Consider the following 1,030,230-nt stretch of genomic DNA (forward strand, 5'->3'; position numbering starts at 1 on the left):
TAAAGGTATTATAAGGAGGGCTAAAAGTATAAAGGTAATATAATTAAAAGTTAAGCGTTTATTATAAATTAATTAATTTTACTTAAAAATTAAGTATTTATTATAAATTAAATAAAATTAAATAAAGCTTATTATTAATTTAATTAATAATTAAAGGTATTATAAAAAGGCTTTTAATAATTAAAAAAGATTATAATTATTTAAGAGTATATTAAGAAAAGCTTTTTAATTAAAGCTTATTATAATTATTATTATTAATAATATATATTAATAAATATAATTAAAAATTAAATATTATTATTATAAATTAATTTTTAATACTTAATTAAGCTTTTTAGCGGCTTATAATATTATTATTAATATAAAGTTTTTTAATAAAATTATTATAAATAAATAAGTTTTTAAAAAATAAAATTTATTTCTTTAATATTTAATTTAGCTTTTATATAATTAATTTAATTATAATATAAAGGTTAAGTTATAATAAAGCTATACCTTTTCTTATTTAATTATAAGTTAATTATAATGATTTATATATAAGGCATATAATTATTAATTAATAGCTAGTTATTATTAATTAATAATTATTATTAATAAAAGTAATTTAAACTTTATACCTTTAAATTTATATATTATTTATAGTATATTTATTATATAAATATGTTATATATAATGCTTATATATATTATTCTTATAAATATAATAACTTAAAATTAATTATTTAATTTAATATTTAAAAAAATAATTTTATTTAATAATATTATAATAATAAATCTTAAATTTTTAATTAATATTAAAAATATTAATATTATATAAAAAAAGAAAATAAAATAATTTAAAAAATAATTTTATAAATTATATATTTTTAAACTTTTATTTAAAGATTTAATATATTAAAAATATTATTAATATTAAGAATTATAAATAAAGTTTTTAGTTTTATATTTAATTATTATATAATTTATATAATATTTAATTATTATATAATTTTATATAATATTTATATATATATAATAATTAAGAATATTTTTAATTACTTTTAATAATAAAAAATATATTTATAAGAAATATATATATAAATATTTTTAATAATTAAAATATATTAATAAATATATATAATTATATTATTAATTAAAAATTTATATTAAAGAAATATATATATAAGTACTTTAAATAATAAAATATATATAAATAAATATATTTTATTAATAATATATATATATATATATATATATATATATATATATTACTTTAAATAATAAAAAGAATATAAATTTAATTATTTTTAATAATAAAAAATATATATATATAATTAATTTTAATAATTAAAAATATATTAATATAAATATTTATTATATTTTATTTTTTAATAATTATATAAAATATAAATTTAATAATATTATAATAAAATTAAAATATAATAATCTTTATTAAATGAATTTAAATTTATTTATTAAGTTTCTTTATAATAAAGTTTAAAAATTATTTTAATACATTATTAATATATATTTATTATATTAAAATTATATATTATATTAAATATAAAATTTAATTAATAATTACTTTTTAACTTAAATTATAAAAAAATAAATAAAAAAATATTATATAAATAAACTTAATTATATTATATATTAAATATATTAATAAAAAGTTAATTTCTTTATATTTATATTAAAGTTTATAATAACTTTTTTTAATTTTTTTATATAAATAATAATTAATAATAATAAATATTTATTTTTATTAAGTTATTAAAAATAAAGTTTAATATTTTACTTTATTATAACTTATTTATATATATATTTATATATATAATATATATATTATTATAATATTTACTTTAAGCTTTATTTTAAAATTAATTAAAACTTATATTTTTTAATTTCTTTATATAAAAATATAATTAATATATTTTTATTATTATTTTTTTTTTTTTTTTTTTCTTTTTCATAATTATTTATTATTATTTTATTATTTACTTTTTAAATAATAAATAATTAATATATAATAAAATAAAATTAAGAAATAAATAAAGAGTTAATTTCTTTTTAATTAAATTTAATTTCTTTTAATTATTTATTATTTTTATAAATTAAAAAATACTTTTTTATTATTATAAATCTTTATAATTAATACTTTAATATAATAAAATTTATATTAAAAGCTTTATAATTATAAATAAAATAAAAATAGCTTTTAATTTAATATTCCTTTTTATATTAATAAAGTTTATAATTTCTTTATTAAAGCTATTAATTAATAAATATATTTTTTAATAAAGCCTTTTTTATTTTTATTTAATAAGATATTTTATAAAATAATTTTTTTTTTTTTTTTTTAAAAATATATAAAATAAAAAAATTCTTTTTTATTTTTTTAAATTAATTTAATTTATTTAAAACCTTTTTTTATAATTTTATTTAATAAAATTAAAATTAATATTATTATTTATTAAAAAAAAGAAATAATAATTATTTTTCTTTATCTTTTTTTTTATAAATATTATTTTTATTTATTTAAAATTATTATAAGTTTTAATAAAAATATTAATATATTAAAAATAAAATAAGGAAAAATAAAATAAAATAAGATTTTATAAAAAGAAATTTTATTATTATTAAATATAAAAAAGCTATTTATAAAAAGAAATAATATAAAATTTATAAAGATTTATAAAATATTTTTAAGTTAAGGTTTTTTTATTATTTAACTTTAAAATAAATATTTAAGCTTTTTTAATAATAAAAATTTTTTATTATTAAATATAATTATATATATATATTTTTTATTTTTTAAAATTATTTATTATATATATAATTTTATTTTTAAAAGTAATTTTATATAATATAATTTATTAAGTAATAGCTAATATTAAATAATAATTAATTTTTTTTTATATATAAAAAAATTTATATATATCTTTTAATATTTTAATAATATCTTTAAATTAAACTTAATTAAAATATAAATTTAATTTTATATTTATAATTTTAAAATTAAATTAAGTTTTTATTCTTAAGCTTATCTTTAAGTTTCTTTTAAAAAAATATTTTTATATAAAGAAATATTATTAAATAATAATATAACTTTTAATATTTATTAATATATCTTTTTTAATATATTTCTTATAAAAAATATTTAATTAATTATTATTTAATATTAATTATTACTTAATATTAAAATAATATTAAGGCTAATTATATAAAAATATATTAATAAATAAAAATAATTAATTTTATTTTAAGATATTATATAATATTTCCTTATATAATATTTATTTACTTTCTTATTTTATAATTTAAATAAAATAATAAAAATAAAACTTAATTAAATAAATATTATATATATATATAAATATAGCTATATAATAAAGGTTATTTAATATTAATTAATAATTATTTAGCATAATTATAAATTAATAAAAATAAAAAAAATAAATACTTATATAAATCTTTAAAGGCTTTATTTAATAAAGATTAAATAATAAAGATAATTAAATTTATATACTTATATTAAAAGCTTAAAAGTCCTTTTTTTTAAGTTATAATATAATAAAAAATAAAAAATTATTTAAAAAATAAAGTTTATTTTATTTATATAAATTAAATTTATATTATTTAATAAAGATTAAAAAATAATTATAAATAAAAGTATATATAATTAAAATAAATAATATATATATTATTATATAATAATTAATAATTAATATAAAATAATATAAAGATTTTATAAAATATTATTTAATGCAAACCCTTTTAAAATATTTATTAAATAATAATAAATTATAATTATATATAAAGAAATAATATAAAGAAATATAATTTTAATAGCTAAATAATAATAATTTATTAATTTTAAGTTTTAAAATAAAAAAGAATTTAATTTTATATTATTATTATTATTTATATAATTTATAATATACTTTATATAAATAATAATTAAGATAATTTAATTTTAACTTTAAAATAATATATTACTAATATTATTAATATTAAACTTTAATAAATAAATTATATATTAATTAAAATAAATTTTATATTTTTTTAAGAATAAATTATTAAATATAATTAAAATTAAAAGAATATTAATTAAAGAAATAAAAATTAATAAATAAATACTTTTAATTTTAAAATACATATAAATAATATTTATATAACTTACCCTTTAATAATTATAATTATAATCCTTAAATCCTTATATATAAAAAAAATAATAAAATATATAATAATTATAAGTTAAAGAAATAATTAAAAAGCCTTAAAAATATTATTAAAACTTAATATAAGAAAATATATAATAATTTTAAATATAAATAATTAATTTTATTTTTATATAATAAATATTATTAAAAATAAAATATATATAAAAAGTAAATAGCTTTTTATAATAATTAAATATTATATTTATAATATATTTAATTTATATAAATAATGCTTTATATAACTTACCTTTAATATAAATAATTTATAATAAATTAATTAACTTATAATTAATTTTAAGTTTAAAAAAAAAAAAAAAAAAAAAGATTAAAATTATATAAGGAAATATATATAACTTATTTTATAATAAAGTATAAATATTTATTAATTATTATTAAAGATTAAAAATTATAAAAGATTAATATTATATTATATTTTTAAATATTTTCTTAAATTATATAAAAAACTTTTATTTATATTATATTAACTTAAATAAATATTAAAAGGAATAACTTATTAAATATATATTTTAATATTAATATTAATTATAATTAATATTAAGAAAATTAAATAATAATTTTATTTATATAAGTTAAAAAAAAAATTTAAATAAAATATTATTAAAAACCTTAAAAATACTTTTAAATAAATTATAGCTTATATAATATATATTAAAAAAAGGATATTAAAGAGAAATTACCCTTTATATAATTATTTCTTAAGCTTATTAAGTTATATTAAAGCTAAAATATACTTTAATAAATTAAAAATTAATTTATAAAGCATTATTTATAAATCTTTATATAATAATTTAAATTATTATATAAAGAAATTTAGCTTATTAATTCCTTATATATAATAAAGTAAATATTAACTTTATAAATAGGTAATATATATTAAATTTAAATAATTATTAAAAAAAAATATAATTATTTTAAGTTTTATTAAATATTATATAATTATCTTTATTTTAATAAAGAAAAATTTATATAATAAAAATTTATATAATTTATATTATTTATAAGTTAAATTTTTAAATAATTATTTAAGTTATATTATATAAATAATTAACTTAAAAAATATTTTATATATAAAAAAAAGAATATTAATTAATAAATTACTTTAAAAATAAAAGAAATAATATAAAATATTAATACTTATAAATATATAAAAACCTTTATTAAAAACTTATTTAAAATAAAAAAAGCTTTTACTTTTTTATATTAAAATATAAAAAAAAAAGCTAAAAAATATTTATATAAAGAAATAAATATAAAATTTATAATTATTAAATAATAAAAATATTTTATAATAAAATCTTATTAACTTTATATTTACTTATTATATAATAAAAAAAGATATTTTTTTTATTTTAAAAATAATTTTAATAAAAAGTTTTATATTATATAATTTATATAATATAATATATTAAGGAAAGCTTTAAAATATAGAAATAATAAAAGTATTTATAATTAAAAAGCTTTAAATTATAATATATATTTATAAAAACCCTTATATAAAAATATTATAAAATAAAAATATAATAAAAGTTAAATTTAAATTAAATAAGGTAATTTCTTTTATAAAAATAATAAAAATATTTAATTAACTTAAGGAAATTACTTATTATATTTTAAAAATATTAATATTACTTTTCTTTTTATTATATAATATTAATAAACTTAAAATATATTTTAATAATATTATAAATATAATTAAATAAAATAAAATAAAGAGTTTTATTATATAAAAATAAAGAAATATATTTTTTAATTTAAATTATATAAAAAATAAAATTTTTCTTATAAAATTAAAGCTTAAGAAATTATATAAATACTTTAATTATTTTTAAATAAAAAAACTTTATAAGCTTTTTAAAAATATTAAATATAATAATATAAAAAATTTAATTTTAAAAAAAATTTAAAACTTTTATTATTATTATTAATTATATAACTTTATTTTAAGGAAATTTAAATTTTTAATTAAAAATAATAATTATTTTAATTATAAAGTAATAATTAATATTATATAATTAAATAAAAAGAATACTTTATATATAATTAATTTAAATATTAACTTTTAAGTAATTATATTTTTAACTTTTATATTTATAAAAAATACTTAAAATATATTATATAAATATTAAATTTATATATATATTAATTCCTTAAATTATATTATATATAATTTAAATATAAATTTTATATTTAAGGAATTTAAAAATAATATAAAGATTATAAGCATTTTATATAAAGTAATATTTATTAAAGCTTATTAAGCTATTAATAAGATTAAATAATTATATAAATTTTTAAAAAAATATATAATATTCTTAAAATAAAACTTAAATATTATATAAATAATAAAATTATTTTTTTAAATAATTATTAAAGCTTTAAATAATATAATTAAGCTAAATAATTTTATATTTATTCTTTTAATATTTAATATATACCCTTAAGTTTTATAATGTTAAGCACTAACAAGCGGGACACCCTACTAAGCGGAATACTTTTCAATATTAATAGCATAATAACTTAAATTGCAGCACTATAATAAAAAAAAATAATTAAATTTAATTAAAATTAAAATCTACAAACGATTTTATATTTTTCTTATAGGTTTACATATTATACTTAGTTTCGCCATAATTACCATATTATCTTTTAAGCAATTCATTATAAATCAACTCCTTAGCATTACTACTTATTTTATTAGCTAATTACTTTTCCTTTTCCTTTTTATTAATTATCTTTCTTACCTCTTATATATTAAGTACTTCTTTATTTTATATATATATTTTTTTAGCTCTTTAATGCTTAAAAAGTATTATATTTGCCTTTTAAAAAGTTTTATTTTTTTATATTAATAGGAATATTATATAGGCTAATAATTATATACCTTTTAATAATTAATTAATAATAAATAAAATTAATATTAAAAAGCTTCCTTAATAATAAAAGATTTAATTCTTAATAAAAATTAATTAGGAAACTATTTATATTAAATTATATAATATTTAAAAAACCTAAGGTATAAGTAAGGTTGGAAAGCTTAATATAATAATTAATATTTAAATCTTAATATTTAGCTTAAAAAAAACAGCTTTTTAATTAAATAAGATTAAACCTATTCCTTTAAAACCTTTCTTAATAGTTTTTAGCTTAAAAACCTTATTATATATAATATAAAAAGCAAGAAAAAATTTAATCTTATTAATATATATAATTTAAGCTTTGCTAAACTAAGTAATTTTTACATTATATGCCTTTTTTAATATATTAAAACATTTAATATTTAATAGCTAAAGTAAATAAAATAAATAAGGAAGTATATAAAGAATAATAATATTCTTTGCCTTATAATATTGCTTAAAATTTATAAAATAATAGCTTTTATGCTTATTAAGAATTAATAGCTAATAAATACCCTTTATATATAATGCAATATATTTTTTAAAATGCTAAATTTATTTTATAATAATTTTATTACTTATTTATTCATTTAAGCTTATTTTAATTATTTAATTATTTAAAAGGCTACCCTTAGTATATTAACTTATAAGGTATATTTTAGCCTTAATAATTAAAAATAGCAGTTTACATTACTTATTCTTATTAATTAATTTAATAATTATTACTTATTATTAATTTTTAAGCTATATTTATTTTACTTATTCTTGCTAATTAAAATATATAATTATTATTTTAAGTAATTTAATACTTATTATAAAGCTTAATTTATTAAAGTTATAAATATTATAATTAAGAATACTATATTTATTATATATATTAAATATAAAGTTAAACTATATATTTATTATATTAAAATCTTTATATAAGGCCCTTTAATAATTATATATATAATTAATATATATTTTAAAATATAATTTTAATAAAATAAGTCTTTTTATTTAATTAATCTTAATAACATTGCTACCATAATTATAAAGTAAGGAATTCACTATATTTTTTATATTCTTAAAGATAAGTAAATATCCTTAAAGATTTTAATTAAGTATATATTAAATAAGCACTTTCTTTTTTATTTTTATTAATTTCTTATTATTAAGGTAAGTATTGTATTATATAATTTAGCTAGCCATTTTATAAATAAGTATTAAGTAAGAAATATAATATTTCTTAGCTATGCATTAAATACTTAATTTTAAGTTAAATTTAATAGCTTAAATAATAAATTAAATATTGCTTTCTTTTATTTTATTTATTATAAGATATAATGCAAAAAAACGCATTAAGAAGTTAAACTAAAGTAGTTTATAGAAAAGTATCCCGCTTAGTGGGGTGTCCCGCTTATTAATGCTTAACGTTATAACTTATTATTATTATTAAAAATTATATAAACAGCATTAATAATTTAAAAAATAATAAAAATACTTTATATAATTAAAGTAAAGATAAAAATTAATTATATATTAAATATAAGAAATAAGTTAAATATTAAAGCTATATTATCTTTATTTCTTTAAAGTAAAGTTTTTATATAAAAAGAAAATAAAAAATAAAAAAAATTATATAAAATTAAGGCTATTAAGAGTTATATAATAATAATTAAAAAAATAAATAAATTAACTTAATTTAAAATAACTTATATTAAATTATATCTTTATATAATAAATTTAATATTATATAATAACTTAAATACTTTTATATTTAAAGCTATATAAAAGCAAGAAATATTTAAAAAATAAAGTAAGTTAAAAAAAGCTATTATATAAGTATTATTTAAAAAATATAAATAATTAAAAAAAGTAGTTATATAAATATATATAAATTAATAATTAAGTTAAGAAAAGATAATATAATTATAACTTTTAAAAGATTATTTAAGGAATTTAATATCCTTAAACTTAATATACTTATAATTAAAAAAATATTTAAATATATATTATATAATAAAAATCTTTATAAGTATTTTTATATTTTTAAAATAAAAATAATATAAAAGATAAAAAATAAATTAATAAAACTAATTAAAAAATTTAAAATAATAATTTAAAGTTTTAATAATAAGGAAAAGTATATATATATAATATAAGCTTTAATAATTTAAAGAATAAGTTAATAAATTTCATTTATATTAAGATTAATATTTATTTATTATTTTTAATATTATATAAAATTATAAAATATTATTTAAGCTTATATTTAAATAAAAAATAAGCTTATTTATATAATTATTATATATTTATTATTAAAGCTTAAAGATGAGTTTTTTTTAAATATAATTTTAATTATATATAAGTTATTATATAAACTTATAAAATTAAAGTTATATTAATATAAAATATATTATATATATTATATAAAGGTATTAAAAATAAAAAATATTAATACGTAATTTATATCTTTTATATATAATAAGTAAATTATATAATTTTAAAATTATAAAAGTTATAATAATTAATTAAGAAAAAAAGAAAATTATAAAGATTAAATAAAAAAGTATAATAATTAAAACAATTAAATAAAAAAAAAATTATAATTAAATATTATATAATTAATATATTAATTAATTATATATATTATAAAAAGGAATTATATAATATAAAGAAGAATATTAAATAAAGAGGAAAAGAAAATATTATATAATAAAAAAAAAAGAAAAAAGAAAAGAAAGTAAAATAAAAAAAGGAATAGTTTAAATATTAGCATTAAAAGGCGTTATATATAATTCCCTTTTTAAATAGCTAATTAATTATAAAAGCTAATAATTTATTAAAAATAGCTTTTTTTTATTTTTTTTTATATTTATATAATTAAGTTTATAATTAAAAAGAATAATAAAAGAATTAAATAAAAAAGTATAATAAGATTTTAAATATATAATATTAATTATTATTTAAAAGGTATTAATTAAATAACTAACTTTATTTATATTATATAAATAAAAAGTAATAATATAAATTATAAAAATAAAAAAAATACTTTTCCTTAATAAATAAAAGAAAACATATAAATAATATAATTTATTTAATATTATTAAAGCATTATATAATTTAAAAATAAAAAACCTTTAATATTAAAATAATATTAAAGTTAATTATATAAAGATATGTGGATCCGTAAATAGCGGGCAGGCAACTGCTTATATAAGCAGCATTACAGCCCAAAACACTAAAAGCACTGCCCTTTAAGCATAATTAGCAATAAAGCAACCTATATACCCATACTGTATAATTTATAGCATCCCTTATAATTATTATAATGCTATTTAGTAAGTTAAGTGCATAAAGAAGTATAAAAATAATTATTTTTATTAAGAAAACTTTATTAAAGCACCTATTTAATAAAAATTATAATTGCAAACCTTTGCATTATTAATTAATAGCCTTCTTTAAAGGCAACAACCTTTTAAGCAATTAAAACCTATTAAATTATTATCACTAACCTCATTCCTTATTAGCAATTTGCTTTTAAAGAGCAACTTTATTAATTAATTTATATAATAATAGTATTTATGTTAAAGTTATTACTTATAAATAAATATTTATAAAGCTAATTAAAAGTTATAGCAATAAGCATTATAATACTTTTTATTAATAGCTAATAAGCAAGCTATAAGGTAAATAATTATTAAATAAGCATTAATAATAAGAGATTTATTAATTTAACGTTATTTTTATTAATTTTTTCTCTTTAATTATTATTGTTTTTACTTTGCCTTAATATAATTTCTTTTCTTCCTTTTAATACCGCAGCTATTTATATAGGTAATTATAGCATTATAATTGCTTTTATATATAATTATATTAATTAATTTATAAAGAAAGTTATTATAAAATAAGATAATATATAAATTGCCCTTACTACCCTTATAAATAACCTTAAAGCTATTAATAATAAGTTTAATAAATAGCTAAAAAATCTTTAAAAATAGCTAAAAATTATTAATAATAAGGTAAATTAATGCAATAATATCCTTTATGCTTAACTTTAAAGCATTTTTATCTTTATTGCTAAAAGCTAATTATATCCTTAAAAGCAAAATAAAAATATTAAACCCTTAAACTTATATTTTTATAATAACAATATTACCCTTACTTTTAAGCCTATAAATCATTATAATAATGGTAAACTTAATTTTTATTTTATTAGCAATATTTAAGTAAATTATCTTTATACTTTAATTAACTTTTAATTTAAGAAAGTTTTTTTAATAATTATCTTACTTAATAAATACTTTTATTTAAAAGCTTTTATAAAAAAAAAGTCTTTATTTTAAAGAAACTTTATCTTAATATAGCTAATGTTATAATTCTTAATAAATTAAAAAAGATATAAATCTTATTATAAGTAGCGATAATATTTTATAAAATATAGCTATTTAAAGTAATTATGAAACTTTTTAGCGATTTTTTTAGCATTACTTAATAAGCTATAAATAATTAATTAACTTAGCCATTCTTTATTAAAGCTATTATTTAAATTCTTAGCAAACATAATGTCCTTTACTTAATAATAATAATATTTTTTACTTTACTTTTATTTAAAAATAAGTTATATATTAACTTTACTTAAAAAGTTTATAATGCTTATTATAAGCTATTAAAAACTTAATAAAATGCCTTTTTAATTTAATTAATATTATTAAATAAGATCTTTATTAATTAGCTTAGCATTTTTATTAAAATCCTTAATAAAGTTTAAATAATAATTATCCTTATAATAATTAAGAAAGTTATTTAATAAGTTAAGATATATATTAATAAGATAATAAAGCAAAATATTTATAATAGCTTATAAATAACTATTTAGCTATATAGCAACTTTACTTTTTTTTATAATTTATAAGTTAGCCTAGCTATGGTTAATAAGCTTAAAATAACCTAAATTAAATTTATTAACGCTATAGCTATATAAATTATTATCTTTAACCCTTAAATTAATAAGTACATAATTTATATAATTAAAAAGCAAAATAAAAACCCTGCTTATATTAATATAATTAATAAGAAAAATAATATATGCTTTAATTATAATAAGCAAGGCCATTAAGTAAAAAACTATTATTTTAAGCCTAACTAGCCTAAGGCCTTTTTAATACTTAATAATAGCCGCCTTATTATACTTAAGGGCACTTTATATAAAGATAGTAAATATATTAATTTAGCTTCCTACTTATATAATATAATTTCCTCTTAATGTAATAAAAAGCCTTATTCTTAGCCTTTATTTAATTATAAGAATACTTATATTTATATTATTAATTTAAACCTAAATAATAAAAATAAGAAGCATTGCAACTTAGCTATTTAATTTAATAATAATAATAATATTAATAAGCTATTTAATAATATCTTTAATAAATTAAATTATAAAGATTAAGATAGCTAAGGTATTTACTTTATAAAAGTAAGTGCTAATAGTTAATTACTACCTACTTATAATAAATTAACTTATAAGGGTATTAATATTCCTTATAATATTTTCTAAGCTAACCTTTTTAATAATTATAAATTTAATACCTTCTTTAATTATAATTCCGCTGCCTATTATTATTTTAAATCTTTAATAATATAGCTTACCTTATATAATTCTTCTTACCTTACTTATATAAAAGGCGTTAAAGATAGGAGCCCTTGCATTATTAAAAACGTTCTTATAATAGCTTATTTTATTATAAAGATTAACCTTATAAGTTAATTTATTATTTCCTATAAAATTATTCTTAATAATACCTTCCTAATAAAGCTAATGCTTAAAAAGATAATTTTCTATTAATAAATAATCCATTATACTTTATAAAATATTATTTACTTATTTACATTTCCTTATTAATTAAAATTAATTCTATTTATTTATTAATATTTAATATACTTAGTAAAGAAAATAGCCTTTTTAGCTATAAATACCCAGCCTTTTGCTTTTAAATAATATTTAAATATTCCTATAAATAACCCTTAAATTTAGCGCTACCTTAAAGAATATTATATTAAGTTCTTTAAACTATTTAATTTAAAAAAGCATTAAGTAAACCTTTTAATAAAAACTAAGCATTATATTAATATTAATAATAATTTATTATTTTATTAGCCCTTTTAATAGTTTAGTTTAATATAGGAATAAGCCATTTATAACTTTATTAAGGTATATAAAGGAATATTAATTAGGAAAAGTAAGAGCCTTTAAGCATTAACCTTATATTTAATCCTAAAGAAACTTATTCCCTTAAGCTAAGATATGCTTAAACCATAATAAATAATTTAGCGTTTTTATTATAATTATTAAAAGCTTAATAAATATATTAAAAAGCATGCATACTTTATGCTTAATATAATAAATTAAATTTAATATATAGTAGGTTATAAATATTATGCTTTTATTAACTTAAAGAATGGCTTTTAATATATTAATATTTATTATATAAATGTTAAGAAGATAGTATTTATTATTTTCTTTAGCTTATATAAATAATTAATAATGCCGTTTAGCTTATATAATGCCTTAGCTACCTTTTAAGCTTTTATTAAGGAAGTCTTTTAAAACCTTTAAGATAATATATATCGCCTTTTAAATAATGTTGCTATATAGGTAGATTTTATGCTATAATTACATAAACATTTGCTTATAATCTTTTAATAATTACACCGCTATGGTCTTATTCTTAATACTTAAAAGACCTCCCTCTTTATTTATAAGAATATATTTTTAAGCTTCCTTATTTTAAAAGAAGGCATTATAATAAACTTAATAAAGATTATAGCTATTTGCAATTAGCTTATATTAATTATAATTATAAAAGTTTAAAGCTTTATTAATGCTATTAGGTACTTTTAAAACTTAATATAGGTATATTTTAAGAGGATTAGCGCTTTAATTAATTATATTAATGGTTTTAAAGGTTAGCTAATTACCTTATTAAAGATAATATAGCAATAATAGCAAAATATTTATAATGCCATTACTACTCTTTTAATTATTAAAACCTTTAATTAATAACTCCTTTTTATAATAAAAATAAATGCTAGCTAAGGCTTTATAAGCACTGCCCTTTTCCAACCATATTTATATAAAACTAAATCTATTTTATACTTAATTTTATACTTTTTAAAGAAGTTAATAAATATATAAATATAATACTTTGCTTAAAAATAAAAACTTCTTAATATATTATTAACACTTTAATATTAATTGTATTAAATTTAAGGCATAAAAATTATTATCTTTATAAATTATAAGTTCCTTAAAACTCTTAATATAAAGGCTAATTAACTATTAAGGATTATGCATTTCCTTAATGCTATTAAGCATTATAATATTTATATTATATACTATATTAACAAGATTAATATTCTTATTAATTACCTTTTTAAGCTACTTAAAAACATAATCTTTAAATTTATTTTACCTATTTTTAAGTAAGAAAAGAAAAGGAATTTATTTAAGTAAATTTAATATCTTTATAAGCTTAATTAAGTAAATTTGCAAGTAATCTTTAAATACTTTTAAAAAGAAATTAATTTCCCCTTTGCTATTAACCTAAAATAAGTAAAAAAGCACTTTATAATTATTTAAGGATAGCTATATAAGATTTATATATATAAATAATAACTTAATAATCCTCCTTATAATGTTAGCATCGCCCTAAAAGCAATACTCTTTTTACTAATTTTAAAATATAATAACTTGCTTATAATTATAAAAAAGCTATACTTAGCATATGGCTATTTAATAATTAGCAATACCCTTTAAAAAGTATTAAAAAAATATTAATACTTTAAAATTACTTTTATTATTTAATAAGTTATTATTAAATATATAAAATATTAATTAATAAAGATACTTAACTTAATATTATTAAACCTTAACCTTATTACGCTATTAGCTTTATTAATAAAATAAGTTATTAACTTTATATTAATTAATAGCATATTAATTTTAATAGTTATTAAATATATTATTAAATAAGTTAAGGTAAAGATTATATTAAATTAATAATTTAAAAGTACTTTCTTATTGCTAAATAAAATTATTAATATCTTTAATATATTTAATAAATAAATCTTTAATAATATTAATTGCTTTGCTAATAAAGCTGCCTTAGCTTAATATTATTAGCATAAATTAAAGCTATGCTTAATTATATTAATTAAGCTAAGAGGCAATAATAAAGTTAAAAAGGCTAATAAAGACTTAAAGCATATAATTTTATAAAAATAGCTGGCTAACTTAAATTAAAATATTCAGGCTTTAATATAATAAGTAATTATACTATATAATTAAATCTTAAAGTTAAATAAGTACAACCTTTATTTCCTTTTCCTTAGCATATTACTACCTTTAAGGCGTAAACCTTATATTGCTTATATATAAAAACTTATAAAGCAAGAAAATAATAACTTTATAAAGTAATTAATTAAAGAATATAAGGCTTTATTAATATAAAACTATATTATAAGGCTAAAAGCCTCTTATAATTAAATTTAAATATTTCTTTAAAAAGGCAAGGCATTATTATATATATTTACTCTTAATAATTAAATCTTATAAATATATTAATATACTTATAAGCATAAGCCATATTATAATAATTTCTAAGCTATTGCTGCTTATTATATTAGCAATACCTATACTTTCCGCAGCCTTAATAATATTATACTTAAGAATATATATAATAATATAAACCTTTTCTTAATATATATTATAAATAATTACCTTATTAAAAGCTTATAATATATTAATAAGATAATGCTTTAATATAATTATAATTAAATTACTTAATTAATATAACTTAATTAAGGATAAAAAGCAGCGGCTTATTAGCTATTGCTAGCTACCTACTAATATTTTATTAATTTAACTAAATACCTTGTTTTTAAGCAATTTATGCCTTTCTTACCTAATTAATTAAAAAGAAAGATAAAAAAGGAAATTAGCTAAATTAAAAGTTAAACTTAAGACTCCCTTACTTAAAGAGCCATCCTTTAAAGGCTGCTATTCTTTTAGCAAATCTTTGCGAAAGCAATTAAATTAAAAGGCAAACCATTAAAATAAATAATGGTATATTACCATTATACTACCTTACCGTTTATTATAATAATAAGAAGAAATAATTATTTAATAAAGGCATGGATTAAACATTAAGCATATATCTTACCCTTTCTTATTAAAGAATATAAATTATATAATAAGACTAAGGATAGTTTATTTAAGGAAGGAAATAATATAAATTTATAAATAGCGAGCAGGCAGCTGCTTATATAAGCAGCGTTGCAGCCTAAAACATTAAAGGCATTGTCCTTTAGGCGTAATTAGCAACAAAGCAACTTATATACCCATACCGTATAGTTTATAACGTCCCTTATAATCATTGCAATGCTATTTAGTGGGTTAGGTGCATAAAGAAGCACAGATATATTAATAAATAAAAATAATTAATTTTATTTTAAGATATTATATAATACTTCTTTATATAATATTTATTTACTTTCTTATTTTATAACTTAAATAAAAAATAATAAAAATAAAACTTAATTAAATAAATATTATATATATATATATATATAATTATATAATAAAGATTATTTAATACTTAATAATTAAATTATTTTATATATTATTATTAAAAATAATTATATATATATTTTTTATTATTAAATAAATATTTAAGCTTTTTTATAATAAAACTTTTTTAATATTAAAAGTAATTATATATATACTTTTTATTATTAAAAATAATAATATATATATATAATAATATAATTAAAAGTTATTAAAATTTATTTAAAAACCCCTTTTTTAATATTAATTATATTTTAATTTTTTATTTTAATATTACTTTAATTTATTTATTTAAATAATAAGTATATTAAAACTTAATAATATATTATATATTTTTTATTAAAAAAAATAAAGTTTTTTTAATTATTTAAGTAATTAATAAATTAAAAAAAATAATATAAAACCTTAAAATATTCCTTAAGTAATATAAATTTCTTATATCTTAAAATAAATTTTATATTATAAAATAAAATAATAATTATTTTATAAAAGATTATATATTAATAAATATAAACTTAATTAAATTAAAAAATATATATATATTTAATAAATTAATAATTAAAATATTTAAGGATTTTCTTTATAAGTTTTTAACATAAAAAATATAGCTAACTTATTATTAATATTATATAATATTAAACTTATTAATAAATATTAAGTTTAATACTTTATAAATATATAATTAATTTTAAAAATTAAGTTTAATTATTTTTATAATTATTAAAAAGCTTTTTATAAAGATTTAAAAATTATTAAAATTTAATTTTAATTTTTTTATAATATAAAGGCTAAATATAAAATTATTAATAATAATTTATAAAACTTTAATAAAATTAACTTTATAATAAATATAATAAATATATTAATATATATAAAAAGGTTAATATAATTTATTATTAAGTAATTTATATTAATAAATAATTTAATTTTATAATATTTATTAACTTATATTAACCCTAGCATTTACTTAATATAATTAATTTAATAAAAGTTAATATTAATTAATATTAATTATATTTAATTTCTTATTTTTAATTAATTTTATTAATTTAAAGAAGTTAATATAATATAATATAATTAATAATTATTAAGGTTTTAATAAAAGGGCTTTTTTTTTAATATTAATTATATTTTAATTTTTTATATTAATCTTATTTTAATCCTTTTACTTAAATATTTAATATATTAAAAATTAATAAATATAATATATATTCTTTATTAAAAAAAAATAAAGGCTTTTTAATTATTTAAATTATTAAAAGATTTAAAAATAATTATATAAAACCCCTTAATATAGCTTAAGGTATATAAATCTTTAATATTCTTAAAATTACTTTACTTTATAAAATAAAATAATAATAATATTATAAAGATATATATATTAATTAATATAAACTTAATTAAATTAAAAAATAAATGCTTATTTAAAATATTATTAAATAAAATGCTTAAGAATTCTTATTATATTTTTTTAATATAAAAAATATAGTTAACTTATTATTAATATTATAAAATGCTAAATTTATTAATAAAATATTAAGCTTAATACTTTATAAATTAATAATTTAGCCTTAAAATTAAATTTAATTATCTTTATAATTATTAAAAAGCCTATTATAAAGATTTAAAAGTTATTAAAAATTAATTTAAGCTATTTTATAATATAATAATTAAATATTAAATTATTAATAATAATCTTTATAATTTTAATAAAATTAACTTTATAATAAATATAATTACTTTAATAATAATTATTATATATATTAATAAATATAAAAAAGCTAAATTAATTTAATTTAAAAATTAAAAATAAGTAATAATTATTAAATATATTAATATAAATAAGTTATAAATTCTTTTATTTATAATTATTTATAATGCTTATTACTTTATTAATTAAATAATAAAGTTAAGTTTTTTAAATAATTAAGTTATTAAGTTTATTTTTAATAAATAAATAAATAATAAAATTAATTTAAAATAAATTTAATACTTTAATAAATATATTAAGTTAAAGAAAAATGTTAATTATTAAATATTAATTATAAATAACTATAAAAGCTATATATTAATTAAATTTAATTAATATTATAAAAATAATAAAATTATTATTATTAATATATTATTATATTTATTTTATTTATTTTAATTATTAAATATTATATTATATTTACTTTTAAAGTATATATATAATAATAAAATTAACCTTTTTATTTAAGCCTTTATTAATTATATTATTAAATTTAAATTTTTTTTAATATTTAAAGTAATTTATAATAAAACTTTTATAATAAAAAATATTAAATTTATATTTAAAAAGGGCTAAAATTCTCTTTTAAACTTTAATTTTATAATTTTTAAGCTTAATATATATTTATAAACTTTAATATAATTCCTTTTTATTTCTTTTTAAAAATAAAAATTTTTAATATTATTAAATACTTAATAAATTATTTAATAATTAAGTTTTATTAAAAGTAAAATTTTTATTTATTAAAAAAGCTTTTTTATATTAATTATAAAAATTATTAATTAATTAATAAAAAATATATAAATAATAATATATTTATTTATTATAATAAATAAATAAATTTATATATTTTAAGATATTAATATAATATTTATTAAATATTAAAAAATTAAAAGAATTTAAATATAACTTAAAAAAGTATTTATTATTAAGGAATTTTAAGCTTTTATTTAAAAAAAATAAAAGGGAAAGTAATTTATAATAAATTAATAAAAAAATAATATAATAATTATAATAAAATTAAATAAATAATATAAAAAACTTATAAAAAAAAATAAAAAAGAATTTAATTAATTAAATTTTAATTATATTATAATAAATTTAGTTTAATTAATATTAATTAATATAAATATAATTATTTTATTAATTTATATTAAATTATATTTTTAATAATATAATTAATATTAATTAATATTAAATATATATATTTTTTAAAAAAAATTAATTTATAATAAATTATATTTTTAATAATATAATTAATATTAATTAATATTAAATATATATATTTTTATTAAAAATTAATTTATTTAAATTAATATTATATTTATATTAATACTTTTAAATTAATAAAATTAATTAAAAATAAGGAATTAAATATAATTAATATTAATTAATGCTAACCTTTTATTAATTTATTTACCTTAATATAATATTATAATTAATAAAAGTTAAATAAAATTAAAAAGATTTATTACTTAATAATATTCATTACTTAATAATAAATTATATTAATTATATTAAAAATAATTTATATTTAATATAAAATATAAAAATTTTGTTTTTATTTAAATAATAATTATATTTTAATAAAATAATTAAATAATTAATTAACTTTTTAATTAATTTAATAATTTAAAAAATAAGCTTAAAATATTAAATAAGTTTTTTATTTTTATTAACTTTTAATTTATTATTTATTAAATATATTTTATATAAATTTATATTAATTAATTTAAATTTATATTAAATATTTTAATAATATTTATTAAAATATTATTTATTTTATTTTATTATTTTTATTAAAATATTAATAAAGCTTATAATATAATTAAAAATCTTTTTAAAATTATAATAAATGGCTTTAATTTTCTTAAAAAGTATTTATTAATTTTAAAAATCTTTAAAATATTTATTTATTTTATTTATTTATTTTAAAATTAATAATTAATATTATATAGCTTTTATTTTATTTTTTAAACTTATATTTTAAAATAAAAAGCTTAATTTATAAGCATTATTTAAGGCTTATTTAAATTATTATTATAATATAATTTATTATTTAAATAAATACTTTTAATATATTTATTAATTTTAATTTTAATTAATATTTATTAATTTTTATTACTTTAAATTACTTATTTATATTTAATTATTTTAATTTAAAATAATTAATATAAATATAATATTAATTTAAAATTAATAACTTTTAATAAAATATATATATTTAATATTAATTAATATTAATAAGATTAAAAAAACTATAATTTATTTAAAATTTAATTAATTAAATTTCTTAATATTTTTTTTATATAATTATATATTTTACTTAATTTTATTATAATTATTATTTTATTATTTAATTAATGTATTATAAAGTAATTCTTTTATTTATTTCTTACTTTATTAATTAATTATTTTATTTTTATTTTCTTTTAATTATTATTTAAAGTTTTATAATATTAAATTCTTTTTTAAATTATAATTAAATTTTTTTAATCCTTTAATATTTAATAAATATTATATTAATATATTTAAATATGTAAATTTAAGTTTTAAAATTATAATTTTATATATTATTATTTATAAATATTTTAATAATTAATTAAAAATTTAAATAATGAAATTAAAATTTTTTTTTTATATTTAAAATCTTTATTTTTAATATAATTAAGTTATTATATAATTTATTAAATCTTAAATAATTTTAATTTTTAATTTTAAAGGAAAATAAAAATAAAAAGTAATAAAGTTTATAAATAAATATTAAGTTTAAAAATAATAAAATTTAAGTTTAAAGAAAAGTTTTAATTTCTTTAAATATAAGTTTAATATTCTTTATTATATAAATTTTATTATAAGCTTTTTTAAATATAAAAAAAATTTAAATTTAATAATATAATTAATTAAAGCTTAAATAAAATATTTAATTTTATTATTATATATATATATTAAAAATTAATATAATATAATATTTAATAATTAAATAAAATATAATAAATTTAATAATATATTAATAATAATAATAATATTTATTTTATAATAATTTTTATAATTTATTAATTTATAATTTTTAAATTTATTAAAAATAAGTTTTTAATATTAATTTATTATTTATTATTTTTTATATTTATTAAAATATTAAATTTATTTTAAATTAATTTTATTAATTAATTATTTATTTAAAATAAGCTTAATTATTTAATTCTTTAAATAAATTAACTTTATAACTTAAATTATAAAATAATAAGCTTTTTAAATAATTTTAATTATTAAAATTTATTAATTCTTAATATTATTATATTTCATAATTATTATTTACTTTTTATTTTTAATATATATTAATTTAATTATTTTATATTTATTTATATATAAAATTATTATTATTATAATTAAAAAACTTCTTATAAAATTAAATTTATTAAAATTATTTAAATTATTTTTTAAAACTTTAAATTTAATTATTATATTATAATATAATTTAAATTAATTTTTATTACTTTTTAAAGTTTTATAAAAAGCTTTTTAATAATTATAAAATTAATTAAATAATTTTTTTAAGCTTAATTATATATTTATAAATTAATAAATTTAATATTTATTAATAAGCTTATTATTATATAATAATAATATAATATTAATTATATTTTTATATTAAAACTTTATATTAAAAACTTTATATATTTTAATTAATAATTTATTAAATAAGAATTTATTTTTTAATTAACTTAAATTTATAATTATTAATATATATCTTTTTATAATAAAATTAATTAATTTCTTTATTTAATAATATATTTTAAAAAATTAAAAAGATTTATATAGCTTTTTATATATTTATAATCTTTTTTTAATTTATTTTAAATTATTTAATTATTTAAAAAGTTAAAATAATTTCATTTTCTTTAAAATAAATAAATATAAAAAGTTTTAATTTTTATTAAATTAAATATTTTTAAAAAATATTAGTAAATAAATAATATAAAGAAATAAGGATATAATTATTATTAAAAGTTAATTTTCTTATTATAACTTAATTATTTTAAGTTATAATATAATATTATTAATAACTTTTAATTAATATAATTAATATAAAATAAGCATTTAAAAGTAATTAATATTAATTAATATTAATAATTATTAAATATTAAAGTTAGTAAAAGTTAATAAATTAATTAAAAGTATTTATTTAAGTAATTTCTTTAATTAAATAATAAATTATATTAATAATAATTATAATTATATTTAACTTATTTTATTAAAATAAAAATTAAAGTTAAATATATAAATATATATAAGTAAAAATATTTATTATTAATTAAAATTAATATTCTTTAATTATTAAAAATAAATATAAAAATTAAAAAAGAAATTAAAGAAAAGAAATAAAATAATAAAGTAAAAAAATATAAAAAATATAAATATTAATAAAAAAAGATATTTATATTTATATTAATATTTTCTTATATATCTTATTATTTATAATATTATATATTTTAATATATATTTTATTATTTATTATATTATATATTTCTTTTATTTTTTTTTATATCTTATATATATTTTATATAAATTAAAATCTTAATTTTAATATTTTATTAAATTATTTCTTTATTTCTTTATTTATTAAGTAAATAATTTAAAATTAAAAAAAAAAACATTATATATAAAAAGTAATTTTAAATATTAATATTAATAATAAACAATTTAAATTATTATTTATTATATAAAAATATAATTAAAAAGCCCTTTTTTATAAATATAAAATTTAAAAGAATGGCTCTTATAAGCTTTAAAGAAGCTATTTATACAATATTTAAGTATTAAAATCTTATTAAATAAAATGCATTAAAAACTCCTATTTATCCCTTAAAAACCTTATTTAAAAAATTAATAATACTTTTATATTATAATAAGCTTATATTAATCTTTAAAAATATTATAATATTTATTATATTAAAATTAAAAGTATTTTTTAAAATAAAAAATAATTAATTAAAAAAGTAATTAAAAAATAAAAATGCATTATTTTAATTATATTAATAAAATAAAATAAATAAATGCCTTTATTAAAAAATTAATTAATAAAAGAAATATATTTAGCCTTTTATTAATTATTATTACCTTTATTTTATACTTTTAAAAAAATAAATCTTAAAGCTAAAAATACCTTTAAAAAAACTTAAATATAATAAAATTAAAATATAATTATAAGAAAATTATTATAAAAACTTAATTTAAAAGCTTATTTAAAAAAGCCTGTTATTTAAAAATTAAATATAAAGCTTATTAAAAATATTAAAAATTCTTTTAAGTATATTTTTAAAAGCTATTAAGAAATAATATTTTAATTTCCTTTTTTTATTTTATTTTTTCTTATAAAGCAAACTTATACTTTTTTAAACCTTAATTTTAAAAGATTAATTAATTAATTCTATTTTTATTATATCTTTATTAATTCTTTATTAATTTATTTATACTTTAATTAATTTATTATAATTATTAATTATAATTAATTCCTTAAAAATATATATAATTTTAAATTTTATATTATATTCTTTATTCTTAAGTATAATTTTAAATAATTATAATATTATTTATTTTATTAATTTTATTAATTATTTAATTTTAAGTATTTTTAAAAAAGCTATTAAGATAAATATTATTAAAGTAAAAACTTTATTTTTATAGGTTTTAAATTATAAGATAAAATACTTTAAATATATATTATATAAAGTAAATAAAAAAAGAATTAAAGATTTAATCTTAAAAAATATAATAATTATAAATAAATTTTATATTAATATAATATTAAAAATGCTTTTATAAAATTTAAGTATTTAATATTATAAAATTAATTTAATATTATATTTTAAATTACTTAAATAAAGCATTATTTTTTTTAAACTTATTTAATAATATAATTTAATCTTTTTTAAATATATATTATTATAATTTCTTTAATTTTATTTTTTATTATAAATACTTATAAGTATTATAAATATATATAAGCTTATAAAATTTTTAATAAACTTAATAAAATCTTTTAAGCCCTTTTAATATTTAAATAAAAATTAAAAGGATTTAATAATCTTTTAATATTTTTAATTTAAATACTTAAGAATTAATATTTTTAAATTATTAATTTAATATACTTAAAGTATAAAATTTTAAAAAATTAAATAAATTAATTATAAGAATTATTTTAAAGCTTTTATTAAAAAAATAATTTAATATAAATTATTAAAAAGCAAAAGCTTAAGATTTTTTTTTAAATCTTATAAAACCTTTTTTATTATTTATAAATATTAAATAAATTAAATTATAAGCTTATAATAATAAATAAGTTTTTAAGATTTATTTATATTTTCTTTTTTATATTAAAGATTTAAAAATAAATATTTAGTACTTTTTAAGCTTATAAAAGCTAAGTAAAATAATAATATAGTTTAAATATTTATAAAATTAAATAAAATATTAAGGTTATAATAATTAGCTAATTTATAAATATTAAATATATTAAATAAATAAAATGAAAGGGTATTAATTTAAAACTTACTTTTCCTTAAACCTTAAAAATAAATAGCATTATAAAAAGGGCTAATAAAGTAATAATTAAATATATTTTAATTATATTATTAAGGGTTAATTTACCTTTTAACCTTTAGTTAAAAGTAATATAAATTATAGCTTAATTATATAATATATTACTTATTTTAAGAAAAAAAGAATATACCTTAAATAGTTTTTTATATATATAATTTTCTTATTATTTTTAATAATTTAAATTAATATAAATTTATTATTTTATAGCTTATTTATTACCTTATTAAGATAATATTTATACTTATAAATATAAAGCATATATATTTAAAAAGAAATGTAAAAATAATATAAAGAAATACCTTATAAAGAAAGAATTAAGAGCTTATATTAAGTATTTAATTAATAATATAATATTTAATATTTTTTAAATTTAAATTCCTTTATTTAAATAAATAATCTTTATAAAAAATATATAATTTAATAAGAATATATTTTATAAATTAATAATAAATAAAATAAAAAATAAATTTTTTAATTCTTAAAGTAAAATTATTAAATATTAAAATTATTAATATTAAAAAGATTTAAAATTACATTTATATTCTATTTTTAATACCTTATATAAAAAATCATTTAATTAATTTAAATAATAAATTTAATATTTATTTTATATTAAAAAAAATAAAATTAATACTTTTAATTAAAACTTAGGGGTAAAGATTTTTAAATTTAAAAGGTAAAGTTTATTATATATTATTTTCTTAAAAAGCTTAGGAAATTAAAAATAAAAACTTTTAACTCTTAAAAAAACCTTAAATATATTAAAATAAGACTTTTATAAAAGGAAATATATTTTTATTAATAAAGCAAGGATTAATAAATTTAAGCCTTTTTTTTAAAGATTATATATACTTAACGCTATAAAAAATTAAGAATTCTTTTAATTAATATAAATAAGAAGAATATAGGAATAAATTTAAGAATTTAAACCTATAAAAAGATTTTCTTAAATGCATAATTAAAATAAATATTCTTAGGAATTTTTTAATTAATTATTATATTTAATAAATATAATTATATTTTACCTTAATATAACCTTTTAAAATAACTTTATAATTATTTTTTTATTTAATTAACTTAAAAAATAAAAATAAAGAATATTAAAAAACTTATATTTTTAATTTTAAATAATATAATAATAATTATTATTTAAGCCCTTAAGATTAAGTTTAAGCTTTACTTAATATAATAATATTATAAATATTTCCTTTTAAAATTAATTATATAAAAAAAGGCTTAAAAAGCTCTTTTTAAAATAAATAGCTTAAGGTAATGCATTAAGAAATATAAAGCTTTATTAAGCTTAATATTTAAAAGATTATTAAGCATTAAAAAGCAAAATTAACGTTGCTACCCTTAAAATAAATATATAAATATAAGCTTAATAAGGATAAAATAATTAAATTTTTTAAGATATAAATTTATATTTAAAAAGACTTATAATTTTATTTTATTATAAAAAGCATATATATTATAACCTTAATTATAAAATTATTTTATATAATAATAATAATTATTATATACTTTAATTTAAAAATTTAATAATTTAATATTATAATTATATTTTTAAATATTAATTAAAAAGGGTTAAATTAAATTTATTATAAATTATTTAATAAATTTAAAGAATTAAAGAAATATAAAATGCTTTTAAAAATATTTTATAAATTTAAAAATTCTTTATTTCTTTAATATAAGAATTTTAATTATATATTATAAAATTTAAGCTTAAAACCCTTATTAAAAAAGCTATGCCTTTTTATTAATTTAGCTTATAAAATAGCAATCCTTTTTTATATAAATAATATTTTAATTATATATCCTAAGAATAAATATAAATCCTTTATAAAAATTAAAAATAAAATTAAGTTTATATATAAAATAAAGAATTAAACAAAGGCTTAATAATTCCTAAGTATATAAATTTTTAAAAGTTAAGAAAAGTATATTATAATGCTTTTTTATAATTTATATATTAAAAAAATAATAAATAAATATAACTTATTAAAAAGCAAAAACTTTTTATTATTTACTTTAATATTTAAAGAAAAGCTTAAGCCATTTTTTAAATAAGCCTTAAAATAAAAAATGTAAGAATTTTAAAAAAAAGTTAATTTTATTCTTTATATAATAATTATAATATACTTAAATATAGCATTTCCTTATTTTATATTATTAAAATTCCTTATAAACTTAAATTTAAGTTATTTTAAGGCAATAAATTATATAATTTAATATTTATATATTATTTACTTTTTTAAATTATAATTTAAAGGGAATTAAAAAGCTTAAGCGCTTTTAATAACTAAAAATGCTTTATTTATTAATAATAAGAAGAATTAAAAATCTTCTTAAAGATATATAATAATCCTTTTTAAAGACTTTATATATTAAAAAGCATATAAATAAGTAATTATTTTTATTTTAATTATTAAGGTTAAATTATTAACTTTAAAGCTTATAATTAAAAAAATAATAACTTTAAAATATTTATTTAAAGATATAACTTTAAATTTAAATAAATCTTAAATTATTTATTATAATAATTAAATAATTATATACTTAATTATTAATAAATATAAATAACTAAAAATAAAGCTTAAATATATAAATATTTAATAAATATAATTAAAATAAAAATTTAAAAGAAATACTTTTAATATTATATACTTAAAAATTAAAAGAATACTTATAAATAAATTTATTAAAGTTTTATTATACGCTTAATTTAAATATTTTAAAGCTTTTTTAAATCTTTAAAATATAAGGAAAGTAGTAAAAAAAATTAATTTATTTATTAATTATTCTTATTATTAAATTTTTATTAAAAACCTTAAAAATTATATTTCTTAAAAACTATAATATAATCTTTATATAAAAACTATTTTATAATTAAAAACTACTTTTTAATCTTTATAATAATATATTAATTAATTTTAAATCTTTTTTTAATTATTATAATAACTTCTTAACTTTTTTAAAAAACTTTCTTAACTTTTAATTAAATTTTTAATTATAATTTTAAATTAAAATTTAATAATATTTATTCTTTAATATTATTTTTAAAATTAAAATATTTAATTATAATAATAATATAATTCTTATATTTTTTTATAATTTTTATATTATTAATAACTTAATTTTAAAGCTTTTAAGTTTTTATATTAATTTTATTACATTACTTTAAAGTAATTATAATTTAAGCTTTAAAACGCTTTATTATATCCTTATATTTACTTTTTATAGCCTTTAAAAGTTATTATTATAAAATAAAGATTTTTTAAATATTAAAAGGAATTATAAGAATATAATTAATATAAGTAGGATTAAACTTTTTATATTTATATATATTTAAGGCCTTTTTTTAAGTATATTAAGATTTTTTAAATGCTAAGAAATTGCTAAATTAAGCATAATAAAAATAAAATATAAATAATAAAAGAAATATTAAAAGTAGCTTATAAGAATTGCCTTAAGTATAATAATAATAATAATTATTCTTATTATTATAATTTATATAGGAATTATTATTATAATTATATATAAAACTTTTAATATAAGGAAAATAAGGAATGTAATGTTTATTAATCTTTTTAAGCTTCTTTATATTTTTTTTATACTTTATTTTAGTAGTTTTTTTAAAAAGGTATTTTATTTTAAGCTTTAAGTTATTTATATATGCTTAAAGGTTCTTTAAAGTTATATTAAGAATTAATATATACTTAAAGATTCTTTAAAGTTATATTAAGAATTAATATATACTTTAAAATTAATTTTTAAATTAATTAAAAAATTTACTTTTAAGTATATTATTTAATAGCATTTTAATAAAAGCATTAAAGCTTTTATTATTTTTATTAATAAGCTTTTTATTAATTTAAGCATATTTAATCTTTTTTTAAATTTCAAGGGTATAAGAAAGTAAAATAATTTAAGGCTTAAAAGCTTATTTTTTATTACTTTTAGCTATCTTTAATATAGTTTAAAAAATACTTAAAATTAATAAAAGTAAATATTTTTAAATATAAATTTAATTAAAAAATTTAAAAAAAAGGTTTAATTATTAATTATAAGCTGCGTTATAAGGCTATAAGCGGCTAAAGTTTAAGTAATAAAGTATATATATTATAAGAAAGGTTAAATAATTAATTACTTAATAAGTTATAGCTAATATTTTTAAATATAAATTAGCTGCTTAAAAAAGTAAGGCAATTAATAAGGTAGGAACCGCCTTTTAATTAAGGGGTATGTTATATATACATTCTTAACCCTAGTTTATAATTACTTTTTAAAATGCTTAAATAGCTAAATTTTTTTTATTTCCTCCTTTTAAATTACTCTTAAGAAATAAATGCTTTTATAATTATGCTTTTAAACCCCTTACAACACTTATAGCCTTCCATAATTGTTTTAGTAAACCTTGACCGCAAGGTAGACTTTCATTTTGCGATAGATTAATGACTTACTAGAAAGGGCAACTGGTTTATCTCGGTTATGGAGAATTGATAATTCTGGCCTAGACACTCTGGAACAGCATCAGCCAGCTCCTTGCGCAAACGTTCCCAGTACTCTCGGTTGTTCAGGACATGAAACATTGTCACTGCCAATGTTCGTCCAGTCGTTTCTGTGCCGGCGAAAATCAAAGTCATGCCCTCGTCGGTCATCCGGTCAATCGTCCTTTCTTCGGGAGGTAGAGTACCGTTGTGTAGGGCAGAGACTATGGCAGCCTCGCCATCCAATGTCTCTAACCCTGTGTTTGTTTCCGGCTTGTTTTCCTGCCTCGGGCGTCCCTTCACAGCTCCTGCCAGCTGGTGTCTGACTTCAAGGCGAGCCGTCTCCATCGAAGCAATTCCCGGATGGATGATTTGGGGAATAGGTAAGGGGAATTGCCGCAGTATCCTGGCCGCCTGCGGCACAAACGTGGACCAGTGGTACCAGTTAATCAAGCCGAGAATGCCGTCGCGCTGCGGAAACTTGAAATTTTCGACGTTGAGAAACTTCCAGGAAAATCCAAACACATATGTCGAGATAATGTCGCCTGTGAGAGCCGCAAATGCTGCATCAAGATCGACCGCCTCCCCAGCGTCGGCATAGTCAGCAAATCGGCTGACGAGTCTGGCGATGAGGCTATTCGTCACAGGCTCGAGCCCCACAACGGCCCGCTTTGAGAAGTAGGGACTGAGGACCTCACGGCGGGCGCGATGGTGCGCATGCTCAATGGTGCCCAAGGTGGCGTTCGGGACAGTGAAGCCAGCGGTCGTGACTGGGTCCTTGTCGACTCTACCCTTGCCGGCACCAGAATAGAAGTATTTAGCATTAATTAATGTTAAATTTAATTGATTTTTTTATATTAAGTGGGTGTTAAAGTTAATAGAAATTAAGTGATGTTGCAAAAATCGGCTATAAGGTAATATCGGCTACTTAGGAGTAAACCATGTTATTATTAATTTAAAATTAATATTTTATAATATAATATATATATTATTAATTTAAATAATTGTAAATAAATTAATAAAGTATTATTAATTAAAAGCAAATAAGATTTCTTTAATAATATAATTAATAAAATATTAAAAATAATTTAAATAATTAATATTAATAAAAGATTTATTTATATAATAATAATTAAAAATAAAAATAAATTAAAAATTTAAATTTAATTAATAATAAATTTATTATTAATTTATAAATAATATTATATTAAATATTTAAAATATTAAAATTTATAAATTAAAATTAACTTTTTATTATTATATTAATTATTAAAATTAATTATATATATAATGTTAAAGGTTTTATTATATAATAAATATAAAATTTAATAATTAAAAGTTTTATTACTTTATATTATAATTATTTAAAGGTTTAAAGTTTAATTCTTTAATATATTTAAATAATATAATTCTTTAAGCATTTATTATAATATTAACTTATTAAAATAAGAATTTAATTATAAATATATTTATTTAACTTAAAAAGTTTTATTTTAAGTTAAGGAGGTATATTAAATTTATATATACATATATAATATAGTTTTAATTTAATTAAAGCATTTTTTTATATATTATAATATAAAATTCTTATTTATTAAAGCTTTAATATTAACTATTTATAATATTTATTATGCTTAATATTATTATGCCCTTATAATATATTTAAAATTATATAAATATTTCTTTATTTTTAAATTTTTATTTATTTATATATAAATAATTAATATAAAATTTTTATAATTATAATATTAATTAATTATAATATTAATTAATTATAATATTAATTAATTATAATATATTATTATGGTTTAAGCTTGTGCTTATAATAATTAATTAGCAAGCTTTATCCTTATAAGAATAAGCTTTAGCATGGGTATAAATAAAAAGCAAACCTTTTCCTTTGCATTTTAAATATAAACCTTATTTAAGCACCTTATAATAAATAACCCAAGGTTAACTTATAATATATATTTAAAGTCCTTTTATATTATAAATTATAATATAATTATATAAAACTTAATATAGTAAAATTTAAAAAGAATAATAATAGCTTATTAAGCCCTTTCTTATTTTAAGAAACTCTTATTTTAGGAATACTTAATAACTTAATTAATAAAGATAAGGGCTAAATTTATAATAAATAAAGAGGCAATTAATATTAAAAGGGCTTAATTTTTTTATATATTTAATTAATTAAGAACTTTTTATAATTTATTTTTATTTTATATTAATTTTATAAAAATATTTAAGAAATAATTAAAAAGCTTTTTAAAAAAGGTTTGCCTTATACTTAAAAATCTTTTTAAATAAAGGTATATTAAGTTTAGCTTAATTATGTTATAATAACGTTATAAAGAAGGGATAATAAAATTTCTTATTTAATTTAATTAATTAACTTATATAATAAAAGCTTAAAATTAGTTAAATAAATATAAAATATTATTAATAATTAATAGCTTAACTTTTATAATAAAAGCTTAACTTAATTATAAAAAGTAATTAAATATATTTAAGGCCTTTTACTTTGCCTTATAATAATATAAGAGTATTTTTAATATTATAATAAGGGAAAATAATACTTAACCTTAAAATAATAAAATAATAAATATTAATATTATAGCAATCTTAATAAGTAAAGTTAAGTATTTTATATATAGTTAACTTAGTTATTATAAGCGCAATTACTTTAATTATTATAAGAAAATAAAAATATAGCTTTTATTAATTAAGGCTAATAAAAGGAAGGAGTTTATTTAAAAGGATATAAAATCTTTTTTATAAGGTAAGGCTTAAAAGTATTGCTAATTTAATACTAACTTAAGTTTAAAGCAAGCTAGCTATATATTAGCTAATTTAACATTATAAAAACGCTTAAAATTTAAGAAATTCCCTTTAATAAAGCAAATTACTTATAATTAAGCGTTAATTAATTATAAATTATATAATAAATTTATAATTTTAAGGTTTTAAGTAAGAAAGCTTATATAAAAGGCTTATATTAAAGGATTATAAAAAATGCCATTAATTTAATTATTAACTTATATTTAAATAATTATTTTTATTAGCTTACTTTAATTAATATATTAAATTATAAAGTATAAAAAAAATAAAATTATAAAAATATAAGCCGGCTTAATAACGCAATTAAAGCACTATAAGTTAATTAAATAACTAGGTAAAAAGCAATATTTAATTTATAATTAAAATAATGTCTCCTTTATTTTTTATTATATAATTAACCCTTTAAGAAGCCCTTTTTACGGCCTTAACTTAAGGAAAGGGAATATATTATGATTTAAGCTTATGCTTATAGTAATTAATTAGCGGGCTTTATCCCTATAAGAATAGGCTTTAGCGCGGGTGCAGACGGGGAGCAAACCTTTTCCTTTGCACTTTAAATATAAACCTTATTTAGGCACCTTACAGCAAACAACCCAGGGTTAGCCCATAATATATATTATAATTATAATATTTAAAACAAAGTATTAAATTTTAATATTTAAATTTATTTATATTTTATAATATTAAAACATTAAAAACTTTTATTGAATGGCCTTTGCCATATGGCTAATGTATGTACGTACGTGGTTGTGCAATTGCGTCTGTATTCGTTGTTGTTCTAGCTAACTATCAGAACGACGGCTTCTGCACGGTGGCCAGATAAGGCCACCGTACCAGTTGGACGGGATGACTAAGCCCGTCCTATCGAGGGGATAGCGTACGGTCCAATGGAGTGTTATTCCAACAACTTTAAAATACATTTGCAAATAATAAGTATTTTTTTATTAAAATATTAATATCTTTATTTAATAATGTTTTTTTAAAGTTTTCATTATTTAAATATTTAAACTCAATATTATAAAAATAAAAATAAATTAATAAGTATTTATTTAAATAATATTAACATACAGAACGTGCTTTTCCTTCGTGACAAGAAAACCAACCAAGCACCACACCCCAAGTAAAATGTAGTACACCACGTTGTATGTTGCTATTTCCGCGCCCTTGACCTGGGAAAATGGAGGTATATAGGTTCCAATGTTATCCCCTCCATTCATAACTGTGATAGAAGCAACTTTTAAAATACTCCGGATCCCATCAGACTTGGTAGAGTCGGTCACCGGAGAGCCAACATCTAGGCTTGGAATCATAAAATCCAAAGACTTCCAGACTCCCCTTGGATAGGAAGCAAACCAAGAAACCCAATCGGTTCCGACGGGAGCACGAGCGAGACGCCGAAGCCAATCATGCTAATGATTATGACGATAGTGAATCCAAGGAATTGTCCGGTCGTGATCTTCAGAGGCGTCAAGGCTTCGCTGCGAGCCGACTCGGCAAAGAATGTAACCAAGACGAATGCATCGTCAATGTTCGTGACAGCGAACGTAACGCAAGCAGTCCCGATCACTTGCCCAAACTGCATGTTGTCGAGAGAAGCAACAGAAACGGTTTGCAAATAGTACGGAAAAATGTCAACGACAGGAGGGGAAATACAGCAAAGGAGGAAAGAAATGTGATTGATGAGAGTTGCGTTGCACGGGTAAGCCGCTCAGCCACCATGTCATGTCCGATTCTGGCGCGTCCCTGTTTGCTTACGAAACCTTGCGCGCCGTTTAGTACGGAGCATTGTGTCCTCGGGTCCGAACACATTGGAGTAACAGCCAACAAATAGGGCAGGCAGAGCCCAGACAGCAGGCGTGGACAGGGGTCCCTTCTTCTGCTGCCGGACCCCACCTGCCCTGGATTGACATCGCGTCACCTCACAGCCAACAAATTGAATTGTCAAGCCTGGTAACAAGACTTCATTGTCTTCACTCCCACGGGGGCCAGCCACTGTCTCGCCCCGTCCATTTCTTATTTCCTCGCCTGGTTGCGCCCGCCATGTTTTGTTCTATTCCAACCATGCTTTGCATAAATCATTGAGCTTCGACAACATCGTTTACGCCGCCTGCATTGCTCCTCACGCATCCAACCATGGTCGGCCCAGGCGAGAAGGGCCTCGCCAGCTCTCGATGGGCGCCCATCAACACCGGCCGCCCACCGTACTACTGGACATCCAACAGGTTCAGGCAATCCGCCTCTTCTTCGTCTACCTCCTCGACCTCGAACGCGATACACACGACGACGACAACAACCACAAGCACGCAGCCCCCTCCGCCCATCCCGTCGACGAACACAGTAGCGTCCCTTTCCGACGGCATCACTTACACCGGCAACCCCTACGAGGCCGACGCCTCCGCCCTGACCCGCGTCCCGACTCCCTGGTCCGAGCTGAGCAGGTTCATGAAGATCGCGCGCCGCATGCGCTGGAAGCTGCCCTTCCTCGGCCAGGGCTACCGAGCCGCGACCGACCGCGCCCTCAACACGCCCGACGATCGTGCCGAGGCAGAGCTTATGTTCAAGCTCGACTTCTTCGAGTACTACATGCTTCTCGAGAGGGCGCTGGTGCACCTAATGGGCGTCTTTGGCGTCAAGATCACGGGGGCCTTCAATGGCACAAGGTCAGGCACCAGAACCCCTAACGGAAATGGGCGGAGCGGTGGTGCCGCCGCAGGGCAGCAGCAACAGCCCCAGAGCGACCACCGCTTCCACGCCAACGTCCTCGACGCCCTCGACGACCCGCGCAACCCCCTGCACCCCGTCCTCGGCGCCGGCGACGCCCGCTACGCCCTCGCCCGCGCCAAGGAGCTGCGCAACCGCTGGAAGAACGCCGACGAGCCCGACTCGGTCGTCGCCGCCTCCTCCATAGCCGCGGCGAAGCTGGCCGCGCGCCCGCTCGAGGACTATGATCTGGAGCGGATCCTCGAGAACATCTTCACCGGGCTCGAGGGCGCCTACGTCATTGCGGACCGGTACGTCGCCGGCGTGCGGGCGCTGGCTGCCGAGCGCGGGCTGGCGGCTCCGGGGGCGGCGGCCAATGGGACAGCAACGCCTGATAACGCTGCTGAAGAAACGCAGTGGGAGTTCATGGTTGATGCCATGGACTGGGAGGCTGTATAAGCAGACTACGGCGGGGTATATCAACCGGACGGCGGCAATAGACACTGTGTATTTGCATTGGGAGGTGTTGTGCTTGTTTTCATGGATTTTTCTCGCTCCAGACTGGCATCATTTCGAGGAGCACGGCGTTCAACCGGGACTTGAGGGAATTGGGACTGGCTTAAAAACGGCGTCTAGATCGATACCCAGCGGCCCGTGGGGAGCACACATAGCATGTGTTAGCGTTCACCGGTACATAGAATCACCTAGATACCCGAAAATGCATCGGCAGCCCCTGGGGCGAGCCTAGATCAATCAAGACCAGAAGCATCGAGGCTCTGTGCTGAATTTAAACGGCTACATGTGGGACCCTAAATGAAATGATCGCTCGTGTGAAAACATCCGGCTAATTCTCATCAATCTCCAAGTCAGCAGCTCACCGCTCAAGACACATCTGACCTCCCGACCTCTGGGTTTCATCAGTGCTGCCGCACGGTATACTTCAACCTCATCTGCTTGTCGGGCTTGTGAGCAGAGTGCCGGTTCCGGCTCGTGAACGGCGCCCGGCTCAGCCTGGTGCCCTTGTCGTCGTACAGCTGGAAGTCGAACATGGCCACGAAGAGAGCGCCAATGATGCTCATCTCGAGCTTGGCGAAGCGCATGCCCAGGCACGGGTGCCTCCCGACGCCCCAGCCGAGGTACCCGAAGGGCACCTTCTTGTCCTCTGCGCGCTCGGGCAGGAAGCGGCCCGGGTCCCACTCGTTGGGGTCCGTGTAGACCTCCGGGTCGAAGTGGACGTCGTCGAGCAGGTACAGCGCGAAGCCGTCGCGGGGCACGACCTCGCCCGAGCCGCCGATGGCGACGTCGCGGCCCGAGATGTTCTTGCGGAAGGCCGTGCCCACCAGCTGGAAGCGGATCGTCTCGCGCAGCGCCAGGTCGATGAGCGGGAACTCGGCCTCCCAGTCGTCGAGGCTCAGCGTCGCGAGCACCTCGGCGGGCGTCTGCGAGGGGGACGTGCGGTGCCTGGCCAGCGCCGCGTCCACCTCGCCCTGGATGCGGGCGTACCACTCCGGGTGGGTGGCTAGGTAGCAGAGGAGCCAGCCGGCGTTGATGCCCGAGTTGATCTGCCCGGCGAAGAGGGCGCCGAGGGTGAACTAAGAACCTTGTTATGAGCTTATTTCGGATTTGTGGAACCTGCGGGGCTAACGAGGGAGTGTGGTAAGACAGACTGTGGGGTGCATGCGGGTGGGTAAGCCGTGATAACGGGGCCTTGGGTGGATTACGGGGCTTTCTATGACGTGAGACTGGCTAGCTAGAGGGATGCGGATGTGGCGGCAGGGCTGTGCGGCTCCAGGACGTTTACCCCAGATGGTGTGAAGCAGACAGACGACACGTCAAGACTTACAGTCAGGATCCGCACGATATCCTCGCCCGTGTCCATGAGGAACTGGAAGGCGTCCTCGTGCGTCTTGCCCGTCTTCTTCCTCTCCTTGGCGATCTTGTCAAAGATGACATACAGCTTCCCGCCCGCGATCGTCTGCCTGATGTAGCCGAGGGTCGGCAGCCAGGGGAAGATGATGCGCGTGGTGCTCGTGTTCCGCTCGACCTCCTCGAAGAGGCCCAACGTCCTAGCAAGCAGCTGCGGGGAGTCGGCGATCTCGGTGGCGCCGACGGTGCGCATGGTCAGCTGGTACACGATGTGGTAGATGTCGTCGAAGGGGTCGAAAATGCCCGTCTTCTGGCCGCCGTTGTTCTTGACAATGGCATCGAGGGCCGTCGCAGTGTCGGTGGTGAGCAGCCTGAGGTTCCGCACGAAGTTCTCCTTCTTCATCAGCTTCGTGATTGTCCGGCTGAACCACTGGCTGAATTGACTGGCCGAACCAGGTTCGTTCTGTTTTCCGACCTGGGGCGACGCTGTGAACATCACGGCATATCTGTTCCAGCCGGTGGGCTCCTCGTCAGTACCAAGCTTGCTGGAGACACCCTTTCCCTTTGGTCTTTTTGCTCTCCTCTCCATCCAAAGGGGCTACTCACCCCTCCGACATGTTCAAGTCCTTGGAATCGAAGAAAGTCTTCCGTCCCTCGGCTCCCGACATCCCGACCAGCCTATGCTTGCCGAAGTAGAAGCTGAAATTCCCCGAGTTGGAATGATTGAGGGCTTCCTTAAAGAAGTCGGCCCTGCTGGTGAAGAGTCGAAGGGCTCCGAGGAGGGGATAGCCCTCCTTGATCTGCTTCGGGGCAGTCTTGGGGAAGGATGGCTGCCATTGTATCTTGATGAAGACGGCGAGGACGGACAGGAGGAGGATATAGATGCTGGCAGGCCAATTTTGGTATGACAAGGCAGAGGCGAGCCCCGTTGAAGTCGCCATGGCTGACAGTGGACGGGGTGGTCCAAGAGCAGTATACACGTGTTATCGAGCTGGGAAACCAAGCTCCCGGATGGCGGGGAGTGTTGGGGCAGACGAGCTGGCTTATAAGCGACGCATGATTGACACACAGCCAGCTATGCTTTGGCTGTTGGTTGCCACCTCCAGCAGCCAAAAGGGAAAAGCTCCCCGTGGGGGGGCATCAATCGAACGGCCCGTGTATCATGCTCCATCCCAATACCACCCTCCACTCGACCAACCCCTGGGGGCCCCTGCTGTCCGTGAGGAGCCGGCCAATCAAAACTGGGGACGTCGTCAGTACAAGGTTCAGGCGGGAAGCTTGTTCTGTTGGCTCTTGCTCCTTCAGACGGGAACATCACTCTCCAATTGTTGTCAATTTCACGAGTACGAGCAAGAGAACGTTGTTTTTGAACCAAATCTGGTCCGCGGAGACCAGTAGAGTGCTCTCTGTCGCACAGCCGGAACTCTCTGGTCGATCGGCACAGGTGCAGAGCCGCAGACTGTCAACGCCCCGCACCGTTTCCCCAGCCGTTGCTGCAGACCGCCCAGGAGGTTTTGGATGCAGACAAGCTAGCGGACATTGTGGCGTCGACCGTTGAAGGCGGCGGCGGCCGCTATGGTCGACGGATTGAGCTGGCTACCGCTAACGGCGACGACAGCCTGTCTTCCGACTGCTAATGAGGATAAGAGGAAGTCTGAGAGTCCGAGGCCTGAGGGCCAGAGGGTTTGATGGGGGTAGTTGACGGTGTCCCCTTCAAAGTACCGGCAGCATCATCACTTAGATAGTATCAGTCTTTTGAGGTGACGTGCTCATGGATCAACAGCGGCTTTCCATGGACGACGCTGCCTGCAGGAAAAGACCCTACCTGGATTGCAGTCATCGAATCTCTTCACCACATGGGATTGTCGGATATGACGTCGCACAGCAAATCAACTCGACTCACGGATGGCAAAGACTTTCCTAGACATGCAGTGGAAGGATGGATGCGTGGCTACTGCCTGCTTTTCAGCTCTCACTTTCCCACGTTGGACCATTCACTGAATGGGAAATGCATTGGACAAGATGCACTGCGTACCTATCACCATGTAATCCCTGGCAGATGCCTGCTGGTCAGATTACGGCCCGCACACCAGACCGAAAAGCATCCAGATGAACCCGAACGCCACCAGCCGACCAGTGTTACCACCAGAAAAGAAAAAGCATATTCGTTATTCTCTGAAAACAAATTCCTCTACAACGCTCTCTGTGGCGGCATGCCTGAAGAGACGACAGGCCCGCCATGCAGAAACGGCAGTGCTTCATCCACCATCTAAAACAGCCCTACCCTCCATACCCACCTAACAGCTTACTCTGTGGCAACCGGCCGGTCATGGATATCCAGGCAGACGTATCCAAACCCTTCATGGGGCCTGATGGACGTATTGACGAGGAAATGGACAACTTCAGCGATGTGTCTCGATGTGGAAACATGAGGGTCTTTCAAGACAATGGATTGAAAACTGGAGGTCTCAGTGTGTATAAAAGAATTTCACATTGACTATTATTAATCCACAGAGTGGTCGTTGTAATACCACTTTACCTTTGATGTTACTGTTCTTCCACACTACTATAGTTGTGAACTGGCATGTGATGGTTCTATAGAATTTGGCTGGTTCTGGAACTTGGACATGGTCCCTCGAGCGGCCAAGTAAGCAGATTATGGAAACAGATTCGATAAGCATAAGTCACACAAGGGAAGCTTCGAGGCACCTTTGAGAAGTACGATAGTCCAGGTAGAACAAGGCTGTGGCTGCTACCCCACCCGGTGCTATCTCGCTCAAAACAGTTCTCCGTTGACCTCAGAATTTCCCCCTCTTCCCAACAAGCAAGCCTCTGACATTTCAGCAGGACCCATCGATAGGCCACGAAAACGCATTCACACCACGCCTATGTACCTACCCGAGTACCTTCGTACAAAGAGGCTTGCGCGATTTGTAGACAACCCATCTCGAGTACTCGCCAGACCCGAATACAACCGTAAACCATCGAGCCCAAATTATCATGACTTCCTCCTACCAATATCAGTCATTAAGCTCGCCAACTACGGAGATTCGCCTACTCGACCTACTCCCCGGCCGCGGAACCATTGAGTGCCGACTGAGGATCACCGACCTAGCGCTGGCAAAAGACACTTACGAACCGATTTCGTACTGCTGGAAGTCTTACAGCCGCAAAGGTTGGCCAATATGCACATATAGAGAGAAGAAGGAGGTGAAGAATTATATACTGGTGCGAGTTGATGGTTTCGGCTTCCACATCACCAAAAGCCTTGCCGCAGCTCTCCGACAGATGAGGCTGACGAGTGAAGTCAGAGTGCTTTGGGCTGACGCGATCTGCATCAACCAGGCAGACGATGTAGAAAAAAGCGCACAGGTGGCCATGATGGGCACAATATTCCAGAGTGGCAAGCAGACCCTCGCCTGGCTCGGCGATGCAGACTGCTGGACTGGAAGGGCATTCAGGGCCTTGAAGATACATCTGGGCCAGATACCAGAACATTCTAACTCAACTGGGCTCTACCAAGACTCGGGAGATGAGTCACAATACCGTCTAGGGGATCCAGGAGCGGAATTACTTCACTCAGGGTATCTGCGGCGCGCCAGGGAGCTCTGTCAAGATATTCTCTCATTCCTATCCTTCCGCTCTATCCTCCAACGGCCTTATTTCGAGCGCGCTTGGATTGTCCAAGAAATCGTTCTGTCTGAAAACGTGCTGGTTATGTGTGGAAAACACAGGATCACCGGGGACGAGCTGTACAACGGGCTCCTCGGATATAAACATAGGAGGGCTATTCCTAATCGAGCAGCATTGATTGGTAATAGCATTGAGGATCTATGGGATAACCTAGGGCGATATTGCTTGGACGAGATCATCAACAAGCTCTTGCACACAAAAGCTTCTGACCCAAGAGACAAGCTATACAGTGCTTTAGGGCTCCACCAGAATTGTCCTGAATGCGGGCTCATGGTCGTCGATTACAGCAAAGATGTCGACGAAGTCTTCCTGGAAGCCACCAAGCTCCTGCTATCGCGAAGCCCCTTTTTGAACCTTTTATCAATGAGCTACTGCACAAGTCGGCCAGACGGAGTGCGTGTCCCATCTTGGGTTTGGAGCCCACACCCCAGGCCCAATGACTACCAACTGTCCTGGGGATCAGGCGCGGAAAGTCCGTTTTGCGCTACCCAAGGCTGGCATTCTCAACCTCAATTCCAAGGTCGACGGCTTGGATTACTTGGGTATGTCTTCGATAAGGTGAAGGTAGTTGGCAAATGTTTCCCCGCCCGTCCCGAGTATTGGACCCATGGCTTCGTTTCAGAGGGGTTACTATGTTATTTCTCCTGGGTAGTTGTTTCGGGAATATATGAGCCAGGTATCACGAAGGAAGAATCGAACATACGGGCCTGCGCCTTCCGTTGCACACTCAAACCTCTCAAGGAAACGTGGACCATAACCGACAGAGAGAACTCAAATTGGTTCGATCAAGAGGACACTGTTGGAATATTCTAAATATCTAGGCTATTATTAATACGGGATATCCTTTTCCCCATATATTTGCCACTATATAAAGGATAATAACTATAAATAGGGGCCTTCCCTCCTATTAAATAGATATTAGCTAGCCTAATAAACTAAGCATTTAACGCTATTATTTTAAAGGTTATAAGCTCCGGAGCTAACCCAAAATGGCAACGCTAACCTAATACGGAAAACGCACATTACGTAATACCCCTAATCGCCATTACTTTTCAAACCTTTTAAATAAAATAAGCTTTATACTTAAAGATATACCTTTTAATTAATTACCCGATTAAGCTAATTAATAAGCCCTTAATTAATTAAATCGCTCCATTTAACATTATAAATTAACCTTATTTCCTAATTAAGAGCCCATATATAAAAACCATACCTTCTTTACCTAAATACTTAACCATTTCTTTATTAATACTTAACCTACCTATATAATTTATATATTAATTAAGAGCCTTTATTAAAAATAATAAAAGTATTTCTTTAAATTTTAAAAACTATACTAAATTAATATTAAAAACGTAAATTTTAATAAATTTATAATAATCTTTAAACTTCCTTAAAAACATTTAACTATATTTTAGCTATCTTTAATTTATAATATTTTAAAAATATACTATTTAAAAACCCTTCTTCTTTTCTTTATAATTATATTACTTTAATACCTATATTTTTATTCCTTAATTTATTAAATTTATTTAAAATTTATTATATCTTTTTCTTTATTATCTTAATTATCTTAATAAATACTTTACTTATTTATCTTAAAATAATATTCCTTAATAAATATAATGTTTTATTTCTTAATAAAATAAAAAATTATATATATTAAAGCATTAAAATTTAAGTTTAACTTAAGAAAGAAAACGTTATTAAGAATAATCTTAAGAATCTTTTTTAAGGCTTATCTTTAGCTTAAAATAAAAAAGCCTTTATTAATATTAAACTTATATATAAATAAAGGCTTATTATATTTATAAAAAATATAAATAATGCTTAAAAAGCATAAGATATACTTAAATTTTATTATAAACTCTTTAGGTTTATAAGCTAATATTTACTTTATAAAGAGTTCTTTAATATTAGTTTTAATAATTTTAAGATTATAAAAAAAATATATTAATAAGCTAAAGCTTTTTTTAAAGGATTTAAAGGCTAATAATATAATTTTTCTTAAATAAGTTATAATTAACTAAATTTTTTATAGCTTAAATAATAAATATATTAACTTTATTTAAAATATAACTTAAAGTTTTAAAAAAGATTTAAATACCTATATAATTAAACTTTTCTTTTTTAACTTATTAAATAAAAGTAAAGGTAAATTCTTTAAATTATTTGCAAAAGCTTTATATATAAAGGGTAAAAAAGATAAAAAAAAGATTATTATATACCTTAATTATAAAATAAAGGGCTATATTTAAGAGAATTGCTATTTCCTTTATTTAAATAAGGTACTTATTAGCTAAAAAATAAATAAATAAAGAAAAGAAAAGGAAAAAACTACTTTTTTAAGGTAAAATATAAGTTAAGAGAAATAAGAGAAAATGTAAAAGTAACTCTTAGCTTTATTAGCTAATATAAAGTTTTTTATAGCTTTAAAAGGCGCTTAGGAAAAACTTATGGCCTATATAGCTATAAATAATTTAATAGAAAATATTAAATATAATAAGAATTTATTAAATTTCTTATAATTTTCTTTTAATAACTTAATGGAAATTAAGGTAAATAACCCCTTATATACCCTATATATATATATAATAACTATAATAGCTAATAATAAATTTATAGGAAATTAATAATATATAAATTTTATAAAAATAGCTATAAATATTACTATAAATATAATAAGTTTTTAAGATATTTATTTCTTTAATATTATATATATAATTAATAAAATTATGAAATAAAGTAATGTAGGTATTATATTTATAAATAAAATAAGGGACTTAATAATTAAGTTTTTAGAAATAAATATTATAAAGAAATTCTTTAATATATATTATATGCCTTTTCTAAGTTTAAATATACTTAGTTATAAATATATAAGTAATAAAATTAAATTAAAATTAAAAGGAAATATTATTAAATTATACTTTTAAGAATAAATAAGCTAATAACTTAAGAATATTAAAAAAATAGCTTATACTTTATAAGAATTAATATAATAAAATAAATAAATAAGCTTAAATATACTTTTTAAAAAAAATATATAATATAATAAAATTTAAATATAAATAATAAAAATAAAGAAGAAATATATAAATAGAATTATAAATTAAGCCATATAAATATTTAAGCTTTAGAAATATTTCTTTAAAAATATAAAATAAATATATTAATAAATAAACCTATTTAAAAATATATAAGTAATTATAAAGTATGCTTAAAAGCTAAGCATATAATTAAAATAAATAAAACTAGCTTAAATAACTAAGTATATAATATACTTAAAAGAGTACATAATAATATAAGCGGTTCCTTAAAACTTATATATAATAAATATAAATATTATATATTATTCCTTAATAAAAAACTTAATATTTAAGAGTTTCTTTACTTAAAAATAAAGATAAAGCATTAAAAGCTTTTAATAATTATAAAAATAAGGTAAAAAATAAATATAATAAAAAAATAAAAGAATTCTTTATTAATAATAAAGGTAAATATATAAATAAAAGATTTAAAATCTTATTAAATAAATACTTTATAAATTACTATATAACGCCCTTATATATAAAAGAACTAAATGGCTTAATAAAAAAACTAAATTTAACTATAATAAATAAAGTAAGAAGCCTTTTATATATAGTAAATTTACTTATATACTTATAGGGAAAAGCAATAAAATATGCTATATATTTATATAATATTATATCTTATAAAAACCTAAGGTATAAGTACCCTTATAAGGTAATAAATAAAAAGAAACCTTATATAAATAACTTAAAAATATAGGGATTTATCGTATATTTTTAGAATAATAATTATAAAACTAAATTAAAACCTAGAAATAAAAAGGGCATATTATTAAATATAGTCTTAAAATTAAATATATATCAAGTATGAAATATAAATAATAAAAAGCCTATATTAATTCAAGATATCCAAATATTAAAAGAGTAATATATAAATAATAATAATAATATTAATATTAATAATATTAATAAAAATAATAATAATAATAATATATATATATTCCTAAAATTGCAAGAATAAAGAAAAGAAAATAGGAAAGTAAATTCTTCTCCTATTTTAAATAAGATAATAATCCAAGGGAATCCAAAAAACTAAATATATACTATACAAAATACATTATTAAATAATTAAATATCTATATTAAATTCCTAAGAAAATATATTAAAATACTGCTTAACTATAGCTAATATTAATAAACCTTCTTCTTTAAAAAAGGTATTAAATAACTTAAAAAAACCCTTATAAGTTAAATTTATGCTAAATGAAATACATAATTTATAAAAATAAAATACTTATATAATAATGAATTTACTACCCAGCAATATAACTTTAAGGGGGAAATAAGTATATAAAAAGAAATTTATAAATAACCCAGCTATTATAAAGCCTAGTTAGGTAATAAATAATAAGAATAATATTAAATTTAAATTTAAATAAATTATTTATAGATATAATTAAAAATTAGGTATAAATTATTTAAAGACTTTTTCTATAGTTTGCTACCCTAAGACCTATATTATGCTATTAATAATAGCAATAAATAAAGGATATTATATATATAGTTATAATATTAAAAATGCATTTTTACATTTTAATATTAATTTTAAAATATATATAAAATTACTTATATATATATATATATAATAAACCAAAATATAAAAATAAAATTACAAAACTAAATAAAGCTTTATATAAATTAAAATAATTACCTATGCTTTAATATAAATACTTAAAAAATATATTAATTAAGCTAGGATTTATTATTTGCTTATATAATAAAGAGGTATTTATATACCCTAATAAATAAATTATATTTATATATTATATAGACGATATTATTATTATAAGACCTAATAATAATGATATAAATTTAATAATTAATAAATTATATAAGAATATAAAATTAAGTTTTTAAGGAAATTTAATAAATTTCCTTAAAAGCAATATATATATAAATAAAGAAGATAAATAAATAACTATAAACCAAAATAAATATATGAATAAAATATTAAAAAGATTTAATATAAAAAAAAAGGTTAAGAAAAAGGAAATAATCCCTTAACTTACATTATATACCCCTAATAGAAAATTAGAAAAATACACTAACTAAGCTAATAAAAATACTATAGAATTATATTAGCAATAAATAGGGTTTATATTATATGTTAGCTTAAAAATAAGGCTAGATTTAACCTATTTTATAAATAAGTTAGCTAAATATATGGCAAATCCAGGATTAAAGCATATAAAAGAATTAAATAAAATATGGGGATATATATATAAATTCCTATATATATTTAAAGTATATAATTGCTTTGGAAATAATTTATAATTAATAGGCTATATAGATTTAAACTAGGGTAATGATATATTTATTGAAAAAAGCACTTCTAGTTATATATTTAGCTTATATGATATTAATAATAATAATAATAATAATAATAAAATAAATCCTATAAGCTGGAATTCTTAGCTATAAAAAACATTAGCATTTTCCTTTATAAAAGTAAAATATATAGCTTTAAGAAAAGCTATAAAAGAAGCTAAATATTTATATAATTTACTTAAATATTTTAATAATAATTTAAATATTAGCTTTAATCTTAAGCCCTCTACTATATATATAGATAATAATAAGGCTAAGAAATTAGCTAAAAAATACCTTATTTTATAAAAGAACTAAATATATAAATATTGTATATCATTATATAAGAGAAGCAATAAAAAATAATAAAGTAATATTAAAATATATAAATTTTAAGTAAAATTTAACAAACTAGCTTATAAAACCAATAAATAAACTATATTATAAAGATTTCAAAGAAAAGTATAGTTTAATAGAAAAATAATATAAAAATATTAAGCCAAAGAATAAAGAGATTTTCCACTTATATTATAATGCGCGTAAAATAAATTAAGGTATTTACTTTTTAATAATTAGGGTTAAGATTTTTTCCTCTACTTATAAAATATATAAATAAATAAAGCGGACTTAATTATATATATATATAATATTACCCTAAATACTAAAGGTTTTCCCTTAAAAGAAATAACTAAAATAATAAAGGTTTTTCCTAAAAAATAAGCATTACTTACACAGCCTATATATACCATATATACATACAATTACAATATACCTATACTGCGTTTATATACATTTAATTCTACATAGAAAACGTATTTCCATAATATATATAATATAAATAAAATAACGTGTAACTTTAATATGTAAAAATACCGTAATATATCATAGCTATTATAAAATAACTAGTAAATCTTATATAAAACCATAATTTAATATATAATACCCTACTGGCTATAAGTTCAAGTTTAAGTAACAATAAATTTTTTAGTTTTTTGCCTAAATATATAATACTTAATAAGTAAGTTTTTCCCCTTTTATAAGGTTTTCTTACTATATAACTAAATATTCCTTTTTTATAAACTAAATCCCTTATATATAAAATAAAATAAATAAAAGGGAATTAGTTTAAGGGGGGCTGTTGGAATATTCTAGATATTTAGGCTATTATTAATACGGGATATCCTTTTCCCCATACGTTTGCCACTGTATAGAGGATAATAACTATAAATAGGGGCCTTCCCTCTCGTTGAATAGACGTTAGCTAGCCTAATAGACTAAGCATCCAACGCTATTATTTCAGAGACACAAGGGACTTTGAATCATTCCATGAGGAAATCATGAAGCGTTTCGAGAAGTTTCTCTCTCCAGGGGGCGACAAGACAAGTGTCCGGGCAAGGCTGGAGTTATGGGCAGCTACTGCGTCTTTTCATCGGCACTTCATTGGCAGTCACACGCACGCTGAACCTTGGACTACGTTCGCCAGTGGTGGTGCAGCGATATTTGATCGTCGCTTTGTGAGGTTGGAATACGGAAGTTATGCAATGTGCCCGCGGGACACGATGCCAAACGACAGATTAGTGCTCCTCCAAGGAGCCAATGTGCCCTTGGTTCTTCGTCCATCTGGCGAAAGCTGGGAGCTGGTTGGTGAGTGTTTCGTGTATGGGGTCATGTATGGAGAGCTTTGGGACCAGGAACTGTGCAAGATGCTTTGGATAGAGTAGCACAGCTTGCCAAAATTCATCTGGACTTCCTACCCGGCTGAAGTTACCGGTCTGTGAGGAGAACGCATGAGTAGCTAAAACATTAAGATCAGTACTACACCAGGGATGCTCTTGAGAAAGTCTCAGATGGCGTACGGCTTCTTGAACACTTCTCAAACAAGGTCTCTTCGCACTTTGATGCAGGAACGTGTGCTCAGCTAGAAATCAAGGTCACATGGCCTTTTTTGTTTGATGTGTCCAAATCACCGGCAAACCACACCGACTCTGATCATGACCAAGTATGTTGTTGAATAAGATCATTTCGGTTTTCCGTTATCAAATTCCATTTTGAAACCAAAAATTCATTAATCATCATAATGCGTGGTCTACACTTCTTAACATCGTACACATACACAGACCTCCCGTCCTCCATCGAAAAACGCCAATTACCCTCGAGATAAAACACAAACCAATGCACCAACCTGCACAAGCACAGTATCGTCCACCGAAATCCAACTACTCGGCATACCCAACCAGCATACTGCAGCACTCCCACTCGGCGCCAGCGGTCTGCCTCCAGACGGCCGAGGTGACAGCCTCAACCTGGTCATTATCCTTTGCCTTGTCGCCCATCTTGTACAGAGTAACCTTGCACATGGTCGACATGCTCATCAGGCCAATCTGGCTGACGACCCGCGTGTCCTTGTCGATGCGGTACGCCGACCAGGGCTTGACCTTGCGGAGCCTCTCCTCGAGCTCGTCGTAGGTGACAGGGTGCGAGGTCCCCAGGGTGACGGGGTCGATGACGACGCAGTCCTTGGCCATGTACTCGAGCACCGAGTCGGGCTCGTCGCAGTAGGCGCGCCACAGGAGCGTCTCGCAGTCGATGGCGTCGGCCAGGTTGCGCTTGGCGATGGTGTTGCGCTCCTTGGGCTTCTTGGCCCCGCTGTACTGCTTCACGTCCGACCCTTCGCCGTGGAAGCCGCCCACCTTGCCGTGCTGCTGCTGCTGGCCCCCGTCGCCGCCCGTGAGCCCGCCCGTCAGCTGGCCGAGGCCGCCCCCGTTGGTGAGCCCGCCTGTGAGCTGGCCGACGCCGCCCCCGTCGGTGAGACCACTCGTGAGCCCTCCGACGCCGCCTCCTCCTCCTACTGTTTTTGTGAGACCACCGAGACCTCCCAGCGGCATATTGGGCGATTTGTGGTTCTGGTTGCGGAGAAGAAGGTGATTGTTGTGGGTCGGGTTACTGGATCTGGGACGTGGGCCTCCAGATGTCGTGTAAGTGATAAGAGCTGACTCAAGTCAGGGATGTTCTTGGTATTCTTGGTGTATGATTCAAGATATCAACACTGCACTTCTTGGCTAGTTGTCTAGGAGATGAGGATTATCTTGCAGTCTGTTAAGTTTGAGAAGGCTATACGAGGAAAATTTAAAGTAAGGGATCGCGGGGAAGAGCTTCATCTGGGACGCTGCCGCTGCTTTATCCCAGCATCAGCAGGCCCCAGAAAAACAGGATCTCTCGAGGGCTGACTGACGTCAAAGGCTTTCGGGCCCGATGTGAGTGGGGAACAGGACCCTTGGCCATTTGGGGTCTGGGCCTGCCCACACGCCAGCCCTCGTTTGCCCTACTGAGCCAGCGTCAGCCTACGCAATACCGCACCCATGCGCTCTGCATCATCGGACTGCGCTATGCCTGCATCCGGTAAGAAAAACGGCTGATCTCCATGCACCATGTCCCAGAATCCTTGCTGCCTACCTCATCTCGATCGACTCACACAGCAGACTATGAGGTATTCCAAGGTTCTGGATTTCTGTTACCTTCGATGCCGTACACATGCTTCTACTTCCATGTGTAGTACTGGAGCGGCATGTCTTGCAGCACGTGTGCCGTCCTTCCCGTGGATGAAGCTGATTGTCTGCCACTGGTATTATGTTCCTGCTGAGGCGGACAAGCAAGGAAACCGTATGAAACCCCCGGGTCATGTCTCCCCCCTCTAGACCACAATCTTCTCATCATGCGAGTAAAATTTGTGATGTTTTTGCATGACCATGCTGCAAAGATGCCGGCAGTCCTTAGCAAACCTACTTAGAACCGCACGTGTTGCAGGTCATAAAAGATAATCTGAATCACACGCCAAATGACGACAATGCTTACCTACTGAGACTATGCCGGCAGCCAGAGTTACTTGAAAGTTCAATAGCCACTTAATGACTGCATTTGTATCCCAGGATCATACATGATGAAAGGGGAGATTCACTAAAAAGTGTACATAGAGTGTTGCAACTATTGGCCCTGGACCGGCTATGAGGGAGTGGATGCCGCTACTGGAAGTGCTTCCTATGCTCTCTAAGTAATCCACCGTGCGTTATATAACATTATACAAGGCCTCTGGTACCTACTTATACTTCCACCGATTGGGGAAGGACAGATCCAATTGGTCCGACTCTACTATAACCATCTCATTGGCTATTGGCATATACCTAACCAATAGGTCCTTAAATACGACCGCCTCCATTCTACCACTGTGCCTGGCCTTCGCTTTCTTCCGGTGCTCATGGCTCGGATCACCCAGGCGATCCTTTTCGTGTTTGCTCTTCTCCTTGCGCTCTCATCTCTAACATCTTCCCTAGCCTGGACCGTAATGGCTGCTAGGCTAAGCCAACAAGCGAGAGATAGCCCATTGCAAAACAGACTTCAGGGAGGGCTCTTATTTAGTAGGCTGAATTTCGCCTGAGGATAGTGTCAAGATCCAATGAGTAAGCCAATATCAAGGACTTTGTGGTCGGCTTACTAGGTTACTCCGTCAGAGATTGTATATTCAATGTCTTCAGCCTCATAATATGACTCACTTGGGTGATATGGATCTGTCAGTGCGGGGCCGCAACGACTGCTGACCTCAATCTTTCCAACTGATGTCGAGGAGGCTTGTTCTGGGTCTATTCTTTCACGGAGCTGTTGAGGGATGTGGCAGGAAAGGCCGGGTCTGGCAAACATGCGATTGTTTGTATTCGAAGTGGGCCTGATGGCTGGAATCTGACTGCAGAAGGGGCAGAGGGCACTCTTTTTAAAGACGTACGTAGGGCATAGACCCCCTATTCACGTGACCTCCCCATTCACTGCCATAAGGGAGGTGAACTACTGTGATGGCTTGGGTACACTTGCTTGTATCCTGCACCACCAGAGATATCGAAACATGGTCAAAGCGGCGGGACCACTCCCACAGATATCGACGGCACGTGTTCACGTGATGTTTTCACCATGTGAATGGATTCAGACTTCACAGTATCGATTAGAGATTCCCTTTTAACCCCGCAGTCACTGCTTCTGATCTTTCAACAACAACAACAAACGCGACTACGATCTGACACTCGCAATCCACGCAATCGCCCTGGGAATCAACATGCCCATCAGCGAGCCCTTCCGACTTCTGGACCTCCCTCGGGAGGTTCGTGATGAAATTTACCGTGGAATGCTTTGCGACTGGCGAAAGGATGCTGCGCCTGGCCACATTCTGGTGAATGGCACGGTTCGGTTTGCCCCCATGCGCCGCAGAATCGAGGCCAACATTCTGCTCGCCAACAAGCAGATCTACCAAGAGGCGAAGCTGGTCCTGCTCCAGGAAAACCAGTTTGTCCTCGTCAAAATCGGCGTCAGAGCTCGCCACATTATCCGAGCCCTTTTCCTCCCTTCCCAGGTGCCTGTGGTCACTGCAAGGCGTGATTGTGCCGCTGTCTTCAAGGACCATGTCGTCATGACACACTTCATTGACTTCTATCTCGTTGACTTTTTCAACAACTCAAACGCCAATTTTAGGAGGATTGGTCGAATCGATCTCATCCTACTGCACCGAGACCTTCCACAGTTCTGCAAGGCCGTAACTCGGCTCGACTTGTTGGGCCGTCATTTCGTCCACTCGAAGCACGAGGTTACTATACACAACCCCTTCGCAGTAACCTTGAGCCCACACTTTCTCAACCGCAAGAATCAGGTATGAACTCCCATCATATGACACTCTGCTTGCCGTAATGCCGTATTTGTGGGCCAGGCAGAAACAGTGGCTGACACTTTGGTCTCCCAGGAGCGCCTCCTCGAGCCGTACACCAGGGAGCTCCGAGGTTTTGATGACTTCAACATCGACGGCCATGTGCAAACAGACCTGGCCGAGGAGGTTGTTGCAAAAGTTCAGGAGGAACCGCCACCCCCGGACCCCGAGAAATTCCTTGAAGACCTCCTGCACCAGAAAGAGCTCGGGGACCAGGCCCTTCACGGCGGAGACCAAAAAAAGGCCTCCAAGATTTGGAAGGATGCGACCTTCTCACTTCTCCAAGCAAGCAAACGCAGAACGTGGCCACGTCTCAAAGAGGCCGGCGGGGGGGACTTCACCGACCGTGTCAGCGAGCTGGCCTTCCAGATCGAGAGCAATCAGGCGCAGAGCTCCCTCGAGGCTATGCGGGGAATTCCCCTGCAGATCCAGATCAGTGAGGGCTGGAGCTACTTTGTGGATACGCCGGAGTGGAATGACAGGCCCGGCGACCTCATGCGCCGCATGGACTATTTGGCAACAGACTTGCAGAGGGCCTGTTCAGATGCCGAAAAGGTTGGAACACTTCTCGGTACTGGTTGGACTCCGAGCGACGAGCAGCTGGCCAGAGTCTGCTACAGCCTGGCTCAGGGACTCCGCCTCTTCGAGCTGAATGTTGATCTCGCCGAGCGGAAGATCAATCGTGCCGCCGAGCTTGTTCCCGATGACCCTCTGATTCAGGCGGAGGCACAGCAGATCAGGGTGTGGAAGGCTAGAGTCCAGGGTGGTTGGACCGTGTAATGCCATGAGTGCGACGAGCCCCCCTCAAAGGACACTTTTCACCTTTCGGCTTCTATCTATCAGCCCATACAGGAGGATGGTCACTTCACAGTCAGAAGTGGAGAGAGGAGCTCATAACACGAGCAGGATAATAGTGGCTGACGCTCTATCAAGTGGGCTCATTCAAGAGCGCTGCAGGTGTCACTTTTTGGAAGGGATGTGATAATAGTTCAATGAACATCTCCCTCAGTCTGTGTCCATTCTTGACACCAGTGCCCAGGTGCTTTGATGATCAACAAGTGAAAGTGACCCCTGACTCTGATGTATTTTCTGCCTGCATCAATGTAGCAGCAGGCAACAGTGGTACCAAGTCAGTAGTTGGTGAGCTGTGTAGCAACCTTGGAAGAAGGATGCAGTTCAAGTCTGACGAACACAAACATTCAAAGGAGATCCTTCAGCCAGGGCTCCCATGACCCGCATTAAGTGATTGGCTAGACTTGATGGGGCTCAAAGGCGGAACCAGCCCAAGTGCTTATTCTTAAAGCTTCAGCCCAACGCACAATCGTTACCACTGGCCAAACACCACTGCAAGGCCCAAAATGTCGTTCAGACTGAGCACAGAGGAAATCCTCAAGGTCAACAACAAGATCAACACCTTCGTCATCGTCCGCGCCGGATCCCTCGACACCAAAGATGTCGACCTCTTCGTGGTCATCCCGCCGCCCGACACGCGGGATCCCTCCCACCAGGCAGCAGTCGGCTCCATGACACACCTCTGCCGCACCTGCCGCAGCGCGCTGGGTTACCTTTCCTACTACTTCGAGACCTGGGCCTCGGGCGGCGGCGGCGGCGGCGGCGCAGTCGAGGGCCTCCCCTCGGCCTGCCTGCTCCACGACGGCGCCGACACGCTGCAGCAGGGCGAGGACGAGAGCTGCCACCTGTGCGTGCTCCTCATGTCGGACCTGCGCACCAAGAGGATCAGCCTCGAGTCCGTCGGGCAGTCCAGGATCGAGATGTGCTGGAAGTCGGACGAGGCATTGTCGCGCCTCCATTTCGCGCTGACGCATGGCGGTCACCCGCGCTCCACGGACAATTACTGGAACTTCCTGAAGCTGCAGCTGTGGCCTTGCTCCGAGCACGGGACTGAACTCTTCACTGGTGCTGGGAATGGGAGCGACGGCGGCCTTGAGCGGTCCAGCAGCACCAACTCGCAGCAGACTCGGGACCTGGCCGTCGAGTGGCTCAATGTTTGTCTGGCCAACGAGGATGGGAGCCATGGCCAGTGCAACCAGGGTCAGGGAGACTGGCTTCCGACGCGTCTCTTGGATGTCGCCTATGCGCGTGAGACTGGGAAGCTCAGACTTGTTCTGCCCCATGAGCACCCAGAAGAGTTTGTCTCGAGCAAGCAATATGTGACCCTCAGTCACTGCTGGGGTAATTGGGGGGCCGTAACACTACCTATCTTGACGATTGAGAACTTGAGAGAAAGGCAGGACACCGGCTTGAACATATCGTTACTCCCAAAGACGTTCAAGGAGGCCTTGGAGGTTGCCGAGTGGTTCAAGTGTCAGTATTCTCAGCCCCCAAACACCCGAGACTACCTATCTATCTGCCATCACACAGCTGACACAATGCCCAAACAGGCCGATGGCTATGGATCGACTCCCTCTGCATAATCCAAGACAGCACCCAAGACTGGCAGCGCGAGGCCGTGATGATGTACAACGTCTACAAGACCGCCCTCCTAAACATCTCAGCCGACGACTCCAATGACGCCCGCTGGGGCTGCTTCCGCGACCGGGACCCCCTCGCCGTGCTGCCCATGCGCCTCCGCCTGGCCCCAGCGTGGGAGGGGGAGGACGGTAGCAGCAACCCGGGTCAGGGTCACTGGCTGACCCCGGACTCGACGGGAATTTTTGAAGCCGTCACGAAGGCCCCGCTTGCGAGGCGCGCCTGGGTGTTTCAGGAGAGGCAGCTGTCGCGGCGCGTCCTGCACTTCACGAGCAGGGAGGCCGTCTGGGAGTGCTGCGCCGGGGGCGCCTCCCAGTTCGCGTGCGAGACGTTCCCGCGCGGCTGCGCGGCGTTCCCGGTGCTATTCGGCGGCCGGCCAAAATATCAAGGCCAGGGCCTGAGCGGCGGCGGTGGCGGAGCGGAGGGGAAGGAGGTCTATGACACGTGGGACATGCTGTGCCGGTCGTACTCGGAGAAGAAGCTCAGCCACGCCGGCGACAAGGCCGTGGCGCTGTCCGGCCTGGCCCGGGAGATCCAGGTGCTGCTGCCCCGGGACGCGTACGTGGCCGGGATGTGGAGGTCGCTGCTGCCCCAGAGCCTGCTCTGGAAGTCCGCTGACTCCAGCGGGCGTGTCGATTCCGAGGGCTACGTTGCCCCCTCGTGGTCTTGGTTGTCCATAGACGGGCCAATCTCGGACTTCCCTCCCCACGGGACCTCCTCGCTCCCGGTCACGCAGGTGTTGGATGTCACGGCAGACCCCGTGATTCCTTCTGAGCCTACCGCGTCTCTCCGTGGGGCATGTCTTGACCTGAGATGCTACCTGCGACCCGTCGAGATAAAGCCCGACTATGAAGCGAAACCTTGGTACATGCTGGCCGTCGGAGGAGCCAAGGACAATAAGCTGGCAGTTGGCGACGGAGGTACGGAGGTGGGCTCCTACGATCCGCCGGGCGACAATAACACATTTACCTATTCATTCGATATGCCTTTTACGGGGCATTCTGGGCCAGAATCTGTATCGGCATATTTCCTACCGGTCTCCATAGATGGTCCCGATGAGACTTACCCGACAAGAATAAATGGGCTACTGGTGGAACCCGTGGGCAGCGACCACACGACGTTCAAGAGGGTGGGCACCATGAGCTGCCGCGGAACGCACTGCCTCCCGATCTTGTATAGGTCTCGTGACGTTGATGGCAAGATTACAGAGAAAGCAGGATCCACAGACCAATGGAACAAGTTGCGGAGTCTCCTCGGGGAAAGCTACGATAGCTGGGAGAGTATCAGGAGGGATAGGTATCGACGTCAAATGAAAGCGGAGGATAGTCCTAGTGCCCCTCCCGGTGACAGTAGCCCGCCTGGGGGCTCCAAGCTCAGTGAAGGGGATCAACAGCCAGGAATCACCGAAGTCGAGACAGAGAATGACGGCGACCAGCCAACACCTTCTACACACGCAGAGGTGGACAAGGTGAGAGAAGGCATGGGAGATTTGCATGTTTCAGGGGAAGACAAGCCCTTGGAGCCACCCCTGCCTGCAGTGAATTGGGAAGGATTCGAGCCGTTGGAAAGGTTATACGCGTCCGACGGGGCGTTCATAGGCAGCGAGTTGGAACAGCACTTCTCGAGAATGGTGGCGAGGCAAATCAGGCTGGTTTGATCAGTTGACGAGCTTCGAAACTGGTGGATCGGAGGGTAACTATTTGATAGCACATGTGATGATAGACAAGAAACTCCCGAATTAAACCGGCCCACCGCTGCCATCGGAGGGTAATTAGACAAACAATTGGTCGAGCGGACGGCCATCCAGCCACATTGGGACTGCCCAGGAAGCACAAGATGCACACATGCAGGCAGACTAATATGTCGCGGTGTTGGACCAATGATCGGTGGGAGCCGCCTCGTCGAAGGATCGTTTCCTGGTTTATGAATAGGCCCGATGAGGCCGGGGAAGTAGCTGTTCTCAGCAACGGGTGAAAGCCACATCGGCCCGCACAGAGCAACACACCAGTCAACACATACCCGTCCACACATCCCCAATCCCGATCACAAATCACTTCGAACCAGGAGTCATGCACACAATATCGTAATGAACGTTCTTTTGTTCTTCATTCCTGAGCTAACGTATAACTTTGCGGTTCAACCGAGTTCCATCCCAAGGCCAGTACCGTGCGTGACAGCACCTGCGCGCACTCGACCCACTCATAGCAGCAGTGCAGATGTAGACAAGAAAAGACAAACTGCCGACGCGTAGAGTATACACAGGACCGCTGTCCAACGCAGCAGTCATCGAGAAAATGACGCATCACGCTCCCAAAACACCCTGGTGTCATAGCTGGATCTTTCCAACTAACGTCGAATCCGACTCGACAAATACAAAGGCTCCTCCCAGATCTTCGGCATGAGAAATGCTGCCGGAATATATATCCAATTTTGCCGTCTCTTTTGGTCTTGATAAAATGTCATGCCTCATGCGTGCCTCCCTGTCCAATCCAAAATGAGCCCTTATATCAGGTAAAAGATAAAAAGTAAGTTGAAGAAGCGAAAAGATCACAATAAATAATCGCTAGATGCAAAGGCAAAAGAGGTCACCGCCGCCGAAGCGCTGCGCCAGTCAAACACTGACGGCTCGAAAATTCTGATAGGACGCCCACCAATCGAGACTACCGCATGAAGTCCATGTCCGCCCCCAGGCCATTATTCAGACCCAACGAGCTCATCGTACTGATATCCGAATTTGCTCTCTGCAGGGCTTGAAAGTCGGCGACCGTACGAATGGTGTGTTGGTTGGGACCCATGGCGAAGCTACTCGTACGGGACGGCCCTTGGCGGCTCACCACGCTGTTTGTGTTCATGCCCTGAGACATCGCGTTCATGTACGCGATGCCGTTACTGAATTGCTGGCCGAAGTTGTGATTTTGATGATCGACGCTCATGTTCGGTGGGTGGTCGAGGGGAGTGCCCAGGCCGTGTTGTTGTATGTCGTGTTGCAGGTGCGTGTTGATGTTCTGCATCGACGAGATTGATTGTTGCGGCTGGTGTTGTGTATGAGGTGTTTGTGGCGGATTGGGGGCAGGCGGTTGTCCATTCATTGACGATGACGCGCCCATCGGGTTCATCATGATCCCTGACATGGAGTTATAGTTCTCTGTGAGGCCGTGCGAATACTCGCCGCCTGGGGATGTGGCTGGCGGCGAGCTCATGAACGGGGAGTTCATTTCGTGGTTCGACGCCGACCCTCCTTGCGAGCTTCCAGAATCGACTGGTGCATCTTCCATGCGCGGCGTGTATTTCTTCTCGTAGTCGTCCATCAAGGGGGGCTGAGCCATTCCAGCGTTGCCAAAGCCATCAAAGATGTCCATGTTGCAAGCTTTGGTGGCGACATTGTCCGGCACGTTTTGCAGCATAGGGTTGGCGAGTTTCGGCAATGTCTCGTTGATCTTGCTGATGAGCAGAGGCACGAAGCGGTAGTCCCCATTCCGTAGTACCGTCAGAACGTTCAACAACGGGTTGAGCTGTTCATGTGGGCCGGGTGAGAAGGGGTCTCTGGAAGCAGGATACAAGACAAGGACCTCTGTCAGGGAGCAAGCGACATCAAAGAGCTTTGTCAACTGGTTCCAATGCGTTAGCGGGGGATATGCAGGGAGACAGACACCTGGATGTCTGGATGTGGGTGAACATACGAATGATACATTCAAGCTCTCGGAGTTTTGCTGAGGCATGGATGAGATGCCGGCAAGCAAGTTGCTTGCCATGTTTGCGGAGTATTGCTGGAACACCGTTTGGTCCTCGCCGTGAGCGCCGTTGCTATTCAATTGCCAGATCATTGTCTTCAGCCACTGCTGGTTATGCCTGATATCTTGGTACTGCGAGTCGCCGTAGCTGTGGAAGGCGGGGATGATTTCTGCGAGCTGCTTATGCAGGTTGTTCAGGTAAGCAGAGGGCCAGTTGCCGCGGTTCTTACTCCACATCCCGAGGAACGCATCATCAAATGGGCGGAACAGATTGGAAAGATGAATGAAGCTGTTGAGCTGGTGCGCCATGTGGTCAGTCGGGTCATCGCCGAGCGCCGGTGGGTTGATGGATGCCTGTAGTGTCACCGGTCTATTTCGGTGCAGTGCATAGGCTCTGTGGGGCCCAGCAAGTTAGCGTGAGAAGACAGTGACATGAGAGAGCGAAATGCCCACCTCTCCGTGACGAAGAACAGCCAATACAGGCGTCTCCTTCGTGAAGACTCGACATCATCAAACTGGATGTAAGCCTCCTCCTTGTTCATCCCGATGATGTGGATCATCGTCGCAGCTTCTCGCAGGTGGAACCAGGCCTTCTCATGCATCTCCAGCCCGTTGAAGCATGCAAAGAGGAAGTAGCTCGTGCAGAGGGTGTTCAAGGTGGGATTCTCGGTGTAGTCGTATCCCTTCCGCACACGGATCGCTTCCTCCAGCAGGACAGTGCTGGACACAATATTCGCACCTGGCATACTGTCGAGTCCATACGGGTCACCTGGAATGCTCATGCCGGGCTGGATCATCATGAAAGCGGACAGTGCGGCCAGCAAGCAATAAGTATCCAGGTTCTGGTCCATGTACACAGCCTGTTGCTCGAGGCGGTGGCGGCTGAGGACTGGCATGTTCGGGTACATGTTGGCAAAGAAGAATTCGATGCACTCCTTGACAATGTCGCCGGTCAAGAGCCCCGGTGTGGGAGCCAGCGTCGGGACCGCTGGAGGTGCGTTTACGCCATTCATGCGGTTCTGGACCTGTGCAGAGAGGCTGGTTTGGCGTTGCGTCTCACGCAATTCGCTGATTACCTTGGCTCGCGAGCCCTTTGGTCCCTTCTTCTGCGGAATCGCGTGGTAAGTGCAGCCGAGCTGGGCCGTGTGGCAGTTGCGGCAGGGGTTGACGCCGTCGCACTTAACCTTGCGACGGTGACAGGCGTCACAGGCCCTTTTGACGGCGGTCGTCATTGTGCCTGAGGTCATTTTTGGCGTGGTGTTTACTCTGATTCACAATTCCGGTGAGTCGTGACGAGAGTGGTTTGAGACGAGTTTCCTCGCTGCTCGCTCGGTCGATGAGCCCAGATTACTGTGGCTCCCGGGGAGGAGTCGGGAGACCTCGTGGCAGGTGGCCGGTGATGAGAACCTCCGCGGCCCCGAATGCTGAGGGCATTCGACGTGTCGAATACAAGCGGGTTGGCTAATCCTCAATGCGAAAATGGCATGCAGTCTGCTCGGAGATGTGGTGCGCACAGCTGGGGTTCATGCAGGAAGGGGGGATTGTAATCGGGCCGTCGAAGTTTGTGTGAGTGGCTTTGGGAACCCAAATCGAAATCGCGGGGGAGACAATCCGGGGGAGCGGTTCCAACGGGTCCTCCAACGGCTGGTCGGTCGGTCGGTGGGCGGTCGCGTGTGCAGGCTGCAGGCGAGGCGAGACGCACAAAAAAAGAGACGTCACGAGGAGTTGTATTCAGGCTATTGCAGAGGAGCGTAAAGGAAAGAAAACCCAACAGCAATATACCAGGACTCGAGCTGAGGTTTTCGCGATGACGAGGAAAAGAGAATGGTGTGGAAGGAGATTCAAGTTTGTCAGTCGGTCAGGCGAGTCGAGTCGAGTCGAGTCGAGGCAAGACTGGGGAATGGTAAAATGGGGGGGAGGGGGGGTAAAAGAGACCAGCAGGCCAGGCCAAATTGAGAGAGGGAGGAGAGGAGCAGGCGACCAGGCACAGGCCAGTGAGGAGGGCGTCTGGAGTGGGCAGTGGGCGGGAAAATGAGGAGAAAGTGGAAGTGCGGAAGATGGGAAGGGGCTACGGATGGGGGACGGCGCACTAACTCCCAGCTGAGCCTAGCCGAGGCCAGCCAGACCGGGATGAGCGCCTTCCCCCAGGTCGGAGCTGCATGGACATTGGGTGAAGCGGCCAGCCAGCGGCCCAGCACCAGGGAAGGTGGCAGGGACCAGGGGCGGTGGGGGTTGGCCCTGGGACTGGGACTGGGACTTGGAAGGGCAGCTGCCCAGGTCCAAGGCTCATCACCACTCTCACCACACAGTATGTCCGTCATGCCTGTCCGTCTTGGCCTCTCTTGTCTTCTGTCCGTCTGATGGGGTGGCGCAGACCAGCATCAATTGAGTGACCAGACTAGACTACTGTAGATATCAGCTTACCTTCTTCTTGCTACCACAGCGTATTCTGTAGTCTATAGTCTCATGGCTTGGGCTCGGGTGGCTTTGCTCTGCGGGCTGAAGTGGACAGTCACCAGTCAGTCGGTCAGTCGCCCACCCGCTCAGGCAGGCCAAGTCCTTCGTGCTTGTGCTCGGCCGTCCCATCACGTCTACGGTGCTTCACCGTCATTTCACGAACCTCAGTCGGTCGGTCGGTCAGTCAGTCAGTCAGTAATCCTCAATCATCAATCACACGCCTGCCCCAGGCTGGCCCGACCGAGTCCCGACTCCCGTCGGCATTTCGAACCTAATTGAGGGAAAGATATCGAGACGAGACTCAGCTGCCGGCATTGCTGTTTTGTTGTGGATAGTCTATTCCAGAAATAAAGAATGGAGCCCGTTAATTGCCCCCGGATGTGCCAGAGCGTCGGAGAGTGTCTGCCTGTTGATGGAGTTGATGGCTCGCTCTGCTTCAGGTCTCTCCCAGACGGGCAACTATCTTCGAGTGAGGCATTCGATCGCAATCTCTCGCGCCTGTCTCATCTTGCTTCTGCCACTCATCACTGTGGGCGCACGCTGCGCTGCGGGTAACGTTGTATTCTGGGGTTCGTGCTGTACTTTTAGACTTTTGCTACCGAGGCGTCTATTCCGCCCTCTCGGAACCCGACGGCCCCTGCTAACAGGGCGTGGTCACTCGTACGCGTAGTTCTGACGGAGCACACTCTAACGCATCAGATGGGGTACGTCGCTCCTGTTAAAAGCTGACATTACCCCGGGTGGGCTGAGCCTGAGCCAGCGCCTGTTATTGGCCTGACCACCTGGGCAGCATGCATGGCATTTCGCGTGTCTCAGTGGCCCACAGGGCTCTCGTTGGTGGCACACAGTCTGCACAGTGGGAAGAATGGCTGCTGAGTCGGGAAGCCACCAGGCGAGGCTGTCCGAAAGCCCATGGAGAACAACAGACTGACTGATCTTGTCGTTCAGCATCTCGTGACATGTGTCAATGAGAAAAAAAGGAAAGGACTTCTTCATCAGGGGATCTTGGTCACCTCGTGCTGCAGTGGAATGCGGAATCGCATCCCTGCAGCAGCAACACGACGAACCGCCTGTCCGCCCTGCCTGGCCTGTCTGTTCCCACTTCCCCCGGAGCCCGAGAGCACCTGATTCCGCTCTGCTGTACCCCGTACTGGTGCTGTGCCGCTCGTGCCTCTTTCGTGCACTACTAAGCCTACTCGCCGTGCCGAGGTAATAGTCAAATCCCACTGTGTAGGATATACGTACAGAGGGAATTCGTACTACGATACATAAGCTGTACTGTATGACCTGCATGTAACGCATACGGGATATTATGCCGTGGCGATGACGACGATAGCCTGCTGCAGTCAGTTTTGCCGCTTCCCCTGGTAGGGCTGGGGAGAAACATGAGATTGATGCGAGGCCGAGCTGACGACATTACGAGACAGACCCTGTGGTGCCTGGATCCCAGGGCTTCGGTATTCTCTTGTGTTTTTTCAACGATGCCAGCAAAGCCGAGGTTTTGCCCCAGCGACCCGGGAATGAGCCTGTCTTGTCTGGGCCGCCTCCCTGCTGATTGCCTATATTCACCAGACACACAGCTTATTAGCAAATCTGCCCTGATCTGATGGGGTCTTTGCGGGTCACACAACGTTTCCGGGACTCGAACGAGCAGCCACGGAGGTGTCCATCTTCAACCAGACCTCTGTTCAGCTCGACCTGGTCGTCAGGGATTGGTTCGCGTCGAAGAGACAACACACACACACAGCCACGACCGCAGCCAGCTATGGGAACAGGAATGGCAACTGCGGTGGCAACAGCAACAACAACGAAGAGTGGTGCACCAGCGTGGCAAGCATTGATCATGCTGTCTTAACTGTACTGCAGCACTTAGTAACGTCCAAAACCAACAGGTGATTTGAGTTGTGGGAAGAAAAGGCTTTCCCCAACAAGGTCGCATTAGTGCCACCTCCCTGATCAACCAGAAACCAGCAGCCTGGGATGGCATGCTTCCATTGATGCTTCCAAAACCTTCCACCCACCCACGTCACCCTGGCCGCTGGTCAGCCCGTGCGTGCCCGTCCAGTAAAAAAGCAATTGGTGCTGGCCTCGCTGGCCCATATTTGTCACTAGCCCTCCCTACTCATGCAGGCGGTCCTGCAGGTGTTGGCGGTCTCCCCGCTCCATCGAATCACATGGGGCTGCTACTAAGAGTAAGCCAGCTAGCTGTCGTCGAGTGAACACGATCGAGAGGGTTGATGGATGTGTACACGAGGGCGAACAATGGACGGCGAGGCTCAGATCCACGGTTCTGCACACATTTCACAACAATGAACAAACGTGATTACGAGCGGCATCTCGATGACGGAACGCTCCGGGGATCTTTTCTTGTCAAAGACAAGCACAAAACCACGACTCGTGCCGTCTCCGATCCGACGGGTTAACAATCATCCAGTGACCCAAAATGAGAACGGGGGAGCGACCACGTCACCTGTCCAGCCCTTTGTTTGTTCGGTGAGGCCTGAGAGGATACCGCAGGCGGACAAAGCGAACAGCGAAACCCGCGACCGCCCAACTCCTGGCTGGCCTGCGAGGATCGCCAGATTTTGGGATGAATTCCAGAAGGAGGTTTGGGAAGATTCCAAAATAACCTTCTTCGGCCGGGTAAACAATGGCAGACAGAAAGGACTCGGCGACGTCGAAGGCATCAAAAACCTCGTCTGATCATTCTGCAACGTCGTACACAGCACACAGTACTGCCTGTCTGCTGCCAGGCCGTTGTTCTAATGTCAGACTGCTCCGTACCAAAGTATGGGGGTGATTGGGTGGGTGAGAATGGGCAAGGGTCCTCGGTCGCCCAAACAAGCTAGTCCTCCCGGATCCGACGACGACGATCACAGAACAGAGTTGATGCGGTGCCTTGTCTTGCCTGCCCGCCCGCCTGGCTGGCACAACTTGAAGAAATGCTGAAGGGGAGATGAAACCCACCTGAACCGGGGCGGAAGCAACGCCCGCTTGTCATGCAATGCCAGTCAAGATCGAATGTGCACTGATCGCAGACAGCACGGGACACTTGCTTCTCTGGCTTTGTTTTGCTTCGTCAGCCAACACGCCAGACGGGAACAATAGAAAACCCTCGCAGATCGGCGGCCCCTTCCCGTTCGAGCATGTCCAGCCGGTGCTACCTGCCAGCCAGTCGCCGTGCGCAGGTTCTAGTGAACCGTTCTCGCCCGTTTTTTTGGCACTTTCCCGCCCGCGCGTCAAATCTTCAGCGTCGGAGTGCGGGATTGCAACACTGGCGACGCACGCTGGTGGCCTGCAACATTTTGCGACTGCCGGGCTGGCCGTCGCGCTAGCCACCCGGATCCTACGGTTGCTTTTTTGTTCCCGCCATACCTAGGCACCCATAGGCCATAGGGGCAGCTGTCAGAGACGGCCTGGCTGTTTCACCAGCACGTGGGGTACTCTTTCACCACACCGAGAGGGTCCGTGGTGCCTTTTTCTTTCTCATTTCTTATCTTAGTCGGGAACGTAGGCGAGGCTGCAGCCAATAATTCGCGGAAGTGCCCCAGCCTGCCTGGCATCAAAAGATTCCCCGAAGATGAACCCCGAGTAGTTTGTAGCTAACCAAACTACGCACGTCCGACAATCGCTGCGCCTGGCGTCTCGGGCTTGTCGAGCCACGCGATCGAGATGGCTTGCGCCCCATCCTCCCTGACCTTAGAGAGAACACGCAAGCTCATAGCCAGAGCCCCGAGAACCTCGGTCGTGGCTCGCAGCTAAGCTGCCTCGACCGCCTTGGCTTCGGAGGTGTCTACCGATGCAGGAGGTGCAATGCACGCACCGCGCAGCCACGGCGCGGCTCGAGGTCCCTTTCATGTAAATGCATGTGATGTGCGGGCCGTGCAAGTGACGGAAAGCTGTCGCGTGCATATGTCAGCGTGCAATACACGCTGTGACGAGACGCACTGGCGACACGGCACAACATGCACGCGCATCTCGCGCCGGGGTGTGGGCGGGCGTTTGACCGTTTCCGGTGGGTGGGCGAAGGTCGGCCGGGCCGTCAGTGGGGCCGGCTGCCCGGCTGTGGTGTGGAGGAGGATTCATTCAGGGGAGACCAGACGCCAGTCTCACTTGTGACGACGGGTTTCTGATGGATTGTTGATTACCTCGGACGATGGGCAAGAGGTCAGTCCGATGTATAGGCTGTGGTCAACGTAGCTGGCGGCATCTCGATCAGTATGGTGGTGAGCAGCTTCGTGTGCTGTGCAACGTCAGGCTGGACATTGTTACCACGTCTCACGAAAGAGACATCACTTGTGCAAGCCCATAGTCATATCGAGCCTTCAGTGTAGACATCAAATGAATTCAACCCGAATCTTCAACGCTGCCCTGCCCCATAACAGTTATCCTGCCACGACGGGCATCCCAATTCATGCAACCAGCCAGCCCGTCCTTCCGATCCAACGCCAGACACCCGAAGCCTAAAACAGTCCCATCGTGAGCCACATATCTACTACCCCATATCACCTCTTGTGTATCTTGGGCAGGTACTTGACCCAAGGCACGCAGTTGTTCGCGTCCCCGTGCTTCCCATAGTCCTGCGCGGGCACGAACTGGCCCGTCTGCAGGCTTCCCTGCACGAAATAGACATACCACGCCTCGTGCAGCTCGTCGCGGCGGCGGCCCCCGCACCGCAGCACCACCTTGCCGCCGCTGAACTGCTCGAGGATGCCGCGCACGTCCTCGAGCGGGTAGTGCGTGCGGGCGCTGGGCTCGATGCCCGCCAGCGACAGCGCCGTGTACGTGTCGAGCATGCGGAACAACCCCGCCGCCCGCGAGAAGTAGTCGACCACCTCGCGGCCTGCCGAACCGTCGTCGCCGTAGCACTTGGGGCTCAGCGTGTTTATGCACGTCGCGTGCTTGTTGTACTCGTGCGACCACAGGTGCGCGTTGCTGCCCCGGTTCGCGATCCAGTACCGGTCCATGAAGGCACGCAGCTCGTCCTGCCCGTAGTACGCCAGGATGTCGGTGATGTTGCTGTAGTGCGGCGCCATGTTGCAGTATGCGTCGTAGGAGCCGTCGCAGAGGTCGGGCCTGTGGGCGAGGGGGTGCTGTCAGTCTTGGGGTATACTCTCTGGACAGGGAAGTGTTGGCTTGGGGGTTGCCTCACCATAGCCCGTGAAGAGTCCAGTCTTCCTCTGCTCCTCCGGCGTGCACCTCGCGGTCCCAGAACTGCGTGAGGAGCATACGCCCGCCGGGGTATATGAAGCAACACGAGTCGTCGCCCGCGATCGGCGTGTTGTTGTGGCAGCTCATCGGGCCGTCGATGGGGCAGGAGGGCGCACCGCTCAGCGGATCGTAGGGTGTGACCTCGCCATTGTAGCCATTGCCCGGTGTGGATATAGCCTGGCTGACGCCCTCGATCACTGGCTCGAGGAGATTCGAGAAGGGGTTCGAGACGTCCTGGAGGAGGGGGACCTGCGACAGGAGGCTGCCGGCGTAGGCCAGCGCCGAGCGGATAGATGCCGATGGAGACATGGCTGCTGTTGTGTATTCTGGGGAATGTTCTGATCCTGAGGATCCAGAGTGTAACGTCGGTTCGTTCTACATGAGAGGAAATGATTCGAGCCACGGTTGGGTCGAGACTCGGGGAGAAAGGAGCGTTGTTTGCAGCGCTGGGCGATGGCAGTGCAACCGAGTGTCGTCAGGGTCCAAGAGCTGGGGCAGCTTGTGACAGCCGTTCAGGGATCGGCATGCGGCGTCTCTGCCCGCTGATTGGGCAGCTTGGTCTGGGGCAGAGCCACCCCTGCCCAGCCGACTCCCGAGATTCCCCATAATAAGGTACACAACACAGATAGCAACCTCAGAGATGTCACAGCTCGCTTCTAATCTGTGTTCAACCGCAGCAAACACTGCAGGCTCTTTCACAAACTCGACATTGATGCTTGTGTCTCTGTTACCTGAGTGTTGACCAAGGAACAAACCTCCCATTACTTGTCGTCCTTTGGTTCGAGGCCAAACGTACCTCTCGTTGGAATCGTTTCCACGAAAAGAAGGCAACCGTCTACTTCGTTCAATACACCTATCAAATATCAACTCGATGACACTTAATGTATTAAATTCAACCATAACGTGCGTCTGGGCCCATGGCAGCTGTTCCGGTCAAAAATGAGGTCACTCGGAGGTACTGAAAGATGAGAGGGGCAGGGAGACAGTGATACAGGAAAACCCAACGGTCTGGTTCAGAGGCTGGCTTGTCCCGCCTGACAGCTCACCGTGCCATTCAAGCCACCACCGTTAGACAAGCGCACAAGCTGAAAGCAGCAAACAGCCTCTCTTACACCCATCCGTGGGCTCTCCCGTCGTTTCGTGTAGGACTGCCAGACCTTTGCGCCGGGACGATGGTCCACCTTGGTCTCACCAGCATTTATATTCTCCGAGCTCCCAACCTATCACATTGATTCTGGTGCGACTCCTTTTTTGAGCTGCCTCACTTGGACGGACGGGCCGACCTCCACGATGCCTGTGGAGCATGCTTTCCCGGAACCTCTGGTATACGAGCCAGCATCGGGGACACACAAGCACACCGTAATCCTCCTCCACGGCCGTGGCGGAAGCGCTGATGCGTTCGGTCCGGCGATTCTCAACACCGCCCTCCCTCTCGCAGACACTAGAACACGCCGCGGCTGGAGGACGGACCCTCCCGCCCGTGATGGAATGCCCGCCGAGCCGGCCGACCACAACCGTCCCACAACGCTCGCCCAAGTACTTCCACATGCCAGATTCGTCTTCCCCACCGCGCCCAAGCAGCGCGCCACCGTCTACAGGCGCAGCATCATCCGCCAATGGTTCGACGACTGGCACCTGGGCTTCACCGCGGACGAGGTGGACGGCCGGTACGACCTGGGCCTGCAGACTGACGGGCTGGGCCGCACGGTCGCATACCTGCACGGTCTGGTCGCCGAGGAAGGGGAGCTTGTGGGTGGGGCCCATAATGTCATCCTGGGTGGCATAAGCCAGGGCTGTGCGGCGAGCCTGGTGGCATCATTGCTGTGGGAGGGAGAGGAAGGGCTGGGTGGTGTTGTTGGGATGTGCGGGTGGCTGCCCTATATCAGCCAGATAAAAGAGCAGTTGAGACTTGGAGTTGGAGGTAATGAGAGAAGCTCTGGGAAGGACAAGGATTCGGAAGAAGAAGCCGGCTTTGACCCCTTTGACAGGTCAGCTTCTCCGGGTTGCGATGCCACATCGCCAGGCAACATTGACACTGGATGGTGTGTGGCCGCAGCCCTGGATTGGTTGCGGTGTGAGCTCGATATGCCCAGGAGACAGTCGGCGGCATCTCATGTGCTCAGGAGCAGCAGTCCAGCTATGCTATGCCATGGGCGAGATGATGGGAAGGTCGAAGTCGCCAAGGGCAGTGAAGCCGCCGAATTCCTCTCCGCACTCGGTATGGGACATTGTTGCTTCAAGGAATTCGCAGGTGTCGGGCACGAGTTCTCGGCGGGGATGCTCTTTGGCATCGCTAAGTTCATCCAAGATGTGCTAGGCGGGTCATCAAGTTGAGATGAGATGGTCGTCACATTTTGATGATCCAAGATCTTCCACTCCGGCGAAAATACCAAATTGCGAAGTTGATGAGCATCAATGGGGAAACCTCCCACAGTCTCTGAAAAATATCTCCCCATACGCTTGACTTAATTCTCGATGACATTATTGGCCCTCGTAATATTTTCTTTGCCAGCAGGAATTCGCTGCAATAGCAAAGAGGCTTGGGAGCGAGGGCAATTTCGAATCTCTAGATCGGAAATGGCTTGCGGACGAATTGAGCCCTATCCCAGCCCTGGAATCAGAGCGAAGCGGTTTACAAGTTGTGAATACCTTCTGCCATCACCTGCAGATCAGCGTCACTACCTCCAGACCTTGCGAGACTGTCAGAGGTCTGAGAAGTTTTCTTACGTAAATGTATGAAAATTGCTCCGGACTACTTACAAAGCCGTGCCCTTCTTCGTCAAGCTATAAAAAATCAAAGTGGATAGGGGCAGCTCTCAGTTTACTCCTTCCAGAAACGCGTCGAGGAAAGCCATAATATCAATGCTCTGCGAGTGCCAATTCCATCACGCAAATCCAGCAGCAGAGGTTCGATTAAGTCCGCGGCGTCATGGGCTGAAGGACATGCTGACTTCGTCCCAGTTCCGTCATCAAATGCGGTTCCTGAAGTTGAGTCACACGAAGTGGCAGCAGGATCGTTGTTTGTTCGGCTGCACGAGGCGCTTGACACCATTGTGGGAAATGGGCATGTGCTCACCCTATTCTTAAGGCGCCAGTAATAAATGGACGCTTGTCGGACTGGATGTGGATGCTGACGTATGCGCTGCCAGGGTGGATGTGAAGATTGTTACTCGCCTCGATCTCTAGCAACGGTGCAGAACATGTCCCTCTGGTTTCATCACATCAGAGCAGTTGTCACCTGATGCGTTTCTCTACGAGGTTCTCTTTGCGAAGTCAAGGTTGTAGATACAATGGTCTCGAATGGTTCGCCAGACGCCGCCTTCTCAGGTATTTGCAGGGCTTCCCTTGCCACGTGCAATGATCTCCCGCTCCAATTTCATCCTGTCATAAGCGCGCGACATTGGACATTCATATGCGTCGTCAGTGGACCAATAGATGAGCCTCATCACTGTCCATGGGTCCCTGTCTTCACCCTCGAGCACAAAATGCAGGTCGGCGCCTCTCTTCAGATACTCGAGTGCTCGCTCGTAATCGCCAGCTGCACATGCCATGTAGAAGATGGTCCAGGGACCAGAGCGATCGGAATACTCCAGATTGATATCTGCGCCTCGGTCCAGATACTTATCAACCAGGTCGTCTCTGCCTGCAACTTGGGCCATATGCAGAGCCGTGACACCTTGGGAGCTCTGTGCATTGATGTCGACACAGTCATTGTCCAACAGATAGTCGATCGTGTTGTCCAGCCCCCAGCGTGTTGCAACATGGAGAGCGGTCACCCCATGATATGCCCCTACGTTGTTAGCATCGGCACCTCGCTCAATCAGCAGCCGTGCAGTCGACTCGTGCTCATTGCATAGGGCGTAGTGCAGAGGTTTCCACTCTGGAATGGAGTCTCCAGGATCCACCCAGCAGCCCCCGTTGTCAACTATGCTGTCGTCGTCGTCGTCGGGGTCTCTCGAGTAGAACTCCAGGGGGTCTGGAAGCCTTCGAGGGCAGTGGAGCAGCTTGCTATCGCAGCAGGAGCACAGCTTTTCTGACGTCTGCCCGACATCTGCGCCGTGGTCCAGCAAGTAGCCAACCATGGAATCATGTCCGTGAAATGCGGCCCATGCAAGCGGGGAGATTCGTGCTTCAAAACGAGGCTCCATGAATGCCTTGGTCTTTTCGAGGCCATGCACTCGGAAGAGTAGGCCGATATCAAGGGGACTGCCAAAAGTTTTTTCATCGCGCATATTGACATCGACGCCATTCTCAACAAGCCATTTCAATGTTCCGTGTTGTTCATTTCCGATGGCCCAGTAGACTTGTGGTGTGTTGTCAGCTCGAGCTGATCGGATCCCTTGCTGTGGTGCTTTGTTAAACGTATTTCTGCGTGCTACTTACTGGCTAAGCCGTTTTCTTCCTTGATGTGTCTCTCGTACGCGGTAGAAATGGCGATTTTGTGGTTGCGGCGACTGGTGCATGCCAGCGAGACAAGATCCCGAGGCGACAGAACCCTGTACTGCCAATTCCCACATGCAGAAAACCACGACTGTTCGATAATCCCGAGGAGGAGCTCGTCTGGCAAGCGATCGAGGCAGGCTCCAGGATCCTGAGCCATGGTCGTCCTGTTATGAGGGAGGGCGTTTGTCGCAAATCTGAAAAGGCGTTTGCAAGTTTGTAGAAAGAGTTGATGTGGAAGAATGGTCAGATACAGACCGGTTGACTAGTCGACCGAAGGCGGGGCCGATACTTAAATGTTGGTGCTCAAGCTTCAGGATTTGCCTGAGGCTGCACTGGTGTGCAAACAGGGAAACAAAGAGCAGAGCTTGGTCAGTGTGTCTTCACAATGCTTTCTGTGTAACTTAGGGCATTCACAGAGCCGTGTGATCTTGCGTACAGTGTTTGCATTGTAGCTTGGAAGAACGAGCTTTGCTTGGGTGTCCATCGCGGCCACAGCACCTCAAGTCCTTGATAGCCAACCTAGTATGGGACAACCTCTTCTACAGGACAACCTACTATAGAGTATCCTCCTATAGGAGAAACTCCTACCGAGTAGACTTCCTCAAGAATCCTCTGCTCGGAATGTCTTTGGTGGAATGATTTCTTACAAAGTGACCAGAGGTAGGTGGCCACATGGGCTCCCCTATGATGCTTTTCTGAAGTAAGGCGGTGTTGTGGTAAAAGTGTATGTGATATAACGACCTGAGATCTAACCTGAAAACCCAGTCGAAGTGGTCTGTGACGGAAGTCCCATGTGAATGCCATGCTTGCTGTGCCACAGCAGTCCCGATCTGAATTACCTGGAAAAAGCGGTTTCGGGCTAGTATGGAGTACAGACCCCTTTGGCACCTACTGCAGAAAAGGTAGTTAGGAGTAGATTGGCACCGTTTCACCTTATTCCTGGGCAGCATAGGCACAGCGATGTTGTCAGAATCCAAGGCTTAGTTCGCGCCTCGATATGCATTACTATGTGACAAAACATTATCATATATACCATCATTAGATCGGCCCAAAAAGAGAAACGCCAATTCATGCACCGAATTCATCTCCCACTTTTCAATGTTCTTCCCAACATCATTAACCACTCGTAATCCCAAACCAGCAGCCACCAGCTTATGGCAGACCGCAGTCGGAGGCAGCAACCTGGACGGCGGTTGCCTCGACGCGGCCGAGGGCGGCGGCCTGGCCGTTGGTGAGCTCGTTCATGGCGGCCTGGGCGATGTTGAAGCCGGAGGCGGCGTGGTCGATGGCCAGGACGTTGATGGTGCGGCCACCGTAGCTCAGCTGCCAGCAAGTTCCGCACTAAGGGGGTCCAGGTCAGCTTGGTCGTTCATGTTCTGTCTCTGCCTGGGGGAATCAGAATTGAACTCACGCTCGCGGAGTTCCAGCCGGCGATCTGGGCGGCGCCGCCGACGTGGGGGAAGTGGGGGATGGCGCCCTGGGTCTGGTAGCCGTAGCGGTTGATGAGGCCGTTGTTGCCGTCGGAGCACGAGACGGACGTCATGGAGCGGCCGGCATCATCGTAGCCGGTGTCGTAGGAGACTGGGTGGGTGTGTTAGTGAATTTGTACGGTGTAGCAGGCGTGAAGGGTGTATGCATGAGACGTACCGGTGACGGCGGTGGCAGCAGTGGCCAGGGTGAAGATGCTGAGGATGTTGGCAAGCATTTTGAAGGTGGTTTGAATTAAGTGGTTTGGAGATGGTACGGGTATGTTTCGTGAAGGGTATGGGAGCGAATGAGTTGTATTAATGAAGATGGTAGTGGTGATGATGATGATATCTTTCGAACCAGACTCATCAGCAGCGGCACTCGAACTTTATATATACAACTTCACTCTCCACCCCGGACTCCGAGCTTGACGTTCCCTCGAGGAAGCCTTCTGAGCGCAACGTATGATGTCTCGCTCATCCACCGAGGACCACCGATACTCTTGGCGGCCGTCATCCGCTACTACGGCGGACCCATCGCTATAGTGTGTGTAGTCAGTCACCCTGCCCCGGCCGTAAGCACGCACAAAGGCACGGCAAGGCGAGGGAAGATGCTACTGCAGCCCGATTATCGCTGGGCCCCGGGCGCGTTAGCTCGGGCAGGGCAATATACGGGTGGGTTATCTGGCGGTGCGAAAGTTCGTGTTGGGTGCGGGCAGGTGGGACACGATCGACACTGCGACTCTCGTATCCATCCTCCCGAGGTCCAGGTGACCTCAAGTGTCCAGGCGGAGAAAAACAAGTGGGAGCGGTCCAAATTTAGTAGGCCAGCAAAAAGGCGGCTGGGGGGCCCTGGGGCTGGCCTAGCTCCTAGCTACGCCTGGCAACGCCTAGCACACGGGCAGTTACAGCGTGTAAGGATCCCAAATGTATCCCTGTCACGCAGTTCATGATTGGCCCGTTTGTGGCGAAGTCTTTCTGACCAAGATTTCTTGCTGGAAGAACATGTTGAGGAACAGTGGGTTTCTCCATAATTATCGAAGATCTGTACTTTTCACAGCCAAAGTATATGGCTAAGTTACCTCCTCCAAAAAAGGTAAGGGCTGCATGCATTTGCAGGGAAACATATGGGATCCTTACACGCTGTAGCAGCCCCCTTCGGCAGTCACCGGCAGATCTGCACGATGCCTGCAAAGTATAATCTGGGGCCACCATACCACACCTTAAATCCAGTAAGCTCTTGGCTCCTCCGTGCTGGGCCCCGCCGCCGTTGCGACCGTACAGCACTTTACGATGGGAACCAGCACACAGCTTCCCCAGATCGCGCCTGCGGCGGTGAACCAACATCTGGAGACAGACAGCAGACCGATATCCTTCTCTCCGCGTTTTCGGATTCTCGCCGTCTTATTTTTGAGCATCCGAGCTTTCGGATGGGGTAGACAAGGGGCACTAGAGACGCAAAGAAAAGGGTAGGCCGCTCGCCTACCGTGCCTAACCGTTCCACAGAAGCAACGCGACCTGCATGAACTGCAACCTCGTGAAAAAAAAGAACCGGGTCCGCTCCTCACCGTACTCGTGTCCGTCCCGACGTCCGACAGCACCGAGTCCTCAACATCCATGAACCCGACGTGAACGATGTTGAGTTGGGAATCTAATCAAGACCTCAGGCTCTTGACTCAACGCCGAATTCTCGACTCCGTCGTGACTCCGTCGATGTTCTCGTCTCTTCTCTCTTCGTTGAGCCTTTGTGGAGCCAGCAGCCATGCCAAGGTGCCCAGGTGACTATCAGCTCACAATGGGCCTGCATCAGAACCATGACCGCTTGGACAAATCTCTAAATTATCAGGGCAAGAGAACACAGAATTGAAGCGGCAATAACTGTATGGAAGCTTTCTTTGTCCATTCAAAGGTGAGCCCGTATGGAAGCCAGGCCACCTCATCGGCAGGGAGGCCTGGGACGCGTCAACCCAGAGTCTGGAGCAGCTGCCATCATACTCTGTTACAAAGCACAGTTCGCCCGCGAGGCTGGCCTGCAGGAACCGTGTCACCTAGTGAAATAGCACCTTGAACGATCGGCAGACCCGACTCGCGACACAGCAGCGAACTGCGTGCATCCTTGATTCTGCCATCTTACAGACATCTGGATGCCAATACCCATCAGTCCTCCCGCCCGTGTCACACAAGGAGCCTGTCAACAGCTCCTAGACCTCGAAAATCGGAATAGCACGTCCATTAGCACTGGCCATGCCAAGCTCAAGCTCGAGACCATGTTTCCTTTAATGGAGGGCTGGAAGTATGGCTTAGGGACTGTTTTCGCTGGACGTAGTAAAGTGATGCTTGTGGTATCGAAATGATAGAATGGGACAATGTGAACACCGTTGTGTGCATGTCAAAGCCATTGCAGTTTCGGACCTGTAGCGTTAGAGCGTGGGCAGATGACCAAATTATAAGACAAGATCTGGATCCATTTGATGCAAAAGTTGAACTAGGCTCCCAACTCGTTGGAGACCCAAAAAGGTCTCGGTGTTATTCATAGCCCGGAACTAATTATAGGACACAATGCAGACGGAGTACCAAAGACGGTCATTCCGTTGAGTATCTTGATACCAGGCTTTTCATAGATAAAAATCTCCGCAGGTAAATTCAGTCAACCAGCTAGGCTGGAAGAGGCTCTTCCTCGTCGCCAGCGCACGACACAGAACTCATACCAATTGTATTTAGACTTCCGTTGTCCTTATAAAGGCACAAGGCGAACATGAATTGATAGTGAGACTTCCGCTGCCTCAGGTGCCTAGTGACTCAATGGATATGGAATAGGTCTCCTAGACAAGCATCGATCATGTCCGAGTCCGCTGCTCATAATCAGGATTATTGCATATTCCTCGCATTTGAAACGATTCGATGTGAGAAAGGTTTGTGGAACAGCTTCGTGTTGTAGTCCCAACATGCACCAAAATTCCAGCATAGCGACCGCCTCTCAGACTAGGGTAAAGGATTCCTTCGTAATCTTACTGTTTCCCACCGCCCGCGCTAATTCGCCGTTAGTTGTTCCCGCAATTGGATGACTTGGTCCAACCAGCAGATATTTTGAAGATCCGAACTTCCGAAGCACAAGGGGCACCTTACAATCAGGCACCGCACAAAGGAGGTCACCTGCGGCGGCCCTGGCCTCCATAACGCCAAAGGAACCCTTGCAAGTTCTGAACATTGAACATCCTGCAGTACCACCCGCTCCGTTCCGAGTGAGGCTATAAGCCATGTAGAGCCTCTGGAGTTCTGCACTGGACTGTCTGTGATACCACGCCGCAAAAGAACTTGCAGACTCAACGCTAAACGTCTTCTCAAGAATTTCCTTCTCATTGCGCCCATCCCTTGTCTCGCCAATCCAGTCAAGAAAGCCTGCGAGATAATCAGAGTTGTCGTGATCACCACTAGCTTCATAACGACCGAGAGAAATGCGGTACTCCTTAAGCTCCCGGAAAAAGGACGCAAACAATTGAAACTCTTCTTCGTTGTCCAAACTCTCCGCACGACTGTACATCGAGAACATCGCGACAACTAGACCCTGCAGTGAAGGTGGTCTCCGATCGCCTCTTGTGCCTTCTTGATTCACGAGAGCGCTTTGCCATATTGGTATTTCTCCCTGGGCTAATGCCGGGATCGGCTTCACACTTTCAATTTTGTCAAGCTCGAAACCGTGGAAGGTCAGTTCTTTCATGTCTTCAGAAAATTGAAAAACAGATAACGCGAGGGAGTCTAATCGGCTGTCTGGGTATTGGTACGCGACGACTCTCAGCGACAGTCGTGTCCAATCAGGAACCCAAGAAGGCAAGTTCATCTTCGTCGAAGACTCTTCTGTCAGTAATTTGGGAATGCCCGCCGCAAGGAGAAGCTCCAGGGAATTGTGTTCCTCCATGATTTTGGTCGCCACGTCGATGAAAAGATCCTCTACTCTGCAGCCATAGTCCGGCGCTCCAAGCAGCCTTCGGTCTCTTGCTGACATAAGGCCCATGAGGCCATAGATATGGTCGTGTGGTCTGGTGGCTTCTCGCATGCCGTAAGCGAATAAAAGGAATTCGGCATCGCATGTCAGGTGCTTCAGTTTATTCAGATCCGTAAGAAGGTGCATGGGGGACGAAATACTGCCGGTGGTCTCGTGTTCATCGGACAGCTGTTGAAAGACGTGGAGACAGATCCCCCAGCTGTTCATCTTGCTTCCGGAGACCTCAGCATCGCCACATTTGAAGACAACCTTTTTTGCTAGCATCACCTCCTGGACCACCCAGACTCTATACCACCAGCGCCTCTTCAGCAACTTCAGTATGGCTTGGGTTCCTCGCCTTGAGAGCCGTTGAATTGCTTCAGTGAAATCTTCCCAGTAACTTTCGCTGTCTTTCACGCTCGAACCGCTGCTGGTGCTGGAAGACTGACTGGTTAGAGAGGGGCTAGGCTGATCTATAATGTGACGTTCGTCTTGGTGCTCGTTCTCATCCACAGGAACAGTGCAAGTGGCTCCAGATCTGGTCAGTGCACCAGGACTTGAAGGCTGGAGACACGAGGTTGTTGCAGCACTTTGAGCTGGAGGAGTGGTGAGCTCTCCGAGTCCTTCGCAAATCCTAGCAGGTGTATCATCTCCCTGCTCTCCATTGATCGTCAGGCTGCTTGGGTAGCCTGGCCCCTCCTCTTCAATCAATTTGCATTCTGAGGTTTCTTCGCTTGTCTTCCACTCCACCAAGTCTTTTCCTAACAGTTCCATGGCAAGGTCGCTGTCCTCTCTGGCACTCCCCAACCAAGCGACGACGAGCTCAGCGCCAGAGTAGATCTCTCTCATCATCTCAACCTGGTGGTTCTTCTCAGCTAGGTCTTCTTGGTTGATGCATAGGGCGTCGACCCAAAGAACCGCAGCACATGAAGGTTGTCGAATATGCCGCAAGGCTGCTTCCAGGTTGAGGGTAATCTGCGTCTCAACACCATTCACAATGATTGGTGTCGTCCCTGGCGGGTCGGCCCAAACGTAAGACAGAGCCGTGTACTTGAGACCACACTCGTCGAAAAAACTCTGGGTGAGCTTGCACCGGACAGGAGCAAAGCGGTCGGTCGAGGGTTCTAGGATCAGGAGTCGGAACTTGCGGCAATCACCTTTCAGCGAGGCATATATAGATAGGGCCATGGCAGAGAAAAGATCGTCTCGGCTTTGAGGCTCAATAAAATTTGAGTATTGCGTAGTCAGAAAGTTGGTCCAAGCTTCACATGAGTGTTTCTTCGCCCTCAGCATCAACGGAAGTCAATGTAGCCAGATCGTTGCTGTATTGGAGCGGGGGCGTTGCGTGTCAGCTGGCACTTTGTCAAGGTCTAACACCCAAGGGACTTGTGGATGCAACCGTAGACTGCAGCCTGCGTTGGCCGTGTTACACAACACCCGGCTATTCTATTTCTAGCCTGGCTCTTTTTATACCTGTGCCACATATTGAAATGGGTAGTGACCCTGCTGTGGCTGTGCCTTAGATGCGAAGAATGCGTACTGGGGCAGTGGACCCGAGTTCTGTATTGTCATCTAGGCAAGAATGTGTTGACTCTGAGGGCCAGAAGCCACTGAGAGGCGGGGGCATGAAAAGGATGATTAAATCCCCCTGACAAACATAAATAATCTCCACCGCTATTCACCAACAACTTATCATTGCAAGTCTGAATCAGAACGCCACAGTGTTTCCTGCCAATATGCGGACTAGATCGAAAGTCATCAACTGAGAAGAGAGGCTCAGTAACTGGAAAGTTCTGTTTCGTCACCGATGACTTGCCGACTGTTCGTCCTCTGCAGCTTTCTGTTCACCAGCTGGAAGTCTGCCTTGCCCCACAGACCTTGGAAGGCAACACCAGGATGAGAAATGCTTAGAAGGATGACGGCAATGGCCACCATGGCTCCCTCAAGCACCAGGAAGGCAACCTCGTCGTTGGCAAGGTCACTGTCCAGGCCCATGCTAAGCTCAGCGAGCCGGTAGCAGGTACGGATGAAGATGCAAAGCGTCGACGCGGCGAGAGCTATCAGTCACAGTTAGTAACTGGCAACAAATGATACAGGAACTCTATTCATCTGATTGTTGAAAAGGTAGAAAGCCATACCAAAGATAAAGACACGAAACCCCCTCGTCTCACGCAACCCCAGGTAGTCACCATCGACCTCCTTGGCCGTGGAGTTCCTGTTCCTCCACACGGAGCGGGCATAGTCGGACGCCAGCAGCACAAAGGCGAGCATCCCCGCGACGTGGAAGGCGAGCCCCGCGCGCAGGACGCTGAGCCCCGTGTCGAACGTGTCCTGGTCCAAGGGATCGCTGCCGGCCACGAGCCCGCCGCCGGCGGCCTGCAGCACGAGGGCGGCGAAGTCGCAGAGCACGAAGGTGACGGTGTAGGTGCGCGGCTGGAGGCGCGAGTTGGAGGCCCCGAAGACGGGGATGATGCGCGCGAGGCTGAGGTACAGGGCGGCGCTGAAGAAGGCCGGGCCGATGGTGATGGTCACGATGTATCTGAGGGCCAGGGTTAGCTCAGTTTATTTTCTGTGCCTCTCTCCCCCGTAAATGTAAGGATACGAGGCTAGGACAGGGAGCTTACTGCCTGAATACGTCCTCGCCGTTGTGTAGCTTGATTCTGGCTACGTAGGCGATTATCTCCAGGACGAGGCCCAGGATCATGCTGACGAGGAATCCCCATGTCTTGTGCCGAATACCAAAATAGAGCTGAGGTAGTATAGCGCCCGCATAGACGGCGAGAAAGAAACAGCTGCCGGCAAGATTGTATAATGCTGTCATTTTGGCTAGCTGCCAACTTAGAGACAGGCAATGAAGACTTGTTGAAAAGGATCGTTTTCGGGGCCCGAGGAGAAAAACAATGGTGAGCAGATGAATGATACTGAACCGGAAACATGAAAGTGAACGGTGGTCATACACGGCAACGCCATCAGATGGGAACAGGAAAATGTGCTTGTATGATGGGTTGTGTTTGATATGTAAATATCCTCTTAGAGGGATTATCGCATTAAGAAGATCACGGGAAGCGTAAAGATCCCATTGGCTGACAGGCGAAGTGGCCAATCAAGATCCTGGTTTGCGACGACATGCAAGATGGTCGTTATTATGTGGCGAAGCACAATTGTGGTGTCGTAAGATTTCCCAACCGCCCGACAATTGGTGATGTCTCCGATTTCCTGGACAAAAGCATCTGCAAGGAAAGGGAGAATCCAATTACCCTGCTCGATAACGACAACCACCACTTACTCCTCTTTCTTCATCTGCCTCCCGCTGCTGCCTGCACCCCCCACACCCCCGCTATCATTTCGAACCTCTCCCCCAACAAAGACAGCAATTAACATTATGAGATCATGGCACGATCCTCCAAACATAAACGATCCACCAATGGCTGTGGAGTATGCCGGTCCGTCCATTCCTAATCATCATCCCAAAGGGTTGGCAATGAGAAAATGGCTAAAGTTCCCCTTGGCGCAGAGTACGGCGTGTCAGATGCGATGAGACTCGCCCCAGCTGCAACCAGTGTACCAAGACCGGGCGCACCTGTGAAGGTTATCCGCCCAGTACGACTAGACTGGCAAGTACCCCCGCGAGGGCCTTGGCCCCTTTGCAGGCCACCTGCCCGGGGTCTCTGGCATCGCCTCAGAGCCATCTAAGCGCGCCAGCACAACGCGCGCTGCAGTATTATCGGGCCAATACGGCGAGACATCTGTCTGGCTACTTTCATGATGACTTTTGGACCACACTGGTGCTTCAAGTCGGACATCGTGACCAGTGCGTTAGTTGCGCCCTGGTCGCCCTAGCCTCCCTCCATGAGCATTTTCATACTGAGGCGACCGAGAGGTCGTCCTTGACGGCTGGACAGGCCGGAGGAACTACATCTCAAAGTGGGGGACCTAGTGAATTGTCGCTACCGATGCACCATGCCGTATCGTATTACGCCGAGGCGGTCCGCCGCCTCCAGGCGAAGATCTCTAGCGGGGGCGGTGACGAGGTCGAGACGACGCTGCTCTGCTGCCTCCTCCTCGCCGGCTTCGAGCTGCTCCGGGGCTATCACGAGGCGGCCCAGGTCCACCTCCACGGCAGCGCGAGCCTACTTCAGGCGTGGCAAGACCAGCAGAAGAGCAGCCGCGGGGGCTCCTTGTGGTCACCCAGGGGCTATTTTATCCGCGAGAGGCTGGGGCCCTTGTTTCACCGTATGGCATTGCAGGCGGTCTTGTTCAGTCACGTAGGACCGTCTTCGCCGTCTTCATTGCAATTCGGAGGCGATGGTGCCGCCTTCGTGTCGTTGATGGAAGACAGACACGGCGGCAATAACAACAAGGAAAGGACTAGCCCGGATAGGACCGGCTTCCGCGTCGCCAGCCCCACCGAGGCACGCGACACGCTGTACCGGCTGATCTGGCAGCTGTACCTGCTGCCCGAGGGGCGGCAAGATCCATCAAAGGGTGCCCAGAGGAGGAAGCGGGCCAGGGATAAGGGTCGCGACAGCTTCATCAGGAGTCTGCACCAGTGGCACGAGGCCCTGTCCGACTACCTGGAGAAGCACCCTATCGACGGCTCGAGCGCTGACATGCTGAAGCTGTTCCACGCCGCTGCCCACGTCATGATCCCAACCTGCATGTCGGACGACCAGATGGCCTTTGACGGCTTCGCCGCCCAGTTCCACGAGATAACCGACCTGGCGGAGAAGCTCCTCTTCCCACGCTCGCCCTCCTCACCGCCGACGCCGTTGTCCGCAGACGCGAGTCGAGCGCCACCACCACCCAGGCTTCTCCCTTCACCTGGAAGCCAAGATGTCTCGTACTTCTTCTCCCTGGACATGGGCGTGCTGCACCTCCTGTACTACGTGGCGATCCGGTGCCGAGTGGCCGCCACGCGGTTCCGGGCGCTAGAGCTGCTGCGGCGCGCGCAGGCCCGGCGCGAGGGCGTGTGGGACGGCGCGGCGACGGCGCTGGTGGCGGGCCGCGTCGTGGCCATGGAGGAGGAGGCGCGGCAGCAAGACGAGGACACGGATGACGGTAGCAGCAGCTGCATCCCGGCGTGGGCGCGCGTGGGCTCGGTCTGGACCGAGACCGACCTTGAGAACCGCAGGGTTGTGTTGCGCTGTGGGTGGCAGAGGGACGTGACGTCCAGTGAGGAGGTGTTGGCGTGGTGATAAGTTTATGTATGGTCATCCATTTGATGTAGACTGATCATGGCTATCTATACCAGTCCATGATACAGGCTTACAGGAAAGCATTCTAGATGGAGCTACAATGTCCACTCTCGTTGCAATCACTGATAGCTACTTCAATCAATAGACTTCCTCACTCACAGAGGCAGATGTAAACTCTATCCGTCTCTCTAAGCTGATCATCGGAGTGACCTGCATCTAAGCTATATTGGGCAATACATGTGTATTCAGTTCCGTACTTTCCCCTGTTATTACTTCTTCAAAGCTTGCGATACGAAGTCCGACTGGATTTTCATCAGCTCAGGGAGGTTCTCCCCTTCCAAAATGTCCAAGTGCCCTCGTCCAGGCTCCACACGCATACTCTTGGGGCACTCCAAGCTCTCAAAAACCTCCCTGTTGCGCTCCATCCCCACCAAGGCGTCGTCCTCAGGCACGACGAGCAGCGTCGGCACCCTTAGGTGCTCGGCCCACAGGCCCGCGGGCCGCCACATGAGGATGCGGAGGTATGACTGGATGGTGGTACGGTTGACGTGTCCCGGAGCGAGCTCGGTGCGGGTGGCGATGGAGTCGTCGCGGGCGCCGAGGATGCGCAGCGCGGCGGCCTTCTCGACGCCCAGGTCGAAGCCGGCCGGGTTCTCGCCGCGGGCCTCGTCCATCATGGGCACGTAGAGGGGGGCGTTGCCCTTGATGCGCGACTCGCGGTCCCGCGTCACCTTGGCCAGCACCCTGGGGAGCTTGGCGCCGTCGTACCGGTACTCGACGGCCGGGCACACGCCGACGGCGAAGCGCACGCGCGTGTCGAAGCACGCCGTGCACAGCGCCACGGCGCCGCCTAGCGACATGCCCCAGACCCCCAGGCGCGCCGGGTCGACCGAGGGCTGCGCGGCCAGGAAGGTCAGCGCGTCGCTCAGGTCCTCTGTCTGCTTGAAGGGGTCGATGTCGTTGCGCGGCGTGCCGTCGCTCTGCCCGACGCTGCGGGAGTCGAAGAGCAGGACGGTGAAGCCGCTGTCTTGGAAGTGCTGCGCGGCCGACGGGACGCCGACCATCTCCTTGACTGCGTTGAACTGCGACGTAAAGGTCAGTCAAGGGCTTTCGACGGGACTCGGTAAGACGGGGAGGGTGGTCACGCTTGACTCACTCCGGGGAGCATGGCAATACCTGGACCGCGTCCTTGGCCGTGGCCATGGCTATGGCTGACGAGTAACCGTCCTCGAAGAGTGACACCATCTGCTGTCCGGAACTCGACATTCTTCTGGCTCGCCATTGTGTTTGGATTTGTTTAGGCGTGCTTTCTGACACAAATTATGGATGCTCTTCTTCCACGACTCTGGCAAACTGCACTTTAAAGCTACAGGTGAAAACAGTAGACTTGTTTGAATTCACTTCAATACTTCTGAGTATGTCTCGATCTTATTTATTTTTTTAAGAGGGGGCGGGGGCGCGCCTACTGGTTCAATATATACATGACTACCCCCATCGCCGCAGGAGGAAATATTGCCTCACTTATACTAGCGCTCACATGTGAATGACTGATAAGTGTTCATAATAACAGTCCAAGAAAATCACGATGCTAATCGACAGATATTTCACAGACTTGCATGAAGTGATGAATATGCATCAATAAGGGTTTGGTTAATTGCTCGGATCTTACGGATCTTCCCCGTGGGATTGTATGGGGACATATGCAGTTCTGATTCCTACCAAAACAAGGAAGTTATATGGACTGTTGGCTGGAACGAATAGCAAGCCAAGTATCTATAGGATTTAGGATTCTGGGCAGGCAGTTAATCAGTCATCCCGCGGGAGATTACGGGGTACGAAGGAATTCTAGCTCCTACCGGTGAGCGACTCCGTGTTACATCGAGAGAAGTATAGGAGCCTCAAGCGACCGCCCATGAGTCCATTTTCCACAAAATATCTGACGTCTTGTTCAGCTTTGATGGCGCGCCTTTGCTTAATTTGATAAATTTGTTCGATTTCTTTTCCAGTATTATTAATGGAACAGTTGCAGTCTCCAACGGCAAATTCCTCACGCCATGGCGACTCCTTGGTTCCATCCGGACTCGTCCGCCCTGAGCCTTTTGCGCAGCTTCCTCTCACAGTGCTGGCCCCCAGCACCAGCCTTTGCCCCCCAAGACCTTATTGCCCAGGGCTCAGCAGCAGGCCGCGTCTTCATCGTCACCGGGGCCAACTCCGGAATCGGGCTTGAGCTAGTTAAGACCCTGCACCTTGGCGGTGCCATCGTCTACCTGGCCTGCCGCTCCGCCGAGCGCGCAGCAAAGGCCATCGACGAAGTCAAGAGTGCCTACCAAAACACCACCCACGCGGATGACGCCCCCGAATGTGGCACCCTCCACTTCCTGCCCCTGGACCTCGCAGACCTGCCCTCCGTCCACGCCTTCGCCGCGGCGTTCGCAGCTCGTGAGTCCCGCCTCGACGTGCTCTTCCACGTCGCCGGCGTGGCCAACGAGCCCCGCGGCACCACGACGGCGCAAGGGCTCGAGGCGCACCTGGGCACCAACTGCGTCGCGCCCCTCGCCCTGACGCAGGCCCTGCGCCCGCTTCTCGCCGCCACCGCCTCCCTCCCGGGAGTGGCCGCCGGCTCCGTGCGCGTCGTCTGGACGGCCTCGCTGTCGATGGAAACGTTCACGCCCCGGGGCGGCGTGGACTTTGCCGCGCTCGAGCACGACGCGGCCCTGTTGCAGGTCCACCCGTGGCGCGCGTACGGCGTGTCCAAGTGCGGGAACTGGTTCCTCGCGCGCGAGTGCGCCCGCCGGTTCCGTGACGACGGCGTCGCCAGCGCGGCTGTCAACCCGGGGCAGCTCCGCACGGACGCCTGGCGCCACGTCTCGGGCCCTATCATGTGGCTGATGAGGCCGACCATGTACGATGCCCACATGGGCGTGCTGTCGATGCTGTATGCCGGCTTTGCGCCCGACGTGGCTGCCGGGGGGAATAATGGGTGCTACGTGATGCCGTGGGGGCGGATCATGCGGCGCTGTGCGCGCGAGGACATCGAGGAGGCGTTGCGTGGCGGCGCGGCTGAGCGCTTTTGGGAGTGGTGTGATTCAAAGGCACGGGAGGTGTTCAAGAAGGGAGTATGAGCCTTAGTTACAAAAGTTTTAAAATTTGCTAGTAACTGCCAAGTGATCGAACTCTGCATGACTCTGCGTTGCGTCTACACCTGGTGTCCACTCGGCTGCGATAGTCCACTCTGTTCTTGTTGATATTGTGGTGGTTCTGAATGTTGTTTTTGCTGTCCTTGTTGTCGTGAAGCGTTCTTCTCCGCTATCGTTTCGGGCGTACTCTTGACCTCCAACTCGGTGTTTAGATGGTATGCGCGGATGAAGAGCCCCGCAACCAGAGACGCCCCTGCAAACGCAACATACTGGGAAACGGTGAACTCGGTTAGAAGACTGGCAATGACACTTAAAAATGTTGCACAAGCTTACCATAATCCACATGTCCTTGAGTGAATTCGAAATGGCCTCTCGCACAGCTCTTTGCTGGCTGCCAGGAAGTCCTGTGATGACGTCTAGCTTGGCTAGAATCTCTGAGCCGGCCAACTCCCTGGCGAGCTCTGGGCCCAAGGACGCCGCTAGGTTTGAGAATTGGTTGACCATGCGGTTTTGGAATACCACGCCGCCGACGACTATCGAGACGGCCGTCGACATGGTCCGGACAAAGCCCATGGTGGCTGTGACGGTGGCAACGTGCTCGACGCCCATGACGGCTTGGACCGCCAGCAAGGGGCCCTCGAAGTTGAAGCCGACGCCCGTACCGGCAACAATTTGGTAGCCGATAATCTTGGCCCATTGGGGCTCTGGGCCCAGACTGATGAGAAGTCCGGCACCCACGCAGAGCATCACGCCTCCCACGTAGACGGACGGCATGTACTTGCCAGTCCACTGGATGAAGGCTCCGGTGAACGCGGCCGAGATAGAGACGGAGAGAATGTATGGCAGCAGGTAAAGCCCCGAGCGAAGGGCCGTTGTCGCGAGGACGGCTTGTAGATACAAGGGGAGATAGTATGCAATGCCTATGAAGACGAAGCCATGGCAGAAGCATAGGGCAAAAGCCGCGGCGCTGGAGCGAGTGTTGAACATCTCGACCGGTATGATGGGGAACCTGGCCCATTTCGCCTCGTGCAGGACGAAGAGGGCGCCGCAGATGACGCCGAAGACGATCAGGCAGATGACAGTGGCCGAGTCCCAAGGGTGCGTGTTCCCGCCAAAGTCAAGGCCCAACAGGACCATCAGGACACTACCGCTGATGAACAAAGTGCCGATCCAGTCGATAGAGCGCAGGCCATCGCGCACCGAGGTCTTGACGGTATCAAGCCGGAGGAGGAAGAATATGAGGATGGAGACGACGGATCCAATGGGGAGGTTGATCCAGAAACACCACCTCCACGTCAACTGGTCCGTAAGACGCCGCCAAGCACAGGTCCCAGCCCGCTGGCCAGGGCCCAGACGATGGAGACGAGGCCAAAGTACAAGCCCCGGTCCCGCAACGAGAACAGGTCACTGATGCAGATGTTGACCAAGGTGATCAGCCCCGCGGCACCAAGACCCTGGACGGCGCGGCCAAAGAGGAAGAGCGGGAAGGTCTCAGCCAGCGCGCACAGCAGGCTGCCGGCGATGAACAGCACGGCGCCGGCGAGGATCACAGGCTTCCGGCCCCAGACGTCTGACAGCTTGCCCCACGACGGCACGCTCGCCGTGTGCGGCAGGACGTAGCCGCTGCCGACCCACTGGTAGCCGTTGGGGGAGCGGAAGAACTCGGTGATGGCGGGCAGGGCGGTGGTGATGATGGTGACGTCGAGGGCGGCGACGAAGACGGCGGCACAGAGCGACGCGACGACGACGGTGGTCTGCAGCTTGCTGCGCTTGGAGGGGTTTCGCGCCCCAGCTGGAGCCGCCCCAGAGCCTGAGGTGATGGGCTCGGGGGTCTGGCCTGGTACCACCAGCCCGAGTGGAGGCCCTGAGGCGTTGGCCAGTGTCTGCTCGGCCATGATGACCCGAGGAAAAGATAGGGAGAAGGTGCTGCCAGGGTATTCGTGCTATTCTGTCGGAACTAAACCGGCGGAGTGCAAGCTTGAAATCTATAGCTGCAACATGGATTTGTCACGCAGGCGTGAACGAAGGGAAGGAAGCGGAGGAAACAAGGCGGAGACAACGAGCTGTAACTGAACAATATCAACCCCACGAGAACGATTATTGGACCTGATAGACGATGTAAGATTTCCATGGGACAAAATCCCCAACATCATGCCATGCCAAGGGTTGGCAGTTAATCCATTCAACGACCAATGATTGTTGTTTCCGCTTAGATGCATCTTACATATGTATCTATCGTATAGTTGCATAGCCGAAAGATCCGTAAGATGTGCGCAGGTGCGTGAACTAATTCACGCCCTGGATGCCAATCCATGGCGGCACAGCTGACGGGCCGTCCGGTATCCCATTCTCCGCGGACAAGGTGCTTACCCACTCTCACACCAGTAGGTCAGACTATTGAATCCTCACGTGCCCACTTACCAGATCAAGGGACGAGACAACATTGGCTTCTTCGCCAAAATTTTCCCAGTGCCTCTATTTGGCAACTGATCGTGTGCGCCCTGGAGGATCCTGTACCCAGTTGCCTCATCATCCGATCCGGAAGTTTGCTTGTCCGCCAGTCCTCCTATCTCCAGCTCTTGGCAGGTCAGCGAGGATTCTATTCCCAGACTGCCTGCAGCGATCAACACGTGGGGTGATGAGCGTGGCAGGAGCCTCAGCCATGTGCTTCATTCAGGGACATGTCACATAAGTGAAGCAACGTGGGTGCAACCATATGGCCACCCTTGCGATTTTGCCCACCCCCCCTCCTCCTCCCCCGGAAACTTATACCCTAAACACACACTTTTCTACCCACTTAAACCAAATTCGTACGTAATTTAAAAGAATTTTTAAGTTAAGCTATACATACAATTTCTTTATAAATCAAATAAATATATACTTTTAATAATGTATATAAATTATTATGCCTTTAATAAGTGGTTTGCATTTATAATTTATATAAGTTATATTACATAAAGTGTTAGCTTAGAAAAAGTTATTTTGTTAAAAAACAAATTGAATGCATTAATTACTTAATATACTTCAATATTTAGAGCCTTATCGACTCTCGATACATTTTCTTTGAAATTAAGGAGTGGGTTCCATCAGGCAATTGGTCACTTTACGAGTTGTATCAGTTCTATCCACAAGCGTTGCGAAATGATATTCAGCTGGGAGTCATCTCGCGTGCCTTAAAATCTTGGCCCCATTCATTAGTGCTGGGCAAATCACCGTGGTACTTCATTCCTATTTCATAATCTGCACATTCAGTACCAAGGCTGACTGCAGGAGACTGAAAAAGGCTGCCAATATGGATGGATTCTGTGGCGGAACCTTATCACCATTTCAGTTTCACCGCTGCCCCCATGTACGACTATCTATCTGACGTGAGTATCTAGAATCCTGAAGTTAAATTCTGTCCAAGAAAAACCCTAAAGCCAAATCCTATCCTAGAACAAAAAACCCCTGGCAGAGCGAAGAAGCCCCCACCCCTTCAGCTCCAGCCAACACCATCCGAGCGAGGCTACGGCAACGGCGGAGCACGTCAGATGCACAAAGATGATGTAGACGCATAGGAAGATGAACCGCGGGGCGTGGAGGTCCCACACCTCCTTCCCGTCCCCCATCCAGGCGATACACCCCATGAGGACTGCGCTGGCCGCGCACATGATCATGGTGTGCACCCCCAGGTTGCACACAAACGGCCCGTAAAGGGCATCGTAGTCAGAAGAGACACGGAAATTGGCTTTCTCCGGCGCAGAACTCCGGCCCTGGCCCCCCTCGGCTTTGGAGAACTTGGCTTCGTCTTCGGCGATCCGGACCTTTTCGGCCAGGAACACCAAGGACGCGAGGGACCACCATATTGGTCCCGCCCAGTTGGCCATGATGGTCTTGATCACGACGGGCACCAGGCTGTAGCTGGTGCTGCCGGCAAAACCGGGAGCCAGGTCGGCCGAGCCGATGGCCTGGGTGTTGCCGAAGGAGAAGTAGGAGCTTTGAGCCAAAAACGCACAGGTGATGGCAATCTGCTCGTACGGCATTTCCGCCAAATGAGGTGCTGTTTGATAGCGTCAGTTGACGCAATGTTCGGTGTTAGAGGGAGGAAGGGTTTCATCAAATGACTCACACAAAAGGTCTATCTGTAGGCCAAAAATCAGAAACAGCGGCGTGTTCCACACGCGGGACAAAGTCAGAAGATACAGCTGCAGCAGGCCGAATAACGCATACAAGACGTCTAAGCACGTGATGCGATTAACTGGTTAGCCAGAACTCGTCACAATCGATCTTGTTCCCTATGTTTGCCCTGATCTTACCGGTGAATTTCCCTGTATGCCTTCCGGAGCATCTTTTAGCCAACACCAAAACGGCAGCGAATTGGATTGCCGTAAATAGCATGTTGTGGGCAAAGTCCACGTCAAGAGCGAACAGCCGAGCCTCGACGTGGGCAGGGATGAAAGCAAAACTGCCGGGACTGTCTCGGGCTGCAGCCGCGAGCTTAACAACAAACGCGCCTAGGCCCAGTAGGACAGCGACGGCCGAGAGAGACTTTGACCCCGGAAACACTCCTCGCAGCCCTGTTTGCAGCGAGAGGATGGCGGAAACCATCGTGACTGCGATGAGGCCCCAGTTCGCAGCGGATTGCGGTTCAACCACTGCTGCGGGCGATCCTGGCCCAGCTGAGTTCCACAGCTGACTGAGAAAGCCCAGGAAGACAACAGCTGCGAAATGAGGAATCCCATGACGGCTCCGCCTAGGTTGAAATTAGACTTCTCAATTTCGACTGCAGGTCAACGGACCAGGCAAAGAAAAGACAAAGGGCTTACACTGGGCACTCAAAAAGAATAATCGCCAAAGCGCCGTACTGCCAAATCTCTTGCTCTTCGACAGCTCCCGAAACGAGTGCATACCCGTAAGAACCAAGGATCCCAGCCGCAGGCAGCCAAAAGGTGATTACTGGATCGAGGTGGAACTTGGTAGCACGCACGGCTAACCCAAGAGCAAGTAGTGTGCTGAAAAGACCCCCGGCCATCAGGAGATGCTGCAGGTTCCCGGATGCCCGGGTCAGAGCTCTCTGGTATTGTCTGCAGATCTGGTTTCCGCTTATTAGAGGCAAATAACAACAAGTTGTGCCATTTTCCTGGTAGAGATGGAAAGACTCACTTCGAGTAGTCTGTGTGTATCAGTCTCATCTGTGACTGTGTTGTTGCCGGGGCCCGAAGGTGGGGACTTCTGGGCCACTTCGGGGGAATGCAGCTCATGGAGGCGTTTCAACTGAGCCTCATTGCCCCTGAGCACCTCCAACCGCTCTTCCTCAGGCCAAAGCCCGAGGAAAGCAGGAATGAAAGCGCCCACATTCTTGCGGGGGATTGGAAGCCCTAGCAATCCGGAGAGAGTGGGCACGAGGTCGGCTTGCTGCACCACGTCATAGTACAAGTATCTACCACCACGGGGCTGGGCTGGTGCTTGAAGCCGAGTGTGATTTACGGCAGGCAAACTGGGAGAGGCAAACAGCAGAGCCGCGGCGGTTTCGCCGGGAGTGCAGCCTCCGTGGTTTCCCTTCTCGTTCATACCGTGGTCTCCTGCCAGGATGAAGAGCGTCGAGTTCAAGTGCTCTTGCTCGCGGACGGACGTGTAGATGTCTTTGACTACACGATCCATTTGCTCTTGTTTAAGAAACATATCACGGCTGCAAAGAAGAGATCAGTACTTGCGCGTCTTGTCCGTTCTTGTCCTCTCATGTCTTACCTGTATGGGCCGCGGAGATGACCAACATGGTCGACACCTGGGAAGTGGAGGACCAGGGCACTCCAGTCATCTCTCTGAAGCTCGGCCATGGCACGGGACGTGATGTTTCGATCTCCAGTCATTGAGTCCTAGAAGCTGTCAGAATCTGTGCCATCCCAAGACCCAGAACTGGAAATACCCTACCGGAAGGTAGAAGGTCGAGACGGTGTCCGAGCGGTCAAACATGGACGGAAACAGTGCAACCAGGTGTGTTCACCATAAAAGGCCAGCTTCCGGGACGGGTCCTTCGCCTTCAGGCGATGGAGCCACGAGTCTTCGTGAACCAAGGTAAGAGCGTCCTCGGAGTCGGCAAGGTTCAGAAACAGATCCAGAAACGAGGGATTGGCGCCCGTGGTCATGGACTTCAGCCTTGGGACTGTGAGACTGGGAGGGTCGGCATGGCTGGTAAATGGGAGTGCATGGCCTGAGCGGATGAGACTTTCCGAGTTCAATTAGCAATGCAGTCTCCAAGTCAGCCATGTTAATTGTAATCTTGACATACCTCTGTGTGAAGCTGAACCCCGATGCGTTGGAGAAAACCATATCACTACTCTATGGTCAGTGGTCGAAAGACAACTGAATACTTTGGGAGACAGTCAAATACCTTCTGAGCGCATCGATAACCATAAAGATGACCCGGTCAAACCGAGCGTCTGGGGGTGATATCATAGCATCCCCGGGGGAGCTGGCCTGTGAAGACAGAGGCACCTGCGGTATAGGTCGCAGCAGACCGACGCTGAAAGTGATGATTCCAACCGCAAGCAAGAGGTTGTAAGCAAGAACGGAGCGCAGCTGGAAGCCGCCAGAGGCGGAATGGGATGACATTGTCATGGTCTACGATGTTGGCAATGTTTGTTCGTTTGTACGGCTGTTGAAGTTTTGAACTCCACAATTACATTCTGCTCCAAGCTTATAAAATACCAAGTGCTTTCTGCGCCCGCTTTCCCATGGAGCCGAGACAGCCCGGATTACAGAAACAGCTGTAATACCTTGTGTACCTAACATGACCTGGGTGCCACATGTGGAATTAACTTTTCTTCCATTATTATTTTTCGTTCTGAGTAATATTCATTTATCAGGTACGGAGTATCCTGAACACGAGGAAGCGCACTGGCCAAGACTAAGCGACTCCTTTGAGGGATTCCGTGCCACACGGTGAGTTAGTCATGAATCCTTTTGACGTAATTTGCCCGTTGAGTCGTTATCGCCAGCTTCTCTAGTCAGCATCAAAAACAAGCATATCGATCCAAGACGGAATTTGTCAGTCGAGCTGTTATCGTCAGGTTCACTAACATGCACATCGATCCAACGACCCACAAGTAGTTATCCTCTATCGAACCATTCAGTTCCCATGTCGCCCAGCCTCACACCATCTCGCGCCTTACCGGTTCAGCCTGCCCAGGTAACTGGTGTGGGGGCTGACAGTGTCTGTTACTTGCTCACGGACTACAGCCTCCTTTGAACCACGATGCTGGGATGTGCCTGGCGTGGTGTTATCAATGATTTAATAAATTCTAGCTAGTAGGAGCTAATATCAATTTGGAACTATATGAACAGACATAGTAAGGAATTGAATTTTAATTCAGTTGACGAGTGGGCTTTTTTTTTGTATTATTTTTAACATATTGATAATTGAATACGGGTAAAAACTTGAAAGTTTTTATGCAATCGATGGGCTATTGAAGGGCTTATAGCGTACCTAGGTGAAGATAGTCCGTCCGTGATTCCTACGAGCGTTGCCCAGACGGCGCATTTGAATGGTTGCAAGGAAGATGTTCTGATAGAGTCGTCCAAGGGAGGAGGGTGACTCTTCCCGGTGGCCGAGATATTGTATATAAAGCCCCTCCAGCCTCGACCTTGTGGACAAACTCAAGTCCACATCAGCTCTGCACTTCTCACTTTGCATCTTCTCTCTTCCCCTGGATCTTATCATTGATTTGTCGCTCATTCAATGACTCTCACCATGTCCAGCACGGTCAATGGACTGCAAAACGGGCATTCTGGGGGAACCCACGCCAACGGTGCGATGGGGGACCAACCCCTTCAAGACCCCATCGCCGTCGTTGGCTTTGCCTGCAGGCTCCCGGACGAGTGTGATACACCACAAAACTTTTGGAAGTTCCTCGAGCGCGGCGGCGTTGCTAAGAACGAACCCCCTCCATCCCGCTACGACATCAAGACACACTATGATGGCACTCGCAAGGAGAAGACCATGGCCTCCCCTGGCGGCATGTACCTGCAAAACGTCGACGTCCGCGACCTGGACGCGCAATTCTTCAAGCTGTCCCGCCTGGAAGCCATCTCCATGGACCCTCAGCAGCGACAGCTCCTCGAGGTTGTCTATGAGGGACTCGAGAACTCGGGTATCACCCTGAAGCAGCTTGACAACCGGCCCATAGGCTGTTTCGTTGGATCCTTTGCCTGTGACTACGGAGACATGCAGGCGCGGGATCCCATGGACCGGGCACCCGCCACGGTAGTTGGTATCGGCCGAGCTATGCTGAGCAACCGTATCAGCCATTTCTTGAACATCAAAGGCCCAAGGTGTGTATGAAGGGGAAGCGTGTTATATATTACGTGCTAACCACCATCAACAGTATGACCATCGATACGGCCTGTTCCGGCAGCTTGACAGGGCTTGACGTGGCCTGTCGCTATCTCCAATCTGGCGAGATAGAGGGAGCCATCATTGGTGGTGCCAACCTCTATATGAGCCCCGAGCACGTTATGGATTGGCACATGGGCTCCGGCGGCACAGCCTCGCATTCCGGCAAGTGCCACACGTTCGACGCCAAGGCCGACGGCTACATCAAGGCCGAAGCGATCAACATGGTGTATATCAAGCGCCTGTCGGATGCCGTCCGCGACGGCGACCCCATCCGCGCCATCATCCGCGGCAGCGCCGTGAACAGCGACGGCTGGACCGCGGGCATTGCCAGTCCCAATTCGGAGGCGCAGGCTGCTGCCATCCGACGTGCGTATGAAAGCGCAGGCATCAAGGACCTGTCGCTCACCGGCTACGTCGAGTGCCACGGGACTGGAACAAGAGCCGGTGACGTGATCGAGGTGAAGGGTGTCTCGTCGGTGTTCCGCGAGTTCCAACCCAAAGACAGGAAGCTGCGCATTGGATCTGTAAGTTTGACCCTGTGAATCCATACCCATGATACCAAGGTACATGGCCTTGCTTGTCGGGAGACTTGACTGCTAATCGAGGATTCCTGTCTCAGGTCAAAAGCAACATCGGCCACTCAGAGCCTGCCGCCGGGATATCAGGTCTCCTCAAGGCCATTCTCGCCCTGGAACATGGCGTTATTCCTGGCAACCCGACATTCATCGATCCAAACCCCAATCTAGACTTTGAAGAGCTGCGCGTACTCCCATCGCGTACGGCCATTCCGTGGCCCGCCGACAGGATGAAACGGGCCAGCGTCAATTCGTTTGGCTACGGAGGTTCCAACGCCCATGTCATCCTCGACGCCGCAGGAGGTTTAAGCAACCATGTGTCGTCGTACGAAGCCGGGTCGGAGGGCTTCGACATGTTCGACGACGAGGACGAGGTAGTTGAAAGGCCCTATCTTGTGGCGCTTTCTGCCAACGACGCGCCGTCTCTGCAGGGGCAGCTTGCCCGGCTGGATAAGCACCTTTCAGACCCTACCGTGCGCGTGAAGATGAGGGACCTGGCATACACGTTGGCCGAGAGGCGAAGCCGTCATTTCCACCGCGGCTTTGTAGCTCCGTCGTCAAAAGCCGACCTCGGATCCGCGGTGCTCACCAAGGGGACGACGCGGGAAACGCCTCCCTCTCTTGGATTCGTCTTCACCGGACAGGGTGCACAGTGGTCCGCTATGGGCAAGCAGCTCCTTGAGACATACCCGGTAGCCGCAGACACAGTACGGCATCTGGACCAAACTCTCCAGAAGCTTCCCAGCGCTCCGTCTTGGACCTTATGGGGTAAGCATTGAATTAATCTCTTCGCCAAGCTTGGCCTGGTACAAGATACTAACGACACCTCTTCCCAGACACTCTGACCCAACAATTGACGGGGGATGAGCTGAAGTCTCCTGAGCTATCGCAACCGGTTGTGACGGCGCTCCAGCTCGCGCTCCTCAGCGTCCTCTCCGATGCTGGAGTGTCGCCGACATCCGTAGTCGGGCACTCCTCGGGAGAGATCGCGGCAGCCACAGCCGCAGGCTACCTCACCCCCGAGCAGGCCATCAAGATTGCCTACCTTCGAGGGCGAGCCACCACAAAAGTCCGTCCCGCCGCCCCTCTGGGCATGCTGGCTGTGGGCCTCAGCGCCGAGGGCACTAAACGCTACCTCGCCGGCACCGAGGCCGAGATTGCTTGCATCAACAGCCCCGAGAGCGTCACCGTTTCCGGCTACAGTGCAGAGCTTGCCGCGATCGAGGCCGCTATCAAGGCTGACGGAAAGTTTGCACGGCTGCTGCAGGTGAAGGCGGCGTACCATTCCCGGCATATGCTCGAGGTGGGCAACCTTTACAGGCAACTACTCGTCGACCAGGTCGAGTGGGACGACGACGCGCTCCTGCCCGGCGTCAACATGGTCTCCTCCACGACGGGCGACAAGGTTGACGCCAAGCTCGGACCGGACTACTGGGTGCGAAACATGGTGTCTCCCGTCCTCTTCGACCAGGCCGCCGGCCAACTGATCGCGGCCGACGACGCCGTAGACATGCTGATTGAGATTGGCCCAAGCGGTGCCCTTGCTGGCCCCATCGGCCAGATCAAGAAGCTTCACAAGTCCACGGCCGAGTACCACGCCGCGTGGAAGCGTGGCGAGGAGTCCCTCCAAGCACTTCTGGGCATGGCTGGCTCGCTCTTCATCGCCGGACACCCGATCGACATCACCAAGATGAACCAGGACTCGGAGACACAGGCGCCCTCGTTCGTGGTGGACCTGCCCAACTACAGCTGGAACCACTCGGTGCAGTACTGGGCCGAGAACGAGGCCAGCGCAGACTGGAGGTTCCGCGAGTTCGTGCACCACGACCTGCTTGGCACCAAAGTTCTGGGCACGTCGTGGCAGTCGCCGACATGGAAGAAGATAGTCAATGTGCAAGAGGAACCGTGGCTGGCAGACCACATGATCGGCGAGAGCGTCATCTTCCCGGCCTCGGGCTATATTGACATGGCCATCGAGGCAATCTTCCAGCGGACCAAGGCCCTAGGCCGCATCTCCCCAGATTCCAGCGTCAATGACCAGACCTACCAACTCCGCGACGTGCGGTTCGACCGCGCCCTCGGTCTTGACAACAAGGACCAGGACGTCAAGATGTTCCTGAGCCTGACGGAGCGGAAGAGCACGGCATGGCACGAGTTCAAGATCTGGTCCATCGGCCCGGACCGGGAGTCAGACCAGGAGCACTGCCGGGGCCTGATCAGCATCGTGGCCTTCGCGCCCGAGGTGGCCGGCGAGGACAAGCTCGCGCCGCTGCAGCACAGCACGCCCGCGGGCACGTGGTACAAGGCGATGCGCGAGGTGGGCTACAGCTTCGGCCCCAGCTTCCAGAAGCAGCTGGCGGTCGAGGCGGTGGCCGGGCGGCGCAGCAACCGCGCCCTCGTGTCCCTGGACCCCCCGGCGTCGGGCCACCGCCAGTCCGACTACCCGCTGCACCCGGCGAGCCTCGACTCGTGCTTCCAGGCCGGCTCCGCCTCGCTGCACCGGGGCCACCGCGCGGGCGTCTCGCAGCTGCTGCTGCCCGCCGTCGTCGACGAGCTCACCATCCCGGCGCAGGCGTCCGCCCCCGTCAAGGGGATGGCCGTCGCGAGCGCACAGTATATCGGCAAGGGCCGCAAGGCGGACGCGAAGAGGTACAAGTCCCACGTGGACGTGTACGACGTCGACAACGGGCGCCTTGTGTTCCGCCTCAAGGGCTTGCACTACCACGCCCTCGACTCTGCTCCCGAGACGCAGCTGCAGCACACTTTACCCGGCTGGTGTGGAATCCTGATGTCACGTTCCTGGCTGCGGAGGGCTTGCGCGAAGACCTTGCCGCGGTCTCCCAGCCCTCCCCAGTGTTGACAGGTTCCGCTGGTGCGGTCCAAGCTGCGGGTCGGTTGATCGACCTCGTTGCGCACAAACAAGGTTATGTCCGGCTGTTGGAGAAGGCACACGGCAACAGCTCATCGAGTCTGTGGCTCGACAGTATCAAGGCCCTTGCCTCGGAGACATCCCAGATCGGGTCCGAGTACTGCCTGTCTCTTGCTACACAGGACGGCGGACTTGAGGCACGAGCCAAATACGGCGCTGCGGGAGGCGTCAAGTTTGTAGTACACGATGACCCGAAGACAGCTGAAGAGGCTGGTGGTCCGTTCGATGTCGCCATCATACAGGTATGCTTCCTCCAAATCATCTCGTGAGTGACGGTCTACTAACATGATGTCATCAGGTACCGGCTTCGCACAGCACCCAAGATGTGCAACTTTTGTTGCAAGGTGATGATATCGGCGATGCCGGCCTTGTGGTCATCATCTCCTCTGAGGAAACCGGGCCCATCGCTAATGGCCAGTCCAACGGACACACCAACGGCCACGCCAACGGCCACGCCAACGGCCAGAATGGGCACCAGAATGGATACCAGAATGGCAAGAATGGACATCATTTGGCGCCTAAAATTGCCGGATTCGAGAGCGTAATTCCCCTTTCCACTGGCCCGAGCGGGACTGCATCTCCTCATCTCGCCTTCGTGGGAAGGAAGCCGCACGCATCAGCAGCTCTATCAGACGGCCGGGCTGCACATGTTGTTCATTTTGAGAAGCCCAGTGCGGAGAAGAAGTCATTGATCATGAGGCTCTCGGACTTTGGTCTTTCGGTCACGCAGCATACGGAGCTGCCGGCCGAGGTGCCTGACGGCAGCACCGTGGTGGTTCTCGACGAGGTCTTCACGCCCGTCATCCCACGCGTCCGCGACGAGCAGCTTGCCATGCTGCAGGAGCTGTTCAGGCGCAAGTGCCGCCTGCTCTGGGTCACGTCTGGCGGGCACATGGCCGTCACCAACCCCGAGCACAGTCTCTTCGTCGGGATCCTGCGCTCCCTCCTCGCCGAGGATCCGACCTGCCTCGTCATGACGGTCGATATCGAGTCTTCCACCAGCGATTCCAGCGCGCAGGCCATCCTGCAGACCATGCGCCACCTCGAGGCCGTCAACGACGTCGAGTTTGTCGACCGCGAGTGGGTCGAGCGCAGCGGCGTGCCCTACGTCAGCCGCGTCGTGCCCAACTCGGTCATCAACAAGGCCGAGGAGGCCGACAAGTCGGCGGCGGAGCCGGTCGTCAAGCACCTCTTCCGCAACGGGCCCGTCACCCGGCTCGTCAACACGCGCGTCGGCACCCTGGACGGCCTCGTCTTCGCCGAGGTCGACGACCCGGTCGGCCCGCGGGACGTCGAGGTGGAGATCCACGCGGCCGCGCTCAACTTCAAGGATCTGGCCCACATCATGGGCTTTCTGCCCAGCAACGAGGACCGGCTGGGTCTGGAGTGCGCTGGTATCGTCTCGGCGGTTGGTGCTGAGGCCAGCGCTCAGTTCAAGCGGGGCGACAGGGTTGTTCTCATCCGCAGAGATGGTGGGTGCTTTGCCAACCGCGTCCGTAGCCGGCTCGAGGACGTGAGCAAGATCCCGGACTCGTGGGGCTTCGAGGAGGCCGCAGGAGTTGGAGTCTGCTTCATGACGGCCGTCTACGGGCTGATCGACCTGGCCAACATCAGAGATGGCCAGACGGTTCTCATTCACTCGGCAGCAGGTGGTGTCGGACTGGCATGCCTGCAGATCTGTGCCCAACACTCCGTTGAGGTCTACGTAACCGTCGGTACCGAGGAGAAACGCAGGTTCATCCGCGAGGAGTTTGGCATCCCCGATGACCACATCTTCACCTCTCGCTCTATCGCTTTCGCTCAACAGCTCATGGATGCCACCAAGGGCCGCGGCGTCGATATAATCATGAACTCGCTGGCTGGGGATATGCTTCACGAGTCTTGGCGCTGCATTGCCAACAACGGTACCTTTATCGAAATTGGCAAAAAGGATATCCTGGAGCGCAACACGCTGTCCATGGAACCCTTTGACAGGAACGCGTCGTACCGTGCCTTCGATCTGTCCACCCTGTGCAAGGACCGCGCCATTGCTCACAGGTAAGTTGTGGTCCGGCCGCTGATGTCGTGCAATCAGGAAACCCGACTAACATAATGTCAGACTTACCGACTACATCTTCACCAAGGGCCAGGAAGGTGTTATCAAGCCCATTCATATCTGCAAGACGTTTGAATGGGGCAACATAGTCGATGCCCTCCGTTACATGCGCGACGGAAAGCACATTGGAAAGATCATCATTTCCAGTCCTTCCCGCAACGCTGTCAAGGTCCCCGTGAGTCCTGCCCACTCTATCACGCTTGCTTGTGTGTATGGTCACTAACGAGAACGGGTATTCAAGATCCGACCCATGGTCACAAAGACATGCCTCAAGCCGGATGCGCCATACCTCATCGTGGGAGGCTTCAAGGGACTCTGTGCTTCTCTTGCCATCTACATGGCCCGCGAGGGTGCGAGACACCTCGTCATCATGGCCCGGAGCGGATACGCCGACGATCTGTCACAGGCGACCATTATGCATCTGTCGGCGCTTGGATGCAGGGTTGACCTCGTCCAGGGAGACGTTACAGTCATGGCAGATGTTGAGAGGGCTGTAACGGCCGCCGGGAAACCCCTCGCAGGCGTCATCATGGGAGCCATGGTGCTAAAGGTATGTAGTTATTTTTCTTGTAGCTGCATCGATAAAAAAGCTGACGATACTCCAAGGATGGTATGTTCGATACGATAACGGGCGACAACTTCCGCGCCCCCATCGACCCCAAGGTCAAGGGGGCGTGGAACCTCCACAACGCATTGCTGGCACAAGACACGCCGCTCGACTTCTTCACCCTGCTCTCCAGCATCAGCGGCGTGGGCGGCCAGCGCGCCCAGACCAACTACAGCGCAGCCAACGCCTTCCTCGACGCCTTCGCCCACTGGCGCCACGCACAGGGCCTCCCCGTGTGCTCCGTCGACCTCGGCATCATCGAGGACGTCGGCTACTTCACCGACCGCGACGCCATGGCGGCACGCCTGCGGATGCAAGGCTGGACCCCGATCAACGAGGCCCTGCTGCACCGCATCCTGCGGCTGTCCCTGCTGCAGCAGACCGCCGGCCCCGTGGACCGCGACACCGTCGCCAACCTCATCACGGGCATCCCCAACCCGCTGGGGCCCAACAGCCCGCAGAAGCCCGTCCACCGCTTCAGCGCCCTGCGGCCCCGGACCGACGCGGGCGGCGCGGCAGCCGGCGACGGCGACCTCGCCATCCTCCGGGCCGCGGCGAACAACGAGCAAGGGTCCGACGGCGACGGCGGCGTCGACAAGGCCACGCTCCTCGCGGCGGCCGTGTCGGCCGTCAACGGCGTGCTGACCATGAGCCTGGGGCTGAGCGAGCCGCTGGAGCCGACGCGGCCGCTCAAGACGTACGGCATCGACTCGCTCGTCGCCGTCGAGCTGCGCAACTGGGTCCGCACCGAGCTGGGCATCGAGCTGAGCGCGCTGGAGATCGTGGGCGCCGTCACGCTGGTGGCGCTGTGCGAGGTGATTTTGAAGAAATTGCTGCGGTAGAGGCTGTCACCTGAAAGTGTTTTGATAGAAGAAATGGAGTTGCTAGGTTATACTGCAGTGAATACAATGCCACTTGATTCAATATTGCGAGTCATTGACTAGTTTGAGTCAAGTAAGATATGGCACATTTTGTTTTTGGAGAAAATGTGGAGATGATTTAATTTGTTCAACTAAAGTTCTCAAGTATAATTTAGATGTATAACGTCCCCGGCCCGGATTCCGGCCGCCCCCCGATTCCGGCCGCCTTTCCCACACAAACTCACACTTTTCAAACCCATATAGTAAATCCAAATTAAATCCAACAACCCTAAACCTAGGTTTAAATAATATTATTTTAAAAGGAGATTATAATAAGAATACTTAAAAAAAATCTATTATGGTTTTATTATTTTTAAAATATTTTTTAAAAATTAAAGGCTTTAAATATTAAGGATTCCTAATATTTTATATGAAAATATTAACATTTACTTTTAAGTAAATATTTCTTTAATAAAATTAAATAGAATTTTATTTTTTAAAACATAAGTTAAGAAGTTAATATATTATATAATATTAAAAGATATTATATTAAAAGTTATAAATTTATTAATATATTTTATAAATTTATATTTTCTTATATTTTTTTATACAAGGAAAAGATAAATTTATTAATATTTCTTTATTAAAATTTTTAATATAAAAAAAATTTAATATTTTATAATAATAAATTTATTATATATAATAAAATTTAATTATATTTATTTTATTAAAAGATTAAGTATAAAATTAAGAAATATAAGTTGTTAAAAACTCTTTATATTATATATATAAATCTTAATATTTTTAATAATTTAACTTTAAAAATTATTTTAAAATTATTAAATTAAATTTATATTTTTAAATATATCTTTATATAAAACTATATTTAAAATCCTTTATTTTGGATCTAGGGTTAGGGTTTTGGGATTTAATTTGGATTTATTATAGAAGGTTAAAAAGTAGGTATCTTATAGTGCCAGTGCACCAGAAAACGGCTGGCCGGAATCTGGGCCGGGGACGTTATAAACGATAGACTACTTCTATTCTTTGAGTTCCTCTACTAAACTAAACTAGAACAACAATGATTATCCTAGTGGGACAGGAGCCAATGTTAGTTGTAGGCAATTACAGTCAATTTAGCTATCCATAAATTCGGACAGTGGCTTTTCAATCTTCTGCATACTAGTAGTGTTATGTCAAAAGCCACTATTTAGCACCAAAAGTCTTGGTTTATTGTACGTTTTCATTTACTTCAGGTAATGATTGTATAGCATTTCGTGAGCATTTGGCTACAGTGTCTAAATTCTAACATAATTTTAGTATTATCGCAGAAAATGGTTGTATTGCACCAAATCTTCAGAAATCTCATCTCCAATCGGTATCTTGTGCTCAGCGTTGTTGCGCTCCTCGAGCAGGGTGTTGCGCCGTTCCAGCAGTTGCGCAGGTGTCCTCCCATTCACATCCTTCAAGTCACAGCGCGCCCCACTGTCCTCCAGCAACTTCATGGCGCCGACTTCGCCCCTCCTGGCGGCGAAATGCATCGGCGTCCAATCGAACCAACTCGAATTGGGGAAGGACCTCGTCCACGTCCGCGCCATGCTCCATCAGGAGGCGCATGGTATCGAGTTGACCACAGCCTGCGGCGGTATGTAGTGCACCGGTCTGAGCGACAGGGAGACCGCGTTCCAAGAGCATCTTAGTCATGCGCGGACCTTCAGAAAATGCAGCGCGAGACAGCAGAGACGAGTTGTAGGTGGCAAGTTCCCTCGACGGATCAACAGGACGGAATGGATCCGCCCCAAGCTCGAGCAGCGCAGCGACCACATCGGGTTTCCTTAGCCTCACGGCCTCGTAAAGTGGCCAAAAGCCGTGGTGGACCGGGAAGTTGACGACGTTGGATGTCGGGTTTGCAGATGCTAGTGCCTTGAATGCAGCACCACTCCCACTCATGATGACCTTGTTGATTATCCATCTCGTTATAAGGTCAGGGTGAGTGCCTTGCTGTATTGCGAAGGCGGTCAATGTGGACAAAGCTGCAGCTTGGCCATTCATGGCTGCTGCTCTCAGGGCCCGTTCGAGGTTTGACATTGGCGTTACCATGACCTCCCGGACATCGTTTGGACCTTCAAGTGGACGCATTTCAGAAGAAATGGTGTCCGGCTTTTCGAGTATTGTCTTGATCCATTGTGGCTGCGATAGCAAGCTCTGGAGGGCGGTGTCATTGCCGGACGAGCTTGCTTCTATGAGAAGGCGGGCGGGGTCCTCGCCTATGGGCACATCGCCTACTTCTCTGGACGATTCAATCATGGCTATGTGGTGGTGGTGATCACGAGGATGATGATGATGATGATCAAGAGTGGAACGGAAAATGGAGCGGAGCTGGGACTTTGCCGGTATATAAGAGGTCAGACTAGTCACGTGATGGCTGCCTAATTTTCAAATGCGAATAATAATTATTATATGTGGCAGTGCCGCAAGGGTGCGATGAATGGGTCAATTGAATGGGCCCAGTGACTGGCATTTGGAGAGCCTGCCTCTTACAAAGATAAACTGCTGCGTTTTCTGCAAAGAAATCTACTCCTGAGACTACTTTTCTTTCTGTACAAACAAACAGGTGAATCACCCGCTAGTTGTCTCTTACATTGCATTACGTGACTAGATAGAATGATTACATATAATCCTACAAATTTTCTTTTGTATTTAAGAAGGCTGTTACACAAATGAAATGTCTCTTAGAGCAAGTTATATAGGTAACGTAGATGACTTTCGCTAATTAGAATGGCCTCTCTGAGCATGCTGGCAACTTGAAAAGAGTGCCAAGATGAATTGCAGGCTTTAACATAGTTGGCGAAGGAGCATACAAAAGATATGGTTGATGGAAATAGGAGACTTGCACACAGTTCTTTGAATCCTGGTTTAATGAGATTTTTATTATCATGCCAATTGAGACAGAGCGTATATGTCTCATTGCTCTATCAAAAAGGAAAAGTCCGCAGAGAGAATTAAAGATGGGGGGCTCCCTTTCAATGGGCATTTGTTTGCAAGTATTGTGAGCAACAGCTATAGCGAAGCCGTGACTAGAAAACAATAAGGCTTGAAGAAGCGGCCGAGAGGAGTATCGAGAAAGAATGAGTGAGCTTCTCACGACTGTGAGGTGGCGAAAACGTTATAGGTCTTGCACAGTTTCCCGTCTTCAGTCTGCGCCCAATCCTCGCTGCCAACGCACTGAGGACACCAGAGGAGCCCCTCAGGATCGTACTTTTCTTTGATGGTGCGAAGACGCCCATAGTTGGGCCCGAAGAACGACCACTGCCATCCCGATTCGAAAGCGTTGGCCTATGGTTGCGGCAAATCAGCAGGGTTCTCGATACGCAAGGCCAGCAAGCTTAATGGACCAGGGGACGTGAGTAGACAAATGGGAGTGGTGAAAGAAAGCGGGCAGCGAACCTCATTCAGATAAGCACCTGTGCTGGGTTCAAGCCTTCTCAGTGCATTCAGCTTGTTGTATGTCACGTCGTTGACGATTTGTGACACGTGTTCATGCGGGAGCGAGTCTGGCCACGACGTAGAGGTTATCAGGTGGACAACGCTCTTGCGCCACGCCGGGTTCAAAGCATTATCGACAGGGTCGTGACCAATCGTCATGGTTCCTGACATGGAAGGATTCGGAGTTCCATCCTAAGCGTTTGCCGTTAGCACACTTTCATGTGGTTGCAGATGGAGAAAGAGGTCTTACAGCTGGTGCAGCTGCTTGGGTGCCGACTTGCATGAGAACCTCAGCGAACAGGTCCTCATCCCCTGTAACGACTTCGCGGCTGATCAGTCTGGAGGCAGAGATGGCGTTTCCTCCTGCATGATCCGGCAGAGATGATCGTATCAAGAAGGCCGTAGAAAGACGGGATAGGCACCACCTGAACGGAACCATTTACCGCTGCTGCGTTTTCGGTAAACAGTTGTTGAATAGAAGACGTGATATTCAAGGCAGTTCCATTGGGTGCGTTCCAGAGAAACAAGGAGCCGGCAAGTGAAACGGTCTCGCTCGATGGGGGGCCACCGATGGTGTAGTAACCCGTGACGCCTTGATCCTGAAGCGCCGGAAGCAGAGTATGCAATTTTGCAACGACCTTCCACCAATCCTTCGTCGATGTGCCTTCGTTCGCAACAAGATTGAGACCCATGAGCGTCATTTTGGGGATGGGGAACGCCTTCATGGTCATGTTCACGATGACACTGAAGGTGCTGCCTCCGCCTCCACGGATAGCCCAGTAGATATCCTCGTTCTGGCATGCGTTTGCTGTAAGGAGGTCACCGTTGGGCGTAACTATAGTAGCCTCGAGAATGTTGTCTGCCCCCATGCCGAATTCACCGGTCAGGTAGCCGTGCCCACCTCCAGTGGCCCATCCGACAACACCGACGTCCTATGAGCCGAGAGGTGAGTAATTGGGGACTCTTCGTCGGTATCGAATGGACGGAAGCTACCATGTTTGTGCCACCGACGGCAACGACATTGTTCTTCTCAGCGAACTTGAAGAGTTCTCCATCTTGCACACCAGCTCCGACGGTGATGGCCATCTGACTGCCCTTCCATGTAGAATTGATCGTGCACGACGAGGGCTGGAACTTCTCGTGAAACACAGTCTGCTTCAAGTTGTGAGTCCAGATACTGGTATATTCAAATCAGCAAGCATCCAGCGATTCTATTTCAGTGGGACAGGAGGTTCTCACGAGATGCTTCCGAAACCCGTTCTTCTGTCACCAATGTCAGCCTGTGCACCCTGCGATGTAAAATCGGAGCAATTCTGTTGCACTCACCTTGCAACACCGCTGTGTCCATTATTCTTGATGATGACCATGATGTTGTTCTCTGCGAATGCAAGCGTCTGTTGAAAGTCGCTCGAGTCTGTTGCGTTGACAACGTAAGGAGGCAGAGAGCCGAGATGACAACCCTTTTTTTCCAGCATTTGGATCACCAGTGATACTAGTTCCGTTCGGGTATATTGGTTGACAGTCCTTGACTGACGCGGTGCTTGCAGAAGCGGCTGAGTGAAACTTCCAGGTCGTCCAGTTGGAAAGAACGTTGTTGCAGGACTCCTCGTTGTAGTTGGGCTCGGACGGGTAGCAGACGGATGCAGGTGCAACGGTGCGGATAAGTCGACCAGAAATAGTATCATTGAATGATTCCCATTGCGCTTGCGACGGCCAACAAGGCTCTGAAGGAGTCTAAAACCTGCGTTAAAACATAGTCCTGCCGTAAAGCGACAGCAACTGTCATGTCGCAAGACGGATTCAAGACTCCAAAACTCACGCATTTGCATACTTCTCCGAGAGTTACACCACTCAGAAGCATGGCGTTCCAAAGAACGTTAACGATAGACGGCATGCTCAAGTATCGAGCAGTTGAAAAGAGCGTGTAGAAAGCGAGTTGCGATTCCAGGAATGAGCCCATTCACCAGGTCGTCACAGGATGATATTTATGATATTGCAAAAGGTATGGCTAACGACAAAGAGGGTTTCCGCCGCATTGCTGTCGTCACTTCCGGCTCGACCCAGTAAGGGGCAGGAGATACAACGATAGGGCTACAGGTGAGGTGCCGATTCTCCTGGTTCAACCTGACAAGATGGCAAGGGGATTGATTGAATAGTATTCGTCACTAGCAAGCGGCGACGCCATTTTACCAAGCACAGCCATGGAGAATTTCAGACCGTAAGTGAAGTCAACAAGAATGAAAATGGCACTCATAGGTCAGAAAATGGTAGGTTTCCAAGACATCATTGATTCTGCAAGACCGAGAGCCTTGTTTCACGTCGAAGAAAAGTATTCAGTACTAGTAGCAAGATCCTGGTGCGAAGAGGTCCCACTTGTCCTGCAGGTGGGGGGAGCGAAGTCCCTCAACCAGGCATTCACGGATAAAAAGAAGTTGCTGGATTTTGCACTGCAGCTTTTGCGACGGAAAGCAGCCTCCATTTGAGGTCATAACGATTCGATGGAAGAGGCACTTAGCACCCTCGATGCTACAGGCCACGGCAGTGCTCTAGGGTCGCTGGCAATGTTTTCCGGTCGCTGCCGATGCTGAAGCTGTGATCTGCCGAAAGTTTTATGCCGCTTTGGGGAGGGACAAATTTATGAGGACCTGTGCGGTCAACAACATGTACATCGCGTGCGTGCATTGGTATCGGAGAGCTTGATGGCCTCTCTCCTGTTGATACAAACCTGTTTCGGCTACATCACAAAGGTGACTAAAGACACACGACCTCGTTGGACCCCAGCATCAGAAGCATGTGAGGGGCCATATCGTGGTCTTTCCTGGACACCCCACGCCTCCGAGCGGCTGCAGCAGACCGACACAGCTGTCGAGCGACGCTGGTGGCTGACCCACCTAGTTGCTTCTGCCTGTCGGCATCCTCCGCAAGGATTCTCAAGCTGGACGGTAATGCATTCGGATACCACAAATTTCTGAGGAATGCCTGTGCAAAAGTTCGGAGTGGGACAGCGTGCAGATAATGGAGGAGCTGTGCAGACAACGAGGAAGTGCTTTCCCCCTTCATCTTCGAAACTACTCCGTGTACGGCTGGTTCCCCTCGTTTTCTTGGAATGCAAAACATTTCGACCTACACTTTTACGCGGTATTTCATCAGTTCAGCGTATTTTCAACCACCCACGAGCAATTCAGGATTGTATTTAGCCTTGAAAGTGTCTAGTTGCCACAAAGCGCAGCCCGCAATCTATGAGTGCTGGTTCACTTTCATGGACTTACTCTCTTGGCTCTTTGGTGCTCCCTGCTCGAAAAATGCAAACCAAACTTCACATGCACACCATGGATGATCCCCATGAAGACAGTAAGGTCGCACTGGGACTGCTAGGAGAGCTGCATGTGTGGCTGATAATAAATCCTGGACCAGACTTCCACGATACTCATGATTCTCAAGATGCAGACAGGCTTCCAGCCATGAACAACGTGGACTTTGGGGAAACGGACGTGCCCTCCTCTCAATCTCGAACAAATGCACCAACAGGACCTCGAAAAGACCTGGATCATGTCATTATTCCCAGCCATCATATTCGCATGGGAGATCTCTTGATTCTCATGGGACGGTCGTGTCGGGTCATCAGAATATCGACTTCTTCAGCCACTGGTCAACATCTCTACCTTGGTGTTGATGTGTTTACCACGAAGCTGTACAAAGAATGCGCCACAGTCCAGAATCCACCGCCTGGTATTATCCTGCAATTCATACGAGACCCAATCCTGAAGCAGTATCGCGCAGTGGAAACACTGGAAGTCCGCCTTCCCTATGTGACGGAATTTGAGGATGTGAAGAAAAAAGTCCCAATCTTGGACCAGTCAAATCTATACGAACGCAACCACAGATGTCTTATAGCTAAAGGAATGTTCGTGTGGACATCGAGCAAGGCAATTCTGTTGTCGGAATCGTCTCTCTGGCTCTGCCGTAGGTTTCCAGCGACTGATTGAAGCGACCCGTTCCCGTACATCCAGTCTACGATGATCATTCCCAGAATTGGATTATTGAGGCATATTTCAGCCTCCATGTTTCGCGTTGTGAACGCGATAGATCACGGTCGGGTTTCGCCTGAGCAGGCCAGGCTGACCCATCCGTGACCACCATAAGCAGCGACAGATTGATATCAGGAGCAGGGCTCTCCCCAACCCTTTTTTCCGTTAGGACACATCAATTGTACAGTATTGATTGGAGTGTCCTTTGTATATCTGAGAATTAGGCAGCCGCTACCTTGGCTCGCAACGTGTAACGAATATTGACCTGGGGTCGAGCGAGATCTTGGCTGACTCACGAATCACGGTGACTTACTTGGAACACATGTAGCCACTTGAACATTTTTTTTGAAGGAATGAGGCTGGGAGGTTTCGTTCCACGTTCCATACGGGCGTAATTACCTAGGTAGGCCAGTAAGGAACACACATAGGTAAAACAGGGCACGGAGAACCCCAATGTGCTGTGATGTCACAACGTATGTGATTCCCAGAGGGGCCAGGGCCTGAAGACTTCGCCTCAATTCTTCTCACAACGCTTTGTCTGCTGTACGGTACCGTTTTAATTCAGCGGCTGAGGATACCACGTCATCAAAGGGGCCTCTGGTGAGATATACTGCGTTCAGCTGCCACTCAGGTGCTGCTGGACTACGCAGGTACACTGTTGCGTGAGAGAAATGCCCAGGCAGAATATCCTGAGACACCTCCTTGCTGGTCGTCTGGCAAGCAGCTGCTTATGCAACACAACACAACACAGCACAGCACAACAAAGCACAGCACACAACACAACACAACACAGACCTGCTGACCTCAATTCCATGAAACCTCTGTGCATCGTAACAGTTTGGAAATCATTTAGGTCCTAAAACTTGGTGCCTAAGTTTCCCACTTCCCACCTCAACTTCTGGCTCGCCTTCCCTTCATGTAGTAATCCCATTCAAGCTGCCAATATTTCGAATTGTCATTCAGCACTCATCACCTTGAACTTCTTGCTGCTGCAGAAGTATCACCATTCATCCATTTCCGCCTTCAGAGGTTGAATCAAACTCGATACACCTTTCCCGACGATGCGGCTCCCGGCTTGGACCAGGATCTGGACATCCAAAAAGCGGATCTCCTCATCACTCGAAGCCATTCCTCTGAACAATCTGCAAGCAAATGAAAAATATCGGAGATGTACCAGCCAGAATCTTGATCAAGCCATCGTCTTGGCGGCCGATATACCTATCTCATGCCTCCCTGGCAGCGTTCTCAGTCGTCTTCTTGGCCTGCCTCGCCAGTATGCAAGCGGTGCTTGCGATATCCAATCGTCACGTAGGCCTGTCCGGAGACCACGACACTTTACATCGTGTCTTCTGGTCGTATAGTCCAACAGCTATCCTGACGCTTGTCGCCTTGTTCTGGACCCGACTGGAGATTCAGACCAAAACTACAGCACCTTGGTTCAGTATGGCTCAGGACAACACCGTGGCCAGTCAATTACTTCTTCTTGACTACATATCGCAATTTCAGCCGTTATCGATGATTTCAGCCCTTCGATATAAGGATTACACAGTAGCAGCTGCTACAGTGACGTCGCTCCTTATTAGAGTCCTGCTCGTGCTTGCAACATCTCTCATCACCTTGTCGCCAGTTACCTACCAGGGGGAGGGGGGGTCTTTGTATGGGTCACGCAACGCAATCATGTTTTAAGATCCAAACAAAATTTTGGAATTACAATGCAATACTAGCAAAATACTATTAAAATATTATCAAAAGTTAATTATATTAAGGCTTTAAATTATATTAATATTAACTTTATATTAAGATTAACTTTATATTAGCCAATATCAGCCAATATTAAAATAAATCTATATTAAAAGCTTTAATTTAAACCTTATTAACTCTAAACTTATTTCTATTTTTAAATATTTCCGTAATTTTATAAACCCTCCTATAGTAAATAGTTAAGCTAGTAAAAAATAAATAAGTAGTTGGGTTGGGGATGAGGAAAAAAAAAAGTTTTTTTTTTTACCTCTATATTAAGAGTTAACATAATGTTAAGGTTAACATAATGTTAAGGTTAACATGATGTTATAATATGTTAAGAATGTTTATATATTAGTAATGTGTAAATAATGCAATATATAAATAAAAAAAGCATGTTAGAACCTTGATTGCATGTCACTATTATATCGCTATTCCATTGACATCGTGGTGTGATGTTGACAAAAACCCCCCCTCCCCCTGGTAGGTAGAGTAAAGTGCGCTAATGTTGGCCTGAGTCTGAAAAGCGAATTTATTGACAGCCCGGACGGCCTTATGGCAAATGGATCTTTGGCAACTGCGACTTGCGCTATAATGAACTTTAACACGTCCCTGCCACAAGGAGTATCTCATACATATGCTTATCAGCTTATCGAATCAGATCTACTCGATACGCCTTCGACTCTCAAGACTACAGTGGATGGCTTCATTGGAGGTCTTGAGTGTGAGCCAGCTAATTCGTCAGTGAATGATTGGATTTGGAATTCCACATCTGGCAATTATGTTCCACTCGCGGCCGGCTCATGCACTTTCAATTTCACCTTTATAAATAGCATTCTCGACCAGCCCGTGGATGGAGCCCAGAGTGTTAATATTATGGGCGGTTCATGCAATGGCTCTGATTCCAACGATGACCGGAGGTTTGGCATCATCGCCGCCGTTCTTGCCAGTGGAGGAGAAGGCATTTTCACAATCGCGAAATCGAACTTCTTGATGTGCACCCCGACATATCAGATCTTGCCGCTAGACCTGAGCGCACAAGGACCAGACAGACTTCTCCGTCCATCATCATCATCCGGGCGCAACTCCGGCGTTCTCAGCAACGTCCATCCTTGGGATATCATGCAAACTCATCTCGATGGAATCACTCAATCGTGGGAAGAACTCAGCTCGTGCGGGGCGAACATCTCTAATCAGACCGTGTGGTTCGATCCATGGGGATGGCGTGCATATCAATTCGCGAACAGGTCTGGTAACCCTCCTACGCTCACTGAGATCTTCGAGGACCCGAAAGGGCTCACAGAATTCTATTCGAATTATTATCAGCAATACAGCGCCCTTTTAGCACATACTTCTCTCATGCAGCCAGCGTCAATATCCTCTACGGGATCAGTAGATGAGGTGACGAGTCGATTTCTAGGTAAATCAGTCCAATTTGTACTACACTAGTATAACGATGACCGGGATTTCCAGCTAATCAAATCTCAGTGCAGGGACTAGTCGCAAATTTCATGACCGGTATTTTCGTGGCATGCTTAATGATGGGCATATCAATCTGGATCATTAGAGCTTCGACAAAGTTAGCACTCCCACAGAGCCCTACCACAATTATAGGCCTTGTAATGTGCTTGTCGTCGAGCTGCGCTATGGTTGGGACCTTGAGCGACATAGGAAGCAGTGGAAGGGACACTTTAAAAGCTGTGCTTGACAGGTGCCATTACAGAAGCTGTTGGGATATGGACAACGGCAGTTTCGAAGTTCTCGTCGAAGAGCGTCTCCTACCGAACGACGATCTGGAGATGTCGCCTCCAGAAAACTCTGTCTTCAAGCCCACAACATTGAAGTCCTCAGTTCGCCTCACATCAGCTACAATACTGCTAGCTACCATTGTCTCTTTAGAAGTCACGCTGAGACTGTCCAAAAGCGGCCAAGGACTCGGCGACGTCCCTCTCAACAGCAAGGCCCTCAGCTACTTGTGGACCGCACTACCTGGTCTCATTTTTACTCTAATCAGGATGTACTGTTCATCAGTAGACTTCGATACACGTTCCTTGGTCCCACTGCTTCACCTAGCCAGAGGCTCAAAGTTCCAATCATCTCTTAGTCTCGATTTGGTCAACAAACATACTTTTCTGCTACTCTACGAAGAACTGAAGACGAAGAGCTTCGAAGCACTAGCATCGACGTTAGCGGTCACTTTGGCATCCTTCTTGACAATCTTCTCTACCGGCCTTTTCACCTCCGCTGTCGTCACCAGACACGGATCAACCGAGCTGATCGTAGCCAGGCCAATATGGTATAATACAAAAGGTACCGCTGCCAAATTTGGATGGTCAGACCACTCACTGGAATCCGCAGCCATCATCCTAGCCAGCAATGTATCTTATCCATCTTTCACATACGAGGATCTGATTCTACCAACCTTGGAAGTGGACCGGACCTTCCTATCCGCCCACTCAAATACTTCAGCCATCGAGTTCAGCACTACTCTTCTCGCTGTACGATCGTCCTTTGCACAATGCCGCATTTTCAATGGCTCCCAAATTCACGTCAGTAACTTATCATTGTGGCACGACTCTCCAGTTTCGCTACACATTGACTCGGAGGAATGTCATTCGGATGTGCTCGGTGGTACATGGAACTTATGGATTACTCCAAGAGTTCCTGACGGTTACTTTGCGGTTGGTGGAGGAAGTTGGAAAAATAGAAAGTGTCAAGGGTGCAGTCAGAGACTCTGGGCCTGGGGCCAGTGGTCAAGCTTAGTAGAACAGCAGGGCGATTCATCTGAGGTATTATACGTCTCAGCACTGGCTTGCAACGAGTCCGTGGAAACTGTTGAGGTAGAAGCTGTGTTATTTGGTCCTGATTTGATCATAAAACCGAGCCGGCCCCCAATACCGCATCAGTCGGCTGCAAGTAGTGTGGACGCGCAAGGCTGGTTCCTACCAGAAAATGATACGACGGCCTACGACCCCTATGACGGCCTCCCACGACTGTCCACAAATACGGGAGATAGTTCATTCGACACGTTTTACACATTACTTACCACATCACGCTATGCGATCCCACTGGAGATGCTCGGCAACAAATCTCACGCTTCGACTGTGGCGGAGGCGATCAAGTTTCATCACAGAATCATAGCCGCTCAGAGCATTGCAAACCTATACCACGTCCCAGAAAACATCAGAACCAGGCGCGACTCGACGTACAAGATAGTCCCAGGCACCAACGACACCTCCTCGTATAATGCTACCAGCTCAGTACCCTCGGACCGCCCGCGAGTGGTCCAAAACGAGTTCTCAACTCGGGTCCTTCAAAGCCTGCTTGTCGGAGCCCTCATCTGCCTTCTGGCGAACTGGTATCTCATACATTTGGCTGGAGGATGCGGCGTGGTTCCAAGGAGTCCCAATACGATCGCTAATGTTGCCGCACTTCTTGCTGACGGCAACCTGATCGAGCTCTCGCGCTCGGTCGACTCCCAGTCGCTTGACTTGCAAACAATCAGAGATCACTTGGGTCGAGATACTGTCTTCCGGCTGGGCTGGTATGACATCTCTGGGCGCGAAGAGAAGGTCTATTGCATTTATGCCGATGTTGGGTCTCGCATTGTTGATTCATCGCAACACGTAGATGAGTCTGAAGAAGGGGCGACTCAGGATGATGCTAGACTATAAGATTGCAACTCGTTGAACACCGTAGTAAGAATTCTTTCGAAGCATCTGACTAAAGGACGATCAGTACTATAGTTAAGTCATATACGGGAACGTGTGCTGAAGTGGTGTCTGACTTTCTCTTTCTAAAAAAACTGTTAGAAACGCCAGATCCTAACATATCATGGCCAAGTTACCCTTGCCAACTGCGGTTCTACTCTTACATGACCATTCCCAACCAAAGCACTAAGATCGTCGCGCCATTCCTCGTTGTCTGCCAGTAGCGATTTGCATCCACTCCTCCGCTTTTGCTCCTTATCCAGCCAGCAATTCTCAGGGAATCCGCCAACAACCCAATTCACAGCTGCTGCCCGCCGCATGGCCAAGTGCCAAGAGAAGGTGGAGTCACGCACACCGATGAAGTAGCCGGCGTGCTCAAGAACCAGCATGTCTACTAATGCCTGCTGATCCCAGGCCATGTTGCGGAGCGCAGCGCCGGCGGGTGTATCCTCCGGGAGGAGGTCGTTCTTCGTCACCACAGTGATAGGCGCGACGTCTTCGGCCAGTTTAGCGATGCCGGGCTCGTCACCGGATGCGACGTAAATGACCATCTTGTCTGTGTCTGGCATGTCCGTAGCTGCATGGCGTGTGCTGCCGCCCTGACGTCCTCGCAGTCGCTGCGTCACATAGTTGATCTGGTCTTCGTATGAGAGCCAGTGGAAGTCGGTCGCATCCTTTTCGACGCGCAAGTGGATCCCGACGAAGGCATTGGCATGCACTGAAGGCTCGTTCCTGGTGCGAAAGGCTATGTGGGTGCCGAATCGCTCCTGCATGTTTAGCAGTGCCGAAGCTGCTAATATCTTGGCGTCGTCCAGCGGGCGTACCAGCTCGCTGAAATGGCGGACAAGTGAAGGGGGGTCGTACGACGTGGGCCATGTAAACATGATTGATCGAAGTGGGAAGGCAACTGGCGACTCGGCAGATGGCGGTTTGCCGTCGGTTGAAGATTCGATCCACTTGTCCAAGGCAGGGGGCCATTGTTCCGGGGCCGTGGGCACAGCGAATTCGGGGGGCATGCCTTCTTCGAGATGACTGTCGATGTGCAGGTCGAGGACGGGGGATATTGCGGGCAGACGGCGCAGTCGCGAGTCTTCATAATCTGCCGGATGGATGACGAGTTTGGGACAGTCTTTGTTCAGCGTCCTCCGCATATGATGTTCGTCAATCAGATATTCAAGCCCCACTTGATCGCTTGTCATGAAGTTGGTGATATCGTCAGCGCTGCGACGGCTGATCGTTGGCAGTTTCATTGATACTATGGCAAGTACTTAATGTCGGGGACATGTTTATGTCCAAAGAGACAGTGAAAACAGTCGTAGCGGCTTACCTCTGGCTTCAATGACATAACGGATGCAATGAAGAAGGTCCAGGCGGCAGTTGCCAAAGCCGCCGTTTAGACCAGGGCACTCGATAATGACATTCGGGTTCCACACCCTGTTTCCTTGGCTGCAAAGAACGGCAAGTTCACCGGCTGTGTCCTCTCCAGTGATCTGTTGACGGGATAATTCTGTAATTGGCTGTTATTCAGTGTCCAAAACCAAGTCGGATCTCCTTGTTCAAAAGGACCGATAGCATACTTTGAAGATTTCCTTGCTGGAAATTTGATGCTGGTTTTTCGTCAACCTCGGCCGAAAATGGTTCCGGGTTGAGTAGTTGTGTCACCAGATGCTCGCCATCGTGACAGTTCAGATTTCGGATCCGATCAACCGACAGTGAAAAGAGAATCAACACAAAAAGAACGATGGCTATTCTTGAGAACGCCTTAGAGATAGAAGGATGTGGTCGGTTCTGGAATATTGACAGCCCTTTTGAAGGAGTTGCTAGCACGGCCATCTTGCCAAATGAAGTACAAGCGGAAAACCTTTGTATTGTTTTGGTCCGGCGTGTTTACCGTGAGGTGGGAAAGAAAGGGCCACAAGAGGAAGAGAAAACAGCGACTGGACCTGCTCGACAGGAGAGGGGGCGCGGGTAAGGAAGAAAATCAGTCGCTCCAGGAACGAAGGGACAGCCATTCCATGCATGCCCCTCAAGTACTGGAACTCAGGCGTTGTCTTGTGGCTGAGAGGCGGGGTACGAGGTGAACAAAAGTAAATAGTCTGAGAATATTATGCATTCCTTGTGTCAACTTTGAGTCAGAATTCGACGCCTCGCGGAGATGGCTTATGCGGAAAGCAGATGGCTTGCGCGGAAACAAGACACGCAAGGGATATGGGTGTCTTACTCACGAAAACGCGAATGGTAATGTTCCCCTACCCGCAAGCTCAAGAACTTCGCATTCATAAGATTACTCGGATTAGCAAAAGGAGAATCTCGATCAAGCGTCACTGCAAGCAGTAGGTATCTCAGACACAGGCTGAATACATCAGCGAAGGGATGACATTTGGTTAGGAGGCTAGGTTTGGCACTGCAGCCGCGTGAGGTTTCGTTCACCCACATCTTGTTCGTCTGGCAGATTCAAACCGTTATCGAGCAACGCGCAATAGGGTGAATCGGTATGGAATTGTGCACGCAGCATAATACGTTTAGTTTGTGGCGTCGGCCTCTCCCCCAGGCACCTTCCTGCTCGCGCACAAGAAAGCTGCACTTTGTCCTCTTCTTACGAGCAGCGCCCGCACCATGAATATTCGGCCCGACCCGCTGTGCTTCCCCGTCGCCCGTTTTGTGGACGGGACAGTATGCCTTGGGTATCCCATGGTCTTGCGGTCGTTGATGAACACTCTCACGATGGCCTGCGCGAAAGTCTCGCCGATTGCTTTCACCTCCTTGCTTCTGTACTCCACATGCTAGGCATTCGTCTTCCATGTGATTTGTACCGGAATGCCTTGTTCAGGGAAGATTTAGAAACGAACCAATACGAGCTTTTGTGCAATTGAACCGTCTAAAGAGCTTTTGCATAGAATGCCGAAGGAGGGTGTGGGGAGGCAAGACCAGGTATAGCTTGGTGAGCAATGGAAAGACGCAGCCGATGTGTTGTCAAGTGCAAGTATGTCGCATAATCGATTCTCCATCATCCACATACTGCCTAAATACCATTATTTCAACCGACCCATACCATCTCAATGTCGCATAAATCCGTATACATCACAGAATGCTTAGCCAACGGCACAGGTATAACGATCGTCCTTACCCTGGCCGAGGATGGACACCACGTGTTTGCCAAGGCATGAGATCTCTGAGGAGTTGTTTATCTCACGCCAACATCCTCCTCCTCGACAACTCATTCACCCGGTCATCGCCATGCTGCACAAGTAGAGTGCTTCACAAGTAGAGTGCTCTCCTGATCCGAGCATGCATAGTCAAAGGGGACGCTCAAACCTTGTCTGAAGCCCTGCGGCTCGAGAGATCCCACCTCGGCGTCAGCGTTTTGATTATCATGGGCGGAATCATCGGAAACACACCTTTACCATGCCACAAAAGTGCAATGACGGATGAGATTGACGGCTTGGATTCAAAATTACCTGATCTATTCAACAAATTGCGAATACAATCCGTCTCCCTGCAAAAAATTCCTCGCAACAAGAAATTAAGGAAAAGCATGTATTAGGAAAGGGTATTTTACTTCTTTACCCTTCGCGTTGAGTATTATTCTGTCTTCCAATAGATGGCTGTAGTCTCAGGCTGGCACTGGCAACGATATTCACATGAAACCTCTCAATCACATCAAATGTGACGCTAATAACTGACTGCTGCACAAAGAAGGGATCGGAAAATTTATCTACTCACCGTCTATTGGTCAATCCCTTCCTGGCAAGCACATGCCAGAGCACTAACGCCCACTTCCTCATACATACCTGCTTCTGTGTGTAATTTACGCACTGCATCCTGGACGAACCTAATTCCTGCCATAGGAATTGCAGAGAATGTAGTTCAATTCACTTTCACGCCTGGATCTACCTCAGTGCCCGTATCCAGAAGAATTTGTTCGAAGGCATGAACGGCCAGATTGTTTGCATGTTTAGGCTTAATGAAGGGCTGGGTCGGATGAGCGTTTTCCCACAACGCCAGTGGAGGAAGAATAGAAGTGGGCAAAGGATGAACCCCTTCCGTTGCAGCTATGAGAATACACCACCGTTCAAGATCTTTGCCTCCTCTCACCGATCAAACTGCAACCCTCCGGGTATGTACGTCTACGGTGGAGCGGCAATAAATCACCACATGTTCAACGTGCAAGCGTAGCAGTGTTTCCTGCTGAGCAAGCGGCTTGCTGAAAGCCGGTTTTCATCGGGGCAAGTCATACGCAGCAGTCTGGTAAATGATTGCCCCTGTGATATCAGCTTGCATGACGCACAGAGGCAGAGACATCTTGCATTTCGAGGTCAACGTCTTACATTCGCCTGCTTAGGCCCGGAAAGACGGGTAGTAAGATTGGCGCAGTCGAATTAGTTAGGAAACAATCCCAATATCGGTTTCCGGTGTATCAACCCAGTTCGGAAATGCCCCATCATGGGAGGACATGGGTCACACATGGAATACGAGAAGGCAATTTCTGGTAGAGGCCATTCTCACGGCGAGCAAATGTCGTACTGTCCCGTGTTCCGTTTCGAACTCAGAATAGGGCGGCACCCACCCACAACCCCTTTGATTCTCGCTACGATGCAGATAAAGTGAGTCTTGGCTGAGCTCAACAAAGAGCCATCCGCGTTACCCCTGCTGCCAATGTTGTAGTACATCAAGGGACAGGTTGCAGCGCGGTACTGTGAAGATTCCATTGACGCTCGGCGGGTACAACAGTAGTGCTGATTCTGATTCTCGAGACCGGCCGGGTACGAGTTCTGGGCGGGCCAATGACGAATCGTGGCGGCTAACTGACGGCAGCGACACCAGCCACGATTTTGTACTTTTCGAGCCGCTTCCGTAGGCACTCAGCCAAGAAGTGACACCGTCGGAGGGCAGCGGCCAGGGGGCAGACACCGACAAACTGCTATGATTGCATGGTCGCCGACTGTATGAAAAGCCCACTAGTTCTAGTGAGAGCACCGGAGAAAATGTGACGACTTCGTCCCGCTCGGGACATTCGCCCTGGAGAACCGAGGCGCCAGACCTTCGTGACTGATGACCGACCAACTGACCGAGGCCGCACATCTCGTGTTCCGAGACAGACGCCGCTTGGGACTGGGGGCGTCGCGGTTCTCTCACGCGCTGAGGTCGTTTCTTCGGAATTTATCGCCACAGCCTGATATCGCGCTTCGACCGGTCCGCAAGTGCCAAAGCCTTCGCTGTGCCGTTGGCGAGCGTTGACGCCGCTTGCACGCGGTCGGCTCGCCCTTCCGGCTCAGTCTCGCTTTGGTTGTGCCAACAGGCACCCATGTACATGGGCCGCCCGCTCGACGGACATACCCGTGCTGGGTAAAGAAGCAACCACACCTCTTATCACTGGAGTCGATTTTCGATCATTCGAGTATCGCCATGATATAACCATTTCGTTGCAGGTGGTTCTGCGTGGGAATGTGCCGTAGGGCCAGGAACAACAAGAAGCCCCTGGCAGACACTGCCGAGGTTCTCCGAGATCCGGCCGACCCCAGAGAAAGGGACCGAGCTTGCCTGGTGCGTAGGTGGGCAGGACTACTGTGTAGTAGCAGAGCCAACGGAGATCCTCCGTAGATCGATGAAACGCCATCCAGAACCACAGTGGTTCACTGGCATCCGTCCGGCCGGTTGGACTGTCAAACGGAGGACCCCTGCGTTAGTTAAGACGACAGCTGCTGTTGAAGGATCGTCAACGGGGGACGCATACACGAGACGTCTGGAAGAGTGCCATGTCTCCGATACTCCGCGGGGATTCGCGCGCAAGTCAGCTTTCGGAGTTCATCCCACAGGACGCTTTATCCCGAGCACTCGTCCCGAGCACTCGTGATTCTCGTACGCTGACTTGGTACGAGGCACCTGGGCAATGCAGGGAGCGCATGGCAATGGGCAGGCAAGGCAGTCGGAGTCCCCAACGACGTGGGGAGGGAGGGCGGACCTAAGAATAACGGCTCGCAGACGCTGGTTCGGACGCATGCGACGATAATCAAAAGGCGGGGAGGATCGAGGATCGCGCGCACCACGCACACTCACTCACACATGCTCTCTCACACACGCGCTGCACAGCAACACACTGCACTGCACTGCACCGCACCGCACCGACCGGTGTGCCAACCAACGTTCGTCATACCTTGGTACCGATAGACAATGCCAGACAATACCAGACACACGGGACACTATAGACGCCCAATCACAAGCGTGAGGCTAGCTTAGACACTGCTGTCAATCAGTCAATCCAGACACAGAGCCAAAAACCAACGGATATCTACTATGGGCAGCTGTTCTCCGAAAGGGGCCAAGCGCGAATAGGCTGGAGGGGGAAAGCGACCATAACGGAGCGGGGCATTCCTTTCTTGTTAGTTCTGGCACTCGGACTACTCTATTGTGGCTCTGGGCTCCGGCTCGATTCTTCCTTTCATGTGGCAGCTGCTGCAGGGGCCGGGCGAGGGAAAAAGAGGCAGAGCTTGGCTAGGCTGTTTTCCTGGCGCTCCCTCTCCCCCAATGCAACGGTCTGGCGTCGGTTTCCAAGGTTGGCAGGTTGGCAGGTTGGCAGGTTGGCAGGTTGGCAGGAGGCGGCACAGACTGTCGTCGGCAAGTACGTAACTGCGCGGGCATGCACAGCAGGTGGTGCACGTCGACGGAGGGAGGGTGTCACAACATGGGGGCCAAGGACAAGAGGGAGGGCTAGAAGCACCGCGGCTGGGTAGTAGATGAGGTGACTGGTGAGACAACACGCCGGGTGCCCTCGGGCTGCCACAACAGATTGGCCGCCTCGGATATATAGGACAGAGGCAGGATGCGCATGTGCTTACCATCCAGGCGGGTCCTAGAAAGGACCTTTTGTTCCCCCCTCTTCCTGAGCGCTGGATACAGCTGCTGTCAGTCATCAGTCATGCAGTCAGTCTGCCTGTCTGTCTGTTGAATGTTTCATTCTGGTTTTGTGTCACCGCGGCGCATGCCTTGTTGCCACTTCCTCCTCTGGCCCCTTATAATACCAGATAACCTCCTGCTTGGATCGATTTCGCCATCGGCCGCAACCCCTTGACCTTAATGCTGCAACATTATAACATTACTCTCGAACGCTATCCTTTCTTGCCTGCTCGATATCATGTACGATTCGAGGAGATAGACCGAGATTGCCGTCGTGATACCCCGCAGTGCGCAGTGCAGCCGGCCGGACAACGGTCCATCGAGTGCACTGCAAGCCATCGCGGCCAACCTTGCAACCCTCGGACTGGAACCGTGGCATGGGCCCGTGGAGCATGAAGGTGTGAAAAGTGGGAGGATTCAAACCATCAACAAACTGGCCCGGCTTGGATGGACATGAGGACATCCGGTCATGGATCCGAAACCTACAGCCCTGAACCTGAGTCTGAATATATGCAACAACCCTGAGGGATATACGGATCAGCAGCAGGCCTCCACACCCGAAATCGATCAGGCCCAATTGCATCATCTGCCATCGTCTCGTCATTTTCCTTGCCGTCCGTCATCCAGCCACCAACACCTCGAGAGGGAGAAAGGCGCATTGCACGGTTCATCACGTGGCCACCAGGTCCCAAGGGCGAACAGGGAAGAGATTGCCGACGACGCTGTGAAGGGCCTGAGAAAAAAAAGAGGCCAGTCCAGCCTGCCACTCACTGGCAGCCTGCAAGGAACGATAGCCGATTGATCACCAAAGTGACACCACTCAGGCTATAGGGGTCCCACCCCGGGGAGGCAGCCCGGAGTCCAATTTTGGGACCTGACGGCCTGCAGACCGGGACAGGGCACCGACGCCTTTTTTTTTGTTGCTGACGGGAGGCAGGGAGGGAAACAGCCGAGGGGAGGGGAGGGGGCTGCATGAATCGCAAATCATCCTTGACTTGCACGCGAGCAAGCAGGCACGCCCGTACGACTGACAAGAAAGACAGGCAAGAGCGGCCAACAGACGGAGTGCACCTGCTGCAGCAGCAGAGTTCGACAGCGACCGAGATACACGCGCAAAAAAACAAGGCAAAAAAAGGCATACGAACAATCACGGTCACAGGCACAAGCACGGGCGCAGGATTGGAGGAATCGGATCAAAGAACAATCAAATTGCCTGACTGAGTTGACTGCATTGAGTGTGCCCACCACCGCTCGGTCACACAACAAGAAGACGGGCAGCACGTGGGATTATCCTCGTCGACTACCAAAGCGACTCCCCCTCGACCCACGGGCCTCGTCGGGGCAAGCGGACGACCACTTCCCAGCCCAATCAGGCTGCCCAGACGGGCTGGACGGGTACAGAAATCTCCAGGCGCGAAGACCTTGACTGTGGGGACCATTGACTGATTTGAATATCTGGGAGGTGTGGGGCGACCGCCAGGGCGCCTGGGAGTGCAGTCGAGGGGAGAAAGATAGGGTGAGAAAGAGGAGGGGTCTGCTGCAAGTGGTACCACCCATCGGCGCATCTGATCCTCTAAGCACAAAGAAGCTTAAGCCGGGCGGCCGGGGCAAGGTTTGAGGTTCGAGAAGGAGGGAGAGATAGTAGTGTGCGTTACAAGAGAGATGGAATACGCTTGGGGCATTGCAGCCAGCAAGACGCCGTTTCCGGCCGAGTTTGCATCGGCGGCGAGGTCAAAGCCCAAGGCTATTTCCACGTCGCAGCCGCAGCCGCCGCCAGAGACGATCACGACCACGCCCACGACCACCTCAACCTCACCCGCAAACCCCTCGACAAAGGCCCAGCCAGCCAGCCCGCCGCTGCCGTCGCCCAGCTCCACCAGGACGAGCCGTCTGCGGATTCCTGGACACTCCAGGCCGCCCCTCACCCACGCCAACCAGGCCGAGCCGCGCAGCCGCAGCCCCAGGTCCAGGTCCAATTCCAGTTCCAGTTCCAGGTTCAGGTCCAGGTCCAGGGATCAGGGCTGCGCCGCGGCATTGATGAGTCCGGACAGCTCGCGGTCGCCAGGCCTCCTCCCACACGAGCTGCTCTTGCGTGTCTCGTCACAGCCTGCCCCGTCCGCCCCGTCTGCACTGACACACGACGACCGACGACGCCCCGCCAGTGCAACCATTGCCAGCCACCTCCACCGGAGTCGCAGCCGAAGTGGTCGCAGCAACAGCAGCAGTGCTACTACTGTTACCACCACCACCAACACCGCCAGCGGCAGGCCAGATCGAGACGCCGCCCAGCCCAGGGCCCAGCAGAGACCCGCTTCTACTTCGGCGGCTGTTGGCAGTCGCAGTGGGACGGCCACCTCCAGGGCCTCGTCTCTGACTGCTCCTGCTACTGCTACTGCTCCAGCTGCTGCCGCTACTGCTACTTTCCAGGACAAGCAGCTGCCCGCCCTGCCGACCGAGGCCGCCCCCTCGTCCTCAGCATCATCCCCCCGGCGAGCGCCAGAGAAGGCCAGTGATGCGATTGACGGATATGATGACAGCGTCTCCACGTCCTACCCGGGGCCTCTAATGAGCCGTGCTTCCTCCACCCTGTCATACGCAGACGGAGCATCCTACCGGGACTGGCAGGGGGACCACAACTCTGCCGTCTCGGCTACGGCTCCTCTTCTGTCAGCAGCGGCAACGTCAGGCCCTTCATCGCAGCATCGCAGACCCCCCTCCTTGAAGCCCAGCTCCACCGCGGTGTGCGACGCTTCCAAGAAATCCAGGAGCCCCCTTTCCTTCTCCCGGAGCCGCGCACAACACCAGCTCTCCCCTCAACACCACCACCACAACCACCACCAAACCGCCACCCCCGAAAGCGGTGCCAGCCACAGACTGGTGCACAACCACGAGCTGAGCCGCAACCCGCCGAGCACCCACTGGGCCAATGCGGCATCTTCCTCGGCCCCGACCTCGACCCCCTCCGCGAATGACCCCCCTGCCCGCAAGCGTGACCGGAGACAGTCTAATCATGCCACCATGGTCGGCACTGAGAGCATCATCTCCTCTCGCACCGAAAGCGTGGCCGAGTCCGTCGGCGGCCGCACAATAATGTCCAGCGAGCCGCCCTACAGGGAGGGAGACGGCTCGTCCACCGGGTCGCTCCCCCGGCCGAGCAGACCCTTCGTCACCAAGAGCAATGGCCGCACCTACCTCGCCGACCCGACCCTGGCCTACCCCCTGCCCGTCGACCTCCACGAGCTGCACCGCCAGTCCCTCCGGACCCTCCTCCTCTTCCAGCTCTTCGGCGGCCCGCTGTGCTCGCCCTTCTTCAACAACAAGCCGCCCACGCGCGTCCTCGACGTGGGCTGCGCCTACGGCTTCTGGAGCATGATGTGCCACTCCTACTACTCGCGCAAGGGCTTCCCCAACGTCCACTTCACCGGCCTCGACATCGCCGCCCTGGGCGGCATCGCCGGCATGCCGCAAGTGACGGGTCCCCCCGGGGGCCCAAAAGATCGCGTGTCCTCGACCTCGACCTCGTCGTCCGCCTCCGCCAGCCACTGGGCCGAGCAGCCACCCGACAAGAACATGAGGTGGAATTTTGTGCAGCATGATCTGCGGATACTGCCGCTCCCCTTTGGTGAGGAGGAGTTCGACGTCATCGTGTTCAAGGACATGTCCATGTCCGTGCACACGGATCACTTGCCGCTCATCATCGATGATTTCATGCGCATCCTGAAGCCCGGCGGCGCCCTCGAGGTCTGGGAGTGCGACCATCCCATTCGCATGCTCCGCCCCCACGTGCCCGACACGCCCGCCACGGGGCCCGGCGCCGCACCGCCCCCGACGCCCAGCACAGAAGACAGCGCGGCCTCGGCGCCTTCAACCGACGGGAAAGCTGCGGACAAAGCCGCTGCCGAAGACGCCAGCACCCCGACGACCCCCGCAACACCAGCCACCACCCACCACGGGAGCAGCAAGAAGGTCGACTACGAGAAGGAGGTTGCGGAGCTGGGCGCGTACGTGATCAACAACAACACGCCGCTGTCGGGTCCGCAGAACAACTACCTGATCGAGTACAACGGGTGGGTGAGCAAGTACATGGACGCGCACAGGCTACTTACTTTCCCGTGCGCCCAAGTCAGCGCCCTCATGATCCAGGAGCAGCTTCTGACCAACCGCGGCTCGAAGCGCTTAGCCATCCCGCTGTCCGAGGTCCGCTGGGAGCGCGAGGGCGTGGGCGGCGTCGTCACGAAGGACGGCAAGAGCTACATCGACACGAGCAAGGCCATCGGCAAGGCCGCCGCCGCCGCCGCCGCCATAATGGGCGGAGGCAGCGGGAGCGGCAGCGGCGGTGGCAAGCGCGGGTCCAGCGCGGCCGGCGGCGACGGGGACGACGGCGGCGGCGGCAGCAAGAAGGGCAAGGCGCTCAGCCCGGGCCAGCTCGCGCTGCGGCAGACGGCGCTGCAGACGGTGGTGCAGCTCATCGAGGGCCTGGAGCCGGCGCTGCGCGAGATGAGCGGCAAGAAGCCCGACGAGTGGGACACGTGGATGGGCAAGCTCATGAAGGAGCTCCTGGAGCGCGACGGCACCAGCTGCGGCGAGTGCCTCGAGGTCGGCGCCTGGTGGGCGCGCAAGAGGCAGGACCCTCCTCCTTGAGGCGGGGCTTTGATCTATTCATAATTGGGGAACGGGGAGGTGGTGGAATTTCTCTTTCTCCTTCTCATTCCTCTCCTTCTCAGTTGAGAAGGGAGGACGGATGGAGAAGTGGAAGATTATAAGAAAGATTGCCTGTGGTGTGTCTTTGTGGGCGGGCTTTTTCGATTCATTTTTTGGGACGTCGTGGTGTCTTTTTTTTGCTTTTTTCCCATCCACCCGCCACTGTTGGGAAATAAACACATATGCGCGAGCTCATCATCTATCTATTATTACTTATCCACCCTGCATTACCTCACCCTCGCGGCTGCACCAGTTCGACGCCCACACTTGGAAGTAGCTATACTGCTTCCCGAATCAAGAAGGCCCACCCCACCACTCGCCTACGCGCCCCCCCCCCCCCCCGATTGCCCACGCGGCACCAGTCCGAAGCTCGATCACGCCTCGCCGTATCGCTTCCTCAGTGTCCGATACCGTTTGAGGTAGTACCTATATATCACCAAATGAATCACGGCAGCGGTCAGCGCATCTTTCTACTACGTGCTCGTCACATTTGATACCTTGTTCTTGAACAACTAGAAGGGAGTGAGAGGAAGGCAGGAGACTGAAAGCAAGGGGAGAGGGGGAGGGTTTGGGTCTGTTTCAGTCTGGCCCGGCCGCTTGGCCACGTCGTGTAGGCGGCTTTTTTCGTATTTGCGTGTGTTATTTGCATGTGGGTTGAGCAGGGCGGTAATCCCCTGCCCTGCCGGTTGAACATGTATCCAGAGAGAGAAACATTGTGCATTGTCTGTGTTGATGGCCGAGAAGACAGGACGAACTGGCATGCCACAGCGGCGGTATTATGGGGGCCGACGCATGCTTGAATGCATGCACGCTTGTACGTATATAAAAAAAATGTGTGTGCATATGTACGTTCGTCCACATCGAGACACTGGGGAGGGTGTGGGTTGTATGTATGCACAATGTGATCTGCCGGTCCCAGGTGGGAGTAAAGATCCAGATCTTGCATTCCAGCCTTGTCCTTGCTATCCTGCATGCATGCATGTTTGCGTTGCATTGCGCCGCGTGTGCGTCGTGGTGCGGGTCGAGCAAGATGTGACCCGCGGCGTTTAATTGTGACGGATCGACATTTCGAGCCGCCGGGTGTCACGCATCACCTGACGCGAGGGGGGGATCTTCGTTCGCGGCTCTTGCCCTGGCACTTGCCGCAAAGGGGTATCGGCCCCTGTATGGTGTGTGTGTGTGTGTGTTCGTGTTTTCGGCTTGGGGGGTGCGGGAAGGTGGGATGAAGGTCGTGCGGTTCGAGGGGTTGGTTTCCCTGGAAGATGGGACGGACGGAGACGGATTGGCAGATGGACGAAACTCACAGCGCCTCGATCTCTGTACATACAATGTCAGCCGCTGTGTTGACTCCGTACCGTCTACATCGAGGCCGGGCCCTTGCCTACCTTTACGCACGAAATCTGCCCTCTTGATGCCGTCCTTTATCTTTTCCTCGTCGCGCAGGCCGGCGTTGGCCATGAAGGCCCTGTGCAGGCGCGGCCGGAAGAATTGGTAGCCCGAGGGGTAGTCACGGCCGAGGTAGAGTAGTTCTGCGTTGGATGTTGCGAGGTTAGGCTGATTCTTTTCTCTGCGTTTATGCAGAGCAATGTAGCTGGTGATCCAAGGTGGGCGGAAGGAGAAGGTGGGAGGTTGTGGGTGATTGAGATCCAGGTAGGTAGGGTACGGCAGATGGGCGGAGAAAGGGTGTGTGCGCACGCTTGTAGATGGCAATGACTTGCTTCCTCAGCTCTGGGTTGATGGGAGCCGACATTTTCTGTCTCGATTGGCTTCGAGAGGGGGCATTGTTGGCCTGGCAGTTCGTTTGTCGCTGGACAGCAATGCTTCTCGCATGTGTTGCAAGGACAGCATCATGCACCGAGTGCACCACTCCCGAGGTCGAGGAAGCGGAGCCGACCTCGGCCATGGCCATGACGTAGATCTTATCTTATCGGCCAACAGGGGCCGCGGTCTACCGTTTCCCCCTCCACTCAAGCACGCCTTGTGGTCGACACGAAGCCCGGGCATTGCGTTTTCCAATTGCCTCAATTGACTAGGACTACATGTTTTTGGGCTATCATTGTCTTCTGCCCATTGAGTTCGGCCCCCTGGTGCAGCTGCCACAGCCATTTTCGATGTCTTTATAGCACGACATAATTCCCTGTCACCATGGTTCCCCGACCTCGCCTCCGCCCGCTGTCCACCATCAGCCGAGGCTGGCAGTGCCCAGCTCTTACCCCAGCTCTACCACACAAGCTCGCCCGCCCATTGTCAACCTCGTCCACAGCCCCCGCCGATGCGATCCCAGACCCGCCTCCGCAGCGGTGGCTCTCCGACCTCCACGCCCGCCTGGGCAAGTGCATAATGTTCGGCTGCTCGCCGGCGCAGGTCACACGGGCAGGCGGCATCCTAAATGCCCTGGCAGCAGAATGGAGGCGGCTCAGCGCCGGCAGCGAGGGCTTCCTGACGGGCGGGCGGCCCGGGCTCGAGGGCCAGCAGGTCGTGTGGGGCGAGCAGGACAGCTTCCGGCACGTCAACAACGTGCAGTACGTGCGCTGGGCCGAGTCGTCGCGCGTCAACTGGGCCACCAACTTCGCCGCCCGCGCCGGGGACCCGGCCCGCGCGCGGCAGTGGGCCGAGCTCATGACGCCGCGCTCCGTGGGGCTGATCCTCAAGAGCATCCGCGTCGACTACAAGTTCCCCATGACCTACCCGGACCGCGTGTCCGTCTACCACCGGCTGCGGTACGCGCCTTCCTCACAGCCCTCGCCCTCGTCGCTCGTCCTCGACGCCGTCGTCTTCTCGCACAGGCACCGCCGCGTCTCGGCCAGGGTCGAGGAGGATGTTGTCATCTATGACTACCGCGCGGCCAGGAAGACGGAGATGCCGGCATTCATGCGCGATGTCCTGGAGGATACGTTTGAGCAGCAGCAGGCGGAGAAGGTGCGTGCCAGGAGGCGCATATGGGAACTAATAGGGGACGTTGAGGGCCTGGAGAAGGAGACGTGGGACCGACCTGACGCAGTCGAGGACATCGGGGGCGCCGCGAGGGCCAAGTGAGAGCTGAATGAGAGGCTGGCATCATGAGGCCGTGGCTGAAGAGGTGTCGTGAGCGTGTGTCTGCCTGCACAAGCTCTGTGCCACGCGAACGGTGACTCACGCCTTGGGTTCCTTTGTATATTCGCTCCATGGCCTCCGCTCCGTGCATCCCGCTCGTGGAACCCGTGGGAATAATGGCGGATTTAGGGCGAGCCCTGCCGTAATTACATACATACCTTCTTGAGCCTCATCATGCGGATCCGCTCCGCGCTCACCAGGCTGACGGGCGCACGACAGCCGCATGACGACGCCTGCAAGCCATCTGCCGGAGGTTGGGCCGAGTAGGGCTGGCTCAAAGATCTCACCCACCGCCTCTGACCGTCTCCGAATTGCCGTACATACCGGCTTACTGTCAAACCTTTCTTTTCCTCTCTCCCCCCTTGGGATGTGCGTCGCTGGCGGCCGCTGACTACTTACACCTGCGGCATAAGCCTCCGCCCTCCACGTGTAACCAGCCACGAGTTGTTGGAATCTAATCTCACCTTACTCCTCCAGCGCCGGGATGGCGTCCAATCGAGCTTCGCAGACGGCTTGGCCCGCTGGGGGCGGTGGGTGACAGCCAGCGTAGCGCGGGCTCGGAATGCCGCTTGGTTCTCCAGCTCTCCAGCGCGGGACCCCTGAGTGGGCTTGGGTAACCCTGGACTGGCAAGCTTTCCTCCACGCTTTTTTGCTGTGCACAGTTCGTAGGATGGGGGTTTGGGGTTGCACATGGCGGACCACAGATGGTTTTCCATTGCCGTGGACGCATCTGGAATCCTGGAATTGAGTTCTGCGTGGGTCAAATCATCAAAGGTGTTGGGCATGCCTTCCACCACACCATCTTCGTCGGGATGACCTTGGATCGCCATGGGTTCTTTTGTTTTCGGTGTTGTGTCGAGATCCTATCAAATCGTGAGCCATCCTCAGAGTGCCTGAAAGTAGCGGACGGAGAGAGTGTGTGGCTGCCGAGACCCGACCGATTTGCAGTGGCAGTCACACTCCATGGTTGACATCCCGCCGGAGTCCCTGTATGAACTGGACAGTAAGAGTGCTGGCCGGAACTGTTAAGCAATATGACGAAATTATCGGCTGGTTTCTCCCCGGCAAGTTCATAAATAGATTACTATGTGGACATGGTCAGAAGACGCATCTAACTGTTTCGTATCCGTTCCCTATCACGTACCTAGGATTGCTGGCTCGGGCTGCTCACTGTCTAGTTGCTCACTGTCTTGGGGCATCCTTTCGTATTTGCTGCGGATTCCACCTCAACGCCGGGTCCAGGTGAGCATGCCAGTGATCCGGTCTTATCCTCTCAAACCGAGCGAGACCAAAGCTTCTCTGTCATCATCCTCGTCAGCTCCGCCGACTAATGTTCGCTTACTCGTGTGGGTAGAAATACGTACTCTTTACTTACCCAACCGGATTTCGGCAAGTGCAGCAGTGGTGAAAATGCAGTTCAGAGTTGCAATAATTGGGAATTGGGAAAAGAGCATTGGTCTCTTCTTGGTCATGCTTTAGATATTCACCGCTCTTGTAAAGTTTAGTTGTTCTCTCTTTCGCTGTGTTGCAGGATCGCTGAATCCCGAGTTATCGACGGGTAGGTGCGCCGGGCCTTACTAACGAATTACCCCGTACGTAGGGCAGTGGTTGATGCTGAGGCAACTTTAGTGATCTGACCGCGCTCCTGTATGCGCACGTGGGCATCACGGAGGCACGTGGGAATTTCAAATGGCGAGCGCCACAGTCTTGGGCAGTGATGGAATAATAATTACAAGAAGGAGAGGTGTGGCACCTGCCCAATTCTAAATTCTCACAAATACGGGCTCGCCGGGGATCTGTCGGCTGTTTTTCGCTTTGTCAGTCATCGAGAGCTGATTCACCGCTCGTAAGCACACGCAGCCCAGAAAACCAGATCTCGCTTGCGTGGTTATGCTGGGCGTGGGCTAGCTGGGCGAGCCGGGCAATAGGCTACCTAATCAGCCCCCCTTTCCCGCCCGATCCAACCCTGCCGGGCTTTGGATACGTCCTGCATGCATGCATGCGTTTTCAAATCCCATTCGATCACTTGCACCAAGCCATCCCGGGGCGCGCTGGACGCGATGGCGGACACCCGGGAAAAACGACATCTACGTCATTGAGGATGAGTCCTTTGGCGGATTACTTATCACCGGCTCGCTCGCTGGTGAGATTGAAACGTGGGCAGGGGTCACATGGAATGGGCGCGCCTGGAGGCTGAGCTCTCTTGTTTTGGGTTACTCATGCTAGGGCAACCGTTGACGCCGCGGAAGAAGGGAGATGGCTTTTCCAACTCCGTACCATAAGGTGACTGTCATCCACCCGTAATCTGGACTCGGCCGCATCACGGCGTTTGGAAGCTCTATTTTCGGGTCCACGGCAGATCGCCTTTCCCGAAGTCAAAGCCCTTTCCAGCCCAACACTGCATCGTAAGCAGCGGCATCGTGGTGGTCCGTAGACATAGGACGGGCCTGCTTGGAAGCTTCTGCGCCCTTCCAGGTGGACGGTAAGATGTGAACAGCTGTGCGACGGTCGAAAGTGGTAACTTGATGACTGTTTACACCGGCTTCGTATAAATGTGTACGCCTTCGTTTGTAAACGAGGATGAGCTCAGGTAATGTTCCACGACAAGTCATCTGCAGCACCAGCCCTATAGAATACCGCACCTGAAACATAATTGGACGGACGAGACCGCCTTGACTAACACATCGACATGCCCTCGACAAAGTATGGCAGTGGGTCTGGCGGCGGCAGTGACCCCTTCAAGAACAGCACCTCCGGGTCCATGTCCAAGAAACTAAAGGAACCCAAAAAGAAGAGGGGCGACTCCAAAAACAAAGAGGAGGAGCACGCATCAGTGAGTCAACTCGATACGCTAAACAAAATCATAGGCCATGACGGAGTGACATAGGATACTAACAAGCAGCCACAGAGACGCCGAACACAAAACCGCGCCTCCCAAAGGGCATACAGGGAGCGCCGGGAGAACCGCCTCCAGGAGCTCGAGGCCCAGGTCCAGGAGGCGGAGATGCTCAACCAGACCCTCACGGCCGCCTACTCGGAGCTCCGGGCCGAGATGGACAGCCTCCAGGCCGAGAAGGCGCAGGAGCAGTACTACGCCAGCATGGCGGCCGCGCAGGCGGGGCCCTCGTCCTATGACGCCTCGTACGGGACCCCGGCCTCCGGCGGCGGATCCGCAGGTTATGGGCAGCAGGCGGACCCGAGCTTGTGGGCCTATGATAGTAATTGGGTTCCTGAGGAGTGGGATGATGGGGGCAACGGGGGACAGCAGTACTGATGAAGTGACTGGGGGCTTCGATGGTTTGGGGACGGGCAGGGCCGCTTGATTGGGCTCGACTCGGCGAGTGTATGATTAGATTAGAACTTTAGACTTGATACCAAGGGCAGCTAGAATCTAGAACAGGTGTTTGTGTACATCTGCTTACTACGAGCCGCACTTGCCATGAACACCGAGCAAATGCTGCTGTTCTCCGGAAGTCTTCACTAATAGTTTGCGTCTATGAAACCCTTACAGTCTGTACGGAACGAACATGTCCCTTAGCAGCTGAGACAGGTTATGACTCCATAAGTGTCGACTTTCGATGATCTGTCCGTGAAAAAGACGAGCAACTGTGTAGTAAATTCCTCTGTACCCACTTACCCGTAACACACACACACACAAGCTGCCGGAAAAGTCAGCTCCGTGCTATCCCATCTTCCGAAGGTGACGGAATCATACGTTACCTTGATAGCTATACTTTTTCTCATAGTAATTTACTCCGTTTATTTTGAGCCGTGCCAATTACGAAGCACGGATTACGACATACGAGGTACAAGATACGAAGTCGGTCAATTAAGAGCTGGCTCGGCTTCACACGTTGGAATAAGACATGAGATGTCCTATCCTCTTTCCCTTCGTATAATATTTTCTTGTCCGCCGACTCTCAAGTGGTCCAGGTACAACATGAGACCTCAACGGAATTCCAGCTCAGTCTTATAAATTTAGCGCCCGTAGCTCATTACAATCCCGATTGTAAGCACACATGACTCCTTTTGAGATGCACAGAACCGACTACCCTAAGTCTCTTGCATCAGAAGCCGTGGGACGATTAATATTTTGTTTTCATTTTTTTTTGTCAAAGTTGCGGAGTTCCTATCCGAAACTGCGTGATCGCTATTGTTCACCGCCGCTTATAGTCAGGGGGGATCTATTTACAGCACTGCCTGGCCCGCATTTTTGTGAAGGATTCAAGATACCCACCCAAGGAATCCGGGGTTGTTCAAGGCAACGCTCTGCTGACCGGCATTCCTAGGCAAGAGAAAGTTTTTAAAAGCTTGATAGATCAACATCAAGAATACTTGATGGCATATCTGAGCGATAGTTATTTTCAATTGGCTCAATTGGTAGTGGTTCCAGACCTAGATCTCATACATGTGTCAGGTGCACAGAACCTCACTTGGCATGGGACTTGCAGGACGACGTTGATGCATAGGATGGATGCATCGTCAGATATATCATATTTCAAAAGTCACGAAACAAGATTTGATGTCTGCTATGTTGTGGCCATATCTCAATTTGCCCGATTTTCCCTGTTACTCCTACATTTGTGGCCTGTTCTCTCTAACTCTGCCCCTTATAGAGGTCATAGCGGCCACTGCGCCAAATGCTCGCAGGATCAGTGCAAAAGGCCCGTGACGCAAGACCCTAGCCAGACAGGATTCCAGGCTGAAAAGATCGATGAAATTGGCAAGAGCCAACTAACTAGATGAGCCGCCTAGAATGTGCACCCAATCTCTGCCGGCATTTCTAGAAGCCCTGGACCCGGGGAGCAGCCGAGTAAGAAGATCTTCGCGAGGCGCGGGACGAAGGATCCAGACTGGGGGGGCTTGTGCAACAGGGGTTTTAGGCAGACCAATTTCCACAGGTGTCATTCGAGACCGTGTTGACAAAGTGGATTTCAGCTGAAGGCGATCCTTTCAATGCATTCCGAACTTTAGTTGAGGCCCGTCCGGACTTTTTTTCAAACCCACCTCAAGCTTTTGTCTTTCTCACACATACGACCAAGCACCACGGGGCATAAATTTTTAAAGTCTAGAAATTCGAAAATGGACAACACCAAGCCCGAGGCGCAGCAACAGCCACTCTCAGAGACCGAGATCACATCGGACTCATCAGCATCACCACCACCACAACAGCCAGATATTTCACCTGGCGTTTTTCCTTCCCCACTGCAGACCTCAGTCTCATCAGAAACACGCTCGCGGCCACGGACAGGCAGCTCACCACCAAGAAGACCCGAGGCTGAGACACTCCCGGCAGATTCATCGCGCCACGAGCGCATGCCCTCAGTGAACTCTTTACCACCCAAGGAAGGGCAGTTTGGCGTCGTATCAAGCAGCGGACAACTCGTGTGCGAGTTCAGGCCACAGCCTGGCGGGGAGGGAGGAGCCCCGAGGCCACAGCAGGCACCAGAACAACAAATCACAAGGGCCTCGTTCGCGGCATATTCAGAGCAGAACCCACCGGCGATATTGTCATTATCACCGCCCCCAGAGGTCAACGCCCTGTTCAGCCCTCCCGCCGGCCCGACGGTGAGCACGTTAGAGCTCGCGGTGGACTACAGCAGCTACCCAGAGGTGTACATCCCGGAAGCAGACCAGCGGCAGCAACAAGAGGGGGAGCAGCGACCAGACCTGCCGCCGCGCAAGGCCACCGCCAGCCCCCCGGTCCGGCGCAAGTCCCTCCCCATGGACTACCCCAGCAGCGAGTCCTCCCCGCCCCCGCCGGCGCCGGCGTACTCGACGCCCGCGGACTACCAGCGGATCGGGTACGCGGGGACGCTCGACATGTCGACGGCCGTGGCGACCGTGACGCCGCTGCACATGCTCGGGGACCAGCCGGACACGGTGGACTGCCCCTTCTGCATGAGGCGCGTGGAGACGTCCGTGAAGAAGAGGGCCTCGAGCAGGACACAGTGAGTTTTCCCTTCCCCGTCCGAAGCTTCTCCTCCTGGAACAGCTTGTGAAGGAGGAGTTGTGGCATTGTACTTAAGCGGAGGCTAACCCTTGAATTCTAGCACGTGGGGCGCTATCCTGTTCTTCAGCACCCTCTTCGGCGTGGTGGCGCCGTACTGCTGCGACTGGTACGTCAACGTCGAGCACTACTGCAAGAACTGCAGGCGGAAGGTGGCGCAGAAGAAGTTCGACAGCACCGAGACCGAGGCGCTCGGGACGCGGCCCGAGCACAGACAAGTGTCGTATTTTCAGCCAGCCGAGAAGCCGGAGAAGAAGAAGATGTTTCGGTCATGAGTCGGAGAAGGGACGAGGTGGGGGATTCCAGTGGCAGGCCAAAGATGGGGATGAAACGGTCGGATTGACATCATTAATTGTGAGCTTGTCGATAACTTTTCGATTTCGCTACAAGCAAATTTTGAAGAGCTAGATCATGTACATTCTACATACTACATACCCCGAGAAATTTTACTCGCCACCATGCTCAAAGTCGAGCCATCCAAACTGCACGTCCTCGCTCAGCAGCGTCCTCATCTCGGCCTCGAAAAGCTCGTTCGACATGGCGTCTGCGTCTGCACTGGGGACCTGAGCAACGTCACCACTGCCCCAGAAAGACGCGGTAGTAGCCTCGTCCGGCCCCTTTGTTCCACTATCCAATGACGCCGTGAGCCTCGGGTCGATGATAGACTCATCGAGAGCAGCCGAGGGGGTTGCTTCCTTGAATGTCACCCCTCGTGACTGCGCCGGTTTGCTGTCCGGCCGAGCAGAGTACCCAGACCTCATTGACGTACCACAAGACGTGGGCGGCGAGTCCCCGGAGGAGCTCCCGCTCTGGCTACTCCCGGACCCGGAGGCGCCAGATGATGACGACAGCGGGCTCGCGATCTGCTGCAGGCCCTGCTGCCACCTCGTGCTTGTGGGCCACGCCCGGTGCAGGTCACCCAGGACCTGCAGGCACCGCAGGGAGATGGCCTCTGCGTCGCCGGCCACGCGCGGGCACAGCTGCGGGTACCGCCACAGGTACGAGGCGAGCGACCCGCAGATGTAGACGCAGAAGACCAGGATCGCCGGGAAGCCCTCACCGTGTGCGCCACCGCGGGTGCTAGTCATACGCAAGGCCGCGAAGGCGTCGATCTGCTCGTGCAGCTCGACCACGCCCGCAAACAGCTCGTCCGACATGGCGCGCCAGAATCCGTCGGGCGCGCCGCCATTGGCTGTCATCTTGCTGCCGGGGGAGACCGCCGTGGTGTCTGCACCGCCGGTGCTGCTGCGATTGCTGTTGGCGCTGAGCAGGATTTCGTCGAGGTAGATGCGCCGCTCGACAATGTTGCTGACGCGTAGGACCATGACCACGGCTAAGTATGCCAGGTGCAAGCCCTCGGAGCGCCATCCGCGCAGGTTCCAGGTCGACCAGCGGTGTCGCTCGGGCATTTCGGCCTCAAAGCGGCGCAGCTCCTGAGTCAGCACCTGGTACTCGCTACCGGGCTCCCAGGGTTCCGTGCCGTGCGTCTTGAGGTCGGACCGGCATGCGCGCCGGGCCACCTGGCCCCAGAGGTTGTGCGACTGGATCAGGGTGGCGAAGAGGCAGCGGTCCGGGGAGCGTGCGGACTCAGGCTGGAGCTGGGCGGGGAGGGTGCCAGGGAGTACGGAGCGCGGCGTCGGGTTGACGCCGAAGGCGAAGTCGTGCTCGTCGCACGGAAGGCGGGCGGTTATGTCCTCGAGGGGGAAGGGTGCCGGCGAGCTGTAGCCGGCGTGGAGGTTCTCCTGGCTGTGGATCATCCAGAATGTCCTCCGGGCTGACTCTGCACGGATGACCTGCTCGGCAGGGGCACCAGGAGGCAGAAGGTATGACTCCTCTCGGTGGAGCTTGAGGATGGAGGCCATCCTGACGGCGACGCCCATGTTGACGGAGCTGCGGTCCTTGTCGCCGTTGCCCCACTCGGCGATGGCCAGGAGGAAGAAAGCTTGCGTTCGCTCGAGCGAGGGCTCGTACATCTCGGAGGGCACCATCATCCTCGCCAGCCTGAGGAAGTTTTCGGTCGCCCGCTCTGAGCTGCCATACTTCTGGACCAGGACGGGCGTGAATCTGGCTGATATGCCGAGTATGCAGCTCAGCAGGAAGGGGCTGATTGAGCTAGCATTCCGGGAGATGGCCTCGATGAAGATTGCTTTGGGGAGAAAACCGAGCTGGAAGTAGGAGGTGACGAAGGAGCGGCAGCCTGCCACGATCTCTTCGTGCGAGGGGAAATAGGGACTCGACGACGACGACGGGCTCACAGACGACCCTTGGCGCCGGCGGCTCATGCTTGCGTATGAAGAAGGGTTTGAGAAACGTGGTGTGGTGGTGTTGAAAGAGGATGTGTGGTGGTGACTGCTGGGGCCAAATGGAGTTGTTGGGCCCGGTCCGAAGATGGGGGAGTCGACGGGCATCGACAGTCCCGCGGGAAGTGGCTGAACAGCAGGAGCTGACAAGTTGAGGGCGGCGGGAGTCCCTTGGGAGGTGGTTGACGACGATATACTCAACCTATGGGCAGGTTGCCTCCGTCGAAAGTCCCTGTCGACGTCCTTCTCCCCCCTCCTGGGAAAGGAGCACTCTGAGGCCGTCTGGGGGCCGGCAGCACGGCATGCGTCGCAGGGCGGGTTGCTCTCCGGGCCGTGGAGACACTTGGTCCGTAGCCTTCGGCACCGGCGACAGGCTACTGTTCCTCGGCGTCGGGGCGGAGGGGGTGTCTTGTGGTCGTCTGCCGCGCTCTTGGGGGTGGGAGGCGACTGGTGGGAGGGAGAAGGGGACGGGATTGGGTTTGCGACGAGTATGCTGCTGCCGCACAGCTCGGCGGACGACTCTCGCTCCCCCTTCATGACTGATGACTGGGTGACTGAGGACTGACGGGGAGACGGGGTAAGCTGGCTGGCTGGCCAACTGACTCGGTGCTCAACTCAAGTGTCACGGGGGGTGAAGAGGGAGGAAGGAGATCAAATCAGACAGGACTGAGAGGGATCGCCAGCAGAGAGCATCAGATGGAGGCTGGGTCGGGACACAAACGCATCACAACGCAACGCAACGCAACACAGCACAACCATCGGGAGACTCTTGACTCTGGGGGAAAGGGATCGTGAGGATGAGGGGATGGATAGAGAGTCAGACAAACAGACAATAGACAAAAGAGCAGACAAACCTCGATCTACCTCAGAGGGGGCACATCATGGGGATAAGAGTGACTCGAGCCACCCGCCCTCGGCCACCTCTCGCAGCGCTGGGGCTGGGCTGGACTGGCATTGCTCGCTCACAGTCGGCATGACACCGGACCGGAAGTGGAAGTTCGGGGGTTGATAGGCGGTCGCGCAGCAGTCGCGATAATGGGGGCACCGTACATTTTTGCGGGGCCCATCCGGGAAGGTTCATGCGGTCTCCAGTCGCCCCTTCCTAGTCGCTGGGCCAAGGTCGCTGAAGGAAGGCGCACCATCCCCACTCATTAACAACCCCTCCTCTCACTATCGGGATCTGCAACATGGGGGAACCACGCAGAAGCTTATCTGATAGAGGGAAAACTGCTCACGTAACCCCCTTCCTGCCCGCCCTGATTCGCCCACCCACAGCGCGATATGTGCGACATGCGATAGCCACACCCTGTACCCCGGAGGGCGCCGGAGATAGCTGATGACTGGAAATAATAACAATGACACTGGCCGTAACCCCCTCGCAGCAGCAGGGTATCCCCTCTCTGACTGGCTGGTGGCCTGCACGAGTAGTCTGGACCATGAAACCGCCCGAGGGGGGGAAGAGGCCCAGCAGGTATAATAGCAGCAATCAATTCCTTCGTCGACCTCTCCCTCCGTGATCGCTGTTGACACCATCTGGACCCTGAATGACACTGATTGGAACCACCCCGCTCACACGTTACCCCAGACTCCACCCCGATATGGGTTACTTACGTACAATTATATCCCCTGCACCTCCCCCCATGACGTTGAATGACTTACTGATTTCCGATTTCCAAGCCACCCGGGAAAGTCTGCGAGACCCAAGACCTCGGGAGCGGGAAATGGCTGAGCAACTACCGGTTGTGTCGGCTCTCGCTGCGTTGTTGTGCTAGCCCATGCGTGTGACTTGACTAATGCAGCCCTCCCACTCGGACAATTTCCCGAGAGTCAACGTCCTCAACGGAAACGACATGTCTTTGCACGGTGCCCTATCAGACCAATACTGAAAGGTGAATCTGCTGCAGTCCCTGTATTTGTACAACCATTAAAGTCTATGTACTCACTCCTGTAGTTGATCTAAGGAATGTCTACTATGGGCAATTGCCTCACGTAGGCAGGTTGTTATTACTTCGCCTTCGCCCTCTTCGCCCTAGTTGGCTGGCCCTCACCCTCATCTTCATCCCCAGCCTTCCTCTTCTTGGCCGCCTCAGCCCAAGACGGCGTAAACGCCTTGTCGCTCTCCAGCCGGGCGTCCAGCCGGGCCCACTGCTCAGGCGTGCCCATGTCCTTGGTCACGCGCCGCAGCGTGACGGCGAACCGCATCGGGCTCCGGCAGTCCACCGCGTGCTCCATGTGCCGCTGCGTGTTGGGGCCCCACATGATGACGACGTCACCGTGCTCGACCGTGAAGGAGAGCAGCGTCCTCTTGGCGTAGGACCTCTTGTTCTGGGGCTCCGCCATGTGCGCGTCCATGTGCTCCTGCAGCCGCGCGGTCCACTCCCCCGCGCTGATCTCCCCGCGCTCGAACGCGGCCCTCAGCTCGGTCCTGAAGGCCTCCTCGGTGCAGCCCGTGGGGACGGGGTCGACCTGGCCGCCCTGGGGCTTCATCCAGACCCCGTCCTTCTTGGACCGGCCGTAGTCGAACTGGGGCTTGATGCAGAACTTGAAGGTTGCTCGTCCGCCGAGGGTCCAGGTGCCTGGGGTATCCAGAGTCAGCTGTTGAAGTACGATGAGTTGGATATAATGGCAGATATTTCTTCTCAAGGGGTTTGGCTTTATGTTTGGGAGCTGCTTACCGATGATGCTGCCCAAGCCAGTCTCCCCATCGTCGTGGAAGCTCATCCCCATCTTCTTCGACAGGTACGCCGCGATGTAAATCTCGTTGAACTCGCACTCGTCGTTGTCATCCCCAAAGTACTCCCTCATGTATCCATTCGCGGTCATGAGGGCATCCCTGACGACACCAGGTGCCTCGTTCAAAGGTATGTCACTCAGCGCAAAGGGCAGGTTATAGCGCTCGCCATAGTTCTCGACAAAGTGGTTCGTCAGGTTCATGCCCCCATTGGCCGTCACGGACCGCCGAGCGAGACCCAGCGCGCCCGAGGCAGCATCCTCCTGGACCTCTCTGAAAAGCCTGTCCGCCCTGGCGACGGCCTCGCTGCCCGGCTTGGGCCGGAAGATGGTGGCCCGGCAGCCCCCTCCGAAGTCGAGCTCGTGGGCGACGTGCGACTCGAGGTCCCTCGCGCCTTGGTATCCGAGCAGTGTATCTAGGGGCTTGTCGGCTTTGGCCTTTGTCTGCTGTCGCTCGGCATCCAGCAGCGCCGGCGTCACCATGGGCGGCGGGGCGTGGTAGCTGAAGGGGTTGACTTTGCCCTCCGCGTCCCCGCAGTCAGTGTTGCGGCAGTACCAGCCGTGGTACTGGACCCTCGAGTTGGCCAGTCCGCATTTTGGGCATGAGAAGCCGGTGAGCAGGGCCTCATTCCTCGCTGCAAGGTTCGCGGCAGTGACGGATGACTCTGATCCCTGAGAATCGGGGTAGTTCTTCGCGATGAACTGGTCGAAGGTTGGGTAAAGGTTGGGGTAGGTCTCCTCCAGTGGCTGGACCACCAAGGCATCATCAAGCCTGTCAAAGCGTTCTCCCAAGAAGTCGTCGTTATAGACGATGTTGTCTGGCCGGTTTTCGACGAGTTCGCCGTTCACGCGGAACCACTTTTCACAGTCTCCATTCAAACACACGAAGTGTGACTTGAAAAGCCTGAACGAGATCTGTCCGCAAGTTCCACAGGCCTCCTCCGCGGCCTTGGTCTTGAAGTCTCGCTCCTCCAGGCTCGGGTACGGCAGCGCACCGTGGGCGGCATTCGACCACCAGCTCCGCTCGGACAGGTCGATCTTCTCCAGCCTGACCATCCACACGTCCTTGGTGATGCCATTCTCGTTCACAGCCGGCTTGGGCCACATGTGGGTAACGAGGAACCACGCGAGAGCAACGCAGTCGAGGCCCTCGGGGATGGGGCACGGAAATGTCCTCACACCATTCGCGTCCGGCTTCCAGGCGTCTCTGCTCACCGCGACGCCGACCGGGACACGTTCCACCAGGTTGTGTGCTGCCTCTCTCTTCCGGTCGGCAATGTGCCTGTCGGTGTTGTCTGGGCCGTTGATGGACGTGATGATGACCTCGGAGTCGAGGTATCGTCCGACAGGAGGGCAGCCGGCGATGTACAGGCCGGTGCAGTATTTCTTCTCGTGCCCGTTTGCTTCCTTTCCGTTCCTGGGATCGCCGGAGTTGGTGCTCCAGTACCCGGTCTGCAGGCCGCGAAACCACTGGGTCGAGTTGGCAAAGTCCGCCCGCCTCTGGGCAAAGTGTTTGGGCTTGCTGAAAGCCGTCCAGGTTTCCATGTTTCTTCGGATGATCTTTTCTCCGTATGTGAGCTGGGCATTATATTTATTTGTCTTGGTGGGGACAAGTGTCTTGCTGGTCTTTGTCGAGTCCATGTCGGACGCTTCCCCTCCGATGTGCTCTTGAGTTGAACACGGAGGGGGCATTGGGGGTATCTGTGTCAAGGCGATGGGAGGCGGGCCCTTGACGCGCGAGGAAACGGACTTGTTTCCCATGGTCCTCGGCCACAACGTGACGAAGGAGGAGAAAAGATGGCAGATGATGAAAAAAGATGCACGGAGGATGATGGATGACAGCCAGTGGCAGATGAAGACAAGTTTGCAGAGGAGAGAAGAACAAGCTTGGACTTTCGTGCTTGACAGTGTCCCAGATCGAACAGAATCAGAAGCCTGGTCGGAGCAGGTTGCGCGACTTGGTACGTTGTTGTTTATCGGTTGCTTTGCCAGATACGCGACATCAACGCACCGACCACATCAACAGTTGCAAGTCTCAAGTGAAGATACAGATTCTTACGTCATCCACAAACTTGCAGTGAATGTCCTCTCGGTAGAGATCAGACGAACATTACGTTCTATGCATGTCACCTATGATTCAGTCCTGCTTCGAAGGTGGCCAGAGTGGGAAAACTGGCAGTCTTTCAGTCCGGGACACAGGCTATTCGTCGACTTCAACCGATGGACTGTGAAACGACCCTTGGGACATTGACGAGTTAGAAGCTATCCAGGTCGAATGGAATTCCTCGTGATGGATATACTACCAATATGATTTCTGGAAGAACGCAAAGGCAAAGTGACGAGACCTAAGTGTCCGAGTAGAAAAATGGCAGATTGAGCTAATTTCTCTGTTCATGAGCTACGAAGGATCTCTATACACAGACGGTTTCTTTGCTTACTTGTGCTATTTCTCTGAGTATCTCTGAAATGGGTGAGCTCTGCTGCGACTTAGAGAGGAACGCACCAGCAAGTTGTAAAGATAAAAGACTCAGGATCATCTTCAATGAGGGTTCTCAGTAGATATCCATCATGCTTATACTCAAATCCCAACTGTCCAATGCAAATGACATGTCATTTGCTTGAGCCTTAGATATGCACCATAACTACCGGTAATTATACTCGAAGGTGAGCATCGAAGTCAGGAAGCCTACCAAAAAATTCTAGATTCTTACACATTCCACAAAGATTTGTTGCTATATTTAGATCACTGCGAGAGCAGCATTTTAATGTGACAAGAAGGCAACGCACCCAATATATCAGATCCAAGAGGCAAGTATGTTGGGGTTGTGACTTGGTTTGGTTCAGGCACATGGAACAGACCACTATTTTGCCAAAGAATATGGGCGGACTGAAACGCGAATTTCGCAGTTGGAAATTCCAGCCACGCCGGGCGTGCTGTCAGACGAGCTACATGAGTCCGAGTATGGCACAACTTGATGGTGTTTTCATTTACGAGAACCGTCCGGATCTTGCATGAAATGCTCGCACTGGCCCAAAATGGGCCTCCAATCCGGTTATGGGACCCCCGTCTGATTCTCACCTATAAAAGAAAAAGAAGAATAAGATAGAAAATAAACAAGAAAACAGCAAAAAAAAAAAAAAAAAAAAAAAAAAAAAAGAGTGATCCGCCTTACCTTGCGTGAGACGACGATGTTATGTCGGTGCCTTCCAGCCACCCCTGGACCTGCCAGCCAGCAGCACAGAACTAATGTTTCAACTCAAAATCACATGCTTGAAATGGTTTTCTCACGCTCAGTATTACCTGTCATTAAGGGGAAATTTTGGGATCGCCAACAGCTCCAAGCATCCACCCCCATTGCTTCACTCTTCCGCCTCCTCCACACACCTCGCCCATACTCAGAATGGCATTTCCAGATTGGCTCAGAATGTAAGTCGCTGCCCCGTATTCTACTCTCTGCATTCCAATTTCCGAGGTTCTGACACGTCAATGTAATATTTCAGTGTCCTCCTGGTGCTCAGCTTCGCATCATTCCTGCCTCAGCTCCAACTGTTATGGCTGCGCCGGGACAGCTCGGGCCTTAGCCTTTGCTATGTTCTATTCAACCTCGTGGTCGCGACGGAGCTATTCACCATCGACCTCGCGATCCTCGTAAGCGTCGATGGAGGCGACATCTTCGTGCACGCGCCAGCCACGACCGGCGATTGGTTGAATCTGGCTCAGTTTGGAACCGTCTGGGTCATGTGGATAATGGTGTATGTCAACCCATCGTCCAGATGTCTATGTGGAAAGAAGTCACGATTCTGCTGTTGTAAAAGCGCTAATTATGAGTTCTCGTCTCAGCCTTATTGCCTGCATCGTCTTCTACCCTCGCGACCAACCTTACACCGTGCCCGCGAGCGTCTCTGTCATCTACACATGCTACCTTCTCATATCCTTGGTGCCTATAATTGCAGTCTCAGCCAGCGCGGACCCCAAAGAGGATCGCAAGTGGTTCGATGGTCTCTTCACCGGCTTCTACATCCTCTTCTTGAACCCAACCATCACCGTCCTTGGTGTCGCCTCTCTATACCCACAATGCCGTGCGATCCTTAGGCGACCTAGGGACTCAGGACCTGGTGCGTTGAGTCTCGTGGGCCTCGCAGCGCAGGCAGTCCTGTTCCTTCTTCTGGGCTTCAGTTGGATGGGTCGCTTAGAGTGGCCCTATCCAGCCTTTTGGCGGGCATTCCGCAGCTGGTGTCAGATGGTTGGTTACGTGCCATTTGACCATATCATATTTGCAGGCGTGCAGGCGATTTTGTTATACATTGCCGTACGGCACAATGGTTGGCATGCGGGGGTTGATAAGGCACATCCTACAGGCCCGCTGCTCTGACGGCGTTTTTCACCTATCTGAACCTATGTTGGTAATTCCATGGGCAGAAAATCTTGATCCTAGTTCTGGCAGGTTTTTGTTCTATGTTTGATAGTGCGACAAAGAACCCAGCAAATGCGTAAAGAAATGGTTGAGTTGGCCGGTTTTGTTAACACCCCATAAGTCTCGATATGCCAGCTGGCACCAGCTGATCCTGAAGCCGACCTCGGCCAGTCCCCTGCAGTCTCGATGGTGGATTCTGTCCGAATCTGACTTCATCCAAATCCACTCAACCGCCAAATCTCACCGTCAATTAAACGAGACTTATGTAGAGAGACACGTGCTGTCTAAACTCAGAGAAACTTCTGCATTAGCGTGCCTTATCCTTTTTCCTGCATTTAGAAACATATAGACGAAATCGCGGGGCCCATTATCAATCGTCACAGCTCATCGGTCAGCCCCCCGGCGGGATCTTATCAGAGAGCCACTCCTAAGCAGAAGAGCCTCGTCATGAAAGACGACGAGAATCCCGGTCTTATTTACGAGGCCGAGGACGGCCCGGACCCGCTTCATTTCTCATATACCCCTCTGGTGCTGATTCACGATGGTGGCGGCACATGCTTCTCTTGTATGCAGCCCCTGATACCAACAGCGCCCAGAACACCTGGCCCTGTCTAATGTCTCAAAAACGGCACAACCCGACATCACTTGTCTCACAAACAGCTAATGACGATTTTGGCTAGACTACTGCTTGAATCCCATCGGGCGTATCGTCTATGAGATCCACAACCCACACTTCTACTCAGCCAAGCCATGGCCGGGCGGCATCCCAGAGATGGCCAGGCACTACGTCGGGTTGATGCGCAAGGCGGTGCCGCGCGGCCGCATCCTCCTCGGCGGGTGGTCACTTGGCGGGCTCCTCTCGCTAGAGATGGCGCGCGTACTGGCGGACGACCCGGACTTTACGGTGGTTGGCATCGCCATGGTGGACAGCATCTGCCCGGCCGCGCGCACGACCAAGACGGGGCCCGCCAAGGCCGCTGTCGTGCCGTACAAGCACCAGTTCGGGCCCAACACGAAGGAGGAGACCATTGAAGGAGTCGAGAGGTGCTTCGTAGAGGCGAGGAAGTCGATTGAGACGTGGACCATGCCAAGGTGGGATGGCTCCGATATTGAGGGCGGCGACGGGGCCCAAAAGGGAACTAATGGTGAGGGTTCGGGAGATGGCCAGGCGCGTCCTGACCTGCCATCGTCGGGTATTAAGTGTCCACGGACGATCCTGCTCCGCGCGAGGGAGGCGGTGCCGACGGAGCCAGGCGAGGTCAGCTTCGTTGACACGACGCGGCACAGCAGAAGCCTTGGCTGGGATGAGTATCAAAAGGACTTCCTTGAGGAGATTGTGGATATTCCAGGCCATCATTTCTCCATTTTCGCCTGGGAGCACATCGACGAAGTCTCGCAGAAACTGATGGACGCGTGCAACACTCTTGAGAAGATGGCGTCAGTTACTGCATCATAAGCAAGCGACGGAAACAAGATTTGACTTCGGATTTGGTTGAATATATTGGGCGGTACATATATAGATGGGAAGACATTACACGACAGGGAACATATCACTGTAGAAGCAACGTCGGCTCTTTCAAGGCGCGAGATAGATTCACCTAAGCGATTGGCATTTTCTGCTGCATGACACACGAGGCACATCTTGGTAGGGTCCAGAATACGTATTACAAATTCTTTCAATGTGAGGTGTCACGGCCGGTACTCTCGTGGCCACAGACCCTGTTGCTTGATGCCAGCCGAACCTGCTCCAAAGGACTACCTAGGTTGTCTTCTAATTCTCGAGGCGGCAGGAGCTAGAGGAATGGGAAGGAAATGACACGCTACTTGGTCCAACTGCGGCCTCGTTCCACAATTGTGCGAGGATGAAAGGTTGCCGCACCTCGGATAACACTTGACTTGTGCGAAAACATTGAACTCAAGGGCAGCTGCCAAGGACAGGCTGAACAGAGCCACAGTTGGGCCCCTTCCCAGATTGGACCAGCTTTGCCGCGCCTTCCATCATCGTTCCCGGGGAGCAGCTCTGTCCTGTGCAATGGAGGAAGGAACATGGATGCGGCCATGCGCATGAAAGCTCCGCGCCCTGCATGACCCAAGGCTCTCTTCTTCCTCTTCTCTTCCGTTCCTTTCCATGGCATCCTCCCTCGGCTTCACCGCCATTCGCACCCCATCTTCCAAATCCGTCTCTCTTCTCAACGGACCCTCCAAACCTGGCCTTGACGGATGTCTGACCTCTCTTCTCCTTCTCGACATGCGTTCATGACCACCGCCCTCGATCCACGCGAACATCGTTCTCTTCTCTGCAGCGTGCCTGGCCTCAGTCTGCACAGCACCCAGGCTGCTCAACGCCTTCTGGATCAAAGCATGCTCGTCGTCGTCCCTTTGATTTGATGTTAAGGTAGGAACCCCCTTGGAACCAATCCCGTGGTGACAGTCTGGTGGCCACTAGCCTGCGGGGAGGTTCAGCTGTAGGGTTCGATTCCTTAGGCCCTGTGAATGGTACCCAGGGGGGTCGGGTTTTTCTCGTCTTTCTTTCCGCACCTACCAGCTCCCCGCTGACAAAAAAATTGACCGCGGCAGGATTCCGGTGATTTGAGCCTGGGAGCCAAAGTGCACTGCTCCCTGTCTTGGGTAAGTCCGTCTTCCACGTTCACGCATTCTTGCGCGAGGTTGTTGCCGAGTCGATGCTGACTTGGTACCCGAACAAATCCCAAGCTTCGCGCTTTCAAGAAACGGTCGAGATCGCTTGATGGCATATTTTCGGCTCATAAATGTGTGCTGGGGATGGAACGTCGTGTTCATTTGAAGAGTGACGTGAAGAGATAGAAAATGTACATCTTCTTTGCTTTGCCACAGTCCCTCCATCCCTTCGCTTGTGGACAGCCATGTTCTGTCCTCTCTCACAAACGAGCTGACGGCTCAAAGTATGCTGGTAGCTCTGCCCCCGTCTTGTCCACCGAGTTCAAGCTCAATCAATCGAAGCCCTTCATCCAGATATACACCCTCTGCGATACCAGGCAAACGCCAAGCCGCACTCCGAGCTGCAGCATCGGCGCGGACAATTCCCTCAACACCTGAATGCCCAGGGACCCAGCGTATCTCAACTTCAACTCCGAGCTTGCGGAGGTATTGTGATCTTGTGACAAGCTTGCGCAAGATAGGGTTGCTGCGCAGCCGTCCCTCGGTGATATTGGTGTATCGAAACCCATCTATCCGAAACAGGGCTGCCTGGCAGTCTGAGAAGATGACCACTTTGGTCATGCTTTTGCGTTGATCGTTGTCAAGCAGTAGCATGTGCGACAGGGCGATTGCTAATCCCTCCGCCACAGCAGCAATCTCCGTGCTTTTCGACTTGTGTCCATCCGCGAAGCAGAAAGTCCTCTCCTCCCACTCCTGAGCCTCTGTCTGGTAAACAACCGCAGCTCCCGCAGCCTTCCCTGATGCTGGGGCTTTTCGTTTTCGCTTGTCCTTGATGTTGGCGAATCTCGAGCCGTCTACAAAGAAGACCAGTTGCCGCGGCCAGTCAACAGGCTCGGACTTGCTGGTGTTAGCAGCCGTGAGGGTGGCATCTTCTCTGGACTCGATGATGATCTGCCCGTGGAATCGGAGCTCTGCCGTGGTGTGTAAGAGGGCGAGTTCTCGGTGCAGGTTGGCTTTCTTGTTTTCTTTGGCTAGGCTTGATATGTGAATCGCGGTTTCTCGGCTGATGGCTTTCTCCCTGCGACTCGGTTTCATTTTGTGAGAATGGACCTCTTGTTTGAATTCGGTGAGGGCTCTGGCTCGAGCATCGTCTGCCATGTCTGTCGCTTGCATTCGTGATGGCTGTTTTGTTCCGAGCTTGTGCAACGAAACAGGTCATAACATTTTTGGTCTCTGCTGGGTCTAAATGAACTAGATATAGAAACCGTCAATTCTTTTTTAGAATACCAAAATTCGAGTCCCGAAGTTCTTCTAGCTGGACAGCCTAACACACCTAGTTTAAACAAGTGCCCAGCAAGGTTCTTCACTTGTGCCTTAAACGTCCACCAGCAAGTACCATCAAAATCAATGCAAATTTCGTTTTCATTATTTTCTACTGCCTTCATGATACACCCCGAAGAGAGTTCCTTTGCGGATGAAGTCCGAAGCGTCGGCTGTCGTGTGACCTTCGGCGCCTCAGGCCTCCCTGAGTCAAACAGACTCCAGATATAATCCACACGACCACTCAGAAAAAACACATACGGCCATAGATATAGGAAAATACGGGATCCCGTCCGCTCTCCCTTAGTCAAGCCTATAATCGCTGGATTACTCGTCGTCGCCGTATCGGCCTCCTTACCCTGTAGCCACAGAGGATAGCCTCCCTACCGTACACAGCAGCGCTCGCCCAGCCCGCCCATCCAGGTCTGGCTGTGCCTACCTGGCCGGATTGAGGCCCCCGCTGCTGTCCGAACACCCGCTGTTTCACCGTGGCCTCGTCTTGTGGTCTCGCGCTACCCTTATGTTATCACGGCCCTCGCGTCCCGGGCTGCCCGCGGCCCAGTTGTTGGCTGGCTAGCTTGTCCGTTATCAGCTGAAGGGGCGCAGCAGGCCCAACAGTTGCGGCGTTACGGCTGACGGCCAACTGGCTTAGTTTTCTTTTTCTTTTTTCTTTCTGCTTTTAAGACTACGGTTTGATATATGTTGTAAATAACCTTATGTGCTATGCTCTAAACCATGATTACACATTAGCCTCCCAAAGCGCCTAGTAAAACAGTGTTTCACCCGTCTTTACGCACTTGCTGATGAGAGAACCTTGGCGGTATGCCCTTATGTGCCTTGCCTCCGGAATACCTTGTCAGCTTACACGCCTCTGCGCACAAACACTACAATGCAGTGTGAGATCGTTCAGTGAATGTGAATTGGTGCCTGCACCTCTGCTCTATCTAGTCCGAGTCATACAACGGAGACGTGCCTGACGTCCGCTATATTACATATATTCTAGTAGCCAAATAGATTATTTCGCGTCTACCTTCTTGTTTGGCCTCTCTGGAAAAAGCATATGTCCGACGTAGGCCCCATTGGAGTCATGATATATATGTACGGTCTGAGACACGCCCCTTTTGGCTTGGTCATCCGTAGCCAGACGCACTGTGGCGTGAGACTTAGGGTCCGGATGACTGGTATGTCTAGGATTCCTGCTAATGGGATCAGTATTAATTTGCACACAACAGGCGGAATCTGAATGGGACTGGATTCTCTGATGCTTAGAAGGAAATAGGTCATACTTGATAAGCGCATGCTTAAAATGGAAACAATCTTTCTGCTTAGAAACAACCTCTACAAGGGTGAGGGTCCTGTTTCTAAGTGTCGCATCCTTAATCTTTTAACTAAATACAACCGTCCAACGAGGAATGGGAGACATGGTAATAGGATGCAAAGCAGATATTGCAAAATAGCTTGAGATTGAGTTTTTTTTTATGGGGGGTGGGGCGATATCAATGATGTTCTGAACATAAAATTGAGGAAAGTGTGTTGCTAATGTTTACATTTTATCTGTTATGATCCGGGAAACTGACCTTTTTATCTTCGTTTATCTTATAATCTCCGCCATGGGTTATGCGGAGGAGACTCTCCAGCAACAAGCCTGATTCAGCGCAACGTGGATAATGATATTAATTTTAGTTCAAGGGCTATTAAGAGGCCATCACAACTACAAGCCTGATCCAACGCATTGTAATAATGATACTAATTTTAGTTTTAAGGATGGGAAGAGGCCATCGTGATGATAGATGTTGGTACCACTGTGCCGCACTGCGCCTGCTGTTGGTACACTGGCCAGGGCTTGGCGGCGCTGTGCCCGGCGATTAAATGCCTCTAAAAATGGAATAAAAGACCGCGGTCCACTTAACTCGGAAACCTTCTGAGTTCCACGAACACAAGCCTCAAGGTATCGGCCATTAAATTCAACCTTTGGACCGTTTTCCATCATGCCGTCTAGATATTCTTTTTGCTAATAGGTCGCCCGTATTTTGGTCTTCAAAAGGCCATCTAATGGCCGGCCATAACGCCGCATTAGCGCATCCGCAAAGTGCTGCACGGAACGCAGAGCCCCACTCGATGTGGTTCCACTGCTGCATTGTAAGCTCTCTGTCCGCAGCGAGCTTCACCCGGCGTGCACCAATGCTGCTCATCTATTTAAAAGCCTCTGCAGATCGAGTCCAAGTCCTGACAATTGCTCAGTCGATAGATCAATGTTTCGCAGAACATCTCAAAGTGCTATCCTATCCGCCCGATGGAGCTCGGAGCTTTCTGGGACCTCTGACGCGTACCTTCGATACGTTTCGCAAATGGCGCACCATCCTTATGCCTGCGACATCGACGCAGAACCTCTACACCGTTATCGCGTAGGAGGCTATCATCCACTGAAGCTTGGTGATATCCTCAACCAAGGCAGGTACAAAATCCTGCATAAAGTCGGATGGGGCGGTTATTCAACCACATGGGCTGCTAGGGATCGAAAGTAAGTCACATCGAAAGAATATTCGAAGATTTGGATGAGACGTTTCGGAATCTATACTGATCTGAGCCGCAGAGAAAATCGATACGTCGCTGTCAAGGTCTCGGTGTCGCAAAAGAGTGACAGTCGAGAATACCAAATCCTACGAGCGATTTCAGCGCTTCCTAGAGGCCACCCGGGCCGAAACCATGTGATGCAGATGTTTGACCATTTCGAAGAAAAAGGACCCAATGGCACACATGGCTGTCTTGTTCTGGAATTGTTAGGTCCAAATATACCCGATCTGATCGACTTCTCCTACAGCGACGAGAGGTTACCAGCACGTCTGGCTAAATCTGTCGCCTGCCAAGCGTTATCAGGACTTGATTTTCTCTCAACACACCAAATTGGACATGGAGGTAAGTTTAGCTCACAGAGATTAAGTGTAGCCCTACTCGAGCTCGTCTAATGGCCTGTCTCAGATCTACATACGAGGAACCTAGCTTTCAAGATACCTGATCTTGATTCTTTTACCGAACAACAGTTTTACGACAAGATTGGCAAGCCTGAAACAGCTTTAGTGAGGAGAAAAGACGGCGTGGCACCAAAAAAGACCGTACCCAATGTACCGTCTTACTTGGTCCGGCCTACTTCTTTTACTAGACATATCCGTGAAGCCTTACACGCCAATCCATTTGTCAAAATTATCGACTTCGGTGAATCATTTCAAACGCCGAATGCACCTACACGGCTTCATACCCCGCTAGTAGTGAGGGCACCAGAATGTCTCTTCTCCGATCGGCTGAATCATCGTGTTGACTTGTGGAGCATGGCCTGCTTGGTAAAGTCGTCCTTCGAATTCTACAAGACCGTTTATACTGACATGTATAGTTGTTCGAACTGGTCACTGGGCAGCCACCCTTCGATTCAATGATGTTGACTCCCGAGACTCTCATTCCACAGATGATAGAATTCTGTAAGGACGAGATGCCAGATCTCTGGCTGAAAAAATGGCGGGAAATGAATAAAACCAAGTCCAGTGATGACCAGCCCTGCACTCTACAAGAATGGTTGGAGGAGGTTTATTTCGTCCACGACCGTAACGCTGAGTTTACGAAGCAGGATATTATCAGGGTCGGTTACCTCATCTCAAGAATGCTCAAGTTCAGGCCGTCGTCTAGGGCACAGGCAAAGGAGATCCTGGTGGATCCGTGGTTCAGCTCTTAGATGGAAGTGGCACTGCCCTTACGGTTTTCGGAATTCTTAATGAATTTACACTCTCTGCAATTTTCTTTGACGTCCTGGTATCCGAAGCTATATTGAGTGCGGTGCTTCAGAGAATGCGTTTTATGCAGATGGAAATAACATACCACAGCTCATGGTCATTCTTGATTCGCCCGGGCGAAGCATTCATCGTGGAGCAGATGCGGAGCAGAAGAGATATTGTGAGTGTGCAAATCTCAGAGATATTATGCCAGACTGTCTTGGTTGGCAACCAAGTGGGCCGCTACATCAGCCTCGGCACTGAACCGAAAGCTTGAAATCTCTTTTAAATCTTTGTCTGCGGAAGCTGACAAGAGAAGAAATATGTACTAAGATGTGGCTTTTGAGGATATACCACGGTCCTAAAAAGATGGGCAACATCCCTCCTGATTCAGTCCTGGTTGACAAATCAAGCAGAGTACTTGCCGTCCCATTGCGGCCATCGCCATCGCCACCCTCATCCTCATCCATAGGTTTCGAGAAATCAAAAATCTTCCTGCGACTGTCGTGCAAGCGAAAATTGTTGATCCATCCAAGCCCACTAGTCTCTCGCCGTCCAGTTTGGGCTCAAGAATTATGTCCAGAAAGTGCTTGAGAAACGCAGCAGGACCCAGAAGATCAAGAGAGGTAGGCTACTGCTAAATTGCGCACTTACGCCATATCCCATCGCTCCGTACCTTGTAATCATGCCCGAACTGGTGGAGACTCTGCTAGATCATGGAGCCAGTGTGGGTGAGAAGTTCGAGCAGAAATCTTGTTGGAAAATGCTCTCCGCTGGCAATGCGAACAATATGTAGAGGTCGGCGGCCGGACGACTCTGGCTTAAAGAATTTAATGCATTTAAAAGATTTAATGCTTGAGGGCATTGAGATAATGTAGACAGGACTCGTTGTCTTAGTGCTACCGATCAATGAAGACTGTCTTCACTCATCAATTATTCGCTCTTAGATAATTGTCTAATGAAACTCCACGGCAATATTCGCCCTCGGATAGTATTAGAGGCCCTGAATACAAATCACTAGGTGTCCATTGTATTAGTTTAAGAGATGGTAATGTACATACACGGTATTATTCCAGAGCAGACGAGGAACTTCCTATTGTTCTCGTGTTACAAGAGACTGCAATTTAAATTGAGCATCATCTGGGCGGAGGAAGTGTGGCCCCAAAGAACTATGAAACTTGATCAAAATATCTCCAGGCCTTACTGAATAATTTTCCAGAGGCGTACCCAATGCCTTGGAGACAATGAGCCCACAAGCATATAAACAAGTTCACAACCCTTCTAACTCAGCACCCAGTCTCTGAGCCCTCAAGCTATTCACAACAACGGGTCGCCTATTAATCAGATTCTAGAGTTATACTGGAAGGCTTTTAGGAGCAATTTCAAGCCGTGAAGGCTGAGGCAAAGTCATAGCCGTGTAGCGCTAGCAATGTTTGATGTGAGAACGCGGAAACGGTGTTTCTTGCATACACACGTTGTCTGTTACAAAAACCTTTGACCTTGTCTACTTGCATCGGTGGGGGTGCAGCGGGAGTGAGGCCGTCGGATAAGAAGTATGCACACAATGAACCATGGAATAACGCAACTGATATAGGCTGCGAATACTTTGGCTCACTAGCTTTTAGCTCATAGTAGAAAGTACCCCAAAGCTATATCAGTTGCATTATTCCAGGGATTGAACTGTAAGAAAGGCCGGGCCAACCGGACCCGATGAATCCAGCTGAAGAGCCAACCGATATGAAGCAAGCGTCTCGTTCCCGTAAGCTCAATTTTCTCGTTTCTCCTCCTCTTTCTTGCCCTGCTGGTTCGACGCATTTCCTCTGCGACGCTTCTCATCGCTTTCCACAATTGTGGCATCATCGAGAACGCCATCTATATATCATTTACTTACGTCCTCTGAACATGGCGTACAGCACGCTTCCCACCATCCCACTCGTCATCTTCGGGGTGATCGAGCCATTCCTGCTGTAGGATTCCCCAAAATCGTAGCTCCTTGGCAAAGGCGTTTCTCAAAGGCATTGATACAGCCGCAGCGGAACGACATGCTGATCATTGGACCGCTTCAGTGTTTGGGCATATATCGTGAACAGAAATGACCCGTTCCAGTACTACGCCGACCAAGTCCCGATGCACAACCTCACCCAGGAGGAGGATTTCCCAGGACAAGCACTGTCAGTCACCCTGCAGCTCGGCAACGTGCTCCTCCTGCTTGCAGCTATGGCGCTCGTGTGCTGTTTCTCGCCCAGCAGCACCACGGCCAAGTGGTACCTGATCGCAGTCGCATTTGCCGACTGGGGCCACATTTACGCCTCCTATCGCAGTCTCGACGCCGAGGTCTTCTGGCATCCGGCTCAGTGGAATGGCATTGTCGCCGGCAGCATTGGGGTGAGCGTCTTCTTGAACTTGGCCAGGTGGTTGACCGTTGCGGGATCGCTTGGGCCGTTGAAGGATACATTTGACAATGATGATGTGGCAAAGAAGCAGGTTTGAAGGAAACTCTGACCTGCTGATTATGGATGCGAAGGACTGACTGATGGTCACTTACCACCTGCCATTAACAACTCCCAAGAAAGTTCCTAAGACATCTGGATCCTGCTGTACGAGGAAGCTCAATTCGGCGAACTTCGTCTATCCGGACTACGAATCGTCTCGAATTGAGCATCACAGTATCTCAGACTTTCCAGAGTTGCCGACTGTCTTGCTTGCAAAAGTCCATTTATACCAATATTTCTCGGCTACTTAGCTTCAGCCTACCTGAACCAATCATTGTACGGATTTGAATCCAGACCAGCCCTGCATTGTCCTTTTTCCAGCAACGTCCACAGAACTAGGAGAGGTCAGCTATGGTCTATATGTATGAGCCAGATTGTTGTTTGTGGATGGCGATGTGACTTGGAGTTCCTGCTACTATTACGCTCGATGCCTCTAATCGTCAGTATGATCCTCTCTATCCTGAAGAAGTAGTGTCTTTATCTCTGTCTCAGCCATTTTCGCCCATTCCACAGCGTCCAGTCTATGCAGAAAGTTGTACCACTGGGTCCGCGCTCTCACGTGTTGCTGCTCCAGCCCGATGCCCCCGTCGACAAACTCCTGTCTTGTCTGCGAGAGGTCGTCGACGAGACGCTTGATAAACTGTAACGCTGCAGAACAATGCGTGAGACAACGGGCCTGTAAATGCAGATTCAGGATGCCGTAGAGGCTCTCGAGATGGTCCTGCAGGGAGGAGGAGTCCTGATTATAAGACCTTTTCATCTCGTCCCACGCCGTCGTCCCGAGGGGTTTGCGGTGAGGGCCCCAATTACCGCGCTCTCGTGAGCTTTCCTGCGATTGGTCTTGCGACGGGCGAACTTCCTCACCCGCGGAGTCGATTGAATGGGCTCGGCTTTGCGTTTCCTTGTCTGGTTGCAACCCCAAGGCGATCTTTAATTGGTGCCAGAGACGTCCGAATATGCTCAGGCCAAGAATGATGCCGTACTGTTTGAATGCCCAGAGGATTCGTTTCTCAGAGAATATCCAGCTCAGGGAGGTGAAGAAGAGATTGATCAGAACATGGAGGCCGGCGAATCGTCTACTCGGTGTCGTTGTGGTGTCAGTCTTTCGCCCGCCCTCTGCGTCAAGGTCACTGCTCCCTGGAAAAGACAATACAGATGGGGATTGGCCGTGTATTCCACTCGAGAAGTAGTAGCTATGTATACGGCCTGGTGGTAGATCCGCTAGGTTGTCGGGTCCGAGGCTTCCATTGTCTGCCGATCCAGTGGCAATTCGGTCTATATGGTTTGCGGGTTGCTGAGAAGGATCAGTATGGCTCACCCAGAGTTTGAGAAGTGCTCCGCCTCCCACTGAGGTAATACGTGCGCGCACCTGAAGATCCAAATCGTCCTCTTCCCACGCAGGCTTCACCCAGATACGCTTCATCGTGTTAGGGAAATTGCTTCCGGCTTTTTGTCCAACAAGATTGAGAGCAGTGCGTTGGTCCAACTCGGCATTGTCAAATTCCCAACGCCCTTCCCAAGATCTCACAAATTCTTGTCTCACGCATCCATGTCTTAGTCCTCTCATCCAAGATGAGGCAGGTCCCCCAAATCCATGCCTCTGTCCTCTCATCGAAGATGAGGCAGGTTCACAATATACATTGCTCGCCTGATCAACAGCAGAAATATCATCATCATCTGAAGACAGCTCTGATCCTGGATTTGAGTAGTATTCTGCCAAGCGGCGGTCGTAATGAAAGATTTGCAGGTACCTCACTTTGTCAGGGCGATTTTCTGATAGCTTCGGATCGGTCCCCATGGACTGTCGACGGGGGCAAATGCGGTTCCAGAAAACGGCCTCGTGCCATGGCGAGATGGGATAGGCAAAATCCCCATTTACCACACGAGCTTCTCCCACAGGCCCATCTTCAGCGGAGTCAACACGGGGTTTTCTATCGAAGAGTTGCTGAAACCGATGTATGTCAGACGGGCAAGTTCGAATTCGAGGTGGCATAAATAAGCACAACATGTACCAAGTTTACCCACAAGAAGTATGTTCGTGACATATTGGGTTGTAGACTGCACAGTGAGTGCCAGGAAGAGCCGCAAGATACTGACAATGCCGATGATGAATGGTATGAGCTGGCCCGTAGTGGCGATATCATAGATGCCACTGATTGAGTTCCAGTGCAACGTGATTTCGATAGCGATCACAGCCCAGGCAAGACAGCTAATATTGACCAGAAACAGTATTTTGGTCGACACCATGAGCCTATATGTCTATCAGTACCTACTTCGGCTGAAGCACTGCAGTCAACATATCAAATTCTTGATGAGTGCTCACTTGCGAAGGCTTTCAAAGACTGCTTGCATCTTTTCTGGTCCTGCTGGCTGTTCTGATCGTTTTCTGAGAAGTCGTAAACCAATAAGAGGCGGATAAGTAAAACCCGGTGGTGAAGGCTTGCCCATGACCAGCAGGTACAGCAGCTGCCAGGCACTCCACCACACGAAGATTGCATCCACCACAGGCATGATATAAGCGAACAAAGACGGCCTGTATACTCCAGCAGATTTCTGTCCGTTGAAGTACGCCCAAAAGACCGTCATCGTCATGAGCGCCCACATCCTCAGGACACGATGTAGATGGTGGCCGTGCGAATCTGAAGAAGACCGAACTGACTGAATCACTTTTACGTGAACTTCAGCAAACACGCCGCTTGCCATGGCACAGAAGACAAAGAAGCAGAAAGTTGTAAGCAATTCCCTGCCAAGTAAGAAACTATAAACCGCAAGAACGACAGAGGACTGGGCCTTATAGAACGTGCTGATTGCGTCGGAGACCGCCTTGGGGACAACGATGAAGGTGAAAGTCGGACACGCATCTTGGACGAGTAGCTCAAGGCCTCGAAACCAAAACCAGACAGCGTATGCCGATATCGCCGTGGCCAATGCGAGGCGAAACGAAGAACCCGCAAGAGAGAATTTCATATCAATTCGGTGACCCCAGATGGACAGGATCGAGAAAATGAAGCCGAAACATAGGTGAAGAAGAACGAGACACTCCGCCGGACGGATTGTGCCTGCCCTTGTGGCAACCAGCGTGGCGGCCGATACGGCGACCAGGAATACGCAGTTCAACTCGAGATTTCCGGGAATGGCTGCATCGAAGAACAAGTGTGCCAGGAGGGTCGTGATCCACTGGAGGTAGATGCCAAGCCGGATGCCTAGTCCGTAGAAGTCTGAGTTTCCATCAAAGCCGCAGCTCACAGTATCGTTGCCCGCGGCTCGAATGACGAGGCTGATTCCGTGCTGTATTTCTGGGACTGGGACTGCCTTGGCGAACATTTTGTAGTAATTTTATCGTATTTGATCGGAAAATATACACCGTGAGCGACGAGGTCGGCTTGCATGGCCACAAGAGAGATATCGTTAGTGACGAGGTTGGGTTGTGGGTAAGGGTAAGCAGACTCAGGCGGGGCCAGCGCCACAGCGTTCAGCAGGCCACTGAGAGGTTATTTTTGTTATGTCATATCTCAGCTGCTTTGTCCTGAGGCACTCCTCATGTGCTTGACAAGCTAGTGGCTGAGACGCCTTCTGAAAATTAGTAAGGAAAATGTTGTGCTACAACAACCTGCATGATAGCCGGCCGCAACCAGGTGTCCACGGCTGCTAAGAGGCGAAATCGACCAACGCCTAACTACCGAGCAGTTCCTAAGATCTTGCAGAATGCTCCATTGCATAGTATTTTGTTAAAAACATATATTCGAAATTTACACGGGATCAAATTTCTCAGCTGAAAATCTTAAGTGAACTCATATTTTGGCACATACTATCTTGAGACGCTATCAAAATCCCCGGGACAGTAGCACTAATCTAGATGACCATGTTCACGCATAGAGGGAAGCCCTGCCACCACATTCTCACGGAGAGGCTCCTGCGGCTCTAATTTATTATTATGATCCACGACTGTAAGTCTTCGTTCTAGATGGAGACTTTTGAATGCCCCGTTTGAGTTGGCCCCCGACGGGCGGCTTGGGATCGGGTGCCCATCCTGCGCGTATTTTCCTCCGTTGCTGCTGCCACTGCTCTCTTTTCGCCTCACTCACCCCTGAAGATATATCCAGCTTCTGTCATGTTGACGGGTCCTGAAATCAAGCTGGTATCTTGGGACATGGTGCAGTCGTGTTGGCGTCTTGGGGGCCAGGTCGCCACGCGAACAGGGTAGGCGTGGAGTTCGTAGGAGCCAGCCACCTCCCTCCATGCATAGAATCGTGTCATTGGCTCCCCAAAGGACGAATCCTCCAGCCCTGTGGAAGCTGCCCTGCCACGTTGGACTGAACTCCTCATTGGAGGGCGCAGGCGCCTAGGCGTCCACTGCCTACTGCGGGCAGGTGTGACTCGGTCGCCCGACCCTTCGCCCACGTTATAATGGGGCGAATCCTACTCCCTCGCGGCACAACAGCCTCTTGTGTTCACCCTTGTTTCGACCACGAAATTGCGAATGCCTTGCGCTGCCATCGAGACCCGCCATCTGACCAGAGCCACTTTTCAGCCGACATAAGCCATCATGCCCAGCTGGCTTCGTAAAGCGCACTCGATGTCGAGGGCCGAGGGGCGGACTGGCCAAAGTGGAAAAAGCAGGACGACGAATCCAGACGCCAACAGGAGGCCAGATGGCGAAAGGCCGCTGTTGAAGGCATCCACAGACTACGGAATGTACCATCCAGTGGCTAAACACGGCCAACTTGACTTGATACCAGTTTCGATCAAGGTTTACAATCTCGACTGGGACGAGTTATTGCCGGTTCTCAAAGATGCCTACCCAAACCAGAAATTCCCGGAAAATGTGAGCTGTGTTTCAGTGCATCCTCCACCATGAGCATATGTGCTGACTTGAGGGGCTGGGGTAGCAGATGGGGGTCGAGGACTATTACCAGATTTTCGTACCCAGAAAGCTCACAGCCGTAAGTGGACAAAGTCCTGTCCGCAGCGCAGGTCTGATGCTAATATATGACAGGAGGAGGACAAAAGGATTGACCTCATCAGAAAGGAACATCGCAACAGGGTGAACCACGGCTCCGGAGGGAGGGTGAAGAGGGTGGAGCACAGCCCAGACGGACCCCGAAAACCGCTCGCTGGAGGGCTGGGCGATGGTGGGCTGGGTGATGCGGCCACGGGCGGTGCCTCCTGAGAGCATGTGGCACTCTGGTCGCCAGTCCTGCCAGTGGCTGCTTGTCCCTGCAGACCGGTGAGACCCGTAATGGCTTAGTTCGTGCAGTAATAACAATACTGGCGCGAACACCGAGTCTTGTACCACCACACCACTGCATCATGCGCTCAGCCGCAAACAACCTGCCGAGGTTGATTCAGAGGCGGCAAAGGTCGAGGTGACAGGGCGTAGTCGAGGCTCAATTGCCGGAGGCCCAGAGGCGTAAAACAGTTCTTTTCTCGTCAGGCATACTGCGATTTCCCTTAATTCGTCGCAATTCCTCCATCTGCGCCAGCTGGATGTGTGCGTATATCGTATTCCGAGACTCAACTTCTTATTTGCTGCGCAAATTGCACTAAACCTTCCATGCCTTTACCAGCAATGCAACTTCCACCGGCTTTTGTACACTCGTGCCTACAGCACTGCAGATTCCCTCTAAATGTTGCCTCAAAAACGGCTTATGGCTCAGCCCTGGTCGCATACTACGATCGTTTAAACAAGCAGGCGCCAAGACTCTTCATAGATCCCGATGACGAGTCTTTCGTTATACCATTCAAAGAAATCACCAAGAATACGAATGGAGAGTGGGTAGTCACGAAGTTCAACGCCCTGGATGGCGAGAAACTTAAACAGAAGCTCGGAGACACGACCGAGAAAGACCCCAACAACCCGGCAAAATTAGTGGGCGCATTCGCGACACGGCCAGATCCAAGATGCAGAATCATGTCAGTGGGTCTAACTGCTGTGTTAGATATAGAAACTGACATTGTAGCTTTACACAGTTTCGTCGTCTCAGAAAGTGCATTGGCACCCCTCAATCTTACCCGAGATGCCCTCCTCCGAATCCTTACATACCACCAAGTCATGCCCGCATACATCGATTTCCTCCTGGTATATGGGACGCGAGACGAGGACCGAGAGCTTAGGTTTACTGGCTTTCGCTCGCGCACAACGTTGCAGAACCCGCTTCCGGGTTGTACGATCGCAGACCTGCACCGGAGTGGGAGGCAGCACGAACTCTGCTATAATCTCAAGGCAGTGGCAGTGAAAGAATCTGGGAAATCCCAACAGCCTCGCAACAGATGGAAGATACGGCAAGCTGCTATATATCACCGGTTCGACCTCGGTTCTGGAACTGCGCTGTGGATAATCGGAGACCCTCGGGAAACGGTGAAGAACGACCTCAAGGACGTCCTACCGGAGGGGCCCGTTCCCAGCGAGTTCAACTTTGGGACAGTGCCTGATGCATTCATGGCAAACCTTGATACCCATATAGTACTCGTCAATTGGGCTTCATCCTCATGGAGATGGCATATACAGGACCTGGAAGAAACCATCGACGACATGACCAGGCCTGCAATCCTCTTCGACTATGAGAGCCGCGACCAACCAGAGGTTGCGCCCAGAGCCGTCACACTTGTCCAAGAGTACGAAGACAAGGTGAACGAAACCCTGATGGTCATAGAGGCCAACCTCAAGATCTTCTCGTCCCTCTTGACCTCTTACACAGCCTTGGTCGAGGATAAGAACTTCCCCCTGAATGAAAGAGACGCATGCAAAGCTGCGGTGGAGGTATTCAGTACCAAGATAGAGGAGTATGCCTACGACCTACGTATGCAGGCCGATCGGGCGCGAGTATTGTCCAAAGTGGCAACTGACCGCAAGAATATCGTCCTCCAGCAACTTCAAACACAGACTGCCATAAAACAGGAAGCTCTCGCGTCGAGCATGTGGGCATTCTCGAACAACAGCCAGAAGGAAACGATTGCGATGCGCATCATAACAGCCATCACGCTTCTTTATCTCCCGCCCACCTTTGTTTGCACATTCTTTGGCACAGATGTGATCAAGTACCAGGATGACGGGAAAGGTAGTGTTTACTTTTCCATTGAAGCGCTGAAAAGTTTCTTCTACGTGACAATCCCTTTGTGGGTTATAACTATTGTTGTGGTGTATTATTTGAACAAGACAGAAACGAAAAGAAGAGGCCAGTCGGCCATGCAGATGGTCGAGAAATATCCTGTGTTGTGGACGCCAAGCAGCACCAGCACGACATCTGGAGGTCTCAAGGAAAAGGGATAGTGAAATCAACCAGGGCACTATATTTCAGGATTAGCAGACCAGGAATTTCATAGTGTCTATACCTATCTCTCAATACGGTAGTGAATAGCAAATCGGTTCTCAGCATGATACTTCATTCTCAAATCCAAAGCCGTAATTATTCGGCAAGAAAGCCTTGACGATCAACACTTCTTGAGCTAATAAGTATTGGTAACTCCAAATGCCCCACATAAGACATGTGTCGAACATTATTTTGCATGGTTTACAAAAGTCACGAAGTCGAAGCATCGCGACAGGTCTCTGGTAGGCGAATGACTTCAGGATGACTAGTTACTTCCCTGCTGCACCTAGGACACTCCTACCTATGATGGGATATTACCACCCCTACACACATCCATATTCATCCACCATCCGAACGGCGTAGCTCAGCTTTCCTGCGATTCTTATTGAGCATCCATTCATTACTTACTCTAGACTCAGCTGTGGCGTCTTGTGGGTGTGGTGGTGCCATGTCGGGTTGCAGCCTAGCGCAGTCGGGTACATTCACTGTAGTGCAAGCCCGCCAGCCCTGTTGCGAGCACGCAGTGGGAGAGCTGGGTTCTCTTGTGTCACGCTGTGAACCACAGTATCACTGTGTGAGGGGGCCGACTTCCTGGCCACTTGGATCGATCCGATGGTGTGCATACGGTAGACCATCTGGGGTTACACAACCCCTCCTTCAGGTGGAGGTGTACAAACCCCTGAGCTTGATAAGCGAAGGACCAACAACTTGAGCCGCATTGCATATTGGGGGATGGGAAGTAGAAATTGTAGGGTTCAGCTGGATGGCCTTGTTCTGAGCAAAGGTGCAATTTCCTTTTCTCACCTCACCTCACCTCAACTCACCTCAACTCACCTCGCCTTACTGTTCGAATTACCACCATTCAACTGAGTCCTAGCAGCCACTTCCCCCCTCCCCTTCTCTCTTTTTCATAACATGCCGGCCTGAAACTAAATCAAAACATGAGGAAGTGAAATTGAAAAGACAGGTATCAACACTCTTCTACCTTGCTCACTCCCATGCATTGGGGCTACAGTGTCCCGTCCCCTTCATAACAATGAGCTCTTCAGACACAGAGGACTTTTACCGGAACTCAATCGCGTCGTTCAAGAAACTGCGCAGCAAGTATGAAAGGCACGAAGCCAGTGATATTGGGGGGCGGCCTTTCATTCTTGTCAGTGCTGTGGATACTGAGATGAAAGCCTCCAGTGGCACAGCACCCAGCCTCCTCATGAATCTTCTCCAAGCATCATATGGCAGGCATAATAACAGTCTGCCAAACCACAAGCCAGGCCAGGTGCACGAATTCTTGCCTATATTCTACAATCTTCTTGATCTCGACTGCGGCCATCTCATCGATCGCTTCATTTACCACACACCGCCACTACAACTCCCGATTGAGAGGGATGTCTTGGAGAGAATGTTCCCTAGAAATGGACAAGACCCTCTCTCAGGAGATTACTTTCAGCAACTCGCTGGACAGATCTACAATCAGCAATGGCACTGGTGTGCGCTGAAGTTCGGCTACCATATGGGCTCCGAGATAGAGCATCACGAGCATATTATCCCGATTACGGCAAGGAGAAGGATAGAGCCTGCTCGAGATAGAGCTCAGAACATAAGTCACAAGACAACTCTTTGGGTAGTCGAGATTCCAATGGAGTGTGTCGACGATGATCTGAGAGAAGAGTTCCAAGAGGTCAGTGAGACTGACTTCGACCGTGAGTCTGGCGGGATGAGTGACATAAAAAAGGTGAGTTCTTCTTTTGCAGCTCCATTCCTATGCTACTTTGGCCCACTCTATGTTGCTTGGGTCGAAGGCTCTCTACACTGACTCTAATGTGTACTTGTACAGAATTACAAACTGGTCATAAAGCAGTTCGAAGACTACGAGAGTTTTGATCGGGAAAGGAGAATACACAACTGCATTCGGAACCAAAATGGCATCGTCAAGTGCTTTGGATGGTATGAACACCGCGAGAAGGATGCCGAAGCAGATCCGATCCCGTACTACAACCTCGTATTGGAGAGAGGTACTCAAGACCTCTATAGCGCTTTCCAAAAGGAGAACCCTCCCATTACTCACGTTGAAATTGAAGCGTTCTGGTCTTCTCTATTTGATGTTGCTGAGGCATTGGCTTCCATTCAGAAGATTGACGAACCTGAAGGCATTTTTATGAGATATGTGTAAGTCTAGGGGCATGAGTAAATCATTTCGTGTGTCCTAAGCTAATGAAACAAAGCTGGCATGGGGACATAAAACCGGAGAACATACTCGACGTCCAGGGGCGCTTCAAATTGGCTGATCCTGGTGAGGCCTGTCTTGTGCCGGTATCGAAACGCGAACACGGCACGCATGTGGATCAAAGAGTATTGAAAGCACAGGTTCCAGGAGGAACCAAAAGTTTCGGTACGGATTTATCACTCAGGTAACTTGATCTAGCACAATGCTGACTGTGCTTTGCGTCTAGCTGCGCCAGAGAAGAACACATACACCACAGAGCCGACGCGAGAGATCCCTTTTGTCACTCAAGGAATCGACATCTGGTCTCTTGGCTGCGTGTTCTCCGTAGCTGCTACATACGTGGTGGCTGGAAAGGAGGGAGTAAAACAGTACCGCCTCCTCCGGCAGAGAGCGTTACGCAAGCTCGGCCTTGGTATTGGCGACCCATTCCATGACAACTCTGTGCTCCCAGAGGTCACAAGATGGCACCAGTACCTAAGAACTTGTGTTCGAACACAAGACGACTATACGGCTAAAGTGTTGGATATTGTGGACCGTTCGATGCTGATCATACCGGGTGAAAAGCGGATTTCTGGATCAGACCTCCATGTCTCTCTAGCACGAATCCATGCTCACGCAACAGGCCAACCCACGAACAGGGCAGAACCACCTGTAGATATCCTTGAATTCCTTGACGATATGATGGCATCAACCGCAGACGATCAACCCCCGACCCTCGAAGACATCCCCAGAACAATTTCCCAGAGCGGCGCAGATATGTTTGAGGAGGCCCTGCTGTATCGATCTCTTAGATCTGAAGGCCGAATACCGCTCCCCAGGCACGCTGGCTCGCCTCAGGCTATCCTTGGACAGTATCCAGCGATTGCCGTTGATCAATCTCGAATGACTTCATATGGGGACACGTGGCTCCCTCTGCGCCCAGGAGCTGACACGGTTCGCCCTAGTCTCCCGAAGATTACGACAGTACTGAGTTCCGAGGAAGCCTCTGCTCCTGTCAACCCGCCGATCACGTTTTGGGAGGTCGAAGCCGAGCTCGAGCAGCAGAACAAGAAGTCATCCGGGCTTATCAAGAGTTTGAACCGAATCTTCATTCCTAGCTCGAAACTGATGAAGGGCAGAGACGAAAAGCTCGCCAAACATTTCGTCAATCGAGACCTTGTGAGTACATTAATGAATCACGCGACATATTGCATCCCATCTTGATAGCCTTTGCCATGAGTGCTGACATTAAGTACCAGGTGTATCTCGTTGACAATGCTTCGACGATGGCCAACTTCTGGAAACATGCGACTTACTTGCTCAGAGTCATGGTCTGGCGATCCCTGAAACTGGACGAAGACGGAATGGAACTGGTTTTTACTACCGGAAAGCCTGACCTCGGCCTGAAGCCAAAAGGCAAGGGGCATAAGCAGAAGCCGGAGGGCTTTGTGAAGAAGATGGACGACGCGAGGCCAGATCCCGACGGGCGAGTCACAACTAACATGAAAGTGAGCCTGGAAATGATTCTGGGTAAGCATATGAAGGACAACTCCGATGGGGACACATTGAATAGGGGCTTGACCATTCTGGTCTTGACTGATGGTTTGTGGGCGGCGAACGACGACACCCACGTTGATGAATACCTTGCGAATTTCATCAAGACCAACAATGAGACTCGGGGATGGGATGGAAACTCGCCTGATGTCCAAACTCGCCGCCGCCCTATCGGTATACAGTTCGTACGCTTTGGACACCATCCGGAGGCGATCCGCAGACTGCAGCGACTAGACGATGAGTTGATGCACCGAGTGGAGCTGTTTGACAAAGAGATACCGTAAGCACAATCTCCGTTTCACACTATTCACTCCGAGGTTTCTAACTCCTTTTGCAGAGACATGGTAGATACCGAGAATGCGGACGGTGACTTCTACAAGATGTTCTTGGGTAGCATGTTGGAGGACATGGACAACAAGCTTATACAGGGGGGTGTCGGTGCAGACTCGCTGTCTGTGCACATGGGAAATCCGGCGTCGGCGATCACTGTTGAGTCCTCAACACCCAGTTCAAGACGAGCTTCCAATCTCTTCTACCCCCTCCAGAGCCGCACATCGTTTAGGTATCAAAACGATCCAAGCACACATACACTTTAGTCTAGAACCGGCCCAGATGGTGGGTCGAGCCGGAATTCCTCGTTTGGCAATACTACAAATCCGAGGTCTGTGTTTCAAGACTGAGAGCCTTACCACAGTCAGCCCGGGCCAATCTCGTACCTGGCATGGGTCTCCACTGAACGGTCAGGAATAATGAGGAGGATGTTGCTATATTATAGGTTATGATGTCTTTAATGAGTGCTATGAATAACGATTTACGTCTTGTACTAGGGCCTGAAAGTGTAAAACCACAAGCTGGGAGGAGGAAAAACCCATTATTCTCTCATTGGTTGGCCTTTTTTTGTTATGAACTGGTGTCTATCCTTAGAAAATGGCTGAGGGAATGGCTGACCAGTAAAAGAAATTATGTTTCACCTGTTGGCTGGGTCACGTATTGCAATACGACGTTTGGTTGGTGTAGTGGTTAATCGTTGTTAATTATGGAAGGAAGGAAGGTAGAAGGCTTGATTGTGCTAGCTATTTTGTATGCAGCGTTAAAGCTGCTGCCTGCTGGGCATCCTAATGGGCTAAAACTGCTTAGCCTTAAATAATCTTTTATATAAATAATACTTATTATTCTTATATTAATAATCTTTATTTTATAAGTATATATTATTTTTAAAAAGTATAAAAGAAAGAAAGGTATTAAGTTAAATTAAATTTAAGGTTAAAAGGCATTTAATTAATTATATATATAAATTAAATTGCAAGTATATTATTATTTTACTGCATTATATTATTATAAAAGGTAAATATATAAAAAGGCTTAGGTTGTTATTAAAAGGTTAAAGATTAATTAATTTATTAAAGTATATAATTAATAAAAAAAGGTTAATTAAGTATATATATATATTAAAATGTTTTAATTATATAAAGTTAAAAAGCTTAAAAGATTGCAATTATTATATAAATATTTTATTTACAATATATTTTATGGATTTATATTTTTATTGCTTATAATGCCTAGGTTAAATAAAGATTAAATTAAATCTTTAAATTACTAATATAATTATTTAATTTTTAAATAATTAAAATTTCTTAATTTAGCTTAGCTTAAGCTTTATTATATTTAATGCTGCTTATTAAATAAAGAAATTAAAGAATGTAATTAAAGGATAGGTTGTTAAAATAAGGGTTAAGTAAATAAAGTTAATAAGTTATAAGAATTAATAAATAAGGTATTTAAATAAAGGGAAAATAGGGTATAAAATAAAAATTATTAATTAAGTTAATAAATAGCAATATTTTTAATTTTAATATATAGGTATTAAATTATAAAATTTAATTAAAAATGCTTATTAAATATAAGCTAGCAACTTAAATACCCATGGGATAATAGTAACCTTTATTACTTAAATTCTTAATATATAAGCATTATTATAAAAATCTTAAATATAAAGTTTACTCTTAGGAGGGATATAATTTAAAGTTAGCTAATTACATTGCATTATAAGGTAATTTATAAGTAATTAATAAATATAAATTAAACTTTTATATTTTTATTATGCATTGCCTTTAATTAAAAAAGTTATTTTATTATTCTTTACTAAAAACCTTTAATAGTTTTTTTATCTTTATAATTACATAATATATATATTTAAATTAATTATATTAATATTAATATAATAACTTTATAATATATAATATAATAATAATATTTAAGGTTATATTGGCGCGGTTTGCTAGTAAGTTGTTAAATTATGCTTTAGTAATTTAGGTTTAAGCCTTAATACATTATGATTTTCCTAACTTTTTTTGCTGCATTTAAATAATTACCTTATCTTTTTAATTATAATCCACATAGCTTTATATTTTAATTATAATATTATTTATATTTATAAAGCGTTAAAGAGTGTTATTAAGGGTACTTTTTATAAAGGCATTAGCTAGGTTATAGTTTTTAGCAATTTAATAAATTTTAAAGATCTTATGCTTTTTATATAATTATTAAAGAATTATAATATTAATTATAAGGCGCTTTTTTTTATTATATTAAGCTTAATTAAGCATTTATATAAAAAGTATAAATTAATATATATTATAAAAGGAATTATTATAATGCTTAAATATATAATAATTTAGCATAAAGTAGCTATTAGCATTATAGCTATATTAAAGCCATTAATTATGCTATAAATTTTTAAAGTTAAAATACTTTAAGTTACTTTTTAACATTTAATTAAGGATTAATAAATAATATTATTTTTAATATTTTATTTAAAAGCTTATTAAGTTTATATTTTATTTATAAGTATAATAATAAAGTTAATTTATAAGCTAAGGTTTTTATTATTAGCAAATAAGCTATTAATAAAGATTATTAATTTAGCTTAAAATAGATTTAAAGGTATATATTAAAGTTTATATTTTAAGTTATTAGCTTATCATTATAATTAGCGATTTAGCCTATTATAGTTCTTATAAAAAGGCTTTTAAATTTAAGCTATTATTAATAAGTTAAATATTGCCTTAGGTTAATAAATAAAAGCAAGGTATGCTTTTTATATATATTATTTTATATATTATTAAGTATAATTATTAACTTTATTATTAATAAGTATAATCTTCTTACTTTAGCCCTTTTAATAAAAATATAAAATGCCTTTATTAAAGATGCTTATAATTATATTATTAAAAATAAGTAATTTATTAAGGGTAAGTATTTCTTTTGGCTTGCATTAAATATTTACTTCCTTAATTTTTTATTTTTTTAGCTTTAAGAATATTGAAATATTAAGGGATAAAGTATTATTGGTTTAGCAAAAATATTCTTTCCTTAATTTATAATTAAAAGGTATAAGTTATATACTAAAATAATTATACTTAAATTATTATAATGAAACTTATAATAGGTTGCTTATTAATATATATTGAATTTAATAATATTATAAAGCGATTTAATAACTTATATAATGGTTTTAAGAGGGTATTTATTTTAAATCTTAGGGAGTAAGTAATATAAAATAGGTTGCTTAAGCTTAAACTTTAATTAAGGCTATATTTAAGTAATATTTTAAAGCTTTAATTAAAAGCTTTATATTAAAAAGAATGGGGTTAAAGTAATTAAAAGCGTTTAGCTAGCTTTTTAAATAATTAGAAATTATATAAGGATATTATGCTTATTTTTATTATTATATTTAATGATAATAAGCTATGATTTTTTATATAGTTTTTTAATTTTGCTCTTAATTTTATAAATAATGCGTAATTTAAAGAGCTAAATACTTTTATGCATTTTAGGATTAAAGCATTTAAAGTAAAAGATATTGTTGCTAATTAATTCTATAATCTCCTTATAATTAAATTCTTTAAATAGGTTATTTAGGGTATTAATTATATTATTACGTTAAAGCTTTAAAGAGAGATTATAATTTTTAACCTTTTGCTAAGATATATTTTTTTTAATTTATTTTTTAATTTCTTAAGCTATTTATATTATTAAGGTTATAGCGGTTTTGGTATTGCTAGGATTGAATTTAATTTAAATTAAATAGGCTTATTAAGAATATTATTTAAGTTAGAAATTAGCTAAATATTATTTTTACCGTTTTTATTTTAATAATATAGTTAAATTAGTATTAATTGGAAGATTATTAGGTTATTTGAAAGGTTTAATATAAGGTTATGTTTATTAGTGCTAAGCAATTTATATAATCCTTGCTAATTATGCTTTTTTTGCTATATTTATATATTACTTTATAATAAAAGATTTAATATTTTTCTAGTATTTAGGTTATTATAAGTATTTAAAGCTATATTAACTTATTGTTTAATATAAACTTTACATAGCTTTTTTATAGCTTTTTAAATAACTATTGCTTTTTTAAAAATTAAAAGAGTTAATATAAAGCTTTTTATAAGTTTTAAATATGTATTAAAGATAAAGAATATTAAAATAATATTATTAGGGCTAATTATATTATTTATTATCTTAATGGCTATTTATAAAATAGCTTTTTTAATATAAGTTCTTAAGAGTTTAATATAAAGGATGTTAAAAGCTTATTAAAATAAAGTATAATATTTTTTAATCTTATTAATAAATTAATATGCCTTTATTAATATTTGCTTATAAGTAATGCTTATAATTTATATAGTACTTTGGAATTTTGCTAAGGTAAAGTTAATTTTAGCGTTATAAATAATATAATTTAAAAGTTTTAAATAAGTATTTATTTAATATTGCTAAATAGCCTTTTATATATTCTTTATAAAAAGAAAGATTAAAAAACATTTAGCTTAAAAAGAAGTTATTAAATTAATAACTTATAAAATAAATAAAGTAAATAAATATATAATATTTATAATAATCTTATAATTAAAATTAACATTATTTTAAAAATTAAACTTAAAACATTATAATGCTATGGAATAAAGTTAATAATAATAATAAAACTTAAAAATTACTTTTAAAATAAAAAAATTAATATTATTATAATTAGCATTAATAAAGAGGCGCAAAAGATAATTAATTAAAGGGTATTTAAACCTATAATAAAGTTATTAAAGCTTTATTTTTATTAAGAATATTGCTAATATATAATTACTTTTTATATTAAGGAAAATCTATAGGTATTTTTACTTCTAGGTAATTAAGAAATTTTTTTTTAAATATTTATCTTTTTATTAAATTACTTTATTAATAATATTTTAAAGAAAAAGAAAGTTTTTATTTATATTTTAAATATAAAGAAGGAAGAGAGTAGGCTTATTTATAATATAAAATATTAATAGCCTTATTAAAATATTAACTTATATTATATTAAGTAACTTAATAAGTAAGCCTAAGTTAAATTATACTTATGCTTTGCTAGCTTATATAATATTTAAGTATATAAAAGATACTTAACATTATAAAGCTTAAAATTACTTATATTTAACTATTAAAAATATTGCTGTATTTATATTTAGCATAATATCTTAATATTATTAATAAAAGTATTAATTTTAAATAATAAATATCTTTATTATTAAATAATTTTTAAAGTTAAAGCAAAAATTAAAGTTACTTATATTATTAAAAAAGTTATAAAGGAAAGCTTAATTTATTAAAAAGGTATACTAAGTATGCTTCTTTTTGCTATTATTAATAGCTAAAGTTATTATAATATTAATAGCTTTAAAGTTAAGATCTTTAAAGTTAATAAGGAATATATTAAATTTATTATTATTAACTTATTATTTAATATCCTTATATATATAAATATATATAGCTTTAGTATATTATTAATTTTTAAGTAAATAATTTATTAATTAATATCCTTTTTTATAATATATAAAATACTTCTTTTTCTTACATTATATATTATTATTATTACCTTTATTAAGCTAATATTTATTATTATAGCTATTTTTATAAAGTTCTTTATTATAGCTATTGCTTTTAAATTAATAGGGCTGGCTTAAGCAAAAGTTTAATTAAAAGCTATTACTTTTAAAAAAAGGTTAAAAGTACTTTAAGCATTAATTATTATTATTATATTGCTTATTAAGATAATATTACTTTTTAATATTTATAATAATTAAATTATTATTATCTTAATTATTATAATTATTAATATAGCCTTATTTATAAGCTTATTAATTATTTTTTATAATTATATATTATAATATAAAGTTTTAAGCCTTTAATATTTTAATATATTATTATAAAATAAAGTAAAGCTATTTAATATTTATTAGCATTATTAAGATAATATAATAAAATTTAAAAATGCCTTATATTACTTATAAAATTATGTTTTATAAAGGGTTATTTTTATAAATAATATATTTAAGTATTTTATAGCAAAGCTATATTTTATTAATAAGCATTTAAAGAATATTTATATAACTTTTATTTAAGTTTCTTTATTAAAAAGTAAAGAAAATTAAAGTATTTTAATTTATAAAATAGTTATAATAATTATTATTTATATTAAAATAGTTTTTAAGTTTTTTATATACTTAAATAAATAAATTCTTTTAATTAATAACTTAAATATAGTATATCTTTATTAATTCCTTAAATATATATAAAAGAGCTGCCTTAAATTATTAAGGCTATATTTATAAGTTGCTATAAGCCTTATAAAAAAAAGGATTTTATTATTAAGAATATTATATAATTCTTTAATAAATATTTTATTTTTATAATAATATTTACTTAAGTTAGCTATTATATTTAGGTTAAGTAAAAAAATTTTTATTTTTATTAAAAGTAAGAGGGTATAATGATTATATATTATATAGAAGTTATTAGTTAAAGGAAGGTTGCTACCTTTTCTTAATAAATTAAGAGGTTTTAAAGGGTTATTATTATCTTTATTGCTATTATTAAGTGGGTTGGGTGGTTTAGGTAGTTTAAAATTAAGAGAATTATTATTATTAAATGGTTTTTTAGCTTTTATTAAAGTATAATTAAAGTTAAGGATAATATAAGTATTTAAATCTAGCTTTAAATTTAATTAATTTTAAATATAATATAATATTTTTGCTTTTAATTTATTAATTATTTAAAATAATTTAATACTTTAAGGATATATATTAATTTCTTTAAGGTATTTACTTTTTAAATATAAATGCCTTTAACTTAAAAAGTTTTTTTAATAATGCATAGTAAGTTTTTATTAATTTATATAAATATTAGCTTAATTTAGCTATAGAAATTCTTAATAAATGCTTTATATATTTTATTATTTAATATATATATTATAATTTAAATTTAGCCTTAAATATAAGTATTTAAGTATTATTTATTATTACGAAATTCTAGGGGATTTATTTATATTAAAGGATTAAATATCTTAATAATGCTTTTAAGTATAAGAGTATGATTTATTATAATTAATATTAATAAATTATTTTAATTAATAATATTGCTTATTATATTTATTACATTATTATTATTTCTTATTATTTTAATAAAGTAATAATAGGGGTATATTTAATTTAAAAAAGGGAGTAGTGAAAAGGGGAAATAAATAGTGTTAAGGAAAAAATAAAGAAGTTAAGAATTACTTTTATAACTTAGCCGTTAAGAGGTAAATTAATTTCTTTTTTTATATTTATTTATATAATAAAATATAAGTAAATATATTATTAATAAGAATAAATATTAATTTAGTTTTTTTAATTATAACTATTAAATTTAAAAGTTATTATTAAGGTTGTTTAAGGCGTAATAAATGCATATATATTAAGGATAGGAGAGTTTGCTATAAGTTTTTATTATAATAATTATTTTTTTATATATTAAGTATTATTATTATTATAAATTACGTTATGTAGATTTATAATATTAATAATATTAATTAATATAATTAAAAGGTTATTTCTTTAGGCCTTATTAATTTATAATTGCTTTTATAATTATTAATTAATATTAACTAGGTTATGTATTATAATATAATGTTTAGTTGGTATAGTAGTTAATTGTTATTAATTATGAAAGGAAAGAAGGTAGAAGGCTTAACTATGCTAGTTATTTTATATACAGCGTTAGGGTTGCTGCCTGCCGGGCATTTTAACGGGCTAAAGCTGCCTAGCCCTAAACAGTCCTCCATACAAACGACACCCATTATTCCCACATTACCCATAAATTAATACCTAATTGTGTTTCGACTTCTCCTGGTCTAACATCTTTAAAAATTGGTCTGTTAGAAGTTGGAAAAGCAACATTCTATCCTCAAGTCTGAGACCTGCACTAAGCTGCCCTCCTCCTTTGTGCCTGAGAAGACCTTATGCTGAGCAAGGCAGATTGACATTTTTGAGACGCCTGGTGATACCATCAGATTCACTGGCATCAAGATGAGCAACGCGTTCCAACATGCAACGAGATGGTTGGAATCAAACAGTGGCTTCGGCTTTGGAACTCCCATCAAATTGTTGTCCCATTTAATTGATTAAAATCAATGATGCTCATGGTTTGCTGTCGTCAGTCCCCTGTATCTTTGAACAACATCAATGAATCTGACAACATGCAGTTGACCAATAAGATACCTAGTTAGGCTGGAAGTTGGAAGACTTTGGATGGTGACGCCTGATGGGTCGATGGCCACAATTTATGCTGCCATGACACCGATTGTGGTGTGACAGGGGTTTCCACTCAAACCTAGATAAGATATAGAAGTCTGCCACCACCCTATTATTGTAAACAGTGCAGGGAGGACCCCAATAATGCTGAGTTTCTGTTCCAGTCCTGTGAGTGCAAAATATCAATCCAAGTGGAGGCATATTTTGCACACCAAAGCTGAAGGATCGATATCTACAGATACCAGTGTCCACCACTGCATAGAAAATCATTGCATCTCAAGCTGACGCGACTTGTACCCAGCAAGTTTTTGACATCAGTGCTTAGAGCAATATTATCATTGTCCCATTGCATGATCACGTTTTGCTAGGCCACATTCTCCCCATTCTCCAAGATGAGGAACGTGGAATGTTGGCAGAGGTGACTGCAGATTCTCTCGATATTCTAAACCCACTACAAATCTAGGTGGGTACCTATGTATCCAAACACTCCACCCATAGCTTAAAGACTGCTCCCTGGAAGGTATACACAATTTAGATGAGAAAGCCTGGTCTGCAGGGTCAAACCAAGCCATCATCACATTTCAAGATATACAGCTTGCCAGTAGAAAGTGGATGGTTGCCTTGATGTTTCTGTCTGGGTCACACATTCTGCTTGAGTCGTGACAGGTCATAGTGCAGGTGTGGCAGCAAGCCTGAGCCCAAGTACCAGCTTCTTACTCGCTGGGGCATTTCACTTTGGGTGGGCCAGTTTCTTGTTTGCTGGGTCCGGATGACAACATCAAGCACATGAAGAGCTGTGCAATGTGAGCAAGTCAGGGTGAAGTGGGCATCACAGCCCCTTTTCTGAAGCAGAGGCGACAGCACCCTCCGAATGCAGTCAATTGATATCTGGCCTACTGCAGCTTGCTCCTCCCCCTGAATGCTGGAGGCTGAAGTGGCTCGAGGGGGATTACGTAAATTGTCACGTGGCAGGCAGGAGCTCGGGCCCACTGCTGACTCTGCCGGTTGGGTTGGCAGGCTGGGGTGAAGTGGTCTAGGCTAACGGGTGATGTTGAGACATCGGCAGAGAGAGGCAAAACCAGAAGAAGCTTATATCTATCACAATCCAAAGTATCCATTGACCATCTCATACAGCATTGTCGACCACTGCAGACATTCATTACACGGGTGAGTGGTGATTCCCATGCCTGGCCCAGTCACCAGCAACGCATTGCCTGCTGCAGAGGCCCAGGGACTGACTGGCTGACCTTCCCCTCCATCCAACCTAAACAAACACCCCAGCCAGCCCACCTGCCCATCCTTCGAGAGCACTCCTCCGTATCCCAGAGCCTCAGCTGGAAGTTGATGTGGACTTGGTCGAAGCTGACAATCCTCTGCGCTGCAGTGTGTGACTCGACTACCCGCTCGATCAAAGCAGAAAACATCAAAAAACAACATCCATTGCCACCAGCCGTTTGCGCCGTTTGCATTGGCCGACTGCCATCCCCCTGCTGTGCTGCTTCCCTCGATGACAACGAGTCAGCTGTGACAAACACGCTGGCTCCCTCGGCCGATACCGATACGGATACCAACCGCCTCCTGCCCTCGGTCCCGCGAGGGTGAATGGGGTCTTGACCTCGAGGACAAGATCGACCGCCAGCTTCGCTCCTCCTCTCGCCTGCGAGCTTCTATGCTGGAGTCCCAACACGTCGAGTCTCCCATGCGCCGACACCGATCCCGACGTTGCTCCTTCGAACCCGAATCCCACACATCGCATGCCCTCCAGAGCTATCTTCAGCACCCGCCTCGCCGACCCTCCCTGCCCGTGCCCGGTCTCTCCCTCGGCGATCACCCATGGTAGCTAAATGGCAGATGGTTATCAGTATCTCCAGCAGCACCTTGGCAACCTCATCTACGTACAGCCCACACCGAAAAACCCGCTCGCGAACCAAACTCTCCTGAACACCCTTCTCAGCCACGTCTCTCCAAGCCCGCGTCCCGCCTCCAAGTCCCCAGACCTCGGCGCTCACGCCCGCTCCTCCCAAGGCATGTACAACTCGGGCCACCAGCCGGGGCCCAACTCACGCCTCAATGGCGGGCCTTCCGCCTCGTCGCGCGGCATGCCTATGCTCTACAACCACCCCTCCAATCCCTCACACCAGTACGGTCACGCCTCGCACCATCAGGGGATACAGCCTGACCACTCCGGCCATGCTGGGTCCATGGGCCACGCCTCCGGTTACTCGAGCGGTGTGATGCCAAATGCGAGCCCATACTCCAATAATAACGTCCCCAATGGTCATCCCGGTACAACAAGAGGCGGCCAAGCACAACAGATCAACGACGAATGGGCAGCGCAATTGAGGGCGCATAAGGATTCGCAGAGAGCACACGCGGCCGTGGTCGACCAGCACCAGGGGCACTACTTTGCTCGTCTCAAGGCAGCGGAGAACAGGGGCATCGGTCCCACCATCACAGCAACGTCAACTACAAACCAGGTGGAGGGCGATGACGATGCAGGGGTCAGGCGCCCTCACATGGTCGAGAAGACGGACGAACGGCAGGATTGGTTTAACCTCGACATGAGCGGCCAGGGGCTGCGCAACCTGGCGACACCGTGTTTTAATTACAGCTTCCTCAAAGAACTGTACCTGGCCTCCAATAACCTGACGCGGATCCCCGAGGAGTTTGGTCAACTCAGATGCCTGACGTTGCTCGACTTATCGCACAACCAGATCCACGAGATCCCGCCCGAGATCGGCATGTGTACCTCGCTCAAGCAGCTGTACCTGTTTGACAACCAGATCCGGTCGCTTCCGTACGAATTGGGTCATCTGTTCAATCTCGAGATGCTGGGCATCGAAGGCAACCCCCTCGAACACGACTTGAAGCAGGAGATCATAGAAAAGGGCACCAAGAGCCTCATCAGCCTTCTCCGCGAACAAGCCCCTGGTAAGTCAAAGTGTCCGGTGCCAGCCTTCGCACAATAGCTCGCTGACACAGCAAACAGTGCCTCTTCCTCCGAATCCCAGACCTGTCATTGTTCTCAACCCCGACAGTCCCCCGACCCTGGAGCGCATCAAAGTCTTGACATGGAATATCCTCTGCGAAAAGTATTCGACGACGACCATGTACGGGTACACACCGACCGGGGCCTTATCTTGGGAATATCGGAAGGACGCCATTCTGCAGGAAATCCGCGAGCGGGATGCCGACGTTGTGTGCCTGCAAGAAGTCTCGGTGGACGCGATGAACGAGGTCTTCAGCCCAGAGCTAGCTGCCGATGGCTACAAGGGAGTGCAATTCTCGCGTTCGAAGGCTAAGATCATGGGCGGCAAGGAGGCCAACGCGGTGGACGGATGTGCGGTCTTTTACAAGGCCAAGAAGTACATTCTCCTGGACAAGCAGATGATCGACTTCCAGAACATCGCCATCAACAGGCCCGACATGAAATCCCAGCATGACATCTTCAATCGTGTCATGCCGAAGGACAACATAGGAATGATATGCTTCTTCGAGAGTCGACAGACAGGGTCACGGATGATTGTGGCGAACGCCCATCTCGCCTGGGAACCAGAGTTGGCTGATGTCAAGCTGATCCAGACGGCCATTTTGATAGACAGCGTCACAAAGCATGCCGAGAAGTATGCCCGGTGGCCCGCGTGTCGAGACAAGAAGTTCATCCAATTGGCTCCGGAGGGCGAAGAACGCGAGGTGATGCCCGAACCGGCGCCGTCCCAAGAGTACCGGAACAACACGGACATCCCGCTCTTCGTTTGCGGTGACTACAACTCCACCTACGACAGCTCTGTCTATGAGCTTCTGTCCAAGGGGCGAGTTGAGCCTAACCACCCGGATTTCGGCGAAAGGCAATACGGCAACTTCACCCGGGACGGCATCGAGCATCCTTTCAACCTGCGGTCCTCCTACTCTCAGCTGATGCACTCGGCGGACCAACTGCCGTTCACGAACTACGTGCCCACGTTCGAAGGCGTCATCGACTACATCTGGTACTCGAGCAACTCGCTGGAGGTAGTCTCCCTGCTGGGACCGCCCGACATGGAATATCTTAAACGTGTGCCCGGCTTCCCCACGTACCACTTCCCCTCCGACCACATGCACCTCATGGCAGAAGTGGCCATCAAGGCGAGGAAGGACAAGAAGGTCCTGCCGGAATCTTCGGACTTCTCGGGCCGATAAAGCACATCATCCCTTCTGCAGCAGTCGTTGGGTGTGTGTTGGCCGCCCGTGTTGGAATCTTGCGTTTTGTTTGGTTTGTCTTGAAGTGGAAGTTCAAATCTCCCGGTGTTCTGGATCTGGTTCAAGGAATTGCGGGTTGATGGTTTCGGGAGAACGGAAAGCAAGGGCCTCGGGGAGTGTGTGCCGGCGTTTGCGCCGTGTGTGAGAGTGTGTCTGTGAGTGTGTCTGTCAGCCAGTCATTCGGGTTGTTGGTTCTGGCGCGATCTACTGGCGGTAGAGGCAAAGGAGCTGGAAGATCCCATTGAAAATAACAGGTTTCTCCATCTCAAAGAAAATCCACAATCACATGTTTGGCTGGAACCCCTTTCCTCTGATTCATTACTGGAACTCGGGAGTTATCGCCCCGGTGGACAGTACATGGAAAGGGTCGCCGGCGGTTCCGCAGTGTAGGAATATAATCCCCATTTATGGTTTTCTCCCCCTTCACTTTCCTCATCCTCCATCGGCGAGACTGTGGCTTTCTGCTGCAGCAGGCTGTGAGTACGGGCTTCAGGAGCAGGAGGGTCTTGGCTTTTTGTTCTCTAGACGACAGCGGACAGGACGCGCCTGACCAGCGATATGTTCAAGGGGGATTTACACCGGAACGGACAGACGTGATGGATCGGTAGAGGAGCAACGGGGTTTACTCACTTTGGATCAAGTCAAGGGGTCAAATAAAGGCACAAGCATGGACGGATTGAATGGATGGATGGAGGGATGGACATTACATCGTTACACATTTGCATGCGAAACGGAAAGGCACAGCGCGGCAGGGGGCAGGAAAGGAAAGGTGGACATTCCAGTCTAAGCACATGTTTTTCCTCAAGAGATCATCGAGCGTTTCCTTTCTCAGGCCAATCAAGGTATATGTTTGTCTCTCTGTGTGTGTATGCGGGCGTGTGTTTGTGTTTCATTTAGAAGTATCTTGGTTTTGGGGGCTTCAGGTGTCCTTTCCTTGTTCTTGGCTTCTTGTAGTATCTGCTCCTTCGACTTATCCCAAATGACATAATTCGAAGGCTCTTCTTCGCTGCTGGCTTCTTCTTGGTGCTGTGTTGCAATTTCAAATCTTTGGTGAGAACTCGGAAGTCGTTCCCACTTGTATATAGTTTGCCTCCTGGGTACCTTGTTGAGTGGCAATGGCACAATATAATAAGATGAGATTAGTTCCCTGTATGCTGGTCTTGATACATAAATTACATGGATTGCCCAATTGTTCCTTATCATCTGGAACACGAGTAATATAATTCTTACAAGTTTATAGAAACAGGAGATTCAATGCTTCAAACAGTATGGTTCTCATTGTTGACTGACCATCTACCAAGTTGCTTTCCGTGTCTGTCGTTGTCTTGAAAATCTTTTTGGGCCTTCTATTAAAATGGGGAAATCTGGCCAGCAGTGTCTACAACCTCAGGGAGATGCGACTTTAGAAACTTCAACACTCGAGATCCAACTCAAGCAGATCCAAAAACAATTTGCCAGTATGGTATGAGCTCCTGTGGGTTTCCGCGCGATAAAGACCCAAATCATCTGTAGCAAAAGGGTTGGTCCTGCACGGATGAGCCACTCACGGGCAGCTTCAATCCTGCTGAGGAATAGTTGGAAAGGTAAGCAGGCAGCAGACAGACCAATGAACAGTTGATTTAAAAAATCACAGTGTGGCCGAAGCCTTTTTTGAGAGTCTGAGATGTGATAGCAATAGGATGTTGAAACTCCACCGCATAGGAGGACAAGGCCAGACAGGAAAGACGGAGCAACCAAATGAGGAATACTATCCTCTGGAGGATCTGGTGAAGTCTCTCCTGCACTGTCTTGAGCAAATTGTGGGCCATCAGAGCGACTTTCGATCCGAGAAAGCGAGCGCAGGATATCTTATCAAAACACCGCCATGGGCACGGCTGGAAGGCTTCGATTTCATGGACATCGCAAGTGGGAGCCGTCAAGTTTCATCCCGCGGGATGAAACTACGGTACGATGGAAAAGGATGGGTACGGCTCACGCGTGCACTGAAAGCACCGACAATTTTTGGCAAGCATTTTGGTGAGATGCTGGAGCCAGCCGGCGCTGATTCAGACTGGACTGTATGTGCCGTATGTCACTGGAACGATGTCATGCCACCAAACCGCGACCTTCTGGCTGTCCAGATGGAGTATCTTCTAGATTCCGGCGAAGAAGATTGTGGGAGACTGCGCTTTGCCGACGGGTTGTGCGTGGATCTTCCCTCATTGCTGTTTGAGCCCTGCCTACGAGACAGATCCACTCCGATGTGTCAAGACAGTGACAGGATCCTAAAGTCGCAGCGAGCGTCAGAGAGTGTAAAGGCCCCGCCCTCCCTTGATGCCCGTTTCAAAGCGAGATTCTTTTCAACAGAGTGGCTGAATATGAAATGGATTTGGGGACAGGCAGAGGATAGAAACACTGGGATCGGCCCGAGCTCATCGACAAAATTGGCAGAAGCTGGCGCTATTCTCCTCGGAATGCCTGGAGACCACACCGAAACAGGGAACCAAGGAAAAAGCGGACTCCTGAGAGGCCTTTTCCGATATCCATTCCAATCCCAGCCATCCGTACAGCCCCAACAAGTCAGGTTGTCACCACTCCTCAGTAATGATAACACTGCGGACAACTGGGACTCGACCTCAAAGACCTCGCGTTCTCAAACAGAGGATACGCCGCTGACTCTTCCATCCAGCTCAGGACTCTTACTAAACTGCCCTGGGGACCTGCGTAGCCCGGGCTCTTTCTCGTCTGCTTCCTCACAGCCTTCAAACGACGATTTTCACAAGCGCAAAAGGGCTCTACAGCGTCAAGAACAGAAGACTTAGCATGAGAAGAGAACATCTTGTGAAAATTTTGAATTTGGATGTCGGAGTCATTCACGAACACGATAAGTAGAGTAGATACATGGAATGCTTGACAGTTTGAGTCATCCAACCTTAGAAAATACACCAGGCTTGTGTATGCGTGCGTCTTGATTTGGCTTCAATGGCTTGACCAAGATTCATTACCAGCTAAGCCTCTCTTAGGCCTTTTCTTTCACAGCCTTTTAAAGCAAAGTCAAACCTGGGTGGAGATGCGGACTGGCTGAGCCAAACCGAAGCGACCCTTCGTGGCGGAACATCGACTGACACCTATATCCGGGCTTTCTGAGATTTCAGTGATGGTGTCTGTACCCCTTGACCTTTCTGCTGGCCGAATTCTCGGTAAATATCGGGCAGGAAGCTCGCCAAGTTGGTGAACTCTGTCTGATCATGCAACAATTGTTCGTAGGCGACTTTCTCGCCCGCTGCTGCACGTTTGATGCCCATCAAACCACCGATCCAGTCCACGAATAACTTCAGCCCGAAGACATCCACGTAAACCTCATGGGCAAGGTAATACCGACTCCGGAGCTCCAAGCCATCATTGGTCTTCCTCCACAGGTGGATCATGTCCCCAACTTTCAACGGGAGATCCTTATCCCACAGAAGCCCACAGACGGCAGCCTCGTACCCTGTCTTCTTCAGGTCCTCCCAGGTTCCGAGGCCAAAGTAGCTTGGCTCCTTGAACTCGATCCGCAGCGTCATGTGCTGCGGGCCAATGAACTCGCTGACAGTGTGTGTCGAGCCGAGCCACTTGTGGCGGTGAGATATGTCCTCCCTCTCGAGGATGGGTAATCTCTTGCCAGTGATCGAGTCTCTCTTGACCTCAGGCGTGAAGTTGCTCGTTGTCCACCACGAATATGTGGACTTGACGTCGCAGTGGTTGTATGGATACCAAAGCGCGTACCTTTCACCCTCGACGCTGTGCCACCAGAACCACCAGTCGATCATCTCGCCGGTGCACCCTGGGAACTGCGTCCTGGAGGTCACGTAGCCTGCGCCGTCTGGGTAGACATACCAGCCGTTCTCGACGGCGTGGTCTCCCGGCTCCAGCAGCTTGCGGATCTGCGCGAGAGGCAGCACGTCCCTTTCTGGGTTGCTGATTGGTCGGGGGATGGCGTCGAGTGCCTCGCGACGGATATACAGCGGCGAGTCGTGGAAGTAATGTGAGTAGGGTTTGCCGGCCATGCGCTGCTGCATTCGCGTATGTTGCTGCTGTGTGGCGAGTGGGTAGTAGGTCACTGGGACAAGTGACGGGTCTTTCGACCTGTTGTCTCCATCATGCCGTTTGCTAGTGGTGTTGTTTGACGTGGAAGCCATTCTGTATGCTACGATCAAGGCCAAAATTGGCGGGAGGAAGTTTGTGACGAAGTAGTGTCACTACATGGCACCGAGGATGAATTTTATAACTATGGATGTGGAACCGCAGGTCACTAATAGCTATTGCTCGAGGCAGTCCGACGTCGTTTCTCGCATCAACTAGCCAAGACAGGTTACTTCCCGCTACCCGACTGTCGGTTCTGGCTTCGTCCCAACTATCTCGCCGAGGCTGGGTTGGAGAAGCAATACATGTGAGTCGTCCGTAATGCGGGGAACGATCGTCGAACTTTCCTAGACACATCCTTGCTCACCATGTCTGCCTGGAGACTCCTTGTGCCTTCGAGGCCTACCACTTTGCAACTCAAGTGCAGCAATGGCAGTGGAAGGACGCTCGAGCATTGTACTTGTCCAATCGCCGAGATTCGCTGCGGATCTATGTTGCAAGCACCGCTTCAGCACCTGGGCAGACAAGACTGGAGCCTTCCAACCCGCGCCAGAATAAGAGGACGCATAAATGCCTTGGAAATTGTAAGTATGTGGCAAAATGCCTGTTGGCATCATCACAGCCTCGCAAAGTCTCGTGGGTATTCTTTCATAGCCTCGATGAGCATGCCTATTAGTCGTGCTGGACTCTTGACCGCCTCCCTCCCCGGCTAGCCTACCAAACAATAACAACACCAGAACAAGGGGAGAATCACTTGGTTGCTGCTTTCGACATGGCATCAGGCTGTTTACGTTTTGAAGTCGTTGGCTCGCAGATCCTGAGAATAGTCCCGCCTGTCACTACGGAAGCTCGGGCAAAGATCCGTTGATTTTCGAATGTCTGTGATGAGTATTGTCAGAGCATGATGATATGCGAGAAAGCCTTGACTATACAAGCCCATCATGACCAAATGTGACAAGCCAATACGACATTGGTGGAGTATCTCCTTATCCAGCAATCCGGACATAGCATGGCTCTAACTTAGTTGGACTCAAGGCGCTTACACGGGCTGTCTACGGTTGCTTCCGGACCCACAACCCCCAAACTGTTGCCATGGCGCTCACACGCGTAAACACAGCGTGGAAGTGTATTTTGTCCCAGGGCGCTCCTTGCGGAAGCCGGTGACATCGGTTCTCCAGGTAGTCACCCGATTGCCGATCCTCGAGGCGCGGTCAAGAGGATTTTGCGCGTGATGCTGGGTCAACCGTGAGTCGTAACCGCCGGCCATGGACCACCGGGAGTGTTTTACCGTGTAGTTCTCCACTCGAGCGCTTCTGCATGGGAGTCCTGAGTCCGATGGCCTGACCGGATATTCTCGACACACAATCAAGCTTCGGCCGCCAAGAGCGCCGAGTACGCCGAGGCTGCCGAGACCGCGAGCACTCCCTCCGTGGTAGCAATCCGGTATCTGAATCCGGGGTAGGACAGCCCCTGAGGATCGTTTTGCTTTTCTCCCCAGCGATGATCCCTTTCTGTTTGGGAAACATTCGACCAGGTCATTATCGCGAAACTCGCCTCCTTGGCAGCGGTTGAGAAGCCGTCCCTCCGCGTTGGCACTCTACTTGCAGAACATCTCATCAAAGCGAACACTTGGCTCTGAGATGCAAGTACGCGGCCAAACTAATCCAGTATTCGGATTGCCTCCGTGACAGTCGCGGATGGAAACACATGACCACGGCTGAGACTTATATAAACACCACCGCTGTCATCAAACAACTTCCAATGTGCCGACAACCAGCCACGGACAACTCGCCAATATTAGAGCAGCTGATAGACTTTTCACCATGATTTCAAAGACCATCATCATCGCGCTCCTCGCAGCTGCGGTCAAGGCCCAGCAGGCTGGCACCCTCGACCCCGAGACCCATCCGAGTCTCACCTGGCAGAACTGCGCCTCTGGTTCTTGCACGAACACCAACGCCGAGGTCGTCATCGACGCCAACTGGCGATGGACGCACACCATCGAGGGGAGCGATGGCTGCTACGAGGGCAACGAGTGGACCGGCGTTTGCACGACTGCCGATGACTGTGCCACGGGATGTGCCCTCGAGGGTGCCAAATACGAAGAGACCTACGGGGCGGCGACCAGCGGCGACGCCCTCACGCTCAAGTTTGTCAATGAGCACCAGTACGGAAAGAACGTTGGCTCGCGGTTCTACCTCATGAACGGCGAGGACAAGTACCAGATGTTCAACCTGCTCGGCAACGAATTCGCGTTCGATGTCGACCTATCCACCGTTGAGTGTGGTCTTAACTCCGCTCTGTACTTTGTTGCTATGGAGGAGGATGGTGGTGTCGCCTCGTACCCAAGCAACACTGCTGGCGCCAAGTACGGAACTGGCTACTGTGACTCTCAGTGTGCCCGTGATCTCAAGTTCGTCGGCGGAAAGGCCAACGTCGAGGGCTGGCAATCCTCTACCAGCGACCCCAACTCTGGCGTTGGTCCATTCGGCGCATGCTGTGCTGAGATTGACGTCTGGTAAGTGCAGCAGCCGGGGTATCCGAACGAGAACACGATGAAGCTGATTGTTCATGAATAGGGAGTCCAACTCGCACTCTTTCGCCCTGACCCCTCACCCATGTGAGAACAACGAGTACCACGTCTGCGAGACAGACCAATGCGGAGGTACATACTCTGAGGATCGCTTCGCCGGCCTCTGCGATGCCAACGGCTGCGACTACAACCCATACCGCATGGGCAACACTGACTTCTACGGCGCCGGCAAGGTTGTCGACACCACCAAGAAGTTCACGTACGTGCCAACCCGGACTGGAAGCGCTGTGTATTCTGAACCTGAGGTATGGACTGACAAATTGCTGATAGTGTCGTGACCCGCTTCGAGACCGACAAGATGAGCCAGTACTTCATCCAGGACGGCCAGACCATCGAGATCCCAGCACCCACATACGAGGTAAGTCAGGGATCAATGTGCCCTCAACTTATACCTGCCCAATGGGTCTAACGCATCGCATCTAGGGCATCTCCGAGACCGCCGACATCACCCCCGAGTACTGCTCCAACCAGCACACCGTCTTCGACGAGTTTAACCGCTTCGAGGAGGTCGGCGGCTTCCCCAAGCTCAACGAGGCCCTCGCCCTTCCCATGGTCCTGGTCATGTCCATCTGGAACGACGTAAGTCTAGTCCCTTGGTAGCAATGCGCCCCCCCCCCCCAAAGAGGAGCCCTGATCTGACTGTATGTCCTCACAGCACTACGCCAACATGCTCTGGCTCGACTCTACCTACCCACCCGAGAAGGAAGGCCAGCCCGGTGCCGCCCGTGGCGACTGTCCCCAGACCTCTGGAGTCCCGGCCGAGACTGAGTCCGAGTTCCCCGATGCGTAAGTCATGTGTCCCTGCAACATCAAACCAGTATGTATCAGAATCACTAACACCCCATACAGCCAGGTTGTCTGGTCCAACATCCGCTTCGGGCCTATTGGCTCTACCTACGACGGCCCTGCCTAAATGGCTGCTGGAGATTGAACAACAAAAGACTGGCTTTCAATTCTATGTACATTCTACACAGAAGTCGCCGTGGATGGACTCCCCTTGGATTTAACTCTTTCGTGGCTTCCTTTACATATCAACTGTTGTCTTGGACTATCTGGGCGGTCGTTGTGGGAAATTAGAATGTACTTAGACTTGTAGCAGGGCTTGCCCTCAAGATTTAGTAGTCCTAGACAGATATCTACCAATCGCTTTCCGATTTCCTAACATCTGGCTTACAGAATCCTCTTGGTCCTTGGAGCACAATCTGATGACCTGCAAGCATTGATGTTGAGTATGGCAACAATCACTGTGACGGATTCTACCATTGTTGATGTATAATTCAAATTGTGTTATTGGAGCGACGGCTCGCTCATGTTTTATATCCGGAGGCCCCCAGGGCTTGTCTCCGTATGCAGGGAGCCCTTTAGAAATGGCGGCAGACTGAAATGACTCGCTGCACCGATGCAAGCAACCGTGGATGCATGCACGGCACCATACTATGAGCACGCTGAAACCAATGGAGTGTGTGTGTGTGTGAGTGTGACAAAATGCATGCACATGGAAAGTAAGTATTTGGAACGGTACATGGCCAGATCGCCGTTTTGGAACGGCCAAAAAGTAAGGTCTGAAACATCCAACGGAAAGGTGTCGTTTAAAACGCTCGTCCTTATCGCCGTTAGCATTACTAAACGCCCCTGGCGTCATGGCCGTTAGAGTTGACGACTTCCGCCCCGCAATCCATATCGACCGCTGACGCTCACCCCCAATCCTGCCGGTCAAAGGTGTTCTTTTTGGAATCGGTCTGGACCCAGGTCAAAAGCTGACGATTTCAAGCGAGATATCTACGTCGACTAGCATCTCACTCTTGGCCACCACGTTTCCCCAATCACTCCGCATAGCCCAAGACGCTACCCGCAATGACCCTGATCAGGTTCGGGCAGAAGCCCCCAAACAAAACGCTCAAGGGCCACAAGCTCCTCGTCGCCCTGCCATCGTTCAAGCCGTCGAAGGAGGAGGTCGATGCAGTCAAGAGTCTCTACCCAGACTTGGAGGTCCAGCTCGGCAGCGTCAAAGATGTCACCAAGGAGGAGTGGAAGGACGTTACGATTCTCGTGACGGGCTACAACTCAGAGGGCCTGCCGGACAAGGATGATGTCCCGAATCTCGAATACGTCCAGCTCTCATCGGCTGGCGCAAATCTGGTGGTTTCGGACCCGCTGTACAAGGACACCGACGTAGCCTTCTGCACTGCGAATGGCGTCCACGGGTGAGTCTACAGCAACCCGAGAGGTGTCACATCTCTGATGCGGAGCCAGCTGACAGTCGATGCATGAAGACCACAAATATCCGAGTGGATCATTGCCACATTCTTGGGCTTTCAACATCATCGTATGTTGTAAAGAGTCACCGTGCATCTGTTTAGCAATCATCTAACTGCTCCTCAGTCACCTCTTACCTAGACAAACAACGAGCGGGCAAATGGGACAGGGGCACCGAGCCAACAATCGATGCCGTCAAGAAGAGAGTGTAGGTGGACCTGGAAGCCAGCAGGACCCTCAACCGCTAACCAGATTACAGAGGAATTCTGGGCTACGGAGCCATCGGGAGGCAGACGGCCCGCGTGGCCACAGCCCTAGGAATGGAAGTCCACGCCTACACCCTCCACGAGCGCAAGACCCCGGAGTCAAAGCGGGACGAGACATACGCGCCCGCGGGGCTCGGGGACCCTGAGGGAATCTTCCCGTCCAAGTGGTTCTTCGGCGAGTCCAAGGAGCAGCTGCACGAGTTCCTCGGCTCCGGCCTGGACCTGCTCGTCGTCTCGATGCCGCTGACGGAGAAGACGACGGGGCTGATCTCGGCGGCCGAGTTCAAGGTTCTCTCGGAGAGGCAGACCTTCGTCTCGAACATTGCCCGCGGCCCTATCGTCAACACGGGGGACCTGATCGAGGCCCTCGACAAGGAGCTTATCCGCGGTGCGGCGCTGGACGTCACGGACCCGGAACCTCTACCTGAGGGCCACCCCTTGTGGAGCACCAAGAACGTTGTCATCACTCCCCATATCAGCGCTGCTTCGGAGAGCTACTTCGAGCGGGTGTGGGCGATTGTGAAATTGAACTTGCAGCGGTTGAGCCAGGGCAAGGAGCTCACGAACAAGGTGAACCGGAAAGAGGGTTACTGATTGTGAGATGATTACTGAATGAGCATCGTGCCTTGCGTGAGTACGTATGGTATTTCTGTAGCGCTGTGTGTGATGGGGAATACGGGTTGTAAGGGAGGAGTTTACTTTATCATAGACTTCACTTCAGCGTACAGATAAATGGGAGATTGTCCAGTGTATGCCGCAGACAACAGATTAAATGAATCAAAGATTTCGTCTCGTGGGCGGGGACTATATGCATCAAACAGTTGATTAAGTGATTAACTTTCCTGCTAAGCCTGTCATTAATTACTCCTCGCTTGGTTCCGGGTCAGCAACTGTTGACTCTATGGAAGCAGACAGGTCAGTTTCAAATCCTCTTCATAACAAGATTCGAAGACTATTCGTTCAACTCACTTCTAGAAATTTGCTGCGCAGGATCCAAGGAGTCTTGGTCCTTGGAGCTCTCTCCTTGCCTTGCCTGAGTTTGAGGCTGCGAAGGCCCCTTTTCTTCCCCCTCTTCCGGATCTTCATGTAGAGTTGATGGCTTCCTCTTCCTCCAAAGGCCGTCCTTCACCCTCTCCCAATTTTCGGCCGACGGCTTTTCGGGGGGCTTTGGTATTGGTATTGGGTCCGTGCGATGGAGTCTGGTGGCAACGCCCCCCGTAGAATGCGGTCGCGAGCGTAGCCTAGTAGCAGTGGGTGACATTTCCGGCATCGGACGGCCCCCGCCGGCGCCGGCGCTGCGAATTACACGGACACAAGTGCCGCTGGGTGAGTCGCCGGAGTAGCTGCGGCGACTTTCGCCCGTCCGGACTGGCTGAGGTCGCCCATCAGCGTCGATGATGAGGGACCGTCGTTTTGTCGGGGATCCAAGCCGATCCCCATGGGGCGAGCCAACGGGACTGTCACGCCAAGATGTGCGTCTCCCTAGGGGCTGGATATCATCATACGCCTGTGTGGATGATGGTCGTGACCTCGGCCTTGGTGATACGGTATGTGAGCCACTCGGACCAGGGTCGATGACGACCCTCCTGTTCGCTTTCCTCATCCTCTCCTCCCACGCGTCCCAGACGCCTGTGGAATCATCAACAGACGGCCGCGGGCTCACATATATGCCGGTTGATGCGGGCCTCGAGGGACGGTTTGCGATCCTTGCGTTCTGCTCCTTCGATCTAATCTCACTGTGATCCCGAGATTCAGCTCTTCTGACATGCGAAGACCCATCATCGCCGGTCTCGCCGGTCTCGCTTCTGGATATAGCAGACTCAGGCTGATCAAGCTGATCTTCGACCTCCTGTGGCTCAGCAGTCAAATGATCAGTCTGCTCCTGGGGATAGGCTTCATCATTCTCGCGTGTTGGGTCCTGTTCTCGCATTAGTACGATGGCAGATCTGGATATGGTTGTAAATGGGTTTCGTACCGGTCCTGTCGTAGAACCCCTCCGGCTGCCGCGAGCTTCGTCAGACGACGAGACCTGCGATGTAGGCAGTCTTGGAGGATGAGTTCCGGACATATACGCATCGGGAGATATTAAATCCTGGAGCTCTCTGTATAAAATGAGATCAGTGCAGGAGTTTCGCTGGAGGCTCCCCGTATCTTCTCCATCTTGGTGGTTGGCCTCGCCCCTTCTCGGCTCGCTCCTGAGTTCCTCAACACTTCTCACCCTTCTATTGATTCGTATTTCTTGTTCTGATTCGCCTTCGCTGTCACTGCTAGTGCTCTTGGTCCTTTTCTTTGCCCTAATTGATGTGTCATCGCTGGAGTCCTCATTGTCCCGTGATGGCGACCTGTCGCTGTAGTAGGACTCTGAAGAGGCTGTTGATGCTGCGACAAATCGTGTTCCTCTCCTGCCTCGAATGAACTTCCCGCGAGCTCTTGCCTTGCCTCTGAAGTGTCTTTCGGAGAGCCACTCCTGGTAAGAGCGGTCCTCTGCGCGTCTCAGTCTTTCCGCTTGGTCCCTCAAAGATAGTTCGGCCCGCTCGAGACGCTCTCGAGTCTCACGGTCTTGTTGGGCTCTGGCTTCAAGGATTTGCCTCTCTTTTGCCTGCTTGATCTCTTGCTCAAGTCGTTCCAGTTCCATTTCTCTCATCTTCGTCTCTTCTTTTTGCTTCTTGTTAATCTCCTCTTGTTCCCGCAAACGCCGTTCCGCCTGCTCGAGCCGCTCCCGCGTCTCTCGATCTTGTTGGTTTTTTACTTCACGTGCTTGCTTCTCCTTCCACGCCTGTATTTCTTTCTTAGCTTGGTCTAATTCCCTTTCTTGCCTTTCAGCTTCTTCTTGTTGCTTTCGGTCAGCAAAAGATTCAATACCATGAGGATTTGTGGATGACTGTGGAAGAGGCTCAGGCCTTGGAACATATCCCCTATAAGGGCTGGACGGCCGTGAATGTGGCCTGATGCTCCGATTTCCATGCACTTGGATTGGATTCCGTGAGGACAAATCTAGGCGCTCACGAACATAAGTTTCTGATCGTGGAATATAAGTTTCTGGTCGATAAGCACTGGAGGGCGGGAGGCGATCGAGCTCGGTATTCTGCCATGTGAAATGCTCAGCCACCCACGGAAGTCCCTTGCCCATGTAGAAACTTGCTGGATTTCGTAACCTGGCCGTGCTTTTGGGACCTTGAAGGCTTCTTTTCACCGCTCTTTCGATAAAATCCCGAGCCCAGTAGGTCAGTCCATCGCGCAACACGGTCGCATCACCCCAGTCGTCGCTCTGTCCCAGCTCCTCGAGCAATTTCTCCTTGCCCGGTCGATCTTTGCAGACCAGATAGCTGGACAACAATGTCTCAAGATGCCCCTTCTTGTCACCCTGTATCGACTTTTGCAAGTGTGCAAGTTCTTGAAACAGTTCGGTCGGATCTTGAGACTGGAAAATGAGGAGTTTGTAGCATGCAACTTGGGCATTGTAGTCCTTCAGCTCCTTCGCCAAATTCAGCGCCAATCGTAACGGCTCATTCAAACCTAGGTGCAGCTCTGATGCGACCCATCCTGGATTCTCGGTGTTCCGGGGGGATATAGACACCGGGCAAAAAACAGCCCTCAGTGTTCCACACAATCCCTGGAAATCCCTGGAGGTGAGTCTTGAGGGCCAGCCAGAGGTCATCGTCGCCTTTCTTCTCGCCAGACACTGCGTCAGTGGCATTTGCTAATATCCAGCGGATGAAGGACCGACTCTTCATCACCGCAGGAGAATGCGCTATAATGGCTTCGGCGCGAGATTTCGCTTCGTCCGGGAAGTAGGATCGTAGTTGGGCCGGTTCCAGGAGCATGTCGAGCAGGGCCAAATTCGTCGATTCATCCCCTTCCTCTAAGACCCAGTCGTCGACCAGGGAGCGCTTGATGTCATCTGTCCCCAAGAACAGGTTGTCTTCTGAATCAGAGAATGCCGCTACAATTGCAATATAAAGGTCCTTGAAGTCCCATATGCGGCCCTGAGCAAGAAGTTCTTTGAATAGAGTTGGCCAGTCAACCCATTCCCTCGCAGCCTCTCGGAGACCGCTATGGTACCGCTCAGGGGCTATACGTGCAATGTTTGCACACAATTGCAGGGCCAGCCTCATAATTTGTATCTGTAGCACTCGTCAGTAACCACGATAAGGTAAAGGAAAGACAGATGCTTGCCTCGGTTGACCCAATTCCAGTCCCGAAACGGAGGGTTTCAATCGTGTACCAAGCCTCGCTGAATGCATCCTCATAGTTCCCTTTGCTGTAGATGATAGAGGTGGCCTTCAAAAGCCTCCAATTCTGGCGCAGGAGTTCGAGCTCATCGTAGTCGGGATTCGGTTTCGTGTCCTGAAATTCAGGTTCTCCATCTGGAGAGTAGCTGCGGTCCCTTTCGACATATCTATCTCGTTCGTAGGGCCTCTGGACATTATCGATGGATGGTGAGCGTGAGCGTGAGTGTCGTCTTACGATTCGCACATCAGACTCGAATCTTGCCCGACGCTCGTGACGGCCACCTTCTACCGGGCTTTGAGATCGAGAGCGAGCTCTGGTTTCTCGTCGTCTTTCTCGTGACCGAGACCAAGACCGAGATCTAGACCGGGATCCAGCTCGTGATCGAGGCCGGTCTCTCTCTACCACCACAACTTCCTCACGAAACCGCGACGGTGGCCGATCCTCCTTACCGAATACAGCCTCGGAATTCAGTCGTTCCAAGGCGTGATAATCGCCTTTCTCCAATAGCATTTGGCCAAATTGGACAAACACGTACGGATTACTCAAGTACGGCTCCAGCTTATTTTTGAAGTGATCCTCTGCCGCGCCGAAATTTCCCAGCCTCTGCAGTCGGCAGAATTCCTCCAGTTCCGCTCCGTGATCATCTGTGATCGGGAGCTCGAGGTGAACACTTGCGTCTTGCGGATGGTTGACATCGAAGACAGTCTGAAATAGGCCAGGTACGTGTTGCGATCCCTTTCGAGCCTTCGGACCCCCTTCATCTCCGACAACAGCGGCTGGTTTCGCAGCAACTCTTTTCGATCTCACTGAGGTGATCATACGCTCATCATCGTCGTAGTCGACAGGAGTTGGAGATCGCGGTCTCGGCCTCACGCCGACCATCTGATTTTGAGCACTGTGACGAGTGTATGATGGCGATACATAATGTCGTACTGGACCGGAACTTTCTTGCCACCTGTCGTAGTAATCGTTGTCATGATAGCTTATTGGCCTGCCTGCTCCATCGCGAACCTCGACTACCTCGTAGCGAGGCCTGTAATCATCGTATCGATCATACCTGGTTGGGATACTGCGTTCATAAGAGTCCCATTCGTCACTCCTCACGGTTGATGAGCGTCGAATGGGCTTGGCCTGAGAATGTCTGGGTTCGTAATGATTTCCACGACCGATATCGACTGTCTCAATCGACGCCCTATTGGCTGCCGGCATGCTGTCGTGTGTGTATTGTAGAATGGACCGACTTTCTGTGATAGCTTTCGTATGTGGTTTGTGGTGTTCTCATACACACATCAAGATAGAGCAGGAGAATACAAATAGTGCTCTCTTCACCAGACAGCGGCTGAAAAATTAGCGGAAGTAGCTGTCGAATCCATACCAGGGCTCGCGGCGCCGAGTCCAGCACTAGGGATTTGTGGCAGTGCTGTTTGGTAGTCTCCCGCCACCTAGTCCAAAATGAGTTGATTATGGTGGCACAACCTCTTCAGCTGAATGTCAGCCTTCCAGCATGATTGGAAATCCTCCATCGATAGACCAGGATTGTGCAGTGAGACAGAGTAAGCGGCGTATTTTAGGGGAAACGGATCGTAAACCCTGGCTGATTAGCGGCTGTGCCTTCACACCCACAGCAAGTTGCTGGGACTTTTAATCAACCTTGCCACCCCAGGTTTCAACTGGTCCGGTGAAGATGATGTCCGCAAGCAACGTCTGTCTATAATCCCCCCACAGTCATCCTGCTCAAATGGCAGCAGTACTGGCCGAAGGTGTATGGAATCGCAAAGCTGGTCGATATGACTACAATCGATTCGATCATATTGCCTCAACCAGCGCTTCAGTAGGATGTGAGTTGGTGTTTCCACTTGCCGTGTGCCAGTATAGTTAATACAGACGCTAATACAGAACTCAGATCAATCGATCGGAAAAGTCGGTGTCGATTGTCGTTTTCTCTTTAGAAAGTCCCAGTGGGGGACTTTGGGACCCGCTGAAAATGCGGCCGGTATCATCTATATGGAGCTCGATTTCGATCAGCCATCAGATTGTACGCTGGAATCTGCAACCATTCAGTTGACCTTGGACGAAGATGACCAGGGTCTGGATCCATATCGTGTCGACAGCTTGCCTGCTTCAGAGTGTCCAGTTCTGATTACCGACTACTATGGACCTGGACAGATTGTCGGCACTTCGAAGAGGATTTTGATCAGGAAATTGCTCAAGATCGAGCCGTCCGTCAACGTTGTCGGCAATGGAGGCTCCTTGGGTGGCATTACGACCGAAAAGGCGTTCGAGCATGAGAGTCGATGGACCTTTCGGAGCCACAGGGTTCCGGAAGACAGAAGTAGTCGGAAGAAATGGGGACATAGAATTCTGAGATGGGAGATGACAGAAAACGACATCGAGAAGTCAACTCACAGCAACAAGGTCTACACCGCCTTCGCATACGAGCACAGTGGACAGCCGTTCTTGATGAAGATTGAGATCTCGGGCAAATTGAGGAAGCGGAGTGATCGACTGAAAGCCAATCTGGGCAAGAAATTTGGACCCAGAGCCCGGAAGCAAGAGGACATATCTACCACACTGGTCGGTGCGTACCTCGGCCATAGAAGACCACTGGATGAGCTTGCCAGGGGCTTGGCCAGCGACATGGAAATGAAGAATTACATGTCGTCGCCGCTTGTGGTCCATGATGCGCAACCGGCTTCCTTCCAGCAAGTTACTTATGACGCAACATCTTCAACGAATTCGGTCTTGGAACCCGCTGTCACGGGCACTGCAGATCAGGCAAGCATAGAAGAAATGACACCTCAGCCTGGTTTGAGATTGAACGGCCAGGTTCTCGACATGTTGGAGGATACGCCAATAAGACCATCGCAGGATCGCACTCAGCCGACACTGGAGAACCTCGCTCGGGTTGGAGAGTATTTCAGAACGCCAATCAGACACGAGGTGATCCGCGGGGACATATCTGAGGCATCAGGTCACTCGTCAGCCACCACACTAGTGGCCACCCAGTCTGAGATATCACAGCCACAACGACAGCCGGAGGCAGCAACCGTGCCCGAGGGCCGGAATATGACGGCTGCGATACCGAAGAAGGTTGACGAAGACGCTCTTGAAAGAGTTATGGAGGTCGCATTCTTGCGTCTACTGATACAGTTTGTAATTGGCTTTATGGACCTTTTTGGAACCAGGAAGTCTCAGGCAACACAACATGGGAGAAGTGAAAACAAGAAAAGAAAAGACCGTTCGAAACACAGGAAGAAGGAGCACGAGTCTACAAAAAGTTAACACAAAATGAATAGCTGATAGCGTTGAATACGTTACAGAGAAATCATATACTGATATTTTCCGACAAGAGAGTCCATAAACGGCCTTCACAGGTGTGATTAATCATGACAGTAGCTGGAATCCGTTGAGTAGCCTTTTACTTGCAATCAATCAATGCAGTATTAATTCAACCTGAAATTCTCCAGCCAGGATAAGTGATAGTTGAAACACAGGCCTTGGCAAAGATGCTCCAAGGCTCAATGTGACCTTGATTCCAAGCAAAATGCACGATTTACCTCTGATAGCCAGTGTCATGATATCGTCTCGCACATGACAGATAGCTTATTAGTGAAGTGTTTCTGCCTCAAACAGTCGTCACCACACCCACTTTCCTGAAAGCATTTCAACTCATGTCGATTTTTTTGTTCAAGCAGTTTTTCCGACGTTTGACAGGTCCACATTTGCCCCCCAACCAGTTTGTGGATAGCATTAGGTGGGCCCCGTCTTGCAAACTTTTCCACGGCTCAACCCACCCACATAATTCCACATTCCAGCCCCGTCGACATCTCAACATCAGGTCCGGTGGTGTAGTTGGCCATCACGTTAGTCTAACATTTAAAAACAACTCGATTTCGAGTTGATAATGTGAGCACTAAAGGTCCCCGGTTCAAGCCCGGGCCAGATCATGAGCTGTTGATTTATGTTTTTGCTCTTTTGTCCTGCTGCTCGGGGGTTGCTCTTCTCACAATTCCTTATTTAATTTTGTCATATCGCATCTAGCTGGCTTCAAAGGAACACCAAATGATGACGTGACACAGTCAACTCTCAAGTTGGTCACTAGAAGGTGAGGTGTCCTCCAGCCAACTATACAGGCTGCTAGTGAGACTGTCCATATGTCCAATGGCAATGAGGGCGCAAGTTAAATGTGAAAAGTTGTTAACTTACAACCATAGGTGCCTAACCGAGAGAAAGAAAGAGGTACTACAAGGCTGCGAAATAGCATCACATTTTGGAGGCTCGTTGGGCTCTTTAGGTTGAGGACGGGAGGGGTAACTCGTATATTTAGATACCGGTGATCCCACCCTAGGTCAATACAATTGCTACAGCCGTGAGTGCCTTGGGCATCTACCCACCTGTTGCGTTACCTTGCCCACTTTCCCGGGCAGGTTATGCGTGGCACCGATGCTGCAATGCGGACCTGCCTGGCCTGCTGGCCTGCGAGACTGGTCGCTAAAAGGCAACCCCAGGACACCCACAGCGGCTACTGCGGGTACAGCCAATGCTTGAAGAAGACCTGCGGACACCCCTACCCAGGCTGCCAGGTCGCTGTGCAAACATCATTGATTCAGTGCAGTGGAATATGCACCTGCCAAATTAGGCTAGCGTTTAGTGCGCACCGAATCCGTGCGTCGTTAGCGATGATACGGTGATACAGTAGGAGACCTCGGGAGATCCAATGAAACAGCAAAAACAAGCAATGATCGGCCACAAGGAGTGCGGGAAAATGGTGGCACCTTCTACTTCAGGCACACGACCGATTGCGCTATCAAAAGCACGACATTCTGTTGGGCAAATTATCTACACAGTAGCACGGCATTGGCTGCTTGCAGCTCGAACAGCGTGATATGCTGTATGTATAACAGTCGCTCCTCACTGACGCCAAGATCAGGCAAGTCAATCTCATCCGGGCGAGTACCTTGTGCCAAGTTCGACGACCTGACTGCTCACGATGACTCTAGCCAAGCTCTGTGTAGGCTTGGGCGCCATAGTCCTTGGCGCCACGGCTCTGCCATCTGATTCTCCGTCGACCCACTATGCCATCAAGGAGCGACATTACGTCCCCAAGTCTTGGACGAGTCTTGGCCCGGCAGACGGATCCGACATGATCAATCTCCAGATCGGTCTGAAGCAGAGCAACAAGGGTGCTATCGAGCAACACCTGCTTGAGATCTCGGACCCTGACCATGATCGCTACGGCCAGCACCTGTCCGTCGACGAGGTCGCCGACATTGTCCGCCCAACAGACGAGACTATCGACAGCGTCCACCGGTGGCTCGAGGGGCACGGCGTCGGAGATATCGCTTACTCGCCTGCTCAGGACTGGATCTCCATCATTGTGCCCATTTCAAAAGCCGAGGAGTTACTCCAGACAACTTACTCGAAGTATGAACACGACGGAGGCCACGTTGCCAACCGCGCGACAGAATGGTCGCTGCCACTGCACCTTCATGAGCACATTGATGTCGTCCAGCCCACAACTTCGTTCCTGACACCCAAGCCTGAGCACAAGCCCATCAGGTTTGACTTGTCCGAGCAGGAGTTGACCTGGTGGGAGCACACAGGCCAGTTCAAGTACAAACAGCTGTCTGCATCTCAGCTAGCAAGCGGGACCGCCAATATCTCGGCAGTCTGCAACGCCAGCTTTGTCACCCTCGACTGCCTGCGCACAGTCTATGGCACGATCAACTACACCACACAGGCTGCTGACGACAATTCGATTGCCATCAACAACTATCTCAATGACACAAGTCGGCGTGACGATGCCAAGACCTTCCTGCAGCAATTCCGCCCAGACCAAGTCGCTGCCGCCGACGAGTTCGAGTTCACTATCATCGACGATGGGCCAAACTACCAAGGCCCCAATACCTCCGTCTTTGTTGACGCGGGTGCCGACGTCGAAGGTAACCTCGATGCTCAGCTGGTCCTCGGTGTCAGCTCTCCGACGCCTCTGTTTGCGTACAACACCGGCGGAAGCCCGCCATTCATCCCCTCCCTGAGCACACCAACAGACACCAACGAGCCGTACCTGGCTTTCCTGAACTATATCCTTGCACAAGACGACATCCCAAATGTCTTCAGCTCGTCTTATGGTGACGACGAGCAGACCGTGCCGCAGTCTTACGCCGAGAGGGTCTGTTCCGGCTTTGCTCAGCTTGGCGCCCGCGGTGTCACCTACCTAGTCTCGTCTGGAGATGCCGGCGTCGGATCATCCGGTGACTGCTACAGCAACGACGGCAAGAACACCTACAAGTTCACGCCCGACTTCCCCACGTCGTGCCCATGGGTCACCTCCATCGGCGCCACCGCCAACTTCACGCCCGAGACGGCCGTCACCCGCTTCGCCTCGGGGGCTGGGTTCAGCAACTACTTCGCGCAGCCCGAGTACCAGGCGTCGACCGTCAACAAGTACATCGCCAGCCTGAACGGCACGTACGACGGGCTGTACAACAAGAGCGGCCGTGCCTACCCCGACATCTCGGCGCAGGGCAACCTCGACGTCATCGTCTACGCTGGCGAGCTCATCCGTATCGGGGGAACCAGCGCCTCGTCGCCCACCGTCGCTGGCATCCTGGCTCTTGTCAACGATGCCCTCATCGCCGCCGGCAAGCCGACGTTGGGTTTCATCAATCCTTGGTTGTACAAGGAGGCTTACAAGACCTTTACCGACATCACCATCGGCTCGAGCTACGGTTGCAACACTACCGGTTTCCCGGCTCAGGCTGGCTGGGATGCTGTCACTGGCTTTGGCACACCTGTGAGTAATACCTTGCTTAGCACTGATACGATCGCGGCGCTAACTTGGTAATAGAACTTCAACGAGTTGGTAAACGCTGCTCTTGAAAAGGAGTAGACGTCATTTCGCGGCAAGCTCGAGTCTTGTGCAATGTATATAAAATTCATTTCCGATGTGAATGGAATCTGAACAAGTCTGGCCGTATCTCAAGAGTGGACGCAGCGCTTGTGTGGCTCACTAGGACATACAGCCAAGCTGACGGAAGTCGGTCGGTCACGATAGCAAGCGACTGGCCGCCTCGCCTCTTGGTATGCAGAAGAATTAATTCGATTCTATTCTACCCTCTAGTTGGGTTTATTCGAAGCTTGAAGCTTCTCTCTGCACACGTCCACAACATCGTACCGTTGCAAGAAATTCACGAGTTCTTGTGTTGTCTCTTTTTCGAGGTTAGAAAACTTCCCCAGCAGCAGGTAATTCGCAGAGCTCAGAGCGTGACTCACCGGGGAGCTTAAGGTCTGGCAGTAATGCCCTGATCTCGGCATTTCTCTTTGTGGGTAGCTCAAACATTGGTATTTCCGACCACAGTTGAACGGCTGAATTGTGGGGAACCCTGATCTCGTCGAAGAGACGAAGCCGGTAAGAGATGGTTTCAGGAGATCGATCTGGTAGGTCGTCAAAGAGAGTGCCGAGAGCCGCAGCATCGAGAATGGCAGAGTTGGCACCTTGGCCCATGTGCTATACATATACAATACACGTGTTCAGCCGATGCTTTGCGCCTAGCAGCGAGTAGAGGTATTTCAACCGGCCACATCGCCATCTACTGACAAAGGAGAGGAAATCAAGTGTAAACATGACGAACCGATAGCATGGCATGCGCTGCGTCACCAATGGCGACAAGACGGCCGCGGCTATATCGGGCAGCAGGTGGTCGCGTATAAAGTCGCCACAGCGGCAGAACGTCCAGCAAATGGTCACAGACCGTCCCGAGGTCAGGATGGAACTCGCTAAGGGCAGCCGCCAGAAGCTCCAAGGTCGTCTCACCGCGCATCGTGTGGATCACCATCCCCGGTATATCCTCGAGCGCGTAGAGGACGAGGTTGAGGTACTCGAAGCCATGGCACCAGTACCCCAGCAGGTACCGCTTGCGGTCGGGCGCCACGCTGAATGTGCTCCGGCCGGGGACTTCGGCCATGACGCGTCCGAAGGGGTTCTGCTGCAGTTTGGCCACGGGGATCACGGCGCGGACGGCCGTGGTGCTGCTCCGCAGGGCTGGCGAGGGCTCGCCGAGGATGACGGTCATCGCGGACGAGTGGACGCCGTCGGCGGCGATGATGAGGTCTGCCCCGGCTTGCGAGCCGTCGGCCAGGTGGACAATGCCCTGCTCCGGCTCGATGCTGACTACCTCTGTATATTCGAAGAGGCGGCACGGCAGGTCCGGGGCGTCGCCGCCACCACCACCGCTGCTCGACGGCGGCGACTCCGCCACACGCCTCAACTCCTGGTGCAGGTCAGGTCGATAGAATGTGCCGCCTATGGACTTCTCTACGTGCAGGACTTGCAGCAACTCCAATGTCCTTCCATCGAGGACCTGTGAGTTTTTCGCTGGTAGCCAGGTGTCAGCCGGTGACCACAGTTGTATGAAAAAGCGTCCATAGGGTCGATTCTTAAACAAGAGGGGACCAAGTAGAAATCCCCTGATGCCACTCACATCTACAAACCTTTGCTCTGGCATTATCAAAGCCGAGACTTTGCAAGTATTCCAGCGAGTTTGACCCGAGTCCAACGGCAGCTCCAACTTCACCCGACAAGCCGTACTTCTCGAAAACCTGTGAGATTGTGTAAGTACTTGCGACTGCAGGTCGCTGCTATGTTGTAAGAAAATGAAAGGTATTGCTGAGTGTCTTAACTGTTACTTTGTGCCCGGCCTTCCTCATTGCAATGGCGGATGCCAATCCGCCGATGCCACCGCCGATGACGACGACCGATAAGCTACCTGGAGGCATTGCAACCATTGCGACGGCCCATTTGCCGACTTAAAAGGCTACCTTATAGTCGCACTGTCTGTGCTCCTGCCCCAGTGTACGGTGCACTGATGAGAGTTCGGACTAGTGTGAGTGGTGTCCGACGGCGCAGAAAGCTTCGAGACCAGTTGAATAGGTGCAACGGGATTTATAATGAGCCGGCCTTTCAATAGCATGCCAGTAGTATTAAGGCGACTTCACACGTGTCCCCGCATCTAGACTTGCATGCTTGTTCTAAACTTGTGTCACCCAGATGCACGATCAACACATCCTATACGCCATAGAACCCGCCCCCTAGACCGGTAGTATTAGGCACAGGTGGGGGAGGGCTGTACTAATTAGCAGCTTTTGACACAAGCACTCGGTAGACGGCAAATTTGGCGGCAAGATACGGCTGAACCACTCAGGGTAGTCACATATTGACCCGCGTTACGACCTGGCTCATGCCTCTGGAGTCAAAACAGTGGTTAAAAGCGGTTAGTACAATGAGACTACAATCACCGCAAACTTGTGTCGTACAAGGGACTCAATCGTATATAGATTAGGTAGTGTCTGCAACAGAACGACAGGGGTCATGCTATGTCCCGAGAACCTCGATCTTTTACACTGGCCATCCTTGGGGGGCGCTTGGTGGGGGGGGGGGGCAGCATATTAAGTCTAGTGGCCCACATTCGGGCCACCTCTATATATTACATGTCCTCCTTTGATTCAACTAATTTAAATAGCTAAACTTTTAACACTGTATACTATAATTGAATTAACCTAAGAGGAAAATAGTTAGAAAGTTATACATATTATAATTTATATCATGGGCATGGAAGACTTCGTTGGACTAGAGAGTAATGGGACATTTAATAAGTTCTCATCACACCTAGAAAAAGCACAAAGCCACAGCTCAGTCTGAGTAGAACTTCGATTTTCCCACCAGTGAAACGCTCTACTCAAGGGCTGTACTGTTTAATCACACTGTATCACGCATTTCAGCTACATAGAGGAGAGCCTAGGCAGGACATCCATAGTAGACCTTAGAACCACTTCTTCCTGTGATTCCAGGTATGATCAGAGTCGCAGCTTGGATATCAACGAAGCAAGCTGTTTGACACATTCGGCATCCACCATATCCTTCAGTTTCGCAGCAACACATGTACTTAAGTAGGTACTTCAGTATATGACCATTGAAGCAAGCCGTACCCGAACGTGCACCTGAAATATCAACAGAATCCCATGCTCATCCCCGGGCCCGCCAATGGTATGCCAGCCTCCACATCATCCTCAAAACAAATGCCGACCAAGCCATACAGCGCCGCCCCAGTGCCGCGAGACAGCGTCTTCACTGCTTAGACTTGAGTTGGGCATCCCTGACTTGCTTCAAGCGCTGTCTATAAATTGCTTTCTTCGTGTTGTATACGAGACAACAAAGCAGCGGATACTGGGCAATAAAGGGACAGCAGCGTTACCGGGACACATATTGAGGGCTGGGCTGAGACGACAGACTGAAACTCTGCGGAACTACGATCGGGGCATACCGCCGCGAGGATGAGAAACATGGAGAGGCTTGAGGCAGCGATTTCTGATCTTGCCAATCTGGACAGTGTGCAGGTCGATGAGCCGGGGGACGACAGTGGGTACACAACTCCTACACCCTTATGGGTATACCATCTGGAAAGAGCAGAAATGTCAACTGCAGCGGAACAGAAGGAGAAGTTCTTCACTGTGTCCTACAGGTGGGGCACCATGAGCGAAAGCCACTTGAAGGCATTTTGTCAGGCGGCTGGGAAGACTCTCGGGGGAATGACCGGATGGGTGGACCAATTGTGCATCAACCAGAAATGTGCAGAGGAGAAAGGTCAAGAGATCAAAAGGATGACGAATTATTATGCCTCAGCATCATTAAATCCCGTCTTACTTCAAGGAGTTGAGGGGGCTCCGCGACTTAGATGCCTATACCAAGAGATAGGGCCCAGGACTGCTAGCTTGTTAAGTGAGGCCGAGAAGCGGGAGGTGGGTGGGCTGGTGACGATGGTTGGCAAAGATGACTACTTCACCAGAGTCTGGACCTTCCAGGAACAGAAGCTCGGACGAGAGAGCCTGTTCATGATGGCAGATGGCATGGTACCTGGGATGGAACTGGTATGGAACTGGTCACGTTGATACGTCTCTGGAATTATACTCGGGCTGGAACAGGGCAATTTCTCACCTTGGGCGGGATGACTGTGTTTGGAGGTCAAAGAAGCTTCAGGGCGAACAACACGCGGAATTACATCAAAATGCAGGGTGGCTCATTGCTCTGCCAGTGGGAGCAAGCCTGGGGGGGGGGGGAGTGCGCAGAGCCGAGAGATAGTTTGTGGGCGTTCTTGCCATTGGTGCGTAAAGTGGACTTGAGTGGCCTTGACTACGGCGAGAGTGAGGCCGTCACCTGGAAGAAATTGGCGAAGCAAGGCCTAGTCGACAGCGCTTGGCTGGCCGTGGGTACAGCGGCTCAGGAACCAAGCTGGGCACCTCAGTTGACAACCACAGTCCCACACTTATCGGTTTCAATCACCCCTTGGCCAAGGATCAATGTGGGTGGAGATGGGCTTATGAAACTGGAAGCCGTGGAGGTGACTGATGTGATGACAGAGCAGGGCGGCATCAGCGCGTACATGACGGGATCGCTGATAGTGGCTTTCGCAGCTGAGCGTGATGCTGAGCTGTACAGAAGTGCAAAGAGATTCTGGCTTGTGCTAAAGGACCTGAGCAGTCCGGGGGGAAAGGGAGGCATCATACTTGCAGATGCGAACAGTCACGGACCCAATGTTTACAGAATAGGGTACACAGTGTGCTATGTCGGACTCCCACAGACTGAACATGACAGAGGGCCTTCGTGGGCTCCAGTGGGCCAGTGGGAGGCACTCCCATTGAGCAGTTTTCCGCAAAAGGGATCGTCGCTTGTTTATCTTGATTAGAATGGAGAATTTTGACAATTAATATTTTTTTCCCGATGCTAAATAATAAAGCTATTAATTAATAAAGCTTGTTTCAAAAGAATTCACTTTTATGGCTCTAACTGTTGATCAAGGGAAGTGAGGTGTTTGTGCTTGCCGTTAGCCTGACTGATCTATGCATTCTGACCTACCGACTCTAAAAGTCGTGCCCTAAATGGTGGTGATCTTGATGAATGGAGGCTGGCATGACCCCGAAATTGCAGAACTATCGCTACGGTATAGGATTGGCAAGCACTCCTAGAGAATCGGAATTACCAAGTGATAGACAGAATGTTGTAGATTTCTTTGCTATACCTCCGAGCCCGGCCATTGCGATATTTGAGAAGAAGGGAGGCTCTCGGCATGTTGGTGAGGCATGAGTGGGACCACCGGCGGCCGGTCCGGTCCCGAGGAGGTGGAACGGACAGTCGGGCGCGGGGCATTGATCGACCCGAAGCTGGAGCTCAAGCTGCCGCCAGCTCAGCTCGCCTGGGGCAAGCTCCAATCGCATGGCATCACGGCTGAAACGGATGACGACTGCTGGGTACCTAGAGTCAATGCAATCATCATTGCATCGGTGCCTATAGGCTGGACGTTAAAAAAGACCCAGAAGTCGTGCTCCATTTCTGCTTACCGCTAGCTACCGTATGCGTACAACGTATAGCAAATACGAGTGCTGGATGTCCGACAAACTCACTGCCCGAGTGTCAGAACTGCAGCAAGAACCCTCCGGATCCAACGGCTTGCGTTTTGACGTCACGTCAGATCATCGAGACATCGCGCGCAACCGTTACTCAGGAATTGTAGCTGTGGCTTTGTTTCACCCGGGCCCTGAGCATTAACTCACTCTCCCTCCCCTGAGCCTTTTCGTTGTTTCTTTCCCTCCTCCATTACACACTGCTCGATTCATTGAGCATCAAAAATGAGATCCTTCGCCATTCTCCCGCTGGCTGCGGCCGCCAGTGCCTTCGTCGTCCCGGACTTCGAGACGTTCTCCCAGCTTCCCGTCCACGGGCAACAGCCGCACCGCGATGACAGCTCTTGGCAGGACTGGTTCCCCTCAGCCGACTCCATCTCGTCGTCCGTCCACGATGTCGTAGACTCGCTGTCATCCGGCGTGGAGGAGACCTTCCACGCCGTCAAGGGCAAGCTCGAGACGGAGCTCGAGTCCATCTTCGACGAGGACGCAGGCAGCGCCGTCGAGGAGGTCGACGCCGCGGACAAGCCCCGCCGCGGCGGCCGCCACGAGAAGTCGAACCAGACCATCTACCAGCTCATCAGAGCAAGTACACGACCAAGTTCGCCGAGCTCGTGGACGAGCACGAGGACATTGTGCAGCTGCTCAACAGCACCAAGGCCAACTACACGCTCTTCGTCCCCGTCGACAGCGCCTTCGAGCACATCCCCAAGGACAAGAAGCCCAGCAAGGAGTTTGTCGAGTCCGTGCTGAAATACCACATCGGGCTGGGCTTGTACCCCGCCGGCCGCGTGCTTGTGACACACACCCTGCCCACCGCCCTGGACGAGCCCCTGCTCGGGAATAAGCCTCAGCGCCTCCGGACCAGCGTCGGTCTGCTCTCCGGTGTGAGGGTCAACTTCTACAGCAAGGTCGTCGCAGTCGACATCGTGAGTCCCTCCGTTGAAACCGTACTTGCTTCAGAACATAACACTAACACGTGCATCGCCACAGGGAGCCAAGAACGGAGTGATCCACGCCGTCAGGAGCCTCCTCGTGCCGCCGCCCTTCGTCGGCCGCGAGCTGTCCCTCTTCCCGGGCAAGTTCTCCACGCTGCTCCTGGCCTTCGACAAGACGGACTTCACCTCGTTCATCCACGGGCAGGTGCTCAACGGGTCGACCATCTTCGCGCCGGACAACCGCGCGTTCCAGAGGCTCGGCCCCGGCGCCAACGCGTTCCTGTTCAACACGGAGACGGGCATCAAGTACCTCAAGGCCATCCTCAAGTACCACGTCGTGGCCAACGAGACCGTGTACAGCGACGCGTACTACTCCCAGGGCGAGGACGACAGCAAGGCGCAGGACGACGTCGGGCGCGGCCACTACCACCTCGACCTGCCCACCCTCCTCGGCGACAAGAGGATCGCCCTCGATGTCGCCCGGTGGGCGGGCTTCATCCGGCTCAAGATCAATGGGTACATCCCCATTGCGGTGCAGGACGGCATCGCCAAGAACGGGGTCGTCCACGTCCCCGCCAATGTGCTCATCCCGCCTCACAAAGACCACAAGGGCGGGGAGGAGGAGTCCTCGGTCACCGGTGAGATCAGCGTGGAGGAGCTGAAGGAGAGGCTGGCTGGGTACGTCGAGGGTGAGGAGGAGCAGGTCGAGAAGGCGCCCAAGATTGAGATCGAGCTGTAAGGCTCCTGGGGTACCTTTGGTGGCCACAATCAGCATATGATCAATGATCTTCCAGCATGGTTGGTGAGGGAAAATTGGAAGAAAAAAAACATGACGCTCTCTACGCTTTGGGATGGGATTATGGGTTCTGAGCGAGTGCATTGCAGAGCAACAATTCTGCATACTGGGTTTGGATTTGGCGTACAAGGACAGTGGCGAGGTGGGTTGGGTTGCATTGGGTTGTCTCAACACCACAACATTGGCCGACATCTGGCAGGCAAAAATACAAATCGATTTTGGTTGCAAAGAAACTGTGACCTCATATGAGCGATTGTCTTCCCCACTTACGGTGATCAATCTTCACAGCGGTTGCAGCGAGGTAGGCGAAAGAGCAATTCCTGTCTGGTGACTTGATGTTTGGACGGGGGTTGTTTCGTTGGGGGAGCTCATGCTCTTTTAACGTGTCAGGGTTAGAGCAATCCAGACAAAGACAGAGACCGGGAGGGCAGAGCAAGGCAGAGAAATGCAAGGCCATAAAGGATCTAGGTAAGGTATACTCAATGCAATCAATAAGCAGCCTGCATACAGAGGCCACAGGCTAAAGAACTCATGTCAATCAGAGGATGGTAGGGTTGCAGTCCCAACCGTGAGTGGGTCAACGTGATAACCCTGGCGACTGCACGCCGCCTCGATCGGTCGTAAATAAACCACCTTGCGTCACCCCTGCTCATACCACAATCCACTGACTCTTCCACCGCTCCCCAACCTTGGAGAGCAACGTCTCGCACATCGAACAGGGACACGATGCCTTCCGCAGCCACAGAGGATGGCGCAGACAGGCCCTTGCTGGCCGACGCGCGGGGTCAAGACGGCACAACATACGGGACGGAGGAGCCCGTGGCCGCCGCACGGTCAGCCGCCGGCGGCGTGCCGAGGGACCAGGGGGGCAGCTTCGCCAGGAACCTGGGCACGCTGGACGCGTTCGCCATCATCATCAGCATCGTCATAGGCAGCGGTATCTTCACGTCCCCCGGGTCCATCGACACCAACGTGCCCTCGCCGGGAATCGCGCTGGCCGTGTGGCTGGTCGGCGGCGTGCTGGCCTGGACGGGCGCGAGCACCATGGCCGAGCTGGGGACCGCCATCCCGGGCGAGGGCGGCGTGCAGCCCTACCTCAAGTACATCTACGGTGACGTCTTTGGGCACCTCGCCGCCTGGACGTGGGTCGTCGCCGTCATGCCCGCTACCCTGGCTATCCTGAGCATTGTTTTTGTGGAGAGTATCTTCTCTGCTGCTGGCGTGACGGACAGGGCCGCCAGCGTCCTGCACAAGCTGCTGTCCGTGCTCATCACGGTGGTCATGAACCTGGCCAACTCCATCAGCACCAAGGCGAGCACCCGCCTCAACAATTTCTTCGTCGCGACCAAGTTCGTCAGCATCTTCGCCGTCGTGCTCGCCGGCGTCGTCGTCCTGACCATCCAGCTGGCGGACCCGGATACCAAGGTCGGGGGCGGTGACTGGATCAGGAGGAACTGGTTCGCCGACCGCGACACGGTCGCCCCGGACGGCAGCGTGACCCACTGGCCTGATGTGAGCACGTGGGAGCTGCTCGGCCACTTCTCCGCCGCGCTGTACGGTGCCCTGTGGGCATACTCCGGCTGGGAGAAGGGCATCTATGTTTCCGCCGAGCTGTCCAACCCCGTCAAGCAGCTTCCGCTTGCCATCAATACGGCCATTCCCACCATCATCGCTTGCTTCCTCGCGACTAATGCTGCATACTACATCCTGCTACCCTGGGACGTGGTTTCCACAACGGACAGCGTTGCCGTGGTACGTATGGCCCGTGGACACATACCAAGTCGCGGTGTCTTGATATGATACTGATATCAAATTCGTCTAGACCGCAATCACCCGCCTTCTCGGCCGCGGCTTCGGCATCGTAGCCGCAGTCCTCATCTGCCTCGTCGTCGCCGGCTCCCTGCTCGGCAACTCGTTCGTCGCAGGCCGCATGGCCGTCGCGGCAGCCAATGCAGACTGGCTGCCCAAGTCCTTCGCCGCGCTCGGCCATTTCGGACTGTGGAAGCAGCCGGAGGAGGAGGGCGGCGACGAAGAGGGGCCGCAGGGCTCATCCGACGCGCCCCTCAACGCCATCCTCCTCAACACGCTCCTGTCCGCCCTCTTCATCTTCCTCGGCGACTTCCGCTCGCTTCTCACCTTCAACGGCCTGGGCGAGTACACCTTCTTCTTCCTGACCGTCCTCGGCGCCGTGGTGCTGCGCTTCCGCGAGCCTGGCCTGCACAGGCCGTACAAGCCGCTGCTGGTCATACCCATAATCTTCACCCTGGTCAGCGGCTTCGTGCTCGTGCGCGGCGCCGTGTTTGCGCCTGTGCCTGCCATGGTACTGGTTGTCGTGTGGGCTGTGGGTATCCTGTTCTACGTGGTCCGCAGGAAGCGGGCGGAGAGGCTGCGTCAGGGTAACGATTAGGCGAAGAGAGGTGGTTGCTGTCTTGGTTATACGCTTTGGGTACAGCTTCGTCTGCTTGGTAGCATGCAGGACGGCTTGAACAGCTGTCTGCGACCTACTTGCGTAGTTCGGGGCATGTTCATCTGGATGGCCACAACTCCGAGGCCATCATGTGTTCCGCAATGGAACAAGGTATGTAAATCACGTCGCTAAAGATACAGTTACCATTTTTCCTATGCAAGGGACGAGCCTTGGCAATAGACCTACCGAGGCCAAGGGCATGTGGCTGGAGCTTGGGGCTTGCCAATGACATGTCAAGCGGTGTAGAGATAGATGAAACACACGAGTACACAAAAGTATTGAATTCATGGTATATATCAGGATGCCATCTAGAAACCCATATTCTCATGTCCACATATTCCCCCCCCCCCTCCTCCCCGGGCAATCATTCCGTAACGAGCCAGTTCACAGCAGAGGATTTGTGAACGCCATCAAAAGACCACGAGCAACTAGCAATTACTAGGTCCAAAACCAAAGATTACCTAATGTCGTGCTCCAGGTGTCGCAACAACGAGATACCAAGCGTGGATCACACCTGGCACCCACCCAAGAAAGCCCAAGAGGATGTTGAGCAGCAACTGAGAGCCGCAGCTGAGAGCCGCAGCCGCGCTTTCAGGAACGCGACGAGCGGTGGGAGGAAGACGGCCAGGACAAGGAGTAGTATGTCTGCCTGCAGATAAGGATTTAGTATTTTTGTAGACTGGCAACTGGTGCAGGCTTCAGGTGGATCATGAAGGCTGTGGATGACTTACTGCTGTCATTCTCCCTGACCGTTTTGGTTCGTGGTAGTGACCCGACATTTTGGGAGGCATTGATGCGTCAGTCTCGAGAGATTGATAATATAGAGATTGAAGGATGTGTGGACTGGAGAATGTCACTCGAATTGGGTATTTGTCGCGTCTTGATCAAGGGATGATAACTATTGCCTCCAAGAGCATGAGGAGATCGTTGAGGTCGCCACGGTGCCTATTTATGTCCAGGACCACGAAACCCTCAACATGAACATGCCCTTCCGCTCGGTACGGCCTTAGAAACCAGAGCCTCCAAATAAACCCACAAAGTTGTATCCTACTGACGTCAGGCGCCGCGCCGAGCCGAGCCAGGTAGCGGCCGCGATGCTTGGCCCGCAGTCGGACTTGTCCGGCTGGTACGGAGGCGCCACGGAGAACCCAGGCTTTGCCCAGGACCGGTGTCCCATGCGTATGGGTGCGGTCAGTCCAGCCGACCAACGCTTGTGGGGGAGTGGTCTGGGCCTCCGAGACCTCTGGTGTTGGTACCCAGGTTTTTTCGCCCGCCACGATGGCTCCGGTTTCACTTTGTCGCTCGCCTTGGCGCTCAGCCTTTGCCTCTCACCAAGCCAGTGGCTGTTGTGTATCCAGAATCTGATGACGAATGTCTTGTTGAACGGGCTAGTCGTGTCTTGGCTGAAAACTTTGGGTTGCTTAATTCCCTGTTGCAAGGTGTTGCGAGTGCATGTTTGCCACTTCCTCACGAAAATGCTGTGTTGTACTAAATTAAAGCAGATTCACACGTGTAGCCGTTCAGAAGTCCCAAAGATACTAGTAGCATCTTGGAAGAGGTGGACGTGATGCTGTCAGGTTTTAGTGGAAAATTGACAATTGATCAGGCGTGGTGTGCCTGGAGCATGTAGCAGCTGGATCCGACGTTCCAGCTCATAATCCCAAGTACCTGATCTTTGGGTACTTTTTGCTATCATGGATGGGTTTCGTGTAGGTCCAAAAATCCAGGCCAGTGTTTTAGACGTAAGAGACCCGTGGACCAAACTGCATGTCACAAGGTGCATGTCACAGGGTGATCTCACAATGCTTCGGTCATTTTCAGCCTGACACCATTCACGGTGGCAGGCTGCTTGTGAATACTAATACAGATATCAAGAGGATTCCTAGGTATGTCATGTTTCCCACTCTCGGGCTCAAAAGCCACCTCTAGACACCTCAGAGAATGGAAATCTGTGCATCAAGTTTCATTCTCGATCATCCTCAGCGGTATGGCTACATGGCCCGCCGTTTTGACGGTGAATCGCTTTTTCTTTGTCTGCTGCAGTCATTACCAGCGCTTTCGCTTGCCGGTCTCTTACCTTTTACCAATACTCCAATGATCCGATGAGAGAAGTCCTGCTCTAGCCGCTTGGATAATGGCCCTGTCGGGATCGTCTTTCCCATATAACTCTCAATTGCACCCCTCAGACTGTCTTCTCCATACTCGCAAAATGCTTTGTTTATGTGAGTGGAAATTCTCGTGCCGTATGTGATCCAAATACTCACCAGTCACGTCGTAGACGTTTCGTCCATGGCTGACCCAAACTGGCCTTCGCAGTGGAGGCAGTTTTGCCGGATCGGAATTGACCAATTCCCCCGGGAGATCCATGATCGACCCGTCATTTGAAGCCAGCTCTTCGGGCGTGACCTTCGGTAACGGAGGTGGGATTTTAGCGACTATGAGCTCCCTCCTGGATATCAGGTCTAGCAGAACATCCGGTACATCCACCACAAGGTCGGCCATCACCTTCTCGGACGCGTCCGTCCCACGGAGCGACTGTGTTGCCTCTTGAATCTCCTTCCAGCCGTATACCATCCACGAGTCGATAGCTATGAAGATCCTGTTAGTATTGTCTCCAGACCTGTCATTACTACTTGCATTACCACCTCCACACACGGTCCGATGTCAACATAACATGGGTCACCTTCCGGGGAATACTTACGGGTTAGATCATACACCATTCCGTGTACTATTATCTGATTTATGGCGATTGGCAGACGGGCTTCTTTTATCACTCGTCCAATCCGAAGGAAGTCGTAGTCCGCCAGACACCGTTCGGCATCGTAATGGTAGCGGTTGAAAGCTTCTGTCGCATCTTTGCCCGCCCATTGCTCTATCAGTGTAGTGCCGCCGGGATGACAATCCACAAATTCTGTTCGTCATTAATTTCTGGAGTTCTGTAGGAATTCCGTTGAAGTAGGAGTCTGGCAACTTACCTGTCATGTCATAGACATTGTCTCTAATTATAGTGTACATCCCAGTCTCTCGATAAGTGTGCCAAGCAACCTCCTTGCTTGTATACAGACATCCTGAAGAAGCTCCAGGGCCTTCAGCCGGTCTAGGCTCAGCCAGAGTAGCGCACCTGTACGGCCACAGATAATCGACCACCTGTTCAGGGGTAACGGTGTCGTCCTCGTCGATGGCATGCATGGGGTTCCCACCTGGGTTGGACCTGAGCATGATGCGCTGGGCCGTGCTCTCGAATGGAAATGCTTCAAGCCCTGGGTCAGTAAGTAGTAAGGACATCAAGAAGTTTGCACAAATGCATTCAAGCTTGAAATACCTGTGATATCGAAGACGTCTTGACCGAGGATAATCCAGAAAGGCCTTCCGTGTTCCCCGTCCCTTTCTGCGATTTCCTCACTCCTCATTGGACGGATCAGCTTTCCTATAGGCTCGTGGGATTCTTTCAACTCCTTCTGAAATTCAGGTCGTGCTTTGAGACCAAGAAGAGTCTTCTTGAGTACTGATGTAATGTCAAACGTTTTTTCACTTGCTCTTTTCTCCGATACGGCATCTGCCCAGCAATGTTCAGTGAATGCACAGACATTAAGACAGTTTCTGGTATGTCAGGGTAAACTGCTGATACAAGGGCACAAAACATACCAGTGACATCGTAAATATCAAATCCAGACCTCCCATCGTCAACGAGTGCCCACAGGTCCGTACGGTACCGGTGGTTTCCCACCTCGCCTATGGTGTAATATGTTGCTTGCCACTGCTGATCAGGGGCCGACCTTCGTGCACTCTTTGCGGCCCCAGATGGCTGACCTGTCAGGCCCGGAGACTGCGGCAGGGGGCTACTAGCACGAGAGGGATTTGCTAAATCTAGAGACGGCGGCGCGGACCTCCGTCCTCCCGCAGGAGGTGGACTCGCTGGCCCCGGAGCCCCTGATAGGTCCAGGCCCTGAAGAGCTTGGTTCAGAGTTTGGCCTTCCGTGTACTGCTGAGGCGCCGGTCCGTTGTAATTTGTCGCCGCTAAGGCTGGTGCTGTCCCGGAATGGCCCTGGTTCGCCTTGCTTCTCCAGCCTCGTAGCTCGAAGTTGAAATTGGGTAGCCATTCATGCTCGCCCGTCACCTTGGCATCAGCCTCGGTCTGGTTGAATGCGATCCAGAAAGCGTCTATAATGTCCTTTGGTACGGTGGAGGCCAGCTCCCGCTGGGTGACTTCAGCCTTCAGCTTTTCCAGGAGGGTCGTCCGGTTGCCCAGGTCGCTGCCGGCCGCAATCGGGACGTGTCGTTTCGGTACGGTCGTCTTCAAACTTCCGAACCTTTTAGAGCCGACAGAGTCAATCACCCAGGGCGTGATTTTGTTCGACTGCGCCCACGTGCGAGCAGCATTGCTCGGTGACCAGCAGTTCTGTGCGATGCAGAGGCGCTCTGTTGTGTCTTCCTGATCGCGCCTGGGCATGATCGCCAGCATCAGATACCCGACGGCGTCAATGAACCACCCGACGGGCTGCTTCGCGAGCATATCTCCAGCCCAGTTGACGCTCGACCCTATCATATCACTGAGTGCTTCTTTAGCGGCGAGTTCGTCGCGCTGGATGTGCGCAGCTTGGAACTGCTTTATGCCGTTGCGGAGGTCAGCCTTGCTGTGGATGGAGCCTTTCCATTCCTTTAGGACGTCCTGACGCCTGCATTTTCCCAGTGATCAGAGACAATGGCTTCGCTTAACGGTGGTCAGGGTGTATTGGGCAAATGAGATCTGAGACACGCTGCTGCGTGGGGGGTTCATGTATCGATGGGGTCTTACCATGGCCGTATGTTCTTCCACAATGCCTCGCGGTTCTTAATGGTGTTACGAAGCGTTTCCAGCTCACCCTTTGTTTCCTGATTGAAGAATTCGGGCTTACACATCATCAATTTTTTCGGCGGCTTTGTAGCCGTCTTATTCTGTTTCATGACGTGTGGGATCCGCAATGCCGGCAGCGAGTATTTCGAATAGATGACGTCCCAAAAGTTCGTGGTGAAGAACCCGCTGCTCGTATATAGAGGAATGAAGTATTGGGACCATTGGTCATTTTTATGAGCGTCTTGATTAACTCCCATGCCGTTGAAAAGGAGAAGCTTATAGTTGGGAAAGTCTTCCGCAGTACACACAAGGATTCTTTGATTGAATTCCTGCCTCAAAGTCGGCATTCTAGAGTTCGGAAAGCTGGTAATCCGGCCCCCAAACAATGCCGATTCCCAAGACTGACCGAGCTCATTGCACCATTCACCGACGCCGTTGACTTCTAAGAACTAATACTTGGGTGAGCACGGGTGCCAAACACACGGGGGCCCTTGCTTACCGGCTCATGTTTCATTCCTTCGCTAATAGGCATGTACCAGCAATTGTGAACTCTCCATATGGCATGCTAAGGCAAGTACGTAAGTTGGAATGTCATCGCTCAAACTCCTTCCCATCGAAAAGGCACTATATGACTGTCAGTGGCTTTTCACGAGCTGCGCACGCGATCATAATAGTCACCGGGCCGGCAGAACTAACCTCGACAAATCTCAGCTTTTGCAAGAGACGAATCACCTGTCCAATAAAGGAATACTGGTTTATTGGGTTTGGACTCACCGCCATTTCGTGCGCAAGCTATCTCAAGTTCAGCAGATATATCCGGAGGACCACACTCAGCACGAGGGGCAGACTCACAGTTTTGGCGAAATTGAATCTACTCAACGCCTTCTCGGTCTCAGAAGTGGTAGTATCCAGTAACGGCCGAACCAAACCAGGATTCATCAATATTAGCACATATTGGTATCCTTTTCCTTTAGTCTCATCACGAAAATAGGTCGTCATGCCATACTGAAATCAATAATGTCATCAGGTAATGTCGACCATGACTTAAGGAGTGAGACCGGTATCGCCACAACCCAACATGCTTGCGAAAAAAAGCGTCAAGTACTACCTACCGGGTACTTAGTTCCTCCCTCAGTTCCCACAGGAAGGAAGGAAATAACGATCCTGTCAGCATAGGCGCTGAACTTTCTCAACAGGTCAGAGGCTTCATTTGCGGTGGGATCTCGTGCAAATTTGGCCAGGAATGGCCCTTCTGTCAAGTTGTACGGTTCTTGACCATCCCACATGGACGTCCCTTTCCTAATAGTTGTGAGAGCATGGTAACTATGAGGCTCTTGTCAGCACAGCAGCATCTCAGGACCCCGCGGTGCCCGTAGCCATGGCCACATACAAAGGAAGAGCAGTTGAAACCTTGAAGAAGGTGCTCGCTATTTGGATGCAGGGTGCCAATACGTTCCACAAGACTGTATTATCGACACTCCAGGTGTCTGTGTCTGACAAGCCGGGAATGAGCTGTCCGGCAAACCCCTCCTTGATAGGCTTATCAACATTATACCATCTTTCCTGTGATCGAATTTACAAGGTCAATAACTTTTTTGGTCCCGTTATCTGAAAAGGAGATAAGCGAGGCAGATATGACGGAAGCCGTCTTTCATGCCTTGCGTGTGGATACTGCGGAGGCGGTTTACCTTCTGGAATGCGGGCTCCCAACTCGATTCATCGACTACCAAATCACAATTCTTGACAGGCACAGCTTCGTTTATGGCCAGGGCTTGCGCTGCAGGACATTAGTGGGAGCGAAATATGAGTCGGCTGGGTCCAGGATGTGTGCGAGCCTGGCACGATGCGTGCAGCCCGCCCTTGGTGGCATTCGAGGATCTGGGATGAAAACGTACCAGTTCTCAAGCCTTGTAATTCGACCTTCTGATGTTGCTCCTCCTCCTGGAAGAGGAGGTCAAGCTCCTCGTCGGTGGGTCGAGGTATCGGCGGTTCATCGTCCGGAATTTGTCGAGGGTTGACTAAATCTATGTCCGGAAACCTGTGCCTCTCAGGTCAATGATCACATCGATCCTGTACGATGGGGGACTGTACCGAGGATGGAGTCCCGAAGACTGATTCGCTCTGAAAGGATAATACGCTGAGATTCCGTATTTCTGCGCATATGGCGTTGGCGGAGTGGGTGATGGGGGAGGCACAGGTGGTACCGAGGAAGGTGGAGTGGGAGGTCTTGATGATGCCATCTCGAGATGTTAAATCGAGCTGAAGTGCCTCCTGATGGCGGTTTTCAAAGCGTGTGTCAGACCTCCAGAACTGACTGCGATTACGAGACACAGTGAAGTTGGGACCATCGAAAGTGACCGTATGTTTGGAGTTCTATTGTTGTCTGACCGGATCCGTCAGAATGGGTTCCGACACAATGCCGAGTCCCAACTTTTAAAAGCACGAGATGGTCCTTTGTGCCGCTCTGCGTATTCCCTTTCCGTTTGACCGCAATTCCCATTTTCTGAACCCTAAAGCTTTCTTTGAGCTTTCGAGGAGAGTTCTGTACACCTGAACATTTGCGTGGATGCAACTTAAGCATCATGACAACCCCAGTGTTTCGCTCTCCCACCAACCCCTGAAGACCTTCAGCCTCTCAGTGCGCTCCCTCGCGAGCTGCCTCCCAGTCCCCGTCTTCATCATGCCCTCCAAAAGCTCCAGCTTCTCCTCGAAGTGGTCGACGCAGCCGCTCAGGCCGCGAGCGCTCATTTTTGCGCCGCCAAAGGTGAAGCAGCGGGCGATCCCCACAGCGCCAATCGCGTCGAGCCGGTCTGCGTCCTGCACGATGGCCAGCTCCGGTATGGAGACGATTTTGTCCAGTACCTTCTGGGGGTCCTTCTTCTCGCTGGAGAAGGATACGTGGAGGACGAGATCCTGCACCTTGTCTGCAAGGTCGGCGGGGCAGCCCCTTTCGAGGAGCACGTCCCTGACGAGTGTGGTGGAGTCCTGGCCGGGTAGAAGGTATTTGCGGTCGCCGACATCATGGAGCAGGGCTCCGAGGGTCAGGAGAGTCTTGTCGTACTGCGGTTTGGCAGCTGCATCGGGCTTGCTTTCCTTGTCGAGGATGACCAGCGCCAAGCGGTGAACCCGTTGGATGTGATTGTAGTCGTGTGAAGGGTCATATTGAGACATGTACTCCTTGACGTAGGATGACACCGATTGTATGAGCTCATCGTAGACCGCAGTCACATCCTGACTTGTCAAGAAAGCGTTTGCAGTCGGCACGGGTTCTTCTGGTTCTGCCGTCGAGGATCTTTTCTTCCCCCGAGCTCCCACTTGCTTCATCAGAACCTCATCCATCCTGTCCTATGCGCGGCTACTGTCCGATGTCGATTTGGCGTTTTCAAACGAGGCGTCAAAAATTCTACAAAAGAGGCTTCTGCAACGGAACTCGCGCTTGTGTTGCTGCCTAGATTTACAAGGGAGCAGGGGGAGGCGAAAGTGCTAGACGCGACGCGTCTAATGGCTTGGAAGGAGGGTTATCCAAACCCTGATGATGACCCGACACTGTAGGGTAGTCCATGCTTCCACCAGGTAGATAAACTCCTCCTCCGAGATAAGTAGTTAGCTTAAACTTAGAAAATATAACTACGCCCCTAGTAATTAAAAACTACTTTAAGAAAAACAGTCCCTTATCTAGGTAATTACTTATTATATTTCATAGTAATAAAACTAGGATTAAACTATAAAAAAGCATATTAATTATAAAGAATTACAATACTAGGATTATATAATTCCCCCTTAAGTATTTAAGCTAATATTGCAAATTATTAATATTATATCCTAAATAAGGAGCTAAGGAATTCAAACTATAAACCGCCTATATTTAACTTTACGCATTACTAAATTTAATAAAGAAACCTATTAAATATACTTAACCATATTACTTTAAAATAAAACACTGCTTTTCCAAGATTAAAAAGGCCAATATTAATCATATTAATACCTATTCCAAGATAAATAATCCTATTTCTTAAAACCTAGGCCTTTTATTTATTTTAATAAAAAGCATTTTTTTAAGCCAAGGGCTAATAAATTAAAACTATTTATATATTTTTTAAGATTAAAAGTTATTAAAAGGCAGCTAAAATAAAAGTAGCATTTTAAAAGGAAACCTAGCCTTTTAAAGAAAAGCTTAACTTTAAAATAAACCTTAAAATAAAAGGAATAAAGATTATTAAAAAGGAATTTAAATTAATTACTTAAGAAAGCATAATTAAATAACTTAATCCTAATTATTATATTAATAATATAATAAGCCTATTTACCCTATTCTTCCCCTAAAGTATAGCATTACTTAATTATTAACATAAAAGCATTTTTAAGCTATTCTTACCTATTACTATAGCCTTTAAAAGCAATTATTATAAACTACCATAAAGAATGGCAAGCTAAGTAATATTTAGCAATATCTTTTTAAGTTAATTAAGTAAGGATTCATTAAAGTATATTAAGGATATTAAAATTTATAAAGAAAAGGTATAGCTCATTAATAAATAAGTAAAAAAGAAAGAAATGCAAGCCGTATTTTAATAAGGTCTTAAAGAAAATGCTAAAGCTAAATAATATCTTTAGCTATTATTAAATAACTATAAATAAAATAAAATAAAGCTTTTATTTAAAAAGTAATTTAAGCTTTGCAAAATTAATATTAGCTATAAAGTTAATAATAAAATATTTAACTTTAAGTAATAAGCTAAGGAAACTATTTAAAAGTATATAACCAAAGCCATAAACCTTTCTTATTAATGCATTAATAAGCAGCTAAAAGAATTAACATATTATTTATACGCATATATAGCAATTCCTAAGGATTATTAAAACTATAAGGCCAACCTTTGCATTTAAGAGCGGGTATTAAACCGGCTATTTAGCCTAACCAAGATAATTAAAAATAAAGTATTATTTAATAAATATAAGTTTAAGAATATTAAAGGCTATATCTTAAAATGCATTTAACGCTTAAGGGCAAATAAGGAAAATAAGGCCAAGCTAAAGGCCCAAGAGATAATATTTATAAAGAAGCTAATATTTTAAATTATACTTATAATTAAAAACTTATTGATTAAGGTAGCTAAATTAAAGAGCTTTGCTTAATACTTATAATTAACTAGCATACTTATATTATTAATAACTATATTTTTAAAAAAGGCCGTAAGCTATATAGCATTAATAAGCCAAAGTAATTAAATAAAATTATAAAAAACCGCTGCATTTACCTTAAATTTAATATACGGCATTAACCTAAATATATATTAACCGCCCTAGGCTTAAGATACTTAACAACATTAAAGAAATAAAAGTTAAGGTAAGGAAGAAAGAAGAGCCTTGGCAAGCTCTTATGGTATATATAAAGGGCTGGATTGCGGATAAGGGGATAACTATGCAGCTAATTAAATATATTTTAATTATAAAAACAAAAGGCATAAAGTAAACTTATATCTTTATAATGCTAAATTATAAAATATTTAAAGGAAAATTTAAGAAAACATATAACAAGGTATAAAAGTTTTTAAGCGCTTAAAGATATAGCTAAATGCTATGCAGCTATATAATATAATAATAATAATAAAATATAAGGAAGTGCTATTAGCGATAACATTTATATTATATATAAAACCCCTATTTTTAAAGAAATCTTTATAAGATAATTAAAAAAAGTCCCTAAATAATTAAAATAAGCTAATAATTTTAATATTAGCTAAAGCAGCAAAATAAATGTAAATTAAAAAAGGGGGAAATAATAACGATTATATTATCAAGATTTAGCTACCAACTCCTCCTTATAAATAAGTACCTGCAAAGAGAACTTATAACGCATCTTATTTAATATAAGATAAAACTAAAAAGGTTAAAAAAGGCCGGGAGGCTATCCTGCGCCTAAAGAATTAGCTTAAAGAAGCATTAAATGCCAAGAATAAAAAGAAAGATATCATTTTAATTTAGCTATTTAATAAAAATAAGCAAGGATGATTTAATATTTAAGATTAATTGCAAATAATGGATATTATTATAATGGTAAGGTAATTAATAAATTAAAGTCCTTAAATTTACTTATAAATATACTATAAATTAAGATTAGCTAACTATAAATAAAGAGGACGCTAAATAAATAAAGTATTATTAAAGCGGCGTGCATAATTAATAATGGTAAAGACTATCCCTATAATAATTAGCTAAATTATATTTTAAAATATAATACTTTTAAACATTAAAATAATATACTTAGCATACATTATTAATATAATAAAGAGGGTTAATATTAAAAGAATCTTAATTAATAATAACTTACTAAGGAAGCTAATTAATCCCATTTTAATAAATTACCTTAATTTTAAGCAATATAAAGTTAAAAGGCTAATATATTTAAAAATAATAAATAATTTATTATTACTAATTAAGCATTATATTATAATCTTAATAATTATAAAAGGCATTATAATTATAATATAAGCCTATATTATAAAATAAAACTAAATTTATAACTTGCTCTTAAGGCATTTATAGCTAGTTTAAAACTAAGCTACTTATAAATATAAAACTAACTCCTTTATTTTATAAGGTTAAAGCAACTACATAATTATAATCCAGCTTTAAATACAGGGATTAAGCAAGGCATTGGCCTTTGCCGCTAAAAGCAACCCCTTATCCTAAAGTAAAAGTAAATTAAATAATAAGTATTTATTAAAATTAATATTTAAAGAAAGCAATAAGGCAATTAATAAAAAGAATAAGATACTTTTAAGCTTAATAAATTAAGTAAAGTTATTAAATATCTTAAAATATCTTAAGAGCAACCTAACCTCCGTAATAAAAAACCCATTAAAAAACAAATAAAGAGCTTTATCCTTAGGAAAATTTTAAATATAATTAAGCCAAGGAAAACCAGCATTTTTAAAATTATTTAATTTTTTAATATTAATACCATAATTTTAATTATTATAAAGAGTAAATATAAATATATTATTATAATTAAAACAAGTCCCTTAATAAGAAATAATTTAATAATTATTAATTAAATATTACAAGCGTGAATAATAATAAAATAAAGGGTATAAGATAAAAAGCTATATAATGCACTAGCAACCACCCCTAAAGAAGGCATTATGGCTAACCTTAATAGCAAAGTAATAATATTTAAAGTCCATTATATAAATATCCACGATAATAAAAAATAAATAGTTTTAGCAATTAATAAAATTAATAGTTTAAAGTAAGCCCTTAAAGTAATAATAAGCAATAAAAAGGCTATATAATATAAATATACATATACAGCCCTATTTATTTTTAGCATAATAAAAGGTAATAAATATTATTTCAATGCATTAAAATAATAAGCCTTAATAGCTATGCTATCCTAAACAAAAAGTATAAATACGCAATATTAACTAATAATGCAAGAATATTAACTTAATATAAATATAAGCAAGAGGCCTAAATAAAAAAAGTTAAGCTGCAAACTCTAAAAAACTATCAATCAATAGTTTATAATAATCAACATTTAAAAAGGGGGGGCTATTAATAATAACCAAAAGAAATAGCAAGTAAAGCAGCTAGCATATACTTAATGCAGTTATTTTACCTTTTATTTAAAGAATATTTAACTTATAAACCTAATTATATATAATATTAATCTTATCCTTAATATAATCCTATATTAACTTAAATAATTAAGTTATATAAAAGACATAAAAGTATTTGCTTAGCAATTTTATAGCAAGCTAAGGAAAGTAAAATAGGTTTAACTAAATATAAGTAAATAAGCGGCATATACCTAATTCCCATTAAAAAAGAATATATTTTAAGTAATTATTAATTATTATCCAATAAATAATATTATAATATTACCATAATAGCCAACCCATTAACAACTATATTTTTAAAGATATCCTATAAACTTAATATTTAATCTTTTATTAAGGCAATATTGCTTATAAATATTACGGAATTATAATTACTCCCAAAGATAAGTATAAAACAGCTTTTATAATGCTAAATAAATAACTATTTATAAACTAAATACCTTAAGGGATGGCAAGGACACCATATTTATATTATGCCCTAAGAAATGTAATATATGGAAAATAGCCTATAATTAAAAGTTTTAAGGAACCAGCCCTCCCTTTATTTATCAGCTATTACCTAAAATAGCGGATATTATTTAACCTCTTTATAAATAACCACGCTGCATTTATAAAGACATTTAATAATATATTTAACTTCCTTTATCATTATTATTTTCCTTACACCCTATTTAATAAAATTAATCTCTTACTTTTAAAAACCATTATATTTATAAATTGCATTATAGCGCTAAGGTTTAAATTAATAACTAATACGCTATAACTTTTATTAAAACATTAAGATTAATTTACCTAATAAACGCAAAAGGAAAACCATCCCAAAATAAAGAAGCAATTAAAAAAGTTCCTTTATTTACTTCCTTACCTAAAGAAGCTTATTCCCAAACAAGCAGCCAAGATATTAATGCTTAAAACCACCATTTAAATCCAAGTAAATAAGATAATACTAATAAGCTATTTATTAAAATAAAGGGAGTAAAAAGACAAGCCATTTAAGTAAATAAAAAAATATATATTTATATTCCAAGAAATATATTAAGTAATATAAAGCAACATTAATAAGGCGCCAAATAAATTATTATAATTTTACTTAACTTTAAATGCTTTTAATATAGCCATTAAGGCGGTTTTATTCCAGATATTAAGCATATTTATAAGGACCTAAATAATAAATTCTTAAATAAAAAAAATAAGGACTATAATATATATCTCTATTACGGTTTGGGCTTTGCTCATTGTGATTAGTTAATGGGCTTTAGCCCTATAAGAATAGGCTTTAGCGTGGGTATAAACGGGGAGTGAATTTTCTTCTCTGCACTTTAAATATAAACCCCATTTAAATACTTTATAATAAATAACCCAAGGCTAGCCTATAATATATATTTAAAGTCCTTTTATATTATAAACTCATAGTATAATTATATAAAACCTAATATAACGAAACTTAAAAAGAATAATGGCAGCTTATTAAGCCCTTTCTTATTTAAAAAAACTCTTATTTTAAAAATACTTAGCAACTTAACTAATAAAGATAAAGGCTAAGTTTGCAATAAATGGAAAGGTAATTAACGCTAAAGGGGCTTAATTTCTTTTATATATTTAATTAACTAAAAACTTTTTATAATTAATTTTTACTTTATATTAATTTTATCAAGATATTTAAGGGGTAGCTAAAAAGCTTTTTAAAAAAGGTTCGCCTTACGCTTAAAAACCCTTTTAAGCAAAGGCATGCCGGGCTTAACTTAATTGCATTATAGCAACGCCATAAAAAGAGAATGGTAAAATTTCTTACTTAATTTAATTAATTAACTTATATAATAAAAGCTTAAAGTTAGCTAAATAAATATAAAATACTATTAATAGCTAATAGCTTAACCTTTATAGCAAAAGCTTAGCTTAATTATAAAAAGTAGCTAAATATATTTAAAGCCTTTTGCTTTATTTTATAATAATATAAGGGCGTTTTTAGTATTATAATAAGGGAGGATAATACTTAACCCTAAAATAATAATGCAATAAATATTAATATTATAGCAATTTTAATAAATAAAGTTAAGTATTTTACATATAGCTAACTTAGCTATTATAAGCGCAATTATTTTAATCGCTATAAGAAAATAAGGGTATAGCTTTTATTAATTAAAGCTAGCGAGAAAAAGGAGTTTATTTAAGGGGGCGTAAAACTTTTTTTATAAAGTAAGGCTTAAAAGCAATATTAGCTTAATGCTGGCTTAAACTTAAAGTAGATTAGCTATATGCTAGTTAATTTAGCTTTATAGGAATGCTTAAAATTTAAGAAATTTCCATTAATAAAGTAAATTGCTTATAATTAAGCGTTAATTAATTATAAATTATATAATAAATCTATAGTTTTAAGGTTTTAAGTAAGGAAGCTTATATAAAAAGCTTGCATTAAAGGATTATAAAAATGCTATTAATTTAGCCGCTAATTTATGCTTAAATAATTATTTTTTATTAACTTACTTTAATTAATATATTAAATTATAAGGGCTAAGATATATTAATTATAAATAATAAGTTAAGCCTTTAGCATAATTAAAAGGCGTTAAGGTATAATTAAATAGCTAAGTAAAAAATAATATTTAATTTATAATTAAATTATAATGTTCTTTATTTTTTATTATATAGCTGCCCTTTAAAGCCCGCTATAAAGACTTAGAAAAGAAAGATATATTATGATTTAGGCTTTGCTTATTATAATTAATTAATGAGCTTTAGCCTTATAAGAATAGGCTTTAACGCAAATATAAATAGGGAATAAACCTTTTCCTTTGCACTTTAAATATAAACCCCATTTAAATACCTTACGGCAAATAACCCAAGGCTAGCCCATAACAATCTCTTTTAAATTAAAAGATATAAAAACCCGCTACTTAATTAATAAAAGGGAAACATTAAGGGTGGTGAAAGCCCTCTTGGAATTATAGCAATATATTCTCCCCTCTATCTACCCTATAATAATATATATAAATTATTTAAATATAATTTTTACTTTAAGAGTTAAGGGTACCTTAATTAAGAAGATAGCCTTATAATTAAATATATTAAGGGCATTTAATATTTACGTAATACACAAGCTGAATTTATTAAAAGTAATTTAAATTATAAATAAACTCTTTAAATTAATGGGGAAGTTAATAAATGCCGTAAATAAGGCATTAGCAAAGATAATGTTATAGCAATAAGATAGCAATAAAATTATAATCGCCGCTATGCCTATTCACGGATTAAAAGGAAACTTATTACCCTACTTAATAATTAGCTTATTAATATTAAAATAAAGACTTAAGATAAGCAAGAAATATGCTATATTAAATTAATATAAAGCAATAATTTAATTCTTAATTAAAGAAAGGAGAGCCCTTAAAAATAAGGCCCTATTTAAGTAATAATTAATTGCAATGCATATTATTAAATATTAAGTTAAATATAAGGTGCTATAATATTATAAGGAATATAGCTTATATGCATTATATATTTTAAAAAAAGAAATATTAACTGCTTTGCAATAAGCCTATAAAATTTATAGCTATTATATAGCCTTATTAATGCTATATTAATTGCAAGATAAAATGTAATAGCTAATTAAAAGCATAGATATTAAGGCTTATATTGCAAACTATTAAACTTGCATTGCGGTTAACATATAAGTTCCCCTTAAAGTAAACCTTATCTTAATTATAGCATTGCAGCCATGAAACTTAATAAAGCATAAATTACTTTAAAAAAGTGCATTTATTAGGATATTGTTGGCGGGTATAGGGAATTACGTAAGAAATAATATTGCGCTGAATTCCGGCTAACTATAAAAAGCTAGCTTTTATGCTTATTTTAAACATTCTTTTAAGAAATTAATTCTTTTCTTTTTATATATATTTAATGCTTTAATTAAGCTTTTCTTATTTTTAAGAATTTTTAAAATATTTATTTTTTCCCTTTCTTTAATTTCCTTTTATTTTTATCTTTTCTTTTTATTACGTTAAAGCTCCTTCTTAAGTTATCCTTAAGAGGGTTTAGCAAAACTTATTCTTTATTATTTAAGTAGCTTATTTTTATTAATAATTTAGCTTAGGTTAATTTTAATTTTATACATTTTTAATTAATAATAAGAAAAATAAAAAGTTAGCTATAAGTTAATTATTTATTAATTTTCTTTTTTTTTTATTTTTATATTAAATATTATTAAATTATTTTATATTTTAACTTAAAGCTTTAATTAAAGCTTATATTTATCTTTAACTTATTATAAAAAAAAGTTAAGTATAATTAAACTTATAATAATATTATAAATACCTTAAGATTATTTTTTAATCTTAAAATATCTTTTATACTTTTAATATTTAAATAAAATATTATCTTAATTTTATATTAATATATTATTAAGCTTTAAATTTATTTTAAGTTTTTTATTAAAAATTATACTTAAAATATAATAATAATATAAATTTAAGATTAAAATAATAAATTTAAACTTTATAAATATTACTTAATATTAATTAAAAATACTTTAAATTCTTAATTAATATTTATTATTATTATTATAACCTTAAGTTTAAAGTAAAGAAAGTTATAATATAAAATTAAAATACTTACCTTACTTACTTATAAGTTTAATAAATAGCATTATATTATATATTTTTATATTAATTAAATTATATAAAAAGTTTAAACTTAAAATATAATTTTATTTAAACTTTAATTAAACTTAAATTTAATTTATTAAAAGTTTAATATAATATTAATAAATAAGGCATTAAATATAAATTTAAGGGGCTTTTTTTATTATAGCCTTATAATTTTTATTTTTTAATAAAATATTCTTTTATTAAGTTTATTTTATTTATTATATTTATTAATATCTTTATCTTTTAAACTTTAATTTAAATATTTTATAATAATATTAAAAATAAATTTCTTAAAAGTAATTGCTTTAATTAAAAATATTGCTATTTTTAAGTTTCTTTATTTTATTATTATTTTAATAAGAATTATTATAATATATATGCTATACTTTTAAGTTTAAAGTCCTTTTAAACTTATTTTTATTTTAAAAATATCTTTAAACTTTAAAAATTATTTATTTTTTTTTACTTAAAGCTAAAAAAGGAATTTTAAAAAACTTATTAAAGGAAAAAAAAAATTTAATTTTACTTATTATTAATTAAAATATTAGCCTTACTTTAATTAAACCTTATAATTTATTATTAATAATAAGTTAAGAACTTAAATTAATATTTTAAAAGTTTTACTTTTTATTAATATAATAATTTTATTATAAATAGCTTTATTTATAATTTATAATTTAAATATCTTAAAGTTTAATAAAATTAATATTATTAAGATTTTAAATAGCTTTAAAATTATTATTTATTAATTCTTTTATTTAAATAATTAAATCTTAAAATTATTTAAGTAATATTATATTACTTTAAATTTAATAAAAATAATTAAAAGTATTATTACTAAATAATTTATTTAAAAAGATTAAAAAAAAAAGCTTTTTACCTTTTATAAATTTAATAATTAAACTTATTATATAAATTTAATTATAATTATTAAAAATATTATTTATAATAACTCTTATAATAACTTAAAAGCATAAAAAAGAAAAATTGTAAAATATAATTAAAAACTTAATAATATAAATAATATTTTTTTTATTATAACTTAATTCTTTTATAAAATGCTTTTATTATATTTAAAAAAATAGCTAATAAAGAAAGAAATTATTTATAAATTAATAAGAAATATTTTTTAGCTAAATTTTAAATATACCTTATTAAAAGTTATTAATTAAAAACTTAAATATTTTAAATAAAATAAATATTTATTTATATAAAATAATTTTAATTAAAATTTATTTAATTTAAAAAGGCTAAATTTTCTTTAAAAAAGCTAAAATAATTTTAATTTTTTAAATTATTTTTAAAATAAAAACTTATAAGCTTAATAATTTTTATTTAAATTTAATTATATTAATATTATTAAAAAATATAATTAAAATTTATAAAATATAAATAAATTTATTAAAAAGTTTATAAAATTAAAATTTAATTTAATTAAGTTTAAAGATAAATTTAAATTATTTTAATAAGATATTAAAGCTTTTTTTTATAATAAATAATAAAATAATTTTAAAATAATTAAGCTAAGGGTTATAAATTTTATTTAATAGCCTTTAATAAAACTTAATTAAAGTAATTTTAATAATAATAAGATATAAGTTATAATTTTAATGCTTTTTTTTAAAAAAAATAAATTATTTAAAGTTTATTATAATTATATTTCTTAAAATTATAATATATATTAATATAATAAGCTTAAGTAATTTTCTTTAAATAGCTTATTAATAATTTTTAAGCTAAAGAAATTATTAATATTCTTTAATTTATTTAAAAATACTTAAGCTAGCCTTTTAAAATATTTAAATTTTATTTATATTTAATTATATTATAATTAAAATAGCTATAATTTAAAAAAATATATTTATAATTAATTAAAGTTTTTATTTAAGAAAGAAAAGTTTAATTTACCTTATATAATTAAATATTATAAGCTTATTAAAATAAATCCTTTATTTAAAAGAAAGGCTTTATTAAAAGCCTTAAAAGTAATTTAAAAGCTTAATAATTAAAAGAAAGTTAGCTTAATCTTAATAATTATAAATTTATAAATTATATAATTTATATTAAGAAAGAGCTTATAATTATAAGCAATAATAAGCTTTCTTAAATAAATATTATTATAATTAAAAAAAAGTATATAGCTAAAAATATTAAAGATTAAAATAAAGTTATAAGAATTATAAAGGTTAATTATATTTAACTTAAAAATTTTAAAAAAATAAAAAATAATTAATTTTAAATTATTAATAATAAGTTATAGCTAAAGGATAGAAAGAAAATAAAAAAAAAGAAAAATCTATTTATTAATTAAGATTAAATTTAAAAAAAAAACGCTAAGTTTCTTATAATAAAAATAAGCTTAATAAATATAATAAACTTAAAATTAAAAAAGCATATTATATAACCCTTATTACTTAAAAAAAAAGCAGCTTAAGTAATTTTAATTATAATTATTAAAATAAATATTATAAACATTTTAATGCTTAATAATATTAATTTAATTTTAATTAAGTATTTATTAGTAATATAATTTAAAATATATACCTTATTAAAGGTATTTTTTAAGTTAATATATCTTAAAAATTATATTAAAAACCTATTTTTTAAAGTTAATATAATTACTTTCTTAAAAAATAATATTAAAATTAATACTTTAATTAATTTATTATAAATTATTTAATATTAAGTTAACTTTATTATTATATTTATTATAAATATAATTAATTAAAAATATTTTAATTTAGCTTATTTAATAATTTATATAAAAATAAATAATTATTTTTTATAACTTACTTTTTTAAATATTAAAGCTAAAATAAATTTTTTATTTTTATTATATTATAAATATAATAAACTTTTATATACTTTATTTAATAATATAAACTTAATAATATATAATAAAGATTCTTTATTTTTAATTAAAGTTATAAAAAAGTAAATTTATATTAATTTAAATAAAATTAAAGCTATATTCTTTATTATTAATAATAAAACCCTTAATACCTTATATTATATCTTTTTAAAAATGCTTTTTTTCTTAAATATAAACTTAATATTTAAATAATTAAAGGAATATTTTTATACTTATTTTATTTTTAGCAATATTAAGATAATATATAATTTAAAATAAAAAAATTAAAAGCTCTTTAAAGTAGCTTTACTTAAGAAAGCTTAAATTTCTTAAAAATATTTATTAACTTTTAAAAGTATTTTTTTACTTTCTTTAAGCCTTAATTAAAGCTTAATATTAATTAATATATTAATTATATTAACTTATCTTAATATTAAAATAAAAAAAAATAAAAAAGTTTTAAATATCTTTTTAAATAAAGATATAAAAAGTTTAATTTTTATATTTATAAAAGACTTTTAAGCTAAGATTTAAAAGATTTATTAAGTTAAAAAGGAAAGTTAATAAATATTAATTTATATTTATAATGCTTATTTATAAAAAAAAGCTATATATATTAAAAAATAAATTAATAAGATTTCTTTTATTTTAATTATTATTAAATTAATTAATAAAATTATTTAACCTTTAATTAAAACTCTTTATAAGTAAATAAGTATTAAAGTTTATTTTATAAATAATTATTCTTTTAATAATATTATTCTTAAAAGTATAATTAATTAAAAACTTGCTTATAAAAAAGGAGTGAAATTAATTATAAATAAGAATTATAAAAGTAAATATAATACCTAAATTTAACTTAAGTTTTCTTTAATTATTAAGGGATTAAAATTAATGCTTAATTAATTAAATGCTTTTTTATAAAAAAACTATAACTTCTTTTTAAAGTAAAAAAAAGAAATATTTATTTATTTACTTTTTAATTAAGAGAAATCTTTAATATAAGATTAATTTTATATTGCTTAAATTAATATTAATATAGCGTTATTATAATTTATTTAAATAATTTCTTATAAAGTATATTAAGTAAAGATAATTTAGCTTTTAAGAATTTTAAAAAAAATAATTATTAAAATGCTTAAAAATTAATAAATTAATAAAGTTATTAAAAAATCTTATATTACTTATAAGAATTAATAATTTTTTATAAAAAAAAAACTTTAATTATTAATTTATTAATAATATTTTAAAAATTAATAAAGTTATAATTAAAAATATCTTTATCTTATTATTAATAAATAAATTTATTAAAAAGTTTATAATATATAAAATATTATCCCTTTTTAACTTTTTCTTAAAATATAATTAAATTAAATTAAATAAGAAAAGCTAAGATATTATAACCTTTTTTATTTTAATTAAATTATTTTAAAAATATAGCTTATTTATAAAAGCTATAAATTTTATTACTTAATTTATATAATATATAGTTTAAATTTTTTATAACTTAATTCTTATAATATATAAATTCTTTTTTAATAATATTATAATTAAAAGTTTAAAAATAAATTATAAAAATAAAGAAATATTTACTTTATTAAGAGTTTAAAAATATATAGCTAAATATATTAAAAATCTTAATAATATTCTTTATAATTTTAAGTTAATTAAAAAAGTAATTAATATTATTAAATTAAAATAATATAAATAATAAGCTAATATTATTAATTATATTTATAAAATACTTAATTAATTTTTATTAAATAAAAAGATTATTAAAATTAATAAATAAAATACTTATAAAAATATAATTAAGCTTAAATTCTTTTTAAGCTTATTAAACTTTTATAAAATATAAATGCCTTTTTATAAGATTATTACTAAGCTATTATTTAACTTTTTAAAAAAAAGTATACTTTATTAATAAATTTTAAATTATTAAAAAGCTATAAATACTTTTAAAGCTATAATTACTTTAAAGCTATATTTAATTAATATTAATTATTTTAATAATAAAATTATTTTTATAATAAATATAAGTTTTAAAAAATAAAGTGCATGCCTTATATAAATTAAAAATAAATTATAATACTTAATTTAATATAAGAGTAATACTTAAATAAAAGCTAAAAAGTTATATAATATAATAAAATAAAAATGCAAAGCTATTTTATATATAATTAAGCGCTTATACTTTTATATTTATAGCATTTACTTTATTTTAAAGATAAATTTAAATATCTTAATTTAATAATTAAAGGGATTTACCTTAAATATATTAAGTGCTTATATTATAAGATAGCTAGTTATAATTAAGATATATAATTTTACTATTTATTATATTAAAGGTTTTAAAAATATTATTATAAATATACTTTTTAAAAAGCTATTAAGATTATTAAATAAGGTAAATTATAAATTTAAAAAAGATATTAAAAATTAATATAATGCTTTTTTTAATTAATTATTTTAACCTTAATTATTTAATTAAAAACTATTATTACTTAATAATTATTTTTAATTAAAAAAATTATTTAAGATTACTTAATATTTTTATTATAAAACTTATTTTAAAAACTTAATATTATAATAATAATTATTTTTTTATAAAAAGGCTTATTATTTTTTTATTTATAAAGGAACTCTTTAAAGATAATTTAAAAAGGATTTGCTATAATAATAAGTTATTAATAATTTTAATTAAAAATAAAAGATTATTAAGAATTGCTATGCTCTTTTTAAATATTATAAAAGAAATATTACTTATTTTTAAATTTAAGCTATATATTATTAAAAAAGAATATATATTAATATTAAAAAAGCTATTACTAGCTATTTTTATTATAATAAATAAAATACTTAAATTTATAATAATAAAATTATTTTAATTATATTAAATTAATTATTTATTAAGATTTATATTAATATTTAATATTTACCTTTTAATTAAGAATATAATAAGTTAATTAAAGGATAATATAACTTAATAAAATAAATTAAAGCTATGCTTTTTAAAGTAGCTAATTTAAAAAGTATTAAAAAGTTCTTTATTTAAAAATTCTATCTTAAATAAGGGCTTTTAATAAAAATAGTAATAAATAAGGGATAAGAAAATATAAGTTAATTTACTTAATATTTCTTAATAATTAAAGTTAAAAAGATTATAATCTTAGCATATAACTCTTATATTAATAATATTATTAAATATAAATACTTTATTATTATTATTATTATTAGAAAAATGCTTAATAAAGAAATTAAAGGCTAGGTATAAATTTTATTTTATACCTTTTTTATTAATTAAATTTTACTTAGGAAATTTTATAAAAAAAATTCCTTTTATCTTTTTTATAGCTTTAAATTAATTATTTTAATTAAAATTATTATTTTTATATAATATATTTAAACCTAAACTTTAAATATATTTACTTAAAATGCTTTTAATTCTTAGCTTTAATTATTTCTTAATCTTTTATAGGATATAAAGGTAGTAATTAAATTAGTTTTAAATTATAGGAAGAAAGCTATATAATAAGATATATATTATAATTTCTCTTAATTTATTCCTTTAAAAAAGAATAATTTAATTTTGCTTATTAATAAGTAAAGGAAAGTTAATTATTCCTTATTTTAAAAACTAACTTATTATTAATTTAATTCTTTTATTATTTATAAGATTTATTATAATAATGTTTATAAACTTTAAATACTTAATAATATTTACTTTTTAAGTATATTTTTATTAAAATAATTAAAAAGATTTATTAATTATTTTAAGATATAGAAACTTAAATCTTATTTGCTTTAGGAAATTAACTTTATAAGTATTATAAATAATAACCTCTTTTTAAATATTTTAGTGGATTTTAATTTATTTAACCTTATCTTAAATAACCTTAACTTTAATTATAATTAAGATTAATTAAATATATCTTTATTTATTATTTAAGTATATTAATTATTTATAATTTTAAACTTATTAAATTCTTTAAATTTTAATATTTAAAATGCTAAACTTATAATATACTTATATATAAAATAAAGGAACTTAGGAAATAAGCCTTTATAGTTTATTAATATTTTTTTGCTTTAATTAAATAACTTTTAATATTCTTAATATAATTAGCTTAGCAATATTTTTAAATCTTAGCTTAGGTATTTGTTTAGGGGGGGAGGTTGTTTTTTCTTGCATATATATATATATATATTTATTATAATATAGAATTTCTTTTTTTTTTATATATATATTTATTTACTTAATTAAATTTAGCCTTGGGTTTAAATATAAAATATTGTATTTTTAAAAAATGCATTATAAAATTTATTATATACTTATTTATTATTTTCTTATTAAAATTAAAAACTTTCTTTTTTTTTTAATAACTTAATTTACTTTTCCTTTTTTCCTTTTACCTTAATTACTATTTATACCTTATTAAAAGCTTACTTTTATAATTAATATAATAGGAATTTTATATTATAAGGTTATAATTATTAACTTTAAATAATATTAGCCTTTTTATTTTAAATAATATTAAAGTTAATTATTTTTTTAAGCTATGCTATTTTATTAATAATAATTATAAAGCTAAGCATACCCTTAAACTTTATTTACTTAGCTATTATAACTTCTTATACTTTCTTTATATTATTATATTTATTAAAAATATAATTAAATTTCTTAATATAATAAATATAATTAATATAAGTATTATTATGAAAATTATATAAAAAGTAATAATTAAAAAAAGGGATTATAATAAAGATGTTTTTATTTATAATTAAGGAAAAGTTATAATTTATATACTTTAAGTAATATTTATAAAAGAAAGTATTTTAATAATTATAAAAGGTTATAAGTAAAGCTACTTAATAGTAATAATTAAAATAATTATATATTATTATTATATACTTTTTATAAAAAGCTTTATTACTTTTTTTAATAATAATAATATTTATATAGCTTTTAATTAAATTTTTAATATTATTTAAAAACTATTTTTTTTATAGCTTATTAAGAAATTTATTAAATAATTCCTTAATTATTTTTTTAAAAGTAAGATTGGTAAGTTATTAGGCAAGGTATTAATTTTATTTAATATTAATAATCTTATATATATAAATGCTTTTTATAAAAGCATTATAAAGGATAGTTTTAATAAATTAATTTTTATTAAAAATGCCTTTTAGCTTAAAGAAGGTATAAATACCCTTAATTAAGATTTGCTTAATTTATAAGTTATAATAAATAGCTTAAAAAGGGGAAGGGAAATCCTTTTATATTAAATTTCTTAACTTTAATTAAAAAAGATTTAATAATAAAAATGCTATTATAAAAAGATATTTAAAAATAAGAGGATTATGGTATTTTATTTTAATTTTAATTTAATTTAAAGGCTAATTAAAGTTAAGAGGATATTAAGAAAAAAAAGAAGAAAGAAAAAATTTAAAGAAAGAAAGGAAATTTATATATATAAAGTTGCTATAATAAAAGAAGGTAAGTAATGCTAATAATAAGCTACCTTATTATTAAAAGAAATGATTTATTACTTTACTTTTAATTAAGGTTAATTTATTATTAAAAAAGAGTTACTTATTTTTAATTCCTTATTTATAAAAAAGTTATTTATCTTTTTATTATAAAGGAATTTTAATTAAGTAATTTATTTTAATTTATATTTAATAAACTTATAAATTAAAAGGGGAGTACTTTATAATTAATTATTATTTAAGAAAAATAAAAAATTATATACCCTTTTACTTTAATTATTAATAAAATAATAAATTAATAACTTTTAATAATAACTTATAAGCTTTTTTATTATTTCTTTTTTTTAATTAATGTAATTATTTAACTTAAGGGTAATAAGTTATTAGTTTTTACTATTTTAGCTTATATATATTATTATACCTATTTATTTATAGCTAAGCCCTTTTCCTTTCTTTTTCTTTTTCTTTTTTTTCTTATCTTTATATTATTATTAATTAAAAATTAAAGGTTAGCTATTATTTAGCTATTTTAATAATAATGCGCTTTTAATATATTAATTTTTTTCTTTATTTAATTTTTATTTAAGAATAAGTAATAATTATTTATAAAAGCTATTTTAAGCTATAGCTAAATATTAATTATATTTCTTTTTTATTTTTAATTCTTTTTATCTTAATTACTTATATAATAATTCTTAAAGATATAAGGCTTTTTTTATTATTATATCTTTCCTTTTTATTATTTAACTTTTATTACTTACTCTTTATTTTATTATTTATTTTCTTTACCTTTTTTTTTATAATTAAAAGTTAAGATATTTTTTAAAAAAAAATAAGGTAAAAAAGTACTTTTAATTACCCTTATGTTATAAAATACTTTAAAATCTTAATATCTTAATTTTAATAATTAAGTTTATTAATTTAAGAAAGAATAATTTAATATTAATAATTTTAAAATTTCTTTATTTTAATAACTTTAAAGATTTACTTAATAAAGCATTATAATTTTTAAATATTATAAATATTTAAAATTAATAAAACTTTACTTAAGAAGTAAATATTAACTTTTTTAAAGATCCTTTTAAAATAAGAATTATTATAAATAAAGTTTACTTAAATAATATTTAATAATTTTAAACTTTTAATTAATTATTATTCTTTAATATAAAATAAATAGTATTTAATAATAAGCTTATAAAGATAATATAAAAATATTTTTTAAGTATTAATTTTTATTTTAAGCTAAGAAAATTAGCTAAGTTAATAAATTTAATAAAATAATATTAAGCCTTTTTTATTTTTAATTTCTTTAATATAAAAAGAATGCTTTATAAATATAAAAAATTAAAAACTTAATATATTATAGCCTTTATAACTTAATAGCTTTTTAACTTTTAAAATATTATATTTTTGCTTAAAGAATTTTTATATTATAATTATACCTTATTTAAGAAATATTAATAGCATAAATTAATAAAAGATTATAAATTTATTATTATACCTATTTATATATTTAATTATTAAATAATAATAATTTTTAATAAAATAAAGAATTATTACTTATTATGAAATAATTTTATATTAAGAAATAGAAAGAATAAAATAAATAAGAATGTTAAAGCGCTTATTTATAAATATTTAATAATTACCTTAAAAAATAAAATATAAGATTTTAATAAAGAGTTTACATTAAGATTAAGATAAATTAATAAAGTATTTTATAAATAGCATATTATTAAGTTTATTAAAAATTATTTTAAGGAGAATTAAGGAAAGAATAATTAAAAAGTATAAAATTAAGCTAAGGTTTTTTTAATTAAAATTATATATTATAAAATGCTTAAAGCTATTATTAATATTATTATTTAAATATTTGCTATTTAATTAAAGCTTAATGAAATTAATAAAGCTATTTAAATATTTATATTAATTTTCTTTATTAAGATTAATGGCATAAAAGTAATTAAAGTAAGAAGTAAGCTTTTATTATAAAGGAATATTATTTAGCAATAGCTATTTAAATTATAATATATTAAGATTGCTGTTAGTTATAAGAAAGGCATAAGGGAAATAATACCTTTAATATAAATTAATTTAATAATTTAATTTTAAATATTTAATATATAATAAAGTATAAATTTTTAAATAGTTTAAAATTAATTAAGTATAACTTTAATTAAATAAACTTTTAGCTTAAGCATTGCATTATAAAATATTTTAAAGTTAATAAGGAATATTTACTTTAATATATATAAGAATCTTTTTTGCTTATTTATTTTAATAATAAATATAAATAAAACTTAAAGCATGTTAATTAATTTAAAATAATTAAAATAGCAATAAAGTTTACTTAGGGATAATTTAAAAGGCTTGTAAATAAGTTAATTAAATAATTAAATGCAGGGTATAAATATTAAAAGTGAAAGTACTATAAAAAGTAAAAGTAAAAACGAAAGCTTTACAAGATGTAAAAGTGGAAGTTAATTAAGCTAATATATTATATTTAATGTAATAATTAAAAGGAAAAATAAATTTGCTTTTTATTTTATAAAGGTATTTAAATCTTTAATAGCTATATTAATGTTAATTATTAAAATAAACTTTAATAATTAAAAGAATATAATTAATAAATATGCTATTAAATAAGTTTTAAGAATATTTAAAGCTTTTATAAAAGAATAAAAGCTATAATGAAATAAGTAAGCAAGGAATTAAAAATAATAATAGTAATTAAGATTATAATAAGGTAAATTTTAAAACTTATAAACTTAATTAAAGATAGTAAAGTTTTATTTTAATAGTTTTTATAATACTTATTATAAAGTACTTAAAGAGGGATATATTAACGGGTATAGGGAATTATATAAGAAATAATATTATATTAAATTCTGGCTAGTTATAAAAAGCTAGCTTTTATACTTATTTTAAATATTTTTTTAAGAAATTAACTTTTTTCTTTTTATATATATTTAGTGCTTTAATTAAGCTTTTTTTATTTTTAAGAATTTTTAAAATATTTATTTTTTTTCTTTTTTTAGTTTCCTTTTATTCTTATCTTTTCTTTTTATTACGTTAAAGCTCCTTTTTAAGTTACCCTTAAGAGGGTTTAGCAGAATTTATTCCTTATTATTTAGGTAGCTTGTTTTTAATATAATAAAAGTTTTGCTATTTATATAAAAGTAAATTATATAATAAGGTTTATTTTAACTATTATAATATTAAAGCTAATAATAAAAGTTATAAAGCATAGTTAAGTTTAAAGTATTAAAATTTTTAATTTCCCTTAATAAGTTTATTTAAATAATGCAAGATACTTTTAATTAAAAAAAAGTAGGTTATTTCTTTTAAAAATAAGGAATATAAGTTTTTTTTAGCTTAATATATTACTTAGCATTAATAAAAAAAGCAAAAATAATAATTAAAATAATAAAGCAAGGTTTAAAAAAGTAAGCTTAAGAATATAATTATAAAGACTTAAATAAATAGCTTAATGCCATGCTAAAAATTATTATAAGTATAAATATTAAGCTTATAAAAGGCACTTAATACTTACTTAAAAAAGTTATATTAAAATGGCTATTAAGGCTAAGCTTAATATTAAGGGAACTTATAATAAAGGCTAAGGAGCAATGCATTTAAGAAGCAGCCCTAGCTATTTATAATAAAAGGTTAAATAAGGGGTAATTAAAGGCCGCTATAATAAAAGCAAGGTAAAAGGGTAAGGAAAAATATTATAAATAATTAATTTAAAGTATAATAAACCGCATATTAAATATTACCTATTTATTAAAAGTAAAATAATTAGTTTAAGAAAAAGTATTTAAAGAAAGAAACTTTAAAATAAGGAATTATTATATAAAATAGCGGCTATAACTAAATAAAAAGTAATAAGTTAAAGCATTTAAGCTAAAATAAATTAGCTTTTAAAAGGTTATTACAAGAATATTATGCATTATATATATAATAATTAACTTAAGCCTTAAAATAATAAGTTAAAAGGTTTATATTAAAAACTTAAAGCTATATTAAATAAGCTTAAAGAGATTTATAAGTATAAAGCTTAATTAGCTAAATTAATTAATAAGGATGGAAAAAGTTAATAAGTCTTAAGAAAGGAAAGCTAAAGATATTAACTTAAGATTAATTATTATTTAAGGCAAAGAGGTATAACATATAGTTAATAAAAGCTATGTAAATAAGGTAAGCAAAAAGGAAATATATTAAGATTAAGCTGGGAGAATATGCATGGAAAGCATATATTTAAGAATTAAAATCGCTAAGCTAATTTAAAAGCAAAAGTAGTATTAATCAAGGTACTTAAAGGCAATATTTATAACCTATTAATATTATTTATAACTATAATAAATATATCATCCTAAGTTTAGCATTATACATTTAATAATATAATATATTAACCTATAAAGCAAAACCGCGTATTTATAACTAAGAAATTAATATAATTAATATAAAAATATAAATAATTCATCCTATATAAGCAGTTAGCTTAAATTACAACCCCCCCTTTTTTTTATTTAATTAATTAAAGATATAAGAACCTTTATTAAAAGGGCAAAAAATATAATGGTAAATTAAAATGAAATACCTCCAAAGTACCATATTAAAGCAAGCTTAAGGAAATAAGCGGTGCTTTGCCTTTTAAAGGCCTTTTTTTCCCAAAATATAATAATTATAAATAATACTTTTAAGCAAGCACTTTATGCAGTTTATGCTATTTAAAATGCAATTATTAATAATAAAACCTTAAAAAGATACCTAATTATTAAAAAGTAAGGTAGAATAATTCCGGCTATTATTATTTATATATATATTAAGAGGGCTAATTAAAATGCAAATCTAATTTATTAAAGCAATACTATATTATTTTTTAAAGTAAACTAAATATATAATGCATTAACATTATTAAGCTGTAACTTAAAATACTAAACCTTAAAATTTAAGGTAATGTACTTTAATTAGCTAAGCATAATATTAAGTATTATTAATAAAATTTAAATTTTTAAGGAAATAAAGCTAAAAATAATGGTTTAATTAGCATTTAATAATAAAAGGAATCGCGGATATTAAAGAGGTATAAGGCCTGGATAAGGTATAATAGCATGCCTATAAGTCTTAAGGATAATTAAGGATTAAATTATTAAGATTAAAAAATATATAATAAAAATATAATTAAAATAAAGGGATATTTAAGAAAATAAATTATTAAGATAAGTAAGGGCAGAATTTAAGCAGCTCTTAAGTTAAATTGCTTAATAAGCTTACTATATTTAAGGAAAGCATACCTTAAAATAGCAATAAGCGCAGCTATTAAGCAATACTGCAAGAAAGGAGCCCTAGAATAAGGTTTTCAATACTTAAACGCCTTGGCGTTAAATAAACAAAGTAAATCAAATAACCCTGCAAACCTTATTACAACTATTTTAAAACTAAGAAAGCTAATCCTAAATTAAGCTTTACCTTTATATGCTAACTAAGCAAAGTTAAAGATTAAATAATATAATTAAAAGCATATATAAGCGTTAATAATATACTATAAGAAAATTAAGTTTGCCGTTTATAATAAACCTAAATTAAATGCAATTTATATTATTATAAACTAGCTAATATTTAAAATAATAGCTTTTATATCTTAAATCTTTTAACCTTGCTAAATGGATAATTGCAAAGATAATAAGAAGAAAACGCTTAATCCTTTATTATTTTACTTATAACCTTAATAATAAAGATATATAAGCAAACCTATTTAATAAATACATTTATGCACAATATATATTCATAATTAAATAAATGCCAGCGGAATTAAACTAAACTATGCATACTTATATTATCATGCTCTTAAATATAATTGCATTTTATATATAGCTGCTAATGCAGCCTATTTAACGCATTATCAACTTATAAAGAAATAAAGGGCTATAAGCAAAGCAATTAATCCCTTCCCACTTTCTTTATATTATGCTGCTAGGTATATTAACTTAAGCAAATCCATATCTTTAAGCATTAATGCAAAATGCAATTAATAATTAAGATATGGCCTACCTCTTAAACAATAAGTTGGTATTAATAGTAAATAAACGCAATAACCTAATAATTAGTTAATAAATAATTGTAAAAAACGCTTTCCCTATAAAAGTTATAATAAAATGCTTTATTAATAACTTAAGTTGCCTTATTAATAATTAAGCATTAATTAGCTAGCATATAACTAGCTAAATAAAGAAATAAGTAATTTTAATAATTTTAGGTAAGCATTTAAACCCTAACCAATAACTTGCAAGCTAAGCGTAAGGAGCGGTTATTTAATGCAGCTTTAGGAATAAATATCTTTAAATTAATAATATTATAGTAAAAATAAATGCCTTATAATTATATAGTAAATTAAAATGCATAAAAGCATTAATAAACTTTATTAGCTTAATAAATACTTTTATAAATATTAATATCTTAAACTATTAGCAATTTATTAAAGGCAAGATAAACTTATATTATAATTAAGCAATTAATAACTTAGCGATATAAAGAATTTTACAAAGCCATTTACTATATAAGGTAAATAAAGCAAATTAACTAGTTAAAAAGGCTTTGCAAGTACTTATCTTAATAGCTATTAATATATAATCTTATTTAAGGTAAATTATTAATCCTTACATCTATAGGCAAGCATTGTAATAAATATATAATTATATAATAACCTTAAATATAACAACTTTACATTATATTTACTTTAAGCATAATAATTATAAGAAAATTAATAAATACCTTAAATTAATTATTATGTTAGCTATTTAATAAATAATGAAAAAGGATTAAATAATAAATATAATTAACCTTATTTAAAAATAAATAAAAGATATTATTATTATATAAATTAACTTATAAAGGCTTAATAGCATAATAATTTAATAATAATTAAGAATTCTATATATAAAAAGGATGCAGCAAGTTTATAAGATATATAATTAGCTATAAAAATAAAAGGTATATTAACTTGTAGAGTTGTAGCTATTGCTAAAAAGGGAAAGCGTAATATTATATAACTTAATATCCCTTATTTAAAATATATTATTTTAAAGAAGCAAAGCATTTTAAAAAATAAACGCCTTATCACTACCTTTTTAATTTAAGCAGCTAATCATGCCTTTAAGAAATTAAGCGCTTAATATCTTAAATAAGGAATTCTTTATTATAAGTATTTATATTAAAACCCTACCCTTACTATATAATAAAAATACTTGATTACTATTAGCATATATTTTACCTTAATTAAGAGCATTAATTTACCTATATATACTTAACTATATCTTTAATACTAAATTACCTATATTAAAAGGAATAAGGACTTAATTATAGCTTATTAATAATTAACATGCAGCATTATGCAATCCATTTTAATCCCCTATTAATATATTAATGTTAAATATGCTTATTTCTTAGCTTATATTAAGATTAAGCTAATATATAAGCAACCTTATATTATAAATATTAATTAAGGAATAGCTATTAATGCAACTTAATTAATACTTAACTTAAGATAAGCTCTTAACTTAGCTTAAATATTACTTATAATTAAATAATTATATTTTAATAATAAGCATAATTTATATTGTGCTTTAAGTTAATATATTAAAGCATAAGGATAAGAATAAGCGTAAAGTTAATATATTATAAATAAATATAAATAAAAATATAAATTAAGGTATAAGGCTACCTTAAATTAAGCGCTTAAATTAATTATAATAAATAAATAAGTAAAGTTAAGAGTTTATACTTTATATAAAAAGTTTATATATATATTTACCTTTCTTTAACTTATTATTAAAGCCTAAAGGCTTCTCGCTATGCTAAGTTATTATAAAGCACCTTTTAAAATAAGAGTTAATTATTTAAGGTGGTATAAATAAAAATAATTATTATATTATTAAAAATCCATTACTTATATAATAAATATATTAATCTTTAATTACCATAAGCTATTAATAATTTAATATCCTAAACTAAAAAGTATATATTTTAATTATATATATAATAATATTTTAATAACGGCCTTTAAAGATAACCTTAGGGTTTTGGTTATAATTAAAAATAAGTATTCTATAAGGTGATTCATGCTTTTACTAAGTAGATAAACTCCTCCTCTGGGATAAGTAGTTAGCTTAGACTTAGAAAATATAACCACGCCCCCAGTAATCAAAGACTACTCCGGGAGAAACGGTCCCCCATCCGGGTGATTGCCCATTATGTTTCAACACCTGCTCCTGCCTGAACCCTCCCCCCCCCACCCCCGCACCCAATCCCAATAGAAAAAGAAAATACCCAGAGAATAGAAAGAACTGCGGTGACTTACACATTGGGTGGTGGCACTCACGTCCTGGTTTACTGAGTGCCATCAGCGGCTAAAACCATGTCTTGTTCATATGGTAGCTCGAAAGCTCACCGTGGCAGTGATGCTCATGAGACCGACTTGAGACTCGGAGTAATTGATTACAACCACCAACTGATGGTATTTATGCAGCAATATTCTTCACCATTTGGATGTTCAGGCTCCTATACCAACCATCCTTCGCTCCAGGGTTTTTCGAATAACATAAGACCCTTTTCATGCCCCTCAACGGTTGGCCTCGTGCTCACCAACCGGAACATGCATGCCATGTTTACCTTGGTACTGTGAAGTCTCAGCCGGTTTCCATCCCCCACTGCTAAGCAAGCTCTCATCAGCCAGCTTGAAAACCTCAACCTTTAGAGGTCGACAGCACTTGATCATTTCTTTCTCGCTATCACTGCCGAAGCCCCAAAGCGAAAGGTCACCGCCAGGGCAAGTACCTGCGACCCGGATGAATTAGCATAGTCATGCCGAAGTACACCAGAAAAACCACTCACTCAACGCCATAAGTACGTCCTGCTCAGCCAGGAACTCAATATGATCCCCCGCCTCAGCCGGGCAAGGGTTCATGAAATACCTCCCCTTCTCGTCCAGCCCCGTGACCTGGAACAGGTTTATGACATCGTGGACGTCACCCTCATTCAGCCCGTACGGCACGATCGCCCGCGTCAGGTTGGAGTGGCAGTGGAAGTCGTACGTCTGGCCCGAGAGCACCGTGTTGATGTAAGGGTCGCACCGCGTGCCGAGCAGGTCGTGCACGCGGCCCCCGTGCTCGTCCTCGCCGTACCAGGATAGGCTGTCCGCGATGATGGTCACCAGGGGACGCATGTACGGCAGGCACGACCACAGCCTGTCGTGCGTCGTCACGTGGGAGGCGTGCAGCTGCTTGGTCCGGCTGGCCCAGAACCGCTCGCGTGGGTTGTGCGCGTTCCATATGTTGAGGTCGCCTGGGTGGCAAAGGCCGTCAGCGAGATACTCGATGAATCAAGAACTGGTGCAAGGGGCCCCAGGCAGGTTTTCCGCAGCTAACACATGGACAAGGATGTAGACTTACCAACTTGAGGGCCCTCGGGTGTGCTGATCCGGACGATCGAGCCGGCGGGGGCTTTCCACGCCCTCCCAGATCGAATTGGGAGGACGAACTCCTCGGTGAGGACCCGGGGAGCCCTCTGAACAGCCTCATACAAGTCTTTCGGCACCGTCAGCGGCGAGCCCGCTGAGGGCAGGTATGCCGGCACCGGCTTTGGCACCGGCTTCCGGGATCGGAGGCGCTCGGCGGCGGTTTGAGCGTTCACATCCATCTTCTCAAGGATTCAGGGGGCTGAAATGAGAGGATAAGACGGCTGATCTTGGATCAATCGGTACCGTAAAAAGGATATCTTTTTACACGAAATCCGGGAAGTTAAGTATTGGGGAAGTGAGGATCCGCATGCGAGCCGGCTCTGGCCGCTCGGCTTGGCGTAGATAAGATCGGAGTGAAGCTCCGTCAAAGCTCCGTCAAATCACGTAGTCACGGCAAGTCTGTTTAGTCTGTCTTGCTGCTTCTGGGCTTGCCGATCCACTCTCCGCCCATCATGGGCGCAGGTGATTGCCTCTGCCAACGAAGGCGAGTACTGAGGTAGTGTTAAGCTGCTGTGTTTAGTGGACAATTGAGCGTTCCCAGTTTGATGAAGATAACTGTGAAGCTCTCTTTGCTGGTCTAATATTTCAGACCCAACACTATTTGTGCTTCTCTCGTGCTCGTGCTGATTGTTAAAATCAAAGTATTTGACAAATGTAGCCTTTGCATTTTTCAGAGAGTTTCTAATCTCATCGATAGAAGAAAGCCACGTGCTATAACAGTCCAATCCCAGCTGAAGTAGTGTTCCAAACACACTTTCTCTGCGAAACCCGTCCTGTCTTGCTACCAACGATTGAATTGCTATGCTATTCGTCTAGAATAGTCTGTGAACGGAAAAAATGACACTGCCACACTGCCAGGCCGAACTCGAAATTCGAAAGCTGATTGGCCAAGCAACGTGACATTGCAGGCACCAATTAGCCAAAGAAATCATGCTAACACTGGCTATCAGCCGATACCTCCTCTACTATTAGTAGTTAGCTGACTATGCTGCATCAGGTAGTGGAATAACAGGCGGTTACTGAGGAATTGCCATCAGTGGTTGCTGTAGCATCTGATGGCAGTGTCAGGACAATTTCTTTTACCACCTGGCTCATGTTTCGCGCCTTGCTCCATGTTGACAAAATTTCCTCTCCGACAAGCACCAGCCACAGCCAGGAAAATCCCGTCATCTCGCCTCAGCTCCACCGCCCAGCCATGCCGCAAGTTATCTACACTCTCGACAACGCCATCGACAGCTTCTTTTCAGAGGCTGGAGCGTCGTCGTCTAAGACGCAATGCGACGAGGTTGCCCGCCAAAGGTGCGGAGGAGAGACCCGGCCCGTTAGCGTCCAAGGCTTGACTAGCTATACTGTCATTGCAGGGCCGAGGGGCAACAAGATTATCCAGTTCCGAGAGCAGACTGCCCTGCTGGACATGGACATGTGAGCGCTGGCCAAAAAGATTCACAAAAATTTCGTGGCTAGCTGTTCTGATCTCGGATGGGTTGGTAACCTAAACGGTTCACAGTTGGCAATGTACGAGATGGACAGGCTTCCTGGAGAGAATTATATCACCGCTCGCCCCTCTCTCACGCATGACCAACGGCTGAATACCGTGTACAGCCTGGCAAGGTTCGTTGAGACTGCATCTTTACCCCTCTCTAAGCGTCAACCTGCTGACATGAAATGAAGTTTCTTTGCGCAATCGTGGCAGAGGGGCACGCCAGGAGATTCGAGATTGGCCGGTGTGTCTGCTATCAGCGCCGAATTGCCACTCCAGGCTTGAATACGTAGCTGGCGCCCTCCCCGAGCGCTTCCTACCAGCCGTCACCGAAGTACAAGCCGCCCTGCCAGCTCTCCTTGACGGGTGCTATCCAGTGGTCCTCAGGCACAGCGACCTCAACGAGATGAAAATCCTGGTCGATCCCTGCAGCGGCAAGATCACAGGCGTTGCCGACTGGCCTGGCGCGAGCAACCAACCGTTTGGCTTCACCCTCTACGCGCTGGAGAACGCCCTCGGCAGCATGGGCTCGAACGGATGGAAGTGGTCCGACAACGTGGATAACCCGAGGGGCGCATTCTAGAGGGCCTTCAGGGAGCAGACTGGCTTGTCCGAGCCTCAAACGAGACTTATCAAACTTGCAGGAAAGGCCGGCATCCTCATCCGCTGCGGCACCGCCTACGACAGCGGCTTCTCGGGGATGATAGGAGTCCGAGACCCGAACGCCGAGGATTTTTAGATATCTTGATGCGCTCCTTTTCTGAGAAGCAGTTTCCCGTGTATTCGCTAGGCTACGCCTTAGCTTACGTGGTTGGAGACGGTTCTTGATCTGTGCCTAGCTAACTCTAGAGTAAGGGGACTTTTTGTTACTAGAAGATGAGATAAAAGAACTTCACTGGCCGTACGAGTCTGATTTACAGCGTAACATGCCTCTAATTCCGCCGATGTGTCGGAGAAGGATGACACGTCCGTGTACCCGATTCGGTTGTGCTATACAGCTAGTCTTCGTCGGTGATGCCGAACAGCGATTCTGTTACTCCGGCGTTTCCGTGGAGTGGTCGCCGCACTGTCAGTTGGCAGAAGAACTAATCATTCCAGCTGATTGTTTCGTTTGCGTGTTGATAATCTTCTGCTGGTGTGGCAAGTAGCGGCAGCTCAGTATTAAAAAAGGTAGTGACTAGGGAGTATGCGCCAGGATTCTCAGAGGCACTTTGCCGTGGTCACACCCTCACGAGCGAACATGAGCCGCACTTACGGGGGTTAAGGATAGTACCTTAATTCGTAGTGGCAAGATGGCACTCCTGATGGCCTTCCTTGACTTAGCTCATGTCAATGCCACTGTTATGAGAGTATACCTGAATTCTCTTCTTTCCAATGCCAGCGAAGTGTTTGAATAGATTCCACTCACGGCTCATTTTCCAATGAACATAGGCTGAAGCAACCAATCAGAGTCCACTGTCGTCTACAAAATATAATACTTCAAAAATTTTCTTATTGCATAGATTTAAGGGTACCTGTGATGCCCCAACAAATAGGCTAGCAAGAGCATCAAGCAGTCTGGACCATCCTCACTTGTGTAGCGGTCTCAGGAACGCATACTATATTGCTTTGTGGAAAGCCAAAGGATCACTAGCGGAAACGTCTGATGGCTCTACATTAAGCGTGCTGCGGTGACATGTGGCGCGGTAATGACAGACCCGGCAGATTAACGGACGAACAGACCAGACTAAACCGTGCCTAGCCCTCTGAGGCGCACACTAGGTGTGTGGGATGACAAGTTAGCACTCTCCAGCCCTCTTGGGCGCGGTTCACGATTGCAGCGTCATAACATATTATCGGGAATGTGGACGCGAGGTTATCCGGGAGCCTCTCCCCACATTAATCATCCGGCCAGGTGAGGTAGCGCGGATGTGTGGTGGGGATGTCCTTGACACCGGCGAAGGAACACAAACTCGGACCTACCTGTTGCACCCGAGTTGTCTGATGATCAATGGATCCCGGGTTGGAAGGACGGAAGGCTGGATCCCTGTGGTGCATGGCACGCCAGGAGCCATTGCGACTGGCAGATGCTTAGTTATGCGGTCGAGGAAGCCGCGTAGCCCTTGAGTCGAGTGTCGCTAGTCGTGAAACATCTCTGCTGGTGCATGGGAAGGAGGTGGCGGAGGCTGACTGATCAACGAGTATGGTGAAGGAGTAGTTAAACGTCGTCGATAGGATCAGAGACTACCGTGCCGAGGTGGCTTTGTTCTCTCTCTCTCGCGTTGTGAGACGGCTTGAAAGCTTGCCAGTCCAGCGTGGCTCAACCCTGAACCTGTTTGCCTTGGCAACACGAATGCATATGCTTAGGGCCAGGTAACTCGGCAGCTCTCGCGCATCGCGATTCGACAGCAGGGCATGCGTCCAGCTCGGGGGAGGCGCCAAGGACATTCGGTTCGCCCAATGCTGCTGATTTGACACCACTGTGATTCGCTGATGAGTTTCGCTGCCCTCTGAAATGTGTCGCCCAGGTCCCCTGTCGCCAGGCGTCTCCGAGTCGTCGGAGGTCCCTGCACTTGTCTCAGAATGCCTGGCGGGCATCCAAGCGTTTTAGCCTCGCCCTGACCGCAGGGTCGCATGGACTCGGGCATATTTCAAAATCACGATGAGCTTAATTGACCAGAGCCTGGTTGATCTGTCAAGCGAGCCGGAATTTCTGCTGTGTCGTATCCAGCTGGAAATGAACGGCTGTTGGTTTTGGGCGCAGAGAGGTCGCATGTTTGGTAGATGCAACCCTATACGGATGGGGCCCGGGACAGGACAGGGTCCACTGCGTGCCCTCCCCGAGACGCCTGACCTCCCTCTACCACGGTCGGATCCGTCTTGGCACTGCATGCGTTCATTGCCTTGTGTTTTAGCTTCTGCGCCTGGTCTGTGTCATGTATTGGATATTACCAGCTGCATTGCATGCGCCCGCCTTCACATCCTAAAACTTAGACGGTTGCTCCTTAGGGCTGGAACCTTCCTGCGTACATGACGTCTGGCGAGAATCTAATTATTCGGTGTCGGTTTTTACTTTTCTTTTCATAAGACTAGAGGATACTCTGTCGTCTGCGTATACCGGTATATACCTTGCAAGGGCTGGACTCATCTATACTTTACATCATAATTCACACCACACCACACATCGAAACTCCCTACGCCAAGTCCGAACGCACCATCATCAGCCGAGAACCAGATCTTCATGGCGATAGCCAAGAGTAGTCAGAGTCAAGGGACCTGCATATGACAAAGGCTGTTGTCCGAGGGACCTCGCCAATGGACCCCCGGAGAAATGAGCGCATCTCAACCGCCAGCAACGACGACTCGATACTTCAGTATGTCAACGACAAGAAGTCGGGAAGGAAAAGGCGCCGGCGCGCATGTCCGATTCTGATCCTACTCGCCTTGGTAATCCACTTCCTTGCATCCGGATGCGGGATCACCATCAGCGTACTCGTCGTCCGCTTCGGCCTGGAGACATCAGTCGCTGGGAGGCAGGACCTCGTGTCGAGGATCCTGCTGTTCGTTTCCAGCTGCATCGGCAATGTCTACATGCTAATGCACATATTTGCGTCGCGGGAGAAATACGTCCGGAGCCTTCAGAATGGCAGCCCGCAGATACATGGATATTTCTTCGCGGCCGTGTCTTTTTTAATCGCACGGCTCAGCTTGCCAGTCTGGATTGCGACAGTCGTCATGAACGCACTCGTCGCAGCCATGGTTGGCTTTAATCTACAGAATGGCCTCAAGGCAAATGTGGTCTGGATCCAGCTCCTGATCGCAACGGTGGCCTTGTGAGTTACCCTACTGTAACGAGTGAGACCAGTTCGACACTGACACGGCGCGCAGGTTGTCCATACTAGCCATATTAATTGTAATCGAGACCACTGACCGCCCATTCGCAACTTCAATTCTGTCGAGACGGACATTCATTTCTGCAAAGGAGCAGGGCGACCGAAAAGATACGTTTGACTTAAGCATTTCAAGGCAGGGAATTCATCCAACGGGGGATATCGAAGAGAATAAAAAAGGCGCAAGGAATACAGTAGTAGAACTACCGCGAGAATCATTCGACCGGTCTCGGATCAACACCCCAGAGTCGTCGGGCGGCGGGAGTCCTGACGGGCAGACCAACGCACCTTCATGGACGGACCGCTCCTCACGAATTGAGCAGAGAAGGAGCACGAGAAGGGACACCATGCGAGTGCGCAGCCAGGCTGTGCCCACGCCGCTTGAGACCATCTTCGGGTCGCGGGAGACGCTGCCTGATCCTCGAAACTCGCCGGGCATCAAGGGCGACTTTTCCTGGAGACCGCCGACCAGAGACTCGGAATACAACCAGAGGCCGCTAACCTCGGATTCCTTCCGCGATACTCTGCAGCCACGGAGCAATGCGGCCTCCACGGTCTTCTCGAACCTGTCTGCACTGCCTCAACCTCTGGCCACTAATCCGGTGCCCGGCACCTTTGGACCGCCAGATGAGCAAGCCAGACGGCAGTCCGTCGTGCGGCCACGCTCGTCCTCTGTACCACCAGAGGCACAATCAAAGCCCCCAGTCCAGAGGCGGCCTACACTGCCGGATCTCACCGACCTGCCCGCCCGCGCCGCAGCTCGTCGGAGGAACTCATTGATCGCCCGGGAAGCCGACTTAGACCCCCGTGCGTCTGCAGAGATCTCTCGACGTTTCAGCCTCATCGGCCAGAACAACGTCGCTCCCCCCTCGCCAAGGAACGACCTCGTCGAGGTCCCCATCCCGAACATCACGCCCCGTGAGCTCGAGACGGACGAGGACGGCATCATACCCGTGGAGTCCCACCCCCTCGCGAGGAACAACACGACGAAGTCGCGCCTCGTCCGTAACTTCTCTCGACCCAGGCGCAGGAGCACGATGGTGGGGCCCGTCGACGTCGTCATGGACGGCGACAAGGCGAGGCGCACATCCTCGTTCATCCCGGAGCCCGCACGCGAGCGCGGCCGCGGCAGGAGACAGGGAGGGGGAGGAGACGGCGTGGGAGACGACAGGCGGGCCGAGGTCCGGCGGTCCAAGTCGCTCCCGCCCGTCGCCTCCAACACCGCCGCGAGGACCAAGAGGGTCAGCCTGGTCCTGGACGAGCCGCGGTCCAAGCCGCCCACGGCCCGGCTCCCCCGGAAGCCGGTGGCCGGCCCGCGCTTCTCGCCCTTCCCCTCGACTGCCGCCGCCGCCTCGGAGCCTCGCAGGCTCAAGGGCCTGGGCCAGGGGTCGGCGCGGAGGCTGGACACGGAGGTTAAGCGCTGGGTGGAGGGCGTGCAGGCCGAGCCGAGGACTTCGAGCGACGCTGAGGCGCCGCCGTCTATTATCTCGGACGTGTCTACTGATATCCTGGACCCCGAGATTACCGCGCCGGCCAGGCGTGGGGGAAGTGGGAAGCTGAGCCGGGAGGACTCGATCCCTGGGCGGATGAGGCGCATTTCGCAGAACTTCTAAGCCACTAATTACACTGTAGAATATAGAAATGTATAAAACAAGCAATTTTGAAATAAGTCCATACTTAATGGCTGTGATGATGTGATTTGTTGTGCTCAGCGCACGTATGCCCAGGTGCTCTGCCCAAGTTGATTCACTCCATTTCTTCGTCAGTCCATATGTATTGTTGGCTTCAAAGTGGTTTTAAGATGAGTGAAACCATCCCGGGCATAAAGCAGCTGATTATCCAGGAGTTCATCTCGAGAAGTGAAAGCCTAGTCGGAAAACGCCATGGTAGGACCCCCAAATTGATCTCTCATTTGTCTCGTGCAGCACGGCTTCACATATGAGAACCTCCCGAGGCGAACCCCGAGAACGGCATCCCGATTGGAATGGAACATTCAATGATACTGTGTGCAACCTGGGAACCAATCAATGCGCCTTTGTCCCACAGTCCCGGGAGGTGGGGGATTGGGTGCGCCGCAGTATGCTTCACCATCACCCCAGCGGCTGGTTACTCAGCGTATCATCGCGAAGCTTGAGTCAAATCCTTAATCTAAGCAGCACATGGTTCCCTCCTGTGATGGAGACTGGCCCTGACCTCGATGAAACTTTAGACGATGACCTCACCGGACCCTTTGTTGATGAGCCGGGCAGGCGATTCCTTCTCCGCAAGGTTTGCAGTGTGAGCCTGCGAAGCCTATCATTGAGACTCTGTGAAGTAATGATTGATGGCTTGGCTATGGCATACACTTCCATTCAAAATCGGGTTAGGCCACGACTGAGATTGTGATACGAAGTTGTCACGTGTCAGGGGCTCCATTCTGGCGCTATTGTGCTGCTCCATTTTATTTAAATACGTGCGCCCCCGCTCCATTGTCTATAGACTAGAATAACCAGACAGTTGCCCTATTCGTCACGCCCTGCTCGGAATCGTGACAGAAGTGCATATAGGTACTCAAATGCCGGCGCGTCCTGAAGACGTGCATACCGTGACCTGCACCAGGGGGCCAGATAAGATTTTACGAACATCATTTTCTCCGAGTACTTATGTTGTCTTCACAGCTGACCCTAGATCTAACGACTCCCGGTGCTGCGTCTTTGGAGCTGTGGAAAGGATGTATCGCGAAGATGACCTCTGCGCAAGCGTGGTTGCTGAATTCTGCCCCCGCATTCACATATCAAATCTAGTACTCAATCATCTTGCTGAGTAGCGGTGTCAGGCAGCCTGTTCCTGGTCCTGAACAACATGAATAGCAGTTCTCATGCTCGTGCCTCCTTTTTGAGGGGAAATAACCAAACTACTGCTGCTCCGTGAGTCCTTCCACATTCAACTGATCAACTCGTGACCAAACCACCATGGTCATCATTCGCAGTTGGGGCTGATCACTCACGCCATGTTACTCAAAACTGAGCTTCGGCATCTTTCGGTTGTAGCTGTGTCGTGTTGTTCTCGGCTTCATGTGTCAAGACAGACAGGCGTAAATATGTGTCCTGTCGATCAAGAAACTATTGCCATAATCTCGCATCGAGTTCCCAAACTGAGATTTTCGTATTCGCGATAGTTCCTAGCAGGTGCATGATCCGAGTCAGCCGACGTTATCAGTTTCTGGTATAGGATCAGTGCATCTCATCTCCTTTATCTGCGAAAGTGGAATCGTATTCGTAAAAGAAGTGCCCAGGCGAAAGCGGGGAAAGAATTCGTGCCTTCGGGGCTAGTCACCTACCTATATTTCAACAATGCCAGGCTCGTCGGACCTCGGAGATACCTGTTGGGAATGGATTCCCATCTGATAGCAATATAATTCCCGGCAGGTGGAGGAGCGCACTAACCATATCGTGTCGTTAGACGACCGTCAATCACATCACGCCACATTTTGTAGATGGACCATGATCCTCCGAATGCGCAAAAAAAAAAAAAAGAGTGGATACAAATAGTGGAATACCTAGTCTAGGATTCAAAATGCCACGATGGAGCGCCACGGTCTTTCTCCATCCCACGGGCAGCGAGTGTCGGCTTCTTTGACGCTTTCAAGCCTCAAGCCTTAACAAAAGGCAGCCAGTCGTTGATAAACCTCACAATTGACTTCGACAGCAGGTGGTGTTCCTGCGTCCTTAATTGAAGACATGCGGTCAGCACTGCTCACCCTGTCCTTTGCAATCTCAACAACGGTGTCGGGACATTGGAACCGTCCCAAAGCTGCGCTTCACCCGAAACGTGCCAATGAATCGGACCATGATGCCAGTAAGGCGTGTGAGGAGATCAAATCCCAGATCTCAAGCGCCAGCGAGGTGATCGACGGTGTCGGTAAGTGCTGTGCCTCGGCAGACGAGGGGCCTTTGCACCACGACTGGAGGCATCTTTTGTGAGACTGGCGGCTGATAGCAATCTCAGTCGAGCTCGGCCTGACGGATGATACTCATCACTGGTTCTTTGAGTCTAACAGCGAGACGCCGACCTGTGTTGTCGAGGTTGGCTCCCCGGCCGACGTGTCAATCGCCGTAAGAAGCCCCATAAAGAATACACGAGAATGACATGGCTGATCTGTGGGCAACGAGAATACAGATGACCGCCATCGGCAATCACGCGGCGCCGTTCGCTTTGTATAGCGCGGGTCATGCGTCAAACAAGGGGTTCTCGAGCACTACCGGGGTTCACATCGCGTTGAAACGGATGAACCAGGTAGTTCTGTCCGCCGATAAATCCAGCGTCGAGATTGGCACGGGAAACGGATGGGCCGACGTGTACGACAAGCTTGATGGGACTGGAGTCAACGTTGTAGGTGGCCGAGTCAAGGGTCCTGGGGTCGGTGGGTTTACACTCGGTGGAGGGTACTCCTGGTAAGTATAATGATCCTACAGGTTTAGGTTCTGAAGGTATTTATACTAAGCTAAACCTATAGGAAAACAAACCAGTACGGCCTGACGAGCGATACTGTTTTGAAGTTCAACGTCGTTCTACCTGTGAGTCCTCTCCTTGTGGCTCGCTGTCATTTTCCAACGGTCAAGCTGACTCTCCTACCTCAGAACGGAACGATTTCCAGCGCGTCAGCAGATGAAAATCCAGATCTCTTCTTCGCACTCAAGGGCGGTCTCAACCGGTTTGCAGTGGTCACATCTGCAGTTTACCAGACCCACCCGCAGCCTGACGAAGTTTACGTGTGTCATCCCTTGTCCCAGTATTAGCCACGGACCGCTGCCGTATGCTGACAATTTCGTCCCAGGCTGGAGCCACAATCTATGGATCAGATCAGATTGACGCCCTCTTGAACGCGACCCAGGTCTTCTCTGATGTCAACACTGATCCAAAAGCCCAGATAATCACCACGATCAACGCAACGCCCGTCGGCCTTACCGCGCTAGTTCTTTTCTTCTACGATGGGCCGGATGCGGGTACGGCCTTCGAAATGTTTGACGGAGTTGATCATACAATCAGTCTTGTCAAGGCTCAGTCCTTCTCGACCTTTGTATCAACTGTTGACTCTTCTATCGTGTTGAACCCCCGTGGAACCTTCAACAGCCTGCCAACCACAAAGACAACGCCAGCCTTTCTGGCTGCGGTCAAGAATCAAGCATCAGTTAGTTACATCAAAAAAGTGGTTTGTGGAAGAGTCATTCAAGCTGATTGGATCCAGACACTGGTTGCACAGGGGCACGGTGGGTTGATATTGAGTTACGACATCGAGCCGTTCCTCAAGTACGGAGCGCATGCCACAGAGAGTGCCTACCCACACAACGATTCGCCCTTGCCCGTAAGTTTTCAAATCTCAGAATTCGTACCCATCGACTAAAAGCTTCGCAGCTTAATCTGTATTTCTCATGGAGTTTTGCCTCGGATGATCAATTTTGGAACGACGCAATGGTGAATGCGATCTCGGAGCTCAGAGAAGTCGCAAAGCAGGAGGGCATATTTGACGATTCTGCCGCCGTATACCCCAATTACGCCATCGCTGGAACCACGGCTGAGCAGCTGTATGGGTCTGTCAACGCAGCCAGGCTGAGGACAATCAAGGCCAGCGTTGATCCGGATGGTGTGATGAACTTGGCAGGGGGCTTTGATATATAAATTGAGACATGACGTACATAATCTACTCTATTATCGAGCCTCAAAGTTCTCTCGCTAATATGGAATAGCCTGTACCATGAATTTATGTCACCTACCACGAGAACATAGCTGACAACAGACTGAGCGCGGAATAAGTGACTGTTCACCTCTCCTCTTTCAATTCTTCTGCTGTATTTAAAGTCTCAAATTCTTACCGCATTCCAAAACAGTGACCATCACAATCCTTCCCTTGTCATTATGTACAAACATCTTATTACTAATTATGTGTAGAAACGAAAGCAGCCTCAATTCCCCCGTTGGAAATAAGCATCAAAACGTTCCACGACACGACGTTCCAAATCGGGGTCCTTCATCCTGCCAATCACATCATTGTCCTCGGCCTTGCGGGCAGCCACGATCCGGTCGCGCGTTTTAGTATGCAGAGAGCGGTCGATGCTCTGATATACCCCCCAGCCGGGATACGCGACGATGCCCATAGCCGCGGCCGAGACACCAGTGCCCAGACCGAGGAGCCCCCTCCCTATCCCCTTGATGGCACCCACGGCGCCATCCTGCTGTGCGCCCCGCACGGGCTCCTGCACCACGCCGGCGACCCCCTGCCCTATGCCAGTCCCAAAGTTCTTGCCCGACTCCACGAAGCCGGATTTCCAGCCAGTGGCGGGCCCGTGGTTGGCCACCTTGCCACCGTATAGCCGGGGTGCATTGCGCATACCTTCGGTGAACGCGAGGAGCATGTCGATCAGATTGCCCTTGGCGAAGTTGTGGAAAAAGGATCCCACTCCTGAGGCTACCCCGAGGGCCACTGTAGTGCTTGTAGACATGCAACCACGGCCAGAACCGCGGCTACCATTGTCTTGAGGGACGGAGACCTGAGAAGCTTGTGCCGGAGGAGAAGATGCTGGATGCGGTTCACCCGGCCCAGTAGGCAGCGCATCTGAGTCGAGATCTTTCGACTTTGGGGCTCGCAATGCTGCCACAGGCTTGGCAACAATGTCTACTGCCGAGCCCGCCATGCCCGCGTAGACTCCGACGACTGCCGAAGCTGTTCCAGTGATCGGATCCCAGCGGGAATTCTCGACGAGGATCGTGTTTGGCACGTGCCTTGGCTATTTTAGTGACGAGTCTTGCATTTGGGTGAAGGGGGTAAGTCAGGGTCTGCACATTCGGCCCACCCCCTGATTCGGCCCACTCCACACCCGCGTGCGCGTTAAGTCCACCTCATTACATATTACGCGTTTTCTTTATAATGGAATTTTCTCTTTTCTTTAAACTTTTAATATATTATTATTTATTAATTATAAAGCCATATATAAAAAAAAACATAAATATAATACTTAAGGCAATTTAAGTTAGCGCTAATATTTAAAAAGCCTCCTTATATTAAGGCATCTTAAAAATTATACTTTATAATTATTATTATAATGCTTAAAGCTATTTAAATACCTTAAAATTTTAAATAAGGTTATTATAAACTTAAAAAATATACCTATTTAATTAAGTAATTAATTAAGTAATATTAAGGCTATTAATAATATATTTTAAAATAAAATCTTTTATAGCTTAAATAACCACTTTTTAAAAATATTAATTACCTTTTAATAAGCATTAGCTAAAAGCTTTTTTTATTAAAAATCCTAAGATTTAAAGTATATAAAGCTATTAAATAACTTTAAGTTAAATAAATAAAATAAAAATAAATATAATTAAAAAGTAATTTAACCTTTTTTAATTATTAATAATTATAAATATTTATTTAAAAAATCATTATAATATTAATAAAAAGGGTATAGCTAAAAATAAAGGGAAGAATAATATTATTTTAAAACTTAAAGAAAGAAAAATTATTACTTAAAAAAGCTATAAATTATATATATAAACCTCTTTCCTTAAATACATTTTTATAATAAGTAAATCATACCCTCCCTTTATTATCTTTAAGGAAAAGTTAATTTAATAGTAATAATTTAAAACCCTTAAGGGTTATAAGAATTAAAAGTTTATAACAACGTTAAATAACTAAATAAATAATATTATAATACTTAAATAGCTGTTAGCTGGGTTACGTATTGCAATACAATGTTTGGTTGGTATAGTGGTTAATTATTGTTAACTATGAAAGGAAGGAAGGCAAAAGGCCTAACTATACTAGCTATTTTATATGCAGCGCCAAGGCTGCTGCTTATTAAGCATCCTAACGGACTAAAGCTGCCTAGTCCTAAATAATCCTCCATATAAATAACACTTATTATTCTTATATTAGCAGTTTTTATTTTATAAATATATATTATCTTTAAAAAGTATAAAAAAAGAAAGGTATTAAGTTAAATTAAACTTAAGGTTAAGAAGCACTTAATTAATTATATATATAAGTTAAATTATAAGTATATTATTATTTCACTATGCTATATTATTATAAAAGGCAAGCATATAAAAAAGCTTAAGTCGTTATTAAGAAATTAAAGGTTAATTAAGTATATATATATATTAAAATATCTTAATTATATAAAGTTAAAAAGCTTAAAAGATTATAATTATTATATAAATATTTTATTTATAATGCATTTTATAAATTTATACTTTTATTACTTATAATGCTTAAATTAAATAAAAACTAAATTAAATCCTTAAACTATTAATATAATTATTTAATCTTTAAATAATTAAAATTTCTTAATTTAACTTAGCCTAAGCTTTGCTATACTTAATACCGCTTATTAAATAAAGAAATTAAGGAATATAATTAAAAAATAAGTTATTAAAATAAAAATTAAGTAAATAAAGTTAATAAGTTATAAGAATTAATAAATAAAATATTTAAATAAAGAGAAAGTAAGATATAAAATAAAGATTATTAATTAAATTAATAAATAGCAATATTTTTAATTTTAATATATAAGTATTAAATCACGAAATTTAATTAAGAATGCTTATTAAATATAAGCTAGTAATTTAAGTATTTATAAGATAATAATAATCTTTATTACTTAAACTTTTAATATATAAGCATTATTATAAAAATCTTAAATATAAAGTTTGCTTTTAAAAGGGATATAATTTAAAGTTAGCTAATTACATTGCATTATAAGGTAATTTATAAATAATTAATAAATATAAACTAAACTTTTATACTTTTACTATGCATTACCTTTAATTAAAAAAATTATTTTATTATCCCTTATTAAAAACCTTTAATAATCTTTTTATCTTTATAATTACATAATAAACATACTTAAATTAATTATATTAATATTAATATAATAACCTTATAATATATAATATAATAATAATATTTAAGGTTATATTAATGCAATTTATTAATAAGTTATTAAACTATATTTTAATAATTTAAATTTAAGCCCTAATATATTATAATTTTCCTAACTTTTTATTATATTTAAATAATTACCTTATCTTTTTAGCTATAATTTATATAGCCCTATATTTTAATTATAATATTATTTATATTTATAAGGCATTAAAAAGTACTATTAAGGGCATTCTTTATAAAGGCATTAGTTAAATTATAATTTCCAGCAATTTAATAAATTTTAAAAATCTTATGCTTTTTATATAACTATTAAAAAGTTATAATCTTAATTATAAGGCGCTTTTTTTTATTATATTAAGCTTAATTAAGCACTTATATAAAAAGTATAAGTTAATATATATTATAAGAGGAATTATTATAATACTTAAATATATAATAATTTAACATAAAGTAATCGCTAATATTATAACTATATTAAAACTATTAATTATATTATAAATTTTTAAAGCTAAAATGCTTTAAATTACTTTTTAATACTTAATTAAAAATTAATAAATAATATTGCCTTTAATATTTTATTTAAAAGCTTATTAAGTTTATATTTTATTTATAAGTATAATAATAAAGCTAATTTATAAGCTAAGGTCCTTATTATTAACAAATAAGCTATTATTAACAAATGCAGGGAATTATATAAGAAATGATATTGCATTAAATTCCAGCTAGCTATAAAAAGCTAGCTTTTATGCTTATTTTAAATATTCTTTTAAGAAATTAACTTTTCTCTTTTCTTATATATTTAGTGCTTTAATTAAGCTTTTCTTATTTTTAAGAATTTTTAAAATATTTATCTTTTCTCTTTCTTTAGTTTTCTTTTATTTTTATCTTCCCTCTTTATTATATTAAAGCTTTTTCTTAAGTTATCCTTAAAAGGATATAATAAAATCTATTCCTTATTATTTAAGTAGCTTATTTTTATTAATAATTTAACTTAAGCTAATTTTAATTTTATATATTTTTAATTAATAATAAGAAAAATAAAAAATTAGTTATAAGTTAATTATTTATTAATTTTATCTTTTCTTTTATTTTTATATTAAATATTATTAAATTATTTTATATATTAGCTTAAAGCTTTAATTAAAGCTTATATTTATCTTTAACTTATTATAAAAAAAAGTTAAATATAATTAAACTTATAATAATATTATAAGTACTTTAAAATTATTTTTTAATTTTAAAATACTTTTTATACTTTTAATATTTAAATAAAATACTACCTTAATTATATTAATATATTATTAAGCTTTAAACTTATTTTAAATTTTTTATTAAAGATTATACTTAAAATATAGTAATAATATAAACTTAAAATTAAAATAATAAATTTAAACTTTATAAATATTACTTAATATTAATTAAAAATATTTTAAACTCTTAATTAATATTTACTATTATTATTATAATTTTAAGCTTAAAATAAAAAGAGTTATAATATAAAATTAAAATACTTATTTTATTTATTTATAAGTTTAATAAATAGCATTATATTATATATTTTTATATTAATTAAACTATATAAAAAACTTAAACTTAAAATATAACTTTATTTAAGTTTTAATATAATATTAATAAGTAAGGCATTAAATATAAATTTAAGGGCTTTTTTTATTATAGCCTTATAATTTTTATTTTTTAATAAAATATCCTTTTATTAAGTTTATTTTATTTATTATATTTATTAATACCTTTATTCTTTAAACTTTAATTTAAGTATTTTATAATAATATTAAAAATAAATTTCTTAAAAGTAATTACTTTAATTAAAGATATTATTACTTTTAAATTTCTTTATTTTATTATTATTTTAATAAAAATTATTATAATATATATATTATATTTTTAAGTTTAAAATCCTTTTAAATTTATTTTTATTTTAAAAATACCTTAAAACTTTAAAAATCATTTATTTTTTTTTATTTAAAGCTAAAAAAGAAATCTTAAGAAATATATTAAGGAAAAAAGGAAATTTAATCTTATTTATTATTAATTAAAATATTAGCTTTGCTTTAATTAAACTTTATAATTTATTATTAATAATAAATTAAGGATTTAAATTAATATTTTAAAAGTTTTACTTTTTATTAATATAATAATTTTATTATAAATAGCTTTATTTATAATTTATAATTTAAATACTTTAAAGTTTAATAAAATTAATATTATTAAGGTTTTAAATAGCCTTAAAATTATTATTTATTAATTTTTTTACTTAAATAATTAAATCTTAAAATTATTTAAGTAATATTATATTACTTTAAACTTAATAAAAGTAATTAAAAATATTATTATTAAATAATTTATTAAAAAAAATAAAAAAAAAAGCTTTTTACTTTTTATAAGTTTAATAATTAAACTTATTATATAAACTTAATTATAATTATTAAAAATATTATTTATAATAATCTTTATAATAATTTAAAAATATAAAAAGAAAAAATTATAAAATATAATTAAGAATTTAATAATATAAATAATATTTTTTTTATTATAACTTAGCCCTTTTATAAAGCGCTTTTATTATATTTAAAAAAATAATTAATAAAAAAAGAAATTACTTATAAGTTAATAAGGAATATTTTTTAATTAAACTTTAAGTATATTTTGCTAAAGATTATTAATTAAAAACTTAAGTATTTTAAATAAAATAAATATTTATTTATATAAAATAATTTTAATTAAAATTTACTTAATTTAAAAAAGCTAAATTTTTTTTAAAAAAGCTAAAATAATTTTAATTTTTTAAATTATCTTTAAAATAAAAACTTATAAGCTTAATAATTTTTATTTAAATTTAATTATATTAATATTATTAAAAAATATAATTAAGATTTATAAAATATAAATAAATTTATTAAAAAATTTATAAAGTTAAAACTTAATTTAATTAAGTTTAAAAATAAATTTAAATTATTTTTATAAAATATTAAAGCTTTTTTTTATAATAAATAATAAAGTAATTTTAAAATAATTAAGCTAAAAGTTATAAATTTTATTTAATAATCTTTAATAAAACTTAATTAAAATAATTTTAATAATAATAAAGTATAAATTATAATTTTAATACTTTTTTTAAAAAAAAATAGGTTATTTAAAGTTTATTATAATTATACTTTTTAAGATTATAATATATATTAATATAATAAGCTTAAGTAATTTTCTTTAAATAACTTATTAATAGCTTTTAAATTAAAAGAATTATTAATATTTCTTAACTTATTTAAAGATGCTTAAGCTAGCCTTTTAAAATATTTAAACTTTATTTATATTTAATTATATTATAATTAAAGTAATTATAGTTTAAAAAGATATATTTATAATTAATTAAAGTTTTTATTTTAAAAAAAAGGTTTAATTTATTTTATATAATTAAATATTATAAATTTATTAAGGTAAATTCTTTATTTAAAAGAAAGATCTTATTAAAAGCCTTAAAAGTAATTTAAAAGCTTAATAATTAAAAGAAAATTAACTTAATCTTAATATTTATAAATCTTATAAATTATATAATTTATATTAAAAAAAAGCTTATAATTATAAATAATAATAAGCTTTTTTAAATAAATATTATTATAATTAAAAAAAAGCATATAGCTAAAAATATTAAAAATTAAAATAAAATTATAAAAATTATAAAAGCTAATTATGCTTAATTTAAAGATTTTAAAAAAATAAAAGATAATTAATCTTAAATTATTAATAATAAATTATAGCTAAAAAATAAAAAAAAGATAAGGAAAAAGAAAAACTTATTTATTAATTAAAATTAAACTTAAAAAAAAAACGCTAAATTTCTTATAATAAAAGTAAGCTTAGCAAGTATAATAATCTTAAAATTAAAAAAAGATATTTAATAACTCTTATTACTTAAGAAAAAAGCAATTTAAGTAATTTTAACTATAATTATTAAAATAAATATTATAAACATTTTAATATTTAATAATATTAATTTAACCTTAATTAAGTACTTATTAATAATATAATTTAAAATATATATTTTATTAAAGATACCTTTTAAGTTAATATATTTTAAAAATTACATTAAAAACTTATTTCTTAAAGTTAATATAATTACTTTCTTAAAAGATAATATTAAAATTAATACTTTAATTAATTTATTATAAATTATTTAATATTAAATTAAACTTTATTATTATATTTATTATAAATATAATTAATTAAAAATATTTTAACTTAGCTTACTTAATAATTTATATAAAAATAAATAATTATTTTTTATAGCTTACTTTTTTAAATATTAAAGTTAAAATAAATTTCTTACTTTTATTATATTATAAATATAATAAACTTTTATATATTTTACTTAATAATATAAACTTAATAATATATAATAAAGATTTCTTATCTTTAATTAAAGTTATAAAAAAGTAAATTTATATTAATTTAAATAAAATTAAAGCTATATTTTTGTTATGGGTTAGCTTTAAGCATTTGCTAAAAGGTACTTAAAAGGAGTTATAAATTGCAATATTTAAGAAGTAAGTTAAGCCCTAAAAGGGCTTAATTTTAAATCTATCTTTTAAATATATACTTTATTACGTAAGAAGGTTAGGTATAATATAGGCCTAATATAAGCATGCATTATGACTTAGGTAATAGCCTAAGCCTATTATATAGCCCCCTTCCTATTCTTATATTACGCGCAGTAGGGATTAAACCCAGGGTTCTCGCGGTCTTATGCTAATTATATATTTACCTTATTACATACTTATCTTAGGGCTATATTTATTTGCTTTAAGAGCAATAATTATTCATTCCATTTCTATATTAGCTATATTTATATATTATACTTAGCATAATATAGTATTATTATAATATAATAATATTACTGCTATATATATAATTCTTTATTAATATATTGCAATTATGCATAAGCTATATATATTATTAGCCTTAAGCTATAATGCGCCCTTATTAATGCATTAATATTGCTTATTATAATTATTACCTTTGCACTATATTTATTATTATTGCTTAAAATAACTTCCCCATAATTATACTCCTCTTTATAATTCCTTCTTTTTAATATTATATTATTATTATAATATATTTATTATATATATTATTTTATTGCCTTTGCATAATCTTTTCATTATTTTTATAGTTATTTCTTTATCTATATTAATTACCCCTTAGCTCCATTTTGCTTTTAGCTAAAAAACCTTCTTTAGCTTAATTAATACCTATATAATCCCTTAGCCTTCTCGTAATTTAATCCTTTAGCTATTTATCTTTACGCTTATTACGCTCTTCCCATAGCTGCCCTTTTTTATTAAAAAGCTATTGCCTTAATATATTAATACCTTTTTAATTCCTTAATGGTTCCTTAACATACCCCTCTTTATTTATATCCTATTTATTAGGCGCCCTTTTTTTAGCTTATTAATACCCTCTTAATCCCTTAATATCCTTCTTAATACCCGCTTTCTTTTTATTATATAAGAAGAAGAATAAAAAATGGCTTTTATTGCAAGTTTTAATAATTAACATGGTAGTTTTAATATAGCCATTATTAATAATAATGGCAATAATAAGCTGCCTTATTACCTTAACAATATAATCCCTAAGGTTGCTTTATCTTTCCCTTAGCATAAATTTATTATAATTATTAACTAAGTATAAGGATATTACGCTATAAGATTATATTAAATGCTTAGCAATTTTAATAATAAGAATTAACAGCTTGCTAAGTAATTACCCTTTCTTTATAAATTATGCATTGCAACTTTTTATAAAACTAATAAGCTACTTATTTATATCCCTAAAGATTGCAATACATCCTATATTAGCTATCATTATTATAAGCATAAGTACATTTAGCATATACATATATTTATTAATTTATTATTATTATGAAATGCATAGCATTATTTAAAGGGAATAATTACTACTAATAATGGCTATATCCTTATCCTTAAGCAAGTTAAGTTTACCACCCTTGCCTATAGTAATGCAGCTATATTTACCTTAGCCTTTAATTATATTATTATTAATTTCCATAAGGCCATAAGCATTATGCTAATAAAGCTGCTTTTTGCCACCTTTATTATTTACTTAAGCAGCTATATTTATTCTTATAGCATAGCCTTAATTAACGCCCCTATTAACCTTATTAAGAATATACCCTTAACCTTATTATAACTTATTAATATATTTTTATCCCTTATTAGTATTAATATAATTATATATTATATTAATAATATTAACGCTAGTAATTATTAATTAACTTGCTTTACTTAGAAAGTAATAAATATCTTTATAACCCTTAATAATAATTAAAGAACCAAGATTAGTTATTATGCTAATAATATATGCATTCTTAATATAAGTATCCCCCCCGTCCTTTTTCTATATTTATATTAACCTAGCCTTAAGCATGCTTTAATGCATTTAAGGATTGCCATTATAAAAAGTTTAATATAATAATTAATACCCTAAATGCTCTTACTAATTAAGTCTTTAATACTAAGCAATATAATTATGGTTTAAATTACTATTATACTTATAATAAGTTTAAGGAAGAGAAGCAAAAAGATAAAAAGAAAGACTTTAAGAACTTGCCCTCCTTTAACCATAATGCCCCTTATTATAAACACTAATTAGCCTAGCTTATTATTATAATTATAATAAATTTAAATAATTAAAAGCTTTATTTTTAAATAAAAAGTTTATAAGTTTAACTCTTATTATTACTAAGTTATTATAGCCTTATTATTAGCCTTTATAGTTTTAATTTTATAATTAAATATTTCTAATATGCCTATTTAAATAAATAATAATAAAGGAATTTTAAAAGGGTAATATGCTTAATATAATTCTGCCTTATAAGAAATTAATTATATAGCTTAGTTTTCTTTTAGCTTAATATATTACTTAATTTTTATAAAAAGGGGATTTAATTTATTTACTAAGTAAGTATATAATAAGTCCTAGTTAATTAAAAGCGTTTATATATAAATAAAGTTATAAATTTAAATCCTATTATTATTATACCTTATTTAAGCATAATAAATATTTAAGGCTTACCTTATAGCCTTATTTAAATAGCTTATAATAATATAATAAAATCCTATTTATTTTTATTCTATCCCTACTTATAACCTTTATCACTTTATATTATGCCTTTAAATAAGCTTATTAAGCCTAATGCAGGCTTGCCCTGCAATTACTTTAAATAAGCAATCCCTTATAAATAATAGTATTTTCTTATTATATCTTAAATAAGTTAAGGGTTGTTAATCCCTATAAATTCCTAAAAGGTTTTTATATTAATATATTTTAGCCTTTTTATTTAATATAAACTTATCTCTTAAGGAAATCATTTTATAAATGCCTTAACGCATTTTTAACCACTAAGATTTCCTTTATAAGGTACTTTTTATTTTAACCTTTATTTACTTTATTTAAGATTAATATAATACTTAACTAAATATTTATAAATATTTAAATAAGTAATAAATCCTTTATAATATGCTTAATTTAATTAATATTAAAAGTAAAATAAATTTAGCTTAATATATTTAAAATAATTATTTAAGGCATAAAGATATTTATTATAATATATTTTTAATATAGCTAGTTAAGCTTCTTTATTAATTAAGTAATTTAAAAATGCCTTAGGGATAGCTATACTTAATTATTAATGCAAAACCTTTTTATTATTTAGCAGTATTTATTAGCTATTTACTCTTATTATTACTAAATAAAAATAATAGCGGCCTAAGTAATATCCATTTTAATCTAAAGATGGTTTAGAAATATAGCCGCTTAGCCCTTAAGATTGGCTATAAATGCCATTATATTTAGGGGGCCTGGGACTACCTATATATTAAACCCATTTACTAGTTAATTTAAGCTTTAGCTAATTATTATTAAATCCTTATTATTTAGCGTTATTTAATAAGCTAAGAGGTAATTAACTTAATTATCCTATAGAAAGGTAATGACATTATATAAATACTTTTATACTTTTTAATTTATTTACTTTATGTTATTATTTATTTTAAGGTAATATGCTATGGATAAGAGGCATTCCATGCTTACCTAAGTGCATAAAGAAGCCCAAAACGCCCCCATTTAGTTAAAGCCCTGGTTGCTAATAATGAATATAGAGAACTTATAATAGCGCTATTATAAAGTAATAAAGCGTTATGCATAATTCTTTATAATTATAAAGTATATTGCTTTTAAAAAAACTTATTTTAAGAGGTAATTTATAATAACCATTAAGTAATATAAGCCGCCCTTATAAGTTAGCAAGTTTATTATAAAGTTAATAAATATTTAGAATTAATAGCGATTTAAAGGAGAGATAAGGTAAAGTAAGCCTTATTATAGCTATTAATTAAGCTAAGTTTAGCAGCATATATTATAGTTTTAAATAAAACGCTAAATTATTTATAATATATTATCTTAATAAAAGTTATATAAAAGGACTTAAAAAGTTTCTTTTTATTTTAAATGCCTTATTATAAAAAAGTTATAAGCTTATTATAATATTAATATAATAAGCGGTTTTTAACTTAAAAGCTATAATTAATCTTAAAATTAAAGCATATTATATATATTAAGGATATAATTAGCAATTTAAACTATTATTTTAACCTTTTTAAGGAATTATTGCTAATTAAATATAATTACCTTATAGTAAATCTTATATTATAAATTTTATTAAACTTTTTTATTTTAAAATATAATTAATATTAATTTATTAAATAGTTATAATCTTATAAGTATAATAATATAAGTATTAAAAATTATTATTAAAATTAATTAAAGCATTTTAATTATATAATTTTCTTTTAAGGTTATTTCATTTTATTTTTATTATAATAATATATTAAGATATTATACTTGCATTTTTAAGTAATATTAAAGATTATAGCGAAAGAAGGATAAAGTTTTAGCTTATTAAGCTTATCTTTTTAAAAGAAGTTAAGGGTTAATAAAGTATTTAAGGTCCTTATAATTTATAAGTATTATAAATAAGTAAGATATACTTTAAAATATAAATAATTATACCTTTAAGGCCTTAATTATTATTAATAACTCTTTATTATAAATAATATAATTTCATTATATTAAAGAAAGCTTTATAAAGTAATAAGTAATTAAGTAAAGGGCCTTCTTTTTTTAAATTAATAAATATATATTAAAAGCTGTCTTTAAGCAATCTACCTTTATTATTATGCTTAAGTTTAAATCCTATTTAGCTAAAATTAATGCCTTTATAAATGCTATTTTAAAATAGCGAAAAGCCATATTCTTTTTACTCCCTTATTAAAAAAAAGTTCCCTTAATAATAAGATAAAAGAAAAAATTAATAATTTTAAAAAAGTTCTTAATAAAGTTATAATAAAAGTTTATAAACTTTATAAAGCTTTAAATATTATAAATTATTTATAATGCCTTTTACTTTTAAATTACCTTAATTTTTTTTAAGTTTACTTAAATGCTTACTTTAGCTATAATAATAAAGCTTAAATACTTTACTTCCTTTATTATAAATTTATATTTATTTTAATTTAAATTTAACTTAGCATCTTATAAATAACGCAAAACCTTTTATACCTTCCTTATATAATTTTTTCTTAAGCTTAAGGAAAATATTAATATATTATTTAAGTATATTATTATATAATCTTTTAAGATATTAACTAAGATTAAATTAATATATTATTAAAATATAGTAAGCATATTAAATAAATTAAAGGGGTAAATTAATTATTTAAATAACTTAAATTAAGTTTAAAATGCCATTAAGTGCTTTTACTTTTTTGCTATTTATATTTAATAAAAAACTATATAAATATTTAGCTTTATAAACCATTAAGCATTAAAAAAAAAGCATAATATTTTCTTAATAAGGGAAAGGGGGTAATAGTTTTGCTAAGTTATTTTATTAAAGATATAATAATTTATATAAAATCGCTACCCTTTATTTACCTTGCATATTAAAAGAATTAAGGCTGCCATAAGTAAAAAGCTAGCCCTTACCCAGCCCTTATTATAAAATTCTATAACTTATTTTTATAGCTTAAGTAGCTAATCTTAGGGTATATTATATAATAAGCCTTATAATAATGCTAATATAAACCTATCTTTTATTAATAATAAATAAATATAATAATTAAATTAATTTTAATATAATAAAAAAGCAAAAGCTTATTTTTTATTAAAAAGGCTAATAAAGTTTTGCACCTTTTTTAGCAAGGGCTTAACTTTATACCATTCTATATTATTATTATCTCTTTTTTAAAAAGCTATAGCTTAAAGGATTTATATAACTTTACTTAGGCTTATTTTTATTAAAGTAATATTTATTATTTTATTATAAAATAAGCAATTTATTTATACTCTTATAGCTGCTTTAAAGATTAATTAAGCTAAACTACTTATATTTTATTAACTTTCCTTCTTTATAACCATTCCTTAGGCCGCATTAACTATCATATAGTTATAAGCTGGGTTTAGTAAAATATTATAATGATATAATTAAAATAAGCTTAGTAAAAGGGGATAAGCTATGCTTAAAATTATATAGGTTAAGATAAGGGCTTATTATATATTAATATTTAAAGAAAGCTATATTATATATATAATATATTAGCTTTATAATAAGTTAATAATTATTTTTAAGTTTCTTAAAATAAGCAAAGTTATTAACTTTAATTTTACTTTTTATGCTTATTACTTACTTATAATAATATAATAGCTATATTTACTATTTACTTAGGCAATAATAATATATTTATAATTTATAATGATAAAGATTAAGAAAAAAGGCTTATTTAATTTATTTTATACTTATTAATATTATTTTTATATAAATTAAGCTTATAAAAGGGCTTATATTCTTAAGTAAGACTTTGCTTAAAAGCTAATTTTTTTCCTTAAAGCTAATAAGATCCTTTTTATAAGGTATAGCTAGCTTTATAATTTAAACTTAGGTTAATATAGCTATAGGAAGGAATTTATAATTTATTATAAAGTATCCTTATTAGCCATAACATAAGCATACTTTATATTCTTATTAAGCCTCCTTTTTAAATTTAAAAATCCAGGGTGCTTTAATTTAACTATTAGCTAGCTAAAAGAAAGAAGCGCCTTAATGCCCTTATAACCCCTTATTCTTAACGCCTTAGCCCTTTATTATACTTACTATAATTATATTTATTATTATTATATCTTAACTTATTACTTATTATTTTTAAGTTAAAGGCTTTAAGAAATATAAAATTAAGCTTATATATTATTAATACTTAAGGTTTTATACTTTTAGCTTATAAGTAATTTAATAATATATATTTATTATCTTATTATAATTTATATATAAGATTAATGCTTTAATAACCTTATTATAAAGCTATAAAGAAAGCTAATTATAAAAATAATTTAGCTTTATTTTATTTAATTACTTAAGGCTCTTAACCTATATTATTAGCTATTTAAATTAAATATAAAATTAAATAAAGCCATTATAATTTTATATTTAAAATATCTTAAGCTTAATTAAAATAGTTATTTATTAATATAAGTTTTTATAATAATGCTTTAAGTATTTAAAAAATTTATTTATATTAAAGCTATTTTAAGGCCTGCCTTACTTATAAAATGCTGCAATGCATAATTATACCTTAATAAATAGCTAATTTCATAAGAAAATTTAATATTTTTAAAAACCCTTAATAAAGTTTATATTAATTTACAACTTATATTATATTATAATTTTTTAAATTAAAAAGCTATTTTAATTATTATTAAATAAGGGCTTAATTAAAAGCGGCTTGCATTAAATTAAGGGTAAGTTAAAAGGGTTTATATATATTTTAAGTTTTATAAGTTAATAAAATATTATTATAAGAAAAAATATAGCGGCATTGCTATTAATATTAATAAGTATTATTATAAATAATTAAGGGGGTTAAGGTACTTTTTAAGCGTTTTTATGGCTTAATATTAAAATAAATTAAGGAATTCTTAGCTATATATTTTATAAAAAGGTTAATATTTTAAGTATAAGGTTGTTTACTTTTATAATATAAGTATTTTCCTTAATATAATTTAAAGATTATAATTTAATATTATAGGTTAGCTTTAAGCATTTATTAAAAGATATTTAAAAAGAGTTATGAATTGCAATATTTAAGAAGTAAGTTAAGCCTTAAAAGGGCCTAACTTTAGATTTATTTTTTAAGTATATACTTTGTTATATAAGAGGGTTGGGTGTAATGTAGGCCTGGCATGGGCATGCATTACGGCTTAGGCAATAGCCCAAGCCCATCACAATTTTTTATTATTAATAATAAGGCTCTTAATATTTTATATTATATTTTTTTAAAAATACTTTTTTTCCTAAATATAAACTTAATATTTAAATAATTAAAAAAATATTTTTATACTTATCTTATTCTTAATAATATTAAAATAATATATAATTTAAAATAAAAGAATTAAAAACCCTTTAAAATAGCTCCTTTTAAAAAAGCTTAAATTTCTTAAAAATATTTATTAGCTTTTAAAAGCATTTTTATTTTTTTTAAGCCTTAATTAAAGCTTAATATTAATTAATATATTAATAATATTAATTTATCTTAATATTAAGGTAAAAGAAAATAAAAAGGTTTTAAGTATCTTTTTAAATAAGGATATAAAAAGTTTAATTTCTATATTTATAAAAAACTTTTAAATTAAAGTTTAAAAGATTTATTAAATTAAAGAAAAAAATTAATAAATATTAATTTATATTTATAATGCTTATTTATAAAAAAAAACTATATATATTAAAAAATAAATTAATAAAATTTCTTTTACTTTAATAACTATTAAATTAATTAATAAAACCTTTTAATCTTTAATTAAAACTTATTATAAATAAATAAGCATTAAAGTTTATCTTATAAATAATTATTTTTTTAATAATATTATTTTTAAAAATATAATTAATTAAAAATTTATTTATAAAAAAAAATAAAATTAATTATAAATAAGAATTATAAAAATAAATATAATGCTTATATTTAACTTAAATTCTTTTTAATTAATAAGGAATTAAAATTAATGCTTAATTAATTAAATATTTTTTTATAAAAAAATTATAACTCTTTTTTAAAGTAAAAAAAAGAAATATTTACTTATTTACTTTTTAATTAAAAAAAATCTTTAATATAAAATTAATCTTATATTGCTTAAATTAATATTAATATAATATTATTATAATTTATTTAAATAATTTCTTATAAGGTATATTAAGTAAAGATAATTTAGCTTTTAAAAGCCTTAAGAAAAATAATTATTAAAATACTTAAGGATTAATAAGCTAATAAAGTTATTAAAAAATTTTATATTATTTATAAAAATTAATAATTTTTTATAAAAAAGAAAAACTTTAATTATTAATTTATTAATAATATCTTAAAAGCTAATAAAGTTATAATTAAAAATACCTTTATTTTATTATTAATAAATAAATTTATTAAAAAATTTATAATATATAAAATATTATTTCTTTTTAACTTTTTCTTAAAATATAATTAAATTAAGCTAAATAAAAAAAAGTTAAATTATTATAACTTTTTTTACTTTAATTAAATTATTTTAATAATATAACTTATTTATAAAAGCTATAAATTTTATTACTTAATTTATATAATATATAATTTAAATTTTTTATAACTTAATTTTTATAATATATAAACCCTTTCTTAATAATATTATAATTAAAAATTTAAAGATAAATTATAAAAATAAAGAAATACTTACTTTATTAAGGATTTAAAAATATATAGCTAAGCATATTAAAAACCTTAATAATATTTTTTATAATTTTAAATTAGCTAAAAAAGTAATTAATATTATTAAATTAAAATAATATAAATAATAAGCTAATATTATTAATTATATTTATAAAATACTTAATTAATCTTTATTAAATAAGAAAATTATTAAAATTAATAAATAAAATATTTATAAGAATATAATTAAGCTTAAATCTTTTTTAAGCTTAAATCTTTTTTAAGCTTATTAAACTTTTATAAAATATAAATACCTTTTTATAAAATCATTATTAAGCTATTATTTAACTTTTTAAAAAAGGATATGCCTTATTAATAAACTTTAAATTATTAAAAAGCTATAAATACTCTTAAAGCTATAATTACTTTAAAGTTATACTTAATTAATATTAATTATTTTAATAATAAGATTATTTTTATAATAAATGCAAGTTTTAAGGAATAAAGTATATACCTTATATAAATTAAAAATAAATTATAATATTTAATTTAATATAAAAGTAATACTTAAATAAAAGCTAAAAAGCTATATAATATAATAAAATAAAAATATAAAGCTATTTTATATATAATTAAATATTTATACTTTTATATTTATAATATTTATTTTACTTTAAAAATAAATTTTAATATCTTAATTTAATAATTAAAGGAATTTATCTTAAATATACTAAGCACTTATATTATAAGGTAGCTAGCTATAATTAAAATATATAATTTTATTATTTATTATATTAAAGATTTTAAAAATATTATTATAAATATACTTTTTAAAAAGCTATTAAGGCTATTAAATAAAATAAATTATAAATTTAAAAAAGATATTAAAAATTAATATAATGCTTTTTTTAATTAATTATCTTAACCTTAATTATTTAATTAAAAATTATTATTATTTAATAATTATTTTTAATTAAAAGAATTATTTAAAATTACTTAATACCTTTATTATAAAACTTATTTTAAAAACTTAATATTATAATAATAATTATTCTTTTATAAAAAAACTTATTATTTCTTTATTTATAAAGAAACTTTTTAAAAATAACTTAAAAAGAATTTATTATAATAATAAATTATTAATAACTTTAATTAAAAATAGGAAATTATTAAAAATTATTATACTTTTCTTAAGCATTATAAAAGAAACGCTATTTATTTTTAAATTTAAATTATATATTATTAAAAAAAAATATATATTAATATTAAAAAAACTATTATTAACTATCCTTATTATAATAAGTAAAATATTTAAATTTATAATAATAAAATTATTTTAATTATATTAAATTAATTATTTATTAAGATTTATATTAATATTTAATATTTACTTTTTAATTAAGGATATAATAAGTTAATTAAAGGATAATATAACTTAATAAAATAAGTTAAAGCTATGCCTTTTAAAGTAGCTAATTTAAAAAGCATTAAGAAATTCTTTATTTAAAAATTCCTTTTTAAATAAAAGCTTTTAATAAAAATAATAATAAATAAGAAATAAAAGAATATAAGTTAATTTACTTAATATTTTTTAATAATTAAAATTAAAAAAATTATAATCTTAATATATAATCCTTATATTAATAATATTATTAAATATAAATACTTTATTATTATAATTATTATTAAAAAAATGCTTAATAAAGAAATTAAAAGCTAAATATAAATCTTATCTTATGCTTTTTTTATTAATTAAACTTTACTTAAAAAATCTTATAAGAAAAGTTCCTTTTATTTTCTTTATAGCTTTAAATTAATTATTTTAATTAAAATTACTATTTTTATATAATATATTTAAATTTAAACTTTAAATATATTTACTTAAGATACTTTTAATTCTTAACTTTAATTATTTTTTAATTTCTTATAAAATATAAATATAATAATTAAATTAATTTTAAATTATAAAAAAAAAGCTATATAATAAAATATATATTATAATTTCTCTTAACATATTCCCTTAAAAAAAAATAATTTAATTTTACTTATTAATAAGTAAAGGAAAGCTAATTATTTCTTATTTTAAAAATTAACTTATTATTAATTTAATTTTTTTATTATTTATAAAATTTATTATAATAATATTTATAAACTTTAAATACTTAATAATATTTATTTTTTAAGTATATTTTTATTAAAATAATTAAAAAGATTTATTAACCATTTTAAGATATAAAAACCTAAACCTTATTTACTTTAAAAAACTAATTTTATAATTATTATAAATAATAACTTCTTTTTAAATATTTTAATAAAATTTAACTTATTTAACCTTATTTTAAATAATCTTAACTTTAATTATTATTAAAATTAATTAAATATATCTTTATTTATTATTTAAGCATATTAATTATTTATAAGCTTAAATTTATTAAATTCTTTAAACTTTAATATTTAAAATATTAAACTTATAATATGCTTATATATAAAGTAAAAAAACTTAAAAAATAAATCTTTATAATTTATTAACATTTTTTTACTTTAATTAAATAACTCTAATATTCTTAATATAACTAGCTTAGTAATACTTTTAAATCTTAGCTTAAGTATTTATTTAAAGAAGGGGTTATCTTTTCTTATATATATATATATATATATTTATTATAATATAAATTTCTTTTTTTTTATATATATTAATTTACTTAATTAAATTTAGCCTTAAGTTTAAATATAAAATATTATATTTTTAAAAAATATATTATAAAATTTATTGCATATTTATTTATTATTATTTTCTTATTAAAATTAAAAACTTTCTTTTTCTTTTAATAACTTAATTTATTTTTTTTTTTTTTCTTTTTACTTTAATTATTATTTATACCTTATTAAAAGCTTACTTTTATAATTAGCATAATAAGAATTTTATATTATAAAGTTATAATTATTAGCCTTAAATAATATTAATTTCTTTATTTTAAATAATATTAAAGTTAATTATTCTTTTAAGCTATATTATTTTATTAATAATAATTATAAAGCTAAGCATACCTTTAAACTTTACTTATTTAGCTATTATAACCTTTTATACTTTCTTTATATTATTATATTTATTAAAAATATAATTAAATTTTTTAATATAATAAATATAATTAGCATAAGCATTATTATAAAAACTATATAAGGAGTAATAATTAAAAAAAAGAATTATAATAAAAATATTTTTATTTATAATTAAAGAAAAGTTGCGATTTATATACTTTAAGCAATATTTATAAAGAAAAGCATTTTAATAGCTATAAAAAATTATAAGCAAAGCTGCTTAATAATAATAATTAAAATAATTATATATTATTATTATATACTTTTTATAAAAAGCCTTATTACTTTTCTTAATAATAATAATATTTATATAGCTTTTAATTAAATTCTTAATATTATTTAAAAATTATTCTTTTTATAACTTATTAAGAAATCTATTAAATAATTCCTTAATTATTTTTTTAAAAATAAAATTAATAAATTATTAAGCAAGGTATTAATTTTATTTAATATTAATAATCTTATATATATAAATACCTTTTATAAAAGCATTATAAAGGATAATTTTAATAAATTAATCTTTATTAAAAATGCTTTTTAACTTAAAAGATATATAAATACTTTTAATTAAGATTTACTTAGCTTATAAGTTATAATAAATAGCTTAAAAAGAAAAAAAGGAATCCTTTTATATTAAACTCTTTAACTTTAATTAAAGAAGATTTAATAATAAAAATATTATTATAAAAAGATATTAAAAAATAAAAAAATTATAATATTTTACTTTAATTTTAACTTAACTTAAAGGTTAATTAAAATTAAAAGGATATTAAAAAAAGAAAGAAAAAAAAAGAAACTTAAGAAAAAAAAGGAAATTTATATATATAAAGTTATTATAATAAAAAAAAGCAGGCAATATTAATAATAAGCTACCTTATTATTAAAAAAAGTAATTTATTATTTTATTTTTAATTAAGATTAATTTATTATTAAAAAGAAATTACTTACTTTTAATTCTTAACTTATAAAGAAGTTATTTATCTTTTTATTATAAAGAAATTTTAATTAAATAATTTATTTTAATTTATACTTAATAAACTTATAAATTAAAAAAAAGTACTTTATAATTAGCTATTATTTAAGAAAAATAAAAAATTATATACCCTTTTACTTTAATTATTAATAAAATAATAAATTAATAGCTTTTAATAATAACTTATAAGCCTTCTTATTATTCCTTCTTTTTAATTAATATAATTATTTAACTTAAGGATAATAAGTTATTAGCTTTTGCTATTTTAACCTATATATATTGCTATACCTATTTATTTATAGCTAAGCCCTTTTTCTTTTTTTTTCTTTTTCTTTTTTTTCTTATCTTTATATTATTATTAATTAAAAGTTAAAAGTTAGCTATTACTTAATTATCTTAATAATAATATACTTTTAATATATTAATTTCTTTTTATTTAATTCTTATTTAAAAATAAATAATAATTATTTATAAAAGCTGCTTTAAGTTATAGCTAAATATTAATTATATTTCTTTTTTATTTTTAACCCTTTTTACCTTAATTACTTATATAGCAATTCTTAAAAATATAAGGCTTTTTTTATTATTATACCTTCCCTTTTTATTACTTAACTTTTATTACTTACTTTTTACTTTATTATTTATTTCCTTTGCTTTTTTTCTTTATAATTAAAAGTTAAAATATCTTTTAATTAAAAAAATAAAGTAAAAAAGTAATTTTAATTACTTTTATGCTATAAAATACTTTAAAACCTTAATATTTTAATTTTAATAATTAAGCTTATTAATTTAAAAAAAAATAATTTAATGCTAATAATTATAAAACTTTCTTACTTTAATAACTTTAAAAACTTACTTAATAAAGCATTATAATTTTTAAATATTATAAATATTTAAAATTAATAAAACTTTGCTTAAGAAGTAAGTATTAACTTTTTTAAAGATTTCTTTAAAATAAAAATTATTATAAATAAAGTTTACTTAAATAATATTTAATAATTTTAAACTTTTAATTAACTATTATTCTTTAATATAAAATAAATAATATTTAATAATAAGCTTATAAAAATAATATAAAAATATTTTTTAAGTATTAATCTTTACCTTAAGTTAAAAAAATTAGCTAAGTTAATAAATTTAATAAAATAATATTAAGCCTTTTTTACCTTTAATTTCTTTAATATAAAAAAAATGCTTTATAAATATAAAGAATTAAAAACTTAATATATTATAGCCCTTATAACTTAATAGCTTTTTAACTTTTAAAATATTATATTTTTATTTAAAGAACCTTTATATTATAATTATACCTTACTTAAAAAATATTAATAATATAAATTAATAAAGAATTATAAATTTATTATTATACTTATTTATATATTTAATTATTAAATAATAGTAATTTTTAATAAAATAAAGAATTATTGCTTATTATAAAATAATTTTGCATTAAAAAATAAAAAAAGCAAAATAAATAAAAATATTAAAGTGCTTATTTATAAATATTTAATAGCTGCTTTAAAAAATAAAATGCAAGATTTTAATAAAGAATTTATATTAAGATTAAAATAAATTAATAAAATATTTTATAAATAGCATGCTATTAAGTTTATTAAAAACTACTTTAAAAAAAACTAAGAAAAGAATAATTAAAAGATATAGGATTAAGTTAAGGCTTTTTTAATTAAAACTATATATTATAAAATGCTTAAAGCTATTATTAATATTGCTACTTAAATATTTGCTATTTAATTAAAGCTTAATAAGATTAATAAAGCTATTTAAATACCTATATTAATTCCCCTTATTAAAATTAATGATATAAAAGTAATTAAAGTAAAAAGTAAGCTCTTATTATCAAGAAACATTATTTAGCAGCAGCTATTTAAATTATAATATATTAAAATTACTATTAATTATAAGAAAAATATAAAAAAAATAATACCTTTAATATAAATTAATTTAATAACTTAATTTTAAATATTTAATATATAGCAAGGTATAAACTTTTAAATAATTTAAAATTAACTAAATATAACTTTAATTAAATAAGCCTTTAGCCTAAATATTATGCTATAAAATATTTTAAAGCTAGCAAGAAATGCTTGCTTTAGCATATATAAAGATCTTTCCTACTTACTTATCTTAATAATAAATATAAATAAAACTTAAAGTACATTAACTAACCTAAAATAATTAAAATAATAATAAAGTTTGCTTAAGGATAATTTAAAAAGTTTATAAGTAAGCTAGCTAAGCAATTAAATATAAGGCATAAATATTAAAAGCAACAGCTTTATAAAAAGTAAAAATAAAAATTAGCAAAGCCAATATGCTATACTTAATGCAATAATTAAAAGAAAGAATAAATTTATTTTTTATTTTATAAAGATATTTAAATCTTTAATAGCTATATTAATATTAGCTATTAAAGCAAACTTTAATAGCTAAAAAAATATAATTAGCAAATATATTATTAAGCAAATCTTAAAAATATTTAAAGCTTTTATAAAAAAGCAAAAGCTATAATAAAATAAGTAAATAAGAGATTAAAGATAATAATAATAATTAAAATTATAGTAAGGTAAATTTTAAAACTTAAAGGCTTAATTAAAAATAATAAAGTCTTATTTTAATAATTTTTATAATACTTATTATAAAGTACTTAAAAAAAGTATATTAATAAGTATAAGGAATTATATAAAAAATAATATTACGCTAAATTTTAGCTAATTATAAAAAGCTAGCTTTTATATTTATTTTAAATATTCTTTTAAGAAATTAACGTTTTTCTTTTCTTATATATTTAATGCTTTAATTAAGCTTTTCTTATTTTTAAGAATTTTTAAAATATTTATTTTTTCCCTTTTTTTAATTCCCTTTTATTTTTATCTTCCCTTTTTATTATATTAAAGCTCCTCCTTAAGTTATCCTTAAAAGAGTTTAACAAAACCTATCCCCCATTATTTAAGTAGCTCGTTTTTATTATTAATAAAGATTATTAATTTAGCTTAAAATAAATTTAAAAGCATATATTAAAGTTTATATTTTAAGTTATTAGCTTATCATTATAGCTAGCGATTTAGCCTATTATAATCCTTATAAAAAGGTTTTTAAATCTAAGTTATTATTAATAAATTAAACATTACCTTAAGTTAATAAATAAAAACAAGATATGCTTTTTATATATATTATTTTATATATTATTAAGCATAATTATTAACCTTATTATTAATAAGCATAATCTTTTTACCTTAGCCCTTTTAATAAAGATATAAAGTATCTTTATTAAAAATACTTATAATTATATTATTAAAGATAAGTAACTTATTAAAAGTAAGTATTTCTTTTAGCTTATATTAAATATTTACCTCCTTAATCTTTTATTTTTCTAGCTTTAAAAATATAAAAGTATTAAAAAATAAAGTATTATTAATTTATATAATAATAATAGCAAAAATATCCTTTCCCTAATCCGCAATTAAAAAGCATAAGTTATATATTAAGATAATTATACTTAAATTATTATAATAAAACTTATAATAAATTACTTATTAATATATATTAAATTTAGTAATATTATAAAGCAATTTAATAACTTATATAATAATTTTAAAAAGGTATTTATTTTAAATCTTAAGAAATAAATAATATAAAATAAGTTGCTTAAGCTTAAACTTTAACTAAAAATATACTTAAATAATATCTTAAAGCTTTAATTAAAAGCCTTATGCTAAAAAGAAAAAATTAAAGTAATTAAAAGCCTTTAGCTAGCTCTTTAAATAATTAAAAACTATATAAGAATATTATATTTATTCTTATTATTATATTTAATAATAATAAGCTATAATTTCTTATATAACTTTTTAATCTTACCCTTAATCTTATAAATAATGCATAACTTAAAAAGCTAAATACCTTTATATATCTTAAAATTAAAGCATTTAAAGTAAAAAACATTATTATTAATTAACTTTATAATTTCCTTATAATTAAACTTCTTAAATAAGTTACTTAAAGTATTAATTATGCTATTATATTAAAACCTTAAAAAAGATTATAATTCTTAACCTTTTGCTAAGTAAAATATATTTCTTTTAACTTATTCTTTAATTTCTTAAGTTATTTATATTATTAAAGTTATAATAGTTTTAATATCGCTAAAATTAAATTTAATTTAAATTAAATAAGCTTATTAAAAGCATTATTTAAGTTAAAAACTAATTAAATATTATCTTTATTATTTTTATTTTAATAATATAGCTAAATTAATATTAATTAAAAGATTATTAAGCCATTTAAAAGATTTAATATAAGGTTATATCCATTAATATTAAGCAACTTATATAATTCTTATTAATTATGCTTTTCTCGCTATACTTATATATTACTTTATAATAAAAAACTTAATACTTTTATAATATTTAAGCCATTATAAGTATTTAAAGCTATATTAACTTATTATTTAATATAAACCTTATATAGCTTTCTTATAGCTTTTTAAATAATTATTACTTTCTTAAAAATTAAAAAAGTTAATATAAAATCTTTTATAAATCTTAAATATATATTAAAAATAAAAAGTATTAAAATAATGCCATTAAAGCTAACTATATTATTTATTATCTTAATAACTATTTATAAAATAGCTTCTTTAATATAAGTTTTTAAGAGTTTAATATAAAGAATATTAAAAGCTTATTAAAGCAAAGCATAATATTTTTTAATTTTGCTAATAAATTAATATACCTTTATTAATACTTACTTATAAATAATACCTATAATTTATGCAATGCTTTAAAATTTTGCTAAGGTAAAGTTAATTTTAGTATTATAAATAATATAATTTAAAAGTCTTAAATAAGTATTTATTTAGCATTATTAAATAGCCTTTTATATATTCTTTATAAAAAGAGAAATTAAAAAACATTTAGCTTAAAAAAAGATTATTAAATTAATAACTTATAAAATAAATAAAGTAAGCAAATATATAATATTTATAATAATTTTATAATTAAAATTAATATTATTTTAAAGGTTAAACTTAAAATATTATAATATTATAAAATAAAGTTAATAATAATAATAAAACTTAAAAATTATTTTTAAAATAAAAGAATTAATATTATTATAATTAGCATTAATAAAAAAGTATAAAAAATAATTAACTAAAGGGTATTTAAATTTATAATAAAGTTATTAAAGCTTTATTTTTATTAAGAATATTATTAATATATTATTACTTTTTATATTAAAGAAAATTTATAAATATTTTTACTTTTAAGTAATTAAAAAGGTTTTCTTTAAATATTTATCTTTTTATTAAACTACCTTATTAATAATATTTTAAAAAAAGAAAAAGTTCTTATTTATATCTTAAATATAAAAAAGAAAAGAAATAAGCTTATTTATAATATAAAATATTAATAGTTTTATTAAAATATTAATTTATATTATATTAAATAACTTAATAAGTAAGCTTAAGTTAAATTATATTTATGCTTTATTAATTTATATAATATTTAAATATATAAAAAATACTTAATATTGCAAAGCTTAAAATTACTTATATTTAATTATTAAAAATATTGCTATATTTATATTTAACATAATGCCTTAATATTATTAATAAAAATATTAATCTTAAATAATAAATATTTTTATTAATAAATAGTTTTTAAAGTTAATATAAATATTAAAGCTATTTATATTATTAAAAAAGTTATAAAGAAAGGCTTAATTTATTAAAAAGGTATAATAAATATGCCCTTTTTTATTATTATTAATAATTAAAGTTATTATAATGCTAATAGCTTTAAAGTTAAGATCTTTAAAGCTAATAAAGAATATATTAAACTTATTATTATTAACTTATTATTTAATATCCTTATATATATAAATATATATAGCTTTAGCATATTATTAATCTTTAAGTAAATAATTTATTAATTAATATTTCTCTTTATAATATATAAAATACTTCTTTTTTTTATATTATATATTATTATTATTACCTTTATTAAGCTAATATTTACTATTATAGCCACCTTTATAAGATTTTTTATTATAGCTGCCATTCTTAAATTAATAAGGCTAGCTTAAATAGAAATTTAATTAAAAATTATTACCCTTAAAAGAAGATTAAGAATACTTTAAGTATTAATTATTATTATTATATTGCTTATTAAGATAATATTGCTTTTTAATATTTATAATAATTAAATTATTATTATTTTAATTATTATAATTATTAGCATAATTTTATTTATAAGCTTATTAATTATTTTTTATAATTATATATTATAATATAAGGTTTTAAGCTTTTAATACCTTAATATATTATTATAAAATAAAATAAAGTTATTTAATATTTATTAATATTAGTAAGATAGCATAATAAAACTTAAGAATGCCTTATATTACTTATAAAATTATATTTTATAAAGAGCTATCTTTATAAGTAATATACTTAAATGCTTTATAATAAAGCTATATTTTATTAATAAGTATTTAAAGAATATTTATATAATTCTTATTTAAGTTTTTTTATTAAAAAGTAAAGAAAGTTAAAGTATTTTAATTTATAAAATAATTATAATAATTATTATTTATATTAAAGCAATTCTTAAGTTTTTTATATGCTTAAGTAAATAAAGTTTCTTAATTAATAACTTAAGTATAATATATCTTTATTAATTTCTTAAGTATATATAAAAAAGCTACTTTAAACTATTAAGGTTATATTTATAAGTTACCGTAAGCCTTATAAAAAAAAGATCTTATTATTAAAAATATTATATAATTCTTTAATAAATATTTTATCTTTATAATAATATTTACTTAAGTTAATTATTATATTTAAATTAAGTAAAAAGTTCTTTATTTTTATTAAAGGCAAGAAAGTATAATAATTATATATTATATAAAAATTATTAACTAAAAAAAGGTTATTACTTTTTTTTAATAAATTAAGAAGTTTTAAAGGGTTATTATTATTTTTACTATTATTATTAAATAAGCTAAGCGATTTAAGTAATTTAAAATTAAAAGAATTATTATTATTAAGTAATTCCTTAGCTTTTATTAAGGTATAATTAAAATTAAAAATAATATAAATATTTAAATTATAGCTTTAAATTTAATTAATCTTAAATATAATGTAATATTTTTATTTTTAATTTATTAATTATTTAAAATAGTTTAATGCTTTAAGAATATATATTAATTTTCTTAAGGTATTTACTTTTTAAGTATAAATGCCCTTAACTTAAAAAGTTTTCTTAATAATATATAGTAAGTCTTTATTAACTTATATAAATATTAGCTTAGTTTAGCTATAAAAGTCCTTAATAAATGCTTTATATGCCTTATTACTTAATATATATGCTATAGCTTAAATTTAGCCTTAAATATAAATATTTAAGTATTATTTATTATTAAGAAATCTTAAGGGATTTATTTATATTAAAAAATTAAGTATTTTAATAATGCTTTTAAGTATAAAAATATAATTTATTATAATTAATATTAATAAACTATTTTAATTAATAATATTGCTTATTATATTTGCTATATTATTATTATTTCTTATTATTTTAATAAAATAATAATAAGGATATATTTAATTTAAAAAAGAGAATAATAAAAAGAGGAAATAAATAGTATTAAGAGAAAATAAAGAAATTAAGAATTAGTTTTATAACTTAGCTATTAAAAGGTAAATTAATTCCTTTTTTTATATTTATTTATATAATAAGTTATAAGTAAATATATTATTAATAAGAATAAATATTAATTTAGTTTTTTTAATTATAATTATTAAATTTAAAAGTTATTATTAAGGTTATTTAAGGTATAATAAATATGCATATATTAAGGGTAAGGAAATCCGCTGTGATTTCTTGTTATAATAATTATTTCTTTATATATTAAGTATTATTATTATTATAAACTATATTATATAAATTTATAATATTAATAATGCTAATTAATATAATTAAAAGATTATTTCTTTAAGCCTTGTTAATTTATAATTACCCTTATAACCATTAATTAATATTAACTAAGTTATATATTATAATATAATATTTAGTTAATATAATAATTAATTATTATTAATTATAAAAGGAAGGAAGGTAAAAGGCCTAACTATATTAGCTATTTTATATATAACGCTAGGGCTGCTGCCTACTAGGTATCCTAATGGGCTAAAGCTGCCTAATCCCAAACAATCCTCCATACAAACAACACTCATTATTCCCACAATAGCTATAAAAAATCTTTATTCCTTAAATAAAGCTAAATGCCCTTAAAAAGTAATATTTATTAATAATAAATAGGCATAAAAGCTATTATATTTTAAAGTTTATATAAAAATGCTTTTTATATAAAATTTATTACCTTTATTTACCGTTATATACTTTATATATACTATAACCTTTTAATTTAAGGATATTTTTTAACCTTAAAGTAATATATAAAAAAGAAGCAGGTTTTTTAAATCTTTATATTAATAATACTTATATTAAAAAGTAATTATTCCTTTATTGCTATTAAAAAAATAAAATTTATAATACTTAAAAAAAATATATATATTTTTTAAGTAATAAGAAATTAATTTATAATTAATTAATATAGCTAAACTATTAATAAATATAATTATGCTTAAAAACTTTAATAAAATAATATTTATATTTATTTTTAATAATACTATAAAAATTAAAAAATTTAAATTAATTATTTTAATATTTATTAAGCCATAAAAAAGGGTTTTTTTTTTTTAACTTTTAAAGCATTTTAAAAAATATAAGTTACTTTTGCTAATTATAATTTATAAAAATACTTAATTATAACTTAATAATTACTTTTTAAAAAGGTTTAAAAAAAATATAATAAAAAAAATTAATAATTAATAATGCTTTTATAAAAAAAATAAATTTTTAAAGATAAATTAGCAATTATAATACCTTAAAAAAAAAGAAAGGTTAAAATAAGCTTAAATTTTATATTTATTAAAATTAAGCATATATATAAGGTATAAATTAACGTTAACGTAATTAAGAATAACTTAGCAAAAATAAATGCTTTTAAAGATATTATAAATGCAGAGGAATGCATTATTATAGGTGGTAATAATAATTTAAAGTAACTTTAATTAAAGGGGTGATGTAGCAAGGAGGATCATTTTGGTGGGCTGAATTAGGGGGTGGGCCGAATGTGCAGACCCTAACTTATGAGACAACAGGTACTTACTGCTTCAGCTTTTTCTTGTTAATTCTTAAATGGCGTGCTAGTATCTCTGCAGCGAAGTTGGACAGAAGCACTCGCTTGCCATGTTTGAAGTAGGCCCACGTAGTTACCTTATCGTCGGCAGCCTGACATCGCATCTTTTCCGCTGGGAGGTGTCTGTGAAAGCTGCGTGCAGCTGCCTTCACACCGGAATCACCTTTCATCTTGTCTGATATGGCGAGAGCCGCTCTCAATGCCTCAGGAGACATACAATAGCTCAAGGCCTCGGTCAAGTTTCTCTAAGTTCAGGTCTTTGTGCCGAATAGCATTCGGCACGGCGCGCGCACGCGCAACTATTTCACCCCAGAAGAATTGGCTACACGGCAGTGAGACATCAGCACTCTGTATCTAAACAAGGTTTTCAACGCATACGTACTCCCCAAAGAATGGCACGATGAAAGTCGGCTTGGCAAAGCGAAGGCCACATGCCGCAGTGCCAGCACCACCATGGTGAACCACTGCAGCCACGTGCTGGAAGAGCCACTCATGAGGGCAGCCGTCGATGAAAATCACACGGTCATTGCTGTCACGAGAAGCTCCTGGTTTGCTCCAGCCCCGGGAGACTATGAGTCGTGCGCCGATCGCCTCCGCCGCCCCGAGGATCATCTCGGTCAGCCTTTCTGGGTCATCAATGACAATGCTGCCACATCCGACGTAGATGGGAGGGGACCCGTCATCGAGAAACTTTGCAAGCTCAGGGGGAGGAGCATCTTGTGGTTTTTCGCGGAAGAAGAATCCACAGACGTCTGAAAGAGTGCAAGTTTCCATGAAAAGAGAGTATATATGAGCTTGCAGACGAACCCATGAAGTCTGGCCAGTTGACAGGTGTTGGTATCAAGGCTGGCGACCAGCAGTAGGTTGTCGGAATGCGGAGTTTCTCAGCAAGTAACGGGCCCTCTGTGAACGGCACCGGTTCGAGATCAAGGGTGCGTCGCCAATCATTGACAAGGTCCCCGATACTAGTCAGAACAATGTCAGCAGGGGCAATATGGAAACACGATGCTGAATAACTGAACCAACCCTTGCCAAGTCATCCACTCGACAAACGCAAACGACACCCAGTTTAGATTTTGTCGCGTATCCTCGCTGATCTGCGGGTTGGCGATAATGGCGTCTGCAACGAAAGGCCGTCCGGTTTTCCCGTCAGGTTCTATGCATGATTTCCAGCAGCCGTCGAGAATACTTGCAACCATGTCCCGCTTTGTACCAATCTCCCCGGAGAGTAAAGTCTTCATGCCTGGGAGAAGCCCTGGGTTCTTGACCTGTGGTGGCAGATTTAGTAAACAGCTTCACTGCCAAGCTCCGTCGTCACACAGCCTCGGGGAGTGGTTACTGACCATATAAGCCATTAGCTCTGCCGGGTCGCCTCCAATGGGGAAGAACTCGAGATTGCAGCTGGTCACAAATGCCTCAAACACATTATGCGTAGCAAGCCGAACGCGGTGGCCATATCTTTGAAGCTCGTTCCCAAGCGCAATAAAAGGTTGTACGTCGCCACGACTACCGACAACCTGTATCACGATGTTCAGAGGAAATGACCATCCTTCTTTCGCGTTCGCGGCACTTGGTGTGGGAGCAAGTGGGCTGTATGCTGGCGGCTCTTCCGAGCCCGAAGCGGCTGATTGAGATGCTTCAGGTCCTTCGGGAAATTTCCAGTCTGGTACAAATAACGAAAGAGACTTGACGAGGCGTGAACCTGGATCAACGTTGACCCTACCATCTGATATAATGTGAGCAAATTACAATAAGTTCTTCAAGTGCAGCCCGTACCTGTACAAGTTTCGCCATTCCGCTCCCCTTGCTCGAGGGCATAAAGGTAGGAAGGCGGCGGGTCGATATGAGACTCCCCCGCCGATTGCCGATCGTCCATGGTTTTGGCTGACATGAATAAAGCGATCCTGAAGGCCTGGAGTACAAATTTATTGCTTTAGAGACGTCTCGCGGAGGTCAAGATATACGTCTCGACCCCTAAATATCGACCGGCAAGAGCCCGATGGCTTATAAGCAAGCGCACGCAAGTTGTGGCTTGGCTCGATGGTGCACATGTGTTGCCGTATTGACTCGGTCGTGATTGGCTGGGGGATACTCCCCTTGGACAAAGTCGGAAAGCCTTTGCACAGCGGCTGAGCGGCTGGGTACCCGCATCTCGTATTAGCTCGTCTCTAATTGGCTAGTGGCCGCTCCCCCTTATGAAAAGCTCAGTACAAAGCTCGATGAAAGGGTGTCTCGTATTAACTCGTATAAGCGGCCTGCAGCAACTTTCTTGTGACAAGTTGAGAATAACACCGCACACATTGAATGGCTTGTAAGCAGCTCACTAGTGTTTATTCACAATCGTGGCTGTGAGAATTGTTTTAAAAGTTCTTGCTGTCTTGCAAATATCAACCGTTCCTGCCCATCATTCCTTATATTTCCAGCAAAACGCCAGAGCCAGCGTCTCCACGCTACTTTGCAAGCCCGACTAAACATTCAACACACAACAACATCATGGATCGCCTCCGCAGTTATCTTCAAAGAATTTCGGACTTTTTTCACAGTGCGTTATTCAACCCATCTTTCAAGCACAAGATGCACTTCATTCAAATGATACTGGTCGTCGTCGTGATCAGCCTCACTGGTGCACGTGTCGCTATCAAGCCAAGTGGTATGCCTGTGACAAGATCCGACACGCTCGGGATAGTGATGGTATGTTGGACCTCCGCGCTCTCCCACAGGTACCACCGGCGAAGGGCTGATGTAATTGTGATAGGGCATCAAAACTTTGTGGTACTCACGTACCAACTCACGACAACTCATTTCGCCAAGTTTCGGCGTTGGCAAAGTCTCAAGGCGTACCAGATTCTGAATACAATGGAGATTCTTTTCTGGTTTGTGGTTGTTATCATCACTTTCATGGGCATCTCGCGATATTGTCAGAATACGTATTGCGGTTTGAGCTGGTTGATCGTCCTGATCGCCATCATTTGGACGTACGTATTGCAGCCTTTTGCCATGGTCGCAACCATTCCTCATTACACCCGAGAGCCCAAATGTGGAAACGTACGCTGAAGTCGTCAAGCTCGCTTGCTTTTTGGACTGCCGTCGTCTCTAAGCACATGCGAACAGAATCAAAACAATTCGAATGAACCACAACGACGGATCAGTTTGAGCCTACGGACAGTGATCTTCACCGAGCTGGGTCTACGGAACTGGCGCTAGGTCAGGTCGGCGGAAGCACTACATTTCCTCCTATAACTTCGCTGCGATCCCAGGTGGGGCCGAACATTTCTAGGTAAGATACAAAAGAAGTAGGTTGGATGCGCTCAGCGCAGACAAATAGTTAAGCTCTGCAGCAAATTTCCCTATAAGAAAGCGAAGATTCAATTTCCCAGAGCCAATCTCAAACATGTCGACCGGTCGCAGGCCCTACTTTATCATCTCTGCTCTGCCAGCTGATGGCATGGCCCAGCGAGACTTCGAGATTAAGCAGGTATTCCATATGGAGGCGGAAGAAGCTCGCGAGGGGATCGAAAAGATTGCAGAAATCTCTCAACGATAACGGCTTTGACTTTGATTGTATGTCCTCAAGAAGGGAATTGCAGATTTCATTTTCTGGTATGGACTAACTGACGGTCTTCAAGTGACTTTGGTCTCCCCGAGGCTGGGCTGCAGCGCAACCCTTGACAAGCTCGACGAGGCGGAACATGTGGACGGGGTTATCATCGGCTTTGGGCTGCGTGGCCACCCAGCTCCAAGCATCGCCATCTTCCTCGAGCAGCTGGTTGGGAAGTTGAGGTATCACCCAAAGAACGTCAAGCTTTGCTTCAATTGGAGCATACCTTCCAGCCTAGACGCCTGCCAGAGAGCCATGAAAGAGAAGGCGGAGAAAGAGAGGAAGACTTCCGGGGCAGCTTGAAGTGATTGAGAAAGACGGAGAGAATGGGGGGGGGGTCTTTGGTCGGCTCATAGAGATTTCACACCGCGTGGACCAATCATGTATCAGCTGTGATAACTGATTGCATGTACAAACACTCAACTGATATAAGTGAACAACATAGTTTTCTTTGCAGGCGGGCTGTCCCGTCATTGATCAATTGCGTGACTACCTCTTCCTGACCACTTAGCTAGATAGGTGCTAATATACTCCTGTCTTATCGCCACTAATGTGGCAGGGGCACTGAAGCGGGGCATAGATGCATTGCTGGGCGTGTCTTTGGAATTACTAGTCGCCTGTTATTTGTGACTCCTAGTGAGTTGAGGTTCACTTCAAAAGCTTGCCGTTCCGGATTCAGCTCACGGGACTGTCAAATCAGCAATAACGCTCTGCGTGGATTCGATTGACATGGCTCGTCATGAGCGATCGGCCGTTTTTCATGCCTCCCGCTAGCGCGTGGATGTCGTACACAGGGTTGGTTCAAGAGGACAGCTCCAACAGTTCTGGTACCGCTCTCGTAGATAGGATTGTAACTGGCACACATCGGCCGCATGATGCTGAGAGGGTGCGATGAATTTTAAGCCTGCCCAATCTCCTCACCGAATCCCGCTCCTGGAATCTCCGTTCGGGGTTGCATGCCCATCAACTATCGGCACGTGGACAATTCATTCGCGGGACCCCAATATCTCTGCTGCGCGGTTATCTGTGCAGTCCACATTTCGGGCATACCCTCCCCTGAATCTCCACTTGACTAGCGGACAGCTAGGCGCGTGGCAAGGAAGTGCTTGCTAGCCGCTGTCCATATCGGGTAGGTGACTGTGACTGGGGCATCCACCCCGGCATTATGCTTCTGTCCATTCAATCTCACCCGTGATGGACGTGATAAGGACAGTGGCACGAGTGGTAACGAAAGTACTGTCAGTAAAAATCTATATAGATAATCCACTTGCCCTGCCAAGACATGCAACCTGTCCGTCAACCACGGCAATCATCACGGTTCTACCCGCACCCGTCTTGGCCTTCTTGATCCCACGCTGGCCCTGAGCCGCAGCAGTAGCCTACAAATTCTTCCAGGATGGCCTCAACCATACTTCTCACCCTCGCAGCCTTGCAAGGCGTGAGGGCGTGGGGTGCGCTTGGGCATGCTACGATCGCCTACATCGCCCAGAACTATGTTACTGACGAAGTAGCGTCTTGGTACGTCCAATTATGAAAAGGCCATACCTTCGCGGCAGTATTCCAACTAACCCTATACTGTTTTTACAGGGCTCAAGGTGTGCTCGCTGACACCTCGGATTCGTACCTGGCCAACGTCGCCTCCTGGGCCGACAGCTACCGCGCAACGAACGCCGGCGCGTGGTCCGCCCCTCTGCACTTCATCGACGCAGAGGACAACCCGCCCAGCTCCTGCAACGTGGACTACGACCGGGACTGCGGCTCGACGGGCTGCTCCGTCTCCGCCATCGCCAACTACACCCAGCGGGTCGGCGACGGCCGCCTCTCCGCCGCGAACGTCGCCGAGGCCCTCAAGTTCCTGGTCCACTTCACCGGGGACATCACGCAGCCCCTGCACGACGAGGCGTACGAAAGGGGGGCCAACGGCGTCTCCGTCAAGTACCAGGGCTACACGGACAACCTGCACGCCGACTGGGACACGTACCTGCCCCAGACGCTCGTCGGCGGGTCCGGCCTCACGTATGCCAAGACCTGGGCCACCAACCTCACCGCGGAGATCAACTCGGGCGTCTACAAGTCCCAGGCGGCAAGCTGGACCTCGGGCGACAGCGTGAGCGCGGCGATAGACACTGCAACAGCCTGGGCCACCGATGCCAACGCCTACGTCTGCACCGTCGTGATGCCCGACGGCGCTGCGGCCCTGACGGCTATGAGTGATCTGTACCCTACATACTACGACTCGGTCATCCCCACCATCGAGCTTCAGATTGCCAAGGGCGGTTATCGCCTGGGGAACTGGTTGAACCTGATCTATGATGCCAGTGTTAAGAAGCGGGATCTCGAGACCGGAGATGTTGTCAGGAGGAATGAGAAGAAGCCTCTGCCGGCACCGAGGCCCTTGAGCAAGGCGAAGCTTGCCAGAGCTGCGTTTGGTTATGGTTGCAATCATGATCATCATTGAGCTCAATGAAAGCTTTGGTGGGTTCATAGCCAGGCTTGGGCTAGGGAGATATGGCCTGTTGATAGCAAATGATGTGATGAGATTCTTCCTGATGGAAACTTGAAAGTATTTTATCACATGAGAAAGCAAATGAGTGACAAATTTGAGATGCGAAATATAAGCGCACGGTGCCAAATGATTTGACCACCAAATCAGGGTTGAGTCCATTGTTGGTCTCCTCAGGCTCCCCATGTTTAAGTCACTCTCAGCTGAGAGTTGAGCAATGCCATTCTTCGCCTCTGACAACGCATCCTGACAACCCGTACTGATGTGGACAAATGAGCCTAGCTGTATTCACTTTGTTCTGACAATACTGACTTATATCCGTAACTATGCATAGGAACGAGACCTAACCGGCCAAAGGCAACGCCCAAGCGGTCGCATCGGATGAGGAAGAACTGGAGGGACGGGAGGCATTGTATTAACTACGCTGCTCGCAAGGGACGGGCATTCAATCCCTTGTTTTGGAAGTCATATTGATGAGCAATTCTTCGGAGAGACTAATCCTGGCAGCTTCGAAGGCAGGCTGCACCTGTTCTCGCCGTCGGAGCGCGTCTAGATGGAAGACTTCGATGAGCTTAAGATAGAGCAAACGCTGTATCAGAAACTGAAGAAGTGCGTCGAGGACGAGTGCAGGGGTTACCTGTGAACGCTTTTGAAAGATTGTTAGAAAGCAAAGATGATTGTTACATGCCGTTACTCCTCGATTTGGTCAACTTTGAATTACAAGTTGTGCTGGAAACTGCGAGACCAACACGTACTTTGCGTGGCGAGACAGCTACGATAACTGAACCAGTTTATCAGTTGCCCTCGGCTGCGTTCTTCATGTCCTCTTTCCATTGCTTAAGGACATCATTGGCGAAAACGTCATCACTCAAAATCCTCCACCCAACGAGAGCCATCCCCTTCCCACACTCCACAGCCCTGTCAAACGACTCCTGTGTCCCGGCCGCAGCGGCAAAGCCCTTCGTGTGGTTCCCCTCACCCACCCTGGTATTTATCCCAAACGCCCCGTGGAACCCCGGGCACTCATAGCAGACATCACCCATATCCGTGCTGCCAGCAAGGAAATCGCTCGGCTCGCTAGGGTGGACGGTGCCCGAAGGCATAGCCTCCACGTACGCCTCGCACAGCCTCCTGCTCGCCCTCACGTCGGCGTACGAGTTGAGCGTCTCGACCTCGTATCCGCAGCCCGTCGCATGCGCCGCCCCCTCGAAGCACCGCAGCACCCGCAGCCACAGCGCCTCCGCGTGCACCCTGGTGTCGCTGCGCACGTAGTACTCGACGGTGCAGTGCGCGGGGATGACGTTGGGCCTGTCGCCCGCCCGCCGGAAGACGCCGTGGATGCGCTCGGACGGCCGGATCTGCTGCCGCAGCATGGCGATGGCGTTGTACGAGAGGCACACTGCGTCGAGGGCGTTGGCGCCCTCCCAGGGCGCCATGGCGGCGTGTGACTCCCTGCCGGTGAAGTGGACCACCTTCTTGATGTTGGCGAGCATCGGCACGTACGAGACGCCGCGGACCGGGGAGGTGAGCCGGTAGCCCGGGCCCGGGTGGACCATCAGGCTGGCGGCGCAGTCTTTGTACGCGCCCGCCTCGATCAGCTTCAGCTTGCCGCCGCCGCCTTCCTCCGCCGGCGTGCCGAGCAGCCGGACTCGCCCTGGGGACTTGGAGTCCCGCAGTGCGGCGGCTGTGCCGAGGAAGGCGGCCAGGCTGGAGGAGGAGATCAGGTTGTGCCCGCAGGCGTGGCCGATTCCCGGCAGGGCGTCATATTCGGCGTTGAAGATGACGAGTCTCCCGCCTGAGCCGTATTCGGCTGAGAAGGCCGTCTCGAGGCCGAATGCGCGTGGAACAACGGTGTAGCCAAGCTTGTTCAGGAGCTTGACGAAGGTGTCGTGGGCCTTATGTTCCTCGTAGGCCAACTCTGGGTTTGAATGAATCTACGGGCAGTCTGTAAGCTCATGGCATTTTCATACGATACTCTGGCGCTTCTAATAGACCTGCTCGTTGACGCAGTGACCAGGCATTACCTCAGAGTGCCTGGTGAGGAGGTGGCGGCAGGAGGAGGACCCACCTCGTCATTGATGAAGCGGAGATGTTCGAGCTGAGAGTCGACCTCTCCATCGACCACGGATCTCGCATCAGCGTGCGCCATGGCCTCGCCGCGACTCCCAAATTAGTCCTCAAATTGGGTTGTGAAAAAGGCTGCCGGGCTGTGGGCCGCCTCGTGAAATGCGAGTAATGTGCCCGCGTGTGTCTTGCGTGTTTGCGTATTGCGCGTTGTTTGCTTTCGGCAACCGTCAAAATAAGGTTTCCGTGTGCCGCGGGTGCCACCTGTGAGCCGACCCGTGCGAAACAACCAGACCGCTTCTCTGGCCCGCCCGCAACGGGTCGTGGGCGGGGTTGGGGCCAGCCATCTCCGCTTGTGCTGGGGATTTCTAGAACACTAGAACGTAGTGGTAGGAACGCCTCCGAATCTGCGGGCGAATGAGAGCGTTAAAATGCATTAGATGGTCGGCTTCCTGCTGGGCCGCTAATTGGGTAGAACGGCTGAGCTATCGCGTGCTTAGGTCGCATAGCTCGGTGAATCGAATCGGTATCGAACCGTCTGGACTGTAATCGATGTTGCGTTCGGCCATTTCTGCAACCTAACGTGGTTCATATGTTCTGTCCAGCGTCTTAGCCGCAGATCCTTCCTGGAGTTCAGCGTGCTTTTAGCCACGTATGTTTGAGCGCAAACAGACGACCTGTGTGGCAAAGCATGTGCACTGTGGATTATTGCATGCCGAACTGTGGTCTCGAAATAGCCATTTGCAATTCAATATCAAAGTCGCCTCTGATTTGGCCGGCTTTTCAGGGAGAAGTTTGCCTTGTCGGCTTTTAGGTGCAATATAGAGTCAGTCTTGTGTGGTCGTATCGAGCTTCTTGCAGGAAGAGCATGACACAAACAAGGTTTCAGCTGAATCGGCTGCAGTAAGCCGCGTTGTTACGTTCATCACAACGTGTCCGGCATTTTGGAAAGGCTGGACATTGGCGCACCTTGGGAGGCCCTGCCCAGAAGCGAAAGCTTATTCTGATACTGTAGTACTGGTGAATGACTAAAAACATCTAATTGGGTACCCATCCCCTGGAATACCACAGCGTGGTAATATCCGGCGACTTCCTGGTGCCAGCCCCCTCCCCTTAACCCTGCTAGCACTGTGTCAAGTAACATTTATGCCCAGGGCAGGTTAACGCCGGAGGCAGAGAATGCAACAGTGGTGGCAGATGCTCAGGCAGATTCTTCTGCCGGGTGAACCGCTCATGTCGTGCAGCAGAGGGGTCCAGAATCAAGAACGGCTTCCGACATGACAGCCATCCTTTACATCCACCACTTCTTCACTGCGTGGTATGTTTTAGCATAGCACGCAGTTGCTAGCAAATACCATTGCCAGACACACGGATTGGGCCCTCGTTTCTCATCACTTATCCGCTCGTGGTAGCCTGTCACACCACTGCTGAGCCAACTCCACGCAAAGCCGAAGCAGCAGCGACACCCGCTGCACAACCGCTGGCAACGAGGTGGTAACACGACCCAAAGCCGCCGCGATGGCACAATGAATCCAACATCCTTCCTCCTATCGCAAGATGTGCGCGTCCTCGCAACCCGCGACCAGGGCGTCGGCAGCGGCGCCATCAACATCGAGGCCATCGACCCCGCGCAGCGGTACACAATGGTGGCACTGCTGGGCTGCGCGCTGTGGAACAGCCTCGAGATGGTGCCCATCGTCCTGCTGACCTTCAAACGATACTCCGGGCTGTACTTCTGGAGCATGGTGTTTTCCACGCTGGGTGTCATCTTTTCCGCTATCGGCTTTCTCTTTCTCATCTTCGACATCGGCGTGGACAACAAATTCCCACCGGCCTTCATGGCGGCTTTCGGCTGGGTGCCAATGGTCAGCGGACAAAGCCTGGTTCTCTTCAGCCGGCTTCATCTACTTCGCCTGTCGAGGACGCTGAGGAAATGGATCCTTGCCGAAATCATCTTTACGATTGTGTTTCTCCAAATTCCCACTTTGACTCTCACCGTCGGCAGCCAGACCAGCCATCCCGACCAACACGCATGGGTCAGGCCCTATCAGATCATCGAAAGGATACAGGTCGTTGTGTTCTTTGTACAGGAAGTCGTCCTCAGCTCACTGTACCTGTGGAGGTGTTTTAAATTTCTCGTGGCCCGCGAAGGGAATGAGACAGGCTTCAGCAGCGACAGGGGCCGGCGTGACGTGCAGAAGATGTTCATTCACTTGCTCATCGTCAACATCATAGTCATCGCCCTCGACGTCACAATCATCGGCTTGCAGTATACTGGTCTGTTTCTGTTCCAGATCAGCTACAAGCCCTTCGCCTACAGCGTCAAGCTAAAGATCGAAGCAAGCATCCTCACACAGCTCGTTGACTTCGTGAAAGCCCGGCACAGACACGGCACATTCACGCTGACGCCTGAAGCCCAGAAGGAGTGGGACGACACGCTGGACAGGGTGTTTGGCACGGTGGGGGACATGAAGAGCGACGATGAATATCACGACGGAAACAAAATTGGGCCCCAAACCGCCGAGAAGAATAGCTCAGGCACGCGCGTGGGCACTGGTTCGGGCTCGGGCTCGGGCTCGGGCTCGGGCTCGGGCACGACACATACACTTGCCCAAGTGAAGGAAATACCACAGGAAGTTGTCGTCTACCCGGCTAGGTATACGCAAGGAAACCCGGACGCTCCGTTTGTTCGGTGGTGGCACCCGGAAGAGGTAAAGGAGGTACATAGTCGGAGGCAATCGCAACGGCCGCCGGAGAGATTGTAACATAATTGATGCCATAATACGACTCGACCAATATTGGGCGATGCAAATATCTGATCACTTTTTCAACTGGATCCGAATTGGGAAAATGCAGTTGTGAAAGTAAGTCTACATGAGGTGACGTAAGATTCCCCCCCAAACGGTTCTGCCTAAACCCACTCACTGAGCCTCAGCTGCTGCTGCCTCTTCTATGCTCCACCTCACAGCTGCACCTCAGCAAACGAATTCTCGGCTAGGTGTGATACCGTTCCATCATCACATCAATTGACTGTGAAGGCGCACGCATTCCTCTTCACGAGCGGGAGTATTCGCCATACGATCTTTCCCCTCAATTAGCTACGCAGAATCATCACCCTCAACATGGCCGACGTCCCGGACGATGTCCTCCGCCATATCTTCTCATTCCTCCCGCAGGAAACGCTTGTTCAATGCCGCTTCCTCGGCCGAGAGGTCGAACCCCTGGCAAGGGCGCTCGCTTTCCGATCTGTGCGTCTCGAGCGCGGCTGCGATGTCGACCCGTTCCTAAACGTCGCCAGGTCCGAGAGGCTGAGACCTTTCGTACGAGAGCTCACATTGGACTTTTCGCAAGGAAAACTTCCAACAAGCGATGCGGCCGAATATGGCGCCCGGCTCAAGCAACACCGACGGACACTCATGGCGCTTCCGCTCGTGAGGCATTTCAGCGGGCTGAGAACGTTGAACTTGAGGTACGGCCGGTGCACAAAGGGCCATGATGGATATTCAGGGCTCGGGAGGGTTGATGATGCTGGAGTGGTGAGAGACCGACGCTTTCTCCCGATTCTGTTCACAACCATATACACGGAGACTGTGCTGCGATGTATCTCTGGGTCCTGGACAAAGGAGGCCCAAGGTCTATGGGAGCGTCGCTGGCACAGATGGTCGGAGCCCAGGGCGGAGGCTCTGGCAAATCTCTCGTTGGCCACCAGCCTCCAAGGTGAGCCGGAGTTCTTCGACACAGTGCAAAGCTTTCCTAAGAAGGCTATCAATCTCACGACCTTGACGATATCTAACCTCTCGGAAAAAGACTCTGAGTACTTGATGTCTTCTGCTGCGATGACGCGTTTCCTTGAAACCCAATCATTGTCAAAACTGCAGCTTTTAACCAATTCCGTGAAGTACGACGGCGAATCCATGGTTCCTTTCACAATACACAACAGATACGGCTTCTTCGAGAATTTGCCTTCGACCTGGCTGTCACCTCCGATTGCCGACCGCTTGCGCACGCTATCTCTGTTCGCCAATGACTACTGGGGCTGGAGTCCCAAGATGGACTTCAGAGTGCTGAGCAAGGGGATTTCTGGCGCCGGAGGATTTTCCAACCTCAGGACGCTGGCCCTTGGGACATTCGTCTTCAGCCACCAGTGGCAAGTCGACTGGGTAGCACAGCTTGGCTCAGACAATGGCAGAGGTGGCCTCGAGGAACTCTACCTGGATAATTGCCCGATAATGTGGCGCGCGCGCGTCTTTGGTCCAGTAGACGGCGAAGGGTTCCCGCACAAAGAGGCCATCGCGGCGGAGGATGGAAGCCCTCCCTCTATCAACGGGGATCCCGTTACTGTCGACGTTGACCTCCGATGGAGCACTGTCCTGCAACAATGGCGCCAAGAGATGCCGTCTTTGAAAGTCTTCAAAATGGGCAACGGTGACTGGCTCGGAGAGCTCAGCACGGATGTGGCAATGGCGCAGACGGCGTCTCGCACTCGGGTGGTCGACGGCGCGTATATGCTGGCGAAGCACCGGAATGAGGATACCATGCACCTAAACTATGACAAGGTTTCTATAGACGACCTCCATAAACACGGCCAGGACATCATCAAAGACGGGGTTGGTATGAGTCAGAGGCGAGAATGTGTGCTCCAGTATGTCCACTTCCAGGCAGCCCTGGGGTCTTCCCCTTGGGTCGAGCGGGACTTCAAGGACGCCCTTGTCAACGACTTTGAGGATGGATATCAGCGCTGCGAGGAGGCCCGACGCAAGGACGAAGATGCGCTCTACGCGCTCCGTGCCTCCATAGGCGCCCGATAGTGGGTACTCTAGACAGAAACATTGAAACGAAAGACAGACAAGCATGAGATTGCCACTATCGGATCTAGTGCTCATTACAAAAACCCACGCAGAGCTTCATCCAACGTCTTGCCCTCCCTCACCGCAATCGCATCACCCTTCCTAGCCAATCCAACCCGATTATGCCAGACAACCCTCATCCCAGCGTCCGTAGCACCTTGAACATCCCCGGCACTACCCGCAACAAAAAGGACCTCATCCGCAGTGACACCAAGCTTGGGAAGGACAGCCTCGTACGCCGCCCTGACGGGCTTATAAAACCCACTCTCCTCCGCCGTGACAGCAGCATCAAACTCGAACCCGCCGCCCACACACCCCTCCGCCCTCCGCACGGCGGCACGCCCCAGCTCCGCCGAGCAGTTCGTCACCACTCCCAGCCTGTACCCCTCCCCCCGCAGCCCCCCCAGCACCCGCGCGACCTCGGGCCACGCCTGCAGGTTCCCCCAGTCCCGGAGGAGGGCGGCCGGCGCCGGGTCCGGGACCCCGGCGTCGCGGGCCGACTGCTCCACGAGGCTCTCGTACGCGGCCGACGGCGACGCGCCGTAGGCGCCGGCGCCAAAGGTCAGCTCGAGGTACTGCTTGCGCCAGCGGCGGCCCTCCTCGGGCGTCTTTGACGGGGTCGAGGCGTCCCAGAGGCTCCACGAGTCGAGGAGTGCTGTGAGGAGGTCGAAGACGATGGCCTTGGGGCGCCAGTTGGGGTCGTTTTGCGCCATGTGGCTGTTGCTTTTGTTCTTCGAGGCTCTTGATAAAATGCGTTTGTTCAAAACAGTTAAAAATGTCAATAGATTGGGCTGGTGCTCTGCACGGAAGGACGTCTTGTCTGGATTCGGCGTCGTTGGTCCTTTGGCGCCCAGGCGCTTGTACTAATAAGCCTGGGAGTGGGCCGGCAATGTCATAGTCCGCGTTTTGTCGACGCGCCCTTGCGCCTCCGAGGACGGAGCCGTCGCGGAGGACTGCAAATCCGGCGGAATATTTGACCGCAGGATTCCAAAATGTCGTAAGTAGTAATGTAAGCAATTAATGGCTGAAGATGGTAATTGGAAACCTTACTGGGTTGTGAATACTCCACGGATGTAAAATGCTGCTCGCCGGCCTCATCACTTGACCACCCTCTTTTCTGGTCCGTGTCATTGGTCAATTGAAATGCAATGGACAAGTTCAACGAAATTGGAGAAGGACCTGGATATGGAAGAGGTTCAGCAAGTCTGTCACTCAACGGTTTTCGAAGATATTAGGTTGCGACAGTATCAGTCATAAGTCGTTTCGGCATACTAACAGAGGAACTCAAAGATGCATGTAGTCTATGCCAATTAGAGGCACAAAAAGTGTTTTCCACTGGTGCAAGACAGTCACACAATAGAAGAGATATTGTACGAACAAAGTGGTATCTCAAATTAACGGATTTGTATCTGCTATGGCGAAGAAATAAATTTAAACTCTTCGGCTGTCCTGCGTAACACGAGGCTCTCTAATCCCTCGTCAGCCTCACCTCCGTCGTCACGGTGATCTGGCCATCGTTCGGGGTCCCAAGCCGATCCCGCGACTGGAACACATCCTGCGAGCTCCGCACGTTCACAGTCGGCGACGCGTCCTGCAGCCACGTGTCGCCGCTGCGCACGCTCATCCCCGTCCTGGGGGGCCCGCCGCCGCCGCCGCGCTCGAGGTCCTCTTCGCCGCCCGACAGCCGGTTCCAGTTGTTGTTCTGCCGCGTGAGCTCGATGGCGTCGTCGTCGAGCGCGTGCACCTGGACCGTGTTGCCCTTCTTGCTCTGCGTGTACGACTTGGAGCCCGAGAAGCCCGAGGTGCCGCCCTTCGACTTGCCGTACCGCGTGGTCGCGGAGCTGAGCGTGTTCCTGATGGCCTGCTTGATCGACGCGGGCGTGTAGTGCGACACGAGCGCGCGCAGGTGCGGGAGGCACCCCGTGATGATGTAGACGCTCGTCTCGATGATGGACCAGCCGACCAGGTCGACTGATGCGAAGGTGCGGTCGCCGAAGGCCGCTGTGCTGAAGAAAACCCTGGCGCGGATTATGGATGCGATGATGCCGCTGCGGAATGGTCAGCTGAGAATATCTCACTTTCGTGTCATAATTTGCATGCGCTTACAAACTGGCGACAAGAAACACAGCAACCAGCGCCATCCTTTTGACCACCGGCATCTTAAGATGCCAGATAGTCGGCATCGGCAAAGCCATGATCGCCAAGTCCAGCACGAAACCAGGCAGAGCCTGCGCGTGGAAGAAGGCCTGCACGTCGAAGCAGCGTCCCCCCGGGATCGTCCTGTCCCACCAAAACGCGATCGGCGTGCACTGGAAGCAGGCGGCCACGACGAGCGAGACGGACGTCATGGCGGTGAGGGTGAAGAGGGTCCACGCGGCGGTGCGGGTCGCGCCCTTCCAGTTGAAAATGCGCAGGTAGAGGCAGATGATGCCCAGCTTCGGCAGCGCCACCGAGGTGAAGTAGATGAGCTCGAAGGCGAGGATCGACTGCGCCCAGCCCGTGAGCTGTTTCGGGTGCTCCTCCTCGACGAATTCGACGTGTCGACCGACGCCGCCGATTTTGGTCATGACTGTAGCCGAGTATGAGTAAAACCGTCCCTCCACAGATCTCTCAAAGGTAAATCCAGTCATGTGAGACGAATTGTGTCCGCAAATCCAACCACTTACTTATCCCAACAGCACACATTCCCAGGTTAACGACATAAGCCGCAGATAGGAACATGTCATCGGCGCAGATGCCGCCCCCTTGGAATCGTTTCGCATAAAATCGCAGGCCCAAGATAACCGTGGTGAGGACGGCGAAGGCGATCGAGATGCCCACCAGCTGGTAACTCCTATCCTCCGCCAGATACGCCCGGGGTGGGTATTGCCCGTCTCATCGCCATCTCCATCTCCATTCTGTCCATTTTGCCTTCGATGGCAGTATTATCTCGCAGTAAGCGGGGGATCCTCCGTCGTTATCTGCCCCTAGTATTCAGTGGTGTGACGGCGCAGGTGATCATAGAGGACGCCCCCAAGCCGGCTCGGGATGTTTTATGTCGAGCTTGTGTTCGGCCGTACGGGCATGGCAATGCTTGGCTATGGGGAAACAAGAAAGCTTGAGCAGTCCACGCAACTATCGCCGGCGCTCGAACGGGGGCCACCCATATTTTAGTCAGGCCAGGAAAAAGACTGGGGACGCACTACACAGGATGTCACATGGGCCACGAGCGCGGGAGAGAGAGAGAGAGAGAGAGAGCAGCGCTGGGATGACGTTTACGGCCTAGCTGTGTCCGAGGAATGTCCCGCCCAGTGAGAGCGTCTCGGACGGCATCATGCACGACTCAGTTCATGTTCGATCCTGCGGCGCCTTGCATGGGCATCTGGATATTTGCAAACGCGGATGCAACTGCTTCCCGCCCGAAGTGGGGAACGGCACGCAGTGCTGGCCAGGGCTTCCCAGGGGTCCGCCTTCGAGCTGGCTCGCCGCCCGAGAGATCGGGCTTCCTTGTTTTCTAGAGTTGATTCGACATTGCGCGTGCCGGGGGGAGGGAATGAGCGCAAGGCCTGGCTGGCAGGCGATAGAGCCTCGGCAGGGAACCCTGCGCAGATTATTCCGACTGTTGACGACGATCGGATGATCCTGCACCGGCCAACTTCCATGCCCCAAAAGGCCTTGATTTCGGAGACACGCGCGTTCGGTGCCTCAGATTAGATGTGTGGTATTGTATCTGTAGCATCATGAGTCGAAGTTGCACCGGCCTCCTGGACCCTGACCCATCAGTCATCAGTCATTTCTTTGCAGCCGCGAGGCTGGTCAAGCCGCCGGTAGGCTGTTGTATTCTGTGTACAAAAAAGTATGGGCACATGCGGGTGGGCGCACGGCCATCTCTGCGAGTGGAATTCCCCGAAAACAAAGGTGGAGGCTTAAGTTAGCGCACAGCGCGCCTGGCTTTCGGCCGGCCCTGCGGGCGTGGGCTGAAGCTTTGGTTGTCTTCAAAACAGTGGCGGCGAGGCCAGGGATCTCCTTACAATGCCCTCTCGCATTACGGGCAGGGACCCCGCCTAGGCGGTAGTGCGCGACTTGGCCCCCTTTTTTTGCCCCTTCGTACATTCATGCGAGAGGAATTGCTACAAATAGCCGTCTGAGTTCTGGAAGGTCTCAGCCAGCAGGTCGGGTCCCCCATATAGACTAGGTCAGAGACGGCACGGCACGTCTTGCCCATTGTGGCCGTAGTAGTCTGATCGAGTTGACGTTCATCGCTTCATGCTCCTTGATGCTTTGTCCTCCTCGTTCTGAATTTTATGATCGACAGTAGGAATAGTACCATAGTATGTACAACAGATCACATTTTCAGAGACCTCTTGTTGATTCTCGTGTCCGCCCGGCCAAGGCTCAAGTGGCGACCCACCGAGCGCGGGCAAGATAGCCGAGAGCTTGAACACATCAAAGCTGGGGCTCCGGATGTGATACCCGGATGGCGATGACTCATGGGGAAAGCGGGATTTCCACAGCCTTTTTGACAATTGACCAGTGATCGTGCTGCGCGAGCTTTCAGATTGAGGCCACCCCGGCTACTTGGCCTTCGGCATCGCTCATTCGCACGGGGCTCTCGATCAAAGTATCTGGAAAGCATATTGATCGACGCCCCATGAGGCAGTCAGGCAGCCCAGGCAGTTCGCTACAGGACCAGGCAGCTCTTCCCGAGCACTTGCAATCTCCGGCAGGGCTCATCAGGGACTGAAAAGCTGCAGCAAGAATTAGAGTTCAGCCAATCACGCTAAGCATATGACAGGGTGAGGCGTTCAACCGATGGATCAGTTCATTACCTCGGTGCTGTTCATCTCACCAATCAACATATGCTTTCCCAGGGTGCCTCTGGATGGCAGACCTGCCAGATATTTGGTGGGGGCCTTCTCATGCATCGCCACAGCGAAACATACACGTGTATTATGGCAGATCATGCCGCAGGGCCGCCCATGAAGAGCAAGTAAATCCAGACAGCGGATGCTGCTGGCGATCTTCTAGCCTCGAAAGCTAGAAGACAGAAGCCTGTCAGAAGCAAGCCTGGCAGTTAGAACCGGGAGGAGTGTGGAGATCATCGTTGCAGCACGGCCCGGGCGCCACTAACGGTTTAGGGCCTCGGCCTGCGAGCCACGGCCGTTTGAAGGAGCACAGTGGGCTGTCAAGGTCATAGAGCAAGTTATTAGTTTTCTAGTCTGGAAGCTTCCCAGATTGATGAACACTATCTTCAGTCTTTCGAATGCAGTCCACGTCTTCCCCGGCGGGGGGCCTGTTGGTTCTGAGACGGCATCCAGGTGTCTGGACTTTTCCGGTCATCGCAGGCGACCAGGGCGACGGTTGGCAGCAGGTTTGCTTCAAATTTGGAATACTGTGTAAGCAGACTGTTACTATTGCCCCTGTCTCAGGAACAGCGAGGAGTGAGCCATCTGCGTACTTTGTGTGGCTGCCATACAAGTGCCGATAGCCCCCAGACATGATTTCCGATGCCAAGCACCGTGCTCGTCTGTATGCCTTGCTCGAGGCAGTTCGTTGACTAACACTCAAATATACATGGCCTTGTTCCTTATGAACTGCATATTGCAGGATGAAATCCTGGTCCATCGAAAGCCTACCGCCGACTCGGCCCGGGTATTGCAGTCCTGTTCTCGTCCTCTCCTACAGATGGATATGATGCCGGGAAATGTGTGAGAAAAAGAGTCAGAGCTCATCAATCCACACTCATACTAGTACTTAAGTAGGCAATTTATTTCTCGACGACGAGAATTCCCACGCGTTTAATTTTAACACACATCTTGCTGAACTCGTCCGTAGCCGTCGCAACTCGTTCCGGGATAGTTGGTTCCTTCCACTCCAACTTTCCGTTCAGGCCGCCGCTCCTGGCCGCTTCCTCGTAAACACTCTTCCGGAGGTGGAAGTTCCTGAAGCTGAACTGGGCACCCTCTATGAGGCTGGTGATCTCCGTCTTCCAGCCCAGTCCAGACTGGAGCCTTTCGTAATAGTCCACACGAGTAGGCATGGCCTCCAAATACTGAGCCGTCATTCCTGCCCAGCTCTCGGCGCGTTCGTCCACGTCCTCCGCCGGCGGTGGGGTTAGGGCGATGAACACCCCGCCGTCCTTCAGGTTTGCTGAGACGGTGCGATACATGCTTGTCATCTCCTCCGGGTCGCTGGCATAGTTGAGCAGCCAGACCCCGACGATGATGTGGAATGGTTCCTCGAGCCCGACTTGCCCCAGGTCGAGGGCGTTGCCGATTCGGAAGTTGACCTTGCCAGTATGCGTTGCGTCCTTCCGCAATGCTTCCCCGGCCGCGTCCACCATGCCACTGGAGGAGTCAACGCCCAGGACATAGCCTGCTCCCCAGTCAAGCAGTTTCTTTGAATAATATCCGGTGCCACATGCGAGGTCCAGCACTCTGGCGCTGGGGAACTTAGCAAGCCATGGCTCAACTGTGTCTTTGAGGCTCGCCTCCTCTATCAACGAAGTGGGAAGCGTCTTGAAGCTTTCGTATTTGGAGCCAATATCGTCATATTGAGCGGCCATTCTGAATATAATGTAGAAATCGGTCTCTCCGCGGCGATTTGGAAGATATCTTGTAAATCGACGCGGGGCGATAAAGGCATCATTGAGTTTCTTCAGATGGGCGACCGGCTAAGTCGGCGAGGTTTTATTCACTTTGGCTTTTACCCCTCTTCTACATCTCGGCTGACTTCAGGACGAGTTGAGTGCCCCGCAACATGTCCCTCAGTCTTGGCCCACAAAGCGCGATCCTCCAGCTGTTTTTAAGCGGAATACTAGCTCACTCGATATATGGGAGATCCACTTGTATAAAACAAGGTGTACATACAAGCCGGACAGGGGGCTTTGGTAAGATGGCACGAAGAGCGTGTTAGCTGGTTCACGGTGGAGGACGGTAGTTGCCACGATGTGTGGACATGAGCGAAATTTACTCTCGAACCAATAGATGTGTTTGGACGAGCTCAGTCTTGCCCAAGAAGATAGTCCAAATCGTATCCCCTAGGCGTGTACACCCAGGAACACAAATCGAGCTGTAGCATGCCACATCACATCCCGGTATCGAGGAACGTAGTTAGTCAATCGTGGTTGCTGCTGCGAGAATAACCAACAGCTAATCAAGGCTTCTGAAAAACACCTTCTTGTGCCCTCGCCCACTCACCCCCAAATCGTTTCATGAGCTCCCATTGTGGCTCTCCGATGAGCATGGGCTTGGTAATCTCCTTGTAAGATTTCATGTACTCCTTGTTGTTTTGTTCCTGCAGTGGCAGTTAGCTCGTCTTGATGCTACTTGTAAAGTTTGTTTTCAACTTCGACGATACTGAGGAATCTGCCTAATGGGTCGATTGGGGAAGTTGAAGTCGGGCCGGGTTGTGCCTGAGGGGAACGACTAAGACGGGGGAAATTCTTACAGCCTTGACCGACTCCAGGCTCTTGCTCCACGATTCTACCCATTTGACTTTGTTTGCCTCCCCCGGGACGGTGAACATCTCGAAGCTCAGGCAGTCCGGCTCGGCGGTGACATGTTTGAAAATTGTCCATGAGTGCCTGAGCCACTCATCGTACTTGTCAGGTTGAATGGTGACAGTGACAATGAGCGTGAATCCGCTTGTCTCTTCCTGGGGCGGGACCGACATGGTTCATCCTGTTGTTGTTGTTGAGACAGGAATGCAGTATGATTTACGTGGTGCTGTATGTGCTGGGAGAAAGGAAGACCTCTGAAAGGAGGGAAGAACATGGGAGCAGGCGTGTTGAGGGTATTTATTGTTGGTGAAGGGGGCCAGCTCCCCGAACCAACAGGCATGGCGCTGGATGCGCGAAGGATCCGCTACTGCTTACCAACTGGGCATACAATGTTATTCAAAACGATAGTCTACTCAAAGTGAATGCCCCGAGTAAGATTTGTGGGGTTTCTCACCTCAGACATAAAAACCTCACTTTAAAAAGCGTGAGCACAGCTGGCCTGCATGCACTCAGCTAGAGAAAGAACCGATGACACTACGGCATTCAACAAGCGATGAGACTTTTGGTTGGAGATTGAGTGTATTCCAATTTTATGAAACGACAGGACACGAGATTTAATGTTGTCATAGCTGGGTAGTCCACCAACGCCGTCCTATGCAGCAGAGGCAAACCGCATTGATAAGGCACCGCTCGATCTAAGCCTCACCGGGGTAGCTGGATTCTAATGGAACACAGCCTGACAAAAACCACGCGCCAGAAGCATGAGATGGAAGATTGGGTGTTGGCCAGACAAACTGCCAGGGGTGGAGGGTATTGAAGCCGGGAAAAGGAAGATTGGCCCACCGCCAAGGCCACACCGATGTGAGTAGGGTCCCCTTCCCTTCCCCCAGGATATTACGATATTCTAGTAGAAAGAAATGAAGCTTGGAGACTTTGGAGACATTGGCATTTCGTCATGTCGTAAAGATCCTGAGCTTGCAATCCACGCCCCCGGTGGCAACCACGCAGCGAATTTGCACGTCTTGGGACTTCGGCGTCGTTCCATTCTTTTCTCCGTCTTGTGGCCGAGTCGGGGTACCATTGCCCGCAGCAGACCCCTCGACGCTGCGTACGATGCTCGGTGCCCAGCGTAGCGAGGTGATGAACCGCTCGTGCGGCTCGCCAATGACCTTGACGCAGCGACACTCCTGGGTGAGGTCCCAGCACCTCAATGTCTTGTCGTCCGCCACCGACAAGAGATATTTGCCACCAGGATGGAAGACGAGCGCGCGTACCCAATTGTCGTGGCCAATCAAGGTCTTGATGCATATTCCACGCGCATCCCACAGTCGTATTGCCTTGTCCCTGGAGCCAGTCGCCATAAATTCGGCTGAGCTGCTGCTTGGAGGAGGTTTTGTCCGGCCGGCCAGTGGTGCGAGGTACTGATATGCGGCGGGCGGGGCGAGGGCGCAGCACTCGATGTAGTGTTCGTGGCCTGTCATGGCCACTTTGCTTTCTGTACTGTTGGCCTCGGAGATGTCCCACAGCCGGGCGGTCATGTCGTCGCCAGCAGAGACCAGGTAGCGACCGTCGAAAGATGGGTACACGTCCCGAACCCACCCACTGTGGCCATTCAGTGTCCTCACACAAAATCCTGTGCTGACGTCCCATATCCTCAGTGTCTTGTCCCTGCTAGCACTGACCAGCAAGTTTGCTGAGGCTGGTATGAAACGCACAGCGCTCACACTGTGATCGTGGCCTGCCAACGTCCGGATGTTCGTGTAATCCGCAGCCGGATCCCACAGCTTGATGGTCAGGTCGGAGCTGCAGGATGCCAGGAGGACGTTTCCTTTCGGGCCACCGTAGTCGACATCGAGGATGGCTCTCGTGTGGCCTTTGATAGTGTTCTCCAGCTCGCCGACGTCCCAGTCCCATATTTTGATCGTATAATCATCGGAGCCGGTGGCGAGCAGGGAGAAGACTGGGTGGAAGGCGATGCAGTTGATGGTGTTGCGGTGTGATTCGAGGGTGTATCGGGGTGGTGGTTTGGGCAACCAGGACGCGGGGTCTTTGTTTTTCATCGACAGCGAGGCGGGGGTTATGCTGTCGAGTTCGGACTGCAGGGCGGTGTTCCGGGATTCGAGATCCATGATCTAGGACGAGGCATCAGTCAGGCATTGCGCGTCAGCGTGTGGAGGCGGGACCCGCGCATGCCTTCTTCTGTAACCGCACGATACTGGTCCATTTTCTCTCGAGTAGGTTCTCGTATTTCTTGGCTGTGGCGGCGTCGAATTCATTTTCCTCGAGGTTCAGCTCTGTCCTGAGAGCGGCGGCGGCGGATGGCAGGTTGTTCGCGGCCAGGTAAGCAATCATGGACTTGTGCCTGGGTACGAGCACGATTAGCGTCGTTGGTATGACACGATCAGGGCGTGGACAGTCGGGTCGATGGGCTGGCGGGCGTAAACATACAGCTCTTCGGCTTGGCGGCTTGTCAAAACACTCATGGTGGACCTTTCGTGACGAGAGGGCGACACCAGCCTGTTGGGTTGCTAGAGGTCTGCAACGGGCCTCCACTTGCTGCCTACAGCTTTTGGCTGCAAATCGAAAAGCTCAGACGCTGTCCAGAGTTGGCACCTGGCACATTTCTGGAGTACTGCAAAGTCGGCTGGTACGTCATGGCCTGTCCGAGATATCCTGCATACAGACGACCGCCCGACGGCACCTTGAGAGTTGGAGGTTGGCGGGGTCCCTCGGAGAATTGTTGCTCCGACCCCCCAGCTCCGTGGCATTTCCGACAAAGGCTCCGTTTGATGTCCTGAAACTGGTACGCGCAACGCGCAATGCAGGCACATTCTATCATCAACTAGTTGCCAACCCGTCGTCTCAGGCTTTATCCGCTTTGACTTCTGGAAACCGACTTGGCAGCAATTTTTGATAGAAACTGTTCTTACCATTGGCTTCGTCACAAGGCTCGAGCTTCCTCCCAGTTCCTGACACCAGCCGCAATCTATTTCGTGATCACTTTTCTTCACACGGGCCGCACGATAGGTTTCCTTCTTTCTTTCTTTTTGGCAGTTGATCTCAGTATGTACCCCTGGTGATTGTTTCTCATAGACAAGAACAGTGCCCCAATGTATGATTATTTGCCTTCATGTTGCCGTCCATGGGGCAGGCTGCTCCGACGGCCTTAGCTTAAGGCACGGTGGCCGTAGATCCCAGAAACTGCGCTGTTTCTGTAATCTCTGGTACTTGTATCATGAGCAAAAGGCGCAACTTGCAGCAAGTCGCGATTGTACGTGGGTCCTCTTAGTGCTAATAGCAATACTGGAGACGAAATTTCAATGAAGACGTTGCGATATAGCGGCAAAGATGATGAGAACACAATTGTCTGGAACAGCCGCCTGTGTGATGACATGTTTGTCAAACCAGAAAACTCCAGTCCAATGGGCAGATATGTTGAATACAGGTGCAGGTCTCAAGCATGCTCCTGTATTTCCCGACCAAGTGACCTAGACTTCAGGGCAGCTCCTGCGATGATGGGCATAACCATCAGACGCTTAGAAATCCTCAATTGAAGCCCTATCGCCGAACAGTAAAACGTGTCTTCTAAAAGCTCTCCTGAATTCCTGGTGAGGCAAAGCTTCAATGTGGATCAATAATTGCGGGGCGCGATCAGAGTACGGTGTGCAGTAAGTCTGTTTTTCTACTACGGCGTTTGTACTAGCGCCGACTCGCGATTAAGAATACGAGACCGATATGCATCCCCGTCTACTGGCAACTCAGTCGAATGCTAAATCTACAACGAGCCAGACGAATTGAGGGTAGAGCTAGCTGCAGGTACATAATTGGATATCGTACCTCTCCATGTTCGGCCGAATGGCCGGGCGAATTCAAAATGATGATGAAATGGCCTGTGTAACCTTGTGCAATGCCTAATAACTACCGTACGCCTGTGGGCGGGGAAGACACATCGACCTCGGGATCCATTTGGGCCCGCATGGCCCGGCGCGGGTAGATCTGATTGACTCGCAAACATCATTGCTGGATCAATCGCACCTTTCGCTGCGATCGGAGTTAGGACGATTCTTACAAATCGTCCGTCGGGGAATCCTGTTACAAATCGTCACATTGTGCATGTGGTTATATCATAGTGTCTTTGCGCTTCTGATATAATTGGATCTTCGTCGTCTAACGCAACAGCTTTAAGATCATCGTCCATCCGCATCATACTTCACCAAATCTTGCTCGACTTGATTTTCCACTGACGATAGCACCGCACTTTCAAAATACACACCATGAAGGAAGCAATTGTCGATGTTGGTAAGTCTCATGATCATGGTCGCAGGACTACGGCCAATTGATATTAACAATTCCAGGACCGGCGGTCAAGATAATAGAATCGTCAGTCCCAGTGCCAAACGATGACCAGGTCGTCATCAAGGTGGCGGTCAGCGGGTCCAACCCAAAGGACTGGAAGGTTCCAGAGTGGATTGCGGGCAAGGTCATCAACCAGGGCGACGACATCGCCGGCATCGTGCACGAGGTCGGCGCCAATGTCACCGAGTTCAAGCCCGGCGACCGCGTCATGGCCTTCCACGAGATGATGACCCCGGGCGGTAGCTACGCCGAGTTCGCCCTCGCATGGGCGCACACCACGGCTCACATCCCCAAGACCACCACCTTCGAGGAGGCCGCCGCGATCCCCCTGGCCGCGCTGACGGCCGCCTGCGGGCTGAACACGAAGCTCGGCCTCCCGGCGCCGTGGCAGCCCGCGAGCGAGCCGACCCCGCTGGTCATCTACGGCGCGGCCTCGGCCGTGGGCATCTACACGGTGCAGCTCGCGCTGCGGGCCAACATCCACCCGCTCATCTGCATCGCCGGCAAGTCGCAGGACCACGTCAAGTCGTTCCTCGACGCCTCCAAGGGCGACACCGTCGTCGACTACCGGGACGGGGACGACGCCGTGGTCGAGGGCATCAAGAAGGCCGCCAAGGGCGCGAGGCTCCTGCACGCGTACGACGCCGTCTCCGAGAAGAACAGCTACGTCAACCTCGGCAAGGCGCTCGCGGACGGCGCCAAGATCACCACCGTGCTGCCGGTGAAGGAGGAGGACGTGCGCGGCGGCGTCTCCGTGAACCGCACCATGGTTGGCTCGGTCCACCAGGATGAGAAGGACCTCGGGTTCGTGTACATGCGGTACTTCTCCAAGGGGCTGCAGGAGGGCTGGTTCAAGCCGCAGCCTCAGGAGATCGTTCCCGGCGGGCTTGATGGGATCCAGAAGGGGCTGGAGAACCTCAAGGCTGGGAAGGCGAACGCGATTAAGTATGTCTTCAGGATCTCTGACGACAAGTGAGGCGTATGCTCGCCACGACACAGACCTTCAGTTGTGGGAGCGTTGCCAAATTTCAAGAAACATACAATCGCATCTACGCACCGCTTGGTGAATCTCTGATTGGACACATTGCAGAATCATCCGTACCAGTTCTCCATAATCATTATGAGATCGGGGCCCCGAAGAAATGATCTGGAACAAGTTTTGTTCGTACCATAAGCATAGCGATGAGGATTATTTCAGTTACACAGCATGCCTAGGTACCGTTGAAGCACTTATATGTCTTGTGCTGGATTGGAATGTGTTAACCATCTCGCAAATGTCCTCCCAATTTACATCGTTTTATCTTAAGACAGCCACCAGACTATTCTAGCCTCGCACGTTGCATGATCATCCTTCGCTTGATGAGCTCCATGCTCGAATTGGTGCATGGAGCTCCGTCACTTGCGTGTCGTCCAATCCCGTTTAGCTTATAATCGCGCAGAACCAGCATGGCCTGGGCCTCGCGATGTGTCCTAAAGGAATAGATTGGAGACAAGGGTGAGAACGGCCTAGTGCAGGTTGCAGAGACGCCGTTAACACAATGGGACCATTAAGTGTTTCGTTCTTTCTATGTCATTGTCACTTCTCCTGAGGTCCTTATGATGCACTGGGTACCAGCGGGTGGGTGGCGGCGGTACAAGAACGTTTCTCTTAATAAAGCGGTTCTCGAGCGATAACCTGACTCCCCGGTTGCGAAAGACTACAGTCAAGATGCTTACAACAGTTCATTTGATCCATACAGATGACAAGTTGAGCAATTCTCCCCGGCGGAAGTATTCCGCCTTCATTCGAATTGCTTTTTCTTTTGTTCAGAACCCGGGAATAACATATTGCGCCCGCCCACGTGCCAGCAACCAACGGGCATGCAAGTTGGCGCAGCTTGGTGGAACAACAACATTTCGACCCCGACATCTGGACCTCCCCGCATCATCGAGCGCCCAGCATAGGCGCAACGTGGCTCCGACGTGCTGCTTTCACGCATCTGCGTGCCAGCAGGGTGCCCTTGGTCCGCCATTCTCAACATGAAAGATCAGTTGTCAATCCAATGAGCCGATGCGCAGTTTCGTTTCGCTCTGCGTCCTCAACTTCATCCCTGCCACAGCCTGAATTCGAGCGCGGCCAGCGCGTCGTTGACCTCGAGCCGGCTGGCCGCGTCCTACGGAAGACTTTTGGCCACAAGACGTTCAGACCGGGGCAAGAGGAGGTGATATCTCGGCTGCTGGCCGGGGAAAGCATGGTGCTGTCTTGGCCCTCGCGAAGCGGAAGCAGTATTTGTTACTTGGTTCGACGGGACCTCCCCGATGGCTTAAAGGTCATGTCAATACTACCGAATGCTGATGGCTATCTCAGGTTCCGGCTGTGCTGCAAAGCTGCGAGTCTATGGACCACGGGATTACCGTCGTGGTCACTAACTCCGTTCCATTCGCCAGACATCGGGTAGATTATCTTACTGGCTTAGGGATTCCCACCGGTCTGACTTCTCCGGCTGAAACGCGTGGAGACTTTGCCATGTTCCGAAGACGTGATATCGACCGTATACGTCAACGCAAAAGCCGTGTCTTATACGTGTATGCACCATATCTAGCCGATAGTGACGTAATCCACGCCGTAAAGTCCTCCCCAGGCGGTGTGAATCGTCTTGTCATTGCGGACTTCGGCGTAAGTTCGCCTCAGGTTAGGAAATTCCTTCATCTATCCTCAATAGCGCACCACAACTCACACAATTGCAGGAGTCGCAAACAGCTGGTGTAAATGAGACGGGTAAGATACACAACCGCACACGATACCTGATTATATCAATCTAATCTACTTACAGTAGCGAGGTTCATTCAGGCCACCAGGCCAAAAAGCGCGGTATTCCTCACCAACAACCTCCACCCAGATGCCGTGCAAGAGATTCAACAAGCCTTTAACCTGCCGCGATCCTCAGTCCATAGAATTCCGCCACTGCTTCCACCCAAGTTCGTCCATACTCGATACACTGGCCACTTAGGCGCATAGCTCGAGCTTCGATCTGTTAACCCTATCATTCTCAGTCTCGAACTGCACGCACACTCTAGCCCTAGCAATGAGGCCTCCTCTGCATTCCTTTTTCAATTGATGAGGAAGCGACCAGGTCAGACGGTAATATTTACGGGTGCTCGGAAGGTACGTTACCATGAGTTCTTCGCGCCACGGCCCGAATTTCCTGACCTGAAAAAGATGGCGTCAGATGTCGCAGCCATGTTGCATAAGGCAGGCTTGAGTGCAAGATCGACAGGCGGAGATGTTGGGACCATTCATGCGAGGAAGGTTCTGTCCAATTTCGAAGTGTCCGAGTTCCAGGTGGTGAGTGTTAAGTTACTATGATCAGAGCTGTTTTGATGTCTCAGGCTGTTGTAACTAATCATCCTCTGTCAATTTAGCTTTTCACTACCAGCAGTGCTTTACGACTCCTCAATAATCCTCGTAAGCACCTTGACAGCATTTATTTCTCACGCCTTCGATATGCCCCTGTCAAGTGTACCCCTTGTCCTCCCAGTGTCGGTGGTCAACTTGAAGTCACAAATATACACCTCGCTCATGAGACTGACCCCATTTTGTCTGCCGTGAGTCATATTATTTTCTATTATGATCAGCTAATTTGGCTGTCCTCGTAGACATACGAAATGTTGTGCTCAACGCCATCCCGACGAGTGTCTCGATGCTCGACCGCCAGCTTAGAATTGCAGGGCAGGACGGCCAATGGAGTAAGGCATTCTTCATCCTGGATGCAGTAGGAATGCAGCAGCAATGGGCACAAAAGATTTGCAATATACCTTGCAGACGTGACGTCAACGTCCTACTTAATCATGTCTTCAACAGCGAGAACACCAACTCAACCACCTTTCTCAGGCTGGAGGATTTGTGTTTTGACCTCGACATGGACCCCCGATACGTTAAACGTATGCTCCTAGTACTTAAAGACCATTTAGGGCTCATTAGGGTAGAGGAGCACACCTTCACTAGTTGCCGATACGAGTACATTCATGGGAAACGACTTGATATGACGAAGAATACCTCTCAGATCGACAAGGTGATAGCCACCCACTCAACCATATCAGGTAGATCGTACAACCTTCAGTTACGCGGGGCAGGAATGGAAGCAACAGGCTTCGATTACTTGCTAGTGATCGCCAGGCTGAGGGAGCTGGCTGATGGTGGTCACATAAGGCTCTATGGAAACGACCAGATGACACCAATACGCATATTGCGACGCCCAGGTTCCGGTCGCGGCACAGACAGCATGGAGGACGCTGGAAAATTGGTCTTTGAAGATTGCCAGCAGAGTATGGAAGCCTGGATACAGCGCAGACGGGAAATTGTTGAGCTCTTCACGGAAAACCGATGCGTCTCTGTTGGGCTCGCCGAGCATTTGGGCACAGCGCTCCCTGGTGGCCGAACACGTTGTGAGCGGTGCGATTGGTGCAGAACAGGAAAGCCATTAGTATTGCATCCTGACCACCATGAAGAGGACATCGACCCCAAGAAGGTAAGAGCCGTTTTGGAATTCATTCCCGACCGTGACCACCCGAAATTCTTGGCTCGTGTAGCCGCTGGCATCTATTCTCGGCGGGTGCGGTATCGGAACCTGGAAAAGTCACCAGTTTTCCGTTCAATGAGAAATGCGAACATCGAAGTAAGTATTTCTCTTCACACCCGATTGCTTCGGATCGCTGGACAGGAGCAGAGCTGACATCAACCTTTTCGATCGGCGCAGGCTCTCGTCCGAGTCTTCGCGAAGGAATGTGGAGTGCCTGACAGTGAGGTTGACGATTGGCTGTAGCATAGAATGCCGAGAGAGCCTTGTAGCCCTCTCAATGACGATAGAAGAGCTACAGGAAATATAGTGTGTTACATGGAATTGTCGCTGCTTGCGAGCGGGGAGGACACAGACATAAATGCTCTTGACTACAGCACTAGGCAGTCTCAACTCTGGGAGTCTTTCTCGTCACCCCTCTAACCATGAAAGAGTGCCGATACGTCTCGTTGAAGAAACACAACGTTGCTTCATCCTTGAAGCCGAATCTCTCATACAGGTGCTTCCCCTCGGGTGTGGCATCCAAGTAACACTCAACACCCTCCTCATCGGCCCTCTCGACACCCCACCGCATCAACATGCTACCAGCACCTTGCCCCTGGTACATCCCCCTCGTCACAATCATCTCCAGGTACCAATGCGGCCTATCCCCCATGATCCCCTCGTGCATACCCGCCAGCCTCCCGAAGAAGACCCCCGCGAGCGCCGGGTCCTCGTCCGCCGGCCAGCACCCGGGAAGTGGAGGCTGCGGCGTGCCAGGCGGCAGCGGCGCGTTCCACTTGGCGAATGCGACCAGGGCCGGGGGCGATGCGACCGTGTCCTCGACGACGACGAAGCGCGCGTTCGGGTCGTGGACCTCCTCCGCCAGCGCGTCCAGCCAGAACCTGCGCGCGGACGCTGAGTTGCGGGGGAAGAACGTGCGGCCGACCGTGTTGCCCGAGAAGGCGTCGAGGACCGCCTCGCACATGTCCTCGACGTCTGCTGGGCCGCCCGGGCGCAGTCTGAGCGTCGGCGATGGCATGGTGGTGGTCCTTTCCTTATCTGATGGGGGTTGTCGTCTGATGTTTCAGGTCCCGAGTGATTGGGTGTGCTGGGGTTGCAGCCGGGAACCCACAAGGTAGATAGTATTCAGGGCCCAGTGACGCGGCTCGGGTGATTGACGACTTAGCAAACAACATCATTTCAGACATTGTGAGAATATGGCATGTCGCTGTTGATATAGTCTATTGCTGGGCTTTGACTACGACATCCAGACGACGACGGGCTTTCCGATATGGCTTACTAACGGCATGTAGTCTTGCTTACTGTGTACCTGGTTTACTGTAGTTCCTGAATTTAACGAGTCTTACTCTCTCAAACCTTGGCCGGTTGAGTCACTTTACATGAGTGAAACCCGAGACATGGCTGAAGAAAGTTATCCAGGAGCTGAGAAGTCCTAGTTTTCTCTCCAATTTGAGACAGGATGATATGGTGACAGGTGCAGTGCAGTGCATACGTCAGAAATACTTGGCGTCGCACTTGTTTCCTTTGTTTCTTGTAGCCCTGTGAGACTGATTTCTGACTGGTCAGTAGAGTCTGAGAGATACCTATTGGTGAGTCAGTGCCTGCGCAATTTCCGACGCAGCATTTTGCCCACTGCTTACAATCCGACCTCGCACTTTCGGCGCGCTGGATGGGACCCTTCTTGAGTCGGTCGGGGCTGGTAAGGTCTAAGTTTAGCACTCCCCCCCGAGTCCAGGCACCGTATGAATTTGGATGCAAAATCCACGCATTTATGCTCAAGTAAAATTGAACCGTTATTGTTGTAGGAAGCTGTGGTCACCTATGGCTATGATTACTTTTTGCACAACGAAAAGAGTAGGATTGCTTACTACGTCTGAGCGTAACCGCCGTTGCTCATCAAAGGGAACCGAGCGCCAGAACGCAAATGAGGTCCTATGCAATACTGCAGACAAATAATAAGCAAGGATTAGCTTCTCTCGCATTTCGTGGGGAGATGTGTGCCTGACGGATAGCCCGCGTGAACGAGGAACCCATGCTCCAGGAACAGGACTCGCTCGTACAGATCGGCAACCAGCTCCCTCTTTAGGCAGGTGAGCAGCCGAACCCCTGCCCGGCGCAGATAAGCTTCACGAGGCTACCCACAACCCGCGCCATGGATAGGGAGAAAACGAAGCAATGATAGGCCAATGCCCTCGTAGCCATCTGCAGTTCAACATGGCGCATGCGGTATGTGATCCACACAGGCTGACGGCGCATCCACAGGCACGAACTAGACCCAGCAGATGCAGCTCATGGCGGAAATGGTTGACGACTACAAAGGAGAGGCGGTCGCCTGTTGTCAGGAAGGGGGAAGACGATGTGCTCCCCTTTTCTTCTGCGCTTCACCTCCTTCTCGTCAGTCCATTCGTTACTGCAGAAGCTCGTGAACCGAGGCCGAGACAGTCAGCATGAAGTCCAACGTCTTGGTCGTGGCCAGTGTCCTCTCGGGTATGGCTCACGCCGCCGCCGTGAACACCACAACCTCTGCTGTTCCCAGCCCGACGGAGCCATGCGCTGTTGCCAGCGCTGCATATGCGTCGCAGATTGCCGCATCCCCCTCGGCCACTCCCACAATTGCTGCAGCCATTGCTCATGACTGCCTGCTCTCTGTGCCGCTGGGAAAGGAGGCGGCCATCGAGCTCGTTGACTCCATTGAGCCATATCTGGAATGGCAATCCGGTACGCATGACCCTCTCTTGCTATAACAGCTGGAACCTCGTGGCTAACAACTTCCAGACTCGGGCTATCTGGCAGACCCGCCGGAGGATTACTTCTACCCGGCCTACGACATGTTCGCCAATCTGGCTACCATCCGGTCTAAGCTCGAGAGTGACGGGTACGCCGGCGAGTATGAGTTCCAGGCAGACCTGTACAACACTGTCTTCGGTCCAGCCCACGACGGTCACTTTGTGTACTACCCTGACCTCTTGACTCTCGTCTTCGATTGGAACCGGCCCCTGTCGCTGGTGTCCATCAGCGAGGACCAGTCCTCGCTGCCAGAGATCAAGATCTATGAGGAGGTCATCTCGTCTCCAAGCACCGCCTCAAGCGTGACCCTGATCAATGGGATCGACGCAGCTACGTATCTTGAAGACACCATCAACCAGGCTGGTTGGAACCAGGACGTTGACTCTGCCTACAACTCGATGTTCTTCGAGCTGTCTGCCCCTGCTGCGGGCCTGGGCGTGGGATACTTCCAAGGCGGCGGCCGTATCCGGTACATCTACCACGGTGCCAGCACAAACATCACCTTCGCCAACGGCACCGAGGTCACCCTGGAGAACTACGCTCGCATCAAGGTGCCCCTGACTGGCATCACAGACGGGGAGTCTATGTATGAGAAGTTTTGCAACCCCAACGGCTACGACAGCAGCGCGACCACCAGTTCTCCTACCAATGGTACCTCGGCCGCCGCGGCGAGCGTCGCGGGCTATCCCACGCCCGTGATCATCACCCAGGACGCCGTCGTCGCCGGATTCTACCTCGACGGCGAGGGTTACGAGGACGTCGCAGTCATCGTGCTCTTGGCCTTCGAGAGCGAGTCTCCAGCCGAGTTTCAGTCCGTGGCCTCGCAGTTCTTCGCGGATGCCGTGGCCGCTGGTAAGACCAAGCTGGTCATTGACTTCCAAGGAAATGGCGGCGGCTACATCCTGCAGGGATACGACTTCTTCCGGCAGCTGTTCCCCAGCGTACAGGAGGACGGGTTCTCGCGCTGGAAGGCCAGCGACTCGTTCCTGGCCATCTCTGACGTCGTCTCCGACCTCGCCGCCAAGGTTGACCCGTACACATCCGACGACGCGGACCTGATCAGTTTCTACGAGAGCTGGTTCAACTGGCGCTACGATCTCAACCTCACCCTTGACCCGTTCCAGTCCTTCGAGGACAAGTTCGGCCCCGTTGTATACCAGGACACGAACTACACCGAGATCATGCGGTGGAACCTCAACGACAACCTCACCACGACGAATCAGACCTTCGGCCTCGGCATCGAGATCGCAGGCTACGGCACCCTGGCCAACCTCACGCAGCCCTTCGCGGCCGAGAACATAATCATGCTGTACGACGGCGTCTGCGCCAGCACCTGCACCCTCGCGTCGGAGATGCTCCGCATCCAGGGCGGCGTCAAGTCCGTCGCCATGGGCGGGCGCCCGCAGGAGGGCCCCATCCAGGGCGTCGGCGGCGTCAAGGGCGCCCAGGTCCTGGACTGGAGCACCGTGCTGTCCTACAACCAGTACGCGCTGCAGTTCGGCGCCAACATCACCGACGCCGGCCAGAAGGCCGCCCTGTCGCGCTACACGGACCTCGCCGTCAACCGCAGCACCGCGGCCGCCATCAACGGGCGCGACCAGATCCTGCGCGACAACGTCGAGGACGGCGTCCCCGCGCAGTTCATTGCTGAGGAGGCCGACTGCAGGCTGTACTGGACCCTGCCCATGGTCACGGACATCACGGCGGTGTGGAAGGCCGTCGCTGACTCGGCGTGGAATGGGGCCGCATGCGCCTATGGCGGCATCTCGTCCTCCTCCTCTTCGCCCAAGACGAGGGATGCTGGTGACATTGCTGGAGGGCGCGTCGCGCGTCCGATCCAGCGCCACCCTACGAAGATCGGCAGGCGTGAGATGTCCCAGCCTGTTAATGTCAAGGCGAAGCAGGTCCTCAAGGCGATTCCTTAGGCGAGAAGTGGCTATTCTTGATATATAAATTTTCCTGGATCTTTTAGGATAATATTAGTGTATATATACAATATTAGAAACGATGGCTTTTGTTCAAGCCTCCTAAGCACTTCCGCGGTGCCTCCAGATCAATCCTTCAATCCGGGCCGAGTCGGAGTGCTGCATTAGAACGCTCAGTTCTTCCTCAGACTTTGCATCATGTCTGCGGTACAGGATTCGCAGGTGCGCCTGTTTCTGGTGCGGCGCCATTTGTTGCCGGATTTGTTGCTGCTTGAGGGTCCTGCGCCAGAGGGTTCTGCTCGCCAGGTTTGCGTCTCGGTTTTCGATTTCGCAATTCCCTCCTCACGAGATCTATCTCAACGACCGCCGTCCCAGGAGGCACTCTTCCCTCCAGGTGGTCACCGTCCCAGTCGAAGTAGAGCGACCAGAAAGGTCCGTTTTGTACGGCCACGAAGTTCTCGTAGCCGTGCAACGTCAGCCTCCGATCTTGCCTGGTGCAGTCGAATGGCCCCGTCAAGTTTCCTTCTGAGAACTGTCGCGTGCCGAATTTCAGCTCGAAGGTCTGCACGTCCATGTAGATCCAGTTCATGATGGGCGCCTCGTCGCTGATGGTAGATACAAGGCCGGGGTGGTTGAGCTCCGGGTATCCCAGAAAGTATCCCTCGAAGGGATGGCCGAAGGGCACATCGTTGTCCAGCCCGGTGTCGACATAGAGCTGCGGTGAGTGTCAACAACATTTTCTGTCCAGTTTACATGTGATCCTGTCTGCTGCAGGCTCGAAGAAAATTACCTTGTTGCCTGATAGGACCACCCGCCGGCCTTCGAGGGTCTGGCTGTATTCGGACGACTTTGGGACGTGGACGATGAGATTGTTCTTCCTGCTCCGGTGCTCTTCTCTCCTGGCCTTTGCTTGAGAGGCCTTGATCCCTTCCGATGCGCCGGTGACGGCGCCAAAAGCGACGAGAACTGACAGAACCATGGTTGCGCGTGTCAAGCAATTTGATGATTTCCTTCAACGCATCGTTCGACTAAAATGTCAAATGTCCATCTCGACACCCGGACGCTGCCCTTGCCCAGCCTGGCCGACGCCGAGTGGCAAACATCTTGACACGGTCTGTGTGCTGGGGGAGGGCGTGCAGCTGTGGACCCCACTGAAACGGGATGCGAAACTCGCTTCTACGAATCGCGGAAACATACGACGTACGATTCAGGGCTCGAAATCCCGGGGGATTTGGTATAGCTGTATCAGGACCCATGCAACCTCGACAAAACCATCCGATCAAGAGCTCGCCCGGGTCCATCCGACTCCAGGAGGCTGGACGCGCCCAGGGATATTCGTACGAGGAGCTTTGACCCTTTTGCGGCTATCAAACATGTCCTCTTTGGCGATAGCCTCTGGTCTCCCGCCAGCTGGCGTATTTCATGCATACCGTAGTAGTAGTAGTCAGCGGCCGCAATTCTCTGGTACAACTCCTGTCAGCGGTCCCTGGACCCACCACACGGCGGACCGCATGCATCGCTCATAGTCAGTTTCACTAAGCTCGCCGGGTCTCAATACCAGGATCCCTACAAACAAAGTTGTTCGATTTGCAAAGATCATGGGACGATTTCAGTCGCAGCGAGCAACCAGACCGTTCGATTGCCCTCTGCCACGGCTGCATCGTTTCGACCGACAGCGCCGTATTGGCTGATGGAGCCGCACAGCATTGATGCACCCGCACGCGGCTTTGACACGCGAAGATGCTCGGCTGGGGACCCGGGGAGGGATCCTGTGCCAGCCCGCATATTAAGTGTACCGCCATGACTTGGGCATAAATGGCGGACAGCTCCAGACTCACAATGGCAACAACTCTAACTCAACTTCGACCATTATCTATATCTTCTCCTCCGCCGGCGGACAACGACTCTTCAATTCCTAGACGGGACAGCACATCTAATCGAAGATCCTTCATCAACACCTCCCCCGAGCAACGACTAGTTCGCAGGTCATCTAATCGCAGCTCCTGGTCCTCAGCTTCTAATACATCTCCCACCGACGTCCCATCCCCCTTGTCAGATACCGCCTCTGCAGCTCCACGGAAATTCCGGCTTCCGGTCAGAGTATCCACACAGCCGTCCTTTGGCACCTCAGACTCAAGCCCCCAGGCCCGGAGACGCTCTTTAAGTCTCTCCTCAGACCCCAAAACGGATAACAAGGCGTCGGACAGCAAACGGCGCACCAGGAATCTCTACCTCTCGCAGCTAGACGAGGACAAGGCCGAGGAGCTCCGCAAGAGCCCCAGACCGTCACCAAGAGTCGCAAGCCCCCCACCTCCTCCTTACGAGAAGGGCCCAGCATCAACTGAGACCTTGAAAGTGTCCGATAAGCCAAAGGATATTTCTCCAAGGCCCGCCGACGCTCCTAAGCCAGCGCCAGCGCCAGCACCTCCAGCAGCCCAGACTCCCAAGTCGCCCCCGAAGCAGCCAACACCTGCTCCCACCACCAACACCACACCGGCTCCTAAAACTACCGCACCGGCTCCTAGGACCATCACCCCAGCTCCTCAGAAAATGTCTTCCTCCAGCAGCCCGTAAGTAATCTCAACGCGTCCAGTCTTCCACATTAGTGAAATACCCACTCACTTCATTGTTTCCCAGCGAGCCCCAGAGGACCGGCGTCGTCGGCCCCAACCCCGGCCAGAACCCCAACCAGCCACGTGGGTTCGACCTGTCCATGCAGAACGGTCAGATGAAGGGCCAAGTCGGCAACAGCCTCCCGCTCCCCGGCCTCTCCGGCGTGGCCAACGGCCCAGTCGGTAAGTCCTCATCACACCTCACCCGGTGACCTCGCCCATTACCCAGGGAGCAATTGCTTACGATGTTCTACAGGCAACCTGCTCAAGGGCCCAGTCGACGACAACGGCAACCTGAAGGCTGCCGCTCTGACCGTCGGTATCAAGCTCGACTTGGAGGCTGAGGTCCATCTCTCGGCCCGTGTCAGGGGTGACATCCTCGTTGGTCTTTATTAGGCTGGTCAACTATAGCCTTCTATTGCTAAGGTGATTTGAAGTCGGGCGTTTTCATATAGCTACGGGATGCGAATTGGGCCGCGGCTTGCACGGAAAATAAGCAAAGTCGTCAGGCCGGGGGCGTACATACGACATCTAGAATGGGAATACATATCGCATATTCAGAATGTCCTTTCTAATGTGAACCTTACTTTCGGGACGAGCTGAAATGTGCTCATGTCAACTGAGCAGCGTGTTGAAGTGTAGAAAAAGCCTGTGTCGAGCTGGATGTGGTTAGTGTCTGCTCTATGAGGCCTTGTTTGTTGCTGAAACCGTGGTTCGCACTAATCGACATTATAACGTGGTGAGTACTTCCGTCACCCATGAATTTCTGCCCGACTACATCGTCTGACTTTCTCCGCTTCATCCTCTTGAGTCTATGGGAGACTACTTGAAGCATTAGTGGAAGCTAATCCTTTACCTGTAGTCAGGGGACTTGGCAATTGTCTCATATCCACACTAAATTGGGCTGATCTTCCCTCGCCTTTAGATCCTAAAGTAGCGAGCCAATCACCCTTGCTAATCCAGAAAGCAGTATTTCGACGGCTTTTCCTAACTGGTCAAGCTACGACAGCAGCATTACGTTTCCCCAAACGGCCGGCCCAGTCAAAATGAGACCTGTGGTGAGCGACATCGATACTCAGATGTATTTTCAAGCCAGGTTTCTCATCTAACTACAGTGACACTATTGTTGAACTCCTCGTACAGCGGCAAAAAGCATAAATTCGAAGGCGCACAACATTGCTGACAGTAGGTACGGCATGTCTATGCGTGCCTGCATTGGTAATCAAGAAACCGTATCACATATGAACAAGACAGTGTAAAACAGTGCTACGGAAGGAGTGATGTCAGAAAGCAAAAGAAAGAAGCAAAGACTTGTTGAAGAAGACCTGTGGCAAAGGCTGTATTACCTCTGCAACGTAGTGAGAACTATTTTTGCCCTCGCGCTGTCACCCGCTAACCCTTTGCCATCCGTGACTTATCGCCGCAAACAGGGAGAACCCCCCCCCCCCAACGAACCCATTCACCAACCAGCAGCGAAACTTGATAAAACTTTTGGTCGGAAAATGGGCGTCGATGTGGGACTCTTGTCTTAGCGCTTTCCAGTCCCGTTACAATCTGTGCACGTGGCTTTCTTTGTGCCGTAACAGATCGGGCATTTCTTCTTCAAGTTTTCATCCTGGCCATTGACACAGTACGGGTTGTGGCAGTCCTGGTTTCCCTCCCCCTTGCATGAGCTGCACGTCTGAGGTTTGCTAGAGTCGGCCATTGTGAAATGAATGCGTTGCTCAGGACAGACTTCGAGGGATGCCAAAGGACTCTGCAAGGGGTCAGTTGAACTGATCTGGGCATGGAGAAGGGCTTTTGCAGTTTACCTTTTACGAAGGCTTGCGGATCGTATGTGTGTCTCGTATTAATCTCATGAGCTATTGCAGAAGGAAGTTAGAGATGAAGCTGGCTTCTTTCGCATGCACTGTGCGTATGGAGATGTCTTCCATAAGCAAGATGAAGTACAAGCCCTTCTTCTGTTTGGTGGGAAGGAATACACTTTCAGGCATCAAGGGTGTTTTCTTGTCTCATGCCACGAACTTACATTGCCTGGTTCAATTTTCTTAAGTGGATTGTGGGTGTCTTGATGGAGAGTGCCGAGATTATTGTTGAAATAAGCTGTCAAGACGTCTTTAAATATATTGAAATATGACTGTCAATCACATGCTTAAACATATCATGCTGGCCAGCATCTAACTATGACTTCTGGGACTGACCCCAGAAGACTGCTAACCTTGCTCTTTGAAGGCAATCAAATTCAGTTCCTTTTACCAATCACTGAACTCTCAAGGGCTGATAAAAGAGCCAAAGGGTGTCATAAAGAGACGGGCGTGCACAACATGACTGGTAGCATCAACTGAGGAACTCACCCTCGAAGCCACGGAGCGGGTGAGCGCCTCCATCCGACGCTCTCTTGTAGTTCACTGGCTACAATAGCTCAGTCACTTTCTTTAGACACACCCTCTGAGTCACTGTCTTGCAGTCGAGTTCAAGCCAGTCACTCAGATACACACCGCAGATGGGATATAAGATTAGGGCGTTGTGATGGCGGGGACAGTGAACACGGACCCGGATTTCGACATGCGGCAGTGTATGATCCCACTGTGATGCATGAGGGGATTTTCATAAGCGTGCATGATTTCCCAGAGGTTCTAGAAGTTCGGAGGCATGGTCCTTGGGCAAGGCTTGCTACGTATTCTGTGCCCATGTAGAATAAGGTCTGGTTTGACAGAATCTTCAGCCGAAAAACACACTCACTACTACCAGGTATTGCTCTGCACTATCACAAATAGAGGACAGCTGAGGTTAGCCAGTGGTATGATTTCTATTGAGAGATTGCGGCGCATGACCAGATGTTATTAGCATCCCACATCCCCAGCGCGGGTCACTTCCAAATCCTCCACGGCAAGCTCCAGCACAAAACCGTTTCCTGCTGTTCTGGTGAAGTAAGTGGTCATTATCAGGTCTCTGGAAAGGCTCCTCAGAGCAGTAACTACAATAAAGTCCCATGCGAGATCAGACCTTGAATTCTTGCACCTACAGCTAGCCTTATGGGCCGGGCTACCAGAACCGCAAGGACGGACAGCAGACGGCCGTGCCGGTTCAAGCGGGCCCTTTGCAGTGAGCCATGCCTGGTCCGAGGCTCTTAGATGAGGCCGCGGCCGTAATCCAATGCCAACGTGAAGCTCAATGCCCACAAGCTGCTACTTCGAGGCAAGCATGCCTCAGAGCCCAACGGGGACTGAAGTTGATACATCGGCGTGTGAGTGGTCGGTCACGAACAATGTACGTTTGTACAGAGGAGGGGGGACCAGGCGCAGCCATGTCAGAGTTGGCTATGATTAACAGCAGAAGGTCTTTATTTCGGACATGCCGTGGTGAAGAAAGAGACTGGGCTGGATCCTTCGGCATGGATCGAGAGCTGATCGGTATGGAATTTACCATAATTTTTCAATGTGGCCAAATGGTTATGTTTGATGGCCACCGAACTGTGGGCTACATGATCAAGCGGGATTTATGTCTCCCTGAATTTGAGCTTGATTCATTCTGCTGTCGAGGGCATCTTGAACTACTTCTGTGGAGGATCCCGGGGAGAGGAGGTAGAGATGCATTTATGCATGAATGACGGCCTTGATTCTCCGGAAATATCTACTGCGTCGTGCAAAGGATAAAATCAATATGCGACGAGTGCGACGTGGTTCGGTCTACCGTTCGGAGAATTCATAATGCTGTTCTGCACTGAAAAGAGACTTGAGCTTCGACGGGTGTTTGCCGCCATTCCTGGTCTCAGTGCTCGCCGTTCTCAAGGCCGCTTTGGCCATGTTGATGCCTTGATTGTTGTTTGAGAGATTGCTCCCCACTTCATTAATACCCTTGTTTGGAAGGAGTTCAACGTCGATCTTCTCCTTCGGCATCGGGAAAGACGTGATCATCAGGGAATCCTTCCTGGCTCAGTCCACTTGCCGCGAACAGACGGATGTCAGATATTGCCAGCAGAAGAGCAGCGAACGGAGAGATCTCGGTATTACCAAAGTGTCGACCATAACACAAGACCGCAACCTTAGAGCTTACAAGTCTGCTGCTACGCTCAATGGATGGAATAAGCCATTGGGAGATTGTAGATCTGGTAATAAAGACACTTTGATCTGCCAGTCTCGTAGAGTGAAGCGGCGTGAGATTTGACTCAAATGAGAATGATCTACTCGACTCAATGTAAGGGCAACAGTCAAATCAGTAAGCGAGGCTCAATAGTGCTGCTTATCGTCTGAGGTAAGCCTCCTTTGTCTCCACTAAATGTGCACATCGGATAGTAAAGCATGTGCTTGTGCTGTGCAAGGCAGATGGTAGCGCTGAAATCTCAAATCTTGAGTGGCAAGTCCCGTTGTGAAAGAAAGAGGCTGGGTAAGCCTGAAGGCCATGATGAAACCAAGTGCACTCTTTACCATGAGAGGAATCCCATGAGTCTCGGCGCTGACTGTTACGGAGGTTGATCTTTACTGTCTTCTCCAGCTTGCTTGACGGAAATAAGACGACCATCGGTGGAGCCGAACTTTTTCTTGGCCTTTGCTGTTATGAGAGGCAGTGAGTCTCCACTTCTTAGAAACGTCTGCAAGTATAGCACGGCGATACCTCAAGTTGTAAATATAAAAGGGAGGGTTCTGTTGGCCATTTGATCAGGCTTCAAAAACATCAATCGATCACCACTAATCCTTAGGACAAACAGTTTTCATTCCTTTGTCCCGTACATTTCATACCAATCAGCTCAATTCAGAACGTTGTGCCAATTCTATTAACGCCAGTATGAAGTTCCTCGGCGCCGGCGGTCTTTCCCTTCTCCTCGGAACTGTGTTGGGCTCTCCTTCCCCACATGGTATGTAGAGGATATCACACCCCCGCACCGGTTGTGGACACACCGGTGGACACACATATGGATAGCCAAGAGCTAAATATATGCTTCGGCGCGCACCTTTGGCTACCCTAACCTTAAGAGCTATAGAGTTTAGTTCTTAACTAAAGACCAAAATACTTTAAATCTCTTATTTCATAAAAATAAATAAGAAAGGAGATAAAGAGATAAAGCCTTATAAAGAGCTTTCTTCCTATATTATATAAATAAATTCCTAAGAAAAGATATTTAATATTTAGTTTAAAGCTAAATGGGTGTTTAGTTAAGAGCTGAATAGATATTTAAAAGTGTCCTCGAGAGGTGTGTGATTGCTGTTCGCAATCGGAGTTGGTGGACTGTTTACCTGTCCACGAGGGGTGTTATATGTCTTATCAGACTCACCTACCTTTCCCCAAGTGTGATATCTCAAAAAGCTGATATCGTTTCTGTGCTTCTGGTTTCAAAGCTGCCGAAGACCTAGAAAGGCGCAACGGCGAAGGGACCTCAGCCAATTGCAACCAAGTCTACGATGAGAAGTATTGCTGGTGCACTGGCGGCATGGCGGGCCGCGGCAACGTCTGGGAAGGCTTCAATGGAGCATGTGGGGATGCGGCTGGCAAGACCCTGGACGGCAAGGGCGACGAATTTCACTGGGAGAAGATCATCGGCCCTGTGCGCAAGATTGATTACTACGTCCGTAACCTGTGCGACAGACCAGTCACCATTGATGGCGATGACTGTCGCTCCAAGTTCAGAGATCTTATGAACTGGTGCGAATGGACTTGGGATACCCACAAGGGAGGCTACTGGGACCATGAATGCCTCAGTTGGGTTTATGATGCGAACAGGCGATAGATCATATCTGATTTGAAGATGGGTAGGGGGCCATCATCGAAGCCCTCGTCGCTCAATACACAACAATTTACAAGCCCGTTGGCAGGCTACAGGGTTCGATTTCAAATATTGCCACAGCCGACTTAACTAGATAGCTATATGAGTCTCTGGGGAAGACGAGAGTTGAAATGGCAATCACTTGAACACTGTTGATATCGACAGCGGCTCCAAAGCTCCAATGTTGTTCGTTCACGGGGAAAGGACACAGTTCAGGACGAGGATCATGTCGCCACTTGGCTCATCTCCCCCCCCCCCCCCAAGGAAAGAAACGAAAATCACACTGGGCCATCTTGAACAAGCTTTGGGTTACTGTAAAGATAGCATAAGAATGGTACTACAAGCATCCCGACCACTGGAGCCTCAAGCTCGCCAGCTCAGCGGCCCTAGGCAAGACGGTACCGGCTGAGGCCGCACAAAGGACGGAGAAGCCCATCACAATACTGCTACAGAAGCAAGTAAACCCGCAGCCTGCCTGGGCTGCCAACTGGTGGCCAATAATGGTGTGCGAAGGTGAGAGTCAAGGCGAGGGGCTGATTGTGAATGAGATGTCCTAAAGCGTCTGGAATTAACAACATAGATGACGCGAAATGACTAGGTGAGTTATGAGGATTAACTAAGCCTGATACGCAAATGACCCCGTTCTTACCTGGCCACCAGCAACAACAGCGCCGCCTGAAGCGACAGGTTTTATGTCGACATCCGCCATTTTTCTGGGAACACGGGTCCTCGGGGAAAGCGTTTCCTGCCTAAAAATTAACATTCTTAAAGTTTTCAATATCAGAAAAAGCATTATGAATAACCACACAGATTCATAGAAGTCAAACTTACAGTATTGTGGGCATAACCAGCATCGATAGGTTGGAGCCGAAAAGAACAGGAAACTCTCCTATGTGCCTATAATTTTGAAGCTGCCAATCATCGGGAAGGCTACATGTAATACCTCAAGTTTAACTTCAAATGGAATCAAGACTAGGGACGGTTCAAAAACAAGATTACCTGGTAAGCACAAGCCCAAGCTTTGTCTTGCCTGAGTCCCGGCTACGTAGGTACGAGAAAGCGACTCCCAAACTGCTAGTTGCTGGCCTCGTCACATACGCATGATTAAGTGGTCTCGTTTTTAATCTGTATACATATGCTTCTTAAGCAATATGCATCCAGTCCCTTCATACAGTAATAAATGCTAAAACACCCAGCGTTAAAAAAAAATACAATGTCGAATACGCATGGTTAACCTTTGGAAACTTCGTAAGATTCGATACCACCCCACATGTGTTCTACCCCGCAAATTATAGGGGCACTTTTCCGCTTTTTTATATACTAGTAGGTAACAAGAATTGTATGCTCACTTAACGTCAACTCTAACCTGGTGCAATTAGTTCATCCCACATCCCGACCCAAAGTTTAGATGAGATGGTATGAGCTTGCCAATGAAACCTCAAACCCCCGCTGGGCTTTAGGAGATACTCTTAGTAAGGCCCGAAAGCTTATCTCGCACTTACAAACTTACATTATAGCTGAAGGGTCTCTGCTTGCGGGCAATCAAAACTCCGCAAGGTGTCCAAGAGCTGACTTATACCAAGTCGATCCTGTCGATGGCCATACTCGAATTGAGGGGCGCGGCGCCTTCTCATGCACTCAGGTGTCCATCCAAAAATCCCGGCAAGTATTATGTATCTACTCGGTGTGACGGTGACTCGGCAGGGTGGCTTGCCTGATTGCAGCGCGATACCTATTTTGCCAAGTCCAAGCGGGCCGCCGACGGGATGCGGTGGGTCCTGTTGCCAAGCCAGTCGCCAGAATAGGCAATAAATTTGACCACAGTTGACTATAGATTAGGATTGGAGAATTACATTTCTAACATGGGTGTGCCGCCGACACAACACCATATGCGCGCGTAAACTATCAATCTCACTAGATCAAACCTTGCATTTCGTAGGATTGGAAATGATCAGTGGAGCCGAAGGGTGCCGGCGCGTCGACGACAGTTGAGCGCACGGGTCGGTACTAGGTGCAGCACCACGGACAAGACTTATCTTAGACCGCTCATCCGTGAAGGTATTCCTGCGTACATGATTTCGGCTTATCTTCAATTGGAGGGGTCTCAATGTTTGTCGGTGGGTACATAGATTTCCAGAGCCTGTGAACTGACTTGAATGATACGGGAAGGCCAGCTCTTCCAGCTCTATATCTTTCCTTCCTCAGGTAGAATGGATTGAGTATTTCCTCGATATTCCCACCAGTCGCTTTTCAGAGGGGGCACCTAAAATGTGCACCTAAATTGTACACCATGCGTTTCTCAACCCCACGATTGCTCGCCACCTTGTTCGGCCTGTGTCTTGCTTTTCCTCAGGCAGCGGGCTCACCAGTGACTCGCCGCAACGAGACTACCTGCCGAAAGACGAAAGTGGTGATACTCGGTGCTGGCGTAGCAGGAGTGACAGCCACACAGGCATTATCCAATGCATCAGTCACAGACTTCATCATCGTCGAGCGCAACAACTACATTGGTGGACGTGTTGCCCACACCACTTTTGGCTCCAAGCCCGACGGGTCAGGTCCTTACATCGTTGAGCTCGGTGCCAACTGGATCCAGGGACTGGGGTCACCAGGCGGACCTAAAAATCCGATCTGGACATTCGGCAAGAAGTACAACCTCTCGAACACATACTCGAACTACAGCTCGATCCTGACGTACGATGAGACTGGGGCGAACGACTACTCGTCCGTTCTTGACACATGGGAAGAAACTTACGCAGTGGCGGAGGCTAATGCCGGTGCTGCACTCAGCGGGAACCTTCAGGATCTCAGTGCTCGTACCGGCTTGAGCATGGCGGGCTGGAAGCCGAAGAAGGATATGCGAGCCCAGGCGGTGGAGTGGTGGAGCTGGGACTGGGAGACATCAGCACCCCCAGAGCAGAGCAGCTTCGTCTTTGAAGTTGCCGGGAACAACCTCACGTTCAACCAGTTCAGCGATGAGAACAACCTCGTCACGGACCAGCAAGGTTTCAACAAATTCGTGATCGGCGAGGCCAACGAATTCTTAACTGCTGATGATACGAGGCTGCTTCTCGAGAGAGTCGTCACAAGTGTGGCATACTCCGAACAAGGCGTCACTGTTCAACTCGATGACGGAGACGAATGCATGGAAGCAGAGCACGCAGTCTGCACATTTTCACTCGGAGTCTTGCAGAACGAAATCGTCAACTTTGACCCGCCTCTGCCGACCTGGAAATCGGAAGCCATCGAGTCATTCCAGATGGGAACCTACACAAAGATTTTCTTTCAATTCAACGAGACGTTCTGGGATCCTGACACGCAATTTTTCCTTTATGCGGATCCCGACGAGCGCGGCCGTTACCCTGTCTGGCAGTCACTTTCAACGCCCGGATTTATGCCGGGCTCGAACATAATATTTGCTACAGTAGTGGGGTCTCAATCATACCAGGTCGAACAGCAGTCTGATGAGGAGACCAAGGCCGATGCTCTTGAAGTGCTTCGGGCTATGTTTCCCGACAAAGAGATTCCAGAACCCGTTGCGTTCACGTATCCAAGATGGAGCCAAGAGGAGTGAGTCTGCCCTGTCGCTACCTACCAGGGGGGAGGGGGGTTTCTGACTGGGTCACGTAATACACTTATGTTTTGATATTTAATTGAAATTTCATAATTTTAGTGAAATGCTAATAAAAGGTTATTAAAATATTATTAAAATAAAATTATATTAAAGCTTTAAATTATGTTAATATTAACTTTATGTTAATATTAATTATATGTTAGCTAATGTTATTATAATTTTATATTAAAAGCTTTAATTTAAATCTTATTAACTTTAAATTTATTCTATTTTTAAATATTTTCATAATTCTATAGATTCTTTTATAATAAATAGTTAAGTTAATAAAGAATAAATAAATAATTAAGTTAGGGATAAAGAAAAAAAAGAGGTTTTTTTTTACCCTTATATTAAAGAATTAATATAATGTCATAGCATATTAAGAACGATTATATATTAGTAATATGTAAATAATGCAATATATGTATAAAAAAAGCATATTAAAACCTTAATTGTATGTTACTATTATGTCGCTATGCCATTAATATAGTAGTGCGATGTTAATGAAAACCCCCCCTCCCCCTGGTAGGTAACGTCTGAATGACCCTGAGGCTGACCTGATGGGCGTTTGAGATGGTCATTTGGTTCATATAGCAATTGGCCCACTGGTGCCACGCTTGAGAGGCATCAAAATTTGAGGGCTAATGTTGAGAATCTCTGGTTTGCGGGCGAAGCCAACTCAGCGCAATACTTCGGATTCCTACACGGGGCTTGGTTTGAAGGTCGTGAAGTAGGCATGCGGGTTGCCGCATCGATTCAAGGGAATGCAGGTGATCTCAATGGAAGCATGACTAGTTATGAAGTCCTCCACGGGACAACGGATCTGGCAGAGTATAACGCGGCAAATGGATGGCCAGTCAGCAGCTTCTTGTCGTATATAAACGAGACTGAGTAGTCTCTCTCGGATAAGAATATCATTGTCAGACACTTGAATACCCGGTTTCTTCGTTCCATTCCAGTCCTTTCAACCAGACGAGGATGTGCTGCTCAGAAGAGAAGGCAGCTCCTTTGATGTCTCGCGACAGGCTACTACATCCGACGTCACAGGGTGTCTTATCGCTGTTGATTTTCCACGTAGGGGCTTCTCTGCCTCCCCTTTCCGATATGAATTAATGACTTCGCACCAAAAAGAAAGAGCCAACGAGGCCGAATCTGGAATGCTCGATCGATGGCAATGGCTGGTGCAATGAAATGAGAATACTGTGTCACGTCGGCGAATCTACATGTGAAGCGCTCATGCGCGGCGCCAGGACAGCATGGCGTGTGCGTGAGGCGCCACTCAAATACGCTATTTTACTTGGGCAGGAACGATTTGTGTCCGGCTCAGACGCTTTTGACTTACCGAATGAGTCAACATATGCACCCCGTGAGGCTCTAGACGTAGACCGGCGCCAGATAACCACAACTGCAACGCGCTGCTTGTGCGCCACAAAGTCATATCTTCATCTAAAGGATACCGAGGATCACGTCTTGAAAATCAAGTAACCTGCAAACGGTTTCCGAACATTGTTCCCTAGTAGAATGGTACCGAAGCAGAATCGAAAGCAAAAACACAGGGCCGCACCGGCATTGTCACCAGCACAGGGCGACCAAAATCCCGATCTCGAAGAGTACGGCCCAACATTCTTCCACAATGAAAATGAAGACTACGGCTTCATGTCGAACTTTTACAAAACCACATTTAGAGCGCCTCATCCATCGACGTGGCTATTCAAGCAATCCGGAACAGTTCCAAGTGCTGTCGCCAGTGACAAGGCCCACGCTGGAGACGAAGGACCAGACACTGTGGTATTCCACCCTTCCGGACAATACTAGATGTACTGTAAAGCAATTTACTTCGGCGACGAAGACGCGGCGAGGAGGATAATGAGCGCAGACACCGCGACGGAATGCAAGGCCGCCGGCCGTTCCGTCAGAGGTTACAGCGACAAGGTGTGGGAGAAACATAACCTCAAGGATTGAGTAATGGAAGAAGCAATCTGGTGGGAGTTTGGAGGTGCACAGCTTGAGATGGTACTGGAAGACTCTGGAGTGAGTCCCGCACGGTCTACAATCAGCACGAGGGAGGACAGGACGAAGGCCCTCAACGACTTGGGAAGGAAGTTGCTTGCAACGGGAGAACGGCAGTTAGTGGAGGCTGCTGGAAGGGACAGATACTGTGGTAACTTGTCCGATACAACATCAAGCAAGGACCTCACCTGTGTAAAAATTCATGGGGGAGAAACCAGCTGGGCAAGAGCTTGATGGTGGTCCGGGAAAGACTGAGAGAGTTGGTTGATGGAGAAACAGAAGAGATGCAGGCGGAGTAGACTTTCAGGAGAAAGGCATTGGTGAAATGGATTAATGTGCAGTGACCCGTCACAATACACTTAATTGAGTATTGGAAACATTTCTTTGTACTCTCATCATGTATTTGACCTGCTTGAGTTCCATGTCACTACATTATTGAAGAACCAAATGAAATGTAGTGAAAGGGCCGAAGTATTGAGGTTGATCAGTTCCGCTTAATCCTCTTCTTCAGCATCAATACCCCTGAACTCAAAGTACTTGGACCATTCAGGGTCCTCAAGAAGCTCCTGGGTCAACTCCTTCTCGAACCCAATACAAAGCTCCGGCCCCTCATCAGACCCAGGGTCGTCGCTCCGCGGCGGGTACACAATCTGCAGCCCAGGCGTGACATAGTTCATAGGAAAGCGGAACGCATACGGCTTGGCAAACCCAAAGTCCGCCCCGGCGACGTTCGTGTCCCGCCAGTCGGTCGTGAAGCTGTACATGGGCTCGAACGAGTCGCAGCGCAGGAAGAGCGACGACTTGTCGCGCACGGGCGCGACGGCGTCGAGGGTCCTGTCCAGGCTCCCCTGCGTCGTGCTGTTGGTGAGCTGCCGGATGAACCAGGCGAGCCTGCTCAGGGGCGCGTCCGAGATGATCTCGGCGGCGGTCAGCTGCGGCGCGGGGGCCTGGGTGGAGAGCGCGACGGCGACGACGTTGTGCTGGATGCGGGCTGGGACTCGGGGGTTGGTGCAGCGCTTCCGCATGTCGACTGCCTCTCCCCAGAGGGGCGTTGATGACGGGTCTGGCTTGTACACTTTGGCGCGAAGGCGTGAGAGCGTTCTCCAGGCGAAGGCGTTGAAGGCGTCGTAGGTCGAGATCCAGTATGAACCGTCGGCTGGAGATGCCAGCTTTTTCAGTTCGGCAGCCTTGACGCCATGAGGAGTGATTAGTATAAGAAATTAGTACGTCAAGTGCTGATTGGGGGGGGGTCTCACCTTGCTCTTGGGGAGATGGAAGAGAAGCCATTGTGCCTTCTTGTGGCCTGGGTGCTTTTGCGGTGGTGCAGGCCCCTCCACTTGTTGATCCGTGGGATAATCCTTCTTGGTGAAGGGGGAAACATCCAGACATGCGCGATCCCAGGGAGGAAACGCTGTTTTGTTCCAGATGGCGGCACAATTTTCGGCAAGTTGGTGGAACTCCCCTGCCCATCCCATCACGTCGTTCCCCATATGATGATGCATCATAAACACAAGGCCGCCCCGAATAAAGGTGGCCTGGAAAGCCGCCGCCTTGGGTTGGGTACCCAGGAAGGCCGCAGACTTCTCACCGTATGTCATGGGAGACACACTGAAATCTGTGATATCACCCAACGCCTTCGAAACAAACTTGGCTTTCTCGAGATCTGCAAACGAGGGGGGTAAATGCCCTCGTGCTCAGCCTGGTCCAGCCATTTCGTCACGAACTGGACGGTGCTGTCGCGCTTCTTGACGAAGGAGTGGCCTCCGTCGGGGTCTTTCTCGATATTGCCGCACAGGTGCCGAGTCTGGCTCAAAGTCTTTTCAAGACCTTGTTTCAACAATTCAACCACCTTGGGCTTTCCCTCATCGTCGTCAATCTTGAAGAAAATGGCATAGCTGACGTAGACACAAGAAACAAGGTAGTCAAGAGTTGAAAGCTTGAACTTCTCCTCTTCGGGATCTAGTTCCCACCCGGTTGGGTGAAGGTGGAAAACTTCTCGCTTTACCTGGTTGTTGATAGACATCCTGAAGAGGCTAACGGAACAGCTTTCCTAGAGGTAAGTTTGAGTGGATGCGAGCAGGCGTGGGCAGCGTAAAATAAAGGAAATGCAATACTTGAGAAGAGATCCTCGTCACCAAAGAGCTTATGTGTGCTTTTGCAAAATTCCCGCGGAACTTACTCATTCTGATCCCAATCCTTGACATTCTGCAGGTGATGTGTCTCATTCTTGCACCTGATTCTAAGTCGTCGGTGTGGCGGGGCTGGTTCCACCCACTTGACCAGCACAAGGGTAGCCAGCAAGATAGCATTGGTTGCGAGTCAACGTGCCGAGTCACACCGTAAGTAAGGGGAAGCTTGGACAAAGTCCTTCGGTCCCGTAATACGGTACGGCAGGCTCCATTCGATAAAGATCCGCGTTTACTACTCGCAGAGAATTGACCGGGGACGGATCTTGGAGCGTGGAGAGATCTTTTGCTTCAAAGCTGCCTTAACACCATACGCAATGCCGGATTGAACAATGCATTGAGGTGTCGCGGATTCGTTCTTATGCAGATGGTATTCATCATCGACTTTACGCAATGACACTGAATATCTGCGTGTTTTAAATGACGAAAGGTCCATTTGCCATGCATCTTAGAAGCTGGGAGGTCCATGAAAGGCTGATCTCTGCCTTCTTCGATGATAAGATCGAAGAAAGCAGAGGCTGAGCCACAGATCAGGCCTTGTCATCAAAATATGATGACATGAAAAAGCCAAGAAGCGGAGGAGGGAGGCCAAATGACGCGCGATATCAGGTTGCCTCACGCGTGACTCGAAAGTCTTGAAGTTAGATTTACCATGACGAAAGTTGATTCATCTCAGCGAGTAGTTGGAGGTATATCAGCTCAGCTACATGGTGCTCCGGCCCTTCGGCGTTAGATGTGAGCCTCGCAAGCCTAGTGGATGCTCCTTTGGTCACAGACTTGGCTTAGAAGGGAGCACGAATGGGACGTACAGCCGCCTGACTCTTGGACATAATTGACGAGCAGAAAGCCGCTGGAAGCCGTTGGGAGCCGTTGAAAGCCGAATTTCTGCTCAAGATTTCATTCTCTGTCTCCATCGATGTAGTTGTTGCCGTCAGAGAGGAAACCACATGATGCGGCCCAGCAAGTTGTAAGATGAGTCTCACTAAGCACTAATGTTTCTGTGACCTACACCGGTCAGAAAGGCCAGGATTTCCATTCGTCAGGTATTTGTGAGAAATGATGACATGACTGTGCCCACTCAAACACTTCTTGGCCTCATGTCACTGATATTCGAGAAGGCAGACAGCAGAAACAAGCCCATGGTCAGGCTCTTATATTCTTCAGCCATGACAGTGTGACAGTTATCTTGTGCCAAAGAAAAGAAAAGATCGAGTGATGATGTTCGGGTCACAGTGTCAAAAAGCTCCCCAGACAGTCTCGAGCCCAGTTAGATCGCCCTGTTGAGAAAGATCGAATATAACATGGTTTCTAATAGAGAACCGGATATTCGCACAGAAGAAACCAAGTGGTACACAGATACCTCCCCAGCGCCAAAGCTGCAGCCAACCAGATCATCTCGTGCCTGATTCGCACATCCAAGCCTAATTCACACGACCAATAGCATGCGTATTAGCCCTGGGTATATGAGTCGGCCTTAGGTGTGCAAATGGCTCTGTGTGTGTGAACTTTGTGTACAAATTGGGCGTGCGAATTCGGCGTTGTGGTGGGAATTGGTACATGTGATTTGGTGCGCTAGAGGTTGCATGTATCTGTGTACCATCCGTTTCTTTCTGTGCGAATGTCCGTTCTCAAGATTTAATGATATTCACATTTGCCAACAGGTTTCCATCTGCCAGACAGGAGCATTGACTGAGATGTTGAATGGTCAGGTAGCACCTGACTTGGCAGTGTTTGCAAATGCTCCTACAGATGACTGGATCAGTTACTTACGCACGGGATTCCAATTACCGGCAGAGAATATGCAATTCCGGGGAATTGAGTGGATGCTTCACAACCCCTTGGAATCTTGGGCTGGGATTCCAGACGGCAGGGCATTGTGGCAGCAAGTATTTGAGGTGCTGGAGGTAGTATTTGAATTCGCGGCATTGGACTCAAGTCGTCACTTGCCTTCCTTAGATCAGTTGAAGAGCCAGACGAGGAACAAAGCGTTGCAGAGCGGACTTTACCCAATAGTTAATAGGAGATATTAATGTGGCTATGAACAGACTTCACAGAACTGTCTGGTCTGTTGAATCCATAGTTGTAAAATGCACAACAAAAATTGCTGGTTCACATACATAGTTGAGGTATGAAAACCAACAACACTCAAACGCCGTCCTTAGAGGTACCGTTTCATGATTTCGCTAGGGGGGGTTTTGGCGGGAAAACATGGTGGTGATATACTGGCGGCCATTCGCAGTTGATGGAATCTTTGTATTTGAATCAGACACGTCTGGCATATTAGGCAGGTGACTTATAGTAAGGAAAGAGATAGTGAAGGTCTGGCACCAGTCAAGAAAGCCCTGCACTCCTTTGGCCGATTTTGTAAGCAGTGGAATGCCACGCGGATATGTTTCTCGTCGATAGCCTTCCTAACTCCCTCGGGCTCAGCGAACAAGCCCCCTTTCGCTTTCTGACTCATTTCAGAACCAGTTACGGCACCCTGCCCAGCACGGCCCAACTCTTGCCCTTGTACCCCCAATGCCTCAGCCGTGAGGTTCTGTACCATCTCACTGGTCAGGAAGCCCAGAATATCCATCACATCATCGTTAGGTCTGTTCTCCGCAATGACGCCCAGCCCACACCAGTCCCTGAAACGCTTCGCCTTGCGGTACGTCAGGGACGCATGACGGTACTCGGACCAGGTGGCATACTCGGCAACAGTCATGTCCCGGGTCCGCTCGTCGTTCTTGAGCAATTTCTCAAGCGCGGTCACGCTGCTGGTGATATCCACGAGATCATCGGGGGTAATATGGGCGACATGTTCGGCGAAGAAAGATGATATGTCCCACGGAAAGGTGACAGTGGGGAGCTTGGTCGCCCTGTTGGCTGGTGCGTCGTCTGCCGGACCAGCGACGGCGTCATCGTCCAAGTCGGCTTCGTCGACGAAGCCTTCTTTGTCGTCCGAGTCTTTGACGGTCTTCCTGATTGATTTCCAGGTGAGGAAGGTGCGGATGCGCTCGGTGCGCGCGACGTCGTGCCGGACTTGGAATATGATGTCGTTGTTGGACATGACGCGAGACCCGCGGCGGGCCGCGAGGTCATTTGCCGTCACAAGCTAATTGCGTGTCAGAGAAAACGTATTGGGAGTAAGGACCAGTTCCAGAGAGGTACTATGTGGACGACTTGGTCTCGGATGATATCCTCGATGAGCTTAATGGTCGGCGTGGAGACGTCTTGCGTTTCTCCTGCGATGTACATCATCTGAGGAATTCGAGGAGCGTCAGTGCATAGCGATCCAGCTTCGCTGCCGGACATCGTTGAGAAGGAGGCTTCAAAGATTGGAAACAAAGAGGGCAGAAACAAACTGCATGGAAAAAAGAGATGGAACGCCATAAGCCAACCAGGTGGTCGTTGAGCGGAAGACAACGGCGGAAATCCAATGAAATTATGTGCCTACTAACCTGCTGAATCTCCTGCTTAAATTTAGGCTCCATGGTCAAGTTGAAGATTCGAGGTATTGAGCACCGTCGTGCCGATGAGACGGATCGATTCAGATATGAGGTTTACGCGAACAAAGGGGGCTGTAAGGACAGGAAAGTTTAACTTGAAAAACCACCAGAGCGTTTCCATACTGTGAGAAGCGCGGAGAATAGAGACCTCTGGGACGTTGCAATCTACAAGAAGAAAGAATTCTGTGGTTGCTGTGGTGGGAAAATCCATTATCGTCCATTTTATACAGGCGTGTAAGTCGGTGTGAGTGCGAATTTGGTTTTTGACACTGTCCTGGCACTGTGTGGTAGAAAGTGGTAGCGGGAGGTGAGTTGGAGAGGGACAACAGGAACAAAAAGATGCGGGGGGCAGCCATACTTCGCAAATGATTCTCGGCAAAACTCCGGACCATCCAGCCGTACTACCCTTACCCACGGGGCTCATGGTCAGACTTTGGACGCCGAGGGCGCATTTGACTACAGAGGAAAATGGACACGCCCCTACCTCTGCAATATAGTTTGGCCCTTATATGATAAAGTGACTAAATGGATTTGACAATGTTCCTCGGCGCCCGTCACATCTGAGAAAATTGAGCGACGGGTCGCTGGAAAGTCGGAGGAGTCATTTTAGGAGCCTCCCGATCACAATATAAATTGAGCCACGATCGTACCTCGAGTAGCACGTCTTGACAAACAGAGCACTGTCGTGTTACAATCTGAACCACTATCATGAATTCCTGAAAGGCAGTACTACTCAATGGTGGCACCGGCAACGGAGACTGACCGCGCTGCTGGCAAAAGCGTCAATCCCAACGTTCCAAGCGTCCCGAAGTGGCGAGACTACGATCGGGCCTGACGCCTCGAATGTGAAGGCTGGCACCTTCGACTGCAATGACGAGAGTATATGGACCATTGCATTGGCAGAATCCCAGCCTCATAGCATTAATCTTGGGCTCCTCAATTTCTCGACGTGTTACACCCCATGAAAAGATCCACCGACCTAGCTCAGTCGAAGGCTTTGAAGAGATTCATCCTACTAAGTGGCCGCCGCCCTCCATCCCGCTTAAGACGGGATAGCCATTGGGCGCGTGCATGCCTAACAAATCCATGTTGCGCACTATTGCAGGTTGATGCTGAACCAGCCCAAGGACTTAGGTCACTCGCCCAGATCCCAGAGTCGGATCCACGCTGCAGCCTCCGCATATGGCTGGGAGGATTTTGTCTGTTACACAAGCCCAGCCAACCTGTCTGAGGCGGCTTTGGCGAGATCATCTGGCCGGCTGAAAGCGAGGGGTCGTGTCCCAAGTGGAACACCCTGCCACCGCATTGGCATTACCTGGCTGTTAGCATGGTCGACCTGGGGAGAATCATGAACTAGTGTGGTGACACCTACGCGAAATTGCCAAGGCCCCGTTCGTGGTCTATTGTGGCACTGCCCCGACGGCGTCGTCTCGATGTGTTGCTGCCGATCCAGCTGCAAGTGAGGCCTTGCTAGGCAGCACCACGAGCCGGTCCAGATCTATAGATTCTACTCCGCGCCTCCGAAATGGGACTTTGCACACGGCTTCGCGGCCCGGTGAAGCTCAATGCCACTGGCACAGTCGTCTAGGGCACAACATCTCGTGGCGGTACCGCTGGACGGACGCTGGGGACGAGACGCAGCAGACTTCGCGTCCTGGAGTGGCTCCGGGCAAAATTCCGCAATGTCTAAGAGGGTCCAGAGTGCGAGGATTCGGCAGAGGGAGAAGATATTTATACAAGAGGATAGTAAATAAGAAATCCTCATTAATCAAACAAGGAATTTGTGTCCTGAACAAAGAGATACATTATGATACACAATTTATAGTAATTACTGAAGTCAGTAACACCAGTATGATACAAGTTTGAAAGGCAATATATAACTTAAGATTTACATAGCTATTCAATGGCTTGTAAGAAAGAAACCAAAGACGATTATTGCAAACGTATCTAAGCTCTGCTGGTGAGACATTACAGCCATTATATCGGGCGAGCCCGACAGTGAGGCAGGCTCACATAAACTCTGAGGAATAAACAACCCTCCCCAGATCACCCACTCGCTTTTCAATGAATTTAGGGCTATTATGTCTTGATACAATGGAGAATAATTACTCAACGAAGCCCCCAGTGGACTTGTCAACCCACGTCGTCGCCAGCCCCTTATCCACACAGGCAGTCGTAGCAAAGACACGGCCCCGGTTAAACAGACACTGGGGGTCATACTTGGACTTGATCTCCAGCAGGCGGCCAAAGTTGTCCTCGCCCCAGACCTCGCCCGCGACGCTGAAGGGCGCGACGTAGTTGGGGTAGTCGTAGATGGCGGGCTCGCCCGAGGTCTTCTCGAAGTCGCGCAGGTAGGCCATCATGTGGTTCTCCTCGCGGTCGTACACGAAGGCCTGGTTGGTGTGGTTGGTCCACTCGGCCGACGTGAGGGTGATGTGCGCGCTCGTCGAGTGCGGCCAGGCCGTGTCGCTGTCGCTGGCGGGCAGGTTGCCGTTGAGGCCGGGCAGGAGGTCTTGATGCGCGTCGAGTCAGCTTTCCAGGTCACGAGACAGGCTGGCAGGTTAGGGGCATTGGTTCACTTACACTCGTCCACCCAGATGGTGTGGCCGGGATCTTCACCACGGGCAATCAGCCCGTTGATGGTGTCCTTGTAGATGGCAAATGTCTGGTTGTAGAAGTCAACGGTCGAGTGGGTGTGGCTCTTGCCGTAGAAAATGCGCTGGTAGCCGTAGGGATAGTTGGTGAGGAGATACTGGTCCAGGCTCTTTAGCGTCCATTCTTGAATACCGATGGAAGAGGCGCCTTCGTAGAACGAGCTAAATGTGCTTTTGAGTATGGTCTCGTTGCCTCCGAAGTACACCGCGTTGAGTTGGAAGACGAATTGACGCTCGCGAAGTGGTACAACGGCGTTTGGCTCCGCGGGATCTTTGTAATAATACAACAGCGCCGGGAATGCGTCAGGATCCTCGTTGTTCTCAAAAAATTTCGTTGTCTGCTCGAAGACATGCGGAGCTTGATCCTCCGCCCAGTCGATCGTAACAGTGTATACAACGCCAGGGTCGGGGTAACTTGATTGTCTTGCATCAGTATTCATGATCTGGAAACAATTCTGGAACGCTAGACATAGATATCGCAAAAATTGGGCAAACTCACGCTTGAATGTAGAAGTGGGTGATGACGCCAACGCCCATCCAGCCGGCTCCAGTGCAGGCCCAGAAGAGGTCCGAGTACTCATTGTAAGGGTTGGCGTAGATGACTTCTCCGTTGAGCAGAACCACTTCCAGACCAACTAGATTGTCGTTGGCGATACCGTACTTGTTGGTCTGGAATGCGATACCTCCACCAAGCAGGAAACCGCCGACACCGATGGAGGCAGCACGGGGACCCAAAAAGGCCCAGCCGGTTCCCTCGAGTATGCTGTAGACGTCGCCGGCGTCATTACCGCCGCCCACCTTCAAGATCGGCCAAGAAGTGCTGGGGGCGGTGGCGCTCACGTTGGCACTGCTGACAAAATCGGTTTCACCAAATTTGTGGCTTAAATTTCGAATTAACAACCACGGCCCTCTTCGCATTAACTGGATCGGCAGGAGAGACTACTTACAGGTCGATTATGACACTGGGAGACTGTGCTCCTCCGAAGTCTGCGTGACCGCCGCCCACTGCAAATGCCAAAGTCAATCCCAGTACCAGAAGTGACAAAGGTTGAGAATGATTGTGACAGAAAACACGTACTGATTGCAAATCCATTATCACCCCAGAAAGTGTGGGCCGCAGAGTAGAATTGCATGATGACACTGACGTCGGCTGTGTTTTCCGGGTAGAGTATCAACTCAGGCCAGATCTTGCGCTGCTCAGTCCAAATTCTCGCAATGGTCTGCCCGTAGCGAAAATCTCCTTGGCGAGAGATCTTGGACGAGTTCAGCGCTAGCTCGAGACCGGCCACTGCATCTGCCTTGCTTGTGAAATTGGAAAAGACTCCAATAGGAGCGTCCGCAACCGCAAATGTTTCATTGCGCTGTTGCCAGGCCGTAGCGGCTTGGGCGGTGGCCGCAAAGCCCAAACACGCACCGATGAGGCTGCACCACTTCATCTTGACCAAATGTAGTTGCAAGACTTGTGCAGATGACCAGTCGAGATGATCACAGCCTTGGTGCGAAGTGCCACGTTGAGGAAATCTAGACCATCATACAGTCTTCCAGCTTCTTATAGTGTCTCTCATGACGTTTCTATACCTCCTCAGGAATCTCCATTGTTATTTATTGACTGCTCCACCCAAAATCAGTCTACACCAGCTGCCAGGCCAGGCGGAGTGGTTCCCTGTGGGTCCAAACCTGCCAATGGAAAAAGCACAGGGGCAAATCAAGCTTTGGACGCCCCGAAAAGCAGTATTTTCGTTCCGTGTCATGGTCCTCCGCGAGCTCCGTACAGCGGTCCTTTGGCGAGACCTTCCCCACTCACACAATGTGGGCACAATTTACCAGAGCTTGATGTCGTCCCGGTTTTGGGCCATTGTTGTACCCCGGTTCCATCCAGGATCAGGAACATCGGAGATTAGAATATTTTAACTGGGCTGGCGAATGATCACGCCATGTGCGGGTATTCACGGGCAGCGAGCCACCGTTTTTGAAATATACGATAAAAATGCGTAATAAGATTGTATAAAGCCCGGGTCATTACAAACCTCAGTAACTGTGATCAACTACATTTTACATCAAAAAGCACTGAGTTAGATATTGAATAAAATTTTAAATTAAATAAATGTTTTTTATAATGAATTATTTGTTATGAAAATGTTAATAGTATAAAAATGAAGCTTGAGAATATAATAAAACTTTCCATAGTACTCAAAAGAATTTATTTATCATAATATTATAGCTAGATAAGCATTGACTTCTATATGAGCTTAAAGATGTAATGGGGAATCAATTATGAGCTTATCCCGTAGTGGAGTTACATGATTGCTATGCGGAGTCTCTCACACCGGTCGGCCTTCCTGGGCTCCATGTCCGTCCCCAGCTTCAACGGGACGCTGTCCTCAACCACCCCTGATGTCCTCCGCTCCGACACCGTCCGCAAGTCCAGAGACGAGACCTCGTTGAGAGCAGCCCGCGGCCGTCCAGTCTCAAAATAACTCCGAAGGTTACCAAAACATTCCGCCGCTGCTTTGGCAAATGAAGCCTCGGTCAAGCCGCCCATGTGAGGCTGGACGATGACTTTGTCTGGTCGTGAGCGGAAGTATGGATGGATCCCAGTAGGCTCGTTGTCAAACACATCAAGGCCTGCGCGTCGGATTTTCCCCGTCTCCAAACTCTCCACCAAGGCCTCGTCATCGACGAGTGCGCCCCGCGAGGCGTTGATGAAATATGAACCATCTCTCATCTTGCTGAATTCGTCGCGCGACATGAGACCTCTTGTACTCTCCGTGAGAGGACAATGCAAGGACACAACGTCGGAACACTTGAAAAGGTCGTCCAAGGTGTCGCATCGCCTGTAGGAAGAACCAGGGCGGGGCAGAAACAGGTCGTCCGCTGCGGTTCCAATATGCCACCCGCATTCCAAACGCCATGCTGGCCTTCCGAGCCAGCAGCGAGCCGGTCTTGCCCATGCCCACGATCCCGAGCGTCATGCCGCACGGGTCCTGTCCGAGCCCCAGGCCTGCGCGCCAGAGCCCGTTCCGCAAGTTCTGCTCGGCAAGAGAGGTGTTTCTCAGGACGCCGAGGACCAGGAACAGGGCCATGTCGGCCGTGGCCTCACATGTGGCGGTTCTGGAGTTGCAGAACCATAGTCCCTGCTTTGTCATCCAGTCAATGTCAAAGTCATTGTATCCGCATTGCGCTGACACGACGATACGCAAGTCCGGCAGAAAAGGCGACAGGAGTTCTGCGTCGAATGGCTCGTATGGCTTGGGGCTGAGACGGGTCACGAGGGCCTCGAAGGGTCCATATCTGGCGATGTATTTGGGTATCTTCGCGAGAAGTTGGCCTCGGTCTTCAGCGTCAAGAGTCTTCAGCCGTGTCAGTGCCCTGCAACGCAGTATTTCGGGAGCGCTCAATGCTGCGGGTGTGGGACTCACGTGTATCTCAAAGCTGTCCGAGTTGCGCAAAGACTCTCCGCCGTCATGCAGTGTCTTGCCCAGCAAGAGAACACGGCGCCTCCGGGCGGAAGAGCGGACTACGGGCTCACACGTATATGAAAACTCCATCTTGGGCGAGCACGAAGATTTCAGGTCATGGAAAGATCACAGGTAAGGGCATAGCCTGCAACAGAGTGCAACAGTCTGGGCCAAGCCATCCCTCGGACTTTATAATACGTATAAATTGGAGGACCCCTCAGCGATACAAGGGCCGTGGTTCTGGCAATTCATTGAGCACTCTGACTAAGACAGCTTGGAAAACTTCCCTTATTTCTTTATTCTTTCCAACACAGCTTTGCGATAAAAGGAATATTGTGGATTTTTATTGAAGAATTAGTACTTAAAATTTTGAACTCCCAATGATAAAACATGAGTGGTACAATTTTTAAAGGGCTTGATATATATACAGATTTTCTATGAAAGTTCATTAAGTTTTAATTGTGGATCTCTTATATCATGGTCCCCGCTGCATTCATGGTAGGTGTGGTCCAGACTTCACCAGAGCGGTCTGCGAGGAGATAAAATTGGGGTCCCCTCTATCTGTTGATGGGTCCCTGATTCCACTGATGTGCACAGGGAAGCTTATTCGCGGTGATAGTGGGCTTCTTCCTTGCTAGCGCGACCAGGATTATATGGAACTTGGGACCTATGTAGGCTATATTTCCGTGAGGGCATATGTAGTAGGTTCTACAGCGCTGCGCGTGAAGCCCCGTCCTGAGAGTGGCGGGCCGTTCGTTACAAGCTGCCCTGGAGTCTGTGAACAGCACGCCTTTGCCTTATTTTCCTGCACATGCTGTGTTTTACGAGCACAGGTCAGAATACAACTTTCATATCCTGAGGGATGGATACTGCAGCTTTGCGATCCAAGGAAGCTCGCGTGCAAGAATGCATATCCTTGTGGAGCGGTGCGCACGCAAGGGGGCTGCATACCGTGGTGGAGTGCACATGCATGCTTTGAGAAACTGCTCAAACAGGGAGAGCGCGCGCACCGGAAGATCCACCACCGATTGATATTACGAGTGCGTTACTTTGGGAGAAGTCTGTAGCTAAATCGGGACGGCATCGCGGCATCTGCGTTGCAGGTGGCGGGCGATTCGAATGTCGACAACCCATGCTTGTAATCAAGGGCAGATGGTTATCTCCGAATCATGGGAGAATTACTCGACCTTCGAGCCAAGAATGGATCCAATTTGATCCGCCGTCAGCAAGTCGTCTTAGATACTGCAACGTCACTTCATATCACCCCATTACCTTAGATAACTAGAGGTGTGGCTGCTTAACTGTCTACTGGAGTATTCGCAGTCTTGATTAGAGAATAATCTCAAGTATCTGCCATCACATAAACGACATGGGAAGTCTCAGTGCCCCCCAGGTAGAGCCACCTCCCCACGAGGGCTTGGAATTGTTCACAACTCTGAACGATGTCCTCGAAACAAGGGCCCTGACGCACCCAGATCGAACACTCATCTCCTATCCAAAGAATGAGACAGATCTTATCGACTACACCGGTGCTGAGCTGGACCACCTTACCCGGCGAGTAGCCGTTCATGCTGCACAAGCGCTTGGTGAACTGGGCCTGAAACACGGTGATGGGCTAGACCAAAGGAAATTGGTGGTGGCAATTGTTGGCATCTCGAGTTTCGAGTATTACCTGACATTCCTTGCTCTGCAACGTCTGGGAATCACTACCGTCTTCATTTCTCCACGGCTAGCGGATCCTGGGTACATCCACCTACTCAAGGAGACCAGATGTGACATCGCCGTTGCCAGTGGTACATCTTTCACCACTCTCGAAAGGCTGCGGAAGAATGGCTCGCTCCCAGAGTCTTTCACTCTTCTACCCATGATCGACGCTCAATTCTTGGACCGGGATTGCGATACCATCGACAGCTCCGACTTCAGGCCGTTGTGCTTCAACACGGCGCCTGGTTTCATCATCCACAGCGGCGGAACGACAGGGCTCCCCAAGCCTGTGCCTCTCGCTGCCTCTGCTTGGCTCGCTCAGGCCAGTGATATTGTGAGGCGCATCCCAAGAGTCGACACACTTTCGACGCTGCCACTTTTTCACAGCTTTGGCCTCGCCACCTTGCTTCGCGGACTCGTTGGTGGCACCCGTCTGAGTCTCCTCAACGCGTCTCGGCCCGTGACCGCGTCCAACGTGATCAAGTGCCTAAATAACACGAGTGCCGAGGCCCTGGTTACGGTTCCGTACATCTTGAAGTTCCTGGTCGAGGCGGATGGCGGCCTGGAGAGACTCGGTGCCTTGAGACAAGTCATAAATGCCGGGTCAGCAATACCGGACGACCTGGGGGACAAAGTCGTCACAGCCGGCGGGAATATCTTCCATCTGTACGGACAGACCGAGTGCGGCGCGCTGATGGAGCCGCCGTCTGACAAGTGGCTGTGGAGCTGGGTCACGCCTTTGCCGCATGCCAGGCCGTATCTCCAGTTTGAACCTGAGAGTAGCGGCGCGTCGCAGGATCTATATCACCTGGTCATCAAACCGGGACTGAAACAAAAAGTTCTCTCGGACCGACCGGATGGTTCGTACGGTACCAAGGACTTGTTCCAGCGTCACTCAACCATACCAGACCTTTGGAAATTTGCCGCCCGGAAGGACGACATCATTGTCATGCTCAATGGGGAGAAAGCCGACCCAATCCCTGTCGAGGACGCTGTAAAAGTCAATCCAGAGGTTGCCACTGCCGTTGCTTTCGGAGCCGGACATGAGGCCCTCGGTCTGGTGGTGATCAGGTCTCATTCATCTGCCATTCTCCCTGATGAAGAGTTCCTGAAGGCCATCAGCTCCAGTATCGACTTGGGGAATTCACGAGTCCCAGAATATGCCCGGATAGCAAGGGATATGATCATTGTCAAGGAGTCAGGTACACCGTTCCCGGCGACGGATAAAGGCACTGTCATCCGCTCGGCGTTCTTGAAAGAAATGAACGGAGATATCGAGAGACTGTATGCAGACAGGTCGGCCTCAAAACTCAAAAGCACCAGCACGGGGGTGCCAATGTCGCATGGTGAGGTGCTTGCCATGATTTCAGAGATCGTGAAGGATGAGCTCCGATTAAAACATGCACATGACAACTCAACGTCGGAACCAAGAGCTGTTGATGAGACAAAAAACTTTGACGACTTACCCATCGACGCAGATCTTTTCAATCTCGGCGTGGACTCGTTGCAAGCCAGCAATATTCGCAGCCGGATTCAAAGAGAAATTGATCTGCGCGGCGTATCGCTAGCGACGAACGTCGTTTTTGACTATCCAACGGTCGCACTTCTTGGTGACCATGTCATGCAATTGCACCTTGGTAACAATGTGCACTCAGAGACAACCGATCCTGAAAAACTGGCTCGGGTGATGGTAGAGACCTACAGCAACTTCCCGTCAACTGAGCCTGGCGCAGAAGTCATGAATTCTCCAACCAAAGCGAAGACCGTGGTAAGTAGAACTTGACGACCCGCCTCCCTCATTTACCTTACATGCAAGCGAGCAACGACTAAAGCCCGCTGACACGCTTTTCCGTAGCTCCTCACAGGTGCCACGGGCCAAGTTGGTGCCCACCTCTTGTTCTCCTTGCTGTCGCGCCCCGATGTAAAGAGCGTCTTGTGCCTCGTCCGCGCGCAGAACAGCCAGGACGGCCTTGCACGACTGCACACAGCCCTGAGAGAGGCAGGACTTCTGGCCCACCTCTCTGCGACGCAGCTCGAGAAAATCGTGGCATGCCCAGGGGATTTATCTGACCCAAGCAATTGCTTTTCCCCCAGCGACTACTCGCGGATCCTCAACACCGTGACGACAATCATCCACAACGCATGGCCTGTCAACTTCAACCTCGGCTTCCAGAGCTTCGAAGCCCAGGCGATCCGGCCGACCCACCAACTCATCAGCCTCGCCCTGAGGTCGAACCTCCGGCCCAAGCCGACCTTCACCTTCGTCTCGAGCGTCTCCACCGTGCTCAACGCGCCGGGCCCCGAGGTCCTGGAGACGCCGTACGCGTGGGAGAGCGTGGGCCCCATGGGCTACGGCCAGAGCAAGTGGGTGGCGGAGCAGATACTTGCCGCCGCGACTGCGAGGGACCAAGGCCTCGGGTCCGCCCGCGTGGCGCGCCTCGGCCAGGTCGTGGGCGACACGAGGCTCGGGCGCTGGAAGGCGAGCGAGGCGTACCCGGCCGTCGCGCAGAGCGCGCTGACGGTCGGCGCGCTGCCCCTCATCGAGGCCGCGGCGAGCGACGGCGTAGTCCACGACGAGCACTTCTGGCTGCCCGTCGACGTCGTGGGGGCTGCAATTGCGGACGCGGCGCTGTGTGATGACGGAGACGGGCGGGATGATCCCTCGGGACCGGTAACTTATTTCAATGTGAGTAGCGCGGTGCCGATGAGGTGGAACAGCGATTTCGCGCCGGCTGTCAAGGAGGTCCTTGCCCGGTACGGCATCTCGTGCGAGTTGGTGCCGCAGCGTGAGTGGCTGCGGCGTTTGGAGGAGTCGGACCCGGATATTACCAGAAATCCCCCGAGGAAGTTGCTAGACTTCTTCCGGGGACGGTACGGGAGGTCTGAGGTAGAGGGTCGCCCAGCATTAAGCGAGCCAGCCCTGGCTATCACCAAGAGATCTATGGTATCACCGTGGGAGGCAGATCAGCATGTGTGGGCAGGACTTTTTGCAAAGTGTGTCAGACACTGGGTTGAGGAATGCTGGAGTCGACCCACAGCTTGAATAAACCTTGGATTGGTTGTAATCTCTATTTCTTTTGCCAACACTTATGTACACATAAACTAAGTACACCATTTGACTTTGTACGGATTTGTATGAATTGTTGTTTCCGTGCGGAAAGCTGCCTGGGGACTGTCTGAGACACTGTAAGACGCTGTAGTTCCCCACGCAGCGACTAGAAGTCATGTCTATGTCATGCGGCAACAGGGACAGTGAGCAGAGAAGGAATACGTCCTTGACCAGGTCCTGGAGATTCAGGCAGGGCAGCCCCTGAGCCTCACAAAGCAACTTCTGATGCCGGTCACATAGCTGAGCAGCAACGCAAACCTACGAAATGCTGATATTTTAAGGCCTCTTCCTGGAAGAGGAGGTAGGTGCAAAGCGTTCGAAGCAAAGATTCTTGCCAGAATACCACAGCAGAACCCGCGTCTTCGACCATAACGTTCAACATTGTGGAAGTTGCATTTGAGGCCTCACGTATAACTAGCTCAAATGTCTCACTGACGGTTTCCAGGAACCTCAGTTGGAGAGCTGTGTTATACGGGCTGTTCATAGGGCCCTCAGTATCAAGGGCCCTCAGTATCAAATTCACTCCTACTCGCGGTTCAAGCCTCCAACCCACATTGCCAACAACATGACCATCACTTGCTGTGACATTCAATGTAGCAAGTGAAGTTGACCAGGCCGATAATCAAAGGAAAAGATAATCAGCCCCATGCTTTGAGGATTCCTTGATTTGTATGAATTCTGGTGTTTCCTCATGGACCTTGCAATTAAGTTGTAATCAATGTTGTCAGCTCAAGTGTGACAGTATCACTACGAATGTGGATTTCTGTGAATGTGTATTTCTGTGCATGTCGTAACTTCAGTGGCACTGGAGAACAAAATCAGATAGAAAACTCACAAATTCATCTGATGTTGGATGAGAACTTGAAGATGTCTGACCAAGTTTGATTGCAGAGTCTCAATTACATTCAGGGTGGTGCATAAAGGAAGGAAGAATGGTGGGTGCTGCCTCAGCAATCTCCCCATCAACCCGTCCAACTGCAGAAAGAGACATCTCAGTCAGTCCCCAAGGATCCGGGAAAAAAGAAATCAGGGGAAGTACCCGGAAAGTCCATAGCCCCACAACCACGAGGCTATCCACACCCTCGAGGGTACACAGCCTAGGGCGATTTCCAGTCTGCAGCCTTCCCACAGAAATGTTGCTTTTAGGACTGATCTCGCCCTTCACAATTAGACATCACTTGATTCTTTCACAACTACCACACAGTGACTGCAGCCTGGCAAACTTCTCAGTTTCACCTTTCATGCACACCCCCCACCATCGATCCTTTCTGATCCCTGCCTGCACTCTGCACAATTGTCCTTGTGCGAAAACGCTCAAAAGTCAACAAAGCATCGCGACGTGTACCAGACCGTCACCCCACGTCTCAGACTCGCAAGCACAAAGCTTTTGGGTGTCGCCTTCGCAATGGCAAGATACATGGGTGGCCCTCGTGATCGCCGTGCTCGTCGCGGCCGTCCACCATTGATTGTGTCCCCCGTCTCGAGCGATCGCGAGACGGGTGACAGCGACGATGATCAGACGAACACGAATTTGCAGCAGACTAATGACGGGATTCCTGACAGCGATGACCTTGGAAGCAGTTCTCAGGTTTGTTTTCTGCCTATAGCAATACTTTTTTCCTTGGCTGACAAACCATTTGAAGTATGACCAGGATGATGTTTTGCAGCACGGCCAAGTCGAGTTGAACTCTGAGATGGAAGGGCATGGAGAGACTTTGGAGGGCGAGGACGGAAACGGCATCGCCTACCATGATGACTTCGACAGCGACTCCATCATCTCCGCTGTCAGCTATGCACCTGTTTACCCTGTTCGCAAATCCGACGAGATGACAGAGGATGCACTCAGTGAAAAGGGGCCACCTCCAAAGAGACAACGGTCTCTGAGCATACCCATCCACTACAAGTCACGCTTTACCACAGGAATGCCCATCTTCGAGCCGCAGCCGCTGCCCATTGCGTATGGGTGGATGGTCAAGGGGACCGCTGAGCACGTCGAGGACCTCCACCTCTCTGGCATTCCATTCTGCACCAGAGAGGTCCATTCCAAGATGAAGATCGAAGTCTTGGGGGAGTACACTTGGATCGAAGTGACCCCAAGCCAGCAGGAGAGCTACGAGAGGTTTCCCGCAATTTATGTGCCAGGCAAGTATCGACATCTCGAGTGTCAGCGTGTATCTCATATGACACTTTTCTTGTGACGGGAGTACTAACAAGGACTTTTGCAGGCAACGCCCGTACATGGCGAGGTCTCAAGATCGACACAAGCCTCGACCAGGACGACATCCGATCTACCACCTCCCAGACAATCCGCGATGATAACCTCAACCGCCAGCCCCGATACCCCTACGAGCCCACCTTCCGCGCCCTAGAGTCGGCCCAGAACGCCACCAGCTTCAAGGACATCGACGTCGTCACCGACGCCGAGACCCTGACGCAGCTCCTGTCCTTCATAATGGGCACCTCGTCCGCGCGCCGCGTCAAGGAGTCCTTCCGCCTCGAGCTCACCAGCGTGCGCAACACCCTCTTCGTCCACGCCAGCCACAAGCCAGGCAGCAGCCAGGCGGGGCCGCCGCCCAAGAAGACCCGCCACGACCCGAAGGTCTCCGTCCCGGACTGGGCCGCCGGCGTGCTCGGGCACGCCGGCACGCGCGCCGCGAGGCTGCCGTACAGCGGGGGCCACTACCGCCTCGTGCGGTACCGCTTTGGTAGCGTCGTGCTCGCCGTGCGCGTCAAGGTGGACTTCGTGTACGAGCACCGCAAGGACTCGAGGCGCGCGGGCGCCGACCCGCTGCGCGACGTGCAGCCCCAATTCATGCCGCGGGAGGAGGGCGACGTCGCGCAGGTCTGGAGGACGACGGTCAAGAGGCAGGGGCTGGGGACCAAGCCGGCCGGGGCCGGTGTCGCGTCCGTCAGGTACGTGTGGCAGGACCCCAAGGCCAGGATGCGGGCGCTCCTTCCGCAGCTGTGGTTCTCCCGCTCGCCCTTCGTCGTCGACTGCCAGGTCAGCTACCCGGACCTGCTCGTCAAGGAAGTCGCGCTCGTCAACTCCCGGCAGTGGTACCCCTCGTACGAGCGCGGGTACCAGAACAGCCTGCGCCGTCTAGCGGGTCTGCTGAAGCACCTGCAGGAGCGGACCCGCGAGATGGGCGGCAACATCGTCCTCATCGCCGACCCGGTGCAGGTCTGCTTCGTCCTCTCCTCAAGCCCGTTATCAACAAGCCGGCCCTGCCCGAGGAGCTGGTGCTGAAGTTCTGGGGACCCGACACCGAGAAGGAGGAGCGAGAGAGGCAGGCCGAGATGGACCGCGCCAGCACGCCCGAGCAGGAGCAGAGCGACCTGACCGACCTCAGCGACACCCCCAGCCTTCCCCCCGGATCGGACATGGACAATGTTCGCCGTTCGCAGCCGGACAAGTCGCAGGCCAATGCTGAGGAGACGTCCTCGGGGATAGCTGGTGGCAGCCCTACCAGGGCGGAGAGGCAGCTCGCCGAAGGCATCGACCCCGTCCAGATGGTTGAGCACTGGAACCAGTCAGTCAACAATCCTGTGCAGCAGTCAGTCGAGCATGACGGAGAAAGAGACGAGACGAACAATGAAGACGATGTCCAGTACGACGCCGATGCGAGCCTCGACGGATACCGTTCCTCGTCACCCCAGGATAGCGTCATGGTAGGCGAGTCTGCACATGAGCCTGCGTGTGATATGGTAGGCGAGTCTCCGGGGGAGCCTGGAGTTGAGGGCGCCGATGCCGTCCTAAACAGCCTGGCTCTCCAGATGAACACCGGCGGAGCGACGCAGGAGGGTGACGACAGATTGGCTGCCGTAGCCCGCAATAGAGACACCGAGGTCCTTCGAGGTCAGCACTCCCTCCTGATGGCGGACCGCCACCTCACCGCGGGGATGCACTCCTCCTCCGACGACGACGAGTGGCCCCCCAGACCACGCACCGAGCTTCACGGCCGCATCACTAACGCGGTTCCAGACACAGGTCAGGGTGGTACATCTGACGGTTCCGAAGCGCGCGGACAAGATTATCAGGAGTCGCGAAGCCTCAGTCCCTTCGAGCCAAACCCACCGACCCCAAGAGGCCCATCCGACTACGAAATCGACAACGACGGGAATATCGTCGACCGGCACCAGGGCAACAGGGAACGAATGATGGCGGACTCGAGCGACGAGGATGCGGACTCGCCCCCGCGCCGCGTCGCACGCCCGTCCCACCGAGTCTCCCGGCGCCATGACCTCACGGCCAGCGGACGGTCCCGACTGAGCGAGCCTAATGCTGGTTGGCGGCGTCGTAATCGAATCGAGGCTAGCCCTGAAGACGATTCGCAAGCGACCGAATCCCAAGGAGGGGAGGATGATACCGAGGACGCGACTTCGAACGGTGCTACGAGCCAGGAGAACGGCCGAGAGAACGACCAGGTGAACAGCCACGAAAGCCAGGAGAGCAGCCAGGGCGGCGCATTGAACGGTCATGTTACCACCAACGGCCACTCGTCTCGCCGTCGTCGGGTAAACGGCTCCCGCAGCCGGGGCGACGAGTACGACCCTGCTCATCCGTTCTGAGCAAGTCACCCGCGGCTTTGCCTCGTGGCATTTTCCCTATTACACAGAGCACCAGCATACTGTGAGGATGAGTTGCTGTGACAACGCTGGTTTTGAGATTTCCGAGCCTTTGCTTAGTCTGATTCGGCGACGATGCATAAGTTTGGAGGAGAAATTTGACGCACTAGGGCCTGGGAGTCATCGGCCTCGAATGCTGAGATGAGTTGAGATGGCCGACGCTTGTTGCCATTTCGCCACCCTCGCGGGAATACTTTGCTCGCTGGAAGTGAGCTCTTGTGGGGCTGGGCTGACATTGGAAAAGCTTCATCTCTCTCTGGCAACATGAATTTATTTATGGGCACTGCGAGTTTCATCAGCTCTGCTCATTCTTGCGACTCTTGGAAACACACCCATCGTTTAGGGTTGTTCTGGTGGTTCACGGTCCAGGCGAGGATTGCGCATTGACCGAGGTTATCGGCACATAAAAGGAGAGAGAGAGCAAAGGAAGGACGGAAACCGGAGTCGGTCGGAACATTATGGCCCTTGAGAAAAGCCCCGCCAAAGTCAGTCGTTCATGTTTTCTTTCAACTGTATCCATGGCGAAGCCCCAAAAAGTTCTCCCCTCAAGCACCCGTTTTACACCTGTCTGGTGACCAGAACCTCGTTCGAGCAGCTGCAGGGGGGATATCACAGAACAAGTGGTTCAGTGTACCATACCTAGGTAGCGCTTTTAGTGCCCACTGTTAATGAATGACGATAGACCAACCACTCCGATCATGCGCATGAACTCCTGAATCCGTGATGGGTTGGATTGGACCGTGGGTATTCGATATGTTTTCCCAGTTCGTCCGGCCGCCTCGGCCTCTGTGCCGTACTTCCTGTCGCCACAAAAAGAAAATCGCTTTTACACCGCAACCCTCTTCATCTCCTGCTTCTTCATCCGTCATGATGGGTTCGTCATGAAGCACTGCCGCCCTTACCGTCCTCTGTAACCCCAGCCCTCATCACAAACTCCTCCTCCTCCTCCCCATCCCCACCGCCCCCACTCACCTCGAGCCCCCCAGCAGCCTCGTCGAGCCCCGCGTCCGCGTTCTTGGTCTCGAGCTTCTCCATCTGCGCCAGGAAGAAGTCCACGACGTCGTGCTTCTCGCCGAAGCTCGCCGAGTCCAGCGGCACGTAGTTCTTGTCGTTGGCGACGGCGGGCGACGCCCCCTCGGCGACCAGCAGCTTCACCAGCTCCAGGTGGCCCCCCAGCGCGGCCCAGTGCAGGCCCGTGTTGCCGAACTCGTTCTGGGCGTCCAGCAGGCCTTGCTTCTCCTCCCTTGGCCGGTCTGCGAAGTGGCTGAGGATGATCTTGACGATTTCTGTGATGGTATGTGTCAGTCGGGGTAGTATATGTCAAGAGGAGGAGGAGTGAGGGAGGAGGAGTGTGTGGGTGGGATGTGTAGATGCGACGAGGTGCTGTATGCCTACCTATGTTGCCGTTGCCTGTTGCCATGTGGAGACATGTGGACTTTCCCTCGTCCTTGGCTGCTGTTATGATCTCGGCTGGGGACACGCCCTCGCGTGATGATAGTGTTGCTAGTGACTCGTTGAGATCTGCGACTTCGCCGGCCCGTGCGAAATAGATGAGGTCGTCGATGTCATCCTCGCTCAATTTGGGTGCCATTTTTGTGGAGTCGTGGTGCCTGTTTGGGAAACTTGGAGCTGTGGCGGTGCGTGTGTGGGGTACGGTATGAGATGAGATGAAGAAGTCCTGAAGGTTCCCGCTTGGTTGGGAATGACGAGAGGATATTGCTCTGAAGGGGTGTGTTGGATGTAAGGCGTCGCTCAGGGCAGGAGTGAGTGAGCGTCGTTCAGAAATTTTAGCTGCGTAAAATTCAACATGCACAGTGTTTTGCGTACAGTCTACAGACTGTACGGACACGGTCACTAACAGGGATGCTACTACCAATGCTGCACTACTGGACTGACTCCCTGTGCAGCGCGAGGCTGTGAGCCAAGCAAGAACCAGTGCCATGAGACAATGGCTGGTCGACCAAGAACATCACCTGTGGGAGATATTTGTGCTGTATCACCTCGTGCCTAGGTCGGGGAACTCTCCTTATGACTTGTGGCAGGTCTCGAGACAAGATTTACGATACTGAAAGTAGCCGGCGAAGCGAGTCCGAATGAGAACGTGTCTTGGGGGTCAAAGAAACAGCAGCAGAGATAGGAGTGGACAGCGAGAATTGCGGAAAGTATTCAACCTAGATTCCTTGCCAGCGATCTTTACTGACCAATGTGGGCGCAAGTTTGGAGGCGAGCCGCCTATGTATGCTCGATCCGAATCTCGATCCCTAAAATCAGAAGTGGGCGTGACATCGTCCACTATTATCAGACAAACGCCTTCACAGCCTACTGGTATCACTTGACTTGGATGGGTAAATAGAATCTGTTCGTATCCCTCTAGTATAGGGTGTGTGAATCTAGTTATTTCTTTTAAATATCAATCCATCTCGCCATCCACTTATTTACAGCCGCCTTCGCTTCATCAACCAGGCCAAGCTCAAGCAGTAGCTGGACAGCGCCACGAATACCCGAGTCAAGAGCTGAGGCGATCCAAGCATGAGTGTAAGAAGTGTGCTCGCCAATGAAGATCATCTGTTTCCCAACCGTCAGAATTCCTTTTCCCCTGATGGAGTCGCAGTGGTAGGTGAGCACTTACATTATCATACGTTTTGAAGTACTCGGGGATGTAAAGCTGGTGCTGGCCGGCGATGGGGTCTGCCCAGCTACCGCTCTCCAGCGGGTCGAGGACCCAGCAGCGGCGGTTATATTTGCCCGTATACAGCTCTCGGGCGTCCTCGCCGTGGATCTCGATCATGGCGTCTAGCACGTACTGCACGTGCTCCTCCTCTGAGACCGAGGCCCAACGGACGCCCCAGTCTCCCGATGCGTACGAAGCCAACATGGTGGCGGGGCCGGTGCCGTTTGATATTGTATGAGGGGTAGCACGTGGAGCCGATGCCAGGAATGTCGGAGGTGGTGCTGCAGCCGCCAACGATGGGGTTCTCGTAGTGCTCCCAGAACCGCTCGGAGAACTCGAGCGCCACCTTGCAGGCGCTGCCGTACTGGAGCTCCTTGATGGCGTTGGAGATGGTCAGAGGCAAGGAAGGCAGGCGCCATTTGCGGATGATGGAGAAGGGCACAGCGAGGAGGGCGTAGTCGTACGAGGCGGTCTCAAAGGTCTGGTTCATGAACGACTCGCGCCATTGTAGGTTGACCTTGGAGTTCTCTGCGTCAAATTGGACGCGCTCGATCTTACGGTTCATCGTGGTAATGTCGTCGACAAGAGGGTGGAAGGCCAACGGGAGTCGGGAAAGACCGCCGTCAATAGTCTTGTATGATGTTGCAGAGAAGTACATGCCCGAGTAGAGACTTTCCCAGAAAGACGTGGTGGAGTAGCTGCCGAGTGCGTCGGTCGAGTTGAGTGAGCCCTTCAGGTAGTTCACCATGAATGCGTACTCGGACCAGACATCTCCTCCGAGGCCTTGGAGACCAGAGTCAAGAAACTCACGGTGGGCCTTGAACATGTTCTGCGCCATACGAACAGAGAAGTCGCTGCCAGGCATATACTCATCAACCATCTCGTCAAGGCTGTTGGTAGCGTCATCGTAGACAGTGGCAGCGGCAGCAAGAGAGGAATTGGCAGCAATCTGCGCCAGAGTTGGAGGGAGGCCATTAGCAAGCTTGAAGCCGTTCTTGTAGGAAAGGCCGTTCTGGTTGCTCTGGATCCAGGGGATGAAATCGACACTAAGGTTCTTGTCGTGGCCGTTCAGCTCGTTCATCTCGGCGGCAAGCTGGAAAACGAGCTGGTGGTCTGTGATGTTGTAGGTTGTGTTGGTTTCGGGGTCGACATAGTGCTCAGGGAAGCGCATTGGGCCCATTTCCTGATAGGAATAGTCGAAGGGACCACCACTGAGGTACTCTGTGTGAACGCGGCCTCCGAGACGCTGACCAGCTTCGATAATGCTGATGTTTGTCATACCGGCTTGGCTAAGGACGAGGAAGCTCATCAGACCAGACATGCCGGCGCCGACAATGGCAACGTGCTTTGACTTGGCAGTGTCAACATCAACGGCGACGGGCTCCTTGTTTTTCAGGAGGTTGACACCCTCGAACCAGGCGCCCAGCGTATCGATGCCTGTATCATTGTCCATGTGGATAGCTGCGACATGTAAGCTTACGCGGGGAGCAGCATCACGGCACATCGAGGGAACTAACATCTCTTGCACCCGACGCTTCCAGTTGTGGTGAAGCGTCTGGGGCTCACTTCGGCCCTTCAACTCCCCAGAGACGCTCCACGCGGAAACACATCCATCGGAAAATGCATCCTCTGGGAGGAGCCAGACGAGTCGCTGAGAGTCGCGCACCTCCGACTTGATGATGGTGTGATGAGAAGCGTCCACCGAGGAATCTTGGCATGATCCATATGTGAAGGTGATGGGTTCTTCGATAGACTCCTTCAGCGAAATGTGAATATTTAGACACGCGCGAAGTTACTGGGCTTCGTAGCTCGAGCTTCATGGGAAGTCCTGAAGCCGCCACGAGGGCGCTTCCGGCCACTAAAGAAAGCAACCACCGAGACATCGCGGAGGAAAACGGTCGCTTATAGTCTGCAGAGTGGACCTTGGCATGGGCACGAGTTTCTGAGAATATTCCTTTCCTCGCCGGACATGCGACCACGCATTCTTATAGATGATCGAGGCATCTTTTACAGTGAGCCGGTCGCGATTAAGACGCCGGCCGTAATGCGGAACTTGGTCAAATCAATATCAATTCCGGTGGAGAACGCGACCGACACCAATACCATGAACCATCTTATCAATGGCCGCCTTCACAACATCGGCACTCGCGTGGCATCCGGCTGGCGGTGTCGGATATCAGTTGGGGCATAACAGCGAGATCCGGAACATCTGTAGAGAAGTCCGGTCTCCATCAGGACTTTTCCCCGCCTTTGAGTCTTTTTTCTCACCAGAATAGGCAGCCATGCCAGAATAAGAAAGGCGGATCAAGGGCAATTCGCAGCTTGCCATGTGGTCAGCATGCAGACTGACGGTGTACACGCCTTCGGGCAGACTTGGCCAGTCCAGAGGGTTCGAGTCATTGGATGCTGGACCTTATCAGTGGAGTGGGAGCAGTGTAGATGGGAAGATAGGGCAAAAAAATAGTAGCGGCCGTTATGACTATTTGCTTGGACAACAAACTTATTCAGCAGAACATCATCTCTCTGCGCTGGAGATGTAAGGAGAGAATGTGAATTATTGTGTAGGTGTACACTCTTGAGAAGACCAGGCGGCTGCTAGGCTGCCCATCTCTTATGGCTGCTATCTGCACACTACCTCAAGCTATGAGTATCATCAACATCGCCAGCAGGAATTGAGACGAGCGAATCAAGAGAATTGGTTACTCGAAATCGGAACACTGATTTGTTGGCCGATGTACCATGGGCCACAATCTCAACATACAAAACCACGTCATATCCACTCCATATCAGCGTGGACAAGTGAAACGGCGTGGGATCTCATTATGTAAAGAAGCATAGCACTCGATTTGTGCGCAGTTGAGCACACCGCACTTGTAAGTATTGGCAAGTTCTTCCGCACGGACACGAGCGAGCCGGGTTCTTTGATATTCTGGAGATAGGGAGGGGCCACAGCTCCGCTGCTGGTATCTTGGAGTCGTTAACGTCAGCGAGCTGACCAACCCAGCCCCGGCAACGCGAGTGGATTTCAAATCGCAGGACTGTCACTGCTCGAGGAAAACGGCCATCATTGCCAACCGGAGCCGGACCCTGGAACTTCGGTTAGTAATGCAACGTAGCTTGGAACGGAAGCAAGAAGAAATGAACCCCTAGGCAAGCGCCGAGAGTTGTGATAAGGACAAACGCCGCAGCTCTGGGACCGGTAGTGGACGAAAACGCGGAACGCCATTAATTGGTCAAAAGATTGCCAGGGTCGATCCCGCCGGGCAAGATAAGAGATGCATGTGGGCGGACAGCAAAGGTGGTTGGTAGAAGTCGAAAGAGAGAGGAAAACATCAGTGATCAAAAGCGCACCGGATAACGACGTCTTGGGAAGCCGTCATGATTGACGTTGACAGAAACGCAGCATTTACTTGGGAGTCTATGTCTTGTAAAGGGCACACAGGCTGCAGTGTCGTAGAGACCAAACTTTGGTGCAATGGCATCATTGGCAGCCAATGGGAGACCCTGGAGAGACAGTGGGTTGCTTCAGGCTTTGCCCGAACCCTCAACGTAAGAACGATCTGGTGGGCCGGACCGGTCGCCAAGCTGCCGACTTTATTCATGCCGTAACGCGGTCTCCTGCCCGCGAATGACTTCTGGCGCTGTTGAAAATGTAGATTTCAGATAGTATTTATCTGTAAGTCATTCTATACAACAATGACGGTTTCATACCATAAACGTACCTGCACGCCATACTGGACAGTGCATGATTATATACCTGGATCCTCATGCGGTTTTCCAATCCTGAGCCAGCCTCCAGCAGTAAGTAGACCTGAGCACAATGAAGCCCGCGGACTGGTAAGAGTGCATAATTGACTTAGTGCATATCCTGTGGTATGCCACTGATGACACCACCGAAGCTGCTTGCTCCTTAGCAAGGAGAAGCTGAGTGTGTGAGTCGGGAAATCTCTGCAATGCCCAGATGTATCTTTTGGTACCGCAAACATGCACTTGCGACTACCGAATCTCATTCTCAATTTACGCTTCCCTATCCAGCTCGGCTTGGCCCACATGAATTCTCCGTACTGTTATGCCCGGAAGAGAAGTTCACACTGCATGACAAGAATACCTAACATAGAACACAATTTCCTGCCAGAGCTGACTTCCCACGAGATCCGTGAGCGGCGTCAAGAGCGAATTGCCAACTGGTCATCCGTTCTGCCGATCTGGCTTGATCAGGGGACTCCGGAGCGATGCTCGACTACATATGTCTCGGCCCAAGCCAACTGCACATGCATGTTGGAGTTATCCAAGTCGGTAGGTATGTCGGGTTCACACGGCTCCTCTGCTTCTATGGACTTGGTATTGAGGGCAGGGGAGATTCGTTTCAGCGGCTCCGGATGAAGCTCCGGAACACGCTCCCAAGTGAGGCCATTGAGGCCTCGCATAAAATCAAAGAAATTGATTTCCGTAGAATGCTCCAGGTGCTTTGCAACGAGTATCGTAAAGATTTGTGGCCATGATTGTATCGAGTCAGATCTTTTCGAAATATAAAAATATTACTAAGATAAAGCTTTATAGCTATCAGACGAGGACTTCATACATTTGGGCTCTAGGGCTTAAGAAATAATAGTCTCTTCTAGATTCTGAATTATATCAGCAATTATTTCACCGTTTACAAGTCCATGAACATAAGAATCTCCTAGAAGCTCGTATACCGCAGGTCGAGAGCGGTCCGTAACGCCACTATTCCATGGCCACCACCAGCGGGACCTGATGTTACTGAATTTGTTGCCAGTGATTGTCGCATCATCATCTTCCCGATACCGATGTCTCAGGACAAATGGCCACTTCGAACCTTTAAGAGCCCATATCTCGTCACCGTGCTTCGTTTTACCCGGTCTGAGGCTTGATAGGGTAACAGGACCTTCCTGATCACCCTGCGTGCCCCCACCGGCGTAGAGACCTTTAACAAGTTGTGACTCGAGTGCTATAGAGGATACGGACCGTCCTCTCGCCCCAAGAAAATCGTTGAAGAGTGTGCTGCATATCTTCTGAGACTCAGACCCGTGTTCTGGTACATCATAGTGACTTATACATGTAGAAAAATTGTTCCATGGAAAGGTCATATCCGGCGCGCTTAACTTGGCAACTAGAGTCTCAAGAAAATCAGCAGAATGCCCTGGACTCTTAGCATACTTCGCCACATCCTACTCATTCAGGACCGCCCCCAAATCGAGCGGCTTGCCATGGTAGCTGCGTTCCTGCATCTTGACACATACCAAAAGTAATCGGAGGTTCGCGCCGGCAAAAGCGGACCGTAAGACCGGGCGGTACATGCAGCCCCTGGTGCGTTAATAACAGTCACTACCTGAATTTGTATGGTGCAACGTTATTCACTATTGCGAGATCCTATACGTCGTCACCAAACATATATAACTAAAGCGAACGACTTGTTGTCATCAGTCACAAAGGTAATAGAATTTAGTGTTAAGATATTTGCTACAGTCCTACACATGCAACATTAGTTGTCCAGCACAGGTTGATGGCCACAGCCAATTGCCTTTGAGAACGTCCCTAGGGAACTATTCGCGTTCCCCAGAGACTTAAGAATTTCTTTTGCAGCATTTTAGGCAGTACTTAAGGCAAGATTCCGAGACATATATCAACAGTTCGTGTCTAAGCCGATGGAAAGGGGAATGGCGTGGGATTCGCTTAAGCATAGTTAGCTTATTCCAATGCTTGGAACTTGGCACCTTGCCTGATATTAGCAAAGCCCTCGAGAAATTGAACGATGCAATGTGCAGATGCTCTTGGCGGAGAAGGAGTACTTGCATATACGAATCCATCGCGTAAGTTTGTTGAGCCAATACCACTCCAAACGCCTAATAGGCTAAAGGGTCCACGGCGGAGAGAATGGGCTCGTTCGCATATAAATTGGCGCGATGGCCACAACAATAAGCCGCCGTCGTCCTCCATCATCAATATCGACCCGAAGTTTCACCCCAAAGCACAAGAAAGGGCAGACGCACGTACAGCCACCATGAAGGCCTCCATACTTAGCACTATCGCAGCGTGTCTACTGCCTATGGCAACGATAGCTTCACCGAATGAAGGCGCCCATGGTCTAATCAAGCGAGAGTAGGTGTTCCATGGCTCACTCACCGCCAAGGTGTCTGTTCAAGCTGGTGTACTAATAGCATTGTTCATTCAGCTGTCCAAGTGTATTTTCATTGCAGCTCACAATTGAGGACAATTCAACATACTGGCTTGCACCGTAGGTACTCTCAGCTTCATGGCCTACTTCTACGGTGGCTGCCATCGACGCGCAGTGTAAAAGAGACTCACTCAACAAATATTGTCAAAAGTTATCGAACGAGGTACACCACCAGCGGTCGCCGAGGCCGTATCTTCCCCTACGACTCACGCGATACCTACGTCCTGACCAACGACACAGTCCTCGAAGTCGTCCACATCGACTTGCCCCCCGGCACGATCGACGGCCCTCCCCGCTATGGGTTCGCTTTCCCTCTTAACAACGGCACCCTCGCGATGTACTTTGTCATGGAGAGTTACTTTGAAGAACATCCGGAGCGCGCGGAGAACAGCCAGGACTTTGTGGTCACGACCATTGACGCGGCGACGTGCGAGGTGACCCTGAGCTTTGGGGGACAGCAGCAGTTCCTGCACTTCCCGGCGAAGGGCAAAGGCGCGCCACTCATCACATTGAGGACGGATGATGTTCCGAGGGCGGACGCGCATGCGGTGCAGACGATCACGGCTGTGCCCGTGAACCCTTGGCCTAATTAGAGCATCTGAATGTCGGTTTTGCACGGGGCGGGCGTGGGGCAGCATGTTATCAAATGAATGACCAATGCAAGTAACACGATTCATGCACAATTGAACTGTAAGCATGATGCGATGACATACGTAGACCAGCTTGGACCGGGTCCGGTGAATATCAAACATTGTGGTGGGCAGAGAGTACCGACTCTACTACCGAGTACTTGGCTGAGAGGGGCCTCAATGTATCATAAACCATAAACCATGACACGACCACGTGAATATGCATTTATAGTAGAAATGAGTTGCTGACGAGATCTTTCAGGGAAGAGACATTCTGAGTTCGGCAGGGCGGATGTTTTAACAAGTTCATATGAGTCCTTAAGGAACGAAGACGGGGGAGGGCTGTCAAGTCGCGCCCCAGGGCAGATTGAGTTTCTGTCTGCGAGTTCGTTCGCTGTTTCCCCGAGGGGCAACCGAGCAATTCAAAGGCTTCGTCCAGCTTTGCATCTGCGCATCCCTCCTCCAGCACAAGCCGGAGCACATCTACCTCCCAGGCAACGAGGAAGAGCACCTAGCGGAAGCCACCGAGGCTCTCCAGAAATACGGCGGCATCCAACAGCGCATCGGCCCCGTGCATGTCGGCCTCGAGGACCTAGCAGCCACCGGCTGCGCCGCGAGGAAACTCGCCGCCGACCTCCCCCCCCCCCCCCATCGCGACGCCCTGGTCCTCGACGCGGAACTGGGGCGTGGGCAAATTTCGGCGAGACGAGGCGCCAACGTGTTCGAGCGCCAACATGCAGGTGAACGGCGTGGGCGCAACTTCCACCTGGCCATGACGCTCCTGGCCCGTATTGCGCGCCCACGCCTCAACGCCGCCTCGTCCTGCTGTCGTCGGAGCTGCCACCGAGACATGACGGGAGGGTGGTGTGTGGGGGTTGCGTACCCTCGCCGAGGTCAACACCGACGCCGGGCCGGCGGTGCCGTAGAGCCGGTCCAGGCTGGCGCAGATGCTCCTCGCGCGGGCGCCGCGCCGCCGGGAGCTAGCGGGGAGGCTAGGCCTCGCAGCCTGGGAGGCGCCGTGGGTCCTGGCGACGCACCCCGGGGACGTGTCGGCGGACCAGCCTGAGCAGGCTGTCGAGGCGTGTGGGACTATGGTCGAGGCTGGTGTTACGGTGGTCCGTCCTTTTTCGAAGGACCCTGTGGACGAGGGGTGTTGGTCGGCGCTGTTTGATGCGATGAGCAGGCGGGTTGGCGAGGAGCAGATCGACGGCGCGTGTGTTGTGCCAGACTGCAAGGTCACAGAGCCGAGCAGCCAGGCCAGGAGCGAGGAACTGCAGGAGCGGCTGTGGGATCTGACTGTGGATGTGTCGAAGGGGAGGCTGGGTGATCTGCCGTATTTGAGAGAGCAAGCATAGATGAAGGCATGACCGACAGAGTCAGAGTTACATTAAATCACAAACGAAGAGCAGGAGTCTGACATGTCATACGCGGTTGTGCCCGAACGAGTGATTTCAATGACTGTATTGGGAGTCCATGCTGTCTAGTCCCCAAACTACGCAAGTTCGGCAGAGACTAAAGGTACTATACCAGGAAGTCCTGTAGAATACCCAACGCACAACTCTGCGCGAGCCATGATGATCCAGGAATCCGGGCCGTACAGGTAACCCTAGCAGCCTCCTCCTCATCGCGGCCAGACTCCCCCGAGGCAGGTACGTTGCCACATCCAGGGACATTCAATACTTGAAGATCTCCTTCTGCGCCTCAGCCAGCGACGGGCCGGCGTACTCCCTCGCCCTCTTCTCCCAGGCCTCCCTCACGACCCTCTCCCTGTCCTCGTCAACCGTCGCCTTGTACGTGTCGTAGTCGCGCTCGGGGATGCGCGCGAACTGGCCGTCCCAGATGCCGTCCTCGATGACGCGCACGTACCGCACGCTCAGCAGGTCCTGGCCCTCCTTGAACAGCAGGGGGCCGGGGCGGCCGGGCCGGGCGACGTACTCCTCGATCGCGTCGGTCAGCTCCCGGAGGCGCGCGAGAGGCGTGGGGCGCAGGAGGCAGCCCTTGTGGCAGTACTTCTGGATGAGCTCGACGATCTCGGCGATGGCTTGGTCCCACGCGAGGGCCTCCTTGCCCTCGGGCCAGGGCTTCGTGCGGTCTGTGTGGACTTTCGTTAGAGCTCGCGGCGACAGTCTCTTGTCCTGAGGGTCTCTTACCTGGCTCAACCACGACGCTGGTCTCGATTTTGGCTAGCTCATAGTCGGGGAGGTGCGGGGGCTCATCGGCCCATGTCGGGGGAAGGGGGTCGACTTTGTCGTAAACGACTGGCTCAGGATCGGTGGTTGTTGGAGGCTGTTGGGCTGGAGAAGCAGGCGTCTGGGCTAGAGTAGCAGGCCTCTGAGCTGGATTAGCAGGCTTCCTCTGTTTCTTGGTGGGTTGCTGGGAAACAGCCTGGTCTGCAGCACGCTTAGCACTGGGGTTGGCGGCGGGCTGTCTGGTCGCCGGAGGAGGAACGCCGTTTCTGGGAGGCATGTTGTCGCCCTGGGGAATGTTGCTGCTGGATGCCACAGGTGGGGTTGCAGTTCTGCCCTGGACGGACTGAGGAGGCGTTTGTGTGCTTGACGGCAGATTGTACCGCGTCATGGGCTGAGGCACAGGTTGAGCCGGAGGGGTTCCCCGGTGGGTGCCGTTTCCTGGGGGCATGAACTGGGGGAATTGGCCGCCGTTGAAGACGGGCTTGGGAGGGGGCGTCTGGGAAATCCGACCTGCAGTCTGGTATCCGTTGGGCCGGAAACCCGGGGGCAGATGATGACCGTTGATTATCTGTCCATAGTTGCTGGCAACGCCTTGCCCGTTACTGGCCGGGGCCTGGCCGGGCCTGGGAGCTCGGGGTGGCACGCTGCCGTGACGAGGCACGGGTTGTGGTGCCAACTGGGCCGGTCGAGGCATAGGTTGCGTTGCAGGGCTGGCCTGGTACAATCCTGGGTAAGTCCCTGCTGAGGTACTGGCTGGCACATTCTGAGTAGAAGAGTTGCTGTTGGCTACAGGATGAGGCGTCTGGGGACCTGCCGAAGCAATATTTCTAGGCGCATATTGAGCGGGATGGTTGCCGTTGGCGATATGACCAAGGGCCTGGGGTCCTGCTGGTGAGGTATTGTTCGACACATATTGGGTGGAAGGATTATTGTTGGCGACATGATGAGGTGTTTGAAGACCGGCTGGTGAGTTCCAGTTGGAAGCCACAGCCTGAGGCGCTGGGACTCCAAGTCCACCCTGACCGGGCATGCGGTGGTGGATGGCCGGGACTCCAGGACCGCCCTGGCCAGGCCTCTGGTTGTTCAACGGCATGTTCCTGTTTGCTGGGGGCATATGCTGGGGGCCCATTGCCGTGCTAAACATGTGGTGGCCTGGTGACTGTGGCACTGGTTGTTGATGGTTTTGTGGCATAGTTGTGGAAGAGATTGGGGGAGAAGCGAAGTAGACGTTGTGTGGGAAAGGATACTGGCCCTGACCTACAGGAAGTCGTGGGTGGTAAGAGGTGGGCACCTGAGAGGGCGCCTGAGACTGCGCCGGATTGCTCATGATTGCTGATGGATGAATTGATTGACAGCAGGAGCAATGGACGATTGACTGAGGTCGGTTGTGATGGGAAGGAAGGAAGGAAGGGAGGGTGAGAGGGTGGTGGTTCAAATTTGAATTTATACAACTCAAAATTTGAAGGTGGAAAAAGATCAGACAGACCCGGGGGAGTGAATGAGGTGGATGCTATTGTAGGTGCCATTGTGAGTGCTATTGTCACCGACGAGGGCCATGGGGAACCAATGAGGGGGCCACATTCTGGCAGAATACCAGGCTTGCCTGCTTCTAAAACTCACTCAGGAAGATTGTGCCTTCTCTCAATCTGTATCGTGTATCTGTTATCTAGGTGTCTGCGCTATGGTGCGTAGTCTGACTTAGATTGAACTTTGAGGACCAGCTCAAGAGAACATTTTGTAATGGGGATAATGAAGTCCTCCTCGTCTCACAATGTTCCTGAACAACAAGTATGTTCAGGAAATAAGTATACAAGAACATAGAAGACATGTCATAGTATAAAGTCTGTGGAAATAGGACCTCCCTCACATTGTTGCTAAGCATCATCAACCTCGGCTTCAGAAAGCATTGGCGAGGCCACTTGGGACTAGCCAGCCTCGTCGACCAACGGACCCAAGTCCACCACACCTAGGCCCTGCACAAGGTCGTTCCTGTGCTTGTCCCTGCCCCCCTCCCTCCAGCGTACATTTTCACCTGGACAGCAAGTCTTCACTACAGACAGCAGCTTCACTTCAAAAAGCCCAACCCAGCATCTGACTTTCACTATTCTCGAACTCTCCATGACCTTTATTCGACTTGTTTTCACAGTTGACAGGTGAAATTATCAACGCTGGATATCCAAGGGCGACTGCTATAATTGAGGGTCACCCTCGATCGTGCTGCACATGCCCCTTGCAATGGGCTCGGTACTGCCATGGAAGATGGTCTGCAATCTTTGGCCAGGGTACTGTACATTTGCCTCGTTTTGCTTGTCTTGGGAGCTGTTCAGGTATCAGTCATCGTGATTTGGCATCTACGACGCCCAAGTTCAACTCAAAATGCAAGAGTCACCTGTTCATGCGCAAAGCTAACGAGGACAACGATGCGGTTACACTGACGATCCATGCTCTGTAGCAGCAGCTTATCATGCCTTCGCAAATTCATCATTCGGGACTTGAGCAAAAGTTTCATTCCTTGTCGTGGCACATACGCACCAGTATCGTGATGCCAAGTTCGTAAAGGCGGCCGCAAATGTGTTGGGTGGTCAACTCTCTATTGAGCTGCTAAGTTCACAATTGTGTGGGAAGACGAGGCAGCTACTCAAGTTTGCTCTCCAGGAAGGCGGTTTTCCAGGTAGCCAATTTGGATTTCTGTCAGGAGCGACGCAAATTAATGAGGAGATGGGCCATCCTCTTCGTTGACACTTATCTAGGCATGGCCATCCATGCTGCCATTTGTCTCCTGGCCAACATCCGCTTCCATGGTCCTTTCAAGGAATCTTCACTGAAGTCTTGCTCGAGGCTGGAGGTGGCTTCAATGCGAGTCCTTGATCCTTCCAGTCCAGCGTGTGGCCTTGCCGAGGGCTCGTTGAAGCAGAAGCCTGTCGTCCTTGGTCAGGCCACCAGAACGTAGACCTCCACAGGCATCAAGGTGCATCATATAATCGTCAAGCCTGTCAGCAGCCCGCACAGCTTTTGAAACAAGACTGTTGAGCTCGCCACTGGTGCTGCCAGAATTCTGGTCGGAGGCTGTGAAATGTCAGCTAATGCCCTTTCCAATGCATGGTGTTGCTCTTACCAGTCTTCTTTTGGCCCTCAGTGATCCTCAAGCCCTTGTTCTCCAGGATTTCCTGCCACTCGGACCACATTTTCTCGAAGGCCGGGTCCTTGTACCACCTCTCCTCGACCTCTTGCTGCTCCTCTGATTTGAAGTTGATGTACCCCACCAATCTGGCCAGCTCTCGAACGTTGTGATCCTCGGCCCTCGGGATGAACGTGCCGATGGTCCTTCGCAAGAACGCCATTCGGCCCTCACGCAGGGCGTCGAAGGTGCAGCCCACGTGCTGCTGGAGGGTTCTGGCTCGCTTGGAGCTGAGTCCGCAGGCCTTTCCGACCACGCAGAGGACTGGGCCTCGGCCGATCTTGAGGTAGAGGCCCTCGAAGTGGAAAAAGCATTCGAGGAGAAGGTTGGCATTCGTGACCAAGACACTGTGGGGTTTGGTCGGGCTGGGCGGCCTGCGGAGCTCGTCCTCAAGCGCTTGGTACTCCGAGGGGATGGGAGTCATGAGGGCAGCTTCGGTGAGCTCGTCTGGGAAGGCGCTGAGGCGCATCGGCTCAAAGTACTCGATCTTCACTATGGCCTGCTTGTACTTGTCCGACGTTGGCTCCACGAGGATGTCACGGTTTGCAGAGATGATCTGATCGTCGCTATCCACCGTCACATAGTCAGGCTCGACAGGGGAGTTAGAAGCGTTGCTGCCACTAAGGCCATCATCCAGAGATTCCGCTTGCATAGGATCGTCGATGAAGACGAAATCCTCTGGTCCGCCGTTGTCGTTTGCTGACATGACGACGTGTGGAGGGTGAGCTGAGTGTTGCTTGGTTGATAGATTTAAGGAGGATTGCCGCTGGCGAATAGACCATTAGCGATCTGTGAGAGATGTCACATCTATAGACGGAGGGTGCTTGAGCGGTTGCCTTGCCTAAGACGAAGACGGGAGAGGGGCAGTCGCTAGTGATGAGTGGCCGATTTTAGAGACCACTTGAGCAGGCCTTACCAGTAGGAGTTTTTTGTGGTCACAAAAATCGACGGCAAGAGGTTGGCGATATTGTTGTGTTGTGCCTGAAGTACAAGGTCAATGAGTTCTTGGTGGAAAGGAGACGGGGGGTTGCTATGAAGAGGCACAGGATTCCAATCGTTCTGCAGTTCATTGGATGCTGACTTTTGCTAGGTCAGGCAAGTGAAAAGCGAGTTCAACCTCCAGGGTCAATTCACTGAGGGAGAGCTACCTAGGTATGACAAGCAGACAGTTTTAGGAGCATTCACTGTGACCACTCCGCCACAGAATCAATTGGGAACAACAGAGGCCTAGGGGGATTACTAGCATATCTCCAAGAAAAGCAGCCAAAGCGACGCAGTTGGCTACCTATTAATGTGACACGTGCAGATGCCCAAGGTCAAGACACGATGGGCCCCCAGCAGCTTCAACGAGAATCTGACCTGGTAGTCACCGCCACCATTCCTCCCGTGGCAAATATCACCTCATGAAGAACTGGAGCTTGGCATAACGCGATGGTGGATTTCATTTTCTCATTCTTAGCTGTTTGCCGCATGGAAAACGCATCAGTCCTAGTACCAATATCAAATTACTGATCACTTCCCACCATACCAACATGCCCTCCTCATCCAGCTGCTCTCTAGTCCAGGAAGTTAAGCCTTGATGGCAGCCTGCTCGAGGTCGCGCAGCGCCTCGATGCGCTTGTACTTAGCATCAGAGATGACCTCTGCAGCCTCGGATTAGCATCACAACAGGTAAGAGACAAGAGGCAGGATGAAACTGACCAGCAGTGGCGTCGCTCGAGAAATGAGCGCTCCACTCGACGTAGGTGCTTCCACCGTGGGCACCGGCAGTGACAGCGTGCAGGCGGATCGTGCTCAGGACGCTGGAGTAGGTGAGCTCAGGGCTGGAGGTGATGATGCTGTAGGTGATGGTGTGGTTGATGGACTGCATGCAGTTAGCGGCTGAATTCCAGCATGGCTCTCTGTGAAAGGCTGGGGAATGGGTGTGTTGTTGCCTCGAGCGAGTTGACCCCACAGGTGGGCTAGCCGGCTTGAGGCATGGATCGACGACGTACAGAGTGCTCCTCCTGCTTGACCTCATAGACGCTTCCATCCTTGAAGGTCCACTTGACGAGGTCGGCCTCCTCGTTGGCGCCCTTGACGAACTCGGACTTGGACAGGGCAGTCCAGAACTTGGAGAAGTCCTGCAGCTTGATGAAGTGCCAGACGTGGGAGAGGGGCGCCTTGATGACGACGCTCTCGAGAACAGAGGTGGAGGTGGGGATGTTGGACGACATTTTGTGTGGATGTGGGGATCGTTTGCTGTAATACACACAGAAATTGGGTGGTTGTTGGGAGGAGTGGCTGTTTGGTGAAAGCTCTGGGTGTGTGGAATTGAGGAAGATGGAGAGGGGAGAGATCAATGACAGTCAGCCAGTCCCTGCGGATATTCCAGTAGCTCAAATTCTGTTTTGGTGACTGTCTCGTTTGATGGCCGTCACAAGAGCTGCGGGTGGTTCAAAGGAGAGGGTAAGGTGGAAAAAACGTCATATGGGGTAATCTCCAGGCACACGCCTCGGGGTGCGCAGCGTAAGCTTCAGCTCGGGCTGCTGCTGTTTCCTAAACGGGACGAAGGTCAACAAACGACTGCCCTGTCAGGCAGGAACGGTTTGCAAGTCGCACACAGCTTGCCAAAGCAGCTTCCCTGACAAAGTAAAGTCCCTGGAGGAAACGGCACAAGCTTCCAAGGTTGTCAGGAAAGAGAAGGTGCGAATCTGCCCAAGCAGAAGAAAGGAATGCACCTTGCTCAAGTGCTCGCAGCAGACAGCCACAGCGAGCCATGGAGCCATGGAGACCAACATCATTGAACCGATCTACCAGAGAAGAACCGTTTGACGACAAGAAGACACTCGAGATCCTACCTATCATGTGCCGATAAATTTTCCATTGAATCTGTCCTCCAAATTCTGCCATGTCTTACGACCTGTCCCTGGAGGTTGACACCTTCCCGTCTACGCCCAGCGGGCCTCCCACGTCTCCTCTCTTCTTTGACGGGATCGGCCATGACGAATTTGACGCCTCGCAATTTTCGCAGTCTTCCAGGGTGATCACCATCCATGACGACAACCCAGATCGTACCCAGACAGATCTTGTCATCTCCAAGATCGAGGAAATCTTTGCGACCATGGTTGATGTTCTCGCTGAAGGCGGCGATGCACTCGTCATCCCGTACCGCAGACGAACATCTCAGAGGGAAGGAGTGCTGAGGTTCCCTGGAAGCACAGTGCAGGAAGCCATCAAGTTCAGTCAGTCCATCTTGTGCCTCGGATTAGGTGCAAACACCCTGACAATTTCGCCTTTCCAGCCAGGATGATGCGGATCATGGAGCTGGCCCGCGAGGCACTGGTGTCTGGCCGTCTTATCAGTAAAAGGTGCGTGGACTGGATTCAAATAGCAACATCAACCTGACAAAAGGCCAGGAACATTTATTACCAGGATCCAGACCTCTTCAAGAGCCAGAGCAACGTTGATGAACTGGTCGACGACCTTGCGTTTACGCTTGGAGTTGGCCGCAACGCCCTGCATATTGTGCGCATCCTTTTCTTGAACCGATGGTGATTTGGCGCTGACAATTCAGGTTGCCGCATCCAAGGGTCTCATCGCAGGGCCATTGAGATTGACCACGAAGGACGACACAGTCGTCGCCTGTTCATTTGACCAAGATCCCGGCGAGACCGTCCCTTCTATCAGCACGATCAGAAAGATCGACTTTGGAGAGACGAGATGGATTCTTGTCATTGAGAAAGAGGTACTTGCTTGATTTGCTGCCACAGAAGTGCGGGCGGGATTGACTGATTCTGAGCCAGGCAACCTTTCGCACTCTGGCGGCCTCCCAGTACTGGAGACACTGCATCCATGGTCAAGGCACTATGATCACAGTAAGCAACCCCACGGATGCCACCAAGCTCGGGTACTCATGAATTTCCAGGGCAAAGGCTATGCAGATCTAGCCACACTCGAGTTTCTAAACTTGATCCATTCGGCACGACCGCTCATGCCCATCTTGGGCGTCTTCGACTGCGACCCGCACGGCATCGAGATCATGCGAACATACAAGTACGGCAGCCAAAGACTGAGCCACGAGGAAAACGCTCGAGTGCCGGGCATGCAGTGGCTCGGCGTCAAAATAGATGATATCCTGCGAGCCATTCCGCCGGCCGTTGAGGAAATTGGATCACAGAGCTCCCTTGGCCAAGCAAGCCAGTCAAGTCAGTCGTCATTCGGCCTACTCAGCCACGGTTCACAAGGATCTGCGCCCTCAGGCAAGCAAAGAACGACCCAACGTGCGTGACGGCTTCATACTGATGGACTAGTACTGCAGGATCGCAGCCAGTCCGACAGCACAGGGTTCGAGGTCCACGAAACGCAGCCGACTCATTGATGCCGCTGACGACGAACGACCGCAAGACAGCCCAAAGGATCTTCGGGGCCATGACAGCAAGGGGCAACGAACTCGATCACGAAGAGACGGAACAGCTGCGGGAGATACAGGTGATGCTGATGCTCAACGTCAAAGCCGAGATTCAGGCAATCGACAATATGGGCGACCTCTCCGATTGGCTGGACGAGAAGATTGGGATGGCTTGAGCTCATGCGTGTACACAGACAACCAACCAGGTCGCAACGCCGAGTGCGGATATGTTTGCTATAGCTTTGTGGCCAGATGTTTGCTTGCTAGGAACACTAAGTATTTGGTACGACATGAGGAATACATTCACTTGTCACCCTGTGCTTAGATGTTGATCAAGTGGCACATAGCTACAGCCAGCAGGCACGCCTTGAGACGGTTCAGGGTGCCACAGCGCTAATGGACCCCTGAATGGGAGCTCCCGCCCAGGCTCTTCAGAGCAGTGGGGTGGGGACGATACCCCTGTCACACCACTGGCAGCGTCATTGGCCAATCCTAACCACATGAGATCCCATAACATCCGAGAACCGCCCTCCTCTTCAGTAGCTGGCCATCTGATCAAACAAACTCTATCTTGAAAGGCCACTGCCCTGGCAGCTCAAAAAGTCTCGGCAACATAGAGCCTATTTTTTGCCTTGTTCAATCGCCGATAAAAGTCGTGGTTCCTTCTCCGTGTTGCACACAGTTACATCGACAATGGTGACAACTCGAAGCAGCGCACGCAAGACGCCATCGGTCGAGTTTCCCCTGCTTAACGGCCACGTGGATGGGAATGGCCATGAGAACGCATATAGCAAGAGTAATGGCAACAGCAAGAAGCGCCACAGCAATGCCAATGGCGTCAATGGCCAAGAAGACGGGCACGACTCCAAGCGACAGAAGGTCGCAGAGCCAGTCGACAGAACGAGATGGCGCATGAAATCGGACGACGGGCGACACACCTGGCACTACCTCGACGACGAGGAGGCTGTTAAGAAGTGGCCACAGAGCTACGCGGATAAGTGGTACCTCGGTCTTCCCCTCGTGCGTCTGCCTGCCTTCCCCAGCATCTACCTATAACACGCTGACATACCTGACCTCTTCTGCAGGACCTCCCCTCCCTAGAGCCACCCAAGGCCCCTATCGACGCGGTCCGTAACGGCCTCACTTACTTCGAGCACCTACAGCTCCCGAGCGGCCACTGGGGATGCGAATACGGCGGGCCCACTTTCCTTCTCCCGGGTTATGCCATCACATGGTACGCCACGAAGCAGCACATACCGGAGATCTACAAGAAGGAGATGAAGAACTATCTCTTCGCCCGTGCCCACCCCGAGGACGGGGGCTGGGGCCTGCACATTGAGGGCGAGTCGACTGTGTTGGGGACATCTCTCAATTACATTGCCCTGAGGATCATGGGTGTCGAACCGGACCACCCTGTCATGACCAAGGCAAGGGCGACACTTCACAAGCTGGGAGGCGCAACGCATGCACCGCACTGGGCCAAGTTCTGGATGGCCGTGCTGGGGGTATGCAAGTACGAGATCGTGAACCCTGCGCCGCCCGAGCTGTGGTTGCTGCCGGACTGGGTCCCCATCGCGCCATGGCGCTGGTGGGTGCACATACGGCAGGTGTTCCTATCCATGTCCTACATCTCGTCGAAGAAGTGGTCTTGCGAGGAGGACGACCTGATCCGCTCGCTACGGAACGAGGTCTTTGTGGAGCCGTGGGAGAGTATCGACTGGAATGGGAACCGGAACACGATCTGTCCCAAGGACAACTACCTCCCCAAAAGCTGGCTCTTGAACACGGCCAACTGGTTCCTGGTGAATATCTGGAACTCATATCTGCGTCCCAACGCCCTCAAGAACAAGGCGGAAGGATGGGTGGGTAACTTGGTGGACATGGAGATGGCCAACACGGACTTTGCCTGCCTGGCACCTGTCAACCAACCCATGTCTCTTGTGTGCTGCTACATCCGCGACGGTCCCGACTCATACAACGTGCGGCGTCTACGCGAGCGCATGGAGGACGGCATTTTTGTCAACTCGGACGGCATGATGGTCTGCGGTACAAACGGCGTGCAGTCATGGGACACGGCATTCGCGATCCAGGCCGTGGTAAGCGCGGGCCTGGCCGACGATCCGAGGTGGCGGCCCATGCTCAACAAGGCCCTAGAGTTCCTTGACAACCAGCAGATCCGAGAGGAGGTCAAGGACATGGACAAGTGCTACAGGCACCCTCGCAAGGGTGCGTGGGCCTTCAGCACCAAGGTGCAAGGTTATGCAGTCAGCGATTGCGTGTCGGAGGCGCTCAAGAGCGTGATTCTCCTGCAGAAGGAGGCGCCGGGATACCCACAGCGACTGGACGACCGGCGGATCTTCGACGCGGTGGACACGCTGCTCACCTACCAGGACCCCAAGACGGGCGGGTGCGCGTCATACGAGCGGCCGCGTGGTGGGCAGTGGATGGAGATGCTTAACGCGGCCGAGATCTTCGGCAACATCATGGTCGAGTACCTGTACCCGGAGTGCACGACGGCGGCGGTCACGACGTTGTCCCTGTTCCAGAAGCACTGGCCGGACTACCGGGCGAAGGAGGTGGCCACGTTCATCGAGCGGGCGGTGCGCTGGATCAAGACGGCGCAGTATGACCATGGCGGGTGGTATGGCAGCTGGGCCATCTGCTTCACGTACGCGACCATGTTTGGGCTGGAGAGTCTGGCGACTATTGGGGAGACGTATGAGAACAGCGAGTCTTCCAGGAGGGGATGCGAGTTCTTGATTTCGAAGCAGCGTGAGGACGGTGGCTGGAGTGAGCATTATCAGGTAAGTCCTTGTTTTGGTGTACCCCTTCGAGTCGGTTATCAACACATCTCTGATCCCACTAACACATCTACCAGTCATGCGAAGAAATGCGTTATGTCGAGCATCCGAGCGGCAGCCAGGTGGTCATGACAGCGTGGGCGTTGATCGGGCTGATGCTGGCCAAGTACCCAGACGTGGAACCTCTCAGGAGGGGCGTGGCGTTCATTGCGGGGCGGCAGCAACCTGACGGTGAGTGGAAGCAAGAGGCAGTCGAGGGCGTGTTCAACAAGAGCTGTTGCATTGGGTATCCCAACTACAAGTTCACGTTCACGATCAAGGCCCTGGGTATGTTTGCCCAGCGGTACCCAGACGTCAAGCTGTAGAGGTGTAGATCTAGAACGAGGCCATGAATGGCAACGTAATAATAATGGTAATACACAGTATGTCTACCAGTGTTAATCCACTTGTTTTGTTTCATTTGAGGAAATCTCTGAGCTTTTCATTGTCTTTGCAAGGTCTCGACTTCTAGAGGTTTCCACCTCAACTTGAGCAGGAGCCTAGCTAGGTAGGCGGTGAGTGTCTGATCTGAACAGAGCAGGCGGTGGACTGGGCCAGCTCCTATGGACAGGCAGAATGTGGAAGCTACCCCCCGCAGTCCTGATCCCTGACAGCGAAGGCAACCGCAACCATCAGCCTGAGGACCAACAAACCAACACTCTCCTCCTTTAGTCTCAGGCTTTCTTTCACAAACGGCCCTTTTCTATCTTTTGTCACTTCTTATTACCCTCACAAAGCAAGCCAACAATCCACCTCGCCTTTCTTAATCAACCCCATTAATAGCAGCGTTTGCATCGACCCACCACCACAGAGCCATTATGTCTGCCGAAAGTTCAGAGAGGCGGGCTTCAAAGCCATTGAGCAGCGCAAGTGGCCCGAAGCCATAGACAACCTGACCAAAGCAATCAATCAATCAAAGTCCCCGGCCTGGCTCCTCGGCCGCTCGCAAGCCTTTATGGAGACTGGCCAGCTCGACAAGGCCATCGCCGACGCCGAGTACGCCTACTGCACCGCCGCCGAGCGGGGCAACGACAAGAGCCGCAAGCAGATGATCGAGGCCCAGTACCGCCGGTCTGTCTGCTTTTACCGCAAGAAGGAGTACGCCAACGCCGATATCTGCGCAGTATGGTCTCAGCGCCTGGCTAAGGGCGTGGCCGTGAGGGAGGCCAAGTCCGTGCAACAGGAGGGTGTCAACGACAAGGGATACTACTTTGCGACCGTCGCACAGGCCGCTGCCGAGGAAGGCGGCAAGAACTCCTCCGAGGGCGGTGACCAGATGGCGAAGCTTTCGGCGCTGATGGGCGGCGGTGGCTCGGACAAGACGCCGTACTCCAAGGACTGGAACAAGGCACAGATATGGCGCACTCAGGTGCTGCGCTTCCTCGAGACACTGCCTGAGGACGACCCTGCGCGGAAGATCACGATCCAGTTGACTCCGACGAAGCCAAGTAAATTGGGCACTGAAATCCAATCAGCCCAGAGCAGTGTGGCCAAGGCCACGTCAACGCCAGCGTCAGCGCCGGTGCCGGCGCCAACCCCCGATTACTCTACTTTCCGCACCCAGTTCTACCAGAGTGACACCACGATGACAGTGTCGGTGTTCATGAAGTTTGCTAGCAAGGAAGACATGGACAAGGTGGAAGTGCGCTTCGCACGGGGTGGGAAATTCGTGAGTGTCCAACAGCTTGCTTATCCCTTTGTATACTATCTCGTTTACTGACCATTCTCAGGTGGTCGCCAAGGGCGTCCCGCGAGAACCTCCCATCCTGTTCATCGAATGCCACGACCGCATCTCCGTCTCGAAATCCGCTTACCGTGTTGCGTCTATGAAGCTGGAACTCACGCTCGTCAAAGAGGTGCCCGGCAAGTGGCCCGACTTCGGTACCCAAAGCAGTTCCTTGCCCGAGTCCTTGGTTGAGCTTCATGATCCAGGATTTTACAAATGGTTGGCCATTCCAGAGCCCAGCTCGACAACTAAAGAGCCGCCCGTCGCGGTTCTTGAAGAGCCGTGTACCAGTACCATCCCAGTGTCCGACCCTGAATCTAAAGAAGCGGCCCACACCGAGCCGTCCGTCGCGACCTCAACTGCAACGACGAGCTCCAAAGCCGCCAGCAAAGCGCCTGCCTACCCCACGTCGTCCAAGTCCGGTCCGAAGGACTGGGACAACATTGCCGATGACGACGAGGAGGAGAATAATGCGGATGTGGACTCCTTCTTCAAGAAGCTGTACCAGAACTCCACACCAGAGCAGCAGCGTGCCATGATGAAGAGCTACACCGAGAGCAACGGCACCGCGCTATCCACGGACTGGAGCTCCGTTGCCAAGGGCAAGGTCGAGACGCAGCCCCCGACCGGGATGCAGGAGAAGAAGTGGGGGGCTTGATCAACAACGCATCATTGCGTCCCTGGAGTGTCTAGGCATTGTCGTGAGGATGGAAGACATCGCATGTTCGGTGGGGTGCCCAGGTGAGGCTGAAATGCACCGAGCAGTCCGCGCGTGGCAACACCTTGTGTTAGTTTGTAGGCCGTTTGTAAGGATATTCTTTAATCAGCCAGGAGTTTTGGACCGGCAAAACAGGGAGACGTATGAACTCTCGTAATTTGATAAATCGATTACTTATCTTTATGTACCTCATTCCCCGTGTCCCAATTGTAAATTGTGGTACAGAGCGTGTCAAAGGCTCGTATGTTTTTAGGGTCAGCTATTTAAGATGAAGGTGGTGTTTGAATTCATTTTCTATTTCCAATATGGTCCCAGGAACCTAAGCCTACTCCTTAACATAAGACCTAGACTTCCTGTGAGTCGCCGTGGGCCGCCCCTCCCAGCGCGGGACGTCCTGATGCTGGCCCGGGCGTACACCTTGACCGTCCTGCTCTACCTCCCAGCTCTTGTCACCTACAGCGCTCCGATTTGCCGTCCCATTACCGCTATCACTTCCCTTCGCACTCTCGAGCGCGACAACACTCATGTCGCTCCGGACGCGGAAGCTCTTCCCCCGCCACGTGACGGTCGTGCCCAGAAGCACGGCCCACGTCCAGATCGGCAGCGCAAGGAGCTCCCTCCCAAGCCACGCGGGGAGCCACTCGCCGAAGCCCCGTCTCGTGACCTCGGTGCCGCGCGCGAAGAAGGGCGCGCCGTCGTCCACCGGGTCGACGCACGCGCACGAGTGCAGCCGCGCGTGCACGGCGCGGTCGCAGGCCATCCAGGCGGTCACCCCGCCGGCCCACAGCGCGGCCGTCGCAGCCCAGGTCTGCGGGATGCCGAAGGTGGTGCTGAAGAAGGGCAGGGTCGTCGCGGCGTAGGCGAAGTACAGGTTGCACAGGAGGCTCTCGACGCCCGGCTCGACGAGGGTGGCGAGCAGGACGGTCCACTTGCGCACGCGGAGCCAGCGGACGCGGCGGGCCCAGTAGGCGGGCATGGGGACGCGCGCCACGGGCTGGATGGCTAGGTCGCCCGGGATGAGGGCGTGGTTGCCGTAGGGGCGGGGTGGGGCAGTGGTTGTGTCGGGCGGGATGGGCGCGTTCCAGAGGAGGTCGCTGATCAGGTGGTCCTCGCAGATGTAGCTGCTGAAGAAGTCGACGCCCGTGCCGCGGGCGGCGTCGCCGGGGGAGAGGCGCGGGTTGTGGGAGGGCTGGGTGTAGATGTCGAGGTGGGCCTTGCGGAACATGTTGGACTTGCCGATCACGCAGGGGGCCACGCCGACGGTGTTGATCGCGCTGTAGAACTTGGCGTGCGTGGTCGCCATGAACATCTCGTCCAGGCGGCCGCCTCCTTGGTGCCACGCCTTGGACAGGAGGCCTGCTTGTTCCTGGTCGCCTGGTGCTGGCTTCTTCTTGTTGTTGTCTTCGTCGGAGGGAGGTATGTCCACGACGAGCGGCAGCTGGTGGACGAGCTTGTACGGGGTGGTGGTCCGCCCGCCGGGCAGGAAGCCCATCAGCTTGTCGACCATGCGGCCGGCGACGTCCCTGGATATCCACACGTTGCAGTCCATGATCCAGATCAGGGAGTCGGCGGGGGCCTCGCGGTAGGCGCGGCTGATGTTGCGGATCTTGGGGTTGGGCCCCAGCTCGTTGCCGTCGAGGCCCGAGATCAGCGGGTCGTACTCCTCGACGAGAAGGCGGACGTCGTATCCCTCCCCGTTGCCGCTACTCCCGAAGTCATCGACAATCTTCTCGAGAACCGGGTACGCCGGGTCGTCCTCGGAGGAGACGCAAAGGTTGACTGTCAGCTTGGACCGCGGGTAGGTCTGGCGGAAGGTGGAGGCGAGGCATTCATATAGTTGTGGCTCGAGGCCTTTGACGGGACGGATTATGGTGATGTGAGGGACGAGGTGGTCGGAGAGGGAGGGAGAGACTGGTCTTCGAGGGGGGCGGGAGTAGCCTCGGAAGCTGTTTGGGGAGATGGTCAGTCAATTAGGACGGAGCGAGTGGATAGAAGCAGCAACAATAGGAAGCTTACACCTGGAATATCCCAATACTCTGGACCAGGTACACAACTGAACTCCAGATCAGAGCAGGGTATGCGGCATACACCGCTATGTTCGAAAGGAGGGACATGTCGAGATCATGCTCTACTGTCCAAGGACGACTGGTGCAGAAGAAGACGACAGGTCGAGAGAGAGACGTAGTAGCTATGGAAGCTCCATATTGACAGACCTCCGTGACTGTCTATTCACATATATAAAGAAAGCAGAGTGACAACTGCTGAAGTTGGATTGTTCACTTAGAATCGCGAAAGGGTCTAAATTTCAGGCGAGGCCAGTCATGCCATGCATGCAACTCAATTCAGCTGGACCATTGCCCCCCCCCCCCCCAAATTATTGTTTCGCAACCCCAACCCCAGGGCCACCTCCAGGTACGTACCCACATGCCCCGCCTGACTCAGCGGCATTTTCTTAAAACTCGGACCTCTGTTTCCAACTCAATCGCAGCAACGTGAAAAAAGTTCATCAGTTCCAGAGAACATGAACACCACTCGCATCCTTCCCCCGAGCTGAGCAACACCAACCAGACTGCAACACCTCAGCAGTCAACTAGGAATACGCTCCTCCTAGCTCTTGCCACCACTCAAGGACCGTTGAATGGCCTGCATACCTCGGTACGTGTCGGTTCGCCGGGAAGAATGTTCCTCGATACAGTGAGTGAGCCGATCTGCCTTTCGTCCGGTCAGACCATTTTGCTACACCCTTTCCCTTCCCTTGATCCTCTTCCTCCCCATCGCGTTGATGACAACTATTATTACGGTGCTTAGAGAGCCTCGTCTCTCGGTGATAGTCCCAAAATTAAGACTAACAACGGTATCTGAGCGATGACCTCACACTCCACTTGTTTCATGACAGCACACACACTTTGACCATCTCAGAACCTTGGCTAACCGTCCCGTATAAAGTCCGACATGACCTGAGGAAGAAATGGCAGAGATCCAGCAACCAACTACAGCTCCTGTGGTTGATGTAGTCCCATCAGCTCCCACGTCTGATGGGACTTCTCCCATGGGCAACCCACTCACGGAAGAGACACCTGCTGTCTCCCCGTCGCCGGGGCTATCGACTTCCGCATCGCCTTCACCGGCGCCTGCCCGAAAAGGTCAACCCCGGGCAAATCTGCATCTGCTCTACAAGCAGCCCGCTCCACTCAAAATCTTTCCCTTCCCAAGTCTCACCAGCAACCCAATCTCCTTCCTCCACCTCGCCTTCACCTGGCTGTCCCAGGTCTTGAGTCCCCCTCCAGCCGAGCCGTCAGTCGTGCATACGGCCTACTGGGATCATGAGACGAGGACGATCATCATCACAAATGAGAAGTCCATGGTCGGCCTCTGGCAGCAAGGTTTCTTTGGAAAGGGAAGTCTGAGTCGAAGTGAACCGAACTGGTTGAAGAGGGAAAGGACGCGGTTGGGGCTCGTCAGGGACAAGGTCTCAGAGGTCGAGACCAACAGGCGTCGTGCTGAGCGCAACCGTGTGAAATGGGACCGCGCCAGAGCCGAGCAGGAGGCTCTGGAACAGAGGCGCCTGGAGGAGGCCGCACTGGAGGCGGCACGACTCGAGCAAGTCGCTGTACCCCCTGAGCCTCTACCTGAAGCTGTTGTGAAGACCCCGACTCCCGCGACGGCGGCAGCCCCTGTCGGCCCGCTGGAGCTGCTGTGTCTGCCGAATTCACAGCTCGAACTGGAGTCACTTTCAAGCCGCCTAACTCCTCCGCCCGAGGAGACCGTCGACAGTGCGGAGGTCTCCAAGTCCAGTTCCAGCTCATCTGGAAATGATGATGCGGACTCAAACACCACGACCTCGGAACCCACGCCGCTGAAGCAAGCTAAGAGCGTCCGCTTCTCGCCGACCGTGGAGTCCACCGAGTTCCTGCACAACGATCCCCCCAGCCCCCCTCGTTCAGTGTCGTCGTCATCACTGAAACCTCATGGTGTCAATGGTAGCGCCGCCGTCAGCCTGGACGACTCGACAGCTTCCGGCACGGACGAGACCGCAAAGGACCTCACCGACCCCGAGACAGAGCTTGTTGTGATCAATAAGGAACATCTCCAGCTTCTCCCCGAGGAGGCTTTGTTTCTGACTTTTGCTTTTGGTTCTCTCAAGGTCATCGATTCCGCGACTCAAGAGGCGATCGGCCCGAAAGATCTGCTGAGTCTTCTTCGCCAGAACTCATACTTTCCTCCCCGTCTATCATCGCGAGACCTTCTACCCGACGATCCGTTTCTGCTTCACTATGCCGTGTACCATCACTTCCGCTCTCTAGGTTGGGTTCCACGTGCCGGTATCAAGTTCGGAGTTGACTGGTTGTTATACACTCGCGGGCCCGTCTTCGACCATGCCGAGTACGGTGTTCTCGTTCTGCCGTCTTATTCGGATCCATACTGGAAGTCCATGGGCAAACAGGCCCCACAAAAGTCGTGGCATTGGCTTATGGGTGTGAACCGCGTGCTGTCAAAGGTGTTTAAGAGTGTTTTGCTGGTGTATGTCGACGTCCCGCCACCGACTGCCTTCCTGGAAGATGGATCACCCAGGGATGGCCTGGCGGGGCTGTTGAAGAAGTATCGCATTCGCGAGCAACTTGTCAAAAGGTGGTCTTCGAATCGGAATCGCGACTAGGAAGTTGCTGGTGACGAGTATGTGGGCCACCAGGATGCTCTCGGCACGCGGTTATAAGCGGTTGGACATTAAGATTAAAATAATCAGGCTGCCACTGTAATACAATGACCAATTTCTTCAAGCAATGCTGCCACCGATCTCAACAAGCAATCATATAATACCAGCGCAGAGGCATCGAGTCCTAACTGCTGACTCCCATCATTCATTTTCCTTCGTCTGATTAAAAGACCATGGATGTGCCTGGCACTACATCGGTGCGGGCGATGATCACGGGGGCCCCCGGACGCCTCGGCCCTACATCGCGCAGCTCCTCGCCGAGGAACCTGCTCCGCGCCTAGCCACTGGCATGCGGCGCGTCAACCCAGGACCAGACTTCCAATGTGTTGCTGCAACCCATTCTGTGGCGCTCGCTGACGAGGTGAAGATGACGCCGTCGCCGCCGTGCCAGCCTGCACTTGCAGGCCGCGTTCAGAGCAGGCGGGTTGACCAGACCCGCCAGGACATAGCCGAAACGCCCTCAGCTGCCAAGTCGAAGTTGACGGCCCAGGAGCGGCCGGCCTGGGTGTACGCGGGAAACCTGCTCAACGTTGATCTCCCTAATGCTGGGGAGACAGATGCTGTGGTTCTGGGGTTTTGTCGATGGTGCCCCGGTGCGTGTCACGCAGACTCGGCCGTCCCACTGTGGTGACCCCTCGGCCCATCTTCAATAGCTGCGAGGATGGCAGACGTCAACTGCGACACCGTCGGGTTGCAGTACACCGTGGACAGGGCCACGCCAGGACGGCGGAGCCCCCGCCTCAGGACACGAGCGAGCTGCAGCGCCGCGGGCGAGTCCATGCCGCGCTCGAAGAACGTCGTCGAGGGCGGTTGGTGGTCCGCATCCTCGTGTGGCCAGCTCGTCACCGCGCTGACGCACTCCTGGACGAACTGGGCGATGCTGTCCGGATCAGGCGCGACGAGAGGCGCGCGTGGCGGCTCGCCGTCGCTGTCGGGGCCGAGCTCCGCGTTCGCGCGCAGCGCCCCGATCTCGGCTGCGTACTGCTGCTCCGCGAGGGCGGTCTGCTGGACCGCGCCGTCGCTGTCGCGGATGAGCGGGCGGTCCGGCGTCGTTACTAGGATCAGCGCCTTGTCGACGCGTGCGTGGGCCGGGACGGTATTGTTGGCTTCCTGGATGCTGGGCCAGACTCGCTCGATCAGTGCCGCCTGCTCGGCCGTCGTCAGTGGGCATCTGCCGGCCTCCCTGAAGATAAATGGCTCGATAAGCAGAGCGTTCTGGAATCGCCGGGTGCCGACCACGAGGGCGCCGGCTAACTCTGGGTTGTTGGCCACGAGGTGCTGCTCCATCGGGGCGGCGTTCGTCTTCTCGCCGTTGGGGAGGTGGTTGCTATAGTGTCGTCCGTCCAGGGCCGCCAGCACCACTGAACCAGGATGGTCGAGTCCGGCTGGAAAGGGTTTCTGGTGCCTTACTTCCCTAGGCCCTGCTGCTCACAGATGCTGACGCAGACCTGTGGCAGTGGCTCGCAAACAAACCACACATTCAGGCGTTGATGGATTCTTGCGCAGACTCACCCGAAGTGAGATGGTAGGTGTTGGCTTTTCCCGCCTCTAGTGTGAGGCTTTCGATGTTATGTGTCTGTGTCAATGTCTGTTGTATTGATAGGACAGTCGCCGGCGACGCAGCGAACAAATGCGGGACGGAAAAGCCCGGGCAACTCGGTGGAAAGGGTGCCCGGAGCTGCAGGCCAGTGAGGAGAGGTACTCACACACACCTACATATGCAATGTACTTTGCAACACACTACCTATTGGCTCCTCAAGATTGCCAATTCAGCCTGCAGCGGGCCCAAATTGGTTGGCACACCACATGCATGACCAGCATATCTGAACAGTAGAACCCATTTAGAATCGTGTAGGAACCTGTCTGTCTCACTTGTGAGACATAACTCTCGTACCACGGCCAGGTAGGTATCTTTGTCACGTTACGTTCAGCAACGTAGGCAACCTCTCATCCGCTTGATTTGGTAACAAGATTGCATCCTGATACGGCGAGCTACTGAGCATATTTCATCGGCACGTAATATCAGAATCGCTGACGGTTCGGATGGCCAAGTGCTGCCACCTCGCAGCACTACCTATGATGAGGTTACGAGCGCCATGATCCGGGTTGTCCCCGTGTCTTGCTTCAACTGCTGTAATTGCATGAATAATCCCTAGTCACGTTTGGGCTCAAGGAGAAGGCCCAACGAAGTACTTTTCTAGACTGACTTCCAATATGCGTAGTTTCGTAGCATTGTTTAACTTTTTATTAACTAGTAATCAAACCAAGTGAACTTTGATTTGCGTTGTGCACCAATCTTAATATTCGGACCATGGACAAAAGCCACCATTCCGAATGCTGCCTGAGCCCCATACGCAACTTGCTGGCTGCATTCCGGTGGCCTAGAACTCAGACTCTCTCTCTCTGCTATCCCGGATTTAGCTCGCGTGGTAAACACTCGTCATGTGACACTATATGTAAACTGTAGGGTAATTGGATTCCCAGAACGACATGGTGATCAGTTGGGCCGCCGAAGCTGGTGATCGTATGTTCACTGCCGGCGGGCACCAGACAATGACGCTGACCGTCGTATGATGCCTCAGGAAAGACAAGTTCTTGATGTCCAGGGATCTCGTACCCTTGTAACTCGTTCGACTCGCGAGGTCTAGTCAAAACCGAAAGACTATGTAATAAGTCAGCACTGTTGTGTTGACGTTTCACCTTTGTCCTCGGCCGGTTGTAGTAAGTGTGTATCGGAGTGTAAAAGTTTATTCCCCCGCCCCTCTTCTTTTCAAGGAACTGCGTGAAAATTTATAGAAACGCTGAAAGGCACACAACGATGACGGCTGTGGAAGAGACTGATCAGCAGTGTTGGTTCGATGTACGCCGATAGGGAAGCTTTCCAAATGTATGTGTTCAATGGAACCTCATGGTGTGGATATGACATCTTTCCGTACGTATCAAGTGAGTTATACTCAATGCTGTTCCAAAGCAACTGTAGAGGGCCTGTGAACTTGTTAAAACGCATTCTCGAGCACATATTCTTCTGCTCATTGTTATCCACTCGATCTTCCGGCACATTTATAAACTCAGTTATTTCATTTCATCACAATGCTCCGCGACCTTGAAACGTCTTCCGCCCTTGAGGCTCCGGGCGCCGGCCGGGCCGAACCTCTTCATGTCTTTGCTAAAGTATATATCGCTTCTTTCTCGGCTTCGAAATAGCCATGAGACGATTCGCTCCGCTCTCCTCAGTCGGCTTGCGTACCTGGCCCGGCTCGGAAAAGCCGGGTCAGCAACAGCCTTATCATCGTCGTTCTCCAACCAACTCGTTCGTCTCCTTTGCACGGGCGACGGTAAGTAGCGAGTTCATTCAAAGTCAGGGTGAGCCCACTAGCTCGTATCATCTCTATCGCCGCGGGTCGTGTCAACGGCGGCGCGCCGTCCGTGCTTGCGCTTGGCGTCGCCCCGTTGGTGCCCGTTGGATGGAGAGAGACGGACGCTAAGGACCAACCTGAACGACAAGCCACTCAAAGTTGCCTTGACTTGCCTGGTTCGCGATCTTCCACGGGACTTTTGTCTTTTTGGGGAGACGGGAGGGAGTGGGGAAGAGGGGATTCTCTGCAGCGTGCTTTATAACATGAAGGTCAGGTCATACCTGTAAAAGCCTGAAGCGAGGCAAGCGAGACGGTTTGGAAAGGATTGGGCTAATAACCAGCAGGATCTCGTGGCTGGACTAGGGACGAATAATACTAATGGGAAAGTAACCTCATATCCTCTAAGATCTGACAGGAACTTCTTATTGATCCTCTGAGCGAACTAGCCAATCGGGCGCGACTAGAAACATTTGTTGGGCGTCGGAAGTCCACCAAGGTCGAAGGCCCATATTTATAGCCAACATAACCTCCCATTTCCCAATTCGTGGTTGACAGACCCGTTTTCCACCCTTCATTATACCTCTGCCCCCACTAGCATACGCCGACTTCAATGTCTCCTATAGCAGAAAACCTCCGTTCATATTTCGGCTCGCACCAAGAGCAGCCTCCTCGGCCCATTCTGACCTCCCTGAATGGCGACGGCTCATGGCTGATGTCCTTTCCCTTGCCACCGGCAGAATTACGGCAAGAGAACGGTGTCGGCAGGAAGAGATTCTACCACGTCGTCGTCGACCCCTGGCTCCGAGGACCCGCCACGATGGTCTCCCCCTGGCTCGTCTTCATCGAGCGCACCGAGCCTGCGGCCGTGTCCGACGGGGCCGGGGTCGAGGCGGTGGTGCACGAGATCGAGGAGCTAGCCGCGGCCGCCCGGGGTGAGGTTTTTGACGCAGACTCCGACGCGCAGTCGCAGCCGCCGTTAGTGGACGCCATCTTCATCAAGCTGCACTTGCTGGACCACCTGCACCAGCCGACCCTGGAGACATTTGACAAGAGGATTCCTGTGTTTGCTACAGCCCAGGCGGCGCCGACCATCCACGGTTGGGGCCACTTTGACACAGTGGTCGAGACTCTTGACTACAAGAGGTATAACGGGGACGGAAACTCGGACAAGAGCGATTCAACCGCGGCAGGCGTGCCAACAGCCGACCGCGGGAGCCACTGGAAGACGTTCCACCCCGGAAAACCGCTGCCTGAGTGGCTGAGTGTCTTTAGGCTGGCGAGCGACTGGGAGGTGGAACTCGCCACAGCCCTCGTCTGGTCCCACGAGAGCCAACTCAACCGCCCAGAGAGCGGAACTGCAGGTGGGAGTGGGCGGAATGAGTTCATCATCAACACCCCGCATGGGGTAGATGTCAACACCGAGTCCGTCGAGGCGTTCTTCGACGACAACGTCGGGAAGAACAGAAACACGGCCGAAGGGGCTGGGCAGCCTGAACGTGCCGACAGCATGCAGTGCCTTGCCATCCTCGCGGGCTTTAAGGACAGCTATTCCTTCGGGATGCGGCAGACCGTCGGGGTGGGAAGGAGCCTGCAGCTGGAGAGGAAGGCGGAGCCCAGGTACTGGGTGAGAAGCCATGACCTGCCCCTGCGGTTCGGTGGCGCTGTGATGCGCATCCGGATGACGAAAGAGGTCATCAGGACCCTGGAATATGGGCTGGAAGAGGAGACGAAGGCGAGGCTGGAGGAAGGCCAGGTGGTTGGCTTGAGGAAACCGAATCTGATCAAAGTTGGGAACGGCAAGTGTTGTGCTGCGTTAACAAGATAACTACTTGGAAATGTGTGTAAATTCAGCCGCACATTTAAGCTGGTTACCACAGGTAGTGACGAGTACATGTCCTCTGTAGTCCCCAGTCATTCTCAATTGACAAGTAATTCGATTTTGACATGGTTAACATCAAAGCTTTTTTGAAGCGTGTTAAAATATACAGGACTTCAAAACTTTCGGTCACATCACCAAGCATAGCCCACAAAGCCTACTCCATGTCACGAAGCAAATGCCAGCTCAGACTGTCAAGACTTCGAGCAAGACCCAGTTGGCATGAGCATCCGCGGCAGCAGCGTCATTTGCCGTGGGGAAGGGCTTGTCGGGCACTGCCAGGCCGTAAATACATGGGTTGGCAGCTTCCAGTCGACGTCCCCGCCGCGAGACCCATCAGGTGCCCAGGCCAATCTCACCCCCGATAAACGAAGCGGTTTTTTTTTGCTTGGCAAGTCTGTCGGTTAGGTCGGTCACGAACAGATCTGCATTACGGAGCGCCAATCCGCCCTGGCCAGGCAGCGGGCTCAGCGCCTCCACGATCGTGAGTGAACCGGGCGGGCCGTCCCCGCTACGACTTCGGCTTGACGGCTCCCACAAGTCCATGTCGACACCGGCCGTCCACGAATGGATCGGCCGGACCCACAACGCCCGGCCGGCGAACGCACACACCACCTGGGCGGAGGTTGTATTGAGTTTTAGTAGAGGGGCCACTCAAGTAGATGGCTGCCAGAGCAACAAGCCAAAAGCCAAGACCCTCAGGCGCGCAACCAGACCGCAATGGAATCCGAAATATAAGCATTTTTTTTTTAAAAAAAAAAGGAAAAGACAACGAAAATTCGTGATTTTAGGACGAGCAGACAGACGATCCCAGCGCAGATCCCACAGTGAACGCATACGTCAAAGAGCGGGACAGAAAAAGTAAACAAACGAGGTCGATTCCGCAGCGCAAGCAATCCAGAGGAATGCTTGCAAGCCCCCACCCCCCACTCGTCGCCTATTGCGTTGCTATGTACTCCAAGTAGACGACAGTCTAGTCTCTATCTAGGTAGTTAGATCAGCGCGGTGGGTTGAGTCAAGAAATGGTCCAGATCCCGCGTGGCAGGGCCCAGACTCTCTTCGATCTACATGCACACAAAGTTTGTGTCTCTGTGTGCTGTTTAAAGGTTGTGGAAGACGTTGGTTGTTGGTTGGTTGGTCGGTTGGCACTCGCTGTCACTATCAAATCGGAGTTCTCTCGCACGGCAGTTGCAGCCGGCAACATGAAAGCTTGTAAACCGGGGCACGCGCCATCAGACGAAACACGCACAAAGGATGGGATGAACCTGCGACAAGGAAGCAGGCCAAAGAGACGTCAAGCTTAAACGTCAAGCTTAGATGGATGTCACAGCATGTCGAGGATGTCACACATGTCACCTTCAGCTTCAGAGCTCACAGGAGGAACGGGGCGCAAGTTCTTCAAATGACTCTCATCAATAAACACTATCAAGAATAATCTTTTGCTTTGCCTTTGCTTCCCATAAGATGGAGTAGGAACAGCCAGCCAGCCGATGTATGTGATTTGTACGCCTTTAAAAACCAAGACACAACCAGCAACTTTGTATCGAGAAAAACAAGTCCGTGGGAACCTTTGCGCGCTGCATATCGGTCCCTGGCGAGATCAAGCCCCTTGTCCCTTGCCATCCAACACAAAAGAAAGAGAAAAAACGTTTCCAAGGCGAGCTATGACGCGACGCGGCGCTTGATTGGTGGTATCATAGGAAGGAGGATGGTATTGGATAGTGCGAGACGGAAAGACAATGTGAGAGAGATCACAAGAGCTATCCTTTCTCAGATCCAGGTCCAAAGAGCATTTCCCATATCGGGCCAGTGACCGTTGCTTCGTATCTCGTCATAGATGGCTCGATAGTAACAAAACAAGGTCACCAGCCGTCAGGTTGTAGAAGGTATGCAAAAATTGACCGGCCAGATAGCCAACCAAGTGCGGGCGACGGACGTTCCTTAGAATCCGCTGAGGTCGATGTTGATCTTCATGGGGCCAGAGACCTGGCCACCAATGCCATCAGCATCGGCATCAACAGCGCGGTAGGCGTTGACGAAGCTGGAGCCACCGGAGCCGATTGTGGAGCAGAGGGCGTCGGGGGCGTTCTCGGCGCAGATCTCCATGCCGGTGACGGCAAGGCCGGCAGCCTGGGCAACAATGGCAGAAGCATCGTAGCCAGACCAGCCGTTGTTGCTCTCGTTCTCGAAGTCCCACTCGGCCCAGGTGCCGGCAATGGCGCCGTAGGAGGTCTTCTCAACGTCGGACTCGCTGGCGCCCTTGAAGCAGGCACCACCACCCTGGGAGTTCTTGTCGAAGGCGACGTACTGCTCGGAGCCAGCGGCCAGCGTGAAAGTGGTGGCCTCGAGTCCGAAGAAGCCGTTGATACCACCATCAGCGCCGACCTTGTTCCAGATGAGGCAGTACATATCCTCGCTGCCACCAAAGAACTTGGCGGTGTTGTTGTACTCGGAGGCAAGGTCCGAGTTAGCCAGCAGGACCTTGTTGCAGCCGTAGTCAGTGCTGGAGCCGGTGTTGCCAGCGTACTTGATCTGGTCGAGGGTGGCGCGCTTGGCCTTGGCTGCGCTGCAGAGGTCGGTGAAGCTGGTGAACTCGGTGATGCCCTCGCCGGTGGAGGTGGAGTCGGAGCCCGAGGTGGACTTGGCGGCCGCGGAGGAAGAGGCTTGGGGGGTGGGAGAGGGCGAGGGCGAGGGCGAGGCGGATGGGGCCGGGGTGGCTGCGGCGGCGACCTTCACGTCAGCGACGGCGTTGGCGGGCTTGTCGGCGACGATGGCGGGGGTGGCAGCGGCGCCGTAGTCCTCAGTCTGGACCCAGGAGACGGCGACACCGTCGATGACAGCGTTGATGGTGTCACCGATGGCGCGCTCCTGGTTCTGGGAGCGCTGCTTGTTGTGGAAGCGGGCGTGGCCAGAAGGGTGGGCGGAGGCACCGATGGCGCCGAGCAGGAGGAGGGATGTGAGACGAGCCATTGCGATGGGTGATGGTGATGTGCGTTTGCGAATCTTGTCTGTTTCGGAAGTGATTTACTGATCGAGTCGTTGCCTTGGGCTTGATCTGATGTGCCTGTTTTACTCTTCGAGGTGCGAATGAGTGTTGTTGTTTGGTGATTCAAAAGAATGTGGGTTCGTGTCGACGTGATTGTCTTGCAATGGGAACACGAAGGAGGGAGTGAGTGAGTGACCGGGCACCAGCGGGAGGCAGAGATCAAAAGCGAAGGCTTTGGTCTTTGTTGACTTGCAAAGGAGCGTGGGGTGGGTGAAGGGAGGAAGGGAGGAGAGGAGGGGGGACCTGGGACGAAGGGACGGGCGAGATGAAGTCAAGATGAATGAACGGGCTGGCCTGGACGCGCAGGGGAGACAAGCTGACAAGGACATGGACCGGGGCGGAGAAGAAGGACAAAACGAGAGGCGACCAGCCGGCCGAGGGTGGGGACGGGGCAGATTGCGCGGGCAGCGTGGGCCATCGTTGGCACGGTGGTAAGGGGCCGCCCGCTGCAGATTCGACGGACTGACGAGGACGAGAAATTGCACCAAGGCACAGAACCTGCAGCGTGCTGGTCTGGCCAGGGGTGGAGCCAGGGGTGGGCGGCAGGGGGTCCCTGCGCAGGAGGGCTGCCTTCCCTGCCATGACCTGCCGTCCCTGGTCGGCGCTCCTTCCCTGGCCAGGGCAATTCAATCTTTCATCAGGAACACGCAGGAACAGGCAACGATCAGACGGGCCGGGGAAATAGCGAGGCTTAGCATGGCCCAGCTTGGCTTAGCGGGGGCTCTCGATCTGCCCAATCAGGGTGCTCATGTTCATCCCAAGAAGGCCCGACCGGCGACCGTTCTTTTTCGTCGTCCGTCCTGCCGTCCAGGTTGTGCAGGTTTTTGCTGGGAGGCCAAGGTACAAAGGTACCGGGGGTGAAATTGTCGCAATGGCATTGCACGTCCAGCGGCACAGCTCTTCTGTCACACGTCCCGTTGGCTGCTGAATGAGTGAGAGAATAGAAGCAACGGAACAAGTGGGTGGCACCTGACTTTCCCGTAATAACACCTAGGATAAAGAACCACTCATCTATTCTGAGATAACACCACAGATCTTGTGTCCTGTGTGCTGTGCCCTATGTCCCAGGGCGGGGAGCATCTGCCAGTATCTACCGTTGATGTGCAGTGCGGACTGTAAGGAGAACCCACCGTTGAATGACGGCCACGACGACGACGACGTGGACGTGGACAGCCGACGGCAGATCCCAGCCATGGACATCGTCCACAGCGCACCACTTGAGCTGTGCACCGTCCTGACCGTCGGCGGCCCCAGTTCCCCGGCGCCATCATCGGTGCAAGTGGCTTCTTGATGTGCGTGGTTGAGCCCACAGTCTTCCTCGATTCATGCTCTGGCTCCATAAAAATACTCCATGCTTCGGGCTGCCCCACCATGACCAAGTGCTGATTCTCACTGCCTCGCCGGTTTCTTGGTTCCTTGGACACGCCAGAACAAGATGAATAACCCGGCCCGCCAGATGAATCCCCCTTTTCGGCGCACCCTTGGTGACCTGATTCGATGCAACTCACAATCAAGCTCGGGATGCGTGGCGGTGAGGGCGGTGATGGCTCGGGGCTGAGTGATGGCTAATGACACCGTCGTCGAGATGGTTGATACCCACGTTCCTCGACCTAAGTCTTTAGCTGGCGTCTCTGCACAGTACCTTGGCAGTAGGCAGTCTGGGCCGTCTTCTGGTGCAGATCTATGGGCATTCTAGATCGCGTTGCTGGATTGCACTGACACGGACACGACGCGGACATCTCCTACCACTAGCCAGAATGGAAACGGCCAGCGACTGGAATGGAAACGGCTGGTCACTGGAATCCAGACGGTGGTGTTTAGTCGGCGGTGGCCAGCCAATCAGGCCCAACTCACGACTCGCACACAAAGGTGCCAGCGGGGCCGTGCTGTCTGACAGTTGGACGGCCGACAAACCTGCTGTACCTGCATGCAAATTATTATGCTCAGCGCTACTGTTCGTACTGCTCGGTCCGCTGCAGGAACAACTCACTCACCCTGCACACACACAAGCACTAAGGAACCGAGGCACACACGACTATACCGTGCAGTCATCAATCACAATCCCCAATATACACTACAGTGGTCGCAGAGCATCACCACCTCCATGATGCACCTGTGCGCACGTCAGTCAGAACTCATCACCACCTCGGCACGGCTCTTTTCTTCATGCAGGCCAGTCCATCTACCGTGCACCCGGACACCCGGACCTGTCGGCAGTCTTGCCACCATGCATTGCTTCCTTGGCAGAGCATGAAGATTCTGTTGAGGCTTTTTCTTCTTTTCTCTCTCATTTTTTCCTCATCATCGTCATTCTTACTGGCGCCTAGTTGTCTCGCCCTATGGCATCGTGGTAAATGCTCCCGCTTCTGCACCGCCGTCATCTTCCCCATCGCCATGCGTTTCCCTACAAACTCTGCTTCTGCATGGCGTCAGTACCTTTCTCTCGAAGACCACACCAGGACCAGGCCTGCTCGTTCGTGACTCGAGGGAGAGGGTTCCCTGCTTGTTCAACGTTTCTCCCATCCGCCGTCGTCGCACAACATGCTTCCATCGCAATCTATCTCCACGCCTCCTCAGCTGCCCTCCACGTGTTGCGTAATTGTGGCAACCCGAGACGGGGACGGGGACTGGCAGGCGGGTATGTCTCTGTAAAGACTGGGGAACGAGGCATTTCTCTTCGTCCGTCCAGCTATCCGGCAAGCTGCACAGCACAGTAAGACACTGTCCAACACAGCATTTGCGCACGCTAGCACGCACGCACGCACGCACGCACTCACGCACCAAACCATGCTCGATCCCCCTACCCACAGCACCGGTTATATGCTTTGCACCCAGGAATCACTGCGCCTGTGATGTTGCTGCATGGCTGTTTGGGCGTACCTACTCTGGTACGGCATTCAATATTTATCACCTCTGCCCCTTAGGCGAGATAAGTCCCCAATCAGGATCGCCGTCGTCAAATTTTAACCTTTTCGCGTACCTGGCGATCCTGCACCACATCGAGGCCACAGCACCCTCAATAAGGAGCACACACGCGCCATGTCACCGTCCTGTCCCCACCGGGGCCCCTGGTTGGCTGCCCTGGATCGGCAATGGGTCGTAACCCACGCGCCCGGCTAGAGAAAGTCCAGACTGGGCGGCAGTTGACGATCAGCAGATGCGTGGCCCGCCCTCCTGCCAATCCATCGATCTCGCTCTCTGGTTACTATGGTGTTGTTCTCTCGACCTGCTCTGCGTGCCGACCTGCGCCCATTTATCCCCGGCGGACCAGCACCTGGGGCTCCATCGGGCCTTGGGTGGAAAAAGCCAAGTCCTGCCGAGATTCGGCGAATTCCTCAGCACCAGAACTCGTCCGAACGCTGTGCTTGTCTTGACTCGGGTGAGGCATAATCGCTGCACGGCACAACAATCTCGGCTGGGGTCAATATGTAACTGTATACTGCTGTTTACACTGCCATATGTGGCATGTGAGAGATGTGTATGTGTGCTCTGCTGCAACATCACATGCTGCACATAACGGTACGGGACTGACAACTGTCCTTGGCCAATGAACCACAGCCGCCCCTTGATGAGAAGTCTCTCGCCCTCCCCGTGTGGCCCATCCCCAACCCTTTCCCCTTGCAATCTCTCGTCAGACCTCTATTTCTCACGTCAGACTTTCTCCGCTTTCAAAGTCAGAGACGGAACTTTGCAAAGAAAGTCTTGCGAGTTTCGTTTGGTGCACAGCATGGCGGCAAGGCACAAACTTGAAAGCCCTGTACCGCGGCCGAGCGATTGGACGTACAAGTTGGTTGGCAGCGCGTGGCTCACCAACAACAATGAATAACACAGACCGCCGACCACGTTTCGAAACCCCAGCCTGTCCGTCCGCCGCCACGCAAAGTCCGCGCTACTGCAGGCGCTGTGGTTTTGAAACAAGCCATCGGGTGGCATCGCGAGGTTTGTTGTTTTCCAGCGAGTGCTCAATTGCCCAACCCTCCTGTCGTGTCAACAACCCCCCGCCCCCCGGAGCCCCAATCCCCTGCGGCTCCTTTCTTCCTCTGCCGGCGCTAAGGATGCGGGTGCAGCCTCAGCTGACGGAGGGAAGGGGAGAGAGATGGGTGAGGAGATAGGGGGTTTCCAGTCTCAGTTCAGCTTGCTCCCGCTGCCGTATGAAAACGGTGGCTCGCATTCATAGCGAGTACCTGCATCTTCAAGCCCGCTATCAGGACAGTTGGATAGCCCCCTAAAAGGAGAGATGCCAGCGAAATGTTACCCTTTGCACAAGCCCACCGCGGGCTGTCCCGCGATTGAGGGTCGTAAGACGGTCAGCCCCCCAGTCCGGATTTAGAACGCATGCAGCCCTGCGGCAAAACTTGCGCCAACTCATTCCCTTGGCTCCGATGGCGATCTTTGGCCGGCGCGGCGGCCGCAAACCTTGGGTCTCATGTTGTACTGCATCGTGTAGACTTGGCCTGCGCCGCCGCGATGGTGTCATGTGGTGGGTGGTATCCAATGGGGGCGGCTGCTGCGTGCCGGAGCAGAATGATCTCAAGTGATCTACAAGGTTGCGGGATGTGAGTACGGGCTGGCAAGAAGCACAGGAATACAGGAGTCCGAGCCTCCTTTATTTTGGTGCTGATGGCTTGCGGGTGGCTGGCCTGTCGCTAACTGAACTACAACGCAAGGTCTCATGGTGCTTACATGGCCGGGGCCCGGAGATGGGGAAACAGAGCCCACAGGCTCCGCTACAGAGTACCCGTACAACCAGGCGAGAAAATCTCGGTGTACGTAAGGGCTATCCATGAACCAGTGTTTCCTCATGGACTGGATGAATGCATCGAGACACATCCGGGCAGACACTCCCCCGGCTACAAGATGCTCTGCCTGCCTCGATACATGTCACTTCCCTCGCACCGTCTGTCCCCTGACATGTGACTCAGCAGCACACGGTGAGGCTTCTCCAGGTTTGCATGGCCAATCACGCCTTGAATGTTGCAGCTGCTCTGCGCTTGCTTCCCTCTCTTAGTCGGTAGTAGCGACGGACCACTAGGATCAGGAAAGACCTGGCACAGAGATACAGGGTTCCAGAGATTCATCGGCAGTGGATATGCTGAGTGCAATTGGAGATATAGAGGCTCAAGGGATACGAAGGTCGGTGTCCTGGAATCTTTTCGGACTATTTATTGCCTTGTCAGATATAGCCACGGGTAAAACGGAGTGCCTCTTCCTACCAAGAAGGCCCTCGTCCCAGATAACCAATCTTCCCAGTGTCCACCTTTTTAGAAGGCCATTCAAAGAAATTAGTCTAGACAGCCGCATGCCCAGACTGAAATGCTGGTCTAAATGGAGGATTATTTTTTCTCTTCAGACCCATACGAATTTCTTCCTACGGTTCCTTTTCAACGTTCATTTGAGATTTTGACCTGGGCTTGTCTCGGGAAATCTCAGTGGAAAATCTTTGGCCAACAATCACGAGTGGTGGCGATTGATCCTCCTGGCACTTGAAGTTTGAAACCTGGTCTTTGGTGTTCTAGCTCTTGCTGCACATAGGTGCCTTAAAACCGCAACGCATTGTAGTGATGATGACGGGGAAGGTGCTCCCTACTCGGATCAGCCTTCCAGCCTGCTTCCGTTCCAGAGTTCCACAGGCAGCGGTAGGCTTTGGACCAAGTGCCAGCCGTGAAACCACCTGGGCCCTGAAGGATAACCTGGGGCAAAGCTCCAGGAGTCTGGCCTTGATAGATGGCCAGTTTCCCACTGAATCTGTTTTGACATCTGTTTGAGCTAAGTCACAGTTGCAAACATGATGTCTCACAAGCCCCCAAACCTACCTCAGTACATAATACGGAATGACTGATTGCAAAGGGAAGAACGACATGTGAGCTTGTTGTACGCTAAGCTTGACCGTTGAACGCCCGGCTGTGTCTTAGGAAGGCGCGACATACAAGAAGTTCATGTGTTATCCTCAGGCAACCTCTTTTCAAAGTGACTCATTTTCTCAATTACAAATTCAAGCAGTTGGCTGGGCGAACCTTCACGCAGCTTTGGCGATCTGAGTCTAATCATCGCACACGATTTCCACCACAGCTGAGGCTACATTCATCGTACACGATCCACGTCTGCCACTGCGATTTCACACTCATCCGCCAACCATGCCTCCGAGACCAGGCGACACCTCGACCGTGGAACCCATACCTGGGAGCCGAAACATTCTCATCACCAGTGCATTGCCATACGTGAACGATGTACCGCACCTGGGCAACATCATCGGCTCCGTGCTCTCCGCAGACGTCTTCGCCCGGTACTGTCGGGCACGCGGCCTGAATACCCTCTACATCGGTGGCACGGACGAGTACGGGACAGCCACGGAGATCAGGGCATCCCGGGAGGGCTGCACACCCAAGGAGCTTTGCGATCGGTTCCACAAAATTCATGCGGACATATACCAGTGGTTCAACATCAGCTTCGACAAGTTCGGGAGGACCACGACTCAGAATCAAACGGATATTGCGCAACACATATTCTCAAGGGTGAATGACAACGGGTTCTTGGACGAACGGGTGACGAGCAGGCTCTACTGCGAATCCCGTGGGCGGTTCCTTGCAGATCGATACGTTGTTGGCGACTGCCCTCACTGCGGCAAAGACGCCAAAGGTGACGAGTGTGATGCTTGCGGCTCGTTCGACGATGCCATCGAGCTCAAGAACCCTCGGTGCAACTTGGACGCCTGCGGAGCCACACCTGTCACGCGGGACACGAGACATCTGTTTTTCAGGCTGGACAGGTTGCAGTCACGGGTTCAGGCCTTCTTTGACGACTCTGAAGCAAAGGGCAAATGGTCAAGTAACGGAAAAGGCCAGACCGTAGGCTGGTTCAAGAAAGGCCTGAAGGAACGCAGCATCACACGGGACATTAAGTTTGGGACACCAGTTCCTTCAGACATACCTGGCTACGAGGACAAGGTTATATACAACTGGTTCGACGCCCCGATTGGATATTTGTCCATCACAGCCGAGTACACAGACAAATGGCGGAACTGGTGGCAACCGGAGGACCCTGACGACGTCCAGCTCTACCAATTCATCGGGAAGGACAATGTTTTCTTCCACTCCATTTTCTTCCCGGCCACCCAGATCGCAACTGGGGAAAACTGGACCAAGTTGCACCACCTGTCCACCACGGAATACCTACAGTACGAGGGAACCAAGTTCTCCAAGTCAAGGGGAGTTGGTGTGTTCGGCGACCAGGCGAAGAACAGCGGGATAAAGGCCGACGTATGGCGGTTCTACCTCCTCTACCATCGCCCAGAGGACAGTGACACGGAGTGCACGTGGGACGCCTTTATCGTCGCGAACAACAACATCCTCACCAATAATCTGGGCAACTTCGTCAACCGCGTCATCAAGTTTGTCAACAAGCCAAGACCCGGAGGCTACGGTGGCGCCGTGCCTGACGGTGAGCGGGTCTGCGATGCGGATGGCTCCCTTCGCAAGGGGAAGGAAAATGTCAACTGCCTCCTCAGCTCGTACCTCCGCCACCTTGATGCCGTCGAGCTGCGCGCGGCGCTTCTCGCCATCCTCAAGATTTCCGAGGCTGGCAACGAATTGGCTCAAAAGGCAAACAAGCTATTCAAGAGCGACAAGGAAGAATGCGGGGCTTTCTTGCACACTTGCCTCAATGTTATCCACCTACTCTCTGCTCTTCTGCAGCCCTTCCTGCCGGACACGGCGGATTCAATAGCCCGGCATTTGGGCGTGGATCCAGTCCTTGCCATTCCTGACACCTTTGATTATGATTCCATCCGACCTGGCCACCAGCTCGGTGAGGCCGAACATCTGTTCACGAAGATCAACCCCGAGCGGGCTGAAGATTGGAAGGCGCAGTGCGGTGGGAGCGGATCGAAAGGACTGACACCAGGGGAAAAGGGCAACAAAAAGAACGGCAAGGACAGCAAGAAAGGATCTGCAGACTTGGGTGTGTCGAAGAGTAAGGAGAGTGGTGGTGCAAAGGGGCCTGGAGGTGATCAGGAAGACCAGCCAAAGTCTGAGGCTTCTGTACTCGACAGGAGTGCTGCTGTTGAGGGTGGTCTTACGCAGGCTCTGCGACCATTGTCTTTTGAATGAGAAGTGAAGTGGTGTACCGAGCTTGGCCAGACTGAGACAAGGTGCGGCCTTCAACATGTTACGAATCTTATTGTCGGCTTTGTCCTGTGACTTTGTGGGGGAACAATGTATTGACTTCACAAGTCTTTGTAACGCAGGCGGCCATTATTATTCACTCGCCCTGATCCTGGACGCAGAAGGATTTAAAACTGTAGTCGAGTCCCTCATAAAGTGGTATCTAGTTAGAACGTCTTTCCAAACCAACTTATCATCTCATCCAACTCCAGCAGCCTGATCCAAGCCCTCGAACAAACAGAAATCTCTCAGAATGTCGACATCGCCTGAATTTTGCAACAGCCCCAGCCCAAGTCAAGACTCGGCGCCTCCTCCAAAGACTCAGATGGTTGGCCCGGGTTGGACTTGTTGCCGCTGTGGTGGAGTCACTTCGCTAAAGTGGCTCGACTGCGAAGACAGGCACTGTCGTCACCGGAGATGCATGGGTGGATGCCGCATCAATAAGGGCCCCGGATTCCTGAGAAAAATTGCTTCGGTGCTCAAGACTCGGGCCTCGAAGGATTAAGGGGGGAGAGGTGGAAATCTGCCTGAGCATTCACGCATGTGTATTCCTAGGCAGTCGTTCGCTGTTGTTGGTGATCGGAGCAAGCCAGGCGGGGTTCATAGTCAAGTAACAATTACACTGCATCTGCCGTCTTTCTGACTTAATTTGATTTGAAATGTGATTCGCCTGTCAAAATGTGTTCTGAATTGTTGTGTCCCTCAAAATTGAATACGACAATGATCTTTTGAGTGTCAACACCGAGTCCCCCCAATTGCGTGTTCACAGTTTGATTGCAGGAATTGGGATGTTAGCAATTCTGCACAAAGGCATTCTTCACTCCTCTCACAGGCACATCTTGGTTTCTTGACTTCTTCACATACATTATTTGGATCATCTGGGACATTCGGGACTCATGCCTGAGATCAATATGGTGTCACTATCTGTATACTCTCCGTTTTGATCTATGCGAATATCCGTTTTCATTCACAAAACCATCTCCCAGTGTTGCTGAATCACTGACTTCGACTGAAACAGGCACCGGACCGAACGACTGGTACCTTGCCGAGGCCTGTTTGGCAGCCATCAAAATTTCGGTTGCATGTGCTCATAAACCAGCTCTCAGATGCTTGTGCCCATCTGGCCCTGGTATTTCTCTATTTGCCGAGCGTTTCGAGCATCTGTTGATTTCCATCTTATCAACGTGAAGTTTCACCGCTGGATCTCCTTGCCGTCAAGGCACTGGAAACGACACGTGGATGACAGCTAGATTACTGCTGTCATCTTGACGATCTGCAGGCAGAGTCAATGCCCGACATCAAGCTGAAAACGCAATAGAAGACCAGATAATGGTCGGCAGAACCACGGCTGGACGAGAACATAGGATAATTACACCCGGCGCGCTTGGGCCACAGCCGCTCGCACTGACGCAAACACAGCGCAGCGCGCTTGATCCCTTGGCATACGAAAGCTCTTATTGCATTCGTGGGCATGAATTAGCCCTTTTAGGACCGGTATGCGAGGCACAAAGCGCTGTCATCGGGAGCAACATGAAACCGGGCCCCTGGTGTTTCACCATGGGAGCTTCGTCTGCCGCCCAACGCTCCCGGGCGGACGGGGCAAGGTCCATGCCGGCCACACTAGGGAATAAGCCTCGACGATGCTCATCCATGCGGTGATCGCCCTCTCGCAATCCATGGTCATCGCGTTGATCTGGCCGTGGGAACTGGATCGTCACATCAAGCATTGGAGCATCACGCCCCGCAAGGCGACAAGATCTATACGATCGCCTCTTGCCAAGGCTGCAAGAGGCTCGGCTTACAAAACACCAGTAACACAAGGGAGAAGTATCCCTCAGGACATCGTTCGGACAACCGGTCTGTGCAAAAGCCCATCGTCTGATATCTGATTTGGCAGCGGGGGTGAAGCTTGGTGGTCTCTTCTTTTCATCGCAACACACGGACCACTCGCCTCGATCCCTTGGACTATGCCTCCGCAGATCCGCCTCGCCGACTCGAAAGAGAACCCTCAAGAGGGAAGGTGGCCGTTGAAAGAGGACGGACTGCTTATCGGGCGGGCCACAGTATAAAGAGTCTTGGTTCTTCTTCGCTCGCCCGCGATGTAACCGTTCCGATTTCCAGACGAGAGATAGTTTTTCATCACAATACTACTCGTTCGTCCCAGTTCTGTCGCCACACACAACACTCATTTACCCAAAGCTAACCACCACCACTTTGACCAAGACACACTGTCTCCTCACCCTCCTTCACACCCAAGTGACACGAACTAGACTTTCGCTTCTCAAACAAACCTTCTCTAATAATCCCCCAAAATGAAGTCCGCCGCAGCCCTGACAGCCATCATCACCCTCGCCGCAGGCCACGGCATCGTGACGAGCCCGCCAGCCCGACAGGTCGGCGACGCCTTCAAGGCGGCGTGCGGCGAGCAGCCCTTCAACAACCAGAAGGGCGACCCCTACGGCAACCAGCAACAACTCGAGCAGAACGCCTCGTCGCAGAAGGACTTCAACGCGACGTCGTGCCAGTTCTTCATGTGCAAGGGCTACCAGCTGGCGGACAACACGGCCAACGTGCAGTCCTTCACGGCGGGGCAGACGGTCCAGATGAAGGTCGACATCCGCGCGCCGCACACGGGCGACTGCAACGTGAGCGTCATCGACCTGGGCAGCAACACCGTTATCGGCACCCCCATGATCGAGTTCCAGAACTATGCTAGCACCAGCACGGGCGTCGCCAAGAACAACACCGACTTTGAGATCACGATGCCGGATGTGGCTGCGCAGTGCGGGCAGGCTGGGAAGTGTGCCGTGCAGTGGTGGTGGGACAGCAGGGAGGCGGACCAGACTTATATGAGCTGTATTGACTTCACCATGGCTTAGGATGATCTGGTCTGGTACTATGGTGGCTTGGGTGGTCCGTTGGGAGGAGGGGGCGTGGCGTTAGGGAGGGCTCTTCGGCAAAGTTGTGCTTCTGTTCGTGATTTGATTCTGACCCCAGCTTCAGGGAGGGTTGGATGCTTGTCGATGTCGAGTCCAGAGGTCTCGGATGGTCACCGGTTGTGTCAGTCCCTCATGCTACGCCCTCACTCACCGCGGGTTCACGCTTCCGACGTCCACTTCAAGCACTTGTTGTTGATCGCGGGACGTTCCAAAGAGCTTGAAGATGAAGCTATCTGTGAACGGACTCAGCTTGGCATCTTCTCAGGCTTGTTCTCGACGCACATGAGGTTGTCTCACTGTACTGACCCTGCATGTGAGAGGGTAAAATACTCTTCCGGGTACCTAGTGCGGGATCTCAATCTGCTTCTCGTACAGCACATATCTAGTCTAAATAGTCTAAGTGAACCATGTACATCTCTCACAACATTGCATTTCATTGACTACATGCCCAACGACAAGGGCGGAAACCCGACTGCCTTCACAATTACAGTTTTGTCTGCAAGGCGGACGTTGCAGCAGGGGGCACTTTGCGAAACGCTCTGACTCTGAGCTGTTTGTTCATCCCAAATCCGCTGTCAGCTCTCAGACTTGAGGGGACGGGGAAGGGAAGGCAGATCTACGTTGAGAAACACATGAACAGCGTCGGCAATTCTTCAGGTGATACGGGCTCAGAACTCTAACTCGCCACCCGCTTGCACGCAAGAGGGACATGCAAAAACTCACCTGTGCCACCGCGGTCCGGACAACCCGCCCATTTCCATCTGTTGAAATATGTTGTTCGTGGCACACAATGCAAACAGAGCTCTGATGCTCACGGCACAGAATTCATGAAATCGACCGGCACCTCGATGCCTGCACAACAGCAGCCCTCAAGAGTGGCACGCACCTGAAAACCCACCTTGCCAAACCCACCCCCCTCCCCCCCGGCAATGTTCCTAGACGCCATCCAGCAGTCCCCCGGCCTGAGAACCCTCGCCCCGCCGTTCCACCAGCAGACCCAACCCGACGCCGACGCCGACGCCGACGCCGACGCCTACGCCTACGCGGACTCGGCCCTGATCCCCAGCTGGGGCCGCTACTACCGGGCCCGCCGCAGGGCGAGCGAGCACCTGATCCACGGCCTGACGCACAAGCCGAGCTCCTCGCGCGCGGGCGTCCTCCTCACCGACTTTGCCATCGGCGCCGCCATCGGGGCCGTGGCCGCCGTCGCCGCGGTCGCAGTCATAGCGTGCGCCATCGCCGTCGCCGCCGGCCTGACGCTCGACGTCGTCTCCGGGGTCGTCATCGACGCGGCGATACGCGTCGCCGTCGTGTGCATGAGGGGCGGCGCGAGGCTCGCGGCCAGCTTTGTGGCCAGCCTCCTGGCTGGCGCGGCGAGGGTGCGGAAGGGTGAGTTGCGATCAAAACCTCTGTGTGTGTGTGCCATACCACTAGCACCTCGGCCGTGGTGGTTTGGTGGCAAATCATCAAAGATCCTGACGGCAAGTCTGTTCCCGCAGTGTATGCCTCGCGCGGGCAGAAGCAAACAATCGAGACCAGCGCCGTGGTCCTCCCCGCCCGGAGCACCACGCCGCCGCGGCGGAGCTTCGCGCCGTGGTATGTATTTGGGAGCACGCAGGCCAGGCAGCCGAGCACTGGGCTGAGGCCGCTGAGGCTGGCGGCCTCGGCCGGGGTGCGCCTGGGCGGCGGCTCGCCTGCGGCGCAGCGGTACTCGGACTGGAAGAAGGACAAGGGCGTGAGCGTGTTTGCTACGATTGCCCTGGAGCAGTGGAAGCAGAGGGTCACCAGCAGGATTAGGAGGCGGAGCTGAGGCTCTCGAACATGGGTTTTTTTCTCTTCTTTTATTTCTTGCATAAGGCTGGCAATGGAGCCTCGGTGGCATATTGGATTCATGAATGATGACAAAAGTAGCCTTTGACTATTATGAAATAGATAATGAACATTTATATTTACAGTTGGCGCTGTGTGTCTCATGCTCCTGTGGTCGATCTGTCACGACACTTGAGACTTGTTAAGTCTGTCAACAGTCGCCTGACCCAGCAAGTCCTGTGGAAGTCAGCCATATAGTATTCATGGCGCACATGCCATAGTGTGAATGAATTGATACGATCTATGCTTGTCTTCACACTGTTCCTGGAAGTGATGTTGACATTGGTTTCACTTGGTTTCATGGGGATTTTAGTACGATGTTAACCATGTTTAAGACTTATTCAAGGATATATGCAGGGAGCTGTAGTTGCAATTGCGTTTCTGCAATATAAACCAAGGTTAAACAATCCGATGGCTGGCTGATTGATGCTTAGGCGATGAATCAAGGCACGCAGTCCACGGGCTGTCGATCTGTTAACTACCGCTATGAAAAATGTACGGAGTGAGATGCATGAAAGAGAGCAGAACTTGAATTTTTATGCAACGCCTGAGCCACTTCAACAATTGATGAAACAACAAGCTTGCGATGTCCCTACAGCTACTTAGGTAGCTTAGACCTCACTGGGACACAAAGCACCCACTCCGAAAGCTGCCTCGCAGCTCTGCTTCAAGATCCACAGATTCCACCGGTTAAATCGCCTCCTCATCAACTGGAACAATTCCGCAGCATCACTGACCTTCGCAAGCTCCTCCTCAAACCCTCTGATATACTCACTGTTGCTCTCCAGCATCGCCCTCGCGTACCGCACATCCGGCCCAGTGCGGACATGGAACGAGTGCCCAGGAATAACAATCTTCGGGTCCAGGGAAGCGATCTCGGAGACAGCCCTAATCCACTTGTCTCGTCTCTCCGTGGTGTTCGCTTCCGCCAGGTACTGATAACAGTCACCGTTGTAGACAATGTCGCCCGCCACAACGAAATCGAGGCCGGGCACGTGGGCGTAGGAGGAGTAGTGCGTACCGGCGTGCTGAATGTCGTGCACTTTGATGACCTGCCCGTCGCCCAGGTCGATCTGGTTGAATTCGGGAAGGGGCCGGAAATCGACCCGCCGCTCAGGGAGGCCGGTGCCGGACGGAGACGGCGGGAACCCGACCTTCCGCAACCCCTCGTAGAGCTCCGGGGCATACTGGACCTCTACGCCCTTGATGACATACTAGCGGCTGGCCACGGCTCGAATGCCGGGGAAGTGATCCTCCAAGACCGGGAAGCCGAAGAAGTGATCGCCGTGCGCGTGCGTCGCCAGGAACAGCTTCAGGGCACAGCCTGCGGGCAGTGTGCCCTTGATCCACCCAGCCAGGTCCCGTGTGGCTGCGATACTGGTCGGGCAGTCGATGATGACGGCTGATGATGGTGTCTAGATCAGGGTGCAGCTCAGAGGGGACCAGAGGCCTGAGTCGGGCGAGGAGGAGTCTGGTGATGGGAAGGCCGTGGGTATCGGAGAGGAAATGTACGTTGCAAACTTCAGCGCCATGGCTCCTTGAGGTGTGTTCTTGTTATTCCTGATGAACTTGATGCTCAATCCAGTACTTTGAGATATTGGAATTAAATGAAGATGGAATCTCAGGCGTTGGCAAGGGGATTGGCGCACATGTGTTGCAAGTCAAACATTTTATAATATTACTTGTACAACTGTGGCAGAGTCATTAATTATATGGGAGTAGACGCGAAAAGGTTCATAATGTCAATTTCTAAACGATCACCGTCATTAGTCAAGGGGAAAAACTTTCGACATGTGAGGCAACAAGAAAGGCGTGAGGGCTGCAGGCTGCTGTCCGGATTCCGCACGCATGATCACTAATCTGGGCCAAGGATAGAAGACAAGTGTGATAATCTCCGTTCTCCACGTAAAATGAGGGAACACGTTCCCCCGATCAAGCAGTCGAAACACGCTCTTCTGTGAGGTGCCATCTCACTTGGGAAATGAACGCTTAACCTCAAGTCCAGTAAGTCCATGGTCTCGTTTTGGCTGTCTGCTGGCACGAATGCGACGACGTCATTCGGCAACAATTGCACTTGGGTGGCGACTATAACCTTTAATAACCAAGTCACCTCATCACACGAAAGATCTTTGACCCTCAGCGATATTACAAGATAATATATGAAGCATGATTCGGCGGCTGGTCTCTCCTGTGTGGAAGGCAACATGGGTCTGGTATAATGTGCTATGTTTGTGTTCGCAGTGGGCGTGATGCCTAGAAACTAACTGCAGAAAGGACCAGAAGGCACCCTTTTTATAGCGGACCCTCCCCCATTCCCCGCTGTATCAACGAACTACAGGTATGCAAGGTTATGCATGACTCATAAGCTCAGACGCAGTGTTATGTTCAAGTCGTTCTGGCAATGGCTCGGCGGCGTCCTCCAGCTCGGTTTCCTGCCACTTGGGTCCCGGCATGTCTCTCGGTTCGGGCCTGCTGCTTTGAACCGACACATGCTCGCACATTTCAGTGGGATTGCGCTGCTCTAGCCGCCTGGTCTGACGCAATGAGGAAACTACCTTAGCCACACAATCTCTGAGGAGCTCGAGCTGTCCCGTCGTCTCAATTCTGAGCCTCAGTGGCATCAGATCTGGGCCGTCAATGGCCCTCAGCTTTTCGCAAGTCGCAAGCAGAGGTATGAGGAAAGTCAAGCAAAGTATAGGCTGAATACCCCTGGTCTGTGTCCAGGAGCATGTGGACAGCGGTACTTGGGTGGATATATCTCACACGAGCACACATCTAAGGTACGAGCCCCGCCACTTCCGGTGCTGCTGACGAGAATAACAGGTTGTTTGGGGAAGCTGATGGAGGTGAGTCCAGTCTCTTAGACGGGGTCATTCCAGGCGGGGTCCCGCACAGGAACTCATATCATGTCGAAGACTTGTCCAAATGAGGCGCAATATTGCTTCACTTTGAAAGTGAAGGTGTTGCAAGGCAAACATGAGTTGACAGGAAGTAGTGGACACATTATGCCAGAAGGCTGTTTGATTTGAGGCTGAAGGTAGAAGACCTGGTGATATTCTCACTCAAATTTTAAACGACCCCATTTAAAACCCTTCTCTAACTATCACGCAAGTTCTCACTTCCAAAAGCCCTCTTGTTTATTGGATTGAACCGACCGCATGGAGCCCCGGACCTCGCCAGAAGTGCCTAGTCACTAAAGTACTCATCGCCTGATTCGTAGGGAAGAACTTCCCTCTTGTAGACAAGGTCTGGGAACCGCTCGTGGGGCTCGAGCTGTCTCCAATAGAACTTTCCACTATGCTCGTGACGCAGTTTGTCCCATGTCTCTGCAGAGTTGGGCTGATACTTGTCCAATTCCGCCTCGGGGTCCCAAAGTTGCGGACCGGGGTTGAATGTGCACTTAATGACTTTGGACCTGTGGTTGACACTGTCCCGGATGACTTGCGGAAAGCCTTCGTAAAGGTCTGTTATGGTGGTTAGTGATATGACTTCCAGAATTAGGGAGGCAGAGGAGTGGGCTACGGGGGCTTACAGCAGCGGGGGCCCCTCAGGTGCATGAAATGATCGTCTGTCTCGGGCTCCTCGGCCTCGGGCTTTCCAGTTGCGCGCTCTGATGCAATTTCCCACGCCCTTTGCCAGGCAGCATCGCGTTGGATATAATTCATGAACACGTCCAAAAGAACGTCGTTCCCCGGTGCTCCGTCGAGAACTAAGGTAAATGAATTCTCCGGCATTCCCGCCGCGACAAGATCTGCGGCCTCCATAATCCAGAGGGCGAGGTTATCGGTGATCGTGTCATTTGAGAAGCCCGTTTCGGAATCCGTTCTCGAATAGAGATACTGCGTTTCCGGATCACCGTCCAATTCATTAACCGAATGGTGTAGGGGACCGTGTCGATTCGGGTGTTGAAAGATCGCTTTCCATAGGTCAACGCGTCTTTCGATACGAAGCCTCGGATTCTCCACGCCAAAGCTTACAAGCCCCTGGGCGTGGCTTTCGGGGAACGCAACGCAGACGTTGTTTTAAAGAAGCCGGAGACGACGTAGGTGCAGGCGTACTTTGCTCGGAAGGGAAGAGAGAAATCTGATGGCGACCGATGCTGCGGAAAAGCGAAACTTTCCACGATTGTATGACTCTGTGGTGTCTTCAGGACCAAGAAAAGGTTGGAGACCTCCTGGGACAGCATCCATATAATACCGCGGTCCGTTCCAAAACTCAATCGTCTGACGCTGACGGCTCGAGTGGCAGTAAGTATTGTCGCAGAACTCGGTTGTCTTCCAGGCGTAGGCGCGAGACAGTTTGAGGAGGTCGTCATCGGAGGGGATACTCCAAGCCGGGAATTCAGAGTCCAGAGCCAGCATCGTGTGAGGAGGGAAGGTGGGCCGCTGAGCAGCTGGTCCAGTCCTGAAGCAGCCGTGGTCTGTTGTAACCTGTAATGCGTGCATGATGGCTCTCCGCATTACTGAGGGTACCATCCCCCATGATCCAGTCGGACCCGGCCCTTCTTCAGGGCAGTGGTCGTGTGGCCGAGCTTGAAGGACCTTGTGAGCCGAGCCGATCTCAGCCCAGTGGGTATCCTTTTTGAGAAGAGTGCGTAACAGTGGGCCGATGAAAGGGTGAGCACGTACGACCTCCTGCGAGTGCAGATATAATGGTTAGTATATGAGTAAGTACGACAGTGGCTTGACCTGGGCGCGAGAAGAGGGAGTGACTGGGTGTTTGGTGACTTACATCCACTACAGTACTATTGTAACACGGTCGTACGACTGTGCCGTCCTCGTAATACAGGAATGCCGCAGCGTCCATTGTCAACGGGACTCGCAGGTAGTGAAAATGAGCTGCCCTGACGCGCACCTCGTCTGAGTTGCTTCTCGAAATGCGTGTATTTGAAAAGGTGATAGTGTTGAATTTGAGAATCAGGCCCTCTGTTTCCTTGTGGACTTGCTTGCATGTGGACCTCAGGGCGAGGTCGATACGATCCTTCTTGTTGGACGGGGCCAGGTTTTCCAAAATGTTTTGAGATTTCGGGTTTTCATTTTCTCCGTATGCGAAATTGTACACTAGCCCGTCCTCGAACGTAACGTAGAAACGGTAGATGTCGTCGCGAAGCTCCCTGGGGAGGTTGAGAAATGCGGATTCGGAAGCCATGACGCAGTGTTGCTTGATTCGGTCGTTGGAGTATGGACGGCAAAGTGCAGGGAAGATTGGTACGCAGGACCAATTGGCATGAGATTACAAACCCCAAGGATGTCACCGCCTTTTGAATTCGAAAGTAGTGAGTGGCTGAGCCCATGAACGAAAGTAATTGCCACAAATGGACAAGATATCCGCCTTATGATGTTTGATCGACTTGTATCATACTATTACAATAGCCTTTGGTGGTTTCGTCACGATAGATGTCGTTCTTTATAATTCCTGGCAACTCAATCCATTTCGTTCAATGTCATAATCCCATGTTCATGGTTATTCAACCCGTGGGCGACCTAACGACACAGTCTTGTAAATCTTCCAAGCCCACGACGGAGTAGCTTCACTCTACCGGGAACGTTAGACCACGACCCATCATGCTTTTGATCCATCTGCTTTCCATTACCATCTCCACCCTTGCTTGGCACACCGCCAGTGCACCAGCACCCCAGGCCAGCCCTGCCCCGGCTGATCCCGGCGCGCTCATAAACGCGCTCGTCAGCCTGTCTGGTGTCGCCTCCGACCCTAACGGACCAATCGCCTCCAGCGGAGCCCTCGGTGCCAACGGCGCTTTGGGACCGGGCTGCCTTGCGAACAACACTGCGGCCCTGGGGCCCGGCGGGCCTTTCGGCGTCAACGGCCCTTCCGGACCCAACGGCCCTTTTGGCCCAAACGGACAGGTCAGTGAACCTTGGTCGTCTCAGCTATTCGTATCCCAGACTTGCGTCCCCCATCTCAGCATTATCTGGGGGATTGTCATCTATTATTTGTTTCTACTTCCACGGCTCGTCATGAAACGGATTCTTTGGCCGAAATGGACAGCCTGTACTCATTTGACAGCGTCCATGCTATTGAAAAATTGATATTTAATTCTTGGGCGGCTAATGATTTGGTTCCCACAGTTCGGACCCAACGGTCCCTTCGGGCCCAGTGGCGTGTTCGGACCGAACGGTGTATTTGGCCCTGACGGTCCCTTTGGCCCCAACGGAGCATTTGGTCCCACCGGGGCTTGTACCTCGGGGCTTTCTAGCCTGACGGGCATTTGTGGGATCTGAAAGCTGAATTGGAGTCCCGCCCGGGTCAGCTTTACTTTTTCAAGGAGATTTCCGTGTCGCAACACGACTTCTTCACAAAATAAAAACGCTCGTCGTCGTCGTAGGTAGAACTGGCAGACTGAGCTTGGTCGGGAATTTAGCGCAGCATATGGGGCGGCTGGTGGTATTTAAAGCTTTGCGTGTCCTTCGTACCGAAAGGTATAACTTCTGTGGTCACAAATGCGGAAACTCGTGCTCATCTGGGTGGATTCCTTGGTAATTTCTTTGATGATGTCGCCGCCGTTGACCACGCATCCTTCAAGTCGAACAGTAGGAGCGCCGCATCAATGGATTCTCAGGAGCGCCTCATTCTCGAAGTTGCCCTTGAAGCCATGGGTTTCATTCGCTGTCTCCGTCATCACAAACGGGAAGATTTCGACGAGGTAGGCTGCGTCATTAGGGATAGTTTCATAGAATACCTCGAGAACCGACCGAAGCCATTGGTGCTGCTCGCTCCTTGTCCCATATTGTGATACGTAAGGCTTGCTGCGCTGTTCGAGCTACAGAGTGCTCTATAACCTTGCTTAGAGGAGTCAACATCGTGTCTAGAGTGCAAGGCCTTTTTCGTCTCGTAAAAGCGGGTTTACAAGTCCAAGCGGACAATTCAAGCCTCGTGGTCAAGCAACAGGTCAGTAACTCGCTTTACACTTGTCCTTGCCGTCAAGGTAGACGAAACACTGACACGGTCTAGGCATGTACACCAAAAGCGACGGCGTAGGTCTTGTAAACCTTCAAGCTCCTGCCGAGGCTCGAACAAAATTTGACTGTAATTAAAGGGGTGGCCCAACCAAGGAGCCCTTCGCTCAAGTGTGACGGTACCCTATCCCTTTTGTCAATCGACCTGTATCAGAGAGTTCTATCTCAATCGGGCACGAGTTCAGATCACTCCACATACTTCAAGGCTCTTGGGACACAAGCAGGCAGAGTTGGGAGATGCCTAACCGAGTAGCTTGCATCAGCAGTTACGGTGCTGCTGTGAGCAATGCCGCGCTGTTGTGTGTTGCGAACCCAACTGGTCACTCGCGACGTCAACACGTCTAGTCCTAAATGGAACGTCAGCACCCAAACTCATCTTTGCTGCGACCAAAAAACAAAAGGCCTGCTGTTGTTCGGCGGGGATCTTGAAGCTCAACTCGACCGCAATTCACCGGTCGACATTGGGGATGTGGCTTTCACGCTAGCGGAGCGTCCCAATAGGCACCGCTTTCTACTAAAACAGCAACGGTGAGAGATGCAACAGAATTGCGAAGACTTCTGCAGAGTCCTTCCAAATTAAGCGTGATTCTAGCAAGAGAAGAGAGCAAAGGTGTCACTCAATATTATCCATATAATCTTTGATATTATATAAAAGTGCCTAAAGGACATCCGGGTCACTAGTACGGGCTTGTCTCCGAATAAAGACATCCGATATATTAGGTGAGCAACTGCCGTATTACTTCAGCATCTTTCAATCTGCAGTTGGCGTTTGTGTGCCAATGCTAAGGTGAGCAATCTCAAGGGTTGTGGATCATTGTGAATGCATCCAATAGGCTCCTCTGGACGCTTTACGGTATATGGAAACGGCCCCCTTCACTCCGCAATACTCCTCTCGTCCGATTTGCTTACCTTCATTGGAGCATTAACGACAACCGAAAGTCCGATAGATATCACCTCATATCCCATATAAATCTGGACGTGACAAGTATTTTCTTCCTCCAATTCATTGGCAATCTTAAATTTCGAATCGAATCGGAAAACCACAAGATGCGCTGTTCTACTGCTGCGGTCTTGGCCTCGGCTATTCACGTCGTCACTGCGGCTTGGCATCGTAACGCGGAGGATAAGCAATACACTATCGAGACAACGAATATTAAGGCAAAGGTGAGTTGTTTCTCGAAGTACTACAAGGAATTATCAACTTGCAAATGTGTTAAGAACTCTTTTAGTTTATCACTTACGGTGCCTCGATTACCAACTTGTGGGTCAAAGACAAAAGGGGGAATGATATCGACGTCGTTCTTGGTTACGATGATATAAACTATTACCGTAAGGCAAATCCTCCTTAGGCAGAACCTGCGTGCAATTTTCTGATTCTCTCCCATCTAGCCACGGACAAAAGTCACCCAGTCTACAACTCCATACCTGGCCGATACGTCAATCGCATCGGACACGCTCAGTACTCCATTGACAATGTTACATATCACACCGAGAAGAATGACGGAAACAACACTCTACATAGCGGGAACAACAACTGGTCCTGGCGTTTCTGGGACGTCACCGCCGTCTCGGACGATAGCATCACCTTCTCAATTCTGGACAAGTCGAACACCTCACTCAACATGATCGGCGACGTTCAAGCAAGCGTGACGTACACGGTCACCCCGAACAAGCTGAACATAAACATGTCTGCCAGGTCGCTTACAAACGAAACCCCCCTGATGCTGACTCACCACACCTACTTCAACCTAGACGCCTACAAGGATCCGAAGACGCCAACAATATGGAACCACACCTTGTCCATGCCGTACTCCAAGCGCTACCTCGAGATTGACGGCGGTGCTCTGCCCACCGGAAAGATCCTGACCGCCGCCCCCGGGTCCGTCAATGACTTCGCATCCGCCAGGAACATCGCGCTTGGACACTCTTCCTCGGACCCGAGCTTTGTTAATAACTGCGGCAGCGGCTGCAACGGGTACAACGGCTACTGGCTGTTCGACTCCGCGCCCAAGGACGCCGCGGTCCTGACCCTCGCCTCGAACTACAGCGGCGTCAAGGCCGAGCTCCGCACCGACCAGCCCGGCGTCCAGGTGTACAGCTGCTGGTGGAGCGACGGGACTGCGCCGCTGAAGGACAGCACCCAGGGGCTCCCGGGGAGGTCAAAGGTCACCAGTGGCAGCTGTCTCGCTATCGAGGCGCAGGACTACACTGACGGGATAAACCAGTAAGTTTTCTTAGCCATGGGTACAAATCTGGTGCATGCGAAGGATAAGGACTCTTCGTATAAAATGCAACTGCTAATGCTCAAATGCAGTCCCGAATGGGGCCGTGTCCATGATGCAATTTACGGACCAGGCGAAAAGTATAACTGGGAAAGCTCGTGGACGTTCTCAACCCTGGATCGAACCTAATATCGTATGGACCATAGCTTTGAAGTGTGGATTATTCACAGATATATATTGAATTCCAATTTCAAATATACTCATTCACCATTGTTCCAAAATAGCTTCTTCTAGGACTCTGGTGAGACTGAAAAGAGAAATTCGATTTGTTCACCAAGAGATTGCCTAGTATTAGGCTCAACGCGAGGAACAGATCCTTTGTCGATCCAGACCTTGTCTATTTGCCCCAAAGGTTCTCTCTACTTCGTGTTCAATTCGAACCAGGTCTAGCGCCTGCTGAAACAGGCTGGCGTGGGCTGGCGGGCACTGGCGGGCGCTTTCTGCGGGCCCAAGGATTCGCCTACTCTCATATGCAATCAATCGTTCCATTTTGGCGCTAACGACCTACATTTAACACCTCATACCTTTTTTATACGTACTTTTCAATTTTACTTTAATTTATTTAAAATATATATAAAAAGAAAGCTGCTTCTTTTCTAATTTTATTTCTTCTCTCTGCTATTAAATTAGGTATATAAAAGAGGAGAAATTTGCATTTAAATTAAAGTTAAAAATAACTTAAGTTAAAAAGGAATTAAAAAAGGGGTAAAATTAAAGAGTTATGTTAAAATTACTAGTTTTAATAATGTAAATTTAATTAGATTTATTTAAAATTACTACTACCTTAAAATTTTAATTTTTTTTTAAAATTAAACATTAATACACCTTATATATTTAATACTCTCTTTACCTTCCTTAAATAAATATTAAAAAAAGCAGAAAAGAAATAGCTATCTTTTAATATAGGGTATAATTAAATTAAAAAAGTATTTATTATATAAAAGGTGAAAATAGTTAAAAATGGAAGTGTGATGGAAAAAGGGTGTGAGGTGTTATGTGTAGGTCACTAGCGCCAAAATGGAACGATTGATTGCATATGAGAGTATGCAGAGAGAGTGCAGAAACTTGAAGTATGCCAAATACTTGCCCTGCGGCAAGATAGTCACTACTTATCGAATAACAGTCTGGTCAAAGCGCACGAAGAAAGATTGATTGACCCAAAATTCAAAACGAGTGTATGCGTAGGGATATGCGTAGCTACTAGTAGGAGCCTGCGTAGAAAGTCAAAACCGCCACTGCCACACCAGGTCTAACGACTGCGCTCGTAGATGAACAAACCCAGGATGCTCGAGAGAAGATTAAATATCTCGTAACGTCCAGTTTACATAAAGCCCCCTTGCAAACATAAGAAACCTATTAAAGACATTAGTCATGTGTCATACGTCTGACCGAATAGTTGCGTACTCACCCGCAATCATCAACCAGTTTAGCATCAGGTGCGAGTTGAAAATTGTATCGCATCAATAGAGTGGGCACAAGCTAGAAGACTATTATTAGTCCGTTCAAGTGACTGCTGGCTTTTATTTCTCACCTTTTCCATCTCAAGCCAGCTGATATCTGTAAGACGTAACTCGCATTAGTCGACTACGCTGTGGCAGGTAGTGATGATCATGGGGACTTACTTCTACCAATACATGTTCGTGAGCCGCCGCCAAATGTGAAGAAGTACCGCTCTGTGCGTCATTAGCCTTTTTGAGTGAACCACAGGAATGAGAGGCGTACTCAGTCCCTCGCTGTTTTTATCCAACCATCTTTCAGGGCGAAAATACTCCGCGTCAGGGCCCCATATATCAGTGTCCCGATGTAAGACCCAGGCGCTGGTACCAACGATTGTCTGCCACAGGGTCAGCCTCCTGGAAAGGAGTGGATGGAGATGATTTGTAACTTACCCCTGCGGGAATATAGTGACCACCAAATGTCGTTCCTCCAGCAGGTACAACTCGCTCCAACGGTATGCCAACCGAAGGCCTCAGGCGGAGCGCTTCATAAATCACCGCCTGGAGGTACGCGCAGGACTCTGCCTGCTGGGCGGTAACGATGGTGCTAAGCTCACCGTTGGCTTTCTGCTTTTCCAACTCTTCCACTAAGCAGCGGTACTTGTCTGGGTTGTTGAGTAAATAATGAAAGATGGCGCTGAGCCCGAAAGATGTCGTGTCTGACCCGGCAGTAACGTTGCTTGTCATCATGAACGCGATGTTAGTGTCGTTCATCTGAGGCTTGCTTTGCTGCACTGTCAGAAGCTTTCCGAGCATGTCTCGGTCGTCGCCTTCACGGGCTTTTCTGGCATTGATCTCCTTCCACGCGAACTGGTGAAAGTACCCATTCCGATTGCTGGCCCCCAAGGAGATGAAGTCTCCGAAGAAAGACTTGAGGCGCTGGTGTAATCGGAAAAACCAAAGAGCACGGGTCAACCACGCGAGAGATTTGAATGTGGTTTTGAGAAGAGCAAATATGCCGTTGTCGTCGCCGGCTTCGACATACCCATAGGGTCGGGAGAAGCTTATAGCTCCGATTATATCTGTCGAACGTGTTAATCACCAATCTACGCCGAGAAAGCTTCCGTGACGTACCGAACGCGAATAGCTGAAGCCATTGTGCGAGGTCGATAGTCTGGCCCTGAAGCTCGTCGAATTTTTGGAGCAGGGTTGTGAGTGTTTCGTCGACGCGTGGCTCAAGGTGGATCATTGACTCCATAGAGTATGCCCGGGCAACTAGCTTGCGTTGCTCCCCATGGACTTTTTCGTCCCTCTCTCCTGGGAGATCAAATGGGCGACCTGCTTTCAGAATGCCCATTGCCTCGGATTTGATATACTTACCACCAGCCTCTGTGACCTGTCAGCTGTCATCTTTGAGCCTTAGGGACATCCCGGTCTTACTGTAAATCTCACGGAATGCTGCGGGATCTGTGACGCTCCTGTGAACATGAAGTCAACCTCAAGTCGGCGTGCGTAAAATCTCGGAAGAACCTACAGGGAGTTTGGGCCGATCCTGACAACTTTGCCATATTTCTTGTGAAGCGATAAAAAATCGCGATGGGCGTCATTCCCAAGAGCACCAAGCAGCATGCCAAAATATGACAGCTTTGCCCAGAAGGGCCCGGGTATGCGAGAGAGGGGCGAGAGGAAAAGCTGGTAGGCCACGTAGGCACCTGCGAAAATCACCACGAGGGCTACGACGGCGCTCATGGTGGGAGCGGGAAACGCAAACATGATTGAGGTCAGTATTTTCCAGGCTGAATTTGAGTTGGAGGCTTGACGCTTCTGTTTACCGCAATGGCTCAGGTTGACTTAATTATTCAGGCGGATTCAGTTCTTTATGCTTGGCTCAAGTTCGACAGCATTGGGCCAGGAGAATGTTTGAAGCTCCAAAGAGATCCTGAAAACCGCATTTTGACGAGCGGGATTCAAGTGATCGACGATCGACAACCCCGCTCTCTCCTTTCCATGTGAACGGGACAGACCTTACGTGAAGCCATACCAAATTTCCTCGCCCATCAGGCGCACTTTGGGATAAGGCACCTGTCGTGTAACGGATGCGACCTTGTGGGAGCGTGGAGCTTGTGACGAATCGCCGATCGGGGCCGACAGTCGTCGCGCGAAACTCAAAACGCGGCGCCGAGAGGGGGTGTGATTTTGCCTCGGCTTGTCCCCACTGTTTTAACCCATTTGCCGCTCGCCATTTGTCTCAAGCTTCCGTTTTGTTCAGAAGTCAAACTAAGACCGCTGTTCAGTGATAGATTCCATGACTAATAGGACATTGGACTGCATCTGATCCGTTAAGACCGTTATTCCCGGCCATGTTATTTGATTTAATTAATCTGCCTCATATAAAGATGATGCAGAGACGCTTGAATGTGTCCATACAAACAGCCATATGCCAAAGATTGCCTGTGATCTCACAGCTTTTATCATGTTCCTTTAGCTCAACATGACCGCCAAAGACAGCGCTGTTGCTCTCGTCACCGGAGCAAATCAAGGCATTGGTTTTGCCATTTGCAAAAGACTTGCAACTGAGCATGGATGGCATGTAATCATGACGGGAAGGCGGGAGGTTGAAGTAAAGGCAAAGGCCCAGGAGTTGCAAGATGAGGGAGGGTCTGGAGGTTGAGGCTCACGCCATGGATGTGACTTCTGATGAGTCAATTGATGAAGTTGTTCGTCAAGTCCAAAGGTAAGAGAAGCCGTGGCTGCGCTTTTGGAAGGCTGATCGCTAACTCCTAGTCTTAGCATATTTGGCCACCTCGATGTTCTTATCAATAACGCTGGCATTGCAAGAGCGACGCCGCCTACCGAGTCTCTTTCAACGGATTACGGACAGGTACTCAACACGAATGTCGTTGGCCCCATGTCAGTTACAGAAAAGTTCCTATCGCTTCTGGAGCGATCCAACAAGATCAAGAGGGTTGTTTTTGTCTCATCGGGAGCCGGAAGCATCACTAATTTGATGACACCTGGAGCTTCCGTGAGAGCATTCAAAGCCCCTGCTCATGCCGTCAGCAAATCAGCACTTAATGCGCTCTGTGTACAGTATGCTGTGGCCTATGAGGATGATAAGAGCTGGAAGTTCAATTGTAGCTGCCCCGGATATGTTTCCACAAATTTGAACATACCAAGGAATCAAGACACCTGAGGTTGGGGCTGAGATCATATGTCATCTCGCGACACTAGGGGGTTCAGGGCCAACGGGAACTTATGTCAACCAAGAAGGGCCTATCCCTTTGTAAAACGACTCAATCTATAGCTCAATATATGACTTGAACTTTTCGGAGAACCTGGTCTTGTCAGGATCTCGTACAAAGCTCCGGGACTATCGACCCACGATGCCGTTCTTGGCACGCGATGCGGGTCTTGGTTCAGGGTGTGGTCGCATTGAGCACGACAACGCCAAGCCGGCGTCCATTCAGCGTCGGTGGGCGGTGCGCGTGCCTCCTCCCCGGAAATGACCTGCGACCCCACGTGTGGACGACTCGCGTGTTGGCCACGGAAACGCGGCATCACGGTAGCAGCAACCGCTCTGGGACCACAGTATGGTGGGCATCAACGCCCGATGATAAAAAGATGGCTCTCTCCACCGCCTCCCAGGAGCTGGCGAGCCCGCCTTCCTCTCTGAGTGCCCTGCCATTGTCATCCCAAGAGCCTCCCCAAGACTTTGAGCGTGCCCCCGCTGGCACTGCCCTGTCCTTCAAGATGAGGCTGTCCATCGTTGTAGGGTTCGTCTTGTCGCTTATCCTCCCCTTTCTGACCAGCGCCATCACCGTGGGCGATGTGATGAGCAGATCACTGGTGGCCTATTCGCGCCAGAACTCCAGACGAGACGACGTGTCAGACATCTTGACCGCCATCGAGGACCTAGCCGAGTGCTCAGCGTGCCAGGCTCTCCTGCTGGTGCTCCAAGCACTCGCCCACCTCGGCAACGATGCCTTTTCCGGCGTCATCATCGACGTGTGCGAAGCCCTGGGCGTTGAGGATAAAGATGTGTGTGCCGGTGCAATCGGGCTGGAGGGACCGATTCTGGCACACGACTTGCGAAATATGAACATCCCAAGCAAGACCTCTGAGTTGTTCTGCATGACTATCTTTGGGCTGTGCCAGTGGCCCGAGGTCGACACATCCTACTCGGTGTCCATGTCAGCGAAACCAGCGAACGCGACGCGGCCGCAGCCGAGCGGCCAGACGCCCCTCAAGGTGGTGCACATCAGCGACATCCATGTAGACCTCAACTACACCACCGGCGCGAGTTACAACTGCACCAAGAACATCTGCTGCCGGCCCTACACCGCGGCCGACGAACCTGGGGTGACAGACTATCCCGCTGGTCCGTACGGCAACTCGGAGTGTGATAGCCCGGTCAGCCTCGAAGAAAGCCTGTACAAGGCCATCGAGGACCTCGTCCCCGACCGGGCCTTCACAATCTTCACAGGCGACGTGGTCGAAGGCGCCGTCTGGCTCGTGACAGACGAGGAGGTGACGAATGACTTGAACGACGCGTACGGCCGCATGCAGGGCATCGGGCAGACATACGCCGTCATCGGCAACCACGAAAGCAGCCCGGTGAACTCTTTCCCGCCCGCGAGCGTCGACACGACCATCAGCACCCAGTGGGCGTACGACACCCTTTCGTCCGACATCGAGGGGTGGATCGGCAGCGCGGCCGCCGCGCAGGTATCGTCCAACTTTGGGAGCTACTCGGTCGCTGCGGAGGGCCACCCGGGCCTGCGGATCATCTCGCTCAACACGAACTTCTGGTACCGGCAGAACTTCTGGCTGTACGAGGAGACCATCGAGCACGACCCGAGCGGGATGCTCACCTGGCTGGCCGCCGAGCTCGAGGCCGCAGAGGCGGCAGGGGAGCGCGTCTGGGTCCTGGGCCACATGCCCCTGGGCTCGAGCGACGCCTTCCACGACCAGAGCCACTACTTCGACGGCATCGTGCAGCGGTTCGACGGAACAATCGCGGGCCTGTTCTACGGGCACACGCACAAGGACGAGTTCGAGGTCGCGTATGGCAACTACACGGGCCGGTCCGCGGCCGCGGCGACCATGGCGAGCTACATCGCGCCGGCGCTCACGCCCACGTCGGGGAACCCGACCTTCCGCGTCTACGACGTTGACCCGGTCACCTTTGGCGTGCTGGATTATACCGTCTACTACGCTAACATTTCCAGCCCGACGTACCAAACTAACGGCCCGGCATGGGAGGTCTTATATAGCGTCAAGGAGGCGTACGGCAGTCTCCTCAATTATACCGACCCGGCGGCCGAGCTGACACCCGCGTTCTGGCACAACCTGACCGAGCTGTTCGAGAGTGACGAGGCCGTCTTCCAGGAGTACTACGCCCGCAAGACGCGCAACTCGGGCTCGTCCACCTGCACGGGGGACTGCAAGACCACCGAGATCTGCGAGCTGCGGGCCGCAGAGTCGCAGTACAACTGCGGCACCGTCAGCCCGGGGATCAACCTCAAGAGGAGGAGCGAGGCTAGGCGTGATGTCGGCGACGGCGAGGGTATCGATGCCCACGGCTTCCACGAGTGTGAGGCGTCCAGCGTGGTGCCTGTCATGACGAGCATCTACTCGGCTGGTGGGCTGGGTGCGCTGACGGATGCGCTGGTCAGGGTCGCTGGGGCGGCTTTTCTGAACACGACTGTCACTGGGACCTATGTATAGCAGGCAGCTAATGTGCCGCATGCGTGTATGCCCAGGTGCATCTTTATGATATGAGATACTGTACATTTCAGCAGTCCGTGGCACGGTGACGTTTTTGTTTAACTCAATCCAGAGGTGGTGCTGGACATGCGCCGCGCGCTTTCAAGGCTTTCACGTGTTGATATCCCTTACCTTCCTCTCAGGTCTTGATTCGCGATCGTATGGCTGGTTGACTCTCTTCCGAATCATCACGAGCGTTGTTCAGAGCGTTGTTCAGGGCGATGTCTATTTTCGATTCAAGGTTGCTCCGCTGGGAAGGCATCGAGTCCGCCGATGATCCAACGGCTCGCTCCGTAATGGATCCAGCCGAAGCAATAAACGTTCGCAAGACCGCCGGGAAATGATGCAAGGGATAGAAAGCCCAGTGAGGGAGAGATAGAATAAAGGGATGCAGAATAAACTAGCCTGTCTATGCTAAACACGAACTAGCGGAGCCTATGCATATAAATACTATGCAGATGTGCATCTGGCGTAAGTCCCATCCAAGATAGGCGATATTCATTCCGGGTCGATAGATGACAAAAAATCTCCGGTGCTGGTTCATTGTGCACCCCGTCGTGTCCCTCGCGCCATTCTGTGCCGAAATTGAAGGACAGTGGAGACTACCCCGGATCGTTGCCCCTCCGCAGATATCACCTTCCCGTCGCAGCAAATTGAGTAAGCTTAATCCACCCCCGGTCCGAGAATTAAACCACGTCCGTGAATGGCAGCATGGCTTGGCATTTTTTTTTTTTAGCGAACAGCTGTCGTGCAGCACTCGAGTCGAACGTCCGCTTGCCCGGGCTGGGGGCCCTAATTGCTTGACTTCAGGCGCTGTGGGTCCGCCGCGAGACTGACAGGTACCACAGATCCGTGTAAGCGGCTGTACGTGGTAAGCTTTCGGTTTATATTGGCACGAGACTAGCACGAACGCGCACGATGATTTCATACCACATTGCGCTGCACTATAGCGGGCCGGAGCCTTTCTACTGTGTTATAACAAGGTAATGCTTCCCTGACCCAGCTACTATGAATGTTTTTTTTATTGTGACTCCGCCGCATCTCATCTGCGTACCTCCCGCCCCATGCTCAAACATTTGAGCCATCACACGAAGTCCTCAGCCCTGCCGCCAGCAAAATGTTCCGCTCCACTATTTTGTCGTTGCTCTCTCTGCTCACCGTTGTCTCCGGTAGCCCAACTCCTAGCCTCAACCAAGAGAATGCCATCAGCGAGCGCGCAGCCTGCAGCACCCTCCCGGCGTCCTTCGTCCTCGCCGGCGACTCTACCACAGCAGTCAATGGAGGCTGGGGCACAGGTTTTATCTCTTTTCTGAAGAGCCCGGCCAAGGGCACCAACATTGCCAAGAGTGGAGCGACGACGGTCTCGTTTAAGAACGGTGGATACTGGAAGAAGGTTATCGATCAGGTCAAGGCTGACGCAGCGACGCACAATGTCGTTGTGACTATTCAGGTTAGTTATGTCGAGTTTGGACCCATGTGATCAGACCGGACACATAAAATCTGTTGAGAGAAACCAAGGTTGGCTGACAAATGTACACTCCAGTTCGGCCATAACGACCAGAAGGAGGCCGCAGGCATCTCCCTGAGCCAATTCCAGACCAACCTGGAGAACTTCGCCAAGGAGGTGAAGGCCGCAGGCGGGACACCAGTACGTCAGATCTCCCCAGCCTTCCAACCGACCATGACTAACAAACACCCCCAGCTCCTCACGACGTCCCTCACGAGGCGCGTCTTCACATCCGAGCACAACGCGACCGACTCGCTGCACGACCAGCGCCTCGCGGCCATCGCGGCGGCCAAGGCGACGTCGTCCCCGTACATCGACCTGAACCAGGCGTCGCTCGCCTTCGTCAACGCCATCGGCGAGGACCCCGCGCAGGCGTACAACCTCGCCGACGGCGACAGGACGCACCTCAACGAGCACGGCAGCGTCGTGTTCGGGCGCATGGTCGCGGACCTCATCCTGGGCCACCCGCCGACCATCAGCGCCGATGACAAGTGGACCCCTGCGGCTGACAACTGCTTTGTGAGTGCGTTCAAGCCGGACCAGACTTTGACGCATGCTATTTGGAGTGGCCAGCCTGCTTAAATCGGTTCGTGGAGAGATGTGGGGGGGGGGGGGGGGGGTTGCACATATAGGGGGAAGGGGCAGTGGGTGTTGCTGGAATATTTAGGCATTTATGTACATAAGCCGTCAAAGACTCAATATATGAAGGGCTGAGGATCCCTGTGCCTGGTCCCTTGCACACACAAATATCACTTCCGAACCAACGTCCTCATCCACCACTCCACCTCCGCCTCAAGGGCAATCTTCTTGCTCTTCTCCATCAGGAACATGTGCCCGTCCCCAGGTGCAACCACCATCTTCACATCCCCGCCCCGCTCCCTGATCTTCCTCTCGATCTCGTAGCTCTGCTCAATCGGGACGACCGTGTCCTTGTCCCCGTGGAGCAGCAGTAACGGCGCACGAATCCTCTCCGCGTGTCGCACCGGGCTCCGCTCATACTCTACTGCCTCCTTTTCCTTCTCACTCATCCCAGGCTTATACAATAGCCCCTCCAGGTAGTGGCTCTCGAGCTTGTGCGTCCCCTCCCCCAGCGCCTTGACGTCGCTCACCCCGCAGTAACACACACCCGCCGCGAAGACATCAGGGTACCACACCAGGCTCTGCAGTACGTTATAGCCGCCCGCAGAGCCCCCGTGGATACCGACCCGGTCCTTGTCAGCGCGTCCAGTCTCACATACGTGCTTTATAATCTCGACGACGTCGTCCCGGTCCAGGATGCCCCACTCCCCGTCCAGCCGCTCCCGGTAGGACCTCCCGTGGCCCGAGCTGCCGGTGTAGTTGACGGAAAAGTACGCGAAGCCCCTGCTCGTCCAGAACTGCGCGTTCCCGCCGCCCACGCCGCCGACTTTCAGCCCCGGGGGCGTGTGGGCCGTCGGCCCGGCGTGCGGGTTGATCAGCAGCGGCGGGAGCTCGCCCTCGGGCGCGGCGAACCTGGGGTTGTGGGGCGGCCAGTAGAAGCCGTGGACGGGCCGCTTGGGGTCCTGCCTCGTGGACTTGAGCCATATGTGCTGGGGGACCGAGACGGTGTCGGCTGGGATCTTCTTGTCGTCTGCGGTGTGCACCTGTGTCATTTCGACCTCCAGGCTCTCGCTGAGTGAGAAGTGGTACACCCCTGAGGGGTAGATGGTGCCGCTGCCGATGATCAAGAAGGATGTCGGGGTGATGGCGTGGAGCGTGTCGCCACGGAACGCGGTCAAGGGCACGTCTGTCAGAGGGGTGACCTCGAGCGTTTCGAGGTCAACGTGGACGGTGCTGTTGGTTGCGTACTTGGTGTAGGACAGTATCATTGATCTTGGCGAGAGGAAGCCGAATGTGTGACTGTTTTGAGCCTGCTGTCAGTCACTATCGTAGCAGAATGAGGAGAACAGTATCGAGGACTCACCCTCCCATCAACATCGAGCAGTCCCCGATTTCAACTTCCTCCAGTCCCTTTAGTTTGAGCAACTCGGCTGCCCTTCCGTCCCCGGGCCACTGTCTCCAAAGCTGACGCCAGTCGCTGCCTTCGCCCTCCTGCGTCCAGTACAGCGCGCCGTCGAGGCCCCACGCCGACTCACCCACGGCCTGCCCGGGCTTGCCTCCAGCAACGATGGACAGGGCAACCAGAGACGGTCCTTCATCCTTGGCATCCCCCAGCACCTGAGCCCAGCGCAGGGCCGAGTTCTGCCAGGGCATGTCCGGATGGTCCCAGCTGCGGAACGACACCCACTTCCCATCCGGGCTGTACTTGGGCGAGCTGTAAAAGTCGGCACCCTCGACCAGCCTCCTCACCTCCCCCCGGACAAGATCGATAGCGACGACATAATTGCCAACGTCCTTCGGCTCAGGCAGAGAGTGGTCCTCCTGCACGGCCAGCACCCACCGCGACGCCCCGCACGCGCCAAACTCGGCATACCGCAGCCATGGCGTTCCTTCAACAAGGGTCCTGACAGCCCCGACGTCGACACCGAGGACCTTCACCGCGTTCCCATCCGACGCGTCCGAGAAGATGACGTCCTGCGAGATTGAGGCGGTATCATCACCGCCCCCTCGCGACGGGAGGACCTCATAGGCGCCGCCGCCGTACTCGTACACGCCCGTGCTGACGCCGTGCGGCGCGGGGAGCACATATGCCAGCTCGTGGGCGCCCGAACCCGTTGTCACAACCTCCACGATGGTGTTGGAGCCGTCCGCCTTGGACTCGAGGAAAAAGACGCGGCCGGTGCGGATCTGTTGCGGGGGGGTCTTGTCAGCTTTTTTTGGTTGGGTTGCCTCGCGTTCCTGAGGCAGCAGAGGCACTGCAGCGGCGGGCAAGTGAGAGGCGGGGTTCGGGTTGGTTACGCACGTCTCCTCTGGGCGACGACAGCGACTTGCTGCCGGCGGTGGCGTCGTCGACGGAGAAGGGGCTCTCCCACGAGCCGTAGGGGGCGATCGTCTTGACTACCATTGTTGATGTGCTGGTGTTTTGTCAATCTCTCGCTGCTTGTCCGTGGCAAGGAGGAAGAGTTACGGGTGCAGGTGTAAGCATACCGTCTGCCCCGCCAAGCCCGCACGGTAGAATGGGCTAAATACAAGCTTAAGCAGCTGCCTGCGTTGGCCAGACGACAAATGCTTATGAGGCCAGGGAGGGTTTTCCTAGCACCAGCTGCCCAAGGAAGAGGAGCAGCATAGTATAGTGGTAAGAGGAGGACTTCATTTCAGCTGGTTGTAGACACACGCGCACCTGGATGGACATGCCTTGAATGGACATGCACCTGGCCCTCACGTCACTCACCACGAATAGCCATAATTGCCAGATTATGACGATACACGAACCAGACGATATCAATCACACTTAATAGTAGTAGCTACTGACCCGTCGAGAATAAGAATTAAATAATGCTAGTCATGGAACTAACGATACTCACTACTTCATATCATAATAACTACAATTCCACAGTCCAGGGACAGGAAATACACCAAATGATGATCTAGATGGCCCAGGACGTAGGCCTTAGTTGGTTGAGCCTTGTTACCCTAGATCAGGAAGCCACCGCTTTATCCAGAGGAATGTATGCAATGATGATAGAGAATTCGTTATTCAACTTTACCTGACTCACATCGTCCCGGGTCACTATCCGGCTTCCGTGTTAAATGTCGTGCGTATGCCGGCTGGCTGTTGGGCTTTCTTGTCATTTCTACCAAGATGATTCGTGGGCTTGGCTCCGCATCGTGATATCTAGGAAAAGCAGGTCAGCCTGGGCTTCGTCTCTCAGCGCTTTGCAGAAACCTAGTACTACATAACGTCCAAAAGCACCTTGAAGCGCTCATCAGTCAGTGGTGATCCTGCCGCTTGGCTCAATCTTGGCAGCTTACATTCTCTCGGCCAGGGTGGCCTTACAGCAGCCCAATCAGTACACACCTTCCCTCTTCAGTAAATATGTCTTTCACAAATCCTTCGTTCGACTTGGTATTCGGGGTTTAGCTGGGGCCAGGCGGGAATAGCTAGAAACCCGAGGAGGGGAACAAACTACATATGCCGTATGCGCCTGTGACCACGTACTTCAACAGTAGCCAGGCGCATCGAATTTACAGACCGTCCACGATGTATTTCAAATCGCTACTGTGCTGCCCCTTCTGGGTCGCTATAACCACCGCAAGCATTTGTCCCATCCTGGGACCAGTGTTTCCTGTTCCTAGCGAATTTCATTCGTCCCCACCTTTCCAAGAGACACTGAAACTCCTCGAGTCCAAGATCGAAGAAGCGTTGGCAAGCGGCAATACTTCGCATGGACCAGTCAGCCCGAATGATACATATTCGATCCAGATCTTCTCCACGAAGTCAGAAAAGCCACTGCTGGACTACCATCGACGTGGACCCGCCGTGCTGGGCAACAGAACAATCGACGGTGACTCCGTGTACCGCATTGCCAGCGCCTCCAAGTTGATTACCGTCTACTTGCTCCTGCTCGAGGCTGGAGAGGGAATCTTAAGTGAGAAAGTGACCAGGTATCTGCCGGAGCTTCGAGGTGCAGCATACTGGGATGATATTGCCATCGGGTCACTCGCCGGATATCTTGGAGATATCACTGCTGAGCGTGAGGCACTCCAGTCCCGTGAACACCCAACGCCGTGATGCTGACCCACTAGTGTTCGATACTACCTCTCTACCCGGCGGCGATATTAGCGCCGCCTTTCCAGGCGCATTCCAACCACTGGCTGCTAATGAGACATCTGAGTGCAGTTACGGCTCAGGCGGATGTACCCGAGAAGTCTTCATCAGGAACCTGCTAGAGACGACCAGCGTACCTGCCAAACACCACTCCAGCGTACAGCAACGCTGCTTTTGCCACGCTTGGTCTGGTTCTAGAAGAGGTCGGCAACTCATCCTTCGACGAGGCACTTCGCGGCCTGCTCATTGCACCCTTGGGGCTCAACGGGACGACATCCTCAGCGCCGAACTCGACCAATGCTGTCATTCCTGGTGACGCGACTGCCTCAGGCTGGGATTCTGACCTCAGCGATACCCCTGCTGCAGCAGAGGGCGGCCTCTTCAGCTCCCCAAACGACATGTCTGCCATTGGTCGTGCGATCCTCTCCTCTTCTCTCCTGCCAGGGTCCACGACACGGGCATGGCTCAAGCCCACGTCATTCACTTCCTCGCTTATTGGTGCTGTCGGTCGTCCCTGGGAGATATTTCGCGCCGTTATCGACGCGCGAGGTAATCGTGTGGTTGACTTATACACGAAACCTGGAAATTATCTCGGTTACGGAGCAAACCTGATTCTGATACCAGACTTCGATGTGGGAATCGTCGTGATGATGGCAGGTCAAAGAGGAATTATCGCAACGGCTATCGCTGGTGTGATCATCGACGAGCTTCTGCCGGCTTTGGATGAGGCAGCGAGGGTGCAAGCGGACGCCGCGTTCGCTGGAACATACACAGCAACCAACGGGCTGAATTCGACCATCACACTGGCGACCGCGCCCGGCATCCCAGGACTTAGCATCACGGAATGGGTCAGCAACGGCACTGACCTGCGGCGCTCGTGGTTGCAGGGCATAGAAAACTTCCAGATGTATCCAACCAACATCGTGAGCAAGCATGGCAAGCAGGTCTCGTGGAGATCAACATACGTTTCGGTGCCAGACACAGGGTCGCCATTTGATGCTTGCCCCTCCTGGGTCGGGATCGATCGGCCCACCCACGGTGTTTTCGGTGTCGATGAGTACGTCTTCCACCTAGGCGAGGACGGTAGAGCATGGGGTGTCGAGCCGAGGGCCCTGAAGATCGTGCTGGAGAAGGCCTGAAGAGAGTCCCAAAGGCCAAGAGAGTACTTGCATGTAATTGAGTAACTTGTGGCTACCCTATGGATAATAATGGTTCCAGTTCCCATGCTTGTGGAAAACCTTGGAAGAGACCAGTTGATGCCGGAAATGTTCCGTACCGCGTTGGCTGCCATTGCCACCAGCAGCAAAATCGCCACTGACGAAGACCACGAGAACAGCCGAATGTGCCGCAGAAGTAGGTTCTACCGAGTTACGGGTTTTCAGCCGTAGTAGACGCCATACTGGTTGCCCTCAATGTGCCCACAGGTCAAGATGCTCAACTAATCTCCTTGTCGACGTATACTTCACGTAGCGAGGGTCGCGTACAATTGTGGAAATCAGGAAGGTTTACATGCGGCCTAGTTAGATGAGCACGCGATAGGTACTTGTTTTGTAGCTCAAAAATAATCAAGTATGACTGATTAAACCATATCAATTCAGTCAGCAGATTCCTTGTAGTGCATTCCGCGGTCAAGTCGCCATGGATCAGTCACTGCGCTGCCAATCTCAATGGCTTAACTACCTGTGAAGTGGCTTCTGTAGCCGAGGACCAGAGTTTATTACAGCCACTCCCCTTCATCAAACCAGTTCAAAGTTTATTGTTTTCAAGACAATTTTGGAGCCACCTCTGTTTCAGCGTGGCTTTTTATTACAGGAACACAGTGCGCAGGGAAATGCGGGAGTCATACTGTCACAAGAGATTGCTGGATAGTAGTGTTGAGGAGTGACGGAGGCCACAGAGGCGACATACTCTATTTACCCTTCCCGTTTTCGTAATTTGGAAGCTGAACCCAGTCTCCTTCGCCCACGAGGTGCGTGGCAGCTGAACTTGGCTAGTGAGGAGAGTTTGCTTGTACACTTGAGTATCATGCCAACCTCCCCCGGCATTGTCTAGGCCCCCGGCCCGGACCAGGGACGGAGGTCATTGAGGCTTATGTCCCCTATGCCCCCCCGGAATAACGGATTCCCCGGCTCGTATGCGCTACTGACAAGTCCGTGCGTCATCAAGTTCTTCTTTTTGAGGTTCACAAAGGTGCTGTGCAGTGCCTGCCCGTCCACGTACGCACCGCGCAGGTGCCTGAGTCCCGCAGAAGCGTCGACTTGTGTCCTCCCGTGCAAGATCCGCTTGTTGTCAAAGATGACGCAGTCGCCGGGCTCCAGCCGATGCTGGACCACGTTTTCCGGCGACTCCAGGATGTCTCTGGAGGCCCTGGCGGCTCTGCTCCCAGCACGCAATGCTCCCGTCCCAGGGCCCGCCTCGCGCGGGTTGCCACGGAATGCTGGAAGGTCGAGGGTCTTTTGATGCTCACTGACGCGAAAGGGACCTTGAAAGGCAGGTGACCAGGAGACGGATTGGAGATTGCCACTTGGACCCGTATCTATGACAGGCCGACGGGACTCCAAGTAGTGCCCTTCTCTCTGATACCAATAAGTGACATATTTGGGTCTGCAACGCCTTACAGCTGGGCCAGTCTTGCGCTTGGAGATCCGAGGCAGCATGCAGCCCATCACTGAATAGCGACACACCGCCTTTGCATTCATTTTCCAGGCAGTGGAGGAACTTGATGCGAGGTGGTGGTTGGCAGTACAGCAGGTCTTGGTGAAGACCTAAATGTCGGTTGTTACCCGCCACTTGCTCTGCTCCAGGCTGGGAGATGACATCCCATGTGAGCCCGCGGATCGTAGACTGGAGAATTCCTATCTTTCCACAATTCTCTGCACAGAATGCCGTGCTTTGGGCACGTCTCGCACGAACACCAGACCAAATCTGATGAGATTCACCACAGCCTCCGCAAACTCCGTGCCTCCTTCCATCCAGCCACTGTAGGTGACGACCCGTGACTCCATGCTGTGCCAAAAGGTGGCCTTGTCCCAAAAGAGTCGACTAGGGCGACTTTCGTAGTTTGTCATGCCATCTTTATATTCTAGGCGCTCTAGGAAATCCTTCGAATACACGGAGGTGTGTTTATCACCGGTCAGGAAGTCATTTTCCCGGGTGATCTCAAGACTGCCATCAGTGCTAAGCCTTATACTGTCGGTATCGGGATCGCGCAGCTGAGGAACTGTGGGAACGTCGCAGGTCGCGAATGTCTTTCGGCCCGAGGAGGGGGAAATGCATTTGCTGCGTTGACATGTGTCTCGCAAATACAGTAAAATAGGGCATGGCGGGCAACTTTATGCCTTGTTTGCAGGCCTAGGGATGGCTGCTTATGCTAAGGGGTTTTGCTAGGCGAGTTAAAGGGAAACGGGGCTTATAAAGAATAAAAGGAAAAATATTTCTTAAGAAGTAAGCTGCTTAAAAAATAATATAAAGAAAGGTTAATTCTTTTTTAAACAAAAGAAAAGAAAAGGGATTATAAATATTTTAAGTATTTAAAGAAATCTTTCATAATTATTTATAAATAAAATAAGGTATTATAAATAATTTTATACTTTATTTATAAGCTTAAAAATAGTTACTTGTATTAAGGAGTTTTATTAAGTAAATTAAAGAAAAATGAGATTTATAAAGGATTAAAGGGAAAATATTTCTTAAAAAGTAAGCTGCTTAAAAAATAGTATAACGTGGTTTACCACTAAGTAGCGGATATTACTAAGCAGCGGATTTTTCCAACTTTACCTAACTTTTATTAATTATAATATTACGTTAAAGTAAATAAATTAATAAAAAGTTGGTATTATTTAATGCTAATTGCATTTAATTCCTTATTTTTAATTAATTTTATTAATTTAAAAGCATTAATATAAATATAATATTAATTTAAATAGGTTAATTTTTAATAAAAAATATATATTTAATATTAATTAATGCTAACTATATTATTAAAGAAATAATTTACTATAAATTAATAAAATAGCTATATTTATATTAATTAATATTAATTAAGCTAAATTTATTATAATATAATTAAAATTTAATTAATTAAACTTTTTTTTATTTTTTTATAAGTTTTTATATTATGCCTAATTTCATTATAATTGCTATATTATTATTTAATTAATTTACTGCAAACTACTTTCTTAATATTATTACTTATTTTATTAATTAATTACTTCCCCTTTTATTTCTTTTAAATAAAAGCTTAAGATTTCTTAATAATAAGTACTTTTTTAAGCTATATTTAAGTTCTTTTAATTCTTTAGCATTTAATAAGTATTATATTAATATCCTTAAAAATATAAACTTAATCCTTTAAAATAATAAGTTTATATATTATTATTTATATATTCTTTGCTATTTAATTAATAGCCTTTATAATTAATATAGGAAAGCTTTCTTAATAAGCGGAAATCTTGCTTTTAATAAAACTTAATTATTAAATAATTTATTAAGCATTTAATAATATTTAAAACTTTTATTTTTAAAAAAAATAAAAAAAGATTATATTAAAATTTATAAGTAAATATTAAGCTTAAAAATTATAAAATTAAAATCTTAAGAAGAAATTTTAACTCCTTTAAATATAAACTTAATATTTTTTATTATAAAAGTCTTATTATAAGTTACCTTAAATATAAGAAAGAACTTAAATTTAATAATATAATTAATAAAAGCTTAAATAAAAAGATTAATTTTATTATTATATATATGCTTTAAAGGTAAATATAATATAATATTTAATAATTAAAGTAAATAAGATAAATATAATAATATATTAATAATAATAATTTTATTATCCTTATAATATTAATTAAACTTAATTAATATATAGCTTTTATAATTATTTATAATTAATATTTAATAATTAACATTTCTTTTTAACTTAATATGTTTATTAAAATATTAAATTTATTTTAAGCTAATTTTATTATTTATTTATTTATTAAAAATAAGTTTAATAACTTAATTATTTAAAAACTTAATTTTATTACTTAGCTAGCAAAATAATAAGCACTTTAAATAATTATAAATAATACAATTTATAACTTACTTATATTAATGCATTTAATAATAATTATTTATTTTTAATTATTAAGTTAAATTAATTTAGCCTTTTTATGCTTATTAATATATATAATAATTATTAATAAGATAATTATATTTATTACAAAGTGAATTTTATTAAATTTATAAAAGTTATTATTAATAATTTAATATTTAGCTATTATATTATAAAGAAGCTTAAATTAATTCTTAATAATCTTTAAATCTTTATAAAAAGCTCTTTAATAATTATAAAGATAATTAAACTTAATTTTTAAGCTAAATTATAAATTTATAAAGCATTAAGCTTAATACTTATTTATAAATTTATTATTTTAAAATATTAATAAAAGGTTAGTTATATTTTTTATATTAAAAATTTATAAAGAAAATCCTTAAGTATTTTAATTAATAATTTATTAAATAAGCATTTACTTTTTAATTAAATTAAGTTTATATTATTTAATATATAATTCTTTAAAACTATATTATTAATTTATTTTATAATATAAAGTTATTTTAAGAATATTAAAGATTTTAATAACTTAAGTTATAAATAAGGGTTTAATATAACTTTTTTTAAAGTATTAAATAACTTAAATAATTAAGAATACTTTATCTTTTTTAAATAAAAAAAATATATTTTTATTATTAATTTCTTATGCATTAAATATTTAAGTAAGTAAATTAATGCAAAATTAATATAAAAATTAAAAACATAATTAACATTAAAAATAGCTTATTTCATTAAAACCTTAATAATTTTTAATTATATTATATTACCTTTAGCCCCTTTAAATTAATAAAATTAATTAAAAATAAAAAATTAAATATAATTAACATTAATTAATACTAACTTTTTATTAATTTATTTATTTTAATATAATATTATAATTAATAAAAGTTAAATAAAGTTAAAAGAATCCACTACTTAATAATATTTATTACTTAGTAATAAACTATATTAACGTAGTTTACTAATAAGTAATAAATATTAATAAGTAGCGGATTTTTGCAACTTTACTTAACTTTAGTTAATATTAATATTACCTTAAGATTAATAAATATATAAAAAGTTAGTATTAATTAATATTAATTGCTTTTAATCTCTTATTTTTTATTAATTTAATTAATTTAAAGTAATTAATATAGGTATAATGTGGGTTTAAAATAGGCGACTTTTAATGGGAAACTTGCATTTTACATTAAATAGTGCCAATTATACTATTAAAAATATAGTTTATTATAAATTATTAAAATAAATATATTTATATTATTTAATATTAATTAAGTTAAATTTGCTATAATATAATTAAAATTTAATTAACTTAACCTTTTTTTATTTTTTTATAAGTTTTTATATTATGCTTAATCTTATTATAATTATTATATTATTATTTAATTAATTTATTATAAATTACCTTCTTAATATTATTATATATTTTATTAACTAATTGCTTTTCCTTTTATTTCTTTTAAATAAAAGCTTAAGACTTTTTAATAATAAGTGCTTCTTTAAATTATATTTAGGTTTTTTTAGCCCTTTAATATTTAATAAATATTATATTAATATTTTTAAAAGTATAAACTTAATTCTTTAAAATAATAAGTTTATATATTATTATTTATATACTTTTTATTATTTAATTAATAGTTTTTATAATTAATATAAGGGAGCTATTTTAATAAGCAAAGATCTTATTTTTAATAAAGTTTAATTACTTAAAAATTTACTAAGTATTAAATAATATTTAAAACTTTTAATATTAAGGAAAGATAGGAAGTGTTTATATAAGAGTTTATAAGCATATATTAAGTTTAAAAATAATAAAATTTAGGTTTTAAGGCAAGATTTTAGCTTTTTTAAATATTATTTTAATATTATTTTTTTAAAGGTTTTATTATAAGTTGTTATAAATATAAGAAAAAACTTAAACTTAATTATATAGTTAATAAATGCTTAAATAAAAAGGTTAATTTAATTATTATATATATGCTTTAAAGGCAAGTATAATATAATATTTAATAAATAAAAGAAATTAAAAAATATAGCAATATGCTAATAAAGATAATATTATTATCCTTATAATATTAATTAAACTTAATTAATATATAGCTTTTATAATTATTTAATATTAATATTTAATATATGCTTTTTATTTATTACTTAATATATTTATTAAAATATTAAATTTATTTTAAATTAATTTTATTATTTATTTATTTATTTAAAATAAGTTTAATAACTTAATTATTTAAGAAATTTAATTTTATAACTTAGCTTATAAGGTAATAAATACCTTAAATAATTACAAATAATAGAATATATTAGCTTTTTATATTAATATATTTAATAATTATAGCTTATTTTTAATTATTAAGCTAAATTAATTTAACCTTTTTATATTTATTAATATATATAATTATTATTAATATAATAATTATGCTTATTATAAAGTTAATTTTATTAAAATTATAAAATTATTATTTATAATTTTATACTTAATTATTATATTATAAAGTAGCTTAAATTAATTTTTAATAATTTTTAAATCTTTATAAAAGGCTTTTTAATAATTATAAGGATAATTAAACTTAGTTTTAAGGGTAAGTTATAAGTTTATAAAGTATTAAGCTTAATGCTTATTAATAAGTTTAATATTATATAATATTAATAAAAGGTTAATTATATTTTTTATATTAAAAAGTTATAAAAGAAATCTTTAAATATTTTGCTTAATAATATATTAAATAAGCATTTATTTTTTAATTTAATTAAGTTTATATATATTAATATATAATTCTTTATAAAAGTATTATTAATTTATTTTATAATAAAGTGTTATAAGCTAGCCTTGAGTTATTTGCTATAAGGTGTTTAAATGGGGTTTATATTTAAAGTGCAAAGGAGAAGGTTTGTTTCCCGTCTGCACTTATATTAAAGCCTATTTTTATAGGGCCAAAGCCCATTAATTAATTATAATAAGCAAAGCTTAAATTATAATATATTCTCCTTTTCTAAGTTCCCATAGCAAGCCTTAAAAAGCAGCTATATAATAAAAAAATAAAGGATATTATAATTTAATTATAAATTAAATATTGCTCTTTACTTAGCTATTTAATTATATCTTAACGCCTTTTAACTATGCTAAAGGCCCAACCTATTATCCATAATTAATACGCCCCAGCCCTTATAATTTAATATATTAATTAAAGTAAGCTAATAAGAAATAATTATTTAAGCATTAATTAACAGCTAAATTAACGGCATTCCTATAATCCTTTAATATAAGCTGATGCAATATGCCCCTAAAGCCTAGCGTGGTAGGCTTATTATGCCCTTAATAAGCCTGTAAAAAAGCCCCCTGGGCAACCAGTGGGTCCCTCTCCCTTTTAGCACAGCGGAAGATTTTATAATTACATTAAATAATAGCTATAACTATCCATTTATATTAAATAAATAAAACCATGCTTAAGAAGCTTTTGCATAAAAAAAAGCGCCATACATTAATAATGCAAAGGTTGTAAGTTTAATTCCTATGCATTTTAAGCTTAATTTAGCATAAAAAAACTTAGTCATAAGGAGGCTTATAATAAAATATAAGCTATAAGGGCAACCCCTTAAAAGATACTATTGGCGGGTGCAGGGAATTACATGAGAAATGGTACCGCGCTAAATTCCAGCTAGCTATAAAAAGCTAGCTTTTATGCTTATTTTAAACATTCTTTTAAAAAATTAACTCTTTTCTTTTTATATATATTTAATACTTTAATTAAGCTTTTCTTATTTTTAAGAATTTTTAAAATATTTATTTTTTTTCTTTCTTTAATTCCCTTTTATTCCTATTTTCCTTCTTTATTATATTAAAGCTTTTTTTTAAATTATTTTTAAAAGGGTTTAATAAAACTTATTCCTTATTATTTAAATAGCTTATTTTTATTAATAATTTAGCTTAAGCAAATTTTAATCTTATATATTTTTAATTAATAATAAGAAAAATAAAAAGTTAATTATAAATTAATTATTTATTAATTTTTTCTTTTTTTTTATTTTTATATTAAATATTATTAAATTATTTTATATTTTAGCTTAAAGCTTTAATTAAAGCTTATATTTATCTTTAATTTATTATAAAGAAAAGTTAAGTATAATTAAACTTATAATAATATTATAAATACTTTAAAATTATTTTTTTTAATTTTAAGGTACTTTTTATACTTTTAATATTTAAATAAAATATTACCTTAATCTTATATTAATATATTATTAAGCTTTAAACTTATTTTAAATTTCTTATTAAAAATTATACTTAAAATATAATAATAATATAAATTTAAAATTAAAATAATAAATTTAAACTTTATAAATATTACTTAATATTAATTAAAAATACTTTAAACTCTTAATTAATATTTATTATTATTATTATAACCTTAAGTTTAAAATAAAAAAGGTTATAATATAAAATTAAAATACTTATCTTACTTACTTATAAGTTTAATAAATAGCATTATATTATATATTCTTATATTAATTAAATTATATAAAAAATTTAAACTTAAAATATAACCCTATTTAAACTTTAATTAAACTTAAATTTAATTTATTAAAAGTTTAATATAATATTAATAAGTAAGGTATTAAATATAAATTTAAGGGGCTTTTTTTATTATAACCTTATAATTCTTATTTCTTAATAAAATATCCTTTTATTAAATTTATTTTATTTATTATATTTATTAATACCTTTATTCTTTAAATTTTAATTTAAATATTTTATAATAATATTAAAAATAAATATTTTAAAAGTAATTATTTTAATTAAAAATATTATTACTTTTAAGTTTCTTTATCTTATTATTATTTTAATAAGAATTATTATAATATATATACTATACTTTTAAGCTTAAAATCCTTTTAAACTTACTTTTATTTTAAAAATACTTTTAAACCTTAAAAACTATTTATCCTTTTTTATTTAAAGCTAAAAAAGGAATCTTAAGAAACTTATTAAGGGAAAAAGAAGATTTAATTTTACTTATTATTAATTAAAGCATTAACCTTACTTTAATTAAACCTTATAATTTATTATTAGTAATAAGTTAAGAACTTAAATTAATATTTTAAAAGTTTTACTTTTTATTAATATAATAACTTTATTATAAATAGCTTTATTTATAATTTATAATTTAAATACTTTAAAATTTAATAAAATTAATATTATTAAGGTTTTAAATAACCTTAAGATTATTACTTATTAATTCTTTTATTTAAATAATTAAATCTTAAAATTACTTAAATAATATTATATTACTTTAAATTTAATAAAAATAATTAAAAGCATTATTATTAAATAATTTATTTAAAAAAATTAAAAAAAAAAGCTTTTTACTTTTTATAAGTTTAATAATTAAACTTATTATATAAACTTAATTATAATTATTAAAAATATTATTTATAATAACCCTTATAATAATTTAAAAGTATAAAAAAAAAAAATTATAAAATATAATTAAAAACTTAATAATATAAATAATATCTTTTTTATTATAACTTAGCCCTTTTATAAAGTGCTTTTATTATATTTAAAAAAGTAATTAATAAGGAAAAAGATTACTTATAAATTAATAAGGAATATTTTTTAGCTAAACTTTAAGCATACCTTATTAAAAATTATTAATTAAAAACTTAAGTATTTTAAGTAAAATAAGTATTTATTTATATAAAATAATTTTAATTAAAACTTACTTAATTTAAAAAGACTAAATTTTTTTTTAAAAAGTTAAAATAATTTTAATTCTTTAAATTATCTTTAAAATAAAAACTTATAAGCTTAATAATTTTTATTTAAATTTAATTATATTAATATTATTAAAAAATATAATTAAAATTTATAAAATATAAATAAATTTATTAAAAAGTTTATAAAGTTAAAACTTAATTTAATTAAGTTTAAAAATAAATTTAAATTATTTTAATAAAATATTAAAGCTTTTTTTTATAATAAATAATAAAGTAATTTTAAAATAATTAAGTTAAAGATTATAAATTTTATTTAATAGCCTTTAATAAAACTTAATTAAAATAACTTTAATAATAATAAAATATAAGCTATAATTTTAATGCTTTTCTTTAAAAAAAATAAGTTACTTAAAGTTTACTATAATTATACTTCTTAAAATTATAATATATATTAATATAATAAGCTTAAATAACTTTTTTTAAATAGCTTATTAATAGCTTTTAAGTTAAAGGAATTATTAATATTTCTTAATTTACTTAAAAATACTTAAGCTAACCTTTTAAAGTATTTAAACTTTACTTATATTTAATTATATTATAATTAAAATAATTATAATTTAAAAAGATATATTTATAATTAATTAAAGTTTTTATTTAAAAAAGAAAAATTTAATTTATCTTATATAATTAAATATTATAAGCTTATTAAGGTAGATTTTTTATTTAAAGAAAAAGTTTTATTAAAAGCTTTAAAAGTAATTTAAAAGCTTAATAATTAAAAGAAAATTAACTTAATCTTAATAATTATAAATCTTATAAATTATATAATTTATATTAAGGAAGAGCTTATAATTATAAGTAATAATAAGCTTTTTTAAATAAATATTATTATAATTAAAAAAAAGTATATAGCTAAGAATATTAAAAATTAAAATAAAGTTATAAGAATTATAAAAGCTAATTATATTTAATTTAAAAACTTTAAAAAAATAGAAAATAATTAATCTTAAATTATTAATAATAAGTTATAGCTAAGGAATAAAAAAAAAAAAAGAAAAATTTATTTATTAATTAAAATTAAACTTAAAAGAAAAATATTAAATTTCTTATAATAAAAGTAAGCTTAATAAATATAATAAACTTAAAATTAAAAAAGCATATTATATAACCCTTATTATTTAAAGAAAAAGTAACTTAAGCAATTTTAGTTATAATTATTAAAATAAGTATTATAAATATCTTAATGCTTAATAATATTAATTTAACCTTAATTAAGTACTTATTAATAATATAATTTAAAGTATATATTTTATTAAAGATACCTTTTAAATTAATATATTTTAAGGATTATATTAAAGATTTATTTTTTAAAGTTAGCATAATTACTTTCTTAAGAAATAATATTAAGATTAATATTTTAATTAATTTATTGCAAATTATTTAATATTAAGTTAATTTTATTACTATATTTATTATAAATATAGTTAATTAAGGATATTTTAATTTAGCTTATTTAATAATTTATATAAAGGTAAATAATTATTCTTTATAACTTGCTTTTTTAAATATTAAAATTAAAATAAATTTTTTATTCTTATTATATTATAAATATAATAAACTTTTATATACTTTACTTAATAATATAAACTTAATAATATATAATAAAAATTTCTTATTTTTAATTAAAGTTATAAAAAAGTAAATTTATATTAATTTAAATAAAATTAAAGCTATATTCTTTATTATTAATAATAAAACCCTTAATATTTTATATTATATTCTTTTAAAAATATTCTTTTTCTTAAATATAAATTTAATATTTAAATAATTAAAGGGATATCTTTATGCTTATTTTATTTTTAATAATATTAAGGTAATATATAGTTTAAGATAAAAAAATTAAAAGCCCTTTAAAGTAGCTTTATTTAAGAAAGCTTAAATTTCTTAAAAGTACTTATTAGCTTTTAAAAGCATTTTTTTACTTTCTTTAAACCTTAATTAAAGTTTAATATTAATTAATATATTAATTATATTAATTTATTTTAATATTAAAATAAAAGAAAATAAAAAGGTTTTAAATACTCTTTTAAATAAGGATATAAAAAGTTTAATTTTTATATTTATAAAAAACTTTTAAGTTAAAGTTTAAAAGATTTATTAAGCTAAAAAGGAAAGTTAATAAATATTAATTTATATTTATAATATTTATTTATAAAAAAAAGCTATATATATTAAAAAATAAGTTAATAAGATTTCTTTTATTTTAATTATTATTAAATTAATTAATAAAACTATTTAACCTTTAATTAAAACTCTTTATAAGTAAATAAGCATTAAAATCCATTTTATAAATAATTATTTTTTTAATAATATTATTTTTAAGGGTATAATTAATTAAAAACTTGCTTATAAAAAAGGAATAAAATTAGCTATAAATAAGAATTATAAAAGTAAATATAATGCTTAAATTTAACTTAAGTTTTCTTTAATTAATAAAGGATTAAGATTAATACTTAATTAATTAAATGCTTTTTTATAAAAAAATTATAATTTCTTTTTAAAGTAAGAAAAAGAAATATTTATTTATTTACTTTTTAATTAAAAGAAATCTTTAGCATAGAATTAGTCTTATATTACTTAAATTAATATTAATATAATGCTATTATAATTTATTTAAATAATTCCTTATAAAGCATATTAAGTAAAGATAATTTAGCTTTTAAAAGCTTTAAAAGAAATAGCTATTAAAATGCTTAAGAATTAATAAATTAATAAAGTTATTAAGGAATCTTATGTTATTTATAAGAATTAATAATTTCTTATAAAAAAAAAGGATTTTAATTATTAATTTATTAATAATATTTTAAAAGCTAATAAAGTTATAATTAAAAATATTTTTATTTTATTATTAATAAATAAATTTATTAAAATATTTATAATATATAAAATATTATTTCTTTTTAACTTTTTCTTAAAATATAATTAAATTAAGTTAAATAAAAAAAACTAAGATATTATAACCTTTTTTATTTTAATTAAATTATTTTAATAATATAGCTTATTTATAAAAATTATAAATTTTATTACTTAATTTATATAATATATAATTTAAATCTTTTATAATTTAATTCTTATAATATATAAATTCTTTTTTAATAATATTATAATTAAGAATTTAAAAATAAATTATAAAAATAAAGAAATATTTATTTTATTAAGAATTTAAAAATATATAATTAAGCATATTAAGAATTTTAATAATATTCTTTATAATTTTAAGTTAATTAAAAAAGTAATTAATATTATTAAATTAAAATAATATAAGTAATAAGCTAATATTATTAATTATATTTATAAAATACTTAATTAATCTTTATTAAATAAAAAATTATTAAAATTAATAAATAAAATACTTATAAGAATATAATTAAGCTTAAATTTTTTTTAAGCTTATTAAACTTTTATAAAATATAAATACTTTTTTATAAAATTATTATTAAGCTATTATTTAATCTTTTAAAAAAAAGTATATCTTATTAATAAACCTTAAATTATTAAAAAGTTATAAATACTTTTAAAGCTATAATTACTTTAAAGCTATACTTAATTAATATTAATTATTTTAATAATAAAATTATTCTTATAATAAATATAAGTTTTAAAGAATAAAGTATATACCTTATATAAATTAAAGATAAATTATAATATTTAATTTAATATAAAAGTAATACTTAAATAAAAGTTAAAAAGCTATATAATATAATAAAATAAAAATATAAAGCTATTTTATATATAATTAAATGCTTATACTTTTATATTTATAGCATTTACTTTATTTTAAAAATAAATTTAAATATCTTAATTTAATAATTAAAGAAATTTACCTTAAATATATTAAGCACTTATATTATAAGATAGCTAATTATAATTAAAATATATAATTTTATTATTTATTATATTAAAGGTTTTAAGAATATTATTATAAATATATTTTTTAAAAAGCTATTAAGGCTATTAAATAAGGTAAACTATAAATTTAAAGGAAATATTAAAAATTAATATAATGCTTTCCTTAATTAATTATCTTAACTTTAATTATTTAATTAAGAATTATTATTATTTAATGATTATTTTTAATTAAAAGAATTACTTAAAATTGCTTAATACCTTTATTATAAAACTTATTTTAAAAATTTAATATTATAATAATAATTATTCTTTTATAAAAAGGCTTATTATTTCTTTATTTATAAAGAAACTTTTTAAAGATAATTTAAAAAGAATTTATTATAATAATAAGTTATTAATAATCTTAATTAAAGATAAGAAATTATTAAAAATTGCTATGTTTCTTTTAAATATTATAAAAGGGATATTACTTATTTTTAAATTTAAGCTATATATTATTAAAAAGGAATATATATTAATATTAAAAAGATTATTATTAGTTATTTTTATTATAATAAGTAAAATATTTAAATTTATAATAATGAAATTATTTTAATTATGCTAAATTAATTATTTATTAAGATTTATATTAATATTTAATATTTATCTTTTAATTAGGGATATAATAAGTTAATTAAAGGATAATATAATTTAATAAGATAAGTTAAAGCTATGCTTTTTAAAGTAGCTAACTTAAAAAGCATTAAAAAGTTCTTTATTTAAAAATTTCTTTTTAAATAAGGGCTTTTAATAAAGATAATAATAAATAAGGAATAAAAGAATATAAGTTAATTTACTTAATATTTCTTAATAATTAAAGTTAAGAAGATTATAATTTTAATATATAACTTTTATATTAATAATATTATTAAATATAAATACTTTATTATAATTGCTATTATTAAGAAAATACTTAATAAAGGAATTAAAAGCTGGATATAAATTTTACTTTATGCTTTTTTTATTAATTAAATTTTATTTAGGAGATTTTATAAAAAGAGTTTTTTTTATTTTTTTTATAGCTTTAAATTAATTATTTTAATTAAGATTATTATTTTTATATAATATATTTAAACTTAAATTTTAAATATATTTATTTAAAATGCTTTTAATTCCTAGTTTTAATTACTCTTTAATTTCCTATAAGATATAAAGGCGGTAATTAAATTAATTTTAAATTATAAAAAGAAAGCTATATAATAAGATATATATTATAATTTCCCTTAACTTATTTCTTTAAAAAGAAATAACTTAATTTTGCTTATTAATAAGCAAAGGAAAGTTAATTATTTCTTATTTTAAAAACTAACTTATTATTAATTTAATCTTTTTATTATTTATAAAATTTATTATAATAATATTTATAAACTTTAAATACTTAATAATATTTACTTTTTAAGCATATTTTCATTAAAATAATTAAAAAGATTTATTAATTATTCCGGAATATAGGAATTTAAACCTTATTTACTTTAGGAAACCAACCCTATGGATATTATGGATAATAACTTCTTTTTAAATATTTTAATAGATTTTAATTTATTAAACCTTATCTTAAATAACCTTAACTTTAATTATTATCAAAATTAATTAAATATATCTTTATTTATTGCTTAAGCATATTAATTATTTATAACTTTAAACTTATTAAATTCTTTAAACTTTAATATTTAAAATATTAAACTTATAATATACTTATATATAAAATAAAGAAACTTAGGAAATAAGCCTTTATAATTTATTAATATTTCTTTACTTTAATTAAACAACCCTTAATGTTTTTAATATAATTAACTTAATAATACTTTTAAATCTTAGCTTGGGTATTTATTTAAGGGGGGGGGTTGTCTTTTCTTATATATGCATATACATACATTTATTATAATATGGAATTTTTTTTTTTTTTTTTTTTTTTTTTTATATGCATTTATTTACTTAATTAGATTTAGCCTTAAGTTTAAATATAAAATATTATATTTTTAAAAAATGCATTATAAAATTTATTATATATTTATTTATTATTTTCTTATTAAAATTAAAAACTTTCTTTTTCTTTTAATAACTTAATTTACTTTTCCCTTTTTCCTTTTACCTTAATTATTATTTATACCTTGCTAAAAGCTTATTTTTATAATTAGCATAATAGAAATTTTGCATTATAAGGTTATAATTATTAGCCTTAAATAATATTAGCTTTTTTATTTTAAATAATATTAAAGTTAATTATTTCTTTAAACTATGCTATTTTATTAATAATAATTATAAAGCTAAGTATACCCTTAAACTTTATTTATTTAATTATTATAACTTTTTATATCTTTTTTATATTATTATATTTATTAAAGGTATAATTAAATTTTTTAATATAGTAAATATAGTTAATATAAGCATTATTATAAAAATTATATAAAGAGTAATAATTAAAGAAAGGGATTATAATAAGGATATTTTTATTTATAATTAAGGAAAAGTTATAATTTATATACTTTAAGCAATATTTATAAGGGAAAGCGTTTTAATAATTATAAAAGGCTATAAATAAAGCTACTTAATAATAATAATTAAAGTAGTTATATATTATTATTATATACTTTTTATAAAAAGCCTTATTACTTTTCTTAATAATAATAATATTTATATAGCTTTTAATTAAATTTTTAATATTATTTAAAAATTATTTTTTTATAGCTTATTAAGAAATTTATTAAATAATTTCTTAATTACCTTTTTAAAAGTAAGATTAATAAATTATTAAGTAAGATATTAATTTTATTTAATATTAATAATTTTATATATATAAATGTTTTTTATAAAAGCATTATAAAGGATAATTTTAATAAATTAATTTTTATTAAGAATGCTTTTTAGCTTAAAGAAAGTATAAATACCCTTAATTAAGATTTGCTTAGCTTATAAATTATAATAAATAGCTTAAAAAGGGAAAGAAGAATTCTTTTATATTAAACTTCTTAACCTTAATTAAAAAGGGTTTAATAATAAAGATATTATTATAAAAAAATATTTAAAAATAAGAAAATTATAATATTTTGCTTTAATTTTAGCTTAACTTAAAAGCTAATTAAAGTTAAGAAAATATTAAGAAAAGAAAAGAAGAAAAAGAAACTTAAGGGAGGAAAGGAAATTTATATATATAAAGTTGCTATAATAAGAGGAGGTAAGTAATATTAATAATAAGCTACCTTATTATTAAAAGGAGTAATTTATTACTTTACTTTTAATTAAGATTAATTTATTATTAAAAAGAAGTTACTTATCTTTAATTCTTTGCTTATAAAGAAGTTATTTATTTTTTTATTATAAAGGAATTTTAGTTAAGTAACTTATTTTAGTTTATACTTAATAAACTTATAAATTAAAAGGAAAGTACTTTATAATTAATTATTATTTAAGAAAAATAGGAAATTGCATACTTTTTTACTTTAATTATTAATAAAATAATAAATTAACAGCTTTTAATAATAACTTATAAGCTTTCTTATTATTCCTTTTTTTTAATTAATATAATTATTTAATTTAAGGGCAGTAAGTTATTAGCTTTTATTATTTTAACTTATATATATTGCCATACTTATTTATTTATAGCTAAATTTTTTTTTTTTCTTTTTTTTTCTTCTTCTTTCTACCTTTATATTATTATTAATTAAAGATTAAAGGTTAATTATTACTTAATTATTTTAATAATAATGTATTTTTAATATATTAATCTTTTTCTTTATTTAATTCTTATTTAAAAATAAATAATAATTATTTATAAAAGCTGCTTTAAGCTATAATTAAATATTAATTATATCTTTTCTTTATTTTTAACCTTCTTTACTTTAATTACTTATATAGCAATTCTTAAAAATATAAGGCTCTTTTTATTATTATACCTTTTTTCTTTATTACTTAACTTTTATTACTTATTTTTTACTTTATTATTTATCTTCTTTACTTTCTTTCTTTATAATTAAAAGCTAAAATATTTTTTAATTAAAAAAGTAAAATAAAAAAGCGCTTTTAATTACCTTTATATTATAAAATACCTTAAAACCTTAATGCTTTAATTTTAATAATTAAGCTTATTAATTTAAAAAAGAATAATTTAATGCTAATAATTTTAAAACTTTCTTATTTTAATAACTTTAAAAACTTACTTAGCAAAGCATTGCAATTTTTAAATATTATAAATATTTAAAATTAATAAAACTTTATTTAAAAAATAAGTGCTAACTTTTTTAAAAATCTTTTTAAAATAAAAATTATTATAAATAAGGTTTACTTAAATAATATTTAATAATCTTAAACTCTTAATTAATTATTATTTTTTAATATAAAATAAATAATATTTAATAATAAGCTTATAAAGATAATATAAAAATATTTTTTAAATATTAATCTTTATCTTAAGCTAAAAAAATTAGCTAAGTTAATAAATTTAATAAAATAATATTAAGCCTTTTTTATTCTTAATCTTTTTAATATAAAAAGAATACTTTATAAATATAAAAAATTAAAAACTTAGCATATTATAACCCTTATAACTTAATAGCTTTTTAACTTTTAAAATATTATATTTTTACTTAAAAAATCTTTATATTATAATTATATTTTATTTAAAAAATATTAATAATATAAATTAATAAAGAATTATAAATTTATTATTATATTTATTTATATACTTAATTATTAAATAATAATAATTTTTAATAAAATAGAAAACTATTGCTTATTATAAAATAATCTTATATTAAGAAATAAAAAAAGCAAGATAAATAAGAATGCTAAAACGCTTATTTATAAATATTTAATAATTATTTTAAAAGATAAAATGCAAGATTTTAATAAAAAGTTTATATTAAAATTAAGATAAATTAATAAAATATCTTATAAATAATATATTATTAAGTTTATTAAAAATTACTTTAAGGAAAACTAAGGAAAGAATAATTAAAAAATATAAAATTAAGTTAAGGCTTTTTTAATTAAAACTATATATTATAAAATACTTAAAGCTATTACTAATATTGCTATTTAAATATTTATTATTTAATTAAAGCTTAATGAAATTAATAAAGCTATTTAAATATTTATATTAATTCCCTTTATTAAAATTAATAATATAAAAATAATTAAAGCAAAAAGTAAGCTTTTATTATAAAGAAATATTATTTAATAATAATTATTTAAATTATAATATATTAAAATTATTATTAATTATAAAAAGGGCATAAGAGAAATAATACTTTTAATATAAATTAATTTAATAACCCAATTTTAAATATTTAATATATAGCAAGGTATAAACTTTTAAATAGCTTAAAATTAGCTAAGCATAACTTTAATTAAATAAGCCTTTAGCTTAAGTATTATATTATAAAATATTTTAAAATTAATAAAAAATGCTTACCTTAATATATATAAGGATCTTTTTTGCTTATTTATCTTAATAATAAATATAAATAAAACTTAAAGTATATTAATTAATTTAAAATAATTAAAATAATAATAAAGTTTATTTAAAAATAATTTAAAAGGCTTATAAATAAGTTAATTAAGTAATTAAATATAAGGCATAAATATTAAAAGTAAAAATATTATAAAAAGCAAAAGTAAAAGCAAAAGCTTTATAAAAAGCAAAAGCAAAAGTTAGCAAAGTTAATATGCTATATTTAATATAATAATTAAAAAAAAGAATAAATTTACTTTTTATTTTATAAAAATATTTAAATCTTTAATAATTATGCTAATATTAATTATTAAAGCAAACTTTAATAGCTAAAAAAATATAATTAATGAATATATTGCTAAGTAAGTTTTAAAAATATTTAAAGCTTTTATAAAAAAACAAAAGTTATAATAAAATAAGTAAGCAAGGAATTAAAAATAGCAATAATAATTAAGATTATAATAAGGTAAATTTTAAAATTTATAAGCTTAATTAAAAATAATAAAGTTTTGTTTTAATAGTTTTTGCAATACTTATTATAAAGTGCTTAAAAAGGGGTGTATTAATAGGTATAAGGAATTATATAAGAAATAATATTGCATTAAATTCCAGCTAGCTATAAAAAGCTAATTTTTATGCTTATTTTAAATATTCTTTTAAGAAATTAACTCTTTTCTTTTTATATATATTTAATGCTTTAATTAAGCTTTTCTTATTTTTAAGAATTTTTAAAATATTTATCTTTTCCCTTTTTTTAATTCCCTTTTATTCTTATTTTCCCTCTTTATTGCATTAAAGCTCTTCCTTAAGTTACCCTTAAAAGGATTTAGCAGAACCTATTCCCCATTGTTTGGGTGGCTTGTTTTTAATACGCTATATAACTTAGCTATAAATAGCTTTTTAGTTGCTTTATAAGGGGCATTTAATATAATATACCCTTAAAGCCTAGCGTAATAAGCTTATTATGCCCTTAATAAGCTTATAAAAAAGCTCCCTAAGCAACCAATAAATCCCTTTCCCTTTTAATGCAATAAAAGATTTTGCAATTATATTAAATAATAGCTATAACTATCTATTTATATTAAATAAATAAAACCATGCCTAAGAAGCTTTTATATAAAAAAAAGCGCTATATATTAGCAATATAAAGGCTGTAAATTTAATTTCCATGCATTTTAAGCTTAATTCAGCATAAAAAAACCTAGCCATAAGGAGGCCTATAATAAGATATAAGCTATAAGGGCAACCCCTTAAAAGGCGCACTATATAGCTTAACTATAAACAACTTCTTAGTTGCTTTATAAGGGGTATTTAATATAATATGCCCTTAAAGCCTAACATAATAAGCTTATTATACCCTTAATAAACCTATAAAAAAGCCCCTTAAGCAATTAATAAGTCCCTCTCCCTTTTAGCATAGCAAAAAATTTCGTAATTATATTAAATAATAGCTATAACTATTTATTTACATTAAATAAGTAGGACTATACTTAAAAAGCTTTTATATAAAGGAAAGCGCTGTATATTAATAATATAAAGGCTGTAGGTTTAATTCTTATGCATTTTAAGCTTAATTTAATATAAAAAAACCTAGCTATAAGAAAGCCTATAATAAGATATAAGCTATAGGGGCAACCCTTTAAAAGGTGCGCTATATAGCTTAGCTATAAATAGCTTCTTAGTTGCTTTATAAAAGGCATTTAATGCAATATACCCCTAAAGCTTAGCATAATTAGCTTATTATGCCCTTAATAAGCCTGCAAAAAAGCCCCCTGGGCAACCAATGGGTCCCTCTCCCTTTTAACGCAGCGGAAGATTTTGCAACTGCATTATAAGCCTTTTATATAAGCTTCCTTACTTAAAATCTTAAAACTATAAATTTATTATATAATTTATAATTAATTAACGCTTAATTGCAAGTAATTTGCTTTATTAATAAGGATTTCTTAGATTTTAAGTGTTTTTATAACGTTAAATTAGCTAGCATATAGCTAGCTTACTTTAAGCCTAAGCTGGCATTAAGCTAATAATGCTTTTAAGCCCTACTTTATAAAAAAATTTTACGCCCCCTTAAATAAACTCCTTTTTCTTATTAGCCTTAATTAATAAAAGCTATATTTTTATTTTTTTATAATAATTAAAGTAATTATGCTTATAATAGCTAAGTTAGCTATATATAAAATACTTAACTTTACTTATTAAGATTGCTATAATATTAATATTTATTACTTTATTATTTTAAGATTAAGTATTATTCTTCCTTATTATAATATTAAAAACGTCCTTATATTATTATAAAGTAAAGCAAAAGGCCTTAAATATATTTAGTTACTTTTTATAATTAAGTTAAGCTTTTGCTATAAAGGTTAAGCTATTAACTATTAATAATATTTTATATTTATTTAATTAATTTTAAGTCTTTATTATATAAGCTAATTAATTAAATTAAGTAAGAAATTTTGCTATTTTTTCTTTATAGCGCTATTATAATATAATTAAGTTAAGCTTAATATATCTTTATTTAAAAGAATTTCTAAGTATAAGGTAAATCTTTTTTAAAAAGCTTTTTAATTACTCCTTAAATATCTTTATAAAATTAATATAAAGCAGAAATTAATTGCAAAAAGTTCTTAGTTAATTAAATATATAAAAAAATTAAGCCTTTTTAATATTAATTACCTCCCTATTTATTGTAAATTTAGCCCTTATCTTTATTAATTAAGTTGTTAAGTATTCTTAAGATAAGAGTTTTTTAAGATAAGGAAAGGCTTAATAAGCTATTATTATTCTTTTTAAGTTTTACTATATTAAATTTTATATAATTATATTATAAGTTTATAATGCAAAAGGACTTTAAATATATATTATAAGCTAGCCTTAAGTTATTTGCTATAAGGTATTTAAATAAGGTTTATATTTAAAGTGCAAAGGAAAAGGTTTGCTTCTTATTTGTATTTGCATTAAAGCCTATTCTTATAAAGCTAAAGCCTATTAATTAATTATAATGGGCAAAGCCTAAACCGTAATATAAAGTATAGTTTTAAGGATATAAAAGATTTTAATAGCTTAAGTTATAGGTAGGGGTTTTGCATTATTTTTTTTAAATTTTTAAATTGCTTAAATAATTAAAAGGATTTTATTTTTTTTAAATAAAGGATATATTAATAATTATTAATTTTTAATATATTAAATATTTAAATAGGTAAATTAAAGTAAAATTAAGATAAAAAATTAAGACATAATTAATATTAAAATAAAACCTTTTTATTAAAAATTAATTACTTTAAACTTTAATATAATTACCTTTAATTACTTTAAATTAATTAAATTAATTAAAAATAAGGAATTAAAAGTAATTAGCATTAATTAATGTTAACTTTTTATTTATTTATTAGCTTTAAGGTAGTGCTAATATTGGCTAAAGTTAGGTAAAGTTATGAAAATCCGCTACTTATTAATATTCGCTACTTACTAGTAAACCACGTTAAAGAAAGGTTAATTCTTTTTTAAACGAAAGAAGAGAAGGGGGGCTATGGACTTATATATATACCCAATTAATTCCGAACAGTGCACTGCCATAATAGTTTGGACAGTTCCACCGAAAGACGGTCCTCACCCCTCCAAGTTCGTCTCTTGAAATAGAGTTCTATGTTTTCAGCGTCGGACGTATACCCTTCCAGGAGGGAAATTTCAGAATATCGAGTCCAGGGTGTTTCAGAGGTTGATTCGCTTTGATCAAACAGAACCTCTGGCTCTAGGGCAGCTGGCAAACGATATAAATCCATTTCTCCGGGTATCGTGCACACTTCTGCAAGAGTATGGAGGGTTGATTTGGAATGGGGATTTAGCCGCTCTGCCGCGCGCGAAGTAGGGGTATCGTCTGCCCACGGGGTGGTCCTCTCTTTGGTATCGAGAGTCTCATCCAGTTCGTCGATCTTCGTCGCCTTTCGGTGACGCTTTAGAGCATACGAACGGATGAACCCTTTGGAAGGTCGATGAATACCGAACCTCCAGGGACACGGCGCTTGAGCCCCAGGGGGTGCAGCGGAGAACGCCGCCGTCGCCGCAGGGTGTCGAAGGCGCCGCTCTCGACGCAGATGCGCCGAGGCATTGGTGATGTGTCTGAGAGAACACGACATGTCTCTTGGGTTTCGCGGGGCGAGAAGGCGAGATCTTCGGATGTTGACAAGGGAGAGAAGTGTGGAGGTGTTGACGGGGTGGGGTGACGTGCTGTGCTGTGCCGTGCTGTGGCCTTGCGGCTCTCCATATTTCGCTGCCCTCTGAGCAGATCATTTGAGCGGCATGCAGGGGGGCTTGGGGGCTCCCAAATTGCTTTTGCGACTGCTCAGGCAACGACATAACACAATCCTTGCTGGCTGGTGGAAAGTTGAAAAAGTATTTCAGAAGCAAAAGTCGTCTAGGCAGAATCAAACAAAGAGTCTAGCATAATAGGAATCAACATGTTTATTAGGTTAATGATGAGCGCCAGTAGTTCTCTGATTCTATATGCAATTAAATACAGCCACCTTCTGGGTGCTTATTCGCACGAATTCAGCAATTATTGATTTTAAACACCGCTGTCAAAATACCTAGTTGCATTATTTGTCCCCTCCTCTGAAGTAATCATTCCAAGATCAGTCATCAGTCTCCTGACAATTATATTTCACCAAGCTGTGCACTCGGGATCGGTACCACCGAGAGACACTTGTTAATGGCCAAGTCACACACCACAGTCTAGGCTATCACCCATGATTACTTCCATCAATCATTGCCTGGAGCTTTTCTGCTTCCGTCGTCCCATCGAACCACCTCAGCCTTATCATCATCCCGTAGAGCCCGATGAACGGTAGTCAAAGTAGCCAAGAAGCTGTTGCCACCCCAGATCTTCTCCAGATTCGCCTCGCAGGACTCCACAAGGCCGTCAGCCTCTCGCAGTACTGCCTCGTGACCCTCATGTTTCCTTACTGCGTGTATCAACATTTGCCCCGATTGCCACATGCTTGCTCATGGGGCTCGTTGCGGGCAAGCTTCCAGCTTGCAGGTTCCAGTACTACGTCCCTTGCGTCAAACGCAGGCTAGCAGAGTCATCAGTGAGATGTCACTTGGACTTGACGGCACGTAGGCTCGAGACAAACACCGAGTTTCGTGGGGCTTAAGAGTAGGCTGGCCGAGGAAGGAAAAACAGGAGTGAGAGCTGTTACAAATGCTCAAGTTAATGTGCTCTTGCTAACATAGACTGGCCAGTCATAAGGCACCATGGTGAACCAAGCCTTCCACTTCCAAGACTTGGCCGGATCAACGAGACGCAGGTCATAGTCTCGCACGATGGTCGACAGGGTCTTGGACAGCTCCATCTTGGAAAAGTTCTGGCCGGGGCAGGACATGTATCCAGCACCGAATGGGCACCAATATTTATCTAGGCGAGAGGCATCTGGGCCAAGCCATCGGTCAGGATTGAATTCGAGCTGAGGCGATTAGAGAAGGGATCAGCTAAAGTAATTCTTTCGCGATTCTCTTCCAAATTAAGAAGAGGGTCTGCAGATCTTACCGCGTCGGGCCCAAAAATCTCTTTCGAGTGATGAATCACCCACGGGCTTACGGACACCGTCGTCCCCTCCGGCAGAGTTGTTTCTCCAATCCTCAAGCCTCCCTTGGGCGCCACCCGAGGCAGGCCCATGGGCACGGGGTTGTGAATACGCAGTGCCTCCTTCAGACAAGCCTGGAAGAAGGGCAATTTGCTGGCATCATTGTATTCGATTACTCTGGAGCTGCAGCTCCCGCCTGTCTCCTGGGAGGCTCGGATCTCGTCCCGCGCTCGCTTCCACAACTCGGGGTGCCTGGTCATGTGGTACAAGAAGCTCTGCATGGCGCACGAGACCGTGTCCGAGCCGGCGCCGACGTTGGCAGTCGCGTTGGCGAGGATGTCTCTATCGGTCAGGCAGTGAGGATGCTCAGCCGCGGTCCTGAGCCAGTGCGCGACGACGTCGAACCGCGCGTCGGGGCTCGCCTTCCTCTCGCCGAGAGCGCGGAAGGCGGTGTTGAACAGGTGGCCCCACGGCAACAGCTTGGTGGTGAGGGGGTTGAGGGTGGCCAGCTGGACGCCCCTGAAGTGCGAGACGATGGCGTGCGTGCCGATCAGCTTCAGGTTCGTCGAGATGCTGCCGCCTATGTCCTCCCCCCGCGGCGATGTACCCAAACGGCTTGCTGAAGAGGACCTCGCCGAGCATGTCGAACGTGAGGAACGTGACGTATCTGTCTAGCTCCATCGGCTCCTGGGAGGCGGCGAACGTGTCCATCCACTCGAGGAGCCGGACCACGAGGCCATCCATGGCTTCCTCGGATTTAAGCGCGTTGGTGAGCGTGTAGCCCGAGGCGAACTGCTTGGAGAGCTCGACCTTGCGCTTTGGGTCGACGATGGACATTGGGTTCTGGTACCGCCAGTCCGGGAAAGTGCTCATCTTGTACATGTCGCCTTTCTTGAGCGGTGCGAGGAGGACTCGTCTGATGGCATCAGGGTGGCTGACGCTCACCTCGTTGTTGGCCAGGCGGACAAAGTGTCCATACTTCTCGTGGGCCTGGGTGAGCTGCTCATTCTGGTTTCCGTCAAGGGTGATGCGGATGTGCCACAACCGGGAAAATGAGGCCCAGAAGGGACCGGGAATGTCTTTCAACGGTGAGAAGTGTCGACGATAGATAATGACGGTTGTGAGCAAGACTAGACCAGCGGCAATCGAGGCCGGCCAGCTGTTGACCAAGGTTAACGCAGCTAGGCGCTTCTCGAGAGTCGCTGGTGGGACAGTGTTGTTGGCCATGCTTCCCGTGATGCATATTGGGCGGGTGCGCTGTAGCCTGCTGTGTATTGCGCAGCTGATTTGATCTTATAGTTATGTGCGAACAAGATTGTGGGGCCTTGGTAATGGTAACGTCCTGACTTGGCTGGCGCGGATGCAACGCTGCTGGCATGGCATCCACCGGCAACCACTTGCCAGACCCACAACTCTGGGGCGTCATCGCCATCCAGGATGTTCCTACTGGAGTCGCTCGGGCAGCCGTGAGACTCTGCCGCAGTCATCGTGTCCGGCATAACTCAAGATACTTGTCCACTGAGGATGGGCACCCTATGTCTCCGGCCTCAAATACGTCTCTTCAAGTAAAGTAGGCGCTATCTCTCTTTTAGCAAAAAATGAGGGCATTTAGAGGGGCCCATGGGTGGTGTAGAAGAAGCCCAGAGGGCGTGTGGTCGGGGCTTAGTCAGCCGCCGGTGTAAGCTGCATTGCATCCACGCGCCCACGCGCCCACGCACCCACACGTATCCTCCCATTGCTCACTATGCACATGGATGGCGGAAGTGTAAGTTGGTTCTCAGAATGGGCCGTTCCTCAGCTGGCTGTTGGGCTGACATACAGTTCCTATCAGTCCCCTCCGGAATGGGCCGAGCGTGTCTGTTTCCTCGTGCTTGTAGCATACCCACCGTGGACTGGCGGGTAGAGCGCCTGACTGGGCGGGCGACATGCTTCTGTATCTTTAGACGCTCAAGATATTCGTACAAGCTGACCGCAGAGACCGGCATGGTATGAAGCTTGACAGGTATATTGGCTGATACCAGCTGCTCCTTATCCCTTGTATGAGAATACTCACTCAATACTCAGGCTGACAGCTAAACTAGAGCTTGTCAACAGCGCCAGCACGAATGCGTATGCACTCAACTCAATCTCCTGCTAATTTCTACCAATTTATTTTTTTTTGGGGGGGGGGGGGCTAACATACAATCACCGGAGACTAGGCACGGCCTGACACTAAGACCTTTGGTGTGAATTCGCGACTTCTGACACAACACTGGTTTGCAGAAGGCATAAGTGATCCCTAGCCCATCTTCATTATTCAAATTGCTAACATTTAACTAGCGGACTGAGTAGTCACTGTCGAAAGCCTTGCATAGCGAAACTGACTGCAATTGCCTACAACCTATATTGTCTCTTGTCCCATTAGGACAATCATTGTGGTTCCAGCTTGTAGAGGAACTCAAAGAATACAAATGGTCTTATGACGGCGGCCCATGCACCCGCCCATTGGATGTCCCTATGCATCTCAATGATTTTTGATGACTGTCAGGTGACCCGTTTGGTGACTGGCTTAATAGTCCCCGTGGACCGGCCCAAGGCATATCGGTCAATTGTATGTGTTTGGCCTAGGATCATTTGGCACTAAAAGTTGTAGTGCCTCTCAAGTGTGGCGCCCTAGGACGTTCAAGATGTGCACGCCGAAAGACTCACACCACAGTGGCTCTGATTAGCCGGAGGCCTGTGCTCGGAGCCTGGCTAGCACTGTTGCAACTTGCGCTAGCTTGTCTACAAAGACCTCCCACCCCAGACAAAGCCAGACCTTCAAAATTCCTATACACTGTTATACCTGTGACGCGGTCTCCTAATTGGTGCTTCTGCTTGGGCTCACGGGGGCGGAAGGTGCTTGCCGTTGCGCAAAGTTGAACCACTCCGATACTTGCAGTCATCTCGTGGAACGAAGGTCCGGGCGAGTTACCATCGATCGGTGGGGCACGGATTTTCGCTCCACTGTCAGCAATATAGGAAAACCTTTGACCATTGTACTACATAAGTACTGAAGTACGTAGGGACTGGACAAATTGACGAGGTGCCGCGGTCCCATCTTGCATAACCATACTATAGCATTCCAGCCATTCTATAGGATCTGCCAGCAGAGTTCAAATGCCATTCGCAAAGTGGTAGTCGGTCCTGCTGTTGAGTAGTCCCTTCGTCAGACAGTGGAGAGTACTTGTTGACGATGACATGATCATGAGGGTCTATAAACAATAATGACACCATAATGGCCCCTGGCTATTTACTGTATCTAAGCAGCCATCGACTGTAAAGTTTGTAAGTAGTGCGACGTTGGATACCCCCCGTCCTGTAAAAAAGGCCCTGAATTTATTCTGCGTTCAAGATATCCGCCAACGGCTATTGCATCTGATGCCTATCTAGCGGCTCAGCATCGACGTGATGTATTTGAAACTGAAAACCAAACAAAAGTCCTTCGTCAGGTGTCTTTGGAGAGTTTCCAGGGAGCCAGCCGTGGAAATCTGGATGGGCCTGATCGAAGTATGGTCGCAGAAGGTCTCCAAATTCCTGCTTGAGTTGCAAACGTTGCTCCTTATTGAGAGGAACACCGAGCTCCAAGATCCAATCAATGACCTTTTGCAGATTCTCCGCCTGATTGGGAAACCACGTAGATACCAACGTCCGCAAATCCACGCGGTGGTCGGCCTTGTCAAGGGCCTCTCGCTTTTCCTCTGGTACCTGAACAATGAGTCTATGTCGACTGTTCTGGGCTTGAGGACTGGGTACCGGGCTCGATGTCGATCTTTGGCGCTGTATTTCATGCACGGGCCTCGGCCATTCACATATCGGGCAACTTAACGTCATCCAGGGCTGCCATGGTGCGAGAAGCCATCCCAGATTCAACGCCGTGCCATTGCCGCTTCCTTCTAGCTCTTTCGTTGGCGTGCACTTATATGAACGAAAGGATGCCTTGTAGGAGAGGAGCCTTGATCCCGCTGAGGTTTGATTCAAGGGAACTTCTGAATTTGATCCTTTGAGTGGCTTCCTGCTGAGTGTTATGGAGAATCCTGGGTTAGCCCCATGGTAGAGCATAAACGCGATTATTGCCAGGCATGGTGGCCCCGGGTCGACCGCAATGCTCTGGATACATAATGTCTGGAGGAAAGTGTGGAATAGAGGATACGCTGCGAACCTCTCGAGATCTGGAGAACCACCACGATCGAAAAGCGCCTCGAGCGTTTTGAACAAGCAGCCCATGCCTGCTTCGACTTCGGGAGTCTTTTCTGGCCCCCAAGAATGGAAGTTTGACAGACACAGTCTTGTACAACGCTCGATCATGGCTGATGTGAGATCCTGCTCATAAAGCATGTACTCATGCAGACCCATCGCGGCGGCAAGGAGAGCCACCAGTTCTGAGGCATTGCATCGGATATCGTCGTCAGAAATGGTAAGGATACGCGTAGCAGCCGTGTCCATTTGTAAATCACGAATTGTTGTCCGAACTTGGGACAAGAAGTGACAAAAGCGCAACGAGTCCACAGTGGTGTCCAGGTTGAGTTGAAGAAGCATGAAATCAGTCAGATCCTCTCGAAACGATGGTGATGGACTGTACTGCAGTACAGGATCCCCATAGATGAGATACAGAGGTATACACTTGCCCTTTATGTTCCTGAGCTGCGTGTCGAGCGATACTGGTCCGCGATTCTCGCTTCTTCGGTCCGGGGCAAAATAGAATTCAGGAAGATCGACGTTGCCTATTTGACCGAGATAAGTTTGCAAGTACGCGTCCCAAGGGTTGAAGTCTGGCAGGATGGGATCTCGTCTGTGTGAAAAGTAATCGCTGTCCAAGAACTCGACAATGGAGCGATGGTTGAGTCGGACGTACTCTCCGAGCATGTCGGAGATTTGCACAACCCGCGGTCGGCTCCCACAGTAGTGTTGACGCAAGTCAAGAAATCCCTTGCATACACCGTACACTCTCCGCCTTGCTTTTCTCAAGCGAATCGCATTTTCTGAGGCAGACTTCAGGTTGGCACGAGTGGGCTGCATCAGCATAGCAAAGTCTTTGTTGGCCATGTAATCCTCCACGAACGAGAACTGCATCAAACGGCAGTCATTCTCGATCTTTCCAGCAAATGAAGCAAAAGAGAGCATTGCGAACGCCAGCTTCAGGTTCGAGCGAGGGATCGAGTCCAAGAGATTCCGCAACATCGGTTCCAATTCTGTGGGAAGAGAATCGGTTATCTTCATCAAGTCTTGCATATCATCTCCATTGATGAGGCCCTCTTCAAGGTGACGAAGCACAAGCGAAAGCCATAGAAAGACACCCTCTGATTTTTCAACGAGGTCGTCTTCCTGCAATTGCGTCTGTGGCTCCCCCGCCTGGGTAGTCTCGCTGTTAAGGGTATCAATATTCAGTTGCTGGAAGCGGTCCCTGACTACCCTTTGCATGTCGGAACGCGTCAGGTCATGGAGACTAAAGTGCGGGCAATCTTTGAAACCGTCGTGGAAGACAGCCCATTCGCGGCTGGAAACGCAGAGCTTGACATTCCGGCTGTTTGTGACCCAGTCAAAAAGTTGCCGGACCAGGTCTGAGTGGTTACCGTCGAACTCGTCGAGGCCGTCAACAAAGAATGCGAACTTGTAGTTTCTCAAGTTAGCATTCATTGACGTTAGAAGGGTGAATCCTTGTTGACATTCGTGATGCTCAATGTGGATTTTGTCGTTGAACATAGATTCTTCCCATTGCGCAGGGAACACAACTGGGATCAGTTCCGGTGCCTCTGATAGCACGCAGTGCAACAAGCCACGAATGATACCCTTGAGGCTCTTTTGGAGTGCCGAGCCGGGTCGCCAGAAAAAGAACTCCCCAATGGAGAGAGTCTTTTCGCCCGCCCAAGCCTTCAGATGATCCTTGGTCCTCCTGTGCTGGCAAAGGTACTTCATGAGCGTAGATTTGCCAGATCCCGGCTTCCCAGAGATGTGAAAAATTCCATGGTCACGCTCCAGCCAGACAATAAAGTCATCACGAGCCTTTTCCATGACTTGCCACAAGTGCTCGGGGACGTCCTGCACACGAGAAGGCGAGACTGGCCCTCGAGGATGCGGAGCGTTGTGCATGACTGATATCTGACCTTCCGACAATATTGACATCTGATCGGCGGAGGGCAGACGTTCGATCTCTGCATAGCTCATGATCGATGAATCCGCGTCACTTTCATAGTTACCAGATTTTCTGGCGTTGTCCACCAGAACCTCCTTTTCCGTGCTGTCGCGTTCATGCTCTACGCTTAGTGTGGCCGAGTGTGACCCGGGAGAGCGGGTAGAACCATGAATGATTTGAGACGGGCTTTGAGACCGTGCTCTACCGCGTTCACCCTCGTCACTGCTTAGAGGGATGTTGTTGTGCCGGCCCCCTGGGTCCTGTGGGGCGCCAATATCTTTATCGACTAGATCATGGTCTTCGCGGTCAGACGAGTCGGTCGTTGCGGATGAAGCTTGGCTGCTTCTGGACGATCTACGATGTACTCCAACAGCATCACTGTCGAATATCCAATCAAACGTCCTCTCGTGTGCTTCTTCCACGTCCTCGAACCTTTCGTTCATCAGCTGGAAGCGCAGGCACTCCAGAACGCGGGCCTGTCGGACTCGTAGTATAGCCGTATCGGTCAGAGAAAGCAGAGAATGAATCTGCTCCAATGTATCAGGGCTGATATAAGACGCGTTATTCACGAGCCGTAGCTGTTCCACATTCCTGTTCAAAGACTGTAACTCGCTCTCACTTGCTTGACCAAAAGTGATGAGCTTATCGAGTCTAGCCAGGGCCTCCGATCTTTCCCTTTGGTCAGCAGGAACATGTCTGCCAAAATAACCAGAGATTCGAATGTGATCAGAATTTAAGTGTTTACTTACCTCATCAAGCTGGTTAGTTGCAAGTTCAGTTGCGACCGGCAACGGTCCAGTCTGAGCTGTAACTCGTCTTTCTGATCCCCTTTGCGCCACTCCCGAAAAGCGGCGCGCAGGCTCTCTCGTTTCGACTTTGAAGTTCGAGCTCTCAGACTATCGACCAGCTCCATGAGCTCGATGGCTACACTGTCGCATTCGGCCGCCAGTTCCTGGATTGCAAGCTCGTCTCCGGTCGCCGCACCGGAGACTTTCTGGGCTCGCAGGCTCGCAGTCACCCGCTGAAAGTGTTGTGTGAGAGAAACCAGGTTTTCATTCGCAGCGGCTGTGCCACTAGCCGAAGCTTGGATTTCTCTGGCCTTGGAGAGCAGCTTGAAGCCAAAGTCGAGGAACCCGACAATGTTGCCGGCGAGACCGATGGCGCTGAAGGGATCCATCATGCCTCAGGATGCTTTGTACTCGAGGTCGGTATTACGGTTCGACCCTTCAGTGATCAGAATTGTGCATTGGAAATCTTGTTTGGCAGCCGGACGTGCCTTGAAGCGGATGGACGTTGACAGTGTGAGCTGAGGGGTAAGTCGCACCCTGCAATTGACGCCACGCTTTTTTTTTCGTCAGCATAAGCGGCCATGTGCCACCTGGGAATACATGTGATGCTTACTAAGTATTGGAGCACCGAAGCGCCACATCTGCAACCTAATGTATGCACGACTCTTTGCACCGCCCAATCATCAGCGTTCAGTCTTCTTCTGTTTTTCTATTTCAGTTATGAATGCCTTGAACCCCAAATAGGCTGGCTACATTGTGCAGCAGGCAGTATTAAGATGATCCCCAGTACATGGTTTATAAACTTGTCAAACAAATAGTATTTACACTGTTTGATAACTAAACTCCCGGGTGCAAATTCACAGTCAGTTTCACTGGATTTCAAATCTTGGATCTTGGAAAAAAGGTAGAACCAATTTCAGTCGGAATTCCAACCATGTGTAGCTAACTGAAAAGCTTTTCAAAGCTGTGGCACCAATACCGACACATGAAAGTAGCTATTTAGTTCGGGTTATACTCGCAATATGCAACAGCGATTTGAATCGCATCCAGTCGGTCATAGACGTCTTCTCGGGGCGCCGGACGAAGTTTCTCATTAACAGCACTTCCCAACTCCTCAGACAAAGCTTTCTCCTTCTTAAGATCGCCCAGCACCCACGTCACCGGTTTCAGCACACCAAGAATAGGAAGGTGAATGTTCTTCAAGTCCACAAGGTGGCCCTTAGGGTTTTCCATCGTGGCGTTAACGACCTTGATGAGGTTATCGGTGGCGACGAGCGGTCAGACGATTTCGCAGTGCAAAGGCTGGCTAGTAATGCAAGTATCTCTCCAGGCCGTCAGCTTACGGGATGACGGGCAATCAATGACTTCCAAGGTAAGGAAAATCGTCCTGGTGAGGAACGGGGAGAGCAATGAATTGCTTCAGGTGTGGGATTGTCGAGACCACACACGCATCGTGCGCGGAAGGTCTCCGTTTCGAACCGCGGGGCAGTTGTCTATCTTGTTGCAAGCAGCCTGGCGTCAGTGCGGCCAGCCTAGGTGGTCTCAGCCCGAAAGGCCAGAACATTTGCTGAGACATCTTGCAAAGAAGGTTAGCCGGAAATGATTAGGAGCTCACTTTCTGGTCTAGGAATTTCAGTAGTAAATGCGCTGCCGGTGCGTGGTGAGATCATGATGATTCAGCAACTCTTCGTTCGCGCATTGGCTCTCTTCTACGTCATCGCCACCATCTCATTTAAGATGCCGTCCTCGACATCTTCACACCTGTATAACCCTATTTCATACATCACACCACCATAAACAACAACTTCCGTACCTTTACCTACCATTTTTCCCTATTAAACACATCCGAATTTTTCACCAGCAGCACAAGATGGAGGCAGCAAAGCAAAAGTTCCAGGAAGCCGTGGCAAAGACCCAAGCACCAGGAGGTACGCAGATATAAGCGACAGCTCACTTCCACAGTTCTGCAGCCATCATTGTCAACTCCAACTTATGGCCATGCGTACATTTACATTTGCTGACTTGATATTTACCGTACCAGACGCAAAGGGACCCCCGGGAGGAGAAATGAGGGTAGCGCAACCATCTAAGAACGACGCCTCTATCAGCAATACTTTCACAACGCCAGACAGCACAGCAAATTCGAAGCCTGCGGAGGACAAGCACAAGGGGACAGGCAGCAACGCACATTTCGGGACGAGCTTCTTCAAGCCCGGAAGCGCAACCTAGTGGGCTGCAGGGTTTTGGGAGAGTGGATATCGAAAGGGTGTTTCTCGGCTGAGGACCCTGAGAGTGTATAGATGGGGAGGGCGAATGCGAAGATGGTGTGTGAGATCAACAGCGCATGCGGAATGTATCAAAGAAAAAACAGGGCAGTGTCAACGCTATAGGCTACTATTTCCCCTCAGCAATGCCTCTAGGCAATGACATTGTACAACGTAAGCATCACCAAAGAAAGGGACTAGAGTCTGTCATCAAGTATTGCTATATAGGTGTCCTTGGTGCGGTGATTATGCACTGGCTTTCCAATCAAGCCTCCACAAGGTCTCTATAAGCCACAAATCCCTCCATGACCACCACTACGAGGTGAGGTCTAACAATGTCGTGAGGTCTAAGAATATCTATCAGAACCATGTCTGCCGTACCGTGGTGGGCAAGCACAAAATTGGATCCCGCTTTTGGATCCGTCGGCCTCAAATCACAATACCTCGCCTTTTTACGTTTTTCTGTCTCCCCCTTCGTGTCTGTACTGCTGCCCTTTCCATCTCAAGTCGTCCATTGAATCGGGCGTTGTACACGATTGTCCTCTGATCTTTGATCAAAAGGTTGCTGTCTTCCATCCGCTTGGAAATCCCCGGAAAGGGTCAAAGCCTCTGAAGTGTGGAGTTAACGGAGTCAAGTAAGCGGCGAGTTGAACAAGAGTTGAGTGTCGCTGTCGAAACCAAACTCGCTGTCTTTCGTTTCCTCCCCTCTGAATTTTCACCGTTGTTTGGAGTCTCTGACTGTGTCAACAACTGATTAGCGTCCGAATTCAGTCCGCAACTCGAGATCGCAGACGAGGACTATCGCCAGAGGCAGCGAGTCGACCTTTGCGGAATCGTGACCGGGAGTGAGCACCTACTGTACAATGGAACGCCTAGAAGTCCATGCAATCCTCATACTCATCCTCATCGTCGTCGTCCTCCTCCTCCTTCTTCGCATTGTCGGAGTATCCCATCATCTGGTCCTGGATGGCGTTGTGATCATCATCTACCGTCGGAAACATGCTCGGAATCTCCCCAGTGTAGACGTCGCCCCCCTTTGGGGGGACAATTCCCGACAGCACATAGGTTCGATGAGTCTCTTCAACAGCCGTGTCATCCTCGAGATACGGCGGAGACTCCACAAATGGGGTGACAGTGGTGGTTACCGCAGGCGTGTCATCGTTTCCCACCTCAGTAGGCGCCGCTGACCAGTGCGACTGAGGGGGGGTCGGAGTAGTAGGGACTGCCTGATGCTATTGTTAGAGTTCCATCTTCGGCGCATTGAACGGTGGAAAACTTACGGGTTTCGAGTCCTGGCACTTATCCTCGGACTGATCGTCACCCAAGACTTTGGCGTATCCAGTGGCCTCGTCGTTGTTCTGGTCCTGGGAGTTACCCATGGTCTGGTCGTAGTCAATGGCCTGCTCATAGCCCGTGTACTCGTTGTCCGCTCCCTGAGTAATGGGAAGGGCTTGGCTGACCGAGCTTCCGGGCACAGGGTGTTGGAAGTAGTTGTTCACTATGTAGCTATGGGAACCATTCAGCCGAATTCGAGCCATCCGACCGTTACGTTGGATGCTAGCCATGCGACCGTGCTGTTGGATACTAGCCACTCGACCGTTCTGCTGGAAGTTAGCCACTCTACCGTTCGGCTGGAAGCTCGCTGCGTGATCGCTATGCTGGAAGCCGACCGCCTGACCGTTGTGTTGGAGGCGAGGTTCCTGGCCGTTGAGCTGGATTCCAGGCATTTGGTCGTGCTGGGAAATTCGGCTATGAGAAGGAACCTGCGCGACGCTGCGTTGAGGTCCTTGAATCTGAAATTGCTGACTCGGCTGATGAAGGCCGTAGCTCTGTGGAGTGCTCTGCTGGAAGCCGTACGAGGCCTGCTGGTTGTTCACGTACTCACCAGGCGGCTGGGGCTGCTGCGGAAAGTAATGACCGGACAGCCGGGCCTTCTGAGGCTGCTGGGGCAGAGAGTATTGGCCAGGCGAGTAGGCCGGGGGTCGCTCGTTGCCATGTTGAGCCATGGGCTTTCCCAGCGGTCCCGGGAACTTGGAAGTATCATAAAGCTCACCCTGCCCCTTTGGCGCTGCTGTCAGAGCGGCCTGCAACGCGGGACCGTGGTCGACCAAAGCGGGGCCTGCAAAGATGTTGTTGGTCTCGTTTGAGCCACCAGTCTTCTTGGGTGCTGGAGTTGAGGAAAGGCTGCGCTGGCTCGAACGGCCAGCATTGATGGGCACGAAGGCTGTACCACTGGAAGGCTGGGTAGAGCCACCAGTGTTGTTGGAAGCTGGCGCTGGGGACACGGCGATCTGGCTCGAATCGTCGCCGTTCGCGGGCTCTGATGCTGTGGGACTGGCTGGCTGGGGGGATCCATCAGTGTTGGTGGACGCCTGGGCTGCGGGATCAGCAGGCTGGCTGGCAGGGTCAGTGTCGGTGGCTTGCTCAGCCGAGCCAGCAGCCTTGGACTTCTTGCCGCGGCGAGCACGAGTAGTGATGTTGATGAATTGGTCGGGTTTGATACGCTTGGCCCTCTTGTTGCCGGGCATTGGAAGAACAGGAGTGGCCTCGTTGCTCGCATCCCTCTGGTTGTCGTTGTCCGCGTTGTCGTTGTCTCCACTGTCGCTCTCGAGTTCAGCTGCCTCTCTCTTCTTGTTCTCCTCAATGATTTTCTTCGCCTTCTCCTTCTGGTGTTTCCGCTGGAGATTGAGTCTGGCGTTGGTGGCCTTCTTGTCCGCCTCTTCCTGCGGCTGCATTGCAATGCGCTTCTCCCAAGTCATCTCCGTGTAGAACAAGTCCTTGCACATAGCCTTCCACAGAGTCAGGACCTCAATGACCTTCTCCATACGCTCGCGGAAAGTCTTGAACATGTGGAGCCGCAGCCCGGCCAGCATCGGCCAGCCTGGGACTGACATCTTCCCAGACTGCACGTTGTGCACGGCGGTTACGAGCTTGCCTGCGATCAACTGGATCTCGAGCATCCCGACGGAATCGATGAAATCCATCATAGCGGTCTGCTTCTTGAGCACTTTTCCGTTGATGTCCTTCTGGAAGGCGTCGTCGGCCTTGTCCGTCGACCGGATCGCGTCGTGGACGAGCCGGACGTAGTGCGCGTACTGCTCCTCGGTGATCTCGCCCTGGTCCTCTTCCGGAGTGTACATCTCGTCTTGGATAGAAAGGTAGGCCTCCCAAAGCTCCCTGACATCATCCTTCTTGCCGACTAGGTGGATGTAAGTCCCCTTGGGAGCTTTCTCGCCTTGTGCGATTCGATCCTTTACAATTGTGGTCAAACTCATCTTGATAGATCGATTGACGATTTCAGAGCTGTGAATAGAAAGTTTGTCAGATACTAGTCGGTGTCTGAGCGTCGACTGAAGTGTATCGATGTGATTATGTCGCGATATACGTAGAGATTGCCTGGAATAACAGTAGGCTGGAGATTTGCTGGGCAGAAGGAGCGTAGTTGGTGATGGAAGTGAATTTGGCGACAGGACAAACGCGGAGAGTAGGTGATGGGACGTGAATCTGTTTGCGGACGTTTGAATGCGATGGTGTACCACGATATAGCTTTGTGGTGATCGACTGCGGCTGTCTGAGAGTATTTGATTCAAATGTGAGGTTGGCTGAACTGGCTAGCTTCTTCGCAAGCTGCAAGCTGCAAGCGCCCATACGCACTCACCTCGGCCACAATGCACACCTTGAATAGATAATGGCGGGGCACAATGTGAGAACAGGATCTGGGCGATGATGGTAGGAGGTAGGACATGCACTGAAAAAGGCAGCAGGTGTGGTGGAGAGTGTAGAAGGTTGCAAGGACAAGGTCGTTTGTATCCTCAAGGTCTCATGCCTGGTGCTTGGTGATGGGAGTGAAGATTGATCGTGGAGAGACACTACTTACTTGTGGACCTGTTGGATGCTTCCGAGAAATGGAGTTGCTGCTGGAAGGTGGATGGTCTCGCGAGGAAAGTTCGCAGGAGGACGGGCCGAGTGGCTGCGAAGTTGTGGTGGTGGGATTTGTGACGATGTGCATAGGAGGGGATTGATTTTCTTGGGACTGGGGGACTGTGAATGGATTCCATTTGACTGTGAATTGACCCGACATCTAGCTGGAATAGTCGTTTGCATATGTTCCAGGAATGATGCCAAGTTACTTCGTTCTACCACTCTTCGTTTAATTTTACTGGTATCGGCACCATTTGGGCCAGCTTCTCCCGGCTACCTGGGTATCAGATATCGGTCGAGTGACTGCTATATCAAGGCCGGGAGAAGTTGTCTACAATAACTTCTGGCTCTCGCCAGTTCCCAAGTGCTAGTATATATTACTCGATGCGTATGTAATAACTCCATTCTTCAGAGAGCACATTCCATCTCAAGGCACATTTCGATTCTTGCGTACTCCGACCAAGGTAGGGCCAGCTCCCAGGATTTACTAAATTGGAGTGATTCGAAAATATACTGGATCGGAAAGCTTTCTTTAGGAACCAATGCTGCAGAACAGTACAGTGGAGAGGTGATCCTGAGCGGTGGAAGATAGAGTTATCTTCAGATGTGCACTTTAGGACGAATACGGACGCGATGGGATTGTGACAGCAAGGTCGGGACGACAAGGTCAGGACGAAAAGGACGGCGGGAGGAATACTGACCCGAAAAACAAGGGATGAGTTAGAGACTGAACTGTCCAGTCTTGTGGTAATTCCGTGCAATTGTTACTCTGTGTAGCCGTTTTACGCTGACATTAGTCATGCAAATACATAGTTTGTCTTGTACGTGGGTGTGCTCAAGGTTCATCACACATGAATACGAAGATTTGTACTTCTCGTGTGCAGTGTCTTTGCACATTTGACGCTGTAAGTCTAGAGAATCCACCCTTGGGAGGGAATTCATGTGGGGCAAGTCTGGATGTAGTTATGTTTTAGCTGTATCAAGATACCAACGTTTATCTAGGGATATCAATGTCTAGATCCCCTTCTATAGCGAGTACGGAACAAGAAGTTGCTTCTCGTCCCCCGAGCTCGCGGCATCACTGTCCTCGTCGTCTTCATCCTCTTCATCAGAGTCTTCATACTCAACATACTTCTCAATCAAGAACTTGAGGTCATCCAGCGCCTGAGCGCGGGCCTTGGTGCCGGGGACGTGGGCCGAGTACATGATCTCCTCCTTGACGGCGTACAGCCTGTTCCGGTCGTCTGCCTCCTCCTGCGGCTCGTCGGGCGGGTAGTTCTTGAAGTACTCGCGGCGGTACTCGCGCGCCTTCATGTGGTGGTGGTCGACGCGCCACATGCCCATGGCCATCTCGTGGTGCGCGTAGTAGGCGCACGAGTCGAAGATGTAGATGCTGCCCGTGCGCGGCTCGGTGCCGATGTTCTGCTCGTGCAGGTCCCCGTGGATCAGGCACGGCTTCACCTCGCGCCCGCCCTCGGTGAGGCGGTCCAGGAGGCGCGGGATCACCGTCTTGAGGGTGAGCTCCATCGCGTCGTCCAGCTCCGGCCAGGCGCCGTTGACCTTGCGGTCGAGCTGGTGCACGCCCGACAGCAGCTTGGTGAAGAAGGAGGTCCAGCTGCTGTCCCAGTCTGCGGCCAGGGGGAGCTTGCCGTCGTAGGGCGTCAGGTGGAAGCCGAACTTGCCCGTGGGGGAGACGCTGGCCCGGTGGAGCTCTGCGATCTTCTTGCCCAGCTGCTCGGGGTTGGCAGGGCGGTGGTCGATCTCGAGGTAGTCGCATAGGAAGAAAGCACCCTCGGAGTCAACGCATTTGCCTGCTGCCTTGGCTGACGGCACAAGTGATGGCACTGCATTCTCCAGCTCCTTCATACAGGCAAATTCGCCCAGAACACGGGGCCCTGCAAGATCGCCCTTGATAATCTTCAGGAAGTAGTCGTGGAGTGTTCCATCTGACCTCTTGGTGGTGAGCTTGCCAGTCGCCGACCACGAAGAGTTGCCGTAACGCTCCGCGTTCACGATGGTCTCGTCATCTCCAAGTGCTAGTACCGCTTGGGGTCAGCTCGGCGGTCAGATACGACGAAAGGGGCTTATCTCACCATTTATCACGGCTTGGTCAAAGAATATGCGCTCAGTGTCTCTCCTCTGAAGGGCTTTTACTTGGAACTCCTCATACGGCGGCACTGGGTTAGTCGGATGCCTCGCCGCCTGCGCCGGATCGGTCTCCGAGTACTTGGGGGCAGATTCAAAATGCGGCATCGTGCGCTACTTCTCACTAGTGTCAATGCTTCAGAGAGGGGAAGGAAATGGATCGTTTGCTATTCTCAGTCTCCTCCATGGCTTCGGTGTGAGATCTTTATCCACCCGCGGGCGCCCACCCTGCCTGCGCAGGACAGTGATTCATGGCGGCCAATTGGCCGGACGGCGGCGATCTGGCGCAGGTTGCAAGATGTGAATGAAACCTCTTGGCCGCATTTCCGGGTGGGTGCGCTTCTCAGCACATTGATCTGGCGGGTTTGGACCACTGATCAACCGGCCGATGGGTCGGGCTTGGAACGAGGAATGGATACTCGGGGCTGAATTTAGGTGCGTCAGACTGCCCTAGCAGGCTGTGCCTCGTGACTGCGTGCATCCTTCGGCACCGGATCCGCCGCGGATGTAACTTGATCTTCCAATGTCGTGGTACCCCGATAACACCAACGGTTCTCGAACCTGCATCGCTGGAATGACGCCAGACTTGTTGACAGTGTCCTTGGAACTGCCTAATGCTTCGACAAGCTGACCAACAGAAGCAACAGAGTCCCATCGTGTGCGGCACACCGAGTACAGCAAAATGAGGCCCCGAACGGAAGAGGCTGGTGGCGGAGCGGCACAGCACTCCAGGGGCTCCCTTGGCCCCATCCTCCGGCCAAAACGGCCCAAATCCTCGCCCCGGCGACGTACTGAACGAGCCCAAACAGCAGCCCGAAACACCAAACGATGCTTTGCACCCACGATTCCGAGCTCCGGCTGGCCGGCGGCCTAGGTGCTGACCATGGCCGTCTGGGCCCGTAAAACTCGCTTCATCATCAGCACTCTGGGCACTATGAGCGCTGTTTCTCTGTCCCCTCCATCTCCACGACTCATCGACTCTCTGCATTGACATCAGAGTCGCACGCTTAGTATGCCCCCAATTATTTTTCATTTCTAGGGATATCTGACAAGATGGTAAGTGCATTCTGGATGACGGCTTGGCTGTGATGTTGTCTAACTGCTTTGCAGTGGAAAAGGCTCAAGTCAAGGAAGACTGAACCCAAGGCGGTTGAAGTCGAAGATGGAAGGGGTCGGAGCCCGCAGCCCAAGATCGTGGTGGACTGCGATGACCAGCCAAGCCGAAGTGCGGCTTGCAGTGACTTTGGAGACCCCCTGAACATGAATGATCGTTTCCCAAGCTTGAGGAGGAAGGCATCCGTGCAAAGCAACATTTCGGACGTCTATGGCAATTTGATGCCGTCGTCGTCATCGGCAGTTGCCAGGCAGCGCTCGCAAGACCGGAGATCTGACCCTCTCGGCTTTACTGTCTTGTATACGCCAGAGCCAGGGCAACGGACAGTCGACATTGTGTTCATCCATGGCCTCGGCGGTACGAGCGTCCGGACGTGGTGCCGGAACAGAGATCCGAGCTATCTCTGGCCGAAGCATTGGCTTCCTGACGAGACCGATATGTCAACTGCAAGAATTCTGACATTCGGCTACCATGCCCATTTCTCGTCGAAAAAGGAGCAGACGTCTCTGACGCTCAATGACTTTGCGAACGATCTTCTCTTCCGGATGAAGTATGACGAAGAGACAGAGGAGAGGCTGGGACAAGTACCAATCGTATTTGTTGCCCACTCCATGGGAGGGCTTGTTTTCAAGAAGGCTTGTGAGTATTCCAGGCACCAATTTCTGTTGTCATCCAGCTGACCTGTCTACAGTTATTCATGGCTCAATGAATAATGAATACAAAGACATCATCTCCAAGATCAAAGCGGTGCTCTTCCTTTCTACTCCTCACCGAGGCACAGATCTTGCAGACATCCTCAACAAGATCCTCTCAAGCTCTGTCTTTGGCCACTCTCCCAAGGACTACGTCAACGAGCTGACCAAGAAGAGCCCCACCATCGACGAGCTCAATGAGCAGTTCCGCCACCATGCTGCCAAGCTGCAGATATTCTCCTTCTATGAGACCCTGACGACTACCGTTGGACCGCTAAAGACGCTCATCCTGGAAAAGCACTCGTCAGTGCTCGGCTACCAGCACGAGACGCCCCAGCCACTTGTGGCAAACCACCACGACGTGTGCAAGTTCAGCAGCCCCGAGGACCCCAACTACCAGTCAGTCAAGGGCGCGCTTCGCAGCATCGTAAACAAGGTGCGGTGCTCGACCGAGCACAACTGCGAGGATGAGCGGGATCTCTCTGTTCTCAGAAAGTGGCTGGGCGCTGGCAGTCGCCCCCACGATGATCTCGCAGACACCGGCTCAAACCGCAAGCCTGGGACGTGCGAGGGCTTGATGCGGGCGCCTCAGTTTGGCAAGTGGCTCAACTCTGAGCTGCGATGCCCCCAGCTGCTGTGGACGCATGCACCGCCTGGCAGTGGCAAGACGTACCAGACGTCATTTGTGATCGACACACTGCTAGAAAGAAATGCCAAGTGCGTCTACTGGTTCTTCGAGTACCGGGATGCACGCAAGCGATCCCTCAAAAACATGCTGCGGTCGGTGGCATACCAGATTGCCGTTCACGATCCGACGTACAGGAAGGCGCTTCTGGATATGCAACGCACCGGAACTCAGGTGGTGAATGGGGATGCTCATTCAATCTGGCGTAACGTTCTGGGTTCAAAGCTGTCAAGATGCCAGTCTCGCATTTATCTGGTCATCGACGCCCTGGATGAAGCGGACTCGGCCAGAACTCTCCTGGAGCTCTTGGCCGGCCTCGGCAACATCCAACTGAGCATCCAGATCCTCATCATGAGCCGCCCGCTATCGAGTATTCGAAACTCCATGTTGCGGCTGCACAAGAAAGCGCTGAACGTTATCTTCAACGAGATGGCCTTGACCGACAACCTCGAAGACATCCGGCTAGCCGTTACTGATGAGATGGATGAGTTCCCAGGCGAAGAGGAGTTCAAACAGGACATCATCAAGGAGGTTGTCTCCAGGTCCGAGGGCAACTTCCTGTGGGCTAGCCTCGTACTCAAGCGGATCCTCCAGTGCCACCGACAGGAAGACGTCAAGAGAGTGCTACACAGTACTCCGGACGGCATGGACCAGCTCTACGAGAGGATGGTGGAGGCAATCGCCAGTCTCGACCTGGAGGAAGACCGCAACCTGTCCAAGATTTTTCTCTCGTGGGCAATGTACTCGGTCACACCCGTCAGCACAGAGGAGCTCAAGGGTATTTACTCTGCTGAGCTGTCCTCCCTGATTGACCTCAGGCACACCGTTGGTCAGCTTTGTGGAGAATTTGCCACCCTTGATGGCCAAGACCGTATCGTCTTGGTCCACCAAACGGCACGCGAGTACCTTAAAGGCACCACTGCCCTACCCTTCTCACTGGCAGCTAGCGAAGTCAACGAGGAGCTCCTATCTCAGTGCCTCACCTTGCTGTGTGATCCGGCTCTCAAGGGCCAGATGCGCCAGGCTAAAGCACCACAATTCCTCGCTTATGCCGCTGCATCATGGCATATCCACATGGAACGCGCATCTGTAGACTCGGAAAGGGTCCTCCAGATGCTCGTCAAGTTCTTCCACGACAGCGCACCTCTGACGTGGATTCAGTATCTTGCCACCAACGATCAGCTGCCGATGTTGGTTGCAGTGTCGGCCTCATTGCAATCCTTTGTGCGCCGGCGCAAGAAGTCAGATTCAATCAAGCCTCCAACTATGCACCGCATCCCTGAATTGGCCCTCCTGGAAGGCTGGGCAGTCGATCTTGTCAAGATGACGGGCAAATTTGGCAATCACCTCGTCGACGACCCAGAGGCAATCTATAAATACATCCCATCACTGAGCCCCCAAAACTCGGTGCTTTACAGGAAGTATGCCGACAAGTCAACCTCGAGGATCTCAGTCACTGGGCTCTCGGGTGCTGAATGGGATGACTGCCTCGCGAGAGTGACCAACGGGTCTGACCCGTCGCTTCATGTGGCTGTTTCTGCGCAGCATTTGGCTGTAGCCAATGACTCCCCCAATGGGACGATTCGTCTCTGGAGCAATGTTATCTTCCAAGAAGTGTATACGTTCAGCCCCGGTGAGCCAATTTGCTCCATCACCTTCAGCCCGTCGGGATCTCTTCTGGCTGTGCACGGCCTCGATCACACCTTCATCTGGAGGGTGGATGACGGAGTTCTTCTGAACAAAGTCAACAATCCCCATCAAGACCGAGCAGACACCCTAGCCTTTGGACCTCAGGAGAAGTTCATCATAATTTCCACCAACTTGCGTCGGGTGTACAGACTAGATCTCGAAAGCGAGGACCAGCAGCTGTCCTGGATCGCCTTTGACGAGTCACTGCTCGAAGAGACCGCCCTCCCAGATGGGGCGTTCATCAACTCGCCCTCGTCCATGGCCTTCAACCCAGACTGCACCCAGCTCGCAGTAGCATACAAGGGCTTCCCCCTCTCCATCTGGAGCCTCGACCCACCGCAGATGATAGCCCGCTGCTCCGTCCGCCGCCAAGCCCAGGGCCACACCAACAACACCGCCTGGACGGGCGTGTCGCGCGTGGTGTGGCACCCCTTCAACGGGCAGGTCCTGGGCATCTACCGCGACGGGCAGATATTCAAGTGGGGCCCCATGGACGACACGCACGAGGAGGTGCGGCAGGAGCTGGACGCCACCCCGTCCGAGATCACGGTCGCGCAGAGCGGCGCCGTCTTCGCGACGAGCGACGTCCGGGGCACCATCAAGATCTACGACTTCGCGCACATGGCGCCCATGTACAAGCTCACCAGCGACGACATCATCAAGGCCGTGGCGTTCAGCCCGGACAGCAGGCGGTTCTACGACCTGCGCGGGTCGTACTGCAACGTGTGGGAGCCCAACTGCCTCGTCCGGCTGGTGGAGGGCGGGACCGGTGCGGGAGGGGTCGGCGCCGATGGGGGCAAGGACGACGAGAGCATCACCAGCTCGGAGCTCAAGGAGCGCTCCGACAGCTGGAGCATGGCGGCCGCGACGGACAGGGACGACTCGCGCAGCACGGTCACGTCCCTCGCCGCGTCCGAGGCGCACGCCGACTCGCGGCCCGCCATCACGGCCGTCGCGCCCGCGCGGGAGAACCAGCGGCTCGTCCTGTACGCCAAGGACGACGGGACGGTCGAGCTGCTCGACTCGGGCCGGCAGCGGTCGCATGTCCTCGCGCAGTCTGCGTACGGGATCGGCGTGGGCCGTGCTGCGCTGGCGCCGAGGGGGAATTTCGTTGCGTATAGTCTGCTCAATGGGAGGGTTACGGTCAAGAGTGCCAAGATCTCGCTCAAGTCTGGGAAGCTCATCGCCAAGGAGATGCTGGTCGAGAAGGGGGACGTCGGCCGCGGGATCGTCAGGCAGGTCCTCTTCCACGGCGAGGCGGAGCGGCTGCTGATCTGCGGGTCGAAGAAGCTCGAGGTGGTCTGCTTTACGAAGGACGATGTCAGGACGGTGACGCAAAGGGAATTGGATGATGCGGAGCCGGAGGCGAACCAGGTCGCGAGATGGGACCACCACCCTGCTGACCCCGGTCTGCTGCTTGCTTTCACTGCGAGCAGCATCGAGGTCTATTCTTGGGACAATATCACCCGGGCCAAGTACACTGTTCCCATCGACCTTTCACACGGCGAGGGGTTGATCTCACTGCTTCCCGAAGCACCAAGGCTCACCGTCGAGGAAATCGTCCCCTCGTCCCACGACAAAATCCACATGGCGATGGTCTCGTTCGAGGAGAACAACAACAAAGTCTTCGGCTTCGTCCTGCTCGACACCTCGCCCTTGCATGGTGAGGACGCGGCTTCCGCGACGATACTCCCGCTCGAGGTGCCAGAGGTGGTTGGGAAGCGGATCGAGCAGCCGGTGGGGTTCCTTGAGGACGGCAGGCTCGTGTTCCTGGACGAGGCGCTGTGGGTGTGCACGACGAGGGTTGCATCGCCAGGATCTACTGGTCCTGATACCGCTGCTGCCCCAGCCGTGAAGAGGCACTTCTTCGTTCCAAGGGACTGGCTCAACAGTGCAGGGATGGCCCTGTGCCGCGTGCAGCCCGACGGGACGTTCCTGTGCCCCAGCAAGGGGGAGCTGGCGGTAGTCAGGGGCGATCTGGGGACAGACTGGGGTGGGATCTGAGATTGACTTTTTCTACTGGGGAATTATAAGCATTGCATGGCGTTGGAATTGGATATCTGGGACTGGTTGGCTTTCGAGGGTAGAACGTCATTTATGCAGCGAAGTGAAATCGTGAGCGATCATTTCCTGTTTGGGCCTGGATTGAGGCCAAATGTGGCTCTGCCTGTCCAGCTGTTGCGCAGCGGTCCGACACTGGGCTTAGTGTGACAAAATGTCCTTACTAGTAGGCTAGCGCCAATTCAAACAGTCCTCGTATGTCCTTGAATTTCGTGCATATGAAGGGAGACAGAGATATAGACCAACATGTCTGCAGGGTTTGGACATTGCATCTTCACTGGAACAATTTAACAGTCCAGAAAAATCGAAGTACTGCAGCTCCGTCCTCCAATGTTGGGAATGTGTCGCACATGTCGAAAACGGGTAGACGTTGCCTGCAGCCACGACAAACTGCACAGCCCCGTTTTGCTGTTGGCCGGGTTTTGTCAGACATCTCGCTATGGCGCGTTTGGCCTCAGTGCAGGTAGATTAAACGGTGTAAGCTGATTGGCTGTGTCGGACCCACCGAGGCTTAGTTGTCGACGGGAGTGAGCCGCTTAAAATCCGCCCAGTTCCCCGGTGTGAATCATCCCGTCCCCTCCCTCTCTTCGCCATCCTATACACCTCTTTCCGACCTTGCCCCCAACTCCTACCCTCCCTCCTGCTTCCAGTTGACACAGAATCTTTCAATCAATGCCTTCAGTGGATCCCACTTCGATGCCGACCTGACCAACTCTGTTTGCAGAGATGGTGGCTCAGCAACTCACCCCCGAGCTGACGCAGCCCAACGTTCCGGTCGAAATCGACCCCGGGCCCCCGATGGGACTGTATCAGGAAGCTCAACGGCATGCGCCGGGAAAGCCCCAGGCCCAGATGATCAAGTCTAAAGCTCGATTATCATCGACCTTCAGGCCGAGTAATGAGCTCGGTGACGAGCCTATCGAGGCCAACGGATGCCCGGAGCCTGGTCGTGAGCTAGGTTTTGAACTCGACGACGCCGCTCCTGAACAGGAGAGGGAAGTACAAGTGCTGGAGGACGCAGGTATTATCCTCACTTCGTGCCGACCTTGCCGAGGACATCGCGCAACAGCTCAGTCTGAGATTAAGGATGCCGCGGAGGAGGAAACCGCTTTCGATGGGATGCACCATTTGAAGTTCATCGGGGGCGACAAGCTGCGCCAAGATGCCATCAGTCCAACCCCAAGCCCGAGCTCGGGCTGGAATCCACCAAGGATTCGCCGACGGGCGTCATTCGCCACCGATCTTTCTGTCCCTGCAGTGTTGCCATCTACAGCTGCCACTGAGCCTAGTGCTATCAGGAACATGAGACCCCTCAATGACGGACCTGTCAAGGTCATCTGGACTTCGACGCGCGGGACGATCCCTCGGCTAAATCCTCCGCGGTCCCGCGAGGTGCTCTTTAACAAGTCTTCCAACGGCCATGGGAACGCCCACAATTCGCTCGTCGTCGACACAACGAGGGTCGCGGAAGACCAACTGGCTTCGGTCTTTGGTGACATGCCGAAGAACACTTGTCATTGCGATCTTCCAATGGGGCATTCCTGCACCGGACGGTTAAAGCAACCTCGGTCAACGGGTCGAACAGCCAGCAGCGACGTCGAACCTCCTTTGCCCATGTCTTGGGCCGCCGGTTCCAAGACAAGCTTCAGTGTCGATATTGGAGAAGTCGCACGGGAGGTATTCATGTGGATGAATCAATACAAGATGGTAAGCTGCTCAGCATCACAAACCTCGAATACTTACATGGCTGACTCGAAGGATAGATGACCTTGCAATGCGAGAAGCAATCGCCCGTTCGTTGGTTCGAAATAGGGACCGAGCTGCTACTAAACTTCGTGTCGGCCGCGATCTCTTGCCTCCATGTCCTTCTACACCAGCTCGTGCGGGGAAATGCGAGAGTCAAGCAGTGTACTGAAGTAGTTCACTGCCTCCTGGATGACCCAGGATAAGACATTTGTTTGATCAACGTTTGGATATTTCTGAACGTTAGAGCGCTGAACTGCACCATACCTTGCCTCGTCCCTTCGCACGACTGCAACAAAGACGTGTGACTTTGGTGCGAACAACATCCTTGAAATCAGAGCTTAGACACAGGCCACAAACAAACCCACTTCCACAACTACCGAGCCCAAGAGGGCGACGACAGAATGGAGGCCTACACGAACTTTGCGTCATACGACATGACGCTCGACGACATCGATCCGTCTGAGATGCAGCAAATACTACAGCAGATTCGTTGGGAGCAATCGATCGAAGAGCAAATCTTTGCTGGACCGGAATACGACATAACAAACTTCAACTCAGGCCTCTCACCGCTGTCTGGATATGCCAGCCCAAGCAGCATGACAACAGGCAGCACGAATCAAAGCCCCGTCGTGCCACTACTCGACTATGATATGTCTTTCCCCGTGGCCTCGTCCACGGACGACCCCGAAAACCTCTTCCCAGAGCTCATGGACCGCTCTATCAACGTGAATCCAGACTGCGTGGGGTCCACGCCTGAGGGCTACAGCGGCCCCTTCCCAACGTCGGGCGATGCCCAAGTCAAGGTCTCATCCATATACCCTATCGACAGTCAGCTATACCCGACTGCCGCTCCAGAGGCGACACTATATAACAACAACTCGACCTTCGAGCCATACCCTACCACACAACCACCGCCAGCCTCAGCTCAAACCCCACAACCGACACCAACACCATCGTCACAAAACACGACCGCCACAAAGACCGACCTCACATGCTCCCACTGCGGGGCCACCTTCACCGACAAGACCAAATTAAAGGTCCACACCAACAAACACACAAAGCCCTTCCGGTGCGCCGCCGCGGGCTGCGACTACGCCACCGCCGAGAAGAAGAGCCTCCAGCGGCACCTGCTGGCCAAGTCCAAGTGGGACGAGGAGCACCGCGCCGCGGCGCAGAGCGAGGGCGTGCGGCAGGTGAAGCACCGCTGCCCGCGGGCGGGGTGCACATACTCGACTATCCGGGAGGACAACCTCAAGAGGCACATCAACACTTGTGCCTAGTGAGCTGTGGGCCGTGGGCAGGCCATCTGGGGCGGGCGGGGGACGGTCGGGGGCTGGGGTAGTGAACGGGCGGGGACGAAAAGCGGTCTGGGGATTTCATTGTCTGTTCGCCTTCCGTGATCTGCTTGTATATGGCGTTTGGTATTTTCTGCTTTGGTTCCAGCGTAGTACAGTGTTTTTCCGTCACCAAATACATTCTATGTCTACTCTTTTCTTGGTATCCTTCCCCATGTACAATGCCGTAGTTAAGTGACTGGTTACAGAGACATCTTTGCAGGACGAGTTTCTTGCTGATCGGCGTCAAGCATACCTAGGTACGAATGCTCCAGAGGCATCGCCACATAATAGCGAGACGATCCCGTAAGCCGTGACGAGGCTGTCCTCTGCTTTTGGTTTTTTCGCCTCAAAGCCCCAGCCATCGCGCCAATTGCCGGATGGCACCCTTCCGAGGCCGGCTTTCTGCATCGATGGTCCTCTCTTGGGGCCCAACATGCTCCTGGTGGACACCCTTCTTGGACCAAAAGTGCTCCTCGTGCCAGTCCAAAAGCACAGGGACCTCCTCCGGGCCAGAGCTGTGGATCTGTATGCTGTGATCGCCCGGCTCACGGTCCCGTTCGGAAGCGCCAAGGTGGAAGACGGCAACGCATGGCGCGCCATGTGCCCGGGCGCTGTGTCTCATCCACTCCAAGAGTCCGGCGAGCCGGCGGAGGTCGTCCTGTTTCTCCTCCTCGAACTTCCTTACGAGATCGCCCATCTCGACAACCGTGAGCCCGCGCGCGCCCGCGCCCGCGTCTTGTCCGGGAGGGATGATTTCGGCGATTCCTAGTTTAGTCTGACCACAAGACCACATGTACGGGGCCCTTCTCCGGAGGTAAGCGGTCTCCAATTGCCATCTAGTCAAAGGGTCTGTCTCTCGGCGGCGTACGCCGGCCTGGAATGCCGCGGGCGTTCAGACGCCTTGCCCGGCGGTGATGACATCGATACCGTTGACATGTCGAGTCTTCGGCGGTTCGGAGGGTTCTTTGGCAGCTGGTAACTCTTGTACGGTGCCATGAACCCTTGCACGCACAACACAAGAAAGTGGTCCGATGTTGTAGCGCAGAAGTCGGTAGTGACGGGAGCCATACTTGACCCCAGGCACTGGCACCGTGGCTGCCTCGCAGTGATTCCGGTCCGGGGGAGCTGGCAAGGCCGCACCGGTGCTGTTCTTTCGTCCTTGGATGACAAGGGTATTATTGATGAGTGACAGATCGACAGCAAGGCCATCAACACGCGTACAAACGAGCTTTTCCGGTTTCCAACTTGCGAACGCCAAGAGCGTAACCATCCACATCGTCGAGTTTCAGATTCGGCTTCGTAGCACATAATGAGGAGAGGGGATCATCCCAAGCCAACCCTCGTGGGACTCTGCCCAAATTGAAATCCCGAAATGACGACTTAGACATTGGAATATGTAGAGTCTTTGGACGTATGCCCAGTAAGTGGCAAGCCCGCCGTTCTCGGCCTACTTGCATCACCTTGGATTTTGCGGTTAGCCTCATCTGCCGGTACTATATGCGTTCCAGTCGATCAATGACGGTAGGAGCATTTACCTGGGACAGTAATTGCTTGCCTGGGACCGCTGGCTATGTTCCAGCTACAAAGGCATCTGATGTCGGAGGGTACAACCCTCACGGGCTCTTTGCACTGCACAAGAGACCATGCATCGATGGATGTGATCATCTCTCCGACATTTCCAAACAACCACAAATCCCTTTTCCTGACTCTACGTGGGTGGACGGAGGTCAGTTGGTGAAGTCCCGTTTGTTCCTCGCTGGATATCCCGAGCCAGAGTACGCCCACCCAGCTTTCATAGTATGCCCACCCATCTTTCAGTGTTGGCCTACTTAGTATAAGGAAATTGGCTGTACGTGCTATAAAATATTAATATTATGGGGTTATTAATAAAGCATAGCTATAGCTATCCCAAAGGGGTTTTATAGCTACCCCTTTATTCATAACTTAAAAGTTACTTCTACCCTTCTGCCCTTTGCCCCCTCGGCGCCCTCTGCCCCCTCGGCGCCCTCTGCGCCCTCGCCCGCCCTGGGCGCCCTCGCCGCCCTGGGCGCCCTCGGGGCCCTCTGGGGGCTCTGGGGCGCTCTGGGGGCTCTGGGGGCTCTGGGGGCTCTGGGGTTTTTAGGCTTGTATTTTTAAAGTATTGCTTAAATTAAAAAATAACTACCCTAGCTTCTTATATATAGGGTAAACTTAAAAAAGTACCTAATCTTATTAATATAATATTAAGAAAAGGAAGTACTAGGTGGGCCAACGCTAAAAGCTGGGTGGGCGTACTCTGGCTCGGATATCCCCCTTGTCGTGTGACTGCTCATGAATTGCAGCGCGCGTCGCCGTACTGTCGCTCGCGGCAGGACTTGCCAGAGCCCCCCTGAGCGGGCCCCTACAGTAGCCATGCAGAATGGGAGCCGCGTGGTTGAGACGTGGGCTGTGATGGATGGTCTGGAAAGTCTCCGCGTTGAATGAGATTGAGCCAAGTGGAAGCTGGAGAGACCGCCGCTTGTGAGAAGTGCAGTGCGGGCAGGCAGGCATCGATTAGTCAGCGCAGCCTCTGGGAGACAACGTGGTGCCCCCCTGTCGTTTTCGAGAACACAGACCACGTTGAGGGATTTGCCAAGACCGAGCCTGGCTCATGCGTTCGTGAGGCGCAGCAAGCCACGGTCATTCTACTTATAAGTTAGACTATTAGGTAGGAGTACAACCAACCGCCGATTCCTCATCCCTTCCGTTCCTTGAACAACATCTCACACTCGTTTACGTCGGAACGGGTTATCACGACGGTTCACATTACACTCGTGCACTCTAGGCCAGGCAGCAAGCAAGTATTCATCGGGTCCGTCTCTTCTTGAGTCGCCGCCCCAGTAATGAACTATGGGTCAGAGATTGAACCATGGCGAGGAGACAAAGGTGCTAAGCAAACTCGGAATCAAGTAAGCACTTCTTGTCGCATACTGGCAGGGCATCTCGGGCATCTGACCAACGAATACGTGTCTAGCGAGTCGTACCAACTGGCAATGTATCTCCTGGACCAGTACCGTGGCACTGTTCTCTCTTGTCGCTATGAAATTCCACCGCGTCTTGCATCGGCAGAGTCGCGGACCCAATTGGAGGAGTCAGTCAAGGTCGCTGTCGTGGACACCATCATGCGACATCCCATGATGCAGGTCGGCATGAAAGATGCCACTTCCAAGGCCCCCTCGTGGATCCAGCTGCACAGTCTCGACTTGACGCAACATATAAAATGGATTTACATCGAAGAGCATGACGACTTTGAACAAACAGTACAGGAAACCTTTCGCGCTAAGATCGACGAACGATTTCCAGACCTTTCTATTAAGCAGCCGGGCTGGTGGGTTACCGTGATTCGGCAAGGGGATGCTCCTATGATGGAAGTCCTACTGTCATGGAATCACCCCCAATTCGACGGTGCTGGCGCCAAGGTATTCCACGAAGACGTTCTCGAGATACTCAATGTTGAGAATGGGACAAACGAGCGGACGGGCTTGGATGGCGATATCCTGAAACTACCTCAGGCCCCTCCTTTGCTTCCAATCCCAATTGAGCGCTCGAAGGGTCTTCCAGTAGACCCCAAATACCTCGCCAAAGTATTTTGGGAGGACGTTCGGCCCAGTTTTCTCAACCGGGACGCATCCTTGGCAGCCTGGTGCCCGATCCGCACCTCTCCGTACAAGACCCAGTTCCGGGCCTTCTTCATGGACCAGGAGTCTCTATCTGCGGTGCTCGCCCTCTGCCGGAAGAATAAGACCACCATCACCGGCCTGATCCACGGATTGGCGCTTATTGCCTTCTCCTCGCACCTCAACAGCACGGGTGCCGCCGCTTTTCAGAGCTCCACCATCATGGACCACCGCCGGAATCTGCCTCCGGCCCCACCAGACGCTCCATGGGGTAAACCTGACAGGGCGGTGGCGAATTACGTGACCCAGGCGTTCCACAGATACGGCACCAGGACGGTGGCGCGAATCCGCTCCAAGCTGCCGGCCGACGCCAGCGAGGGGGCAGACCTGTCCGCCGACCTCCAGCGCGACCTCTGGGCCGCGTCGGCACGGAGCCGGCAGGACATCGTGCGCAGGCTGGAGGCCGGGCTGCGCAACGACCTGGTCGGGGTGTTCAAGTACGTCACGGACTGGCAGAAGACGATGAGCGAGCAGGCGAGGAAGAAGCGCCAGTTCTCGTGGCTGGTGACCAACATCGGCGTGCTGGAGGGCGGCAACACGCCAGCAGCGCCGGACACAGCCACCGCGAAACAGTCGCCGACCGACAGCGACAGCAAGCCCGACGACGCCCAGAAGTGGTCGATCGGCCGGGCGCAGTTCGGCCTCAGCGCTGAGATCCCCGCTGCCGCCATCGAGTTTTCCCCGGTCAGTGTCGCCGGCCGGGGGATGTGTGTTAGCGCTAGCTGGCCGGACTGCGCCGTCGATTCGATGCTAGGGGAGCGTATCATGGCTGATATGGAAAGGTGGCTGGCCCAACTTGCGAGTCAGCCCTGATCTGCCTGCTCCCGATTACGTTATTTACATGTACACGAAGCGACCTGGACAATACAGTCCCTCCTTTTTTATGATTTTTAGAAGACATTTTCATCCTTCCATTGTCTTAGTAAATAGATAAGATGAAATTCAAGCCATTGTAAGTTTAGCTATCGAGAAGCAGAGCGCAGCCGCTGCTCATCTAATTTTCATGTCATAGATTTCCCGGCAGCACGTTCAACTTGTTCCTCGCTGTCAACAGACATTGTGCCCAGACGGTTCAGCAATTGCTAAAATCGCCGTGTTGGAATTTGAAAATATGACGTGCTTATTCAACAAGTCATGGTACACCTTCTGATTCCGTGCGTTGAGCTCTGCGACGCCGACTCATTGGTTGGGCTTGCCCTCTCTGCGTGCCGGTGGCTGTAAGGTACATATAATGCTATTTGCAACAAGGCTCCCCCCTTCCACTTCAAGCTGGTAATTAGACGTCCACGCGGTGGTGTGCAGCTGCGTCCGAGATAGAAGCTAAATTAATTGTAGAGCGATACCCTCCGGGAATCAGCTTCTGCCTGTGTCGCCTGATGGATGCCGCTCGACATCCAAACAAGTCTCCCGTATCTATGAGAGTCAACGATGTTAGGGATACTGACGAGGAAGCTAAACGCTGCGCACACGTCTTCCCCCCTCATGAAGCCCTGAATTCGAGCCACCTAAAAAGCCCGCGAGCTGCCCCTGTTGCGAACCAACTGCGATTGCCGAAACCACCCCACGGAGTCGGACATTTTACTTATTCTTATCGACCAGAGCACCCCATTGTATGTCTTATTCCACAAGCCAAGGGGATGCAGCAGCTGTAGGTCACAGTCGCAATAGGCATAACGCCAGCGTGGTCTCAATCGCAATTTGCTGTCAGAGCAGTAGTAAGCGATCTCATGCAGTGCCCAGATTGGAATCCAGAACCTGATTTCGGAGTGGTTCCATCGCCATCAGCGCAGGTCATCAGCACTCGGCTTAGTAGACGGCAGGATACACCGGCCCAGACAGGGAACCATTAAACGTATGTTTTTTGACATGTGAAAGATTCCAACAATGTGCTGGTAACGCTTTTGCATGGTTGGGCTGTGGGCTTATGTATTCTTCGCGCGAACTGAAATCCGAGAAGAGACTTACACGTGCACACATGGAGTCAAATCTAACAACTGTTCAGAGGGAATGCATCAGATGGCTATCTATGAAGTTCTTAAGTAGGAGGTGCTCCGCACAACGTGGTTCGTGAGCATGAAAGTCGTGAAAATACCTTTGTATGTCGCCACGAAGAGTTGTTGCACGTCAATCAACCCCATATGGGTTTCAAAGTTCCGGCGAGAGTTCTACAATGCCAGTGCGCTTGTACCTCCCTCGAAGTTAATTATCAACCAGTAATTCTGTAAAACTGTCGTACAAAGTAGAGCGTCGGATGATTGCACCGTGTCTAGTTAAACCACGTTAGATTAATGTGGTGATCCAAGGCACCGCACAAGAGAATCACGTGTGAAACATTAAGTTGCCAGTAGAATCTCGCCCAACTAGCCCAGACTGCGCGTTGTACTCCCCAGACGTCTGTCACGCCAGAGCTAATATTTCATAGCAATCCCATCTCCTAAGACTTATATGATGTTGGAAAGTCGACATTATGTATTCAAGCCAACATGCTGTGATCTATGTAGGCTGATACCACGCCGTAGTCTTTCATCCTAGGTAACGAGGAGGATTCAGAAGCAAGCTCTTATGCATATTCTTGGCTCGAGCCCAACTGAGCACTTTCATCGTAAAGGGCACGATAAGACCATACCTTGAAGACATGGTGACATGAAGCCTTTGGTTAGCAACTCCTCAGTTCCATCATCAACGACAGTCATCATCAAAGCCTTGCACAACACTGCCAGTGACTATTCCAATTTTTCAAATATAAAATGGAGCGAAATCGTCCCAGAGTTTTCAGATCTTTCCACAACTCAACACAAGGATCGTCAGCAACAGCCTCCCAGCAAGCCCTACTTACAGATACACATCGAAAGATTTCGTTCAGCATCACCAGAGTCCACTCCTTGACCGATCCTTGGAAAGTCGCGCCAAAAGAGGCAGGGTTGACATAAACCCCAGCTTTGCCGTACGTTAACTTCGACTGATGTCTAGACGTGACACAGAACCCATCAATCCTTCTACCAAGATGTGTTTCGATTCTTCGAGGTCGGAGGGACATTCGTTACAGCCACGACCGGTCGAACTCCAGCCGCGAATACGTACCCGGCAGGTTAAGCCACTGGAGCAACTGGGATACTATGCTCAAGAACTCCGACAAGGAGATAATCCCATCTATGATCCAGGGACTGGTCACCTAATCAACTTTTATACCATCCGGCATCGCAACCAAACCAACGAAGACGCATATATTGCCATACTGGCTGCGGACCCTGCAATGGGCGGCGTATTGTATGGATAAATCTACCCTTTGATATTCTCTCGCGATAAAGAGATGATGTTAACTTATTCGCAACCGTCTAAATGAACCGATCCCGCTCTCTTGGATCATCAGCCGTACCCCATTCAATATATCATGATACATGAAGAAGATAATGCCCCTCATGGGACTATTCAACCTCCAGCCCACACATCAGAACGGCAACTGACCGAGGAGGAATGTGTCACAGGGTTGTCCACGAAATCTACACCGTTCGAGACCCTCGACCCATAGGCGAACGACCGCTCGCCGCGGACATCTTCCTAAGCTTCTGGCACTTTTTCCTCGGCCAACCCATAGAATCTTTGCAGATGCTCTTTTTAGATACCGTCCAGGAGGCTACCATGATTGACGCCATACCAGATATATACGCACTTATGCACAAGAATGACCTCGGTCAGAAGTTAGTCGTCCGACGCGGAGGCGATCTGGATGGAGAAACTCATGCTTTCAACCTCGGCTTCCATGGCACCCAATTCGGCAAATGTGGGAGGACTATGGAGAACGAGAACGAGGTGATGAGGGCGTTTGGAATTCACGTCTCGCGGTTTGAATTCGATCCACGGGATCTCGTAGGTTCCTCTCACAACGTGAAAATCTACTTCGAAATGGGTGCGAGCTACCACCACCAGCAAGTGGCCCCGAGCCACCACCACCGGCAGGCGGTCACCAGCCACCACCAGCACCACAGAGGACATCGGAGACATCATTGAAACTTGTCTTCCGCGGGATGATAAATGGCATGCTTAGCATGAACGTCTTTCTTTCTCCCATTAGTTTTGGTCTTTTTGGATTCTCGATGATGCCCAGGTAACTAGCCATACGAGCCTGCGATGCTTTAATAATGAACTGCTTGTTCCATATCTTCGTATCGACATATGAGTGAGTGCATCAAAAGATACGATCTTTCCGACCATCATGTACACAGTTGGTAGCATGCAGCATTCTCAACGAGATGGTATGTTCTTAATGTGATTAGGTTCGGTGCACCACAGTCGTTCCAATCTCTGGGCTGGGCAGCAGAACTTGACGATCTCAAGAAAAGTGATCAAGAACCGCCCATGTGGTGAGCTTCTTCAAAAGAATCACAGAAAGTTGTCTACAGATATACCATGAATCTCCCCACCCCTCGCTTGGAGAGCTTTGCATAGCCTTATCTCATCACAAAGTGTTGTTAGTGCCTGACTTTGACGTGCGGTTGAGTCCCGCGCATTGCACCCACCGTGGGGTCCTGCCCTGCGTTTCGCTGGTGGAGTTACATACACACATTTCCCATTACATATTGTACATCCATGTTTTGAACCAAGCAGATGCAATGAATCAAGCGAGCGTCATTCCAGGCTGCAACGCCAGAAACTTCGGAGTCCAGGCTCTCCCCAGCCCATTGTTTCATTCGCTGGCGCCGTGCTCACCGTTGTGATTCCATGCAAAATAAATCTGAACCTAGTGAATGTCAGACTCGGCTCACTGGGAGACATGTTGCTGGAGTGCACTGTACGCTATCGCCGCCTGCATTCAGCATCCACCGTTTTCGGCATGCGTCGGCCGCATCTCCGAAGTAAAAACACTTTTTATACAAACTGCAACATAATATCCGCTGGACATGTAAAGGAAATCAATGCATTGAGTCGCTATGAATCAACCAAAAAGTCCCGGAAGATCCAAAAAAGTATACGAGGTCATCAAAATCCTGCATATGAGCAACGAAGTTTGCTCGATCAAATGAATCAATATCCTACCCGTTGACCGCACTCCCTTCCCTAACCCGAGTCTACCGATCATAGTCAAGCGCGACCACGAAATGGAAATCCGCGCCTCGTGGCCCGTGGGGAACAAATTTGAACTGTACGATTCGGGCGTGGCCCTCCTTCATCTCGATGTATTCCGTAGCAATCGTTCTCACACATTTGCCCAGTTTGGCTTCTCCATGTGCCCGGTCGAACTCCTCTCCCTCGATCCCTCCGCTTTGACTTCGAAGGCGGACAGTTCTCAAGGACCCCTTTTGGAGAACGCGGTAAGCGTGGTCCCTGACTCTCTTCGTTGATGGCTCTTTGACAGTCTGGAAAATGATCTCCCTCAGAGATCTGACGGGTTTCTGAGCGAAGTGTTTCCAGAACGAGAGGAGCACGTCACTTGCAAGCGGCCTCCGGACTTCCCCTCGAGTATCTCTATCGAGGTACAGCTGAGTGACAATCCTGTGTGGTTTTCAGTGTTAGCAATGGCTTCAGTATGTGAGATGTAGCGCCAGTCGATTCAACACAGCTTGTTTCCCATCTGCTGCTTAGGCTTCCAGTCAGTGGAAAAAATAAACCAAGTGACACGAGCGGGTCAGATAAGCAGACAGAGAGCAAGACCTGAGAGCCTCTCGATAGTTACATGAAAATGGAAAATGGAGGTAGGAAAGTGCATTACAGCGAGTTATGTGACACCCCTAGCATCGCGATGACTTGACCGCCCATATAGTCCACGACTTGATGAAGTATTATTTGCTCTCGAGTAATCGGATGACTTCCGAGCACCGACTTGTTGATGTCGATTCCATATCCGTGTTGTTCCAAGGTCTTGACGATCCGCCGGTTGTTGTGGGGCCTTCGTCTGGGTTTGGGTTCCCGACCAAAACACATGCTGATAGAGAGATTGTAGTTTCTAGTCATGGAGCTTTTATCAGTCGAAGGATCTGGTAGTCTTCCGGAGATGTGTCTTCACTGTACCTTCTCAGAAGTGAATGGTGAAAGTGTTATCACCCAGTAGATTACCCTGGTGTTGAAGAAGTGATGTAGGCGTATGTTGGCAAGTAAAACATGCAGATCCTGTACTTGATTTGATGCAGTGGACACATTGGGAAGCCATAGGAAATTTCTTCGTGCATTTTATACTGGTTGATTGACGACGGTGACTCGTCTTGACGAGCCAGACATTGACAGCGGTTGCTGGAAGTCGAGAAACTGAGGAAGAGGTTGCTGACCAGAATGTCCAAATCACTGTGCCGTTTGAAGCCATCATGGTATCCTGCTGAAGGACTATCATCCTATGCCAAAATGAGTTCGGGATGGTTTGAAGGTCTCGCTGTACCTAGAAAGCTGTTTCGATTGAAGAGCAACTTGAAAACTTTCAAACGGCAGGAGGAATATGAAACGTAGGGCTGAACTGCGCCTGACTTTATCAGAGAGTTGGGGATGGAATTCATGTTACATTGAGTTTGTGGAAGTACGTGGCTGAGCGCATATGCTGATCTGAAGAGGTCTGATATTACTGTTGCACCCGTGAATATGTTGTGCATTGACACATTGTGGCTTGGATGGATATCACACGGTAATAGTTGTTCAGTAGACACGGCAGATTTCGAGGAGCCCAGTCGGTTGATTCACTTGAAGGACAGAGCAGTTTCGCGATCAGTATGTCGCCGCGATCGTGAAAGTCAACCAGGCATCTAGACTTGGATTTCGTCAAGCTTAGACAATGGCGATATACTCATATTTCTCATCTTCCCACTTCCAGGCATTGCATGTGATCGCCGTAACATTTCCAGTCCAAAATGTTGTGTCCTCCGAGCTTCTACAATTTTCAAGGGCCGCGAGTACATGGCTCTCCTCAGACTGAATCCAGGTTCGGCTCAGGGCCACAACTAATCAAACAACTTGCCATTTTGTATTAAATACAACAGCAACGTTGAACCGACACTGGAATTTGAGCAGCCACTAATTCTGTGACACGCTGGAGTTATAACTTCCATAGATTGAATATGGTGCCGTCAATATTATGGTCTTCTCGTTTACCTGTTCTTGAGTATCCCAGCATGCATGTTGAGTACACGACTGCAATATGTTCGCCGAGGTAATCCCGTTACCTTTTCATATTGATGTTGCTGTCACATTTCCTCAGTTCAGGGATTGATGATCAGTGTTTATATGTTCTATGTAAGTTCGTCCCCTTCATCTGGACAACACCTCGGTTTTGATATAAACCATGCTCTCCACGGCGCACCCTTGGTGCATCAGGTATGGGTCAAGATCCACTGATTCACTGCCCGCATTCGGGGGACTAATTGAGCTACTGCAGATGCAATGAGAGCTAGACCAAGTCCCAAGAGTTTATATGCTGACACAAGGGTGTAGCGCTTATTTATTACCCCATTCTTCGATAGAGGAAGCGCTAGTGGCTTGGCATAGTAAGCTATATTATGCCATTTACCTGCTGATATTGTGTGCTGGTCACCGAGCTGGCCGGAATACTTCAACCAAACTGCCCGAAGTTCGCCATGGTCATCTGTTCTGTCCTTGTCCCCGTCACAAACCTCTTTTCAAGACTGTGATCTATTCCGCATCTACATCACAATTATCAGTCAAGACGCAGGAGCATTATTGAGATTGGCGTATACGGTAGTCATGTCTTCCAACAAGCCAACAATAGTCATCATTCCTGGAGCTTTTGCTAGCCCAGAGTGCTACAGCCAACTCACCACAGCTCTCGAGGCTCACCAGTACGAGGTCCATGTCCCAAGTCTTGTGACAAACAACGAAACTCGTCCACCAAGTGGAGATCTGAAGGATGACACGGAGTTCATTCGGAGCTACGTTCAGGGCCTTGTTGCAAACGGGCGTAGGGTTGTGTGTATTGGCCATTCCTATGGAGGTCAAGTTATGACCAACGCTTTGTATGGACTTGGCTTTGAAGATCGCTCTGCGAAGGGTTGGGAGGGGGGTGTCTGTGCTTTGATTTATATGGCTGGCTTTGCCCTGTCTAAGGGACAATCTACCTTCGACAACCTTCAAGAATTCGGAATACCGGAAGACCTTGGGCGTGTGGTATTCGATATGGCCGAGGATCAGACTATGATCCTCCGTGATCCCATCACGTTCCTAGGACTCAATGAGCCTGGACTTGGAGAGGCTGAGATTGAGGCATATGAAAAGACTCTACGTCGCTGGAATGGAACGGCGATGACGCAACCTCTGGAGCAAGCGGCTTGGAGGGAAATCCCTGTCGCCTATATCCACACCACGAAGGACTTCCCGATCCCTCTCCTGGCACAGCAGAGCATGGTCCGGTTCCTTGAGAAGGAAGGCCGCAAGGTCCAGACATTCACCATCGAGACTGGTCACTGTCCCCATGTAACAGCGACCGAGAGCGTTGTTGACGCCATCAACAAGGTTGTGTTTACTGATGGAGTTGCTTGAGCGGAATTTAGTAAGCGAATGGGATGAATTGAGACACAACGATTGATTTTCGAAAAATAATTAAATGTCTTGTTTTTGGAGAAATACTTTTGTATCTCTTTTGAGTCACAGATGCCACCACCACCACCATACACCCGTGGAAGTATCTCAGATCTACTGCCTACGGAAGATGAAGACACTCTGGAAGTAGATAGCTCTTCCCAATACTGACGGCAGCCTAGATGTGGGGACGAGCAGAGGCTTGGAGTGGAGTTGCCGAATATGTCTAGTCCCATAAAGACATATATCAGCGCATTTATGAACTTGCACATAATCACCCATGTAGCATCCACTGGCATAGCTTCCAGATACATCGCCATTAGACGGGAGGGAACTATGTAGACACCTCAACCTGGCTTTTCAGGACCTTGGACTCATACATGTCATTAAAATAAGGCATAAATCCCCCCAGGGAGGCCGATTGTACTCAACTGATGAAATGGACAGGTGAATTAGGAGGAACAACTATCCATACCCGAGGTGTATGTCACCAGGGATAGTGTTTGAGATTGTGACATCTCCGCGCAACGTACCTTAAGTGACTACACAGAGCCTCGACTTAGGCCAAAATAACTGCTGTAATGTGTATGTGTGATTAAGCGGCTGACTTACAAGATTCATCCCAGAACTTCAATCCGTTTGAATCTGCGCGTCCACACAATTGGGGAGCCAAAGTGCCAACTTCTCTCAGAGAAAGGTTCAGATGGCTATTATATCTCATCATTTTTGGTGCACTATGGCTCGCGAAGCTGGTAATCTGGACAATATTGGGCCATTGGACTTCATTTTACCTCTGTCCACACTATGTGGTATTCATATGTCTGGTGAGAAGACCACAATGAACTAGCCTCTCTATAAACATCAACCCATGTTTCTCGGAACCTGCCGTGCACTCCAAAAATAGCGAAATACTGCGCTGTATTTATCAGGTCCACGTTGATAAATGTAGTGATACAGGGCACCGCGCAGGACGACCGCGTATCAAACATAATTAGTGCCAATACATACAGTCTAGCTTGATGCATCTAGAACAGACTCCACGTTGTACTCCACAGGCGCTTGATATGCCACAGCTTCAATTTGAAAGCAATATCATACCTGAACAGGAATTTCAGCCTAGTCTGTTCGTCTCTATACACTCATAGGAACATACTGTTGTCTTAATAGGTGGATATCATGTCACAGCCTTTCATCCTAGATAACCCGCATAATTCAACTGCAATCCCATGCTCAACAGTACCTTCAGAAAATCATGAGACTTTAGTCCTAAGGGAGATAGCAAAGTCACCCGTTGAGGGGATGGTGACATGCATTATTCGTTTAGCAACTGCACAAATCCAGCATGGTCACTGTCGAGGTGATGCTCATCGCTGCCAGTCACTCTTGCAATTTTAGAGGTATAAAATGAAGCAGATTCTTCGCGAAGTATTCCAAACATTTCACCATTCAACGCGAATTCAATGTCAGGTGCCAATATCGTATGTACAGTCATACACCGAAATACCTTGTTCAGCATCAGCCAATACCATCACTCATTCATTCATACTTGAATTGTCATACCGACAAGAAAGGGTGAAACAGGAACGATGGCCTCACTGTATGATATATTTGACTAACATCTGTACCTGGAACAGGAGCCATAGACCTCTACCACGATGTGCTTCGGCGATTCCAGCAAGAACAGACGTTCGGCACAAGCAAGGCCAGTCGAACTGAGACCCCCTGTACCTAGAGGTATCCGGCACCCTGAGACACTGGAAGAATTAGGATACGTGGTGTATCCAGCTGGAATCGACGACATCTCTGCTATTCCAAGTGGGCCTGGTCAGGCAATCGACCTCTATACAATCTATCATGTTGATCGGGTCTTTCAGGGTCAAAACATTGCGCTGCTTGGTGCCCGCGAGGAAACGGGCTTATTGTATGAATAAATACAGCATCTAAAGCCTTTGCCGCTATGAGGCAAATTCACAACTCTTCATTACTGTCTTACGCCTCTGACCGTTGCTCCTTTTCGAGTAACCATCATTTACATAAACGAATATCCCTGGGATTAGTAATTCCCATGCAACATCTCAATACAGCTGAAACACAAGGACAACGACTAACTTCCAAACTCTCTGCAGGCTTGTTTACGAAATCTATACTGTCAGAGACCCCCGGCATTGGAGTGAGAGGCCACGCGCCGCCGCCATCTTTCTGAGCTTCTGGCACCGCTTTCTTGGTCAACGCATCGAATTGCTACGGACTATCCTTTTCCAAACTGTTACAGAGCGAACCACGGATGTCTTAAGGCGAAAGGTATACAGGAAGATGGGTTACCACCTGTGGGAGGACCTTGATATCCAACGTGGGGGTCGCCGCCAAGGAGAGGTAGACTCCTTCGACCAGACCTGTGACGAGAGCAAGTTCGGCAAGGGTATGAGGCTTATGGAGACAGAGAATCAGGCGATGAAGGACGCTGGAATCCATATTTATTTCCTCAAGTTCCGTCCACATGACGACTCGGGCGTGTTCTACAACTTCGTCGTTGAGTTCCGAGCGCCTTCGAGCCGCCACCACCAAGGAGGACGCCGGAGACGTCATTGAAGATTATTTCCTATGGGATTATGAAGCTCATAAATCCTATCAGAGCCTTCGATTTTTACATTTTGGATTTCTTTTGGGTTTGCTTTCTTTATGATACCCAGATAATTAGCAATACACACATGCAATGCTTCTAGCTGCGAACTATCCACCCCGCGTCATCGCCTGTCACCAAGTGAATGTGAGCGGGGACACAGCTACAACCCTTGGGGTTTTAATGAATACAGACAACGGCGTCAGGGATTCACATCAAAGGGCTAGGATTTAGAGTCATGAATCTCAGTCGGCTACAAGCAGTCTCTAGGTCATGATATCTAGGAGCAGTGTCACACCAATCATAGCGAATAACCACGACGAGAATAGTGTTTACTTCATCCACTCGCCTTGATAATGATATGACCACTAATATCTAGGCCAGACCCTAGTCCTCCCTCTCAGCCGCGCAGTATGGACTACGAGCCCTAAGCCTATCACCGTAAAACCACAAGACGACGACAACACCTGTTCCGATAACCACGAACCCACCCGCCAGCGCCGTTGCCCCAAGGCCGAACCCCAGCGCGTCAAACATGTACGGAGCAAAGAGCGGGAACAAGGCAGCAGAAAGGCTGCGCGCCACGAGGTTCGTCGACACGGCGGACGCGGCATACTGCGTATATGCGTCGATGGTGTAGACCGAGACGCTGGTGGAGCACATGTAGACGCCCGCCGCGAAGACGAGGCTGCCCAGGTTCGGCACGATCCAGTGCACCCTCGTCTCGCCGGACCAGCCCCACCACAGGAGGCCGATCGGCACGAGGGCCGTGCCGATCGCCATGGTCGGTATGCGGAATTCGGGGCGGCCCACGCCGCCGTTGCGGGCCTTGAGGCGGGCGTAGACGCGGTCGCTGAGCCGCCCGGCGATGTTCACGCCGATTATGAGGCCGATGGCGAAGGAGATGTAGTTCAGGCTTCCGATCCTGACGGTCTGGTTGTATTGCGTCGTCCACATCGTGGGGTACATAAATAGGAAGAGGAACATGGTGCCGTAGAGGATTGCCATGTAGCCTGCCAGGAGCTGTATGATGACCTGCGTGGCGAGCATGCGCAGTGGTCGCTGCAGGTTGATGCGCATGTCCAAGATGAACTTGTCCTTTGTCTTTGGCTTCTCCGTTGTGTCCCTGCCGTCTTTTTTCTCGGGCTTCTTGGCTCGCCGCTGCTCGAGTTTTGGCGCGTACGTCTCGTGAAGGAATACTATGGCAAGGGCGATGGTGACGGCGGAAGCGATCGAGATGATCCAGAAGACCCATCGCCAGTCGATGCCCTCCGATATGAAAGCTCCACAGATTGGGCCGAGAGCAGGCCCCATCAGCGGCGCAGCCATGAAGACAGCGAACGCCTTGCCTCTCTCCTCCGCCCGCCAGAGGTCGCTCATGAGCCCGCCGGCGAGGGCGTCCGCGACCGATGCCCCGAACCCGGAGAGCAGCCTGAAGGCCAGCAACTGGCCCAGCGTCCTCGCCGCTCCGCACCCCGTATTCCAAACGACGAAGATGATGCTCCCGACGATGAGGACCGGCTTCCGGCCGTACACCTCGGACAAAGGTGCCAGGACCAGCGGGGCCAGACCGATGCCGATCAGGACCAGGGAGTTGACGAGCAACCACTCGTATGCGTGTGCGATGTGGAGGTCTCGGGAGATGTTCTTCTCCACTGGGGAGAGCATAGTTTCAGAGAGGGGCTGCAAAAAGGCAAAGGCCGACAGGAGGAGTGTTGTGGTCCATTTTCTTGCGGGAGCCCAGTTCTTGGGTTCCCAACGAGGTGAAATGTTTGCTTCCACCGTAGTCTAGGCATTTGTTGAGTCAATGCTGCAAACGGGTGATTTTTAGTTTGGTGGCAGAGACTCACTGATTTGATCTCGTTGGTCTTATCACCGTCTTTGGCTTCGACTGGTGTCTTGTGCCTATCGTCTACATGGGCCAAACTCTCGAGCTCTCCCTGTGTAGGCTCCATCGCGAAGGAGCTGCCCGCAAATCAGTCTAGAGAATGTGAAGCTAGAAAGTCCGGGCTAGCCAGAATTCTTTAGGCCATTCCTTGAAGGAACTGCGTTGGTGGAGGGGGCGTTGTGTCTGTCATGCCGATATCGTCCGATAAAAACGTTCTGTCACCCTCGTGGTGTTTGTGGCACGTTGCCAAGTGTTGTTGGTCGCAAGGCACCCTCGATGTTGGCTTTCGAAATGGTGTTGGACAGGGGCAGCAGGTAAGCAAGGGACGGATGGATGGGAGCGGGAGCCAAGCGAAAATGCCAGGCACCGCTAATATTCCGCCCACGCGTTGCCAGTGTGTCTCAACCGTGGCCAAGTCAGAAGGATCCGCGCTAAAAGACTGGTTGATCACTACCGTGGAAGGGATCTCACAGCTTTCAGCCCTGGCCACAGCTGCGGTTGGTGTCCGGTAACAGGTCCGACATTGGGGGACACAGCATTATTAAATTGGTCCTTTTGAGATTGAGTGGGAGCATTGGCATCTGTCACTGGGCCGGCTAACTGCATGGGGCCTGCACCTGTGGAATCGATTCAGAAGGTGCCACAGATTGAGATAGAACATCTGCGGGACCAGCCGGTGAGACATCGGACAAAGGAAACCCATTGGCGGACTTCTGACTGCACCCCACGTCACCTCATTCGCTTTCTAACACTCGAGGCTACTTCTAGGGAGGGGGGTGTCTGCAGCAAGCGCCAAAATTTGTTATACCTCGCTGCTCGATCAAACCCTGATTTAGGGTCACTTCGAATTCGGGGTCCTTTTGTCAGTTCCATACATGCACATCTACAGGCCCAACCGGCCAAGACCGACCTGCAAGGGTGATGCATTGGTTTCGTCTGCCGGACAGCCACCAACGGCGTGGCGCTAAATCTTGCCCTCTTGTCGAATCTTGTCACAAGCCATTTGGGGAGCCGCACTCCGAGATTCCGAGCCGTCCATTCAGGTCAGGAGGTTTCACGACGACACCGACCCTGCAGCTAGTATTATGGTTATCAGGAAGGCTAACAGCATGTCAATACCGACGATTCATGCACCTATTTTCTGGTTGACAGCCCTAAGATATTACTACGCGCATACATGTAAGCACTAGAACACTTGGAATTCGGCAGCCGGTATATATGGTGGCTCTGCATGAGATTTGAAGAAGATGGCTGGGAAACCCCGATTGCTGGAAAATGGGACACTACCACTTAGGGGACCTCAGCAACAGGGACTTCCGCCGAGAAAATTAGTGTGCGGACCTCAATGCTGCGTCTCGGCTTGGGGTCTTCCACTGGCCACGGCTGCTTTATGCTGGAGTGGATGGTATCTACTGAAGTCAGCCCAACCATTTCTCTCTGTTTTCTTTCTTGGTTGTTGGAGGAAGGGGCGAAGGGGCGGTTTCATATCCATACATGGAGCCTCAACCCAGGATTCGAGTCGAAGTGCTTGAATATCAAGGCCTCTTCTGAGGTCTGCCGATCGAAGAAGTACCATCTCTGGCCTGGATTATATCTGACATAGTAATGGGTGCTCGCGCTCCCCCGGCGGATCGAGTCTGTCTCGACCAAATCATCGGGGCTGACGGTGGTGCCGTCGCAGACTGCAAGCGGTCACTCATCCACTGGGTGCGATAGTGGCTTCCACGCGCTGTGGTAACAATCAGTATCTGTTTCACAATGTTTCTAGCCACCTCCGTCTTCAGTTTTTGAGCGCGGAATATTGATAAATTTGGCAAGAAAAACAAGAGAATAGTGGGATGGCATACTTGACAGCCCTAACGCGCTGTTGCAAGATCTTCGCTGTATCGTTCGGGAAGCTTTGTTGAATGCGTTGAATCACAGAAATCGGACTCGTGTCGATGTGGGCATAGTTGCTCCGGAGCAGAGGCTGAGTTTGATCACCGAAGTTGATCCTACTCCCGACCTTCACCTCATTGTAGCTTTCTCTGATCTGAATTCTAGCTGTCAGCCAAGCGTTCTTGTTCTGTCTGTATTATTCTGTCATCACATGAGTGTATTTGACGTACCCTCCAATCGAATACAAATACTGTTCCGACGTCTTCTAGCTCTGCCTTCAGCATTCTTTTGATGGCTGGTATGTATTTCCCCGCAATAATTTCTCCGTCTGAGAGCTCTGTAAGTTCTGGCAAACGACACATAGTGAAGTCGCGCGAATCAAGCCCGAAACTGTGAGCATCGCCTTGAAGATCCTGCACCGCAATTTCTTTTTCCTCCCAAGTTAAATTGGTTTTGCGATGGTCCACAGACTCTGTCATGAGGTCACCAAATATTTGAAACGGCTTCTCTGTGTCATAGAGTGAGGTCCACTTGAGGAACTGCACTGAGGCCTGCTTCATGATCTTGACTGAGGCTGAAAGGGGCCGCGTTCGTTCAGATACGAAAGTAATGAACCTTTGGTCAACAGAACCTGAGATGAAGTGCCTTTCAAGCGCTTCCGGTAATTTTCAAGGAGTTCTCCTCAGTTTGAGTCCCTAGAAGTGCATTCTTCCAATCACATGCCATACGTAAGTACTTGTCTCGTGTAGCATTCTGCTCTCTAAAGGTTGGACATCTGACGCCGCAAATCGTCCGATCCATGTTACACCGATGGAGACAGTATTCTTGGCTGGCTGCCTCCCCTGTGTAACCTCGTCTTCTTGGAAGCTATCCGCGATGTGCAGGATATGGTCCTTTTGGAAGCTAAGTCAGGGTCTGCACATTCGGCCCACCCCCTGATTCGGCCCACCAAAACGATCCTCCTTATCACATCATCCCTTTAATTAAAGTTACTTTAAATTATCATCATTATTTATAATAATGCATTTCTTTGCATTTATAATGTTTTTAAAAGCATTTATTTTTACTAAGTTATCCTTAATTACGCTAGCATTAATTTACGCCTTATATATATACTTAATTTTAATAAATATAAAGTTTAAGTTTATTTTAACCTTTCTTTTTTTTTAAGGTATTATAGCTATTAATTTATCTTTAAAAACTTAATTCTTTTATAAAAGCATTATTAATTATTAGTTTTTTTTATTATATCTTTTTTAAATTTTCTTAAAGAATAGTTATTAAGTTATAATTAAGTATTTTTATAAATTATAATTAATAAAAGCAATTTATATTTCTTAAAATGCTTTAAAAATTAAAAAAACCTTTTTTTATAGCTTAATAAGTATTAAAGTAATTAATTTAAGTTTTTTAATTTTTATAGCATTATTAAAAATAAATATAAATATTATTTTATTAAAGTTTTTAAATATAATTATATTTATTAATAATTTAGCTATATTAATTAATTATAAATTAATTCCTTATTACTTAAAAAGCATATACTTTTCTTTAAATATTATAAATCTTGCCTTTTAATAATAATAAAGGAATAATTATTTTTTAATATAAGTATTATTAATATAAATATTTAAAAAACTTACTTCCTTTTTATATATTATCTTAAAGCTAGAAAATACCTTTAAATTAAGAGGTTATAATATATATAAGGTATATAGCGGTAAATAAAGGCAATAAATTTTATATAAAAAATATTCTTATATAAACTTTAAAATATAATAGCTTTTATACTTATTTATTATTAATAAATACTATTTTTTAAGGGTATTTAGTTTTATTTAAGGAATAAAGATTTTTTGCAGCTATTTAAATATTATAGCGTTATTTATTTAGCCATTTAATATTACCATAAACTCTTAAGTTTTATAACTTTTAAGGATTTTAAATCATTACTGCTAAATTAACTTCCTCTTAAAAATAATAAGGAAAGGATATAATTTGCTTATTATAAAAATGCATTTAAGGAAAGAAGTTTATATATATAATTTATGGCTTTTTTAAATAATAACCTTCCTTTTTTTAGGTTTTAAAATAATGCTATTTTTCTTCTTGCCCTTAGGTATACCCCTTTTATTAATATTATAATAATTTTTTAAATAAATATTTATAATTGCTAATAGCTAAAAAAGGTTAAACTATTTCTTAATTATGCTTATTTTTACTTTATTTACTTAGCTTAAAATTATTTAATAACTTTATATACTTTAAATCTTAAGATTTTTAATAAAAAAAGCTCTTAATTAATGCTTATTAAAGGGTAATTAATATTTTTAAAAAATAATTATTTAAGCTATAAAAAACCTTATTTTAAAATATATTATTAATAACCTTAATATTACTTAATTAATTACTTAATTAAATAAGTATATTTTTTAAGTTTATAATAACCTTATTTAAGATTTTAAGGTATTTAAATAGCTTTAAATATTATAATAATAATTATAAAGTATAATCCTTAAAATGCCTTAATATAAGGAGGCTTTTTAAATATTAATATTAGCTTAAATCGCCTTAAATACTATATTTATATCTTCTTTTATATATAGCTTTATAATTAATAAATAATAATATATTAAAAATTTAAGGAAAAGAAAAAATTCCATTATAAAGAAAACGCGTAATAGATAATAAGGTGGACTTAATGCGCACGCAGGTGTAGAGTGGGCCGAATTAGGGGGTGGGCCGAATGTGCAGACCCTGACTTAACGGTTGTGTGGGTCCCGCATTCTGCAAGTACCTACGGTACTTTGAGACCAAACAACCTCCCGGGGCTCACTAGAAAAGAGTTTCTCTCGCTCCAGTGTCATCGGAGCATAACTGCGCAACGAGTACTCTTCTATTCCTCCTTGTTCCTATCCACCCAAACGGTCTTCCACATTATATCTTAAACATGTCCAATAGCTATCACGAGGGCTTCGCCCAGGCCATCATTGCGCAAGCCGCGCATGATAAGCGCACTCAGCCCTGGAAGTGCTCGGCCAAACCTAGACCAGCCACTTCTAATTCCAAAGAAGAATGGTACGAGGTCGCTGGCCAACAGGTCAATAAGCACTGCGAAGACAGAGTTGATATCAGAGAGCATGCCTTCCCAATGGGAGAGGTTGATGTTCGCACGAATGTCTTCCCTATGGGAGGGGGCAGCGTACTCACGCATGCTTTTCCCATGGGTGAGCTTTCCGTGCATACGAATGTACTTCCTATTTAAATTGGAGGTACGTGTGAGGCCGAGAGAATGAAGTTTGTCAAAAACATACTTAAACTATACCTAGGTTCTGTGATGAGAAGAATCAGCGTCCTCAAGCCATGAAGGACACTGCACATGGGGTTCGGGAACGTCACGGACAGTAAACGGTTGCCCTCGTGTCTACATAAACTGTCACTTATTCTCGTATTTTAGTCAAGCTAACGTGGATACATTCACTGAATCAAATGATTACTCAAACCTTGAGACTTGGCATTCGGTGCATCGTGCGTCCAAAACCTTTGACCCTGCCAGAGGTATACATGTTGCTGTAGCCGTCGCATCGGGACTGGAGAAAGCACAAGGATGTCAGTATTCTGGCCCCAGCAAGCTTGATCATAGTGCCAACGGAGATTGAAACTCAGAATGGACAGTTGATTCAAAACGGTAACGAGCTGAGACTTTTCTGATCTTGTGCACCTGCATGCGAATCTGAGTTCTACTGCTCTTCTGCAAATTTCATCCTCAACACGGCAAGCAACAGGCTCACTCGCTGGCCGCAGCCGGTTTCGCTGCATCCGAGTTGTCCCCAGCAGCCTTCCACATCAGCCAAAAGGTAAAGGGACCAACCTTCTTCTCCACATTCTTCCATGCCTCATCCGGGGAGTCCGTTTGCGGGTGGTTGATGTTCTCCTCGATGTAACTGAAGCCGTTTGCCTCGTACAACGGGCGGCCGTACGGGGTAGAGTCCAGGTAGAAATCATATCCCAGCTCCTTTGCCCTTTCCAAACCCCAGTTCATGAATTGCTGTCCAACGCCCTTTCGCCGGTAATCGGGGTGAGTGAAAATGATGAAGAGGTCTGATTCAGTGGTAAGCCAAGAGATGAATCTGACGACGTGCTTTTATGGAGTCTACCAACAGAGGTGCGGCTTCTGAGCCACCCGGGCTCTCGGTGCGGAGTGGTTCTCGAGGGCTTTCTCAACGTAGGTGCGTGAGCCATCATCTGGGAACCAGGTCACCTGGGACGGCGGCGGGTCGGCAAACGGGTTCTCCTTGTGAATCTTCCACAAAGAGCCACCCACGACCTTGCCGTTCTCGGTGTCGACTACCTTTTGCCAGTAGCTGGACGGGTCATGGGTGTGCCAGAGCTTCAGGCGGGTTGCAGCCTCATCGATGGCCGCCTCCCTTGCCTCGTTGCCCGTGCCGTGGGTGGGGAAGAAGACGTGGAAGAACTTTTGTGGGGGGCTCTCATAGGACTCGAACATGCATCGGGCGAGGGCTGGGAAGTCGACCTCTTGGTCGATTTCTTGGAGTTGAAGAGCCATGGTTGCGTCGGTCCTGCGTTTGCTGAGAGTGAGGTCCAGGAAGTTGCCGGAGGAGGTTGGCTTGAGGCCAAAATTTCCAGATTAAGTGGCACAGAATACGTGGGTACAGACCAGAATGGGTAAGGTCGTCCAGTGATTCAGGACTGCCGGAACCAACGTTCCAAAGAAGGCAAATCGGAAAGATTTTGCTTCTTGCAAAGGGTCCTTTTGTGTCGCAAGCCACCAACAAGCCAATCACGATGACTAGGTAGGAACGATACCCTGGCACATTACGGAATGTCATACGTTCACGCCCAACTCCTCACCCATGGCCCGGAGAATTGAAGCCATCTCCTCTTTCGCTGCTCACGCTGCTGCCTGGTCCCTACGTATGCTGTATCTAGGTCCATGGGCACATGCATATTAAAGGAGCCTCTCCCAGAGACGTTGCCAAGGGGTTGCAACCAGGACACGAAATGATCGCTACGATCCCGCCTCAACTCGGGAGATACAAACTGCGGGCTTTTTTACACGGCCGCACTGCAGGGACGACTTTCGAGCCTCGGTAAACGTATTTTGCCCGGGCCTAGAATTCTTCACAATCCAGCCAAGGGTCTTCAGCTGGCAATATTTCTCACGCCATCCCAAAACAAGCCTGCAACGGTTCGGACCGTAACACGGCATGCCCCACCACACCAGAGCATTCCCTTGGCTACTTCCCGTCTCTGCGCTTGGCTGCAACTTAATGTGCGGTTCCGCCAACCCACCTGTTCGCTCTCGTATCCGCCCCTATCATTGCGGCCTGCCTATCAGTGCGCCCGCCAACCAGAGCCGACGACCTCGAGAGACATTTGGAAAGATGTACGCATCCGGTGTGAAGGTCTAGACCATTAAAAGAGAGTGGGTGGCCTCTTGGTCATGCCATGGGCCCATGGATCAGCTTGGCCATGCCACATGGCCAAAAGCAAGCAGGCAGAAGGACGCTCAGTGGAAGCAGCCGAGGTAGCCTGCTCCGTGTTCAGTCACTTGGTGCCAGTCGAGCCTGACCCATGCAGCCATGGCACTCACGGCGATCAGTGTTCACGTTCTGTGGCGTACGCCCCGTTGGAGTGAGAATGCCAAAACTCCGTTGGGAAGGTGTGCAAGACATATAGAACAGAATATTCCGCACTCTCCTGGCTGTCAGCCTCTTGTTACGCCGGTGGCTTCCTCCTAAGACGACTAAGTATGCCCGACCGGTTTTGCATTAGCTCCCGCAGGCGAAGCAAGCATCATGGATCTGGAACCCAGGTCTGGGCCGGCCGCCGGTGACAAGAGCCGAGTGAGCTTGGTCATCGTGTGGTTCCTGTTTCTGGCCGCGGTCCTGAGTGTCTGCGCTCGCCTGGGAACAAAATATGCCATGGCTAAGAGACTGGCCTCGGATGATGCCCTCATCATTATTGCTCAGGTTCGTCTTTATCTGAAACCAACGTCCATGATTTTGGGCTTACGCGATCTGGTCCAGGTCACATCTCTTGCCCAGTGCATCGCCATATCATTCGCCGCAACATCAGGGCTTGGGACGTCTTTGGGTGATCTGGCTCCAAGCCAAATTGATGGCTTTCTGAAGGTAGTTCTGTTCCTCACTTGAAAGAGATATTCTCGAAAAGGGACCTGACAGAACTTTTCAAAAGGCTGAATACGCCAGCACGCCATTCCTCCTTCTGACGCTCGCTTTAGTCAAATGGTCGATTTGCGTGTTCATCAACCACCTGAGCCCGACCGCTGTCAACCGCCATGTAGACATGGCTTTCCGTTCAACCATAGGCCTATGGTTCGTGTCTGGCACGGCCGTCTCTATATTTCAGTGCTCAATACCAAGACCCTGGGACTACGTCGATCGCACCGGCTGCACTGATCGGGTACGCCTCTCTCCCTACCTTGCACACCCTCAAGACATGCTGCTAACCTGCGAAGCGAGCTTGGTGGACTTATGTCAGCGTACTGAACATGGTCACTGAGTTTGGATTTGTTTTCTTGTACGTGTGGATCATCGGCAAGCTCCACATATCGGCCCTGAAAAAGACCACGGTTCTTCTGGTTTTCTTGACCAGGCTATTGTAAGTCTTGCCTCATAAACCCTTCAGGTTCGGCTATCTAATACTGCATTTTCCAGTGTCATTGGAGCAGCAGCAGCCCAGCTTGCAGTATTATGGAACGCATACATGAAACCAGATATCACTGAGAGCTTGTGGTTGCCGACAGTGTGTAATCAGATTGTTGTATTCCTGAGTGTCTTGACTGCTTGTCTGCCCTACCTGAGGCCGCTGATGGAAAGTCTTGAATCGGGAATTGTGCACGTGCCTGATGACGTGGAAGAGTTGAGATCATTTGCTAGAGCAGGATCAAGAACAAATTAATCTTCAGACCTTCAATGCAATATATGCACGCCACGTCGAGGTGATCTGATCTTAATAGTGAATACAGCGGTCGGGTGAGCTGGGCTTCGCCCTCGAGTCCAGAGAAAGAAGCAACATGTGAATTCGCCAATTGTCCGCCTCGGCTGACGACGTTCGTTAAGATCTCTCACTGTTCCACGGCACAAGCAGTGCGCATCGGACGATTTCAACTGCCTGCCTGGATCCGATGCCCCGGTAATGGAGTGAGGACTTTTGTGTGCATGATGCAGCATGAGATAGTCGTATGCAGCTGCAGACCGGTCTAGCCACCCGTCACAGCTGACCCCGAGCCGCCCTCCGCGGGCTGCTGTACAACGTGACTCCTCCCGCACGCCACAGGCTCATATTACCAATAGACGACCCCACCAGGACGAGCCAAGATCCCGCGGGCGAACCAGATTCGCCAACTAGGAATCGATTTCAGCTTCAATTACTTCGCAGGCTTTCATTGTCCAGCTCGAATGTGGAAGACCGATAAGTTGCAGATCGCGTTGCGCAATGAATTTGTCGGGCGTGAATTTTCGCGCGACCAATTCTTCCTAGTGTGAGGTTTTGCAAGAGCGTACAGTTTCTGATTGGCCATTCAAATTTGGTCATTTAGCAACAACTACACTGAACCAAGCACTGATATTATTGACTGATCATCGCTCTGATCGACAGTTTTTCGAATGGTTCTGCTCAACGCGATTCTTCTCTAACACCATCAGGTCCTTATTTACCGAAACTCATTGAACCTTTTGCACATCAAAGATGCCCTCCGAAGAGATCACGAAAGAGATGGAGGAGATGGGCGCATTTGGACCCATGGTCCGCGGCCCTGTCTCCCGCGACGACGCTGCCTTGACACGTCTGGGAAAGAAGCCTGTTCTGAAGAGGAACTTTGGTTTCATGACCATTCTGGGGTTCAGTTGTACCATTCTGATTACATGGGAAGGATCATTGATGTTGGTTTCCCTACCACATTATACAATTGCTTGTACCCGTAGCTAACGAAGCTCAGCACATTCTTGCAAGGACTTCAAAAGTATATGCCAATTCCTGATGCGACCTAGCGAAACACGTTGTCATGCTAACACTCACAAGTGGTGGTCCATCAGGCATTATCTACGGATTCATTCTCGTCTGGGCGGGCACGCTCTCTGTGTTTGCAACCCTCTCCGAGCTAGTCTCCATGGCGCCGACCTCTGGCGGGCAGTACCACTGGGTCTCCATGCTCGCACCGCCAAGCTCGCGAAAGTTCCTGGGGTACCTGACCGCATGGCTGGCTCTCACGGGCTGGCAGGCCCTGGTAGCATCAGGTGGCTTCGTGACCGGCACGATGATCCAGGGGCTGATCCTGCTCACCCACCCCGACTACGGCACTGCAATGCAGAATTGGCACGGCACGCTCCTCTTTTGGGGGGTCGTCCTGCTGGGTTTCGCCATCAACAGCGCCATCGGGTCTCTACTTGCCAAGTTTGAGGGCCTCGTCCTGGTCTTGCATCTTCTGGGGTTCTTCGCCATTATGTTGCCCTTGGCCTTGCTGAGTGAGCATGGGGACTCCTCGGCAGTGTTCAACAATTTTTACAACCTCGGTGATTGGCAGACGCAGGGTCTGTCTTTTTGCATCGGGCTCCTCGGTAATGTGTTCGCATTTCTTGGGGCCGATGGGGCCATTCACGTGAGTTCAGCTCTCTCTAATTCGTCGACGCTTCAGTTGCTAACTTTCATGCTCAGATGGCGGAAGAGATCCGTAACGCCGCGGTGGTGATACCCCGGTCACTCCTTACGGGGTTAGCGATAAACGGGGCGTTAGGGTTTTCAATGCTCACTGTCACTTTGTACTGCGTGGCAGTCGCCGACATCGATGCAGCACTCGCGGAGAACCCTTCCTACCCATTCATGTCAATCTTCCGAACAGCTGTCGGATCCACGGCGGGCGCGGCAGCGATGGCTTCCGTCATTGTGGTCATGGCGTTTAGTGCCACAACAGGCTGCGTGGCTTCTACGTCGCGGTTGTATTGGGCCTTCGCTCGCGATCGCGGCCTTCCTGGGTGGAAGATCCTGATGCGGACAAGTCAACGCACCAGCATCCCTCTGTATGCTGTGTTCACAACAACCATCATCGCCATCGTCCTGTCTCTGGTCAACATAGGAGACGCAACCGCCTTCAACGGCGTCATATCCATTTCGATCGCCGGGCTCTTCGGATCCTATCTCATGGCCTCCTCACTCTTGCTTTACCGACGGCTGCGCGGGCAAATTCGCAACCCCAGTCCGGAGGACCTGCTGGTCAACACTGTCGACTCTACCCTGACATGGGGCCCCTGGCGCCTGCCAGGGATTTTCGGGATTGCAAACAATGCCTTCTCGTGTTCATATTTACTGTTCATGTTCTTTTTTAGTTTTTGGCCGGCTACCAGGGAGGTCACACCTGCGCACATGAACTGGGCGGTCTTGGTTTTTGGCGCAGTCATCACCTTCAGCATGGTATACTACGTAACCTGGGCTAGGAGAGTATATTCCGGGCCAATCGTGGAGGTCTGATACACTGGACTGCTACCATGGAAATATCCTTACTATTTCCCACATTCATTGTAGTTTTCGCAGGCTGCCCTTCAACAGATCACACCAGGTAAGATTTCGGGGGGAAAATACTTCAAGCTATCTATTCTTGGAAATGCAGTTCAAGGGCCATACGTCCCAGATCAAGCGGTACCCAATGGGTGCCTGTGCCGCGACAAAACAATCTAGGCCCATCCTAACGGGTGTTGGTTGACCAAGCTCCAGAGCCTGACCCAGCCAAAGGCCCCGCTTTTGTCTTTCGGATCTGCACATTCTCTGAACATCATCCTCTGCTGCACGTCCCAGAAGACCTGTGCGATCACTTTCACTTCTCAGTTACGCGCCTCGTTGTGGCTGAAAGTCGACGACTGTTCCACAACGGCCCCCGGCTGACTTTGAATCCAGCCCCTATCCACGGGCCCTAGAATGAACAACATTGGGGATGAGCCATGGCCACCGGCGGCCCCGGACACGTCATACGGCGACATGGCAGCAAATGAAATACTCGAGGATCCAAATCATCCGTTCATCGTCCATCAAACCCAATTATCCAAAACCAAAAGACGGCAAAATGGTGTACAAAATGGGTGGCGAGCAGCGAGGGTACGACCTGCACAAAGCCGCTGGGGATTGTGCAATCGAGACCCATGGTAGAGTGCTCTTGAAAATCTCGTCGGATGAAGCGATATATTTTTGGGGCTTTTTTCATGGATCTCGCAAATCCCGTTTCGCACGCCACGACGACGGCCCCGCGGAGAAAGCAAATTATACGAGAATGATCGAGGCAATTGACGCACTTCACCACAAACACATCATCCACGGCGAACGTGAAGCTTGATAACATGCTTCTGGATACGGAAGGTAACCTACGACTGTGTGATTTCGAAGAAGGACACTGCGAGGATGAGGATGAGGACCTCTGGGAAGGGAATGTGACGTGGCACTATGTCTCACCGAACAGGAGACGGAGCGGTGAGGAAATGGGGCATGATGCTCCTCCTCGAAAGGAGGATGACTTGTACGGCCTGGGCCTGAGCATCTGGTCACTTTACACCGGCCAGGTCCCGTTCAAGGACATCGCCCAGGATGACCTTGCGCTTAGAGAGGTACTCCTGCAAGGGGATACGGTGAATCTAGGTTTGATTGACGATGAGGAGATAAGGGATATTGTGACAGAGTACCTTCGGCAAGGTGGAGCTCGCGCCTAGTGAGACATGGGAGGGCAGGATGGTGCTCGCAGATTCCAGAGACCTCGAGCGTCTGCCGATTCACGTGAAGACCAATGAGGACAAAATACAAATGAATACCCTTTTAATGCCTAGGTATAGAGTTTTTAAATCTAAAAACAAAACCGGGCTGCTGGACGCAGCATGGACTAGTGCCCATGCCCAAATTATCAGCATCCAGCCCCGAAACTCCCATCCGTCCATGCCGTAGAGATACTAGTACAGAGAAGTGAACACTGAACAGTAAAGACCGGCGAGAAGGATTACCCAGCCTCATCCAAGCTGCCTGCCCGGAAACCCTTTATAGAATCTTTGCAATGCCTGAAGAAGATTATGCCATCTTCTCAGGTGGCACATTGAACAGGTCCGTGCTGCTAGTTGTAGCGGTGTTGACCATGTTCACACTTTCCCTGTGCTCTTCCGTTGCACCCGTGGATGTTGGCTGTACCCGCCGTCCCTGGAACCTACTGGCCGGCCACCCCTGCATCGTCCAGCCCTTCTCGACCACATCGCCGCCCATGACAAGGGTGTGCTCGAGCAGTGCCGAGTCGTCCCGCATCATGGCGCCGCTCAGGAGCCTCGAGCCCGACCGCAGCACACATCGCTCACCGATCTCCAGCCTGTTGAGGTCGAACTTGCCCCTGGTGTTGATGTGCGCCACCACGCTCGCGTCATCGACGACCGTGCGGTCGCCGATCGTGACGAGGTCGGGCTCGGTGAACATCAGACTGGGCCTGCCGTTCGCAAACAGCGCGCAGTCATCCCCGATGGTCCCGCCCAGGGCGCGGAAGTACAAGACCAGCCAGTGCGTCCCAGTCAGCATGCCGAGGATGCCGTGCCCGCGGAAGCAGTACCGGCGCAGCTTCTCGATGGTGAGGTACAGCTGCCAGCTCTGGCAGTAGGGCGACTTGTCCCAGTCGTAGTTTCCCGGCAGCCTGCGGCCGAGGAGCAGCCACTTGGCGCCGACGACGGCGGCGGTGGCGAGTACCGTCTGGGCCGCGGTCAGGACGGCGATGAAGGCGAAGAAGAGGAGGAACATGACGGGCGCGTCGAACCAGCGCTCGCGGCCGAGGATGTGGTGCTGGTCGCGGAAGATGAGGGCGACGATCTGGATCGAGGAGATGGAGGGGACGTTCCAGTAGAGGGCGGTGAAGATTGTCGTCGCGGCGCTGTAGAAGACGATCGTGCCTAGGCCGTAGACCTTGTATGGGGCTTGCTTGAGGTAGAAGGCGCGGCCGAAGGGGGATGTGTCCTCGGGGTCTAGCCCGCTGGTGTTGTCTTTGGCCTTTGTGTCGATGGACGATATACTGGTGATGACCTCAACGTTTTGCTTCTTGTCGAGGTTTGCATCAGACGCGAAGTTGAGTGAATCTAGGCCCCGGCTTCCCTTGCGGGAGACAGTAGGAGTCGTTCCGGTGCTGAGACACACTGCGTCTCCCTTCTTGGAACCGACGTATGTACTGCCGTTAGAGTAGTACCCGTTCCTCTTTGCGAGCGCACCTGATCCCATGGTGGTCTTCTCGCCGACGACCACGCCCGGCAGCAGGGTGACTCGATCGGCGATCATGGCGCGGTCCTCGATCTTGACGGGCTCGGAACCCAGACCATCGGACGTTACGAGGTTTGCACGAGACCCAAAGACGACGTCGTTGCCAATGTTCAGCAGGTGGTAGTCACCGATAGAAGGCCCTGTGCCAGGCCAGTAGACCCGGCGTCCGACCCGGGCACCAAGCATTCGCAGCGCGATGGACGTGTACTCGTAGTGCTGCCCGGTGAGCTCCGTCATCTCGTGCAGCCTCTTGGCGCCAAACAGGCTCTTCATTACGTTCATCCTCCACTTCTGCATCTCACTCCTCACCTTGACGGGGCCGGGCTGCATGATGCCAAACATCACGTCGAGGAACCATTTGACGACGAGAGTGAAGCCGAACAGGACGAACGGGCTTAATGAAACCCTCAGCACGAGGGCGAGGTAGTGAAAGCCCACCCTGTGCGTCGCGGCAAACCACATGAGGATGCTGAACAGAGGGTTGTTCGTGTTGACGGGCTCTGAGATCACGAGGCCGACCAGACCAGCGTACCACGGCATCAGGCTGACGATCCAAGCGGCGATGACCAGCGGCCTCGTGATGAGCCATTCGAGAACCCAGTGTACACCCGGGATCTTGCTAACAAGAAGATCACGGTTGGCCTCGTCCGCGGCGTCCTCGACCTCCCAGCTGGAGCTGTTGGGCCCGATGCACGCGTCGTCCGGGACGGACGTGCCGGGCGCGACGATGGACTTCATGCCCACGCAGGCGTTGCGGCCGATGCGGATCCTCCCGAGATACATAGTAGTATTGCGCTCGCCCGCGAACGGCCTGACGGTGCAGTTCTCGAGCACGGCGCCGTCGTCGATGTGGATGAGGTCCCACTCGCCCGTCTGGACGCCCTTGAGCTTGACCCCGGCCCCGATCTTGGCGCCCATGAGCCGCAGGTACAGCACGTTGGTGAAGTTGGTCTGCGCGAAGAGCCCGTGGCCGCAGATGTCGACGATCTTCTGGACGAGCCACCACCTCGTGTGGTACGAGCCCCACATCGGGTACGTTCCCTCCTTGTAGCGCCCGATGATGAGCCACTTGGCCGCGATGCCGAACCACGGCGCGACGGCCTTTGTGGCGATGCGGGCGACGAGGATCGCGAGCGTCAGGTTGAAGAGACGCCCTGGGACGTACTGCGTGGTGCGCCAGTGTTGTGTTGTTGCCATGAAGACCATGAAGATGGTCCACTGTACTGCGCGGCGGATCGGGTAGATGACAACCATGGGGAGGAGCTGCAGTGCCATGAGCAGAGGGCGCTTGGAAGAGTATGTCTCCTCGCATCCTTCGGCAATGAAATCTTCCTCTTTCGAGTGTTGCGTTGACGCATCCCAGTTGTCAGGCAACCGCTGCCGTATGTCAGCCGACATGGCGTCTGGCGTGCTGTTCTGGAAAATTGCGTCGATCGGGATGTGGACGTTGAACTCTGCTCGCAGCACGGACAGCAGACGACCAGCTCTCAGAGAGTCACCACCCAAGTCAAAAAAGTCTCCACCTGGAGAGATGTCACTGGCACTCAAGCCCAGCACGGATGCAAATGCCTTGGTAACTGCGCCAATGATCGAGTACTCTCCCTCCATAACAGAGGCGGATGCTTCAAGCTCGTCAAGGAGTTTCTGCAAAGCATCATCGTCGACATTCCCGTCATCATCCTGAGGAAGGGGTGTCGGCAGTATTTGTATCTTTTGGGGTATCATGTATCCGGCAATATTCGCGTGAAGCCTCTCTTTCAAATAACCAGGCAGACTAGCATGCACAGGCGGCGTCTCCGGCGTCGATGGCGCGAGAACAACGTGCAGCGTCTTGTCCAAAGGAGTTTCTCGCAGACAGAATGCACTTTCCGACGGGATTATGCTGGTGAGCTCCTTGAATAGGAGGTCCAGGTCGACGGCGCAAGGGGTACACTTGATCGGAGTGGAGAGTTCCGTATCAGGCGCGGGACAGACCCCTTCCCAGTGTCTGCTCAGGTATGGCCAGTCATCTGTGATATTGGGTAGAGACAGTCGCTCGGCAAGCTTGATGCGCATGACCTTGTTGTTCCGCTTCGGGAGATCTTCCATGTAGACAACCAGAGTGGGCCACTTCACCGACTGGAGGCTCGACTTCAGGGCGCTCTGGAGCAGCTTGAGGTCGGCACGAGGCACTTTCTCAGGAGTCACCAGGACCACGCCGACTACCTCCTGCAGCACATCGTGCGGGACGGCAAAGGCAAGCGCCTGATTGACACGGCCGTACAGCGGAGAGTCGGACTTGAGCGAGGCTGCGACGATGGCATTCTCAACCTCGAATGGCGAGATCAGCTCGCCGCCGCGGTTGATGACCTCCTTGCTGCGCCCTGTGATGTACAGGTAACCGTCGTCGTCCATGTAGCCCAGATCGCCCGTGTCGAACCAGCCATCCTCGTTGAGTGCAGAGGTGTCAATTGTCCCGTCAGGCTGGAGATAGCCCGGGAACAACGGCGCACCGCGGACACAAATCCGGCCAATTTTTCCCGAGGGCACAATGACAAAGTCCTGGTCGAGGATCTTCATCTCCGGCCCAGCAGTTATACCCGACGTGCCGGGGCGGTCGAGTTTGTAGTCGACGGGCGGCGTGGAGATGGGCATGCACTCGGTCATCCCGTAGCTCGGCAGGACGACGCAGTCGAACGTATCGCGGATCTGGGTTGCCAGGGACGGCAGGAGACCGCCGGCGGCGTTGCATACGAGCCGGATCTCGGCATTGGCCAGGGCCTGGAGCCGCTGCGCCGACTCGGCAAGGATCAGGGAATGCATTGATGGCGAAGCATAATACCACGTGGGCAGCCCTGTCTCGACGACATCCCAAAAGCAGTTCGGGTCGAACGCCGGGCAGCAGACGGTTGAGCCGCCGGAAAAGACCGGTGCGAATATGTTGCGGATTAGTCCACCACTATTGAATGTTAGTATGGGTTGAGAGCGGTGAGGTGTAAGAGTTGGGTGATGACTTACACATGATAAAGAGGCATCATATTCAAGCAAACATCCTGCACAGTCAAAGCCCAGGACTCAATGACAAATGCAACGCCGGCAACGATACTGTGCGTTGTTATTGGGACAACCTTCTTCTTGCCCGATGTTCCACTAGTGAACAAGATCAGGGCAACATCATCTGGCCCATTTGGCGGTGTAGGGTCTTCGGCCGTAATTTGCTTTCCGTCAGGAGATGTGATGGCAATTTTCATGTCCTCATCAAGGTTGACTAGTAGTACCAGGAGGTTGTTTTCTGCGATCCATGCTCCGTCTAGCCCAAGTTTTTGAAAGTCCTCCTTGGTCGTCAGGATGCACTTGGCTCCCGCCTGGAGCACATCTGCTTGGAATTGCTCCGCTCCCGCAGCCGGGTTTACCGGAGAAGCGATGTAATGGGTGGTGACAGCCATGCACATGGCGGCCAACAGTGGGCCATTGGGCAACGCAATAGAAACGACTGGCTTGCGCGGGCCTGGGCTGTCTAGCGGAAGAGAGAACCCGCTCACAAGCTCCTTGAGGTAGTCATGACAGATGTATCTGTCAACGCTAAGGACGCGCAGAGCTGCTTCTGGCTTGTCCGGGATGAAATCAGCCATGGACTTGTATGTCTGCTTGATCTGGTTTGCCGTGTGCTCTATGAGGTCCGCAGAGTTGTTGGGGTCTGCGAACGGGTTGTCGCTGCGAGACGAGCGGCTGAGCTTCGAGTGATGCCGGATCAGGTCGAGCGTTGCCTCTGGACCAAGGCCCTGCTCCAGTGAGCGGGACAGTTTCTGAAGAGACTCCCATGACTCCCGTAAGCGAGGAGACTCGGGGATTGACGAAAGACTCTGAGCCATGGGCTCTGAGCCTCCCAATTCTTCGGAAGACATCTCGTCTAGGTAAACAAAGTTTAAAACAGTAAAAGAGCGTGGGTATCAAGACAGATTTCCAGTAGTTTGAAAAGAGGGAGCACGAGTCAACAATTGTGAGAAAACATCAAGTCTCTCAGAGCACAAGGCACGTAATATAGTCGTCAAGACTGTTGGCCACATAGGAGGAGTCCCTGTCTCCGTGTGACCGAGCAAACTGAAAGATCTCGTGTGTGGTGTGTAGGTGACGTTCGCAGGCTGACCTAAACCGGCATGTCGAGGTCTGTCAAGCTCGCGTTCGTGAACCTTGTGTCCGGTCAGTCGTAGCCCCTAACCGACGGATGTCACCAGCTTCTTGCGTACCTTGGTCCCATGTAAAGCTTGTAGTTGCAGTTGCAAGTCTGTGCAACGTCGTATAAACGAAGGAGTGTGGCGAGGGCCGTGCAAGGCTTCGAGATGAAAGGGGGCTCAGAGCAGGTGATGACCCTCGAAAATGACGCCGTCTGGCACTTATGCAACGTCTTGTGAGCGAGTGAGATGATTTCGGCCAGTATCGCACAGATTACGGTGGTAGCCCAACAGCAACAAGGTGGAGGAGGGATAGGCAGATTCGAGAGGGACGAAGGTGGTTTTGTTCCTGCGGTAAAGGTCGCCATGGTATTTACGAGACCAATACCGAAAATAACGCGAGATTGTCGACTATGGGGAGCTGCTAGATCTATCCCACATCCCTTCCCGGTGGGTGGGCCTGGAACATCGCCGTTTGCCTCATGGCTCGAGTACATGGACACCCAGCACGAGGCCAGCACATGATACTGTACTGCAGCATGGCCCAGGACAACGGGAGAGGCACAAAGCTCGGCGGATCGACTTGCTAAAACAAGCCAGGCGCCAGTGGAGCCCCCATAACCCTCGGTCGCCCGTTTGGAGCTCGAGGTCATCACTCAGATCGAGCGTCGTGGTGATACTAGGACAAGATCACAGTCCTCAGAGACAAGACGTCGATCAGGGCCCAGGGGTGGGGCGCCAAGAAGCATTGACTAGTAGATTGTTGCTCCTGTGCTACCCTCGTCCTCGGCCAGTGAGAGGTGGGAGGTGACACTGGAGTGAGGACACATGCGAGGGTACCTCGTCGACTTCGCAGTAGCTGGGGTAGCTAGGCTGAAGGACTCCGTGTGGGATGGCACCGACAAGGGGACATGTCCCGGGACTTGATGGATCCGGCGATTGTGCTGTCGGTCTAGAGGTCTTGGCGGCAGAGGCAAGGATGCGGGCCGTAGCCTCGCCGCCTGGCAGGGCCCGCCCGGTCGGTGTGCCTTTGTCCAGGGCGGCTGGCTAGTCATATTGATCGGGCATCACCTTTGTAGCACTGTCTTGCAATATGAGCCGTCACATCAAGTCACATCAACGGTCTCTCCGTGCGGGACCTAACGCAGCGCGGAGGTTCGGTAGGTGGCACAGTCCTAGAATTAGCTTCACACGATTGCCAGTCTTTGCCGATGGACTAGAAATTTTTGCAATATAGTGCTGCAGCGTTGAGCCGGTCATCTGGGGTGATAGTACAAAGACAAATATTATCCTGTGTATCGGACGATGGGTGATTGCCGCTGTACTCCTGGATAGGATGATCGGTGATCGTGAGTGACCCGAGTGAGTGACATTCCAAGGTTGTTGTTCAGATTGCATTTGTCTGCCCCTGTGTAGATGAAGACTATACTGTAACAGACACGGTGCCCAGACCATCTGAGCGTGATATCTGCATAGGGCAGGACGAAGTTGGAGTATACCTTGCGGTCTTGGCAGGCAACCTTCCACGTGCCTGTTCCTCTCCATCCCCTGTTCCCTCACTCTTTTTCCCCAGGGCTGACACCGACTCAAACCCCGAATTGGTATCTCCGTCCATCCCGGTGGGGGTATCCAATGAACGACTCTGTTCACACCGTCCATCTTTCGAGGCCTACCTTGCATTGTTTCGGGTATCTCAGATCCTTGCCAGTCTTTGCAGCGAAATAAAGTTTCGGGACAATATGTCATAATCTTCCTTTCATCTTCTCCTGCAGGGTGCCTTTAAATCTCCAAACAACCCTATTGGCCACTTTAAACAAGACCTTGACACTTCCTTGATGCCGCGAATCAAGCCCCTTGATGATACACGGTATAAAACAGAAAGGACAACGCGTTCGAGGACAAGTATCAGATCATCAAGGTCACTCCCCACCCTGACGCGATATATCAAGCTCATCACGAGGTCTAACGCGTAATTACGCTGCCAAGAAGTACAGGGCTGTGTCTAGGGCCCTTGCTAGTACGTCAATCATGTCCCAAAAGAACATGTAGCTGCCTTGGGAACGGCAATGTAGTAGTACACAGTTCTTCAGGTGAACAGGGGTCATTAGGTGAACCGGCAGGGTCAAATGCAGGCTGAGGAGGCCATGTGAACTATACCACGCACTTGTGCACTTGTCATTGCTACGCATGTGGTGCACTGACAGATTGCCACCTCAACGTCGCAATACCGCCTGCCAAAGTTCATCAAAAAAAAGGCCTTGCCTCCTGCCAAAAAGCAACGCAACCCATGAACAATCCGCTGGAGCCAATAATCATCAGTACAAATATGAAAAGAGGTGCATCACACTCTGTCAACGTGGTGTTGAGGCAAAAGAAATTGCACGCTCCGGCCAATTATCACCATGGCGAACGACGAAGCCCTCACGCAAACCGATCGACTGTGAGCTTCTCCTGAAGGGCGCAAGGGCACTGCAACACTGACAAAGTCCGTCCGTCTTGTCCCCGTATCAATGAGACTTGGGGGTCTGGAATCGAGTCAAGGCGGGTGAGTGCACCTGTGATGATGCCTGTGATGATGCAGACGCGGAAGTACGGACTCCGCCCAGTTCTGGCGCCCGATCAAAGACATTTCCAAACAAAAACAGGGTCGGGCCGCACAGCTGACGAGACGTGGGAGCAGCAGAGCCGAAACACTTTGTTGTCCATCAAAAAATGACTAAGGTAGGGTATCTTGAATAAGTGGCCGCGTCCTGATCGACGGCTCTCAGAAGGATTGGAAACACCCAAGACGAACCGCCGTGGCATTCACATGCACATCTATCAGCGATATCGTTCCAGGGCAGGCAATCCCGTGTGGGCGGGCGTCGGAGAAGTTGCGGCGTCCGCCCGCACGTCATCGTCCCAGCACTTCAGACGATGATTACCCAGCGGTGTCCTGTTGGGCCCGATGTCCAATCTTTTTGTTGCGATTTCCGGGCGGTGTGAACGGCATTACCTACATTAAGGTTAAATTGAATGGATCGGATGGAGTTAATTAAAGTGTCCCGACCAATGTCGAGCCGTGAACACCATCGAGCTCATCCAGCGCCATCGATAGGGCTGTCACTTAGAACGTCGACATGCCTCTCAAACGCGGGGGTTGTTTTCGTGATGGGTTAGGTGCGTTGGTTGCTGGGATGCTAGGACCGGAAAGGATGCGTTTTGGTCTTCAGGTATCGAGAGAGTACCATCCCAGAGCCATGCTTATTGCGACCTCAAGTGTGCTTCTGGATAGTATCATTTCCTATTCCACGTGGGAAGACGCCTGGAGCCGGAGTAGCACTGAGAGGACTCTGGACAATTTGTAAGACGTTGGTAACAAGGAATTTGAGCGCATTTGGTGCGGGCATGGATAGGAATCGAAGCAGCACAAAGTGGCGAATGGGCCAAGCCACCTTGTGCTTCCACCGGGGTCCTTGGCGTCCAGCAACCGTAACGGTGCGGTCTGATTACAAATCCGCGTGACTGAAGTTTAGTGACGTCGGTCGGTCGACAGAATGGTAATCGTCAATGCCATGAGATGAGAATAAGACCAACGTGAAATTGGAGCGATGATGAACAGATGAAAACGGACATTCGACGGGTGATGGTCGTGCCAAGCAACAGCGAAACGACCCAAAGTGTTAGGTATTAGGTTCACCAAGCTCTGGGCATCTGGAGGCTTGGGAAACAAGAACCAGTCAAGCCAACCTTGGATTCGATCGGGTTGAGCCGGCTGTCGCTTAGTAAGCGGAAAGAGTGCCTGACTCACCGCCTGCCAGATGCGGAGCATGCTAAAGCTTTATCGATAAGGATTTTTCTGATGGTGGGGGTTCAGATTGCTCAAATCCATCGCAACGACTCGCCCTTCAAATGCTGCGATCAACACATATCTCCTGGCTCTACCGTTCAATTTCAAGCTACCTCTCGACCAGTGCATATTGAACCGATCAGACTCATAAAGCCCGAATCGTTCTACCGGCGAAATTTCCGAACCTCATACCACAGAGAAGCGACCCCAAAGCCGACAGACCAAACCACTTCGCAAGCATTGAATCACCTTTCATCGAGGGTATTGCTTTTGGAGGAGAACATCCAATATGACGGCAGAGCAAAGCGCCGCGGCTCAGGGCCAGAAGCGCATCCACAGCCTGGTCGTCGATACCGGCCCTCTCATCAAGAACGAGCCAGCACTCTCCACCCTCATATCGGAGGCCGAAGAAATCTACACCATTCCCTCTGTTCTTAGCGAGATCAAGGTAAACTTTCCTCGCCAATTCCATACGGCGATCAATTCTTTATCGGACTGTAAAACTAACAACGTGCATAGGATGAAGCTACTCGAGCCCGAGTTCAGACGACCCTCCTCCCGTTCCTGAAGCTGCGAAGCCCGCGTCCCCAATCGATCAAGTTCATCACGGACTTTTCAAGACGGACGGGAGACCTTGAGGTTATGAGCAAGCCTGATATACATCTATTGGCTCTGTGCTACGAACTAGAGATAGAGCGGAATGGCGGAGATTGGAGGATACGGAATAACCCCACCCAGAAGGGCCTCAACGGCAAGCCTCCAGCGCAAGGGGAGCCTGCCTCAGAGAAGAAAGGGTCAAACGAGGGGGAGGTTGAATCAAAACTGGAAGAGTTGAGACTTGGAGATCAAGCAAAGACACTGGCTCCAGCGGCCGAACAGCAGGTCACTGAAACACCGGTCCAAGCAGAGCCTCAGGTGCCCGCTGCTCAGCCAGCAAGCGAGCCTACCGCAGAGGAAAGCGCAACTGAAGAGAGCGCCAGCCCCGAGAAGAATGAAAAGGTGGCTGCAGGCGAGGTTGTCAAAGACCAAGTTCAGCCAGAGGCCGCGCAGGAGGCGGATGATGCCGAACCAGAAGCTTCCGACGACGACAGCGACGGCTGGATAACACCTTCCAACTTGAAAAAAAAGCAAGCAGAAGACTCTCAAGTTTCTACGCCCTCTGAAATGATTGAGACAACTCTGCAAGCCGCCCTGCTCACCTCCGACTTTGCCATGCAAAACGTGGCATTGCGGATAAACCTCTTGTATGTGGATCCCTCGGACCAGTGCACATTGCATGAATGAACACTGACTGACATATCGCACCAGCCTCGTCTCCCCCTCGAACCTCAGCCGCATCAAGAAGCTCAAGACGTGGGTCCTGCGCTGCTACGGGTGCTTCAACGTGACGCGGCAGATGGACAAGCAGTTCTGCCCCAAGTGCGGGCAGGCGACGCTGACGCGGACGAGCTGCAGCACCGACAGCTCGGGCAAGATGCAGCTGCACCTCAAGCGCAACTTCCAGTACAACAAGCGCGGAAACGTCTACAGCATCCCAAAGCCGGTGCACGGCACGGCCAACGGCAAGATGGCGGGCGTGCAGGGCGGCGGCAAGGGCCACTGGGGCAAGGACCTCATCCTGGCCGAGGACCAGCGCGAGTACCAGCGCCGCGCCGACGAGGACCGCAGGCAGCGCCAGAGGGACCTCATGGACGAGGATTACCTGCCGAACCTGGTTACTGGCGAGAGGACTGGTGGGCATGGGCGGATCAAGGTTGGCGCGGGCAGGAACGTCAACGCAAAGAAGAGGCGCTGAATGGGATATGACCAGGCTGGCGGTTGAGAATTGCTTGGATTGATATTCCTACAACACCATATTTCGGCGTGGCCTTAGGCGGACCACTCACGGGGCTCCGGGTTTGTTATAGAAGTGATGCCAAAAAGACGAACAAAAGTGCAGCTTTTGCAGAGATCCTTATCCAGTTCCATTTTCCTGGCCTGTAAATGAAGCAAAATTTTGCTACGCACCAACGCCTCCCTGATCCCCAACTCCGCCTTGAACTGATGTCGATGCCAGGCCTTGCAATGCTCAGAACATTTCTGCCTTGATTGCCCGATGTCCCACCGCTCTAGGTCCTTCACCTCGCCTGTCGGAGGCGTTTCCCTGCCCAACTTGTCGGTATCGACTGGTCATTCCAACCTGTGCTGTGTGTTTCGATAGCGCGGTACGCTGACAGCTCCACGGGCAATCTTCATGCCCAGGGCATGCCCAGTGGTGTTTTCTTATCCGTCCGCCTCGATGTGTTCGATCGTTTCCCTGCTCTTGCTTTCGCATCCACTGAATTCTGCATTGGCCCACCGACGTAGCTCCTCCCAGCGAAACGGCAACAGCGCATTCGCGAGGACGGGCTTAAAGACCCTGGGGCAGGCGGCCGAATCTCTTGCGCAGCAGGTTGCGGTGCTTGCTCCACTTGTCGTCGGGGGAGAAGCGCGCCGGGTGCGCCGACTTGGTGACCTTGCCCTCGAGGACCTTCTTGAGGGTGTAGGTGCGCTTGCCCGAGGCCGGGTCGACGTTGCACATCAGATGCATCTTGGAGATGTGGTTTTGCGTGAGAAATTGATCGAGGGATTTGCAGGTTGGATGCGTTCGGCGCGAGTTGACTTGTACGCGCAAGATGATGCTTGGGTTGTCGTCGGTGGTGGTGGTGTTGTTTCTTAGCAAAAGGGCGAAGCTGCTCCCGGTCCAAATTTTCGAAAAGCCTCGAAGCTTGGTGGGGCCGGGGTCTGCGCTAGCGCCTCGGCTGGCTGGCCAATGATGGGGCTGGGCCCATGGGGCTAGTTAAGGCCGCTTGGACCCTGAACGTCAACAACACCTCTGTCCTCAAACACGTTTTCCATCAACAAGCATCAGTATTATAACCGCACTCTTTCCAGCGTTCATTTGTGAAATATCTTCCTACTCTTCCACCACAGATATCCTCAAATCTACAAGCATAATTTTCCCCATCTGTAGTCACTGTGTGTGTTTCCTTCTGGATGAGCCGTCTTCGCTTTGTGCACATGCAATAGATGGAACTGCTGGGATCTCAGTCTAACGTTCTTTAAAAATGCTATGTATGGTCAGACGAGTCGTGACGCAGACCGTCTGTGACTCAGTGATGAGCCCTTCCAAAAAAAGAACTCAAAAGTCCATGATAATCATTGTGGCCTCGTCATGGCTCCAGCTCCCGCCCCCCCCCCCCAAGTTTGTTTGTCGGATGGCCCATCATTGGAGACATGCTCTGCCAGCACCGTGTCTATCATCGTCCCCATGTCTCTGGTGTGTTCCTTCAAGTTGGTTAATGTGCACACAGCGACTTTGCTGGTCCACCACGCAGGGTCAAGAGGTTCGCAGGTGGGGTTTCCGAGCCGGCCGTTGTCTTCATCCCTCCCACTCCCAGTACTGGCCCATTTTATATATGAAGATGTCCATGTCGTTCATGAAGATAGGGTCCCAGCTCTCTGTTTGTCTGTTCCACTGCCCACAAGGATGATGAGACCCTAAATCGTACCCATCCTCAGTGCAGGAGAACACCTCCAGCTCCTGTCGACGATGGCACCGCACAACGTCTTGCAAATTCGTTGCATCGAGTCCAGAAAGGTAGATGCCGACTGCTTTTGCCACTCCATTGTTCGAGTCGGGCACAAACTTGTCGCCACAGGGCAGCATCTTGACAGCTTTGTCTGTTCTTGCGAAATTGCCGAGACGCATGCTGATCTTGAAAGCCTCGCTGAATTCTTTGTTGAAGATCATCCTGACCTGGAATGTGGTAGCCTTCGGCATGCTGGGCACTACCATGGCAAGTGCCTCGATGATACTGCTGCAGGTCTCCTCTGCGACAGCGCGTTGAACAGCGGAAGCCGGGTGAGTCCCATCACCTCTGACGTCCATAACCCCCACCAATTCGATGGTCTTCAAATTCGGCCAGATTGCCTTGCTGGCCTCCCGGAGAAACTCCGGCACGACGATGGTGTGGTGGACTTTGAGGCTTACAAGCCTGTCAGTCCATGTGGAAGGCGACGTGTTCAGACATCCCATGATGGGCAACAGCGTTGGGCTGAATATCTGAGGATTCAAATCGTAGACACAGCCAGCCCTGAGATCCAGATGGGTCAGTTTGGGCTTATGGACCTGTAGTGAGTCCATGGCATCTAGAAAGGTCAGTAAAATCACAGCCATCTGTGTTTCATGGAAGAGAAATGTCCATTCGCCTCGTGTGGGGTGTACACTCACTGATGACGTCTTGTGTCGAGACATAGTCAGAGGGCTTCGAAGGCAAAGTCAGACTTGCGTGGTGAATGTTTGGCAGCTTTTGGTAGAGAGAAGCCAAAACGCGCGGGTGTATGGGAACCTTGTCGTTTGAAGGCACTAGTTCATGAATGCTTCCGATGACAGGCACTTCAGGAAACCTGGCGAGGTCACAGGGGTATTCAGGTCCCCTTGAAAAATTTTGTCCCAAGCATTCGAAGTCCAGTCTGAGTTGGACCAGACCTGGTTGTTCCCTGTCTCCATGATTCCAGTTCTTCATGATTTCGAAGAGCGCGAAGAGGGTATGCAGACGTCGGTGGTAGCCAGGTGTGGGCGGCATGTAGTCGCTGAATCTCAATGTGATCCGGCTCAAGCGACCCGATCGCCTGCTGCAGATGGCTCCAAGTTCATCAAGTTCCTCTGCTCCGGGTCCAATTTTGATGCACCTGAAAAGCCGCAGCTCGACAGCCCGATTCCACTCTTGGTCAACACAGGCGTATGGGCTAATGTTGTGTTTCAGTGGCTCGTTTCGACGGGGCCAACCAATGTAGGGTGCAGAGTCCAAGGTTTCTTCGATCACTTGTAGTCGAAGCTCTGGCGGGAGCTGAGAATATTTCGGAAAAGCCATCATGGCCGGTGGAATGATTCCAGAAGTCGTCTTTGTTAGGTGTCGCCGCATCAGCAGTCTGCTGGGCCCATCAGTATGGAGATTTTGGAAGAAGGCTGGATCAGATAGAAATGGGTTATAATGGGAGGTTTTGGGAAGAGTCTCCATAAAGTCGCTTTGCTAATGGCACAGATCTTTTATATTGCGATACACCAGCAGAGAGTGCATCAGCATTTCATTCACAGATATGATCATTCACAATCACATTTCTTCAACTCTGTGAATATTGAAGTTACTTGGCAATACTTTAACAGGCTGGTTGCGCTTTTATAGCATTATCATCGTCACTTGAGTGGAGTCAGGGCATTAAGCTTGTCCTCCTTTCAGGCTTGCGAGTCACGCTTATTTACTCATTACCAACTACGATAGTCGCCATGAGGCAGCTTGAAATCACATTCCAGGTATGTCTAGATGAATCATGATTGCATTTGTCCCTAGGTGGTTTCGCCCCTGTTTGACCCTATCTAGGCATTCAAAGCATACTTCCTGGAAAGCTTGCTGCAGAAGAACTCTGCTACCATGGCCGTACCGTAATTTAACATGTTTGCATTTAGTAAATATGAACAATGACATTGGATTATGACAGCTGTTCTATGACATGGACCCCGTACTTGGTCAGCCATCGGTTCAGGTCGTCCACCAGTTCCCCAGCGAGAGTTGAATGGAGCAAGAATTCACTCCTCCCAGATAGACTTGACAAACGTGCATCTTCCCTATACGCCGGCAGTCATGTGTGACACTGATATTACAGCGTAAGGTATCTATGCGCTTGGCAAGGTCACATAGCCCCCAATCAATACCTGAAACAGCAAATTCCTAACAGGGGTGATTCTATGGCATTGACAAATGCATACGAGTACGCTCTTGTGACCATTCTCAGAAGTTTTCGTGTGAATTGGACTGGCCCGAGACTGACCCTTGAATAGAACAGCTCCGGGAGCAGAATTTGGGTTCGACAGACTAGAGCCTCCTAGAGCGGACGTAGGGCAAAATGCTCAGTGTTGGGAGCTCCATTGGATTGCAGACTATGCCTAGATGGATCTCACGGCCAAAACCCTCACTAAATTCCTCATAGATGTGAAACAGAGACTTGAGGTATTGAAAATGGTAATGGGATGACTTGTGGAGGAGGCCACATTAACCATTTCTCTCTTCCTTCTATCATAGAGCAAGGCCGAGGTATGGAAGTAATTACGTAGTATCTAGCATCCGTACGATATGTTAGCATCAGCTCAGAGCTATGGTCCTCTTGTCCATTGAGGAGGAAGGACAATAGGATGAAGATTTTCATTGCCATGCGAAAGTTGCCGGCCTGTGAACCATAGCCAACAAAGTAGCGACCAGCGCTTACCCGAATCGAGTGGTCCACAACAATTGAAGAGCATTTCCGCCCATGACAAATCTTCATAATTTTTCCAGCTACCAATTTATGTAAACAAAGATATGGCTGATGGAGTTTAAACTCGTCTCACCCGTAGGTCACAAGACCAAGGAGCCGAGTAGACTAGATATCTTTCTCAAAATGTCTGCAGGGATTGGGCGTACTTTTTGGCTAGAAGTCTGCCAATTTCTGCTGATTAATTGTGGACTTCAGTTCTCTTGGCCCTCCACCACTCCTACTCCATTGGGATACTTAGACAGGTTGCTTTCTGCAGGGCAACTGTGCACCGCGCTGGTGGTTACGACGGAGTGGGATTTTAGGGCCTAATGGTCTCTATTGATGATATTGGAAGGTAATTAATGAATACAGGTCCATTGTGGTTTGATCGAGAGGTCTTCCAAAGAGTTTGGATACCAGTTTGGACTTGGCATGGCTTTAGCCTGTCATGCTTGGTTTGTGAAATGCCTCTATCAGTCCGATTACCAATTCATCAAACCCCCCTCACTCTCCCTACTCCCGTGATACTCCATTTTTCTGCTCCTTTCCATAGACCCAGGACCACAGGATCACCACACAAACCCCAAAGTCTGCATTTGCAAAGCCCCCGATCTTCATCACCACCCGCTGCTCAGGTCTGCAACCAGTACTGGCCCATGTCGTATATGAGCACATCCATATCGTTCTTGAACGCCGGATCCCAGGAATCTGTCTCCTTATTCCATTGTGTACAGGAAGGTCCAGGCTCGAAGAACCCCCTTTCTGGATGTTCTTTACAACAGAAGACTGCCAAGTCCAGTCGACGTTGTTGCCACACAGTGTCTTGCAGCTCCTTCACTAGATGTCCCGCCAATGCGACATGATGTGCCTTGATTATGCCACTCACTGAAGTTGGAAGTGAGCCACAAGGGACAATCGGGTCTTTGCTGGGGTACGCAAGACGTAGGGATCCAGGCACCCAATCAGGCCACTCGGTATTGGCTTTCGGGGTCAGGTCCATGCCCAGAAGGCAGGGCGGGTGCCACCTTATGGGGCCTCGGAGGTCTCGGAGGCGGACACCAATTCTGGTCAGATTTCGCATGCTTGGCAAGGCTGCAATAAGCCCCCGAAGAAGATCGCTTGAGGCTTGCTCTCTGTCGTCCACAGCTCTTTCGGAGCTACCGTCGTCCTGGTCCAGGAATCCAGTCAGATCCAGCCTGTGAAGGCGCAGCCACACCGATCCGCTGGCGGTCAAGAGAAATTGGGCTATGTCCATGACAGAGTTGAGCTTGAGGCATACCAAGCTATTGCTCCAAAGCGACACCTGTGGAGTCAACGCTTCTGTGATGGTGATCCGGTTTCCGTGCTCAACCAGACGACCTGAATGAATATCTCTGTGAAAAATGCTCAGCTTGGCCAGACTCGGCTTAATTGCATGGAATGCAATTATCCTGTCTTGAAAGATTTCGTTAACATGTTTTAAGCAGATATCTTCTGTGGTTGTATTAATGTACTCACTGCTGGCATCGTTGATCGTCTCCTGTGGAAGAGCTCGACATGGAATCTCAAGCTTTGCGTTTTGGAGACCAAGCAACTTCTCGTGCAGAGAATCCAGAGCAGAATCATGTAATTGATACTTCGACCACCCACGCTGATTCGCACGCAAAGTCCCAATGACTGAGACCTCGGGTAGGCTTGTAAAGTCGCAGCAGAGGCTAGATGCGAGGTCTTGGGTAGATTCCAGCATTAGCCAAGGGGCAACGTGTATGAGGAGTTTGATTTGATCGTGTGGTCCCCTATCTGCACGGCTCCAGTCTTTCATCACATGGAAAAGCTGTGAGAGATAGCCGGCAACGAGTTTCTCCACCATGGCCAATGTTAACTCCGGGTGATGGAGATCTGAAATAGAAAAAGTGATTCGTTTCAGTAGTTCTTGACGTTTGCCACATATCTTTCCGAATTTGATGAGGTCTTTGTGGCTAATGCCGATGTTTCTGAAAAGGACCCGCTCGACGATTCGGTTCCACTGAGAGTCGATGGCTGCAAACTCTGCCAGACGTCTCGACATCTCCCATGGCTTGTAGGCTGCGATCACCCAGTCTTCAATGATCTGGAGGCGCAGCTCTGTTGGGAGCTCAGGGTACTTGGAAAATCCTGATGTTGATGAAGAATGGATCTGAGAGGCCGCCATCGTTTGCTTGCTGGCTGCCATAAATAATTCGCACAGTGGTGTAGAGAATTGTGGTGGATGTGGATGTTGCATGCAAAGTTGTTGTCGTTTCAAAATCCAAAGTTCCTGGTGGGAATTTGGTCTTTTATAATTGCACACGGGCATCGAAGTGAATTGAGATTTGATGAATACTGTGGTACACTGATCGCATATATTCATTCTTTTTATTAACCTATAACATTCATCTCCGTTTGACGTCACACACAATACCCAATTGAGGCCACACCAGTCATCATGGCTATTAAAAACAAGCACTATAAACGAACCAGTCGTTCTGGATGGTACATGAGTCACGAATAGAAATGTGACAAGGCCAGCAGTCATTGTACATTTTCAAATCAAAACACCTTGACTTGGTCTACCGTCACAGTTTCCGTCAGTCAGTACAAGCAGCTCTGAGACATTATTCGCCAGGCTCAGTAACTTCATAAAACGTCCAGCATTAGGCATTATCACACACATTGTATGAAATGAAGCTGCAATGACGATCAATTAATACACTCAATGACATTTCTCATAGCCTGTGTGCTGAGCAAGCCCAAGTCTTCTTCGGCCATGCTAGAGCTCAGTGTTTAGTTCCTCTTTCCAGATGTTTCTCGGCCTCCCTGTCTAACCAGCTGTTGCGTCAATTCCTCGCAATGTCCACTACTCCAACTCCAGTCACTTCATGCTCTTTTCTGTTCAGCATTGAGGGTTGATTGACTAGCAGATGCATTCACACTACAACATTCATTAAATCAATTCCTTGTATGCAGCATTCCATAGCTGACACTATGGCCACAGGGGGATTACCTGCTTAATGTAGTGAATATCAGTGAAAGAGGGGTTGTATAATTTAGAAGAACCTTCATATCACAAGCAACATCTGTAGTGAAATGGGCACTATATGACTGTTAAAAGACTGTCCCCAGCCAGCTGGTCTACGGAACAACTTGAGTCAGCAATATCGCATTCAGGACAACAGCCACTTTACTTTGCCAGATTACAATGCCTTTGTTTGTTCTGTCACCACAAAGTCTATGTACAAAAATGACAAGCCGAAATTTCTCAATTATTGCTTTGATAAACTCCCCAGTGATTTCAACCCATTGTGTCAAATCTTGTGGTGCAGGGTGAGACTGACCCATATCAAACAGCCAACTGGACCTCAACAATATGCGCACAGTAACATTCACAAGAAGATATCTTCCACAGTCGCACCAACATCCCTCGTGTCAGATCTTTTCTTTTCCACGCTCCGTGGTGCACACCACGTGATAGATTGCCGTTACTTACCATAGTGCCTGCTTACTTACTCCACTTGGATCTCTTTCCATGATGAAGGTCTAACACACCCACACGCAATCATACCTGGGACAATCACATACAACAGTACATCACTTTGGGTGGCACATATTCAATGCTCGTATTCATAAGCAAGATTGAGTAGCTTCCTGCAGGCTAACACAATCGGTTGCCTCATGTGACCTGACCTTTATCCCCAAGGAGTGATGCTTCCTTGAACTCCAGGTTGAGGTAGTTACTGACTTGTAAAGATACTCAGCATTACTAAAATCGCTGAAGATCCGATTGACAGACTGCATGGTGAATGGGCTCTGAGTTATCCCTTCCAGATCGGCTGAGACTTGGTTTATTGCAGTGTTGTAACAGGTCCTAAGGATTGACAAGCCTCGAGAAGCTTGTTCAGCAAGTATTTTGGCTTTTATCACCTCATGCAACCACACTGGCCTCCATATGCGTATTCTATCATGTCGATGAAGCCAAACTAGAACCTGGCATCAGAGGGCTGCAGAGAGAGCGTCTCTAGTTCGACACACACTCGTGCTTATTATAAACCTTGCACCTAACGGACAGAAACGTGCATACAAGAATGCGAAAGAATACACTGGAATTTGGAATATAAACATTTGATAAATATGCCCTGCTTGATACTTTGATGAATGTGCTCCTGCATACTCTCATATGCAATCAAAAGTATCAAGAAAAGTGGGTCCGTTCAGTTCACATCCCCTTATTTTTCATACAAGTTGATTTTTAAGTTTTTTAAACTAACTTTAATCTAATTAAAATTTATCTCATATAATAGCGCTTTCTTTTCTCATTATAGAACTACTCTTATTTTGGTTTTTAGATATGTATCAGGTGTGTAAATGTTAAAAGTAATTTAAAAAAGAGGAAATTGAGGAAAAAGGGGGGGGGTGAAGTGCGCAACTTCAGCGTCTTTTTGATACTTTTGATTGCATATGAGAGTATCAAACTGATAGGGGTCGTAAATGGATTGCAGTAAGATCAACGAGTTTTCAGCAGAAATGGGATCTTCTTCAATCCTCTGCTGACTCGCCAGGCCAAAACCTAAGGTTTCGCTCAAATGAAAGTTGACCTGAAATTACCACCAACACTGTCGTGTAGGTTTCTGTACTGGAACGTTGGCTGTCATTGTGCACAAGGTGAAAATAATACGGAAAGTGTTGACTGTAATTGCCATAACTTGTGAGACGGTATTTGGGGATTCGGTGCCACTTGGACATGCGAGACAACTAGTATTATGTATGCTTGCTCTAACAGCACTTGATCGTGTGTGCTCCGAGTCAAGAGCTCATACAGGCATCCACAGAAGGAAATTCATGGTCATTTAACAAGCGTAGCATGGTGGGGCTGATGGGTAATAACTTTCCAGCCAAGTTATCAAAGAGTGAACATGGTGGGCTTCTGAACGGGATGTGTCCCCTGATCCACGAGTATCCAAATTCCCACTTGTGACCATGCATATAAGACCGCACGTCCTGGTCTGCAGGCAGCTGGCGAGGAGCCCCATACGCCATGGACCGGTGACATTTCAACGACCAATCGACCATCTACTTGTGCCAGTTGCTCAAGAGACTCCAGATTCAACCACTACTGCCGATTATAGTCAGAGAATCGGAAGTAAATATGAAGACTGTCGCCGTCATTTCTGCACTCTTCTGTGCCACCCTCGCACTGGCAAACCCGCCCCCAACTCGTGTGGAAGTCAAGCGGGACCAATGCATTCCTCAGATCGGCACCCAGGAAAGTCCTGGGTGTCAGGCACCATACGTCCTGACCAATGCGCCCCATTACTCTACCGGTTGTCGTGATACTTCCAACTGCGAGCCTGAAAGCACGACGCTTGAGTGCTGTGTCTAGCATGCCTCGAGCAATCAAATGAAAGCTAGGTGAGACCTACGCTATTACGCTCTCAAGAGACCACCGTATGCATTCCAAAAATTTTTCTCCGGGTGAATCGATCACATGTGTCTCTGTTCCTTCGACCGACACGCTGTGAGTGTTTTCTGGTGCAAGGGGCTAAGCTGCCCTCCATATTCTTCAGCCCAGTTGTTGTGTTGTGCTGTTCTATTTTGCTGACGACTGGATGGTTGTTGTCAGTGGTACGTTGGCTGGAATGGACAGTTGGCAAAAGTTGGATGCTTTTCATGCAGTCAGTTTTATCAAGTGAAGTAGATATAGGTCAAAGTGATAGAGGCTTGAGGTCTGGATCGCTGCAAGGCTGTCCATGAAGTAGCACTGTGGAGGGAACTGGCATGCCTTGAAAGGAGTCACCAGGCTCGGTGGCAGCAATTGTCAGGGACTGCAATAATCACAGGAAAACGAGCAAGTTGGATGCAGGTCACTTCAAACGAGGCCCTGGGTCTTTGGGTCATGGTTCCCTCAATCGGTTCGCTCAATCACTTAACTTTCAAAGTTGATCATACCATGCCTCTGAAGGTCATCTCAGGCATTCTGGCAAATCGAAGCAGACTAAAAGAGCAGAATGCTCACTCCTTACTAAAGCCTCTCTGTTTGCCCTTGCAAACACCATATTTCTATTGTTTGATGCATTCAGCGTCACCACTTGTTAAGAAAATCTTGCTCCACTAAGTTTGTTGATCATTGTCTTATGGAAAGCTATTTATCACATGTAGCTGCTTTGTTTGTCAAGATGCCTAAGCGTTTTCCCTCGATCAGTTCCTGACTAGCACATAAACCTTGCAAGAGCGTTTTATCGACATGTCGCTCTGCATTGGATCATTGACCCCATGGGATGCACATTTCTTTTGGTTAAAAATGAGAAGCGCTGCTGAATCTCCATGGATCGCCCCTTGGGCACATTGTTGCTCACAGTGCTAAGTGGTGAGCAGCGGTGACACTGTACACAATGTGCATGATATCCCATCCAGAGGGCCAAATAAATGTCATACTTTGTCAACTACATATGCGACAATCCCCACAAAGTCTGCGGAATCTCCAATGTCTGACAAGCAGTCAAGCGTGACGAGAGTTCAGCTCTGCGTCATTGAGTGATCAGGCTGCGATTCCTCATTCTCCAAACGGGTGCAACTGTCAATCAACAACCGGCTTAGCCACTCTCTTTGGCAGCTTCCGCCTTCTCAAGCGGATCGTCCGCTGCGGAAGTAGCTTCAGGATCAACGTCATCTCCGCCTGCATCGGCAATGGCCTCATCCAGAGCTGCCTCGCCCTTGAGTCCTTCCTGGGCAGCCTGTCCGCTCTCCTTCTTGGCCTCGGCTTTCTCGAGGGGGTCTTCGACTGAAGTGGTCGCTTCTGGGTCTGCAGGCTCAGAGCCGTTAGTATCGGGCCCTCGATATGCTCGTCACACCAGAATCAATGCTCACCCTTGGTTGGAGCCATTGTTAGGATTTCAGTTGATGTTATAGTGTTATGCTTGGGAACTATATGATAGTGGAGAGAAGGCCTGGGTCTGAAAGGGAAAATAATGTGTATCGAATGGCAGCTTAAATACTCATCTCGATGTTGATCACCGTTGTGCTACTCACACCACAAGCCACCAAATTGTCAGTCATGCGCCACGCCGTTGTGTGGCGTTCAAAGACATCGTCATTTGAGGTCACAATCCTGCTTGCGGAGGCCAATCAAAGTGAAGTGACGTCAAATCTTGTCTATTGGCCTCATTCTAGGAGGGATCTAGAAGCTCCCGATTGGTGATCTGATCCACACCCCTTCAGGCTTGGCCCGTCGATGGGGCTCTAGCCGCAACCACCACGATCTGTACTCCTATGAGCAGGGCCAGCACAGCAATCCGTCCAAAAAAGAAACCACACCTCCTATCTATTTCGTTTACTTGCGCCGTAGCCCCAGCGCAAGTACTTCCATGATGATGGACAGCATCTGTCTGTAAAGGACCCGTCACCATCTCAAATTCTGTCCTTCACCATTCGCGTCCATCGCTGCCCCAGGTGTGCCTAGATTCTAGGCACTAAGTCAGGGTCTGCACATTCGGCCCACCCCCTGATTCGGCCCACTCCACACCCGTGTGCGCGTTAGGTCCACCCCATTATATATCACGTATTTTCTTTATAACGGAATTTTTTCTTTTTTTTAAACTTTTAATATATTATTATTTATTAATTATAAAGCTATATATAAAAAAAGATATAAATATAGCATTTAAGGCAATTTAGGCTAGCATTAATATTTAAAAAGCCTTTTTATATTAAGATATTTTAAGAATTATACTTTATAATTATTATTATAATGCTTAAAGCTATTTAAATACCTTAAAATTTTAAATAAGGTTATTATAAACTTAAGAAATATATTTATTTAATTAAGTAATTAATTAAATAATATTAAGGCTATTAATAATATATTTTAAAATAAAGTTTTTTATAGCTTAAGTAGCCATTCCTTAAAAATATTAATTACCTTTTAATAAGTATTAATTAAAAGCTTTTTTTATTAAAAATCTTAAGATTTAAAATATATAAAGCTATTAAATAACTTTAAGCTAAGTAAATAAAGTAAAAATAAATATAATTAAGAAGTAATTTAACTTCCTTTAATTATTAATAATTATAAATATTTACTTAGAAAATTATTATAATATTAATAAGGAGGGTATAATTAAAGATAAGGAAAAGAATAGTATTATTTTAAAATTTAAAGAAAGAAAGGTTATTATTTAAAAAAGCTATAAATTATATATATAAACTTCTTTCCTTAAATATATTTTTATAATAAGTAAATTATACCTTTCCTTTATTATTTTTAAAAGAAAGTTAGTTTAATAATAATAATTTAAGATTTTTAAAAGTTATAAGAATTAAAAGTTTATAATAATGCTAAATAGCTAAATAAATAATATTATAATATTTAAATAGCTATAAAAGATCTTTATTTTTTAAATAAAGCTAAATATTTTTAAAGAATAGCATTTATTAATAATAAATAAGTATAAAAGCTATTATATTTTAAAGTTTATATGGAAATACTTTTTATATAAAATTTATTACTTTTATTTATTACTATATACTTTATATATATTATAATTTCTTAATTTAAAAGTATTTTTTAACCTTAAGATAATATATAAAAAGAAAATAAGTTTTTTAAACTTTTATATTAATAATACTTATATTAAAAAGTAATTATTTTTTTATTGCTATTAAAAGGTAAAATTTATAGCATTTAAAGAAAAGTATATGCTTTTTAAGTAATAAGGAATTAATTTATAGCTAATTAATATAATTAAATTATTAATAAGTATAATTATGCTTAAAAACTTTAATAAAATAATATTTATATTTATTTTTAATAATATTATAAAAATTAAAAAACTTAAATTAATTATTTTAATATTTATTAAGCTATAAAAAAGAGTTTTTTTAATTCTTAAAATATTTTAAAAAATATAAGTTACTTTTATTAATTATAATTTATAAAAATACTTAATTATAATTTAATAAATACTTTTTAAAAAGATTTAAAAAGAATATAATAAGAAAGATTAATAATTAATAATGCTTTTATAAGAAAATTAAGTTTTTAAAAATAAATTAATAGCTATAATACTTTAAAAAAAAAAAGATTAAAATAAGCTTAAACTTTATATTTATTAAAATTAAGTATATATATAAAGTATAAATTAATATTAATATAATTAAAAATAACTTAGCAAAAATAAATGCTTTTAAAGATATTATAAATGCAAAGAAATACATTATTATGGGTAATAATAATGATTTAAAGTAACTTTAATTAAAAGGGTGGTGTGGTGAGGAGGACCGTTTTGGTGGGCCGAATTAGGGGGTGGGCCGAATGTGCAGACCCTGACTTACCTCCCCGCCGTAGACCTCGAATGGCTTTGAGCCCCGGTCGAGCCGCTTGTATCTCGTGGAACAATAGATCATGGACCTTGTAGCTGTCACACGTTCCTCGAGGTACCGTGGGTGTCTGCCACGTTGGACTGACCGCTCGAGCGGCTGCCCTAGAGCGTAGGTGAGCTCCAGCACGAAACCCGAGTCAGTTTGCAATGCCATTGTCGTCGTGCAATTTGCTGCCACGCATCCACCGTGTATTGGTCCGGCTCGGCACCACACAGGACTAGCTCTCCGTCCCGCGTCGCCGAGCGGTCATCTCGAGGCGGCACCCTTATGGAGATGGTAGCATTATCCCAGTACAATCTCTCATTGACATGAAACGGTGAAGTAAGCTCGACCTCGAACATGGTTATGTTTGGCATGTGTGGTAGGGCCTCCGTGACCGAGTCGTAGAACTCGGCGGCGACGGCGCGGTCGTCCGAAGGGCTCGAGCCGGAGACACCGTCGGCCAAAAGTATCCTTAAGTTGGGCCAGGCCGGTGTGCTCCGCGGCGTGCTCCTGCTGACGATGCATGCCTGTCTCAGGAAGGCTGACAGGTCGACCACGTAGCCGATGTACAGTTCCTCGAGCCTAGAGGTCATGGAAAAGATCGACTGGCTCAGTTGGAGCGAGGGGTGCGTGTACAAGCTAGGATCATGTTTTTCGTGCCATACGGCAGTCGACCGGAGGCAGAGTGCACTGAGTTTGGATCCTAAGAAGCTAGGAGTTGAAGATCCTTCTGCAGAATTGTCAGCGTTGTATTCTTAGGCAATTGAAAGACACCGGGACACTCACCTTGGACGATCTTGATGATGTCCGGCGATGCAAGGTCGTCGTCATGAAACTTCATGCTGGAACGCTTCACGTTCGGGAGTCTCGTAAGCAATTGAAACGTAGACTCCGGTTTGATTATCCAGTAGGAGCCTTCTTCAGGCATATAGAGAGAGCCGATACAGAGAACCTCAGGAAAACTGGAAGAGTCGATTGCCAGGCGAGTTACGTTGAGCGGGCGGCTCCTCCTTGGTCCCTGGCAGAAGAATTTGAATCTGAGGATGAGCGATTCCTGGCCACGTGTCCAACCAGCCACAATGCGGAAGAAATGGCCGATAGCTGCCGTGGCCACGCGCTCAGCATGAACGATGGAGGGTTCGGTGTCATCATCGGTATCGGCTTCGCTGCCCTGGTCGGTAGCAGCATTCATTAGGTCGGTCGATGATCCTGAGTACTGACTGCCAATATTATCGACGACAATCGAAAGCTCAATCTCCGAGATTTCGTCAATGCGATCCCCAACGCAAATCCGCTCAAGGTCGTCGAGGACGTTTGGATCATCAATACCAGCCACATTGAGGGCGAGCGTATGAAATGTGTGCTTCTCCACCACAGACTTCCACTGCTTGTCGATTGTAGCGTATCTTGCCAGTGGTTCTTCAGGGGGCCCGTACGTCTGGAATGCCGTGATGATCCCATCTTCCAGGACGGTTGGGCGCCAGTTTCTCAGAGATGATTTCGTGTATCCTATGCCCTGGAGGTACTCCTCAATGATGGCCAGGCGAAGTTCATAAGGGAGGCGAGGAAAAGGGTGGAATGAAGGAGTGAGTGCAACAGAGGATGCCATTGTTGGTGTTCTGACTCGAGGGCGAGGTCGGCCAACTACCAGTGGCACGGGGATAAGGGGTGGCATTGCAGGCTTAGGTGCTTCAGGTGGGACTACCTGCTCAGGGGTTGTGTCACGATGGATATCTTTTCTTTTTGTTGGTGTTTGTTGGGTGAATGTCCGAGGGGGTGAGTTGGACTGACTTTGTTGCTGATCGAAGGTACAAAGAAGACGATGAGCATGGAAAATCCATGAGAGGCATTAAAGGAAGGATGGAAGTGAGATGGCCAAAGCTTCAGGGCTATTAGATCTCGAATGGCCCTGAAGTGATTAGTGAATAGAACAAAATAGTGAGTCAAGGTCAGCATTCACTTTATAATGGCACCGATCGATATGAGCGGAAGTGATTGTAGACTTCAGCGATTGTGAATGAGCATAGGCCGTAGAACTAGAGGCACCAGTGAATACAACTGCCTGCTGTTATTTCGGTCAGGACAAGCCCTAATAGAATCTTCTTCATAGTATACACTTATTGAAATTGCTTTGGAGAGGTTCCGCGTGCGAAGACATGCAACAATGCTTCCTATGGTCTTGTGGCTATCTCCTAGTCTAGAGGGTTAGCCTTGTTTAGTGACAGCCTACAACACTCTCACACCAGATCCAAATGTCACCCAAGCAGTTGGTGCTGAACCTACTGGAGGCTAACTAGCTGCTCATGAACCGGCACCATTTCACGTTAACCCACAAAAGGGTGGATGAAATTGAAAGTTTGGCACGTTGGGCGCAGCCATGGGTTGATCAGATCTCTCCGGGCTGCTCAAGTACTCATACATTGGCAATGTCAATGCCTGGGCCAGAGCAGCAGATGCAGCCATAACATAGCCGGCAATGCTCACAAGATAGCCTGGTGAGTAGCTTCTGCTGCCTACCTATGGCAATATGCCTCAGAAGGTGCGACACGACCCTGATAGGCCTTTCCCCAGCAGAATCAGAGGTCAAGAAGAAGATGATGTTCTTTTCGGCGAAGACGAGGCACTCAAAGGGCTCGGCGAAGTAGAGCTTGAAGCTCCACAAGGCGCAGTCACAGAAACCGTAGCAGACAGTGGGAAAGATTTCACATCATCGACCTGCATTTCCTCATTCTGCCATTGAACCCTATTAACACCCGGAATCGACGGTCAACCTCATGGATAGGGCGAACTATTGAAGACCTCAATTACATGACTGGTGCGACGACAAATGCCCAGTCCTCGTTCTGGGGACTCGTAACATTCCCGAGGCTGCTACTTATTGGCGCGGGCAAGCGGTTTTGGACTGAACCACCAAAGCCAGGCGTGCATGACATAGGTGTTGGGGCTGTGGTTAAGCTTGAATGAAGGTGATGTCCCGTTGAAGGGCTACACGGCGTTGGGCCCCTTCTCTTGGTCGGAGGAAAGGCTTGATTGGTGTAGAAGGTGCCGATTGTTGTTGCTGGGGGTCTGTCCCGAGTGTCCCGAGTGTCCAGAGGAGCCGGGCTGGTAGTACGCGGGTCTGCCTTGGGCGACTGAGGCGCCATCTGTGTCGAAGCTCCTAAGGAGTTTGCGCATCATCGGGAGGCAACATGCAATGATGCTCAGGCCGGTCTCGACCACACTCCACAGGATGACCGAACCGAATCGGTATCCCTCATCGCTACCACCCGTGTTTTCGAGCCGGGACGGGATGCGAATAATGGAAGCGAGGCATGCGATGCCGCCCATGGCCAAGATCACCCCTAGTGACAGCTTGAGGCTCTTCTGCACTGCAGCAAAAGGAGTCAGCCATCAAAGAACTGAGGGAGAAGTTTCATCTGGATATAGGGAGGAACAGGACATAGTATGGCCATAGCTTGTTTCACAACCTGCAGCCTGATAATACCTTTGTGGTATTGGCTATAGATAGGAAATTGTTTTTCTTGAAGGGGTGAACATTGTATCCGGAAGCTGCTTACTGTTGAGACCGCGGATCATGAACAAAGGTACAGCGGCTAGCGCGATGTCGACGAGGATGTAGACGGCCACCCAGAGAAAATAGATGACGAGTATTGTGTAGGCGGAGTCTCGACAACCACTAAAAGGGTCGCAGCGCACGACGTAATAAAGGAATGAAGCGGTTGATGATGCAGCGACCACGATCATGATGAGCCAGAGAGCCCAGGTGGTCTTCCGATGGCCGGTCCCGTTGTTTATTCGTAGCAGTGTGCTGCAAATACTGGCTTTGGTAAACCCCATCGCCAGTGTGTACGTAACTTTGATCCCTAGGTTTGATTGCCTCAGTACCTTGCAAGAAAATAAGGAACTTAGTGTTCAAACGGGATTCGACCGTTTGATAGACCACAGGAGAACGAGATTTGGCTCGCTGAGAGACTTTCGAGGTTTGTGATGGCTTACAGTACGCTGCCTGGGAGAAGTTCCTTATCATGGGCTTGGACAGCATTGAATCCGGAGAGCCCATTCCTAGTACCGTTGTGCCCCACGCCACAAATGCGTACTGGATCAAGTTGAAGATCTGCTGCATGTCAGTGTTGCTGTAGAAATGCTCGCTTGCCGCTATATGTTGACTTACCAGCCCAAGCCATGTAACGCCGTCGTCAACATGAAAGCTTCGGTCTCGAATACGCTGCCAAGTGCGGGGAACGACTGCAATCATGCAAAAAAGGCCGAGCAGGATGGTGATGATCAGAATGGTCTCTGCAAAGCCGGTGGGGCGCAGGGAGCTAGGCCCCGTCGTGGGGATCCGTTGCGAGGACATGGCTCGGGGTCAAGTGGTGATAGAGGCGTCCTATGGCAGCTGCCTGTGTAACTGGACAGGATGGTGACGGTTTGTTCAGGTGGTGAGTTTGGTAGAAGAATAGAGGAAATGGTGCTCTCGGCACTCTGGGCAGGGAAGTAATGGCCCAAAAGAGATGGCTAGTCAGCACATCAAAATCAGCACCATGGACTTGACTCTGTTTACACAAACGCCCCCTTGAGCAGGAAGTGAAATGCGTCTGGCAAACGACCGTCCACTGATAGCAAGCTGTGCCTTGCAGCAGCAGCAGCGGAAACGATTCAGACCCGGATCAGCCACATCTCCTGAGGCTTTCCATCATATCCTGATTTTTCAAAGGCAGGAAATGCTCTGGAGATGACTCAATAATATTATCGGTACGGCCTGGCCATCGGAATGAGGGTTTAGTTCAGCTGAGTAGCAAACCTATGCAACTATGACTTTTGTCCAGGATTCCCACAAGCTTCTTTATCAATCAGGAGACACATCTTCACAGTGGTGAACGAATCTAGACCGCCTGAGCTCCTCTCGGCCGAGACATCATGCAGCTCGATGGCATGGGGGATTCAGGCGGTAGGCAGAGTATTCTGGTAAAGCCGACTCCTCAGCAGACACATGTCAGGACTGATAAAAGGTGCAGTGTCAACGACCAAATTGTCTTTGTGATATTTAAATGAACCACATATTTCTCGTCCATAGGGCCTTTTCCCATTACCAAAATGCAATGCCATATTTGATGCTGCCAGAATGCAATGCCCTATGCCATGATCTACCATAATGCAGACTTCCGAGGTGAGATACAGTAATGTCGTACAGCAATCCTTCCTTGGGCGCGATGCCACCCTTCAACTAATTGGAGAATGTTACAGATCGGGCGGTGGCGCAGCCAGATGTGTCAATGATAGACCAAAGCGCGCAGTTCTGCTGGGGGACAAGGCCGATGGAGCAGCCAGCCAAGATCCCAGTCAGCGTGACGGCCCGGCCATAGTTGGCAGGGCTGTTCTGATGTGTTCGTTTCTATGCATAATGGGCCAATGGTTCAGTTCAAACGTCGGGAGTGATGGAAAGGAGACGCGAGAGGCCAGCATCGCAATATCGCGGAACATCAGCGCTTCCATATCAAAAGGGTGAACAAAGCACAATTTGTTAGGTTAGTTCGTTGGGTATATATATATATATATATTTTTTTTTGGTTCTTCTATAACATTGTATGTCGTCTTATCTCATAATTCCTCCTTCTATAGGGTTCGTATCCAAGCAGTTTACCTGCATTTAAGGAGTGTGTCGGTCAAGGCGCAACCACTGTCAAAATCCTGTTCCCAAAAGGCCCTTCACCATTCTACAACCAATTGCAATGCGCACAAGTTCCAGCCTTGGTACCACATGCAGTCAGTGATAGTGTGAGCAACATGAGCTATGCTCACCGCGTCAACATCGGCTGGACCCGCATCTCAAACACACTCTTGATCGCCTGCTGGCCGATCCCCGGCAAAGCCTGCTTCATCCAACTCTTCAGGTTCTCCCACGCCTGCACGATCCATTTCATCAACGCCCCAAACGCAGAGCGGAACCAGCCCCAGACAGTGTCCCAGGGGATGAAGTAGATGGCGGCCGCGGCACCGACGCCAGCGAGTGCGAGCTGGGCCGGGGCCGGACAGGCACAGCAGCCCGGCGCCGATCTTGAAGGCGCCGTCGATGCCCGACTCGGCCGCCTTGGTGGCGACCTGGATGGCGATGCCGCCGGCGTAGCACTCGACGACGGACGCGAGGGTGGTGGTCCCCGCGGCGACGTCGAGCAGCTTGTTGACGGGGCTGCGCCACTTGTTCCACTCCGGGTTGCCCTCGCACTTTGCGTCGCACATCTCCTTGAAGTGCTTGGCGACCTCCTCGCGCTGCTGCTTCGAGATGATGCCCATGGCGTCGCGGGCCGTCCAGGGGATCCCGTTGCCCATGCTCACCTGGATGATGACGTCCGGCCCCAGGATGATGTTGTGCTCGCCGACGTGCTTGGTCTGCCACTCGTCCAGCCGGACGCCGCAGAAGGTCGAGCCGCCGTTGAGGACCAGCTTGCTGTTGCCCTCGACCGTGCCGGGGACCTTGGAGACGTTTGCGCACCGGATGATGTACAGGTTGTCGATGTTCTCCGGAACGGTGAACGTGGACGTCTGCAGGTCGATGTAGCGGCTGACCAGGAGGAACAGCTCGTGGACCTGCCCGTCGCTTGCGCTGCTGTCGATCTCCCGTTGCAGCGCCTCTGGTGTTGTGAAGCACATTGCGGCCTTGGCTGGGGATGAGATGCATGTTAGTGTATGGTTGGTTGGATGACACCGCAAACAGGCATGAAGCAAGTGACATACCCTTCCTTCCCTTCCACCATCGCGGCCTAGCCCGGTCCTTCAGGGATGGAATGGTACTCTTCCTGACCACCGGGATCAGGACAGCCCCTTCGTGTGCCTTCCATCGCTTGATTCCCTGGTACACCTGGTCGCACTCCAGCTGAGTTGATGAGCGGCCTTTGCCTTCTTCCTCATCCGCCTTTGTCTCACGTGAGCTCTGCTTGGTGAGGGACGATGTCTTGCTGAGGGATGACGTCTTGCTGAGGGACGACGTCTTGCTGAGGGACGTTGTGGACCGTCTGACTAGTGCCATCGTGTTGGACATTGTGTAATTGGACGTCTGCTGCCGGCGCAGACCTGGGTGTTGTTTTGAAAAGAGTGCTGTTGTCCTCGAAAGAAGCGTATAATTGACTGGTGTCAAGATTGTTTGTTCGATGAGTCAATGGGTCTGGCTCGTGGACGTCGATGGACGGCTTCCAGATAAAGGCTCAATGCCCCCTGCATGGGATGGAGCCACAAGGACCGTCCCGGTAGCTCCGCGAGGCCATAGTCGACTCCATATCGGGTCCATGTCAGGAGAGGATATCGTTGTTGCCGTCCACGGAGACGGCTTGCTTGATTGGGCTAGAGAGAACTGAGTGGAGGCCGGGAGCCACTTCATCGACACGTGTATGGTTGGTGGTTCATGCAATGGGGGCCCCGCTGCTTACTGTCATCACCAGGTACCCGGCACAACACTCTCACCGCTCTAGGGGGCCCTCTGGATCTTGTTTCTCGCCAACCCACTGGCACCACAATCGATAGGGCAGCGAATAACGCGGCACGAGGCATATATTTGCCGAGTCGACTTGCAGTGGGGATCGCGAGATCTGGAGCAGAAATGTCCGACGTACCGAGCTCCAAATGGGTTAGGGTTATAAGATTCATGAGAAATGAGAACAATGCAAGCTCGGGTCAACAGTGGATGAGCGATAAGAACGCATTGGCATGTTCTACCAGCAGCGCACCCTCCGGAGCATCCTCTCACGGGCTCACCTGTAGACTCTCTTCTCAGTCCCACTCGTAGTCGTCTTCGGGGTGGTGTGCTCATGACCTGGTAGGACGCGCGCATCTCCTCGCCTGTCTTCTCCGAGCTGAGTATGTGCTGCAGGCTTTTCCACTGTCCTTCAAACCTCGGCTTCTGGACCTACAGGGGCTTTTCGAACATGGCTATGTTCGCCAGGCCAGGTCAACTGTGATGACTCAGATCTCCTCGCAAAAGGCCACAGAAGTCATTGTATTCTTCGTCCTGATGCGACATTCGTACCGGTATCGACCGAGGTGCGACGATAGGGAGACGGTGTCCGCCCTCCACTTGGTCGAACTCTTATAGACCGGAACAGAGGTTCTTCTGGGTGAGAAGCAGTGACGAAAGGAAGGACAGTGTAACCCAACCCTAGGTCCCGATGGCATTGACAACCTGGGCTGCGAGGCAGACTCGTTGCCCGTCGAGTCGAGCCATTCTTTGTAATTGCATGTGTTGACTCCCGCTTAAGGCATCGGATGGCGGAAAGGGGAGCAGAAGGATTGTGTCCCACTTGTGGTCAGGCCTGGCTGTTTTTCGGATCTCAAAGCAGGTTGCGTAATTAGGGATCGGGGAGGGGCGCTCGGGCATCTGCAAGGTGTCCGTAAATCGAGGAAGCGCGGACAGGTTAGAGAGTCGACGTGCCCTGAAGTAGTACTCTTTACCCCAGCTGCACAGGGCCAATGCGATCCATTGTGCTCATCTCAAAGCCACCCCTCGAGATTTGCAATAGGGCCTGAGCAACGGTAGGGAGACATATCATTGACTGAGAGCAGCTCCTCCGAGGCAATGGCTGTAGATCCAGGTCGGTACTACGAAGCGCTCTGGATTGCATTCCCATAACTAGTATTATATGAGCTCTAGGGGCAGATGTATGTACGATTTACTTCAGTATTTAAGTTTCAAGTCGTAGACTCCTTGTATCTGTGAAACTTCCCAAGTTGTTCTTCCTTTTGGAATTGAATTATAAACATTAAGAGCCAAAATATGGACACAAGCCCATCCGCTACGTTCCATATGCACATAGCTGCGTAGCCACGTCATTTACTGCTCCGCTCCTCGAGCATCTCATACCCCATCAAGACAACTCATACCTTTGGGGGACAGGCAGTTCCGCCTGCGGCGTCGACCCGACGACTTCCGACCTCGGCGGCGCTTGCCCCGGCATCTCAGCGTGCGGCGCCGCGCCATATCGATTATCATAACCACCAGTGCCATAATACGTTTTCTCTCCCGCGCCTTGGGCTTCGATGTTCTGCTGCAGTGCCGCTCGTTTCGCCTTTCGTCGTCTCAGGAGGAAAAACACCGCCGCACCGATAAGAGCTACGCCCGCGACGCCGCCCACGACCCCGCCGGCTATGGCGCCTGTGCTGCTCGAACCTGTGGATTCTGAGCCGGAGCTGGAAGTCGATGTGCCCGAGGACGCACCGGACCCGCTCCCGGATTCTCCTGTGCCTGACGAGCTGTCGCCCGATCCGGTGTCGTCGGTCGCTGCGGCGGTAAAGTTCTGAACGGAAAAGAGATCCTTCAGGCCCGAGTAGGCAAAGTCGGCCATGCGGTCGCTACGGAACATCAAGTCAGTCAGCAATCGTACCCGACATGAACCCGCCCGTCGTTGAGTGAGGACCTACTGGTCATTGTAATAGTTCTGCACGTCTGTTGCCAGGTTGTACACCGTCTGGTTGCTCAGGTAACCCGTCGTGAACGACAAGCTGCTCATATCAAATATCGCCAGCCCCTGGTCGTGCGTGTCCCGCGTGTTGAACACGTCGTCGTAGAGGCTCGTCGGGCCATTCTGAGTCGTGTCGACGCCCCCGATCGCCAGGACCTGGCCGCCCCCGACGTGCTCGCACGTGAGGCCGTGGCGCGGGCGGAGGGCCTGGTAGTCGGCCTTGAACCAGTGGAAGGACGGCAGCGACAGCACGTACGCCTCGTCCCACGGGATCGAGGTCGAGCCCAGGTTCCCGTCCCAGCCCGCGTACACGAGGATCTCGTACGTGTTGTTGGACGACGCGGCGCCCGCCATGCAGTACTCCTTGCGGCCCGCGGGGATGTTCCCCGTCGTGGTCTGCTCGTACCACGTGTCGGTCGCGGGGTCGAAGACCTGGACTGAGTTGAAGGACAGCAGGTACTTCTCCGTTGACCCTTTCTGGAGCTGGTGGCCTCCGGCGGCGATGATGACGCCCGCGGGCCCGAAGTTGGGCACATATTGCATCTGGCCGCGCTGCACGTATCCAGATGTGGAAATACCCGAGACCGTCGCGTTGGTTGCGACCTTTGTGGCAAAATCGTATTTGAGGAGACCACTGACGGGCACCTCGGTCCTGTTATCCAAGATTTGGCCTGAGAGTATGGTTAGATCTCAGCAACGGCATCTGAGATTTTGTCAGGCATGGGCGCTGCCTGCGCTGGACCAACTTACCACCCAGGAAGTATCCAGCCCCGTTCCCACTGGCCACAGGTCCCGCGAAATGCCTGGGCTGCGCTGTGAAGTATTCGTCCGTGGTATCATTGAGGTTCGTCCACGTCCCCGTTGCTCCATCATCGCTAGGCTTGAATGACCACAAGCCTTGCGATACTGTTGGCTGATCGCCAAAATCCGATGAAAGACCCGCAAACCCCGTGTAAAGCAACCCCGACGCTTGATCGACCCATATGCCCGCCCTGTTCAGATCCGGCACGCCAGATGGCTTTTCTATTGACGTGTAGGCCACGGTATCTGGTTCGAAATTGGCCGACAGATCGATCGATAATAAAGTCGACGCTAGTGACACGTTTTAGAGACGCATGCCGCGAACACCAGTCTGCAAGGCCGAGTTGGGATGTGGCCAGGACATTAGCGATGGCTTACAGTATTGATATGTCGCCCCACTGCTGCTCGAATATGAGAATTCGCCGCCGTCAATATAGACTCTGCCATTGAGCACCGCAGCTGTTCCAACCTACGTGTCAGTACGACGTGATGTTGAACTCAATCTGAGTATAGATACTTACAAGAGTGATACGCTCTCCGCAGAAAAACATTATCTGAAACAGCACCATCGACCTGTCTCGATCGTAGTTCTGATCGAGAGTGCACAGGGTTAGCTAGTGCTACACCCACCGCCCAGGACCAGAGAAGCAGCTGCTATTATTGCCAGGATATTAGGCCGACACGTGGTGCGACATCCACAGCGCGGCCAATTTCTATGATCGTGGCGACTCTGTGTATTAGCGGGAAATAAATCGAGAGGTGGCCAGCAGGGTGGTCCTATCCTCAACCAGAAAGGAGAGACTACAGTACTAGTTCCTCAGGAACGCGCCGGAGATCCTAGAGGAGAGGGACATTGTCTTTTTGGTCAAGCCGGCCGGCTTACCAATGCGGGCCTTCAACGCTTATTGTGACACAGGAAGGATTCGCTCGCGTAGAGGGCCTGTCCTGGCTGTGTCGCTTGGGCGTGGGGAGCTGAAGGATCACCGCTCCTTGTGGGGGCGGACCGGCGTCTGCGGGCCCAATCCGGAGGCTGCAATCCGGGTTTGGCACGGCCGTCAAGATTGCGATGTCAGCGAGGCAGATTAGCTTCGCCTGGTGTGGGCCCCTTCCAGGCACCCAAAAGTCAAAAGTCTTGGCCCACAACAGCTGAGGCTTCGCGACATGCTGGAGAATGGCTCACTTCGGAGCAAGTGGTAAGCTTGACTTATCGCGTCCTTGAATCCTTCAGTTGATTTAGCAACTTGTATAAATGGGCAGTGTGGTTATTTCTTGGCTATTAGCATTCCGGTGTGCCATCCCGGACCTGGTGGAAAGCCCTCGGGGTAGTCCACGACCGGGGCCCGGGACACTGGATGCAAGAGTGGGTGGCCTATGTAGGACAGTACCTAATGAGAAATGATCTGATGTTTAGCGGTCGAACTGAATTGTGAATTGGGAACAGGATGCAAACTCGATTTTTTTCCGATTGGCTACGGTGGTGGCAGAAATTTGGAATCTGCCACAGTCGGCCCCCATCCACCGAAAGGGAAATCAGAGTCATGAACGCGGCAAGCACATCATCCCCCTACTCGCCATGCAACAGTCCAGGAAAGAGGGATAGGGTCACAGAGCTCTCTCTCATTTCGACGGAATTGTGCGGCTGGAAGAGACTTTCTGGTCGGAAATAATTCGAGTTCCTCGGCTACCACATAATCCACAGCAGACCTGCACGTTTTGACCCGCAATGACGTCTTTTCGAAGATGGGACATTTCCAGAGGCCGACAAGAACACTCGGGGCGTCAGATGACGCTACTCGTGCTGACTTTTGATCGTGTGCTCATGTCCGAAAGAATCACAACAACTGCGCTCAAAATTCACAATTAACTGTCCAGGGACGCTTGAAGTTGCGGGAGGGAGGATTCATCAACCAGCATGGCGACTGGACTTTGGCCCAGGGTCTTCGGACCCGGCTTCCGCTATTCTCACAAGCTTTGGGTCTTCCCCCTCGTAGCAGGCATTTCCTGGTTCTCCACGCTCACCATCCTCCTCGTCCGATGGCTGGCACTCGGCCAGCCCAGATATCCCGGCCAAATCAACCCAGATATCCCGTTCATCAGTGACATCGCGGCCTTCAACTTCCAGCCAGTGTTTATTGTGGGCTGTGCCGTCACCGGCGTCGCCTTCGCCGGCACCGTCTTTGCCGTGCACCATGTGCGGTACTCGCCCAAATTCTATGGGCTGACCGACGACGCCGAGTGGAGGCAGACCACGAGCTTCGTGGCCTTGTTCATGGGCCTCTTGGCGTCTGTGTGCCTCGTGTGTCTCAGCATCTTTGATACGTTTGAGAACAACGATGAGCACCGCTTCATTCTCATGTGCACGTTCGCCGGGCTTGGGCTGGCTGCGATACTGACGGCTATCGTGTGGTGGGACCAAGCCTGGGCAGCCACGGCGCAATTTCCTGGCTTGCGAAAATGGTGAGTTTTGTCCGTCCCGAGTTGCCCATTCCAGTCATTATTTTGCACGGCTGACACCCCACACCCCCATCATCAGGTGTATTGTCAATACGTTCCTGATGGTAATCCAGACAGCTCTTGGGTTCTCATTCACCGTCTTCTTCTGGATGGGACGGTACAGAGCCGCCGGGTTCCTGGAGTGGTCTCTGTGTTATGTTGGCTCCATTTGGCTCGTTTCCTTTGTCGGATATGTCAGGTGTGTATATGAAAGCCAAAAGAGTAGCACACGAGCTGATGTCCCTTCCGCAGATTTAGAAAAAACATCAGTGATACTGGTGCTGTGGGCGAGCGGCAGCCTTTGTTACACTCGGCGGACTGAAATGGTGGTATGCTGATGCCGCGCATCTAGATCGTCCATCCCTGCCGATCGAATGGAGGTCTGCCTGCGAAGAGGGATGCAATGATAGAAGAGTTTGTGTGTAACTCGAACGTCATCTTGAGCGATATGGCATCAGCCGTCGCAGGCCTCCGATAATCGATGACACCAAGCTGCCTTCCTCATCAAATCCATGCCTTTCACCTTCGAGTTTGGGCACAATTCTCTGTGGGATGATGTCAAAGAGGAAGTCCTTAGTGGACTTGTCGTACGGCGCGTTCTCCCAGCCAGGTATCAGCGTGGCAGCCATTTGTTGGTGGAAAGAAACCTTAACATCCTCGCAAAACAGCTTCACGACATCCCACGGATCCATGTCCTGCCTCTTCACGCGGCCAGGAGGGGCATGCCAGACTGCATCCCCCTCAAGGTAGTCCACAAGTTGGTACTGCAGAGCACCCGTGGGGACGTGGTCCCTTGGGACCCAACCCTCTTCGGAGAACACTATTGATACAGTGCGTAACCCAGTAAGGACGCCGAGGCATTCGACAAATGTCCTCACTTCAGCGGGTGAACCCAGCACGCGGGCGTCCAGGCCGAGATGGCGCAGATTCCCCGGCGATTCGGTCCAGCTCGCAAGGAACTCGCGGCAGAAGAAGGCCTCCCAGTCCCGGGCCGAGACATAAATGGCGTCCAATTCCAGGTCGAATGTCCTATACGGGCCCAAGCAGGCGCCCCTGTCGTAGTGGCGGAATTTGAGCTGTTTGCGAGCCATGGCGCGAGACTCGTGGCAGACATGCATGAGGGTGTTGTATCTAATGTCAAACGTGACAGATGCGGGGTCACCACTTGCAGAGTCCTCGGATCTGAAGATGTGTACGCTGGGCCCTGGAGACTCGTCCAGGCTTGCCTGCCATACTTCTCGCTGCAGCTCAAGAGGGAGGCTAGCGAGCTGTGGGAATGACGGCATCGAGAAGGAGAGTTTCGGCCTATTCCGCTTGAAATGACTGGAAAGGGCTTTGAGGAGAGATTAATTGTGGGACATGAATGAGAATGAATCTCGATACGCCTCCCATGCATTTCACTTCGTCAATGCAGTGTTAAGGGACAGATTGAGCATGTTGCCTGGTGGCAACTTAATGGTAGTTGTTAGATTGTATGTAATCATCGATATTGTTAATAATTGAATGGGTCCTTTTCAATAACTTGGTTATGTCTTATTTTCCTTTATTCTAGTGGACCGTTTCCTTTTTAATGGTTAGGCCTTTTTTATTAAAATTAATATTATTGCCTAAGGCACTTATTATTTAATATGCTTTGATAGTTAGTTTATAGCAAACCACTTAATTTAACATACCCTCTTAAACTTATAGGTATTAAAAAGCTAAATATAAGATTAGTTTATAGCAAACCACTTAATTTAACCTTATTTTAATTTTTTATTGCTTTATATTTATTTTTTATAAAATTTTTATTTAAAGTATTTTACTTTTTTTATTTTTTTTTATTTTTTAGCTTAAGTTAATAAAGAAATCTTGTTTATTTCCCAGCTAATAAGGATTTGATTTTATTAATCTATTTACTATTATTTTTACCATTAATATATATTTTATTAAAATTTAATTACTTTAAACTTTTTATTAAAGCTAGTAATTATAAATATTCATATGCTATAATTTTATTTTAAAAGTAATAACTTCCTTATTAATTAAGTTAATAATTTAAATATTATTATATTTAATTTAAATAATATTATTATTTAATTTTATTAATAGTTCTTTAAGGAGCTTGCTTATAAAAAGCGTTTCCTTTATAACTTATATAAGTATTAAAAGCTTAGCTTTTATTATTAATATAGTAATTATATCTTATTTATTTATTCTTTAGATAATAAGGCCTTTAAATAATTATATTATAAATACTTAAAAGCTTTTTTAATTAAGGGATTATTTATAAATAATGCATTATTTATAATTATAAGGTTATTAAAATTCTTAAAGTAAAGGGTAATATATTTAATACTATTAAAATAAAGAAGGATTTAATTAATAATATCTTAATGCTTTAAATTTAAATTTATTAATAATTAAGCAAGTTATAAAGTAATAAATATAATATTTAGTTATGTAAATATTATAATAAATAATAATAAATTAATCTTTTATTAATAAATATATATTTTAGCTAATAAGGCAGTATTTTCTTATAATAATAGCTTTTTAATTATTGTAAGAACTATATATAAAAAATTCTTTTTATTAGCTAATTTAATAATATTTTTAATATATAAGGTTTAGGGTAGCTAAATCCTTTTATTTAAATAATTTTAAATAATTTTTATGCTAAAGAATTATTATATTAAATCCCCTTTATTAATCTTATATTTTTCTTAAAGTTATTAAATAAAAGCATTAATTTATTTTTATTTATTATTTTAATAAGCTATAATAATATTATTAATATAAAAGAATATAAGAACTTTATTTTTAATATAATAATAAGGTTTATATAAAACTTATTTATAGCTTATAAAGTATTTTATTAAGTAATAAAATTATTTTTTTCTTTTTATATTTATAAAGCATTTTTATAAAGATACTTTAATTTATTAAAGTATAAATAAATGCATTAATAATATTATATTAAATTAATTTAAGATTAAACTTAAATATAATGGCAATAATTATTTAAAATAATTATTTAGCAAGAGTAATAATATAAATATTTTGCATTTATTTTTATACTTATTAATTTTTCTTAATAATAAGTTATACTTTATACTTTTAAAATATATTATGCTTATTAAATTTATAAATATATATTTATATATAGTTTAGGATTTATTTTTTAATTATATAAGTATCTTTTTTATTAATTTTAATTTATAGCTTTATGTTTTTATAGCTTTATAAATAATTAGCTTTTATCTTTTTAAATTATTATATTATTTTAATAAATTTAAAAGGTTGCTTTTATGCATTTTTACCCCTTAATATAAATGTTTTTTAATTTAAGCTTTATTAAGGATTTTCTTATTTAACTTTGCTATTAAGGCAGCTTTTATGCTTATATGTTATGGTTTGGGCTTTGCCCATTGTAATTAGTTAGTGGGCTTTGGCCCTATAAGAATAGGCTTTGGCGCGAGTATAAACGGGGAGTAAACCTTCTCCTTTGCACTTTAAATATAAACTTTATTTAAATACCTTATAGCAAATAACTTAAGGCTAGCCTATAATATATATTTAAAGTCCTCTTGCATTATAAACCTATAATGCAATTATATAAAACCCAATATAACAAGACTTAGAAAGAATAATAACAGCCCGTTAAGCTCTTTCCTATTTAAAGGAACTCTCATTTTAGGAATATTTAGCAACTTAGCTAATAGAAATAAGGGCTAAGTTTGCAGTAAATAAGGAAGCAATTAGCATTAAAGGGGCTTAATTTTTTTATATATTTAGTTAGCTAGGAACTTTTTATAATTACTTTTTACTTTATATTAATTTTATAAAGATATTTAAGGGGCAGCTAAAGAGCTTTTTAAAGAAGGTTTGCTTTATGCTTAGGAACCCTTTTAAGCGAAGGCGTGTTAAGCTTAGCTTAGTTGCGTTATAATAACGTTATAAGGAGGAAATAATAAAATTTCTTACTTAATTTAATTAATTAGCTTATATGGCAAAAGCTTAAAATTAGCTAAATAAGTATAAAATATTATTAATAGCTAATGGCTTAATCTTTATAATAAAAGCTTGGCTTAATTATAAGGAATGGCTAAATATATTTAAGGCTTTTTGCTTTGCCTTATAGCAATATAAAGGCATTTTTAGCATTACAATAAGGAAGAATAATACTTAACCTTAAAATAATAAAGTAATAAATATTAATATTATAGCGATTTTAATAAGTAAAGTTAAGTATTTTATATATAACTAACTTAGCTATTATAAGTATAATTACCTTAATTATTATAAAAAAATAAGGATGCAGCTTTTATTAATTAAGGCTAGCAAGGGGAAGGAATTTATTTAAAGGGGCGTAAAATTTTTCTTATAAGGTAGGGTTTAAAAATAATGCTAGCTTAGCGCTAGCTTAAATTTAAAGTAGATTAGCTGTATGTTAGCTAGTTTAGCCCTATGGGAATACTTAGAATTTAGGAAATTCCCGCTAATAAAATAATTAAGCATTAATTAATCGCAAATTATATAATAAATCTATAGTTTTAAGGTTTTAAATAAGAAAGCTTATGTAAAAGGCTTGCATTAAAGGATTATAAAAATGCTATTAGCTTAGCTATTAATTTATGCCTAAATAATTATTTTTCATTAGCTTGCTTTAATTAGCATATTAAATTATAAGGGCTAGGGTGTGCTAATTATAGATAATAAGCTGGGCTTTTAACGTAATTAAAAGGCATTAAGGTATAATTAAATGGCTAAGCAAAGAGCAATGTTTAATTTGCAATTAAACTATAATGTTCTTTATTTTTTATTATATAGCTACTCTTTAAGGCTCGTTATAAGGATTTAGAGAAGGAGGATATGTTATGGTTTAAGCTTTGCTTATTGTAATTAATTAATAGGCTTTAGCTTTATAAGAATAGGCTTTAGCATGGATATAAACGGGGAGTAAACCTTTTCCTTTATACTTTAAATATAAACCTTATTTAAATACCTTATGGCAAATGATTCAAGGCTAGCTTATAACATTATAAGAAATATAGCTTATTATATAAGAGTTTAATAAATTTCTTTATTAAATGAAATTTTATTATTTATCTTTATTTAAATTATATAAATTAGGAATATAAATAGTAATAATTATAAAAATATAAGCAAAAGAATAAATTTTATATTTATTTAAGCATTATTTTATTAATTTGCTTTAAAATATTCTTTCTTTTTAACTTTTATATTTCCTTTTAAAATGCTATAAGTATTGCTTTTTTTATTAGTTTTAAATTAGGTTTTATTTCTTTAAGTATTTACTTTAATTAAGTCTTTTTCTTTTAGCTTTAGGATTTTATCTTTATTTAAGAGGGAGTATTTCTTTGCTTATTTTATTAAATAATTAATATTTATAATTAAAAGTTTATTTTTAAACTCTTTTTAGTTTTTATTAAATATTTAATATTTATTAAAGATAATATTCTTTATATTATTATTTTTTTAATAAAGGAAATTTATATTTAATAAATATTTAAAGATTAATATTTAATAAGATATTTAATTTATATTTATAGTTTTAAATGTTTATATATCTTTTTCTTAAGTTATGCATTTAAAGTTAACGCATATATTTTATACCTAAAGATTTATAAGCATGTTTAATTTAATTTTAAATTTAGCTATAATATATTAAGGCATTTTATAATTATTAATTAAAATTTATAATATAGCAATTTTTATTTAAGGTTATAGTTTAACGTTTTATTATTAAGATATATATTATGCATTTAAATTTTAATTAAAGTAATTATAGGAATTTTAAGCTTATTTACATTGCTTATATTTTCTCTTTAATTATATTCCTTAAGTATTTAACATTATTAGTTTAAGCTTATATATTTAATTTTAAAAACTGAATTTTAATATATTTTATTTTAAGAAAGCCTTTAATTATTGATTATTTTATATAGATTTTATTATTATATTTAATAACTTTAATAATCATTTTACATTATATTTTTATTATTTTAAGGAATGATTTAAGTACTTTAAGAATTATTTTGCTTTTTTAATTTTTAATGTAATAATTTTAAATATATCTTAAAGTTTTATATATAAGCAGTAATTATAATATATATTTATATATTTTGGGTTTATAATTATAAAAGTTTAATGCAATTCTTTTACCTTTTTATTTAAGGATTTCTTTTAATGCTTAATAAATTTACTTTATAATTTTAGCTAAAGCGTACATTTTATATTTAATTATTATTAATTTTTAAATATATATCCCTTAAGATAAAAATATAAAGTATTTAAATATATATAAGCTTAAATACTTTATTTAGCTATATTAAAGAATAGCTTTATTAACAAGTAGTTTTTATTACTATAAAATATATGCTTTTTTTATTAAATATTAAATATGCTTTAGGCCTTAATAATTTAATATTTAATAATATATTAATTATAAATATTTTGAAATAAATATAATGTTAATTTATTTTATTGCTTAAAAAGTATTAAGTTGTATTTATTATCTTAATAAATACCTTTCTTTTAAAGTTATTTTAAAGATATTAAAGTTATTAATAATCTTAAGTAAAAAGTAATATTTTTAAGATAAAGAATTATTAATTTATAATAAATTATTATAATACTATATTTTAAAATAAAAAGTTAATAATCATTAACTTATAAATAATTATTATATATAATTAGTTTTATATTAAATAATTTATTATTATTATTTATAATTAAGGTTATATTTATTAAGTTAAGTATTATTAAGTATTAAAAAGGGTATTCTTTTATATTTATTATAAAAGCTTTCTTAGCTTTTATATTAATAATATAATATTTAAAAAGTTAATTTTTAATTTTTTTAATTATTTTTATTTTAATTAGTTTTAAATTTTTTAATTTTAATTTAAACCTTAATTTCTTAATAACTTAAATTTATACTTATAAATTAATATTATTTTTAAAAGCTTATTTTATTTTTTCTTAAATCTTTTTTATAGCTTTTATTTAAGGTAAGCTTTTTTAAGAAAGATATAATAGCATTTTATAAGGGCATCAGGTATATTATATATAAGGTATCTTTTACTTAAAATATTTTTTTTTTAAAAATTAATAATGCTTCTTTTTATTATAGCCTTTATATAATTTAATTATGCCTTTTTATAATAATATTCTTTAATTTTTAATAATTTAAGTATTTTTATTCTTATTATTATGGTTTTTATTATTATTATAGGTAATTATAAATACTTTTTTTTAAAACTTTAATAATGTTTTATAAGCTATAAGCTATTAACTTCTTATGAAAGTTATTTTTAACTTTATAAAATGGAAAGTTTTTAATTATAATAGCTTATTATTTAAATTATTTAAAAAATACTGCTTATATAAGTAATAACCCTTATATTACTTATAATAAGTTTAATACCTATAATGCTATATTTTAATATTAAAAAGTCCTTTTTTAAAGACTTTTTATTATAAGTGCTTTTTATTTATTAATTTATATATATGCCTTTTTAATATTTTATAATAATTTAAGGGCATTTTTATATGTTATTTTTAATTTTATTTTTTTATTAATTAATAATATTTTATACCTTTTCTTTTAAATTTTAATATTATTCTTAAATTAATTTATTTATAATATAATAAGTACTTTTATAAGTTAAGGAAATTATTTAAAGTATTTACTTAATAAGTTTTTTTATAAATTAATATTCTTTTTTATAAGTTATATTAAGTTACTTAAATTATAATAAATTTAAGTTAAATATTTTTTAATTATCTTTAATAAGGTTTAATATTATTTAATTACTTATAACCTTTTTTTAAATTATATTTTTACTTTTTTCTTTATTATCTATTATTTAAAATTATGTAATTTATAATATATACAATTTCTTAATATATTCTTTTATTAAATATTAAGCATTTTAAAATATAAAATAAGGGATTTCTTATTTATAATATAAGTATTTAATCTTTATATTTAAACTTAAAGTTTAAATTTATAATTTTAATTATTTTAATCTTTAGGTTTTGCTAAAAAGGTATTTAAGGTTTTAATATTAATTTAATTAGCTTAAGGTAATGAAACTCTTAATTATTAAATTATATATAATTATTAATATTATTAATATTATTAATAATTAAATTGGTTCTTTTTAATAACTTAATTATGTTTTATTTTTCTTTATTTTAGTGGACCCCCTTTTTTTAATGGTTAAGCCTTTTTTATTAAAGCTAGCGTTATTGCTTAAGGTACTTATTATTTAATATGCTTTAGCGGTTAATTTATAGCAAACTACTTAATTTAATAATGGTGGAAAATATCGGCTCGGTAGGTTTGCGGGCTTTATAAACTCAGGGTTACTCTTATATGCAATTAATTATATTATTAAATCCAAGAAATGGTAAATATACTGCAGTTAAATGGTTTTATGGTAAATTTATAACGAATTTATAATAAATTTATTAGGAAATAGTAATTCATTATAAATTTATAAATAATATTATAATAAATGCTTAAGGCATTAATATTTATAAATTAAAATTAGCTTTTATAAAAAATTAAAATTAAAAGATAAAGAAAATTTAATAATTATTATATTAAATTATTAAAATTAATTATATATATAAGGATATTATTATATAATAAATATAAAATTAAATAATTAAATATTTTATTATTTTAAATTATAATAAAATAATTAAAGAAATTAATTAAAAAATTTAAAATATATATTTTATTAAATTAAATAATTAATATAATTAAAATTATAAATTTAATTTATAAGTTAAAATTTATAAACTTAAATATTATTATTATTATTAAAAAAGGCTTTTTTTATAATTAAAAATTATAAAATATAAATTATATTATTAAAATTATCTTTAATATTATAAAAAATATTTATTTAATATATAATAATTAAATATAAAGTTTTATAATTATTATAATAATACTTTCTTATTTATACCTTATAAATTATATTATTTCTTTTCTTTCTTAAAAGCTTTTTTATATATAATAATATATAAGTTTAAAATTTATTTTCTTTAATTTTAAAAATTTAATTAAAATCTTTATATATTTATAAATATAATTCTTTTATTTTATTTATTTTATATTTAAATAATTAAATAATTAATATTTTCCTTTATTATATATAAAATATATCTTTATTTTAATTATTATATAAAATAATTTAAAGTTTATATAAAAAGTTTATATTTATAATTATATATAAATAAAAGATTATAATATAAAGTAATTTTTATTATATAATATTTTTAATAATATTTAAATGTTAAATTATATTTTTTATTTATAAAGTTAACTTTTAATTTTTAAGTATTATAATATTATATAAAATCTTTTTTATAGCTATTTAAATAAAAATATAAAGATTTATAAAAAGTATTTTATATATAAGCTTTTAATTAATTAAAGTTAACTTTAACTTTAAAATTACTTAATATATTTTAATTATTATTAAATAAAAAGAAATCTTATCTTAATATTTATTTTTAAGGCTTTTTATATAATTTAAAGCTTATTAAAAAGAATTTTAAAAACCTTTAATATTATTTTATTTAAGTTATTTCTTTTAATTTATATAAAAGATAAAATTATTTAATTTATTTAATTTTAATTATAATTAATATTAATATTAAAATATATATTTAATAAGTTATATAATTTATTTTTTTTCTTATTTAACTTAATATAAAAAATATAAAAGTTTTTTATATAATTTAAAAGAATATTTAAAAGAATTATATAATAATAAATAATAATAATTAATTATTATATATATAATTAATTTAGCTATAAGAATTAAGTATAAGTTATAATTAAGTTATAACTTATATTTATTTAATTATAAAATAATTAAGGTAGCTTATAAATTATTATATATAATTATTAATTAATAATTAATTAATATTAATTAATAATTATTATTAATAAAATTACTTTAAACCTTATACCTTTAAATTTAAATAATTAATATTATATATTTAATATAATTATATAAGCATATTATACTTATATATATTATTTTTATAAATTTAATAAATATTAACTTAAAGTAATATTTATATAATGGGCTTGGGCTAAAAGCCCAAGCCTTATATAGTGTGGCTAGATAATTCAAGGGAGCTTGGATTATTACGTACCTTTTGGCTTAATGGTTAAAAGGTTGTTGCTTTGCAGCTTATGGAAGAAGGCGCTAGCCAGCTTGTAGCCCCTTTGGGGCTAGCCCATAATAAATAATCTAAGCTTTAGGGTTAAGGGTTTGAGTTATATTTGCCGTAAATAAATGTGGGCACCCTTTTTGTAAAAAAGATCCTTGGCTTAAAAGGCAATGTTGTGGGTAAGCCTTAGGGGTAATTATATTATTATATAAGCTAAAGGAAGGGGCTATATAATGGGCTTGGGCTAAAAGCCTAAGCCTTATATAATGTAACTAGATAATCCAAGGGAGCTTGGATTATTATGTATCTTTTAGCTTAATGGTTAAAAGGTTGCTGCTTTACAGCTTATGGAAAAAGGCGCTAGCCAGCTTGCAGCCTCTTTGGGGCCAGCCCATAATAATTTAATTTAATAAATAATAAATAAATTAATAAGTTATAAAATAAGCTTATTATTAAAATTAAAAATATTAATAATAATTTTATAATATAATTTATTAATAAATTATAAATATTAATAAATAACGGATTTTTATAATATTTATTAATTTTTATTACTTATAATACTTATTTAATATAAAGAAATTAATTAAATTTAATATTAATTAATATTATTTATATTTAATTTCCTATTTTTATTTAATTTAATGAATTTAAATATATTAATATAAATATATTAAAATTTAAAGTAATTAACTTTTAATAAAGGGGTTTTATTTTAATATTAATTATATTTTAATTTTTTATATTAATCTTACTTTAATTTACTTACTTAAATATTTAATATATTAAAAATTAATAATTATTAATATATCTTTTTTTTAAAGATAATAAAGTTTTTTTATTATTTAAATAATTTAAAACTTTAAAATAAATAATATAAAACTTATATTTATAATTTAAATTATTATTATTTTTAATATATTTTAAATTATATATTATATTATAAAATAAATTAATAATATTTTTATATAAAATTATATATTAATATATATAAACTTAATTAAATTATAAATTAAATATTTATTAATATATTATTAAATAAAATATTTAAGAAATTTCTTTATAAACTTTTTATTAAAAAAAAATAATTAAGTTAATATTAAGCTTAATACTTTATAAATATATAACTTAACCTTAAAATTATTAAAAAGCTTTTTATAAAGATTTAAAGATTATTAAAAACTAATTTAAGTTGCTTTATAATATAATAATTAAGTATTAAATTATTAAAAATAATATTTATAACTTTAATTTTTTTATATTTATAATAAATATAATAATTATATTAATAATTAATTTATATATTAATAAATATAAAAAGATTAAATAAATTAAACTTAATAATTAAATATAAATAATTATTCTTAAATATATTAATATAAATAATTTATAAAATTTATTATTTTTAATTATTTAAAGTATTTATTATTTTATTAATTAAATAATAAAGTTAAGTCTTTTTAATAATTAAATTATTAAACTTACTTTTATTAAATAAATAAATAATAAAATTAATTTAAAATAAATTTAATATTTTAATAAATATATTAAATTTAAAAAAAGATTAATAATTAATTATTAATTATAAAAATAATTATAAAATTATATATTAATTAATTTTAATTAATATTATAATAATAATAAGTTTATTATTATTAATATATTATTATATTTATTTTGTTTATATTAATTATTAAATATTATATTATATTTATTTTTAAAATATATATATAATAATAAAATTAATCTTTTATTTAAACCTTAATTAATTATATTATTAAGTTTAAGTTTTCTTTTATATTTAAAATAACTTATGATAAAGTTTTTTTATATAAAATATTAAATTTATATTTAAAGAAATTAAAATTTATTTTTAAAATTTTAATTTTATTAATTTTAAGCTTAATATTTATTTATAAACTTTAATATAATTTATTTTTATTTTTTCTTAAATATATAAATTTTAAATATTATTAAATATTTAATAAATTATTTTATAATTAAATGTTATTAAAAATAAAACTTTTATTTATAAAAAAAATCTTTTTTATATTAATTATAAAGATTATTAATTAAATAATAAATAATATATAAATAATAATATATAAACTTATTATTTTAAAAAATTAAATTTATATTTTTAAAAATATTAATTTAATACTTATTAAATATTTAAAAGTTAAAAAAACCTAAGTATAGCTTAAAAAAGTACTTATAATTAAGAAATCTTAAGCTTTTATTTAAAAAAAATAAAAGGGAAAATAATTAATTAATAAAATAAGTAATAATATTAAGAAATTAATTTATAATAAATTATTTTAATAATAATATAATAATTATAATAAGATTAATTATAATATAAAAAATTATTAAAAAAATATAAAAACTTTTAATTAATTAAACTTTAAATAAATTATAAGCTTTTTAACTTTATTATTATTAATTAATATTAATATATATATTTTTATAATTTATAATAAATTATAATTTTAATAATATAAGTAATATTATTTAATATTAAATATATATTTCTTATAAAAAGTTAATTAATTTAAATTAATATTATATTTATATTAATACTTTAAAATTAATAAACTTAATTAAAAATAAAAAGTTTAATATAATTAATATTAATTAATGCTAACTTTTATTAAATTCTTTGCATTTAAATAGGTATTAAGGTTAATAAAACTTTATAAACCTTGCTAAAAAAATTATTTATTAATAATTATTATTTATTAATAAACTATATTAATTAAAATTAATATTATTTTTAAAAGTAAATTTTAACTTTTTTAATATTAAATTGTAAAGTTAATAATAATTATAAAAATTTAAAATTATTTTAAAATAAAAGTATTAATAAAATCTTTATAATAATAATATAATTATTAAAATTTAAATTTTATTAAATAGCTTATTATTGTTTTATAAATAATAATAAAGAATTAAAATTTTTTATTTTTATTCTTAAATTATTAAAAAAGTTATTTTATAAATATTTTTAAGTTTTTTATATGTATTACGCGCGGCAGAGATGCCTGATTAGGAAAGTTTGCGTGACTTCTCCACCCTGATGGACCGGCCCGCTTGTGGCGCAGCTCTGATGTCCTCTCGCCCGCATGTCATGTACCGGCGTCCCCGCACGCACTGGCCATGACCCATAATCAGGTGCACTCCACATCGCGGGTCAATTGCCGTCATCACGACTTTGCAACTACCTGCCGCGATGAAATGATGGCGGGCGCCCTGCCACGCGCTTTTCGGCCCCAGACCCTCGAGGAGTATGTCATGAGCTATGGCGAGGTGTCGCAGCACATCCAGTATGACTATCGACCACACACCACGACGAAGGGAGCTGTAGCCAGGCCCGAGCACCGGCTAGCACCCGAGATCATCAGGCCCTGGAGCAGCTTCGATGGAGAACGGGCCATCCTCTGGAACGCAGCCGTCCAGGCCCTGTCCGGAGGGTCGGCGACGTTTCCTTCCCAAGATCATATCCTCGAGACTGGCAGCGAGCTCGCCCTCATCGACTGCGAGGCGGCCGTCCACCTATGCGACACCGACCTTGTTCACAAACCCGTCTCTCGCATCCTGCGCCTCATCGGCAGGGATGCCGAGATCAACTCATCTCTTTCTCGTGCCATCGGTACAGCCCTTGGCACACGGCCGCTCGAGATGGGACATTTCTTCTTCTCCACGCACAGGAACCAGCTGAATGAGTAACGGTCCCCCTCCTCCCGAGCGCCGTTCTCATAACCTAGCTGATGATGGTCCGGACAGTGTTATCCCTCAGATCGCGGGGTCCAAAAGAAAGCTCGACAGCGATGCAACTCCCGATCGACATGGTACCGAGCAGCAATCTGGACATCAGGAGCAAGAGCGGGGAGAGGTATTACATCTACACATGTCCCGAGAAGCAGCCGAGCAACAGTTTCGCGCTGGGCCGACCGATGGTCTCTGCAACTTTAAGGGGGACACAGATACAAGGCGGATACTATTCGCGTACGAGCTCAAAGCACCACACAAACTTCCATGGCGAACATTACAAAGTGCAGGATTGGCAAACAATGACCGTGCCTTTGATGTCAGGCAAGATATCTGGGAGAAGCCAGACGATGAAGCAGCTGGCGATGCCAGCGACAATGACGCCGGCGGGAGCCGGGGCATCGAGCGCACCGGCCAGGACGAAGATGATGACTCAGACCCCCTCTCTGCGACGGCCGGCGTTATCACACAGCTGTATGATTTCATGATCAGGGAGAGGCTACGATATGGCTATATCAGCACATCGGACTGTTACATCTTCTTACGCATCGACCTGGAATCTCCCACAATTGTGGAATACTACACGGCCCGCCGGCCTCAACCGGCTGATGCTCTGCCGCCCATGCGAATGCTCCCTCTTGTGCGCATCTTGCTTCTGGCGCTGATTTCTCTAGTCCGTGGAGGTGCCATACCCGCAGATACCGCCCTGCGTGCGACGAAGGAGGGCAGTCGATGGCCGGTGATCAGGAGAGCGATGACCGAGACCACAGAGGGTACTTCATTGATCCACAATGTCGGCCGCGAGTCAACCGGCGACAAATCCTTCCGACAATCGACAGCATCGAACACATCAGGCTCCAATGATGACCATCTGGCCCCGAACTGCTTGCAAGCCGGCTACAGCAACACCGATAAGCCTTCCAAGAGAAAGCATGACGACGGAAATGGTTCATTTTGGGCTCCTGAGGCCGGGGACGGTGGATGGGACCCGGACGGGGACAGGGGAAAACCGAGTAAGCGCCTCAAGACCACTGCCGACCGTCTAGAGGCCTCAGCCGCAGGCTCCCTGCCGACCCCTCCTGCGTTTCCCCATTCTCCTGGGTTGTTGTTGCCTCCGCCTCCGACATCCATTGTCAAGCTGAACGACCCAAATGATCCCGAGGTGTTCAGGCGGGCGCCGTACTGTACTTTCCGCTGTATATTTGGAGTTGTTTGTGGTGGGTCCCTTGATCTGGACTGCCCAAACCGCTCCAGCCACCCTGTCCAACACCCTCCCACTTCGGTCTTCCGCGAGCTCCTCCGCCGCCAACTCGCTGAGGGCCCGTCTTGCCATGCCTTGTGGGTGGGATGGTCCGGGTCTACAGCAACCATCTTCAAGATTCGACTTGCGTCACTCGGCTATGTTCTCGTAGCCAAGGCTAGCAGCAACAGGGTGGCGCTCCGCACCGAAGAGCGAATCTATCGCAAATATCTGGTTCCAGCCCAGCAAAGCGGCGCTGTAGCCCCATGTCTTGGCTTACTTGATCTGCCTGAGCCGTGGCCTGATCCCGACGTGTACTCAGACCACCTAGGCCATGACCTCACTTGTTGCCTGTTGCTCGGCTGGATACCAGGCAAGCAACCACAAGACGCGCTCTGTTCCAGCGTAGGTTGGTCGGCAAACAATTTATCATTATCGCCCTCTCAGAAGGAGCAGAAGCAGCGGGCCAGAATGGCACTGCGTGCTTCGGTCAGGGCTGCCTTCGAGTATATCCACAGCCTCAGATTGGTTCATGGCGACGCAGCACTACGTAATTTACGCGTGGAGTCTTCACATCCAGAGGGGCCCTTCCGAGCTGTATTATTCGATTTTGAAGCGGCAGAGCATTGCGACATATGGTGGGAAAGGTTGCAACAGAAATCGCGGCGGCGGCGGAGACGCCGGCGGCAAATCTCGGCTGATGATAAGGAGGTTCTGTTCCAAGCGGCCTGCGAACAGGAGATCACACAGTGCCTTGCGGACGTCGATATGCTGTATTGAAGCAATGTCAGACCGTCTTGTCCGCCCGGACGAGCATGCTCAGATTAAGCGGCCATTCCACTGCTGGATTGTGTCAGTCACGATGACCTAGATGAGTCAAACATGTCAGATTCAATAACGTCAATTAAACTTGCAGTCCATTGTGAGCAGCCAAAACCCGATTCCTTGGAAGCCGGTCGACACAGTTGGCTGCAAGGTCCTCGGGCCAAGCACCTCCTTTCTCAGGCTTGCAGCGGTGCGAGCTGCGTGACGTTAGAGCGCATCCCGAAACAGCGAGTCACACGCATGTGTTGCTAGACAATTTGAGGGCACAGACAGGGGCTCGGGGGAAGTACCCAGCGATCCCTGCCTGTACATGTTCATCGCAGCGACAGACGCACATAATGTATGGCCATCTCGCGTCAAAATGTATCGCTTCACACTGTATCAGGAAAGGGCTGGAAAAGGTGCATTTGGTGCATATCGGGGCAAGGGCTGTCAGTTAGCCGGAGATGCCAAGTGGGTGTAATGCAGTTTGCTTCATCTGCAACTGTTCAGAAGACAGCGCACATGCGTGATGGCTGCACGCTAGTTCAAATATAGCGACGTTCGGTTTGACTAAAGTCAACCGACCTCGTGCAGTGTGTCTGCATTTGCTCACCTTCACGCTGTCCACTGACTTGACAGATTTGTCTATGGCCTTCCTTGTAGTGCCAACTTCCTCTTTGCAGTCTCATTACGTACCTTGTCAAGATGCCTAGAACCATCGAGGCCGACGAAAGTAGCTCATCATCATGTTCGGAGTCAGAATTGGAGTCCACTGGAGACGAGTACCAGGACTCTTCCCCGGACGTCGAAACTGAGGATGACGACGATGACTCAGAAGACGCCCCTGTTGCCGGGCATTCTGGGCATCTCCTAGGCTTTGGGACCCATCTAAACACAACCAACATTGCGCCCCAGGATGATGAAGCCATCCTTGAAGTTGAAGAGTGCATGGCGGAGTTCGAGGTCAACAAAAGTCAGGCAATCAATCCCAACAGCAATGAGGCATATACTAGTTCAGACGAGGATCGACTGTATGGTGGGGGAAACCGCAAGCCTGCCGAGAGGTACCGTCAGAGCATGAGGACATTCAATGAGGCCAGTTACAAGCGGACTCGCTACTCGAAGGGGACATTAAGGCTCCTGCAGACATGTGAAGACTTCTGGCAGATGTAATGATACCCACCTTTGTCTCAACAATGAATCTCAACGCTAACGACTTATTGCAGGTTCTGTCGGGAAGTCATGCAGGATAGAGATTGGAAGGCGTGCCACAGACGGCTCGATTTCAACACTATTTACCATTTCCTAGAGTGGTATCTGAACCAGATCAAAAGTCCTAATGGTCGAGCGAAGCGGCCTCTGTCAAAGTTTGGCTCTTTGATCACGTTCTGGTGCATATTCCGACTGTCATACGAGCGGTCTACACTCGAGAAGATCCACTCTATCTTGCCTCGTGGCGTTATGAACAATCTTCGCACCTCGAGATATTCCCGTTCTGGGGAAGTACAGAAGGGATGTACACAACAGCATGTGTCAAGGGTGACGCACTTGTCACGGACCACAATGATGCTGAAGGCAATATATCCGATACAGGGTCATCAGATCTTTTGGCGTGGGCCGAGCCTACAATGGCGGGCGCGTGAAGGTGGTAGACTCGAGTACGGGCACCACCTTACCACGGGGCTATGGTAACGAATGTGTCGGGGAGCTCCACTTCGGCGGCAACACAGTCATCAGGCAATATCTGGGTGGGCTATCTCCCGAAAGCTTCTACAAGGAGGATGGGTTCTCGTGGTTCAAGACTGGCGATCAGGGCCGCATGGCCACTGGCGGCTCGATCTTCATGGTAGGTCGGTACAAGGACATGATCAAGAGGGGTGGAGAGAACATCTTTCCACAGCAGCTGGAGTACACACTGCAAAGCGTCTGCCGGACCAAGGTATGTCTCAGCACGTACAACACACAGGTCTCATTGCTGACAACCTACGCAAGGCTCAAGTAATCGGTATTCCTGACCTCATCACCGGCGAGGCTTGTGTTGCTGTCGTCGACACTTCAAAGTCAGAACACTTCTCCAAGCTACAGCTACAACTTGACGTTTCCAAGCATATTGGACCGGAATTTGTCTTTGTACACATCCTCACACTGGAAGAGCTTGGACTCTCTGATTACCCTCTCGGCCCGGGTGGGAAGGTTCGCAAACCTGTCCTAAAGGAATTGGTCGTGGAACACTTGAACAAGACTAAACAACCGGACGCTCTCGCCAATGGCAACGCCAGATCCACCACAAAAGATCAAGGCAAGGATTATTGGATCGAATTTGTCAAGTCTGTTTGGGCAGACCTCCTCCACATTGATTCGTCCCAGTTCGACGAAGACTTTCGCCTTGAGCACTTCACGGACAGCCTTACAGCCATGAGATACTGCTTCGAGATCGAAAGGCTGACCTCCAAGCGCTTGACTGTCGCTGATGTCCGTGATGCTCCAACTATCAGAACCCAGGCCATCCTTGTGTCCGGGGCCAGCGTCGAGACATACGTCGCGGGCAAGACGGACCTCGATGTTCAGCAGGACACAGGGCCACCAACCCTAGCAGACGTGCTCGTCTGCAGGGGAAAAGAATCCAAGTTCAAAGAGATCCAGGAACTGGCGAAGCCGGTTCTGGAACATCTCGGCCTCACCTGGGAACACGATGTCCAGGAGTGCTTTGGCGCCTTACCGTTGTGGTGTGCAACCGTACTGCTCCCGCCGACGCGAACCTTCAACCTGCGCTTTGCATTCGAGGTGCGCGGCCTTGAGTTCTCGGAGATACGAGAGGCGCTTATAAACATTCTGAAGGTGCAGCCTATGCTGGTGAGCACTGGGGTCAAGGTGGATAACGGGCTTGTTTACCTCGAGCTACGACCAAGCGACCGTGTGCTCAGCAACGTCATTACAAGAGAGCCGGAGTTTGGCTCTGTTGACTCAGCAGTGGACTATGGTCTGCATGAACCATCCAAGCTCGTCCCTCACCCACCGGAGATGCTGTGCCGTTTCGGTATATCGCCGATCTCCGGTGAGGATGCAGGAGAGGGTCCGGTTCATGTCATCATCATCTCCCAAGCTCACTCTGTCTGCGACGGCATGACCAACTCGGTCTTGATCTCCGAGCTGGAAACCCAGGTCAACCTAATCCGGGCAAAGAAGGCTGGTGATGCACTGCCTCGCCATATTTCTCCACGATTCATCCCATACAAGCTCTTCTGCGAAATGTATGAGAATCTAGACTATAGCACGTCAGCTAAGTATTCCAGGGAACTCATAGCCTCCCGTTTCCACGGCGTCGCCAAAGAGGCCGTCACGGCATGGCCTTCATTCGACCCGACCAAGATCATGAGCATCTTTGGCGGCTCGGACGTAAGCAGCAGCAGTACAGACATCTGCCGCGGCGGCATCCTTCTGCAGCGGTCACGAAGGACGCCAGGTATCCTTTCCCTGCAAGACACACACGGCATCCCTCCCTCGGTGGCCCTCAAGGTCGCCTACGGCCTAGCAGTGATGCAGATGACAGGCAAGAAGACGGCCCGCTTCCTGCGCGTCGACGCGGCCCGCCACTGGCCCTTCCAGGGCGCCTGGACGCAGTCCCACCTGCCGAACCCCTTACTCGTCGGCGGCCCGACCCCCGTGCTGGCCTGGGAGCGCCTCAGGCTCGGCGGCGGCGGCGGCGGCGCCACCACCCTCCTGGACGTCTTCCGCCGCGCGCAGGCCGAGGACGCCGAGGTCGCCCCGCACACGCACGTCTTCAACTCGCACGGGGCCATCATCCAGCACCTCCCGCCCGAGGACGCCGCGTTCGTGCGCGGGGCGCGCCCCTTCGACCCCAAGATCGCCCTGAACCACGTCCCCGACGTGGGGCGCTTCACCGGCGCCGACGGCCTCCGCGCGCTCAAGCTGCGGGGGATCTCGTTCTTTGGCACCGGGGTCACGCCGCTGCAGTCCGGGTTCGACGTGGGCGACCGGGAGCTGTGTGTTATTGCTGGGCTGGTCGATGAGACAAAGTGGGATGATCCGGAGGGGGAGGTCGGTGGGTTCGAGGAGACGATTCTCAGGACGTTGGCTTGTATTGTCAAGCCGGAGAACTGGGACGCGCCGGTTGTTAGGTTTGCAGAACCTATTGAGGAGTAGTGTGGAGGTTTGTCACCAGGACTTTCGTCTCCGAGATTCATCCTGTCTTTACTGGAGGACGCTTGGGTATTGCCTCCTTTAGGTGCAAATAATTAACACCCCTCGTTTTATTTCCTACCTTGACTTTACCACCATTCGGATAATCAGTCACGTCTTCAATTGTCAATACATGTATGATGCCAGTACTAGTAGCCAATGGACAGGTTGTAGGGAGACTGTACAGGGCAGGATATCAAATGATGTGCTCACCGTCACCAATAAGCGCACGAAACTCTGCGCATATATGAGCTGGGCCGCCATCGTCATGGTAATGTGAAAGATGGTGATCATGACCATGGGTTTCGGGCGTAGTTTCCATGATTTGATAAATTCATTACCTTGAAATCTCACACGATCCGTGTTGTGTGTTTTCCGCGTCGGTGAAAGATAAACAGCGGCCTCATCGACGAGAATCTAGACTATGCCATTGCCGTAGTAAATGGGCACACAGGTGGATTCGCGTGGGGGCTTTTGCAAAATGCTTGCGACCAGGGCTGAAAAAAAAGTGATAGGTTTGTGTTTGGTTCCTTAGTGGGCTGTTGTGGTTCAGCCATCGGAGAGAGGCGGCCGACAATCAGGCAGCAGGAATTCGGACGGTGGACTTTCAAGAGCCAGTATGCATTGGTGGTGGCTTTGCTCCGGTGGTTCTGACTCTCACTCAGCACTTGAGCATCGATGGCATTGGCAACGTGGGTGGGTCTTCTCAATTTCTCCTAGCATTTCTGACTGTGCTGGTCCAGATGCCATGTCCTCCCATCAACAAGACAACGCAAATGTAAGCTCAGATCTGTAGGCAAGTTCCATAGAATCAGCCGTTACCGCATGTCTCAGAGATCGCAAGCCACCTCGCCGATCCTGTCGTGGAACGTCCGCCGTCCGTCGTCTTGGCTTCAGACTTGACGAGTAGACATACGGCCCGTCTCCACCTTCAGCCTCAACGTGTGCATGTGAGGTCTGGTCTGGGCAGCCACCTAGCCACACTGGTCAGCTTTCTTTCTGACCGGACAGCCTCAATGAGCAAAGCCAAGATCTTGGGTCAGATTCTCGTATCTCGCTACGGACCTGCTGGATTTGAAAGTGGTCCCATTGGACAACTGGCGGGAGCTGAGCCCGGCTGCAGCCAACGTGCATGACCACCACCAACACGCACAGCACAGTCGAACTTAAGGCTCAATGACATTGTCACAACCCAGTCCCCGCTCAACGTGCCCGCGTGAAATTCCTGGCCGTTCATTCTCTTCACGCTGCACGACGTTTTCTTTCCTGTTCACGCGGTCCCTGGGCCCCAATTTACCTGCCCCGTCTAACTAGCTTGTCGAACTGGTTAGGCCGTCATGTCCGAAGGCAACCCCATTGCAGACCTCGGCCTGTCCTGCCCCGACGGCGGGAAGTTCTACATCTGCAAGGACGCGGAGTACCGGTTCATCGGCTGCTGCACCGAGAACCCGTGCGCGGACGGCACTGGTCATTGTCCTCAATCCGCCCTCCGCTATTCCAGTTTCAACAAGGACGGCTACCGCGACATCCCGCAGGAGAACTGCGTGGCACCTCACGACGAGAGCACCTGGTACACCTGCAAGGGTATCAGTCCACCTTTTATGGGATGCTGTGCCTCGAACCCATGCGAAAATGACGGATGCCCGGCCCAAGATCTCCTCGCTGCCCGGTTGGACGACGAACCCACCAATGCTGCACCTTTCCTGACGTCGACTTCAACATCCTATGCCTCATCATCGAGTGACAATGACTCCGGGGGCTTGTCAACTGGAGACATCGTCGGCGTTGCAATTGGGAGCGTAGTGGCCGTGCTTATTGTGGTCGGCATCCTGTTCTTCATGTACAAAAGACGAGAGAAGAGGAGGAGGGACGAGCTGGCAGCCAAAGCCCAGCCAAATGCAGACGGAACGCCAGGTGTCTACATGCCTAGTCCTTACCAAGGTGAGCTGATGGCCGTCGCCCTTCTAGTTGTCTTCACTAACATCCCCTTAGATTCTATGGGTAGTCTCTCACACCCAGTGTTCCCGGGCTCGCCATACAACCCGAACCAGTACGCAGAGCATAATTCCCTCGGAATCGCCGGTTCGCCTGGCCATGCTCCCTACCAGCGGCCAGCCTCTGCTGCCCCATCCTGGCTCTCCGGACACACACATACACCAAGCGAGCATCCTTCAGTGAGCTCCGATGGGACCCATACCTGGATGTACCAGCAGCCGCGACCATACCTGAACCCCGTCTCTGAGATCGACGGCACGGAAGCCTCAAGACCAATGTCTGAGCTCGCGGGCTCCGCGCCACGGGGTCCCCCGATAACAGCGTACAAGTCGGGGTATGAAAAGGTTGCAACGGATGTGGATGATCATGAAGTTCGGGAAAAGAAATAGACTTTAAAAGCATTGTCTTGAATGGGAAACGTTGCTGGGGCAATGGATGGGGCGATGTTGGTAAATGGCACGGTTTTGCTTTTACGTCCCCGTCGACGGATGTGGATTGAACATCACTTGCACTAATCATCATTGCTTCAATAATGACTTCTCTAGCCTAGATTTAAGCATGTATCACCGATATATCAAGCCGACTGTTGAATGTTTTCTGTGTCAATATTGGCATTTATTTTACAGCTTCTGGTCTTGCAAAACCTGAAAGCCCTTCTCTCCGTCCAATTCATTGCTTCTCATTGTTGTTGTCCGACTCATTGGCCGTCTCATTAAGCATCTCATTGTTAAACACATTCTTTGCCTTTTTGCTAGCTTCCCACTTGAGACGGTAGTGAATAGCAAAGAAGATCAAGGTGGCTGCGATCGTGAAACCAAGATACAATTTTGATCCGATCCTCCAATTCGGGGCCTGGACTGCTCCGAAGAGCTGGCTATTGGATCGCCAATGGTGTGTAGATCATGAAGGCTTCGACGTGGCAAAGCCTAGACTCTACCCAATGGCGGCTTTCAGCGGTCGACTTTCCTCGATTCGGCTGCAGAGTATCCTGCAGTGGTCTCCTCGTTCTAAGTCATTGAGCCTCCTGCACAAGAACGGCAAGCCGTCGCCGGAGCTCTGTCAACCTAATGTCCTCCGCGCGCTGTTCTCGTAGCCTTGCTTCACGTTCGAGTTTCCATTCCACATACCACTTCCTTCCAACACTCCATAAAGACAGTGCCAGGATTACGCAACCAGTGGCCAGGGCCACCGCCTGGTCCAAGTCGCCGAGCCCGGCTGCAGTCTTGGGGAAGAACGCAGCCAGGAATCGCTGAATGGCGTGTCCCAACCCAGACCACCAGTCAGAAGACTCGGGGGTTTTGGCCCCCAGGCTTTGCACTCCGATGAAAATGGACATGTTTGTCGTCCCCACACTGGCAACCAGGGGAATGAGGGCGATCCAAAAGCTCAGGTACACGAAGCGGTCCTCTCTGGAGGCATGGCGCGTCCGGTTCCGTCTTATCTCTCGAAAGATTGCCTCTGGGGTATGCAATGCTTCGATCTCCAACATCGTTCTTGCAAATGTTGCTGTTTCTTCAGGATTTGCCTCCAGAGGTTGGAGCGGCGTGCTGTAAAACACATATAGGGCCAAGCAGAACGCGATGGCGATGCAGGCCAGTATCAGAGCGAGAATCACTGCGGTGATGATTGCGCTATCCGAAACAAATGATCTTGTGAAGCTTGCTCTAATGGTGCTAAGATGCTGGCTTGGTGACCTCGTCAACTGGCTGTAGACCACATATTCTGTGGCCAGACAAAACAGGCCAGTCAGAGCGATCAGAACAGCACGCTTGTAGCAGCGTGCAGGGAAGGCCACGAGGAAGAGAACCACGCTCAATATCATGAACGTTTCGGTTACAGTCAAAGAGGCCTCTATCGCTCTGGAAATTTGTTTGATTTTGACGGGCTTGATATCTGAGAAAGTCAGGCTCTTGAGGCATCGGATTTGGTATATCGTGTGTCCTGCAGCAACGGACGGGAGGGCTAGGATTCCAATGAAATCGGCGTCCAGAGTGTCAGATCTCCGCTTTCGCTTGTCACATGTCCATAGGATCAGACAAGCGAGGATTGTAAACAGCCAGCACACTGTGGTGCCTTTGCCGTAAAGGGAAGATACAAGGGCTAACTCGTCCTCATCCATGACCCGGAGCTCCCAGGAGCCTGTCAATTCGTAATAAGAGATGAATTGCCGTACGAAGTTGGTGGAGGTCTGGCTCGAAATGAAAAGAAGGAAATGGCATGGAATTGTATGATCGTCGCCGGTCCACCTGGAGCAGATTCGTTATGTATCAACTCTGAGAGCTGAACTCGACCTGCGAACAGCTGAAAGCTTAGATGGCTTTGATCCGACTGGACGCCAACGCAAGCCACATCTGAGCTGAAGTAGAAAAACTACTGTGACATAAGCGGCAGCACACGCTAAATTCCGAGCTATGACTGGCTTTAGCCGACTATTGCGAATCAGCATTCTAAATATGACCAATCCCAGCATATGGTTGTCTTGATGCTCGTGAATTAAGCCTCTAGTCCTAATTGCGGGCCTCATTTAGCGACTCGCTGCCTGCATGCATGCACGCTGCCAAAGCCAAGGTAACAATAGAAACCCATCATGCCTCCGCGGGATAGATGCAGGTGCCAGTCACACAACGTACCCAGAGATAATTCTCCGAGACCGGATAGTCAAGATAACATTTTAGCTCATTGGGGTTTGTACTCAGGCTACCAGAGGCATATACATGATGGTGTCATGGAGCCCCACAGTTGTGAAATACTGCAGTACAGAATTACGGCGGTAGTTCGTGGCGTCATTGCTCAAATGTAACGTAGGTCTGGACATGGTACATTTACGATGAGGGTCGGCTTTAAAATTGTCATTCTATTCGATATCAGTTAAAATTCAAAGATCAAGGGTGTCTACTGACTACGAACCTGGGCTAAACCAATCGCCCATCGCCAAGGTGCTTTTCCAAGATGCCCGAGAAAGAAGTTGTGATTTCGGGGGCGTCACCCAGTCCCTCACATACAACTGACAATGCCTTCCCAACATCGAAGACGCATACCGGAAATGCCTGGATCAAATTCATGACATACCTTCACTGGCATCCGCCTGACCAAGCCGAGGAAGAGAAGCAGCTCATCCTGAAACTGGATCTAAGCATCTTGATCTTCGGGTGCCTCTCATTCTTCACAAAATACCTGGATCAACAATCCATCACCAACGCCTATGTTAGGTGCGTCTCTTACGTTGAATTTTGCAACCCTTCTGGTCATTGCTAATTCAGTTCTGCGCAGTGGGATGAGAGAAGACATCGGATTAAAAGGCGATGACCTCAACTATATAACGGCAACCTTCTGGGCGTCATATTGCACATTCATGATTCCGGCATGCTATTTCATGACCCATTACCCGGCAAACGTTGTACTTCCAGCTTTGGAAGTCGGATGGGGTCTGTCAACATTTGGTCTCGCCTGGGCAAGAAATGTCGAAACTATCTATGCGATGCGGTTCTTCACAGGCGTGTTCGAATGCTGCTCGTTCACCGGAACAATCTATATCATCGGATCGTGGTACAAACCCGGAGAGATCGGCCGAAGAGTCGCACTTTTCTTCATTGCGAGTCCTCTTGGGATAATGTTCGCGGGATACCTCCAGGCTGCTGCATATACCAACCTAAACGGGACTCATGGCTTGGCTGGCTGGCGGTGAGTGAATGACCTTGCTGGATTTGTATCATGATACCCATGGAGCTGACAATTCACAAGATGGCTGTTCATTGTAGATGCAATTATCACGATACCTATTGCGCCCATGTAAGCTTCCCTAGAATCAGAAATTTCACTTGGTGAAGCTAGCCAACCATAGTACGCGAAAGTGGCTTTTTCGTCTTTCCGGATGTCCCATCACGGAAGAAGCCGCTCTTCCTCACGGAAACTGAGCACGATCTGGCCCAGAAGCGCCTCGAAGGCATCACCACCCCGCCACAGCTCCGCCTCTCCTGGGACATATTCCGTCGCGTCTTGACACGGTGGCATTGGTACCTCTTTGTTTTTCAGTGGACAATAATGGATCAGAACTTTGCTCCATCAGGTACACCCTTCTCGCTGTACCTCAAAGCAAAGAACAACATTTACTCAATCGTTCAGATCAACACCTTGCCAACAGTCGCAACCGCCATAAGTGTCGTTGTCGCCTTTTCAGCTGGTCTAATCGCTGACAAGACGGGTCGCTTCTGGCTACCATCATATGTGGTGACAATACCGCTGTTAATCGGTGTATCTCTCTTGGTCGCATGGAATGTTGGTGAGGCAGGTCGCCTAGCTGGCTTTATGTTGACTGGTTTCGTTGGAGGTGAGTAGCTCATTGCTCGTTGGCCCGGCCATCCTTTCACACTTGTGTTCGACCGTTTTGCACGAGGAATACTAGAGCTAATAATATCTATAGCAATCTCTCCCCTGACGATGGGATGGGCCACAGTCATTATGGCAAACGATGCTGAGGAGCGTGCCGTCGTTACAGCAAGCATGAACGCCATCGGCCAGGCCATTGCTGCCGGCACACAAATTGTCCAGTTCCCTGCTTCAAAAGCTCCAAACTTCCACGGAGGCTTCATTAGTATACTTGCGACCACCGTAGCACAGCTTGTCTCGATAACCCTAATCTTTGTCCTGAGCTCTAGGGACGGGAAAAAGGTTGTTGGAGGGTCTGGCAAAGTTTAAGTGGACTCTTGCTACGGTCATGATAATTTGTTCGTCTAGTGAGGAGGATTGATAGATTCACGGCCGGAAAGCAATCTCATACTGGATTTCATTGACTGCCGGCTTTGGGAGCCGAATGATAGGGAACAGAACACAATACCCTGATGTTTACACGGAAGGTACGAAAAGGTTTGAAACATCAGTGCAGTCGTAACAGACTCATCCAAGGTTATCTTGAATGGTCATCCCACAGTCGAGGCCTGTGTTTCTCCTACTTAAGCTTGAATAAACTCCGCTTGGCGCCACACGCCACCACATAATGTACGACCCATGGTGCATGCGGCGCAGCTGTTGCCTGGTGTGTGGGGACAGAAATTTGTAATTCGATAACAGCCTGAAACTGAGCCACGTGCCAACAGGTACCAACATGTACGTGGATCAGAGCGCAGACGCACGACCGTTGAGCGGGGCCGAATAGAGTACCAACAAGCACCGCAGCCCTGTCATTTCGTTTCTTCACAAGCCACAAGCCCAAACCGATCGTTTGGTCCACGACGTGAAATTTTGCTCTCTTGGATCGAGCGAACCTATGACTATGGGAGACCACTACTCCCGTTTACCACCTGCTCAAGGCATGCCTGGAAGACCAGCGACCTCCGGGCTCGTTCTGCTGGATGCCGAGCGCATGGCTGTGTTCCGCAACGCATTAGATAATATATTGCTTTCCGATATCGCCGAGACCACATTCTCAGAGATCCTTGACGGCCTGCCAACGGAGGGTTCTTGGCTTGAGTTTGACGTCTGGCAAGAGGGGCATCCCGTGGATGTATTGGGACACAATGAACTATGTGTTGGTACTCGAGAGAAGGCCAGGAAGCTTCGCGCTGACTTCGACGTTTACATTTTGTCTTTCCCCACTGCGGTATGTGTGTCCTCACGGGAGAATGTGTAAGATCCGTGGAGTCTATAAGCGTTAGATGTGTGCAACGCCGCCTATCTCGCACATCTCATTTGCAAAGAGTAACATACGCTGACATTCAGCACCTATCAGAACCTTCGCGACTTCCAAAAGGCTGTCCCAGGGACTAGGAGCTATCTACTCAGCCTTATTGAGTTACTAGCCAGGTCATGCCATGAGATCGCTGCCCGCTTATTTGAACTTGACGATGGTATCCACAACCACAGCGTTTACGAGGCATGGCGCGATGTACCGGTCGACCCCCTTTCGAACCCACTGATTCGCCCATTTCGGCGACCTTCCGTATTCTGCCACGGCTCATATAGTTTCCATGATCAATATCCTCGTGGCCTTGCTGATGTGGTCGGATATTGGGCGGAAACCAGGATCTTTGGGGGTGTTGTCGTGTTCGACAGAGGATCGACCGGTACCGAGGTGAGTCCGCCCCTGTTTTCTGGGCCTCGAAATAATTGACGTCCTCGTGGCTAACAATACTCTTCTGCCTTCCTCGACAGCGAAAAGAGATGTATATACACGGAGGTCACAAGAAAGCCCCGTTGACGCTGTTTCCCCCCACCTCAGATCAATTCGACGCACTGGCACAGTACCTGCTCCAAGGACAGTCAGCGGACACCCCATGTCCTCTACCCATCAAAGCGTCTCGTCTTAACGGCTATCGCTACCATCCGCATGACGCCATTTCTCGCTTCAACATATTCCGCGACCGGCACGAGAGGAAAGAGCCGCCTACCAGGAGCACACACCGCATGTATATGGATGGGCGGAACTGGCCTGAGATGGAGTATCTTTTCCAGGTCCTGGACCTTCACTCCAAACGTGCTGAAGGCGAGCAGATTGATGAGGCAGAGCTAGCTGCGGCGGAAGAAGGTAGGCGGCGTATCACGCCGTCGTCTCCGTACTGGCCGTACGGAGGGGAAATAGACCCTGAGGCAACGTGTACAGACAGCGAATGGATGTTTCAATAGCGTTGAATCCATAAATTCCCCCAGGTGAACTTATGTTCTTTGTTGAAGAGAGAACCAGCATCGCGTTTGGACATGTCAAGCTGTCAGCGGAGACCCGGGCGTCAAGTGCCAGATATGCTAAGGTAACCTACATCTGTTTCACTCACCAATTTGCACCTGACACACAATCCAGTGCTGCTTCAAAAGACATTCGCCCTAGATGGGTAGAGCATTGCTATCGGCTAGTATGATAACATGGACATTATCCCTATTCCCAAGGTCACCAAGTAATGTCACATATCAATGAGCCCTTGTGCAATTCTAGTTTATCCGCAATTCTCAACCTCTTTGTCGACTAGCTCGGCTGGCTTTGAGCACAAATCCATTATATTCGACCTCTCGCCCGTCCCATTGTCTGAACAAAGGCATTTTTGTGAGTTGTACCTGAGGCCCGAGCGCTGATCCTCACGAGATATAAATCGTGCCCGGTCTATAGAGGACTTAACCTTGAAGCGGCCGGCATTTCATGCTTCACCGGAATGTGCAACGAAGTACACCATCTTCTTCTTCAAGACACATCAAACAATCATCACCATCTGATACCAAGTCAACAGTTCTTATCCACTCACGATGGGTAACAAGGTGTCTACGGGCTCGCGCCACAATCAATATCTCGACAATCCGCGTTTGCCACTGGAGATAACGCTCATAATTGCGGCTGAGCTATGCCCCAGTTGCTCAATAGAAGAGGATGCGATTCCAGCCACGGAAGATGCACGGGAGCTACAACGCGCCTTAGGAAACTTGGCGGCTACTTGCAAGCATCTCCACGCTGTTGCAAATCAACATCGCTTTCATTCATTTATCATGCCCTACGACCCGGACTTCAAGGACCGTCAAGTGTGGCATGATGGCGTAGATGAGGACATCGCCTTGGCGCAGCGCTTCAACAACAGGGCCATCCCTGAGCTGTTGGATCGGATGATAACCCACGGCCGGCTAGGTGACCAGTTACAATACCTCTCTATTCGCGACTTCACACTCCAGTTCAAAGCTGGGGTTACTAAGCCGAGACTACAGCGCTTCATGGCTGCAAGCCTAAACCTTGGGATTCCAATACCGTCCTTTGTTCCTGGGTTACTGAGTGAGCCTGATCGAACCAGGGAAAGCCTCTCGTCGGTAGATATGGTCTTCTGGTTGGAAGGGCAGCTCTGGATAACGCAAACCCCATTAGCTTCATGGGGATGTAGAGAATTTGATGAATGGATGGTCAAATTGCTGCTCTTTGGGTCGACTCCTCGACTCCAAAAACTTCTGATGGACCCCGAAATTGCTAAAGATGTTTTCTACTCGCAGAGCCCCCCCGGAGCTACACTGTCCTCCGTCACTACCATGGGTATTCCACGATGGAAAGGGGATTTCCCGCATCTATTCATACACGAGTTCCCGAAGTTTCAGATGGAAGCTTTACTCCGCAGCTTTCCCAACCTCCGTGCCTTCCAGAATGACGAGGCTGCTTTTTCGTGGAGTCCGTACCGTCGTACTCCTGCCAACGGCCCGCCATTGTTCCCTAACCTTCGACGACTTGTGCTGGCTGCAGAGCAGCCTGGACGCCTACATCACCTGACACAAGTATTGAGAGAGTTTCCCCAACTAGAGGAGCTATATTACCATCGGCGGACAGGAGACGCCATTGGTGAGTTCGACCCTACTTTCTCGAACGCCAACGTGTTCAACAGCGTTCATCACTGCCTTCGGAGGCTGACGTACCTCAGCAACACCATCACGCAGTCCCCTAACCCGGAGAACTACTTTATAGCGATCGACTGCTACGAGGAGGAGAAATTCTCGGACGTTCCACACTTCGCTGTCTTCAAGGTATTGGAGGAACTGACTATTGAGCAAGGGCTCCTAGGTCGCTTGTCCACGGTCCACGACCGCGTCAACTCACCTACGGGCCCCTACTTTCCTGATCTTGACTACAGGCTCCCACAGTCTCTTCGCCGTCTGACTATCAAGTTTGTCTACGACTGGCCCAGACTTGCATCGCAGCTGATAGCTCTTGCTACTGCGAAGCAACGTGGCCAGTTCCCATCGTTGAGCGACGTCTTTGTTGTTATCGTGCGGTCTTGCACGGTCGAGAGTGACGGTGTGTGGCCCCCTCATATCCCGCTGACTCCCAGTAAGGATTTAATACGCGATTCCGGTGAGCTGATGAGGGCAGCCGGCATAAACCTCTGGACAAGCACCACTGAGATAGAGCCGCCTGATTCGGAAGACTACCCGCATGACATCGTCCCAGAAGGCACTCTCATCACTTTCGACGTCCAGCGGAGGTTCTTTAGCGATACCTGAGGACGCCATTCGGTATTTAGACAATGGTGGATTGGATTTCTGTTGGCCGGAGTTTGGAAGGTTGCAAGCTGGAAACAATTTGATTCCCATTTGTCATGATTCTATACATCACATCAGTAATTTGTTCAGTACATTTAATTGACATAATTCACCTCTTGACCTTGATCTTTTCGCTGCAAGTGATGCGACTTGGGAGAATTTGGCGACTGCGTCTTAGATTTAGCCACCTCGTGGCACATGTACACACCTGCTTATCCTTGCCCGATATATTGTGAGCCTCCGAAAGTGAATACTTCTCCATTTACTATGTAGTTCAAATTACTGCCCAAAACTGCGTCAAGCTCTGTCAACAAGTGACATATCTCGCAGAGGTGCATTTAACCCATGTCATGATTAATCTTAGACACCATCACAGAATGAACCTCGTAGTACGGAAGAGCCCGTCCCAACCCCTGAGGGAGAATGGCAAGAATGGCCCGATAACTCCGCGGTGTAAAGCTGTCATATCATCATGGAGTTGCATTGCTACATTCATGTCTAGCTAAAGGTCACGGTGCTCTCGGTACTCGTTATTCAATCATCTTTATGACGAGCTTGATCAAGCACGGACAGCACGTCTTTCCTCCCTCCAAGCTGCCCTTGCGATTCGCTTGGCTTGCTTCCTCTCTTTCCAAGCTTCGATTTTCATGGCTTTCTCTGCTCGTCTAGCATCCCTCCTGTCCTTTTTGTTGGTTGCCAGACACCTCACTTTCTCTTGCACCTCGATGAGCTTGGGAGGAGGGCGGACAAGTGCCTGTGTGGCAAGACTCGTACTGTGACTCGAATTGGAATCATTTATTTCTGACAGAGAAAGACTCGCGACTCGGTCTTCTGTTTCTGCCAGAGTTGTCACCAGACTATTGACTGTCGTCTTGTCTTGGTACAGGTCTGCGACTTGATATGCCGGTGGCGGCTCAGCTCCATTTACTGGCTGGACGAATACCACTGTATTATTCGTCTTTGGTTCTTCAGGCAGTGGTTGGCGATGTGCAATGAATGGGTCCCTGGGTAAACATTAGAAATCAGTGAGCAGAAAGACATGCCAGGCCTTGTGCGGGTGCTACTCACTGCGACCGCTCCCCGTCAAACAAGTGGACATTATGCAACAATAGGCTCAGCGTCAACTTGAGTGAATTGAGAGATGCCTGTCTTGCTGCAATTTTGGGTTTGTCAAACAGCCATTTCGCCTTCTGCTTCAGGTTTGCGGTGTCCCCTCTTTTATCATCATCCTTTAACGGCGCCAGGTTCTGATCCAGGTCCTCGATCTCATATCTGCATAGTTCCAGGACCTCAGTGAGCACATCTCGGGTATCTTCATTAAGTTCGCGAGAGGAGTCTTTGCCCATCAGCAGCTTGGCTTCGATGTCTCTCAGGATGATGGCCACGGCCTTGGTGTCCAGGGCAATCGACTTGATTTGACTGCTTGCTGTTCCGAGGTCGTCTGCCACTGTGGAGATCTTCCTTGCAACATGGAATCCAGCAGCGGCCAGAGTGGCGATTGAAGATGCCAAGCCTGCTAATTCAGCCATCTTGAATTTGTATGATCAGCTGCTAATTGGAAGAATGGGCGGAGACGTAGGCAAGCCGATGTGGTAGCGTGATCGTTCTGGTAATCAGGAAGCCGTGAGCTATATAAGAATTGTGGAGGGCGCAGCACTTTCACGCACGCGAATCGGATGTCGTTTCCATGCCGAGGCGACAGTAGCTCTGTCAGCTTGGTGGCCGATGTTTCAAGACACATGAGTACCACGACCAGGGCATTTGTGAAACAAGCCAATCGAACATCTCCCAGCGGGCCGAGCCTGGATTGCCTTGCGAACTGCACATTATTCCTGCAATCGCAACGAAAGGTTTGCCTCGGCACGTGTGACTCGACCGGCAGAGAACCGAAAGTTTACACAGACTTGACACAGCCATGTGTTTCTTCTGGGGAATAGCAGACAGTATTATCGTGCTGATTGATAACAAATTAACGCGTTATCTTCCGAATGTTCGAGCCAGCACTGTCTCAATTTACCGCGTTGTTGGACCAATATGTCTATGTTTCTGTGCAGTTGCTTCATCAAACCTCCCAAACGCAGTCATTTGTTCCTACCAGACATATACCTAATGAGTATGGCACCAAGTTTCAGTTAGTGAGGTATTGCTTACCTATGAGAGAATTAGTCCGCATCTCGTCATCCCTTGTGATTGGTCTTGATAACCTCGACCTGTGGTGGTGGTCAATGCGTCGGGTACCACGGGCAATCACCAGCAGCTCTAGTAAATCTCTCCACTGGAAAACCAACATGCTGACGACTCCCGGTCCCTCCGGCCCTCATTCTGTGCGGGCCGTCCCAGCTTCATCCTCGCAAACTTTTTTAACCATCACACAATGGCCAAGAAGGTCCAATCTCCCCTAGCAACATTGATACCGTTCATTTCAGCCGAGGAGGCTGCTATGATGGCGTACCCGCCCGATGCCATGCCGGGTGCTCGCGACGTAGACACATTTTATGGCTCTATGCGAGTCTATGAGTGGGGTCCAGTGGACGGAGAGAAGATCTTGTTTGTTCATGGAGATGCCACTCCTTCCTTGGTCTTTTCCAAGATTGCCCAAGGCCTCGTGGATGCTGGATACCGAGTGATGCTTTTCGGTCAGTCTTTTCGTCGTGGACATGGGCATGTTCACTCCGATAACGAGTTTGAGCCAACGGAACTGACCAGCCAATTGGTCACTAGATCTCTGGGGTCGAGGATACAGCGATACGCCACTCGATTGTCGGCATGACGTTCGTCTATTTGCGTCCCAGATTGTTTTGGCACTCACGTCCTCGCCACTCTCTTGGATGGGAAACGGCACGAAGTTCTCAATCATCGCGTTTTCTCTGGGCGCCCCCATCTCATTCGCATTTGCCGCTGCTTACCCCTCAGCAATTCAATCCTTCGTGCTTCTCGGTCCGGCAGGTCTTCTCCGCAAGCTGCCGGATGGCTATGATGACCAACTCATGCATCAGCCCGAGCTGGCCCCATCACCTGAAGCTCTTCGTGAGAAAGTCCGAGAAATCCTGGAAGTGGATCCTTCTGGCCCAGCTCTAGACGTTCGGCTGAATAAGAGGCGAGTGGTGCCAGTGGGGTCAGGCCCTTCCCGGATGGGAAAGAGTTTCGACATGGGAGGAGTTCTTCAGTGGCAGTTCGATCATCATCAAGGTCATGTTCATTCGTTCCAGGATACCGTTCGTTACGGCCCGCTGCAGACCAGAGACGAGTGGAGCAAGGTTTGCGACATAATTGCGGGCCGCGCACGACCGGATACTATCCTACATAATTCCAAGCTGCTCGTCTTCTTCGGCAAAGATGATGGCGTTGTCGTGGGAGGGGAGACGACTGAGGATATCCTGAAGTTGCTACCTGCCAGCCACTTGCAGACTGAATACCTACCAGGAGGACACGGGTTCCCATACCCCAACAGTGACACGATTACTCGAACAATTCTCGACTCATGGAAGTCTGGGCTCGCTGTAAACTAGAGGAATACTCCTCCGGGCTGTACTCATCACAACACGACGATGTCAAGTTTTGCCCGCTTGGAGGTTGGAGTCCACAGCTGCCGGGACTGCGGGCCAGCAGAACAAAACGTGTAGTTCTCAACAGGAACCTTGGCCTATGATGCTACCAGAGATTTCATATCCTGCTCTTCAATAACGGCACTCGCATGTGTTGACCAATTTTCTCAGTGAGCACCTGAAAAGATTGACTGCAAAGCACGGTACAAGGAACGCCGTGATCATTACAGTGGTCAATGACCAACCTTGGAGATAGACTTATTAATGCTAATTTCATTCGTCAAACCTGTCTCTCACACTCCATTATCAGTGCACCCTTTGTCGCCCATCGCATGAATCCGCCCTGCGTCGGTGGAGCTCAAGTGGACGAAGTGACGATCGTCTCCGGATCAACGTCATCGCTCTTGCCGCCGTCTTTTCGGTTTTGCGACTAACGTACTGAGGGTCGCAGCTGCCCGTCTCCTTAAGCACCACATAACTCCAGAATGATAGCCGAAAGATGACGTTACTATGGGGACAGCACCCGGGGTACATCCCACGCCGGCCGAAGGAGAGAAAATCCCCAGCTCCTGAGCAATTGACGTGCACCAGACATGGCCACAATTCCGTCTTGGCAGACTCTATATCACGGATGACCTTGCTCTAAGATCTCTGCTGTACCTGCCAAGAATACCAAGCTTTCTGATCGCATCCTTGTATTGTGAGATTTGCGCCCTGCAGCCATGGAGGCCGACCACCAGAGACTCGAGCATTCTGACCCGGCGACACTGGAGAAGCAGATAGACTCGGATCGTGCGTCGACTGCACCTTCACTCCACCACACCGACGTTCCGCCCGGCAGAGCACCACAGGCTATAACCACCCACCGCAAGTTTCTGTCAGAAGAGGAGGCCTTGCAGCATGCGAGGGAAAACCCCGACGACGAGGAACCTGTCTACCTCGCCTACTCGTTCAACGACGGAGACAACCCACGGAACTGGCCGAAATGGAAGAAATGGTACATCACATCCTTCGTCAGCATGCTCAACGTCCTCACGTACGTCACCTTCACCTTCACCGCCAGATGTATCAGAGGTTCGACAAATGTGCTAATCACAGGCGAGCAACAGCTGCCTTTGTGCTGGTGGGTACAGCTCGGGCAAGGAACAGCTCACGTCCACCTTCGGTGTGTCCTCTGAGGTCGGCACAGTCGGACTGTCCATGTACATCCTGGGTTTCGCCGTGGGACCGCTGATGCTCGCACCAATGTCCGAATACTTCGGTCGCAACCCCGTCTACATGCTGTCATGGCTTCTGCTGGTCATCTTCCAGATTCCACTGGCATTGGCGCCCAATATCGCCACCGTCATCGCGTGCCGTCTGCTCCAGGGCTTCTTCGGCAGTGCACCGTTGACTGTAGGATGGTTTCATACCCAGGTAGCAGGTCTCGAGGTACTATGACACTGTGACTGATGATTCACTGTCCAGAACACGGGCGGCACCGTCAGCGACCTTTGGGCGAGAGATGAATGCGGCCCAGCAATGGCCGTCTACGGCCTGTCAAGCACTGGAGGTCCACCGCTTGCACTCGTCATCAGCGGTTACGTCGCAATTAAAAAGGGGTGGAGATGGTTGTTCTGGGTCTACATGGCTGTCCTTGGTGGCTTCTGGATACTGCTTGTATTCACTGTTCCCGAGACCCGCCACACCATCATCCTTGGCAAGAAGACCAAACGCCTCCGCAAGCTCCTGCGGTCTGAAGGCCTCGCTGCCGCCAGAACCATACGGGACGCCAACTCTGATGAGAAGGCGGGGCTGGGCACACTGTTTGCTGTCACACTAACTCGGCCATTCAGATTCTTATTCACTGAGCCGTAAGCATTCCGACGTCTCATTTCACCTTTTTTGCCTTCATCACTGACCTCCTCCACAGAATCACATTGGCCGCCGCAATTTACAACGGCTTCATTTACGGAATCGTCTACTTATTCAATGAGGCCTTTCCACTCGTTTTCGGGCCCGGTGGACACGACTTCAATACAGGTGAATGGGGCGCGGCATTTGTCGGCCTCTTCATTGGAAGTGTCGTCGCCGTGATGCTCCATCCACTCCAAGAACGGTACTATCTGACACAGGTCGCTCGCAACGACGGCAAGGGTGTACCGGAGGCCCGCATGCACCTCGCCCGCTTCGGAACCTTCCTCCTGCCCATCTCGCTGTTCTGGTTTGCTTGGACGAGCTTCCCCAGCGTGCACTGGATTGTCCCCATCATCGCCAGCGCGCTCTTTGGAGCGGGCATCTACATCATCATCCTCGCCGTTCTCAACTATGTGGTCGATTCCTACCAGTCGTATGCCGCGTCTGCCCTGGCTGGTGTTATCCTGATCAGGAACTTGGTTGGAGCTGGTTTTCCCTTGTTTGGGACGCAGATGTATGACCACCTTGGTTTGGAGTGGGCCAGCAGCTTGCTTGCATTTTTGAGCTTGCCCATGTGTGTCATTCCGTTTCTCTTCTTCTATAAGGGAGAGTACCTGCGGCTCAAAAGTCCGTGGGCTAGGTACGTCGATCCTCCACATACATCTTATGTAAATGGAGTTCTGACACAGATTCCAGGGAACATTTTGCGCAGGATGAGGACATGCCTCACTGAGCTGAGTTGTCGGCTTGGGCTGGACTATGGATGAGGATACAGGGTGCGATGTCTTTCTATACTTTTGAAATGAAGCATATCTACGTACTTGTGCAGTAAAAATATAGACCGTTATGCTTCTTCTCTCAGTATATCATTGCGTCTATATAATCAACTTCTCTGTGATCTCATATTCACTTCACCACTGTAATTGCTTTCCCTGTCACATATGGTTACAGAGAATGACAGTCTAGCACCGGAGCTAGTCATCAAACTCATAGTCTTTCACTGGCTGTTGGAAACAAACAAGCATGCGAAACCATCCTTGCCCTCTCTGGAAAGGCACCCCTCTTGCGCGCCTAGTGGATTTTTCAAGTGAATTGCTCCCAGCAATGCTCCTTGGGCACCCAACCATGAAGTTCGGAGCAGCACTCCCACCTGACTAGTGAAGTGGTCTCGTCGACAAAGTGAATTGTTCCCTTCCTAGTGACAGAATTGGGACACTTGTTTATAATGCTTCCTTCCCACAGCCCGTCGACCACAGTCTTCTGATCTCAACGACTCAAGCTTGTTGTGTTCATGCCACACTGCTCACAACACCGGTCCTGCATTTCGTTCTATCTCTCCTTTCAGCGATCACCCCATACCACTCCTCCAGCTTGCTGTACACCTCAAGCCTGAGAAAGCACTACTCACTCAATTGTCTCAAGATGTCTTCCAACATTGTACCCAGGCACCCTGTATGGGGTCACTTTGATTACTTGCTTGGACAACAGATAGTCCAGGCTTGTAATTTGTGTGTGCCAACAATTGACATCGACGACAATGATTTGGCTGCTATGCTGTCTCCTCTCCTTGGCAATCTGGCCCGCGGACTCGGGCAGAAAGAGATGTACACAACAGCTTCTCCCTGCCTCAATACGCCCCAACAGCACGCCGTTTTCTTGGAACTCAGCAGTTGGACATTCTCCACCCAAGGTGTTCTCTCCTCTTTGTACCAGCCTCGTCTGTCTCAGGACAAGACACTGAAGATTGGAGTCAATGCCGATGATCGTAAGTACCGTGCCCAGCCTTCCGACATGGGACTTGACTAACAACCTTTGTGTGAGTAGACATGAGCCTAAGCGGACATGTATGGGTTGTTGCTCAGAATTCGCACCTGTTCCGTCTGCCGAACGAGCTGCTGGACTCTGTCCTCTCGAATCTGCCTCCTCAAGACATCAACGACTTGCGCTTGACCTGCCAACAAGCTCAAATGAGGACATTTCCATTCTGGTCGAGGGCTTGCTTCAGTACAAAGCAGTTCAGTGAGTTTTATCAGCCATTTGCCATTGTGGGACCTTCGGTGAGCTGACTATCATTGGAGTGATCGATGAGCACAGTCTCCAGACTCTTGTGGACATTTCCCTTCACCCGCAACTTTCCAAGGTCGTCAACCATCTTATTATCGGTGTTGATGAGATTGAGACCAAAGACACGCTCGCCTACATCAGGTCTTGCCATCCGAGAACTCCACCCAACCGTCCCTCATTGCTCCAGTACTGGCGAGACGCTGCATCAGCCCAACAAGCTCTGCTTAATACAGGAAGAGCTATCGATCTACTTTCATCGGCCATGTCGCGACTGCCAAACCTGGACATCGTCAGCGTTTCGGGCTCCAGGCTGTTCAGACAAGCCCCCTACTATTCCAAGATCTTCCAGTACCCGGACTTGGGAATGCGGAGCTACGGCTCCTCTGCGTACCAAATGCAGGCGAGACATACAACCAGTGGTTCGCCGAATTCGAAGGGTTTTATCGACCGGGTCTTCAATGTCGTCCTAAACTCCTTGGTACGCTCTATGCCTAGAATCACTTCCTTGCGGACAAACTTGAGCAAGGCCGACCTCCTCGAGCACCTAGACGACGAAGCATTCAACCTGCTTCCATCCGCACCCTTACATACCAATGCTGCCACTTTCATGGGTAGCCTTTCCGAGCTGCACCTCGACATCAGCTTGGAATCACAATTGGTCAACAAAGTCGAGAACCTCACCGACCATGACCACACTTTTGACACGTCCAATTTCGGCCTGCGGCGATTGCTCGCCATGACTTGCAGCCTCCAGAGTCTGACGTTGAACTTTTTCGGAGGAGAGACAATGGAAGGGCATTGCGAGTTCACGGCTTGGCTGTCCGAGCCCGCCAGCGGTTCCGCCACGGGAGCGGATGATGACGACAAGGAGACAGGCAACAAGTCTCATACCACAATTGCTTGGAATCCGCCGCCGATCGCCCTACCATTCCTCCGCAGGCTCGTACTCCAGGGATTATTCATCTCCCCTACCCAGCTTCGGTCTGTCTTCACCAAGTTCGGGAGCCTCAAGTCCGCCGCTCTCCACCGGGTCTACCTCAGGCGGTGCTTCATCGACGAACCGCCTGTTCCGGAGGATTCCGATGAGATGGAGAACCTCTGGGCAAGCTTCTTCCGTGGCTCATCCACTACCCTTGCGAAGCTGGAAAACCTCGAGTTGGACAGTCTGGCAGTCATGCAATACCGGGAAGACCCCAACGACGGCGTGTCTGTGTCCACGAAGGACGTCGACTTGGTGGTGTTTGCTCCCGACGAGGGCAGCGCGGAGCCGCCACCGAATTTCAAGACGGTCACGAACTTTAGGAAAGATGCGCTAAAGAAGCTCGCCAAAGAGACGTGGTTGGGGCGGGATGTGATTGCGGCCGTCGATCAGGGAAATTGACCGCTAATACTGGTGTCCCAGGCATTGGCCTTGTATGAGAATCGACATGGCTTCGGGTTCTACTGTTGAGGGTCGTGCGACCTTTGGTCCTTGCCTACTCATAGTGATACTTCCCTATCCTGTGGATTGTTTGGTGGATTGCTAAGAAGACTACGCAATATTCCTGTTCCGGGTCTTGTCTTCGAGAGGCAAGCCCCTTGTGTCGGTGCGAGCGAGTTTACAATGCACAGAGCGAGTTGCGTGCTGGATGGAAATAGAAAGTGGTCACTGGGAGCCGAGCCAGTTCATGGCCACACGTCACTTCGTTTGAGGAGTCCATTGAAAATGGGAGCATAGAATCAGACCTGTCCACATCAGGACAGGGCCGTTTAGACATTTAGATCCAGCTAGGCTAGCTAGCCAACCATGCTAGACGTCCTCCTATCATAATTCACGGTGATCGTCTCCATCTTGACAATACCACCCGCCGCGCCGCCGCGGATCCCGTCCGCAGGCGACCCGAAGCCCTCGAGGTCCTCAGACTCGGAGCTGCTGCGGCTGGCCCAGCCCAGGTCCGCGAGCTTGGCGGCGCGCCCGCGCTTGCTGCTCGCCTTGCGGACCATGTTGCTGCTGTTGCCGCCGCTCGTGATGGTGGTGGTGGTCGCCATGGTGCTCATCTTGGAGCGCTGCTGCTGCTGGTGGTTCAGGACGCCGCGCCCGTCGAAGGTCCCGTCCGTGGAGGAGAGGTGGTACCGCGAGTGCACGCTCACGGCGGTCTTGAGCCACAGGCGCAGCACGGTATCGAAGTTGCCATTATCGTCGTTGCGATCTCGGCGGCGGACCATATTGAGAGCTGGCCTGATTCGAAGGTGAAGTCGTCGGTTAGGAGTAGTGGTATTTTCAGGCAGCGCATTATGGAGGTCGCGCCGGCTCTGGAGAAGGTGTTAGCTCGTCTGATGTTTTTGACGTGTCCGAGCACAGACTTTGGTGGAGGTTGCTTTGGGATGGACGACTAGACTTACACTATGCCCAAGCTCATACAAATTCCCCACCCCAATCTTCTCCTTTAGGTTCATCTGCAAGTTCCAGATGAGCACCCACGGGATGATCGCCAACGCAAAGTCCGCAGCCGCCGAGTATGCCGCGCCGAAGACGGTCAACACCAGCACCAGTGTCCGGTCCCAGCACCTCCCCTCGATGTTCGGGTCGAAGCTCCGCCCTACCGGCGTGCACTGGAACAGCGGTAGGAAGGCGGCGAAGGTCAAGAAGATGTTCAGCGAGACGATGATGAACCAGACCAGGTAGCGGACGTGCGAGACGACGGCCAGCCGCAGCAGCGTCACGGCGAAAGAGATCTTGGACCAGGCTGCTCCGAGGATGGACAGTGTCTGCGCCACGGCGCTGAGGAGCATCGTCCGGATGAGCGTGTCGCCTGTCACGCTGTTGATGTGCTTGCCCAGGCCGGCGTCAACGGCCGCGGTGGTGACGATCACGTCTGCTAGGAGCATGATCTGTGCGTCCTCCGTGTTAGCCAACTAATGGATGTGCCCGGTCGTCGTGGCGTTCACGATAGTGGCCGTGGTATGGAATGGGCTCATGCTCACCCATGCTGCCAACACAATATAGTCATCCCACCAGAGCCCCTTCCGTGCGGATATCTTGGCCCATATCCTCGCGCCGACCACGATGCCTGCCAGCGACAAGAGCAACCACCCTATTGCGTTGATGTAGGCGCCGAACCCGTCATCGTTGGGCCGCGCCTGTTGTGGGTCCATGATTGGCGATCCTGTACCAAGATCGGACTCGCCTGTGCGAGTGTAGAGCACAGAGCCAGTGTTGAGGGTGATTCGGGGTGGATTCGGCGATCCGTGGCCCCAGGCCAACGCGGAGAGAAGATGAAGGAGGGCTGAATCGTAGATCTTCAACGAGTGGACTGGCCAGAGGAGGGGAGGAAGACTATATATTTCGGGTAGGCCGGAATGGGAAGGAAGAACTCCTCAAAAGAAGGGCAGTCCGACATGTCAGGGAACGGCCAAGAATGTCGAAAAAGAAGCTTAAAACTGCTGGGACGGGGTATACGGCACTTTGAGCATGTCAAGATCCCCTTCTGATGTAACAGGCGGACTGTTGCCAAACGAGTGGTGTGTCTGGCATTATACGAGTATGCACGACACCACGCGACCGTTTTCCCTTTTTTTTTTTCCGCCACCCGGGGTCAGAGGAACCGTCTCGAAGAAAGGGGATGGACGGGCTTGGGTGCTTGAAGAGGAGAGCAGCACGGCAGAAACGGCTATGAGATGGACAAGGTACACTGGGCAATTTACCTGACGGGCGCCAATGGCGTCGCAAGTGCCGTCCTCGCGCGGCGTCCAAGAAGGTGGGTTTGCGCCGAAACCTTGGACCGGACTGGGTTAGCCAGAAATATAAGTTGGCCGATTGGTCGGGCGGCCCGGCTGGGATGAGCGATCGAAGATCCAGAAGCCCTGACGGTGGAGCCCGGCAGAGTGCGCGCGCATGAATGAGGGTCTCCCGGTGGCCTGGACTGAAACAGAGGCGCGTGTGGAGAATTGCGTGTTCGAGGGCCGCGATGTGAGCCTGCACAGGCACACGAATCACCCCTCGCTGCTACGCACAATGGCAGGGCAGATCATCTAGGGGCAAGCAGGCATAGTTCACCGCGGAACCGCTTGCTAGCTGCAGATCATATAGCTCGAGAGGCCCTCGACGGAAACCACCGCGATGTTCACTGTGGTTGGTCGCACTGATTTCCTAATAAGGTATTCATTTTTTTGAGGCCGCAGCCACATGGGCTGACGAAGCCCTCTGCATCTAAGCGAACCCGGAACCACTGACCGCCTACCAAAATCATTTCTCCCTCATACAGTTCATTACATCCCAGTATTGGGGGTCCCCCTCCCGGCAAAGTCAAAGATGACCCTACCGGTTATGCACTCCAACATCAAACAACGAGACTTGCCCGGAAAAACACCCTGAGTCGAGAGCACGCTGCCATGAAGAAAACGTAATCGCGGGTCCGGGATCTCTCAGTGATAGTGCGGGCCTGCAAGCTTGCAAGGGTGTCTGGCCGGTGCTGAGGTGCCCCGTTCGCAGAAGAATGCCGGCAGTGCCTCCGAGCCGGGGTGTCGCCCTCCGCAGTCGTGCAAGATGGCAGTGCCGTGGCGCGCGGTGCTCGGAAACAGGGAATCAGCTCCGACAGCATCTCGAAAATCGTCCCTCTTCCCCCAAACCTTCCTGGCAGTATTCAACCGCCTGTCGCAACCAGTAGCCAGCGGGGGCCGATCCACAAGCCAACTATGGTGGACCGATGCTGAAAATGTCACGAAAACACCAACGTCCACAATTCTCAAGCCGTCTTCGTCCGGGATGCTCAACGACCACTCAAAACGCTGCTTCTGCAACGGCTGTGAATCGCGAAGCCAGGAGGTGGACTTTGTTCTGGCGGTAGTCATCCATGTCGTAGCAGAGGTCAATTTCCTCCAGGTGAGGGAAGTCAACGAGCAGGAGAGGTGCAACCTCTCGCAAAAATGGCCCAACCATGTTGGTAACCCTGGACATCTGCATGCTGCCTGTGCCCTCCCACGCCAGCCTCTCCTTACACTCATAATTTAGAAGCAGAGTGAGATGGCGGAGCGAATCGGGGAGGATTGTGGTCGTACGCTGGATCAGAGGCTTCAAGTCCTTGTCCTGTGTGAAACAAACAACAAGATCCACTGGCACCAGTAGAGTATGTAGCTTCGACAAGGCAGACAGCTTGAACAACTTGGACGGCCCTGAAGCTGTTACGTTGGCCGTGGTGAAAACTTCTGGGTTGTTCACGTCGAGAACAAATGTGTTGAAGTTCTCCAACTCCCCGAGCACGCGATAGAGGTTGTGGCCGTGCTCTGCAGACATGTTGTGTGGTTTGTCTTCGAAGTAGCAATTGTCGATCGTGAGAGACTCGAGGGAGGGAAAGGCTGAACCGACTCTGGCGATGTCCATGCTTGAGACACACTTGCTTCTAAGCTCCACATTCTTCACAGCTGTGGAGATCCAAGCGTAGCCTAGAATGGTAGGGTCGGTGTCAGACAGTCTCACAACTTTAATGGTAGAGGAGTTTGTGGGTTATACACACTAATTCTCGAGCCGATCGAGTACAGTTGCGCATTGCTGAGGGTGTGCTGCCATATTCCCCCATCCATGTCCTCAGGCGCTGCAGACTTTCCATCTACGCTGGACCAGAAGACGGTACGTACACTTGGCTGGCGGAACAACTTTGTGCAAAGATTCATGGCGAAGTAACGCGGTACACCACCCAGTATTCCCACTGTCTTCAGGTTGGAAAAGTCCGGGACAGTGTTTCCTTGGTAAAAGTCCCGGAACAAACGTTGGTGCAACATCAGCTGGTTGGTGAACTGAACCTTGTTCGAAAGGAGGGCCATGCATTCGGGTTGGATTTTGCCCAGAGCTGGGAGCCTGAAGGACAGTGACTCCAGAGCGGGAATCCGGGACAGGATCTTGGAGAAGAGTGTGCAGATCAGCTCGTCCCTGGTCCTTCGTGGCATCCGACACTCGGCCTTGCCCTTGCCTCTGATCCAGAATTTGTAGTCGTCGTCCTGGAACGGGCGCAGAGGTGTCAGGTCAATGGCACATATTTGCTGACCTCTCGGATCCTGATGAGGATTGAGTACGATGGATTTGACATGTCTTCCCAGCGTCGGGTTTGCACAGAGTGTTGCACAGAGATGGACCACAGCCATGTTCTCATGCAGACGCACGTCTCTGTAGAGAGCTGGCCTGACATTTCCTTCCACGGTCTTGGACACCAGACAGAGGCTGCGAAGGATTTCTTGGTTTGCTCTGTAGGCCTGTGTGCCATTGAGGCTGTGGTCGGCCGGGGCTACCTGTCCAATGACCATGGCGAGGAGCTCGTCGGGCAGTAACTCAAGCCTGCTCTTTCCTGACTGGGAGACCGTCACTGGCATGGCTTGAAGAATAGGATTGGCCCTTGGAGGGTCCAGAGGATCGTGAGTAAATTCCTGGTCAGCGGCGCCATCATGTTTGGCGGGATGATCTGTTTGTCTCATTAGCTATATGAGGGAGGGGAGGTAATCGGCCTGATCTGGGCCAAGATACTTTGGACTGGAGGTTGCTGTTTGTGTGACCAGCACGGTGGTAGCAACTCCTTACAGAAGATCATTTCCAGGTCGTATATGAGATTGGGGGCTCCACTTACTTTGATCTGAGACCATGATGGTTGGAGTCTTCATGACTGTGGCCTCTCTCGGCTGCTTGACAGGACGGTCCATTCCGATATTCCTACCGATGGGAAAGTGACCGAGGTTGGCTTGGTAATAGCTAGATAGTGCTCAAGAAATAAAGTTGATAAACGGGTTCCTCCCAAGACAACGATGTGGAGGTTGTGTCAAAGGTGGGAAGAGGCTGGACTGATGAGAGGAGGTGAGTAGAGCAAGGAGAGTGGTAGAAAGGGCAGCCAGGTCCAATGCTTTTAAAGCTTTAATCTACACCCATGTTTGATTTCACCCTATGAGAATTCACTGTAGCCTGTTGTTCATTCGAGTGACTTGGTGTGCACATGGGAAGGATCCAGTGATTGATGCTCGCTGTGAATGCATCGAAAAAGGATTTCTCCGATATGGCTTCACGTTGGTGGTTATGGGAGCCAGTCTTCCACATAGCAGATCCCTTGCCTGACCAAAGTCAGGCTTGTATGTCATCTGCGGTGACAATTAAGGGAATTGTTGTTCGGTCTTTACTGCCAAAGAGTCCTTGCAGAGGTGTCTTGCCTCACCAGGAGAATTTCAAACAGGTATTTCTATGAGCCGGATATATGGAAGAATCCACATGAACAATACAAAGAATTCACTGAGACATTCTATTACTGTGCTGCTAGAGAGGCATAGTAGTATCTTTTCGTTGCAAGAAGAGAGGAAAACTGGAAGTCTAGGAGACGCCGGACAAGCTCGGGCCTTTATATAGCGGGCTACCGTGGTGAAGATGTCGTGATTCATTCAGATTCATCCAAATCTCTCAAGAGGACAGCGACTCAGTCTAGGTATGTCAACAAAGCCATCAAACTGCGGTATGGAATGTATAATCATGATGAGTTAAATACAGCCAAACATGATATGATGCCTGCAAACAGCTTCCTGATCTGGCCTCAATGACCACCATGCAACATACTAACGCTAACGAGAAACAGGACATAAATCATGATCTAGCTATGGGTATAAATCTATCTAATGCAGGAAATATCAGAATACCACCAACTTGGATGCTTCCACCATCTTGCCCGCCAGGTCCGCCATGGGCATGCTCTTTAGAATATCACTGACGTGCACGATGCTTTGCATCTCCTTCATTGCCCACGCTCTAATGTCAACCGCAACCAAACTGTCGACGCCATACATGTTGATAGGTCTGCTGGCGTCCATGTCGTCCAACTCCATCATCAGGCCCCTTGCCAGCTTGGCCATGAGGCCCGATAACGCGATAGCCTTCGCCTCCTCAAAGCTCTTGGCCGAGGCCAATGCCGACTTGATATCCGCTCCGTTCGTACCCTTTGCTGTGCTCTCACTCTTCGACTGGTGCGTGTCATAGAGCCGCATGGCTGAGAACCTCGCATCTCTGAACCAGTACGGCTCGTCCCGGCCAGCGTGCCTGATCAGGCCGCCCGTCGCGAGACCAAGCACGGGCTGGCCCTTGGACACGGCCTCATCGTTGCGCAGAGCCGCCTCCATGATGGCGAAGAACTGGCTCGCCTTGAGGTCCCTGACTCCGTCCCGCACTACCTGCGGCACCTTGGCGCGGTCGGACTCTGCCACGAAACCGATCTCCCCCATCCAGCCCAGATTGATGCTGGTCCCCGCGAGGCCCAGCGACCTCCGGTGCGCACACAGCGCGTCCTGGTAGTTGTTTCCCGCGTTGTAGTTCCCCTGCGCGATGGAGCCGATCTGCCCGGCCGCGGAGGAGAGGCAGATGAAGAAGTCGAGATCCTTGGGGAGGTGCTTGTGCAGGTTGAGGGTGACGCTGTACTTGGGTCGAGTGGCGGCGACGAAGTCAGCGTGGGTCATGGTCTCGAACAACGTATCTTGCACGCTCATGGAGCAGATGATCGTGCCCCTGATCGGTGGGAAGCCTGAACTCGAGAGGTCTGACAACACAGCCTTGAGGGTGGTCTCGTCACTGACGTCGCTCGCAAAGACTTTGATATTCACTCCTCTCCCCGAGAGGTCCTGGACCACCGCCTGTGCTTTGGCATCGTGGCCACCAGACCGGGAGGTGGTCACAAGATGACGAGCACCCTTATCAGCCATCCAGCGGAGAAGAGGCCGGCCTAGGCCACCTAGACCACCAGGGATGAAGTAGGTTGCATCAGCATGAAGCTTAAGGGGCTCTCTTTGTTTCTCGCCGATGACAGGGACGATGTCGTCCTCCTCTACTTTGACAACCACGCGGCCTCCCCCAAGCTTGGACCTGGACTGCAAGGTCCGGAAACCCTCGGCCACTTCGGAAAGCTTCAACACATGCAACGGTGCGGCCTTGATGATGCCTGCCTCGAGGTACTGCATCGTATCTGCCAGAATGCGGCTGAACAGTTGAGGATTGGAGTACAGCATGCACTTCATATTGACGCCGGTGAAGGTGGTGTTGGACGCAAAGGGAACCATATCAAGACCGGTGTTCGATCTCATGTCCTTCATGCCAAGCTCGACGAATCGGCCAAAAGGAGCAAGGCAGTGCCACGACTGTCTCAGGGCTTCTCCAGTCACGGAGCTGTTTATCACAACATCGACTCCGCGATGTCCTGTAGCATGTCTGAGTGCCTGAGAGAACCCGGCAAATCCGAAAACGTGGTCAGGAGGCACACCGGTCGTCGCGACAAGATGTTTCCTCTCCTCGTCGCCGGCCACTGTTGCGTGGATCTCGGCTCCGATGTGCTGCGCCATGTTGACAGCTGCCATGCCTAGAGCCGTGGTGGCGTCATGGATCAAGACAGTCTCTCCTCTCTCGAGCCTCGCGACGTTGACCAGCCCGTACTTGACCGCGCCATATGACCTCATGACATTCGTGCCCTCCTCGAAGGTCATGCCCTCGGGCAGCTTGTGCACTGCCGCGCTACTGCTGCGGAGGTAGGTCTTGTACCAGTTCGGCTCGATCCCGAATGCTGCTACCCGGTCACCGACTGCGACGTTGGACACGCCGGCGCCAAGGCGGGTCACGACTCCGCTGTACTCGACGCCGAGCTGCGTGTCCCAGATCTGGCCCACGGCAATTGCCATATCGTACGGGTCGAGCCCGACGGCCTTCACCTCGATCTCGACCTGGTCGCTGCCGAGCGGCGCAGACGCTCCGTCGTCGTCCCGGAATACGAAGCTGTCCAGGTCGCCCGTCCTTGCGAGCTCCATCTTCAGCGGTCTACCTTCCTGTCTCGGAGACTGTGGCGTGGGCTCCTCGCCCTGGACTTTGGTTTTCTCACCCTCCACCGCAGAGGAAAGTAGCTTGCTAAGACGCTCATCCGGTACGACCCTGCCGACGTGCAGAGCACCGCCTCGCTCGACGACCTCGTGCTCGTCGTTGTGTTCCTGGGCCTGCAGCTTCATCACGCGCAGAATGCTGTCGACCCAGACAGACCCAGGGCTCTCTGGGTCTAGGTCAAGTGTCGCGAGGTTGATGCCCGGCTCCTCGCCGCGGATGGATCGCGCTAGACCGGTGAACATGGAGTTTTCTGGGGCGCTGCATTCGAGAGGTGCGCCGCCGCGAGTCAGCCAGAGCGTGCTGTGTGCTTTGAGGATTATGTGTTTGATGGCCTCAAACCCTTTGTGGTCGATGCGGCTGAACAGTGGTTGGTCGAGCTCGATAGCAACGACGCACTTGACTGTTGCGAAGTGTTCGGATCCGAGGTGAGCCATGTCGCTGAGTGAAACGTGCTGGATCGCACATGCAGACTGCACCAACTTCTTGGACAGCTCTTGGACGAGGGGTCCCACGGTCTGTGAAGTTACCACAATGACCCTGTCAGCCGAGGACGTCGTCTCTTGCTGCACCGTCGCCCGCGCCACCATCACGCTGCTCGACCACCCCTCGTCTTCACGGTCTCTGAAAGACCACTCGATACCGTCGAAGCCATTGCGTCTGAGCCTGCAATCCCACTCGCCCTCGAGCATCTCGGGTCCGTTCAGCCGACCGTCATTCTCACCAAGCCACCACCCGGGTAATACACCAAAGACGGCAGATCGGCGGGCCACCTTGCTGGTGAGCTCTGTGGCAACGAGGTACCCGCCAGGCCGGAGCAGCTTCCGGCAGTTGGCGATGGTCGCGTCCATCTTGCTCGTGGCGTGCAATACCTGGAAGGCAACGACAACGTCATAAGACCCGAGATCGAGCCCTTGGCTGCCGGGATCCAGCTCCGCGTTGAAGACCTTGAAGTCCATGACACCGGACTTGCTCCAGTCAGCGAACTCGGTCTCGGCCTGTTGGAAGAACGAGGCTGAGATGTCGGTGTAGGTATACCTCGCCACGTTCGCCTTGCCGAGCCTCTTCAGGATCTTGCTGGTCGCGGACCCGGTGCCGGCGCCAACCTCGAGGATCCTCAAGGGCCTCTTGTGCGAGAGCAGCGATATGAATTCGCACTGTACCGCAGGCGTCTTGTCTTCCGACAATCCTGAGCGGTAGACCTCCTCCAGAAGCCCGCCGCGCTTCATGAGCTCCCACGGCTCAATGGCGCCTGTCAGGACGTCCTCTAAGTTATCCAGAACGCGAACCAGCATTTCCCCCTCTGATGAAGCTGCAGCTGCGCGAGAGAGGACAGCGTTCTCTGTAGCCTCATCGGCCGACAGCCAGGCAGCTGTCTGACAAGGGAGAGAACTGTCCAGGGTCTTGGAGAGATCTATCTGACGCCTCAAGTAGCGGTAGAAGACTTGATGATGCTTGGCCATACTGCAGACATCTTCCAGTGTAAATCTCCGGGCTGCACGCTTGCACAAAATGTAAGCGGCCCATTCGAGATCCCTTATGGAGTCATACTCCGCATTGGAGGCCCGAGACCACGCCTTGTGCAGGATGGACTTGACCGCGTCGGCGGGAGAATTCTCGACGTCGATACCCCAGACGGGAATGGCGCCCAGCTTTGTCAGGGACTGAGCAGTAGCCTCGGCACTTTGTGCCTCACTTCCAGCTTCGCCGCCCATGTCTGTCGTCTTGAACCCTTCGAAGATTAGGAGAGGCTCCGAGAAGGAGGTGTCGGATACAACGACGGTCGAGTTGGTGCCGTCGGCCCACTTCTCGGTGACCGTGCCGAATGCATTGAGCATTGTGCCCGGTGCCAATGGAGAGAGCGACGCAGACACGAATATGCTCTCGATGTACTTGGGGACCCTGACTTGGTCGCGGGTCCCGCCGTCGCAGACGGAGAGGAGTTGGAACGCGCCCTCGAGCGTGGTCGGGTGTACCACGTGTTTAGACTCGTAGTTCTCGGGCATGAAGCTGGCTGTGTCTTGTACCCGGATAGAACCAGTGGCTGAACGACGACTGCCCGATATTTTCGTGGAGTGAAGGGATCGGTAGGCCTCTTGCCATTGCATGCCGAGGTCGGAGAACTGGTGAGAATCTGTCAGTGGTTTCGTCTTTCGAAGTGGCCAGAACGACAGAAACAAAGTACCTACCGTCTCGTAGAATTCTCCAATTGCCCTGGGCGTGGCACTCTCGTCGGCCTTAATACTGATCCAAGTTGACCTCCAGGCGTCTTTGCTGAGCTCGTCGAGGGCGTCATATTCTATCTGCACAAGTCCTGTGCTGTGTTGCGTCCAAACTCCGCTCCTATCTCGGCTGGACAGACTGAACTCACGCCAGTACGTTGTCAGACTACGACTCCCAGCCCGCCAAGCTCGCAGCGCCAGTCTCGTCTCGACACTGCTCTCCTCAATCTCACCAAGCACCAGCGGCGGACCAGGAAACACGTCGCGAAACCGGTACCCAACAACCGTCTTGAGCGGGTCGGCAGTCCGTCTAACCCCCTCGAGGACAAGCGCCAGCATGCCGGAAAAGCCAAGGACGGCCTGGCCCCGGAGCACATTGTGCTTGAGCCACGGCACCTCGGCCACGCGCAGGTAGTTCTTCCACACGGGCTCGCCGGCCGCGTCCGGGCACGACTCGTCCAGCGTGCCGAGGAGGTCGTGCCGCGGGTCGGCGCGCAGCCGGTACGCCCTCGTGCGGGGCGTCTCGTACCAGAAGCGGGAGTTGTGGTTCCACGCGAAGGGCGGCAGGTCGACGAGGTGGGCGAGGTCCCCCGGGGCCGAGCCCGGCGAGTTCACGACTGCGAGCTTGACTGGTAGCCCGTGCTGCCAGAGGGTCCCGGCGGCAGTCAGAGCGGTCGTGACGGCGTCCTCCTTGCGCTTCAGGAGACTTGTGTATGGTACCTTGGCCGGATCGATGGTTTTGTGCGCATTCAGGATCTGTTGGATGGGGCCTTTCAGTGCGCTGTGGGGACCGCACTCGACGAGGACGAGGGAGGATGAAAGTGAGTTGGCGCGGGCGTGGTCAAGAATCGCACTGACGGCGTGGTGGAACTTGACAGGAGACACCATATTGTCAACCCAGTACTGAGGATCTCTCAACACTTGGTCAGAAACCTCGGTACCAGTGACAGAGGAGAACATCTTGACAGTGTTCCTGGGCTGGTTTCTTTCGTAGTTGATGTCATCCAGGGAGTCCAAGTATGGCTTCGCAAGCTTCTCCATAAATGGACTGTGGTATGCCGTTTTCACGACCAGCCTCCTGCTGAAAGCTCGACTGCCAATCAAGCACTGCATTTCTTGCAGACCCTCCGCCGAACCTGACACCGTGACGCTAACGGGAGAGTTTATGCACGCCACAACAGGCTTAGGTTCAGCCCTGACACGGTCGATATACTCCTGTGTTTCCTCTTGCCCAAGCCCGACAGCTAACATTCCCATCTCCCTGCCACCTGCATCAAGGCTTGCAGAAAGCCTTCCACGGTGATATGCAATTGTCCACGCCGCAGCACGGGAGATGGCACCCTTCGCATACGCAGCCGCGATCTCGCCACTGCTGTGTCCAACCACCAGCCCAGGCCTGACGCCCCAGTCCGCCAGCAGGTCGACGAGCGCGACCTGGACCGCCGTGCAAGCGGGCTGGCTGACCTGAGGCTCGTTGACGCGTGGGCTGCCCATCTCCTCGACCAGGTCCCACCCGCAGCCGAGGGCCCTCAGGTGCGCGGCCGCCTCAGCCATGCGGTGCCTGAAGGTTTTGTAGGCCATCAGCTCGAGTCCCATGCCCGTCCATTGCGCGCCTTGTCCTGTGAAGATGAAGAGGGCGGTGGGACTCTCGGAGGAAGGGCGGATAGGTCTCGCTGGGCTGGCAAGGGCGGATGGGGCGGATGCCACGCATTTGGCAACGGTGAAGGATGTGAACGGAAGGCGACTGCGGCGTTCTGAGAGGGTGTAAGCAAGACGCGGGAGAAGGGAGGCGTCTGGCGGGAACTGGCGCTCGCTGAGGTACGATGCGAGATTTGTGGCTGTCCTGCTGATGCCGCCCTGCTCGTGAGAGGACCAGACAAGTAGCTTTGGCGTACTTGGCTCAGTGGCTGCTTCGCTCAGGACGGAGCCCAGGGAGAGCCCGCTGTCCGGCTCCGAGTTGGGTGTGCTGGACCCTGAAGACGAGGAGGCCAAGTCAGAACACAGACCCGGGCTTGATGGTTCATATGGGACGAGCGGACTAGTATTGTGGCGCCCGGAGAGGCCATGGCTGGCCAGGTAGTGATATGCATCATCCAGCACACAGTGTGCGTTTGTCCCACCGTAGCCGAAGGAATTGACGCTGATACGGCGAAGCCCACTGGTGGGCCAGGGCGTCAGCGACGTGGGAACCTGTGTGGCTGTAAGTAGACTGTGGTGTGATTCGTTGCTTTGTAAGAGTAGCAGTAGACTGATAAAATACTCACGGCAAGTCCCCAGCCATCCAGATTGATTTTGGGATTTACTTTCTGCAGCCACAGGTTCGCAGGGATTTGTCCCCGTTCCAACATGTACAAAGCCTTGACAAGACCAGCTAGTCCAGCGCCGCCTTCCAAGTGACCAATGTTACTCTTCACAGAGCCGATGTACAATGGCTGGCCCGGCTTCCTACTTGATGCGAAGACACGGCCCACAGCGGCCGCCTCCAGGGGATCACCCGCTGCGGTACCAGTACCGTGTGCCTCAAAGTAACCTGTTTCAGAGAACCCAAGGCCCGCGTTGGCATACGCGGATCGGATCATGGCCTCCTGCGCAGTGCTGGAGGGCAGATTGATCCCTGGCGTCCGACCGTCGTGGTTGACGGCGGTGCCGCGGATCACGGCACGGATTGAATCCCCATCCTCGAGAGCCTTTGCCAGGGATTTGACAAGGATGACACAGACCCCCTCGCCTCGGGCGTATCCGTTTGCTGCAACAATTGAGTCAGATTTCTATATTGCTTAGCGGCAGGGCTTGCGCCGTTTTGGGGGGTTTGAGTGGTGTGAGGCGTCCAATGGCAATGTCTGGCCTGTCACTCCCGAGAATGCGACGGTAAGACTATCTACCTATAGGGTTGCGGAAGCAATCTGGCAGCTTCCGCGGTCATCAGAGGGTGGGATCGTGATACGGGTGCCTGCTTACCGCTCGCATCAAATGCTTTGGACTTGGCGTCCGGGCTGAGGAACGTCAACGTGCTAAGGTGGTTTGACGTCTCGGGCATGAGAATCAGATTCGTCGCCCCTACAAGTGCCTGCATGGGTGGTCAATCTCTGCCTGCCTTGAAGTGATCGACGGTGCATTGTTGCCTGACCTGAGTGGATTCTCCAGAGCGGATACCTTGGACAGCCAGATGTAGGGCCACGAGCGATGAGGAACATGCCGTGTCAAGACTCAGACTCGGGCCATTCAGATCAAAGAACCAAGAGATACGGTTCGAGATCATGGCGGTACCCATGCTTCCATTGGCTTCATAGCGACTAGTTATAGCGTCAATTGTCACTGAGTGTTTGTTTCTTTTGTCTTCTCTCTGTCAACTGTTCCAACGGCCCAATCAAGCTTACGGGTACTCATGCGGGTCTGTGGCACGTAAATTGGCGTAGTCGCGCAGGCATGTTGCCATGTAGCATCCAGTCTGTGAGCCGGCTATGGCCTGGACCGAGACGCCAGCTGCGGATGATCAGCACTCGGTATCCAGGGGGGGGGGCTGGTGTGGATCCGTTACCATTCTCCAGGGCTTCGTAACTCAGTTCGAGTGCCAGCCTCTGCGAAGGATCCATGGCCTGGGCCTCCTGGGCGGTGATTCTGAAGAAGGGGGCGTCGAATGTCGCAACATCTTCCTTGACTTGAGAGAGGAACTGCATTAGCAGCGTCACAGAGGAGCAGGCCGGTCAGTGGGCGCCCACTCACCGAAGTAACCGCCCCGCGCATTGTGTGTGCCCTGGTGTTCGGCACTTGGGTGATAAAAAGCATCGACGTTGTATCGGTCCCTCGGCACCTCGGTCAGGGCTGATCGTCCCTTGGACACCAACTCCCACAGCCCGTCTGGCGATGAGGCGTCCCCGGGGAACCGCCCGGAGACACCCACAATGGCAATGGGTGCAGTGGCATCGCCAAAGGTGTGCCCCATGCCGCCAAGTGGGATCCGTGCCCGGAATCACCCAGAATGGTTGGTTCGTGGTATTGAGTGGGAGTGGGAAGTGTGTGTTTGTGTGTGTGTGCACACAGAACACCCAAGTCCGTGCCTTTTTTGTATGCATGAAACGATGTAATTTTGCCGCTGTGTTCAACGCTCGCGATGCAATGCACAAAAAAAAACACACGTGGCCGGACAAGGATTGCAAAACAAGAAGAGAACGACTTGACAATATAATAACAATAGCAGAAAGACGTTGAGCGATGGGGCGAGGGCCAGTGGCACGATTTCCCAGGGCCATGCATGTAATAAGAGCTCGAGCATTATGCTCAATACCCACGCCCGCCGGTCAGTCTATCAGAGTAGCCTACCCGCGGTAGCCATGCCCCGAGCCATGGCACCGTGGCTTGTGAGCATCGTGGACCCATGATCCTTTCACTCTTTACCCCTCGCGGTTGCATCCTGATCGCCTCGGAAACCTGCTAGCTGCGACTTTGTAATAATGACCTGTCCCACGGGCCGCCATCTCCAGCCCAGCCAGCCAGCTGCAAGCCCGCAGACATGTCGGCCACGGTGCATGACTGCATTGGGTATCGGCCAGCTACCGGCGGGGTGGATGCGTTCCTGGAGGGCAAGTGGAAATGTACGTAGCAAGGTTACATCGTACACCAACTCGCCATCCGGCCAGGCCGGTCCACATGGAACAACCATCTCGTCGGGGGGTGGGGGATGGGAACGAGGAGGAGGGCCAGGGGGTGCGGGAGAAAGCGAGGTACATAGTATGTACAGTACGGAGTGTACTTCGTACATGCAGCATAAGCCAAGCGGCGAACAAGGAGGCCATCGACAGCCGCGACAGCCTGACAGCCACACATCGCGGAAGCTACCGGCGCAGTGGATGTGGGTCCGTTGCGTAGTTTGGATCAGGCTAGCATTGTTTGATAGTGGCTTGGAACCTTGAATCTGTTTTTGTGGGGGTGCAGAGGGCAGAAAGGGGGGGGGGAGGTGATCTTGCTTGGGCGGAAAGGATTCCCGGCACTGAGCCCCGGCTGGGTAGAGCTTCCAAGCTTGGGAAAATCTTGCCGTTCGCGCTTCTCCTCTCCTCTCCGCTCAGCTCGCCCGTGGCCTATGCTCCTCTGGGGTAATCTCCCACTGGCGCCCGAGCCCGAAGCAGGCCTAGGGCAGCAGAGTCTGTTCTCCTCCGCTGGCGTCCGCCTAGCTTTACCTCGCTTCACTCGCTTCACTTCACTTCACCTCACCTCACCTCACCTCACCTTACCTTACCATCTCATCCCATTCCATATCAACCTGTCAACGCCTGGTGCCTGTGCGGTCCGTGTCTTTTTTCTGTTTCCGCAACTAGGATGACCTCGTTGGGATCCCTCACGCTCCTTACCATAGCAGCACGCTGACACACGATCCTGGGGGGCGCGTAACGTTGGAACTTCTCTCTCATGTGCTGCAGGCTCACTGGCACGCAATCCCGGTTGTGATCCGCCGTCCTCAACAACGAGCTGAGACATCTCCACCCCGGGGCCAACTGGAAGCTGGACACACCGGCACACGCGCCTTAGCAGCACCACATTAGTCTAGAGCATCTTGCTCGTCATCCCCAGAAAAATCTAGAACACCCGCATCAAGATGCTCGAAGAAGACATCCACCTCATCACCCAGCTGCCCCAGAATGCCTGGTTCGAGGGGTTTGCCATCCGGCCCAACGGCTACATACTAGTGTCGCGGCTGGACGAGCCGGTCCTTTACACCTTTGACGCCGAGGACAGGGAAGCCGATCCACAGGAGGTGCACACCTTCTCCGACGCCACCGGCCTCATCAACCTGTGCCCGATCCCGGGCCGAAACGACGAGTATGCCGTCATCAGCGGGAGGCCAGACATAGACGCAATGCAGTTCAACAACATGGACTACACCGTGTGGCGCGTCGCATTCACCTCAAAAACAGACTTCACCGTCACCAAGATGGCGGACCTCGGCGACTACGGCTTTTCCATCGGCATCATCCCGGCCAGCGAGCACACCCTCCTGGTGGCCGACACCTTCCTCAACCGCATCTGCAGCCTGGACATCGCCACCGGCGCCAGCACGGTGCTGGTCCAGGACCAGAGCATGGCAGCGGTGGACGGGGCCCCCTTCGGGCTCAACCGGCTGCGCGTCGCCCTGGGGTTCGTGTGGTTCACCAACACCAGCGCGGGGACCCTCTGCCGCTTCCCAATCTCCATAGAGGGCCCCAAGGTCACGGCCACCGGCCCGGTGCAGGTCCTCTGCGACGACGTGGAGCACTGCGACGGCCTGGCCATCGCCGCCGACGCGAGCGCCGCGTGGACCGCCAGCATGTCCAACGACTGGCTGTGGCGGATAGACCTCGACAAGGACGGCGACGACATCATCGCCAGCACGACGGTCGTCAAGGAGAACCTGTACAGCCCCACGGCGGTCGAGCCGTTCTATGTCGGCGACACGCTGAGGCTGTACGTCGTGTGCAACGGGGACAGGGAGGAGCAGCAGGCGTGGATCAAGAAGGGCGACTCGAACCCCTGGCCTGATTTCCACAACGTCACGGTCACGGAGAGCGTATCGGTGTCCGTTTCAAGGGGCGAATGAGAGAAGGGGGCAAACCAAGGGCATCGTTCTATCTCTCTTTGTCTACTGTGTATAATTGGGAGTCATCAGGAGTTCTTTTCCTTGTACGGGGCGAGTCATCAGTATCCATGGCTGTCTCCATTTTTTTAAAGGTAATACCCAGCAATATCTTTCACAATTTTGTGTCGCCTTTTTTGTGTGCTACGTGAGCTTGCATCGAGGGTCATGTCACTTCTCCCACGCACCAAATCTCGCTCGCGAAGATAAGCGAGGATGCCGCCTTGCATGCGCAAATTGGATGCGCTACTGAGGCAGTAAGCAGGCTATCGAAAAGCCAATGCCGGAACTTGCCATCGGGAAATACCCTGCCTGCGTCAGATGAAACCTGGCCCTAGGTCAATTTTTTCAGCTGGGCGATTGTGTAACCCCCCCGATCGTCATCTTCTCATCGGGGCGCCGCATTTTCGCGACTTTCGGCCCTACGTGCCTATGTAGACTACATCCAGCTTCGCCGATGTGGTGTTGGTGAGTTGCGATGTGGCTTTAATGTAATGCACGTCGGTGACACGACATCAACCAGTGGTCCACGTGTAGTTTTATCAGCCGTCGTCTGCGTGTACGTGTCACAAAGCCTCGCCATCCAATTAGACCGCATCCGAAGCGCCCTTGTATGCCTATTGCAGCTAGATGGACCGAGCCTCATGTGTGCTACGTACACGGTACGGTGCTTCTCGTGCATGCAGGCGGATGCTGTGTCGGCGCCGAGGGATCCGTGGCGCCGGTTCAGCGACCCACAGGACGTCGTCCGTGAGGCCCACACCTGTGGAGCAATATAGCACGTGGGAGGTGGAGGGAAATATGGATGCACCGAGGTGGTATCCTCCCAACTGAGGATCAATAGACAGCCTCAGTGGAGAACGGGGGCCACGTCAAGGGGGCAGACACCACGCCGCCGACCCGCATGCTGTCGTGGGGATTGTATGCACGCGGTCATGCAACCGCGAAGCTGGCAATGACGATCTCGTGTCACGATGGAGATACGGATGAACGGAGCGTCGGTCTGGGTGTTCAACCTGTGGGGGTCCTTATGCATATCGAGTCGGCAGTTGCGTGTATGGGTCATTATCTTGCGGCCCAACATCATCGTCGACGCTGATCGCCATCACCTGGTATACGAGAAAAGGGGATCAACCATCAGGCGCGGCATCCGAAAGCAAGTTTTCGTGGACAAAGTCTCTGTCACTTCTCAGCTCTTGGCGGAGACGAAACCACGTGTGCCACGTTCTTTTGCGAATAGAGTGTGTGGGCTTCAGATAGCATTGAGAGGAAAACAAGGAGAGGGAGGGAACGCTCGCCGCTGTCTCTGAACCGGCTCTTATCCATGAGCTGCTACGGATACTGAGCGTGGATGTTGTTTAGAATCACTCTGTCCCTCTCAAAGAGCTTGTTCGCAGTTATGCAGTGCGAGGTTGGCTCAGCTTCAAGAGCTAGGGGTAAATGGTAGAATGTGAAAAGCACAACAATGAAAGCATAAACCTATACCCTCATTCCGCTCGTTTGAGTGAGCTTCGTAAAGGCTTTGCTGCAGACAACAACGACAGTTGATCGCTCATGCCCAATGGCATGCTTATTCTCGGGTCAATGGGTCCTCAGCCCTCGTTGGTGTTTATGAGCAGCGGAATAAATTATGGCCCATTGCATTGGCTTCGACAGCCTCCGTCGTAAATACCTACGCCTCATTCATCTGCCAAGTGGACCATCGCCAGCTCGCGCCAACGAAGCACATCCATTAAGTCTTCGCCACGACAGGTGTACCGTTGGGAAAGGCCCTGAGAACGTGCCTCTGTCTTCCTTCTCAAGTTAGCGACCTTGAAACGTGGCTCTGCAGACCTCCATCACATGTCTTCGTTGACGTAATGGTTGTAGTTAGCTGTCTTGCACTACTTGCTTTAGGATTTAGTTAGGCTGAATAGTGAGCACTTCCTGCAGCTACCGTGGTCGGCCCCGGGCATGTTTTCCGACATGTCATTTCCGACATGTCATCCAGTTTAGAAGTGGGGAAGACGAAATGACGACCAGTTGGCTTTCAATATGCTGATGAACCTCCAGTTCTGAGCACAAGATACACCGAGGTCGGGTAACAAATGTGAGACGATTGCTACGGCTTCTGAGCCTAGGTACAAAAAGGGTCAAGTGACAAGTTAGCGTACCGTATAATCTCGAGCACCTAGTGTTATGGCAATCTAGTACAGTTGAGCCTTGGGCCATGCTTAGATCAGATCACCAAGATTTCCTTCCGCTTTTGCTAAGACTCATCGATCCCGAATCTCACACCTTTCCTATCCTGAGCAAGACCGTGGTCTTTAGTTCCCTGGCATCGCCGTAAGCCCTATGATCATTTGAACGAGCGCACACGCCACGCCCGCTTGATACTTGTCACGCCGAGGCTGTCACCATCAGCGTTCTCGTTTCTCATGGTAATGTCCAACGCCTTGTGGCCTGTAAAGCGAACATGCCATACTGGCATTGAGGACGAGGATCTCTGGACATTTTGACTACACAGCAATCAGGGCCAAAACGTCTCCATACACAAGCTCAGGTGTAGTCTTATCTATGTAATATGTAAAATCCGGGATGAGGTATTTATCTTAGGTCGTTGTTTGGTGACTTGCTTCGCGACCTCTGTTTAACTTGAAGATTGCCTACAACGTGGAACCCCATGGACTGCTAACTCTAAGGTAGAGGGAACTAGAGGATACTGTCTATTGAATTCCAATCATTCTAAGAGCACCCATCACCTAACTTCATCATTCTTCTCTTCTTTTTTGTCAGTTAACCGACCCCTGGTATAACTTCCATGAGACGTTCTTGTTTGTCCGTCTGGAACTCTCCTTCAATCTCTAATAAAATCCACACAGAGAAGGCCGTCATGTGCCTTCGGCACGCAATGTCATCCTCCGCAAGGACTCTCTGGAGTTGGACCGATTGTGCTTTGAAATTGACACGATGGATTGTTCACATGTTTCCCGCATGCTGTGGTTCCTAACTACTGCTCCGACAGAACGCATCCAGCGAACATTTAGCACCGAGTAAGTTCATGACTCGTCTAGCGGGCCCCAATCGTTCGCGATAAATTTGAACCGGCGCTAGAAAATGAAAAGATAAAGCAGACTTCGATCCGGCCGACCGATTTAGCAATTGGCATGGCCTAGGCCAGGGCGGGCGGGAATCGTGGTTTCGGGTTGACTCCCGGGAAATGACTGAAAAAAGCTAATTTTCCCACACGGTGGAGACTAGCAACTCGGCTCCGGTGTGGCTTGTGTCGAGCGAGATGAGATGATGCCCAACGAATTGGCTAGACCTCACGGGCAATGATAATCCCATTGAGGTCTCCACATTGGCAACATGGTGTACCTGGGTATGGAATTCCCAGTAAGGTATTCCGGAATCATGTTCCCCTCCTTCTCTGCCGCCAATGTGATCCTCGTAGTTATGCGGTGAGTGTTCATCCGAATGCAAGACAACAAATAAGTCTTCGCAAAAGCAAGCTAAAGTCTGTTTTTTAGGTGCAACAGGCTACATCCCTAAAGCTTGATCCACGTGCCGCAGTGGTAATACATCATTGCCGTGACGGCGGATTGCACATTACATGCAATGCAACTTTCAGCCTCGAGGAGCCTTGGCTGAACCAGGACCAGGGGTTTGCTTGTGTCACATGTGATCCCTTACTTCCCAACTCATTGGAAGATCCATTGTCCTTGGGGACAATCACCTCTCTGAATGAGAGCTAGACGGCTGCGGGAAGTCGATGCTAACAAACCACCTGGATCAGCATTTTACTTTTTAATTTCCCAATTGTCATGAACACCATTTTTCCCCGGCAGTAAAATCGAGAACAGGTATTTTGAAGATAGTAGCCCTTATTCAGCGATTGATTCCTCCTCGTGGCTTTTTTAAGCATTTGTTATAATTTGGAACATACTTCACGATTGCCATGCATTAGCCCTAGAAGGCCTAGCAATAGTTGAGATGGGAGACATGGCCATCGCTGCTCGCTATAGTTGATGTTTTAGATGACCCATTAACTGGTCCTCGTGTCCTTCTTGGCCCCTGGTAGGGGCGGTACTAGAGTATTCGACGGGACAGATGTTATCGTACAACTACTCGGCCGATGCTGGGCGGACGGTGAGTGGCATAGAGTTTCTGAAGCTTAGCGATGACCTCCTTCCCAGGATGAAGGGTCGTGAGTGCAGCAACGGCCTGTACTCAATTTTTCTTTCACGTGGGAGTCCAAACACAAAATCGCAGTATAGTTGATCGCGTTGTTGTCGGGTGCAGGGAATGCATAGTAAGCATTTCGGCCATTCTTTTTCTCCGATAGCTATTATAAGAGCTTCGGCTTCCTCTCGTTGCTTTAGATCCTTTTCTGATCAGAACAATCAACTCCCCTCTATTATTTTTGAAGACAGAATTTTGTGAATATTTTGACCCTATGCATTATGACGCTCTTTTATTCCTCCTCGCGTTAGAGTGCCCTTCGGCATAGCACTGGGGCTTCCAGCAGAACTACGCTCCACTACATGTGTGGTGCCCGTTTTCAGCGTGATCGCGTGTCATACGAGACTCTGGAGAACTCGGACCCTTGAGCCCGATGCGTTGTTGGAAGCGGTTCTGCAGATGAGAAACTTCCTACAACTCTACAGGTATCACAGAAGAACTACACATGTCTTATCAGATGCCAGCTTCCAGTCCCCCCAAAGCCATATGGCCCCTCCGTCGGTGCTCAATCGGGCTCAAAGTCGCCATGTTGCATCGTTCTGACCTCGCCGACCATTTCCAGCCGGCCTGCAGTCATGAACGGAAGGTCAGTGGTTGCATCATTACGGCGTTCAGTTACAGCACGTTAGAAAGAAACAAAAGAGGGTTTGATAGCTGATGTCAACGTGCAGCAGCCGGCTGTCGTCCGTCCTGCCGTCGTGGTCAGCACACATGTGACATGAGGTTGCATGCCCACATCTCACGGGCGTGGGGAAGATGCAAGCTGAATGCAGGCTGCGCCGCAAAACTGGCCCACTGGCCCCCTTGGGCCAACGGGAGGCGGCCCCAGCCACACAGAAAGCGACATCGATGCACGCAATCGTCCCAATCGGAAGACCTGACAGTCGATGGCGCACCTCACGTCTCGTTCGGTTGGCGGCAGATGGTGCTGACATGGGCGGGCCACGACCACCCACTCAGTTTCGTGCTCCACCAACTGCTTGCGGGTGGTGTTGCTGCGCCGGCAGCCTGCATGATGAGGGATGGTGGTGATGAGGGGGATACCGACCGTGCCAACCATCATCAGCTCACTGCCCGTCACACTCGAGCGCGCCAATGCGAGGGCCGTCCCTCCGGCCCTCCGGTCTTGGCCCAGGCATTCTAGGCAGACATGCTCACCCTTCCGCGGCCCCAAGACTGCCTGGACGGCCCTACTTTCGAGGCCCTGAATGGCCAGGGGGCCGGCCTCTTCGCGAGTCTGCCTATTCTGACAGCTAGAGCTGCTGTGTTCCACGAGGCGCAGCCTCGATCTTCCCTGCAGTGTCCAATGTGGGCGGTTGCATCCGGATGACATGTTGGCAAAGAGATGGATGGAGGGGTGAGCAGAGCCTCACTTGGCCCCAGTTCTTCGACCCCAGCCAGCCCTTCTACTTAAGGCTGACGGGCTCACGTCACATCACCTCCTCGCTTCCCCTCTTCCTCACCCTCCTCATCCTTTCGGAGCCCAGGACCACTTCTCTGGCTCTTCTGCACCTCCGAAAGCAGGCCTGGTCATTGTGAAAGGGTCGCGCAATGTCGGTAATGTCGGAGTTCAAAGAGCGGGCTGCACGCCCTGCCCAGGATAACGACGACGCGTACTCGGGCAGCAGCTACATGTCGGACGAATACACCCTCCCGGGGGGCAGCGTGGACGACGATGCCCGCAGCATCGCCAGCGCCTCGTCGTATGAGTCCTACGACTCCTTCTGCCCCCGCGAGCGCCTCCCCTCGTACCGCGTCCCCAGGGACCAGGGCACGTCGCAGCCCGTCTACGAGGCCTGGGTGCTGTGCATGTCCCACGAGAACGACCACGAGGTCACGAAGCTGACGTCCTGCGGCTTCGACATCCTGTCCGCCCACGACGAGGAGAGGCCCTTCGTGGTCTCCCGCACGGAGGCCTACGAGCAGCAGGAGCTGAGCGGCATGACCCTCGCCTCTGTCAACAGCTACCACGCCGCCAACAAGCGCGGGTTTGCCGCGCGCCTCCTCCGCGGCAGGCCAAAGACGTACGAGCAGGACCTGGACGAGCGCCTCCGCAAGCTGCCCGTCTCTCTCCAGTCCAACCTCAACGGCCTCCTCCGCAACCGCGAGGAGGCCACCTCCAACCGCTTCCGCCGCCGCGATTGGACCGTCGCCATGATGCGCGAGCAGTACCGCTACCGTTTCGCGAGCGCGGCGCCCGAGCCGGTCAAGAAGAAGGGCCTGTGGAAGGGGAAGGACTCCCGGCGGGTCGAGTACCTCTTCGTCATCCGGGGCGCCGAGGGCAGGGTGGCCGCCGATGACAAGGGCATGTACCAGCCGCGGGAGTTTGGCAACCCCTGGAAGAGGGTCGACGAGGAGGAGAGGCAGCTGCGCGAGCGCTCCAAGGACATCCGGCGATTCGGCAAGGAGTGCGTCCGTGATGGGTGGTTTCCCAGGCCCCGAGGGCGGTCGCTGTCTCCCATGCCCAACGCCCCCGGTCCTGTGCCACGATTCCAGGACTGTCCACCTCAACCCCGCGAGGTGGTCACGGTATGTGAGCGCGGCAGGCCTTTCAGTCGCAGCCGAAGCCAGAGCCGCAGCCGCAGCCGCAGCCCATCATACCCACCTCCGAAGAACGAGTGTCTCCCTCACCTGAACCCATTCGTGCCCCTGCCCGTGCCCATGGGCGGCATGCCTCCTCTGCCGCCTACGCCGGGGCCGTACCTGTGCCCGACGCCTGGTCGGTACATGGCCCCCCCTTACGTGCCCGCAGGAAATCATCTTCCACCGTTCGCACTGCCTCCCTTTGAGCCCTGCATGCGCTCACAACTCCACGGCCCACCGCACCCGAGCGACCTGGCCCCAGAGCCCTGCGAATGGCCACAGCCCTACGCAATCCCCCAGGCCTACGCAAACGCAGAGCCCCTCCCACGGGCCGACCAGCTCCCCATCCCCATCCCCATCCCCGTGCACCACGCCGCCGCCGCCCCGTACCCCTTCGAGATGTCCTCCCCGCCGCAGTCCCCGCGCGCATCATCCTTCCACTGCGTGGGAGGCGCCCCTCCCGCGGCGCCGCCGCCAGGGGGCTTCCCGACCATGGAGGCCTGCCACCGTTTGTTTGACGCCGAATTCGCGCATGACAGTGACGACGAGGGCGACGAGGGCGATGACGAAAAGACCGCCGCCGCCGCCGCCCAAGCCCAGCAACCTGACCACGCCGACCGAGTTCTCGCCCGCGTCGTCCCACCACACCGGGTCGACCGTGCAGAGCACGGACGGTGCCACGACGACGCCCGGGGGCCCTGGCATGGAAGTCTTCTGGGAGTAGGGGCCCTCGTGTGTATGTGTGTGTGTGTGTGTGCTGCGAATCGTGTCCTTCGGATGATGGGTGGGAGTTTGCCGGGCCTGCGGGTGGGTGGGAAGCAGTTCGTGCGAGACGTGCTGCTCATGCCTGCTGCGAGAAGAGGGCTCGGTTGCTTGAGACGCAAGAGGGTTTGTTCTGACTTTGGGACGGCGTGGCGCTTAGACTGGCCGTCGGGAAGTGTCGTGGGCGGCTGTGACGTGACTTTGCATGTGAACTGTTCTGGAATATGCGGGCTTGACACGTCACCCTGGTTGAGTGCGTTTGTCTGTCCATACGTTTGATGATATCTCTAAACCCCGTTCGGGTCTTTCCTCGGCAGATCAGAGCTTAATACTACCAACTTTCGGAGTTTTCCTAGATTTGCGACTCTCCGGGGCTGACCAGGAGCTTTCTTGTCGCTTTGATGTGCTTGAATAGTGCCGTCTCATCGGGCATCCTAGGAGGAAAGCACGATATGCAGGACGAGTAGCTTTGCATGACATAGAACCCATCGACTAGGGCGAGATCATCGAGTCTTGTTCGTTCCCACGACGGATAAAGAATGGTCTGGCCCAGTGCATCGTGATCGTAATCTATCCCGTGGCTCGATCAGTGTATCAAATAATGCGTTAATGGTCAAGGAGTGAATCTGATTCGATGCAGACCTGGGTATGTGTTGAGGGTACAGCGGTGTGATAATCCCAGCTCTACGGTATTCCCCCCCCCCCCCCCCCAGCCCGGAAAGCTTCAGGTCATTAAGCTTTTGTTCGTGGGGTTCGAAACCTAAGTTTATATGGATAGGATTCTAGGTGTGTGGTCCATTTGTTCCGAGGGCACAGGTACGAAACCGAGCGGTCAACAATGCGAATACTAGGTCTCAGCAAATCTAGCGTTCTCTTCTCTGCTCTTCATTAAACTTCGAGCCCCACACAAGTCGTCGATCTTCCTACTTTAGAAAGTCCAGAAGACTGTAATGACTCTACGTGGATGTTGAGGGAGATGGAGCACTGGGCGACCCCAGGCTCCAAGTCAAGTCTATCACATGCTTCGTCGACCTCATGCTATCTGAGCCGTCGCTTCAATTCAGATTCAGAGATGGGTGTTATACAGAGATGGACGTTACACCAGGACTTCCCCTGTCTAGTTGATACGGTCTAGGTCCGCCACATCCCGCGACATGCGGCCTTGTTTCCTCTACAGATACACACGAGCAGCATCAGATGCAAATCCGGTGGCCGGGCGCCGTCGTTCCTTTGACTCGCCAACGTACACGGCATAAGGTTGAACCCCTTGATTAGAGAGTAGGCGCGCCTGTGTCGTGCATGGCACGTGAGCGGCCCTGAGTAAGGACTCGTCGTACGCAAGCAAATAGCATAAGTTAAGCGGACTTCGAACAGGGTCCCGCATTCGCCTATGCAAGACTGCGAGCTTAATGTGCTTGTGAGACGGTGAGGCTGCCTGCGCTTTGGGAACCGCGCTGAAGTAGCTTTTCTGGCCCCCCTACGAGCTGCATTTTCTGGGTCACGAACACCCATGCGCCCAAGAATCTACCAGCCGAGATACAGTTTTCTGTTCTGTGCGATGTCTTACATGCCAAGTCAAAATGCCAAGTGAATATGCCAAGAATCCAAGACGGGAGATTTACGATCGAGGCCTTAAGCCAGATCGAGCGGGCATTTATTAAAAGCTCCCATCTAAGATGCGGTTCGTAATCGTTAATCTACGTCAGGAAAGGGTTTAATACTGGTGAATGTCATGAATGTTAAATGTGTTTCCAATTTTCTCCCGTGCTCCCAAAACCATGACTCGTCCGTCCAATTATGACCTCCTATTCCAAGCCTCCACCTCCAACTCAATCCTCATCTCAGGAAACGCCAGCCTCGGGACCGCCACCGCGGTCCAGACAGGCCGATGCCCCGGAATCTGCTTCCTCAGCTTCGCGGCGACGTAGTTGTACGAGTGGTCCATCCCGACGTGGTATGGCCGGACAGAGTAGACGTCCTCCCAGCCCCTGAGGCCCGCCGCCTGGAGCACACGGTCTACGTTGTCGAAGGCGAGGTTCACCTGGCCGCGGATGTCGTAAGGGTCGACCTCGCCGCCGATCGTCCACCCGCCCTGACCGGAGCACTTGACGGTGTCGCCGAGGACGACGGCTTGAGAATAGTGGCAGATGTCGCTGAGCTGCTGGCCGGCGCCTCGGTCGTTGTGGTACTGCAGGGAAGACATGGTTGGGCGAGTGCCTCAAGTTGGGCTTGGGAGTGATGTGACTGGGTTTGGAATGCACCAAGGCGTGCTGCCTCAGCGCGAGATCGTTGGTAGTATCGATGAAAGGTTCGGTTTTCTGAAGTGTAATGTTTGCAGGTGAGCATGGCCGACATGAGGCTTCCTGGGATGAGACCCCGCGGCGCTTTATATCTACGCAATTTCTACGACTGTCGAACATGACCCACATAGATATGCGTCGAATGTCCGTCCGACAGCCAGGTACCCAGACAACGCCCAAGCTGAGTACCACAGACATCGTGGCCGCGGCCTCCAGTATACCACGATTTGCGATGAGCTGCGGTCAGACATCCGGGGCCATATAGGCAGCCGAAGCGCGACAGAACCTGTGGAGACAGCACAGCTGCATATGTGGGAAGCGAGAAAGTGTGTCCCAGAACTTCAAGCCCACCGACAGCATAATTTATATTTTGAAGCACTCGGAACGGTACTGACTCGTTCTGACGAGAACAGGGAAATGGAAACTATATTGATCAACAGTGACATTTACACAATCTACCCAGGCGGCCTGGTTTTGTTATGTCAGCTTCCGCACTTTAACCTTGGCCCTGAGGCCTTCTCGCCGTGGGTTGGCAGCTCGCCCAGTCTCCCGGTACTCATCCGAAAACAACCTCTCATACTCAAATTCATCGACCCTCTTCCTCTTACCTCGAGATGTCGCAGATCGGCAGTCCTTGGAGCGACACTTGCATTCCAGGCTCTGGAAGTAGTCCCTGCCGTAGTCCACAAACAGCTGCTCGCCGGCCTGGATCTGCCGCCTGGCGCGCACGTAGATGACCCTCGTGTGGCCGCAGCGCAGCGCCCTCGCGAACGAGCAATTCGGCCCACAGGAGTGGTTCAGGAACCGCGTCCAGTTGCCCCCAGCCGATGCGTCTAGGTAAAGCTCTCCGTGTTGCGGGTGCTTGAAGAGAAAGTTAGAGTACCGCTTCTGCGCCGGGGAAAGCTGGTCATAGAGGCGCAATGCGCCGCTGTATAACCCCAGCACCGTTCCTTTGGGAATGGCTTGCTTTGTGAAAACGCCTATTCCTATCTCCCTTGTCTCTCGGAGTTCAAGGTTGCTGTGGTGGTCCTTCTCAGCATGGAACACCCCGGGGCTGCAGAGTGGACCGCATACCTGGCCGTGACCTGCATCGGCATGGAAGAGACACCTGCCCTTTTTTGTCCACAAGAGATCGCCAAGAGATGCATCTCCAAAGCTGAGTTGCGACGGACTGTAGCTATGTTCGTTAGTAAACCTTACTTTTACCCCGTCGTCGTCTTCAATCCACGCCGTTGCCTTGGACAATGTTTGATATCGAAAGTACTCTGGGTACCCTTCTATCGCCATTTCGTCGGTTTGGCGTGCAATGATGGAGACGTTTTCTTTGAACGACAGATTTCCTTTTTGGGTTGCCAGGGAAAGCCTATGGATAGGCGATGCAAGAGCTTTATTAAGCGGTCGATGTCTTCCGATAGAAGACGGTACCAAAATCATCCAAGCCCCGCGTACGACTGTGAAATCTCCGCTGTTAAATATCACTTTACATCCACTGTCTGTTGTGGGATGAACTCTTCGCAAAGAAAGACAGACTCATAGCCCAGTACAATGAATTATCACCCTCGGCACAATAGGTACCTTACACGTACCAATAAGACACGGTTGATTAAAGATTGGCTAACAATGGCCTTGATCATGATGCTTTGTTAGTTACTTCCGTCCTTGTCCTTTGAAGGCTTAAGAATGGAAGGTAAGTGGCCATGACACCACATTATACAGCCGAATAGAGACTAGACGCCTAAAAGCTTGAACTTCAACGAGTCACTTGGTCTCTATGTTTGTGCTGATGCAATAGAGGGCAACCAGAACTGGTTGGTGGAAGACCATGGGGCCTTATACGGGCACCTTTGCTACGAGTAGAGGACAATTGCACGTAGTGGACTGCAGGAGCCCTCATGATTCAGCTAATTATGCGTGTTAAATCCTGATTATAATCATGTCTGAGTCGGTGGACTCAAAGATGCTCAGCTCTCTTCAAGTTCGATGCTCATAATTCGTCAACGGTCCCAGTCGTGACCTTTCCCACTCACAATGGCCAAGCGCCCTTCTTTTCTAACTCTTCTCTCACGCTGATCCAGGTTTCTCTGTCCACATTGTAGTTAATGGCCTTCGACGCAAAGCTGAAAGCAGTATCCTCCAAGGGCTCGCTGTCATCGCCTTCAACGCCTTCTATCCCGAGACCACTCATCAACGCCTTCATAGGCTCATTCGACTTCTGTGTGTCAAGATGCGCATAGGCGCATCCAAACTTTTCAAAGCCATGCTCCACGACAGCACAGACTGCTTCCCTGGCATAACCCTTTCGCTGGTAATGATGATCAATGCTGACGCCAACATCAGCCGCCAACACCGTTCCCTCTCTGCTGCCTTTCCTGATCTTCCAGGGGGGCTGGTCGCTCAGGGGCTCTGTCCGAGGCAGGCTGTTGAAACCGCCGAAGCCAATGAGCTGGTCCGTCTCGCGCAGGGTGATGACCATGAAAGCGCTGCTGCCTTTTGCCGTTGCCTCTGCCCATTTGTCGACTCGTGGCAGCATCTTCTCGAGGGTGAGATCCTCCTCAACCGGCCAGGGGAAATTGGCGTGGTCGCTGAAGTAGGCCACGAGAGCCTCGCCGTCTGAGGGGACGGCGGTGCGGATCGTCAGGCGGGGGCTGGTGATTTTGAGGCCGGTGGCCGCCGAGGTGGCGGGTTCGGACGACATGATTGCAAGTTATGGGGCGGGTTGGCCAGATTCTGGTTGGGGCCTTGGGCTGCTGTGATTATGCCCCTTTTATCAAGAACAATTGCACTGCTGAGTTCTCTCGCAGGACACAGGATTCGAGTTGTGGATGAGTCACACAGCCAGAGGTGAGACACCCGATAAGCAGTGTAACTCGGCGAAACTGTGGCTTCACGTTAGCCCCAAATCCTTCGACGTCTCGTAAGCGAGCTAGTAACTGGCCTACCATGCACAAAGATAATTAAGAGAGAAAATATCAGAGAACGAGATGCAAGCAACTAATTACCAGCTGACCTGGGAAGCATTTTAGTGGAGACTGCACGTTCAGGTCAGGGAGAAAAAGGAAGGTGAGAAAGTGGGGAAGACTGGTGCCTTGACGGTGTCACTCTCCGTTATCTTGCGAAGGATCATTAAACAAATCGTCCATAATCACACATAAGGTAGTCGGCATTGACTACCGAGGCCACTGCAAATTTTGGGGGTAATTTTCAATTATGGTCCGGTCCAGCTAGCTAATTTGTCTCAAAGTCGACGTCAAAGGCGGAGTTATGCAGCTGCTCATGTTTGCATTTACAACAACAATATTTACCTTGACATTGTAAACGACGACACTATTCTAGTTGTGACATAACCTCGAGTTGTGTGCCCGTAGTTCTATGAAGCATTGGGATTCGATGGTGGAAGCTCTTTGCTACTTCCATCCACTGCAACACCCCCCGTCTCGTAGTAGTGAGCTGCAGCGGTAAGGTTGGTGTCGCAATTGCTGCTCAGGTCGACAGCAACGGTGATCCACGCCAGCAACCCATCCTCCAGGTCCTCACCAAGCTGCACGTACTCCACGAACGGGTCGTAGTCCGTAGTGGCTTCCTCCAACATCCAGCCGTTCACCTCCCACGTGGTAAAAGGAATCGTGTTGGTGTTATACGGGGTCTGGCGTGACGAACCGGAATCTTCCGCGGAATATGAAGCACAACGGCGCAGAGTCTACACCTTACGCGTCCCAAACCGCTATCCTCTGGCCATCGTCCGTCCCCGCAACGTTTCTGAGGTGGTATCTGCTGTGAAGCTAGCAATCGAAAAGGATATGCGGGTCGCGATCCGCTCGGGCGGACACAGCTGGGCCTGTTGGAGTCTGCGGCAGGACAGCGTGCTCATAGATTTCGTCGACTTCAAGCATCCGGACTACGACGAGGCCACCGATACCTTGAAGGCGAGTCCGGGAACAATCGGCACGGAGTTAGTGGAATACCTGTCACCCAAGGGAAGGTTCTTGCCAGCTGGCCATTGCGCCACGGTGGCTTTGGGCGGGTTCCTCTTACAAGGGGGGATGGGTTTAAACGCGAGGGTAAGACTCGTTTCCAAAGGGATTTTTCTTAAAGAAAAGTCCTTGCTGACATCACAAGGGATTTGGCTGGGCTGCTTCCTACCTCCAGGCCGTTGATGTTGTTACGGCAAAAGGCGAGGTACTGCACTGCGACAAAGAGCAGCACGACGATCTGTTCTGGGCAGCAAGAGGTGCCAGTCCAGGTGATTACTTCATACAAGATTCTAGGTTCGAGTAAGGCTGCTGACAGCCATTTCAGGATTCCCTGCAATTGTCACACGGTTCTACTTGAGAACCATGGCAAATTTCCCTGTACAGCTGAACAGCGCCTACGTCTATCCCATCCAGGAGTATGATGCGCTCAAGACGTGGATGAACAAGGTGCTTTCCTCCACGTCCCTGCTGGCATCGCGAGTTCTCACATTGACGCTTACTAGACCCTTCCAACACTCCATCGCGATACAGAGCCAGTGGTCCACGCCGCCAACGACCGGACAAAGGACTACATCGCCGTCATGGTTGTCGCTCGCGCCGACACGGAGGCGCAGGCTAAATCGTACCTCCAGGTCCTGGCAGACACTCGTCCTCCAAACGCTCTCGAAGTCATGGAGCAGCAACGTTCTGATCAGGCCCAAGACTACGCGGAGTCCTTGAGGCTGATGCCACCCCACCACCGGTGGGTTGCGGACAACCTATATCTGGAAAACAAGGTGGACTTCGCGGAGACCGTCAAGGAAGCGTTCACATCGCTCCCCAAAGGAGGTATTGCCTTCTGGGAGCCAATGAACCCTGTCTCGCGCGAGCCGCTTGAAGACACGGCGCTCAGTCTGCACACTGATCACTACGTTGCCCTCTATGCGGCATACAAGTGTTGGAAGGTGCGAGGGTCGTATGCCCATACGCTAGCGCTAGCCTCAAATAGGCTCCTTCTGAGCGTTTGATAGCGGGAGATTTCTCTCCTTAATATATAATAATCAACTATTATTTACTTAATTGCTTTATTAAGTTATAAGCTTAGCATTACTTAAGATATCTTAAAACGTTAGGAAATATTAATACCCCTATTTTTATAATTATTTTTATATTTAAATTATTAAGATTTTAATATTACTAACCTTTACTTATATATTATTATTATACCTTATAATAGCTATTATAACTAATAATAATTTATAATAATTTAGCATTCCTACCTTATTTAATATTTTAATTACTTACTCCTTTTTATTTATTTATTTATATTAATTAATGCTAATTATTATAAATAAATAAATATATAAATATTATTTAAAATATATTTAAAAATATATAAATATTATTTAAAAAATATTAAATATACTTAACTTTAAGCTTAACTTATTATTTCTCTTAAAGTTAAATTTAAAAGAGGAAAGCTTCTTAAATTAAAGGGTAGTATAAAGTTACGATTTTTAATTTATTAGCCTTAATAAATATATTATAAGCATTAAGAAATAACTAAATAAGGGTATGGCTTTTATAAAATAAAAAAAGCTTAATAATTAAGCCTTTATTATATTTCTAAGCTTAATATATTTAAGCCTTATAATATTTATTATATTATATAAAAAATCTTTTAATATTTAAAAAATATTAGTTAATTAATTTAATTATAATATTAATAACTTAATTATTTACCTTTTTTATTAATTAATAAATTTATAATATAAAAATAACTTTAACTTATAAAGCTATTTAAATATCTTTTAAAACCTTTAAATAAAACTTTATATTAAAATTTTAATATTAAAATAATTAATTAAGAAATTAATAAAATTACTTTTTAAAAGTAATAAGGTTAAAAGCTCCTTTTTTTAATAATATTATTAAATATTATAAATAATATTATTAATAACTTAAGTAACTAAAACCTTATAATATTTTTTAAAATTAAACTTAAGATAATAAATATTATTTTTTATATAAAAGTTAAATAATTTAAAGCCTACTTTACCTTTATTTAAAAAAGGTTAATATTAAAAAATATAAAAAAAGCTATAAAGTTTATATTAATAAGTATTAACTTTATATTAAGTAATAAAGAATGTACTTAATGCTGCATATAAAACTTTATATTTATTAACTATTTATATATTAATTATATAAAGCTTGCTAAATATAAAGCTAATTAAGAATAAAAGAAAAGTAAGAAATAAGTTATTATAAATTAAGCTATAAATAAAGAAGTTATTAAAATTTTTAATAATAATAAGAAAGATATAATAATATTATATATTAATATTTTAATATATATAATAAAGCTATTAATAATTATAAATACTTTAATATTATAGATTTTTAATTTTAATGCTTTAAAATATATAATAAAATATATAAAAAACTTTAGCTTTTTATAATTATATTTAAATATAATTATTATTATAAGTAATAATTAACTTATTATAAAAGGCATTAACTTTATGGAAATCTTTTTATAATTATTAAATAAATTAATTATTAAAAGCATTTTTATTAATATTTTATATAATTATATATTAAGGAATACTTATTTATTTAGCTAAACTATAATTTAAAAAAGGTTTTAATTAAATATATAGGAAAATAATATCTTCTTATTATTAAAAGATAATAAATTTTATAAGATATTATAAGCAAAGTTTTAATATAGAAATTTTAAAATTTAAATAATAGAAAATAACTTTATAATATTTGCAATATATAGTAACTTTTATAAAGCTTTTAGCTATAATAATTTATTAAAATTAATTACTTAATGCTTATATAAAAATGGAAACGTTATGCTAAATAAATTAATGGATTTTTATTATAAATCATGCCAACTTATAAAGTTTATTAAGAAATACTTATAATTATTATTAAAATAATAATTTATATAACTATTTAAGTATATTTAATTTAATTTATTAAATAAATTTATAATAAAATTATTAAAAGGTTCTTAATACTTTATTTTATTTATTAATAACTATACTTAATTTTATTAAATTTATTTTATTGCTTAAAAGAATAATATTTTAAATATTATTAAGAAATTTTTAAATATAATTAAAACTTAATTTAGCATAAAAGTTAAGATATTTAGTTTAAATAACGGGGGTAAATATATAAATAAAATAAATATTGTAATATTTTAAAAATGCAGAATTATTTATAAGAAATTACTTTTTTATCATTATAAGTTAAATGGCATGCTTAAAAGGTTTATATATATCATTATTATTAATGCTTATATAATAATTTGTAATAAAGATTACTTATTTTTATAGCTTAAAGTAATTTCCTATGTAATATACTTATTGTGGTTATGGACGTGCCATAGGGGGATAGCAGCACTGGGCACGATAGGCACTATGGGCAATTGGCACTAGAGCACCGGCAGGCAAGGGTTACGTGCGGCAGCACGTGACCACCCCTAGATAGTTTATAGCCAGAGGGAGGTTCTGCAGCCTATGGCCGCAACCCTCCTTCCTTCTATATAGCCGATTTGAATACAACCAGTTTGCTATTAACCAACGTACGTTAACCCAACCAATACTTATGGAATTAAAAACTATATTTAACCTTATTATATTAAATAACGCTATTTAAGGTACTTTATAAATAAAAGCCTAATATTAAATATTTTTAATTATACTTTTATATTATATACCTTTATATTTTTATTAAGGCTTATAAACTAAGAATGAAATTATTAAATAAAGCTAAAAAGGCATACTTTATAAGATTTAAGGCTAAAAGTAAAACTATTTTTTATTTATTTATGCTGCTTTAAAAAGTTATTATAATTATAATATTAAGCTATATTACTTAGTTTAATTTAATAATAAAGATTATATAAATAATTAATTAATTAAATAAGAATATGCTATTTAAAATAAAGGTATTATTAGCGTTTTAGCTAATAAAACTTATTAATAATATAAAACCTATAAATAAACTTATAAATAAACTGCTTAAACTTATAAAACCTATTAATAAACTACTTAAATCTACGGAACTTATATAATTATATAATTTTTAAAAATAATGAATTTAGCCTTTATAAAAAGCAAAAGAAAATATAAACATTATTATAAAATATTTTAAAGATTTTAATAACTTAGCATTAATTAATATAAATCTTATATTAAATTTTACTTAATTAGTATTAATTAATGCTAATTACCTTAATTAAATCTTTGCTTAAACATTACTTATTAGCATAATAAATATTAATAATATTCTTAATATATATATATAAATTATAAAGAGTAATAAAAGAAATGCTTAATAATAAGCTATTAAAAGAAAACTTAAATTACTTTTAAATATAAGTATATAAGTTAAAGTGCTTATTATTATAAATTAATATATTATTAATTCTTATTAAGTATATATAAAGAAGTTTAATGCTTTTAATAAGCTTATTTGCTATAAAGCTTAACTTATTGCTTATAAATATATATAAATTTATAATATAAATTATAATAATACTTATAGCTTAATAATGCATTATAATAATTTAAAATTAATTATTATTATTATTATTATAATAAACTAATAGCTTTAGTAATTTAATATTAAAACAATATACTTATATAATTATTTAAAATATAATATTTATATATAATTATTGCAAGGATATTAAGTATTATTTAAGAATTAATAAGTTATTTTAAAACTTTTTAATGCCCTATATGAATTTAAATAATTAGGCTATAAATAATTTAATACTTTTAAAAAGGAATTAATTAAATATTTAATAAAAATAATATTTAACCCTTATATTTTTATTAAAGATTATATTATTATTATTATTTATATTAATAATATTTCTATTATTAAGAGTTTTTTTTAAGTTAATAAATTTTGCATTAAGCTTATATAATATTTTAAGTATAAAGATTTTAATTTTTATAAATACCTACTTAAATTAAAAATTATATAAATTAATAATAAGATTTATATTTTTTAAAAAGGATATGCTTAATGGATTTTAAAACGCTTTAATATATTTAATTATAATTAAAAATAAATTCCTATAAATTTAAATTTATTTTTATAATAAGAAGAACTTAATAATATTATAATAAATTTAATAATATATTAATTACTTATTAAATTTATTAATTTTCTTATTATTAAAATAAGACTTAATTTTGCATTTTTATATATAATGCTTTTAATATTTAATATAAAGCCTATAATTTATCATTTAAATATTATAAAGGGGGTGCTTTAATATATTTAATATATATTAAATTATACCTTGTAATTTTTAAAATAAACATTATTATTTTAATTTACTATACTTAATATATATATTAATGCTTTTTATAATATTAATTTAAATAATTTAAAAGTATTTAATAAATATATATAACTTTTTAATAATAACCTAATTACTTAATTATTAAAGTATTAATTTATCATTACAAAATTTACTTATAAGATAAAATATGTAATATATTTCTTAGCATTATTATATTTTTATTAAATAATTTAAGCATTAAAAGATTTAAATATTAAATATATTAAGCATTTATTTATTTTATATATTAATAATTAATTAATATTAAACCTTATTTAAAATTATAAAGTTAATGCTTAATTAAAATATATTGCTATTTATTATTACTTTATTTATAAAGGAATTAAAGAAATATATAATATTTATTACATTATATTTAAAGATAATTTTATTAATATTTATATAAAAGCATTACTTTGCCTTATTTTTAAAAAGGCTTATATAAAATTAAAACTAAGATAAGTATAAAATTTATATTGCTAAATAAGTATTTAAATAATTAACTTAAAATAATATAAGCAAAATATATAAATATAAAATAATATTTATATAATGGTTTTAATATAAATTATAATGAAATATTTAAATTATATTTTTTAATTATTAAAATAGGATATTTCTTATTATCATTAAGGCAATGATATTTATAATAAGGGGTGTATTAAAAGGTGCGAGGGTTGTATGCCTATACATTAGCGCTAGCCTATAAATAGGCTCCTTCTAAGCGTTTAATAACGGGAGATTTCTCTCCTTAACACACAACAATCAACTATCGTTTGCTTAATTGCTTCATTAACAAGGACGCGGCCGAGGATATATGGCATGATACCTGGGTGAGAAGGACTATGGATGGCCTGCGTAAAAAACAGCGTGGAGCGTGTCTGGGTGACAAGGACTTTCCGTTTCACGATACCAAGTACTGGAGTGACGAGGCAGGCAAGAAGTTAATGTCGATCCGGAAGACATGGGACCCCGAAGGACGTATCTGTGGGTACCTTACTAAAGGTGATAAGAGTGGAGCTAATGGCGTGTCGAATGAGCTCCATTGAGTGAGTTTTGGAGTTCATACCTGGTATAAACGATTGTCGTTGATTCGGCCTGGGCGCGGTTGTGATGGAAATTCAGTAACAATAAGTCTTCCATTGTGACCGAAGCAATTCGTGTGATATTTGTGTCCTCTATAGTGCACTACAGTATTCTCTACTGGTGTGCTACGAATGGATGACCTCACTCCTTCGTGTCTCGTCACCATGAAGTGAGGGCAAGAGCCATTTCCACATTGTTGTTAGTAAGTAATTGAAAGTCTCAGAGTCTTCGTAAGCTGATTTGTTTCCGGTATCTAAAGTCTACTGCGGCCTACAGTTACAATAACTTGTCCACAATAATGCTATTTACGCGCTTGGCATAATTGGAATAAAGGATTACATACACGGACTTGTATTACCCATCAAAGACATGGATTGTGATCCAGAAATGTCTTCTGTAAGAACAATAAAACACAAAGCCCGGGGTTATGAAGACCATTCATGTTCTTTGTGTGGCGGATCAGAACTCAAGATAGGGATATGGCAGCCACGGCATTATAAAGTATGACCTAAAGCTTCGAGGATAGCGTCGACTTTTGAAACACATCACCATCCGCTTCATTACCACTCAATCGTCTTCAAAACCTGCAGAACACAAGAACTTGTCACAGCACCTTTACGAAAATAGCTCAGCAGAACACCATGGACCAAACCACCATTGATTCCCTGACGCATCGATTAATCAACAGGGAAGTCTCACCTTCCTCTAATATTGTCATGGAGCAGGTGTTGCAGGCCCAGATGGAGACAGATTATCAGGTTGAAAGGTTGAAGCTGCAGGCCGCGAGCGCCAAGACAGCGCCCGAGAGGATGAGTTGCAACCTTCGAGTGAAGGCACTCAAGATTCTCACTGCTCGGCTCCAAGGCGTTTGTGGCATCAACACTGACATCCCCACTAATGAGGAGGTCGAATGGGCCAGGAAGCACTTTGGCCTGCAACAGTAGGTGTTTTTAGATCTATAATTCCACCAGTTCAACGCGGATGGTAGGTAGGATTGGAATCTGTGGTAAGATTGTCTCTATTCTTTATCTAAATAAACTTTTTAAAAAAAATGTCACTGATTTCTGCTCGTACTCTTCTATTTGACTATGTCTTGCTTTTGCTTCACTCTAAACTTAACAAAACTTCGATAAAATATGTTGCATTTGTTACTCGTCTTCCTTGCTGATGTCCGTCTATCCTGTTCTCCGTATGTTGTGGCATGACTGAAGAGAGATGGCGTTCTTATTCATCTCAAGGCAAGTGGCAGACTCGTCCTTATCGCACGGCGGCTGACAATCTTCGAGCCAAGTACAACGTAAGTTTTCCTTGATCCCAATCCATACACACCCTTGGCTTGCCAACTCACCAGTAATCTGTGTCCTGCACACATAGCCATGCGCACAAAAAGCCCCGGCGTAAGCGGAAAAGCCGGGGCCAATAGACTGCAAATATTCGATGTGGTGTCCTCAGCGATGGTGGCAGATCAGCCGTATTGGCGTTCGTCACAAGTCTGCGGCCTATAATAGCCGGTCATTTAGATGAGCTGACACTAGGACATCCGAGCTGCCGGTAATATCCACGTGGGGCCACCAAGCCTCGACACAAAAAAGTGCTCTTTAGACGAAAAGCATTAGCTTGATAAGCAAGGGCGGCACATACGTCTGAAAGCTTTGCCTCCACAGAACTAATGGGTGGCTGCACCTGAAGATCACAAGAACCAAGCCAAAGTATTCGTTGGCTTTGCTGCTTGTGATTACCCCGCCCCCCAGTGGACAGCTGTAGGGTGGCACATAGCTCACATGCGGTCAGCATTTCGCGCTGCAATGCAAGAATGACTCCCAGGGCGCGGCAGCCACAATGGGAATGATCGTCCCCCGAAGCCATCAAGATATCACTCGGTTCTGGGCAGAATGCAACCAGCCCAGCTTACACAGCATCGGCTGGATATGAGTAGTAAGCCATTTATGACACAATCCATTGTCATATGAAATGAGATGTATAAGAAGAGGAGAAGACACTGTCCGTACCTCAGGTTAAAGTTTTTTTCTGCGAGACTTGACTCACAGTTCAACTTCCAAACGCTACGGACAAAATCTGTTCTCTTACTTTCAAGGTTGCAATGGCGATAACGGATATAGCCACCCCTACTGCATGGCTAGGAATCATCGCAACGGCCCTCTTGATCTATTATTTAGCCTCGACAATTTACTCCTGGAGTCGGCTTCGGAGCGTTCCAGGTCCTTTTATCGCCGGCATCTCATCACTTTATGAAATTTCAAGCACCGCCACTGGCCAAGAAGGATGGCTGTACAACGACCTGGCCAAGAAATACGGCCACCTCGTCAGGATCAGCCCCAACACTATCCTGACAGACGACCCAGACGTCCTGCGCAGAATGTGCGGCGCCCGGGGAACCTATGGCAAAGATGCTTTCTACAGCGGCTCGTTCAAGCACCCGGATCATGACACCATGTTCTCAACGACGGAAATACCAGCTCACGATGCCATCAAGGCCAAATTAGCAGGTCCCTATGGCGGCCGCGAGACATTAGCTATGGAGCCGATAGTAGACGACATCATCAGGGCACTCAACCAGCACATCCGAGACGAGCTGTCCCAAGGCCCGGGCCGGGCGCGCATTGTCAACTTTGCCGATATTGCTAACTTCTTCACCATGGACGTCATCACTCGTGTCGCGTTTGGGAGTGAGCTGGGATTCCTGAGGACCCACTCTGACGTCCATGGGCTCATGGCTGCGCTTCGGGCGACTATGAGGACCTATACCATTCCGATGAACGTCCCCTGGCTGCGGTCTATAACAACCTCAAACTACTTTCTCAAAGCATTTGGTCCCAAGAGTACGGACAAAGAGGGGCCCGGGGTATTGATACGGTGAGGGTCAGACTCGGCTGATATGACTCTGGCGACAGTCAAGGTTGATGCGTACTCTGTGACAGAATCATGGAAGAAGAACTCAAAAAACGATTCAAGCCTGGAGCCCCTGACGAGAAAGACCTACTGGTAAGTATAACCCCGCCTTGGAACATGCTCTTCCTGTCGGGAAGTGGCTGCTGAATTACTTAGGGTGCATTCATACGAGCTGGGCTCCCCATGGGTGCTTGCGTCAGCGAGGCTTTGTTCGCCATGTCGGCTGGGTCGGACACAACAGCTGCGACTATACGCTGCACAATGCTGTATCTTATGACAAATCCGCGCGTGTACCATAAGCTCAAACAGGTCGTCAGAGAGGCCGTCGACGAGGGACGGGTATCAAGCCCAATCAAGCACGACGAGGCCAAGCAGTTTCCCTATCTTCAGGTTCGTGATCCAAATGGCGGGTCCCAGCCTGCCACCAGCAAGGCCGCGTGCTCACCTCTGCTATGTAGGCTGTCATATACGAGGGGCTCCGCATGCGGCCACCTACACCGATCAAATTCCCCAAGGTGGTTCCCCCCCAAGGTGATGAGATCGACGGCAAGTTCATACCTGGCGGCACCGCCGTCGGATGGAACTTGATACCCATGATGCGCTCACCCCGCCACTGGGGCCACGACGGCGAACTCTTCCGCCCCGAACGCTTCACGGAGGCGGACGAGGACAAACGCGCGTCAATGGAACGGCTGGTCGAGATGGTCTTTGGCCACGGCCGGTTCGGCTGCGCTGGGAAACCGCTGGCGTTCATGGAGCTGAACAAGGTCTATTTTGAGGTGAGCGCTCCGCCTTACCAGAATCCATCCAGGCGTAGGAGCTGCGTGGCGCTAACAGAGGGACGGGCAGCTTTTCCGGTACTTTGACTTCCAGCTTGTTAACCCGATGAAGCCGTGGCACTCGGAGCTTTGGAGTATATGGATGGACGACGCCTTCATGGTGCAGATCAGTGAAAGTGTCGCAGATTGAGAGTACGGCTTGGTTCGATGAATGATGCTGTGTTCGTCCCGGGCCCTTTCTGCTGAGGCAGATTTGCTAGCTTCGAAGACTCGAATTGCCGAGTCAGGCAAAGTGGTATAGTGTCGGGTGTAAAGGCTTTGTTGAGAGGGTGGTATTGTTCGGTACCACGGCACCCTTATGCAACTAGTATGCCTGAGAATACGTCCTCGCGGTCTCGGCCAGTCGGGAGTCTCCTACCTTCTATTTCTTTGATGGTGCCCGTCGTGAGGCCGCATATCGGCACTTTTAGAGCTCGGGTTCTTTGAGTAATGCCGACGAAATGTGTAACTAGCAATACTTGTTCCCCGTGTCTCCATTGTAGGTGACAGAAAAGATCGTGCGATCCCATGCAACGGCTGCTTGACAGACAAGAAGCTTGCTTAGCCGGACAGTCTCGGTATGATTTATCGTCCGTTGTATTTATGGCTTCCCACAACATCTTCAGTGAGCGGAACAGGCCGATCAAGAAATGGGCACAAACTGTGTGGAGAGCAGGGGTCCCGCGGCCAAATGCCGGGTTCCACTTGCTTGCGCGTATCTTGAACTTCGGCATGTTCTAAGAAACAAAGTTCCAAGCCGAGAGCGTTCTGAATGTAGGCAACATAAACCCTTGGTTCTTCTCAAAGACAAGCATCGAAGAACGGAAATCTACCGTGAAGCATACAGTGTTTGCTTTCTCGAACAGCTGAAAAGCGCGTGACACCTTTTCTATGTCACTTGTCCATTTAGTCAGTAACTGCCGGGGTTGTTTGGTCCCATCAATCTGTGCATGATTCACAGATGGACTTTGGTCCAAGTATTCGAACAATGATGGTGCTATGATTCACAGGCACTCCTTGAGATCTGTTTAAGCTTCTTTTAGGGACGGCATCGATACGAATTGAGTTTCGAAATCAGTAGCTTGGCACCGTAGACTTCAGGTTCATTGAAACGAAACGCCGGGGGCAAACAGTCAATGTGACCCTGACGCAGGCATAAACGCTGACGGCAGGGATCAGGTACCGTTCCAACCGGGTTGGGACGAGCAGTCGGAGATGGGCATATGCATTTCAAGACCCGTTCTGGCTTGTCAGTCCACTCAGATACCCCAGAACATGCGGCTTTAGTAGATCTTGTGGTCTTCGATATCCACACCCAGGAAAAGCCGGCGGCGACGACATATGTGATGGAATTCCCGAGTCCTGATTCTGCGCTGCACTGCTGGTAGGTTGATCGTGACGAGACCCTCCAGATATTACATGTAGGGCCATGGACTTCGATTTTCAAGTGTTCGGGTCGTAGATGCCACACCATCACCGGTGAATTCACCCGTTTCCCCATCACCGACTCACCATGCAGCTCTCAGCTCTCAGCACCCTTCTCGGGCTCTCTGCCTCGGTCATTGCGACGATACCTCCCCCTCCTGGCCGTGCACCTCTTCGTCGCCAGGCTTCGGCCGATACCACTTCGTCCCTGTGGGTGTCTGAGGTGCCGTCCTCACCTCGCCCCTACGCCGTCCGTCACTATGGCATCCCCGGGGTCGTCGTCGTCGCGCAGACATATCGCTTCCCAGTGACAGGTCCCAGCTCTGACAACGCCTTCACCCTGATCTCAGCCGGCGCGCCGGCGTCAGGCTCGCTCGGCGCCCTGCCACACGCCCATCTCAGCCACTACGAGAACTTTTTCTGTCTCAAGGGCCGCTTCCAGCTCTGGGCAGCCTCCGCAGCGACATACGACAACGAGGAGGCACGGCTCCTGACCCCGGGCGACTATGGCGCCGTGCCTCACAACACAACCCACACCTTCCAGGTCCTCGACCCAGACACCGACATGGTCGGCGTTATCCAGACTGGCGGGTTTGAGGACCTCTTCTACGCGCTGGCCAACGCCAACTATACTTCCCCGCTGCAGAGCCCATACGACATCAACGACGCGAGCCCCTACAACGCCACCAGCAGCTCGCCGCCGGCCGAGGTCATCGCGGCGCTCGAGTCCTTCGACGTCTACGCCCAGCTCAACTTCACGCCCTCGCGTGAGCTAGTCAACGGCTCGTACTCCGCGGCCAAGGGGTCTGGTGACGTGAATGGCTGGCACGCCGCTGCGGCCGAGTTGGGTGCCGATGAGAAGACGCCGTACTTCGTGGCCAAGGACTTTGGGCCCAAGTGGCTCAGTGATGAGGCTGGGTTCTACCAGATCGTCCAACCGCTCGTCACGCCCACGCAGGCAGCTGGGGACTTCACCCTCGCTACTATCATCCTCTCCCAGAAGCTGTCTAACGAATCGGCCATGAGCATCCCCGGTACTAATGATACCTCCACGGCCACCGGCAGCAGCGCGAGTGGCAGCACAGCTTTGACCGGCCACTCTGCGTTCGAAGTGCTGGAGGGCTTGCTGAGCTTCGAGATCAACGGAGAGACTATTCAGCTGGCAACTGGCGACGTGGTCTTTGTACCCGCCGGAACTGCCTTCCAGTACTACAGCGTAGTGCCTTTCACCAAGGTGTACTACATCTCACAGGGCGCCGATGGCCTGGACACGAGGCTGATGGCGAACGGAGTCAGCGGATGGGAGTACCCAGCATGGCCATCTGATGCTTGATAGATTCATTTGGTTGAGAAGTGGCATTCGACAACCAATTTGTACACATGTACACAGATATAGGCATCAGTTCATCACATTCTGCTATTTCATGCCGCGCCTGACTTCTTGCATAACTTGGTCCCATAATCGATGACCTCCCAATCCTCCGTCCCCGGTGTGGCGATGGCGTAAAAGACACCATTTGGGTCCCATTTCTTGCGGATGTCAAGTAACCGAGGGTAATTAGTTCCATAGAAAGCGGTCTGCCAGTCAGGCTGGTTCGAGTCGCCCTGCAAAGCGTGGCATATCATTGTCAGCCCTTCACCTGGATCCAGCACAAGTCGGTGGCCAGAGGTAATCCTGAAACTCACCTCATTCACGTACCCGAACCCACTCGGGCCAGCTTCCCTCATCTTTTGGTTGATGTCAAATGTCAGCGTCTTCTGTGCCGCCATCTTCTGCTCCCACGTCGCACTGCTTGAAACAGACATCGCGGCGATAACATGAACACTTGCGTCCCGAAACCTTGGATTCAGCGCGTTGTTCGAGTTTGGCATGCCATAGGCCGGGTTCCACATGTGCCCGATCGCGCTTGCCCCCTTACTTTGTAGGTTCTTGAATGAGTTGATGATGTTCGTGTTGTTTCTTGCGATGTCTTGGTGCGCGAAGACCCAACCGCCAGTCAGAGCCGAGATACCCGCGCCCTCGGGCTCGAAGAGGTCATTGTAAAGCGCGAAGAATGTTTGGTATTGCTTGGTGGAGGTGCTGTATCTGATCCCGATGCCGTCCAAGTCGCGAAGCACAGGGGCAATGATTGCATCGAGTTGTGCCGAGGTTTGGTCCACGGCCAAGAAGGGCTGGACGTGAAGGCCGAAAACACCCGCTTCGAAGTATACGTAGAGCCCGTTGTCGACGAAGTGATTCGAGTAGCTGTGGAAGATGGTGATAGCCTCCCAGAGCAACGTCCGATTGTCTGTATGGCTGGGGTTGATGTCGAGGGTTGCGCCGGCCGAGGGAACATCAACGAACGTTTGGAAGGTAGCCGAGAGGATCACACCGAAGGCCGAGGGACCTCCGCCCCTGAGCGCCCAGAACAGGTCCAAGTTCGTATCGGAATTCGCGGTGACAATGTCGCCTGCTGCTGTCAAGACTTCGAATTCGAGCACTGTATCTGCGGCCATCCCTTTCACGGTGGTCCAGGGGCCATGGCCGCCACCCTGCACGAAACCGCCTGCTGGTCCAACCGTCTAGATCTTGTAAGCCATACCGAAACTTGTAAACTCGTTTCTGGGGGTGTACATACTGAGCATTCCCCGACCACAACTGTCACAGGTGGGTTTTGCGCGCTGCCCAACTTAAGCAATTCACCCCCTTGTATTCCAGCTCCAACGGTGACTGCTGATCCATGGTAGTCTCCTGGACCAGCATAGGACTCTATGAACGTTGCGTTCTTGAAGCCATGGGTATTGATGACCAGTGCTCCCCAGCCAGTGCTCCTGCCCAAAAAGTCATGCCCGGTGTTGCGGATGACCAGCCGCAGATCGTGAGTGCGAGCGAAGTCAACGCCTGCTTTTACGTGTTCGTAGGTCTTTGCAAGGATGACGTAGACTCCATAGTACCCGAGCATACAAGGCGTGTTGGGGTTATTTGTCGGTCGGCAGGTCTCGTTGGTATAGTAGGTCCACAAAGCTGCGGCGGGTTGATCGGTTCTGTGCATGGTATCAGTGCGTAGTCGTGCGTCTCCATCTTGGGTGCAACTCACGCCCATTGTGCGCTTTGGAAGTTCATCGAGACACTCGAGCATGCAGCGTCATTGTATGTACTGATGTTCCCGAGTGGGCCCTGATAGGTGTTGTGGCAGACAGCGCCAGGAGGAATATGGACGGCGAGGTTACCGTTCAGGGTGGCGTTGAGAGCGGACCATTCCTCGGATTTGGGCCAGCATTCATCGCCGACATAGCATTTGCACTCGTAGGAACCCCCGTTCCATGTAGTCGGCACGAGTGCAGCCACAAGATCTCTGAACAGAAGTGCAACCAATATTGCCTGCATTATGGGAAATGTGCAGAGATGTGGTGTTGAGGACTTGTCACTTGGAGCGATCGAAATGGCAGAATATGGGAAGCTTCAAACGATTCACAGGGGAAGCATTCTCCGATGTATAATATAAATCAAATGAGGAGAATTGCGACTTACAGAGGGCACAACTTTGTGCCTGATATGGCCCAAGCCCCGCCCTGGGAGTCCCATTTGAGTATACAGGTAGGACTAGGAGCACCAGGCCAAGAGCTTATTTGCCGATACTACATGAGTGTGTAAATTGTCTAAGCTCTCGGATGCAAAGGCAATCACCGAGTAAGCAGAGTTCAGGCCTGGTTCAATGGCTATTTAGCCGATATTATGACGTCTTGAACCAAAGGCTGCACACTCATTACTCTCCACGTCGCAGTTGTTTACATTTGCACCGGCCGCCTGTCGTGTGATCCTGCAAATTGCTACCGCCTGCTCAATATATATTATCCTCTTTTCAGGGAGAGCAGCTTCATTGTGCCGGCGTAAGTGAGCTCGGTACAGAAGCTGGATTGAACAACATCCAGCTATCACAAATCTCCACCTCGAAGACTTGGCGACGTCCGGAATGGTAATCTGCGGTGTAATCTGTCGACGATTGTGTCGTAGTCCTTCTCATTCTCAGCGGTGATTAGGCCGTGCCTGATGAAAAAATCCAGCATGACCATCGCACAGCTCGGCTTGAAGTCGCCCCGGCGCAAAGACTCCCCCACCTCATCGACTCCCATCAACGAGAAGCCCTCGATGTCGTCTTCCACCGGTTTGAACACGACGTCTTCTCCGACCTGCAAGTCGTACACGTAGAGGATGCCCGGGTTCATCAAACCGGGCTCGCCACCAGCTCCCTCGTCCGAGATGTTGAACCACGTCACCGTCCCGGCAGATACCACTTTCTCCCTCACTATATCAGCAGAGAGCGCCGCCTCCTCGCCTGCTTCGCGGACGATACACTCCAGGGGCGACTCGCCTCGCGCAACGCCGCCCGCAACAGCCTGGTCAAGCATGCCTGGGTAGGTCGACTTGGTGGCGCTGCGCCTTGGAATCCAGAATTTGAGACCTTGCTGCGTCTGGACGTAGACGGTCATGTGGGCGCCTCGACCAATGATCCCAAACATGCTGAATGCCGAGCGCTCGATGCCGATGTCAAAGTTACCGCCGACGATGGGAAACTGCTCCTCTGTCTTCTTCCCCAGCCGGGGGAACACCTTTCGCTCGCGGGCGAGGTCGACAAGTTCCTGCACCGCATCTCTGCAGCCTTGTTGCCAGTCCTCTGTACCCTCGCGCCTGAGAAGGTGAACTTCTTTGCGCGGACTGGTTGTCAGGCGGAAGTCGGATGTCCAAGGCATCCGCTCCACGACCGAGTCGATCAGGCAGCCGTGAGGGTTTGGGTCGTCCGGCAGGTAGAACAGCCACAACGACTCGACCATCCGATCGTAGGCTTCCGATCGGGTGAAGTCATTCTGTGGGAAGCTTTGAAAATGTGTTAGCTTGAGTCTGATGCGCGGAATGTGGTCTACGGTGCGAAACGCAGACAGGAATCTCCATGGACAAAAAATAGGGTTTTTTTGGTGAGCCAACAGTCCCACTTAACTTACTTGTCACACTGCTCTATTATGTCCAAGAGCTCAGGCATCTTGAATTATCTGCGAGATAAGCTGTGGCAGATGCCTGGGGATCAGATCAAAATATAAGACAACTCATTAAGTTGGGGGGTTCTGCAGAAGAAAGAAGGAAAGGAAGCTATCTATGACCTCAGGGCTGAAGAAGGGTTGCAGGGGAGGCCCGTGCAAGGGTTGCCTGCCCAGGGATAACCCTATCCCTGTGCATCCCTTGGTGCCTGCCACAGAAGCGATTCAGTGTTCTGGGATTCTTCAATTACGACAAAAGCGTCCTGGAGAAAATGGGTCATGGTCGGCAGGAGTGAACAACCATGCCAAACAGTATTTGACCACATATTAAAGTTAAAAGTATATGCGAAGCCGAGAAGGGCTGGGCGCACGGTGACGACGCGCAGGGAGAAACAACTTATCCGGAGAGCAGTGGTACTCAAATTGCGAGCAAAGAGGAGGAGGCTTGTCAGCACGGGGGTAATGGGGGGAGATTAGATTCGAATCCCTTTGATTACGCAGGGGACGATAAGGCTTATGAACATGGATCGCAATAAGACGTGTTAGACGCACAGTTACAACGGTCTTCTCGCAGTTGATACGTGCTGGACGCAAAAACAGCTCCAAACATGAATCCATGATAGCATCGGAGCCAGCATAGACGTAGACTCCCTGGGGCATTAGACTTCCAGTCAAATCATAGACACCTTGCCTGAGATATAATGCATGAAAAATCGCAGCATTCATTAAAGAAATTCCGGGCGTCCGTTGTAGAGCGCTACAGTTCGAATGCTTGAGTGCCCGCAACTCTGATTTCGTATGACGCTGATGGGGTGCATTTCGGTCAGGCGGTCGGCTGGTGCTGAGTCAGAGATGAATCATGGGAAAGTATTTCTTGCCAGCTCGAGGTCAGATGGTTGATAGGTGCTTACGTTGTGGCTTTTGGCTGGTGTGGTTATTCTGGTGGTCAGATGGCCAGTGGCTGCTGAGTCTAGAATCGTTAATAGTGTACTTAAAGGATCCATACCAACCTTAAGGTGTGTATGGACGCCTGTGATGGCCAATCAAGGCCGTGAGGCATTTAAGAACTTCCAAACGATCGGGGAGCCTCTAGATATCACACGAGCAATTGGGCAAATAGATTCTAGCTCTCCGAGAGAGCCGGACGCCATGCCACAGTGTGGCTGCCTTGAACTTTAGCTTGAAGTTCTTTTCATGGGAATACTCTCAGCATAGCATGGACACCCACGAGCTTCACTGGATGCCCACATGAGCATGGGCGCTCGCGCATGTGCCCTATCTTTTTCTTGCCAAGATAAACCATGGATGACTGTCTCACTCGGCTACATGAGGCCGTGATGGAAACAATCGTGACTTCAGCGCTTTGATATGGCAATATTCCACAGTGCCATTCACAGGAGGGCCTCGAAATGCATTTTTCCACTGTTTGAAGTGAAAAGTTTTAAAGACAGGATGAGTACATGTATATTATGATGCTCCCAACTCGCTCCAGGTCCATGGGCAATTGTTTAACAGCTCAAGCAATACCCGACAGTCACTTTCAGAACGCCAAAATGAAGGTCCCACTTGCTCTTTTTGCTCTTGGAGCGGTACTCCGATCAGCCTATGCTCAGGACGCGCCCCCAGCCTCGTATGGTGAAGCGTTTCCTGACGGCCTGTCTGTTCTGAACCCTAATGGTTTAAACAACATTCCGTCCCCGAGCTACACTCTCAATCGGTGGGCTTGGGGCACAATTCCTCAAGCCTGCTATGATGTAGCCAACGGTAATGTGAGTCACCTAGCTCCGGTCTATGTGGAGAGTTTCGCCTCTCCTGGTTTCCCTGGCCAGAAAGGGTTGTCTATAAGACAAGTAGGGTTGGGCTGACCGAACGCAGGGCTACTGCAACCCGTACGATGTCGAGGTTTACGATGTGACGTACTCAGATGCAAGTCTAATCTTTCACGCATGTCAGGGAGAGTCCGCGACTGACCTTACAACCCGTGCATGGCTACAGTGCGGCGCCTCTTTCCAAATTTGCAGATGCAATAATGCTGGAATGACCATCGCCCAGGTAGCAGATAGGTTTGGGTGAGTGCAAAAATCGTGACGCTGGATCCTGAAAAATTCCAACAGAAACGCATTGGCTAATAGCGAGAAAATAAAAGCCGCGTCCCAGTTGCCGCTCGTCAATGGGTCCGGATCGTGAATGCATACAGTGCAAGCTCCTGCTCGGCCTGGGCCAATACCGTGGATCTGACCTTCTTCGGAGATTGCTCAGGCGCCGAGTCGGTTTTCCTCCACGAGACTTCACACAACCTCGACTACCGTGTCGTAGGCGCCGGCTTGTGGTATTCCCAGACAGCCGACTGGAAGAACAAGGTCGCACAAGGGTCGTGCGTTGCGGACAACTACGCTAAAACCAGTATGTTCCGTTGCTTTCATTCCCATTTAGTATCTACGTATTATGGACGATAGATGGCTGACATGATGCTCTACTCAGCCTACACTGAGGCCTTTGCTCAGGTTGGCGTGATGGCTTTCTACAACGCCAACGTGGGATCAATTTGGAACTGGAATGTGGGTTGCATGGCTGATCAGGTCGGCCGCACCATTGAGTTGCTTGGAGATAGTGTTGTCTATAGTTCTTCGCGGACCTGCAACAGATTCTGGGCTCACAGGTATGTGTGGAAGTCCACTTAGTACACGGGTTGGAATCATTGCTAACTTGGACTTCGTTGCAGCCCGGCAATTTGTATGGGGCCTGCGGCTAGGGATAGTGGCAACTGTCCCAACCTCAAGACTGCACCGGCTGTTACAGACCCGAGCATTACCGTTGTGGAGGGTGAGGCTGTTATGGATGAGGTCGTTGAGTCTCTGAAGCGTGAAGCTGAGGTCAGCGCTGGACTTTTGACGAAACGTCGGTTTTCAGCCTAGAATACTGGCTACTGTTCTTCAAAGTCGAGTGTGTTTGAGTATATAGACAGTGTGTGCCTTCGCTTAAGTCAGCTAGGAGCTCAGTCCAACAAAGCACCTGGGCAACGAGCTGCCAGTCACAATCTTTACAACCCAGGGTTCTAGCCCCCAGATTTGACCAAGAAACAAAATTCCCATGGATCGAACTCCACAAATCAAGAGCACTTTTGACTATTGCCCGATAACAAAGAATGCTCAAGCCTCGGGTGGCCCGAAACTTAACATTGCCAAATTGATTCGCTTGGCTGAGGCCAGTGAAGGAATCACACCAGTAAACGGGATGTATATGAATAGTGGCATTGATAAATATCGTCCATCATTAGCCTTCGTCTTTCCCATCCACAGTTCAGCAATGAGCAGTATGCGAGTGGACTATCACGGGACTACAGAACCACAGCAGATCAATTTGATGTCAGTACATGAAGCCCAGCAAATAGCAGCACTGCAAGAAGTTTTGCAGGATTGAGGCAGATAAACCATGGCAAAGAATCGTCGAAACATTGCAGATTTTCGACTTAACCGACAACAAGACACAATTACCTTGCCGCAGGTGTATGTGACTACGACATCCAGGACTGCGTCATTGTCCCAGCTACCAACAGCCTGAAGCAGTGGAATGAATTTGGTATCAACGACGTATTCGAAGAGGTATAGTTCGATTATGCAATCAGTCTTCCACTGCGGACTCTGGATGAAAAAAGTGGGAAGCGCTTCACCGAAGTGAGAACATCGGAAATCATTATAGATTCGTGGCTAAATGGCCAACCCGAGCAATCTCCGCCGACGGCCGCTGGCTTCAGGTACGTCGCTTTTCACGATGTGACAGAGAAGGAAAGGAACGTGGACAAGTTGGACCTCGGATCTGCCTCGCACAGGATGGGCCATCATGGGGGAGAAACGTGTGGATACGATGTGCGAACGTGTCGCGGAGAAGTTGAGCTTGTACACTAGCAAGCCAATCAAGGTTATCGATGCGCTGGCGCTGTACGGAGCGGTCAATGATCCGCCTCACCTCATTGTGGAATTTGGTCAAATCCATGATATCAACGGTTTCGAAGCCCCAGCGGCGGACAGCTGTGAACAAGCTACAACATCAATAGAACTTGCACTGGCATCAATTGCTTTTTTACACAAGACTGGGCACCTCCGGGGGCTTTTGATGAACTTGACGGCGTTTCTACCAAGATATTGCACATACAGAGCAACCTCAAAATATGGCCCCCCTCCCCTCCCGCGCAAGCTTGCTAACCAGTCAGAGGCTGCCCCCACCCGAGGTTCAGTGGCGCAGCTCTACTGCGCCTGCTTTGGCTCCACAATGACGAACCACGCGAAGTGACCAGCCTGTCGTAAGAGGCCTCTGTCCAAGTCGACGTGGCGCTCTGTCTATAAGTTCAACAACCTTGAGACAGCATCGACAACGTCCTCAGAAAGCCTGAGAATATCAGAACTTTCCTGGGGAATCACCCCTTTCCACACCCAGCGCATCACTTACACAAAGCTTCAGGTTTCACAATGTTCAAAAGGCTACTGAAGAAGGAAGAGAAGCACGATGACGACATGACAGTTTGGGTGCCCAAAGGCGTCTACAACTCAGTGGCACCGATATGGGACGAACGATATTCATGGCACCCCATGGCGGTCGACGATTCGCTGCCAATGGACCAGACCTCGTTCATCCAGGTGGACAACAAGGACAAGGACCACGAGGAAGACTCAGAAAGTCACAAGCAAGCAGCCGCCAGCCCCAGTAACGAGAACCTGGCCCCCGAGGCCGCATTGGCAGATGACAATGCCTCGGTCCACTCCGCCGTCTCGACCGTGCCGAGCATCTCGGGCCCTAGCACGCAAGGTCTCTCTGCGCAACGGCCGCGGCAACTCGACAAGCGGACGTCGTTCGGGTTCCCGGTCAGGCAGATGTCCTGGAACACAAGCAGGAGGAAGCGGGAGGCGCTGCTGCAGCGGCAGCGGTCCCGGGACAAGTACGGCGTCCCGGGCAAGAGGAGATCGTCACTGGCGCCGGCGGCTCCGGCTCCCAACCAGGGGCCACCGGGGCCCGGAACACGTCCGGGCTCCTCCGGAGCTGTTCCCTACGGTTTGGCCGGAGAGTTCGTCATGTTCGCCCTGTGATCTGTGGGTGGTCCTAGGCCCAATCCGGTATGTTCTTTGGGCCCAGGCGCTGACTCGTCTACGGGTTCTTGTTCAGGTTACGCTTGGAACATCGGTGAGGCCTACTTTCCGTGAAGGTATGAGAATCACACCCTCTCTGCTTTGCGCAGCGTGTATGACTTGAGCTCGGCCAGTCGAGACCTGCGCGTTGCGATCCCTCAAAATGTATATTCCTCAGTTCGCCTGGACCGCTGGCCTTGTCCTCGGCGCTACGACCGAGACATTACCTTTTCCGCCCTGGACGGCCAGCGACTAGATGTCCCAAGACGACAGCGTTCGAGGCAACGGCACCAGCTACCCATCGCTCGACATCCTCCCGCCAAAGCCTGCCGAGAATCCTTTCGACGACAGCATAGTCAAGTTCCACGGAAACCTAGACTACGAGTCGCTCGGGGGTGCTGGGTTTGCGTCGCGGAGAACCGTGGACGAGACTGGCCCGAGCTCGACATTTCAGCATACAACCAGCTCGAGCTGGAGATCCCGTATACGGATGGGAAGAAGTACACGTTCTCAACCTGAAGGACACGGTCCCCCCGGCGGGCACCAGCGATCGGGCCTCGGTGAGCTGGGGCTACGATTTCCAGCTCCTGGCTACGACGCAAACGGAGGATTGGAGTGTCTCTGCTGATCTACAGCGAGTGGTGGTGCCTATCAAGGACTTGGTCCCAACACTTCAGCGGCAGATTGGTGAACAAGTCGGCGCCTCTCAACGTGACGGGGATCAAGAGAATCAGCATCATGATTAAAAGGTGAGCAGACTTCTCGCCGCGAGATGTCTACTTGTAAAACTGATTCTAACATGAGTTTAGTTTCTTTGCGGAACAAGAGGGTGGTTTTGAAGCACATATCAAATCTGTAGTTGCGAGGAATGTCGGAGAATCTCAACTCTGAAATGGCAAGCTAATAGATTAATGAGCGGGCCCTGCTGGCTGGGCAGAATGATAACTGCTGCCAGGACGTTTGTAGCACCTACCTATAGGTAATGGCCACACTAACATCAGTATGAGCTTCCCACAGTCCGTACACTTGTCGAGACTCCAGATGCCCGGTGTCGCGGCTCTGTGCTCCCTCATGTTACCGTGCAACTGCCACTCTCTCTCTCTTGGCTGCTGAGGACAAAAGTGCGGTAGCAAGGTCAGGTGACCATTGACGGGCAGGGAGCGCGGAAGGTATTGAGGCAACAAAACAATAAACTCAGTAGCATATATTATATTTTTCAAAGTAAATGCTTTCTACAACTTATTAAGCTTATTTGATTTTAATTTTTATACAAACTTGATCACTGAACATTTCATTTCGCCGACTTATGAGTAAGCCGACCCTAACCCGTGCCTTCAAGAGGACTGCTTGGGGCTCACCATGGGGTGTCTGGCTACAAGCACTTGAGACTATTTGTGACACAGGTATTGACCGGTAGATGCTTAATTATTCTCGTCAACCGTGGCTGAGATGTGATTCACAAACCCGCTCATTGGGTCGTGGATAAGCCATCTCGCATCATACCTAGGCACACACGATCAGGCGAAATGTTACCACTTGTGCGCCTTGTAGAGCGCAGGGTTCCGCCGTGGACACCACCTGTTTCATTCGCGTCGTAAGACCATTGACGAAGATACAACCGTTGTACTATCTGTGCCCGAGCAGCTTCTGCGGCCTTCGGCTCTGATCATCTCGTGGGACATGATTTCTGTATCCAGACTCCACATCTTTGTTCGACAGACACGAGGGCAACTTTATACTACGTTACAAACTCAAGATACAACAATTTCCTCGCTAAATGTTGCAATTGATGGTTGCTTCCGCGGATGCCACTAGTGTTGTGTTGAGGGTTCCCGTGGGCAGTGTTGCAACTCGATAAGGCCACTGAACCCTGCCAAGACCTCGACGTCGAGCAGTGCGTTGCATTTGGCAGGTCGAAACCCGTTTTGGGAATCACCTTCTTCTCTGGGGACATAAGCCGGCCCGCAATAAGTGGGACTGCAACATGGCGGAAGAGCCGGTGGCTGTTGTAAATCTTGTGACCCGTTGGAATGTGTCGGCTGGGGTGCCAAAAGGCTGGCTTTTATAAGCCAAGGACCCCAGCCAGCCCTCTGGCATTTTGCTACCGCTGGCCCTTTCCATCACCTTCGCAACGCCAGCCATCATGGTGCAGTTCAACGCCGACGTCGTAGCTGCTGCAGCCGCCGCCCTCAACTTCACCCAGGTGGCGCTGACACCTCCTCTCGATTGGATTGCTGGAGGCTCCCTGTTCCCATCTCGGATTATCGCTGGGTATAACGCCCCGTTGGACGAGTACACTGCCGAAGAGTGGTCCGCCCATATCTTGGACGCCTGTAAGGGTTTTGAGGCTTGCACTTCAGCCGATGGTTTCCAAGGTATGTTCAGTATGAATTGTTTGGCGGCGCGGAGAGATCCGCCGGCATTCGCCCAGGCTGACAGTCAGTAATAGCAACGAACAGTGGCAGCACGGGTGGGCGCTTTTGGTTCGGGTATGTCTACCGGGGTGGTGCCACGGACGAATCATTTTACGTCCGCAGTGAGGGAGTGACCGATGCGTTCGCGTGGACTATCGCCGAGTAATATTTCAAATTCCTTGTCTTGTGGCTCGCCTCTGCGGAAATAGTAAGAGAATTGAAGTCTTCAGATTGGGACGATTTAGGTCGTTGGGAATGGATTCGTCTCGGCGATTGACTACTCCATTAGGCCTATCAATCTACCAAGACAGAGTCCACAAAGACAGGGTCCGAAGATAGGGTCCATGTCGAATCATATCCAAATTAAACCAGTGAGCTGTGTCTTGCACAACTTGATGTAGGGACGTTCGTGTATCTTGTAAGAGTCTGAAGCTGTATTCGTGCCGTTATATAGAACCGGTTTCAGTACAGCTGCTTATCGCTGATGATTGTGACCTACGAGGTCCATGGGCCATATCAACGACTGCCTTGATTGCATCCATGTCCGCCATGAGACCGTCATCGGCAGAAGATGAGAGAACACAGTTCAGCTTGTATTATTATCGTGAGTTCTGTCAGCATCTACCACTCCGTCGCTATTACTAATGCTCTAACAATGATGGCCTCACCAACGGTCTCATCAAATTCAACCCTCACAAATACATAGAGTACCCGAGGCGAGCTACATGTTCATCATCGCAGCAGCACCGCCCAGCAGCGCCCCAATCATCACAGCCCCAGTCGCCCGCGCGGCCTCGCCCACCGTCACGACCGGCCTCGTCGACGTCGGGCGGCCCGTGCCGCTCGGGCCCGGCCCCGTCTGGCTCCCCCTGCCAGTGCTTGTCCTCCTAGACGACTCCGAGGGCCGACCCGTCTGGATTGACGACGACGTCCTGGGGGGCTGGGTCTGGCTGGTCGGCCTGGGCGGTTCCTTCGAGGTCTCCTTGGATGGCGTCGGGGGCGGCTGGACTACCGTCTGCGTCGACCCCGGCGGGGACTCGGTGATGGTCTTGGTCGTCTCCTGCCCGGGCTGCGTGACCGTCGTCGGCTGCGGGCGCTCCGTCACCGTCGAGGGCTTCGGCTGCTCGGGCGGCTGTGGTGGCGGCGGCGTCGGTTTCGGGGGCTCCTTGTCGGTGTAGGTGACTGTGACTGTCTGGCCCACGGTGACGGTCCGCGTCTGGCCCCCGCTTGTCTCGACGGAGATGACCGTCTGTGTTGTTATCGACGTCTTCTCTTTCGGGGGTTTGGGCTTGTCCGGCGGGTTCAGGCAGAGCTCTTTGTGCAGGAGGCAGAGGGTGTCGGACGGGGCCGGAGCAGTGCCATCGGGCCCGACTGGGGCGGGAGCTGGAGCAGGAACTGGGTCAGGGGGTGCTTGAGCCTCGGCCTATATTTGTCAGATTTTGACCACTTATCTGTTGCATACATGAAGCGTTGGTGGTAGACTTACGGTGGCCAGACCGCTGAGGAGTAGGACGAAGCGAAGCCCGTTAGTACGCATCCTGCAAAATCAAAACGAGTGTAAAGGAACTAGTATTGCCCGATCATTATTCATGGAGGTCGAGGCCGAGCTGGCTCTCGATTTGCGAGGACTGAGTATCCTTATACGCAGTAGTCAAAGGGATGAAGCGCGTTCATCTCGACGCAGATCAAGCATCTCGGTTCCCAAAACCCAGTGCTTGTGACAGCAGCCAAGGCAGCCAAATCGCATCTTGGAAACCTGCGACTATGTTCCATCTCAACGGAGATGCAACGGGATGAATCCAAAGTTAGAACGATGCAGAAGGCATCTGAAGCAGAGCCGCAGTCGATCTGGCGGCCAGGAGGCATGTGGCGCGGGCGAGGTCATGCGATGTCAACCTCCTCGAAAAGCCAACATCGAAAGCAGTGCAAGGTCGCTCTCGTCAAAAGTCACATTTGAGTAGGCTGAGCTGGGATGTCAAACCAGCCTAGACCGCAGCTGTTCGTCCGAAGTGGCCGAGAAGATCGTATTCGCGGGGACCAGCCCAGATGGGAATCGCCAGTAAGGTCTCCGTGTTTCGCGATGGCCGCAAAGATTGGGCTGGCGATGAAGGCGGCTCTAGCGTCCTCTTCTCCGCTCCGGATGCACAACCGTTAGGGCCCCTCTGCGGTGCAGCGACATCGTCGATGGCACCATCTTGTGAGGCTGTGCTTGACTTCAGTTGAACGGAATCCGGGGTAGCTGACACCTCGTGCTGATTTCGAGATTGCCATTTCAAATTACTGAGCTCGGTCTCGCTGTCCATTCCAGTTGAGCCCGTGGCGCCGCATATTAGCATCTGGCGGTCTCAGGTCTTCTCAGCGACCTTACAAATGATCTCGATCATTTGCTCTGGTATTGTCAAAAAAGGGGAATGGCCTGACTGGACTCTTATGACGTCCTCGTACCCTCCCACTCCTATGAAGTAGGCCTGATACTCCGTAGGGAGGGCGATGTCATTTTCGCAAAAGACATAGGTCTTTGGAACTGTGATCTCCTCATCAATAAATATTGGACGGCTGTTCCAGTTCATCTGGCTATGCGTCTTCATCATAGTGGGCCATATTTTCTCGATTTTCTCTATGGGGAGGTCATTGTAGAAGGTTGGCTTAGCACTGTCGAGTAGGTGTATTATGCCGTCCTGTGGCTATGATCAACTGCTGGATTCTCATAATTTTTGTTGTCAAAGTGCTCACCTCGACATAATGAAATTCCTGCAGTGGCGTGTCATCTCCTCTTCCGAGGAAATTCTTTCCTCGTCTCGGATAGGCCAAACCCACACACGTTGATATAATGTCGGATCCCGCCTTTCAGGTCACACTCTGCTCTCTCGGCCACAGATTCGCCTTCTATGCAGTGGCTCGCAGGAAGGGTCCCCGAGCTGTGGGCCACCATGATGACTTCTCTACCGGCGTCTAGGATCGGTAGCAGTGTCTCGTTGATGACCTCGACGTCGTCCACGTATGTGAGTTCGGGATTCGTCCCCGTTGTGGGTAGCGCCGGGGCCTCCACTGTGAACCCTCTGTCTCTTAGTTGATCCAGCACTTCCTGGTAGTGGACCGGTTGGTAGAACGCCCCATGTACAAGCAGGATGACTGGCTTGTCTGCAGCCATGTCTGCGTTGATGGTCCTCGGGTAGTTGAAGGCTCATTGACGGACAGGACGAAGTAGCCCGACCAGCCTCGGTGGACGAGGTCGATGGTGCGTTATCAATCGATCAAAATGAGAAACTACGTTCACTCGGAAGTGGATGTCGTCGCCTTGTTTTCTCTTACATAAAGCGACACTCGGATAAGGCGGCAAGGGCCGGGGCCGCAGCGCGTTGGAAGCTCCGCTGCCTGACAACGTGGTCCACGCTGACACGTGCCAACGATATATCGTGACGTGGGGGCAAGGTGACTGGATTGGTCGTCTTTTGAACCCCCCAATATCTCGGCCGTGCCGCGTACTGAGGTGCCTGACCTGGATGACTGGGCTTGTTGGGGTTGAAGAAAGCTTATCTTGCAGATCGGCAGTGATGTGTGTGCAGGACGTTGGTACAACCTTCCAACTTCAGGTACTCGGCTGTGCTGTCTCTTCGTCTGACGTCGATGCGTGGGTTCGACGCGTTTCACATGGCAAGATTCACCCCTGAAACTCCCGAGGTGAGGACTACTGGGTCACCCATGCGAAGCGGGGCCAAGGCCGGTGTTCTTGACTGCAACTCTGAGCAGACGGCCAAATCAAGCTGCGACTGAATGCTACATTGCTTGCCGTCCGCAATGGTTTGATATTCAAGCTTCCATCAAATACCATCCGTGCATCTTCTCGCTTCCGTCCAACTCGCCCAGCCCGTCGAGAATGCTTGATGCAATGAAGCCACCATGCTGAAGGCGACCAGACCCAGGCAGATTGAGTACATGATTCTATATGCATCGTCTGCGGGTGGTCCTGTTATGAGATGGCTCGAAGCAAGTATGATAACACAGACGGTATACAGTACCCCCGGAATCAGAGAGAAAAGGGTGCGTAGGCAGTACACCCGAGACGGCGTTGAGATGCGATCCATGAGAGATCCTGGGGAGTATTTGATCGTCCAGTACCTGTGCGTGAAGTTTCAGCATGGCGGTCACCGAACTTTGTCAGAGATGTTGTTAGGATACTCACGTCGGTTTTCCAACTGGGATGGCTAGCAATGATGTCCGAACCAGACTGAAGGAGCCGGCCACCGTGAGGATGTAGGTCCAGGAGTATAGGAGCCGGCACTGGGAGTGAAATCGGTCCAGACTTTCATCATTTCCCAGCCACAGATCATCAGGCTCTGCGATATAATCCGAGCCACACGTAATGTCATCATTGCTAAACAAAGTGTCAATTTGTGTCAATCAACAAGGACATGGTACTTGAGGTACTCGTAACGTAGCTCATCCATTGCGAGGAGTGCGAAAGCCATCACTACTCCTGCGACGACGAACATAATCCAGACTGTGACGTTACAAATGAACAGATTTACTTGCAACGTGCGGCTCGCTGATTCTTGGCGCATTGCTGAATGGGAAATGGTGCTGCCTTGCAAGTGCGTGGCTTGCGGGGTCTTGAGCTGTGCCGTCGGGGTGTTCTCTTTCGTCACGAACATGGTGGTCAAAACAGAAACAAATGTATTTCGCCCTGTCAAATTCTAAGCTGCAGTCGAGATTGTTCGTATATTCTGGCAAATCCTCCACCAAGTGTGAATGAGTGAACTAATCATAGTCGTCCCTGTGTGCTGAAGCGAGGCGGGGGAAAACACCGAATCAGCTGAGGCAGCCAAACAAAAGATCAACCACGTTATCAGCCTAGACTAGCTACAACTTAACTAGCTCAACGCCTCATGGCAGTGAAATTACGGCCTAGAGCGGACTATTGCGCCACTCATAAAACCATAAAACCATATGTGGATAAAACCTGTCAATCACTGCCCGAACACGTCGCTCCAGATAAGGTGGGCAACCGTGGCCCGGAAATTCAATCGTCCGAGGCCTGACATCACGAAATATAAGAAGCATATTAATCAAGCCACGTGTGACTTGTAAAAGCGACTCGTGGGGAGAGAATTAAAATAAAAAAAGAAAGTACCCGGCTGTCACAACTTATTTCCGAACCCGGAGGAGGAAGATGAGGAAACCAGAGAGCCACAATTGCTTTGCGAGAAGGTAACATATCCTAAGGCCATTTCTTAGGAATAGTGCCGCCTGGTGTTATTGATCTCTGCAAAACTCGTCAGTTGCCATGGTATAGCAGCAGTGAATCGACATCTTGACACGTAAATATCAAGTCGAGTGAGCCATTCCCGAAGACAGACATAAATCCACGTATCAAAACAAAGATCACGAGAAAAGAAACAGGATCTTTGGGAGTCTTTCACACAATTTAGAGAAGAGCCTTGGACGTTGAGAGCGGAATATGGCCGAGATGGATCATAGGACCGCCGTAGCCGGAGTCATCCATGTTTAACCCGCTGTAGTTTAAATTGAGAAAAACCACTGTCGACATGGTGTAAAACCCGTGGAAAGTGATCTGTACTTATCAAACCATGTTTCTTTCATTTTCCGCATTTTACTGCAAGCCATACTGTTTGTACTATCCCCTTAGTGCTGGCATGCAAACGAACCAGCACACTCACCAAAGACCCATGGCAGCTGTCAGGAGAGCGATCGCCTCTCATATCATAATAATACTACCCAACAGCAAGCGCGAACTATTAATAAAAAATTGGGCAGCAAACGATCGGTCCTGACTCAATGGGATCCCCAATCTGACTCGAACCTCTTTTTGACAACGCCCGAGGATTGTGCATATGGGACAGTTGCGCTGAGAATTGATGCTGTACTCATCTATGAATACTAGCATTGCAGGAATGCGTGCTGGACACGATCCGCAGATATGGACACCGGGCCGTCAACTCAACACCCGACCACATGTAAAGAACGACAGTATGCTTCTTCCCATGGGTTTCGCTTTCCAACATGAGGCCGTCGATCTTGGGCTCGTGGCGACAATCTTCGGGGACAGCGGCAGGGCCGGAAGAATTAGCTCTTGTCATATACATTGGCAATAGATTGAGAAGACCGCGCTGTCAACGGCCCGGTCATCTTCCCGGACCCAGCAATGACGCTCGCCGGTGGAGACGTCGGGAAGGCTCGCAGAGCTACCGGTAATTATCTGCCCAACGATCCACAAAGGGGTCCACCGGCTTCTACATATAGACAGGGTTTGCGAACCCATAGATCGCAATACTTTCTTGCGTGGACGGGACCAGGCATACCCGGATCATGCATACAGTTAGTTGCAAGTGTATCGTGTCCTAAAAGTGGCTTCGACAAAGGGAAGAACCCGATCTACTATGCATGCCATGCTTCCCAGGTGGCTGGTTGGCTGTGCATGCGTGAGCTCGAAACGGAACCCAATGAACTGATCTGGGGCAAGTGCGACGCTAGCGACAACGGACAAGTTCTCTTTAGGAAGGCCATGGGACGTTTGCACGGGAGTGTTATGCAGCACCGGCTAGTTTCGTGTCGCGTAGGGCTGATTTATGATGGGACGGTGTTTGTCTTCATCCAGGAGGATATTCGATCGCCCGGGCTGGTGGACTGCGCCCTATACCACAGCATATCTTATGCAAAAGTGAGAGTCAGGACGGTGGTACGGAATGCGGCGTGCAGCCGTCCCAGCCAGCCGGTCAGAGGGCCCGATCTTGGCAACGGAGTAAGTCGTGCTCTGCTGGAGGATCGGATGCCGTAGTGGGAAATAGACTCGAGCCATGCACGTACCTTTGAAACATTGCCCTGGTATATCCGCGCTGCGCCGTTTGGGGTGTTTGGTTTGAACCAAACTGTGTTGATCTGCTTGACCGGCCCACTAGTCTCGACACTCTCACACACAAATGGCGGTCACCGCGCGGTCCAGTGGCAGATCGCGCGCCGAGCATTCTGTGCTGTTGACAGACCACAGACTGATGCATCACTTTGAGAGCGCGCGCACGCCCTACTAGATCCCATGTAACGACAGGTCGTACTCGCACGAACCACCGGTCGGGACTATGGTTCCGTGACCCGTTAGACTCTACAAATCACAATCGTTCGGACGGGTTAGCTCTCGCCTTGCAGACGACCTAGGTACACATGGCAGGGGGTGGGGAGGAAATTACGGAGCTGTGCCGCCGATCATCAGATCATTTTATAACAATAAGCATAAAAGCGCCAACTCCGGGGCGACAGGACCAGAGGACATGGGAGCTCAGGGCTGGGCCCCCGGGCAGAGCGATGCCGTGTTAGGAATCTGGATCGTTGCTGGCGCTGTCGAGGAAAACAACTGTGGGGAATTTCCTCGTCGACAGGCTTGACAGGCCCCAAGACTTGACTCCATTCGGGGAAGACGGGGCGACAGGGATGGGACAGCCAGCAAGATAACAAAACAGTCAAGACTGTCGACCTACCGTACCCAGACCCAGCAGGCAGACCCAGTAGGACCCAGACCCAGACCCAGACTGGCCCCCAGCGCGAAGGCGACCGGAACTGTCCATCCTGCCGCTGCGAATGCACGTGGAAATAGCTTGTCCCTCTCCCCCCCCCCCCCAATCCATTCCCATAATGTATCCGAGCCCCTCATTCACAAGCCACGCTTCTCCCCTACACTAACTACTACTACCACTACTACACACACACGCTCTCTCACACTACTGGCCGGCACCGCCGCTACTGCCGCTGCACGCCTCAGTCGCATCAGTCTCAGGTCAATACCACACTGGCATAGCCCGATGGAGACACTCTCGCCTTCGCCCGCACTCTCACTTCTATTCTCACTCCCATCGTCGCCGACCCCCTTTGCGCCTCACATGTCAGCCACCGTGGAGACGGAGACGCGCAATCTGCAGAGCGAGATTACGCCTCTCGTGCAGCCCATCTGATCAGCTTGGTCGAGCGGGCAGCAGCAGCAGCCGCCGCCGTGGAGTGGGCGCGAAGAAACCCCCGCCAGCACACGCTGAATCCACCCGTGGCGTTCTGTCAAGCCCACCCCCTCCCCCACGGACCGGACCCAGCTTGCATTTACCTGCCCTGTCCTGCACCGTTCTGCCCTGCTCTGCTGCCCTGACACACACTCAACACTCACTCTCTCACCCGTTGCCAGCCTGCTGGGTCGCGTGCGTGTGTGTTATATGCATGTCCGTTGTTCCTGCCTTGCCCAGCCTTGCGTGCATTGCTGTGCTTCAAACTGTCAGGTCTGAGCCGCCGGGCCAGGCCCTTGAATCAGGGAAGTCGGGAGGTTTAGATTCGTCTTCCCCGGTTTTAACCAGCAACCGAGCGAGACCACTGGGGTGACATCATCTTCACCCACCGCAGTCCGGGCGTCTTGCGAGGCGAATTACAACTGCCTGATCCTCCAGGGGGCCGGGGCATAGAGAGCGAGACGAGAAGACAAGACACAAGGAACACAAACAAGAGGCAGACCTCGGGAGGCAGGCAGGCAGCCACACAGACAAGAGCGCGCGCGAGAGAGACGGAGACAGAGGGAGAGACACATGCAGATTCTCTCTCATCCTCCAGCCACCTTCCGCATCCATCTATATACATACATACATCCATACTTGTACATACATACGTCCTGTACACACCTGCAGATCCCGCCCCTCGCACTGCACCTGCACTGCATCCACGACGGAGCACAGGGTCGTCGCCCAGAGTCGAGCCGCGTCGAGTCGAGTCGAGCCGTCCACTGCCACTGACCCATCACTGACTGCCTGGACCAAGGGGGCCTGCTGCCGCTCGTCCGGCAAACATAACGAGCGGGAACCGTCGTGATCCACAGCGGCGTGGAACGGGCTGGCCCGCTCGATCGATCAGTTTCCAGACTGAATCGGCTACTCACACGACAACGGCGGCTACTACTCACGAGCGACACACACACACACACACACACTCTCACGCCCACTCTTACTGCACACCACACTCACGTTGGCGATAGCGCCAAGATAGGGCCGGGTAGCTACAGGTACTTGACCTCTCTCTCCTCAGGCTCACCCCCTCCTGGGCAAGTTGACAATGGTCAACACCGGGAAGCCTTCGCCGGGCTGTTTTGCCTGCAGGTCAAGGCGGATCAAGGTGAGCGAGTTCACGAAAGTCTTTGTTTCTCTCACTGTCTCTATCCCGACCTTGTTTCTGTGACACTCGCCAATTCCTCCCCAAAATGGACTGTCACTGCCTTTTCTGACCATCATCAACCCCCTTCGTCGTCAATGCATTTCCCTTCTTTTCGTACAGCCCCTTCCCACTGCGCACATCCGTATTGACGCCCCAGCAGTGTGACACAACACGGCCTGAGTGCAGGAAATGTCGGAAGAGGGGCTGGAAGTGCCCGGGCTACCGGGACCTCAACGCCCTGAGGATCGTCGACGAGACCCAGAAGCAGTTCACCCGCTTCTCGGGCGACAAGGAGAGGGACGACGACGGCCCGGGCGTGTCGCCGAGCAAGGACATCATCATACGGCAGTACATCCCGCCGGGCGAGCGGTCATCGCCGTCCAGCGCCACCACCACCACCACCACCACCAACACCGCCGCCAGCATCCGCGGCAGCAGCACCAGCAGCACCAGCAGCAGCCCCGTCGACGGCCCGTACCCGTCCCCGGTGTCGCAGGCCGCCACGCCGCACAGCCCAAAGAGCCCGCTCAACTACGCGTCGCAGTGGTCCATGGAGATCCCGCGCTGCATCGGCACCCCCGTCGGCGAGCAGGTCTACAGCTACTTCCTGTCCAACTTTGTCCAGGGCACCTCGCTGCGCAACCACGGCTACCTCGACTTCCTGTTCCCCCTGCTCGCCAACGAGCCCCCCGGCAGGGACCACCCGCTGCCGCTGGCCTTCTCCGCCACCGCCATGATCGCCTTTGCCGCCCGCCAGAAGGTGCCCGACCTGCTCCCGCGGGCCGAGGCGACGTACCTGCGCGCGCTTGAGGCTACCTTCCAGGCTATCGGGGACCCCAAGAAGGCGCGGGATAACTCGACTCTTGCTTGCGTGACGTTGCTGACCACCTTTGAGGTATGAGATGCCCACCGTCCTGCTTCCTAGTCTGTGGTTTCTGGCAGCCACAGCTTATTAGTGTGGAAGAGCGTACACTGATGAGACATGTCATATGCAGCAACTGAGGCCTTCCCGGCCGTCGTATCAAAAAGCAGAGGCGTTTGGTTCTCATCTCGACGGCGCAGTGGCGCTGCTCAAGATGCGAGGCAAGGACGTCTTCCAGACGGTCGTCGGCCGCAAGATCTTCCTCATCCTGAGGTCGTTACTCGTAAGTGGCTTCCGACCCCAGAGACATCAGATCCTATCACCACAACGTCAACTTCATGGACACATGACCTCCACAACACACCCACCCCCCATGCCTCGACCAACTCACTCACACCCCCCCCCCCACAGGTATCAAGAAGCATATGCTACGCCACCCCCCTCGAGCCAGACCTCTACCACCTGACCGAGGAGTTCGAACAAGACCCCTCCCAGCACCGCTTCGCCGAGCTCTCCCTGCGCGCGGCCGACCTCCGCGTGGGCGTGGAGCGCGTCCTGGGCGGCTGGGGGCTGGGCCACGCGCCCCTGCCCCACCCTCCCCCGAGAGCGACCATCGAGGCCCTCCTCCGCGAGGCCGACGCGCTCGAGGCCGACTACGAGGCGCACGTGTCCGCGCTGCCGATCGCGTGGAAGGGCATGACGGTGCGGTGCATGACGCGCGCCGACCCGGCCATCATGGGCGGGATCGCGTACGTGGGCCGGGTCGACGCCTACATCGACATGTTCATCTGCTACATCCTCAACTGGGCGCGCGCCGCGCGGCTGTACGTGCGCAACACGGCCATGCGCTGCCGCGCGTGGCTGCTGGGGCCCGAGGGGGACTACCGCGAGGGCCCCGGGTACGAGGCCACGAGGGTGCTGTGCGAGGCGCTCATCGCTGACATCGTCGCCTCGGTGCCGTACGTGTTTGGCGCGGCGAGGGCGAGCTCGGGGCATAGCGAAGGGGCCGGGGGTGGGAGGTATCAGCCGCCGAGCCTGGCGGGCGTGTTCTGCATGTGGCCCGTGTTCGCGGCGGCGAGCTCCGACTACGCGACTGAGACGCAGAGGACGTTCATGAAGAGGACGCTCAAGTACATCTCGGAGGAGATGGGCATCGGGCAGGCCGCCATCCTCGCAGGGGTGAGTGTGGACGATTTCTTAATTTGTCACTTGACGCCTCTCTCTTGGGAATCTGTTCCCCCCACCCTCCAACCGTCCGCTGCTACATACGTGTGACACGACGAGCCTGACAATCGTTTACCAGTACAACCTCCGATCGCCGTCCATGCCCATCGCCTTCACGCGCATGAAGCAGTTCGAGCAGCTGGGCAAGCCGCTCCACGGCGCGGCGGTCGGCGCGGCGGCCGGGTCGACGATGGCCTCGGGCCTGCGGGACATCGTCAAGACGACGGGCACCATCATCTACTCGCCGCCGCCCTCGGCCCGCCCGCGGGTGGTGCCGCTGCATATACACCAGCAGCCCGAGCTGGACTAGACACGTGATGGCAGGTAAGGGGTGTATGCCAAGTTCTAAAGGGGGGTATATCGATTGCTTGGAGGGAGCGTGGTCACTTGTTTTGGGCCCGTGGTACTGGGCGGTTTGCGATTACTACTACCTCGGAAGAGGAGGGCTGGGATTGGATTTCAAGCAAGCAAGCAAGCAAGCAACAAGGCGTCACGGCTGGCTTTGGATTCGGCTAAGCACGCGCATGCATAAGGTATTCCGGGGCCAAAAGGGAAAAAAGCCTTTGATTTGAGAGCAGTATCGACCGCAGCAGCGAGAAGACATGAATACACACAGAGAACAGCGGGACTCGGGCCGTTGGGTGTGTTGCTCACATGTGCACACGTGCGAGGCCGTCGTCCGTCGATCAGACCCCCAGACCCCCTCACGCTACTGCTCCCCCTAGCCCGAGCCCGGCCGACACTACCGGTTTAGGTTTGCCTTGGTGATCACGGCCGTTCGAGCGCAACGTGCGGCGTCGCATCTCTGGGTGCAACGTAGCCAACCCGCGGCGGGAGTCGGAAATGGCGTTGTATGGTTTCTCGGAGCATGCTCCGCTGCAGAGAGATCACTTGCCAGGGCCCGCCAGTTTTGCCCACCAAACATATGTATTCATGTGGCCACTTATTCTCGTGAAAGGACTCGTGGCAAGATATGTATATTATTAAAAGCCACCACGAAAGTCTGTTAATACACTGAGATGAGTAAATACACAAAACTGAAGGTACTTTTTACGTGTCCATGTTGAGATGTCGCACAATGCTTATGTACTGCTTCCTTCCCTGTCCTGCTCCCATTCCTTTGCCTTGCTCTCCTGTCCCCTTTTCTCCCCAATTGACCCAAGCAGCCACGTTGGAGTACCGGCCGACAGCCTTGCGGGCCTTACGCGCAGCATTGATGCTGTTATCCGACTGCTCTCCGCCGTGCGCTTCCTAGGCGGCGCCCACCTGCGGCTCGTAGGCGGTAAGGTCCTCCTTGCCGCGCGCGGACTCGCCAGTCTCGACGAACTCGAGCGCCTTGCCCTTGGCCTCTGGAGCAGCTGGCTTGGCCTTGGCCTTGACCTTGCGCATCTTGCGGGCGAGGACCCCGACCGGGCCGAAGCGTCGCAGAGCTTTCTCAGCCGGTGCCTTCGAGGCGTTAGCGTCGCCGGCCTTGACATCGCCGGCCTTGACATCGCCGGCCTTGGACTCCTCGCCCTGGGGCTCCTCGTCCGGAACCTTGATGGCGGTAACGACACTGCCGTCCGCCCTGTGCGATACGGGCACGCCGCCCCCCTTGGGCCGCTTCAGCAGGCGCTCAGGCAAGGCCCCGAGGTTGATGGGCGCCGCGCGCTTCTTTTTGAGCCCGGTCGGGTTCGGGTACGGCTGCACCACGTTCAGGGCGTACGACGGTAGGCCCCCACGGCGGCGAGGCTCGTCCCCGCGCAGCATGATGGTCGACGGGAGTCTGAAGGCGAAGACGCCGGTCGCCATGGTGGGCGGCTCATCTCCTCCCCCGGCTGGCTGTGCTGCGGGGGCTGCTGCGGGGGCTGCTGCTGGTGCGGCGGCGGCGGCGCTCGCCTGGGAGGCCCTGCGGACGCCGAGCGGGTTCGGGGGCAGGTACTTGGGGAGCTCTAGCGAGTCGCGGATCCTGCCCTCGGAGATGCCCTGGCCGATGGCGCTGTGGGACCGGACAAGACAGACCGACGAGGCTGAGGCCGGGGAGTCGACCACATGTTGTTCGAGTCGGTGGTCCACGGTCCCGGCGTCAGGACGATACGGGTCGATGTCATCATGCAAGAAAGGCCCAGGGACGACGACGGGTCCCGTCCAGTCAACATTCCCGAACTGGATGTACGGTCCGCCGTTGCTGCCGCTGTCGTCTGGTTCATCGGGCATGGCTGCGGTGACAAGCTTCGGTCTCCTAAAAGAGGTAGCTCTCCTAAAAGAGGTAGGTCTCCTAGAAGAGGTAGAGAAGAAGAGAAAAGGAGAACTGCTCCCGGGGGTTTGTTGCTCTCGTCCTTGGCGGGAACGCTCCCTTTAAGTGTAAGGTACGCACCTCCAATACGCCATGGTCTTGGGCCGTAGTCTCGTGCTATCCGCTTGCCCTGAATATGGCTGTCGGCGTGCTGGGTATAGCTGGTTGGGCCACGACGCTATGTTCTCGAATCGGTGAAGCTTTTCCCGAGGTTGTAAACAACAAGCTTCCCGACGAGCTTGATAGCTCTTGAGCTAAGTGAGCTTGACATGTGTCTGGCGGGGAGCTATGTCTCAAGATGAGGCCGGCTGCGATGTTGACGAGTCGCGTCGCGCGACGGGCTCTGGATCCCTGATAGCCCTGTGCACTGGTACATCTGTGTACTGCTTGACGTCGACGATTGTCAACGTTCTCAAGATTCCTCCAATGTTCGACGGGGCCCGAGCTAGATAAAAAGGACGAAGTTCCCAGAGCCATATTCGGACCGTTTGAACTCTAGGATTCGCCACTCAGTCGTGCTGTTCTAACAGTCAGTGCCAGTATCTCGATTAGTATACTCAAATTCTCACCAGGAATCCCTCATACAAAGGCCCTACCCCTCCTCCACCCCCAGCAATGCCCGGATTGTTGTCTCTGGCCGGGGCGTCTGCCCTCGTTGCTTTGCTCTGCACGAGCACAAGCGCGACGCCAATAACACACTTACCCGAGCTGATTGATGGCGGGCAGCGACTCCAGCCAAGAGGGCCACCGTGCTCGCAGGACCTCCCCTACGGTCGCGGGCCCAACAGCAGCTCGCTCGTACCACTGGTGTATGCTGAGCCCTAAGCTCGACACCCACGACCCCTCCATGTCCCACCCCCCCCCCCTCTTGCGTGCTGCTCTTACTCTTCACTATCGGCCAACTTGGGCCAGCAGCCAAAACAAGAGGCACTGGTGGTGCACGTGCTGACCAGGTGAACAACCGAGCAGGCCCGACACGGCGGCGTCGTTCTCCAGCTTTCCGCCATACGCCGCAGCGGCGCTGGCGCCGGGTAGCCTCCTCGCGCCGGGCTACGTCCTGGTCGCCACCAACCAGGCGGCCATCGCGCAGAAGGCGACGTCGTTCACGCTGAACTGGATCAACATGGGCCTGTACGACGTACCCGGCTGCGCGAACCAGTGCTCCAGCACGGTGGGATGCCGCTCCTTTGACATTTGTGAGTGATCTCCGCCTGTCGCTGTTGCCGCCTTCACGTAGCATCATCCACTGCCTGGCTTCCGTTCTGCGGGTTGCTCCAGCAGAATGGTGTTGGTTGTGTCACCCGAGGCCTGACCCCCCCCCCCCCCCCCCGCCAGATTTCCAGCGCTCGCCCACGGTCGCGCCGAGCACCGACAACAGCTGCCCCAACCCGCCGTCCCAGTGCCACATTGTCTGCCTGCTGTATAATGGCACCTTCGCCGCGACCGACCTGGTCAACACGGGCGAGTGGAGGGGTCAGTTCCAGGTGGTCATCGCCGGTAAGTCGCGCGTGCAACCCCAATGTGGAGAGAGCCAGGCGAAGGGCTGCTGATGAGGATCGCAGGTTCCAATCTTTTCAACAAGGTCGGGCCCTAGTCAGTAGTCTCTGGAGACACCGACGCTGGGGATGAGGATGAATGAGATGGCAGGTCCGGAAAAATTGATGGTGCCGCAGTGTTGAGTGATGGACGTCAAAAAAGTTGGAATCGCTCGATATGTGCCGATTGGTCGTCGCTTCCCCCCCAATCGGCGCTTGCGTCATTGAGACGGTTCAACTCTGTGCAGATGTATATTCAGTACCAGACTTACAACAAACCAATTTTGTACACATATCTCCACCGAATTTCCTGTGCAAGGCTGTTCTTCTGTCTATTCCAGATTTAGCTGCTGTCTTGCCTGTCAACAAAGCTCACCAGACCGAACACTTCCAGCAACACACTCTCCTCCGCACCAGTCACCACCGCCATGCCCAACCCCTGGCCACACGGCGCCAAATGCGCCATCTCCTTCACAATGGACAACCTAGGCGAGGCCCAAGCAGTGCACAACAAGTCCTGGCCAGCAGACAAGCCAACAGGCCAGGACCCCGCGGTCCTCCAGACCCTCCCGCGCATCCTGGACCTCCTGGCGCAGCAGCACGGCGGCGAGCAAGGCAGAGGCATCAGGGCGACCTACTTCGCCGAGTCCTGGAGCCTGGGCGTCTACCCGGGCGCCGTGGCGGACCTCCAGCGGCGCGGGCACGAGGTCGCGTGGCACGGGTTCCAGCACGAGCCGTGGCACTCCCTGTCGGCGGCCGAGGAGGAGGACAGCTTCGAGCGGAGCCACGCCGCCGCGACGGAGGCGGCGGTGCCGTACCGGGGGTTCAGGCCGCCTGGGGGGAGGGTCAACGGGGAGAGGACGCTGGACCTGTGCCGGAGGTATGGTGTCGAGTACGTCTCGCCGCTGGGGGGGTTTGGCGTCCAGGCGGGGGACTCGGGACAGGATGTGGTGGTGCTGCCGTTTGAGTGGGAGGCTGTGGATGCTTTTTGGTACATGGAAAAGTTCGGCGGGATACGTCTGGAGCACGGGGTCCAGGAGGAGCCGCTTGGCCCCGGGGACTTTCGGGAGTATTTGTTGCGGCGCATTGAGGAGGTCAAGGGGGAGGGGGGTTACATGTCGATCCTATTCCACCCCTTCCTGACGACTGATGAGGCTCGAATGGCTGTGCTGGAGGAGGTTGTCCGGAAGATTGGGTCGGATCAGGAGATCTGGTGTGCGCCGTGTTCAGAGGTTGCGACGTGGGTCAAGGATCACAAGGAAAGCTTTGGATTTGACAAGTGAGGGAGTACGTTTTCGATGTATCGCATTCTAGGTTTAAATGTCGCCAAACTCCCTGTTTTCCAAATCCCCCAAGTCGACTTTCGGAACTTGCCCATCCTTATTCCCGCGGGAATTTCTCCATCGCAGCACGAAGCTCACCAGCACTGGCGTCCAACAGCCCCTCGACACTTTTATAAGGCGCCTTAACACCCGCATCCTCCCCCTCGTCCTCCTCACGCACCCCATGAGGGATGAAGAAGACAGACCTCTCAAAGTCCCTCGCCATGTCCTCGCTCTCCTGCCCGCTGAGCACATTCTCGATGTTCACCAGGTCAACCCTCTCGACGTCGCGGATGTGCCGCCCCAGGTGCGTCCCCAGCTCCTCCAGGGCCGCGCTGAGCTTCCCGTCGCCCGAGACGGCCTTCGCCGCTGCCGCCTCCTTCGAGAAAGACCGCAGCGCATCTCTTAGCTGCGCCATGTCGCGCTGCCTCTCCTGCGCCGCCTCGCTGCCCTGCTTGGCGCGGTGGGCCGTCCCCGGGAAGATGAAGAGCTCCATCGCGACCAGGTGCCGGGCCAGCTCCCACGAGAGCCGCGAGCATAACGCGCCCTGGTTTTCTGAATCTGTGTTGGGTGGCGGCGATACCAGGGAGGCGTGGAGCCTCTCGATGAGGCGGTGGTCGCTTTTCACGGCGTCCGAGATGTAGCGGATCCCGATGGACGGGCTCTTTGGTGGGGATGGCATCTTGAGTAATTCTGGATCTTTGAAAGGCTGACTTTTGGTGGGCTCTCTTGGCGATGGGTCTCTGCATGTGGTGATACGTGTTTGTTGAACTGTTTTTTCAAGGCGTTATGAATCCTCCCTGAGTTCGTGCACTCTCGACCAGTTGGGCTGCGATTGCGTAGGTCTAATAACCTTAAACTTTCTCACGCGCCATTGCCGGCCTTCAGGTCGCTTGTTGAAACAGCCGTCTTATATCACTTCGATAACGAAACATATCCCAGGCCGGTCAGGTGGTCAGACTCGGGTCGAATGAGGTAACCAGCGGCGGTGCCTTGTTGGGGGCCTATTGTGCGACGTGTTAGGCTAAGAAGTGTAACCTTTCTGCGCACAGAAACTGAAAAATTTGATTCAATGGAATGCTTGAGAACCTTCGCTTCTTCTATCAGCTGAGATTCCTAAGAGAGACGGTGGCAATCCGCTGCGTTAAAGTATCCTCTGTGAGCTTACACCGGACCATAGCTTCCGGCCAAGAAGAGGCCATGCATAGGAATGCGTCCGTTCGAGTGCGACCAGATCCCCGTCAAAATGACGTTACGATTACCTTCAAAACATGGAATAGGATCAGAGAGGCCAATTTGTGTGGCTTTGCCAGCTCACGGGCCTATTCTTGTCAACTTGTGTTCCTGCCTGCGAATGGACGGGGCTGACGGGAACACATGGCTGACAGGGCCGGGTGGAAAGGCCCCCAAGACCAGGGCGCCCTTGCCCAAGGATGTCTCCGAAACGGCCCCCAGTGGTTGCTTGTGCCGTTGCTTGGATTGCGACCAACGGGAGGCGTACCTTGGGACACAACAAGGGACCTGTCATTTGCGCCAAGCTCCGGAGCAAGGTGGTGGTTGATTAGCAGGGTTCATAATGATATCAGCGCAGCCTCTCCCAACAACCCGATCAATCAAACCTGACTTGGCTTCATACTTGATCGAGTAAATGAACTGCTCTCGGGTTGACTGGGGGCTGTTGAGGCCGGAAAGCGGCACCTTTTATCACCCAAACACAGGAGCGGCGTCTTGGGAAGTCTTCCAGGTGCATTGGCACATGCAAAGGCTGGATCTAGGCCTCCTTGGTGGTACTGTACAGTCAACAGTATTCTATTTCGCTCGTGATTTTCATCTTTCATAGACCCTTTAGACCCGCTCTAGCCGAAGCCTGCCAAGCGCCTCTACTTGGAGGGCCGCGCCTCACCCGTCTTTCCAGTTGGGATGTTGAACAACACCACCTTCTTCTCCTCGCCCTCCTTGTAGTCCGCAAGGCCCTTGTCCACACGGTAATAACCCCTCCTCTCCAGCTGGACGATATCGTCCTTCTTCAGGCTCGCGACGTTCTCGTCACACCATGCCTCCTCCATGGTGCTCGTGTTGGGGTTCAGGAAGTCCTCCAGGTTGTCATCCTCCTCGAGCTTGTCCTTGGTGATCAGGTAGTCGAAGTCCCATAGCTCGGCCGGCACAAGGGTGGTGCCCTTAGTGGACAGCCATGTCACCTTCTTCTCGGTTTTCTTGACGTCACCGGCCAGGTTGAGCTCGACGGTCGCGGTCTTGATAGGCGACGAGCCGTCGATGGAGCGCACAAAGGCGTTACCCCAGGTCATGAGCGTGATCTCCTCGTCGGGCTTCATGAGCGCCAGATCAGCCTGGTCCAGCAGCAGCTCGTCGGAGAAAATGACCTGCTTGAGGCCAACATCCTTGTTCTTAGGGTGCTTGGGCTTGCTCTCTGTGACGGGGGCAGCAGGGGCGTCAGTGCCCTTGACGGTAACCTTCACGGCGTCCTTTCGCAGAATAGCCGTGAAACGAGGCGCGATAGGGTCGATGACCTTCTTGTTGTTGGCCCAGAACACGGTCCAGTCCATGGTGGTCACGTTTCGGCTGGGTCCCTGCTTGATGATGAAGTCGCGCAGAGCCTCCACCGTCATACCTCGCCTGCGCACACCACGGATGGTAGGCATACGAGGATCGTCCCAGCCCCAAACCTTGCCGGTGTCGACGAGCTTGGCCAGTTTCCGCTTAGACAGGAACGTCTTGACAAAGTTCATGCGGGCGAAGTCCCACATGTGAACCTGGCGCAGCTTCAGAGTGTCGATGAACCATTGGTACTGAGGGTTGCGGTCGGTGTACTCGGTCGATCGCAAGGCGTGTGTGACGCCCTCGTGACTGTCAATGACGGGGCAAGCGAAGTCGTACATGGGGTACGCTTTCCACGTTGTCCCAGTCCTGTGATGGGCATCCTCGATGTTGCATCGGTAGATGACAGGGTCCCTCATAGCCTTGTTTGGGTTGTCGTACGAGACTCTGGCGCGGATACACCACTTGAGACCCTCCTCGGACCCCTTCTTCATCTCTTTGAAGATGCGTAGTGTCTCCTCGACGGGCTGGTCTCGGTGCTTGGACGGGATGCCCTTCCATCGCTCGTCTCGCATTTGCTCGGTGCCTGTGTCATCGGCGTATGCGTGACCCTCAGAGATGAGTCTCGTGCACATGTCGTACAGGTACTCGAAGTAGTCGGAGGTGTAGGAAAGGTGGTCGGCCGTAATGCCCATCAGGGCGAGGTCCTCGATGATAGCATCCTGGTACTCTCCCTTCTCCTTGGACGGGTTGGTATCGTCGAGACGCAGTCGCAGTTTTCCCTTGTAGGCAACATGGCCAAAGTAGTCGGCAAGGAGGGCAGCTTTGGCGTGTCCAATGTGCAGGTATCCTCTTGAAGTGAACGTCAGAGCATTGCGTCTTTCAGACTGGCTGGCCATGAATTGCCAATTATATAGATGGGTACTCACGACGGCTCGGGCAGGAATCTGGTGACAACGCCGTTCTCGGTGTCTTGCAGGCCCAGGTTGAAGTTGCCTCCAGCCTTGCTGGCGGCAGCAGTCTTCTTCCTCTTCTCTGCCTCGTCGGCCTTGATAGACTCCTGGATCTCGGGGTGTGTGGCGTCGACGAAGGCGTACCACCGCAGCAGGTTCGCGAGGGCGCCCTTGATAATGTACGAGGCAGCGGCACGGTTGGTACGGAGGGCTGTCCAGATGGCCTTGTCGTTCTCGCCGAGGTTGTAGCCGTCGAGGTAGGTCCTCAGGATGAGATGCTTGTCGAGGGCGACCAGATGGGGCTCGATGGTCTTGAAGTCCTTGCCCAGATTGGGCGTAATCGCCTTGAGCTCGTCTGCCTTCATGATTGTTTGGTGTCCTTCGAGAATTGGACAGAAGGAAGGTGACACTTGCAAGGAAAATTCAAGGTCTAGGGGAAGGAGTGTCTCGTGAGTCAACCGGCAAGAGGTGGGAGGCGGACATGCAGCAACAGCTAGGAAATGCTGGTGGGGTGAAATTTCGAGGAGGGGTCATACTGGGCTGGATTGGACCACCCCCCTTCTGCCCCCCACCCTCCATCCATCCCCGTTGTCCCAACCCTGGCGCTTCCGTCTTGACGAAATTTGAGCTGTCCTGCTATCAAGTCAAGAGCTCCGTTTCCACCAGGCAGAGAGACGGACGCCAGCCCGTCACTGTCGCAACACACATCCACCCATCATGGCCTCAATAAATCAATGCCTGGCCTCAATGGCGAGGCTCAGTCTCGCCACATCATCCAGACCAACAATACAAGCAGCGATACCACGATACCTTGCGCCGTCAGTAGTCACAGCCGCACAACAAACACGAAATGCATCGGGACGGCCAAGCGGCGCCAGGAAGAGGGAGAAGAAGAGGAGGATTTACAAGGGGTTCAGGGTCGACAGGCTCGACAACATGCAGCAGTTCTCGCTGTGCGATGCTATCCGGTATGCGACAGTCTCTCCCTCTGTCGCCATGCGCCCGTCTCTTTGGGCGAGAGTAGGACAATGCACTAACGAGCTGTTGAACAGATACACACGCGCCTTCGAGGTCGGCCAGAACCCCCAGACGACCAAGTACGACCTCGCCGTCAAGCTCAAGACCCTCAAGTCCGGCCCCGTGATCAAGAGCCGCATCCGCCTGCCGCACTCCGTCAAGTCGGACCGCCGCATCGGAGTCGTCTGTCGCGAGGGCTCCGCGCTCGCCATCCAGGCCCGCGAGGCCGGCGCCGTCGCCGTCGGCGAGGACACGCTGTTCCAGGCCCTGCGCGACGGCACCCTCGAGCTCACCAGCCTGATCTGCGACCGGGGCTCCGCCGACAAGCTGGCCAAGGCCAACATGGGCCGCGTGCTCGGCCCCAAGGGCCTGATGCCCAGCGTGCGCCAAAAGACCATCACAAGCAACGTGCTCGGCCTGCTGAAGGAGATGGCGGGCGCCGACAACTATCGCGAGAAGGACGGCGTCGTCAGGCTGTCTGTGGGTCAGCTGGGCTTCACGCCCGACATGCTGGCTGCTAATGTCAAGGCGTTTGTGTCGCAGATCAAGGACGACTGCTCAGGGCTGGATTCCTCGTTTAACAAGGAGGTGCATGAGGTCGTCATGAGCAGCACGCACGGGCCGGGGTTCAGCCTGAACGGCGGGTTCATGCCTACTGAGGAGGGTCTGACGCCTGCTATGTTGACCAGCGCGATGTAAGGAAGGATAGGGCTTTGCGCGGGTGTGATGCCGATGTTGACACTGGCTTGTAGAGGCATGGCATGGCGTGGCAGGGAGAACAATCTGTACAATCAATTGATGAAGACATGGTGTACACTTCAAGACATTGAACGGCGTATCGCGCATAATGGGTATCATATTGTGGCATTGCTTTGAAACGTCATCGAGGAACAGCGATGACGGTTGCGACCTGGATTATTTCTCCTTGAGTGTCTTGACTCCCTCCGAGTATGCGCCCAGCTGTCGATGCACTCCAAGTAATCTGACGGTCCTCTCCTGCTCGCCCGCTTTCCGCGCCTCTTTCAGCGAAGCACCCAGATCTACCAGCAACGTGTTCCTACACCTCGTGATCCTCTCCTCCATTTTCCTGACGTATGGCAGGTCGCGCCCGAGGGCATTGGCCAGCCTGATGATAGCATTGTATTCCCTCGCCATCTCGACCAGCCTCTCCTCGTTGTCATCCACACTGTCGTCATCGTCTTCCTCCTCCCCGTCAGGACCACCGCCCTCCAACCTCCCAAGCAACAACCCAACCCGCTCATCAAGCTCCAGCATCCGCCTCCCGGCCTCGACCTCCCCGCGGACAGCCCTCAGCTCGGCCCCGGACCGCAGCACGTCCTCCTTACGGCCCCGCACGCGCGCCTGGACGTCCTCGACCTGGCGGCGGAAGCCCAGCAGCGCGACGCGCACGTCCTCGGCGCGCTCGCCGCCGCCCCGCAGTCCGTCGCCCAGCCCCAGGAACGCCGCGTAGTTGGCGTTGACCAGCTCCAGCAGCTCGGCGCTGATGGCGCTGCTGCGCTCCCGGAGCTCCGCACGCAGGTCCTCGAGCGTCTGGTGCCGGTGGTACGCGCCCGTGCCCGTGTCTTCGGAGGAACCAGAGGGGAAGAGTGATGAGAGGTAGGTGGCTGCGTTGAAGTCTGGGGCGAGGAAGTCGCGGCGCGAGAGGGCGGTTGGGAAGGGGAGGGGGGCGTCTGGGTCGAAGTCGTCGTCGTCTTCGTCGTTTGGGGGTTTCGTTGGGTCGTGCTCGGTGGAGCTCGAGGAGGAGCTGCTTGGGAGCTGGAACTTGGACCTGGAGCCGCTGGTCGAGGGGCGCGAGGCCGGGGTTATTAGGCCCAGGCCGCTCGCCATGGTTGTATAAGGATCTTGTGTGGTCTTTAAGCTGGCTGTGTTGCGAATCTGGTCACTGCTCGTGTGTCTCGGTGGATCGAGGAAACGGCGGTCGGCTGCTTCAAGATGCGCAAGCTCGGAATCCGGAAGGCAAGCAACTTTGGTGGGTATCTTGCTCGATGGCTATGTCGTTTAACGTGGATTATCTGTAAGTCAATCACAAATCCAATGCCCGCTGTTCTGAATGTGTCTGGAGTCCTTCGGAGACGTAGTACAGCATCCCAGGGCAGCTTGTGGTTGAGGCCCAGGGCACAGGCCAGATCGAGGTACTCTCACTTGCAATCAATCGTATCAAAATGGCGCTAGTAACTCGCAGATAACATACCATACTAAAAATCATATATACTTATTATGTTATTTATTAATACTGTTAATGTTATTAATTTATATATTAATTAAGGTTACTATTATTGCTAAAAGCTTATATATTAATTGCTATATATAATAATTATCCTTAATTATAATTTCTTACCTTTTAACTTATTATTAAGGTTTATAAAAACCATTAATACCTTACTAAAGCTTTAAGGAAATATAGTTAATACTAAGCATTATTTATTTATATATAATTATAATTAATAAGAGTATTTATATATTATAAGGCTTTTAAATAAGGTTATTATTATTCTTACCTTAAAGTTAATTTTATATAATAATTATAAGCCTTTAAATTATAATTCTTACTATTAATTATAATTTTAACTTAAACATTATATTATTTTTAATAATAATCCCTTAAAATTAATAAATATAGCATTTATAAAAAAGAAAAATATTATCTTTATAATATTTAATAATTTTCCTTTAAAGAAGCCTTAAATTATTATTAAATTAAAGGTAAAGCCTTTTTTAATATTATTAATAAAGCTTATTTAAAAGCTATTAATAAAAAGAAAGCTATTATTATTAAAAAAAGATATTTTTAAAGCTATTATTATTATTATTATTATTAAAAAGCAGCTTTATTAAAAATAATAAAGAAGAGTTAAATCCTTTTTCTTATAATAATAAGGATTTTTTTATTAACCCCTTTGCTAATTTCTTTATTAACCCCTTTATTATTAAAAATAATAATATTTAAGAAATTATTAAAAAGGCTATTATTAATAGCTTTTTTAATAATAATATTAAGATTGAGTTATAAATAAATATAAAAGTAGCCTTTTCCTTTTTTTTAATTAACTTAATTAATTAATTTAAAGGTATTATTATACTTATTTTTTTAATAAAATACTTAAAAGGGTAATATAATAAATTTAGCGATTTCTTTATTAATTAGCTTGCTAAGTAGCTTAAGGAGTTTAAAAAGTAAGTTATTATTAACTTTAAGGGTTATTAAGTAAAGCATAAATTCCTTAATATAATAATTTAATTAAGGAAAGGCAACATATTAAAACTTATTTATTTCAATTAATAAATAGTAAATATAAACCTTAAAATTATATAATTATTAATATATAATTTTATAAAGTAAGTTAATAGCAAAGCAATATTTATTTTAAATATTATATATCTTTTTTAAATATTTATTATGCTTTATATTATTTTAAAGCATTAATAAAGTTTAATTACGCTATTATTAACTTTTAAGGGCTTTATTAACATTTAGTTTTATAAAATTAAAAAAGCTATTATTATAAAAATAAAAGAAAATAACTTATTTTAAATTAAGCAGTTTAATATTAAAATTAATAACATTTTTTAGCTAAGCAATTAATTAAGTTTCTTAATAAGGTTTATAAGAATTAACATTATATAAAAGGTTATTATTGCTTAAAGGAATGTTAAAATAAAGCTATTTGCTTAATTAAATTAATAATTAAAGTATTATAATAAAGGATGTTATTTTAATTATAAAAGGGAATTAAAATTAATAGCATAATGCTTTATTAAAGAAGATAAAATATATTTAGCCCTTATATATAAAAACTTACTTAAATAAGTTAATTTAATAAAGAAAAAGTAGGAAAAGGCTTTTTTAAATTATATTCTTAAAAGTATATATAATTAAGTATTATTTTAATTAATTAATTAAAAGCAAAGCAGCTAAGCTAAAGTATTTAAAGTTTTCTTAACCCTTAGGCTAAATAATAATATTTTCTTAGCTATATTAAGGCGCTTAAATAAAGCTAATATGCTTAAGTTAAGAAGGGATAATATAAGTAATGGGAATATTATTAATATTAATAAAGGTAATAATAATAATAATTAGCTTATATTAATATTTATAAATACCCTTAATAGCTATTTAATGCCTTAATAATTAACTTTATTATTATTAGCATTATAAGCAGTTAAATATATATATATATTACTTATAACTTTTTTTATTAAAGTATTAATAATAAGAATTATATTGCCTTTATTATATTATTTATTAATATTTTCATTATCCTTAATAATACTTAATAGCTTTAAGGGTAATGGATTATTAAATAACTTTCTTTAATATATATATTATTAAAGGGCTTAGCATTATTAAGAAAAGTAAGAAATAAGTTACTTAGCTATAAAGCTTTAAGATATAAGCTTAAATATACTTAGGAACCTTTTAATACAGCTAAATAGGTAATTTATTAATTATTAATTTAGGAAGAATTTAAAAAGCTTTCTTTATTAATATATAAAGAACTTTATATAAAAATGTAATATATTAAAAGAAGGTATATTAAGCTTGCCGGTATTTTTAAGGGTAATTAAGGGCTTTAAAAATAACATTATTATTAAAAGTAATTAATTATAGCTTATTTATTATATATAAAAGGATATTTTAAGTATTACTTTTATTATTATAATAATAATAAGTAAAAAGTAATAAAGTTAATATTAATACTTATAATATAATAAGTTTTGCAAATTAACTTAACTTATTTATATTTATTATATTTTAATATAAAATATTAATTTCCTTTATTAATATAAAGTTAATTATAATAATAATAATATTATTAAAAATATAAAGTTTAAGATATTTAAATATAAAAGTTATATTATATTTATAATTTCTTTTAATAAAGTTATAGTTATATAAAGTTAAGGGTTAATTTAGCATTAAAATTAAAAATATAAAGATATATGCTATATTTAAATACCTTAATATAAAATATACTTTTCTTAATAAAAAACGCTTAATTATATAAATAAAATTATTATTAAAAATAAAAAAATTAAGCTTATTTAATATAAAAGTTATATTATATTTATAATTTTTTTAAATAAAATTATAGCTGTATAAAGTTAAGTATTTAAATATTAAGTATGCTATGCTTAGTAACCCCTATATTAACTTATAAGCCTTATCTTTATAATGCATGCTTATTATAATTATATAATATATATTTAATGCTTTAAGGTATTGCATTAATTATATAAAGCTATTAATAAAACGTTTTCTTCCATTTATTATAACTTAATTTTAATTCTTTAGCTTAATTAATAAAGCACCCATTATAAATAATCATTTCATAACTTATATATATAAATAAAAAGCTATTAATTTAATTTCAATAAGAATTAAATATTTCTTTTACTTATAAAGATAATTATAATATTATAAAAAGAGCATATTAATATAAATAAAAGGTATAATAAATATAATAATAATTATATATTATCTTAGCTTATTACTTTAATTTTAGCTTTATAATATTATAAGTAATATTATTAAATGCATTTTAATGTAATAAATATATTAATATAGTTTTTATTTAAATATAATATTATATATTTAAGTGATTTATATATTTAAAATAATAAGTAAGTATAATTATAATAAAATATTATTTTATATATTAAGCATAATTAATTATCTTTAAGATAATTACCTTTTAATAAGTATTTAAACTTAAATAATATATTATTTTATTTATTTAAATAAGCTTTTTTTTATAATATACTTTTTATTTATAAAAGCTATATAATTATTAATATATAATAATTTATAATTAAGGTATTATAATATAATTAATTAATATATATAGTAGTATATATTATTAAAAACCCTTAAGTTACTTATATATTAAAAACGAGCCACTTAAATAAATAGGGGATAGGTTTTGCTAAATTCTTTTAAGGGCAACTTAAGGAAGAGCTTTAATGTAATAAAAAGGAAAGATAGGAATAAAAGAAAGTTAAAGAAGGGAAAAGGTAAGTATTTTAAAAATTCTTAAAAATAAAAAAAGCTTAATTAAAGTATTAAATATATAAGAAAAGAAAAAAGTTAATTTCTTTATAAATATTTAAAATAAATATAAAAGCTAGCTTTTTATAATTAATTAAAATTTAACGTAATATTATTTTTTATATATTTTTTTGCTTTTATTAATATACCTTTTTTTAAGCATTTTATAATAAATATTATAAAGATTATTAAAATAAGGCCTTGCTATCTTTAATTAAGCTTTTAAGTTTTAAAATTTATTTTGTTATAATTTTAATTATTATTATTATCTTTAATTCCTTATTTATTTATTTTATTATAGCTTTTATTTTTTTATAAAAGCTTTAAATATTTATAAAACTTACTTAATAATATATTTATTAATTATATTTTTTTAATTATTAAAGTTTAATTTAATAATTAATATTAGTATAATTATTAAAGATTTAAATATTTTTTATAAAATAAAAAATAATTTTTTTTAATTATTATATTAAGTATAATATATTGGCTTTATTAATTTTTACTTTTATTTTTTATAAAGCTTTTACTTTTAAGTTTTATGCTTTATATTTTATTATTTAATTAACTTATTTATAAGCCTTTTAAATTATCTTTAAGTAAACTTAATTATTGCTTTAATTACTTAGGATTAGTTAATATACTTTAAGTTTTATTTATATTTATTATTAAAAAAGGTAAGTAGGAAAGATTTTTATATATATTAAGATAAGCATTTTTTATTAGCTTTAAAATATTTTATAGCATAATATTTAAGTTAAAAGCTTATTTAATTAAAGTTTTATTTAATTAATTTTAAATTATATAAAAATTTATGCTTTATTATATATTAAATATTTAAAATTAAGTTATTAAATTAATTTATATTAAAGATATTATTTCTTTTATGCTTTTTTATAATTAATAATAATTTTAATATATTATAATTTAAATAATTATTATTAAATAATCTTTCTTTATAATAAGAGCTTATTTCTTGCTTTAATTACTTTTATATTATTAATCTTAATAAAAGGAATTAATATAAGTATTTAAATAGCTTTATTAATTTTATTAAGCTTTAATTAAATAGCAAATATTTAAGTAATAATATTAATAATAGCTTTAAGTATTTTAAGGTATATAATTTTAATTAAAGTAGCTTTAACTTAATTTTATACCTTTTAATTATTTTTTTTAATTTTCTTTAAAATAATTTTTAATAAACTTAATAATATATTATTTACAAAATATTTTATTAATTTATCTTAATTTTAATATAAACTTTTTATTAAAATTTTATATTTTATTTATTAAGGTAGTTATTTATTATGGGCTAGCCTTGGGTTGTTTGCCGTAAGGTGCCTAAATAGGGGTTTATATTTAAAGTGCAAAGGAGAAGGTTTGCTCCTTATTTGCACTTATATTAAAGCCTATTTTTATAAGGTTAAAGCTTATTAATTAATTATAATGAGTAAAGCCTAAATTATAATATATCCTTTTTTTTAAGTCTTTATAGCAAGCCTTAAAAAGTAGCTATATAATAAAAAATAAAGGATATTATAATTTAATTATGAATTAAATATTGCTCTTTGCTTAGCTATTTAATTATATCTTAATGCCTTTGAATTATATTAAAGGCTTAGCTTATTATTTATAATTAATATACCTTAGCCTTTATAATTTAATATATTAGCTAAAGCAAGTTAATAAGAAATAATTATTTAAATATAAATTAATAGCTAAATTAATGGCATTTTTATAATTCTTTAATGCAAGCCTTTTATATAAGCTCTTTTACTTAAAATCTTAAAATTATGGATTTATTATATAATTTATAATTAATTAATGTTTAATTATAAGTAATTTGCTTTATTAATAAGGATTTCCTAAATTTTAAGTATTTTTATAATGCTAAATTAGCTAATATATAATTAGCTTACTTTAAGCTTAAGCTAATATTAAGTTAATAATGCTTTTAAATCCTATTTTATAAAAAAAAAATTTATATTCCTTTAAATAAATTCTTTTTCCTTATTCATTTTAATTAATAAAAGCTATATTCTTATTTTTTTTATAATAATATAAATAATTATGCTTATAATAATTAAGTTAGCTATATATAAAATACTTAACTTTGCTTATTAAAATTACTATAATATTAATATTTATTTTTTTACTATTTTAAGATTAAGTATTATCTTTTTTTATTATAGCATTAAAAACGCTCTTATATTGCTATAAAGTAAAGCAAAAGGCTTTAAATATATTTAATTACTCCTTATAATTAAGTTAAGCTTTTATTATAAAGGTTAAGTTATTAATTATTAATAATATTTTATATTTATTTAATTAATTTTAAGTTTTTATTATATAAGTTAATTAATTAAATTAAGTAAGAAATTTTATTATTTTTTTTTTATAATATTATTATAATATAATTAAGCTAAGCTTAATATATTTTTATTTAAAAAGATCCTTAAATATAAAATAAACCTTTTTTAAAAAGCTTTTTAACTATTCCTTAAATATTTTTATAAAATTAATATAAGGTAAAAATTAATTATAAAAAGTTCTTAATTAATTAAATATATAAAAGAATTAAGTTTCTTTAATATTAACTGCTTTTTTATTTATTATAAATTTAACTTTTATTTTTATTAATTAAGTTATTAAGTATTCTTAAGATAAAAGTTTTTTAAGATAAGAAAGGGCTTAATAAGTTATTATTATTCTTTTTAAGTTTTATTATATTAAGCTTTATATAATTATATTATAAGTTTATAATATAAAAAGACTTTAAATATTTATTATAAGCTAACCTTAAGTTATTTATTATAAGGTGCTTAAATAAGGATTTATATTTAAAATATAAAGGAAAAGATTTGCTTTTTATTTATATTTATATTAAAGCTTATTTTTATAAGATTAAAGCCCATTAATTAATTATAATAAGTAAAGCTTAAATTATAATACTTAATATATTTAAGGTAAATCCTTTAAGTTATTAAATTAAGATATTTAAATTTATTTTTAAAATAAAGTAAATATTATAAATATAAAAGCATAAGCACTTAATTATATATAAAATAGCTTTATATTTTTATTTTATTATATTATATAGCTTTTTAATCTTTATTTAAGCATTACTTTTATATTAAATTAAGTATTGCATTTTATCTTTAATTTATATAAAGTATGCGCCTTATTCTTTAAGATTTATATTTATTATAAGAATAATTTTATTGCTAAAATAATTAATATTAATTAAATATAGCTTTAAAGTAATTATAGCTTTAAGAATATTTATAGCTTTTTAATAATTTAAGGTTTATTAATAAAATATACTTTTCTTTAAAAGATTAAATAATACTTTAGCAATAATCTTATAAAAAAGCATTTATGCTTTATAAAAGTTTAATAAACTTAAAAAAAATTTAAGTTTAATTATATTTTTATAAATATTTTATTTATTAATTTTAATAATATTTTTATTTAATAAAAATTAATTAAGTATTTTATAAGTATAATTAATAATATTAGCTTATTATTTATATTATTTTAATTTAATAATATTAATTATTTATTTAATTAGCTTAAAATTATAAAGAATATTATTAAAGTTTTTAATATACTTAATTATATATTTTTAAACTCTTAATAAAATAGGTATTTCTTTATTTTTATAGCTTATTTTTAAGCTTTTAATTATAATATTATTAAAAAAGGATTTATATATTATAAGAATTAAGTCATAAAAGATTTAAATTATATATTATATAAATTAAATAATAAAGTTTATAGCTTTTATAAGTAAGTTATATTATTAAAATAATTTAATTAAAATAAAAAAGGTTATAATATTTTAGCTTTTCTTATTTAATTTAATTTAATTATATCTTAAGAAAAAGTTAAAAAGGGATAATATTTAATATATTATAAACTTCTTAATACACTTATTTATTAATAGTAAAATAAAGGCGTTTTTAATTATAACTGTATTAACTTTTAAGATATTATTAATAAGTTAATAATTAAAGTTTTTTTTTATAAGAAATTATTAATTTTTATAAGTAATATAAAATTTCTTAATAACTTTATTAACTTATTAATCTTTAAGTATTTTAATAGCTATCTTTTTTAAAGCTTTTAAAAGCTAAATTATCTTTACTTAATATACTTTATAAAGAATTATTTAAATAAATAATAATAATATTATATTAATATTAATTTAAATAATATAAGATTAATTTTATATTAAAGATTTTTTTTAATTAAGAAGTAAATAAATAAATATTTCTTTTTTTTATTTTAAAAAGGAGTTATAATTCTTTTATAAATAAGTATTTAATTAATTAAGCATTAATTTTAATTCTTTATTAATTAAAAAAAACTTAAGTTAAATTTAAGCATTATATTTACTTTTATAATTTTTATTTATAGCTAATTTTATTTTTTCTTTATAAGTAAGTTTTTAATTAATTATATTTTTAAAAATAATATTTATTTATTTATAAAGAGTTTTAATTAAAAGTTAAATAATTTTATTAATTAATTTAATAGTAATTAAAATAAAAGGAATTTTATTAATTTATGTTTTAATATATATAGCCTTTTTTTATAAATAAGTATTATAAATATAAATTAATATTTATTAACCTTTTTTTTTAATTTAATAAAGTTTTTAAACTTTAGCTTAAAAGTTTTTTATAAATATAAAAATTAAACTTTTTATATCTTTATTTAAAAAAATACTTAAAATCTTTTTATTTTCTTTTATAATTATATTAAAATATATTAATATAATTAATATATTAATTAATATTAAGCTTTAATTAAAATTTAAAAAACATAAAGAAATGCTTTTAAAAGTTAATAAATACTTTTAAGAAACTTAAGCTTTCTTAAGTAAAGCTACTTTAAAGGGCTTTTAATTCTTTTATTTTAAATTATATATTACTTTAATATTATTAAGAGTAAAATAAGTATAAAAATATTTCTTAAATTATTTAAATATTAAGTTTATATTTAAAAAAAGGGGTAATTTTAAAAAGATATAATATAAAGTATTAAGGGCTTTATTATTAATAATAAAAAATATAGCTTTAAATTTATTTAAATTAATATAAATTTATTCTTTTATAATTTTAATTAAAAATAAAAAATTTTTATTATATATTATTAAGTTTATATTATTAAATAAAGTATATAAAAGTTTATTATATTTATAATATAATAAAGGTAAGAAATTTATTTTAGCTTTAATATTTAAAAAAGCAAGCTATAAAAAGTAATTATTTATTTTTATATAAATTATTAAGTAAGCTAAATTAAAATATTTTTAATTAATTATATTTATAATATATATAATAATAAAGTTAATTTAATATTAAATAATTTATAATAAATTAATTAAAATATTAATCTTAATATTATCTTTAAAAAGCTTAATTATGCTAACTTTAAGAAATAAGTTTTTAATATAATTCTTAAAATATATTAACCTAAAAATACTTTTAATAAGATATATATTTTAAATTATATTATTAATAAGTATTTAATTAAAATTAAATTAATATTATTAAGCATTAAAATATTTATAATATTTATTTTAATAATTATAATTAAAATTACTTAAATTGCTTTTTCTTTAAATAATAAAGGTTATTAAATATACTTCTTTAATTTTAAGTTTATTATATTTATTAAGCTTACTTTTATTATAAAAGATTTAATATTTTTTTTAAGTTTAATTTTAATTAATAAATAAGTTTTTCCTTTTCTTTATCTTTTTTTTATTTTTTAATTATAACTTATTATTTATTATGGTTTAAGCTTTACTCATTATAATTAGTTAATGGGCTTTAGCCTTATAAAAATAAGCTTTAGCATAAATATAAATAAAGAGTAAATCTTTTTCTTTATACTTTAAATATAAACTTTATTTAAATATCTTATAATAAATAATTTAAGGCTAGCCTATAATATATATTTAAAGTCCTCTTATATTATAAACTTATAATATAATTATATAAAATCTAATATAGCAAAACTTAAAAAGAATAATAGCAGCTTATTAAGCCTTTTCTTATGTAAAGAAACTTTTATTTTAAAAATATTTAGCAACTTAGTTAATAAAAATAAGAGTTAAGTTTGCAATAAATAAAGAGGTAATTAATATTAAAAGGGCTTAATTCTTTTATATATTTAATTAATTAAGAACTTTTTATAATTAATTTTTATTTTATATTAATTTTATAAAAATATTTAAGGGGTAGCTAAAAAGCTTTTTAAAGAAGGTTTACTTTATGCTTAAAAACCTTTTTAAGCAAAGATATGCTAAGCTTAGCTTAATTATATTATAATAATATTATAAGAAAAGAATAATAAAATTTTTTACTTAATTTAATTAATTAATTTATATAATAAAAGCTTAAAGTTAGCTAAATAAATATAAAATATTATTAATAGTTAATAGCTTAATTTTTATAATAAAAGCTTAATTTAATTATAAAGAATAGTTAAATATATTTAAGGCTTTTTACTTTATTTTATAATAATATAAAGGCATTTTTAGCATTATAATAAAAAAGGATAATACTTAACTTTAAAATAATAAAGTAATAAATATTAATATTATAATAGTTTTAATAAGCAAAGTTAAGTATTTTATATATAGCTAACTTAGCTATTATAAGCATAATTACTTTAATTATTATAAGAAAATAAAAATATAATTTTTATTAATTAAGGTTAATAAAAAAAAGGAGTTTATTTAAGGGGGCGTAAAATTGTTTTTATAGGATAAGGCTTAAAAGTAATGCTGGCTTAATATTAGCTTAGGCTTAAAGTGGATTAGCTATATGCTAGCTAATTTAGCCTTATAGGAATGCTTAAAATTTAAGAAATTCCTATTAATAAAGTAAATTACTTATAATTAAGTACTAATTAATTGCAAATTATATAATAAATTTGCGATTTTAAGGTTTTAAGTAAGGAAGCTTATATAAAAGGCTTATATTAAAGGATTATAGAAATGCTATTAATTTAGCTGCTAGCTTATGCTTAAATAATTATTTCTTATTAACTTGCTTTAGCTAGCATATTAAATTATAAGGGCTAGGGCGTGCTAATTATAAATAATAGGCTAGGCCTTTAATGTAGTTAAGAGGCGCCAAGGTATAATTAAATGGCTAGGCAAAGAGTAATGTTTAATTTGCAATTAAATTATAGTATTCTTTATTTTTTTTTTATTACATAGCTACTCTTTAAGGCCCGCTATGGGGACCCGGAGAAGGAGGATATGTTATGGTTTGGGCTTTGCTCATTGTGATTAGTTAGTGGGCTTTGGCTTTATAAGAATAGGCTTTGGCGTGGGTGTAGATGGGGAGTGAACCTTTTTCTTTGCACTTTGAATATAAACCCCATTTGGATACTTTACGGCAGACGACCCAAGGCTAGCCCATAACATTATTAATAATTTAAGATTAATTATTTTTTACCTCTTTAAAGTATTTAAGTTAAACTTAATTAGCCTTTATAATTTTTATAATTTTATTTTAATCTTTAATATTCTTAATTATATATTCTTTTTTAATTATAATAATATTTATTTAAGAAAGCTTATTATTACTTATAATTATAAGCTTTTTTTAATATAAATTATATAATTTATAAAATTTATAAGTATTAAAATTAAGCTAACTTTTTTTTAATTATTAAGCTTTTAAATTACTTTTAAAGCTTTTAATAAAGCTTTTCCTTTAAATAAAGGATTTACTTTAATAAGCTTATAATATTTAATTATATAAGGTAAATTAAACTTTCTTTTTTTAAATAAGAATTTTAATTAACTATAAATATATCTTTTTAAATTATAATTATTTTAATTATAATATAATTAAATATAAATAAGGTTTAAATACTTTAAAAGGTTAACTTAAGCATTTTTAAATAAGTTAAGGAATATTAATAACTTTTTTAGCTTTAAAGTTATTAATAAGCTATTTAAAAAAAGCTATTTAAGCTTATTATATTAATATATTTTATAATTTTAAAAAGTATAATTATAATAAACTTTAAATAACTTATTTATCTTTTAAAAAAAAAGTATTAAAATTATAACTTATATTTTATAATTATTAAAGTTATTTTAATTAAGTTTTATTAAAAGCTATTAAATAAAATTAATAGCTTTTAGCTTAATTATTTTAAAATTATTTTATTATTTATTATAAAAAAAAGCTTTAATATTTTATTAAAATGCTTTAAATTTATTTTTAAACTTAATTAAGTTAAGCTTTAACTTTATAAATCTTTTAATAAGTTTATTTATATTTTAAAAATCTTAATTATATTTTTTAATAATATTAATATAATTAAATTTAAATTAAAATCATTAAGCTTATAAATTTTTATTTTAAAGATAATTTAAAGAATTAAAATTAATTTAACTTTTTTTAAAAAGATTTAGCTTTTTTATATTAAGTAAATTTTAATTAAAATTATTTTATATAAATAAATACGTATCTTACTTAAAATACTTAAGTTTTTAATTAATAACTTTTAATAAAATATATTTAAAATTTAATTAAAGAATATTCCTTATTAATTTATAAATAATTTCTTTTTTTATTAATTACTTTTTTAAATATAATAAAAGCGCTTTATAAAAGGGCTAAATTATAAGAAGAAAAATATTATTTATATTATTAAGTTTTTAATTATATTTTATAATTTTCTTTTTTTATACTTTTAAGTTATTATAAGGGTTATTATAAATAATATCTTTAATAATTATAATTAAATTTATATAATAAGTTTAATAATTAAATTTATAAAAAGTAAAAAGCTTTTTCTTTTAATTCTTTTAAATAAATTACTTAATAATAATACTTTTAATTATTTTTATTAAATTTAAAATAATATAATATTATTTAAATAATTTTAAAATTTAATTATTTAAATAAGAAAATTAATAAATAATAATTTTAAAGCTATTTAAAACCTTAATAATATTAATTTTATTAAATTTTAAAGTATTTAAATTATAAATTATAAATAAAACTATTTATAATAAAATTATTATATTAATAAAAAGTAAAACTTTTAAAATATTAATTTAAGTTTTTAACTTATTATTAATAATAAATTATAAAGTTTAATTAAAATAAAGTTAATGCTTTAATTAATAATAAGTAAAATTAAGTTTTCTTTTTTTTTAATAAGTTTTTTAAAATTCCTTTTTTAGCTTTAAATAAAAAAAAATAAATAATTTTTAAAATTTAAAGGTATTTTTAAAATAAAAGTAAATTTAAAAGGGCTTTAAGCTTAAAAGTATAATATATATATTATAATAATTTTTATTAAAATAATAATAAAATAAAGAAACTTAAAAATAATAATATATTTAATTAAAGTAATTACTTTTAAGAAATTTATTTTTAATATTATTATAAAATACTTAAATTAAAACTTAAAAAATAAAAGTATTAATAAATATAATAAATAAAATAAACTTAATAAAAGAATTTTTTATTAAAAAATAAATATTATAAAATTATAATAAAAAAAGCCTTTTAAATTTATATTTAATATTTTATTTATTAATATTATATTAAATTCTTAATAATTTAAATTTAAATTTAATTAAAGCTTAAATAAGGTTATATTTTAAATTTAAACTTTTTATATAATTTAATTTATATAAAATATATAATATAATATTATTTATTAAATTTATAAATAAATAAGGTAAGTATTTTAATTTTATATTATAGCCCCTTTTACTTTAAATTTAAAGTTATAATAATAATAATAAATATTAATTAAGAATTTAAAGTATTTTTAATTAATATTAAGTAATATTTATAAAGTTTAAATTTATTATTTTAATTTTAAGTTTATATTATTATTATATTTAAGTATAATTTTTAATAAAAAATTTAAAATAAATTTAAAGCTTAATAATATATAAATATAAGATTAAGGTAATATTTTATTTAAATATAAAAAGTATAAAAGGTATTTTAAAATTAAAAAATAATTTTAAAATACTTATAATATTATTATAAGTTTAATTATACTTAACCTTTTTTTATAATAAGTTAAAAATAAATATAAGCTTTAATTAAAGCTTTAAGTTAATATATAAAATAATTTAATAATATTTAATATAAAAATAAAAAGAAATAAAATTAATAAATAATTAACTTAACTTATAGCTAACTTTTTATTCTTTTTATTATTAATTAAAGATATATAAGATTAAAATCTTGCTTAAGTTAAATTATTAATAAAAATAAGCTACTTAAATAAATAAAGAATAAGTTTTGCTAAACCCTTTTAAAAATAACTTAAAAAGGAGCTTTAATGTAATAAGAAAAAAAATAAAAATAAAAAAAAGCTAAAGAAGAAAAAAGGTAAGTATTTTAAAAATTCTTAAAAATAAGAAAAGCTTAATTAAAGCATTAAATATATAAGAAAAGAAAAGAGTTAATTTCTTTATAAATGTTTAAAATAAGCATAAAAGCTAGCTTTTTATAGCTAGCTAAAATTTAGCGCAATATTATTTCTTATATATTTCCTTGCCCCTGCTAATAATATTATAATCCTTATAATAATAATTAAAGGTTAAAAAATATATATATTATTAATATATATATTAAATTATATAATTAATTAATTATTTAATTAATTTAAGCTTACTTTAATTTAAAAATTATAGCTTTTTAAAAATAACCTTAAATTGCTTTTATATTTAAAGCAACTTTATACATTAAGTTAATAAAAAACTACCGCTAATATAGGAATAATACGTATAAGCATTGCGTGCCCACGCAATGGGTGCATATAGGCAATGCATAGATTTGGAGGTGCAAGGTCTAGATTAGTCTTATTAATAGCAGCTGCCAGCCGGTGCCAGCCGGCTGCCAGCTGGCGGTTACGTGCCCCGCGCACGGACCACTATAGCTAGCCTATAGCCAGACGGGGGAAGGCTGCAGCTTCGCTGCAACCTACCCTCCACACCATAGCCGAATCGATTACACACTCTATTTATTTATTACCAACCATACGGAAGCCAAACCAATAGCTAATCCTTTTATATATATTATTAATCTTTATAATATTAAAAATAATAATAAATATGCTTTTTTAAATTATTAAAAAATGCCTTAATTAAATTAAAATTAAGTAAATATAAAGATAAATATTTAAATTAAATATTAACTTAATTATATATTTATTAAAAGTTATTATAAAAGTAAAAATTAATATTATTTATTATTAATATTAAGTTAAACCTTAAAAATAATAATAATTTAAATAAAACCTTATTTTTAATAAAGTTAATAAAGCCTTAATTATTTATATTATCTTTATATATAAATAAATTAAATATGCTTATAATTATAAATATTAAAAGCATTTAATATTATATATTATAATTTTTATTATTATTAAATATAGGTTTTTTAAATTTAATGCCTTTTAATAATTTTTTTATATATTATAACTTATCTTTTTTATTTATATTAAACTTATTAATAAAGATAAATTAATTTATATAAAGTTTTTAAGTTTTAATAATTTAATTAACTTAAATAAAATAATTTTATTAAATAATAATTATATTTATAATCTTTTTATTTTAATTTATTTTTATAAATGCTTAATTAATAATATTTATAAAAATAAATAAATTAAAGTTTTTTAATAATTATTATTATATTTTATTTTAATATAAATTATTTTTTAAAGAAAAATAATTAAAAAGGGCTTAAGTAATAAAAAAGTATATTAAAAAGTATAAATATTTAAAATTTAAATTATATATATTATAATAAAAATTAATTAATTAAATTATTTTATATAAATTTTTTAACTTAATAATAATATTAAGTATTAAATTCCTTTTCTTTAACTTATAAATTTACATTTTAAAGTATTTTATAATTTTTATAATAATAATATTATTTATTTAATTAATATTTAATAGCTTTTAAATTATATAAAGCTTTAAAAAAGTTAAATAATAAGATATAATTATAAAATTATTATAAATTAATTAAAATATATAATATAATAAAAGGTATGGCATTATAAGGGTTATAAGATAAGTAATTATAATTAATAGTTAAAAAGGGCATGGTATAATAAGTGCATATGATTTTTGGTATGGTGTGTTATGTGCAGGCTACTAGCGCCATTTTGATACGATTGATTGCAAGTGAGAGTAAGCTGGCCAGGTAGGTAGCTAGGTACCCAAGGTTGGTACCTGACCATCCAGTCACAGCTTGCAGGAAGGTAAACTTCTATAGAGATTAGCCCACCAAAAGACAGTCGTTTTATGGCATTTCATAGCCAATCATTAGATACGAGGGGAATCATCTTTATTTCAAGATAGCTCATCCCAGAAACGGTTATGCCACAAGGGTGTCCTAATGCAAGTTTGTCGGGGCTGAAGTACCTACACAGTGGGAGCTGTCGCGGGGAGCCAGGCCTGTCATTTCGCCTTTGGGTTTGAATGAGGCGTCATTCTCCAACACGCTTGCCCACCCTAGAAATGGCGATTTCGTGCGGCCCTGGGGATGATTTCACATTTTCTCAGTTGATGCTATTTTTGACCAGTCCGACAATTGCTGCGGTATGGATCGCATGTATTTGCCGACCACTGGGACCGCACGGGTGCGGGTGCGGGCCGTCTAAGATACTTGGGTACCTAGACCGGACATGCGGTCCATTCCCTCCCCTCCACCAAGATCAAAGAGAGAGACGTGCAACATCCACACACCCACACACATACATCTTGTGCCTTTGACTCCTGTGAGGGCTGTGGTCCATCTCTGTGTCTTGTGGTGGCTTTTAAGCATGGTCCGTGCGCCAGAGCCGTGCCATGGCCAGAGCTCGCTCCGTCGTGCCCACGTTCGAACGCAGATGAGTCCACCATCACTCCATCGGTTCAAAAAGGAAAAAGAAAAAATTGGTAGCTTCTAGTCGCAGCAGATACAACCCTCGTGAAGACTTTATGCTGTAGCCAGAAGGACAAGGCATGGTGCTGCCAAGAAGATCCACATCAGTTCAAAGAGCAGTGCAATCGCAAAACTGCAGAGCCTGGGATACCTGTGTATACTTGGGCGACAAGGATGAGTCTGCCGATATCGTGGAGAACGTGAATGCTCGCTGAAGTGTTGGCAGGCTGAGCCAAGCTCTTGGCAGAGAACCTGGGCCCGGGAGGTTTTACGAGGAGATAAGCCAAAAATGTGATTCTCACTTTTTTCCACAGGGACAAATGAATTTGCCGCGGACGTGGATCGAACTTGGGCAGCCGGGTATTACATCTGCCAATAAATGGGTGACGCCCTCTCCAGAACTGCGATGATCTGTTCTAGAAACCATCTGGGGCTAGATTGGCTTGGAGACAACTATGCTCCCACGACTTGATGCGGTCTTGTTATTTACAATGTTGGCAGGGAAATGGGCAGTTGTACAGGTCCTGATTGAGTAAGCGCTGTCTGTAATGGATGAGAAACCGACTCATTCCTGGCAGAGTCGCCGATACTGGCAGCAAAAGCAAGCAGGATGACCTTGAACAATGGTGCATCCAAGATTTAGAAGAGGCAGAGGTCCAAATCGGTAATAAATTGGGAGGTGCAAGGCAGGCAAGAAGCTGGGACAGTCCAGTGCACACGTGTGGTCGCTGGTTATGAGGCAGTGTCTGTTGAGCACTCTGCCTTCGGGCATTTGTAAGTAGTCGAGTGGTTCACGCGTGTGTCGTAAATTGGACATAGCCGTTTGGGCCCCCGGTGGGAGAAGCAGAGTAGGTTCCGCGCGAACTGGGATCTGGAGGTGGTGGATAGCGGCTCGCGCCATAAGCCGGATGAGCGTCATGAATTGGCGAAAGAGTCACGGTCGCTTGAGGAGGAGGAGGAAAGTGGTGGTAGGGTGGCCTTGAGCGATCGTCTTCTTCACCATGAGGCAGTGGATAGGCGGGCTCTTGGGTTTCTCAAGGGGGGTGTGGTCCCTGCCGCCGTCCTGATCTGACATCCTAAACTGGCGGACTGTGCTCGGCGCCAGCCTGACAACGGCTCGAATAAGCCGAAGAAGCAAGTTGCAGGAGGGTCGTCAGGACACCTTCCGGCCTGACTTGACCATGGCGTCGGTGAGGGGACACTCTGCACAACCCAACATAGGGATGACATACTCGCCCGTCCGATTGATTCATCGGGGGTTCGGATCCTCCTGAACCGTATGACACTTCACGCAGGCAACCTGCAGTGTCATCGGGTCTCCTTTCGATGCATCCGACGCACGGAGGATCTCGGAGTAACTTACTTGCCACGTTCCCTGGCAGCTACCATCTGTGCAGTATACGCACGTATTTGAATGGGATCATGCCTTGATAGGAGCATCAGAGACCACTCAATTCGCCTAATTTTACTAAGGCGCCCGCAATAGCCATGTTCACTGGTAGTTGTGACGATGAAGGACCCAGCCATGTTATCCGGCTTTCTCCTATCCAGCTGAATTGTCTGCCCATTGCAGTACGCTTGTGCGTGCTCAAAAAAAAACTGCAACCTTGGCACTATGAGATACGGAAATTTGAATCGATCTGCGGCTCAATTTGGCGTCGTTCATGTCCAGTCTAAACGGTCTTATGGATCATCTGTCGTCACTGTAGCCAGCAACACCAATGACCCCCGATGGCATGGATATGCTGTCAATATCTAGTTTGATTCATGCTTGACTTATTGACGTGAGCCAGATCTCCTATCTGCCTCCTTCGTGTGCATAACACCATGAGCTGGTGATCAATCAGGTCCTGGGGATATTACAGATTGCTTCAGCCTCGAAGCAATGAGTCGGCCACAGTAATCCCATATTCGCCGTCAGGGGAAGCAATCCGGGGTGACTATGAGAGCGTTAATCTTGAAGCAAACTAAAGAGAGTCGACGCCGCAATAAGTTTTAGACGCTGAAGAATCAGGTAAACAGAAAATTTGAGAAGAGAACTTCGCAAGTTCGAGCATTCTACGAGAATTCTGTGGTATTTCTCAAGGCACTCAGAGCTTTAGCGGCTCACATTTCGTTTCCGTATGTTAATGGGAAGACCTGCCTAAGTTGTTCCAATGAGGGAATAAAGAAGACGATGTTGAGTTTAATACCATCGCAACAAGCGAACCTTACACTCGATCCGACGTGGGCCCAGACGATAGCTCCAACGATGTGAGCAAAGATTCTGATGAGTAGGTAGAAGGTATTGGTGCGGCCAACATGTCAATGGTGGATACATAAGAATTCATTTGTTCATTGCTAAGACTGTAGGAACCCGTGCGGACGAGATTATGGAGATTCTTTGTTGCCTTCAAGCCGCCTTCTACACAGTCATGCATCATCCTAAGGTAGACTTATGCATGAAACTAAGGGTTTTAAAAAAGTCTAGGTCAAGCATATCTGTACAGATTAAAAACGAGACCACTTTACAGATGCAGAATAGCAGTAGGATCTGAGAGTTGACACAAATTCTGTCGGTCCAAACCGATCGCAGTATGACAGTCTAAAGCTTTCAATAGTTCCGACCGTTACAGATCTGGCGGAGATAGCTATGTCTGTAGAACAGCCCATAGATAATGCTAAGGGAAACTCCACCAAGGCTGGTACAAGTCACCCTATAGCCGAACAGCTCAGGTACCCCTTCCTCCTCCAGTCTAACCCGCTACGGATCGGTACGCTGAACAGCTTGTCGCTGTCCACGAACTGGCCTCTCAGCATCTTCCACACAGGCACGTCTCTCTTCAGATCAGATGACATGGTGTCCGAATTAGTGTCCCATGCCCTCCAACCGTCACCCTGCGCAATCTTCCACCGCAGTACAACCGGGGGACTGGCGTGACCTAGATCAGGACCGCCGACCTTGCCGTTGGTAGCATTTTCAGCGGATGTAGAGCCTTCAGTGACGTCTTCGGTGGTTTCCATTACACTATTCTCTTCGCCGGCGACAGTGTGAACTAGTTTGTCCAGCACGAGGTATACGCGGCCGCCGGCGGTCATGCCGCTCTCCCCGTCGTTGCGGTACATGAGGCGGGCCTGCCGGGCCGGTGTTGACGTGGGGAAGTACACCGCATGTTGCAAGGTCATGATTGTATTCTCACCCGAGCAGTTGTCATCATTCCCACCAGAGAGAGCCACAGATGGGAAAACAGGAAGCATGATTTTGAGGATCTTGGGATCACACGTGAGTGGCGGCAGGGCGATGATGACTTCAGTATCGCTCCAGTGTGTCAGGGCTAACGGCAGGGGAACGTCGGCGAGGGTCTCGCCGAAGGTGTACGTGCACCTCTGGGGAGGGCATTCTCTCGAGAGGGTGTCGTCGCTGTTCCCCTCGTGGTTGAAGTTGAAAGTCGACATGGTCACGCGTGCCTCGGTGCCAGCCTTCTCTTTCTGAGGGACAAAGGCAATGGATAGGAAGTGGATGTAGTTGCCACAGGGGGAGAAGCGGAGTTCTTGGTATGCCTATGTTAGTAGCTGTTTTGATGGACGGACTTTTAGGTGTCTCATACCTCTCAAGCTTGCCATAGGGGCATCCTGGAGATCGGAAAGGTCTGGGAGGTGCTTCATCTTCTGGGCTCGCGTGGCAGTGTCGATGACCTCTAGTTGACGGGCAGTGTGGGAAACTGCTAGAAGGGGCAGCACGGGATGTACTGCACAGCCTATCTGTGACCAGACCTGGTGTGCACCAGACCACGGGTGCCATGAAGGATCACCATCGCAAGTCTTCAATATCAGACAGTCCGTGACATGACCCTCATCCACCTCAGAGTCACTGTCTGTATCTGAAGTTTCGTTCGCGGTCTCTGTTGCTCGACTGTGTGAAGCTGTTGACTCGGTGACCGAATCATCGTCTGAATCATCGTCTGATGAAGACTCAGGACTGACCGGTGCCGGGTTCTCAACCTCTTCTTCCTCTGACTCACTAGACGATGAATCACTGTCGTCGCCTTCTTCAAAGAGGAGGTTCAAATTTGCGTCAGGGAAATGCTTCTGTGACTTCCACGTCACATGCACGACCTGCATCGATCCGTTCCTCACAGCATTGGCCTCGAAGTTCTGTATAGACTGCACTTCCCATGACCCTCTCCTCCTGCCGACATTTTCCCTCGCGAACGCGAGTGGGACCTTTCGTTCCTTGCTGGTGTCGTGCGAAATGCATCTAATGCCCAAGTTGTGAGGATCCAGTCTCCAGGCTTCGACAGTCTCTGGGGCCCCCGTACGACTTGCTATGGTCATTGCCCAGTCGCCGCGGTCTTCCTCCGGGAGCAGGACTCTATGATCGCTCTTCACGATGCTCTTTTTCTTGGCAAACAGCGGAATCTGGAGACGCTCGAAAGCTCCCTGTGATCGGTAGAACAGCAGGTCCACCCATAGTGTCTTTCCGCGGAAGGCAACGCCTAGAAGCTGCCCGTCCTTCGGGTCGACACCCTTAACTGAGCTTAGATGTTTGTAGTGCTCCTCCAGATGTGCAACATTTATGTTCTTGTGTTCCCCTTGTGGCGAGAGATAACATGCTGGTTCGAACTTACTCAATGGGAGACACGATGCCAGTCCATCTGGGTGCGATATCAGAACCTCGCGCCACTCACCGATGAAGTGGCACATCGACCTGTCCAGTGTCCAACCTTGAGAGGAGAGCGTGTCCAGCCACTGCGGCAATGGAACCCCAAATGAGTCGCTGTCACGTACTCTCGAGCCCTTGATGCACATTTTGTACGACGCTCGATCTTTCCTGCCGACGTATCGGCCAAACAGATACGGGCCGACGTATGCTTGTACCTCCATACACGTGCGAAGAGTAGGTCCTTGAAGAAACCTCAAAGCGGCCTGGCCAAGCTCCTTTGATGGAGACGGTCTAACCACGTCACAGTGCTGTGCCCAAAATGTAGCTGCATAGGGAAGGAATGCGTGCTCTTTTGCAATCGGTTTTGAGAGGGTAGCCGCGAGATCGAGAGTCGGGATATCATATCGCTTGTACTGCAGGTAACTCAAACAGTCCATAGCAATTGCCTCGTTGGCTTGCTTATAAGTCACGAAATACTTTCGCAGCTTCGACGTATCATCCATGTTGAGATTCCCCGGGCTCTGCAAGAAGAAGTCTTCAACTGTCTTGTGGCAGAGCTTCAGTAGAGGGTTGTCATCATCGTCGCCCTCCCTGGGCTTTCCGAAGGTGACGAGGGGGCTGCATAAAGTCTCTATGTCTTTGGTGAAAGGGACGCGTTTAGGGTCGTGGTCTTTGGCGTTCGGAGTAACAGCCAGAATGTTGCGTATCTCATCAAGTGAAATTGACTGTGCCGCTGCTATTAGGATCGAAAAGGTACGTCTGGTGTCGAACGTCAGCCTCCCGCATGAGCTCGGCGTTGGATATCATGAGGCCTACCTGGCTAGCTCTTGTTGCTGATCCGTCATTTCGGAAAGCTTCTCTAACGCCCGTAGGTAATAACTGTTCAGGTTCTTCGGGTACGTCTTCAAAGCGTGTCGAATCTCCTCGTCAGAGGTGAGCCCTTCCCCCTGAAGGGTGTCACATATCAGCTTCGAATAAAGAAAGTTGTCTTCGCCTTCTGTCCACTTGTCGATGCAATGTTCGCAGCTGATGTACTTGCTGAAGTAAAAACGGATGTCGTGAGAAATGGATTCCGTTGATGCTTCGATCTCCACCGCCTGACTTCCTTCCATGACCGTTCTGATCTTGAGGTAATTCCGACTTGTAAAGAGCCATTTCACTCGTCCGTAAGTCGGCATATTCATCAGGTAGTGAAGGGTAATAAGTGTCATATCATCGTCGAGACACTCGTCAACCCCGTCGATCACCACAAAAGTCTCCTCGCACTGTGTGAGCAACTCGTGAACAACGTGTGACGCTGTGTGGATATTATCGAGGCCACTAGCACAGTTCTCAAGTTCGTCCTTGTAGCGCTGAACCACTCTGTCTGGCAAATCCGTCACGAATCTCAGCAGCTGTAGAGCCAAAGATCGCATCCCGCTTATGCCTGATTTTCTTTGAGGGCTGTTGAAGGAGTAGAAGAAGTAGGCCACTTTTTTATCTCGCTTCTTCAGATAATCGACGATTGTTGCCGCGTACACACTTTTTCCAGATCCCGGTTTGGCATTGTACCAGAGTGCAGCATTCTCAGTGGCTTTGCACCAGTTCAAGAAACGTTTGTCCTCAAATAACCAGTTGCAAGTTCCCTCGAGCCGGAGGTCAAGTTGGTCTTGGAGGATTGGCCTGACATCGATGTATGATCCGCTCTTGATCCAATCAATGACGCCCTGTCTCAGTGTGGACTCCTTTTTACGGATCGCTTGTTCGGCTGTTGTGGCTTGGGCGAGTGCCATGACATTCGAGCTGTCACGGTTCAAACCATCTAGTGCTGTCTTGATCTCCTTCTCGATAGACCTTGTAGCGCCCCTGATGACTGTCTTTAAGCTGTGTCGGGATAGTATACGTGACGCCTTGAACCAGAAACAGACGATGTTCTTATAAGAACTGGCGAGCAGGTCCTGCACTTCATCCGAGTCCGGGAACGCTTGCGCGAACTTGTCATAACACTTGAGGCTGATTCCGATTTGTTCCATGGCGTCGACAATGCTGTCCAGGCAGGTCTGCATCTGCATTGCAAGCCTGAGAACGATCCGAGCGCCGGAAAATGCGATGCTCACCCCAAACGGGGCAGCATTCAACATGTTTTCGCACAGTCCCATGACCCTTGCGAGGCTATCGATGAATGGCTCAAGACGGGCAAGGATCTTCTGTCCACGACCAGAGCTTTTCTGGGCTTGAAGACTTTCCATGAAGTCTCTAAGGTTGGCCGCTGAAGCCTGGGCCTGGGTCTTGGAACCTGGGGTCTTGGCTAGTTGTTGGCGGCTGGCCTTGAGCTCCCTCAAGAATGGGTTTTTGGGGTCATCCTCGGCGTTTAGCTCCCTCAGAAAGTCGTCGATAGCTCGTGAAAAAGGGGTCTCAAGAGGCGGCTCATCTTGGGAATGAATCGGCCATGGCGTTCGGACTGCGTCTGTCACAAAAGGAGGCATTGTGCCTTTCGAGGCCTGGTGGCATGGAATCCAGCTGTTCGGCCAGGATGAAGAACAGGTGAAGAAATGAGTGACTGCCACAAAAGCATGATTATCCCAAGGGCACTGATGGTGTCCTGAAACCCCACACAAGACTGTGTCCATCTGCCGGCACGCGTCTCTGTTGGAGAAAGAGACAGGGCCTTTCCGGCTGGCCAAGCCTGGGCGGCAGCCTGCATCTGGTGGCAACGTTGGGTACAGCCCCCAAATTGTGCCTAGATAGCGCCTGCATCTAATAGTCATTTTCAGCTGACGTGAGATTACAACGCATCAATAACCGAGGATGGACCAATCTAAACCATGTCGTTCTGATAAGCCTTGTTCAAGATCCGCGTCTCAAGCAGGATGGCGGGATTGCGCCACCGAGAACCCAATGCAGATGAGGCTCCGGTGTCACACTTGCAGTTTTCTTTCTCCTGTCAAGGTGCTCCTAGTGCTTGTTAATTAAGCTCAACATCTCTGCGATCCATCGCTAGAGTACAACAGATCACCCAAATTGTCATTTTCGAGTAAACACAGACACGAAATCCTCCAAGATGTCAAGCAGTTCAACCTCAGTGACCACGGCTGGCACGAAGTGCGAATTCAAAACGTACCACACGAGTCCGAAGAAAGGCGGAGAGTTTGTCACGGAGTCAAAGCTGGAGCCCTTTGGCAAGCCCCAGGATTATGTGGATAGCCATTACGCGCTCGTCATTCGGCGGAAGTTCACCGACAAACATGAGCTTGAGTCAACGACCCTCAGAATCAACTCGCCACACCTGCTCAAAGTGTTCGAAGATGTGGTCGGATCGTCGTACACCACTGTTGCCTCGGACTTCAAGTCGCCATTTGAGCTCACTGGACCGTTTCAGATGCTCTTGCATTACGTAGGTGAACGAAGGCAGTCACTGTCAAATCAAAGCGCTGACTTGTGGCAGTGGGATGAGCTAGAGCACATCTGCAAGGTGACAGAAGACATATACATTCGTCAGCACTGTAAGTACTACAAACAACTCTCAATAGCTCAAGTGCCATTCCATGACGAATATTGCCACTTGCAACAAAATCCGGGATCTCCAATCTACTGCAAATGCCTTAAATTCCCAGGTTCTGTTTGCCGAAGTGGAAGATATAACTAATACGGCCCCAGTGAGACTACTGTTCGATTTCATGAACCATGAGCTTGGTCCCGACCGGGAAAACATCACCAAAATGATAGACAAAGGCCAGATCTCCTACCTCCAAGCATGGGTACTCTTCAGACCAGGAGATCTTGTTTACGCATCAGTCATGGGGCAGCCCTGGCTTCTACGGTGCCAGAAGACTGCATACGAAGCGCCGCGCAAGGGCCGTACATAGTAGTTACTTGTACGTACACGGACCACGACGGTACTTTGGAGGGAACAGCGGACCACAAATTCTTCATCTTCCAGAAAAGATGGTTTGGGTCCGAAAACCCGGCCTTCATTACAGACCTACCTGTCTATCCTCGAAGTTTCGCCCGGCATGACAAAAGTCTGGAAGCACGCTTGGAAGAAAGAGGCCGCAAGTTCCTTGCCAGAAAGTCTATTTGTATCCAGGCGTATGATGGAATTGCAGAGTACTTGAAGGAGCCTCCGGATGATTATTTCCACCCTGCTATGGCAGGTTTCGAGGGTGTGTGGCTTCCGTTTACTGTAAGTATACAGGATTCCCATATCGTGGTTGGCTCGTACACTTTTGTTTGTCCTGGCTACTGACTTCGGATCAGGAAACCGGGAGGATCGTTCTTGACCGAAAGATGTTCCATGATGATCAGTACGGGAATCAGGTCCCTATCAAAGTCATGGAACCAGACCCGCTTCTCTGCCCTCCGTACGCTTACGGGTACTCGCTAAGCCGCAAGGACTGGTGCCGCTTCTTCGTCGACCTGATGGACGATGTGAAGTGGAAACAGGGCGTATGGGACTCGTTAATACTTGCCCCTGAGCAGAAGCTCGTACTGCAAGCACTAGTGACCTCGCACGAGTTTCCCGAAAATGCGAGGGACGAGCCTGAGCAGAAAGGCAAAGGGCTCGTTGTCCTCCTGCACGGAACACCCGGCTCCGGAAAGACACTCACCGCCGAGACAGCAGCCGAGGGGGCCCAGAAGGCGCTGATCTCCGCGTCTCTGGGCGACCTGAATCGTCACGACAGACCGTGGCTGTTCGAGTTGCGGCTCAAACAGATCTTGACCTACGCAACCATGTGGAAGGCTGTCGTCCTGCTGGACGAAGCCGACGTCTTTCTCGAGGCGCGCCAGGAATCTACCGGTGACAGTTCGCGCAACGCCCTTGTTGCCGTCTTTCTGAGGGAGTTGGAATACTTCTCCGGTATCGTGTTCCTTACCACCAATCGTGTTGAGACCTTCGACCTGGCTATGAAGTCCCGGATTCACCTCGCTCTGGAATACTCGCCGCCAGATATCGAAATTCGGAGGCAGGTCTGGATGAAGCTGCTCAGTGAAGTCCCAAGCGAAACCATGGGCATTGAGGACATTGACGACGCGGTGGAGAACATCCTCATGGAAAAGCTCAATGGACGAGAAATTTCGAATACCTTGAACACTGCAAGGACTATAGCGCGATTCAAGAAGGAAAAGCTACAGCTGGAACACATTGAGAGCGTGCTTCAAGTGCGGCGCGAATTCGACAAGAGTGTGCAGAGAGTGGCGAAAAGGTTGACCTCGAGATCAACGGGACCGGGCACTGGTGTCGGGGGTGGTCTGGTTAGGCAAAGCTCAATTGCAATGGCTGAGCCGGAAGAGTATAGATCCTGAGGATAGAAAGGTCGTGTAAAGAATTGGACGCGTAGTAAAATAGGTCACTAGAGCGATGAGAAATGTGTTATCACACTGCTCACACTGAACACGGCAGATAAATGAATCTTTTCATTATATTGAAATTAAGTGTAATATAATACTTGAGAAAATAACACTTTAAAAGGGTTAAAAAATGGTAAGAAAAGAGGGAATAGTTATTATTATAGCCGGCCATTGATATTAACAAGAAAGCGTTTAATGTGGGCAGGGGACGTTATGCGTAGCAAAAGTCTTGGCCAACTGGCTATCTCTCAGGAGACAGCATGACAAAAGGCTTGCGGGGTCCGCAGATGATCCCATCTCTTGGCCCCGACTCTGCTATCATCATGCCTTAGAGCTCTCTTCGACATTACCATTCGTACCACGCCTTCCTCGCTAGTCTCTGTCCAATCGCCCGCATATTCTACTTCGGCAGGATGGGTTCAAATGGTTGATGGCACAGATCAGACTGCAGCAAGCCAGATGTCATCGTCGAGCATGGAGTGCCCTATTGCCAGAGCTGTCATGCGACGTCCTTGGCCTTGGAAAGACAGCTTGTTGAGGAGAATCGTGCCAAAGGGGGCAACATCCAATTGCCAGAGGCTGCACCGCTGGGCAAAGCTAACTTATGGTGGCCCCCATCTGTCCCATACCGCCGTCCCCAGCCTGAGCTGGACGTCAATATGTTTGCAGAGTCCTGTAACGACGAGGATGGAGTGACCGCCATGCTTTCTGAGACAAACACCGAACCAAGTCCTCGTTCACATGTCTATCCCTCATCCTTGGGCTCAAACCACTTCAGGCTCATTTACCTCACCGAATCTGGGGATGTCTCGTCGCCCATCCACTTCCGGCTGGAAGAATACGCTTTCAATGACTATCCGGAATACGAAACGGTTTCCTACGTCTGGGGAGGAGAAAATTGCGACTCCACCCTCTGCAAGCCTGTCTACGTTGGTCGTTTCTGGGATGTTGATCTGGCAACACGTAATTGCTCGGCTCTTCTACACTACTTGCGGCGTCGCCAAGTCTGTCGCGTCCTATGGGTGGACGCCATCTGCATCAACCAAGCCGACAACACCGAGAAGCCAGCACAAATTCCCAGAATGGGCGATATCTACTCCAATTGCGAGCGAGTAGTGGCTTACTTGGGAGAAGACTTGGTTTCGCGTCCTCCGGGGAGGACTTATTATCGACCCCGCATCGACGTACAGAGGTTGATCGATGAACGAGTCGAGAACCACTTCGAGAGACCCTTCGACCAAACAGTCATGGAAAGTACAGAACTTCCCAAGATTTGTGCCAATGGTGCCCGGATAAGCCAGGATCAACTTTTCCAGAGGCGACATTTGGCTCGAATATGGGCTGTGCAGGAGCTCTTGCTCTCAAGTAGGGCCATATTTCCCCTAGGTGATTTCGATATCCTCTGCGACAGAAAAGAAGCCATCCGCCTTATCTTAAGGTCATCCGGAGAACAGCTCAATCTTTCAGCTGTTACACGATCTCTCGCCGTCTTTTACAGGCTACTTGTCACTGCCACGCGAGTGACCCTCGAGACAGGGTATATGGCCTCTTGGGTCTCTTCCAACCGCAAGACTTCTCGCAAGACCTAACTTCAAACTATACACTGTTTTGGAGAGACTATTGGGTGGGGACTGCAGCCTACTTACTCCTCGTTGAGAGGGAACTTCAACTGCTCACCCATGCCCTGGGGCACAATTGTCCCGTGGACTTGCCCTTATGGGTCCCGGATATTGTGAATATGAAGTCCTGGAGGTCTGCGTGATCTTGGTATTCTGAATTTGATTCAGTAATCCATGACGAAAAAGGCCTGCAGGCCTTTAGAGATCGCAGTACAGCATCCGGAGAATGGGCGACTGAGTTTGTAATGTATTCCGTGGAAAGAGGGGAACTTTTTCAAGTTTGCCTGGAAACCGATCAATGGTGGGAACAACAAAGTCATGGGTTGATCCATTCAAGTTCTCTCTATACTGAGAGCCGGAAATCAGCCACGGTCAATTCGTCTAACGGTGCGCTTCAACTCAAAGCCCTTCGCGTATTTGACGGCCCTTGTCGGCCTACAATGGAGACTGAGAAAAATGGGCTTACTTCGATCTGGGTTCGTGGTCCGTCAACAGCCGCACATTTCCGCATAATGGGACTGAAACGTCCCGTGGATCTGGATGAAAGTTACCAACTCTTTATAATATCCTGCGAGGACACGGTCCAGCCCAGTTCGGGGGTTTGCACCGCCCTCCTGGCTCTGACGACTGCGCTTTCAGAAAAGGATGTCAGCGTTGTAACGATTCACGATTGCAGCATCATATACGATGTCCATTTCTACTCCATGGTCCACCTCGAGACCAGGATGGGACGGAACGACTTCATGACCAACCATCGCCACAGTTTACACTGGGTTTTGCAGAACCTCCATGGGAATTCTACGATAGATGGGATGAGGGCTGCATTATATGACACGATATTACACTTTATCTTCCCGTCTTTCGCGGCAAAGAGACGGGAAATCCTTCCTCTGCTTAGGCGTCTACTTGAACTGCAAAGTCTTTCAGACGAATCGCCAACATTGGCCGAGTCAATATCTGCGGTTGCAGAGAGAATTTGTCCGGAATTTGATCCGGTTATTCAGGACAACTACTTTCACTTGACCATCAAGAACGAGAAAATGTATCGGGACTGGAACACCTGGAAAGATGGACCACCTTCCGAATCGCCCTTTAATAGACTCAACGAGAATTCACCAAGTCTGGAAGTGAACTACTTCGACTCACTTACACAGGATAAGAATAAGTGGACTTCACTCGGCAACAGATACAACCCGAAACGGCCCGAGTTCTGGAAAAGACCTGTCTTTCCAGTTATGCTGCGGTTTTATGTCAACTATCTCTTGCCACTCATCAAGGATACCACCATGTTTAGGGCAATGTGTTATGCGCGTGAGTTCAACATCCTTTTGAACGAGGATTTTGAAACTCCCATGGCTCGCAAACCAACGCCTGAAGACTCTTGTGTCTTTCTCGAAGGCTGGGTTCGTGGTCTTCTTGATGAACTTGGTCTTCTGTGGTCATTGGAGAGAATCACCATTGTATGAGGAAAGTGGGGCAGCGTCAATGGTTTCATTTCTCAGTACCCAAGTATCTCTGGAGGATGTCAGGAATTTTACTGCTAGGCTAAATTGATCCATATCCGACTTAATGCCGCAGGTGTATCTTGTCATCACACTTGAGCGGTTGTACTGCAGCCCGTTATACTGTGCTTTCTGGATTTGAAGGCAACTCATTGGTGATTGCTCCCAGCCCTCAATTATCATTACACGCATATCTCTCTCGCATTGCGCTATTGCACTCAAGACTTTGTTGACATTAAGCAAGTCGAAGTTGAGTGGAGTTCCAGCATCTCTGTGGGACAAGCGAAATATTACCCTTGTCGCGGTCCTAGGGCAATGGAACTGTCATGTAGAATGAAATATAAATGGAATGTGTTCATGAAGAATACACAAGGTACGTAGTCGATATTAAATTCCCCATATTGACAATATATCCGTCTGAGCTGATACAACAACATCAAAGCTTGAGTGCACAGAGTTTCTCCCCTAGCTTCTCAGTCTCTTCGCCAACCTCATTCACAACCACCTCAATGGCTGTCTTGGCACTCGGACTGTCTGCTTTTGTCCGAACCACCAGATTCACACGTGGCAGACTCCCCACTCCCATCGCAACAGGAGCCGTGTTATTCTTCTCGTCTCTTCTGAACCAAGGCGTACATGGGACGAACACGTCCTTGAACGCGCCCCTCAGCTCGGGTATCATGGCGTCGTTGAACTTCAGTCGACGGGGATGAACGCCATACACACACATTGTGCTGTTTTCCCCGATCTTAGTCCCCTTGGTCGCCCCACGCATTATATCCTTCTGGCTAGAGCATAGCGTCCTCGCAAGGCCATTATCTGCTGGCTTCCATGTCGTCTGCCAGCACCGATCTACCTGCTGGCGCTTACCCCACCTGGTCACGCACTGGCATGAAAGAACCATGCTTGGGTTCAGCAATTCGAGTATGTCCTCGACCATTGCGTACGATCTCTCGACGGCGTCCCAAGTCCCCTGTGACTCCTTGTCCATTCGATCGAGATCGTCATCGCTGAAGAGGCTGCAGATATCCATAATAACAACATCCTCGAGAGTCAATCCGATCTCCCCAAGAACATCAGAAATCCATTCCAATGTGGGGCACTGCTTCATTTGCTCGTACTCAAAGACATGCTTTCTTGTCGGATTCTGCAGTATTATAAAAGGTAGGTCCTGGCAGCCGCATAACAACCGCTTGAAATTCTTCCAGGGGTTGCTGTCGAGCTTGATTCCGTACTCCTCACGGAAGGTAACGACGCTGTCGAGTTCGAAGCACTCGTGATCTTCTCCAATGTACCTCAACTTCCCTTTAGACTTCAGCGAGGGGCTAAGGTTTTCCTCAACAGCGCGCTGTCGGGAGGGTTTGTGATGGGCCCCATGAGTCGGTGATGACGGGATTCGAGAATCAGCGTCCCGTGCCGCGTTTTTCGTTGTAATTACTGCATGAGTGCTAGTTAGTACGGCCTCCGTCGCGAGATGGTAGATGGTAGATTGTCGAGAACGAACCTGGCGTCACAACTTTGGTCTTCTCCCCATATACCGGAGTCACAGTCATGACTGCTTCTTATTTAGACGTGAGAATGCTCCTTGTGTAGTCGGAAATGGAGCGAATGAATTTTTCAAGGCCAATACTCATCATATGAAATGAATCATCAGGAGACAAGGAATTTGAATCGAGGGGAGAGAGGTGTTGGTTACGGCTGAGCAAGACGCCAGCCAAGGCGTTTTCCGACCCCTCCTTCCGAGCTTGTGAGCCTGTCAGGCACACCTGCGGTGGCACAGGAGGGGCCTCCCGCTTTTCAGCACACCCCATTCTCAATGTCTGCCAACGACAAGCGAGGAGGCTTCTAATAGTCCAAGGCCTCCGACTGAGTTTGTGCGTGCTATCACTTCGGCTTGCAGCAATCCCAAATTTGCCCAGCATTCCTGAGTACGTAGGAAAAGGCTGAATATTACCAAACACATCTTACGATTTGATTACCGAACGACTTTCTCGGGGTTCTTGATGTCCGCAGTCGATTAAACATAGGAGACTATCCCACGGAAGACTATCCCATCAGAGACTATCCCATAGGAGACTATCTCATAGGAGGTTATCGTACAGGAGGATATCCTACAGGAGGTAGTCCTCCACGAGGGTATCTTGCAGGATGGTTTCCCGGAGGAGAATAGCTTATAGGAGGTTACACCAAGGAGCGTAATCCCAGTGAAGCGATGTACTGGGGGAGTGCAACTAAAATAAGCAGACTGTCTGAGCTCTGTTGTACGTCGATGGTTTGTTCGGTTCCATGGGTCAGGTGTTTTGCGTAGCAAACAGTTAATAGGACCCATCTTGAATAGAGCTTGAATAGCTCCTCTGAACTTGTCGAGTGGCTCAATACCTGTGCTCTCGCCCCGACGTATCAACATTTACTGATTTCTCTTTCCCCACGCCCGCCCCTCCCCGCCCCTCCCATCCTCCTCCCTCCAAAAAAGAGAAAACTGAACTAATCCTTCTTTATCCAGTGACAAGTTTTGCAGATCACGTATCTGCTATAAAAGAATTGGAGACAGTCATACACATCGTGTGTCGCTACTGTCTGTCGTGATATCAACTAACGGTACCTGTGGTGAGTGTATTCATAGTCGTCATCATACTCACGCTGCCTGCTTCGCGGAGAAGACCCAGGAGGAACTCCCGTTCTCGATCGCAGCATTTCCTCAGCATAATCATCACCATCATCGTCTGGTTCCGGGCCCCTTCTGCTGCCATAGGACCTCTGTTCTCGCTCTCTGGCAGAATTCCGCTGCATCCTTCCGCCGCGGTCGGGGGGCGGTTCTAGGTGGGCCGGAGATGCGGGCGACCGGTAATGCGTCCCGCGGTGTGGCGATCGAGGGACTCTGGCGCCAGAGTATCGACCCGTGCCTCCCGGTGAACGATCCTCGTCGTCCGAGTCCAAGCAATCGTCTCTGCGCAAGTTTTTGATCTTGGCGTAGTCCGAGTCTTGTCCACGTGTCTTGTCAAGGTAGCTGTCGAAGCGTTGGATGGAGCGCGCCACGATCTCGAACTGCGAGCTGTCAAGCTTGCCGGGTTTCTGCGGTACTTGGAAAGATACGGTTGGTGAGATTGTATGGATTCCTGGTTCCTTGTCTTCAGGGTGAGTTAAATCGACCTCAGGCTCATCATCATAGTCGACATCGTCGTCATCGTAATCATCGTCGTAATTAGACGTCGGCACGCTGACTTGGTCCAAGTTGATCAGGGAGTAGGCGATTTGAAAGCTGTTCCTGATCTGTCTGCCGTTCCACTAGGACAAGCGTCAGTGATGTTTTCACGGCATTATGATGGCGTTAAAAAAATAAACTCACTCTTCTGCTGGGATTTTCCCTCGCAATTTCCCATTGTCGGGTGGCGAAGTTGAGGATGCTGTCCTCGTCAATTTCGGTGGGAGGTAGTTTCGGCTCGCCATCCTCTCCTTTGCCACGAAGCTCCGCTTTTGACTTTCGATCTCCTTTATCTGCCGAATGTTGAGCTTGAATTTTTCAAGGGCCTGCTTTTTTCTGAGTGCAGGATTGTACAGTGAAAGGTGAATTCTAGACCGAAAAGCCTCGTCAACAGTACCGACGTGGTTCGTCGTCAAGAACAAGACGCCGTCGTAATAGTCGAGCACACGAAGAAAGACTGAGAAAATCTTCAGCCACGGAAATGCCAAATGGTGGGGAAGCATGAAACCTACCGGACACAAGAGAGTTCCGTACCAAATCTCCCACGTCCCGCTTCGCCAGGAACAAATCAGCCTCGTCGAGAAGCAAGACGCAATCCCACATGGCAGCAAGACGGAACGTCTCCCGGAGTGCCGTCTCCACATCTCGTGATGTGGAACCCAGATCTCCAGAAGTCAGAGCAAAAAGTGGCTTGCGATTGTCCAATGCCACTGCCTCTGCCGTGGTTGTCTTTCCCACTCCTGGAACCCCATGCAGCAGAATAACAAGACCGGAGCCTTTCCCTCGGATGAAGTCTTGGTCGAGAGTGGCATCTTTGTTCTGCCGACGTATCTCCTGCTTCTGAAAGTGGCGTCCGACAAGTGACTTTAGGATTCTCTTGTGCTTGTTGGAATATTCTAGATATTTAAGCTATTATTAATACGGGATATCCTTTTCCCCATATGTTTGCTATTGTATAAAGGATAATAACTATAAATAGGGGCCTTCCCTCCCATAGAATAAACGTTAGCTAACCTAATAAATTAAGCATTTAACGCTATTATTTAATAGGTTATAAGCCTGGAGCTTACTTAAAATGGCAACGCTAACTCAATATGGAAAACGTACATTATATAACACCCTTAATTACCATTACTTTTTAAATCTTTTAAATAAGATAAGCTTTATACTTAAAAATACATCTTTTAATTAATTATTTAATTAGGTTAATTGATAAGCCCTTAATTAATTAAATCGCCTTATTTAACATTATAAATTAATTTCGTTTCCTAACCCAAAGCCTATATATAAAAACTACACTTCCTTTACCTAAATACTTAACCGTTTCTCTATTAATACTTAACCTATTTATATAATTTATATATTATTTAAGAGCTTTTATTAAGAATAATAAGAGCATTTCTTTAAATTTTAAAAATTATACCAAATTAACATTAAAAACGTGAATTTTAATAAAATCATAATAATCCTTAAAACTCCCTTAGAAATACTTAATTATATCTTAGCCATTTTTAATTCATAATATCTTAAAAATATATTATTTAAAAGCTCTTCTTTTTCTCTTTATAACTATATTATTTTAATACCTATATTTCTATTCCTTAACTTATTAAACTTATTTAAAATTCATTATACCCTTTTCTTTATTATCTTAATTATCTTAATAAATACTTTACTTATTTATCTTAAAATGGCATCCCTTAATAAGTATAATGTTTTATTCTTTAATAAAATGGAAAATTATATATATTAAAGCATTAATATTTAAGTTTAGCTTAAGAAAGAAAACGCTATTAAAAAAAATCCTAAGAATCTTTTTTAAGGCTTATTTTTAATTTAAAATAAGAAAGCCCTTATTAATATTAAACTTATATATAAGTAAGGGTTTATTATGTTTATAAAAGATATAAATAATGCCTAAGAAGTATAGGATATACTTAAATCTTACTATAAACTCTTTAAGTTTATAAGCCAATATTTACTTTATAAAGAGTTCTTTAATATTAGTTTTAATAATTTTAAAATTATAAAAGAATATATTAATAAGCTAAAGCTTTTTTTAAAGGATTTAAAGGCTAATAATATAATTCTTTTTAAATAAGTTGTAATTAGCTAGATTTTTCATAACTTAGATAATAAATATACTAGCTTTATTTAGAATATAATTTAAAGTTTTAGAAAAGATTTAAACGCTTATATAATTAAATCTCTCTTTTTTAATCTATTAAATGAAAATAAAGGGAAACCCTTTAAATTATTTAAAAAAGCTTTATATATAAAAGGCAAAAAAGATAAGAAAAAGATTATTATATGCCTTAATTATAAAATAAAGGGGTATACTTAAGAGAATTGCTATTTCCTTTATTTAAATAAGGCACTCATTAACTGGAAAATAAATAAATAAAGAAAAGAAAAAGAAAAAACTACTCTTTTAAGGAAGAATATAAGCTAAGAAAAACGGGAGAAAATGTAAAAGCAACTCTTAGCTCTATTAGTTAGCATAAAGTCTCCCACAGCTTTAAAAGGCACTTAGGAAGAACCTATAACACATATAACTATAAATAATTTAATAAAAAATACTAAATATAATAAGAATTTATTAAATCTCTTATAACTTTCTTTTAATAACCCAATATAAATTAAGATAAATAACCCTATATATACTTTATATATATACATAATAATAATAATAGCTAATAATAATAAATTTATAGGAAATTAATAACATATAGATTTTATAAAAATAGCCATGGATACTGCTATAAATATAATAAGTTTTAACGATATACGCTTCTTTAATATTATATATATAACTAATAAAACCATAAAATAAGGTAATGCAAGTACTATATTTATAAATAAAATAAGGGACTTAATAATTAAATTTCCAAAAATAAATATTATAAAAAGATTTTTTAATATATATTATATGCCTTCTTTAAGTTTAAATATACTTAAATATAAGTACATAAGTAATAAAATTAAATTAAAATTAAAAGGAAACACTATTAAATTATACTCTTAAGAAATAAATAAGCTAATAATTTAAGGATATTAAAAAGACGGCTTATATTTTATAAGAATTAATATAATAAAATAAATAAATAAGCCTAAATATACCCCTTTAAAAATATATATAATTTAATAAAATTTAAATATAAATATTAAAAATAAAAAAGAAATATATAAATGGCATTATAAATTAAGCTATATAAATATCCAAGCTTTGGAAATATTTCTTTAAAAAAATAAAATAAATATATTAATAAATAAATTTACTTTAAGAATATATAAGTAATTGCAAAGTATGCTTAAAAGCTAAGCATATAACTAGAATAAATAAGATTAGCCTAAATAATTAAGTATATAATATACTTAAAAGAATATATAATAATATAGGCAGTTTCTTAAAACCTATATATAATAAATATAAATACTATATATTATTCCTTAATAAAAAAACTTAATATTTAAAAGTTTCTTTGCTTAAAAATAAAGATAAAGCATTAAAAGCTTTTAATAATTATAAAAATAAGGTAAAAAATAAATATAATAAAAGAATAAAAGAGTTCTTTATTAATAATGGAGGAGAATATATAAATAAAAGATTTAAAATCTTATTAAATAAATACTCCATAACTCACTATATAACGCCCCTATATATAAAAGAACCAAATGGCTTAATAGAAAGATTAAATTTAACCATAATGAATAAAGTTAAAAGCCTTTTATATACGGTAAATTTACCTATATATTTATAAGGAGAAGTAATAAAATATACTATATATTTATATAATATTACACCCTATAAAAGCTTAGAGTATAAGTGCCCTTATAAGGTAATAAATAAAAAGAAGCCTTATATAAACAACTTAAAATTATGGAGATCTATCGTATATTTTCAGAATAATAATTATAAAATTAAATTAAAACCTAGAAATAAAAAGGGCATATTATAAAATATAATTTTAAAATTAAATATATATTAAGTATGGAATATAAATAATAAAAAGCCTATATTAGTTTAGGATGTTTAAATATTAAAAGGGCAATATATAAATAATAACGATATTAATAATAATAATAATAATAATAATAATAATAATAATAATAATAATAATAATAATAATAATAACATATATATATTCTTAAAATTATAAGAATAAAGGGAAGAAAATTCCCTTTTTATTTTAAATAAAATAATAGTTTAAGGGAATCCAAAAGACTATATATATATTATATAAAATATATTATTAAATAACTAAATATTTATATTAAATACCTAAGAAAATATATTAAAATACTGCTTAATTACAGCTAATATTAATAAACCTTTTTCTTTAAAAGAGGTATTAAATAACTTAAAAAAACCCTTATAAGTTAAATTTATGCTAAATGAAATATATAGTTTATAAAAACAAAATACTTATATAATAATGGATTTATTACCCAGCTATATAGCTTTAAGGGGAAAATATATATATAAAAAGAAATTTATAAATAACCTAGCTATTATAAAGCTTAGTTAAGTAGTAAATAATGAAAATAATATTAAATTTAAATTTAAATAAGTTATTTAAGAATATAACCAAAAATTAAGCATAAATTATTTAAAGACTTTTTTTATAATTTACCGCCCTAAGACCTATATTATGCTATTAATAATAGCTATAAATAAAGGATATTATATATATAATTATAACGTTAAAAATGCATTTTTAGATTTTAATATTAATTTTAAAATATATATAAAATTACTTATATATATATATAATAAACTAAAATATAAAAATAAAGTTGCAAAACTAAATAAAGCTTTATATGGGCTAAAATAATTACTTATGTTTTGGTATAAATACTTAAAAAATATATTAACCAAGCTAGCATTTATTATTTGCCTATATAATAAAGGGGTATTTATATATTTTAATAAATAAATTATATTTATATATTATATAAATAATATTATTATTATAGGACCTAATAATAAAGATATAAATTTAATAATTAATAAATTATATAAAAATATAAAATTAGATTTTTAAGGAGATTTAATAGATTTCCTTAAAAGTAATATATATATAAATAAAAAAGATAATTAAATAATTATAAACTAAAATAAATATATAAATAAAATATTAAAAAGATTTAATATAAAAAAAAAGGTTAAGAAAAAGGAAATAATTCCTTAACTTATATTATATACCCTTAATAGAAAATTAAAAAAATATATTAATTAAGTTAATAAAAATACTATAAAATTATATTAGCAATAAATAAGGTTTATATTATATGCTAGCTTAGAAATAAGGCTAGATTTAACCTATTTTATAAATAAATTAGCTAAATATATAGCAAACCTAAAATTAAAGCATATAAAAGAATTAAATAAAATATAGGGATATATATATAAATTCCTATATATATTTAAAGTATATAATTACTTTGGAAATAATTTACAATTAATAAGCTATATAGATTTAAACTAGGGTAATGATATATTTACTAAAAAGAGCACCTTTAATTATATATTTAGCTTATATAATATTAATAATAATAATAATAATAAAATAAACTCCATAAGCTAAAATTCTTAGCTATAAAAAATACTAATACTTTCCTTTGTAAAAGCAGAATATATAGCTTTAAGAAAAGCCATAAAAAAAGCTAAATATTTATATAATTTATTAGAATATTTTAATAATAATTTAATTATTAGCTTTAATCTTAAGCCCTTTACTATATATATAGATAATAATGGGGCTAAGAAATTAGCTAAAAATACTTTATTTTATAAGAAAACCAAATATATAAATATTGCATATTATTATATAAGAGAAGCAATAGAAAATAATAAAGTAATACTAAAATATATAGATTTTAAGTAAAATTTAGCAAATTAGCTTATAAAACTAATCAATAAACTACATTATAAAGAGTTTAAAGAAAAGTATAGTTTAATAGAAAAATAATATAAAAATATTAAGCTAGAGAATAAAGAGATTTTCCATCTATATTATAATATATGTAAAATAAATTAAGGTATTTACTTTTTAATAATTAGGGTTAAGATTCTTTCCTTTACTTATAAAATATATAAATAAATAAAGCAAACTTAATTATATATATATATAATATTACCTTAAATATGAAAGGTTTTCCCTTAAAAGAAATAATTAAAATAATAAAGGTTTTTCTTAAAAAATAAATATTACTTATACAGCCTATATATACCATATATATATATAGTTACAATATACCTATACTATGTTTATATACATTTCATTTTATATAAAAAATGTATTTCCGTAGTATATATAGTATAAATAAAATGATGTGTGACTTTAATATATAAAAATGCCATGATATATTATAGTTATTATAAAATAATTAGTGAATTTTATATAAAACCATAATTTAATATGTAATACCCTACTGGCTATAAGTTTAAGTTTAAGTAATAGCAAATTTTTGGGTTTTTTGCTTATATATATATATATATATATATACTTATATAAGTAAGTTTTTTTCTTTTTTATAAGGTTTTCTTATTATATAGCAAATATTCCTTTTTTATAAATTAAATCCCTTATATATAATAAATAAATAAATAAAGGGAATTGGTTTAAGGGGGGCTATTGGAATATTCTAGATATTTAGGCTATTATTAATACGGGATATCCTTTTCTCCATATGTTTGCCACTATATAGAGGATAATAACTATAAATAGGGGCCTTCCCTCCTGTAGAATAAACGTTAGCTAGCCTAATAGACTAAGCATCCAACGCTATTATTTAACAGTGCTCACTTTCAATCTTCAAGTCTCTAAAGGGGCCTTTGGGCGCCGTGATCACACTGATGAAGTCGATGTTGGGGACGAAGAACTTACGTGCTCGGAAGGAATATGCGATCAGGCGCTGAGGGAAGAGTAATAGGTGTTCCGGATCTGTATAAGTAGTCAGTACAGACTTGAAGCGCGTCAATGTGATAAAATGAATGTGTATTGCGTCACACAATACATACCGAAGTCAAAGACCTCTTTGAAGTCAATCATGATTTCGCCCTCAATATGTTCTACACGCTTCCTTCTCTGGTTCTCGCTGAATCTTCTGGCATACGTCGTATGGATCAACGTCCATCCGTCGTAGGACAAGTGCCTCTCCCGTACATAAGACCTGAAGTTCTTAGCACGGGCTGTGAGCTCCTTCGTCTTCTGGGCCGCGTCGGGATCGAATCGGAGAGGGTAAAAAGTCAAGCTTTTTATGTCCACTTCCCCTTCGTAAAGGCCGATAATCGATTCACCGGGCGCCGGTCCGTAGTCGTCGCCATCGAAATCGATGTGGAATGAATTCACTTTGAAGTTGTGGTCCAACATCCGCATACCAATATGGCATTTCTTTGCCTTGTCTCCCGGGCCAGGACTAGGTTCTTGAAATTGAGCCCAGCAGAGCTTCCAGTAATTGTGGTGGACAGCCAGCCCCTGGCTCCCGGCAGCGTCGGAACCGGCTTTGCCAGTCTTGTTCTTGTTTTCTCCGGATTTTAGGGGCTCGTACAAAATATCGCCGGGGCGAAAATACATGGGCAGGTCAGAGAACCGTACTTTGTGCTTGGATGATCCTCTCGCCTCATCCAACATGGGCACGATGTGCTTTTCCACGAAGTCGATGTACAGCTTCATATGCTCCACGGCCGTCAGGTTATTTTCTGGGCCGGACTTGAAGTCGAGAAGGCCGTAAATAATATCTTCAATGTCCATGTTTGAAGGCATGCTTAGTTTCTGCAAAGGATCTTCGATATCGATGGACGAAACGTCCTCTGATCGTGGCAGTGGACCATTGTGAGTAGGCACTTCTCCGTCATGGCTCTGTCCCTCATTTAAACGCTGCTCCAACATCTTCGCAACATGTTTTGCAAACGGCAATGAGTAGTAGAAGGTCTGAAAAGGGCGCAAGAAAACTAGCGGCTCGTCGTCCCAGTCATCTTTGCCCGTCAGCCGACCCAGAACATATAGAATTGCCGGAGACTAAATCCTGACTCGATGAATGAACTTGGCATCGTTTTCCGATCGACGCTTGCTTCGCGATGTAGAATGTTTTTTGTGCCGTCTTCTTGAACGTTCGTGCATGATCTCCGTCCTTAACTGGTCCGGGGGGCCTTCCAGGACCTCTACGATGTCGTGTCCCTCCTCTGGAGAAAAGCGATTTTTGAATGCCTCGTAGTCACTCCATTTGACGTTAACTTTCTTGGGTTGCTCTTGGAGCCAGGCAGCCAGGTCTTCATCTTCGGATATCGAGCTTGAACTCATGGCGTCTTCGTCACCAGATTCATCTTGCTTGTGCGACACCGGCTCGCTTGACTTGGCGCAGGATTCCTGTGGGAAATCATGCTTAACACTATCCTTGTCATTTTCATCGTCAGTGTTGTCTGCGGAGGTTGACTTTGAATGGGTGGCTTGACTATCGATGCTGTTCGACCGGCTTCGCTTTTTGAGGTCGTTTCTTCCGAAGGTGGAGTCAAGATCTGTGGCTTCACGAGGCTCAGGGGCCACCACAGAACCAGGCTCCTTGCCACTCATGATGGGTTTCAATACCTGCTGGCGTGTAGGGGAAAGAATCGGAGGGGAGCTTGGCTATCCCTGTGAATGGGCATGAGGGATCACACAAATGCGAACCAAATGAGCTTGTCCAGTTTGAGGCAACTAGAACCCCTGGAAGCATGTGCATACATGGCAACCAGGCCGCTGGTTAGTTTCAAGAGGTGCAGAAGGATCGGAGCTACCGGATCGGCCAGTATTCCCGGCGCTTGATAACATGCCCTTAATGGTGCAGTGGCAATGCACCCCATTGGAGAATCTGTCATTTGCCTGTACATCAGGTGGTTGGCAATACAGGCAGCCTACCTCAGGGATCAAGTCCAGCTGAACTCGCTTTCTCTTCCTCCGCCATTAATTAGTGTGAAAAGGGGCCAACATGATGAACGCGCCATTTTGATCAGCGCCGACAGGAGTGGAGATACCTTTACTGTTTGAACATGGAGCCACCAACGCTATGACTGCAGCTTCAACCTCCTGCTGCAATATTGTCCACCGCTACAACCACGAACAACGCCGCTAATAATGGCACTGAATTGGATGGATCCCGGCTCGGAGGAGAGGGCAGTCACGGCTGAGTTTGTGCAGTCTGACGAGGCTAGGGAGCTTCGTCCGGCGTTCAAATCGCCACCGGTATATGATGCGGACAGAGGGCAATTTGTTTCTACTGAATCAATGTCACAAAAGTAAGACTTCCTTCAAAGCATCATTTGAACGACATGATAACTGATAATCTTGGCTCTCAATACAAGTGAATGTGTCACTAGCTGCCTTGGAAGTAACGTTGCCTGCACTCCTCGGTCCCCGGATACCACTCGTAAAGACGAGCAAGGGATGGGATGACCTCACAGAGAGTCTACTCACAGCCGAGAAGGACTACGAGGATCAGGGCAAAGACAGATGGCGTCGAATTTGGTACGGACTTGGTGACAAAGCTGATGTGACGACGCCATGGATCGAAATCATCCCGAACGAGTACGGTCTGGCAATTGTAAAAACCGGCGTCGCCTTGATTCTGAAAGTGTGTAAAAGCCCTCTCATTCGCCTGGCTGCCCCGAGATGACTGACAAGGCTGTCCTAGCTGGCGAGGAAATTCCTGGAAAAGCGAAAGAAGATATTACAGGCTTTCGAAGAGATCCGAAAAGCCATGACATCGGCTAATCCACTCAAGGGCAGCTTCCGATCTCATGCTGACGTGGCTGTCGCCCTGGATGACCTATAACAGGCAATTTTGGACTCAGTGAATGATATTCTTGTTCTCACTGCAAAGGAAGAGCGTTCTTGTAAGCCCCCCGCCCCCTTTCCCCCGTGACGCCCTACAGAGGATCGCACATCTCATCGCACTTACTGACCTAATGATTTCAGGGCGTTGTTTGAAGGAGAACCTCACCCAGAGAACCAAATACCCTGACATTGACTTAGTCCTGAAACTTCTATCCGAAAAGACCCAAGGATTGAAAGACGCCCTATAAGACGCGCATTATCAGTCTATAGAGAACATAGACAACAAAACCACATACATAGCCGTCGGAACAGGATATGTGGCACGAGGAATCCGCCATCTTGATGAAAAGGTTGATTTACAAAGAAAAGAGATGCACGGCGTCAGTATCGCCACCCAAGAGCAAAAGGCTATGCTCAAAAGTCAGGACGAGAAGATGAACCGACTTATGACTTTACTCGAGACCATGGCGAACGATAAGGATGTAATCGCAGATGCGAATTCAAAACATGCAGCGGAAGCTCCAGCTGAGGACTTGGGCGCTTGGCTCTTGAACAAAATTACTGATGCTCTGGTTTTGCAGAAGAGTATGTTCAATCTTCCCAAAGAATATGCCCTTCCCTTCTAGTTATTGACTAATACTGGGACCGCAGGGGATACTGAAATCCAGAAATATTTCAGCCGCGGAGACTGCGGCAGTTCCAGGCGCAGGCGAGGCGCAGTCATCAACAAATTGCAATTTTGCGAAGCCATAACAGACCATCCCTTTTACGAGGATGAAGAGCCAGATGTCGATAGTTTTGCTTCCCAGCCAGACAGCGACTGGAGCACTGTCAGCAGATACAGGGGGGACTTCGACTCCAAGACACAATGCCAGGTGCAGTCAATACTCGAGCGACGACGGTTCCTAGGCTGGATGAAAAGCAAGTACCCGGATCTTGTACTCGTGCTTGCCGACCTCCCCACCTCAGACGTGGGGAACATCACCGCCGTGTCTGTCTTCTGCGCCACGCTCATCACAAGCCTGACCAGCCTCCGTCGCGAGGATCTAGTGCTTCACTTCTTTTGTGGTCTGCACGTCGATTCTAGCGACCCAAGCCCGGGACCGAGGGGACTTGTTCGCTCCCTCATCATGCAGCTTTTTACCTATCTCTCACACGCCGGCGGCGCCGATTTGGATGTTATATGCGACAGAGATTACGTACGGGATATTGAAGATCAGCATCTGGGAGCTCTTTGTCAGACGCTCCGGGAGCTTCTGTGGCAGTGCGAGCCTGGTGCGCACGTTTACTGCATCATAGACTCCGTCACTCTCTTCGAGAGAACAGTGTGGTCTCAGGACCTCAGGACGGTGGTGAGGTGCCTCCGGGACTGCGTGGACAATGGGGAAATGCCCGCTGTCTTCAAGGTGATGCTGACAAGTTCAGCGCTGTGTTCACCCGAGCTGAAGGATCTACTTACAGCCTGGAATAGCTACCCGGAAAGAGTGCTGTACTTGTCGACAGAAGACTGTCTGGTGGATAATGTGCTATAAATATAGACCAAGCCAGTGCACCGCGCACTGGCAGCTGTCTCTTACATCCCTCTTCAAGGTTTTATACACCCATTTGACGGGAGTAAGCTGGACTAAAGAGCAGTGCAGGTAGATCTGTTCAAATGCGGAATGACCTATACCGTATCCAAAAGACGATTCTTCACATTGCCGAAGGAGAATTTGGACTCCCATGGTTGAATAAACTCGACAATCCGAAGCTATTTATTCTTACTATCTAAACAGATTTGGGCTTTTAGAAGATAGGAATCGTCATTCTAATGATTAAATTCAAGATTCTCGAAGAGATGATTGTTCACAACCTGTCGTCAGGGCCAAATTCACTGAAATTTCCTAAAGGAGTGACTGGCACAAGAGTGTGACTGATCCAAGAAGGTGACTGGCCCGAGAGGGTGACTAGCTCCGGAGGGTGACTGGTCCAGGGGAGTGACGGGCTCAAAAGGATGACCACCCTTCTCACAGAAGGTCACAGAGGCCTAAATGCGATTCATTACAATTCAATGGCAACAAGTGAGTCACCACTGTTGCTGAGAGGAGTGACAATTTCGGGCGAGCTTCCGTAAGCAGTCCATCCCGCTGGGTAGCGACAGAAAGCTCACAAAAGGACAGTTGCTTTGGAAACTCTCTATTCAAAATGCAACCAATTTTCTTTGATATTATGATTCTATATATGTCTGTTATCGACTGTATACACTCCTCTCGCGTATTTATATTCTCAAAGCTCTGTCACCCTCGCCGGACTACCATTGTTTCCCTCTGAGTTTCTGGCAGAGCGGGGTGAATATTTTACGTGTGGGCGCCTATTTTGACCGCAGAAATGAGGTATTGTGATATCCTGTCCGATTTGATTCAGACAGCACGTATCATTAAGTAAATCAGGGGAGCTTCTGCAGAGCACGACTCAGGGATGTGTACTTATCACCAATCTGAACGGTAGAATACCAGGAACGAAAATTCCATAATCATAACTCGAGATAAAGAAGCAGCACGTGACGACAAAAGAAATGGCTTTTCCCCCCATCATTGGAGATCTTGATTGAATCATACTTAGCCAGCAGCCGGAAAGGGAACGCTTCTGATAGTATGAGATTGGTGTTAGAGTGGGCTTTGAGGCCACGGCTTACACAGAAAGTCAAGTTCCATGGGTCAAGAAGGCTTGGTACGTAGCCGTGTGAATTTAAATCCAATACCTCCAAACTTGGTGTGAAATTTGGAGGAGGTTAGCCTGCAAGATTTCATTCTGCTAAAGTTTAAATCCCACAGGCCCTTATCCCGTAGGTGGCTATCCCACAGGTGATTATCCCACAAGGGTTATCCTATTGGGTTTTATCCCATAGCTAGTTATCCCACTATGGTTATCCTATTGGATATTATGTTGTTAGAGATTATCATTATATGGACTTTCGCACTGGTGGGCATCCTATTGATATTGCTCCTCAGGGAGGGTTCGCTGACTAGCCCTCTTTAATGATATGTCGGATCTCCACAAGCCGTAATGAGCAAACCTATGCACTGTCCAACCGTGAACGGCGCCGGAGACATCTCCGCTCGAACAGTTGGTTGGGCTGTGGTCCTCCATGTCTTTCGGTCTCCTGGCGATCGATCCAACCAGATCGGCTATGTGAAAAGCAAGGGTGGATCTTTTCGACAAGCATCGGAGGAGTTGCTGGTCCTGGGCTTCAGCATGGCATGGGAAGTTTTCGCCCCTCAGCCAGTCCCACTCCGTGAACAAGACCCAGGGATTTTGGGGGTAACAGCTCGTATTTCTGTCCCCCAAGGTCTGGTCCGCAAGGCACAGAGCAGTCCCAAAATTCTTCGACTGAACAGGGAACCTTCAATGTTGTGCCAGTGTCTTGGTGAAGAGGCTCCCGGTTATCGGTGCCAGAGAATGGGAGAAGGAACAGTTGACACGCAAATATTATGTCAACGAAAGGGCCACGCCAAGATCTGGCCATCGCACAGAAGAAAATTGGTGGCAGGAATGGGAGTGTCTGCATACCTACGTACCCAAGTACCTAGGTATAGTTACACGAGACGGAATGGGAGCAGGGCGACGGACAGCAATCTAATACGTGTGCGAAAGAAGACAGGGAATGGAGCTGAGAATTGGAACTACAAAATTCAATATGGCTTCCAGCATTCGTTTTTGACATTGGAAGCATCCTTAAATATAAACCCTTGCAAGTATTCTTGCTTTTCAAGACTGCTGCCGCCTAACATGTCCCCAGATCACTCGCGAACCCGCAATGTCGTCGACTGGTGGATTCCAAAAGCACCGAGCGGCTCGCGCCAGCTCGGACGGCCGAGGAGCAATCTCGCAGCAGGGTGGGCTGCTGGGGAGGCTCAGACGCTGAGGCGACAGGCGACGTCCCGGTGATCTGGGGCAAACGGGATGTGGCTCCCACGCCCTCGCCGCGGACGCATGCACTTTCCATAAATTGCGGCGTGGACCATTGTCTGTCTGCATAAATATGTACAGCTGTATCCGTGTACCCTGAGAAGTCAGAGATCACAAGTCAGTCAAATTGTTTGAAGTGTGTGTGCCCAGTGGTTCGAGACGGGATCCCCTGGAGCCGCTCCGTTGTCGGCTGCCCATCCATTCCAACGGCGCAGTCGCGTTGGAGTTGAAGGGGCGAAAACTCGCGAGCGCGTTCTGCGGGAAGAGCCAATAGCCTAGTCTACTTTGTGACATTAGCCCAGAGGTTGGACGGGACCGATGACCTCTTGGGACGAAAGGTCCGGCTGGACCTGGGAACGCTGGGCTGCGAGGCTGACACCCTCTTGACTTGCATCATGTCCTGATGGTGACAATTATCAGCGATCAGCACCAGCAGCCGACGTCGGGAGTTGGCGTCGTCATGGCCCATGTGGGATGGGCGGTGCTGCACCGTTACCCACAAGGCAGCACGGCAGCTGCACGGGGCATGCCCACCCACGATGACCATTTATCGTTGTACGCAGAGGCAAGAGAGGAGATGAACAAATGCGCTTACCTACGAGATGGGGACCCGATGGTCATCCAACCAAGGCAATCCTGTCGGGCAGCGGCCAATGCGCGTCGACCGGACGGGGATCGCCCAGGTTTCTGCTGGTCCGATGGCGTAAAATGGTGGGAACTGGCAGGAGGCGCTAGGCGGCGATGGGACTAGCCTTGCGCAGGTTAATCTTATCAATCAAATCAGTTAGTTGGGTGGGGGGAGGGGGGCAAGGTTCCCAGAGTTTTTGGCCCTGCTCGCTCTTGCCTCATCTGCTCGTTTGAAGGCCCCCTCTCCCGCCTGTCTGGTCTGTCTGCCTTCCGCATGGCCGTCCACCGGCCCTTCCTCGTCCCGTCTCCTCTGTCTGTGCGGCTGGGCGGGAAAGGGACCTTTTCTCTAGGTGGTTACCTCGTGGGGAAGGTACATGGGTAATAGGCTACTTGATAGATGCAATACGGAGTAGTGGAAGGTTGGCTCACCGATTCAGGAGCCAAGATTGATCGTGTGCTTGCTCCCTCAGGGAAAGCCCGTCTGAAGAGTTTTCTTCCTGCCGATTTGGTCCCCAGATCCCCTGGTCCCCTGGATTCAGCTTTCAGTCTGGACAAATACATCTTGGGCCATTTCCCCCGCCTTGACCAGTCCATGATTCCTATCATTGGATTATTCCTATCGTTGCTATTGCTGTACATGCTGCATGCGCACCCGTATATCCGAGGCTTGAATTTGACCTGGACTGCACTACTGGCCCCCGGTCCCTTTGATCGAGTCAGAACCAGACGGTCCCACCCTTTCCTCCTAATCTTATCAGATTGATCTCTCCCTTCCCTCACTCTTCCACTCACCCGAACCTGCCGGCACTCACCTGTCAAAAATCAATCGATCCGTTCCATACCCCAAGCACGCAGAAGCCCACTCGCCTGCGCTATTCGTCATCAAGGGATCTGTTCATCCTAATTGGACTCGCTGCCTTGTCATCAGTTGTTCGGGTGCACCTGAGTCGCTGGATTGACCCTTGCGCTACAGGCCAAGCCACGCCACGCCCAAGCCCAGAACTGACCTGACCCGCGCACGATCGTCTTCGGAGATACGACTCAGAACCGCCATCCGGCCACGTTTGTTCTTCCGAGGTTAGACCTTCTCGTCGCAATCTGCCGCACATTCTCGCTTTGGCGATGCGATCAATGCAGCAAACTCACTGACTCTCGATAATCACTTCTCAGTTGAACAAGAGAAAACGTCGAACATCGATTGCATCGTCAATGGTCAATTCATTGTTGCTCCCAGGCCGATTCTGCTGCTGCTGTCTGCCCTGGCACCACAACCGTCCAATGAAACGGTAGCCCACCCGATTGGGAGCGTTGCACCAATAAAGCCGGCCGACCGTTACATGAGCATTCCACTCACCGTCCGATGATCGATCTGATAAGCAATTATCCCCAACAAGAAAAAGCAAAGGCACGAACAGAAAGACTTGTGAGGAAGAATAACAGCAGAAAGAATGGCAGCCGTCATGCCGACCAAGGCTCCTCCGGTCGGCCTCGCTCCCCTGAAGATCGGCCCAGCGCCAGGAGTTGCAGCATCGGCAGCTGCACGCTCGAGTTCTGCTGCAGGCTCAATGTCGCCGACGAATCCGATTTCTAGCGCCGCATCCACCCCCACCCCCACCTCAGCAGCGCCCAGCCCACTGGCCACAACCAACCGTAATTCTCCTTCGTACCCGACACAACCCGCCAAAACCACATCCGCATCCGCATCCGCATCCACCGCCTCTCATCATCATCAACCCTTCCCATCTTCATCAACTCCCACATCCGCCAGGCCCTCCATACAGCCTGCGCAGCCCAGGAAGTCTCTCCCCGCATCTCCGGCTGCCGCCGCCCCGGTCAACAAGATGTCCATGGCATCGGTCATCTCGCCGATGCCGGGCCCTCCCGTGGCAAAGGCCCCGATCTCAATGACGACCAAGGAATGGGTCATACCGCCCAGGCCAAAGCCCGGCAGGAAGCCCGCTACTGACACCCCGCCCACAAAGCGCAAGGCCCAGAACAGGGCTGCCCAGAGGGCCTTTAGGGAGAGGAGGGCCGCCCGAGTCGGCGAACTCGAGGAGCAGTTGGAAGCCGAGAGGGAGGAGCATGAGGCTGCCCAGGCCGCGCTGCAGGAGAAGGTCCACCGCCTGCAGATGGACTCGCAGGCGCTGCAGTCAAGGTGCGAGGTGCTGGAGAACATGCTTGACAAGGAGCGTGTCGAGCGGGCAAAGGAGGTCGAGGTCCTCACCAGGAGGCTGCATGAGGCCACCCAGCACCACCAGGCCCAGAATCACCACCACCCCGCGCGCCAGAGCCTTCCGTCCATCTCGTCTGTGTCCGAGTCGCAGGGCCCTTATGCACCACAGCCCTTGCGATATCACCACCGCCCATCGGCGCCGTCCCGTCTCTCTCAGCTCGGCAGGTCCAGCACTTCAGGTGGCCTGACCGCCAAGTCCACACCTGCAGCCACAGCCCAGCCTCACAGGCCCTCCACCACCAATTCATTCTCCATCTCACAGATCATCAGCCCGCCAGATGACATCGAGCAGGCACCGACCACGTGTGGGTCGTGTGACAGTGGTGGGCGCTGTGCGTGTGCAGACGAGGCCATGGCCAGCATGCCCGTTGGTTGCGGCAATTGCACCCTTGGCTCGCGGTGCCAGTGCCTTGAAGAAGTCCTGAACGGGACAGCGGCCGATAACGCTTACCAAGATGCCGGGAGCAGGGCCAACTCGGTGTCTAATCACCAGCCGACGCCAAGCCGCACGGCCAAGCGGACGATCCGGTCCATCTCCCCAAGTTCCACGGCGCCAGAGGAGAAGCGTGCGCGGCCGTCTCTGTCACACGCGGCCACCGAGACTGATTTCACCGCCATGTTCTCGCGCCAGGCCAAGCGTGCCTCTCCGCCAACCACCACCACAGCCTCAGCACAGCCTACTGCGGCTGCAATCACCGCCATCGGCACGCCCTATAGCAACGCACGCAGTCCGTATTCCCTGGCCCCGATTGATACCCAGGGTGGCGACTCGCCCGCTCCGGAGGACCGCTGCGGTTTCTGCGAGGACGGCACGTACTGCGTCTGTGCAGAGGCGGCGAAGAATTCTGCCCTTGCACTGCAACCACCAGCAGTTGAGTCAATCACCCTGCCGCCCATTACATCGTCAGCTTTGTTCTCCGTCCAGCAAGCTCGCACGCCTCCGCCATCCGAAGGCGATGCTAACGGCTACGAGATCCTGCCCGACGGTTCGGTCAAGCTGCCTAGTCTGAAGGGGCTCTCATCACGGAACAAGGTTGGCAATACTGACAACACCACGAAGCCCTCGACCAGTGGCTGTGGCCCGGGCGGCCCGGGTACTTGCGCCCAGTGCATCGCGGACCCTAAGTCGGGCCTTTTTTGCAGGTCCCTAGCGGCAAGTTTCAAAAGTAAGAACGGAGAGTCCAGTGGAGGCTGCTGTGGCGGTGGTGGACCCGGCGGTGGATGTTGCAAGGACAAGAAGCAGAACGCTGGCGCCGGCAGCAACGGCAACGCAAGCGTGAAGTTGTCCTGTGCGGATGCCTACAAAACGCTGGCCAGCCACCGGAATTTTAGCGAGGCGGCCGATGACATTGGGGCATGGTTGCCGATGCTGAGGGCGGCTCCCGCGCGGCCTCGGGAGCCTGAGGTCGGCGGCTGCAGTGGTGGAAAGGCGGGTGGCAGCTCGAGGACGCCGATCGAGGTCGAGGCGGCTAGCATCATGGGCGTGCTCAAGGGGTTTGACGTCAGGTTTGGGAGGGGGGAATAAGTGTCTTTTGACCTGCCTATACGGCGGTGTTGCATTGGCTTGGCGATTCATTCATGTCAAGCTACAAAAGGAAAAGGCGTTACGGAGGACGGGATATGCGCGCAGTTGTGGCCGTCGTTGGCACACGACGCGTGCTCCGGATGGGCTCAAAGGCTGCGGCCGGCTTCATCCATGGATTTGACTCAATACTCAAACCATAATCATCTTCAATCGTATCGCGCAATCGTGTAAAGGTGACGGACCCGAACACGTGCGTGTATGGCGTGTCCAGGTTGTTTTCGTGATGTACATTGGGTCTCGTACATCACCATAGTGTGCACCAGCAAGCCCACTGCAAATCTACATGCATGAAGACGCTGGACTCTGCGTGGGACAACAAGAACCCGTCATCAGTCAAAGATATCGAAGTCGCCAATCGGTCCGCGGAGAAGACCGTAGAGCCGCAGGAGACCGGAGCAAAGCCCGGCGTGGAACCCGGTGTCGGCCCCATGGGAACCAAACGATTCCTGCAGCAGAGCCGGGTCCCGTGCCCTTGTGATCCCTGCTGAACCGTTTCAAGCTGGTTGACAGTAGTTCATTGCCCATTTAGGTTGCCTTTTCACAATATGACGTGAGAGGGAAGGGGATGGAGTCACGGGAATGGACGTGTTTGTTGTTGGTTGGCCATGTGTAGACTACTGGTGGCGCATATGCGGGATCGGATGGAACTTGGAAGGGGAAAGAAAGGCACGAGCGGGGGCTTCCTGGGGAAACCCACACTGCATCGGCACATTGTTCGCGTGGTTCGTCGTCCAACGGGGATGACAGGGTGTTTTCCCCAGGCCGATACCTAGTTTTTATGTCACAGCGGAAGGGATCTTGTGTTGGGGAACGGCGGTAAAACCATGGAATTTTGATTGGATTGAAAGGGACTGACACCCACGTATCCCCCGGTGGAGGGGCTTGGCTGGTATTTTCTCAAGGCAATGTATGACGGCCTTGGGACTTTGAGTCTTTTCTTTCAGGGCTTCTACTTGTTAAATCAAGCATTTTGGAGGCTCGTTTCACCATGTATGATATTGTGATATAGAGTACAGAATACGGGATATCCTGGGAGATTCCCGAGGTCTGCACCAGGCTTTGCTCTGGCATCAGCAGCCTCCCATCAGGGGTCTTTATCACAACGAAGAAACCCTACCTAGGTAAAGAGAATTACGACCAAACCCAGAAATTCCTGATACCGTCCTGGTAAAACAAATTCATTTGAATTACAGGCGATCAACTCAATATAATATATTAGTGCATGCAAACTTTTTGTAGAAATGTTGACAGTATTCATGGCTATGTTCAATCAGTTTCGAGACTTTGGAACAGAAGCGCCGGATGTACTACTATAACCTCCTTATATCTTCCTCGCAATGTGCACTTGATCACTCCATGTTGTTTGTTGTTAAGTAATGACATGGATGCCGAGAATAATAAGTAAGGGATGTGGACTTCTCATCTGTTCTGCCCGCTGCTCACAGCATCACGCCTACAAAATCAGGGCGGATAGGCAGACTGCGAGCATAGACCTTGCTGAGCAAATGACAGAATGACACTGTTGTTTTAAATGGTCACATTCGTACCAGTTAGTAATGGTGACACCCTCGCACTGGGTCTCAAACCACGTAGCGTTCCAGAGCTGGGTCACCTCCCCCCGCCCTCGCCAAAGACCATGACCGCCTCGGCCCCGTTCGGGCTCCACGCCGGCCAGCCCATGTCGACCAGGCCCTGGCCCGATGAGTCTTTCAGGAAGGCGAGGTAAAAGTCCTGCCACTGCTCCCAGACCTCGTACTCGAAGGCGGTGGGCGGGCCGGCGCCGTGCTCGGTGAAGGTGCCGAGCAGCAGGGGCAGCTTGGACGTGTGGTAGGCGCCCTCCCACCAGCGCGGCGAGATGTTGGGGAAGCTGGCGTTGTTCCAGTATCGGAACGTGCGCGAGCCTGTGGTGTAGCGGAGGCTGTGGGTAAGCGTCACTTTTGTTAGCCACGACGGCTGGGGCTGTGATACTCAGGCCTAGGTGAGTAATTGATGAGAATGACGCACTTGGACAGGTACGTCACAGGGCACGTCCGGCCCGTCCTGACTTTCTCGCGAATCTCTGTCATGTTCGGACCGTGGGACCCGGGCCAAGTGATGAGAGATGCGTCTTCGTTGCCATTGCTTCCGACGATCGCGGGCTGAAAGCCAGTCCTCTTGGTCAGCACCATGCCCCTGTCCTCTTATTGTTGACAGACGACTCTCGCCTGAGTGGGTTGGGCCACACTCACCGCCAATGTATAATTACCATCCTCGGCCCTGGCCGTGTAGTCATCCCACTTGGTCACGTTATCTGTAATAGTCGTCCACTTGAGCTGATAGTCGGAATGGTTCATGTTGTAATCCCCATAGAACCTGATGATGGCCTCCGCCGACACGTTGTGTTGCATGCAGGCGAACTCGTCTGCTGGGGTCAAGTCCGCACAGCCCAGACGCTCCGCCACGAAGGTGAAGTTCTTGTGCTCATCGTCGACGCTGACCCCCGTCGCAAAGACGCTGCCGCTGTGCTGGATCAGGCCGGCGACGATGGGGTCCTCGGGGTAGGCGTAGTTGTAGAAGTCGGTGCTGGCGCTCCCCGAGATCTGGCCCCAGATGACGATGCGGGAGGGGTCGTCGCCGAAGGAGGCGATGTTGTCGCGCACCCCACTCGACGGACAGCCGCTGGTCGAGGAGGCCCATGTTAAGGTTTGTGCCCTGTTACGCCTGGTGGATGGAGTTAGGGAGGCCGAATATGTTGGCGCGGTAGCTGTTTCGAGAGTTAGGACGAAAACAGGGCTTCTGTCGTTTGAGATGCGTAATGGTCTGGGATTCGCTCATACTTGATCATAACCACAATGTGTTCCTCTGTCCTCTGGATCCAGTTGTATGGATCGAAGACAAGCTCCTCCAGGCCGCCGGAGTTGAAGCCGCCCCCAAAGATCCAGACCAGCACCGGGAACGGCCCAGTGCTATTGCTCGCCGCCAACGCCTTACAGGGCTTATAGACGTTGAGGGTCAGACAGTCTTCCGAGGTTGGCCCGTCGGGTTGCAGCCATATGGCGTCGTAGGTGTAGACGTTGGGCTGGGTCTGTTTATTGATGGGATACTGGGGGCAATTGGGCCGCGTGTAGGTAGCATCAATGGTCTCGTTCTCGCGGCTCTTGGGCCGGGGAGCGAGGAATCGTAGAGAACCCAGAGGTGGCTCGGCAAAGGCGATTCCCATGAACTGCGCGACGCCGGGAGTCGACACGTTCACCATGCCGTAGACCTCTCCTACCGTGGTGTTGACCCTCAGAGTGTGCAAGGCAGCCACCAAGCCGCTGGCCTGGACGGCCAAGGTGGCCAATATTGTTGAGGAATAAGGTTAGATTAGGGGGTGGCTTGGCGTTATGCGCCACGTCTATATATGTACGGCCCAAATGCCCTCTCAGGGGCTTGTCTTTTTAGAACAACCAACTTGAATACACTCTTTTGACCCCCATACGCCACAAATATGCAGCTGATCCGGGTCATGATTATGGCTTCCTATTGGAGACGCGATAGCACAGGATGAGAGAGCCCTGAGGTTGAAAAGTCCACGGCCACTTCCTGTCAAGAGGGAGCAGCCAAGTCGTGGTTATATCATCATTCGATACCCTTCCATATCCTGAGATCATCGGTCTGGTATTATAATAGACGGTGTATGCGGCGGGTGAGGACGAGGAAGTGATCAAAAACATAACCCTGAGAGCTTTCAGGAGCAAGGAAAAGCGTGACCTGCGCGAGGAGGTGCAATTCAAAGTACCGGTATCCCGAGGCATACGGAACAATGTCGTGGGCTACGGTGGTGACGGCAGCGGCAGCGACAGCGGCAGCGGCAGCGGCAGCGGCAGCGGCACGGGATCTCTGCCGCTGACGGCCTCTGACGATCATAACATGATCAAGGATAGGCCATGGTACTTGGGCCTCGCGACGGCTGGCCCCGTCGGAGACGGGGCCTTTGCGTTTCCTACGGATGTCATGCTCGTCGTCAACTACACTATGATTGCCTGCTCAAGTGAGAGCTGTGACTGACGAGATGCAAACCCGCTGCGAGACTCGTATTGTTATCCCCCCGGGTCTTGCTACGTCTACATATGAACTGCTCAGATTCTGCACCCAATGATGCTCAGGCTAAATATAGCCTTTCAAGAGGGACCTATTAAACGACCAACGCGCTATCTACAGGGTTTCACGGAAAATTTTACCCATGCCGATACAACCCCCACAAAGAATGTGACGCTATTCTGGCCAATTTAATTTATACTTTTCTTAATTAAACCTACACCGTTACAGCCCATACGGGATGTAATGCTACAAAAAAGCTACCTTTCTTCCACATAGTTTTGCCTTGAAAAGCTGGTATTGTTATTGTGGCACGCACAGACAAGACAAGAGAGTCAGGGGACCCTTTGCCAACGCCGCAGAGGTCACGAATTAGGCTTCTTTTTCAGGAAACCCTGCATAGATCTAGGTGCGCTTGGAACGCCTGTTCGATGACTTCGGTTGCGAGTTCATCCCGGGACGGTCTAGAACCTCTTTGTTTCACGCCATCTTGACACTGAGTGTGGCCTGATTGACGGCTCCCTTTGGCGACTGAGCACGGACGAGGGGATTGGTGCGGCTACTGACTCGTGGTTGTGTACGTGCGCGGCTCAGCCTAGGCCCTCGTGTGCTGTATAAAAAGAAATCAGTTTAAACGGAATAAAAGAAATGGAGGCATGGAGACTGTTAAGGCGGTTGTATCCGTGGGGTTGTTTCGTTCGGCTACGTGCTCTGGAGTTGTGATAGAATCATAAACCACACATAACCGAAACCAGCAGTAGCAATGAGCCAGTTCATATATATCCAGGTCACATAGTTCATGCACTGTATGTGAAAAAAGAGTTTTGCTCAGTTTCACAGCCTCAAAGCAAAAGACGACTGCACTTCTCACCCGCGCGGAAGACTGAAACGAGGGAAAGGGCGCCCGCTTGAAGCTGTGCCTGGTTTCATCGTCGCATGTGGTCTAGACCCATGCCAAGCCATTCTCAACCTTCAAACGAATCGGAGCGGCTAGTCAGACACATTAGACCGGCATGAGACATCGAGAGCGTGCTCGGCCCTAGAGAATCAGCGCGCGTCTCACGAGGTCGAGCGTTCTCTCAAAAGTATAAATAACGACCAACTTGAAGTTCTCGGTGTCAGCGCCAGGTCAGTCAGTTGATACATCATCACTACAACAATAATAGACTCTTTCTGTTCACACTCACTAATCAACGCTACTTCCGTCACCCGTCTTGACCGACAAAAAAAATGAAGGCAAGCCTCTTCCTCTTCTCCGTCCTCGCGGCCATCGCAGCCGCGCAGAACCCCACCGATGTGGTGAACGACAAGCCCAGCCCGACCGTCAAAGACAACACCAAGACAGTCAAGCGCGATGTCTATGCCACACCCGAAGCGGACTCCATTCCCACCGTCCTCGAAGAGCGCGAGGCGGAGACCACCGGTGAGGTTGGGGAGTAAGTGGAACGAACATTGTGAGGTATCAGGGAGACGAAGTAGGGGTCGGGGGTTGCGAAAAGAACAGGCATATATGGAAAGGGGTATTTCTTTGGCGGTCTAGCATGGCGTGAGAAGTTGATAGAATGTTCCATACTCTCAGCGGCATGTCTTCTTCTGCAATAGACTTTTGTTGACCAGCTCGTACAACGCCGGGGCAAACATGACCTGCACGTGGCAAGAGGATAGTATGGGATTAGCCAGTCTCCACCTTGAAAATTTCTCTGTTTAAAAGATCTACCTTGTGCTCTTTCATTTAGTTAGTGTGAGGCTATTATGACACAACGGCTGAAATGAGAGATATTTAAACCAAATACCACTGCACGGATGTATCATACCGTCCCGGTAGAACGATCAGAAGGACAGCGATACGTCGTTCAAGTTGCGGGCCCCCGGCCGGCCGCCTCCTGGCCCCCTTCTGGGCGAGTGCAGGCAGTCCAGCCGCTCGTCCACGGTCAGGTTCGCGCCGCTGGAGAAGAAGCCCTCGCTCGTCAGCAGCACCTTCAGCACCCTGCCGTCGTCCCCGGTCCGCAGGATGCTTAGTAGGTCGTCTACATGCTGCTCCAGGTCCGGGTGGTCCAGCAGCTGGAGCCCGTCGATGACGCAGACGAGCAGGCCCGGGGCGTATCTGAGGAGTGCCTTGAGGGCCTGCAGGGCCGCCCGGTATGCTCTGTGCAGTACCGTCTAGTGATGCCAGTAATTTTGTGATGCTGCTGGCTTCTCCAACCTCCTGGGGGACTAAAAGAGTGAGCTGTCGTATTAGCCAGTAGAGGAGGATGACCAGGCGGGATGTCTCCAAGTGTTGACCTGTTTTGTTGAGGACTTCGGGTCCATGTTCCAGACGGCTTACCGAGACAGCCAGGTGTGGTACTTCTGCCTTCTGCATAACTGATACGATGTGTTGAGCAGCGACCGTGGCCTCGTGTCTGTTTGCGGAGAACGGCGGACTGATTATGCATAGTATTTGAGACTTTGGCTCTGAAATCCAAGTCTGAAGGCGAGTGACTATTTGCCCGGTGACTTGCCGTGCACCAGCGGACGTGTAGGGAGGGTCATTGATCGATTGTAAATCAGAAGTGGCGCTGGCTGCGTATGTGCCCATGAATTTCATCAGAGGGCGAGACGCTTCTTCCATCTCTTGTCTTGTGTGGATGATGACAGCGCCAGCCTGTGTCCTGTTTTCCTCGGCTCTGATTTCATCTTCGAATCTGTTATTTTCTATCGTTTCTGCACAGCCTTGGGACAGCGACGTACCTGAAACCGATCCCTGTGCTATAGCCAGCTGAGAAGTGTGAAGCTGCCGGGTGACAGTGGCTGTGGCCAGATTCTGCCCCATCTCCCCTATGGCGAGATAAATACGATTTAGCTTTTGACTTAAATCCAGACTGGACAAGTCGCGATTCTGGTCGGCAATTTGGTTCTGCCTGCGGATCTCCGATATAATGTGCTCCAGATGTGTGACTGTCTCGTGGGTTTGGCTGAGGATTCCTTGAGTCTCTAGTGATGCCTCTCTTTCGATGTCCTTAACCACGTCTTTGATCCTATTGACCTTCTCTCGGACTTCTCGGCCGTAGTAGCTCTGATCCATAGCAGCTTTGAACCGGCCCCATCTTGAGTGATACCAGGTCATCGCATGGCACAAGAATTTAGAATATCTGATGTATAGAAGGATGACGAGCTGCTTCATGCGATCTGTTGGGTGGATAGAGCCTTGTCTCTGGCTGAAGTTCATGTCTGCACTGATCTCGGCCAATGCTCGCGAGAAGCCCTCGCCGTTCTGATCATGTCGGGCCGAGGCCTTTTCCTGTCAGTCAAAATTAAGCAGACCTCCCAAGCACCAGCGACGAGGCTCACCTTCACTAGCGACGAGATTACGCCTACAAACAGTGACGTGTAAAGGCTTCCCTGGGGTATGAGAGAGAATAGCGACGAGTAGGCCGTGAGCGTGTCACAGAAACTGAAAAATTGCTGCTTCGCCCTACCAAGACCGCTCTGCTGTTGAGCTTCCCGGCTGTCCAAAGTCGATCTGATAACCTGTTGCAGACTCGCGACGCTTGGGGGTTTATGGCTATTCGGTAACAGCTCGTCACATTCTGGGTGCTTTCTCTGCAGCTTAAGCCATGTTTGGATAAGCTCCTTGCACTCCTTCTGGAGCAAAGCGATATCATCATTTCTGCTCAACCGAGTTCAATATAGCTGAATCATAGGAAGTAGCTTGATACGAATGTGAATGGGACAACTCACGTGTCGAGCTCATCAAAATCTAGCCACCGCTGCCACTCGCGTACTGGGTCCTTTGCCTCCGCTGCTCGCTCATGAGTCTCGAAGTCGCCGACAGCCTGGGCTACATCATTTCTGGGGAGATCTTCGGCTACCTGCAAACTGTGCTTTCTGACAAGGCGGAAGGCATCTCCTTCTAACCCATGTCTCTCAGCCATGATTGCCGACGTACCTCTATTGTAATATTACAACTGTGCTCCTTAGCCTCGGTATCTTCTTTGCCAGACGCTGCGGTCACCATCATTGTCCAGGTAAGTCGAAGCCAGAACAGATTGGATCAATCACACAGCTGTGCATGCGGTTCTGCGAAGAGGAAGCGGGGTTTGCAGAGCCGATGGAAACGTGATTCTTTCATTGGAGCGGGTGTGGCAGCCATGTCAGCTTCATGTCGCACAAGGTGATACGACTCATCACTCGTGACCACGACAATCAGCACTCCGTTCTTAAACCTTGGAAGTATTTTCTTCGGCCGGAACATGGGCACATAGTTATGCTCTCATTCCACGCTTTGGACACATATCGACAATAAGCTCTCCACTTCGTTTAAAGACGCTCGAGGGCAATCCTGGAATTAGAGCCCATGGCTGACGCCGAGGTCGAAACCAAATCCGGAGCTGAAGCGCTGGATCAGGCTCAGCAAGGTGTTCTTGACCAGCAACACCAGACGGCGGACCAACCAGAACCAGAGGCTTCGACCACGCCAAGCGTTGAACACAGGTCACAATTCCCGATTCGTGAAGGCACTCCTGAGACCCATGAGGGCATGAAGTCCGGACCAACTGAGCCAGAAGTACAGAGTGTAGAGTGTGAAGTTCAATCGACTTCGGTGAAAAAGCCGGCGCTCTCGGCTTCCCTTTGGTGCCCGGTGAGAGGACGCAATCATAACAACCTGATCGAATTTGGCCTTGAGTGGTGCCCTCTCTGCGAACAGGACCTGAAGCCTCCCACGGAGATAGAAGTCCCAGAGTCCGAAGCGGAATCTGTAACGACCAGCGAAGAGGTGCCCGAGGAGGTGGTCAGTGATGGCAACCAAGGCGATAAGGACAATGAGGCTGCTCAAGATGCAGAGCAGAATTTTTTCATACAATTCTTGGATAACGGTGGAGGCCACATCACACGACGGCCATGGCACGAAATCCTGGACCTTGAGACTGAGCGCGCGAAGATGTCCCGTCAAACTGACCCTCCGGTAGAGACAATCACGATGGTGGCAACGAGCCTGTCATCTGAGTGGCGAAGGCACATGGCGCCTAGCGAACTCGAAAATCTTTCTTCCGGCTTCCTCACGAATCCCAACTACACAATGGAAATAGAGTTACTAAGAGTTGATATAGTGTCCGACCACATCAAGCAGGCTTTGCGACAGATCGTGACTTATTCGCCTGATTCTGGACTGTCTAACGAAATCATGTTCATCTTCGCGCCCTACTGTCTGTTCTATCACCACTGGGACGCCATAAAAGCTTACCAGAGGACTTTCAAAGGTGCAAAAGACTACGACGAAAGCAGTGGAAGTGTTGACTCGAGGACACAAAAACCAGGATTCAAGCCGTGCGATGAAATAACTTATAATCATCTGACCGTGTTGAGGAACGCAATCGAGTCCCAGAGTTTGGCTGCCGTCCTCGAGGAGAAGAAGCGACACGAGCATTCACCTGCCTTGGCCACTTTTAGCATGCTCTGGCTGCTTCTGAAGCCTGGTACGACCGTGTACACCAAGATTCACGGGAAGCTGGCCGCATGCGTCATCAAAACATTCGATTTCTCCCCACCCTTTAGCCTTCGCAAAGAATCAAACGCCTACAGGGTTCAACTGTGGCATTTGCAATACGATGGGAAGGTCTTAGGTCGACACGAACTCGCCCGTTACATCAGTGCCTTTGAGGGAGAGAAGAGGTTGATCGATCTTGAAATCATCCCTGCCGAACATTATGATGCTCATGATGAAGGTTGTCTTCGCAAAAGCCTCGAGGCTCGCGGGGAGAAGTATTTCAAGTTCATCTCGGGCCCTCGACAAGTGTATTATCGTGGAGACTCTCTCGGAGATGTGGTTTACTGGGTACGAGCCGCTCACAAGTCTTCTATTTGATTTCAGAATAATTAACAATACACTAGTACGAAGACAGGGCTGTTCTGGACATTCATGCGTATTATAGTTACGGGATGTTCGGCGCCGGATTACACCCGGGAGACGCAATCATTCGCCGTCCACTTGTCAGCGCAGTGGATGACGATACTGATGGTCCTGTTCGCTTCGGGCAGAATCCTAACGACGCTCCGCCGCCAGCTCCTATGCCTCCTCCTCCTCTTCGTCCCCCACCAGGTCCTTTTGCCCCTGTGTCGGATGCTAGGAACAACTTTGAAGCATATCCATTGAGATCCAGAACTGAAGGTCCATGGGCAGCATATGATAACATCGACCCAAGAGAGACAGAATCTTTAGATTTGGTTGACGCAATAACGGGCGAGATAAGCCGGCATCGGTACTTGCTTTGTCCTGCCGATATTATCGGATTTGTTCTAAAGCCAAGACGATGGGGTCAGTATCTACATTGCGAGATCGGCAATGCAGATTTCGTCGCAACGCCTGACTAGAGGTACAAGTTCAAAACGCTAACGCCGAGTTCTCAGACATTTTGGACGTGGAATGCTGTTCAGACATCCAGTACGATACGACGGCCATCGATAGCATCGTCATGCCTGATGAGAGGAAGATGATTATCAAGTCACTTGTGTACCGCTTCTCGGACATTGATGCAATTAATGGAAAGATCCCTGCGCCATGGACTGCTGATTTCGTTCAAAACAAGGGAGAAGGACAAATATTCTTACTCCACGGGAGTCCTGGAGTTGGTAAAACTCTCGTAAGTTCTTGCTTACTGTAGTATCATGTTGTCAGCAATGTTGATGACAGAGAGTCCCGACTAACATTCTCTGACAGACTGCTGGCAAGTTCAAATACTTTGGGAGCTTTCTCTTCTGTTAAGTGCTGACCACATTGTCTCAGAATCTATCGCAGAATCAGCCGGACGCCCATTGCTATCTCTGACCTGCGGAGACATTGGCACCATTGAGAAGACTGCAGAAGAGAAACTGTCAAAGTGGTTCCGACTCGCTGAACTATGGGGCGCAGTTATGCTCATCGATGAGGCTGACATCTACCTTGAGAAGAGGGCAACATCCGACCTCTCGAGAAACAGTCTTGTCTCAAGTAAGAGGCACTAATTGTCTGTCGAAATAAAAGCATGAAGCTAACATGATGAAAGTCTTCCTCCGAACAATGGAGTACTACAGAGGCATTTTGTTCTTGACCACAAACAGGGTCGGTCACTTCGACGATGCTTTCGTCTCCCGTGTCCACGTGGTCATCCGATATGAGAACCTCTCTGACAAGGACCGTGCAACAATATGGACACAGTTCTTCAACAAACTCCAAGCGGAGCGGGGAAAATACATAACCATTTCCAGGAAAGCGAAGAGATACGTGTTGGAGGACGAGGAAGTCACCAAGATCCCTTGGAATGGAAGGGAGATCAGGAATGGTACGTCACTTGCCACCACTGAACCACATCCCTTCATCTTCGTGGCTCGGTCTTGTTCTCACCATTCTAACTTGCGGACCTAACCCCCAGCGTTTCAAACTGCGGTGGCTTTCGCCGAATATCGATTCGCGCATACACCGGCTGACCAGAGAGACGAGAAGGCTTGTTTGGAGGAGGAGGACTTTGCCAAGGTGTGCGAGATGACGGGGGCATTCAAGCACTACCTGCGTTCGATTTCTGGCAGAGACGAGTCGATGCGTGTGAGGTCTGACCAGGCAAGAAACGACGGCTTCGGATCCCGGAACTGATCCACATCCAGGCTGCACGGCATTATGTGTAATGTTCAAGTTAGCGATAAACGAGCTAGATCCCATCACTTATGTACCCCGTGGGTGAAGGCCGTTACATAAGGTCCTACGATAATCACGATACTACACAACCCACGCAGGTCCTGAGCCGTGGTCCTCATGCAACATATATTCACGGCCCAAGGCACTCGGACATGTCTAATTTGAGTAAGCTGCCGTCCCGCGTGCCTAGTTTGCTGTATATTCAATCATACTTGCCACTCGCAGGGGCAGGCCTATAAGATCAAGGTAGCGGCCGGGATCGTGAATTGGTAGCAATAGGGCCTGCTAAAGGACACATGTTTCAGTCATCAGATATCAATCAAGCGTCGAGTTCGAAGATTTGAGTTTATCTCAGATAGGTTTGGGATTCACTCTCCCTTCACTGTATGGAGGGTTGTCTCTTCGTTTTGCCTGTGATATGTTCGGTGATCCGTTCCATTTGAAGGACTCGGAGAGTGTACAATTCACACAAGAGCCTTACCAACATGTCACATTTACACCATGTATCTTCGTATACACCCTGAAAACAGTCGTCCGTGCCCCAGGCAGCTGCGGTTCTGCATTCACTCACCACTACAGTCACTGGTCCCAACCAATACTCATCCACCCACCGATCACACCGAGTTTTGTTGCCTGGAATCTGGCATCGCAGATGAAAGTCTGCCTTCCAATAGCTCTGTCTAGGTCTCAAGGACCTCGTCTCCATGATCCAGACGCCAACCCGAGTTTGGACATGCAACAACTGGCCACCAAAGCAATGTTTTATTAAATTCATTGCAGACCAACCCCCATCTCGCATATCCCTCAATCACCTACTACATCTCCAATCGATGTCCAGTCCAAACGAGTCAGTCATTCCTGACAAAATGCAAACCGAGAGATTGCCTCTGCCCAGGATTCCTGGCCCAAAGCTGGAGCCATTCCGAGGCACCGCCACTGCCGACATCGAGTTCATTGCGTTCATCGGCAATGATGAGGACATGGATTCTAAGGTTTGGAAGGTCCGTATCGATGGCAAAGTCTTCGCTCTTAAGATTGTAAGTGTAACTTCATGTCGCCCCATCTAGATGCCCCGTAAGGCGGTCGTCTACATAACATTTCCCTCCCCCCCTTACCCTCTCCTGATTTCTCTGCCTGGTTTGATGGGCCCGATGATCATTGCTAATGTCAATCATTGGCTTGTAGTTTCCCTTTCAGAACTGGGAGTACCTGAAAGAGGCTGAAGGATTTTACGTAATACCGCGACGCTTCGATCCCTTGGAACGGCCTGAACCTACTCCGCAGGACTGGATAGACTACTTGGACCCGTTCAACTGCGAGTGCCGGGTCTATGGACGACTCAAGGAGGAAAGTCGCGAGGAGCTTGCCGTCCGAGCTCACGGCTACGTATTTCTCTCAAAAGCCCAGGAGAAACACATCACCGACGTCATGGGCGAGTGGGTGGACTGGGAAATCCACCCTGAGCCTCTGAGCTGCAGTGGGCTCTTCTGGCGTTGGGAAGCTCATCGACACCTGCCGCTGAGGGCTATCGTGAAAGACTACGTCGAGTCCTCGGGGCCGTGGGTTGCGTCTCAAGTTCCGCAGATGTATGCTGACCTCGAGGAACTGCACAAGCTTGGTATTCTTGTGAGGGACATTCATCCGGGAAACTACCTCAATGGAAAGCTTGTCGACTTCAGCATGGCCTGGACCATGTATCACATCTGCATGGATCGGGCCACTCCGGCAGGGGTCAAGGAAATGAGGTACCTGGAACCCCTCAAGTTTGAGAACATGGTTGATGAGTGGGCGCATTGGTACCAGGAGAAGATCGAGAAGCCGGAGGGACTGCTTGGCCGGCACAGTAACAAAGAGGAAGATTTCGGATTCGACCCCCGACTGTACAACTGGCGGAAGTGGGTGGAGGTTGAAGACAAGGAGTAGTTTGAGTGCCGACCACAGCAAACAAATCAACATGTCGATGACTTTGATCAAAACTTCTACCCCTGTGGAATCGTGGATGCCCATAGAGCGTTTGATAGGCCTCCCAAGGGTTAAGCTCTTATGGGATATTCTCTCATGGATTTCCTCCAACGGCATGGTCTTTAATGGGACATCAGGCAACAAAGCTCATTTTCTCGCCGAAAGCATCAACGCGGCCTCGCCATCCCTGAGCAGAAATGTCGTCTAGATCCTCATTCTAAAGTGCAAATTCTGGTCCATCAGAAGGATCCATCGTGATAGACACTCTAGAGGTGGGCCGGATTGCACGCAGGCATATTCGTTCATGTGCTCACGCCGCGGAATTCGGAAGGGGAGGCCAAATACTTTAACAAGAGCCCGCAGCCAGACATAATTAAAACCGATTATTAATGATCCCAAGTTAAGTTACCCCATTATACATGCCCCATACTCGTTCTTAGAGATGTAGACGTAGTATATGCTAAATTTACAACCGCGATACACACTCTACACGCGAAGGAACTGCTTGACGATGCAGCCAACATGTAACTCCATTGCCCCATGCTCCATGTACGCTCACATACAATGCAACAGAAACCAACCCCAATTATGTCCCATGTGCAATCCCTAGAAATGTTCGCTAAAAATAACAAGCCAAATCAACTTCCGAATCGCACCTCCGGCTGCAGCACCACAGCCTCCCAGTCGCCCCCCTCACAGCATACTTGCCGACCAGTGGCAGCTCAGAGCACCGGGTCCTCTTGAACTTGTACTCCTGGTCCCCAGCGTACGAGCTGACAGGATCAGGCAGCATGGCAAGGTAGACCGACACAGCCGCCGCGGTGTCGGGGCCCTCCGTGGGCCAGCAGTTGAGTGTGAATGGGACACCCTCCTGGGCTTTCTTCTTCAGCTTCTTGATCACGTAGATCCAGACCGGGATCGCACCTATGGTCAGCAGCGGCGAAAAGAGGAGCAGGAGCTTGTACTTGTTGAACTGCTCGGACGGCATGGTCGGAATCACGATGCCCTGCCGGCCCATGTGGAACGCCCTAGCAGGCCGCTGGATCATCGGCCCGCGCTCGATCGTGACGTTCCCGCACCCCCGGAACCAGTCCGGCGACGGCGCCAGTAGGCCCCACTCGTCGGAGCTCCACGTCGTCTCGGCGCTCCGCTCGATATCATACCGGTCCCCGGCCGCCGGCGCAGGCATCCTCCACGCGAACAGGGACTCGTCCTCGGTGGTGGCCAGGAGCTCTTGCTGCAGGCGCATGAAGGCGCGCGGGCCCTCGCCGTACTGCGGAGTCATGGTGATGCTGAACAGACCGAACAGGCTGTAGGCTATGTCCTCTACCCGCGTCGCCGTGCGTCCTGCGGCCCAGCTCATCTTGGTGGCTATGCACGCCTTGCGGAAGTGCCGCGCGCCCGTCAAGTAGTCGGCGTCGATCCCCGTGATGTGCTGGATCTGCGTAGCAAGCGATGTTTTTGTGCCGATGTATTTCCAGTCCGTGTCGTAGAAGTCCATGTCGCGCGGCGCGAGCAGCTCCTGCAGCGTCCAGCCGCGCGAAAACCACTCGGATGGCTCGTCGCGGTCGAAGCGCTGAAAGACGCGGTCTTGTGTCTGCTTCTCGGAGGGCTGGCTCTTCTTCATACTTGGTTCTATGACGGCCTCGTACTCTGGTGGGTCAGGCGAGACGCCGCTCCTCACGTCGGACAGGTACGTGATGCACACGCGCGCGTCCCGGTACCACTTGAACATGGAGTTGATGGACTCGGCCTCCTCGGTCGCGCTCGACTTGTTGATGCAGCAGTTGTCGATCCACATCCACCGGAACCCCTGCTTGCGCGCGATCTCGCATGCCCCGCGGATCTTGTCCAGCTGGGGCGACTTCATGCCCTGCTCGCCTGCGTCCCGTAGGCTCGGCGCATACTGAGCGATCTCGTCAAAGGTGATTTCTGCGCCAACCCAGCGGTGCGACAGGATCGCGTAGCCTTCTGCCTGGAAGAACTCCTGGCTATCTAGGCGCAGCTCGAATGTTGTGGTGTCTAGGAGTCGCATCTTGATGGTAGACAGGGCGACAGTGCTACAAGTCTGTCATTGAACAGAGGACCCGACAACGAAGGCATCGGGGCATCATGGGTGCAGTTATGGAGTTGTTGTACAAGCCATGGGAGGCTGTACATCCCAGGAGACTAAGTACGGTCACAGCTGATCACGGCGCAGCATTTTGGAGGATCATATGGATCAGAGGTATCACGTAAGCCGTGAGGCTGCGGTTGAGAACTATACCTTAAAATGCATATGCTAAATGTGAACGACTCACGTTATACCGACCTAATAGTGCAATGGGACAGTAATGGCTCATCTCAGCCTCTGATGGTTATGCAAAACATAAAGAGACAGTTGGGCACACCTAGGGGCATGCAAGTCCTGTAACGGCCAGTTACAAAATGCACAAAGTTATGCTTTCTGCCCTACAAGGGTTTTGTAGATTGGAAAATGTCAAACCTCAAGGGGAGAAGAACAGATATCAACAGAACAGAACAAGAGAAAAAAAGAAACCGGGAAGGAAGGGGACAAGCTGCTGCTCTGAAACTTGCGTATGGCCGGTCTCCTACACAGTGAGTGCATCTCAAGGTTGACCGCGGCAATTTAGGAATAGGTGAGGCACGTGTGCATTCTGCATTCGTTGGTGTAAAGGCAGAATTGGTGAGTTGTCAAGGTGTCTCGATATTACACTTGTTGATGCTTGCAGCTTACGCAAAATGGCTCGAAACTTAGATGCATACTTGCGATGGAGGAGGCCAGACGATGGACCTTCTTCCATGCGCGTGACCACGATCAGCCGAATCAAACGGCTATGTCAAGAGCAGAGGCAAGGAGAATTCAAATCAATGCCGTCCTGTTGATTTGAAGTGTTGAGTGCTGATAGGTTTCGCGCCTACGGCGCCGCGCTGCATTGCATCGCACTGAGACATGCTGCACCCAACGAGTGCTTGGCTTTGGCTGCCCATTCGGCCGTCGAGGGCGCGCGCTTTTTTGCGCGGGGGATGCATGCATGCAGCCAGTCTATCTGTGACCTGGCCGATCGAGGAGGGGGAAGTCCGGTCTCGCTGGGACGATATGGAGACATGATCAACCAAAAAAGTTGAAAACGTTGTTCTACTCAGTGCCAGTGGATGGAGTTTAAAGTGACGTTGATGACAAGGAGGTAAAAGAACGTGGAGCCGGGTTGCTAGCCCATGCGAGTGAGTCCAAGAGGGGGCGGAGGGTCCGAGATATTTCTCACCGAGCCGGCCAAGCTGTAAGATGCAATGCAGCCAGGTAGCGAATGACAGACAGAATCGAGCGATTTCAGCAGGACGGCTGGTCGTCCGTGGAAGTGATCATCCGCCCGTAGGGCAGAAGATGCCTGTCTGGAGATGGCAGTGCTGCTCGCAGGTGCTGATCCGACTGCTGCGGGCGCGTCTGACGTGCAGGCAGGCGCAACTGTACGAGGCTCGATGAGGATGGTGTGGGTTTCGGTGATGGAGGGTGGGAGTCGAACGTGACTTGACGGGCGGGCTCTGCTTGCCTGCTCTGCTCTATCTACATGCAGACTGGCAGACACATGCGAGCGGCCGCACGTCGCTAGCCGCCACCGCATGCCCACAAGAGAGAGACATTGGGCCACGAGGACGACGAGCTGCTGCGCTGGCCCTCTTTTCCCGGCCTGTCGCCCATCGGCTCTTCCACGCCTACATGCACAGGCTGCCTCGCTGTCTGGTACAGTAGAAGAACGGTCAGACAGTCAGATAGGACCGACTTTGGGCTCTGCGCATGCCCACTCAGGCCGGGAGGCGCTTGGCCTTCCAATAAGCTCGGTACCAGTGTTCGACAGCGGCTTCTTCTGCCCTGAATTCAGGGCGGATGGAGACGTTCAGGTGATCATGGGACGCTGTGGACTCCACCTGGGATCTGGTGGGAAAGGAGAGAAAGGCGACGCGCAGGGGTGGATGCCGGTGGTTGGGTGACAGCGACACATCGTGCCATGTCCCATGAGCCACGGTCCGTGGTCCACGATCCATAGTCCATGAGCCTCTCCATGGGCGCCCCCATTGGAGAGAAGACAGAAAAGTCCCGTCGTGAGCACGGCGAGCGAGTGGGTAGCGGGCGATGACGACGGTACGGTATGCCTGTATGCACGGTAGCAAGAAGGATTGGTGGCCGGGTGTTGCCATGAAGTGTGAGTTGGCACATGTATCCGAGTCGGTGGCCGCCCGGCCTTGGCCCGGGTCAGGTCTGGAGGGAGCCTTTTGATTGAATGTGGCCGAGTGGATGTGTGGTTTGGTGGCTGGCCAATTGGCGACAGACACGCCACACCTCCTGCTCCTCATTCTTCTCCTCTTCATCCTCGTGCCGGGAGGAGAGGGGAATACATACATGTAAAAGAAGGGGGCCGGACTCAGGAGACAGGAGAAGGGCTAGGAGAGGTTGGATGGATCAGTGGTTCCGGTACGGGTCATTCCATGTCTGGTGCTCATGCTGGCGTTGGTGTTGGTGCAGGCTTGGGCTAGATAGGCAGACATGACGATGTTAATCTACAGCAGCAGTAGTCCAGAAAGTGCAGTGGCCCAATCCGAGGGCAATGCAATGCCCTGCCAAGTCAGCGACCGGCCGTTTTGACGGCGGGAGCAGGCGAAGCTTGCTTTGAGTGAGTGACTGTCTGTCTGTAGTCTGTACCGGGCCATTCGCAGGAGGAACCGCTAGCCCAGGAGGATTGCATGAACATGAACGAACGAACGAACATGAACTCCCGCGTTATTGACCGACGAGCGCGCCCTGTCCTGCCTTGTCTGCTGTCAGGCCTGTGCGGGCGGCCGCGATGAGCTGTCAGTCTTGATTGACCGAGTCGAGCCTGAGTCAACGGCTAGATTGAGTTTGAGAGGCCTGCAACGGGGTGGCCCACGGATGTCTTGGTCGCCAGTTGCCCCGTTGCCCGTTGTACTTTGCCCTCTGCCCTTTGCCTTCTGTCCCAGGGCCCTGAACAGCTGAAGTCAATTTGCCACTTGTCGATTGCTCATGCTCGCGTTCATGCTCGCCAGCAGAGAGTCAGGGCCATCCCATGAAGACGGCAGGGCTGACGGGCAGACAGGCCAGACGAGAGAACGGACTAGCAGGCAAGCATCACACCGAGTGGATGGGCCACGACGGGACAGGACCGAACCTTTTGAGGGCGAGCACAGGGAGGGGTCCCGGGCCAGGGCAGGTCGCTGGCAGGACAAGATCTATTGTTGGCGAGTTGGCAGAGTGTCAGAGTGTCCGGGTCGGCGGGAGGTTGCTGAGTGAGGATCATCCCAGCGTGGGCTTGTAGGTGCCAACGCATCGCCCGTCGCATGGCACAGGACAAGTACTGCACCGGCTCTGTATTAGACTACGGATTTTTATCAGGAGGAAGTGTGGCGTGGCGTGGAGGGGCGGAAGGGAAGGGAAGGCAAGAGGGAAGCCCGATTTAGTGTACAGTAGCAGACCGCGGAAGACTGTGGAGTAGGAGCTCCAAAGTACCGAGATACCCAGGTACATGTGGCTGGCTGGCTGGCTGCTGGCGGGCTGCACCTCCTTCCCAAATCGCGCAGTGAACAAAAAAACCAGCCAGACAACACACAGCACACAGGGAAAGAAGGGCTCCGACCAGGACTCCGACCAACCACCCTCGACCCCTCATCCCTGTCACTGCTACCCCACGTTTACAACGCAGCAACACGGAAACAACAGCAGACGGGGCGGGCGGGCAGGCGCACAGCCGACTGAACGCCCTGTGAGTGAGCTTGTGTGCGCGAAAGACAGAGAGAGCCTGAGGCCTGGAGAGGGAGCGGGTGATGAGTTGTGCCTCTGCTGGCTGCCACTTCCCTACCTCCTTCCTTCCCTGCCTCCCTAACAGACACAGACCCAGAAGACGCTAGGCTAGCAGGGCGGTAGCTACCAGCCGCATACCGACCTAGCCCACCTTCCCCCAACGTTCTTGCTCCTTCCCGAGGCCCCAACCCTGCCCTCGCCCGGCTAGCCTCTTGCTTTTGCCCGCCTCTGCTCACCCTACTGTGGGTTGTCCAGGTACCCTGACCACTCGAGGTTCTTTCTTGCCTCCATCGTAGACAGTCGCGGTCGCAGCTGGCCTATTACAGTAACAGTAGGAATCTAGGTAGCCAGCCTGTGGATCGATATAGTCGACCTACGTTACCTGCCCTGGGTATCTACTTACATACAACATACATACATGTATCCATAATGCTGTGGCAGTTGCCAACCACGCGATTTCCCTGGGCCTCCTTCCTCCCTTTCACCGACTCCCACTTGTACTTGAGGTCGATCGACTGCTGTCGTAGTGGTCGGGAAGAATAAATCTAAAACCTTCAGCCTCAACGACCCCCATTTGCCTGTCCCCCCCGACTTGTTCGCGTCTGACCAAGTCAGGGTGTCACGGCTGTTACGACTGCAACCACCACAGGTTGTCGTCGAGCATTTCTACTGCAGCAGCAACAGCGACACAATACAATAACCGGAGGATTTCTTCTCAAGCTCTCCTCCTCAGCCTCGCCGTCAACTTGCTCCTCCGCCCATGACACTCGCGACGACCCCTTCAGGTGACCTGGACCGAGACCGAGTAGAGACACGCACAAGCACAAGCTAGCCTTCTACACCTGCCACGCCTGCCACGCCTCCTCGACCCCCTCCGTCCAAGCCGTCCAATCTTGGACTCGCACGTTTCCTGCTGTACTCCCGTCTGCCGTCCGCCGCCCGCTTGTCCGCCCCGAGTCCAGACTTCAGTCCTGTCACTGTCAGCCCTTTTATGCTGGCAGTGATCCAGGGCACTCGCTCCATGGGCGCGCCATGTTCTCCATGCAACGATCCCTCTCTTCGCCCGTCCTGCACGCCTCCGAGCCTGCCCGTATGTTCCACACCACACCAGACGGCACCGCTGACCCTCTCCCCATGCTTCTACCTGCTATTCCTCCTTCTTCAAACCTTTCCCTTCCTCCAGCCTTGTTGTCCAAAATCGGTCCGCCCTGCCTCGCCACCCGTGCAGCCTAGCTGACCAGTCTTCGCCAACAGCTCCTCCCCCGGAAAGGTCGTCAACTCCTCCCTCTCCAGATCGTCATGTCGAGTCCTCTCTCCCTCGACGAGCACACCCGAGCAGCCCTTCACTCTCCGACATATCCCCAGGCACAACCCGCGAAAGCGAGATGCCACTTCCCACACGCCGAAGCGAAGACCTCCCACGGCCCACGAGCACAATACAGGCTACGAGTCCGATTCTCAGAAAAGCCATTGTTGCCCAGCCGACTCCTCCCCTTCCCCCTCCCACTCCCACGTCGAATGCGACGGAGCCGACGCCGAACAATGCTCCCCGGGACGAACAGCAGAGGCTCCCCTCTGCCTTGAGGGCTCCCGTCAAGATCCCCCAGCCCCTCATCACCGACGCCTCTCTGTATACAAACTCGTACTTGGCGCCCGTTGACGCGGCAGAAAGCACCTCATTAGACGAGCTCGCCCATTTGGTCCGCTTATCCAAGTACCAGGAGCGCAAGCGCGCCAACACGAGAATTCGCCTGCAACGCACCCTGGTTTCCACTGCCCTGTCTGCCCGGCTCACTCGCTGCGGCGAGATCGCCCAGAGGAACCTGGCCGAGTGCTTCCGCACCGAGGACAAGAAGACTTTTGCAGCTCTCTACGGCGCAGTACACGATGTTCGCAAGAGCTGCGACGAAGTCAGGAGGTATGCTCTTCTCGAGCCCGAGGTTGAGCTCTTGCAGTCTCCCGGCATGGTGTCATCCGAAAGTTTGGAGACACCCACTGGCTCCGTTGTCGCCGCCGGCCCCATGGCTGGCTCGACGGTCCCCTTCCTCCACGACATCTCGGCCGATGCCAGGGAGACCTTTCTCAGCTTCTTGTCCAAGATTAGGAACGATCCGGACTACCTGGCCACCCGGATATGCTCCCTCTCCAATTCGGAACGTGCCGCCATCACCAACTTCCACTCCGGCTTGGACCCGGTCGAGTCCGTCCTGCCACTTTACAATAAACCCCACGTGCGCGGCCCTGGCCACTCCTCCAACAGGCATCTGTCTAACAATCCCAGTCCAGTCGAGCGCTTGCTATCCTTCCAAAGACACGATGCCTTGTCTGCGCTCATCCATACGTGCTTTGCTAATTCAGCAGGTCCCGACAGCGCTGAGGACAAGCGTCGGACCGATGTGTGGGCCAACGCGTGCGCACGTCTCATTTCCAAGTCTGCCTCGGAGTCCAAGTCTGGGAATGAGAACGTTCCAATCGAGCCCCTCCTCATCCACGTCCTGAATGTTTGGTCGAGCATGCGCGACTGGGCAGGCCGCTCAAACATGGAATGGTACCTGATGAAAATACTCGAGGATGGGGCCTTTCTTTTGGACCGCGCCGAGGACCAGCATGGCACCCGGTTCAACATATCGGATTGGACGTCCAAGGACCAAATTGCTGCCGATGAGTTCTATGATCGCGCTACTGACGAGCTTTTTGACATCCTGGATGACGAAGACGCTACCGGCCTGCCAGAGGGCCTTCTCGAGATAGGAAACCAGATCCTCAGGCGCTTGGACCACAAATATGTTGACAGCACCCGGAAATGGTTTGTCTACAAGTGGCTCTTCTCGGTCTGGCTGCTCGGGGTCGTTGTTCACCCGGAGAGCCATGGCATGATGACGGATTACCATATCACCGAATATGGCCGGCAGAAGATCCTCAAACAAGTCGCCATGAGGGCCTCCAGCGTCGTCGTGGACATGCTTTGGAAGACTGGACCCGTCTCGACGCCCCCCAAGGTGAAGGCCCACGTTGAGAACATGCTTGGTCGTTTTAAGAACTCCCGCTACAAGCCTCGCCCGAGGCTGCTCACGGCTAGGTCCATCACATCGCTACGGGAGACCGCCGAGGTTCACCCGTATCTGGTAGTGAGCCCTGCGGATCTGGTCACCCTTGTTAATGCTCTCTTCCCTGAGAAGAGGCCAATGTCGTCAGCCTCGATCCGCTCAGGTGCTCCTTCCATTTCCGGCATCTCAACAATCTCCCAGCCCATGTCCATGGCCACATCGAGGAGCAACAACAATTTCGAGACTGCTTCTATCATCAGCACAAGTGTGTCATCCGTCCTGAGTGATGCAAGCACAGCCGCGGAGACAACGATCGAGCCGCAAGCGACTGGGACGTCTGCAAGATCCTCGCCTCCACTCGGTGCTCGTCCAAGCCAAGAGTACATGAGTAACTATGAGGATGATGGCTACCGACTCCGGCTTGCCCTGCACGAGATGACCCAGATTCTTGGGGTTGACACTTGCTGCGGCTCATGTCACCCATGTGCTGAGCGATGGGCGGTGCTCTTCATTTCCTCCGATGGGAAATCCCTCTCCACACAGATGACCTACGACCCCGATGATGAGCCCGAAGAGGAGAACTCTTCGTCTCTCAGCGAGACTGACGAGGACGACCTCGACGACGATCGGCCGGAGCTCGACAAGGACTATCACCAGCTTCGTGACTCGATCCTTAAGCTTGTTGAGGACTTCGAGATTCCACCGACTTCGGAGCAGGGGACTGGGAAATTCAGCAACAGGACGTCGACACTGAAGAAGTACCGCTCCAAGAACAAGATCATCACAACGGAGAAAGCAAGACCTGGAAGCCCGAGCCGGAATCCATACCGCCGAATAGTAACGGGCCGGGACAGTCCTGTTAGGACCGGCTCACCTCTCGTCGCGGGTGACAAAGGGAAAGAGGTGGAAGGCAGAGGCCAGGAGCCGTCTGAGCCGACGCCAGTCCTTGTGGCCATGCTCCAAGCTGCCGCATCCCAGGCGCGGGCGCAGTCAGACTTTGTGGGCGCGCTCTCCTATTTCAGGACACTACAACAGCTCAATGCTCTGTCGTCATCATCCCTTCGTGCGGATGGCTTTGCAACATTGCTGAACATCTTCAGCCGAGGGCCTCGAGATTCTATCCGCCGCTCTGCGTCTGCCATTGAGGAGTACGATGCGTGGCTTGTGTGGCTAAAGCAGTCTCAAGAACGTGCTGAGGGTCTTATTGAATCTATGATGAGGCGTCTACGAGCTCTGCGCGACAAGATGTGGTATGTTACTGATGTTCAAAACTCAGCACCATATGTGCATTCTCGGAACATCGCTGTCGCGCTCAAGTCGATGGGCACGCGTCACAGGCGCAACAGCTACAGTCGAAGCCGGAGCATTCCTCGTGGTACTGCGACGGCGTTTCTCTACCGCAACGAGTCTCAAATTATCGACCTCCTTGCAGCGACTGAAGCCCAAGGTGGCCCAAACAAGCTGTCCGATGACCAGGCCGAAAAGACATCACGGTTCCTGGAGGAATATGGAATCGAGAATTTCTGCCGTGGCGAGGAGCGCATTCATCGATTCTGCTGTGAGGTCAAAGCATGCATTGGCAAGCTCGTCGGTGATAACATCATGGACGGGCCGGTGCTTTGGAGCAGTGAACTGTATCTCCGGGACAAGAAATTGCTAGAGGCCCCACCTGTGCGAAGAGATCTTCCGCTATCATCTTTCCACAACGACGACGCCAGCAGCATCATGAGCGAATCAGAAAGGCGATTCACGCCAGCATCGAGTAGGCCAGGGTCACTTGCAAGAGACTTGAGGGGGATGGCATCAGTGGCCAGTTTCGACTCGGCAAGATACGGGTACTCGCGTGCCAGCACGGCAATGAGCGACATCATGGACTCGGGTGATTACTTTGGGCATGCCTCGCCCGTCCACACCATTGACAGCGCGTCGACGTACTGGTCCCCATTCCAGTCCATCACATCAGCAAGCTCGACGACTTCCCGTGCTCACAGTCCCACCACGAGCATTACCAATTTCAGCGGCTCCGTGTTCGGACCCCATCCTCACGCGAATCCCGGCATTGCCCGTCCAGGCACATCGGTGTCTAATAGCGATACGATCCAACAGCAGCGGCTGAATGATGACAAGACGAGGTTCCTCACCGACCTCCGGCAGACTTTGACGAGCTTGTTGCTCAGCGACTTGGGGAACCTGGTCTTCTCTTCAGGGTCCGAAACAGACGGCTGGTTTGGGGATCTCGGACAGGATTGCATCGACCGGCGCGATGCTAACGAGCGAAAGGCCAAGAAGAGGCGGTCCAGGCTCCGGGTGATTGCACGAAAGGAAAGCTTTGGCAATCTGCGAGACGCCAACAACGCCGCAGATACTGCGGCCCTGAACCAAAGCACGTCTGAGTCGCAGTCTGCGAGCGGTGCTCAACCAAACCGTGATAATGAAAGCTCCGCCACCAGCGATACGTTGTCGAGCAAGAAAGCCTCGAAGTCCAGCCGGGAAAACCTGGCCGAATTCCCGTTCACTGGAGCATACCAGCGCTTATTGAGGATGTTCTGTGTCCATCCTAACCCTTATGCCAAGCTCAACGCCCTTTTCGAGCTAGAGCATCTTATTGTTGCATCCCTGACCTCTGGCAGTCCTCGTCGCAGGCTAGCATGGCTGCGTTCAGCAGAGCTCGAGGCAGAGAAATACAACCAAGGAGGCCATTGCCGGCCGTTTGAGGATGCCATTGACAACCTCCGTGAGCGTAGGTCTTTGACACTCCAGGCGCCCAGTCTCGGCAGCAATCGCATGCCAGGCGGCAATCTCAACTCAGAAACCCGATCTGTCGTCAACACATCCTCAACGGCATCCAACACAGATGCCATCGCCACGGTGCTGCAGTCACTATTTCGCAATGCAGAAATTCGCCCGGCGACGCTTTTCCGTGACCTCCAGTTCATCGCCACCTTCGTGCCTGCCAGCATCCTGGACAAGACTGACCGTGGCAAGGCTTTTTGGGACTGCGCGATTGCGGCTCTGGGCCTCAAGCAGGAGGTCTGCAGGACCATGGTCGAGATGGCGGATGAGCTTGTGGGCGTGTACACCCAGAACAGAAGGGGCCAGCCGCCAGCACCGGAGAGCACGGCTAGCTCGTCGATCAACGGCGAGGACGAAGCTCGCGCACAGAGGCCTTCGCCGAGCGCTGAGCAGCAGGCCTCCCGCACGGCCTCAACCAGCCCGCCCACGCCGCCGCCGCCCAGCACCACGTATCGCCTTGAGGACGCGGCCCGCATGTGGACCATTACCGCCAAGGAGGGCGACCCGACGAGCCAGAGGGAGCTCGCGCTCTTCTACCTGTCCAACCCGGAGCTGGTTGACCGGACTACGCTGCCGCTGTCGAAGCCTCGCGAGGTCTTCAAGCCTGCCGTCATGGAAAAGTACGGCGGGGCCAACGGGGCGCGTATCGGGGCCGGGCAGCCTCATCGGCCGGGAACTGCAGGCCATGGCGCGGGTATGGACGGAGGCAGGCGAGACGTCAGGAGTGACGGTGCGCTGATGTGTGTTGCCATCCACTGGATGGAAGCCGCCGAGCAGGGCGGGGACGAACTTGCGAGGACCTTCCTCGGGCAGAATGACCTGGGTCTGTAAGTCAGTGGGGGCATATTTCCGGGGATACTAATGAGCGCAGATTGGGAGTTGACCCAAGGCGTCGGTGTTGTTTGCCTTGCCATTTACGTTGCCATCTACGCGTTGCATACATGTCTAGGTCATCTCGTGTGGCGTTATGCTCGGATGAAAGGTCAGCGCACGATATTACGACAGGATTGATGACTGGGATGGGATGGATCTGAAGCATTTACAACGCGCTTGTTCTTTGGGTAGGATTCCAAATTTTGTTCGTTTCCATTTATCTGTCTGTTTCGGCTCTTGGTTGCTGGGCAGCCCGATGGTAATTGTTTTTATGAGACTGTTGTATCTATTTACACAACCCTATTATACCCCATATACAGCGTCCATAGATACAGAAAGCATTGTTTTTTTTTTCCATTTGAATGAAGAGGGATGGGTGTGTGAGCACTATCGACCCCGTATTTCCTCCGTCTGTCTCTGTATCTGTCTCTCACCGTGTGCAAATACACGTGCCGAGACCCATGTAGCACAAGTACACCAACACGTGCATGTGCATGTGCATTTGAATCGGAATGAGAAAAGCCGGGACAGACTCGGTTGGCTGCATGTCTCAGCCAGGTCTCAGCCGGTCCTCAGCCTCATTGAGAGCTCAACAGCGACTGAGCGACCAGATGACGCACTCGAACCGAGGCGGCGGGACACCAATCTCTCTCAAAGTGCTGTCTCATCCTTTCTTTCTCTCTCTCTTTTTCCCTCTCACGCTCACTCCCAAAGGAGAAGAGTCAGTTCCTTGTCAGACACTAACGCCTGAACTACCGCATACACCCAGCTGCCTCTCCACGCCACCCCGCTCGATCGTCACCTATCATCCCCACGCGCAGCCTCTCCCTCCCCCTCTCCCGCCTCCCCCTTCGTGTCGTGCATGGCTTCCACGCGGCGCCGCACCCAGTCGTGGCAGCTGACCTCGTCGTACCTCCTGACCCCGCCGGCGGCGGCGACGCAGCTGTCGAGCACGGCGCAGCTCTCGTCCATGTTGAAGCCGAAGAAGAAGGGCATGCTGACGCGCTCCCTGTTGTGGCGACTCTGCTGCAGCTGCTGCTGCTGCCGGCTGCTGTGATGCGAGATGGGTGAGGGTGGCGTGCCGCCGTTGTTGATGGCGCGGTGCACGGTGGACACGTACAGGTCGTTTGTGATGCGCTGCAGGTAGTCCGCGATGTTGACGACCAAGGTGCCCGGGACGGGCGGGGCGTTGAGCCACTGGCCCTCGCGGGAGAGGACCTGCAGGCCCGGGACGGCGTCCTGGCAGAGGATGGTGAAGAGCTGGAAGTCGGTGTGGGAGCCGATCGAGACCTGTTCCTGCTCCTGCTGCTGCTGCTGCTGGTCTGGTCGTGCTTGTGGGGGTGGGGAGGGTGATGGTGATGACGAAGAAGCTGGTGATGATGCTTTGAAATGCTCGGGAGACCGCGGTGGGGTTGGCGGGAGTGGTGGGTAGTAGTTCAGGGCGAGGGCTGCGTCCGGGTGGGTCACCTTTGAGTCGAAGAAGGTCTCCTCGAGGTCCAGTGAGAGGGCGAATGACCGCACGAGGGCGCGGGCGAGGGTGAGGCAGGACCGCCAGTACTCGATGACGGCGGGGGCGAAGTGAGGGACTGTCTTTGTCCGGGACCAGGGGAAGCGCCGGAGATGGTTCTGGTCCTCTCTTTCTCCCGGTGAGCCGGCGTCGTTGATATCGGCATCCGGCTCGATGCGGAGAAAGGCCCGGACGCGCGGCGGGACGGACTCGAGCGAGGGCACGGCCGGGTCGCAGCGCGGGTCGTAGGTCCACGAGAAGGTCTCGCGGTTGTCGACCGACTCGGAGGGGTTGATGCGCTGGGTGCGCGGGGGCTTGTAGCCGTTGAAATAGGCCGACTGCGCCGCGTTGGCGAGGTTCTTGACATCCTGGGGCTGGCGGAAGAAGGACAAGCAGGCGGCGTGGGCGGCGTCGGTGACGGCGGCGGGCACGCCGTGGTTGCGGATGTAGAAGAAGCCGTTGTTGGTCGCCGCGGCGTGGATCTGGGTGGCCACGGCCTTGCGGTCGGTCAGGGAGGCGCTGAAGATGCCCGAGATGTCGATTATGGGGATCTCGGCGGGGGTCGCGTCGCGCGGTGGCGTGCGGAGGACGGTGCGGTAGACGGGCCCGTTGCCCGAGGAGAGCTGCAGCTGGAAGGTCTCGTCGTTGGGCTCCGGACGGGACGGTGGAGGTGCTTTTTGGACGGCCATACTTGGTGACAATATGGCATGGATTTGATGAACAGGTGTTGGTGCTGGGGATGAAGGCGGATAACGGGGTTCAATGGTGGGAAACGCTATGTCGCGGAACTCTTCCGGCGTGGGGGGAGAAATACGGCATGATATATATTCCTGTTACACCCGCATCGCGCACCGCGCACACACATCGCAGCTTTCTCCGGCCGCCGCAGTCCGTCGTCTCAGTCCTGAAGCCCGTCATGGCAGTTGCGGGCCAAAGGAGCACCCACAATCCACCGAAATACCGAAGCTCAAAAACACTCACTAGACTGGGGTCGCCTCCTTGCCTAGGCACGGTCTAAGTGGCTCACCGGCGCTCACCGGTGGAGGTGTCTCGATAGGATGTGACAGGACCCCAAAGCCATGACTGAGGCGAGGCTTTTGATGTTCCGGAGGCGGCCGGTTCCGCTCCCGTCGGCCGGAGTTATCGAATCTCTCTGCCCTGGCGGCTGCCCACCGTATGACAGCCCGCTTTGCTCCACCGCCGGGTTTGGGGTGGCTTCCCACAACTGACTGCCACTGACTGGCATTGGCTCCTCCTCAGGCACCATCCGCCAGAGTGTGTGGAGCAGTCAGGGCAACAAACCATTGGCCGTGGCATGCAATGTGTAGAAAGCCAACGGCCAGTCAGAAGGGACGTTTGCTGTTGTTGCTATTGATATTACGTATGTCGATAGTCCCGATCATGGTCTCATCGCTTACTCTAATCCACGTGAGATGTTCCAGTGTCGCGTGTCTCAGCCCCCGGGACTTGCACCTTGAGATGAATTAGACTACGTGATCACGAACGTCTCCTGGTGAGATGCATCTCAGGGCTAGTTGTTCAGTGACATCCTTCAAGCAGTCCTTATGCAGCAATTTTATGATCACATTTAGGTACTGCCATCTCTGAACTTAATAAGTCGCGTATTCTATGTCCCCGAGCCTTTATCAGACAGTCACCCTGCTGGCCTTTTGGCTCGTTCGCGTAGCAGGGCTGGAATATTGAAGTCACTCATTGCAGTTAAAATTGGTTTTACGTGACTTTCTAAAGACCAGGGCCGAATGGGATGGAATTCCGAGGCTTAGAATGACCGTAAAGAGCTGTCATAAACCGGCATAATGTCATTCAGAATTGCTGTAACTCACGCGAAGAGCGTTGTGACATGCTTTCACTGCTATGTCATCATCAATGCTGGGCCATGAATCTTAGTAGAGGTCATGGCTCGGAGAACATGAGGCCTATATATGACCAACAACAGGGCGTGGTAGACATTTCTTCTGAAGCACCCACTGTCGATGATTCAACACTGTGCACCAGTATATATAAGCATTCTCCAGTTCCTATTGTAGAGCCCCAGAAGTTGATCCACAGTTTCAAATTCAACTTGAACATTTCAAACAGCAGTTACAAGGACAGAACCCAAGTCTTGAATTGTGTCAGCAGACCAGAGAGGGACAGAAAGGAAGAGAAGAGGTTCAGCAAGTTTTGTATGTTTGTGGCCTTTGAGAATCAATCCATACTTCTCTGTACTCGACCGCTGATATCTGACTCGAAGTGAAGCACATATCGCAACGCAGACATACGCACGCAGATCGCGTCCTTGTTTTCATCAGCGTATGCTGCACTTGAATACTCGCTCCCAATCCACCCACTCACACACTGACGATTGACTCTATGCCAACAAGTCTCTGGGTTCCAACAAGGATGCCAGAACAGCCCGTCGTCGTCACCGGCGCTGAGATCTGCACCGAGTGTGGCGGGTCGCCGTATCAGCCCCCCGGAAGGATCTACTTCAACCACACCGTCGAGTGCGGGAGATGCCGCGGCCGCGGTTACAAGAGGAACGAGCCGCAGTGCAGGAAATGCCGCGGCTCAGGGCTCTGGCAGGCGAGCCGGCGATGCTCCGGCGTCCAGCACAACGTCCAGCAGTGATGGCAGTGCAGCCTCTTTAATTAGCCAAGCGGGAGGGAAGGAGGTCGTCATTGCTCTGTTTCGTGATGGCGTACCATCACAGGCGGTCGATCAATGTCACAAGGCCTTAGGCGATGGAAGGCGTGATCGGACAAATATCTCCCCAGAATAAACAAGGCTGATTTCCTCAGGCTAACTAGTTGTCTCGGCGGCATTGCCAAGTCGAACGGCCAAATGTGTAATGCGGAGCCCACGTGTGATGTATGCGAACCATGGAGAACATACAAGTGCCCATCGCTATATTACTGATTCTTGCGCCCGCGAATTAGCCTGTCTCTTGAAATGGATCATCTTACTGCCTGTGGGTTTCCAATTCAAAGCCATGGGCCTGTTTGGACGCATGATTATAGAGCGTTGCGAACGACCCTGGTGGTAGAAAGTCACACTGAGTGGCACACCCTATAATACTCACGCGCAGAGTGTTCAAATCGATGCCGTTTGGATTCGTTGAACCAATAGATGCTGCAACGGGGGGGGGGGTTAAAAAAGCCTTGGGCGGCCGCATTGAGCGCGACCTACAGTACCCAGGTATCGAGTGGATATTGGTCTGCTTATCCCCGATGTCTTTGGCATGACCCGTGTAACTATACACACCAGGGGCATGACATCTACTATTGTGTCGCTATTTAATTGACGTGCTTGCGGCACCTAAGAAAAGCCCGGCCCCCTACCCATGGTAGGTCATCACAACGTCTAGACTCCTACCAAGCCTGAGCCGCAACCAAGTGTTACCTCGCCAGATTCTTCACCGACTTCCAAAATGACTTCCGTAATCAGGAATGAGCCGTTGCAAACTTAGCAGACAAGCTCCCCGTCCGAAGTTCCGATGAAGGAGTCTATAGGACATGCATTAGAGGTTGGAGGGCTACAGCGCGGGCAGGGACAGTGAACTCGACGCTGAACTTACTCAGAACGAAGATGTCGTAGTACTCGTCGCTTCCAATACCATCGCACGGACCATAGCACCCGAAGTTCTCGCCAAAGTGCATGTCGCCACCATAGAAGGTGTTGTTGCAGCCGGTGACGGTGCTGGTGAAGCCGCCGGACGGCGGGAAGGTGAAGCCGCAGTCGTCGACAGACCAGCCGAAGCAGTCGTTGAGGTTCAGCTGAGACCAGGCCACGGTGTCATTGACCTTGCAGCTGGCTCCGAGCAGAGGGGAGCGGCCCTTGACGCCGTTGAGGTCCCTCAGGGTGAAGTTGGAGCAGGACTCGAGGAACCCGTCGGCAGCGGAGGCCGTGCCGCTGAGGGCGACGAGAGAGATGGCGACGGCGATGGAAGTGGCCTTCATGTTGAAGATTGATCTTGCTGAGAGAGTACTTGAGATTTGTGGTGTTCTGTGCTGAAGGAGTGTACCGGAATGGTGGGATTGAGCTGTGGAATGTGTGTGCAACGGTGGGGAAAGGCGCAGCAAGGGGTTTTATTACTCCACCAATTCCTTTCCATTTAGCCTCAATTCGTTCCATCCACTGGCAGTCACTGTCCGTACTCCTCAAAAAGCAAAGGTGAAATTCAGGAGATAGAAGTCGAAAAGAGTGAGATCGATGAATTACTGCTAGGGCCCCTTTGTACCTATACCCATGCTCACATTACAGCATCATCATCACAAACGCCCATCGCAAACGACTTTTCCCTGTGCAGAAGATAGTAGATTCAAGGCATTCGCTAAAGGTGTCCCACCAGTTCTTCAACTCCTGCTCTGCGGAGAAGATCGCCGAGACTCAGCTCCTCGAGGGTTAAGACTCACTCAAGAGACGCGATCAGCGCCTTGGGGCCGTTTGCAGATGGTCGCACTGGTGGTTGAGACGGGCAACGCTGGGCTGCCAAGTGGGATGGGTTTGGTCTGCGCATAACAACCCTTGAGAGCCCTGCTCTTGCGGCATCGAGAGACTTCAAATCTTGCCTGATAGTATGACAGAGTGCCACAAGGAGAAAAAGCCCAATGAAGAACGGCTATTGAAGCCGACGGCCACATCCTCTGCTTGCCAGCGATTTGTCCTTCCTCTAAGTGAATATTCTCCTGCCACCTGTGCAGAGATACAGCAAAGATTTAAAACGAGAAGACCCCTAGAAGATACGCATGAAGATCCACTGCATAAACCACAATGATTGAAGGTGACAGGTCCCGATGGCCGGTGTAGTCGTCTTGGTATTCCAATCCCGGACCGACTCACATAGCGCTACGAAGGTTTGGGCTTCCCCTGCATCGAGCAGGTTGTTGGATCGTCTCAGACACCTGGTTACCCTAATTCTACTCATGTGCTTTTATAGCACTTTTTAGTAGCTCGGCTGGACCCGCGCCGCGTGTCTTAGCGGCCTGGCTGCGGTCGTGCGTTTGCTCTAGTGACTGTCCGCGGTTCCACTTGCACTAATGGTGGCAGACGCGGATAGAACATTTGAAGTTCAAACAGCGATGTCAGTGATTAACCACTACGGGTGACCAATAAATCCGATTTCCTGACTCAACGACTTGCATAAAAGGCAGCAGATTCCAGAGCTTTGCAACACCCCAGCCTGAAACGTCCTTCACCCAAAATCAGTCCAGAGAAGAGCACTAACACCATTACTTAGACTTTTCACCCACGATACCGCACAGACAAAGCAAAGTTAGCCGATCATCACGATGCGAGCGATCTTCAACCTGATTCTGCTTATCCTCGGCTTTGCTTGCCTGGCTAAAGCCCAGAGTGGCAGATGCGTATGTACCACCCCGGAGCCACCTTCACCTGAGCTGACAGAACATCGGTGTCGGCTTCTGCTACCACATCTCCATTCTCATGTCACGAGTCACCATACCAAACATCCTACTGTACAGGAACATCATTAACTAAAATTTTGTAGTGCCGGGGTGTATGCAACGTGGGCGTGTGCAGCTCCGAGACGTGCGGCGACGGCAACGACTGCGACGGTCCCCATGTAAGTACATGCACACTCCAATTAAAGCACCACTGGCACGCGTGCGCACGCCCTAATTTACTATCGCCTTTGCTAATCGTGTCATACCAGTTCAACACCTGCTGTCCCGACCCGCGACACCGCAAGGATTGAGTTTCCTTGGAGTGGCCCATGGACGACCTGAGGCTACCGCGACTGGTCACAGTGAAGGCTGAGACGTTGACTGGCAGGTTTGATTGGTAGCGATAAACTGATCTGGACATGGCGACACAGCGAAAAGCCTGTCTTACGGCATGGAGAGGTCCAACTGTTGATGGAGCAGCCGGAGACAGAGAGAAATAACCCAACAATTACTTTCATAAATGTCAAGAGCGAAATCCCCTTGTTCGCATGAGTGTAGCGCTCTTTTACGTAGACTTTGGATCCTATGAGCTTTACATCTCAATAGATGTACTAGTGTTTTTGAACAGATTATGCTCGTGCGGACGGACGATGATACAAAAAGCTTCGTTCACAGGTACGAAGAGGGAGTCCATGTGTACGGTGGAGCTTCAGTATGCCAGCAGCCTTGTAATAGTCAGAGTAAAAGTTAAGGGTATGCTAGTGGCGATGATTGCATTGCAGAATTCGCTCATAGGGCTGGATTCCTGGTTGACAGGCGGATTTGAGTTTGAAGCTTGGAGGCTAAGGGGACCGAGGTCTGGGCAAAGACTGTATCTTGGCTTGGAAATCGCCTAATGAACTTGTGTATTTCACCCCATTATGACGCTGATTTCGACTTCCGGTCGTTGCCCCAAATGAAGTGTGAGATAAAACTCTTCTTGGGGCATGTGGGAAAGACTTTGGGACTGCTCCTATTACGAAGCAGACAATTGACATAGGGTACGATTGGAAGCATACATTGAGAAGTAATTTAATCTGAGACTGGAATAGAGTTAGTTATATGTACGTTTCGACAACCGTGGACAGCCTTGTCTGGTTGTCCGTGGAATGTGGGGTCATGGTCGTCCCTGTGTGGTAGTTACCAAGTCCATACAAGTACAAGGTGACGCCGCGTTTGGGGATATGGTGGATCTCTGTCCTGCCTCAAGATTTGCCCGGAACTCACCCCTGCATGAACATTCGCTAGTGACTGAATCCTCCAGGCTTGTTGTCTACTCAAACGCGCTAGTAACGGGCTGGTCCCCAATCGCTGGGTGCCGACTGATTGGTCTGAATGGTCTGAACAAGGCAGTGACCGTAGCTCAAATTGGCTGGGAGCACGGCATGCTGGCCGTTGTGGTGATGGCGGAATCCACCGCCCCGGTAGGCTCCTGAGAAGTTCTCTGGAGCTTTGCTTGACGCTGTGCCTATCGAAAGCTTAGCAGCCTGTGGTGTAATGGCAAGGCCGCAGCAGTAGCAGGCTGCTGAGAGATTTGAAAGGGTGTTTCCGCCCCAGTCGCACGACAAGGGTAGCTGCGTGACTGACAACACTAACGTCCCCTCACCCGATTTGGATGTGTGGCTTGCCGTTCGTGCAACGTTGAGCACCTGCAGATGATTCCTCGAGCGACAAGCCAAGGGGAAAGGCGATTGGTCGGATGCAGTACCTGTACATGGTGTTCAATCGTGGTGTCGTGGGATCAGGACTCTCTCAGCCACAAGATTGATGTCAAGGGTTAATTTTAGCTTGGCCATGCCTTTGACTTCTCGTGACCCGAAGTTCATTGCTGCAATATCTAGGTAAGCACTGCATGCCCGAGCTGGCTCAAATGTCCTGCGCAGGAGCAGTAAGCTGGCGCTGGTCCCGAAGACCTCATAATCACTGGCATTATCGAACCCCTGCCTGCGTCAGATCTACGATCCGTTCTGTAGGCCTCGAGAACATTAGGACTGGTCCATGACATGTGTGTGGGGACACATATAGTCTACACGGGAAGGCGACGAGTATATAATGCCGTGCCAACACCAGTTGCGACCCAGCTGAGCTCCTCGCTTCGAACCTCCCGTTAACTGCAAGTATCCAATATTGCTACTGTGGGGAGAATCTCTCCCCGGTCTCGTTTTCTTGACGTCCCCTTTTCCTCCGTGCACTTTTAAATCTCCTGGACCCCTACCGCACGCTCCAGCATGACCGGCAATATCGCCGCCGAAGACTCTGCGCCAGGTATTGGTCGTGCCTTGTTCTCCGGGACCCAATCCAATATCATCCACTTCCTTGAAAAGGCTCGACTGTATCCAAATATCCTCGCCGACAAAATAAAGAACATCTTCATCGGCGGATACTCTGATGTCCAGACCGCCATGCACTACACCACCCAGCTCTTTTCCCGCCCAAAGATCGTGACTTCAGACGAGGTATAAGCTGCCCAAAATAAGTGGCGAGCAGTCACTAACTTCCAACTCCAGTCATCCGGCCGTGGAGTCCAGGCTGTCACCAGGCAACTCGTCACAGAGAGCACACAGAGGATCGATCCCCTTACGCGAATACAGCCCGCTCACATTGGAGGCTGGGCAACAGCCAGCGGCTTCTCATGGGCCCCCCTCTGCTCGCCTCAAGCGATCACAGATGGCGGTGAACATCATCGGAATTCTGGTCCTCAGCATTTTGCCGGGAGTCGTTCTCGGGGTCGTGACGAGGCAAGTAGCGTTGGGTATTTCACTGTCTGGCGTGATCGCTCCAACTTTGGGTGTACTTCGAGCTGCTGCTCATCACTCCACGTAATGACAGAGCTTGTAGGGAGCTAAGCAACGATATGTTGGTTTGATTTTGAACGATCATCTGTTGCCAGGGTGATCACCCGTACGAGTTCGGCCTGGCCCATGTCCCACCTCCCACCTCTGGTTGCCCCATTGTCTATCCCCCCTTCATCCTGAATCGACCATCAAAGCTTTGAAGGGAGATCAATATATGCTTTCCTTTCCTGGACCTTTTTTAGTCAGCATGTGTTTGCAAGCGGGTAGAGAAGTCCTCATCCACCAATATTAGAACAGTGTTTCTGTCATACAATCACAGAGCGGTCGATGTGCCAGACATTTCCAATGAAATGTTCTGGTAAGGCGGGACACCATTCGATGCGAAAAACTTCGCTTTTCGGAGGACAAGTTGTCTAGCATACATTCTGGTGTGTCAATATTTGCTCGAGTATCTCATTTAGCACTTTTATACTTGGTGGATATAAGTGTCGTATAGCATTTAATTATAAGCAACTTGAAGATCTTATCTGTGGGCTGCTTTATGGCTGGCAAGTACGTGATGATAAAGTGACCTGAAAGTTTAATATTATAAATGTAATATGTAGCTTGAATATCCTTAGCTTTAAAAGATTAAAATCGTATTTACTTAGTTGAAAAATCCCAATATGACAGTTATATCACTTAATCACTGTGTTTAGACGGCGGTTGTGTGAGAACAGCCTTCACAATCTCTATCGATTCGGCAGCGAACCGGCAAAGATAATGCTGTGATCAGAAGCGGGGGACATCACCTGCGCAGCACCCCGTGCAATTCTTGGGACACTTGTCTTCAACTCTGACACGAAATACTTAGTATTCCTTCGGCTATTGGCTAGATGCTTTTACTTGCTTGAGGATTTCACTGCAGGAAAATTGTCCGTGGGCTTACCTACGTATGCAGATGCAAAGATGGCGAACGCCGCAGTATCTGCCCCAGCCGGATCGGCTCCGCCTCCGAGCGTGAAGGTGAGAGAGATTCATTTGTGAAGACACAAAATGCCTTTTCTTGCTCACCAATCCATGCCAGGACAACGAGAATTACGTGTATTTCCATTCAGGATCTGAGGCAACGTATCGCAAGGTGGCCGGCAATCCTTCGTCTTTCACGTCGATCCCAACTATCGACTTGGCTGAACTAGACAGCCCTTCACCTGACGCAAGGAAGAGGATTGCCAAGAACATCTACGATGCCTGTTCTCAATGTGGATTCTTCTACATTGAAAACCATGGTGTCCCCCAGGATATCATCACCGAGACACTCGATCTACTAAAGCGCTTCTTCGCACTGGACCTCGACGCCAAGATGGACGCCCATGTGCAGAAGAACCCTGCCATCCGCGGTTACGAACCGATGCTTGAGACAAGGCTTGATCCTAGGACCAAAGGGGGCAAGTATTATGCACCGCAGAGGTCGTGATCCACGACACTAACAATAGCACGTAGATATCAAGGAGGCGTTCACGATGGGTGACTGCGTGATAGAGCCTGAGCAGGATTATCTCGGCAAAACGGGCCGTCAGCCACCCCCTCACATCACCAAGCCACAGAACATCTGGCCTTCGAGTGCACCATGGTGGCGCGAGGGGCTTTACAAGTACTATAACAATGTCCTACCACTAGCCATGAAGCTCGTCAGGATATTTGCACTGGCCTTCGATCTGGATGAGACGGCTTTCGACGACTACTTCAAATTCCCGATCACGGGTATGAGGCCGCTATATTACCCACCCACTCCAGCCGATGATGGAGAGGCCAGTATTGGACTTGGTGCACATGCCGACTTCTCTTGTAAGTCGCGCTTCAAAGTCATGCATTATTGAAGCGAGACGGAATAGGAAGCTAACCGTCGTCAGGGCTCACATTTGTCCTCCAAGACTCGGTCCCCGCCCTCGAGGTTCTTAATCAAGACGGCATTTGGGTCGATGCACCGCCCAAGCCCGGCACCTTTGTCTGTAATGTCGGTCAGTACCTCGAGAGGCAGTCCAACGGCAAGTTCCAGGCGGCGGTACATCGTGTCAGGAACAGAACCGGGCATGAACGGTATTCTCTTCCATTCTTCCTCACTCCCGATCCGGACGTGGATCTCAAAGTCCTGGATTGCTGTTTTGATGAGGGCGAAAGTCCCAAGTATGACACGATCAATGTCGGCGATCTTTATATTCGAAAGGTATTGCCGGCCAGGAGCAAGCACCCGACAAGTATCAAATTTAAGGATGTGCCGCCGGAGGAGTGGACGTATGATCTATTGCTGAATTGATTTTTTTTTTTTTTTTTTTTTTTTTTGGCGGAGGATATGGGGATGGTTGAAGTGGGTCGGCGAGATGGCTCTTTGACTAGTGACGATACGTGGACCAAGTCAGCTGCAACTAGTAGATAGCTGGGCAACAGTGGCGGAGGCAGTGCATGCAACCCCATCAGCCGCGGATTTCGCCCAACCGCTGACTTCGGTATATAACCACACTTCGTCGCGTGAATGGCCCCGTGGGAGCTTCGCTTTTCTGTTGCATTATTCCCCCAGCCCAGATGGATCCAGAGGACTTGCCAAATTTTCTCGAGGGGCTCAATGCGACAAAAGAGTCTCGAGTAGACGTGTTGCGACTCGTGTCTTCCCAAGGCGTTGTGACCGAAGCCACCTTAGACGATGATGGGCTCAAAACCGAGTTGGCCAAAGTCAAGGAATCAGCTATCAAGCCACTTATTGGCGCACCAGCGATTGCGTCCACATGGGGACCGTTTGTCCTGTTGTGAGTTGCGCCTTCTCAAGACCCTGGAACTCCAGCCACTGGGACTCTGTGGCTGATAATTGAAACAGTTCTGCTGTTGGAGATCCTGCTTACAAGAGCAAGCCGATGAACATATCGAAGACCTCACTCTCTAACCTGTTACTTGCATGTGAACTCCCCGCATTTACCCTTATTGCGTGTGGGGTGAAGCGTTTCCACTTGTCACATCACATTCAATACGATGAGGATGGCGGTGACAAGCCTGTCGCCCTGTTGTTACTCCTTCGAATCGCGAGGAACAGCCAATCCATCAGTATCGCCATGCGAATTCGTCTGGTCGACCTGGCCACTGTCGTTTTCCTAACCAGCATGACCGAGGAGACAGGGCAAAAGATTCGGAGGAAATGCATAGAGCGCCGCCACCTTCTCGCAAAGCACCCGCTTTACTTCCTGGTCCTCATATACGAGGACCGCTGCTTCGAGTACAAGCGCTGGTTCGACGACATCCTGGAGGAGATCAACGTGGTCGAGTCCGCGACGGGCATGACGCGCAACACGTGGAAGATGCAGCTCTCCCCGCGGCTGTGGGAGTGGTTCTCGGACTACGACAACCTCCTGCGCACGTTGTACGCGAGCAACACCGAGCTGAGCCACTTCGACACGGTGACGACCTTCTCGATCAAGTTCGGAGACTTGCTGCTCATGGCGCTGGAGGTGCTGGAAGAGCTGCGTGCGGAAGTCGGCTTGGCGCCGCTGCAGAAGAGAGAATTCAGATGCCTGCAAGAGAGGATCGCCTTCACGCGGTCTCGGTGTGACCTGACTGCCGACAAAACAAGGGAAATGCTTGAGAGAGTAAAGGGCCAAATCAACGTGGTGAGAGACTCGTGTTTTTTTTTTCTAGACTGTGATTACGTGGCACTTATTCCCACTTCCATGAGCAGAGTCATAATTTGAGATGAGGTGCGGCTTTGCTAATTATCTTCTTCTCAAGGCCTTCAATCTCGTTGCGCAGAGAGATAGCAAGATTAATCTAGCTGTTGCCGAAGAGTCTAAGCATGTCGCAATGCTTGCTGCAAGGGACAGCGAGACAATGAAAACCATCACCGTGCTGACACTGCTTTTCCTTCCATCCACCCTGGTCACGGTAAATATGTTGGCCCCTTCCTTCTCCTTTCTGTGCGGATATTACACTCGTTGAGCAATGATGGACCTGCTTGTTGACTTAGAATAGTCGATATGGTCTGCAGACTTATTCCAACTTGATCCGTCACGGAATTGGAAGGTGTACCTTGGTGTGACTCTAGCACTTACAGCCGTTGTCTTCACTGCTTGGTTCCTGTACCTCCGATTGTCGAGCCTGAAGAGAAAGGAACGACCTCTGCACATCGCTGGAGTAGGGTATATCCGGGAAGGCAAGGTGGTGGGCGCGGGACCCACCGGTCGAGATGGGACATCTTTCGACATTCGAAAGGAAACTAACTGGCACGAGAAGTAGCAACTGAGATCGATCGGATAGGCATCATGAAAGAAGGAGGATGTATTTCGTGATGTGGTGGTTTCATGTCAAATTCAAGTAAGTTAGCGGATGTCTAAAAATGGGAGCCGGGATGGGTTGAATGAGATGAAGTGACTTCAAATCTGCGACTAATTCATACCAACAGCTAGGCAATTATGTTGACATGAGAAGACCATTAATCCGTTGGAGAGTGTTCCCTACGAAATCTTAAAATAAAGATATATTTCCAGGTTCATATAGCGCCCCGATGATGTTGGACTAGTCTATCGTGAGATGCCCACCGCTTGAGCTTGCGGTTATCACAGTAAACTGGAGCCCTCTACTTTCACCCTGAATTCATGTAGGCGCAGGAGATGCGCCTGGGTATCCTTTCCTCCACTCCTCAAAACATCTTTCAATGTCACATTGCTAGTGACATCTATACTACATCTCTACCACGGTATCACTGGTAACAGAAGCAGGAGTCAGCATAAACAACGTGATATCCACTTGAGGAATGAACCTACAAATTTGCTGTGCTAAACTTCATGATGATGAGGATGGTGCTGTGACGCAAGCAAGAATGACACCCGTCGCCCCACTGAATGCAATAACGGAGGTGAAGAATTCACCCTTGGACACGGTCGCTTGGACAGCCTTGGGGGGCTGAGTCGCAATCATTCGGCGTGCAATATGCGGGCGCAGGGTGGTGAGCAGACGTTGAGCGGCTCTTTGTTGGAACATTTTGGCTCTATGTGGCGTGTGTCGGTAGATCGAAGAGTGTCTTGGTGGCGGGTGGACCTTGGTAGAGCAGCGAATGATCGTGAAATCGGTTTGGGCGAGAAATAGTTGACAAGAAGCAGAGACAGTCTGAGATAGGTCGTTAAATATAAATCGATGCAGTAATCAGGAGATTGATTTGTTTTGATCTGGTTTTGTTTCGCAGCGGTTTCACGGCTGATTTATGTACCCCGGGATTGGAATGGTGGTGTGACCTGCTCCGCTGTCTGGTGGTATGTTGCGTCAGGCCATTTGCCCACTGAATTTCCCCATGGGGACGTTGTGGGAGCTGACCGACACCTGCACTGCGAAGACATCCCGGGACCATGGGAGAATACGGATTATCACTTCCAAATGCACTGTGAAGTATTACTTCTGAAAGTCTATTTACGGACACCATGCAGCCAGTTGCACCTCGAAATGACATGACATTGTCACAGCCTTGGATGTTGCACGAGATACAGGTCTGTGGTTGTCGGTACCACCCGCCACACCCCTGTTGAAAGTCATCTGATTGGTCGGAGATTCGCGGGCATTTGTAGACTCCTACCATCTACTCTACGTGATATGAGAACGGATCCACTGTCGGCCGACAGTTGACCCTAACATCACCCTCAGACAAAGTGTTCGAGACAATATTGCCGTGTCACTCCATCACGATACGGGATGATAATACTCACACCAACAGGGAAATCATGGTTATCCATTAGCGCAGACATGCGGCTTTCTCAAGGTTTCCAGACAAATGGAAAACCAAGTATCATGTCAGCCCAAGTACATGCTAATCGAAAAGACAAGAATAATTATGGTAGTCTGGAATGCGACGGATGTTTTACGACTCAACAAAGGAAAGGCCCGACACGGCATAGAATTGCTCGATCCCACAAAACCTCCCTCGATATCCGTCATAGCGGAGCGCCGAAGTACTCAAGCTCGACTTGCCTGGTGTTGGGCTGTACAGAATTGTGAATCAGTGATTTGTCTGAGATCGAACCATGTTTCAGATGGCTTACGAAGATGGTGTTTCCCCGGTACTTGTCGACATCAGCCTGGCCCATGAGCTGCATCTCCGTCGTCAGCTCAGCCTGCAGAATGCTGATCATCTTGGCCACTCCGGGCTGGCCGTAGATGTTCGCAAACATGGCCGGCCGGCCCAAGCCCACCGCACGCGCACCGAGCGCCAGGAGTGCCAGGACGTGCGAGGCTCGCCGGACACCACCGTCGGCGTAGATCTCAATCTTCCCAAAGACTTCCGGGCAGTTCTTGTGGACGTCGAGAAGGACCTCGACGGCCGTGGGCGCGAGGTCGACGACGCGGCCGCCGTGGTTGGAGATGTACACAGCTTTGAAGCCGAGATCAGCGCACAGCTTCACGTCGTGCGCTGTCTTGACGCCCTTGGGGACAATCGGAAGGGTTGTCATGTTCTGAAGCTCCTTGAGCGAGGCAAGAGTGCACTTTGCCGAGTGCAGGTTTTCGCGTCCGCGGGAGAAACGCATTTGACGGTTGCGGATACCATTGACACCCGTGTTGTCAACGGTCAAGAAGATGGCCTTGAAGCCCGCGGCTTTGATTTGGTCTAGCTCGGACTGCAGCCGGGCCTTGTCCGACCAGATGTACTCTTGGTGGAACATGACCTGTCCCGGGGTGGCAGCAGCGCCGATGGTCTGAATAGACTGCGAGCTGTAGATGGAGGGCACGTAGAGAATTCCGGCAGCACCGGCGGCCTTGACAAGGTTGGTCTCGGCGCCGGGATTTGCACGGCCAGCTTGCGCGGCCGGGGCGATAAAGAAGGGCATGGAGAAGTTATAGCCGAGAATGGTTGTCCTAGGAAAGAAAAGTTAGCACTAGGTTGGATCGGAACTGGGTCAAAAAATCTACACGTACTTCAAGTTCACGTTGGAAACATCTGCGAAGCTGAACCCGTTGAGCCGTAATTTCGACCAGCCCAGCATGTTGGCTTGATAAGCTGACGGACTGTCAGTGGCTTGTGTAATGAAGCTTCCGTGATTCTGTCAAATGATCATACTGATTTCATCTAGAGCAGCTGCCCGATAGTATGCGTAATCTGCAGCATCGAGTGTATTCTTAGCAGCAATTTGCATATCATTGATATCCACCAGGTTTGCGATTGGAGGAGCGATTCCTGTCTCCCATGATGAAGTATCAAGTCCGGTATCTGGTAGCCCCTCCATATCAATGATCGCGGCTTGGGCAGTGGAGCCCAATCCAAGGGCGAGGAGAGCAAGGGAACGATGCATTGTGAGGTATCAATATATAATTACAAAGAAAGAGCAGTGAGTAAAAGACAGACGAGAGTAGGTAGGTAGAGATGAATGGGGTTCTGGACACGGCGATACGAGTGCAAAGATTGAATGAAGCAATAGAGTTTAGAAGAGTCTCAACTGGACAGTCTTTATATTGAAGACAGGAGTAGCCAACCTCCTTATTGCCTCTCCTTTCTTGGCGGGCCGGGTCACATTCTTTACGCGTGCTCATACAAAGATCCTGGGATCTCGAATTGCTCCATGGACGATCCCAGATATAGGTCCACGGGACTGTTGTGACGGCTGCATGGGATGTAACCTCTTAGGTTGGGTGGTCGCTGGCGGCCTTATTGTGTATTTCCCATTACCGAAGACGTATCAATATTCTTATGAATAGCAAATTGGCAATTATTCGCTTCTAATGAGTAAGGCTGAGTCCTTGCATGGCAGTCACCCTTCGTGAGTGAATGTAAATCCCAGGATCGCCGCGTCCATGAATTTGAGCTGCTGTGCGTTCGCCCGGCCGTCGCATAACACATAACTGGATGAACATTGTCCACGGAGTCGTTCGTCCGGCCAGGGGAAATGTCGCTCACACAGGGTACCAGGAAAATACGAGTCGACATAAGAAAGCTATCAAATAAAGTTCCTCCACAGAATTCTGTTACGCAGGACGCAAGCCGATTCGCCCCCCATAGTTAATGCAACACTGTTCTGACCCTGTTCACGGTCTGTACAGTTCACCGCATCCCTGGAACACGCCTGGAACCCTGATGCAACGTTGGAAACACGTTGTAGTATCGCGTATAGCTTCTAGATTAGTGCTTTCTCACGATAGAATAAGCAAATCGCAGCTGCAGCTCCAGCAGGGCGGCGGAGTTCTGTATTCGTGAAAGCGCAATACCAGGTTCTTGGTGCAGATACGAGATTTACATCCGTGAGTGAACACTCTGCATATCGTCGCATTATATAGCTTTTCATTTATTTATTTTTAGACATCTTTTTGTCGGTGGCGACCATGTGGCTACTACTCTGAAGGTATTGATGGGTATGGTAGCGCCGGTACTGCGATCACTCCCATACTTTGAGAATACAGGCGATAGGACAGGTGCGCATGTCATAAAGACTGCTCGGGCCACTCTGGTCTTCATGGCGGGCCATCATCATCAATCCAAAGTCGGCCGAGGTTGCCAGCACACTGCATGTCAAGTTTGAAGAGGGAGTAAGCACTAATAAAAAGCAGACATTATATTTGGCTAATTGCGCCGCTCATTGTGAAGCAGTAACTGTGGTTTGATGCCGCCATTCGAAAATGAACTGCCTCTGATAATGCATCATTGGAAGTGAAATTTCTCGACGCTGCTTATCTCGACAACCTGGGGTCAAATATGGGTTGGCTCAAAGATAGCTGTACGTGGTGTAGATTCCGATGGGGCAATCACCAATGTCGGCGTTTCCAATGTCCTGGAAATACGTGAAGGATGTGTCATTGGTCGAGGTTTCTGTGCCCAAGTCAGCTACTAATCCTTCCAATTATAGCCACTCAATGAATAAACAAGGAAGCGATAATCATAAGAGATACTCACTGCCAGCAACACAGGTCCCGGCCCCCACGAAGCAAGGCCCCGTTTCCAAAGTGTAGACGAAGCCGGGCTCCATGTGCACGGGTGGGAACGCAGGGTATGGTCCCGGTGCTGGCTGGTTGTTGTAAGTTGTCGCAGGGCCTGAGCACACCGAGTCAGTTTGCGTGATCATTTGCGAGAGTGTTTGGCCAAGACGAGGCTAACTCACCAGGGCAGCTTCCAGCGTTATATCCCTCGAAGACAAAGTTCCCGCCCCCGCTGTAGGAGAAGGAGCTCGTCTTCAGGTCCTCCAGCTTCGGGAAGATGAACTGCAACGTGCAGTTGGCGTCCGTACGACTGGCCGGAATGTCGAAGCTAAAGATAGAGCTAATGTCGTTGGGGGTGAAGACGCCATTGTACTGGTTGCCGAAGGCCTTGTCGGGCTGTGAGGCAGAGATCTGTGTGATGTAGTGAGGGAACTCGAACTCTCCAGCTGGGAGGAGGGCTGGGCAGTTGGCCCTGGAGTTCAAGGGAGAGGTGGAACGAGTCCATTCATGAGAAGCGAGTGGGCGCTTGGAGACAAGGTCAAAAGGAGCCGCGAAGGCGGAAGTGATGGCCAAGGCCAACGGAGCGACAGTGGAGGTCTTCATAGTGACGGGGCAGTACAGATAGGCTTTGAAGGGATATTGGAAAGTCGAACAGGGAGCGAATGCGGGCTGATATATAGCAGACAACGAGAGGGAGAGCAAACGTGGCTGTGATACGGCCAGTCCATGCTGCTCAACGAAGGACAGAAGGAGGAGATGAGGGCGTACTTATACGAGCCATAACTCGGTCACCGAGTCGACTTTCCTGCTTCAAACCCGCGAGAGAACGAGTTGATCCTACTTCTTTTTTCACCCCTCACAATTAAACACACATCGCGCTAGCCCCGAGGATCCCTGGGCTTAATTCAGCCCCGACCGCCATTCAGCCTCCCAGCCGCGGGCGGCGGCATCGTGCAAAAGCAGGGCGCCTGGCAGATTGTCAACACATGCAACATTGCAGTGTCACTCGAGAACGGTCCCCGTGTGGGTTGCCCAGGACGCCTCGCGGCACGTTGCCGTGAGGCCGTTGAATTCCCAACATTCAGTTAGGTTTCTGCCCCTCCAGCGTTTCTCAGACACAATATCTTCCCTTGCAGACCTTGGAGGCCCCTCTGAAGAAGTGCACAAGCACACTATACTGGTTTGGTGCTTGGGACTCTGCAAGTCTCGGCCAAGGATTTCTGAGCTTGTGTTTAGTACGTAAGCTTACATGGCCTCAGCAAAAAGGTCGACGCCACGTAAATGCGCTGTCTCTCAGCTCCTCCAGGTAACAAACGTGCTTGCTTACTAGCTCGCCCGGGCTGCATGCAGTGTTCGGCACCGCGGGTGCCACCAAGGAAGCTGACAGCTGACAACTGACAGTGGTGCGGGCACATGATCGGGAAGCTGCATAGGGTTTTCGTACAATACAGTAACCCGTAAGTGGGCACAAGAACCCGACGTGGGGTTAAAGGTGTCTGGGGCGAGCTTATTCGACCAGTGTATTCGACCAGTGTAATGGCAGCAACCTCCAGGTGCACCGCGCCTAACCACTTTACTCTATTGCACATTCATCTACCCCTCAATTTCTGTGGCGCAGAGGAATCAAGAAGCAGACTTCGGGACCGAGACAGCTTCAGGGCTTGAAGGATTACGGGAGCATCCTAAATAACCAGCACCAGCGTATTATGCGGCACTTGGGATGCGATCACTGGTATCATGGTCTCGGCGGGGTGAGGGGGGCCAGTGGACATTGACCCTGGAGCTGCTTGCCGTGGCAACCTATGCCACCTATCCGCTGAGCTGTGTCAGAGAGCAGCGGCTGGATGATCTGAGACGAGGAACGAGCAGTGCCGGTGACCACAAGTGATGAGCTAGCTCTTAGTCACTCACATAGCTTCCTTCGGGGACTCGACTGCAACAAATGCGAGTCATCGTCCATTGCAAAGATGAAAAACACATGCATCTTCCATCTCGAGTGACATCGCATGATCCTCACCAGGTCTTCTCGAAAGTTAGTGGATATAAGTGCATATCAATCCGTAGCTACCTTCACGGTAACCACAAAGGAGCTCTATCCTGACTGTCAAATAACAACGCAGGACTGCAAAACTTGACTACACGAGAAAGCGTGGAGACTTATTGATAACATTAACAACAGATCTGAAAGCTACTTAACGCTGATATGGATCAGTCAACACAAGGCGTCATCGGATTCTTCTTGGTGATAGGCATATTTGTCATGCTTCTTTACATCTTCAAACTCCTCCCCGGTCTCCGGGAGGACTACCGATCATGGCGAAGCAGTAGGGAGAGAGACGGCAGTCGTAGCGCGTTGACGGATCGAGTAGCCCTGCGATGGACGACAGACCCGTCACAGATAGTGTAGTCTGATGTGGTTTGCATCTGACTGGAGCACTCTAGAAGCTAGAGAGATCACGTGAATGAATACGGAAGCTTATTCTCTGTGACACCCCGACACGTCTTCCGAACCAGCCGGAGCCCCGCTGTGACCAGCTCCCGATCATACCTCGTCATAGTCTTGTTGCCCGCCCCAAGTACTTGAAACCGGCGGCATTCACATTATCAGGGCTGCCATGTCAGCGCCTCAACCATCAAGGGTTCCAAACGACGCAAATCGTCACTGAAAAACACTGTCACAATGGCAGTTACCAGCTCGCTGTTCTACTTCTTCCTCGCGATCACCGTGGGTACGTTGGCGTGTGGACTGTTTGTCGTGGCAGGGAAGCTCTGTGGAAGTACTCGGGATGGCCTCAAAATCAAGGGAATCTTTCACACGAGGCGCAGGGAAGGTTCAAAAGCTGTTCGTGGAAATGATGACGAGGTCAGGGTTGCTCGGGAAGGAGGCCCGTCAGTCGTGTAGGGGCTGGGTTGAAGCAGTGAGTCATGGAATACGTCTGTATTACAGCAGCAGCACACGGCTGTTTTCACCCTGAAATTGAAGTCAACGTTATCACCCCTTATGGTGCTTCTCAGTTTATGCGGTGTGAGTGCATGGTAGTGACCGCAACAGTGGAGTCCCAGTCAACGACGGCGACAAAGGAACCCATGGCCCTCGAGTCTTGTAAATAAAAGGAAATGTTGAGGTTTCAACCCGTCCTTCCTCTTACTCGGACCATAAAGCCTCAGTACAAGGCGTTTCGGATCAAGACCGTAGATTCCCAACATCGAGAAACAACACATCAACATCATGAATGCAAGCGAGACTCAAACGACCACAGGGATAGCAACCTCAAAGGACGAGGTCATCATTTTCAGCCTTGCCTCGGTACTAACGCTCAGTTTGGTGATACATGCGTATTACCTTGGCTATTATATTTGGCGCAAGAGACTGATTTATGTTCAAGGCAAGAACCGTCTGAGTCAGGACCAGATCCCGCCTCGTGGAGATGGAGGGCAAGGCGTGTAGCTGCATGGTTCAAAGGCGTACGTACCCAGGTAGATTGCTGCTGTCCAGCGGTAGGGCTTCGATATCTACGAAATGAAGTATTGGAACTATTCATAAACGTTTCTCCTCGTGCTCATGTGATTGTCTTGCTGTCCAACACACTGAAGAGTCTTTTGCGCCGCAGGGGTTGCAGATGGAGGTTTGGCAGCTACTGCCGAAGTGATTCATACCGTCACTCACCATCCGAACTTGGTGGCCTTCGTTGTGGTTCTGTCGTTTGAAAACTGCTCCCATTTGCTTGGAGGTTATGGCCACCTCTTTCTTCAACAACAACGAACCGCAGCTTCGATAGTATGCGTCCACCTTGAAACAAGGAAGTTGAAAGCCAAGTCGGCCTTGAAATCCGTTGCGGACCTGCTCCCTGATCAGGAACTCTCAACGTCTCTCTTGCACGTGCGAGCACCGCGCGACGAGATCTGTGGTCTGGTCGCTGACTCCTTATTGCTGAGTTCGACAACTTACGTGGTGAGTAAACGGAGTCCATCGTGCCTCTTCACCCAGGCCACATTCCTCAGCCAGGCAACGCGCTGAGATGGCGAATATGCTCACAGGCTCTCAGGTCCGCTGAATCAAGAAGCAAGTCCAAGCAAGCAAACAACCTCGAAAAGCAACCATCAGAGCTGTTCAGGCCGCACCTCAAGAAGCACAAACACCCGGCGGCTTCAGTGCCACCAAAACACACCCAGGCCCCGAGATCCGAAGATGGGAGAGGTCTTCGTTTTCTGGGTGGCCTTCTCGACGATTGCCTTCGTCGCGGTACTGACGCACTGCGTCATCGTCCGGTCGGCACGGGAGGAGTCCAAGCACGAGAAGGCGATGCCCAGGGGCTGGCTGCGCGACGTCGAGCGACGGGACTGGTCTGGTGAGGAGCAAGGCGTCGTCATCAACATGCCGCCCAGGGTCCTGCCGAGGGTCCCGCCGAGGGTCCCGCCGGAGGCTCATGTGCGGAATTGAGGGGGCGATGGTGGGATCTAGTTGGCATGGTCTAACGGGGGTTCATTGTCGTTGTGGTATGCTCGTTTTGGAAGTCGGGGAGTTGAGAACATCATCCACGCCAAGAAATGGGGTTCGCTGCCTCAAGAGGCCAGTTATGTTGGCGGGTGCTGGTAAGAAAAAGGGGGGAGGGGGGTTAAGGAAGCGATGGGGTCCTCAAGTCAGCTTTGAATTATGATACTTTCATCTTCCCAGCCATTATGGCCACCCAAAAACGCCGGCCTATGCAATATACCCATCTCTATTCGTCATGCGCGTGTTTTGACACCTCTACCACAGCGCAAATTGCACTACCGCCTCCCACCCCGTGGGGCTCCACCACCCATACCGCCCATACCGCCCATCATGCCGCCCATCTGCTTCATCAAGGCGTTCATGTCCATACCGCCCATGTTCGGCATCCCACCGCCTCCACCTCCGCCTCCCAGCATCTTCATCATGCTGGAGATGTCGGGCATGCCGCCGCCACCGCCCGCGCCGCCTCCCATCGACTGCAGACGCTTCTGCATGGCCGCCATCTGCTGGGCCTTGTTGCCGCCGCCCATGGCCGCCTGGGCGCGCTGCATGTTCTTCATGTTGCCGCCCATCTTCTTGGCCATGCCGGCCATCATGCGCTGCTGCGTGAGCAGGTCCTCGACCTCCCTCACGCTGGTGCCGGAGCCCTTGGCGACGCGGGTCATGCGCTCGGGCTGGTCGATGAAGAGCTTGCCGTCCGAGTCGAGCTCCTTCTTGGTCATGCTGTCGCAGATGTACATCATCCTCCGCAGCTTGGCGTTGCCCTCGTCGTCGTCCATGCCCGCCATCATGTTGCTCATGCCGGGTATCATGCCCGCCATCTTGGAGAGCGGCCCCATCTTCATTATGTTCTGGAGCTGGTCCCTCAGGTCGCGGATGGTGAACACGCCCTCGGTGATGTGCTTGATCGTGTCCTTCTGGTCTAATTTGAGAGATTGTACGTGCTCGACCAGGCCTGCCATATCACCCATGCCCAGGAGCTTCGAGACGAACTGTTTTGGCACGAAGCGCTCGAGGTCCAACATGTGCTCTCCGGTGCCGATGAACACGATCGGTGTATGTGTTGCCGCGACTGCTGAGATGGCACCACCACCGCTGGCATGGCCATCCGTCTTGGTGATGATGATGGCACCGAAATCAGCCGCCTCCTTGAAAGCCTTTGCTTGCGCCTCGGCCTGTTGACCGATGCTCGCGTCCAGTACCATGATCGTCTCGTCGGGTTTCACTGCCTCCTGAATGTCGACCATCTCCTGGAACAGCGCCGACTCCTGCCTATGCCTTCCTGATGTGTCCACGATGATAACCTCGAACTTCTCCTTCCGGAACTTCTCAACACCTTCTCTTGCGACCACTGCGGGATCCGTCTCTGTCAGGCTACCGTAGTATGGGATCTTGGCCTTGGTGGCGTTCTGCTTCAGCTGGTCGAAGGCACCGGCTCGGAAGGTGTCGGCGCACACCATGCAGGCCTTGAAGCCCCGGGCCTGGTAATGCCTTGCCAGCTTGCCGACCGTGGTGGTCTTTCCGGCACCTTGTAGACCGACAAACATGATGACATTGCTGCGGCCCTTCTTTGGTTTGAATGGCTCGTTGTGGGGGTTCACGAGGTTCACGAGCTCGTCGTAGACTGCCTTCTGGATCAGGCGCTTCTTGTTGACGGCTGGGGGCAGCTCCTTGAAGTTGACGGTCGACTTGATGGACTTCCGCAGTTGCTGGACGAGGCGCACGTTGACATCGGCTTCGAGGAGGGCGGCGGAGATCTCCTTGATCATGGAATCGAATGCCTGGAGCAGGGGACATCGGACGTCAGCTCAGCGCTTGCGACAGGAAGTCATGATGAGGTTGGGGAGATGGGAGAGCAGGAGCTTGCCTTCTCGTCCAGGTTTGGCGCCCTGGTGAGGTCGGACACGGCCGTGTTGATACGGCGTCCGAGATCTTGAAGAACCATGGCGACTGTGGATTGACCTGTTCTGCTGTGGGTGGTAGTGTCGCTTCGCAGCTGGACAGCAGAGAGGGAAGCTGTGGTTTGGTGGATGACAAGGCGGGAATGGGAAGTGGGTGGCCAAAGACCAGAGATGCGCTATTGCCATTCGCCGTCGCAAAGGTTCCAGAAACCCCAACCGGAATCGCGGGGTGCGGGTTGGCCAGCCGGCTCGGCAGCTTAGGTAAGCACCATTTCACTGCTCACTGTGGCCTGGATGGTATCCCGTAAACCTAGGTCAGCAATACACTACTGTTAGACTACCATACGTCTAAGACACAGTCTTCCCTTCTTGGTAATAATATCTACCAACCCTCGTACTGCCTCCCACTTCTGCTCGCAATGTGACTCGGAGTCGATTTCGTTGTAACAGTCCGTGGTTCCTATTTGTCAACATCGCTTTCCACTGTCCGTTGAGGATGCAACGAAGTAACCTCAAAGTCCACAAGGTAACGCGCTGGACTAATTTAAATTTCACGAGGAAACGCGCACCCATACTGAGTTGGAACCTTAAAAGGCACACGCCCATATATTCCAGGCCCTCTCCTCTCTCGGCCCATTGAACAGTCCCTCTCCGCCATGCCCGAAGAACTCGAGCCGTCGTTCGGTTCATTCAGCGTCACAATATATTGCATACTATGCTGACTGACGGAATGCCAGTCACGCGATCAACAAGCCGCTCGCAGAAGCGAAAGCGGAGTGTGCCAGTACCGATATCAGTTGATTCGGATTCGGACTCGGACCAATCAAGTGCGGACTCAAGCACTATCCAGTCATGTACGTGTACCGACATCTCTTACTGATACTATATCCTGAGATAATTGCAGCTCGGGGGTTACTACCTGATTCCCGCACCAAGAAGAAGGTAAATCCTAACCCCCAGCACGAACTAACACCCACCGTCAACACCACAAGTGCAGAGGGTCAGCCCAGAGAAGACACGCCGGTCACTACTACCCAGCTGAAGGATGGGGACTGGCTCGGCCTCACCAGCCACATCCTCCAGGAGCTGAAGGAAAGGCTTGGTCCTTCGGGCGGCGACTTGCCAGTTGCCACAAAGACATTCTTGTGCGAAGTACGCTCCGCCATACTGCCGCGGTTCCACCGGGCTTACTCGTTGGAACAGGCAGCTGCAGGCGCTTTTCTATCACATTCACAAAGGTGGTCTGGGGGAGGGTTGTTGAAGACGTCTGAACGGTGCTATATTCGGCTATGGGAATAAAAGAGGAGACTGCGATGTCTTGCCTTGGGAGCCCGGCTGAGGCACAGCTATTCTTTACTTTACGCAGCTCCTCAAAGCACCCAGACCAATTCTGACACTTTTCTACCGCAGAAGGCGCGGAAGCTCCAAAGGGGAGGCATTCCCTAGACAGTAAAGCAAACAAACCCCCGATCGAAACAAAACAACTCAAGCGCAGAAAACAGCGCCCAGATCAACCGATCCATCGTCGTTGTCATCTTTGGCATCGTCCACAGCATCAACCCGCCTGAACAGCCTCAACACCCCCTTATTCCCACACGCGGCCGCGACATCAACCGCCGTCTTCCGTCCATTATCCTCCAACATGGGGTCCAGCCCCCTCGCCGTCAGGGTCTTGAAGCGGAGGACGTGGCCCTCCGCCGCAACGTGCAATAGGCTCTGCCCGGCACTGTCCAGGGCACCAAAATCCGCGCCGGCCGCCTCGAACGCCGCGAGGCCGCCCGCTTCGTCGTACGAGATGCCGCACATTTCGTCGTACGCACGCGACTCCGGGTCAAAGAGGCGCTTGTAAGCTTCGCGCTCGTTGCCCCTGAACCCGGCATAGTACCAGAACAGTGGCGTCTCGCCTCTTGAGTTGCGGGCGTTGACGTCGCACCCGAGTTCGATGAGCCTGTTGAAGAAGGGCCGCATGGAGGAGACCCAGAGTATGCGAGAGAGGACGTGGAGGACGGTGTTGCCTTGGTTGTCTGCGATGAGAGGGTCCGCCCCGGCCTTGAGAAGTGCGTCGGCTGCTGTTGTCCTCTTGTCGTCGCAAACGGCTCGGTCGATTGCCAAGTACAGCGGCGTCTTGCCGTCTTTGTCCTTCTGGTTGATGATCGAGGGGTGATTCTCCAGCGAATATGCAAGTGATCTGTCAATAGCTGGTAAGTGGTAGAAGCGGTCCGAAGGGCACCTGAGCATGTGGTGTAGCACGTTCTGTCCCGAGTCGTCCCGCGCTCCCACATCCGCGCCGAGGGAGACGAGATGGCGGAATAGAGACGTCTCTGTCGATGTCTGGGGATCCCATGGATCCCAGGGGGCCAGACTTAGCGGCACATCGGGACCTCGTCTAGAGGAGCAAGCTGCGTGGAGAAGGGTTCGACCACTGCCGTCTCGGTGATTTGCGTCGATATTTGGCAGCTTTAAGAAGGGGAGTACGATGTGTCCGTCAGCTATGAGCTGGTGCAGGACAACGCAGTCCTCGTGCAGGTGGGGTTCGAAAGAGCACTCCAGGTCTGCCGTGGCGTTATATCCATCGGGCAGTTTGCCAAAGCGACTGGAGCCAAACAAGTCTTCCGCATGTCGTCGGGAGAAAAGTTTTTGGTGGTAGCATTCTTTCCCAGAGCATTTCACAAAAGTAGCAAACGGGTTTGCTCCATGCGACAAGAGGACGTCGATTAACCTCAGGCCTGTTGCGCGGAGTGCCTCCCTGTCTTTCTGGTCGTAAATGTTTTGGCTCGACACGGCCGCGGCGTGATGCAAGGGATACCATTCGGCGTCTGGTAGATTTCTACTATCCAACTGATGGAAGAACCCACCCTGGATCTTCCAGGGTTCTTTATCGTTCTTCTCGAATCGAATGTTGGCATCAACACCCGCCGATAACAGAATATCAAGCACTTCGGGCTGCTTCTTGTTAATTGCACCAAAAATTGCATCGGCGTGCATCGTCGCTCCATGCTCAACTAAGAGACGGGTCATTTCGACATCACCAGCGGCATAGGAAAGACAACTTCGTCCCGCCACATCTGTAGCATCGACATCTGCTCCACTCAGGACGAGTTGACGGGCGGCGTCCTTGTGGAAAAGTCCGAGGCCACGTTCCGCGCCCAAGGCTATATGCAGTGGTGTCTGGCCTCCCGAGTTCTTGACCTCGAGATTTGCGCCCTTGCTGATCAGGTACGGCAGAGCTTGGGCGACGTGCCACCAGTGGTATCCTTTGGCGAGCGAGTGAAGAGCACTATCTTTCGGCGAATCGAGTTCGTATCCACCGTCAACCTGCTTGTATTCTCCGTGCAGCTCATCAATGTCAACGACGAAGTCCTCTACAAGAAGACGGACCATGTCCAACATGGGCATCTCCTGGTGGACTGCTTGTAGTAAGAATGACTGGCGATAATCGTTGCCGTTGTAGTTGGATACGTCATGGGTCCAAGTCCTATTGTGGCCGAACACAGGCTGGGCTCCATCGCCTGGAGTAGGCCAAATGCCCTTGTCGACTTGTTCCTGAGCCACGAGCAAACCAATCCGCTTGACCAGAGAAGTAAAGCCTCCTTTCACGAGGGTTCCCAAGTTGGTAAGCCCTTGGTTCATGTGAGGGGCAAGGAAGTCAACGCCCAGATTGGCTAAATCTTCCACCACATCGTACTCGCGACGTCTGAGTCGCGTGATGAACAAGTTTTCATTTGCTCTCCCTGGCTCAATGACTCCCGGCTCACTGAGTGCCTTGCGCAGGTCTTGACGTCGGTGAGGGATCAGCTTCTCGTCGAAAGCCGGCGCTCTCGGCCCAAATCGCAACGGAGGTTCCGAACTTTTCAATGGTCGCTTCTTGCTTGCATCAGACAGGCACTTCAGCGCATAGTCCCGACAGTCGGATGTTGTGTCGGTTATTGACCCATATCCTTCAGAACGCATTGCGAAAGAAATTCCATCGGTCAGATCACCGCCATGGTCCAAGACCATTTCAATAATTTCCTCGAGCCTTGCAGTGTCGTCTGTGGGATCGGCATGGTACCTGCCGTTGCAGCCGCCCCCCATATACGGGCGCGTGAGGTCTTCCTTTGTAAGGCCGCCACAAGCTCCATTCTCCGCTTCATGAGGGGTCTTCCTGCGCCAGAGTTCGAGTTCGCCCTCGAATCCAGTGATTGCGGATCGTAAATTCCTCCCCTTGACGTCTGCTCCGGCGTTGAAGAGCATGGAGACTATCTCTGGTCGTCCTGAGAGACAAGCATAGTAGAGTGGTGTGGTTCCGTTGGCTTCAGCGTTGACTCCGGTAATTGCGCTGCTGCTCGTTCTTTTGAGCCAGGCTCCCTGGGTCATCAGGCTGCTAGGTGGCTGATCTGAGTCTAGTCTATGAAGAGCGTCGAGAAGCATGCCAACGATATTGCCTTTTCGAGATCTAGCGGCGAGGTGAAGCGGCGTCAACCCTTCGAACGTCTCAATCGTGGGGTCGGCACCAGCTTCGAGCAGCTTCTTGGTGAGATACTCCGACACAGTGACAGCTAGATGCAACGGGGCAATGCCGTCCTTGTCCCGAACGTTGATGTCTTTCGTACAGGAAATAACCAGGTCAAGATGAGACTCGTCCTTGTCGCCGCGACTACCCTCAGCCTTAATGCAAAGCCTATGAAGCGGCATTCGACCACGGTTGTTGGGTCGATTGACATCAACGCCCAAGCTGAGGAGCATCTCCAATATGGCGAGAGTGTCTTTGGTATAGGAGTCGGTGTTGATCCGCCAGCATAACTCGTGCAGCAAAGTGTTGCCCTGGTAATCTATATCATGAATATCCAGGCCCAGACTCACAAGGAAATCGAAGCGGGAAGGACCAGGCTCTTGTTGACAGAAAGAGGCCTGTGGCCCTTTCTGTGACTTGATTACCTCGTGAAGCAAGGTTCTTCCCTCATAATCTCGAGATTCCAACAGAGCCCCGCGTTCCAAGAGGCTCGTGATAGCCTCTCGGTAGTCTTCTTCTGGTCTGAAGTCACGCCCGGAGATCGTGCGGAAGAGGAGTGTGGCGCCATTCTTGTTGTCCCTCGTGTTTATATCGGCACCTGCTTGGATCATGACGTTTATCGAATCAAATACTGCTGAATCTCGCGAGAACATGACGTCAAGGGGCGTTTGTCCGGATTTGTTCCTCAGATTCAGGTCTGCACCAGCGCTTAGGAGCGCTTCAATGACATCCGGCTTTGAGTTGTGCGATTGCAACAAGATGTGCAGGGGCCCGTTGCCGTCCTTGTCGACAATGGTACAGTCGGCTCCGTATTCGATGAGCTTGAGGGTCGTTTCCTCGTGATAGCCATCAAGCGAGAGAAGAAGTGGAGTTTTTCCATCGGAAGTTGCCCTTTTGTTAATGTCCGCCATGCCAGTTTCCACCAGTATAGACAAGCATTCAACCGACACGTCCTTATGAAGAGCAGTGCAACCATCGTTATTGGCGACATTGACATCAACACCTGCGTCGAGCAGAATCCTGAACCAAACGGGGTTACTAGTCGTTAAGTGCAGAAGAGAATTTCCGGAAGGCGACCGGTCATGGATATCGGCCCCTTTGTCGACGAACAACTCTAGCAGGCTCTTTAGCTCTTCTGGCTCGGCTTTCGGGGCCCTTCTTCCCTGGAAACCTTCGAGTGCGGAATATAATGCTGTAAGGCCAACGACCCTGGATTGGCCGTCGTCGTCGTCGTCATTGAAACGGAATGGCAGCATGGCCCCTGCCCCAGCAAATTCGTCATAAAACTCGCACCGTATCGTAGGATCGGCCCCCTCATTCAGCAGAAGCCTCATGGTCTTCATGTGTGACCACCGGCTTGCCATGAACAGGGGTGTCCCGCCATGGACCTTGCGGTTGATGTCGACCCCGGGGTGCTGGAGGATCCGTTGGACTAGATCGTGTCGGCCCGCTCCAGCAGACCAGGCCAGGGCTTTATGAACAGATTCGTCATCCTTGAGGAAAGGCAGAAATGCCTCCAGGGCCTCGAGATGCCCGTTTTGACAAGCATACTACATACAGAGTCAGCAAAACCAAGACAGTTGACGCATGTACGCAGGCTGCAACGGTAACGTTACTTACCATCAGAGGCGTATGTCCAGTTGAACGCGGTGCGTTTCCGCACCAATTTCCTGGATGCTCCTTAGTCTTCCTCGTCAATGGGTCCACTCCGGCGCCCAAGAGGACTTTGATAACCCCATGATGGTTTTTCGAGGCGGCCTCATGTAAAGGCTTGCGGCCGCCGTTAGTCTCTTCCTGGTCGGGATTCGCGCCAGCATCTATCAAGACCTGAACCATGTCGGCCATCCCGCTTGAGGCAGCCCACCACAAGGGGGTCTTTCCGTGAACATCCACTGCATCTACGTTGACCACGGGAGACAAGAGCAGGTGTCTTGCGTATGCAGTGAGCCCATGCATCCCTGCGACGTGCAGCGGTGTTATCCCAGAGTCAGCATTGCCTATGGTGAACCACTGAAGTTTGGTCCAGGTCTCTATGGAGTCTGGATCGCGCATCAGCTTTTCCAGCACCAGGTTGACGTCGGTCTGATCGTGGCCTGCGGCTGTCGATCTAGCAACATGGACATGCCAGTTGTTCAGTGCGTAAGCTAAGAAAGGATATTTGAACTTCAGTTTGATGTCTTTGGTGTCTTGTGCTTCTTTAACTTCGTCAAAGACACCGGACAGCAAGTAAACCAGGCATGCAGAGCCTAGACTAGCGTGTGTCTCCCCAAAAAGAAGCACGGGGTAGCCACCATCTTCAGGCGATCTGGTCGTGCCCTTTAGGTACTCTGTGAAGGAGTGGTGAATGACACAGACGGTCTCGTCGGGCAGGATCTCCAAGAGCGGGCCGCATGCAGCCCTGACAAGGTCCTTGGTTGACCTCATGTCTCGATCGGTGTCGTTGTTGTATGTCACATTTATCATCTCGGCTATCTCGAGGAGTCTGAGCGGGCGTGTCGCATGGGTTACCCACTGCAGAATCAGACGTTGGATAGCGTCAGGGACTCCAGATCTGCGGGAGTGTTCGTGGAGCAAGTCGGTGTACATCTGGTTCATGTCGGCTGGCAAAGAGTCGAGAACTGCCTTGATATTGGCCCCCGGCTCTAGGAAAGCGTCCATGGCCAGCTTAGCATATAGGAAGAGACCATTCGCCCGGCCAGGGATGGCCTCTTGGATCAGTTGTTGATCATCATGGCAGATATTCGTATTCTCCAATCCCCAGCGTACAAAGGTCGAAATGTCGGCATCGACCTTGTTCTCTTGGAGACGAATCTGGGTACACTTTGCGTGTCGCAAAGGACCCTCGACAGCAGGGACTGGGCGGCTCGTAATCAGTACTTTGACCTTTGGAGGATTCCAGCTCCCAAGCTCAGCTAAAGCTTGCAGGAAGGCATCATTGCCGCTGTCCATTTCATCGAGAGCGTCCGCGACACAATATACCCTGCCGGGGAGTCCAGAAAGCGCGAGTCGAAGATCCTCCCACAAGTCTTGCATCGACATGGTGGCAAGTGCTCGAGTTTTGTCGCCATATCCCTCTTTTACGGCGTAGCCTTTCAACTTCTTTTGGAGAGGCGGGCTGTACACCAAGACTTGATCCAGCCAATCTCTGAGAAGTGCAACCGGTTCATGATTTGCGTCGATAATTTGCCGGAAGAAGAAGTACAGTACTGGACTTCCTTGATCGTTGGCTGATATCTCCTTGATGATGCTTGCCGCCAACACCGATTTCCCTGATCCTGGAATCCCCTTGATCCAGAGCAGTCCGGTGTCTCCGCTCTGCAGCCAATCGTTGTAGGAATGACTGGTCGTCAGCCAGTCGCCGGTACCTGGGGCGTGCGAACCAAGGTGTTTGCGGTACTCGCTGCTTTCGAGGTCGTACGAAGTGGGCTTGAGCCAGGCTCTGAGCTTTTGAATGACCTCAGGTGACTCTGGCAAGATCTGTTCGGGATTGTAGTTGCTAACATCGTCGCGGTCAATAATGACAGCCTCGTCATCGCTTTGGGAAGACATTGTTTGTTCGTGCACAAGTCAGTTAGAGGCGCCTCAGGCGCCTGTCCCAAGACAACAATTGGTGATGCTTGGGCTAGGCAAGCTGTAATTTTGTCGACTGAGTAAAATTGATCGAAAAATCTGGGTATAAAAGCACCCAGGAGAGGATCAAATAGAATTAACGAAGTTCACTTTGACTCATCTCATCAGCAAGGCAAACAGGCAGCCACATGTCCAAGGCGGGGTTAGGTCCCAACCTGCAACCTGCATGTGGGCAAGCGAGCTGTACCGGGCGGCTTAGCTGTTGATCCCACCGCGGCTGCCTAGTGGGATCGCCGTGCAATAAACCACTGTCTTGGCTGCAGCGCTCCCACAATTCATTCTCAGAGATGTAGAAGATGATGTTACAGAAATCTTTCGAAGTCTTTGCAGACAAATGTGATTTTTTCAGCACACAGATTGGGCAAGAAACTATTGGGTTGAAAGGATAGATTATAGAACTAATCGTTGGAAGCTACCACATGTGTGGTCAAGTAAATGATACAGAAGACTAAAAAAAAGAAAAGAAAAAGAAAAGAAAAGGAGACTAAAGAGTGAGAGATTCAGAGGGGGAGGGATAGAGACAAGAGAAAGGTGTCTTCAATTAAGAGCAGAACGAATATTACAGTTTTCACTAAGTGCTTATGTGTCTAAAAGTAGCCTTGCAAGTGCAGTTAAGTTAATTTACATTTATATAGCTAACTACAAAACCAACAGTACGGACTGCGTTACAGGCATTACACGCCGTGGGCGGTCTTTACCCGACACGGAATATATCGCGGTGAGACAGCGAGTGATCAAGTTGCAGTTCGAGGCGGAACCATGCCCGCGAATAGGGAAGAACAAGAAAGAGGCCACCAGTACGCATAATAAATGCTCAAATTGATAGAACCGTCTGGTTGTAATTTCCCACAAGAAGGGCAGCTATCTAGGCTATTTATGTTCTGCCCTCTCAGCCCGAAGCCAAGTGAGATGCTGTGCGGCACAGCACCTGCTTCAACTGCCCCTCAGTATTGGGGGCCTGTTGGTCAGTCTTCGTTGTATTTGATTTCGCTCGCCAAGTGCTCCCCCCTCTCCCCCAATTTCCGCTAGCCGGACATCAACGTTGTCTCCTTCAGGTTTTCAAGCTTGTCTCCCATAATGTCACCGATTCTGCTCTTGACAGCCGTCGTCTCGGTCGGCTGGCTCGTGTGGAGCCTCTGGTCCCAGGTTTTGCCTGCCAGACGGCTACCAGGCATACCACTTGTCGAGTTCGACGGTGACAACTCGAGACAGCGGTACACAAGTGATGCCGCAAGCCTAATGGGAAATGGTTATGGCATGGTCAGAGCCTTCAATGCCTTCTGTCTCTAGAGCTCTATAATTGATGTATGAATCATCTTGACAGCATACAAGACATGGCCGACCTCTTTGCATACGGGATTTCTTGAATCCTAACCGACCACGAGTCTTCTTGCCTGTCAAGTACTTTGAGGAACTCAGGAATGCGCCGCAGGAAACGCCGAGTCTTCCCGGTATTTTGAATCGTGTTCGCACAACCTACCAGGGGGAGGGGGGGTTTTTGTTTAGGTGCTGCAAGCAAGTTAATGGAATATTAATATAAAAGTAACATACTATCAATGTTTTAACAATATTTTTTTTTATATGCCTTGCATTAACATGGTTTACCACCTCATATTTAATATCACCTTATGTCCAATTTTTATCAAGTTTGCCAACTTTAGCCATCCATAGCACCTATTTAATGCAAATAATTTAATTAAATTTAGCACTAATTAATGCCAACTACTCTTAATTATTTATTTTTAATTAATTTCATTAATTTAAAGGGGTTAATATGGTTGCATTAAAGTTTAAAGTAATTAACTTTTAATAAGCAGGTTTATTTTTAATATAAATTGCATCCTTATTTTTTGCATTAATCTTATATTACTTTACTTATTTAAACATTTAATGCGTTAAAAATTAAGAACCATAAATATCTCCCTTATTAAATAAATCTTAAATCCTTTTAGCTATTAAAGTTATTTAAGATTTTAAAAAAAATCATAAGAAACCCTTAAATATTACTTATATTATATGAATTTATTACATTCTTAAATAAACCTTATGCAAAAAAGTAAATAACCAATAAAATAATAAAGAATCATGCATTAAATAATATAAACTTAACCCAATTAAAAAACAAATGCTTATTTAATATATTATTAAGTAAAATACTTAAAAATTCCCCCTGTAACTTTTTAATATAAAAAATATAGCCAACCTTTTATTAACATTACGTAATGCTAAACTTATTAATAAGTACTAAGCTTAACGCTTTATAAATTAATAACTCAGCCTTAAGATTAAGTTTAATTATTCTTATAATTATTAAAAGGCCCTTTATAAAGATTTAAAGATTATTAAAAACTAATTTAAACTACTTTATAATATAATAGCTAAGTATTAAATTATTAATAATAACCTTTATAACTTTAATAAGATTAGCTTTATAATAAATATAATTATTATATTAATAGTTATTATATGCATTAATAAATATGAAAAGGCTAAATTAATTTAGCTTAGTAATTAGAAATGGGTAATTGCTATTAAATGCATTAATGCAAGCAGGTTGTAAATTTCATTATTTATAATTATTTAAGGCGCTTATTACCTTATTAACTAGGTAATAAAGTTAAGTTTTTTAAATAATTAAGTTATTAAGCTTACTTTTAATAAATAAATAAATAATAAAATTAATTTAAAATGAATTTAGTATTTTAATAAGCATATTAAGCTAAAGAAAGATGTTAATTATTAAATATTAATTATAAATAATTATAAAAGCTATATATTAATTAAGTTTAATTAATATTGCAAGGATAATAAGATTATTATTATTAATATATTGTTATATTTATCTTACTTACTTTAATTACTAAATATCGCGTTATATTTACCTTTAAAACGCGCATATAATAATGAGATTAACCTCTTTATTTAAGCCTTAATTAACTATATTACTAAATTTAAATTCTTTTTTATGTTTAAGGCAGCTTATAATAAGACTTTTATGGTAGAAAATATTAAATCTGTATTTAAAGAAGCTGGGATTTCTTCTTAGGACCTTAATTTTATAATTTCTAAACTTAATATTTATTTATAAACTTTAATATAATCCCTGTTTATTTCTCCTTAAAATAAAAGTTTTAAATATTATTAAATACTTAATAAATTATTTAGCAATTAAGTTTTATTAAGGGTAGGATCTTTATTTATTAAAAAAGCTTTTTTATATTAATTTTAAAGGCTATTAATTAAATAGCAAAGAGCGTATAAGTAATGGTGCATAAATTAATTATTTTAAAGGATTAAGTTTATATTTTTAAGGAGGTTAATATAGCATTTATAAAATATTAAAAGGCTAAAAGAACTTAAATGCAATTTAAAAAAGCACTTAATATTAAGAAATCTTAAGCTTTTATTTAAGAGAAATAAAAGGGAAAGCGGTTAGCTAATAAAATAAGTAATAGTGCTAAGGAGTTAATTTATAGCGAATTAATTAAAAGATAATATAATAATTATAATAAAATTAAATATAATATAAGAACTTATAAGAAAGATAAAGAAGGGTTTAGTTAATTAAATTTTAATTATATTATAGTAAATTTAGCTTAATTGGCATTAATTAATATAAATATATTTATTTTATTAATTTATAGCGGATTATGTTTTTAATAATATAATTAGTATTATTTAATGTTAAATATATATTTCCTATTAAAAATTAATTAGTTTAAATTAATATTATAATTATATTAATTCCTTTAAATTAATGAAATTAATTAAAAATAAGTAATTAAAAGTAGTTAGCATTAATTAATGCTAAATTTAATTAAATTATTTGCATTAAATGGGTGCTATAAATGGCTAAAGTTGGCAAACTTAATGAAAATTAAACATAAGGTGATATTAAACATAAGGTGGTAAACCACGTTATTTATATATTATTAATATTGTTGGCGGGTGCAGGGAATTACGTAAGAAATGGTATCGTGCTGAATTTTGGCTGGCTATAAAAAGCTAGCTTTTACGCTTATTCTAAACATTCTTTTAAGAAATTAACTCTTTTCTTTTTTTATATATTTAATGCTTTAATTAAGCTTTTCTTATTTTTAAGAATTTCTAAAATATTTATCTTTTTCCTTTTTCTAGCTTCCTTTTATTCTTATCTTCCCTCTTTATTATATTAAAGCTCCTCCTTAAGTTATCCTTAAAAGGGTTTAGCAGAACTTATTCTTTATTTATTTAAATAGCTTGTTTTTATTAGTAATTTAGCCTAGGCGTGATTTTAATCTTATGCATCTTTAATTAATAATAAGAAAAATAAAAAGTTAGCTATAAGCTAATTATTTACTAATTCTATTTCTTTTTTTATTTTTATATTAAATATTATTAAATTATTTTATATTTTAGCTTAAAGCTTTAATTAAAGCTTATATTTATTTTTAACTTATTATAAAAAAGAATTAAAAATAATTAAATTTATAATAATATTATAAGTATTTTAAAATTATTTTCTAATCTTAAAGTACCTTTTATACTTTTAATATTTAAATAAAATATTATCTTAATCTTATATTAATATATTATTAAGCTTTAAATTTATTCTAAATTTCTTACTAAAAATTATATTTAAAATATAGCAATAATATAAACTTAAGATTAAAATAATAAATTTAAATTTTATAAATATTACTTAATATTAATTAAAAATGCTTTAAACTCTTAATTAATATTCGTTATTATTATTATAACCCTAAGTTTAAAATAAAGAAGGCTATAATATAAAATTAAGGCGCCTACCTTACTTGCTTATGGATTTAATAAGTAATATTATATTATATATTCTTATATTAATTAAACTATATGGAAAGCTTAAACTTAAAATATAACCTTATTTAAGCTTTAATTAAACTTAAATTTAAATTGCTAAGGATTTAATATAATATTAATAGGCAAAGCATTAAATATAAATTTAAAAGGCTTTTTTTATTATAATCTTATAATACTTATCTTTTAATAAAATATCCTTTTATTAAGTTTATTTTATTTATTATATTTATTAATACCTTTATTCTTTAAGTTTTAATTTAAATATCTTATAATAATATTAAAAATAAATTCCTTAAAAGTAATTGCTTTAATTAAAAATATTATTACTTTTAAGTTTCTTTATCCTTTTATTATCTTAATAAGAATTATTATAATATATATACTGCACTCTTAGGCTTAAAGCCTTCCTAAACCTACTTTTATTTTAAAAATATCTTTAAACCCTAAAAACCATTTATCTTTTTCTACTTAAAGTTAAAAAAGGAATTTTAAGAAATTTATTAAGAAAAAAGGGAAACCTAATTTTATTTATTACTAGCTAAAGCATTAACCTTGCTTTAATTAAACCTTATAATTTATTATTAATAATAAGTTAAGGATTTAAATTAATATTTTAAAAGTTTTATTTTTTATTAATGTAATAATTTTGCTATAAATAGCTTTATTTATAATTTATAATTTAAATACTTTAAAGTTTAATAAAATTAATATTATTAAGGTTTTAAATAGCCTTAAAATTATTACTTATTAATTTTCTTACTTAAATAATTAAATTTTAAAATTATTTAAGTAATGCTATATTACTTTAAATTTAGTAAAAATAATTAAAAGCATTACTGCTAGATAATTTATTTAAAAAAATTAAAAAAAAAAGCTTTTTACTTTTTATAAGTTTAATAATTAAACTTATTATATAAACCTAATTATAATTATTAAAAATATTATTTATAATAATCTTTATAATAACTTAAAAGCATAAAAAGGAAAGATTGCAAAATATAATTAAAAACTTAATAATATAAATAATATTTCTTTTATTATAATTTAACCCTTTTATAAGGCGCTTTTATTATATTTAAAAAAGTAGCTAGCAAGGAAAGAAATTACTTATAAATTAATAAGAAATATTTTTTAGCTAAACTTTAAATATGCTTTATTAAAAATTATTAATTAAGAACTTAAGTATTTTAAGTAAAATAAGTATTTATTTATATGGAATAATTTTAATTAAAATTTATTTAATTTAAAAAAGCTAAATTTCCTTTAAAAAAGCTAAAATAATTTTAATTTTTTAAATTGCCTTTAAAACGAAAACTTATAAGTTTAATAGTTTTTATTTAGGTTTAATTATATTAATATTATTAAAAGATATAGTTAAGATTTATAAAATATAAATAAGCTTATTAAAAGGTTTGCAAAGTTAAAGCTTAATTTAATTAAGTTTAAAGATAAATTTAGGTTATTTTAATAAAATATTAAAGCTTTTTCTTATAATAAATAATAAAGCAATCTTAAAATAATTAAGCTAAGGGCTATAAATTTTATTTAATAACTTTTAATAAAACTTAATTAAAGTAACCTTAATAATAATAAGGCATAAGCTGCAGTTTTAGTGCTTTTCTTTAAAAAAGATGGGTTACTTAAAGTTTGCTATGGCTATACTTTTTAAGATTATGATATATATTAATGTGATAAGCTTAGATAGCTTTCCTTAAATGGCTTATTAATAGCTTTTAAGCTAAAGGGGTTATTAATATTTCTTAGCTTATTTAAAGATATTTAAACTAGCTTTTTAAAGTATTTAAACCCTATTTATATTTAATTATATTATAATTAAAATAGCTATAGTTTAAAAAGATATATTTATGGTTAATTAAAGTTCTTATTTAAAAAGGAAAGGTTTAATTTATTTTATATAATTAAATATTGCAAGCTTATTAAGGCGGATCCTTTATTTAAAGGAAAGGCCTTATTAAAAACCTTAAAAGTAATTTAAAAGCTTAATAATTAAAAGAAAGTTAGCTTAATCTTAGCACTTATAAATTTTATAAATTATATAATTTATATTAAAAAAAAGCTTATAATTATAAGTAATAATAAGCTTTTTTAAATAAATATTATTATAGTTAAGAGAAAGTATATAGCTAAGGATATTAAAAATTAAAATAAAGTTATAAGAATTATAAAGGCTAATTAAACTTAACTTAAAGACTTTAAAGAAGCGAAAGATAATTAATCTTAAATTATTAATAATAAGTTATAGCTAGGGGATAGAAAGAAGGTAAGGGAAAGGAAAAACTTATTTATTAATTAAGATTAAACTTAAAAGGAAAATGCTAAGTCTCTTATAATAAAAGCAAGCTTAGTAGGTATAATAAACTTAAAATTAAAGAAGCATATTTAATAACTCTTATTATTTAAAGAAAAAGCAGCTTAAGTAATTTTAATTATAATTATTAAAATAAGTATTATAAATATCTTAACGCTTAGTAATATTAATTTAATCTTAATTAAGTACTTATTAATAATATAATTTAAAATATATACCTTATTAAAGGTACCTTTTAAGTTAATGCATTTTAAAAATCACGTTAAAGACTTATTTCTTAAAGTTAATATAATTACTTTCTTAAGAAATAATATTAAGGTTAATATTTTAATTAGTTTATTATAAATTATTTAATATTAAGTTAACTTTATTACTATATTTATTATAAATATAATTAATTAAGGATATTTTAATTTAGCTTACTTAATAATTTATATAAGGATAAATAGTTACTTTTTATAGCCTATTTTCCTAAATATTAAAGCTAAAATAATTTTTCTTACTCTTATTATATTATAAATATAATAAACTTTTATATACTTTGCTTAATAATATAAACTTAATAATATATAATGGAAATTCTTTATCTTTAATTAAAGTTATAAAAGAATAAGTTTACATTAATTTAAATAAAACTAAAGCTATGTTTTTTATTATTAATAATAAAGCTCTTAATACCTTATATTATATCTTTTTAGGAATGCTCTTTTTCTTAAATATAAACCTAATATTTAAATAATTAAAAGGATATCTTTATACTTATTTTATTCTTAGCGATATTAAGGTAATGTATGGTTTAGGATAAAAGAATTAAAAGCCCTTTAAAGTAGCTTTATTTAAGGAAGCTTAGATTCCTTAAAAATACCTATTAGCTTTTAAAAATATCTTTTTACTTTCTTTAAGCCTTAATTAAAGCTTAATATTAATTAGTATACTAATTATGCTAATTTATTTTAATATTAAAATAAAAAAAGATAAAAAGGTTTTAGGCATTTTTTTAAATAAAAATGTAAGAAGTTTGGTTTTTATGCTTATAAAAGACTTTTAAGCTAAAGTTTAAAAGATTTATTAAGCTAAAGGGGAAGGTTAATAAATACTAACTTATATTTATAATGCTTATTTATAGAAAAGAGCTATATATATTAGAAAATGGGTTAATAAGATTCCTTTCGCTTTAATTGCTGCTAAATTAATTAATAAAACTATTTAACTTTTAATTAAGACTTTTTATAAGCAAGTAGGCGTTAAAGTTTATCTTATAAATAATTATTCTTTAGATAATATTATTCTTAAAGGTATAATTAATTAAAAACTTGCTTATAAAAAAGAAGTAAAATTAATTATAAATAAAAATTATAAAAGTAAATATAATGCCTAAATTTAGCTTAAGTTTTCTTTAATTAATAAGGAATTAAGATTAATGCTTAATTAATTAAATGCTTTTTTATAGAAAAATTATAACTCCTTTTTAAAGTAAAAAAAAGAAATATTTACTTATTTGCTTTTTAATTAAGAAAAATCTTTAACGTGGAATTGATTTTATATTACTTAAATTAATATTAATATAGCATTATTATAATTTATTTAAATAATTCCTTATAAAGTATATTAAGTAAAGATAATTTAGCTTTTAAAAGCCTTAAGGAAGATAGCTATTAAAATGCTTAAGAATTAATAAGCTAGTAAAGTTATTAAGAAATTTTATGTCGCTTATAGGAATTAATAATTTCTTATTAAAAAAAAGGACTTTAATTATTAACTTATTAATAATATTTTAAAAATTAATAAAGTTATAATTAAAAATACCTTTATTCTATTATTAATAAATAAGTTTATTAAGGAGTTTATAATATATAAAATACTATCTTTTCTTAATTTCTTCTTAAGATATAATTAAATTAAGCTAAATAAGAAAAGCTAAAATATTATAACCTTTTTTACTTTAATTAAATTATTTTAGCAATATAGCTTATTTATAAAAGCTATAAATTTTATTGCTTAATTTATATAATATATAATTTAAATCTTTTATAACTTAATTCTTATAATATATAAATCCTTTCTTAATAATATTATAATTAAGAGTTTAAAAATAAATTATAAAAATAAAGAAATACCTATTTTATTAAGGGTTTAAAAATATATAGTTAAGTATATTAAGAATTTTAATAATATTCTTTATAATTTTAAATTAGCTAAAAAGATAATTAATATTATTAAATTAAAATAGTATAAGTAGTAAGCTAATATTATTAGCTATATTTATAAAATACTTAATTAATTTTTATTAAATAAAAAGATTATTAAAATTAATAAGTAAAATACTTATAAGAATGTAATTAAGCTTAAATTCTTTTTAAGCTTATTAAACTTTTATAAAGTATAAATGCCTTTTTATAAAATTATTGCTAAGCTATTATTTAACTTTTTAAAGAAGGGTATGCCTTATTAATAAATCTTAAATTATTAAAAAGCTATAAATGCTCTTAAAGCTATAATTACTTTAAAGCCATACTTAGTTAATATTAATTATTTTAATAATAAGATTATTTTTATAATAAATATAAGTTTTAAGAAATAAGGTATATATCTTATATAAATTAAAAATAAATTGCAATACTTAATTTAATATAAGAGTAATATTTAAATAAAGGCTGAAAAGCTATATAATATAATAAAGTAAAAATATAAAGCTATTTTATATATAATTAAGTGCTTATGTTTTTATATTTATAGCATTTACTTTACCTTAAAAATAAATTTAAATATTTTAATTTAATAATTAAAGGGATTTATCTTAAATATACTAAGCGCTTATATTATAAGGTAGTTAATAATAATTAAAATATATAATTTTACTATTTATTATATTAAAGGTTTTAAGAATATTATTATAAATGCACTTTTTAAAAAGCTATTAAGGCTATTAAATAAGGTAAACTATAAATTTAAAAGAGATATTAAGAATTAATATAATACTTCCCTTAATTAATTATCTTAACTTTAATTATTTAATTAAGAATTATTATTACTTAATGGTTATTTTTAATTAAAAGAATTATTTAAGATTGCTTAATATTTTTATTATAGGATTTATTTTAAAAACTTAATATTATAATAGTAATTATTTTTTTATAAAAAGGCTTATTATTTCTTTATTTATAAAGGAACTTTTTGAAAATAATTTAAAAAGGATTTGCTATAATGGCGAATTATAAATAACCTTAATTAAAGGTATAAGATTATTAGGAATTGCTATGCTTTTTTTAGGCATTATAAAAGGAACGTTACTTATTTTTAGATTTAAGCTATATATTATTGGAAAGGAATGTATATTAATATTAAAAAGGTTATTATTAGCTGTCTTTATTATAATAAATAAAATACCTAAATTTATAATAATAGAATTATTTTAATTATATTAAATTAACTATTTATTAAGATTTATATTAATATTTAATATTTACCTTTTAATTAAGGATATAATAAGCTAATTAAAGGATAATATAACTTAATAAAATGGGTTAAAGCTATGCTTTTTAAGATAATTAACTTAAAAAGCATTAAGAAGTTTTTTATTTAAAAATTCTTTCTTAAATAAGGGCTTTTAATAAAGATAGTAATGAATAAGGGATGAAAAAATATAGGTTAATTTGCTTAATATTTCTTAATAATTAAAGTTAAGAAGATTATAATTTTAATATATAACTCTTATGCTAATAATATTATTAAATATAAATACTTTATTATTATTACTATTATTAAAAAGATACTTAATAAAGGGATTAAAGGCTGGGTATAAATCTTACCTTATGCTTTCTTTATTAATTAAACTTTACTTAAAAGATTTTATAAAAAGAGTTCCTTTTATTTTCTTTATAGCTTTAAATTAATTATTTTAATTAAGATTATTATTTTTATATGGTATATTTAAACTTAAACTTTAAATATATTTTTTTAAAATGCTTTTAATTCTTAGCTTTAATTATTTCTTAATTTCTTATAGGATATAAAGGCGGTAATTAAATTAGTTTTTAATTATAGGAAGAAAGTTATGCATTAAGATATATATTATAGTTTTCCTTAATTTATTTTATTAAAAAAGAATGACTTGGTTTTACTTATTAATAAGTAAAGGAAAGCTAATTATTCCTTATTTTAAAAGCTAACTTATTATTAATTTAGTTTTTTTATTATTTATAAAATTTATTATAATAATATTTATAAACTTTGAATATTTAATGGTATTTACCTTTTTAGCATATTTTTATTAAAATAATTAAAAAGATTTATTAATTATTTTAAGATATGGGAATTTAAACTTTATTTGCTTTGGGAAATTGATTTTATGGCTATTATAAATGATAACCCCTTTTTAAATATTTTAATGGAATTTAATCCATTTAACCTTATCTTAAATAACCTTGATTTTAATTATTACTAAGATTAATTAAATATATTTTTATTTATTGCTTAAGTATATTAATTATTTATAAGCTTAAACTTATTAAATTCTTTAAACTTTAATATTTAGAATGCTGGATTTATAATATGTTTATATATAAAGTAAAGAAACTTAAGAAATAAGCCTTTATGGTTTATTAATATTTCTTTGCTTTAATTAAATGATTCTTAACGTTCTTAATATAATTAACTTAGTAATATTTTTAAATTTTAGCTTAAGTATTTATTTAAGGGGGGGGGTTGTCTTTTCTTATATATATATATATATATATTTATTATAATATGGAATTTCTTTTTGCATATATTTATTTACCTAATTGGATTTAGCCTTGGGTTTAAATATAAAATATTGTATTTTTAAAAAATATATTATAAAATTTATTGCATACTTATTTATTATTTTCTTATTAAAATTAAAAACTTTTTTTTTTTTTTTAATAACTTAATTTACTTTTTTCCTTTTTCTTTTTATCCTAATTACTATTTATACCTTATTAAAAAGCTTATTTTTATAATTAATATAATAGGAATTTTGTATTATAAGGTTGTAATTACCAGCCTTAAACAATATTAGCCTTTTTATTTTAAATAATATTAAAGCTAATTATTTCTTTAAGCTATGTTATCTTGCTAATGGTAATTATAAAGCTAAGCATACCCTTAAACTTTACCTACTTAATTGCTATAGCCTTTTATACCTTTTTTATATTATTATATTTATTAAAGATTTAATTAAATCCCTTAATATAATAAATGTAATTAATGCAAGCATTATTATAAAAACTATATAAGGAGCGGTAATTAAAGAAGGGGATTATAATAAGGATATTCTTATTTATAATTAAGGAAAAGTTATAACCTATATGCTTTAAGTAATATTTATAAGGAAAAGCATTTTAATAGCTATAAAAGGCTATAAGCAAAGCTACTTAATGGTGATAATTAAAGTAATTGCATATTACTATTATATACTTTTTATAAAAAGCCTTATTACTTCCCTTAATAATGATAATATTTATATAGCTTTTAATTAAATTCTTAATATTATTTAAAAACTACTTTTTTTATAGCTTATTAAGAAATTTATTAAATAGTTCTTTAACTACCTTTTTAAAGATAAAATTAATAAATTATTAAGCAAAATATTAATTTTATTTAGTATTAATAATCTTATATATGCAAATACCTTTTATAAAAGCATTATAAAGGATAATCTTAATAAATTAATCTTTATTAAAAATGCCTTTTAGCTTAAAAAAGGTATAGATGCCCTTAATTAAGACTTGCTTAGCTTATAAGTTATAATAAATAGCTTGAAAAGAGGGAGGGAAATCCTTTTATATTAAATTTCTTAACCTTAATTAAGAAGGGTTTAATAATAAAGATATTATTATAGAAAGATATTTAAGGATAAGAAGATTATAATATTTTGCTTTAATTTTAATTTAACTTAAAGGCTAATTAAAATTAAGAGAATATTAAGAAGAAAAAAGAGAAAGAAGAAATTTAAGGAAAAAGAGGAAATTTATATATATAAAGTTGTTATAATAAGAAAAGGCAAGTAACGCTAATAATAAGCTACCCTATTATTAAAAGGAGTGATTTATTATCTTGTTTTTAATTAGGGTTGATTTATTATTTAAAAGGAGTTATTTATTATTAATTTCTTGCTTATAAAGAAGTTATTTATCTTTTTATTATAAAGAAATTTTAGTTAAGTAACCCGTTTTAATTTATACTTAATAAACTTATAAATTAAGAAGAGAGTATTTTATAATTAACTACTATTTAAGAAAAATAGGAGATTATATATCCCTTTTATTTTAATTATTAATAAAATAATAAATTAACAGCTTTTAATAATAACTTATAAGCCTTTTTATTACTCTTTTCTTTTAATTAATATAATTATTTAACTTAAGGGCAGTAAGTTACTAACTTTTGCTATTTTAACCTATATGCATTGCTATACCTATTTATTTACAGCTAAGCCCTCTTCCTTTTTTTTTCTTTTCTTCTTCTTCTTCCCATCTTTATACCATTATTAATTAAAGATTAAAGATTAGCTATTACTTAGCTATTTTAATAATAATGCGCTTTTAATATATTAATCTTTTCCCTTACTTAATTCTTATCTAAGGATGGGTAATAATTATTTATAAAAGCTGCTTTAAATTATAGCTAAATATTAATTATATTTCTTTCTTATTTCTAATCTTCTTTATTTTAATTACCTATATAACAATTTTTAAAGGTATAAGGCTCTTTTATTATTATACCTCCCCTTTTCATTACTTAACTTTTATTACTTACTTTTTACTTTACTATTTATTTACTTTACTTTCTTTCCTTATAATTAAAAGCTAAGATATCTTTTAATTAAAAAAGCAAAATAAAAAAGCGGTTTTAATTACCTTTACGCTATAAGATATCTTAAAACCTTAATGCCTTAATTTTAATAATTAAACCTATTAATCTAAAAAAGAATAATTTAATGCTAATAATTATAAAACTTCCTTACTTTAATAACTTTAAAGACCTGCTTAATAAAGCATTGCAATTCCTAAATATTATAAATATTTAAAATTAATAAAACTTTGCTTAAAAAGTAAATATTAATTTCTTTAAAAATCTTTTTAAAATAAGAATTATTATAAATAAGGTTTACTTAAATAATATTTAATAATCCCAAACCCTTAATTAACTATTATTTTTTAATATAAAATAAATAGCATTTAATAATAAGCTTATAAAGATAATATAAGAATATTTCCTAAGCATTAATTTCTACCTTAAGCTAAGAAAACTAACTAAGTTAATAAATTTAATAAGATAATATTAAGCCTTCCTTACTCTTAATTTCTTTAATATAAAAAGGATGCTTTATAAATATAAAGAATTAAAAACTTAATATATTATAGCCCTTATAATTTAACAGCTTTTTAACTTTTAAAATATTATATTTTTATTTAAAGAATTTTTATATTATAATTATACCTTACTTAAAAAATATTAATAATATAAATTAATAAAGAATTATAAATTTATTATCATGCCTATTTATATACTTAACCATTAAATAGTAGCAATTTTTAATAAGATAAAAAACCACTACTTATTATAAAATAATCTTATATTAAGAAATAAAAAAAGTAAGATAAATAAGGATATTAAAGCGCTTATTTATAAATATTTAATAGCTGCCTTAAAAAATAAAATATAAAATTTTAATAAAGAGTTTGCATTAAAATTAAGATAAATTAATAAAATATCTTATAAATAATATATTGCTAAGTTTATTAAAAACTATTTTAAAGAAAACTAAGAAAAGAATAATTAAAAGGTATGGGATTAAGCTAAGACTTTTTTAATTAAAATTATATACTTTAAAATGCTTAAAATTACTATTAGCATTACTACTTAAATATTTATTATTTAATTAAAGCTTAATAAGATTAATAAAGCCATTTAAATACTTATATTAATTCCCCTTATTAAGATTAATAATATAAAAGTAATTAAAATAAGAAATAAGCTTTTATTATAAAGGGATATTATTTAATAGCAGCTATTTAAATTGCAATATATTAAGATTGCTATTAATTATAAAAAGGACATAAGAAAAATAATACCTTTAATATAAATTAATTTAATAACTTAATTTTAAATATTTAATATATAGTAAGATATAAACTTTTACATAGCTTAAAATTAACTAAGCAAAACTTTAATTAAATAAGCCTTTAATTTAAATATTATATTATAAGATATTTTAAAGTTAATAAGGAATGCTTGCCTTAATATATATAAGGATTTTTCCCACTTACTTATCTTAATAATAAATATAAATAAAATTTAAAGCATGTTAATTAACTTAAAATAATTAAAATAGCAATAAAGTTTGCTTAAAGATAATTTAAAAGGCTTATAAATAAGCTAATTAAGTAATTAAATATAAGATATAAATATTAAAAGCAAAAGTATTATAAAAAGTAAAAGCAAAAGCAAAAGCTTTGCAAAAAGCAAAAGCAAAAGTTAGCAAAGCCAATATGCTATACTTAATGCAATAATTAAAAGAAAGAATAAATTTACTTTTTATTTTATAAAGGTATTTAAGTTTTTAATAGCTATACTAATATTAGCTATTAAAGTAAATTTTAATAGCTAAAAGAATATAATTAGCAAATATATTGCTAAGCAAATCTTAAAAATATTTAAAGCTTTTATAAAGAAATAAAAGCTATAATAAGATAAGTAAGTAAGAAATTGGAAATAATAATAATAATTAAGATTATAATAAAGTAAATTTTAAAACTTAAAGGCTTAATTAAAAATAGCAAGATTTTATTTTAATAATCTTTATAATATTTATTATAAAATGCCTAAAAAAGGGTATATTAATAGGTATAGGGAATTATATAAGAAATAATATTGCATTAAATTTTAATTAGCTATAAAAAGCTAGCTTTTATGCTTATTTTAAATATTCTTTTAAGAAATTAACTTTTTTCTTTTCTTATATATTTAATGCTTTAATTAAGCTTTTCTTATTTTTAAGAATTTTTAAAATATTTATCTTTTCCCTTTCTTTAACTCCCTTTTATTCCTATCTTCCCTTTTTATCGCGTTAAAGCTCCTCCTTAAGTTATCCTTAAGAGGGTTTAGCAGAACTTATCCCCCATTTGTTTGGGTGGCTCGTTTTTAATATTTACTTAATCTTAATATAATTTTAGTTTTAATATAATATAATATAATATTAGCATTTAATATAGCCCCCTTAAAAAATACTTTTTTTTCTTATCCTTAACTTAACTATTTATTTATCCTTTACTAGCTTATTTATTTATTATGAAAGGATTTATAAAATTATGAAAATATTTAAAAATAGAAATAAGTTTAAAGTTAATAAAGTTTAAACTAAAGCTTTTAATATAAAATTATAGTAATATTAGTTAATATGCGGTTAACATTAATATAAAGTTAATATTAATATAATTTAAAGCTTTAATATAATTTGCTTTTAATAATATTTTAATAGCCTTTTGTTAGCATTTCGCTATAATAATAAAATTTTGATTAAATATCAAAACATGAGTGCATTGCGTGATCCAGTCAAAAACCCCCCCTCCCCCTGGTAGGAACCTTTTACCTCATCCTTCTGTCCGAATTCCTCCGCCACTGACCAGCCCGTCCTAGACCTCGACAATGAGCAAAGTCGGTGGCCCTGAAATCACAGATGAAATTCAAACCAGTGCGAGGATCGACCTCAACCGCGCATTGAACAAGCTCATCGAGCCCATGCAGACGCTGTGCTTACAAGCTGCTGAAAAGGAGATGCCGCACTGTCCGGACTGGTCCTCGATCGTCCTGTACCCTAGGGTATTGGACCTGTTCTCCAGGATGTCGGCGCGTGTCATGGTCGGCCCTGATATCTGCGACGCATGGCCTGCCATCTTAATGAAGTACATCACCCGTGTTCTCGCCCCCCAGGGCGCCATTCGGAAGAGGTACTGGCCCTCTCTCTATTGGACGGCCTATTACCTGAACCCGGAGGTAGCCCAGGTCAACGAGGCGCGCCGTGAGGCTGCAGAGCTCGTGCGCCCGGTGCTAGAGGCGCGGCAGGCCGCCCATGCGTCCCTCGGTGCTGCGGCTGAGAGGCACCACGACTTCATCCAGTGGATCATGGACAGCTGCCGCGCGGGCGGCAAGACCGTCACGCCGGACGAGACGGTGCAGAACATCTTCATCGTCATGTTCGCGTCCATGCACGGCACCTCGTTCGTCGCGCTACAGTCGCTGTTCAGCCTTCTTGGCACGCCCGGCGCTTTGGCTGAGATCCGCGAGGAGATTGACCGTGTGTCGAGGCACGAGCTCGGGGATTCGCCCGTTTGGACACGCCACGCACTTGGGGAGCTGAGAATGTTGGATTATTTGATGAAGGAAACGCTCCGCGTGAAGCCGTTTCATAAAGGCAAGTCACTACTTTATCTCCCCCTCGTTCTCCTAATCGCATCGAGGGTCCACGACCACAAGGAACCATTGTCTACTTACACGCCACAGCCACTGTCCAACGGTACGCCATGACCGAATACACGTTCAAAGACGGCCTCCACGCCCCGGCCGGGACCGTCGTGTCGTTCCCCAACCTGCGCCACAACCTGGACCCCAACCTGGTACCCCAGGCAGACACGTTCGACGGCAAGCGCTGGCTGCGGCGTCGCTTGGGACTCGACGTGAGCAAGTTCCAGTTCGCGTCCACGGCTGGGGACGCGTTTGACTGGGGCGGGGGGGCTGCACGCGTGTCCGGGGCGCTTCATGGCCGAGGTCACCATCAAGCTGATCCTGATTTATCTCGTCACCAAGTACGACATGAAGCTGACGGAGGGGGGGGCCGGAGCGGCCCGCGCAGTCGAGGCGGTTTATGGATTTGACGCCTGACACTTCGATGCCGGTGCTTATTAGAGATTTGCAAGTATAGCCGAGCAGTGCCTTTGAAACTGGCGGGACTTGTCTGGGTGATACGGACAAGACTTTGTGTTGCGGATACCCTTGGTCAAAGGAAGCATGAAGTGAAGTTTGAAAGATGTGAAAGTCTCTTCCCTCGGATTCTCCTTTCCCAGGTTCGGTTGCTACTATGTAGGCTACGACTGAGTTACTGCAAGCCTTGAGACAATTCAACCAAGGAAATCCAGCTCTCATTTCATTTCCTACATAGAAAACGGCATAAATGGATTTTGAAGTACCTAATCGAGCCCAATGGCCCTGCGCAGTCTGGGGGAGTTTACACCCGGCCAGCCCATGGCAACACCGCCACCACGTGATTCCACATCAACCTCAGGCTGCACGGTCTGAAGAGGGTCTCTATGCGCAAGTATTACACTTGGAGGCGAGTAGGGAGACCACTCCCCGTCACTGCCAAGAGCTGCAGCCGTGGCCCGGGCGGCGATGGAGGCAGCCCCGTTGACGCAGTATGCCGCGCCCAGCTGGAGATTCAGGCAGTCCGCAGCGAGTGATGGGTTCCAGCTCTGGAACTGTTTGAATGGAATGCCGAATTTGTTCTGCACCTGAGCGCAGGTGTCACCGGACTGGATGACATACCATCTTGAGGCAGGGGTCAATGCCTGACGGATTGAAATTTGCACAAGCAGGGTCGTTGCGGCCGCAACGGTCATCCAGGGTACACTCACTGATAACAGTTCTTTGTTGTGCCAGATGGAGTCGAAGCAGGAGGTGGTGCGATTGTCGAGCTTGCGGTCGAGTTGAAGTCCTGCGTCGGACGGACGCAGTAGGCCACGTTACCTTGTAGATTGGTGCAGCCTTTATCAATCTAGGGGTTTCATGAAATTAGTTGGACTGTTTTTGGGACTTCTCCGTCTACAATAGCCATCGCTTTAGTAAAAGGACATACCTGTGGGTTAATGGCGTAGAAAAGCGGCAGGGAAATGGTTTGATTCAAGGCCACGAGTTCGCAATAGTCGCCCTGTCAGTGATAGAACAGTTCAAGTCAGCATCTTCCACTCGGACACAACTTGCAGCTACATGTACTTCGCTACACATGTATGAGATTTCAACTGACCGGCTGAGCTGTGTAGTACTTCCCGCACTTTGTCGTGGTGCCGCTTGCGACTGACGCTGGCCGGTCAGCTGTAGCCGTTGCATAAATTGCCGTCGTCGTCGCCGTTGCCCCCCGGGACCGTTGTGAAGTCTTTCACGCCTCCAGGAGGCCCAACGCAGATGTTCTGGCCTGCAATCAGATTCGTACAATAGTTATCGATGGCTATTTCTGGTAATCAGCGGAGTACAACAGGGCAAGGTTGTCGGTACAAGCAGCAAAAGTTGGTGTTTGCGTACTTGGATTCCAGGCAATGATTTGCTGATATGTAGTTGAAAACTGTGAGGCGATGCCCACACACGTATCGCCGCTTTTAATTGCATAATCGTTGCAAGCTGGTGGAAGGCACAATATCTGGCGTGCTTTTAGTATCAGAGATGATATGAAAAGCAAGACTAAATATTTATATACACCGATGGACTTACCTGACCGACGAAGATGTTTGTGCAGTCGATCCGCAGGCTGTTCAGGACTATCAATGACGATGTCGAAACCTTGCTTTTCTTAGAGATGTCGACGCAATTATCGCCACTGACGACTTTGTAGGTCCTGTCGCCGACACAGGTTGCCGTAGGGTAGCCTTTGGGTGCATAGTTTCCCAAACTCGTGACATTTGTTTTCAGGGCCTGAGTTGCCGTAGGGAAACTGAGTTTGCAGTTGGTCTGGATAGCGGCCCACGCTTGAGCCATTTCGGGGTCATAGTTCGAGTACGGCGTTGACTGCTGCTGCTTGAAGAGGTTGACGACGCACTCACTGCACAACTGTGCCGCAGTGTATCCCCCTAGCAGGTCTCCAGGGGTACCAGCGTCACCCAAATTACTCGACAGAAATTCTTCATTGCGTCAACAAGCGACCTCAACGTGGAAGATCAGTATTGGACAGATAGCATTTACCGGTACAGTAGACCCAGTCTTTGAGTCTTTCAAGCACATCTGTGTCTGCACAGAGCTGACAGAATCAACCGAGTACGTCGAGGGGAAGCCCTCTCTTGGTTGAGGATCTCGCGAGCACGCCGACTCAACGTTTTTCCTGTAGCTTGCTAGTGCTGTCGGGCATTCTTTCCGACACAACACGTCCATGACGGTCACGTTCAAAATTGTGTAAAACTGGTTTTCTCCAGCCAGGTTCAGCAGTTCTCCAGGACATTGCACAACAGGTGCTGAGAGCGCTAGGTTACAGGCAGCCGAGACCCCTTCGAAAAGAGTATCAGTCTGAAGCGTTCGGAAGAAGAACTAGGTAATCTTGGAATTAGTACTGCAGCATTTGGGTGCTTCCAGAAGAGTGCCATACACTTGGGTCAGCGGCATGAGCCAAAGGCCATGCCACCCCTGCGAGAGTCAATGAGTTTGTCAACTGCATCATGAATTCAGACACTTCAACTAAAGGGTCCACCTCGAAGGGGAAATTTGCAAGAGCCGGCCTATGCTTTAGTGTCTTCGGTACACCGTATATAACACCGGGGAACTCGAAAAACCTCTCGGACCGGTTCCCAGCAACTCATTCTAGTGTTAGTCTATCAAGGGATTGAATGTGATCGTCATAGTCAGCTGATCAGTGTACAAAGAGAAAGGGGGCATCCAAGCGTAGGGAGATTGAGACATCCCGAGAAAGCCCGCGAGCTATGCTCGGGAGCAAGGCAAGGGGATATTTGCCTTGGCGGTCAGATTGATCAATAGGCACCCGATGTAGTGGATAACGAAGATCCGATTTCTTTTGGGGGTCACAAGGGCTTCAGTAACCCTTCATGTGACGTATACGGCTGAGCAACTCGAGCCGCTTACAAAAGGACTCTTTGCAGTATTGGAGACATTGATCTTCAAAATGGGATAGAGTGTGTGTAACACTACAACTGAGACTGTTGGCCTGCGGAGCTTATCACTGAAGTGATCATGCGGTGGCTGAGAAAAGACTGCTCATCTCAGGAACATCGGGGTTGCGCAGGGTAAGCACCCGAAGCTGCGCTTGGTGCGAGATATATCATCATGTGAGTTGGCTCTCTCTTCCCTTGAAGCAAGGCCCTGGTGTGACTCGCTTACAATCAACCCAGCTACTAGATCGCTTTGCAATCTTCAAGCTCACCATGTTGCGTCATCACCTTTTTCTTCTGCTACTTGGCAATTTGGCTTGTTGGATCCAGTTCACAGTGGCCCAGCAAGACTATTCATGTTCTCCCCAGAGACCCTGCAAGCTTGGCTGCTGTGGTAAGAATAACGTCAGTTTTATTGTTCCGAATCTCCCTCCATTAGCGAATAGGACTTGATACCTTGGACTGGGTATTGGCAGATACGACTTTGAGATGGCCATTCATCGTTGACAATTTCACCAGGTCTGTGGAATTGGCCCCAAGTATTGTGGGCCAGGCAACTGTTTATCCGGCTGTGATGCGAAAAGCGAATGCAATCCTGGCTGGGGATCGCAATGGAGCAAGAGAGACAAATGTCCCCTAAACGTATGCTGCTCTGAATTTGGATTTTGCGGCACGACCAAAGACTTCTGTGGTGATAAGAAGGTCAAGAAACCCAGCTGTCCAGGCGGAACGAGCGCCAACAAGAGGGTTATTGGGTACTATGAGGGCTGGTCAACGTCCAAGGCCTGCAATGGACGTAAGTCAGACTATGAGAATCGAGAATGGTTGGACTTCATTGACCTTTTTTCTTCGCGCAGTGAATCCCGAGAATATGCTGTACACAGCTTATTCTCACCTCAACTACGCTTTTGCCTTTATCAATCCCAAGACGTACGAAATCGCCAACATGCAGGACTCAGACACAACGTACATGCCTCGGTTGACCGCCCTGAAAACTACAACCCCGATTTGCAAGTTTTCGTACGTGACCGCATCTCGAAGCATTGCGTTGAATTAATAGAAGAATACGACATCTAATCGACTTTTCACACAGATAGCCATAGGAGGGTGGAGCATGAACGATCCAGATCAACCTACGAAACGCACGTTCTCAGAACTCGCGGCCTCTGCAGCCGCCCAGAAAGCCTTCTTCTCCTCCCTCCTATCTTTTATGGATAAGTATGGTTTTGACGGTGTTGATATAGACTGGGAATATCCGTGAATATACCTCCTCTCACAGTACCAACTCAGCTCCCCAACACTTGCAGCCCTGCTGACTCTGCTTCAGCGTGGCAGAGGAGAGGTCCGGCAAGGCCGAAGATTTCAAGAACTATGTGACGTTCCTCAAGAACCTTCGAGGAGTCCTTGGGTCCAAGGGTCTCACACTCACGCTCCCTGCGTCGTACTGGTACCTACAGCATTTCGATCTCAAGAACATGGAACAGTATTTGGACTGGTTCAACGTCATGAGCTATGACTTGCACGGTACCTGGGATGGGACCAACCCCTATCTCGGCCCGTATATAAACTCTCACACGAACCTGACTGAGATTGACCTGGCTTTGGAGGTGAGTAACCGAGGACATACTTTGCTATTTCTAGTCCGGATTGATGTTGTTTTCAAAGATGGAGATCGGATCTAATGGACTCAAACCGGGTATGATAGCTTCTTTGGAGAAACAACATCGATCCCAAAAAGGTTGTCATGGGGATGGGTTTCTATGGGCGCAGCTTCACACTCGCGGATCCTGCGTGCAAGACAGCCGGGTGTAAATTCACCGCCGGAGGTAACCCGGGGCGATGCTCCGCGTCGGCCGGTACTCTAATGTTCAACGAGATCCGAGAGATTATCAATGCTGGCGGCGCCCAGGTCACCACGGACAAGAAAGCGGCCGTCAAGATCGTAACATGGGGTAATAACCAGTGGGTGTCGTACGATGATGAGGAGACGCTCAAAGCCAAAATGGACTACGCCAACAACCTCTGCCTGGGCGGTGTTATGGTCTGGGCTGCTTCTACCGACGATAATAAAGGCACGGCAATCCGCGCTTTAGCCAAAGCCGGTGGTCGCGACGACTTTTCGGTTGCGCTGAATGCGCGAGCCGTCAAGACAGACGCCAGCAAGTGTGTCTGGGGGGAGTGTGGCGCATCCTGTCCCCCGGGTCTGGTACCCGTCGAAAGTTCAGGAAGCAACGCGAGTCCCCTGGGCATCGAATCTGGATGCAACAAGGGCAAGCGCAACCTCTGCTGTCCAGCGAAGAGCCCCCCCACCTGCAAATGGAAGGGTAGTCCCAAGTTCTGCGGCATGCTGGCCAAGAACAGGTGCAGCGGCAAAGAAATCGAGGTTGCGGCGAGCACCGACGGCTGCTGGATAGGCCACAAGAGTTTATGTTGCAGCAAGACCGACTCGACCTCGAATCTCGACTCCTGTGAGTGGCTCGGCGCTGCGCCGTTCTGTTCGACTGCAGCTGGGATAGGAACTGTGATCGGGCTTGGAACTACTCCCTTCACCGGAGCTTTCTCATTCACATCTTATGGATGTCCAAAAATGGAAAAGCCCAAGGAGCTTACCAAGTCAAAGCAGGGCGAAGGAGGTCAGCAGAGCTGCTCTTATAACGGTGGGTTCAAGAGTTACTGCTGCAGTGATCCCGCTCCATGGAAGGGCTGTAAGTGGTGAGTACACAGACATTGTGCCCCCTCCCCCATACAAGATTGTGACTCGCTAACCGGCCTTTGTCTTGTAGGAGAGCTGGGGGCACGACGTGGGTGCAGTGGGAGAAGATCTTGGCGGGCCCCCTCATCAATCTGTTCGTCGACTTCTCGACCGACTGCAAGACTGGCTGTGACGATGGAGAGGTGACCGTGGCCACGGACGGCTTTGGCTGTCGATCAGGCACTTACTCATACTTCTGCTGTGACGACCCTAATAAACCGACAAATCCAACTCCGCCAGAAATCAGCCTATGCCCGGGGCCAGCCTACGTGTCAGGGCTCTCGAGAACGCCAGAGGCAGGCTCTGCGGCAAAGAACATCTTCGAGGAAGGGAATGTCTTCGACGCCAAATGTCCATCACTTCCTGGAGGGAAAAGACGGCGGCTAGCGCACTATCCGCGTATGCGAAGAGAGGTGAACAGTACCATTGGCGTCAACCATACCCTTATCATAGAGCCTCATGCTGCCCACCTTGGATTCCTCTCGGAGAGAGCATTGTTCGGCCGAGATTTCGACATTGAGAAGCATGGTGTCAGAGGACCTTTGATGGCGCTGTGCGACCCTAAGGGTAATGGAAGAGCCAGTTTATATACGCAGAACCATCCAGGCGCACCCTCCGTACTTAAGCTGACTGGGAAGGCTTGGACGGTGGCTCGAAGGGGAGTCTGCGCCGCGGTTGGTGTGACAGGTCTCCTCACACTAGATCCCAACGCGGACTGGGTCACAGAGCACGTCTTTGAAAAACAAGAGCTGCGCGACAATATTGAATACATGTTGAAGGGCACATTGCCGGACGGGACACCGCTGAAGGCTGGTGCCGTCCCGTTTCAGGGCGTGTTTGATGACAAGGGGGTAAGTCCTCTTCTCTTAATTGTGTTGTCGCATAAGTAACTATACTTCGCATGTGGTCCGTCAGCGCGGCTTCTAATGTCGTCGACACAGCTCTTCCAGAACAATTGGGCCTCACCTCCCTCACTGGCGGTGGCCCGGAACTGGGTTGGCAATATCCAGGATACCTTCTTTGGCATTCTGGGACGCACCTCCGATGCAGGCCTGAACAACCAGTACACGGCGAACCTCCAGGTGTGCGATGCCGACTTCAACCGTTATAAGGAGTACATAGTGGCCGGGTCGGAGTGGATGAGCAACGCGGAATGGACGCAGTACGACGCCATGGACCGTATCGGCATCCTGACCGATGTCATCGACAGCTTCGGGTACCGCTCCAAGGACATCGTCGTCACATCGTATTCAACGAGTAACACGGGCTTCACGACACTCTGGGGCGACTTTGCCAATCATGCAGCCGCCAACGGCGTCAATTACGACTTCGTGGGCGCCTGGAAGGAGATTGTCGCCGCCAATCTGAAGTACCAGGTGAAGACGGCCACCACACTCTTCTTGAAGTACCTCGATGGCGAGATCGCTTACTGGGCGTCGGCGGCGGCCAAGAAGGCATATACACCAGCTATTGTGGCGGCTGAAGCCGCGAAATTGGCAGACTTCAAGAGAGATGTTGCTACACTGCTAGCGCTGCCGATTTCCAAGATGACGGCCTAGGTGGCCAAGCAGCTGGGGACATTTTGGCACATGTTCAGATAGGTAGCATTAGGCCTCGCCACACAATTCTTAGAACTGACGCATCGAGCTATTCTCATCTGCTTGATGCAAAATAGGGGTCGCCGACGCTCGGCCGACGAGTTATGCCGATGTTATTTACTAATGCATACTACATGCTGGGTGTGCCTTCAGTCCAGATAGTTGCTGCTGTCGTTTCAAAGTGGCGCCCGTCCCAAAAATGACCTCCCAAAAAGGCAACCTCGGTGCTGATACAGGAACAGGAAAGCTCCCCACATACCGGTGGAGAACTCCAGACGAATAATTATCCGCAAGGGCAAGCTCTCGCAACGTGCTTCAAACTTAAGATGCTTGTCCTCAAACCTTGATCGGTTAACGTCTTGGCAACGGCTCTGCCGTAGCAGCATCCCATTGTACTCAAAGCCACATAAAGTAGGACTGCAGATCAGATGAAACCGATGCAGCTAGGTTGGCAGCTGTCATTCTTCAACGGCGGACGCAGGAATCGCTCACAAGAAGCAATGGATTTATACCCCCTGCCCTAATTCAGACTTGTCTTGTCCCCATGATTGGTCCCACGACAGGGGGAAATGCGGAGAGAAACATCATATGAGACTCTGTCCAGGTTTAGATGGGATTGGATCTGGTCTCCCCCGAGCCGCACGATCACATTGCTGATCCATCGGAACTTTTGTTCAGACGAGGTCGTGATGCTTCGCTGCCTGCGCTCGACAGTGTTGCCCACGCCCACAGCCCGTGTCGCGTTGTCCGTGCTGGATGAGCTTCTCACTGAATTTCTCAAAACGGTGACGGGCCTGGAGGTGAGACAAGAAGGTCGAGGATATGTTTGTTTTTCCTGTGACGGCGGGTTTTCACGAAAGATCTTCGTCGCAAAACAGTGACCCCTTTCCACGCTCTTCTAATTTTGGAGCCTGCCTGATGTTCGTTCAATGGGAACGCCCAAGTTTAACTCCTCGTGTCACAGAGCACATCGACGATGTAGACATCACAGGTATATAAGATTTGTCCGTGTCGTCTCAACGACGTTCAATCTCATCATCTGTATCCAACTCATCATCCATCACCAACATCAGTGCCTTCACTTGTCTGTTCAGAGCTGGGCTCTATCTTTACTGTCTACTACAATCTTTATTGCACAGGCTTGGTCCTACCTCTATCTCTAAATCTCTCAAGCCAGCTATTTCAATATAAACTTTCCATTAATCAAAATGGTGTACTCCGCTGTCCGCGTCAAGGTCTTCGCGGCCGCTCTCCTTGCCTCGACGGCCGTCACTGGACTGCAGCTCGACGCCTTTGAGGTCGTCCAGCGTGATCACGTGGTAAGTCTCGACATCAGTCCTGGAGCAACCGAAGAGCCTGAACTGATTGCCCTCGCAGGGCTCACCCGCCGCTCGTGCCGTCGGCGCCTACGCTCAGGGCCAGGATGTGCGCCGTGATGACGTCTTTGTAAGTATATACATATGCACCTTGCCTGCTGTACCCATTCTTCGACACATGAACGAACACTAACTAGAACCTCAAGGACTCCGCCAACAAGTTCGAGGTCCGCCAGGCCAAGGGCAAGAAGGCCAACGCAGGAGGCAACGCGGCTGGAGGCAACATCAACGCTGCTCAGGGCGGTGGCGCAGGTGCGGGAGGCGCCGGAGGCGCCGGAGGTGCTTAATTACACTTTTTCAAAGCTGACCTCTTTCGCTCTGGGGCCCAAGCTATAGACAAGACTGAGGAACGAGGAGGATTCAATTTTCAAAGGACAGACATGGAAGGTCTCGAGTTGGTATGGGATGATGTCATTCCTTGAAGAGAGAAACTTTCACTGGTTAGGAAATACAATTTGTTCAAGTAAGGGCTTAAGGTTCAATTCATCATCAGACAACCGGGTAACGAGAAGCGTCTACAGCGTGAATAACTAAAGTCGAAGCATCTGTTGTGTAAAATATAAGATTAACCTTGCTCTAAGTTTTGAAAAGTAACAAGATCTAATCTTTAAGCTCCTATAGATGTAATGATGTAGCCAGGTTAGCGATGTGGGCGTTGGAACAGCGAACGGCCTTTATTTTCCGCCTGCCTAGTCATTAAGGATAAAAAGCAGAACTGGGGCAATGAACCATTTGTTGGAGAAGATTATAAACAGCAGGGGGGGGGAGTATTTAGGTTGGTGTTCGTAGATCTATAGAGCTGGAAAAGCATGGGTCTACTCTGCGATGGGACTGCTCATATCAGCGCAACTCTGTCCTGGATGCCTTCAGATCAAGGGCGAAGTGCCTCAATCTCAACCATGAGAACGAATCTATTACTGCTGGGCAAATAGATACCGCTCGGCCAAAAGACCAGTAATTTCCACTCGTCAGATTGGAAATACCCGGCAGTATATAAGCACCGTACCATCACAATTTTTATTGTTTTAATCGTATTTGAGTACTTGGGGCCCACATGAACATGTGGGACTGAGATCAAATTGTTGTCCAACGAAAGATTCTTTCCATGGGTACTTGGTATCTTCTTTGAACCGCTTCCTACCAGGGGGAGGGGGGGTTTTCGTTAACATCGTACTACTATATTAATGACATAGCGATATAATAATAATATGCAATTAAGGTTTTAACGTGCTTTTTTTATATATATATTGCATTATTTATACATTATTAATATATAATCATTCCTAATATGCTATGATATTATGTTAACTCTTTAACATAAGGGTAAAAGAAAACCTTTTTTTTTTCCTTATCCCTAACCTAACTATTTATTTATTCTTTATTAGCTTAATTATTTATTATAAAAGGATTTATAAAATTATGAAAATATCTAAAAATAAAAATAGATTTAAAATTAATAAGATTTAAATTAAAGCTTTTAATATAAAATTATAATAATATTAGCTAATATATAATTAATATTAATATAAAGTTAATATTAATATAATTTAAAGCTTTAATATAATTTCATTTTAATAGTAATTTAATAGCCTTTTATTAGCATTTTACTAGAATTATGAAATTTTGATTAAATATTAAAACATGAGTGTATTGCGTGACCCAGTCAGAAACCCCCCTCCCCCCTGGTAGGTTCTACTACGACGACTTCAGGATTGTGTCTTTCTGCGCTTCTTTCTCAGCCGCTCGGGCGATGGGTGCATCGACCACCAAATCTCGTCGAGCCTTTCCGCCTCTTGGTTCGGCTCCTCTTGGTCTTGATGCTCGGTCGCTTCATCGAGCTCGTTTGCTCCTCTGACGTTGCGCGTGACGCGTTGTAGCGGTGTGCCCATGTCGACAACGTCAATGAGTGACTCCACGAGTGCTTCGGCAGCAACCTTGAAGACCGGCTTGAGCCATATCCTTTCTTCATGATCAGGCTCTAGCCCAGCATCCTTGTCCGCCGCAACGGCCAGTAAGAATGGTGCCCGGGGCCTCCAGAGACTGCTCATCTCATCGGTATTTGACACCTCCTTTTCGAATGACTCTACTGCTTCCGTAGAGGCGCAGAGGAAAACATCCCATGATAAGCCAGAGTTCAGAATGGGCTTCAGAGCAGCGTACTCGGAACGGAACAATTCTGAGCTGGGAATGGCGGAAGTCGACTCTTGCCCTGCAGGAAACTCCTCCCACTGAATGGTAAACTTGGCTCTGGCTTTGTCGAAATCATCAGGGATGATGGCGCCCTCCTCCTTCGCCTGTGAAATGGCGCGCTCAAAGGGAAGCTCAACAATTCGCTGAACCTGCTCCTTGAATCTAGCCCAACGCTGCTCGTCGTCATCGCTGCCACCATAGCAGGCAGCGCGGAAAACAACAAAGCCCCACTGCTGCCCATTGAAGTGCTTTCTCCAGATTCTGAGCCAATTGGGTGGCAAGAAGGCGGGCGTTTGATTGTTTTCGGCGCTGGAAGAGGTTGGCGGTCCCTTGAAGTCCCCCTCAAGTGTGCGCTTCTTATTGTCTTCTTGTTGCTGCTCCTCCTGCTGCTGCTCCAAATCGAACATGTATCGCGACAGCTTACTCATACCAGCGTCTCCCAGTATGTCGCGTAGTCCGTCCTGGATCTTGACGAGCTCGTCCTCGGGCAATGTGGCCAGATCTTCTTCATCCGCGCGCACCCATCGTTCAAAGTTCCACCCTGGAGCCCAATATGAGCTAGATGCATCTGAGTACTCCCCTGCCATTTTAGAAGGGGATTTTTGGTGGAGGATTGGCTCCACTCAACTGTAGGAAGTAGTTTTGGTCACCGAAACGCTAGTTGGAGCTTTGATGAGCCGAGGATTGGGAGAAGACTTTATGGCATTAATTCCTTTTGAGTGCATGGAATGGCATAAAAAGCACAGCACATGCGCTATGACATCAATTGATTCATATGGAATGCTCTCCCTGACCCGGCACCGCAGCTTCTTTTCTCCGACGACCACTATCAGTCAGTTGGTCGCTCGAGTTACCAGACCACATTGATTGCTCATCTAGCGTTGCAGCTTGTGTCACCTAGCCTGGGGGTCAAAAGCAATTATATTGTACACTGTAACAAAGATATATTTCCCTTCATAATACTTCCAGCATATGCACCTGAGGTTGTGATAAACTAGGGGAATACTGAGGGGCATTAATTCCTTACACGGAAATTAACCATTTACGAATCTGAGAGGGCTGGTGATTCGAAGACTGCTAAGTGGTTAGAAATTTATCGTCACCCCGCTTCTTGGCGACGTGGTCATGCCAGTGTGTTCATGCTCACACCAGAAGGGGTACTACAGAGAGAGGAATCGAATGAAATCTAGCGGTCTATGTATCTGTCTTCTGAGAGGCTGACAAAGAGACTTCAGAGGACGGGATTGGCCCAGTAGAAGCCGGTCGAAGAAGTACCCTCGGCAGGACTCATGTGGGCCACAAATTCTCAAGTGCAACCTGGGACGGGACTGGGCGCAGGCGCACGAGTGCCTCATTGCCTTCCAACGGTCTTGCCACTCCTAATGTTTGCGCAGTTTTCATCCTATCTGACTCATATTCCAAAGGTCTCACCGTTTGGTTGCGCAATCGATAGTAGCAAGAATGTACTCCTCGCCCGAGGAAATCAAGGCCGCCGTGGATGCGTACCGCGCTCGTATCGCGTCTCATAACCGGGATACTATAGAAGTCGTCGGTACGGTTCTTAGCGACACCATCTCTTCTCTGCCTTACCGACCGAATATGAGCTGACCCTATTTCTGAGTGCCATTCGTTGCTGCCGCGCAACTTGAACAAGAGTCAGACCTAGACTCCGACGACGACGGGGAGGACATGAACGACCTTCGCGTCGACAGTCTCGCCTCTCTGCTCAATGACAGGATCGCGCCCTACGTCTCATCCCCAAACGACGTCCTCACGCGCTACGAAGAGCTTGTCCCCATCCTAGGTCTCGACGGTGTCGGCACACACGAGCCAGACCTCCTGACCGACCCGGACTACGTGCTCCAGCGGGACACGTACTTCTCCCACCTAGAGCGCGCACTGAAGCAAAAGTGTCTCCCCGAGGTCTGCGACATCATCGCCGTCCCGGAGGAGTTCCGCACCCTGGCCGAGCACGCCCTCGTGCTGACCGGGCCGGGGCTGACCGAGGGCAGCAAATCCCACCAGGCAATGTTCTGGGTGGGTGTGCTCGACGAAGCCGATGACGTGGCCGAGCTCGTTCTGGCGCCGGAGGGTATGAGACCGCTTGATGGGTGGGAATGTGCCGCCGCGTGGCAGCCAGGAGGCGGGTTCGAGTGTCCGTTCAACGTCGTGTTTTGCCGGAGACGCGGGGAGGAGGCGGGGGGCAGACCGCAGCCGTGGGTTTGGAGGTATATGGTGTCGAGCATGGATGAGAGGACTGCTGTTTTCGACACTAACTATTCCTGAGTTGGTGGCCATGTATAGTAGTTACCGGGAGCATCCTGTTCCCGATGCTTCTGAATTTGATGAAGCGGAGGTTCTGGGGGGTATGTGGGTTAACCATGGATTCATTTGAGGTCTCAGACTTTAAACGCTTAATTAGTAATTGACTCCTACTATAAGCTGCAACGGGGGCTAAGACTAAATATTGCAAGCACTGCTGAGCGCCTGAAGCCGGCTGTTCACTTATTATCATTCAAATATACATTTCGCAACCTGTCAAACCAGACAAATGTCGCCAAAGTCGCTTTCACTCCCGCCCTTGGCTCTGAAAGCTTGTCCGTCCATGACGCCGTGTACATATGCTTCGCCCACGACCTCAAACACCGGTGTGTCGCCTCCTTGAGCGGCCACTTCACCCACCGGCCGCAGGACCATCGGTACAGCTCCTCCACCCAAGATGGCGATGGCGTCCCCATCCCTACACCAGTCCGGAGCAAGGCCCATGTGTCCACCGTCTGTGAAGACGAAACTCCTTTCCAACGACGCGATCCACACGGTGGTCTCTATCGGGTGGCCCTCGCCGGCGAGTCTGTCTGCTTGGGACGGAGCAGTTGGCTTGAAGGCGTTGCCCCACCATGCTTTCAACATGCGCTCGTCGTCTTCGCCCCGCAACCTACTGTAGACCCCTGCCACCTGCTTGCAATCCATGCAAAGGGTGCGCAGTACGGCGGCGAGAGCCTGTTCTTGTCCTTGACGATCATTTCCGCCTCTTTTACTTGCCATGTCCACGATGCCTTGAAATGTCTTGAACCTAGTAGCCCATGAACCGCCAAACTCGAGGACGTGCCTGGCGCCAACAGCCTCTATGGAATCGAATGTGAAGCCGTTTGCTCGTACTAGCCCCGCGGGTTCGAGGTGCCAAATGGCTTTGGAACCTGTGCATGCGTCGAATGCTTCATTCTGGATCAGACTTCGATTGTGCAATGCATTGATAGAGCGTATGGAGGGCCGGTAACCCCAATCAACAGCGAAAGACGGCATGTCCCTGTGTACTCGACGTGCTGGATTGTGGAGGTGACTGAGTACTCTTAGATCTTGGTGTTTATGGATCCAGGCCAGCGTGAAGTCTTGAAATAGGCGCTCCGCGGGAATAGTGTAGTCTATGCTGACGACATGGTCAGAGTCAGGGAAGAGACCCATCAGGCTGTAGATTTTGTCTCTAGGGTCTCCCGAGCTACGATTTTGGAAGGCCCCGAGTGCATTGAGAAGCGATGTTCCAGTATAAGACAATGATAACATTGACATTCTTGTAAATGCCGTAGACAGGCTCTCTCCTGTAGTTGGATCCAACTCCGCAAACTCAAAAGGTGCTCGTATCCTTGAAGTGACGATGTTGAAGATACCGCGACGAACGATGTCTGAATCGATCTCGAGTCTCTCGAACTGGAATGATACTTTGCGGGCCACGATGGGCTCCTGCACCGTCCAGATCCTTCCCCACCAGGGTTGGGTGAAAAAGGATATCAGAGCACGGCAAACTTGAGGAACGTTGTAGTTCCCGCTCTGAGTAAGGCGATCGAGATGTGACTGCTGTCCTCCCGCAGCAACGGTGAGGAACTCCATGGCCTCGAAAAGTCCGGGATACGGCTTCCCGAGGTAGGCAACAACGCCGGTAGCGCCAGAAAATATGCGGCTCATGAGTCGGACCTGGTGGCTTCGCTCAGCCAGATCACTCTGCTCAGCGCCCTGGTTTACGCATATGGCATCGATCCAGAGCACGCGGACGGCGCCGTCTGGGAGGACAAGATGCTTCAGGGCCGCGTAGAGGTTCTGTGTGACTCTGAATGCATTTCCATCGATTGTGACAACTTGCAGTTCGTCCGCGTTGCCCCAAACATAGGACAAGGCTTCGTATGGTGGAGGCTCATCAATGGGAACGATTTTGAGTCGGCAGACCAAGCACTGTTCATTGCTCGAGGACAGGAGAAGAAGACGGATCTGACAAGTAGGATCAATAGTCGGAAGTGCAACTGAAGGATCTACAAATTGAGGTCTTGTCGATGCAGCCATCATCATCAACAGTGCTCCCAGCCTCGAGCACAGCCTGTGATGCGGGACTGAGGCGGGGCGACGAGTCGTTTAGAAATGCGGGGCAGGAACAAAGTCTACAAATGCCTCATAAATCATTACTGAAGAACCCGTCCCCACTGAGGGCAAAATGAATGATCAGCGGCGTGTCACGGCAGCAGCAGAATGTCTTAGTACTGCGCCAACTCTTGGTCATACAGCACAGGGTCTCAGATGTCCAATAAGAGCGAGACGATGGCCAAACCACTTTATTGAAATGGGCCACTTGGCCGACTTTGAGAAGATACGACAAACCGATAAGCCAAATGAATACTTTTAGACACGAATGGAATGATGACTAATAACATTACTCAGTCAATGCGGCTCAAGAATTGGGATCAGAAGCGTCAAGCTCTTGGGGTTCCTTGTCATAGGGCTGGGGCGTACTATTCCTGGTCCTACCTGGATTCGGCAAAAACAATGCTCCATGACCAGGAGGCAGAGTACGCCCACCCAGCTTCCACAATACGCCCACCCAGCTTCCAGCGATGGCCCACCTAGTATAAGGAAATTGGCTATATATATTAATAAAACTAAGTACTTTCTTAATAAGTAAAAAGCTACCTTATATTTTTTAAAAAGTTATTTTAATTAAAAGGCTTTTAAAAATAAAAAAAGTTTTTAAGGGTAAAAAAACTTTTAAAAATAAAAAAGCCCTTAAAAAATAAAAAACTTTTAAAAATAAAAAAGGTTTTAAAAATATAAAGAGCTTTAAATAATAAAAAGGGCTTTAAGGGATATAAAAAGTATAAAAGGGTATAAAGGGTGTAAAAAGATATAAAAGGTATAAAAAAGTAAAGAGGTAAAGGGGTAAAGGGGTAAAAGGGTAAAGGGGTAAAGGGGTAAAGGAGTGAAGGGGTAAAATCTAAAGTATATCTATATTTTATTAATATATGCAGCCAATTTCCTTATACTAAGTGGGCCAACGCTGTAAGCTGGGTGGGCGTACTGTGGAAGCTGGGTGGGCGTACTCTGGCTCCATGACCAGGTCCAGGTTGATGCATGGGTCGGTGTTGCAAAGGCTCCTGCGGTAGTGCAAGTCTGCTGCTAGGTATATGGGCGGCAGACGAGGCTGACTGCAAATGTACGGGTATCGTCGCACTCGAAACATAGTCTACAAAATATACAGTGGAGAGTAGAGAGTACAGAGAAAGGTTCACAGAGATCTGGTACCCACCCGGTGTGTAATGCAAAGGCGCCCATTGAGCCGCGTCAGGGCCGCAGGGGCAATCTAATGCGGGGAAAATAAGGTTGGACGGACCGGTGTAGGTAGGTCCAGATCAGGCCCACAGCTGCCAATCCCCAACCCAGCCCAGCCCCCAAAGTGGCACCTCGGTCAATGACGGCCTGGGCTGGTCCTCAAGCTGCAAAGTTTCATAACAAGTCAGCCAGCCGGAATTTCAACCTCCTCAACCAGGACCTGAACCAGAACCTGAGCCTGGTTTGGGTTTGGACAGTGGGGGATTTCGCACTCAAGTCGTCATGGCAGCTTCTCCGACGGCGCCGCTGCGCCGCATCACGAGAGCGTCACTGGCACAATTTGCCTACGCCGGCGGCCACACAAGCTCCACCCTCGAGGCGAAGACCAAAATCACGACCACGACTCCAGATATCGAGGACATTATTCCCTCTGCCGTATCGGCTTCAGCAGTGGCAGCCTCAACACCAACCTCCACTCGAAAGCGCAAGCGAACCACCGTCCTCTCCACCACCCAATCCAGCGGTAACCGAGTCAAGGTCGAGGCAGAACAGCTCGAGTCTACCACTACCCTCACAAATGTCCCATCGCCCTCCCCCCGCCGCGCCCGCAAGCCCGCACGCAAGACCCAGGACCCAGCCACCGGGACCGAGACCGTAGCCGCACCCTCGGACTGGGAGGAGCTCTACGACGCGACCAAGCAGATGCGCCTGGCCGGCGCCGCCGCCAACGCCGCCGTCGACACCATGGGCTGCGAGCGCCTGGCCCTGCCCACCGCCAGCCCGCGCGACCAGCGCTTCCACACCCTCGTCGCCCTGATGCTGTCGAGCCAGACGAAAGACACCACCAACGCCGTCGCCATGAGGAGGCTCCAGACCGAGCTGCCGCCCCACGAGGAGGGGGCGCCGCCCGGGCTGAACCTGGAGAACATGCTCGCCGTGGCGCCCGAGAGGCTGAACGAGCTGATCTGGGCGGTCGGGTTCCACAACAACAAGACGAGGTACCTGAAGCAGGCGGCGGTCATGCTGCGCGACTCGTGGGGCGGTGATATCCCCGACTCCATCGAGGGCCTGGTCTCGCTGCCGGGCGTGGGGCCCAAGATGGCGCACCTGTGCCTGTCGTCGGCGTGGGGCCGCACCGAGGGCATCGGCGTCGACGTGCATGTGCACCGCATTACCAACCTGTGGGGCTGGCACAAGACCAAGACGCCCGAGGAGACGCGGCTCGCCCTGCAGGCGTGGCTGCCGCGCGACAGGTGGCGCGAGATCAACTGGCTGCTGGTCGGCCTGGGCCAGACTGTGTGTGCGCCTGTTGGGAGGAAGTGTGGGGATTGTAATTTGGGTCTTGACGGGCTTTGCAAGGCGGCGGACCGGGCAAAGGTCAACCAGGGGCGCAAGTTACGGGAGGCAAAGGTGGAGTTGGAGGTAGAGGGGGATGCCAAGGCTGTCAAGCTGGAGGAGGCGGTACAAGATGCCATAGCTGATGTCGCTGGCGCCACGGTGTTGGACGACAAGAAGGATGCCCTAGACGAGCCGAAGCGGCCTACGAAGCGGCGAGGGAAACGAGGATGAGCACCCTCTTCGTCACGGGGGATAGGTACTCAGCTGCACGTTGCAATGTAGGCGATCGAAGAGAGGCGGCAACGTCTTGCTAATATTAATTATCCGCGGCCCACAGCACGTCGCTGTCCGTGTCCCAAGATACGTGGTATTCCCGAACTAGCCAGCCCATCCTGAACTTGACGGTGTCCTCTCCGCCCTGTACGCCAACGTAGCCGAGCGACCACCTGCTCAGCGCACCACGATTAAACATTAGACTTTATCACCGGTCACTAGACATGGCATATCCATGGCCGGCCGTCGTCATCCAGTATCGAAGACGTCGACATCACCGCTTCGCACCACCAAATTACCGCCTCCCACCACGTTATCGGATCCTCCCTCCCATCACACGCCCTTGACGACCTGCGTCTTCTCGCTCTCCAGGCGTGCGGCGTTGCGCTCGTGCGACTCCTTCTTACACTGCAGATCCACGTCAGCTGGTCTCGTCTTCTCTCCTGATCTCACCGCCGCTGGAGAAGATAGAAAGCCGTGGGTAATTATTTACTGACGTCGTCCAGCCCGGTGCACTTGTGGTCCTCCAGCAGCCGGTGCTTGCCGCAGAAGTGGCCGTTGCAGAAGCTGCAGTCCCCGGCGATGCGCTGCGGCTGGTCCTTGCAGTCCTGGAAGGTACATCGGACCTTCTTGGGCGCCATCCTTCGGGGGCAGTTGGGAGAGCTTGCTCGGTTTGTGGGCTGCAAGCTGGTTTTTGATGGACGGGAGACTCGGAGGCTGCTCAGCTGCTAAGCCGGGGTCGTTGGTGGGAGTTCACGCTGAGAACGGAGGGAGTCGCCAAGCAAGAGAGACAAAGTCTGGAGAGGAAGGTGACGTGAGGTTCGGAGTTGTAGAGATGGGCAGCCAAAGAGTCAAAATGGGTGTGTTGAGATGCAGACGTGATCAAGTGTTGGGAATGACGGCGTTTCCTGTCGAGTCAGTGGGTCATAAATAACTCTTGGTGAACCACGTTGCCTGAGGATTGGCACTTTGGTGACTTAGTGCCTATGACGTTGGGATGAGGCTGCAAGTTCTCGCCCGAGGTTCCCACCGCCGTCAATGCGCTCTCTGTCCGACAGGGGCTTTCAAGGCTTCATTTTCCAAGCAAGGGGCATCCTGGTCCCACCTTAGGCTCGCCCATGGGCAAGGTCCAATTACATAGGTAAACACGTGCTGATGTTGACCTGACAATGCCAACCGCGGTCAGACCCAGGGGAAACAAGGCAAGGCCAGGCCAGGCCGGCCAGCCAACGATGGTATCCAACGCGGAGAAATTTACCAATGAGACCGCTGAACAAATGCCACAACAACAGAAAACAATATTAGTAAAATATGAAAGCTCTGACAGGCAAGTAACAAGTTGGACTACATCACTGGCGTGACCCTCTTCTTGTTTGTAGTATCAATGAGAGCCAACATTGCCTGACAGGAATACAATGGAACTTGGTGAAAATGCGGCTACGGTATTTGCCCGTCAAAAGACCTCCTGTAGGCTGTGAAATGTTTGGAGTGTCACTCTGAGGTCGACTGAATGGGCGCTCAAACTGCAAAGCATGTTGCCAAGAGGACACCTGATTTCGCAGATTTCTGAATGTCTGGACACCATCAACGTTGATCCAGAAAGAGTGATGGTTTTTGATTAACGTTAGCATAATATCCCCCGAAAGCCCGACCGTGGAGTTTGCATGACCCTGCTCAGCGCTGGTTTGGGTAAGTAGCAAGTGCCATGTGTCTGAAGGTTTGATTTTTTTCCGTGTCATCCCCATGCACGCATGTATTATCACGGTGGCAATTCATGACCACATTCATCTATTGCTTACTCAAAATTGAAGAGCTTACGCGGTGATCGTTTTTCATATGCATGGGATTGTCATAGTCTAGCTAGATAAAGACTGTGCTTGATCGGAAACCTCTGCCATCCAAGATCCCTGCCGCACAATCTAAGAGCGAACATTCAAATATCCAACGTTATCCGTCCAGCTACTTTCCCTCCTCAAACATCGGTAACTAACTTGTAATGCCAAGATCACGTCCCAGATCGACTCGTGGTCAATGCTGTCCAGTCGCGCACCCATAGTGGCATTCACCCAAACACACCATAAACCAGGAGGGCAGACGGCAGAGTCGAAGGCTCACGGCGCACAGGCGTGAGGGCACTGGCTTTCCTGTCTGGCGACCCGCGAGCCGGCAACCGCCGTTCTAGGCATCGTCGTTCCATGCGCTGTCCTTGATGTTGCGGATAACCTTGCCGTCGAGGAGGGCCTCGCCGTCGCCGAACACGATGGCTTCTTCCGGGCGCTGAATTCCTATAAGCCTGAAGACCCTGTAGTCGATGCGGCACCGGACGTACTTCTCCAGCTTGCCCTCGCAAAACTCGCCGCCGCTGGACACGCAATCCTTGTAGGCGTCGGGGTTGCACCTAGACCACGGCCACTCTTGGGCGAAGCTGCCCGGTCGGGCTCCGCTCGCCGGTACGGTTCCGTTGGCCGGTGCGGTCCCGTTGGTCGGTGCGGTCCCGTTGGTCGGTGCGGTCCCGTTGGTCGGCGCGGTCACATTGCCGTATTTCGGGTGGCCGTAGAGCCTTGCGATCACTTCCTCGATCACCTGCCAGGCCCTGTCGTCGCCTGGGCCGAACCGCTCGGTGCTGTTGGTCGGGTGGGTACCGTTGATCGAGTTTGGTGGGAAGCTCACGGTGCTTCGCTGGTTGAGGGTGGTGTTGTGGAAGATAGGGGTCGTTGCGGCGAGGGCAGCACCCAGAAGGATAGTCTTGAGAATGGAATGCATTGTAGCCTGGTGATGATTTATGTACGGTGGCAGATGAATGGAAAATGTTTCGTGTTGAATGGACCGGATGAGCCACTTGGCATAGATGAAGCCGGTTTGCAAAGGTGGGTGCTGGTAAATTTATAGCCAAAAAAATTCCTTATTCTACTATCTACTCTAGCAAACCATCCGTAGCCTAGACTCCTGGTCGCGCCAGGAAACCTCGTCAACAGGTTGTCCGTCAACATTGTAGGACGCTACAAACTTTAGTATCGAGGCAGCCTCCTCGACGGACTACTAAGGTGTGTTTACTCTGCTTCTATTTCCCAATCATAAACCAAGCCGTATCTCAGCTCATGGCATATTGATGTTCACATACTGCTCTAGAATCAAGTCTCTAAATGGATGCATCACTAAAGCATTCGCACTGGATTAGCGGTTGGTTGGTCCCCAAGATGATGTGGAGATTGACGATGCCGGTCATATCTGGATACGACCATAGGCCGACGGCTGTTCGGGTATTGCATGAGATAACGAGCGTTCGTTGATGGTCCAGAGAATGGTATAAGTTTGTGGACTATCGCTTAGTTGACCGGTCGATTAGTGTCTTCCTCCGTCTCTAAGCATAGACATAGAGCTCGGGAGTGCTAGCAAGCAATTCACATACGTGGCCCGAAACGCCATGAAATACGTACCAAGCCATGGCAGGAAGATGGCGTGTTTATGTATACGGAGATTTAAAAGCTATCGTCATATTACCTAGGTAAAAGTCGAATTGACCCTTGAAGTGCTGCTCCGCGACTGCAAGGGCGATCAAGAAGCAAGGATTTCGGAAAGAAGTCACTTATGTCTTCAGATGCCTGTACTCCGTCTGCATTGGTATAGAAGTATTAGCCTGTCCCAGAACGTAATCTATCATGCCAAACTCGACCCTAGCCCGCGAAAGCACCCGACACAGATCTTAGCCTCTCCTCGTCGCGGGTAGCCTCGGCCTCGCGCTGAGCGATCTCGTCTTCCTAGAGGATGCCTCGGAGTCCTTGTCTCTCAATCTAGCCTCTAAGGGACTATGACCTTTGTCAACAGAGCAAGGACAGGCGTCGCTGCGAACATAAATCCCAACCTCCCGGATTCTTTTTTTTTGGGGGGGGGGTTGCTCAAGACACGTCATCACCGCCCGTGGGCTTCCGTATTCCAAACTCCACCGGCGACCAATTCAGTCCTCCATGGGACAAGTTTCCCCGACCTGCCCTATGGATGTCAAGTCCGGGATCTATTAAATTGAAGGTCAGAAAATATGCCCAGTGCAACAGGTGTGAAGGTCAACAAATAGTATGTGATACAAGGGCGGGAACACTGCCTAGAGGAAAAGGGGGGGGGGGCTTACCCTACTCTAGATTATCCAGTGCATCAAGAACCCAGTTGACAAAGACGTTCTCTAAAATTCTTGTCGTATGAGCAGTTTGTAACTCCAAGAGCCAGCCCAATAGTACACGGCCTTTAGAGATCTGATTCATGCGCTCCGAAATGCCTGATTGATCCAGACTGGCTTCCAGGATGTTTCGTGACTGGGAAACAACGACTAGAATCTCCCAAAAGATTTGGTGAGATCTCAAGGCGAGTAGAAGGCCTATGGCAGCATCAAAGAGTGCCGAAACCGTGTTCCACAACTCTTCAAGCCTGCGACGGCGGTCCTCCAAGCCGGGGGGCCTACTTGTCCGTAAGTAACGCCCGGTTCCCAAGAGGAGGCCCAAGGCCAGTAGCAAAATGCACAGGATCGCAATTGCAATGTGCCTCCTTTGGATAACAGTGAAGTCGATGGTTTCCGCTTCTGGCTGTAATTCTTCGAGGAAACAGCGGATGAAGTGCAGATTGACCATGAATGGGAGAATGACTCCAACAATTGTGCTCAGTATGCTGCCTTGAATGCTCCACGCGAGATTTCCCCGCACGAGAATGCCAATCATCCTCTCCAGGTAAAGCACAAGGCCCTGGGAAAGAAACTCAGCGACACAGAGCACCTCCACTGCCCAGAGAAGGGTTGTGCGATTGGCCGCCATGTTGGTCAGGGAAAGAACGTAAGCAATAAAGAGCAGCTGCACTGCAAGGAGAAGTGTGGTATGATCGGCTTTCATCTTGTTTGCGAGGGTGAGAATGAATCGAGAGACGGACTGAGCAGGTGTGCGTGATGTCGGGATGCAGAGCAAGCGTTGATGTTGTCGCAAATTGACGATGGCGGTCATGGGAAGGGATCGAGACGACCCAGGGTTGAAAGGTGTGTAGTTTGCTTGTAGTTTGGAAATAGCATTATTTTGTATCGAGCTGAGTTCCGATGTGCCAGCTTCACTCATGGGAAGCTAGGTGAAGCACAAACACATCAACAGCAGCTCCGTCCATTCACTTGTCCTTGGGCCGTGAGACTGCCGTGAATCAGCGGTTTCCGTGGAACGACGTTGGTATCAAAGTTGCAGAAGCAAGCAAGAGGCAATCTTTTCCTCAACTCTACAGAACATGTCCACTAAGAATCCCAAAGATTGAATATTGACTGAATTTCAAGGCTTTTCAAGCCAGTAGCCTTCTGGATGAGCACACTTTACTACAGTGGCCGGCCAGTCGTGCGTCCAGGAGAACTTTCACCTTTTTCTTCACGAGCTTTGTGCTGCAGATGGATCAAAGTCTCACCTGTGAAAGAAGCCATCTAAAGTCAAGAAAGGATTACGTTGACCCATTTCAGGTGTTCACAGATCCCAAAATAGCGGCCTCCTGTGTCAAGAATGGATATCGCTCCAAGGCTCTTAGCAAGCAAGTACAGTTCGTATTGCTAGGTAATTGACATACTGATGCTATGCTGTCCGAAAACCCCTCTTTCCCTGGTAGGCATTGTTCAACTCGCTCATGTCTCCAGGCCGGTATGAATTGCCCTTGTCCACAGGGCGAAACGCATGAACTGTATTACCATTGCTGACTATGGGCAGATGATTCATTGTAACTCTCCTCTTGCTAGACCGCGGAAGGGCCATTGTCGACGTTGTTGACACTGTCGGCATCGCGAAGGTGGCTCATGCTATGTGGGCTCTCGTGATTATCCTCGTACATGCTATCAGTCTCCTCGTCGTCGTTCAAGGTGTTCAGGTCCCTGTCTCAATGTGTGGCTGCTCGAGCTTCGGCGGCGTACTGTGTCGCAAGAAGATGCTGTACCAATTCAGGGCAAGGAAGCTGAACCATTCCGAACATGAAAAGAAGGAAGAGTATACCACCATTCCAATTAATCTCGTCAGGTGATGGGCGTGCTGACACGAGATGCTCTGACAAACATTGGAGTCCAGAACCCCCAGGTCCAGACTGTTTATTTCGATGAGCGAGGGAAATATGACGGCTGTAAGTCCAATGACAGCCCGGACTGGCCTGTTGGTATTATGCTAAGTTGACCCCTTCCAGTTCTGACGTGTTTTGTCTGTGCTGATCCGTCTATAGGTGCGCTGTGTGGTAGCCATACCCTGAACGATGCAGCCTAGGTTCTCCTACGCAAGGAACGCAAGGAATTAGCACCTGACCGGTCGTCCGAAGCAATTGTAAATTTTCTCGACAAGTGGGAACAGGCCAAGAGCGAAGTCAACCCCGAGCGGCGCCCTTTAGATGAAGATGGAAATCCGAAAAGCCTTCGACTGGGGGGGGAAGACCCTTGTTCAGGTATAACGCTGACCATTGCACACCTCCAAGCGTTATACAAACAGTCACATGGTCCCGCCCTTCGAACCTTTGAAGAATTATGCCTTTGTCTATTTACACTAGGCAAAGACTTCGCTATCATATGCTCTAAAGGAAGTTATTACAATCCATACCTTGCTCACGTCGTGAACGAGCATATGGGCAAATTGCAAGGACTCGCTTCAGAGGCAGGAAAGCCTTTCAACATCCAACACGCACTCCTGACAAACTACGACACCAATTGGCCCTTAACTATCGCATTAAGTATTGCCATGGCTGGCCACTCCAGGCCTCACCCAAGGACGCTATTCAGTTAATCCGCGCTAAGGATGCAGGTTTTAAGGCGGTATAAACGAGGAGTGAAGCCCTCAGCCTGGGTTGAAAGTATTACCGCGCAATTTCTACTTAGCGAGGTTGGTATTTAGTATCCGCAAAGAAGCGTCCGCAAATTACTAACCAGAAACAGGGAGGCTCTTAAGTGGCTATGTACAAAAACTCCACGAGAAGGCAGCTGCTTTTCCGGCTTGTTGTTAATCCCAACCACTAGCAACTGCTAGCGTGCGAACAATAAGAACACACATGCCAAAGCTTTCGTCCATCAATACAAATTGGTGAAGCAAAAGACGTCTTAAACGGTCCACGCTTAGTCTATGATCTTAACTTTGAAGTAAACGGGAAGGCACTTCCTTGAGGTTTCATTAGTTTCTCCGCCTCTATGCAAAACCTTAATTCAGGTGCTACGTCCTCAGATCAGCCTCTAAGCGTCCTTCCTCCAGCTTTCATCCTGGGCATCACCTGCTATACAATCAACCCAGGTTCCGGTGAGAGACTTGGGGCCAGCAAAGACAGGAGGTGGGATGTGACAGTCGTGACCGATCTCGGAAGCAAGCACTTGCAAGCAAGCCAGGCAGAGCAGTTGCCCGTGTGGTGCGCCGAGTGCTGTGAAATCATCTCTATGGCCTACTCCTGCCCCTCCTGCCCGGATCACCACCTCTGTGGTGGTTGTTATGACGCTGGTCAGGGCCTTCATGACGCTTCTCATGGACATTTCACCCAGGGGCTCATTGATGAGGACATGGACGATGTGATCTGCGACCGGGAAAGTCCTGCAGCGGGAAGGCATCCTCCTACTCCGGCCGAACCTGTCCGACGGCAATCTGAGTAGAGAAAGAGGTCCAGGCTTTGGACGAATGTGGGGATATTCGTGTGAGAGAGAGACAGACATTTACATGCAACATCTGACAGATCAATGTATCGATTGCAGACGCAACACTAGGACAAGTTCGTCGTGTGCAACCACATCGTAGCATATTACGGCACGGAGCACCTCCTGATGCACTATGAGACATACATCCCACATGGATCTGCTCCTGTGTTAGTTTGCAAACAACCCCAAGGGGGTTAAAGGCAATGTGCCTGACTGGATACCACCCCAGCACCTTATAAGGGTTGGAGCAGAATGTGCCCCTTTGACTAATATAAGCGTTCTGTTGTTTTTCATTGTGGTGTAATATCCTCCGTCATAGATGTCCAATTTGTCATGCTCATGATGGCGATGACAGTCTCTAGTCTACTCCGTACTGGTCTCATGCCAGCCCTCCGGGTTGTCGGTATAAAATCGTCCAACAGGATCACCCGGTAGTTTTTCTGGGCACTCAACAACCAATGAGCTAGTAGTATTACGACTCAAACGTTTTAGCCTCAGAAATACATGCCATGTCCTTTCATGCCACCACTTTCCGCTCCTTTGCCCTGCCAGTGATTATAAGTGGTGTCCAAATTCGCCCGGGCCCCTGAGAACAGGAGTCACCGGCGTTTAGACTGAGGGAGGACAGCTTCCGGTACAGTGAGACCATCGTCCTTGGTTGCTCTTGCAACCTGCTGTGTGCATATTATAATCAGGGAACAAGATCACCAAGGCGAGCATCCGGGACTTTGGGCTGTCTTCGCAGCACCTCCTAAAATTCTCGGAAACCCATGCTGTCCAGGAAGATTTAGGAATTCGCGTTCGAAGCAAGAGGGGAAGCTTCGTGACATTGTGAAAGCTCATGGTGGGCGGTTTGTCTCCGGAAGAGATGGCCGTGGAGGTAAGACCCGTCCGTGGCCTTCTAGGGGTATCAGATGTTTCTGTGTCACCGAGATCGACCAAGATGGCTCTGCTCTCACCAAAGAGGCCGAACAGACCGCTTGCGATAACCGCCGAAGGGGTTGCCACGACGTGATGCTTCTTGACGATATACGCCACCTCTGCTTTCTGTAGCCATTCCAAGCCAAGCATGTCGATTGTGTACTCATCGGGGATGCGCTCTCCTCCTCTGTACAGACAAGCAAGACGACCTAAAGTTTTGATGGCCGCTACAGCATCGTTGCTGATATCCAACCAGCTGGCCGATCGATATGCAGATCGCCTGAATAGTGATTCACATAACAGAAGGGTGTCCCTTCTGGTATCAAACCATGCCTTTTCCCTCAATCCGCGCAGCTTATGTGCGTCCCCACGACGACGCCCTGACCTGATACCCCATGTTCCGATTGTGATTCGAGAACCGTGGCGCAAGACAAATCCACGAGCCTCGCGGCAAACCTGGGAAATTATAGGCGGCCGTCGCTGGTTGTGTGCAGTATACCGGTATCAATACCGCCGGAGGGCTCTAGGCCATGGAAGACCAAGCGCGATGGGATGCATTCGTCCCAGACCATTTCTCTGAGCTCGAGCGGGAGGTGTGGGAAACGATGGAAGCCCACGTCAGCCAATGCGACACTCGCGGCTTCAGTGTCTCGTCGACTCCTGCGGTCACGTCGTGCTTGGCGCGCCTCGCGGTGCTTGTGGGCTTGATGGACTTTTTGCTGCTTCGCAGCCTTTCGGCTCTTGCGGCCCTTCCTTTTGGATGGCATTTTGCTTATGATGGCGATGTGTTAACTCGGAACCGTAGGCCGTATTACCTGGTCACTTGCCGCCTGCCTGGATTTGACTGGAAGGACGGTGAGAATGTTCTCATCGAAGAGGCAAAATGACAGAAATGAACAAGAGGTAAGCTTTTCTTCTGATGGGGAAACTGGCTGAAAAGCGAGCATTGATCAGATCGATGCGAGGGATGGAGCTGCCTGGTGGTCTCCGTTGTTGTGAGCAGGTCCACTGGCTTTGTAAATTTGTGGAATGGATGTCAGCCTGAATAATTGGGCAGACTGAGGAAACACAATGAAAGCACCCAGTCACTACTGAAAGAAAGTCTGTTCAGTAAGTGATAAGGCACCATCGAGGGGTCCTGAAATTTGCATCAGTGCTATCAATCTTGAATGAAGCTTTAGACCAAGGAGACATCAATCAAGAATTCAACCTTGGAGGCTTCTCTTTATGATTTGCTCCTCAAAGCAGGATTTAATTCTTGAAAGTTGTGTCTATTACAACAGGTACATCTCTTGTACAGCTACTGGCTCTGAGATGCCCCAGGCCTTTTTGCGTTCTCCTCTTCATGATGACCCCCCCCCTCCCCAGCCCAATTTTCACACACACTTGTATGATTGCATTCTGTCACGAGAAAAATGGGACTATTATTGGGCTGAATTGGGTATATAAATGGGGCCCAGAGGGCCCCCCTCTGTACGTACTTCCTGAGAGAATCAGAGCCTTCTTTTCCCTCTTATTTTCGTGTGACACATTCTAAAGACACGTTTCCGGCCGCTGAAAGACAGGGGATTCGAGTTCAGATACCATCGGAACGTAGCACACATCTTTAAATGTTAGTGATCCCACTTCACATCCAACCGATCTGTGTTGATGTTCTTGACAGTTCTACAAGTTAGTTTGACTGAAGTGAGGGACAGCTCTGAGGTGGACCGTTCATCGTAAATATGTGAAGTGCAAAAGCGGCGACAGCCGCGATGTATTTATGTACATATTGGAAAATTAAATACAACTGAATGTCCAAAAATTGTGTGGACGTCGTCAGAACGAGTCTCGCATGTTTGTGACGTCCTGTTTGTGCTTCATGCATGGGAGGTCTCGAATCCAAAGGTAACTATGTAATGACTGCCTAAGCATTGGTGCTGGTCGTCCGGCCAACACCAGCATTGGCCTTGACCTTTGCAGGGACATCTGCCACGCCGATGTGGCCGATGAGCGAGGACTTGAAGCCGCCCAGCTTGGAGAGTGCAGCAGAGCTGGTGAGAGTGTTGACGGTACCAGAGTTCTGGGCACGGTTCCACTCGCAGATGTAACCCAGAGGGGAAGTGCAGGCTGATGCCTCGGCCACGGTGTTGACGACGTAGATGTTTCCACCGTTGGTCAGGCTGGCCGGAGTGATGGGGGTGGTGACGGTGTCGAAGTAGTTGCCCTCGAGCAGGACCCAGGTGTTCCCGTCGATGTCGAAGGCGTGGCCGCCGACGTTCTGGAAGTAGTTGTTGACGCCGTGGAAGAGGTTCTCGCTGCCCGCCGTGTTTGTGGTGCCCATGTGCGGCGCGCGGCCAGACACATCGTGCAGCCAGTTGCCCGAGAAGGTGTAGTAGTCCTTGGCGCCGATCAGGAGGGCTGTCCAGTAGTGCTTGCCGTTGCAGCCGGCCGACCACTCCGACTTGCCGTCGAACTCGGTGTTAGATATGGTGACCTTCCCAGCGGCGCCCCAGCCGGACACGATGAACTGGCGGCCGATCAGGGAGATCTTGCAATGGTCGATCCAGACCTTGTCGGAACCATCGAGGGTGATGGCGTCGCCGCCCCAGACGTACTGCGGGTTGAGGTTGGTGATATGGATGTTCTGGATAATGACGTTACTCTTGCCTCCACGGACACGCAGACCCTTGCCAATGATGACACCCTTGGTGCCGACGCCGACGATGCTCTTGTTGCTGTCCACGTCAATGGGTGTCTTGGCTGCATTGTCATATGTGCAGTCTACCCAGGTGCCGCTGGCAGCATCGCACGTGTCCTGGATCCAGGCCTGGCCCTTGGAGGTACCGCCGGGACACTTGGTCGTCCGGTTGTCACTGCAGCATTTGCCGCTGGTTGTGCCCTCGGTATTGCGGAAGTCCCAGGTACGGTCGATCATGATGGTCCGCGCTGTGCTGTCGGTGAGCCATTCCTTGAGTCTGGGGAATGTTAGCCTCTAATTGTAGTGGAGTGGCTTGAACACCGTCTACACTCACTGAGCAATGCTCGATGGAATCTGAGGCGCGGCTGAGCCACCTCCAGTAGTGCCCGCAGCAAAACCGAACGCCTTCCCCTGGACCTGGGCGCTCGACGTGCCGGCGAGAATAGTGAAAAGAGAGAACAGTGAGGCCTTCATCGTGCAGGGCCAAGAATGGAATGATTGTAATTAAGGTTTAGACCCCTCAGTCTGGCATATGGGGTGGAACAAAACCGGTTAAGCATAGGGTGACCATGGATGCGTGGCTTGGAGCGAAGGCCAGTCTTGCCCAAGTAGATATATAATCAGATGCCTATACCTCGCGACGGGCCCCTTTGGAGATAGATCCCTTTGCGGACAAACCCCGAGAGCACAGTGGTGGGGCCGTACGGGGAGGCATTGCGGAGATGCCAACTCAGGTCCCAATCCGGCCGATTTTCATCTCGCAACGGGTGTCACTCCGTGTGAAGGGAGGGTGCCAAGACACGCTATATTGCTGGGCGGGCACCCTGTCATCTTCCGAATTGGCTGTCCAGTCGCCCGGGTCTAGATCTATTCCCACCAAACAGACTGCTGCGGGACTTGCCATGCATGTCTGGCATGGCAGCGTGGCAAGGCCTGGCATTTATTCATGTTGTTATAGTCACACAGTGGGGTGGCGTTGAGTTCCGGGCTCCACCCTGTTTACTTTACCCAGTCAGCCAGGGAATTCACTCAGCTAACCGTGCTGCCCCAAACTAGCAAAGAAGACCTGATTCCCATCGCCATGTACGCCGGTGCAAAAGCCAATCATTGCGCTCCTAGAAAGCCTGTACTTGCAAAGTGTCAATGATCGTAGCCCTTTTCTTCGTGTTTCCCAACTTAATGCTCCACGATGATCACTTTTCAACTCGGCGGATGTTCTTGAGTGCTTGCCTCCTCACGTCGCCGGGCTGGACACCATCAGAAGACCGACATGTCTTGTGCGTGACTCGGGATGGAAATCCGCCCTGAGGTTGGGGGCTCGCAGATTTGAGCTTCCTTTTAGAAGTTCGAGGTCGAAGATTGGACTGTTATTAGTGACCGCGGTATCAACACGGGCAAAGAGACCGGGTCCTACTAAGTTGAAAGCTGCAGCACAAAACTTTCGGCAACCTGAGCAGTGATATCGAACTCTGACTCCTTCTGCCTAACAATGTGGGGTATGATATTCTACGGACACCAAACGTTAGGGCTAAAGTGTTGCTTGAATGAATGGGGTGAGTTTACAGTGTATGTCTTCGTGAGGAATGGTTCAGCCTGCATAGTTCCACCAATTAGTTGGGCCTCGACCTAATTCCCACTCTGTCCTTTCCAGGCGTCCCAATCAATGAGTAGCTTAGTGTTGTTTTCCACAGGTGTGGAAGGAAAATCGCCTCTCGCTATGAACGCAACGAAGGGCGGTACCGCAATCTCATGGAAGAAAAGACCCCTAAGGAGACAACACTGTTTCTGATAGCGTGTTTGGTACAAGGCGTCTATTTCGCTTTTCCTTTTTCCCGGCCGATTGCGTGCCAGTACCGCATTGATGGCGTAAAAAGCTTCGACAACCTGAATGCATAACGGAATTGGGGCCAGGTTAACTCTATTCTAAGGCCTGTTAAGTCGCTCTGCAATAACCAACTCACTGTGTAATGGACCTGGAATTGCATGATGATATTAGAAGGCTCGAAGTTTAATCCACTTCTTACTAAAAGTAATGCCAACAACCTGTTGGCACTAATCCGATGCGAACTTCGCCAAGCCAAGATCAACCCTCCACTTTTCCCCAGCCATCCCAAGTTCTCTCTTCAGCCATTACTAATTTCACAAGCAAACCTCACTTAACTACCACTCAACACCTCGTTCGCCTGCAGCTCTCACCTTGGGTGTCCCAAATATACTTTGCGCCATGCAATCATTAGAGCATCTCGGAATCGAGCATCTCCAGCCATTACGCCGAGCGCTGATAAATTTCCTCTCCGCGCCAATCACGGAATTCACCTGTGCTCAAATCATTGACGGACAGCCTACCAGTGACGTCTACGCCACCGACCATTACGTTAGAGATGGCTTGGCCGTCTCAGACCATGAGGAGCTATGTCCCGGGTCTAAAGAGAAGGCGAGAGCATTTCGCACAGACTTCAACGTGCTCGACCCAGTTTTGGGGCCCAAGGTCAGTACGTCAGAGAGAGGTTCATCGATTTCCACTATCTGATGACATGAATGCAGATTCTGCAAGCATATCAAGAAACCTTGCCAGCATCTATAGCATGGAAGTTGCGGCTTCTTGAACTAGTTACCAGTGCTTGTCACGATATCGCCGTCCATCTATATCAGATGGATGGCGGAGTCCATAAACATTGGGAGCATGAGGAATTTCTTGCTGAAAAGCTTGAAAGCCTTCCGGAAAAATCTCTTGACCGGAAAGTTCTGCCTCTGCCCACGCTGTTCTGGAATGGCAGGTATGTGGACTCGTCCCGGTATCCAAATGGCCTGGCAGACGTTGTTGGATACTGGGCAGAGACGCAGATTTTTGGCGGCGTTATTCTTTTTGATCGTGGTGAGAGCGAAGAAGAGATGAGCAATAATGCGTTCATCAAGAGTTCGTGCTTTTCTGATCTGAGGGACAGTGCAATGGCATATACTTGCACAGCGGCCGTGGAGGACGCACTGGCATCACCATCGCACCCCCCACAAAAAGGCAATTCGAAGACGTGCTACGATACCTATTGTCGCAAGGCCCAGACCACAATCAATGTCCGTTTCCCATCGAGATCACACCAGACAACAGGTGGCGCTGACACCCTTACGATGCCAGGGTCAAGCACCACATCTTCAGAAATCGGCACGAGGTCCCCGAAGGACCACGTCCGGGCACAAAGGACGTCATCAACGCGTACGACTGGCCAGAAAGAATCGAAGAGATCAAAATTCGAAGGGAGTTAGCAAAAAAGGAATCCGGCGAGCCTTTTGACGAGGTCTTTTTGACTGCAGCCATGGAGACAAACCGACAAACCACTCCAACCTCTAGGCTCTGGGAATACCACAAAAAGGAAATAATGGAGCCGGAGCCCGACGTAAAGAAACAGGGACGTCCGCCATACTTCTTCGACCCTGAGAAATGAGCAGAATACCTGTCACTCAAATCCTCCTGTGCCCTCCTTTCTGCCCTTGCTGAGGAGAATAGAACGCTTGGAAGACTTAGATTTGATGTGACGAGTTGTCTACATACTAAATACTTTGTTTAGCTACATATAAGCTTTATCCTCGAGTAAGCCAGGTTCTATTCTGGAGCCATCCCCGGATGCAATGGTCCATGAATCTCGGGTCCCTCCGAATGATTGAATTTCGGATCCGGCAGGCAAACTCCACACCGGTACCACTTGGTACTCTCACGCATCTGACGGCAAAATCCGTAGTCTCCAGGCTTCCATGTTACATTTCTCCTCTATTGGCTCAATTGTACGACGGCCGCATTAGCGCGGTGCACCCAAGCCTTCCGTTCACATAGTTACTAAGCATCCAACATCATCAGTATCGTGGTTATCGTGGTCTGCCTAAGAAAGGCTTCCTTTTTTAAACATTACGGAAGACTCCAAACATACTTACTTAAGCAACCAGGAACCATTATAATATCTCATAATATCACGACTGATGCAATTGTCATCCTCCCGATTACCCAGCATTGAATCATCATGTCATATTCACAGTTTGAAGCAAGACCGCAGCCAAAGTCAAAACGTGCTTTCCACCCGAAAGTCCGGACTGGATGTCACCTGTAAGAGGTAGTGTAACCTTTAGGTACCCAAGAAAACTGTGTATCCACTGACATCACCCAAGACGTCGGGTACGCTGTGACGAGCGCAAGCCCTACTGCAAGGGGTGTGTAAGACTAGGCCGCATATGCGAGTATGCGGCACCTACAATCCAACCCAAGCCCATGCAGCTGCAGCTGCAGCAGACGCTCCTACCAGCACCCGTGCCTATGTGGACCGAGGCCGACAGTCTCCGAACCGCCTATTACAACGCCTTCCAAAGGTACGATCCGATCGGCATCTCCAATTCTGAGACATTCGCCCAGGTCATTCCGAGGGAAAGCTTCAGCGATGATGTCTTCTATCCTATCTGCATGAGCTTGGGGGCGCTCTCGCTCTCCTCAGCGGCTCGGTCTATTGCAGGCTGCGACGAGCAGTCCTTGATTCCACTAGCCACGTCTTCCCCGGCGGATGCGGTCCACGCGAAAGCTGTTCGGTATTACTCCACCGCCTTGTCGCGCCTGCGCGAGCGGCTGGGCTCCGAGGGCGCTTCCTTGTCACCCCGGACTTTACTCCTCACCACCGGAGCCATGGCGTCCTTCGAGTTGATGCAGGGCAACCTCATAGGTAGCTGCCACTTGCAGGTCGCCTGCTTCTCAGTTCTCGGTGACGCCGTTATCGCACATGCTCAAAGCGGAAAATCTGAGAGGTTCGGTCTCACGGCTCTGCACAAAGATGATCTGGCAATCGCAGAGACCGAAGCGGTTCACATTCGACTTGCAGCCATGTGTCTCCTGGAGCAGCCGATGCTGTTCAAACGGAGGTTCCAGAGGACAGTCCCGATACCACGTCCAGCACTGGGAGAACTCCCCCAGCCGGATGCTCCTACGAAAACATTCCAGACATCCTGGAACGCCTTCGCTCAGAGGCTCGAGGATTGGAAATTAGCTTGCTGTTGGTCTATCTGTCTTAACGGTACATCCGCCAAGTTGCCAGAATATCTGGACGATCAGCGGATCCTAGTCGACTGTCTACATTCATGGGGAAAGACCATCACGGCTAGGACCCGACTCAGCCGTTGCTTATCACTCGATCACGACCATGTCCAGGTACTCAAGGTGCTCCTCATCTACGTCAGAGCGATGCAGCTATTCCTAGCTCCAGATGACGAGGACACCCAAAGATTCGGAAGCGTGCATGCCACAGACTTGGCGGACCTCGCGCGGCTGCCCCTCAGACCCATGGGCCGTTTTATCGGCGGTTTCCTGTTGGGGTCTTGGAACGACTGCTTCAGCGACTCGCTTTTGCTCCCCATGATCAAGTTCTCGGCCCTCAAAAGGAAATGCGCCACCACAACGATCAACTCCAAGTTGGCAAAGCAGCAACTCGATCTCGGGGAAGCGATTTGGTTTACACTGGCACAGTACTACGAGGGAAGTAAAAGCCAGCACGATGCTGGGTTTCTCCCAGTACGGACGAGAATCTCGTGGACTTCCCTGTGGTGGGACCATTACAGCGATCTCTTCAGGGCGTACATCAAGGACGTGGGTGACGAGGACCATTCGTACTCATGCGACACAAGTACTAACGGTGGCAACGGACGGCGTTGAGCGGGCTCATCTACTAGGTGTCTCTCTAATGGTCTTCAGCAGAGTGTAAACATTGGCAGAGATTCTTCATGTACGGGCCGGGAATGAAATTGGTAGTATATAAGTTAATGGGAGGATTAAATGGCCAGGACGTGTTGTTGGCCTGACTTTGGCTTTCCTGATGGGGTGGGTTTTGCGGGTTGTGCTCAGCGGAGTCTGCTCTTGGCCTATTCTGGAGGTGCATATGAATGCAAGGCGTCTACCTAGGTGTAGCCGTATCGGACTAATGCAGCCGTCGTACACTCAGCTCAATAAGGAGAGAATGTAACGTGGAAATCTAGAGGGCTACTTTTCTTTTCAAAAACATGAAACAAGAAATTCTCACAACAGCCGTTGCTAAGATTGATTGTCCTCCTTGAATATCGAAACATGATGTAGAGGGATGCCAGTGGAGCCATTCCCTGACGGACATCCAGAAACTGTGAGATGCCGTGAGACCGAACCCACAAGTATTGTCTTAGCCACAAGCATCATCAGCTCTGATAAAATGGACGATATTCGTCTTCCGCAGCTTGGCTTGAGCTGTCGGATACTTGATTGGGTGCCGAACTCTGTCGTGGTACCTCGCTTCATCGGAGGGTTTTACTCCCGGTAGATCTCGTCTGGTATATTCTCGCACAATGACAGATCTATGCAGCCTCTAGCGGGAGATCTGGGTGCAATGAGTGGTCATGATCCATATGTTGTAGCGCACACCACCTCGGCCTCCGATCATGGGCGGAATATGTGGCCTCTTAGTACCTGTTGCCCGAGACAATTAGACACAATGTAGCAAGAAAACGACTAAGGCTGCAAGTTGATTACGCTTATGAAACCTTCCTGTGTTGAAATTTCATGGATTGGGAAGCCCGCACCGGCACACCTCCCACATTTTGTGTATATATACTCGACATCCTGTGGTTACGAGGAGCATTCCAATCCAGTGTCGTCTCTCTTCCCTCCCGAACCCGAATTGACCAAGCCCTGATAGCCATCTATACTGTGAGTCACGATGGTTCTCCCAAACTTCCCCTTGGCGCAATTCTGCAGGTCCTCCACTCAAAGACAGCCGAGTACTTTGCCCAGCCGCTGCCGCGAGAGACGCTCAAAGACGTCTACCCTGCGCGCATCGCGGCCGTGTCCCGCACCATTTCGCGCTTTGTCGTATACTGCTATCCGCATGTGCCTCGCAACGTGCAGGTCGACATCTCCATCTGGGCGTCCATAGCCAACGTGCTCGACGACGAGATCAGCACCGACCCTGCGGCGCACACGTCCGACCTCTGGACCGACCTGGCATTTTTGCGAGCTGCGGTACCGTATGGGCGAGGTATACCACGCGGCGGCGGCGCCGCCGGAGTTGGGTCTTGCGGGCAAGAAGTTCCGCGAATACCAAGACAGGGCGTTTTCGGTCGGACGGGTGCCTTTGGAGGAATGGAGCCTGCCGGAGGACCAACGAGTGCCACAACCGCGAGTCCAGCCAGATGAGGGTGTGATTGTCCAAGAAGGTGGCAAAAGTCTGCATCCGTTGGTTCAACTATGGGGAAAGGGGTCCCACTTCGCTACTGCATCATAGAAGATTGAAGATGGCCCGTAATCATCGAATGTTCTCCCGTTGTTCGCGATCGAGCCCCGATAAAACATGTCGTTGGATGGGACATCGCCGTTCCCCTTCAGCACGATCCTGCAACAGTCAGCAACAGACCAGAACTTGCCACATGAACGGTAGAACACGGATTTCTGATGTATGATGTTCGCAAAATAAGCCTATGTCAATTGTCGCCATTGAACAATCTTGTGCATACATCAAGAAAAGGCCGTTCGTTCCCGGCCTTCCCTGCACGATGGCGTATCCTCTGTCGTTCGCCGTACGAGCTGCCCATTCCGCCTCCAAACAGCTTTGAATCTTCTCCGCAATGATGCCCAAGTTCTCCGAATGGCCAATTTGTCTTTATGTGAGGAGCTCGTCTGTGCCATTCCAACCTTGTGACTTGACTCTCCTCCGTTTGCAACTTGCAGGTTGTCATCAGCGATTCGACCCCCTGTAGCCTCTGCCTCCGGCTCTGCAACATAATCTTCCCCGTCTGATTGTGTTTGGTCTGAACAGTCGTTTGGATCCAGAGTGGACTGTCCAGTGCAACTAGACACGGACCTCCGCAGGTCGCGTGTGAAGATGCTGGTGGCTCTTGAGGAAGAAGGACCGTGGGATCTTGAGGGAGTGCGGAGGAATTGTGCGTCTTGGGACACATCATGTTGAATGCAATCTGTGGATACTTGCATGGAGCTTATACTGGACGCTTTGCCCAGCAGCTTCGGTGCCCGATTTCTCGTCTCAAATTGATATAACGGCGGTTGCAGAGGATGGTCCGAAATATCACTACGCGCAAGGTCCACAGAGGCTTCTGTAGAGCTAGGGTCATGAGCAAGTGACGAGGTCTCCGATACGGTATCCCTTTGGTCTTCCGGTGCAGTGTGGGTGCCGGCTGTTGTGGTGGTCGGAGAGCGGCTGGGACCATGTACTGAGACGGAGGACTGGGAAAGAAATGTGACGTCAAAGAACTCCATGTCCTGCTTCATGGAGGCGGGCAGAGCAGATATGGCGCGGTCCACGCTGGATTTCAAGCCGGAGTAGGTCAGCAGTTCCGCCTTGTCGTTAAGATGATACAAGAGCCGTTGATCGTATGAGGACTCGTCCCATAGACGAAGCAAGGGGCTGGGATGGAAAGTATCCCTCGCACGAGCTGAACAGTAATATCCCTTGGGGTTGGACTTCTGGTTTAGTATCTGTCTCAAGCGGCGAAAAACTTTCTTCGAGCCCCATCGTTCATCCGGGTTGATGACGAGCATATGCTTCTGGATGAGATTCAAGAAATCAGACAGGGCAGTGGGACAATGTTTCAGTCCACGCAGGTAAGAAAACCACTATAACAGTGACGATCAGTACAGTCTAATATCAACGCTTGGCATATAGAGCGTCACACTTACATCCTTGACTGACTCTTTGACTTCGGCGGCTTGCTTCCCCCTTTTGTGGATGAAATACTTGTCCTCAACCCCTCCGCCGGCGGTGAAGTCCTCCACCACGCGAGTGGTATCGAAGGTCTCGTAACCTTGGCCAGAATCGCCGTCGAAGTGTTTCTCGTCGCCCCGTGTCGCTTTGTAGCCGACGAGGTGGCAGCTGACAAACTCCAGGAACACGCACCCCAAGCTCCAGACGTCATATTTCTGGCTGACTCGACTGTCGGGTGACAGCAACACATCGAGTTCGGGGGCGCGGTAAGTCCTGGTCCTGCCGACGCTCTCCACGAGCGTGTCGGTCTCGCTCCCCTGCGCGTGGAAGCGCATCAGCGTGAAGTCGGAGAGGACTAGCCGGTTTTCTCCCGTCGAGTTGTCGACAAACCAGAGTATGTTTGGCGGCTTGATGTCGCCATGTCGACCTCGAAGGAAGTTCCGCCCATGTGACGAGGGTCCGACTTCTGGAACCTCGCATTTGTGTATCCTGCGCAAGCCATCCGTGAGACCGTAACACTGCCTGAGAAGCCAGATAGGGTCCTTGCACAGAGGACCGTTGTGGTTCCAGAATTCGACAAGGTTACCTTTGGCTAGCGGTAGGATCAAGAAATGGCTTCTGCCCTGCGAGTAGGCTGCTAGAACCCTGATCAAATGCTTGTGTTTGGTCTTGGACTGGTTGAAGCACTTTAGGGCAGAAAGTTCTCGTTTGAACTCTTCTTCCTTCGAGAATTCCTTCACAGCGAATTCGGGGCCTCTGTGGAAGCATTCCCATCGGCTCTGGAATTGAGAGGTTAGTTCCGGAAAATAACCTCAGGTTCTTGGATGTACAAACATACCGAACCAGTCCGGGTTCCCGTGAAGTGGGCCGGGTGGATTTCTACCTTCCAAACTAATCCTTGCCCACCATTTGAAAGCTTTTTCTTCTTGAGAAATGGCAGGTTGTGGAACCTCAACGGGTACTCTCCCTCCTGCATATCGGGAGAAGTGAAGTCCCAAGTAGGCACAGCCACCAAGGATTGGTGAATGACGAAACGGTCCACGAAGCTAGAATTGTCTTGCGACGTCGGGAATATGCTTTCCAAGGATCGTTTTGATAAGGGAAGGTTATTATCCCGGAGACCTCGCCGAATCATGCGCCGAAGATATTTGGTCCTCTTCATTAGAATCAAGATGGTGAAAAGCTTGATGCGTGTCTCATCACCAACAATGGCACTCAGGTGTATCCCGCTTGTTGTGTCCTTTTCCCGCAGAAGTGATTGAATGGTTGATTCCGTCAGGATCTCTGCAATGATGTCCCGGGGGAGGAACTGGTCTCCGTCGTCCTCTAACAGCGCCACACACCGTTTGCGGCCATCTTGGAGTTTTGTTTTTATGGCCCTTAGATCCTTTCTGTCCGAGTTTGTGCGAGCTGGTGGGGCGGCCCCGATGCAACCTACGCATTCAGGGGCTTCTCTATGCGAATTGTGTGTGAGCCGTTGCAGCTGATCTGCAGAATGCTGCTGTCCGTCCTGTAATTGTTCGTTGTTGTGTCAGTAACTGTCCAAATACATTCCAGGACATGCATGAGAGAATTGGAAAAATCCCGGGACTCCCAGGGTTGACCTACATTTTTGGCAACTGCCCTGGTTGAGTCATGTGATCTATCCATCATCCAGTAGGACACTCTTCGGTGCTGTTGTTACCACTGAGCCTTTAGATGATCACAATGTCTTGACAGCCACATCTGGGTCTCCTGAACGAAACTTGGTAGGGCAATTTCCTTTTTTGGTGTCGTATCCCAGGGTACCTAGGTGAGGTTGGTATGTAAACGAGCGTTTGACAAAAACTCGCATTGATCGGAATATTGCGTAAAAGTGCCAAAGTACACGTTAACTCAAACATGCACCTGGAATGGGGAACCATCATTGATGTTGGTTACAGCCGCCCCCAAGCCCAATGTCCCTAGTGCGTGAGGTATGTGAGGCTCCAACCGCCCCCACCCCCCCTTAGTTACCAAAAATTAGAAGCTGGTGCACCTTTTCCCGCTGCGCCTCGGCAGAATGCTGCACCGAATTCTGATTCTGTGGCTGCTACTATCCATATGATGTCACCAAAGGTATGATCCCTTCTGCATCTTTCTGGATGCTGACACGTTGAAAAGGGCAGACTCTGATCCATGAAAGTCTGCCTTCAGAAGTCTGTACGTGATTGAAAGCCAACAGTTACACGGGCAGAATTTCTGCAGCTCGGGGGTCGGTCTGGTTGCGCACTTGCTATTATTGATGAGGCGAAGTACGCAGGAGGGTGCTCGGAATGAAGCGGCTGACTAGGCATCTCTGCAGGGCAAGGCTGTCGCAGTACGATGGTGGTCAGCACTAGAGTCTGCACTTCGCCAATACTTTTTCGAAGATCACATGTGGAAAAAAGTGGCTGTGGCTGTGGGGGTTAGACCGTAGTAGGCGAAACAGTCTGGATGAGTCCTGACCATTTCATACGGTCGTCTCGAGGTCGGGCCGCGTGGGCCCTGATTGGGGGCCAAGATGACAGCTGAGACTGTGGTTCCGACATAAATAAGGGTTGCGATCTCTGCTCGCAGATGATGACACGCCATTGACTCTTTCTATCAAACTTCGGTCTGTTCTTCTTCACAACACATGTCCAGTACTGCAGGGACTTTGTTTATCACTTTCTTAATCCGAACACAATCCAAGCGAACATGGGCTTATCAAATCAACTTTACGAGCGACCTGAAACAATTGAGAAGCGTCTTCACTGCACTTCCTTCAAGAGCCCACAGGACCTCCTCACAACACTCAGACTATTTTGCAAATCAAGAGGGTTCGGGCTAGAAAGCTTTGAGATGCGAAATGATGAATACATCATCCGACTGAGGCCCAATCCGCATGAGCATCTCTTTCTATCGATAGCACAGTCAAAAGACAACCTTATAGGGAATGAATCGAAGCCGATACAAACTTGCTAGCGCTGTACCGATGTCCAACAGTGGTGATGGAAGCAGGCTGGCAGCAGGAAATGGGGCTGCGGGTATAAGCCGGGTGGTCATCTAGACAAGCTGACAACTTAATCCATGACGCGCACATGTGCTTCTACCGAAGTACTGCAGTGTAACTTGCGTCGAGTTTCTCCAGAATTTCGTCGGAGTACCCCTTATGTCACTGGCCAGGATAGCTTCTGGCGATAGATCGGTCCCACAAGTGTGCATGTGTACTTGATTGATACGTTGAAGTTATACTTGATCTTCGGCTTCGGTGTGCGCCAATGCATAGCTGGGCCCCCTTCGTCTCACGTAAGATCCAGAAGCCTGGATGAGTCGGCCACAAGCAACAACTTTCTGACAGAAATGCAGACTCGGGCTGCGATTGCGGCTCTGCTCGAGGCACTGCCTCGACAGAAGGCGTTGCAAGTGTGCTTCCGAGCCTGGTCGTCTCTTCCCGCCCAGGTGTTCTGGCATGCCTGTCAGCAAATAGTTCCTGCGGTGTAACAGCACAGCCGTACCGTCGTGTTGCACATTGCTGCCTTTTCGGGCGTTGAATATGCCCGTAAGCAATAGTTTGTGCGGTGTAACGGCACAGTTGTGCTGTTTTATTGCACACGGCTTTGAAAGAGCATGCGGGGTCGCCGTCATCTTCCACTCAGATCAGTATAGGCAGCTCTGCGGCTCAAAACAAACCGCCGCAGGGGAATTCAAGCCGGTCGGAAGGGCGTGCCGTTCACCATGCAGTGCGTGAAGCTGGAGAGGGTAACGAACTTCGAATGTTGGTCGCAGTTCGAGGGTGAATAAAACCTCATGTGCTCGGTCGTTCATGTTGCTCTTTCTTTCGAGGATACTTACTCCATGCAAATCTTTCAAGAAAAGATCGAAATCACACCAGAACTTACTTGCTTTTGCGTAATCTTGGGGGAGAACTCTCCAAGTCTCATCGAACCATGGCGATAGTGAGTTCTAAACTTATTCGGGACCACTGTGTTGAAGAGTTCAAGGAGCGCAAAGATTCACTGCGCAACCCTTCTTATCTGCCACAAGATGCGTCCCTCCAGGTAATGAGGAAGGACCTAGTCAAGGCGACGATAGAAAAGTATGTTCGCTATTCAAACAGCCAACAACGAGACAATCTCCTAGAATATGCACGCAAAAATCCTCATGTCTTTCTCACGCTTGCTTCTTCCCGGCTCGTGAAGAAGATCAAAACCTTGTGGGAGGCGCAAGTCAAGGACTGTCATCTTCCGGTACGACTGCAATACGACGAGACGACAGATCGCCGGCAGATGGTTTCATTGGAAGATCCTGCAGAGGAAGCGAATCTGTCGCCGAATGCCTTCGTTGAAGGTGACGACGAAGAAGATGAGAGCAAATGGGATTTGGCGGACCTGACACACTTCGTTACGGAGCAGTGGCGGTTCTACGCTGTCGTCTTTGACAACAGGCGATTCCTCTACGAAGGCCTTTCCGATAAGCGGCCGCTCCCATTCATCGAGATATCAGCAGGCGCTGCTGGAAGTGGTAATTTTGGCAAAGTATTCAAGGTTGGGCTGAGGAGGGAGCATGTGGTACCGAACCATACAGACTTCCAGTACTTGCGCCTGGTAAGAAAGTCCAAGTTGCGAATAGTACATCCACAGTACCAATGTTGATTGTTCGACTTTTAGATTCAGGGCCCTGGCAACTCCAAACAGGTTCTAGAGGTCGCTGTCAAGCAGCTGCAAAGAGTGAATGGCGCCTCGGATGAGGAACTTCTAAATTTCTTCGAGAAGGAAGCGACGACTCTCAAGACAATGAGAACCCTCGCGGACCCCCATCTCATTCAAGCTATCGCAGTATATGAAAGAGGCTCTGAGCGATGTATCGTGTTCCCTTGGGCCCCGAACGGCAACCTTCGTCAACTTTGGCTCGGTAATCTCAACCCCTCCAGCCAGGAGGTTAGGCGATGGGCTTGGGATCAAATCTTGGGACTTACGCGCGGCCTCGCCAGGCTGCATGAGACGAATACTCGACACGGAGACCTGAAGCCCGAGAACATCCTTAGATTCAAAGGCTCCAGTGGCTCAGCATGGGGTCCCTTGGTGATCGCAGACGTGGGTATTGCGAAGTACCACGCCTTCGAGACTGAGGTGCGAAAGAACAAGAACGAAGCAACCACCAACAGGACCGGAACCCAGAGATACACACCGCCAGAGATCGATGTGCCAGAGAAAGACGATAACGGCAAGCTACGCCTGATTTCTCGCAAGTACGACTCTTGGTCACTCGGATGCGTCCTACTGGAGTTCATCACCTGGCTGCGACGCGGCCGCAGCGGCTTGGCGAAGCTCGACACGGAACGCCGCCGAGATGCCAAACCTGACGTCGACCGTTACTGGGAGCAATATGGTAACGACCCGCCGATATTGCACCCAGGAGTAAGCGGACTCATCCGTGAGCTCCTCGCAGATCCAACGCTCCCCGCTGCTTTACGAGACCTATTGGCGTTGGTGAAGAAGCACCTGCTCGTCGCGTCTCTAAAAAGGCGATCATATGTTGCCACATTCCTGGAAAGTTTGGAAGGAGTCTCTGAGAACTGTTCTACCACTCCTTCCTACCTGTGGGATGACGCGATGGAGGCACTGACCGAGTCCAGGGAACCCACGGCCGAGGTAGCCCACGCCGACATTTTTCCAATCTCTCAACGAGTAAGTCGCGCCGCGAGAATTGCATGATTTCACGAAGACTAATGATTTCACAGTACGTGAGTTTTCGCCTGTATGTAACATTAGCCCAAGCTGTGCTTACTGACAACCACGGTCTTTTCTGAGTAAACAGAATGTAAGCAAACCCCCCTCAAACTGAATCTCGAAAGAGCTTAACTGACCCTCGAACAGCCCGTATGTCCCTGTATGGTTGTCGTAGACCAGCTCTATCAACGCTAATTCAAGCAGAGGACTAGCAAGTTAGTTGACAAATGGGAGACTGTGAAGGACTCCTCCTTGTTGGCTGAGCTTCTCGGAGACTTGGGATCCCAGTGGCCTCAACCGCACCAGCTAGCAGAGTGTCCAGACCGCCTTGGTAGTAGCTGTCAGGTTTCAGGCGCTGTGGAACAACTCACCGAGATGCAGAAAAGCTTACTTAACCTCTGCGATTCGGCTACAGAGTGTGATCTGTGCAAGTTCCTTCACCGCCGTCTTTCAGCCCTGAACTTCGAACCCCAACAGCCCCTCACTTTTGCTCGAGTTGAATCCACTATTAGGGTCTATCCCTTTGATTTACCCATTGTTTCGCTGTATTTTGATACAGGTACGTAGGCTCACTTGAATGATGTTTCTAGACTTACGTTTTGCCTTAGACTCCGGGTCTGTTCCTCCCTCACTTCCGTTCGCACTATCCGGACTTCCTCTACTTCCCGAACAAGGCAGTGCCGAGCAGTTCAGCTTGCTTAAATCCTTCGTGCACCACTGCGATACAAGGCACGACTGCATGAAACCTCCAGAGGATTCCAAGTCACCAACAGCATCGCCCACAAGACTGATCGACGTCGGTACGCACGGAAAGGAGCCCATCCGGCTGCTCAAAATCAACCAGAACGAGCAATGCCGCTATATTGCCCTAAGCCACTGCTGGGGCCAAATGAGCGATGACCAGCGCTTCTGCACATACGAAAGCAACCTCAAGCAGCGAACGACAGACATTCCCTACGACCAGATGCCAGCGACCTTTAGGGACGCTATTCGTGTCACGCGTGCATTGGGCGTCCGCTACCTCTGGATCGATTCGCTCTGCATCATTCAGAAAAATGCTGCGGATTGGATAACTGAGTCAGGCAAAATGGAAGATGTATTCAACAACGCATATTGCACGATTGCGGCAAGCTCGGCATCTTCTTCCCTGGCCGGGTTCCTAGGCCCCAGGAAACCCAGGGATACTATTAGACTTGCAACTTCTTCGGGGCCCGTCTATCTGGCGGAGGCTATTGATGACTTCGCTACCGACGTCGAGAAGAGTATCCTCAGCTCGCGCGGGTGGGTCTTCCAAGAGCGAGCTCTATCTCGGCGTACGATATTCTTCACCTCCACGCAAGTCTATTGGGAATGCGGCGACGGAGTTATCTGTGAGACACTAGCTCAGCTGCGAAAGTAAGCCCCAAGCCAGATTCTTACGTCAATTTAAATTGCTGATGTAAAACACCATACAGCCCGCAGTCACATTTCCTCGGCGACAGCAACTTCCCCCTCTTCGCCCTGCAGTTCTATAAAGACGAGCGAACCCGGCTCCTGCAGCACTTCTATACAACCTATTCAGCCCTGGCCCTGTCAAGGGAGTCCGATCGCCCACGGGCCATCGCGGGGTTGCAGCGGCGCATCGCCCGTGTCTTTAACTCGGACGTTGACCACGGGGTTTTCTGGCGCTGGCCGGCGAGGACCCTTCTTTGGTGTGCTGCGCAGCCGGGCTTGCTTGCCAGCATTCGGTACGATGACGACGAAGGCGCGAAGCCACCATCCTGGTCTTGGATGGCGTACAGCGGCCGTATAGCCTTCTTGGACATCGACTTCGGTGGCGTTGAGTGGACGGAGTATGGGCGTGGGCCTCCTGATGCTCCGAATTGGGCCCTGAATATGAAAGCGAGGGAGTTGCGGGTGGACAGTGCTATGTTGAAAAAGAGAGCGGTGCTTGATACAGAGTCTCCAGGGGCACTCGACGACTCGTGGAGATGTGTTGTGCTGGGCAAGGAGAACATGGGCAGAGATGGGAACGATGATGCCTACTATGTTCTGTTGATTCGTCCTGTCACCCGTCGCTCTTCATCCTTGCAGTCAGATCAGCTGGAGGAATATTTTGAGCGTGTTGGTGTAGCGACTCTGTTGGGCTCAAATCTGTTAGCGGACGAGAAGCCAGTTTTCCTAGTTTAAGATGCTGGAACTCTTCATCTTTCAATATCTAGCTCATTAGGAAAGGCAAATTTGGTTCTTTCTAAACGCCTTCATGTATGATTATTATGACGCATGGGTTGGGGCATCCATGGCTATCTTCACATGATGTCACGTGTACATACATGGGATCCAACAACGTGCCCTAGCAAGAAGCATAACCGCATCTTTCAAGCCGCGAGCTGAGCCCCATCACACAAAGCCTCCATGTCAGCAACACTGACATCCTTGGCTGCAACTCCAGCGCCGAATTCCCTCACATCGGAACCGCCCAGCGCCGCATAAACTTCCCAGCCCTGGCCCGACAACCCACCGGTTGGGTCACTCGCAAAAGCCACATACGCATCCTGAAAAGCGCGACTCGTCGACTCCTCCATCTCGGAGCTTGCACCGCGGAAGTTCCCGTGCGTGCCCATGAGCAACGGCAGCTCGGCTGAGTGGTATGCGCCGAGCCACGGCTGCGGCGAGATGTTGGTGAAATTGCCGGCGTAGAGGTAGCGGAACGTCGTGCGGCCTGTTTGCAGGCGGAGGCGAGTGGTTTGGGTGGCTGGGCAGAAGAAGGTGGCCAAGCCGGCTTGGAAGGCAATGGTCTCGTTGGGTCCGCTCGGGTTGTATGGGGCGAAAGCGACACCGTCTTCGGTATTTGTGCCGATGATGGCTGGCTGTTGTCGTGGTTAACAGGGTTCAAGCTCGAAGTTTGGAAGGGGCGGGGTGTGTACAATCTGTGCTTGTTGGTCTTGCAGGGCACGCTGGGTGTAATTCGAGAAGACGACCCTTTCGTCCGGAACAGCGTTAAAGCCTAGGCTAGGAGATGAACCGCTTTCTGCGTACGATGCGATGAAATCCTTAATTTTGAAGGCATCAACACCGCGCATACAGTCTAGTTCCTTCGCCGGATCTTCTCTCAAGCCGCCACATCCAACATTTTCGGCCACAAAGGTGAAGTTGGAATGGGGGGTATCCGCTGAAGTCAGCCCAGACTCGGCTGTGCCAGAGTCCATGATGAATCCTCCAACGATGGGATCGTCAGGGTACGCGAAGTTGTACATGTCCACCGATATCGACCCAGCACTCTGGCCCCATAGCACCATCCGCGAAGGGTCTCCTCCAAAGGCGGCGATGTTTTTCTCACACCACTGCACAAAGGCGCGCTGGTCCAGGAGGGCCAGATTCTGATCTTCAAGTCCTGCAGCATTGGGGAAGCCGAAGATGTTCAGCCGATAATTGAAAGACACCACGATGTGGTCTGGAGTTCGGTTCACCCATTGCGCGGGAATCTGGTACGGAACATCTTGGCCTCCAGTCTGAAAACCACCGCCGTACACGTAAATGAGGACCGGGAGGCCAGATTGATCGTTAGTCGGCGCCCACACGCTGGCTGTCAAACAGTCCTCGCTGACCGCACCCGTGCGATTGAGACCCTGCAAATTGAATTCCAGGACGTCTCTGTTATATACCGAGGGACTCGCGGTGGAAAGAGACTGCATGCAACTCGGTGGAAGCTCGACCGCGCTGACCTGGGCATCTGGGTCATCCAGCAATTCGGGGGGAGCCCATCGACGGTCTCCCGTCGGCGGCTTCGCATAGGGGATGCCAAGAAATTGACGGACGTTGGGTAGCGATGGGTCGATTTTCCCGTGGACTTGGCCCGAAATGGTGGACACTTGCAGCGCATCGCCAGAGCCTTGCCGGAGCCACGCACGGTGCCCTGGGGAGAAGGCAAGGACGCCTTGGACAAGCAGGGTCAGAGTAGCGGAGGTCTTCATGTTGCGCCCCTTAATGATTCTCTTGGCCTGGGAGTTGAAGGTACAGGAAACCTAAGCTCCCGGCTGTCCTCGAAGATCCATTAAGTAGCGTCATTCATTGAATATGTGCTCCCCCTCGGCAGACGACTCGGCGGTTCTTACCCCACTGTGCCCACCAGCATCACAGCTAGTGAATAGTGGATCATAGAGAAACCGGGGAGACTATTCGTGACTGGACAATGTTTTGCCCCTGTAGTGGTCGGCAGGAAGCACCTCGGAAGGACTCTGCAAGCACAAGTCTTTTCCCCTGCCTATATAACCACTGCCTCCTTAGCTACTGGTACCAGCCCAAGGTGGCCACCCTTTCGGGGCAGTCTGCTCGAGCAACCACGAAGCCAAAACAAACTGGGAAACACTCACGACGCAAACGTTCCACCAATCCATCCGTAGACAGTGAAATTGCATGGGAATCACGCGCTGGGCTCGCCACCTGCGCACCACTGGCATGGCACGTGTACAGTGGGCGAAGGCTTGGCGAGGAGGCTCCCCCGCTGCAAGAAGGGATGAACGCACCCGCTCCTCGGGTCGGCAAGAAGCTTCAACCGTGCCACAGGGGTGAATTTGTATCAAGGAGCCAGTGCTCGAGTATGCATCTGAACTTCTGCGCCGATACATGAGGGATCGCCGCTCGAAGTGAATGCCATAAAATTGCCAGATTAAAGATGAACCACCGGGTTCAGTCTCGCAAGATGTATTGAGGGAGGGAATGTTCGTTCGGAGCACGATGAAAATGACGTGAAAACCCGAGTAAGTCGGTACCCATAAGTGGAGACACCCCCTGGATACCCCAGGTTCTCCGCGCCGCTGCGGTCTCGTTTCGCAGCCTACTTCTATTGGCGTAGCTCGATTTTCTTCTTTCTATTTTGTAGAACTGTCTATATAATTCATTAGCCCTCCGCTGGCAGTTGGAAAAACTCTAGTTAAGTCAGTTTCCGATACTTGAGACTACTCGTCGACTGAGAATATAACTGAGATTATGAGTAGCCATTGCATCATCGTATCTAACAATCGAGTTGTCAAGTCAGAAAGCCGCGGCATCCCCTTTCTTGAGGCTCAATTTCGACTTCAGAGAACCCATTCCCACTTCCAATTGCTCGACGTCTTCAACTTTGAGACCTCTACCACGATATTAGACTGCAAGCTTCTCGACACTTCCCTTCCCGTTTACTTTTTCTATAACTCGGGCCCTGGCAGCGCTGCCTTCGTCGTCGGCGGCGTAGACGACACGGGGCTCGTCCTCGAAAACAACATTGACCTCCTCGAGGATCAGCTCCCTCGTCTCACCCCACCGCAGGTAGATGTAAGCGACGAGGAGCAAGTCCCGCCAGGCGATGGCCGCGTACACCCACCAACCAATGCGTCCATGAGGTAAGGGGAGACGATGTCAGCGGCGTGATGCCGAAGCTGCACGCGCCGAGGAAGAGTAAGATGCACGCGACAGTGCCAAACACGCCCGTTGTGCTGGTGCTGGTGCTGGTAGCAGCCTCCGGGACCCGGCACTGGAGGAGGAGGAGGAGGAGATGCCGAACCTGACCGTTAGCCCGGCCAGCAGCAGAACGATAAGGTGCACAGGCCCAGGCTGGGAAGCGTGAACACGCCGCGTGCGAGCTTGTCGGCCTGGGTGGCCCGGATGATTCGGGCGAGGATGCGTAATGCTCTTCTGGCCGGTCGTTGTAGGCGATCCACCGTGGAGACCCTGGCAGTAACAGGAGTACCACGACGGCGCAGGTAGGCGGGACAGCTTGCAGGATTGAGGTGATCCTCCAGACGTAGCTGGAGGGCTCGAGTGCCGAGGTCTCACAACAGCCCATCTTTAGTTTTGGAGCAGCGGAGTCGTTGTTTACTGGCTGCATGTGAGATCCCAGCAGCAGGTAGGGCCGCGACGGGGCAACAGGAGAGAGGTCTAGGGCAAAGCTCGTATTTTTAAAGCAGTAGTTTCCGCGACGTCCTAGTAGGGGCTCGCAGCGGTCTGGCCGAAGCCAACACCCATGCCAGAAATGAGACGGCCGACAATGAATACGCCGAGGTGCTGAGAAGTGCCAGTAATGGCCCGACTGTGTTGATTATGGCACCAATGTACAGGCCGAACTTGCGACCTCTGGGGTCTATAAGCACACGGGCCAAGGGGCCCAGCAGTAAGGCACCGAGGAATGTCGAGCATGTGTTGATGATGCGGGTGGCGGCCGTCATGTCAAAATAGCTGTATAGGCCGTATTATTCGGACTGCGATATCATGCACACGGAGGCCTATGGACAACACACTAAGCATTGACGACCTGTCTTGCTCCCTGGGGTGGGGCCAGACGGCTCAATGGATGGAAAATACCACTTTTTAGTATCTTGGACAGGGGCAGAACACTTTCGGCCAGAGATCAGCAAGTCATTTCTTGCCCAATCAGCTGAAGCTTAACCCCCCCCCCTATATAGACCAGCCGCAACAATAGCAGATCAGATGCAGAGAACGAACATATCAAAACCGCGCATGCTCTTCTGCCCAGTGATTACCCAGAGCTCACCTTTCCGCTGCCCATGACTATGCGGATCCAAGATTTTCCCCTTTCGACCGCATGTGGGTGTAAGTGGGTGGCTTGACCTGCTTGGCACTACCTGGCCCTGTTCAGACTTAAGCCGACGGGGATAAGTCATGCACAGTGGCCACATGATCATATAAAATGAAATAAACGTTAAGCTCTCCCGACTGACAGATCGACTTGCTCAAGTGCAAGACGGAGACCGTAGATCTAAAACATGATGATCAACCTACAGACTAATGCAGACGCAACGTATCGTAACAAGATTAACGCCGCATCAACCGTCTTGGTGAACAGCAGCGAAGAAAATATAACGATACCCACGGTCATATGTATCAAAGAAAATACGGTTGCAAAATCCTCGCCATAGCAACAATTTGGGATCCGGAACCAAGGTACTGGCGTCCACAGGTTTGTGGAAAGCACTCAGCTTGAACTCCAAAGCGAATGCGGATCGCAGAGACTTGGACGGAGTGTTGGCTCTCAATGCCAGGGCGGCGGGCAGGTGCACGAAGAAGGGCAGCACTGTCCAAACGATGGGCATGTACGAGCTCTGGCAGATGAAGTTGAGCACGGTGGCGACACCCAGCTGCCACGAGGTGTAGCAGACGTTGAAGACGGCGATGCTGACGATGACGTACTGCGCGCGAACCACGAGCAAGGCGGCCCAGCGGCGGATACACAGGCGCCGAAGGGCCCACTTCGGAAATAGGGACGGCTTCCTGGCGATGTCAAGGGGCGAGTCGTCTTCGTACGAAAGAATGCGCGAGGGATAAACGCCAACGGTGCCGAGGGTGAGAAGGAGTGACAGAAATGGCCGGTTCAGAGAAATAAGGCCAATCTCGCTGACTGTCGGGCCGAGCGTGGACAGGATGATGGGGCTTAGGCCGAGGACGAGCGCCGAACTGGCCATGAAGGACTTTTGGCTCTCGCTCGTATTTTGGAGGATGCATTCTTGGTGTTTTAGACAGAGCGCATCTAATCGGTTTGATGAGTCGTACTCCTCCCATTCCTGGACGTATGCAGACAACGACTGAGCGCAGTCTTGTTGATTGTGTGTCCAGAGTGTGTGCTGGCTCAACGCAGGCAGAAGCGCCTGGAATTTCTGTGGACCGCGAAGGCCTGCGTATTTGCTGCTGCAAAGAGCCGGTAGTTGGATTAGAACCAGTATATGCCACAAGAGAACCAGGAGCATGGCGAAGGAAGAGTTCGGGAATTATTTGCATTTGGTGCCAGACGTCAGGGTGAGCAATAAACCAGTCGGGCTTCAACAGATCTAATACGGGGCCGGTCGTGCCACTATTCGCTCATCAGCCTGCGCTCATTACCACCTTCTGTCATGTTCCGCGAGGCTGCAGCAAAATCATTTGACGACAAATCTGCAAGGGGGCGCGTCTTTCTTCAGCTGTGCTGCGGCGCGGGATAAGCCAGCAAATCATCTTGTTTCTAGCGGGAAACAAGTTCAATCAACCACTGGTGCTGACAAAGGCCGCAAGCAAATTGGATCTCAATACAGCCAGCACACCTTCGAGTATGGTGGTTGCCGAGCTGGTAAGCTTTCTCTGGCCCCAACCAATAAATGCCCCGAGCAATGCTACTGCATCACCTGATATCAACACCACTCATGCCAAACAGCATTTTGAGGTCAGGTGACGTCAGCAGCGGTGATCTGTTTGCGCGTAAGCAATGCGAAAACTCGCCAGGTTTTTGCCATTGGGCGTTTTCGGGCAGCTGGGCCACTTTAGCAATCGCAAGCGACTCGTGTTGAACAAGAAGCTGCGATGGCAGAATCGTGACACGGCCTGCGAAGCGCTCAGCTTCTAAAGATGGAGACTCGGTGGGCGGCGGCTGACTTTTTACTGCGACACCCTTGTCGGTGTTGTTGCAGGTGAGTCCCCTTGCCCATCTCCCATGCCCTGCTCTGTCTGCAAGTCAGCATGGCGGCAGGGCTCGGGTTCGGGTGCGAAGTGGGATGAATTTGGATGTTCCGAGGATTGACCGGGTAGAATGATGGAGAAGAAACATCAATGTGTGATCCTGAACATTGGGATCTAAACGGGGTAGCTCTGAATCTGGCATGCGATCGACAACTGACACTGCTCGTCGGCGGCCCCGATCCGGATGATCACCAAAGACAGTGAGGCTCTGCTCGGTCGTGCATCCGGAAATGGTCGTCCCCAGGCCGTTTACAGTGGACGGACCCGCTATTGACGGCCTCATGGATGTCGTCGATCACTTGGCAATCTTAAAAACATTGGATGGGAACAGAGTGCCGCCGTCTGTTTTACCCTTGAACGTTGATTGGGTCGGCTCGGCTCAGAGGAGCCCTGCATGGGACAAAAAAGCGACAAACTTTTGACCAGACGCCGATGACTTCATGCGACAGGCAACAAGAAAATGCCAACAGCGCTACGGCGAGGGGATTCAGATGTTTCATCCTCGAGTTGATGAGGTTGTCGTGCTGGCAGGCGCACCGTCGGCGGCCAGCCCCTGACGGCTAAGCGACGAGTGTGGAAATCCCCTGCGAGTGCTGTCTTATTCGAAACAAAGGCCCCCAGCCGGCGTTTCGACAAGTGGGCCGTTTTGCCCCAACATGGTGTAAGTTGATTCGTGGAACAGATGCAAACATAAACACGCGGGTAGCCCCTTTTCTTGGCGGCGGCTCCCAGTGGCCCCTTAATTCGACATCCTCACTGCGACCACGATGGGATCAAGACTCCACCAAGTCAAATCCGGCCCGGCAGGCTGGGCGAGTTCAGGCAGTCCAAGGGGGCGAAGAGATCCATGATGAAAATATTCCCGAGGCTGATGAACGGAGGAGAGGAGAGCCACTGCGGCGCATAGGGGGTTAACCGACGGAGCGAAGCGGAGCATGGCCCACCGTCTGGGACTGGCACAGCATGGTATAAAGCGATGCATCGTCGCACGCCTCTCCGGGTCTCCTGATTGTTCTGGCAGTTCATCTCACCTTCAAGTCTTCGTCTTCTGATCTTCATCACCGCAGCTGTCGCTTGCGCCATTCTTTCGCCCATTTCGGCTCATTCATTCTTTCAACCCTGGTGGTAAACAATCTCGATTCTCTCAATCACAACAAAAGTTTCATCTCCCGACTCTTTTCGTCCCCACCAAACAAAACCCCCTACCAAGCCAAAATGCGTTCCACATTCGCTGGTGTTGCGGCCTTCGCGGCCACCGCTGCTGCCCACTACAACTTTGAGGCCCTGATCCACAACGACAAGGTCACCGAGCCCTACGAGTTCGTCCGCCAGACGACCAACTCCAACTCGCCCATCACCGATGTGACCTCGGACGACTTCATCTGCAACCAGGGCGGCCTGGACGCCGACATCATGGCCAAGACCAAGACCCAGGCCGTTGCCGCCGGCGACTCTGTCGGCTTCACCATCAACAGCAACCTCGGCCACCCGGGTCCCCTGTCCGTCTACATGTCCAAGGCGACCGGTGAGGCGGCCGCCTACAAGGGCGACGGCGACTGGTTCAAGGTCTACGAGCTGACCACCTCGAGCATCACCGCCGAGGGCCTGCAGTGGGCCACCTCTGTCGGCGGCGGCATCAGCAACTTCACCTTCACCCTGCCCGAGGACATGCCCGCCGGCGACTACCTGATGCGCGGCGAGCACATCGCCCTGCACGGCGCCCAGGAGAAGGGCGGCGCCCAGTTCTACATCGGCTGCGCCCAGCTGACCGTCTCCGGGTCCGGCGCCGGCTCCCCAAGCCCCGCCGTCAAGATCCCCGGCGTCTACGACGGCACCGAGGACGGCATCGTCATCAACCTGTACTACCCGGCCCCTACCAGCTACACCGCCCCCGGCCCCGCCACCTGGCCCAACGCCTGCATCGACCACACCGCCAACTACGCCGACCAGACCTCGGACGGTGACTGCACCAACGACGACGGTGCCGGTGCCTCCTCCGGCTCCGGCTCCGGCTCCTCTGGCTCGGCCACCGGTGCCCCTGCCGCCACTGGCGCGCCCGCTGCCACCGCCACCGGTGCTGGCCAGTCCTCTGCCCGCCCCACTGCCACCGGCGCCGCTGGTGTGTCTGGCAACGCCGCCGCTGCCCAGCCCACCGAGGCCGCCGACGAGTCCAGCTGCTCCAAGAAGCGCTCCACCAAGAAGCGCGGCCTGAAGCTGATGGCTTAAGTTTCGTTCGGAGTGATGTTTACGGGGAGTTGCTTGTTCGTGTTGTGTGAATACTTGTGGCTGCTGCCTTGTGCGTGGCCCCATTCGTTGTATATATATATACATCAGTGTCCCTCTTCGGGGCATTGAAACCTGCATAGCGATAGATGTGCGATGGATCGGGAGGAGTCGAGGGTCTTGACCGTGTGGCAGTTTGGAAACTTCCTGTCCATGGTCTTGATTCTTCTGTACAATAGAAGCAATGATTCACCAAATGCGAAGTCTTGATCTAACTCAATCTTGTTTGCATGTCCTGAATGCGTAGTGCATGTCGTAATTGATTAACCCTGACTTGCTTCTGAGGTGGGCAATTATCACGTCCTGGCATCGAAAGCCTATAGAAACCTCGGAGCCGTTTTATAGCACAATCACACGCTGGGTCGACCAGTCTGGGCAATTCAGAGATGATAAGTTGATACAAGGGCAGGACCCCAATCGCTCACCTCCAGCAGCCCTGGCTGCAACGCGCTTGCGTCCGCGCAGTATTGCCCGATGACCATCAATCATCGAACTTGCCCGTAGGCGCGACTACGGCCCATACGAATTTGGGGTAGGCCATATGTTGCCATTTCCTTCTTCCATGGCAGTTCTCACGTGTTATGTATGGGTAGTATATGTACGTGAACTCCGTGCGGTAGGCCAGTGTTCCTCATCGTACCTTGTGTGGTGCAGTTTGATGGCGATGCTACTGGTGCCTTTTCTTTCCTTTTGTTGGCTTCTGAAGCACAGCGGCAAGCAAAGCGCCTAATTCGGAGGCTACCTTCAAGCTTTCCGGGTGAGTGTATTATAAATTGCTTCAAACGCTGCAGCGCTGTATTACTCCTACACTTCAGCCAGTCGGCAGTTGTATTTCCAATTTGATCGTACCGGTCAGTCGATATCGGGAAGTATCGCGGCGTGGTATATATTGCCCCCTGTTGGGCTTCTCTGTACTGTTGCTCACGCTGCCCGTGGGTGCCTCAATGTCGTCGTCTCCGAATTGCCTTCCAGTCAGTCCCTGTAGTCGTCATTCCTTCTCCATACTGCCCATTTTGCGCGAGGGGAGGAGCCTCCGTGTCCCAGGACGTCGGGCCGGTCGCTCACCCGACAGGAGGACGTCGTTGTGAATTACCTGCGGATGAGCATAGCTCACAGCCTGCAGCACCAGAGCACTCCCCTTGGTCACGTTGAAAACAATGCGGCCCAGTTTGAAACATTTTCCAAAATTTACTTTTCGCGCCTTTCCATGTTTCAGGGCACAGAATCGGGAGTGAGACCTGCAGGCAGGGGACGAAAGTTCTCTAGATGGCAGGGTCTGTGTGGTCATGGAGAAGTTACAGTAACCTTCTGGTCCATTAAGCCTCTCGCAGATCTCATATCATAGTTATCGCAGAAGGTTGTCACACTCGGGGCTTAAATGAATATGAAGTGCCATCCGCGTATCAGGAGGTTGACATCATGATACTATACCGAGGCGTAAATACAGGGGGGGCAATGCTTGAGCTCATGGTCATCCGTATACAAAGCAAAGCTGTCGGGTTTTGAACCTGGCAACTCTAAATAGCTCTTTTACGTAACGTTAGTATCCAGTGAAGTGGTTGAAGCCTTGCATCACAAAAGAGAATCTGGGGTTCAAAGAGGCGATTGAGTCAATGGTTGGGCTCGTGTTGATATTTTGTGGGGCACATGGACGGTCTTGCCAAAGAGTCTGAAAACAAAGTATACCCTGTACAGGGACATCATGGACTTGATGAGCAGTGCCAGTGATGTTCAAGGGAATACTTCGGGAGATCCATTGATGACAGACCGACACGTGCAGTCTCTATACAAGCTTTCAAGCAGAAATATGCCTCAGCAGAAATATGCCTCGGCCGAAATATATCCTGACATAGAGTTTGCGAAGGGAGCGGTAGCCAGTGGCAGTGGCCGCCGGCCACAGAGGCAACCTGTTTGTTTGTCATGTTTATGGCTCTTGACAATGCACTGACCAAAGTTTGCTTGATCGGACGAACGACTTCGCCCGCTGGCCCCGCTCCCATCGAAGAGTCCCCTTGGTTGACGGTTGCCAAGTACGGAGTAGCTGTTACGGTGCGCCGGAATGACACGCAATAAGCGAGAGTCTATTTTATGAAGATACTGACTCTTTGCTGGTGTTTCATTTTGAGCAAGATGAACGGCGGCCCACCCTCTCTTGGTCCTTAGTCGAACTTGGCGTCCAAGAGGCAGAGGTCCGCGTGGAAGCGGGACTCCAGAATTGGAATCGCCCAGAACCTTGAGTCAAAACCCTGGCCCGAGCTGCCAAACCGACAGCCGATTGTGGTTTGATCGATTGGGTGTGCCCCTGAGCTCAGCCTGCCTGCAGAATCTGGAGGTGGCGTCTGGGGAACTGTAACAAGTACCCAGAGAGAGCTATGCAGTGCTGCAGTCAGCCATAGCGCATGAATTAACCAACCGTTGTACTCGGCAGTCTCGGAGGTAGTACGACAGTGGGGTGGGTGATTGCCTAGCAAGCGCGCCGGGCAAATTCAATGCCCTGCCAGTGGCGCTTTACATTTGCCAGGTGCAGTGCAGTGGCAATGGGGGCATCAACGGGCATATGCGTGCAAACATCTCGGAGATGGGGCAAACATTAAACGAATGAGGGCATTCCACACGAGATTTTGCACACATGCGCGCCAAAAATACGCGAACTCTCTTCAAGTGAAGCATTGAATCTTGCATCCGTGAACTGGGACTGGGTCGAGCTTAAGCGGAGGGTTAACCTTGTCAGTTGGGGACGGCCTTGTCCGACACCCAGGGGCTCGGGCTGCTTTTTATTCCCGCCTGCCCTACAAACCCGACAATAAGGTTCAGACATGGTGTGGCACTGCCAGCGACTAATCCACATCCGACCATGCGGGTGCCGGTTGGGCCCCATTCTGCCCAGAGTTTCTTTTTCCTTTTCTTTCTTTTGCAGTAAAATCGTTCGGGGTACAGTGGTAGCACCCAGGGGTAGTCCATGTCGCGCCACCAAACAGGCATCAGGAGTTCCGCACAGCAGGCTCGCAGTGACATGGTGGTTTAGCCCCGATATAGTTCTAAATCCTATTCCTCTGCGGCTCAGCAAGCAGCCAACAAACAAACACAGGCGGGCGGGCGGCAAGGATCGGTAGGCAAGCAAACCCCTGAGGTAGGATCCAAGATCGTCGGTCCTTCCCACTCCCAAGCTAGTCAGGGCCCCGGGTGACATGCAGGCATGAGGCATACAACTCAACCCGCCGTCAACGGCCTCGTCACTTCTCATTTAATAGGCCTCTGAGTCCGCGCCTCCTTCCTCGAGAACTTCCTCGTCCCATCACAGGCTTACTACCAACTCATTCTTTCCCTCTTTCAGGTGTCCTTTTTATACCGCAACAGACCAGTCGAGCGAGCATTTCTGCTGTCCACTGAGTCGTCCACTCTTTGTTCTCATCTCACTTTCACTTCACCTCCACCATGGTTTGCCCATCGACTCTGGGCGCCGGGCTGGGCGCCGTTGGTGCCGCGGCCGGAGTTGCCAACGCTGCCACTGCTGCTCCTCGTTACGCCCTCTACTTTGACCAGTAAGCCCAACCAACAGGCGAAAGACGCCGGATATTGAGGCTCATGATGGATGCTGACATGAAAACACAGGTACCACACGGCAGTGCTGCCCAACAAGACGCTGACTGCCGGCATCACTCATGTCATCACGGCCTTTGCCAACTCATCTCTCTTCGCCTCCGACCCCGTGGGCACCTACACCCCATTCATGAACCTGTCCGACATCCGCCCCATGTTCGACAACGGTACCCAGGTGTGCCTGGCCATCGGAGGTTGGGGCGACACTGAGGGCTTCCGCCTGGGCCTCGCCACCGAGGAGTCCCGCACCCTGTACGCCAACAACATTGCCGCCACCATGGATGCTCACGGCTTCGACTGCATCGACATCGACCACGAGTACCCCGCTGGAAACGGCTACGACTACAAGCAGGTCCCCAACTCGGACCTCGTCTCCGAGATCGAGACCTTCCCTCAGCTGCTCGGCTCCATCAAGCAGGCCATTGGCGGCAGGGAGCTGTCCATCGCCGTGCCCGGCCTCGAGCGCGACATGATCGCCTTCACTGCCGAGTCCGTTCCCCTGATCGACAGTGCTGTCGACGTCGTCAACGTCATGACGTACGATCTGCTCAACCGCCGCGACAACTACACCAAGCACCACACCGACATCCAGGGCTCCCTCAACGCCATCCAGGCCTACATCGACCGCGGCTTCGCCCCCTCCAAGCTGAACCTCGGAATGGCCTTCTACGCCAAGTACTTCACCCTCGCCGCCAACACCACCTGCACCCAGCCCATCGGCTGCCCTCTCGCCCCGGCCGAGGACGCCCAGGGCCAGGACACCGGCACCTCTGGCGCCGTGACCTTCGAGGCCTCTTCCTTCCCCGTTACGGTCGACCCCAGCACCCTGACCTCCTCCACCGACGGATCCTGCGGCACCGGCACCACGTTCCAGTGCACTGGCTCCGCTACTGGCGGCGCCTGCTGCTCCCAGTACGGGTTCTGCGGCGACACCACCGGCCACTGTGGAACCGGCTGCCAGGGCCAGTACGGCACCTGCACCGACGGCGACAAGAAGACCACGGCGCAGTCCTTCGCCGATGCCCTGACCAACGGCCAGACCGACACCGAGAACGGCGGCCAGTGGTACGTCGACGCCGAGGCGGGGCTCTTCTGGACCTACGACACCCCAGAGCTCCTCACCCAGAAGTTCACCGACATCGTCGCCGCCAAGGGCCTGGGCGGTGTCATGGCCTGGTCCCTCGCTGAGGACAGCAACGACTGGTCGCTCCTCAAGGCGATGCAGGATGGTGTCAAGGGCCTGGCCGCCAACGCCACCACCGCTGCGGCCCAGACCAAGAAGATCCGCCGCAGGCGCTACTAGAGGTGGTCTTGATACCCAGGGGCCGAGATGGCATTTGAATTGATAAGATAGCATGAGGACGTGGGATCAACTTTTTGGAGTCTCTCGCATAATGAGCCTTGCTAACTACATGATGATTAATTCACAAAAACTTGTCCCAACCTTGCAGACTGTTTCATTCTACGTCGTGACCTTGAAACTATGAACCGCTTGTAATACTGCGACGATACTGATGTGAAAAGATGAGAACTTGAAATGATTCATTAGCTGTTGCAACCACAGTGCAAGTCTAGATCATGTTCAGTTCGGGTTCCAGCTGAGAGGTGGACAATTTTAGTCCGCCCTGTCCGAGGAGCAATGGTTTTCTTCTGGGGTTCCTGAAATCTGGAACGCTTTGAACTCCTTCGACTCGAGCACAGCCGAGGCGGAGGGCCTTTGGCGTGGATCGACCACCAACATGAGGCGAAGAAGGTCTCTTAACCGGTCCGGTATCTTGAGTTTTTGAATCTCTTCTGCGAAAGGCGCAATCCATTTGCGGACCTTCCTCATCTTCACTCAAAAGTACTGCAGATTCGACTGCGGATTTGAGGGTCGGTCGCTCAACTTGATCAGGGGTAGGGATATGCCACCCAGGGAAGAGCCGTCTGAGTTTTGCCATACACCAAGCATCGTTGATGAGATGATGAGGGCTGTCCCATGCCCCCAAGACGCCGGGCTTGATCCAGCAAAGCAGCAGTGCGGCAACTGCCCATACCTGCGATAGCTTAGTGCATGGCTGGCCCAAGAAGACTTCAGGGGCACGCATGGCGTAAGGCTGGGCGTTGTAAAGATGGCCATCCGGAACAACTACAAACCTGTTAGTAACTTGGAGACATTGATCTTGCTTAGCCGTTGCATACCGAGTCCCAGGTCTGCTACTTTGGCAGTGATACAGCCAGTGTCGACGCCAGAGAGTAGGGTATTAGCAGGCTTATAATCTTTGTTGGTTAGCAAATTTCAATCAATTATAGTCAGATATTTCACCTGTGTTAACGTGTCGTTGGCGGTCGAGCACGACGCAACTGGTCAACGTCTCCTTCACAACCGCCTTGATAATGGCATAGGTGCGCGTGTTGGGCTGGTACCTCACATCCGCAAGGGTCGAGTCTAGCCACTCCAAAGCGATGGTGTGGCTGTCAATCACATCATATAGTTGCCGGAAGCATATCGCCGACGCGACACCAGGCAGGCGATAACCTCGACATTCACGCTCGAGGTTCTCCGAGGCAATCTTATCGCCAGGCAAAGCTTTCTTGATGACAGCCCTGGTTGGATGGATCAGTGTCAATACTGAGATACAGTCGCTGGAACACAACAAACCATTGTGGTGTATCGGGGCTATTCTCCCGTGGGACAACGCTGGCTTTGAAGACGGCGGATGCGTGTGTGTCATCACCTTTAATTGCATCTGTTATGCGGTAGCCCCATTTAGCACCTTGGAGAAGGTGTCCAGGGGCAAGAGACGACATGGTTCTTGAAAGGGAGGTTCTTGCTGTAGACGATACCAGGTGGGCAAGTGAGCCCATCGCTAGAGTGCAAAATGGGAAGACAGCGTGGCCGGTGGGTTTATTTGAGTGGGTGGGTGGATGGATGGGCGGACGGTGGAAGCACCCGTGTCGTGGATGTTGACAGACACCCAACGAGTACTACGCGATCTGGCCTGCATCCTCTTATGAGCACTTGAGCAGTTAGTTCACAATCCCAGGATCCCTCCCACCCCGGCCCCGGGAAACTACAGCTGGGACAATTTCCATAGGGTTAGGGTCTGAAGAAAATCTAGAATTAGCGTCAACAAGTGGACAAACACCAAATGCAGGTCGTGTGCTACAGTGCATATGCGCCCAGCAGTCTTTCAATCGCGGGTCAAAGTTGGTAGATCTCCATGTCTCCTCTACTAGTTTCACCCGGATCAACTTTTCAGCCCGTGGCGGAAGATGCAAGCGCCCGACCTGCCTCAGTCTTATGACAGCCTCGAACAGTTGACTGACGACCTGACCGATTTCATTCAAACTCCACTGGTGCGCCAGATCACAGGCGGCGTCCACGTGAATGATGCCTTCATCGAAGATGCCTGGAGCAAGCTTCCAGCAGAATGGACCAATCATTGGGACTCAATTCCAGATTCTCGAATCGCACAGCGAGACATGATCGACAGCATCGACGAAGATGAACGCACACGTCAGTCTGGTAGCCATGAGAGCGCTACGAGCCGGCCCGGGTCCCTTGTATCATGGCTGGAGAAGCTGAGGTCGGTCTCTTTGCCTCGAAGTCAGCGCAAAGGGCCGGTTTTAACCCTTCCCGAAATTCTCACCGACCGCATGGAGACAAAGAAACTCAACGAGGTGTCTGTTGCGGCGCCTTACATCCATTCCATTTGCCAAGCGAGCGGCATCACTCACGTCGTGGAGATGGGCTCTGGGCAGGGCTATCTCTCAAACACGCTTGCCTACCTCTTCCCGTCTCTCCGTGTCCTGGCCATCGACGGCAGTGAGTCTCAGATTGCCGGATCGAAGGCCTTTGCCACGTCTCTCGGTATCACAGAAAACAGGATACAACATTTTGTTCGATATATTGACGGCTCGATGACACTGGCTTCGGAGATAGATGTTTGGGCGGCAGGGCAGAAGTGCCTGCTCGTGGGACTTCACGCCTGCGGCAATCTGTCCGAGCACATGCTTAGGTACTTCGCTACATGCCTCTCCATTACTCACCTGGCAGCCGTTGGGTGCTGCTATAACCACATCGTGATACGCTCAGACAGCTACCCGGATGGCTTTCCCATAAGCGAGCGGCTGCGGAAGCGGAACGTCACTCTGACGCCCACGGCTTTAATGGCGGGTTGCCAGGCCCCCAACAATTGGGCGAGGACAGACTTGAACAAGCCCAAGTCCATGTATTCCAGGAAGCAGTTTTACCGTTCTTTGCTGGAGAAGATATTTCATGATAAAGGTATTCATATCGACGACAAGCCGAACTGGGGAATTAGGAAGAGCGACCTAGCCAACTTCGAGAGCTTTACAAGACGTGCGATGGAATGTCTAGGTGTCGAACAGAATACGATATCGGAGATGGACATCGCCGAGTATGAAACTCGGTACGCGAGCCATGAGGGCAGGATCTCCATCCTGTGGACACTGAGTGTGCTGTGCTGCAAAGCAATCGAGAGCGTCATTGCTCTTGACCGTTACTGGTTCCTCGTCGAGCATGGAGCTTGCAATGTGGACATTGTTCCCATATTTGAGTACAAGATCTCACCGAGGAATCTGATGATGGTCGCTGAAAAGCCTCACAAGTCTTTGAGTGCCGACGCCAAGGAATGACACCAAGTATATCTTCCGCCCCTTCCGGAGGAGAGTCATGTTCTCAGTGGCTAAAGGACGGCCAAACACCTTGATGCAGCAGGTTTGATATCTCTCAAGAGGTGTCTTGTGAGACAATCAACCGCGCGGCTCCAAGCGCACCTCAGAAACATCTTCCGGAAAGCAACGCAACAGCCCCGAATACTATTCTATGCCTCGTCGATCCTGTCCCAACTCTTGCGCTCAGACTCGAGGATGCCAACATGTTGGAGATCTTTGGCTCGTATTAGCAGTGAAAATTTGCCAGGACGCGACTTCGCCATTCTGTACAGGTCAAGGCGAACTCACTCTTCGGCTTCGTGGTGGGAGGGTTCACATTGAGGAAGTGGAAAGTGCCGTTTAACAAAGCACGAAGAATAAAGCTGCTTCCATCTCACACGCGTGGCTATTCTCTACCGCGAACACCAGACTCCCACGTCGGCTTCGGAGACTTCTTTCGTCGACCTCTCAAAGGATTCCGGTTTTGACAAGTGGTAGGGAGAAAGGTGGCTTGTAAAGCACTTATAAGCCTATATTGATGTATTTCCATGAACGATCTTATAACGCTGCATGCGCAGTAATATGCTACAGCAACGTAGAAAACTTAGATATAGATGAAGTCGTTGAAAAATCTGCTGTGTCTACTTTAATGTGAAACAAGCAGATTTGGAATACCCTGCAGTCTGGACACGAGGAAACAACATCGACAGTCCAACTCGTCTATACGTTTCCTTGTTGTCCACAACCGGTTCCAGCACGAGTGCCCAAAGAACGCAGTCTACGTTTTGAAACTCCTGCCAAAGGTCGATACAGTTCTATCATCAAGTCAGGACGTGTCTTTTCAACTAATGTTCGCGGGCGGAAGACTCACATCAAGACAGGGCTCAGAGAAGAACTCTGGGATCGCAAAACCCGGTTTCTCGGAGACCTCTGAAGTTTTCATCTTGCTCAAAATACAAAACTCCATAGTGCTGTGATCAGTCGAGCTGGAGGGTTCTTCGTTCCGGTCCAGTGTTGCGAAGCCAAGAGTACCGTCGTCGCTTTGCAGAAGATGGGTCTGAGCCAAGTATAGCTGAGGTCCCTCTTTACCTCGAAGATAGTCCTGACATCTAGTCATACAGCAGACATTCATTTGTGCCCATCCGACTTGGCCCTGGACCAGATCATCAGATACAGACAGATGAGCCGGTTGAAACTTCTTGATTACAACGCAGCTGTGATCGTACTGGAGCCCATAGTGATAAATTGACGTACATATCCAGTTCTTTGAGCCTTCCGTGGCTGCCCAAGACCATGATGGGAGTGTAGAATCCCCGTAAGCCAAGACTGACCCCCGATACCATAGAAGGTGCTCTGGGATCTCTGTCTCCCACATCCCTTCTCTCAGAAATTTGTCATCCCTTCTTCTGCCTTCATCGTTGATTATCAATTGCAGGGCAGGCAGGCGATCAGATGGCCATGTAAGCTTTCTCTCAGAGGAGACTTCCAAGAGCAAAAACCAGTTCTCGTGTTCATATAATTGCAAGTCAGTGTGGCAACCAGATTCGTCGCATTCGCATGCAATACATCGCCAATCTACTCCATGGCCCGTAAATAGAGCGATGCGTCGAGAAAGATAAGACTCTTGAAAAGCCCACGCACCTTTCTTCAAGAGGCTGCTGTGGACGTCTAACGGATCCATGGATGGGCCTTGAAACACCAGATTGAATGCTCCACCATCTTCATTGCCATTGCCGGCGTAAGGGAGCTTCAGTGCAGTTTCCGAAGACCTTTCACATACAAAGAGACCTCCTGTAGGGTCCTCAGATCCAGCTGCCGCGATGACCAAGGTGGCCTGTTGATATAATACACCCATAGAAGCAGCTTCACGTCTCCAGTCGTCGTCGTCGTCCTGCTGAATGCATAATGAATCGATCCAAAGGTAATCGATACCCAGCTTTTGAGTCAAAAAAACTGCCTCTTGAAATGTTCGAGGCAAGGCAGTAAGAAGTATGCCAGAATAATGGTCTTGAATGTTTCCCGCAAGCGTCCGAATCGGTTGTCTTTCAACAGGACCCCAGCAGTGGCTCAAAGCACAATATGCCCCAGTTGTGCCACAAGACTGTACAAGTCTGACTGAGTTGTCGTACGAGGTAGCATTCTTGACGTAAAGGACCCGCGCTGGCAGCCTGGGTTCCGTCCCAGAAGTGTTGCTCTGTCCACATTTGGGGTGTGTTGTAATGCATTCATACAGCCTGTTGCGTACCAGAGCGCATATCTGATCGATTTCTGATTCGTCCTTATGAACCGGTGGCTGAGTGGTAATGGTAGCTGCAGCGGCATCCCCTGAGGAATTGTAAGGACCTCGTGCGAACTCTCTCGCAGTAAAGCATCGATCCATCTCTAGAATTAAAGGCACATGCCCGTCTCAGTCCAGACAGCAAAACTGGAATGAGCCATTGGACTGTAATCGCCAAGACTCGGAAAATATAGGTGAACCCGGCACAAGGGATCGTCCGGTTCTCCCTTGCGGTAGCGGTAGCCGTAGCGATTGAACAACATTATTTTACGCAGCTTCCCTTCTCTGTCCAGTCTAGAGCTTTTCTTTCCAAAAAGCACCTCCATTGACTGATAAAGAAATTTGCATAGCGCACACTGTGGCATGGAGTCTTCGAAGTCGCAGCTTTTCTCTAATTCCCACTTTTCCCATTTTTTATAATCAGGATCGAGTGGATGGCGGGCAGGAGTTACGATATGCTCGATGAGGCGAGAGCAGAAGGTGCAGTGAGCCATGATCTGAGCGCGAATTTAAATATGGGCAGTTGTATCCGATTGGGCAGATCAGGCACTGATGCGCATGCGACGGTCTCGGGTAGTAAACTCCGTTTCGAACAGATTGAAATGCTTGGGAGATAATGAGAAGAGTTGAGTAGTGCGGGTTCTGCTGTTCTCTGAGTGGGAAGGCAATGTCATTAAGTCTAGCTGATAACCAAGAGTGCGTTGGACTTGTGTGTGGCAAGTGGAAAAATGGAATCGGGCAGAAAAGAGCACATCTCAAAAGCCGGGGAGGGGTGTGGTGTCACAGCAGCTCGGTTATGATCCGCATATCTGCGCTCAAACTCGTGCTTCTGCATCATGCCAGCGTGGGAGGCTGAAGGCCAATAACTTCACACCAGCCCTCTCATGGGGGTGGAGGGAGGGTGCAGTGCATGTAGATAATACAGAATAAGCGCAATCCAACGAGCCGTTGTCACGCCACTTTGCTAAGGCTTCCATGGGATGGCAATATGACGGCGGGACCGCCCAGCTTAGCCGTGGAGTCTCAGTTGGTGTCAAGTTCCCATGCAAGGGTGTTGTTCCAGAATGGGAAGCAGAAATCATGAAGCTCTGAATATTGTGCGGGTGATTATTATATCAAAGAATCAAAGAGCGAAATGGAGCTACCTCCAAGACGTCACAGAGCAGGGATTGGTAAAAGCACATCGCTGTTAAGAGTGGTTTTAGGCAGGATAGGCATAGAATCTCGCCAAGATGAAGAGTTTCAAACATCTACTTACTGTTATAAACTCCACTAGTCAATTTGGTGGTGTATAACAAAGGACTTGTAACTACCTAGGTAATCACATCGGCCAGATATACTCCGAGGTGGAGAGATCTCCGGATACGAGCCCTTAAAGCTTGCTGCTCCGTTATAATTATACATTGTGTCAGAGGAAATGCGGTTTTCATCTGCAAGCTATCTCCATACACCGATTTACGCGGGTAAATTAAGGAAATACATATAGTACTGTTTAGTCCTACTGTTCCTTCTGGAACGCTGCAAATATTGCTCGATATTCATCTGAAAGTGATCTCGTTACCGGTTCAACTGTCGGTGCCTCTTGTAGAATATCATTCGTAGCCCTGAGCAGATGCGATTCGAGCTCAAAATATTTTCCCTGGGATGAATGGATTATCTCGCCGTGTCGGGAACTGTCGGCCATGAGAATAAGGGCTGATCGTGCTGCAATCTCAGGTCCCTGCGCTGGAACCCCTGCCTTGGCACAAAGGGCTTCATTCACAAGCCCAGTAATAGTCCAGCTCGGTGCGATGCCATTGAGGCGGACAGGAATGTCTGTTTCGGGTCCAATCTCAGAGACCAGCCCCCGGACCAGACCATGCACACCGTGCTTCGCAGATGTGTAGTCGTAGCAGGGATACCGCTGGTACGAAGAGGCCGACGCTGTCACTACAATGCTGCCACCGCTGGGGTTTTTCCGGATATAATGGAGTCCTAGCTTGACGGTGTCAACGACGGCTGCAAGGTTCACATCGAGAACGATGTGATTTGGCCGTTTGAGCTCGCCATCCTCATCGAACTCATCTGAGAGCAAGTCCATCTGATGGGCAATGCCTGATGTCACGGGTCAGTGGAAGTGCGTTTCTCCAGCCCGAGTGCTTTGTCGGGCAATACGCACCAGCGTTCGCGAACACATGATCGATGTGCCCGAACCTGCTTACAGCCTTCTTGAAGAGATTGCACAATGCCTTCCAGTCAGTCACGTTGGCCTGGACAAATTCAAAGTCCTGACTGTCAACAGCGGACTTCGGCTCAGACAAATCTCCTCCAACGACCTTTGCTCCGGCTGCGAGCAGCTCTTTCACTGTCGCTAGACCGATACCACTGGAGCATCCTGTTAAAAGCACCACCTTACCGTTCAACGGGGCCAAGTCGCCATCGGATACTGTGAATTCGGGCATCGCGTAGGTTGCAGTTTATTGTTGGTGTCGTCGAAACTGTCCAAGTTGCAGGGAAGAGATGTTCTCAATCACAGACGCGCATCTGATATTCAGGAATTCCTGATACCTAGTATTGATTAATAAGCTCTAATAGCATTGCGTGTTTGTTGTCTCATCGAAGTCATGAGGGCCGAGGAGGCACTGCCACATAACCCCTCTCCTCCCGGGTTACACACAACCCGGAGATAAATGTCGGTTGAGGGGAACTGAACGTCATTCAGCGAAGTACACGTATTCCAAGCCCGATCAACACATAATATGCCGAGGTTGATCATGAGGTGGTTTGTTTTGGTGAGGGGAAACCCCTCCTGACATGTCAACCCGCAAGCCAAGCTTTAGACTGCCTAGGCAATATGCATAAGCTAGCAGGCTACCTCTTAGAGTCGGCGACTTGCTGCGAGCATTTCCAAATACAAATAATGCATAGTGGGATTCAAAGAAAGCAGTTCTTAATGTTTTATGTATTTGACTTGGTCTGGCTCATGCTGCATACCACACCCAAGTACCTCATTTTTGTAGATTGATATATTGTGTCTTTGGACGTAAGCACCTTCAACCGATTGATTCACTCATTCCAGGCCTCAAGATGGCGTCCACAGCAGCAAAAGAGAGCTATCCAGGCTACCCTGAGCTATCCGTTCCGAAGGGTAGAGAATTCAGTGGCGGCGACCTCCTGGCTCAGACCCTAGTTCACCTAGGTGTGAGCGTCGCCTTTGGCTTGCACGGAGGGCATCTCGACGCTTTCCTCATGGGGGCATCGGATTCTGGAATCCGCCTCATCGACACCAGGCACGAGACAGTCGCCGTGCAGGCTGCCGAGGGCTACGCCAAGGTCAAGGGCCAAGTCGGCGTATGTTTCTTCACTGCGAATAGTGGATTCGGCAATGCGTTGGCCGGGCTTTCAACTGCCATGGCCGATAGGAGCCCCATATTCTGTGTCACCAGCTCTGCGCCGCAACGCGACGCCGAGATGAACGTCCTGCAGGGCTTCCACGACCAGATCGTCGTCAGCAAACCTGTCACGCGCTTCTGTCACCGCTGTGTACACGCTGAAGAAATTCCGAGACTGGTGTCCCACGCCTTTCATGTGGCTACAGCGAGTCCACCAGGGCCGGTACTGATTGATTTCCCCATCGACGTTCTTTTCTCCCCAGTGCAGCCCAAACACATCTCTTGGGGTTCGATCCGGATGAAGCCGTCCTATCAAGCAGGTCCGCATCCCCAGGCTATCCAGAAGGCCGTGGAAATGTTCTCTGCGTCGAAGCGCCCGGTCATTATCACTGGCGCAGGAGCCAGGGGTCTTGAAGAGGATTCATCCTTCCACGATTTCGTTGCGAAAGCTCGAATCCCCACATTCCATAGCAACGAGTACTCGGGTGCTCTGCCCAACAAACATCCTCTCCGGGGCGGCGTTGCGAACCTCCTGAGTGGCCTTGAGGCAATCAACCATCCGGCTCCGGATCTTGTGTTGTTGCTCGCGGCGCGGACAGGTTTCTTCCTGGGGGGTCGAGGCTCTCCTTGCACGCCCCACCCCGATGTATGCCAGTACATCCAGGTGGATGTGGACTCTGGGGAAATCGGCAGGGCCCAGGAAATCCACCTTGGGATCACATCAGATGCCAAGCCGGCCATGGATGCTCTGGCTAGCGGCCTGGGCGCCGTCAAGTACACAGCACCAGGCGACTGGGTCAAGACGACAATGGCGCTGAAGGCTGGGCCGATGCCCCAGGAAAAGGATGCCGAAGAATATGAGCCCGGTAGAGTGCATCCATACCACGCACTCAAGAAGGCCTTTTCTTCATTGCCCGAGGATGCAACGCTGTCCATAGGTAAGTCGCACTTGAGGGTACGCCTGCGTATCTCTCAGCACTTAGCTCAGAATTCATTCAAACTCCCGAGCCTCTCAATCGCTAACTTGCTTGTGCTTGAACAGATGGCGGCGAAGTGGGCAGCTGGACTGTCATAACCAGCGAGTTCCTCCGACCGAAAAGAGTCATCTTCAGCTGTGGCTATCTCGGGTTCCTCGGCAATGGTTGGGGCTATTGCTTAGGCGCCAGCATCGCTGAGCCGGAACGCCTGGTGGTAAACATCCAAGGCGATGGCTCCGGAGGTCTGCACCTTGCGGAGCTCGACACCTACGCCCGCTTCGGCGCCAAGATCCTCACCATCGTTTGTAACAACTACTGCTGGGGTATGAGCCAAGGCGGCCAGGAGATCATCTACGGGCCTATTACAAAGGCACGGCCCGCGGCAATGCTTTCACAGGAGATGAATTTCAGCACTGTTGCTAAGGGCCTGGGGTGCGCCTCTGAGCGCGTCAGCAAGCCAGCAGATATCGATGATGCTGTCAAGAGGCTGGCTCAGAGTGCGTTGTCGGGCAAGCCAGCTCTCTTGGAAATCATCACGAGCTCACACCCTATACACCCTGGTACCATTGCCATGGTCGGTGCCACGGACGACAAGAATGTCATAGTTGTACCTTACTATGACAATGTGCCAAGGCCTCACTTCAACTAACATAGTAGGGTATTGTTATTATTAAATGGCAGTCTTGTACTTAAGTAGATAACTCCTTAGCAGTTAGTTAAGCACCTTTATTTTCAAGCCTTAGGGTGGCCGGATGCGTTTTGCTAGTCACTTCTTCACATACGTATTTGCACTTAAGTTTAGGAGCGAGTGCGTGCATTAATAAAGATTAATCCTAAATATCGAAGTAGTGTGTAATAGTTTGTTTCATTCGCGGGAGGTGTTGAGTTGGTTCAGCTGCCTTAGTAATCTGTGCAGGTTGCTGCAGGAGGCCGTCCCAGCCTGATTAGAACTTTGGCGAAGCCATTCGATTTGCTTATGCTCCGCCCCGGCCTGCTTGAGGCCTACTGCCAACAGTGTATGTTCATGGCCAGCTGCCGGGATTAGGCAGATAGGCATACTCATTATGCGCCGCTTTGGCGGCTCTCTAGTTGGGATTTCGGCTGGACGCCTGCGTCACCTCCTGTCACACCTCCTGTCACAGCCATGCACCAACAGACCGGCCTTCGGGTAACATATAACGTGCTGCAGAACGCCCTGCCCCGGAAAACTTTCAGTCTCCTGACCATCTGTGTTTTCTTCTCCCCTGCATAGCCGTCACTCCTGAACTTGCGGTTAATCAAGGTCTCGAACTTTTCACCCAGAACCTCAGCATGGCGGTCCTTCTCTTCACTGCCCAAAACCCATTCGATGGCAACATGTGGGATACGTTGCAGCAGTACGTTGCTGGGATCTCTATTGCGTGGCCCAACCTCAGTGAGACGTGGGCCGCCTTCTCAGACTGGCTTTCCCAACCTCGTAAGCCTGCCTCGTGCGGTCATCAATCTCCAGTGCAACTAATTTAACGATCGCCAGATGTCTTGGCGGTTATCTTTGCTTGGTGGATCACATTTACCATCGTATGCACAATAATCATGTCACTCGGATTCGGCCCCGCAGGCATAATTGCAGGTGAGCACCTCCAGTAAATTTCTGGCTTTGTATTGCTGCTCATGCGCGTTGAACATAGGTACGGCCGCAGCGGCATTTCAATCTTTCATGTATGGCGGTTTTACGCCAGCAGGAGGTCTCTTTGCTACGCTGACAAGCATGGCTATGGTGGGAACACTTATGCCAGGTGTTCTTCTTTTCGTCGTTCATTGCAAGTATTGTAGCAGCCCTGGTTTGGGTCTTCGGAGTCGGGAGGTAGGGGTAGGCTCTGGCCGGCTACGAACAGTTGCAGCCTCAGATTATCGAGAAGGCATTTCCATGACCTCTTCTTCTTCTCCTAGTTTAAGGATATCATCATGAGGCTCATGTTAGATGTGTAGCGAGGATAGGTTCAACAAGGCTTGTGTTTTTGCTGATGCTAGGCGGTTTGGTTGATTAGATCAAACAAGAAAATCTCTTATCTCAGCAACGACAACATCAGGCGCCTGCTCTGGAATGTAATGGCCTGAGTCTACGGCATGGCCGTCAACACTCACCCCCTCGTCCGTGACCTTGCGCCACTCAGCAAGAGCATCAAATGCCTTCTCGATGACGCCAACGTCACCCCAGAGCACCCTGAGAGGAGACTTGATATGCCGCCCCTCAGCCAAGTCCCGCCTCTGCTCCTCCATGTCCAGCGTCACGCTAGCCCGGTAGTCCTGGCACATGCCATGCACGGTGTCGGGATCGCTCAGACTGGCGACATACTCCTCGAAGCACTCGGCCGCAAAGATGGCCGTCCCGTCGCGCTGCCGCCCGCCCATGAACATCTCGGCCAGCATCCGCGGGCTCCCCAGGATCAGCGTCTCGGGCAGCGGGCTCCGCTGGATGAGGAAGAACCAGTGGAAGTACGACTTTGCGAGCTCGAGGTTGGTGGCCTCGTACATGGCCAGCGTGGGGCAGATGTCGAGGAGTATGGTCTTGCGCACGCGCTCCGGGAAGTCAACGCACAGCTTGTGGGCGACGCGGGCGCCGCGGTCGTGCGCGCAGACGAAGAAGGTGCCGAAGCCCAGCTCGTCCATGACCGCGATGCAGTCCCGCGCCATGGCGGACTTGGCGTAGTTGGAGACATCGCCCGCCGGCTTGGACGACGCGCCGTAGCCCCGGAGGTCCAGCAGCACGACGTTGTACGAGTCCGTCAGCTGTGAGGCCACACGGTGCCAGATGTGGTGGGTTTGCGGGAAGCCATGGAGGAGAAGCAGGGCCGGGAGGTCCTTGCTGCCGGGGCTTCGGATGCCTGAGATGGTCACCTCCGGCTCGGTGGAGGTCTTGATGCGGAAGGGTTCGAAGCCGTCAAACATGGTGCTTTTCTCTTTCAATTCGTATAATGACTGTATGGCAAAGCTTTGTATGATCCAGAGTGGGTCGAGCGGGGCGTTTTCTTATAAATTGTCCGGGATGAAGTCAAATGCCCAAGTGCACCATCCGTCAAGCTATCACCGTTCCGGTTTGTAGGTATGCACCACAGTAGCGTGGATTTAAGGCCGGTGAATACTTTAGCCTGAGGAAGGGCGCGAGGCCGACAACCGGTCCATCCGTGTACCTAACCCCACCGTTGCATTGAGGTCCTCGAGAGGTTGGAACCGACAAGCATTCATTCACTTTTACCTAAATTACCCGCGAATTTATTACACGTTGAATACGTTGCTGAGCGTGCAGGAAACGACTTAATTAGTCCACAGCATCCAGTCCATACCGCGCAGCTGACTGTCATGTGTACAGCAACTAGCATACCAGTTAGGGGCGTCTTTGGTGGTGGAGGCGCCAATGCGCTGACAGGATCGCCGCTCGGTGTATCTCAAGTCCGTTGTCTACAACCCCACATCACTGTATGGTACGAATTACGAGAACCCCGAGGCCGACTCTGGTGGGTAAGACTTCTGCCGCATGCAACACATATAGCCGAATAGAATCAAATACTTTAACTCCTGTGTTCGACACGCATGTCAGTTGTACATGAATATAGCCATCTTCAGCCACTCAAGTCAGCCAAAATGTCCTCCACCAACAGCGCCAAACCCCTCCGCATAGCCGTCATCCCCGGCGATGGCATCGGCACAGAAGTCATGCCACATGGCGTCCGCAGCGTCCAAGCTGCGGCATCGCTCTTCAACATCCCCATCGAGTTCACATCCTTCGACTTCTCCAGCTGCGCCTACTACGCCAAACATGGCGACATGCTGCCGCCAGACTGGAAGGAGACGCTCTCCGCCTATGACGCAATCTACTTCGGCGCCGTGGGGCTGCCCGACCAGGTGCCGGACGACGTGTCGCTGTGGGGCAGCCTGCTCAAGTTCAGGCGCGAGTTCGACCAGTACATCAACCTGCGGCCGTGCCGCCTCATGCCGGGCGTCAAGTGCCCGCTGGCGGGCCGCAAGCCGGGCGATATCGACTTCTGGATCGTGAGGGAGAACACCGAGGGCGAGTACAGCAGCATCGGCGGCAAGATCTTCGAGGGCACCGACCGCGAGACCGTAATCCAGGAGACGGTCATGACCCGCGTTGGTGTTGATCGCGTGCTCAAGTATGCGTTCGACCTGGCGCAGGGAAGGCCGCGGAGGAAGCTCACCAGCGCCACCAAGAGCAATGGGATATCAATCACGATGCCGTACTGGGATAGCAGGGTGAAGGAGATGGCTGCGAAGTATCCTGAGGTGGACGTCGACAAGTATCATATCGATATCCTGACAGCTCACTTTGTCCAGCGGCCTCAGATCTTCGATGTCGTGGTCGGCAGCAATCTGTTTGGGGATATCCTATCTGATCTGGGACCGGCCTGTACCGGTACCATTGGTATCGCACCGTCGGGAAACATCAATCCGGACAAGAAGTTCCCCAGCCTGTTCGAGCCTGTGCACGGAAGCGCCCCTGATATCGCTGGCAAGGGCGTTGCGAACCCGGTCGGTATGATCTGGGCTGGCTCCATGATGCTGCAGCACCTGGGCCACCAAAATGCTGCGGATGTCGTACTCAAGGCCATCGAAGCTGTCCTTGCACGGTCGGAACCGGATGTCATGACGGCTGATATGGGAGGAAAGGGAACCACGAAGAGCCTTGGAGAGGCCGTGGAACAGGAGATTCTGGCGGGTAAAACACATTGATTCTATTAGAAGAGTGGAAATTCATGGATGTACATAAAATTAAGCCGATAATGTCAAAGAAGGAGAATCCGTATCAAATATTCCAATAATGCATGCGTTACTTGTCAACCAAATTCAGACATCAAACTTCTGACCAACAAGCCCCTCGCTGTAAGCCCACAGCTTCTTGGCATTCTCCAGATCAGTCGCGTACTCCAAGGCCTTTGACACGGCACAGTCCTCAAGATATGCACCGGTCTCAGCCTCTAGGCTCGGATCCAATGCAGCAACCAACGAAGTTGCGCACCCCTGGGAATCATCCTTCGCATGTCCCTCCGCGCTCCAAGTAAGACCGGGGTTGTTCTTCTCGGCAGCAGCCTGCAGTGCCGGCAACTGGGCCATGAAGTCCATGTGCGAACCCAGGCTGGTGGAGAGAATCAGGCCAGGGTGCACGGCGAAGGCCTGGATGTTGCGGGACTTCAGGCGGCGGGCCAGCTCGACAGAGAAGAGAACGTTTGCGGTCTTGGACTGACCGTAGGCAGACCAGGGATCATCTGGGATCGTACGTTAGAACTGATTGCACAGAGAGTACAAATTCTAGTCCAGATCTGAGCATGTTCTACTTACATTCCTTGCCACCGCTGAACTTGGGGTCGTTGAAGCGGAAGGGCCCGATGCGGTGGCCGAGAGAGGTCAGGTTGATGATTCGCGCACCGGCGCCGGCAGCAAGAATCTTTGGCATGATGAGGTTGGTGAGAAGGAAGTGCCCGATATGGTTCGCGCTCAACTGCATCTCGTTGCCTTGCTTGTCGACTTGGTATTCCAGAATCGCCATCACACCGGCGTTGTTGACCACGACATCGATCTTCTTGATTTCGGCATCGGAAAGGATCTTCTCAGCTGCTCCGCGGACGGACTCCTGGTCGGACAGCTCGCATGCTACGAATTTGACGGAGATGTCGCTGTTGGTAGACTTGATCTCGTCAGCGACGGGGTCGACCTTGGACTTGGACCGGGAGACGAGGATGATCTGGGCCGGAGAGTATTTGGCCAGGGTTGTTGCGGATTTGGCGCCGAGGCCATTGGCACTGGTGCCTGTGATGAGGAATGTCCTCCCCTTGATCTGGGAGGGGAATGCCTCGCAGACATCTTCTCCTCGAGTCTGGGATGTGAATTGGGACATGTTGGATATGGTGTTGTTAGGCTATTGAGCAGCTAATTGGGAATTGGGTCGACTTTAGGCTTGAGGTTCTTTGAGACAATGATGAATTGGTTTGGTTGATGGAGTGTTGAGGCATGTATTTTGGAGATGGGAGAATGAGATTGGACTTGTGTATTTATATCCTCCAAGACTATATCACCAACATGCATTTTTGTTTGCAGGCGTGACATCCGCATCGGTCGGCGATTAGATTGCTCCAAGGTGTGATGACGCTCGCCGCAGGATTAAACCCAACTGTGGCCTGGCTGACGTCCGGAAATGGGCGGCGTCCCATTTTCGCTGCTGGCGTCAGCATTGGCTTTAGGCCATTCTCGGCGTTAACGGCCCAACAGAACAAATGCGCCCAACTGTGATTGGTTCAGCAAACGCTGTTGGTACTAAATCCGTTGTGATTTGCAGCTGTCGCTAGCAATTCTTTCGGCACTCATATCAAAGGCAGACGCTTGCTGGCGCTCACACATCTACATACCTAGGTGGTACCCGATGAAAATTGTCGTGAATGTTAGTGGCTACCTAGCATGATGAAAGAGACACACAGAGCGAACAACGGTCGACAGCTGGGCTCAATCGTCCAAGAGGTAAATATAAGGCAACCAGAGCCTACTAGTACTTACCTGGCAACTGCAAACTGCTACAACTCAAGGTTGGTATCAATGTTAGGAACATGGTGTCACTTATTTGACATTGAGTTATTCTTAACGTCATTTATCTGCGGTTGTCTCCTCGTATGTGTGGGCTCTTGGAGAACATCGATTTTTATCACCTTGCTTACAATATATGATAATGTAAAGGATAGGCTCTAGCGCTCTTAACTGGATACAAATCCAACGTGTTGATCAATATGAAGTATAATGGGGTTAGGGTCATGTGAAAGGGGACATGTCAGATTGGCAGTAGGCAGTAGGCAGCAACTGACTGTCGGTTGTGGTACGACTCTGCTGTGCCGCAGGATGAAGCTTCTCATCCTAGTTACATCTCTGCTGACGCTTCGACCTTACTGCCACTCTCCTCCTTTCCACATTCTTTCAGAATCGGCAATGAAATAAGACACCATCAAAATGATGCTCCCTGAGAATCCCCCTCGTCTCATGAGCACTTCGAACCAGATGCTCGCCTACGTCTTCGGCGCCGCAACGCTCCTGCTGGCTCTGCATTGCTTCCTCCGCCCACGCCAGGAATACGGGAGGTTCGGCCTCCCTCTCGAAAATGCCCAGACCAACGCCAAGACACAGAGTCACTCGCCTTTCGTTTTCATCAAGGGCTCCCGTGAGCTCACCTACGGCTTGACCCTCGTCGTGCTACAATACCAGGGCAATGTGAATGCGATCACAACGTTCGCTGCCATTATATCACTCGCAGGACTGGTAGACGGGCTCGTGGTCTGGTTCAACGGTGGGCAGGAATTCAGACACAAAGCATTTGGGCACTGGCTCGCGTTTGTCGTGCTGGGGAGCTGGGCGGCGTGGAGAGCGCGCCAGGCCTGGCAGGACTCACAGGAGGGCAAGTGGCCGGAAGGTCAATTCCATATCTGGAGTTCTTGATGTGTTGTGATGACAGTAACTACGAAGCTGCCTTCGCTGCTCCGGCATGAACATCGTCATTCGACAGCTATGACAAGGCGGCTGGCGTTTACCTACGTATTTTGACGGGCGAGGATAAATATCTGCAGACTGATTTTGGGCATGGTTTAGCGATGCACATGCAGAGGAGCTGAATCATTGAAGGAAATATAATCTCGTTGTCCGACAAAGCACATGTGCTCTATGCCCGCTTGTAACTACGCAGCAAGGCATCCAACAAGTGCTAACACGCTCTCCAAATCATCGAGGCAATGCTGCCCCAATGCTGACGTTGACGCTGGAACCCCTGACCTTGTCGCAACAAGGTGTTCGTCCCAAAAGTCCGTTGCTGGCGTCAGCACAGCCCCGGAGGAAGCAGCTCCACCCATCCGTGTCTAACTCCAAGACTTGCCCCGCTCTCAGCCGGGCTAACTCCGTTGGCAAAGCCGGTGAGGTAGGAGATGTTGGTGCCATGGAGGAGTAGGACGAGAAACAAGGACGGGATGACCCCGCACCGATACCAAGAACGTCCAAGCCGCGCTCTAGCAGCACGTGCTCGACGCCATGACTGCTGTGTCTCAAAAGATAATGACAGTCATGATGAGTATGACTTTGATCTGTGTTCATGAGTCTACCACTTGTCCCGCCCTTTGCAGCGAGCGTATCTAGTCTCCTCCAATGCATAGCGGAGGCCTATCGAGAGCACATAAGTCATCACCTTGATGTTCCTGAGCCGAGTGCCAGCCTCGCAGAGCCCAGCAGGACTCGGATATAAAAGACAACCCTCCGGATAGTCAAGATGGCCACTGCATCGGCGATAGCAATAGCAGCGGCTTATCACACAACAACCGACCCGCGGCTGCATCCCTACCCATACGCCCACCCGGCCATCCACGGCCTGGGCCTGCCCACGGGGAATGCCCACACGCAGTTCTCGGCGCCGGACCAGTACGAGGCCCTCCTGGGCCGCAAGCTGGCGCCGACGCCGTCCCACCTCACCTCGCGCACCCTGTACGTCCCCAGCCACAACGACAAGGCCGCGCACCTGCCCGTCTACGACTTCACCAAGGACTACAAGGAGACGGTCGCCGGCGAGCCCATCGGCAGCTCGCGCTTCAAGACCCGCTTCGGCCTGATGCCCAAGCCCAACGGCGACGGCCGCGGCTCCAGCGAGGTCAGCTACCTCGTCGACTTTGAGCCGCTCGAGCGCCGCAAGTCGCTGTCCGGCCCGGTCGTCCCCGGCGCCGGCGGCACGACGGCAGCTCGCAGGAAGAGCAGCCTCGGCGCCGGCGCGGCGCTCGTCACCCACGGCACGGTCAGTCGGCGCATGCTCTACGGCGGTGCCGAGGTCGGCCTGACCATCCCGCCCCCGCAGGCGCCGCTTGCCGACGGCGACGTGGCCTACACCCTGACGCCCGGCTCGACGGACGTGGGCATCCGGGTGGTGGCGAGCTTCCCCCTGCAGCCGACGGTCAGCAGGTTCGGGAGCAGCCGCAACGCCTGGTTCACGTTCACGGTGCCGAGCCTGCTGGACGAGGAGAGGACGCTGCAGTGGCAGGTGCACCCGGTCGAGCACGGCCTGCTGAGGTACACGCTGGTCGAGCTCGGAGGTGATCCCGGTGGTGGTGCGGCGGTGGCCGGTGCGGCGAAGGACGAGGACAATTGGTGGGAGGAGACGAAGGAGGAAACCAAAGCCAAGGATGAGAGTGAGGACGAGCAGGAAGTGCCATATTCCGCCGCGATCGAGAAGAACGAGCACCGCATCCGGGCAATCTATCACAACGTCGGCCTGGGCTTCTCCCTGTCCCAGCCCTTCAGCGAGGGCGCGCTGTTGCTGCAGGACAGGCTCGACCCGGAGCTCGAGGCTATCATCGTCGCAAGCCTGTTGGGCCTACTTTGGAGGGCCCGCGGCGAGGAGAGCAAGCCGAGGAAAAACTCAAAGAGCGACGTCCCGCCTAGGAGGGGTTCCAAGTCCGAGGCGAGCGCTCCAGCCAGGAAGAAGAGCGTCGGTTCTGTGACCGTGGAAGAGGAGGCGCCTTTGCCGGAGAGACCTGCCCGAAGAAAGAGCTTGATCGGGAAGATACTTGGGAAGAAGTGAGGGCCATGAAGCACGGTGCTCTGGCTCGAGTGCAGCGATGTTATTTGGTGTTACGCGTGGAATCTTTGGTCTGTTTTGGCGGCGACTGGGTGGCTCGGTGTTCCTGGATGGTATGATACCCGTGGAGATTGTCACGAATCCTTTGAGTGCGTGTTTACAGTTTTAAGTATTAATCGAATTAATTGGCTCGCGTAACTCATATGGGTATCGTGTATTCGCCAGCTTCGTCGAAAGCGGACGATAATAAGCGTCAAACCTGAAAGGGGCGAGCATCAAGGCTGGAAAATGTCCGGCACGTGCTGCCCCTGATCGAAACAATGGATAGGCAATTGTAATCAAAGCCTTCCCTACTCCCCCAAACATCTCTCGGCCTACTGCCCATCCCGAGGCATCTTTACCATTATTTTTAGCCTCATTCGTGTATTAGACCATGGTCTCTGGAGCCCGGCCGGACCCAACAGGCTTCCTCGACACGCCACTGGTGCCAATGGACGCGTTGTGGCCATGGCCGTAGCCATGGTGCCCGTTGTGCTCGCCGACGACACCAGTCGAAGCACCCCAGCCAACCTTCCTCGTGAATGTAGCATGCGTGAGCTCGGGGTTGGCAAAGTCAAATGGCACACCCCTGTTGAGGGGAATGTGGTTGATGCGCCAGTCCCAGATGGCCGCGTATGTCATCCTGTACGCGGAGAAGGCCATCACCGTGCCGATAATTGCGCCTGCAAGAATATCGTACCTGAATCGCCGTTAGCAAAAGAACGTTGGAGGACCAATGAGGGCAATTCTTGGCTCAACTCACCAATTGTGAAACTCGTCAATTGTCAGGGCACCGCCGATAAGGCAAGCGCCGAGGATTGGGGCGTAGATGGCGATCAGCTTCCACATAGCGGGATGATAGTTGGAGAAGACCTTGAGCTTGGCGTTGAGGTAGAGATACAGGTAGACAAAGCCTGCGAAGGCGGCGGTGGTGTGGCCAGACGGCATCGACTCAAGGCTGTCGTCGATAGTGTTCCGGTCGCCGGTGCAGATCTCGCTTGTGTAGTAGATCTGCTTGAACCCGGCTGCGTTGTAGCCAGCACCCTTGTCGCCGGGGTTGTTGCTGGCGAGGGAGATGTCAGGCTGGCACACGGTCAAGAAATGCGGGCGTAGACCCCCGATCAGCCACTTGACGAAGACCTGGAAGACGGCGGCAGTGATCAAGGCGTAGAGGAGGCCGATGACAGCATTGTTGACGTCCCAGAAGGAGCGGATGCGGATCTGCATGACCAGGAAGACGAAAATAGGGACAAGGGCTGCGAGCAGTGCAGCGGCCCAGATGGGAACGATCTCCTTGCGAAGGGGATAGGCAAACTCGGGGTAGACGACCTCGCCGTCAGAGAAGAGGACGGGGAACGAGCGGGTTGGTGCCGGGTGCGCTTCGTAGACCTAATACCGAGGCGTCAGTAGCTGATCTGCGCAAGAAGGAACATTCGAACACTTGAAGTGTCTGGTGACTTGTTTAACTTACACCAAGGCCAATGACGCCCATGATAACCATCGTGACAATGTCGAGCCAGGTGTGCTTGAGCCACTGGCCGAACTTGGGCCGCGAGCTCATGGAGTAGTAAGGCGTCCCCTTGTCATTGTGGTGTTTGGGCGGGGTGGTGGTGGCTGCATGTGCTCCCGGGCCGTCGCGAGGTTTACGGCTGAAGAAACCCATGTTCGCGGTGATGGGGCTTGGGCCAGATGGTTGGAAATTCGGCACTAGACGAAGCTTCTCTGATGGACTGACTGGGCGAGTCTGTCAACAGGGGACGGGAGCTCAGTACAGAGCCAGGGGTATGGATGCCTCACGCTGAGGCTGTTATGCTGCAGCTGTCCTGTGTTTGACTGAAGACGAGAAGCGGGACATTGAAGGGTGGTACGGGAGAAGGCACCAAGGGGCATCTATAATAACTGTCACGAACGGGAGGGTCAAAACACGACATGGGCAACGGCAGCGAAATTGACGTCACATGAAATCAAAGGGGGTGAAATTGTGATACATGTACATGGCTAACTAATGTCGCGTTGGCCAATGGAGCACGCCTTGTCGCAGCGTCGTCAACGGTCCAAGTGGTAGGCTAGTGTACGTACTGTACCCATCACAGCACGGCACCACATTGCCGGAAGACTGACGGACCGGGAGGCGGCACGTTTGTTGAAGGAATGAATGTTGATCCATCACCACAATGCGGTGGCCCAACCGAAGAATCGAGACCACCTACGAGCACACCATGACCTCAAAAGGCCGGGCCAGCAAGTAAAACCCCACATCCCACCTACCAGAGCTTCGATGCGCAGACGGGCAGATAGACGTGTGAAACATGGGCAAGATCCGGCCCGGGAGGGGCAAGGGAGCCAAGGGAGGGAGCGCCTGTCAGGATTTACAGGACGGATGGCTGATCTAGACTCAATTCATGATCAGCAAGCTCGCTCTGTCAGTCAGTTTGCCTGTGTTGAGCATGTTGGGGCAAGTCTTGGCACACATCACCCGTGCTCAAAAACTTGGCATCCCTGCCCACCGGCTCTCCCCATTCTTGGCAGAAGCTTAACTACGCGCTGGCGAATCACCAAGGCCAGCCGGAGCTTCTCGCCCGCTCGAGGTACCTCCGCACAGTCGTGGCTGCCCGCCACAGTGGCTGGGTGGCCGGGTGGCGTGGCAAGAGCGCGTGACCACGAGGCCGAGGTGCTCTTTCCCAAGCTCGGGGTCTCGTCTTGCCACAGGTCCCATTCGGATACTGGGTTTTCGCTTTACAATCCATCATCCCTGGTAGGTTCATGGGACTGGCAGGTCGTGTTCTTGTCCTCTTCTGGCTGGCTCCCAAAATATAGGTGCGAGTGGCTGGGATTTATTCTCGAGCTTTTCAAGAGGTCTCGGCTCATTTGATCGCATCAGAAATCGACGGGTAAGTGGGAGTCAGCGTACGCCCACCCAGCTTCTACAGTACGCCCACCTAGCTTCCAGCGTTAACCCACCTAATATAAGGAAATTAGCTATATGTATTAATAAAACATAAATATACCTTAAAAGCTAGCTTTTTAAAATTATAGCTACCTTATTACTTTATTATATTTATTTTATTATTCTTTATGTAATATATTTAATTTATATTTATTATATTAATATAAAGTATAAAAAAAAAATTTTATAACTTTAAGTTAACTTATTTACTTTATTATTATTTACTTTATATAATATTTAACTTATCTTATAACTTTATTATAAAATTACTTTTTATTTATTTATTTATATATTTAATTAATTTATTTATAAAATAATACTTATTTCTTTTTATTTTTTTAAATTAATTATTTTATAATCCTTATTTTTAAATATTATTTTATTATTAATATCTTTAAATTTAACCTTAATATAATTATAAATAATTAAAATAATAACTTAAAAATAATAATTTAAATATTTAAAATATTTATAATATATTATTTTTATTTTTTAAGATAATTATAAATATCTTTTAAATATAGCTTATAAAATTATACTTAAATTTAAGTAACTTTATTATTTATTTATTAAAATATAATTTAATAATTATAATCCTTATATTAATATTTATAAAATAAAGTATAATCTTTATTTTTAAAATGCATTTAATATTTAAATTAAATTATATAAATATATAATTATAATTATATAAATTAAAAAAAATATATTTTATTATTAAATTATTATTAAATATATATTTAATGGTAAAGTAAAATATTATAATAAAAAAGTAAATAAGATTATAAATAAATTTATTAATAATTTTAAATAATAAGTTAAAAAAATAATAATAATTAAATAAAAAAGGTTAAAAAAGCTATTAATTTTATATAAAATAAATTGCTTATTTAGCTTTATAATTAAAAAGGATATAAGTATTTTAAGTAAATATACTTAATTATATATTTTATATATATTTATTAAAATATATAAATTCTTTTTATATTATAAAAATTTTTTCTTTATATAATTATTTAGCATTTAAAACCTTTAAAAAACATTTCTTTATTAAAATTACTTTTTTACCTTATTATTAAAAATAATATAATATTTAATTATAATAATATTTATTAAGTACCTTTATTATTTACTTTCTTTATATAATTTTATATAAGTAAATAATTTTTAAAAATATTAATAATTAAAATATTAAGGGTTAGCTATTAATTAAATGCCTTATTAATAATTTAATTAAAAATAATTATTTAATTAACTTATTAATTAATATAAAATATTAAGTTAAGTATATTATATTTTATTTTATAAAGGCAATATAATTTAAAAGCTTTAATAACTCTTTCTTTTTTATTATAAATGTTATTTATAATATTAATTAATATAAATTATTATTTATTTATATAATTAAAATAATACCTTAATAATGCTTATATATTTACTTATTAACCTTAATAAGTAATTAAATAATTAAGGATTTTATTTTAAATACTTAAAATATTAAAAAGCTATAAAGTTAATTATAATTTTTAAATAATAAATATTAAGATTATTAAAAGCAATATTATTTAAGTAATATTTTTATAAATATAAATTATTATATATTAATAATACTTTTTTTAAGTATTTAAATATAATATTTATATTATTTAATATATTTTAAATAATATAATATTTAAGAAAATAAAGATAAAGTTTCTTATTATAATTAATATTATTTATATTAATAATTTTTAAGAAATTTTAAAGTTTATTTTAATAAAAGTAAATAAAGATTAATAAAGGTATAAAAGCTATTTATTATATTAATAAAATTTAGCTTAATTATTATTAATAAAGTATTTATTAAGTATATTTTTTATATATAATGTATTTTAATATTCTTTTTATGTTTATTATAAAGAGTTTATATTATTATTTAAAGATATAGCTTAATTATTAAAAATATATATATATAATTATAATAAATGCCTTTTTTTATTTAATAATAATTTTATTTTAAAGGTTTTAAAATATTTTAATTAAGGAATTAAAAATAGCATTAAGTATATTACTTTATTTTTTTATATTTTTAATTAATTTATTATTTATAATATCTTAAATTATAAGTAACTTTTTTATTAATTATTATAATAAGTTAAAAAGTTTAAGGTAACTTAATATATTATATATAAGATTATTTTAATATATTATAAAATGCTTATATACTTATAAAGTTAATATTATAATATAAAAAGGTAAGGCATTTTACTTAATTAACTTTTATTTATATTAATATTAATTAAAACTTTTTATATAATAATTAATATAAAAATTTACTTATTAATTATAACGTTATATTATAAAGTTATTATTATATTTTTAAGGGCTTTTATTGCTAAAAAATAATTTAATATTATAAGTTAATATTAAAAATCTTAATAAGCTTATTAATTTTAAACTTAAGCTTATATAAGAATTATATTTTATTTTCCCTTTATTAAATAATTTATTATAAGACATAAGTATTTTTAATTATTTCTTTATTAATAATATTACCTTTAAGATTAAGTTAAATAACTTATTTTTAATTTTGCCTTTAATTTTATTTAACCTTATTAATGCTATATATACTCCTTTAAATAAAGCTAAGCTTAATGCCTTTAAGCTTAATCTTAATTAATATACTTATATAAGTATAAAAATAAATATTAAGCTCTTTAATAAAATAAAGCCCTTTTTATTATTAAAAAAAAGGAGAATTAAGTAAGTTAAGAATAGTTTTAAAAAGGTAAAGATAAATTATTATATTTATAAATTAAATATATTAACTGCTTTAATTAAGCGGTTATTAAGTTAAAATAAGGTAATAAAGAAAAAAAGAATAGCCTTTAAAAAGAAATATAAGTAATGCTATTAATTTAAATATAAATATATAAATTTTATTTATTTAAATATATTATTAATTAAAGTAATATAAGTATTATTAAATTTTATACTTAATTTTAATAAATAAGATTTAAAGCATAATTTTATATTAAAGCTTGCTTAAAATATTAACTTTTTAAAAGAAATAATATAAAGTGCATTAAATATAATAAAAGTAAGTAATTTATTAAAATATATATCTTTATATTATTTAATAATATTATTATTATATTTAAGTAATATGCTAAAGCTTATTTATTAATTTTATTTATTATTTTTTTTAAGCATTTTAAAGCATTTTTTATTATTTATTTTTAATTTTTTAATGCTTTAGCCTTAAATCTTACCTTTTAATTTTATAGTATTAAGTAATTATTTAGCTTAAGCCTTTTTAAATTAAGTAATATATAAAAAGTATATTAAAGTAATTATTATTAATTATAAATTAAATTAAGCTTAATAATATGCTAAATAAAGTATATTTAAAAAACTTAATAATATATAATATAAAAAAAAGCATAAGCTTTATTATTAGCTTATAATTTATATTAATATAATTTATATTAACTAGCTTATAATAAATTAAGCTTTATTAAATAATTTATTAATATATAAAAAAAGCTTAATTATAAGAAATATTGTAAATTATGGGTTAATTAATTAAATTGATAATAAAAAATATATATAGTTAAATTATATAAAGAATAATAATAATATAAATAATAATAAGTATTATAAAGGCTTGGAAAAGTTTAATTTTATGTTTTTAGCTAATAAAATTATGGTTAAAAAGTAAAGATAAGGCGGGTTTGCTATTAATAATAATATATTATTTTATATAATTTAAGTATAAAAGATATATAATTATATTTTATTTATTATAAATCTTAATAATTAAATCTTTAAAAAGATTTAAAAAAAGTTTAAAGTAAAGAGGGATTAATTATTTTATAAAATCCTTTACTTTAATTAAGATTAATAAAAACATTATATTAAAAAGGGTATATTTTTTAATATTGTTGGCAGATGCAGGGAATTACGTAAGAAATAATACTGCGCTAAATTTTAACTAATTATAAAAAGCTAGCTTTTACGCTTATTTTAAATATTCTTTTAAGAAATTAACTCTTTTCTTTTCTTATATATTTAATGCTTTAATTAAGCTTTTCTTATTTTTAAGAATTTTTAAAATATTTATCTTTTCCCTTTCTTTAACTTCTTTTTATTTTTATCTTTCCTTTTTATTATATTAAAGCTTCTTTTTAAGTTATCCTTAAAAAGATTTAATAAAACTTATCCCTTATTATTTAAGTAACTTATTTTTATTAATAATTTAACTTAAGTATAATTTTAATTTTATATATTTTTAATTAATAATAAAAAAAATAAAAAATTAATTATAAATTAATTATTTATTAATTTTATTTCTTTTCTTATTTTTATATTAAATATTATTAAATTATTTTATATTTTAACTTAAAGCTTTAATTAAAATTTATATTTATTTTTAACTTATTATAAAAAAAAATTAAGTATAATTAAACTTATAATAATATTATAAATACTTTAAAATTATTTTTTAATTTTAAAATACCTTTTATACTTTTAATATTTAAATAAAATACTATCTTAATTTTATATTAATATATTATTAAGCTTTAAATTTATTTTAAGTTTTTTATTAAAAATTATACTTAAAATATAATAATAATATAAACTTAAAATTAAATTTATAAATTTAAATTTTATAAATATTATTTAATATTAATTAAAAAAGCTTTAAATTCTTAATTAATATTTATTATTATTATTATAATCTTAAGTTTAAAATAAAGAAAGTTATAATATAAAATTAAGATACTTACTTTACTTATTTATAAGTTTAATAAATAATATTATATTATATATTTTTATATTAATTAAATTATATAAAAGGCTTAAACTTAAAATATAACCTTACTTAAGCTTTAATTAAACTTAAATTTAAATTATTAAAGAATTTAATATAATATTAATAAGTAAGGCATTAAATATAAATTTAAAAAACTTCCTTTATTATAATTTTATAATATTTATTTCTTAATAAAATATCTTTTTATTAAATTTATTTTATTTATTATATTTATTAATATTTTTATTTTTTAAATTTTAATTTAAATATTTTATAATAATATTAAAAATAAATTTCTTAAAAATAATTATTTTAATTAAAAATATTATTATTTTTAAATTTCTTTATTTTAATATTATTTTTAATAAAAATTATTATAATATATATATTATATTTTTAAGCTTAAAACCCTTTTAAACCTACTTTTATTTTAAAAGTACTTTTAAACCTTAAAAATTATTTATTTTTTTTTACTTAAAGCTAAAAAAGAATTTTAAAAAATTTATTAAGAAAAAAAGGAAATTTAATTTTACTTATTATTAATTAAAGCATTAATCTTACTTTAATTAAACCTTATAATTTATTATTAATAATAAGTTAAAAACTTAAATTAATATTTTAAAAATCTTATTTTTTATTAATATAATAATTTTATTATAAGCAGCTTTTTTTATAATTTATAATTTAAATATTTTAAGTTTTTAAAAATTAATATTATTAAGATTTTAAATAACCTTAAAATTATTATTTATTAATTTTTTTATTTAAATAATTAAATCTTAAAATTACTTAAGTAATATTATATTACTTTAAATTTAATAAAAATAATTAAAAATATTATTATTAAATAATTTATTTAAAAAAATTAAAAAGAAAAGCTTTTTACTTTTTATAAGTTTAATAATTAAATTTATTATATAAACTTAATTATAATTATTAAAAATATTATTTATAATAATCTTTATAATAACTTAAAAATATAAAAAAAAAAGATTATAAAATATAATTAAAAACTTAATAATATAAATAATATTTTTTTTATTATAACTTAATCCTTTTATAAAATACTTTTATTATATTTAAAAAAATAGTTAATAAAAAAAGAAATTATTTATAAGTTAACAAGGAATATTTTTTAATTAAACTTTAAGCATATCTTATTAAAAGTTATTAATTAAAAACTTAAGTATTTTAAATAAAATAAATATTTATTTATATAAAATAATTTTAATTAAAATTTACTTAATTTAAAAAAGTTAAATTTTTTTTAAAAAAGTTAAAATAATTTTAATTTTTTAAATTATCTTTAAAATAAAAACTTATAAGCTTTATAATCTTTATTTAAATTTAATTATATTAATATTATTAAAAAATATAATTAAAATTTATAAAATATAAATAAATTTATTAAAAAGTTTATAAAGTTAAAACTTAACTTAATTAAATTTAAAAATAAATTTAAATTATTTTAATAAAATATTAAAGCTTTTTTTTATAATAATAAATAAAATAATTTTAAAATAATTAAATTAAGAGTTATAAATTTAATTTAATAATTTTTAATAAAACTTAATTAAAATAACTTTAATAATAATAAGATATAAGTTATAATTTTAATGCTTTTCTTTAAAAAAAATAAATTATTTAAAATTTATTATAATTATATACTTTTTAAAATTATAATATATATTAATATAATAAGCTTAAGCAACTTTTTTTAAATAATTTATTAATAATTTTTAAGTTAAAGATATTATTAATATTTCTTAATTTACTTAAAAATACTTAAGCTAACTTTTTAAAATATTTAAATTTTATTTATATTTAATTATATTATAATTAAAATAATTATAATTTAAAAAGATATATTTATAATTAATTAAAGTTTTTATTTAAGAAAGAAAGATTTAATTTATTTTATATAATTAAATATTATAAGCTTATTAAAGCAAATTCTTTATTTAAAGAAAAAGCTTTATTAAAAATTTTAAAAGTAATTTAAAAGCTTAATAATTAAAAAAAAATTAACTTAATTTTAATACTTATAAATTTTATAAATTTTATAAATTATATAATTTATATTAAAAAAAAGCTTATATTTATAAATAATTATAAGCTTTTTTAAATAAATATTATTATAATTAAAAAAAAATATATAGCTAAAAATATTAAAAATTAAAATAAAGTTATAAAAATTATAAAGGTTAATTATACTTAACTTAAAAACTTTAAAAAAGATAAAAAATAATTAATTTTAAATTATTAATAATAAGTTATAATTAAAAAAAAAAAAAAAAAAAAAAAAAAAAAAACTTATTTATTAATTAAAATTAAATTTAAAAGAAAAATATTAAATTTTTTATAATAAAAGCAAGCTTAATAAATATAATAAACTTAAAATAAAAAAAAATATATTTAATAACTCTTATTATTTAAAGAAAAAGCAGCTTAAGTAATTTTAATTATAATTATTAAAATAAATATTATAAATATTTTAATACTTAGTAATATTAATTTAACTTTAATTAAATACTTATTAATAATATAATTTAAAGTATATATTTTATTAAAGATACTTTTTAAGTTAATATATTTTAAGAATTATATTAAAAACTTATTTCTTAAAGTTAATATAATTACTTTCTTAAAAAATAATATTAAGGTTAATACTTTAATTAATTTATTATAAATTATTTAATATTAAGTTAATTTTATTATTATATTTATTATAAATATAATTAATTAAGAATATTTTAATTTAACTTATTTAATAATTTATATAAAAATAAATAATTACTTTTTATAACTTATTTTTTTAAATATTAAAGTTAAAATAAATTTTTTACCCTTATTATATTATAAATATAATAAATTTTTATATGCTTTATTTAATAATATAAACTTAATAATATATAATAAAGATTTCTTATTTTTAATTAAAATTATAAAAAAATAAATTTATATTAATTTAAATAAAATTAAAACTATATTTTTTATTATTAATAATAAGGCCCTTAATACCTTATATTATATTTTTTTAAAAATATTCTTTTTCTTAAATATAAACTTAATATTTAAATAATTAAAGAAATATCTTTATACTTATTTTACTCTTAATAATATTAAAGTAATATATAATTTAAAATAAAAAAATTAAAAGCTTTTTAAAATAGCTTTATTTAAGAAAGCTTAAGTTTCTTAAAAGTATTTATTAACTTTTAAAAGTATTTTTTTATTTTTTTTAAGTTTTAATTAAAGCTTAATATTAATTAATATATTAATTATATTAATTTATCTTAATATTAAGATAAAAAAAAATAAAAAGATTTTAAGTATTTTTTTAAATAAAAATATAAAAAGTTTAATCTTTATATTTATAAAAAACTTTTAAGCTAAAGTTTAAAAAATTTATTAAATTAAAAAAAAAGTTAATAAATATTAACTTATATTTATAATATTTATTTATAAAAAAAAGCTATATATATTAAAAAATAAATTAATAAAATTCTTTTTACTTTAATTATTATTAAATTAATTAATAAAACTATTTAACTTTTAATTAAAACTCTTTATAAATAAATAAGCATTAAAGTTTATTTTATAAATAATTATTTTTTTAATAATATTATTTTTAAAGGCATAATTAATTAAAAACTTACTTATAAAAAAAAAAATTAATTATAAATAAAAATTATAAAAATAAATATAATGCTTAAATTTAATTTAAGTTTTCTTTAATTAATAAAGAATTAAAATTAATACTTAATTAATTAAATATTTTTTTATAAAAAAATTATAATTCCTTTTTAAAGTAAGAAAAAGAAATATTTATTTATTTATTTTTTAATTAAAAAAAATCTTTAATATAAAATTAATTTTATATTACTTAAATTAATATTAATATAGCATTATTATAATTTATTTAAATAATTTTTTATAAAGCATATTAAGTAAAAATAATTTAATTTTTAAAAACCTTAAAGAAAATAATTATTAAAATGCTTAAGAATTAATAAGTTAATAAAGTTATTAAGAAATTTTATATTATTTATAAAAATTAATAATTTCTTATTAAAAAAAAAAGAACTTTAATTATTAATTTATTAATAATATTTTAAAAGCTAATAAAATTATAATTAAAAATATCTTTATTTTATTATTAATAAATAAATTTATTAAAAAGTTTATAATATATAAAATATTATTTTTTTTTAACTTTTTCTTAAAATATAATTAAATTAAATTAAATAAAAAAATTTAAAATATTATAACTTTCTTTATTTTAATTAAATTATTTTAATAATATAAGTTATTTATAAAAGCTATAAATTTTATTATTTAATTTATATAATATATAATTTAAATCTTTTATAACTTAATTCTTATAATATATAAATTCTTTTTTAATAATATTATAATTAAGGGCTTAAAGATAAATTATAAAAATAAAAAAGTATTTATTTTATTAAAAGTTTAAAAATATATAATTAAGTATATTAAGAATTTTAATAATATTTTTTTATAATTTTAAGTTAATTAAAAAAGTAATTAATATTATTAAATTAAAATAATATAAGTAATAAGTTAATATTATTAGCTATACTTATAAAATACTTAATTAATTTTTATTAAATAAAAAGATTATTAAAATTAATAAATAAAATACTTATAAAAAATATAATTAAGCTTAAATTCTTTTTAAGCTTATTAAACTTTTATAAAGCATAAATACCTTTTTATAAAATTATTATTAAATTATTATTTAATCTTTTAAAAAAAAAAATATTTTATTAATAAATCTTAAATTATTAAAAAGTTATAAATATTTTTAAAGCTATAATTACTTTAAAGCTATACTTAATTAATATTAATTATTTTAATAATAAAATTATTTTTATAATAAATATAAGTTTTAAAAAATAAAGTATATACTTTATATAAATTAAAAATAAATTATAATACTTAATTTAATATAAAAGTAATACTTAAATAAAGGTTAAAAAGCTATATAATATAATAAAATAAAAATATAAAGCTATTTTATATATAATTAAGTACTTATACTTTTATATTTATAATATTTACTTTATTTTAAAAATAAATTTAAATATTTTAATTTAATAATTAAAGAAATTTACTTTAAATATATTAAGCATTTATATTATAAGATAGCTAATAATAATTAAAATATATAATTTTATTATTTATTATATTAAAAGCTTTAAAAATATTATTATAAATATACTTTTTAAAAAGTTATTAAAGTTATTAAATAAAGTAAATTATAAATTTAAAAGAAATATTAAAAATTAATATAATACTTTTTTTAATTAATTATCTTAACTTTAATTATTTAATTAAAAATTATTATTACTTAATAATTATTTTTAATTAAAAAAATTACTTAAAATTACTTAATACTTTTATTATAAAACTTATCTTAAAAACTTAATATTATAATAATAATTATTCTTTTATAAAAGAATTTATTATTTTTTTATTTATAAAGAAATTTTTTAAAGATAACTTAAAAAAAATTTCTTATAATAATAAGTTATAAATAATTTTAATTAAAGAAAGGAAATTATTAAAAATTATTATATTCCTTTTAAGCATTATAAAAAAAATATTATTTATTTTTAAATTTAAGTTATATATTATTAAAAAAGAATATATATTAATATTAAAAAAGTTATTATTAATTATTCTTATTATAATAAATAAGATACTTAAATTTATAATAATAAAATTATTTTAATTATATTAAATTAATTATTTATTAAAATTTATATTAATATTTAATATTTATCTTTTAATTAAAAATATAATAAGTTAATTAAAAAATAATATAACTTAATAAAATAAATTAAAGCTATGCCTTTTAAAATAATTAACTTAAAAAGCATTAAAAAGTTCTTTATTTAAAAATTCCTTTTTAAATAAAGGCTTTTAATAAAGATAATAATAAATAAAAAATAAAAAAATATAAATTAATTTACTTAATATTTTTTAATAATTAAAGTTAAAAAAAATATAATCTTAATATATAACTCTTATATTAATAATATTATTAAATATAAATACTTTATTATTATTATTATTATTAAAAAAATGCTTAATAAAGGAATTAAAGGCTAAGTATAAATCTTACTTTATGCTTTTTTTATTAATTAAACTTTACTTAAAAAATTTTATAAAAAAAATTTCTTTTATTTTCTTTATAGCTTTAAATTAATTATTTTAATTAAAATTATTATTTTTATATAATATATTTAAACTTAAACTTTAAATATATTTCCTTAAAATACTTTTAATTCTTAACTTTAATTACTTTTTAATTTTTTATAAAATATAAAAGCAATAATTAAATTAATCTTTAATTATAAGAGGAAAGCTATATAATAAAATATATATTATAATTTTTCTTAATTTATTTCCTTAAAAAAGAATAATTTAATTTTGCTTATTAATAAGTAAAGAAAAGTTAATTATTTTTTATTTTAAAAGTTAATTTATTATTAATTTAATTTTTTTATTATTTATAAAATTTATTATAATAATATTTATAAACTTTAAATACTTAATAATATTTACTTTTTAAATATATTTTTATTAAAATAATTAAAAAGATTTATTAATTATTTTAAAATATAAAAACTTAAACCTTATTTACTTTAAAAAACCAACCTTATAAATATTATAAATAATAATAATTTCTTTTTAAATATTTTAATAAATTTTAATTTATTTAACCTTATCTTAAATAACCTTAACTTTAATTATTATTAAAATTAATTAAATATATTTTTATTTATTACTTAAGTATATTAATTATTTATAAGTTTAAATTTATTAAATTCTTTAAACTTTAATATTTAAAATATTAAACTTATAATATATTTATATATAAAATAAAAAAACTTAAGAAATAAGCCTTTATAATTTATTAATATTCCTTTACTTTAATTAAATAACTTTTAATATTCTTAATATAATTAGCTTAATAATACTTTTAAATTTTAACTTAAATATTTATTTAAAAAAAAGGATTATCTTTTCTTATATATATATATATATATATTTATTTATTTAATTAAATTTAATCTTAAATTTAAATAAGAAATATTATATTTTTAAAAAATGCATTGCAAAATTTATTATATATTTATTTATTATTTTCTTATTAAAACTAAAAACTTTCTTTTTTTTTTAATAACTTAATTTACTTTTTTCTTTTTCCTTTTATTTTAATTATTATTTATACTTTATTAAAAAGTTTATTTTTATAATTAATATAATAAGAATTTTATATTATAAGGTTATAATTATTAATCTTAAATAATATTAATCTTTTTATTTTAAATAATATTAAAATTAATTATACCTTTAAGTTATGCTATTTTATTAATAATAATTATAAAATTAAGTATATTTTTAAACTTTATTTATTTAATTATTATAGCCTTTTATACCTTTTTTATATTATTATATTTATTAAAAATATAATTAAATCTCTTAATATAATAAATATAATTAATATAAGCATTATTATAAAAATTATATAAAAAGTAATAATTAAAAAAGAGAATTATAATAAAAATATTTTTATTTATAATTAAGGAAAAGTTATAATTTATATGCTTTAAGCAATATTTATAAAAAAAAGCATTTTAATAATTATAAAAGGTTATAAGTAAAGTTACTTAATAATAATAATTAAAATAATTATATATTATTATTATATATTTTTTATAAGAAGCTTTATTATTTCTTTTAATAATAATAATATTTATATAGCTTTTAATTAAATTTTTAATATTATTTAAAAATTATTTTTTTTATAACTTATTAAAAATTTATTAAATAATTTATTAATTACCTTTTTAAAAATAAAATTAATAAATTATTAAGTAAAATATTAATTTTATTTAATATTAATAATTTTATATATATAAATATTTTTTATAAAAGCATTATAAAGAATAATTTTAATAAATTAATCTTTATTAAAAATACCTTTTAACTTAAAAAAGGTATAAATACCCTTAATTAAAATTTACTTAGCTTATAAGTTATAATAAATAGCTTAAAAAAGAAAAAGGAAATCCTTTTATATTAAACTCCTTAACCTTAATTAAGAAAAATTTAATAATAAAAATATTATTATAAAAAAATATTTAAAAATAAAAAGATTATAATATTTTACTTTAATTTTAACTTAACTTAAAGGCTAATTAAAATTAAGAAAATATAAAAAAAAAAAAAGAAAAAAAAAACTTAAAGAAAAAAAAGAAATTTATATATATAAAGTTATTATAATAAGAAAAAGCAAGCAATATTAATAATAAGCTATCTTATTATTAAAAGAAATAATTTATTACCTTGCTTTTAATTAAGATTAATTTATTATTAAAAAAAAGTTACTTACTTTTAATTCCTTATTTATAAAAAAGTTATTTATCTTTTTATTATAAAGAAATTTTAATTAAGTAACTTATTTTAATTTATATTTAATAAACTTATAAATTAAAAGAAAAGTACTTTATAATTAATTATTATTTAAAAAAAATAAAAAACTATATATTTTTTTACTTTAATTATTAATAAAATAATAAATTAATAGCTTTTAATAATAACTTATAAGCCTTTTTATTATTCCTTTTTTTTAATTAACGCTATTATTTAATTTAAAAGTAATAAATTAATAGCTTTTATTACTTTAGCTTATATATATTGCTATACTTATTTATTTATAATTAAGCCCTTTTCCTTTTTTTCTCTTTTTTTTCTTTTTCTTTTTATCTTTATATTATTATTAATTAAAGGTTAAAAATTAGCTATTACTTAATTATTTTAATAATAATATATTTTTAATATATTAATCTTTTTTTTATTTAATTTTTATTTAAAAATAAATAATAATTATTTATAAAAACTATCTTAAGTTATAATTAAATATTAATTATATTTCTTTTTTATTTTTAATCCTTTTTATTTTAATTACTTATATAATAATCTTTAAAAATGCAAGGCTTTTTTATTATTATATCTTTCTTTTTTATTACTTAACTTTTATTACTTATTCTTTATTTTATTACCTATTTTCTTTACCTTTTTTCTTTATAATTAAAAGTTAAAATATTTTTTAATTAAAAGAATAAGATAAAAAAGCAATTTTAATTACTTTTATATTATAAAATACCTTAAAATCTTAATACCTTAATTTTAATAATTAAGCTTATTAATTTAAGAAAAAATAATTTAATATTAATAATTATAAAATTTTCTTATTTTAATAACTTTAAAAACCTATTTAATAAAGCATTATAATTCTTAAATATTATAAATATTTAAAATTAATAAAACTTTATTTAAAAAGTAAATATTAACTTTTTTAAAAATTCTTTTAAAATAAAAATTATTATAAATAAAATTTACTTAAATAATATTTAATAATCTTAAACCCTTAATTAATTATTATTCTTTAATATAAAATAAATAATATTTAATAATAAGCTTATAAAAATAATATAAAAATATTTTTTAAATATTAACTTTTATTTTAAGCTAAAAAAATTAATTAAGTTAATAAATTTAATAAAATAATATTAAACCTTTCTTATCTTTAATTTCTTTAATATAAAAAAAATGCTTTATAAATATAAAAAATTAAAAACTTAATATATTATAATTTTTATAACTTAATAATTTCTTAACTTTTAAAATATTATATTTTTATTTAAAAAATCTTTATATTATAATTATACCTTATTTAAGAAATATTAATAATATAAATTAATAAAAAATTATAAATTTATTATTATATTTATTTATATACTTAATTATTAAATAATAATAATTTTTAATAAAATAAAAAATTATTGCTTATTATAAAATAATTTTGCATTAAAAAATAAAAAAAATAAAATAAATAAAAATATTAAAGCGCTTATTTATAAATATTTAATAATTACCTTAAAAAATAAAATATAAAATTTTAATAAAAAGTTTATATTAAAATTAAAATAAATTAATAAAATATTATACAAATAATATATTATTAAGTTTATTAAAAATTACTTTAAGGAAAATTAAAAAAAGAATAATTAAAAGATATAAAACTAAGTTAAGGCTTTTTTAATTAAAATTATATACTTTAAAATACTTAAAGCTATTATTAATATTATTACTTAAATATTTATTATTTAATTAAAGCTTAATAAAATTAATAAAGTTATTTAAATACTTATATTAATTTTCTTTATTAAAATTAATAATATAAAAGTAATTAAAGTAAGAAATAAGCTTTTATTATAAAAAGAAATTATTTAATAATAATTATTTAAATTATAATATATTAAAATTATTATTAATTATAAAAAGAGCATAAGGAAAATAATATTTTTAATATAAATTAATTTAATAACTTAATTTTAAATATTTAATATATAATAAGATATAAATTTTTAAATAATTTATAATTAATTTAATAAAACTTTAATTAAATAAGCTTTTAGCTTAAGTATTATATTATAAAATATTTTAAAATTAATAAAAAATGCTTATCTTAATATATATAAGGATCTTTTTTACTTATTTATTTTAATAATAAATATAAATAAAATTTAAAATATATTAATTAACTTAAAATAATTAAAATAATAATAAAGTTTACTTAAAGATAATTTAAAAGGCTTATAAATAAGTTAGCTAAGTAATTAAATATAAAGCATAAATATTAAAAGTAAAAGTATTATAAGAAATAAAAGTAAAAGTTAATAAAATTTAATATATTATACTTAATATAATAATTAAAAAAAAAAAATTTATTTTTTATTTTATAAAAATATTTAAATCTTTAATAGCTATATTAATATTAATTATTAAAGCAAATTTTAATAATTAAAAAAATATAATTAATAAATATATTATTAAATAAGTTTTAAAAATATTTAAAGCTTTTATAAAAAAGTAAAAATTATAATAAGATAAATAAATAAGGAATTAAAGATAATAATAATAATTAAAATTATAATAAAGTAAATTTTATAACTTAAAAGCTTAATTAAAAATAATAAAGTTTTATTTTAATAATTTTTATAATATTTATTATAAAGTATTTAAAAAAAGGTATATTAATAAATATAAGAAATTATATAAAAAATAATATTATATTAAATTTTAATTAATTATAAAAAGCTAGCTTTTATGCTTATTTTAAATATTTTTTTAAAAAATTAATTCTTTTCTTTTTTTATATATTTAATGCTTTAATTAAGCTTTTCTTATTTTTAAGAATTTTTAAAATATTTATCTTTTCCCTTTCTTTAGCTCCCTTTTATTCCTATCTTCTCTCTTTATTATATTAAAGCTCTTTCTTAAGTTATCCTTAAAAAGGTTTAGCAAAACCTATTCCTTATTATTTAAATAGCTCGTTTTTAATATATTAAAAGAATTAAGTAAGGAATTTATATAAGATTATATTATTATTAAGGGTAATCTTTAAGTAAGGAATATAGCATTATAACATTTAATTAAATATATAATATATATATATAATAATTTTTAAATAAGTTTACTTAATATTAATATTTTAAATTATATTATATTTATTTTAAACTTATTTAATATCTTTAAATATATTATTATTAAGGCTTTTAAGCTTGCTATTTATAATATAATTTATTATTTCTTATTAAGAAATTTATATTTTTTAAGTTTTTTATTTTATTACCTTTTAATTATATATTTTGCTAAGATTTTAATTAATATTTTTTTTATATTGCTTAGTAAGCTGGCTAAATATATTATATTTAAGGGGTATAAAAATTATTATTAAATACTTTTCCTCTTTAAAATAAGTAGTAAAGGCAAGGTTTAATTTTCCTTTTTCTTTATAATTATAAAATAAGCTTTAGCATTTAATATTTAATTAAATATATTATAGCATATAAATATTAAAAAGTATAACTTATTTATTTAAATATCTTTAAATTTTTTATTTATTTATATTTATATTTTAATTTATTTACTTTCTTTATATTCTTAATTAATATTATTAAAATGCCTTTTAAGATTATTAATAAGCTTACTTTTAAGGGCCTTATTATTGCCTTTAAGGCTTTTAAAAATATAAATATTAATAAAATTATTATTTTTAATAATAAGAAGTATATTAAGGCATATAAAACTTACTTTTATATTTATAAAAGTATTAAAAATAAAGTATATTATTTTTAAAGTAAGTATAATTTATATAATAATAAATTATTAATTTCTTTTATTTAAGTATTTAAGCATTTTATCTTTATTCTTTTAAATTATTTTATTATTATATTTATATAAATTTTTTCCTTAATAAAAAAACTTTTTTATTATAATAATAATAAACTTAATTATATTTATTTAAGAGTTATTAAGTATTAATTAATATTAATTAATATAAATAAAAGGAATTTAGAAATATATAATTAACATTATTTAATATTAATTTATAAAATGCTTATATTCTTAAGTAATTAAATTACTATCTTTACTTATTATTAAGCATATTACTTCTTTTCTTATTATATTATTATATATTTTCTTATAGCCTTAAGTTTTTAAGTTATAGTTTTAAATAGCTTTTTAAGATTAATTTTAATATAAATAGGATTTTTAAGGTTATATTAAGATATATTATTAAACTTATTGCTATAGCTAAATATATTATTTAAGGATAATATATTATTAAATTTATTATTATAATTAAATATATTATTTAAGGGTAATATATTATTAAATTTATTATTATAGTTAAATATATTATTTAAGGGTAATATATTAAAATTATTTTTTAAGTTAAATATAATAATTATTATAATAAATTTAAGTTTCTTTAAAAGGATATTATTAACGTTATTATATTTATGTTTATTAACTTTTTAAACCTTATTGCTTAAAATATTTATTACTTATTGCTTTTAATTAATATTAAACTTTATAATTATTTACTTTATATTTATTTAATTTAAGAAGTTTTTATTAAATTTAATGCTTTAAATAAGTGCTTATAATTAATTTTATATAATTTTATTTTTATTAATAAGGATATTATGATTTTATATAATAAGAATTATAAAAAAAATATGCTTAAAACTTTTTATTAACTTTTTAATATTTATAAGTAGCTTAATAATTTTTAAGAATAGCTAAGTAAGTAAGTTATAAAACTTAATAATTATATGTATTATATTTAATATAAAATTTTAAATTTTCTTAAGGTGCTAAGTTTTTTAAATTATATAATAAAAAGGCTAAAATTATATAATATATTATACTTTATAATAAGTAAGATTATAAATAAGTTAATATTTATTTATTTAGCCTTAAAATAATAATTAAGCATTTAATAACTTAGCTTTCTTTATAATTGCTTTATACTTAATTTAATTATAAGTTAAGTTATTTATTATTAAGATAATTTAAGTTATTAACTTTATTTGCTTTAATTAAATTAAGTAATTAATATATTAATTAATATAGTTAAAGCTTTAAGGTATTTATATTTAAATCTTATAGCTATATATATAATATAAGTTAAGCTTAATAAAGCTTATTATAATATTTATTAAAAGCATATTAATATTAAAGTTAAAGTTATTAAAGTTAATAATAATAATTGCCTTTTTTTATAAAAATATATTAATATAAATAAATAATATATATAAGTTAACCTTTTTTATTATTCTTTATAAAATCTTATAATTAATTAATAATTTATATTATATATATAATTAATATTAATTAATATAAAGAAATATAAAGATATAATTAAATAAAGTTAACATTAATTAATATATAAAATTTAATAAAAAGTTATATTAATTAATATTAATTAATTAAAGTACTTATAATTAAGCTTAAGGGGTTAATATTATAATAAGTATATATTTATTTTTATTTACTTATTAAGCATATAAGTAAAGTATATAAGTTTATATTAAGAATTAAGCTAAAATATAATTAAGAATTGCTTTTTATTTTATTAAAATAATATTAAATAAATTAACGCTAAAGCTAAGTATTTATAAGTATTTAAGGCTTTAATTATTAATATTATAAAGTAAGGCTTTTAAGTAAGCAAATCTTAATTAAAGCACCTTACCTTTTTCCTTTTAATCTTTTTTTTTATTACTTTATAAGCCTTTATGTTAATAAGTTTATTATTAATCTTTAAATCTTTTAATATAACTTTATTTAATTATATTGCTATTTTATTTAAAACTTATAAGGCTTAAAAGCTAAGTAAATTTATAAACTTAATATTAAAAATTTAAAGTAAGTTATTATTTAAGTAAACCTTAGCAGCCTTATTATTATTATTAGCATTTTTAAAAATAAAAACTTTATTATTATAAGGGATAATTATTATAATTTTTATTAGCTTAACCTTTTAAATATTAATAATTAAATTATTAAAGTATATATTTATAATATTATTTATATAAGGCTTTAAAGTAATATAATTTAACTTATAATATTTAATATAATAAGCAAGGATATTATTATATAAGTAAATTAATTATAATAAGTTATTTATATAATTTAATAGCTTTAAAATTATATTTATTCCCTGCTATATACTTATGCAGTTTAATATATTTTACATGGCCTTTTTACTAATATTAATATTTATTATAATATTATATTGCTATTTAATAAGTAATAAGTATTATTACTTTTAGCTTTTAATAATAGCTGCCTTTATTAATGCTTTTTTTACTTATTAAATATATTTAAGTTACTTAAACACTTAAGATATCTTATCTTAAAGTTTACCTTATTAAATATATTATTATTAAAGTTTATAAAAAGCGTTATATTTTTTTAAAATAAATTATTTAAATTATAATAATTATTAATATTATTAATAATTAATATTATAAAAATTAATATAAGGCTTATTAAGTTTTATTTAAGCTTAAAGCCTTAATATAATAGCTTAATATTTAATTAAAGCTTATAGAATTATAATATATTAGCCTTATAAAGGAAATAAACTTTATTATAAATTATATAGCCTTAATAAAATTAATAAAAATAAAAAGCTATTTTATAACATTTAATATATTAAATTATTATATTCTTTATTATATTTATCTTTTTATTTAAGTATTGCATTAATTAATTATTTATAATATAATTAGCTAATAGCTTTATTTAAATGCTTTTAAAAATAAACTTAATTAATTTATTATTTTTATTATCTTTATTAAGCTTATTAAGCTTATTATTAATATTAGCATTAATATTAAACCTTTTATAGCTTATAACTTTAACCTTAGCTATAATATTAAAAATATAATTTAAGTTATTTTCCTTATTATTATAAATAATATTATTAAAACCTTTTATATTCTTTAAGGTTAAATATTTCTTTATTATAGCCTTTTTTATAGCTTAGTTTTTAAAGTAAATATTAATAATTGCTAAGTGAAAAATATTAATTTACTTTTTATTTATTATAAATATATTATTATATATATTATATTTTTATAAATTTTATTAATATAATTAATTGCTTATATTTATAATAAATATAATAATATAAGTTTTTTTTATTAAGTAAAAGATAATTATAAAATATAAAAATATTTAAATCTTTATTATATTTTATATAATTAATTAATTATATATATATAAATTAACATTACTTAATATAAAAATGAGTTATAAGTTAACATTAATTAATGTTAATTTATAGGAAAATATATACTTAAAATAAGTTATTATGCTTTATAATTACTTTTATTTAAATAAAAAGCTTTTTAATTATTATTATAGCTACTTATAAGGTAAGCTTATAGTTAATATTGCTCCTTAATTTATAAAAAACTTTTATATTAAAAGTATTAATTAAAAAATACTTATAAATCTTATTAAAGTATTGCTTAATAATATTAATAAGCATTTATATTATAATAAGCTATGTTTTATTAAAGCTTTCTTTAATAATATTATTAAATATAAATAAGTTAACTATCTTAAGCTTAACCTTATACTTTAAAAAGTAAAAATATTGCTTTAAAAGTATAATTAATATTTTATTTATATTTACCTTATTAATAAAAAGGATATTTTTTAATAAGCTATTTATTATTTAATATATAATAATAATATTTATAAAATTCTTATTAATTAATATATAAATAAAGGGCTTATAAACTAAGTTAATATTAATTAATGTAAAGTTATGCCCTTATTTTATATTAATTAATGTTAATTTAACTTATTTAATTTATTAATAACTTAAGTTATTATAAAATTAATATTATATAAGTTAATTAAGTTATTATTAATATTATTATGTTAATTAATATATAAATTAATATACTTTATATTACCTTTAATATTTAACTTATATTATTTTAAAAATTTTAAGGCCTTAATAAAGTTAATAGCTATAAGGAGTTAATTTAATATAAATATAAATAAGGCATAATATTACTTAAAATCTTTATAATATTATTTATTTACTTAGCTATTTATAAATAAAGTGCCTTTATTAATTATTTATTATAATACCTTACCTTTTTACTTTTTTATAGTTATATATTATTAAATATTATTATAACTTAAAAGCATTATTTTAAACTTTTTAAGGATATTTTTATCTTAAATAAAAATAATTCTTAGCTATATAAGTAAATCTTTTGCATAAATTTCTTTAATAAAAGTTATAATAATTTAATAATTAATAAAAGGAAAGTAATTTATAGCATTTATAATATTTTTATAATAAGCTATTTTATAATTAACGTTAAATTCTTAGCTAAGGGTATTATATATATTAATATAAGTAAAAAAGCTTATATATTTATATAAATTTATAAAAACTTAATTTATATTAATTTACTTATTTTTAATCTTATTTTTAATAAAACTTTTTTTTAAGTATAACTTTATTTTAACTTTTATATATTATTTTTATAAAGTATATATTTATATTATTATAATTATAATTACTTTTTAAGTTTTATTAATAAAAATAATTTTTATTATAAAATATTTATTATAATGCTAAGCTTTAATATAAGTAAATTTATAAATAATTATCTTTTTATTAAGTAAGATTTTTAATAAAAGCAAATTACTTACTTTTTTTTTTTTTAATAAATATAAATTATTATATAATATAATTATTATAATAAGCAATTTTATAAAATAAGTTATTATATAAAAACTTATATAAATACTTTTTATTAAGTTTATATTGCTTATATTATTTAATTTTAATAATGCTTAGTTTAATATTAATAAGGTAATATATAAAGTATTATAAAATTATAAATATGGGAATAATGGGTGTTGTTTATATGGAGGATTGTTTAAGACTAGGCAGCTTTGGCCCATTAAGATGCTTAATAGGCAGCAGCCTTAACGTTGCATATAAAATAGCTAGCATAATTAAGCCTTCTACCTTTCTTTTTTTTATAATTAATAATAATTAACTACTATATTACTAAATGTTATATTGCAATATATAACTTAGCTAATATTAATTAATAATTGCAAGGGTAATTATAAATTAGCAAGGCTTAAAGAAATAACCTTTTAATTATATTAATTAATATTATTAATATTATAAATTTATATAGCATAATTTATAATAATAATAATATTTAATATATAAAAAAGTAATTATTATAATAAGAAATTATAATAAACTCCCCTATTTTTAATGTATATATATTTATTATACCTTAAATAACCTTAATAATAACTTTTAAATTTAATGGCTATAATTAAAAGAATTAAATTAATATTTATTTTTATTAATAATATATTTATTTATATTTTATTATATAAATAAATATAAAAAAAGGAATTAATTTACTTCTTAATGGCTAAATTATAAAAATAATTCTTAATTTCTTTATTTTCCCTTAACACTACTTATTTCCCTTTTTTATTACTTTCTTTCTTAAATTAAATATACCCTTATTATTATTTTATTAAAATAATAAAATAGTAAATATAATAAGCAATACTGCTAGCTAAAATAATTCATTAATATTAATTATAATAAACTATATTCTTATACTTAAAAGCATTATTAAGATACTTAATCCCTTAATATAAATAAATTTCTTAAAATTTCTTAGCAATAAATAATATTTAAATACTTATATTTAAGGCTAAATTTAAGCTATAACATATATATTAAGTAATAAAGTATATAAAGCATTTATTAAGAACTTTTATAGTTAAATTAAGCTAATATTTATGCAAGTTAATAAAGATTTATTATATATTATTAAGAAAACTTTTTAAATTAAGGGCATTTATACTTAAAAAGTAAATACTTTAAGGGGATTTATATATATTCTTAAAGCATTAAATTATCTTAAATAGCTAATAAATTAAAAGCAAGAATATTGCATTATATTTAAGATTAATTAAATTTAAAATTATAATTTAAATATTTATATTATTCTTAACTTTAATTATACCTTAATAAAAGATAAAGAATTATTTAATAATAATAATTTTCCTAATTTTAAATTATTTAAACCGCTTAGCTTACTTAATAATAATAATAAAGGTAATAATAGCTTTTTAAAACTTTTTAATTTATTAAGAAAAGGTAATAACCTTCCTTTAGCTAATAACTTTTATATAATATATAATTATTATATCTTTTTACCTTTAATAAAAATAAAGAACTTCCTATTTAACTTAAATATAATAGCTAATTTAAGCAAATATTATTATAAAGATAAAATGTTTATTAAAGAATTATATAATATTTTTAATAATAAAATCTTCTTTTTTTATAAGGCTTATAACAATTTATAAATTTAGCCTTAATAATTTAAAGTAGCTTTTTTATATATATTTAAGAGATTAGCAAAGATATATTATACTTAAGTTATTAATTAAAAAAACTTATTTATTTAAATATATAAAAAACTTAAGAATTGCTTTAATATAAATAATAATTATTATAATTATTTTATAAATTAAAATACTTTAACTTTTTTTACTTTTTAATAAAGAAACTTAAATAAAAGTTATATAAATATTCTTTAAATACTTATTAATAAAATGCAGCTTTATTATAAAGTACTTAAATATATTACTTATAAAAATGGCCCTTTATAAGATATAATTTTATAAGTAATATAAAGCATTTTTAAATTTTATTATATTATCTTAATAACGTTAATAAATATTAAGCAACTTTACTTTATTTTATAATAATATATTAAGGCATTAAAGGCTTAAAACCTTATATTATAATATATAATTATAAGAAATAATTAATAAGCTTATAAATAAGGCTATATTAATAGTTATAATAATTAAAATAATAACGATTTAATTATTATAAATATTAAAAAGTAATATTATTTTAATAAGCAATATAATAATAATAATTAATGCTTAAGGTACTTTTAACCTTCTTTTAAGAATAATAGCTTTTAATTTAACTTTTATTTAAGCCAGCCCTATTAATTTAAAGGCAACGGCTATAATAAAGAACTTTATAAAGGTAGCTATAATAATAAATATTAACTTAATAAAGGCAATAATAATAATATATAATGTAAAAAGAAGAAGTATTTTATATATTATAAAGAGAAATATTAATTAATAAATTACTTACTTAAAAATTAATAATATATTAAAGCTATATATATTTATATATATAAAGATATTAAATAATAAGTTAATAATAATAAATTTAATATATTCCTTATTAGCTTTAAAGATTTTAACTTTAAAGCTATTAACATTATAATAACTTTAGCTATTAATAATGGCAAGAAGGAGCATACTTATTATACTTTTTTAATAAATTAAGCCTTTCTTTATAACTTTTTTAATAATATAAGCAGCTTTAATATTTATATTAACTTTAAAGATTATTTATTAATAAAAATATTTATTATTTAAAATTAATATTTTTATTAATAATATTAAGGCATTATATTAAATATAAATATAATAATATTTTTAATAATTAAATATAAGCAATTTTAAGCTTTATAATATTAAATATCTTTTATATATTTAAATATTATATAAGCTAATAAAGTATAAATATAATTTAGCTTAAGCTTATTTATTAAATTACTTAATATAATATAAATTAATACTTTAGCAAGGCTATTAATGTTTTATATTATAAATAAGCTTATTTTTTTCTTTCTTTATATTTAAGATATAAATAAAAACTTTTTTTTCCTTTAAAATATTATTAATAAGGTAATTTAATAAAAAGATAAATACCTAAAGAAAATCTTTTTAATTACTTAAAAGTAAGGATACTTATAAATTTTCCTTAATATAAAAAGCAATAATATGTTAGCAATATTTCTAATAAAAATAAAGCTTTAATAACTTTATTATAAGTTTAAATACCCTTTAATTAACTATTTTTTACATTTCCTTATTAATATTAATTATAATAATATTAATTCTTTTATTTTAAAAGTAATTTTTAAGTTTTATTATTATTATTAACTTTATTTTATAATATTATAATATTTTAAGTTTAACCTTTAAAATAATATTAATTTTAATTATAAAATTATTATAAATATTATATATTTACTTACTTTACTTATTTTATAAGTTATTAATTTAATAATTTCTTTTTAAATTAAATATTTTTTAATTTCTCTTTTTATAAAAAATATATAAAAAGCTATTTAATAATGCTAAATAAATACTTATTTAAAATCTTTAAATTATATTATTTATAATACTAAAATTAACTTTACCTTAATAAAATTTTAAAGCATTATATAAATTATAAGCATTACTTGTAAATAAATGTTAATAAAGGTATATTAATTTATTAACAAGGTTAAAAGGTATTATACTTTATTTTAATAAGCTTTTAATATCTTTTATATTAAACTCTTAGGAATTTATATTAAGAAAGCTATTTTATAAATAGCTATTAAGGCAATAAATAATATAATTAACCTTAATAACATTATTTTAATATTTCTTATCTTTAATATATATTTAAAACTTATAAAAAACTTTATATTAACTCCCTTAATTCTTAAAAAAGCAATAATTATTTAAAAAGCTATAAGAAAGTTATGCAAGGTTTATATTAAATAATAAGTTAATATAACTTTAAATACTTATAACAGCCTAAATATTATAAAAGTATTAAGTCTTTTATTATAAAGTAATATATAAGTATAGCAAGAAAAGCATAATTAGCAAGGGCTATATAAGTTGCTTAGCATTAATAAATATAACCTTATATTAAACCTTTTAAATGGCCTAATAGTTTTTTAATTAATATTAGTTTAGCTATATTATTAAGATAAAAATAATAAAAATAATATTTAGCTAATTTTTAATTTAAATAATACTCTTAATAAGCCTATTTAATTTAAATTAAATCCAATCTTAATAATATTAAAATTACTATAACCTTAATAACATAAATAGCTTAAGGGATTAAAGAATAAGTTAAAAGAGATATATTTTACTTAATAAAAGGTTAAGAATTATAATTTCTCTTTAAAGCTTTAATGTAATAATATAATTAATACTTTAAATAATCCATTTAAGGAGTTTAATTATAAAGAAATTATAAAGTTAATTAATAATAATGTTTTTTACTTTAAATGCTTTAATTTTAAAATACATAAAGGTATTTAATTCTTTAAGTTATACATTATTTATAAAATTAAGGGTAAAATTAAAAAGCTATATAAGAAATTACAGCTTATTATTACTAAATATAATAATAAAGATAAGTATAATATTTTTATATAGTTTTTAATTATTTAAAGAGCTAATTAAAGGCTTTTAATTACTTTAGCTTTATCTCTTTTAATATAAAATTTTTAATTAAAGCTTTAAAATATTATTTAAGTATATCCTTAGTTAAAGTTTAAGCTTAAGCAATTTATTTTATATTACTTACCCCTTAAGATTTAAGATAAATACTCTTTTAAGATTATTATATAAGTTATTAAACCGCTTTATAATATTATTAAATTTAATATATATTAATAAATAACTTATTATAAGTTTTATTATAATAATTTAAATATAATTATTTTAATATATAATTTATGCCTTTTAATTATAAATTAAGGAAAGGATATTTTTACTATTATTATTATATAAATTAATAATATATTATTCCTTAATATTTTAGCATTCTTAAAGCTAAAAGAATAAAAGATTAAAGAGGTAAATATTTAATGTAAATTAAAAAAAATATTTATTTTTAATAAGTTACTTATTTTTAATAATATAATTATAAGCATTTTTAATAAAAATACTTTATATTTTTATTAAAAGGGTTAAGGTAAGAAAATTATATTTATTAATAGTAAAGCTAATAATTATGCTTAATAATATATAAAGCAATATATATAAAAAGCATACTTTGCTTTTATTTATTAACCTAAGGTAGCATTTAACTTATTAATAATAGCTTAAATTTAAAAGCCTTCTTATAAAAATTATAATAAGCTAAATTATTAATTATAATAGCAAGTTAATAACTTAAAATATAAACTTTAATATATATCCTTAAATTTATTTTAAGCTAAATTAATAATTTTCATTAATAACTTATTTATTAATAATAAAAACTTTAACTTATAAATTAGCTTTATTATTATACTTATAAATAAAATATAAACTTAATAAGCTTTTAAGTAAAATATTAAAGGTAATATTATTTATTAATTCTTAATAAAGTGCTAAAGAGTAATTTAAAGCATTTTAGCTTTAAAGATTTATAATATAATTAATAGCTTTAATATAGCTATAATATTAACGGCTACTTTACATTAAATTACTATATATTTAAATATTATAATAATTCTTTTTATAATATATATTAACTTATACTCCTTATATAAGTGCTTAATTAAGCTTAATATAATAAAAAAAAAGCGCCTTATAATTAACATTATAGCTCTTTAATAATTATATAAAAAGCATAAAATCTTTAAGATTTATTAAATTGCTAAAAACTATAATTTAGCTAATATCTTTATAAAAAGTGCTCTTAATAATACTTTTTAACGCTTTATAAATATAAATAATATTATAATTAAAGTATAAAGCTATATAAATTATAACTAAAAAGATAAGGTAATTATTTAAATGCAGTAAAAAGTTAGGAAAATTATAATATATTAAAGCTTAAACCTAAATTATTAAAGCATAATTTAATAACTTATTAATAAACCGCATTAACATAACTTTAAATATTATTATTATATTATATATTATAAAATTATTATATTAATATTAATGCAATTAACTTAAGTATATATATTACATAATTATAAAGATAAAAAGATTATTAAAAGTTTTTAATAAGGAATAATAAGATAACTTCCTTAATAAAAGGCAACATATAATAAAAGTATAAAAGTTTAGTTTATATTTATTAATTACTTATAAATTACCTTATAATATAATATAATTAATTAACTTTAAATTACATCCCTTTTAAGGGCAAACCTTATATTTAAGATTTTTATAATAATATTTATATACTAAGGGTTTAAATAATAAAGGTTACCATTATTTCATAAGCATTTAAGTTATTAATTTATATTTAATAAACATCCTTAGTTGGATTTTATAATTCAATATTTATATATTAAAATTAAAAGTATTGCTATTTATTAACTTAATTAATAATCTTTATCTTATACCTTACTTTTCCTTTATTTAAACACCTTATTTATTAATTCTTATAACTTATTAACTTTATTTACTTAACCTTTATTTTAACTTATCCTTTAATTATATTTTTTAATTTCTTTATTTAATAAATAGCATTAAGCATAATAAAGCTTAAGCTAAGTTAAAATGGGAAATTTTAATTATTTAAAGATTAAATAATTATATTAATAATTTAAGGGTTTAATTTAATTTTTATTTAACTTAAGTATTATAAATAATAAAAATATAAGTTTATAAAATATATTATAAATAAAATATTTATATAATAATTATAACTTTTTAAGCTTTTTAACTTTATATAATTAAAACATTTTAATATATATATATACTTAATTAACCTTTTTTTATTAATTATATATTTTAATAAATTAATTAACCTTTAACCTTTTAATAATAACTTAAGCCTTTTTATATGCTTATTTTTTATACTAATATAATATAGCAAAATAATAATGCATTTATAATTTAACTTATATATATAATTAATTAATTACCTTTTAACCTTAAGTTTAATTTAACTTAATACCTTCCTTTCTTTTATACTTTTTAAAAGTAATATATATTTATAAAACAAAGACTGCTAATATAGGAATAATGGGTGTTATTTATATAAAGGATTATTTAGAATTAGGTAGCTTTGGCTCGTTAAGATGCCCAGCAGGCAGCAACCCTAGCGCTGCATATAAAATAGCTAGCATAGTTAGGCCTTCTACCTTCCTTCCTTTCATAATTAATAACAATCAACCATTATACCACTAAATGTCATATTGCAATACGTGACCCAGCCAACAATAAAGTTAATAATTATATTAATATTAATATTTTTTAATTAAGATATTATGCTTAAATTATTATTTTAAATAATTAAGGTAGGTTATAAGGAATTATTAATAATAAGTTAAAAGATAATATATTATTATAATTAATTAAAACTCTTTATAAGCTTATTAAATTACTTATTAATATTAAGTTAAATAAATAGGTAATTTTAAAAGCTTAATTTCTTAATTTAAGTAATAATATTAAAGAAAGTAAATATTATAATATTATTAGCTTATATAATAAATATTAAGAAAGATTAATATAAAGTTAATATTAATTAATATAAGTATATAAGTATAATAATTTATATAAATCTTTAAAGAAAAAAGGAAAAATTAAAATAAAAATTAATATTAATTAATATAAATTATTATAATAAAAGTTATATTAATTAATATTAATTATTTAATATAAAGTTAAATAAATAATAATAAGTATTAATAAGAAAAACTTAAAGTTATCTTATTTAATAGTTTTAAATTTATATTAATTAATATTAACTTAAGAATTAAATTAATTAAGTATTATTTTTACTTTGCTTTATTTATTATTATTTAATATTTATAAATATACTTTATAATTTTAAAGCTAAGAATTTTATTAAGTTTTATAATATTTATTTTAATAGCTATTAAAGAATAAAAAAGCATAACTTAACGATATTATTTTTTAATTTATTCTTAATTTTATATAATACTTATATTTAAAGATATTTAAGGCTTAAATTTAATAAATTTTATAATATTATTTTTAAAATTTTATTAAGTTAAGTAAATTATCTTATTATTTTTATTTTTAATTTTATAAATAAATAAAAAGCTATAATTTAAAGGTAAGTTATACTTTATTAATTAAATCTTTTTTTAATAAAATTAATCTTTATTTTTTTAATAAAAACCTTAAGGTATTTAAATAAGCTTAATAAAGTTATAATAATAAAAAGGTTATTATTATTATAAAATGCTTTAAATCATAAGATATTATTGCTTTTAATTAATTTATTATTTAAAGCATTAATTAATTAAGCTAATTTCTTAAATTTTAATATTTTAATTAATTTTTTAAGAGCTTTTAAAAGGGGTATAAGCTTAAATTTATTAGCTTTAAAGAGTAGCTAAGTAATTAACTTACTTTTTCCTTAAGGTTATTTATTAAGCAAATTAAAAGCTATAATGTTACTTTAATTATAACTTATATTATTATTATAGCTTATATTATTATTATAGCTATTAATTTTAATATTTATATAGCCTTAACTTAAAAATATTAATAATTTTATATTAAAATTCTTAGCTAACTTATTAAATATAATATTCTTTAAGTAATAGCTTAAATATAATATTACTTTTTAACCTTTAAGCTTTATAATTATAGCTTTTATTTTCTTAAGGCTTATATTATTTTTATTTTTTTTTAATTTTTAAGTAATTAATATTAATTAATATAATATAATTTATATATTTATAAGATTAAAATAAAGAATAAAAGGTATAAGAAAGAAAAAAGAAATAAAAAAAGGTAAAAGGTTAAAAATTTAAATATCCTTAAAGAAAAAATTTTATTATCTTATAAATAAATCTTTATTACCCTTTTTTAATTAAAAAGAATATTATATAATTTAATTTATTAATATTTACTTATTAATGCTAAGTAAGGTTTTTATTTATTTAATAATTATTAATAATATTAATAATAAAGCTTATTTATCTTTATATTTTATATAAATTAAATAATTTATTATTTTAATAATATTTTTATTAATAATTTTAAGTAATTTAATTTAATAATTAGCTTTAATAAATATAAAAAAATAATTTTAAAAAATATTAATTAATATATAATAAGTATATATTTAAAATAAAATACTTAAAATATTTGCTTTATATAAATGGCAAGGTAGTTATAGTTTTAAAAAGCTAGCTTTTAAGATATATTTATATTTTAAAGTATATGCAGCTAATTTCCTTATACTAGGTAGGTTAACGTTGAAAGCTGGGTGGGCGTATTGTAGAAGCTGGGTGGGCGTATGCTGACTCGTAAGTGGAAGCACGTTTGGGCTGGGAGAATAAGAGCCCAAACAAGCTGCTCCATTCCATGAGCGACGTGTGGAATCCTGTAATCAGCGGCCGCTTACGCTGAGTGGATGAGCCAGGCCAGTGAAAGCAAGGGCGAAATCAGCTCAGCTACTTCAGGTTATAAGATATTCCAAGAATGACAGCTGTTTCCATGACTCGAATCCTTGGGATACAGCCAGGCTGGTTTAAAAGAGTCGCATTTGCAGAAATAGACGCAAGCATGGCCGAGTTGAGAACAACAGCCAATATACCGCTGAGGTAAAGGGGAAACCATTGCTATCGGAAACACATTTTTTCAGGGTTTTAGCAGATTGAGTAAATCCAGAAGGTATCCTGAATCTGATTACAAGTAATGGTATTACTATTCTGGGAAATTCTGGGGCGATCAGGCAGACCACCCCGCCCTCCACCCCCTTCCTTATGATCGTGGAAGGCCAATATGTGCAGGTAACTACCTTGATCCGTGGTCCGCAGCACTTTTCGGACTTGCGACTTGACGTTTCATACATCTTGTTTGGCTATCAGACGGCGACGCAGGAATTGAAAATCTTTCTTCCAATAATATTCTTGCCCATGATTCGATAATACGTAATATCTGAATACTAGATGGTCCCAGAGGATATTTTTGGAGACCTCATAAATCAACAGGATGCCCACTCATCCACTATAGGCAAGGAACATTGACGAGTTATTGAACAATCAACTGATCCTGTAGGCATCGGCTTGAGAAGGATGGATGAAGACCCACGATACTCTTTCTGATCAAAGTGTCGCACGAGTACCAGTTCCAGGAAGCCAACTTCTAAGTATATTCAACATATTTTTCCTAGGACAGTATCGAAAGACTCTTTGAGCCTATGGCGCTTGCTTGTGTAACTACTCCCAATGAGATGGAACTGGGAATATTAAATGGCTATTACCTAGGACTTCTGGGTGCTAGCTAATTCCAAAGCGTTGCCTAGGATTGACATCCTGACATGTTTCCATACACATCTGCTCGAGCTTGAAAGGAGAAGAGGAGTGAGACAGACTGTCGACATCTAGTTATGACGAAACCACCGAGAGGACCAGTGCTTGAGGCTCTCTGTGTGGTGACTAGGCATTTCAAGAAGTTGAATGCTCTACTTCAGGTGGTCTTCGAGCAACCGTAGTTCATAAGAATAGGCTGTGCGCAGACGCCAACGATGCAAGCAAGCAGGATCGATATATGTGAAGCCAGTATGAGCACTGCTGCCGGTCACACAAATGATGAACGCATCGCAAAGCGCGAGCACTAGACAACTGCTCAAAACCAAGAGTCCCTGAATACGCCTGATCGAGATCATCAGGATTCTTCCGCCCATTTTTGAGTGAAGTCGATTGATGAAGGTTCGGACAGGATGCTAGCAGATAATCATTCTGATCAAAATCATATTGGCGATCGAGGAAAGGGCATGAGGAATTATTATGTCATCGGAGGGATGCCAAGCTCGAGATGCTCCAATGGGCCATTAGGAAACGGTGCCGGCCTGCTGTTGGGATACCAGCATGGGAGAAACTTCATCATTTCTCACGCACTCAATTATTTATGAATCTGCAACGGTTTCGGCCACGACCTGCAGACAAGCAGAATTGTTTTCCCATTTTATCTCGTTCGCTCAAGCTCGGACATTTCTTTCCGAGCTGAAGCGTTGGCGCCGTGCCAACGCAAGGGACGCAGCGACCGTTGCAGGGTTCATGAGCTGCCCACCAATGTTTCGTGCAGGACGGGCCGCCCAGCCTTTTTTTAGCCATGCCCACTCGGGCAAGCACCCACGCCATCATCAGATTCCACTGTGGCGTTGGCCGAGACGCTCGAGCTGCAGACGAGAAGCAGGCTGATTTGCCAATCGATGTGCAGGATGTGGAGACGCGTCCTTCGTGGTCAACTGGTCAACTGGCTGTGAGTGATGCAATAACAGCAAGCTGCAGCTCGGACTGCCCCATAACCCGTTTCACTGTCGCTTGACTACTTGATCAATGCGTGGGCGGGCGTGCTTTCAGACTTCCGACTTGATTTCCAATGGTATTCAGACGCCGTTAGCCAGGCGCTTCCAGCAACCAGAGGGAAAAGGATCGACTCGATAATCTCTCGAACCCAGCAGCCTAAACGTCGTCTTCACTCCGCACAATTGGTCTGGCCGACCGCGAGTCGCTCCTCAGCACATCCATCTGCACCTCGAGATCATCACGAAGCAAGCATGTCGTCATCTGACAAAGGAGGCCCACTTTCTCGATGGACATCCAACTCGTCAACGGCCTGCGCCAGCACGAGTCAACACAGCCAGACTGCTGCCCGACGACAAACATGGGCGTCGGCGACCTGGGCCACCGGTCAGAATATCCTCACGGGCATGCTCTACCACCGAAAGGATTCCAACGCGAGTGCCCAGCAGCATGGCAAGTACCACGGGCTCCACCAGTATGAGCACTTCACCACGGCGAGCACACTGCCGTTGCCGCCACCTCCGGCTCTCTCAGACGACTTGAGTGCACCAAGTTCCAATCCACGGCAACAAATGCCATCACTAGACCTGCCTCCCCTCCCGCGGTTGCTGGGCCACGAGAACCTGGACGAATGGGACGATATTCTGGTCAGGACCCTACGACTCCACGGTCTCGCGGACTACGTCACGACGCCCTACCCGGGAGTTCCGGAGCCGCCGAGCTGGACGCCGTGGGCACCCACCAAGTATCTCGGCTCCGCCGGAAATTCCACCGGTCTGACCCACGAGCAGTGGGAGCGCGACCGCGCCCTCGTGTGCCTGCTGATCACCGGCTCCTTCAGCCTCGACGTCCGCGACACGCTCCTCGCATGCGGCTACGACCCCTCCGAGACCAACCCGAAGCTCATCTACGACCTCGTCCAGGAGGCCCTCCCCAAGGCCGCCGGCGAGGACGTGTCCTCGTGGCTGCGCGAGCTCAACAACATCTCGCCCGCCGAGCCGCGCTTCGGCGGCAGCCTGCGGGAGTACTGCCTGCGGCTGGCCTACCTCCGCAGGAGGCTGTATGTCGCCGAGCCCCAGCCCAACGACAACCTGGTGCTGGTCATGGCCATACTGGGGCTGGGGCGCGACGCCAAGTACGAGGACCTGAGCATGGCCCTCGGCCAGCAGCTCGAGAGGGGCGGCATGAGCTGGGCGCGGTTCATGGGCGACCTTGCGGGCGCCCATGGCCGGCAGGTGGCCGAGCGTCGGAAGAACAGGAGGAGGATACAGGAAGAACCTGCCTGATGGCCTCGCGTGCCCAAGGTTGTGCATAATAATATGGAAGTTGGCTGTCTGAGGTCGGAGGGGCCCATCTGTTGTGAGTCCCCGTACGCTGTGGGCCTCGCTGCTGGGCCTCACCAAGCTTTGGGTGATGCTTCCTGCGAGTCGAAAACGGCGCAGCATCATATTTTACACGACACAGGTGGTGGTGCAGACTGGAGCCCAATTATTGCTTGAAGGTGGGACGCACTATGGCCCCTCATACAGAGTCCATGAGGTGACGACGGCATCACCGGACCAAGTGAGCACGCAAGTCATCTGGAATAGAAGTGGCGGACAGTTGGCTCTACTGGAACCTGTCTTTGTGGCTCTGGCCTTTCAAATCACTGTAATGGATACATGATGCTTTGGAGTGTCAGACATTCTGGGCTATATTACGACGGAATATTGATGGCGTCGGCAGCGGGGCATGTGGCGCCCATACACGTGTGGGCTTGGAGCCTCGGCGGGAATGCATTATTAAGGTCTGGGGTCCTGGTGATGGGGACGGGGCGGCCCGGGCCAACCTCAAAAGGAACAGGGAGTCCTTGGTTCGCATTAATGCATTAAAATAGCACCGGTATACTTGGATAGATAGCGAAAAACATGACATAGACCCAGTCCTCACCCCGGTAATGTCACTCATGCTCTAGATCTGTACCAACGTATGTCTCTGGTCCCTGTTGACTTCAGAAGGATACTCTGCCTGCGATGGCTGGCTTAGCAAAGAAGACCATGGCACTGACCGCGCGGTCTCCACACGACTACGTTGCAGGCCTTTGGAGGCAAACCTTCGTAGAGGATATGATGTGGCAGAGGAAACTCAGCGTCAGAGCTATGGAGCGAGTCAACAATAACGTGCCCTCCTGGTCATGGGCTCGAGATGGTAAGCCGAAGTCTTTTGTTACACAGGGAGGCCAAAGCCTGGCCCAGCCATGCGACCTAGTCGAGGGTGTCTGCGCACCAGATGCTATTTCTGGCGATTCTTTCCTGGGCATTCAGCTGGGAGGGCATGCTATCCTCTCTGGATACTTGCTACCCGCGCGAGTCACCAGCCTGGGAATTGCCATCGACGAGAACCCCAGAATGCAATATAACCCTCGCAAGGACTTCGAATGGTCTTCGGAGTCCTCGGGCCGCAGACCTGTCGTGGAGGGCGATCGAGTGTTTGCCCTGCCACTTGTGCTTCGTGACAGCTTGGAAGGGGCAGAAGGATACTCAGTTGATGTCCATGCTCTTGTGGTTCGCTGTTCTCCGGGAGAGCAGACATATCATCGCGTTGGCATATTGTGGACGAGTCTCCTGCACCTCGGTCGACAGTACGATTACATGATCGAGGACAATGACTTCCTGGTGAATGCGCTGGAACAACACATCACTTTTGGTGAAAAAGCCCTCGAAAATGAAAGCTCTATGGTTGAATTGGTGGTTCCGAATACCTCCAAGGACCCCGATACAATCACCGTTTCAGAATACGAAAATGCAGCAGAATATACCCTGCTCTGCATGTACGGTCGTAAGGGCACCCGACAAAGGGAGAACGTTGAAGGGGTTCACAGTCAAGCGTACCTTGAAATCCTGAAAGGGCTCCTGAGGACAGAAAAGGACAGAAGGCAGGATTGGACACGGCGTGCAGCAATGGGACTTGAGCAAGTGTGTCCAAGGGCTGTCATCAGACTGGAATGAGAAGCTCGTATGGATAAAGCTGCCGAGAAGGTATGAGCAACTATCGAAGTATCAATATTTCACCTTCAGACCAACAAGTATATCCGAGAGATGATGAGCAAACATCAAAATTAAAGCAATCATCTTCATACCGGAACTCCACAAACCAGGCGGGAGCATGTAGTTCGAAATAGGAGCTCCCAAAGACTGCACACTAATCTCAAATGGTTCAAATTCATCGTGAAGTTTGATCCGCAACAGAAACTTGGGCTATGCTCGCCACCGCTGACATTTGTTTACCATCATGATCTATCTCATATAATATCGGGAACGCCAAGAATGACAACCGAGACCTGTCTATCCACCTACATATGCATATCTTGATCGAAGAAACATCAAACGATGGTACAGATGCTCTGGTTTATCCCCGTCTAATACTTCTTCCTCGCCCACTCACTGACCTTCCTCGTGAACCTCACGGATCTCGCATCCACAGCCCTGTTGAACAAATCGCTCACCCAGAAGAGTACCAACGTGTTTACAAACGTGCCCAAGACGAACTTCTTGATGTAGGCTGCATTTGCCGCATCCAACATCGCCGCCGCCTCAGCGTCGTCCGGGTTTTCGAACTGCAGGGCCTGCGCGTCCCTGGCGACTGCATAGTATGCCCACCAGGCGGGGCGGAGGTACCGCATCCCGACGATCTCGTTGATGCTGCCGTGGCAGAGGTACATTGAGTAGCTGATCTCGCCGAGGTAGGTGGCGAAGCGGGTCGTGAAGGGGCGCTGCAGCAGCGGCTCGTCGTCGCTGCTGAGCCGGAGCGGCGGCGAGTATATTAGGCCCAGCATTATGAGGATGGCGCCGCAGGAGATCCAGAACACCTCCATCGCGAGCTCGTCGCCGACGTATGCCTCGGGTGTGTATTTCGAAGCAAGATTCCGGTAGCCCGGGGTCGACGGGCCAAGCTGCTCCGGCCAAGAGCAGAGGAAGCACCCGAGGAGGAACCAGAGGATGGTGGTTGAGTGGCCGAGAAGGTGGGTCATCCTGTAGCTGTGCCATTGTTTCCGGCCCGGCTTTTCCCCATCTCCAATTGCAACCACCTCGTCAGAGGAGCCGCACGTGTGGTACGGAGGCCATGCGAGCGACGCCTCGGCAAGTAGCGGGCCAGCCAGGAAGACCGCCTGGTCAGCGTATCCAAACTTGCACGCCCAGGCTATGAGGAGCAACAGTACGGATGTCCTGATCCAGGATTTCGAGCGTACGAAGGCAGTCAGGTAGAGGAATATCATCATCGACCCGTTCCACTCCACCGGAATGGTCCACAGGTGGCCGTCAAAAGGATTCGGATATTGCACCGTGCGACCGGGGACAAACTGGAACGGGTTGAACTGCCCGCCCAGCACCGACAGCCATCCACAGAATTGGTCAGCCGCGGTGGGCAGTGTCGGTGGAACGCTGTGTGGGTTGTCGTCGACGGTGGGTAGGTGGAGGTTGGGCCAGCGAGCCAGCACCGAGATGATAGCTGTCTGGACAACAATTGAAGGGTAGAGGCGGAAGGGCCTGCGAAAGACGGACCCCGAGATCGAATCAAGAGCTTTTTCACTGTCAAGCTTATTGCCTCTCGCCTTCATGATAGATAACGTCTTGATGGACAAGACAAAACCGGAGATCACGAAGAAGATGGACACGCTTGCCCTTCCAGAATGTATAATCCTGATGATGGGTAGTTGCCAGAACCAGTGGTTTCCCTCATTCGACCCGTACCCGCTGCCCAGGTTCGGAAACCACAAGTAGGTGTGGTGGAATATGTATACGATGAGGGCGGCGACTCCACGAAGCCCGTCGAAATACGCCGTCGGCCGACGAGGTGCTGAGTTCTTTGCCCGGGACCTGCCGCAGAATCTGTTGTTCACAAAGGATGGCAGAATGAGGTGCGCCAGAAAAATAACCCACTGCCTCGCACCGGTGTGCCGCCAGGAGGCAGGTTCGTTGTTGCCGACTGTCGCTTGTTTCTCCTCCAATTCCCGTTCATGTTCGGCCTGTTCGTGTTCGGCGTCGAAGTTCCAGAGCCGCGTGTACGCGCCTCGGGAGAAACCCAGAGCAGGAAGAAACTTTTGCAGAACCATTTCAGCTCGAATCGCTGATTCAAAGCGAACGGTCTGGGTGACTGGGGCGAGGCATTCGAAGGAGAATGACTGAAGAAAATCTGGGTACCGACAACATAGCAAACAGCATTACAGTTATAAATTCTTAGTTCCAAGGTTTCCCGGGTCGGTCTGTACAAGCCCGAAATATCTGATCGACGGTTCCAAAACGATTCAGGCTCGACATCTAGGGAAAAGATTCGCAGTCGGTCGGCTCCAGCCTCAACTAGCGGGTTCCATGTCTCTGGACAATCACCGGCACCTTTTTTGTGGGTACGAGTTACGCCTTCAGCGTCTCGATGTCTGAGACATTTCGGCGTGCGTGAGTAGACACAATTGTCAGGAACGGATCGACCCGCTTAGTTAAATTGGGGCCATCACGGCATTGGATGAACCGAAGTGATTGGGCCTGAGTAGATACCGCGTCTCAGACATGCCAAGTCTCGATGGAATAGAATGACTCGGATAAGTGAGAGAAGATCCCCCTCGTCAGCGTCTCGAGGCTTCACAGCGTGACTTCATGGATTTGAGGAATGGCACTGCACTCGCTATTGGGGATACCATTTATTCGCCATGCGCGGCAAGGCCGAAGCGGACAGTTGTGACCTTACCCCTTCTCCCTGCGAATCCGCATACGATTGCACCAATGCGTTATATCCGAAACAAAGTGAACTGACTCTGTTATCTAGACTCGGTTAGTGATGGAGGGATAGGCGATGGAAAATCCTGATTCATTGCAAGCTTCTGGTAGCTTGCCCATGTCTTGTGTAATCGCGCAGCGCAGGTCCAACAGCGAGAATTGGCTGATGCCTTGGACACCACAGGTAATTCTGAGTCTTGTGGAGATACGGCCGTGATCTTCAGTCTGTACTCCCAACTCGTGCGGGCTACCGTCGGGCAGCCGTTTCAGGTCTTTCCGGGACATCGTGAGGAGTGGGAGACTGCGGGGGTGGAACCTGGAGTCTGGGAAAAATTCTAAGAATAATTAACAAGCGAATAACCTGCGTAGATCCATCTGTACCTTCTATGACCACCCTAAGAAAACAGTGCCTGCGGATCCACACATGTGCAACTTGTGAGACTCTACTCACCTATGTACGAGTCTGTCTTGGATCGAGGTCTGTAGCCGACAGTTGTTCGGTTCAAAAACTCACTCTCGCAGAGCTCCTAGATCACAAACGATTCGATTTTCCTCAGCATCAGTCATAGTCAACTTCTAGATTGATATTTATTCTCATTAACATCAAAAGCAATCTGCTTTTGTAATATAACGAATTAAGTTGTAAATAAAGACCACTCCTTCCACCTAGTAGGTATGGTAGATCGCAGACCCATTACGTCTAATCATCGTCTTCCGCAGCTGCCTTCTCGACAAGGTAGTACCTGTCTGAGCCTGTCTCAGGGTTTTGATCGTGCTCGATAGCGATCTTGTTCAGCTGCAACAGGGCGTTCTCGAGCATGGTGTCCTTGTGGTGCCTGTTCTTGCGGCCGAGGTCGTTCAGCCACGGGTTCTTGTTGAGCAGGTAGTAGACGATGGCGATGAAGATGGTGACGCCGATCGAGTACGCCCACACGAGCACCACGGTGACAATGTCCGTCCACCCGTTGTCCGAGTTCTCGAAGATGGTCTCGGGAGTTGTCCGCATGACACCGCCGCCCGAGCCGGACAGCCATCCGAACAGGGCGAAGATGGTCGCGAGGACATCCACGACGAAGATGGCACCGACGAGCTGCCATGATGGCCAGGTCTTGCCGCCTCGAGTGACGAAGATGAGCCAGTTCTCGGTCAGGGAGACCTCGAGGAAGAGAACCTCTTGAACCGAGCCGAAGTTTTGGATGATGCCACCGTTCTCCAGGAACATCGTTGCACGAATGATCCACGTGGCAATGGCCAGCAGCGTCCCGAGGACGAGACTGACGACCCAGATCTTGGGCAACTGCCACTCGACGGGCCGGGGCTCAACATGGGCATTATCATAAGCAACAGCCACGGTAGCCAAATCGGCGAACAGTGCAATAAAGACGATGAGATCCGGTCGAATGGTCTCGTTGAGGATGATCATCGAGAGAGTCAGGTAGATCTCAAGGTGGATGCAGAGTGCAATCCGGTACTCCACGTAGGCCTTCATCCGCTGGAAGATTTGTCGTGCTGTCTTGATCGAGAGAATGATAGTGCTGAGACCGGGTGCGAGGAAGACGATGTCTGCTGCGGCTTGTGCGGCCTCGGAAGAGCCCTCCACGGCAATACCACAATCAGCCTTCTTCAGCGAAGGGGCGTCGTTGACACCTGCGATTATGAATGTTAGCATCAATCCATTACACCAAGCTCGATGGCAACGGAACAAGAGTTCCATGCTCTTATTGAGACGAGTGCTGTGAAGGAGGCAAGACTTGCCATCACCAGTCATGGCAGTGAGAGATCCTCGTTGCTGAAGCATTTCGACGACTTGGTACTTGTGCTCGGGGAAGACTTCGGCAAAACCATCGGCGCGATCGATAAGGTCATGTTGCAAGCTGCCGGACAATCCGCTGTTGAAAAGTTTGTTTGCGTTGTAGACCTTGGTGCCGAGACTCAACATCTTGCAGGTTTCCTTCGCGATAGCAATAGCGTCACCAGTAAGCATCTTGACAGGCACGCCTGAACAGAATGTTAGCACAACTATCCTTGCTTCCATGGTTGCGGAGCTAGAATTGTTACGTACCAAGAGCTTGGGCTTCAATAATGGTCTGGCCAGTGTCCTCACGAGGCGGGTCAAACATGGAGATCATGCCCAGAAGCTGCCAATCCTCGTTGTTTCTCTTGACCGCGACACCGAGAGAACGGAACCCACGGCTGGCAAACTCCTTGGCCTTCTGGTTGTACAGGGCCTTCGTCTCGGCTGAACAGTTGGCCAGGTCCACGACAGCCCGGGGAGCACCCTTCGCGCAGATATAACGGTCCTTGCCAAGTCGGCACTCGCAAGTGATACGCTTTGAGACGGGATCGAAGGGGGTGAACTTGTCAGTGATCCATCCCTGGCGGAGAATCTCACGCGCCTTGGGGTAGCGCTTCAGAGTCAGGATGGTGATCTTGTCGATGGGGTCCAGGGATTGGATGTTGTGAGAGCTGGCCAGGGCGGCAACAGCCATCATCCAGTTGACATCTTGACCCTCGGCCACGTACGGCTCGCGGATGCTCAGCTTGTTGGCGGTCAGTGTGCCTGTCTTGTCGGAGCAGAGAACATCGACGCCCTGAAGGATAGCCGCATTAGTATTCAGTGAGCGGACTCATGAGAGGCGTGTTCCAAAAGACTTACAGCAAGGGACTCAATGGCAGTCAGCTTCTGAACAATGGCCTTCTGCTTGGCCAGGTATGCGGCTCCGACAGCCAAAGTGGTGGTTGTGACAACAGGAAGACCAACGGGCACACCGATGATGAACAGGATGAGGGCATAGTGCAGAAGTGTCTGCACACCGGGGGAAGCAATGTGGATGTGCCGGAAGAAGCCTCCAATCCACGCTGCCAAGATCCAGAACATGACAAGCACAAGCAAGGACGTTCCGATGCTGTCCATGACCTCCTTGAAGTGCCCGCGGTCCTGAGTGCCCTGGACCAAGGTGGCAGTCTTGCCCACGAAGGAGTAGCGTGCCGAGGTCTTGACAATGGCGTAGGCCTTGCCTCGCTTGCAGCCAGTGGTGTAGAATACCAGGTCTCCCATGTAGCGATCCACGGCAAGCGACTCGCCGGTGATGGCGGACTGATCGCAGGCAACCAGGGGCAAGCCGTAGTGAATAGACCTTGCGTCGTCGTCGTCGTCGTCACGGTCCTCAGCCTCCTTGCCCGTGCCTTTCTCGTTGCTGGCACTCTCATCCCCAGAGTCGGTGGAGTCTCCGTTGAACTTGTCCTCGTTCCTGAGCTTCTTGAACTCGTTGAAATCCTCGGGGTGGGTGTAGTCACAGATCAATTGACAGTCAGCGGGGATGCTCCGGCCTTCCTCGAGGATGACAATGTCGCCGGGGACGAGCTCCCGTGCAAGAACTTCCTGCTCCTTGCCGTTGCGGATTACAGTGGCCCTCATGGCGATGTCGCCCTTTAGACTGGCGACAACATCGGCTGCCTGCTTCTCTTGATACCATCCGACGGCGGCGTTGAGGAAAAGAATGCCAACAATGACACCGAAGTCGATCCAATCTTTCAAACCGACAGCGAGCAGCGCGGCGATTTCCATTACTGGAGAGTACACGTCAGATCCCACTCTCATACTCACAATGGGGTCCTGATAGTTTGGTAAAAACATATCAAGCACGTGAACACTCACCGTAAAGAATCGGGCCTTGGAAGAAACCCATGAATTTCCTCAGCTGGTTCTCCTTCTCGGCGGTGAGCTCATTCCAGCCGAAACGTCGGCGGCGTTCTTCGACGTCGTGATCGCTGATGCCCTGTCGCATGTCGGTGTCGAGCCATGCATCGGGGGCGACGAGGTTCTGGTTTTGCTCGACTTCAAGGTCGCCGCTGAACAACAGCTTGAGAAGTGATGGGGGCTTCTTCTTCTTCTCGGCCTCCTCTTCCTCGGCCGACTTCTGCTGACCGCTGGCATCGTATCTGGTGATAAACCGGTCTAGAGCCTCATACTCGGGCAGTTCGCTGTCGTCGACGTCATGGCTAAGACCTCCGTCGGTGCGGTCTGCCGCCGTAGCCTCGACGTCGTCGGCAGGCGCGGCATGGTTATCTTTGTGGTGTCCGAACGCCATCTTGACCGTTGTCGTGGTGGATTCAAGGGAGTAGCACCAAGAACGGTCACCTGAGAACGCCTACTACTGGAGACACGACCGCCTGCTACCGGAAGTAGTGTGCGCGGATTGTAGGAGAACTAGGGACCGGAAAAGGGAACCATTGGAAATCCAAACAACTGAAATCCAAGACCGGGGCGGGCTCCTCTTGAACGAATTCTCGTGAGACATTTTATCTCGCCTGCGGCACTTTTTCTCTCACCGGCCGTCTGATCCGGCTCGCCTTTTCGGCCTCGCCCAGCTGCACGTCCGTCCATCACATCACGCTGGCATCATCTGCCATCGCCCGGCCGGAGAGTCTAAGTCGCGCAAAAGGGGGCCCACATGATGGAAAACCAAGGAATATGTGAGGTCATTAGCAAATGACATGGATAAGTTGGACATCCAGCGTGCGGCATTTTGTTGGATGGCTTGTGATTCGCTGATCGTTTCCTTGTGCCGGTGGGCGTGCAATTCCTTTGCTTACTGTGGCGCTACTGTACGCAGACCGCAACGCGTGCAAAAGGACGGCATGGCTGCTGGGATGGCAGTCTGTCCGCAAAGGGCAAGCTGGCACTGCCTGGCAGTCGTGGCAGAGCCGGCAGGGCAGCAAAGCCGGGGCTTCCGCATCTGATCGCCTCTGATCTTCGCGAGCGTGCGAAGACCACACGAGATGTGGGGCCAGGACGCCGCCAGCATGCCGTCATGGTGTGGGTTTTTGGCAGGCTTCCGCGGAGCCTCGCAGGACATTTTATTCTGGGGACGCTGGTCATGAATAAATTGCATGGACCACTTCTCGGGACTCGTGTGAGCAGACAAGGAAAGACAGCCCTGCGTGTCCCTCGCGTCTCGGCCCACGCATGTGCTTGACTTGGCAATCCGACCTGAGAAGGGCTCGAAGGGCAGAGTTTTGAGGCTCAAAAACGCCTGCAGATCCTCACAGACCTCCCAGGATCTCGGGCAAACCCCAGTGCGAGGATTTGTCCATGGTACGCACATCGGCGAATCGGTCCGGGCTCGGCAAACACAAATCTCAGCGACGATCGTTCGGAATCTCTGGGCTGGTTTACTGACTTGGTATCTATCCACTCCACGATGTAACGAGGTTTCGTCATCGCGGCCTATCATTTCATCAACGAGTTTCCTCGGGCGCACATCTCTTCCGCTACGGCATGGTTCATTTGTGAGTCCGCGCGGTGAAGATGACGGGTCACACTGCCGGACCAACTGTCCATCGAGGGCTATCTGATCCATCAGGAAGTCGGTCTAAAGCCCTGTGGCCCCACCGACGGACAATCCTTGGCTAGAAAGCTTCTTTGAACCACACCATTGATCAATTTGCATCCATGCACATACTGTAGTACCAAGTATGTAGATACGTGCTGCAATAAGTACCCCGGACAGTCGCCACAAAAAAAAAAAAAAGAAAAAGGTGCAGGCTGCAGATTATCGAAACGGACACAGTCCGTCAACAGAGACTGATCCGACTGGGAACTTCCAACAATACCCACAATAATCGTCCTGTACACTCAGCTGGGCAAGCTGGTTGGTCTTTGACCTCGGTTGACTCAGAGTTAGGTCTGTATCCCGGCTTCTCCGGGGAGACCTTTACGTCGCCTCGCCTCGATCCTGCATTCGTCTCCCGAGCTGCATCCGAATGGGCGACCCGAGCGAATCACCGATTCCACATTCTCCTTGATCCCTCACGTGAAGCTGTGGGTTGTCGGTGACTCCTAGACTGTTTACAGTACACACACTGACTGGCTGGCTGGCAGGCACACAATGCTGCCTCAACCGAGCCTCGTTGGCTCTATTCGCTTCGTAATACACATCTGCTAAAGTCCTGGAGGCAAACAGGCCCCATCTTTCTCTGAGAGTCGGTTTTGCAGAACGTTGCCCCTATATCAATGGATTAAAACTCCGTGGCTAGATTTTGTTTGTAGTGTCATTTGGTCGTATGGAGCCGGACTGCAGGTACAGACGAAAGGTTTACAGTGTGGTCTTCATGACAGACTCGAGATGCCATTACGATAATCTAGCACGTGGGCATACTCGCTGATGGGTCCGTCCGGCTATCCACGGTGTTTAGAACGGGACAAGCAGTAGCTTCACGTCACTTGTAAATCCTCTGCGACGGGCCTGAAGGATTGTCTCCCATGTGACAAAGAATATCAGAGACAATTCCGTTCTTTAAACGATTTCAATAATATTCGTAATAGCTACGGCCACAACTGGGCGATCCATTCCAAGGATTCAAAGACGAGAGTCCCACCAAGTGACTTCCATGCGACATATGCATTGTATCTTCAACAATTGTTGAATCCACAGTCCCAGCACAGTATTTGCCCGACAATTTGCTACCATACCAAAATTGGATACCATACATATTATGGATCTTTACCCCGGGATAGCTGTGCTTGTTGCCGTCGCGACGGAGCTGGTCTGGACAACCGAGCTCGGGAACCCCGTATATTGCGTCGGCCCAGGTACAACGTAGCTTTGAGTGGTCCCGTAGAGGTCGCACAGGATCCCAGGGTCGTTCGACTTGTACAGCGCAGTACCCAAGACGCCGCTCGGCTGCGCACTCCCCGTGCCGGTGACGGCGAGGTTGAAGCACTGCGGGTAGCTCTGCGCACCGTTCACGTTGCCTGCAGAGTGCAGGGCAATGATCTCGTGCCTCAGGACGTAGTTCCCGCTGGCGAGGTTGGCGGGGATCTTGACGAGCCAGGTCGAGTTGTTCTGAATGAGGACGTCGGAGGCCCACGTGCCAATTCCGGACCCGCTGATGTAGCCAACACCGTCGACTTTGAAGAACTTGAGCGTCGTCTTGTCCACGGTCTTGCACGAAGCCCCGCAGCTGGCGAGATAGTCGATGACCGGGCCAGGTTGGCGTCCACTGGATGGAAATGGAGTCTCCTGCCTTCACTGGGATGTGAGCATCGCCGTTGGTCGAGTTCTTGTGGCAGATGATGTCCGATGTCTGGAAGGCGTCGGGGGCAATGAAGCCATTGTCCAGATTGGAGGCTGCCCAACCTGCCACAATGGGAGGATTCGGAACGTAGGGAAAACTGCCCGGGTCATAACCCTGGAAGTAAACCCCATTCATGACCACATTGTTGACATGTCCATGAGCTACAACGGTTACAGCTCCTGCGATGAGGCTGATGATTTGCTTCGAGGCGATGGCCATCTTGCGATCAATTCTCTTCTGTACTAGTACGGCGTTATGAACTAAGCCATCTGCAGAGTTCACGAAATATGTCGAGATAGATAGCTAATCTTTAACATAGATATATATTCGTGGAACCAGGTGGAAAAGCGGCACGCTGTCGCGTTCCCGGTGATTACGAAGATAGCGACTGTAACCAGAAGGCAGTCTTCCGTCAATAGAAGCCGAGATACCGACCCTTCTGCCAACATCATCGGCGATATGCCCAATCCCGGCAGCTTCTGCACAACTTTGACCTCCGCAATGCTTAGAGACCCGTCTAAGAAACCTCCGTGAGAACCCCAATTGGAAGTGTCCTGACGCCCAAGACGTCCTATCCTCGGCAGCCATCTGTCTCGCGACTGGATATCTGCAAGATGGATGCACACATGGAAGCGCATAGTCGTTTTCTCGAACAAACCGTGGTCCACCAATGAATGGCCTCAAACGGAGGTCGTCAAAAAGTCAACAGACATTACCATGCAGCTTCACCATCCAACTTCCAGGTTTGGGGCAACCACTTGGCCCGAGCGGTGTGCCCGTTATGACCAGTGATCAGATCGCGAGCCTCCATCGCGTTGACAAGCAGCAGGCATCGTCAGCCTTATGCTTTCCGTAACAGGAAATCTCGGGGCCTGTCTCCCGCGGCATATCATGCCCCGCCAAGACCTGGGGTGCATACTAAGCCCCTGGTGTAGCATCGACTTGTGACTACCTAGTTACAAGGAGTCATAAATCGATGTCAAGGTAAGCTTCCCACGTGTGAAAGGAAGTGCCAACCGCGGCAAATAGTTGATGTTCATAACTCGTCTGATCCATAGAGCGATCTGAGCGGCGGCGATACGACAGAAGAAGGGTGCCCGTTCGGCAAGGCAGCCCTCGCATTTGAGCAGACATAGTGGGCCACGGTGAGTGATGGTTGAGACGTCTCAGGCGGCATTGCTTCCTACACGGGCACCCCGTCAAGAAAAAAACCGATTGTGCAATCCTTTTGCAGGGGCATGTGTGTCGTGGTCACAACCTTCCCTGATGGCCGCGCACTCTTGAAGGCACCCACTTCATCCACCAATAGACAAGTTCAAGGATGACCAATTCTCGGCCGAGCAATCCTGTCAAGGCTCAACTTGTACCAAGAGAACATAAAAGAAGCGGTCACAACTAGCAGCATCTGCCAATAAGCTACCACGTGCCGCATATTGCGCCAAGGAAGGAGGCTCTTCGCTGATCCGCAGATCAGGAGCGCACGCTTCGGACACTGACGCTTTTCAAATCGCAGGCGACAACGTCAATCGAAGGAGGCCGTAACCGCTTAGCTGAGCTGGCTTAGCCGTCCCTTGAACAGCTGACGAGGTGGGCGATTGCTCTTGGCACACACACACACACACACGCATGTGTTGTGACACCGATATGTCATCGTCCCTGGTACACAGGAGTGCCTCTTATGGCCTGCGTGCTAGGCGGGATCACCTCGATAGACCTGAGAGTGCTCCTGAATGACCGGCCAGGAATTCTCGACCTGGATCTTGGACATTTTTCAACTGCTCCGCACTGGGAACCTGTGAGACAAATCGTATTCATACACGGAATAGCCTCTGTGGCAATATATATGAAGCTCAAGAGGGGTATATCATACGATGTTCATGAGTAGAGTGCATCCGCCCCATCCAAGCCGCCACCAAACTCCCGCTGCCTTGATGAATAGTAAATCTTGCCCCGCTCTGGCTAGGGCTTGCGTCTTTCATATCTCAACTCCCGGAGCTGCCATTCGAGTCAGAACCCGGTGGCCGGATAGTCAGCGTGGCTCAGAGCGTAACTGCACCATAGACACCGTCTTATTGCGAGTTTAAGATGATGCGATGCAACACGCTGCTCAGAACTCCCCGTCGCCGCCTCCACCAGCCACGGAAGCCATCCATAGCCCGACCAGACCCCATGTGTTAACCTTCCATCCCCGCCACAAACCGTCCAGCCCTTGCCCACGTCGGTAAACAGTCTCGGCCACTTGTTTCCTACCCTTCTTAGAGGCCGTCTTTCCCTTGGTGGCTGCTGCTGGTGCTGCGTGCACGGCCCGGGACCCTTCCTCATTCACGATTGCGTACATAGTGCCGACTACGCCTTGGTATCTGCCGGGGTGTACGATTGCCTCCAAGGGTGCGGATGCGGCAGTCTTGGCCGCGCCGGCATGCCTCCCAATCTTCGATGATGCGGGCGGACTGGCCGCTCCGTCGGCGGCTTTGGTGTAGCTGGGTTGGCCGAGAACGGCGACTTGGCCGCGGCGCAGAACGGTCTCCAGGGGCAGTTTTATGAGGAGGGCCGCGGCCGACGAGCAGAACTTGGCGACCGAAAAGGTGGCCGGTGACAACTCGCTATCGATCAAGAATTTGGTGCGCAGGACCAACGGCGTGGAAAGGGCGAGGACGGGATGCACCAGTGAGTGCAGGACAGTGGGCAGGAAGAGGCTCGACGGGCACAGGTAGGAAGGAAGAGAACGGAGAAGGGCGATTGTTCGTCGCGGGCCACGTGTTGTAGACGTGATTATCAGTCTAGCAAGGTCAGCTTGGTCCAGCTCGTTGGACAGGTAACTGCCAAGGAGACTCACCTCGTTCGAACAAGATCAAGCGGCGAGAGGACGAGACTCGTAACAACTGCGGCAGCTGCCGCCACGCCGAGGGAGGCCCACGGATAGGGCGACGCGATGTCGGCAAGCCTGTCTAGATCGGTCTTCAAACCCAGGTCCGGCACGTCAAAGAGTGCACTCAGCAGACTGCGTGACCAGTTCTCCAGTAGTGACTGAAGGACGGTATATACAAATGTAGCATTGGTGCCCTTCCACGTGCCCCAGGCTCCTTCTCTCTGCCATAGCTGTGACAAAACTTCGCTTATGGAATCAGGCCGGCTGATATTGAGGATGTGGGGTGGCACTTCTGGCTTTTTAGTCGGTTGGGGTGAGTCTGGCGGGGGCGTTAGGGATCTCCTCCTCCTTGTGCGTGCTGGTGAAGGCGTCGTGGGGGCGTTGGAGGTGAAGTAGGCTGGCTCGTCGCCCTCGGAGTCGGAATCGGGGATCTATGTTGCCAAGTTAGCGATCCAGCTCGTAGACGAGAGGCAAGACAAAGGCCACTGGACTCGGAGTTGGGGGTTGGGGATCGGCAGGGTTAGGGGGGTTGACAAGCACGCAGCACATACCTCCTCGTTCCACGGACTCTTGAAGCTCGCCTTGGTGGAGACTGGGGCGGGCGTGGCCGGAGGCGAGGCTGTTGCCAGCCCGCCGAGATCATCCTGGGCGCGGACCTGCAGGAGCAGCTTGGCGGCCTCGAAGGGCTGGGCCAGGAAGACGGATGAGTACTTCCAGATCAACTCGTCGACGACATCCTTGACGGAGCGGACGACGGAGGGCGAGGGGTCGGAGATGTAGTCCTTGTAGTCGAGGTCGGAGAAGATGTCGCGTGCCTTGGACGCGTACTGGCCGGGAGGGCTGGCATGTGACGGCGAGGGCGGCGACGACGATGGCGAGGGCGCCGTGCGGGAGAAGGCAGTGGGGCCTGGGATGTTGGATGTGTGGGCGGCCTGGTCGCCGATGGTGGGAGGGATGTAGTATGGTCGGAGGGGGTTGACTCCTTGTCGGCTGCTGGAGCCGTTGCCGTTGATGGACATTTTCTGGAGGGTCGAATTAATTGGAGCCGGATGGAGATGGAGTCAGGTGTGCAAGTGTTTTTGTTTATTGTGTAGGGGCGAGGGTGGTCATGATCTCGTGCAGTCGTTCTCAATTCGTGATCGTGGTCGAGGGGGTGGTCGCGGGTGTGGTCGAGGTGAGGTGGTGATCTTGTTGTGGTGATGATGTTTGAATCGACGGTGGGTGATGGTTGGATGATGCGATTCGACGCGATGCGATGCGATGGGTCTCGCGGCGGGGAAAAGCAGAGAAGAGCTTTCAGATCAGAGTGGCTGCTGCATGGGTGTGTGCCGCCCGCTTTTTGGGAGAGGATGGGCTTCTCGAGTCCTAATGGATCGATAATAAGAGAGGCAAACAAGCTCCGACTTGGAAGCGCGTCATGCACCCGTTAGGTTGAAGTTGAAGTGCATGAAGTCTCATAATACCGTACTACACCACTCCCTCACCTTATCTGCCCGTCCCTATTATGACTCCTCCTACCATGAGCTTTCTGTTATAGTGCTCCCCACTGCACACCCCCTCCAAGGTGATCGTGGGACGGGTGGATTACATAATGAAGGCGGTCACCTTGTCATCCGTTATCGATAAGATCAAATCAATCCCTGTCTCGAATTTTGCTGACGATCCCGAGCTCTTGCATTGGCGTTGGACAGGACGGCAAGCGGGTGTGCACGTCAGGCCCGGCCCAACACATACGGAAGATTCGACTCACACGTCCAAACGGGCCAGACTCTTGCGCCTCTATCCCAACCGCAGCCAACATGCATTGACAGCCATGCCATAGCAGCCGTCACATTACACCCCAGCGCATTGCTTGCACCTACCACACCTCACATACGGACTCGCGCATTGGCTGCTCTCCTGTTGGCGAGGCAGAACAATAACGAGCTGCAGCTCTCCGTCCCGATAGCAATATCAAGACACCAGGACCCCACCACCCCTCCGTCCTCTCTCGTATCTCATCCTCCTCCCCCTTCCTCTCCCCCCCCCTCCCTCTCCATAGCCTCATTCCTTGCCTCACACAGCCATGGCGACTCCGCGAACATTTGCGCGGGCTTTGACGCGCCTCCGGCCCTCCTCATCGCAAATGCTCTCACCACCATGTCTTCGCCGCTTCGGAAGCACGAGTACCACGCCCGTTACAATATCCAAAGCCCTCGCCACCTCGTCGAACTCCCCGGCCTTCCCCCGATTGATCCGACCTGCCCCTTCGGCATCGGTGCGGTCGTTCTCCTCGACCCCGTCCACACGGCATGGCCACGTCGAGCCGCCGAAGCCAGGCGAGGAGCTATGGGTCACCTTCATTGACAAGGACGGCCAAGAACACAAGCTGGCCGTGTCAAAAGGCGACAACCTGCTGGATATAGCCCAGGCACATGACCTTGAAATGGAAGGTACGCGGTCGTAGGCGCCCTCTGGCCCCCCGGCCATCTCTCATCCTACCAACGTTGAGCCTTGCTTTCTCGTGGAGCTGACACTTTCTTTCCATTCCAGGCGCATGCGGCGGGTCTTGCGCTTGCTCCACATGCCATGTCATCGTACAAAACGAGGACCTATACGACAAGATGCCAGAGCCCGACGACGACGAGAACGACATGCTGGATCTGGCCTTCGGCCTGACCGAGACCAGTCGACTGGGATGCCAGGTCGTCATGGCCCCAGAGCTGGATGGCCTGGTGGTGAAGCTGCCGTCCATGACCAGGAACCTGCAGGCTAGCGATTTCAAATAGGGAAAAGAGACGGATAGACACAGCATGATCCCGAAAGACGGGTCGCTTCGGGCCATCCGAGTGACACGGGCTGGAGGCAGCCCTAGAAGATGCCTGGTCATCTGCCGTTGGACGACACTGGCCAGTCGCGAACACGATGGTATATTGGGCAGACGCACACTGACCATAATCATCTAACGAGCCCCCATTTTGGGAAGGGGCCAACCTGTATATGTATGTACAATGTATTGTCAGGATGCCGTGCTATGCGCCGGCAAGATCGGGCATGCTGGGTGTGCATGACGCAAAGATGCCTCGAATTGGAGAACCCTACTCAAAGACAAAATGACATGGATTGGCTTGCGTGCAGAACCCGGGTCTTTGGTGCCAGGATTGCAAATCCCAACGCCCGCGGGATCAAGCCTCCTCGATGGGTCCCTTTTTGAGCCCGCCGCCCCCGGACGCAATCAGGTCCAGGAAGCCCTTCTTGCTCATCTCAGTGACCTTATCCTTCTTCCTATCCATGCCGATGACCCCCTGCTTCCGCGCCACCCGCTCCGCTTCGGCGGCCTTGACCTGCGCCGTCCGGAACGCGTTGAACAGCTGGACCACACCCCTCTGCGCGACCTTGCGCAGCCTCCGCTCCGTCGCCAGGACCTCGGCTGTCGTCTCACCGTCCGTGTCGCTGACAACCTTGCCCGTCACCGGGTTGACGTTGCTGAAGGTGCCGTTGGTCGCCACCAGCACGTCCCGCACCCGGCCCTTCTCCATTGCCCTCTGCTTCTGCTCGCGCATCTTCCGCCGCGCCTTACGGTCGAGGTCCTCGTCCAGCACCTGGCGGACGCGCTGGCGCGCGTCAGCGCTCCGAGCGAGCACCGGGTCGGCCCGGTTCTTGCCCGAGATCTTGGTCCCCAGGATCTTGGAGATGGACGTCGAGAAAGCCTCCGGGTCGTTGCGCTTGGATTTTGACGTGCGCTTGGCTTTCGTGGGGTCGTCTTGTGCGTCCCCGTTCTGCCCGCCAGCTTCGTCGGAGCTGAGCGCCTCGTCTAGGTCGGAATACTCGTCATTGTCGCCCTCGTCGTCGTCCTCGTTCTGGTCTTGTTGCTCGTCCCAGCCGGACCTATATTTTGAGCCCGGCGCATCTTTTGCGAGGCTGTTCGCCGGCACGTCCCTCGCTATTGGCTGTGGCCGTGTGGCCTTTGTTCTTGTTTTTCTTGGTCTTTCGTCCTCTGAGCCCGACGATGAGCCAATGGAGTCGGCGTCAGATCCCGAATCTCCGCCGTCATCTACTTCTGCGTTGTGAATGTCATCGTCGTCCGAGTCGAGCAGGTTGACGGCCTGGAACTCTTGCGCGTCGTCGGATTCGTCGCTGCGGCTGGGGGCTGGCTGCCTCTTCTTCTGCTTTTTTAGTGGCGGTGCTGCTTTGGACTTTGACGCCTCGTCTCGCGATCGTTTCTTGTACGTTGTTCCAGCCATGGCGATAAATAGTTGATGTGTGGGATGTGGTGTTGGTTGGCTGGAGGAATGATGATGTTAAGGCGGGCGTAGAGCTAGCTGGTGGTGAGGTACGTTATTCTGCCGAGGAAATTTTTGGCGGTGTTGGGCAGTCAAGTCCACTATCTAATCAGCCAGGGTCCCTGAGGAGCTTGGCACCAGGTATCGTCGTATCGCTGTACCCCAACAGCTCCACATGTCGCTGCCTTTGTACCTCTGTACCTCTTGCTTGATACAGCCTGGAGCAGCCCACGCTGCTCTTCCAAGCTACCACCTTGCACCTGTAGGATTTTTGTCATAAAGGGATAGATTTATCGAAGATTATTTCCGGCTTGTATTTTACATCAAGATCAGGCCTGCAGGAATGGACGAGTATGGCGACGGTGGTTTTGCCCCCCACCCCCTGGGTTTGCAGCGCTGAACCAGGCCATCCACAGTCTCAGAGCAGGCAGGCACAATTATTTCCACCGGACCAGACTAGCAAACTCTGTAAAACACATCATTCGATATGCCAGTAATTGTGCGTTTCCGGTGCGATTCCCACGGACTGAGGCGAAGAAGCTACCAAAACACCGTCACGTGCTAGGACAGGGTCGCTGCCGTGCGGGCTTCCATCTCGGGATCAACTGAATATGCGACAATACGTAAACACTGACTGGATGTATCCCACAGCAGGTTGTACCTAGTCACAGGGCGGACTCCCGTCCTCGATGCTTATACCGCAGGTACTGAAGCTATACGACCAACCACCAACAGTAGACATGCAGGGGCACTCTTCTAACGTTTGCAGGGAAGAATGAAGAGACCCTTCCATTCAGGACGAAGCAAGCCCGAGAACTAGAAACAGACCGTACAGGGAAGTGCTCAGACCCATCATCAATCCTGATGTGCCACTTGTGGTTGGACCGTCTTCAGTACTGTTGGCACCATTGGTTTCTCCGGTCGCGTTGGTGCTGTTGCTAGAGCTGGCGGCGGCGTCGGTGTTGTTGGATTCCGCGTCATTCTCACCAGGGTGACAGCGTGAGGCCTGCATAGCAAGAAAGCCACACGATGCAACCCCCGAGCCATTACCCGGTGGAGCACTGCCAGGGAATATGCGCATGTCTTCGAAAGTAGATCCATCTTCCACCGAGGGACTGCAACCGTTGAAGGTGTCGTTGTTGGAGTAGGAGAGACGTCCATATTCGCCGACGACAAAAGCGCCGTCTCCTTCGGAGTGAGTATTGTTCGGGAGACAGATCAGGTAAGCTGTTGGTCATGAATCAGTCTGGGTGACAGAAAGCCAACCCCTGCTACAGGGAAGTACTGACGTCGGAATTCGCAGAGGGACCCATTGTGGGTCGTGAGTGTCCCATTATCAGAGATGAGGTACTGTCCCGGCTCCAGTTCGGTCTGGGTTGACCCGGGCAGTTGTGTACCATTAGGTGCAGAATACAATGTGCCCGAAGTCGTGGTCAGCGCAAACGGGCCACAGGTGCCTCCTTGATCTTCTTGGGAGATTGCGTCCGCTGCGAGAAGCGCCACCGTAATGAAGAGAAGACGTGGGACAGACATTGTGAAGGAGCATTTGAAGAGGATCAATTGTTGGCCAAATCCCAGGCTACCCTCCAGCACTGACGGCCTTCGAAACTGAGGCCCTGGCTTTTATAGCCGCAGCTTGCTGGCCTGCATTTGTTTTCTGAGAGGGGAATTATGCTCCGCCTTCCTTGGTATTCGCCTTTTACTACATGACGCCTGCAGAAAAATGCGCAGCCGCCTTGCCATTTGCACTAGCAAATCCCACGATGCATTGGCATGGAAGCTAGCTAACTGCATGCGGTGCTTATTTTCGACTCTCAAAACCCCACTGACTGGCCTCAGTGGCAGTCAATCATTGGCTGGTTGTTTCCGGACCTTGTACGGGGTCAATCATCAAGGCAAATTCTGGAAGATAGTGCAAAGCACGCTCCTGACTACAGTGATACCGAGTCTCTCGGAGTTATCACTTGATTTCTCTTCTTCTCTTCTTCTCGTCACCTTATACCTGTACCGTAGTGCATAAGACTGTTTTATCAGGGTTATTTTGTCCAAGTTAACGCCACTGCCCTGACAGGCATCATGTTCCCATCTTCAAATGCAGCATGACTCTGATATGCTCTCCGATGCGATATTCCTCCGGGATGACCTGGGTTCGAAGTAGAAGCAGCTCCACGAAAGACAGGGCAACATCCAATGGCTCCAGGAGCAGAACAACAAGCTCCGCGGTATTGTCCTCGACAAGGCCGGAGACCAAAAGATCAGTGACGATGTGATCACGGATGCCTTCCAACGAGTGTGACAGAAGACCCTGGCCCTCGCTAAAGGCAACTTTCTTTCCGTCGACCAGAACCCTGTTCTGGAGCCTGACGCGCGCCGCCCCGTGCTGGTGTTGTACGGTGGCAGCAAATGGGCAACGTGGAATCACAAGGAGCTACGCGTGCGTGCACTTCTTTTCAACATACTGCACCACTATATCCTTGACGAGGCGCTTCGGAATCGAGGGGTTTGGGGCCGAGTCGCCCGAAAAGCGGAAATCCATCCCGACCGGGCTGAGCGACTTGGGGGCTGAGGCCCACAAGAGAAGAGGTGAGTCGGAAGCCAACCAGTCGTCAACACACACAGCCTTTCATCTCTGAGAATCGAAAGGAGTAGCAGTCGCGGTAATAGGTATCAAGTTCTAACCATCACACCAGTATCACCATCGGTACTAGTCAACTGGCGGCTTGCCCCGCGGGAGTGTGTCGAGGCTCTTCAAATACAGGAGCGCCATAGCGGGTTTGTCGCCAACGAGCTCTTCATTTTCCTCACGCCAATCCTCAATAAACGCAGTCCGAGGCAGGCTGAGAAGAAGCCGTGGGACCGGACGTTGGATTTGTGCAAAGAGTCATTCAATTCCTGCATTATAATGCGCAAGTCGCCAGAGGGATACCGCTGCAAGTCGCTTAAAGACGAGATGCAGCATCCCGTAGCGGGACTTGAGGACTGGGTTGAATCTCAGGATGTGGATGAAGGAAAGAATAACGAGGCTGGAGACAGCATTGCATACGTGTTATTCGGGGCATTGGCCAAGCATCCCGCGTACAGGGGAGAGTTTGAAAAAGCTTTGGTCAAGGCTGAGGTAGTGCGGGAAAGGAGAAGTTCGTGATGTACAGTCTCCGTGTGCCTAAGGAACCGTGGGTTTGGAGGTAAGGTTCTGCAAAGATCAGGTTAGCTCCGGGTACATATTGAGACCAAGACCACAATTTCGCCGTTCGGTTACAGCATCCACTTGTTGGTGCGTACAGTGCCACCGTCATCACCTCTGCCGCTCTCTGATGCACCTTTTTCGGTGAACGAGAAACTAGGTTCCAGACCAGCAAGCGCCGATTGGGTTATAAGGAGAGGTCAAGCTCACGACATAGGGAGTAATTGACTCTGCTTAAAATGTCATTCCCTCCGCAACAATCATCAGTAGATACACGCTTTCCCACATTCGATAGATACTTGTCTGTGTCTTGACAGCGATCCATAATGAAAGATTTGCCACATTGAGATCCAAAGGAATGACGAAAGGATCCACCAAAACATGATGTAAATGTCTCCCGTTGCTGCATCCTTGCTCCTTAATGGACGACGGCCTGCTGAAGCGGCGACGCCGTTAGGGCAAGTGTGGATACTTATACCTTCAATGGTACACTTTTTACGTACGAACTCACCCAATTCAGCCACTTGTATCTCGATCACCTACAGTACAGACATAATAGTATCACATGAGAGCTGGCCTTTGAGGAACTTGTGTGTTTAGTTGGCAGTCTGCCGTATATACTGCTCGATTTAGCCCTCACGAACCAGGCCCGCTGACGGCTGTTGCACATTTATGCAGATGTATTGGAATTACAGAAAGCAGTGAAAGTCGAATGGGCCGAGCAATATTTTGGTTCCAAGTTTATGAACAAGAAGCACGGAAACAGGTGCCACTCCCGAAACAGCAGCAAGTGCGATGATAAAAGTTGCTGCCTGCGCCCAGGCCCCGCCCGCTGTTCCTTCAGATCTCGGGGATGCGTCCGGAAGATGAAGTCATGCAAGAGCTAACAGTGGGAAAATAAGGAGGTAGAAAAAGCAAGGCCCAAAATCAACAGCTTGCATTCAAATGACGCGGTTGCTTAACCTCATAGATAAACACTGTACAACGACTCGAGCTCGGAATGCAGTTAGTTCTTCAACAACTAAGTGATCGCTACTTGATTGAGTGCAGAGAGCTTTTCATTATGGATTCTGGGAGAGTGGAGACGACGCGGCGGTGCCAACGCAGTCGGCAGGAGTTAGCCGCAACACGATCACAGTCTCGTATTCCTGGTCCGCTTTTATGGCTGGCCTGATCCTCCAACAATCCTCCGCGGCTCGATGTAGTCTAATTAGGATACCGCCTGCACGATCAAGGATCAGGGGGTGGCAACATATATGTATTCACGCAGGAGGGCGTTGTGAACACAACCGTTTAGCTCACGCGACTGCACCACCACCTCCCGCTCAAGCATCTCTGCATACGCAAAACCCAACCAGTCATATCCAGGGCCACTCTACCTCTACAATGAAGCTTAACATCAGCCTTTTGTTATCTCTCGGCCAGCTCGCGGCAGCCGGTCAAATCCTCGATATTAGGGATGGAACCGAGACCCAATGCTACGCCTTCGACGCCGTCGACAATGAGAAGACTTTGGATTTCAACTCTTTTAGCGCGTGTGCAGAGGAGTGTCTGAAATCGGACCAATTTGTAATCGGAATGCGGATATCAGGCTGCTTCTGCCTTGACAGCCTGCCACCGGACGACAAGAAAGTAGACGCGTCCGAGTGCACCGAGCCTTGCCCCGGCTATGGCCTCCATAAATGTGAGTTGAGTTTTCCCAAATCTGGCACTCTTCCAGGAGATGTAGATAATCGATTACTGACAAATGGAAATACTTAGGCGGTGGTAAGCCCGGGTACTACTCTGTAGGCAGCTTCGACGCATCCTACTTCGACTCATCTAATACGACAAATACAACATCGACGTCATCCGATACAGCCTCTTCGACCACTTCCGCCACAGCAATCGCCAGCTCTTCAAATGTGCCTTCGAACAGTACCACCTCTGCCACGCCTGCCTCTAGCTCTGCTTCAGCAAGCTCTGCTTCAGCAAACCCCACTGTCGAAAGCAGTAGTGCAGCAGCACCCGGCTTCGGGTCCAGTGACACTGCGATCTCGTCTTGGGCCTACGCCGTGGCTGTTCTGGTTGCTCTCATCTAGACTAGGGAATCTACACTCTACTTTTGAAATAACAAGTATCGGTGGCTTGTGCATCTTCTAGAACCCTTCGACCGGGCCTGAAAGATGGTGTGGCAACGCGTATCCTTTTACGACGACATGAGAATTGCTGGGGGACGTCTTATGTATAGTTATCAGCAGATGAAGGGCATGTGAAAGGACTCTGGGGAAGCAAGATTGAGAGTTTGGTTGTCTTGCAGCCAACTCTGCAAGGAGTCTAAAAGGGTGACCACCTTCATAGCAGACTTTGGATGGCAGACTGTGGTGTATGAATGGTGGCGCTGCCAACAATTTCCCCATGAGCAAGCCACTTACCAGGATAGAAGACGGAGTTGATTGGACTCGTGTAATCTTTGCAATGAACCAGGTCTAGCTTTGTGCTTCTCGTGGATGGGTAGCGGGTCTTGGTTCGTGATACCACATTCGCGAATCCTCGCACTCAGAGACACAAAAATGTCTTGTGATGCTCAAAAGGCCGTGAGACCCGTCTTGTTCACTTTTCTGTCGTTGAGTCCTATCGTCATGACTAGTCTGCGCTCTTCTGTTGTGTCCCACGCCGGTGTGATTTCGATGTTAGCCTTGTCGCCCCCAACGACTCGCCGTGCCAGCCGTTGCACAAAGAAAGCGGATGTTCCCCAACAGGCCCAGAGAGGCTTGGAGCAATGCATTAGGTCTTACATCGAGAACATTTTCGCTCGATAATCATGAAGCCACCCCAGTGGTCCACATTCCGACGGTGTGGCAGGTCTATCCCCATCCGCAGAGTGCAATTCACTCGCGGAATTATTATTGCTGCGTGCGGATCGCGTGCATTTTGGGCATCCCATTCATTTGATCAGCGTTGCCAAGCAACACCCACCAGGCAGAATTGTGGCGCTGGCTACCCTGCTAGCCAGACAGAGTGTCGGATGACTTCCTCAGCTGGGCTTGGATGAACCGTACCCAGGACCTGCACACCACAGGGCTCAACAATGCGGGAACGACTATCATTAAGTTATCTATAGCAAGATTCGTTAGTGCTATATGAGAAACCAGGTCTTCCAGCACAGTCAGTGTGGATTTCAGCTTGATCCATGCTGTCAAACTTGGTTGATCCCACTCCACAACTTTGGCAGGTGATTGTGGTTGAGGGTGTAGGTTCGTGCTGAGTGGCTGGAAAAGTGCTGTATGTCTTCGTGTGGCCACCAGGAACGGACCCGGTCCAGCCATTAACAATGCATCGAAAGCAGGCAATCGGGTGGCAATCGGCAAGGCCCGAGACATACCGTGCAATGCCTATTCATCATGCGCAGGCCACGCGACTAGGCTTACACACTTGTATGTGGCGTCACCACACGACGGCTAGCATCCGAACTATGATTTTGGCTAGATTTCTCAACGAGAACCTCCCTAGGTAGATCAGCACGGAGCCCTCAGATGACTGAGCATGGCTGTAGCACACTTGCGGGGAAAGTATTCCACAGCCATCCATGCACTTGGGCAGATGACTTAGTTATCCATTGCTGTTCCCGTGCAAGAGAGCAACAAGGCTCTCCCCGCGAAGGGCCGCAGATGTTGGGTCGTGGGGTCAGCCTTTGCCCACTAAATGCCAACTGGTGCCGATTGACCTATATCAAGCTATATAAAAACCACATCCATCCATGTGATTGAATGACACATGGCACTAGACAGTGACGGCGCAGACTTTATCATCCATCATCAGCCCTGAAATGCTTGGCAAATGAGGCGCCGCCTCCAGCCGCACAACTACATCCGCCTCACCGGGTTCTTCGGTCTCACCTCAGACAACCGGCGCCAAGGTTCAGCTCGAACGTAGCAGCTTATTTTGCCCGACGCCATGCGTTTGTATGACCGTCTCTCAGCAACCATCACGATGACTCGGCGGCATGAAGGGGGCTCGATTGGCGCCCTAATGATTTGTCTAGCGCACTTTGGGGTATAAGAAGCGCGTCGGCTTCGTGGACGACAACGAATGATATCAGGCTTCGGAACGGAGGATCCCAAGAGGACGAGAAGTTAGCGGAAGGAGGCTTATACACATCCCCTGTCATTATTCCATGGCCTGATGGTTGATCTGACGGTGGTTCCATGGTGCACACCATCTGATGAAGCAATTAAGCAAACGATAGTTGATTGTTATGTGTTGAGGAGAGAAATCTCCCCGTTATTAAATGCTTAAAAGGAGCCTATTTATAGGTTAGCGCTAATATATAAGCATATAACCCTCGCATTTTCTAACATACCCCTTATCACAAATATTATCGCCCTAATAATAATAAGAAATATTCCATTTTAATAACTAAAAAATATAATTTAAATATTCCATTATAATTTATATTAAGATTATTATATAAACATTATTTAATGTTTATATATTTTGCTTATATTATTTTTAATTAATTATTTAAATGCTTTTTTAATAATATAAACCTTATATTTATTTTAATCTTAATTTTATATAAGCCTTTTTAAGGGTAAAGCAAGGTAATGCTTTTATATAAATATTAGCAAAACTATTTTTAAATATAATATAATAAATATTATATATTTCTTTAATTTCTTTATAAATAAAATAATAGTAAATAATAATATATTTTAATTAAGCATTAACTTTGTAATTTTAAATAAGGTTTAATATTAATAAATATGCTATATATTTCGCCTTATAAGTAAATTTTATAATAATAAATTAATGCTTTAATAATTAAGTAATTAAATTATTATTAAGGAGTTATATATATTTATTAAATGCCCTTAAATTATTTAAATTAATATTATAAAAGGTATTAATATATATATTAAGCATTATAAATTAAAATAATAATGTTTATTTTAAAAATTACAAGGTATAGTTTAATGTATGCTAAATATATTAAAGCACTTTCTTTATAATATTTAAGTAATAAGTTGCGGGCTTTATATTAAATATTAATAGCATTATATATAAAAATATAAGATTAAATTTTATTTTAATAATAAGAAAATTAATAAATTTAATAAGTAATTAATATATTATTAATTTTATTATAATATTATTAAGTTCTTTTTATTATAAAAATAAATTTAAATTTATAAGAGTTTATTTTAATTATAATTAAATATATTAAAGTATTTTAAAATTTATTAAGCATATCTTTTTTAAAAAATATAAATTTTATTATTAGTTTATATAATTTTTAACTTAAGTAAGTATTTATAAAGATTAAGGTTTTTATACTTAAAACGCTGCATAAGCTTATCATAAAATTTATTAACTTAGAAAGAATTCTTAATAATAAGAATATTATTAATATAAACAGTAATAATAATTTAGTTTTTAATAAAAATGCAAGGGTTAAATATTATCTTTATAAAATATTTAATTAATTTCTTTTTAAGAATATTAAACTATTTATAGCTTAATTATTTAAGTTTATATAAAGCATTAAGAAGTTTTAAAATAATTTATTAATTATTAAATAATATTTAATACCCTTGCGATAATTATATATACATATTATATTTTAAATGGCTATATAAGTATATCATTTTAATATTAAATTACTAAAGCTATTAACTTATTATAATAATAATAATAATAATTAATCTTAAATTATTATAATGCATTATTAAGCTATAAATATTATTATAATTTATATTATAAATTTATATATATTTATAAGTAATAAGTTAAGCTTTATAATAAATAAGCTTATTAAAAGCGTTAAACTTCTTTATATATACTTAGTAAAGATTAATAATATATTAATTTATAATAATAAATACTTTAACTTATATATTTATATTTAAAAGTAATTTAAGTTCTTTTTTAATAGCTTATTGCTAAGCATTCCTTTTACTGCTTTTTATAATTTATATATATATATTAAGAATATTATTAGCATTTATTATATTAATAAGTTATATTTAAGTAAAGATTTAATTAAGGCAGTTAGCATTAATTAATGCTAATTAAATAAGATTTAATATAAGGTTTATATTAATTAATATTAAGTTATTAAAATCTTTAAAATATTTCATAATAATATTTGCATTTTCTTTTGCTTTTTATAAAGGCTAAATCCGTTATCCTTAAGAACTATATAATTATATAAATTCCATAGGTTTAAGTAGTTTATTAATAGGTTTTGCATTATTAATAAGTTTTATTAGCTAAAACGTTAATAATATCTTTATCTTAAATAGCATGTTTTTATTTAGCTAGCTAATTATTTATATAATTTTTATTATTAAAGTAAATTAAGTAATATAGCTTAATATTATAATTATAATAACTTTTTAAAGCGGCATAAATAAATAAAAAATAGTTTTACCTTTAGCCTTAAATCTTATAAAGTATGCCTTTTTAGCTTTATTTAATAATTTTATTCTTAATTTATAATTCTTAATAAAAATATAAAGATATATAAAGTAAAAATATAGTTAAAAATATTTAATATTAAGCTTTTATTTATAAAGCGCCTTAAATAGCATTATTTAATATAATAAGGCTAAGTATGATTTTTAATTTTATAAATATATTAAATAGGAAATTGCTTTAAGCCATAAAAATAAATAATCTTTATTATAAATTATTATATAAATATTAATAATAATAATATATTAAAAACGAGCCATTTAAATAATAGGGGATAGGTTTTGCTAAACCTTCTTAAGGACAACTTAAGAAGGAGCTTTAACGCGATAAAGAGGGAAGATAGGAATAAAAGGAAACCAAAGAAAGGAAAAAGATAAATATTTTAAAAATTCTTAAAAATAAGAAAAGCTTAATTAAAGCACTAAATATATAAGAAAAAAAAAGAGTTGATTTTTTTTTTTAAAAAGAATATTTAAAATAAGCATAAAAGCTAGCTTTTTATAGCCAGCTGGAATTTAATGCAATATCATTTCTCACATAATTCCTTGCACTTATTAATATACCCCTCTCTAGGCACTTTACAATAAATATTGCAAAAACCACTAAAATAAGAATTCGCTATCTTTAATTAAGCCTATAGGTTTTAAAATTTACCTCGCTATAATCCTAATCACTATTGCTATCTTTAATCCCTTGCTTATTTATCCCGTTATAGCTTTTGCTCTTTTGCAAAAGCTTTAAATATTCCTAAAACCTATTTAATAATATATCTATTAATTATATCCTCCTAGCCATTAAAATTTACTTTAATAACTAGCATTAGCATAGCTACTAAAGATTTAAATACCTTTATAAAATAAAAAGCAAATTCATTTTTCCTTTTAATCATTATATTAAGCATAACATGCTAGCTTTGCTAACTTCCGCTCTTACTTCTTGCAAAGCTTTTGCTTTTACTTCTCGTAATACTTCCACTTCCAATATTCATGCCCTGCATTTAATTGCTTAGCTAGCTTACTTACAAGCCTTTTAAATTATCCCTAAGTAAACTTCACCGCTATTTTAACTATTTTAAGTTAGTTAACGCACTTTAGGTTTTATTTATATTCATTATTAAGATAAGTAAGCAAGAAAGATCCTTATATATGCTAAAGTAAGCATTCTTTATTAACTTTAAAATATCTTATAGTATAGTGCTTAGGCTAAAGGCTTATTTAATTAAAGTTATGCTTAGCTAATTTTAAGCTATTTAAAAGTTTATACTTTGTTATATATTAAATATTTAAAATTAGGTTATTAAATTAATTTATATTAAAGGTATTATTTCCCTTATACTCTTTTTATAATTAATAGTAATTTTAATATATTATAATTTAAATAGTTGCTGCTAAATAATATTTCTTTATAATAAGAACTTACTTCTTGCTTTAATTACTTTTATATTATTAATTTTAATAAGGGGAATTAATATAAGTATTTAAATAGCTTTACTAATCTTATTAAGCTTTAATTAAATAGTAAATATTTAGGTAGTAATATTAGCAGTAGCTTTAAGTATCTTATAATATATAGTTTTAATTAAAAAAGTCTTAGCTTAATCCTATACCTTTTAATTATTCTTTTTTTAGTTTTCTTTAAAATAATTTTTAATAAACTTAATAGCATGCTATTTATAAAATACTTTATTAATTTATCTTAATTCTAATGCAAACTCCTTGCTAAAATCTTACATTTTATCTTTTAAGGTAGCCATTAAATATTTATAAATAAGTGCTTTAATATCTTTATTTATCTTACTTTTCCTATTTCTTAATGTAAAACTATTTTATAATAAGTAATAATTCTTTATCTTATTAAAAATTATTATTATTTAATAATTAAGTATATAAATAAATATAATAATAAATTTATAATTCTTTATTAATTTATGTTATTAATATTTCTTAAGTAGGGTATAATTATAATATAAAGATTTTTTAAGTAAAAATATAATATCTTAAAAGTTAAAAAGCTATTAAGTTATAAGGGCTATAATATATTAAATTCTTAATTCTTTATATTTATAAAGCATTTTTTTTATATTAAAGAAATTAAGGGTAAGGAAGGCTTAATATTATTTTATTAAATTTATTAACTTAATTAGTTTTTTTAGCTTAAAATAAAAATTAACGCTTAAGAAATATTCTTATATTATCTTTATAAGCTTATTATTAAACGCTATTCATTTTATATTAAAGAATAATGGTTAATTAAGGGTTTAAAATTATTAAATATTATTTAAGCAAACCTTATTTATAATAATTCTTATTTTAAAGAAATCTTTAAAAAAGTTAATATTTACTTCCTAAGTAAAATTTTATTAATTTTAAATATTTATAATATTTAGAAATTATAATGCTTTATTAAGTAAGTTTTTAAAGTTATTAAAGTAAGAAAGTTTTAAAATTACTAATGTTAAATTATTCTTTCTTAAACTAATAAGCTTAATTATTAAAATTAGGGCGTTAAGGTTTTAAAGTATTTTATAATATAAAAGCAATTAAAATTACTTCTTTACCTTGCCTTTTTAGCTAAAAAATATCTTAGCTTTTAATTATAAAAAAAGGAAATAAAAGAAATAAATAATAAAATAAAGAATAAATAATAAAAGTTAAGTAATAAAAAGGGAAGATATAGTAATGAAAAGAGCCTTACACCCTTAAGAATTGCTATATAGGTAATTAAAATAAAAAGAATTAAAAATAAAAAAAAAATATAATTAATATTTAGCTATAACTTAAGATAGCTTTTATAAATAATTATTGCTTATCTTTAAATAAAAATTAAGTAAGGAAAAAGATTAATATATTAAAAGTGCATTATTATTAAAATAGTTAAATAATAGCTAACCTTTAATCTTTAATTAATAATAATATAAAAATAAGAAAAAAAAGAAAAAGAGAGAAAAAGGAAAAGGGCTTAGCTATAAATAAATAAGTATAATAATATATATAAGTTAAAATAATAAAAGCTAATAACTTACTCCCCTTAAATTAAATAATTATATTAATTAAAAGGAAGAAGTAATAAAAAGGCTTATAAGTTATTATTAAAAGCCATTAATTTATTATTTTGTTAATAATTAAAGTAAAAAGAATATATAGTTTCTTATTTTTCTTAAATAATAGCTAATTATAAAGTATTTCCTTTTTAATTTATAAATTTATTAAATATAAATTAAAATAAGCTATTTAGCTAAAATTTCTTTATAGCGGAAAAATAAATAACTTTTTTATAAGCAGGAAATTAAAGGTAAGTAACTCCTTTTAAGCAATAAACTAACCTTAATTAAAAGCAAAATAATAAATTACTCCTTTTAATAATAAGATAACTTATTATTAGCATTACCTACCTCCTTTTATTATAATAACTTTATATATATAAATTTCCTTTCCTTCCTTAAGTTTTCTTCTTCCTTTTTCCTCTTCTTAATATCCTCTTAATTTTAATTAACCTTTAAGTTAAGCTAAAATTAAAATAAAATATTATAATTCTCTTATCCTTAAATATTCTTTTATAATAATATCTTTATTATTAAACCCTCCTTAATTAAAATTAAGAAGTTTAATGCAAAAGGATTCCCCTTCCCCTTTTTAAGCTATTTATTATAACTTATAAGCTAAGCAAGTTTTAATTAAAGGTATTTACACCTCCTTTAAGTTAAAAGGCATCCTTAATAAAAATTAATTTATTAAAACTATCCTTTATAATGCTTTTATAAAAGGTATTTATATATATAAGATTATTAATATTAAATAAAATTAATACCTTACCTAATAACTTATTAATTTTACCTTTAAAAAGGCAATTAAGGAATTATTTAATAAGTTTTTTAATAAGCTATAAAAAGAATAATTTTTAAATAATATTAAAAATTTAATTAAAAGCTATATAAATATTATTATTATTAAAGGAAGCAATAAAGCTTTTTATAAAAAGTATATAATAACAATATATAACTATTTTAATTATCGCCATTAAGCAGCTCTGCTTATAGCCTTTTATAACTATTAAAATACTTTTCCTTGTAAGTATTACTTAAAGCATATAAGCTATAACTTTTCCTTAATTATAAATAAGAATATTCCTATTATAATTCTCTTTTTTAATTATCACTCTTTATATAATTTTTATAATAATATTTATGCTAATTATATTTACTATATTAAGAAATTTAATTATACCTTTAATAAATATAATAACATAAAGAAAGTATAAGAGGCTATAATAATTAAGTAAATAAAGTTTAAAAATATATTTAGCTTTATAATTACTATTAATAAAACGGCATAGCTTAAAGAAATAATTAATTTTAATACTATTTAAAATAAAGAAGCTAGCATTATTTAAGGCTAATAATTATAACCTTATAATGTAAAATTCTTATTATACTAATTATGGGAATAAGCTTTTAGCAAGGTATAAATAATAATTAAGATAAAAAAAAAAAGGGAAAAGTAAATTAAGTTATTAAAAAAAAAAAGAAAGTTTTTAATCTTAATAAAAAAATAATAAATAAGTATGCAATAAATTTTATAATATATTTTTTAAAAATATAATATTTCTTATTTAAATCTAAGGCTAAATTTAATTAAGTAAATAAATGCATATAAAAAAGAAATTCCATATTATAATAAATATATATATATATATATATAAAAAAAAATAAACCCCCTCCCTTAAATAAATACCTAAGCTAAGATTTAAAAGTATTATTAAGCTAATTATATTAAAAACATTAAAAGTTATTTAATTAAAGCAAAGAAATGTTAATAAACTATAAAGGCTTATTTTTTAAATTTCTTTGCTTTATATATAAGCATATTATAAATTTAATATCCTAAATATTAAAATTTAAAGAATTTAATAAATTTAAGTTTATAAATAATTAATATACTTAAGCAGCAAATAAAAATATATTTAATTAATCTTAATAATAATTAAAGTTAAGGTTATTTAAAATAAGGTTAAATAAATTAAATTCTATTAAAATATTTAAAAAAAAGTTATTATTATTTATAATATACATAAGGTTAATTTCTTAAAGTAAATAAGGTTTAGGTTTTTAAATTTTAAAATAATTAATAAATCTTTTTAATTATTTTAATAAAAATATACTTAAAAAGTAAATATCATTAAGTATTTAAAGTTTATAAATATTATTATAATAAATCTTATAAATAATAAAAGGATTAAATTAATAATAAGTTAATTTTTAAAATAAGGAATAATTAGCTTTCTTTTGCTTATTAATAAGTAAAATTAAGTTATTTTTTTTTAAAGGAATAAGTTAAGAGAAATTATAATATATATCTCATTATATAGCTTTCTTCTTATAATTAAAAATTAATTTAATTATTACCTTTATATTTTATAAAAGATTAAAAAGTAATTAAAGCTAGGAATTAAAAGCATTTTAAGCAAATATATTTAAAGTTTAAGTTTAAATATGCTATATAGAAATAATAATCTTAATTAAAATAATTAATTTAAAGCTATAAAAAAGATAAAAGGGACTTTTTTTATAAAATTTCTTAAATAAAGTTTAATTAACAAAAAGAGCATAAAGTAAGATTTATACTTAGCCTTTAATTTCTTTATTAAGCATTTTCCTAATAATAGCAATAATAATAAAATATTTATATTTAATAATATTATTAATATAAAGATTATATATTAAAATTATAATTTTCTTAACTTTAATTATTAAGAAATATTAAGTAAATTAACCTATATTCTTTTATTCTTTATTTATTATTACCTTTATTAAAAGCCCTTATTTAAAAAGGAATTTTTAAATAAAGAACTTCTTAATGCTTTTTAAGTTAGTTACCTTAAGAAATATAGTTTTAACTTATTTTATTAAATTATATCATTCTTTAATTAGCTTATTATATTCTTAATTAAAAAGTAAATATTAAATATTAATATAAATCTTAATAAATAGTTAATTTAATATAATTAAAATAATTTTATTATTATAAATTTAAGTATCTTACTTATTATAATAAGAATAGCTAATAATAACTTTTTTAATATTAATATATATTTTTTTTAATAATATATAATTTAGATTTAAAAATAAGTAGCATTTTTTTTATAATGCTTAAAAGGAGCATGGTAGTTTTTAATAATTTTTTATCTTTAATTAAGGTTATTAATAACTTATTATTATAGTAAATCCTTTTTAAGTTATTTTTAAAGAGTTCCTTTATAAATAAAGAAATAATAAGCCTTTTTATAAAAAAATAATTACTATTATGGTATTAAGTTTTTAAAATAAGTTTTATAGCAAAGGTATTAAGCAATTTTAAGTAATTCTTTTAATTAAAAATAATTATTAAGTAATAATAATTCTTAATTAAATAATTAAGGTTAAGATAATTAATTAAGGGTAATATTATATTAATTCTTAATATCTTTTTTAAATTTATAATTTACCTTATTTAATAGTCTTAATAGCTTTTTAAAAAATATATTCGTAATAATATTCTTAAAACCTTTAATATAATAAATAATAAAATTATATATTTTAATTATAACTAGCTATTTTATAATATAAGCGCTTAAAATATTTAAAGTAAATTCCTTTAATTATTAAATTAAGATATTTAAATTTATTTTTAAAATAAAATAAACGCTATAAATATAAAAGCATAAGCGCTTAATTATATATAAAATAGCTTTATATTTTTATTTTATTATATTATATAGCTTTTTAGCTTTTATTTAAATATTACTTTTATATTAAATTAGGTATTATAATTTATTTTTAATTTATATAAAATATACACCCTATTTCTTAAGACTTATATTTATTATAAAAATAATTTTATTATTAAAATAATTAATATTAATTAAGTATAGCTTTAAAGTAATTATAGCTTTAAAAGTATTTATAGCTTTTTAATAATTTAAAGTTTATTAATAAAGTATACCTTTCTTTAAAAGATTAAATAATAATTTAGTAATAATTTTATAAAAAGGCATTTATATTTTATAAAAGTTTAATAAGCTTAAAAAGGATTTAAGCTTAATTATATTTTTATAAGTATTTTACTTATTAATTTTAATAATCTTTTTATTTAATAAAGATTAACTAAGTATTTTATAAATATAATTAATAATATTAACTTATTACTTATATTATTTTAATTTAATAACATTAATTACCCTTTTAGCTAGCTTAAAATTATAAAAAACATTATTAAGATTCTTAATATACTTAGCTATATATTTTTAAACCCTTAATAAGGTAAGTACTTTTTTATTCCCATAGTTTATTTCCAAACCCTTAACTATAATATCATTAAGAAAGGATTTATATATTATAAGAATTAAGTTATAAAAGATTTAAATTATATATTGCATAAACTAAGTAATAAAATTTATAGCTTTTATAAGTAAGCTATATTATTAAAATAGTTTAATTAAAGTAAAGAAAATTATAATATCTTAACTTTTCTTATTTAGCTTAATTTAATTATATCTTAAGAAAAAGTTAAAAAGGAATAATATTTTATATATTATAAACTTTTTAATAAACTTATTTATTAATAATAAAATAAAGGCATTTTTAATTATAACTTTATTAACTTTTAAAATATTATTAATAAGTTAATAATTAAAGTCTTTTTTTTCTATAAAAAATCATTAATTCCTATAAATAACATAAGATTCCTTAATAATTCTATTAACTTATTAATCTTTAAGCATTTTAATAGCTATTTCCCTTAAGGCTTTTAAAAGTTAAATTATCTTTACTTAATATATTTTATAAGGAATTATTTAAATAAACTATAATAACGCTATATTAATATTAATTTAAGCAATATAAAACCAATCCCATGCTAAAGATTTTTCTTAATTAAAAAGTAAATAAATAAATATCTCTTTTTTTTATTTTAAAAAGAAGTTATAATTTTTTTATAAAAGAGTATTTAATTAATTAAGCATTAATCTTAATCCCTTATTAATTAAAGAAAACTTTAGCTAAATCCAAGCATTATATTTACTTTCATAATTCTTATTCATAATTAATTTCACTCCTTCTTTATAAGCAGGTTTTTAATTAATTATGCCCTTAAGAATAATACTATTAAAAGAATAATTATTTATAAAATAAACTTTAATACCTATTTACTTATAAAGAATCCTAATTAAAGATTAAATAATTCTATTAATTAATTTAGCAATAATTAAAGCAAAAAGAATCTTATTAACCCATTTTCTAATATACATAGCTCTTTTCTATAAATAAATACTATAAATATAAATTAATATTTATTAACCTTCTCCTTTAGCTTAATAAATCTTTTAAACTTTAGCTTAAAAGTTTTTTATAAACGTAAAGACTAAACTTTTTATATCCTTATTTAAAAAAATACCTAAAACTTTTTCATTTTCTTTCATCTTAATATTAAGATAAATTAATATAATTAATATATTAATTAATATTAAGCTTTAATTAAGGCTTAAAAAAAGTAAAGAAATACTTTTAAAAGCTAATAAGTACTTTTAAAGAATTCAAGCTCCCTTAAGTAAAGCTACTTTAAAGGGTTTTTAGTTCTTTTATCCCAAACTATATATTACCCTAGTATTACTAAGGGTAAAATAGGTATAAAGATATTCCTTTAATTATTTAAATATCAAGTTTATATTTAAAAAAAAGAGCATTTTTAAAAAGATATAATATAAAGTATTAAAGGCCTTATTATTAATAATAAAGAATATAGCTTTAATTTTATTTAAATTAATGCAAATTCACTCTTTTATAACTTTAATTAAAGATAAAAAATCCCTATTAAATATTATTAAATTTATATTATTAAGCAAAGCATATAAAAGTTTATTATATTTATAATATAATAAGGGTAAGAGATTTATCTTAGCTTTAATATTTAAAAAAGTAAGCTATAAAAAGTAATTATTTACTTTTATATAAATTATTAAGTAAGCTAAACCAAAACATCCTTAATTAATTATATTTATAATAAATATAGTAATAAAGTTAACTTAATACTAAATAATTTATAATAAATTAATTAAAATATTAGCCTTAATATTATCTTTTAAAAAAGCAATTATATTAACTTTAAAAGATAAATCTTTAATATAATCCCTAAAATGCATTAGCTTAAAAGGTACTTTTAATAAAATATATGCTTTAAATTATACTATTAATAGGTACTTAATTAAAATTAAATTAATATTATTAAGCATTAAGATATTTATAATACCTATTTTAATAATTATAGCTAAAATTATTTAAACTGCTTTTTCTTTAAGTAATAAAAATTATTAAGCATGCTTTTTTAATTTTAAGTTTATTATATTTATTAAGCTTACTCCTATTATAAAAAACTTAACGTTTTCCTTTTAAGTTTAATTTTAATTAATAAATAGGTTTTTCCTTTTCCCTACTTTCTTTTTATCTCTTAGCTATAATTTATTATTAATAATTTAAAATTAATTATTTTCCGCCTTTTTAAAGTATTTAGGTTAAGCCTAATTAGCCTTTATAATTCTTATAACTTTATCTTAATCTTTAATATCCTTAGCTATATACTTTTTCTTAATTATAATAATATTTATTTAAGGGAGTTTATTATTACTTATAATTATAAGCTCTTCCTTAATATAAATTATATAATTTATAAAATTTATAATTACTAAGATTAAGCTAACTTTCTTTTAATTATTAAGCTCTTAAATTACTTTTAAAGCTTTTAATAAGGCCTTTTCTTTAAATAAAGGATTTACTTTAATAAGCTTATAATATTTAACTATATAAGGTAAATTAAACCTTCCTTTCTTAAATAAGAATTTTAATTAATTATAAATATATTTTTTTAAACTATAGTTATTTTAATTATAATATAATTAAATATAAATAAGGTTTAAATATTTTAAAAAGTTAGCTTAAGCATTTTTAAATAAGTTAAGAAATATTAATAATTCCTTTAGCTTAAAAGCTATTAATAAGTTATTTAAGAAAAGTTACTTAAGCTTATTATATTAATATATATTATAGTTTTAAAAAGTATAGCTATAATAAACTTTAAATAACCTATTTTTTTTAAAGAAAAGCATTAAAATTATAATTTATGCCTTATTATTATTAAAATTACTTTAATTAAATCTTATTAAAGGCTGCTAAATAAAATTTATAGCCTTTAGCTTAATTATTTTAAAATTGCTTTATTATTTATTATAAGAAAAAGCTTTAATATCTTATTAAAATAACTTAAATTTATTTTTAAACTTAATTAAATTAAGTTTTAACTTTATAAACCTTTTAATAAATTTATTTATATTTTATAAATTTTAATTATATTTTTTAATAATATTAATATAATTAAATTTAAATAAAGATTATTAAGCTTATAAGTTTTTATTTTAAAGGTAATTTAAAGAATTAAAATTATTTTAGCTTTTTTAAAGGAAATTTAATCTTTTTAAATTAAATGAATTTTAATTAAAATTATTTTATATAAATAAATACTTATTTTGCCTAAAATATTTAAGTTCTTAATTAATAACTTTTAATAAAGTATGCTTAAAGTTTAATTAAAAAATATTTCTTACTAATTTATAAGTAATCCCTTTCTTTATTAACCACTTTTTTAAATATAATAAAAGCACCTTATAAAAAGGCTAAGTTATAATAAAAGAAATATTATTTATATTATTAAGTTCTTAATTATATTTTATAATCTTCCTTTTTTATATTTTTAAGTTATTATAAAGGTTATTATAAATAATATCTTTAATAATTGCAATTAAGTTTGCATAGTAAGTTTAATTATTAAACTTATAAAAAGCAAAAAGCTCTTCCTTTTAATTTTTTTAAATAAATTATTTAGTAATAATGCTTTTAATTGCTTTTGCTAAATTTAAAGTAATATAGCGTTGCTTAAGTAATTTTAAGATTTAATTATTTAAATAAGAAAATTAATAAGTAATAATCTTAAAGCTATTTAAAACCTTAATAATATTAATTTTATTAAACTTTAAGGTATTTAAATTATAAATTATAAATAAAGCTATTTATAATAAAATTATTACATTAATAAAAAGTAAAACTTTTAAAATATTAATTTAAGTTCTTAATTTATTACTAATAATAAACTATAGGGTTTAATTAAAGCAAAGCTAATGCTTTAATTAATAATAAGCAAAATTAAATCTTTTTTTTCTTTTAATAAGTTTCTTAAGATTTCTTTTTTAGCTTTAAGTAAAAGAGAATAAATAGTTTTTAAGATTTAAAGGTACTCTTAAAATAAAAGTAGATTTAAAAAGACTTTAAGCCTAAAAGTGCAGTATATATGCTATAATAGTTTTTATTAAAATAATAGCAAAATAAAAAAACTTAAAAGCAGCAATATCTTTAATTAAAATAATTATTTTTAAGAAATTTATCTTTAAAATTATTATAAGATATTTAAATTAAAGTTTAAAAAATAAAGGTATTAATAAATATAATAAATAAAATAAACTTAGTAAAAGGATATTTCATTAAAAAACGAAAATAATAAGGCTATAATAAAGAAAGCCCCTTAAATTTATATTTAATGCCTTGCTTATTAATACTATATTAAATCCTTAGCAAATTAAGTTTAAGTTTAATTAAAGCTTAGGCAGGGTTATACTTTAAGTTTAAGTCTTTTATATAATTTAGTTAATATAAGAATGCATAATATAATGTTATTTATTAAACCTATAAGCAAGCAAGGTAAGTATTTTAATTCTGCATTATAGCCCCCTTTACTTTAAACTTAAGGTTGCAATAATAATAATAAACATTAATTAAAAGTTTAAAGCACTTTTAATTAATATTAATTAATATTTATAAAATTTAAATTTATCATTTTAGTCTTAAGTTTATATTACTATTATATTTTAAGCATAATCTTTAGCAAGAAACTTAAAATAAGTTTAAAGCTTAATAATGTATTAATATAAAACTAAGGTAATATTTTATTTAAATATTAAAAGCATAAAAGGTACCCTAAAACCGAAAAATAATCTTAAGGCACTTATAATACTATTGTAAGTTTAATTATACCTAACTCTTTTTTATAATAAGTTAAAAATAAATACAGGCTTTAATTAAAGCTTTAAGCTAAGATATAAAACAATTTAGCAATATTTAATATAAAAATAAGAGAAAAGAAAAAATCAATAAATAATTAACTTATAGCTAATTTCTTATTTTTCTTATTACTAATTAAAAATGCATAAAATTAAAATTAGCCCAAGCTAAATTATTAATAAAAACGAGCCACCTAAATAATAAAGGATAAATTCTGCTAAACCCTTTTAAAGATAACTTAAGGAGGAGCTTTAATATAATAAAGAGAAAAAATAGGAATAAAAGAAAACCAAAGAAAGGAAAAAGATAAATATTTTAAAAATTCTTAAAAATAAGAAAAGCTTAATTAAAGCATTAAATATATAAGAAAAGAAAAGAATTAATTTTTTTTTTTAAAAGAATATTTAGAATAAGCGTAAAAGCTAGCTTTTTATAGCTAGCCGGAATTCAGCGCGGTACCATTTCTCACGTAATTCCCTGCACCCGCCAACAATATATAAACCTTTTAAGTATATTATTTAACTTATAATAATAAAAGGATAATTTCTTATAAATAATTCCATATTTTTAAAATATTATAATAATTATCTTATTTATATATTTACCCTTATTATTTAAATTAAATATTTTAATTTTTATATTAAATTAAGTTTTAATTATATTTAAAAACTTCTTAATAATATTTAAGATATTATTTTTTTAAGTAATAAAGTAAACTTAATAAAATTAAGTATAATTATTAATAAATAAAATAAAGTATTAAGAATTTTTTAATAATATTATTAAGAATTTACTTAATAAATTAAATTAAATATATTTAAATAGCTATATAAATTATTATTTTTTCAATAAATATAAGCATTTCTTAATAAACTTTATAAGTTAATATAATTTATAATAAAGATTTATTAATTTATTTAATATAATATTTTTATTTTTATATAAGCATTAAGCAATTAATTTTAATAAATTACTATAGCTAAAAGCTTTATAAAATTCATTATATATTATAAATATTATAAAGTTATTTTCTACTATTTAAATTTTAAAATTCTTATATTAAAATTTTGCTTATAATATTTTATAAAATTTATTATCTTTTAATAATAAAAAGATATTATTTCTTTATACATTTAATTAAAACCTTTTTTAAATTATAATTTAGCTAAATAAATAAATATTTCCTAGCGCGTAATTATATAAAACATTAATAAAAATGCTCTTAATAATTAATTTATTTAATAATTATAAGAAGATTTTCATAAAGCTAATGCCTTTTATAATAAGTTAATTACTGCTTATAATAATAATTATACTTAAACATAATTATAAAGAGCTAAAATCTTTTATGCATTTTATTATATACTTTAAAGCATTGGAATTAAAAATTCATAATATTAAAGTATTTGCAATTATTAGCAGCTTTGCCGCGTATATTAAAATATTAATATGCAGTATTATTATATCTTCCTTATCATTAAAAATTTTAATAATTTCTTTATTTATAGCTTAATTTGCAATAGCTTATTTCTTACCCTTTTTTTATTCCTAATTAGCCTTATATTTAATAAGCTTTGCATAATTAATATATAAATAGCTAATAAATATAAAGTTTTATATATAGCATTAAGTATATTCTTTATTACTTAATATAAAGTTAGTACTTATTAATATAAATTTTACAGCCTTTTTTATATTTTTTAATATTAAGTTTTTTTAAGTAAAGGTAAAATAAGCTTTAAATTATTTAACCTTTATATAAAAAATAATATTTATTATCTTAAGTTTAATTTTAAAAAATATTATAAAGTTTTAATTACTTAAATTATTAATAATATTATTTATAATATTTAATAATATTATTAAAAAAAAAGTCTTTAATTTTATTATTTTTAAGAAGTAACTTTATTAACCTTTTAATTACCTATTTTAATATTAAGATTTTAATATAAAGTTTTATTTAAAGGTTTTAAAATATATTTAAATAGCTTTATAAATTAAAGCTATTTTTATATTATAAGATTATTAATTAATAAAAGAAATAAATAATTAAGTTATTAATATTATAATTAAATTAATTAATTAATGTTTTTTAAGCATTAAAAGATTTTTTATATAATATAATAAATATTATAAGGCTTAAATATATTAAGCTTAAAAGCATAATAAAGGCTTAGTTATTAAGCTTTTCTTATTTTATAAGAGCTATATCTTTATTTAATTATTTCTTAATGGTTATAATATATTTACTAAGGTTAATAAATTAAAAGCTATAATTTGTTATGGGCTCGGCCTCAGAGGGGCTGCAGGCTGGCTAGCGCCTTCTCTTATAAGCTGCAAAGCAGCAACTATTTGCGCTAAAAGGTACGTAATAATCTAAGCTTTCTTGGATTATTTAGCCACATTATATAAGGCTTGGGCTTTTAGCCTAAGCTTATTACATAGCCCCTTCCCCCAGGACCCCCTTAATATAGTAGTATAATTACCCCTAAGGCTTACCCGCGATATCGCTTTTTAAGCCAGGGTTTTTCTTTACGAAAGGGGTGCTTGCATTTACTTGCGGCAAACGTAACTTAAACCCTTAACCCTAAAGCTTGGATTATTTATTATGGGCTTAGCCCTAGAGGGGCTGCAGGCTGGCTAGCGCCTTCTCCCATAAGCTGCAAAGCAGCAACTATTTACGCCAAAAGGTACGTAATAATCCAAGCTCTCTTAGATTATTTAGCCACACTATATAAGGCTTGGGCTTCTAGCCCAAGCCCATTACATAATTTTATATTGCTTTTTAATTTAAAAAGTTTTCTCCTTTTAAGTTTAACTTTAAGAAAGATAATAAGTTAAGCTTAAAGTTAAGTATATTTAATATTTTTTAAATAATATTTATATATCTTTAAGCATATTTTAAATAATATTTATATATTTTTATTTATTTATAATAATTAATATTAATTAATATAAATAAATAAATAAAAAAGAGTAAATAATTAAAATATTAAATAAAGCAAGAGTATTAAATTATTATAAGTTATTATTAATTATAGCAATTATTATAAAGTATAATAATAATATATAAATAAAAGCTAATAATATTAAAATCTTAATGATTTAAGTATAAAAATAATTATAAAAATAAGGGTATTAATATTTTAAGATATTTTAAGATATTTTAAGATATTTTAAGTAATGCTAAGCTTATAACCTAATAAAGCAATTAAGTAAATAATAGTTAATTGTTATGTGTTAAGGAGAGAAATCTCCCTGCTATTAAACGCTTAGAAGGAGCCTATTTGTAGGCTAGCGCTAGCGTATGGGCATACGACCCTCGCACCTTCCAACACCATCTACCTGCCTTGGAAATGACAAGCTGTGCGTGGGTGTTCTACGACCACATGGATGAATTCAACCAAGGGGTGCTCACCGGGAGGAGGAGGTAGAAAGAAGGTATCAGGTGGCGAGGTCCCTTCTAGCAGTGGTCTAGCTACCATTTAAATACGATGTGCCCTGAGATTCGCGTTTCTCTTGCTGCAGCAAGCGATCTCTTTCCTACTTTCCGCTTAATTTCGCCCAACGTCTCAAAACTACACCCCAGGACGCTTCTATCACGGTCCCGAGAGTACATTGTGTAAACATGCGTCTTACTGAGCGGGTTTGGGTGGCCCTCGCAGAGGTGCTCACTTGGATCTCCCCCACCAACTTCGACCCCTTCAATGAATTTGGGGGTCTTCAGAGGCCTTTGCTTGACTCCCTCGAATGGCCGGTTGGCCCCAGCACCTTTGACACCGGAGCAACCACGTCAACTAAGCCCCATATCGGCGATGGTAACCCTGGCGACCCAATCTTCAAGCCCCCGACAGGCCGTCCTGGAGACACACAGTTCCGATGTGACTATCGAGCCATGAGGGGATGGCGCCCCTGTTCCACACCTTCCAACCGTGAATGCTGGCTCCGCCATCCAGATGGTCGGGAGTTCAACATCATGACTGACTACGAGCATGAAGCGCCCATCGGAGTCCACAGGAACTACACATTGCTTGTGAACGATGGCTGGATCAACGCCGACGGTCGGAACTTTACCGAGGCCAAGATCTTCAACAATACCTACCCTGGGCCGTGGATCCAAGCATGCTGGGGTGACACACTCAACATCAAGGTCGTCAACAACATGTTACACAACGGAACCTCGATCCATTGGCACGGAATAAGACAGAACGGGACTGCGCAGGCAGATGGCGTCAACGGCGTAACACAGTGTCCAATTGCCCCTGGTAGGTGTTATCGTTCACGGGAATTAAGAGCCTTGACCTATTGACTGGTGTTCTCCAGGTGATTCATATACATACAGCTTCAAGGCTGTCCAGTATGGCAGTTCCTGGTACCACTCTCATTACTCTGTGCAGTGTAAGTAGCTTCTACAAACAGGCTTTGATTTCGTTGAGAAGATGTACTCGTCATACCATCACTTGTTGCACTCCCGGTGTTGAAGCTCTGTGTTGGATTGCTGCATCTAAGACAGGGTACTTGCACATGGTGTCTCACTTTATCAGAGGTCGGTCTGAGACCTTCGAATTGATGCTGTGATGGCTAACCCTGAGTCATCTAGACGCCGACGGACTTCAGGGCCCTCTGGTATGCATGCCGAAGTCGCTGTCTCTCTGACAGACGTCTTGCTAACCTGATGGACAGACAATCCATGGACCGGACACGGCCGACTTTGATGAACCAAAGCAGCCCATCCTCATGACGGACTGGGGCCACGATAGTGCTTTCCAATCGATCTACACACAAAATCCCACTTTGAAAAACCCCAGCATTCTCCTGAACGGCCGTGGAAACGTCACCAGGTTCAGCGCAGCAAACCCGCCACCAGACTCACCCATCCCAGAGGAATTCGTCCTGAAGCTCGAAAAGCGGCAGATTGGCCAGAACGGGCGGGCGAAAAGGTACATGCTGCGTCTGATCAACACCTCGTTCCGGAACACCTTCGTCTTCAGCATTGATAATCACGTTCTCCAAGTCATCGACTCCGACTTTGTTCCTATCGAGCCGTACTTTACCACGTCTGTCCTCATTGGCATCGGCCAACGGTACCGAGTCATTGTTGAGGCTCGCCCGGATGATGCTGATGATGGTTCCAACCCCGTGCCCCGGGATGGCAATTTCTGGATCCGAACATGGGGAGCCACCACCTGTAGCCAGCCAGGACAGGAGGGCTATGAGCGCACGGGCATCCTTCGGTACGACGCTGCGAGCACGTCGGACCCAACTTCCAAACCGTGGCCCAACATCTCCCTGGCGTGCTCGGACGAGCCTTACACATCTCTGAAGCCGAAGCTGCCCTGGTTCGTAGGGCCGGCCGCCAACACGGAGGATGGGGAGGCGTTCACTGTCGAGTCAAACGTCACGGGACTCCAGCCAGGAAGCAAGCCATTCCCCCTCGCCCAATTCTCCTTGGACCCTGAGACCTCGTCTGTGTTCAGGCCACTACAGATCAACTACAGTCACCCTATCATCCAGGAACTCGATAATTTCAGCGGAAACTGGCCCCAGCAGTGGGTCGTCATCCCCGAGAACTTCAACAGCACCAGCTGGGTATGTGTCCGATCCCTCTGCCGCCTGTTCTCATCTCCGAGAGGAAAAGATTGAGTGCTAAGACGTGTCATGCATTAGGTCTACCTCGTTCTCAGCGGTGATCGGTTGGGAGGCACTACCATTGGTGCACATCCTGTAGGTTCCCCTTGGCATCGAGGGCCACTCGCCAATCCACCCCGGTTTTCTTGCACCTTGACTGACATTCGCCGCCAGATACATCTTCATGGCCATGACTTTGCAATCCTCCAACAATCCAACCAAACATACTCGCCAGACAAGCTTAATTTGACACTGTCCAATCCTCCTCGGCGGGATGTCGTCCTGATGCCCTCCAACGGCTTTGTCGTGGTTGCTTTCAAGTCAGACAACCCCGGCACCTGGCTGATGCATTGCCACATTGGTAAGATATCATGTATCGTCATCCAAATGTTCGCTGCATGTGTTGACACGATGATGCACAGCCTTCCACGCAAGTGAGGGTCTTGCACTGCAGATTCTGGAGAGGCAGGCCGAGGCCAACACGCTGTTCAATTCGCCTTCCTCGCCCATCACCCAGGAGACCGAGCGCGTCTGCGCAAACTGGGACAAATGGTTCGGCGACTGCAACAACTGGTGGTCTGGCTGCGATCCCGCACATGTCTTGTACGTCCCCAATTTCCTCTCCTCTGAACCCTGATGCGTTGCACCATGGTTGTCTCATGCCCATACAACGTGCCATTCCAGCGTAAATCATAATGAGTATCACTGACGTCCAATAGTCAAGATGATAGCGGTATCTAGTCCCGTAGTACTGGTATCTGAAAGGAGGTCTAGAATGCTCCGTCAGGCAGAAGTAATGAAAGAATGGAACTGACTTCAGCTACAATACTCAGAGTGGCTTAGACGAAATGGAGTGAAATGGAGTCGGTTGATGTGTGCCCAGGGGTCTCGGAGGGGTATAGGGTCTCGATATTCATGTCTGGTTCGGCGTCGTTACTATTCCCCCCCCCCCCCCCGAAGACCAATCCTGTTTGATAAACTCAGCAGAGTATTGTGTTTCGGATCAACTTGATTCCTGTCGAGTGTAATCATTCGCTATGGATATGGTATACGCAGAGCACAACTTAAAGCACAGAATAACTCGAAAATCTCCTACTGCGTCTTGCTGATACTGAGTTCAAGTTTCTCTCGATTCAAGTAGAGTCTGATTTCATGCTGTGTGTACCAAAACCAACTACTTTTCACCACTCATTCAGCCAAACATATATCTTTCCAAGAAAAAAAAAATCAAAGCTGCATGCATGTTGCTTTGACCTTATCCTTCTTTCCCTTTCAACCTCAAGGAAGTCCGGAACCCTCAGGCCGGTGATTCCCAAGGTGCATGGATGGATGCGTGGTATCAAGGTCTCCTGAAATCGCGATTCTCTTTCTGCGTCAGGCGTTGCCCAACTTGACTAGATCGAGGCTAACATTGGTGTACCATTGAGTGTGTCTTTTTTTTTGGGGGGGGGGGGAGGTGAGAACTGGATTTAATGGACATAAGACTCCGGGGGAATGCGGCCGCATGTAGCGCAAGTTTATAAATTCCTTAGGCCATCGGACCCAAACTCACCTAGCACAACCGCCCATACCAAAGGCCTCTGGGACTCGCTCAGTGCCGTTATGACTCAGTCGCACTAAATACGTGTTTTGAAATTAGAACAGGGGTCGGCTCGCTGCCAAGGCACCTTAGCTTCGGACGTTAAACAGTCCGCGCCGTGGCTTTCTTACAGGCTGATTGTTCTCGGCGGAGCCTTGAGGCGGGAACGAGGCAGACAAGGAGAATTGAACGTATTCTGCGCCAAGTGAGGAAGCAATACGCTGGAGCAGGATTGCGAAGTCTCCTGCCCACGTCACGTTACACGACATTCCCAGCTCTCAGGAGGCTCCTGGATGACAGCTGCGGATTTGAAAGCCACGAGGTCAAAATACAGACTAGCATCTCTAGGGATTGGACTAAACTCCTTAGTGCCGGACACATCATCACTGGTCCGTCCCTTTTCCCACCACACCACCGGCCTGCAATCTTGGATCTGACAAAGCAGGGTGCCTGAGATGAGATTTGTTACGTCCGGGCCGTAAATTCGATCTGGGATGCCGTTATCCGCGTCAGCTAGTGCCCTTCTGTTCGTCGTGTGATTGGGTCCCAGCTCTGTGGTTGGCCCCCAACAGCGTCTGCCCCCCCCCCCCTAGGGCTGAGGCAAGCCTCTGAGGATTGCTAATCTTCGACCGACGAAAGCCCCCCATTGGACGGATCTATACGCTTTGCCGTGGCCGTCATGACGGGGGTAAATGACGGGAGGAGGCCGTATCGGCCGCATTGCTCGCACTTCCCAACTCGACTTGCTCCGCAGCCTTGACGTTTGAGGTTGCTTAGTCTTCGACGGGGTGACTCCCAGGCCGAGCCTCACACCCTTGCGCAGAGCGCACCGTCAATAGCTCCGGGCATCATGTAAGCCGTAGGATATCGACTATGCGGGCAATGGCCACGCGACTGCTCTACACGCCGTGATGCCCACGTATCCCCGGATGTCGCTGTCGTTCTTTTCTCTTATATTTAGTTGTCTACATTGCCTACCCTTGAATTTGGTCTTTGCCATGCAGTCTACCATCATAGAGAGGCGCATATCTCTTCTCGCTCTTCTTCGCTGAGCAACTCGCCCGAGTCGTAACCCCAGCACACACCCAACTCCTCCCTAGTTGGTTGTCGGAAACAGGAGCACAGTGTGCTTCACGTCTCGAATATTTCAGAACAATCGATTTGTTCCAACGGAACCAGCACAAATTACTTGGCCATGACCTCGACACATACCTTGGTTGATGGCGACAAGCCCAACCAGATATCAACATCATCTGGGTTCCTGGACCCCAAGAGCGAACAGAGTGACTTCGAGCAAGCTTCAACACGTGCTCCGTCGACAGCCCCGGACGTCGACTACGAGGAGAAGAAGGAGGGTCCCGGCAATGTTACCGATGAGGAGACAGGAGAGGCAAGGCCGGCAGGGCCCGAACCGACCGAAGCCAGCCCTGGCGAGTATCCGACGGGAGCAAGGCTGCTGTTCATTGTCATCGCCCTGGTCCTAAGCATCTTCTTGGTCTCACTTGACATGGTACGTCTTGCTGTGATGGCAACATGAAAACACCCTTCTCCAGTACACACGTAGACTGACAGAATGCCTCTCAGACAATCGTTGCAACAGCTATACCGAAGATCACGGACGAATTTCATGGCCTTGACGACGTCTCGTGGTATAGCTCGGCCTTCTTCATGACTCTCGGCGGCTTCCAGTCTGCGTGGGGCAAGGCCTACAAATACTTTCCTCTCAAGATCACCTTCCTGCTGTCCATCTTCATCTTTGAACTGGGCTCCCTGATCTGCGGAGTCGCGCCCACAAGCGAAGCCCTCATCGTCGGCCGGGCCATTGCCGGCGTTGGGGCCGCGGGCATCGCCACCGGCGCCTACACGATCATCGCCTTCTCGGCCGAGCCCAAGAAGCGGCCCATGTTCACCGGCATCATCGGCGCGAGCTACGGGATCGCGTCCGTCATCGGGCCCCTGATCGGTGGTGCCTTTGCGGACAAGGTCAGCTGGAGATGGTGTTTTTATATCAATCTTCCCATCGGTGGCCTTTCTGGACTGATCATCTTATTCTTCTTCACGACCCCGAGCGCGGCGAAACCCGTTGCTGCGCCCCTCCGCGAGAAGCTCTTGCAGATGGATATTGTCGGCGTGGTCCTCATCATGGGCGCCGTCATCAGCTACATCCTCGCCCTGCAATATGGTGGCACTACGTATGCATGGAGCTCATCCATCGTGGTGGGCCTCCTTGTTGGATTTGTGGCCATCGTGGCCGTCTTCGCCGCATGGGAGTGGTTCCAGAACGACCGGGCAATGATGCCACGCCGCCTCATCAGCAACAGGGCGTACATCGTGTCATCTCTGTTCGCCTTCTTCTTCGCAGGTGCCTACTTCTTGATCATCTACTACCTGCCCATCTACTTCCAGAGCATCGACAATGTCAGCCCCACTGACAGCGGCGTCCGTAATCTGCCCCTGATCCTGGCTGTCACGGTGTCGACCGTCGTCAGTGGTTCCTTCATCTCCGCGACGGGCATCGCCACTCCTGTCGCGGTCTTTGGCTCTGCTCTGGCGACAATTGCAGCGGGATTGATCTACACCTTCGACATCGGAACTCCGTCTGGGAAGTGGATTGGATACCAGATCCTAGGAGGTATCGGCTGGGGGCTTGCCTTCCAGGTTCCCATCATCACCGGGCAAGCTTCTGCCCCACCAGAAGATCTGGCGGAAGTAACAGCAATTATTCTGTTCTTTCAGACCGTCGGCGGCGCATTCCTGGTCTCCGCCTCGCAATCCGCCTTCGTCAACGTGCTGATCAAGACGATACCCTACTCGGCACCTGGCGTGGACCCCTTGAGACTTGTTGCAACTGGCGCGACTGAGCTACGAAACGCATTCACCCCAGAGGAGCTGCCTGGTATATTGGTGGCATACATGCATGGGTTGAACATCTCCTTTGCGGTCGCACTTGCGTCTACGGCGATGGCTCTGGTGGTTGTGCTGTTCTCGAAGTGGAAGCGGTTGAACACCGCGGCCATCACCGGTGGTGCTGCTGCGTGATTAGAAAGATGACCTGTTTGGTTTTCCAACTTTGAAATGCATGGAACTTTGGGGCGCGGAGTTGTGGTTAGACCGTTGGCATTTGATTTTAGTGTTAGAGGAGATATTTCCTTGTGGACGTGTAATCAATAAATAGACGCTCAAGATCTCGAATCACCAGTCCATCTAGCTGCTGTCCATCTGCGATGAATTATGAAACATCTTGGAAGCTGGGGTATCGGAATTGAAGCTTGTTTCTATGTAAAATGGTGCTCGAGATTTATAGTAGCGTGGGGAGTCAAGGAGGACGACTGGCATCGTGGTTCCGCTTGCACGCATGTCAAACCAACAGAGGCAGCACTCACCCCTCCTCACTGTATGCATGAACATATATCCAGCGATGCCGGTCAGCTCACACAGATCCAGGGGCCTACGTAGCTGGACTGAAATTCGCGCTGGGATCTGCCGTCGAATGGGCACAGACAAGCACACTTCGACACCGGGCAAATAGAAATAAGCCCGTCAAGTGCCCGAGATCACCACCCGTCCGAGAACTTCAGGTCCATGATTTTCAACTCGTTCCTTCCCACTCGCATGATCTTCCCATCATTGTCCCAGAACTGCCGGCCCTTCCCACCGCTCCACAGCCTATATGCATACCAAGCATTGCTGCCTTCGCAGGGGACTAGCTCGCACCGGTTCCCGGTCTCCCTGAACCGCCTCAAGGACTCCTCGTCTAAGCTCGCCCCCTTGACTGTCCACTCCGGGGGCGGCAGTGGCTCCCCGTATATAAAAAGCGTCAACTGGTCCAGGTCCTTCAAGATACTTTGGTCCAGGCCCCTCATCATGGCGGCTGATCCACCGTAGCCCCAGCCCCTTGTGCTCAGCGCCAGGCTGCCTATGCCGAGCCCTTGTGGGTCGGCGTCTCGGAACGAGTCGAGCAGCCGTGAAAGTTTGGCGAAGTCGGTGTCCTGGCCAAGCAGCGCGACCGTGTCGTTGTCGGGCGAGATGCGCAGCGTGCGCCGGCGGAGGCTGGCCTTCCCATTGGTGCTGGCGCCGGAGAAGTTGTACGTGCCGATCTCCACAACGTACCTGGAGAACGGGGCCTGCGTGTCCTCCTGCTGGGCTGTGATGGCGGCGAGAGGGTAGGCGATGCGGAAGTGGCCCAGGGCGATCTGGCGGGCCTCGGAGCAGACGGATAAGGCTGCTGGGTTGCTGCAGGCGGACTGCCACTGCTGCTGACGGCCAATGTCACGGGCGTAGTTCGGCCTGGTGGGATGCAGCTCGACGACGCGAGGCAGGAAGGTCAGGTGCCATATCTTGATGCGAAGCTCCGGAGGAAGATCCCCGAATAAGTGAAAGCTGGGCACTGGAGGACCTGGGGCAGCTACCCCTTCCCCCTCTGCATCTGTTGCTGTTTCTGCATCCTCATCCGTGTCCGACACGCTGGGCCCATCCTGGCCGTGTGATGGGGTTTTGGTATCGACGGCTGGCAGTGCCGCCGCGAGAGACGAGAGCGAAGGCAACTCTGATTCTCCGCCGGTTGTTCGTGGTGGAGTGCGGGTCTTGTCGTGGTTGTGATGACCAGATTTGTCGTCAGCACCCGCCTGGTCGTCTCTTTTTACCGGCTTCGTCGGGGTATACTTGAACGACAAAAGCCGGTACCCGGCGTTGTCCACGTCAGACATGGTCCGGGGCAAGCGTCGCGGCCGGCTGCAGGAGTCGGGACCAAAAGAAAACCGATGCAGACAGCTACAGTATCCAGGTAATGATTTACGGATACGACGTTGGGAGGCACATTGAATAAAAAAAAGCGCGTCGGTGAAGCAACCCCGAGTCGGCTTGGCCGGTGCCTGCAGGCTGCAACATAATTCCTGCCAACTCTTATTGTAGATTCTAGGTTCCACCTCTCAAGCGATAGGTCACACACTCGATCCACTCCCACAGCACAGACAGACCCTAACGAACCAGGGACCACGGCACGGGAAGAAGCCCGGCGCCCCCCACCAATCTGATGTTACGTCTCTGAATCTATGTACAGTACCTAATGCATCATTCAACCCCGCTCCGTGCCGCAGTGCAGAGATCACCAACACATTTCCTCAAGACAGACACTTGTATCCCACAATGGCAGCCAAGCAATCCGAAGTACAAGATACGTACCTCGCCCAGCCGGCATCATCATCCTGCTGGCTCGGCACGATCCACGAGGGGACGCCGTGTGGCAACCTGGAGACGATCCTCGATGTCCCCACATACGTCTCGAGGCCTACGCCAGAAAGGGCAAATGGCCACATTATCCTGTACTTCCCGGATATATGGGGCATGTCCAACAACGCCCAGCTGCTGATGGACGCCTTTGCGGATGCCGGCTTCTTGACGCTGGGAATGGATTACTTCAGGGGCGTGCGTATGAACCAGCGCGGCGATGCCATCCTGACATGATGCCCTATGATGGTCTCGGCAAGGAGCATGATAGTTTATGCGGTGACCTGAGAAGCAGTAAAAGCATGTACTAGTAATATACTGACCTTTGGCCTCCCAGGACCCAATGTCCAAGTACCGCCAGTCGATGAGTGACCCTGCCCCAGAAGGCTTCGACCGCGCCGCCTGGCGCGAAAAGCATTGGAACTTTGCAAACGAAAATGTTCCCAAGTGGTTTGATGCTGTCAAGGCCAAGTACGGCAGTGAAACGACCAAGTATGCCTGCACCGGCTACTGCTTCGGGGCTCCGTTCGTGTGTAACTTGCTCGCCGGTGACAGCATTTCAGCCGGCGCATTCGCACACCCAACGGCGTTGAAGGAAGAACACTTCTTGAGCTTGAGGCGTGAGTCTATCCCGGTTCCTTGCTTCTCAGGCCTAGCGGGGCTTCCGGCCGAGTGCTGACGCGTGCAGAGCCGCTTCTAATGTCTTGTGCTGAGAATGATCACGCGTTCGATACTGGCTCGAGGAGAAAGGCTCTTGACATCCTGCAGAGGGAGAAAAAGAGGTACCACATGCAACTGTTCCAAGGCGCGGCGCATGGTTTCGCAGTCAGAGGCGATCCAGCCGACCCTTACCAACGTATGGCCCAGATTCGATACAGAGGCGGGATGTCTTTCACTTGCTGACATTTTTCAGGATGGTGCAAGGAGCAAAGCCTACGAGCAATAGTTGACTGGTTCGAATTCTGGTTGTTGTCCCCGCACTGACCCGTCTCTGGTCTGCGCTATGGCATCCCACCGGTTGGTTCGATCGGATACGCGTAGTAGTATGGCAAAGTGGATCAACAAGTAGAATATCAAGACCGACTCCATAGGAAGACGTTAACCTCATGAAACTTCGGAAACACCGCAAGGACGATGGTATAAACGCTTTCTCACAGGTTTACAGAGTGTTTATGCGATGGCATCAAGCCAGGAAATAGTCCTCATGTATTTCCTATAAATTTATTCTTTCAAGCAAGACTTCTTCTCGTGCGGCCATGATGCACCGACGATTTTCTCAGATTGATGTGTTTCCGACTTGAGCGTTCTCAGGCCTGGCTTTTTTGCATCCCACCGTGATTTGCACGTGCGTTATGGCCACACGTCTTCTCTTCTCAAGCCACTACTAGTCTAATCACATCATGGCAATGTTTGCTCAAACAGGAACACGAATGGATGATCCGTCTCGACATATTTCGAACCATGTCCACCTTAGGCCTGACTAGACAGACATTTTATTTATTTCCAGGCCCGTGCTGCTGGCCCATGGGGCCCGAAGCCCTCAAGGTCCTCGGCGCGATACGATCATGCTCAAACGGTCAACATTGACCAGTGGTTGCAAATGTACGAATAGAATTTGAGCCAGCACCTGAAGACCTTCTCCGTCGATAATACGCCTTCGGGCTTTCGTTAACGAAGTCTACTCGACGGAAGAACACAGCCCTTGTGATAAGAAAACCTATGACCTTGTTTGGAGTTGAAATTGTAGAATCTCTTAGTCTTTTATTCCCACGATGACTCATGAACATTGATGGACTTTGATCCAGGACTTCAAGGTTCCCAAGTGTACTAGAAATCCAGCTACCTAGGTAGTTTCTTCTTAGTTGACTCAACTGGACATGTAGGTTCTCATCAAATCATATAAATAGTCATGACCCCCTGGCACATCTCGAGTTTCTCTCTCTCCCCCACCACCCACCTTATCTGAAGAATCTACTTCAAAACAAACAAAACAAAACAAAACGAAACACTCACTCACACAACTATTCTCACACAAACTCTCACCAACATTCAATTCTGTCGACATCAACTTGTCAAAACTCAACTTCAAGTTGCCAACAACAACTCTATCAACATCTATTCTATCAACATCAACTCTATCAACATCAGCTTGTCAACAGAACAGCCATGGCAAGGACAAGACAGAAGCAGAAGCAAAGGCAGCCCAGGCTCGAGCTGTTGCCGGTTGAGCTGCAGCTTGCTATCCTCGGAAACCTCGCAAGCTGCGAGGACCTGACATCACTGACCATCGCATCCCGGTCCTATCACGCGACATACCTCAGACACAGGAAGCTCATCCTTTCCGAGGTGACTCAAGCCACACTGGGCGACCTGTTTGTCGACGCCTGCATGCTACACCACTGGGAACACAATATCAACAACTACACAGAAGACGAAGATGACATTGAAAGCTCTACGCTGCTTCAGTGGCAAAGCAATCTCGGCAGCCAGCAACCCACAGAAACCGAAGTCGAGACCAGCGACGCCGTCGATGCGCAGCCATGGCCTGGAGGACCCTATCGGCACATCCAGCTCAAATTCCTTTACGACTACGACAAGCTAGCCATGGACGACACAGAAGATCAAGTCAAATACATGCGGGGCCTCCTCACGGCGGAGGACTTCTCACGAATCTTGTCGTTCCACGCCCAGGCGGTCCGACCGCTTACGACACTGTTCTCCGAAGCATTCCCAGTTCGGCCAGACGACATCAAAGATAACGACAAGTGGAATTACCTTTCCCAAGCCCGCAGCATAACCCTCACCGAAAGGCAGCGAATCATGCACACGCTTTACCAGTTCCAGATATGCTGCCGACTTTACGCCCCGAGGGCGACCCCGGAGGACGATGGATTCGTCGACCTCGGACAGAACCACCGCCTGGCGATGGCGAGAGACTTCTTCAGCCGCTACGACATGGTGGAGAATAACGAATTTCAAATTGTGTTTAGTGTGGTGGTCTGGGCGTTACGCGCTTTCTTCAGAATGAGCGTGGACAACACCGAGTGGAAGAAGGTCTTGTGGCAGCGTTATCAGCGGACCGGGATGCCGGGGTGGACCCACTACCATCCTACAACACTGGAGCCCGTCGGCATGTCCGGGGTCACTGCCGGCGCCGCCTCGATGGGACTGAGGCTGCTCATGCGACTTACATTAGTGACTCGGGCGGACGAGGCTGCTGCAGAGCTGGTGGCCAGCGACCCGCCTCATCTGAGCAACTTTGTGTGGGAGGCATTAATGGGGATGAGGGATTTCTATCATTTCAAAGTCAAATGGCCGGAGTCGTGGACGGACGAATTCTGGGAATAAGCAACTGTTTTCCAAGAGGGTTAGATAATTATTGTTTTTCAACAGCCGCCAGGTTCTCCCCGTCCCCAAGGGGTTTCCCTGGCGGGTGCACCGGGCCGCCTCTTGAGAGGTACCTGACTGCACGCCAAATGGCCCGAATACAGCACGGCATCTTGCGCCTGGTATTTCTAGGAAACGAAATAAAACAACTTCAGAATATCAATGTTTACTTGTGGCGATGCGTGAACGTAATCAGAACTGGCTTGATCTATGAGAAAGAGCTTAGAGACCGCGGTCGTCTATGGGTAGGTTATGGGGCTGAGGCCCCCACATGTGGCTTGCTTAGGTGGGCCATCCTCACTGTCACCCACTACCTAGACCACGCACGGTACGTGCAGCGATAGTGTTGTAGTAGATGTCTGCTGCACGTACGGAATACAGTAGAACAGTAGAAGTGTCAGCGTCATTAGCGAGCTTAGCTTGCAGGCCTGGCCCTCTCCCGTGGCTGCCGAGCTCCCCGAGGCATCTGCCACAGGGGTGATCCCTTCCAAAAATCCCACGGCATGACAGCTCGATGTTTACGTACCTGAATTGAGCCTCAAGCCCCCAGACTCTTCAGCACCTGCAGGCCCACGTTGGACCCGACACATCCGCCTCCCGGCTCGAGATCTTCACCGAATCCTTCGTCAGGACAGCTTGAACACAAATCCATACACCTGGTCGAGTACATCCGCACCAGCATCCGCATCCGCATCCGCATCCGCCATGGCCTCTGCCCCGCTCCGGGTCGGCTACGTGCCCGAGCATTTTTCCACCCCGATCCACTTCGCCAGCAAGCACTTCGGCCTTGATGCCAAGCTGGTCCCCTTCCCCTCCGGCACTGGCCACATGATCACGGCCCTCCGCTCCAACGAGATCGATGTCGGCATCGGCTTGACCGAGGGGTGGGTCGCCGGCCTGGGGAAGGACGACGTCCAAGGGGACGGCGGCTACCGACTGGTGGGCACCTACGTCGAGACGCCCTTGTGTATGTCGTCGAATCTCACCTGCACTACAACCCGATCTCTCTGCCGCTCGGAGGCGTAATAGTACACATGTGACGACCGGCTGGCTAACGCAACCGGGCCCGACAGGCTGGGCGGTATCCACAGGAGCAGCGCGGCCCGAAATCTCGAGCATCGATTCCCTCAACGGCCGCAAGATTGGCGTCTCCCGCCTGGGCTCCGGCTCCTACGTGATGGGTTTTGTGCTCGCAGACCAACAGGGATGGCTGACCCAGAAACCCGCGGAATCCTCGACGTCCTCCTCCCCCTACTCCGGCTTTGTCGTCCTCAACACCTTCGAGAATCTGCGCAAGGCAGTCAACTCGGGCGAGGCAGACTTTTTCATGTGGGAGCACTTCACCTCCAAGCGGTACTACGACTCGGGCGAGATCCGCAAGGTCGGCGAGATATACACCCCCTGGAGCAGCTGGAAGATCGTCGCGGGCACCAAGCTGGTCCGCGACGGCCAGCTCGACCTCAGGCTGCACAACCTGTTCGAGAAGCTCGACAAGGGCATCCAACACTTCAACGCCAACCACGAAGAGGCCGTCGAGTACATCAGCACCGAGCTGGACTACTCCGAGGAGGACGCCAGGGAGTGGCTGAAGACGGTCAGGTTTCCCACCCGCACCGAGGGCGTGGACTTGGGCGTGGTGGACAGCACCGTCGCCACCCTGCGCAAGGCAGGCGTGCTTACTGCCGGAAGGGGCATAGTATCGCCCATGGTCGCCAGGCAGCGGCCAAGCACTGCTCCCTCGTCGTGAACGCCTCGGTCTGCTGTGCAGGTCGCCGCAGGGTGTCACGGCGGCAAGTCACACGCCCCGTACTGAACGAGCGGCGCGAAGGCAAGCCCACGGATGCCAGATACCATTGACAACAGTCAGCTCCTGGCGAGACCGTCACTTGACCACCAAGTCTCAAGCGGCCGCGAGGCACCCTCTTTGTCTAGCTAGCTCTCTTGTTGGATGCGACTGGCTTGATCAGGATGCACGCTCTCGAGGTGCACTCCACTTGTCGCCGCAGCGTGCTCCTTCGTGCTTTCTCACCTCTCGCAGGCGGATGCATGTGTGGACGCAGACCAGCTACGAAAATGGAGCAGCTAGCACATGGTGGGAGGTTCCTGTTCATGCGTGGGGTCATGCCTGCCTGGAGGCTTGTCGGCCTCATCTCAGCCCCGAAATTAGAAGGCTGGATGCACTGGAGTTGCATCACTTGACTTGACTTGTTCCAAATAGTCTTGGATGCTCCGCTGAAAAGATGACCATGCTTCCGTATCAAGTAACGTCCCCGGCAACGTGCAGCTGAAGTCTTGCCTTGAAGTCAGCAATCTGCATCGATGTGAGACATGGTTCCACCAGATTTGATCATCTGGTCCTTGATTGGGCAGACATCAAGCTCGCGAGGCGGCGAACCCGCATGATGCGGGCCGTTGCGACCCTACCGTGGCATTTAGTATGCCAGTCACTCACACATGGGGAAGTCACTGGCTCGCAAGGGCCTGCCAATCAGCTGACGGGGGTCTGGGGAAGAAATCCTGCGATGGCTCGGAATACATAATGTAGGGTGTACTCCCAAACCGAGCGTACCTCTAGGCTGCGTGTGTTGGAAGGCTGCCAAGCGGAGCAGCCTCCTTGTAGTCTAGGCTTTCTCTACATACCTGGCTAGACCGGGCTGTGGCTTCCATCACGCTGGTGATCCTGGCCGGTTTCCCTGCTCAAGCCAGCGGGCAGGGGCGAAGTGCTCAATGTTCACATGCAGGAGCGATCCCATCCTGTTGATGTGGGCCCGGAGTAAGGCGTAGTAAAGATTCCCTGAACAGGATTCCAAAATGGAAACAACAAAACCTCAAGGCTCTCCTGGTCCTTTATCTTCTCATGAAAAAAACCCATCTGCAGCAGAACACATGTACTTCGTATTAATTCTTCAGTATCGAGCACCCTAGCTGTCGCCAATCATGTCTACCTCCGCCGATGGCAGGCTGTCCTCGCTCATCGAGACGGTGCGGGCTTCTCTTGCTCCACTCGACAAGAGTTCCAATGCATCAGCGAAAGATGACGACGTTTCGCAGACAGGACTCATCGCGGACATACAGGCCCTGGGGTTCAAGGACTACGGAACACTCGTGCAGTTTCTCAACGCGTCTGTCACGGGCACCAACGACGACAACCACCTCCTCCTTGAGCGGCTTGTTCAACTCCTCGCCAAACTGCCGCCTCACTCTAAGCAGATGAAAGGGCTCAGCGATGGCTTCATCAACCAGCTGTGGACGACACTTGATCACCCCCCGGTCTCCTCACTGGGGGGCCAGTACAAGTATCGCCGGGCGGACGGGTCCTACAACAACGTCCATGCTCCCCAGCTTGGCGCTGCCAATACAGCCTACGCGAGGTCGGTGAAACCTGCAGTCTTCCAGAATCCGGACCTACCTGAACCAGGCATTGTCTTTGAGAGACTCAGTGAGGACAAACCCTCCCCCCTTGTAGATTTGGCAACTACCCACAGAATTCCAGGTCACTAATTCGAAGGCAGTGGCACGTGGCACCAAATTTGAACCACACCCCCAAGGCATTTCCAGCATGCTGTTCTATCTCGCCACCATTATCATCCACGACATATTCCAGACCTCTCACAGAGACTACAATGTCAACCTCGCGTCATCTTACCTGGACTTGTCACCACTGTACGGGCGGAATGTGGACGAGGTCAAATTGATGAGGACTTTCCAGGATGGCCTCCTGAAGCCCGACTGTTTCAGTTCAGCTCGGATTCTGGGATTCCCACCGGGCTGCGGTGTGTTTCTGGTCATGTTCAATCGCTTTCACAACTACGTCGCCACGCAGCTAGCACTGTGAGTAATGTTCTCATCATCGTTCCCTATATTCTCTTACAATTCTCGTCTCCCATCAGAGAATGGGGGCTTGAACTGCAGGAGTCCAACTTATCCTAGAAGTCACTGTGTGGGGGATCGCAGATCTGACGTGAAATTGTTTCACTAGAATTAACGAAGCGGGCCGCTTCAACAAGCCCAACGATGGGGACAAGGAAGCTTGGGCAAAATATGACGAGGACCTGTTCCAAACGAGCAGGTTGGTGACGTCTGGACTGTACATCAACATTATCATGAAGGACTACGTCCGCACAATCTTGGCCTTGAATCGGACAAACTCGAGTTGGTCTCTTGATCCTCGCACAAAGGAGGGTAAGGATTTGTTCAGCAAGTCCGTTCCGGAAGGGGTTGGGAACCACGTGTCGGCCGAGTTCAACCTCATTTACCGTTGGCACAGCACCATCTCCCTGAGGGACGAGCAATGGACCATCGCGGAGATGAAACGACTCCTGAAAGATAAAAACCCCGAGACAGCCAGCGTGGAAGAGGTCCTGCGAGCTCTGGGGGAGTGGCAGGCCAACATACCTCCGCAGCCAGAGGCCAGGACATTCGAGCATCTCACAAGGCTTCCAGATGGGACTTTTCCGGACCATGAGATGGCCAAGATATTGACCGAATCGATCGAGGATGTTGCTGGATCGTACGGAGCCAACAGGGTCCCACGCTGTATGAAGTCTATCGAGATGCTCGGGATCATACAAGCACGCCATTGGAACATGGGCACCTTGAACGAGTTCAGAGAGTTTGTGGGACTTACGAGACACGCAAGCTTTGAAGACATCAATCCGGACCCGGACGTTGCGGCACATTTGAAACAGCTGTACGATTCTCCCGATAATGTTGAGATGTACCCTGGCATAGTGGCCGAAAAGACAAAGCCCCCAATGTCTCCAGGGAGTGGCCTGTGCGGAAATGTCACCATGACAACGGCGATCCTGTCTGATGCTGTGGCGTTGGTACGCGGAGACCGGTTCTACACCGTCGACTACACGCCCAAGGCTCTCACCAACTGGGGATTCAACGAAGCGAACTATGACACTGCGGTCGACGGCGGCCAAGTCCTGCATAAGCTCATATTCAGGGCTTTCCCAAATCACTTTGTGAACAACAGCATATACGCACACTTCCCTCTGGTAACCCCTTCCGAAAACGAGAAGATTCATGAGAGTCTGGGAACAAGGAGCCGGTATAGTTGGGCGGCGCCTCGCGCACACCAATCCCCGGTCATGATCAAATCCTACAAGGCCTGCACACAGATTCTGAACGACGACAGGAACTTCAAGGTAGTGTGGGGAGAGGCTATCACCTCCTTGACACAGAACGACGATGCTCCGGGAGTGAGTGCGGATTTCTGCCTCAGTGGCGATCGCAATGCCAACAGGTCCAACCATGACTATGTCAAGAAATGTCTCTATCCTAACAAATGGGAAAATGACGTCAAGGCCTTCTTCGCCGCCACGTCAGATCGGCTCTTGAGAGAGAACGGTTATTCTGTCTCGGAGTCGCCAGAAGGGCGCACGCACGAGGTCGATATTGTGCGGGACGTCATCTCCTTGGCAACAACACATTTCAGCGCTGCCTTGTGGTCTCTACCCATCAAGACGGAGGAGCATCCTCACGGTATATACACCGAGCACCAGCTCTACAACGTGCTGCTGGCCGGTTTTGCAGCCATATTCTTCGATGCCGACATCGCCAACTCGTACAAGTTGCGTTCACAGGCCCGCGTGTTGGCACAGCAACTCGGCAAGCTGATGGCGCTGAAAGCCAAGCTGTTGGACACTGGGGATGGGATCGTCGCGGCGGTGTTGGACACAGTCAAGGAGAGCATCGCCGCCATCGGGCACATTGTCAATGGGAACGGGACCAGGAAGGCGAACTCAGGCCCGGAGCCTGAGTGGCCTGCGCTTGCACTCTACGGCGACCGCATGATTAAGCGCATGCTTAGCGAGAGCGGTGCCACGCCGGAGGACGTTGTGTGGGGCTCAGTCCTGCCCGCGTCGGTGGCCGCCTGCGCAAACCAGACTCAAGTATTGAGCCAAGCCGTCGACTACTACCTCGGTGACGGGAAGGAGCACCTGCCTGTCATGTACGCCCTTGCACACCAGGACACGGAAGACGCCAATGAGAAATTGAAGAAGTAGTAAGTCGACTGCTGTCCCGTCTTAGACCTGCCTCAAGTAGGATGTCGTGTTCTGACTGCCGCACAGCATGCTCGAGGGCGTTCGTCTTCGTGGAACAGTAGCCATAACCAGAGAAGTGGTCAAAGACCAGGCCGTCCGAGACTTTTCTCCGTCTCAACCTGACCCGTCCGATCCTGATGGTCTGAACCCGCTGTCCAACGCAAACCCGGGCGGAAGTGGCACCACCTATGAACTCAAAGCAGGCACGCGACTCCTTCTGAACCTCACCGCGGCGAATCACGATGGTACGGTCTTCCCTGAACCGGAGACCGTACGTCTTGACCGCCCGACCAAGAACTACATCCACTTCGGCTGGGGCCCGCATCTCTGTCTGGGACAGGACATGAGCATAGTTGGGCTGGCCGTCGTCTTCAAGAAGATTGTCGGCCTGAAAAACCTGCGACGCGCCCCGGGTAGGAAGGGGGAGGTCAAGTCTTTTCCTGCCGCATTCTGGAACGGTCAGGTCGGTAGCACACGGAACCCTGACGCGGGATGGACGGGCCTCAGGACCTACATGACGGCTGATCAGAGTTCTTTCTGGCCGCTTCCTAGCACGTTGAAGGTACAGTGGGACGAGTAGATGTCCTTGGCGTAGATTACAATTTCGTGGGTGGTACCTCGTAACCTCTTAGTATTCTTAGTCTTCATTCTTGCTTGGCCAACCCTAGATTCTGATTTTTAAGAACGCGATTCTGCCGGAACAGAAGAGGCGAGAAAACAACCCTAGGTACTTTGAAATTCTGTCTGCTACTACAACCATGCCACACTCGAGAGGTGATAGTGACGCACAGTGAGAGCCATTTTCGTTTGGAAAACGAAACTCACAAGGCATCATGGGTATTGTTTCTTCTCCTGGTGCTATCCATCCCTCATTCGTGGCATAGGGACTCAATAAACTGTGAATAACACACAGTATCCATCGAAATCCTGAAAATGATGTCTCTATGAACAAATCTCAATTCGTTACTCTCCTCGTAAATGAGCCCATCAAATATACAGCACTTTCTACAAAAGTTCCGCAAAACCTGTGAACAGGAGACTGGAGGATGAGGGCTTGAGAAGCAGATTCGGCCAGCTGCATAGCCTCTATCATATCGTTTCCCCTCGTTATAACCTCAAACCTCCTGAGAATGGAAGCACCGGCCTTGTAAGACACTCCTCGTGTCAGAGCTATATACACAAGACATCCTGGGCTCACTGGGTGGAACTTCCACTAAAAGCCACAAGAACAAAGCCCGAGAAACAAACAAGACCAACGCGAGATGTGTTGGGTGGTGGGTAGTTTCTTGCGGTTTACTAGGTCATCTCAATCGTATCCGCCGCAGTAACCATGTTCACTGAGATTTTGCAACGTGCCCTATGTTCAAGATTGAAAACAGCCATGGTTACAGGGGGTGAGTCATCGTCGAACAGGATGTAGGGAAGTAGCCTCGTCCAAGTAGTAACTGGCACGCCAATACAAACACCATCCGTGACGGCCCGGAAATTTCACGTCAGCCCTGTCTGGCAGCCGTGTGCAGTGAGTGTATCTGACCACGACACGAGCCAAGGGCAAAACAAGGAAGACAGCCCCGTGTCAGAACAAGCCCTGCCGAGGTCCAGCCGCAATGACTCAAGCATACAAAATCTGACAGGCAGTCGTGAGCTTATTGAACCGGGAGAATTCGCCCCAAAGCGCGCGCGGAAGGAAACGGAGGCCATCGGCGTCAGTGGGCGTCTGCCTGGGCGGGAAGCGTGACCGAGTGCGACCGACTTGGCTCGGTCTCCAGTGCCTTTACAGCCTCGTTCTCTCAAGCGGCGATTAGTTACCAGTGGCAATGTCATTACCAATAATATGGCAAACAGGGCAATCATTCATTTGTGTTGCTTATTGCCCATACTATATTGTGGTCCCTGAAATCTGGCGGGAGCTGCTTTTTCTGTGCGCAACAGGTCTCTCGTCCAGGGGCCTGGGGTGATGCTCGCCCTCGCTTTCGCCGCCGGAGCCCGCTGCCCGCGGTCGTATTGCCATTTGAAGGTCGCGGAATGTTCCTTCGAGAATCACGGCCCGAGGCCCAGGCAGCGTCTAAAAAGGAAGTCGGAATACGGAATACGCTCCACAATAGATATTCGGGCGCCACGCCCGGCGGGAGCCCCCCCCAGAAGTTCCCCGACGACCCATTCAGGTGGGCCCTAGAGCTCGCGGTGGGTTCATGCAAGGGTGTGGGTACGGACATGGATGTCGTGGCAGCGATGACACGGACTTTTCTTGTGTGGGTGTGCTTACGTACATCAGTGGTGCGTGGGGGAAGAAGGCTCGCTAACTGACTGACTGGGGCGTGGGAAGGGTATGTTCCCTGTCGCGCACAGGCGGACACGGTGACAAGGTTTGTGGGCGTGCTCGCTTGTGCGCTCGTGCACGCGGATGTGCCGGATATTTCTCGTGACCCAACCCAACCTAGAAAGTGAGTTCGATATTCACAGGCACGCACACGAGAAGATTTCTCAGTATTTAGTCATCGGCAGTCTCTCAGCTCGACTCAGGACCCTCGGTGAAGGGCAGCCGGCCCCCCTGGCTACCTCACCTAGACTGCACTAATCAATTTGCAGATCATTGAACGCTCAGCGCTCGGGATTACCGTGTGCCAGGGTCCGGGATGAAACCAGCACGGAAAGGGTCCCCGGACCCGGATGCCGGGAACAATCCCAAGGTTCGACGGGCGTACAATCTTCGCCCGACAAGGATGCGGAAAAGTTTGGAAATGAGAAGGGGACGACAGAAGATCTTTCCGGCCTGCCAGCTGCCAGACTGCTAGGGTGCTGTCCTTTGGGGGGGGGGGGGATAGGGGCCCGGAAGCCTGCTTCTCAGGGGACCTTCTGCCCCCGGGTGCAGACCGAGTCTCACCGGGGCTCATCGCCACCACCACTTGTGTCCCGGGACTTCGCGACCCTTGGACTCGCCGCGCTGACCCCGGACCCTTGACCTCCCAGTCTACCATGCGTCGTGCCGCACCTTGGGTTACCCTCTGTTACCGCTAGCTTGGGTGTGAGAGGACTTTAAGCGTTGTCGGTCGATGACAGCATTCTCACAAAGTCTAGACGTGATTTTGACCAACTGGCACAGCAGTGACCTTCATGTGCACGTGCAGATAAATAGTGTATGTAAGGAAACGCGATACAATTCATCAACACAGGCGCGCTACCAGAGCACCGCCTTCTCTAGCTAGTGGCATGAAAGGGTATCATTATTATTACATGTGATCCACGTAGCTCCTCACCCGCCAAAACCCTCCCGTTTTTTTTGTGGTCGTCCAGAAATCCCATTCGTGAAACCGTGCTTCGTAAGAAAAAGAGAAGAGGTCGATGTGAACCATGAAGTCTTTTTTTTTTTCCAAGCCCCGCCCCCGACCGAAGTGTGAAAAAAGGTGGTGATACAGTGTTCTGGTCTAGAAATCGCAAACCAAGTGCAAAAAATGCGAACGACTGGGTATAAAGGGTATGTGGTATGATGCCGCAGACCATGAGAAAAGCAGAAACGCCTGTAGATGCCCCGAGATCCATCAAGCAGTGCCGTAAACCCGCGAGGCAGAACTAAGAAAGCAAGACAGGTGTGAAACAAGACAGAAAATCATCAAGAGCATGAAGAGCATGAGCAACAACGTTGACGGAGTAAAAACGACGAGAAATTTCAGTGCGGAAATCAGAAAGCAACGAGACAAGATGCGTAGAGGGGTATTTCCAGCACACGAAAAGGAAAAGCTGAACTGAGAGATGAGAGGAGAGCGCGGAGGAAAGCCGCGAACAGGAAAAGTGGACAGATGGTGATGAGAAAAACATCGATGTGCTTCTAATCTTAGAAGAAGCCGTTCTTGGGGGTGCCGCTGCGAGGCGTGCCCCGAGGGCTCTGAATGTCGTCGACGTGGTTGGCCAGGGCGACGAACAGGTCGAAGAAGAGCTGGGAGCCGCCGTCGAACATCTCCTGCTGCATGGTTCCGCTGCGCTTGAAGGTGGAGCGGCTGCGGATGATGAGGGCGAGGTAGTGAGCCCTGAGCTTGGAGTCCGAGTCGGACGTGTTGGCGTAGGCGAAGCGGGCCGAGGACAGGATGGTGCCGCAGGGGATGCCGGTGCCTAACGGGCCTGATGTCAGTAAGGAAGTGAAGGCGGCGCGCTGAAGATGACTGGCAGAGTGCAAACTTACGGAGCCCCTGCTTGCGCAGAGCGATGCGCTTGAGCTCATCCAGCTTGTACTTCTCGGCGGCACAGTAGATGACGGTGTCCTTGAGGATCTCGGCGCCGGTGGCCTGGTGGAAGATGGTGGCCTCGTCGTTGCTCTCGATCTCCCATGTGTCCCGGCGCTTGTTGTGGACCAGTCTGGGGGAGTAGTCGCCCTTGTACAGGTACTCGAGGATGGGCGAGAGCACCTCGGGCTCCTCGTCCGGCAGGGTGATGCGCTTGCCCGTGGGCTCCATGTACTGCGAGCGCAGGCGGGCAGCCAGGACGGGCGACTTGGTCAGGACCTCCTCATGGGCGGCAAAGATGCGTGCCTCGCGGCCGACAACCAGGGTGATGATGGGCGAGTTGCTACGAGGGGGGCGATGTCAGCATTTCATAGAACTACGCATGCAGGTGAGCCTCAGGGTGTTACCCACTTTCCGGAAGGGTCCACTAGGCTCTGAGCGGAGCAGGCGTTGGATGGCCGGCGGCGAGAAACACTGGCAGTGGAGGGTCGACGCTTGGAGACGCCCGAGTCCCGTGTCACGGCCGTGGATGGAGGCTTCGATTTGGTGGTGGTCTGCGAGACGCTCGCCTTTCTCGATCGGCCGAACATCTTGTGTGTTGTGTGGTAGATGTGTGAGACGGGCGTATGTGTGATATGCCCCTTTCCTTCTTCGTTTCAGTGAGGTGCTGGCTGGGTTCTCTTCGCTGGTGAGTTTCGGTCCGTTGGAAAGTTCGTGGTCGTGGACGTGGTCGTGATGGGGATGGAAGTCCGTCGTGATGTGGAAATAAGACAAGAAACAGGCCCAGACGGGAAAAACAGGTAGAAAACAAGTCAAATGCGCCAAGATAGTGAACAATAGAGGCCGAGGGTTCGAGGTCCCTCGAGCATGACGCCCTGCGGTTATATATCCGTGAATCATGAACTCCGGGCGTCTGTGCTCCCCATGCCCTCTCTCAATTTTCAAAAAAAAAAAGACGAACGGAAAACCCTGGACGAACCACCCTGGCGGTGACTGGAGGCAGACGGAGCTTGCGAACGCGCAGGATGGGGCCCGAGACTGCAGTTCTGGGCCAGCAGGGCCAGCTCGCGTGTGCAGAACGGGGCGGGTGGAGCGAGGGTGGAGCGTGGGCACGTGCGATCTTCACATTGCCATGAAATGATGCCCTGTTCTGGAGGTCTGTACCGAGTCGAGGGATCCGCTTGCGACTCGGTGAGGGCCTGTCAAGATTGCCAATGACAGCACCGACTGCACGACGGGCGCCGTTTTGGCGCTCCGGGGGCAGTGAAGCTGTTTCACAGTCCCTCGAGGACGAGCAATGAAGAGTCGAGGATCGCCCCGGCACGTCGAGCAACCTCGAGGAGTCACACCTCCTGATGGGCTGCTGGCAACGGCGACGGGGGGAGACGGTGAGCAGGGGCCCATGTCCCGGGCCATTCAAATTGCTGCAAGTTGACAGATGCAATTTTTGGCTGGGACAAGAGTGGAGCGAGCCGGGAGGGTGCAGAGTTTTTTGCCTTCCTTGTCCTCCGAGAAGTACCCCAGCGACCCCCCTTCCGCCCTTGTCCAGTGCCCCGGCCCTCGTGCGAGAAGAGCAGCCGCCTGCAGGCTGGCGGGCTGGCAGGGCTGCTAACAGCCTCTCTCTTTTTTTCTCTTTTGTTTTTTCTATGGCACACGCGCCGGGTAAGACTGGGCCCAGTGGGCCGGTGGATCCTGCCAGCGTGCACGTTTGACAAGAGACGGTGAGGCCACAGGGATCCAGCCATACCCCATCGTGCATGCTGGTGTGCGGCCTGAGAAGAAGACGATGATGATGATTCTTGCCTGGTAGCTGCTGCTGGTGCTGCTGCTGCTGCTTGTTGTTGGTCTGATGAATGACTGATCGATGACTGCAATGACTGCTGCTATGACCATGACTCCCCGTCTCATGCAATGCAATGCACTGCACTGATCTCACTGCTGGCCGAGTCCATTTCTTCTCCGCACCGCACCCGCATTTGACGGCTTGTGAGAATTGAATGCCAACCGGTCCCGGCTTCTCTGTGTCGGCCCTTGGCCCTTGTCGCCACCATGCATGAGCCGACCGACACACAGACCGACAGACTGACAGGCTGGCTGCTCGCCCTGCCTGCCTCTGACCGCATCGTCACCCCGGGCCGGATGCATCTAGTCTAGACTGTCTAGTACAGTACGTTCATCGCAGCTTTTCAATCAGTACACATATGGCAGAATCCGCCACCTGACGGCCCTCCTGTATCTGTCCCAGTCCTCGCCATACTTCTCCGAACAGGCCTTGTCGTCCCTCCCCTCGCGGTGGATGAGCAGGATGGCAAAGTACAGGACGTAAAAGTACGTGAACACCATCCCCCAGCCCTTGGCTGCACCCTGGATGACCTGTCGACCGTCGAGCATGACGCTAGCCGCCTCGCCGGAGCCAGACAGCCCACCCGCGACAACGCTTCCTGCAGGCAGGATGACGTATCCTGCGATGCCGGTGGGAAGACTGAAGGGCAGCGCCTGGAGCCAGTCCCCAAAATAGTTGATGTGCCGGCTCGTGCCCCACCACCCGGCCGCCAGCAGGCGCGTGCCCCGCTTGGTCTGGATGTACGACATTCCTCTCACAGATGGGTCCTCTGGGTTCTTCCTGAACACGTTCTTTTGCAGGTTCGAGGCCCGGAAGATGTACAGACCCAGCGCGAACACCACGCCCGCCGCGGCCAACCCCGCCGCGCCCAGCTGCACCGGGTGGGCGGCGAGGTAGCGGCACTGCGTCGAATAAAGGAACGGCACCCACGCGATATCCCCGAACGTGAGCATGAACCCCAGCCCGTCGGTGATGATGTCCATCATGGCCAGGAGCCTTTCTTCGGCATACTGCCCGTACAGGACATAGAAGGTCTGGACCGCCGCCGTGAGGGCGATGCTGTCGGAGACGTAGCCGTAGGTGCGGTACTGCTGAGCGACAAAGGCCAGGTCGAGGATGACCCACCCCGTGAGGCCAGGGCGCATTTCCAGCCAGGCCTTGAGGTCGAGCTCGCCAACCAGGGGCAACGTGACACGGGGGTTCAGCTCGCGCCCGATGTAAAAGTCGTAGATGACGCTGCCGGTGTGGCCCCCGACGGCGAGCTCCCTCAGCTCGCTGTTCCCAGTGACGACCTCGAAGCTCCGAGCATAGACATAAACCGAGATGGCAAACGCGAAGATGATGTTGACAGTGAGGAGCTGTAGGTAGTTCTCGCTGATGAAGGTCCACAGTGCCCAGTCAGCCCCGTACAGATACGTGCCCACCGCGCATGCCGACAGCTCAGCGACCGAGGTGTTGAATGCGTTGAAACGGTAGCGTAGGGGCCGGCCCGATTCCCGAAGCTTTGTCCCGTAGACTTCCTGAGCCGGCAGCACTCGGTAGAGGACCAGACTGAGGATGTAGTACAGCAGTGTCCAGCCCGTCGCCTCCCAGCTAGCAAAGCCCCATATGCCGTGCTCGGGCCACGGCATCTGCGGCTTGAGAGCCTCCCAGGTCAGCGTGCTGGGCTGCAGCAAAGCGGGAGCTGGACATCCTGAGACGCCGTTGCAGGCGAGATACCAGACGTTGAGCAGGACAGGGAGGCCAAACACAATCGCAGCGGCACCGAGGCTGTCCAGTGACGTTGTAAGTAGGTGGTAAAACGCCATGTGAGGGGCAGAATCACTTACGGCCCGCCGAATTCATACTGCGGCTTTTTACTTGCTGCCATGCTGTTGGCGTGTGTCCAGTTGAGCAGTACCCGGGACAGTGTCAGTTGGTGGAACGTTGGGACTTTGTGAGGCTGAAACGTGTTAGTGTGCTGCGCAAAGAGCCGGGAGGCGTTGATAATTGTCTGCCAACGGCGTGATGACCCTGGAAGTACAAGTCGTGGGGATTTGGTGACGAGTAGACATCCTCGCAAAAGCACACGTCGCCCTTTTTGAATTAATTCAATAGGAGCAATCGCGGCGGAGTCAACAAGCTCGACCCGGGATCGAAGGCTTCCGTGCCGTACGACCTGTTGAAAACCCCTGTCCATTTAGATTACAGTTTGGTGGGAGAGCAGGAGATGAGGGCTAGGGTCTTTTGGTGGGACGGTGGAGGGAGGGTGGGGGTGTTGGCGCTGGTTGTTAAACTTGCGATAAAGCTCCAAGTGACGTCTTCGTGTATCATCAGCACAGTAGAATGCTAAGAATGGTGTTGCTCAATATAATTTGTGGGCGTTGGTAAACAGAACGCATTTTTAACCAACCTGCAATGTCCTCAGGCACCCTCCGGACACCACGCAGCGGCAGACTGTCCGCAGACTCAAAGGAATACTTGGCAAAATATGTCCGACTGTCTGAGAGCACAGGAAATCGCGAACGTATCTTGACCAAGTATTTCGTGCCTGCACATGGTAGCCTGTTGAGCTGTGTAGGCGTCCCTGAAGGCAGGGCAGTGCATGCAGACCATCTATTCCGGTCGACGACGTGATGCCATTTCTCCGCACTGCTGTGTTGAACAAATATCCTATACGGACATGTACTACGACAAGTGCTCTATCATTTGGACTGGTGAAAATGTGCGGTTGAGATAGTGAGCTACGAGTAGAGCAGTCGATCACAACGAAATGATCCAGGCCCGTATGAAGCGATTGCCCAGAAACCGATTGCCCGGTGGTGGGTGTTGTCAGCGTGTGGGAAACGACGTTGGAAGAATGGAAGAATGTCAGTCAAATTCAGACAAGTCAGGTCACCCTCTTCTGATGCAAAATAAAGAATGAACAAGGGCAAAATTGGTACAATCTGTGGTTGATTGCTACTCGATGCTGCGAAGGAGCTGTGCCACTGCAGCTAACAAATGATCAGAGACCAACCATGGATCCGCACATGGCCTGATCAAGCCATCTCATCCACCATCTCCAGCCATGGCCACAATTCTGCCCTTCCATGAGTCCCGTCCGACTGATTACAAATCGCTGTTGTATCCGTTGGACCGGCAGTCGCCCCGATTTGGATCTGCCTTGACTGCCCACCGATCAGAGACCCAGGGTTTGGGCAGGTTTGGGTTGTAGACCCGTACGTCAAACTCTCCACCCGCACCGCACGCCATCGGCTGCGCCATGCGATCGTTGCAGTATCCCGCAGAGATGTGGTTGTACTGCAGCTGGGGACCCAGGTACCTGAGAGCTATGCCGATGCTGCGGTCGTAATCCCTCCCATGACTTCCGTGGCGGACCTCCTTACAGTGCGCAAGCTGTGGGTAGCCGTCAGCATGAAATGAATATTGGCATTAGTGTGTAGGGTGTTGCAATAGGATGAGCCTTACGGTGTTGCCAGATGGGAAGCCCTTGTAGGCTTCAATGGCGATCAGCTGACAAAGATCGTAGACGGACTGGTTGACGAACTCAGAGTGCTGCCCACCAACGTCCTTCCACTTCTCGCTCGAGTCCCAATCGTAGCACATGTTTTGGGTGTTGGTGTCATCCGTGCCGTTGGTGGTAGGGTCGTCGGCAATGATGTTGGTATCGATCAAGTCTCCCACATTGCGGGAGACGTCGTGAGATGGCTTGGTATGAGGTGCAGCATTGCAGAAGGTGAGAGCCATGGCCATTACCATGAAGGCAAGGAGAGTAGCAAAGGATCGCATGTTGAGTGTTGTGTAGTTTTGTCTTGTACAGTATTGTTGGGTCTGTCAGAAGTGTCAAGCTGATGATGGGTGGCTGAAGATTGGAAGCAAGTTGAGGGAGAATAGAGGCGGACGAGGTCTTTTAAGTGTTTTAGTAGTTGTAGTTGTGGATACAATTCACATTTCCGGTGTTGATTATAATTGTCCCCTAAGGGGGCAACTGGATTTGGTGATTCGTCTCGGAGACTTTACACGAGAAAAGTGAATGGGCATCTTTCACAGGGAAAGTATTTAATGGATGGGAAAACAGGCTGCTGTAACTACACACCGATTCCATGACGCACAATGATAAGCAATGCCTCAAGGCCTATATGTGCAGGCCTCAGAATTCCCAAAAACAGCGCGGTGAAATGTGCACCTACCTAGGAATCAACTGTGACAAACTATCCGTAGGCAGTGGCAGTGGCAGTGGCGAAGCGATCTACAACCACTTAATCACCCAACTACATTGCGAATGTGAACTGAACTGTGATATCAGCTCATGTACGTTTAAGAGCTGACTGACTCCCCTCCCCCAGGCAATTGGAACAAAACTCAGAGGTATCTATAATCAAAGTGCCTCAATATAATTTGCCTCAAAATGGCAATGTTCTTTGTTTCAAATGAGTTTGCATGCTAACTGAATGACATGTATTAGAATTAAATTTGCCTCCTTGCCAGCTCAACTAGTGTCAAAATTTCCCCGGCACCATATTCCATTATGACCATATTTGACTCCATTCCGTTGTTCCCATTCTTCGCATTGATGGCGACGAGGATAGTGTCTGGCTTTTCTAAAGTTTTCGTCCACTGTAAGCACTGCTACAAGTGCACGTCTATGATGTTCGCTTTGCGGTCAACAGTTTCAATTTTGTTTGAAGGTCATCAGAACTGATTATTGCCATGACCCCAAAATAGCGGAAGATGACATATACCATGGCAAGGCTATAAATGTATAGAGTTCAGAGACACAATGGCCAGTAAACGCTGGTCAAACAAGTCCGCTCGCGCCCTTGGAGCTTTTTAGACTCATTGGCAGAAGGCATAATTACCGCGTCTGGACCACCGAAGAAAGGCATAAATGAATTTGATGTCTTCGCAAGAATAAGAATGTTTTGGTTGCAGCATGCAGTGTCCTCCTGTTCCTGCCGCGCAGTTGGCTGATTATTGTGGTCGGCCAAATCGAGAACTAATGACGGCGCCTCTTGGCAACGAATACAGGCCAAGAGTGCGGAACCACGTTGAAATACGCCTTGTACGACCACGGTTTCTTTGGCTCGACTTGTCTGATGTCGTAATCGCGGACTATAGTTCCACAAATCTTAGCGACCTCCATCTTCGCAAGGTGCTGTCCGGGACAACCATTATAACCACCGCTGAACTATAATCACAAAGCCAGCGAGACACCGGGTCAGCAGCCCTTCCATGCCTCAGTGTTCAGTCTCTTTGGTTGTTACTCACTGGTATAAAATACTTCTCCTTCGAAGAAATGTCTGCCGCGGACCACCGGTCAGGGTCGAACACTTCCGCATCAGATCCCCAGATCTCCTTGGACCTATGCAGCACAAATGTGCTGACAGAAAGGATGGTTCCCTCTGGGAACTCTCGGTCTCCAACTTTGACACCGTGCCTTGGAGCCACACGTGGAAGACCTTGTTGAACTGGTGCAAAAACGCGCATGGCCTCTTTGATACATATCTGCAGGAAAGGTAGTTTCTGGGTATCGGTGAAGCTGATGATTCTGTCTTGACACCTTCCTTGCTTGCTCGCGGCGTCGATCTCATCTCGTAGTCGGCGCCAGGCTGTCGGGTGCCTAATCATGTGATACAAAAACGATTGAAGCGCCGTCGACGTGGCGTCTCCACCGGCAGCGACAGTGCCGATGGTCTGGCCCTGGACCGTATTCAGGTCGAGGCGATCAGGGCGATCGCGCAGGGTTTTAAGCCAGTACTCCAGCAGATCAAAGCGATTGCCACCTTTTGTCTCCCTGTTCTCACGCTCGTGGAGTGAGTCCATGGTGACCTTCAAGATGTGGCCAGTAGGCATGACGCCCAGCCAAGTGGTGAAGGGGTTCGCGAGGAAAATGGCATGGATCATCAGTACCAACCAATGATGGCCTGCCACGGCGGCGAAGAGACCTAGACGCACGTTGTTGGAAATGGCATTTCCAATGTCATAGCCCCTCCTCAGAAACCCGTACGGCCGGGAGAAGAGGACCTCGCCCGTCACATCGTTCGAGGTGAAGGTGCAGAACCGATCAAGGTGCATCGCTTGCCCGTTGTCGGCGTAGCTGTCCATCCAATCCATCAACAACCCGATCACCTTGTCGATGGGTTCCTCACAATGGAGCATATTGGATAAAGAGTAGCCCGGGGCAAAGTTCCTGGAGTGCTCGGACTTTTGCTTTGGGTCGAGAACGGTCATACCATTGGTATATCTGGAGTCTGGAAAGGCAAAGATTTTGTAGAATGCATCCTTCCGGAGAGGTGTCAAGATGAGCTCCTTGACAACCTCAGGATGGCAGACGCTAACCTCATTGTTCGCGATGCGAACAAAATGGCCTTCGACTCAGACGTCAGCAAAGGTGCGCTGCTGCCCACATGTGTGCAAACACCTACCGTACTCCTGGTGTAGCTGAAGCAGATCTTCGCCCTGGTTGCCTCTCATGATCATTCTCGTGTGCCACATCCGCCCAACCGACGCCCAGAATGGCCCAGGGACGTCACTGAGAGGTGCCATGTACCGGCGGTAGAGCATGAGGGCCAAAACAGAGCCCAGGAGGCTGGCCGCGAATGCTGGCCATGGGCAAGCATTCAAGCCAAGCCTCGGCAGAATACCGATGTCTGTGTTCGTTGCTTCGGCCATCGTGGTGCTTGACCTGCCGTCGTACTAATGTGGGTTGCACCCTGCACAAGTTGAGTTGAGAGACGAAGGAGTAATTAGTAAGGACGAAAAGCGGGAATACGAGAATTTTGCACATGGCTCACCGGGGTTTAGAACAATGATCCGCAGCCGCATTCCTCCACTTGTCGAGCTGCAAGGCGGGACTGCCAGCATGTTTTTCCTGCAGCTGCCGACGAAGATCTGGTTTTATCGTAGGCCAAGAAAGCTAACGCGACTTGGAAGGTTTCTTTCAATAAACTCCACAAGTAGTTAAGACACCACCAAACGTGGCTGTCGTAAACGTGGCTGTCCATGTCGTGACGTGGCGTGGCCGAAAGGAGATCGACCCACGGAGATAATGTCCTCTACACCAATAGTGCTCACAATGCACCGGCAGACACATCGACAATCTTGTGAAGCTCATGCCGCGTGTTCAAGACCTAAACTAGGGACACTGGGTCGCTTTATGGAGTTTTGCTATCAATTCTGTAGAGCAGAACCCAGCCAGAGGGATGATTAACTAATCCTTGCTGGTGAACGTGAAATTTCGGGAATAAGTCGGTATACAGAAGCATCAGGACCACCGTATACGGAGTCTTCCAGACCACTTTTACTATGCTACTGTATTGTCAGCCTGTAACCACAAAAATGTATTGTAAATCACTGCATTGTTAAAAGAGTGCGGATTGGATGGGGATATTCTGGAAAAAGTCTCAAAAAGGCTAAACAGAGCCACTTCATAGTACACCCGCAAGAAAACATAACAGATAATCAAGTAATCCAAAACAAACAAGGATGAGTGGAATCAATCTGCGGCGACAGCTGATTCATGGACAGAATGTTGAGGACTTGCTGACACCTTTTGAATGTGTCTCACAGAGGTTCAAATTATTTATCAGGCTTCGAATGCGTACAACGTATCTATTCGCGACGAGATTGTCAAAGACAGGCATTTTGAGGTCCGAATATCAATTACTTATACTTACATCGATGGACAGAGCAAGTATAGCATGACGATAAATTCTGTTGGTGTATCGTATGGGGCGGGGCTCATTCATCACCCGTCTAAAGGTGACCATCAGTTTCATTTCCTTGGTGAGCACCTGAGACGTACGAATATGGCCGTTCTGCCTGAAAGTGGTGTTCAACCCAAGCTGTCCTATTAAATGTAATTGAGCGTGATGGACACTGGTCAATTACATCATATACGTTCAAGTATCCCCACATACATAATTGTTTGCCAAACATTGTGTGGCGATTGTCAACCCTGGACACGTCTTCAAACGATGTGTCACGTGTGCACAGAGGGAGGCTAGTGACATCGTTAGAGAGCGTGCCTGTATCACATGCGAACAGATCATCACTTCACCTACCGTTCTAGCAAGGAACGAGTGCTTAGGTTTGAAATTGCCTCGTCGTGATTAGCGGTGCTGCAGCTGTGGATCTCATTGATGGGAACCTTGAGGGCGGTCTGGGAACCTTGATGGCCACCCTCCTTCCGTCATGGTAGCCCACGTCGAAACCGAGCCATGGCGGGTCCACCTGATGGGAAAAGAACAATATAAAAGAAGTAGATTCGCGAAGAAATCGAGAGTTGGAATCGAAATAGTCAGACCAAGCTTCTCCTAGCTGTGCCGCGTCCTCAAACCTGCTGGGCTTATTTATTCGTTCCGTCTCTCGTCATGACGTCCAAGAGAAAGCCGGCTGTGACCGCGTCGCAGGGGAAGAAAAACCCCAAAAAGGTGAAGCAACGGGTGGGACCGCTCCCTGTGACATTGCTATCGGGGTTTCTGGTATGGCTAAAAGCTCTCGTCGTGTCCCATTCCCTGGATCATCTTGGGCATTCACTTACTGAGACGCTAATCATCGCATGGTGTGTTGCACAGGGGAGTGGCAAAACAACACTCCTTCAGCACATACTACAGAGTGACCACGGGCTACGCATTGCCGTAATTGTCAACGACATTGGTGCTGTGAATGTCGACGCTTCGATCATCCAGTCCACCCACCGCATACACAAAACAGAAGAAAAGGTCATTGCACTGCAGAATGGCTGCATCTGCTGCACACTCCGCCAAGATTTGCTATCTGAACTGGTCGAACTGTCGGAGAAACATGCCTTCGACTACGTTATCATCGAGAGCAGCGGAAGTGAGTCCAAAGCTTTACTTGTTTAATTGGCGTAGTGACCGGACAAAGGTGTACGGCAACGCTGACAGAAAAGTAACAGTTAGCGAACCAGGCCAAGTCGCCGAGAGTTTCGACTCCAAGCTAACAGAGCACATGTACCAGGTTTTGAAGGAGGAGGGACAATTGGATGAGGGTGGCGCCTTGAAGAAACTGTAAGCGAATCCAACCCATCACTTGCCAAGTCAAGTATGAAATCTGCAACACAGAATCCGTTTCATCTCCTCGATCTTAGGCGTTAAAAGGATTTGGAAATATTGAAAGTCTCGAATACGCTGACCTTGTCCAGGCATAAAGCCGGCGAAGCTGGCATGGGAAAATTTGCCCGCCTGGACACCACCGTGACCGTCATTGACACGTTCACCATGTACAACGACTTCAACACAGCGGATTTACTCTCCAGTCGCCGCAACGATGTGACGCCAGAGGACGAGAGAACGGTATCCGACCTGATGGTTGACCAGATTGAGTTCGCCGATGTCATTATCCTCAACAAGACTGATGCAGTCGATATGGCGGTCCTGGCCGAGACCAAGGCCCTTGTGCGGACCTTGAATCGCGAAGCTAAGATCTTGCAAGCCAGCTACGGTAAGGTCAATGTAGGAGAACTCGTCAACACGGGTTTGTTCAGTCTGGACAAGGCCCAAACAAGCTCGGGGTGGATGCGAGACTTACATGAGTTGATGCTTAGGGAGGTGAGTTGGCTTCTTCTTCACTGGGCACTGATGACGAGTGGCCGTTGATGTGTTGTCCGGCAGGTAAACGGAAAGACTGCAATCACTCCCAAGCCAGAGACGGAGGAGTACAATGTGCGCAACTTCGTTTACAAGCGGCATCGTCCTTTCCATCCAGAGAGGCTCTGGAGACTGGTGCACGACAAATTCATCCTGCAGCTCGAGCACCCCGAAGATGACGCGGATGATGCTGTTAAAACATCAGAAAATGCAAGCAAACAGCCAGCTGTGGTTGCAATAGACAGTGGCAACAGCGAGGACGAGGCAATGGAAGACATCCCGGAAGAGACGGAAGACGGGGATTCGGACGACCAAGACACTGATGCGGAGGGCGAGGCCTCCACTTCAGGCGCATCAGAGGTTTCGAGCTCTGCTCAAACGGCCGTAACATCTCCAACGGCCAGCAAGCACGAGGTCAATGTCGTCAATACCAAAGATATCGACATGGAATCAGCCGACTCGGAGGCAGAGGACCTAGCTACGCCTCCCAATGACATCGTTCTGGCCAACAAACGTGCCCACCCGCTGTTTGCTCGGCTCTTCCGGTCTAAGGGCACCTACTGGCTCGCAACTCGGCCTGACTACCGCGGGATCTGGTCGCAGGCAGGAGCAATGCTCACACTGGTCGGCGGGACCAGATGGGACATCACCCTTACCCCGGAGCAGCTATCACAGCTGTACCACGAAGACACGACCGACCCGGAGATAATGAAACAGGTCCGGTATGACATGGACAGTGGTGGCGAGTGGGGAGACCGGAGACAGGAGATCGTGCTTATTGGAGAGAAGCTTGATGTGAAGGGCATCGAGAAGGTCCTGGATGACTGCCTGCTGACTGACGTTGAGTGGAAGCGCTGGAAGCGGAGGATGAGGGCGGTGGAAAAGAGTCAAACGGAGCTCAGAGCTGTGATGGAGAAGCTGGATGCTGCAAAAGAAAGCTTAATTGGCGGATTTGAGGATGCGTTTCCCGAGTGGGAGGGCCATTTCCAAGACGAAGAATATGGACAAGACGAGGATGAAGATGAGGATGCGCACGATTTGCATCAACACTAAATTGCAGTTCTTTTTCAGAAACTTGGATGAGAATTGCGGGCATTCTTCGAATCGATATCTACTGTGGAACTGATTCTACCTCAACTCATCTGCCAAGCTTGACAGTGACAGATGTTCTTCCATTCGTCGTCAGGAAATCAGGCTTTACTGCCATGTAAGATCTCGACAGGTTACCCTTTGGCAAACTTTGCACCTATTTTTGGAGACGTTTGATGATGTCTTCTCACATCGTGACCTCCACAGCTGCACCAAAGGTCCTCTCGGCAGACAGGAATAGTTACACAACAACCGCTTCGAAGACCATTGGTGGGCGCGGACAAAGTGACCGCAATGATGAATGTCGGCCAACCAACGAGGCTCGCACCGTGATCGTCTTCCAGCCTCGTCACATTAGGCACATTCTTACCAAATTCTGCAGGGGAAGAGGGCGCAGAACGTCACACGATTCATGCTGTGAGGTGTACGCGACGACTTTTGTGTACACCTCCACAGGGGTAATAAAGGTTAAATTCTCAAGTCGTGGCCCACCAGATCCACATTTACTAGAACAGTCACTATTCTAGCAATTTCTATGGCAGAGGGACCTTGGCAAGTCGCTTAACCTTTTGGGAATAGCATCAGCTACCTCATCTCCAGCATACTCTTCAAGGTTAGTTGCGTACCTCATATCTGTGGGGCCAATGTGATGGTACCTCAAAATTTAACCTTTATTACCCCTGTGGAGGTGAATGAGGATCGGGACCCCCGAGCCCCAACATCGGCTATCGGCCCCTGACCAAAGATGGATCGGGACCGCAAAAGACGTCACCCGGCATCGGTGGCCCTCCCTCACTGGGAAGGGCCATCAATGCAGCTGCGCAGCCGACGCAAGCAACGAAGCCTGATGTTTCTGGGCTGAGCTTCCCAGGTCCAGGGCCGAGTCATCTGATAGGCTCTAGAACGTTTACACTCCAGCATACTTGGGATGATTCATGGCAGAGCCAGTCAAGCTCAGGAGGTATACGTAATGCGGGTATGCTAAGAATAACAACACACTATGAACCGTTGTGCACCGACCATCTTGTATTCATCACCTAGGGGCTGAGTCTTCGCAGCTTAAAGGTTGAGTGGATTCTAGTGGTTGTGGTCATTCGATCAGAAACGTCCCGCTGTCGTGGCTGCATGATGATGTGCGGCAAGCTCCCCCTTTCACCGAAACGATCGGCTAACCACATGGTGTAGTATTGAGGGGCCCCAGCATAGGGCTTCGGGCCTCTGCAGTTGAAGCTTCTAAAGAGTGGGCCTAGCCGGGTGTCAGCTAGGTAGTCCCATGCACGGGAAGGCTTTGCGGCTACTACAGCATTGCACGTTGCGCTCCCTCCTGAAGCCACTGCACATGCAAGGTCCGAGGAGCGCAAAACGCCTTGCCTTGAGGAGGCTCGTAGACAATTCTGTATTCGAATTGTGCATCGCATCAGCACCATACTCCGTTGGATCTATGCACATATTTGTGAGCCCACCTACGCCTGCGAAGCGATGCATGAAAGAAACCTCATAGACTGCTTTGAGTATCAATATGTACGTGGACTTCTCGCAATGAGAAGGCGATTCAGACCGGGCTGCGGAACACCAGACCTAGGATCCCGGTGCCCACAAACCGAACCGTGGAGGTCCAGGCTGCGTCAGACCCTGAATGCCCCCTATTGTACGTAAAGGCCCACCAGGAGGCTAAGTATGCGTATGACCCTTGTGCACTGTGTGTGGAAAACAAAACGTTACCCCCCCTGTCATTTTGACTCATGCTCCCCCCCTTGGCGCTTAAAATCCCAAATTTTACATTCATCTTTATAATAACATTAAATATTATTACATAAATTATATATTTAAAATCCTTATATTAAAATATATAATATATATTATCTTAAAGTTAAGAAAAAATTAAAAAAACTTTATAAATAAAAATAAATAAATTTAATGGTTTAGCTTTTATATGGTTGGTAATAAATAAATAAAGTGTGTAATTAATTCGGCTATGGTGTAAAGAGTAGGTTGTAGCAAAGCTGCAGCCTTTCCTTATTTAGCTATAATAGTTTATATATGGAGCATATAACTGCTAGCTAGTAGCTAGCTGGCATTAATTAATAACTGCTATTAATAAGATTAATTTAAACCTTATACCTTTAAATTTATGCATTACTTATAATATATTTATTATATAAATACATTATATATAATGCTTATATATATTATTTTTATATTAATAGTTTTATATATATATATATATATATAAAAACGCTTTAAAATTATGCTTTTCTTTAAATTATTGCTTAGTTAATTAAATTGCTTAATTAATATAAATATCTTATTTTTTAAGGGGTTATAATAAATTAAGTACCTTATAATTATTATTTTAATAAGTTAAATATAAGTATTTAAGTATAAATATTTAAATATAAGTATTTAAATATAAGTATGTTTAAACGTTTTAAGTATTTAAATTACTTAATTAAATTATTTAATTATTAATACTTTAAAGCTTTAAAGTATTTAAATATTATACTTTAATTAATTAAAAGTTTAAGTTATAATTATTAGCTTAATTATTATTATTATTAAAATATTTATTAAAATAGTTATTATAAACATTATTAAGGTTATTACTTAATATTAAGTAATTATCTTTCTTTTTTAAGTTATAATTATTTTTATAAGAAGTATAATAATTATTATTTTAAATAATTGTTTTTAAATTATTTTTTTATCCTTTTAATAATTCTTAATTATTATTTATTAAGGCTTATAATGGCATTAATTATATACTTAGCTTTTCTTAAGGCTATAATAATAATAATGGCTATTAATATTATTAAAGTTTTAATAATTTTAATATTTTATATACATAATATAATTAATTAAATAATATAAAGGGGTATTTTTATTAATATATTTAATGGCTTTATAAGGAAGAAGGTTATTAAGGAGGAGTTAATTAAAGAAAAGGTTAATAAGAAATAACTTATTAAGGATAAGCTAGTTATAAAAAAGGTTATAATTACTTTTAAGGTTATTAAGGAAAAAGCTGCTAAGGAAGAGCTTATTAAAAAGGAAGCTATTAATAAAAAGGCTATTAAGGAAGAATTAGCTAAGGAAAAGTATTAAGATTATCGACATTATTAGCATTGCTTATTAACTTATTGCAATAAATGTTAAAAATATATGCTTTTAGCTTGCGCTTTAACTTAAATATTAAGTTATATTATTAATAAATAACGTTTTTATATTATATGCTTTAGCTTTTATAAATAACTTTATTATTGTAATAACTTAAGAATTTATAAATATTTATAAATAACGCTTAAATATAGTTATTTTTAAAGGGTTTTAAGAAGGGTTAAATAGCTAAGGGTAGGGGCTTTCTTATAATTAATAATAAGTATTATTGCTATTAAGGTTATTATTATTATTATTAAGATAAATTTTAAGATAATTCATTATAAAGTAAAGGGAAAGGGAAAAATATTTTTTTGCTATATTTTTAAGTTAATAACTAGCTTTTAAACTATTTACTTATAAATAATAATACTTAAATATTATTATTATTTAATAAATTAACTTATATTAATTTTTAAGGGTATTTAATATTAAACATTATTATTATTAAAAAGGGAGGAAAAGAGGAAAGGTAATAAGGGTATAAGAAAAAGGAAAAAAAAAAGAAGGTATAAGGAAGAAAGGTTATGCTTATTAATTAAATATTAATTATTATTAAAAGGTAAATATTTTAAACGTTTAATTAAGTTATTTATATAAATAAATTAATAATAAATATTAATTATTTTCTTTAATAATTTTAAGTTAATTAAGTAAATAAAATAATTATATTAATTATTTACTTAAAGGGTTTTTAAAAGATTATAAGCTTTAAGAATATTATATAAGTATCTTAAGGAGCATTAATTATAAATAAAGGCTTTTAAGGGCTTAAGAATATTGCAATATTATAAAAAGGGTTTAAGGGTATATTAATTATAAGCATAAGGGCGTTAATAATTAAAAATATTGCAAGGGACTTTTTAATAATTAAGGAAGGTTATAAGGGCTTAAGGATATTATAAAGAAGGTTTTTAATATAATATTTTTAATTATGCTTAATAAAGGGGTTAAAAAAATTAATTTTTTATATTTATAAATATTTATAAATAGCTTTTTTATAAGGGTTTTACATTTATAAATGCTTATAAATAATTTTTATAAAGGTATTATAAGTTTTTATTATTTATAAATACTTATAAATAACTTTTAAAGATTTAATTATTTATATTTATTAAATAAACATTAATTAATATTAATTTAGCTTTTATATAATTAATTTAGCTATAATATAAAGAGTAGGTTGCAGTAAAGCTATAGCTTTCCCTTATTTAGCTATAAGTTAGCTATAATGATTTATATACGGGGCATATAACCGTTAGTTAATAGCTAGCTGGCATTAATTAATAGCTACTTATTATGAGAGGGAATATAAAGATAAGGCAGCTATCCTTAATACATTAATTTAAATTAAGATGGCGCTACCTTTTATATAAGGAAGAAGTCTTATGGAAATTGCAAGGCAAGGGTTTTATGCTTAAGGGGTATGGGGTTCAGAGCCTTAGTAAATGCCTGCAGTTAATGGGGTTCTTTACCCATACACCCACTTACACTATTATTAATAAAATTAGTTTAAACCTTGTACTTTTAAATTTATATATTGCTTGCAATGCAGTTATTGCATGGGCACATTATATATAATGCCCATATATATTATTCTCATAATTTAATAATTAATTAATTTAAAAGTAATATAATATAATTAAACTTTTAATTTGTCTTAAATATAAATGATTTTAAAAACCTTTCAAAGTTTATTAAGTAAAGGAGTTGTGCGTCTTATAAGCTTAAATTAATGATTGGACTATGTAATAGCCCATGAACCACCAGAATATTGCCACTTTCCGATTCCCAGCGCACAAGCCAGAGTTATCATTAGTGCTGCCGTTAGTGCTTCCGCTATTGCCATCCGTCTCGGCCGGGTCACTATGGTTGGTAGCCAGAGTATAGTTGCTGAAGAATTCAAGGATCATTGGAGTCGCATTAAAGGATGCCGTGGATAAGTCGCCAGTGTCCCTAGCGTTGTGCTTCGTCGCTGGCCAAACATGTCCAACGTTAGCTCCGTCATACACATGGGAGACAAGACCTAAGCTCGGCCCCGTGCCAAACCGGTGCCACATTGCCGCTTGCGTAATTGAAGTCGATTTGTTACTGGTTCCAAGGTCGTTCCGCTTTGCCCATGTCTGGACCCAGTGAGGTATGGTAGGCAGGCAAGCGTTCCTTTTACCAGCATCGCCGTAGTAGGGGATGACCGGATCACTTCCCCCGTGGAATTCCAGTATCGGGATGTCAGATCGACCGGCAGAGCATGGTAAATCGACAGAGTCGGGTTCACAGCCCCCCTCCGGCATTACGTAGAAAGCACCAGAAACAGGCGCAAACGCAGCAATTCTCGTGGAGAGACTTTGATCGCAGGCTAACAAACCGACCATGCCGCCGCCCTGAGATTTTCCCGTAGCATATGTCCGGGACGTATCGATACATAGTGTAGCCTCAACTTCGTCTAGGATATTTGATACGAATATGAGATCGTTAGAGGCGCTATCGGGGCTAACCTGCCATTGTTTCTGAAAGGGGATTTATCAGTAGGCGGCTTCGGGTTACTCATCCTCGCTGACTCGGAAACATACATCAACTGCCTCCGGATAAATGACGATATAATGGTCATTGACATTGGGATTGGTCAACTGATCAGCGTGGAGCTGGATCGAAGGAGATTGACCACCACCGTGAAATGACAGGATGAGCGGCGTCGGGGTGTCCGATGAATAGCTGAACGGTATCGAAAGCAGATATGAGCGACCGCGGATTGTTTCGGTGCTGGTTCCAGGCGAGAGATTTCCGCCACTCTTGTAACAACCGGGCGAAGAAGTATTCTGGGACCTGGTAATGATGTTGGTAGAAAACATGAAAAGTAGGCAGCAGGCCTTGAACAGCGACATGGTGCAATCTATGGTCTACGTGGTGCATAGGGAATAAATGCAAGCTTCTGCAAACACAAGATGAGCAGGAATTATGTTAAGAGCAACCCAAGTCAAGAGCCCCTTTCGAGCCTTGTGAGTTGTTCGTCTTAAAGTTGAATGCGCCCAGGGCTAGTCCGCTCGCCTGTGGCTGATTCGCACAGTTGAAAGCGAACTTAAGGTTCGTAAGGGGCGGAAATAAAACGAATTTATTCTCGGCGGGTAGCACTCGCGTTTCAAATACGCTGGGGCCAATCAAACGCCAAGGCTGCAATGCATGAACTTAGTACGGGAGATATTCATCCGAATCCTGATCTTGGTCAATGCCCTCATGGGTGATAAGAACTTGCGGGTATCTGCAGTGGGCATTTGCTTCTAGGTGAGCCGTATTATCGCCAGCCCCGACATAGTGATCGCTTATCCTGCTCATGAGTTTAGTCTTATGAAAGTGAAATAAAACTAGTAGTACTATATAGAGAGCTACTAGTAATAGATGTGGCCGCGATGCTCCCTGCCGCGCCATAATTGGTCACGCAAGCGACGAGAGCTTATTGGCAGTCCAGGGATCTTCCCCGGCACGAGGCCGATCATGGGATACGGCGATACATGATTCGCCTGCTTGAGAATGGCACGGTTCTGCATCATGAGGATGGTTTTGATGAGCCCCGCGACTCCCGAGGCTCCCTCCATGTAGCCAATACTGCCCTTCACAGTCTAAGGAGCAGCGGCCCTAGCTGGGCTGTGCCCCCAAATTTCCCTTTGATGGCCTGGAACTCGAGAGGGTCACCCACGGGGGTGCCCGTGCCGTGTGCTTCAATATACGTGACGTCATCAGCAGTGATGCCCGCTGTCCTCAAAACCTCACAATACAACGTGGCCTGCGATGGGATGTATATGGAACTGTATTGGGGACCCTGTTACTGCATTGCCTAGCAGAGGTGGCCAGAATTGTGCCCAGGATGGAGCCTCCGTCTGCAACAGCTTGAGAGAGCTATTTCAACACAATGATGCCCACCCCTTCTCCACGATAGTACCCGTCGGCACTGGCATCCAAGGACTTACTCGTCCCGGTGAGACTGAAGAACGACGCTGCAGCAAGGTTCTGAAAGAAGAACGGACTGGTAGAGACCTACACACCGCAGGCAAGGGCGTTCTTGCAGTCGCCGCAGAGGATCGCTTTACTGGCAGCATCGACCGCCACCGCTGATGACGAATACGCCGTATCAATGGCGATGGGAGCGTCACTCAAACCAAAGAAATGGTTGACCCTGCCGGGAACGAAGGCTCGCAACGTCAACAGCGCCGAATGAGTTAGACGCGTGGCTGGCGACGTTGTCGTTATAATCAGACGCACACACGCCAATGAAGCAGCCCACGTCCAACTTCGACTCAAGGGGGCCGAAGAAGCCTGCTGGCTCCAGCACTTGGTAGCAAACCTCAAGCATAAGGCGTTGTTAGGGCTTCATCGACGCCGCCTGGCGACTCGACTTCTGAAAGAAGCGGTAGTCAAAGCTTTCGAGACTCTCCAGATAGTTGCCGAAGTATACCGTCTTTTCGGTGTTCCGTGGGTGTTGGTCGGTCGGAAAGCGCCCACTGGGCGGCTCGCCCAGCATAGACTGTCCTGCATGCATGGTGCGCCAAAAGTCCTCAACGGGAACGGCCAACGGGAACGGCCACCGGGAACTTGCATGCTATACTAATAACTGCAATGGAATTGAGTGAGAAGACCTCCGAGGGACAACCATTAGTGTCAAGTCTGGCCGTTGTGAGGGATCCGGACGGTCGATCGTAAAAGAGAGGACGGGAAGGAAGAGTAACGGGATTCCGAGGTTGAACTCTGGGTGGTAAGAGAAGGATGTGATTTGCATCACTTACAAACCATGATAAGTCTTACCATGTGAGCTATCAAATTATTTTCCCAATTTGTACGGAGGAGACAGGATTCTGTTGGAAGAATGACCGTTGTGCAAGTGAGAGGATAGAATATTACCCAGACGGCCCTTTGATGTTGGGTATTCGCACAGCTAGGCAGATGCTTAATAAAAGGAAAGAAGTATTAGATCATGGCGGTCCTTGAAACCCAATCGCATTGCGTGCAAACGACCAACCAGTCTTACGGATAGACCCGCCGTCCGTCGAAGTGAATTGCGTTGGACCCAACTCGGGTCCGTCATCGCTACTCAGGCTGCCATCTCAGCCGTAGGCTCGATATTTTATTGTCATATTGCAGGACCGCTCAGTAAACGCAGGTCCAACACTTACGCTACTGTGATCATCATAGTCTATGAGTGCGGCGTGGAGGAAGCATACCGGTTGTGTTGTTTCACGGTTATATCCGCGCAGTTCGAGTTGTTGCGCCGCGGCAGCGACTCGGGCGAGGAAAGCTGGTTGAACAACATGGTTTATGTAGGGAGGTAGGATAACCTCCCAAATTAAAGCCGAGTTGGAGAGTGCTTCTGATGTTAAGAGTCATGTCGTTATATCTCCGTGACCAAAGGGACAGTGATAACAGCAACCGTATGGATATCTCAGCGCACTATAATTAATACTTCAGGAGACGCTGATCAATCTTCCGATTAGTGTCGAACGACCCTTGAGACTGTGGCTTTTCCGGTACTGCTTTCACCCTTTACGGACCTTTCGTGGTAGTTCTCATCGGATTTCCCCGGACGCTTGTTTGTCTTTCGTGTGGACTACGAGCAGATGAAGTCGGGAGCGGGATATTGGATGGCGAAATGCCAACAACCTAAGTTTTATCGTAAGCTTTTATTTAAAAAAAAAATAATTAGCTAATACAATAAATAATAATATTAAAAAGGTAGTTTATAATAAATTAATTAAATAATAATATAATAATTATAATAAGATTAAATATAGTATAAAAATTTATAAAAAAAAATAAATAAAGTTTAATTAATTAAATTTTAATTTTATTATAATAAATTTCGCTAAATTAATATTAAATTAATATAAATATATTTATTTTAATAATGTATAATAATTTATATTTTTAATAATATAATTAATATTAATTAAAGTTAAAAAATTGATTATTTATTAATATTAATTATTTATTAATAAATTATATTAAAGGTAAAAAATTATAAAGTTTAATAAATAATAAGATAATTTTAATTAAAATTTAAAACGTATAATTTCTTTATTAATATTTATGGCTATTTTAATTATATTAAATATAATAAACATGCTTATAAACTTTTATTTAATTATATAACTTAATATTATATATATATAGCTAAAAGCCGGGTTAATGCCTTTAGCTTCCTTTCTTAGTTTTTTATTTTTTATACTCTTAATATATTAATTATTTCCGGCATAAGCCTTATTATATTATAAAAACCCCTCTTACTTATATTAATTAATTAAAAAGAGTATTATTTTATTTCTTTTGTTTTCCGTTTAAATATAGCTAATATTTTAAATTAACTTTATATTTAATTATTTAATATACCCCCTTTTTAAAGCGCTTAAAACTTTAATACTTAATAAATTAAGATTTATATAAAAATATTAATAAATGCCGTGATAATTAATTTAAAATATATTTAGCTATAATATATATATATATAATTAAAAATGGCTCTTTAAATATCTTTAAGTTATTTATAATTTATATTAAAAAACTTAGCTTTATAGGATTTAATTAGGTTTCCGCGGCTTCCTTGGTTAAAGTAATTAAAGTTATATATAAAAACTTAAATAAGCTAAAAAAGGCATAATAATACCTAGTTAATATATAATAAGTAGGCATTATAAATGCCTTTTTATATACCTTTAATTCCGCATTATTTAATGCAAAAGTTAATGCTTAATCCTTAAATGCCAAAATTACTTTTTTAATTATAATATTTAATATAATAATAAAAGATAATTAAAAATTAAAGATTAACTTAATAATTATAAAGTATTTTATAATCTTATATAATAATTTTTTAATATATTAATTATAAAGTTTAAACCTTAAGCCTTACTTTTAAATATAATAAATATAAATATTAATAATATATATATAAAGATTTATATAAAGGGGTTTAAAAGCCTTTACTTTAAATATAATAAGCTAAGCTATATTGCTTAATATTATAATAAACTTAAGGCAATATTTATTTAATTATTAATAATAATTATTATTAAGTAAGTAAAATTTAATAAACATTAAGTAAAAGTTAGGAAATAAAGGGTTAACCTTAGCTATATAATATAAAAGTTAAGCAATTTATATACTTAAATAAAAGGAAAGCAAAACCTTATATTAATAGCTTATAAGTAATTTAAAATGCTAATAAAAGCTAATTATATTAAAGCGTTAATTAAGGTAGGCAAGGTAAAAATTAAAGGTAATAATTATTACGGTTTAAGCTTTGCTTATTGTAATTAATTAATAAGCTTTAGCCTTATAAGAATAGGCTTTAGCGCGGGTATAAATAAGGAGCAAACCTTTTCCTTTATACTTTAAATATAAACCCTATTTAAATACCTTATAGCAAATAACTTAAGGCTAGCTTATAATATATATTGAAAGTCCTCTTGCATTATAAACTTATAATATAATTATATAAAACTTAATATAATAAAACTTAAAAAAAATAATAATAGCTTATTAAGCCCTTTTTTATTTTAAAAAACTCTTATCTTAAAAATACTTAGCAACTTAGTTAATAAAAATAAGGGCTAAGTTTATAATAAATAGGGAGGTAATTAACGTTAAAAAGGCTTAATTTTTTTATATATTTAATTAGCTAAGAACTTTCTATAATTAATTTTTACCTTATATTAGTTTTATAAAGATATTTAAGGGGTAGCTAAAAAGCTTTTTAAAGAAGGTTTGCTTTGCATTTAAGAATTTTTTTAAGCAAAGATATATTAAGCTTAGCTTAATTATATTATAATAGCGCTATAAGGAAGGGATAATAAAATTCTTTACTTAATTTAATTAATTAGCTTATATAGCAAAGACTTAAAGTTAATTAAATAAGTATAAAATATTATTAATAATTAATAACTTAATTTTTATAATAAAAGCTTAGCTTAATTATAAAAAGTAGCTAAATATATTTAAGGCCTTTTGCTTTGCCTTATAATAATATAAAGGCATTTTTAGCATTATAATAAGAAAAAATAATACTTAACCTTAAAATAGTAAAGTAATAAATATTAATATTATAATAATTTTAATAAGCAAAGTTAAGTATTTTATATATAGTTAATTTAGCTATTATAAGTATAATTATTTTAATTATTATAAGAAAATAAAAATATAGCTTTTATTAATTATAATTAATAAGGGGAAGGAGTTTATTTAAGGGGGCGTAAAATTTTTTTTATAAAGTAAAGCTTAAAAGTAATGCTAACTTAGCGCTAGCTTAAGCTTAAAGTAAATTAACTATATATTAGCTAGTTTAGCATTATAAAAATGCTTAAAATCTAAGAAATTTCTATTAATAAAGTAAATTACTTATAATTAAGCATTAATTAATTATAAATTATATAATAAATGTATAATTTTAAGGTTTTAAGTAAGGAAGCTTATATAAAAGGCTTATATTAAAAAATTATAAAAATGCCGTTAATTTAGCTATTAATTTATGCTTAAATAATTATTTTTTATTAGCTTGCTTTAGCTAATATATTAAATTATAAGGGTTAAAGTATATTAATTATAAATAATAAGCTGGGCCTTTAATATAATTAAAAGGCATTAAGGTGTAATTAAATGGTTGAGTAAAGAGCAATATTTAATTTATAATTAAATTATGGCATTCTTTATTTTTATTATATAGCTGCCCTTTAAGGCTTGCCATAAGGATTTAAAAAAGGAGGATATATTATGATTTGGGCTTTGCTTATTATGATTAATTAATGGGCTTTGGCCCTATAAGAATAAGCTTTGGCGCGAGTATAAATAGGGAGCAAACCTTTTTCTTTGCACTTTAAATATAAACTCCATTTAAATACCTTACGGCAGATAAACCCAAGGCTAGCTCATAATAATAATATAATATTATAAATCTTAATAAGTTGCAATTTCCTTAAGAATTTAAGCGGTTTTTAAGGGATTTAAAATGCTAATTAAGGTAAGATTCCTAGTTAAGGGGTAATATAATGGGTATGCTTATAAATCTTTATTTAATTATATAACCTAATATTATATGTATATAGCTGAAAGCCGGGGCAATGCCTTTGGCTTCCTCTCTTAGTTCTTTGTCTTTTGTACTCTTAATATATCAACTATCTCCGGCATAAGCCCCGTCACATTAAGTGGGCGTACGCAAAGAGCTAGGTGGGCGGTACCTGGAAGCTGGGTGGGCGGATCTTGGCTGGCTCAGCTCCTCTTCACGGTCCCAAAGTTACAATGCAGTTCTGTTACTGAAATGGAAGTCAAGACCGCACTAGAACCAAACCGCGTATTCCTTTCTATGCCCCCCTGACATGCGTAATGACTTAATGGTGGCCTGTCCGTAGGGTCTCCAGTTCTGGTCTAGGTTGTGCGAACTCGGTATATACTTAGACCCGACGAGGTGTCACGACGAGGCACAGCAGCCACAGGTTCTCCGGTCCATTTGCCTTTCTGTGCGCCGCTTTAAATCTGATAATAAAAACGTCCAAGCTGCGATGAGCTCGTCTCCCCTTTGGTTTCTGGCGAGCCCCACGCTCCTACTTCTCCTTGCGTTAACACCACGGGCAACACAAGCGTACGACCCCTTGCAGCGATCATGCGTCGGTGATAATGTCTGCCTGACCTCATTCCATTGGTGTGCCGCCGACGAGGGCCGAGAAGATGGCCAGACGGGCTGTTCGTTCCCCGACGGGGCTTATCCCAGGACTCTCATGGACAACCAGCTGAACGCTGCGCTTCTCGACCGCGGCCGCGACTACATCATCTCGTGGAAGGAAGGGGATCCCACGAATGAAAACCCGGTCACGATCACCTGGAACTTTGGTAGTGGGTATGGCGGCAACGGTGTGAGCCTGACTTGGGGTCCCAAATGGGAGACAATTTAGTCTTCATTATTCCTGCTAGCGCATATGCGTCTGCGATGGGCAGGAAAGGCATGGGGAGTATGCCGCTCTGTTCAACAACCATGTTCGCTGACAAGGCCGCAACACTTCCTCAAAAGATGTGACCGGATCCTCATTCTCCTTCACGTTCCACCCAAGCGGTATCCTCGGCCAATTCCCGACAGACCTCGCCCCGGATGTGGACTCCGGCACTGCGAGCTGGCTCGTGGCCCAGGATTCCAACAACCAGATCGTCATCTCTCGGCCCAGGAGGACAGTTTCTAGCGACAGCCAGGTCGTCTCGGAGGACAAGTCGCAGTTCTTCATACTGCCACCTGCGGAAGTCGAGTCGTTCCTGGCGGCGCAGAAGGATGTCGGGGGGAACGAGATGTACGACAAGTGGAAGCTCGGGGTTGGTGTTGGCGTCGGCGTGGGAGTCCCGTTACTCATGGGGGCGTCTGGCTTCCTTGGGTGGCTGATGGGCAAGAAGGCTACGTCGCGTGGACCTGAGACGATTGATTTGGCGTCTAAGTGAAGGAAATGTTTTTTTATGCATGTGAGCGGATGGGATTGGATTTCATGTCTGTCCCCTTTTGCCTTCTCAAACTCTGTGGAAATAATGACAACGGGTGCATGCCTCGGGCATCAATTTGTTAGTTCTTTGAGGCGGCCGTGAGCTGGTCTATTGATCATGCGGGAATCCGGACCCTGCTTAGCGTTATCCAAACGCTGGAAGCATGAGACGAGGCCGCCCGGAAAATGCAACTATTCAATAGAGTTCGCATATTCACAGAGCAAAAACAGGAGAGTATAGAGGTATAAGTGGCCACAGTGCAAATAAGATACATCCTGCCAAGCCGTGTCATAGGTCTCACAACTTGAATCTATACAGTATTCTATATTATTTACTCTAGATTAAAGCTTGAGAAATTATTTACAAAACACTTCCTTATAGCTGCATGATATTCGGGTATTCCAGCCACCCAGTTTAGAGCCTGGCGTGGCTCGTCCCCTTCCGCGTCAATGTCGTCTACATGCTCGGTATTATGTTCACCACGCTACTTGTTCCATCGGACGATGACAGGTTGCTGAGCGGAAAAGGCGTTGCCGCGTCGCCATTTGTTATCGCGGTCGATGATTCGGGTATCCCCGGCATCCCTTCTCTCCTTAATGTCGGCATGATGATCGGTGTCCTGGGCATTGCTGCTGAGTCTATCTACCTCTCATCCAGAATCCTGAGAACGATGGCTCATCAGCGACTCATTTCCAAGCGTAATGCTAAAGTTGACGACAAGGGGCGGCCTAGTGTGGCACTTCTGATAACATGCACTTTTGGTCTTATCGTGGCTTACATCCAGCTCGCAGGTAACGTTGGGCTCGTCCCTAGAAGCACGTATTCTTCGGAACTGACTCGTTTATCACTCAATGGCTGGCGGTTTTGTGGTCTTGAACTGGTTAATCTCCATCACCAGCGCTTCCTTCTTTTGCGACTGGATCATCATCTCCTTCACCAATTGGCAATTCCACAAGGCTATTAGGGCCCAGGACGACCCGCTCTTCAAGCAGGTTTATGCCTGGAGGTCTTCGGCGTGGCCACTTGCTCCCGGTTGGCTGATGCTGACCTCTCTACTGTTGCTTGTATTCTGTCTCGTCTGTGGCATCACCCCAATTGTACGCTCAGTAGCCCACTGTTCGGAAGAGTGAGACATAGAGAGAATCGACTAACACTTGCTAGGATGGCTCCGGCTTCACCGCGGAGAACTTTTTCCAGCACACGATCGGCCTGCTCATCATTATCGTCTTTACACTGGGGTACAAATCAATTTATAGGACTCAATGGCGGGATCCAAAAACAGCCGACTTGGTGACTGGCAGGCGTACGCTCAGCGTTGAAGAAATCACCGAGTTGGACAACTACTATGAGATGCCCAAGTCGAGGAGGTTCCTGACATATATCCAGTTGTGGTAGTGGCTTTGCATGCCCCTTTTTCTTACATCATCGAAAAGTTTGATTAGGACAGCTCCACAGCTCCGTACTTAGCATGCGGTGCGTCTGCGGCGCGGGCACGGTTTTCCATAGCTGTGTGTGGAAAACGAAACGCTACCCCCCCCTTGTCATTTTAAGTCAAGTGGCCCAGATTCGGCCCACCCCCTGATTCAGCCCACCCCTGCACACTGGACCCACCAAATAAAGCCACTATTTACTTAATGAATAAAATAGCTATATTTATATAAATTTAAGTATATTTATTTTATTTATATAAATATATATTAATAATATTATTATAATTTTAATTTTCTCTTTTTATATAAAAACATATCTTTATTATTTAATTATATATAAAAATAGCATTTTTTATATATATTAAAAATATTATTAAAATATAAATTTAAAGTTTTATTAATTAATAAAATATATATAAATAAATATAATTTTTTAAAAAGTAAAAATATTAAATAAAAATATATTATTTAAGATTATATATATAATATTAATATTTTTTAATAAGGAATTTCTATATAAATTTAAAACTATTTATATAATTCTCTTTATAAAATGTTTAAAGTATTTATTTTTATATTTTAAATAAATTAAATAAAATTTTATTAAAATTTTATATATATATATATAATTCCTTATTTAATAAAATAAAGATTAAAGTTTTTTCTTAAGAAAAAAGTTTTATTTTTACTTTATTATTTTTAATCTTTAAATATTTTTTTTTATTTACTTATTTATAATTATTTTATATTTATTTTTAAATAATATATAATATTATATAATATATATAAGTTTTTTATAATATTAATATTATAATAATATAAAAAAATTTATATAAAAATATATATATTAAAGAATATTAATAATTAATATATAAACTTTAATATATTAAAACCTTAAAAAAAAAAATATATATATTTCTTTATAAAATTTTTATATAATTTTAAAAATATTAATTTTATAATATAATATAAAATATTTACTTATATTTAGCTTTATATATTATTTAAATAAAAAAAGTAATAAAAATATATAATGATAATTATATATTAATATATATATATATCTTTAAATTTATATAAATATATTTATTTAATTAATTAAGTTAAATTAAAGAGTAAGTTAAATTTAAGTTATTTAACTTAATTTATATTTCCTTTTTTTATAAAAAAAAGCCTTAATATATATATTTATATAATATTTTTATATTCTTTTTATATATAATTATTATAAGCTAGCCTTAAAAAAGCTGCAAGTTAATTAACGTCTTTTTTTATAAGTTATAAAGCAATATTTATTTTATTAAGTTAAAAAATATATAATAATTTAAGCTTTTTTAAATTATTTAATTATATTATATAAAGCTTAAGCAATAACTTAAGCTTAATATATAACTTTTTTAATTAAAACCTTTTTAATATAATAATATAATTACCTTTAAGGCTTACTTATAATATTACTTTTTTAAGCTAAGGTTTTTCTTTATAAAAAGGGTGCCCATATATTTACAGTAAATATAACTTAAACTTTTAACTTTAAAGCTTAAATTATATATTATAAGCTAGTTAATGGTTGCAAAGGTATGAAATTCAATGCCCCTATAAATTCCAGGGGAATACACGGGGAATCTACCTATATATACATACACATAATGAATTCATAACGAATTCACTATAAATTCACCATAAATATTAGCATTTACGGTAAATTTACCGTAAAAGTATTATGAATTCATAATTTATAATAAATTTATAATAAATTTACTTAAAATCTACCATTACCTATTTATACTATATTAAATTCTCTTTAATTAATAATTTACTTTTAGCATAATTTTTTAAGCATTAAGGTAATTAATATAAATTAAAGGGATTTAAAATAATAAAAGTAAATAAATTAAAAAAGAATAATAAATAAATTAATATTAATTATATTATTATATAATAATTATAATACATTAATGTTTATTAATATAAATACTTAATTTAAAGAAATGTTAAATATATAATTATATTATTATAATTTAGCTAATATATTTAATATAATAAAAGTAAAATAATAATAATATTAAAAGGTTTTTTTATAAATAATACTATAAGCTAATTATTATCTTTAAGTAAATAATAATATATACTTTAACTTAATGTATTAACGAAACTTAATTTATTTTTATTATATTTAATAAATAATAATGCAAATTATATAAAGCAAACCTATAAAAGTAAATAATTGCAAATTAATTTATTTTAAAATGCATATAAAAAGTGTTATTATATAATAAGCAATATTAAAAAGCAATAAGGTTTTAAGTTTAATTTATATAAATAGCAAAAGTTTATAAATTTTAATATATAATTATAAATTTATTATAAAGTTATAAAGCATAGCTTAAGGACTTAAATTAATGATATAATTAATATAATTATATATCCATGGGCTGGTTAAGTAATTATATAAATATTATTATTATTAATGCGCCTCCTTTTTTATAAAAATATATTTACATTATTATAAAATTATTAATTTATTTAATAATAGGCATGTTAATTATTAAAAAGAACTTTTAAAATAACTTTTCTTATTTATAAAGAATTAATAAAATAAAGCTAAAATACCTTATAGCCATTTCCTTTTTATTTAATGTATATTATTTAAGCTTATAAAGCTTATATATTTTCTTAGTAAAATATAAGTATAATTATATAGCTATAAAAGCTATTATATTATATATTATTTAATTAATATTAATAACATTGCTATTAATATAAGAGTTGCTTATAGCTTTTTAAATTGCATTTATTACTTTATTATTAATGTTATTAGCTATTAAATTAACCTTATTATTAATTAATATATAGTACTTTACTATGCTATGGATTTTAATATAATTAACTAAGCTAGCTATATAATAATATATAATATTTTAATTAATAATAATTAAAAACTTATTATACTTAATTTTTTAAATATAAGTAATATTAACTTAATTAATTTTATTTTTATTAATATAATAAATCTTAATTATGTTAAAGTTATAATTTATATATAGTAAATTATATAAAATAAAGCTAATTAAAATATAATTAATTTTATTATTTAAGTTAAAAGATTATAAAATATTAATAACTTTATATAACTTAATAAAAAGAATATATAAGATTAAGATTATTATAATATACTTATTATAAATAAAGATAATAATAATATGTTATTCTTTAATATTAAGCATATTATTATATTAAATAAAATAATTATTAATTAAGTTAATAATAATAAAGTAATATAAGTTAAACTTAAGGTTAGTAATTTTATTAAACTTATTTATAAATATAATAATATTTATATAAAAATTCTTTATTTTTAAAAAAGTAATAATAATAATTAAATTAACCTTTTTAAATTAAGTAACATTAACCTTTTTCTTTATAAGTAAAATAAATAAATTATTATAATTAAACTTAAAGGTAGTTAAGTATATAAGCTTAGCATTTTTCTTATTATTATTAAGAAGGCTAATAATTAGTTTATGCTTATAATTAAAAGTAGCTAAGTTAAGGTTAAGGTTAAGGTAATAAAAAATATTAATAAAAAACTAAGGCTTTTAAGCTTTATTAAAGATTTAATTAACCTTAATAATTAAAGTTAAAATAACAGCCTTATTTATTTTAATGCTTATAATTTACTTAGCTAAGTATATACCTAGGTTTTTTATTATATAAATAAGGGTAATAGCAATGAAAATTATAATAATAACTTTTTTAATAATAATTAAAACCTTTTTATTTTAATAAATAAATTAATTATATAAATTGCAAGCTTAATTCTTAAAAGGTATATTAAATTAATAATTTCTTAAAATACCTTAATATTAATTATTAAAAAAAGGCTATATAAGTATAAGCTTAATGAGTTTATATATTAATTAAAGGTAAGGAAGTTAATTATATGCTTTTACTTATCTTTCTTTATTAATTTTAAATCCTTTAATATTAATTTATCTTTTTATATAGCATTATAAAGATTTTAATTATAATAAAATAGGTAATTATAATTAATTTAATATAAAATAAAATATTAATTAATTATAAACTTAGCTTGCATTTTAATAATAAAATGCTTAATAAAAAGGTTAAGTAAAAAGTTATAAGGAATAAAAATATTATATTTAATATTATAATTAAAAAAGCTATTATATCTTTTTTTATAAAGAGTTTATTAAAAAGTATTATAATTACCTTAATAATAAGTAAGTAAATTATTATAACGGTTTATAATAATATATATATAAAGAAATATATATATTTCTTTATTATATAAGTATGTAACTTAATAATAGCTTGTTATTAATAACTTATTAACTTTATATAGCTTAATTATAAGGTAATAATACTTTAATATATAATTTTATTATAAATATATTATATTAAGGTCTTAATTTATTAAGTATAAAATTATATAAAAGTTTAATATAATAAGATTATTAATCTTAATAAGTTTATAATTATAATAATATTAAATTATTAAAAATAATAAATATTATTATATAATAAAATTAATAATAGCTTTTAAAATAATACATAAATAATTTATAAATAAGATAATTATTTAGGTTTAATAATAAATAATATTAAGAAAAGTTAAGGAAATATATTATATATTTATAAATAAATAAAGTAAATTAATAAAAGGGGTAATTAAGTATATTAATTTATTATAAATTTATAATAAATTATTTATATTTAAGCAGTAATTCTTTAAGTAATTTATATATTATATTAATATAATAAAGTTATAATAGCTAAGCTAATATTAATTTTCTTATTTAATAATCTTTCTTACTTTATAAGTTAATTTAGCTTAATATTTAATAATATTATAGTATTTAAGTTGCCCTTAGCTTTTTTATTTAATAGCCTTTCTTACCTTATTAATAAGTTTAACTAAAAAATATTTCTTAATTTAAGGAATAAAGGGTTTGCTGTAATATTACGTTTAGCTTATTAATAAAGGGCTTTTATTTTAGCCTTTTATATTTTAAAGTTATTAATTAGCTTTTTAATTTATAAATAATTAGCTAATATTTATATATTATAATTATTTAAGTAACTTATTTACTTAATAAAGTATTTAATAATTATTAAGCCTTAACTTACTTTATAGTTTTATTTTAAATAATTCTTTTTATTTTATAATATTTAAAAGCTTTAAGGCCTTTAACTTTATTTTTAATAATATTTATTATATTTATTAATAAAGAATTATACTTATATAAATTAAAGCTTAATAGCTAAGCTAAGGATAGTTAAGTAATTATAATTATTATATATATATTTAAATATAGTAAAATTATTAATTAATAAGCTAGCTTACTTATTTTCTTTTAAATCTTAAATAAGCTTATTTATTATTAAAGAAATTTATATAATAGCTTTTTAAGTAAGTTATATTCTTTCCTTAAAGATATATATATTTAATTCCTTAATTAAAATTATATTTAATAATATTTCTTATTATATTATTACTTAATAATTATTTAAGCTTTAATAATTGTAAATTAAGCCTTTTTTTAATAAAGTTTATAAAGTTAGGTAGGCTTTTAATTTGCTAATAATGATAATATAAAGGGGTTAAAGCTATATAATATTTAATTAATAAAATACTTTATTAATTTATTATAAGCATTATTAAGATTAAATTATAATATTAATATTAAATTTATTTATTTATAATTTAAGTAAATAATAATTATTATTTATATAGCTAATTTAATTATTTAATTCTTAACTTTAAATTAGCTATTAGTTTATAAATGCTATAAAATAAAAAAAAAAAGTTTTAAATTTAAGTTTTTTTAAAGTTTTTGTTAAAACTTAAAGAGAAACTTATAATTTTAATTAAAGATAATATATTTTAAGATTCCTTAATTATTAAGGTAAAAAGTTTTTAATAAAACTTTTACTTAATTCTTTATTATATATATAATATTTTTTAAGATAATAAGCGTAACTTTAATATATTTATTAATAATAAATAAAAAAAAAATAAAGAAAAAAGCTTGAAATATTTCTTATAATATATATATTATTAATATATTTAAAAGATTAATAATAAAGTTTATTATAATAATATAAAATAAAATTAAAGGTAAAAATATAAGTTACATTTTACTTAATAATTTTTAGTTATTATTTTAATTTATAATATATATAAGGTAAATATTTATATATTTATATACCTTATATTAATAATTTTTAATAATAAATAAGTTTTTTAATTCTTAATAAACTCTTTCTTTATTAAAGTAATGCTTAAAGTTATAAATATTAGCTATAATAAAGTTAGTTACTTTTAAGAAAATATATAGCTAATATTTTTTATAATACTCTTTAAAGTAAAAAAAACTATTTATATTTAATTTAAATAATAAGTTAATATAAATATTTAATTATTAAAACTAACTTTAAATTTTAAATTATTTTTTATTATTAAAATAAGCTTAAAGTATATTATTTTTAAATTTTAAGTTAAGCTAGGTTTTAAATAAAGTATAAATAATTAAATTAAGAAGTTTATTTAAAACTTTTTTATTATTAATAATTAGCTAATATATTAATAGTTATAATAATATATTAATAATAATATTAATTATTTTTAATATATAATGCATTGCAAGCTAATATTAATTAAGATATTTTAAAGTTTAAGTAAGCTTAAGATTTATCTTTATTTTATTTATTATTTTTATAAAGATATAATTAATAATATTAATAATTATAATATAATTAATTAAAATATAAATTAATTATAAGCAATTAAACTTAATTATTATTTAAAGCTTTTAAATTAATTATATAAAGTATACTACTTTTAGCTTAATTAATTAATATTTCTTTTTAATTATATTAATAATTTTATTTAAATATATTATTAATTATACTTATATCTTTAATATTAATAAATATTTATCTTACTTTTATTTATTAATAAATTAAAAGTAAATACTTAAAAAACTTACTTTTTTTAAGGCATTTAGCTAAATAAATAATAGCTTAATAAAATTATAATAAAAGAAAGTATTTAAGCTAATTAAAGCATCTTAAAGATTATAAAAAATATAAAGTTTTTTTATAATAAGATTAAAGTTAGCTTTTTATATATATTTCTTTTTAAAATTATTTTTAAATAGCTTGCCCTTAGCTCTTATAATAATTAATATTTAAGATTTTTTATATTATAATATGTTAATCCTTTAATTAAAGCATAAAATTAAGTATTAAAGATATTTTATAAGCTTAATAAACTTTTTTAATTATTATAAAGTAAAAGAAAATTATAGCTTTATAATAATTTAAATTTAATTAGCAATATTATATATTTTTAGCTTATTAATATAAAAATTAAGCAATTTTATAAATAAGTATTTTAAAAAGGATTTCTTAAAAAAAGCATTAAATTCTTAATTTTAAATAAATTAAAGATTACTTATAAATATTATAAGTATTTTATAGCTAAGTTAAAAAATATAATAATATTATTTATAAAGGTAATAATAAAAGAGTTATAAGGCTATAAGGTATAATTTATATATTTTTAAATATAAGCCGGGGAGTTATAAAAACTTATTATTATTACCTTAAATTATTTTTATTTATAATAACTTATAATAATAAATTTATTTTAATAAAATTTATAAATTATAAATTAATAAAAAAAAGTATTAATATTTATTATAAATAAATAGCTTTTATTTTATATTTTTTATATAACTTTAAATTAAAAAGTTAAGGAATAAATATTAAGAATAATAACTTTATTTAATATTTATAAGTTTATTATTATTTAATCTTTATATTAATTATAAATTATTTATTAAATAATAAAAATAGGTAATTTAAAGAAAATAGCTAAGGTTATTTATTTAGCTTTTTCTTTTTAATAAAAGCTATTTATAAGCTTATTTATTACCTTTTAATTTTTTTTACTTAAATAATATAAGTATATATTAATCTTTTAATTTTATTAGCTATTTATTAAAGGTATTTTTATTTATTAATTTTTAAGGATTAAGATAAGGTTATTATTTTTAAAAGTTTATTAATATTTATAAATTAGCTCTTTAGCTTTATAAATAAAGGATTTAAAAGATTAATAAATATAAATATTATTTAATAACTTAACCTTAAGTAAATCTTTAAATTTAAATATCTTTAGCTTATTATTTATATACAGCTATTTTTAAAACTTTAAAAAATTCTTTTATAATAGTTTTTTAAGGGAATTATTTAATAAGGATATTGCTTAAGCCTTTTAACTTTATATAAATTTATTATTTAAACTTTAATTTAAGTTATTAAGAAAATTAATAAGATTAAAAAAGGCTAAGTATTAAAAAAAGGATTTATTTTAAGTAATTAACGCTATATATTATTGGCAGGTGCAGGGAATTACGTAAGAAATGGTATTGCATTAAATTCCGGCTAGCTATAAAAAGCTAGCTTTTACGCTTATTTTAAATATTCTTTTAAGAAATTAATTCTTTTCTTTTTTTATATATTTAATGTTTTAATTAAGCTTTTCTTATTTTTAAGAATTTTTAAAATATTTATCTTTTTTTTTTCTTTAATTCCCTTTTATTTCTATCTTTTTTTTTATTATATTAAAGCTTCTTCTTAAGTTATTCTTAAGAAAGTTTAGCAAAACCTATTTCTTATTATTTAAGTAGCTTATTTTTATTAATAATTTAGCTTAAGTATAATTTTAATTTTATATATCTTTAATTAATAATAAAAAGAATAAAAAGTTAATTATAAATTAATTATTTATTAATTTTATATTTTTTCTTATTTTTATATTAAATATTATTAAATTATTTTATATATTAGCTTAAAGTTTTAATTAAAGCTTATATTTTTTAATTTATTATAAAAAAGAATTAAATATAATTAAACTTATAATAATATTATAAATATCTTAAAATTATTTTTTAATTTTAAGATACTTTTTATATTTTTAATATTTAAATAAAATATTATTTTAATTTTATATTAATATATTATTAAGCTTTAAATTTATTTTAAGTTTTTTATTAAAGATTATATTTAAAATATAATAATAATATAAATTTAAAATTAAAATAATAAATTTAAATTTTATAAATATTACTTAATATTAATTAAAAATGCTTTAAACTTTTAATTAATATTTATTATTATTATTATAACTTTAAATTTAAAATAAAGGAAGTTATAATATAAAATTAAGATATTTATTTTATTTATTTATAAGTTTAATAAATAATATTATATTATATATTTTTATATTAATTAAATTATATAAAAACCTTAAACTTAAAGTATAACTTTATTTAAGCTTTAATTAAACTTAAATTTAATTTATTAAGAATTTAATATAATATTAATAAATAAAGCATTAAATATAAATTTAAAGAGCTTTTTTTATTATAATTTTATAATTTTTATTTTTTAATAAAATATTTTTTTATTAAATTTATTTTATTTATTATATTTATTAATATCTTTATTTTTTAAACTTTAATTTAAATATTTTATAATAATATTAAAAATAAATTCCTTAAAAATAATTACTTTAATTAAAGATATTATTACTTTTAAATTTCTTTATTTTATTATTATTTTAATAAGAATTATTATATATATATTATATTTTTAAGCTTAAAGTTTTTTTTAAATTTACTTTTATTTTAAAAATACCTTAAAAACCTTAAAAATTATTATTTTTTTTTTATTTAAAGCTAAGAAAGGAATTTTAAAAAATCTATTAAAGAAAAAGGAAAATTTAATTTTATTTATTATTAATTAAAATATTAACTTTACTTTAATTAAACCTTATAATTTATTATTAATAATAAGTTATAAACTTAAATTAATATTTTAAAAGTTTTATTTTTTATTAATATAATAATTTTATTATAAATAGCTTTATTTATAATTTATAATTTAAATACTTTAAAGTTTAATAAACTTAATATTATTAAGGTTTTAAATAATTTTAAAATTATTATTTATTAATTTTTTTACTTAAATAATTAAATTTTAAAATTATTTAAATAATATTATATTATTTTAAACTTAATAAAAATAATTAAAAATATTATTATTAAATAATTTATTTAAAAAAATTAAAAAAAAAAGCCTTTTATTTTTTATAAATTTAATAATTAAACTTATTATATAAACTTAATTATAATTATTAAAGATATTATTTATAATAACTTTTATAATAATTTAAAAATATAAAAAAGAAAGATTATAAAATATAATTAAAAACTTAATAATATAAATAATATTTTTTTTATTATAATTTAACCTTTTATAAAGCGCTTTTATTATATTTAAAAAAGTAATTAATAAAGAAAGAAATTACTTATAAATTAATAAAAAATATTCTTTAATTAAACTTTAAATATACTTTATTAAAAGTTATTAATTAAAAATTTAAGTATTTTAAGTAAAATAAGTATTTATTTATATAAAATAATTTTAATTAAAATTTATTTAATTTAAAAAGATTAAATTTCCTTTAAAAAAATTAAAATAATTTAATTTTTTAAATTATTTTTAAAATAAAAACTTATAAGCTTAATAATTTTTATTTAAATTTAATTATATTAATATTATTAAAAAATATAATTAAGATTTATAAAATATAAATAAATTTATTAAAAAGTTTATAAAGTTAAAACTTAACTTAATTAAGTTTAAAGATAAATTTAAGTTATTTTAATAAAATATTAAAGCTTTTTTTTATAATAAATAATAAAATAATCTTAAAATAATTAAGTTAAAAATTATAAATTTTATTTAATAACTTTTAATAAAACTTAATTAAAATAATTTTAATAATAATAAAATATAAGTTATAATTTTAATGCTTTTTTTTAAAAAAAATAAATTATTTAAAGTTTGCTATAATTATATTTTTTAAGATTATAATATATATTAATATAATAAGCTTAAGCAACTTTCTTTAAATAGCTTATTAATAATTTTTAAGCTAAAGAAATTATTAATATTTCTTAGCTTATTTAAAAATACTTAAGCTAGCTTTTTAAAATATTTAAATCTTATTTATATTTAATTATATTATAATTAAAATAACTATAATTTAAAAAAATATATTTATAATTAATTAAAGTTTTTATTTAAGAAAAAAAGATTTAATTTATTTTATATAATTAAATATTATAAGCTTATTAAGGTAAATCTTTTATTTAAAAAAAAAGCTTTATTAAAAGCTTTAAAAGTAATTTAAAAGCTTAATAATTAAAAGAAAATTAATTTAATTTTAATATTTATAAATTTTATAAATTATATAATTTATATTAAAAAAAAGCTTATAATTATAAATAATAATAAAGCTTTTTAAATAAATATTATTATAATTAAAAGAAAATATATAATTAAAAATATTAAAAATTAAAATAAAGTTATAAAAATTATAAAGGCTAATTATATTTAATTTAAAGATTTTAAAAAAATAAAAGATAATTAATTTTAAATTATTAATAATAAGTTATAATTAAAAAATAAAAAAAAATAAAAAAAAAAAGAATTTATTTATTAATTAAGATTAAACTTAAAAAGAAAATACTAAGTTTCTTATAATAAAAGCAAGCTTAATAAGTATAATAAACTTAAAATTAAAAAAATATATTTAATAACTTTTATTACTTAAAAAAAAAGCAGCTTAAATAATTTTAATTATAATTATTAAAATAAATATTATAAATATTTTAATACTTAATAATATTAATTTAATTTTAATTAAATATTTATTAATAATATAATTTAAAATATATATTTTATTAAAGGTATTTTTTAAATTAATATATTTTAAAAATTATATTAAAAACTTATTTTTTAAAGTTAATATAATTATTTTTTTAAAAAATAATATTAAAGTTAATATTTTAATTAATTTATTATAAATTATTTAATATTAAGTTAACTTTATTATTATATTTATTATAAATATAATTAATTAAAGATATTTTAATTTAGCTTATTTAATAATTTATATAAAAGTAAATAATTACTTTTTATAACTTATTTTCTTAAATATTAAAGTTAAAATAAATTTCTTACCTTTATTATATTATAAATATAATAAACTTTTATATATTTTACTTAATAATATAAACTTAATAATATATAATAAAGATTTTTTATTTTTAATTAAAGTTATAAAAAAATAAATTTATATTAATTTAAATAAAATTAAAGTTATATTTTTTATTATTAATAATAAGGCTCTTAATATTTTATATTATATTTTTTTAAAAATACCTTTTTTCTTAAATATAAACTTAATATTTAAATAATTAAAAAAATATCTTTATATTTATTTTACCCTTAATAATATTAAAATAATATATAATTTAAAATAAAAGAATTAAAAGCTTTTTAAAATAGCTTTTTTTAAGAAAGCTTAAGTTTCTTAAAAATACTTATTAACTTTTAAAAGCATTTTTTTATTTTTTTTAAGCCTTAATTAAAGCTTAATATTAATTAATATATTAATAATATTAATTTATTTTAATATTAAAATAAAAGAAAATAAAAAGGTTTTAAATATTTTTTTAAATAAAAATATAAAAAGTTTAATTTTTATATTTATAAAAAACTTTTAAATTAAAGTTTAAAAGATTTATTAAGCTAAAGAAAAACGTTAATAAATATTAATTTATATTTATAATACTTATTTATAAAAAAAAACTATATATATTAAAAAATAAGTTAATAAGATTCCTTTTATTTTAATAATTATTAAATTAATTAATAAAACCTTTTAACTTTTAATTAAAACTCTTTATAAGTAAGTAAATATTAAAGTTTATTTTATAAATAACTATTCTTTTAATAATATTATTTTTAAAGGCATAATTAATTAAAAACTTACTTATAAAAAAGGAATAAAATTAGCTATAAATAAAAATTATAAAAATAAATATAATGCTTAAATTTAATTAAAATTCTCTTTAATTAATAAGGAATTAAGATTAACGCTTAATTAATTAAATATTCTTTTATAAAAAAATTATAATTCCTTTTTAAAATAAAAAAAAGAAATATTTACTTATTTACTTTTTAATTAAGAGAAATCTTTAATATAAAATTAATCTTATATTATTTAAATTAATATTAATATAATGTCATTATAATTTATTTAAATAATTCTTTATAAAGTATATTAAGTAAAGATAATTTAACTTTTAAGAAAAATAGTTATTAAAATGCTTAAAAATTAATAAGTTAATAAAATTATTAAGAAATTTTATATTATTTATAAGAATTAATAATTTTTTATAAAAAAGAAAAACTTTAATTATTAACTTATTAATAATATTTTAAAAGCTAATAAAGTTATAATTAAAAACGCCTTTATTTTACTATTAATAAATAAGTTTATTAAGAAGTTTATAATATATAAAATATTATTTCTTTTTAACTTCTTTTTAAAATATAATTAAATTAAGCTAAATAAGAAAAATTAAAATATTATAACCTTTTTTACTTTAATTAAATTATTTTAATAATATAACTTATTTATAAAAGTTATAAATTTTATTACTTAATTTATATAATATATAATTTAAATTTTTTATAACTTAATTCTTATAATATATAAACTCTTTCTTAATAATATTATAATTAAGGATTTAAAGATAAATTATAAAAATAAAGAAGTATTTACTTTATTAAGGATTTAAAAATATATAGCTAAGTATATTAAGAATTTTAATAATATTTTTTATAATTTTAAGTTAATTAAAAGAGTAATTAATGCTATTAAATTAAAATAATATAAATAATAAGCTAATATTATTAATTATACTTATAAAATACTTAATTAATTTTTATTAAATAAAAAGATTATTAAAATTAATAAGTAAAATACTTATAAGAATATAATTAAGTTTAAATTCTTTTTAAGTTTATTAAACTTTTATAAAGTATAAATACTTTTTTATAAAATTATTACTAAGCTATTATTTAATCTTTTAAAAAAAGGTATACCTTATTAATAAACTTTAAATTATTAAAAAGCTATAAATACTTTTAAAGTTATAATTACTTTAAAGCTATATTTAATTAATATTAATTATTTTAATAATAAAATTATTCTTATAATAAATGTAAATTTTAAAGAATAAAGTATATATTTTATATAAATTAAAAATAAATTATAATATTTAGTTTAATATAAAAATAATATTTAAATAAGGGTTAAAAAGCTATATAATATAATAAAATAAGAATATAAAGCTATTTTATATATAATTAAGTGCTTATACTTTTATATTTATAATATTTACTTTATTTTAAAAATAAATTTAAATATTTTAATTTAATAATTAAAGGGATTTACCTTAAATATATTAAGTATTTATATTATAAGGTAGTTAGCTATAATTAAGATATATAATTTCATTATTTATTATATTAAAAGTTTTAAAAATATTATTATAAATATACTTTTTAAAAGGCTATTAAGGCTATTAAATAAGGTAAACTATAAATTTAAAAAAAATATTAAGAATTAATATAATGCTGCCCTTAATTAATTATCTTAACCTTAATTATTTAATTAAAAATTATTATTATTTAATAATTATTTTTAATTAAAAAAATTAATTAAAATTACTTAATACCTTTATTATAAAACTTATTTTAAAAACTTAATATTATAATAGCAATTATTCTTTTATAAAAAAGCTTATTATTTCTTTATTTATAAAGGAACTTTTTAAAAATAACTTAAAAAGGATTTATTATAATAATAAGTTATTAATAATCTTAATTAAAAATAAAAAATTATTAAGAATTGCTATGCTTTTTTTAAGCATTATAAAAGGAACGCTATTTATTTTTAAATTTAAGCTATATATTATTAAAAAGGAATATATATTAATATTAAAAAGATTATTATTAATTATTCTTATTATAATAAGTAGGATATTTAAATTTATAATAATAAAATTATTTTAATTATATTAAATTAATTATTTATTAAGATTTATATTAATATTTAATATTTATTTTTTAATTAAAAATATAATAAGTTAATTAAAGGATAATATAATTTAATAAGATAAGTTAAAGTTATGCTTTTTAAGGTAATTAACTTAAAAAGCATTAAAAAGTTCTTTATTTAAAAATTCCTTTTTAAATAAGGGCTTTTAATAAAGGTAATAATAAATAAGGAATAAGAAAATATAAGTTAATTTACTTAATATTTCTTAATAATTAAAATTAAAAAAATTATAATCTTAGCATATAACTTTTATATTAATAATATTATTAAATATAAATATTTTATTATTATTATTATTATTAAGAAAATGCTTAATAAAGGGATTAAAGGCTAAGTATAAATCTTACCTTATGCTTTCTTTATTAATTAAACTTTACTTAGGAAATTTTATAAAAAGAATCCCTTTTATTTTTTTTATAGCTTTAAATTAATTATTTTAATTAAGATTATTATTTTTATATAGCGTGTTTAAACCTAAACTTTAAATATATTTACTTAAAATGCTTTTAATTCCTAACTTTAATTATTCTTTAATTTTTCATAAGATATAAAGGCGGTAATTAAATTAGTTTTTAATTATAAAAGGAAAGCTATGTAATAAAATATATATTATAATTTTTCTTAATTTATTCCTTTAAAAAAAGATAACTTAATTTTATTTATTAATAAGCAAAAAAAAGCTAATTATTCCTTATTTTAAAAATTAATTTATTATTAATTTAATCCTTTTATTATTTATAAAATTTATTATAATAATATTTATAAACTTTAAATACTTAATAATATTTATCTTTTAAATATATTTTTATTAAAATAATTAAAAAGATTTATTAATTATTTTAAAATTTAAAAACCTAAACTTTATTTATTTTAAAAAACTAACCTTATAAATATTATAAATAATAATAACCCCTTTTTAAATATTTTAATAAAATTTAATTTATTTAACCTTATTTTAAATAACCTTAATTTTAATTATTATTAAAATTAATTAAATATATTTTTATTTACTATTTAAGTATATTAATTATTTATAAACTTAAACTTATTAAATTCTTTAAACTTTAATATTTAAAATATTAAACTTATAATATATTTATACATAAAGCAAAGAAACTTAAGAAATAAGTCTTTATAATTTATTAACATTTCTTTACTTTAATTAAATAACTCTTAATATTTTTAATATAATTAATTTAATAATACTTTTAAATCTTAGCTTAAGTATTTATTTAAGAAAAGGGGGGTTATTTTTTCTTATATATATATATATATATATTTATTATAATATAAAATTTCTTTTTTTATATATATTTATTTATTTAATTAAATTTAGCCTTAAGTTTAAATAAGAAATATTATATTTTTAAAAAATATATTGCAAAATTTATTATATACTTATTTATTATTTTCTTATTAAGATTAAAAACTTTCTTTTCCTTTTTAATAACCTAATTTACTTTTCTCTTTTTCCTTTTATCTTAATTACTATTTATATTTTATTAAAAGCTTATTTTTATAATTAATATAATAAGAATTTTATATTATAAGGTTATAATTATTAACCTTAAATAATATTAACTTCTTTATTTTAAATAATATTAAAATTAATTATTTCTTTAAGCTATATTATCTTATTAATAATAATTATAAAGTTAAGCATACCCTTAAATTCTACCTATTTAATTATTATAGCTTTTTATACCTTTTTTATATTATTATATTTATTAAAGGTATAATTAAATTCCTTAATATAATAAATATAATTAATATAAGTATTATTATAAAAACTATATAAAGAGCGATAATTAAAAAAGGGAATTATAATAAAGATATTTTTATTTATAATTAAAGAAAAGTTATAGCTTATATGCTTTAAACAATATTTATAAAGGGAAGCATTTTAATAATTATAAAAAGCTATAAATAAAGCTACTTAATAATAATAATTAAAGTAATTATATATTATTATTATATACTTTTTATAAAAAGCTTTATTATTTTTTTTAATAATAATAATATTTATATAGCTTTTAATTAAATTTTTAATATTATTTAAAAATTACTTTTTTTATAGCTTATTAAGAAATTTATTAAATAATTCCTTAATTACCTTTTTAAAGGTAAGATTAATAAATTATTAAATAAGGTATTAATTTTATTTAATATTAATAATTTTATATATATAAATACTTTTTATAAAAGCATTATAAAAAATAGTTTTAATAAATTAATCTTTATTAAGGATGCCTTTTAACTTAAAGGAAATATAAATATTCTTAATTAAAATTTACTTAGCTTATAAATTATAATAAATAGCTTAAAAAGGGAAAGGGAAATCCTTTTATATTAAACTTTTTAACTTTAATTAAGAAAAGTTTAATAATAAAGATATTATTATAAAAAGATATTTAAAGATAAAAAGATTATAATATTTTATTTTAATTTTAACTTAACTTAAAAGCTAATTAAAGTTAAAAAAATATTAAAAAAAGGAAAAAGAAAAAAGAAAACTTAAAAAAGGAAAGGAAATTTATATATATAAAGTTATTATAATAAGAAAAGGTAAGCAATGCTAATAATAAGCTACCTTATTATTAAAAGAAGTAATTTATTACTTTGCTTTTAATTAAGATTAATTTATTACTTAAAAGGAGTTATTTACTTTTAATTCCTTACTTATAAAGAAGTTATTTATCTTTTTATTATAAAGAAATTTTAGCTAAATAGCTTATTTTAATTTATATTTAATAAATTTATAAATTAAAAAAAAAGTATTTTATAATTAGCTATTATTTAAAAAGAATAAGAAATTATATACCTTTTTTACTTTAATTATTAATAAAATAATAAATTAATAACTTTTAATAATAACTTATAAGCCTTTTTATTATTTCTTTCTTTTAATTAATATAATTATTTAATTTAAGGAAAGTAAGTTATTAGCTTTTATTACTTTAATTTGCATATGCTACTATACTTATTTATTTATAACTAAGCCCTTTTCCTTTCTTTTTTTTTTTTTTTTTTTTCTTATCTTTATATTATTATTAATTAAAAGTTAAAGATTAGTTATTACTTAGCTATCTTAATAATAATGCGCTTTTAATATATTAATCTTTTTCCTTACTTAATTCTTATTTAAAGATAAGTAATAATTATTTATAAAAGCTACCTTAAGCTATAATTAAATATTAATTATATTTCTTTTTTATTTTTAACCTTCTTTATTTTAATTACTTATATAGCAATTTCTAAGGATATAAGGCTCTTTTTATTATTATACCTTCTCTCTTTATTACTTAATTTTTATTATTTACTTTTTACTTTATTACTTATTTTCTTTACTTCCTTTTTTTATAATTAAAAGCTAAAATATCTTTTAGCTAAAAAAATAAGGTAAAAAAGTAGTTTTAATCACTCTTATATTATAAAATACTTTAAAACCTTAATGCCTTAATTTTAATAATTAAGCTTATTAATTTAAAAAAAAATAATTTAATATTAATAATTTTAAAACTTTCTTATTTTAATAACTTTAAAAATTTACTTAGCAAAGCATTGCAATTCTTAAATATTATAAATATTTAAAATTAATAAAACTTTACTTAAAAAGTAAATATTAATTTCTTTAAAGATTTCTTTAAAATAAAAATTATTATAAATAAGGTTTATTTAAATAATATTTAATAATTTTAAACCCTTAATTAATTATTATTTTTTAATATAAAATAAATAATATTTAATAATAAGCTTATAAAGATAATATAAAAATATTTTTTAAATATTAATCTTTATCTTAAGCTAAAAAAATTAATTAAATTAATAAATTTAATAAAATAATATTAAACCTTTCTTACCCTTAATTTCTTTAATATAAAAAAAATGCTTTATAAATATAAAAAATTAAAAACTTAATATATTATAGCCCTTATAACTTAGCAATTTCTTAATTTTTAAGATATTATATTTTTACTTAAAAAACCTTTATATTATAATTATACCTTATTTAAGAAATATTAATAGTATAAATTAATAAAAAATTATAAATTTATTATTATATTTATTTATATACTTAATTATTAAATAATAATAATTTTTAATAAAATAAAAAATTATTACTTATTATAAAATAATTTTATATTAAAAAATAAGAAAAGTAAAATAAATAAGGATATTAAAATGCTTATTTATAAATATTTAATAATTACCTTAAAAAATAAAATATAAGATTTTAATAAAGAGTTTATATTAAAATTAAAATAAATTAATAAAGTATTTTATAAATAGCATATTATTAAGTTTATTAAAAACTATTTTAAGAAAAATTAAGGAAAAAATAATTAAAAGATATAAAATTAAGCTAAGGCTTTTTTAATTAAAATTATATATTATAAAATGCTTAAAGCTATTGCTAGCATTACTATTTAAATGTTTATTATTTAATTAAAGCTTAATAAGATTAATAAAGCTATTTAAATATTTATATTAATTTTCTTTATTAAAATTAATAATATAAAAATAATTAAAGTAAGAAGTAAGCTTTTATTATAAAGAGATATTATTTAATAATAATTATTTAAATTATAATATATTAAAATTGCTATTAATTATAAAAAAAGTATAAAAGAAATAATATCTTTAATGTAAATTAATTTAATAACTTAATTTTAAATATTTAATATATAGCAAGATATAAACTTTTAAATAACTTAAAACTAACTAAGTATAATTTTAATTAAATAAACCTTTAACCTAAGCATTATGTTATAAGATATTTTAAAGCTAATAAAGAATGCTTACCTTAATATATATAAGGATTTTTCCTATTTACCTATTTTAATAATAAATATAAATAGAATTTAAAGTATGCTAGCTAACTTAAAATAATTAAAATAGCAATAAAGTTTATTTAAAAATAATTTAAAAGGCTTATAAGTAAGCTAGCTAAGTAATTAAATATAAAATATAAATATTAAAAGTAAAAGCTTTATAAAAAGTAAAAATAAAAGTTAATAAAGCTAATATGCTATACTTAATATAATAATTAAAAAAAAATAAATTTACTTTTTATTTTATAAAAGTATTTAAATTTTTAATAATTATATTAATATTAGCTATTAAAGCAAACTTTAATAGCTAAAAGAATATAATTAATAAATATATTGCTAAGCAAATCTTAAGAATATTTAAAGTTTTTATAAAAAAATAAAAGTTATAATAAAATAAGTAAGTAAGGAATTAAAGATAATAATAATAATTAAGATTATAGCAAGATAAATTTTAAAATTTATAAACTTAATTAAAGATAGCAAAGTTTTATTTTAATAATTTTTATAATATTTATTATAAAGTACTTAAAAAGAGGTATATTAATAGGTATAAAGAATTATATAAGAAATAATATTATATTAAATTTTAACTAGCTATAAAAAGCTAGCTTTTATGCTTATTTTAAATATTTTTTTAAAAAATTAACTTTTTTTTTTATATATTTAATGCTTTAATTAAGCTTTTTTTATTTTTAAGAATTTTTAAAATATTTATCTTTTTCCTTTTTTTAATTCCCTTTTATTCCTATCTTCCCTTTTTATTATATTAAAGCTCTTCCTTAAGTTATTTTTAAGAGGGTTTAGCAAAACCTGTCCCTTATTGTTTGGGTAGCTTGTTTTCAATATATAAAAAACAAACCTTTTTCTTTATCCTTTAAATATAAACCTTATTTAAATATATTTTATAAATAACTTAAGGCTAGCTTATAATATATATTTAAAGTTTTTTTATATTATAAACTTATTATATTATTATATAAAACTTAATTTAATAAAATTTAAAAAAAATAATAATAATTTATTAAGCTTTTCTTTATTTTAAGGAATTTTTATCTTAAATATATTTAATAATTTAATTAATAAAAATAAAGATTAAGTTTATAATAAATAAGGAAATAATTAATATTAAAAAAGTTTAATTCTTTTATATATTTAATTAATTAAAAACTTTTTATAATTAATTTTTATTTTATATTAATTTTATAAAAATATTTAAAAATAATTAAAAAGCTTTTTAAAAAAGTTATATTTTATATTTAAAGATTTTTTTAAATAAAAATATATTAAGTTTAACTTAATTATATTATAATAATATTATAAAAAAGGAATAATAAAACTTTTTATTTAAATTAATTAATTAATTTATATAATAAAAACTTAAAATTAATTAAGTAAATATAAAATATTATTTATAATTAATAATTTAATTTTTATAATAAAAGCTTAGCTTAATTATAAAAAATAATTAAAATTATTTAAAGCTTTTTATTTTACTATATAATAATATAAAAATATTTTTAATATTATAATAAAAAATATTACTTAATTTTAAAATAATAAAATAATAAATATTAATATTATAATAATTTTAATAAGTAAAATTAAATATTTTATATATAATAAGCTTAATTATTATAATTATAATTATTTAAATTATTATAAAAAAATAAAAATATAACTTTTATTAATTAAAATTAATAAAAAGAAAAAGTTTATTTAAAAATATATATAAATTTTTATAAAATAAAGCTTAAAATATTATTAACTTAATATTAACTTAAGCATAAATTAAATTAATTATATATTAATTAATTTAACCTTATAAAATATATAATAACTTTATAATTCTTTAACTTTAAGTAAAAGAATATATATAAATAATTTATTTTAAGGAGTTATAAAAATGCTATTAATTTAATAATTAAGTTATATTTAAATTATTCTTTTATTATTTAATATATTAAATTATAAAGGTTAAAAGCGCGTTATTTATAAAAAATAAGTTAAGCTTTTAATATATTTAAAAAGCATTAAAATATAATTAAATAGCTAAATAAAGGTTAATATTCCATTTATAATTAAATTATAATATTCTTTATTTTTTATTAAATAACTACTTTTTTAAGCTTATTATAAAAACTTAAAAAAAAAGTATTATTATTTAAAGCTTTGCTTATTATAATTAATTAATAGGCTTTAACTTTAATATAATTTATTATTAAGTAGCGAATATTATTAAGTAATGGATTTTTCTAACTTTATTTAACTTTTATTAATTATAATATTATATTAAGGTAAATAAATTAATAAAAAGTTAGCATTAATTAATATTAATTATATTTAATTCCTTATTTTTAATTAATTTTATTAATTTAAAAAAGTTAAAGGTAATATAATATAATTAAAGATTATTAAGATTTTAATAAAATAGGCTGTTTTTAATATTAATTATATCCTTAATTTTTATATTAATCTTATATTAATTTATTTATTTAAATATTTAATATATAAAAAATTAATAATAAAAATATATATTCTTTATTTAAAGAAAATAAAATACTTTTAATTATTTAAGTTATTTAATACTTTAAAAACAATTACATTAAATCCCTGCTTATAACTTAAGTTATTAAGATTTTTAATATCCTTAAAATAACTTTACATTATAAAATAAATTAATAATATAATTTTAAAGAATTATGCATTAAATAATATAAACTTAACTTAATTAAACAGTAAATATTTATTTAATATATTATTCATTAAAATGCTTAAAGAGTTTCTTTATAATTTTTTAATATAAAAAATATAGCTAACCTTTTATTAATATTTTAAAATAATAAGCTTATAAATAAGTATTAAGCTTAATGCTTTATAAATTTATAACTTAGCTTAAAAAATAAATTTAATTATTTTTATAATTATTATAAGGCTTTTTATAAAGATTTAAAGATTATTATGAATTAATTTAAGCTTTTTTATAATATAATAATTAAATATTAAATTATTAATAATAGCCTTTATAATTTTAATAAAATTAGCTTTATAATAAGTATAATTACCTTATTAATAATTATTATATATATTAATAAATATAAAAAGGTTAAATTAATTTAATTTAATAATTAAAAATAAATAATTTTTATTAAATATATTAATATAAGTAAGTTATAAATTTTAATATTTATAATTATTTAAAGCGATTATTATTTTATTAATTAAGTAATAAAGTTAAGTTTTTTAAAATAATTAAGTTATTAAGCTTATTTTTAATAAATAAATAAATAATAAAATTAATTTAAAATAAATTTAATACTTTAATAAATATATTAAGTTAAAGAAAAATATTAATTATTAAATATTAATTATAAATAGCTATAAAAGCTATATATTAATTAAATTTAATTAATATTATAAGGATAATAAAATTATTATTATTAATATATTATTATATTTATTTTATTTACTTTAATTATTAAATATTATATTATATTTATCTTTAAAATATATATATAATAATAAAATTAACCTTTTTATTTAAGCCTTTATTAATTATATTATTAAATTTAAGTTTTCTCTTATATTTAAGGTAGCTTATAATAAAACCTTTATAATAAAAATATTAAGTTTATATTTAAAAAAGTTAAACTTTTTCCTTAAAATCTTAATTTTATAATTTTTAAGCTTAATATTTACTTATAAACTTTAATATAATTCTTTTTTATTTCTTTTTTAAAAATAAAAGTTTTAAATATTATTAAATGCTTAATAAATTATTTAATAATTAAGTTTTATTAAAAATAAAATTTTTATTTATTAAGAAAGTTTCCTTATATTAATTATAAAGGCTATTAATTAATTAATAAAAAATATATAAATAATAATATACTTACTTATTATAATAAATAAATAAATTTATATGCTTTAAGATATTAATATAATATTTATTAAATGTTAAAGGGTTAAAAAAACTTAAGTATAGCTTAAAAAAGTATTTATTATTAAGGAATTTTAAACTTTTATTTAAGAGAAATAAAAGGGAAAGTGGTTAATTAATAAAATAAATAATAATGCTAAGGAAGCAATTTATAATAAATTAATTAAATAATAATATAATAATTATAATAAAATTAAGTATAATGTAAAAACTTATAAGAAAGATAAAAAAGGGTTTAATTAATTAAATTTTAATTATATTATAATAAATTTAGCTTAATTAACATTAATTAATATAAATATAACTATTTTATTAATTTATAGTAAATTATATTTTTAATAATATAATTAGCATTAATTAATATTAAATACATATTTCTTATTAAAGGTTAATTTCTTTAAATTAATATTATATTTACGCTAATACTTTTAAATTAATAAAATTAATTAAAAATAAGGAATTAAATATAATTAATATTAATTAATACTAATTTTTTATTAATTTATTTACCTTAATATAATATTTTAATTAATAAAAGTTAAGTAAAGTTAAAAAGATCCGCTACTTAATAATATTTATTACTTAATAATAAATTACGTTATAAAAATAAGCTTTAATATAAATATAAATAAAAAGCAAACCTTTTCCTTTATTTTTTAAATATAAACTTTATTTAAATACTTTTTATAAATAATTTAAGGCTAGTTTATAATATAAATTTAATATTTATTAATAAATTTTATATTTTATAATATTAAAAATAAGTTAATTATATTTTTATATTAAAAAGTTATATTAAAATCCTTAAATATTTTAATTAATAATATATATTATAATTATTAATTTTTAATATATTAAATATTTAAATAATTAAATTTAAGTAAAATTAATATAAAAATAATAAAATATAATTAATATTAAAAACAATTATTTTATATAAACTTTAATAACTTTTAATTATGTTATATTTTTATTAATTCTTTTAAATTAATAAAATTAATTAAAAATAAGAAATTTAAAGTAATTAATATTAATTAATATTAACTTTTATTAATTTTTTATATTAAATAAATATTAAAGTTAATTAAAATTAAATAAAGTTAAAAAAAATTAATTATTTATTAATAAATTATATTATATTTATAATAATTAAAAATATAAAGGTTTTCTTTTTATTATAATTAAGCTTTTTTAAGAAGTAACAAATAGCGTAAATGCTATATAATTACGCGCGCGCCAAGGTTTTTTTATGCAAAAGGGGGAGCGTAAGTTAAAATGACAAGGGGGGGGGGTAGCGTTTCGTTTTCCATACATAGAGGCTGGGTCGTGCATGGTTGGCGTCGCCGTGCCGTGAAGGATCTAGAAGCCCAAACCCACGCAGCGGGATTCCACCGTTGGTGCACACAACCCCCTCTTCTGTGCTGCCAATCTCGGCCCTACACCCATGCCCTAATTTGACTTCAAGTCAAGTCCGGCTGGCAATTGAGATCGTTTCCATGGCCGTAGCCAGATTGCCCACAAGTCATACTGAGCCCACCGACTCAACTCCTGGCCTTTAACAGGCTGCGAGAATGCTCATTTGCGACGACAAGAGATGCAGTGCCCGGATTTGCTTGCCGCGGGCCTGGGCCGCGAGCATTTTGCTGGCCTTCCGCAGTGTTTGCCAAGCAGCGTCCGAGGGTGGTCACTCTAGAGCTAGCTGGGCGGAAGACTCGGCTCCAAAATACTTACTGTGCAGAGCTTGGGGGTCATGTTTCTGTGATCATAAGCACTCTACGGTCTGGGAAAGGGGCAGGCTGCAAGTGACAATTGGTACCCTGTCGGATGTCCCAAAAGGGACATCGAGTGCCGAGGCTACGCGGTGGTGTGTAGCTTTTCACTTGGTATGCTGACGGCCTACAGGATTTGCTACATCACCATGGGGCTGGTATTGGATGTCACTGATTTTGACCGGTCGATCCACAGCATGGCTTGCGCGGACACAGACAGTCGGATTCGCTTGTATATAAACTTGAAGTTGGATCGATGAACACCGCGTCTATTGTCTCACAGTCTGCGCGCTGTTGCAGCGATTACAAAACGACAGTATGAAATGACTGACATCAAGACAATATTGACCGACAGTGGCAACGGCTGGTCTGCCAGTACAAAGACCCTGTTCCCAGGCGACGAGAAGTTCGCTGAGGCGACGACGCGGTGGGCCATCTACAAGCCCCCGACCTACATGGCCTGTATCAGCCCAGGCACGGAGGAAGACGTAGTCAAGGTGGTGCGTTGGTCCAATCGACTCTGGGAATTTCAAAGCCCAACAAGTCACCCTTTCTTGCCTTTCATTTCTTTTGTCTTAGCCAAGCGACTGGGATGAGAATTAACCTAATGATGCACCACTAGGTTAAACTCGCAGCGAAGCATAATATCCCATTTCTTGCCACTAGCGGACGCCACGGCTATAGCGCTGCGCATGGCAAGCTTCAGAATGGTCTCTCCATGGACCTTCGACGTCTGAACAGCATCGAACTGGACACGAGCTCGGAAACATTGACGGTGGGAGGCGGTGTGACCACAGGCGAGGTGCTTGACCCACTCTTTGAGGCAGGCTTTGAACTTCGTAAGTGAACTTGCCGGGGCTTGCAGGCGAAGGGTACTACACATGCTGATGTGGCTGATGCTTGGGAAAACAGCGACGGGATCATGCTCGGCCACCGGGATCGTGGGCACGACACTGGGTGGCGGTGTAGGCCGCTATTCCGGCATCTACGGGCTGCTGATCGACTCGCTGATACCTCTCCGGGTGGTGACGGCAGCGGGCGTGACGGTTGAGGCGTCGGCCACGTCGGAGCCGGACCTGTTCTGGGGCATGCGTGGAGCCGGGGCCAACTTGGGCGTCGTGACATCGGCGACATACCGGATTTACCGGATCGCCGACGACCCGCATTCACGGGGCAACGTGACCAACATCGACTTCGTGCTCCCGGCAGCCATGGCACCGGCCTATTTCGATATGCTGGAGACGCACTTTGGTGGAGACCGCTTGCCTCGCAAGCTCGCCCCTGCCTCCATCGTCATGTTTGACCCGGAGCACGGAGCGCCCCAGATTCTTGGCACATGGGCTTACATGGGGCCCGAGGATCATGCCCGTCGTGTCATTGCCCCCTTGCTGGCACTGGGACCACCTGTCATCGTCATTCAGAACATTCCCACCAACAAGCTTTTACACACAGCGGGCTTTGGCTTCGTTCCCCTGGTCCAGCGCGACAGCGCCATCCGCAGTGCGTATTCGGCCAACATGAAAAAGATTTCAGGTCCGGCTTTGCTGGATGCCTTCGAGAATATGCGCGCACTGTACAACGCTCACCCGGACGCCCGCGCCAGTTCTATCGAGATGGAACATTTCCCTAATCAGGCCATGGCCGCCGTTCCAGACGAGGAGACGGCCTACCCTTGGCGGGACGCCAGGAATAATATGTATGTTGGTAAGCCCGGTAATGACTTATTTAGAGTCAGGCTAACAAGAAGTCTCCCACTCATAGCATCTGCCTCTTTAGCTGGCAAGACGTAGACAGCGGTACAGCCCGGGCTGTGGCCCAGCTCGGTTGCCAGCTCCGCACCAGCTTGTCCAAGGCGGGCGGCTACGGCGATGACGCTGTCTATGTCAGCTACTCGCAGGGCGATGAAACGCTCGAGCAGATCTATGGTCGCAGGAAGTTGCCTCGCTTGGCGGCCTTGAAGAAGACTTGGGACCCGAACAACGCCTTCGATTACAATATCTCCCTGCCTACTGAATACCATCGCTGAGCCAGCCCCTGGGTTGGGTATGCACATCCCTGGCTTGGCCCAGGAGTAAGAAAAAACGACAGGGACTGTGTAAAAGCAGAGTGCGATATTTTATGCCAATCACGACTTTATTTAGATAGGTTGTCATCGTCCATGGACAACGATTGGCGTCCAACGCATGTTCGACCATTGCAGACGTTTCAACACACCATTTTCGTGATTCAGGCTATTTGAGCACTACCCACATTTACAAGCCACAAAGGAAACTCAACAAACCATACCCTCACCTTAAAGACTCCTGTTCAAGTATGCCTAGGGTCTAGCTAAGTTGCTATTTTCCAAGAGACAATCTCGTGTTCCTAAATACTGTCCGGCATCTTCTCTCCCTTACTTTTCCCCCTATATTGAACAGTGCCCTCAAATGGCTTCTCCCAGCTCTGCTTATCCTTGACAAAGCTTTCCCATTCTGGCTCACTGTGTGAGCCAGAATAACTTGTTAGAAACATTCGACACATTCGGATCCGAGCATTATTAATTAGTGACTGGAGAAGATGTGTGTAAACTTACGGAACATCGGAATAGATTCCCAATTTAAGTATGATCATGTCTTTATATAATGGTGTCTGGCTGAAGATAGGACACCCGCATTTCCCGCAGAAGCACCTATTCAACGGGGTTCCGCTCAATGTTTCTGGATCCTATATGTTGGTTGCTGGGATTAGTGGGAACATCCAATCTTGATGTCTTTGATAGTGGACATAGTCTTCATACCGCATAGACTTTCAACCCGTACTTCCCGTTAGGAAATTCGACCTTAGCTTCCTCTATCAGGAGATTGGCGCCGACTAAGCAGCAGTACAGGCGACAGTCAGCTTGCGCCTCAAGCCTAGCCTAGAGTCGGACTGAGGGACTGGGGCCGTACAGATCCCGCCGGCTACTTTGCGGCAGTTTGCACAGTGGCAGATGTGCCCACGGCGCCTCCCAGAGAAGAGTTCATCGTCGTTCACGCGGACTTTCACCGCTACATGGTGAGGGCAGCTCGTCAGCCAGTCCGTACATTATCTTCTGGAGATGCAGACATACCTTTACAGAGACACTCGCCTTCCATCTGATTGTGACAGCCGATTTCCAGTCAGCAGTGACGCTGCGTGGTTCTATATTTCGTCGTGCGACAAATAAGGTGTGGTATGATCGCTCTTATTATCTCATAAATGACAGCGCTAGGACAGAAGACGTCTTTTGTTGGAAATACCGACCAAACTGCGGGGCAAAACTAGTCTGACAAAAACCCAAGACACTATTTCCAAAGACAAC

At 43.8% G+C, this 1,030,230-nt stretch overlaps 260 protein-coding genes and 1 non-coding gene across 261 annotated transcripts; 134 read left to right on the forward strand and 127 right to left on the reverse strand.

Moving 5' to 3' along the window:
- Positions 1-26,828: 26,828 nt before the first annotated feature.
- Positions 26,829-30,515, reverse strand: INS49_015661 (uncharacterized protein; the record flags this gene model as incomplete). The annotated part of the gene is made up of 3 exons (XM_043176340.1): positions 26,829-26,834; positions 29,546-30,364; positions 30,513-30,515. 3 exons carry the CDS (start codon positions 30,513-30,515, stop codon positions 26,829-26,831), a joined length of 828 nt encoding a protein of 275 aa, XP_043019795.1.
- A 4,031-nt stretch (positions 30,516-34,546) lies between these two features.
- Positions 34,547-35,572, forward strand: INS49_015662 (uncharacterized protein; the record flags this gene model as incomplete). Its single annotated transcript, XM_043176341.1, has 1 exon — positions 34,547-35,572. The coding sequence occupies one exon, from the start codon at positions 34,547-34,549 to the stop codon at positions 35,570-35,572; it is 1,026 nt and encodes a 341-aa protein (XP_043019796.1).
- A 458-nt stretch (positions 35,573-36,030) lies between these two features.
- On the reverse strand, positions 36,031-37,920 carry INS49_015663 (uncharacterized protein; the record flags this gene model as incomplete). The annotated part of the gene is made up of 3 exons (XM_043176342.1): positions 36,031-36,705; positions 36,957-37,524; positions 37,586-37,920. 3 exons carry the CDS (start codon positions 37,918-37,920, stop codon positions 36,031-36,033), a joined length of 1,578 nt encoding a protein of 525 aa, XP_043019797.1.
- Positions 37,921-39,979: 2,059 nt separating this feature from the next.
- Positions 39,980-41,234, forward strand: INS49_015664 (uncharacterized protein; the record flags this gene model as incomplete). The annotated part of the gene is made up of 2 exons (XM_043176343.1): positions 39,980-41,065; positions 41,136-41,234. 2 exons carry the CDS (start codon positions 39,980-39,982, stop codon positions 41,232-41,234), a joined length of 1,185 nt encoding a protein of 394 aa, XP_043019798.1.
- A 7,052-nt stretch (positions 41,235-48,286) lies between these two features.
- On the reverse strand, positions 48,287-48,955 carry INS49_015665 (uncharacterized protein; the record flags this gene model as incomplete). Its single annotated transcript, XM_043176344.1, has 1 exon — positions 48,287-48,955. One exon carries the CDS (start codon positions 48,953-48,955, stop codon positions 48,287-48,289), a length of 669 nt encoding a protein of 222 aa, XP_043019799.1.
- Positions 48,956-51,168: 2,213 nt separating this feature from the next.
- INS49_015666 (uncharacterized protein) lies at positions 51,169-52,590 on the forward strand (the record flags this gene model as incomplete). The annotated part of the gene is made up of 2 exons (XM_043176345.1): positions 51,169-51,756; positions 51,847-52,590. The coding sequence occupies 2 exons, from the start codon at positions 51,169-51,171 to the stop codon at positions 52,588-52,590; spliced, it is 1,332 nt and encodes a 443-aa protein (XP_043019800.1).
- Positions 52,591-53,168: 578 nt separating this feature from the next.
- On the forward strand, positions 53,169-55,957 carry INS49_015667 (uncharacterized protein; the record flags this gene model as incomplete). The annotated part of the gene is made up of 2 exons (XM_043176346.1): positions 53,169-54,135; positions 54,213-55,957. The coding sequence occupies 2 exons, from the start codon at positions 53,169-53,171 to the stop codon at positions 55,955-55,957; spliced, it is 2,712 nt and encodes a 903-aa protein (XP_043019801.1).
- A 1,003-nt stretch (positions 55,958-56,960) lies between these two features.
- INS49_015668 (uncharacterized protein) lies at positions 56,961-59,278 on the reverse strand (the record flags this gene model as incomplete). Its single annotated transcript, XM_043176347.1, has 3 exons — positions 56,961-57,908; positions 57,981-58,425; positions 58,485-59,278. 3 exons carry the CDS (start codon positions 59,276-59,278, stop codon positions 56,961-56,963), a joined length of 2,187 nt encoding a protein of 728 aa, XP_043019802.1.
- A 5,715-nt stretch (positions 59,279-64,993) lies between these two features.
- Positions 64,994-66,008, reverse strand: INS49_015669 (uncharacterized protein; the record flags this gene model as incomplete). Its single annotated transcript, XM_043176348.1, has 2 exons — positions 64,994-65,564; positions 65,641-66,008. 2 exons carry the CDS (start codon positions 66,006-66,008, stop codon positions 64,994-64,996), a joined length of 939 nt encoding a protein of 312 aa, XP_043019803.1.
- A 981-nt stretch (positions 66,009-66,989) lies between these two features.
- Positions 66,990-68,033, forward strand: INS49_015670 (uncharacterized protein; the record flags this gene model as incomplete). The annotated part of the gene is made up of 1 exon (XM_043176349.1): positions 66,990-68,033. One exon carries the CDS (start codon positions 66,990-66,992, stop codon positions 68,031-68,033), a length of 1,044 nt encoding a protein of 347 aa, XP_043019804.1.
- Positions 68,034-69,022: 989 nt separating this feature from the next.
- INS49_015671 (uncharacterized protein) lies at positions 69,023-70,299 on the reverse strand (the record flags this gene model as incomplete). The annotated part of the gene is made up of 3 exons (XM_043176350.1): positions 69,023-70,026; positions 70,083-70,153; positions 70,226-70,299. 3 exons carry the CDS (start codon positions 70,297-70,299, stop codon positions 69,023-69,025), a joined length of 1,149 nt encoding a protein of 382 aa, XP_043019805.1.
- A 995-nt stretch (positions 70,300-71,294) lies between these two features.
- On the reverse strand, positions 71,295-71,847 carry INS49_015672 (uncharacterized protein; the record flags this gene model as incomplete). The annotated part of the gene is made up of 3 exons (XM_043176351.1): positions 71,295-71,483; positions 71,554-71,723; positions 71,790-71,847. The coding sequence occupies 3 exons, from the start codon at positions 71,845-71,847 to the stop codon at positions 71,295-71,297; spliced, it is 417 nt and encodes a 138-aa protein (XP_043019806.1).
- Positions 71,848-74,585: 2,738 nt separating this feature from the next.
- Positions 74,586-76,778, reverse strand: INS49_015673 (uncharacterized protein; the record flags this gene model as incomplete). Its single annotated transcript, XM_043176352.1, has 1 exon — positions 74,586-76,778. The coding sequence occupies one exon, from the start codon at positions 76,776-76,778 to the stop codon at positions 74,586-74,588; it is 2,193 nt and encodes a 730-aa protein (XP_043019807.1).
- A 588-nt stretch (positions 76,779-77,366) lies between these two features.
- Positions 77,367-78,411, reverse strand: INS49_015674 (uncharacterized protein; the record flags this gene model as incomplete). Its single annotated transcript, XM_043176353.1, has 3 exons — positions 77,367-77,647; positions 77,729-78,129; positions 78,215-78,411. The coding sequence occupies 3 exons, from the start codon at positions 78,409-78,411 to the stop codon at positions 77,367-77,369; spliced, it is 879 nt and encodes a 292-aa protein (XP_043019808.1).
- Positions 78,412-79,543: 1,132 nt separating this feature from the next.
- On the forward strand, positions 79,544-80,785 carry INS49_015675 (uncharacterized protein; the record flags this gene model as incomplete). Its single annotated transcript, XM_043176354.1, has 1 exon — positions 79,544-80,785. One exon carries the CDS (start codon positions 79,544-79,546, stop codon positions 80,783-80,785), a length of 1,242 nt encoding a protein of 413 aa, XP_043019809.1.
- Positions 80,786-81,054: 269 nt separating this feature from the next.
- INS49_015676 (uncharacterized protein) lies at positions 81,055-82,067 on the reverse strand (the record flags this gene model as incomplete). The annotated part of the gene is made up of 2 exons (XM_043176355.1): positions 81,055-81,867; positions 82,002-82,067. The coding sequence occupies 2 exons, from the start codon at positions 82,065-82,067 to the stop codon at positions 81,055-81,057; spliced, it is 879 nt and encodes a 292-aa protein (XP_043019810.1).
- Positions 82,068-82,839: 772 nt separating this feature from the next.
- Positions 82,840-83,907, forward strand: INS49_015677 (uncharacterized protein; the record flags this gene model as incomplete). Its single annotated transcript, XM_043176356.1, has 1 exon — positions 82,840-83,907. The coding sequence occupies one exon, from the start codon at positions 82,840-82,842 to the stop codon at positions 83,905-83,907; it is 1,068 nt and encodes a 355-aa protein (XP_043019811.1).
- A 74-nt stretch (positions 83,908-83,981) lies between these two features.
- On the reverse strand, positions 83,982-90,519 carry INS49_015678 (uncharacterized protein; the record flags this gene model as incomplete). Its single annotated transcript, XM_043176357.1, has 13 exons — positions 83,982-84,191; positions 84,256-85,210; positions 85,300-85,848; positions 87,394-87,961; positions 88,031-88,138; positions 88,218-88,654; positions 88,728-88,993; positions 89,065-89,590; positions 89,650-89,777; positions 89,812-89,828; positions 89,906-90,126; positions 90,191-90,235; positions 90,293-90,519. 13 exons carry the CDS (start codon positions 90,517-90,519, stop codon positions 83,982-83,984), a joined length of 4,257 nt encoding a protein of 1,418 aa, XP_043019812.1.
- Positions 90,520-91,714: 1,195 nt separating this feature from the next.
- INS49_015679 (uncharacterized protein) lies at positions 91,715-99,344 on the forward strand (the record flags this gene model as incomplete). The annotated part of the gene is made up of 9 exons (XM_043176358.1): positions 91,715-92,232; positions 92,286-92,820; positions 92,916-93,639; positions 93,708-95,666; positions 95,756-96,042; positions 96,099-97,837; positions 97,899-98,070; positions 98,137-98,445; positions 98,502-99,344. 9 exons carry the CDS (start codon positions 91,715-91,717, stop codon positions 99,342-99,344), a joined length of 7,086 nt encoding a protein of 2,361 aa, XP_043019813.1.
- Positions 99,345-100,684: 1,340 nt separating this feature from the next.
- Positions 100,685-101,669, reverse strand: INS49_015680 (uncharacterized protein; the record flags this gene model as incomplete). The annotated part of the gene is made up of 2 exons (XM_043176359.1): positions 100,685-100,886; positions 100,924-101,669. 2 exons carry the CDS (start codon positions 101,667-101,669, stop codon positions 100,685-100,687), a joined length of 948 nt encoding a protein of 315 aa, XP_043019814.1.
- Positions 101,670-102,503: 834 nt separating this feature from the next.
- On the reverse strand, positions 102,504-104,323 carry INS49_015681 (uncharacterized protein; the record flags this gene model as incomplete). The annotated part of the gene is made up of 7 exons (XM_043176360.1): positions 102,504-102,698; positions 102,810-103,040; positions 103,099-103,160; positions 103,285-103,780; positions 103,842-104,025; positions 104,088-104,111; positions 104,175-104,323. 7 exons carry the CDS (start codon positions 104,321-104,323, stop codon positions 102,504-102,506), a joined length of 1,341 nt encoding a protein of 446 aa, XP_043019815.1.
- A 6,029-nt stretch (positions 104,324-110,352) lies between these two features.
- INS49_015682 (uncharacterized protein) lies at positions 110,353-112,290 on the forward strand (the record flags this gene model as incomplete). The annotated part of the gene is made up of 2 exons (XM_043176361.1): positions 110,353-111,165; positions 111,391-112,290. 2 exons carry the CDS (start codon positions 110,353-110,355, stop codon positions 112,288-112,290), a joined length of 1,713 nt encoding a protein of 570 aa, XP_043019816.1.
- Positions 112,291-112,367: 77 nt separating this feature from the next.
- On the reverse strand, positions 112,368-114,159 carry INS49_015683 (uncharacterized protein; the record flags this gene model as incomplete). The annotated part of the gene is made up of 4 exons (XM_043176362.1): positions 112,368-112,412; positions 112,491-113,581; positions 113,654-113,833; positions 113,904-114,159. The coding sequence occupies 4 exons, from the start codon at positions 114,157-114,159 to the stop codon at positions 112,368-112,370; spliced, it is 1,572 nt and encodes a 523-aa protein (XP_043019817.1).
- Positions 114,160-120,882: 6,723 nt separating this feature from the next.
- INS49_015684 (uncharacterized protein) lies at positions 120,883-123,861 on the forward strand (the record flags this gene model as incomplete). The annotated part of the gene is made up of 1 exon (XM_043176363.1): positions 120,883-123,861. One exon carries the CDS (start codon positions 120,883-120,885, stop codon positions 123,859-123,861), a length of 2,979 nt encoding a protein of 992 aa, XP_043019818.1.
- Positions 123,862-125,221: 1,360 nt separating this feature from the next.
- On the reverse strand, positions 125,222-125,830 carry INS49_015685 (uncharacterized protein; the record flags this gene model as incomplete). The annotated part of the gene is made up of 3 exons (XM_043176364.1): positions 125,222-125,238; positions 125,307-125,450; positions 125,617-125,830. 3 exons carry the CDS (start codon positions 125,828-125,830, stop codon positions 125,222-125,224), a joined length of 375 nt encoding a protein of 124 aa, XP_043019819.1.
- Positions 125,831-126,066: 236 nt separating this feature from the next.
- Positions 126,067-126,957, forward strand: INS49_015686 (uncharacterized protein; the record flags this gene model as incomplete). Its single annotated transcript, XM_043176365.1, has 1 exon — positions 126,067-126,957. The coding sequence occupies one exon, from the start codon at positions 126,067-126,069 to the stop codon at positions 126,955-126,957; it is 891 nt and encodes a 296-aa protein (XP_043019820.1).
- Positions 126,958-127,409: 452 nt separating this feature from the next.
- Positions 127,410-127,844, reverse strand: INS49_015687 (uncharacterized protein; the record flags this gene model as incomplete). The annotated part of the gene is made up of 2 exons (XM_043176366.1): positions 127,410-127,415; positions 127,479-127,844. 2 exons carry the CDS (start codon positions 127,842-127,844, stop codon positions 127,410-127,412), a joined length of 372 nt encoding a protein of 123 aa, XP_043019821.1.
- A 1,859-nt stretch (positions 127,845-129,703) lies between these two features.
- INS49_015688 (uncharacterized protein) lies at positions 129,704-130,288 on the forward strand (the record flags this gene model as incomplete). The annotated part of the gene is made up of 2 exons (XM_043176367.1): positions 129,704-129,847; positions 129,923-130,288. 2 exons carry the CDS (start codon positions 129,704-129,706, stop codon positions 130,286-130,288), a joined length of 510 nt encoding a protein of 169 aa, XP_043019822.1.
- Positions 130,289-132,330: 2,042 nt separating this feature from the next.
- Positions 132,331-133,299, forward strand: INS49_015689 (uncharacterized protein; the record flags this gene model as incomplete). Its single annotated transcript, XM_043176368.1, has 2 exons — positions 132,331-132,965; positions 133,068-133,299. The coding sequence occupies 2 exons, from the start codon at positions 132,331-132,333 to the stop codon at positions 133,297-133,299; spliced, it is 867 nt and encodes a 288-aa protein (XP_043019823.1).
- A 171-nt stretch (positions 133,300-133,470) lies between these two features.
- INS49_015690 (uncharacterized protein) lies at positions 133,471-135,861 on the reverse strand (the record flags this gene model as incomplete). The annotated part of the gene is made up of 1 exon (XM_043176369.1): positions 133,471-135,861. The coding sequence occupies one exon, from the start codon at positions 135,859-135,861 to the stop codon at positions 133,471-133,473; it is 2,391 nt and encodes a 796-aa protein (XP_043019824.1).
- Positions 135,862-137,328: 1,467 nt separating this feature from the next.
- On the reverse strand, positions 137,329-139,815 carry INS49_015691 (uncharacterized protein; the record flags this gene model as incomplete). The annotated part of the gene is made up of 2 exons (XM_043176370.1): positions 137,329-137,900; positions 138,000-139,815. The coding sequence occupies 2 exons, from the start codon at positions 139,813-139,815 to the stop codon at positions 137,329-137,331; spliced, it is 2,388 nt and encodes a 795-aa protein (XP_043019825.1).
- Positions 139,816-141,455: 1,640 nt separating this feature from the next.
- INS49_015692 (uncharacterized protein) lies at positions 141,456-143,925 on the forward strand (the record flags this gene model as incomplete). The annotated part of the gene is made up of 6 exons (XM_043176371.1): positions 141,456-141,481; positions 141,556-141,807; positions 141,896-142,170; positions 142,336-142,364; positions 142,887-143,034; positions 143,150-143,925. The coding sequence occupies 6 exons, from the start codon at positions 141,456-141,458 to the stop codon at positions 143,923-143,925; spliced, it is 1,506 nt and encodes a 501-aa protein (XP_043019826.1).
- A 4,849-nt stretch (positions 143,926-148,774) lies between these two features.
- On the forward strand, positions 148,775-150,150 carry INS49_015693 (uncharacterized protein; the record flags this gene model as incomplete). Its single annotated transcript, XM_043176372.1, has 4 exons — positions 148,775-148,947; positions 149,020-149,063; positions 149,248-149,342; positions 149,815-150,150. 4 exons carry the CDS (start codon positions 148,775-148,777, stop codon positions 150,148-150,150), a joined length of 648 nt encoding a protein of 215 aa, XP_043019827.1.
- Positions 150,151-151,897: 1,747 nt separating this feature from the next.
- Positions 151,898-152,677, forward strand: INS49_015694 (uncharacterized protein; the record flags this gene model as incomplete). The annotated part of the gene is made up of 3 exons (XM_043176373.1): positions 151,898-151,946; positions 152,101-152,122; positions 152,254-152,677. The coding sequence occupies 3 exons, from the start codon at positions 151,898-151,900 to the stop codon at positions 152,675-152,677; spliced, it is 495 nt and encodes a 164-aa protein (XP_043019828.1).
- A 435-nt stretch (positions 152,678-153,112) lies between these two features.
- Positions 153,113-154,102, reverse strand: INS49_015695 (uncharacterized protein; the record flags this gene model as incomplete). The annotated part of the gene is made up of 1 exon (XM_043176374.1): positions 153,113-154,102. One exon carries the CDS (start codon positions 154,100-154,102, stop codon positions 153,113-153,115), a length of 990 nt encoding a protein of 329 aa, XP_043019829.1.
- Positions 154,103-154,554: 452 nt separating this feature from the next.
- INS49_015696 (uncharacterized protein) lies at positions 154,555-156,003 on the reverse strand (the record flags this gene model as incomplete). Its single annotated transcript, XM_043176375.1, has 2 exons — positions 154,555-154,930; positions 155,003-156,003. The coding sequence occupies 2 exons, from the start codon at positions 156,001-156,003 to the stop codon at positions 154,555-154,557; spliced, it is 1,377 nt and encodes a 458-aa protein (XP_043019830.1).
- Positions 156,004-157,225: 1,222 nt separating this feature from the next.
- Positions 157,226-157,849, forward strand: INS49_015697 (uncharacterized protein; the record flags this gene model as incomplete). Its single annotated transcript, XM_043176376.1, has 3 exons — positions 157,226-157,504; positions 157,569-157,622; positions 157,676-157,849. The coding sequence occupies 3 exons, from the start codon at positions 157,226-157,228 to the stop codon at positions 157,847-157,849; spliced, it is 507 nt and encodes a 168-aa protein (XP_043019831.1).
- Positions 157,850-158,731: 882 nt separating this feature from the next.
- INS49_015698 (uncharacterized protein) lies at positions 158,732-159,949 on the forward strand (the record flags this gene model as incomplete). Its single annotated transcript, XM_043176377.1, has 1 exon — positions 158,732-159,949. One exon carries the CDS (start codon positions 158,732-158,734, stop codon positions 159,947-159,949), a length of 1,218 nt encoding a protein of 405 aa, XP_043019832.1.
- Positions 159,950-161,625: 1,676 nt separating this feature from the next.
- INS49_015699 (uncharacterized protein) lies at positions 161,626-164,342 on the forward strand (the record flags this gene model as incomplete). The annotated part of the gene is made up of 7 exons (XM_043176378.1): positions 161,626-161,721; positions 161,824-162,155; positions 162,212-162,279; positions 162,440-163,064; positions 163,158-163,371; positions 163,452-164,026; positions 164,084-164,342. 7 exons carry the CDS (start codon positions 161,626-161,628, stop codon positions 164,340-164,342), a joined length of 2,169 nt encoding a protein of 722 aa, XP_043019833.1.
- A 9,857-nt stretch (positions 164,343-174,199) lies between these two features.
- Positions 174,200-176,534, forward strand: INS49_015700 (uncharacterized protein; the record flags this gene model as incomplete). Its single annotated transcript, XM_043176379.1, has 2 exons — positions 174,200-175,286; positions 175,345-176,534. The coding sequence occupies 2 exons, from the start codon at positions 174,200-174,202 to the stop codon at positions 176,532-176,534; spliced, it is 2,277 nt and encodes a 758-aa protein (XP_043019834.1).
- Positions 176,535-179,701: 3,167 nt separating this feature from the next.
- On the reverse strand, positions 179,702-180,751 carry INS49_015701 (uncharacterized protein; the record flags this gene model as incomplete). Its single annotated transcript, XM_043176380.1, has 1 exon — positions 179,702-180,751. One exon carries the CDS (start codon positions 180,749-180,751, stop codon positions 179,702-179,704), a length of 1,050 nt encoding a protein of 349 aa, XP_043019835.1.
- Positions 180,752-182,518: 1,767 nt separating this feature from the next.
- INS49_015702 (uncharacterized protein) lies at positions 182,519-184,201 on the forward strand (the record flags this gene model as incomplete). Its single annotated transcript, XM_043176381.1, has 6 exons — positions 182,519-183,213; positions 183,275-183,487; positions 183,559-183,646; positions 183,712-183,867; positions 183,944-184,074; positions 184,138-184,201. The coding sequence occupies 6 exons, from the start codon at positions 182,519-182,521 to the stop codon at positions 184,199-184,201; spliced, it is 1,347 nt and encodes a 448-aa protein (XP_043019836.1).
- A 941-nt stretch (positions 184,202-185,142) lies between these two features.
- Positions 185,143-186,404, forward strand: INS49_015703 (uncharacterized protein; the record flags this gene model as incomplete). The annotated part of the gene is made up of 4 exons (XM_043176382.1): positions 185,143-185,492; positions 185,562-185,614; positions 185,671-185,752; positions 185,804-186,404. 4 exons carry the CDS (start codon positions 185,143-185,145, stop codon positions 186,402-186,404), a joined length of 1,086 nt encoding a protein of 361 aa, XP_043019837.1.
- A 267-nt stretch (positions 186,405-186,671) lies between these two features.
- Positions 186,672-191,252, reverse strand: INS49_015704 (uncharacterized protein; the record flags this gene model as incomplete). The annotated part of the gene is made up of 8 exons (XM_043176383.1): positions 186,672-186,709; positions 186,780-187,728; positions 187,786-188,639; positions 188,817-189,285; positions 189,419-189,882; positions 189,977-190,272; positions 190,332-190,401; positions 190,463-191,252. 8 exons carry the CDS (start codon positions 191,250-191,252, stop codon positions 186,672-186,674), a joined length of 3,930 nt encoding a protein of 1,309 aa, XP_043019838.1.
- Positions 191,253-192,047: 795 nt separating this feature from the next.
- Positions 192,048-193,325, forward strand: INS49_015705 (uncharacterized protein; the record flags this gene model as incomplete). The annotated part of the gene is made up of 1 exon (XM_043176384.1): positions 192,048-193,325. The coding sequence occupies one exon, from the start codon at positions 192,048-192,050 to the stop codon at positions 193,323-193,325; it is 1,278 nt and encodes a 425-aa protein (XP_043019839.1).
- A 555-nt stretch (positions 193,326-193,880) lies between these two features.
- Positions 193,881-193,990, forward strand: INS49_015706. The gene has a single exon. It is a non-coding gene; the product is annotated as a tRNA-Val (tRNA).
- Positions 193,991-195,033: 1,043 nt separating this feature from the next.
- On the forward strand, positions 195,034-196,935 carry INS49_015707 (uncharacterized protein; the record flags this gene model as incomplete). The annotated part of the gene is made up of 2 exons (XM_043176385.1): positions 195,034-196,839; positions 196,894-196,935. The coding sequence occupies 2 exons, from the start codon at positions 195,034-195,036 to the stop codon at positions 196,933-196,935; spliced, it is 1,848 nt and encodes a 615-aa protein (XP_043019840.1).
- A 641-nt stretch (positions 196,936-197,576) lies between these two features.
- Positions 197,577-198,830, reverse strand: INS49_015708 (uncharacterized protein; the record flags this gene model as incomplete). The annotated part of the gene is made up of 4 exons (XM_043176386.1): positions 197,577-197,594; positions 197,678-198,406; positions 198,537-198,644; positions 198,732-198,830. 4 exons carry the CDS (start codon positions 198,828-198,830, stop codon positions 197,577-197,579), a joined length of 954 nt encoding a protein of 317 aa, XP_043019841.1.
- Positions 198,831-200,384: 1,554 nt separating this feature from the next.
- Positions 200,385-200,990, forward strand: INS49_015709 (uncharacterized protein; the record flags this gene model as incomplete). The annotated part of the gene is made up of 1 exon (XM_043176387.1): positions 200,385-200,990. One exon carries the CDS (start codon positions 200,385-200,387, stop codon positions 200,988-200,990), a length of 606 nt encoding a protein of 201 aa, XP_043019842.1.
- Positions 200,991-202,724: 1,734 nt separating this feature from the next.
- INS49_015710 (uncharacterized protein) lies at positions 202,725-204,176 on the forward strand (the record flags this gene model as incomplete). The annotated part of the gene is made up of 3 exons (XM_043176388.1): positions 202,725-203,053; positions 203,086-203,428; positions 203,493-204,176. The coding sequence occupies 3 exons, from the start codon at positions 202,725-202,727 to the stop codon at positions 204,174-204,176; spliced, it is 1,356 nt and encodes a 451-aa protein (XP_043019843.1).
- A 783-nt stretch (positions 204,177-204,959) lies between these two features.
- INS49_015711 (uncharacterized protein) lies at positions 204,960-206,640 on the forward strand (the record flags this gene model as incomplete). Its single annotated transcript, XM_043176389.1, has 2 exons — positions 204,960-205,985; positions 206,056-206,640. The coding sequence occupies 2 exons, from the start codon at positions 204,960-204,962 to the stop codon at positions 206,638-206,640; spliced, it is 1,611 nt and encodes a 536-aa protein (XP_043019844.1).
- A 1,066-nt stretch (positions 206,641-207,706) lies between these two features.
- Positions 207,707-211,644, reverse strand: INS49_015712 (uncharacterized protein; the record flags this gene model as incomplete). The annotated part of the gene is made up of 8 exons (XM_043176390.1): positions 207,707-208,110; positions 208,778-208,912; positions 208,965-209,288; positions 209,402-209,611; positions 209,676-209,960; positions 210,023-210,205; positions 210,346-211,376; positions 211,496-211,644. 8 exons carry the CDS (start codon positions 211,642-211,644, stop codon positions 207,707-207,709), a joined length of 2,721 nt encoding a protein of 906 aa, XP_043019845.1.
- Positions 211,645-213,293: 1,649 nt separating this feature from the next.
- INS49_015713 (uncharacterized protein) lies at positions 213,294-214,873 on the reverse strand (the record flags this gene model as incomplete). Its single annotated transcript, XM_043176391.1, has 3 exons — positions 213,294-213,346; positions 213,430-213,572; positions 214,146-214,873. 3 exons carry the CDS (start codon positions 214,871-214,873, stop codon positions 213,294-213,296), a joined length of 924 nt encoding a protein of 307 aa, XP_043019846.1.
- Positions 214,874-240,766: 25,893 nt separating this feature from the next.
- INS49_015714 (uncharacterized protein) lies at positions 240,767-241,842 on the reverse strand (the record flags this gene model as incomplete). Its single annotated transcript, XM_043176392.1, has 3 exons — positions 240,767-240,981; positions 241,039-241,488; positions 241,596-241,842. 3 exons carry the CDS (start codon positions 241,840-241,842, stop codon positions 240,767-240,769), a joined length of 912 nt encoding a protein of 303 aa, XP_043019847.1.
- Positions 241,843-242,858: 1,016 nt separating this feature from the next.
- INS49_015715 (uncharacterized protein) lies at positions 242,859-243,726 on the forward strand (the record flags this gene model as incomplete). The annotated part of the gene is made up of 4 exons (XM_043176393.1): positions 242,859-242,962; positions 243,032-243,085; positions 243,266-243,274; positions 243,423-243,726. The coding sequence occupies 4 exons, from the start codon at positions 242,859-242,861 to the stop codon at positions 243,724-243,726; spliced, it is 471 nt and encodes a 156-aa protein (XP_043019848.1).
- A 2,711-nt stretch (positions 243,727-246,437) lies between these two features.
- Positions 246,438-248,625, forward strand: INS49_015716 (uncharacterized protein; the record flags this gene model as incomplete). Its single annotated transcript, XM_043176394.1, has 2 exons — positions 246,438-246,955; positions 247,374-248,625. 2 exons carry the CDS (start codon positions 246,438-246,440, stop codon positions 248,623-248,625), a joined length of 1,770 nt encoding a protein of 589 aa, XP_043019849.1.
- Positions 248,626-250,731: 2,106 nt separating this feature from the next.
- On the forward strand, positions 250,732-252,670 carry INS49_015717 (uncharacterized protein; the record flags this gene model as incomplete). The annotated part of the gene is made up of 8 exons (XM_043176395.1): positions 250,732-250,912; positions 251,000-251,106; positions 251,171-251,445; positions 251,508-251,568; positions 251,632-251,763; positions 251,829-252,182; positions 252,255-252,356; positions 252,407-252,670. The coding sequence occupies 8 exons, from the start codon at positions 250,732-250,734 to the stop codon at positions 252,668-252,670; spliced, it is 1,476 nt and encodes a 491-aa protein (XP_043019850.1).
- Positions 252,671-252,954: 284 nt separating this feature from the next.
- Positions 252,955-253,683, reverse strand: INS49_015718 (uncharacterized protein; the record flags this gene model as incomplete). Its single annotated transcript, XM_043176396.1, has 1 exon — positions 252,955-253,683. One exon carries the CDS (start codon positions 253,681-253,683, stop codon positions 252,955-252,957), a length of 729 nt encoding a protein of 242 aa, XP_043019851.1.
- Positions 253,684-283,310: 29,627 nt separating this feature from the next.
- Positions 283,311-284,982, reverse strand: INS49_015719 (uncharacterized protein; the record flags this gene model as incomplete). The annotated part of the gene is made up of 6 exons (XM_043176397.1): positions 283,311-283,428; positions 283,489-283,858; positions 283,914-284,071; positions 284,133-284,374; positions 284,450-284,832; positions 284,883-284,982. 6 exons carry the CDS (start codon positions 284,980-284,982, stop codon positions 283,311-283,313), a joined length of 1,371 nt encoding a protein of 456 aa, XP_043019852.1.
- A 1,515-nt stretch (positions 284,983-286,497) lies between these two features.
- Positions 286,498-287,007, forward strand: INS49_015720 (uncharacterized protein; the record flags this gene model as incomplete). Its single annotated transcript, XM_043176398.1, has 3 exons — positions 286,498-286,581; positions 286,634-286,667; positions 286,733-287,007. The coding sequence occupies 3 exons, from the start codon at positions 286,498-286,500 to the stop codon at positions 287,005-287,007; spliced, it is 393 nt and encodes a 130-aa protein (XP_043019853.1).
- A 1,093-nt stretch (positions 287,008-288,100) lies between these two features.
- On the forward strand, positions 288,101-289,162 carry INS49_015721 (uncharacterized protein; the record flags this gene model as incomplete). The annotated part of the gene is made up of 2 exons (XM_043176399.1): positions 288,101-288,222; positions 288,292-289,162. 2 exons carry the CDS (start codon positions 288,101-288,103, stop codon positions 289,160-289,162), a joined length of 993 nt encoding a protein of 330 aa, XP_043019854.1.
- Positions 289,163-290,001: 839 nt separating this feature from the next.
- On the reverse strand, positions 290,002-291,356 carry INS49_015722 (uncharacterized protein; the record flags this gene model as incomplete). Its single annotated transcript, XM_043176400.1, has 2 exons — positions 290,002-291,141; positions 291,276-291,356. The coding sequence occupies 2 exons, from the start codon at positions 291,354-291,356 to the stop codon at positions 290,002-290,004; spliced, it is 1,221 nt and encodes a 406-aa protein (XP_043019855.1).
- A 1,441-nt stretch (positions 291,357-292,797) lies between these two features.
- INS49_015723 (uncharacterized protein) lies at positions 292,798-294,036 on the forward strand (the record flags this gene model as incomplete). The annotated part of the gene is made up of 1 exon (XM_043176401.1): positions 292,798-294,036. One exon carries the CDS (start codon positions 292,798-292,800, stop codon positions 294,034-294,036), a length of 1,239 nt encoding a protein of 412 aa, XP_043019856.1.
- Positions 294,037-294,393: 357 nt separating this feature from the next.
- On the forward strand, positions 294,394-296,079 carry INS49_015724 (uncharacterized protein; the record flags this gene model as incomplete). The annotated part of the gene is made up of 1 exon (XM_043176402.1): positions 294,394-296,079. One exon carries the CDS (start codon positions 294,394-294,396, stop codon positions 296,077-296,079), a length of 1,686 nt encoding a protein of 561 aa, XP_043019857.1.
- A 74-nt stretch (positions 296,080-296,153) lies between these two features.
- Positions 296,154-296,831, reverse strand: INS49_015725 (uncharacterized protein; the record flags this gene model as incomplete). Its single annotated transcript, XM_043176403.1, has 1 exon — positions 296,154-296,831. The coding sequence occupies one exon, from the start codon at positions 296,829-296,831 to the stop codon at positions 296,154-296,156; it is 678 nt and encodes a 225-aa protein (XP_043019858.1).
- Positions 296,832-297,586: 755 nt separating this feature from the next.
- On the reverse strand, positions 297,587-302,662 carry INS49_015726 (uncharacterized protein; the record flags this gene model as incomplete). Its single annotated transcript, XM_043176404.1, has 4 exons — positions 297,587-298,166; positions 298,225-298,687; positions 298,785-298,951; positions 301,911-302,662. 4 exons carry the CDS (start codon positions 302,660-302,662, stop codon positions 297,587-297,589), a joined length of 1,962 nt encoding a protein of 653 aa, XP_043019859.1.
- A 590-nt stretch (positions 302,663-303,252) lies between these two features.
- On the reverse strand, positions 303,253-303,771 carry INS49_015727 (uncharacterized protein; the record flags this gene model as incomplete). The annotated part of the gene is made up of 2 exons (XM_043176405.1): positions 303,253-303,393; positions 303,547-303,771. 2 exons carry the CDS (start codon positions 303,769-303,771, stop codon positions 303,253-303,255), a joined length of 366 nt encoding a protein of 121 aa, XP_043019860.1.
- A 780-nt stretch (positions 303,772-304,551) lies between these two features.
- On the reverse strand, positions 304,552-306,081 carry INS49_015728 (uncharacterized protein; the record flags this gene model as incomplete). Its single annotated transcript, XM_043176406.1, has 3 exons — positions 304,552-305,730; positions 305,810-305,960; positions 306,047-306,081. 3 exons carry the CDS (start codon positions 306,079-306,081, stop codon positions 304,552-304,554), a joined length of 1,365 nt encoding a protein of 454 aa, XP_043019861.1.
- Positions 306,082-307,872: 1,791 nt separating this feature from the next.
- Positions 307,873-308,930, forward strand: INS49_015729 (uncharacterized protein; the record flags this gene model as incomplete). The annotated part of the gene is made up of 2 exons (XM_043176407.1): positions 307,873-307,897; positions 307,954-308,930. 2 exons carry the CDS (start codon positions 307,873-307,875, stop codon positions 308,928-308,930), a joined length of 1,002 nt encoding a protein of 333 aa, XP_043019862.1.
- Positions 308,931-312,889: 3,959 nt separating this feature from the next.
- On the reverse strand, positions 312,890-313,531 carry INS49_015730 (uncharacterized protein; the record flags this gene model as incomplete). Its single annotated transcript, XM_043176408.1, has 1 exon — positions 312,890-313,531. The coding sequence occupies one exon, from the start codon at positions 313,529-313,531 to the stop codon at positions 312,890-312,892; it is 642 nt and encodes a 213-aa protein (XP_043019863.1).
- A 1,429-nt stretch (positions 313,532-314,960) lies between these two features.
- On the forward strand, positions 314,961-317,225 carry INS49_015731 (uncharacterized protein; the record flags this gene model as incomplete). The annotated part of the gene is made up of 2 exons (XM_043176409.1): positions 314,961-315,231; positions 315,289-317,225. 2 exons carry the CDS (start codon positions 314,961-314,963, stop codon positions 317,223-317,225), a joined length of 2,208 nt encoding a protein of 735 aa, XP_043019864.1.
- Positions 317,226-317,421: 196 nt separating this feature from the next.
- INS49_015732 (uncharacterized protein) lies at positions 317,422-318,204 on the reverse strand (the record flags this gene model as incomplete). The annotated part of the gene is made up of 2 exons (XM_043176410.1): positions 317,422-317,940; positions 318,016-318,204. 2 exons carry the CDS (start codon positions 318,202-318,204, stop codon positions 317,422-317,424), a joined length of 708 nt encoding a protein of 235 aa, XP_043019865.1.
- A 532-nt stretch (positions 318,205-318,736) lies between these two features.
- On the forward strand, positions 318,737-320,233 carry INS49_015733 (uncharacterized protein; the record flags this gene model as incomplete). Its single annotated transcript, XM_043176411.1, has 4 exons — positions 318,737-318,750; positions 319,433-319,795; positions 319,863-320,020; positions 320,094-320,233. The coding sequence occupies 4 exons, from the start codon at positions 318,737-318,739 to the stop codon at positions 320,231-320,233; spliced, it is 675 nt and encodes a 224-aa protein (XP_043019866.1).
- Positions 320,234-324,622: 4,389 nt separating this feature from the next.
- INS49_015734 (uncharacterized protein) lies at positions 324,623-325,562 on the forward strand (the record flags this gene model as incomplete). The annotated part of the gene is made up of 2 exons (XM_043176412.1): positions 324,623-324,692; positions 325,174-325,562. The coding sequence occupies 2 exons, from the start codon at positions 324,623-324,625 to the stop codon at positions 325,560-325,562; spliced, it is 459 nt and encodes a 152-aa protein (XP_043019867.1).
- Positions 325,563-327,888: 2,326 nt separating this feature from the next.
- On the forward strand, positions 327,889-329,172 carry INS49_015735 (uncharacterized protein; the record flags this gene model as incomplete). Its single annotated transcript, XM_043176413.1, has 1 exon — positions 327,889-329,172. The coding sequence occupies one exon, from the start codon at positions 327,889-327,891 to the stop codon at positions 329,170-329,172; it is 1,284 nt and encodes a 427-aa protein (XP_043019868.1).
- Positions 329,173-331,715: 2,543 nt separating this feature from the next.
- INS49_015736 (uncharacterized protein) lies at positions 331,716-333,244 on the reverse strand (the record flags this gene model as incomplete). Its single annotated transcript, XM_043176414.1, has 3 exons — positions 331,716-332,408; positions 332,478-332,836; positions 332,893-333,244. The coding sequence occupies 3 exons, from the start codon at positions 333,242-333,244 to the stop codon at positions 331,716-331,718; spliced, it is 1,404 nt and encodes a 467-aa protein (XP_043019869.1).
- A 2,456-nt stretch (positions 333,245-335,700) lies between these two features.
- Positions 335,701-336,704, reverse strand: INS49_015737 (uncharacterized protein; the record flags this gene model as incomplete). Its single annotated transcript, XM_043176415.1, has 2 exons — positions 335,701-336,504; positions 336,561-336,704. 2 exons carry the CDS (start codon positions 336,702-336,704, stop codon positions 335,701-335,703), a joined length of 948 nt encoding a protein of 315 aa, XP_043019870.1.
- Positions 336,705-339,003: 2,299 nt separating this feature from the next.
- INS49_015738 (uncharacterized protein) lies at positions 339,004-340,988 on the reverse strand (the record flags this gene model as incomplete). Its single annotated transcript, XM_043176416.1, has 5 exons — positions 339,004-339,410; positions 339,482-339,966; positions 340,052-340,432; positions 340,500-340,557; positions 340,631-340,988. 5 exons carry the CDS (start codon positions 340,986-340,988, stop codon positions 339,004-339,006), a joined length of 1,689 nt encoding a protein of 562 aa, XP_043019871.1.
- An 860-nt stretch (positions 340,989-341,848) lies between these two features.
- On the reverse strand, positions 341,849-343,100 carry INS49_015739 (uncharacterized protein; the record flags this gene model as incomplete). Its single annotated transcript, XM_043176417.1, has 3 exons — positions 341,849-342,386; positions 342,460-342,902; positions 342,972-343,100. The coding sequence occupies 3 exons, from the start codon at positions 343,098-343,100 to the stop codon at positions 341,849-341,851; spliced, it is 1,110 nt and encodes a 369-aa protein (XP_043019872.1).
- Positions 343,101-344,379: 1,279 nt separating this feature from the next.
- Positions 344,380-348,427, forward strand: INS49_015740 (uncharacterized protein; the record flags this gene model as incomplete). The annotated part of the gene is made up of 3 exons (XM_043176418.1): positions 344,380-346,482; positions 346,570-347,601; positions 348,269-348,427. 3 exons carry the CDS (start codon positions 344,380-344,382, stop codon positions 348,425-348,427), a joined length of 3,294 nt encoding a protein of 1,097 aa, XP_043019873.1.
- Positions 348,428-349,228: 801 nt separating this feature from the next.
- INS49_015741 (uncharacterized protein) lies at positions 349,229-352,392 on the forward strand (the record flags this gene model as incomplete). Its single annotated transcript, XM_043176419.1, has 4 exons — positions 349,229-349,411; positions 349,467-349,986; positions 350,049-350,998; positions 351,043-352,392. The coding sequence occupies 4 exons, from the start codon at positions 349,229-349,231 to the stop codon at positions 352,390-352,392; spliced, it is 3,003 nt and encodes a 1,000-aa protein (XP_043019874.1).
- Positions 352,393-353,328: 936 nt separating this feature from the next.
- Positions 353,329-354,040, reverse strand: INS49_015742 (uncharacterized protein; the record flags this gene model as incomplete). The annotated part of the gene is made up of 2 exons (XM_043176420.1): positions 353,329-353,735; positions 353,845-354,040. The coding sequence occupies 2 exons, from the start codon at positions 354,038-354,040 to the stop codon at positions 353,329-353,331; spliced, it is 603 nt and encodes a 200-aa protein (XP_043019875.1).
- A 728-nt stretch (positions 354,041-354,768) lies between these two features.
- Positions 354,769-357,003, reverse strand: INS49_015743 (uncharacterized protein; the record flags this gene model as incomplete). The annotated part of the gene is made up of 6 exons (XM_043176421.1): positions 354,769-354,771; positions 354,889-355,014; positions 355,079-355,252; positions 355,314-356,581; positions 356,687-356,876; positions 356,917-357,003. 6 exons carry the CDS (start codon positions 357,001-357,003, stop codon positions 354,769-354,771), a joined length of 1,848 nt encoding a protein of 615 aa, XP_043019876.1.
- Positions 357,004-361,142: 4,139 nt separating this feature from the next.
- INS49_015744 (uncharacterized protein) lies at positions 361,143-363,300 on the forward strand (the record flags this gene model as incomplete). The annotated part of the gene is made up of 4 exons (XM_043176422.1): positions 361,143-361,240; positions 361,468-361,888; positions 362,412-362,685; positions 362,951-363,300. The coding sequence occupies 4 exons, from the start codon at positions 361,143-361,145 to the stop codon at positions 363,298-363,300; spliced, it is 1,143 nt and encodes a 380-aa protein (XP_043019877.1).
- Positions 363,301-363,618: 318 nt separating this feature from the next.
- Positions 363,619-365,461, reverse strand: INS49_015745 (uncharacterized protein; the record flags this gene model as incomplete). The annotated part of the gene is made up of 2 exons (XM_043176423.1): positions 363,619-364,037; positions 364,096-365,461. 2 exons carry the CDS (start codon positions 365,459-365,461, stop codon positions 363,619-363,621), a joined length of 1,785 nt encoding a protein of 594 aa, XP_043019878.1.
- A 1,524-nt stretch (positions 365,462-366,985) lies between these two features.
- Positions 366,986-368,018, reverse strand: INS49_015746 (uncharacterized protein; the record flags this gene model as incomplete). The annotated part of the gene is made up of 2 exons (XM_043176424.1): positions 366,986-367,200; positions 367,250-368,018. 2 exons carry the CDS (start codon positions 368,016-368,018, stop codon positions 366,986-366,988), a joined length of 984 nt encoding a protein of 327 aa, XP_043019879.1.
- An 863-nt stretch (positions 368,019-368,881) lies between these two features.
- INS49_015747 (uncharacterized protein) lies at positions 368,882-369,528 on the reverse strand (the record flags this gene model as incomplete). Its single annotated transcript, XM_043176425.1, has 3 exons — positions 368,882-368,955; positions 369,014-369,176; positions 369,307-369,528. 3 exons carry the CDS (start codon positions 369,526-369,528, stop codon positions 368,882-368,884), a joined length of 459 nt encoding a protein of 152 aa, XP_043019880.1.
- A 674-nt stretch (positions 369,529-370,202) lies between these two features.
- INS49_015748 (uncharacterized protein) lies at positions 370,203-371,878 on the forward strand (the record flags this gene model as incomplete). Its single annotated transcript, XM_043176426.1, has 7 exons — positions 370,203-370,536; positions 370,596-370,662; positions 370,711-370,819; positions 370,869-371,039; positions 371,098-371,169; positions 371,220-371,499; positions 371,613-371,878. The coding sequence occupies 7 exons, from the start codon at positions 370,203-370,205 to the stop codon at positions 371,876-371,878; spliced, it is 1,299 nt and encodes a 432-aa protein (XP_043019881.1).
- Positions 371,879-372,395: 517 nt separating this feature from the next.
- On the forward strand, positions 372,396-376,926 carry INS49_015749 (uncharacterized protein; the record flags this gene model as incomplete). Its single annotated transcript, XM_043176427.1, has 5 exons — positions 372,396-372,722; positions 372,788-374,506; positions 374,581-374,864; positions 375,326-376,211; positions 376,273-376,926. The coding sequence occupies 5 exons, from the start codon at positions 372,396-372,398 to the stop codon at positions 376,924-376,926; spliced, it is 3,870 nt and encodes a 1,289-aa protein (XP_043019882.1).
- A 385-nt stretch (positions 376,927-377,311) lies between these two features.
- INS49_015750 (uncharacterized protein) lies at positions 377,312-379,100 on the reverse strand (the record flags this gene model as incomplete). The annotated part of the gene is made up of 2 exons (XM_043176428.1): positions 377,312-378,932; positions 379,003-379,100. The coding sequence occupies 2 exons, from the start codon at positions 379,098-379,100 to the stop codon at positions 377,312-377,314; spliced, it is 1,719 nt and encodes a 572-aa protein (XP_043019883.1).
- Positions 379,101-379,954: 854 nt separating this feature from the next.
- On the forward strand, positions 379,955-381,643 carry INS49_015751 (uncharacterized protein; the record flags this gene model as incomplete). The annotated part of the gene is made up of 1 exon (XM_043176429.1): positions 379,955-381,643. The coding sequence occupies one exon, from the start codon at positions 379,955-379,957 to the stop codon at positions 381,641-381,643; it is 1,689 nt and encodes a 562-aa protein (XP_043019884.1).
- A 657-nt stretch (positions 381,644-382,300) lies between these two features.
- Positions 382,301-384,859, reverse strand: INS49_015752 (uncharacterized protein; the record flags this gene model as incomplete). Its single annotated transcript, XM_043176430.1, has 3 exons — positions 382,301-383,061; positions 383,213-383,276; positions 384,803-384,859. 3 exons carry the CDS (start codon positions 384,857-384,859, stop codon positions 382,301-382,303), a joined length of 882 nt encoding a protein of 293 aa, XP_043019885.1.
- Positions 384,860-385,666: 807 nt separating this feature from the next.
- INS49_015753 (uncharacterized protein) lies at positions 385,667-386,881 on the forward strand (the record flags this gene model as incomplete). Its single annotated transcript, XM_043176431.1, has 1 exon — positions 385,667-386,881. The coding sequence occupies one exon, from the start codon at positions 385,667-385,669 to the stop codon at positions 386,879-386,881; it is 1,215 nt and encodes a 404-aa protein (XP_043019886.1).
- Positions 386,882-388,873: 1,992 nt separating this feature from the next.
- Positions 388,874-389,902, reverse strand: INS49_015754 (uncharacterized protein; the record flags this gene model as incomplete). The annotated part of the gene is made up of 1 exon (XM_043176432.1): positions 388,874-389,902. One exon carries the CDS (start codon positions 389,900-389,902, stop codon positions 388,874-388,876), a length of 1,029 nt encoding a protein of 342 aa, XP_043019887.1.
- A 6,210-nt stretch (positions 389,903-396,112) lies between these two features.
- Positions 396,113-398,083, forward strand: INS49_015755 (uncharacterized protein; the record flags this gene model as incomplete). The annotated part of the gene is made up of 1 exon (XM_043176433.1): positions 396,113-398,083. The coding sequence occupies one exon, from the start codon at positions 396,113-396,115 to the stop codon at positions 398,081-398,083; it is 1,971 nt and encodes a 656-aa protein (XP_043019888.1).
- A 2,366-nt stretch (positions 398,084-400,449) lies between these two features.
- On the forward strand, positions 400,450-401,016 carry INS49_015756 (uncharacterized protein; the record flags this gene model as incomplete). The annotated part of the gene is made up of 1 exon (XM_043176434.1): positions 400,450-401,016. One exon carries the CDS (start codon positions 400,450-400,452, stop codon positions 401,014-401,016), a length of 567 nt encoding a protein of 188 aa, XP_043019889.1.
- A 989-nt stretch (positions 401,017-402,005) lies between these two features.
- On the forward strand, positions 402,006-402,886 carry INS49_015757 (uncharacterized protein; the record flags this gene model as incomplete). The annotated part of the gene is made up of 2 exons (XM_043176435.1): positions 402,006-402,465; positions 402,576-402,886. 2 exons carry the CDS (start codon positions 402,006-402,008, stop codon positions 402,884-402,886), a joined length of 771 nt encoding a protein of 256 aa, XP_043019890.1.
- Positions 402,887-403,556: 670 nt separating this feature from the next.
- Positions 403,557-405,113, reverse strand: INS49_015758 (uncharacterized protein; the record flags this gene model as incomplete). The annotated part of the gene is made up of 3 exons (XM_043176436.1): positions 403,557-404,147; positions 404,208-404,347; positions 405,080-405,113. The coding sequence occupies 3 exons, from the start codon at positions 405,111-405,113 to the stop codon at positions 403,557-403,559; spliced, it is 765 nt and encodes a 254-aa protein (XP_043019891.1).
- A 1,018-nt stretch (positions 405,114-406,131) lies between these two features.
- INS49_015759 (uncharacterized protein) lies at positions 406,132-408,093 on the reverse strand (the record flags this gene model as incomplete). Its single annotated transcript, XM_043176437.1, has 4 exons — positions 406,132-406,409; positions 406,478-406,861; positions 407,180-407,579; positions 407,677-408,093. The coding sequence occupies 4 exons, from the start codon at positions 408,091-408,093 to the stop codon at positions 406,132-406,134; spliced, it is 1,479 nt and encodes a 492-aa protein (XP_043019892.1).
- Positions 408,094-408,509: 416 nt separating this feature from the next.
- Positions 408,510-409,187, forward strand: INS49_015760 (uncharacterized protein; the record flags this gene model as incomplete). Its single annotated transcript, XM_043176438.1, has 2 exons — positions 408,510-408,812; positions 409,035-409,187. The coding sequence occupies 2 exons, from the start codon at positions 408,510-408,512 to the stop codon at positions 409,185-409,187; spliced, it is 456 nt and encodes a 151-aa protein (XP_043019893.1).
- A 1,782-nt stretch (positions 409,188-410,969) lies between these two features.
- Positions 410,970-412,333, forward strand: INS49_015761 (uncharacterized protein; the record flags this gene model as incomplete). Its single annotated transcript, XM_043176439.1, has 4 exons — positions 410,970-411,086; positions 411,152-411,251; positions 411,312-412,146; positions 412,237-412,333. The coding sequence occupies 4 exons, from the start codon at positions 410,970-410,972 to the stop codon at positions 412,331-412,333; spliced, it is 1,149 nt and encodes a 382-aa protein (XP_043019894.1).
- A 1,169-nt stretch (positions 412,334-413,502) lies between these two features.
- INS49_015762 (uncharacterized protein) lies at positions 413,503-415,389 on the reverse strand (the record flags this gene model as incomplete). Its single annotated transcript, XM_043176440.1, has 9 exons — positions 413,503-413,557; positions 413,613-413,683; positions 413,736-413,761; positions 413,827-413,877; positions 414,258-414,722; positions 414,775-414,957; positions 415,021-415,029; positions 415,081-415,118; positions 415,175-415,389. The coding sequence occupies 9 exons, from the start codon at positions 415,387-415,389 to the stop codon at positions 413,503-413,505; spliced, it is 1,113 nt and encodes a 370-aa protein (XP_043019895.1).
- Positions 415,390-416,288: 899 nt separating this feature from the next.
- On the forward strand, positions 416,289-416,833 carry INS49_015763 (uncharacterized protein; the record flags this gene model as incomplete). The annotated part of the gene is made up of 2 exons (XM_043176441.1): positions 416,289-416,374; positions 416,431-416,833. 2 exons carry the CDS (start codon positions 416,289-416,291, stop codon positions 416,831-416,833), a joined length of 489 nt encoding a protein of 162 aa, XP_043019896.1.
- A 428-nt stretch (positions 416,834-417,261) lies between these two features.
- Positions 417,262-419,367, forward strand: INS49_015764 (uncharacterized protein; the record flags this gene model as incomplete). Its single annotated transcript, XM_043176442.1, has 1 exon — positions 417,262-419,367. The coding sequence occupies one exon, from the start codon at positions 417,262-417,264 to the stop codon at positions 419,365-419,367; it is 2,106 nt and encodes a 701-aa protein (XP_043019897.1).
- Positions 419,368-420,523: 1,156 nt separating this feature from the next.
- Positions 420,524-421,495, forward strand: INS49_015765 (uncharacterized protein; the record flags this gene model as incomplete). The annotated part of the gene is made up of 3 exons (XM_043176443.1): positions 420,524-420,856; positions 420,950-421,054; positions 421,109-421,495. The coding sequence occupies 3 exons, from the start codon at positions 420,524-420,526 to the stop codon at positions 421,493-421,495; spliced, it is 825 nt and encodes a 274-aa protein (XP_043019898.1).
- A 167-nt stretch (positions 421,496-421,662) lies between these two features.
- INS49_015766 (uncharacterized protein) lies at positions 421,663-423,896 on the reverse strand (the record flags this gene model as incomplete). Its single annotated transcript, XM_043176444.1, has 3 exons — positions 421,663-422,791; positions 422,856-423,679; positions 423,795-423,896. 3 exons carry the CDS (start codon positions 423,894-423,896, stop codon positions 421,663-421,665), a joined length of 2,055 nt encoding a protein of 684 aa, XP_043019899.1.
- A 1,321-nt stretch (positions 423,897-425,217) lies between these two features.
- Positions 425,218-426,739, forward strand: INS49_015767 (uncharacterized protein; the record flags this gene model as incomplete). Its single annotated transcript, XM_043176445.1, has 4 exons — positions 425,218-425,225; positions 425,327-425,421; positions 425,733-426,149; positions 426,225-426,739. The coding sequence occupies 4 exons, from the start codon at positions 425,218-425,220 to the stop codon at positions 426,737-426,739; spliced, it is 1,035 nt and encodes a 344-aa protein (XP_043019900.1).
- A 909-nt stretch (positions 426,740-427,648) lies between these two features.
- INS49_015768 (uncharacterized protein) lies at positions 427,649-428,266 on the reverse strand (the record flags this gene model as incomplete). The annotated part of the gene is made up of 1 exon (XM_043176446.1): positions 427,649-428,266. One exon carries the CDS (start codon positions 428,264-428,266, stop codon positions 427,649-427,651), a length of 618 nt encoding a protein of 205 aa, XP_043019901.1.
- A 22,763-nt stretch (positions 428,267-451,029) lies between these two features.
- On the reverse strand, positions 451,030-452,634 carry INS49_015769 (uncharacterized protein; the record flags this gene model as incomplete). Its single annotated transcript, XM_043176447.1, has 3 exons — positions 451,030-451,287; positions 451,371-451,980; positions 452,015-452,634. 3 exons carry the CDS (start codon positions 452,632-452,634, stop codon positions 451,030-451,032), a joined length of 1,488 nt encoding a protein of 495 aa, XP_043019902.1.
- A 2,160-nt stretch (positions 452,635-454,794) lies between these two features.
- Positions 454,795-458,738, reverse strand: INS49_015770 (uncharacterized protein; the record flags this gene model as incomplete). Its single annotated transcript, XM_043176448.1, has 2 exons — positions 454,795-458,227; positions 458,308-458,738. The coding sequence occupies 2 exons, from the start codon at positions 458,736-458,738 to the stop codon at positions 454,795-454,797; spliced, it is 3,864 nt and encodes a 1,287-aa protein (XP_043019903.1).
- A 1,478-nt stretch (positions 458,739-460,216) lies between these two features.
- On the forward strand, positions 460,217-460,575 carry INS49_015771 (uncharacterized protein; the record flags this gene model as incomplete). The annotated part of the gene is made up of 2 exons (XM_043176449.1): positions 460,217-460,274; positions 460,388-460,575. The coding sequence occupies 2 exons, from the start codon at positions 460,217-460,219 to the stop codon at positions 460,573-460,575; spliced, it is 246 nt and encodes an 81-aa protein (XP_043019904.1).
- Positions 460,576-461,482: 907 nt separating this feature from the next.
- Positions 461,483-463,885, reverse strand: INS49_015772 (uncharacterized protein; the record flags this gene model as incomplete). The annotated part of the gene is made up of 2 exons (XM_043176450.1): positions 461,483-461,836; positions 461,891-463,885. 2 exons carry the CDS (start codon positions 463,883-463,885, stop codon positions 461,483-461,485), a joined length of 2,349 nt encoding a protein of 782 aa, XP_043019905.1.
- A 1,672-nt stretch (positions 463,886-465,557) lies between these two features.
- On the reverse strand, positions 465,558-466,784 carry INS49_015773 (uncharacterized protein; the record flags this gene model as incomplete). The annotated part of the gene is made up of 2 exons (XM_043176451.1): positions 465,558-466,567; positions 466,625-466,784. 2 exons carry the CDS (start codon positions 466,782-466,784, stop codon positions 465,558-465,560), a joined length of 1,170 nt encoding a protein of 389 aa, XP_043019906.1.
- Positions 466,785-467,729: 945 nt separating this feature from the next.
- Positions 467,730-472,860, forward strand: INS49_015774 (uncharacterized protein; the record flags this gene model as incomplete). Its single annotated transcript, XM_043176452.1, has 3 exons — positions 467,730-467,732; positions 467,787-468,429; positions 468,482-472,860. 3 exons carry the CDS (start codon positions 467,730-467,732, stop codon positions 472,858-472,860), a joined length of 5,025 nt encoding a protein of 1,674 aa, XP_043019907.1.
- A 783-nt stretch (positions 472,861-473,643) lies between these two features.
- On the forward strand, positions 473,644-474,866 carry INS49_015775 (uncharacterized protein; the record flags this gene model as incomplete). The annotated part of the gene is made up of 2 exons (XM_043176453.1): positions 473,644-474,624; positions 474,681-474,866. The coding sequence occupies 2 exons, from the start codon at positions 473,644-473,646 to the stop codon at positions 474,864-474,866; spliced, it is 1,167 nt and encodes a 388-aa protein (XP_043019908.1).
- Positions 474,867-475,064: 198 nt separating this feature from the next.
- INS49_015776 (uncharacterized protein) lies at positions 475,065-475,943 on the forward strand (the record flags this gene model as incomplete). The annotated part of the gene is made up of 1 exon (XM_043176454.1): positions 475,065-475,943. One exon carries the CDS (start codon positions 475,065-475,067, stop codon positions 475,941-475,943), a length of 879 nt encoding a protein of 292 aa, XP_043019909.1.
- A 403-nt stretch (positions 475,944-476,346) lies between these two features.
- Positions 476,347-477,068, reverse strand: INS49_015777 (uncharacterized protein; the record flags this gene model as incomplete). Its single annotated transcript, XM_043176455.1, has 2 exons — positions 476,347-476,803; positions 476,869-477,068. 2 exons carry the CDS (start codon positions 477,066-477,068, stop codon positions 476,347-476,349), a joined length of 657 nt encoding a protein of 218 aa, XP_043019910.1.
- A 1,800-nt stretch (positions 477,069-478,868) lies between these two features.
- Positions 478,869-480,508, forward strand: INS49_015778 (uncharacterized protein; the record flags this gene model as incomplete). Its single annotated transcript, XM_043176456.1, has 2 exons — positions 478,869-478,927; positions 478,993-480,508. 2 exons carry the CDS (start codon positions 478,869-478,871, stop codon positions 480,506-480,508), a joined length of 1,575 nt encoding a protein of 524 aa, XP_043019911.1.
- A 4,253-nt stretch (positions 480,509-484,761) lies between these two features.
- INS49_015779 (uncharacterized protein) lies at positions 484,762-485,614 on the reverse strand (the record flags this gene model as incomplete). The annotated part of the gene is made up of 2 exons (XM_043176457.1): positions 484,762-485,185; positions 485,514-485,614. 2 exons carry the CDS (start codon positions 485,612-485,614, stop codon positions 484,762-484,764), a joined length of 525 nt encoding a protein of 174 aa, XP_043019912.1.
- Positions 485,615-487,711: 2,097 nt separating this feature from the next.
- Positions 487,712-488,167, forward strand: INS49_015780 (uncharacterized protein; the record flags this gene model as incomplete). The annotated part of the gene is made up of 1 exon (XM_043176458.1): positions 487,712-488,167. The coding sequence occupies one exon, from the start codon at positions 487,712-487,714 to the stop codon at positions 488,165-488,167; it is 456 nt and encodes a 151-aa protein (XP_043019913.1).
- Positions 488,168-489,861: 1,694 nt separating this feature from the next.
- INS49_015781 (uncharacterized protein) lies at positions 489,862-490,795 on the forward strand (the record flags this gene model as incomplete). The annotated part of the gene is made up of 2 exons (XM_043176459.1): positions 489,862-490,127; positions 490,333-490,795. The coding sequence occupies 2 exons, from the start codon at positions 489,862-489,864 to the stop codon at positions 490,793-490,795; spliced, it is 729 nt and encodes a 242-aa protein (XP_043019914.1).
- A 418-nt stretch (positions 490,796-491,213) lies between these two features.
- INS49_015782 (uncharacterized protein) lies at positions 491,214-492,781 on the reverse strand (the record flags this gene model as incomplete). Its single annotated transcript, XM_043176460.1, has 2 exons — positions 491,214-492,614; positions 492,677-492,781. 2 exons carry the CDS (start codon positions 492,779-492,781, stop codon positions 491,214-491,216), a joined length of 1,506 nt encoding a protein of 501 aa, XP_043019915.1.
- A 1,625-nt stretch (positions 492,782-494,406) lies between these two features.
- Positions 494,407-495,152, reverse strand: INS49_015783 (uncharacterized protein; the record flags this gene model as incomplete). The annotated part of the gene is made up of 3 exons (XM_043176461.1): positions 494,407-494,443; positions 494,562-494,746; positions 494,823-495,152. 3 exons carry the CDS (start codon positions 495,150-495,152, stop codon positions 494,407-494,409), a joined length of 552 nt encoding a protein of 183 aa, XP_043019916.1.
- Positions 495,153-498,379: 3,227 nt separating this feature from the next.
- On the reverse strand, positions 498,380-499,159 carry INS49_015784 (uncharacterized protein; the record flags this gene model as incomplete). Its single annotated transcript, XM_043176462.1, has 2 exons — positions 498,380-498,693; positions 498,754-499,159. The coding sequence occupies 2 exons, from the start codon at positions 499,157-499,159 to the stop codon at positions 498,380-498,382; spliced, it is 720 nt and encodes a 239-aa protein (XP_043019917.1).
- A 1,252-nt stretch (positions 499,160-500,411) lies between these two features.
- INS49_015785 (uncharacterized protein) lies at positions 500,412-501,241 on the forward strand (the record flags this gene model as incomplete). The annotated part of the gene is made up of 4 exons (XM_043176463.1): positions 500,412-500,585; positions 500,643-500,747; positions 500,812-501,039; positions 501,095-501,241. 4 exons carry the CDS (start codon positions 500,412-500,414, stop codon positions 501,239-501,241), a joined length of 654 nt encoding a protein of 217 aa, XP_043019918.1.
- Positions 501,242-502,326: 1,085 nt separating this feature from the next.
- Positions 502,327-505,328, forward strand: INS49_015786 (uncharacterized protein; the record flags this gene model as incomplete). Its single annotated transcript, XM_043176464.1, has 5 exons — positions 502,327-502,483; positions 502,674-503,236; positions 503,293-503,856; positions 504,157-504,190; positions 504,982-505,328. The coding sequence occupies 5 exons, from the start codon at positions 502,327-502,329 to the stop codon at positions 505,326-505,328; spliced, it is 1,665 nt and encodes a 554-aa protein (XP_043019919.1).
- Positions 505,329-505,677: 349 nt separating this feature from the next.
- Positions 505,678-510,779, reverse strand: INS49_015787 (uncharacterized protein; the record flags this gene model as incomplete). Its single annotated transcript, XM_043176465.1, has 2 exons — positions 505,678-509,833; positions 509,893-510,779. 2 exons carry the CDS (start codon positions 510,777-510,779, stop codon positions 505,678-505,680), a joined length of 5,043 nt encoding a protein of 1,680 aa, XP_043019920.1.
- A 4,385-nt stretch (positions 510,780-515,164) lies between these two features.
- INS49_015788 (uncharacterized protein) lies at positions 515,165-516,670 on the forward strand (the record flags this gene model as incomplete). Its single annotated transcript, XM_043176466.1, has 3 exons — positions 515,165-515,323; positions 515,395-516,119; positions 516,184-516,670. The coding sequence occupies 3 exons, from the start codon at positions 515,165-515,167 to the stop codon at positions 516,668-516,670; spliced, it is 1,371 nt and encodes a 456-aa protein (XP_043019921.1).
- A 594-nt stretch (positions 516,671-517,264) lies between these two features.
- Positions 517,265-519,770, reverse strand: INS49_015789 (uncharacterized protein; the record flags this gene model as incomplete). Its single annotated transcript, XM_043176467.1, has 3 exons — positions 517,265-517,568; positions 518,406-519,045; positions 519,128-519,770. The coding sequence occupies 3 exons, from the start codon at positions 519,768-519,770 to the stop codon at positions 517,265-517,267; spliced, it is 1,587 nt and encodes a 528-aa protein (XP_043019922.1).
- A 2,048-nt stretch (positions 519,771-521,818) lies between these two features.
- INS49_015790 (uncharacterized protein) lies at positions 521,819-523,357 on the reverse strand (the record flags this gene model as incomplete). Its single annotated transcript, XM_043176468.1, has 2 exons — positions 521,819-522,621; positions 522,685-523,357. The coding sequence occupies 2 exons, from the start codon at positions 523,355-523,357 to the stop codon at positions 521,819-521,821; spliced, it is 1,476 nt and encodes a 491-aa protein (XP_043019923.1).
- A 4,414-nt stretch (positions 523,358-527,771) lies between these two features.
- INS49_015791 (uncharacterized protein) lies at positions 527,772-528,061 on the reverse strand (the record flags this gene model as incomplete). The annotated part of the gene is made up of 2 exons (XM_043176469.1): positions 527,772-527,980; positions 528,046-528,061. The coding sequence occupies 2 exons, from the start codon at positions 528,059-528,061 to the stop codon at positions 527,772-527,774; spliced, it is 225 nt and encodes a 74-aa protein (XP_043019924.1).
- A 2,596-nt stretch (positions 528,062-530,657) lies between these two features.
- On the reverse strand, positions 530,658-532,147 carry INS49_015792 (uncharacterized protein; the record flags this gene model as incomplete). The annotated part of the gene is made up of 2 exons (XM_043176470.1): positions 530,658-531,268; positions 531,325-532,147. The coding sequence occupies 2 exons, from the start codon at positions 532,145-532,147 to the stop codon at positions 530,658-530,660; spliced, it is 1,434 nt and encodes a 477-aa protein (XP_043019925.1).
- A 1,376-nt stretch (positions 532,148-533,523) lies between these two features.
- INS49_015793 (uncharacterized protein) lies at positions 533,524-534,895 on the reverse strand (the record flags this gene model as incomplete). The annotated part of the gene is made up of 4 exons (XM_043176471.1): positions 533,524-533,906; positions 534,096-534,346; positions 534,636-534,655; positions 534,710-534,895. 4 exons carry the CDS (start codon positions 534,893-534,895, stop codon positions 533,524-533,526), a joined length of 840 nt encoding a protein of 279 aa, XP_043019926.1.
- A 1,469-nt stretch (positions 534,896-536,364) lies between these two features.
- Positions 536,365-537,574, reverse strand: INS49_015794 (uncharacterized protein; the record flags this gene model as incomplete). Its single annotated transcript, XM_043176472.1, has 2 exons — positions 536,365-537,197; positions 537,271-537,574. 2 exons carry the CDS (start codon positions 537,572-537,574, stop codon positions 536,365-536,367), a joined length of 1,137 nt encoding a protein of 378 aa, XP_043019927.1.
- A 1,816-nt stretch (positions 537,575-539,390) lies between these two features.
- On the reverse strand, positions 539,391-541,354 carry INS49_015795 (uncharacterized protein; the record flags this gene model as incomplete). The annotated part of the gene is made up of 5 exons (XM_043176473.1): positions 539,391-539,874; positions 539,944-540,655; positions 540,735-541,076; positions 541,164-541,254; positions 541,307-541,354. 5 exons carry the CDS (start codon positions 541,352-541,354, stop codon positions 539,391-539,393), a joined length of 1,677 nt encoding a protein of 558 aa, XP_043019928.1.
- Positions 541,355-542,697: 1,343 nt separating this feature from the next.
- On the forward strand, positions 542,698-543,536 carry INS49_015796 (uncharacterized protein; the record flags this gene model as incomplete). Its single annotated transcript, XM_043176474.1, has 3 exons — positions 542,698-543,242; positions 543,319-543,472; positions 543,531-543,536. 3 exons carry the CDS (start codon positions 542,698-542,700, stop codon positions 543,534-543,536), a joined length of 705 nt encoding a protein of 234 aa, XP_043019929.1.
- Positions 543,537-543,712: 176 nt separating this feature from the next.
- On the reverse strand, positions 543,713-544,564 carry INS49_015797 (uncharacterized protein; the record flags this gene model as incomplete). The annotated part of the gene is made up of 1 exon (XM_043176475.1): positions 543,713-544,564. The coding sequence occupies one exon, from the start codon at positions 544,562-544,564 to the stop codon at positions 543,713-543,715; it is 852 nt and encodes a 283-aa protein (XP_043019930.1).
- A 12,154-nt stretch (positions 544,565-556,718) lies between these two features.
- On the forward strand, positions 556,719-559,272 carry INS49_015798 (uncharacterized protein; the record flags this gene model as incomplete). The annotated part of the gene is made up of 2 exons (XM_043176476.1): positions 556,719-557,206; positions 557,268-559,272. The coding sequence occupies 2 exons, from the start codon at positions 556,719-556,721 to the stop codon at positions 559,270-559,272; spliced, it is 2,493 nt and encodes an 830-aa protein (XP_043019931.1).
- Positions 559,273-560,004: 732 nt separating this feature from the next.
- On the forward strand, positions 560,005-563,463 carry INS49_015799 (uncharacterized protein; the record flags this gene model as incomplete). Its single annotated transcript, XM_043176477.1, has 4 exons — positions 560,005-560,468; positions 560,526-560,690; positions 560,893-561,238; positions 561,292-563,463. 4 exons carry the CDS (start codon positions 560,005-560,007, stop codon positions 563,461-563,463), a joined length of 3,147 nt encoding a protein of 1,048 aa, XP_043019932.1.
- A 1,373-nt stretch (positions 563,464-564,836) lies between these two features.
- On the forward strand, positions 564,837-565,883 carry INS49_015800 (uncharacterized protein; the record flags this gene model as incomplete). Its single annotated transcript, XM_043176478.1, has 2 exons — positions 564,837-565,440; positions 565,492-565,883. 2 exons carry the CDS (start codon positions 564,837-564,839, stop codon positions 565,881-565,883), a joined length of 996 nt encoding a protein of 331 aa, XP_043019933.1.
- A 623-nt stretch (positions 565,884-566,506) lies between these two features.
- On the reverse strand, positions 566,507-567,613 carry INS49_015801 (uncharacterized protein; the record flags this gene model as incomplete). Its single annotated transcript, XM_043176479.1, has 1 exon — positions 566,507-567,613. One exon carries the CDS (start codon positions 567,611-567,613, stop codon positions 566,507-566,509), a length of 1,107 nt encoding a protein of 368 aa, XP_043019934.1.
- Positions 567,614-568,443: 830 nt separating this feature from the next.
- Positions 568,444-570,189, forward strand: INS49_015802 (uncharacterized protein; the record flags this gene model as incomplete). The annotated part of the gene is made up of 5 exons (XM_043176480.1): positions 568,444-568,703; positions 568,765-569,175; positions 569,236-569,283; positions 569,346-569,821; positions 569,915-570,189. 5 exons carry the CDS (start codon positions 568,444-568,446, stop codon positions 570,187-570,189), a joined length of 1,470 nt encoding a protein of 489 aa, XP_043019935.1.
- Positions 570,190-570,763: 574 nt separating this feature from the next.
- INS49_015803 (uncharacterized protein) lies at positions 570,764-572,112 on the forward strand (the record flags this gene model as incomplete). Its single annotated transcript, XM_043176481.1, has 3 exons — positions 570,764-571,090; positions 571,220-571,561; positions 571,642-572,112. 3 exons carry the CDS (start codon positions 570,764-570,766, stop codon positions 572,110-572,112), a joined length of 1,140 nt encoding a protein of 379 aa, XP_043019936.1.
- An 846-nt stretch (positions 572,113-572,958) lies between these two features.
- Positions 572,959-574,446, forward strand: INS49_015804 (uncharacterized protein; the record flags this gene model as incomplete). The annotated part of the gene is made up of 3 exons (XM_043176482.1): positions 572,959-573,150; positions 573,448-573,619; positions 573,776-574,446. The coding sequence occupies 3 exons, from the start codon at positions 572,959-572,961 to the stop codon at positions 574,444-574,446; spliced, it is 1,035 nt and encodes a 344-aa protein (XP_043019937.1).
- Positions 574,447-575,549: 1,103 nt separating this feature from the next.
- On the reverse strand, positions 575,550-576,014 carry INS49_015805 (uncharacterized protein; the record flags this gene model as incomplete). Its single annotated transcript, XM_043176483.1, has 1 exon — positions 575,550-576,014. One exon carries the CDS (start codon positions 576,012-576,014, stop codon positions 575,550-575,552), a length of 465 nt encoding a protein of 154 aa, XP_043019938.1.
- An 845-nt stretch (positions 576,015-576,859) lies between these two features.
- On the forward strand, positions 576,860-577,994 carry INS49_015806 (uncharacterized protein; the record flags this gene model as incomplete). The annotated part of the gene is made up of 2 exons (XM_043176484.1): positions 576,860-577,121; positions 577,207-577,994. The coding sequence occupies 2 exons, from the start codon at positions 576,860-576,862 to the stop codon at positions 577,992-577,994; spliced, it is 1,050 nt and encodes a 349-aa protein (XP_043019939.1).
- Positions 577,995-578,752: 758 nt separating this feature from the next.
- Positions 578,753-580,659, forward strand: INS49_015807 (uncharacterized protein; the record flags this gene model as incomplete). Its single annotated transcript, XM_043176485.1, has 5 exons — positions 578,753-579,066; positions 579,140-579,425; positions 579,498-579,883; positions 579,943-580,566; positions 580,623-580,659. The coding sequence occupies 5 exons, from the start codon at positions 578,753-578,755 to the stop codon at positions 580,657-580,659; spliced, it is 1,647 nt and encodes a 548-aa protein (XP_043019940.1).
- Positions 580,660-582,252: 1,593 nt separating this feature from the next.
- On the forward strand, positions 582,253-583,371 carry INS49_015808 (uncharacterized protein; the record flags this gene model as incomplete). Its single annotated transcript, XM_043176486.1, has 1 exon — positions 582,253-583,371. The coding sequence occupies one exon, from the start codon at positions 582,253-582,255 to the stop codon at positions 583,369-583,371; it is 1,119 nt and encodes a 372-aa protein (XP_043019941.1).
- A 395-nt stretch (positions 583,372-583,766) lies between these two features.
- On the reverse strand, positions 583,767-585,125 carry INS49_015809 (uncharacterized protein; the record flags this gene model as incomplete). The annotated part of the gene is made up of 3 exons (XM_043176487.1): positions 583,767-584,282; positions 584,373-584,861; positions 584,919-585,125. 3 exons carry the CDS (start codon positions 585,123-585,125, stop codon positions 583,767-583,769), a joined length of 1,212 nt encoding a protein of 403 aa, XP_043019942.1.
- A 1,624-nt stretch (positions 585,126-586,749) lies between these two features.
- INS49_015810 (uncharacterized protein) lies at positions 586,750-588,617 on the reverse strand (the record flags this gene model as incomplete). The annotated part of the gene is made up of 3 exons (XM_043176488.1): positions 586,750-587,411; positions 587,483-588,421; positions 588,584-588,617. 3 exons carry the CDS (start codon positions 588,615-588,617, stop codon positions 586,750-586,752), a joined length of 1,635 nt encoding a protein of 544 aa, XP_043019943.1.
- A 1,005-nt stretch (positions 588,618-589,622) lies between these two features.
- Positions 589,623-598,008, reverse strand: INS49_015811 (uncharacterized protein; the record flags this gene model as incomplete). The annotated part of the gene is made up of 9 exons (XM_043176489.1): positions 589,623-593,966; positions 594,033-594,142; positions 594,215-596,255; positions 596,330-596,811; positions 597,024-597,132; positions 597,193-597,358; positions 597,443-597,548; positions 597,604-597,723; positions 597,789-598,008. 9 exons carry the CDS (start codon positions 598,006-598,008, stop codon positions 589,623-589,625), a joined length of 7,698 nt encoding a protein of 2,565 aa, XP_043019944.1.
- Positions 598,009-599,655: 1,647 nt separating this feature from the next.
- Positions 599,656-600,633, forward strand: INS49_015812 (uncharacterized protein; the record flags this gene model as incomplete). Its single annotated transcript, XM_043176490.1, has 1 exon — positions 599,656-600,633. One exon carries the CDS (start codon positions 599,656-599,658, stop codon positions 600,631-600,633), a length of 978 nt encoding a protein of 325 aa, XP_043019945.1.
- A 5,817-nt stretch (positions 600,634-606,450) lies between these two features.
- On the forward strand, positions 606,451-608,564 carry INS49_015813 (uncharacterized protein; the record flags this gene model as incomplete). The annotated part of the gene is made up of 2 exons (XM_043176491.1): positions 606,451-608,205; positions 608,553-608,564. The coding sequence occupies 2 exons, from the start codon at positions 606,451-606,453 to the stop codon at positions 608,562-608,564; spliced, it is 1,767 nt and encodes a 588-aa protein (XP_043019946.1).
- Positions 608,565-610,030: 1,466 nt separating this feature from the next.
- On the reverse strand, positions 610,031-610,438 carry INS49_015814 (uncharacterized protein; the record flags this gene model as incomplete). Its single annotated transcript, XM_043176492.1, has 1 exon — positions 610,031-610,438. The coding sequence occupies one exon, from the start codon at positions 610,436-610,438 to the stop codon at positions 610,031-610,033; it is 408 nt and encodes a 135-aa protein (XP_043019947.1).
- Positions 610,439-611,012: 574 nt separating this feature from the next.
- On the reverse strand, positions 611,013-613,230 carry INS49_015815 (uncharacterized protein; the record flags this gene model as incomplete). The annotated part of the gene is made up of 2 exons (XM_043176493.1): positions 611,013-611,706; positions 612,563-613,230. The coding sequence occupies 2 exons, from the start codon at positions 613,228-613,230 to the stop codon at positions 611,013-611,015; spliced, it is 1,362 nt and encodes a 453-aa protein (XP_043019948.1).
- Positions 613,231-614,332: 1,102 nt separating this feature from the next.
- On the forward strand, positions 614,333-615,536 carry INS49_015816 (uncharacterized protein; the record flags this gene model as incomplete). The annotated part of the gene is made up of 5 exons (XM_043176494.1): positions 614,333-614,593; positions 614,652-614,775; positions 614,832-614,953; positions 615,010-615,450; positions 615,495-615,536. The coding sequence occupies 5 exons, from the start codon at positions 614,333-614,335 to the stop codon at positions 615,534-615,536; spliced, it is 990 nt and encodes a 329-aa protein (XP_043019949.1).
- Positions 615,537-621,589: 6,053 nt separating this feature from the next.
- Positions 621,590-621,892, forward strand: INS49_015817 (uncharacterized protein; the record flags this gene model as incomplete). The annotated part of the gene is made up of 1 exon (XM_043176495.1): positions 621,590-621,892. One exon carries the CDS (start codon positions 621,590-621,592, stop codon positions 621,890-621,892), a length of 303 nt encoding a protein of 100 aa, XP_043019950.1.
- A 1,157-nt stretch (positions 621,893-623,049) lies between these two features.
- On the forward strand, positions 623,050-624,827 carry INS49_015818 (uncharacterized protein; the record flags this gene model as incomplete). The annotated part of the gene is made up of 5 exons (XM_043176496.1): positions 623,050-623,788; positions 623,861-623,951; positions 624,059-624,248; positions 624,317-624,637; positions 624,708-624,827. The coding sequence occupies 5 exons, from the start codon at positions 623,050-623,052 to the stop codon at positions 624,825-624,827; spliced, it is 1,461 nt and encodes a 486-aa protein (XP_043019951.1).
- A 1,362-nt stretch (positions 624,828-626,189) lies between these two features.
- Positions 626,190-627,434, forward strand: INS49_015819 (uncharacterized protein; the record flags this gene model as incomplete). Its single annotated transcript, XM_043176497.1, has 1 exon — positions 626,190-627,434. One exon carries the CDS (start codon positions 626,190-626,192, stop codon positions 627,432-627,434), a length of 1,245 nt encoding a protein of 414 aa, XP_043019952.1.
- Positions 627,435-627,523: 89 nt separating this feature from the next.
- INS49_015820 (uncharacterized protein) lies at positions 627,524-629,468 on the reverse strand (the record flags this gene model as incomplete). The annotated part of the gene is made up of 4 exons (XM_043176498.1): positions 627,524-627,706; positions 627,788-628,663; positions 628,720-629,125; positions 629,179-629,468. The coding sequence occupies 4 exons, from the start codon at positions 629,466-629,468 to the stop codon at positions 627,524-627,526; spliced, it is 1,755 nt and encodes a 584-aa protein (XP_043019953.1).
- Positions 629,469-630,016: 548 nt separating this feature from the next.
- On the reverse strand, positions 630,017-631,119 carry INS49_015821 (uncharacterized protein; the record flags this gene model as incomplete). The annotated part of the gene is made up of 2 exons (XM_043176499.1): positions 630,017-630,956; positions 631,082-631,119. The coding sequence occupies 2 exons, from the start codon at positions 631,117-631,119 to the stop codon at positions 630,017-630,019; spliced, it is 978 nt and encodes a 325-aa protein (XP_043019954.1).
- A 2,165-nt stretch (positions 631,120-633,284) lies between these two features.
- INS49_015822 (uncharacterized protein) lies at positions 633,285-633,866 on the forward strand (the record flags this gene model as incomplete). The annotated part of the gene is made up of 5 exons (XM_043176500.1): positions 633,285-633,297; positions 633,374-633,517; positions 633,596-633,672; positions 633,738-633,773; positions 633,837-633,866. 5 exons carry the CDS (start codon positions 633,285-633,287, stop codon positions 633,864-633,866), a joined length of 300 nt encoding a protein of 99 aa, XP_043019955.1.
- A 1,714-nt stretch (positions 633,867-635,580) lies between these two features.
- On the forward strand, positions 635,581-636,195 carry INS49_015823 (uncharacterized protein; the record flags this gene model as incomplete). The annotated part of the gene is made up of 1 exon (XM_043176501.1): positions 635,581-636,195. One exon carries the CDS (start codon positions 635,581-635,583, stop codon positions 636,193-636,195), a length of 615 nt encoding a protein of 204 aa, XP_043019956.1.
- A 295-nt stretch (positions 636,196-636,490) lies between these two features.
- Positions 636,491-636,980, forward strand: INS49_015824 (uncharacterized protein; the record flags this gene model as incomplete). Its single annotated transcript, XM_043176502.1, has 2 exons — positions 636,491-636,636; positions 636,689-636,980. 2 exons carry the CDS (start codon positions 636,491-636,493, stop codon positions 636,978-636,980), a joined length of 438 nt encoding a protein of 145 aa, XP_043019957.1.
- A 1,397-nt stretch (positions 636,981-638,377) lies between these two features.
- On the forward strand, positions 638,378-638,814 carry INS49_015825 (uncharacterized protein; the record flags this gene model as incomplete). Its single annotated transcript, XM_043176503.1, has 2 exons — positions 638,378-638,609; positions 638,684-638,814. 2 exons carry the CDS (start codon positions 638,378-638,380, stop codon positions 638,812-638,814), a joined length of 363 nt encoding a protein of 120 aa, XP_043019958.1.
- A 555-nt stretch (positions 638,815-639,369) lies between these two features.
- On the reverse strand, positions 639,370-640,185 carry INS49_015826 (uncharacterized protein; the record flags this gene model as incomplete). The annotated part of the gene is made up of 2 exons (XM_043176504.1): positions 639,370-640,071; positions 640,135-640,185. The coding sequence occupies 2 exons, from the start codon at positions 640,183-640,185 to the stop codon at positions 639,370-639,372; spliced, it is 753 nt and encodes a 250-aa protein (XP_043019959.1).
- Positions 640,186-640,633: 448 nt separating this feature from the next.
- On the reverse strand, positions 640,634-641,799 carry INS49_015827 (uncharacterized protein; the record flags this gene model as incomplete). The annotated part of the gene is made up of 4 exons (XM_043176505.1): positions 640,634-640,943; positions 641,094-641,326; positions 641,382-641,399; positions 641,470-641,799. The coding sequence occupies 4 exons, from the start codon at positions 641,797-641,799 to the stop codon at positions 640,634-640,636; spliced, it is 891 nt and encodes a 296-aa protein (XP_043019960.1).
- A 670-nt stretch (positions 641,800-642,469) lies between these two features.
- Positions 642,470-643,300, reverse strand: INS49_015828 (uncharacterized protein; the record flags this gene model as incomplete). Its single annotated transcript, XM_043176506.1, has 3 exons — positions 642,470-642,767; positions 642,832-643,023; positions 643,068-643,300. The coding sequence occupies 3 exons, from the start codon at positions 643,298-643,300 to the stop codon at positions 642,470-642,472; spliced, it is 723 nt and encodes a 240-aa protein (XP_043019961.1).
- A 4,441-nt stretch (positions 643,301-647,741) lies between these two features.
- Positions 647,742-650,236, forward strand: INS49_015829 (uncharacterized protein; the record flags this gene model as incomplete). The annotated part of the gene is made up of 5 exons (XM_043176507.1): positions 647,742-647,801; positions 648,040-648,735; positions 648,836-648,985; positions 649,114-649,881; positions 650,006-650,236. 5 exons carry the CDS (start codon positions 647,742-647,744, stop codon positions 650,234-650,236), a joined length of 1,905 nt encoding a protein of 634 aa, XP_043019962.1.
- A 941-nt stretch (positions 650,237-651,177) lies between these two features.
- INS49_015830 (uncharacterized protein) lies at positions 651,178-652,122 on the reverse strand (the record flags this gene model as incomplete). The annotated part of the gene is made up of 1 exon (XM_043176508.1): positions 651,178-652,122. One exon carries the CDS (start codon positions 652,120-652,122, stop codon positions 651,178-651,180), a length of 945 nt encoding a protein of 314 aa, XP_043019963.1.
- Positions 652,123-653,048: 926 nt separating this feature from the next.
- On the forward strand, positions 653,049-653,795 carry INS49_015831 (uncharacterized protein; the record flags this gene model as incomplete). Its single annotated transcript, XM_043176509.1, has 4 exons — positions 653,049-653,137; positions 653,198-653,397; positions 653,537-653,698; positions 653,764-653,795. The coding sequence occupies 4 exons, from the start codon at positions 653,049-653,051 to the stop codon at positions 653,793-653,795; spliced, it is 483 nt and encodes a 160-aa protein (XP_043019964.1).
- Positions 653,796-654,164: 369 nt separating this feature from the next.
- INS49_015832 (uncharacterized protein) lies at positions 654,165-655,019 on the forward strand (the record flags this gene model as incomplete). Its single annotated transcript, XM_043176510.1, has 1 exon — positions 654,165-655,019. One exon carries the CDS (start codon positions 654,165-654,167, stop codon positions 655,017-655,019), a length of 855 nt encoding a protein of 284 aa, XP_043019965.1.
- Positions 655,020-655,116: 97 nt separating this feature from the next.
- On the reverse strand, positions 655,117-655,740 carry INS49_015833 (uncharacterized protein; the record flags this gene model as incomplete). The annotated part of the gene is made up of 1 exon (XM_043176511.1): positions 655,117-655,740. One exon carries the CDS (start codon positions 655,738-655,740, stop codon positions 655,117-655,119), a length of 624 nt encoding a protein of 207 aa, XP_043019966.1.
- A 1,198-nt stretch (positions 655,741-656,938) lies between these two features.
- Positions 656,939-658,932, reverse strand: INS49_015834 (uncharacterized protein; the record flags this gene model as incomplete). The annotated part of the gene is made up of 2 exons (XM_043176512.1): positions 656,939-658,466; positions 658,544-658,932. The coding sequence occupies 2 exons, from the start codon at positions 658,930-658,932 to the stop codon at positions 656,939-656,941; spliced, it is 1,917 nt and encodes a 638-aa protein (XP_043019967.1).
- A 352-nt stretch (positions 658,933-659,284) lies between these two features.
- Positions 659,285-660,283, forward strand: INS49_015835 (uncharacterized protein; the record flags this gene model as incomplete). Its single annotated transcript, XM_043176513.1, has 2 exons — positions 659,285-659,535; positions 659,620-660,283. The coding sequence occupies 2 exons, from the start codon at positions 659,285-659,287 to the stop codon at positions 660,281-660,283; spliced, it is 915 nt and encodes a 304-aa protein (XP_043019968.1).
- A 216-nt stretch (positions 660,284-660,499) lies between these two features.
- Positions 660,500-661,432, reverse strand: INS49_015836 (uncharacterized protein; the record flags this gene model as incomplete). Its single annotated transcript, XM_043176514.1, has 1 exon — positions 660,500-661,432. One exon carries the CDS (start codon positions 661,430-661,432, stop codon positions 660,500-660,502), a length of 933 nt encoding a protein of 310 aa, XP_043019969.1.
- Positions 661,433-681,292: 19,860 nt separating this feature from the next.
- On the reverse strand, positions 681,293-685,708 carry INS49_015837 (uncharacterized protein; the record flags this gene model as incomplete). Its single annotated transcript, XM_043176515.1, has 3 exons — positions 681,293-682,131; positions 682,189-684,002; positions 684,060-685,708. 3 exons carry the CDS (start codon positions 685,706-685,708, stop codon positions 681,293-681,295), a joined length of 4,302 nt encoding a protein of 1,433 aa, XP_043019970.1.
- Positions 685,709-686,283: 575 nt separating this feature from the next.
- INS49_015838 (uncharacterized protein) lies at positions 686,284-688,526 on the forward strand (the record flags this gene model as incomplete). The annotated part of the gene is made up of 5 exons (XM_043176516.1): positions 686,284-686,616; positions 686,668-686,725; positions 686,880-687,080; positions 687,137-687,405; positions 687,480-688,526. 5 exons carry the CDS (start codon positions 686,284-686,286, stop codon positions 688,524-688,526), a joined length of 1,908 nt encoding a protein of 635 aa, XP_043019971.1.
- A 704-nt stretch (positions 688,527-689,230) lies between these two features.
- On the forward strand, positions 689,231-690,160 carry INS49_015839 (uncharacterized protein; the record flags this gene model as incomplete). The annotated part of the gene is made up of 1 exon (XM_043176517.1): positions 689,231-690,160. The coding sequence occupies one exon, from the start codon at positions 689,231-689,233 to the stop codon at positions 690,158-690,160; it is 930 nt and encodes a 309-aa protein (XP_043019972.1).
- A 470-nt stretch (positions 690,161-690,630) lies between these two features.
- INS49_015840 (uncharacterized protein) lies at positions 690,631-691,656 on the forward strand (the record flags this gene model as incomplete). The annotated part of the gene is made up of 1 exon (XM_043176518.1): positions 690,631-691,656. The coding sequence occupies one exon, from the start codon at positions 690,631-690,633 to the stop codon at positions 691,654-691,656; it is 1,026 nt and encodes a 341-aa protein (XP_043019973.1).
- A 638-nt stretch (positions 691,657-692,294) lies between these two features.
- On the reverse strand, positions 692,295-695,497 carry INS49_015841 (uncharacterized protein; the record flags this gene model as incomplete). The annotated part of the gene is made up of 7 exons (XM_043176519.1): positions 692,295-692,344; positions 692,563-692,828; positions 692,880-692,997; positions 694,290-694,977; positions 695,039-695,187; positions 695,292-695,351; positions 695,407-695,497. The coding sequence occupies 7 exons, from the start codon at positions 695,495-695,497 to the stop codon at positions 692,295-692,297; spliced, it is 1,422 nt and encodes a 473-aa protein (XP_043019974.1).
- A 6,192-nt stretch (positions 695,498-701,689) lies between these two features.
- INS49_015842 (uncharacterized protein) lies at positions 701,690-703,470 on the reverse strand (the record flags this gene model as incomplete). Its single annotated transcript, XM_043176520.1, has 3 exons — positions 701,690-701,841; positions 701,919-702,875; positions 703,011-703,470. The coding sequence occupies 3 exons, from the start codon at positions 703,468-703,470 to the stop codon at positions 701,690-701,692; spliced, it is 1,569 nt and encodes a 522-aa protein (XP_043019975.1).
- Positions 703,471-704,010: 540 nt separating this feature from the next.
- Positions 704,011-704,707, forward strand: INS49_015843 (uncharacterized protein; the record flags this gene model as incomplete). Its single annotated transcript, XM_043176521.1, has 3 exons — positions 704,011-704,118; positions 704,309-704,506; positions 704,567-704,707. 3 exons carry the CDS (start codon positions 704,011-704,013, stop codon positions 704,705-704,707), a joined length of 447 nt encoding a protein of 148 aa, XP_043019976.1.
- A 373-nt stretch (positions 704,708-705,080) lies between these two features.
- INS49_015844 (uncharacterized protein) lies at positions 705,081-706,241 on the forward strand (the record flags this gene model as incomplete). The annotated part of the gene is made up of 2 exons (XM_043176522.1): positions 705,081-705,294; positions 705,361-706,241. 2 exons carry the CDS (start codon positions 705,081-705,083, stop codon positions 706,239-706,241), a joined length of 1,095 nt encoding a protein of 364 aa, XP_043019977.1.
- Positions 706,242-711,125: 4,884 nt separating this feature from the next.
- On the forward strand, positions 711,126-713,590 carry INS49_015845 (uncharacterized protein; the record flags this gene model as incomplete). Its single annotated transcript, XM_043176523.1, has 2 exons — positions 711,126-713,023; positions 713,356-713,590. 2 exons carry the CDS (start codon positions 711,126-711,128, stop codon positions 713,588-713,590), a joined length of 2,133 nt encoding a protein of 710 aa, XP_043019978.1.
- A 1,120-nt stretch (positions 713,591-714,710) lies between these two features.
- Positions 714,711-716,990, reverse strand: INS49_015846 (uncharacterized protein; the record flags this gene model as incomplete). The annotated part of the gene is made up of 5 exons (XM_043176524.1): positions 714,711-715,020; positions 715,107-715,240; positions 715,331-715,802; positions 715,865-716,398; positions 716,863-716,990. The coding sequence occupies 5 exons, from the start codon at positions 716,988-716,990 to the stop codon at positions 714,711-714,713; spliced, it is 1,578 nt and encodes a 525-aa protein (XP_043019979.1).
- A 1,401-nt stretch (positions 716,991-718,391) lies between these two features.
- INS49_015847 (uncharacterized protein) lies at positions 718,392-718,640 on the forward strand (the record flags this gene model as incomplete). The annotated part of the gene is made up of 2 exons (XM_043176525.1): positions 718,392-718,597; positions 718,628-718,640. 2 exons carry the CDS (start codon positions 718,392-718,394, stop codon positions 718,638-718,640), a joined length of 219 nt encoding a protein of 72 aa, XP_043019980.1.
- Positions 718,641-718,991: 351 nt separating this feature from the next.
- INS49_015848 (uncharacterized protein) lies at positions 718,992-721,075 on the reverse strand (the record flags this gene model as incomplete). The annotated part of the gene is made up of 6 exons (XM_043176526.1): positions 718,992-719,307; positions 719,365-719,375; positions 719,488-719,837; positions 719,892-720,435; positions 720,492-720,810; positions 720,882-721,075. 6 exons carry the CDS (start codon positions 721,073-721,075, stop codon positions 718,992-718,994), a joined length of 1,734 nt encoding a protein of 577 aa, XP_043019981.1.
- Positions 721,076-721,497: 422 nt separating this feature from the next.
- On the forward strand, positions 721,498-724,767 carry INS49_015849 (uncharacterized protein; the record flags this gene model as incomplete). The annotated part of the gene is made up of 8 exons (XM_043176527.1): positions 721,498-721,728; positions 721,849-722,976; positions 723,033-723,159; positions 723,549-723,781; positions 723,859-723,898; positions 724,051-724,128; positions 724,184-724,459; positions 724,550-724,767. 8 exons carry the CDS (start codon positions 721,498-721,500, stop codon positions 724,765-724,767), a joined length of 2,331 nt encoding a protein of 776 aa, XP_043019982.1.
- A 908-nt stretch (positions 724,768-725,675) lies between these two features.
- Positions 725,676-726,732, forward strand: INS49_015850 (uncharacterized protein; the record flags this gene model as incomplete). The annotated part of the gene is made up of 2 exons (XM_043176528.1): positions 725,676-725,846; positions 725,995-726,732. 2 exons carry the CDS (start codon positions 725,676-725,678, stop codon positions 726,730-726,732), a joined length of 909 nt encoding a protein of 302 aa, XP_043019983.1.
- A 677-nt stretch (positions 726,733-727,409) lies between these two features.
- INS49_015851 (uncharacterized protein) lies at positions 727,410-728,806 on the reverse strand (the record flags this gene model as incomplete). Its single annotated transcript, XM_043176529.1, has 2 exons — positions 727,410-727,413; positions 727,476-728,806. 2 exons carry the CDS (start codon positions 728,804-728,806, stop codon positions 727,410-727,412), a joined length of 1,335 nt encoding a protein of 444 aa, XP_043019984.1.
- Positions 728,807-733,968: 5,162 nt separating this feature from the next.
- On the forward strand, positions 733,969-739,254 carry INS49_015852 (uncharacterized protein; the record flags this gene model as incomplete). Its single annotated transcript, XM_043176530.1, has 1 exon — positions 733,969-739,254. One exon carries the CDS (start codon positions 733,969-733,971, stop codon positions 739,252-739,254), a length of 5,286 nt encoding a protein of 1,761 aa, XP_043019985.1.
- Positions 739,255-740,094: 840 nt separating this feature from the next.
- INS49_015853 (uncharacterized protein) lies at positions 740,095-741,492 on the reverse strand (the record flags this gene model as incomplete). The annotated part of the gene is made up of 1 exon (XM_043176531.1): positions 740,095-741,492. The coding sequence occupies one exon, from the start codon at positions 741,490-741,492 to the stop codon at positions 740,095-740,097; it is 1,398 nt and encodes a 465-aa protein (XP_043019986.1).
- Positions 741,493-744,268: 2,776 nt separating this feature from the next.
- INS49_015854 (uncharacterized protein) lies at positions 744,269-744,762 on the reverse strand (the record flags this gene model as incomplete). The annotated part of the gene is made up of 2 exons (XM_043176532.1): positions 744,269-744,309; positions 744,381-744,762. The coding sequence occupies 2 exons, from the start codon at positions 744,760-744,762 to the stop codon at positions 744,269-744,271; spliced, it is 423 nt and encodes a 140-aa protein (XP_043019987.1).
- Positions 744,763-749,990: 5,228 nt separating this feature from the next.
- INS49_015855 (uncharacterized protein) lies at positions 749,991-753,299 on the forward strand (the record flags this gene model as incomplete). The annotated part of the gene is made up of 8 exons (XM_043176533.1): positions 749,991-750,047; positions 750,109-750,421; positions 750,525-750,869; positions 750,935-751,248; positions 751,605-751,825; positions 751,894-752,656; positions 752,796-752,948; positions 753,036-753,299. 8 exons carry the CDS (start codon positions 749,991-749,993, stop codon positions 753,297-753,299), a joined length of 2,430 nt encoding a protein of 809 aa, XP_043019988.1.
- Positions 753,300-754,984: 1,685 nt separating this feature from the next.
- On the reverse strand, positions 754,985-756,337 carry INS49_015856 (uncharacterized protein; the record flags this gene model as incomplete). Its single annotated transcript, XM_043176534.1, has 4 exons — positions 754,985-755,032; positions 755,093-755,903; positions 755,964-756,045; positions 756,106-756,337. 4 exons carry the CDS (start codon positions 756,335-756,337, stop codon positions 754,985-754,987), a joined length of 1,173 nt encoding a protein of 390 aa, XP_043019989.1.
- A 1,404-nt stretch (positions 756,338-757,741) lies between these two features.
- On the reverse strand, positions 757,742-758,555 carry INS49_015857 (uncharacterized protein; the record flags this gene model as incomplete). Its single annotated transcript, XM_043176535.1, has 3 exons — positions 757,742-757,845; positions 757,930-758,067; positions 758,135-758,555. 3 exons carry the CDS (start codon positions 758,553-758,555, stop codon positions 757,742-757,744), a joined length of 663 nt encoding a protein of 220 aa, XP_043019990.1.
- A 3,586-nt stretch (positions 758,556-762,141) lies between these two features.
- On the forward strand, positions 762,142-762,393 carry INS49_015858 (uncharacterized protein; the record flags this gene model as incomplete). Its single annotated transcript, XM_043176536.1, has 1 exon — positions 762,142-762,393. The coding sequence occupies one exon, from the start codon at positions 762,142-762,144 to the stop codon at positions 762,391-762,393; it is 252 nt and encodes an 83-aa protein (XP_043019991.1).
- A 329-nt stretch (positions 762,394-762,722) lies between these two features.
- INS49_015859 (uncharacterized protein) lies at positions 762,723-764,216 on the reverse strand (the record flags this gene model as incomplete). The annotated part of the gene is made up of 1 exon (XM_043176537.1): positions 762,723-764,216. The coding sequence occupies one exon, from the start codon at positions 764,214-764,216 to the stop codon at positions 762,723-762,725; it is 1,494 nt and encodes a 497-aa protein (XP_043019992.1).
- A 788-nt stretch (positions 764,217-765,004) lies between these two features.
- On the forward strand, positions 765,005-765,794 carry INS49_015860 (uncharacterized protein; the record flags this gene model as incomplete). Its single annotated transcript, XM_043176538.1, has 4 exons — positions 765,005-765,032; positions 765,086-765,202; positions 765,253-765,500; positions 765,759-765,794. 4 exons carry the CDS (start codon positions 765,005-765,007, stop codon positions 765,792-765,794), a joined length of 429 nt encoding a protein of 142 aa, XP_043019993.1.
- Positions 765,795-765,833: 39 nt separating this feature from the next.
- On the reverse strand, positions 765,834-772,389 carry INS49_015861 (uncharacterized protein; the record flags this gene model as incomplete). Its single annotated transcript, XM_043176539.1, has 2 exons — positions 765,834-770,390; positions 770,461-772,389. 2 exons carry the CDS (start codon positions 772,387-772,389, stop codon positions 765,834-765,836), a joined length of 6,486 nt encoding a protein of 2,161 aa, XP_043019994.1.
- A 16,897-nt stretch (positions 772,390-789,286) lies between these two features.
- Positions 789,287-790,519, forward strand: INS49_015862 (uncharacterized protein; the record flags this gene model as incomplete). Its single annotated transcript, XM_043176540.1, has 3 exons — positions 789,287-789,935; positions 790,142-790,380; positions 790,445-790,519. 3 exons carry the CDS (start codon positions 789,287-789,289, stop codon positions 790,517-790,519), a joined length of 963 nt encoding a protein of 320 aa, XP_043019995.1.
- A 305-nt stretch (positions 790,520-790,824) lies between these two features.
- On the reverse strand, positions 790,825-792,382 carry INS49_015863 (uncharacterized protein; the record flags this gene model as incomplete). The annotated part of the gene is made up of 4 exons (XM_043176541.1): positions 790,825-791,182; positions 791,269-791,408; positions 791,490-791,561; positions 792,119-792,382. 4 exons carry the CDS (start codon positions 792,380-792,382, stop codon positions 790,825-790,827), a joined length of 834 nt encoding a protein of 277 aa, XP_043019996.1.
- Positions 792,383-794,111: 1,729 nt separating this feature from the next.
- Positions 794,112-797,811, forward strand: INS49_015864 (uncharacterized protein; the record flags this gene model as incomplete). Its single annotated transcript, XM_043176542.1, has 8 exons — positions 794,112-794,142; positions 794,225-794,296; positions 794,358-794,524; positions 794,594-794,757; positions 794,828-795,107; positions 795,377-796,212; positions 796,284-797,103; positions 797,194-797,811. The coding sequence occupies 8 exons, from the start codon at positions 794,112-794,114 to the stop codon at positions 797,809-797,811; spliced, it is 2,988 nt and encodes a 995-aa protein (XP_043019997.1).
- Positions 797,812-799,058: 1,247 nt separating this feature from the next.
- Positions 799,059-799,513, forward strand: INS49_015865 (uncharacterized protein; the record flags this gene model as incomplete). Its single annotated transcript, XM_043176543.1, has 3 exons — positions 799,059-799,169; positions 799,228-799,296; positions 799,373-799,513. The coding sequence occupies 3 exons, from the start codon at positions 799,059-799,061 to the stop codon at positions 799,511-799,513; spliced, it is 321 nt and encodes a 106-aa protein (XP_043019998.1).
- A 1,419-nt stretch (positions 799,514-800,932) lies between these two features.
- On the reverse strand, positions 800,933-802,003 carry INS49_015866 (uncharacterized protein; the record flags this gene model as incomplete). Its single annotated transcript, XM_043176544.1, has 1 exon — positions 800,933-802,003. The coding sequence occupies one exon, from the start codon at positions 802,001-802,003 to the stop codon at positions 800,933-800,935; it is 1,071 nt and encodes a 356-aa protein (XP_043019999.1).
- An 874-nt stretch (positions 802,004-802,877) lies between these two features.
- On the forward strand, positions 802,878-803,702 carry INS49_015867 (uncharacterized protein; the record flags this gene model as incomplete). The annotated part of the gene is made up of 2 exons (XM_043176545.1): positions 802,878-802,968; positions 803,038-803,702. The coding sequence occupies 2 exons, from the start codon at positions 802,878-802,880 to the stop codon at positions 803,700-803,702; spliced, it is 756 nt and encodes a 251-aa protein (XP_043020000.1).
- Positions 803,703-803,954: 252 nt separating this feature from the next.
- On the reverse strand, positions 803,955-805,748 carry INS49_015868 (uncharacterized protein; the record flags this gene model as incomplete). Its single annotated transcript, XM_043176546.1, has 1 exon — positions 803,955-805,748. The coding sequence occupies one exon, from the start codon at positions 805,746-805,748 to the stop codon at positions 803,955-803,957; it is 1,794 nt and encodes a 597-aa protein (XP_043020001.1).
- A 1,539-nt stretch (positions 805,749-807,287) lies between these two features.
- On the forward strand, positions 807,288-808,574 carry INS49_015869 (uncharacterized protein; the record flags this gene model as incomplete). Its single annotated transcript, XM_043176547.1, has 1 exon — positions 807,288-808,574. One exon carries the CDS (start codon positions 807,288-807,290, stop codon positions 808,572-808,574), a length of 1,287 nt encoding a protein of 428 aa, XP_043020002.1.
- A 375-nt stretch (positions 808,575-808,949) lies between these two features.
- On the reverse strand, positions 808,950-809,257 carry INS49_015870 (uncharacterized protein; the record flags this gene model as incomplete). Its single annotated transcript, XM_043176548.1, has 2 exons — positions 808,950-809,024; positions 809,114-809,257. 2 exons carry the CDS (start codon positions 809,255-809,257, stop codon positions 808,950-808,952), a joined length of 219 nt encoding a protein of 72 aa, XP_043020003.1.
- A 1,537-nt stretch (positions 809,258-810,794) lies between these two features.
- Positions 810,795-811,379, reverse strand: INS49_015871 (uncharacterized protein; the record flags this gene model as incomplete). Its single annotated transcript, XM_043176549.1, has 1 exon — positions 810,795-811,379. One exon carries the CDS (start codon positions 811,377-811,379, stop codon positions 810,795-810,797), a length of 585 nt encoding a protein of 194 aa, XP_043020004.1.
- A 1,364-nt stretch (positions 811,380-812,743) lies between these two features.
- On the reverse strand, positions 812,744-813,415 carry INS49_015872 (uncharacterized protein; the record flags this gene model as incomplete). Its single annotated transcript, XM_043176550.1, has 1 exon — positions 812,744-813,415. The coding sequence occupies one exon, from the start codon at positions 813,413-813,415 to the stop codon at positions 812,744-812,746; it is 672 nt and encodes a 223-aa protein (XP_043020005.1).
- A 4,240-nt stretch (positions 813,416-817,655) lies between these two features.
- Positions 817,656-817,958, reverse strand: INS49_015873 (uncharacterized protein; the record flags this gene model as incomplete). The annotated part of the gene is made up of 1 exon (XM_043176551.1): positions 817,656-817,958. The coding sequence occupies one exon, from the start codon at positions 817,956-817,958 to the stop codon at positions 817,656-817,658; it is 303 nt and encodes a 100-aa protein (XP_043020006.1).
- A 1,139-nt stretch (positions 817,959-819,097) lies between these two features.
- Positions 819,098-820,345, reverse strand: INS49_015874 (uncharacterized protein; the record flags this gene model as incomplete). The annotated part of the gene is made up of 2 exons (XM_043176552.1): positions 819,098-820,148; positions 820,206-820,345. The coding sequence occupies 2 exons, from the start codon at positions 820,343-820,345 to the stop codon at positions 819,098-819,100; spliced, it is 1,191 nt and encodes a 396-aa protein (XP_043020007.1).
- Positions 820,346-822,095: 1,750 nt separating this feature from the next.
- Positions 822,096-823,311, forward strand: INS49_015875 (uncharacterized protein; the record flags this gene model as incomplete). The annotated part of the gene is made up of 3 exons (XM_043176553.1): positions 822,096-822,359; positions 822,416-822,943; positions 823,012-823,311. 3 exons carry the CDS (start codon positions 822,096-822,098, stop codon positions 823,309-823,311), a joined length of 1,092 nt encoding a protein of 363 aa, XP_043020008.1.
- Positions 823,312-823,881: 570 nt separating this feature from the next.
- INS49_015876 (uncharacterized protein) lies at positions 823,882-827,057 on the forward strand (the record flags this gene model as incomplete). Its single annotated transcript, XM_043176554.1, has 3 exons — positions 823,882-823,964; positions 824,027-825,522; positions 826,561-827,057. The coding sequence occupies 3 exons, from the start codon at positions 823,882-823,884 to the stop codon at positions 827,055-827,057; spliced, it is 2,076 nt and encodes a 691-aa protein (XP_043020009.1).
- A 45-nt stretch (positions 827,058-827,102) lies between these two features.
- On the reverse strand, positions 827,103-830,216 carry INS49_015877 (uncharacterized protein; the record flags this gene model as incomplete). The annotated part of the gene is made up of 6 exons (XM_043176555.1): positions 827,103-827,253; positions 827,722-828,491; positions 828,555-829,358; positions 829,418-829,970; positions 830,018-830,089; positions 830,188-830,216. 6 exons carry the CDS (start codon positions 830,214-830,216, stop codon positions 827,103-827,105), a joined length of 2,379 nt encoding a protein of 792 aa, XP_043020010.1.
- Positions 830,217-832,508: 2,292 nt separating this feature from the next.
- INS49_015878 (uncharacterized protein) lies at positions 832,509-836,459 on the forward strand (the record flags this gene model as incomplete). Its single annotated transcript, XM_043176556.1, has 5 exons — positions 832,509-833,165; positions 833,229-834,248; positions 834,302-834,318; positions 834,969-835,685; positions 835,745-836,459. The coding sequence occupies 5 exons, from the start codon at positions 832,509-832,511 to the stop codon at positions 836,457-836,459; spliced, it is 3,126 nt and encodes a 1,041-aa protein (XP_043020011.1).
- Positions 836,460-836,647: 188 nt separating this feature from the next.
- INS49_015879 (uncharacterized protein) lies at positions 836,648-838,243 on the reverse strand (the record flags this gene model as incomplete). The annotated part of the gene is made up of 2 exons (XM_043176557.1): positions 836,648-837,139; positions 837,197-838,243. 2 exons carry the CDS (start codon positions 838,241-838,243, stop codon positions 836,648-836,650), a joined length of 1,539 nt encoding a protein of 512 aa, XP_043020012.1.
- Positions 838,244-839,258: 1,015 nt separating this feature from the next.
- On the forward strand, positions 839,259-839,935 carry INS49_015880 (uncharacterized protein; the record flags this gene model as incomplete). The annotated part of the gene is made up of 3 exons (XM_043176558.1): positions 839,259-839,650; positions 839,724-839,817; positions 839,855-839,935. 3 exons carry the CDS (start codon positions 839,259-839,261, stop codon positions 839,933-839,935), a joined length of 567 nt encoding a protein of 188 aa, XP_043020013.1.
- Positions 839,936-841,090: 1,155 nt separating this feature from the next.
- INS49_015881 (uncharacterized protein) lies at positions 841,091-842,008 on the reverse strand (the record flags this gene model as incomplete). The annotated part of the gene is made up of 1 exon (XM_043176559.1): positions 841,091-842,008. The coding sequence occupies one exon, from the start codon at positions 842,006-842,008 to the stop codon at positions 841,091-841,093; it is 918 nt and encodes a 305-aa protein (XP_043020014.1).
- Positions 842,009-843,965: 1,957 nt separating this feature from the next.
- Positions 843,966-844,976, forward strand: INS49_015882 (uncharacterized protein; the record flags this gene model as incomplete). The annotated part of the gene is made up of 1 exon (XM_043176560.1): positions 843,966-844,976. One exon carries the CDS (start codon positions 843,966-843,968, stop codon positions 844,974-844,976), a length of 1,011 nt encoding a protein of 336 aa, XP_043020015.1.
- Positions 844,977-848,468: 3,492 nt separating this feature from the next.
- INS49_015883 (uncharacterized protein) lies at positions 848,469-849,936 on the forward strand (the record flags this gene model as incomplete). The annotated part of the gene is made up of 2 exons (XM_043176561.1): positions 848,469-848,575; positions 848,646-849,936. The coding sequence occupies 2 exons, from the start codon at positions 848,469-848,471 to the stop codon at positions 849,934-849,936; spliced, it is 1,398 nt and encodes a 465-aa protein (XP_043020016.1).
- Positions 849,937-850,876: 940 nt separating this feature from the next.
- INS49_015884 (uncharacterized protein) lies at positions 850,877-851,423 on the reverse strand (the record flags this gene model as incomplete). Its single annotated transcript, XM_043176562.1, has 3 exons — positions 850,877-850,884; positions 850,939-851,219; positions 851,275-851,423. 3 exons carry the CDS (start codon positions 851,421-851,423, stop codon positions 850,877-850,879), a joined length of 438 nt encoding a protein of 145 aa, XP_043020017.1.
- Positions 851,424-851,888: 465 nt separating this feature from the next.
- INS49_015885 (uncharacterized protein) lies at positions 851,889-853,274 on the forward strand (the record flags this gene model as incomplete). Its single annotated transcript, XM_043176563.1, has 1 exon — positions 851,889-853,274. The coding sequence occupies one exon, from the start codon at positions 851,889-851,891 to the stop codon at positions 853,272-853,274; it is 1,386 nt and encodes a 461-aa protein (XP_043020018.1).
- Positions 853,275-857,068: 3,794 nt separating this feature from the next.
- Positions 857,069-858,011, reverse strand: INS49_015886 (uncharacterized protein; the record flags this gene model as incomplete). The annotated part of the gene is made up of 3 exons (XM_043176564.1): positions 857,069-857,664; positions 857,729-857,914; positions 857,966-858,011. The coding sequence occupies 3 exons, from the start codon at positions 858,009-858,011 to the stop codon at positions 857,069-857,071; spliced, it is 828 nt and encodes a 275-aa protein (XP_043020019.1).
- A 625-nt stretch (positions 858,012-858,636) lies between these two features.
- Positions 858,637-860,567, forward strand: INS49_015887 (uncharacterized protein; the record flags this gene model as incomplete). The annotated part of the gene is made up of 3 exons (XM_043176565.1): positions 858,637-859,068; positions 859,276-859,879; positions 859,984-860,567. The coding sequence occupies 3 exons, from the start codon at positions 858,637-858,639 to the stop codon at positions 860,565-860,567; spliced, it is 1,620 nt and encodes a 539-aa protein (XP_043020020.1).
- Positions 860,568-861,229: 662 nt separating this feature from the next.
- INS49_015888 (uncharacterized protein) lies at positions 861,230-861,544 on the forward strand (the record flags this gene model as incomplete). Its single annotated transcript, XM_043176566.1, has 2 exons — positions 861,230-861,374; positions 861,432-861,544. The coding sequence occupies 2 exons, from the start codon at positions 861,230-861,232 to the stop codon at positions 861,542-861,544; spliced, it is 258 nt and encodes an 85-aa protein (XP_043020021.1).
- Positions 861,545-861,946: 402 nt separating this feature from the next.
- On the reverse strand, positions 861,947-862,846 carry INS49_015889 (uncharacterized protein; the record flags this gene model as incomplete). Its single annotated transcript, XM_043176567.1, has 1 exon — positions 861,947-862,846. One exon carries the CDS (start codon positions 862,844-862,846, stop codon positions 861,947-861,949), a length of 900 nt encoding a protein of 299 aa, XP_043020022.1.
- Positions 862,847-863,539: 693 nt separating this feature from the next.
- On the forward strand, positions 863,540-864,646 carry INS49_015890 (uncharacterized protein; the record flags this gene model as incomplete). The annotated part of the gene is made up of 1 exon (XM_043176568.1): positions 863,540-864,646. The coding sequence occupies one exon, from the start codon at positions 863,540-863,542 to the stop codon at positions 864,644-864,646; it is 1,107 nt and encodes a 368-aa protein (XP_043020023.1).
- A 114-nt stretch (positions 864,647-864,760) lies between these two features.
- On the reverse strand, positions 864,761-865,808 carry INS49_015891 (uncharacterized protein; the record flags this gene model as incomplete). The annotated part of the gene is made up of 2 exons (XM_043176569.1): positions 864,761-865,179; positions 865,253-865,808. 2 exons carry the CDS (start codon positions 865,806-865,808, stop codon positions 864,761-864,763), a joined length of 975 nt encoding a protein of 324 aa, XP_043020024.1.
- Positions 865,809-866,905: 1,097 nt separating this feature from the next.
- INS49_015892 (uncharacterized protein) lies at positions 866,906-867,388 on the forward strand (the record flags this gene model as incomplete). Its single annotated transcript, XM_043176570.1, has 1 exon — positions 866,906-867,388. The coding sequence occupies one exon, from the start codon at positions 866,906-866,908 to the stop codon at positions 867,386-867,388; it is 483 nt and encodes a 160-aa protein (XP_043020025.1).
- Positions 867,389-868,205: 817 nt separating this feature from the next.
- Positions 868,206-869,504, forward strand: INS49_015893 (uncharacterized protein; the record flags this gene model as incomplete). The annotated part of the gene is made up of 1 exon (XM_043176571.1): positions 868,206-869,504. One exon carries the CDS (start codon positions 868,206-868,208, stop codon positions 869,502-869,504), a length of 1,299 nt encoding a protein of 432 aa, XP_043020026.1.
- Positions 869,505-869,927: 423 nt separating this feature from the next.
- INS49_015894 (uncharacterized protein) lies at positions 869,928-871,203 on the reverse strand (the record flags this gene model as incomplete). The annotated part of the gene is made up of 3 exons (XM_043176572.1): positions 869,928-870,240; positions 870,304-870,929; positions 871,012-871,203. The coding sequence occupies 3 exons, from the start codon at positions 871,201-871,203 to the stop codon at positions 869,928-869,930; spliced, it is 1,131 nt and encodes a 376-aa protein (XP_043020027.1).
- A 34,928-nt stretch (positions 871,204-906,131) lies between these two features.
- Positions 906,132-907,163, forward strand: INS49_015895 (uncharacterized protein; the record flags this gene model as incomplete). The annotated part of the gene is made up of 1 exon (XM_043176573.1): positions 906,132-907,163. The coding sequence occupies one exon, from the start codon at positions 906,132-906,134 to the stop codon at positions 907,161-907,163; it is 1,032 nt and encodes a 343-aa protein (XP_043020028.1).
- A 750-nt stretch (positions 907,164-907,913) lies between these two features.
- On the forward strand, positions 907,914-908,864 carry INS49_015896 (uncharacterized protein; the record flags this gene model as incomplete). The annotated part of the gene is made up of 1 exon (XM_043176574.1): positions 907,914-908,864. One exon carries the CDS (start codon positions 907,914-907,916, stop codon positions 908,862-908,864), a length of 951 nt encoding a protein of 316 aa, XP_043020029.1.
- A 410-nt stretch (positions 908,865-909,274) lies between these two features.
- INS49_015897 (uncharacterized protein) lies at positions 909,275-910,969 on the reverse strand (the record flags this gene model as incomplete). Its single annotated transcript, XM_043176575.1, has 1 exon — positions 909,275-910,969. One exon carries the CDS (start codon positions 910,967-910,969, stop codon positions 909,275-909,277), a length of 1,695 nt encoding a protein of 564 aa, XP_043020030.1.
- Positions 910,970-912,327: 1,358 nt separating this feature from the next.
- On the reverse strand, positions 912,328-915,718 carry INS49_015898 (uncharacterized protein; the record flags this gene model as incomplete). Its single annotated transcript, XM_043176576.1, has 5 exons — positions 912,328-913,274; positions 913,389-913,625; positions 913,690-914,218; positions 914,284-915,197; positions 915,286-915,718. 5 exons carry the CDS (start codon positions 915,716-915,718, stop codon positions 912,328-912,330), a joined length of 3,060 nt encoding a protein of 1,019 aa, XP_043020031.1.
- A 2,415-nt stretch (positions 915,719-918,133) lies between these two features.
- Positions 918,134-918,926, reverse strand: INS49_015899 (uncharacterized protein; the record flags this gene model as incomplete). Its single annotated transcript, XM_043176577.1, has 2 exons — positions 918,134-918,574; positions 918,663-918,926. 2 exons carry the CDS (start codon positions 918,924-918,926, stop codon positions 918,134-918,136), a joined length of 705 nt encoding a protein of 234 aa, XP_043020032.1.
- A 1,888-nt stretch (positions 918,927-920,814) lies between these two features.
- Positions 920,815-922,595, reverse strand: INS49_015900 (uncharacterized protein; the record flags this gene model as incomplete). The annotated part of the gene is made up of 3 exons (XM_043176578.1): positions 920,815-921,487; positions 921,544-922,007; positions 922,128-922,595. 3 exons carry the CDS (start codon positions 922,593-922,595, stop codon positions 920,815-920,817), a joined length of 1,605 nt encoding a protein of 534 aa, XP_043020033.1.
- Positions 922,596-923,701: 1,106 nt separating this feature from the next.
- INS49_015901 (uncharacterized protein) lies at positions 923,702-924,344 on the forward strand (the record flags this gene model as incomplete). Its single annotated transcript, XM_043176579.1, has 2 exons — positions 923,702-924,008; positions 924,109-924,344. 2 exons carry the CDS (start codon positions 923,702-923,704, stop codon positions 924,342-924,344), a joined length of 543 nt encoding a protein of 180 aa, XP_043020034.1.
- Positions 924,345-924,740: 396 nt separating this feature from the next.
- INS49_015902 (uncharacterized protein) lies at positions 924,741-925,799 on the reverse strand (the record flags this gene model as incomplete). The annotated part of the gene is made up of 1 exon (XM_043176580.1): positions 924,741-925,799. One exon carries the CDS (start codon positions 925,797-925,799, stop codon positions 924,741-924,743), a length of 1,059 nt encoding a protein of 352 aa, XP_043020035.1.
- Positions 925,800-926,631: 832 nt separating this feature from the next.
- Positions 926,632-927,371, reverse strand: INS49_015903 (uncharacterized protein; the record flags this gene model as incomplete). The annotated part of the gene is made up of 2 exons (XM_043176581.1): positions 926,632-927,065; positions 927,128-927,371. The coding sequence occupies 2 exons, from the start codon at positions 927,369-927,371 to the stop codon at positions 926,632-926,634; spliced, it is 678 nt and encodes a 225-aa protein (XP_043020036.1).
- Positions 927,372-927,912: 541 nt separating this feature from the next.
- Positions 927,913-928,374, reverse strand: INS49_015904 (uncharacterized protein; the record flags this gene model as incomplete). Its single annotated transcript, XM_043176582.1, has 2 exons — positions 927,913-928,218; positions 928,303-928,374. The coding sequence occupies 2 exons, from the start codon at positions 928,372-928,374 to the stop codon at positions 927,913-927,915; spliced, it is 378 nt and encodes a 125-aa protein (XP_043020037.1).
- Positions 928,375-930,405: 2,031 nt separating this feature from the next.
- Positions 930,406-931,100, forward strand: INS49_015905 (uncharacterized protein; the record flags this gene model as incomplete). The annotated part of the gene is made up of 2 exons (XM_043176583.1): positions 930,406-930,703; positions 930,781-931,100. 2 exons carry the CDS (start codon positions 930,406-930,408, stop codon positions 931,098-931,100), a joined length of 618 nt encoding a protein of 205 aa, XP_043020038.1.
- A 20,403-nt stretch (positions 931,101-951,503) lies between these two features.
- On the forward strand, positions 951,504-953,873 carry INS49_015906 (uncharacterized protein; the record flags this gene model as incomplete). Its single annotated transcript, XM_043176584.1, has 7 exons — positions 951,504-951,873; positions 951,932-952,006; positions 952,209-952,234; positions 952,292-953,197; positions 953,276-953,332; positions 953,411-953,597; positions 953,659-953,873. The coding sequence occupies 7 exons, from the start codon at positions 951,504-951,506 to the stop codon at positions 953,871-953,873; spliced, it is 1,836 nt and encodes a 611-aa protein (XP_043020039.1).
- Positions 953,874-956,010: 2,137 nt separating this feature from the next.
- INS49_015907 (uncharacterized protein) lies at positions 956,011-957,854 on the forward strand (the record flags this gene model as incomplete). Its single annotated transcript, XM_043176585.1, has 2 exons — positions 956,011-956,325; positions 956,400-957,854. The coding sequence occupies 2 exons, from the start codon at positions 956,011-956,013 to the stop codon at positions 957,852-957,854; spliced, it is 1,770 nt and encodes a 589-aa protein (XP_043020040.1).
- A 515-nt stretch (positions 957,855-958,369) lies between these two features.
- INS49_015908 (uncharacterized protein) lies at positions 958,370-959,521 on the reverse strand (the record flags this gene model as incomplete). The annotated part of the gene is made up of 1 exon (XM_043176586.1): positions 958,370-959,521. One exon carries the CDS (start codon positions 959,519-959,521, stop codon positions 958,370-958,372), a length of 1,152 nt encoding a protein of 383 aa, XP_043020041.1.
- Positions 959,522-959,960: 439 nt separating this feature from the next.
- Positions 959,961-960,987, forward strand: INS49_015909 (uncharacterized protein; the record flags this gene model as incomplete). Its single annotated transcript, XM_043176587.1, has 4 exons — positions 959,961-960,239; positions 960,379-960,661; positions 960,730-960,866; positions 960,955-960,987. 4 exons carry the CDS (start codon positions 959,961-959,963, stop codon positions 960,985-960,987), a joined length of 732 nt encoding a protein of 243 aa, XP_043020042.1.
- A 1,220-nt stretch (positions 960,988-962,207) lies between these two features.
- Positions 962,208-963,389, forward strand: INS49_015910 (uncharacterized protein; the record flags this gene model as incomplete). Its single annotated transcript, XM_043176588.1, has 1 exon — positions 962,208-963,389. The coding sequence occupies one exon, from the start codon at positions 962,208-962,210 to the stop codon at positions 963,387-963,389; it is 1,182 nt and encodes a 393-aa protein (XP_043020043.1).
- Positions 963,390-964,133: 744 nt separating this feature from the next.
- On the forward strand, positions 964,134-965,175 carry INS49_015911 (uncharacterized protein; the record flags this gene model as incomplete). Its single annotated transcript, XM_043176589.1, has 2 exons — positions 964,134-964,395; positions 964,502-965,175. The coding sequence occupies 2 exons, from the start codon at positions 964,134-964,136 to the stop codon at positions 965,173-965,175; spliced, it is 936 nt and encodes a 311-aa protein (XP_043020044.1).
- A 1,190-nt stretch (positions 965,176-966,365) lies between these two features.
- Positions 966,366-970,061, forward strand: INS49_015912 (uncharacterized protein; the record flags this gene model as incomplete). The annotated part of the gene is made up of 4 exons (XM_043176590.1): positions 966,366-966,799; positions 967,044-967,259; positions 967,408-969,441; positions 969,509-970,061. 4 exons carry the CDS (start codon positions 966,366-966,368, stop codon positions 970,059-970,061), a joined length of 3,237 nt encoding a protein of 1,078 aa, XP_043020045.1.
- A 3,252-nt stretch (positions 970,062-973,313) lies between these two features.
- INS49_015913 (uncharacterized protein) lies at positions 973,314-974,288 on the reverse strand (the record flags this gene model as incomplete). Its single annotated transcript, XM_043176591.1, has 3 exons — positions 973,314-973,588; positions 973,659-974,041; positions 974,110-974,288. The coding sequence occupies 3 exons, from the start codon at positions 974,286-974,288 to the stop codon at positions 973,314-973,316; spliced, it is 837 nt and encodes a 278-aa protein (XP_043020046.1).
- A 1,600-nt stretch (positions 974,289-975,888) lies between these two features.
- INS49_015914 (uncharacterized protein) lies at positions 975,889-977,411 on the reverse strand (the record flags this gene model as incomplete). The annotated part of the gene is made up of 2 exons (XM_043176592.1): positions 975,889-977,311; positions 977,371-977,411. 2 exons carry the CDS (start codon positions 977,409-977,411, stop codon positions 975,889-975,891), a joined length of 1,464 nt encoding a protein of 487 aa, XP_043020047.1.
- A 1,220-nt stretch (positions 977,412-978,631) lies between these two features.
- INS49_015915 (uncharacterized protein) lies at positions 978,632-979,312 on the reverse strand (the record flags this gene model as incomplete). Its single annotated transcript, XM_043176593.1, has 2 exons — positions 978,632-978,919; positions 978,992-979,312. 2 exons carry the CDS (start codon positions 979,310-979,312, stop codon positions 978,632-978,634), a joined length of 609 nt encoding a protein of 202 aa, XP_043020048.1.
- A 1,207-nt stretch (positions 979,313-980,519) lies between these two features.
- On the reverse strand, positions 980,520-982,195 carry INS49_015916 (uncharacterized protein; the record flags this gene model as incomplete). Its single annotated transcript, XM_043176594.1, has 3 exons — positions 980,520-980,711; positions 980,792-981,891; positions 981,949-982,195. 3 exons carry the CDS (start codon positions 982,193-982,195, stop codon positions 980,520-980,522), a joined length of 1,539 nt encoding a protein of 512 aa, XP_043020049.1.
- Positions 982,196-983,895: 1,700 nt separating this feature from the next.
- On the forward strand, positions 983,896-986,187 carry INS49_015917 (uncharacterized protein; the record flags this gene model as incomplete). The annotated part of the gene is made up of 5 exons (XM_043176595.1): positions 983,896-984,006; positions 984,100-984,364; positions 984,444-984,555; positions 984,690-985,095; positions 985,159-986,187. The coding sequence occupies 5 exons, from the start codon at positions 983,896-983,898 to the stop codon at positions 986,185-986,187; spliced, it is 1,923 nt and encodes a 640-aa protein (XP_043020050.1).
- Positions 986,188-991,103: 4,916 nt separating this feature from the next.
- On the reverse strand, positions 991,104-992,258 carry INS49_015918 (uncharacterized protein; the record flags this gene model as incomplete). Its single annotated transcript, XM_043176596.1, has 2 exons — positions 991,104-991,883; positions 991,947-992,258. The coding sequence occupies 2 exons, from the start codon at positions 992,256-992,258 to the stop codon at positions 991,104-991,106; spliced, it is 1,092 nt and encodes a 363-aa protein (XP_043020051.1).
- Positions 992,259-998,909: 6,651 nt separating this feature from the next.
- INS49_015919 (uncharacterized protein) lies at positions 998,910-999,831 on the forward strand (the record flags this gene model as incomplete). The annotated part of the gene is made up of 3 exons (XM_043176597.1): positions 998,910-999,244; positions 999,343-999,356; positions 999,416-999,831. The coding sequence occupies 3 exons, from the start codon at positions 998,910-998,912 to the stop codon at positions 999,829-999,831; spliced, it is 765 nt and encodes a 254-aa protein (XP_043020052.1).
- An 890-nt stretch (positions 999,832-1,000,721) lies between these two features.
- On the forward strand, positions 1,000,722-1,001,265 carry INS49_015920 (uncharacterized protein; the record flags this gene model as incomplete). Its single annotated transcript, XM_043176598.1, has 2 exons — positions 1,000,722-1,000,967; positions 1,001,032-1,001,265. The coding sequence occupies 2 exons, from the start codon at positions 1,000,722-1,000,724 to the stop codon at positions 1,001,263-1,001,265; spliced, it is 480 nt and encodes a 159-aa protein (XP_043020053.1).
- A 25,969-nt stretch (positions 1,001,266-1,027,234) lies between these two features.
- On the forward strand, positions 1,027,235-1,028,937 carry INS49_015921 (uncharacterized protein; the record flags this gene model as incomplete). The annotated part of the gene is made up of 4 exons (XM_043176599.1): positions 1,027,235-1,027,411; positions 1,027,534-1,027,750; positions 1,027,824-1,028,615; positions 1,028,714-1,028,937. The coding sequence occupies 4 exons, from the start codon at positions 1,027,235-1,027,237 to the stop codon at positions 1,028,935-1,028,937; spliced, it is 1,410 nt and encodes a 469-aa protein (XP_043020054.1).
- Positions 1,028,938-1,030,230: the final 1,293 nt, after the last annotated feature.

This window comes from Diaporthe citri, assembly GCF_014595645.1.
Source record: "Diaporthe citri strain NFHF-8-4 chromosome Unknown scaffold_9, whole genome shotgun sequence".
NCBI classification, from domain to species: Eukaryota; Fungi; Ascomycota; class Sordariomycetes; order Diaporthales; family Diaporthaceae; genus Diaporthe; species Diaporthe citri.